The sequence below is a fragment of the Ambystoma mexicanum genome, chromosome 11 (genome assembly GCF_040938575.1).
Source record: "Ambystoma mexicanum isolate Mex_15411 chromosome 11, UKY_AmexF1_1, whole genome shotgun sequence".
NCBI lineage: Eukaryota > Metazoa > Chordata > Amphibia > Caudata > Ambystomatidae > Ambystoma > Ambystoma mexicanum.
The window spans coordinates 427,165,853-428,319,285 of record NC_090934.1 but is presented as its reverse complement, the minus strand read 5'-3'; the positions used below and the strand labels follow the sequence as shown (position 1 = coordinate 428,319,285).

At 45.9% G+C, this 1,153,433-nt stretch overlaps 2 protein-coding genes and 1 long non-coding RNA gene across 5 annotated transcripts; 1 reads left to right on the top strand and 2 right to left on the bottom strand.

Moving 5' to 3' along the window:
* Positions 1-206,198: 206,198 nt before the first annotated feature.
* MAPK8IP1 (mitogen-activated protein kinase 8 interacting protein 1) lies at positions 206,199-705,690 on the top strand. 3 transcript variants are annotated; one of them, XM_069623253.1, is made up of 12 exons: positions 206,199-206,317; positions 488,992-489,106; positions 527,819-528,034; positions 573,749-573,830; positions 575,181-576,092; positions 616,884-616,959; positions 619,961-620,133; positions 634,244-634,353; positions 635,877-635,996; positions 668,473-668,543; positions 689,147-689,245; positions 702,965-705,690. In XM_069623253.1, the coding sequence occupies exons 1-12, from the start codon at positions 206,232-206,234 to the stop codon at positions 703,035-703,037; spliced, it is 2,133 nt and encodes a 710-aa protein (XP_069479354.1). In that variant the 5' UTR covers positions 206,199-206,231; the 3' UTR covers positions 703,038-705,690. The 3 variants fall into 3 exon arrangements, with proteins under 3 accessions (XP_069479354.1, XP_069479353.1, XP_069479355.1); XM_069623252.1 differs by having other exon boundaries at positions 668,470-668,543; XM_069623254.1 differs by lacking the exon at positions 206,199-206,317 and adding an exon at positions 442,700-443,353 and having other exon boundaries at positions 668,470-668,543.
* Positions 424,035-442,546, bottom strand: LOC138503484 (uncharacterized). The gene is made up of 2 exons (XR_011279647.1): positions 442,306-442,546; positions 424,035-424,425 (listed from the first exon to the last, which is right to left on the bottom strand). It is a non-coding gene; the product is annotated as an uncharacterized lncRNA (long non-coding RNA).
* Positions 705,691-1,063,967: 358,277 nt separating the features above from the next.
* PEX16 (peroxisomal biogenesis factor 16) lies at positions 1,063,968-1,150,831 on the bottom strand. The gene is made up of 11 exons (XM_069623251.1): positions 1,150,591-1,150,831; positions 1,121,236-1,121,271; positions 1,120,822-1,120,898; positions 1,120,508-1,120,641; positions 1,115,656-1,115,756; positions 1,114,304-1,114,384; positions 1,087,594-1,087,749; positions 1,086,552-1,086,624; positions 1,073,330-1,073,449; positions 1,069,659-1,069,723; positions 1,063,968-1,065,141 (listed from the first exon to the last, which is right to left on the bottom strand). The coding sequence occupies exons 1-11, from the start codon at positions 1,150,715-1,150,717 to the stop codon at positions 1,065,083-1,065,085; spliced, it is 1,029 nt and encodes a 342-aa protein (XP_069479352.1). The 5' UTR covers positions 1,150,718-1,150,831; the 3' UTR covers positions 1,063,968-1,065,082.
* Between the last annotated feature and the right edge of the window lie 2,602 nt (positions 1,150,832-1,153,433).

The following is a 1,153,433-nucleotide window of genomic DNA, read 5'->3' as shown; positions in this document are numbered from 1 at the left end:
TCCTATCAGTCAGTGTGTTCATGTTGCTCAGCGTGAACACACTGGCTAATAGGAGAGGAGTTCTCTCCTGTCAGAAAGCATGTCCACGTGCCGGAATGAAGGGAGGGCCATCCGGTCCCCTGTGGCTGCGCAGGGGCTTTTCAAGGGGGCATGGAGGTAAGGTAAGTGTTTTTTATTTTAACTTAAATGTGTATTTAAATTAAATGAGTATGTATATATGCATGAATGTGCGCATATATGTTGGTGTGTATGTTGGTGTCAATGCTGTGTTTGATTTTATGTTTGCGTGCATACAAGGAGTTGTGTGACTGGTGGATGAATGCATGGGTTAAAGTGTTGTATGTGAGTGTGTGCGCCAGCCCCCACACCTAAATTTAGCAGACCTGTGGGCCACTTAATTAAGGGGTGGGGTCATGGCATAAGAGGTTCACCTAGTCTAAGCTTTCGGGGGGTGACGGAGTGGGACTAAGGGCCTCATTACACAGACGGTGGTAAGGGTTAACGGTCACCGTTAATGGTACCGGTGACCGTTAACCCTTACAGCCTTACTACGAGGTCCCTTTGCGGTTGGAGACTTTAACGCCTGCTTTTTGCAGGTGTTAAAAACCAACCCGCAAAGGGACCAGGGAGCTAATTACGGTACCGCAATTTGCGGTGCCGTAATTAGCACCTTCCCCATTCCCATTATGCCCTATGGGGCAAAAATGGGAATGGGGAAGGGCAATGGGAGAAGGGGGAATTACCGCCCCACCAACCTTGGAATAGGGCGGTAATTCCCCTTTCCTCCAAGGCAGTGCCGGTATTTTACCGGCATGGACCGTCCACCGCCGTCCGTGTAATGAGGCCCTAACACTTCAAATGTTGGGAGAGCGCTAATTCCGGAGCCTGGAGGGGAAGGGGCAAACTTACTTGTGTGGCACATCTAACATCTTTCCACATTCGAGTGAGACTATTTTGGTGAAGTTTCAATGTTACTAGCAGCTAACTCTCGCCTTCATTTATGAAACGTCACACTTAAGGACTGTTGTAAGAAGGAGATGTGTCATGTCAACACCTCCTTTCTAATCACTGCCCTGGCATGCAAGTGCTAACCCCACATCACAATTTCAATTACCTAAAAATGTATGTTTATGAATGCAGGCGCTAACAGTGAAATGTTTTGTTAGTAATTGCAGCGCCTTTGTTAACAGCAAAGCCCAGGCACTGTTTAAAGTCTGTGTCTTGTTCCGTCTAGCAACGACTCTGTTGGTCAGCCCAGCAGGGGCTGGATGACAGTTTTGAAAGTGGATAGTGAGTGGGGCCAATGTGGGGCCAATAACCCCATTATGCTGTCAGTCTCCCCACTGAGGGATGGCGTCTGGGTCTTTCAGCTTTTGCAGTTGAAATGGGCCCCCAAGCAGCTACCCCCATGTTGGCAGTCTTATGGCACAGACACCTACTGATATTCTGCAACTTTTAACCACATCACTGCATTATTATGACGTCATTATTGATTTAAGCACTCCACAGGTGCCTTGGCCTATTTTTCCAATCTGTAAGGCCAGGGGTGCCCCACAAACATCGCAAAGAAATGGGTCCCCACCAGCCCTGACACATCTTCTACCAGCCCTGCTCCCACTTCCCTTCCAATACCCTGAGCCCAGCTAGAAAGCTGAATAGCTATTTCACCTTCCCTTTGGTAACTAGTTGTACCTTTCCACTTGCACTGCCTCCCTGGCATCCCCTGCACTGCGGGACTGTCTCTGTATCCCTACAGCCCTCCCCTTCCCAGCACTTGTCTGCACTTACCTTGCACTTGCCACCAGCTGGCCCTATTTATTTATTTTTATTCTACTTACTTGTACTGCACTTCCCCCTCCCCTTCCCCTTGCACTTTTCCCTTCCCCTACTCCTGCACTTGCGCGGTCTGAATGATACCTGGCCTAGTAGGATCGTTGTCTGTCTTCCCCTTGTTCCCCCCTGCCTGCCTCGTCGCGCCTTGAAACACTTGTGTATAGGCGCGTTACAAATGCCATATCATATATCATATCATATACCTTTAACCCTAAGGCTGTTTACTTTCATAATGCTATGCTAATCTCTGGAGAGGTGGGCCATCTAAAAGCTGAGACCAGAAGTTACGACTTTGGGTTTATCAAAGTCAGTTTCTTGATATCGCATGGATAGGCATTTGTACTCTGCATTTTTGATGCTGCTGCCGCTCCATAATGAGAGCTACGGGCTGGCGACACATCGAAAGAGGCTTTCTGCTTCAAAGTGGGAGGCTTCAACCCTCCCTAGCCAGGGACTGGCTCCGCCCATGCAACCAGGTTGAGTCAACAAAACCCAACATTTTGAGAGGGGGCTATAGCCCGATCCGCTCAATTGTGTTGCACCCTACGTGTCTTTTACTGAAGTCCTGTGAAAAACAAACATTGGTAGGTACTCAAACCAGTTTGCATCTGCTACCATCAGCGGCCAGTTAATACCAATACAGCACTGCCTTTACCATGTCTACATGAAAGCTCAAACTGTTAGCATTGCCAATGTTTGTTTTGCTTTACCCAAGTTGCACAGGACTATGCATCAAGGTTAAAGCAAACCTACTACTTGGCTAAATTGACCAAATTTGAATTTAGGCCAATCGAGCCAGTAATAACACTTATGGTGCATAGTCAGCCTGGACATACTTTCTGTGGCATGGCATGTTTCCTGGCTGGAAGAGCGCACATGCTAATAATGGCATATAATGGTGCAGCCTGCCTAGACCACATGGGAACAACCAGCATGAATATATTTTTATACTAGCATATGTTGTGTGCAACAGCAGCATGAAATGTATTGGAAAATGTTCCTGTGCACAGTTGGTGACTTGAAACTATTGGATTTTTCCATGGGCTTCTATAAAAAAAAAAAAAAGATTGCAAACTGTATGTATTTCTGCTGTAAAATGCAAAATTGTAACCCAATGTTTCAAACTTTTTCTTGGGAGTGAGAAACCCCCTCAAATAACCCTTGTTTGGTTTGGGCACCCTCACTGTGCTCTGTCGATCCTGCATAATTGGCACAAACATTTAAGCCTCTTCAGTTCAGAAATTCACCAGCCTCCACTGTACATCATCTATCTGTCACTGTGTATGAAGTGTATTTTAATGCGCACACCGGGGCAGGGTGGTCCTTAATGCTGGTGTCATGCACCACATGCCGTCATGCAATCCTATATATATTTATGCATATGATAGAAAAGTTAGCCTGGCATAAGCCTTTCTTCAGTAGAGAAATCAACTTTGCTGTTGCTGATTTGCAGTTGTAGTAATAAACCATATTTGGGTTCCTCCACACAAACTCAAGGGGAGATTTCTCGAGTCCCCTGTTCACAAAGGTGCCACCGCTGGCCCAGTGCGTAAAAACGAAAGGGTGCCTCACCAAATGTTTTTTCCCCGGGCCTCACCACATCTTGTGACAGCCCTGGTGGTCGAGGACAATGAGAGTCACCACAATTCGCTCCCCTATCGTTCAATATGTATGTGTCTATGTCACACTCCATTTGCAAAAGCGAACAGTGACATTATATTGGAACCAACCTTCCAGCATTGGATATTTCATAGCTTTAGATGCTTGAATTATTCCCAATCATCAGGCTGGAAATGCTCCATACGTAGAAATATCAAAGCAGTACATATACACATTTATCGTGTAGCCTACTGTGCATGGAAGCCCTGCTCATGCTTTCTGAGCTGTTTATCTTTTTCGTCTGTAAAGTTGGCTGCTCAGTTTCAATGCCCTTTTCCTGAAGGTACCGCTCATTGTGCTACTTTACTTTCTGATTGGAACACTCTCTCTCCCAGGACCCTGCCTCCATGCATCTGGAAACAACAGTCAAGAAGTCCCAATTTGAGTACTGCTCTAAATGTGGGATCAAATGTTTTCTTGGAATACTCTCATGCTGATTGTATTAACAGTCTCCTCTCATCCCAAAATCCATATGACTAAACGATAGACAAAAGTCTCTTCTTCAAGATCATCCAAGACAAGTACAGACACCTCCTCATGTACACAATGCTATACCATCTTCAAAAAAGAGCCTTCAGAGACAGCTTGCGACTCTACTGCCAAGATTAGGGCACTATAAACAATCTCCTCACAAAGGGAGGGGTTATCCAACTGGGGCATCTGCATTAATATTCAGAAACATTGAATGTCTCCTTGTGGGTGTGGGATGTGTGAGAAACCAGAGGGTGTTTCACTGTCTAGTCCCGGGGATCTCTTGCTCAGGCGGCCAGGGCAGGGCTATGGCCTTTGGATCCAGACCCTGAGGGTGGACCAGTGCAGGAGGATCACCTGGGTGAGGGGTCCTTGGGAGTGGGAGAGAGATACGCAATGGTGAGATGCAGTATCCCTCCCTTTTCAACACCTTTAACCCATCCTGTTTTTTAGGATATTCTGATTTTCCAACCCCCATGTCCCTCTTTCCTGCACAAACACTCAGCCGAGGAAGAGGGGGTCTGAGCGAAGAAAGACTAACACTCAAACATTACACCGGACATGTCCCATTAGTAAGATCAGGCAGAGTCAGGCAATTGACCACAATTGCATGCACCTGATACCTACTGACTTTCCTCACATGGATAAAAGGTGGAGCACTGGGACACACCATGAGGAAGGCAAAGCACTAGAAGGAGCAGATCTTCCGGGGCAGCAGTGAAGCAGGTGGAACAGGATGGCAGGCCGAGAAGCAGAATCAAGGAGTGAAGAGACCAGGGGCATCCCGGCGAACGTTCATTACCCCCAAAGAATCTTGAAGGCTGCACTGGTGACCCTGATGAAAGAGAACCGGGAATCCGGCGGTGTGTGTGAAAGATACCAGCAGTCCTCCCGGGTGTGCAACTGAGTTGGGGAGGTGAAGCAGCAGCTGTGGTATCAACCGTGGCTCCTAGATGAAAGACAGAAGCACAGAAACCAGCAGAGCCGATGAGTTAAAGAAAGCCATGAAAAGCCGGTCTGTGTGGAAGGTCAAATTTACAAGCGGCCACAGTGTTTCATGAGAATGAAGGTTGGTATATGCTGAGAAGATGCGAGTGAAAGTAAAATGTGATTAAGCCGCCAAAATATTGCTGAACTGTGAATCGAACACGTGAGACATGATGGAGTTGTCCGGCATTGCCTAACTGCCCAATCAAAGGTCTCTATTTAAATGTGTATAGTGGTGCCAGTGGAAAACTGAAAAGCTGGGAAACCCATGAATGCCAAATGTAACTGACATCAGTGGGGAAAATGAATACTAAAAGTGAATTGTAATCGAAGTGGTCATTCTGAGGTATTTGTAAAACCCCTCGCACCATCCAAAGTCTTCAATGAGAAAAACAAACCGTGAGCAATTGTGATTTGGAGAATCCGAGCCCAACCGAGGGAGACCTGTAGCGAACTGTGAGCAATTGTGATTTGGAAGGTCCAAGCCCGACAGAGGCAGACCTGTAACGATCTGTGAGAAAGTGTGATCGGAAGGTCCGAGCCTGACAGATGGAGACCTATGTGCACTATAAAGACTGAAGTTTGTGAACTATGAATCCTGGAGGAAAGGAGGAAAGGACTTTTGTTTTGTTGAATGAACCCAAGGCATCCTGTGAATAAGAAACTTTGTGCGAATAAAACTTTGTCCAACCAAGCAACCTTTTTTCCATGGAAGGCCCTGGTCGCTTCCTGAGCTGCATCCTTTTGTCTAAAGCCAGAGTGTGTTCTAAGGCCCAAGTGTTCCACCTTATCCCATGCTAATAACGTGGGGAAGGGAGTTTTGCTCATTTACATTGACAAATTCTTTTGAACACTGCTTTTTCCTTTATATTTACATCTTTCCCTATACACATTTATTGTAGTACTGTAAGGGCAGGCAACCTTTTTATTTTTTACTATAGGTCATTTTCTTTTGACTGATAAATGGCTAGGACTGTGTTTTTTTTTAATTTGATGGTCGAGAGTCCTCCCATCTTTAGCTATAGGGTAAGCTAGGAGTTTTTCAACCCCCCCTTTCAAGTTACAATAAAGGTTTTTGAACTAGCCAATCTTGTGTCTGTGTCTACTTGTGATACCATGCCTCCCTTACAGATGTCAGAAGACGCCATTTGACGTCTCCTCTCATCCCACAATCCATTTGACTGCAAGATATACAAAAGACTCTTCTTCAAGATTATCCAGGACAAGTACAGGTACCCAGTTTGTAACCCAGCTTTCTCTTAACCTTCCTGTCAAACTTATTCCCTTGCTTCTGTCGAACCACAAGTGTTGTCCCTTGTCGTGATGCAATGCGAGTCACTGTAACCTATGTAAACCTTTGGGCACAACCTTGCAACTATCTATTTACAAGCTCTGTTTTTATGGCGTGTGTATCTACTTTCACTGTAACCAGCTCCCTTTGATACCCACGGGTTCAGTGCACTTTACAAATGTCAAAATAAATAAATAAATGTTTATGGCTGAAGAAGTTATGCCATCTTTAGGAAAAGAGTCGTCCAAGACAGATCCAAACTCTACTGCCAGGAGCAGGGAACTAGAGAAGAAACACCCCACAGACCCCTGCACCGCCCCTCAATGGCAAAATACTTTGATATAGAGATAACTCTATTTTCATTTTAGCCAAATAAAGCCCAATAACCTATTTCCCTAAAACTAATATTGGAAAAAGGAAAAACAAATAGATAGGTGGTCATGTAAACAGGAAAGTGGAACAATGCCTCTTTAAGGTAGGAAGGCTGCATTGGCATTTCTTGATGCATTACACTGACAGATTTTTCTGGGAGCATATTCTTTGAGCGCTTCATCAAACGTCTCAGCTAAACATTATCTCAGAAGTTTCATTTTTTAAGCTACTTTTGTGGAGGTAGTTTCTTTTCATCATAAATCTATCCCTAACCTGTTCCTGAACCAGTAGCGGCTGCTTCTGTGGGCAAACAAAGAACCGAAAAGATAATCTTTTTTTTTTATTGTTTGTCTTCCAAACTCTCACTACACTAAAGAATGTGGAATTTATTAAAAGGTACCTTACAACCAGGGCTGAAAGACAGGGAAGAACATAAGACTCAGAGAAAACCTGTAGGTGTCTTCGGAGACACAGTCTGTGTCGCTTCATGGTCGAAGCCTTCAAAGTGGCCCAGGAAAGGAGAATCCCTGGTTCATTTTGAACCTATGTGAATCCTTCAGAACAGGGGCGACATCATTGCTTCATCATGTGCACCATTTGACGTTGAGGGCCTCTACGGTGGCAGCCATGCCAGCAGCGTTGTCATCACCGAGAGATCATTCACTATCAAGGTCCTTCTCATCATCAAGATGCCCCACTTCGACATAGCTCAGAGTCCTGGTATATTTTTCAGCATTGCAGAAGATGTTCCATAGCCACTGAAAGATGATGCTGTGCCCACTGTTTCCCTTTGATAGTCCAGTTCCCTAGCCGCACATGCTCACTGAGCCATGCAAGGCTGGGGGGTGTTTTGCTTCTCCAGCCTTGCATAGCTCATTGGATATGCTGGCTGGGGAGCTGCATGTCTGTATGTGCGAGTGGGAGCTCCTGCGCCTCCTCGCACATATGGACAAAGCAGTCTGGAGAAGGGCGTTCCAGCACCCATGCATTTCAGCACCCATGCGCAGTCCCGCTCAAGCCCCTGCGCATGTGCAGGCCCCTGCGCACGCATGTGCAAGAACCAGGAAGCTCTTGCTTCCCGATTCCTGATCATGGATGCGTATATGCTTGTGTTATGAGTGAGTGTATGGTGATGGGTGCTCGAGTGAATGATAGAGTGATTGCTGTGTGTGTGTGTGTGTGTGTGTGTGTGTGTATTTGTGTTGGTCGGTGGAGGTGATTCTGGCACGTGGGGGGTTGTACAACAAAGGCATTTTAAAAGGCACAATCCCCTTACCCACCTGCCAAAATCAGCTCTCCTTCTGAGATGCTGTGCAGCCCAGTGGGCAGGGATGGTCTTTTTTGTATTGGATATCTATCATAGATGTCCACTACAAAATATCATGCCTGCCCCCTGCACCAATTGCAAACTCACAGAAAATGTTTGATCTTCGTAATTCATGCGCTAAGAATGACAAAGATATTCCAGATTTCCATTTTTTTTATTTCTTTATTGTGAAAAAACCTCAACACGTGTTTCACCACTTAACTTGTGGATCTTCAGGGGTGAAGGAACCATCCACTTCCTCTACTATTCTATGCCCAGAAAACTTTCAAGAAATTGGAAGTCCAATACACCTCAGATAACTACTCAAAATGTAAGGACTTGCTGAAGCGCAAACAAGATAAAGCAAGCTAAACCATCAGGAGGAATAAAATCTTTAACAAAAATAGTACTTACCTCCTGAAGATCCACAAGTTAAGTGGTGAAACACATGTTGAGGTGTTTTCACAATAAAGAAAAACAAAAAAATGGAAATCTGAATATCTTTGTCATCCTTAGCGCATGAATTACGAAGATCAAACCTTTTTTGTGAATGAATTTCTGTTGGGCAAACACAATAGTGCATCTTTGATCAAGCGACAAGCAAACTATAAACACATTTACAAATAAACTTGCCTAGAAATGGAGTGCATGTTTGCAAACTTACTTTAAAGCTAATTGCAAACTGTTCCGGCTTTTGACCCAATTTTAAGGTATGCTCTAAAATGCAACATTTTAACCCATTATTTTACAGAAATTCACGGGGGGTAAACCCCCCTTGATTGATTCAGGCTCACTCGCTATGCTCGGTCGCTATGGCATATCTTGGGGAAATATTTATGCCCCTGCACTTAAAAAAAAGTCACCAGCTGCCATTGGCCCATGGACTGTGCTGGGAGCAGGGTGGGGAAGCCCAGGGTCTGTGGTGGGGTGGGGAGAGCCCAGGGACTGAGTGAGAGCGGGATGTAGGAGCCCAGAGACTATGATGGGAGCAGGTGGGGAGCCCAGGGGCTATACTGGGAGTAGGGTGCGGTAACGGCACGCAATATTTCATAGACATTTGGACTTACTATCCATGTGGCATTTTTGGGGTGGCCCGGCCTGTCCACAATTTGCTCAGGGGTGGCCCATTCCTAAAATGTTTGAAGACCACTGATCTAGGATGAAATATCAGCTTTACAATTATTTTGAAAGCAGATGTGAAGATAAATGCCATTATTGAGGTGAACCAGTAGTTGAGTGTCATTAGCACAGGAAAAGACTAAAAAGCCATGGGATTTGATGAGTGTGATCCAAGGTGTTGGACGTATAGGCTGAACAGGAGGCATGGATCAAAGTTCCATGGGGTGCACTACAAGTGGGGGGATGAACAGAGGAAGTCAAGGGAGGGAGTGCGACAGCCTGAACCTGTTCTGACATAAAAAATGTAGCCATTGAAGGACTGACCATGAGATGCATGTGGAGTGGAGATGGGTAAGAAGAATAGTATGGTCAACTCTGTTGAATGTCACTAAGTGGTCTAGAAGGATTAAGGCCACATATGTCACAATATGGGTGGTTGTGCATAGATGGTTGACTGCTGCACACCACACTGTCAAATGTGCCCCCAAACTAGCTGAAAGCCTGTCTCTGAAGGGGGTGAAGGTGTTGGTATACTTCAAGGAAGGCTTGAATCTGGGTCGTAACATGAGCATCCACAATCTTGAAAGGAGAGGGGAGTAAACGGGTAAGATTAAAGTTAGATGACACAGCTGGGTCGAGTGAAGGCTTCTTGAGGGAAGTGGAGACAAAAGCAAGTTTAAAGCCAAAGAGGAATAGAGGAAGAAGGGTATAGTGTGGGAAACATGAGTTCCCAAAAAGATTGTACTTTCTCTAAGAAATAGGCATAGTCACACAGGTGTAATGAGGGGTTAATGTGGAGAAAAGTGAAAGAGGTAAGGAAAGATCTTTGAAGGCTGCAAAGTACTTTTGCTTACTTGGATTTTTCAATGCAGTCAGAAAAGTAGTCGGTTTGCCAGTAGTGTGTTTCTGTCTTACTGGGAGGAGGTCCTGTGGCCTGGGAGCTCCGTGCCTTTTCTGTGGAAGTGAAGTTGAACTAGCTTCAAACACAGGAGTCCTATTTCTATTTCAACGCATCTACATCAGTTAACTATAAACACACGGCGCATGCGTGGAGTGCTGTGCGGAGTGCCAGTAGTGTGTTTCTGTGTTTGTGGTTTGAGGATTGCGGAGCACCAGAGTGAAGTGTGACGGCTCCGCTGTATTCCAGTTGTCAACCGCGCACTGATTCAGAACTAAGTCCCACATGCTCACATCCTTTACTTGAATGCTACGAGGAGTGGCCACGAGTTTAGACAGACTTTGAATTTTTGCTTATATTATTTGTGATGTACGGGAATTAGTTGACTCACAGTCCTTGTTGTGACTGTTGGAATCTCCATGTGACTGTGGTATACTTTCTGTAAAACTAATTTGAGTTTGGTTTACTGGGATTATAAAGGAAATCTAGGAGGACAAGCTGTGCACGACATTTGTTTTTATAAATGAGCATTGGAAAAGACTGGGCTCGCATTGAGAGTTGTGTGTGAGCCGGGTGAACTCTGCCCGGGTGGTCCCTAATCTCCAGTTTTTTAACTGTCTCAAAGGTGCAGAATCACAGTAGTACTACAACGGAGGTGTGAACGGAGGTGTGAACGCTATGCAGGGACAGTGAATTTACTGTAAACATTGCGCATGGAATGAAAAGAGTCTTGTGAAACCGAATACTACTAGGGTTATGCGAGTGACTGTGCCCCTATACCCACAGAGCCTGTGAGCCACCACGTGCCCTCGCATATAGAGCTATTTAGGCACGGTGCAAATAGTCACGCTCTGCGCCTGTAGAGTTATTTGGAGGTTGGCAGTGACTGCGGGCCTTGGAGCCTTTGACCCGCAAAGTGTCTTGGTATACAAAGTGAAAAATTGGTTTGTGGAATTGCGCCGACATAGGTGTGTGAGGGCGACTGGGGGTCCGAGAGCCTCAGAGCCTTCAGGGCAGGCTGCACACTGAGCGCATTCGGTGCAAGGTGGTTTTTAGCATCTGCTCTGTACAGGAGTTTAGGGTGACTGCGGGCCTTGGAGCCTTGGAGCCCTTAAGTATTTCTGTATATAGAGTGTTCTGTGTGTAAATACACTTTGAAAATTCGTCTGTGGAATTGTGCTGAACTAGTAGCTTGAGGGTGACCATTGGCATAGAGCCTTGGAGCCTTCAGGTTAGCCTGTACAATGAGAACATTGTGTGCATTGTGGCTTTCAGCAATTGTATGTGGTAGGTACTTGGGGTGACTGTGGGCCATTGAGCCTTTGAGCCCCAAGAAGTCATATTCGGAGTACACCACTCAACTAAAGATGTTGTAAAATCATCTTGCCATTGTAGCTTGGGGTGTCTGCAGGCCATAGAGCCTCACAAATAATTTGACTTGTAATAACACACAAACAAGATAAAACTTAGCAGTTTTTGAGCCCAAACCAAACTTGTTATAGACTGTGCTAACAATTAGAACAGTGGAGCTTATGGTCAGTTCGGTGTCTCTTTATTAATTGGGCCACATTCTAGCTGGTCGGGAAATACTACACCGACTAACATGGAAACTAGTCTCAGAAACGGTAAACGCCTGATGGCATTGGTGCCAAAAAAGAATAATGCTCCCAAACATACCTAGAGATGAAAAATTATCTGGAGCTAGGACTTCAGATGCATCCACAGACCATGTGATAAGAGAACTTTCTTTTACTATACCATCAATAATTCCTCAATTATCAAAATTACCATATAATGTCTCAGTAACACACATTGAAGAACAAAATGTATGCTATATGCCACATCAATCTCTTCAATCTCTTGAGAAAGAAGATAAGGTCTCATATCTAAGTGAATTGAACGGCACACATCACATTGTAAACGAGGCATTGATTAGTGGCAATTATCATCAACATGAGACGTCCTTCCCACCTGAAAATACAGGAAATGGTGAGATTGCAGATGTCTCGATGTTAGCCCCTATGATTATGGTGGAATTGGATAGACGTGTCTGTCTATCGTCAGGTCCTTCCACTCCAGTGTCTACACCAAGAAGACAAAGGGACTTTGTACACTTGCACAGTAATAAGGAAGGTGATATATGCTGTAACACAGTGCCTTCTGCCAAGTTCATCATGGGAAAAGCTGTATTGGCAGAAGTTGTTGTTCACCCACCGCCCCTTTCTGAGATTCCCAAAGAATGGCTAAATAACACATATAAAGAGTTTGATCCATTGACAAGAGATAATAATGGCACTCCAGATAATCCTTCTCGAATATCAGCAAGGGGGGTTGGCTCTCACAACCTTACTGATGAAACTATGCTTGACTTAAATGAACAGAATGGTCACACATTTCCTGTACTAACACAAATCTTGAATCTTCTGGATAAAGGGCATGAATTTACGCACTTTGCAATAAGGGAAATGAAAGGATCCCTTGCTGAGATATTGGGGAAGTTAAACAAAGTGGAGGGCTTCATGTTGGCATATGAAGGTATGGCATCTTTTCAAGCCAATCTCAATGCACACATGGCCACCAATATCTCAACACATCTTAGTGCTAACACTTATCCTGTTATCATGATAACACAAGCAACACAGACCATTGCAATAGATATTAAAGTACAGAACCTCTGTAATGTGAATGAAATAACAGGTGGAACCTTAGACACATATAACCCAACACAGGACGAGATTGAAAAGATTGACCTGATTAAGTTAGCAACACTACGTTATGAGAGACTCTTGACACTGAAAAACTTAGTGATAAAGGAAATGATGACAAATAATTTAACCAGTGCAACTCTTAAAAGTGAGTCATCTAAAGAAGTTCTGGTGGTCAGAGCTCTTTCCACTCCTGATATAGTCCCTCTGCACTTACTGTTTTGATAGATCAACAAGAATGTGCAAAAAATGATAAGGTGACTGTAGAATCACCAAAAAATGAGTCTGAAAATAATCAGGGATGGAAATTCTTTATGTCCAAAAAGGCAAAAGAATTACATCAAAGAGCAACAAAAACAAGAGGAGAAAATAAAAAAACATAATGATAGTACATCCCCAAAAAAAATAGAAACCAAGAAAAAGGTTCTGGTTAAAAAAAAAAAGAATAGCAAAGCGACATCAAAAGAGATGTCACACGAAAATGGTCGTGACTTCAGTCAACTAGACGCTGAATCTCGTGCCCATCTAGAAGTGTAAATTCAAGAAGATGAAACTCAGACAGGCAGTACACAACAACAGCATGCGACCATCCCAGTTAATGTACAAATGGCTGTTGATGGCAAACAGGTAGTGAAAGGTACATTATCTGGTAAAGGAGATTCCGTAAACTGCACACCTAATACTAATAAGACCCAAAAAAATCATATGAAACAATTGAATTTAGCTGGGTTTTATCAGGTAACAAAAAACAAAAAAACATATAAAACAGACAGTTGTAATGGTGATCAAGAAGAAACGATAACACTCACAGATCCCCAATTAAAAGTAGAACCAAAAATGCTGTATATATGTCTGAAACACACCAAGCCTGAGAATCTATCTAATGATATTCCTTTCATACAGGCTAGGTGTCAAATAGACATGCCTTGTTCTACAGAAATTGTTGATAAAATTGGCCATTCTAGTGAATGTCAAAAAAACATGCATACAGAGGGTTTTGGTGGTGACACACAGCAACAAGTGGCGCAATCTGAGTGGAAAGAGATTAATGTAGGCTGTGCAAAAGAGCACTACTCGGATTCCATAGACATAAAGTCATGCAATGACATTCCTAAAGAAACGCAAATGATCATCGAGTGGAGTAGTGATCCTCAAATGCATGGCAATGACAGAATGAATCACTCTTACCTACTGAATATATTCCAAAAAATACCTACATTGCAGAACTTCAACAAAAATGATATTGAATGGATCAAATTGTCCATTGCTAACAATAACAGAATGTTATGTAAGGTTCAGTCCCTTTTAATCGCAAAAATATTATGGGAACAAAGCGAGAATTTCCAGATGCTGGGTTATGAACTGTATTCTTTTGAAGACATGAATGAAGCGACAAAATTTATAGAATTTCAAATGCAACAGAGGATAAATTCTTCAACTGCAGTTGTGAATCTGAGTGCTGATACAGTTATGACCCAAAACTTGCTATCCCAGCTTCCCTCAGTAGTCAATACCATTACAGGGTTGGCAGGATTGGAAACACTACTGAAAGATGCTGGTTCTATACAAACTACACAGAGTCACACATAACTGCCAACCATTTCTATAATAAGCTGGAATTGTGGATTTAATAATCTCCAGAAACGTTTTAAGAACAAGTTGTTACCACCCAATTCCAGCGTTATTATGATACAAGAGACCATGGCTGTTAATGCCATTAATATAGATGGAATTAAGTCATACAGCCACCCTGCTAGATTGGGTGAGTTTGGGCGTCCATCAGGCGGTCTTCTAACGCGTGTTAACAATAGAGTGAAAATGGATGCTAATTAGATTTATTCCCCTGATGCTCTACTAGCTATCAAAATAATGCTTAGTCACTTCAACATAATATTAATCATTTTGTATAGCAATCTTATACTTAGTTCATATCTCAGCACAATTGAAGAACTAGATGCTATTCTACAGAAGGAATTCTTGAGGAACGCCGATCATGTGGTAAATTTGGGTGGTGACTTCAACTCTATCCTCAGGGACTCCTCACTCTATAAGCTAACATCAGCAAGTCATGCATACACGGCTGGGGCTTTTGAACGAGGGTATTGCTGGTCGAAGTTTCTTCAAAACTGGAACATCCACATAATCCCACATGCTAAAGATCAGAGTCAATGCACATGGTTTAGAGGGAAACTAAGCTTGCTGATTGATAACATTGCTGTATCTGAAAACCTATTGAAAATATCTAAGCTTATTGCGGTAAAAAACATGGGCTGTAGTGACCACATGCTGCTCAACCTAAATTTAGAAGTTATATTGGAAACGTGCAAGAATGTACCACACCTAGCTCTAATTGAAATAGACAAACATCCTAAATCGATTAGATGGAATCCTAAATTATGCAGAGATTTAGCATATTTGGTCAACTGGGACATGCGGTCAATGAGACCTGTCCAGCCCTGTTTTGGAATAAACAGAAAATCACAGTCTTTAACACAAATGTGATGAAATATCATTTAGACGCCATAGCACACTCCCAAAAAGAGTGTGTAACTATACACTCATGTAAATATAATGCTGAAATTGTGGAGATTAAACATACACGTAATGGTGACATTAGAAGGACAAAGGGGGAAACTGAAGACTACATTGAATTTACTTGTGTAGAAAAACAGATACAACTACGATGTAGATATGTCCTTAAGGTGGTGAAGAGAGCACAACGCCTAGAAGAAAATCAAAAAATTATCAGACTGATCTGCAGGTGCAAAACCAAAATATTTGGGCGTTATTAAATTCACAGGGCAAGGGGACTTTTCCGATTTTCCACTCAGCGATCACGGGTAAGAAGTGGAGTGAGTATATCCTGGATAGATATGCGCTACTGTTGGGGTTCCAGTCAGCCAACACCTCTGCTCTTGCCAATAAAATCCCCAGTGAATGTGCATGGAACTTAGGTGATGTCAGATGGGCCATTAAAAAGCTATCATAGTCAAAGGCCGCAGAGTCCGATGGGATTCCCCCATGTGTATTAAAAGATGATCCGCACTTGTGGGCTAAAGTCATAAAGGTTACGTTTGACTGGATTTTTTAAACCAGAACGATTCCACATTCATGGCTCACAGCAATAATTGTTCCCATCCATAAAAAAGGGCCAATTGATGTCCCGGGAAACTTTTGCCCCATATCTTTGCCTGCCAAAGTGTTTGCTACTCTTCTAAGGGAATTAGAAATGTGTCTAGAAGATAAGCAGCTGCTATCTAAATACCAGGTAGGATTTCTAAAGGTGATGGGAAGTACACTAAACGCCACGATCCTTGCCCATTTGCTGGAAACCTCTCACAACACCTCCTCAGGTGTTATCTATATGGCATCATTGGACCTTTCTGCAGCCTTTGACAGCGTCATAAGGGACAAGCTGTGAAATAAGCTACTTGGATACGGTATTCCAGGTCATATTGTGGGGCTCATAGCATTACTTCATACCAACACGTCATACATGGTAGGGATCAACCAAGATGGGTCTACTACAGAGGCAATTGACACAGAGATAGGGGTTAAGCAAGGCTGTCAGTTGGCAGCTATATTGTTTAACCTTTATATCTGTGACATTAAAAAATGATGGGAACATCTGGTGGTATTTCCAGAGAAGTTGGTAAATACGCAAATTAATTGGTTAGCATTCACTGATGATATCATTCTGTGCGATCGTACACCATGTGGGCCACAGACCAAATTGAGCGTGTTCTATGAATAGGCTAAAACCAACAACCTTGCCATTAACGCAAGCTAATCAAACATAATGATATTTGCAAATAGAAAAAAAGTCTGCAGATTCACATGGAAAATGAACAATGTGGTGATTCAGCGGGTGTTGGCAACCAGGTATTTAGGCTACAATCTATGCGATTCCAACTCACTGGCAATGTGGATTAGTACACTGTCAGCAAAGCAACTCCTCTTATATCGAAAATGAAAATTATCTATCATAAGCACTCGAAATTCTCTTTCATACCTATGATTGAGTTCTACACGCTAAAGGTTGAACCCGTTATATTGTATGGTCTTGACTTATGTATAATGGATATAACAAAGATACACAATAAGCTGCAAGGTAACATCTGGAAAGTGGTTTTGGGCTTACCCAAATCACTTCCAAATTCATTGGTTATTCACGAACTTCGGTTGAATTCTTTGGCATCTAAATTTTGGTGGCCTAAGTTGACGAACTATGGTAAAATGTTATATCCCCCGCCAAACTCGTTGTATCAAGACTTTTGTTGTATGATGATGAAGGAATATCTGCTGTTGATTAAGCGTTATGTTAAGAAAACTGAATCGTTATTACACCTAATAGCTATGGACAAAAAGGAACTATATGATCGTTCAGGTGTTGTAAAAAAGAAATGTTTTCAAATGGACTGGGAAATTACGAGTGAGCTCAATGCTAAATACAAATCCTATTGTTTCTTTCACAAACAACTTCCACGATTACAATACTTGTTAATATTTCTGTGCCCAAAAGCAAGGAACTTGTGTTTGAGATTCAAGTTAAACTTAATTCACACTGCAGAAAGGAGTAAGCACTGGGCAAAAAACAATAATGTGGGGGATACTCGTGGTTGTAGATTCTGTGGTAATAATGATATCTGTGAGTCTCTTAAACACCTTGTGATATATTGTAGTCACTTTGAGACTTTGCGACACAGACACATGGGCAAATTCTATAATGCTGATTTGCTACTCTCCAGAGATTTGTTGTGGTCCCAATGTATGTAGGGTAAAACACAGTCGTTGATATTTGCATTAACACACCTCATCACTGTTATCCAAGAAAAGCTCATTGATCTTGAAACTCAGATAGTCTATGGGAGATGCTATGTTGTAAGAGTTGATTTCTTTTATTGATTTTAAGTTGAAGGTTAATACAAATTATGCGAAATATGAATGAATTGTTTTATAAGTTGTAAATGTTACTATTGATATATTTTCTACTGCATACATATTTGTAAAGATGCATTGCACCAAATACAAATAATAAAAATATATATATTTTTTTTAAGTAGTCGGTTTGGGCTGTGCATCGAGCTTGTTTATAGAGAGTGAGGTGTATTCTGTAGTCAGGTTTCTCAGTCTCAGAGCAAGAGAGGCAGCAGTGACATTCTCCAGCTTTGGTCCGATTTTTTCAATGGGGCAGGGAGGTGAACCGCATAGGTGTTTTGCTTTTAGAAAAAAGCACTTAAGTTACTTGTGGAAATTTCTGTGTCAAATGCAGATGAGACGCAGCTGTCAGGTGATAAAGTAAACCTGATGAACGAGGAAACGGCAACATTAAGTACTATGGGTCTCAGACACAAAAATAATAATGTTAGGCCTTCTGTTTATCTAACAGGGAAGAAGTACTACTCCAGATGAGTCAAGAGAGAGACCACAATTCCAACATTGGGGAGATAAAGGAGGCTGATTTCACTCTTTCAAAACTTCCCCCTGCAGCCAAGCAATGAGAGCCTGTCATTAGCCCTTCCAGGATGTACCCAGCTAACAGCCAACCTTCCAGCTTGGTAGGAGATAAAGACAATTGTATACTGAATATTGCACAGAATGATTATAATATTTGATTCTATACCACTCAGCATCCTTCAAGAAAGGGGGTGATTCCTCATCACAAAGACAGCCTGGTCTATAAAGTCAAACACTGATTCAAAAAAGAACATTAGATGTTTTCCCCAGGTCTCAGGAAGGAAAAGGCATCTATTGTCACTATTTTCTAGCTGAAAAGAAAGGTGTCGATTGATTAAGGTCGATGGTAGTGCTATAGGCAGCCAACATGTAGGTGAAAAAGGATAGGTTTAGACTGTGCATGTTCTTCATCAAACCTACCCCATCTGACGCTGAACGATTGGATGTGCTCCATAGATCTTCAGGATGCCTACTTCCTCATTCAAATTGTATGGAATTTCAGGAATTCACACATTTTCCATGGTTGGGTGAATGGGCACCACAGAAGTACAAAGTAATTCCCTTTTTTCCTGATGTCTTCTCTGGGTGTCTTCTTGAAGTGCATAGCAGTGGTGGCAGCACATTTCAGAACGGTCAAGAAGATTTGTGTGTCCCCAATGTTTGGCAAGTTGTTACCATACCTTCTTCTCAGCAAACTAGATCTGCAGGGCAAAACCAACACTGAATCAGTCATTGTATTTCATAGGGTGATGTCTTACAAATCAAATACATTAAAAGTGTACCCTGTGAAGGGGAGACTACATTCAATTAATCAGAATTGCAATCTGCTCCTCTCTTGAGCCAGATATATTCCCTTCTAGGGTGCAATGTATATCGTAAAGAAGTGCACCAGAGATACGTTTGCAATCTTTAAGGAATTATTTGAAAGAGAGGAACTCTCACTTGGAAGAGACATTTATGCCATTCATTAGAAGCTGTGATTTGAAAGAGACTTTTTTTCCATTCTTGTGCCATTCTCCGGAAGCTGTCATTAGAAGGAGACACTTTTGCCAGCATACTTAAATAATCCAGGGGAGGGAAATCACCTTCTGGACCCAAGGATCCTTCCTTGGAAAAGACTGTTTTTGTTGTATTTCGTTATTTGCCTTGGTTATGAACACTGTTTGCAAAATATAAGTGGGATACAGTTCCTTGCACTCTTAGGTGTTTATTTTATTGTGAGGGTCATAGTAGTATGTTTTGGACACAAGTACAGTTTATATATTTGACGACAAGACACAGACTAATCTTTAGTTTTGTTTTCCTAGGAATGGAAATTCTCTTTAGGATAGGGCCTTTATTCAACTCTTTTTGTTTAATAAAGATGTCTGATGTTTAAAACATTACAACTTTGTGTCCACTTCTCATTACTGACCCCTCACAGTATGCTCTGCGATCCCATGGTAGAATACCAAAGAATCAGTAGTTTTTCTAAAAAAAAAAAAAAAAAAAGAATCAGTAGTTTTGAACAAAGTGGCAATTTACTCGCCATTGGACCGGACTTCTCATTGACAATGAATCCACCTGCCATGACCCTGCATGAGCAAAGAATAGATGACACTGCTGCTAAGTCTCCAGCATGTATAGGTTTTGGCCCTTGGTTCTGTCATTTGTCGGTCATGCTTTTTGTTACCATGACACTCATATTCTCCTGCCTCTGGTACTTCACGAATATGTAGTGTGGGCCGTTAGGAGGAACTCACAATCACAAACTGTGAGCCTTGGATTTCATTGCCCAACACCTGAGGCGTGGAGGAACTTCCGAACATTGCTTCGTATTTTGTTGGTTCTTCACAGAGCCTGGGACTTTGGACCAGATGTTTGTCTAGTTGGCACCCTTCACCTGTGTTATGTATCCTACCAGCAAGAATTAACTGAAGTGAACTCTACCTGCAGGCCATGCCTTGTTCCCCCAAAAGCTAGTAGTGATTCCAGGACCTGAAGGCTCAAGAAGTGAGCGTGGTGTGCACGCTGACAGGCTACATCTCTGCTATTGTTGTGATTATGATACTAGTGATATATTCTTCTTTCCCTGTAATAGAAACCTTCAGCACCACGTTCCATGAGAGTATTGGTCTTTCCGCACACCCCTGGGTTCACAGTGAGAATACTTATCTACACCTCTCCTGGCAGAAGGCCTGTATATTCAATCTGACCGATTGTTGGCGCTGGGCCCATTTGCCACATGATTTATCCTCCAGGCTTCCTATTGCATCCATCCCCTGCAGTGGGGGGATGTCTGCTAGGAACTCAAGCTGGTGATCCAGTCCCTGGGTTCAGGACCTTGTAGGGATTCTCATTCCCACTTGGGTTTTACTGGCCCCTGAAATTTCCCCACACAAGACCAAGTATGTATCAAACCAGCCGCACTTCACCTTTCCTCCCCGGCAGTTGGTCTTATGTTGTTGTGTTATATAAACCAAGGATCTCTAAACATGGGAACTAGCAAGTGTTAGTATTATCTGTCCACTAACTCTAGTGTTATGGTTAATAGTGCGACCTTCATCTTTGAACGGAATCTTTAATTTTCTAAGTCCAGTTACGCTACATATTCTGGAATTTACTTCATCTATGGGCATAAGGCTTACCCATGGTTGCCCATCAATTGGGGAGGAAGTTGTTACATGGGATATATTCTAACTGCAGTGTGTCACACTCACACATTTCCTAATCAACCTTGCCCTAGGAGAAGCACTGGTTGGGAAACCTTTGTTACAGGAGGGGGATATTTGATACCAGCCCTAGGGCTTAAAATACATAGAGCCCGGTTGACCCGACTGTAACGGTTAGTGGAAGATTTTACAAATTCTACTGCAGTATCATTGTCTTTGTTTTCCTATGAGCAAATATCCATCCATACTATGGTGCTCTATTGTTCTAGCCTCGCAAGGAGGCAGCTGTGCAGTCATAAAAAGTGAGTGTTTCACTTTTATACCAGATTTCCCAAGCAACATCCCGGACATCATCACCCACATTAGGCATACTGTACACCTCATGCATACTAGTACAGAGATGTCCTGGTCCTCTGGCTCTCAGATGTAGGTCTATTGGGACCTTAGTTACTTCTATTGGTCAGATATTGCTTATAGCAGTGGTTATAATTTTGAGTCTGTCCTGTCTGTCAATGGTCTGTAAATGTTGCTGTTATCGAGAATGCAATACCTTTTCAGAAGTTTCCCAAACTGCCCAAGTACTTTACTATCATGTTACTGATGACCCAATGTGTTACTACATGCCAGGATGTAATGTTTGCTCCCTTAGATATGTGCATAATGAGACCGGAGTGACGGTAACAACGAAAAGCCTGAGTCACCTACAGAGGTAGAAAGGATAGTGTTCAACATAACTGGTTGTCTTCTAAATGCTTGTTTCAATCACTATTGTGCTGGTGGACTTTGTGTGCTCATATTTATTTTCGGGTGGCACCCTGTACTTCACGGCGGGGAGGAGTAGTGGCTTTAAATGGCCACAAGCAGGAGACTGCAGTGTGTCCTGCATCATTGTTCAAGTGTTTCTGTCTGTTTGGGCATCACCCATGAACATGATACTATGGTAACAGGGCTAGGACATTTACTGGCCTATCCCTGTACATTGGCTGGGAAAGGCATGTTGGATTTGACAGGGGCATTGATTGTTGCCAGGAATTGTGTGCCTGATTTCATCCATGCCAGGATCACCTACAGAGTATTGTCAGGTGACTCTATGGTCAGTGGTAGATGGGTGATGGGCCATGGCTATTTAATGCTACATGGTATAGGGCTTATGGGAGTTGTAGTTTCCACACACTTGTTCTCATGACTGTCCCCATGTGTGCCTCTGTGCTGCAACATTGTCAGATGTACTACTTATCCAAAGGCCATGCATGCAGTGTTCTGTGTGTGTTCATATATGCAGGGGGGTTGCTGTTCCCCAAGACGATGGTGCCATGTGTGAAACCTGGAAATCGGGAGCAGCAGAGGCTGATGGTGAGATCTGCATCACATGTCATCTGGATGTTCATGGAATGGTACTGTTTCCAATTCTGATATGAGGCTCCACTGCTTGCGGGTGGGTGGGGACCAATGCCACAGGTGTGCAGTTGAGTGTTGCTTTGACATTAGGAAAATGGGCAATGGCGTAGAAACGTGCCTTTGTAGTGTACACCTGGGCCTGCTGGGTGGGCGGGTGGGTAGAGAGATGTGCCGATGGACATGCCGCATGAGGACATTCCAACACTTGCTCCAGTACTTTGGTGAATGTTGGCTGGGACATGCAATGCAGCATCCCAACAGTCTGTTGGAAAGTGCCTGTGGTACAGAAGTGGAGGATGGAAACCAACGTCAACATGGGTGGGATGGCAATTCTGGTGGTGAGAGTCATCAGGTCTTCAATGGTGTGCTGGCCCAAGCGATACAACAAGACTAATTGTTCATCAGTGAGAGGGTCAGAAATGAGAGTCGGACACAAAGTAGGTATATTTTCGAATAAATTCATTTATTGAAATAAAATGAGTTGGGAAACTGCCAATCTGGCCCTATTCTAAACAGGAATTTCCATACCTAGACATCAAAACTAAGGAGTAGTTTGTGTCAGGAAGCCTGTAACTGAAAAGCCATCCTTGTGTCCAAAACTTCCTATCCTGACCCTCACACTAAAACAAAACTACAAAGGGGTGCAAGTAAATGTCTTCATATTTATGTGAGCAAAAGTGTTCAAAAGCAAAAATGTAATAATGACTGCAACAAAAATGTTCTCCAAGGTAGAGATCCTTGGTTCCAGAGTGAGGTCGCCTTCCCGAGGATTCTTAAATAGGATAGCACATGTTTTTAGACAATGCGTTCTCTAACAGTTTCTTCTGTAGGATTTCGTTTAACTCTGCAGATTGCCTGGTGTACTCCCCTGCCAGGAATCTTCATTCAATCTCAACCACCTGGTGTACTCGCATGCCAGGATTTCTTTATATAATTTTAACTGCCTGGTGCACTCGCCTGCCAGGACTATCTTTTCACAGTTCCTTTCTTATAGCACCATGGCATAATGAGATGCTTGTTATATTTGCCTATGGTAACATTTGCTCAAACGTCTCCCCCACACTTGCACCTCATGCACCAGTACTGGATTGAGGTTTGTCTTTGTACCATGTCTTGTCTGCATTCAAGCATTCTTCTTATTGGGTGTTGAATTTGCACGTTGCCTTGACATCATTTAAGCATTCTTCTTACTAGGTTTTGAATGAGTACTTTGTCTTGACTGCATTCAAACAACCTTTTGTATTTTCAGCATTAGCAATTTCATACCTATCAAACACTTGCTGGGATACTTGTCGGAACATCCTCGGGTCCCCAGCTGCTTTGGGCAGACTCACTGGTTTCTTCCAGTGTTTCCGACTCTGCTCGCGCCTTTGTGGAGGAGCTGCTTTGCCCACTTTCCACTCTGGAGTCAGCAGAGGTCTCTCCAGCGTTCTGTGTGGCTCTGCGGTCACCCGCTGGCTTCCTTCCTTGGCCCGGACTGGTGAACACTGCTTTCTCAAGTGGTCCACAGAGTCTCCAAGACCTTTCCGGGTCGTCTGTGGCAGCTTTACCTCTGTCCTGGTAGCCTTTCTGTGTGCCTCGCATATGCAAGCCTCTGCCTGGAGTTCACTGTCCTCTCCTGCACTGCTCAACTTGACAGAGTGATTTCCATCTTTATAAGTCCCGCATACTGAAGGTTTTGAAAAACAACTAGTCTGCATATTGTATTTTGGACACTTGTCACTTTGCACAAACTCCCTCCTCCTCCTCCCCGTCTCAGTACCTGAGTTATTATAGAAGTGGAGTCCACGGATGCCATCAGGCTTTTAAATCTTGTATGATTTTTCTCATGAATTTTACAATAAGACATATTAGAGACAAAAGGTGATATGTGTGAATTGTGGGTATTTGGGTTAAAGGTGGGGGCCTGACTAGAATATTGTTAAAAAAAGATTTCTTGATTTCCTCTACAAGAGGAACCGTTAGATGACAATAGGCCATTAAGGCATTGGGTGTCAGAGAGTCTTCCTCATGGGAAAGAGGGGATATTGTGTTTCATCCAATTAAGTTATAACATCTCCCCGGTAGTTGTCTCCTGCCATGTGAACCTCTTTCATAAAACCACCCCCAAGGTCAGGATCAGGTAGCAGCTGCCTTCCCGAGGCCACATGGGAGGAGATTCCCGCCGGGCAATCCGTGATGACTCAAGTGGATTCGTCACCTCAGTCAGTGTCCAAGAGGCAGATGGACACGTGCCTGTATCCTTTCCTGCTGGGGCCTTGGAGCTCAGTGAACAGTAGCACGTTGTGCATGCCATAGTTCATGTGTGGTTCTGGCTGCATGTTGCTTGGAGGTGTGTTTGGGTAAGGTGTGGACTTTAAATAAACTTGTGGTGGCAATTATTGGCACCTGTGCATTAATTTCCATCACCTCGGTGCTTTTATCTCCACCTTTTAGGTGGAAGTAACTGTACAGTGTTTTTGGTGGAAATACCACCTATTTTTGGTGGCATTTCAGCAGTATTTCCACTTGTAATGTGGTGGAATTATCATTTTTGTTTATGGCAGTGTGACAAATACCAGTGTATTGTCACTGCTCCCCTGGGACAAACCCCTTCCCATGAGGCTAGGGAGGTGAGGCTGCTACCCGATAACCCCCCTGGGGATGGTACTCAGCAGGTGGATCTCATGGGGAAGAAAGCCCTCAATGGGACCAGTGGTGATGGCCTTTGGAGAACGTGGTGTATACACCCTCCATTTCTGTCCCCTCTTTTCTCTCACCTCTCTCAGTCCCCTGTGGTCCCTCACACCTCTATGTATCTCTGTAGAGTAGAGGATTTCATTCATACAGATCATACTGAGATAAGGAAGAGTCAGGTTTACTCAGGTGGAGTGCATACAATCACTGAGACAAAGAAGATCAAGCAAGGAAGCAAAAGCAACATAGGTGGTACAGTGTTCTAGAGGCAGCCCCAGTGATAAATGCAAAAAAGGACTGCGTACCTTGTCAAGCCAGCCCTGGGGGAGCGAGGAACCACACACTGGTTCCGTGTTGAGAGACCCGAGGAGAAGAGAAAGAGATGCTGTTGTGAAGGGATGAGTGTCTCCAGTAGCTCCATGGAGCAGGAACCTGTCAGTTAACAGGAAAAGAGGAAACCCGACCAGCGAAGCCAAAGCATCTCCGGGCAGACAGGGCACCACCAGAAGCCAGGACACGTGTAGACTTGAAATCCACCACTACAAAAAGGTAAGGACCAGAAAACAAGCCTTCTCTGCCTACGCCCCAAGACTATGGAACCTCCTCCCCGTCAGCATCAGATTTGCCCTCACGCTCCTACAATTCAGAAAATAAATCAAGACCCACCTCTTCAAGGAATCTCTCTGCCTCAAAATCTAGGTCATCACATCACCCCTCGTGCCACCTGACTCACTAGACGCCACCTGCCTCTATCCTCCCCACCACCTGGTACAGCTGTACCCCTCCTCTGTGCCCCTCTGTATCCTACCCACTGCTGTATATGTGTTCTATTGTTACCTCTCAAAAGCACTCCGTTAGGAATCTGTACTGTTGTATACTTCTATAAAGTGCTCCATTGCTTCTTGAAACTAGGTCTGCTCTCAATAAATACAATAGTAATAATAATGATAAAAAAGCAAGGAGAAGGCATGCAGCTGATGACTCGAGAGAGCCTACTGCTGTGGGGCCACCGAGGACGGGACGCCGAACAAGGAAGCAATGCAGAAGCCCTGCTCTATTCCCAGGAAAAGACCGAAGACTGCAACAACATTTCCCGAAGGTAGAAAAAGATCCAGACCGGCTGGTGGCACGCGGAGGGGGCCAAATAGATTAAAGAGACACGTACCAATATCTCAAGAGGTCGAAAGGGATCGCGAAAGAACTGCAAAAACTGGAATTAACTTTACAAAATATCCTATCTGAAACAGTACTTAGCAGGAATGTACACCAGGCCTGTTCAATTGGACTTTGGGTGAAGCAGGGCCAAGGGACCCACAAGAGCAGTACACCAGGGTCTCAGACCCACATGAAGTCAGGTAAGCCCCACTGGAGCAACACATCAGGGTCTGGGATCCTTAAGAAGTCAGGCAAACCCTGCAAAAGCAACACATATGGGTCATGGAACCAAACAAGTCTGAAGAAGCACATCGTCAAGGGGCTTGGTCCCAGAGCAAGTCAAGGAGATCGTGAAATAATGGGTCTGGGACACACACAAAGGATAAACAAGATACAGAACAATTTGGCGAGATCCCGAGACAGCGCAGAGGGGTCTTGGACCCACGTAAGAGAGAAAGAGAGGTGCAAGAGGTTAAAACAAGGGGGTGAGGACCCATTGCCAAAAGAAAACACATTTTCTGGAATTCTAAGATCTACAGTTCAAGTCTGGCAGGATAGTGAACCAGACCTTCCTCTTTTCTTCTGCCTTCGCTCCCCCTCTCCCCTGCTGATCTGTTCTCTCTTGGTACCGTGCACCTGGCCACCCTCTGTCTTTTTGCCCCAGGTACCTGCTCATCCTGTCACCCTCCCGCACTGCCTCCGGGCCACCCCTTGCACTGGGGTCTGTATCTGTACCCATACAGCCCCCCCTTTTTCTTCCTGCACTTATCAGACCTACCCTGTCTGCTGCCTTAAACCTAGCACTTGCAAATTGCTGGCTGCATTACCACTGTTTGTTGCCTTTATTATTTATTTATTGTTATTTATCTGTTTCTCCTCTGCTTCGCACTTTCCACCTCTCCCCCCTTCCATGCACTTTTCCCCTCCCCCCTCTCCCATGTACTTGCGCGTTCTCAATGTCACTGGGCCTAGTAAGATCGCTGTTTTGTTCTCCCCTGTTCCCCTCCCTTGCCTTGTCGCACTCTGAAACACTTGTGTACGAGCGCGATAGAAATAAAATATCAATCAATTAATGCACATTTGTGAGCTGGAGAAAGAACAGGGGAAGAGACCCCCTCCCCCCATATATTTGGAAACTGTGTTTTGTGATAAGAAGCTCTACAGTCAAGTCTGGCATGACAGTAAACCTGACTTGAGGCTTCATTGATAAACAAAAAGAGGGGAAGAGACTTCACCCCTACCCCTGAACCCTGACCCTTGATACTTGGGAACTGTGTATTTTTTGTAATAAATAGAGACTGGGGAAAAAAGAAGAGGAGAGACAGTTCCCTGTTAAATCTTGTGTTTTCTTTATATACATGTGGAGGAGTATCCAACATCAAGAATTTTTAAGTTAAAGAACCATTCATTTCATCAAAAACTGAACTTTTGAATCTGTAACTAGAACGAGAGGAGGCTCCTTCTTGATCAAGCAGATGCTCAGTTTTCCTTAGTAAGTCTATAGCGTAAGTGACGGAAATAGGTTTGGACACCGGACGGTCGACATTTTACTTTACTGGACATCCTGACAGAGGCCTTAGTATTTTTGTTGAGGTAGGGCAACCCGTCATAGAATAGAGCAAGATAGGGTTTTCCTCTTCTTTTACTTGTATATAAATAAAAGTCTTTGCCAACAACCATAACTCTACTGTATCAAGCTCGTACTTCTGCACTCTTACAGGTAGGAATTCCACTGGCGGATTTACCGCTGGGGATAATTCTGCCAATATTTGGAGGGTAATCCACCAGCGGTAATTCTGCCGGGGCTAATTTCACCAGTGGAATTAGTGCCCATTTTCGGGGAGCTTTCATTCGGCAGAGTGGCAAAAGTGGCGGTATTGGATTTACCTCCACTTTTACCACTTGCTGCCAAAATTGGAATACAATTTGTCATCCGCTCTTTAGTCAATTACCAAATCTGCTTGCAGGCCAACTTATTCTCACTTTAAACATTTCTTGCAGATAGTTAAATACTGCTTTGATTTTCACAGACATTAGTACACTAATAAAAAGTGAAGAGTTCCAGCATGGGACTATTAAAAAAAAATCTCACTTCTTAGATGAGGGGTAATACATCTTTTATTTATTTATTTTATTTTTTTTATTATTGTTGTTTTGGCTGTGGAAAAATAAATTTTTCCAACCTTTCAACATTTTATCAAAATCTTTGTTACATCTAAAACAATTTTGAATTTAAATTATTAATACTAAATTCATCATAAAAAGAAAAGAACATAATACATGATACATTTATGACTATTACAATCAACCAAAAATTAAAAAAATAAGATGAAGAGCAGAGAATACAGAGTAAGTAGGCTGAAGAGAGCAGCTGGAGACAGGAAATTGAAGCAAAAACTGAGGTTATTCCTGTAAACACTATGTTCCAATACTTAGCTACCATAATTGGCTATTCCCAGTAGTGGGTTAAACCATAACAAGTCTCCAAATATGCTCAAATTTTCATGATTTCTAAGAAGTTGATAATCCCATATTGTATGATATGATATGATATGGCATTTGTAACGCGCCTATACACAAGTGTTTCAAGGCGCGACGAGGCAGGGAGGGGGGAACAAGGGGAAGACAGACAACGATCCTTCTAGGCCAGGGGACATTCAGACCGCGCAAGTGCAGGGGTAGGGGGAAAGGGAAAAAGTGCAAGGGGAAGGGGAGGGGGAAGTGCAGTACAAAGTAAGTAGAATAAAAAATAAATAAATAGGGCCAGCTGGTGGCAAGTGCAAGGTAAGTGCAGACAAGTGCTGGGAAGGAGGGGCTGTAGGGATACAGAGACAGTCCCACAGTGCAGGGGTTGCCAGGGAGGCAGTGCAAGTGGAGAGTGGCTGGGCCCAGGACCGAGGTCGGTGAGGGTGGCCCAGTTGCAGATTCAGTGCAGTTTCAGTGAAGAATTTAGCAGGGGAGAGGTAGAGAGAAAGCAGAAGCAAAGAGGAAGGTTTTGAGGTGCTTCCGGAACCGGAGATGGTTCTCCTCCAGTTTCAGGGAGGCAGGAAGGCTGTTCCAGAGGGAGGCCCCTGCCGCGGAGAGAGATCTACCCCCAGCTCCTTGCTTCGAGAAGCGGCTGACCCTGAGGGAGTTGGAGACGGATGAGCGAAGGGCTCGGGAAGGAAGATATTTAGGAAGAGAGAGTTGAAGGTATTTAGGCCCCAGAAGGCCTTGTGGACAATGCAGAGGGTTTTGAACTTAATCCTCGCAGCCACTGGGAGCCAATGTAGAGATTTCAGTCCTGGAGAGATACGGTCCCTGGGCTTGAGGCCAAGGACAAGTCTCGCAGTTCTGTTCTGGATGAGTTGCAGAGGGCGGAGAGTGGAGGCAGGCAGATTTAGATAGAGGCTGTTACAGTAGTCCAGCTTCGAGAGAACCAGGGCTCGGGAGACAGTGAGCTTCTGGGGGAAGGAGAAGAAGGGAAGAATACCTCTGAGGAGGTCCAGCTGGTAGTGTGACTTCTTAGAGACATCAGATATATGAGGAGAGAAGGAGAGTGTGGAGTCGAAGATGACCCCAAGGGTTTTTGCCTTGCAGGTAGGAGCAGGAAGAGGGCCAAGAGAGGCTGGCCAGAGAGCTGCAGGGAAAGTGGGAGTGGGTGTGCCGATGAGTAGAATCTCAGTCTTACTGGCATTAAGGCAGAGGTCATTGGCGGCACACCATTCCTGGATAGCAGACAGACAGTCAGAGATGAGGGAAGGAGAGGAGGAGGCCGAGGGTAGCCTGAAAATGAGCTGGGTATCGTCCGCATAGCACTGAAAGTTGGGGCAGAGGCCGGCGATGCGGTGGGCAAGGAGTGCCAGATACTGGTTGAACAGCCAGGGAGGGAGATTAGATCCCTGGGGAACACCACAGGTGGAGAAAAAGATGTCAGAGAGGAAGGACCCAAGTTTGACCTGGGAGGGTCGATTGGAAAGGAAAGAGGTCAGCCACGCCAGAGCCTGACCAGTGATACCCAGGTTGCCACGGAGACGGTTGAGCAGGGTGGCATGGTTGACAGTGTCAAAGGCAGAAGAGAGATCGAGCAGAATGAGAACACAGAGTGTTGGAGTCGAGGTTCAAGAACAGGTCCTCACGGATGTTCAGGAGAGCAGTTTCCGTGCTTCTGGCCGCTCTGAAGCCAGATTGATCGTCATGAAGACTACCAACAGATTCAGCATGGAGGATAAGCTGGGAGATGGCCAGTTTCTCCAGGAGCTTGCCCAGGAAGGGAGTGATGGGGATTGGGCGATAGTTAGCCGGGCAGGAGGGGTCGGAAGAGGGTTTCTTGAGAAGAGGGTGCACAAGGCAGTGCTTGAGGGGGGATGGGAAGACTCCAGAGTCGAAGGAGTGGTTGCAAAAGTCAGCCAGGGCAGGAGCCAGGGAGTCAATGTGGTCCTTGATAGTTTTGGAGGAACAGGGGTGAACCTGTTTAGACGAGACTTTCATAGCTCGGACTTGTCTGGAAACCTCGTCAGCAGAAAAAAGGGGAAAGGCAGAGAAGGAGGGAGGTGGGGTGGCTGCAGAAGGGCCAGAGGAAGAGCCGGGAAGAGAGAGGGGGAGGTGATAGGAGGAGAGGGAGGACAGGATGTCCTGAGTTTTAGAGATGAAGTGAGAGGCCAGTGCAGTGCAGAGGGCCTGGGAGGGGACAGGAGAGGTAGAGACTGCAGCAGGGTTGGCAAGCTCCTTGCAGATTTTAAAGAGTTCGGCCGAGTTGTTAGATGCCGCAGAGATGCGGGCTTGGATAAGGGCTCTCTTCTTGGTGAGAACGGAGAGACGGTATTGCCTTTGGAGCAGGCGGCAGGCCAGTTTGTCAGAGGATGAACATGAAGCACGGCATTTCCTCTCTGCCACCCTGCACTTGCGTTTTAGGGTGACGAGATCCGAGTCATACCAGGAGTTACATTTGGCTTTGGGCTTCAGGCGGATTCTCATGACAGGGGCAAGGATATCAAGAGTATCAGATATAGCAGAGTGGAGCATGGAGAGGGCTGTGTCAGGGTGGGAATCAGCCGAAGGGGGAGGGGGGGCGAGAAGGTGGCAGCGAAAGCCTCAACTGACACGCGCTTCATGGGTCAGATGACCGAGACGGTGGGTGGCAGTGATGAGGGTGGCTTTGCCTGTGGGGTAGGGAGGGTGAGGTGGGAGGATAGGAGAAAGTGATCACTCCAGGAGAGAGGAGTAGAGCGAGGGACGGAGAGGGGAAGGTCAGAAGAGATCAGAGCATCAAGAGTGTGCCCTGCAGAATGAGTAGGCCCAGACGGGAGAATAGAGAGTGAGAGAGAGTCGCAGAGGTCACGAAAGAGTCCAGTCGGGGGACAGGAGGCATCCAGGTGGATGTTGAAGTCACCAAGAAGGAGGAGTTGAGTGGTAGAGGACAGGAGTGAGGAGGAGAGGTCAGCCCACTCAGAGAGGAAGGAGGAAATTTGACCAGGTGGCCGATAGATAGTAGCCACGGTAAGGGAATGGCTAGGAGAGAGAGAGAGTCTGCAGACAAGACATTCAAAAGAGGAGTAGCTCTGCGTAGGAGTGACAGTGGCAGGAATCCACTCAGGGAAGATAAGGGCAACACCCCCCCTGCACGGTTGGGCCTGGGCACGGAGAGGATCTTGTAACCGTCAGGTAGGAGTGTGTCAAAGCTGGTGACAGAGCTGGCCGTGAACCATGTCTCAGTGAGACCGAGGACGTCAAGGTTCAGTACCTCAAGAAGGTGACAGATGTCAGAGGAATGCTTGATGGCAGAGCGAGAGTTAAGAGTGGCAATGTGGAGAAGGTTGCCATCCTTGAAGGACTTCCGGGGAGGGGTACAGATTAGAGGTACGCCCTGCGGAGGTGTAGCAGAAGGAGGTGAAGAAGGAGCACAAGAGGGGCCAGGGAGGGAGAGTAGAGGCAAGGTAGCCGAGGACAGAGGAGGGGGGACAGCAGGAGAGGAAAGGAAGTTGATGAGGCATGGGAAGCGTCTATCAAAGAGGTGAAGGTTGGCCTGAGGGCCTTGGACCAAGACGGTCCCATTAGCGTAGACATTAATGATGGCCTTAGAGGAGCGGAAGGGGGCCAGGAGGACATCCCAACGGGTGCCACCATTAATGGGAGAAGAGGAAAAAGGAGAGAGCACAGAGACCATATGGAGGGTCCATAGGTCAGGCGAAGGCACGAAAAAGAGGATGTCAGTGAGAGTTTCCTTAGAGCAGGCACTAGTGTAGGTGTCAACGATAGGGAGGCCTGGGTTGGAGACCAGGATGTCCTTTTTAAACTTTTTCCTACCTGATTTAGTGAGGAGAGCAGGATAGTCAATAGAGAAGCAGTTTGAGAAGATAGGCGAGATAGAGAGCACCATGCAGTAGGAGGGGGTGGGGGGGAAGACAGACGATGCGAGAGCACGCAGACAGGAAGAGAGCGGCAAGCACAAGTTTACCACATTTCAGAACAACAACAGTAATGCGTATTAGGTGCACAGTGAAGAGGCCACCTAAGTTTGAGAATCCTGCGAGGGGAGAAAAACCCTAGTTTACCACATTTCAGAACAACAGTAATGCGTATTAGGTGCACAGTGAAGAGGCCACCTAAGTTTGAGAATCCTGCGAGGGGAGAAAAACCTTAGTTTACCACATTTCAGAACAACAACAGTAATGCGTATTAGGTGCACAGTGAAGAGGCCACCTAAGTTTGAGAATACTGCAAGGGGAGAAAAACCCTAGTTTACCACATTTCAGAACAACAACAGTAATGCGTATTAGGTGCACAGTGAAGAGGCCACCTAAGTTTGAGAATCCTGCGAGGGGAGAAAAACCCTAGTTTACCACAGCTGTTGAACACAGTGAGGTGAAGACACCATGCAAATGCAGTGGCCAGGTGTAGGGGGGGGGCAGGAGAAGGAGGAGATAGCAATTGACCTTGCGCCTTGCGTCCCCTGCGGTCACCTGCAGACACAGTGGGAGCCGCAGCTGTAGGAGCCGCCCTTTGCCTGAGGGGCCCTTAGCTGTGGGGGCTGCCGGGCAGTGGGGCTGCCCAGGAGGGACAGTAGATAAGGGGGGGGTGGCGGGCAGGGAGGCGGGCTGGAGGAGGACACCAGGAAGAGGCTGCAAGGGGAGGGGGGAGGGAGAACACACCAAACACGCGCTCGGAGCGCAATCAATAACGAAACAACACAGGGAAATCTTACTTCTGGCCCAGATGGACCGGCAGAATATCAGTCCTGCAGCTGGGCTGCCCGGCGAGCTGCTCTCACCCCAGGAACTGCGCAAAGAGGCGAGCGGGGGAGAGCAGCCGTCGGGTAGTCCAGAGGGACTACGTGGAGGAGCCAATCAGAGGGGGGGGGGGCAGGCAGGGAGGCAGGCTGGAGGAGGACACCAGGAAGAGGCTGCAAGGGGAGGGGGGAGGGAGAACACACCAAACACGCGCTCGGAGCGCAATCAATAACGAAACAACACAGGGAAATCTTACTTCTGGCCCAGATGGACCGGCAGGATATCAATCCTGCAGCTGGGGTGCCCGGCGAGCTGCTTCCACCCCAGGAACTGCGCAAAGAGGCAAGCGGGGGAGAGCAGCCGTCGGGTAGTCCAGAGGGACTACGTGGAGGAGCCAATCAGAGGCGGGGGGCAGGCAGGGAGGCAGGCTGGAGGAGGACACCAGGAAGAGGCTGCAAGGGGAGGGGGGAGGGAGAACACACCAAACACGCGCTCGGAGCGCAATCAATAACGAAACAACACAGGGAAATCTTACTTCTGGCCCAGATGGACCGGCAGGATATCAATCCTGCAGCTGGGGTGCCCGGCGAGCTGCTTCCACCCCAGGAACTGCGCAAAGAGGCGAGCGGGGGAGAGCAGCCGTCGGGTAGTCCGGAGGGACTACGTGAAGGAGCCAATCAAAGGGGGGGGCGGGCAGGGAGGCGGGCTGGAGGAGGACACCAGGAAGAGGCTGCAAGGGGAGGGGGGAGGGAGAACACACCAAACACACGCTCGGAGCGCAATCAATAACGAAACAACACAGGGACTTCTTGTTCGTATGAAACAGTGTGGACCACAACTGATCCTGGGTTACATTAATGTGCCCTTCAAAAAAGGGTCTGAACAATTTAGTTCTTAATTCTGTCCATGGGTCACACTCGATCAGTAAGTGGCGCACAGTCTCCAGCATATGATGACAAAATCTGCACTTATTTTCATCTTTTAATAAGATTTTGCGTTTATAAAGAAGATCAGCTGTAGGGCACAGTCCTAGTCTAAAACGCATAAAAGCTTGGCGAAACTGGGGATTTGGGGAAAACAATAGGTACCGGGAAGTTTGGCCAAATCTTTTAGGCTCGAACAGATTTTCCTGGTATTTCTTATATTGTGCACATTGAGCGTTAGTAAGGATCCAGTCATACTACCACATCTTTTCTTTGGCTCTGCAAGGATTATCAATTAGTAATTGAATGGATATGTTAGCTTTATCAAGCAACTTTAGCACTCTGAGCCTCCAAGTTTTTATGAATACATTGTGAGTTTCTTGCGCAACGTAGCATGCCATGAACCTGGCCAAGCCATTTCCTGAATTACCCATTATAAGTTTGCGGTATAAAGAGCACCACAGCCACTTATATCTGGCATGAAGGGATATTAGTCCCAACTCATGTCGGATTAAGGAGAGAGGCTCCGAGTTAGGTAGGCATAGCATTTTCCTCCAAAAATGCTCCTTCCATCTTGGTCCAGTAATTATATGGTCGCCAATGTTTAGTTTCCGTTTCGTATAGCGGTATAGGTGTTATTTTCTGTTTGTAGTAAACTATGACTGGAGATATGGAAAATTTACAAAACTTTGTCTTGATGATTCTAGCTTGAGAGATGGCATTATGTAGTTTGGCCCTCTTTGCCTCCTCAAAAGGCAGATCAAATGGATGATTAGTTATTAGAACACCTAGATAGGTGTATGTTGTGACAATGCTTAATGAGCTATTCTGTAGTATCCACGTGTAAGTCCTACATCTTTGCCTTGGATTTCCAAACTGTATAATTTGTGTTTTCGAGGTATTGATGGCTATGCAGTTGGTGTGAGCATAGTTATCCAGGGCTTTTAGCATACGTTTGAGTCCCTGTGGAGTCTTGGACATGAGGACCATATCGTCCGCATAGAGTAAATAGTTCAGAGGTGTTCCCTTCAGTCGAGGGGCATCAGTTTTTATATCTTTGAATGCGAGACCTATATCCGAGATGAAAAAATTGAAGAACGCAGAAGCCAGACATCCCAGCTTTAGACCCCGGTCTGTTTGGATGTAATTAGATAACAGACCATCTCTGCGAAGTCGCACCTGTATGGTTGTATTAGAGTGGAGCTGAATTATCCATCGCAGGATACCAATGCATCTTTTCCTAAGTGGCTCATAAGACAGGCAAAAAAGAATGAGATGCTGGGGGTCTTCCTTTGGGGCCTTGCACGATTTGCATACTGAACTCATGTTAAGCTCCCTTCTGTTTCTCACAGTTTTAACTTTAATAATGTATGCTTTTGCTTTAAGAAATCATCTTATTTCATCTAGATTTAGGTTATACAGATAGAGCTGCATTATTTCCTAATATAAAACATATCAGGATGTGTCGATTTATGAGTTGATCACACTAGTTGGGGACTAGATATGTCAGACGATGAGAGATAATCCTTCTGTGGGGAAGAGGGAGGAGGTGCATGTGCCCCCTAGGGAGGCCTGCAGGCAGATAAGGAAGTAAGATGGTTTGATCTAGAGCAACCTAAAGAAAAAACACCAGATCCTATAGCATATCCAGAGCGCCCTAAAGGACTATCACATAGCGAGAAGAGAGAATCACCGCCATATGTAAACAGGTTGAGGTAATTGGCAGGAAGAAGGCGATCAGTAACCATTGTCCCCACTATGGATAGGCAGACGATGGGAGCCGATTGCGAATCAAGATTTACGCAGTTTCCCTTATTGGAAAAAGGGGGGGGGGCGAGACCACAGTATATTCCATGACCACAGATGGATAAGGATAATTTGAGGTGCAAACTCCCCAGTTAAATGGTAGGTGGGGGTAAATGGATTCATAAGTTAGAAAAAATTACAGAAGGAAATACTTTAGCAATAGGAGATATTAAGGGTCTCCTAGCAGCTATTCTTGGTGAAAGAGCTTATGACATTTGGGCGAGAGCAGGCTATTCAAGTGTCACGGCACAAAATACAGCACACAATGGAGCGCCATTTAATAATTGTAGGGCAGATGTCTGGAGAGCTCTCAGAGTACAGTATTCCGATGTATCAGACGAGTGCGATTATGACACGTAAAATGAAAGAGGATGAGGATCCGCTTGCTTACATTCGGGACATTCAGCAACGCTGGACTCTTGAAATGCGTGAGCCGTGGGGAAAAGCAGTGGCAATATTTTACCACATTTTATGTCAGGTACAGAGGCAACTCAAGAAGCAAGTGGGAATGGAAGCAAAGCCATGGGCTGAAATACAGTTGACCATAGTGCATCACTGTCGGCTGTTGCAGGAGAAAAACAGGAAGAAAGACAATGCTAGAAAACTTGAGGAAGCCAAGTTAGTTCAGAAGAAATGTTCCAAATATGCCATATAAGGGGTGGTATTGAGAAGTGGAGAAGGACTCAGATTACAGCAAGCGGTGAGTACATCGCAGGTGAATAATCGGTGCCCGATGGACCAAGGAGGGAACAGGTTTGTACCACGAGGTAGAGGCATGGGCTATATAGGAAGGGGTGGATTTCACAACACTCAGAATGGGTTTCAGAATGTGCAGAATGAGAATCAGAATGTGCAAGGAGGACTCAACCAAAGGGGACTAGGCAGACGGGTCCTCCTATATGTGGACAGGTGGGATGACAGGGCACATTGGGCGCGTATGCGGAAACCAAGGGTATTTAAAAAATTGCTAGTTCGCAAGAGGGGGGGGCAGCTTATCCTCCAGCATATAGCTCACAAGCTAGGGAAGGATTCGGCCAAGATCAGACATGAGGCACAAGTGCCGCAAATGCAACAGGCACAGCAACCGCAACAATCACAGCAAGCACCATTGAATTCACCACAAGGGCAGTCACAGGATGCCCCCATGCAGATACAGCAGAATGCCACACAGGACAATTACTGACACCTAGGATAGGGGCTGTCACTCTGGTGGGAGGGAATCCTTTCACAGGTACAGGGGTATGCATGTATCCACAATAGGCCAGCTCACAGGTTGACTTGATGTATTCAGTACTATCTGTGACACCAGACCCTCAAGAGGAACCAAGGGCTGAAGTAATGATAGGAGGCAAATCTTTTTAGTGTTTAGTAGACACTGGTGCAACTCATTCATGTATACGAGAGGGAAAATACCCAATGTCGGGAAGTGCCATGAATACTCAAGGATTCTCTGGAGCTACAAGTCGAGTTCCTTTTACTTACGAATTACCAGTCTCCCTAGGAGAATGTGACATGTCTGTTCCAATGTTGTATTCACGGCAGACACCAGTTAATATTTTGGGAAGAGACTTAATGACAAAACTTATCATGACGATTTCTTTTACTGACAAATGTATAGTGTGCTCGACTCTTGGGACACACTATATGAATGTGGGTGAATTTATGTTGGCGTTCACAGGGCAAATGGCTATGTGAGGGGTGCCAAAAGTCCCTGAAGTTTTCCTTTATGTGGTGAGCATTCTGTTAACATGGCTACCTGGCTTAGTGGGAAGGACTATGAGGAAACCTGATGAATTTATGTTTAGACCACAGATACCTATCGATGAAGAGGGGGGACAGACCACCCCCCTAGAGTTAGATGCAACCATAGTGTGAAGGGAAATTGCAATGCTCGAAGGAACAGATGATGAGGGTAGGCCATGGAGAACAATGATTGCCATTGGGGAAGAGTGCAGATTGACTGACGTCACTGACAATGATATGTTTAGAGATGATCCATCAGATGATGAAGTGGTGTTCTTTATGAGCTTTACATATTGGATCAGAATAGAGAAAAGGGAGATCCCACAGCGCATACCAAAAATGCGGCAGTGTCCAGCATTTGTTTTATAAAGACTTGGAGAAAGTGCCACCAGTTTTATGGACTACAGGCCCTTATGATGTGGGCCTATTAAAAGGAGTATGGGAGGTTAAAATAAATCTGAAACCAGGAGTGATTTTACCTTGAGCAAGACAATACCCAATGTCTCGATAGGCAGATGCAGGCATTTTTGAGACTTTCTCAGCACTGATGGAGCAAGGTATTCTGGTACCGTCCGAATAATTGTGCCATACTACGGTGTACCCTGTGAAGAAATCAAAGGGAGGGCCATGGAGATTTATACAAGATATGAGACCGATTAACCAGAATGTAGAGGCAGAGTTTCCTGTAGTTCCTGCAACAATACTATGCAGTATTCCAGAAGAAGCACGGTATTTCACGGTGATTGATTTGAAAAATAATTGTTCTCAATCCCGTTGCACAAAGACTCACAAGACTTGACTTGGTTTACATTCCGCCAAATCCATCTGAAACACACAAGGCTGCCTCAAGGGTACTGTGAGTCTCCATCAATCTTTAATAGAGTCCCACAGATGGACCTATGCAATATTGATTTGAAAAGCAGCGTGATACAGTATGTAGATGACATTTAGATTTGTAGCACAGCAGAAGAGGAGTGTAGACAAGACTCAATTCAATTAATGACTATTCTAGCAGACAAGGGATACAAGGTAGACAAGGAAAAGTTGCAATATGGTCAAGAAGAAGTGTTGTACATAGGTCAGGTGATCTCACATGAGGGAAAGAAGGTAACACCTGAAAGAGCTGAAGCAATCATGAAAACTGCAAAACCATACATGGTGAAGCAGATGCAACAGTTTTTGGGATTATGCAATTATTTGAGAGCATGGGTGTTTCACTATAGTTCATACACAAGATTCCTTTTGCAGCCTTTAAAGAAAGCACAGATGAATAAGGAGCAAATAGAAAGGACTGTGGAAATGGAGGGAGTATTTGAAGAGTTAAAGAAACCAATTTTTACAGCTCCTGTTTAGGAATTCCCAATTATGCTGAGGAGTTTTTCTTGTTTTCACATACAAATGGGACAGTTATGGCAGCAGTGCTTACACAGAGAACTACATTACAGTACAAACCTCTGGCATATTACATTTTAGACCCGGTTATGAAAGGGCATTTTCCTTCTGAAAAGTCATTGGCAGCCGCCGCATTCACAACTGAGAAATATACAAGCAATGTAATGGGTTGTTCTATGATGCTTTTTGTGGAGCATGCTTTGTTTGCCATTTTGGAGAAACCTAGAGGTACATGGACATCTCAGAGAGCTTCTGTATGTAAAGTAATCATCTCAAACCCAGCGATTAATATTGTCAGATGTAACATAGTGAACCCTGCCACATTTGCAGCTGAGCCAGTGTCAGAAGACGAGCATGTGCATGATTGCGCCAACTATGAAGAGTGTTATGATGACATACCGCGCTTAAAAGAAAATGCATTGTCAGGAGGGGAGATTCTCTTTATTGATTGTTCTTTGAAAATTGATCAAACACGTGGAGAAAGGCATTCTGGTGCAGCTGTAGTGAGGCATAGAGCAAACAGTAAAGTTGAGGTTGTAGCAAGTGCAAGATTACCATCTCACTTTTCAGCGCAAGCGGCAGAATTGGTAGCACTTATTGTTGGCCTCGAAACACATGAAGGGCAGAAGTGACGGTGTACAGTGACTCCACCTATGTGACATCAACCGTACACGCAGGGCTAGCACGCTGGAAAAGGAGGGGCTACCTCCGAACGGACGGCCCTCCAGTGCAGCACGCATGATTATTGGACAGACTTATTAAGGCACTACAAATCCAAGTAGTGATAGCAATGGTTAAATACGCAGCACATGCTAAGCAAACTGACTTTATCTCTTGCGGGAACAAAGCCGCAGATGCAGTGGCCAAAAGGGTTGCATATTCACCAGATATTTCAAGTGTTGATACTCCAGATGTTAAGGAGAAAGTGGTTATGATTATGGTAGTGAATAAAGGATGTAATCATTTACCAAGAGCCCAGTTAATGGAGGTTCAAGGCAGTGCACCACAGGAAGAGCAGTAATTATGGAAATGAAGGGGGTGTTCTTTATCCCCCACAGAAGCATTATGGCAGCAGGACAGTACTGGAAAGCCAGTGATGCCAGTAGCATTGTTAAAGGTAGCGCTTGAACAGCTGCGCTATCCTACGTATGTATCTAGTGAGAGTCTCGTTGCAACAATTGCAGAAGACTGGTTCGTACTAAACCTGTTCAAACATGTTGCATTTTATGCAGTATACTGCATCGTATGTCAAAGGTTTACCGCTGGGCATACACTATGAATTATTAGAGTTGTAATTCCATAACCAAATGGTCCTTTTCAGCATTTACATATCGATTATGTTGATATGCTGCAAGTATGTAATGGATACAGGTATCTGAAAGTGGTGGTGTGTCCCTTCTCCAGGTGGATCGAAGCAGGTCATTGTACACACCCTGATGCCACTTGCACAGTGAAGTTTTTAGTACGCAAAGTCTTTCCAAGATATGGAGTGTGTGAGGTGCTGAGATTCGATAATGGGCCACATTTTGTTAATGAAGTATTTGAACAAATTGGATCATTGCTGAATATTAGTTTTCTTCTGCTTATCACCTGCAAGTGAACGGGTATTGTGAGAGACTCAATGGCCTTCTAAAGGAAAGAGTTGGCAAACTTAAATTGACACTGAAAAAGGGATGGCTATATTGCCTACCCCTAGGTTTATATGCCCGATGGAATCAGCCTCGGCGCCGTGGAGTTCCAGGCCTGGGCGAGGCCTATAGTACAAGGAGAAGGAAGGTGCGTGAGGGCCCCCACAGGTGTGCTTGGTGAACCCGCGTAGGGCGAACTGGAGCTTCAGGAATCGGTGTCGGCAGTTTGTGGGAGGCAGGCGAAGCCCCGCACTGGCCTACACACGCAGCACACAGACTCCCACAGGCTGAGCGGCGGATCTACGCCGAGGAGGTAAGGAGGTGCAGGCCCGGGCAGGAGGACCTCCGGGAGACTGAAGGTGTCACGGGAAGAGTGAGGCTGGGGAGAGCCCCTGGCATACACCATCTCGGGCAGCGGAGTGTCCCCCAAGTACAGCGGCTCCCAGGCAGACAGAACGGGCATTCAGGGCCCAGTTGGGAGAGATCGGCCTCAGCAGGCCACACCGGGGTACAGACATGAGGGCTTGGAGATTGGTCCTCCCCGCGCCCAGCCTCTGGAACATTAAGTACTGCCTCTGCTCCGACGGGAGTGAAGTTATACAGGTGAGAGGGGAGGTGGGAACCCGGCGTAGGCGAAACCTATCCCCGCAGGAGTGCATTAGTCGGGGACTCAGACCCCTGTTGCTGGGTCTCTGCTCCTCGCCCCTCGGCTGACATTGGCCCTCGCCCCCCTGTGGCGTTGTATGCGTGTGTTATAGCGGGTCACCTCGGGCACAAGCTTTTGGGGAAGTCCCCCACGGAGCAGGGATGCTTGGGGAGAGTCTATGAACTGGAAGGAATCCCTGCAGAAGTTTCGCCGCACGCCCCCCGAGCTCCTGATACCCCCTGAAATGGCAGCCCAGATGCAACAGGAATCTGCTGATACAAGCACAGTCACCTAGGGCGGGCTTCAGGCTTTAGGGCGGATATTGCTCTACGACTGGACACCTTGGATAAAAAGTGGACAATATTGACAACAGGGTTTAGGCACTGGAGAACAATACAGCTTCGAGCGACATCTTTGAGACACAGTTTGACATGCGCCTGTCGGAGCTCGAGAGGAGAGAAGAGAAATGCTCCTTCAAAATGGATGATTTGGAGAATAGGGAACGCCGCTGTAACCTACGTTTCCTAGGCTTTCCAGAACACGAAGGCGAAACGCAAGCAGACATCATCAAAGCTATCAATGCAGTAATAGGAGTGCTATTCGAGGGGGCCAACACCAACGAACCCACCATTGACAGGGCCCATAGAGCGGGGGCATCCTTTAGATCCGTTCTAGTTCGCTTTCATTACTTCTCTGAGAAAAGCAGGATCCTCGAACTGGCTCGCAAGAAGGGCCCGGTGGAGTGGGAAGGGGCCCGGATCTCGGTGTATCAAGACCTGTCGGCCTTCACCCTTGCAAGACGTCGCCTCTGTTCCCCATTGACGAAGATGCTCCAGTCCAGGGGGTCCGATACAGGTGGGGATACCCATTTTCGCTCTCGTTGGAGTTCGAGGGCTACAAGTATGCCTTGATCACTGAGGACGATATCCAGAGAGTGTCGGGCGAACTTTTGGACAACTCAAACATGGAGATGGGGAGCAGGACCGTGAGCGAACCCCGACAGGCCCAAGAGGGAACAAAGCTCCAAGGGAAAGGCGTAGAGTTTGTGGCCAAATGAAATTTAGGAGAGTGGCCCCAGCCTCCCCGGACCTTCCGAGTACCTGAAGCGAGCTCTTGACACCAGACGGAAAAACCGGCATTTGACTTTGTGAATGGAGGGTGATGTAACGGTTTGTGAACTGCGTTGATCCTGGGGTGGGTGGGGGCTCGAGTTGTTGTTTATAAAGAGTTTATGAGCCCGGAGGGGGGAGACAATGGTGGCCTGGTCTGGCGATTGGATGAAGCCATGGAACAACCAGGCGATGAGGGGGGAGGGTGGAGGGGGGAGAAGAGGGGGAGTTGGGTTGCTGGGGTTACAGTTATGGCGCACCAAGTTTTCTGGCCTTTCTCGCACCCCTCGGGCTGTCTCGAGCCGCTAGGGGGTTGCGGAAGCACGGTGGGAGCAACAACGCTTGCTGTTCTAAGCATGGAGCTATGAGACTTTACCTGTGTTTTAATGGATGATTCACTCCAATTCATGACAGTGGGGTCATTAAATGTCCGCGGGCTCAACTCGCCTACAAAAAGGTCGCTAATTGTGAGGGAATTTACGAGGCTGCGGCTTCACTTTCTCTTTGTGCAGGAGACTCATTGGGTTCGGGGAAAGGAGCCCAAGCTCAAGGCCAAGACCATTGAGCAGATGTTCACGGCTTCTTCCCAGGTAAAGAAGGGGGGGGTAGCTTTGTTGGTCTCCCCTGGGGCCCATTTTGTGTTTAAAGCCTCAAAAGCAGATCCAGATGGTCGGTACCTCGTGGTAAAGGGGGAAGTGCGGGGCCGTTTGTTCACATTGGTCTGCATATATGCTCCGAATGAAGCGCAGGCCACCTTCTGGGAGGGAATGAAAGGGATAATCATGTCATTTTCTGAGGGCACCCTACTGGTGGGTGGGGATTTTAACATAGTGCTTTGCCCCGAGAGGGACAGAACGTCTGATAACCCCGCCCCAACATCCGTCTCCACAAGAAATTGGCGTTGGCCTTCCAGGAAGTAAATGGGGAACTGGGTCTATGTGACACGTGTATACCCGAGTGGGGTTGGAACCCCGAGTACACATACTATTCAAAGCCACATGCTGCTTTGTCTCGTATAGATTACATCCTGGTTGATTCCTCGCTGCAGGGAGAGGTCTCGGACTCGGGTGTGGAGATTGTCCCCTGGACGGATCACGATAATGGTAAAGATTAGGATTGGCCTTCCCCCTGCCCCGGCGACCGGAACCCGGTGGGGGTGTAACGACCTCCTCCTGCAAGACAAGGAGATACGCCAATCCCTCCTAGCAGCCATAGAAGATTATTTCACCCTTAATGACAACGGGGAGGTTGGTGCTATGGGAGTATGGGAGGCATTTAAGGCAACGATTAGAGGCACCTTTATTGGTATAGGGTCTGGGAGAAAAAGGGAGAGGGACCGTGAGGAGAAATTGTTAAAGGAAAAGATAGAGGCTATCCAACCGGGGGGGAAGTTGAAAACACAGATGTTTCCCGGGCAATGGGAGGAACTGCAGGGGTTGCGATCTAAGTTGGCGGACCACCAGGTGGGACGAACGGAAAGGAAGCTCTCATTTCTGAAACAGAAGTATATGGAAAAGGGGGAAATGGCGGATAGGATATTGGCCTGGAGACTTCGAGAACTTAGGAACAGTAGGAGGGTGAATTCATTCCGCACCCCGGAAGGGGACTCGACCATGAGGGATAGCAAGATTGCAGAACAATTCAGGCTATATTATGAAAAATTGTATTGCTCGGAATATAAGGGGGATGGGAATGATGTTGACAGTTTCCTAGACTCCCTTCCCATCCCGGGTCTTCTTCCTGACAAGGCTGATTCTCTCGAACACCCCATTTCCCCGGAAGAAGTAATAGACACCATATCCTCATTAAAGAGCGGCACTGCCCCGGGGGACGATGGCTTTACAGTTAAGTTTTATAAGACCTACAGATCCACGCTTGCCCCATCCATGGCTAAAATGTACAATGCTGCACTGGATCAAGGCACCCTCGCACCCACGATGATGTCTGATTTAATCGTAGTCCTGCCTAAAGAGGGCAAGGATCCCTCCTATTGCCAATCATACCGCCCCATATCCCTCCTTAACACCTATGTTAAAATATTGACTAAGCTCCTAGCGAATAGACTAGCTAAGCTCCTCCCTACCCTAGTACATGGAGACCAAGTGGGCTTCATCCCCGGTCGCCAGAAATCAGATAATATAAGAAAAACTCTCGACCTTATGCATGAGGCATCTAGACAGGGAGTGGAGGGGTACCTTCTCTCGCTAGACTCAGAAAAAGCCTTCGACCGCGTCGAGTGGCCTTACATGGGCAGGGTTCTCCGAAAGATGGGTCTGGGAGACAATTTTTGTGGGTGGGTCGCAGCTCTATACAATGGTCCCTCGGCGAGAGTGCTGGGCAACGGAGGCACTTCAGAGCCTTTTTCCCTTTCTAGAGGTACCCGGCAGGGATGCCCCCTGTCGCCCCTATTGTACGCTTTGGCAATGGAGCCCCTGGCCATTGCGGTTAGGAACGACCCAGAAATCACGGGAATATGGTGTGGTGATTGTGACTTTAAGTTATCCTTATTTGCGGACGACATTCTGGGCTACCTAACAAATATTCAAGACTCCCTGCCCCGGTTATTTGATCTTGTACACTACTTCGGTTCTTTTTCTGGACTGAAAATAAACACGTCCAAATCAAGCATCATGCCATGGGTCCGGGGAATCGAGACATCGGAAGTGACGCCGACATTCTGGGGGTTAGAATTGAACGGAAATCCACTAGGTACCTGGGCACCACCATCCCCAGAGATCTATCCCAACTATACCAGTGCAACTTCCAGGGGATCCTTGCTCAGGATAGCAGCGACCTCAGACGGTGGGCACCCCTCACGCTTTCCTGGCTTGGGCGCATGGTCACGGTGAAGATGAATATTTTGCCCCGCCTCCTCTACCTCTTCGCAGCGCTTCCAGTTGTGATACCCAAGACCTTTTTTGAAGTGCTTCAGTCCCGTGTCCTCCAATTCATTTGGAACGGTAAGCAGCCGAGAGTTAAAACCTCCACCCTGACCCTCCCAAAGCTTTATGGTGATTTTGGTCTCCCCGACCTCCGGCTCTATTATAAAGCAGCCCAACTCCGGGTGATGTTGGAGCATATGTGGGACAATATGGGAACATATTGGACATATGTCGAGGACATTCACACCCACCCGAAAAAAGTTAGAGACCTTTTGTGGGCCCCTCCTAAGGCTCTCCCTTCTCAGCTCAGAACACACCCCACCCTGGCAGCCTTGTGGGCAGTATGGAAGCCTAATAAAGCTAATAAACAACTGTCTTCATGGCCTTCCCCTTTGTCCTCGCTCTGGGGCCCCCCCATTGATCTGGGCTCTAGGGGTTTCCGAGACACTCGGGCCTGGTCAGACATGGGTCTGGAGAGGGTCTCTCAGCTCTCACGAGAAGAGGGCTTCATAGAGTATGACAACCTGATCGAGGCACTGACACCCACGGTCTTTGAATATTTACGTTTGAAGGGGATTTTGACCCACCCTCGCTGGGCTGACCAGCTTAGACGCTCCCTCACTCCTTTTGAAACTATCCTGGCTAAAAGTACAACTCAAAAGGGTTCTTTATCTAAGTTTTATAGTGTTTTGATAACAGCGGACCTAGAAGGTAGACAACCCTTCAAAACAATATGGGAGGAAAGGCTGGGCATGCCATTGGATGATCACACTTGGAGGGCTGTCTTTAAAAGTATCTTTACGGGCTCTCTGTATACCGCTGCCATGGAACATAGCTTTAAAATCCTCCATTCGTGGCACCGTCCCCCGGCCCTGCTGTCCAAGATGTTTAGAGAAGTGTCCCCCTTTTGCCCTAGGGGCTGTCACCAACGAGGAACCTGGTTTCACATGTGGTGGGGTTGTCCGGTCATACAGGTTTACTGGTCGGAACTACTCAGCTGGATTAAAGATATCGAGGGGTTTGGCCCTTCCCTGTACCCGTTGGAAATTCTACTGGGCACTCCTATGCCGGAGACAGAATCGAATGTTTATCCCAAGGTCATTGGGGCCATGCTACAAGCGGGGAGGCTGGCGCTAGCCCAAAAATGGAAGAGCGCCCTAGCCCCCTCCAAGGAGGGATGGCTCTGTAAACTTAGGTCGATTTTTGTATACGAAAAACTTACTGCAATAACAAACGATACTGTGACTGATTTTCTACAGGAATGGACTGCAGTTCTTCTCCATGATGATTGTATTTCTATGCGGTTGTAGAATGAATACTGAGCTGCTTTGATATGGTACATGTTCTTACACCCCCCAAGGACCCGAGATGTTTTCTGTTCAACTGTCTTTTGGTCGGACCCCACTGTCTCAAGTGGTACCTCTAACAATCATGTGGTATACAAGTGTTCTCCCCTAAGTTTCAATAAGTTTGCAACACCTCAAAACTTGGCATGTTGATCTATTGGGGGGGGTGAGAGGAGGGAAATGGGGAAGGGAGTTATTGTAAAAAAAGAGAAAATATCATTGACGATCTGGTTCATTTTGATTGTTTTGCTGGTTGGGTCGGCTGTCCCGCCCATCCCTACATGTATATTGTCAATAAAAAACCAATTTAAAAGGAATCCGCCTCGGTCTGACCACCACCTCACACCCCACGAGCTAGTGATAGGAATACAAATGTAAATGCCTTTAACTCCTCCATAGAGGAGTAGAAGTGATGCCAAGAGCACTGGGAAAATGTGAGGTAATGAATTCAATGAATATTTGACATGTATGATCGCTAGTATCTCTTTCATTTCAGATCAACTCAAGAGTCAGGGGGGGTCGGTCTAAGAACACAGATGAAAACCATTCAACAACTGGAATTTCTGAATTCTTATCAGCACCTAGATTAATTGCTGGAGATACAGTGTTGATCCGTAACTTTACTAGAATGTGGCATGAGCCAAGAGTTATCGGACCATACATTGCTGAGAACCTCAGCAGTAAATGTTCAAGGCATACAAGCTTGGATTCACCTCAACGACTTCAAGCTCTACACCGGTGAGACCGTCCCACCCCCAACAGTCAATCAACTGATTAATAAATAACTGCAGATTCGCATTTGGACTGTGGTTCTCATTGGCCACTCCTTATAGCTATTATAGCAGACATGCAAATTCGTTTCTTGAGCCACAGAATTCTTTGAAAAATGTACTTTAGAAAGTTGTTGACACATTACAAGTATGCCTGAACTGGATTTTGAATTTGGTTATGATAATTGGAAAAGGGAGCAGTACCCCCCTCATTTCTTATTGAATACTTGTTCGACTGAGTTGTTGGTTCTCCCCAAAAGTAATGTGCATCATATTGTGCTTGCTATTTTTGTGTTTATTCTTCGAGCTTATCCTGCACTTTTTAGTAAAGATGTGGCTATCCACACGTTTTTACAGGATCCTAAAAATGGCCCTATAGTAAGGAGGCTGCTTATAGCAATTGTAGAGGAGTTACTGCAAATTCCAAATATATAACAATTGCTGGAGTAGTGTTTTTCCTTCCTTAATTGAGTATAAGCAAAAATGAGGAATCTTTAAAATGGTAACATTTCAGAGAATGAGCAAGCTCAACTAAGTCCAGAATGTCACAAATGTTGGGGATTGATATGTTAGTTTGTGATATACGTATGTGCCACCATACTCAGTGTCTTTTTGTTTCTTCTGTTTAGCATTCCCTATTTAATTAATGCTCCTGTTGAGACAGGGGCTACTATTATTCCTCCTACTACAAGTACTGCTCTTGATGTTTTCACTTCCATTAAGGTAGCGGCTCCTATGGTTCTCCCCAGAGAGAGAACTCTTTATTATATACTTCATTATTATTATTTGAGCACTGATTTGGTAGTAGTGAGAAGTAAGAGAAATGCAGAGGATGATAATGATGGGAGTAACACATATCTAGACAGTACAAAACACTTGGGTAACAACGTGTCATCAGCACATGAAAAAGGTGGCAGAGAAGACATCTAAGGAGAGTTGCTATTTCTGCGCACTCATACCCTATGCCATGGATGCAACACAAACTTTCATTTCTAGAGAAATTCCAGAATACGAAGCCAGATGTTTCATTCATCTTGCAGCATGCATGACAAGAGTCCAAATTTAAGGAAGCTGGGCCACTTTGCGATGGAGATCGAAATGGTAATTTCCGTTCCAGGATGATTTTATCAAGACTACACAGATGGAAAAGCAATGCGCATGGAAGAGCATGATGCTTACATATCCTGAGAAAGGGCATGAAGAGGTGGTAGTTGCAGAGATAAAGAGACTGAATTGCCCTGATAAAGCAAAAGTAGAGTATTGCCTGGATGTTGGGAACGAACACAAGTTTTAGTTTATGGACAAGTGAAATCCACAAAAGGATGGGAAGGAGGCCTGATGTCCTGCACAGCTCATCCATTGAAGTTAGAATATTTTCCAGAAGTGCAGAGAGTGAAGGATGCTTGTTTAAAGTCCTGGGCTAACCACGCCAGACAGTTGACATGGGTAGAAGATGAATCAGGCCCGATGATGGTGGTTCCATTGATAAATGCAACATTGTGCTTTCAAAGAAAGGGAAAGAATGATGTGGGAAGAAATAAATGCTGCAAGACTACAATCAATGTCTTTAGAATGGGAGCAGGGGCAGCCATCCTGATGAATCGATATTGGGCTTGTGGATCCAGAGCTTACACAAAGCTGCCCAAGGATTGGGGATGACGTGTTCCTTGGTACTCATACATGTTCCAGCATTAGTGATTCCTAAAAGTGACCTGAACATTGGAGAGTTTCCAAAAGCAGATGCCCGTTTGAGGAAGAGAAGATCACTAGAATTCTTCAACAGGACAAGGAGGGAGAATTAATTTTCAGCAAAATCAATAGAAGCCTTCAATGCCATTCTATATGAGCACAGGTTGTTCAGCCAGACTTCAGCAATATTCACGATTACCTTTATGCCAAATGGCTACAGATTACCAGATGGGAACTCCTGTAGATGATCAACACTACCATAAAGGGACTCAATGCGATCAAGGAAGAATATAGGGCCATACGGCTGATGACCCTCCAGAACAGATATGATCACAGCAATGGGTGGAGGTTTTTGTGCAAAAATTGGGCCATCATTTTGCACGTTCATACCTTCTCATGATGACGAGAATGGGACCTTGACAAAAGCCATAAGGTTGTTGACAAACCTGCACAACAAGATGGAAGATGAGACAGAAGATATTGCAGATGACAACTGGTTCGCATCTATCTTCTCGTGGGTTCTGCAATGGATGGCAACATCTTCAGATTTCTGGGAGCAGTATTGGTGAGGATAATGTTTGGATTCTGTGTGATCAGGACAATGATTACACTGTGTAAGAAGACAGCAAAAAAGGCTGTAGGAATGAAGATTATGATCGATGTTGAATCAGGGTTTGGGCCTGAGGAGTTGACGAATGAAGAAAACAGAGAGTGCATAAAGACTAGCATCTTAGCACCAAAGCAAACAAAGTTCCTGCATCCAAGAAATCACAGGAAGCACATGGGATGATGGATCTACTATAATCCAAATGGACGATGCAGCCACATGACCTGGAGTGTCGATGAACATGTAAAATCAGCAGGATCCCTCAAGGGAGTAGTGAAAATTTGGACTCCAAAGAAGCACTTTTTCAAGAAAGAATACCAAGTTGTTGTAATGCTTATGCGTAATACGAGCTAAAACAATATGGCACCGCTGCGCAGCCATCTTGGACATTCATCTCCCATCACTGTAATGAAAGCCTAACTTTTTCGTGGGCTCAGCAGTGTAAACCCACATCCTGGCAGTGAAGTCAAAGCAAGGTCACATAAATATTGTTGCTGAGTGGACTTTCTGTGGAGAATAGTTATTGTATTGTTCGCTGAAGGACGAGCCAGAGAGGGAGTCGGAGCGCACTGCAGGTGCAGTGATAAGGGGTCCTGGGAGAATGTGAGGAGAGGGAAGCTGGGTTTTTCCACTTCTGGGTGTTTTTTTCCGATCTTTGCCCCCTTGCAATTGTGATCTGATCTTCGGCCGAGGGCAGTCATAACTGAGAAGGGTGGGGTCATGCTCCCATAAAGAGAAGAGGCTTTTCCTCTGTAAAGACAGTTAGAATCTGGACCCTTGCGTGATGCAGTTCCATTGAGAGGGAGGACGATCCGCTCCAGACATCGTTATTACGCGTGATCTCTTTGCCTACCTGCTCTGGGACTAAGCAGTGTCGTATTGGCTAAAGATGAAGGTGTCTTCTGCCACATTAATAACGGTGATTAACTATTTTTCTATGTTTCTGTATAACTGACTATATGTGTATTTTGTGTTTGATGTTTTCATATAAAAGGTGTGAATAAAGGGCCTATAACGAGCAATATACATTTTCTACCAAACCTAATAGTCTACCAAACCTAATAGTCTAATTGTGGTTCTTTGCCTGTCTGAGTCCAATCACTTGTTTTGCCAGGGGCCGGGGAATGGTAAGTATAAAGTTCTGCCCACGTGGTCAAGCACACCCAAAACAGATGTGGAGACTGGGGAAGGAGTGGTCGACAAATCAACCAGGGGGCGGAATGTAGAGGAGCAGCTGAATGCCTCTGGAGGAAGTCCCACCCCTATTATTCCTACATGTTGAAAACAGGAAATTGGAGCACGTGCAATACCAGTGATGGTGCTGATTACACGAAAAGCCTTTGAGACAAGATAGCCACTGAGAAAACCCTATATGATGTATCCCTGAAGAGATGACAGTCTCCTGAGGGAGAGCCCTGAAGAAGTGTGAAGATGTGAAAAGGAGAGGCTGGTGAATCACAAGAAATGAGCGTGATGCACTGAGAAGGATGACTAAAGAAGAGAAGGCATAGATCTTATAGAATCTGATGGTGAAGTAAAGAATCTAGAAGACTTTCATGTGCGGAATGAATATTGCACATGTCAAGTAGCACTGCAGAAAATGCAAGTAGTTTTATAACTGTACAGATGGTGTAACGCAAGTAGACTAAGTAATCATAAAGGCTGGCTATACTTAGTGAATAGACTGCAGGCGGTGCCGCCAATATATATATATATATATATATATATATATATATATATATATATATATATATATATATAATCTGGACATTCAATGTCACAACTTTAGTAAGCTCAACCCATGGAGAAAGGAGGATTTATAGCTGTGTGTGTTTCGCAGCAAAGAAATAAGCCGAGGCTCGAAGAATGACCAAAGGAAGACTGCTTGGCCTGATGTCAAAGGCTAAAGCAGACAAAACTAGTTATCAGTTCTTGAAGAAGAATGAAAGTGAGACACTGAGGCATTCCTTGTTAAGTTGCAAAGAGAGAACACCATGAGAGCCAAGTTTCTTTATTCAGGACAATTAAATGCTATAAAATGGTTCAATTCACTGTCTCTGATCACGTGAGTCAAAGTTGGAAATAGATGTGGGCATGCAAGCCTGAACCTTGATAAGAACGTGCTCACACTCCCTTATATTCCCAGGAGCAAGAAGCAACCACAAGGCCAAGTTCAAACACAATCTGAATGGCAGACGGTATGAGTGATGAGAGATCAGGGGCTAATTGGGTAGGGAGACACAGTCAAGTCCACCCACCAGCACCTGGGGTACCAGTTTACATGCTGATAGATAATCAAATGTTCCAGAAGGGTACAAATGTGCCAACCAATTGTAGAAGGGCATATAATGATGGCCTTATAGTTTGAGAGCCAATGAGATATTGTGTTTCTAAGCACTGTCAAAGATGACTTGCATGAAGGGAGGGCATAAGTTGCCCACCTGACTATAAGAGACCTAATAACAATCCAATCCCTTATAGAAAGTATACTTAGCTACTCCCCTTAGTCCAATCACAATCCCATGTAGGTTTTTGTAGTTTGCCACATAGTATCAAGTCACATATATGAGTTTTTGCTATAAAAGTGATGTTTTTTTATGAAATGCATTGAGACCATGCTGTGAGATGTCCATTGATGTCCGTTGTACTCCCTGTTTTAGACAATTGGGAAAAAAACAGACACTTTTCCAATTTCCTGAGTCAGTCTTCTTATTTGATGTACAATGTGTTAGCTTAATTATAAGGACCATAAGGGTTCACATCTAACGATTGACGAGGATCTAGAGATGGCAAGGGTGCATGAGAGGGTGGAAATACAGGCCTCTGCAATTGAGAACCTGAAGAAGAAAACAGACAGAGACGACACAGTGTCAGCCCTTACCAGTGGCAGGGACGGGGAGAGATATACCAGTGACCACCAAACACTGCTAGGAGGACCACAAAGAGACGGGTCCCCACACCCGAGACCAGGGTTTCACCGACAGAGGCTGTGCTATCGATGCAGCCAGCTTTTTCCACATGCAGGGCCATGCCCGGCAATGACACAGAGGTGTTCCAGGTGCGGGAGAGAAGGACACTTACAGACGGTCTGCCGGGGAAGGGAGGCCATTCCCACCAGCACGTCAACCACAGGGGGCACAATTCAATTGGAGACTACCCTACTGACCAGCACAACCGCTGCCACAGTGGAGACAGACCCAATCCTACGCACAACAGCCGAGGAGGATGGTGAGAGCAATGGAACAGGGCCTACAATACAGTGAAGCCTCTGTGAACGATACAGTGATGAGATCAGAATACTATGGGACACCTACGGCTACCCAGATGACCAGTACACCAACTGGTACAAGTTGTTGTACAGCAAGGAACCGGAATTCCCAGACAAATTTGTACACCTCATTCAAGGAGCACTAGACGGCAGTGAGGCTCCCAAGATGATGGTGATGATGGACGCAGTCACGCACACATTCCTCATTGACACTGGGGCAACCGACAACATAATGGGAGAACATGAATTCTTACTGTCGGGGAACACACAAGAACGAATACCGTCCAAAGCACAAATCGTCCAATGGAGGCCCAGCATACCACTCCCGTCAACAGGCCAATTTGAAAAGACATTCTCCTTCAAAGGGAAGAGGATCAACGGAACCATTCATGGTCTACGAAGCCGAGTCCAAGGAAAATGCCTAATTAGCTATTGCACAGTGGAAGCACTTGGTTTGATTGACATTCACTTCAATGAAGGCTACATGGTGGTATGCACTGGGGGCAGCCTGACGCAGAAAAGGTGTGAGCCATCAATGAGCTGAAGGAGCCTGCCCACGTGGGGGGGATCAGATCTTTCCCAGGGATGGCAGGATACTGTGCCTGTTATCTACAGAAGTAAGCCATCACCACTGAGCCACTGCGACTGCTACTGAGAAAGGACAAGCGATTCCAGTGATCCAGAGAGTGCCAGAAGATGTTCAATGCGATGAAAATGGAGCTGACAAATGCGACATACCTAGCATATTTTAACCCAAGAGGGCATACAGAATTGGTGGTCGATGCCAGCCCAGTCGGCTTGGGAGTTATACTGGCACAACACGAGAGGCCAGATGCCCTGGCGAGCTGTGTCATAGCGTAGACAAGCAGGTCCTTATCCCAAACGGAGAGCGCATACTCGCAAGCAGAAAAAGAGAGCCTAGCCGCAGTGTGGGCATGCAAATACTTTCATCATTTCGTAGCAGGGAAAATGTTCAACCTCGTGATAGACCAGCAGGCCCTCCTGTTGCTGTCTAACAACCCGAGAACAAAGATGCCTACCAGGATTGAGAGATGGGGAATCTGCTTCCAAGAATATGACTATACCATTGTCCACTATCCAGGAGGTGACAGCAACCCGGCAGACAACATTTCAAGACACCCGGCAATGACAGGCCTGACACCACGGGGGGGGGGGCGATGCAGAACACCTATGCTGCATCACAGAACAGGCCTTAGCACCCACTCTCACCATCGAAGAAATAGCAAGAGCAACACAGGTTGACCCGTCAACCAGGAAAGCCAGGGAGCTCACCATATAAACAAATGGAGGGACTATAAAAGGCTATCACGTCAATGCGAGGGAGTGAACAAACAAGAACTGGAAGGCATGTTAAAAATCAGCGCGGAACTAGCAGTGTCTGAACAGGGGATACTGCTGAGAGGATGCCGGATAGTTATCCCGTCATCCGTTCACAGAGGAATAGTGCAGCAAGCACATAAAGGACACCGAGGGCTAGAGGCAAACAAGAACCTACTCAAGCGATCCGCATGGTTCTCTCTCATGGATGCAATGGTGGAAGACACTGTGAGAAGATGCCTACCATGCAATGTGCAGCCAGAAGCGACCCACTACTCCCACTGCAACCGACATTCATCCCCGAAGAGGTGTGGATGGGGGTCGCAATGGACTTTTATGGGCCATTCGAAACGGGAGACTACCTCTTGGTGATCATTGATGAGTTCATCAAGGTTCCCCCTCATCAAACACTATCCACAGTTTTTGCCCAGACAGCAGGAGTCATAGACAAATTGTTCAGTGAGTGGGGCATCCCAACCACAGTTAAGACAGACAATGGACTGCCGTTCAATGGCCACGAGTTCCAGAGGTTTGCGAGACTTCTATGTTTCAACCACCAACAGATAACCCTGCTGTGGCCACAGGCCAACGGAATGGCAGGGCGGTTTATGTCATTGATCAAAAGGACCATTCAAAAGGTGACCATTGAAGAAATGCCAACCTAGCAGGCCTGTGTGCTGCATGCTCTGCCACTATCAGAACACACCACACTCGGTCACTGGAGTAGCACCTAGAGACCTAATGAGGGCATACCAAGCCAGGACGCGCCTACCCCAAGGTACTACCATGGCCCAGAGGGAACCAGAAGAGCGGGCAAGGATGGAAGACAAGGTGAGAGCACGGGATGCAGAGGCGAAAGAAGAGGCCAAAGAAAGGACCCACCAGATCAGGCGAACGAAAGATAAGGAGTTTGAAGAAGGAGAAGAGGTGCTGCATGTACAAAGAAAAACAGACGCCAGATATGACAGCAAGCCCCTCAGATTGACCGAGATAAAAGGGACTATGGTAACGGCCGCCAATGCCCAAAGGGCCGTCACAAGGAACGCGTCATTCGTCAAATACTTCAAGCTGGAGGAAGGCACCAGACAGGAGAGAAGAACGCCCGAGGAAGAAAGAGAGGAGAACGAGGACAGTCCCCTGACTCAAGACGGAGACAGAGATACGCCAGAGGGTTGAACCAGGCGGACCATCAAGAGACCATGCATACTTATTCAGGAAGTGTAACATGGACGTTAGGAGATATGTGAGGGGGAGGTGTTGTAAGGGAGGAGGCCACAGCTAGGAAAGGGTTAATGGGAGCACGATATTAGAGGAGGGGCCTCGAGGTGGAAGAGGTAGTTAGGAGAATAAAGAGCTAAGAGAAAGACGTATCGTGACTTTCCTTATTGCATGCGGATGAGAAAATATTTGTAACAAACATCTCTAAAATATTATCTGGATAGCTCTAAACTTTCAGGAAATCAAACAGACTCTTCATTGCATATGTGAGCTATCAAACCAGGCATCTAAGACATCTAGAAGGGTCGCTGCTTGTATCGACCAATCTTACAAAAGCAGTGGGGTTTGGCAGCAAGTGGCCTTCCAAAGATGTGTTGCTCTGGGCATTGTATACATGGCCGCAACATGGGCTACTTGCCAGGCATTCTGTTAAACCTTATTTGCAGACATAGGTTCTAGAGCAAATGTAACATTTGGCCAGTCTGCTTTAAAAGACATGTTGGTTCTTTAGTTCTGCAACATTGGATTTTTCATAGATTTACATGTTTTGAATTCTTGCCTGTCATCTAGCTGACAGTTTCACACATATATGCCAGTACAGTGAAGTTTAACCTATAGCAAATCCATTTCATATTGGTCCTTTTCCCTGTGCCAATGTAGGGGATAGGGAGGTGTAAGCTCCTCCCGTGCTGCCAGCGTGCTTTTCTTTCACTGCTTTGTGTGTGTGGGAGTCAACTTGGCTACCACCGATAACATTGTATTGTCGTTCTTTCTGGATATAAGGATCCCTCTTTAAAGATATCCCTCTTTAAAGACATTTAAATAAGTGTACAAGCATAACAAATACGTTTAAAATAGTCATCCTTGCTTGCCCGTTTTCAGTGAAAGAGCCAATAGAGTTATCCCTTTTTTCTGCAAAGGGTTCTAGGTACATTCTGTTGCGAAAAGAGAACTGAGACCTGATGTGCCTAAACAATTTCATTGGAAAATTGTTTGAGACGACAAAAGTAAAGCAGAGCCTCCCATGTTCATATCTGTCAAGTGCTTTCTTCTGGATAGAAGGATGTTATCCCTTTTTGTTTTCGAAATGTTCCCGATGTACTGGTGCACATTAGCAGACTTCTGGCTGGCTGTTGTAGACTGGTTTTACCTGTTTTCTCAAAGGAGAAAAGTTGAAGACCCAGCCTTCACCCCTAACAAATCTAAAGGAGAAGGGAAGACCATAGGGGCTCACATCTCGAACTAATCCCTCTTTGAACACCGTGCCTCATGCAGGAAAAACATGTTTTCCTTGGGGACCCCAAAGAGAGCGCATTTAGTGGCTGCACCCCTCCCACAAGCCGGAAAAGTACATGATCTGTAGGACGTTGCCATCACGGCTAAATGACAAGTGCATTACACTTCTACTTCTAATATTCCTCCAGAAGGTGTTGCTGCTTTCTCTGAGAATGAATCTACTAAACCCTGCGCCAGGAGACACACAATTCTTTGATGATGAGAGCACGCTCTAAAGACTGAGCCCCAGCCGGGAAAAGGGCTTCACATCCTGTGACTGTGGCACATTTCTCTAAAGACTTTGGCGTGGGTGTGTTCTCCCCCAAGATATTTCCTGCTCCTAGATCCTCTAAATAGCATTCACTAGGCACTGAACCATGACATTGTTTAACAATTTCTCCGGAAGCAAACATGCGCCAATCGATGAGCAAAACACCAACTGGACAATCTTCTTCTTCCGTGACCCCATCATTGGCATTGCTTGAGGGCCCTCATATCCCGGCAACGGGAATGTCATCCAGGTTTGCCCCATCATCAGCACAGTCAGTCTCAACAATCCCACAGTCCATCAGGACTACTCTGCCAACAAAGACCATTGCAGTGATAAAAACCACCCTGGCAACGACAGAGCACTTACGATCACATGCTCCTCTCCAGGCATCCATTGACCCGACTGCCGCGCTTTGCCCTAATGTGCCACTTACTGGTCTGTTATCTGATTTCCTACAGGACGATCTGCGTTCTTCATCTTCCAATACTTGGGGCACGGTCCTTCATGGCTGCCATGTATGCAATGGGAAATCCTGGTCCCAGTCAACCAACTCATGACTCCCTACTCCATCCTCAGTCCTCTTCTGAGATTTCAGGTGGAGTAGGAGGCGGGGAGGGATATGGAGGGGGGGGGGCTGGGGTTCTTACACTACACAAAGTTTAATAGCATAACAAAATAGCTCCATAAAGTCATGTTTGTCCCCTTTCCGTAAAAGAACCAATAGTTATACTTTGGTTTTTGTGCAAAGGATTCTAAGGTACATTCTGATGTGAAAAAAGAACTGAGACCAAAAGGGACTCAACAATTGTATAGGAAAGTACAAGTTTGAGATGAGAACCGTAAAGCAGGTCCTGCCATGTTCATATCTGCCAAGTGCACAAGTGCTTTCTTCTTTTTTTGCCCTGGGAGGAGTCCACTACCAACTATGACGGCCTATGATCAGCATGCAATAAGCCCCACATGTCGTAACAAAGCGCCTTACTTCTGTGACAGCCTACCTGCACTCACAAGGCCCACACCTATACCCATACTTAAATGACTAACTATTATGGGACGCTCAGAGGGGAAGACATCTGTCAATCTTCGGGCCTTTGTCAAATTACTGAAATGTCTGGGTTTTTCCAACTATGTACAACAGACATTTCACCTGCCTTCCCCACCTGCTCTGTTCTGAGCGCACTATTCGACACTTGAATGGCACTGGTCATCTACCAGTCAAAAGAATGCATTTAAAACATCCCACAAAGGGCCTGCTCTTCATTCAGATGAGCCTGTGCTCTGTTAAGAGATTGAAGCTCCTTCTGGGTCTGATGCCCTCCTGTATTGTCCTGTGCCTCTCTACAGGCTCAGGATGTACTCTGTGCAGTAGGAACTTGTCAGGCAGTGGGTAAAGTTGATAGGTGAGTGATGCAGAAACAATTTTCCCTAGCAGTCTTTCTTGCAATGGTGGGGGTCAAAGGAGTTTAATCTGAGCAAAAGGGCTACTATTTCAGACTCGGGGGTGCTGTCGGTTTATCAGGATGGATGGCTTCATGTCGTTCTGCGGAGTGTACCTTAGCCAACTAAGAGAAAAGGACTTTAGACAAAGTGCAAACAACACTTACAGCTACAAATGTTAAGAGCTACGAGTCTTTTGTGTGGCACTTTGCTCATTCCTTCCCTCTGCCAATGATTGCAGAGTGGCCATTCAAACAACATGTTCCGGGCATGGACAATTTCCTGATAGACAAGCTCAGGAGATGCCAGTCAATGTCTCATGAAGGGCAACTCTGTGATGTTCAAGTAGAACAGGTCTACTGGTGTTGTGGGCAAGCCCAATATAGATCACTTTGTGATAGCATCCAAGAGCCAACTGTTTGCATCCAGTTTGCACCCAAGAGAACCATTAGGGGATGAATACCCCAACCATTGGTCCGGGAAGTCTCTGTATGCTTTCCCTCCCATTGCCTTAATTCCCTGAGTTCTATCCAGGCTCAAGATGACACCCAGTTGCATGATTCTCATCACACTTGCTTGGGCAATGCAGGTATGCACCGGACTGCTTGCCCTATCTCGAACCACATCTCTTGATGCAGAAAGGTAGGCATAAACGTCATCACAAATCTCGGTCTCTTGTGGTGACCACATGGAATGAGAACATCAGCGTTAAAGTCATCTAGAGATCTCTGAGGAATACTTTGCCATCCTCCAGGAAGCTTGATCTCCTGTATGCAATGATCTGATGCAAAACAAGTGCATGCATTTCACTGCTTGTTATCGGAAATGGAAACTGCATTCCTATTCTCTTTGACTGAACTAAATATTTGCATAACATCTCCATCCGGCAAAGTGTCTTAGCTCAATTAAACTACGCTTATTAGTCATCACACTTTTCTGATCTGGACAACAATGCATCTCTTTCTTCTGATCTCTCAAGCAATTCCTGAAGGCCCTTTTGCAAAGCTTGACCCATCGGTGAAGATGTCTCTTTCATGGGAGCTCAATATAGTCCTCACAACTTGCATAATGATGCCATTCAAGCCAAAGTCCAAAGAGAATCTCAAGTGAGTGTCGTAGAAAATAGCCTTCCTCATTCCAATCACTTCAGCCAGCCAGGACGGGAACTTCGAAGCACTATCAAATGAAGGACCATTTCACCGAAGTTCTCTGAGGGAAGGTGGTCCTCAAGTAGACTGTAAGGGACGCCTGCAGGTAGCACGCAGGTACAATTTGCACAGGCAAATGACTTCTGGTCTACAGACAAGTTGTATATGGCTTTCATTTCGCCCATTCCATGAAAGGGCAGGCACCCTCCAAGCAGTGGATCTCACATTGGATTATATTATGAATAAAATGTTCCACGCATTGGCAAGCTGAGCCAATGGACAGGTATTAGCCCATTCCACACATGGGAAGCCCGGCACAATGGCATTTCATGCAGGGGTGCCCCTACAGGATATTTGTAAAGTCACAACCTAGGTGACCCTAAGATAGATTCACATACCATTACTGCATTGATGTGGGTAGACGAGTAGATAGACACATAGAAACATTGATGGAACCATCAGTCTTTCAACACTTCTGACGAAAAGGGGATACCAGCCACTCTTGCCTAACCCTCATGTATTAACTGCTCTGCATAACATTTAAAGTATGTGAATTTATGATAGAAATTCTAAAGAATATTCAGTTGTTAACCTGTAATTGTAGTTCTCCAGCATTGATCTCTTGCAACACACCATCCTCAGAGCGAGGAGGTCAAGGTTGCATATGCCTGCATCGACCCGACTGCTTTGTTATAAATCTGCAGATGGTTCCCCTGGGTGGCTCTTAAGCTTCTCTCGTCATTTTGTAGTTTGGACCCTTATACATTTTAGGCTGGATTTCGGCAATTCCATCCATGAAGCTTGTGCTCCTTTTAGATTGAGGTCAAGCTGATTTGTGGTCTAGAGCAAAGCAATTTCCCTGCTACGTTGCAAGTTTCACTGGCGGCCTGTCCATTCTCAGAAAGCATTAAAGATCTGATACCCGAAATTTGAATGTCTCCATAACCCCATCTGCCTTAGCTAGCAGTCAGACCCCTGACCTGCCCTCCCAAGAGAGCACTGAGTTCCACAAATCTTCAACTCTTAAAGGTCCCCTGTCCAAAATGAAAAAAACACAGGCATTACAAGTCAAGGTTTGAGGCTATGGAACGCTGTTTCATTGCATAAATGCTTCCTCCCTTACCCGTCAACCTCCAGTAAGGTTGTTATTTATTTATTTGCATTTATAAAGTGTGCACACAGCATTGAGGCGCTATTACACGAAAAATTGCTTAGTTACAATGCATAGATAGGTGACTAGCTTACATTAGCATACAAGAGGTTAACATGCAATAACATGGCTTAGTTACATGGCTTAGGTGGCTAGGTTACATTAGCCCTTACTTGAGTTTAAATATGCAGGATTCGTTACAGGTGAGATATTGCAGCATAGGGTTAGATGTGCGCTGCATGTCATAATTAAATGTCAATAGGATACAGTTATTTGACTCAGGATATATATATATATAGTTCAGAGTCAGGTACATTGTTTGACATTAGACATAAAGTGGTGGCTGTGTGAGGGCCTAAGAGGCGGTGTGTGTGAGGATTTAAAACATCCCTTTTTTGGATAACTCCCTCGTGCTTGAATTCCTCTTCTAGGCTCTTTAGCTCTACTTAGGTTTTTATTGCGCCTAGAGCCAATTCACTTTGCAGTGTTTCTACTGGTGGTCAGTCATAATTTCGAGAAAAAAAAAAAAATCGAAAGACAATAATGTCGAAACAATATCGAAAAAAAAAATATCGATTTTTTTTTATTATAATTTATTTTGGGGTCTGGGAATACAAAAAATAGGTAAAACAAAAAAAAAATTAAAAAAGGGGAGTTTGGGGGGGAACCCCCCCATTTCGAATAAAAAACGTAATTAAAAAAAATGCGACTTTTTTTTAAATATTTTTTTCTCGATATTTTGACTTTCGAAATTTTTGTTTTCGAAATTATCACTATAAACCGTTTCTACCATCACGTGTACTGTAAAATCTCAACTTAAATCATCGGGTCGTTGTCCGAGATAGATAAAGATCGGCATGAGGTTGAAAGTCTCTAGTTTAAAGTTATTGTTTACTGTCACGGCCTTTATTTACACGGGGACTGACCGGGAATAATTCATGAAGCATGTGACACTATGAGATATAAATGCTGGAGAACTGCTGCTAATGTAACTGCTGCTAAAGTAGCTAATTCTTCCCCCTTCCAAATTAATGATGTATTGCTTGCAATTGCTGAGAAAGTAAATGTTAATCACAATAGCTCTGTGGCAATGCGTGAGTCTTGGAAGCAAGAACATGCTGAGCAAACACATGTTCGAATCCCGGACCGCACTTGGAAAAAAAAAAAAGAAATGTTCATCACAATAGTAACTACTATCCTCGTAGTCCCACTTTACCCAAACAACTCTCCCAGCTCCTCCTCCCTAAAACCAATAACGATCTAATATTGTCTCTCATAGGGACATGAAGGTCTTGAAAAGAGAATGCAACACTTATTGGAGGTGAGTTGGATCATGTGTGAGGCCTTCATTCACTCGCATGACTCGCTTTTGTTAATTTGCACTATGCTAATTTTGCAGCTTGCATGCGAGTCAGCTTGACATCATTTTTCTGTGTGAAATCTCTGAGCGTGCAGATTGCGGAATGTTAGAGAGTGTCATGTCATTCATGTGGGGGCTTGAAGGGAAAGGACAGTTGGCCTGGGCAGGGGTGGCCAGTGGTTGTAGGTTAGTGTGCATTGCGTGAAATGTAGTGGACCTAACAACCTACCTGAAAGCTTCTGTCTTTCCACATTGGATACGAGCTGAAGAACCGTGCAGCAGGTGGAGGTGGTGTGGTGGTGGCAGGGACAGCCAGATAAAACTACATCCCCCCAGGGGGACGTCTACCCTTACCCAAGGGGGCATTTGGGGGCTCTGGATCAGGAAGCAGAGTTGCTAGGGAAGTCATAGAGCGTCCAGAAGTGTGCTTTGCGAGGCGCTGCAATGAAGAGCTGTGGTCCTGGCCAGGTGAAGCCATGAATGGCACTGGTGGTGAGGGCTGTGTGGCGAGTGCCCATTTAGGAGGCCTGGGAGCCAAGCTGGAGCGTAAAGCAGGGATGCGAGAGAGCAGCTGAGAGTGCAGGGCGAGCATTAATGAGCTCCGGGCCATAGGACAGAGATCTGGAGAGTCACTGTGTGTCCAGAGAGGTGCCTTGTCAAGGTGCTGGAGTGGAAAGCTGCAGTCCTGGCGAAAAGCTGTGGTGCCTGAGGTGAGCGCTGGAGAGACGAGGATGAGGGGTGCCCTGGAAGGCAATGGAGAAGCTGGGTATACTGATAGATAAAGAAGGGATATCCTGTTGCCCGGCAATGTCAGCGGGTGGTCGGTGATTGCGGGTCTAATGGCTTATTGGGGGAGATGGCAACCAGTGGTGAGTGTGGTGCTGCCCCTTTAAGAGCACGCACGCAGCGGAGTGACGTTTCACTCCACCGTGTGCTGTATAAATAAAGGGGGCGTTCCCGGCCGCCGCAGAGTGACCAGGGAGCCTGAACCGACTACATCTGTGTGCGTGTGGCTCTGTAGGCGGGAGGGGGCTCAGGTGGCTCTCCGGACGGGTCCGGAGACATACAACAGTGGCGACAAGCATCCAATTGTTCACCCGGGCACAGCAGTGAAGGCAGTGATTTTATTTTTCCTTTACTGATTGAATTTTCACCGTCCTGAATGCCGCGGAGAGGGGGAGAACCACACGGTTTGGCGGCCATTTTGTATAACAGGCTTGAGATGGTTGCAGCTCTTTTCTAGTTTTCCAAGTTAAATTTTTGCAAATCCCTTCAGTGGAACAGCTGATACTGCACGTGCTGTGCTTGTGAAGTCGTTTTCTTCAATATTTCGTCGAGTTTGAGGTGTGGAGCTAGGGGAAGCCTGCAGTTTCCTTTGTTTGTTCCCCTGGGCCAACCAAGCTCAATTTTTGGAGCCACTGACTGGCTTGGTGGTCCCCTGGCAGCAACATCTGCCCATCCTGCGCATTGTGGACTGCAGTACATGCTGATTGCCTCTGACTTTATTATTTTTGGGCATTTTCTGGGGTGCATGGGACATTGCACTGCCCTGCTCTTGATTGGTGGTGGACGGAGTCATCAGGTGATTCCAGGGGCCCAGTACCATCTGGTGAGTGACACTCATCATTGCCTCACAGAAGCTGTCACAGTTTTGGTGCAGGTGGTGAGTTGCAGCCCGATCTAAGTTGGGTGGGGTGCCTGTGCGCTCGCCATCATGAGCAATGTTGACCAGGCAGCAGCCCCTGTGCCCCCTGAACAGGTGCCCGAGGTTTTGGTGCCTCAACAACTGCCTGGAATGAGACCACCGGGAGCTCTACAACCGATGCCCGAGTTTGATATTTCAGGTGCCTCATCCAGCCTGGGGCCCTGCTGGAAGATATGGATCGACAGGCTGAACATGTACTTTAGGGCCACCATGAAGACCAATGATGACAGCAAATTGGCAACACTGCTGTACTCTGCTGGGCCTGCAGTACATGAGGTTTTTTCTGTCTCTTCAATCCCCTAACAACTCTTATGATGTAGCGACGGTCGCTCTATATGACTACTTCCTGCCACTTGCCAACACAAACTACGAGCGTTTTGTCATGAGCTCTTCCCGCCAGAAGGATGACGAGACCTTGGACACTTGCTACGGATGATTTCACCAGCTAGCTGTGCCGTGTGCATGGGACAATCCTGACACAATTATCCGGAACCAACTGATCCAGGAGTGTGCGTCAGGCAAGTTACGCAGGCAGGTGCTGCGGGAATCCGGCATCTCATTGCCTTGCATCCTGGAGCTAGGGCGGTGTCAGGAGGTGTCGGAAGTTAGAGCATCCCGGATGGAGGCGGGGGTGCGCCCCGGAAAGGCAGAAGATGTCTGTGCGGTGGGCCATGGCCTGGGTGGCAGAGGTGGCAGGCATCCAGGCGGGGACCAGTGTGACAGAAGCACCAGGTCAGTGGACTCATGTTTGAAGTGTGGGTATGACCTTCTACACCCAGCAGAGTGCCCAGCGTTGGGGAACAGATGTGGCCGCTGTGGAGCGGTAGACCGCTATGCCCACATGTGCCGGGCTCCGCTGCCACTGGTAGTCCCAAGGGGGCCAGGTAGAGCGTGATTCTTTCATCAACAATGCCCGCCCATCATTGCCCAAGTGCATCAAGGGGAAGAGGGTGCCCCGCCGGAAGATGATGACGGAGAAGAGGAGGAGAATGTATTCTTCGTGTCCAGTGTGGTGTCCTGTGGTCCAAGAACAGGTGGCAACCAAGGTGCTTGGTGAAGGTGAATGGGTCATTGGTTCCCGTGCTGGATGACATAGGGGCTTCAGTGAATGTCATGGCGCGGAGCACTATGACGCCATGGAGTGTCTGCCAAAGTTAGTGACTCCCAAGGCACGCATATTTACATTTGGTGGGGCAGAGCCAATCCCGCTGGACGGAGCTTTCGTGGGCGATGTGGGACATGGCAGTTTGTCGATCAGAGCCCGTTTTGACATCACCACGGTTAGCAGTAACACCCTGCTTAGCTGTGCGGCTGTGGAGGCGCTGGGCATTGTCAGTTTTGCCTAATCAGTATACGTCGAGGACATTCAGATGCTGCTGGCGAAGTACTGCCGGCTGTTTGAAGGAATTGGGCGTATGGAAGGTGACCAGGTGAGACTACATATCGATGAGTCAATCCAACTAATTGCCCTGAAACATCGATGGGTCCCTTTCCATCTGAGAGACTTGGTCGACCAGGAGCTGGACAATCTTGTCAAATTCGACATTATTGAGAAGGTGGAGGGCCCTACTCCGTGGGTCTCTCAGATTGTTATCTCCAGGAAACTGAGGCAGCCCGACTCAGTCAGAATATGTGTGGACATGCGGCTCCCTAACAAAGCAATTAAGAGGGAGCGACATCTGACTCCCACCATTGACGACATCATCACTGAGTTGCAAGGAGCCTGGTTCTTTTCAAAGCTGGACCTGCAGGCTGGATACCATCAGGTGGTGCTGCACCCTGAGTCACGGTATATTACCACATTTACCACTCATCATGGTCTGGACCGATACAAGCGGCTGAGCTTTGGGGTGTCGTCGGCGGCCGAGGTGTTCCAAAACATGATCCGTGGTGCTCTTGCTGACCTGGACGGTGTGCTGAATATTAGCGACAACATTTTGTAATTATGTCAGAGGCTGAGCACCTGGACAAATTGACAAAGACTTTTGAGCGGCTCCAGTCTCTGGGCTTAACGTTGCACAAGGACAAATGTGAGTTCCTAAAGACTACGATTGAGTTCTTCGGCTTCGTCTTTAAAGAAGGGGGTGTGTCACCTGACCCGAGAAAGGTGAAAGACATGATGGAGGCCCGACCCACGGAAAATATCTCAGAAGTTTGTAGTTTCATGGGAATGGTCACATATTGTGGCCGATTCATCAAGAAGCCTGTGTCCCGGTCTGAGCGCTGCATGCTCTCACCAAGGAGGATGTCACCTGGCAGTGGGGGCCGCTGGAGCAGGCTGCTTTGAAGGACATAAAGGGGGCCCTGACAGCGGAGGACACCATGGCATTCTTTGATCCATCTCTCCAATCTGAGATCGTGGTGGATGCTAGTCCGTTTGGTATGGGTGCCAGATTGATGCAAATTTGGAGGTTCATCCAGTCACATACGCCAGCAACGCCCTATCTGAAAAGGAGCAGAGATACTCTCAAATTGAGCAAGAGGCACTAGCAGTCCTGTGGGGCTGCCATCACTTCAGGTTGTATATGCTGGGGAGACCGGTGACGGTGGTCACTGACCACAAGCCCCTTTTGCCCATTCTGGCAAGGTCGTCCTCCAAGCCACCATCAAGGATCGAGCAGTGGTTGCTGGCTTTGCTGGAGTATGGGGTCTCCTTGGTGTACCAGCCTGGCAGCAACAACATGGCTGATTACCTCTCAAGACACCCGAGAGGAGAACCAGGAGGCCAACAGAACATCTTTGCAGAGGAGGCTGATGAGCATGTCCGGCTTGTTGTGGAAGCAGCCACTCCCAACTCAGTGCCGGCCAGTGAACTGGAACAAGCTGCAGTGGAGGATTAATGCTTCCTCATCCTCAAGGCGGCCCTACAGCAGGGCTCGTGGAGGTCAGTGTTGGACACTTTGGCCATGAGAACTCAGGAAGCCAAGGCCACGCCCGAGCAACTTTGGAGGGTGAGAGACGAACTGACGTTCTCCGAGACTGGCCTACTGCTCAGGGGTAACCGAATCGTGATCCCGCAAGGAAACATACAGCTGATTATCGAACTGCTACACCATGGCACTGCCAAGACAAAGGCCTGTCTGCGCCAGAAGGTGTGGTTCCCGGATCTGGAGAGGCGAGTCAAGGAATTTATAGTGCCCTGTGTGTGGTGCCAGGTGTGGTCACCAGCGCAGAAGGAACCTGCAATAGAGACTATGCTGAGGGGTACTAGGCCATGGGAAGTGGTCCATGCTGACTTTGGCTTTACGGGCTGGGATACCCACTTTCTGGTAATCGTTGATGAGTGATGCAGGTACCTGGAGGTGGAGTTTGTTGAATCGGTGGCATTTGAGAACGTGGTGGTTGCTGTCGAGAAGATCTTTGCCACTCATGGACTGCCTAAGGTGCTGTGCTCAGATAATGGAGCGCCGTTTCAAGGGGAGAGCTTTGCCCACCTGATGGAGGAGTATGGGGTTCATCACCGAAAGATCACGCCGCTGTGGCCCAGGGCGAATGGCGAGGCAGAGCGCTTGACGAGGACCTTAAACAAGGTTTTCCACATTGCTCAGGGACAGGGTCAGAGTCTGCAGAGGGTCCTGTACAAATTTCTGCGCGAATATTGTGCTATCCCCCACACATATACCTGGGTGGCGCCGGCTGAGGCAATGTTCAAGTGATGTCCAAGGGGTCTCTTACTGGAAGTGGGTGAGCGTGAGCCCGCAGTCATCAACGACAAGCAGGTGGAAAGAGAGAGGAAAGAAAGGACTGAGCAGGAGAACATCCAGAGTGGACTCAGACCTCAGCATTTTGTCCTGGGCAATGAGGTGCTTGTCAGAAATCGTCATTCACAAGGAAAGCTGTCGCTGACCTATGAGCCGGGGCCTCTGGAGGTGCTGGCAGTGCATGGATCAATGGTGACGGCATGGTCTGCGTCTGTGACTCGTAATGCCAGTTTCTTCAAAAGGCTGGGAGAAGCCAGGCCGGAGGCAGCGCAGCGAAGGGACATGATGGATGTACTGGACAAGGGCAGTGGCCTGGCTCCTCCGCCAGGCTCTACGGCTCGGGAAAGCTCAGGTGAGGGGGGCCTGATCAGGGAAGCGGGCAGGGGGTATCCCCAGAGGATTGGGAGAGGGAAGCCTGCCCACCTCAGTGACTATGTGCTGGAACCCTGAACTGGTGGGAACACCCTGTGGACTGCAATTTGTCTGTGGGACGAGGGTGGCTGTAATTAAAGGGTCCATCATTTCTGTGTGCAGTGTGTTCTTATGTTTTGTAGGTAGCAATCCTTTGTTCGTTGTTTTTGCTATGAAAAAGGAGGAGTGTGGTGATGCCCCTTTAAGGGCACACCCACACGGTGGAGTAAAGTTGCACTTCGCCACCTGCTGTATAAATAAAGTGGGCATTCCCGGCCACTGCAGAGTGACCGGGGAGCCCGAACCGACTACATCTGTGTGCGTGTGGCTCTGTAAGCGGGAGGGGGCTCATGGGCAACCCGGACGGGTCCAGAGACATACAACAGTGAGGAGCAGCCCCAGGAAGCGAGCATGCTGGTGGTCTGGGGATGCACCCATTGTGCCAAGAAGGCCCTGAGGGCGTTGAGGTTTTCCAGGAAATCAGAGCCATAGGAGCTCCGTGTTTTGCAAGGTTGTCAAGTGAAATGAAGACGTGAGCGGGAGATGAAGTGGCCGTTGGTCTTGTGGAGGCTAGTGTTCCAAGGATAAGTGCAGGGAAGCAGCGGAAGGTTCTTTTCTCAGATATGAGGCCTGGACGTGCTGGAAGACTGAGGAAGCCGAGTCATGGCATACGTGGCTGGGAGTTAAGGCTGTGCGAAGGAAAAGAATGTAGTGAACGGCAGCGAAGAGTTAGAGTGAGTGTTTCACCCTAACAGAAAATGAGGCAAGCCAAGGAGAACGATCTACTGGTCAATTGCGGTGAGTTGAGTGCAAGAAGAAAACCGAGAAGCAAAAGTCTTGGGCAAGAGAGTTTTTATAGTGTTAAGAGGCTGAGAAATATGTGGATGTGCAGTGAGAAGGACAGAGGGAAAGCTGTGGCACTGGGAATAGGATCATCAAGGAGAAAATAGACATTGGAACCGGTCATCCCGAGTGTGAGGTGGAAGCGATTACATTAAGTCTAATGACAATGAAAATGGAGATGGAGCAAGGGATGATTTTGAACATTAGAGATGTCAGGCCAAGGAGGAGTGCCCAACATGTGCGTTGAACCTGAATTCACAGTGCTGTGCGCTTCACTGTGCACTGGCAGACTTTGCTCCAGATTTGCTCCAGTTATTGGCCAGTTTGAAGCTGGGTTTACCTGAAGGTAAGGGTGATGACGAGAGCGGGAGCATTGTGGGTGATGGGAGGAAGGAAATAATAATGATGTAATGCCAAATGTTGATGTCAGAAGACAATGTCTTGTGAGGTGTGTAGTATATGTTGTGGCTTCAATAAAATGAAGGATTTGAAAGAAACATACAATATGTTGAGCATAGGAGCTTAAGGATGTGCATAGTTCTTATTGTGTAATGTCACATGCAGATGCCACAAGCCATTGTCTCTCGGTGAGTGCAGCTCATGTTGTGGCTTCAATGTTTAGGATGATTGCAGGTTTTGGAGAGTTCTACTTGCTTTTATTAAATTATTATGTGTGATGTGTTCTGACTCGAGGTATAGCATTTGCAAGGATGAGTCAACATGCTATCAGAGTTATGATCGTTCTGCGGGATCTGGGTAGTGCAACCTGTTAGTAGGAATGTGCAGAATGTTGGGGTAGTTATAGTGTTTGGAGGTGAGTGGAGATGTTATGCGGGCTCTGCGGGAGGCAACCTGCGAGTTGAAGTTATAGCGGGCTCTGTGGAAATGGAACCTGATAGTAGTATTATTGGTGAATGAGGTAGCATATGCGGGCTCTGCTGGGTTTGCAGCCTGTGTAGTTAGGGGCATAGAGGCAGGGTGTGTTTATTGCTGGCTTTGGGTAGTGAACCTGAAAAGCTGAACGCCATTGGATGTCATTGTTGTTATTGCGGGCTCTTTATGGTCAACCTCTGAAATAAATATTCTCATTAATGGAAGACAGGGTTGTCATGCAGTCTTTAGTTAGTTAACCTGCAAAGGTGAATGCTGTTGGAATGCATTGTTGTTATGCGGGCTCTGGGAAGACAACCTGCGAGTAGAAGTTGTAGTGGGCTCTGCAGTGATACCACCTACTACAGTCATGGTAATATAGGCTCTGCGGGAATGCAATCTGTTGGTTAAGGTTAGTTTGCCACGAACTGCGGGATGCAACCTGTGAGTATGCTTCTGTAAGGGCTCTGCAATGAAGCAACATACAAGTTATTGTATCGATAGTTGTTTAGTGGGCTCTGCAGGCACAGAAACTGCCATTAAGAAGTATTGTTGTCTTGCAGGCCATAGGTACTCAACCTGCAAATTGAAACTATTGTGGTTATGCAGGCTGTGGATAGCCAATCTGCAAAGTGAAACTATTGTGGTTATGCAGGCTGTGGATAGCCAATCTGCAAAGTGAAACCATTGTGGTTATGCATCCTGTTAGTAGACGTTGTTTGGTGGATTCTGCAGGCATGCAACCTGCTATTAGGAAGTATTGTTGTCTTGCGGGCTCTGGGAAGTCAACCTGCTGACAGAAGTGAGTGGATTACAGGTTATGCGGGGATCTCAACATGTGTGGAGAAGCAGGGTAGTAGAAGACCCACAATTAGTTAACTTGGTCAAAGTAGATGCTGCAGCCTTGGATGGTGCAGGAGTGGACACCATTACTGTTTCTGTTGCAGTGTGAAGAAAAGGAGATAAGTTGTAACTTGCACGTGAGTCAGCTTGACATCATTGTTCTGTGTAAAATCTCTGAGCGTGGAGACTGTGGAATGTTAGAGAGTTTGATGTCATTGATGTGGAATGTGGGGGTTTGGAGGGAAGAGGCAGTTGGTCTGGGCAGGAGTGGCCAGTGGTTGTATGTTAGTGTACATTGCACGAAATGTACTGGACCTAACGAGCATTAATCTTAAATTGAATAAACCTACATGAAAGCTTGCGTTGTCTTCATTATTACAGCTAAGCAAGTGGTGCTCTCAACTTGACGTTGATGCCCCATATACACCCAAGAGTAAGGGGAAGAGGCACCATGGCCTAACAGAACAGTAGTCTCACCATCAAAGGATCTTTCTTACTATTCATATTCTAAAGGATTCCTGTGGGTCCAGAGGGATTCTGAAACACATTTAAAATGTATTTTAATATAGAAATAAGTAAAAGAATGCCCTTTTTTATAATAAAGATACCACACAATCCAGGTGCATAGGAATGTGTGGCACTGACTCTGGTAAACTGCCTCCTCTTGATCAATTTAATTGCCCGTATTCAGCTCTGTTTGTTCAGTTCTAGTGGACATTCCATGACAGACACCACTATTTCCACTGGCAAAGTGGCATATGGGTGGATTGGTAGAATGTAATGATATCTATAACTTTGAACTAGTATTAGAGGCAAGTAGCGTTTTCTTCTCTGACAAGGGGTAGTGTACTGACACAAGGGTCCAACCCCAAACCAAGCAAAGGACACTCAAGGACTCCAGAACCGTTGGGTCTCTCAATGCCCTTCCTCTAAACCTAGGACTGCACCTATTCAGTTAATGTAGCAAATAAGAACTGAATCTACCTTTTCAAAATACAAATATATTCCATTTTGTTATACAAAAAAATATGGTTAAATACATCATATTTGCATACACAGTAAATACACATAATACAATTTACAAACTGTCAGGTGTCTTGACCCACGTTTGAATTATTATGCTACAACATTTGGTGCTGTGGGCTTAGAAAATCCAAGATGGCCGAAAAGCCCACATTTGCGCCAGAATCCAGGAAAACCGCACAGTTTTTGCGCACACCAAAAGGGTCACCTGATCTGCCCCCCACCAGTGCGAGCGTGATGGGCCAGAAGCACCATGAGTGAAACGTGGTGCCAAAGGAAAAACAGCAGTGCCTGTTAGTTCAAAAAGCGCTTTGAAATCACCTTTGTTTCTCTGAATGCAAGCTCAAAATGCCTATTCTAAACATTGCAAGATATTCAAAAATCTTACTGAACACCAGCAGACGTCTGGTAGAATGAAGTCTTGTGTGCATACAAAATCAGGAAAGATGACGAACCTAAAATAATGTTCATAACAAAACTGGCTGAGGTGTGGATGTCAGCATCTTAAGTGAAATGGGATTTAAAGCCACTAAAATCGAAATGTTTAGTTTTGAACTTAGAATCAGCGTTCTAGCTGCATGTGTCAAATTTGTAAGTTTGATTTGAATGAAGAAAAATGGGAACCAAAAGTGACATTTGGCTAAAGCCTGGCTTAAAGGGACTGAATTCTGCCCGGCAACTACCCCCGACAGGAGTTGAAACTTGCCCAGCAACTGCATTCCCAGGCCTGGCCTCCCTTCTGCTGCACCACCAAAAGGAAATCACACCTCTCTGATTGAATCAGAGGAGGGGCACCTGGGACTGCAGGAAACAGAACAATGAACTTTCCTTGGCTCAGGCGAATGCTAAATCAGGGGGGTCGTAAATGGCTACCTCTTGGAAAAAACTGGGAGGAGCAGTGCCCCTGTGAGCCACCTGAGATTGGAGGCAGGGAAAGACAGAAATTCCCCCATGTGCTTTGGAACCCAAACCACACCCATCTGGGCCAGAGCATAATTTTAAAAAGATGGATAATTCATAGTACGAAACTGTCAAAATGATATAATTAACATCATTATTCCTGTGATTTTTTTGTGCACATTTTAAGAGGTGTTAGGCTCTGTGGTATGTTCTGGGGGGTAGTAGCGGAAAATAAGGTATTACTTCAAACGTCTGTATGTTAAAAATCTGACATTTCATCATTTGATACCCATATTCCTTGCGCACACTTGTGTAAATTCTGGAAAAGTTTAGAGGTTGTGTTCTGGATGAAAAGGGCAGAATTCTGTCAGAAGTGGACACAACATCTTACAAAGACAGGGATCGGATGGTTTGGTGCTACAGAAAATATGTTAACTAATATTAGAAAAATTGTACATAGATAAATATGCATTTGGATCAAAAATAGATTTGTGTGCAAAGTGACAAGGGGAGTGTTCTTTCTGTATGCCATAAAATTGATGCCTGATGACACTCCATTTCCTTCCCCAATAAAAGGAGTCATTGAGACCCAGGTAGAGACATTCACTTCCCACTTCAAACTGATTTCTTACGAGGCACTTTGACGGATGACTCCAGATCCAGAACCAAGCTAGAACTTGAAGCAGAGAGGCCTAGTCCACTAGCTGAATCCTTCAGAGTCCTCAGAATCCAGCAACCTAACCACACTATTCAACAGCCGGGTGAGCTGTTTGATTCTGGCCTAGAACCCTGTGCCAGAAACACCCAGAAAGCAGAGCTGTATCCAGAACCCAGACCAGACCAGACCAGATCGCTGTGCGCAGAACCAGTACCAGAGACCGTCCCGTGGCGAGAGAACCGCAGCCAACCCGACCAGATCTTGATGGCCTATTTCAAATTTATAGTGTGAGTACCCAGCCAGAACTGTGCATAGTCATCTATTAGTTTAAAATAAGCTTATCCCATCCAATTCAACCTGCCTAGAACTGCATTAGAAATTGTGTGTTCATTCTGTGACTTTAAAGCTGTGAAAGTGTCATTTGCCATTCTGAATCATTATTTCATTTCTGAAAATCTATCTCCACAAAATCGTCCGTATCTTTTGAACCGCATGTGCTAGGAACGAGATTTAACTTTTTAAAGCTAAGATCCTCAGCTTTCCAACGAGCCCTAAACTTTCTACTCCTTATAGTTTTTCCGTAATCGCGCTCGACGCATTCGGAAAAAGTGCAGCGAATTGCAACTAGCTCATTTCACCACTTGTAAAAAAATAGCTGCTTCTTGCTGTCCATTGCTGAAATTCGTTTTCAACCTGATAATCCCTCATGAATCATTGTTAGTGTTAACCTGAACTAATTCAAAGTAGCTGTCACCTACCCTGAATCTCCTATAGGGAATTAAAATCATTTTTAGCATATTTTCACTTCTTTGCAAATCACATTTAAAGTATTTTTGCCTGTGTTTTAAAATCATCCCTGTTGCTCTAAGCTTGCTAGGGAACTAGAAATTGTATTGCATTTGATTGTATTCCTGAAAACTGTGTGCACTCCTTCCATCTCCTTATATTGCATAGGGGGGGAGTGAATTGTCAAAAGAAAAGTGATCATATTATCTCATGTGGAAACCACCTCAGTTATCCTTGTGCTGCATTCTTTTCCATCATTGAATTTCCTTGAAACCATAAAAGCATTCTCAGCTACTTTATCCTCTCACTACCAACTCCTAGGTAATTACAAAAAGTGTGCTAGTATAATATTATCCATTGTTGAGCACTGTCATATTCGTAAGTGTGCTATCAAATACTAAGTTATTTATAAAAGTGTGATATATATATATATATATTGTTTAATTTGTAAAATAAATCTTTTAATTTGCAAAACAAACCTACTTCTTGGCTCAGTGAGGTCAGGGGGATTCAAAGAGAGGGGCGTTATACAAGGGTTTATCATCCAGATTTATGAACTAGTCATAAAAATATATAAATAAGGGCTTCCCTTGGGCATCCCAGACTAGGCACTGACTTAATTGGAGTACTGAATTGAAGTCGCTTAACAGAGAGGGGGCTCGAGCCGGGACGTCTGGATTAGACCTACCACTTGTGCAGCTTGATGCAGTGTGCTAACTGACAGGATACATAAATCCTGTTGGATCGCCACGCTGTGTTACACTGTAAAATCACCCCTCAAATGAATGAAGCTCTAAGGAGACGGTCTGTTTTGCAAAAAAAAATACTAACTTCTGTAAGTCAGGAAGGAAATCAATTTCCAGAATGACGACCTTGGTAGATATCAAAATAGCCAGAGAGCACCTCTTATATAAACTATTTGTGAGAGGTGAGTGGACTGAACAGAAGCAGAATGTGTGGTGGCAGGCAATCGCACAACAGGTCACTGTAACTGGGTCAGATACATGGAGAGATCAGGGTCCCTTACATGTGGCCCTGAGTGAACTACATATGGCCCCTAAGGCCAAGGATGAGTACAACAAGATTGCCATAGTAGCGGCATATTTAAATTTATATATGGCAGCCATACAGGACAAATGTGCTGAAGGCCAAGATCTGGCAAATAGGCAACTGATGGCATTAGAGAAGGCCCGATCTGACCTGGTTTCTTCTGAGCAGAGGCTGCACAGGAGCCAGGAGTCAGAAAATTAGAGTAGACAGTATCTCATTAAAATCAAAGAGGATATGGGTATCCTGCAAAAGGAAAAATCTGACCAGGATACCAGATTTCTGGCATTGCAGAAGGAGTACCAAGAAGGTTTGGACTCCCTACTGCAGAGCCAGAAAAAGCTGGAGCAACAACTGGACTTCAATAGGGCATGCCCAGAGCAGGTAGTCACCCTGCAAAGCCACCTAGATAGGGAGAAGGCAGAGAGCAACAAACTGATTCTGAAAGACCTGGATACCCAGACAGAATTTGAGGAGAAGCGCCAGAAAGCTGGGGCCCTTAAAAAGCAGAGGGACAACCTGGCGGCAAAGATGCAGGCTTTTAGTCAGGAAAGGGACACCTTAGGCCAGGAAGTAGCCGATTAAAAGAAAAAATTGAAGAAAATCACTTGGCCCTCCAGGGACTGAGTGACCTCCAAAAAGAGCATCAGAACTTGTTAGAGCACACCAGGAGGGTGGAAGATGCTCTGGCAAGAAAGGAGCAGGCCAGTAGGGATGGGACTCAGGAGGTAACCCTCCCGCAGCAAAGACTGGGCCAGTACTCCAGGACCAACCAGGAGGCACAGAGAGAAAATGAGGCTCTCTGTCAGCACAATGATAGGCTCCAGCAACAGGTAGCCATGCAGGAGAGAGTGATAAGAGTCTAGTAAGGCCTTAACTGAGGAACTGAAAGCACAGGCTCTTGCATGGCAACAGGGAGCAGGGGCTGATAGAGATGAGGTTCGCCGGGAAAGGGAAACACCCGAGCATAACCTCAGGAGCCCTAGTACCAGAGGCCTTCATCTCTCCCAGTCCCTGGACTCTGCCACCCCCATGTCCCCTGGCGCACATGAGCACGGGGCCACAGGGATGGCAGATTACTATCAAGCCAAAAGTATGGGGCTCATAGGCCAGTACCACCCAGGAATGGATGGGCGGGCATACGGGTATGGGCACCCAAGTACAGTGCAGTTTAGTGGGGAACCCCAGGAGAGTAGGCCCACTAAGGGTATCCTAAAAACCTCTGCCTAGTTAGGTCAGTGGGGGGGTACTCATCAAATCCTGGCAGCAAGAAGGGATCTGAAGACTCCTCTGAGCGTCACAGGACACAGGAGACCAGGTCCCCACATTCTGCCAGCCATTCCCAGGCTCGCAAAATCCGGGAAAACCTGGAAAATCAGATGGGCACCTCTGGGAGCAGTGCTTCTGAGTCAGAGGATGAATGGACTAGGGTTACCCGAACCAAGAAGGCCAATAAGGCAAAAAGGGCCTTGCTTAAGGACCCTGTAAAACAGATTAAGGCGATAAGGAGGGTCATCACCCCTTATCACAAGAATGCCAAGTATTCTGTTTGGGAACACTTGGAGCTTTACGAGCAAATGATGGAGACTTTCCATTTGAAGGACAGCAGTAGCTGCATTCAGTATGTAAAATGGACATTCTCCCCAGAATACTCCAGTTTCTTTGCGGGGCTGGAGGACCAGAACCATTCAAGATGGTCCACATATAGGGCAGCCATCTTGAAACATTTTTCTGTTCACCGGAATCCCCAAGAGGCTCGCAAGGCAGCCTACAATTTGCAATGTGGGGAGGATCAGGCCCCACAAGAATTTGTGCAGGAATTGAAGCATGCCTTTGCGCAGACTACCAGAAGGGTGCGCACGGACAGTAAAGAGTTTGTAAATACGTTTTTCCATGCTTTGCCCAAATACATCATGACCCAGCTAGTGAGAGATTTTCATGAGAAAAGATCACTAGACTGGGTCATTGAACAGGCTACCCGGATATATGAGGTGCAGAAGCCCATAGAAAATAAAAATAATGCCCAGAAAAGCCCCAAATCATACAGCCCCCCTGCTGCTGCTAAGGTGGCAGAGGTAAAGGTTGCCCCCATTTTAGATTTGGAGATGGGGGGCCTAAAAACTTGCCTCCACAGAATAATTCTCAGCCCAGAAGGTCCTCGGGCCAGTCACAGACAGGGAGTCAAGGAAGTAGTCCCACAAATGGTGTCCCTCACCCCCCTGACTATGTAAGTCCCCGCTACAAGGGAAACCGACCCATCCTGGGTTATGTGTGGACTCCTCCAGCTCAAGGGGGGGATCCAACCAGGCACCCAACCCAGGGAACATCCCTCCTAACTTCCCCCAGGAGGGCAGAAATTCACCAAACCCTGGGCAGAACTTTTTCCCCAGGTATCCACCCAACTTCCAGCCCCAAAATCATCCATCCTTCTTTCCCCAATTCCCTGAGCCCAGACAACCTAATTCGGGAGAGGGGAGGCCAAGGGTGGAGGGGTACCCAAATCTTCCCAACCCGGGGTACTACCAGAGAAGGGATAGTTACCCTTCCCAGGATCAGCCCAGGGGAGAAAACAGAACCCTGTATCAGCCTGAGCGGGTTTCACAGTTAGAGTGCCAGGTTCAAAATATGGCACGGGATCTGGGTCACATGGTGAGGGTGCAACAGAACCCTTAGAAGAGCATGCCAGCGCAGAATGCCCCAAACTCTGGACCTGGTGCTCCAGAACAATGACGGGGGCAGCACCCCGATAACCCACCGGTTCGCAGGGAGGAGGCACAAAGGGAAGGGGGTGTAAAGCCTTGGAGGAAGCTTCCTTCCCCACTTGTAAACAGCCCCTGGAAACCCAGGAACCGGAAACAAAATCTCCTACCCCTGAAAGTCTGCCACCCAAGGAGCAGAGAGGAGGTAGGAGAAACAATGGACCAAAACAGACCTATTTTGTGGAGGAGGTACAGGTCTTCCAATTTGAGGGAGAGGGATCCTCAGAGGATCCTGGGAAAGGATCTTCTCCTTCAGAGATGGGGGAACTCCTCCCAAGGAAAAATGGGTCCCAAGGGATTCCAATCCAGACTGGGTAGATGTGGGGATTGAGCTGTTGCCGCCCATCATTCTATCCTAGAACCAACAATACCAAAAACCCCTGGTTCAAACCCATCCTGGTGACTGCCTCCAAAAAGAGGGGGGCGGCCCAGAACCGGAACCAGGGGAACCCAAAAACGCATCAATAGACTAGGTAGATGTGGGGATTGAGCTGTCGCCGCCCATCATTCTATCCCAGAACCAACAATACCGAAAACCCCTGGATCAAACCCATCCTGGTGACTGCCTCCAAAAAGGGAGGGGCAGCCCAGAACCGGAACCAGGGGAACCCAAAACCGCATCAATATCCAATTGCCAACTTTTTCTTTCAGATTCCCAAAACTACCTGCCGAACTCTGCCCAAATCTCTTCTCTCTCAATGTCCAAAACCAGAAAATTAGCCCACCAGTTGTCCAAAAATGTGCTTTATCTGAGGAGAAGGAGGGAAGATACTATGCCCCGGTTCAAGTACAGAGGCAGGGTACAATTTTGGCACTGGTGGACACTGGATCCCAAGCTACTCTTCTATCCAAAAAGGCCTTTGATGAGCTAAATGCAGGAAGGGGGGAGAAATACCAAATTCCTCTCACCTCTCTTCCTGGACAACTTCAGAACTTTGACGGAAAGGAAATTCCCGTCGAGGGGACTGCAGATTTGGACATTAAAATTGGTTGACACAAGGTGAAACACCCGGTCATAGTAGTGACTCCAGAGGGCACCCCTTGTTTACTAGGGAATGACCTCCTGAGAAGGTTGTCACCCCTAATAGATTGCGTAAACAAGGTCCCCTGGACCCAGACTAGCCGACCAATAAAATTAAAACAGAGTGTCAACCATGTTAGTTTAAACGGAACATGCCACATGGTTGAACAAAAATCTGACCAAGTAGAATTTCACTTCCAGAACAACCAAATTCCAGACGTGACAGTAATAGCAGTAGGACAACAGACTGGGGATTTGGGGTCCTCTCTATTTCTGAAAATCAACCATCCTTCCAGTTTAAGGTGGTATTCCACACTGGAAGGAAACACCCTGAAATTCTTTACTAATCCACAATCAGACATTCCCACCCCAATAGTCCAGAAAGATGTGAAATCAGCTCAGAGCCTGGCTGATATTCAGCAAATTGGAGAGCAGTTGTTCATCCCTGTTCAGGTAAATGATGGGAAGGACTTGGTTCTCGCCCGAGTGTGTGTGAACAACGGTAAGAGCTTCATCAGCGAAGCCATGTTCCGCCAACTCCCAAAGATCCAGCCATTCCCACATTCAAACTGATAAACTAATGGCAAATGGACCTGGAAGAACCCAATTCCAAACATCTCCTGCCAAGCAGGTGTATGCTCAAAATCTCCATTGGCAACAAGAGCATAGTCCATAATGGTTGGGTCGTGCGAGGCGTCACTGCTGCCTTTTACTTAGGAAGTGACATTCTCAATCGCTTTGCCATTAGTTTGGACCTAATAAACTTCAAAGCTTGGTCCCGATTAGCGGATAATCCCATGGGCTTTGATGATCCAGAAAAAGCATTTAGGTCGGCTCAATTGCTACCTTATGCAGTTGAAATTCAGATTAAAGAGGAAGTCACCATCCCAGAAAGGACTCGACAATTCTCCCTGGAAGTGAAAGTTAAAAGAGGACACAAATTGAAAAACCCTGATGCTTATATTCATCTAAATGCTTTTCTCCAACAGCAAGGGTTAGGGTTAAACCCAACACCATTAGTCAATATAAAACATGACACCATTCCAATAGAGGTGGATAACAGCGACTTAAAGAGTATTACTCTAGGCGCAGGCACCATTATTGGAATGGCGGTTGATGACCGACATTTCTCCATTGATTTAGGAAATTAACTGTTAGGACCAATCCCCAAGGACTGTTTTGAAAGTGACAGTGATGACAACACAACACCAGACAGGATCTTTACCCGGCATGGGGGGAACTTCCTGGTGTACACTTCCTGCCCTTATGGTAAGGAAGATGTGACTTGTGACTTCAGGAGGGATGAGGTGATTTTTCCAGGTCCATGAGGGCTGCCTTTCCCAACTGAAGCCTCCAGTCCAAATCAGCACTCTGACCAGGGACTTCTCCACCCAGCTGGAGGAGGCCGCTGAGATAGCAAAACCAGAAGTCTTTCCAGGCTTCAGGCAGATGGTTGAAGAGAGAGTCAACCTAGCTGATGCCTGTGTGACTCTGGAGCAGAAGCAAAAGTTGAAACAAGTGTTCTTGGATTTCCAAGATCTCTTTGCGGTGGAGTCATATGACTGTGGTCGCACCGACATCCACACAACAACAATTCCCACAGACACTGGCATGACTCCAGTGTTTGTGAAGCAATATCGCTTTTCTCTCGCATCCATGGAGTCCCTTATTGAAATAATTAAGAACCTTGAGTCCCGGGGAATAATCCGTCCAGTACACAGCACCTTTAATAATCCGGTGCTGGGAATATTGAAGCCAAACGGCTAGTGGAGACTCTGCGCCGACCTTAGGGAGCTCAACAAACGGGTCCATACTTCCCGATGGCCTCTTCCCTACATTGACCAAGGGCTGGCCCAGATCCAGGGGTCACAGGTATTCACTGCAATAGACCTGACCAATGGATACTGGACTGTGCCTGTCAGTAGGGAGGACCAATACAAACTGGCTTTTACCTTTGGGGGCCAGCAGTACACCTGGACCCGGACTCCTTTCGGATATCTCAACTCCGGCAATGAATTCAACATTTTCCTACACAAGGCCATGCTCGACCTGGGTGCAAGGGGTAACCTGGCTTATGTAGATGATGTCCTCATCAAAAGTTCATCTGTGGAGGAACACATAGCAGAGATCAGTTATGTTCTGACACAGTTGAGGGCCGCCGGAGCGAAACTTTCCTTTCAGAAAGCACAGTGGTGTAGGACCCGTGTTAATTTCTTGGGGCATGAGATTACTCCTCAGGGTCTCTGTCCCCAGGAAAAGAAAGTGGAAGCACTTCAGAAACTAAAAGACCCCACAACTCTGCGGGAACTAAGGAGCCTCCTTGGACTGACTAATTAGAGCAGAAAGTTCATTGACGGCTACGCAGAGATCCCCATATCCCTGATTCATCTCCTGAAGGGGGGTCAAGTGGGAATGGGGTCCAGAACAATCTGAGGCAGTAAAACAGCTCAAAAGAAGCCTCTCACAAGTGCCTTGCCTAGCTTACTCTGTCAGAAACAAGGAGTTTTTCTTGGAGACAGAGTTCTCTAATACATGCTTGACTGCAGTGTTATATCAAAAGCATGACAAGGTCAATAAAGTAATCTCCTAAGCGAGCAAAACTTTATCCTCTGTGGAGGAAAAATTCAACGATTGTGAGAAGGCACTCCTGGCAACGGTGTGTGCATTGAAGAATTACTGCCCGTTTATCCAGGGGGAACACATCATAGTGGAGACTCCACACCAGCCTCTGCAATATCTCCAAAGTGACAGAATCCGGGCCGGAAATGTGAGTAATTCCCGAATTACTTCCTGGATTCTGTCAATGCAAGGCTTTCCTGTGCAGGTCAGATATGGCCAAAACAAGAAGAGTCCCCTCACGCAAGGTCTGGCTGACTTGCATGATTGTGCCAGAGAAAACTGTCTCGAGGACGAAAGTCTAAAAATTAAGGACAACATGGAGGCATACCTTAATTCCCCACACAAAGTATTTGAAGAAGACACGTGTGAGGGAATGCCCACTGTCTATGTGGATGGATGCTCTTACCAAGTTGACAACAACAGGGAAAAAGAACTTGTGGCCGGCATAGGGAATGCATGGGTGAATGAGTCCCCAGAACCCTCCGCTGGATACAAAATTGGTCCCCGAAGTAGTCAGGTGGCAAAGTTGATGGCTTTGTATCAAGCCATCCTCACTGCTGTCCAACATCAACTCCACGAACTGGTCATAATTACAGATTCGGATTATGTACGGAACGGGTTCGTGGAGCACTTGGTTAATTGGAAAACCAGAGGCATGTTATGTGCTAATAACAAACCCTTGAAACATGGGAAGTTAATCCAAAGCATTGATGATCTGGTCACCTCGAACGGGATGACCATCTACTGGAAAAAGATCAAGGGTCATTCCATAGTAGAGGGATCAGACAAAACTGGAAATGACTTAGCTGATCAGCTGGCCAAAACCGGGGCCATCCAAGGGGATCTAATAGAGATCAAGTCCCTGTTGGGGGAAATCCAGGTCACTGCTATCACTAGGTCCCAGACAAATGATCACAATTATCTTTCAACTGCACAATGGAGTAAGGAGACCCCATATGCTGATTTGATTACGGCTCAGTAGGGGGATCCAATAATTGGTAAGTTTTACCAACACATTGAGGACCCTGAAAACTTTCCCCTGACGGATACCGATTACATTGGGAAAGAGGACCTTAGAGTGTTGATGAAATGTCCAAAAATGTTCCGAATCCAAGACGGTTTGTTGGTAAGGAAATCCCAAGCTGGCCATGATCAGTGGGTGGTTCCTACCTCATTCCTAAGCCTGATGTTAAGTCACGCCCATGATGCGGCCACCGCCGTCATAGGGGGTTTCACCAAACACTTGAGATCTTAAGAGAGGTTGCATACTGGCCACACATGGGGCAGGACCTCAACCAATACTTGAAGGGGTGTCTTGTGTGTGCATAATTTCAGCCAACATCCATCACACACCGTGTGCCTCTCCAAAAGAGGGGGATGACACTCCCATGGTCAGATTTGCAAGTCGACTACATAGGGCCCATGATTCGCTCCTCTAGGGGGAATAAGTACATGTTGACGGTGACATGCTTATTTACTAAATGGGTGGAATGTTTCCCGGCCCCAAACTGCAAGGCAGAAACCGCAGCTGCCCTGATGATCAACCACATCTTTTTGCGTTTTGTCTACCCCAAAGGATTGAGTCAGACAGAGGTAGCCATTTTACCAGCGAAGTAATGACAAAGATGTGGGAGATACTGAGGGTTAAAAGGAAGCTACACATTGCTTACCGTCCAGCCTCTTCTGGTGCAGTGGAAAGATACAACAGAACCATTGTGAGCATCTTAAAAAGGTTTGTGGCAGATTCTGGGCCAAGTTGGGATATCCGATTACCTCTTGTCCTAATGGCCATCAGATCCACCCCTTCATCTGCAACTAAAATGTCACCGTTTGAGCTGATGACTGGACGCAAGATGGTGCTTCCCCAGCATTTGCTCTACAGGACCCAAGAGCAGACATTAATCAATGCCTCCAAAACTCATGAGTATGTGGAGAATTTGAGGAAACACCTTCAACATGCTTTTGCCTAGCTCAGCGAAACCTAGAAAGATCAGCCGAGAGTATGAAGACTCACTATGATTTGAAAACTACTAGGAAAGAATACAATGTGGGAGACCTGGTCTATCTATATAATTTCCAAAGGAAACAGGCCAAACAGCGAAAATTTCTGCCTACATGGAAGGGACCTTTTGAAATTGTAGACAAGATCTCCCCAGTCGCCTCCAAGATCCGCATCCCCAAGGGTAGTTTGGCGGAAGGGGAAGACAAATGGGTCCATATAAATCAGCTAAAGTGTTGCCATCCCAGGCACATTCTGCAGCAACTGGAGGAGTCCTCTGCAATCCCAGAGGGGGCCGCTCCAGAGTAATACAGTTCCAACCCTAAAATATTCCACATATAGCGTATAAAATTCTATAATTTTTTAATGCAAATGTCTCCTGATGAATAAAATGTATATGTTCGCCCCACCATTAATAGTGGTGGGGAAATGTCTACGAATAGGTTTCTGCCGCTTTGCTTTGTCATCCTACGAGAGATGAAACCATGGAGACTGACCAAGGAGGACAACCCGGGGACCGAGAGAAAAGATCCGAGGGGCCCGGTGTACCGCCCGATACTCCCATCAGGACCGGCGAGGAGAACCGACCGATCCACCCTAAAGGAGGAAAAGATGCTGAACTGTGCCATCTGCGGAATCGGAAGAAGATGATGCGGACATCCCAGCGCATGGATCAAAACATCCTTTGCACCCGACTCCCCCTCGACTCGAAATCAAAGTGCAGTCGGGCGGGGGAGCTTGTCAGGTGTCTTGACCCATGTTTGAATTATTATGCTACAACATTTGGTGCTGTGGGCTTAGAAAATCCAAGATGGCCGAAAAGCCCACATTTGCGCCAGAATCCAGGAAAACCACGCAGTTTTTGCGCACACCAAAAGGGTCGCCTGATCTGCCACCCACCAGTGCGAGCGTGATGGGCCAGAAGCACCATGAGTGAAACGTGGTGCCAAAGGAAAAACAGCAGTGCCTGTTAGCTCAAAAAGCGCTTTGAAATCACCTTTGTTTCTCTGAATGCAAGCTCAAAATGCCTATTCCAAACATTGCCAGATATTCAAAAATCTTACTGAACACCAGCAGACGTCTGGTAGAATGAAGTCTTGTGTGCATACAAAATCAGGAAAGATTAAGAACCTAAAATAATGTTCATAACAAAACTGGCGAGCTGTGGATGTCAGCAGCTTAAGTGAAATGGGATTTAAAGCCACTAAATTCGAAATCTTTAAAATAAATGAGTGACCTACTTTTAAGTGTCACATAGGTTGCAACTGCTTAAATGTCATAGTTTTGAACTTAGAATCAGCGTTCTAGCTGCATGTGTCAAATTTGTAAGTTTGATTTGAATGAAGAAAAATGGGAACCAAAAGTGACATTTGGCGCACGGCCTGGCTTAAAGGGACTGAATTCTGCCCGGCAACTACCCCCGACAGGAGTTGAAACTTGCCCAGCAACTGCATTCCCAGGCCTGGCCTCCCTTCTGCTGCACCACCAAAAGGAGATCACACCTCTCTGATTGAATCAGAGGAGGGGCACCTGGGACTGCAGGAAACAGAACAATGAACTTTCCTTGGCTCAGGCAAATGCTAAATCAGGGGGGTCGTAAATGGCTTCCTCTTGGAAGAAACTGGGAGGAGCAGTGCCCCTGTGAGCCACCTGAGCTTTGAGGCGGGGACAGACAGAAATTCCCCCATGTGCTTTGGAACCTAAACCACACCCATCTGGGCCAGAGCATAATTTTAAAAAGATGGATAATTCATAGTACGAAACTGTCAAAGTTATATAATTACCATATATTTTTTGTGCACATTTTAAGAGGTGTTCGGACTCTGTGGTATGTTCTGGGGGGTAGTAGCGGAAAATAAGGTATTACTCCAAACGTCTGTATGTTAAAAATCTGACACTTCATCATTTGATGCCCATATTCCTTGCGCACACTTGTGTAAATTCTGGAAAAGTTTAGAGGTTGTGTTCTGGATGAAAAGGGCAGAATTCTGTCAGAAGTGGACACAACATCTTACAAAGACAGGGATCGGATGGTTTGGTGCTACAGAAAATATGTTAACTGGACATATACTATTAGAAAAATTGTACATAGATAAATATGCATTTGGATCAAAAATAGATTTGTGTGCAAAGTGACAAGGGGAGTGTTCTTTCTGTATGCCATAAAATTGATGCCTGATGACACTCCATTTCCTTCCCCAATCAAGGGAGAGAGGAGAACTTGGCCAATGATAAGTTGTGAGGGGCAGGCTTAGTTATCCCCACGCACACACCCATTTTCAAAAGACATAAAAAGGAGTCATTGAGACCCAGGTAGAGACATTCACTTCCCACTTCAAACTGATTTCTTGTGAGGCACTTTGACAGACGACTCCAGATCCAGAACCAAGCTAGAACTTGAAGCTGAGAGGCCTAGTCCACTAGCTGAATCCTTCAGAGGCCTCAGAATCCAGCAACCTAACCAAACTATTCAACAGCCGGGCGAGCTGTTTGATTCTGGCCTAGAACCCTGTGCCAGAAACACCCAGAAAGCAGAGCTGTATCCAGAACCGAGACCAGACCAGACCAGATCGCTGTGAGCAGAACCAGTGCCCGAGACCGTCCCGTGGCGAGAGAACCGCAGCCAACCTGACCAGATCTTGACGGCCTATTTCAAATTTATAGTGTGAGTACCCAGCCAGAACTGTGCACAGTCATCTATTAGTTTAAAATAAGCTTATCCCATCCAATTCAACCTGCCTAGAACTGCATTAGAAATCTTGTGTTCATTCTGTGACTTTAAAGCTGTGAAAGTGTCATTTGCCATTCTGAATCATTATTTCATTTCTGAAAATCTATCTCCACAAAATCATCCGTATCTTTTGAACCGTGTGTGCTAGGAAGCTAAGATCCTCAGCTTTCCAATGAGCCCTAAACTGACTTTCTACTCCTTATAGTTTTTCCATAATCTCGCTCGACGGATTCGGAAAAAGTGCTGCGAATTGCAACTAGCTCATTTCACCACTTGTAAAAAATAGCTTCTTGCTGTCCATTGCTGAAATTCGTTTTCAACCTGATAATCCCTCATGAATCATTGTTAGTGTTAACCTGAACTAATTCAAAGTAGCTGTCACCTACCCTGAATCTCCTATAGGGAATTAAAATCATTTTTAGCATATTTTCACTTCTTTGCAAATCACATTTGAAGTATTTTTGCCTGTGTTTTAAAATCATCCCTGTTGCTCTAAACTTGCTAGGGAACTAGAAATTGTATTGCGTTTGATTGTATTCCTGAAAACTGTGTGCACCCCTTCCATCTCCTTATATTTCATAGGGGGGAGTGAATTGTCAAAAGAAAAGTGATCATATTATCTCTTGTGGAAACCACCTCAGTTATCCCTGTGCTGCATTCTTTTCCATCATTGAATTTCCTTGAAACCATAAAACCGTTCTCAGCTACTTTATCCTCTCTCTACCAACTCCTAAACAATTTTTAAAAAGTGTGCTAGTATAATATTTTCCATTGTTGATCACTGTCATATTCGTAAGTGTGCTATCAAATATTAATTTATTTATAAAAGTGTGATATATATGTATATATTGTTTCATTTGTAAAATAAATCTTTTAATTTGCAAAACAAACCTACTTCTTGGCTCAGTGAGGTCAGGGGGATTCAAAGAGAGGGGTGTTATGCAAAGGTTTATCATCCAGATTTATGAACTAGTCATAAAAATATATAAATAAGGGCTTCCCTTGGGCATCCCAGAGTAGGCACTGACTTAGTTGGAGTACTGAATTGAAGTCGCTTAACGAAACATAACAACAATAAAAGTTACAGCTACAGCCTGAAGGCTGTTTAGCAATTAATACAATTTTAAAGTGCACAATTCACAAAGAATGTTGGGTGGTGGTAAAACGGCCACTCTTAATACTGGTCACCTAATATTCTGAATTATAGACACAAGTTGGTAAATCCTTTCAACAAAAAGTTCTTCAAACAACTCAATATATGATTGAAAACACTACTCCTCAGTCCAGTGTTGATAAACCCAACATGTTTCGTTTTACACCAAAACTATATAAATCAATGAGAACTTCCTCAGGGGACCAAGAAAGACAAGTTTATATACACATAATACAACTGACATCAGAAGCTGAAACTCCCATATGATATCATGCGTCCAAAGTTGTGTATTTCCAACACTATGTTCTTGAAACGGTCAGGCGTGCTTGTCCTCTTAATAGACAAAAATCTCTCTCCTCTTCAGTGAGAACACGTAAATCGGTTCATCCCGTATCATTGTCAGCACAGATTCATTTTCTAGACCGCTAAGGTTTAATAAGACACTTGGAGAGTACTCAACCTTTGTACTTCATTACCGGATGTAGTAACTATCGGCACAAGCGTTATTGTTCTCATACATGTCGAACTCGCACTCGTACATCGATTCTTGTAAGGAACCCAGACTTATATTGGGCACGTTTTCATTCAGGTGTTTCACTTACAGCCTGCAAGACGCTCTCGCTTAGTTAACGGGCGTGGATACTACCGATTGACATGTAGCTGTGGTCCTGGCCAACGGGTCTCTCGCTTCGAGGAACCAGTCACCTGACATCTGCCAACGTTTTCTTCTCCAACATGGGAACATTTCAACACCTCCATGCCTTTTGCACACATTAGTGTGGAGGTAGGGTTGTCCTCTTTTTCCCCGCTGCATGTTTTTCGCTCATTCGCACATAATCAACTATACCCCGAAAACTAGAGGACAGAGATTGGATCAGGGTCAAGGCGAAGCTGGCAGTGTTCCATAGGTCTTCCAAAACTTCTTCAAAGTGCTCAACTTTATGAACACAGTTCCCAAAAGGCCAAGAACGATGACTCCCTATCTTTGAACTTTCTGAGGTGCAATGTGACAAACTCATAGACACAGAGAACACAAAATGCGGGCACCATCTGACATAGCGTGTCTTGCCGCATCTTCCACATCAAGCGATCATTTCACATTGGTATCTCCTGCTGTGGCGGTGGCCGGCCAGTAGTGGTGGCTTCTAGATTAGGACATTTTGTATATTTTATTTGAATTCAATTTGCATTTTTGCAATTTGCAACTTTTGTGCAAGTGCCTGGTGTTACCGCTTGTTTGAAGCCTGTTTATGCAATAAATTCGCACCAATGTACATTTGCTGTGAAAAATCACTGCATACATGCAGTGTTACTGGACAACCACAGTTTCAATCGCACTACATTTAGGAATCAGAATGGTGCAAAAACTAGATATGTGTATGGTTCGTTCGGACTAAATTTCAGATTTTCATTTTATCATGAGGCTGACTGTGTAGTACTCTCGGGAAATAGTTTTCTGCTTAAGACCGGCCATCTAAATATCCCACGAGGTTAGCCTTTTCGTACCAGTGCCCTCGTACACAATAAACAATCGAGAGTCCTTCGGAAAACAAGCATTCTCTGTCATCCTGTCTACATGTTTACAGCTATCAATGAGCTTCTGTCAGCTCTGAAACTCCAATTGTAATGCACCTTTTCAAAGCTTTCATTGTTGGATTGCCCTAATTCTTTGAGAAGGCATGGCAGCTCTGTGGAGTGTGCAGTTACCAATTGCCTGGCATGGTCTCGCTGCATAATAATATTAAATGCATGTAGACAGTGTCTGCTCCTATCCCGGTCATGTGTTTTATTTTGAGCACATAGCGGCACAAGACTGCCTCTCAAATTTTAGCTCAGAACAAATTTCAAAAAGGTCAATCTGTATATCACAGGAAATTAACTTAATATACCCGTAATCTCCAATGCACCATGTCATCTTCTCATCACACTTTAAGATCTTGCTGGGCTTTAGCTGCAGAAGGTTTCGCATGATGCAGGAGGTCAGCCTGTTTTTACAACTTGTGATTAAGGGCAGTGGCTAAATTGCTGGCATTGAAACTTTGAGAACTGGCTTCTAATGCGGGCATCTGCTCATGACCTCCTGCCATGTGATTTTGGGCAAACAACCTTATCTCTCTGTGCCTACATTGTTATGCAATATCGAAAGAACAATGGTTCGGTGCGATGTCCCAATCGCATGTTCCCAGCCCCCTTCCTGTATCGTTCTGATTTCTGTGATCTGATCTCAATTGGACTCCACACCTCGTGCCGTTCTATTTACAGGTCCTCATATTTGAGATGCTTTTATTACAATAGTCGTCAATTGATGGGCCGGTAAAGGACCCAGAGGGGGCTAGACATGCAATAAAAGCATGTGCAAGGGAAACTGCTGAGAGGGCGCACCACACTGAGAGCCTTGGCGGTGACTAGGGAGGGCGGGGATCCCGCAGCTCTCCCTCTCATTGGCCAATTTCCCAGCCATGTGATCCATTAAATCCCAAAAAAGGCCTGGAAATTGGCGGGAGTGCCAAGTGACTCCCCAGGGTCAGAATGACTCTTAGAGTTGGCTTTCTATCACCATCTTTTTAACTGGGTATGCCTTAAATTAAGATTGAATTTCGTTTTACCATAAACATTTACCTCGTATTTCGTTAATGACCGTTAGACTTACAAGCAAAGAGTTTTCTTGACCATGAGGTTTGCTTGCTATTCTTTCAATGCCTGTTAGGAAGGATAGTCTGTGCCAGGATGCAGTTGTTTCCAGTAATCTCGAGCTTCATTTGATTTGATAGGTAAAATTGCATTCACATTTCTTCATCTACTCAAGTCTCTTTATCATAGAATGTCGAACATGAATTCGTTCTCACACTCTTAACATTTCTTTGACGTGGTTTGATTTTAACCTTCAGCATTTCAATGAATCAAGTCTTTCATGAGCACATTAGACTGTGTGACCCAAAATGCAAGTTTCACTCATTCTTAGCATTTCTCTGATTTAGGCAGGTTTTAATACCTCGCATTTTAATGGAGTTTTTTTTAAGGATGGTCAAGGTCTGTATTGGCCTTTTCTACCCCTCGGTTTACTCTTCTGTGATCCTCCTAAGCAATAGGCACTTAGTTTCACGCACCAAGCTTTGTGGTTGGCCTCATTTCAGCCCTGCTTCCTCTGCTTCGCCTGCCACATTTATCATCTGATAGACTCGTAATGTCTTGCTCCGTTTCATGGCTCACAACTTTGATCCTCCTCAAATTCTTGGTTTATCTCGCCAGTCCTTGGGTTGATCTTGATCTCCCCAGTCCTTGAGTTCAACTTGGCTGTCTTGCCACTCACCCACACCACCTCTTTTCAGCTTCTTGGATCGTTGCCTTACTAGTCCTCCATCATTCTTGTCTTGCTCGACTTCTCTCCTTTTCCTTCGCGGCTATGTCTCTCCTGGCCTCAAGATTGGACACAGAGTCGATGCGTAAGGCACTTTTGCAATTATGTTCCGAGTACTTGTTGATTCTACTCCTCTTGGCACTCCTCTTGCACTGCTCCTGTATGCCCTGTGGCTGCTTGGCTGTTCCAAGCTGCTGCTCCTCTCCTCCAGCACTCTCTCAGGATTCTCGGTCAATGGCAACTGCATACATGTCCTTCTCACCGGCAGCAAGTCTCATTCTGGAGTTCCATTTCCGTTCAGATAATCGATAGCACACAGGTTGCTCCAACCTGGCTTACCCAAAATTCCTACCCCAGGATGTGAGTTAGAACTTTCAGAACAGCTGTCCTCAGCTTAGTGAGTGCTTCTCTACCTCTGCCTTGGTCATTCCACCATGCCTTGTTGTCCCTATTACAGGTCACTAGGTGTTACTTCATTCTGGTGCTACCAAACAGGTTTCCAGCAGTTCAGCTTTGACAGCTTCCCCTAACTGTGAAATACTCTAGCTCAACAGAGCCGGCCAGAAAATAATTGACAGTGAAAAAAGACTTTGGATTCCACTTTGTATCTACTCCTCAATGGCAATGGACTAAATGCTTCCTCGCTTAGCTTCCACATCTCCTTTGGTGCAGATAATAAGGGAGTGCAAAAGTGAGAATGTCTGCTCATGCCATATTCCTGGGGATTTCCACTTGCTCCTAACTTCTCAGTGATCTTACGCTGGTAGCAATTGTTTAAATGAATCCCTGGAGCTTCCCCTGCACTTTTACTCCACTTTCTTTTTCCCATTCTGTTCCTGTATCTGTAAAAAATCTAATTACAGTTGGAAAATCTGTTCCCAAGAGTACTGGATATGGTAATTCTGGCAAGAGGATTTTCACCTATTTATTGCCGGAGGCGTGTCCTAATTGTCTGAGCAACCTGCATAGAACTCTTAAGCTCAGTGAACCGTGGTATGCAGAGCAGTTAAGTGGAGCTGTGAAGTGGTTTGCCGTGGTCCACTGTAGGATAATGAGGGACGACTATTGATTTTGCCTCCCAAAGGTGAAGACCGCAGTTTGGTTTACAGGCCCCGTCGGTTTAAGGTGCAGTGTTTGGAGTGACTGCTGACCTTGGTATTGCTGCTCGTTGCTTGCCGCCTTCTATGCATGGTTACATAGCGGCAAACAAACGGGGCTCAACTCAGTAGTGTCGGGGGCACTGATAAGCTAATGCCCCCCATTTGGACGCTCAAGTCGTCCAAGGAGGGGGAGGCAAAATGCTCATAGGGGGGCATCATCTGCCAGCAGTGAATTTCCCTTAGGTGGGCACCCCATTCAGGGTGGCTGTGACTGCCGGCAACATTACTGTCACGATCAGCTCTGAAGGATTGCGCTTGTTAACTCATGCAGATCTGGAGGATTTACTAGACTGCATGGGTTCTAACTTTGTGTCGGATTTGTCAATTTTGGCCCTAGTTGTTTCTTCTGAGCTTGCCACAAGAGTTCAGTTATCCCTGGGGGGCCGTCCATCGCAGGCCAACTTGGCAAGCCCTTTTTTCTCCGGACAAGGAATGCATGAGATTTAGTTGTTTAAACCACCCCCAATCCAGTCTGTGACCTTACCACCAGAGGGTGAGGCTTTTGCCACGACATGTCATGGTTCGCCTAATTTGACCGACACCCATAACTTTTAAAATCAGTCTGGTCCTACCTCACTCAGCACGATGCTCATCACCCTCCTCTGACGTGATGTTTAATAATGACTATAAAGATCACCCAACTTTGAGACATGATCGCCAGGCTCAGGAGGAGCCAGTGGCTGATGCCTTTTCCATCCCTGTTCTTTAGGATATTGGATACTATGGACCGAGGTCATGACTCCAATATGTACGAATTGAGAGAAGTGCAGTGATCTTTAAAGACTCACTTGTAAAGGTCAATTTTATTGAAGGTTTCATTTTGGCCTTGAGTGCTCCCGGAGTTAATTGTAAGAATTCTTTGGTTGGGGGTGCTCTTAACTCAGCTTCTGTTGCCGTTCAGACTTCTTTTCTTGACCGTGGTCCATCTCTGGGCCTGATGGGGGAGTCACTGATGATGGTTGAGGCGGAGTGCCCTAACATACAAGGCCTAGTACACAAGCCTACTGAAGATCAAGCTCCCCTACAACATTCTCTTGGGAAGAGGATTATTTATCCTGCAGTGTGAAGAACAATTTAATTGCCGCCTCTGCCAGAGATTAGTGGGTGGGGGATTGTGTCTTATGCCTTGGTCATTTCAGTTGGTGAGCCAGTATTGTCTCTTAGGGCTGGGCGCAAAAGAAAAAAGAAATCTAAGAATGCTAAAAGATCTAGTCTGGTGCCCCCTCTAAATAATAAAGGGGCTCTCAAATTTTTATGATCAATTAAGGCCCAGACTGAAGTTTTCTCTGATGACTAGGATTCTCCTAGAGGGTCCTGCATGCCTTTAAACTCTTTAGTAAGTGCTACTGCCCGTAAGGTGGAGGGTAAGCAGAAGCAAGGTCTGGTCCATGATAGAGTCCAGAGGCTGTCTCCGGCCAGTCCGGTCCTTCTCACCCTGATGCTAATAGTAAATCGCTGATCATGGCTTATCTTAAACCCAAAAGCGCAGTAGTGGCTGTTGAAGGGTTGGATGTGTCCTCCTTTTCCACTACTCAATTGAGTCTGAGGAGGAGGCCCTTTATTCCTTCCCCCCCACCCCCGGTGCAGTGTGAGTCTCTGGCTCCGATTTTGACATCAGTCAAGGAGTGTGAGAGGGCTTTAGGTAATCTGACATCTCAGAAATGTGATTCTGCCTTTGTTAGGTTGCAGCCTACTGCTCCCCCTTTTTAGCCATCCATGGCAATCCCCCAGTTAATTTCTGGGGAATCTTTTACATTTTTTACCATGGAAGAAAAGAGACTATCCTTATTGCGGCCGTCTGGTTCTGGAGGCTTGCCTTCGGGGCAAGACAGGGTGCCTAAGGGCCCCTGTGGGGGTTCTACCTTTAGATTGCCTGTCATGGGGAGGTGCTTGTCGATAAACTAGGGACACCGTTGGTTGAGGACGAGCTGTGCTACGTGTGCTTGAAATGGCCATTTAAGGCCAAAGAGCTTTATTCCTTAAACCAGCAGTATATTTTAGCCCTATTTGGAGAGATAACAAGCCTACAATCGTTAACTTCAAAGGACATTGCTAGAGGTTTTTCCTGGATTTTAGGCATGTGGACATGGTCAAAATGGGCTTTTACTCTAAGCTCATCAAAAAGCTTGTAATGGCTGAATCTGAATGCTTGTTAAAAAAAGGGCTACTTGTTGCCTGACGACTGGACATTTGTTACTCCTAAGGGGCCCACCCAGGGAGGATATGGTGGACTTGAGCATAATCCATGCATACCTCTGACCATCAATGTAAAATTGGGTCCAACAGCTGCGTCTGATGAAGGTCCCTCTCGGTCGCATAAGCGTGTTGTGACGCATGATTGGTCACATATAATAGATTTTTTACATGTGCATAACCCGTCACAAAGGGGTCTTAAATGAATTACCCCTGTCAGGATTGTCTCTTGGAATACGCATGGGTTCAACTATCTCCGCTCTCATGGGTGCCTATTGTTTTAAATATTTATTACAATCCTGTGTCAACTCTCTTGGCAAACTTTTTATTATTCATCACTAATGTAATTGACTTTTATTCCTTATGGCCAAATGTGGGTTTTGTTATTATGGGTTAATTTTATTCTAAGTGTCTGGATGCCCATTGGTATCCACCCGGGTCCATCAGATGCTACACGCAAGCCACAAGAGCCTGAGAGGTATTGGATAGGCTGGATCGTGTGCCTTTAAATGGGAACATCTCGGGCGATGTCCCTCCTAACTATACTTGGACTGATGGCTCTTATAGATCTACCTTGGATTTCATATTCATCTCTGATCACATGTTACCTAATGTTGAGCATTTGAAGGCAAGGCCCAAGAACTGTAGCGATTATTCACAGCTTAGGGCAGGCTTGGGGAATATTTCTACAACCGGCCTTCTAGTTCTATTGAAATCAGACCTAGCTATCACGCTGTAATTTGGCGTCCCAAGTTTGCTGCTCGCTTTAATGCTAAGCTAGATCAAGATCTAGTGGGGGGGAGTCTTTACTGATATGTGTCCCCACTTCTTTGCCCCTCACATGCAGGATATTCGTTGTACAGTCTTTATAATGAAAATGTAATAAAGAATGACTATATAGCGAAAATTATATGATGAATAAAATAACTAAAATGAATGTGGGGTGGGGTAAAGGGTTAAATCTTGTTCGGAAACGGTTGGGCTGGGTTTTTAGCTTAGGGAAACGGGGGTTTGGGCGGGGACCTCCCCAAAATAAATCACTATTTTTTTCGCTATATATTTTTCGTTATATTGTCATTCGTTATTAAATGATTCGTTATGAAGACATGTAACTGGATATTCTCGTAGGATTGATCCAGGTGAGAAGTGTAAATGTGGATGTAAATTGTTTGGACTTTTCTCATAAATTCAGTGAGGTGGTGCGAAGAAGAAAAACAGAGGGGATATCTGGAAACCTCGAAAGTTGGGCCCCCATGCTGGTATGGCTATATCCAAGCGTAAGCAGGTTTACAGAAATTGCCCAAAGGGGCATTGTTCCTTATTACTACAAAAAGACACAAAGGACATGTTACTAGTCCTTGCCTCAAGAGATTCGGCCAATTTTTTGTGAAGGATTAGAAGGGGTAATGTGCAATCTTCATTGCAGGTTCAGACAATTATCTGTGGGAGATCTATTTCAGTAATTTGTATGCTCCTCTGAGTCGTGTTCTGGCTAGGCTGAAAGTGAAAGCAGTTTCGCTTGAAGAATTAGATCTCAGGTCAAAAAGGTGTTATTTGAAAGTGAATGGATTGACAACAGTCAAAGGATGCTTTCCTATAAGGTTTCTGAGCATTTTTCGTTGGACGTTAAGCCTTTTAACCACACCCAGAAATGTATGTTTGAACATGCCTCGATAAATCTTAGACAGTTGTGGCTACGCAGAAAATGTAATTTAGTTCAGACAAACGATGTATTAGGGGCTTGGGCCTTTCTTGAAGAACGCTTGTGTTGTTTCTGTAGGTCTACTATTGAAACCGTGAAGCATTTAACTGCCAACTGTTTGGCACTTACTGCCATATGGGAAGAATATTTTATGCTATATTTTAAAAGTTGCCCTCTGTTCACTTGGAAAAGGCTCTGGTGGAATTGACTATTAAACCCTGTTGATACTTGGTAATTACAGTAAAGAATTTAGTAAAGTTGCTTTTTTCCTTAACTGATATGTTTTAGGTTTTAGATCTGTTTTAGAAACTGTTTTTATGTTATTGTGACATTTGATGAGGAACTTTGTTTTTAATATGTTCACTGTTACAAGGCCAAGTTTTTTTTTGTGTAAACTAGATCACACAAATAAATAAAAAATAATTCTGGCATGATTGCAGGCATCCCAGGAACTTGCTTCCCTTGTACTTCGGTTAAGCTTGTAGACATGTCCTCTTGTCTCCATGGAGGTTTGTTGATCACAGGGTAGACTATTGCTGTGGTATACTGCTGACTCTCCCTGATATAAAATGTGTGGGTGTTTGTTCAAGAGTCCTGCAGGTGATCAGGTGATCGATCGTATGTACCATATTGGTCCATTCTGGAAAGGTATGCCTACTAGAGCTATACAACATGCACCAATGAGGAAAACAGGGGTTTGATGGATGCAGCTCATGGACACTTCTTGGCCATTTATTTATCCCATTGGGTTCCCCCATTGTATTCGCCGAGTTGTGTTTGTACGCATCTTCCAATTCTTTTGGTAGGAGTTTCGGAGGTGTCCGGGCTCATCACCGGCAAAGAAATAGATTTTCATTGTTGGCCTGAACGGAGTTTGGATCATAGAATTTGTTACAGCTTTTACCCTGGACTTTCTGGAGGTCTTGAGGGATTTCTAGGGCATTCCCCTTGTTTCAGTATTGCCTTAATAACTTCATGCTTCTAAAATGTTTACAGCTTCCTCTAGAGTGGGGTGTGGGGGCGATGTTTACGAAGCTTGTATGGCTGAGGGTAGAAACTAGAAGGAATTCTCTAATAGTACTTCCTCTAGCATCATTGTGGCATCTGAGGTGGCTTCAGAATCACATCTTCTAATTAGTGTTCCATTTGCCACAGTGTTTTTCGTTGGTAAGGAATATTACATTTCCAAAACTTTCACCACAGATCTCGATGCTCAGCTCCAACCTTTCCAGGATCGTACTTTTGAACTCAGTACAGGAGTTAAACCAAGTCAGGCAGGCACTCAGGCCATTTGAATTTAGCCCGTGAGCAGAGGAGCAATCTATAGTCCTTACTTCTCTTCCAGCCAGTCAGTCCTCTGGGGCACGCTTCCAAAATTAATGAAGAAGCCACCTAAGCCCCCCACCCCCCATTTGGAGCAGTTTGGGGGGACAGAGACTGCCATGTTAGGGTGTAGTCTGGCCAAGATGATGGCCTCTTTTAATGCCTTTGAGTTTCCCGTCTGGTCTCATGCAGAACGAGTATGGCCTTCTGGGGACGTTATTTGGGAGTTACCAGGGGTCACAGCTCTTACAGCTGTGACCCACGAGCTCTCCCTGGCTACCCCCAAAAAAATAAAAACATTTTTTAATGTTTTAATAAATGTAAGCTCCTGGGCTGTGACCAGCACTTTGTGGCTCTTTGTTTCTGGCGTGGCTGGCTTTCTTGTTCAGGCCTCTTTAAAGAACAGGGGGTTCCACAAGTGTAACACTTTGAGCAGTGCCCTAAATAAGAAAGAATAGGAATAACAAATAATTTGTCTTTCTGGAATTCTATGCAATAATTGCTATACTGATTAAAGGTTTATTTCAGGCACACTTCAGAGGGTGAGTCACGGATTAAGCCTGTTCTTAAACACCTCTACTCAGCCTTTCATCCTTCTGAGGTCGGTAAATGAGTACCAACACAGGTTGGGTGATATTGTATGTATATTTGTTCTACATAAAGCGCTTAAGCATAAGTGCTATACAATAGCACATCATTATCATTTGGTCTTGAACGTCTGCTTGCATTTACAGTAATTTGGTAATATGGGCCTATACACACTGATATTACTGATACATATGGTGATCCATTCTTGTATGAAATGTTTATCACATTATAGTGATATCGTAACCATTTATTTCGTAGTGTACTTAGGAAAAATGCTCTCTGATGCCACTTTCTGTTTTGTCATGGGGTGAAAGGTTGTGTTCCATCGCTTCCCGTGATGTCACTTTGGGGTGGGGTCAAATGACATCAATTCCTGTGATGTCATCAGAGGTCGAGCCATGTAATATCACTTCTGCTACCCTTGGCATTTTGGTAAAATGACATCCCTGGGGCCTTTTGGAGTTGTAGTTGCCTAGCTGTGAGGGTCTGAATAATGGCCTAGGTATGTCCCAGTATCTGTGGGTGGATGGGATAGTCTGTCTGACACAGTTATCCCTGAACGGGTTGCTTCCCATGCTGTCCTTTCTACTGTATTGATGGAGAACTGAGACATATCCTTCCCCTTTCACCAGGACGTGGTTTGCATGGTCAGAAGGCATCACGTGGTCAGACTTTAAACCTGTCTTTTTCGTATCCGGAATTATCTTCAGAGTTCTACATAAATCAGAAGAACCTAGAGGGTAGGTTTTTCGAATGTAGTTTTCCATCTTTAGTATTTATAAATCTGATGTGGGTTGGAGTTTCTGGTCAGGGCTAAGTGGCTGCATGTCTAAATCATGTGTGGTGGATTGCCTCCAACAAAATGGTTGCCGCTTGCGATTCAGTGAAACGTAGATCTTAGGGGACGTTCCAGTACTCAGTATGACTTTTTAACACTGTCAGTTCTCCTTTACTGTGGGACAGGCTTTTCGCACCGCAGCTACCATCATACAATGTGCATTACACCTTGCAGTTCTTTTAATGCTTGAGCTGGCATTTCAGCCCTTAACTACCAGCATGCAACGTCAATGCTTGGTTGGATAGGAGTGTGGAGGGTTTTGGGAGCACTCCTTCCATTGCTAACAGGTGGAGTTTGAGCCTCGTTTTGAAGAGTTTTACTAAAGCGATGGCTTTGATGGTTGGGAGGAGAGCATTGGCAAGTAGGGAAAAGGAGCAAAAGTGGCAGGTGAAACCGGGGGCAGGGTATGGATTGATTGTGATGAGCCGAGTAGGCAGATATTTCAAGAGAGAGAGAGAGCACTTTGGGGTGTAAACCCATGGACCGATTCATTGACGAGAAGCAGGAATTTGATCGATTTTGCATTGAGAGCCATTCAGAATGGGGATAGTAAATAGAAGTGAGGTAGGATATGAGTAGACTCAAAAGTGTGCGCGTTGCAAAGTTGAGGACTTTGTTTAGGAGAGTAAAAGAGTAGAGGGCAAGACCAATAAGTAGGCTAATGCAGTAGTCCATTTTGCTGAACACAATAGGGCTAAGGGTTTTAGTTGAGTGGTGCGTGGGGTGTTTTTGCCATTTTGGTTTCGTTTAAGGTTCTCTAGGAAACCTACCGAAATGAGTTGCTGACGCTTTGTGCACAGGCTTGAGGTGAATTCTCAAAAGGCATGCAATGAAATGTACACGTGCACAATGTGGTGTTTCGTTACTCTCTGTTCGAGGAGTCTGAATGAAGCCTTTGTGGCTTTGCCGGAGCTCATGCTTGTGCAATGAAAGCAGTGTGGATCAGTGCTCCTGTAATATCACCCAGGTGTTTTTCAGCATTTCACCTAAAAAAGAGAATAGTTTCAGAAAGTTGACACTTTTCCCAGCTCCCTTCCTTTCCACTTTGTGTGCTATTCAATTGTGATCCAGCATTTGCTTAACAGCTCTCAGACTCATTCGCTTCCTGCTATTGGTGAACATTCCTCAGTGACCCACTGCTCCCTTTGTCACCTGCGTGAATAGAGACACCATTTGAATTCGATTGAAAAGCTTTTCCCAGAGGATCTGGCCCACTTTGTCAGATGGCCGTTTTCCCTCCACCCACACACCTGCACTAACCCCTAAGCCCCACTAGCCCAAAAACCATGCTTAAGTGTTCCCTAGCCTGCCCACCCTAAAGCAATTCTGCAAAAAATGTGGCAAAATGTCTGTTTCACCAAATGAAGTGAAACGGCAGTGACGAGGAGGGCAGGTTCCTTTTCCAGGCCCACACCTCATGCACTGCTTTTCTCACATGGATGATGTGACTTTTCTTTGGTGTAGGCCTGTTGTGGCTCTAGTGAGGGTCCTGTGGAACCTCAACATTGGGAAGACCCTAATTGATAAATTCAGCTGACCAATGGAAGGTGGACATTGTCGCAGAATGGTTCATGATTGAGAAGGCTGCAGCCGACTCAGTAATCCTGTCAGAGAGCTAAGCTCATTAAAGGAGAGTTCCGGGACTTTTTTTTTATTGTCCCTACGGTTCGGCCATGTGTTTTTAAGCATAACTCGGTAGATCGTAGAAAACTTTCCTATGGACCTTACCCGACTTTTCGTCCATTAACGCACTCGAAATCAGCCGCCATTTTATGATAATCCTATCACTTGCCGCATCGCCCTGGCTCACCTGCTTTTGCGGCACTAAATCAAATCCCCCGCCCCCGAAACAGACTTTATCAAAACATTCATATTCCCCGCCTCTATCCGTGACGTGACTGTGCTGCGTAGGCAAACACGCCCAGGCGTCTTCTACGCGACTCCACACAGAACCCGGAAATCAACACAGATCAGCTCACACAACACAGCGCGCCACAATTCGCAATATGAAACTGTACTTTTAAATCAAACCGCAAGATTGTAAATTTGGTAAAGTACATTTATTTGACATCAAATGTTTAGAGAATATTCAGCGATTTTCTTTTTTATTTGCTCTCGATCCAAAATAGTTCGTTTTGAGGCACGCGATGTTCCTTTGCTGTACACAGGGTCTTAGATCATCTCACAATACAGCGCCACAATTCGGAATATCAAACTGTGGTTTAAAAGCAAACTGCAAGATTGTACATTTGGCAAAGTACATTTATTGGACATCAAATGTTTATAGAATATTCAGCGATTTTCATTTTTATTTGCTCTCGATCCAAAATAGTTCGTCTTGAGGCAAGCGATGTTCGTGTGCAGTAAACAGGGTGTTGGTTTACGATAAAATAAGCTCTTCGGTCGCACTGATAATCGCATGGCTGTTCCAACAACGAGGCACTAGGCCACCACAACGGTCTGTATGTTGCATCTAGCCGTTAGTACCGCGTAAGGGCATACTTGTACTTGGCGATCGTCCCATAAAATGGTCAGGGTGGTAACGTTGTTCACGCGGAGAAGCAACTGGCGGTTAAAGAAGCCGTCCGCTGGTGTCTGGTACTCGTGACACATGCAGTAATGCATGATGTACCTGTTTGAAAAACATAAACAATGAAATTAGTCTCACCATCAGATCTTTATTAAAATTATTCATTTTATATATTCGGTCGGTAAATTATTTCATAGCTAGGACAGTGCAACTGGGTTTTAAACGTCAAGGGGGGGCTGTAGGATACTGAGACAGTCCCTCAGTGCAGGGGTTGACAGGGAGTGCAGGTGGAGAGTGGAAGGGCCCAGGACCGAGATCGCAGACAGTGGACCAGTTGTTGCAGGGGAGAGGGAGAGAGAAAGCAGAAGCAAAGGTTTTGAGGTGCTTCCGTAAAAGTAGACGGTTCTCCCCAAGATAGTGCGCGGTACAAAACAACATGCCACATAGAACGAACAAGTACAACTTAACCCGTCTTTAAAGCAACTGTATAGTAATTAAATTGCGGTATAAACTCATCTAAAGAGTTACTTACATTATATTTGCATTTTCCATTGCGTCTGTGCGTAGGGCAGCCCCGAAATACCACTCCTTCTATGCCGACGTTATTTCTTCTAATGAACGAACATGAAATGGCTTTCGTTTCTGAAATTATATTCATTATAATGAGTCCGATTTATCATGCCCTCCATGCCAAAATGCAATCGTTTTGGCCTGTACTTGAGGCACATATTGTGGAACACCTCCAAATCTCCTGTGTGGCAGAATTCCGTGAGTCCCCTCAAAGCTTTTGTTATAGTTTTATCAAATACAATCTTTTCAATGGCTTTGTGAGTGGGTGATGAAGGAATCAACCACTTCTTCTTCCGTGCCTCCTCTGTGGACAAATGGCCATGTTCACAATTGTGGAAATGTTGGTTCGTGTTCCATCGGTGAACGTTTGTACAGTGTGGCATTACTGACCGCCATTTTTCCAGTAGAATTTCCAACGACCCTCCACATGTTTTTGAGCTCCACCAAAGATGGTTGCTGATTGACTTGGACCACTGTGAAATACCTTGCAATTCTTTTTTTTTACCTGCAGCCGACAATTTTTTATTGATTGATTTTGCAAGATGCCAAACGTCAAATTGGTGATTTATATTTTTGTACTGTTCTCTCATTGTCTTGGCAATTGAAACGTGTCTGTCCGTGGCTATCAGGTCGATCACCATTCCCCGCGATTGTAGTTCTTGCAATGATGCTACAAAGCCAACTTTCTCCATGGCCACTGAGGATGTACTTTGTGACACCTGCACGACCACCGAACTCACAATTTTCTTACTTTCCATGTCCTGAAAGTGGTAGGTGCAGTACTTGGCTGAAAATCCTGGGCTGTCGCACTGTCCATCACCGGCTAGCCTGAACCGTTTGCCCGCGAATGTACTATCAATAGACATTTTTTCCATTCTCCAAGCTTCGCTAATGGCTGGAAATAGATAATCGGTTTGGTATTTGTAGAACTGAGTTTTCGCAATGAAATGGATTCCCACAAACTGAAAGAAAGACTCTAATTTTTTAAAACTTGAACCACTAAAAAGTGCAGCCGCTGCACAAAGTAGATTGCCTGCTGGCAGTTGTCCCAGCATAGGTTGTGCAGACCATGTGAAAGGATGATATTTTGTACAGGTGGCATGTATTTTAAGGTTAGTGCCTCGAATTGCACGAGTCACATTAATCAATGGCTCCCCACATACTTCCCCACCAACCAAATGCCCACATTTAATCCGAATAATAATATCAATCAAACAACTATCGAATACAATGAATTTGGCCTCTTTCCTTATACTGTCACTCTGCATCCCAGCTGGTTCGGCCTGTAACGTTGAGGACATGTCACTCACATGAAAGGTAGAATCTCTGATATCGTCTTCCGCTATGTTCAGTGATATTGATGGTGTTTCATTGTCGCCTACTTCATTCTCTTCCATTGCAACATCTGTTCCTTCTCCGGCGATGGGTGAATAAAACAATTTCTTCAACTTTCTCGCGGTCTTAGTTTTTGCGGGTGTGGATTCTGTGAATTGATCTCCGACTGCATCCGAACTACCAGGAGGACATTCACTATCAATGGCTGGTGGTGGTATAGCTCCGTTGTCAATCACTTCATATTCTTCCCATTGGCACGATGCTTCTCCAGTCTCAAGTCCCTGCCAAAAGGTTTGACAAGCAACATCTCTCGTTCGCTTCACTGTCTGTGTAGATCTAGTTCGTACACCCACTCGCAACTAGAGGACAGATTGGAAAAGGGGTGTTCAGTTTAAACACAACTTACAGTATTGAACTATTAACAGTGAAAAACAACATAATATAGTGACCAGGACACAAACCTTCTTTTGCTTTCTTTTCTTTGAAACTTTCTTGCCTCGAACTTCAACATCAGGACGCTGTTGCTCCGACTCGTGTGTATATGTCTCCACTTCCTCTTGCGCTGCAACGACTATGTTTTCCTGATAAGCACATCCATCACGCACTGACGCTCCATCGACTCCCTGAAACATAGAACTTTCATTAGTATGTATAATAATATCGAAAACACAAAATGTACTTGGGGACCAATACCCACGTACATCTCAATAGCAAAACACGAATGAACGCTTTGTGTAGAACATTCAAACGACAATTATTCACGCATTGTTGATCTAGTTAGATGGAACTGTCAAGATCCATACCTAGGGCTCCTCATAGACTTCCATTGATGATATTATTGAAGATGATGCTTCAGTGACTCCCTGAAACACAGTAATTGCATTAGTATGGTTTTCTATTTTGATAAAAAGAACATAAAGTTTGTGCAGGCGTCAACGGCTCATCTAAATAGACCTGCACAAATGATCAGTTGTCTAAAATAAATAATGGATATCTAAATATGATTCGATTTGCTCGATCGTTGGAAGTGTCACCACCCAGAAATCTGCATCAACTACTAGGGGTGATGTTCTTGTAGAAGAAGCTCCGTCATCTCCCTGAAACATAGTACTTGCGTTAATAAAGAAGGAAGTATAGCGGATGTAATCACGTCATATGATCTCGCTTGATCGAGCTGTCAGTATCCATACCTCGAAATGCATAAGAACATCAAGGGACGATGTAACTGCGGTGCACACTTCTGCAAGCTGTTGCGCCGACCCGTAACTGCACGCTCCCCCTTCTTCTTGGACTAATGCTCCATCGACTCCCTGAAACATAGGACTTTCATTAGTAATGAACACAATATTGAAAAAAGAAGACACATACGAGGGCGACGACAGAAGGACATATCAATGGCTAAAAACGAAAGAAACATTGTGTGTAACAATCACGCTACAAGAATGCAAGATCTGATGATCTCCATCGATGGAACTGTCCTGAAACGTACCTCGAGCATCTGAGTGACATCAACGGTAGTCGTCAATACGTTGGACTCCTCAGCATCTCCCTGAAAGACAGTACTTGAATTATTTTGGATAACAATAATTATAACTCAAAACAAAGACTAGAGGACGAGTACAAGGGTGTACCATTAGGTAAAATAATTACACGATAAATTAAAACTGTTGATTTACATGCCTAAAACAAGTCAATGGCAGAATAGCTAAGTAAGATTACCCGATAGGCGCTTGAAGTGGCTGATGACTGCAATAACGACACGGATGGAGAATCTTCCGCCTTCATATTGAGTGGATACATAAATGGGGAAATTATTGTTAGCTAATGCTACACACTACCGCAAGGCCGAGAGATAAATACGTAAACTTGACTCACCAGTGGAGGGATGTGGACGAATAGAGTGGGAATAGCGGTGGAGAGCAATTTTCGCCTCGCTCGCGGTGTGTTCTTCTTTATTAGCAATGATGTGGAGTACATGTCAGAGGTAAAGTGCCTGCTGCAGATGCGGTATCGATCACCCCTCTTGTCCGCAAAGACTTCTAGGACTCTACTTTCAAGCTCAGAGGGTGGATATCCGCAATATCGGACCCATTCTCTTATCTGATCTATTGTCTTACGGAAAACATGCATTATAGTACCTTCAGATTTATTATGGGTCTTCGAAGGGCAACCGCCAATGGAACAGGCAGGCATTGTGGAAAGTTCTGAAAAGTAAAGATCAACAATTCTCTATGAATACCAATGTGTTAAAAAATTAAATGACACATAAAAGGTTCAATGCAAGGTATGTTTTGGTTCTTGGAACTATACACGTTATTCACATGCGGATAAGTATTTGAATAACTTTAAAAAAATAGAAAAATAATTTGACTAAACTCAGAACATATGACTAGTTCCTTGCATGTACTGTCTTGAACAAAAAGAAATTGGACGCAAAATGAGTATGGTACATGGCCTTACCTTGACGAGCAAACAGTTAGAAGCAGGGATCAGAGTAGTTTCTTGTCGTAGAACAGGGAGCAGTTCACAGGTTGCAAACTGACGAGTTTCCTCGAAGTGGTCACGGAAGTTCACAGAGACGAAGAGCAGATAACCAGCACCTTCACGGGTTGACTAGCAAAGCGCAAAGAAGTTCTCATTAGAAATATGAAGTGGGTTATAAAGAATTCGAAACAGGGGTGTGTTTGTGAATGAATGACGTGTTTATGTCGTGGCATTATGCGGTTTGCAGGGGGCCGTCCAGCGTGAGGGGGGATGCTTGGCAGGAGACACGGGGTCTGGAGGTAGACATGGGAACAACAACCCATGCTCTATAGACCACTTTGAAGTGTACATGGTCTTTGGCACCTCTTGGCCTTTATCGCTCCCTGACAGCTCCACTTGCCAGCGCAAGTACCCCGGTGCGAACTGCCTTTGATAGGGCGGGGGGTGGATTGGGGCGGTGGTCGTGCAGACAAGACACAGGAAGACTCGTGAATGGAGACACACTTATGTGGATTGCAGGGGGCCGTCCAGCGTGAGGGGGGATGCTTGGCAGGAGACACGGGGTCTGGAGGTAGACATGGGAAGAACAACCCATGCTCTATAGACCACTTTGAAGTGTACATGGTCTTTGGCACCTCTTGGCCTTTATCGCTCCCTGACAGCTCCACTTGCCAGCGCAAGTACCCCGGTGCGAACTGCCTTTGATAGGGCGGGGGGTGGATTGGGGCGGTGGTCGTGCAGACAAGACACAGGAAGGCTCGTGAATGGAGACACACTTATGTGGGTTGCAGGGGGCCGTCCAGCGTGAGGGGGGATGCTTGGCAGGAGACACGGGGTCTGGAGGTAGACATGGGAACAACAACCCATGCGCTATAGACCACTTTGAAGTGTACATTGTCTTTGGCACCTCTTGGCCTTTATCGCTCCCTGACAGCTCCACTTGCCAGCACAAGTACCCCGGTGCGAACTGCCTTTGATAGTACATGGAAGGCAGGGGGGTGAGTTTATAAATACCTCACCGTCCCAGGAGAATATATGGGTGCAGTTCACCCTGGAGACCCTGGATGCCTAGGCTTGATGCCAACCCGCAAAATAACATATGTATGTCTGCTGCATATGGGTTCAACGGTTATGTGGATTGAAGGTGGGCGGCCAGCGTGAGGGAGGATGCTGGCCGGAGACATGTGGTGTGACAAGACATGGCACAGGAAGACTATTCAATGGAGACACACTAGATTCATTTAAAAAATCAAAACAACCATTGTTAAAATATATGTTGTGTTTTATTTTAGATCTTAATTTCAATTGAACATAAATAATAAACATTACACATTGTAAAGTTGCGGTTGCAGCACATCCCGGGAAAATCCGTGGTATTGTCCACTGTCGCTGGGGAAATGTTGTCTAATGGCAAGTACAGGCAGGTATTACTCTCCGAACGCGGTGTCCGAGCCTCCCGTGAAGCCACCAAGTGAAGCAACGATAGGCCACCAGCCTGTACCACCTGTGAAAATGAAAGATGCAAACTGTATTAAAATGACAACTTTCTTATCACTGTCGATTCAGGTAAAAAATGTCATTCTGCTTTGAAAAAAATTCTATCTAGAAAATGCACAACATGGAACCAATTTACATGCATTCGAATGATATGTAGATGTAGTTTTATATGTGGGAGACGACCATGAAATAGTAGTGGCATCACTGACATCACAACCAGAGTATACTTACTCGTTACTCGGATTACGCGGACGAACAGTGCCGCAAAGTTCGTGCATAAGCACCATCATCATCCTCAACACGGTCCGTGAGAGGCAGGCTTCCCTGAACTCTGGCAGCTCGGTGATGCATTGCGGACTTGGCTCGCCTTCCGAAATGTAGGCCAAGCACCCGGAATTTTCACGGCAGCAGCAATTCTCCTCCTCAGTTGGCATTAGCTTGCACCGATTGCACGTGCACCAGGTGGAGACGCCGTCCATGCGACATGGTCCAGGCTCTTCATCCGTTGACTGGTCCTCCCAACTGCCGTCCGAATCCCCATCGTTTTCGCGTGCTTGCCTTTCCAGTAGTTCTTCCTCGGTGTACTCGGGCTCGTACATATACGGCATTATTGTAGCCATTGTGTGTTAAAGAAAGTAAAATAATTTACAGAGATGGTACAGGTGTTCACAAGGCCTAGAAGCGGCAAAGGTAGCTGACCAGAGCACAGAAACGAGTCACAGAATACTCAAAGTAACACAGAGAGAGTAATGGAATCGAAAATCTGCTGCTGTGTGTTGTGAAACGGTGTGTTTATACTTATTGAGGAAAGAGGCGTCCTGCCATTTCCATGGCGACACTTCATTAGCTGAGGCGCAGCGATTGTTGACACGAAACGTGCTTTGGCGTTGGGAAATGGGCGGTACGCGTCTGCTGATGTCAGGCTCAGGGGCGGGGGATTTGATTTAGTGCCGCAAAAGCAGGTGAGCCAGGGCGATGCGGCAAGTGATAGGATTATCATAAAATGGCGGCTGATTTCGAGTGCGTTAATGGACGAAAAGTCGGGTAAGGTCCATAGGAAAGTTTTCTACGATCTACCGAGTTATGCTTAAAAACACATGGCCGAACCGTAGGGACAATAAAAAAAAAGTCCCGGAACTCTCCTTTAAGTGTTCACTGACAGGATCTGTATTCAACCTCCAGGACAAAGGTTTGAAACCAAGCAAGGCCATAACATTGCTGTATCCTTCTGAAGTTTATAAAGGACCATGTTATCTAGTAAATGTATTTATGCATTTCTTTTCATATCAAGGACCACTTTAGAGCATGGGGCATTCTGCCTTAACACCTGGGATTATTCCTCCACTACAAAAGAAACTCTCTGCACTACACTGCACAATCGAATTCCAGAACCACAAGCGACCTCCCAATGGTTGGTAGGTGGAAGTAAAACAACTACAATCTATTTAGATTAATTTCCACTTCTCTTGCCTATTGAGTCCAGTTTCTGAAAGAGCCATGGAACAGAGATTGCCCTTTTGGGGTCTAGGGATAACATTGTGAATAGGAGTAACACCATTTTGTAGGCTGTGTCATGAATCCAATGGTGTCATCACTCCTTTCGCAGCTGTGACCTCTCTGCATTTGGCCAGGGGACGGCAGCCACTACCCGATACTGACCCTGGGGGTGGCTATATGAGGGAGGATCACATGGGGGAGGCAGCCCACCGGAGGGTGTCATGACATCATCGGACAAGACATGGAATCACCCTTTTTCTTTTGAGGATATCCCCACCATTCTCCATGCCTTTAAGGCATTTTGTCATACCTCCCCTCACCCACCTAGGAAAGACACTGGAAACACTTTCACAGGATCTGCATAGAAAGTCTTTAAAATCTGACTTGCCTTTCAAAACCTCGAAAAGACTTTTTAAAACTCTGCCCACAAGTCCTCAAAAACAGACTTGCCTTTTAAGATCACTGAGAACCTTTTTTTGGACTTTGCAGAAACAGACTGCTATTGCCCTAAAACCAAATGTACTGTGACTAAAAAGAGGAACTAAGTAATGAAGATCACTGGGAGCCAGGAACACACACTGCACTATTTTATCTGGCAGACCTGCTGACAGGCAGACGCTGGGTGGAGAGTGCTGCTTCTCTCAGTGCTAACCGAGGGATTGTGTGGCTGGAGTGGTGTCCGTGGAGCCAACTGGCTCGCAGAGAATGAAGAAGGGAACAGATTGCAAGCAGGAGTATGCTGCGAGAATGCCAGAAGCAAACAGAAGGCTTCTGGGCGTTTGCAGGTGCTGCAAGGCCTCCTCCTTGCCACCGAAGCCTGGGAAGACACAGAGCAGCTGAGCAGGAGCAGCGATAGGCAAAGGAACAGAGCTGAGAAGCAGAGGCAGCAAAAGGGAGCGAAATGCTGAAAGGCCGCCAGAGGCCTGCCGCAAGAGGACCAACATATGCTACCCGAGGGAAGAGGGGACACCGGACATGTTGGCAACCCTGCCACAACTGAATTAACATGAATGAAGCATATGAAAGAGAACATATTTGTGCATAATTCTTAAAGAGGCAGAACAGAATAAGTCTAAGAGACTGTCAAGTTTGTAAGTATATGCAGTACACCTGTAAGAGAAGTCATAGCAGGATAGTATACCAAGCAGATTCAAGAAAAGACAGAACAACTGTAAGAGACTATCAAGTTTGTGAATGTTCACAGAGCACACATAAGAAAAGCCCTGGCATGAGAGTATACCAGGCAGATGCAAGATATAAGCATGTTCATATGAGAACGTCCTGGCAGGAAAGCACACCAGCCATTGTGAAGTTGAACAGTGGGTAAAAGACAGTAGGCAAGAAGTCCTGATAGGGATACATCAGGACTATTTTATTTTATTTTGGCATTTATATAAGGGCACCAAGCCCATGGACATCTAGGCACTGGTTACAATAAGGCAGAAGGAGAAACATGAGATATTTGCAGACAATAAAGGTAGAGGAATGTTAGTTAAAGAGGTGAATTTTCAACTTTTTTCTGAAGATGTTGTAGGAAGGTTTGTCTCATGGATGTGCAGGGAGGTCGTCCCAGAGATTGGAGGCCCGGACCGGGATGCTGGACCCCCCAGATTTTTTGCGGTTGAATCTTGGGGTGATGAGGCAATATTTGTAAGCAGCTTGTAGAGGTCTTACCGGGAATGTTTTTTCAAATACTGTGTGAGGTAAGGTGGGGCGTTGTTGGTCAGACAGCGATGAGTGATAGAGAGGATCTTGAAGTTGATCCAGTCCTTAACCGGGAGCCAATGGGCAGATTTGCTGGCAGTGATGAGCGCGATGGCATATCGAGATGTGGAGACAATATGATTGACCTGACGGGCCATGTTTAATGAGGAGTCCAGGTATACAGCAAGGGTTTTCACTGAGGTGGCACCAGGGATGTTGTGTCCATCGATTTTGTAGGCTTGGCAAAGTTTGGCTAAGCGAGTCGGGGGACAGAAGCTCAGTCTTGTCATTGTTCAGATGGATTTCTGAACTCTGACTTGGAGGGGCAGAGGTTCAGAAGGCCAGCCTAGTTTCTTGGAACATGGTAACCTCTGGACAAGCCAGACCAATCAGGGTAGCTATGGCAGGCGGTCAAGACTAAGTCTCAGGAGGGGTGAGGGTGACTGAAGGACCTCAATGAGAACACAGAGCAAGGACAATTACAAATTACTCCAGACAGGTGTTATATCAAAAATATAATCACATTTATTACAAGGCCTTTGTTACATAGACCATAGCAAAAGAATCACAGTAACACTAAGTAAACCAACACAACTCTATCAATACAATGTATATACAAGACCATTGGGGTCTAAAGGGTTAAAGGCACAAAATATGTAGACAACCTAGAGGGGAAGGAAACAGGCAGTGCAAATATTCTTTAGGCCCAGTTCGACATCAACCACACACCTAACTTAAGACACAGTCCAAGCCCTAAGAAGAGAGGAGCCTTATGCTCAATAGTACATGCAATGCAAGGGCACGCGGTTGCTCCAATGGGCAAAATAGGGTCTCTTCAGGGGTCTCTAGCAGCTTGGAAGGTGGATGAGGCGATGCAGAACAAGTTCCCACTATTCAAGAAGGACCTCCACTTGAAGGCAGAGGTAGTTCGAGAGTTCGGGATGGAGCCGCTATTTCACAAAAGCAGTGGAAAGGAGAGGGGTCCCCAGGGGCCATTTGTCTGTAAAAATGGGCCCTTGCGCTAGGGGCCACCGGTTTGGGTATGGAGTACTCACCAGTCCCTGATGCAAGCGGACCCAAACTTTGCCAGGTCAGTCCACTTCGCTTGCAGGTTCAAATGCAGCGAAAACGACGTCTCAGCATCTTTCAGTTCCTGTTACGCTCACCTGACTCCCACGGAGGCGCTGGCCTGGTTCGCGCTGCTGACCTCTTCTAAGGTGATGCGCAGGGTTCGGAAGACGGACTGGACCGGGCCCCCAAATCTGGCTTGTCTGGCTCGCAGAAGTATCCTTCTGTAGGTGAAAATAGGGGATTAATTGTCTGCGGGGTAATGCAATCGGCCTCCCACTTTCCCCTCTCACCCTCCTCGAAACCCTTCTGTGATTCCTCATAGCGTCTCACCTTAGGGTCTGGAAGGACAAGCTCTCCATCCTGCTTCTGATGCAGGGGCGCGTTGGTATCCAGTTACTTCACTGGATTTTCGGATTGGTGAGAACCAAACTTGCTTGGCTTCCAGGTAAGTTTTTTGATAAGAGGTTCCCCTTGTGTCCATGCATTAATGTACTAATGCTAGTGTCTTTTTCCCCATAGGGGCTGGGGTACGGAATGCCGGGGAACAGGCACCGACCCGAGATGAGAGGTGAAATCCTTGTAGAAATCAGGTAAGTCTTTAATGAGCGTTTTTTGGTAATGTCTTTTCATTCGCTCATTAACGCTGATGTCTCTTTTTCCCCTTAGGGGCCGGGGTCCGGAAATGCCAGGATGCGGCGCGGACCTGAAATGAAGAGGGAATGAATCAACAGGTAAGTCTTAACATGGAGATTTAGCTTTCCTTATTCTCTTCTCTCTCTCACCTTTTGTTCTGGTCTTTTTCTCCCTAGGCGCTGGGGCGGGACTGCGAATCCGGATGATCGCTGCTGAACATGGAGGCGCCCTGTAAAGGTGAGTGGAATGCGGCGCTGCAGCGATCGACGCGATGAGCTTTTAAATAAAAGTTTTCCTTTTCAGGATTGTCGGCGAGACGTCTCCGGTATGCGGATTTAGCAGGTAAGGACTTTTCCTTCTTCTGTTCTGTTCTTCTCTTCCTTTGCAGGTGATCCAGGATGCTGGCAGGCGTGGCAGAAGTCAGAATGCAGGAGCAGACACGGTGAGCGTCCAGCTGCTAGATGCAGAACAACGCGAAGCACGTGTGGCTGTTCGGGTGGGGTTTAAATAGCCTTGGAAGAAGTTCCAGGTATGTATCCTTCCTCCAATCAGGTATGTATCCTTCCCCGACCACGCCCGGATGGTAAATTAGTCCCACAGGTAAAGTAGTTCCTTTCAGGCCTCAAGAAGGCCGGGATCCTGCAGCATGGTCTGCATCAGGTAAGTGCACCCAAGCACTCCCATAATGAGCCTGGCGCCTATGGCGCCAGGACTGATGTCTTTTATGAGCCTGGCGCCATAGGCGCCAGGACACTGTCCAAAGGGCCCCTATATGGGGTTGCTGGGTCCTTCCTTGGGGACTGGATGTCCGCTTTCGGGGACGCAGGGCTTGAACCGGCTCCCCGGGAGCGGGCATCATGACAGTTCCTGAGATACAGCGATGATTCCCAAAAGGGACAGTGGTGATTTCTCTTCTCCGGGTGGATGAATCAATCCAGTTTCACTGCAGAAGGCTTCGGGGGAAAGAGGGTCACAACTGCAGTGGACTTCAAAAGGACGTTGCCGCGGCAGGGCAACACAGTAAGCGCGTTTACTCCGGTCCTGGCGCACTCGTCTCACTTTACACCTGGGAACTCCAAGTGTACAAAATTCGGTGTGAGGGTGCCGGGGACACAGAGCTAGCAGTATACCAAGTTTCGAGGGCCTCCTCGAAACAGCAGCGGTGACAGAGCAAAGCAACTGGGTAAGCTGGTCAGTCCACTGGTTGGCCCAGGGACACTTCAGAGAAAGCTTACTTGCAGGGTTTGATGAAAGTGTCGAGAATAGTTGGTTCCACTATTCCAATGGGTCAAAGCGTCTTCGCTGACCTTCTAGGACGACCAGATGCAGAGGGGTCCCACTTGACGACAGCGGGCTCAGGGTGCCAAACCCTTCAGCGGGTCACCAGTGGTTCCTCGACTCAGCTTTGTGTTGCAGGATACCTGGATCCTATCCTTTGTTCAGTGAGAACTCAGGAGATCGACATGGTAGTGGTGTTTTCAGCCTCCTCTTATCCAAAGTTCCCTTCACGCCAAAACAGAGAGGACCCAATGGGAGATCTGCTCACAAACACACACTCCATACGTGGACCAATCATGGACCATGGTGGTCTCAAGCATTCATGGCACTCCAGACTCTCTGGCACGCAGGATGTGTATTGGAACCAGACATTCCAGCCCACATCCTGGAGACACACACACAAGGCATGCAGAAGCCCGTGAAAGCATTGGGATTTGCGGGAAAGTGCATGACCAAATAAGGACTGACCCAGGTCGACTTGACCTGGGGAAGGTGAAGGGGCAAGATGGCCAAAGGACAGGACAAAGAACCTTGTGGCATAGCCATATTGGAGCTAGGCCACCCATTTGTGCCAAATGCAGTTAATACAGTTAACATGGCAGGAAAGGGTTAAAAATAATGCAAAACGATAGCTGCCACCAGTCCTGTCCATGACACATCTGCACAGTTCATAAAAAGTCCAGCCAGAGTATCTAGGCCCTTTGGAAATGACTATTGACCCAAGTGTGTTGTATGGTAAGATACATTGCACACTTGTTACATGTTGCACAAAAGTTGCAACATGAGGAAAGGACTAAGGGAAACAAAGTCTCCCAGTACTGACTGTCTTAAGGGCATGTCTGTTTCCCCATAAAAAGTGACCGAAAGCCCAGAAGGCAAAGTCAGTCAATGGTGTCTAAACAGCAGAAAAAGTGTGGGGGTTGACACATGGAGGGAAAATTACATACAATTATGAAATGTTTCCTAAAAGTCATCATTGAGGCAAAAGCTGTGTGTGGCCTTCCAGGATTGTATGGCCTCATAGATCGTTTTTACTCTGAGTGAATCTTGCATGTGGTTGCTGGACAGGGGGATGAGGATTTGCGTGTAGTTGGCAAAGTTGGCAAGGTGGGGGAGATGCATTAGCCTTGTGGTATTCCTCATGAGGTTGGTGTAGGGTGCACAGAGGCTTCCCCCGGAGAAAACCTGGGAGTTTCTTTTGGCTAGGAATTCGGCATTCCATTTGGCAGCGTCTGGGGAGAAGTGAGCTGAGGATGTGAGTTGGTGGCAGAGAGTTTTGTGATGGAGAAGGTTGAATGTGCAGAAAGGTCCAGGACTAAGAGAAAGGAGAGGTTGCCAAGGTCATTTGCATCATCTAGCTGGCTTTTGAGGTCCAGAAGGGTGTTTCAGTTCCATTGAGATACAGATAGGTTTATACTCAAATGCTGGAATGTTTCTAGGTTCACCAGGTGGTGGGTTTGGGTGTGGAGCTGCCAAGGTACAAAATCATTTGTCTTCTTGGCTTGCAGTAGCGCGATTCTGTTTGTGAGGGTGTCTTGGACCGTGGTGTACCAAGAGTTATCTTTAACGATGGTGGTGGGGGGCTGAAGGGGTCTCGAGCTCTCGAAGGATGGTGAATAGTTTGTGGGAGTTGGAGTACACCTTGGTGATTCTGTAGTTGTAGGCGGGCGCTTAAGCAGCATGTATGGTTTGTCTATAGTGGAGGGAGGTCTCGGCAAAGTGAGCTTTGTTGGCAGTGGTGGGTTCTTTGTGCTCTTTTTTTGAGCGGATGTCCCTAAGCTCTGGGATAACCCAAAGTGTATGTGTTGGCCATTTATGGCTTTTTGGGCTTTGAGGATCGTCAGAATGTCTAGAGTTTTGCTGAGCAGTAAGTTGTAATGTTGTACCAAGGAGGGGGCATCATTGGTGTGCAGGAGAGGGTGTTTGAGGAGTGGGGTCACCCGGGCGCAGGTTGCGGTTGCTGTGGGCCATAATGGTGTCCGGCGTGGTGATAGGATTGGTGCATGGTGATCTATGTTAGCTGTGGGAGGGAATGGTGAAAGCGATGGTGTTGTGGTCTAACCAGGGACTCGTGAGGTGGGATAGGATGGTGATGTTACAATTGTGATCCAAGATCCAATCAAGCATGCGGCCATGGGCATGTGTGGGGCTGTGACCAGTTGAGCGCATTCAAGTGCTGCCATGGAGCTGGACACTGCGGTGGCCCCTGTGGCCACTGGGTCTTTGTATCAAAGATTAAGGTCACCCAGGATTAAGAGTTGGGAGGTAGGCTTGGAGTTGGCTAGAATGAGTCAGAGAGAGGTAATCATCAAAGGATTCCAGTGGGACTGCAGGTCGGTAAATGAAGTGGAGGGTGTTAGTGGCATTTGGTGTACACTTAGTTTAGCAGATACGGATTTGCAGTTGGGGAATGGAGTTACTTTAAGCAAGTGTAAGGGGATAGTGGCCTTGTAAATAAGGGCTACAGCACCTCCTTTTTTTTATATTCTGTCCCAAGCGAAGTAGGGCATAGCCATTTGGGTCAGCTATGGAGAGCACCAAGCCAGTGGAGGGCATGAGCCAGGTTTCGGATAAAGCAAGATTGTTGAGGTTATTTCTAGTGATTAGGTTGAGGATGTCATGTGCTATCAGACACCTGGTATTGAGAAGGGCACATTGAAGTGGAGGTGTCCGAGGCACAGGAATGAGCAGTGCTGCATTGGCCTGGGCATTATTACTTGGGGTGGGGAATTGAGTGGGACTTGGTACAGGCGTGGCTGGTGAGCAGTGTGATATTGTAGCTGGGTGTTGCGCTGTGTCTTAGTAGGAGGAGAAAATAGTGTGTGGTTGAGGACGTTCATGTGGGCAGGTGCATTCGCTCAGTGGGCAAGGTTTGGATTTGGCATGGAGAGTTGGGCGGGAAAGCCATAGGCTGTGAGGGGTAGCGAACCATGAGAGCTGTGGCTTGGGTGTTGCCAAATGATTCTAGAGGGGTACTCGTTCTGGGTGAGGTCAAAGGCACTAAGGTCAATGTGGGCGACAATGGCGATTATGTATTTTGCCTTTCAAAGAGTGCAAGGCGAATCTTGTCGTGGTGCAGCATCTGAGAATGTGCACTGCATGCGCTGGTAGGTGTCAGTGTGTGGACTTGTACTGACTTATTGGCCTTGCTGTGGCAGTTTTCAGAGGCGTTTTTAGGGTACAGTGGCTCTGATGTGGGCTGAGCAGCGCACAATGTGGGGGGGGGGGGGGTAGGCGAAGGGTATCCGCAGTAAGCGGCAGGCGTTTGGGAGAGCAGAGATGCTTTTACTGTGAAGGCAGAGCGGCATCCATTATTGCAGAGAGGTGAGCGGACCGAGATGCAGCAGTGGAGGAAGCTAGCATGCCAGATAGCAGTGGGTAAAAAGGGGGGAAGCGGAATGGGGGACAGTAAGGCAGGGAGCACTGTATTGTACCATAGGCCACAGTTGCATCAGGAGGGGTGCAATGGAAGGTCGGTGCATGGGCCTGAGGTGAATGGAAGCACTTACCTTTCAAGTAGAGGGCTGTAGGCAGGCACCCTAAGGTGAAGGTGGCTGAGAGGGGTGCAGGCATTCCGCAACATTGCATCCGGGAGCAGGCGGAGGCCGCAGGATGCACTGCCGTTAACAGCAGGCCTTCACCAAGGGTGGGTGCCTCTTGGATGAGATGCTGCTTGGGACTCGTGGTGAGGAGATGAGAATAAAGGTGATAACGGAAAACAAAGAAAAATGGAGGTGGCACCCCAATAACCGGGGCAGGGTCCTCCTCCTCCTCCCTCCTCCCTGGGTAAGGGAGTAAGGGGGAGGGAAAGGTCAGAGCGTGCCAAAGCGCTATAAAAGCCTACGAATGGCAAACAAAGAAAGGGCCGGGCCAAGCCCCATATAAGCGGCAGGCACCTGCTGCAGGGAACTTACACCCCACAGCAGAGAGTCGCCCGCCGCCGAGGAGAAGGAGTTTCGTTTTTGTTTCAGGATTTCGTTGGGATCTTCTGTCCGGTTCTTCCAGGAGTTCCAGGGACGGCGGAAGACAGCGGCCGAGCCGGCGTTTATAAGGTAACAGTCGAGGCTGAGCGGCGGTGCAGGCGTTTTTGGATGGTGGAGTGGTCGGAGCCACAGAGGAGCCGTTGCAGCATCTGGGAAGTGAGGCTGTGGTGCTGGTCGAGGAGCGGTTCCACGGAGTTGCAGCAGCAAATCGACAGGGAGCTGCTGCGTGTGACAGACAGAAGCAGACCGGGGTGGAGATACACTCCAGGTGATCGAGCGCAGTCGGCAGACACAGAAGAGGTATGCGCTACAGTAGAAGGAATGGACTGGAGCAGCTAGAGCCAAACCAGGCGGCGGCAAACACACAAGGAGGTACAGTCTCTATTTGTTAACTGTTACAGTACCCGGGCTGCCCGTGAAAGGGTTACCATCACCAAGGGTGTATGCTACGGGACCGCCTGGGTGAAAGTGGGCGTGTGGACAATTACAATGAAGTACAATTGCATTGCGGGTATATTCGGAAGCTTGGGGTGTACGACCTCGCCTGGGCGAAAATTTGAGCTGGAGCATCATGAGCCCTAGAGACTACAGGAGGTCTTGTGCCCTGGTTGCGAGGGAGATTGAGGGACATTTGGGGAATTTGCAGTTTGTTTACGGTGCCAGGTCATTAAGGAGCATAGTAGGGGATGCATATTACAAAAGCAAGCAATAACAAAACAAGAAACTCTCTGAAGAGCGAAGAAGGACACTTGCAAGAAGGAAACGCCTGTAAGGCTGCTGCCAGTTGCAGTGCATGTGCCTGGGCTTGCAGAGAGAAAACAGCTCACATAAGCAGACCAATGTCTACACAAGGCCAGGGTTCTGCAGGATTTTCTTGTCCTCAGAAGGACCTGGAGGCCTTCCTGTCTATGGCATGGTTAGCAGCAGCAAGGCATGCACCCGGATGGATGAATCTAGCAGCCTCACACATGGGAGTGATGCAGCTGGCCCCAGCCAGAGGCCTGATTTGCCCCTGATGTTTACTAACACACCATGCGAAGAAGGCTGCCAGGAGATCCAAGGAATTGAAGAAGGTGAAGAGGAAGAAGAAAGACAGAGCGAAGAAGGAAGAACCTGCATCCAAAAGGAAGAGGAGCATGACCGAGAGGGCTAAGGCCAGCAAGCAGAGGCAGCGAAGAAGTGCAAATCGAGTGGCGCAAAAGGAAAGGGGAGGGCGCAGGAGCCTGTAGCCTCAACGGCGCCTGTACCTGCTGAGGCTCCAAGGAATCGTGGCAGTGCACCCAGCGCACCTGTAGCCAACCCGTAGCTGCGGGGGGAGGGCCCACCCCCACCCTGAGATGGTAAAAGGTATGTTCATGTAGTGTATGCAGGCATGGGGGAATGGTGGCAATGGTCAAATGTTATGTGGCAATGTTAATGCTTTTAATCAATTAGGGATAAATGCCAAAGTAGTACATCATCAAGGAGAAGATCTGGGGGCAAGGGGCTTGGGTTCTGTGGGAAGCCAAGCATTTGCATTGCCTAGCTCAGGCCCTGTAGTTAGTGGTGGCCAGTTGCCACAAGCCATTTCATCCACAGGAGGCTCTTTTCTTGGTCAGGGGCTGACTGAGTGGGGGCAAGGTCTTGCTGTGCACGGGATCCCCTCTTTCGGTGGGGTCAGTCAGGGTCTGTACCGGCAACCACTCCAGCAGTGAACCAGGTCCAGGATGGAGTATGGGGCAATGTTACACAGTATGGGAGGCCGATGCCATGCTTTGCCCCTGCAAGGGTGGCAGGGAACTCCCTGGTTTGGCACATACCAAGGGCTTATAAAGAGAGGGTGTGGCAAAAAGAATTTTTGGAAATCTTGGATTTGGTTGGAATGGAACCAGAGCGTGAAGGGTTAAGGGAGTTAACTGAAAAAGAGAGGAAAAAGAAGGATAGGGAGAGACCAAAGGTCAAAGCCACTATCCACAATTGGCTGAAGGCCTTCAGGATGTATACATCCATCATGATTGAGCGATTCCCGCAAGATGCTGCGCCAATGATTGCATATGAGCAGTACATTCATAACTTATATTTGAAATATGGCAGCAGTGCCTGGCTAAATTACAACAGAGGCTTCAGGCTTAAGATGCAGGTATGGCAGGCAATGTCTTGGGATGAGGTCGATATCCGGAGTTACATAGACAAGATGGTACCTGGAAGGGAGACTGGGGACACGGCTCAAGGTGAGAAGCAGCAATGCTGGAAAAGCAGAGGGTCTTACTCAAACCGGGGTAGGGGGTCCTTTCACGGGCACTCCTCCTGGAACAACCATTTCAGCTTCCAGGCGGAGCAGCCTGAATGCTGGGAGCTTGCAGAAGGGAACTGTAACTTCGGCAAAGCTTGTAGATTCAAGCACCCAAAAGGCAAAAGCTCAGGGGAGCGCAGCTCCTCGTCAAGGGAGGGGAAGCAGTGAGACAGTGCCAAAACTAAGGATAAAGCAAAGCGTGATTAAAAGCCATTTACCCACACCAGTTCAATTGTAGTAATTGATTCCTTTTCTAAATGTGTACCACAACAGTAGTGATGCCAAGATTCTGTGGGAAGGTTTCAGGTGGGAGTTCAAGATTCCTTTTCGGGGGCTAAGGTTAGCAGAGAGGCCATCAATTTGAAGTCAGCACTGGGTATGCCGGAAGTGTTGGCCCAAAAGGTTTGAAAGGAAATCAAACTCGGGAGGGTCACGGCCCCTTTCACCTCCCCACCTTTAGAAAATGTTGTGATGTCACCACTGAGACTGGTTCCAAAGAAAGAGGAGGGGCGGTTTCGGTTAATACAGCACCTTTCCTTCCCTGTGGGGGAACCTGTAAATGATGGCATACCTGAAGAGCTGTGCAGGGTACACGATGCATCATTTGAGGATGCTGTAGAGATGGTGAGAGCCACTGGGAGAGACACTCTTTTGGGAAAGTCGGACATAGAGTCTGCTTTCAGGTTATTGCCAATTCACAAGGAGAGTTACCATTTGCTGGGATTCAAGGTTCAAAATGATTACTTCTTTGACAAATGCTCGCCAATGGGTTGTGCTATTTCGTGTGCATACTTTGAGAAATTCAGCTGCTTTTTGGAGTTTGCATTGAAGCAAAGGGATTCAGGGGGCTGTGTCCTGCACTACCTTGATGATGTCTTGTTCATCAGGAAGAAGGGAACTGAGGCGTGCCAATCACTCAAGAGCTCATTTCAAAGTTTGATGGACGAGATGGGGGTCCCGCTAGCAAAGGGGAAGACAGTTGGTCCGGTCACGACTCTGACCTTTCTGGGGATCGAGATTGAGTCACTGGTGAGTGCAGGCTGCCCAGTGATAAAGTACGGAAATTGAAGGAAACAATCAAGGTTTTGAGGGGCAGCAGTAAGACCACCTTGAGGGAACTTCCATCATTGGCGGGTAACCTCAATTTTGCAGGAAAGGTTATCCCGGCTGGGAAGGTGTTCGCTAGGAGCATTAAGCTTAAAACAGTGGGTTTACAACACGCAGCACAGGATGTCCGTCTGGGATTGTAGGTTAAGGAGGATCTCAGAATGTGGGATGGGTTTTTGGATGACTTTGATGGGGTGTTGCTATGGCGGGATGAGCTGGACAGCAGCAAATTGTTCACGGATTCCTCAGGCTCACATGTATTTGGGGCTAGCATGGGGAGCGAGTGGTGTGGTCAGGCTTGGCCTACAGCCTGGCATAGTGTGGGGATCACTCGGGACATCACGCTGCTAGAGTTTTTCCCCATTGTAGTGGCTTTTAAAATGTGGCGGCGGCAGTTGAAGAACAAAAAGGTGTTGATCTGGTCAGACAACTTGGCAGTGGTACAGATCATTAATCAAGGAACGTCCAGCAATCTCCGGGTTCTGAAACTACTTAGAGAGCTCACAAGGAGCCTGCTGACACTGAACTCAGAGGTGAGAGCACGACATATTCCGGGGTGAAAAACGTGGCCGCTGACTCTCTCGTTTACAGTGGGAGAAGTTTCAGGGGAGCTGTCCGGAAGCAAGCATGACGATGACCCGATTCAAGGCACACTAGTGGGGCATGATTAGGGAGATCTGAGGTCCTTAATCGATACCACATTGGCACCGGGCACAGCAAGGAGATACAAAGTGTGCTGGGAGCAGTTCTTGGCCTTTCAAAAGTAGGTGTTAACAAAAAATCAGAGGGAATTGCCAGTAAGGGCCTTTGTGGGATGGTATTGGCGGTCTTGGAGAACCAGATCTTGGATGGCCTATCACTTGGCGGCAATAGATTATAAATTGGCGGGCAAGTTTGATCCCACTGAAGAACATTACATTGTGATGGCAATGAAAGGTTGGGCAAAGCAGGCTGGGAGAAAGCCGGTTGAAAGACGGCCCATTGACGTGGTAAAATTGCACAGCATGATCAAATGCCATGGGGAGGTTTGCCGGAATGAGTCTGAGAGGGTGTTGTTCACAGCGGCATTCATGTTAGCTTTCTTTGGGGCATTCAGAGTGAGTGAGCTGGTAGCGGAGAATAGGGACGGCAGGGGCTCTGGGTTTTTAAGAAGGGGGGACGTGCGCTTAGCTGAAGGTTGGTTAAGCATTTTCCTGAGAAAATTCAAAACAGACCAGAAGGGGAAAGGGAGGACAATTACACTCCTTGGCACACAAGCAAGCACAGTGTGCCAGGTGGGATGCGTGGCTGCATACCTCCAGCAGAGACTGCCTACAGGTGAGGGGTCCCCTCTTCTCTTGCACAGTGATGGGTTGGCTTTGAGCTGGTTTCAATTCAAAAGGGTTATGGACATGGCACTAAGGAAGATGGGGGTTACAGATGGGGTTTTTGGGACTCATTCCTTTAGAATCGGGGCAGCTATGTCAGCGGCTGAGATGGGCTGGGGTGTGGATGCAATCAAACAAATAGGAGGTTGGAAATCAGGGTGTTTCAGGAGGTACATCAGGCCTGAAAAAATATAGCGTTAACAGCTTCCTTCTCATCTCCTTCCTACTAGCGGGAGCACAGAGGAGGAGGTGGTCTGTCTGGGTGGCAGGGCATTCCTTTGTGTCAAGGACCGGGGTGAGCTGGATGGCCGAGCAGGAGGAGCTGATCGGGGGCAACAACGTGACAACCTTGGGGTGGGGGAGCCTCATGAGGGAGATGATGGTTTCATTACAGGAATTGTCGGCTCAGCTGGGGGAGACTGAGATTGTGTGGTCAGAAATCATTCTGAGGCAGGAATGGAGGGACGCGGAGAGTCACTCAGCAGTTGAGAAATCGAGAAGGAAATTGAATGGCGCTATGGCCAAATTCTGCAAGGGCAGAGGTTTTCCTCAGATCAGGCACGGCTTGATCAATCTGAAAACTCCCAAGTATTACTTGAAGGATGGGGTGCACTTGTCAGCAGCTGGAATGGATCTATTTTATTGGAATGTGTGCACAAAGCTCTTGGAACTGTGAGAGGGGAAAGGGTGGAGCCACGGTGGGCGGCAACCCACCTTCAGTGTGGCAGTGTTTTGGCGACCAGTACAAAAGACAGACTCCGAATGAGCCATTGCTAAGCCGGAAGGGTCTTCACTCTAAACGGACCAGTGCCTCTTGGGGGGCTAAGTGGCGGGAGTGTCTGGTGGTAGCAATGAGGGCTCAGCGTCCCCCTAAAAACGGCGCTCTCTCAGATCAGGAGCACCTGCAGGGGCAGGAAGGGCTCAGCCATGAAGTGTTGGGGGAGTTGTGCCTACTGTGGACTTTGTTAGGAAAAGGGGGAAGCAAGTTTTGGACACGGAGCAGTCGCTGCACCTTCAGAGATATTTTCACAATTGTTTGCTGTGTTGTTTATTATGTGTGAAAATAAATCTGCAGCCTTTTTATGCCAAAAGAAGACATGGCTCATTCTGCACCTTACTTGGGGGAAAAGAAAGGGGTAAGAGGAATGAGTAAGGGGGATATATGTTGCATAATAATGGACAAATGCCCAGGTTATATGTGTGCGCAATGGGCAGAGTGGGGCCGGCATTGGGGAGCTGGGAGGCTCGAGTGGTTGAAAGAGTGACATGATATAATATGATAGTTTATTTATATAGCGCCTATACACAATGTGTTTCAAAGCGCTTCACGGCAAGGGAGGGAACAAGGGAAAATACAATGACATTCTTACAGGCCATGAACAACAAGAATGTGAAATTAACTACCGTACTCGGCCTGACGACATTTCAGATAGTGCAAGAGCTAAAACACTGATAGGAAGGAAATAGGAAACAGACAGGCGACTACCGTACTAGGCCCGATGACATTTCACCATTCCCACCCATTTCAATGGAGGTAGTAGGGTGGGGGCCCGAGTATACATCAGGGGATGACTTTGAAAAGGGTGGGAATGGTGGTGGTACAACACAGCTTTGAAACAGGTGTGGCACGCACAGATAGGAGGTGAGCTTGATGTTGCTGGGTGGGTTTTGTGTAAATACAGGATTGGGGAATGGTACAATCACACATTTGGAAAAATGTTTGCGAGAGTAGAGGGTATTACACCACTTACCTGGAGTTTCACATGCATGGTGCCCAGGCTCTGATGTAGGTGAGATGCAAACAAAGGTCTGCATGGCGAGTGGTTGTGTGGCTGTGCTAAGAGGGCAGGAAGCAGAGGCCTTTCAGGCAATGGGCCAGGTGTGCCGTTCAGTGCTGGACAGTACCAGAGGATGCTTGAGGCCTTGGAGACTGGCCTTTGAGTATAGCCGGTGTTGCCGGCTGGCTCATGGGGTTTGGAGTCAAATGCAACCTAGCTGTTCAATTTGCCTTACTCAAACGAGGTCCAGTAGGGAAGTTTCAACTGCACGGCGGCGGCCATGTTGGAATTGGGGAAATGTTCCGTAATCGGAACAGAGAGACCAGCAGAGCTTGTAGATGCAGCCTCCTCAGATGAATGCTTCAGATCAAATTTCGCATTTACATGCCTAGCATAGCTTACAGGTGTAACAATATCATTGTGAAGCGGCAATTTCAAAAATGGCACATAACGCCTGTAAGGGCTTACCTGCTCTGTAAATACGAGCGCGGTCTCACACGGTGCCGGGAACATCGCTGGTTACTGGAGTGTGGATCTTCAGAGCCTTTCAGGACTAGCAGAAGACTGTGGAACCATATTGAAGAGGAGAGAATGCCCAGGAAAGCACACCAGTCATTGTCAAATTGAACAGTGTGTAATATACAGTACCTAGGAAGTCCTGATAAGGATAAATCAGGACTAGCAAAAGGCTGTGGAAACATATTGGAGAGGAGATCAAACATGGCAGGAGAGTAAACCAGGTATCCTAACAAGATACAGATTATCAGCCAAGTTGCTTTGTATACCAGTTGTGTTGTTGAACAAGAGAAACGTATGGAACTAATATTCTCGAATATAAAACAGAATGATGAGAAATCCAGGGAAAGGGAACCACGCTCTGGAACAAAGAACTCTATCCTGCTGGAACCTTTGTGTTGGAGTTATGCATTTCCTATTTGAACATTTGTACACCACTAAAGTCCAAAGACATTTTCCCTTTTCACCTTAAAGTAGATATTTAGAATCTGAGGGCCCGAACAATACTTTGGATACAGGACGGTTTTACTTTGGACATTCTGACATTGACAGACCTTTATTTTTGGTTTTAGTTAGGGAAACACCACTTAGAGCAGCACAGAGAGGTATTTTCCAACCTTCTTTTTTAATATAATAACATTCTTTGATCAAAACCATGAACCCCTTGTGTCTGACTCTCATTCCTGGCTCCTCACAGCTGGGTTTGATTTATTGGCAACGTTTGACACATGGGGCCACAAGGCTCAGGTTTGTAACCCTGGTGTCAGTGATCCAGCGCTCAAGTAAGACCATGGACTCTTTCAGTTTGCCTCTTGCCAAAAGAACCCAAAGAGTGTAGATGGGCACTTAAAATTTCACCATATCATGTCTATTGTTAGGTGCCTCAAAGCCCTCCCTGAACCTGGGTACTCTTCAATGTGTATTTAATACCACTGTTTAAGATCCTCAGTTCTCTGCCAGGGACTCATCCAGTCCTACGCTGATGACATCCAGATCTACTATGAAGTTTACCCCTTTCAAGATTGTCGTAAAATCATTGGGTACTGGACCAGAGATCACCATCTCCAACTCAACTAAGTTAAGATCAAACTAATTTTATTCTGCACCATAATAGAACATATCTACGTGGCACTAAACTTCTATTCTTCTGTGGTCATCTACTGCCTATGAGCACCAATGTAAAAGAAACTAGGTGTCCTTTTTGACACCTACATGACCCTAGCACTACAAGTTAAGTCAACGGTGAGTAGTTGCTTCTTCCACCATCTCCTCTTCCCTACTGCCCAACATTAAGCATTGGTTTTGGGAGAGCCATTCAATTAGTGGATTGACTAAACACATTCCCTACATGTAGGCCTTCTGTCCTACTTTATTGAGAAGCTCCAAAGAGCTAAACTACTACAACTTGCCTCATCTACAGTCTCAACAAGCATAACCATCTCTCTGGTGCAAGAGGGTCTCCTAAATGTTTGAGGGTGCGAGATAGAGTGCAATTCAGCATGTCCTGCATGGCATTCAAAAGCATGAACTACTCAATCTCCTTGCATAGAGAAAAACTTTAATGCAGCATCATCGCGTGCAATATCAGAGGTTTTAATCACCCACTCATACTAGAACCACACTTTAAACCCTCTTCAAAAGTGGGTAGACAATTTAGATGATTTGGTTTTCTAGCCCCATAATGTGCAACATTCTAATAGTGGACAAATTAAACGCCAGATACGTCACTATCTGTAATGATAACCATTGGGATATTGGCGCGCTCTGTAAGTTTAAATAATCAGTCAAGAGTGGTAATGGTTTCATCAGATTTCAGTGTCTATTGATCAATTGGAATGAAATATGTGGTCACTTGCAGATTTCTTAGCTAATAGGTATCCCCTTGAATCAGTGGAATGTTTTGAAAATTCCATCACTTGACGTTGATTGGGAATTTCATGAGAAGACTAGGAGACAGGCATGTGGTTGTGATAATCTCACTGAAGAAGTGTCACAGTCCCTATTAGATGTCAGTGTCCCATTGATAGGTAAACAAGGGTTTAGTCACTCATCAGTGAAGTCTGCAGACTGATTGCTTGCCTGAATAACGAGTTAATTGTAATTATTTATTTGTCCAGCGCTTATACACAAGTGAAGTGCTTCAAATCGCTTCAAGGCGGGAAGGGAGCAAGGGAAAAACAGTAGTCATTCTTAGGCCTTGAATTTTCCGAATGATCTAACAAAAAGGTATTTAGATATTTTAGATATGTATACTGTTGTGCTTTCAATGAAGCATAAAGTGAGTCCCAAAAGCAGGGTCTTCAATTTGGAGTTGGGCGGTTTTATATGTCAAGAATGACTAAACCTTGTCTTTTGAAATGGTGGTGTAATCCGTGGGGTAACTGATTAGAGGGAAACCAGATCTTTGCACAATTAGACGCTTTACATTATACACAGCTGTTTGAACTTAATCATGATCTTGACTGTGAGCCAGTCAAGAGCAGGTGTGGGTGCATTCAAAGTCCTTGCCTCCTTGTTTTGAATCTTTTGTAATTTTTGCAAGTGACTATGGGCCAGCTAGTCTAAACTCATTCATGGGAGTCCAACTTCAATAGAACCATGGATGTGGTGTGTTCTATGCTATGTTCAGGTTTTCTGAGTATGTTGATGTGCAAAGTGACTCATTTGGCATCACCGTTTACCTGTGGGCTATAGGAGGGTTCTGAGGCAAACAGGATTTCTAGGCATAGTGTTTCCCATTGCTGAGGGTTCTCCCGGGGCTTCTGGACATTTGAAGGGGAGATTCTTTTTGGTGTTATCAGCAAACGGTCAGCAATTCTGTTTTCAATCCACTTATGTAGACGTACCTATCCTCAATCTAATGCAATGCATGGTGGAGTCAATCCGATATGTTTCCTTGGTTACACGAAGTCATGGCATCATCTTCTCCACAAAAGGGCTGCGAGGGTCAGCAGCATTTTTTCAAAACTGGAAGTAGACATTGAAAAGTAATAAAATAAGGTTAAGCCTAGATTCACGGCACATTCTTTTGTTTCGTGGATGAAAGGTAAAGTGTCAATCATATAAATAACGTTGAGAGAAACATCTCTTTTTAATGAAGAGTTAAGGTTAACCTAACAAAAACTAAAATGCACAAAGAGTGGGAATAATCAAGTTAAGGTACAAATACTCACACTGTTTACCACTGCAAATTCAACCATGAAACCTTAAGTATAAACGCTAACACCATACCACTATGTATGTTAAATGCATGAGTTACTAACACTAACATCACTTAAGCTGTCTAACACTGAGGAAGATGTGCTAACAAACTTTATTTTTGTTTTTTTTAAAACACTGATTAAAATCGAACAGCATACTATATCGTTTCTTGATATTTATGAACAATAAAATAGAAATCTTTGAAGTGAATTGGAGTGGTTTATGGCTTTAAAAATATATTAGTACACACAGTGCAATCCAATACATAATAAACAAACATATATATATATATATATATATATATATATATATTTAATACACCAGCAAAATTGTGGTGTGTTTATTAAGGCTGGATAAAACCCTTCCACCTAAATTGTGAAAGTAAATAAAGCAGTTTTAGCCAAGTCACACCTGGCACTGGCACCGGGGTATGAATAACATGTGATGATCTACAGGATGTTTGAACAGCAGTATTAAATCAAGTATCAGCAACTAACGACAAAGAGTGGTTATTACTTGTGAGAATTGCCACACTCAACTACTTAATGACTAGCAGCATTAAGCCGAATGGAATACAATTGATATTGGTCATGCGCATGTGACAATGTGCAATAACCAAAACTGTTTTCACACATGGCACAGAATCGCTATTTCTAGAAATCTGTCAAATTTTGAAGGACATGTCAAGTCTAAGAAATTCACTTGATATATTTTATTTAAAGAGAATGGGCCTCATTAGGACCCTGGCGATGATGGTATGAACGATGCCGGTATGGCACCGGCACTGTTCATACTGTCCCGCCGCATTAAGAGTTCTGCTCGCGGGTTCCTGACAGCCCGCCAGGTAATACCTGGCGGGCTGTGAGGCACCCGCGAGCATAACTCATAATGCCACTGGCACCGTTATCAATGGTGCTGGCAAATCCATGCTCCCCATCCTCATTCTGCCCTATTCTGCCCTATTGGGCAGAATGGGGATCGGGAGCCCGGCAATACTGCCACCCGCAAATGGGCAATTACCGGACCATTCATATCGTAATGGGCCGGTTATTACCTAATTGCGGGAGGTGGTGCCGGTAGCGAGCATGGCGGATGGCGTGCCTGCCATGCTCGTAATGAGGACCAATGTATATTTACGAGGTTATGAGGAAACGGAAATAACATTGTGAAATTATACATGATTGGTAAATGTATGTTATCTGTAGGGAACTCATGGTGACACCAGTAAAGATACACACAAGTAATCACAGTTCACGGGTATTTATTAAACTGTATATTATTAAACTGTATATGAAAGTTGGAAAGTGCCTAATCTAAACCTAAATCTAAGATGGAAACCAGCTACAACCATCAAATAATAATAAGACAGTCCAATAAAAAAGGGCCTATATTAAGAAAACCCTATTGCCAGTCCTACCGCTAAATACAAACAAAAAAAGAGTGTGGGATAATGTTCAAAAGAAAGAAAGAAGTATACACAAATAATAAGTCAGGATGTGGTAGCCGGGGTCTCCTTTCCCCATGTTTTTGAGCACGGGACAAGGTGGGATTCCAGAGCACAGTATACGCTTGAGCTTTCCTAGCATGAGCCAACAGTTCCTCTCTCAGCTTTCAGGGCCTTCGGTGGTTAAGTCTCTTTTAAAAAAAAAGTCTCTTGCCTTGGAGGATCTGATGTATCCAAGATAATAAACAAAAAGTTCCTTTCCACATATATGTTGGGTGATGACCTTTACCCTGGACCCCCCTCTCCTGGGCTCAGATCCACAAAAAGGTATTGCCAATATCAGGACCATCGGTAGTTAAAATGTCTTGCTTCCGAGGGCCCGATGAGCTCAAAATAAACATAAGTTATTTTCTGCTTGTACATGGGGTGATAATTCTTCACCCCTGTGCCCCCCTATTCCCGGCTCAGACCCCTCTCAAATTTCAGCCTCTCTCTATTGGGTTCACCCTGGCTTGCATTAAAGAAATGTCTCTGTTGTACTTCACTTGTTGGTGGGGTGATGGCTTCTCACCCCTGGGTCCCCCACTTCCGGGGCTCAAACCCTCCTTGAATGTTTGCCACCCTCCGTCAGGTTCACTACGGTTTTTGTCAATTCAACTTCATTCCTTTTACAAATCTTAATGTCTTTTTAAACAGTTCACTGTGGATATTCCTCTGTCGGGGTTCACTCTTGTCAATACACTATTCATCGGGACTTTTAAGCTTCGTCCCCTTTTTATCACCATCCCTCCGTTGGGTTCACTCTTGCCAACTTTGCCAATCACACAATTCCTTGAATAGTTCTTACGATGCAGGATTCACTCCCCTTAGCTTCACAATCATCTGCCGATCAAAGACTTTCGACTGTACAGAGGATTTTACTAGACCCCTCTATGACCACTTTGACATCTTTCTCGCGTTTCCCAAGGCTCTCTGGTAATGTTAGTTTCAATAATTGGATAATCGTCCAGAGTTTCCAGAGTGAGCACCCACGTGGTGCCTGGCTCCTCTGTTGCTGGGTTTCCCCTCTAGTATTTACAGTTCTTTGTACTTTCTTCAATTAGCCATTTGCTACTTTTGTTCAACACAGTTTGGTTTCTTATCGGCTCTCTCCTCAACTCACCGGCTTTGATGAACCGCTAAGCTTTTCTTGTCTCTGGAGTCAAGGCCAGTACCACAGTGGCAAGCGTCCCTCCCCAGCTTTGTTATCAGCGGAGGAGGTCCCTGTGTACCACTGACATCTGCTGCGACACATGCTGGCTATTGTTGACTGTCTTACGATTTCTTTTGTGATGATTTCATGGGGATGGCTCGGAAAGGGCAGGTTGCTTCTCTCCTAGTCACCCTCTCGGTTTGCACCCTCTTTCTCCTCTTCTTGAACTGCTGTGCTGAATTAGCTCTCTGATTATGTAGTCTGCCTTGCTTGTCTTGTGCTCTCGTGCTACACCTCTTATACCCGTTGGGCAGTGAAAGGGCCGTAAGGGGTGTGTGATTCTGGTCGGACACCCCTGACCCTTGTGTTGGGACATGTCAGGTAAATGGCTCTGGTGTTTGTCCGTCGTATTTTGTGGTGTGTGAAAGTGTTAGTGTTGGAAAAGGGTGGGGAGTAGCATGTTTGCGTATCCTACATGGTAGGATGGGGAAAAGGAGTTATAAGAAGGGGGATACCGCTTCTCACCCATCGGTTTCCGACTCCCGGAGGACAGCCCATCCAGATGATCCTACCACACTGGTCCACCACCAGGAACTGGATCCAATTAGCAATGGCTGCGTCTTGCCCACATGGATGATGAATCCTTGGGGACTAGCAAGTGGGACACCTTCAGGATTCCCCACATATGACAAAAGAAAAGAATATGAGATATTACAAACACTTTTATATAGGCACGTATAAATGCCATATCATATCATATCATAAATGTATACTTTTGTAAAATTGTAGTTGGAATTTAATAAAAAAACAATAGTCAGGAGTTGATATTAAGGAAGGGTATTTATCCGATAACTGTGCGATTGGGATCCCCTTTAGGTTAAAGGGGAATAGTTAAAAAATATATACAATAGATATCATATTGGCTTAGTGATACTTCCCAGGTGCACCTGGAGCATTCCATAAATTAGCGAAAATGAAAACATTCTTTTGATTGTAAGACAGTTGTGCACGTGCCAATTAAATCATTTAGTCTGGGTAGCCATATTGGATAGGTAGCACCGTAGAAATATGATGTCATTCTCTAAAATTGATAGTATAACCACAAATCGAGCAGAAACATTAGGCTTTTCAGAAGAGGAAGCTACTAGAATTTTAAACTTGTATTAAATCAACAGAAGGAAATTTTGGAGCATCAGAAAAACCTGAGGAAATCATTAAACAATTGGAAAGATTGATTTGAACTGGGATTTATCAGAAACAACATTCCTCTACTTTAGTACAATATCACAAGGCACAACAGATACCAGGAGGGGTGAGGATCCCGATACAATCTACATTATGCAAGGTTAATTCAGAATGTACTAAACGATTAAACGAGTTTGATTTTGAATAAATGTTCACTTGACCTCATTATCTTAATGATAGAAGAATTAGCAAATGAATATCATTATACAATTTCTGTAATGAAAGTGTTGAAAAACAGTTCATTGAACTTGATAAGTCAGGAAGATTTAAAATTGACTGTAAAATATTAACATAACTTAGATTCATATCAGAAAGCATTGGAATCCTAAACAATTAGGACATTTCAAAGAGACTCCTTAGATTACAAACTAGATGTTGTCTACACCTGGCTGGGGTATTGTCAACAGAATAGTGGGTTCAAAGATCACAGCAGAATATGGCGAAGAAATAAAGAAACATCATTAGAAAAGAGATCATCAGAAACATCAAGTGTAGATTCAGAGGACAATAGGAAGTTAGTTGAACAAGTTCAAACAGGAGAGGGAATTACCATGATAATTGGTGCAGAACAATCTACCGGTAAACAAGTAACTTTTTTAGAAGAAAGAAAAAGGACCCGGAGAGGGAAGAAGAACAAAATCCACTGAGAAAGGGGTCGACTCTTCAAAGGAGAACCTATTTATCAATGTTTCAAACTATAAACTATCACATTTTGAAACACAAACTTTGCAAAAAGTTTGAAAGTTTGTGCCATAATATCCCAGCATTTTATTAAAAGAAGAGTTTGACTTCTTTAAACTAATGAGAAAGATGACATTTAAGATATTTTTTGATACCGTTGAATATGATGAAAGAGAAAAAGACAGGGAATGTGATTAAGTGGAACTTCAACCTTAAAGTACTTTTTTATTATCTGTCTGAAATACCGCTTTGGAGTGGTTTCAAAAATCAGTGCTTCATTATTTAGTTAATGTGATGAATCCGATGGTGTCATCACTTCTTTCCCTGGGATAGCCTCTTCCCATGTGGCCTGGGTACGGCAGCTGCTACCTGATCCTGACCCTGGGGATGGCTATATGAGGGAGGACCACATGGGGGAAACGCATGTCTCCCTTTTCCTTTCAGGGATACTCCTTCTCTTCCCCATGCCTTAATGGCATATTGTAACCCTCTCCGTCAAAACCCTATTTTGTCTGCTTCATACAGTCCCCAACATCCAAGAGGGAGTGACATGTTGATAACTCAGAAGGGGGAGGGAGCAGTACTGATTACTCCCAGTGAGATTCATTGTGACCTTCCTCAACATCATATTGTAACTACCACTGAGACGAGAAAGAGGAACAGAGCCATAAATATGACTACAGCTGATAAGCAAACTCAGTGGTCAATTCTTTTGAAGCTACTTCGAGCTGCCGGGAAGTTTTAATTCCCGACAGCTAACAGACAGTGTGAGGGAGACCCAAAGAATCTGGGTGAAGTTGTGAGCCGCAAGGAAACCAGACAGCAAGCTACGGCAGAGCCTGCTGTAGAAAGTGACACCAAAGCGATACCTTACTGTGTGAAGGGAAGTGGAGTAGCAGAGGACTTGCCGCCGGTGTCAAAGAGGCAGTGGAAGCTGCGTAGAGGGGAACAAAAAAGCGGCAAAGCTACAGCGGCTAACAGGACACATGCTGTGCCAGCAGGCAACAGGGAGAAGCAACAAAGAGATGAGAGAGACGTTCAAAGCACCCGGTATCCCTAGGAAAGAGAAACTGGTTACTGAGGTGCCTGGGAACGCATGCCGCTCCATGAAATTAACAGAAAGAACAATGAATGAAACACGTGAGGAGTTTAAAGGGATTTTGAACCATACCACTAATGGGTCACTGGACCCATACTTAAAAAGAGAAAATATAACAATTAGCAGTACAAATGTAGAAACAAACATTATGAAATCAGCAGTGAGAAGCCAACAAGAGACAAATACCTATTTCTGGGTAAAAGAGAAAACAACTGCATATAAGTCCTGGCAGGGGAGCAAACCAGGCAAAGTAAATCAATTGGGAGAGATTGTATGTCGAGTGATTGAAAGGTTATGCAAAGATCCTGACAGCTGAAGTTACCAAGCAAGCTCCAGTGGTGTATCTAAGACCTGGCAGGAGAGCACACCAGCAAAGTAAAAAGGTGTGAGATGATCATCCTTGAAAGGAAATCTCAAAGAAGATCAGTGTCTTTGAAATTGTCAGTTGTTTCTTAAAGTGAAGGGAAACTTGGCAGGGAAGCACACCAGATGACCTGGAAGTCTAAGACCCACACCCAAACATCAAGTAGTAGAAAAAAAAAACAAGGAAGAGTTATACCTTTGGGATTGTGAGTGGTGTGTGGAATAAGGAATCTGGGGAAGGGAATTATTCCCTGGAACTTTGAATGCACCAGGTAGAGGGAGTTACCCTCTTGGGCTACAAGGAGTTTGGTTATTCTTTGTTGGAACTTTCTTGTTTTATTTCATTGGAGAGAAGAGAAATCTGGGACAAAGGGTCATTCTCTGGAACTGTGAATATTGTTCACGGGGACCTTTTTGTTGGATTTATACCCTCTTGTTAGAGCTGAACATTTGTACACTTGAGAATCAGAGACAATATCCTTAGCACTTTAGAGTTTATTTTTTTAGAGTGTGAGGGCTTGGATAGGATTTAGGACACAGGATGTAATCTTTGATTTGGACATCTTGACAATGAACAGACCCTTAGTTTGGTTAAGGTAGGGAAAATACCTCTTAGCGTAGAGATAGTGAGGCATTTTTCAACCCCTTATTCATTTAATTAAAGTCTATAACCAAAACCATGAGTCCTCTCTGTCTGCGTCTCATTCCTGGTTCATCACAGTAAGGCAAACGTTAAACAAAGTAAATACAGTAACCTTTCACAAAACAAGAAGAATGTAATACAAAAATGATGGCAGAATAAAGAAATCATTCTGAAACCAATGGACAAATGAGTGGCCCATGTCATACTATCAAGAGGAAGTTTTATGTCAACTCAATGGCCAGGAAGTATATATGATTGTATCTTGTGATCCCACAAAAGAGATATGTGAGTTAAATGATGAAACATTACAAAGGGCAGAAGATAATTGTTGGATTGCACATTGTACAAGATCATTTTTTGGTTAAAGCCATCCAATTACACTGATCTTTTATATTTTGCCTAAGATGCACAAAAGGCCGACCAATAGTGGAAGCGACAGACAGCCTATAGGAACCTTTGATACAATATATAGACAAGGTTATAAAACCTCTGTTACAGACTAGTGAGACATACATAAATAACACATGACATTTCATGAAGAGACTGGGCAATATTGTAGTCAATTGGGAGAAGGATATTCTATTTACTATGGATGCAATAAGTATGTATACCAACATTCCCCATTAAGATGGTATGGAGGCCACAAAGTGCCTTATATTGAAGAATGAGGTCTGTCAGGCTAATATGATCTTTGTATTCAGCTTACTTAAAAGTGTACTGATGAATAACTTTTTTCGCTATTAAGATCAATTCTATAATCCACACATCAGCAGCATCAATGGGGTATGCAATGGCAATGTTTTATTGCAAATACATTTATGTTGTATTTTGAAACAAAAAACATCTTGGAAATTGAACAGTGGGGGGTCATCTTAAACAACAGATAAGATGTATTGATAACAACATTGGAGTATAGCAATGAACAGAAACACAATAGTTGGAATGTTTTGCTTATGTTTATTTATTACATCCAAGAATTCCATTTACCTGTCATAGTAAGCAGAAAATTCAATTTCTGGACATAGCAGTTTATCAGAAGGATAAGAGATTAGAAACAACGGTATACTTGAAAGCTATGGATAGAAAATAGCCTATTATTGGCAAATAGCTTTCATCCAAAAAAACAGTAGAGAGTATACCATACAGTCAATTTTTACATTTTAGGAGAATTATCTCTAGAGAGGTTGACTACAGACATAAAAGTGAAACATTGAGGAACACAATTTTGGCACAGGCATGAACAGTTCGAAAATCTTCTAGAAAAGTTCAACAAACTAGTAGAGAAACATTATTTGAGACCAAAACGATGAAAGAAAATCCCAATGTGCTATATGTAACAACTTACTACTTGCAGAGTCAGAAGATTAAACAAATAGTAAAGAGGAATTGTTAAGGTTTGAAATTGGATCCAATATTGCATAAACCTTTTCCAGAACCTCCTGTCTCGGCTTACAGGTAAAGTAATTCATTAAGAAACTGCTTAGTACAAGCAGAGATTATTCCAACAAAGATTGTTACTGGACATGACAAAGGCACACAACCGTGTGGACATTGTCAGCATTGTAACAATGTCATAAAGGAAAATAAGTTAACTCATCCCCACACGGGTGGCCAAATTGATCAAAGACATACATTATCGTGTGATGTGAAGGATATTATTTATGGAATTTGATACCCATGTGGTATTTTTTATAATAGGATAACAACAAGAAAGGCAAACGTGTAATGGACTGAGCATAAGTCCAACATGATGAAAGAATGAGAAATCCCTGGTTTCTAAACATTATTATATTATTATAAGTAAAATGACCATTGAGGGGAGGCAATTTGAACAAACTGCAGTCCAGAAGAGAAATATTAGAGATTAAAGATATGGAAGTATTGGAACCCAAGGGGATGAACATAGAATGGGACTTATCCGCCTTTCTGTGATAAATGTACTATCAGCATTGAAAATAAGGGTTATCTTACACACCACCATCAACCTTTAGATATACCTTTAATTAAAATATGTTTTCTAGAAAAAGCATTGAAATAGTCATATCAAATAGTAGATATATGGTTACCAGATTAACATCTGAAGAACAATATGGATTACAGAGAATTAACAGTAGATACATAAATACCTAGTAGTATGGATAGTTATTACAAATGTGAAACAAAATGGTGATCTGACATTGATAACATCATAGATATGATGTGATCACATCATGCCACGTAACGTGACTCCATTTTAAAATGGATAAAATAATGACACAGGAATGTGGCATTTTCAGGCAAGTGCACTAAGTTCTACTTGGAGGAAGGTTGTGTTTTCATTGTTGAGGAGAAGAAGTTAAGAGGAAATTAGATATAGGGCAATGTGTGAAATGGCTAACTAGAGTGGAGGTTCACTTTATAATCCCTCCACTGCAGGAATATTTAAAGCAAAGAAGTAAACCATGATAAGGTGTAAGAACATTGTGTATTCATAAACAAAGAGATAGGACAACAAAATAATCAACTACAAGTGTAATGCTGGGAACTAACACACCTCTCTAAACAGAATCAGCGTACTCGTATCTTGAAAAAATAGATAGAGTGCAATCAAAAATATCCAAACATATATAATTTACTATACACAAAAAATGAAAAAATGAAATTACCCTAAATGAGCACAACAAATGACCATGTAAAATACAACCATGTTACTCAATTTTCATAAAAAACCATTTGAACAAATACATAAACACAAAAATAGCAGCATATCACAACATCATAAAACAAATGTGTTACAGACAATACATATATTCCCGACATGGACATGTAGCATGTTTCAGTTCTTGGTGCCTATATGTGGCTGAACTCTCTTCAGGGGAAAAAAAACACTTCTTTTTTTGTTTAAAATTCTTTCAATATTGTTCAGTAGGGGTCCTAGGGACATCCATCAACGGATGTCATCAAATAAGCTGGAAAATCTCCAAAGCTGATTAGTTCTCAAAAATAAATGTCATCAATATCGACCTTGGAGTCACAAAGCCGATAGTCATAGATCCAGCGTGAGCAGGAGGAGCCCGCTCCACGTCAAAGAGCTAATATTAGCCAATATATAGAGTGAGAAGCTGAGTGCCATAGTGAAACGTTCTCATCTAGCGGACCGGCATGGCTAGATCCTACAACTTCTGCATAGTCGGAAAATCAGAGAAGGCGAAAAGATTTTCCGACTATGCGGAAGTTGTAGGATCTAGCCGTGCCGGTCCGCTAGATGAGAGCGTTTCACTACGGCACTATTGATGACATTCACTTTTGAGAACTGATCAGCTTTGGAGATTTTCCAGCTTATTTGATGACAACCGGGAAAAAAGAAGTGTTTTTTTTGCCCTGAAGAGAATTCAGCCACATATAGGCAGCAAGAACTGAAACATGCTACATGTCCATGTCGGGAATATATGTATTGTCTGTAACACATTTTTTTTATGATGTTGTGATGTTGTGATATGCTGCTATTTTTGTGTTTATGTATTTGTTCAAATGGTTTTTTAGGAAAATTGAGTAACATGGTCATTTGTTGTGCGCATTTAGGGTCATTTCATTTTTTTCTTTTTTTGTGTATAATAACATATATGTTTGGATCTTTTTGATTGCACTCTATTTTTTCAAGATACGAGTACGCGGATTCTAGTTAGAGAGGTATGTTGGTTCCCAGCATTACACTTGTAGTTGATTATTTTGTTGTCCTATCTCTTTGTTTATGAATACATATCTATACATCCCCTGATGGTAGAGATAGTGAATACTAGGGGCAATCCTTGCTATACCTTTTTGATTCACTATAAGAACATTGTGGACACTTAATCAAGATAGATGAGGTATGATCCAATCTATGAGTATGTAATAAGGGACACATCTCAACAGACAGGAAATAAAATTATGTAATATTGCTTATAGCACTGATCCAATTATTGAAGAAAAAGGATAATTTGTTAACAGAAGGATATACAGTTAGTAGTACAACACAAATAGAACACTCACTTATAGGTATGCTCTAGGGCTTATAATTGTTAGTTATTTATATTAATTAACAGGAAGACAGTTCAGAAACTCCTGTGAAAGTAGGGAGAAATCCATAACAGTGATGGAAGGAGAACAGCATTACTATTTTTAGAAATCTGTCAAATTTTGAAGGACATTTAAATGTTTAAGAAATTGAATTTTCATTTACTTGATATATTTTGCTTAAAGAGAATGTACATTTACAAGTTTATGAGGAAATTGAAATAACATTGTGAAATTATACACGACTGGTAAATTTATGTTATGACAAAAGAAAATAAGAGATGAAAAATTGATACTTTTGTAAAATTGTAGTTGGAATTTAATAAAAATACAATAGTAAGGAGTTAACAATAAGGAAGGGTACTTACCAGATAAGAGTGTGATTGGGTATTCCCCTTTAGGTTAAAGGGGAATAGTTAAAAATATACAGTGCCACCCATGTGCCTGAAGTAGGACAAAATGATAAAAAAGTATTTTGAATAGAATATTGAGATAGAATATGTGGGCTAGGTAAAAGATTGGATGGGAAAAGGCAAAAAGTGTGACTTGGGGGAGGAGTTAGATCGATAGCTGGTGTTATGAATATGCAAATAAAGCAGAGGTTAGGAGTGGGTGTGGGCTCATTCTTAATGTATATGATTCTTGGATTGTCAGATGTTTAAGCAAATCAATGGTGCCACGTATCCTCTTGAGGCCCAGACTACATGCTGTTATCAGTGGGCTTTTGCTCTGTCTTGAGATTTTAGTATTTTGACAAAATGAAGTAAAAAGAGAGGTATAAGACTCCAATTTGCAGATGATTCTTTGCCAGCCAATTCATTGCACAACAATCTGGCCCCAATTGTCATCTATTGGCACATTGGTGCTCACAGGGTTACTTTCACATAAAAACAAATGTTCAATGCCAAACTCATATACATACATTAAAAGATCTAGAGCAGATGTGGTACTTTATCCAAATGACGTTGTATGTGGGCAAAGTAGAAGTTCTACCCACTTCCACAGTTCAGCCATTCGCATATATGTTCACAATCTACATATACTCATATTGAGGGAATACAAAATTAAATAGGACAGAATGCAGAGGATACCTTATGTCAGTTGCAGAAAATAGAGCCGAGGTCTAACTTCTATTCCTATGAGGAAAAAAAACCTATAGAAGTAAACGTCGGCTCTACTCGGTGGCGCTGTTTGGGAATTGAATAACTAGAAGACGTGCATGCAGCTCTCACAACGCAGCATTACGCTTTGGGCATTTACTTCATGTAATGCCAGACGGAATACAATACGGGGGAAAAAATTGAAAGCCATTGAGCTGGTATGAAGTGCCACTCAACGTTAGATTGCCATAATTGGTATGAAAAAAGATGATCCCTCACACGCCTTAAAAGAAATTAAAGATCTGTGTTATTTGAATATTTCTATACAATACGTCATCTTTGACTAACCTGTGCCACTACACAGTGTCCTGAAGACGGGCCCTTCAGATCATGTGAATGAAATTGATTCAATCGCAGGTCATCTTGGTCTGGGACCTAGAAACACTTTTCAGTGTTTATGAATCCCAGGGAGAACAATCAAGAGGGCCTATACATTGTTAAGACATATCCCTCATTCCCCTACCAATCTCACTTACTTATGTGACGATAAGATCCAACTTAGACATTTTTTTGTGTTGTTGCTCTAGTCACCAAGAGCTTTTTGTGAATGTCAGATCATGTACTGATTTTTAGGTGTTTTATAATGTTGACAATTTCTATGTTTTATATATAATGATTAAAATATGTATTATTTGTCCATTCTTGTCTAACCAAAATATGACAGTTCTCTATTGGTGTTAAGTGTTGATTTTCACACCTTGTGCGTGTTAAGGTGGGTAGCTGTTCTGTGGAATCCCTTGTGCACTTTCTAGATGTGGTGCATGAATAGCTCCACATTTCTATCCAGAACCGGCACCGGCTATTATTCACATTCCTGTCTATATATGACGCACGCCAATATTCACAATTATATGCAAATGTGGCACTGGCTCAGCTTCAAAAACCTGTCTAGATGCGAAGCAAGCTAGCATTCACAATTCTATCTGAACGTGGCATTGGTAGTATTTCCAATGTAGTCTGGGTGTGGCAATGGCTAACATTCGCAATTCTATCTAGATGTTGCACTGGCCGACATTCACAATCCTGTCTAGATGTGACGCAAGATAATGTTCACATCTAAGTGTGGCACTTGCCAACATTCACAATTCTATCCAAGTGAGGCAGTTGCTAACATTCGCAATTCTATCTAAGTGTGGCACTTGCTAACATTTACAATCCTATCTAGATGCGACGCAGGCTAATGTTCATAATTCTAACTAAATGTGGTACTTGCTATCATTCACAAGTCTGTCTGGGTCTGGCGCAGGCTAATGTTCACAATTCTATCTAAATGTGGCACGTGCTAATATTTACAGTTCTAAGTGTGGCACTTGCTAACATTCACAATTCTAAGTGTGGCACTTGTTAACATTTACGGTCCTATCTAGATGTGACGCAGTCTAATGTTCACAATTCTAACTAAATGTGGTATTTGCTATCATTCACACATCTGTCTGGGTCCGGCGCAGGCTAATGTTCACAACACTATCTAAGTGTGGCACGTGCTAATATTTACAGGGCCTCATTAGGACCCTGGCAGTAGCAATGCCCTTATTAAGGGCCCGGCTGCCGCCGGTAATGACATTCCATGGACCCGGTAAAAATGAATCCCCATTCCCATTTGAGCCCCATAGGGGAATGGGGAGGGAGCTAACAACGGGCCCGTTAATAACGGACTCGTTGTTAGCTCCCTGGCCCCCTCGTGGGACCCGAAAAGGAGGTCTGGTCTGACCAGACGTCCTTTCCGGGTCCCGCGAGGGAACCTCGTAATAGGGTGGAGTGGGTTTAACAGCATAGGCACCATTACCGGTGCCATTAAACCCATTCCACCCACCTCGTAATGAGGCCCACAGTTCTTAGTGTGGCACTTGCTAACATTCACAGTTCTAAGTGTGGCATTTGCCAACATTCACGGTTCTATCCAAGTGTGGCATTTGCTAACATACACAATTCTATCCAAGTGTTGCATTTGGTAACCTTCACAATTCTATCTAAGTGTGGTATTTGCTAACATTCACAATTTTATCTAGGTGTGGCACTTGCTAAACATTCATAGTTGTAAGTGTGGCAGTTGATAACATTCACAGTTCTAAGTGTGGCATTTGCTAACATTCACAATTCGATCTAAGTGTGGCACTTGCTAACTTTCATAGTTGTAAGTGTGGCACTTGATAACATTCACAATCCTATCTCGAAGCAACGGGGGCTAATGTTCACAATGCTATCTAAATGTGGCACAGGCTAATGTTCATAATTTTATCTAGTTGTTAAGCAGATTAGTGTTAATATCCTGGTCTGCTATGGTCTGAGGGCAGGTAGCGTGGTGGGGCTTTTGGAGTAGAGTGATTGTTCTACTCCCCACCCAGGCCGCACTTACCTTGATGGTTGCTGCTGGTTGACGGCTGGCCGCTGGCCTCCCCTGCTGACACCTGCAGACACAATCTGGAGCCGCCTCTGTTTGAGCTGCCCTTTGCCTTGGGCACTTAACTGCAGGGGCTGCACTGGCAGAGGGCTGCCCTGGGAAAGTCAGTTATGACCTATTGGAAATACCAATCAATGGAGGTGGATGGAACTGGGAGAAAGCCAGACACAAACAGAAGGACTACACCCCAGGGAGTGCACACTCTACATGCCGGCCAGCACAGAAAAACCGGGTCAGAAGCTACAAAAACACAAGAGAACCCCATCACAAATAGCACAAGTTGGTAAATAAAATGATTGGAAAAAACACTCAAACACCCCCCACTACAGTACACGAAATGGGCCAAAAACGGATTACAATCAATGTACATCTACTCACTGAGCATCAAGCAGCCCCTAAAGCTGCTTCCCAAGTGGTTTCCCTACCAGATCCTTCCAGATTGCAGTCCAGAAGGCAAGGGGAAAATCCTGAGTCCTCAGTGCTCATAAACCTAACATTAGCGAGAAGTGAACAGTGCATCAATAATAGCGCATGCTGTTCACTGACACATCATTCTGAAGAGTGTTGGTCAAACCAATGTAATGAGATCGATCAGTAAGATGACTTAAACTAATTTATTTGCTTCTATCCAAGGTGCAGATATTTTTGCAGATATTTTTAAATGCTGAAACCTGGATCCTATTTTGCTTGCAGACCATTAAAAAATATAATTGTAAAATATCTTAAATGGATTATTCCATATGCAATAAGAGTATTGCCCAAGTTCGCTGTCATTCTCCATCCGCGTTGTCCGATGCCCCGTGTGAAGGACAGACTGACGATGCAGAGCTGAATGTTATCATGTGTTGCCCTTTGGGCATGTAGGCAGTGGGAGAATACCACTCCTTCCATGGTTCAGCACCAACGATACAATACATTCTCTAAAAGCTACTGATTTAAAAAAGTTTTGGGGTTGAAACAATCACAGCTAAGATTCAATGCGAAATTCAGGCAACCGTCTGGCTGCACATGGAATACCCCGTTCAGGATTATATGATATTTTATGGTAGGGCACAGCATGCTTCCCCAGTAACATCAATCTGGGGCGCAGCTTGGCAGGAACTCATTGTTGCCCTGCAAATAAAGTGCCTGGAAGAAATCCTCAAAGAGGCAATGAGGAGGAGGACCCTGAAAACATATGTCTTTCCAGGGAGCAGTGGTTGTACAGCTGGAGAAAATCTATCTCCAAGCCACGGACCAGAGGACTAGATGACTCCCACTGGCTTGACACTGGGAGGAGCAGCACCATCCTGCTTAAGGAGGGGGCCCAACCCTTTCATTTGTATCTTTATCTTTTTTTAGACTTGGAGGAAATTTGGAAAAACTTGCATTGCACCTGTCACCTGTTTTGAAATCGCATGTGGTCTTGCAAGCTAGTAGAAGCAATTATGAGTTGGTATTACAAAAAGGTATCATCTCTGCAGGACCCCCTTCTTTTACCTTCTTGAAAAAAAATACTACATGCGATACAGGCCCAATATAATTTGTCACTCCTAATTCATGCCTATCCATCCTCTGATACCGGGGAAATGGATGTATTGCTTCCACATTGTCATGGTGGCGAGTTTATAATATTGCAACATAGAAATTAGACATACAGGATGGCCTGAAGGCCTCATGCAGGCTTAGAGGTACAGCAAAGCATGTAATTATTACTTAGTAGGCTGCATATGTGTCACCGCTATGAGGTCAGGAAGAACATGCCATCAGCCAAGATCAAAAAAGGGGTTTACGAAAAGAAACGACAGCAACCAGGAGAAAATAATGGCCTACACTCGACTGTCGACTGATGGATATTAATACAAATTCCGTGTTTTTATACTGTGCTTCATCTATATTCCCGCAGCTTTTAAGTGCTATAATAGCTGTTAATATTACCCATGCTTGCCTTAGGGTCTGTGTCAGGTTCAGAAATTCTCAGTCTCATGCCAACGAGTAGCCCTCCTGGGCCACCAGCAATACCTTAACACTTCTGCGCACAGAAATATTTCCCCACTGGCTTAGACTGTTTGTCAGGATGCAATATTATTGGACACAAGCCATGGGTCAACTCCTGGATCAAACCTTTCCCATCAGTGGTTGGAGTTCTTTGATCAAATCTTAGTCTGGAATATAGCCCCCAGTGGGCTTGTAGATCGTTCTCTCAACTTTCTCATTCTGGTCTCTCCCCGTGTTTGTGGTAGGAAAGCTTTTAAGTCTTCAGAGTCTGGGCTCTCCCAGAGTCTGTAGTGTAGCTCCTAGGAGGATCTCAGGTATGCTCCTCACTCTGATCTGATCCGGTGTCTATCGTTCTCACCATGGTCTCTCCCAGTGTCTGGCGTATAGCCCTCAGCAGGCTCTTAGCATTGTTTGCCAAACTTGTCCTTTCTAGGGGATGGCTAAACATATCTGGCATGCTTCTTTTCTTCACTCTCAACACTCTGGTTGCATGTCCAGTGACCCTTCCTGCAGGCTTCTGTGGTCTTTTACAAGTTGGCTGGCTTCTTTGATTGTCTAATCTCACTTCTGATAGGCTGTTCCCTGGTCCCTCTTGCTCACTAGCTGATTGGTTATTCACCCTTTCCAATCATTCTCTGACTAGTGTTTTCTTTATTCTAGTGAGTGTCCCTAGTTGAGGTTGCTTATTAGTCTCCCATTGGTCATTATTGCTAATGACTTGTTGTGGAATTGTGGCCAAAAGATTGCTGCAATTTTGCATTGCCATTTTAAAAATTAGGCAGAAGTAGTGTTTCTGGTATGCAGCTCAACTGTTCTTGCAGACCGTAAGATGTCTCCAACCACATTGTGAGTGATCATGCAAATGTAAACTGCGTTGTGGCTCAGGAATGCGGTATCTGCGATCAATAGCAGAACTTCTCTCCCCCTTTCATTGAAGACCTGGTGGGACATTTCTGCTTTTACTTACTCTTGGGCCACATCATTTAAGGATCTCGGGTTCAATATCAAAGTTGGATGAGTGCCAATGAGCCAGAAGGAGGAGTAGATTCACTACTCTTTCTCAAGCCCCACCTGTACTGTTGAGCCTGCACAGCAACTATCCCTGATAATAGGAGCCATGAAGACATGGGACACATCAAGAGGCTCATGCTAATCCCCCATTTACCAGCCTCCGTAGCTCTTCTCATATTAGGTGAGAATACCTGGCCGCTGGAGCTCCTCCGAGTCCCAAAAGTGGGCAATACATTGCTCTAAACTGTAACCTAAACTGTAACTGTAACCTCGACTGTAACTGTAACCTCAAGTAGCACTTAATTAATCAACCTCTGCAGTATGAATGGCTGAGTTGGCCCTGGCGTGATTCAAACTGTCAACGTGCAGGCTAGTCAAACTTCACTAGAAATTGTGAACTGTCCTCCCAGACATAATTTAATGGATAATGGCATGGAGGAACCTTGGCCCTCCCCTTCCGTGGCACTTTGTTTCTGGGTGCTTTTGCTGGGTAATGGTTGCAGATAGGTACGTGTTCTACAATGGCGGCTGTCCTTGCCCATCTTCATTCCCCACACACATTGTGCATGCACTGGTATTACAAACTTGGTAGTCACTGCAGCTTAGCTGATGCCCCTCAGTGGGTCAATTTCCACTGTGCTAAAAACAGAGGACATCTAATCTGAAGAAGTGATTGAGAAGGAAGCAAATGCATGCAGCCTCAGGTGGATTGAGCCTATGATTTCTAACTCACCTTTCAAAATTCATTACAATTCATGGAGATTGTCGTGGATGAAACTGAATTTGTCATCTGTAACTTGTGACAAATACACTGGGCTTATTTTAAACTTGAATAGGACTGCGTTAATTTTCTTTGTGAATAGCATTGATGCGTTTTGAATTCTTTTGGTATGCCCTGCAGTTCATTCTAACTCAAGCTCACACTGCTCCATGGGTACCTGGGCAACTCAGATGCTTAATCAGGCACCAGATATTACTTTCCTTTCATATTTAATCTTGGTGATTTTTCTCTTTGCTGATCTATTTTTTTTCTTTTGCTGATTTGGGCTGGTGCTTTTTCATTGACACCTTCCCTCATTCCACTTATTTTCCAAGTCTTTGTAGTATTCTTGGGAGCAGCTGCATGGGGGATAAAGTGGTTTGTCTTTTCTTACGTAACCACTCTGTTTCCAACAGATGCACACATGCTCTCTCTATGTGTTACATGTGCCCTCTGTCTATGGGATGAACTTGCCCTTTTCCATTGGCTTGACCCCGTATCTTTTCCATTGGATTGACCCCATAGCTTTCCTTTGGATGACTTTGGATATACTTGTTCACTTCCAATTAGACAAGCCTGTTGTTATTTTATTCACTGGATGATCTATTCCTCTCTCAAAAGGATAGTCCTGCCTTCGTTTAGTTGCATTGGCTCAATTTCTTTGTATCAGATAGAGTTCCAACCTCTAAAATGTACTCACTTTTTTCAATTTGGTGGATTCATCTTCTTTTAATCAGTTGGATTTTCACTCTAATCATGGGTTATACTCTTCTTCCTATCATATATTAGTACCCGGCGAGGGACAATCAGATTGTACCAAATGATCTGATTGGCCTTCACTGGATCATTACCCGGTTGACAAAGACTCACCTTCTGTGGGTCCGAGCTTTGTCCTTTTTCGGCAGGCCTCCATGGAAAGGAAGAAAGGACTATATGTAGTCCCTCTCCACCGATCCCTGGAAGGATATTTATTTTGCTTTTTTTTCTCAAATTAAGAAACGGTTTCAATGCAGTTTCTCAATCTGAGAATTATTACTATTAGTGCCCCGAACCAACGCACTGGTAATATCAAAAGAATCCTCGAGGGTGGACATCAGCCTAGTCTTGCTTCTAGCAGATTTTACACCCTCTTCCCAAATGGATGAACTTGTCTTTTTCTATTGAATGGATCCACCGTTCTGACAGAAATGACATCCTTCTTTCCATTGCATGAACCTGCCCTTTACGTTGCATGGACCTGCCCTCTCTCCTTCAGATGGACTCTTACTCTTTCCATTAGGTGCCCTGACAATCTTCTAATGAAATGGACTTATCATTGTTCCACTGGAACGAATTGCCTCCTTTTAATTGAATGGACACATTCTCTCTGTTCACTAGCTGGAATGGACCCATTTGATCAAATTAACTTGCCCTATTTTCATTTGATGGAATTACTGTCTTTACAGTTAATGAACTCTCTATATTTCTATTTGAGGGAAAGAGGGAGAGTACCTCCACTGGAAAGGGGGCATTTCTATCAGATGGACCCGCCATATGTCCAAACGAAGTCACCTTCTATCCACTGGATGGAATTCCTCTCTTTTAATCAAACAGATCTACCCTCTGCATATTGGATGCATTACCCTTGTTTCTACTGGATGGATTCTACTGCTTTCTCTTGAATAGACTCACTCTCTTTCCATTGGATCTAGTTTCTCCGTTTCATTAAATGGGCTCTCAGTCTTTTCCCTTTAGGGGCTCTTACTTTAAGATGAAGTTTCTCTACTTTCATTGCATGGACTTATGTATTTTTGGTGGACTCAGCCACTTTCCCTTGGATGGATTCTCCATATTTTTATCAGATAAAGTGGCCTTTCTGGGGTGACCACCATTGTTAAATTGGAACAGACTCACATTTTTTCTGGTAGTGAGACTTGCCATCTATTCATTGGATGGTGCGACGAATCGCAGGATTTGGTCACTTCTCCCCTGGGGGGAGCCGTTCCTTGTGAAGCTACGGAGGGGAGCTTGCTATGCAATATTCCCCCGAAAGGTGGCAGCAAGCAGGACCTCACAGGGAGAGACTCCCCGTGGGCGCAAGAACTGTTCTGATAAGGAAAACCCTTTCCACCTCATTCAAAGACATATTGAGGGCCAACCTGATGGCATAGTCCCTGAAGAAACCTCTGACATTTGTTATTGTGATGTGTCAACAAGACCAAACCCTGTCTGGTACTGAGATGAGTCAAATTTAAGGAGTAATGAAGAATAAGTACCGGCTAGGTATTGAGAAGAAGAAACCTAAAGGAGCCATAATGATTATGACTAAGAAATAAAGAAAGGGCTCTGAGGGAAAGATGGGGAAGCCCCAGAACCATGTCATAAATGCAGCAGGGACAAGAGAGTGTAAGAGAGAGACCCAGGAGTTTCAAACCAGCTGGAGCAGGGAAGCTGGTAACCCGGAGTGAACACTGCTTTCCAAGCCGGTGAGCAGCCATGAGGAACAAGTGTTCCAATTAGTCTGCGGGTGAGACAGACTAACAAACCGTTGCCCAGGAGAGAAGCCCAAGCGGTACATTCAATAAAGCCTGACTGGAGGAGGTCAGTACGTTGGAGTGCTCTAGTCACTTTTCACCTGGAGAGAGACGCATGGAGTGGCATCCTGTTGTGAGAGGTCCGACGACGGGGATCTAAGAAGAAAGTGGTGGTCAGGAAGGGAAGAAGGAGAAACCCCCTTTCTGTGTCAATACCACGCTGGAAGAAGGGTACCACAGCACAATCACCAAAGAAAATAGGTACCAAAGAGAGCTGGTCTGACAAGACACAGAGAGCTGAAGAGAGTGTACGCCGACCCGGTGACGCATCCCTATTACAGTGAAGGTAACATGCAAAGCGAGAGACCGGATGGGAGCACGGCACATGTAACCGGTGGCCAGACTATACTTGTATCAGTACACAAGACAAACATGACGATTTAGGCAACTAGCCTACTTTTCCCAGTGTAGGGCAAACCCAAAAAAAGAGTGAGAAACACACAGGCAACCAACTTACTCGTCCCAGTGAAGGGCAAACACATAGGAATAGTGAAAAACATACAGGCAACCAGCCCACTTTTCCCAGTGAAGGGCAAAACCATAATAAGAGAGACGGAGAGCCCACTTGGCAAGTCCCAGCCACCTGGTGCTTTCATAGTTTCTGCTCTTTTTCCCCACTTAGCAAGCCCCGCCCACCTGGTGCCTTCATGGCGGCCGCTCTTTTTCTCTACTTAAGGAGCCCTCCAGTCTCTTATTTTGCCGATGGGGAGCAGGGACAAGTGGATCTAGGTCACCTGGCCTAAGCACCACTGACCTTCTTAGCCCTGCCTCTAACTTCCTGCTCTTAACTCTTAGATCAAGGGTGTCTCTCGCCCAGGAGTCGGAAGCGAAGGGCAGACAAAGAAAAGGGCAATTCCTGTTTGGACCAGGAGGATCCAGGGCCCGAACCCCTGCTTAGACAGCAGGTAAGCATGCACCAACATGTGTTTTCTCCCTCTGTCCCCACAGGCCATCCCCACCCCTCTAGTCCCCCCATGATGTTCTCTTGTGCCGCCCCCTCGCACACAGGTGTTGCCTGTTTTGCTTGATTTTTCTACCCTGTTCCCACTCCCCCCCACCCCCCCTCCATCCTACTTCTGGAGGAGTCTGTTCTGATACATTCTGGTTTCAACAGCACCGTCTTGTGGCCAATGCTGGATTTTACTTCTATGGACTTCATTGATTAACGGTGCATCACCCTTTTTCATGGTGGCCCTGAATCATGCTTTTCCCATCTTCATCTTGTATCCAGGTTTGCAACATTATGTGTTACTGCAATTGTATTTGCCCTCCCCTTTTGCTTCTCCACTCTTTTTGACTGCTTACTCTCTGTTCTCTCCTCCTCTCCCTTTCTCCTGTTTCCTATCTCCTCCTCTCCTCCCTTCCTCTCCTTACTTTCTTCTATGCACTTACTCACTGTCCTTGGACCTAGTATGATAGCAACCTCGTCTGTCTCCTCCCCCCTCCCCTTACTTGTTTTTTTCCTCCCTCACGCCCTCCAGCACTATCTGAAATGTCGTCAGGCCTAGTACGATAGTCACTTGTTTTGTTCCTCCCCTCCCTTTCTGCACCCCTCTCCCTCACCTTTTGTTTTCTCTGGCTCTAGCAGAAATGTCGTCAGGCCTAGTAAGATAGTCACCTGTCTGTTTCCATTTCCTTCCCACCCTCCCCCTACCTTTCTTATCTATGTCTTAGCTCTTGCACTATCTGAAATGTTGTCAGGCCGAGTACCAATAGTTAATTTCACATCTTTACTGTTCATGGCCTGTAAGAATGTCATTGTATTTTCCCTTGTTCCCTCTCTTGCCTTGACACACTTTGAAACACATTGTGTATAGGCGCTACATAAATAAACTATCATATCAGATATGTTCAGGCAATAAGCCTACTCATCTCAGTTAAGGAGCCTATAATATGAAGGGTCAAAATCATTCAGGAATTCACCCTACTCGCCCCAGTGAATGCCTAAATTCTAAAAACAGTGAAATTGGTCACTGGGTACATTACATGGATCCCAGTGAGGAGATTAAATAAACAGAAGTTATTAATACGTGAGACAAGAGGAGATAACCCCTGGTGAAACTGATATCAGAAGGAGAGAAATTACCCACTACAATTGGGAAGAATAGAATGGAAGACTATTCAGGTGCCAAGACACTGTAGGGGTCAGTGATGTGAGACTCACAACTGTGTTTAGTTCTCTAGAGGTTTGACATTTTATTTTAAACAAAATTAGAAACATAAACCCTAACTATACCTACTCTGCCAGGGGATTCCCTACCTGGTCTAGGATCTAAGGGAAAGCTTCCTGGCATATACAAAACTAACCCTCACACTAAAAAACAGAAACATTCAAAGTAACATAGAAACAAAATAAATAAAAGGTTACCAAACAACCAGTGTCTTGGGGGACTTGCTCCCCCAGTAATATCCCAAAGTCAATTTCTTCCAAGGAAATAAAAGTCTTAAATGAAGTCTAGGGGGCGCTGTTGAGCAGCCGGCAAGATGGCTGCCTAGCTTTCCAGCTCCGCGACCGGACAGCTAACTATCCGTCAGAATCAGGGGATACCTGCAACATCCAGCGCTGGGAACGAGCGCATTGTTTTACATATTGCCTGCCATGTGAATAGACCCGTGTCCGGGCGGAAATCGGTGCTCCAGGGCTGTGGGAGACCGCTTCTCCCGTGGACTGCGCGCCCGACGACTCCGGCCTGTTGGGCTGTGTGCGACCGCTGCGGGCCCTGCCCCCTGAGCCCTGCCGGCCCGACGGACTGCTACTCTTCGGTGCTCTGCCTCTTCCACCCGGTGGCGGTGTGGGCTGGCATCCGGGTGCCGAGCCCGAGCTCCGCTCTGCCCCCTCTGCTGTGCGGCCGCTCCTCGATGCGCCTCCTCCTCGCCGCTGCTCTCCTTGCGGCCTGGTGCGTCGCTCGTTGCTGCTGGCCTGAGCGGCCGTACTCCTCGGCCACCCCTGGAGGGGGTCTTGGTGTGGGGACCGCACCGCCTCCCGCCTCCTCGCCCCCGCTATCCTTGCGGCCAGGTGCGCCGCTCGCTGCTGCTGGCCCGTGGGCCCACCCCGGGAGGGGTCCCGCGGTGGGGACAGTGCCGCCTCCTGCGACTGCCAGATCCCCACACGCCATGCCGCGGGGGCTGCTGGAGCGCCCCCCCCGCACTGCTGTCTCCCACCAGATCCACCAGGGGACCTTCATATTGGATCGCCGGCCCCCGTGGGGGCTCCTCGGGGGGTCCTCCATTCCCGGAGGCGCTTCTGTGCCCTTACCCCCGCCTACCCCCCCAGGCTGAAGCTGCGACACTGGACAATTGGAGCCTGCCGGCGGACTCCACGCTCCGGCGACTGAGACCCTTGCGACGACGGAGACCTGGACATTGTGCCTGCAGGTGAGGGGTTTGGGGCCTGGGACTGCCATGCACTGTGCCCCTGGGGGAATCACTCTCTACATATGCCAGGTCCACGCGCACAGTGAACTTTAGCAGATGTCCACGTGTCTGGGGACTGCGGGCCAGCATCTACGCTGACTTGTCTGGCCGGCCCCCCTGTGGTTCAGGACACCGCTGCTCCTCTCCTGTGGGCAGCCACTCATTTTGGCTTGGCTTGGTCCACCGCGTGGGCACCTCCGAGATACCCCTGGATTGCACTCCTAACCATCGGAGGCCCTCAATTGTGACCCTGGATTGCGCCCCCCCACCACTACTGCACTAGTGCCTTGTGCCCCTCCTGGCCTTGTGGCGACTCTCGCCAGCTTCAACCTGACCGCGGGTCCCGCACGGGTGCGACTCTGGGCGCTTCACCACCCTCCTCTCCCCACACTGTGCAAATACTTACCCGTGCTCTGGGGTTGCTTGATGCCCCCTGACTGTGCTGCTCTTCACTGGTGGCTCTAACTTGGAGGCGTGCGTCGCCTGTCACATATCCTCCCAGGACACGGCTGCTTGAGGCACTTGTCTGCCCCCCAGGGTGGGCCCGGAGCCCTTGTATATACCTGCTTGTAGTGCTCTTCGCCCCAGGCCCCATGCAATAACCGTCTTGGTGCTGGCCAGGACCCGGAGACCCTCCCTGAACCCCCGGGCCTCACTGCTAACCTACTGCATTACCTGCCCTGCTGTTCCAGGTGTGCCTCCAAATATGTCCGGCAAGGCTCGCGGGGCTAACAAGGCTGGAGCGATGGACAAGTTTGCTAAATCACTTGCCAAACAGGATCAGGGGGGGGGCGGTCCTCCCTCAGGACGACCCAGATGTATCCTCAGGTTCTCCTCAGCCGGACCTCACGACACTCATGGAATCCATGGCCAAAAACTTTGCGTCATTTCATGAAAAATTAGATGACATAAATGCAAACGTCGCCTCACTACGTACTACACTGTACCAACACGGCGCTAGGCTTGTCGAGGCCGAGACCAGGATTGGAACCACCGAGGATGAGGTACACGTGCTCCAGGGCACGGTCTCCGACCTGGTGCGCGACATGAAGCAGGTCAAGGCGAAGTGTGATGACCTAGAGTCCAGATCCCGCAGGAACAATATCCTTATTGTGGGGGTTCCGGAGTCGGCCCTCAGGGGCAGGATGGAGCTCGCAGTTGAGACTCTTCTGAGAGACCTCTTGGGGGATCCACAACTCTCACCGTTCTTCCCCATTGAGCGCGCCCACCGTTCGCTGGCCCCGCGCCCCAGGCCGGGTGACTTCCCCAGACCAATTATAGCCAAGGTTCTCAGCTTCAGGGATAGAGACCACATCCTACGTCTAGCCCGCGAAAAAGGGGAACTAAAATTTGACTCTCAGACTATCCGCATCTTTCCCGACTTCTCAGTCAATGTCCAAATGGAACGCAGGCAATTTAATGGTGTGAAAAAATTGCTCAGAGAAAGGAAAGTGGAATACGCCATGTTGTTCCCTGCTAGGCTGAAGCTCACCCACCGTAATAAACTGTAATTTTTTACGGTCCCTGAGGAGGCTGTCAAATTTATTGAGTCCCATATTCCTGTCCCTGGTCCGGTGGACGATCCTGTTGATGAGGGTTGACTCGGCCTGCCCTGCACTTATTACCTGAATCATTCACGATGTCGGTGCCACGCTTGCTACTCGCAACTTCCTTGTAATTTCATGCATCCTTTCTTTTGTGCGTCCATTGTTTGTCGTAACTTGTTTGAAAGCCTCATGTAACGCGAAGTGGGTCACTAGGGTGCGATATACTTGATACAGCACTTTGTCTGGGTTCTTCTATTTCAATACCCTCTGCTTACTGTACTACACCATGGTGTTCCCTCTATAACTTAACATGGGTTCCGCTGCACGTTATTGTGTGTAGTCCCCCGATCAACCGCCCAATCGGGCTCACGGCAGCAGCTACCCCCGCTGCAGTTGCAACGCCGAGTTTGGCTTATTATGTTCACTGGTTGCACCCCTGTTGGGTGCGAGGGCCGGCCTTGCCCCGTTGGGTTTGGCACAAGTGCCTTGGAATTTCGGGTGGGCTCTTGGGCACCGCCCCGTTTGGGGGGGCAGTGTGGGAGGGGGCGGGGGCAGTTTTGGGGTATTATGGCAAAAATGGCAAGGCAGTAGTAGCTTCTGGTACGAGGGATCGGGCCACTGTATTGATGGCCGGCATTTGGTTGACGCACTCTCTCACACGCTACTGGGATCACCCCTAAAAGGCTACTGAATGGCTATTAGGCTAATGTCTTGGAATATCAGAGGGCTCAGGAACTTCACGAAGGCACGCAGGATCACTGCATATGTCCAGAGGCACGGGGTCAAAATACTCCTCTTGCAGGAAACCCACGCTCTCGCTCATCTCTCGTCCTCTTTCGCCCCCGCATGGGGCTCCAACAAATATTATACAGTGTTCTCCTCTCAGTCCAGGGGTGTCCTCACCTTGATCCACAAGTCCGTGGAATTCTCCCTTCGCTCCAGCCACATTGATGACCAGGGTAGATGCGTCATCCTCCACTGTTTCCTCGCCAATACTGAATGCCTCCTGGTCAACACATATACCCCATGCATCGATGCACCTGAATTTTTTGACCACATCCTTGACATCCTCCTTGGATATGTTGGGGTTCCGATTATCTGGGGGGGGGGACATGAATCTTATCCTGGACACCGATTTGGACAGATACGGTGTTGCACCTAGAACTCTGCCCAGAGCCGCTCGTCACCTCCACACACACATGCTCACTGCTGGACTGGTGGATCCCTTGAGAGTACTCCATCCATTGTCGAAAGAGTTCACGTTTTACTCTTCTGTCCATGACAGCCACTCCAGGATTGACCTTTTCCTTCTCTCTGCCGGGCTCATGGGCAAAACGCTTACCACACAGATTCTCCCGCGCACATTGTCCGATCACTCCCCGCTCACACTGGACATCGCCCTACACTCGGCCCTCCCCCAGCACTCTAACTGGCGGTTTAAGTCAGATGCACTCCATGACATTCTCTTTAAGGCTGACATCCTCGCAGACATTTCCTCGTTCTTTGATAACAACAAGCGCCACGATACTACTGATGGGGTGAGATGGGAGGCCTTTAAGGTTTTCATCAGGGGCATGTGTATCTCCAGGGAGGCTGGGGTCCTGAAGGACATTAGAAATTCTCTGCGCCGCTCTGAGTCCAGACTCAAGGAGCTGGAGCGCGAATATGCTGCCAACCCCTCACCACCCAAGCTCGCGCGGATACGAACTGAACTGGATGCGTTTGAGTCCTTTGCCCTCAGCGAGATAAGATACCTTGCACGACCTGTTGCGGCTCGGAAATATGGTGAAGGAGAGAGGCCGGGCCGTACCTTAGCCCGCTTGGCCCGGGCAGAGGGGGTAGAGCTCGGATTGATAATATCATTGACAATGGCGGAGTGCGACATTGGTCTGACCAGCCCATTCTTGAGACCTTTGCAGATTTTTATGCGACCCTTTACGCCCAACAACCAGAGCACAGCCCGCAGGACCTGGACGATCTCCTGGACCGTATCCCGATGTCCCTTATATCTGTAGCCACCAAAGAACAACTAGATGCACCCTTCACCCTGGATGAGATCACCGCTGTCATTTCGGCCCTCCCTAAGGGTAAAGCCCCCGGCCCTGACGGCCTAACCGCCGAGTTCTATCAGGAACATGTCGCCCTCCTTGCTCCACGTCTCCACGAGGTCTGGGAGGAGTCGCTGCGTCTTTATACCCTCCCCCGGTCCTCCGCGAGGCTGTCATCACTGTGCTCCCCAAACCGGGTAAGCCCTTGGATGAATGTGGCTCCTACAGACCTCTGTCCCTCATCAACACTGACACCAAAATCTTCACCAAAATTATAGCAAATAGGTTCCTCCCCATCATGAAATTCCTGATTCACCCAGACCAGAGTGGTTTCATCCCTGCCCGTTCCACGGCACTAAACATTCGGCGACTGTTCAACGTTCTCTCTAGAATTGACCCTCAAGCTAATGCTGTGGCGGTGACGCTGGACGCCCAAAAGGCGTTCGACATGGTCTCGTGGCAATACCTTTGGGCGGTGCTTGAGAAGATGGGGATCGGCCCATACATGATGTCCTGCATTAAACTGCTTTACACTGATCCAGTGGCCAGAGTCCTGGTTAACTCCCACCTGTCGGCCCCTTTTTCTCTTTACAGAGGGACGCGGCAGGGGTGCCCATTTTCTCCCTTGTTATTCGCGATGGCCATCGAGCCCATGGCGGATAGCGTCCGAAACAACCACGTGCGCAAAGGGATTCGCCTACGTGATACCCCCGAAATTATATCACTGTATGCTGATGATGTGCTTTTATACATCAGAAACCCCTCAACCCACCTTGACCCGATCATGCGCGAAATTATCAAGATTGGTACATTCTCGGGCTTTACCATAAACTACACTAAATCGGAAATCTTCCCCCTCACGCCCGCAACTCCCCAACCTACATGCGAATTTCCTCTCAAATGGGCACCCGAGGGCATCAAATACCTAGGGGTCCAGGTCTCCCTCTCAAGATCCTCTTTACTGTCCGATAACTACGGGGCTGCCGCGCAATATGCTGACGCCAAGTTGGAAAGGTGGCGGAACCTCCCCCTCTCACTATCAGGGAGACTGTCCCTCATAAAAATGATTATTGTCCCGAAGCTCTTATACATATTCGCTAACGTCCCACTCTGGCCCGGGAAGCAGTATTTCACAGACCTGCATGCCGGGTGTGCCCGTTTTCTATGGCATTCTGGGGCCGTGCGCAGAAAGTGGCAAAATATGACCCTACCTTAGGAGAGAGGTGGCTTTAGCGCACCTGATCTCGCCCAGTATTGAATAGCCGCTCAAGCTCAGCATGCTACATATTGGTACCACCATCAGGATCCCCCCCCCGCATGTGAAGCCTGAAATCCTGGCGACCAAGGACGTGAACGTCATGTCATTGATCCTTTTTCACTCGTATCGCTCAGAGGCCCCCGCCGACCCAGTGGCTTCCACTATTCGGCATGGCGGCAGATTCTGAAGTCCGGCTCTGATTCCCCCCCTTACTACAAATGGCTTCCCCTCTGGTCATTCCCTGGCCTCACCCCCACACAAGATAAGCTCCTCATGCGACACTGGTTGGACCTGGGATACAGAGCATTCTCCGACCTGTTCCCCGATGGGAAATTCATTACCCCAGATACGTGGAAACCAGGGCACTCCAAGTCCTCACTGGAACTGCTACAATACTTTCAACTTAGGGCGGCGGTCCAAGACATGTGGCCCTCATACCCTGATGAACCCCCTGAGTCCCCCGAGGTCTGCTACATTACCAATTCTGCTGGGGGTAAGAGCATTGTGTCCTCCCTATACAAAATGTTAATGGCGCGTGCTGTAGAAACCCCCCACGCTGTCCGAGACGCCTGGAGCCGTGATCTAGGATTAAACATCACGGATGATATGTGGACCAAAATGCGCATGCATACACGCAAGGTTTCTCTTAATTCCAGGGTTAGATGTGTTCAATACAAGCTACTCAATCGCCTGTACTACACTCCCTATGCGATTGGGAAGTTTGCCCGGGATCAGTCTCACCCCTGTCAGAGATGCAGATCCAACAATGCGGACCACACTCACATGTTCTGGTCCTGTGGGGCATTGGCCCCATTCTGGGATGCGGTGCTCGAGACCCCTAGTGGGCTTTCCTGTCCGCCCTGACCCCCTATCTTTACTGTTTGGACTGTGGGAGGGGCCTGCGGCGAAACGGGAGGCTAAGTTTTTGAATGTGGCGGCGAGTGTTGCCAAGAAATGCATCCTGCAATGTTGGAAGCGCAGATCCCCCCCTCCCTAGAAATGTGGCTGAAAGCCCTCACCTGGACACAATCTTGTGAAGAAGACTACATTAATATGTTGCCTAGTAATGCTCGGCCTAAAAACATATGGACAGAGTTTTGTAGCTACTTGAACTGTAAGGTGGACCTGGAGCTTCTATCTTCTCCCCCATCTCCAGATCCGGGGACTGAGCATACTACACCATAAACGCCGTTATTATTGTTAACCTCTGTCATGACTATGTGTGGCCTCATGTTAAACCGATCCTTTACCATTTACGATTTAAATATGTAATGTGTGCTGTTGTTGTAACCTTTCATTTGCCAGCTACTACTTCTTGCCACTAAAGAAAAGTTTAAAAAAAAAAAAAAAATGAAGTCTTGAAAAGTTCCAATGAAAACCAAAGTTCACACAAGTAAAAATCCACTGGTAACAGTTCCTTCTTTCCCTGATGAAAAGATGCCATTTCCAAGTTCCACAAAGAAAACAACAGCACGGATGGTATTCCTGGATAACCTCCTTCCAGGAAAGAATGGGTAAAGTTGAAGACAAAAGTACCACTTCTGCTTAACAACAACTCTTCTTCTTGAAACGTATGCAGCATCTTTAAATACAATTGTCAGGATGCTTCTGCTTAGGGTTTGCTCCTTTTCTACCAACCCCCTTCTGCCAATAGTACTGCGTGAGCAGGCTCCCTTGCTCCACAGTTGACTTCTGCTTCTAATGCAGTCAACTGATACAGTACTGACAAAGTTATCAAAAACAGTTCTACTTCTGCTACTCTTTTACCTCTACAGGTGGACAAGGCACTCTTCTCTCTTGTGTGGCAAGAGAGGGCAGCCTATTTCCACTTCCATTTGTTTTACAGCGACCACAAAATCTGTCTTTACTTCAGGCAACTTCAACAAGACTCTTCGACCTCTACTGGTGGGCAAGGCACTCTTCTCTTTTGTATGACAAGAGAGGGCAGCCTCTTTGCCTTTCCTTTGGTCTTGCAGCTATCATTAAAATCTGTCTTTAGCTTTCAGAGTGTTTCTTCTCAACTTAAAACAGTTTCAGCTCTGCAGATATTCTTACATTTCATTTAACAAGTGCCCATCTCCCTTCCCCAGCTTCATATGTCTTTTGCCTCCAGTAGTTGCCCCTATGCCACTTTTCCAGCCATGGACAACCTTGTCACCCTTGTATCAGAGGAATTGGGGGTTACAACAACTTCAGTGACTTTAAAGTAGTGATATTTTGTTCTTAAATGTGCTGGTTTCAATTTAACAGGGTTTAGTCTACTCTATTGGCTAATACTTGTTCTTAATTCAACGTCAGCCACTTCTGCAACTTTTACAACAATGTCCAGTAAATTACAAGTAGCAAGTGTCTTAATAGAAATGAAATTAGGTCTATGTGATTTTGTTCCGATGTTGAAATTCCACTTCAAAAGGATAAGCACTCCCACCTTCCGGTCAGCGTTAAGCTTCCAAGGCAATCAGGAAATACTGTTGCATGCACAACCACTTCTAAAGTTAAATACACTTGTAATATTGCGGGAAAGTCGAGTTCAGCTTCATTAGGGTTACCAGCAATGTTCTCTTCTTTAACAAGAGACATGCGACCACTCGGCAACAGGTTACATCTAACAATGGGGGAAAGGGATGCTTTCTCTACATGTGAGTACTTCAGCTTTGTTAAAATATGCGTGTGATCCAATTTCTTTGTTTTTTGACTTCCCCCTTCAGCTAACAACTTTTACTCACTTTTAATTGTGCTCAAGTATAAAATAAGCTGGTTACAGTTACTGGCATAGTCTTCTTGATGTTTTGGAGTACCAAGCTTCCCTCCCACAATCACAGTGACTGTGGGCTGCCTCTGCATCACGTCTTGGTTTCTTTTACTGTTACTGCTACAGGCACTTTTCTGACCCACACCCTTCTACTGCACAGGTGTCTCTGATCAGGGCCTCATTAAAGGAGAGTCTTCCACTCTCCAGCTTCCCTCGGCTTGCTTCTGGCCATGGGCCTTGGGTGGGTGCACGACTTCAGCTCTCACAGCATTCACAGCAATTAGGCGCACAGGGAAAGACTGCCTGTTTCTCCCAACCTCTTCCAATGCTGCCACAGCTAAACAGGGTTTGTGAGCATAGGTCCAACTAGGTCCAACTCAGAGCCTGCAGCTGAAATCTGTTCTTCCTCTGCTCCGACATCCCTTCTGTGGTCACACTTCCTAGTGAACTGCCAGCCTTGTGCTATGCTTCTTCTGCTTCTGCTACTGCTATTGCTACTGCTGACCTTCCAGCTCCTGCTCCAGCTTCTCATTACTGCTCATTCCTGCTGCATCCTTTTATGCCCCTCAGGTGGGTTAATTATCTTCCGGTGCAGGCCCTTAAGGCTAATTGCCTGACCTTGCCAAAAGCTACTAGGCATGCTTGCCTGTCTTTGGCTCCTGCATGCCCCCTCAGCCCTCTTAGTCACAGACCCCGAGTGATCCTATGACATGCAGTCCACCTTAGAAAGATTTAGTTTTCTTAATTCTTTAAAAGGTTTAAGAATGTTTTTTCCTACCTTGATATTATTGAAAGAGGAGTTACAAGGTTTAACCTTTTGAGAGGTAGATGGGACAGGAAAAGACACATATTCATTGTTCCTTTTGGCATACCTTTGGCATACCTTTGGCATTGTGGAGGATATTAGGAGTTAGAAATATAAAAGATTTGTTCTTTGGGTTCAACATTACATTGAGTCACTTCTTTAGAGTTTACCGTTCCATCCTTAGCAGGAGGTCGAGAAATTGACATGGCAATAAGTCAATTCCTCCTCTAAGTCTGTGGTAAGAGTATTTTTCTTTAAGGAAAAATACTGTATTTCACCCTGAGAACTTACCCCACTACCCTGGGTCTTGTCTCCGCACAGGTGATCCTCCTGCAGTACACTACACTCAGGACTGGGATCAGGAAGCATCTGCCCTCTCCTGGCCACCTAGGAGGAGACTTTAGGCAGGGTTTCTGTGGGGAATCCGCAGAATTCTCCACATTACCTAGTGCAAGGACATTGAGAAACCAAGGGAAAACAAATAAACAGAAGTGTAAAAGTCCCATAAGAGAATTGAATGATCTGATAAAAGGAATAGGTAGAAGCTAATTAAAGATCCTGTATTAACAAGGACTTGCTGGAAAACATCACAGGATAAGGTAGGCATTCTCCCAGTGTTTAGGGATTTAGTATAAGTGGTAGGGTCAGTATAGACCAGGGGTGCACAACTGATTTTGACAGAGGGCCGAAAGTACCTTACATGAGGGCTATAGTGGGCCGAAAAGTAAAAGTGGGCGGGACGGTAGGCGGGACATGTCAGGAGGCTTTTTCAACCCCCAATTTGTATTAAACACATGGAAAAAGATATGTTTTTGAGGGGTAACGATTTTTATTGTATTTCAAACTTACATTTTGTACTACACATTTTCCATTGCTATCATTTATTTCGATTTAGTTATTGTATATCATCTGTTTAATTAAATTATATATATTTTATTGACCCTTGATTGGACATTCCGTTATTTTGGACTGCTATAGTTTGCTGTTTGGGTTACCCAAGAGGAGTATGGCCTTCGTTGAGTCAGGTTTCGTCAAAAAAGCAAAGGATGTACATCTCCTAACTGTGCCTGTTTTAGCTTTATTATTGAGTTCACTCTTGGAGTGCAACACTATGCCCCATGGCTCCCATCCCCAACCAAACACTATGCCCCATGGCCCCCTCACCCCCAACCAAACACTATGCCCCATGGCTCCCATCCCCAACCAAACACTATGCCCCATGGCCCCCTCACCCCCAACCAAACACTATGCCCCATGGCCCCCTCACCCCCAACCAAACACTATGCCCCATGGCCCCCACCCCCAGCCAAACACTATGCCCCCTGTCCCTCACCCCCAACCAAACACTATGCCCCATGGCCCCCTCACCCCCAACCAAACACTATGCCCCATGGCCCCTCACCCCCAACCAAACACTATGCCCCATGGCTCCCACCTCCAACCAAACACTATGCCCCCTGTCCCTCACCCCCCAAGCAAACACTATGCCCCATGGTCCCCTCACCGCCAACCAAACACTATGCCCCATGGCCCCCTCACCCCCAACCAAACACTATGCCCCATGGCCCCCACCCCCAACCAAACACTATGCCCCCTGTCCCTCACCCCCAACCAAACACTATGCCCCATGGCCCCCACCCCCAACCAAACACTATGCCCCCTGTCCCTCACCCCCAACCAAACACTATGCCCCATGGCCCCCTCACCCCCAAGCAAACACTATGCCCCATGGCCCCCTCACCCCAAACCAAACACTATGCCCCATGGCTCCCACCTCCAACCAAACACTATGCCCCCTGTCCCTCACCCCCCAAGCAAACACTATGCCCCATGGCTCCCTCACCCCCAACCAAACACTATGCCCCCTGTCCCTCACCCCCAACCAAACACTATGCCCCATGGCCCCCACCCCCAACCAAACACTATGCCCCCTGTCCCTCACCCCCAACCAAACACTATGCCCCATGGCCCCCTCACCCCCAAGCAAACACTATGCCCCATGGCCCCCTCACCCCAAACCAAACACTATGCCCCATGGCTCCCACCTCCAACCAAACACTATGCCCCCTGTCCCTCACCCCCCAAGCAAACACTATGCCCCATGGCCCCCTCACCCCCAACCAAACACTATGCCCCATGGCTCCCTCACCCCCAACCAAACACTATGCCCCATGGCTCCCACCCCCAACCAAACACTATGCCCCATGGCTCCCTCACCCCCAACCAAACACTATGCCCCATGGCCCCCTCACCCCCAACCAAACACTATGCCCCAAACACACTCAAGCATGCACCCATACAGACCGGAACCCCCCACCCCCCAACTCAGCACACACACTCTCAAACATGCACCCATACAGACCCGCACCCCCCACCCCCCAACTCAGCACACACACAAACATGCACCCATACAGACCTGAACCCCCCACCCCCCAACTCAGCACACACACAAACATGCACCCATACAGACCCGAACCACCCACCCCCCAACTCAGCACACACACAAACATGCACCCATACAGACCCGAACTCCAAACCCACCCCAACTCCAAACCCCCACCCCCAACTCAGCACACACACTCAAGCATGCACCCATACAGACCCGAACCCCCCACCCCCCAACTCAGCACCCACTCAAACATGCACCCATACAGACCCGAACACCCCACCCCCCCCAACTCCAAACCCCCACCCCCAACTCAGCACACACACTCAAGCATGCACCCATACAGACCCGAACCCCCCACCCCCCAACTCAGCACACACTCAAACATGCACCCATACAGACCCGAACCCCCCACCCCCCAAATCAGCACACAAACATGCACCCATACAGACCCGAACCCCCCACCCCCCCAACTCCAAACCCCCACCCCCAACTCAGCACACACACACAAGCATGCACCCATACAGACCCGAACCCCCCACCCCCCCAACTCAGCACACACACAAACATGCACCCATACAGACCCGAACCCCCCACCCCCCCAAATCAGCACACACACAAACATGCACCCATACAGACCCGAACCCCCCACCCCCCTAACTCAGCACACACACAAACATGCACCCATACAGACCCGAACCCCCCACCCCCCCAACTCAGCACACACACAAACATGCACCCATATAGACCCGAACCCCCATCCCCCAACTCAGCACACAAAAAACATTCAAATCAAAACATTCATACACATCCGACACACATCCGACACCCCCCCACGCCCGCATCTCAACATACACACAAAATACATTCAAATACAAACATTCACACCCCCCCGCATCTCAACATACATACAAAATACATTCAAACACAAACATTCATACACATCCGACACACCCCCCCACCCCCGCATCTCAACATACACTCAAAATACATTCAAACACAAACATTCATACACATCCGACACACCCACCCACCCCCGCGTCTCAACATACCCACAAAATACATGCAAACACAAACATTCATACACATCCGACACACCCCCCACCCCCACATCTCAACATACACTCAAAATACATTCAAACACAAACATTCATACACATCCGACACACCCCCCACCCCCGCATCTCAACATACACTCAAAATACATTCAAACACAAACATTCATACACATCCGACACACCCCCCCACCCCCGCATCTCAACATACACTCAAAATACATTCAAACACAAACATTCATACACATCCGACACACCCCCCCACCCCCGCATCTCAACATACACTCAAAATACATTAAAACACAAACATTCATACACATCCGACACACCCCCCCACCCCCGCATCTCAACATACACTCAAAATACATTCAAACACAAACATTCATACACATCCGACACCCCCCCACCCCCGCATCTCAACATACACTCAAAATACATTCAAACACAAACATTCATACACATCCGACACACCCCCCACCCCCGCATCTCAACATACACTCAAAATACATTCAAACACAAACATTCATACACATCCGACACCCCCCCACCCCCGCATCTCAACATACACTCAAAATACATTCAAACATTCATACACATCCGACACACCCCCCCACCCCCGCATCTCAACATACACACAAAATACATTCAAACACAAACATTCATACACATCCGACACACCCCCCCACCCCCGCATCTCAACATACACTCAAAATACATTCAATCACAAACATTCATACACATCCGACACACCCCCCCACCCCCGCATCTCAACATACACTCAAAATACATTCAAACACAAACATTCATACACATCCGACACACCCCCCCACCCCCGCATCTCAACATACATTCAAACACAAACATTCATACACATCCGACACACCCCCCCACCCCCGCATCTCAACATACACTCAAAATACATTAAAACACAAACATTCATACACATCCGACACACCCCCCCACCCCCGCATCTCGACATACACTCAAAATACATTAAAACACAAACATTCATACACATCCGACACACCCCCCCACCCCCGCATCTAAACATACACTCAAAATACATTCAAACACAAACATTCATACACATCCGACCCCCCCCACCCCCGCATCTCAACATACACTCAAAATACATTCAAACACAAACATTCATACACATCCGACACACCCCCCCACCCCCGCATCTCAACATACACTCAAAATACATTCAAACACAAACATTCATACACATCCGACACACCCCCCCACCCCTGCATCTCAACATACACACACAAACAAAGCAAAACAAACCCGACACACAAACACAAACAGACCACTTACCGGAGACGTGCTGGAAGGCAGGCAGGTAAGCTGGAACGCTGGTATCGCACTACGGCTGGCATGGTCCAAGGCTGAAATGCCTTCCGGCATCAAGCCTTATGGACCACGCCAGCCGTAGTGCTGGCCCTCCATTGGTGCAGCACACACGCATTACGTGGCTCGTAGGAGCGACGTGATGCGTGTGTGTGCTGAGCCAATGAGGGCCAGTGTTTTCACCGGCCCGGAAGTCAACAAAGACTTTCCTAATGGAGGGCGGCCGCGCGGGCCGCCCTCCATTAGGAAAGTCTTTGTGCCTCGCGGGCCGGTCAAAAGGGCATGGCGGGCCGCAACTGGCCCACGGGCCGTATGTTGTGCACCCATGGTATAGACTCATTTTTGGATGGAGGACCTACTTTGCTTTGGATTTTAAAACCCTTAGATTAGGGAAAGTAAGTCATTTTTCTAAAATGGCAAACACTAGTCTGCCTCCTACTTATGACCTACCACAATGGAATCACCCTCTTTAAACTGGATGGACTTCCTCTCATTCTATCAAACAGATTTGAAGAACTCTTTTCTTCGGATGAACGCTCCCACCTTCCATTGGAGGCACACTCCCCATTCCTTTTGGCTGAGCTTATGCTCTCTCTATGAGATCAACTTGCCTCCTTCACATTTGATGGACTCTCCGTATTTCAACTGGATGGACTTTCTGTCTTTACACTAAATAGATGTTATCCCTTCCCCATTGAATGAGTCCACCATCTTTTCATTGGGTGGGCTTACCATATTTTCATTGGACGGGCTTGCTCTCTTCAGATGGACTCTGACTAATTTCATTAGTCAGACTCTATTTATTGAATGGATTACCCTCTTTCTATCTGATGGATTTACCCTGTTTCCATTGGATGGATTCACCCTCTCCTCAATGGATAAGTTCTGTCATTTTATTGCATGAACTCACCAACTTCCAATGAAATAGACAAGCCCTATTTCAATTGGACTTATACTATTTTATCACTAGATGAACTCCGGATATTTCCATTGAATGGGGATGCTCTCGTACCATTGAATGGACTAATCCTCTTTCAGTTGAATAGACTTCCTGCTTTTCCATTGATGACTCCTCAGTCTTTCAGATGGACTTGCCCTGTTTCCATTGGAAAGACTCATCCAATTTTCATCATTTGGACTCCCTTCATATAATGAATTGCACTCTGACTTTTCATTGGATGCATTTGTCCTCTGTATATCAGACTGAATGACACCTTCCCATAGGATGGGCTTGCCCTTTTTCGATTGGAACCACTAACCATTCTTATATAAAATATTCTTGCTTGCTTTCCATTGAATGAAACACACAAATATAATGAATGGCGTGCTTTGAGTTATTCAAGCCAACCAGCAATTGCTCTGAACAGCTTTCTTTTCTATCATTTCTAAGCCTACTCCACCAGAAGAAGGAGAAAAACCAAATAAAATCACTCTTGGTGTCACTCCAAAAGGAGCAGTTGAGAACAAACTGCTATGTCACCTCCTGTATGACAGGAATCACAAACAACAATATATATGCCAAGGAGGGGGACAGTTTCTCTCAATACAAAGGGCATCAAGATGCACCTCACTGATGAGACCCAATACTGTTGAAAATGATCTTGGGTTGCTTCTGTTCTTGTCCAGTAGGGTCTCTCTTAGGATTATTGGGCTGGCCTGCTCCCGTTGGTTGGGCGCTTACTCCATTCCTCAAGTTAATTGCTCCAGCGAAGCCCATGCATTGCTCACGGCGCTTGGCCATGGCCTCTCGATCACTTTGATCTAATTAAGGCATCATATTTTCTTGTTATTCCTTGGTTGCATAGAAACAACCCATACATAAATTGGGCAGCTAGCACATCGTTGCTAGGATCTGAGTAGTGCATCAGATCCTGCATTACTAAGGACCGAGCACTAACATAGAATGAGGATGAAAAAGATGACGAGGATCTCCAGGAACACTGTGCTATACCCAATCTCAACACTAACCTATGGGTCATTTGCCACGGTACTCCTGGAACAGGAAAAAAGGAGGTTACCGCCACATCGCCCGGAGGACTGTGTCATAGATACCATAGATATCATCCCAGGCTCCATCTTTCCCTTCGGAAGAATGCATAATTTATTGTTACGTGGGAAGTGCACTTGAGAAAATACCTCCGGAGCAACCTACAAAATGGTCTCAATATGGAATCGAAATGCCCGTCAAGAGCTTCTCTTTTTGTGCCCACGAGATACTGCAGAAATTAGGCCCTTTTGTGAATTATAGAGGCCTAAACAGAGTCATTGTTAAGGAGGAATGTAAATATTCACATCCTTTGATACCTGACATCCTGGAATTTGAGCCAGAGACAAATGGAAGATTGGCTTTCATACTCCATTTGGTTACTTTGAATACAGTACAGCGTTATACTCTTTGGGCTGGTTAATGCCCCTGTAATATTCCAACAGTTCTTAGGCCATGTCTTCACCGATTTATTATACCACACAGTTAATAAAATATATTGACAAAATACTGGTGTTCTTGGCCAATCTGGAAGATCATGTTGGACATGTGAGGGAGTTCCTTAGTCATCTGTTTCACAGGCTTCTAGCCAAATCCGAGAAATGTGTTTTCAATGCTTTTTCAGTTTCCTACCCAAAATATATCCTGTCTCCTCAAGGGGTCGCTATGGATTCTCAGACAGTTGCACCTCTTTTGAACTGGGCATTTAAAAAATGAAGAAGGCAGTTACATCAGTGCCAATTCTGGCACAGCTTGACATGCCACAACCTTTCATCGTTAAAACCTATGCCCCAAACTACAAGATAGTTTGGGGCATAGGTTTGGTGCTGGGGCAGTCCAGCACCGAAATGCTAGGCAATTCTCCTCTGAACAAGAGTACCAACAGCAACCCCAGACACGTGTTTCAGTCTGGACTGCCCCAGGGCAGGACAAAGACTGATATGTTTAGGATATTTCTCCTCTGTGAAAGACAGGGAGCTAAAGACTCAGGGTAAGGCTCTTGTAAACCAGGACTCATGTCTGACAGAGAGTCTCCCAGGACCCCCCCTTGTTATTTGCTTCTCTATATTGCACCAACCCTCCTGGTTCCATAGTCTTAGCCAGAAAAGAACAGGGCTGATGGCCGCAAGAGAAGCCTCTGAGGTTACCTCCAACTCTAGAAGTAGCAATGCAAAGGGAGTACTCTTGGAGAGTAGGACCAGTTTTTCCAGGAATTCAGACTCACTGGTAGATTTTTTTTCCAGGTTCCCACGACCCCACAGTTCTGCTCCATATAGGGCAGCTGGAACTGCCTGCTTCCCATGCAGGTCTAGCACTGGTAAAGTTGCCCCATGACCTGCATGGAATACTACAACTGACCCCCCCCCCCAAATTTATCAAGAGTGGTTGCAGGAAACCAAATGTATAAATCTACAGAAGGTCTATGGGGGTCATTACGAGTTTGGAGGTAGCCATGGCGCTATTAGCGCCATGGCTGCCTCCAAGCCCAGGTCCGGGGTCACTGAATGAGGACTTACCAGGACATTCCGACCTATGCGGACCCGGTAAGTCCCCATTCAGTAAACCATTTCCCATTCCCATTTGAGCCCCCATAGGACTCAATGGGAATGGGAAGGCACAAATTGCGGGCCCGTTATTAGCTCCAAGGTCCCTTAACGGCTCCCGCAAAGAACGACTGGTCAGACCAGTCTTTCCTGCTGGGACCCGCTAAGGGACCTCGGAATATGGCAGTAGGGGCTTAACAGCACCGCCATCCTTAACGGTGCCGTTAAGCCCCTACCGCCATACCCGTAATGACCCCCTATGTCTTAACATCCTTAAGATGTGTCACTACAGCCTTTCACTGGTCACAACGGCATTACGGCAACATTGGGACATATTAGAATAGCCTTTTGGTTGCTGTCCATGGTAAAGGATGTCAAAGAATATGTATGTGTGTGCAATCTCAGTCTCCTAAACATTAGACTTATGGCAAGATTTGGAACCCGGAGTCCACTACTTGTCCTTGGCCAGTCATTTAGACAGACTTTGGTGATCTTCTGCCCTCTATGGGTTTTAGCAGCATAATGGTTACAACCATTCCACATGAGCAGGGCCTGCAATTCATTTCTCGCTACTGGTCTCTTTTGTGCATGGTGCTGGGAATCAAGAGAGCCCAATTCCATTATATTGGCACCATCCATAATCCAGTGAGCAGATGGAGCTTCTAAACCAGACTCTGGAGCAGTATATCTCTCGCTTTGCATTAGCCACCTTGGACAAACAGTGGACCTCCTGGCCGCTCCAGAGTTCGCCTACAACAATAGTGTTCATTAAACCACTACATTAAGTCCATTACAGTGTTCTTATGTTTACCAACCGTGAGGATTTTCCTCTGCTTCTTTGTCAGAATCAAGCATGATCACCCTAAACCCAATCAACACGTGCCTTGGTGAACCTTGATGCTTTCATTTTATATACTAATAAATAGGCTCATGGCCACGTTTTGTGTGGCTCTCTTCCCAGTATCTTTTAGCTCATCTGGCTCCTTCATCTTCAGAATTGCCACTTAAGCACCATGGTCCCTTCAGGAAAATGCAGAAGATCAATCCAGTTGCCTCAGCTTTGCAGCTTTCACTGACTTGGCATCACATCCTGCCTGACTTCCACATTTCCCAATTGAAGCAACAACATCTTAATTATTTCCCTGGTTTGCCATCCTGCATCTCCTCTGATGATATTATGTAATGGCCACCCTGAATATGAGGTTAACCAGATCTGTGATTCATGGCATGGTCTCATTATGACATCTTACATTCCTCATTGACTAGAAAGGATATGTGCTCGGGGAACAGTCTTGGGGGCCAGCGACTCAAGTAAATAACCACGGTTGGTCAAGGTTCTTGAGTCATTACCCTTCGAAGCTTGGATCGCCATCAATTAGGTGGGAGCACACTGTTAGGATAACCAAAGATGCGGCTCATATCTGTGCACAGCCTGCTGTGGCAGGGTTAAATTTTAGCAGGGTCAACTCAGCCTTTCATTCTTCCGAGGTCAATAAATTGAGTACCACTTTGTGGGATAATAAGGTCCTCTGTTATTTCAGTGTTATGAGACCTATGGGTGTGTAGCGCTATATAAGAAATACATTATTATTACTTAGCGGAGACTACTTTTATCAGATCCTATAGTTCATCAAAGGGGTTTTTCCACTTTTCTCTTAGCCTTTGTTCTCTTGTGGTTTTATTCCATTTGTTGGCTATTCTCTCTGAGTGGGTTCTCTTTTATTCCTCTTTTATTAAACATAGGGGAAACACTCTCTTGACTCGATGTACAATCTCTTCCTGGTTTAGGATAACTAATAGTGTTCCAATTATCAGTCTCACTCTTCTGATGCGTTTCCAACACCAATCCTTTACTAGCACAGGACCGATTAATCCTGTAACGATTCTCCCTCTCCTTCCATACTACTTCTTCACTGGGATGAGTATAAGTAGTCCAGTATTGATTCTCACTGTTCGTCGACACTGGCTCGTCACTCTGATGACAAGGAGGAGTATTCACGTAATGATTTTCACTCTTTCTCCATACTAGTTTATCACTGGGACGAGTATGAGTATTCGGTTCTATGTGAAATTCTCAAATCTTGATGGTCACACACAAAAAAGACATATTTTTTTAAGGCCAATTTTGGTGTGACCATCAATATTCTGGAATTTCCCTATCCTGCTACTTTACTCTTTATTTCAGGGAGGTTTACCCCCACACACCCTTTTTGCTCACAACCATTCACGTCATTCACGTCAGTACCTGCCACCCACTCCCATCACAAGCACCATCAGAAACATACACAGACACGCACACACACTCCTTACCCTTACTTACCACCTCCTTTCCCCTCAAACGCATAGTCAGTGGCTCCCAGACTGCATAGGCGAAGGAGAGTACGGAGTGTGGGAGCACTCTGTTATTTGTGGCAATCTGTACTTGCTTAGGATATACATCACCACAAGGGCTTAACATCAAATGAAGGGAGTATCAGCAAATTTCCATCACTGTTACTGTATGATATTTTAATTCATCAAGATGAAGTGCACTATAACCTGTAAAAATGGGCTTCGCAGTATGGCAGCGCGAACTGGAAAAAAAACAGAGTCCCATTATCGATCTTAAACTAGTGCCGCTAGCACTAGCTGCAAAAATGTTAGTTTGAAAGATAATATTGGCACTCAGCAGATAAACATTGGTTCTCTTGCTACAAATTCATCCCCCTCTAAATCCCAGGCTCATTTCAACTAGTCGACATCCCAGTCCAATTTAAAAAGCAGGGAACCCATCACATCGTCTACCATTGATAACAACAATTCTCTGTTGAATATGTGTCTAGGTTTACAGAGAACGTTTTTGGGTGGGGCAAATATCTTACCATCGAGCATGGGAAATGAAAACATGATCAGGACTAATCTCTCAAACTCGTCGGATTTAGCAGCTTTAATATCTTCCTCTGATTCAGCGGAATACTCTGACTCAGAGAGCGGGTGTTCTCCGACCACAGCTTCTCAATCTGCTTTTGTTAATTATGCAGAAGAATGTATGCCCTTATGGCGTTAACTGCATCTATCACCAAAGAGCACGCAGATTTTAAACTCCTTCTGACTAAAATTGTAGAATTGGTCTTGGCAAATTCGTCTGAAGCTGCCGAATTTTGCCATCTGTCTCCACCTACTCGAGCTGAAATACTATATCAAAATAAGAATAAAAATCAGTCTTCGTTGCACGAAAACCCTGTTCCACTATAATTAATTTAATTGAAGCTTCACAAAGACCTTCAACCAGTGGGATAACTAAGCAGCAATTAGCATCCACCTCACATTCAGATTGGGATTATGAAGAGATATGTATGTCCCCAAGTGAGCTCACTAACATTTGTGACTCTGTACTTTTGTACCGCCGAGCCCAATACTAACACCAAATCTAGGAGATGCAAGAGGAAACAAACTATGAACTTTGAGGCAGCTAATAAGAGCACTTTTATTCCAAATCAACTATCTATGGTACGATTAGACAGGCACGATTACGAGGCCCTGTGGATCAATGGTTGCAACTGCCAATATCTGTGCCTAAATCTGTACCTTCTAATTGTTCAACCCCGCTCCCCCACCATTACTACCAAATCCAGAAATCCAGTCAAACCCGCAAACCACTTGGATAATGACCCACCTTCAGAAAATACTTTTTCGACTGTTCAGACACAGTCCATCCTGGTTAGTGTTCCTACCAAGCCTCAACCTCCCCTTCCCAGTATAGTTAATTCAAGTGCCTTAGATAATCCTCCTGTGAGAACTACGATGTTGGAGGAGGATTTACATGTTTTGGGAAAGTGGATCCTTTCGGAGGAAAACTATACTTCCAATTATAGCCCTTTCTGAAATTGGATCTATTCAGCAGAATTTACCAACTTAGCATCTCAACCGCAGATATCATACAAATCGCACTCCCGAAACTGGGCAGTGCTTCAAATTGTAAAGTTATTGAATTTGTCTCTCTATTGATGGTGGCCGTAATAAAATCTAACTCTGAAGCCCCAGAGAAATTGGGTTTCTCATTGACTATTTGTCGCAAATCTAAGTAAATAGCTCATTTTTCAGAAGAATCTTACCTCAAGAACGACTCCCGGACTGCCGCAGATTCTCAAGGATCGGAACAGGCAACATTGCAAGCCTCATACTTACTGGAGGAAAATTCCCAGGAAATTACTAACTGGATTTCAGAAAGGATTTATAATGGATCAAACTGACAATCCTCTAAAGATCCCTCGATGACATGGCTATCCTGAAACACATAAGGTTTTCAATCCTTTCTTACACATCCTATAGGCTACGCTTACATGTTACCTGCAGCTCTCTTTGCTCTACAGGAGACATGGTTAAGTAACACTTTTAACATTGATGGTTACACTATCATACACATTTTTGCAATACCTTCGGTCAAGTGGCATGCCAGCGGTGGTTTGGTTATTGACAACTGGTCTAGAAATCATCTGGAAACTTTTACTGGATATAACACCTCACCATATGTTCTCTCTGTTCATTTCTGTCCATATGGGCACACATCAAGAAAAACATTCATAATCAACGTGTACGATCCACCCACTGGTTTATTTACCAAAAAAGTACCAAGGTGATAAATGAGATATTTTTGATATGGTACGAATTACATCCTAAGGGTGGTATACTGATAGCTGGAAACCTGAATGTTAAAGATTTGCATTTAGACCATACTCGACCTGACGGCTCTGGCTGTCAATGGTGCCAGCTTCTAACCTCACTTAGCCTAGATTGTTTACCATTCTACACATCAAGTTAAAAGGTATTCACATCTACTTGGTCTAATGGAAATTCACGCTTTCATCTAGATTATGTGATTACTGATTCAACCATGGCCAAATATTGTAGCCCTATTCAGATACATTTTAACAAGGTGAGCGACCATGCCTCACTGTCTTGGCAAGTTAGGACAGCTGACCTCTCATGGCCCTGTTATATTAGTCAGAACATTAAGGTTAATAGCCAGGGTAATCGATTAATCTGGACCAATGCCAAGATAAATGAGATTAACAACATCCTCCCTACAAACCAAACTCAACTGATAACTAGCTTGGAGTAGGACGGCTGGTTTATGGAGGAGCTGGCTAAACTAATCAAGCATTGCACATACATGGACTATTCTAATTATTTTGGTAAAAACAACTCTTTATAGTGTGTGCCTTTGGATAATGTGATACATCAACAAAAAAAGCTATATCGTAAAACTGGGACTAAAATCAGAAGCTGCATTACCGTGATTTACAGAGAGAAGGAATCTGCCTTGACCAATCTAAAAACTTGTTATAAGAATTGGTAATGTCAGCATAAATATTCATGGAAAAGTGTCACCAATTCATATTTCTCTATTTATTAAAAACCCACGACAATCTCACATTTTGGTCACGTTATAATTACACTAAAATAATCTCTACTTCACTGGAATTAAATTCTGTGTCTGCTTCTGTAGGGTGTTCCTATATCAATGAACTCTATTATGATCCAGAGCCCTACAGCCTCTTTTCCTTTACGGGGGGAGCAGGTGCAAGTGGACCTAGGTCACCAAGCCTAGGCCCCACCCACCTGCTGCCTTCCTGGCTGCAGCTCTTTTGGGCTTAGCCCCACCCACCTGGTGCCTTCCTGGTTGCCGCTCTTTTGGCCTAACCCCCTCCCGCCTGGTGCCTTCATGGTTTCCGCTCTTTTTCCCTACTTAAGCAGCCCTCCAGCCTCTTTTCCTTTGCAGGTGTGGAGCAGGTGCAAGTGGATCTAGGTCACCTGGCCTAAGCCCCGCCCACCTGATGCCTTCCTTGTTACCGCTCCTTTAGCCTTAGCCCCGCCCACCTGGTGCCTTCCTGGTTACCGCTCTTTTGGTCTTAGACCCACCCACCTGGTGCCTTCCTGGTTGGCGCTCTTTTGGCCTAAGCCCCATCCACCTTCTTAGCCCTGCCTCTTCCTTTTGCCCTTCACTCTTAGATCAAGGGCTTCTCTCTACCGGGTGTCCGAAGAAAAGGGCAATTCCTGTTTGGGCCTGTTCAGACCAGAAGGACCCTGGGCCCGAATCCCTGCCCAAACAGCAGGTAAGCATGCACCAACATGTGTTTATTTCCTCTGTCCCCACAGGGCATCCCTAACTCTGGTCCCCCGTGATGTTCCGTTGTGCCCCCCCCTTCTCTCATACAGGAGTGGCCTGTTTTGCTTAATTCTTCTACCCTGCTTCCCCTTCTCCACTCCAATCCTCTCCTCCCCCTTACATCCTACCTCTGCAGGAGTCTGTCCTGATATATTCTGGTTTCACCATGAACAGAATTATAGCGCCTTATACTGTCTCTAGGCAAAGGAGCGTGCTTGGATTTGACTGTTATGGACTTCATTGACTCAAGGTGCATCAACCCTTTTCGACTCTAATGCTGGACTTCCCCTGCATCTTGTACTCATGGTGGCCCTGAATCATGCTGTTCCCATTTTCATCTTGAATCCTGGCTTGTATTCGCTGTTCTCTCGCAACAGTATGTGTTACTACTGACTTCTGCAATTGTATTCGCTCTCCCCTTTTGCTTCTCCACTTTTTCACTGCTCACTCTCTGTTCTCTCCTCTCTCCATTTCCCTATCTCCTCCCCTCCTCCCCTTACTTTCTTCTATTCACTTACTCTATCAGAATTGTCTTTGACCTAGTATGATAGCAACCTTGTTTGTCTCCTCCCCCTCTCCTACTTGTTCCCCTCCCCCTCCAGCACTATCTGAAATATCATCAGGCCTGGTATGTTAGTCCTTTGTTTTGTTGCTCCCCTACTTTTCTGCACCCCTCTCCCTCACCTTTTGTTAATCTCCAGCTCAATGACATCAGGCCTAGTATGGTAGTCGCCTGTCTGATTCATTTCCTTCCCACTTTCCCCCTCCCTTCCTTATCTATGTCTTAGCTCTTGCACTATCTGAAATGTCGCCAGGCCAAGTACAATAGCTGACTTCACATTCTTATTGTTCATGGCCTGTAAGAATGTCATTGTATTTTCCCTTGTTCCCTCCCTTGCCTTGAAGCTCTTTGAAAACACATTGTGTATAGGCGCTATATAAATAAACAATCATATCATATCATATCATTAATAGTCATAAAATAACCAATCTTACTGGACATCCTGGATATTAACACAATCTAAAGTCCTGGCCCTGATAGTATAACTAATGTCCTTTTCAAAGCCAACCCCATGTTCTGGGCCAAACTCTTGTCTAATATTTTTAAAGAAATTTAATCTAAGGGGTTAATTCCTGATAGCTGGCATACATCTGTTCAGTATTCAAAAAAGGAGATGCACTCAATCGTACTAACTCAATCCTACAAACTATTGATTACTGGCTATTTTGGATTCAAGCCAAAAGATGTTTGCTAGCATTTTATTAAAAACACATACAAAATGGGCTGATGACAAGGGTCTATTAAAACCGGTTCAAACTGGATTCAGAAAAAGATATAGTACATTAAGTAATACTTTTCAACATTTGATGGCTGAAGCAAGGTGAGGCAAAAGATGTAACCTATCTTGCTGTTTTGTGGACTATAGTAAGGCCTTCGACCTGGTATTGCAACCATTACTTTGGAAGAAATTAGAAACCTGGGGGATTGATCTACAATTATTATATTACATTAAGGCCCTTTATTCTAACACTTTAGTTACTGTGCGTCTAGGTCATGTTGGCAAATTGACCAGTTACTAAAAGACAAATCATGGCCTTAAACAAGGATGCGTATTAGCTCCAACATTATATAATTTATATCTGGCCGATATGCCTGACATTTTAAATGTAGCACACAATTTTCCACCTAAAATTAACGGTACATATGTTTACTGGCTGGCATATGCTAATTACATCATATTATTTGACTATTTGACATGGTCGCGATTGACCTACAAAGATCCATTGATGCTCTAGCTAATTATGCAAAAGCTAATTCCCAAATTATTAATATTTCCAAAACTAAAATTATGTGCTTAGAAGGCTGCTTACTGAAGAAGCCTTCTAACGTTTGGAGATTGAATAATTCTGTACTTGAGGTAGTAGGGGAATACTGGTATTTGGGTTTACTCACCAAATCAAATCCTACATTAAACCTTTATGGGGATGCGATTATCCCCAGTATCTGGAAAGAATTGATTATTGTAAAACAACATATAGCCAAGTATTGGGGTCATAATATTGTTGCCCTGTTGGAAATATACCATGTTAGTTTTATCCCTAAATTATTATATGGCTTATCTGTGCTTCCTTAGATGCACATTGATTGGCTGGAAATAATAGAGGGCAGGATTCAACGTTCGTTAATTAATTTTAGTTCCTCGACAACTGTGGAAGCATTAAGACTTGAATATGGTCCTACTTCACTTGTGGCAATATGGTCTATCCAGCGCACGCTCCTTTGCCTAGATACAGTATAAGGCGCTATAATCTCAAATGATTTGCTTGGAAAGAAATGTAATATACATGGAAAAATGTGTTTATGTCTGAATTACAACACATTGGTATTCATTATTTGACAATCTTAGAAATCTCCCTTGAAGATGCATTAACAGCTCCCAATGTCGACAAAGGCCCTCATTACAACTCAGGCGTTAAGGGTTTACCGACGCCGTCGGCGCCGTTAAACCCTTAACGCCTGATTACAAGTGTCCCTTTGCGGGTTGGTGTTTAACGCCTGCTTTTAGCAGGCGTTAAAAATCCAACCCGCAAAGGGACTTTGGAGCTAATTACGGCACCGTAATTTACGGTGCCGTAATTAGCACCTTCCCCATTCCCATTATGCCCTATGGGGGCAAAAATGGGAATGGGGAAGGGCAAATGGTGAATGGGGAATTACCGCCCCACTCACCTTGGAATGGGGCGGTAATTCCGCCATCCACCATGGCGGAATCGTAACCTTAGCGGCATGGACCATGGTGCTAATAGCACCATGGTCCTCCGCCAAGGTTGTAATGAGGGCCAAAATATTGAAGAATAAAACGAAGATCTGGGATAAAGTCTGCAATGCTGAAAAGCTTTTTAGCATGAGGAGATACAAAGAATATTCGGAGGCAAGGTTTTGCTATTTACTCTCAATGCCTCTATTTGACAAAACTTTGCTCAATTAAGCTGAAACATTTTCTTTTACAGTTGCGCCTAGATCTTTTACATACCTGGGAGCATATTGGGGCTTGGAAAGGAATCCCAATAGAGGCTCGTTTATGTGGCCTCTGTGGAGGAACTATTGAGACAAGTCATCATATCCTTACCTCTTGCCCTGTTTTAATACATTATTACATTAAAATATACATTAATTGTGTTACCAATTTTGATTGCATTTCTCTAGATCAATTCTGGAGCACTTCATATGGAGCTGAATCGGTGGTCATTACGTCTTCTGCTTATAATATTTGGAAAGAATTCTCGAAACTAATTGATTTGTTATACCATGTGTTTCAAATACACTTTTCTCACTTTTTGATGTATTATGAATCTTAATAGGCATGTGTGGTTATATTGTATTTTAATCTAAATCAATTTCTGTTTTTTATCTCTCACGTTTAGATTTCATATTTCTTATTCTGTATTTTGTATATTGTATTTTATTATTGAATTTGATGCGTTTAAGACTTGTTTACATTGCCAAATACACAATAAAGAAAAAATAATAAATAAAATAATGTAAACTGACATTGATCTGCAAAGTGGGAAAGAGGTAATTTCAGAAATTCACCCCTCCACCACCCCTGTGCATTGAAAAGAGTGACGCAAAGTTTGTCGTGTCATCTTGCGACATGAAACGAGCCGCGCAAAGTTTCTCATGCCACTGAGTGAACCTAGTATGAATAAAAAATTGGCACAAAGTTTCTCGTGCTGCTGGGCAAACCTACTACGAAGTGAACAAAAAGCTGTACCAAGTTCCTTATGCCACTGAACAAACCTACTACGAATCGAAAAGTGCGGTATGACGTTTCTCGTGCCACTGTGCAAACCTACCACAAATAGAACAAAAAAAGCTGCACAAAGATTCTTGTGCCGCTGCCCAAACCTAGCATGGTTTGAAAAAACTGTGCAAAGTTTCCTGTGCTGCTATGTGATCCTGCCACGAATCGAACAACAATGTTTCTTGTGCTGCTGTATGAAACTAGCACGGCTTGTGGTGTAGAGGAGGAGCTAAATGCCTCTACTGAAGTCCCGCCATTATTTTTCCTCTATATTGGGAACCGGAAATTAGTGATAAGCATGACACCTATTGTAACGCTCACCTGATTCTCGCAGAGGCGCCGGTCTTGACTGGGCAACTACCGTATCTTCAAAGGTGATGTGCAGCACCCGATTGGCTCTTTGGGCTGGACCTCTGTGCCCTGTATGCCTGACGTGCAGAGTAAGATGTCTGCAGATAGAAAATACGGGGTTAATGAACTGGGGTTATTGGGGTGTCCCTATCTCTTTCCTCTTCTCCTCTCCTGTAGACCCCCACAGGTTAACGCTCTCACCTTAGGTAAGTGAATGCCGAGCTCTCCATCTGCCTCGGGGCAGGGTGCTGTAGCCAGTTTCTTCACTGGATAGGTAGCGCAGGCCTCTTGACTTCAGAGGACTGCTGTCCGTCGTTTACTGCACGAACGGTAAGTTTCGAGTAACTCAAATGTCTTTAAAGTCTTTAATAATGATGTCTCTTGTTTTGCAGGGTTCCGGCGATGGCGGATGACGGGCTGAAGTGAGTTGAAGATGGAGCCCGTGTGATGAATAGAAGCGCCTGGAAGCACGTAAGTAAGCGCTTGTTGCCAGCTTCACAAAGCGCTCTAACTGTCTTTTTATTTTGCAGGTACAAGTTCGGAGCGGCTGCAGGGTGCCGGGATACCCACTGGGTTAGATGTGGAAAGGAGTAATGGCACGTGAGTATTAAAGTTCCCCAATGTCTTTAAACGCACCTTGTTTTGTCTTTCAGATGCGAGATGCAGCGCCGACGGCCTCCGGAGCGTGCGAAGAGTTGGTAAGCTTTTGTCTTTCAGATGCCGGAATGCAGTGTGAAGACCTCCGGAGCGCACGAAGAGTAGGTAAGCCTTTGCCTTTCAGATGCCGGAATGCTAACCTGTTCTTTCTTGTCTTTATAGGTGTTGCTGAAGACTGGATTCAGGATGGTAAGCCTTTTTCCTTAGGCCCAGGACCGGATGCAGAAGACACGATGAGCGTTCTGCTGCAGAGGGTGCAGAATAACGCAAAGCAAGATTCATCCACCGGGTGTGGTTTAAATAGCCTCCTGTAGTGCTTAGTGTCTCCTTCCACAGCCACGCCTAAGTAAGAAAAGAGTTCCTGGTAAAAAAAGAGTTCCTGCCTTCCAGAAGAGTTCCAGTGTTCTGAATCTAGGGAGTGGCTCCAGCCCCACCCAACAGGAAAAGTAGTTCCAAACAGAAGAGGATCAGAGGCTCAACTGGCAGGCAAGTAAGCAGCATGGTCTGCTGCAGGTAAGTCCACCCAAGCATTATGAGCCCGGCGCTTCCAGCGCTGGGACTGGGCATATTTATGAGCCTGGTGCCACTGGCGCCAGGACTGGGTCCAAAAGGTCCCAATTGGGACTGGTTGGCACTCGGAACCTGGGTTATGGATCTGCTTCCAAGGGAGTTGGGAAAACCCTGACCTTTTGGAAGCAGAGATCATGACAGTACCCCCCCTCAAGGCCCCTCCCAAACCGGGCTTCTCCGGGGGTTTTGGCTTGTCAGGAAATGTTCGGTGAAATCTTTTGATTAGGCGAGGAGCGTGGACATATTCAGCAGGTTCCCAGGATCTCTCTTGGGGGCCGTAGCCTTTCCAGTCAATTAGGTAGAATAGTTTAGATTTGGAGATCTTGGAGTCCAGAATGCTTTTGACTTCAAACTCGAGTTCTCCATCAACTAGGATAGGTTTTGGAGATTTGGTTAGTCGGGTTTGAGGTTGCACGGGTTTTAATAGAGAGACGTGGAAGACCGGATGTATCTTCATGTGCGGGGGCAAGTCCAACTTGACCGCTACTGGGTTTACTATGGTAGTGATGGAATAGGGACCAAGGTATCTTGGGTTGAATGTGCGTGGCCCTTTTAGAGATAGATATCTGGTGGATAACCAGACTTGATCCCCTACTTGATAGTGAGGGGCTTCCTTCCGATGATGATCTGCTCCTTTCTTGTATTGTTCTTTAGCCCTTTGAAGGTGAGAAACAGCTTCCTTAAAGGCTTGGGTGATTGTAGAATGCAGGTAGTCTACTGCTGGTGTTTCAAGATCTTGGAGGGGATCCAACTCCGAGGTTCGAGGATGACTGCCGTACAAAAGAAAAAACGGGGTTTTCCCAGTTCCCGAATGGACAGAGTTATTGTAGGCATACTCGGCTATCCAAAGGATATCTTTCCAAGTTTTTTCAGTTTGTTGCAGCATGCAGCGTAAATACTGTTCCAGAGTTTGATTGGTCCTCTCGGTTTGTCCATCGGTCTGAGGGTGGTGACTGGTCGATAGTCTCACATCAATTTGAGCCGACCGACAGCAACTTCGCCAAAAATGAGAAATAAATTGACTACCTCGATCCGAAATTAGAACCGAAGGAAAACCGTGCAGTCGGACGATGTTTTCGAGAAATTCTCGGGCCAGAGTTGCTGCTGTTGGCAAGCCTTTGAGCGGAATGAAATGCGCCATCTTGGAGAATAAGTCCACGATTACTAGAATCGTATTGTATCCGGAGCATGGAGGTAGATCGGTGATGAAGTCCATAGAAAGCGTATGCCAAGGGCGAGGTGGGATGTCAATAGGGCGTAAGAGGCCTGCTGGTCTTTCCTTTTGACTCTTGTTTTGGGCGCATACTCCACAGGACATTATAAAGTCTCTGATATCTTTTTTCCAAGACGGCCACCAGAAGTAGCGCTTGATCTTTTCTGAGGTCTTGGCTATACCGGGATGACCTTCCATTAAAGAGTCGTGATAACAAGAGATTACTTTTTTCTGTAAATCTGTGCTGGGTAGGTATAATCGTTCTTGGAAATACAATAAGTTGTCCTTTACTGCAAAGTCCTTTCCCTGCAGATGCCAATTCTGTATGTCTGCTGGAGTTACAAGTTGCCTGGCTTTATCCTTAACTTCCTCTATGGATTCTGTGGTGATTACACCCAGAATTCTTTGTTCGGGAATGATTGGTACAGGTTTAGGGTTGATCAAGTGTTCTTCCACTCCCATCCGAGAAAGGGCATCGGCTTTACCGTTCTTGGTACCAGGTCGATAGGTAATTATGAAGTCAAACTCGGCAAAGAATAATGCCCAACGGAGTTGTCTAGAGGATTGGGCTTTTGCGGTTTTCAAATATTGCAGGTTTCGGTGATCCGTAATCACAGTAACGGTGTGTCGGGCCCCCAGCAGATAATGCCGCCAAGCCTTAAAGGCAGACTTGATAGCCAGAAGTTCCTTGTCAGTAATCGTGTAATTGACTTCAGGAGGCGAGAATTTGCGGGACCAAAATGCCACGGGATGCAACTGATTAGTTACCGGGTCCTTTTGTGATAGAACTGCCCCCATGGCAAGGCTTGAAGCATCAGTTTCCACGATATAGGGGAGTTCGGGGCGAGGGTGTTTTAAGATTGGTGCAGAGATAAATTTAGTCTTCAAATCCTGGAAAGCTTGTTCCGCCTCGGTAGACCATTCAAAACGTTTGTTTTTCTTTAACAAGGCAGTGATGGGCTGGACTATTCGAGAGAACTCGGGGATAAACCTGCGGTAAAAGTTAGCGAAGCCTAACATGCTTTGCACACCTTTTACGGAGGATGGTGATGGCCATTTGAGAACTGCATCGACCTTCTTTGAATCCATACGCACTCCGCCAGGTGATAATATGAATCCCAAGAATTCAACTTCAGTCACGTTGAAAACACATTTTTCCAATTTAGCGAAAAGTTTGTGTTGACGCAATCTTTCGAGGACCATTTTCACGTGTTTCCGATGTTCAGATTCCGATGAAGAATAAACGAGAATGTCGTCGATGTAAACAACAACACACACATCTATGAGCTCTCTGAGGACATCGTTCATAAAATATTGAAAGGCAGCCGGGGCATTGCAAAGTCCAAAGGGCATGATCTGATATTCAAATAGCCCATACTTGGTGCGGAAGGCCGTCTTCCATTCATCGCCCTCTTTTACTCGTACCAAGTGGTAAGCTCCTCTAAGATCCAGCTTTGTATATATGCATGCTTTTCTGACTTGGTCCAGGAGTTCAGGGATCAAAGGTAACGGATATCTATTCTTAACGGTGATCTGGTTCAGGGAGCGATAATCGATACAAGTTCTAAGGTCTCCTTCCTTTTTTGGAACGAAGAACAAAGCTGAAGAGGCAGGGGACTTGGAGGGACGAATAAACCCATTTGCCAGGTATTGATCCAGGTATTGTCGAAGGTGAAGGTTCTCAGGCTCGGTGAGGGCATAAATTCTACTACAAGGAGGAGTAGATCCAGGTATCAGGTCTATCTGGCACTCATAAGACCTATGAGGAGGTAGAGAGTTAGCCTGCTCCTTCCGGAAAACATCTTGGTATTCTAGGTATTCGGGAGGTAACTGGGGAGTCTCTGAAGAAATTGCTGCCAGTGCAACACCAGGTGGAGGGTGACACGTAGAGACACATTCTGGAAACTGGACCGTTCTTGCTCGCCAATCGATCAGAGGATTGTGTTTCTCTAACCAAGGTATTCCTAGAATAATCTGGAACTGAGGGGCCTTGATCACATCGAACACGATCTTCTCATGGTGTCCATCTTGACTTACTAGCGTCACCTCTTGAGTGGTGTGCGTTACTGGCCCGGAGGCTATCTCCGTACCATCCACCGTAGTAATGACGTCCTTTACAGCCTTGGGACAAAGAGTTAGATTCATCCTCAAAACCATTTCATGATCCACATAATTGCCGATGGCACCGCTGTCGACATAAGCTTCAATTGCATGTAATCGACCCGGATTATCAGGGCTAATGAGGACCATAGGTATCACGAAATGCGAGGTCACGGAACTGGTTTTCACGCTCGGCAAGAGGACCTCTATTCTTGTCGGGCGAGGTTGTTTCCCTGCTCAGAGTTTGTAACTGTGGTAACTGCAGCTCCTACTGCCTTCTTGGCAGGTTTCACCGGACAGTCTCGAAGAAAGTGCCCTGAGTTTCCTCAATATAGGCATAATTGCAACTGTTTTCTCCTTTCCCACTCCCTTTGTGTTAGAGGACCTTTCAGACCCCCTATTTGCATGGGTTCCCCGGAGTCTACTCCTTTGGAAGGAGTTGGCGGTTTGGAAAATACTCGAGCATCAAACTTGGAACGATCGGCCTTCCTGTTCTGCAGTCTGTGATCTATTTGAACGACCAAGTCTATATAATCCGAACAGTCTTGTGGGGGATTCACTACTTGGGCTAAACCGTCTTTGAGCTCTCCACGTAGACCTCTATAAAACAGCGTAATCCTTTTGTCCTCAGGCCATTGAGTTTCCACTATTAGTCTATTGAAAGATGCAATATAAGCCAAAAGGTCTTGATTACCCTGTCGCAACGAAAGAAGCTCATTGTCCAAGGCCTGCCCCTGTGCATGTCTTGCGAACAGTTTTTCCATACTAAGCTGAAAGGCTTGAAAATCATGGAGAACCGGATCATCTTGATTAACTAGAGGGATCGACCAGTCTGCCGCATTGCCACTAAGGTACGAAAGTACAAAAGCTACTTTAGCTTGATCAGTTGGAAAGGCTGCTGGCCGGCATAAGAAGTGCAACCGGCACTGATTGATAAATACCGCAAACCTCTTTGGGTCACCAGAAAATCGTTCGGGCGGAGCCAGAGGTACATTCCCAGGTAGGTTGATCTGCACTGGATTCACAGAGGATGTTGAAGGAAGATTTGCCCCTGATGCGGGTAGCGGGGTCTGTCCGGCTTGTGACTGTAGCAATTGTCTAGCAAGATCATCTGTTCTCTCCTTGGAAATAATTAGTTCCCTTCTTAGAGCGTTCGTTTCCTGACGAGCTGCATGCACTTCTGCCCTTAGTTCCCCAAGTAACCGGGCTAGGTGGTCAGTATCCGAGGTTTCCATAGCGCCTGGGCGAGAGTTTTGCGGTAGGCTTTGCGTTCTGTAACGCTCACCTGATTCTCGCAGAGGCGCCGGTCTTGACTGGGCAACTACCGTATCTTCAAAGGTGATGTGCAGCACCCGATTGGCTCTTTGGGCTGGACCTCTGTGCCCTGTATGCCTGACGTGCAGAGTAAGATGTCTGCAGATAGAAAATACGGGGTTAATGAACTGGGGTTATTGGGGTGTCCCTATCTCTTTCCTCTTCTCCTCTCCTGTAGACCCCCACAGGTTAACGCTTTCACCTTAGGTAAGTGAATGCCGAGCTCTCCATCTGCCTCGGGGCAGGGTGCTGTAGCCAGTTTCTTCACTGGATAGGTAGCGCAGGCCTCTTGACTTCAGAGGACTGCTGTCCGTCGTTTACTGCACGAACGGTAAGTTTCGAGTAACTCAAATGTCTTTAAAGTCTTTAATAATGATGTCTCTTGTTTTGCAGGGTTCCGGCGATGGCGGATGACGGGCTGAAGTGAGTTGAAGATGGAGCCCGTGTGATGAATAGAAGCGCCTGGAAGCACGTAAGTAAGCGCTTGTTGCCAGCTTCACAAAGCGCTCTAACTGTCTTTTTATTTTGCAGGTACAAGTTCGGAGCGGCTGCAGGGTGCCGGGATACCCACTGGGTTAGATGTGGAAAGGAGTAATGGCACGTGAGTATTAAAGTTCCCCAATGTCTTTAAACGCACCTTGTTTTGTCTTTCAGATGCGAGATGCAGCGCCGACGGCCTCCGGAGCGTGCGAAGAGTTGGTAAGCTTTTGTCTTTCAGATGCCGGAATGCAGTGTGAAGACCTCCGGAGCGCACGAAGAGTAGGTAAGCCTTTGCCTTTCAGATGCCGGAATGCTAACCTGTTCTTTCTTGTCTTTATAGGTGTTGCTGAAGACTGGATTCAGGATGGTAAGCCTTTTTCCTTAGGCCCAGGACCGGATGCAGAAGACACGATGAGCGTTCTGCTGCAGAGGGTGCAGAATAACGCAAAGCAAGATTCATCCACCGGGTGTGGTTTAAATAGCCTCCTGTAGTGCTTAGGTGTCTCCTTCCACAGCCACGCCTAAGTAAGAAAAGAGTTCCTGGTAAAAAAAGAGTTCCTGCCTTCCAGAAGAGTTCCAGTGTTCTGAATCTAGGGAGTGGCTCCAGCCCCACCCAACAGGAAAAGTAGTTCCAAACAGAAGAGGATCAGAGGCTCAACTGGCAGGCAAGTAAGCAGCATGGTCTGCTGCAGGTAAGTCCACCCAAGCATTATGAGCCCGGCGCTTCCAGCGCTGGGACTGGGCATATTTATGAGCCTGGTGCCACTGGCGCCAGGACTGGGTCCAAAAGGTCCCAATTGGGACTGGTTGGCACTCGGAACCTGGGTTATGGATCTGCTTCCAAGGGAGTTGGGAAAACCCTGACCTTTTGGAAGCAGAGATCATGACACCTATAATGATTCCCATAACACAAAAAGCCTTTGAGACAAGGTATCCATTGAGAAAACCATTCTTTATGTATCTGCAGAGAGCTGACCGTCTCTTGAAAGAGATCCCTGAAGAGCATGTAAAGACGGATGGAAGCAGAGACTGGTGACGTCACATGAAGCAAGGTGACACGCCAAGAAGAGATGCCAAGAGAGGTGAATAGACCATATAGAATGTGATAACTAAGTAGAGGATCGAGTGACACTTTACGTGTGGAATGAAGATTGCATGTGCAAAGAGCACCGAAGAAAATGCAAGCCATTTTATAATCGTACAGATGCAGTAACGCAAGTAGACTAAGTGAATAGACTGCAGGCAATGCCGCCATTATATAGAATCTGGATGTTCCACGTCATATTTTAGCAAACTGGGGCCCCATGAACAGAAGAGCTGATAGTGTGTCACAGTAGAATATGAACAGCTGATGATGAAGGAAGAATCGAGAAGGCTTGTCTGGCCCAGTGTCAATGGTTGAGGTGAGACAAGCTCCTGTTAAGGTGCAATGGAAAGACAATGAGTGCCAGGTTTTATTAATTTTAATAGTATTAAATCTGAAGAAGGAGCTCAAAACATTGTCTCCTGTCACATGGTCTAGATGGAAATAAACTTTGGGCAAACTAGGCTGAGGCTTGAAGATAAGGGTATGCTCGCACTCCCTTCTATTCCCAGGAGCAGTGATACTTTGCAAGGCCAAGTTCAAAGACTATTCTAATGGCAGAGGGCTTGAGTGATGATGGGCTAATTGGGTGGGGAGGCATGGTCAAGCCCAACCCACCAGCACCTGGGGTACCACCTTCTGTGCTGCTAGCGAGAGGAATATTTCAGAAGGGTACTAGCATGCCAACCAATTGTAGAAGGCCACGTATCAAAGAGCCCTATAGTTTAAGACCCAATGAAACATTGCGTATTTTATGACACTGAAGATGACTTGCACTAAGGGTGGGCATAGTTGTCCACCTGACTGTAGAGACCCAATCACGATCCTATCCCCCATAGGAAGTATACCTAGATGTTCCCTGTTGACCTACCACAATCCAACTTAGGTTTTCTTAGTTTGCCATCTAGTGTGATGTCAATGATGACAAGGTTTTACTATATAAATGTGTTTTTTTATGTAATTCACCGAGAGCGAACTGTGAGACGTCTGTTGATGTCTGTTGTACTCCCTGTTTTAGTTAATTGTTAATAAAACAGCTAAATTTGCCAACTTCCTGAGTCAGTATTATTATTGGTGTATGAGTAACTTCTGCATCCCCATTCATCCCATAGAGTGCTACCTTGCTAAAGGGCCTACGAGTTCAGTGGAAAAGCATGCAAAGTTTCTTGTGCCGCTGCACAAAACTACCACTGATCAAATGTTTCTTGTGTTGCTGCGCAAACCGATCACGATTCTAAAAACCACCCAAAGTTTATCATGCCACTGCACAAAACAAGCACGGATCAAAAAAAAAAGAAATAACACTTGCAAAGTTTCTTATCACGCAACACAAAACTAACATGGGAACGAAACACCACTCACCATACAAAACACCACGAAACCGGGCAACATTTCAATGGTGGCAGAAAAGTAATTCTGATTTCCCAAATTGGGAGGAAGCTGAATCCAGTGCGGATTCTGTGCTATTTCGCTTTACCGGTGAAAATTTCGCTCACCCACAATCAACCCATCATGTTACAGCAATAATCAGGGGCACAACATGAGGGGTTTGAGTATTGTGGTGGCTGACTCCCACAAACAGCTGGATATCTCACAGCCAGGCAAATCTATAAACTGTGGCAAAAACGGCACAATTTTTCCAAAGTGTGTTGGGCACCGTTTCCAGTCAGCAAGTAAAAGCCGACAACAGCCAGAACTCACTAGTCGAAGGCTGATGTGGCAGCTCCAGCATCGGGCGCAATATCTTTTACACTCAATAAGGATGAAGATGTGGAGAATGTCTTTTTTCATCTTGACATTCTGCAGCACGCGAGCTGGCGGAAGAAGACAACCTAGACACCAAGGGCCTCATTCCGAGGTTGGCGGTAACTCCATAACACTGAATGCGGCACCTAACTTCCCGGTGCCCCCAGGACATTACAAGTCCCGGCGGAGTGGGAAGTTACGTGCCGGATTTCGTAAGCACCGGCACCGTTGCTAGCGGTGCCAGTGCTTCCGTGGTGCCAGTGCTTCTGTGCTGATTCTGCCTACCGGGGCCGCTGCACCCGCCAAACTTTTCAGGCCCCTGCAGGCAGACTTGTAGTGTGGCGGTCTGGAAACAAGTGTGCCAATGAGTTTACCGGGACCTTTGTTTCCAGACTGCCACACTTGTAGTGAGGCCTCATGTCATGATACAATCAACTGAATTACCAGTGCTCATCGACAAATGTCACCTGTGATCGTAATGGCACAAAGTCCATTTTCAGCGCTTGATCCTTGTTGAAAGCTAATGCCACCCAAAGTCAAAGGTCAAAAGTGTGTGTCACAATGATCCAAAAACATGAAGAATCAGTCAAAACCAGATCCTATCTGCTGACAGAAGCAGGGGACTTCCTTATTTCTTATGCTGTGGAAGCCCTTGGTGCAGCATACTTTGCCTACACTGTGTACCACGAGGACATTAATATTCTCCTGGGGGAGTTTTCAAGACATATTCCAGGGTACTGTTGCCTGTGAGGACATCAGATTAGACTTTACATCCATCAAACCATTTAAGCAGTCATGCTATGTCCCAGGTGGGTCTCTTTCCACTTATGTAATACCACAGATGGCAAGAAAACACTCTGAGGCTTGAAAAAGGTTCAATGGTTTTTAGTTTAGTTGTGTGGGCCCTAGGGCCATCCCTCTCTCTTGTCTCCCTTGGCGTCCCTCCTTAATCCAGGTGTCTGTAAACCCCAGGTTAGTACTATTGACTGGTAACCCCTACTGCCTATTTATATCTTAGGCTACTGAAAACTCCCTAAAATGATTGCCATTTAAACTCCTGCAGGAACTACCTGGCTTTCCCTACCTCTCCAGTTGTTAGTGTTCTAAGCAGTGGCATAGCGCAACATTTGGGGGCCACCCTGCAAGCCATGCTGAGGGCCCCCTACCCCCAGTTTGGGAACAAATCTCAGGTTGAACCACACTCTGGGCCGGCCTAGATTATCACGCTTGCGCAATACGCATGAACGTGCTGCTGCAGGGGTACGGCCCACAATGCACTAGGAAAAAGATTATATATGTTTTTTAATGCATTATGCAGCACACTTTCTGAGAAAAATTAGCTAAAAAGCCGGAGCATTTGCAATTGTTTTGTATGGTAACACCAATCCAAAAATCCAACTCATGCAAGTCACCAACAGTGCACAGAAACATTAATGCTTTAATTAATGTAGTGCTTTTCTGTTAAAAAAGCCATGCCACAGAGAAAGCATGTCCATCTGGCTGCACAATATAGACCCGTCTAGACATGTAATAAAATATTACAGTAAAGCATGCTATGCCTCATTTAGACTCGGTGCACTAAAATTCTAGTGGAAGCAATAACACTTATCATGGTTGTTTTATCACAGATGCCCAGAAAAACATAATGCCACAGTAAGAAATGGCTAGACTGGCTGCACCCAAATGCCATGGTAATTACACTTAGCAGGAATGCTTTATCAGAGATGCCCAGTTAAAAAAAAATTCAAGCCAAACTAACAAATGACTAGAGAAATTGTTTGTGTCAATGGCTGTAACTAGTCTCTTGTGCTAGTTCTAACATGACCTTTGGCCAGTTACTAAATTGTCTTCCCATTTGCCAGCCAGGTCTGAATCTTCTGGGTTATTGAAGTCTGGGAAGATAATTATCCTAGGGCCTCTGGGTATTTTGTCGTTCTCTAGGTAAGTTTGGAGAGTAAATATCTCCCAAAATATATTAATTTCCTTGGCGCATAGCCACTCGAGTTTGACAAATTCGTGGTGGAGGTTCTCATGTGCATTTGGTCTTGGTGGAAACGCATGGATTGTGGATCCTCTTGGTGTGAAGAGACATTTGATGTCATCATTTCTAGATAAAAGAAAATCAGCCACATTGGTCCGTGATGATCCTTAGTAGCAGCAATCCTGTTCCATGGTTGTGTATAAAGGTAGGGGGTAAAGGACTGGGAACACTAGATCACTGCGCTGATCATGGTAGTCATGGAGCATTGGTTCTGCTGCTGGTTTGTCGGTTCCCAGGGTGCAGTGCTCATTTGTCCCAATAGTTAAGTAGGGAAAGGGTTTGTGGGAACCACCAGCACCTGGGTGCTTGGGGTTTTGTATTTGTAGTTAGATCAAATTGGTTTAGTATGTGGAGCAAGAGAAATGATCAGTCTTTGGTCGACTAGAATGGTTTTGAGTGCTTGTTTTATTAACATCTATGTTGCCAACACATGTTTTTGATCCAACAAAGACCAGACCAACGGAAGAGACAATAAGATATGTTACTCAGTTTCACCAGGACAGCTACAAGGTGCAAATAATCCTCACCAAACATTGGCACATACTCTCCATTGATACGGACATCCAGAAATGGATCCCTGCAAAACCTCAATTTTCATTCTCAAAAGCTCCAACCCTCAAAAATATGCCTAGTCCATCTTATATGGCACCTCTAGTATAAACCAGCTCCAACTGGCTCAGAATGATGCAAAAACTCTCTGGCTTTCACAAATGTGGTACATGTTCAATGGGCTAACATGCACTAAATACAAAGTCTGTCAACTTCATTGACACAGTCTGTCACCAGATTAACCATTTCATAAACTGTAAAAAGAAATGTGTTGTATATCTGATTATCTGTGTCTGCAATTTGAAGTATATTGGAAGCACCATCCAGGAACTCAGAACAAGGATACCGGAAACATCTGAGTCTCCTTAATTTATCAGATGCAAGATACCCACTGGCTGCCCACTGGCAAGAATCCCACCAACTGGTACACAAACGAGACATCAAGTTTGTCAGACTAGAATCTGTCAAATGTGACTCACGTAGAGGGAAGCGTGAGCTGATGCTCTGACAAAAGGAAGCAAGACTGATTTGTAAATACAGATATGTTCACCTAAGCCTTAATACAGAACATGAGCACAATGTTTTTCTGTAATAAATGAACTCATAGAATTGTGACACCTCATCTCCACAGCTCCACTCAATGGGCCCTCTTCCCCTATCAGTACTAACACACACTCTACCAGTTAGTTACATACTTTCCACGGGGCATTCCCACCTCCAACAAGCCCCTCTGGGCCTCCCACAAACCCTTTCCCTACCTAACTATTGGGACTTTAGAGGCGCTGCAGCAAATGAGGTTTGGCACATACATTTTTGTCATTTGGAATAACTAGTGAGATCTCACTATGTGACTAAGACTGTTTTCTCATTCAGTGTTTTATTTTTCTTTGTCCGTTTTCCGCCCAACCTTTAATACATCTACTGGTTGTTGGTAGGTTACCTTCTCTTTTGTTTTATTTTATTTGATTCTACAACCTTTGTAAATATTGCAACCATATGGGTAACTCCAACCTGTTTCAATATTGCATATGTCTTGGATACTTTAAATAATCATGATTTGGTATTAATGTTTTGTGCATCATGTTTGCAAAAGACAGCCTTGAGGACGACCAGTGTGATCGAAACACGTGTCGACTGTTCAAAATCCGATTAAACTTATTTGTGGAATTACCACATTTACATTTGATGCCTCAGTATCTGCTTGGATTTTTTCTCATTGACATCTCTTTTAGGGCACTGCGTGAGTCACCATCCTTCTAAAACTATAGGATATTTTCACTAAATCAAGAGTCCTATTGGGTGGGCTTTGGAAAAGGTTGAACGCAGCAGGCCAATACCTTAGTATTTTTATAGGTGGATATTGAAGCGCACCGGTACATTTGTCGAACCCTTTACCCTTAATCACTCTCCCACCCTTTCACCATACACTCACACAGGCACACACAGGCAGCCACCCATACATAATGCACTCACTCTTTCATGCACATTACATTATATACTTATATATACACACACATTTAAAGAAAATACATGTTCTTACCTTTAATCCGTTAGTCCAGGGAACAAGGCCTTCAGCTCCCTGCAGCAGCAAGGAATGCTTGTTCCCGGCATCTGCAGAGGTTCTGGAGGCCTCCATGTCATGGGGTTTAGGGAGCCCTATTACTTCAAAAATAAATGGTTTCTTTTTGTAGTCACTCTGACTTCATAAAGAAATTATTTCCGTTAAAGGACCACCCACCCATTATGAAGCCTAACACTAAATGTATCATTCTCGAGACATCAATTTAGGCTACAGTGATCCCCTAGATCTTGACGCATCAGCCTTCCGCACAGCCATGTTAGATATGAATTAGGCACAGCTGATAAATGAACCCACCCATTCCAAAGGAAGAACTCTGGACTCGGTCCTCACTCTTAACTCACAAGTCACTATTGACTCTATCCTCCCTGTAGAGTGGTCAGACCATTCCATTATCAATTTTACACTGAATAACAACATCATACACCACACTATCCCCAATAAACCTGATACTTTTGAAACAGGAAATGTCAAAAAGCTCTCAGCAGATAACCTCTCCACCGCCCTGAACGCTGCACTAGCCAATGCAACTCCAGACACCAACAATCCTGCTTACCTAGCAAAACGCAACCAACAAAGTCTCACCCATACTTTTGATCTACTTGCTCCCATCAACCCCAAAACTCGAAGACCAGATAAAACATCTTGCTTCTAGTTCAATGAGGAACTAGTCTCGCTGAGACGCATAAAAAGATCACTCGAGCACCTCCACAGGAAAACTAACACCCCAGAATCAGCAAAAGCCTTTGATGAAGCTAACAAAAAATACAAACAAGCTATAATCACCCAAAAAGCCAATGCCTTTAACCTTCGTATCACCAATGCTTTCTCAGACAACAAAGAACTGTTCTCTATCCTTCGAGAGCTAGAAAGTCCATGTCAAGTTATAACACCCACTAACGCCAGCAAAGCCTGATGCACCACAATACAAGACGCCTTAGCATCTAAAATACTACTACTTCAAAAGAAAATTGATAGCAAAAAAACACTCCTAGCGGAAAAAACTCCACTCACATCTAACCCATCTAACACCACTCCTGGTACTCCATTCCACTTCACACCGGTCACACACAAAGAAGTGGCAGATACCATAGCCAAACTCAAAGCCTCCAACTGCAAAGAAGACCAATTCCCATCCCACATAGTCAAACTCTGCGCCCCTACCCTCACACCTATCATCACTGAATGTGTTAATGCTTCCTTTCACACCAACACAGTCCTTACCAGCATTAAAAAAGCCTGGAGGAGCTCCCTCCTAAAAAACCGACCCTAGATCCATCAATCCCCACAAATTACCGACCTATCACAACGGCCCGTTACTCATGAAAATAATTGATAAAATAGCTTACTCCCAAATACAAAACCACCTAGAACATCACCAACTACTGGGGGACCGACAATCAGGATTCCGCCCTAATCATAGCACGGAGACAGCCCTTCTCGACCAGAAGATCCAAATGGATGCCACTAGAGAAGCAGGCAAACTCTGCCTACTAATGCTACTGGATCTCTCGGCGGCTTTTGATTTGGTCGACCACGACAAACTCTGCGGAACACTAGCCAATAACTTCAATCTATCTAATGATGCCACTGACTGGATCAAATCCTTTCTAGCAGACAGGACATCAAGTGTCAATAGGTAAAGAATCAGCCAACCCCATACCAGCTCCCGTAGGCTTCCCGCAAGGTTCCTGCCTATCCCCCACCCTGTACAACACATATACCAAGCTGCTCTTTGCAGCCCTGGATACCATGGGTGTCATCTACACCAACTTTGCAGATGACACCCAGATCCTCATCCCACTAACAGGCAACCACGAGCAAGACTCACTGGTCATCAACCAAATCTACTCACTTATCCAAAACTGGATGGCTAACAACAGCCTTTGCCTCAATGATGATAAAACAGAGCTACTCATATTAGGCTCATCCTCCAAAATTGATTCTCTTCAGCCTGGTCACAAATCATTTATCATTGATGGCACCACAATCCCAGTACTAAAACAAGTCAACACACTAGGTGTCTACTTAGACGCCACCTTAACTATGTCACAACAAGTAAATACCCATGCCTCCTCTTCCTCCTATACCTCCAAACTCATCTCCCTAAGTCGCAAATTCCTCTCACCTGATAACTGCATTACATTAGCAAGAGCACTCATACTTTCCAAGCTCGACTATTGTAACATCCTATACCTTGGCACCTCCAAAACCAACATAGCCAAACTTCAATTTATGCAGAATAAAGCTCTCCGAGCTGTCCTAGGCATAAAAAAAATCTGAACACATCTCCAACATCAGGAGAGACAACCACTGGCTCCCCAGCCAAGCCAGGATACTATTCAAAACCCTAAGCATTACATATAAGTGCATTGCAAACAAAGCTCACAAATACATTATCAACACAGTCGTGATGAAATCTCAGACTAGACTCCTTAGATCCAATAACAACTCGCAACTCGAAATCCCATGATATACAAGAGAGAAAGCAGGGGCAGCAGTTTCATAGTCCTAGCTCCTAGACACTGGAATTCCCTACCTACCAATATCAAGAATGAAACATCCTACCCACAATTCAAAAAATCATTGAAAACTTGGTTATTCAACCAATATTAAATTGAGCCAAGATCCCTAACCCATCCCGACTAGACCTCCACCCTCCTCTTGTATATAGACTGGATGCATCATTAACATTGTTTTATTGTGTTCTTCTCTGTTAATATAAAGATTGTACTTTTATTGTGCTCAGCTGTTATAATATAAAGATTGTACTTACCCACTATCTGTAACTACGCAGTGATACCTCCGGGTCTGGGCGTATTATAAATGTAATAAATAAATAAAATAATCTATGCCAGCAAAGCCATCACACCTACAAAGCAATGGTACTCTCAAGCCAATATGGAGGGCTTGGCTGCTCTGTGTGGGCAGAGGGGGCAAGCATGTTCATATTTACATGCATGGACTAAACATATGAGTTGTGACTGACCACAAGCCGCTCCTTCCTATCATGAGTCATACAGCCCCCCCAACCCACCATCTGGAATAGAGTGGAGACTTCCCCAACTAAAGGAATATGGAGTATGCCTCAATTTCAGAGCTGTGGCAAACAACCCAGCAGACTATCTGGTCCACTACCCGTCGGAAGCAAACACAATGCCAGGGGTTGAAGAAGCATAGGCAGAGTAATGTATACAGCTCCTCACGCAGGTAACAGTGCCAGCTGCCATGGCTCTAGAAGACCTCATGAAACCCATGGAAGAGGAGGAATGCATGCCAAACATTCAATGAGAACGATTGAAAGACTTTCTGACCAATCACTTTCAAGGCATGGCATAACAACAAGACGTTCTACAAGGACTTTGGAAAGAACACACAGAGCTCTCTGTATCGGATGATGCCGTTGTATTGAGGGGCTCTATAATGGTCCTCCCCTCAGCACGCGAAGACAAAGGGGTGTCATCAGCACATACTGCTCAAGAGAACGATGTCAAAACAAGTTCAGACTTCTTGATAAGGTATAGTTCCCTGGAAAGGAAAGTGCTGTGTATGACAAGCTGTGTAAGGGCTTGTGGTTCAAGGTGAATCCGACAAACCCAGGCCTCTGCCCAATCAATCACCGGTGAAAGGCAACAGGCCCTGGAAGGCAGTGGACATCAATTTTGGCACCATTTTAAGTGGACAACATTCCATGGTAGTCGTGGATGAATACGTAATCCTGAGGGTTTTTTTATTATTTATTTATTTATTTATATTGCGCCGGTAGCTCGCAAGCTTCAGGGCGCAGAGACAGGAACACGGGAGACAAGTGACGGATAACCTACATGAAGCACAAGACAGATATAGAAGATATAGAACTGTGCCAGAAGTAGTTATATGTTTTACTTAAAGATGTTAGTTTTCAATTGTTTACGGAAGCGTTGGTAGTTGGCTTCCATCCTTATCTGGCCCGGAAGGTTGTTCCAGAGGCCTGCTACGGTGACAGGGAAGGATTTGCCCGCTCCGTTTTTGAGTCTGAAAGGGGCTGTCGTAATCAGTCCTTGTTTGGCTGATCTTAGCTCTCTGGAGGGCTTATATGGGATGATTTTACTTCTCATGTAAGCTGGAGCTTTGCCATATATACATCTGTGTGTGAGTGTGAGCGACTTAAATTGGACTCTTTCTTCAATTTTTAACCAATGTAGTTCTTTCCTGGCTTCGCTAATGTGCTGGTTGCTAGGTATTTGTTTGATGATTCTCAATGCATTATTTTGCAGGACTTGGTAGCTGTGGTAACAGTTTTTGTTAGAACCCAGTATTAACGCGTTGCCGTAATCGAGGCGAGATAGAATTGTGGCTCTTGCGATCGTGGCGCTGTTTTCCTCCGATAGGTAGGGTCTGATGGCTTGAATTTGTACTTTCAACTGTGTTCACTGCCCATGGCCACCAGACTACCCATAACTATTCAACGGTCCATCATTTCAAGGGGCCGGGTTCCAACGTTTCATGTCTAGCTTGGGTACCGCCCCATGCTGGACCAGAGCCAATGGGGATGCAGACCAATTCACGAGGGCACTAAACAAGATATTCAGAATTGCATGGGGTAAAGGGGACCCACTGCCTCTGGTTCTGTGTAAATTTCATATGGCATCCCCAACCTTTCCCTCTTTGACTGTGGCATTCCCTGCTAAAACATTCTGGGGGAGAAAAGTGAAGTCGCTAATAGTGGCACATCGCTCAAGATTGCTGCCAGTGATAGATAATAGTGTCATTTGCCAATGACAGGTGGAAGCCAATCCTTGCGAGAGATCAAGAGAAAGCTAAAGTATATACGCTGTCTCCACTCTCTGCAGCTCCACTGCGACCTCAAGACCATCCTCTGCCCCACACAGCTGATTCGACGGAATTCAGATCACCGGCACGCCCCAACGTATGCTGCCTGCATACTATTCACCACACGGATTCATCAACACGCAAGATGGCCAATGGCTTTGCCATTGAAGCCACACACAGCCACAATTACCCAGGAAGTCTCCACGGCATGGGCCCGAGCCCGGATTGGCCACTCAACCCTGCCAGCGCCTCCCCTCCTGCCTTAAAGGGAGAGGGAGAGCGCCGGTAGGCGAAGCTGAGCAGAGAAGGCCAGTGGAAAAGGCTGTCTCCACTCTCTGCAGCTCCGCTGCGATCTCAAGAGCAGCCTCTACCCCCAACAGCTGATCCGACGGAAATCAGATCACCGGAGAGCCCAGCGTATGATGCCTGCATACTATTCGTAAATAGGAATCGTGTCAGCGGAATACAACAATGCTCAATCAATCAGGACATTACAGACAAAAGATGATGAGAAGGTCCCCCAAGTCCACACCACAGATCAACCCTACATAAGACAAAAATTCATTTGTAAAAAACTGTATTTATGAAATTTTCAATCAATGTTAAAATGCATATTAAACTGTCATGAGCTCATATTAAATATAAACTTAGTATAGCAAAAATAAAGTGCATAATCATAAACTGCTTGTTTGAAGAAAAAGCAAGAGTGGAAAACCATCTAGTTGGTCCAAGTTGCAAGTTTGCGGGTACAATGGCAGAGGCCCCGAGTGAGTGAAGGAGATCCCTCAAAAGGGGAAAGCCAACAGTTACCTGCAAAGTATTTAGTGAAAGCAAAAATTAAACCAATCACACAAAATTCAAAAACACACAAAAGCTAACCATGGGATGCCGTGCGTACTATTCACCACGCGGCCTCATCAACACGTAGAATGGCCAATGGCATTGCCATGGAAGCCACACACAGCCACAATTGCCCAGAAAGTCTCCTCTGCACGAGCCCGAGCCTGTATTGGCCACTCAGCCCTGCCAGCGCCTCCACTCCTGCCTTAAAGGGAGAGGGAGAGCGCCAGTAGGTGAAGCCAAGCGGAGAAGACCAGTGGAAAAGGCTGTTTCCGCTCTCTGCAGCTCTCCGCTGCTCCACGCTACCACGCTGCCAGCATGCTGCGTATGAGAGGATGCCCAAGAGATCACAAGGTGCGCACCGGACCCAGCCTACCTATGTTTACAAATCATGCTCCCTCTATCACCTCTACGCGCCTCCAAGCACACACCACCACTACACCCTATCCCGCTTGCGATGCCCCACTAACATTCAGGAATCAGCACCTTCACTGCAGGCTGGTGCCCCATACACAACGTGCAAGAATCATCACTATGCCCTTGAAGTGTCCCCGCTACAATCGATGTGACCGGCAAAACCATATCGTCAATAATGAAAGTCACCATTCGCACCAAACTCCACCATCTGAAAATTCCTCGTCCCAAGGGCCCCAGAGCAATTGTACCCTTATCAGTACGGTAGTCCTCACGCCATGCCGCGCTGTCGCGCCTAGAAACAATGGAATTCTCACCTACCACCAGACTCCATCCTGAACTCACACCTCCCCCTACGACACTGATGTTTGTGTTGCGCTGACTTGCTCTACCTAATGCCTGCAATGTTGATTGTGATGCGCAGTCATGCCATACCCTACCTAATGCCAGCAATGTTGATTGGGATGCGCTGCCATGCCATACCCTGCCTAATGCCAGCAATGTTGATTGGAATGCGCTGCCTTGCAACTACCTATCTAATGCCAGCGCTGTTGATTGTGGCGTGCTGCCATGCCATGCCCTTCCTAATGCTAGCAATGTTGATTGTGGCGCACTGCCATGCCCTTCCTAATTCCAGCAATGTTGATTGTGATGCGCTGCCATGGCGCACCCTACCTAATGCCAGCAATGTTGATTGTGATATGCTGCCATGCCACACCCTACCTAATGCCAGCACTGTTGATTGTGGTGTGCTGCCATGCCCTTCCTAATTCCAGCAATGTTGATTATGATGTGCTGGCTGCCATACCCTACCTAATGCCAGCACTGTTGATTGTGATGCTGTGCCCCCATTTGCTAATGCCATAACTCATGCCAGCTATTACGAGGCCCCTCACCTCCGTCCCTGTGTGAATGCCATTACAGACCTCTACGATACGGATATGACTGCTCTGCCCAAAGATGACACCACCACCATGTCTCCCCAAGGGTATGCCATTCACTCTGTCACCAGGGTGAACTCTCCTCCTGTGGCCCCTCCTGTGAAGCCCCTGCCACCTCCACAACTACTCCTTTTAATCCTACTAGCCTTGCCCAGACGCCCCACCTGAGCTGCGCGCTTATCAATGCCTGCTCCATCAATACCCATGCATTAGACATTCACGACCTCATTACCTCCCATAACCTTGTCCTCCTTATGGTACCGGAAACATGGCTACACTAAGCCTCAGGATCTGCACTAACCATTGCCATTGCAGCAGGTTAATCCACCACCAAACAGGATCGCCCCACCAAAGGAGGCGGCGTAGCTCTTATAGCTAAAGACTCACTCTCCATCAGAAAAATAGACAAGGACATCAATAACAACAGTGACTACCTCCATGTCAAACTTAACCTCTCCCACCACTGCACTATCACCCTGAACCTTGTCTATCAACCACCAGGACCCCTAGGCGACTTCCTAACAGCCCTCACTCACACCCTCTCAGACAACTTTTAAAAAATATCTATATTACTAGGGGACATTAATCTGGGCCTTAATGACACTAAAGATCCCGCAGCCAAATCACTCAATGCCGCGCTCCTGAGCCTAGGATTCTGCAACTCCATCACCGACCCCACCCACAACCAAGGTCGCACCTTGGACTGGATAGCCCAACACAACTGTCTGCTGACTATCACGGGCAGCACGCCTTCACCTTAGACTGACCACCACATCATCCATTTCAATATCCCTACTGAAAGGAATAACCACCACCCTACATTACCCCTGCCACGAGCCCTTGCCAGAAGCTCTCAACAGCTCACAAAGGAAAGGATACTCCCATACCTTCAGGTACTGGCCTTTAGGCCCCCTTTTTCCCCCCCGACTCCGATGCCCTTGCTCAATTCTACGGCCCTGCTATCAAATCCGCAGTCGACGCCATTGCTCCTCTCAAGCCCTGTAAAGAAAAACCCACTAGCCACAACAACGCATGGTTCACCAGTTACCTCCTTGAACCCTGCACTAAGAAACAGGCAGCCCTATCTCTATGGCAAACCACACATTCGGATGCCGCCAAGCTTGACTTCCATAACCGCTCGAAAGAATACAAAAAGCAATCATACGGGCCAAAGTTAACTCCTTCGAAGCCCGAATATCTGAAGCTAAATCCAACACTAAAGAGATCTTCGCTATCTTCAGGGACCTAGAGAACCCCCCACCCCCAAACTTCACCAAAGACAAAGCCTGGTGTGATGGAATCCAAGAAGCCATGATTAACAAACTGAGCTCCCTCCAAACTAAAATCCAAATTACCTGTCAAACACTGACGAACACGTCCCCTACCAGCACCCCTCAATCGCCAGCCACGACCACCTCATTCTCCTTCAAGGCAATTGAGGACCAGGACATGATCAATATTATGAAATCCATGAAACCCTCCAATTGTAAAGGGGACTTATGCCCTGCCGCAATCTTCAAGGACTGTGCCAGCACCCTCGCCCAGCACCCCAGCCTTTGTCAACGCTTCCTTTGCCACTGGCAAGGTTCCCTCCTGCCTTAAGGAAGCCTGGGTCCGCCTTCTGCTAAAAAAAACACGCTCAACTCTACATCACCGAACAACTATAGGCCGACAACAACTGTCCCTTTTCTGATGAAAATACTGGACAAAGCAGCCTACCTTCAGGTACAACAATTAATCGAGGAGAACACACTCCTCGGTCTGCGTCAATCAGGTTTCCACCCAGGGCATTGGCACGTAGAAACAGCCCTACTGAACCTTAAAAACCAGATGGATGGTGCTAGATACTCAGGTAAACCGGCCCCACTCCTACTCCTCAATCTCTCCGTGGCATTCGATCTTGTTGGTCACACTGTCCTTTGCCACCACGTAACATTAACGACCAAATTATCACCCAATGCAACCGCATGGATCTCCTCTTTCCCACAAGGTAGGTCCATGCAAGTCTTCTCCAATGTAGCCTCCGCCTCCCCCGCCATCATACTATGTGGCGTGCCACAAGGGTCATGCATCTCGCCCACCCTCTACAACATCTTTACACAACCCCTCTTCTACATTCTGGACTCTCGAGGCATCTCCTACACCAACTATGCGGATGACACACAGATCCTCCTTACACTTACAGGCAACTACGACACAGACTCTAAAACCCTCAACGACAACTACAACACTAGCCAGACATGGATGGCGGCTAACGGACTGTGCCTAAACTCAGACAAGATCGAGCTCCGCCTGATAGGACCTACCGAAACACTGAAAAACCTTGACTCTCAATTCAACCACTTCATCATTGACTCTATTAGTATCCCAGTCTCTGAATCAGTGAAAACATTGGGAGTTTACCTGGACTCCAACCTATCTATGACTAGACAAGTCAATGACATCGCCTCTGCTGCAGCTTACCATGCCAAGCTCTTGAATGCAGCCAGACCCTTTCTTTCAATAGCCTCTCTGAGGAAAGTTGCATTTAGAAGTGTACCCAATAGCCTATGTGTATTTACAAGTTGCTCAGCCTCTCTGAGAAAAGCTACATTTAGAAGTTGTGCCCAATAGCCTCTCTGAGAAAGTTGCATTTAGAAGTTGTGCCCAATAGCCTCTCTGAGAAAAGTTGCATTAAGAAGTGTACCCAATAGCCTATGTGTACTTAGAAGTTGTGCCAATAGCCTCTCTGAGGAAAGTTGCATTAAGAAGTGTACCCAATAGCCTATGTGTATTTAGAAGTTGTGCCCATTAGCCTTTCTGAGAAAAGCTGCATTTAGAAGTTGTGCCCAATAGCCTCTCTGAGAAAAGTGACATCTAGAAGTTGTGCCCAATAGCCTCTCTGAGAAAAGTTGCATTTAGAAATGTACCAAACAGCCTATGGGCCTCATTCCGAGTATGGTGGTAAGGGATAGCGGCCACCGGTAACGAGACCGGTGGCGGTAATCCCTTACCGCCATACTCCGAGTTCCCTCTGCGCCCTCGCCCTTAACGCCTGCTTTGAGCAGGTGTTAAAGTCGAGGGCGCAAAGGGGCCTCCAAGCCAATAACGGTGACCGTAATGAACGGTCACCGTTATTTGCATCTTTCCCATTCCCATTGAGCCCTATGGGGGCTCATTTGGGAATGGGGAAGAGCCTTGGTGAATGGGGAATTACCGCCCCGCCAACCTTGGAATGGGGCGGTGATTCCACCATCCACCAAGGCGCTGCCGGTCCGGGTACGGCGTCAACCAAGGCGTTAATAGCGCCATTGGTTAGCGCCGTACTCGGAATGAGGCCCAATGTGTATTTAGAAGTGTAGCTGGTTCCAGTATGGTCTGGAATGCAGGGAACGTTTGGAAGAACATGTAAACCCACCATATCACACCCCACGCTTACTCTCTCCTCTACATCACCACTCAAATAGAACACAGAGATACTATGACACCATTCGGTATAACTGTTCTCAAACCAATACTTCTCGCTCACTCCCCATCACTCTAAGTAAACACCGCTGGTTACACACCCCCCAGCCAGGCGTTCTCCTCAGGCCTAACGCAGCCACAGTCGGTCTGGATAAATCCTGCCAGAACGAACACATACCCCTGATATCAACCACCACACCTACCGCTAAGAAGCAGCTATTTCACGAATAACACACCAGCTGCACACATACCCGGTGCACACACGCGCCGTTTGACCCTCCCCACTCTCTCTACTGACTTGAACTTCGGTTCCCAAGGGCGTTCAACCTACCAGCGCCTTCAGACCATACCAATGGTATATAAGGCGCTATATAAGTGCAAAATAACAATAACAATAACAAAAGATAACTGCATTACAATAGCAAAAGACATTACAGGATCAAGGCTTGATTACTGTAATGCCTTCTTACTGGATACCTCAACAAAGAACTTGGAAAAAATGCAAGTCATCCAAAACAGCGCACTCCGTGCAGCTATTGGGCATCCCCAAAAGGGAACATATCACGGCTGCCCGCAAACAGGTGCACTGGCTTCTGATCAAAGAGCGAATACTATCCAAAGCCCTGGCACTTACACACAAATGTGACCACCTAAAGGCCCCAACCTACCTCTCACAAAGGATGCAGCTCACTGCAGCCACAAGACTGACCAGAACACCCTGCACAAACCTGGTTACAGTGCCCAAAATCAAGAGAGCGAGAGCAGGAGGTGCCAGCTTTCTATACCTTGCAGCCCTGCAATGGAATGCCCTACCACCACCACTACGAGCAGAAAACTCACATATGGCGTTCCGCAAAGCAGTGAAAACGTTGCTCTTCATCTAATCACCTCTTCCTCCACCTTCTGCTCTACGTCTACCTAAGCCGCAGGATACCTAGCCTGCTTATTCAAAATGTATAAATGTATACAAGCCCACATGTTGCTCAGAAAGTATAAATGTATAACCTGTTCATGTAAACAAGCTCTTCACAAGTAACAGCGCCTTGATGCCCAAGGGCTGTTTGTGTGTTATACAAATGTAATAATAAACAAATAGATAAATAAATATACAGTTAGAAGTGGGTGACATTGTTCCTATACAACATCAGCACACACATCATTGGCTAAGTCTTCCATATGAAAGGCATCCATAGATGGGGACCAGGAAAAGCACCATAGTGATGGCAAATGATGGGAAACAAGGCATCACGAGAAATACCAATTGTTTCTGAAAAACCGGTATCATCATCAGCTCTCATGTGTGATAGCCCATCTCTTCATTAATTGGACTTTTGATAAAGGCACTATATAAATAAAATAGCATAAATACATATTAATCCAAAAGCAGAAGAAAACAATCAAGACTGTGAAAAGGATTTTGACATGAGAGAAGCAACCCCAGAGAAGGAGAGGAATGACAGAGAACAGACTGTCTCTGACCACAATGGTGGAAGAACAATTCAACCACACCGCTGAAGAATCGATGGAGGCCGAACAGACCCAAAGTGGTGAGGCTATCTGATGTACTCATTCAGACACATCCCCCAGAAACTTGAAGACTATGGATGTCATTTTACAGTCCCCCTAGAGTGCAGTGGAATGGCCCGAGTCCATTTCCACTTACGTGCAAAAGGTCCCCTCCATGCAACTTTGGACATTTCCAAAACAGAGTACAAATGTGAAGTGGAAAAACATTTGCAAAATCGCCTTTACGCTTGACTTTTCCAATTAACTATGGAAAAATATAAATTCCTGCAAATTTCGCTTGGAAGGAGGCGTTCAAAAAAGGATTGTTATATAACCCATTTGCTTTTACGAGGCGGAAATGTCATCTAGATCCCATAATAGTTCTTTGTTTCCTACCAGCATGAAAATACATTCTGCAGCAAACTCTTTGAAGGAGAAGCGCAAGAGCAATAGGGAATATTATATCCTGTTCTGTGCCCCCACTCTGCCTTCAAATGGCACTAAAATCCTGGGATATTAAAAGCAGGGCATACACGTGATTGGCTTTATTTTACTTTTTGCTTTTACTATCAAGGCGACTTATAAAATGACCTCCTGTATTTGTTATGAGTGTGAAGAGTATAAGTACATCTGTTCATGTTTTGTGAGAAATGTGGTGTTCAGATACATGATCAGGAGCTGTATCAGGGCGATGACATACAAATGTGGTGATGCAGAAAGCATCACGCTGCAGGGGTCCTTTTATAGTCTTTTTATGAAAATACATGGCAATGGTAAACCAAATGATCTGTATGGAATCTACCCATCATTTCCACCTACTAAAAGAAGGCAGATTCCATAACAATACATTGCAAATGCCACCTGCAAAGCATACTTTACAGACCGCATTCACACTTTTTCTAAAATGTTTTGGAAAAGTGAAGAGTAAAGGAGATTTTGCTTGTGTTCCTCTTCATATTTCTACTCTTGTTTGGAAATTATAAAAATAAACTGCATGGAGGGATCCTTTTGCAAGCAAGTGCAAACAGACATGGTCCACTCTTGAGCAATTTAGGAGCTCTACAAATTGCTTCCCTTTAATATGTTATTGGGCATTTTTGTATAGCGCTTTTTTTTTACCATTGTTATGATCTCAAAGCGCTGTGGGATGAACACCCTTGGGGACCGTAGTTCAGGTCAGTGGTGAGAATAGGGTAGTAAATAGTGCTTGGGTGCACTTAGTATGTGAGCAGCCAGGGCGGTTTACGTGGATTGTAGCTGCATTCTAATGCAAGGTGTGGTGCAGTGGTCGTCTGAGATCCGTAGAATGTGTGCAGCAGGCCATTTTGACTTGGATAGCTGAATTCTAGCGGTGGTGGAGTTTGTAAATGAGATGATGTGTGAAGCTATGCTGATTTTATTGTGGGGTATAGCTGCGTTCTAAAGACTGCTGAGGTGTTCATGGAGGTGTATAGGTAAGTGTGCAGCAAGGCCAAATTGATTGAGGGGTATAGCTGCATTCTGTTGTATGTTGGTGTAGAGGAGAGTGTTAGCATATGGTATGTGTGAGTGTCTGTGCGGATTGGATGAGTCCCCTGTTCCTGATTACCTTCCAGTGTCGGCCAAGGAGACTGCATCTCCCTAATTTTAGAGGTTCAGAGCTTTAGTTCTCCGAGAGGTATTTTCGGTCTAGTGTGGAGCCTGTTCTGATTACCAGGCCTGAGCGTGGCATTCACTGCTCGGCAGTGTCATCAGTGTTGGGTTGCCCGATTCCAAACCTTTATTGGGTTAAGCGATTGCAGGTTTATGGTCCTCCCTGTTCTTGTTGAGTCGGCAATTGTTTATTGGATCACACCTGAGTGCGCAGTTACATCCAGGTCAGTTCTATCGGACTTACGAGTACATCCTAGATACAATGACTGGTGCTCAGTGAATCAGAAGGTCCAGCATCAGTGTCTATGGTCATCCTAGAGCTTTTGTGTTTAAAATAAAGAGGCGGTGTGGTCAAATGGCATGCACGCAACATCACATTTCTTCATTGTCTCGAGAGGATAGCTCAGGGGCAATGTGCTCACCTTGGAAGCAAGGCAAAACGCAGCAACACAGGTTCAATCCCCAGGCACGCGCTTATAAACCTCTGGGTATTAAGCGCGTTATAAATATCCAATAATATATCAGTGCCTGTGTGGTATGCTATGCCGCCTGCACACAACATAACAGTCTCATTTGTATTCTTCCTATTCTATGTAGTTCACACAGTATTGACTTATTGTGTCCATTATTTAGTATCAATATCAAAAGTCATGTGAGCTATTTTTTATTAGTTTTATTATTACACGCGTTTTACACTGGGCTTCCTTAATATTATTATTAAAGATTTCTCTATCATTGTTGCAGATAGTGTGATTATTTCAAGTAGTGCACACAGAAAGCCCTTAGTGGGATTGTTGACATTCTTCCCGCAAGTAGCGCACACCGAATCAGCTTGACACATTCTAATGAGACTCAGCAGGGAGGCTCCTGGTCCCCTGCGCGCCCCCTGCCCGCTTCCCCGAGCCTTCTTTCCGTTCCTCCCAGTGATCCCACCCTCTGGGCCTTGTTCTTCTCCCAGCCCCACCCCCTAGTCCCTCACTCCCCCTCGCCCCCTCCCGTCAGTGTCCCACCCCCCAGTCTCGGGCGCTATGGCGGATACAGGGAACGGCTCCTCTCCGCGCTCCGGAACCTCTCCCTTCCTGGGGATGCAGCTGGCTTCGCCGCCCACCTTCAGGTAGCAGCAAAGCCCGTGCACCCCTCATCCCTTTGCGCCGCTTCCAGCTGCCCTCGCATCCCTGCCTCGGGCATCCCTCCCCGCTGGTACCCAAGCCTCTCTCTCCTCCGCTGGCGGTACTATTTACATAGAGGCGCCTGCAGTGCTAACTCTCCCCTTCCTGCCTGCTACACATTCTAAACACGTACTAGAGTTCACGTCCCCACACAAGATTCATACACATTTACCTATCAACGGCCTAGTAGCGCTCCTCCTGCAATCACAGTCCGCGCTGTGCATCGCCCCACGCACCCCAGTCCCCATGATCAAACCCCCTGGTGTGCACACCTGTTATTCTTCCGCTGTTATCAGTATGCTCTGCGCGCGCACATGTTATCGCAATCGCCCCACGCACCCCAGTCCCCATGATCAAACCCCCTGGTGTGCACACCTGTTATTCTTCCGCTGTTATCAGTATGCTCTGCGCGCGCACATGTTATCGCAATCGCCCCACGCACCCCAGTCCCCATGATCAAACCCCCTGGTGTGCACACCTGTTATTCTTCCGCTGTTATCAGTATGCTCTGCGCGCGCACATGTTATCGCAATCGCCCCACGCACCCCAGTCCCCATGATCAAACCCCCTGGTGTGCACACCTGTTATTCTTCCGCTGTTATCAGTATGCTCTGCGCGCGCACATGTTATCGCAATCGCCCCACGCACCCCAGTCCCCATGATCAAACCCCCTGGTGTGCACACCTGTTATTCTTCCGCTGTTGTCAGTATGCTCTGCGCGCGCACATGTTATCGCATTCGCCTCACGCACCCCAGTCCCCATGATCAAACCCCCTGGTGTGCACACCTGTTATTCTTCCGCTGTTATCAGTATGCTCTGCGCGCGCACATGTTATCGCAATCGCCCCACGCACCCCAGTCCCCATGATCAAACCCCCTGGTGTGCACACCTGTTATTCTTCCGCTGTTGTCAGTATGCTCTGCGCGCGCACATGTTATCGCATTCGCGCCCCCCAGTCCCCATGATCAAACCCCCTGGTGTGCACACCTGTTATTCTTCCACTGTTAACAGTATGCTCTGCGCGCGCACATGTTATCGCATTCGCGCCCCCCAGTCCCCATGATCAAACCCCCTGGTGTGCACACCTGTTATTCTTCCGCTGTTAACAGTATGCTCTGCGCGCGCACATGTTATCGCATTCGCGCCCCCCAGTCCCCATGATCAAACCCCCTGGTGTGCACACCTGTTATTCTTCCGCTGTTGTCAGTATGCTCTGCGCGCGCACATGTTATCGCAATCGCCCCACGCACCCCAGTCCCCATGATCAAACCCCCTGGTGTGCACACCTGTTATTCTTCCGCTGTTAACAGTATGCTCTGCGCGCGCACATGTTATCGCTATCGCCCCACGCACCCCAGTCCCCATGATCAAACCCCATGGTGTGCACACCTGTTATTCTTCCGCTGTTGTCAGTATGCTCTGCGCGCGCACATGTTATCGCAATCGCCCCACGCACCCCAGTCCCCATGATCAAACCCCCTGGTGTGCACACCTGTTATTCTTCCGCTGTTATCAGTATGCTCTGCGCGCGCACATGTTATCGCAATCGCCCCACGGACCCCACTCCCCATGATCAAACCCCCTGGTGTGCACACCTGTTATTCTTCCGCTGTTGTCAGTATGCTCTGCGCGCACATGTTATCGCAATCGCCCCACGCACCCCAGTCCCCATGATCAAACCCCCTGGTGTGCACACCTGTTATTCTTCCGCTGTTGTCAGTATGCTCTGCGCGCGCACATGTTATCGCATTCGCGCCCCCCAGTCCCCATGATCAAACCCCCTGGTGTGCACACCTGTTATTCTTCCGCTGTTAACAGTATGCTCTGCGCGCGCACATGTTATCGCAATCGCCCCACGCACCCCAGTCCCCATGATCAAACCCCCTGGTGTGCACACCTGTTATTCTTCCGCTGTTGTCAGTATGCTCTGCGCGCGCACATGTTATCGCAATCGCCCCACGCACCCCAGTCCCCATGATCAAACCCCCTGGTGTGCACACCTGTTATTCTTCCGCTGTTGTCAGTATGCTCTGCACGCGCACATGTTATCGCAATCGCCCCACGCACCCCAGTCCCCATGATCAAACCCCCTGGTGTGCACACCTGTTATTCTTCCGCTGTTAACAGTATGCTCTGCGCGCGCACATGTTATCGCAATCGCCCCACGCACCCTGATCAAACCCCCTGGTGTGCACACCTGTTATTCTTCCGCTGTTGTCAGTATGCTCTGCGCGCGCACATGTTATCGCAATCGCCCCACGCACCCCAGTCCCCATGATCAAACCCCCTGGTGTGCACACCTGTTATTCTTCCGCTGTTAACAGTATGCTCTGCGCGCGCACATGTTATCGCAATCGCCCCACGCACCCCAGTCCCCATGATCAAACCCCCTGGTGTGCACACCTGTTATTCTTCCGCTGATGTCAGTATGCTCTGCGCGCGCACATGTTATCGCAATCGCCCCACGCACCCCAGTCCCCATGATCAAACCCCCTGGTGTGCACACCTGTTATTCTTCCGCTGTTGTCAGTATGCTCTGCGCGCGCACATGTTATCGCAATCGCCCCACGCACCCCAGTCCCCATGATCAAACCCCCTGGTGTGCACACCTGTTATTCTTCCGCTGTTGTCAGTATGCTCTGCGCGCGCACATGTTATCGCAATCGCCCCACGCACCCCAGTCCCCATGATCAAACCCCCTGGTGTGCACACCTGTTATTCTTCCGCTGTTGTCAGTATGCTCTGCGCGCGCACATGTTATCGCATTCGCGCCCCCCAGTCCCCATGATCAAACCCCCTGGTGTGCACACCTGTTATTCTTCCGCTGTTAACAGTATGCTCTGCGCGCGCACATGTTATCGCATTCGCGCCCCCCAGTCCCCATGATCAAACCCTCTGGTGTGCACGCCTGTTATTCTTCCGCTGTTAACAGTATGCTCTGCGCGCGCACATGTTATCGCATTCGCGCCCCCCAGTCCCCATGATCAAACCCCCTGGTGTGCACACCTGTTATTCTTCCGCTGTTAACAGTATGCTCTGCGCGCGCACATGTTATCGCAATCGCCCCACGCACCCCAGTCCCCATGATCAAACCCCCTGGTGTGCACACCTGTTATTCTTCCGCTGTTGTCAGTATGCTCTGCGCGCGCACATGTTATCGCAATCGCCCCACGCACCCCAGTCCCCATGATCAAACCCCCTGGTGTGCACACCTGTTATTCTTCCGCTGTTAACAGTATGCTCTGCGCGCGCACATGTTATCGCAATCGCCCCACGCACCCCAGTCCCCATGATCAAACCCCCTGGTGTGCACACCTGTTATTCTTCCGCTGTTGTCAGTATGCTCTGCGCGCGCACATGTTATCGCAATCGCCCCACGCACCCCAGTCCCCATGATCAAACCCCCTGGTGTGCACACCTGTTATTCTTCCGCTGTTGTCAGTATGCTCTGCGCGCGCACATGTTATCGCAATCGCCCCACGCACCCCAGTCCCCATGATCAAACCCCCTGGTGTGCACACCTGTTATTCTTCCGCTGTTGTCAGTATGCTCTGCGCGCGCACGTGTTATCGCAATCGCCCCACGCACCCCAGTCCCCATGATCAAACCCCCTGGTGTGCACACCTGTTATTCTTCCGCTGTTGTCAGTATGCTCTCTGCGCGCACATGTTATCGCAATCGCCCCACGCACCCCAGTCTCCATGATCAAACCCCCTGGTGTGCACACCTGTTATTCTTCCGCTGTTGTCAGTATGCTCTGCGCGCGCACATGTTATCGCAATCGCCCCACGCACCCCAGTCCCCATGATCAAACCCCCTGGTGTGCACACCTGTTATTCTTCCGCTGTTAACAGTATGCTCTGCGCGCGCACATGTTATCGCAATCGCCCCACGCACCCCAGTCCCCATGATCAAACCCCCTGGTGTGCACACCTGTTATTCTTCCGCTGTTGTCAGTATGCTCTGCGCGCGCACATGTTATCGCAATCGCCCCATGCACCCCAGTCCCCATGATCAAACCCCCTGGTGTGCCCACCTGTTATTCTTCCGCTGTTATCAGTATGCTCTGCGCGCACACATGTTATCGCAATCGCCCCACGGACCCCACTCCCCATGATCAAACCCCCTGGTGTGCACACCTGTTATTCTTCCGCTGTTGTCAGTATGCTCTGCGCGCGCACATGTTATCGCAATCGCCCCACGCACCCCAGTCCCCATGATCAAACCCCCTGGTGTGCACACCTGTTATTCTTCCGCTGTTGTCAGTATGCTCTGCGCGCGCACATGTTATCGCATTCGCGCCCCCCAGTCCCCATGATCAAACCCCCTGGTGTGCACACCTGTTATTCTTCCGCGGTTAACAGTATGCTCTGCGCGCGCACATGTTATCGCAATCGCCCCACGCACCCCAGTCCCCATGATCAAACCCCCTGGTGTGCACACCTGTTATTCTTCCGCTGTTGTCAGTATGCTCTGCGCGCGCACATGTTATCGCAATCGCCCCACGCACCCCAGTCCCCATGATCAAACCCCCTGGTGTGCACACCTGTTATTCTTCCGCTGTTGTCAGTATGCTCTGCGCGCGCACATGTTATCGCAATCGCCCCACGCACCCCAGTCCCCATGATCAAACCCCCTGGTGTGCACACCTGTTATTCTTCCGCTGTTAACAGTATGCTCTGCGCGCGCACATGTTATCGCAATCGCCCCACGCACCCTGATCAAACCCCCTGGTGTGCACACCTGTTATTCTTCCGCTGTTGTCAGTATGCTCTGCGCGCGCACATGTTATCGCAATCGCCCCACGCACCCCAGTCCCCATGATCAAACCCCCTGGTGTGCACACCTGTTATTCTTCCGCTGTTATCAGTATGCTCTGCGCGCGCACATGTTATCGCAATCGCCCCACGCACCCCAGTCCCCATGATCAAACCCCCTGGTGTGCACACCTGTTATTCTTCTGCTGTTGTCAGTATGCTCTGCGCGCGCACATGTTATCGCAATCGCCCCACGCACCCCAGTCCCCATGATCAAACCCCCTGGTGTGCACACCTGTTATTCTTCCGCTGTTGTCAGTATGCTCTGCGCGCCTACATGTTATCGCATTCGCGCCCCCCAGTCCCCATGATCAAACCCCCTGGTGTGCACACCTGTTATTCTTCCGCTGTTAACAGTATGCTCTGCGCGCGCACATGTTATCGCAATCGCCCCACGCACCCCAGTCCCCATGATCAAACCCCCTGGTGTGCACACCTGTTATTCTTCCGCTGTTGTCAGTATGCTCTGCGCGCGCACATGTTATCGCAATCGCCCCATGCACCCCAGTCCCCATGATCAAACCCCCTGGTGTGCCCACCTGTTATTCTTCCGCTGTTATCAGTATGCTCTGCGCGCGCACATGTTATCGCAATCGCCCCACGGACCCCACTCCCCATGATCAAACCCCCTGGTGTGCACACCTGTTATTCTTCCGCTGTTGTCAGTATGCTCTGCGCGCGCACATGTTATCGCAATCGCCCCACGCACCCCAGTCCCCATGATCAAACCCCCTGGTGTGCACACCTGTTATTCTTCCGCTGTTGTCAGTATGCTCTGCGCGCGCACATGTTATCGCATTCGCGCCCCCCAGTCCCCATGATCAAACCCCCTGGTGTGCACACCTGTTATTCTTCCGCTGTTAACAGTATGCTCTGCGCGCGCACATGTTATCGCAATCGCCCCACGCACCCCAGTCCCCATGATCAAACCCCCTGGTGTGCACACCTGTTATTCTTCCGCTGTTGTCAGTATGCTCTGCGCGCGCACATGTTATCGCAATCGCCCCACGCACCCCAGTCCCCATGATCAAACCCCCTGGTGTGCACACCTGTTATTCTTCCGCTGTTGTCAGTATGCTCTGCGCGCGCACATGTTATCGCAATCGCCCCACGCACCCCAGTCCCCATGATCAAACCCCCTGGTGTGCACACCTGTTATTCTTCCGCTGTTAACAGTATGCTCTGCGCGCGCACATGTTATCGCAATCGCCCCACGCACCCTGATCAAACCCCCTGGTGTGCACACCTGTTATTCTTCCGCTGTTGTCAGTATGCTCTGCGCGCGCACATGTTATCGCAATCGCCCCACGCACCCCAGTCCCCATGATCAAACCCCCTGGTGTGCACACCTGTTATTCTTCCGCTGTTATCAGTATGCTCTGCGCGCGCACATGTTATCGCAATCGCCCCACGCACCCCAGTCCCCATGATCAAACCCCCTGGTGTGCACACCTGTTATTCTTCTGCTGTTGTCAGTATGCTCTGCGCGCGCACATGTTATCGCAATCGCCCCACGCACCCCAGTCCCCATGATCAAACCCCCTGGTGTGCACACCTGTTATTCTTCCGCTGTTGTCAGTATGCTCTGCGCGCCTACATGTTATCGCATTCGCGCCCCCCAGTCCCCATGATCAAACCCCCTGGTGTGCACACCTGTTATTCTTCCGCTGTTAACAGTATGCTCTGCGCGCGCACATGTTATCGCAATCGCCCCACGCACCCCAGTCCCCATGATCAAACCCCCTGGTGTGCACACCTGTTATTCTTCCGCTGTTGTCAGTATGCTCTGCGCGCGCACATGTTATCGCAATCGCCCCATGCACCCCAGTCCCCATGATCAAACCCCCTGGTGTGCCCACCTGTTATTCTTCCGCTGTTATCAGTATGCTCTGCGCGCGCACATGTTATCGCAATCGCCCCACGGACCCCACTCCCCATGATCAAACCCCCTGGTGTGCACACCTGTTATTCTTCCGCTGTTGTCAGTATGCTCTGCGCGCGCACATGTTATCGCAATCGCCCCACGCACCCCAGTCCCCATGATCAAACCCCCTGGTGTGCACACCTGTTATTCTTCCGCTGTTGTCAGTATGCTCTGCACGCGCACATGTTATCGCAATCGCCCCACGCACCCCAGTCCCCATGATCAAACCCATTGGTGTGCACACCAGTTATTCTTCCGCTGTTGTCAGTATGCTCTGCGCGCGCACATGTTATCGCAATCGCCCCACGCACCCCAGTCCCCATGATCAAACCCCCTGGTGTGCACACCTGTTATTCTTCCGCTGTTGTCAGTATGCTCTGCGCGCGCACATGTTATCGCAATCGCCCCACGCACCCCAGTCCCCATGATCAAACCCCCTGGTGTGCACACCTGTTATTCTTCCGCTGTTGTCAGTATGCTCTGCGCGCGCACATGTTATCGCAATCGCCCCATGCACCCCAGTCCCCATGATCAAACCCCCTGGTGTGCACACCTGTTATTCTTCCGCTGTTAACAGTATGCTCTGCGCGCGCACATGTTATCGCAATCGCCCCACGCACCCTGATCAAACCCCCTGGTGTGCACACCTGTTATTCTTCCGCTGTTGTCAGTATGCTCTGCGCGCGCACATGTTATCGCAATCGCCCCACGCACCCCAGTCCCCATGATCAAACCCCCTGGTGTGCACACCTGTTATTCTTCCGCTGTTATCAGTATGCTCTGCGCGCGCACATGTTATCGCAATCGCCCCACGCACCCCAGTCCCCATGATCAAACCCCCTGGTGTGCACACCTGTTATTCTTCTGCTGTTGTCAGTATGCTCTGCGCGCGCACATGTTATCGCAATCGCCCCACGCACCCCAGTCCCCATGATCAAACCCCCTGGTGTGCACACCTGTTATTCTTCTGCTGTTGTCAGTATGCTCTGCGCGCGCACATGTTATCGCAATCGCCCCACGCACCCCAGTCCCCATGATCAAACCCCCTGGTGTGCACACCTGTTATTCTTCCGCTGTTGTCAGTATGCTCTGCGCGCGCACATGTTATCGCAATCGCCCCACGCACCCCAGTCCTCATGATCAAACCCCCTGGTGTGCACACCTGTTATTCTTCCGCTGTTATCAGTATGCTCTGCGCGCGCACATGTTATCGCAATCGCCCCACGCACCCCAGTCCCCATGATCAAACCCCCTGGTGTGCACACCTGTTATTCTTCTGCTGTTGTCAGTATGCTCTGCGCGCGCACATGTTATCGCAATCGCCCCACGCACCCCAGTCCCCATGATCAAACCCCCTGGTGTGCACACCTGTTATTCTTCCGCTGTTGTCAGTATGCTCTGCGCGCCTACATGTTATCGCATTCGCGCCCCCCAGTCCCCATGATCAAACCCCCTGGTGTGCACACCTGTTATTCTTCCGCTGTTAACAGTATGCTCTGCGCGCGCACATGTTATCGCAATCGCCCCACGCACCCCAGTCCCCATGATCAAACCCCCTGGTGTGCACACCTGTTATTCTTCCGCTGTTGTCAGTATGCTCTGCGCGTGCACATGTTATCGCATTCGCGCCCCCCAGTCCCCATGATCAAACCCCCTGGTGTGCACACCTGTTATTCTTCCGCTGTTAACAGTATGCTCTGCGCGCGCACATGTTATCGCATTCGCGCCCCCCAGTCCCCATGATCAAACCCCCTGGTGTGCACACCTGTTATTCTTCCGCTGTTATCAGTAAGCTCTGCACGCGCACATGTTATCGCAATCGCCCCACACACCCCAGTCCCCATGATCAAAACACCTGGTGTGCACACCTGTTAGTCTGTGCACGCCAGTCTCCGCCCCCCGCCCGCATTAATGCATTAGGTTCATATGCAAGTTTTCAGCCCCGCCCACCCCCATAAATGTCCCTAGAGTGCACTGTTGACATGTTTCCCTGCGACCAATGTCCGCCCGTCATCCTCCTGTGGGCCCTCTTTGCACACCTGATAGTCTCCCGCAGTAGTCAGTCTACATCTGCTACTCTCCCTCATGCCGGAAATGCCTCTCTGTGCACTTATCCCCTCCCCCCCGTGATCATGTCCCCTGCGAGTACCCTTCTCAGCTTCCCACCGGTAAGCACCATTCTTCTTCTTTGCAGATCGATGTTCTCTTTGTATATAAAATGTATCCCTTGAAAGAGCCTTTCAGAGACCGATGAACTGCAGAACCTACCGACGCAGACCACTCGCTCCGTCCCGCTCTGCACCTGCCCTCCCCCTGTACCCATTATCTTCCACCCTTCGGATTGTAATGTCATGCAATGTGCTCTTCTGGTGCGCGCGCGCCTCTGTCTTTTTAGCAGTCTCGTTGTGCTTGGCCCCGGAAGAAAAGAGGCAGAGTAGGAATTGTTTGTGGGATAGAGGAAGCTTGTGCCAAATTGTATAACTATTGTTGCGTTCTATTGAAGAACAGTGCGAGTTATTTGAAAAGTTTGTTTGTAAGAAAGAGTCTCTCAGGTCAAGAGTTTTGTGGAAGAATTTTAAATGATACCCAGTTATCTCTAATTTTAGCGATGGTACGTTTTACAGTGCATGGGTTTTCTAAAGCTATGTTGGAAATCACATCTGATTAACCATATTCTTAGTAGCGTTTTTTGTATGTTTATGTTTTTTGATTTGATTTATTATTATTATGGTATTTATTGAGCGCAGACCTAGCTTCGAGAAGCAATGGAGCGCTTTATAGAGGTATACAACAGTACAGAAGCATAACGGAGCTCTTTACAGAGGTGTACAACAGTACAGATGCATAACAGAGTGCTTTACAGAGGTGTACAACAGTACAGAAGCATAACGGAGCTCTTTACAGAGGTGTACAACAGTACAGATGCATAACAGAGTGCTTTACAGAGGTGTACAACAGTACAGATGCAAAACAGAGTGCTTTACAGAGGTATACAACAGTACATATGCATAATGGAGTGCTTTACAGAGGTAACAACAGTACAGATGCATAACCGAGCGCTTTACAGAGGTATACAACAGTACAGATGCATTATGGAGTACTTTACAGAGGTAGATACTGTACAGATGCATAACGAGCGCTTTACAGAGGTATACAACAATGCAGATGCATAACAGAGCGTGTACAGCTGGACAGGGTGGCTGGGTGGACGGCCTCTAGTGAGTCCGTTATTGCCCGGGCAATGTGATTTTGTCTATTTTTATATGGGCAAGGTTTGTTAAAAAAACAGAAACACAATAAATAAACTACAGAATTGTATCAATATTGTTGTGTTCTATTATGGCATTCTCTTGTTGTGTAGCAGGCCATTGCTCCCCAGCTAGGTTTGCTCTGTGTTGAACCCAATGCGTACATGCACTGCTTCTGTGTTGCCATTTCTTATCTTCCCTCATGCCAATAACGACCTCCATGTGCACACCTTTTATCTCCCACTGTGGGCCCACCTGTTATCCTCCCCGTCACTTACTTCTGTGCCTGCACCTGTTACTTTTCCCCTGTCAGTACCCCTTGCATGGACATCGGTTACCCTCCCGCCAATAATGCTCATTGCATGAACACTTGGTGTCCTCACTGCTTGCACTGACGTAAACCACGTGCACACCTGACATTCCCTGACTTCGCAGTCATGCTCTCTGCCTGTGTACACAAGTCACATTCACCAATGGCTGCGCACATATTTTCCCCCACACTGGATGGACACATTCCAGCATCAGTATAATTTCTACCAGGCATCTTTTGAATACAATTTATTTGTGCTCCTTAGCCAATCGTCTGACATGAATGTGGTTTGTGACTCAGCTGTGGTGGACAAATCTCCAAAACTAGACAAACTGTTGTCAAGATCTGGCAAGTTCCCCGGTCAATTGCGTTGAAGCGCAGGCAGTATGTTTCCCTGATGCTGGACTTATGTCCGAAATGCATTGGACCAGTTGCAACATTTTTATGCTTGTCTGTTGCACATATTAAGATCTCTTTGTAAATATTGAATAGATGAAGTGATTGACATATTGATACAAAATTGATTTCCTTTTTTCAAAATTATCATTCTTTACATTTTATCTTCCAAGTTCCTGACAAGGTTTGCCAGGACTATTGCAGAAGGAGCTTTTTTGGTTATAGGATCATAGAACAGTAAAGACCTATTTGAACTCTTAACTTACTACTTGTAGTGCCCACCCCCAATACCCATTGTTTACTTTTTGAAAGTAGTACCCATCGATCATGCCCAATCGGTCATGCAAGGTGTTTTTTTGTTGTTGCTTCCCCCAGATTTTCATTGCCTAGTTGAGATACAGGCTGGGGCACTTCAAGGCCAAATGTGTTTAGGAGGTGCCCCTGCACCTCTCCACACATTCAGAAGGCCATGTGCTTAAGATGGTGCATGTCAGGAATCAGGAAGCTGTTCCTCCAGCTGCATACTGAGCTGGAGGTCCATCGTGTCAGTGTGTGAGGCAGTGTTTGGAGTCCAGGCTGTCGGTATGTATGTATGCAAGCATACATGCATGCACTTGTTTGTGTCTGTGTAAGCGCACATGTGAAAGATTGCAGCCAGTGTGCATGTTGTTGTGTATGTTCTATGGCTGCCAGTATGAATATATGTGCAAGTTTCCCAGGCTGGTGAGGTAGCCTCTGACTGTGGCAGCTACATAGGTGCAGGGGCAGCCCGAATGGAAATGTTTCTTATAGTGGTATACATTTTTATTGACATGAGCACAGCCAATATGATGTGTTGTTACATGTGGTTGCCATAAGGGGCTATATTGTGCAGACTGCATGAACATTTTTCTTACAGTGGTCATAGCATTTTTACCTGCATTATGAGCAGTCCGTACAAGGAGTGTTCTTATGTGGCGGTAGGTGGGTTACATAAGAAGTAGCAGTATGGCTGAGTTTTTGTTCAGTGGCATGTTTTTTTTATGTACTGGCATTATGTGCGCATACTGGCTTACATGGTGCAGCCAGTATGTACATGTTATCTTACTGTGGCACATAATCTTTACTGGCATTATGGGCAAAGCCAAGAAGAGTTTGCTTATGTAGGAATCATGCCCTATATTGGTGCAGTCAACGCGGACATGTATTGGCACAGCCAGCATGAACATCTTACACTCGCAGAATACTGGCATATATTGTGGGCAAAGAGATCATGAAAATGTGTTGGAAAATGTTACTGCGCACAGTTTGTGACTTGGCATCTATTGGGTGTATGCATGTGTTACCCTACGAGCCCAATTGTAAAGTGTGTGGCCTTTACCCAATTTTTCACACTAACTGCAATCTAAAATGCACAATTTTTGCCCATTATTTAAAACATGTTCTATAGTGCAAGGAGGTGGGGAGAACCCCCTGACTTCTCACTTGGATTGTTTGGCCTCCCTCTGTGAAGGATTCTAACCGGCGTCACACACCGGACCAGGACCTTCCCCCTCAGCCTTAGATGTAGCGCGCAATTAGAATGCTTTTTCTTTAATTTCAATTAATTCGAATTGAGCCGATACACGACCCATCTCACACCCCTTTTACAAATACCCAGTGTCACAATGGACCATGAACCAGGCCGGTGGGTGGTAACACAATATTTATTTATTTATTTATTTATTTATTTTAATTTCAAAGAAAATCACACCATTTTTATATTGGGCAGCAATCACCAATGGGGTGATAATTACAATGAAAACCACTGACATAGACTTGGGTAACCTTCTACAAGAACATATCCAAAGCACAAATGAATAGGAGCACTTTTTTGATTAAGATAGATAGCACCAGCGTTAAGATTTCCCCCTGCAATGTTCCCTCAACCCACAATTATATATGAATATAAAAGTTACGCTGCAGTTTTAATTCTTCACGCAGTGTGCACATTTTCTTTAGGGAAAATGAATTAATTTAATCAAAATATTGCTAAGGAGTTACGCGATGGGGTGAATGAAAGAATGGCGCTGACACTAGAAAAACAGGGACAGGATGCACAGAGATTTAGAACAGTTTAGACAAGTTATCAGGGTATGGATAGGATTACTTAGAAAATAGGGCAAAGACAAAGGGGTCAAGATGGGGTATGCTATGTGTTGTTATGGGATGGGGAAATACTCACAATCAGAGCTGGAGTTTGGAATTTGGGACAGCCAACCGAATTCTGATCAAAAGGTTCTGATCACCGGATAGCAGGCTCTCCTGGCAAAAGACAGCTGGGCAAATGTCTGGTAATGGCACAGCGACACCTCAGCTGGATGGAGCAGGTAAGCAGGACAAGCAGGCAGCACTGGATAATCCCAAAGCGGGCTCAGCCACCTTTCCCCTTCCTTCCTGAAGTTAGTGGGATTCTGTTATGGGGTTTTAGTGCTGAAGGGTGGTTCTGCCTGGGTAGGAAGGCCTGGGTCAACTATCCCTTTTCTGGCAGTGGGGTCTGGAATCTTGCAGAGTGAAGGTGAAATATCTGGATACGCAGGCGCTGGAAAATTCAGGAGTGTCCAGAGTTCTGTCAGGCTCCCTTATTTGTAAGGCATGGTGACATCATAGGATTATATGGTGGGGCAGGCTTAAGCAAGGCACACCTCTAACAACTGGATTGGACAGGGGTTATCGTTACCGCCTTCCTGTCAGCTGGTTGGACTTTTAGAGACATGAGATCAGCTTTATGATATGGGTTTACTATGTCCAGAACCTCCCACAGTTAATTTTGCCCCAACCCAGTTTTGACATAAATGGCAAATTTCTACAGTTGTGGCATCTTAACAAATTACATAGGCAGATTGCATATTTTACGCAGAGCAAGGCAGTCCAATTCTCACGTCTGTAGGACTTTGTTTCGCCCAGCGAATCATTTTTTGGAATTTTTTAATGAAAAATATTCGACCTAAAATTCTACAACTTTAGACATGTGTATAGATTATCATGAGGCATCTTTCCATTCATTTTTAACGTTCTATCATATGTCCTTTCCCCATGATTCACATTCATCTGGAGTTTGTGTCCCATACATGCTATGGACAGCCACTTTATCTTGTTTGAAAGCTACAGAAATTACATTTAAACTGTACAACATTTACATTTCTGAGCTGTCCCGTTACAGAATTAACAGTCTTAAAACTTTATTCATCAAATAGTATCTTGACCCAAATGGGGCTGGCCTTTGTTCTTCAACTTGGCCCATTTCTTTTCTCAGCTACCACCATCTGTCAATTCAGTCCACGTTGGCCATGGGGGTTTCCCAGTTTGATTGAACGTTTATTGCCACTTCCCCACTTCTGTCATGATCCGCCCCTGGAAGCTATGGCACGATTGGAAAGCACTGCCACGAAGAACCTGACAGTAACGGCCTAGCCCTCAACCAACATGGCGGCCACCGTTACTTAAACCAGCCCCGCCCACCTACCTGCGCGTTGCATCTGTGATTTTCAACGATACGCTCGCTTGGCTACTCCTCCGAGTAGCCTCCTCCCAGCCTTCTACCGTTTTCTACCTGCTAATTACTCTACTTGCTCAGCCTACGATTTTGCCTTGCTTCCTTCTTTCTGCGGCGTCTGCCGCTCATCATTTCTACCTGATTCCTTACCTTCGGCGCCTCGCCGTTCCGACTCGCGGTCTCCTCCGCCACTCTCGCGCCTCCTCACGTTCTCCTCTATTAGCTTTGGGGTTCTGTCTATCCTTTGGGTTTGTGACTATACCTGACTTCTAGTCTCTCACTCTCTTTCTATCCTTTCTGCTTCCATCGCTCTCTTTTGAAATTGTTACGGATCCTTCTGTGACAGCTTACAGTACTCTACTTCTTCTTCCAATACACCGTACTCTTTGTTGTACATTATTCCTGGGGCTTTGCCGGTTTGCTTCCTATTTGATCCTGAGAAGTGAAAGTCACCCCAGAACTTTACCGGCCTGCCTCTTGCAACTATACTCGACTCGAGTATCCTTCCTGGAACAGTCTGCAGGGTTTTTTGGTGCCATCCATCGGCTTTTTCCCTGTCTTTTGGGGCTTGGCTCCTCGGGGCCCCCCTCAAGACAGGTCCCATTCCCTGTCGAGGTGGCCTCCGAGGGAGCCATGCCTTACTTGCATGATAGGAAGTCAAAGGAGAAACCATCTAAGGAACATCCCAAGGTACTACGGAAGAAGCCATCCAGTGTCCAAGAAAGCCAAGAAGAATCTTCAGGTGAGGAGCAGGGGGTGGAAGGTGATCAACGTGACAACTTCACAGATAGGTGTCCCAGAATCTATTGTCTCAGCCTGGAGCACAGACATAAGTCTGATGAGCCTGTGTTATGCAGCTTTCTGGCAAGAAAAGTTTTCCAAAGGTAGCAATTTACATGCATATGTCCTAGAATCTATTGTTTCTCCTTCTTTCGGGGGTTAGGCCACTCCTGTTTTCAGTCAAATGTCCCTTGAGCCATGGCAGAAAAACCTGTTTGGGCAGATTTCACCAGTGTAGCCAATGCCATTATTTCTTGATTTTATTTTATTTTGTTTTGCATCAGAAGCAAGCCTGTTGAATAAAACAAACATCCCATATGTGTATCCCAGCACAAACCCATTTACATTGCTATGTCATGACAGAGCCTTATCCAACATACACTTTTAAAACAGGTATTTTTCTTATTTGCAAAAGTACACTTAAACATGTAATGCAGCCTGCTGGCATGTTCCCTTCAAAAGGTTCCATCTGAATTTCCCAGATTGTTCTGCAGCCCCAGTCAGTTTGTTTTTTGCAGAAATCTGTTTAAGACGATCCAGTGAAATTGACGTAGGCCCAAAGAGCCACAGAGGCCGATTCATGGAATAATTAGCGCGGCGCAAGTGGGCAAAAACGTGCGAATCGCAGTGGAATAGCGAAAATCGCAGTGCAAGTGCGAAAATCGCACGAAAAGCAGCGCACGTCGATTCATGGAAGGCCGTGCGCGAGAAAACCAGCGGATGTGCGATAAAAAAGTGCGCGGCGCACGTTGGCGCACGTTGGCGCACAGGCCATCTAACAGCGTGCGCCAGGTCACAGCGAAAATCGCACAGGCCACAGCGAAATTCGCACATAGCGCGCCGCACGCAATAAAAGTAGGCGGAACACGGGCGTAACACTCGGAATGGGGAACAACTTGCCAAAACGTGGGCGTCACGGGGGAAGTACAGGGCACAAGTGCGCGGAACGCCCACACGCTCGCCTACAACACGTATTCATGGAATAGAATAGGGGAAAAAAGCGCACGCTCAAACCAGCGCACAGGCACAAACACGACCGCCACAAGAAAGGAGGCGGTAGCGTCTCTGCGGCTGTAAGAAATGTGCGCCAAAAGGTGCGCCAACAAATAGCACCTATATACTGCCATGATGAATGTCCCATACTGTGGCCCTCCAGGAAAAATGACGTGCAAAGGGGTACCCACAAACACGGACACCCGCTGACAAAAAATACGTGTGCATGTATACCGGGGTGCGCGGGAAGTGTCACACGCGATTTGCAGGGTACGTGCATCACAGGGGTTCGCGTGAAGTTCCTCACGCGATCGGGCCTGGGGGAGCGGGCTACGTGTATTACAGGGGTTCGCGTGAAGTTCCTCACGCGATCGGGCCTGGGGGAGCGGGCTACGTGTATTACAGGGGTTCGCGTGAAGTTCCTCACGCGATCGGGCCTGGGGGAGCGGGCTACGTGTATTACAGGGGTTCGCGTGAAGTTCCTCACGCGATCGGGCCTGGGGGAGCGGGCTACGTGTATTACAGGGGTTCGCTTGAAGTTCCTCACGCGATCGGGCCTGGGGGAGCGGGCTACGTGTATTACAGGGGTTCGCGTGAAGTTCCTCACGCGATCGGGCCTGGGGGAGCGTGCTACGTGTATTTCAGGGGTTCGCGTGAAGTTTCACACGCGATCGGGCCTGGGGGAGCGGGCTACGTGTATTACAGGGGTTCGCGGGAAGTTCCACACGCGAATAGCCTGGGCGCGTGAATTTGAGGGGTGCGCGGGAAGTTCCACACGCGAATAGCCTGGGCGCGTGTATTTCAGGGGTGCGCGGGAAGTTCCACACGCGAATAGCCTGGGCGCGTGTATTTCAGGGGTGCGCGGGGAGTTCCACACGCGAATAGCCTAGGCGCGTGTATTTCAGGGGTGCGCGGGAAGTTCCACACGCGAATAGCCTGGGCGCGTGAATTTGAGGGGTGCGCGGGAAGTTCCACACGCGAATAGCCTGGGCGCGTGTATTTCAGGGGTGCGCGGGAAGTTCCACACGCGAATAGCCTGGGCGCGTGTATTTCAGGGGTGCGCGGGAAGTTCCACACGCGAATAGCCTGGGCGCGTGTATTTCAGGGGTGCGCGGGGAGTTCCACACGCGAATAGCCTGGGCGCGTGTATTTCAGGGGTGCGCGGGAAGTTCCACACGCGAATAGCCTGGGCGCGTGTATTTCAGGGGTGCGCGGGAAGTTTTACACGCGAATAGCCTGGGCGCATGTATTTCAGGGGTGCGCGGGAAGTTCCACACGCGAATAGCCTGGGCGCATGTATTTCAGGGGTGCGCGGGAAGTTCCACACGCGAATAGCCTGGGCGCGTGTATTTCAGGGGTGCGCGGGAAGTTTGACACGCGAATAGCCTGGGCGCGTGTATTTCAGGGGTGCGCGGGAAGTTTTACACGCGATTTCTGCACGGTACGTGTATTTCAGGGGTGCCGGGGAGTCCCACATGTGATTTGACAGTGTGGGTCCTCCCAGGTGTACCCTGTACACCCTCCACGGCCCCTGCAGGCAGCCCACACCACAGGGGACTACCCTGCATCCCTGGTCATGTCCCGCAGGCAGCCCACCCAACATGGGCATGCCCCCCAGCAAAGGCACATGTCTCCTTGAACTAATGAACACCAACACATGTCCCCTTGCACCCCCACCCCCCAGCACTGTGGGGCACCTGCCAGCAGGCCCCCACCCATGTCCAACTCATGTCCCCCACCACCCCCACCCCCCAGCACTGTGGGGCACCTGCCAGTAGGCCCCCACCCATGTCCAACTCATGTCTCCCACCACCCCCACCCCCCAGCCACCAGGGTCACCCTCCACCAGGCCCCCACCCATGTCCCCTATCACCCCCATCCCCCAGCCACCAGGGTCACCCTCCACCAGGGCCCCACTCATGTCTCCCACCACCCCCACACCCCAGCAGTGCAGGGTCACCCTCCACCAGGCCCCCACTCATGTCTCCCACCACCCCCACACCCCAGCCACCAGGGTCACCCTCCAACAGGCCCCCACTCATGTCACCCACCACCCCCATCCCCCAGCCACCAGGGTCACCCTCCACCAGGGCCCCACTCATGTCTCCCACCACCCCCACACCCCAGCGGTGCAGGGGCACCCTCCACCAGGCCCCCACTCATGTCTCCCACCACCCCCACACCCCAGCAGTGCAGGGGCACCCTCCACCAGGCCCCCACTCATGTCTCCCACCACCCCCACACCCCAGCCACCAGGGTCACCCTCCAACAGGCCCCCACTCATGTCACCCACCACCCCCAGCCACCAGGGTCACCCTCCACCAGGGCCCCACTCATGTCTCCCACCACCCCCACACCCCAGCGGTGCAGGGGCACCCTCCACCAGGCCCCCACTCATGTCTCCCACCACCCCCACACCCCAGCAGTGCAGGGGCACCCTCCACCAGGCCCCCACTCATGTCACCCACCACCCCCACCCCCCAGCCACCAGGGTCACCCTCCACCAGGGCCCCACTCATGTCTCCCACCACCCCCACACCCCAGCAGTGCAGGGGCACCCTCCACCAGGCCCCACTCATGTCTACCACCACCCCCACCCCCCAGCCACCAGGGTCACCCTCCACCAGGGCCCCACTCATGTCTCCCACCACCCCCACACCCCAGCAGTGCAGGGTCACCCTCCACCAGGCCCCCACTCATGTCTCCCACCACCCCCACACCCCAGCCACCAGGGTCACCCTCCAACAGGCCCCCACTCATGTCACCCACCACCCCCATCCCCCAGCCACCAGGGTCACCCTCCACCAGGGCCCCACTCATGTCTCCCACCACCCCCACACCCCAGCGGTGCAGGGGCACCCTCCACCAGGCCCCCACTCATGTCTCCCACCACCCCCACACCCCAGCAGTGCAGGGGCACCCTCCACCAGGCCCCCACTCATGTCTCCCACCACTCCCACACCCCAGGCACCAGGGTCACCCTCCAACAGGCCCCCACTCATGTCACCCACCACCCCCATCCCCCAGCCACCAGGGTCACCCTCCACCAGGGCCCCACTCATGTCTCCCACCACCCCCACACCCCAGCGGTGCAGGGGCACCCTCCACCAGGCCCCCACTCATGTCTCCCACCACCCCCACACCCCAGCAGTGCAGGGGCACCCTCCACCAGGCCCCCACTCATGTCACCCACCACCCCCACCCCCCAGCCACCAGGGTCACCCTCCACCAGGGCCCCACTCATGTCTCCCACCACCCCCACACCCCAGCAGTGCAGGGGCACCCTCCACCAGGCCCAACTCATGTCTACCACCACCCCCACCCCCCAGCCACCAGGGTCACCCTCCACCAGGGCCCCACTCATGTCTCCCACCACCCCCACACCCCAGCAGTGCAGGGGCACCCTCCACCAGGGCCCCACTCATGTCTCCCACCACCCCCACACCCCAGCAGTGCAGGGTCACCCTCCACCAGGCCCCCACTCATGTCTCCCACCACCCCCACACCCCAGTGGTGCAGGGGCACCCTCCACCAGGCCCCCACTCATGTCTCCCACCACCCCCACACCCCAGCAGTGCAGGGTCACCCTCCACCAGGCCCCCACTCATGTCTCCCACCACCCCCACACCCCAGCGGTGCAGGGGAACCCTCCACCAGGCCCCCACTCATGTCTCCCACCACCCCCACACCCCAGCAGTGCAGGGGCAACCTCCACCAGGCACCCACACATGTCCCCCTGGCCCCAGGTCCTGACGATACACAATCATGGCAGTAATGGGCAGCATACCCAGCACTAACACCCAGGCAAGGATAGCATCCACCCACATAGTGAATGCAATTACATGATACAACCCCAATGGCAACAATGTAAATGGACACATGCCCGACACACACACATACACAATGGGTGCAAGTGAACGTCAAAACACATATCATGACATGTATGAAACCAATGAGAAAATAACACAAGTGAAAGTAAAAATAAAAAATGTATTATAGATTCAAAATAAGTAAACAAATCAAACATACAACTATGTGGATAAGCAAATAAATGGTCCATGTCCGAGAACAAAAGTCATAATCAAAAAAACAAAGGAAAAAAAAAAATAAATGTCGTCCAAAGCAATATCATGTAGTATGAAAAAAAAGGAAAAACCATTTCCTCATGGTGAACACAATAAGAAATGAAAAAGAAGTATCTACAAAAAGCAAACTATATACAGGAATGTTCCAGGGTCCATGAGCCCAACACCATAAATGAAACCTACTACTACCTAATCTAAAAAATATATACAAAAAAGTGGCCATTGTCCGAGCGGTCCAAAATAATAAAACAAAATAAAGGAAACCTAACACTAACTAACTAAATAACTATATACAAAGGCAGCGGGCAAGTCCTGCGGCTCACTTGTTGATGTTGCTGGCCAGGGCATCATCGAACTCCATGTCGATGTCCTGGAGGCGGGACTCTGTCCTGGCCCCGAGGTCTCGCAGGGATAACCCCATGTTCAGCTCAAACTCCCTGCGAGCTTCCTCGAGGCACTCAGCCCGCCTCAATGCCCGACGCATGGAGAACTCCGCCCTGACCATGGCGGGCCGCTCCTCTTCCGCCCGCTGCCGCTCCGCACCTATCCGCTGGACCAACTCCTCCCACACGGAAGACACCACCATCCCAGGGTTGCCCTGCCCTCCGGCCGATGGCTGCCCCACTGATCTTGATGGCCCCGAGCCATTATGCCTCCCACGTCGAGCCCGCTGCTGCCTCCGACGCCACTGCCTCTGCCAGCACGACGGCATCCAGGCTGATGGAAACCACCGACGCCGTCGTGCACGTGCCCTGCCTGATGATGCTGTCACATCTTCCATCTGCTGGGGTCCAGTTGCAGTGTTGTCCACCCCTGCTGGACCTCCGACTCCCAACTGTGGCAGGGATGGGATCCCCACCGAGCTGGCTGCATTGGTCGGGGCAGGTCCACAGGGGGCCCTGGTGGCATCTGGCCCGGAAGACGGCAAGGAGAACGACTGGTGGATAGCCTGCACAGAGGAGGAGAGGGCCGCCACATTGGCCAACACATGCAGGAAACCCCCGAACATGGCCGATCCCAATTGGGCCACGTCGGCACGGTGCACTTCGTGATGACGTGCGTGCTCCTCCCGGGAAGCACGCACGGCATCACGAATCACAGCCGTGCGCATCGCGACCCCAATCAGGACCTTCTCCACACAGCCAGGGGTTCCCACGTCCGCAGGTGGAGGGGAGTCAGGTGACATGGACATCCCCACTACCTGCGGACGGGCCTGGGACGGGGCATCCCTGCTGGTGCATGGTGGTGCACTCACAGGGTCAGGGACAGCGACATGCACAGGCCCCTCCACGGTGACCTGTGTTGCCTCCTGCCCCTGGCCCTGGACTGCACCACTTGCACCAGCAGGGATGCCCCCACCAGGCCCCATGTGTGCCCCAGTGGCGGCCTCCTCCTCCTCTGTGCAAACCACCAACCTGGATGGCTCCTCACCGTCTCCCGCCGTAGCAGGCCCCTGTGGGGGCTCACCCACCCCTTCCGCTGCAGCCGTGGGTGCATCCCCGCCGCCTTGCTCCACAGCGCCGTCTCCGCCCTCTTCTTCAGTAGCCGCTGCGTAGAGGGAGACAAAGAACACAAGCATCAGGGTACTGCACAATGGTCCCCTAGACAGGAAGCAATAGCAGATGAGCACCACTGTCAAAGTACACTTCCATCATGTCCCTCCACAACACATGGGTCAGTCCAGGCAAAACACACACAGTAACAGGCATGCTGCATGCCATGGATATTTCCATGCATGTCCAATGGACTCTTGAAACATTCAATGATATGCAACTCACATGCATCATGGCTCATGCATATCACATGCACACACTTCACCTCAGTCACATCCATCTGGCCCCAAACACACCAAACACAGCCAAAACAAGGGTAAGTTGGCTGCTTCACTGAATCGGTGCATTGTCACACACATGTGTCATGCATCCATGGCATGCACAAGTCACAGACACGCAGGTCAGGCACACAGACATGGCTACCATATATGTACCTGGCATCAGCACCCATCCCTCACCCCCACCCATGTCCAGGTACAGAGACTGGCATGCTCTCATGTTCAAAATCTGCATAGGGCTCCCCATGCCGCATTTGGACACATGCAACAACCACGTGGGTCACACATCACTGGTCGCACATGCATTACCATGATGTCCCTGCACACATACATGCATACATGGCCTATGGCACACATACAGGCAAGTATCATAGAACCAGCACACCGCAACATGCCCTGTCTCACACAGTAATGCTTGGACACTTACCGCTCAACTCCAGACGGGCCTCCCTCTCAAGGATCTGGGCGTGGAGCGCTGGGCGTACGCGTTCCAGGACCCTCTTCTGGATGGAACTCATGTGGCCCCGGCCCCCCTCCACAAGGCGCCGGGCCTTCACAAGGGTCCTGGACCTCAAGTCCTCCCAGCGCTTCTTGATCTTCTGGACGTTGCGGGTTGCCACCCCCTCCGCGTTGATGGCAACCACACAGTCGGCCCAGATCCTCTCCCGTCCTTCCTTGCTGGCGCGGGACGATCCAAAGAGGGCATCATACTGCCCCAGGACATGCTCCACCAGGACACCAACTTCGGTGGCAGTGAAGCTGGTGCCCCTCTGCCCCTCTGGCCTGGGGTTGCCACTGGTGCCAGATGTGGAAGTGCCCGACATGGCAACCCCAGAGGCAGGTGTGGGTGGGCAACTGGGTCCTGGGGCTGGGCTGTGGAGCGATGTAATCCCAGTTGGGAGTCTTCAGTTCCAGCAGGGGTGGACACAGCAACTGGACCCCTGCAGATGGCTGATGTGCAGGCACCAAATGGCAGGGCACAGTGGCAGCAGGCAGGCAGGCAGGCAGCAGCAGATGGCACGTGGGAGGCTGCTCGGGGCACTGGGGGGCAGTAACTCGGCCTTCTGGGCAGGAGCGTGGTCTTCCGTGTGTTTTCGGGTGGCCAGCTTGATACGGAGTGATTTGGCACGTGAAAATCCTGCACGTCAGCGTGAAATCCGAGGAAAGGCCCTTAGCGCGTAAGCGCGTCAGCACGCATACGCGATTCTATTGGACCAGAGTCCCTCAGCGCGTAAGCGCGTCTGTGACGTGACCCGCACGGGTGTTCCCCACTCAGCACGTGATGACGGAGCACACGTGAAAATACTGCACGTCCGAGTGTCATCGCGTGTAATTGGACAAAAGTGCGCTTACACGCGATTGGCCTATGTACGTGTATTTCAGGGGTGCGCGGGCACTTACACACGCAAGTACGTCAGCGCACCTGTATCCCGTGGTGCGTGTGAATTTCCACACGCTATTGGACTGGGAACGAGATTCCAGGGGTGCGGGGGTCACGCGCAAAGCATTAATTTGCGCACTTATCAAATGACAAGCCAGATGCCAGGATGAACATACCGTTCCTAGCAGCAGTGGCAGTGGGCTACCAAAGGAGGAGGAGGAGGAGAGTCAGGGCCAGAATATTCACACCCAGAACCAGCCTGTTCGGGATGCCTGATGACCAGGTGTATGGAAGGTACAGGTTTCCACCACACATTATACTGGACCTGGTGAGTGAGTGGGAGGATGCCCTCACATCACCCACCCTGTGCTCCCAAGCACTCAGCCCCCTGGAGAAGGTCCTCAATGTACTGCACTTCTTAGCCACTGGATCATTTCAGCGGACAAGTGCCATAGTGGGTGGGGTGTCACAGGCCACCCAGTCACGCTGCCTACACCAGGTCTTGGACATCATCACTGCACGCCCATCAGTCCGCAGGCACATATACCTGCCCAGAACACCTGCAGAAAGGCATGCTGCGGGCCAGGATTTTTACGGTGTGGCACGATTCCCCAAAGTGCTAGGTGCCATCGACTGCACCCATGTGGCTCTACGTCCCCCCAGAGCCCTGAGCACGCTCCCACCTGCCATCTGCTGCTGCCTGACTGCCTGCTGGCCACGTGCCCTGCCATTTGCTGCCTGCACATCAGCCAGGGGTGCTGTTGCTGTGACCACCCCTGCTGGAACCAAAGGCTTCCGACTGTCACCCCACAGGCCAGCACCAGGACCCAGTTGCCCACCCACTCCTGTCTCTGGGGTTGCCATGTCGGGCACTACGACATCTGGCACCAGTGGCAACCCCCGGCCAAGGAGGCAGAGGGGCACCAGCTTCAGTGCCAGGGAAGTTGTTGTCCTGTTGGAGCATGTCGTGGGGCAGTATGATGCCCTCTTCGGAAGGTTGCGCGCCGATGGACGTCGTGACTGCCATCAACGCGGAGGAGGTGGCAGTCCGCGACTACTAATGTGTCAGGAAGCGCTGGGAGGACTTCAGGTCCAGCACCCTCAACAAGGCCCGGCGCCTCATGATGGCAGCAGATGCTAAGGGGCGGGCGGGGCCACTTGTCGGAAGATCAGATGAGGGTCCAGGAACGCATATCCCCTGCGCTCCACATCCATGTCCTTGAGAAGCAGACCCGTCTGGAGTCGAGCGGTAAGTGTACATGCATACTGATAGTAAGTTGTGCGTGTGGTGGTGTGCCAGGAGTGTGCAGGTTGAACATGTATTTTTATGTGGCCAAGTAGGGGGGGTGTACAGGGCTGTGAGGGTGACACATGCGAGGGGTCTCATGTGTGACACATGGATGGTGCTTGTGTGTGTGGGCTTGCATGGCACAGGATGTGGAGGAATGATTGTCAGGTGTGACATGGATGTCGATGGAGACACTGCGACAGTTGGCGGAGGTGTACACATGCATGCAGGTTTGGTGTTGTGTGTGCATGTGTAGTGTACTCCCTATGTTGCATGTGATGTGTGGATGACCTTTGGCTGCACATGCTGTTGTATGTGAATGGATGGTGCTGGCTGTTGCATCATGGCTGTGGTATGGCTCATGTGTGCAAGTTGAAATGACATGTGTGTTGGGGATTGTGATGCCATGTCTGAGGTTTACCTATGCCACTCCTGTATAACTGTCATGTGTGTATGAGTCCATTTTACAGTGCCCTGATGCCTGTGTTTTCTTTCTCCCTGTCTGCACCGTCAACTGATGAAGAGGACGGAGCAGGTGCTGTGGAGCACAGCGGCAGGGGTCGCACCACCAGCCGGAGACGCAAGGGCCAGATCCCCTCCCAAGTTGTGATCTCGTCGGGGAGTGAGGAGTCTGGTGCCGCGTCCCAGGCCGCAGCTGGCAAGGGGAGGTCCAAGAGGCGGAGGTCGGAGTTGGACTCCTCAGCAGCAGAAGAGGCAGCTGGGACCCCACAGGGCCCAACGAGGGAAGATGGCACGGAGTCATCCAGGTTGGTGGGGTGTATGGTGGTGGGTGCCCCTGGTGACTGGGGGGGTGGGGGTGATAGGGGACATGAGTGGGGGCCTGGTGGGGGCTGCCCCTGGTGACTGGGGGGGTGGGGGTGATAGGGGACATGAGTGGGGGCCTGGTGGGGGCTGCCCCTGGTGACTGGGGGGGTGGGGGTGATAGGGGACATGAGTGGGGGCCTGGTGGGGGCTGCCCCTGGTGACTGCGGGGGTGGGGGTGATAGGGGACATGAGTGGGGGCCTGGTGGAGGCTGCCCCTGCACTGCTGGTGCTGGGGGGTGGGGGGTGGGAGACATGAGTGGGGGCCTGGTGGAGGCTGCCCCTGCACTGCTGGGGGGTGGGGTGGTGGGAGACATGGGTGCGGGCCTGGTGGTGGGTGCCCCTGCACTGCTGGGGGGTGGGGGTGATAGGGGAGATGAGTGGGGGCCTGGTGGGGGCTGCCCCTGGTGACTGGGGGGGTGGGGGTGATAGGGGACATGAGTGGGGGCCTGGTGGAGGCTGCCCCTGCACTGCTGGGGGGTGGGGTGGTGGGAGACATGGGTGCGGGCCTGGTGGTGGGTGCCCCTGCACTGCTGGGGGGTGGGGGTGATAGGGGACATGAGTGGGGGCCTGGTGGGGGCTGCCCCTGGTGACTGGGGGGGTGGGGGTGATAGGGGACATGAGTGGGGGCCTGGTGGAGGCTGCCCCTGCACTGCTGGGGGGTGGGGGTGATAGGGGACATGAGTGGGGGCCTGGTGGTGGGTGCCCCTGCACTGCTGGGGGGTGGGGGTGGTGGGAGACATGGGTGGGGGCCTGGCGGAGGCTGCCCCTGCACTGCTGGGGGGTGGGGTGGTGGGAGACATGGGTGCGGGCCTGGTGGTGGGTGCCCCTGGTGGCTGGGGGGTGGGGGTGGTGGGAGAAATGAGTGGGGGCCTGGTGGGGGCTGCCCCTGGTGACTGGGGGGGTGGGGGTGATAGGGGACATGAGTGGGGGCCTGGTGGAGGCTGCCCCTGCACTGCTGGGGGGTGGGGTGGTGGGAGACATGGGTGCGGGCCTGGTGGTGGGTGCCCCTGGTGGCTGGGGGGTGGGGGTGGTGGGAGACATGAGTGGGGGCCTGGTGGAGGCTGCCCCTGGTGACTGGGGGTGGGGGTGGTGGGAGACATGGGTGGGGGCCTGGTGGAGGGTGCCCCTGGATGGTGGGGGGTGGGGCTGGTGGGTGACATGAGCAGGTGTGCAGGGTAGTCCCCTGTTTTGTGGGCTGCCTGCAGGGGCCGTGGAGGGTGTACAGGGAACACCTGTGAGGACCCACCCAGCCTAATCGCGTGTGTAACTTCCCACGCACCCCTGTAATACACGTACCAAGCCAAATCGCATGTGAGAATTCCCGCGCACCCCTGAAATACACGTACCCTGCTGAAGTCGCGTGTAAAACTTCCCGCGCACCCCTGAAATGCATGCGCCCAGGCTATTCGCGTGTGGAACTTCCCGCGCACCCCTGAAATACACGCGCCCAGGCTATTCGTGAGTGGAACTTCCCGCGCACCCCTGAAATACACGCGCCCAGGCTATTCGCGAGTGGGACTTCCCGCGCACCCCTGAAATACACGTAGCACGCTGGGAGACATGTGTGGGGGCCTGGTGGAGGGTGCCCCTGGTGGCGGGGGGGTGGGGGTGATAGGGGACATGAGTGTGGGCCTGGTGGAGGATGCCCCTGCACTGCTGGGGGGTGGGGGTGGTGGGTGACATGGGTTGGGGCCTGCTGGCAGGTGCCCCACAGTGCTGGGGGGTGGGGGTGGTGGGAGACATGAGTCGGGCATGAGTGGGGGCCTGGTGGAGGCTGCCCCTGCACTGCTGGGGGGTGGGGGTGGTAGGAGACATGGGTGGGGGCCTGGTGGTGGGTGCCCCTGGTGGCTGGGGGGTGGGGGTGCAGGGGGACTTGAGCAGGTGTGCAGGGTAGTCCCCTGTTTTGTGGGCTGCCTGCAGGGGCCGTGGAGGGTGTACAGGGAACACCTGTGAGGACCCACCCAGCCTAATCGCGTGTGATAATTCCCACGCACCCCTGTGATACACGTACCCAGCAAATTGCCGTGTGATAATTCCCACGCACCCCTGTAATTCACGTACCCTGCCAAATCGCATGTGATAATTCCTGCGTACCCCTGTATTACACGTGCCCTGGCTAATCGCATGTAAGACTTCCCGCGTACCCCTGTAATACACGTTCCCTGGACAATCGCGTGTTGAACTTCCCGCGTACCCCTGTAATACACGTTCCCTGGAAAATCGCGTGTTGAACTTCCCGCGTACCCCTGTAATTCACGTTCCCTGGACTATCGCGTGTTGAACTTCCCGCGTACCCCTGTAATACACGTTCCCTGGACTATCGCGTGTTGAACTTCCCGCGTACCCCTGTAATACACGTTCCCTGGACTATCGCGTGTTGAACTTCCCGCGCACCCCTGAAATACACGTACCCTGGCACCCTGGCTAATCGCGTGTATAACTTCACGCGTACCCCTGATATGCACGTTACCCGCTTTGCGTTCCTTGTTTGGCAGCCCTGTAAACTGGTCCATGGTTAGCGCAGCCCTTTGCGATGATTTAGCGATTTTGATGGCTTTTCCTTGCGCGAGGGCGTTCTTGGGGGCGTTACTGGCGCTGCTGCAGGGTCGCTGCGATACTCTGCGCCACGGCTGGTTTGGGAGCCTAAAATCCATGAATACGCTGTGCGCGGAAATCGGTTTTAGCGCACGTGCCTGGCGCAGACAATCGCACGCGGACACTCTGCGCCAGCCGCTTGCGACACTTTTCTGCGAAATTCTATGAATTACCCTGACAGTCTCTTTTGCAGCATTGATTTTTGACATTTTGTAACTCAAAAGTCAAGCGTTTTCCAGTGCGGCTGAAAGTAAGCTTCTTTTGATTTCTCAGATTTGGCCTGACATGCCCTGGCATTCAGGGATAAGGCTCTCTTCTGCTGGAGCACATTCTGGATATGAGTGGGCATGGCAGGGTCTCACTGATAAGTAGTGTGATGATGAACAGATGAAAATAGCGTCAGGGCAGCATCCTTTTTCATGTAAAATATTCCCTTTTCAAAGGAAAGCAGCAGAGCAGCGCTGCTTTTCAATTCACTTCTTTTGGTGCACACAAGAACACACATTGGCACCTTTCTCAGTGTGCTTCCTGTTCCAACTCGCCCAATAGGTGTTTGGCAAGATGGTGCAGCCATCCTTTTGTAGCTGCAAAATGCAGTTTTGAAGCAATGGTGCTCCAAGGAGCCAGCGCAGCCATTTTGCTGTTGACTGCTGAATTGGCGCTTGATCATGAATATGAATTTTGCTGAGTAGGTCAATTTACCCCACAAATTCCTCCCAACGACTCTTAGGGAACTTTTTTTGAGGAAGAGTAGGGCAAAAGTGGGTTCATTTGTAGGGCAAAGTGGGGTGCATCAGGTGGAGTCCTTCCGTCAGGGAGCAGTACGTCGCAATCCTCCCACTGTCTCTCGCTGGAGTGTGGAGTGACACCCACAGCTCCCCTTCGGTCTTTCTTTGTGGTGTAGAGCTACACCCCCAGATTTTTCTTTGATCTTTCCTTTCCAGGTACCCAGGGAGGTCCTGCTTGGTCTATGGATGGGCGGAACCAGTACAAATATATTAAATAAATAAGAACCGGTTACTACATTTTCCCACTGACTGCCTTCCAAGAAGGTTGACAGCAGTGGGACACACATGCATTGCAATAATGACAGTACTTTGATGATAAAGACAAATGATCGCTCACAAGACATAGATAACTATTGATTTGAGTAGAATTTTTGAGAATCCCTTTCGTCCTGACAATGAAGAAAAATACTCAATGTTAAATAATTATACCTATAACCCTACCTGTTCCCTTCTGGTTCTTCTTTTTCTTGTTCTTATGCTTCAGTTGTCTCCTCTATTTGATTTTCTCTTGGCTCCTCAATTTGCTGCAAAGTGTGCCTAGGGTGACAACTTTTTAACCGATTAATATGGACCCATTTCTCTTCTGCCAACTGTCCTTGGGGGTGCAGATTCTATAGGCGGCAGGTTTTATCTACAATTTCAAAAGGACCGCGCCAGCTTGGTAAAAATGTCCTCTCCTTGGTCTGGTTCCTTTGGAAATTGTACAAGTAGTTCCTGTCTCCTACTTGGTATTCCTTTTTGCTTGTTTTAAAATCATATTGAGTCTTCATCCCCTCTGCAGATTTTGTTTTAAAATCTTATTGAGTCTTCATCCCCCCTGCAGATTTTTCCAGATTCCGCTGAGCATACGCAAAAGCATGTTGAAGGTGTTTCCCCAGATTCTCAACATACTCATGTGTTGTGGAGGTGTTTATCAGTGTCTGCTCTTGTATTCTATAGAGCAGATCCTGAGGTAGCACCATCCTTCACCCAGTCATTAGCTCAAATGGAGACATCTTGGTTGCAGAGGAAGGTGTAGATCTGATGGCCCTCAGGACAAGCGGTAATCGTATGCCCCAACTTGTCCCAGAGTCTGCCATAAACTTTTTTAGAATGCTCACCATTGTTTTGTTGTACCTCTCAACTCCCCCACTAGAGGACCGCAGGTATGCAATGTGAAGTTTCCTTTTTACCCCAAGTATCTCCCACATCTTTCATCACTTCGCTGGTGAAATGACTACCTCGGTCTGAATCAATCCTTTGGGGTAGGCCAAAACGCAAGAAGATGTGGTTGATCATCAGGGCAGCTGCTGTTTCTGCCTTGTAATTTGGGGACGGGAGACATTCCACCCATTTGGTAAACAAGCATGTTACTGTTAACATGTACTTGTTCCCCCTAGAGGACCGAATCATGAGCCAGATGAAATATACTTGTAAGTCTGACCAAGGCAGTGTTATCCCTCTCTTCTGGAGGGGAGCCTGGTCTGTGTGTGAGTGAAATTGGCTGAAAGTGTGCACACACAAGACACCCCTTCAAATATTGGTAGAGGTCCTGCCCCATGTGTGGCGAGTATGTGACCTCCCGCAAGATTTCTAGAGTAGTGTGAAACCCCCGATGACCAGCTGTGGCCGCGTCATGGGCATAATTTAACATCAGGCTTCGGAATGATGTAGGGACCACCCACTGGTCACCACCAGATATGGATCTCCTTACCAACAAACCTTGGATTCAAAAATTTTGGGACACTTCATCAACACCCTGAGGTCCTCTTTCCCAATGTAATCGGTATCCGTCAGAGGAAAGTTCTCAGGGTCCTCAGTGTGTTGATAAAATTTCCCAGTGATTGGATCCCCTTTTTGTGCCATGAATAAATCAGCGTCTGGGGTCTCCTTACTCCACTGGGCAGTTGAGAGTTCATTGTGAGCATTTGTCTGGGACCTAGTGACAGCAGTGACCTGGATTTCCCACAACAGGGACTCAATATCAAGGAGATCACCTGGATAGCTTCAGTTTTGGCCAGCTGATCATCTGAGTCGTTTCCAGTTTTGTCTGGCACCTCTATTCTGGAATGACCCTTAATCTTTTTCCAATAAATGATCATCCCACTAGAGGTGACCAGATCATCAATATTTTGTATTAGCTTGCCATGTTTCAGCGGTTTGTTATTAGCACATAGTATGCCTCTGGTTTTCCAATTAACCAGGTGCTCCATGAGCCTATCCCGGACATAATCTGAGTCAGTGATTATGACCAGTTCGTGGAGTTGGTGTTGGACGGCAGTGAGGATGGCCCGATGAACTGGAATTATTCTCATTTCCAGCCCGGATTCTGTCACTTTGGAGGTATTGCAGAGGCTTGTGTGGAGTCTCCACTATGATGTGTTCCCCCTGGATGAACGGGCAGTAATTCTTCAATGCCCACACCGTTGCCAGGAGTGCCTTCTCACAATCGTTGAATTTTTCCTCCACAGAGGATAAAGTCTTACTTGCATAGGAGATGACTTTATTGAACTTATCATGCTTTGGATATAATACTGCTGTCAAGCATGTATTCGAGAACCCTGTCTCCAAGAAGACCTCCTTGTTTTTGACAGTGTAAGCTAGACAAGGCGCTTGTGAGAGACTTCTTTTGAGTTGCTTTACTGCCTCGGCTTGTTCTGGACCCCACTCCTACTTGACCCCCCTCTTCAACAGATGGATCAGGGGTCTTGTTATTTCTGCGTAATCCTCAATGAACTTCCTACTGTAATTAGTCAGTCCAAGGAGGCTTTTTAGCTCATGCAGAGTTGTGGGGTCTCTTAGTTTTAGGAGTGCTTCCACTTTCTTCTCCTGGGGACAGAGACCCTCAGGAGTTATTTCATGTCCCAAGAAGTTGACACGGGTCCTGCACCACTGTGCCTTTTGGAAAGACAGTTTTGCTCCGGCAACCCTCAACTGTGTCAGAACATAACGGATTTCCGCTATGTGTTCCTCCACAGTTGAGCTTTTTATCAGGACATCATCCACATGGGCCGGGTTACCCCTTTCACCCAAGTCGGACATGGCCTTATGTAGGAAGATGTTGAATTTGTTGCCGGAGTTGATGTATCTGAAGGTAGTCCGGGTCCATGTGTACTGCTGCCCCCCGAAGGTAAAGGCCGGCTTGTATTGGTCCTCCCTACTTACGGGCACGGTCCAGTACCCATTGGTCAGGTCAATGGCAGTGTATACCTTTGACCCCTGGATCTGCGGCCAGTCCTTGTTCAATGTAGGAGAGGCCATCTGGACATGTGGACCCATTAATTCAGCTCCCTAAGGTCTGCGCAGAGTATCCATTGGCCATTTGGTTTTAAAATTCCCAGCACCGGATTATTAAAGGTGCTGTGGACTGGGCGAATTATCCCACGGGACTCAAAGTTTTTGATGATTTCTGTCAGTGTCACAACCACTCTCTGATTTCCCAGAATCACTGTTCCAACTTTCCTCACCTGTGTCAGATGAGTCAGTGGAGAAGACTTTCTGTAGGTCCTTATGCCAGGTGCGGGGATCTTCCACGGTTTTTTCTTGGGAGCAGTGGCTTGCCACGGAAAGAAGCCACAATCACAATTTCCGTGTTGTGATGGAGACCCCCTTCCGGGACAGCCGGAAGGGGAAAAAGCCAAGAGGCAAAAAAAAAAACAGAGATGAATTTGAGTCCAGTCCGTTAGTAGCCTTGTGGAAATGATGAAGGTAAAGCGGAAGGAAAAACGGAATCTCCTTGTTGTCCCTAGACAAGGTCCAACGGTAGGAGAGCAGGAGCAAACCAGGTACCAATTGTAAGTGAACTGAAGACGAAGGCAGAAAGAATGGGAACAAATGGAAGCCTTAGCAAAAGGGGAGAAGGCAAAAAGGTACAGGCAGGGAAATAAATGTAAGCAATGGAAATAAGAAAGAGAAAAGGAAAGCCTAACAGAACGGAAAAAAGAAAGGGGAGAGAAGGGTAGCAACAGCAAGGTGGTGCTGTAAGAGAGAGTTTGCGCTGGCAAATGAAAGAAAGCACTTCAAAGAGTAGCCGCTAAGCATTGAGGTGGCAGTCAGAAAGACATTGCAGTTGCAATGCACCGGGGCCGCCGGAAAGAAGTTTATAAATCCAGCAGCTCCGATCACTGAGAAAGAAACTCTAGACCGCTGCCATAAACAACGTGCACAATGTGAAGGCACATTTAATGGCGGTGGCCCTTCGTCCATTTCGTCCAAAGTTTCCACCCTCCAGTGTACATGACAGTCAGGGACTCCATGGATGGGAGAGGCAAGCGATATTGCTTCACAAACACAGGAATCATTCCAGGGTCTGTGGGAATCGTTGGTGCATGGATTTCGGTGCAACCACAGTCGTACAAGTCCACAACAAAGATCTTGAAAATCAACACCTGTTTCAACTTTTGCTTTTGCTCCGGAGTCTCACAGGCATCAGCCAGGTTGACCCACTCTTCAACCATTTGCCTGAAGCCTGGAAAGACTTCGGGTTTTGCTATCTCAGCGTCCTCCTCCAGCTGGGTGGAGAGGTCTCTGGTTAGAGTGTTGACTTGGACAGAGGGTTTCAGGTAGGAGAGGAAGTCATTGTGGACCGGAATATCACCTTATCCTGCCTGATGTCACAAGTCACCTCTTCCTCCCTGTAAGGGCAGGGAACTTTGAGCTGGTTTCTCATCACCTTTGACTATAGAATTGGGGTTTTCAGATTGTGAATGAGTATAAAATTTCAAAGTATTTCCTTCCAGTGTGGAATGCCACTTAAAACTGGAAGGAAGGTTGATTTTCAGGAATGGAGAGGAGTTCCCATCACCAGTTTGTTGTCCTACAGCAATTACTGTCACATCAGGTATTTGATTATTCTGGAAATGAAACTCAATATGATCAGATTTTTGTTCAACCATGTGCCATTTAAACTAACATGGTTGACATTCTGTTTTAATTTCATTGGCCTGTTAGCCTGAGTCCAGAGGACCTTGTTCACACAGTCTATTAGGGGGACAACCTCCGCAGGATGTAATGACAGTAGACAGGGTGTTCCCTCTGGAGTCCCGACTATGACCGGGTGTTTCACCTTGTGTTGCCCAATTTTTATTTCTAAATCTGCAGTCCCCTCGACAGGAATTTAATTCCCACTGAAGGTCTGGAGTTGTCCAGGAAGAGGAGTGAGAGGGATCTGATATCTCTCCCCCCTTCCTGAATTTAGCTGTTCAAAGGCCCTTTTTGACAGAAGAGTGACATGGGATCCAGTGTCCACCAGTGCTGAAATTGCACATTGCCCTTATTCTCTGATGTACATCAGTGTTTTGGGAGTCTCTTATATATGCCACTCTTTGTACGTATAACTGAGCCTTAGTCGTGCATTATTTTTATTTTGTTGGCCTGTATTTCTCCTTTGGATGTCCTATATACTTTGTTGTTTGTTGTTGTTACCAGCACAATTTGGTTTGTATATATGGTGTTTGTTTTGTGCCCATAAGCCTTTGGGTACCTCGGTGCACATTATAAATAATTAAACATAAACATAAACTTGAACGGGGGCATACCATCTCCCCTCCTTCTCCTCAAGAGGGCAAAGGTAATGAGCATTTCGTGCAAGCTGATTGGTCAATTTCTTTATTTTGGACTCTGACACAGTGGCATTTTGGACTATTTTCTGTGCCGGAGTCTGGGAATCTGTAATGAAAACTTGGCATCCTGAAATAGTGGAGATTTTGGAATCCCCTGTTTCTCTTAGCTCTGTGGTGCCCCCACTTACCGGGTGGCAGTCACTACAACCGATTTGTAGGGAGGATCCCTCCATTACTATTTTATTTCTCAGGATGACCATTCTGGGGTTCAGGGATGGGTGACTCTGAATCAGCCAACACACCCATCCAGTCTTCATTCAGATCTCTTGGGGCCAATTTTGGGAGGAATTCCCCCATCCCTGAAGGAGAAGATTGTTTTCCCAGTATCCTCTAAGGATTCTTCCCCTTCAAACTGGAGGACACTAACTTCCTCCACAAAATGGGCCTTTTTACTGTCATTATTTCTCCTACCCACCCTCTGTTCCCTGGGTTGCATGTTTTCGGGAGCAAGAGATTTATGTTCCGGTTTCTGCATGTCCAGGGGCTTTTCACAGGTGAGGAAGGAAGCTTTATCTATGGCTTTAAACCCCTTGCCCCCGTGCCTCCTCCTCTGGAACTGGTGAGTTATCAGGGTTCTCTCCCCATCATTGTTCTGGGGTGCCAGATCCTTGGTTGGTGGGATTATGAGCCGCCATGTTCATCTGAGGGTTCTGTTGAGCCTTCAACATGCGAACGAGATCCTGTGTGAGGTTCTGAACCTGGCGCTCCAGTTGGGACACCGTTCAGGCTGGTACGGGGGTCTCTGTCCATATCAAGGTGGTTCGCAGGAAGGGTAACTATCCCTTCTCCCAGAGTACCCTGGATACTGTGGATTTTGGTAACCATCCACCCTTGGCCTCCTCTCTCCCGGATTGGGTTGTCTCGGCTCCTGAAAGCGGGGAAAGAAAGGAGGGTTGTCCTGCAGGTTGGGGTTTTGTGGATACCGGGCAAAGAAACTTAACCCAGCATTTGGGGGATTACTGCCCTTCTGGGGGAAGCTTGGGGGGAAGTTTCCCGAGGCAGTCCTTACCTGATTGGATCCACCCCCTTGGGCTGGGGGAGTCCATACATACTCCAAGATCAGTTGGTTGCCCTTGTATCTGGGACTTATATAATCAGGAGAATTCTGGGTCCCATTGGTGGGATTGCCTCCCTGACCGCCACCTGTTTGTGATTGGCCTGAAGGCCTTCTTGGCCTCTGGTTTTGCTGGTTTGCGATTTGTGCATATTTAGGCTCCCCCATTTCTAGGTCCAAAATGGGGACAGCCTTCACCTCCGCCACCTTAGCAGCAGCAGCGGTGTTGGCTGGTTTGGGGTTTTTGGTCTGGTTTTTATTTTCGGGTAGCCTGCTCTATTACCCAGCCCAGAGATCTTTTATCATGGAAATCCCTCACCAGCTGGGTCATGATATATTTTGGGAGCGCATGAAAGTAGGAAGTGACAAATTCTCTGCTATCTGTGCGCACCCTCCTAGTGGTTTGTGCAAAGGCATGTTTTAGCTCCTGCACAAATTCTCGTGGGCCCTGATCTTCTCCACACTGTAGATTGTAGGCCACTTTGCAAGCCTCTTGGGGGTTTCTATGGGTGGAAAAGTGATTCAAGATGGCCGCCTTATAGGTGGACCATCTTGAATGTTTTTGGTCTTCCAGTCCAGCAAAGAAGCTGGAGTATTCTTGAGAGAATGTCCATTTGGCATATATAATCCATACAGTTCTGGCTATCTCTTATGTGAAATGTGTCCATCATTTGTTCATAGAGTTCAGATTATTTTGCATTTTTATTGTACAGTGTCATTAAATTCCTGATGGCCTTTATCTGCCTAATAGGGTCTTTCACCAGAACTCTTTTTGGGTTATCTGCCGTCTTTTGCATGTCACCGGAGTCCATTCGCCCTCAGATGCGCTGCTGTTTGAGGTCCCCTTATGATCATCTGGGTGCTCCCTAATTCTGTGAGCTTGAGAGGGGCTTGCAGAATGGTCGGGCCTAGTTTCTTCTCCTTTGTGGTGCACAGGAGAGTAGTCTTCTGACTCTGCCTTGCTTCCAGGGTTGGCAGAGTATCCCCCCCACTGCCCTGATTAGGTGGATGTCTTCAGGATACTCTTTCTGGGCCTCTTTTCCTGTTGTTCTTGTGCAAATCGAACCAACTGGTCCCTTTGGAGGTAGTGATTCTGCAGATCGAATTCTCTGACTTTCTCCTCATAGGAGGTTTCTGGGTCAGAGACATTAGCCATTAAATTTTTGTATCTATCCAGGGATGCCCTTCTATTAATTTCTGAGGGGCGTTGACCTGTCAGCTCCATCATGCTAGGCCTATTTAATTCTGATGGTCTCATGGTTTCTAGCTCATGTGAACCGGTAGCCATGCAGTCAGCAGTGCATAACGTATTACATGGGTTGGAGTCCCTTAGTGCAGAGGTCATCATACTATGATCAGGGGTAGCCCAGTCCCTCTCTACCTGTTCGGGGTCCCTCCAGTTGGGATTAGATCTAGGATACTCTTTCTCCAACCTCGCTAGTTTTTCCTTTTCAACCCCAATCTCTTGATAATAGGCAAATATATGAGCATTTTGCTTGGCTATCAGGGTCCTACTGGCCTCTATGACCTGCTCTTGAGCTGCCACTTGCTTGTGGAGCCCATCTTTCTCTTCACAGAGGGCCTCATTATCTCTTTGTGCCTCCTGTATAGTCTGAGAACACTGTGCCAATTTTTGTTGCAGGAGACTCGCCTCCTGAGTTTGTGCATTTTTAGTATGGGTGTTCTCTTCCAGAGCACCTTCTACCTGTCGGGTGTGCTCCAATAACTTTCCATATTCTGTTTTGAGTTAATTTAGTTTCTGGAGGCCCAACTCACTTTCCTGTAAATCTGTTTTTAAATTGCTTACTTCCTGACATAGGGAATCTTTCTCCTGATTTAAGGTGCCCCTCTGTTCAGCGAGGCCATCCCTTTCTTGCTTGATGGCATTTCGTTTTTGGCGCTCTTGATCAAAGTTTGTCTGGGGGTGAAGCTCTCTATTTATTAATTCCTTACTCTCCCCTTCCAATTTGTCAACCTGTTGTTGTAAAGCAATTACATGCTCTGAATAGGTTACATGCTCTGAATAGGCTCTGTTATATTTTATTTGTTGTTTTAATTTCAGTTGACCCTCTTCCAAAGAGTCAACCTTTTCTTGACACTCCATTCTTAAGGCATTTAAGTGGGCCTCTTGGTCTACGTTATTTTGCTGTTGGAGAACCAAGTCCTCTTTTAGCTTTTTTATATAATTTCCAGATTCTGCCTCAGAATCTTGGCTCTTTTGCAATTTTGTTCTGCTAATTTTAGTTCAGTCTGGATTTGAGCTAAATGTTCGGATTGATTTTGCGCAAGAGTTCTATTTTCCTCATGCTTTTCCGACATCACTCCCATATGGAGATACATGTAGGGCGTGATTCTGACAAATTTAATCTGCTCCTCTTTAATTTTTGGAGTCATGTATAACTCGCTCAAAGCTTGATGTAATAAGCCACCGTCCTGCCACATGTCCATGTCTATGGCGGCGACCTGTTGCATCATTTCTTCTAGCCAGATGTTTTCATCTTGTTCTGGCCATTCCCCCCTGACAAATAATTTGTGCAGAAGATCCTCCCTAGCTATATTGATCTCTACTGTGGCCATTTTGGAAAGTGTTCTTTCTTTATTAATGTATTTATGCAAGGGTAATCTGTATTCTGTTGCTTTTTGTCTAGTTTTTGGGGTTGATTTAGCTTTAATTTTATACACAGGCCTGGTACTTAGGATTTTTGTTTTGGGTAGGTGCTTCTACAGCGTAACACAGTGTTCCAACCACATAAAATATCACTATCTTGAAGGTTAGCCTGCTGTGTTAAGCTGTCACGGATGAATAAACAAACCCAATCCCGGCTACGAGCCCCCAATTTGTGAAGGATTCTAACCGGGCGTCACACACAGGACCAGGACCTTCACCCTCAGCCTTATATGTAGCGCCCAATTAGAATGCTTTTTCTTTAATGTCAACTAATTCAAATTGAGCCGATACCCGACCCGTCTCGCACCCCCTTTTACAAATACCCCGGGTCACAATGGACCATGAACCAGGCCGGTGGGTGGTAACACATATTAATTTATTTATTTTAATTTCAAAGAAAATCACACCATTTTTATATTGAGCAGCAATCACCAATGGGGTGATAATTACAATGAAAACCACTGAAATACTCTTGGGTAAACTTCTACAAGAACATATCCAAAGCACAAATGAATAGGAGCACTTTTTCAATTAGGATAGATAGCTCCAGAGTTACGATTTCCCCCTGCAATGTTCCCTCAACCCACAATTAATCTAATTCGTAGTGGATAGAAAGAAGCAGCAGGTAGTCAGGGATATGTGGCAATGGCCTAAAATGACACTTGGATTTTAACAAATAATTAATCATATGTGTAATTAAATAGTGATGTACATATGTTTTATCACAGTCTCAGGGATGTCATATCACTAGCAACTATAATTAATGCTATCACCCAAGGCATACAGTTTACAAAGCAGGTTGAAATTGAAAACACAGTGCAGTGAAATCACGCATGGAACAGTTGCATTTTTTCTAGTTTGCAGTTTTAAATGTCAAAAATGGTTTTTCAGAAAATCTGGTGAAATACTCTGAATTGGAATGCGGTTTTTGGGCTGGGGGATAGAGGCAAATCACCGGGACAATATAGAAGTGAAAGGATGGCTATGGCTGAAGAAATGAATGAGATTTTCAAGGTGGAATAAAGTTCGCTTTTAGGAAACTAAAGCAGTTAAAAACAAAAATCGGTTTGGAAAGAAAGGAAAAGTTTTACTTACACAAGCACACAAGATTTAATGGCTAGAAAAGAGGAATGCCACCTGTGAATATAAAAGTTATGCTGCAGTTGTAACCCTTCACGCAGTGTACCCCTTTTCTTTAGGGAAAATTAATTTATTTAATCAAAATATTACTAAGGAGTTACAAGATGGGGTGAATGAAAGAATGGCACTAACACTAGAAAAACAAGGACAGGGTGCACAGAGAATTAGAACTGTTTAGACAAGTTATCAGGGTTTGGCTAGGATTACTTAGAAAATAGGGCAAAGACAAAGGGGTCAAGATGGGGTATGCTATGTGTTGTTATGGTATGGGGTAATACTCCTAATCAGCGCTGGAGTTTGGAATTTGGGACGGCCAACTGAATTCTGTACTCAAAAGGTTCTAGTCACCAGATAGCGGGCTCTCCTGGCAAAAGACAGCTGGGATGGAGCTGCTGAGTCTGTACTCGGCTACATATGCTCTGTGTATCTGATCAATCTATACATGCCTGGGCTCTGTTTAGGGCTGGCTGATCTTGATAAGAGTGGACTTACTCTGCATGGGTCTTGGATGACTGGGCAAGGCTGGATTCTCTGTATGTAACAGATGTATCTGTAGAAGGCTAGACTCCCCACTAAATGTAGCTGATGAGTGTTTGAAAGCCTTGGCTCACTCAGTTTTTTTAATTACATTTGTTTTTGTTGTATTTGGTTTATTAAATCCTTTCACAATTTTCCATAAAACTTTACAGACAACAAACATACATGTATCAGGTAAAATCATTTCATCATCATGTCCTACCCCATGTCAATCCTATTAATCGATGACATTCCAACACATCAAACCCGATGTTCAATATTTGTTCCATAAATGTAATAGCTGCAAAAATGAGACTCTGGTTATCGCCAATTAGCAACAACTCCCACCATTCCTCTGCTGATAAGGTGGTTACGTCTTTAACCAGATCTGCTAAGTGTCGGTTTCTTATCTCGGATAGAGATCCGCAGACCACCATCAAATGATATGATGATTCAATGGTGTCCCCCAACCCACAGAATCTACGAGTTGAAGTTGCAAGTGGACTCTGTTTCCTGACATATTGTACTTCTCTTGTTGGTAAGATGTTTAGACGGAGTCTCACAAACCTATCCCAACTGAGGAGATGGAATGTAAATAGATATGCCGGCATCTGGTTAACCGCCCTTACTTACTTCGAAAAGATCAGTCCAAAGAAAAATTGTAATTAGATCTTAATGCATGTGTATCAATCCAATCGTGAAGTTTTATTTTTGCCTTAACTTTGTCTGGATTTGTTATCAGGACCTCTATTGATACACTTAGGTGCTTCAACCAATCTCTGCATTTCTTTTGCCATTTTTCCAACAACCAAATCTGGTTCGCTCTAACAGAATTTCTCAAAAAATCTCAAAAGGAGGGAGATAATCAGACATGACACATTTTTTGAAGAGGGAGATGCACTTCCATTGCACGTAGATTCCATAGATTGAAGCCCTAGCTCATACCGAATCATAGCGACTGGTAAGCCCTTGGGTAGCATCAAGACTCTCCTCCAAAACCAACCTTTAAGTATCCCCCACCCTTCCCAGGACCGGTTTATCATTTCTTAGGCACCACATGTTAGGACCAGAACCACTTTCTGTTTGTAAAAAACTACCATCGAGTTAGTTGCAAATTTCCCATAGAATTTATGGTGGGCACAAGCCTTGTGCAGCTAGTCTTTTCATTTTAGTTATAAGACTTAGATACCAGGTTCTCTCGCTTACAGTCTGGTTAACCAAATTTACGAGGTATATAGTCGAGTCCACCACGGGTAATCTCGTCCCTTCCAAATGCCGGGTGTTTTTAAAATATATATTTTTTAAAGTTCCTTCACAGGCTGATGTTAAGATCAAAATGCTGGATTTTTTTGGGTGTTCACTCTTAAGCTGTTATCAGTTATGTACACCAGTAATTGAGATAATCTACGCTGGAGACCAACTGGAATTTGGTCGGTGAACACCAGGTTGTCAGCATATGCGATTGAGGGAATGGGGAAGCACTGAAGCTTCGGGGGGGGGGGGGGGGAGCAGAGATAGAATTCTGTGACTCAAAAAAGTCAGAAATATTTTTTTTTTTTTTTTTTTTTATTGAAACTTCAGCTATAAGATCCCAACTTAAAAAAGTCGGTCAAGCATAACTTTTGTTACACAAAAAGGAGAGAACCAATACGCCTAAGAACGTCTTGTAGCGAGACATCTAGATGCATTAACAGATAACATTATATCATGCTTCCACATGGTATCTAAATTATGTTCAGACCATAAAAAGAGAAGGGCCTAATCATAGAAATATCAGGTCCAGGTATCAGACGGACAGAACTTTGGTAGGTAATTAAATGACTAAAGCTTAAAAAACTCAATTCAAAGTCTATGAATGCAAATGCCAGAAAAAAAAAGGTGTTAGTTAATTAATTAGTTAATTAAGCCTCAGAACACAAGAGAAGAGAGTCCAAAAAGTTGACAACAGCACATGTTTGTTGGATGTCATGTCCAGAAATCACATGGCCCCACCAGTTTGCCATGTCATCATCAAGTGGGGCATATTTCCCAAGATGGCATTGTCGCTGAGTATTTACCCCTGCGCATGCCGTCACCAGGTGTTGTGACGATTGTATTGCGTTAGAGCAAAATTGACAGATGTTATCTGCAATATCCTTGTTCCTGCGTTGCCACAGCATTTCTTTAGTCTGAATGGCATTTAGCCTGAACTTTAAAAAAAATTCGCGGAATTGTGGACCAGGACATTTTACTAAATATCTACATGGTTTGTTCAGTAATATAAAGGTTAAAGAGTATTGGGGTAAGGGGTTATCCTTGATTTAACCCTTTGCAAGTGTCAATTTTCCTAGTCACTGCCCCCTGTCTTGACAGCCTACCTTCGATTGAAGTACAAGTATAAAGAGCTCTGATAGCGTCTACAAAATCGGGCAGCCAGCCCCAGCTGAATAATTTGGCCCACATCCTCTCCCTGCCGACACTGTTGAATTCCTGCTTGAGGTTGATAAAGGTCAAGTAATATCTAGACCTGGTCTTGATTGCATTCATCTTCAACAGGTTCAACAGTAAGATGTTTAGAGTGGTGCCCACACCCTTAACAAAGCCGGATTGTCTAGGATCTTGATGACCAGAATTTCTGGCCCAGGTGTTTAGATCATGCAATAAAATTGAGGCGAAGATCTTGCCCATGTTGTCCAGGAGGGCTATGGGCTGATAGTTCCTAGGATCGTCCCTGTTTCCTTTTCAAAAATAACTCTTGTTGCCGATCTACAGGAACCAGGAATAGTGTGTGTGGTAACAACCTGTTTAAGGATTATAAAATTAACCCCGCTCCAAGGCATCACAGCCTCCTTCAGCATAAAGTTAGTGAAACCGTCAGGCCCGGGGACCCGGGAAGAGTTCAGTCCTTTAATCCTGGCTGCAATGTCCTCCAGATCGAACTCAAAGTTCCATGAGTTAGCCAGCGGATGCTTTTTTTGGAACTGTGCTATGGACACCGGTCTTAAAAAGAGCCGTAAAGTGAAAAATCTATGCTGCCTCAAATACTAGGGTTAATTGCAATGCAGATTGAAAATTGCCATTGTTGTTTATCAGATCGCAGAGGGACCTGGTATTAGATATGCATAATGTTTTCAGCATTTCAGCATGGATTCCGCATCGTGCTGTGCTATTAACCCCCTACTTGCTATCTACCAGTTTCTATACTTTTGTTTACATTTTTTGATCACAGACTCCCAACCATCACACCTCCCACTATTAAGTTTCCTTAAATCCGAGCAAGAAGTTTCCTGGCCTCCACCACCAAAAGTTTGTAAACATGCAGGGGATTAAATTCAGCCTTCTCCTGGAAGATGTAATCTTTTAGGATCCATGCATATTCAACCTTTGGGTTAGTTCCCGCCAAGTACCTGCCCAACTTAACTGTGAGGGCTGGGACTTTTCGGGCCTAATCCTGAGCCGATTCCTCCCTGCTTGATCCGCACCACTGGTTGTAAAAGCGTTTTTGGGGAGGTGGCGGATCCTGCACATCTCAGATCCAACATATCATGGTCACTGGTTTCCTTGGTCTCACAATAAACAGGACCACAGTGCACAAAACGTTAGATGAAACAAAACAGTAGTCTAAGCAGGCCTGCTGGTTGACCCTGAACCAGGTACATAAAGCTGGGGAATCTGCCTTTGTTTGCCCATTCAACATGTGGAGCCCCCTAGTGGAGATCTCTTCGGACCATCGAGTGGCCCTCTTTAACAAGGTATTTTTAGGGGCCAATCTCCACTGCCTGTCGAAGAGTTTGATGTTTAAATCGCCACCTGCAATGATGTAAGAATTGTTGTGCGCGATGTAATGAGCTCGGTTACAGAGTCAATGAAGGCGTCTTCACCACACACAGCAGTGTTCCAATACAAATTAAAAATCACAAAGGTTGTTATAGCAGGACACTGACACTCTGATTTTTCTAGAACCAACAGTTGCACAAAGATGGTAGGATTGTAATAGTCCCGAACCCCAAATTCCCCTCCTGGTTTTTATGAGGGTCAGTAGCCTCGAGTAAGGCCTACCCACCAAACCTTTCTTAGCTGGGTTTAGATAGCATTCAAAACCATCATCGCTCTTAACCAGCTCTTTTGAAGACACAGAACATCAAACTGTCCCAAATTCAGATCTTTGTGGTTGAATAAGTGAACAAAGCCTCTGGAGTTCCGGGAGCCTATTCATAGTCGTGGGCGGTAAGGGAGCTTCCTGGCTCTAATGGTCACTTGAAGAGGCCAGAGCACCTGCTAACCATGACCAATTTTGTTTGTCCATGTTAGACGTAATTGGGTCAAAAGCTTAATTCACCTTCCGACCTAAGTTGGGAGGGAGCTTTGCACCTTCAATCCTCACTCTCAAGGGCAGATGCTTGGTTGACTCTCTTTGCCCTACTCTCTTGACTTTGGTGACATTCTTGGGATTAACATTTGCATGTTTCTCAGCAATGATGCAGCCTCAATCATGGGTTTGCATGGTGGCCTCTAAGCTGGTCCCAGTAGCGTCAACATATTCAGTTAGTTCGAAGCCTAGAGGTAACAAGTCACATCCTGCTTCCATTATGGTTGATTTAATCAGTAGTGAGTTTAGATGTAAGATAACCTAGTCCATTATTTTGTTGTTGACACACTGCACCACCCCGATGTCCTCTCTGTTGATATATTTCAGTTTTGGTATTGGGTGTAGCAATTTCAGGACATTATTCCTGTTGAGGATTAGGTTGTCGTTTGCAGATAGTATTCGTTCCAGCATGATCAGGTTCTCATGCCTTAAAGCTCCATTATGATACGATATGATAGAATTGCTGAGATGTTGGCAGAGTCTCCAGGTTTATGAGACTTGTAGAGGGGATGATCACACATTGACGCCTGCGACTTTGTACACAAAGCCAATCTTTTTTGTTTGAGAGCCTGAAAAGGATCGGCTTTCAGATCAGCGTTTTCAGTTGCTCCTAAATTGACAGGGGAAAACCCCAATAACTGTCCGCCAGGAGCCAGTAGACAGCCGTCTAGAACCAAAGGCCAAGTGATCACAGAAGTCCGATCATCCCACATCGTCATCGTATACACTGATGTTTCTCTAATAGGGCCGTCACCCCTATGTCATTCAGATTTGATATGACACGTACATCTGTGGGTTGCTCAGAAGGAAGAGGGAGTCACGCCGCAGGCATTTCAGCAGGGGGAGTCATAACTTGGCCGTCCCCTTTCATCCTTTGGTCAATTGAAGATCTCTTGGGGGGGGACTCTTCCCATTTCTTAAGAAGGCTCTCGAGCCATTAGACTTGGGTCAGTGTGGGTTTATTTTTTTATTTTTTAGTTTGTTGGTGAGTGTGTTTGACTTTGGGCTTCACTAGTTCCAATTGAGACGTTTTTTCAAATATTGAAAAAGGTTTAATGGACGCTATTTGTGGGCTTTCAATTTATTGTGGAGGGGCACTCATCTTGACAGAGCCCAAAGCCCGGCCCGATGAAGTCGAGCATTTCATCATATATAGAAGGTGGGTCACCTGACCATTTCTCATCCACAACAAGCATAGTCAGCACGTCAGAGGTTGATTCAATAGCTACTATGGAAGAATCCAAATGTATTGCAGCTGCTGGTTTGACTGGCCTAGAAGTCCACGTACCTACAGATATAACTTGACGCAGGTCATCCGCAGGCTCAGTCCCCTTTGGGCGGAATGCAGTTGTACATTTGTGATGGGATCTCATCCATTTACAATCCTCTAGAAGGGCCGCCATCAATGTGTTTTTATCAAACTCCTCACGCCTAGCAAAGTCGCACAATCTGTTTTGCCAGGTCAGTGACATTTCTGTTTCTTTATCGAGCCTGTTGTGGCAATGAACACATTCCATCCCCTGTAGGTGAGCTTTCAAACTGGAATAAGTTAGAAAGACGTCTTCCTGGCACCTTCGGAGTCCCTGACGGGGACTCTAGGACACGAAGAACTGTTGAAAAGGCAAAATCCGAGCGGCCACTTGCACTGTTCTTTTTGAGGCTTTCGATTTGTGTATACAGTTCCTCAATGTCACGGGACAACCGCGTCACAGGACAACCGCACTGTGGGAGCCGAATGTTGGGTTTCATAAGCAGGAAGCACAGGAAGTCAGATTAAAGACAGTCAGTTACTGGCAAGGACCCCACTGATGAACTCAGGGTGGAGCAGTGCGGAGAGGCCGGGATTTCTGTTTTTTCAGAGACCAGCATAGGACCAGTAAAGACTGCCGTGGGAACTTTTGGGGGCAAGTCTTGCATAAGGACCATAGTGTTTAGAGGGTGGTAATAGTTGGACAAGTCCGGGTATTGCCACTTTCCTCCCGCAAGGTAGCATCAACACCCTCCCCCCCTTTCTTCTACGTTTTCCAGTTCGAAGGTTGGGCACGGCTTGCCCGCGTTCATACACATAGGCAGTTTTCAGTAAGATTGATGAGAGGGGTGTGCGCTGTGGTTGCCAACTCACTTGCAACATTGGGGGTCGTGTAGTAGGTAGGGAAGGAGCACTCACCTTAGAAGGCGTTAGTAGGCTCGTCGGTAAGACCTCCTGGAGTTGCTTGCTGGTGCGAGGATTTTCTGACAACATCCCAGATTGCAAAATAAACATGACTCCTCAACCATAGTGGGGGGCTAAGGGGGCTATTGCCCCTGATCTTTTGGTTCTAGCCCCGGATAGAATTCCAGGAGCTACAACCAAAAGGCTAGCTAGCCCCCAGTCCCAACAGTTCCAACATCAGCATAGCCCCGGGTCTTTTCCAGACCTAGCAACACCCCTGAGCCGAGCACCAGCTCCAGCTCAGTCGACACAGGAGACGCGAGACACACTGCACACACATTGCGCATGCTCCGTGTTGCCGGTGGGTATTTTAAGAATAGGACCGTCTCCAAACAGGGATTGAAATGGAAGGCAGACTCCTTGCAGCCAAGCTGAAAATCCAAAAGGGTGTCTGGCAAGTTAGCAAGCACGAGACACACTGCACACACACACTGTGCACTGCCGCTGGGTATTTGAAGAATAGGCCAGCTGCCAAACAGGAAGAGAAATGGAATTCAGACTCCTTGCAGCCAAGCTAGAAATCCAAAAGGGTGTCTGGCAAGTTAGCAAGCAAGAGAGACACTGCACACTCACTCACTGTTTTGTTTGCTGAGCAGGTCTGGTGCAGGATCCTGCCGTTGAAGTGACTCCCTAGCAGGTGCTGTGATGCACTGCAACAGGTGTCTGATCTTGGTCTTCCACTGTCACCACCACTACCTGTGTCCATATTCTTGTAATGACAACATGCCGGACTCATTTTATGAGGGTCGCCATCAGCCCATTCTGTTGTCTTCTTATGCCTCGTTCTTTCCATTGTGATACTCGCCCCTCCATCTTACTTTGCAAGACACATATTGCCAATCACTTAACGCTCAACGCAACTCTACTTCTCCCCTTTCAGAACATCCCCACTCTCCCCTACACACCCTACCCATGCCATCTACCACCATTCCCCGTGCACCTTACTTGTAACCCCAGGGGCGTGTCCCCCTATGTATGGGTCTCTCTGGCTTCACAGCAAGGTTTGTGCTTTATAAATAGCATACATATCTGTAGACCCATTTTCAGGAGAGCAGAATAAAACTACAAGCCACAGAATCCAGTGTCGGAATTCCTGAAAAGCAAGCGTTGTCTGAAGTGAACACTTATGACAAGGGGAACCTCTTTGAGTGAAAGAGACAGGGGTGGGGCACGAGTTCTGATTCTACTGGATCTGTTGGGTGCCATGTATACAATATAACCTTACAGACCACCCTTAGAAAACACACAAAGGGCTCCTGGAAGTTTGAAATCACACATTCCCTAAAATTCGACTTTTCAAACAAAGGGCCTCATTATTCCAAGGTTGGCGGGGCGGTAATTCCCCCTTCCACCATTGCCCTTCCCCATTCCCATTTTTGCCCCATAGGGCATAATGGGAATGGGGAAGGTGCTAATTACGGTACCGCAAATTTGCGGTGCCGTAATTAGCACCAAGGTCCCTTAGCGGGTTGGTTTTTAACGCCTGCTGGCGTTAAAGTACCAACCCGCTAAGGGACCTCGTAGTAAGGCAGTAAGGGTTAACGGTCACCGGTACCATTACCGGTGACCGTTAACCCTTACCGCCTTCTGTGTAATGAGGCCCAAAGTCTCTGATGCTAATTTCATTAGTAAGCCGTTTTATTTTCTATTTGAAACCGTGTATTGGTTTTATAAAGGATGTGTACACCCAGGGGCATAATGGTACTGGCACTAATGGAGAAAGGATACAAAAGTGAAAAAAACAGAGAATATGTACGTTTTCAAGGAATCGCTGAAATACCAGCTATCTGGAAGAGGTCTGAGTGCGAACAGAAGCAAACTCCAGAGTTGGAAGGCCAGTAGAGAAAAGACTGATCCACCCCTGCTTTTTCCTACTGTATGTGGACTCCTAACAAGTGTCCATGATGAAGACTAATGGTGCAAGTAATCAAGAACAGGGCTTGCAACCTGCTTGCAACTCCCCAGATGTTTTGGACTCTTGACTCCATAATCCCGCACCATTGTCTAATTGGCTTGGGCTGTTGGGGGTTGGAGTCCAAAACATCTGGCGAGCGGTTGCTGACCCATAACCTACAGGGGTCTGCAACCTTTGGCTCTCCAGATGTTTTGGACTACAATTCCCATTCGATCTTGCCAGCATAGTCAGTGGTGGGTGATCAAGGGAGCTATAGTCGAGAACATTAGGAGAGCCACAGGTTGCAGACCCCTGATCTAGAAGAAAGTGCAGCTTTTACAATACAAAGCACTATGCGGAACACAGGGCCTTAGAAAGGATACACTTTTGTACAGTCCGACAGTGAAGATGACACAGCAGGGCGTGCCATGGTGCCGTGCGAGCTCCAGTGCGAAGACCTGGATTTGACAATCTGAATTGCTTGAAGAAGTTTGATCTGATAAACTGGACAAGCCAAGTACAAAGATTTACTCTATTGCAGTCTGTTGAACATGATGGGCCTTAACCGAGATTTGATTCACTGGAGGGGAGGTGCCTTGGTGTTAAAATCAAGAGTTGGTCACGGCAGTGACCTGAAGTTCCAGTGAAAAGATCGGCGTCAAAGTTAAAAGTTATATTTTGTTTTTTTCTTAAGGTCGTGGGCTATTAGAACCTATAATCCCTCAAACGTTGTGCCTCCAAGCAATGAAACTTCACTTTTATATGTTCAGCATGTTAGGAAATATTTCTTAATTGTGGGTAATTTTCCTTCCATGTGGCAACCCCTAAACCTTTTGCTGTTGTTTTCACCAGGATCAAGACTTTGCCAGAGAAGTGCAGCCTTCTGCCGCACTCCTCTGGGCTTTCGCTCCATTCTTACGGGGAAACTGACATGCCCTTAAGACAGTCAGTACCGGAAAACGTTGTTTTCCGTAGTTCTTTTATCATGTTGCAGCTTTCGTGCAACGTGACACAAGAGGGCCCTGTAAGCAAAGTTACTGCTCTCTTGGGTCTCTAGTCTACTACAGGCCCTAGATACTCTCTTGGGATTGTTAACAAACGGTGCAAGTGAATCACGGACGGGACTGGTGGTGGCGATCGTTTCTTTGTGTTTTTGAGCTCCTTTTGGCGTTTAAGCGCGTTTCTCGCGCTTAGCCCAAAATGGTGGCCTGGCTCCCACTCCCAAAATGGCCAGACCACGAGGCTCGTTGTCCTGTCCGCTGACCGTCTTGCCCCCTTCACCTTCCCCAGCTCGAGCCGACCCGGGGCCTTCCTTATTTGGGCATGTACTTTCCTGCGAAACACAGATGCTTTCGCGGGCTTCTACAGGCCTTGTGTGTGCCTCCAGGATGTGGGCTGGGATGTCTGGTCCCAATACACATCCTGGGGATGTCTGGTCCCAATACACATCCTGGGTGCCAGAGAGTCTAGGGTGGTGTGAATGCCTGGGACCTCCGTGGTCCGTGATAGGTCCACGTATGGTGTGAGTGTTTTGTGAGCAGATCTCCCATTGGGTCCCCTCTGTTTTGGCACGAAGGGAACCGTGGATATGAGGGGGCTGGAAACACCACTACCATGTCGATCTCCTGAGTTCTCACGAGCGAAGGAATACAGGAGCCAAGTATCCTGCAACCACGAGGCTGAACCGAGGAATCGCTGGTGACCCGCTGAAGGACTGCTCCTCTGCACTGCTGTCGCTTGGTGAAACCCTTTCTACCTCTGATCGAACGAGAAGGCCTGTACTGGTACTTCGACCCTTGGAATAGTGGGAACAACTATTCTCGGCATCTTCACCATCTCCTGCACGTAAGCCTTCGGAAGTGTCTCTGGGCCATCCAGCAGACTGACCAGCCTACCCAGGAGTCTTGCTCTGTAACCGCCGTCAGGTTGTGTTGTATTACGAGTCCTTGTCACTCTCACACGATTCGTACACTTGGCATTCCCGGGTCTGAAGTGAGTAGTGTACATTTGGCCGAAATACACACGGCCGCTCCGTTGCCCTGCTGTGGTAACAAACTGTGCGGGTTCACTGCGTTTGGGACGTCCCCAACTCAACTTCTGCTGCTGCGGAATCTACACGACGCCGAGACGTCCCCTGCTCGTATCTGAACCTGCCAGCACTGAAACTGACACGGAGAAGCCTGGGTCTGCTTGCATCGGGGACCGGTGAGTAGCATCACTAGGAACTGGTCACCCTCCTGCAGGAGCCCATAGCTTTTCCCCTCTGTGTCTAACAGCACGCCTTTCCGTACTCGCGCTCTGCTTCTGCCCACAGTGGAGGCTGTGCTTGAGTCGCGGAGCTCTGTTCATCTTCATTTGTTCACCGACCTAACTGCCTGATACCCTCGAAAAGACTCCCCTTTTTGCCCGTCGACACCAGCGTGTGCAGGTACTTTTGAGCACAAGGCTCCACTCTTTGTAGGGCTTGGACTTCCTTTTAGTTAGGTGCCTCTGAAGGCGGACTGGGTCTAATTATTATTCGCACTGCCTGTTTTCCTCCCCATCTAGGTGGTCTACACATTTCGTGCGTCTAACGCGTTAGACTCGTTTGTATTTGTATATATATTGGGCCTCATTACAACCCTGGCGTTGGACCATGGTGCTACTAGCACCATGGTCCATGCCGGATTCCGCCATGGTGGATGGTGGATTTACCGCCCCATTCCAAGGCTGGCGGGGCGGTAAATCCCCATTCACCATGGCCCCTTCCCCATTCCCATTTTTGGCCCATAGGGCTCTATGGGAATGGGGAAGGCGCTAATTACGGCACCGTAAATTACGGTGCCGTAATTAGCACCAAGGTCCCTTAGCGGGTTGGATTTTAACGCCTGCAAAAAGCAGGCGTTAAAGTGTGAATCGGGCGTTAAGGGTTTAACGGCGCCGCAGCCATTTACGGTGCCGTTAACCCCTTAACGGCAGGGTTGTAATGAGGCCCATTGTATTGGTTTGGTATGTGTTGGTTTACTTGAGTTTTATTGTGATTTCTTGCTACGGTCAATGTTACAAAGGCCTTGTAATAAATGTGTATATATTTTTAATATAACACCTGCTTGGAATAATTTGTAAGTGTCCTTGCTTTGTGTGCTCATTGCCGGCTTTCCGTCACCCTCACCCCTCTTGAGACCTAGTCTTGACCGCCGCGATCACTACCCTGATTGGTCTGGCTTATCCAGAGGTTACCCTGTTCCAAGAAACTAGGCTGGCCTTCTGAACCTCTGCCCCTCCAGGACAGAGTTCTGAAATCCATCTTAACACAGCATCAGAGAGTGACTTTAGCTAAACTGATGTTTGCAATAAAATCATTACAAAATTGGAACTGACATATTTAGTAAATAGTTCAAGCTTTTAGTAAGAGACAGTCTTTTTTGTTAGTCTTTTACACATGGTGAAATCTGGCTATTTAACAGCCATATTGTGATTTAGGAATTTGAGAAAGTGGAAGTGAAGTTGTAAATTGAAATGTTACATGATTTACTTGGATTCATTGTCACTTTTCCTTTCTTTCATGAGGATGTAACTATCAGGCCACAGATGTTGACTTGTGCACATAATGAGGCCAACTATGTGTAGTTCTGTTCTGTGTAGTTCTGTGTAGTTCTGGAAAGGGCTCTCCACAACTTTGGAAACTTAAAGAAGGTACATTTTGATAGGGTCACACAGCAGCTTCGGACTGATCCACATGACGGTGACCAAAGGCGGGCCACTTAAAGGACTCAGTGCACTGTGCAGTTGGCATTTTTAAGCAATGTCACCCGGGCAATAAGCTTTAACATGCACAATTTTCCAGACATTTTCCTGTTCAGTGGGCCCCCAGCAGCTACTCGAATAAAGGTTGTCGATTCCTGTATTGACATTCGTGAAAGTGTGGGCACTATGGTGCCCGGCGCACATTTTTGTCACAGTCCAACCCCATAAACGCAAGCACATGCCCGCACATCTCTTCTCTACACTTCAGCTAGGCAATTAATGACTCTCCAGCGCTCAAACCCACTAAAACGTCGAGTGCAGAGGTAGCCTGCCATATGCCTTCAACGATGCAGCATATGGTCACTTTCAGCCCCTCCTGTAGCTCTACACCTTTGGGAGCAAGATATCTTGTGGTGCGGGTTTGTAGAATAATGACACATACATTTTCAATAATCCTAGTGGCGGTGGTTCTAGCAACAATCGAGGCAGCTTCAGGCCAGTTCCTTTAATTGGGGTGGCTTGGGTTTGACCGAACGAGGAGACGGAAAGTGATTCCTTTATTCCCTGAAGGGGAGAGGTTACAATAATGAATAAAAATAGAAGTAGGGCTATGTGCATTCTACCTCTCTCCTTCCATATTGAACAGTGTTGGTGGGTGTGGTATCCCCCTATTACTTTGCCAGACCCTCACTTGGTCATGCTTTTACTTTGTCTGCATCTTCACATTGTGAATGTAGTAATGTATGTGGTTAGGGATCGCGTAAGGTTAGGTTTGGGGTCAAGTGGGAGCCGGGGGGAAGAATATGGGTAGAAAAGAAGGGGGCATACGTCCCCCTCACCCTCCACAATGACAAAGTAAGTGATGGCGAAGTGAATGCTGGCAAAGTAAATACCTACATCTTTGGGTGCCTGTGTCAGCAGATGGCTCTCTCAATATGAAAGGACTACAATGAGGAAGACCCGGACTTAATGAAGATTACGAGTGGGGATAATAGGTATTTTGCATCTATTTCTACAAGGGCCCTGAAGCAATTGCAGAGCTTTGTGGATAAAGAGACAGTTGTCATACACAAGGCATTGGCAAGGAGCGGAAACATGCTGAGCCACAAAGCAGTGCTCAGTGATGTGCTGGTAATGCCCAGAGATGGTCCAAACCTGCCTATCACTGCGCCTTGCCCGGAGCATCTCTGCTCCTGCAGCTCTCCCTCCCACTGATTCCCTGGAGATCAGCTGGCGTCGTGTCTGCGAGCTCGGGTTTCTAAAGGGGGGGGGGGGGGTGGGGGGGGGGGGGGGGGGGGGGGTGTGTGTGTGTGTGTGTGTGTGTGTGTGTGTGTGTGTGTGTGTGTGTGTGTGTGTGTGTGTGTGTGTGTGTGTGTGTGTGTGTGTGTGTGTGTGTGTGTGTGTGTGTGTGTGTGTGTGTGTGTGTGTGTGTGTGTGTGTGTGTGTGTGTGTGTGTGTGTGTGTGTGTGTGTGTGTGTGTGTGTGTGTGTGTGTGTGTGTGTGTGTGTGTGTGTGTGTGTGTGTGTGTGTGTGTGTGTGTGTGTGTGTGTGTGTGTGTGTGTGTGTGTGTGTGTGTGTGTGTGTGGGGGGGGGGACTTTCCATGTGGGAGCTGTTAGCAGACAGAGCCAGATGTATAAGGGATATGAGACGGCAGATACAAACTCCTCTCCTTTCTCCCATAAGATGAGGAACTACTAAACCTATGGGACATAACATCTGTTTGCACTTATCCTATAACAGTAAATACATAAAACATCACTCAGAAACCTGTTTTGTGTTGCCAATAAAAAGGCTGTGGCTTTTTTTTATACGTGATACTAATCAGCATAACTGAGTATTATGGATATTCCTAGACGAAAAGGTGTGCCATGTCTCTTAGTTCTGTACTTTTGGGCACTTGGGCCAGGAACTGGAAGTTGCCCTTCCTTGCTCACACGGTGCCAGGTCTGTGTATTTGGGACCTGTAAATTGGCTGGTGCAGCACTCCTGTGCCTGATGGCAGTTTCCTTCCAGGCCCATGCCGCCATCTCTGTTCCACTACTTTCAGACGTCTGTTGTCCTGTGCTTGCCTGAATGTACCTTTTCCAAGGGTGGGTGGGATCTGAGCAAAAGAAAGGTGTTCTGCGAACGCAGAATACTGATGCACTCCAAACAGAATATTATTTCTGCAGATCTATTGCAGCAGCCCAGGCTACGTAGCAAGAACATGCATATGTCGGCTGGCTCTGGGCACCAACTGGCCGGCCGGCGCTGACAGCCACCTCACACCTAGGTGTGTGGCTTTCTGCCACCCCCTCCTTATTGTCTAGTTATTTTCTTCCCCTTTGAAGAGGGGAAGAGACACTGGGGGTTTCGGTGCGGGCGCCCCCGCCCATTAGCACCTTTTGGTTCCCCTCCCCAGCCCATTGTGTCAGGCTCTGCCTGAGAGGCAGCATCAGGAGAGAAAAGGGATGGGGGGAAGGGGGCGGCGTACCTTTCTGTCACCTTCTCCCTCCTTACCCTTGAGTGTCCTGGGGGTCAGCTCCCCTGGCTTAAGGGCCTGTGCCCTTTAGCTACATGGGGCTCCCTCATTCTGCTGCACCGGACACATGCATTCTCAGAGCACATCTGAAGTCAAATTAACGTATCACACAACTGCTAATTCTACACTTGCAGCCACCCTTCACCCACATGCTTACTCTTCCTTTGCACCCTGAGCTCATCAGCTGCATCCTGCCCACATCCACCTGCTAATCCCACACTCGTTCCCAAGCTTCAGATCTGTTACCTTAACACATGGAAGGAGCATGAAGGTAATAAATCCCATTCCGGCTATACACGCATTTGCCCCATATATACTGTGCCTCTACACCTGTTGTGCCCCAAGCCTTCTGTATTAACCCCTGTCTTTCTGCTTGCTCTCCATGCAGACCTAAGGCTATACACCCACTGTGACGAATGAACTTCCAGGGCACCAGTAGTCCAGGGATGAATATCGGTTTCTAAACCATCAATCAGCCCCACACCTCTAGTACATCAGAAAGGATCCTAACAGATTGGAAACACAAGAAAAATATAAAACTCCTTGTTCAATCTTGGTAATGTGGACGGAACGACAGGTTTATCTCCAAAAGGTCATGGATCATTGGTGCAACACAGCAAAAATATGATTACCCAATGTTAAAAGGTTGTATAAACATATCTACTTAATTATTATCACAACAGATAGTTCTAGCAACATTACAAAATACAACCCACCCTGTAAAGGAATGCAGCGGACAGACAGCTTCAAAGAAGGAAAATTGATGCACTGTGGATACTGACAGGAGAGTAGTCTGTAGAGCAAATAATTGCAACAGTTCAAAGATAATTGGTTTCAGCACAAAGGGGCAATGGGTTGTAAAAATGCCACTAGGGGCCTTCGGGAGAAGCAACAGGGGGACAGAACCACAGTGTATCTTGTGCTGTAGGAGTTGTTAGTGCTCAACAGGGTTAAGTCGGTTTCAGGGCGTTTTGCAGATTCAGCGACAGAGTTCAAGATGGGAGACAGCTGCGGGTATCAGGTGGCAACCAGTTCGGTGAGCGAGGCGGGGCGGACGGCTGCATACTGGACTACATGGGAGCTCAGGGTCAGGAATCATTGTCTCAGTGCTGGTCGAAATTTTTGAAGCACTGGACGAGTCTTCTCGGATGGCTTTAGCAACTGCAGTGTAACAACAGTCAGTGGTGCAGTCGGTTGCAGTCGGTTGTAGTCGGTTGCAGCTCGAAGGGTTTGACTGGCTCGAAATGTCATTTAAGGTGGACATCGGTAGATGCTCGTTGAGGCACTTCTCCTGGCTTCTTCACAGGGCTCATGTCATCCTTTAAGGCAGATGGCCCAAAACTGAGGACAGTGTTGTAGACGGCTGCATTGTCCTTGGTTTGATTCAGAGACACTCTGACACTTCCCACCTAGGAAGCTTGCTGCAGAGCCTAGCGGGTCATGCTGTGTGCTGGCTGGGTACCAGTTCTGGAGCTGCTGGAGAGTCCTCTGGATTTGGTATCTCCCTCTGTTCCATTGGAGACGTTTAGGGGAGGGATTGTGCTTCCCTCTTGGAGGCCCTGGCCTTCCTTCACTGACGTAAGATGTAAGGCAGACTGTACCTTCAGCCAGGGTACAATGATGAGTTCTCCCTTCTGATTCTGGTGAAGCCTTCAGATCTTCCAAAAGAGGGTCTTGGCCCTCTATTGAAGCTAAATGGACCCCAGGGATTGGTGTCGGCTAAGCCTACCCTAATGAACCAATACTGGGTCCTCACCAACAATCTCCTGTATGTATAAGTTCATAACCAGAGTGCTTTGCAACAGAAAAGATAAAGGGGTGAAAACATGTAATACTAAGTCCCACCCATCTTCCTGCCTGTTGTGGATCAAAGGGTCCCTCTGGTTAATGGAGCTGTCTGTGGTCTCCCTTGAAGTTGCGGCAAGACGAGACTTTATAGCTCTGTCAAACCACATACTCGTTATTTCAGAATGGAGTCCACCTGATGGGAAGACTACTGTAAACACGCAGTCCCAGACACGACAATTCACTGTCAATCGATACTGAGGGCGGGAGCTTGCATCAGGTTGACACAGTTTCATCTGAAAGCTTTTTGGGGTTTCCTGTCTCCTTTGTTAGCCTCTGCAGTCAGGCCCCATGTGGGCCTGTTTGAATTATTCTGTGATTAGTATGCAAATTGCAGCCACCAGCTACAGTACTCAACACAAGGACAGGGTGGATCCATGGAGGCTTTGTTAGTTAATTAGGCTGGCCTTGGCAGAGTGAAGCCCCCCCCGCCCTTGTGGCGATGCATGATTAGTAATGCGAATTGCTGCCACCAGCTACTGTACTCAACATGAGGACAGGGCAGATCCATGGAGCCTTTGTTAGTTAATTAGGCTGGTCTTGGCAGAGTGAAGGTCCCCCTCCCCCTTGTGGAGATGCATCATGTACTCCTCCTGTCAGATCCCAACTAAATATGACAGGAGGGACTGCGCCTGGAGGCTGTGTCCACCCAGAGTACACAGGTCTTCGCGTATGTCGTGCAGTGAGCATATGAAAATGTGTGCGTTTTAGCCCCAGACATTTTCCGGAAGTTGATCTACAATCATTCAATTTCATTTAAAATTTCAAAAAAGCCCAGGCAAGCACACACCCACCGTGCGGATGGTCGAATTCATCACCCACATTTTCACCCTTGTTTGGCACCATGCCCCCTGCTTCTGCCACATAATCCAGATTCCCCTCGCCTCACACACAGGCACGCATGCATACATGCTTCCCAAAGCAATCGTCAAACCCCCCAGACAATGGGCCTCATTCCAAGTGGGGCGGTAAGGGATAACGGGCACCAGTAAGGAGACCGGTGCCAGTAATCCCTTACCGCCCTACTACGAGTTCCCTTAGCGGGTGTCTCCTTTAACGCCTGGTTTTACCAGGCGTTATGGACGGGACACGCTAAGGGACTTCAGAGCTAATAACGGTACCGCAAATCCCTATCGGGACTCAAATAGGAATGGGGAATATTTTTTTCAATGGGGACTTACCGGTCCCACAAAGGTCGGACTACACCGGTAAGTCCCCATTGAACGAGACCGGTGCCGGTACCGTTATTGGAGGCAGTCATGGCGCAAATAGCGCCATGACTACCTCCAATCTCGGAATGAGGCCCAATGTCCTCATTTATACACACTTCTTCGTGCATTCCACCAACAAGAAGCAAATGCACCATGTGCGCACTGCTTGTGCTGTCACACTATCTCCTCCCACAATTTTGCTCAGATAGGTCCCTGGAAGCATACGTAGGTGTAAAATTAGATCAGAGAAATGGGGTTCTTTCTGGCTTCTGCACCAGTGCACCGAATGGACTTGCATATTAAGAGCCTGTCCACATTTGTAATCCAGCGTGTAGCCATGTGTATTCGTGCCAGGAAAGTGTCTGCAAAGCCTGAGCTGGCTTTTGTTATATGGTGGGTTGATCTATGGTGAGGGCAGCTTTTAGAGAAGCAGGTGGGTGGATCCTGAGGGGTCACAGGCATTCTAAATGATTCGTCAGTGGCGGCTGGTGAATATTTTGTGTGGAGGTGCATTTATATTTCCTCTGAAAGAGTGTCAGCATCGGGAGGGAGCTCGAGGTGGTGCAGGAGTTGGGGTTGATGGGTGAGGGGAGGGGTTCTTCCCCCTAGAGAATGTTTCAAACAATCTGTGGAAATTGTGCATTTTCCTGCGCAGTTTTTAAAACAAGGGATAAAGTCCTTGTAATTTACGATGCCTGCAGTAGGGTAACACGGGAAAAAACTGTTGAAACCTGCATGCATGCACGTCCTTTCCATGCAGGGCTCTTCTTCAGTCTTCTCTCGCGTCCGCCCCAGACGTGTCAGCAGGATTGTGGAAGCAAGGTTATGGTGGAGGAAGTAGTAACACCTATTTACCACGCTGGATCAGAACTTGGTTGACTAGCAACCTGAACTGCACCGTATAGAACCTGTGTGCAGATTCGTCTCAGAAAAGGTTTATTGGCTTTAGCGGCAAATGTTGTTGTTAAACCACAGTGATTGAAAGTGGCTTGGCCCAGCGGGTGACAAGTGGGTGCACCAGGATGTGGAGGAGCAGGTCAAGTGGGTGCCACCTTGACCTCCCACTGTCTCTGTTCATAGCTCTCAACTCCCCCGCTTTTGGCAGGTGTCACCTGCCCTGCAAGCAGCTGAATCACCCGCCATGTCCTTCATACACCACCCATTCACTTCTATGGGCTCTCACACGTCAAAATGAAAATCGGGTGTTTTCACCCGCCTTGGTGACACAAAAGGTTGGGAGCCATGTCTGTTACAAGGAATGTACCTCCCCGCTTGGTAGAGCAAGAGAGGGACTAAATTGGATTCCCCCATCAGTCGATTGAATAGTTACAATCTCTCAAACCAGCTTAATGCAGTTCCTATTCAGTGAGTCTAGCAAAGTGAGAAAGTTACATTTTGACTGCAGAATGAAAAATGTTTTTACTTTCCAGAATTGCAAAATGTTGAATTCATTTTCCAATTAAATTTCTGGTGCAATCAATTGAAAAGAATTTGCAAAAAATCGGCAGGATTTTCTTTTTCAGCAAAATAAGTGGTCAGTTGCACGTAGTTTCTGACAAAATCTCCAGCAACAGTCCTTTTGGTGACTTTTTTGCTGTAAATTGACAGGTGCTGAAAATAGCAAAACCTATTTGTATTGGCCTTATTTTCAGCATATGTACTTTTTGTTTTTAATAATGTCTCAGTTTTGCCAATTTCTTGAAATGTGACATTATGTGCACAGTGCCATGAAATTGCCAAAAGCACAGTTGCCTAATTTGGCTCACCCCTATGTGAGTCCTCTTTTTAAGTGCACTGGCTGGGAATTTATGTGAGGGTTGAGCCCTTCAATACACAAGGTGGTTTCTCTGCAGCCATCTTGGACACCAGAAAAGTTTTCTCTGAGATTTGGGTAGACTGATTCCAACGCCTTCTGGTTAATGCACACCTCATTTTTACAGCGACTAGATTGGCTAAGTAGGAAATTATGCACCAATCACAAAGCCCCATGCCCACATAAATGCTAGCTGTTCACCACTATGTACCATATCTAATTGCATACTCCTGTTCTGTTGAGATCTTTATTAGTTGTTAGAGTTTTATGTCGCAACCATACAATTATAAAATATAATCTCGATATTTCAACCACCTAAAAAAAAGTTTCGCTTACCATATTCTTTCAAATTCTAGACTTTATGAAATATTAATATTTCAAAACATTTCAAAATTGCCATAATTTGCACTGAATATTCTGTCCCTGAAAATGATATCATAAAACGAGTGTCTTGGGTAGTCCTAATACCATGGTTAACAAATAATGAGTTTAAATATTGTTCGCTGACCTCATAAAGAGTATAGCATACAAATAAAACCTGTTTGAGATCCTGAACTGCCTGATGGCAAAGGGGCAGATTTGTTTACTGTACTTGATATGTTTTAAGCACCTGCTGCCACCATGGTTTTTAGTTGACCTAGCTTGAACATTCTAAACAATCTGTGGGCATCTCTATGATGCCAGCATGCTTCATAGCATTGTAAAAGTGAAGGCTTTGCTGTCTGGCTGGCATCCCCCAGATGATGAAATCCTTAGCAAACTGCATAATCAGGATTGAAGTTTAGCACATATATATTTTAATAAGAAAGACGAGGACCGAGTAACTCTGGTGCAACCTCGTCTAAAGAAAGTGTATCCAACGTCCAGCTATCCCTGTCAAGAGCTCTATTTCAACATTTGGGTTCAGGTTCGAATTACGTCTTAAGGATGACATAGTCTCATGATGGATGACAACCGTAAAAGATATCCCAACAAGATCTTTTATGTAAGCATTCATAATACAGGATGGCATACCATTGATTAACACAAAACAGGATTGTACTAACTTTTATACCAAAAACTGTTCAAATAGATTTGACGTCACTAGCACTCTGGGCTTCCATAAATTGCTTTATTGCATTCTTTAATGTGTTTGCTATTCTCTGCTTTTGTCCACGTTAACCTATAATCAAAACGTATGCCGATATATTTTCTGTGACTTGCCTAAATTTACTGGATGATAAAAACTAGGTATAATTATATTTACAATAGCAGTTTGCTAATATTGTTACCTTGTTTTTTTTCCATAATTTAATATTAATTCATTTATTGTATGGTGTTTATCAAATGAATTTGAAGTTCTTTGGAGTCTTGTCTAAAATGATGGTATTGTTGGTATATAGAAGTACCTGGATCGAACTTGCAGCACATTTAGATGGAAAGGCTCTTATTCTCTTATGTGCCTACGTCATATCTGCTAAATAGAGGACAAATAGTTCAGGAGCAAGAATGCAATTTTGCCTCGTGCCGTCATATCGTTCATTTTCCGCATTAGATGCCTAGATGAGTTTATTTGCATTGCAGATGCTAAAATATTCAGAAAAAAAACGGGAGCCAGAAAGAAAGGAGGCCAAAGGGAGAAACCTGACCAGCATGGTGGCTGAGGTCTTGGGTAGAAGAGCTCTAAGCAGAGTAGTTGGCCACTTTCTCCTTTTTGTGTTTGCGTGCAGAGGGGACCTGGCCCAGCAGTTCGCGCTGGGTTGCTCCCATTCATGGCAGTACCTGAGTGGTATATTATATATACTAACCCACCAGTAGCCCTAGTCCTCAATACAATACTAGCCAGTGGCCACAGACTTTGGCTGTGCCGACTGTATATTCTATCATACTAATGGGCACTTGCTACAGCCTTTAGCCATGGCCTCTAACAGCTTTCAACGTTGCCCGCTGTATATTTTAAAACAGTGACAGGCTACTAGGCATGGCTTTTAACCATGCACATTGGCATTTTTGATCACTAACCGACCACTTACTATGGCCTTTGGTGCTGGCCAGTGACCCCAGCCTTTATCATGGCCAAGTCCATGGCCTAAATTGTTATTAAGGTAATCAAAGTTTTCATGAGCTAACTTATAAATGATATTATGTCTAATTCCATTATTGATGTAATCAGTTATATGCAATGTAATTAGTGTTGTCACCAGTAATGGCATCAGTGATGTGATTTGTAATGTCTTCAGTGTTCTCATACAACTTGTCATCTGTGATGTCATCATTGTGGTCATAGGCTGCGCAACAGGGGGCATGAAGTTACGGTGGCTTTCGCTGAGTTTCAGGGGTTTTGTTGCATTAAGTTCTCACCTTAATGTCCCTGCAACTAAAGTTTTTTCCTTGAATTTCAAGGGTTTTGTTATTCCATATATAATTGACATTATTAATACAGACAATTGGGCAAATGAAAACGATGTATCATGTGTCGAAAATAAAATTAAAATAAATTGTTCAACCACATCCCTCCCAATAAACCAGTTGTTAAACTTTGTTTGCAAATGTACTTAACTTTTTAAGGTGTTTGCATTTATATGTACTGTTGATGAATAGAAAGGTATTAAAGTGGTACAGCAACTGTGTACATAGACTACATGCAATATATCTTCAAATAAATGTTTACAAGACTACTGCCAATAAATACATATGCAGATGTTTTAAAAACATTCTTTTTATCCGTTTTATAGCTGCAGCTATACAAAATGCATGCAAGGCTAAATGCAGCAATGAGTGGTGGGTCTACTCGCGGGATAACCACAGCTATAATAAAATACAGAAGGATATGTCATATTTATTTAACACATACTGTTTTGAAAGGATCAATTAAAGGTCTTTGATCCATATTTACAGTATGTTTTTATTGTTTCTTTTTATAACTGAAAATGTGGCCCTGAAAACGACCGTTTTGGGAGATAAGGAAAAAAGAGGTAGGGACTGGGAAGGGAAAACTGTAGGATTGTTACATTTAACCAATGGGTAAAAAAAAGATTTTTTTTCTTCTAATTTTATATTTTGTAAATGTTTTTGGGGTTTTATTTTCTACACGATGGGGTGAATAAAAATGGACACTTAAAAATATACCTAGCATTGGAATGTTCTGAAAGAACCTTGCCCCACGTGTCAAGGGTGCCAACTCCCACCTCGATCAACCTGTGACACGTTTTGCACATCACAATAAAATTAGAAATATCGGGTGCAGGCAGGATGGATTGAAGTTGGGTGTTAGGTGGTGGAAAATAGCTGTTAATAAATTGGAAGTCTGTGGCACAGATGACAAACTCTGCTGTGCTGATCTTGCTCCACAAGCTTTGACCTCATGTTTCACATGAGCCTTCCTATAGGCTTCATCCCAATGAACAAGGACAAGATGTTGAATTAACGTGGATGTCCCCAAACTTTGCAATGGTTTGTGTGACGGTCCCCCACGCAAAACCTTAATGCAGAAATTACACATGGACTCCTCAATCTCCTTTTTGCTGTGTTGGTCCTTTACACAGAAATATTGCCAACTGTCAGTTACGTTTTTTTGTGCACAATGCTTCTTCCGTGGTGGTAAAGCTGAACTTTGTGGGGTAAGTCACACATATATATGTGTGAAAATAACAGAGAAACCCACCGAAGCAGACTAACCGCACTCCAGGTCCCAGAATACCATGAAAAAATGCGAATGAAAAAAGCACGCCCAAGTCAAAATGGCTTGTAACGTGTTTATTGATGAAGCACAGCATGCAGGGATGAGAGGATAAAAGATATGGGTTTCATGCTCCCAGAGCGCTTGTTCACAGTGTATACACACACATATATATAATGTATCACCAGTATACGGAGAGGGGGCAGGAGCCCTTTCCTCCCTGCTGCGGATCTCGATGCAACTGACCCTCCTCTCATGCTGCTGGAGCAGCTGAGTCTGCTTTGATGCTGGAGCAGCGGAGCCTACATAGATCCCCGCTCTTTCTTCATTAAAAGTGAGCACATCGGTGCCACCAAGAAGCATCCTGCCACACTTTCTCTGATTGCCACTTCATTTCCCCACTGAATATATGAGGCGGCAGCCTGTTTTCAAGATGGCCACCCACCTGCACTGTGAGCCTGGCGCCGCAATTCTAGGCAACGCCGCCTGATCTTATTCGACGCACATCCGCCGGCGAGGCAGAAGCCAGCCCACCACATTGAAGGCCCGCTAAGCCAAGGCCCTGTTTTGCGCCTGTTTGCGCACTGGTGCGAGCCGCGGGCCACCACCCCTTGGGCCAAGATTGGTGAAGGTAAGTCACCCGCATTGACTGTCCTGCTCACTGACCCGAGCCCATCTATATAACTTCCTACACTCTGTTGGCCAACTGTTGCCCTATTGATTAATTTGTGTGCCGCACACCTCTGCCTTTAGTGAGAGTGATTGAGAGAACACCGCCGCTACAACCCCCACTTCCATTCACAGCTCAATAACGTTTTTCTTGGCATTTGCCTACTTTAACACCTTCCCTTCTGATGAGAGCATTGCACGCTAACAGGACGGCACCAACGGCCTAGATAAAAACTATATCACTATCTAGATAAAACTTGTGCAGGCCTCGAAGCTGCACTCCAAACTATCCGCAACCTACTGGCCCTTTACTGCCTGAAAGTGACCACTCCACCTTCACCGCCATTAGTACCTCCGTCTCTCATGTGTTTTTTGTATATGTTACTACCCAGCTTTTATGTATGGATTTTACTGCTACTAAAATATGATTGAACGTTTAGATTGCGACTAACAGTATCACCATTAGCCAACCTGATCCATACATTTCTAATGATATATTGTAGACTTGTGCCACTTCTAGTCACTCCATAGGTGGAGCCTCACTCTAGCCCATAATTGTGCTCGCCATCCACGTATAATCAACTATCATGACACGTCCATCAGTCCTATCGCAGTAACGGCTACATCCTTGATTTATGCTACCTATTGCTACACGCCAGACTTGCATATCTCCACTTGGTAATCCGAGCTCCACTCTGTGGTGCTTTCCTACCTCTCTAGAATGACCAGAAATTGCAAACTGCTACTGTAACTGTGTCAAAAGTGAAATGCCATAATATTGTAACTGTGTAAAATGCTTACCTTTAGAACATGCCGTAACGCCACTCCCAGAGTGAGCCTACAGATCCCACTCCTTATCTTAAGTGCCCTAGGCTCCATGGCCATGCTTGCCCCCCATAGAGCCAGATCACTGACCTATACATCCATTGCACAACCATGCCCAAACTGTATCCTACAGACAAATATGTAAAACCTACTTCCTCCCTCCCTCCTCTGAAAATCATCAAAGAGATCAAGCCTACCCCATTCTTACCACCCTTGAGGCTGATATATACCAATGATCTGTCTAACCATCCCTCACCCTCACTAGCGCCTATTGACTACATCATGTCATGGGATACCTTCCAAGATATTAGTTCCAACACCTCTGACACCAGCCCTAAACCTCCAATTCTGAATATCCCATGCCCATTGTGAGTAAGGAACACCAGACTCGGCTCTCGTTTAGGTAGATCATACAATCTACCGACCACCACCTTACCTACCAACAGCCCACCACTATGCCTTACGAAGCTCTGGCCTAAAAACCTTAAATCTGCCACTAAAAGTAGACACAGACCTATATCACCTAAACCTTTGCTAATAATACCAGCCCACCTATAACTGGAGAACTAATCAATGCAAGATCATTAGTTGCTCACACAACCGAAATTGCTGATCTGATTCTCGACAGAAAATTGGAGTTCCTTGCAATAATCGAGACTTGGCTACACGCAGCAGCAGGCCCATCCCTCCTTATTGCTACCCCGGACAGTTACACAGTTCTCAGATCAGATAGAGAATCAGCTAGAGGTGGGGGCATTGCCTTTATCGTTAAAGCCTCCTTGGGCCTTAGAGCTATCCCTCATGACCTTACTTCATTGTGTGAATTATTGACCGTGAAACTGCCACTCTCTGCTTCAAGGACTCTAACAATGCATTTAATCTACAGACCTCCGGTCCCATAGATTCTTTTCAAGAAGATTTTAAAAGCGTGATCTCAGCCAATTCCAAACCTTCATCGCAAATCCTTCTACTAGGTGACTTTAATTTAGGATTTAATGATCCATCCGACCGCTCAGCACTGCTCCTCGCCAACTCCCTTACTGAGCTATGTCTCACTGAAAGTTCTCCTACGCACACATGACAAATGAAGAACCCTCGGCTGGGTAGTGAATCTTAATTGCACAACCAATATAACCGCTGTTGAGCCTGTATCCTGGACGGACCACTGCCTACTGACATTCAATCTACTAGATTGCACACCCCCTTTGAAAACTAACGTAACAACTCATCCCATGTCAACTAGAAACAAGAAAAACATTATGGTCGCAAACCTTAGGCCATTTCTTGAACCTCTGTCAGAACCATTAATACCTACTGACCCGGAGGAATTAGTAGAATTGTACAATAAAACTATCAACAATGCTCTAGACTCTATCGCACCTTTAAAAATGTGTACGAGTAAACCGACTGCTCACTTGAACACATGGTTCACCCTCAAACTTAAAGACCTAAGAAAAGCAACAAAAAAAATATGAAACTATCTGGAAAAATAACCCATCTACCATTAACAAAGAGGCCCTCCTAAAAATCACTGCTAACTATAAAGATGAGATTCTCGCAGCTAAACGTGACACATATAATGAACAGATTGACAACGCCAGTTCTAGTACAAGAGAACTCGAATAACCCACCCCCTCTCCTCCCACAGATCTCTGCTCCAAGGACAAAATATGGTGCACTAAAATCCAGGAGGCCTTGGCCAACAAAATTACGCTGCCCCAAAAGAAAATCATTGACAAAAAAAATTAACCTGCCACCTCAAGATAATACCCAAAAACAAAATCTCAATATTCCTACCTCGACTCTTTAAATTTACACCAGTATCGACCCAAGAGGTGTTAAGTATCATAGCTTCCCTCAAACCATATAACTGCCAAGGGGATTCATGTCCAGCCTGTGTCATTCAGGATGCAGCAAGCATACTCGCTCCCTTTTTCACATTGCTTTTTAATGCTCCCTTCAACACATGCACAGTACTGAATAACTTGAAAAATTCATGGGTGCTTCCTCTGTTAAAAAAAACATCACTCGACCCCAATATACCCACACATATTAGACCCATCACCACTGTCCCTTTTTTGTTGCAGATTATAGACAAAGCAGACTATAATCAAATACAAAACTTCCTGGAGTCCAACAAACTACTTAATCTCCGTCAATCATGCTTCAGGCCACAACATAACACTGAAACAGCCTTGATTGACCTTAAAATACAAATAGACGACCTTAAAGATAAAGGAAAATCATCCCTCTTGCTCCTACTGGACCTCGGCTGCCTTTGATTTGGTTGACCACAAGATCCTATGCAAACGCCTCGCCACAACCGCACACTTCTCACCAGAAGCTACAGCATGGATGAAGTCCTTCTTAAGTAATAGGTCGATGAGAGGGTTCTCAGCATCGGCCGCAGTAAACCCTATCCCCATTTCATGTGGAGTCCCCCAGGGATTGTGTGTATCACCCACTATGTACAATGCATTCACCAAACCATTGTTTGATGACCTGGGTCATCTGGGTGTCACCTACATGAACTATGCAAATGACACCCAGAACCTTATCCCATTGACAGGTGACTATGAAAAGGACTTAGACCTGATAAACAGAATATACCTTATCATTCAGGCATGGATGGCCACACATGGTCTCTGTAGAAGTAAAAGTAACAGAGGATGCCAGGAAAACCTCTCTGCTATGGCCTATCCTCCGAAAAAACCTTAATATATATCTTCAAACAAAAAGACCACAGCATAAGTGTTTCTATTGGCTCACTCTGGATATCTGTATACCTCTATATGTCTAGTACCTTGAGGCTACATCTACTCAAATATCATCTTTTCATATACCAAGATAATTTTGATAAGGTGCAAAATAATTCAATTTACACCAGTTCTAGTAGTAATGAACTATAATCATTTTATTAATTTATACTCAGTTAAACAATTCTAAAATACAATTTATTAGATATCACAATATTATAAGTTTACAATTTTATAAAGTGCTTAAATGAACTTTGGTCTTAAAAATCCCAACATCTAACATTCCTTCAAGACTCATGGTCTCTGCCTGAATGACGAGAAAACAGAGGTTCTCCTCCTAGCCACCCCCACCAACATTACCAAACTAGTTGACCAATACCAATCTTTTAATATTGATTGAATCATCATTAATGTCCTCAGCGAGGTAAAAACATTGGTCTTTTACCTAGATTCCTCATTAAACATGTGCAAACAGGTGAGCGTAACAGCTTCCGCAACTGCATACACCTGTAAGCTCATCAGGGCCTGTAAACATTTCATATCCTCCAAAAGTTGCATTACTCTGGCCAGAGCCTTAGTCTTATCCAAAATCGACTACTGCAATGCGCTCTACCTGGGGGCTAATAAACACATCACTAAGAAACTGCAAATCCTGTAAAATAATGCTCTCAGTACAGCCTTGAGCATTCCTCGCAGACAACACATCTCTACTATAAGAAGGGATAACAATTGGCTCTCCATCAAGAAAACAATTCAACTAAAAACAGCATCATTAACCTATAAATGCCTCAACAATTCAGCCCCACAGTATCTCACTGATACATTCTCTATAAAACACTGTGCCTGACTCACCATATCAGCCAATACAGGGTGCCTACAAATCCCAAGATATAAACTTAAAAAAGCAGGCGGTAGTAGCTTTCCGGTTTTAGCTGCCCAACTTTGGAACTCTCTCCCCTCTACTTTGAGAACCAACCAATTCTTCCACAGCTTTAGAAAAAATATGAAGAACTGGCTCATTACTAATGACACCTCTTATTAGCTTCTCCAGCCCTCCCCCCTCTGAACTTCGTTCAGCATTTGCGAATACCTCACATATCTTGTTGCCCCCTACCTGTACAATGTAGCATCTGTTATACATTCTGGGAACTACCCCTACATGTAAAGAACTACATTGCTCTGTTTATGCCCGACTGTATATTGTGTATATTGTGTACATATGTTATATATTCTATATATTCTGTACTGCCTATTTTATTTTTGCTCTGTGTAACTATGAAACTGCATTTTCTTGTATTGCGCCCAGATACCTAAGGGTGAGGCGCGCACTATAAATAAAACAAACAAACAAACGTAATATATCATTCTTAGAAAATACTCTTTTGGGTACAAACAGCGTACTTTTTTTGCACATTTAGGCCTATAGCCGTGAGTACAGACCAAGGATCCCATGGCTACGACCCTCCCCAGTCAATGCTGTTGTTAACCGCACCTCAGATATTCAACAGCCCATTGGGCAATACCGTAGCCGTGGTTATTCATCTATGTTTTAAAAAAATGTATACTTCTATCTGTAAAGAAAAAAACTCTCCTAATTGAAGAACACACTTTAAGAAACGCAATTTAATGCACAAGTTTTCATGACCCTCATATTTTGTATTTGTGCATACAACACTATTCTCTTTCCACATACTAATCATTGGGGGGAAAAACACAACTTGGATTAGAAAAACCCATACAATAGTATAAAGAAGTATTCAAACTGTCCCTACAATAAATGAACAGCAATATATAAACTGGGTAAGAATAAACAGGAGGAAATATACTAGGTAGCTGCAATAGAATAAATGAGGTAGGGTAAGTAAACTTGGACAGAAAAAGAATATAGGGGGGATAAGTAAACTTGGAGACTGAGCTGCTGTGAGTGGCTTCAGCTTTACCTCAATGAAAATAAACAAGGTACACAAAAAACACTTGCTGACAGTTGACAATATTACCAGGTGAAGGACCAATACAGCAAAAAGGAGATCAAGAAAGTGATGTACAGATCCAAGATGGCCGCCGAGGGGAGAGCCATGTGTCGAGAGCACTCTCACCCCCCTGGGCCTACGACAATGAAGAAATAACATTAAAGCACTCCCCGGGCAGGGATACCCTAGCGGTAATGGTGAAGACGGCGTGGGGGAAGAAGTGAGAGGCAACCGGGATCTGTTCTGCCTCGCAGAGCTCCTGCGAGATCCAACCACTGCGGAGTACAGCGTGTGTGGGGCGGGTGGAGATTCCCGTTCGCCTGGCTGAGCAGGCAAGGGAAGCCCTGGTGGAGGATCCAGCGGCTGGCATCAAACAATCGTTGGGCTGCCGGCGCTTATGCGGGAGGGCGGTGGAGCAGAGCAGGGGGCGATTAGCACTCCATCCCGGTGGTGCCGGGGCTAGGAGATGGGGACCGTGAGAGCAGCAGAATGGCCGGAGCGGTGGAGGAGGACCTGCCGCAGCTCATCGCGAGAGGGGTGAGCAGCAAGGTGGGGCATGGTTGGCTGGCAAAGTGCTGCGGTTGAGTAGAGGTGGGCATCATCAAAGTGCTGAGAATGCCGGCCCCAATGGAGATCATAGCCTTGGGGAAAGAGGCAGGTGCTGATCTCACCCTTCCACTCCTGAGGAAGACGGCAGATACTGTGAGAGGACTCACAAGGGCCTCGGCGAGAGGAGAGGGCGGGTGCAGGGGGAGAAGCTGGAGGCCGGATTTACCAACCTAAAACCCTCTGTAGGGAGCTTGAGATGGGTGGAGAGGCCGCCCCCCCCCACATGAGACAAGGCCTGTAAGAGGGTCCAGGGGCCCAGTGGAGGAAACGCAGAGAGTGTGGGATGCCGAATAGTCCGTGAGGAGGGGCACCATCCAGAGAAGTGCAAGTGGAGAGCAAGGCTACTGCCCCTGGACCCACTTGATTGCTCTGGGAGGTGCTCCCTCATGCAACAGCTACCACAGCAACCTAGAGGAAGCTGGGTTTTCAGGGGATGCAAGGAGAGGAGGCCTGGCACCAGACCATGCCAGACCGTGTGGCCCCCCCCCCAGAGCCGAGGGGCAACTTGGTGAAGAGATAAAGGAACACTCACATGGCTATTGACGGGGCACCTCTCACTGTGCTCCCAGTAGAAAGGAGCAGGCATGTACCTGGTGGAGGAGGGCCGGCGATGGACGGGCCAGACCTAAGAGGAAAGGGGCTTGGTGGCGAGGAAGGGCCCTGAGGCCCCCTCGGCTGGTCAACGCAATGCGATGTGTCAAAGTAACGGCACCCAAGTCTGGAAAAAAATCGCAAGAAGGAAACCTACAGAGACTCTGGGGCAGGGATGAGAATGCCCCATTCGGAGAGGATCAGGGGCCCTCAGCCCAGAAGGAACTAGGTGCAACTCGGGGCCCCCCACAGGACAAGAATGCGGTAGTCACACAAGAGGTTCTCCACCAGTATTTTGAGGACTTTGGAGAGAAGATTGCAGATACCATTCAGTCACAGTTGAGTCAAACATCCGGGGAACTGTCCCACGCCCTGCAGGAGGTAAAGGGGGAGATGATGCCTGAAAAAAGTATGAACTGGCGGAACAGCTCGCTAGAGCCACGCAGACTCTGGAGACCCAGAGCGAGGACCTCGAGTATCGCTCGAGGAGGGTCAACATAAGGATCAAAGGCCTAGGAGAAATGGTGGCAGACAAGGACCTTCGGCTGATGGCACAACAGGTGTTGGCAGATCTTCTAGGAGAGAAAGATTGGTCTGTGATAGATCTGGATAGGAACCATAGAGTGGGACCTAGGAGGGGAGAACCTGGGGCCAGAGCCAGGGATGTCGGTGTCGCTTTCCATTAGTACGGCCAAAAGGAGAGAGTCCTGGAGGCAACTAGGAAAGCTAAAGTGATAAAATACAATGGGTCGGCAACTCAGCTGTACCATGACCTGGCCCAGACCACCCTGACTAAGTTTAGACTGATGGGGCAAGTGGTGCGAGCCCTGACACGAGCAGAAAGTTGGTACAAGTAGACCTTCCGTTTCGTGCTGTTCTTTGAGTGGGAGGGGAAGCAGCACTGCATTACCACAAGTTAGGAGGGGTTGAAGATTCTACGGATGGAGGAAGAAGGTCTTCCAAGGAGCGAGCAAAGAATTAGAGATGATGCAATCAAACGGCAGAGCTGGGAATGGACATTGTCTTCAAGGAAAAGAGCCAAGCAAAGGACTCTCTGAGGCCTGGGGGTGCTTTCACCTGGAGAAAGCGGTAGTGGAGCAATATCCTAGCAGAAGCCTGATCAGGAGACTCTGCCATGCTGAGACTGTAGTGGGGGGGTCAAGGTAGCTGGGGTTCACTGCCCGGGGGTGGCTGGCAAGGTTGGGCACTTGGGGTGTAGGGGGTGGTCTTATCTTGGTTCTGTTATGGGTCCAGGGCGACCCGTATGTTTCTACTCTGGGAGGTTAATGGGGTTCAGCTCCCTGGCAGGGAAATCAGGGGGGGCTAGAGGCTGGCTGAGCCCGACCAGAGTGAGTGGCTGGGGCAAGGAGTGGGTGTTGTGGGAGGGGAGGGGTTGGGGTTATTTGGCCGTGGTGGTGACGGCTGTTAATTTTGGAGACATGGGATCCGAATCACCACAGTTTAAATGCACATCTTTAAGATAATGACCCTTAATGTTAGGGGTCTTAACTCACCGGGGAAAAGGAAGAAGGTGGGACAATTCCTGAGAAGGGAAAAGGCAGACTGGGTTGCGCTCCAGAAGACACACGTTCGGAAGGCGGATAGACAAAATACAGCTGGAGGGGTATACTCATTTGTTGCAGGCCAACAAGTGGAAACGAGGGGAAGTGCTCCTGGCCCTCCGTGCGCAACCAGACTTGCAGGTGATGGAGACAAAAGCAGACCCCAAGGGAAGATACATCATGATCAGTATTATCTGGGACAGGGAGCGGTACACACCAGCGTCTATTTATGCCCCCAATGCTGGGCAGGAGTAATTCCTGAGTACGATACTGGGAGTACTCAAAAGGTTTGCAAAGGGTAGGATAGTGCTCACGGGAGATATTAATTTGGCGTGGGACCCAGACAAAGAAAGAAGCGCAAGAATATACCTCAACCAGATGGCCCCATCTAAGAAAACAAAAGAGGGAACGTGTAGGCTGGGTCTGGTGAGTACATGTAGGGAACTGAAAGTGGGGGGCAATGGATATACTTTCTATTCATACATCCATATATCATTTTCAAGAATAGACTACATATGGGTGGCTCTGGCCCTTTTGTGGCAGGTGGATGAGTTTGAACTCTGGCCATACCACTGTCCAACCATGCACCGATTAGCTTATCTTTGCAAAGAAGGAATAGGGGCCTGGGACTTTAGCAGTGTAAATTCCCAGAACCCCTTTTCAATGACCCAGTGATTCATGATGAATTGAAGGGCTGGATTAATTATTTTTCTTATGTTAAACAGTTCGCAGGGGACGGAGGCACATATTGTGTGGTATGCATTTAAAGCAACCATGAAAGGGAGCTGATAGCTAGAAAGGTAGAGCGGGATAGACAAAGAAGTCTGTTGCAGAAGGATTTAGAAAAGCAATTAAAGGGGTTGATGTCCAAAATGGAGACGGATGCTGGCAATGCAATCAGGAAGGAATACAGAGGGATTAGGGGCAAACTGGATGTCCTCCAAACAAAGAGGGCAGAGCAATCACTCCTATACACTATCATAACTTCCGAGCTAAGGTCATCTCATGGTTGAAAACGTAAGCCCCCTATCACAGCCATCCGACTAACCCATCAAACACTTCTTTAAAGTAACTATGACACCCTATTGTATTTATGTATATATTCGTGATGTTATTCACTTGTTGTATATTCTGTGTATATTTTGTTCTTTGTTGTAACCAAGTTTCGCAATCTCTTGTAAATGCTGCACACTGTTACCCGAGGGTACGATTGCGCATTACAAATAATAATAATAAACAAACAAACAGAAATGTTACATCTAAGCCAACCAGGCAGATAGATTACTAGCTAGGCAGCTAAGGAAAATGGAAGGGTCCAGAATTATAGCAAACATTAAGTCAGGGCAAAAAGGGGAGTGCATCTTGAACAAGGACATCATGGATGCCTTTGGGGAATTTTAAGCAAGTCTCTACACAAAAGATTCTTTGGTGGATGTGGCCCAAAGAGAGTACCTGGCCAGGTCATTCTTATAAAAAATGTCCTGGGAGGAGTTATAGGCGGGATCACTCCAGAGGAGGTAGGGCCTTGATCCAGTCACTTCCAAAGGGGAAAGCCCCTGGGCCAGACTACTACTTGGTGTGTTTTAAAAAACATTCCAGGAAGTCCTTATACTGATTCTGGTTCCTTTGGTCAACTCTTTTCGGGAGACAGGGAGACTTGCTTGCTCTATTTAGGAGGCCAAAGTGGTCCTGCTCTTGAAGCCCAACAAAGACCCAGAGTTACCGCTCTATCCCCCTAATCAATTTGGATGCTAAAATATATACCAAGATATTGGTGTCCCGACTGGAGAGGCTTCTTCCGCAATTGATCGGGGCAGACCAATTGGGATTAATCAAAAATAGACAGGCTTCATATAACGCGCGCAGGGTGTGTCACCTAATAGAGAAGGCCACGCTGAACAGCAGTTCTGCGGCATTCTTGGCTTTTAATGCAGAGAAAGCCTTTGACCGTGCTGAGTGGACATTCCTCTTCCACACTATAGAGGCCATGAGGCTGGGGGTTGGGTTCGTAAACATGGTGAGGGCCAATTACAGAGACAGGATTCTCTGCATTGCAATTAATGGCCAGCTCTCGGAGACTATAAAAATATCTCGGGGTATGAAACAAGGATGCCTGCTTTACCTGCTTTTATATGCAATCCACCTAGAACCCCTACTAGTCTGCATTAGGGAAGCCCCAGAGATCACTGGGATTACGTTAAGTAGGGGGTCCCACAAGGTGATCGCCTTTCTGGACCACATGTTGTTATCAGTTACTAATCCAGAGACTGGCAATAGGAAAGGAATTGGAGGAGTGTGTGGGGGGGTGGGTTTGAAAAACAATTATCACAAATCTGAGATGCTTAATTTGACTATGATGAGGGAAAGGGTAGCAGGGATGAAGGAGGTGTGTCGCTATGCGTGGACCACCGGGAGTGTCTGCTATTTGGGAGTCCAGCTTGCAGTGAAAGTGGGAGAAATATATAAAACAAACTATATACCGTTCCTGGAGAAAATCAAGCAGTGGTTGAGGGAATGGGGGCCCCTCTCAATCTCATGGTTGGGGAGAATTAATTTCCTGAAGATAGTGATCCTTCTGAAGAGTGTCCATTACTTTCTGGTGTCCTAAGGCAGATAGAGCGGACAATAAGTATAGGAGTAGGATCACGGCCCTAGTGGGTGAGGTGTGGGATGCCCTGGTTAAGAAGGGGGGGCTTGGCAACCTTTCCATTCACGTTGACGCCCCTATTGAGCAATCCGCAATTCACCCCAGGTAGAGAGAAGGGGGCTTTCGGGAGGTGGGAAAAAGCAGGGTGCCGGGTATTAAGGGAGTTGACAGAGGGGTGGGGGGAAATGTATCAGCAATGTAAAAAGGATTTTTCGTTGGGGGAAGAAGAGAGGTTTCGATGCTCTCAAATAAGGCATTGAGTGAAAACCCCTGTGGTAGTAAAGGCTGCAACAAGAGACCTCACCAGCTTTTAGAAGTATGTGACAAGCAATACTGGGGATACTCATATTATTGCGGACCTCTATAGTATATTCTCGTCCGGTGGAGGAACAGGAAAATGGCCCTACATGGAAAAAGTGGGAGGATATTGTGGGGCTGGAAATAGGAGAGTGGTGGGAACAGTTGTGGAGAGATATCCCCCGCCTGACCAGGGCGATCCAGATTAGGAAAATGTGGATCACGGTCATGGTCTAGTGGCACCTCACCCCAACAAGGCTGAATAAATGCTACCTGGCAGTCTCACAATGTTGTTGGAGAGGGTGTGATTCCCCCGGAGACTGGGATCACATTTGGTGGTCTTGTGGGAAACTGAAGCCATTTTGGGACATGTTCGGCAGACCGATCCACGGGGCATTAAGGAGGCCATGCTGGGGATTGGGGGGGGGGGTCATATTGGAGTCCTTGCTGACTAGAGCTCCGAAGAAGGCCTATGCGATCCTCAGCATGTCAGCATTATTATTGCTGGCCCAAAAATGGAAAACTGGAGTGGTCCCCAGCGAACATGAGTGGTTGACTAAGGTTTGGTAATTTGTGGCCTTGGCGCGTGTGACTTACTCCTTGCAAGGAGACTTATTGAAATTTGGGGCTGATTGGAATGTGATGTTATCATTTCTACAAAGTGACTCAGGAATGGGGCTGTGTCCAAGAAGATCGAAGATACTAGAGTTGGTGTGGCATCAAGACTTGCTATGGTTAAAGGAGAAGAACAGCTGTCAGGAGGATGTTTGAGCGGGTAGGGGCGTACTGGGCTTGTGTTTAAAAATAGCAATACAAATATTTTGAAAAAAAAAGAAAGTGATGTTCAAATTCTGTATAAAGGTTTTACAGAGTGGTACTTCAAACAAGTAGTCACAAAGTTTGGGAACCTCAACGTTAATGCACCATCTTGTCTGCATACATTGGTAGAAAAACTACCACTACAATAAACAAAAATGGATATATAAACTGGGTGACTATAAACAAAGGGCGTTATACTGGGTGGTAGGAGGACAGGATGCGGAAGGTTAAGTAAACTTGGAGAACAAGGGATAGAAAACAATCACACATGTAGAAACACTAGTAGTATCATTTATTTTAGCAGTCTTGTTCAACCCACAAAAAAACAACCTCCCAGAAGACCACTGCAGATAGTTGGAAATATTTCAAGATAAAAGAACACTGTTTAAAAAAAAAAGTGAAGAAAATCCTATACACCTTGTGCAAAAAGACACTAAGATGTGGACCTTCAAATGTTACACCTCAAAGCTTGGAAACATCCAGTTTCAGTGGGACGCCACTGACAGTAAATGAACTCTCACATTCTGCAGCATTGTCAATTCCACCTGTTTCAATTTTACTATAGCCAATGTTTCAGTTAGGAGAGTAATGTGTTGCCTATGCCACAAATGGATTCTCCGGGAGATGCCACACTAGCCCATGGAGAAATCACTCACTCTATACATAATGTACATTGCCATTACTAATTTACTAACACAATAGAGGTACAATAAAAGTATAAAAACTGTTATTATAATCAATAAACCTACATATATAAACCGGGTGAAAACAAACAAGGGACATTATGCTAAAGAATTAGAATACAGTGTATGGGCAGGTTAAGTAAACTTGGATAACAAGAGAGAATAGGGTGGGATAAGTAAACTTGGGGAACGTGGGATAGAAAACAATCAAAGAAGTAGAAACACTAGTGCATATTTTGTGGCAAAAAAGAAATGGAAAAAGTCCAATGCACCTTGTGCAAAAAGACACTAAGACGTGGGCCTTCAAATATTTCTAGACGGTCTGCTCCATACTAGACTGCAGAATCAACCTCCACCCATTAAAAGTGCTGCCACCAACAGCCAGAGTCTTGAAACTCCTGCTGCACTCCATTTGAAGAAACACTAGAAATGCTGGAGAGGTCCACTAAGAAGGCTTATCATGAACTGTCTACAGATCTGCTTCTCCCATCAATAACAAGGCACCCCAAAATCTATTGCTGCGGGCACAGAGCTCCTCATACCGTGGATAGCTGTAGTCTTGTACAGAATCGAATACAGCCGCGTATATGGGAAAAACTGGCAAAATATAAAAATGCTTTCCTGCTCCCAAGCCCTCACCAAGTGGCCTCCTCATCTGTGCCAGCTCCCCGCAGCCCCCAGATGACCTCTTCACCTCCCCTGACCTCTGCCTTTCCCCCACAACACACACTGTTTCTGTGACGCAGTATGCTTTGAGATGTTGGGTATTCGAGGATATATCCGCAGTTACAGAAAGCTTTGTGTTGCAAACTCAGTCCCTGGACCTCCTATAACTCCCAAATTCCACTTGGTGTCCTCCAGCAACCTCCCCCCCTCATGTCTGGCAATATGCATGAGGGGTAAAACAGGTGTCTTATCTGTGCCTGCAATAATGAATAGACAGTGTTCTTGAATTATGGGTCACATGTGAGAGGACCACGTTTTGAATTATTTCACCCTGTATTTATGGGTATTTTACCTACTATTAATTCAAATGTTATAGTTTTCTCTACCACTAGGGACTTGCTTGAGATTACTCTTCATGGAACATTTTAACTTATAAATAACCTACATCTGGCTCACAATGGAAAGTTGTACTTTTCCAGACTTTAATTCCGGAGTATACTTCTTGCATCCTGGGAATCCTTATTTGGTGCCTTCTCTGCAGTGTGCAGACTCTCCCTAAATTCTTTGTAACCTTGGCTATGGCTTCGAGCTACTCTCTGAGCTCTGCACGGATCTTCAGTTTGTTATTTAGCATTTTGAATTCTTGTGAAACCTTGAGACCTTTCGTTCACTTTGGAAGTGTGATGCAGCTTCCATTTTTTAAAAAGATGGCTGCCCACTACTGTTGCGGTTCTATGTTAGTGAGCTATAATTGTGTGTCTTTTGTGTTGCATTTAAGTTATCTATTGCTTATTATGTTCATGTCCTTATGCTCATCTATAAATTAATATTTGACTGAGTGCCTTTTCTTCGTGTTGAGTGCACATGTGCTTCATGTCTAGTGGATATGTGTGTATAGTTCTATCATCTGCCTGGTTATTCTCGCCACCTTTGGCTCACATTGTGTTCATCATTTGCTTCACCTGCTTGGAATATGGGCGGTATAGTTGCCTCAGTGAATAACATTTCTCACCTGGGCGTTATTGGGCCGGGGAGGGGCATTAGCTATAGATGACATATTCATCTGTTCCTCAGCACACCTCTCACTCCTTCGTAAGTCATCCTGTTTGAAAATATAACCTGATTTATATGAAGGGAGCAGCCTTGTATAAGCCAAACCGATCATCGTGGGTATGCAAAGGAGACCAGGCTGTTTTACAATGCATGCATGAGAGGTGCTGGTCAGATAAATTAAAATACACACAGTTACAGAGCAAAGCAAATGGGGGGTGTCACATTTCGGCAGACTATGAAGTGAAAGGATTGCTAATTATCTTCAAGTACAAATTCAAAATAACACCAATTGGCAAAGCCAATTCGCCTGACTTTCAAAATGTGGAGGGGTAAGTCTATTTTGTCTTGTGGGGCTTTACAGGAAAGCTTGCAGTCCACAAAGCCCAAACTCATTGGCATTGCCAATGCTGATTAACAATTGTAATGCAAACAGAGCACTCCCAGAATTACCATCCCAGAAAATGATCTTCAGTAACATAAATTGAATATCTATTTATATGAAGCCTATGCACATACCACGATTGCCCAAGCACTTTCTTGTGCACCTCCCGTACAAAACACTACTCGATCGCCATTTTACAATAATTCAAAATTGCCTTGGAATCCCAGTGAGTATTCTAACTCCTTACATATTTGTATTTATTTGTTTATATAGCGCTTTACACCAAAGCGCTGCACAATTGAACAACTTAATATAAACAATATAACAGTAGAAGCAAATTACAATATGAATCAGTCAACAAAACAGTAAGAAGAGCAATTAACTGAAGGGAATGGGGAGAGTAGGGGAGTAGGACTGTGTGGGAGGGTGGAGGAAAACGAGGAGGGAAGGGGAAAAGGTAACGGTGGGGTGGGAGGGGAGGGAGATATTCAAGGGGAAAGATGAAGGAGGGAGGGGAAGCAGGAAGGGAAACGGGTTTCAAGGAGGAGAATGGAGAAGGAGAGATTTAAGGGAGGTGCGGAATGAGGATGAGGTAGGGGTAGAGCGGATTGAGAGAGGTAGGGAGTTCCAGCTAGGAGTTGGAAGGAGCGGAAACGGGAGGGGGGACAAAGGGACGGAGGTACAGTGAGAAGGAAATGGTCAGCTGAACGAAGGGAACGGGAGGGAGAGTAGAAAGAGAGGAGGGAGGAGAGATAAGGGGGAGCAAGACCATGGAGAAATTTGAAGACAAGGCAGAGAAAGTGAAATTTAAGTTGGGAGTGAAATGGAAGCCAACCAAGGGAAGAGAGGGAAGTAGAGATGGAGTCACGGGAGGTAAGGAGACAGAGGGTACGGACAGCAGAATGGTAGATAGATTTGAGGGGGGCGAGATGAGAAGTAGGTAGTCCAAAGAATAAGGAAGAGCAGTAGAAGAGGTGAGAGAAGATGAGGGAGGAGATTAAAAGTTTGGTAGCATGGAAGGTGAGAGAGGGGCGGACTTTGTGAATATTAAAGAGATGGTAGCGACAAGCATGAGAAGTGAGAGAGATATGGTGGGAGAAAGGGAGAGAGGAGTCAAAGTGAATGCCTAAGTTACGAGCATGGTGAGAGATAGGGATATTAGTGGGAGGAAAGTGAATGAAAGGTGGAGGAGAGGGAGGGGGAAGAGGTTTGTAGGGAAAGAATACGACTTCATTCTTGTCCGTGTTAAGGGAGAGAAAGCGGGAAGACATCGAGTTCTTTATGGCAGTAAGGCAGGAAGAAAGTTTTAGGTGGAGGTCAGTTGAGAAGGAAGAGAAACAAAGGAAGAGTTGAGTGTCATCAGCATAGAAATGGTGGGAGATGCCAATAGAGGAGATAATAGGGGCAAGGAGGGTGGTGTATAGAGAGAAGAGGAAAGGTCCAAGCACCGAACCTTGAGGTACGCCGTATTCTAGACTTGGGTTGGAGAGGAGATATCTGTAGATATCTCTCTACATCATCCCTCTCCATAAAATTGGCTATATACAGTGGATTAACGTCCATCCAATCTAACACAAAGCAGATTCCCTCTGCCAATTTGGCCTACTATGACCTGATTTCCCTCCCTTGTATCCTCAATCTTGTTCAAGGTCCCTTCCAGCAGGTCTGGTTATCCCCAGGCAGGCGCACAATATGTAACTGACAAAGATCATGTGCTTTGAAACTATTGTGGTTGTGATTTGGTGCAGTATAAAGGCTTGGTAACATAACATAACTTATTTCGACTCCAAACATAAACGTTTCTCAGTGTAAGCAGAGAGTTAGACCCGTTACGTTCTCTAAACCTGACCCTATTATTTAAATGGGGGTTTTGGGGGTATAACTGCCCTACATAATACTTGGTCTTATTATAAGGTTCTAGGTGTCTTCCTGTTAAGATTAGCGTGTATAGTTTTCCTGAGCCTTGGTAGAGGAAACATGCATGCTTGGTGTGCCTCCGGATTAAAGGTTTATGGCATTCGAACTGGGACATTGGTCCTGAAAAATTATCAAATGTAACACAAGCTACAAGGTGCAACATAATGCAGAGTTACGGGTATGCAGTATCTGCTGTTAAGAGTGGCACAGTTAAATCGCCAGGGATGGAGAAGGTTTGACGGTCATGTTCTTGGCTTTAATCAGGTTTGAGAAGCTGGATCATTCATGGGGCGGAGCAGACATGAGCAGCACAGTTCTGAGACGGATCTGGCATGAGAGACAGGGCCATTAGGAAGATGTTCCTGGTTAAGAGAGGCATGGTCCTGCGGAGAACATGTAGAGGAGACAGGGTCATGAGCCTGAGGGGCATAGTCCTGGGATAAAGTATGGATGAGAGGGAGGACATGAATGAGAGAAGCAGGTTTGTGGGGGCGAAGCAAGCAGGTATGGGAGGTTTGGTCATGTGTATGGGAGCAAGGGTCTTTTGTATGACAAGCAGGGAGGGGAAAAGGTATGAGACGCAGGGTCATGGAGGGGACCAGGAAAGAGATGCAGGGTCATGGAGGGTTTACGAAGACAGGTTAATGAGTAGGAAAGACTGGATGGTAGGGGGAGCCGGCATGGGAGGCAGGACCATGAGTACGAGTAATGGGAGGAAATGGGTATGTCGGGTCATTGGAATTAGATACATGGTCCTGGGCAGAGCAGCAATGAGGGGCAGGCTCATGGGATGCAGCAGGCGTTATAGGCAGGGTCAATTATGAGAAGTAGGGCTATGGTTTCGAGACGTTTATTGTGGTCATAGCAGCCTTAGAGAGGCATGATCAGTGGAGCACGTAAGAGAAACACGTAGTCATGGGGTGGAGCATGGGGGCGTGGCTTGGAGCAGATGGAGGGCAGAAGCTGATCTGCCGGGCTCCGGCCGAGACGCCGCTTCCTGATCCTTTTTCTCCGGTACAAAAGAAGTTGCAGCCGGCGGAAAAGCACGCATCGGAGGGCGAAGCGTTCCCCATCGAGAATCACTCGTGGGTTTGGATTTTCGGAGCCCCTGGGAAGAAGAGAAGGCGCCGGAACGTACCCTCTCCACCGCCACGCATTGATCCAAGATGGCGCCCTGCGCAGCTTCACGGAACCCCTGAGCAGGCGACCTCCGCCAGCGCGCTTTGGGACTCGGCACCGGGGCCGGGGGGAAGCGACCCCTGTCTGAAACTGGATCGGAACTGACACCGGCTCCCGGGCTCCTGACTTCGTCGTTTCTGGGCTGGTCCAACTTGTGCACCGCGACCAACAACCAGAATCACGCAGACGGGGCCACACGAGGAGTCATTCGCCGCCACCTCCGGGAAGCAGAGACAACGGAATACCGCTGCTACGGCACCCCACCCCGCAGGCACCCCCGGAGGACTCGATTCCAGCCGAGGCAGTCGGTGGCCCTGAAGCATAAGGTGCGTGTGACCACACAATACCCTCGAGTGGGCCCCTAATCACCGCCGCACCCTTTGGCCGCTTGCACTTGGTTCCCCGGCTTGCTTGCCTTGGGCACGCACTTGGCCCCGCGTGTTGGGGAAAATCGATCCTCATCCCCGCGCCCCCGAATCATCGAGTGGCCCCATTTTTCACCTTAACAACATCCCAGCAACTTAGCCCTGCTTTCTCAAGATGGCCGCCAAGAACAAGACTAGGGCTGCCACCATGGACTCCTTTGTCTCAGCCAAGGCAAGGACCTCCACCCAGGCCAGAACTAGCCTCTCCGAAAATACTCATCCGAACGAAGGGGAGGTCAATGATAATCACTCTCAGATATTGGACGCCATTGCCTCGTTGAGAACCCACATAGACTCCAAGATCGACGAGTTCAAAATTGATATACAACTCATTCGCCAAGATGCCCGTAACTTGGCGGAGAGGGTGACGACCATTGAGAATTCCACGGAGGAAATGTCCGGGGCCACCTCAACCCTGCAGACCGAAGTCTCCAATCTAAAGAGGAGGGTTGCCTTCCTAGAAGAAAGGGCGGAGGAAGCTGAAGGCCGGGCCAGACGGGGGAACATCAGGATCCTGGGTATCCCGGAGGGTACAGAGGGCTTGAACACCACATCCTACGTTGAAACCCTCTTGTTACAAGAGATTGGGGCCGGAAAGCTGTCCCAAGGCTTCGCGGTCGAAAGGGCACATAGATCCCTCCAGAGACGTCCTCCCCCCGGCTCGCATCCACGGCCAATAATAGCTAAAATATTGAACTTCCAGGATAGAGAAACCATCCTACGGCACTCCAGGGAAACCGGCCCCATCGAAAGGGGGGGCTCTAAAATCACTATATACCCCGACTACACTCAGAAAGTACAGAGGGAAAGGAATTCATTCGTCCCGATTAAAGCAAAGCTTCGCCAACTGAACCTTAAATACAGGCTGCTGTACCCCTCGCGCCTAAGAGTCGTTCATAATGGGCGAACGATATTTCTCGAAAACCCGGAGGCGGCCAACATGTGGTTAGAAGACAATAACTTCGCTGACGGCAACGATGCCCCTCGAAAAGCTGACTGAATCCCTGAACCCTTTTTCACCGCCAACATGCGCTCATGAAGTGCAATAGGACAGCTAGCAACCGGACCCTAGTAGGTAATCCAATCAACAGTTTGACCTAAGGAAGCGGCCCTCGCACGGCCCTGCCGCCTCGCACCAACCCTACCCCCAGCAGAAAATCCAATTGGGCCAGTTCATCGCCCGACCCAGCTCGCGCCCGATTCCCGGAAGGGTTCAGACGGCTCGAGAGTGCCTGAGCACCGCGACAGTGTTGTAGTTGCTGGGCGCACCAGTTTGTGTTATGTTGTTAGTTTTATTAGTTCCGCATTCTACGCATCATTAATATTGGTAAAATACAAGATGGTGGCAGGATGTGACCCAAGAGTCTATGATCCGGGGACCCCCCGCCTGCAGAGCGCCACCTGTGGTTCGTTGTGCCACCAGGCCAAAGGGCCGGAACCCCATGCTGAAACCGAAACACTGACCCGATGGCGTCACAACTTGTCGTGATGACATGGAATGTGAGGGGAATGGGCTCGTACCTCAGAAGGAACCGCGTACAGTCCTACCTCAGGAGGAAGAAAGTTTCGATTGCATTATTACAGGAGACCCATCTCACAGAGGACGCTATGTCCAAGTTAGCAGACCGATGGGAAGGGACTATGAGAGGGTCTCCATACTCCAAATATGCGAGAGGAGTGCTGATATGGGTGAACCCGAATGTGCCTTTCCAGCTACAAGGTTGGGATTCCGACAAGGAAGGAAGATACGTATCAATGTGGGGCACCATAGAACAGACCCCGATACGCCTCACTAACACATACTTTCCACAGCATGGAATCCCGTCATACCTAAGTGCGTTGAGCGCTAAACTGGCGCACCACCGAGGCCGAACCTTCGTATGGGGGGAGACCTCAACTGTGTCATGGACACAAGCATGGACAGATCACGCCCTCCTCCCCAACCAAGCAATCCCGCATCTACCTCCTTGAAGGAAACACTCGACCAGCTTAATCTGGTAGACATCTGGAGAGTACAACACCCAGCAGCCAGAATCTACTCACACTACTCAGCCCCGCACAGTGTCCACACAAGAATCGATTACTTGTTTGTCGATAAGGAACAGTCACCACTGGCCACATCCACTGAATACTTGGGGAGATCTATCTCCGACCATTCCCCGCTGGTCATGCAATGGCAACTAAGGGGACCCAAACCCCCAATCCCCATGTGGAGGATGCCCACCACGGTATTGGAAGACCCGGAGTTCAGAGAGGACCTCGCTGAGAGGTTAGAGGAATATGTTGAAATCAATAAGGGATCGGTGGCTACCTGGAGCACACTGTGGGAGGCCATGAAGGTGGTTACCAGGGGAGAAATCATATCAAGAGCAGGCGGAACCCGCAGACAACTACAGTCGACTCTTGAGGCTCAAGAACTAGAGATTACATGCCTAGAGTCCACCCCAGACATCTCCCCAGAGATCGAGAAGAACCTTAAAACAGCCCGTAAAAAATGTCAGGAATCTTGGGACAGATTGGAGAAATTTGACTTCGCAACATACACTGCCAGATCCCACAGAGAGTCGGACAAACCGGGTAGATTGCTTGCCTGGCTCTGCAAGCGAGAACACCCCAAACACCTACCAACAGAGATAAGGGACGAAGAAGGAGTATCACACAAGACGCAAATGGAGATTAACGAAGCTTTCGCCAAATTCTACTCTAAATTGTATGCCCACGAATCCCAGATGCCCACCGCAGAATTAATCGAAACACTGGAGGAGATAGGCCTCCCCCAAATCTCCAGAGAACAGAGAGAAGAGTTGGACTTGGAGATCACTCCTGAAGATGTGAAAGCGGCCATCAGGTCGCTCGCTAATGGCAAGGCCCCCGGTAGTGATGGTCTCCCGCCTGAGTTCTACAAAATGTACGAATCCACTCTCACCCCATCCTGCACGAAGTTTATCAGGAAGCCTACACAAATGGTATCCTGCCCAACACCATGAAAGAGACTATAATCATCCCAATGCTCAAGCCGCACAAGTCACCCACCGATTGCGATTCTTATCGACCTTTGGCCATGCTGAATTACGACAGTAAGATCCTCACCTCCATACTGGCCAACAGACTCGCCAGAGTGGTAGGATCCATAATCCACAAAGACCAAAACGGATTCGTCCCAGGACGCAACACCACAGCCAACCTACGGAGGCTGCAACACATCATGGCCGAAACCCATGACCGGGTGGAAGACCTGGCGATACTGTCACTCGACGCCATCAAGGCCTTCGACTCCATCTACTGGGAGTGGCTTGTGGAGGTTTTGAGGAGCTTCGGTTTTGGTGGGGGCTTCATCAGATGGATCCAGGTACTCTATAATTCGCCAATGGCCAGGGTGAAAACAGGCAGAATTGTCTCGGAATCCTGGGCAATACAAAGGGGCACGAGACAGGGGTGCCCACTCTCGCCCATGCTGTATATTCTGGGCCTGGAGCCGATAGCCATATATTTCCGTCAACAGTTTTTTGATGCTGGCATTAAGGTGGGCAACGTCTACAATATAATCTCATTATATGCGGATGATGTACTTCTATACTTGAGGGACCCCGAGTCCAACGCACCTACAGTACTAGGGGTACTCAGCAATTATGCAAAATACTCAGGAATACAATTCAGCAGACACAAATCATCTGCATTCCCCCTGGCCAGACTGAGGGGCATTGCAGAAAATGACCTCCTGCCTATTGGAATAAAGTGGCAACTCGACAAGTTCCGGTACCTGGGAATCAATTTGGGCCACACCCCGCAACTCACGCACGAGTACAACACTGTAGTAGCAGTAACCAACCTCCGGCGATCAATCAGATTCTGGTCCAAACTACCACTGTCAATGGTGGGCAGAGCGGGGATTGCTAAAATGATAATTCTTCCCCGATTCCTGTACTTCTTTGTCAACATATGCCACTACGTTTGCCCACCCTTCTTCAAGACACTAGAGGCCATCATCAAGGACTTTCTGTGGGGTCCACGCAGGCACAAGCTGACACTGGCCACGCTGTCTCTCCCACATAAGGAAGGTGGAATAAAACTCCCAGACCTCCAGCTCTACTACTTGGCTGCCCAGCTCAGTCACATCACGAAGTGGCTGTCAGACGAACCATCGGCCGAACTGGGACTACTGAGGCAGTCTCCCACAAACTTAATCCCCAAAGAAACTCTATGGTTCCCTCCTCGGCTACCCTCCGAAACCTCACTGGTTGTCAGGCTTGGCAGGCAAATATGGGCGAGGACCTGTCACATAAGGAAAGTGAAACACCCGTACTCTCCAGATAACCCCATAATGGTGGACGTGTGCAAAACGGAGGCGGAACTCCCCACTCCTCTGAGATGGGAGGAAGCAGGCATATACACATGGGGAGACTTGTTCGCAGATGGGGAATTCAGGGACTTTGAGTCGCTACAAGACATTGAAGGACTATCCAAGGGCCAGTTCCTCTGGTACCACAGGATCAAACAGATTGCCAAGAAGCAGTGGAACAGCTGGCCAGAAGAACCCACCCCAGACCCGCTGCTACAGCAATTGCACGACCTTTCGGATGGATGGAGACCAGTTTCCAGACTCTACAACAAGCTTATCGACAAGCCTAATCCCAAAGGACAGGCACTGAAGGCGAGATGGGAAGCAAATCTTGAATCCCCACTTACCGACAAGGAATGGGAAAGAGCACTGATATACCCCAAGAAAGTGTCTCGGAATTCCAGATTCGGACAAATACAGCTGAATGTCCTCTACCGGACATATATGACTCCCCACAGGATTGCCTCATTCAACACGAAGGTACCCCCGACGTGCCCATGGTGCGGGAACGACAAGGCAGACATGATCCACATGTTCTGGACCTGCATTAAAGTGAAGTTACTCTGGTTCAAAGCCAAACAATCCTGCGTAGAAGCTGGAAAGGATAGGTACGACTGGACACCCGGAGAATGCCTACTAGGTATATGCCCTAGACCAAGCAAACTTAAACATGCGGTGAAACTGATGGACATCTCATGCATCTTGGTCAAAAGAACGATAGCGATGGCCTGGAAGACTCCGGCAGGTCCCAGACATGCACGTTGGTTGAGCGAAATGGCGAGATGGACGACTGCTGAAACCAGAGCCTGGCAAGACGAAATCACAACCAGCGGAGACGTCACAAGCGGCACTCTGGACTCCTGGAAAGCCCTTCTGAGCGACATGCGCTTCAATGCAGACTATAAGCCTCCCTGAAGAACTGTAGCGTCCTACAGAAACTGATTCCTCATACCGATATAGTGAAGGAGTTAATCGAAACTGTCCCCCTCACTTCCTGAAACACTAGAACTTTATTTTCTACTTGCCACCGAATTCCCCATATGCAATGCCACTTGTAGACTGCCGTTGTTTTTGTTGTTTTTATGTTATTTTTTCTTGTTCTATTTTCTTTTATTACTACAGTTGTAAGTTTGTAATGCTACGTTACTGTTTTGGAAAAGGAATAAAATACTTTTTAAAAAAAATGTGGTGGAGCATGTAAGATAAATGCATGGTCATGCGGTGGAAGAGTTATGGTGTGCAAGGCTGTCCTGAGCTCTGGCTGCGCCCGGGGCGAGGAAACAAAATGTGACAAAACCCCACCACACCGTCCAGACGGGGGGCGCCAAATTCAGGGTTTCTTGGCTACATTGAGCGCTGCTGCCAAACCAGCATGGGGCAGCCTTTGAAAAGCTGCCCTATGCTGGTTTAGTAGCAGCGCCCTATTGAAATGAAAAGCACCCTGCTGCCCTGCTGGAGCACCCGGCACCAGCACAAGAATGCGGAGCATTTAATTTCAAATAGGGTGCCTTCACCTACCATGCCAGCTCCGGGGAGCCCTTTAAAGACTCCCCCGAGCTGGTGTGGCAGGGGGACTAATGGGGGGCTAATATGGTGCCCCGGGTCACCCATGCCTAATACAGTTCCGGAAGCACCTCCAGTCCCTCCACTTTGCCTCTGCCTTCGCCCACCCTCTCCCATGCTGATCTGTTTGTTCTCTGAGCACTGTGCACTTGGCCACCCTCTGTCCTCTGGGACCAGGTATCTGCTAACCCTGCCACCCTCCTGCACTGCCTCCGGGCCACCCCTTGCACTGGGGACTGTATCTGTACCCATATAGTCCCCACCCCCTTTCTTTTCCTTCTGCACTTATTTTGACATATCTTGTCTGCTCTTGCCACTAGCTGGCTGCGCCACCACTGTTTATTGCCGTTATTATTTATTTTATTTATTATTATGTATTTGTTTTCTCCTGTGCTCCGCACTTTCCACTCCCCCCCCCCCCCCTTACAGGCACTTTTCCCCTTCTCCCTCTCCCATGCACTTGCGTGTTCTCAATGTCACTGGACCTAGTGTCGGGGGGAAATTCTCCCGGGGCCGGCAGAGCATCCCGTGTATCCCAAAAATGAGTATGAGGCACACGCAAGAAGCAAGGTGGTTCTGCTGTTTATTGAACAAACGGCAGGGATGGGTCAAGGAACGTACGCGTCCGTCCTGACACACTCTTCTCATCATGGGCTCACAGGCCCTTTTTACCTTAGTATGACGCGCTACTTGCGTCACCTGGGAAAGTTAGCAAAAAACCTATCGCCACTCTGGATTGGCTCCTCGAGTGGTATGGTTAGTATAGCATACGTATAGAGAGCTTTGTTAGTGGTCGAGGGTTAGTCAGGTGGTATACTTGGGTTGTCCCTTCAAATTGATACATGAAAATTGTTACATGGAGGCCCCTGAGGATTGGTCAATGTTAGTGGCGTCAGTGATAAGAGCCCCATGTTCTGATTGGTCCACACACGAGCCCCCCAGTCTGGGACCATCGCTGTTCCCAGCTCGCTGTGCCCCTGTCATTTGCAACAATGTTTCACTATGGGTATGTGTAGACAATGTAAGATTTATTCATATGCTGGAAGGCCGGCTACTCCCACCGCTGCAGATGTCCCTTGAGACGTGTAATTGTATCTGCCTGAGCCTTGAAGCGGGGACTCCAGGCGTCTCTCTCTCCTCCCGGGCCTGGCACCCTGTCAGGTTCGACTTGGTCACGTGGGGAGAGACCGTGGTTGAGGCAGAATTCTGCACAATTAATATTGCATTTTCCACTGTGCGCCTCGCTTAATTGCAGGTGTGACCTTGGTGTCGGCTTGTGGCATGCGAGTTAGCAACATCGTGCCCTTGACTGTCTGCTTTCGCCGGGCTCATTCTGCGGGATCAGCAACTGTACTCTTGCTCATTTAATGTTCATGGAAACTCTTGCTTGAGGCCTACTTGGGCCTGGTGTATAGGTGGAGCCGTTTGGTACACAGGCGCTTTAGGTTATGGTGCCATATTGCTTTTTCCCCAGTATCGTGTCTTTATTATACTTTTCATTATTGCGCACGGGATTAGGAGAAGCGTAAGCAAGCTTTTAGATGAGTTCATTGTGCGTCTTGCGTTTCTGCATTTTGAGAAGCCTAAGTGAAAAATAATAAAGATGCGCGTCTGTGGGTGTGTCCGTCACCTACGTCATAGCACTGAGTATGTTCTTCGTGCGGATTGGTGTGGGAGTGTCCAGTGTGTATGTTGCACGGGTATTCTGTCCGCTGGCTGAGTCGTCATGGCATCTCTAACGATGTGTTGAGTTAGTGCTGGATGATTCAGTCGAGTCCCTCCATGCCGCAGGCGTCGGCAAGAGTATGGCAGGTTGGCGGGCACGCGGGTGGGCACATCCGTATGTTCTTGTACCAGGGTATTTGGTCATCTGGTAGATGGGCAAACTCCTCTCGTGGTGGGTGTCTGGGCTGTGATCCTCTAGGCCAGGGGTGGGAGATGATTGTTGGGAGCCGTTTCTTCCATTCTCCCACTTCAGTCCCCCCTCTGGTCGACTTGTCGACCACAAACATATCCTTTTCCTTATCTCCTCTTACTCTCCATATTTTGGTTATTCCTCCCAAATGTCCATAGTGGTTCACATGGTCTTCAAATGACCAATACATATATACGCAAGTTCCTCCAGGTGCGCAGTATACCCACTTCCCTACGTAGCTCCTTGGGTTTCTTGGGTTTTCGAGCTTCACAGATGGTGGGTCCAGATGGTTAGTGATGATCTGGTTGCGCAACTTCTCTCTTTCCTTTATTATTATGCCTGTGTGTGGGCCGTCATCTGCTGGCATCAAGGGGTGCATACCAACCATTTCGATCATTTCGTCAGTGGTGCGTGCCTTTCGGGCCTTCCAAAATCTTGTCAAGATCAGTGCAGCTCCAGCCAGAATAATGCACCCAACTATAATCTTCAGTCCGTCTGACAACCAGGATGGCATCCATGACCATAATATTGAAACCCAGCTCTCATCCTTCTTTACACCTTTACTTTCATCCATCATTTTGGAGTGCATCTGAGCCAATTGTGATACTGCTTCTGTTAATGTGCCATTGTCAGCGTCGTTAGCAGGAATGAATGTACAACATGATTGTCCTATCTTTGCGCAAACTCCTCCTTCCATTGCTGTGAGGAGGTCCAGTACATATCTGTTCTGTAGTGCTACCATCCTTACTGCTCGCATTTCTTCCTTTATTGCGTTGAATCCATTTACTGTAGAATTAATTGTCATCATTAGTTCCCACCTGGTTATCTGGAGCCATTTTGCATTTGCGTAAGCCTGTAGTCCCGGATGTATTATTGAGGAGAAGAACATTGCTGCTCTGCTGAATAGTCTGTGTTCTGGAGGGATTGAAGAGAGTGCTGTTTCCGATCATCCCCATAGGTAGTTTCCTGTCAGAGGTTCTCCTTGTCTCTTTTTCCTGTTCAGGACAATATGGTTGCCGCTGTCTTTGTTCTCTGGCTCCTTTTGAGTGTGTACAGATCTTTTCTTCCTCTTGTTCCCTTCATCCATTTTGGGAAAGCTTGCCACATTCACATGTTTCTGGGGCACCACTAGTGATGGTACATTGACGTGTACCATTGAGCATATACCATTCCACAGAGGGGGCAGTGTGTGGTATGCCTTGTTTCCGCAGGCCCAGTAATGGTCCATTACCACTGCTGTTCCTGCTCCCCCCTCAGGTAACTCCGTCACACTCGCACAGTTGGTGTTGTACCCCACGTCCACTTCTCCTTTATGTTGGTAGCATACCTTAGGCGCAGTCAGCGGCAGTATTGTTATTGGGTCTTCATCCTTCTCTAACCACGTTAGCATGGGTACGTACTTGACCCAAGTCGTCCAACATCTTTCGTTGTGTTCAGCAATGCTCTTAGTATCTTCTCTCGTTATCATGTTGCGGCCAGCCACACCTGTGTCCCATTTGTCACCCAGGTACACCTTCCCTGTTATTATTATCAGTGGCCTTTCCCAACATCCTTGTTTACCAGGGACTTCAGTGGCATACCAATCACATGGCAGGTACTGTAGTGTTACTTTCTTTGTTTCTCCTTTTTCAGGGCCGCTTGTTATGTATCTGAATGCTTCAGCATGCAAACTGGCCTTGTGGTAACTCAAATTAACCTTGAGGAAATTGTTTTCGTACGGGTATGTGTCTCGTATTTTCCATACCAGGTGCACCGTGTTCCCTTGGAACCTCCCTTTCGTTTGGAACAGTGCCAGGTATATTATACATCGTGCTGTTTTCTCATCAATTTCTGTGGCAACGAAAGTTCGGGAAGCGCTCATGGCGTATGGGATCAATGAGCAGACGTAGCAGCTGTCTTCTGTTGTCTGTTTACCGATTTGGGTCATGTGGTGGTTCCACATGTTGTTCGAGACGTGTGCTGAATCTTGTATGTAGTTGTCAATACCTTTGTGGTCTGAGTATGTGCTGCGTTTAACTCTATCTCCTTTGTGTGGGATTTTGCTGGTACCACCTGACGTAACACCTGTTGCAGCCGGGGGTGGGGGTATGTTAGATTTGGGAACAGCCAAAATATTGATGGCACAGCTGTTCTGCCATACAGAGGCAGCCAAGAACCCGGTGATCATCAAAATCCCTATCATTTTTATTACAGAGGCTAATCTCACCGGCATTTTGCTCTTACCTTGCTGCAGTCCCGCAGCTAATTCTTGCGACGTTAAAGTTGCCCGCCTGAAAATTCTCAATATGCTCGTTATTAGTGTTAGTTGTTGTTTTCAAGCCCTCCCTATCAGATAGTCGTTCAGTGCCCAGGCGAAGAGCTGTTCCCACGCCAATCTAAGTGATCTATCTCTTAGGACAGGCAAGTGAGGGTGGGGATGGGGCATTGATTGTTCTATGGCCAAGAGAAATGCTGTGTAGTAGACACGTACCCTCCTTCTTTTTAGGTACTTTGGCCTTTTAATGTGATAGACAAATTGGTGTGATAATTCTTCAGGGTAGTTATCGTCTGAGGGTAGCATCTACTCCTGGGCAGTGAACTTTGTTAGTTATTTGTATTCTAGGCAGTACAATAATACACGGTACCTGCATGTGCGAGAGAAAAAGAAGAGAGAACATTCAAGTGTTTACATGTGTATATGTGCAAAACAATGTCCTTCAAATGTCCTTCAGTTAAGTTATTCAGGCAGGGGGGTGCTTAGGGCTCAACTGGCGGAAGTCACCTTACTCTTTGATCGTGTGACCATGGGGTGGGCGGTGTGGGCATTACCCTTCTCTATGCCGGTAGTTGTCTCTGGGGGATCAGGGGGTGGTAGGGGTCGTTAGCTGTGGAAAAAGTCTCTTCCTCCGTGGGAGACGCTGTTGCTGTTCTTCCAATGGCCCTGTCGGTGACGCTAGGGCGGGTCTGGAGTTTGCAGATCTTTACGTTGTGTAGATGATTCCAGGCGCGTTTGTCCTGTAGCTTTACTGCTCTTGTTGATACTTCCTCTACCAGGTGGGGGCCAGTGGAACATGGGCTGTTCCACTTTCTGCTAATGTTGCGGAGTAGCACGTGGTCACCTTTAGCAATTTTGCAAAATTTTTCTTTTTCTCGTTCTCTGTCCTCGTCTTCTTGTTGATCACTCTTAGACCTGCCCCGCGTGCGCTCGAGCTGTTGAGACACAAACACTACACTAGTAATCAAAGAAGACACGTATTGGTACATTTCATCACCAAGAACAGCTGCAGTGCTTTCATAGTCAGTGAATGCTCTTGAGGTTGGCGTCAGAGGAAGGCGCATTTGACGTCCGGTCACCACCTCGTGAGGGGTGAGGTGGTGGTCGGAGCCTGGTCTATTCCTCAACTCAAACAGGGCTAGTGGAAGGCAATACAACCAACTCTTCTTTGTTGTTTGCTGTATTTTTGCAATTGCCTCCTTTAGTAGGCCATTCAGGCGTTCGCATAACCGTTGGCCTGTGGGTGGTATGCACATGCAAATTTATGCTTGATGTTCAGTAAGGATGTGATGTGCTGAAACATTTCATTGGCGAAATGTGGGCCATTATCTGACCGTAGTACCTCGCACACTCCCCACCTGGGAAAGACCTCCCTCACCAGAAATGTAGCCGCTCTGAATGCATCTGGGTGTGAGCAGGGTCCTGCTTCAATCCACCTGGAGAATGGGCATACTACTACAATCATATACCTATTTCCTTGACATACGTTGATCATATCAACATAGTCAATATGGATGTGTAGGAAGGGTCCCTCTGACCGGGGTATAGTACCTTTTATCACCTTCAGCGTGTGACCAGCCGTGAACTGTTCGCATGTGAGACAATTGCTGATGAAATTTGTCACATGGGAGTTTAACTCGGGGCAGAACCAGTCTTCCCTAATTTGTGCTGCAATGACCTCCTTGTCTGTGTGGGCTGGGTGGTGTAATTGGCTCAGGGCGGTGTTCAATAGTGCCAATGGCATTACCATCTTTCCAGTGTTACCCTGGCACCATAGTGCGTCAGTTGGTGACATTGTACATCCTCTTTTTACCCATATTTCTTTTTCTGCCATTGGTGCAGCTGCTTGTAATTCCATTATCTGTGTGGCTGGGAGATGGGTGTACCCTTCTCTTACCAACATTTCTTTAGCTATCCCCCCTCACTCTCCCTCTCTCTGACTCTGGGGGGTTCCATATCTCACCAAAATATGCAGCATATTTTGCATGTGCGTCTGCTGCTGCGTTTCCCTTTGAAACATGGTCTTCTCCATTAGTGTGTGCGGTGAATTTAACTAATGCTAACTCTTGGGGGTCATTTATTGCTTCAATTAGTTCAGCCAACAAGAGAGCATGTTGCACTGGAGTGCCGTCAGCTCTTCTAAACCCTCTTCTTCTCCATTTGGACAAACCTGAGTGGACAGTAGATGTGACATATGCACTGTCAGAATATATGGTCACTCGTTTGTTAAAGCTTTCCTTCAATGCCAAGATCAGTGCAACCAATTCGGCTGCTTGAGCAGAGTAATGTTGCGGTAATTGTACACATTTCATTGCCACACACACCGGTACCTCCGTCATTTTTACCACTGCTGCCCCAGTTCTCCTTATCCCATCACTTTGGTCAATTGTTGATGACCCATCAATGAACAAGAGCTCACCTCCCTCTAGTGCGTTCTCTTCAATTTTTCTAGTACATGAGTACATTTCAGTAGTCTGCGTACAGTCGTGTACATAGTCTCCTTCCTCAATTACTTCTGCTATGAACCTAGCAGGGTTAACCGTGCTGCATCTAACAATGGATAGTTCTGGTCGGAATAAGATGATCTCATAGCCTGACGCCCTCTGCGTGGTTAGTGTGGACTTAGGCTTGTTCAATATTGCAAATAGTGCATGTTCCACAAACAGTGTGGTTGGGCACCCCATGGTGATTGCTGATGCTTTTTCTACCGCAAAGGCAGCTGCGGCGAGACCTTGTTCGCAGGGAAAATGTCCTAACATCACAGGGTCTAGGTGGCCGCTGTAAAATGCTACTGGTTTGTAGCCCATGCTTGTTTTTTGAGCCAGCACTGCTTTCATCACTGCTGAGTCGCAATGTGAAAATATGAAAAATTGTCGTTCATAATCTGGGGTGGCTAGTACCGGGGCAGTGGATATTGCATCTTTCAGTTCATCAAAAGCTTCTCTCATTTCCATTGTCCACCCCAACTTTTCCTCCCCTCTGTTAGCTTCTTTCAATCCCTCAAGTAGGGGTCCTATGTACGAGCTGTAGTCAAATACCCATGCTCTACAGTAGTTGCACAGTCCCAGGAACTGCTATAGTTCCCTTACTGTTTGTGGCAGGGGCGTTTTTGAAATGGCTTGTGCCCTTTGTGGTGCAATCTTTCTTCCGTGTTGGGATATGAGCTGACCAATGTAAAGTACCTGTTCCTGACAGTACTGTAATTTTTCCTTGTCTACCTTGTAACCCTTTTCTGCCAGTATTGTCAGCATCTTCACTGAGTCTTCTCTGCATCTCCTCTCACTGGTGCTGCACATGATTATGTCATCAACATATTGTAACACTGTGCTTTCCACTTCAATGTTACCCAAATCCATCTGTATTACTCTGTTGAATATTGAGGGTGACTTGCAGTATCCTTGTGGCCGTCTGGTGTGTTTCCACTTTGTGTTTCTGTAAGTGAAGCTTGTCAGGTCTTGTGAATCTGGGTGTAGGGGTATTGAGAAAAAGGCATTTTTGAGATCTATCACTGTGAATCGTGATGCCTCTGCTGGAATGCCGCACAAGATTGTGGCCGGGTTTGCTGCTATAGGGTATTCTGCTTCCACTATGTTGTTCAAGGTCCTGAGGTCCTGTATGAAGCGCCAAGACCCCCCTTTAGCCTTGCGCACTGGGTATACAGCTGTGTTACATGGTGATTCTGATGGGACCAATATACCATTGTTTATGAGGGCCGTTATTGTTTCATATATGCCCTCATCTGCTTCTTTTGATAGTGGGTATTGTTTCACTCTGGGTAGTATTGCACCCTTTTTCAATTTTATCCTCACTCCCCCAATGCTTTTTATGCACCCCACGTCATAGGGACTGGTAGTCCATAATGATGTGGGTACCTTTGCCATATCCTCTTCAAAAAAGGTAACTGGGGTGGAGTGCCATTGCAATTTTCTGTGCCACTTGTTTGTAAGTTACTCTTAGACATATTTCTACACTCATCATAAACACCATTTCACCTTCTTCCTTTTCTTCCGAGAAGAGCTCCTCATCTGACACCTGGGTGAGTCTGCATCCTTCTGCTAGTGCTATCACCGCCCTCCAAGCTCTTCCTTCTCTGTCTTGGGCATGTACTGCGATGTAATCAGCAGTTGCTATTATGCTCTCTATGTTCACCGAAATCACCTTTCCTTCTGGTTCATTTGTTGGCGTTTCAGGTCTGAACAAGTAGGCTGATGGCCTCCTCCAAACCTTTCCTTCAATCCCTGGCATCCATGCAAATGCCATGTCTGTCCCGTACTGGAACAGTTCACCATCCACTGGCTCAGCCCTAACCACTGTCTGTCCACAGTATGCTTGCATGATTTGTCGTGCAGTGAGCATGTTAATTCCTGGGGTGGAGCAAATTATGCCGTCTTCTGTAAAGGAGATTGTCATATTCAGTCTGCTCATGATGTCTCTCCCCAGTATATTCGCTGGTGAGGCCCTAGAGTACAAGAGTGGGACTGACATGTCAAAATCCCCTATAGATAAGGGAATGTTATCAGTGAAGGGAACCAACCCCCTAGCCCCAGAGAATCCTTGTGTGTTCATGGCTTCACCTGACATCTTAAACTTACCTTCCCTTATGCAGGACCGGGTCGCCCCAGTGTCAACAAGGAATGATGATTTTTTGTCACCTATCGTCACCTCTATGCGTGGTTCCTCCGCACTATTAGGGGTTACTGACAGGATGGGACACACCAAGGCCGTCTGTAGGCTGTCCTATTGGGGGTATAAAGATTGACCACTTCCAGTGTAAGGGTTGTGTCCCAAGACCGTCACCCTACCCAGTTGTGTTTGCTGTAGCTGTGTATTGGTAGAAGATATGATATTGTCTTGGATTTGTGCGGGTTGTTGTACCTGCTGTGTTTGGGGTTGTTGTGCTAACGCCACCTGTTGTTGTGGTGGCGGATATGCCTGTGGCTGTGGCTGTTGTGGCAGTTGGTATGCCTGTGGCTGTGGTTGGGTTACTAGTTGTTGTCCATTTCCCATTTGCAATGTCTGCTGTTGTTGGATGCCCTGCTGTTCCTGTGTGTGCCCTTGTTGCCCCTGTTCATTCCATGATGGTGTGCCTTGTCTCACTCTGCATGTGCGTGACATGTGCCCTACTAATCCACAGATCCAGCACACCGGTGGCTCCCTGCTCTGCCATGGGAAATTTCCTGTGTTGTCCTGATATACTGGTTGCCTGGTGGGGTAGTAGTTTCTAAGTCCTCCCACCTGCTGTTGTGGGTTGTATCCATATCCTCTCCCTCTCATCATTCCTCCCCGCCCCCTGTTGTAATTATAATACCCAGCCCCTGGTGTTGAGTACCCTCCTCCCATGTTAGTTGTGTATGGTGGGAGTGGCGGCTGCTGTTGTGTTATAGTCTGTGATGATTGAATTTGAGAGGGATCCTGTGCAGCCACTACTTGTGTGGGGCTTTGAGTCATTGTTGTAGGTGTGGTTATTAATGCACCTTCCATCGTATATTTGTTGAGTTTTTTCTGTACTAATTTAGCCTGTTCCGTTTTTCTATCCTCTTCCTTCTGTCTCACCTTCTCTTGCCATGTTCTACAATGATGCACTATTGTCAGTTGTATTTCTGGCCATGCTTTTGCTTCCATCCCCACTACTTTCTTCAGTTGCTTCTGAACTACGTCTGGGAGCCCTTGCACTAGTATATGATAAAATATTGCTGGTGTCTTGTCCCACGGCTCTCTAGTTTCCATGCGCCACTTCTCTTGAATTTCCTGGATACAATCAACAGGATCTTCGTTGTCACGCATCTTGCGCGATGTAATTGCCCCTATGTCTGATGTGTCTGGGTACTGTACCCTCAGTGCCTGCCACAATGCATGCCTACAGTTTGCGAATGGTGCCCCATCGTGTGACGTGTTTGTTATTGTGACCCCAGGGAAGCCCGCTCTCTTCCAGATGTCATCCGCGGCATCCCCTAATATTGATATTAGAAGGCCCTTTACATCCCCCACTGCCAACTTCTGTCCTGCAGTGTGCTTTTCCATTTCATATATCCATTTACCCGCACCTCCACTGAGTGATGGGAGTCTGCACTTTATATTTTCCTTGTCTGCATGCTTCCAGGGGACATATTGTGGTCTAACCCCTCCCCTCTCCAGAAGTGGCATTAGGTTGTGTCCTTGTTGGCCCTTTGGGTCCCACACAATCGAATCCGTACACCCCTCCTCTTCTTCTCTATCTTCTACATCGTCAATGGGCTCCATATTGCACGTAGCTGGTTCACCTCCCTCTCGTCCTTTTCTTATTATATCTTTTCCTCTATCTAATATGGGCGTGTGCAGTTGTTCTCTCTGCCTACGTCCAGGGAGGTCCCTAAGCTTCCCTGCATAGGTGGTCAGGTCACGTGGGAAGGGCGCTAGGTTAGATGGGCCCGCCGCACGTAATGAGCGCGAGGTAGTGGAGCATGTTGGGCGGGATGGTGACGGTGTTGCTGCACGTGTCTGCTTTACCACTACCCCTTGCTCATCCTCTTCACTTCCCTCCAGGTCTTCCTTTCTCCTGCATACCCAAGGTGATTCTCTGTTTGTCCTAGTGATGTATAGTTTATCTAAACTTTCCCTTCCACTACCTCCCCCTTCCCTCTCAATCCCTTCTCCTTCCTCACTACAGAAGTCCTCCATTAATGGCAACCCCCAGTCTGTCCTTTTCCCCTTGATTGTTACTGTTTGTAAGTCAATTAGATCTATTCCTTCATTGCTTCCTTTGCCAGCTGCTCCCCTTTGTTGTGATGTTGTTGCTACTTCTGTGTCTCTGTATATGTACTTACTTACTTCACCCCCCCTCTCCTTTCTTCTCTCTCTCCTTCACTTTTTGTCACTATTCCTCTACCAATTTCTTCTCTTTTCTTTATAAATTCCTCCAATGATTTAATATTCATCTTTTCCATTATTCATTCTTCTTCTTTCTTTCCCATCTCGCTCTTTCCTTCTCTAATATGCCCTCTATCATTCTTCTTTCTTCGTATTTCCTTGTCGTTTCTGATAGTAATTTTCTTCTACATATTTCCAATTTCTCTTCTTCCTCTTCTTCTTCCCTCTTCTTGTCACGCAGTGCTGCTCTGGATACCCTTTCTGCTGCTGCCTTCACCCTTTCTGCTTCTCTCTTTTTCTCCTCATTCCGTTCCCTTATTTTGTCCAGCTCATCCTTGCTTTCTTTCTTTTTTCGTGCTCTTTCTCTTTCCTCTCTTTCGAGCTGCTTGATCAGTGTATTCTGCTCATCTTAGTTCTGCTAGTCGTTCTTCCAACATCTCTTCCTTCTGCCTTAACAGCTCTTCCCCCTTTATTTTCCTCTCTTCCCCTGTCCCGTTGCTCCTCCTGGTGTCATCCTCCTCCACTTTCCTCACTACCTCCTCCTCCTCTTCTGTTAATGAACCTCGTAATTTTAATAATACCTGCGCAGCTACCCACTCATCCTGTCCTATTCCTGCTATCCGTTCCTCGCCAATCCCTCCTCCTCCTGCCGGTATTTCCGTGCAGGCTGATCCCGTTGTGCTACTCTGTTCCCTTCCTGTGTAGTTACCTGTAGCTGTATACGGTGGAGGGCTGTATGGCGGGTTCGAGTACCCCTCAGCCGCCCTCAATTGAACCATGTCCCGTAGTTCTGTTAGAGGATATAACCCCCTTCCTCCTTTTTCACCAACTTCGCTAGGGGTATATCTCCTGTCTGTTCCTTTTTTATTTCCTTTCCACTTATGTTGTTACTCTTCTCCCCTCCCTCTTCTCCATTACCTGTGTTTTGTGTGCTTTCACTCTCCTTTTCCCCATTCTCTCCCTCCTCCTTAATCTTCTCTTCCTCCATTGTTCCACCCATAACAAACATTCCGTTTGGTCCTGGTCGGGACCCTTGGAACATCCTCCATAAGTTAAACACCTCCACGTGGTGGGTCAACTTCTTCCCCTTGTATGTGTTATGCAGATGGGTCAATAGCGAATGTTGGGTATACGGATCGAAACTACCGTTAGGTGGCCATGGTGTCGTCATTTTGTTGTCCGTCCCCTGTGTCCATTCAATGCTATACTTGATCAGTTTCTCCCTGTGGGGCGATAATGTTTTACATATGTGTTGTAACGGGGTAGTGAGGGTGTTCCCCCACCCTCCCGATCCTGTCCCGTATGCCATGGTGGCTCTTTTACTCGTTGTCCCTCCCCTATTTGGTAGTCGTTACCTTACTGACAGTTTATAATGTACAGCCTCTTACCTGGCCCCGTACATTTTTGGGGACTTGTGATAATCCAACAATGTAAAATATAGCATTCGCGTTTATATATTCTTTTCTTTCTTTCCCACCTTTACGGCCCCCTGCGGCCGAGGCGTACGTAGCCCCCTGCGGCTGCGTACCCCTTATTATGTTCCTATACTGTCGCCCCACTCGCGCCTCCTCCCTCCTTTACACTTGCCGTGGCCGGCGTTCTCTGTGCGCAGCCACGCCCCTTTTCCGCCTTCCCCCCGGCCAATTCACTACCGTTTACCTCCGTTTCCGCTCCCTTACCACAACTCTCTTCCCCTCCACTTTCAAAAATAAATGTGCCTTGTGTTCGAGATATCCTATGAAAAGCCCTACTCGTGATGTCACCGATTTTTTCAAACTACTGGTAAATTCTTCAAAAGTTCAAAATATATTTGCAATCCACCCCCGTTAACCCCACAGCTGTCTTCCTGTCACGCCTGGAACAAGGTAATCAACAATATAATCGGACTGCGCACGCTGCGTCGCCTCGCGTGTGATACGCCCCTCGACAGGAGGGCTTAACCAGCCAATTATCTTCCGTATTGGGCAACCAGCTAGCTACCGCCTACAGGGAAACGTCATCTACCTATCGAGTTTCCTGCTCGATCAATAGGGATCCTCATCTACTCATTGATCAATAATCACCAAATCGTAGGAAACCGCGCACGCACACACACCCTTACACGTGGTCGCGACCTAGGCCAATTAGTGTCTCCGAGTGGCCGCACGTGATGTTTTCGTGCTCCGCCCCTTTCTCTTCCGTAGCGTAGCGGACTGCTCTCGCATTTGTCCGGCTACCATTCATTCATTGCCAACACTAATTTGTCAAACCTTCGCTGCGCACCTGTGTAACACCTCCCGCCTCCCGCATTTAATTCCTCCCCCCTCCCTCACAATTTCACATTGCTTGTTGTGCGTGGCATACTCACCAAGTGCTCTTGATGCGGGGCCGCTCGACTGCGTGCACCCCTCCAAGCGGCTCACCACCTGCCCTCGTCTGGACCATGTCTGGACACTCGCCAACCGCGGGCGGAATACTTCTCAACCGGCTCCCGAGGGCCAATATCCGGATTGCGGTGTCCGGTCTTCTCGCAGTTCCGCGATGGTCCTGTAGTCCTCAAAAGGGGGCAGCGGCAGAGGGGGCCGCGCCGCCGGGCCTCCTCGCAACGGGGGCACTCGGAAAAATAAAAATAAAAGCAGACCTCAAACAGATCTCAGCAGTGCCTCCAACTTGTCGGGGGGAAATTCTCCCGGGGCCGGCAGAGCCGTCCGCGGACCTCCGGGCAGGGAGGCCCCAACTCCTCCCGTGTATCCCAAAAATGAGTATGAGGCACACGCAAGAAGCAAGGTGGTTCTGCTGTTTATTGAACAAACGGCAGGGATGGGTCAAGGAACGTACGCGTCCGTCCTGACACACTCTTCTCATCATGGGCTCGCAGGCCCTTTTTACCTTAGTATGACGCACTACTTGCGTCACCTGGGAAAGTTAGCAAAAAACCTATCGCCACTCTGGATTGGCTCCTCGAGTGGTAGGGTTAGTATAGCATACGTATAGAGAGCTTTGTTAATGGTCGAGGGTTAGTCAGGTGGTATACTTGGGTTGTCCCTTCAAATTGATACATGAAAATTGTTACATGGAGGCCCCTGAGGATTGGTCAATGTTAGTGACGTCAGTGATAAGAGCCCCATGTTCTGATTGGTCCACACACGAGCCCCCCAGTCTGGGACCATCGCTGTTCCCAGCTCGCGGTGCACCTGTCATTTGCAACAATGTTTCACTATGGGTATGTGTAGACAATGTAAGATTTATTCATATGCTGGAAGGCCGGCTACTCCCACCGCTGCAGATGTCCCTTGAGACGCTTAATTGTATCTGCCTGAGCTTTGAAGCGGGGACTCCAGGCGTCTCTCTCTCCTCCCGGGCCTGGCACCCTGTCAGGTTCGGCTTGGTCACGTGAGGAGAGACCGTGGTTGAGGCAGAATTCTGCACAATTAATATTGCATTTTCCACTGTGCGCCTCGCTTAATTGCAGGTGTGACCTTGGTGTCGGCTTGTGGCATGCGAGTTAGCAACATCGTGCCCTTGACTGTCTGCTTTCGCCGGGCTCATTCTGCGGGATCAGCAACTGTACTCTTGCTCATTTAATGTTCATGGAAACTCTTGCTTGAGGCCTACTTGGGCCTGGTGTATAGGTGGAGCCGTTTGGTACACAGGCGCTTTAGGTTATGGTGCCATATTGCTTTGTCCCCAGTATCGTGTCTTCATTATACTTTTCATTATTGCGCACGGGTTTAGGAGAAGCGTAAGCAAGCTTTTAGATGAGTTCATTGTGCGTCTTGCGTTTCTGCATTTTGAGAAGCCTAAGTGAAAAATAATAAAGATGCGCGTCTGTGGGTGTGTCCGTCACCTACGTCATAGCACTGAGTATGTTCTTCGTGCGGATTGGTGTGGGAGTGTCCAGTGTGTATGTTGCACGGGTATTCTGTCCGCTGGCTGAGTCGTCATGGCATCTCTAACGATGTGTTGAGTTAGTGCTGGATGATTCAGTCGAGTCCCTCCATGCCGCAGGCGTCAGCAAGAGTATGGCAGGCTGGCGGGCACGCGGGTGGGCACATCCGTATGTTCTTGTACCAGGGTATTTGGTCATCTGGTAGATGGGCAAACTCCTCTCGTGGTGGGTGTCTGTGCCGTGATCCTCTAGGCCAGGGGTGGGAGATGATTGTTGGGAGCCGTTTCTTCCATTCTTCCACTTCACTAGTAAGATCGTTGTTTTGTTCTCCCCTGTTCCCCTCCCTTGCCTTGTCGCACTCTGAAACACTTGTGTACGAGCGCGACAGAAATAAAATATCTATTCAATTCAATTCAGTTGAAGGGCTGGAAGTAAACCTGAGTGTGAACCAGGTACACGAGTTACAGCAATGGGAGCAGTGTTGGTAATGGATTCAGGTTCATAGGACATGTACAGCTTTGAGAGGCAGAGCAGTGGGATGATAGCAACAGAGGCAAGGTCAGGAATTATTTCCCGGATTTGACCCTGGCAACGATCAAAAGCAACCTTCCAGGTGGCTTCTTGCCTAGTCCATACTTCAGTGCCTTCAGCGCTGGCAGCCTACATCAACCCTTTTCCTCTTCTTTCACCTCTGTTTCCAACAGGACTGTGAACTACACATGAGTGCATCTATCGTGGTGATGTTAGCAGGGTGCTTTCGTCCAGTTATAGTAAACTCAAAGGTTTCTTTATTCGAATGAGTCAGAGACGAGTAATTCGAAACTCGTTAAGCTCTGATTAGGGTAGGCATTTTGTTTGCCAACATGTAGGAAGCATAAAACGGAAGTCGATGTGTGTGTATAATTTGTATCTGTAATTACACTTCCAAATAAAATCCTTAACGATGGTTGCTGAGAGCTTTAGGTCCCATTTTCTAATTATAGCCGCACCTAAAGTCACCCCCGCACACACGTGGCGCACGCTCGATGCGCACGCTCATACACGCCCTCCCCCCCCGCTCCCCCCCCCGACCCCGTGCGCAGAAAATGAATTTACCATACAATGTTTTTACACGAGTCTCTGCGGCAGGCACGTGTAACGCATCATCTACTCCACTAGTATTGGAATCAGTGACCTACAGGTAAGACAATGCTCCGGTGCTTTAAGTGGGATAACAAAGCGAGGGCGTGGTCTAACCTCTCCTGGAGAAATGCGATACAGAAAAAATAATTAAGATAGTTATCCCAATATAAACAAATCGAAATACCTCAATGCACCATGAAATCGAAGTCATTTTGAAAGAAGTGCATGGTTTTTAGCTATGAAATTAAAGCGCTGTTATGACATTGTGTGTAGCACAACACAAACAATGCATTCTCTTTATGGTAATGTCCGTTGTATTTGGAAAACAACCTAATTTAAAATGTCTTTAACTGATGTTATTCCAGACATGGCTGATGGTGACATCTTTTGGAGAAAAAGCACTACTCTTGCTCATTGTTTAAATGAATGCAAGAGTAAATCAGATTGGTAAAGTCAGATGTGAGGGGGATACGGGGCGATTAAGGGCGATATTTGGAGATTACTGTGGCTGAGCCCTGCCTAGCCCCAGCCCACTTATAGCACTGCTCAAATAACCAAGCCTCCCTACTGTGCCTCCTGATCTACAGACGGCCATCCTACAACCCGAATTGATAGAAACATGCACCCAATTGTTAATTAAAGCAAATCCTCCTGAAGAGCCAGTTGAGTGGTGACACACGTGTAGATTAGCTGCTTTATAAATCACAGGGGGGAAGGACACAGTGAGGGAATCAGAGATACAAGGGGAGAGAGAGTGGTAGGGCAGATCATTTGGCAGCAATGGATCTACAAGCAACCAGGGAAGGAAACCGTGGAGCGCAGATCACCCAATATTAGGTAGGGTGGAGAGTGGAGGATGTAAACCTGGGTGTTCGGGAGGAGCCGTTCCTTGAAGAGGGACGAGGGGATGATGTAAGATTTGCATAGTCCTTTGAGTCGTGTTGCAGCATGAAGGACACATCTCAGGGGTTCCAGGGTAGTTGCCGGAAGGTCTTCCAAAAGCACATTGCCACCATCCAAGTGGCAGAGGACCAAGGCTTGTGCAGATCTAACGTTTTCTGGGATGAAGAGCTTGATTTTTAGAAGGAGAAAAAGTTGTTACTAAGCTGTTTGCACCTTCCTTGCTATGTGCAATTTGAAGGAGAGGTGCCTGTTGATGTCAACCCCAAGGGACTTGGTGCAGATAGCCAGCTGTGGTGTGAAGTCCTCGAGGTTCATAGCAGAGAGCCAGGCATGGATGTCAAGGTGTTTGGTTGTTGTTGATCAGCAGTAGGAATTCAGTCTTGGAGGGGTTGAGCTTCATATAAGCACTGGGCATCCAGGACTGGATCAAGGTGAGGCAGGCATTGACCCTGTGGATGCCTTTGATGGGAGGATACCTTTAGGTAAAGCTGTGTATCATCTGCGTTTTGGTCAATTTGGATGTTGTGTAGAGGGAGGAGGGTTCCAAGTGGTTCAATGTTCAATTGAAGATCACAGGGATGTGGTGGATCCTTGTGGGACTCCAGAGGTGATGGGTAGAGTTGGTAATCTAGAGGAATCCATTTATATGAACTGGTGCTAGCTGTCTAACATTTTATCATTTGTAGCACTGCACGCATCATGTTGGAAAGGGGCAGGGTTTACAAGCCCTTTTTAGCCTTCCCTTAGCGCTGCCCATGACACACACCCTGGAGCTAGCTAAGCTATTGGTTAAGGTAAGTGGCCATTCCTGGGAGGGATGGGTTATTTAAGTAGGTTTGTGTGAATGATTCAGTGGGGGTTAGTTGGGTGAGAACAGGAGGTGAAGGACGCCCAAGAGACCAGAGGAGGCAAGAGCAAACTGAGTGTGGAGGCTATTGTTAGGAGGGTTTCTGTAAAGTTTGTGTCTGTGACAGTGGAGCGTGTGAGAAGTAGAGGTAGAGTAGGAATAGCCGAGTGGTAGTGGTTTAGGTAGCAGTAGTAGTTAGGAGTAGAGCCAGTGGGAGTGGGAGTAGCGGGTGAGCGAATAAGTGGAATAAGCAGTAGAGTGGTAGTTGGTAGTAGAGGGCGATAGTGCACACTGGGGAGTGGAAAGATAAATAGATTGACAGTTGTAGTAGTGGGAGGTAAAGGAAGTAAGGGGATAGTGTTAGTAACGGATAAGAACAGTAGTAGAGGAAGAGTAGAAGGAGCAACAGGGAATGGGAGAAGAGGCGTACCTAGTGGTAAGAGTATAGAGAGGCAGAGAGAAAATAACAGAAGAATAGAGGCAAGGAAGTAAAGTTGGAGAAAGAGAACAACAGAAATAGCAGGTGATAGCAACTGTAAGAAGTGATAGAGTTGAGAAGTGATAGGAGAAGTAAGATCAAAGAGGGGAGGTGGAGAGGCGAGTGAGAGATTGGAGGTAGAGTAGTGCGGTAGGAGGAGAGCATTTGTAAAAGACGAGTATAGTGATGGGTCAGTTACGAGCAAGTGTGAGAGAAATGAGAGTGGCACTGGATGGACAAAGGTGCAAATCCCTAACTCCCTAGAAAACTAAGCAGGCTAGGCCAGGGAAAAGTCTAGAAGGCCCCTAGGGAGTTTGGCAGCCGCTGTCTCAGGTAAAACACTTGTAGCCCAAGGAAGTGAAAGACAGATAGGGGTCACTGTTGAATAGTACTAATCCCCTGTTAAGGACGCCTAAGTTAGGGAGGTGGGGAAAGACTGGGGAAGTAAAGAGAGAGAGAGGGATGGCTCTTGTGTCAAATATCCCCACAACCTGGTAGGCCCAGGAAGACCTTGCTTAAACCTGCAGAAATTCTGACTATCCGTTATTTAAATAATCACACTCAGATTTTGTCTGGGAGTCGGCATAGTTGTTTGTGGTGGGCCGCCCCATCACACCTGCCACAGTGATGTCTACTTTCTGAACATTTGCGATTTTCTGCCCAGTTGTCTCAAGTGCAGTGCCAGTGGTAACAAAGATAATACAAGACGTGGCTGGTGCTACCTCTGGAGAACCCCAAATGGTGTCCCTGCTCACATTTTTGGTTTGAACTATGCTCCAACCCATCTGGAGTCAGGTCTAGTGTAGTCCTATAATTTCCATACTTGCAGTATCCTATATGATTTCCCGTACAACTGAGTTGAGCATATAGGTACTACCATCTGCCCACTGCCATGAAACTAAGTTGAAAAGAGTATAAAGAGCAGAGCGCTAGGAAATGGACCTGGCATACACCTTAAATTGATCTAAAATAGCTTTGTTGTACTCCCTCCACCAAGCAGATCACAACTGTTGTATCAGTTTTGACCACTTGAATCCAGATAGTAGCTCATCAAGAACACCCATCTGGTGCAGTGATAATATTGGCCTAAAATATCCAGCCTCCCATGAAATACTTTTTAGGTTTTGATTAACAGCTGTCGCGTCTTCAAGAGCTATGCAGCCAAAAAATCTAACGATAGGAGTTTGAATACGGGAGGTTGGATTCGGGATTCGATAACTCTGTGCCAGTGGTATGTCCATGTCCCCACCCTCATGCTGTGCAGCTATTAGTGGCCCACATCACATTAGGACATGCCATTGGCTTTCTTGCCGTTTTTCCAGTTTAGTAAGTGCAAGATATTAATGACATGTAGGTGAATTCATTTCTGTTCGTCTTATCTAGCTGATTTGTATAGTTTACTTAATAAAAAATGTCGTTAATGGACTACAGAGGTGTCAAAAATTCACGCTGCTAGGAGGTCAGTGTAACAGCTGAGACATAACAAATATGTGTGTGCATTGCTTAGCTGCATTTTCCTATATGGTTCCTGATCTGCCAATGTTCAGTGAGAAGAAAATATGATTATGGAAACCTTAGCCACATGAAATGGGATGGTTGACAAATAAACCAGATACTTGGAAAGTGTTGTGGAACCACTGGCGTTAAATTAAACGGATTGCACACCAGCATAGGTGACTGTGAAATAGGCTGATTGTTTACTTGTAAAGTATTACAATCCGGGTTTGGTAAATTACATTGTAGTGAAATGACGCAAAGGAACATTAAATTGTGCCATCTGTCACTAATCCGTGTGGATTTTGGTTGGCACTTCCTAATGAACATCAAATGAGTTCCAGTGACATTGGGTGGAATTATAAATCCACAGAGAGCAATACAATTCGTTATTGATTTATTTGCAAATACATTTTGGCTTTTTCAATAATGTCACGTGGAAAAATTGTTTGGCACTTTTTTTAACCTGTTTTACTTGGATGTTCAGAAAGAGTGTAGGGCTGCCTTCACCTCATTGAAGACTGGTTATTCACCCGAAATATAGTTCAAGAGTGATGTGGCTGATGTGCAGAGCAAATGATGGAATGCTTCTGGATCTAGTTTCTAACATCGGGGTTTAAGAGCATCTCCAGGAATTGCTCTGAAGGAAGTCCCAGTGGTGACTTTATTAAATGAATTGGAATCATGTTGCTTTGTTAGATCTAAGTGTATGTATATAATGTATTGTAATGTAAGTGGTCTTGTATAGCATCCTTCTGCCATTTTGGTGGCCTCACTGTGTGTGAATCTGTAAGAAAAATGAGGGGTCCTTTGTGGGATTGTGGGAGAGGCAAATGTAAAAGCTGTGGTGTTGATGCGTGCAGATCAGAAGTGCCCAGTTGCTGTGTGCTTATCTGCATTCTAATGGTTTGGCAAAGACATTTGGAGTAAATTATTCATAGGGAAGAACCCAAGATCTGATAGACTACAGCGTTTTGGGTCTGGTTAGTCGCTAATGTTGGAGAATGGGATAAAGTGGATAAATTAGTCGCGGCTCAATTTGTGTGGATGTGTGTTGTACCCGCAAATGAATGTAATACCCATACAAAGAAGGTTTATTACAAGATAAAAGACCCAACACTAGACCGTGCTGCAGGGCTAATCAGCTGTCAACTGATGATGTGTTGGTGCGTGCACGATAACATTCTATTTAGAATGCTGAATGTCATTGCGCGCACCTCACACACACAAATGCATAGATTGAATAGATATGACATATGCCCCATCCCAGGAACACCCTATGCGACATCACTAAGAAACAAGGAAACCTGCGAATAATGCATATAATAGAATGCAAGATAATAATAATCAGTGAAACAAACTTTACACTCTTTAGAGATGATTAATGCTGCACTGAGTATGGTGTAAACATATATTAAGCACCATGGAAGTTGTATATTTGACATTTCATAATCATAAAATCTCACTGGTACTCTCCTCGTGCGTCCAGACCTATGCGTCCAGACCTAATATGCGCAACCTCTACTCCCTCAACTTCCTCCTCACCATCCACACCATCCAGATTCTCATCACCTCTACTGGTCATCTCAGGAAAATGCAGAGCCCCACCAACAGAATTAGAGTCCTCATCTTTACCCTGTTCATGATACCACTCAGTTCCCACTCCCCCCCCTCAATGGGGTAGTTACATTCACCCGTTTCAAAAGTCAATTTGTCCCGACCACAATATAAGGCAACCCTGTCCATACACCAACGCTTACCATCACTTATCACAACTTGATTTCTCTAATTTGATTGAAAAAACGTGAACATCCCTTGGGAGCCCTGAGAGGCTTTTTGATACGTACAAGGTCCCCACCACACACCCGAACTGCATTTATAGCATCTTTAGCTATGGAAATAGGCCTTTCTTCCTCACACAACCACTGATGACACATTTGAGAACACATCTTTCACCCTCTCATTTTCTCAAAAGGCGAAACACCTGTGGGTACATGGGGAGTGCTTCTGTACACCTTCCCCATTTCCTGTACACAGCCTTTCCACTCAGTTCCATTAGCAAATGCGAGCTGAAGTGTTTCTTTGATACCTTTTACCCTCTCAACTAATCCATTTGCCATGGGATTGTAAAGAGCTGTCTGATGATTCATTCTCTATGTTATAAAATTCCAAGTAACTGCTCATTTCAATAGAAACTAACTGTACCCCATTTCCGAAATGATAATCTTAGGATATCCCCCTGTGAAAAAAGAATGTCCATATATTCAATGACAAACTTAGTGGAAATGGTAGAGACAAATTCAACTTCAAACCATCTTGAGGTATAGTCTATAGTAGCAATCGCAAATCTATGTTGTGGACCCAAAATACTTATAGGGCCCATAAAGTCAATGGCAACTTTTTCCCATGCCCGTTCAGGAATCTCCACACTACCGTAGTCTATATTCTGGAGTTTTTAGCGATTTTGTCATTGGAGGAACAGCCTACTTCACTTACAACCATAAAGCCAATATCTGGCCGCCAAAATTTTCCCCTCAATCTCCTCTTCAAAATGCCCCACGTGAGCACGCTTGACAAGTTCACTGTGCAACAGTAAAGGAGGAAATAACCTCTCCCCCCTTGTTAGACCCCATTGTGCTGCACAATTCATCCCTTATTTTATAAAAAGGAGAACTCAACCCCTCACCAGGACGTCAACCACGTTCAGTCTTAGTGATTGCATCCTTCAATTCTGCATTATCCTCTATGCCTTTCATCCACAAATCCTTTGAAAAAGCATCATTTACAGTATTCCCTATTTGAGCAACACATTCATCACCAATCTCTTCACTAACCATCACCCCTTCACTTGGTGACCTAGACAGGCAGTCTGCTACCAGATTACACCGTCCCAGAACAAACTTAACCACAAAGTTAAAACCCTGTAAGTCTGACAACCATCTGGCAATTCTAGGAGTAGCTAACACTCAACCTCTAGTGGTAAACAGATGTGCTGGTTTGTGGTCACTCCTGATGGTGTATAGGATGCCCCAAACATATGTTCTGAAATAGTTTGATACCCAATAACACACCAGGCTCCCTCTTTCAATGGTGGAATAGCTTGATTATATCAGGGACAAAGTCCTTAAAGCAAATGCCACAGGCACCTCAACACCTTGACTGCACTGAGAAAATACAAAACTAATGCCCCTAGAACAGGCATCCACAGTGATTGTGGTTTCTTGAGCAGGATCAAACTCATAAAGAGGTATCTTCTTCTCTCCTGGCCCACACAAACCCTCTCCTACCCTTCAACAAATCTCTTAAAAGTGCACATTTTGAAGAAATGTTCTCAACAAATTTGGAATAAAATGCCACAGCACCAAGAAATGACCTCCGCTCATCCCTATTTGTGGGAGACTTGATTAGTAAGATTGCATCCACCATTTCCAGGTGGGTTTCTACACCTCTGTTAATAAGCGTGTGTCCCAAGAATGTAACTTGATGGACCTTAAACGGACACTTCTCTCTTGTTATAGTTAAACCAGCCTTTTCCAACCTCCTCAAAAACTCTCCCACTTTTGCATCATGTTCCAGTTCGCTCTTTGGCCCTACCAAAATTTCAGCCTGGGGCATCGGAAGCCTTCGAAGCCTTCAAAAAGATCTTCCATGATTTCTTGAAAAACTAATGCTGCAGAGGCCAACCTGAATGGTAGGTAATGTTTTGTACTGAATGCTCCCATGGGTGCAATGAATACCGTGAGAGTTTTGGAGGATTCGTGGAGATCCACCTGATAGTATTCATTGAATAAATCTAAAGAAGAATACCATTGAGCTTCCTCCATGGTGGATAGCATTTCACTCACCTTGGGTAAAGGGTGCCTGTTTACAAGAATATTCTTATTTAAATCTTGCAAATCCACACATAGCCTAATCCTGCCATCTGAATGTTGAGTGATCACAACAACAAGTGAAAGCCTTTCACTACTCTTTATGGGTTCAAAACCCTGTTCACAGAGATTTTTCAACTCCACCCTGAAATTTTCCCTCACGCTCAAAGGAAGGTATCAAGAAGTTAATAACCCCCTTTAATCAGCAACAAAACTATCTACTGTATCCCCAACTCCCTGCTTTCTGGAGACCAACTGGTATCTCTTAAAAACCACATTAACTTGCTTGCCGTATTGAGCTTCCAATTTCCTCATGGCTTACCAACCCCATCCCCACCACCCCCCTCTTGTCCATAATTTTCTTCAACATCTGCTAGTTTATCACTCTCATGGCCTCCTCACCCACTTAGCACAAAAGAGTTGAAAATGTCCTTTAAACTGAAAACCTTTCAAATCCAGGTGCTACAAAGTAAAACTTAAAAACATCTTTCCAATCCTCGCAAGTGATTGGAGGTTCCCCAGGAGTTGCCAAATATTTGGGGGGGTGGATCAAAATGCTGAATTACTAAAAAAAACAAATGCAGACAAAAGTAATTAACAAAAAGTAACAAAGTTTGTTCTGAGGTCTGTACACAAATATAGGAATAGTCGCTTTACAGACAGTGCAGGATCGACTTCCCACTGCATACAACTCGAATTGCATGGCACACAGTGTAAATCAATTGATCCAAAAGCTGCATGCAGGACTATTTCCAGCCAGTATGGGGTGCTGCCTTCCCATAGACCACGATTGTAAACAACACAGTGCCAAATGTCAATTACAAGTAAGCCTTCCGTTTGGGTAGATCCTCCGAAAAGATAACAACATCCATTGGAGGGCCAAGAAAGTTCCTTCCCGAGTGATTAGTAATACCCGCAGCAGCTCCCTGACACCCAACGCTCAATTGGCCATTGCGGTGCCACTTCAATATTCACACAGTAGTAATGGCCTCCATGAATATATTTCAATAAATTCTACCGCAGCTCGGAGCACCACACCGTTGGATAGCTGCACAACCTGATAACAACTTTTTCCCACCTGACCGACGTAGTCGCAGCCCTGGATTGGCCGCCTGACATAAACTGACGCTGCCCGGGTGAGTAGTAGCCCACTGTGGTGAAGGGTTATGGGTATCCCGAGCCCTGAAATGACCCCCGATAGAAAGGATAACCTAAACAAATTCAAATGTCCCCCCAACGCTGCCAGCGGCTGTTCATTCAGCGCGTACCGAGCCCAGTGAGCATTACAGAGAGCACAATTTCTGGGAAAGACAATGCCTCGCCCCTCACCATACCATGTTACTCGCCATTATTGGAACAACTCCAGCACATACAATTGCACACTGCCTCACCAAGTCAGGGGGTGATCTTTGTTGTCCATTACCCCTCACCAGCTTTGTTTTTGTTTTTCGTCCATCACAGCCATGTGATCCTCTCACCTCGTCCTCGTCACCAGTAAAATGTTGTATCCGCAAATTGATGTAATGTCCATACAAAGAAGTGTATATAATAAAAGGTTTATTACAAGCTAAAAGACCCCAACCCTAGACCATGCTGAAGGGCTAATCACTGTCAACTGAAGATGCATTGGTATGTGCGTGATGACATTCTATTTGGGATGCTGAATGTCATTGCACGCACCTCACACATACAAATACATAGATTGAATAGATATGACAATCTACTGATGGCTAGGACTGTGAGGGATTTTTGTAGAGGAGAGTTGGTTAATGGGGAATTTAGGAGCGGGTCACTCGAGGCAAAATAAACTGTAACCCTGCATTCCTACCATGGGTCTTTTGCAGAACGATAAAATTTCTGACATAGCCACTGTTTCACTCACTCTCCCACTCTGTCTCTGTTATGATATGATATTTTATATATATCGCACCCATACACAAGTGTTTCAGAGCGCAAAATGTTGCGACCCTCTAGCCTTTTATCTAATCCCTCTGTTCATCATTCTGCTCTAGTAGGTTCACCTTTGCCCCAGGAGTTCTGCTCTTGCTCGTGTTCCACCTTGCTCAGAGTGTGTCTCTATGTTCCGCCTTTTATCCGTGTGGGGTGAGCTAATTGGTATCAGATGTGTGTACTTAAAGTCAAGTGCCTGACTTTGCCTGATCCAGTTAGTGGGCCATGTCCAATGAGATATGTAAGGGTTAGCCTCTTTACTCGCAGTCACCCTCTTCCTCGGCCCAGTGTTTGTGTAGAAGGGGGAGGGGGGGAGTTTGGGACTTTGGAGAATCCTAAGTAATAGGATGGGTGAGGTGTACGGGAAAGGGGGAATACAGTGTCTCACCATTGGTTGCCTAACCCCTTCTCCCCGAAGAACCCTTACCCAGGTAATCCGACCACACTGGTCCACCCCCAGGAACTGGATCCAAAAGCGATGGCCATGTCCTGGCCACCTGGATGACAAGTCCCTGAGGACTAGTAGGTGAGACACCCTTTGATTTCTCCCATGGGCATCTTAGAATATATTCAAGCTCCAGCACTTATTGTTTGCAAATTAAGCACTGGCTACACCCATGAATGAGGTATGCCCACAGAGGCACCGCCAATGAGTGCAAATCAAACCAATTCACCCGCAGTATGGCGACTGCATGGAATGCTGCATACAGCCATATGACTTGAGAACAACGACTGTGGAAGGAATGCACACGGGCAGAATGAACATATGGGCAATGATAGACCGGATGGACATTCTCAGCATGAATGCATGGACACACACTTGTGTTAATGGAAAGAGAGTATAACAGACAAAACATGCACATACCATATGCACAAAATGAACACATAGCTACCATGCTGCTCAATTCCACGTGTAACACTTCAAGGCAGTCCTAGTTGTTCCCGTTGCTTTCTGGGACTTGGGGGCATAGTTACAATGGGAATAAAGAAACTACAAGTCCCATCATACAATGCGTAAATCAATAATGGCTCGGGGTGCCACGCCTGGAAAAGGGAAACTTGTCAGCTCTGTGAACAGGTAAACAAACGAAATGTTTTAAAGAGTGTAGGCGGAACTTTAGGGTTTGAGGGCACATTGTAGGTTCCTAATTGTTGGCATGTGTTTTAGGCGAGGTTGCGCAGGCTGTGGAGGGGTGGTGCGTGTTCTGGCTGTCCAAAGCATGGGCAGAAAGCATTGTCCTGCCGTGCGCTGGGTTCACCCCAGCCACCAGAGCGTAGTGGCATTAATCTTCTGCCCTGGTTACTGCTGCATGGAAAAGCGGTTGCTGAGGCTGAGCAAATCGCCACCTACCCGCTGGGTTGACCTCTTGGAAGGCCTCTGAGAGCTGGTGCCTCAGCCACACTTTTCGACGAGTGGGATGTTAAATGAAAATGCTCTGTTCGTAGAATCGGCAACACATCTTTCTCTATTTGTATCATGTCCTAAAACGGCTCCGAGGGTTGAGCGGCTGCTCAAGAGATCTGCGTTGCATTGACGTGTCACGTGTGTGTGTGAAGCCATGCAGGGCGGCGACTCCTTCTCATGCTGGTAAAATGAATCCTATTTTAATGTAACTAATACATGGTATGATGCATACAGCGACAGGGTTCAGTTTGATGTGTCATAAATGAACAGGATGGTGGTGTTGCTGTTTCTTGTTTGCCACCTGCTCTGCAGGACTGCGCATGGCTCCTCGCGTGCACACATTTCTTGTCAGTCTATTAATACATCTAGTGCTTATTTTTAAAATCGCGCTTTGTGTGAGCGAAAGAGGGGGCGTATACGTCTGGGAATCGCTTGCTTTGATGCCTTTTTTCACAGGACGGTGCCCCACACCTTTCAGTAGGGTTAGTATAATTTCAAAAATTCATGGTTTCGTGTGCCTCGAGCGTTAAGAGCGACAAATGGGTCCGTAAAAAGCATCTCCAATTACACCTTTTTAAAACACATTGGGCTGAATGAAGTTTTATGAGTGACAGATTACATTGATATATCACAACAAGCATCTGCCTTAGGCCTCAAAATGTGGGCAGTCCCCAGAGCGATTGGGAGGTTTTGTGAGAGAGGCGGTTCCAGCTCTGCTATCAGCACAGGAGAAGTAGCTATCGCACTGCAGCGGAAGAGGCAGTTGCTTAGCAACCCTGGAAAAGCAGGTACGATTCATGTGCAAACGTGATGAGATCCTGTCACCAATGCACCCTCTGAGGGGTAGTTGAATGGGGGTCAGTGAGGGTGGGCCCTGGCCCTCTGCTGTCAATGAGGGTTGGCGCTGTCTGTCTGGAGTAACTGAGACACCTCCTAGGGGATCATACTTTGGCAGTTGCTTGCCCATTTGAGTCACCGAAATTGGCCATTCAGCTTCTGGGGTCATTGCGGGCAGCACAGCAGATTTCGGATAATCGCGTTGTTTGATCGCTCAGTTCCGGTAGCTCCTTGTGCTTACCCTGGTAGGTGGCTACTGAGAGACTATTGCCTCGGAAGAAGTTGGTGTCGGCAGGTGCCTGAACTGATGAAGCCACAGACGCCAAGCCATTAACCTCTCACTGTCTGGGCCGTACACTGATCAACTACCGGGGCAAAACTCACTACATGCCCCTTCTAGGAATCGTAACGATATGTACACCCATATACACACATACATCATGCATACAGTTATATGAACTTCCCTCACTCCCTGCCTTGGGCCGCAAGGTGGCAATCCTGTTGGTACATTATTTTAAAGAACACGAGTGAATGGGTAAAACCAGGGACGGGTCCAGCCACAACGTTTTGGCAGGGGTGCAGGGTGGATGGGGCTGGATGGCAGTTCTGAAAGCTGGTAGTGAGTGGGGCCATTAAACCTAATGCGCTGTTGATCCCCACCCTGAGCCCAGGAGGCTGAATAGATGTTACACCTTCCTTTGGCCTATTAAATGCATCGTTCAGCCCAACTCACCAGGATTGTGTAACAAGTGAGTCCTAGAGCTAATGTAGTAGGGTGTACCCCAAGAGTAGCCTGAAGAGGCAACTGGGCTTGTTCGGCCCCCGGCTGAATCCGCAAGAGCTTCCGAACGTAGCGAGGGAGAGCCAACCACTCAAGGTGGGTTTGGAGGCCCTCCCCTCCAAGAGAAAAATAACTAAATTAGGGGTTACAATTGTGCATTTTACAGTACACTTGCTGTGATACATTAAGTAAAAAGCCACACAGTTTACAATCGGTTTTGTTGAGTAAGACATGAAAAATGTCCATTAGATGCTAAGTCACCAGCAATGCAGAGGAGCATTTTCAAACACATTTTCATGATGCCTTTGCCTACTGTATGCCAGTACTCTGCAAGTCTAAAAATACGCTTTCATACTGATTGTGCCTAAACATGCCCATTCTGGTGCTCCTATATATGGCAGTATTCCCACTTAAGAAAATACTCATGTTTGCTTTGCCTGTAATGCCAGTAATGATACTATAACAAAACATGTTCATGCTGGCTCTGCCAATATATGCCATATCCCCACTTAAGCATATACTCCTGTTGGCTTTGCCTTAAAGCCAGTAAAAAAAGCCATGCCGCAGTAAAAAGACATGTCCTTGCTGACTAGCAGTAAAGATAGCTCAGCGGTTTGAATACTTTGCTGCTACAGTCTAATGTGATTCACAGGTTCAAATCCAGGCAAGGCCAGCACAGCCTTTCCTCCTTCTGAGGTAGATAAATGAGTTACAACTTCGGTTGGGTGATCATTTTATATAAATATGTTCTCTGTACGGAGCTTTGGTGAAAGCGCTATAAACAATCATCCTTACTGTGACCAATCAATTTACGGGGCAGCAGTGGTCCAGGGATGAATATCAGTTTCTAAACCATCAATCAACCCCACACCTCTAGTACACCAGAAGGGATCTGAACAGATTGGAATACAGGTGAATTATAAGACCTCCTTGTCCAAATTTGGTAACGTGGACGGAATGGCAGGCTTATTTCCGCAAGGTCGTGGATCTTTTATTAGTTGTAAAACAGCGAAAGTACAAATATTATAAAATGATAAAAGGGACAGTCCTGTCAAGGTTGTATAAAACTATCTACTTTATTATTATCACAGCAGACATTTCTAGCACACTACAAAATACACCCACCCTGTAAAGTAATGCAGAGGAAAGACCGTTTCAAAGAAGGAAAAGGGATGCACTCTGAATACTGACAGGAGGGTAGTTGGTATAGTAATAAATCCCAATAGTGCAAGGTTACTTAGTTTTAACACAAAGGGAGCAATGGGTCGTAAAATATCACTAGGGGCCTTCCGACAAGGACCAGGGGGACAGACCCACAATGTACCTTGTGCTATAGGAGTTCATGGTGCTCGACAGGGTCAAGTCAGTTTCAGGGTGCTTTGTAGCTTCTGCAACAGAGTTCAAGACAAGAGATAGCTGCAGGTATCAGGCGGCAGGTAGTTTGGCGAGCGAAGCTGGACGGGCGGCTGCATGCTGGCCTACACGTCGGCTCCGGGTCAGGAATCGTTGTCTCAATGCTGGTTGGTGGTTCTGAAGCACTGGTCGAGGCTTCTCTGATGGCTTTAGCCACTGCGGCGTAACAACAGTCAGCTAGGGTCCAATGATGAGTTCCTCTTGCTACTCCTTACAAAGTCTTCAGATGATGTGCCAAAAGAGGGGATCACCCCTCTTTTAAAGCCAAATGGCCACAGTGATAGGTGTAGGCTAATCCTATCTTAATGAACCACTCCTGGGTCACCACCAACAATCTCCTGTATGAGTGAGGTCATAACCAGAGTGCTTTGCAAAAGAAAAGTTAAAGAGGTGAAAACATGTAATACTATGTCCCACCCATCTTCCTGTCGGCTGTGGATCAAAGGGTCTCTCTCGTTAATGCAGCTCTCTGTGGTTCCTGATGAAAGTGGCAGGCCACACTTGAAGCTGTGGTGAGACCAGACTTTCTGTCTCCGTCAAACCACATACTTACCTCTGAGTGGGGTCTCCCTGTGGGGATGACTACTGAAAACACGCAATCCCAGACATGACATTTCCCTGTCAATTGATACTGAATGCGGGTGCTGGCATCCGGTTTACACAGTGCATTTGAAAGGGTGTTGGGGGTTTCCAGTCTCCTTTGTTAGACTCTGCAACCAGGCCCCACGTGGGCCTGTTTGAATTAAACTCTGATTAGTATGTGAATGCTGCCACCAGCTACAGGGCTCAAGCAAAGGGCAGGGCGAATCCATATTACCCTTGTTAGTAAATTAGGCTGGCCATGGCATAGGGAAGATTTGGCCTTCTGACTTCTAAGATGGCGTAGTGCACTTCGGGCTGTCATATCACAACTAAATTTGACAGGGTGGACTGCACCTGCAGGCTGTGTCCACCCAGAGTACACAGGTCTATGGCTGGAGGTTGATCTACCATCATTCAATTTCATGTACATTTTTTAAAAAAGCCCAGGCGAGCGCTCGCACACCGCACTGTTGGTCGAATTCCTCACAATTACACAAATCCCACCATATAAGAAACACTCATGATGTTGTGTTTGCTCCCTAACAACATAAAAAAAAAATGGCAGGCCACAGTAAGAAAACATTGCCTTACGGGCTGCACAAATGCCCTCCTGCCTATGTAAGAACAACTATAATGTTGCCTTTGACCGTAACCGCAGTAAAACAATTCCACGCCACAGTAAGGAAACATGCCATACACTCCCCGATGTAAGAACACTCATTAGGTTGGCTTTTCCCTTGATGCGAGTCCAAAATTCCATGCCACAGTAGGACCCAGCCAGCCACATTGCAGTACCCTCCACCCACTCCAACCCCTCATTCACATAATAACACTCAAGTTGGTTTTGCTTTGCCCAAAAATGGCAGTAAAAAATGCGATCCTCTTGTCAAAAATGTTTCATGCTCCGGGCCCCAGCATCACCAATACACTCACACAAGATATACTCACAGATACAGGAGATACACACACACACACACACACATACAGAGATCAAACACACAGCTATAAACACATTCATACACATTCAGGCACCTATGCAGCTTAAATTGTTCACGCGAGTACCCTGAGCATTCACACTCATTGTGTTCTCATTCACACACGCACTTGCACCCATGTACACCATTCACAATGAATTCCTTCACATGCATGCGCTTACAGCCACCCCCTGACATTCAAACATACACTCACTTGCACACTCCCTGACATGCATGCACAGATACATTCATACATGCATGCAATACACAGACACACAATCAAAAATACTTTTTCTTCTCGTTCCTGTTTCCGTCTGGACCAGCTTAGGCCCTATCCGGTCTATGCCTCCGCATCTCACAGACTATTTAGTGAAACAAGGCATAGCTAATCATTAGAGGAATGGACCAACTAAAAGTGGAGCCCAGCAGTTAGTTAAGCCTTAAGCGTCCACACAGGCGGTCTATTGATATCTCCTGGGCAGGTTTTTGTTCTCTGCACGTTTGCTGATGCAGCAGTCACAATAACTAATGGTTGCCCACTGGTCTATTTACTTAATATTAAAGTAAATACACCGCTCTCCGAGGTGAGACATTTGACAGCGTCTTGCTGACTGGGCCCGGGCTGGGTGTCACAGCAGAGTGATTACTGCTACCTCAAAGCGAGAGGCCTTTAGCCCTCAGTAGCCCAAGCCTGGCGCCACCCATGGGTAAAGCTTGTGTGTAAAACCTGTTTGCCCTGATGGCTCGCCATCCATCTCTGCTGCGATCGGCATCCCTTCAAATTGTTCCTTGTCGGGGGCCAATCGTCCTTGCCTCAAAAGCCTCTCGGGGTAGGGGACAGCGGGAATTCTCCAGGGTCCCTATTAATGGTGGTCACCTTCCCCAAGGAGGGCGATGACTTGGATTGATGTTGATGGAGGAATTCCCTTTGGTGTTTCGGACAGAGGTGAAATGTAGTGCTTATATCAGTCAGAACTCCAGTGCCCTACTCCCTTGCATCATTGCCCCACAGACCTGCAGCGCTGCAGCCTCCGATGCTGCAACAATTCTGCACTAATATGATTAAACCCTGATGTGTATGCCAGGCAGCATGGTAGCATGTTGGTGTAGACCTTACTTACTGCGTGCCTCCCTGCAGGCCCGGCCCAGTCCTTTTCTTCTCCGTTGCTGCATTGCTCTGCTTCCTCGTGCAGAGGCGATGCCATCAGGCTTGGCCCCCAAGTAACGCATTGCGCACTGTGGAGAAGGTCTGGGCCCCAAGCCGCGCTTATACGGTTGTGTATGAGCGCGTGTATGAGCGCGATAGAAATACACAATCAATCAATCAATCAAGCCATTCAGGGCCCCATCCCCCAGAAAGCCCCCCTTGTCTGGAGGCCCGCGTCGGGAGGCACTTTCTGGGTCTCTGGTTGCACAGGAGGGAGCAGAGATGTGAGAGATGTGAACACTTTTGCTCATCTCCCCCTCATGCCAGCAAGAAACTGATGTGCAGGAACGTAGTGGCATAGTAACTTTGATCTGGGGCATCGTGTTGGATCCTTTATCCCCTGGTCTCGAGCCTTCAAACGGTATCTCCTATCTGCCTGTCAGATTTTGAAGCAATTTTGTATGCACTTACACCAATGTCAATGGCCTCCACGATCATGTGATGCCACAGTCTGTGGTGTAAAAGAAAAGAGGTGATGTCTGGGAGGTTTTAAATTATTCCTAACCGCTCACATTTCTCTGGGCAACCCTCCAGACCATTGTTTGTTAGCCTACCAAGCCGTTACAGAAAGCGGAAAGACCATATGGAAATCAAGCTTGGCCCCACCCAATAGAGGCAGTCCAGTCCAAACTACTCAGGTGACATAACCTTAGATCCCAGTAAACCCTGGATTATATTTTCGTGTCGAGCCCTCTTTTTGGTCCCTGCTCCAAATTAACAATAACTGTAACATCTGAGAATGACCATTGTCTTCTGAACTTGCATATAGCAATCTATGTGGAGGGTGCAGAACCAGAGAAAATGATGTTTCCTGTGGATAAAACGCCTACTAACTTTACAGTAATTTGGGATCCAGGGTTGGCCCACCGTCTGAAAGTACGATTTTCTGAGATGGTAGTGGAAAATGACGTTGGGGATGTACATTTACTGAATCCCAGTATGTATTCCATGAATTGTCAACGATTACTTAAAAGGCTGTATATTGATCACTCAAACACGAGAAACAACATTAGGAAAATCCATAGTAATTGTTTCAATGAAGCCATACAAGCTAGGAAAAAAGAATTACAATACAATAGTAGTTGTTTGTCACATCACAATAAGGTGTTATATAGGAAATCAGTCAAATCTATAAAACAAGGCTATATATATTGGCTTAATTCCCATAAGATCCTGTTATTCCATCGCAATTCAGAGAATATCCTTAGAGCCCTCGCTAGTAGGGATCCTTGCACCTTTTGGCCAATTATTAATAAGACGTCTTCTACCCAATAATTTTTTCATGCAAGCCTATTTCTGAGTCGAAATGGGTGGTCCACTTTACAAATCTGTATGGTATATTAGATAAGATGAATACTAATCTGTTACTTGATCATGGACCCAATTGGTACTTGGACTTTACTGAGGAGGGTGTTATAACCATTATTAACAAGTGCATGCCCCATGAGGGCACCCACCCCAGATAGCCTTTCAAACGCCACATTTAATCTCTTGCAGGGCTTTGGGCTGCTGTTTTAGTAGCATTGTTTAGAAATATTATGATGATGCATAGTTTTCCAACCTCATGGAAGTGTCTGAATATTATTTTGGTGTTTGAAAAGGAAGATACACTTAATCCATGTAATTATAGGCCAATCTCCCTTTTGGATGCTTCTAGGAAAGCTTTTTTCCGTTTTATTTTTAAGGAATTTGCAGTCATGGGCCCATTCTTGTGTGATGGATGTTCACCAATCAGGCTTTAAGAAATCTGTAGGAACCTCTTTGAACTTTTTTATATTATATCTGTTGTCCCAACCAGTGAAACTGATGAAACGTCCAATATACACTTCTTTTGACGATTTAAGGTGGGCCTTTGACTGAGTTAATCCTGAGAAATTGTAGATTAAGTTACATCAAAGAGGTTGTTAAATACCCCATGAGCTTTGCACTCTAACACCTAAGTTAAAGTTTGTCTCGACCATGTATGCTTGTACTCTCATTTTAGTAATACGTTTTGCAGTCTTCTCCATGGCTCTGATTTAGCACCATTTTTATTTAATGTTTATATTTCTGATTTGAATAGCTTTCCATCTACTGCAAACATATACACCCCTCGACTGGGTACAACACTGATTCAGTATGTAGCCTTTGCTGATTTAGTTTCAGTTTTTTTTAATTTGCTACAGCAATCATTGAATGCACTTGCAAGTTACTTAAAGGATTTGAGATCAATGTATCCAAGACTAAAATATTTATTCTGAACTCTATTGCAAAGAAATAAATTAAACGCTTCAGTTCGCCCCTAGAGGGGAAAAATGGTAGTTGATGAATTTAGATATTTGGTTGTCAACATTTCTTCCAGATCTGGTAATACAAAGGACTATAACACTTTATATCCAGTCGTCGTGGAAAAAGTTGACCAAAGGTTTGAGCATTTTTGTATACTCGCGATGATAAGACTATATAAATCCAAGACATATACCTAGTTTAACCTTTGGGGCTGAGACCCTGTTACTGGACATGCAGTGGGAGAAATTGGAAGCCCTGTTGTTGCGGCAATGTTTTTCCCCTCCCGAATGGGGTTCCCATGAGTGTGATTAGACAAGAATTGGGTCTTCTATCAATACAATCTTTAGTAGTCTGGAAAAGGCTCCAGTTATGTTGTAAAATCTTAACCCCTCCCTCAAATTCCCTGTTTACTGTGTTGCATCTTCAAGTGATAAACAAATCCATACAGGCATTACATTGCTGGCTATTATCCTGTTTGAATGTATTAGCTTCCCTGGGAGTGGATACCATTGAACTACTTCAAAATCATGGGAAAATTAAACTAAAATTGTGCGGTTCAATGGTCAGATTGCTACGAGATGTTCTATTACGAAGTTCCACCTGTTCTCAATTCCCTGGTGGAAGTGAAATCTTTCAATGAAATCTCTTCTTATCTTTTGCGGTTGCCTTCAAGGATTTTTAGGAATAAATTTATGAGATTCAAAATTAATTTATGTTAACAAATTAGATTTTATGTGCTAAAAGTAATAATCCGAGAGCATCCAGATTGTGCTATTTTTGTATTACTTATGTGGAGACTATAAAGCATCTCCTTGACAAATGTCATCTCTCAGCAGTGAGAGGAAAATAATTATTGATAAAATTTGTACATAATGAGACAAGCCTTTACTCTGACCAATTCTGGAACAGAATTGTTATGGCACTTCAAATGTCTATCCATTGCAGTTCTAAAATTTTAAAAAACGACATTGAATTAATATGTGTTGTTTATATATGAATTGTTGCAAGGTCATTTTGGTCTTGTTTTCTTTTTTTTGTTTTGTATGTATGAAAATTCATTTTATGTTAATGCAACCCTATCACAAACTATACAACAAAAAAAAGTAAATTTCTTGAAGATTCTAAGGAATTGCTTCTCAAGAGATCAGGGACCCAATGAATGTACTGTCGTCTGTGTTTGCATCTATATGTTTGGGAATACTGCTGAGGAATTAATTTAGGATGAACTAGTAATGAACAGTAATCACTGAAATCTCCGGCAAGATTATGTGGGATCCACATGTTACAGGGGGCTTATACCATGGTGATAAAACTACCAGTGTTCCAAAGCTGTGAAAGTAAACCAATCTTAATGCAAGGGTACAAACGTGCGGAGTCTGCAGAGGCAAGGGGTGCATACTTTGAAGTGAATAAACCCCCTTTGGGCAAAGATTCGGTCACATGAATTGCTATTGGTGTGGGTATTTTGAGTAAATCGGCACCACCTGCAAATTGCTTCCAGTGTGATGTCTGGTTGCCAGCAAATACAAGGTAGTTGGATGTTTTTCCAGACAATGCACAAATAGCTAATTCAAGGAATGATGAACAAGAGCTATCTAAGAGTTAACGTTTTGTGGTAGGAAGCAATAGAGAATATTTGTTGCTTGATATTGCAGTTTACTGGATTGTACAACATAGTGTGAGGTCCACACCAATGTAAAGAAAATAAATATAGGTGCTGTTCTACTTACTGCATCATATTTAAATGACCATGAGCGTATGCTGATCCTCCTCCACCGCCCCAATTACAGTATTGATCAGTCCTATTCCTGTGGATCAGGTTTATCTAACAAGAAAGAGAGACACAAGAAACCATATATATATATATATATATATATACAAACAGTGGGCATTCGGTTTCAGGGTAGAGATGCTAAAATGCTAAAGGTGAATATGTTTTTATCCCAACGATGGGAAGCAATGTGTCAAGAATGTGTCAAGAATGTCCCCGAGTTTAAGAAATACCCGGGATTGTTGATCTAGATTACTGGAAAAATAAAGATTGTGCACAAGATAATTCTTAAATCTGATGCCTGCTCAAAGATCTCTAAGGTGAGCAATGCGTCCATGTTACTTAGACAAGTTAAATAGCTCAACAGGTGTGCCTAAGAAGTGTTTGAACCAATCACATCTTATGTAGGCTATTGCCTTTGTTCGTAGCAAACAGCAAGGTGCCAGTATGCGTTGATCTCGTTGATCACAAGAAGATCTGGATTACCAGCATCGAATATATTGAATTTTCCATCCACTATCAAGGAAGACAAAATTGTCACGACTATTGCCAGCATACCATAACGTATCTATGCATGTTACAAAACCATTCACTTGGTTTATTAAAACAGGAATGGCATGTGGGTACAAGTATGACATTTGTTCTGGTCTCAGGAAACACTATACTTTTCGGACAAATTAAACATCTGATACCAATGTTTTGTTAGAAGAAAGCTCAGAACTGAGGAGAAGAAGAAGGTGGCTCATCCTATGTGGCAACTACGACCTTGTCCTGTATGGTCATTGAGTAGCGTAGGATGGTGAGCAACCTTTGGTCTCACTGAGGGTAGTTGGCTATACCTGCTAAGTCACTGAGGAAAATGAGGCTCATCCTACATGGAAACCAAAGGCTTGCCTTGTGCAGTCACTGAGGAAATTAGGCAGTGATTGCCATCTGGGGTTCACCGAGGAGCGGGAATGACTTTCTCAGCTGTTAGTAAAGGTCCAGAAGGAAGGGGTCAGTGACCCTTTTTCGCTGGGGTCATTGAGACGTAGTTGTCTGTCCCCTGGATATACTAAGAATTGGGAGGGCTTGTCTTCTAGGTTCAGCGAGTGTGCGTTATCGTCTCCTCTGGGGGAACAAATGGTGAGAGGGACTCATTCAGTAGGGTCCCTGAGGGTGAGCGTGATGCTGTCTGAGGGTCTCGGAGAGTGCAAAGCCCATCCTATTGAGGAAGGGTATTCATTGGGAATGGGAAGTTGCCCACTAAGATCCAGTCTCTTATTGTTACCGAGAAGGAAAGCGCTCTTTGCTAGAGTGGACAACCACGAGGCTGCCTCTTAGACATGTCTGCGTTTGGCAGAAAGGTTCTTGGTTGAATTCACAGCAGCACCTTTATACTACCAGGATATCTCCCAGAACTTCTACTTGAACTCAGGCAAGCCACAATTGGGAGTTCCTCATTCACAAAAGGAATGCCCGTATCTGCTGCTTGTGCCCTGATTCTGGGGTGAAAACCCTCGACCTAGCGTAATAGCACCGTACGAGACATGCAGTGGATTCGAGAATATGGTGCACAACAGTTGATCATCTTGATGTTGCATTGACATAGTCGCGCCTTGAAACACATGTGTATAGGCGTGTTACAAATACCATATCATATCATATCATATCATTAGAACGTTTTGGTATTCCTTGTTTCCTTTTTATGCCGTTTCCCGTCTAGTTGGAAGGAATGTGTTCATTCGATGCGCAAGGAATTGTAAAGACTAGATATTTTACTGTGTTGAGGCGAAGGGTCAGCATCAGGGTCATTCATCTGAATTGGTGTCCCCACACCTGAAGGGAGCCTTAGATTTTCATTAGTGGTGGTTATGGGTTTCAGGTGCTCTGTTGGCTGCCTTCCCATCAACTGCTCTGCTCTTGCTACAGGGTCAGGCATAAACTGGAGCTGTGGGCATAGACTTATTGACCAGGGAAGCCACATTCTTAACATTAGGTTGAACTCGGGGCTGTAATCCAATAATAAGTTAAACATGTTGTGAGGCATAACAGAGAGTTCTGCTCTTTTTTCAGTTTTATTTTTGTTTATTTACCCCCTCCGCATTATTTTGATTTTTGGTGCAGAATGCTGGTGTTTGTTGTACAAGCTGGTTATATTTTGTTATGTCCTGTTATATTGTGTCATGCTCTTTGCCATTCATTGTCATGTTGCTCTGTACAAGGGAGACAGGCGCTTTGAAGTAGCCAGAAGGCGACTGGTAGCACACCAAAAACCATCAAAATAAATAATTAACTGATCAGGACCCAGTTCATGAAAAGGACCCTAACGCCCAAAGTAAACTTACACATTTTGCTGGTAAGCATACTTCACACCCCTGTTGTAACTCTATTCTCTATGCTGCCCTCTTTCAACACAAGGTAAGTTCAGCCTAGGCCGATAAGGGTAGACCAGGCTGGATTATGCAGAATAACTCCCAGAAGAGCCCAGCATCAACTCAAGAAGCATCCTGCCTCACCCTCCACTAAAACCATCCCGACAGAGTTCCTAATAGGCACCAAGGCTTTACAGGAAGCCAAACCAGGACTTTGTTTCCCATTGTTCACACCTAAAATCGTTTAAAAGTGCCCATTGTTGCTTTCCAGTCTATATAAACTGACCACAGTATCCAGTCATTGCATCTAAAACAAAGCATTGACAAACCATACCATTAAAAAAACAATCTAAAAAAAAACATTGAATGCATTTTTTTCAATGGTAATGGGTTTAATTTATACAAAATGTGTTTTAAACCATTAAAAAGGGTGGTGGGGAGGAACCCCCCATAAAAATGAATGGATTAACTGTAATAATATTCTTGATGCCAAACAGATTGGTTTAAAAAAAAACATAGGCACGGATTGTGGGGGGTTAATTCTGAAAAGCCTGCTAACTAAAGCTTTAATGAAAGATGGAAATCCGATTTTTGTACCTGCAATGGACCTGAGTAAGGCTTTTGACCTTGTAGACAGGTCAACTTTATGGTCAAAATTGAAGATTTGAAGATGCCAAAACATCTCTTGGGAATGATTATTGAGTTTTACTCTGAGACAAAAATAAAAGTAAGGTTGAATTCAGAAGGGCAACTGACATCCGAGATTTGCATCCAAAATGGTTTGCGTCAAGGATGCATGTTAGCTGCTACCTTATTTAATTTATATGTCTGTGGTGCAGACAAGGCACTAAAGAACAAAGGTTTGATCGTACCCAAGCTAGGCAAGATGCCATTTGAATGGTTAGCATATGTTGATGATTTATTGTTGTTTGACTGTAGCTAAGTGGGTCTGAAAAGAATGATAAATGCATTTGTTACGTTTGTATCTGAACTACATCTAAAAATTAATGCCGCTAATACAACCATTATATGTCTAGGTAAACCTAAAAAGAAATGGTTAAATCTTACATGGCACGTGGAAGGTAAATGTATTCCATGCCAGAATGGATTCAAATACCTAGGATATTACATTCCAGGATCTGGCTCAGCCGCTATTATAAGAAATCAATTAAGAATAAAAGCTGAGAGTGTGCTATGACAAATGCGTAAACTAGAAAACAAATATTGTAAATATACCTTGGTTCCACTCAAAAGCTTTTATACTATGAAGGGAATCCCTAGCCTGATGTATGGAATGGAGTTTTATGATTTGGAGGATACTGACTACTTGAAATACCTAGAAAGTCTGATATGTAAAGGGATGCTATTTTCTTTCTACCTAAATGTGTGTCAATTGAGGCTATTAGATACGAACTAGGCCTGCAATCTTGGAAATCTATTATAAAGTGGAAAAAGCTATGTTTATGGAGAACATGTTTAACAAATCCCTCTGATGTGTTATATACAATTGTAGGAACCGATAACCATAACGCCCACTGTAACCAACCAAATGATATAATAAAAAAGTATCTTCAAGAACTGAGATTATCTTTAGACACGCTTAGGCTGAACCCACTGAAAGTGAAAAAAATCCTAAAAGCAGATGACTGGCAACAGACTGTTATATCAGTTATGCAATCAAAAATATCAAACCAAATGTATCAGTTTTGGAAATCTTACCCCACAATTGAAGTCTATCTGGAGAAATATCCCTCTCGAGACTTATGTAATGTTTTTATGAGATTCAGATTTGATGTTTTAAAAAACGAATTATATTTTTAAAAGGTGGAATTTGTTAAATGAAGAATGGAGATGGTGTAGATTTTGTAGAAATGAAGGGATAGAAGAGACACTACTGCATTTATTACTAATCTGTCCAGTTTTGCTGAATCAACTTATTACATATTTTGAACAATTTGTTGATCATTTACATTGTGTTAACAGAGAGTTGCTGTGGTTTCAGATGAGACATGGCAATGCGATTGCCCTAAAGAAAAGGGTTACTGCATTCTTAAAAAACATCTGTGATCTAATATAATGTCAGTACTTTTGAGTCTTGTTCTATATAAAATGTTGATATTGTCCAAAGAGGTGAAGTATGTTGGAAATTGATTTTGAGATGCGTAATTAAGAAAGTGATCATCTTTTAAATTCTGTAAATTTTCTTTTATAACCTGTTTTAGTATTATTTTGAGAACATTTTTCTGATTAAGGATTTATTGAATTTTATGGTTGAGCTGTGGATAATCAGTATTAGCTTTCTAAGTTACAATTTTTTATTTGATGAAAAATGTTTGTCTTTTGTAAAGGTTTAAAATCAAAATAATAAAGAAAAAAAAACATTTTTTTTAAAAATGCATTCGATGTTTTTTTGTTTTTTTAGTTGCTTTGGTGTCCATGGTATGGTTTGTCGATGCAATCACTAGCAAAACCTGACCGCTCATGATGGTTTGGGCCTAGGGGTGTAAGTGGAAAGGCTTTGCTCCCCTGTTCCCTTTTGCACAAGCTCATTTCCTTAGAATGTTTTGCACAAAAGGTGAGAAGCATAGACATGCAGCCTATTTCTCATTGGCCACCATGTCTGACACCACCCACAGCCCTGGAATTTCTGTTCATGAGTTTGCTTTGTGGGAGAAATTAAATGTACTCCTGGGCAGTGAAAGCCAACACGTTTCAAGTATTCATCTGAGCACATCCCAAGCTATCTCTCTGCCATGCACTACATCTTACGTTTAAATCTGCCCTGAAGCAAATGCTCACTTTTCTACAGCCACCTCAGAACTTGCGCTCAACTCTCTGCACGTTTCTGTCATGTTGCAAGCTTTTTTGAACATTATGCACCCAAACTTTCACTAACCTTTCCCCCCTCCATTTTACCTACTAGTTTCTCTTTTCCTGTTCTTAATTTATTTGTTACCCCTTTTCTCCTCCACCCCTCCCCTTTTCCCTTTCTTCACAGACTACAGCATGGAACCCCTGTTGGGGGCAAAATGCACCCCTTTTTAGACAAGCCTAGGTGCTCTGAGGCTACTGCGAACGTGGTGGCAATTTGGCACAGTATAAAAAAAGTTGCAGCATAACGTAACACAACCGAGGTTATTGCCAAAATTATAATCAAAACGTTTGCCCATTTTGAGTCCCCCCAGATAGATTACCCATTCACATTTCTGACATGCAATCCTGTGGCTGTCTGGTTTCTGGTATGAGAGACAAAGACTGAGACAGCCCTGCCCAAAACTGGCCTGAATGCAGTGTGTAGTGTTGAATGGCTGGGTACTTGTCCCAATCCACATTCCTTGTTGTGAGTGTCTGAGAGGGAGGAGGATGGCCTGAATGCACTGTGTGCCCGATTGGCTGACTGACTGCATGAATGCCTTACTGTATGATTGGCTGCTGAGTGTGACCCAGCAGTGTGGATGAGAGACAGGATAGTATATCTGGGGACCTCTCACCACTGGAAATTGTTCAGAAGCTGTGTCTACACTTGAAGAGTAACTGGAACTGCTGATCCTCGATGCCCAGCTGGAAGAAGAAGACTTGCTGTTGCATTTGCTTCGACCTGATCTGAAAGCTGCCGAATTCGTCGAAGACTGATCTGAGAGAGGACCTGGTAAGGCGCCCTCTTCCCGTGCTCCGAGGGACCATCGAGCACCGCTAACCTTCGCCGAAGCTCCCTGGAAGTCAGACCCTCGAAAGGCAGCCGACCCGAGACTGGACCGCTGAGGAGAACGAAGTGAACCACCAGGACTTCGCCGCTGTCGAAGTCCATTGCCGTCGACCAGGGTTCGCAGGTTTGTGTAACCGCTGGAGGCCCTTCGAAGTCATGTTGCCCCAGAAGAGGGGACCACTTGATGCCGTGCCACTGACCACCGGAGCCGCCTGCTCCTTTGCCTAAGAACATTTGAATCGAAGGACTCCCTGGTCCGCAACGTTGACCGATTTGACCTGCCGGGGAAAGTCAAGGCCGCCAACGCGCCGAGGAGAATCCGCCGGTGGGTTTCCCGCCACCCAGAGACCACCAAGACTTCAACGCCCTTGCTGGGCCACCGTTCTTCAGAAACTCTTTGCGGTCCTGAACAATCGATCGCCGAGGTACCCTGCACACCTCATCCTCGCAAGACGTCGCCGACGAGCACCGCCTGGATCGACGTCGTGGTCTCGGCACCCTCGAACTTTTCATCGACGCCGTCAACGCCAAGTTCACCTTCTTCAACGCCTCTCTACGATCCGTGGCTCCTGCTTGAAAGGGAGTCACTCAAGAAGGATCCGTCGACACTTCTTCGAAGAACTCTACTCCACCAGGTACATAGGGGGGGTTAAAACATTATAAGAGAGAACAAGACTATTGAGCAATATATGGACTGGGCTTGTGCTATATCTTTATTTTACAGGTTGCCCAGGTGGGGGGATCGCCACACAGAACTGTGCTTAAGGGTAGAGGCCAGTACTCTGCCTATTGTTTCAACCATCTTGCTTTCCTTCCTATCTCTATTGCTGGTTTCCTTGTTATTGATCTGTGTGACATTCTAACAGTATAGTTGATGCACTTTAATGAGATCTGATAATATTGGTGGTACCACTTTAGAATTGTATATATGTACCATTGTTGATTCCTGAGTACAAAGTGCGTTATTGTGATAGTGTGCATACTTTGAATATTAATTATATAAAGACTGTTTTCAGTATTACAGTGTGTGGACATTCCTTTGTGGGGGTTCGGGGACTACACTGTACTTAAGAACCAGCCTGCATCACCTCCTGAGAAGCTAGGCCTTGATTGCTCATCCATTGCTACCGCATAGAGAATCTTGGCTGGGGTCCTCTGTGCCGCTCCTCTGCCATATAGAGAGCAGAAGTACAGACACCCCCCTCCGGTCCTTTACAGGCCTGCAGCCTGAAAGATTCTCTCTCTGGTCCTCAGTCCTGTGAGGTGGCCTCACTGTGACATAAAGCGCTATACAAACAACAGGCCTGTCATAGGCCTATGGCAGCAATGTAATATACTCAGCCCCCCTGCACAGGAACATTCAGCTGTGCAATAACTGTAGTGACAGACAATATACTATGAGTATAGCAGACAATTCCCGCTCTGAGTGCCAGGCTCGCCACATATCCTAGAATGTGTCCACAGGTCCATAGCAGCCCATCCTAGTCTTTGTTCTCTATCTTTGTTCACCTTTCCCACAGTTTATTGTAGACAAGGCCCCATCTGGCCTCCCATTTTGTTAGTTCCCAATTACTATTCAGGAGTTTCCCCTTGGAAAACTGTAAAAGGTAATCCCAGATACTGTTTAATTGGGAAGCTGGAGCATATCTCAAGCCCATCATGCAGTCAACACTACGTGTTCAATTACTACCCATTGCCCCTCTAAACTGCTTTCGGTTTGATGCCAGAAACGTTTAGAAAATCCCTTGCTTTCTTAAATCCCATTTTATGGTCCGCATTACAGGATCCACGCATGCCAAAGGGAATGCACCACAATCCTTTTGCCCTTCTACATCGCCGTGTCTGTGGCATTGCACCTACTTTCCCACCACCTGATCCTGCATCCCCGTGTCTGTGGCATTGCACCTATTTGCCACCACCTGATCCTGCATGCCTGTGCCTGTGGCATTTCACCTACTTTCCCACCACCTGATCTTGCATCCCCGTGTCTGTGGCATTGCACCTACTTTCCCAACACCTGATCCTGCATCCCCGAGTCTGTGGCATTTCACCTACTTTCCCACCACCTGATCCTGCATCCCCGTGTCTGTGGCAATGCACCTACTTTGCCACCACCTGATCCTGCATCCCCGTGTCTGTGGCATTTCACCTACTTTCCCACCACCTGATCCTGCATCCCCGTGTCTGTGGCAATGCACCTACTTTGCCACCACCTGATCCTGCATCCCCGTGTCTGTGGCATTTCACCTACTTTCCCACCACCTGATCCTGCATCCCCGTGTCTGTGGCATTGCACCTATTTTCCCACCACCTGATCCTGAATCCCCATGTCTGTGGCATTTCACCTACGTTCCCACCACCTGATCCTGCATCCCCGTGTCTGTGGCATTGCACCTATTTGCCACCACCTGATCCTGCATCCCCGTGTCTGTGGCATTGCACCTATTTTCCCACCACCTGATCCTGAATCCCCGTGTCTGTGGCATTTCACCTACGTTCCCACAACCTGATCTTGCATCCTCGTGTCTGTGGCATTTCACCTACTTTCCCACCACCTGATCCTTTCCCTGCTCTTTTTCCTCCACAGCCTAAGGCTTGGGTACCCCGTGGAGGGGCACAATAAACAAACCTCAAGTCAGACACTCTGAGACAACTACACGTCTATTTTAAAGCATTGTGACATGACACATTATACAACACAAATCATTTTACAAGCATCCCTGGCTGTCCTTATTATATATTAATTACGTAAACAGAAGAGTGCACAGGGGATACAAAATTGAACCAACTGAAACTGCTTGTGCCCCAAAACCATATACACTTTTGTTCCACTAGCCTTTGCTTTTAGGAGCCTTAAACTACCTCAGATTAAGGCACTTGTTGGGCTGATTCAAGGAGGCAGGGTTTACAAGCTGAAAGTAAGACGGCCTCAGACATCATTTATAAAAGGGTCCTTCAAATTTGTATCTGGACCTGTTAAGACGTCTTGAGGTGATGGGGCCTCAAACTCTAATTGAAGATTTGGTAGCACTTTAAGTGCTGTGTGCCCACTATACACAGACCTCTTTCTTTTCTCCAACAGCCCTGGCAGAGAAGGCACGGCCCGCTTTAAAGTGAGGGGCGAGTGTATGGGGGCGGCATGCCAGTCGTGCTGTATTCAAAGGCAGCTTAAGTGGGCACCTGGTGACCCGGCTGCGCATTTCCAGGAAGTGCTCGACCTGCTTGCAAAGTGCTTCCTGAGGCTTCTCCCTCCAGAGACTCGAGTATGCTGCACGGGCCCTGCGGTCGTCATCTGCCCTCAGTATCCATAGCAACGGATACGCTTGTACTGTGCTGGTGATAGTGTTAACGCTGTTATTCTTCTCTGTGAGGTGGTTCAGTTATATGACAAAGCTTGTACACTGTGTCAGATCACCATTTTAGAGGTCTCCGGGCACTGGCTTGTCCACGGCTTGGCATAGTATGGCCCCATACCTTAGACTCAGAGCAAAATGAGTAGGGAGAATATAATAGGACGTGAAAGCGGGAGAAATGCCCGGCATAGGGTTTGGGGGGAGGTAGCAGGGGAAAATTAAATGTTGTGATATGTCATGGTCAGCGGCATTGCAAGCTTCACGCCTAAGCTACCTGTTTGTTACACATGCCTGTGATAAAGCTGCTGCTTTTGCTGCTGTGCCTGTTCCCTGGCTGTGAATGAAGCTTGAATAGTCATTTTACTCAAGTTTTTCTCAAAATTGTGCTTTAAAATGCACTATTTCAACCCATTATTTTAAAAATGTTCTGCCGGGGGTGGGACGAGGTTTTCCCCAAAAATCTTCATGGCCACTAAGGGGTCCTTCAATGTTTACAATGCTGGGGACCACTCAGGAAGCCCACACTCCTCTGCTATGGTATGATATGGTATTGTTTATTTATATAGCGCCTATACACAGGCAACAGTTCCAAAGCGCTCATGGAGGGCGGGATCATGGGGGAAAAAATCGTTGCATCAAAAGCTTCCTCTGCCACTGGTCAGGGGTCTGTAAGGTTAATGAGCGGGGCCCATGTCCGTGCTACAATCCTCCTGCTCCCCCACCCCCGACCCCTCCTTCTCATGCTCTTCCCAACAGGCCTCTTGGTTATACCCCTCCGACCCTTCACTCCCCCAGAGACAACTGAGAAGATGGCAAAAGCTACCTGTGCCCCTGGATTGCCCAGAGTATGCAGAATGGCCTGCCCACAATTTACCTTTTGCTAGCTGCATATAGAACTCAAAGGGGGAGCCCCTCCACTTCGAAATGTATCTGCCCATTACTGATCGCCCACTCGGATGGCCCTGCAAATGCACTTTGGCAGGGAAAAAAAGAATACCAGCAAGAAGAAAAAACAAACTCTTTTGAAAGAGGGGTGGGGACATTATTTATTAGGTCGTACCTAAAACACATTCGGCCTCATTACGAGTTTGCCGGTAAGTGGTAAAGTTGGTGATAACTCTGTTACTGCCAAATTTATCACAATGCCAAATTACGAGTTCAGGCCTTGAGTGGAGGATTTACCTCCAGGAAAATCCTGGAGGTAAATCCTCCAACTCATAGCCCAAAAATAGGCAGAATTGGCAGAATTACTGCGTTGGAAATTCAGCCACGGCAATTCCGCCAGAAAAGCCCAATTGAGTACAATGAACTCAAAATAAATGGTGAATTACACTGCCACCACCACTTGTAATCTAGCAGAATTTCGACTGGACCAAGTCGCGCTAACAGCAATTCATTTGGGTGGTATTCTGGCAGATTTACCACTGGCATACCGCCCAACTCTTAATGAGGCCATTGTTATATATTTTTAACCAAAGAGTTTCTACATAACATTCTTCTATACTATTATTACCCAATCTGAAATAGTACTCATTTCAACTAACTTGAGGAGAACCATCTCCGGTTCCAGAAGCACCTCAAGACCTTCCTCTTTTCTTCTGCCTTCGCTCCCCCTCTCCCCTGCTGATCTGTTCTCTCTTGGCACCATGCACCTGGCCACCCTCTGTCCTTTGGGCCCAGGTACCTGCTCATCCTGCCACCCTCCCGGGCCACCCCTTGCACTGGGGTCTGTATCTGTACCCATACAGCCCCACCTTTTTCTTCCTGCACTTATCAGACCTACCCTGTCTGCTGCCTTAAACCTAGCACTTGCAAATTGCTGGCTGCATTACCACTGTTTGTTGCCTTTATTATTTATTTATTGTTATTTATCTGTTCCTCCTCTGCTTCGCACTTTCCACCTCTCCCCCTTCCATGTACTTTTCCCCTCCCCCTCTCCCATGCACTTGCGCGTTCTCAATGTCACTGGGCCTAGTAAGATCGCTGTTTTGTTCTCCCCTGTTCCCCTCCCTTGCCTTGTCGCGCTCTGAAACACTTGTGTACAAGCGCGATAGAAATAAAGGCACAGATTACAGTCAGAAATAGCGACTCAAAGTGTATGGAGCTGCAGAAAGCATGCAGATAGGCAGGGCAGATATGTGTGATGGCTCCTGTCTGCCTCCAATATCTATCAAACCGTGTATATACTGTACACATGCACAGTCCTGGTGGTGGTAGGTCACACATATGGTTACATGTGATTTCATTGAATCCAAAATAACGAATCCAATTACAACTAATACCAAAATAATGAATTACATTTGTTTTGTTTTTGGGGGGTTCCCACCCAAATGCCTTCCCTTTTGTTGTTCCTAATACTTTTCCTCCACCCCCAAAACCACTATTCCCACTCACAACCCCTTTTTTTTAGTTTTTTCCGTTTTTTCCAAATTCGTTATTTTGGAATTATTTATTTTGGATTCGTTGTACTTGTATTTGTAATTTTGTGATTTGATATAATCACTGCATACCCACAAATATAGCACTTGCAATGCAGACTAGCCCTTCAACCTTAGAATAACAGCTAATGATATAGAGCACTTGGAAGCAGGAAGATCTGACATGAAGTGTTTGTAAACACGAAGAATGAGTTGGAGTCTATGACAGTCTACGGGGTTGCAGTAGGGAGGGAACTGTGCAGGCTGGGAGAATCTACCAGCATCCCTTAATTGCCACCAATATCTATGCCTGTCTTTGCACAGTATTATTATGGTGTAGGAGCAAAGACAGAGCTGAAGACGCAGTGCCAGGTGGGGTGTGTAGGTGGTAGGGGTAGCAGGGAGAGGCAGTGTGCAGTCCAGGCACCCGAACATATTGGGAGATTCTGTACATCCCTGACTATTCATTAGGGCGATTGTGAAGAAACAGTTGTGTTCTTTCTTCCCATTGATGCTACATTCAGAAAGGCAAACCACCTAATGTTTAAAAAACGCGCACGCACGCACGCACGCACACACAACCCCCCCCCCTTGCCTCAGGTTACACGGAGACTTGATACATTTAATCTGTTGTAAAATAGTGCTGAGCTTGTTGTTGAATGCTCGGCCAGGGGTTGGAAGGGTATAGAGTTCCTGAGATAAAAGCTGGTTAAGGTCATTCTTGAAAGGATGGAGTGCGAGAAGTGCAATGGAAAACGATCTACCTCCCTCTCTTCACTCCCTCCCGTCCCCTCCCCCACCCCTACCCTCCATTTCTGTCAGACTCCAGCTCCAGGCCATGTCACAATTGCACTGCTCTGCCCCTGGTTGTTTCGGCGAGACAGCACCAAGCAAAGGCACCACTTAGGTCACTTTATATGACGTGTCAAAGCTCACAAACAAACGCTAACCTGGCCTGTCGTCATGAACTAGCACACTATGCTACTCACCGCTACCACCCCCCTAAAGTTCCTTCCCTTCATATTCCCTACCCCATCAATTCACCCAACAATATTTATTTTCCCCAACTGTATATCTGATCACAATAGTTTCTTATACTCCTGCCCTACACATTATTCCCCCAGGGCTAGGATGCCGTTCCAGGCATAGCCATCCCCCGCTAAATTCTTTCAAAACACACACGCACACCCCTTTTCACGTTGTCTAACCAAATTTAACTTGCAATTCGGGTAACCCGCTTCCCTGACTGACCTATCAAACTAGCAACAAAGCTTACAGGATGTAATTCCCGGCCATTTAATGCCGCAACCTGTCACAATATGCTTCTTATTCCAAGGCGCTAACTTAAATCCATGGAGCTTGGTAGGCATGCTCATTGGCAAAATGATGTCCACCTCTCAAACTTTCATTACTTGAAATCCTTCCCCAGCTCTCAATCAACCCCTGTTCGACCCGCCCAAATGCCCCAGAGGTGGAGAGTTACCCTGTAGAGTGACTCAAGTGCCCTCTCCCAGGTTCCCCTTCACACCCCTATACTTTAGAAGCAGTCATGGGAGATGCAGTGCAGTGCAATACAAGCGCAGGCAGTGGGTGAAAATAAGGCACACCTCTGTAGCCCACCAGAGACTGGAGGCACCGCCATGGCCCTGGAGGAGCGACGCCATCAGGGGCTGCCTCGTGGCCCATGGCGGGGGCCTCATCTCTCAGGTGGACGTCTGGGGGTATAAGGGGTGGGCGGGGCGTGGTAACCTTACCTGCATCTGGTGTCAGACAATTTATATAAGTGGATCCAGCCCAGGAGTCCACCTCTTGATTTCCTGCCATTGGCCCGCGCCCTCCTGGATTCTGGAATGTATCCCACCCAACCCTCTTTTTCTGTGCTAGCAGTTGTTGCAAAGTAGTGATATGTGTGTATTTAAAGTTGCATTTTATGGACGGCGCTGTAGACTGGGACCTACACAATGGATCGTTTAAAATGTTCTGACCATGACCAAAAATGTTGAACTAACAAGAACCATAAAATTGTTACCCGGGTTGTGGATGGAGGGGACGACTTGCATCCAATAGGCCAAGCAGGCGAGGACGGCGGGGTGGGCCTCTTCGGGTGCCAATTGGGTTGATTTTTAGCCCAGGCTTGGGTGTTTGGACTGTCCGGCAGGACACTGGATTGTCTACAAGTGACGTGTGTCAGCTAAGACAGCCAGCAGGCTAAACAGCCATCTGGCGGGTCGCAGGGCTGCTAGGGGTCAAGGTCATGGTAATCGACATGCAAGATGTAAAAGAACTATTGGGTCCCTATCATAAGTGCTTTGAAAAACTTGTAATACAATGCGGGCTGTTTACTTTCTAAAGTGGTGTGTTTCCTTTGTAAAATACAGTGTTTGTGATGTTCAGAAGCCAAGGGATTAGTACGAGTACTCCCCTATAAACAGTATAAAAACTCAGAATGTTTTCCCATTATACCCATTTTTGTTTAAATAAAGGGAAGTCAGATGGCAATAAATTGATCAACACATTTCCAGATTAAGTTACAGATGAAAAATAAATTAATAGAAAATGTGAGTATTTTGTTAAAGCACTTTCCAACCCAAGCAGTGCTTCTAGAAAGGGTGGTTTAGCTTACAATAGGCCAATACAGGAAGACTGAGAGTGGAAGGACTTGGAGAAATTGTACTGGAAGGACCAGGATCCAAGAAAACTCTCACCCATAAAAACTTGTATAGGGTATGAGTCCCAAAAGAAGTGTGGGCAGAGCAATTATCATATGGAATGAGCAACAATGCTGAGGTCGGAGCACATGACGTCATACATACCAATGCCATGCCAGATCCTTCTAATACATTTCTTTTTTTTTTATTTTGAAGTTTTATAAGACGGCAAATTGTGATGCAACCACTTCCAAGCACAGGAAGGAGGAACAAATTCACATCAGATCCCAGCGCATACAGATGAGAAAATGAAAACACGTAAATGTGCGTGTACCTGGCCCTTTGGTATACATCTGCTTAACTGGCCGCAGCAAATGGTTTCTCTTCCTCCACACAGTCCTATTCTGCAGGGAAAATGGCTACTGAGGAGAAAAGGCTCCATTTTTCTCAGGAGGATAGCTCAGGGGCAAGATGACACAGAGCAACACAGGTTTGATCCCCGGGTCCGCGCTTAGGAACCTCTGGGTATTAAGTGCTTTGTAAATAACCAATCATATCATATCATATCAATTCCAATAAATCGTACTCCGTGGTCACTTTTCTCATCTGGCACCTTATACTCTATAGAGGTACTCAACACTTTTTTTTACCATTAGGACGATCTGGCAATACGCCCATGCAATAGCTGGAATACTGTTAGGACACATTGCAGAACCCAGGATAGGGAGTCCATGTCTATCCAAGAACTAGGAGTGAGTGTACTTATATGCGAGGGGAGTCACCTGCAATATACAAGCACAACAAATTGTGAATGGGTACAAGTGTGAGAAATGTATGTAAAAAAAGTCCCATACCGTCCAATAGCGTTGAAGCACTTTTAACTTTTGTACTACATTTTGTATTAGTTGTATGTATAGTATATGTTGTGTAATTCATTATGTGCAATATGAATGGTAAGGTAACAATCCTATGTATGTTTATGCATTGCTTTTAGGTATTTGAATCTTGAAATAAATAATCGAAGTATGAAGAATTCTGCAGTTTATTGGAGCAAGTATTTCTAATATAGTGGTGGACTTGCCACGAGGTTCTCCTATGTAGGCACGCATACCCTTAGCAGAGGTATGAAGAACATTGAAGTCATGTTTTAGCAATCTGGAAAGTTAACCATACACTGAATTAGTGTGGTTTCACTTTCCTTTGTGCATTTCTCTTCGATGTCTTTTCCCTCGATTTTAAAAAGAGGTATATGTTGTGTGGGGGGTAGTGATCGGGAGTTGGGTCGAATTGAAGAGTGGGGGTGTAGGCTAGAGAGAGAAGTTTGGGATTAACCCCATTAAAAAAGAATTGAGGAAAAATGCACGAAAGAAGTGCACAGGAGTAAAGTGACCACGAATAGCAAACATATAACCCAGTAAATCTAGTAAGGTTGACAAACTATTGATTCTTTCTCGCATATCGCCACTACTTTCTCATTGACACTTATTTTTTTTTTTAAAACGATATATAGTGTTATTCTGCAAACCCTACCTTTAGTCCCCTACCATTTCTTATTCCTGTAATGTACTTATACTTCTGTTTTTATTAGGGGATTATAATGTTAAGCGCCGGGACTGGCAAAAAGTTGACCCCTAACAAAGAGGGTGGAGGTGGGGGGGCATCCAGACGCATTCCCCCTGTGGGGATTTGGGTGCAGGAGATAGGGGTAGGGAAAGGTTTACCGGTAGAGGGGTTGTGGCAAAAGGCCCGTACGCCAGTTAAAATTGAACCATTAGACAGATAGCTGAACTTCTATCCAGATAGAACAGGTGCAAATACTTTGGGGGACGGTTTATGGGTGGGTTTTGGAGGGTTTAATAGGGGCATCAGGGTCTTACGGAGAGAAGAGGGGCAGAGAATTTAAGGTTGTCAAAGAAGCGACTGGGGATAGTGGAAGGGAATGAAGCAGTGTCACTAGTGGGGGTTGTGCCTAAGAAGACCGAAGGGGAGTTTAGGGCTCATTCATTGTCAAGGGGGTGTGGGTGAATTACTTTATCGCAAAAGAAGCTTGTGCGGTGTCATACGCAAGTGTGGACCAGGCGATTGAGCTTGTACAGGAGCGTGGCTAAGGAGCATGGATGGCCAAATGTGAGAATAAATCTGCTTTGAGCTTATTGCCGGTGCATCCTGCAGATCTTTGGTTATTGAGCATGCAAGTTAAGGACCAAATATTTGTGGACAAGGGGATGCACATGGGGTGTGCGATATCATGTGCTCTGTTTGAACAATGTAGCTCATTCTTGCAATAGTGTTTTTCATATAGGTTGAGTTCCCAATGGTGTTACATTATTTGGATGCTTTGTTTATGAGTAGGGCGGGAAATGAGGAAGAGCGCAAAGATATGTTGATGGTGTTTCGGGTTTGATGGACGAGTTGGAAGTTCCCCTGGCAGAGAAGAAAACGGAAGGGCTGTCTACGTTTTTAGGAATAGAATTGGATTCTGTTAAAATGACATCCCGCTTGCCTCAGGACAAAGTGAGCAAGTTGATGGGGGATGTTACAGAGTGCAGTAGGAGCACAAAAGATGTCTTTTAAGGAACTTGAACTTTGCATGCAGGGTGAGTGCTCCAGGGGGCATGTTTTGCAGGAACATGGCACATTCCATGTCAGGTGCTACGCAACAGCACAATAGAAGACCGTTGTCAGATCCCTTGGAAAGATTGTATGGTGTGGTTACAGTTTTTGGAGAATTACAACAGTGTGTCCATGTGGCTCCCAGGTGACCCATGGTGTTGGGAGGTGCAGATATTTTCAGATGCATCAGGGACAAAGGCTTTTGGGTGTACTGGCGAAGGACGTGGTACATGGGAGAGTGGCCTTTGCAGTGGTAAAAAGGGGGCCGGAGCATAGCCTTGAGTACAAGAAAGTGAATTTTTTATGTGGATAGTACAGGGGTAACAGAGGTGGTAAACAGGGAGTCACTAGGGATGAGTGGGTATTCAGACTGTTGAGAGAGTTCATACTGCAGTGTCTTGGGCATAATATTTTGTTTAGAGCAAGGCATGTCCCAGGGAAGGATAACGTCTTTGCCGATGCCTTGTCTCGTTTGCAGTGGCAGAGATTCTGTGAGTTTGCACTGGAAGCGGATCACGAAGGGCACCCAATCCCGATGCCAATGGACTTGTGGAAGTTAGGAGATTGAGAACTCTGCAATTAGTAGAGAAATCTTTGGCTGCAAGTTCCAGGACAACTTACTGGAGAGCAAGGTTGGAATTTGTAGAGGGGGGTGCTCACAGCTGGCCTGGGAGAGTGGACTCGTGAGGGGGAGAAGGAGGGAGTATGTGGTGAACTGCATCATGAACATAATTGATAAAGGTTTGTCAAGGGTAAGTATAGCAGTGAAACTGTCGAGGATAGCGTTCTGGTGAAAAAGATAATTTAGAGTTGGATGAGGGGGCAGAAGGGTGTTAGAAGACAGGCGGTCTCGGCACAGTTACTAGAGAGAGCATGTGGAGTGCTGGAAGAGGTCTATTGGTCATCATGGGAAAGAGGAATGTTCAAGGCATATTTTATATGGTTGTTTGTTGGCACTTTTAGGATATCTGAATTGGTGGCAGGAGCAAGGGTGGGGAATTAGGGTGGGAAGATGTGTTTCTAGCAGAAAATAGTTTAGAGGTTAGGATTATGAGGTCAAAAACAGATCAGCAGGACAAGAGGTGCGGGTTCAACTGGGTAGAGGGGGGCAGATTTGTGCCCGGTGAAAGCAGGAAGAGCATGGCATGAGCAATGTGGCCGCAGTGAAGGTCTGTTTTTTATGCATGAGAATAGGGAGGATGTTCTTGCAGTGCAGGTTGTGGGGGTAATGAGGAAAGTGCTTCCAGCTTTGGGGAAAGATGGGAAAGCATTTGGTACTCACTCATTTAGAATAGGAGCAGCATCGGAGGGGGAACAATTTAGGTGAACAGGAAATTAAGAGATTGTGACGCTGGAAATCAGGGAAGTACAAGGCTTACATTAGGGACCTGGCAAAGTGCAGAAGTGAATAAAGAGGTTCCACAGTTTTGGATTTGCGGCCACTCCATGATGAAATGTGTGGGGGAAAAGCAGAGAAGAGGGTGAATGGGACATCGTTGGAGTGCAGCTACAATGATGTGTTGGCATGATGGTCGGGTTGGGCAGTTTAAGGTGGGACCAATTGTTGCTCATGTTGCAGGGCTGTGGTGGGATAATGGTGTGCCAGCGGCAGTAGTGATTCATGTGGGGGAGAATGATCTTGTGAAAGAGCCAGAATGACGCTAATAAATAAAATACAATGTAACCTAATGTTTTTAAGACAGAGCTGGACAGAGGTTACGTTATATTTAACAGAGCTTTTGCAAAGAGAGTGTGGAGGGGGGCATTTAGAGAAGGAGCAGTAGAGAAGACCAGGAAGACGATTAATCGGGAGATTGAGAAATTCTGCACGGTTCGTAGGGTGCGCATGCTGAAACATCCAGAGATCAGATATGAGGATTTTGATATTTTTAGAGAGTACAGCGTTCATCTGACCATGATGGGGAATGAATATTACATGTTGGACATTAGAATGGCAGTAGAGGACGTATTGAACAGTTGGAAGTGAAGTGTGAGGGGCAGAAAGAACATCTCTGGGGGGCTTTACTGGATGCCGGGCACATGGTCCTTTGAAGAATGGTTGGGTGAAGCCGGCAGGGTTATTAGCACAGTAAAGGAGGGGGTTAGCGCTGTTTGTACGGACAGGCTAGCCGGGGAGTACAACAATGGGGAAGAGGTATGGAAGGACAGATTTTGACTCAGGGAGAGGATGTTGACGAAAGGTTGGAAGGATGGTATGAGGGGGGACTTAAGAGGGAGTTGAGGAATTAATAGTTTTGGTACATGTTTTAATGCTTTGGTAGTCTGTAAGGCCAATGGGCACGGTTAGTGTGGTTTTCTAGGATGTGGCCTGTCACATTAAAGCGACCTTTTCCACTATAAGCAAGTCTGGGTGTTTTTGTGCAGTCTAGCCCAGGGGGCTCCCAGGGGGTATGCAGACACATTACCCCCATGGGGGATTTGGGTGATACACTAGGAGGCAGCAAGTTGTTTTCTGGGGCCAGAGTGCTTCCCTCACTATACGAAGGGCCGAGGAAGGTTCGAGAACGAGCGTTGATTGTTAAGACCGTTGGGAGTTGGGTGGTGAGGGGGTTTAAAGCCCCCTTTTTAACGTTTCTTTTTTTCTGGAGTTGTGAAAGGAGATAAGGGAAGGAGCGTTGAAGGGATGGGCAGTGGCTTTTTTGTGACCGGCTGGGACAGTAGCAGGGCTTGGTAATGTATGACAAATGTATTTGTTGCTGATGTGGCAGGTCAGCCGGGCTGTGCGGCCTGGAGTAGGTTGAAGGAGAACATATAAAGTGATGTGGGGCTGGCAACAGTGGGTGGGAGCCGGGGTCACAGTCCTTTAAAGGATGGTTGGGGGAAGATGACAGAGTTATTCGCATGATAAAGGAGGGGGGTTAATGCTGTTTGGAAGGAGGGGCTAGGCTCGGGCACTAGAATGGGGAAGAGGTATGGAGTAAGGAGGGGCATTGGCTCAGGGAGAGGATGGGGAGAAAGGTGGGAAGGATGGTGAGGGGAGTTGTACGGGTAAGGGAGGGATGGGGGGGCTAAGGGGAAGTTGATGAATTGTTTTGGTACATTTGTTAATAGTTTGGTAGTCGGTAAGGCCAATGAGCCAGGTTAATGTGGTTTTGTAAACTGTGGCTGCCACATTAAGTGGCCTTTTCCACTATAAGCGAGTCTGGGTGTTTTTGTGCAGTCTAGCCCAAAGAGAACTTGAGATCTCTGTAAGCTCTCCCATCATGTCTAGTGACACCCGTGTCCTAGTGTAGGAGTGCAGCTGGGGGATCCTGTCACCAAAAGGGGAGGAGCAGGGAGTAAAAAGATCAGCCTGTCTGTAGTTGGAGATGAATAGAGGTTGTATGCATGCCTTGCCAGTGTTCGTTCTTTTCCTGTGGGAGATGCCACATGATACTGGTGACGAGTAGGTGTTTACCTACGCGCGCCTGTTGAGCTCTGCCAAGCAGCTGATTTAACCTCTGTCTCCTCGGCAGCCTGTGTACTCAAGCTTCCCCACGGAGGACTTTGAACTTCTACTGTGAGCGTGCGGTGCTGTCGCAGCACCTTGGAAGCCGTGAGGGCTCTTTGCCCATCCTTGAACAGCTGAACTTCCTTCTGCTTGTGGCACCGACCAAACCGTACTCTTTCTTTAAAAATGCCTCCAATATGCTGCTGTCTGTGAGAGCTGCACACATTGCCAGCTCGAGCTTCTTTGCCCCATTCTGCATGACAAATTCTGTCTCCCTGATCAAGAGTAATTCTGACAAGCCTTTGTCTGCTATTTTTTTAAGCGCTCACACAGCCCGAGGGCATCGAGGCGCTGTTACAGAATTTGTTTTTGGTGTTGTCTTAGTTGCATATTTATAACACGCTTAAATACCCAGAGGTTTCTAATTCAGACCCGGGGATCGTCTTGCTTCCAAGGCAAGCATGTTGCCACTGAGCTATCCTCCCAGGACATTTTGCCTTCAAGTTCCTGAGTGACCGCAGTGCTAATATTGCAAGGCCATGTACTATTCCAGAATCGCTGTCTGTGGGCCCACCTCCCATCAGGTCTATTAACTACATCTCTCTCTCCACTTCAGCCAGTCTTGTCAGGCCTCACTCGGGTGGCTGTAATTTGGATGTGTTGTAACTCAAGGCTGATTTCCATTTTGACATCACCGACTCTAGCAATGTGGGTCATGGAGGAGTACATCAGTGGGTCTGCCGGATGGCAAGCGGATGAGAGGTCTACACATGCACTTAGTGGTCCCAGCTATCATTGAAATTGTCTATGAGTTTCGTGATGATATCACCAACACTTTTGAGGGCCTGACAACAAATCTATAGGATTGCTTCGCTCCTCATAAAAAGACGTTGACTGCAAGCGTCACGTCTTCCATTTCACAATCCCTTTGAAATGTGAAATGATGCAAAATTGTGTAATGCGCCTGAGAGCGCGGGTTAAACTTTATGCCTTTACACAGATATTCTATTGAGGATGGCTGTAAATCCTCCGCATTTTGCAGGAAGATGGACTCATGTATGGGATTAATAAAATGCTAAGCTAGCTGGGAAGCAACCGTGAGCGGTCATGGTGGATGCCGCTGGGGAGTTCCAAGTAGTGGTGTAGGTGTAGCAGACATAGGGGTTGGGATGGATTGGTGGAGCAGGAGAGTGAGAGAGTCTCAAAGGGGGAGAATTCGGGTTGAGAGGAAGTGATCAGCAATTGGCCAAATATTCTCTAAAGAGTAGGGTTTTCAGGTCCATCCTAAAGTGTAAGAGAGAGATGGAGCGCCTTATCTGCATTGGTAACTTGTTCCAAAGACAGACGTCATGGCGGGAAACGGTTAGTTTCCTAGTTGGTCCCCGTTGCAGTTCTTTGTTACCAGTCTGGCGATTTCTTTGTAACTTCTGGTGCTGCATGCGTCTGTGGCGATGGTGAGGTTCTGAGTGGTGTTTTGTTTGTGACTGCTTTGCAAGTGATGTGGGCTACCACAACATAATGCATGCTTGAAAGTGTAGCCAGTGCAGCTCCTTGAGGATGGGGATGGTGTGGTTGAATTTTCTTAGCCCTGTTATGAGGTTTGCTGCAGCATTTTGGATGCCTTTCAGAGGGGCCACTGTGCCATCTGGGACTGCCACACTCCAGTTGAGAGATGGCCAGGGCTTAGACAACTGTTCTGAAACTGAGGTCAGGGATGAAAGGCTTTACTTTGCACAGCAGTGCCAGCTGGCACCATGCTGCATGGGGCTTCTTGGTGATATGTGTTAAGAATGAGAGGACACATCCATGTTAAGGCAGAGATATTTTGCAGAGATATTTTGCAGTGGATACTAGTTAAGATATGAATATGTTGAGCTTCATACTAGTCAGACAATTCTGGAATTAGGCTTGCTACGTGGGGTTTCCTTGGAGAATGTATTCAGTTTTTGTTGGGTTGAGCTTCAGGTAGGCACTTGACATGGAGGCTTGGATGATGGGCACATTGCTTGTATCGATGGATGTCATTGATGCAATTGATATTTAGGTAAAGCTGCATGTCATCAGCGTATTGGTGTATCTTGATGTTGGTGTTGGCAAGGTATTCCCACAGAGGTTCCATGTACAGGTTGAAGGTGATATGGGTCATGATGTAGGTTTGTTGAGGTCTGCAGATTACTGGGCGGTAATGGGATCTGCTGGGGCCCATCTTGACCAGTAGGTCTCCATTGGAGAGATAGAGGTAGAAGACAAACCACTGCAAGACTGGTTCATCAAATGTATCAAAGGCAGCTGAGAGATGGAGTAGGATGAGAAAGCAGGGGCTTCCTTTGTGCAGGATTTGTAGCATGTCAGTAATAACTTGTATGGTGGTAGTTTTCATACTCCATTGTGCTCAGAAACTGGATTGGTAGTCCTGTAGGGGACTGTGCTGAGGGATCCTTTTTTGCAACTGGATGATGACAGTCTTCTCAATAGCTTTGCTGAGAAATGGTAGATGCATAATGGAATGATAGTTGACCAATTCATGTTGAGTGTGGTTTTTTTCAGCATGGGGATAATCTGTCCCATTTTCATTGCATCTAGGAAGGTGCCTTGTGTTAAGGGTGTGTTGACGACAATAAGAAGTGGTGTGAGTGCTTCACCTGTGATGACCTTCACAACGGATGAGGGTAGGATGTCCTCTTTGTAGCAGGTAGGTTTAATAGCTGCCAGAGAGCATTGAACAGCCTTTCTGTTTCTGTAATAATTGTCCTGAATTTTACCCATATTGGTATGTAAATTGTGCTGTTAGGGGTGGCATGCATGTGGAGTATGGAGCCGTTAATGTGTTGCCTTATCTTGTGCTTCACCATCCTGTCTTTGAAGACTTTGTTGATGGTGCTGCATTTGTCAGTAGACTGCAGCATTTCAGGGTCTGGAAGAAGGGTGATGCAGTGCTTTCCGGGTTGAGAACCACCCTGCTCTTGTTGGATGCTTCAGTGATGGTTTTTATGTGGATGGTTTGCTTTGGAGGCTGTGGTGATGTGTCCTGTGTGTTGGACAAAGGCATCTCAGGGTGATGAGGCCATCTAGCTGGTGGGGGTTTCTCTAGCATTTCTCTTGTCTAGATATGGCACACTTGCTGTTGAGTTCCTGTGTGTTTATTTATATCTATATAGCGCGCAAACAGCCCAGGGGCAGGGGCATTGAGGTGCTGTTACTTGCAAGAGCTTAGTTAAAGGGGTACAGGCACATTAACATTGACATTATGAAAACACTGCAAACATGCCTCTATCATTACAGTTTAAGCGGTTGGTCTATACAGTTTATGAGGTTGGTCTTTATAACGTATGCAGTGGGTCATATGTTTAGTATACATGCTGGTACTAGGGGCCTTAAGTGAAGAGGATGGTTTTTATAGCTTTACGGAAAGCGATGAGGGAGGCCTCACCTCGGATTGTGGGAGGTAGGGCATTCCAGTGTGTGGGTGCAAGGTATGGGAAGCTGGATCCGCCGCTCTGGCTCTTTTTACTGGTGGCCCACAGAGCATGTTGGTATAGGGTGATCTGGTTGGTCTTGTAGAGGAGGAAGGGTGGATCCTTTGTGAGAAGTAATCAGGAGCTGTGAGGTGAATGCACTTGTGGGTCAGTGTCAGAGCTTTGAAGACGATCCTTTCCTTTATTGGGAGCCAGTGGGCTAGTTTTCTGGCCTCAGAGATGTGTTCTCTTTTAGCAATGCCCTGGGCTGCACGGAGAGCACTGTTCTGTATGACTTGTAGCCTCTCCTGTTTTTTTTGGTTGTACCTAGAAAGAGTACATTGCAGTAGTCAAGCCTGGAGCCAGTGATGGCTCTGGCTATGTTTGTGCAGTTCTCTTTGGAGAGAAAGAGCCTGACTGCGTTGATTAGTTTAGCATGATATGCAGCTGAGGAGGCAATTGCGTTGACTTGTCTGTCGATGGATAAGTTGGAATCCATTTTAACTGAGTCTGAGACTGGTATTTTGATGGTGTCGATGGTGAAGTGGTTGAATTGTGAGTCTAGATTTTTTAGTGTGTCGGGGGAACCTACCAGGAGGAGTTTGGTCTTGTCGGAGTTGAAGCATAGTCCATTGTCTGCCATCCAGGCTTGGATGGTGTTATAGAGGTTGTTCAGGGTCAAGGAGTTTGTGTCATAGTTGCCAGTGATGGTGAGGAGGATCTGGGTATCGTCCACGTAGTTGGTGTAGGAGATACCCATAGCGTCGAGGATGTGGAAGAGGGGTTGTGTGAAGATGTTGTAGAGGGTGGGGGAGAGGTAGGAGCCTTGGGGCACACCACATAGTATGATGGTAGTGAGGCGGAGGCTAAGTCAGAGAATACTTGCATGGTTCTTGTCAGAACAGTGAACCTTAACAGGGTAAAGCGCCTGGTGACCGAAGAGGAGCTGTTGAACCGTAGTGCAGTAGTTTATTCTTCCCACCAATGTAACACTCAGTTGTGCATAAAAACAGTCTGAGCGTTCAATTGGTTGAAAGATGTTTGAAGAAGGAACAGGACACTCTGGAACTCCTAATGACTGCAACTTCCTTCCAGATGCTTGGCAACTGCACAGGACACACTGGAAGCTCACTGAGTGTCAGTAGGATAATGTGCATAACATGTCCAACAAGAAAACGACAGCAGATTGGAACTAATCAGCCTCTGGAATGATACAAGAACTTACATAAGACAAAGATAAACAAAAGAGCCAATAACTGGAAAATGAACACTAGGTGAAAATTCTTACTTGTATATCCGTAAGAAGGGATGCAACGAGGAAAGTGTGATGTAGTAGATCTAAACGGATCCAAAGGAAGAGTCCGAGAAGAAAGCAGTCTCACAGATGCTGAAGGTTTCTTGAGTCCGGTGCAAACCCTATTCCCGCCGGCACGCGTACGCCTAGAAAGTTCAGCGAGTTCCCAAAAGTGCTATAGGCAGTCTCTAGAACAGCACTCGTTTCCTATTCCCGCCGGCACGCGTACGCCTAGGGTGAAAGATCCTTCTTCTGAGAGACGTAAGTAAACAATCCAAACAATGAGCGTTCCGGGTCAAAACCAGGTAAGCAGACAAAGTGAAGCAGAAGACGTGAATCGAAGTCAAAAGGAAGTCCGGGTCGTAGCAGCAGTTCGTAGCAGAAGTACCGTGGGCAAGACAAGAGCAATCCAATAGACAGGCAAGAGGTCGAGAAGGAGCAAGATCCAGGATAACAAAGCGCCACTGTTGTGTTCCGAGGAAAACGATCAAAAGCACCGAAGCAGCAAACGGGGCGGACTTAAATTTGCGTGACCACAACGCGGGAGTCACGTGACCGGGAAACCGGAGCAACACGTGACTGCAGGCGTACTAGCGGCCAGCGTCGCCATGGCAACCCCCAATGCCTTTGAAACAAGTCTTTAAAGGAACGGAAGCGATTGATGTTGTTCCTAGCTATTTTGACTCCCGAAAGTCTGTCGGGTAAGCGGGAACGTGCACTAGGAATCAGTGTTCTGACAGTATCCTCCCCCAAAGGTCCCCCCAGACCTTGAGATGCTAGAAACCGGGATAACAGCGTGGGGGCATGGATGTTGGACTCAGGTTCCCAGGTGCGATCCTCCGGACCGTAACCCTTCCAATCCACCAAAAACAAACGTACGCCACGAGATAGCTTAGTATCCAAAATAGCATTAACCTCATATTCCTCCACCCCTTGTACCAACAGGGTGGGGGGACGGGCAGGTAGCCTCACCTGCTCAGAACACGGCTTGACCAAAGACACGTGGAATACGGGATGTATTTTCCAAGCAGGGGGCAGTTCCAACTTGACCACAAGGGGACTAATCACCTCCTTAACAACATAAGGACCCACAAAGTGAGGTAACAGGGTCTTGCGACCTCGAATACTGAGATTCTTGGTAGAGAGCCAAACACGCATACCAGCAGTGTACTGCGGTGCTGGCTGGTGATGGCGATCGGCGTACTTCTTAGCCTGTTCCTGAGCATGTGTCAAGTGTTCCATAACGCTCTTACGTAATGATGTCAGGTCCCTAAGACAAGATTGGACCGCTGGACAATCCGAGGATGAGCAAAAGTCCAAGGGCAGAGAGCGAGGGTGTTGTCCATACATGGCATAGAAAGGAGAGACCCCCGTAGAAGAATGCACAGAGTTATTATAAGCGAACTCTGCGATGGGCAATACGGAGAGCCAGGTTTCTTGGTGTTGTAGAATAAGGCATCTCAAGTATTGTTCCATGGTGGCATTGAGTCGCTCGGTTTGGCCATCAGTTTGTAGATGGTAAGCCGTAGAATATCTCTCGTCAATGCCCATAGACTGTGTAAGATGTTTCCAAAAACGAGAGGTGAATTGCGCACCCCTGTCAGATATTATTATCTCCGGAAGACCAAAGAATCGGAAGACATTACGTAAAAACAAGTCCGCCAGGATAGTAGCGGATGGAAGACCCCGACAAGGCACAAAAAGGGCCAACTTCGTAAAACTGTCGACTACCACCCAAATAGTGTCAAAACCACCAATCAAAGGTAGTTCCACTACGAAGTCCATGGAAAGCATAACCCAGGGTTTAGCAGGTACTGGCAGGGGTTGTAGAAGACCCATTGGTTTGGCCGGGGCAGTTTTACATTGAGCGCAAACTGCGCAGTTTGCGATGTACAGCACAATGTCTTTTGACATGGAAGGCCACCAGCACCAACGTTTGAGTAATTCCAGTTTTTCGAGGACCGGGGTATGCGGCCAACATGGAGTCATGACACCAAGACATGGCAGTTTTGCGGGTATGAGTATCTGGTATATATATTTTACCTTGAACGTATGGCAAGGATTGAATAACGTCCAGATTAAGATCCTCCAATTCTGGATGTTTTTCTGAGACCCACTGCTGAATGGCGGTCTTCAAGGATGGTTGCAATGTGCAGCCACAAACAACCTGGTTGGGCAAGAGAAGTCGACCTTCCTGTGGCCGAAGCACCGGGTCTTCATAAAGTCTTGATAGGGCGTCTGCCTTGGAGTGCAACGTCCCCGGACGGTAGGTCAGTAAAAAGTTGTACATAGAGAAGAACTCATGCCAACGTGCATGGCGCGCTGTAGTGCATTTCAATGATTGAAGGGCCAGTAGATTTCTGTGATCAGTGAATACTTGAATCGGAGTCTCTGCTCCCAAGAGATGATGCCTCCAAACTGTAAAAGCCTCCCAGACAGACAACAGTTCACGTTCAGTGATGGTATAGTTTACCTCATATGGAGTAAGCTTGCGTGAATGATAAGCGACAGGATGGAGGACCCCTGTGTCAGGACAAAACTGGGACAGGACTGCCCCTAATGCCACGTCTGATGCATCAGCCTCTACAACAAACGGTTGTTTGACATTAGGATGCTGAAGTACCGGAGCTGAAGTAAAGGCCTCCTTGAGAGTCTCAAAGGATTTTTGTGCTTCGGGATTCCATTGAAACGGATGCTTATTACTTGTTAAAGCAGTAAGTGGAGCCACAATGCTAGAGAAGTGCCTGATAAATCACTGATAAAAGTTTGCAAACCCCAAAAAAGACTGCAAAGCTTTTAGTGTGCCTGGGACTGGCCATTCCAGTACTGCCTTGACCTTGGTTTGGCTCATCTGAACACCTTGGTTAGTGATGTCATAGCCCAGGAATTCAACTGAAGTAGTATGAAAAATGCACTTCTCTAGTTTTGCGTATAGTTTATTCTTACGCAAACGTTGTAGTACTTCAGTAACATGTTGGATGTGTAGTTCAAGAGAAGGGGAATAAATCAAGATATCGTCTAAATAGACGATCACGAACCGATCAATCATGTCCTGAAAAACGTCATTGATAAAATGTTGAAATGTGGCAGGGGCATTACATAGCCCAAACGGCATGACTAAATATTCAAATAGGCCGTATCTGGTTTTGAATGCCGTCTTCCATTCATCCCCCTCTCTTATCCTCACCAGATTATACGCACCCCTGAGGTCCAATTTGGTGTATATTACTGAAGAGCCTAGCTGGTCCAAAAGTACAGAAATCAGTGGTATGGGGTACTGATTCCGTATCGTAACTGCGTTCAGGTCCCGATAATCTATACATGGTCTCAGGTCCCCCTCTTTTTTCGGAACAAAGAACAGGGGAGATGCAGCAAGAGAACGGGAGGGGCGAATGAAACCAGAAGCCAAAGCCTTCTCCAAATATTCCTTCAATACTGCATCCTCCTTCAAAGTAAGAGAGTATATCCTCCCAGAGGGGATTCTAGCTCCCTCCTTAAGGTCTATGGGACAGTCATAAATACGATGAGGCGGTAACTTTTCTGCCTCACCTTTGTCAAAAACATCTGCGAAAGCCTTGTATTCTGGGGGTAAAGTAGTATTGACAATGCCACTTACCTTCGAAACAGATTCCAATAAGGCTTGACATGGGTTGTTTTTCACTTGGGTTGATGGGCCACAATGTCCTGAACAATAAGTTGAGGTAAACGAGACAGACCCAGCAACCCAGTCCACCAAGGGATTATGAACCCTAAGCCATGGTAGACCCAGAATTAGTCGAAATTGAGGTGCAGTAATGACATCAAACGAAATGACTTCGCTATGACAGCCGTCTATAAGTAAGTTCAGGGGCACTGTAGACTCCGTTACCAAACCTGAGAGCAGTGTGGTACCATCAACTGCGTTGACCACTTCAGGTTGTTCTTTTGGTACCAGTGGAATGTTCCAGTCTTTAACATACTGGAGATCAACATAGTTTCCAGTAGCCCCGGAATCCAAAACCGCTTCAGAGGACCAGGTTTGGCCGTCCGGAGATGCAAGAACGACCTTAATAGTGAAAGGAACGGAGAAATTGGAGCCCGGAAGATCAATGCTCGACATAGGGGCTCCCTCTATTGTCGGGCTTTGGAGTTTCCCGACTTTGCGGGTTTCTTGGGACATAAACTCAAGAAATCACCAGAAGAACCACAATAAAAGCATAAATTGTTCTTTTTACGCTTCTCTCTTTCTTCGCTAGACAGTGGTCCTCTTACCGCCCCTATTTGCATGGGTTCCCCATTACCTGAAACCAAACTTGTCAGGCTGACAGGGACCGGGGGCAAAATCCTCTTCTCCCCCTTCCTTTCTGCTTTACGGGCATCGATCTGAAGAACTAGATCCAAAAAGTCAGGAAAGGAGACGTGGACCACAGGTACCGTAGCAATGACATCCTTGAGGGAGTCTGACAAACCCTTATAAAATAAGGCCGCCTTCTTCTCGTCTGGCCAGTTGGTTTCAGCAACCAATTGGTTAAACTTAGCCAGATACATCAATAGAGAAGAATCGCCTTGCTGTAAATTCAATAACTCCAAATCAGTGGCCTGAGACTTGTATCAGGTGTCAAAAACTCTCGTAAGCGCCTCTATGAGAGCGTCACAGTCAAATCACAAATGACTTCCTTGTTCCAAGAGAGGATTAGCCCAGACTGCAGCAGTACCCCCTAGATTAGACAATATAAAAGCGGCCTTAGTGGGCGAATCAGGAAACGATGTTGGTCTACAAAGAAAATGCAGTCTGCATTGATTGATGAACGTTCTGAAGGCTTTTGGATCGCCCAAAAAATGTTCAGGAGGAGCCAACCGAAACTGTGCAGTCATAACTACCGGAACCGGCTCTGCCCTGGCCTGAGCACCGGCCGTACCAGACCCGGAAGCCACTGCGATTGATGGAGGTTCAATGGCGCTAACCCTTAATCCCGCTTGAATGTCATCAATACGGCGATGGGTAGCATCATGGGCAGTTTGCATGTCAGCACGTAAATCAGCCACTAATTGAACCAAAGTAGCCAAAGGATCAGTGGCTGTGTCCATTTTAAGGCTTCTGATTCTGTCAGAACAGTGAACCTTAACAGGGTAAAGCGCCTGGTGACCGAAGAGGAGCTGTTGAACCCGTAGTGCAGTAGTTTATTCTTCCCACCAATGTAACACTCAGTTGTGCATAAAAACAGTCTGAGCGTTCAATTGGTTGAAAGATGTTTGAAGAAGGAACAGGACACTCTGGAACTCCTGATGACTGCAACTTCCTTCCAGATGCTTGGCAACTGCACAGGACACACTGGAAGCTCACTGAGTGTCAGTAGGATAATGTGCATAACATGTCCAACAAGAAAACGACAGCAGATTGGAACTAATCAGCCTCTGGAATGATACAAGAACTTACATAAAACAAAGATAAACAAAAGAGCCAATAACTGGAAAATGAACACTAGGTGAAAATTCTTACTTGTATATCCGTAAGAAGGGATGCAACGAGGAAAGTGTGATGTAGTAGATCTAAACGATCTAAAGTCCGAGAAGAAAGCAGTCTCACAGATGCTGAAGGTTTCTTGAGTCCGGTGCAAACCCTATTCCCGCCGGCACGCGTACGTCTAGAAAGTTCAGCGAGTTCCCAAAAGTGCTATAGGCAGTCTCTAGTCCAGCACTCGTTTCCTATTCCCACCGGCACGCGTACGCCTAGGGTGAAAGATCCTTCTTCTGAGAGACGCAAGTAAACAATCCAAACAATGAGCGTTCCGGGTCAAAACCAGGTAAGCAGACAAAGTGAAGCAGAAGACGTGAATCGAAGTCAAAAGGAAGTCCGGGTCGTAGCAGCAGTTCGTAGCAGAAGTACCGTGGGCAAGACAAGAGCAATCCAATAGACAGGCAAGAGGTCGAGAAGGAGCAAGATCCAGGATAACAAAGCGCCACTGTTGTGTTCCGAGGAAAACGATCAGAAGCACCGAAGCAGCAAACGGGGCGGACTTAAATTTGCGTGACCACAACGCGGGAGTCACGTGACCGGGAAACCGGAGCAACACGTGACTGCAGGCGTACTAGTGGCCAGCGTCGCCATGGCAACCCCCAATGCCTTTGAAACAAGCCTTTAAAGGAACGGAAGCGATTGATGTTGTTCCTAGCTATTTTGACTCCCGAAAGTCTGTCGGGTAAGCGGGAACGTGCACTAGGAATCGGTGTTCTGACAGTTCTGTCTTGTAGGAAGGATGTGATCCATGCTGTGGCATCAGGGGAGAACTTGGCAGTGGAGGAGAGGTGATGGCATAGGACGTCATGATCTACGAGATCGAAAGCTGCGGATAGGTCAAGAAGTAGGAGAAGTGCCGGTTTGCCCATGTCTCTGGCATTGTCCATCTGGTTTTTCAGGTCAAGTGGGGCGGTTTCGGTCCCGTGTCTGGGGCGGAAACCAGATTGGCAGAGTCCCAGGAGTTTGTTCTCTTCAATGTAGTGCTGAACCTGTAGGTAGGCTGCTTTGTCTAGTATTTTGAGGAGAAATGGGACAGTGATGATGGGTCTATAGTTGTTGGGGGAGGTGGGATCGAGAGTAGATTTTTTTAAAGAAAGGGCGGTCCCAGGCTTCATTGAGGGTGGCGGGGACTTTCCATGTGGCAAAGGAGGCATTGACAAAGGCTGTTAGGAAAGGAGCTAGTGCTTCGGTACAGTCCTTGATGATAGTGGCTGGGCAAGCATCACCTTTACAGTTAGAGGGTTTGATGGTCCTCATGATGTTGATGTCTTTTTCCTCTATGGATTTGAAGGAGAAGGGTTGGGGGGGTTCTGAGGCTAGTGGTGGGACAGGGATGTGCGAATTGGGCAGGGCTTGTTTGGTAGCTAGTATTTTGTTTTGGAGAAGGCTCAATTTGGTTTGCATGGCTGTTTGAATTTCATCGCACCTAGCTTTGTCTTTGGAAGAAATTCTGGGGGGCGGGAGTGGGAGTCTCTAGTTCCCTGAAAATGACGAAAATGTCTTTCGTGCTAGATTGGGTTTACGAGATTCTGGATTCAAAACATTTGGCCTTTGATTGGGTGATTGCCTTTTTGTATTTGGTAGATCAGCTTATCTTTGTCAGAATGGGACGCTTGCCACTGTGTAAGTGCAGCCTTTTTTTCGTTGCGTAGTGTGAGAAGGTCCGGGATGAACCAGGAGTTGGAGTGGCTGGTGGGTTTGGATTTACGGGGTTTAAGTGGAGCAATGGAGTTGATAGCTGCTTTGATGGCAGCATCATAGGCTGATGCGAGAGTTTCAGGGTCTGTGGAGAAAGGTGGTCTGAAGGCTGGCCCTTGGAGGAAGGGCAATAGTCTTTCCTTCGTGAGTTGCCGGGAGCTTCTTGTGAGGCAGTGTAGTGATACACGAAATTGCAACCTTGCCAATCAGGGCTTTAGATGACAGCATTAGCCGCTGAAAGCCAATAGTGTATTCAAAGTATGTGCTAAAAATGCTGACAGTAGTCTGTTGTAGCACTTCCATTATGCAGTAGTGAGCTACAAGGAATATGCAGGCCTAGTATGAAATAGGTCAAATTAAGCATTGTTGATAGACAGGCAGGGAGGGCCCCTAGCTATGTAGCTAATAGGTATTTTTGGAGTGTTTGGAACATCATGGCACCTATATAGCGCTTAGATAGCCAGTCTTAAGCGCTATAAACACTAAGCTATGAGTGCATGCCTTTTAGAGCTTGCAGATGGGGTTAATACATCCCTGCTTCCCTTAGAATATTCAGCCTCACTAACGGTAGGCCTGGCTCCAAGCTAATCTTCCTTTTCTCTGGGAAGGTACTGATAAGACATTCCTCAGCCAGCGCAGATGGGAACCAAGGGAGGGGGTAGGAGCGAGCAGGGAGCATCTCAGAGAGAGCTGGGTTTTTTCCATGAACCAGCCTCACAGAGAAAGTTCTGGAACTATGCGTCATGGTGACTGACAGCAAGAGATTATAAAACATCCATGCACACATGGGATCAGGGGGAGATCGCCTGTGGACTTGATTCGTGCAGAAACAGGTGCCCGGCATTGGCTCATACGGTGTCCTTCAGCATTGTCCTCTGAGCGGGGCTTGTTTACAGCTAGCTTATGAGGGCCCAAGGTCTCCCCAGTGCTGCTTAAAGGGACGTAAGACTGTGTTTCTCTATGTTTCTCTATATTTCTCTATGTTTCTCTATGTTTATCTAAGTTCCATGTTTCACTATATTTTGCATTGCTCTTTGTTTTATGCTTTGTAATATTCTCTAACTTGAATCCCAAATGTATATGAAATTCACTGCTTAGAATAAATATGCTAAAGCTTTGAGGGTGTCATTTGTCACTAGCATGAGATCACTGCTCAGCACAATAGAACCTGTATTTTGGGCTGAATTGGGTATTTTTGCTCTCAAAGGGCTGGCCCCGAGGAAGATTTTGCCCAATATCAAGACATTTGGTGGCAGCTTTGTGGGATTTGTGAAGAGCAGTGCCATGCTGACATGACAAATGGTGTGAGAGAACACAGTGTAGAGTGGGGAGCAGGCTGTCGCATTTCCTTGATGGTCTCACTGCAGCTCTGAGACTTCAAAAGGCAGCAATGTTGTGTCGGCTTGCCGTGGCCGATAGCTTGTGTGGTTAAGACTCCCTTCAGTAAATCAGTCGTGACTGACTTATTGCATGGGATTGGTGCCAGGGAGTACAAGGCAATAAACGAGCGGGAAATGGCTTTGTTTAAAGCACTCCGATGAATGGTTAAGAAAGATGTATGCTCAATTAGAAAAATAATTTTATCATGTGGTTTCCCAAGTTTAAAGTTGTAATTTGGAATGCATAATGAGACGGAGTTCTCATCTCTATTCTGTCATGAGGGCAGGAAAAATAATTGCAAGAATTTGACATGCAAATTGTGAATAGTGATTTAACCATTGACTCAGCCCCAGTGTGCTAGCGAGTGGGGGCTGTAATGTTCGGAGGCGAAGGTTCGTCTTTTTTGATATATGCTTTTGAAGGGTTGGCATTCCTGAATAATGAGGAAGGGGAATGAGCCATGCTTAGGAGAATGAGTAACATTTGTGCTGAGAGCCTAAAGAGTTTTTTCTTTCTTTTGGCAACTGTAAAATTCCATGTGCTAATGGTGGCAAATTCTGTTTAAAGGAAACACACTAAAATGGTTATATTGCATTTTAGGCTGTGCCATGCTTATATTGGGTGAGAGACTCACTTAAAAGGAAAGTGAGTGAATGTTATTTGGATTTTCGATTTTTGTGTACTGATTTGAAATTGCAGAATCAGTTTGCAATGCTTGGGGAGAAAAACAATTTATATTTTTCTAAATTGCCCCTGGAGTATTTTTGACTGTCCCCATGCTATGCCATGGATTTGTGCTGTTGCCTTATAAGTGATGTATGATTTGGAAATAGTGTCCTGTTGACTGTGATACATGGGAAAAAATGTTGTTGACACATTAAACAGCCCACAAGCAATAGAGTGTGGGTTGTTCTTGCAGAAAAAAAAAACGTGCAGGGAGCTGCACTAAATATGGCATTTTTATTTTTTAAATGCACTGAACTGAGTGGTTATAGTTTGGCAATGGTACAACAGAATGAAACATCTGTGTGTGATAAGATAGCACAAAGATTTAATGGGTTGCGAGTTCTCTTGAAAGATCGCACATTACAAGAAAAAAAAAGACGCTTTGACATTTTGCAAAATTACATGGAGTAGAAAAATGACAAGAAAAGTGCCGCTTTTGAAAAACAAGAGTCTTGCTGTGTGTGCAGAGCTTGTGCCTTGAAGCTGTCTTGGGCGAGGTGCGTGAAGGCAAACAAAAGCAGAAACAGTACAAGAAAGAGTTAATTTGGATGAACTGTCTGAAACGAGTGAAGCCGCCACAGTATAAGAGTTATAGGCAAAAGAGATAAGCTGCGTGCTCATGGTGCTGCCAGGTGCACACGAAAGATAAACATGCCTGCATTCCTGAGGAAGGGGGAGCAAAAACAGAGAGCTGTTCAAAAAGTAAAGAATTTGCCCAGTAAACTGTGGTACGGAGCAAAGGCTTCATGCAGGATGGCAGACGGGCACATCACATCTGAACATTTACCTATGCATCTGTGAATGGGCCAAGAAAAGACAGCTGCCCATTCCAACAGACATTACTGTGCAAACCGCATTCCCATGTGATGTGATGTGAAGTGAAGTAAAGCGCTATTGCTGTGCAAGCTGCATTCCAATGCTCCATGTGATGTGAACTGAAGTAAAGCGCTGTGCACTGGAGAAGAAACCTCTAGGCGCTTTGAGAAGAGAAAATACACATCTGGCAAACTGCAAGCTACATTGCCAGGGGATGGAGTAACTGACAAAGACATTATGGCATTCCAGATGGAAGCAAAACTGACAAAAGTGCTTAGCCGTTTTGCAAGAGACAACATGCAGAGCGGGGCTTTGAAGTACAACATGAACACTGCACATTAGCCATGATCCAGAAGCCACACGGCTTAGTGCAAGAATGAATGATTTGTTGAAGCAACAAAAGAAACTGGCTTAGACTATCGCACTCAAAGGGGTGGTTCAAAAACAGCAAACGCCCTTTGAAAAAATGACAAGTGAAAAAACCAGAGGCTTGAAAAGACACTGCTAAGAAAAGAAAGATAAATAAACAAAGCTGCTCGTACAACTGCAAGCGGTATTGGACTGAAAGACTTTACCTTTGAAAAATGGAGTGATGCCAGCAGGGCAAACTGAACCAAGATCATGAGACACTGGAAGCAAGTTGGCGCCTGGCATTTGTGATCGCTTTGGTGAAAAAGAAAAGCATTGTGCGACCTGGGTACTTACTATATGGCTTTGTAAAAGCACAGATCAGTCTGAGGTACCATTGACCAGCTATGATTGCATTGCACAAATGAGTTTGTGATTAGGCAGTTACACCCCGTATGGTTGAGTGTAAATAAGCCCCCAGAAACATGCAGAAAGGTGATAAATAATTGCAGTAGCAATGACAAAGTGTGTAGTTACCTGATGAGACTTTTTGAAGATGGGGGTGGTATTATGGGAAGGGGTGGATAACGCTGATATTGAAGTTTTGATGAAATCCTAACATTTCTGTTTGTATTTTGCCTAGGCAAAGCACGACAAGACATTTCATAATATCAGAAATTAATATGCAGTTTGTGGGTGACACTGATCAAAGAAGGGTCAGACGCATTCTCAGAGAAAGCGAGCCACTGCGACATGCTATTTCAACTTTAACGTGCCCTGCACCGCACTCAATGCTGTAACCTGCGAATAGTGTCCAACAGAGTAATAACTTTTGCTGAACTGGCACGGTGCAGACTTGGCTAATTATCAAGTATTTGATGCTACACATTTAAATGACATGTTTTGCCCTTTCTTGTTTAAAGGACTATGGACAATGAATTGTGGACTGTAACATCAGGCACCACATACAGCTGTGTGACACAGCAATTGAATGCTAACACATTGAAAAATGGTTTTTAAATGCACTGTTGAGATGAATCTGAAAAAACCAAATGGTTTTACTCTTCCAACTGAATGGCTTTAACCAGAGATGTTTTGTTTTTTGAAAAAAAAAAATATTCTACATTGCACGTAGGCAGGAGAATGATTTATGAACTGTTGGGGCAGCAGAATTATGCAAGCAGGAGTGTAATTAATTTTGAGATAAGATGAGTGCGCACATCAAAGTCACCTGTGCGTAGGTTAAGATTCTTAATTGAAGTAATGCTGCCAAGTGTATGAGCTATAATTTGAAATGGTAATCTTTGAAACACTGGATACTTTTACAGCCAGCTTAAGGCAGGTAAATGAAACCATGACTGACTTGATGTTTGATTTTATGACACAGAGTGTGACACGGTTTTTTGTTAAACCAACCAGTTTCATGTTTTTTGTGGGGACAGCTGTCTCCAGCACACTAATGCAAAGAGTCACCTTTTGATTGTAAACATTTGGAATAATTCTTTGGAAAAGCGCTACAAATGAGTATCCACATGGAATTGCTAGTGTACTGGCCTGGCACATTGTCAGGCATCTTTTGTCACTGAATGGATACCATTTGTTTAATTTGTCTAATGTGATGTTTTTCTGACCAAGAACTGCAGCGAGTGTTCTCGCCAAGATTTAATGAACTATAACTTGACTAAATGAATTTTTTCCATGGTGTGATGAAACAGCCACTGCCGGATAGTAGTATGGTGTTTGTGGCTAAAGTTAATATTGTATATGGTAGATATCCCACTTGAAGAAGGGTATTCTCCAAGTCACAGAAGGTAGACACTGTGAACCTGTTAGATTTTCCAGTAGTAAGACAACATGTAAATTGTAGGCTGGTAATGCACACCTTCATTATTACAGTGCTACACTTAGACATAGATTTATCATGAGGCAATGTTTCCTTAGTACTACCAAGCTGCTACAAATGGAGTCCATTTCTATGGCCCATCACTAGAGTGCGCGTAGCTAGGGAGCTAGATTCATTAATTGCAGGAGCTTTATATGCTTGTGACATAGAAACTGTGCACAATAAGCTAGCCACTATGGGTTCTGATGCCAGCTCTGCTATAGAACTTCTGGCCTAGTGGGGCCCATTGATATGCCCAGCACTGCTACAAGTATTGACAGCCAATTGAAGGTGACAGAATTTTAGACATGAAGACATTTTTGTCTGCCATAGGGCAGGTCAACAAGACTGCTAAATACACACAATGCATTGTATGGCAAACATTGTTAAATCAGCAGGTGTTGGCTTTTTACTGAGTGGGGGCAACCATCCTCCACACACTGGCACGCAGAGCTACAGTTACCAGCATACATATGGATTGAATTGCTTGCTTTTTTGATTGCATGAATAACACATGCCATGCTTTGATGTAAATTAGTAGAATTGTTTTTATTTAGACAACCTGGTGCCCATGGGTTCACCTTGTTCACGAAATTAGATGGTCTCTGGTTGGGTTCCACCTACCTGGGGGAAGTGTCTAGTCACACAGCCCATAGTCACGCTTGAATGCCCTGGGATCAGGGGGAGGGTAGGCCCTTAGGGTGAAAGGCTGCCAGGTTTTAGAATTGGTAACCATACATAAATGCAATAGTGCATTGTAGATTAGACTACACTGGATTGCCTTGACATTTTAACTGCATGCTGCTTTTTAACTGACAATCAGTTATACAAAATTGATTTAGGTATTTTTGTGTAGGCCATGTTTTGGCTAGAGTAAATGTCCATGTTCACTTGGTGTAGGTATTTTTTGTGTAGGCCAGGTTTTGGCAAGGGTATATGTCACTGTTCACTTTGTGTACATTTTTGTTTAGGTAGTGTTTTACCTTGCATGCCACGCTAACTAACCGCTATAAGATAGTTTGCTTAAACCTCTTGCAAAGCCCCAAGGTCTTTATCACTGCACTAAATACTATATTGATAGGTATTAGTCAGCATTTGTCGCACAAACGTTGAATAGGGGTGGAATGTAGTGATACACGAAATTGCAACCTTGCCAATCAGGGCTTTAGATGACAGCATTAGCCGCTGAAAGCCAATAGTGTATTCAAAGTATGTGCTAAAAATGCTGACAGTAGTCTGTTGTAGCACTTCCATTATGCAGTAGTGAGCTACAAGGAATATGCAGGCCTAGTATGAAATAGGTCAAATTAAGCATTGTTGATAGACAGGCAGGGAGGGCCCCTAGCTATGTAGCTAATAGGTATTTTTGGAGTGTTTGGAACATCATGGCACCTATATAGCGCTTAGATAGCCAGTCTTAAGCGCTATAAACACTAAGCTATGAGTGCATGCCTTTTAGAGCTTGCAGATGGGGTTAATACATCCCTGCTTCCCTTAGAATATTCAGCCTCACTAACGGTAGGCCTGGCTCCAAGCTAATCTTCCTTTTCTCTGGGAAGGTACTGATAAGACATTCCTCAGCCAGCGCAGATGGGAACCAAGGGAGGGGGTAGGAGCGAGCAGGGAGCATCTCAGAGAGAGCTGGGTTTTTTCCATGAACCAGCCTCACAGAGAAAGTTCTGGAACTATGCGTCATGGTGACTGACAGCAAGAGATTATAAAACATCCATGCACACATGGGATCAGGGGGAGATCGCCTGTGGACTTGATTCGTGCAGAAACAGGTGCCCGGCATTGGCTCATACGGTGTCCTTCAGCATTGTCCTCTGAGCGGGGCTTGTTTACAGCTAGCTTATGAGGGCCCAAGGTCTCCCCAGTGCTGCTTAAAGGGACGTAAGACTGTGTTTCTCTATGTTTCTCTATATTTCTCTATGTTTCTCTATGTTTATCTAAGTTCCATGTTTCACTATATTTTGCATTGCTCTTTGTTTTATGCTTTGTATTATTCTCTAACTTGAATCCCAAATGTATATGAAATTCACTGCTTAGAATAAATATGCTAAAGCTTTGAGGGTGTCATTTGTCACTAGCATGAGATCACTGCTCAGCACAATAGAACCTGTATTTTGGGCTGAATTGGGTATTTTTGCTCTCAAAGGGCTGGCCCCGAGGAAGATTTTGCCCAATATCAAGACAGGCAGGGTGGCAGGGGCTGGGGTGAAGAGGTTGAGGAGCTGGTGGTGAGTATGCTAAAGGTGATGATATGGTGGTCAGACCATGGGGTGGGAGTGTTTCCAGTGATGATGAGTGGACAGTGATGGTGCGCGATCCAGTCGAGAGTTCTGCCCTGGGTGTGAGTTGGGCTAAAGATGGTGTTATTGTAGCTTAGTGCCTTGAGGGCCGAATCAAGGGATTTGGCTGCTGGGTCCTTGCTGTCCAGGAGGCCTAGGTTGACATCCCCAAGGAGGATGGCTTTCGAATGTTTTGTAAGGTTGTCAGAGAGGAGGTGGATGAGAGAGGCTTGGAAGTCTCCTGTTGGGCCTGGAGGGCGATAGACAATGTGGACAGCAATGGTACAGTGGGGATAGAGGTCGATTTTGACTTGGAGGTAGTCGTCGTTGTTGTGCAAGGATTTCTCTAACTTTCTAATGGAGAGGCAGTCTTTGGCAATGATTGCTACAGCTCCACCTTTAGAAAGGCGATCATGTCTAGTGATGGAGTAGCCAAAGGGCAGTGCTAAGGAGATCGCAGGGCCAAGTTTCTGAGATCATGAGCAGATCGAGGTCATGGGTGGTTATGAGGTCGTGGATATCCAGAGCGTGGGCATTGATGGACCTAGCATTAATCATGGTGCATTTGAGGTGGGGTTCTGTAACGGCTGGGGAGGGGTCCATGGGGAGAGTGGGTGAGGTGGTGGGCGTGGTGGCGCTGGGGGAGGTAGAAGAATTTCCCACTACATATTTTGCACTTGGGGGCTCATTTTCAGTAGTGGTGGACATAAGTGGAATCACATCTGGCACAATAGCATTCAAAATGGAGGTAGAAGAATTGCACATCACAGGTTTTGCACTTGGGGGCTCATTTTCAGTAGTGGTGGACACAAGTGGAATCACATTTGACACAATAGCATTCAGAAAGGGGGTAGAAGAATTGCACATCACAGGTTTTGCACTTGGGGGCTCGTTTTCAGAAGTGGTGGACACAGGTGGAGTCCTATTCAGTATGGAGCCAGTACAGTTTGAAGCGGTGTAAAGTGCTTCATGGGTAGCTATATTGGAGGTAGCTATGACAACTGTGGTCTTAGTAATTGGGCGGGTGAGTTTTGCATTGTTAGCACAAAACGTGGGTGACATGGTACAAGAGAATAGCCGTGCATTGCGGGTGCTCGTGCGGAGGGGGTTGGAGCTGATGGTGGCCTCTAGGGTGCGGGCACGGAGTCTCAGGCTCCTGGTGTCTGGGCCTGGGTTTGAGTGGAGTTTGGGATAGTTAGGTCCTTACCTCCAGGATGCGGCATAGCTTTGTTGCAGGTGGCAGACGAACAGCGAAGAGCTGCAAAGACCACCGGAGGCATATGGCTATTACCGTGGTTCAAAGTCCATTTTAATATCACATGTGGAGGCTAGGATACATCGTACCAGTTAGGTGCTTGTGAGTGTTCCAAAGGTTTTGCTAGAAGACGCATGCAGTTATCGGATTGTCAGCTCGGTGTGAATGTGAATTCAGCATTAGGTGGAGTCAGTATCCTTATGACGCTTTGCTGATGGGGTTTGGGGGTCACGCACACCAGCGCGCTAACAGGCGCGAACAGGGCCTTAACTCTCGAGGGCCTTGCCTGGAGATGGCCGGCTTCCGCCTGCTGGCGAATTTGCTCCTCCTTTGTGGGGCGTCACGGGCCGTGTTGCTTAGCAACACAGTAAACAAATCATGGAGGCCGCCATTTTTGGATGGATCTGCAGGGGGAGGTGCGGCACGGAGAAATTGGGCCAAATTATATCAAAATGCGCAAAAGTGGCTGGAAATCCCTACCAGGGACAACACTGGATGTTGCAGCTGTGCAGTGGATCACACGCCCGACCTCATCAGAGGCAGCGTGTATATTCGTCGGTGTTCGGGTCCTCTGAGTGTGTCCGCTTCTGTGCGGGCAGGTTGGAGAAGGGCTCCTGCCCTCTCCTGATGCTCGCGGGGAATGGTGTTATAAGGTGTGTAGGTACTTCCATTTGTTGGGTTGACATTTCACTGATGGTTGGGTGCTTGGGTTCTCAATTAGGGTGTGGTTGAGTGCATTGAGCTGGGTGTTGACTTTCTCAGACATTTAGGCCTAGTTGATGAGGTTTCTTTCCGGTGTTGCAATGAGGAAGTTCTTGAAAGAGTGTTGGTTTTTTTGGCTGGCTTGAGTTAAGGAGAGGTGTTTGGTGCAGCATGATGGGTATTTCTCCATAGTTTCTCAAGTCTGTAGTGGGGGAAGGCATACAATGACTGGATAGGTAGTGAACACTAGGTCAGGTTTGTTGCCTTTGATGTGGGTTGGTTCTGTAATGAGATGCTTGATGTCCAGGGTGTTGAGCAGGGGAAGTAGAAAACACTGGTTTTCTTGTCCGCTCCAGGGCCGGTCGACGTCTCTGAGGAAGATGTTAATTGTGATGTTGGCAGATGCTTTTGTTATGGTTCTATGTGTAAAGGTCGCCCGTTTCATGCCTCTTTGACAAAAGGCTGCATTTTTGCCCACACCAGAGGGTCCTCGAATTGGCCAACCAATACACAATTCTTCATTTCATAGGGGGTGGGTTTCACCTCCCGAATTGATCACCACACGAGGTGCTGCCACTCCCTCCCCCAGCAATGCCATCTTTGGCTCTCTGTCTACCCATCCACGCCCGCCCCCTTTACATCCACCAGGTCTGTCTTAATGGCTTCCTGGCACCTCTGCACCCGCCTACAAGCACCTGACTCACCTTGCACCAACTCGTGCCTGGTCCTCTCTCCGGATGTCTTCCTTATACTTTTTTCAAACCTCAAATTGTAAATATTGTGATTTGTGACATTGAAATAGTCCTTTCACTACATTAGGGTGGTTTTAATAGCAGACCATGATAGTCATATTCTTTGTTCACCTTTTTTAAGGTAACGATATATTCAATTAATGTTTTTTTTTATCGTGGTGTATTTTTCATGGATTATCCTATGTCGGCGCGCAGCACCCTGCACTTTTACGTCCAGCACTGGCCTATTGTGTTCAGTTTGCTTAAAGTGGGGTAATGTTCCCTTCAGGAGAACCCTGTTGCTCTGGAAACACATGTTCATTGGCCTCCGATATTGGAAATCTCCCTGCCATTTCCCAATCCTGGGCAGACCATTTCCATGTTTGCCATCGGTTGATCGTGGCCTTCTTGTTATAGATGATTTCTGGCACTGCTAGCAATTATAGCAGCAGGGACTCCGGTACTAGGGAATTCATAGCAGTTCTTGCATCTAGGGAATGCTGGTCAATACCAAAGGCAGCATTGCATACGTGGGTGCAGTGACAGCAGGATGTGCCTGGAAAGTGCAAGATATTCAAATTTTGAAGATCTGTGAAGCTGACGACATAGCGGGGAGATCCCCATTGGACACCCCCACCTCCTTAGGTCATTATCATAACACAATGAAATGAATAAATGAATACACAGACAACTGTATTAAAGTTCTTTGGAAAAAACACAAGGTCACAGTTTATTTTTGGAGCAAGACAACTTGGGACAGTCCCAGCCACATTACAAACAGTCAGATACAGGTGAACCATGTCACCACTTTAGCCACTGGCCAAACTGACAAAACTGCTGGTTATTCCAGCTACACTGGCACAGCCAGCAGGAACCAGGGGCACTGACCAGGATGATTGTTGGCCTAAAGCCCTAAGGAAGGGAGTCAGTGCCCGTCGAGGGATCGGCTCGAGCCCTGCCAATCCCGAGCCGCTGCAGCTGCAGCGTGAAGTACCTCATTGGCTAGGACCGCCCCGATACTCCGCCTGTAACAAGAAACGAAAATATTAGGAACAACTCAAACAACACACTAACTTATTTTATCAATACTTCTACTATGGCACTCTACTAATTCTACTGATGATGCGAAAGCGTCACCCTACTCCTACCACCGGTCTGCACGTATTACTCCAGTTTTAAAACTTACCAATCTTCAACCTGTTTAACCTCAGCATTATATTCTCAGGCGTGGGTGGGTGGGTGTCAATTCACACTGGGCGGGAGCTGCTGGGCAAAGAGACTGATGGCCAGCAGCTCCCGCCCTTATAAGTGTCCGCAGGGGGACCTGACCGGAAGCCAGGTCCCCCTGGGAACGCCTCTTCCCCTTCAGAGGAGGAGAGGAAGAGGAGAGAGGCCTGACCAGCGACCAGAAGGGGGTGGCCAGAAGGGACAGCCCGCTATGTAGGCTGTCCCTCTAGCGCCCCCTGCGGGGGCCGGTCAGCCTCTTAGCGGGGAGATCCCCATTGGACACCCCCACCTCCTTAGGTCATTATCATAACACAATGAAATGAATAAATGAATACACAGACAACTGTATTAAAGTTCTTTGGTAAAAACACAAGGTCACAGTTTATTTTTGGAGCAAGACAACTTGGGACGGTCCCAGCCACATTACAAACAGTCAGATACGGGTGAACCATGTCACCACTTTAGCCACTGGCCAAACTGACAAAACTGCTGGTTATTCCAGCTACACTGGCACAGCCAGCAGGAACCAGGGGCACTGACCAGGATGATTGTTGGCCTAAAACCCTAAGGAAGGGAGTCAGTGCCCGTCGAGGGATCGGCTCGAGCCCGGCCAATCCCGAGCCGCTGAAGCTGCAGCGTGAAGTACCTCATTGGCTAGGACCGCCCGATACTCCGCCACGCTTTGATGGTGGCTGACGCTGCCATCAATGCCCCCAAACCCTAGGACCTTGCTTCTCCTTCAAATTTACTAGACAATTACAGCTTACCATACTCACCATTGAATTCATCTGCAACCTGCCCTCTTTAGCTCGCCCAATAAAGCCGTTAGGAAAACAACGTTGCCTTTATCAGATAGGTGGACCCCATCCGCTTCAAAATGGGAAGGCAAGGAGCTCAAACAGCAGTGCCCTACGTACCCCAGGCCCTCTGCCTTGGTGAATTTCGCAACACTTCTGTTGAGGCGCTTTCTGGATTTCTCCATGCCGGCTACATAAATGGCGTCTCTCCATACTTGCCTTTGCACGACTTGTGACCAGAATATTTCTGTGCCTGGCAACTCGTGCGCCATTATACGCAAAGTAACCTGTATTTGTGCGAGCAAGCGTCCACGACCCAACTTGGCCAGATCGTTGCCCCCCAAATGAATCAATAACCACCTTGGTGCCCGCCGCCACTGGAGTCGCCAGTGAATTGCCGGCAGCAAGGAATGCCACCTCATGCCAGGAGTGCCCAGCCACACACACTCGGTACCCTTGAAACCCAGGTTGTGGCCGATCGTCCATTGCCCGGCCCTTTTTTCAGCACGTGTCACAAATGAGTGGCCGATCAGCCATACTGCATCATCTAAGGGGAAAAACATACCATAAATTCTTTGATCCGCCCGGATCCAACACACACACTACTCCGCCCCGCCCTTGAGTGCCCTCTGTATCTAGTATTATTCAGGGGATGCATTATGCTGGGGGCGGACATACAATCGATAACGGCCCGACTCCCACCTCCCCACCTTCATGATCGCCCGTGGAGACATGCCCTACTGAAAGGCAGTGGTAGCTGCGCCTATCCTGAAACTATGGGTGGACCATCCCTCCCCCTGAATTCCCAAGGCCTTCAAGGCCATTGTTAGCACCTTGTGAAATTGAAATACAGAGAGGGGGGAAGTGTCGGCGTGGGTTAGCAGGGGGCCAGCGCTTGTAGCTCTTATTTGTATAAACCTCTTGAAAAGGTGCACAGGGCAGCAATCCGCCAGGGGGGCCCCATGTAGGCATATGTGAAAACCTTTTCCCTGCTGATCCGTCTTGCTTTTCCTCAACCATATACTGACCCCTTCACCTGAGTCTTTGTGGAACAGGGATACATCATCCAAAGCAATGGCCCTCCCAGATGTGTCTTTCTTGGATGCAGAAACTAGCTCACTAATCCTAAAGGCCCCAAAAAAGGCCCATGCGAACGCCAACCTGAATAGCGCCATTTCGTATTCACTAAAGCATATGCTAGGTAATGTGGCCAACAACCTCACCAATAACCCAAAGTCAATTGGTTTGCGCACATCCTCAGACCTTGGCTCCGAACGGGCCCAGCCTTTCAATGCCGAGCGCACCAAAAACCCCTTTGTGGGATCACCTCTCCCCTCCAGTTTGGAGTGGAAGGCAACCGCCGCCAGATGCGACGCCGCCCAACTCTTTGACAATCCTTCTGAGTGTGCCCAAACCACAAAAGTGCGTACCTGTTCCTCCGCGGTCTGTTTTTCACACTGTAGATAAGAAATCACGCTCTTGAACTTACCACAACCTTGCTGGTATCTGCATCTTACTCCGGGCGTGAGTGAGCGCTCACTCAACTCTGCGAGTGCCCTGTCCACACCACCAACTGCCACCATTTCTTTTTGAACTGTGCTCCCTCCAGCTTGCCCTCCGGGTGGGCATTCCGGAACTTGGACCACTGAAAGCGAGAAAGAGCGTCAGCAGCAACATTTGCAGTGCCAGGCACATGTCGAGCCCTAAATTCAATGTTATGATATAAACACACTTCCACTAGTTTTCTGAGCAAGCTCAACAATGCTGGGCAAGAAGCAGACTGTAAGTTAATGGCTTGTACTACCGCATTGTTGTCGGACCAAAAACGTACCCTCTTGTTGGCCAGAATACTAGGCCATAACAACAATGTGACTACAATGGGGAACATCTCTAGGACCATTATGTTTTTTGTTCTGCCCTTCTTGTGCCACTGCTGCGGCCACTTCTGAGCACACCACTCAGGCCCTAGGATCACACCGAAACCTTCGCTTCCTGCAGCATCCGAAAACATCTGTAGCTCAGCGCTGGTTTCCCACGGGGTTCGCCACATCTGAACCCCATTGAAGCTATCTAAGAATCTGCACCACATCTTTAAGTCCTCTTTGAAGGCAGCGCTTAATCTAATGTGGTGTTGCTTCTGAGCCACACCAGCTGTTGCCCTGGCCAGCCTTCGTGCAAAGACCCTCCCTGCTGGCATGACTTTGGCCGCAAAATTCAGCTTACCCAGGAGTTGCTGCATCTTCTCCAGGGTGGTCCTGTCCTTCGACAAATTATTCATAATCTCAGCGTTTAGGCCTTTGACTTTATCCTCTGGTAACCTGCAAGTCCCCTTAACAGTGTCAATCTCAATGCCAAGGAATGTTAAAACCCTACATGGACCCTCTGTCTTCCCAGGCGCTAAGGGAACCCCCATCTCTCCCATCAATTGCTGAAAGGCAGACATTGCACTTGAACAGTCATCGGACCCATCCTTGCCAGTAAATAAAAAATCATCTAGGTAATGGACCATTGCCCCCCGCTGCTCTCTTCTGCGCGCCGCCCATTCAAGGAACATGCTGAATGCTTCGAAAAAGGAACAAGATACTGAGCACCCCATGGGCATGCATTTATCCACAAAGAAACCCTCCTTCCAATTGAATCCCAACAAATGAAAGCTGGCCGGATTTACAGGTAATAAGCGAAATGCAGATTCTATATCCACCTTGGCCATCAGAGCCCCTTTCCCCATATTGGCAACAACCAGCATAGCCTGATCAAAAGAAGCATAGTGGACAGAGCATGTCTCAGGGCTCAACCAATCGTTGACCGACTCTCCTTTTGGGTATGAAAGGTGGTGGATGAGCCTGTACTTACCTTTTTTCCTTTTTGGGAACTATGCCCAGTGGTGACACAATGAAGTTAGGGAGGGGTGGGGCATCAAATGGCCCCGCAATCCTGCCTAGTTCCAGTTCTTTGCTCACTTTTCTATCAACTTCCCCCGGCAGGTCCCTTGCTGAAGGTAGGTTCTTGGCAAAGCGGCAGGTGTGTGGTCCCTCGTAAGGGATAACAAACCCTTCCGTGAAACCCCGAAATAGCAAATCCCTCTCGCGCTGTTTGGGGTAGTGGTTTAGATGTTCACCTAAAACCTGTAAGTTAACTGGAGAGGGGCCCTTAGTGGACAAATCCAGTCTCCGTGCTGCTGCGCTGATTGCCGGGGGCGGGAGGGAAATGGTAGTGGACTTACTGGCCTTTCCGCTGACCCCTGCCAGCGGAGAAACCTTCCCGCTTGAAACACTTGACCAGGGGATGGTTCCCGCCACATTTCCCACACTCGTGGCTGTACCTACACTTCGGACCCCAGTTGCACCTGCCTTTATTAAAATAATGGCATGTTCTGTTCCCTGTTTTCTTCTCCTCTTTAGTTCCCTTTGCAACACCAGATCCTGTGGCTCCTGACTCTTGACCCCCCGTCCCTGGGGGGCATTGTGAAAGGGTTGCCCCTTACCCCCACTATTTTGCTTACCATACCAATTACTCTTACCGCTTTTTTGGACATCAGCCCATCCAATGCTCTTCCTTTGCTTACCACCCATGAAAGAGACCCAAGCATCCATCATCTTTTGGTCCCAAGTCATCTCGGGGCATAGCTCCATCATAAATCTAAATTTCCTGTCATAATCGATCCACCCGGTAGAACCGTACTCTTTTGCCTCCTCTACAATGGATTCCCTATATTTGACCAAACCTGGTCCATGCTCAGGGTTCTTTTCCATCACTATTACTGACAGTATAGCGAACGCTTTCTCCCAGTTAGCGATGTTCTCCTCTGGATGATACTTACGGTGCCTCTTATTATTCTCCTCCGCACTTAAGGTGACATTGGGACCGGCATCTTCTATTGCCAAAAGGCTGAATATGTCAATATTCTTCCTAGCCCATATCTGTTCTTTAATGTCCTGTGGTATATGCCATGCCAAGGATGACCTGCCCGACAACAAAGGTGCAACTGTCACGGGCTGCACAGCACCCAAAGGTACAGTCGGTGGGGGAAGAGGTGGGATGACCGGGTTGATGCCTGGTCCCAGGGCTGTTACAGGGGCGGTGGGTGTGGAAGCGGTGGGTGGATTGTTATTAGTAGTGCCCACATTGATACCCTCCCACACGCTCCTAGCCACTGGTAATTTGTCCGCTGCCACCACAGCAGGCACCCCACTGCCCTTAACTAACAACAACAATTCCTCCAAAATCATCCCAAACCTTTCATTCCCAACTGCACCGCTGACTGATGGTGTCACCTCTGAGTTAGCAGCAGACACCTGTAACAGGGGTGGTGCTATGGTCAATTGCGCTTGATTTATACTCATAACCCCTGGCCCTGCCATCACCACTTGCCCAAGTTCGCTTGTAGTTTGAACAGCAGGCGACACCTGCAACACCTCTGTTTTCTTACCCTTCTGCTGGCGTTTTCTTTTTGCAGGTAAGGGCTTTAGTGTGATTTTGCTGGGGGGGGTGTCAACCACGGGGGTTGGACAGATTTGCGCCTCTACCACCACTTGTTGGGGGGGCAGCGGTTGCTTCCTGGCTAACACTTTCTTAGCCCAGCCCTTCCCCTCACTGCGCATCCTTTCTTGGAATAACGCCCATATGGCCCCTTCGTCCTCTTCCTCACTTGAACCGGGGTGTTGGGCACTTCTTCAATTGAGTGGAACAGGTCCTGAGAATCCTCCACAGACGACATCCTATACTGGAAATGGGAAAGAGTTCAATCAATACCCTCTTTAGTGTATTAAACGGTGCTGTGCCCAAGAAGTGCCTTGACTAGCCCCCTGTCGCCAACTTGATGAAAAAACAGTATTACATGCCCTGTACCTTACCACTTTTCTGTCTTTTGGAAAAAAAAGGGGGGGGGTTAGATCCCTCTTATCTGCAGCTTCTTTGCCCGACCTGTATTCAAAATAAAGCATGAAGTTCAACATAATGGGCAAAACAGAATAAACATGAAAACACCCCTGAGAGGCTTTATCCAAATTATTCCATCATAATAATTTTGCTTTTATAAAGCGCTACAAACCCTCCGGTGTCTGAGCGCTGCCTGCTGTTACCCACCGTGTGTGGTGCTCATTTATCGAGCTCGGAAGGATGAAAGGCTGAGATTCGGCCCTGCCGGGATCTGAACCTGCGTTTGCAGGCTCTGTAGGGATGTCAAAGTGAGTGCTCTACTCGCTGTGCCACTTGACCAGTTAAGGCCCAAAAGAAGAAACCTGAGAAACAACCCTGCTTCCCTTTCTTGGAGCAGCAGCTGTGTTAACGTGTTCCGCATTGTGGGGCATGGCGACCCTAATCTATACCACGGGTTCCCCTCTAACTACTTTCCTCTGCCTATTAAAGACCCGACCAGGCGACCTCGCAGCATCGTTTGCCATAAAATTTACATTTTTAGAGAAAAGCAAACATGCACAGGAGGTTCCGGACGTTGGGTTAGAACTCCGGTCCCCTAGCGTTCCGAGAGCAATCACGTACCAGTTGCGCCACTGCTGTATGTGCTAACTTCCTTCCATTTGACCCAGATGTGACTCTAACCCGCAGCCTTCCGATCTGGGTTCATGCACGCCACCGTTGCGCCAGAATGTCCTGCAGCTATAACCCCTAACGTTTGATAATTTGGCACTGATATAGCGCTATAAACCCTCAGGTACCAAGCGCTGCAGCTTATCATGCACAGTGTGCGGTGCTCATTTCTCGGCTCGGAAACTCGGAAAGATGAGGGAGGAACTTGGCCCTGCGTCGGCAGGCCCTGACCCGCGGGCGCTCCCCTCGCTGTGCCATCTGACCGGCTGATTGTGCATCAATCCCCGCTAAAAAACCTGCGGAATCTGGGCACCTTTAAATTATTCCCCATTATGTGACGGGATGCGGGGGCGTGTAAAATACTTCTTTTGTATTTCATACCCATTGGGGACTCGAACCTGCGTCCTGCCGATTACAGCTGGTGCAGCAGTGAATGCGCTATCTCGGAGCTGCAATGTTGCTCGTTAATCGAACTTTCGCATTTTAACTCATGTTTCCATCATTAAAGACCAAGCGCTTACCACTTGAGCCACTGGTGACTGTGTTAACGGCAACTGCCGCCAGGATAATAAAAACAGATCAGCATAGATAATTCTACTTTACCCGAGGCCATAACCGAAGCACGGCGGCCCAATATAAACAGAACACGGCATAAACTCCCATCTGTGGGTACTTGGGCCACACCATATAAAGATGCGCCTGCCGAAACCCCTCTTTTGCAATACATGAGGCACGGCGGCCCTTATACAAGCATGCGGCACGGCGGCCGTACTATCCAAATCCCAGCCGTTCAACAACATTCCCGGACCTTGCATTAGAACTTAGGTCGCCAGCGTTCAAAGACCAAGCACTTACCACTTGAGTCACTAGTGATTGCGCTCGGCCGATACCAAATAGCAACAAAACATGCAATTAGCCTATGACTCCGGGCTTTGACTACCCGATGCACATAACCGCGGCACGGCGGCCATAAAAATTAAAAAACCGCACCCGCTACAAACAACTGCGGCACGGTGGCCATAACACGATTAAAAACCGCACACGCCACAAACAATCCCTCTGTGGGTACTTGAGGCACACCATATAAGCATGTCAAAACAACTTCTTAGTACACACGCACGGCGCCCATAATAAAAATTGCACATTTAAACCGCACTTGTCACAAATCACCTTAGATTCGAACCCCGGTCTCCAGCATGCCAAGACCCCGCACTTATCGGTTGGGCCATTGTTGTCTGTACTAACTAGAGCATGCAATAAACCTTACATATTAAACCCCTGCGACACGACGGCCCTGGTACATACCTGCGGCACGCCGTAATCTCACCTAGCGACTCATATATGAATATTCATTCCTTTTCAATAACCAGGGCTCTGTAAGTTACATACGCTCTGCCAACGCGGTCGGGTTTCGCACAGTTAATCATTTTTTGTATTCCACGGGTCCGCTCAAGCTGGCGCGGCGGCCAGCGAGCAGACCCTTCTCCCCTCCCCCCGATACTTACCACAACTGCTGCGACAACCGATCGATGCTTCAGGATTCACACTGGGCGGGAGCTGCTGGGCAAAGAGACTGATGGCCAGCAGCTCCCGCCCTTATAAGTGTCCGCAGGGGGACCTGACCGGAAGCCAGGTCCCCCTGGGAACACCTCTTCCCCTTCAGAGGAGGAGAGGAAGAGGAGAGAGGCCTGACCAGCGACCGGAAGGGGGTGGCCAGAAGGGACAGCCCACTATGTAGGCTGTCCCTCTAGCGCCCCCTGCGGGGGCCGGTCAGCCTCTGAAAGACAGAACAAGATGGAGGAAGAACCCCAATAAACAGGGCAGGGTGGTCCTCCTCCCTCCTCCCTGGGTTAGGGGGAGGGATTAGTCCAAGTGCGCCAAAGCGGTTGGAAAGCCCGCAAAGGGCAACAAAAGAAAGGGGCGGACCAAGCCCCATATAAGCGGCGGGCGATGGCTGCATGGAACTTTGCAGCTCTTGCAGCAGAAGGATGCCTGCCGATGCTGTAAGGATTTTCGTTTTTGTTTATTTGTGACTTTGTATCCTGAGGTGCTGCCGGAGGACTGGTTGAGCAGCCCAGCTGGAGGAAGCAGGAGCAGCGGATATAGCGGAGATAGCGGGGGCAGAGAGCCAGACTGGTGAAGCTGCAGTGCTGGACCTGGGGCTGCCGTGTGAAGCTTTTCAGCAGCAGGAACCAGGAAACAAACAAAGGAGCTGAGGGCGAGGACGCAGTGCTGGTGCCTGGGGCTGCTGCGTGAGTCAGCAGGTGAAGAAACTGTGGATCGAGGTGGAGACCGGCACAGCGAGGGACGAAGGAACAGCCAAACAGAGAGCAGCCAAGGTGCCGGATCCACGAAGAAGCCAAGGGAACAGCTGAGAAGATATCGGCCAGCTACGGGCCTCACACGAGATAAGGTTCAGGGGCAGGGGCGTAGGAGACCCATACAATCTGGGGGGGACAAGGGACACCTTGGGGACTTTGCTTTTTTAAAGAACTCGACTTTTCACAAAATTAAAATAGCAGTATGTATTAAATTACATATATCATCACTGTATAAAACAAGAGAAAAGAAGAAAACAACACCGAAGAAAATTAAGAATAAGAAAAGCAGTTCAGAGTATAAAATCCTCCCAGCAATGGACATTTAGAGAGATCTTTTATAATACTCTCACCTGCGCTTTAAATGCAGATGCTTAATGGAGTTTCGCCAACCCATTCTATCCTATTCCACTTGAGCCCCTTTACAGCAGTCTATGGGCTGCAATCATACCTCGGCACCAGGGTATTTACTGGATTTACATGGATAGCGGAACAAGCGCTGTTTGAATCTCGAGGCTAAGCTTTATTTTTTTCTGGGTGACCAAGATGGCTTATGGTTGCCACTATTAAAACGTGTCTACAATGCATTAGTCAGCTGGTGGTGGATAACAAACATGCAGTTTTAAAACAAGCATTGACAACGCCAACCATTTGGGCTTTAATGTAGGCATGGAAAAGGCACTTGCTAAGCACTGCCATAGTGGTATTAGGTACCCACTGATGGTAGCAGCTGCAAAATGGTGCAAGTACCTGGACATTTAATAGCAGTGCCTGGCAAATGCCCAATACGTATAGACAAGCAAACACTTGCCATTGCTGGTTTTTAGCAGGACTTCAGTGAAGGACATGCATTGTGCTAATAGAGTGGATGAAGGCATCCCTGGCTAAGACATTTGTATTACACTAGTAGTATGTTCCCAGCTCCAATTAAGTTATTAACTACACAGGGCTTCGTAGTAAACATCCCTAAGTCAGTGGCTTTATCTAAACCAGAACTGGCATTGCTAAAATAGCCCAAATAACATGATGCTGTTTCGCAAGGCAAGATGCCACGCACCCTGGCACCAGCTCCCACTACAGGACAGGTCAGAGGTGAATAAATACCTCATTTAAGGTTAGTCCTGACTTCAGACCTAGGCTGCAGGTAGGATTGAGTGAAAAGGGAGTTGATTCAGGAACAGCCTGCTGTGACTGTCTCTTCCTGGAGAGGAACAAGACAGGAGCGCCGATGACACTGGGGCAGTGGGAGAGCGCCGAGCCCATGCTCCCACGTTCCTTCTAATAAATCCTCCCCATGCCGGCCTGCACCTGGGAGAGGGGGGGTCACTGTGTGTATTATCAGGCCCAATCAATGCACAGACAGGTATGGTGTAGTGTATATATCTGCAATTATTTCAACAAATGACTTCTAATCGTCCTCGTGCAGGCCTCGTGAGCATGGACATCAGCAGACACGTGCAATTTTAGAACAAAAGGATTTTTGGACTTGGGGAATTTGACCCCGCTATTACTTACCTGTCAACAGTCGTATGGATCTTTCACGTTATCCATGGCCCTAATTTGAAAAAGGCTCAGGCTAGCAGAAACACGTGTAATCAACCTAAAGAGGGCTAATAAACTTTTTTGTTTGATTGAGAATTAAAATCAAGCATACATATACTTAATGACGCTGAGTCCTGGAGTTTTCCCTTCTTGTATTACATCCCTATCTTTCATCTGCACTCCGTTCTTGTTCCCATCTCTCCGCTCCCTTGCTCCTCTCTTTTTCTGTCCTCTGCACTCTTTCTACCCTTTTTCACTTTGCAGTCCCACGCTCTACTGCAGCCCAGTCCCTCCCTTCCCATTCCCCCATGGCCAGCACCCCACAACTCTCATCTGTACACTTACTCAGCACTTTCTCCTCAGTCTTCAGAGCACCCTCACTATCCTGGCTTAGATTTCACAGGTTTTCTCTTGCACGCCTTGCATGACCAACCACTCCATATAGCGTCTCAGAATAAATTGGAACAGGCATGCCAGATCTATGACCTTTAAAGGGCCCATTAATACCTGCAAGCATTAACTCTCAAGAAATAGTCAGGAGCATGGATATTTGGAAGGGGGCACAGACAGAGAAGTCACTAAATCCCTGTACTGCCGAGGCTCTACCCCCAAAATCTGATTACACTGCGACCACTCAAGTACGCTGACAGAAACAGCCAGGCTGAATAAAACAGTGAAGCTTAGCCAAGACCTACAGAAGATTTACGCTTGATTTCTTTTGAGAGACGCGCAGGATGGGCACCAAGAAATGGTTTATTTTGGGCAGGGACAGCGTTCAGGCCTGTGCTGGTAATAGTTTGTATTATGGAATATAATAACACTTTGGTCATAGTGCTTCATGCTAGATGCTTTCAGCTTCTAGGCAATGTAATAGCAGGTATTATTACCCTCATTTGAACGGTACTTAATTTATGAAAGGTTAAGTGGACCCAGCTGCTGCTGGGTTTGAACTAGAGAAATGCAGGTAGCCCTCATGTCAGAGACCAAGCTTTAGGTTTGGTACCATCCAAACTTCAAGCAGGTGTGAGTTGGTGGAAAGAGGTGGAGGGGTGTGCCTTAAGTGAGGCTTACTGATATTAATGCATACATCAAGTGTTTTCCCTTGCCTACCTTAGACATTACTATGGAAAAGAGGACACATCCCATGTAGCGGCCCTTCTTGAGATTGGCTCATCCTCATTTTACTTTATATGGTTTCATGAGGATTTCGTATGCTATGTCAGGCTGATATCTCAGGCAGTGTCTGCACTTTGCAAGCCAGACCTGTGGTACAGGGACATCTTGGAGAAAATCCAGTCTTTCCCAGATTGTGTGATCCTGGGCGAATCGTGTGACCCCCCACTGTGCATTATTTTCTCTATAGGTTTACTTGGCATCACCTAGAAGTGACTCAGTTGGCAGTGTACACTATAACGGAATGCCTCAATCGTAAATGTTCTAACAGAGTTTCTTGTTGCTCCATGTATGCTAAGCATGTTGAGTGAGTGCGAAGAGGGACAAAGTGTCACAGCAATAGATGTCACCTCCAGCTGGGGGAGCGGGTCTCATTTTGGGAAGCAGTTATAGATACATTCATAGAATTAGTATTTTTTTTTTCAGAGAAACGTGTCGGGTGCGATCAGCTTGATCCAACTCTAAGGAAATAAACTAGAAACAATCTCAAAGTAACCGTTTAGGGGCACTAGTGTAAGCAGCAAAAATAATCATCATGCCCTTCTCCTTAAAAAAGGCATTACATAATATATTAAACAGTGTTGTGCCTGGCATTTGTATAGAAACTGCATGTACATGTCAATACCGGCTCCCATTGTGCACCCTTGATCCTCCGCTGTGTCAGTGAATGGCCTCCGTGTTTTGTTTGTGCAGCCTTGCAAGCCCGTGTTGGCCAATACTTGGAGCTTAAATGTGAGCCCTGGCTGCCCATCAGTAAGAAAGAGCCATTCCAATGTGATGTTCCTCTTTGGCAGGGGCACAGTTTCATGAATTTGAAAAACCTGAGGGTGGCATGGCCTCAGGTTTTTCAATTCATGAAAGTGTGCCAACATCAGATGTCCAGTTTCTAAAAAAGCGCGGGGCGTAGCAAACTGATCAGGGCATCCTGGCCTCTTAATGTTTCATAATGAAACATTAAGAGGCCAGGATTCCTGATCAGTTTTGCAATGCACCACACGTGCTTAGAAACTGTATACCTGACGTTGGCAATGGCACATTCCCTCTAATAAATCCTCCCCATGCCACCCTGCACCTGGGAGAGGGGGGCCACGCCACTTGACTTACCTTATGGTAGCTGAGGACTCAGGTGGAGGTCGAGTCGCAGTCGGACCAGGAGTCTGTCTCACTCTGTCTCCTTCAATAACACACGCTCTCACAGAGTCACTGGAGCATGTGTCTCTGTCTGGCTTCTCCTTCATTCAGGAAAAACAAAGGCTGAGGCTGCGCAGCAGTGCACTGCGCAGGCAGGGCACGTGCAGTTTGTCCCCCGGCCTGGGCACGTTCATTATGTGCAGGTACGGGGCACAGCAGCAGAAGTGTGCAGACAGTCTACTTTAACTTTTGCAAGCTGACATCGTATTTTACACGCTGCAGATACTTGCCTGGTGTTCCAGGGACAGCTAAACCACCTGACCCTTCAAGATGGCCTAATTCAGATGTTGGTAGTGGTGATCACATTAAAAGCAAATTAGATCACATATATTCTGGCGGTAATGAGGGATTACTAGTCCGCCCACCCTATTCTAGATTATGAAAAACCATTGGTTTTTCGTGAGGGTGAAGCTGATCCCAAGGAGGGTGGCACCCCTCAAACAAGGTTGATGTGAGAGGTGTGGGGCTTACTTTTGGCACTTTGCGTAAACACATTTTGGAGAAATCTTTATTATATTTTGACCAGTTTGTCAGGGGCTCAATGAAGCCATTCTAGTCGGCACCATTTGAGAATGGCCTTAAGTACTACCTTGTAGGAAGCCTGCAGATGTTAATCTTCCCCATTTCAATGTCTCTCATTTTGCTGTTCTAAGCAAGATAAAGGGCTCCGTTGGGCACATGTGACATGTGATTGACTCCTCTTCTCTACTGGCCTTTAAAAGGGACCAGTGCTTAATAATGGCCTCTTGGGTGCATCGCCTATGTAAATGGAGCTTCTTTCCACATAGGTTTACACTTTATAAAACCCACGCATTCATACATTTCACAATTCCATGGCAGACATTTGAACGCTGTCAGAGGAACAGAAGGTTATGTAGGCACACCCAACATGTAACTGCCCCAGCCCTAGCACAGTCTCTGAAGTACCAGCATCTATAATACTTCTGGAATATTATAAATCAGTTTTTCTTTTACTGCCTGCAGAAAGATAAATGGACGCACCCGACACACCTGACACGTGACTGCCTCTACTCCCCCAGCTGCGCCTTTCAACGACAGCATAAGAAATGCATGCATTTCAATAATATGCGACACCCCCTCCACCTACCAGCGCTGTGCTGTAGTTCCATTATCCCCTCGCCCCTTCTCTCTCCCGGCCATGTATTGCCCCCAGTGTGTACGAGGCAGCGTATGCTGGTTCTCCAAATATTGGACTGAGTATCGTATAGTGCCAGGAATATACAAAAGCGCTAAAATATCGCCACGAGGGGAAGATTTTTTCTTTTGGGACTAGGCTCATCTTTCAAGGTGAATAATTTGTTATCAAAAAGCTTCCAAAAATATCTCACAGGAGGTGACACAGAGTGTCGGCAATAGCGACTGATGTGGCCAAGAAGGGACAGCAACACTGACACAGCAGACTGGCAACAAAGAGCGTACCCTGGCATTGTTCGGCCGAGGGAGTGGGGGCATCTGTGGCAATGGCACATGCAGCTCTCCATGCAGAGGCGATGGAGTGCTGGGGAGGGGCAAGGCTGGCACCACTGCAGTGGAAGGGGGGTGGAGGGCCCACGAGTGCCCCTGTGGCACTGCATGCAGCGGGAGTGGGGGGGGCGAGTCACCTTGTGTGGCAGTGCATACATTGGGACCAAGGGGTGAAGGGAGGAGGCAGGGCCCGAAATGGGGCATTCGGGTGAAAGGAGTCAGAGGGGTGTGTTTTCTGGTATTACATGCGCTTGATGGAGGGGGGGGAGAAAGGGTGTGTCTTCATACAGTACGTGTAGTGGGGTGCAGTGAAATAGATGGGCTGCGTTTCGTCACTGTATGCAAGTGTTAAAGTGAGCTACGGTGCGTGGGTTCTGGGGGTGCTTTCTTTAGGCGTTGCATGCATTATGTTGGGGAGTGTGGGTAATCTAACACTGCATGCGTTGGGGGAAGAAGTTATATGGTGTGTGTGCTGGCACTGTATGCATTGTGGAAAGAAAGATGGGTTTTGCTGGGGTACTGAATGCGGTGGTAAAAATATGGTGTTGTCTGCCAATGCACGCGAGCAATGAAGATAGAGCGAATGTGAATGGGGGGCAGTCAGCAATGCGCCCCCTTCCTCGCCACAGCCCTTGACCCAGGACTACAGCGACAAAGACACCGGATGAAAAGGTGTGTGTGTTTTGGCACTGTGTGTACTGGGCAGAAGGGAGAACACCCGGCGTGCTCTGTTACTGCGGGCTAAGGGCGAGGGCTTTCTGGTCCTGGACCCAGTGAGGTGTATTATGGCACCACAGGAATGAGACACACAAACGTGACATTGAGGTGAAGGCGCTAGAGCAGGCGTCTTCAACCTTTACGTTAGCTAGAGCTACTTGTAGTGGAGGCCAACAGTGGAGAGCTACTAATGGGTGATATCAGGATGGAGATATTTATAAACCTCCAAATTTTTACCCATATTTTTTTTGCCCGGTTATTTCCCCTCTATAAAAAGATGGAATAACATATGCCTTCACTATTATATTAAAAACTTCAAAAACTTCTTTATTGCATTATTATTTATTAGTAGCTGTCTCAAAAATACAGATATTTGTTGGACTACCACACAAATATCCTGTAATTTGTGTGCTCCTTCCTTTGCGTTTTATGCAGGATTTCTACATGCTAGGCACACTAATGTTTTCCAAATGTGCATTTCACACTTCCATAAAAAAAACAAAAGTAATTTCCAAATTGAAAAATGCTGGTTGTGTTCACTAGTTTTCTTTGAAATGTTTTTTTGTCAGACACAACACACATACTGTATTTTGTGTGCCCCTCTGTGTTTTAGCAGAGGTTATATTTATAAAGATGGTATATGCTTGTCAAACTAGTTAATCACAAATAAATGCTTCTGTTGTGCTGACAGCAGTTTTTAGGAAATTAAACAGTGGGTTCATGGGTGGCAACTTTAAATTTTCACTACACGGGTAGAAATATCCCCACCTTTCCTCCTGAATATAAGCAAGCAACCAGCCCAACCCATACCCTGGCCAAACACATTAACACTTTTTTTATGAGGCATTGCAAAATGTCATACTATTAACAACCTGTAGTTTTGAATATATAGCATCTCAGCATCGGTCTGTCAACTTGCTGAGCTACCCTGGCAGGCTTTTACTGTACAGCGTGTCTGTGGATCGCTTAATGTACTAAAAGTTGGTGTACCTGGTCATGGAAGTGATTTAAAGTGGAAATGTACAGTGTGGAGTTTGGAATGAAGCCACATGAAAGAAATTGCACCATTTTGTAAATATTATTTTGAACATTTCCAGGCGAGTGGCAGTGCTACTGTGATATTTTCATTGCGTGGCCACAATTATCCTGATCCTGCCCCAGCCCTTCCGACATCTCTGGCAAACAAGAGCAGCTTGCTTAAGCAAGACAGTGTCGTGGGGGCGCACAAGGCCAACTGTGGTACTACAGGCGGCCTGCAACTGATACTGGCATCTGTCAGCATATTTACAAGCAGCTCCACATGGCACTGCAGCCAAGCTTCCCGCCCACAGTTGGAACAACCAGGTTTCTATCCTGAACATGGAAACTAGCCACAAAACACACTAGAATGTGTTTATTTTAAGGGACACATTCTGGGGGGATAAAAGCTATTATATCCCCCCACTTAAAATTGTGGGGGGGATTTATCCCCCCATGTCCTACGCCCATGTTCAGGGGTTGTAATGACTGTGCATACTGAATTTGAATAATGCAGCGTGGTTCATCTGATTTAACGTGCTGTGTCAATGATAACATGAATTCATGGGATCAAATCCATGGGGTACTTAGCGGCCATGCTGCATGCAGAGGTGTTCTTCTCCTTGTACAGGGTGCCTTCGTGCTGCTTGTTGGCAGGCAGGATGCCTTCTTTATTGATTGAATGAAGCCGGGCGGCGCTATTTGTCTGGCTTGCAGCGTATTCCATTACATATGCTTACCTGGACAACTTAGTTGGCTAATAACAAACTAATCACATATGCGGGGGCTAGGGCACCCAAAACTGGGATTGACAAAAAAGTATGATAAGGGTGCCTTTGGGAAATGGCTAAGAAGATTTGCTGGGATACAAAGGATTGCATTGAGGGGATGTTGCATTAAGGCATTCGCCTGAAATGGGTGTGTTGTTTTAGACAGCGGTTAAAGGAAGGCATCTAAGGTTGGGGTAGTAAGGTTCTTAGCTGATTTACTATGAAGGGGTGATGAAGGTACATACGCTAGGTATTGCTATTGGACCGTAACAGGGAGAGCTATGCCTTGTAAGGAGTGGTAAATGAGGACTAAGGTGCTTTGCAGGGTGTTGCGCTGGCGGCAGACCCCAGATTCTGCATGGGACGCTGTTAGGGGGCAGCGGTGCAACATTGGACACTGCTAGGGATTAGTATGTTCCTTTACAGGGACAGAGGCGGCCAGTAGGAGAGGAAAACAGAGTTGGAGGATAGTATTGTGTAAGTGATCCATTGGTGGGGATACTATGGGGGTGTAGTTTGGGTGAGGTATGCCAGTTCACACTAAGAGTACGGATCTGGAGGGGTGCTGAAGCACGCAGCACTGTGGGAAAAGAGTGTGCGTGGCGGCTGACCCAGGGGGTGGCTAGATTTCTGAAGGTATGACTGGGGGCCATGTGTCAGGCGTTAACAGGCTACAAGGTTAATTAGGAAAGGCTTCATTCGCTAAAATAAGGTGGTAAGCAATGCATTGGGGTACAGTGTTGTCATTGGGATCGGGGTTTAGATTAACAGATCAGCAAGGCCAACTCAGCCTTTCATCCTTCCAGGGTCATTGAACAAGCAACAGTGGGGATGATGTAGTTGATGGGTAGCAGTATGGGTTTTAGTAAGACGCTACTTAAGTGCCAGAAAGATGGCCAAGGGTGGCCTAAAGGAAACGAACGGCACTCCCCCAGCCGGGGATTGTCTGCGGTTAGGCAGTCTGTTGGGACTATTGCTGGAGAGCTTTGGCTTACTGAAGGAATAGAAGAGGGGAAGGAGGTCTATTTAAAAAAAGAGGATGGCCCAGCTCCTCCCGCTCATGATCGGCACTCCTTCAGCCTAGTAAAATTCCTGCAAGGGCAGGCAATCCGCAAAGGATTAGGGCGTGGTGGTTTGGGCCTACATGACAAGTAAAATGGAAGTGGGGAGCCTCCCTTTAAAAAAAACAAGAAATGCATAGGACTAAGACAAGGGGAAAGAAAGGCAAGGTTGGTTTTTGAAATTCTAGCAAAAGAATACAGCTCAACTTCACCCGTCAGGAACGGCGCTCTCCCAACATGGTAACTCCTGCAAGGGCATGCAGAGTGAGGATAAATTGGTGGGGGAGCATTAGCCTAATGAAATATGGAGATGAATTTACTGTGGGTGAAGTAGGACAAACCAGTTGACCTCACAGCTGGGGTAAACCAGGAACCGGTGGTCTGAAATCAGGCCATGGCAAGAAAGAAATGTGGAAGGGGCAGAAGTGGTCCCCAAACCAGGCACAACCTGGTCAAAGTTGAAGTCCGTGTTCAATATGCAAAAAGGGAGTGCACTGGCCAGCATGGGGCAGGGAGGTGTACAAAAATTGTGCACAAAGTACACTAAGCTCCTGGAACTAGAAAGAGGAAAGGCGGGAGCCACGGTGGGTGTTAACCCACCTTCGGCGTGGTGGGGTTTTGGTGACCATTGACAACAGACAGACTCCGAATGAGCTATTGCAAAGCCGGAAGGGTCTTCGCTCTTCTCGGACCAGCGCCTCTTGGGAGCCTAAATGGCAAGGGGCGCCTGGTGGTAGCAATGAGGGCTCAGCTTCCCCCGAATAAAAGGCACTCTCTCAGCCCAGGAACACCTGCTGGGGCAGGCGAGTCTTAGGCACGAAGGGTTGGGAGGGTTGTGCCTACTGTGGACTATGTTGTGAAAAGGGGAACGCAGGTTTCGGACACGGAGCAGTCGCCGCACCTTCAGAACTATTTTCACAATTGTTTGCTGTGTTTACTATTATGTGTGAAAATAAATCTGCGGCCTTTTTATGCCAAAAAGAAGAAAAGTCTCATTCTGTACCTTACTGATGGGAAAAGAAAGGGGCTAAGAGGAATGAGCAATGATGATGTATGTTGGCATAGTAATGGATAAATTCCCAGGTTATGAAGGTGACGACGGAAAGACAGAACAAGATGGAGGTGGTACCTCGAAAACCAGGGCAGGGTCGTCCTCCTCCCTCCTCCCTGGGTTAGGAGGAGGGATAAATCCAAGTGTGCCAAAGCTCTTGGAAAGCCCACGAAGGGCAACAAAAGAAAGGGGCGGGCCAAGCCCCATATAAGCGGTGGGCACTGGCTGCATGGAACTTTGCAGCCTGCAGCAGAAGGATGCCCGCTGACGCTGGAAGGATTTTCGTTTTCTACCCACCCTCCCTGCATAAGGTATTCCTATGGCAAGGCCTGGCCGTTGACGTCGCAGGACGGCGAGGCAGTGTTTTGACGACCAGTTACAAGAGACAGACTCCGAATGAGCCATTGCAAAGCCGGAAGGGTCTTCGCTCTTCTCGGACCAGCGCCTCTTGGGAGCCTAAACGGCGGGGGCGCCTGGTGGTAGTAATGAGGGCTCAGCTTCCCCCGAATAAACAACGCTCTCTCAGCCCAGGAACACCTGCAGGGGCAGGCGGGTCTCGGGCACGAAGGGTTGGGGGAGTTGTGCCTACTATGGACTTTGTTGGGAAAAGGGGGAGCAGGTTTTGGACACGGAGCAGTCACCGCACCTTCGGAACTATTTTCACAATTGTTTGCTGTGTTTACTATTATGTGTGAAAATAAATCTGCAGGCTTTTTATGCCAAAAAGAAGACATGTCTCATTCTGCACCTTACTGGTGGGCAACGAAAGGGGCTAAGAGGAATGAGCAAGGATGATATATGTTGGCATAATAATGGACAAATGCCCAGGTTATGCCGTTCTGCGTGTAGAAGAGAGGGGCTAGAACCGGGGGTCGGGTGGGGTGTGCAGACAGTGACCCGTGTTCCAGTAGATCAGGAGTGGGGGAGTGTAGGAGATCAGGTGCCACTCCCGATGTCTTCACATGATGTGCCTAAGGCCTATAGTGCTGTGTTTCGGTGCAGCATGTTGTAGGTGGCCAGATTACTTCCTAATGCAGGTGACCAGGGCAGTCTGCCGCCGAAGCATGGAGAAGAGCTGGTCGATAGATGCAGCACCCAGGAGGAGGAGCCAGGTCCTGCTGTCCTAGTCCAGGCTGAGGCACACCCTCAAGCCGATGTATGAGCCCCGGGTAGGGGCAGGGGGGGCTCAGCAGCAGAAGAAGAAACTCACTGGGCTATGCTAACGCTGGAGTCCTCAGTGGGGCGGCAGCCGGAGGTGATTCAAGGTCGTGGGGGTCCTCAGAGGTGGGTTGTTGATGATCTACGATGGTCACGCGCAGGGGATCGGGGCCTTCAATGAGCCACCAGAGCAGGAGGAGCGAAGGTCTACCTCCCAGGGTGTCTCCTCCCCGCAGACCCGGAGCCGCAGCACACAAGCCAGGGTGTCAGCACGGAAATGACCACCATGCCGTGGCAGGCGTCCCCCTCTGGGTGGTGGTCGTATGCGCTCCAGGGGTCCAGTTCACTCACGTTTCAGGGCGTGAAGGTTTGGGAGTGCCCGCCTCCGGGTGGCGCATATTTTAATGCCCAGCGGAGTCACCGGGACCTCTGGCCGCAGGGGCATTTATGCAGATGTTGGGAAGTCGGTGGCAAAGAAAATATATCTTCACGAGTGCCACAGTCTCGCCTGTTCAATACTGGTCTTTATATAATTCGGCAGGCAGTGTGCATCAGGATTCTTTATATAATTCGGCAGGCAGTGTGCAGCAGGATAATGCAGGATATTCGGCGTCGCAGAGAGCACGCTCTCTCCGGCGGCGGTCATCTCTACAGCTGCACAACAGCACCCAGGGCAACACTGCATACGCAACCGAACGAACGGCTGAGGGGTGTAATATCTGAATAGGCAAACTCAATCCACTGCTGAATTCTTGGTTTGTCTATGGTAGCAAAACTGGACAATCTTCTCCAACATGCTTCTATGTACAGAAGGTTTTGGAGTTTCAAGGTTGAAGCGGAATAACCCCGAAATGCCACAACCAGTGCAATACGCTCCACCAGGCTCATTTTCTCCTAAACGTGAATGAGGCTCTGTAAGCACATAAAATATACAACACAGAGTAAAATGGCACCCATAGGCTTGGAGAGCTTACACACAAGTATGGGCTACTACAGCCATAGACAATAAAAAGTCTAACACGATCTTAAACGATAATGTTAGCTAATGGGCTTCAGCACTCGCACATGTGGGATTTTGTCAGGTGTGCTTAAGTTCTTGCAGAAGCAGGACTCTGTTTATCAGTACCTTGTGCTTTGGTCTGTCATACTGGCAGGCTGTTTTTGGTAGTGCTAGCGCTCCATTGGGACAGAAAGGGAAGTTTGTTTCACTTTGCTCCAAGAGTTGTGCAGGCGCTATTCTTCAGTCGTTCGCTACTCCCACGCAGTGAAGTGGAGTTTGTGGTTCTCTAGAGTGCAACACATGCACACAAGGCAGTGAAACGGGGACTCAAGGGACCTGCTGATGATCGCAACTCTGTGAGTCTGTACTTGAGGCGGTGGGGAGGGAGAGGGGGCAGGCAATGCTTCACACAAACACTCTGGCATGCCCTTTTCATGTCTAGGTAAACTGTGTTATAAACAGCCTCTTCACAAGTCTACTTTCTACCTTTTATATAATTCTGCTCCTAGGAGTCCCACTGACTTTCCTCTATGTTCCCTGGCAGTCCGGTGTCTAGGTGTTCCACTGCGATTCTGTCTGCTGGGATTTGCTCATAGCTGTGTCACTCTGATTGTGCCATGTGGGGGTGTTGCTCCCAAGTGTCTCGCTGTTATCTGGCCAGCTGTGTCCCACAGCGGTTTTGCCATGCAGTGATTTTTCTCCCGTGTGCACCACCTCATTTCTACTCGGAGGGTTGCCTACAAGGATTTTCCACTGGAGATATGTCACTTCACTGTTGACTTGATACACAATGATACATGGTCCTGTATGTCTTTCACAAATGTGATTGTAATTGTTTATTTGTACAGCACTTACACACAAGTGAAGTGCTTCAAAGCGCTTCAAGGCGGGAAGGGAGCAAGGGAATACAGTAGTCATTCTTAGGCCTTGAGGTTTCCGAATGAGTTAACAAAAAAGGAACCAGCGTACTAGGCCTGACAGCATTTCTCCTAGTGCAAGTGCATGAAGTGTTTCAAGCCCAACCTGATTAAGGAGGGGAGACAAAGGGGGGACAAGACAGAACGTACTAGTCCTAGTACATTCAGGTCATGCACGTGTACAGACGGAAGTGCAAGGGAGGGGGAACAAGTGTGCCCAGTCCAACAGGGCCCTGTGTTAAGTGCAGAGAGGTTTCCCCTCTCATGGAACCCATGCTGAAAGTGCAGTAGTGCTGAGCATAGTGCAGAGGCCCGGAGGCAAGTGCCAAGACTGGCGGGGGAGCCTGGGATCTGTGAGGCTCTGGAGGTGAGCCAGGCGACCAGTCAGCAAAAGCTGACGAGAGTTAGGGGAGAGATGGGGAAATGAGGAGGAGCGAAAGAGAGAGGAGGTTAGTAGGGGAGAGGGAGAGAGATTTAGGATAAGGTGTGCACGCGGACCATCGGCCCATTCCAGGATGCCTCAAGACTTCACCTTGCAATTGCCCTACTAGAGGTGCTCCACAACGATAATATGACACACTGGGTGCATGCCGCAAATGCAAATCAAGGTTTCCACTGACAACTCCCTGCACCAAAATGCTCAGATTCCACATGCACACACCAACTAGGCCACCCACACCTAGGGCATGCACACCCTCCCAGCAGACAGGAAACATAAGAAAGTTGTACCTCCCCAATCAACTCCCAACCAATGAATCCTTAAACAGGCACCCAAGTCTCAGCTCTTGACACTGGTATGATATGATATGGCATTTATAACGCGCCAATACACATGTGTTTCGAGGCGCGACCAGGCAAGGGAGGGGGAACAGAGGGAAGACAGACAACAATCTTACTAGGCCAGGTGTCATTCAGATTGCGCAAGTGCATGGGAAAGGGGAAAGTGCAGTACATGGGATAATAGAATAAATAAGATAAATAAAAAATGCGGCCAGCTGGTGACAAGTGCAAGGTAAGTGCAGTCATAAGTGCTTGTAGGGGACTGTAAAGATACAGAACACAGTCCCGAGGTGTGGGGGTTGCCAGGGAGGCAGTGCAGGTATGCAACTCGCAGGGCCTGGGCCCGAGATCAGAAGGGTCGCCAGGTAATCAGTGCAGTTTCAGTTTAAGCCAGGAATTCAGCAGGGGAGAGGGGGAGAGAAAGCAGAAGCAAAGAGGAAGGTTTTAAGGTGCTTCCGGAACCGGAGATGGTTCTCCTCAAGTTTCAGGGAGGCAGGTAGGCTGTTCCAGAGGGAGGCCTCAGCCGAAGAGAGAGATCTACCACCAACTCGTTGCTTGAGACTGACCCTGAGGGAGTTGGAGGCGGATGAACAAAGAGCTCAAGAAGCAAGATATTTAGGAAGAGAGAGTTGAAGGTAATGAGGCCCCAGGCCCCAGAAGGCCTTGTGGACAATGCAGAGGGTTTTGTACTTAATCCTCGCAGCCACTGGGAGCCAGTGCAGAGATTTCAGTGCTGGAGAGATACGATCCCTGGGCTTGAGGCCAAGGACAAGTCTCACAGTCCTGTTCTGGATGAGTTGCAGAGGGCGGAGAGTAGAAGCAGGCAGATTTAGAAAGAGGCTGTTGCAATAGTCCAGCCTAGAGAGAACCAGAGCTCTGGAGACGGTGAGCTTCTGGGGGAAGGCGAGGAAAGGAAGAATACTTCTGAGGAGGTGCAGCTGGTAGTGTGACTTCTTAGAGACGTCAGAGATGTGAGGAGAGAAGGAGAGTGTGGAGTCGAAGATGACCCCAAGGTTTTTAGCCTTGCAGGTGGTAGCAGGAAGAGGGCCAAGAGAGGCCGGCCAGAGAGTGGCAGGAAAGGGGGGAGTGGGTGTGCCGATGAGGAGAATCTTGGCCTTACTGGCATTAAGGCAGAGATCATTGGCGGCACACCATTCCTGGATAGCAAGCAGACAGACAGTCAGAGATGAGTGAAGGAGAAGAGGTGGCTGAGGGTAGCCTGAAAATGAGCTGAGTGTCATCCACATAGCAATGGAAGTTTGGGCAAAGCGTGGCAATGTGGTGGGCAAGAAGTGCCAGGTATTGGTTGAACAGCCAGGGAGAGAGGTTAGACCCCTGGGGAACACCACAGGTAGAGATAGAGATATAGGAGAGGAAGGACCCAAGTTGGACCTGGGAGGGCCGATCAGAGAGGAAAGAAGGTTATCATGGAGACGGTTGAGCAGGATGGCATGGTTGACTGTGCAGAGGAGAGATCAAGCAAGATGAGAACACAGGGGGTGTTGGAATCGAGGTTGGAGAGCAGGTCTTCACAGATGTTTAGGAGAGCAGTTTCCATGCTTCTGGCAGCTCTGAAGCCAGACTGATGATCATGAAGACAACCAACAGATTCAGTGTGGAGACTGAGCTGGGAGATGGCCAGCTTTTCAAGGAGTTTGCCCAGGAAAGGAGTGATGGAGATTGGGCGATAATTAGCTGGGCAGGACAGGTTGGCAGAGGGTTTCTTAAGGAGAGGGTGCACAAGGGAGTGCTTCAGGGGGGATGGGAAGACATCTGTGGTGAAGGAGTGGTTGCAGAAGTCGGCCAGAGAAGGAGCCAGGGAGTCGATATGGTCCTTGATAGCTTTGGAGGAACAGGGATGAAGCTGTGTTGACGAGACTTTAATAGATCAGACTTGTTTAGAAACCTCGTCTGGGGAGAACAGGGGAAAGGCAGGAGGAGAGGTGGCCTAAGAAGGGCCAGAGGAAGAGCAGGGAGTCGAGGGAGGAGGGGGAGGGGGAGAGGAAGAGAGAGAGGACAGGATGTCAGAGAGGACAGGATGTCCTGAGTTTTAGAGATGAAATGAGAAGCCAGGGCTGTGCAGAGGGCCTGGGAAGGGAAAGGAGAGGTAGAGACTGCAGCAGGATTGGCTAGTTTCTTGCAGATTTTAAAGAGTTTGGCCGAGTTGTTAGATGCCGCAGAGACGCGGGCTTGGATGTGAGCTCTCTTCTTGGTGCAGACACAGAGACGGTATTGCCTTTGGAGCAGGCGGCAGGCCAGTTTGTCAGAGGATGAACCAGAAGCACGCCATTTCCTCTCAGCCACCCTGCACTGAGGGTGACGAGGTCATACCAGGAGTTGCACTTGGCTTTGGATTTCAAGGGGATCCTCATGACAGGGGCAAGTACATTGAGAGTATCAGATATAGCAGAGTGGAGCATGGAAAGGGCTGTGTCAGGGTGTGGGTCAGCCAGAGGGGGTTAAGGGGGAGAGAAAGTGGTTGCGAAAGCCTCAACTGACACGCGCTTCATGGGTCAGATGACCAAGAAGGTGGGTGGCAGTGCTGGAGTTGGCTTGGCTTGAGGGGTAGAGAGGGTGAGCTGGGAGGAGAGGAGAAAGAGATCACTCCAAGAGAGAGGAGTGGTGAGAGGGATAGAAAGGGGAAGGTCTGAAGAGATCAGAACATCCAGAGTGTGCCCTGCAGAGTGAGTCGGGCCGTAGGGGAGAATAGAGAGTGAGAGAGAGTCGCAGAGGTCGCGAAAGAGTCTTGAGGAAGGACAAGAAGTATCCAGGTGGATGTTAAAGTTTCCAAGGAGGAGGAGTTGAGTGGTCGAGACCAGGAGGGAGGAGGAAAGGTCTGCCCATTCCGAGAGGAAGAAGGAGATCTGACCAGGTAGCTGATAGATAGTAGCTACAGTAAGTGAGTGGCTAGGAGAGCGAGAGAGCCTGCAGACGAGGTAATTAGATTGATTTTGAGCAGGGGTGTTGCTAGGTCTGGAAAAGATCAGGGGCTAACCTAATGTCAGGACTGGTGGGACTCGGGGCTAGCTAGCATTTTTGTTGTAGGCCCTGAGCTTCTATCCATGGCTACAACCAAATGATCCGGGGCTAAAGCCCCCTCAGCCCCCTGCCCCAGCAACGCCTCTGCTTTTGAGGTGAACCACCTACAAACCTACCCACATACGGCAGGCGGGCACTCCAGCTGAACACATCAGCACAAAAGCAGAGCTGTTTGGCATTTTCCCCTCTTTCTCTTCTAACCACACCCAGTCCCCTCTTTCAAATCCACCAGTGTCAAGAAACCATAACAATGGGCGTGGTATAAAACCCTTTAACATAATGTAACATTTCTAAGAGCATGACATATTTGATTTTGATAAACTAAATGTTTTTGAGTTGCATGCGAACAAATTATCCAAATTAACCTTCTGTAAAGAAATAAATAAAAAAAGACCTTTGCAGTCTTCCCTCTTTCACATTGGACTATTCAAAGTTATTACAGTGAACGTCTGGGAAAAGCAGATGGTGTTCTTCTTTTAGAAATGTCTGACTAACAAAACATTTAATTTTACCACTGTACACAAAACAGTGAGTAATATTGCAAGGCATAGTTAGCTGCTGCTTTGGTTCCAAAATGTTTGAACGCAGGAAACTCGGTTTTTCGAAAGACATTTCTTTTACATAGCACTTGCTCTCTTAGCCATTTACTTTAAAAGCGCTTTAAGTAACAGCTGTTCTACACTTATTTCAATGTCAATCTTTTGTTTCACTCTCAAATGGCATAGCACATCGACTCTGACCTGGGCTTTCAACCGCCGCCAGGTCACAGAAGAACCCACCTGGCTTTCCCCAGTTCTCTGCTTGTCCCCTTCTGTCCATTGTACTTTTCAGATGCTTGTCCCTTTCGCTAGACTTTCTGCTCCGGCCAGGTCACAGGAGCCTGAACAACCCACCTGGCTTTCCCCAGTTCTCTGCTTGTCCCCTTCTGCCCATTGCACTTTTCAGCTGCTTTTCCCATTCGCTGGGCTTTCTGCTCCCGCCAGGTCATAGGTGCTTGAAGAACCCACCTGGCTTTCCCCAGTTCTCTGCTTGACCTCTTCTGTCCATTGCACTTTTAAGCTGCAGGTCCCTTTAGCTGGGCTTTCTGCTCCCGCCAGGTCACAGGAGCCTGAACAACCCACCTGGCTTTCCCCAGTTCTCTGCTTGACCCCTTCTGTCCATTGCACTTTTAAGCTGCAGGTCCCTTTAGCTGGGCTTTCTGCTCCCGCCAGGTCACAGGAGCCTGAACAACCCACCTGGCTTTCCCCAGTTCTCTGCTTGACCCCTTCTGTCCATTGCACTTTTTAGCTGCAGGTCCCTTTCACTGGGCTTTCTGCTCCCGCCAGGTCACATTCCCCAGTTCTCTGCTTGACCCCTTCTGTCTATCGCACTTTTCAGCTGCAGGTCCCTTTCGCTGGGCTTTCTGCTCCCGCCAGTTCACAGGAGCCTGAACAACCCACCTGGCTTTCCCCAGTTCTCTGCTTGACCCCTTCTGTGCATTGCACTTTTCAGCTGCAGGTCCCTTTCACTGGGCTTTCTTCTCCCGCCAGGTCACATTCCCCAGTTCTCTGCTTGACCCCTTCTGTCCATTGCACTTTTCAGCTGCAGGTCCCTTTCGCTGGGCTTTCTGCTCCCGCCAGGTCACAGGAGCTTGAAGAACCCACTTGGTTGTTCCCAGTTCTATACAAACCGCATCGCCACGCCCCTCCCACGCACAATCCAAACCCCTAAACACATCTGCCTGCTGTTTAAGGGAATGTTCAGGGCAGTGCACTGAAGGACACGTTTCAACTTCTTCCTACAATTTTATTTTAAAACGAAACCATTCCAGAACGGTTTCTTTGTCAAATAAAAGTGTAGGAACAGTAACAGCGCTCCCAACCATTCCTGCCCACTTCGACCACTGCTGGAAGCTACAAGGATGGAGCCAGGCCAATCGTGCCGGTAGCGTTGTGGCTCAGTAGATCTAAACCTCTCAGGCACAGCATGTCCATATTGTGTGCATGAGTTGCAATGGAATCAGCGTTTCATGCAGCACACTGTGAGGGGTATTGTGCAAAGCGAGGATGGAGCACGGTGCTTGGATGTGGCAACGATGAGTGCTGTGCACCACTTGCCAGGCAGGAGGAATGCAGTCTGGAAGGCACCCTCACTGAGCTGGCTCAGCCATTGTCTCCAAACTTGCATGAGGGTGGAGTCACCGCGTAGTTCGGTGAGAAGCCCACTCCAATTCCAATGATGGTCAATTCTAGATGCTGACAGGAGAGCGCGCATGCAGCGCATCAGACCACAGGATTTGGTTTCGTTTTCTGGGTAGATCTAGACGAGCTGATCAGAGATATGTAAATGGGGCTGAGGCTCTTGAATATAGTTCTGGGCAGGACTATAATCAAGTTCATGCCTCTGAGATGTGAGGCACAGGCTGGCATTTTTGTGGCCAACGATGAGCCGCCTTGTGGCACTCTGGGGATGTGTATGTCCTCTGCCTGCTATATCTGCAGACCAGCGCAGAGGCATATCCAACGTATGAGTTAACCACGCTATAAACCACCATGGTGTTTTTGTTTTGGCAGGGAGTTTGGTGGTAAGGGCTTGAGTAGTTTCAGTTGGTAGGGTGACATGATGGTGGAAATGTGGTGATTTGACCAATGTTCATATGTGAGTTTACATTACATGACTGCTGGACTTCTAACTATGGCCTTGATGGGAACCACCTCACTGAACGTGTGGAGAGGGCAGAGAGGTAATAAACGCTTAGGGCAAAGATCACTGCCTTACAGCCAGTTTGAAGCTGTTCAGCCCCCATCAGGATTCCATGTCCTGGGGTTTTCTGGACACAGGAGATCTGGTCTTGCTGCGCAATGTTTAAACAGTGAGGTTCCGTGTCACCAGCATGTGTGCGGAAGTGTAGCTGGATGGAGCGTAGTAGATGCAGAACTGGTATGATGTTTGCTCAAAAGAATCAGTGAAAATGGGGGATAATACTTGTGAGACTCTGCAGGCCACAAGATTGGTTGGGAAGTGGTGCGGAGGGCCATCAGTCACACATTGTGACTCCAATTTAATGTGAATGATTTGAGCAATTTAAGGGAATGGTCCAGAAATTCTGTCCATGCTTTGGAGCTACTACGGGAGGCTGTCAGGATCCATTGCGTCAAAGCCTGCCGTGGTGTCCAGTAGTATTAGCATACGCATGGCGACATTGCCTGCAGTGTCGAGTATTTTGCCACACACTGAAATCGCTGCTTTTCCCATTCTGGGCGCGGATGTGTTGTGGAGACAATCGCATGGGGACAGCTCTACAGAGGACTACCTTAAAAGAGAAAGGAAACCGGGCTGGCTGGCATTCGTCCAGGGTATCACAAGGTGTGGCTCCGATCTCCGAATTTCAATACCTATCGAGAACAGGAATTCATCTGAGCAGCGCTACAGATTTCCAAGATTGAATAAAGACTTTTCGGTGCGATGTACACTTTCCTTATGGTTTTACTGGTTGAGGATACAAGCCTTGCTCCCCTAGGGTGATCATGTAGGATAGCAGTCCCTGTGTGTTGTCCTACTCTGTGATAGCGGGGTTGGGAGAGCGCTCCTGCATTGGATCGTTTGGGACACTGTACACTGTACACTGGTGAAGCCATGGTACCCAAAAGATATGGGACCGAAAAGCCTAAGGGTGCAAAGACCAAAATAACGTGTGTCAAAAGGTAAGACGCCCAAGACTTGTAAGCAACTTTTTACTTAGCCAGGGTCGAATTGGCCCCTCAGCCTTTAGGCCAGTGGCCGGGCCGAAATCGTCCCTAGAGAGTGGGGGCCGTTTTCTGGCCATGCCTGGGCCGGTTTGGAAGAAGAAAAAAAATTGAACAAATATATATATTTTGATTCAACAATTTTTTTAATTTAAGATCGATACATGAGTACCAAAACAGGTTGGGTGATATTGTATGCATATTTGTTCTATAAAAAAGAGCTTAAGCTAAGCGCTATACGATAACATATTATGATTTGGCCTTGGACGTCTGCTTGCATTCACAGTGATTTAGTGTACTTAGGAACAATGCTATTTCATGCCACTTCCTGTTTTGCCAAGGGGTGTAAGGTCGTGTTTCATCACTTCCTGGGATGTCACTTTGGGGTGGGTTCAAATGACATCACTTCCGGTGATGTCATCAGAGGTCAAGGGTCGTGAGGCGAGGGGTGAGCCACTTTATTTTGGAACACCAGGCCTATTTCTTATCCCAGTCCGACCCAGTACTTAGCAGTTCAGAAATGAGCAGAGGGACACCCCCGACTCCACCCCCTGACTCCTCCCCAAATGACATTGATAACCTTGCTCCCACTGCTCCTTGTCCTTTTCAGCCTGGGTACTTGTCTCCCCCTCCTTATCTACTTTTCGTATGCAGCTACTATTAGCCGTCTTACTACTATGACACGCAGTAATACCGCTAATTATCGAGATTTTGTTTGTATTCGTTCTATTTAGACTATTGCGCGTTGACCTCAAGTAGCCTGTTGGCGCTGGGAACCTAGTGATGATGGGAGCCTGGGGAGCCATAGGGGAGGCGCCCTATCAGGCACCCATGCCAGGCACCCATGCCAGGTCTTCACTGGGTAAGACACTGCAGAGGCTCTTAGTTTGCTCTGTACTAACATCATTGCGACTATTACTTCTGTGCCATTCGCACTGTGCTTGCACTACTATGTATAAAAGCTTGGAAATCATTTTCTTATTACAGGCTAGATGCTCTGTGATCTGTTATTACACTTCAGCTCTGACGTCACAATTCCGGCTGCTTGAGCCAGCACAGAGCAGAGTTCCAGCTGTCACTGCAGCACTAAATGGAAGCTGTTACAAGTTTTTAAATTCCTCACGTGTTAATAGTTTTCCGTGACCCTTTACAGCCATTTAGAAACTCTTTGTGGTAGAATGCTTAATGTGTGCACTGCTGGGGTTTGACACGTGAGCAAGAATCTGCATATTTTTACTTATTTTAAAGCACAAAATGAAAACCTTTTTGCTTACACTATTTTTCTGCAAAACATTAGGAGCTGCATATTGGCTTTTTAAAATCCAGATTCTACATTGATTACACAGATCAGAAAATAGAAGATCCCTGATGTTGCGTAGTGTATACGCACTGTTTACGCATGAGCGAGCGGCAACTAGAGACGGTCCGGCCCGGCAGTTCGCGCCGGGGCCCTGAGCAACACACACGTGTCCCGTGTGGTCCCTGGCGAGTGAGTGTGCGTCTGCGTGTGCATGCGGGTGGGGGCCCTGGACAGCCCCCACCATACAACACCTTACATTAGTTTAAGCAAGAGGCCAGGTATTAAACGGGATGGAAATGTGTGGCCATGTATTATAAAGAATTAAATACCCCCTTCTGTATGTAAAAAGGATCTTGCGAGTCACCTTGAGCGTATAAAGGAACTCCTTGGTCACTTCCAATATCCTTATCACATATGCTAGGGGGTATCTTATCCCATATAGTACACATTCTTCCTAGCTGCTTCTAGTGATGCTGTCACCAGTAGTACCAATACTAGCGTTTGTTTGTGTAATGTTTTGTGTTGTTTTGTATAGTACTGTGTAGCCCCCTCTGCAGCACCTGCGGTCTGGGGTGAACTGATTGCAGGCCTCATCAGTGTAGGACGGCCAATTTTATAAGATGGTTTTGTAGGACACTTTAGAAGCAGTAGTGCATTCGAAGCGGCCTGCAGTGCACTTGGCTTCCTGCTCTCCCATGCATGCCCATTTTGTGTAGTATTTGTGGCAGGTGGCTGTTTACTAAATACACCACACACACACTGCCCTGCGGACCAAAAAACCTGCCAACCTCCCAATTTACATATGTATTGACACCAATAGACGTGACCAGAGAAAAGGGCATTCACGGAGCATCATAAGTCCTGGAGGCACCATGGGAAGTTATATTACAAGACGTTGCCATGTGTCAGCCGAGAGACACATAACTTTGGGGTTTGAAATTCATGAATGGTGACTATTATTATGTATGGAGCCAATCTATAGTCCAGTAAACCATGAATGAGGCTTTGTTTAAAGATAATTGCATATGTAATCACCTAAACTGTGAACTGAATCCCTTACAGGGACTTCAGACAAGACAGAGTGAGATTGACTAATTTACCCAGGATCGCACACTTTGGTGCGTGATCCGGTGGTGGTGAAACCGGAATGTGGGCAATATAGGCACGTGACCACCATTTTCTCAGGTTAATTTGGTATAAATATTTATTGTTTTGGTTTGGGTTTCATGTGCTTAAATGGCACTTGTGCATAGCAATGCCGTGAAAAGAACAAGCATTACATAATAAACTAACCTTACATAATATACTGCCCTTACACTACATACATCTTCATAGAAACATGTTGAACAAAAGGAGCATGGCTTTAGCTTTATTTTCCCACTCCTGAATGGAAGGTCACAGTGGCTTTATGAAAAGTAAGGTGAGCCTAAACAAATCTCCCTTGGGTTTCAAAGCTGTGACCTGAGATGTGTTTACCATATTTCATATCTACAGCTGATGACGTATTGGTGTTCATGTACCCTGTTCAATTTAGCTAGACAGGGTCAGCAGCATAGGATTGAGCCCCCATACTTATGAAAATTAGACTGACTTGTTATTTAAGCCAAGTATTTGCTGTCATGTTTTCCCTTTGATCTGTGATTTCTCTAAAATGTTTTTCTGTTGCAAAGCTTATGATGTACATATATGCTTCATCGCTTGCACAATAGGCTGTTCAGTATGTTTGTTTAATCATACTGTTATATACAACAGGTCCCAGGTGAGGTTTTATTGTCCTGCTATTTATCTGCTTTATCTGATTAATTTGTAGCAGATTACATTAAATCTATTATTTGTATTTGTGTAGGATCCATGGGCCTACTAAATAAATAATTAATTTTATATTAATTTGTGTGCCTTCTAGTAGATTCATTCTAACAAAGTTCATGAACGCCGCAGACTCCAAAGGCGAGTGTGGCTCTGCAAAGCCAGTTTCCTAATTGGTTCATCAAGGGGACTACTCTTCATGTGTGATAATTGTACAACTATTTGTCCCCTTTATGCTCTTGAGTTTTTCCCTTTTTGTTAAGCAGGTAATAATTTCAAACAGTATGCAACATTATGCACCCTTCCCATTTCTCATCACCCACCATTTGCACTTCTACAAGAGTCCCTGCCTATAGCCCCCTCTCTCATGTGTATTCGCCCATCAATGTCTAATTTCTCCCAGTACAAAAGTGGTGACACGGAGCAACATGTTAATGTCTTTCACATGCCCCTGGGAGAGCCACTCGGCCTCCCAGAGCTTCAACCATCTCATGCAAAGGTGTGCAAGAGCTGTGAAGGCTTTGCTTCTGCTCGAAACCAAGTCGGGACTTTTCCACGTCCCGGACAGGGTGTGTGCAGGATGCGGCAGACAACATTTACTACAAGAGACATGTCCTGAAATGTGGTTCCTTCTTGTAGCTTAGACGAGTCTGGTTAGATGAACAGACTATGGCTCCAAGACTACTGGGCCATACAAATATAAGCATGTGATTTTTTTTTCTTTCTTCCCCACAAATGTATGCGCTATGATTAACAAATTAAAAGTGTAAATAAATGATAAAGAATTCTTTAGAAGGAATGTTTTATCTATGGAGCCACGCAAATCTCCCTTGTTTTTAATTAACTGAATTAATAGGAGTTTGCAGAATATACTGTCTAAATTGAAAATGTTCTTTAATACGACCACCTCAAACCCACCATGTGTTCTTGCCTCGCTGGGAACTCGCTGTCTGAAAAAGCATACAGAGTTCTACAGGTGCCTGCTGAAACGCATGTGGACGGAGGTGGAGGTAATCACTGGCAGGTTATCCCAAAACGGTGTTGGCACTAAACTGAAAAAAAGGGTACACACATTTCAGATGCGTAAGCAGACCCGGAAGCAGGATGTTTGGTGTGAGAGCCATGAACCTCCACGTCAGTGAACTGTTAATTGGATAGGAAGGAGAAATACTTCTGAGTAGTCAAGAGGAGATGAGACGGGTGCCGCAGAGAGGAAAGAGGAGGAAGGACCTTGTGCCAAGGTCCCTTGGGCAGTTAACAACTACTGGTGTCCTCAATCTTGGAAGCTTGTAACTGCATATGCAAATGTGTACTGTGATATGACTACTGCCTGTCAGGAGAACATTTGGCCAGCAGTGGTTTCTAAACTCCTACTTGGAACCATACACCACTACTTAAACACCTATGATCGCAGTCATAAAGGTGAAATGGGCACAACATAAATGGTATTCCTCCTTCCCCTCTTTGAGATAGCCTGGGCCAAGGGCAAGCTAACACTCTTCAAGAGGGTGTCAGCCAGCATGGAAGCATTCAACAACAATAGCACAGCCAGTGAGGACCAAAATAATAGACACATGACCAAATCACATTGCAGTTGCTGGTGTGGCTGTAAACATGGCCCACCAAGTACACATGTGTAAACTACACTGTTCAGCATGGAGCATTTTGAAAATGAGGCCTGTTTAGCAGAGGCCGCATTCTGAGTGAGTGAGAAAACCACCATCATTTTGCATAGCAAAACTCAAAGCTCAGGACTGCACGCCTGCACAGATGGCATGCTTTCACACGAAGTCCCCTCTGCCTCAGTTGCTGGCTGTATTGCATGTCTGTGTCACTGGCAGCTTCCAGCACGATGATGTTCTCCATAGCCAGACTCTGAATGCTTTCCCACCTCAGACCCACAGGTGGGAACTGTGCAGAGCCCAAGGCAAAATTAACGCCAGAAAAGCCACAGTTTAGGCCATTGCTGGTTTTTCAAGCTTGCAGGGATTTCAAATGCACACACATTACGTTGCTGCCTGCCCATGCAAGAGAGCAGATATTCCTCCCTAAGAATCAGCAGCACAATTAGAACATCCAAATTATGCTGGTATTCATAGTGGTGCACAGTACAATTCTGACGTGGCTACTAGGTATGTGACCCTGGAATCCTACCATCTTATTTGTCACACTCCCTTAGACCTATCCACTGCCCTCACACTCTTCTTCACTGACTTATGGTGTGAATTGATGTCTGTGAATTCTCATCTAATGCACAATGATGAGTAGATGAAGCAAGCTACCCATGACCACTACACACCTTATGTGAGTTGTGACACACATCTATATAGCACATCACTACAAAAATGTTTTGGTTTTCCAGGTGACTTGCAGACCCAATCCTGACATGGCTCTTGACGCCTGCCTGGGACCCCAGTGATCGCCATGATGAGGAATACAACCAGTCTCACATTAGGACCCAAGGTGTCACAGAGCAGGTACATCATCTCCTGAGTAGGTTCCAAAGACTGCATCATTCTGGCAGTGCAGTACAGCCCTTCGGGGTTTGGCAAAACTGTCACCCTGTGCTTCATGTTGTGCAGTATTCCAATTAGGTGTTGAATGTGCAGGTCTGTCTTGGAGAACGAGAGTCCATCTAGTGACCTGGAGGACTAAGTGTACGCACCAGTACAACAAGATGCATGTTATGGGCAAATCAGATGTCACACTCTGATCCTTTTCCCCAACATGACCCCAGAAAAAAACAACCATGCATCCTGCCCCCGCCTATCCCCAACAATACACTAGAAAGCATAGTCTCACTTCACCATCGCAACCATTACAGAACACCCCAAATTGCCTACTTTTCTTCACCCCTGTTAGCCACAGATAATGGTACATTTCAGTGAATTCACATTACATGAGACATGTTTTGAACTGTTTTTGTGTTAGAAATCTGAGCCAGAGTGTGTCATCCTGCCTACGGGGACCGCCTTACTCCGTGTTGTCTGACTTGGGGAGGAGATCTGATTCAGCCACATTTATTCTTTATATTTGAACACTGCTTATCCTTTACAAACATATCCCCTTTATAGACTTTCTGGTACAAGAAGATAGGGCAGGCATTAGGTTTTGTTAGCATAGGACATTTTTGATTTGACAGACTCCACTAGTACTGTTTTGTTTATTGTTTGATGGTCGAGACCACTCCCTTCCTAGTTGTAGGGCAAAATAGGAGTTTTCCCAAACTCAGAAACGTTAATAAAGGTTTTACAAATTGTACCTTTTGTGTCAGTGTCATACTTGTGATAGCATGCTACCCTTACATTTAGTGTTAGGAGTGGGATACAACTCAATTGAGACAAAATGGGGGACCCTACAAATCCAGACACTTAGTCACAGAGCTTCAGACCCATCTACTGTAATAAAATAATCCATAGGCTTTGATATTTGAAGCAGTAGAGAAACCACGATCCCTCTCGGGAAAAGAAGGGATGATTCCCATGGACTTCGTTTTAATCCCCCTTGTGGGTTGTTATATAAGATTGGCCCCAAAATCTGGCCTGGCCTGGAAGTTTGGTTTAGATGTCCAAGCAGGCATTATAGATCCAGACTTTCATGGAAACATAAAGGTTATCCGACAGAACTATGGCGGACTCATTTTTAAATATGCCGTGGGGACAAAATTGCACAGGGAATTCTTGAGAAGGCTCTATTTCCCCGTTTTGAGGAAGAAAGTGAACCAGAGGAAGCTAAGAGAGGTAACTTGGGCTTTGGAGAGGCCGATGTGACACGTATCACTGAGGCAAAAAGGGCAGCAGAACCTACCATACTTCCTGATCTAGCCTTTGCCAAGCGACATGATCCAGTACTTGCAGAGGCTTTCTTACAAGTGATTCCTGAGGGAGAAGGACCAGAGAAGGGGAGCCCCTTTTTCTTCCTGAAACAGGGATTACTATATAGCGGGGAAACCTCCAGGGACGTCCTCAGTAAAACTCAGTTAGTAATACCCAAAACCCATCACCAGATCGTGCTAGAGATTGCACACTCTCATTTGACAGGGGGACATTTGGGCCGATCTGAAACCCAAGCTCACATTAGTGGGAAATTCTATTGGCCGGGTAATCATGCTGACATAAAGAACTTCATTCAGACATGTGAGATATGCCAAAAAAGCAGCTCACATATTCCCTTACCTGCCCCTCTAAACTCATAACCAATAATAGAAGTCCCTTTCTCCTGAATTGGGATGGATATCATTGAACCATTGGAAACTTCTAAACTGGGTAATAAATATGTTCTCATTATCGTTGATTACAGTGCCCAGTACCCAGAAGCCTTCCCCATGAGGAACAACACAACCCAGCAAATTTTAAAATACCTGCTGCTATTCTTTTCTTGTGTTGGGTTCCCCAAGGAGATTCTAAAGGATCAGGGATCCAATTTCATGATTAAGCTTATGGAGGAAGTCAAGGATTTACTACACATTACCACCTTAAGATCTCCAGTTTACCACCCTAAAATGGACGGACTGGTAGAGAGTTTTAAAAAACTCTTAATGATTTTGAGAAAATCGGTAGATGAGGATGGGACCTAGTAGGAAACCGAACTGTGCTGGGCCCAAGGTTGCAGGCAGCAACATTGTTTGAACAAAGACCTTGTGTATTTGAACTTTAAAGAAACTCCAGTGAATGTCCAGGGGCAGAGTAGTCTGGCGCCGCATGGGCGCACATTTGAAGGACTCTAATTGGAACCTTTTTGTTGTGTTGAAAGTATAAGAACCAAGAGGGCTTGGGGGAAGGCTGGCGTGAGGTGTCAAGGTGGTCATACAAGGGTAGAACAAAACCCCTTGTACACTCAAAAGTCTTTGACACGTGGAGGAAAGCAAAGTGAGTAATGTTAAAAAAACTGGGTAGCCTGGCTGGGGGCTGAGACTCGGATTTAGGTAGAGGGAAGAACCTAAGAGTTCTAAAGAGACTGGGCCTCATTATAACCCTGGCGGTAGCTGTGCCTGTAAAACAGGCATGGCTGCCGTCGGAGTTGTAATTTCTCCGGCACCCTTCAATGAGGAATTACTGAGTAATTCTGGCATTGCTGGACCCGGTAATTCCTTCATTGCTGGGTGCCGGTGCCTGTCAGTCCCCATTCCCATTTGAGCCCCATAGGGCTCAATGGGAATGGGGATGTCAGATGGACCAGCACCGTCAATGACAGTGCTGGTGCATCCGACATGCTGCGCTCATGGGTCCCGCTCTGCCTGTCATGCCAGACCTGACGGGATGACAGGCGCCCACGAGCACAACTGGTAGTATGGCGGTCCGGGAACTATGGTACTGGCATGCTTATCGGTACCATAGTTCCTGGACTGCCATGCGTATAATGAGGCCCACTGTCTTCAGACTGTTGCAAGTGTGAACCAGACAGAGGGGTGCCAAGAGAAAGCTTGGGGGAGGAAACCCCGCTTTCTGATGAGATGAGGAAATCATGAACTGTGTTAGAATGGCTATGTGAACCCGACAGAGGGATGCCAAACGGGAAACTAAGGGAAGTAAATACTGTATTGTGATAAAGCAGAGTGAACCATGAACTAGGCAAATGTGACCCCAACAGAGAGATGCCTGTCGATTGGGGTAAACAGTGATGTACCCGTAAACATTGTGGCGACATGTGTGAACCCGGCAGAGGGATGCCCACAGTGAATAACAGTTTAAAAAGACTTTGAGATTTTTAAGCGTTACATTTTGAGTGAAAGACCGTGGTCCACCCAACTGAGGGAGGCTAACACTGAGAGAAGGATCAAACCCCAGCAGAGGGGGGGTTGAAAGGCGAAGAGTAATCGCCCAACATGAAGACTTATTGAAGACACTTTTTGTTTGTTTATTGTTATTGTCCATCAGGCCTTCTAAGGCAAGAGACTTTGCAGAAAACAGACGTGGCCCCAGAAGGTCCTGGTATCGTTGAAAGGAACCGTAACTTTGTGCTGGTGAGGCCCAGGAATGTGCGGTGCTCAAGAGTCACGCCTTGTCCTGTGCTAAAAACATGGGGAAGGGAGACTCCAGCCATACCATCCTGATTTATCGTTTGGTGAACACTTTTTCTTTTCTTTGTCAACATTATCCCACACTATTTTTGTAGCAATGCGGTAAGGATAGGCATTTTGTAGTACAGGCCCTTTTTATTTGACAAGACACCACTGGGACTGCCTTATTATTATTTGATGGTCGTAGCTTGCTCCCATCTTAGATCTAGGTTTAGATTAGGCGTTTTTCTCACCCATTATACAGTTTAATAAACACCCTTGAACTGTGATCACTTGTGTCTGTCTTTACTGTTGCCACCATGAGTTCCTTACAGGCTGCTGTCTGACGTGTTGAGAAGAGAGGATTCAGCCACATTTATTCTTTATATTTGAACACTGCTTTTTATTTACATGCATATCCCCCTTTATACATGTTTGGTACAATAAGATATGGCAGGCATTAGGTTTTGCTAGCATAGGCCTTTTTTGATTTGACGGACTCCACAGGACTGTTTTGTTTTATTGTTTGATGATCAAGACCACTCCCATCCTAGTTACTGGGCAAAGTAGAAGTATTTCCAAACCCAGAAACTTAAAAAAAAAAGGTTTTACTACAAATGTGTGTCCGTGCCATACTTGTGATGCCATGCCATCCTTAAAATACACACATTTGATTCCATTCAGCCCCTGAGTGGACCAAATCACGGACCAACCTATCCTTAAAATTCATCAGAGAAAAAACAATCCGCACCATGGTTGGCACCCCAGGATTTCCAAACAACACACTGAAAGTGGCATAATATGCTGAAAACACTCCCTCATTCCCAGGAAACTTTAGCCCTGTGGCAAAATGTGTATTTTACACTCAGCCCAGTGGCAGCTGCAATCTGCTACACACACACACACACAAACAAGATCACCGCAAGGCACAGACTATACAACGTTACCTGCCTAAAGAAACCTGACCGGTCAGAACCCTATGGCCAGTATCTTAAGAACTAAACGTGACGCACATGCTCACTAATTTCTAGCACATAATGAATTGCCTTGCAATGGCGTGTGATGGTTATGACCTATAGGTTACAGTTTAACCCCTCCACTGCCAAAGCAAACCCTAAATGGTTTCCCTTGACAGAGAGCTGAAGACAACATAATGGGGAATAGACAACGGAACAAGAAACTCGCTCAGCTGATAGCTTGAGAATAAGCCATTGTTTCCGGTATTACATGGTACACAGTGCTGAAACTGCTGATGTACTGAACACCCAATCCAATAAACCAGCCTCGCGTCCCAGCTCAACCGCGCGCAGGATCTCAACCCCACTTTGCAACACCGTCTAACCCGTTCCTACAGCAAAACATGTAAGATGCTTCTACTTGGCAGATGGCGGGTAGGACCAAAAGAAACCCACAGGAACGTGTGTTTATAATCCTACCAATATGTGCAAAATGGTGCCTCTGTTATCGAGTACATCAACATGCTCCTTCCGCTCCCTCCACGTAACTCATCGACAAATGAACGGGCCCTTTACGCTCTGTTTTATACCCTGGACTGCCACACTGCTATGTGAGAGGCTTGAGTCCCCCTAATACCGGTGAGTGCAGCAAGCTCTGTTTGGTTTTTCTTCTGTCTTGTTTTAGGTGAATACTATTGGCACAACACTTGCATAGAGCAATATGCACAACACATTAGTGAAACGACTTCTCTTCCCAGAAGCCGTCCCTCCTCATCCTTACCCCAAACATTTCCCACTCCTACCTCGCTGTAGAGGCCCGAACAAAAAGGAAAATCTGGCTACGCACAGCCACGTGCTATCGGGAGCCAGCGCATGCCTTGATCGCACAGCAAACCACTTCTTACTGCTAATCCCAGCCCGGCTCACTCACTCGACCCTGCAAGTGAAAGAGCGATAGGCCAGACTGACTGTCTGCCGTGGAACGTCCCCACAGGAACCCGCTCGGACGAGCCCCGAGATCCTGTATGCAGAAACTCTCTCTCTCCTAATGCGTGCATGCTTTCTTTTATGTCCCCCTCCTGGCCTCTCCAACTCCTAATCACATAGGGGAGTCCTTCCCAACTGTGAGGTAAAATCACCTCCTAGGCCTACACACCCCCTGCAGGTGGGCGACACCATTACCTTTCATATTGTCATTCTACCATACCTCGGGTTCAAAACAACACAAAGTGGATGACAGCATGTATAAACAAATAGACATTGGGCTTTCATCCTCAGCAGATGCACAAACCCCAAACAGCACGGAAACCAAGACTGGCACATGACGCCCGACCCAAATTCCACATTGCCATCAGGCATAACTTTTATACTTATTTTCAAATGCTATATATAGCATACAGTAGGTAGTAACCCGTATTATATATATATATATCTTTGTGGAGCTCTCCTTGAAAACACTGAAACTGCTGGATGAAACCTTGGTCTCTTTTGTTACATCTCTTCCTTCATATTTTAGAGATATCAAGGATCTCATGAACAAAATAAATGGTGTACCCTGGGAAGACACTTTTTTATTGGCAACACTTGATGTAGTCTCTCTTTACATGTCCATTAGACATGCTGATGGTTTACGTGTTTGCAAATACTTTCTACATACATGATCTATGAATTTTCTTCAACACAGCACCATGATTCTGGAGATGATTACCCTCTGTTTGACCAATAACATCTTTGTATTCAACAATGAATTTTATATTCAACTACAGGGTACAGCCATGGGCACTGCACTGCGTTTGCGCTTTTGTATGCGAATTTAACTATGGGATGGTGGGAGCAATCTGTGGTATGGCACCCAGCAAATAGTATCTATACAGACAAAGTAGCCCTTTGGCTTAGATACATTGATGATTTATTCATCATCTCGGATGGTACCAATACTGAAAGGCTAGATTTTTTTAATATTCTCAATGCAAATCAATTGAACCTAAGATTCACCGAAAGCCACAACAAGACTGCTATCATTTTTTTGGATATTCTTGTTACAATGGCTCAGGGTGAACTTATGACAGCACTATATCGCCAATCAACCAGGTCTAACATACCATTGCATGCCACCAGCAACCACCCTACATCATTGAAATGGAGCATACCCTACAGGGAATGTATACGAATCAGAAGAAACTGCTCCAATATGCAAAGTTTTGATGAAGAATGCACTCGCATGGCTATCAGATTTCTGAATCACAGTCATCCCAAGAAAATTCTTGAGAGTGCCTACATTAAAGCCAAAGAAAGAGATCACACTACTCTCCTTATATCCAATTCCACTGGGAAATCTGACAAAGACAATAACGATACACGCCTAATTCTAACCTATGGCAACAGGTCTAAACATCCATCGCATAGTCAACAAACATTGACATGTGCTGAAATTTGATCAAGATTTGAGTGCCTTTTTGGGAGATAAAATTAACATCTCCTTTCGGAAATCTACATCCCTGAAAGACATGTTAGTGTCCAGCTTTATGAAGCCTTTTGTTGAGACACAAGGTGCATGTTGGCTAAACAAAAACATCCCAGGTTTTTTCAAACGCATGAAATGCAAGGCATGCCAACATTCTATTAATACCACTAGTTATTGTTATCCTGTTTTGCCCTTTGATATTAAAATAATGTCAAGGATTACATGTAATACCACGCATGTGGTTTATGTACTCACTTACCCATGTGACAAATGGTATGTCAGCAGCACCATTGGTAAGCTCAAATTGAGGGTGCTGCAACACATGAGAGCTATTAGGAATCTCGATCCTTCCTACCCTATTGTGGTACATTTCAAAACAGAACATGCCAGTAAACTAGATGGTCTTGGCTACTTTGGCATTGGCTCAGTCCCGGAATTACCAAGTGGTGGCAATCATGAACTCATGCTGAGACAACTGGAGACAAAATACATTTTAGACTTGGAGACAAAAAGTCCTACAGGACATAATCTGGATGAGGAACTTGGCACCTAATACAACTCTGATTAGCTATAGTCCTCTCCATGTTTTCTTCTACCTCTTCTCTGTCCTTCATTTTCTTTCATGTTTCTGCACGCCTTATCTCTTATGCTGCTTCTTTATATATGTATATATTTTTCTCTCACATCTTTGTTTCTGCATACCTCTCTATGCTCCTTCAGTGGTTTGTTTACTTTGGAAAGTAACAAGACATGGATTATGCATGCAGCACTCTGGTCCTCCACTGAAGGCTCACAACTTTCTTTCTTTTCTGTCGGTTTCTTTCTTGAACCCAATTGTCATTCTGGGATTTTCTCAATATATTCTTTGAGGGTTTTGACCATTATGGTTTAGACACTGACTGTATTGCTGGTTTTGGTATGATATGATATGATATGGCATTTGTAACGCGCCTATACACAAGTGTTTCAAGACGCGACGAGGCAGGGGGGGGAACAAGGGGAGACAGACAACGATCTTACTAGGCCAGGTGTCATTCAGATCGCGCAAGTGCAAGGGTAGAGGGGAAGGGAAAAGTGCATGGGGGAAAGGGAGAGGGGAAAGTGCAGTACAGGGTTATAAGCATACAGCATACAGGATAAATAACAAGGGCCAGCTGGTGGCAAGTGCGAGGTAAGTGCAAACAAGTGCTGGGAAGGGGGGCTGTATGGATACAGACACAGTCCCGTAGTGCAGGGGTTGCCGTGGAGGCAGTGCAGGGGAGAGTGGCTGGGCCGAGAACGGTGAATGGCCCAGTTGCAGATTCAGTGCAGTTTCAGTAGTATTAGCAGGGGAGAGGGGGAGAGAAAGCGGAGGCAAAGAGGAAGGCTTTGAGGTGGTTCCGGAACCTGGTAATGAATATAATATTTTTTAGATATTTTTTCATTTATGATATGCTTATCATTGTTTTATATATATTTCACTGTTGACTTAGTTTTATTAGGTCTGTTCCCTTAGAGGGTCCTCTTCAGCATAATTTACATAAAGGTCTCTATAATGCATTGTACCATCTAGTCCTAGGCACAGTTTTTAGACCTATTTCAGGTTTTGTAATCCTAAAGTATTATTCTAGCCACATAAGACTTGTCATGAATCAGGGTCCGCCAGGCCTCTTTTATGTAATGCTATTATAAGTCAACATATTCATATGCTTTTCTGTTTGTGCAATTGGCATTTTGTCCTATCTTGTAGACTTAGCATCTTACATGCTATAGGTTTGTATTTTTGATATCCGGCTGTTGTTAGCTAAGGTTCGATTCCCTTCCTGTTAATATTGTAATCCTTGCACTAGTCACTTTATTCTAATGCACTTGGTCCTTTATGGTTGCTTTTTGCACATATGCAATATATGCAGCATTTTGCTGAGTATTGCATCTTTCCGCACTTTATTGCATATTTGCACATTGCCGCCATGTTGCTGCTTTGAACCTCTAATAGGAATCAATATTCTTGAGATTTTTGGAATTATCTTTGTACAGCTGCATATTGTTCTTACCTATATCAAATGCATATCTGTTTGCTATAGCACTAGCCACTTTACATTTCAGCATATTTATACGTACTTGTTAACATGGTTTTTGATTGTATTGCATAATTATTATTATGCGGCCCATTTAGGGCTCATAGAGGTACACTGTTCCTAGGTTCCCCTTTTTAAATTTACCAGGTTTTTTATATTCGCAAAGTGGGCGTTCCACTTCATGGAGAAACAATATAGGCGGCCTCTATTCATGTATAAACATCCGGGTTGGATACGTTCTTTTTAAAATTGCCCCCTATGACCGGCCATTTCACCTTAGGTACATGTTATTTGACACTTTACCCAATTGTGCTAGTCAGCCACTCGTGTTATTCCAACTTACCGCTCACTAGCGGTTCATGTCCCTTGGCGCATATATAAAATATCTAAACGGTACAAAACTTAAGGATTTTCTCTCCTAATTCTGCTATATGTAGCAGGTAGCAACTTTGGATATCAATTATATATAATTACCGTTTGATTGAGAGGCCACATATCGCCCATTGTTGTTTAGATGCATGCTGTCTTTCTCCATGAGATGCGCGTCCCTCTCATAGTACTGTATTGGAGAGACACTACTATATAAATCATTGCAAGACCTACTGCTCCTCTTTGTATCTGTATGTCATTACAATATGTCTGTGCCTGTATACAACAGTATTCAGCTAACATTCATGCTAGGCTGTTGACAGTCTTGCAGTGGTAACCATAGAGATGAGGATACATTTATTAGTCCCTCCTTTGTGTTTGAACCCTCTAATGTGAACAAGTGGTTTGTAACTGCGAAATACGTCGTTGCCTCCAAATCTCGCTTTCCACTGCACACAGAATAAAGGAAACCTTGTTGCTGTGGATACCATTGTTGTTTTTTCTGGCAGTTTGGAAATGTATCTGCACTGCTGCTCCCGGAGTGATGTCCGCCCCTGAACTTTCATACAAGTTTTCGAAATTATATTTATTTTGTCTATAACTCTGCAAACTAAATAGCGGCACTCATTAACTATTTGTTAAATGGGGCGTTACATATGTATATCTGTGTATAGGGGTAGGAGAGTAGCGAGGTCACAGAGTGAGACAGGACGTGGGGTAGGGAGGGGAGGCATAGGGTGGACCCCACAACAACAAAAAAATTGATTTGAGGTTGACCAAGATGTAGACTATAGTCTGTCAAATAATGTAGAACCAGGTTGGCTAAAGCAATATTTTCATGGACATCATCTCCTCTTGGCATTGTAACAAGCCCATACTGTTATGTGTCCGCTATGCATTAATGTTTCTTTTCAGTGCGTTTTCCTTGTTTGTCATAAACCCGACCTGTGGCATCTAATGTAATGATTCCTGCTAGGGATTATCAGAGATTTGACAATGCCTGAAGAGACTGTAGGTCATTCCGGACAGTGTCCACCTCTCTCAAGCTGTATACATGTAAATACATAGGGGAACATTCTTGCTTGCAGATTAGTGTTTTTGCAAGATGCTGTAATTGTTTCAATAACGTTTTACAAAGTTGCGGGTGAGGAGCTTCTCCAATGTAGAATCAATTTGTGAGTGTATGGGTGTCTAGGTGTGTGTGGATTTGGTTGTATGGCACCACTTCGGAACAACTTCAAAGTTGGTGTGTCCATGCTTGTTCTCACACCACTGTCCATCTGCTTAAATCTCTCCACTCAGACCTTTGTAATCGATTTGTGTGAAACAAGTATCATGATTTACAGGAATAAAGCAGCAGTGTTTAATCCAAACAGTGGGTAATGGCAGGCTATGATTGGCCTGTAGGGCAATAGGGCAATGCCCGAACCAAAAACTCAAAATGCTGGTGTGGGCCAGTTTCTTGGCCAATGTGGGCCAGTTTGATGAGATACTTCACTATGCGCCTAGTAGTTTTGACCAGTGCTGCTGAATAAATATTCTTTAAAATGCACAATTTGTGTCACATTTTATCAAAAAACTCCCCCTTCGGAACTATTCAAATAGTCTGTCACAAAAGGAATGAATTGCCATTTGAACTGTGAACAACATTTTCATTGGTGCCCGAGACAATTTTATGCCCCAGTCCGACCCTGGTTCATGGGTTTAAAATTAGACTGGGCTGGTTACTGAAGCGTTTGTGATAGGTGTTAGTCTAAGAAATTAAAACACAATGAAAAAAATGTAGAGCAAACTTGGTCTTGCCATGCATTATGTAGTGCAAGCACTGACTTTTAATCTTCAATGGTAAATCAACAGTAACAAGTATTGGTAAGGTCCAGGGGTCTGGCTTCAGAAATATGGACAGAACGACTGTTTAATTCAACACGGCTTTAAAAATAACCCTGTACATTAAAACAAACTCGACATATTGGTTTTGCCAATGCTCGTTTGTTATGGATTCACCAATACCCTCCCATTTCCACTCTAGCTGCTCTGGTGCAATCCGTTTTACTGGGCATGTTGAAAAAGGGGATACAACACGAATCCAGGTTAGCATTCATGCTTCTGTCATTGACTTGTGCGTATGTGCTGCTTACTTGAATGCATTCTGGGACGTGTAGTCTTCCATTACAGGGTCATTGTCAGGATTACATGTCCCATAATGCTATGACTCTAAATGGGGGCTGCTATTGCTGTGTGGGCCATGACCGCACGGTGGCTATCCACATGGCATATGACATGTTGATTAAAAGTGTCATCAATGCATGTGTTATTTTCCCACTTGTCAACAGCTGCAAGGTTTTCAGCTATGACTTCCTGGTCCCCAGTGCCCTCAAGACCAGAAAAGTTCCATATTGATGCCACCTTCTCCTCCCATGGCCATGGAACCAGCGCTGGACCATTATGCCCTCCTGCAGAATGTGCCACAAGCTGGTGTCCAGACACAATAGTCCTAACTCAATGCTTGAGCTCATTCAACCTTATTATTGAATATTTTATCCATGCTACCTGTGCGGTTGGAGACAACCATGGTACTGTCCTTGATGTTACTCCAGAGGGGCCCCCTCAACTCCTTTAGCTGCACACTGAGCTCCTACTAGCTGAATTGGTGGTTGCACAGAGAGCGATCGACCCATTAACTAGGGTCTCCTAACATGTTGCCCAAAGGAATGTCAGATTGAATTGGACTGTGTATTCAAAATGGCTGCTATGATGCTTCTTATTTTCGTGCATTTGTGGTAACAGTAAATGTCAAATGTATACTTTTACCACAAGTGGTATTGCATCTCCACTTGCACTCATTTTCTGCATGTGTTATTTATTGTTATTGCAGGTCTAGTGTGTTTCTCATAATTTGTCAGAGACCATTGTTTTACCAATGCAGTAACAGTAATCACTCCCTCCCCGTCCCTCCTCCTCGAACCAAGACTTCAATAAACCATGACACCCCTCCCACCCTGTTGTGTTTCCTGCCGGTTTCCTGTATTATCTCTAATCTGCATTTTGTGTATTTTTTGTCTCACATTGTAACTAGCACCTAGATACCCAAGGGTTTAGTGTGCTGCAACAAATGCAAAAATAAATAAGTAAATTACTGCAGGCGAATTTCTTTAATAAAAATCAACTAAACTCATAATGAGGGCCATAGTGGAAGTTAGCTAAGGGTTTACAGAATTCTACATAATTTATTGCAAAAAAAATGGACTCCTGTAGATTTTATTTAGCTAACTTTTCCATGTGCAATTTAAAATAAAGGTTAAAGATGAGACTCTCCAGGTCAGCATCTAGAACACGTGCTTCTTGCTCCTCGGTGCTAATGACGATACGATCAATATCAGCGCTGTATATTTCCAATTGATTTTGCACTGAAAGTTTTATGTGCCCAATCACAGCTAGACATTCATTAATTGTATCCTGTATGCCTCGTTTTTTCCCTCACGTGTTTGTAGTGCGTGTCCACTACATATTACATTATTCATTCATTACTTAAGATTGCTATGTTCAGTCTTTCACACATGGATGTTGGAACCTATTTTTTTCATGATTGTGTTTAATAAGGCCAAACCGAAGGATTTCAAATAGCCCATCAAATAAGGAATCTGCATTTGTAATATTATTATACGCTTTGCCCCTGTTTAGTATTTAAAAAAAATATATATATATATCTATATATATATATATTACATGGACGCGGTAGCGTCCATGTAGTTATGGTTAAGTTGGTGTTTCCATAGGAAGAGCATTTTTTGGGTGGCTTATAACTTCGCTCCCTCTGGACGAATCCTCACCAAACTTTGCAAAAAAAGTATATGGCCCACTCTGAATTTTTGCAAAGTTTGGAGAGGTTTGGTCCAGGGGGGCAAAGTTATAGGGGGGGTCCCAAAACTTTTGTTTTTTCCCATAGACATAATGGGGAAAAAACTTTGCGCACGCCTACAACCCAAACCGCTGGACGGATTTATACCAAATTTGCGGCAGGAGCGGGGGACTGGTCCCGAAAGCGTGCTTTTGCAAATTTGGTGTAAATCCGTCCAGTAGTTTTTTTTTTAAATGACCAAAATATAAAGCAAAAAAATTAGTGATATCCCCGTTCGCTCCACGGACGGACTTCCCGGTGTCCTGAAATGCTCTGATTACTTACCAGCAATCTTCATTACTCCTATTCCTACTCTTCCTCGTCACAGTACTGACGACCCTCCTCACCCTCCCTGCGGGGAAGGTCCCATGCTCCGGCTTGGTAATATGAAACTGAGTGATGTGGATGTGGGAGAGGAGTTATAGGAATTTAAAGAAATGGAAGAAGGTCCTGTGTCGGAGGCCGGGGCCTCATGAAGTAAGTACTGGGACGAGGAAGAGTGGACGTGGAGGTAATGTTTGCAATTAAACAAAATGGGGGTGGTCTGAGAACGCTGTTCGTATTGTTCATTGTCAGGTTGAAAGTGTTCTAAGAACCCTCCTTATGTCCGTTGACATTACAATTTCCTATGGCCCTTACCTGACTTTTTGTCCACTAAACAAACGATAAATCAGCCTGCTGTGCGCCGACATTATGTGGTAATCCTATCACTTGCCCCATCCACCTGGCTGACCTGCTTTTGCGACACTAAATCATATCTCCCGCCCCTAAGCCTGACATTATCAAAGCATTCATATTCCCCGTCTCTCTCCATGACGTTACAGGGTGCGTAGCCAAACGCGCCCAGTCGTCTCCAGTCCTACGCGACTTTACACAGAATCCGGAAAACAACACAGATCATCTCACAACACAGCGTGCCACAATTCAGAATATGAAACTGTGATTTAAAAGCAAACAGCAAGATTGTACATTTCGTAAAGTACTTTTATTTGACATCAAATGTTTAGAGAATATTCAGCGATTTGCATTTGTCTTTGCTGTCGATCCACAAAAGTTCATCTTGAGTCACGCGCTGTTCCTTTGCGGTACACAGGGTGTTGGTTTATGATAAAAGAAGCACTATGGTTGCACTGATAATCAGAAGGCTGTTCCAACAACGAGGCATTAGACCACCATAATGGTTGGTATGTTGCTTCTAGCCGCTAGGACCGCGTAAGGGCATATTGGTACTTGGCGATTGTCCCATAAGATGGTGAGGGTCATGAAGTTGTTTAGAAGTAGCTGCACCTGGCAGTTGAAGAATCCGTCGGCCGGGGTCTGAAAATCATGGCATTGACAGTAGGGAAGGATGTACCTGTTTTAAAAACATAAATTACTCTCATGAGCCGATCTTTATTAAAAATATTCATTTTATTTATTAGGGCATGAAACTATTTGCTAGCGAGGATAGTGCAACAGAGTATGTTAACTTATTCCCACTAACCCACGCTCTCTCCTCTGACTTTTTCAGAGCCGTCTGAGTGCCAGGGGACCACTTCGGCGGTGATAGTGCACGGTACAAAACAATATGCCACATTGAACGAACAAGTACAACTTAACCGGGCTTTAACGCCACGCTATTGTTATTATATTCCGGTATAAAATAATCTAAACGGTTACTTACATTATATTGGCATTTTCCATTGTTTGCGCGTAATGCAGTCCCTAAATACGACTCCATCTGTGCCAACGATCTTTCTCATAGTGATATAATATATAAAAGCGGTTTAGTTTCAGAAATTTCATCCTTATCGTCTCTTACGTTTTTGCACCCCTCCTTCAAAAGAAGTCTTTTGGCACAATCCCTGTCTGTCAAGGTCAAAAAACAATAGAACCTTATAGTGCGAGTCGTGGGCCACTCCGGCCCGCGAGCAAAAAATGGAAGCAGCTGACCTTCACTGTGAACAAGCATAAATTCTTACTTTGCAACATTCTGTGTAAAGCCATCCCTGAGAAATTGCTTTTTACACTCCATCTTTGTATATTGTCTGTGTGCTAATGAAAAAAGTTTGTTAAAGGGAGTTTATGGTTAACTTGCGCTACTAAAAACCTATGAAATTCAGTAAAAAAACTTTGTTAACGGGACGTTATGGATAAGTTGCGCTACTAAAAACCTATGAAATTCAGTAAAAAAACTTTGTTAACGGGACATTATGGTTAAGTTGCGCAACTAAAAACCTATGAAATTCAGTGAAAAAACTTTGTTTAAAGGGACGTTATGGTTAAGTTGTGCTACTAAAAACCTATAAAATTCAATAAAAAAACTTTGTTAACGGGACATTATGGTTAAGTTGCGCAACTAAAAACCTATGAAATTCAGTGAAAAAACTTTGTTTAAAGGGACGTTATGGTTAAGTTGTGCTACTAAAAACCTATAAAATTCAGTAAAAAAACTTTGTTAAGGGGACGTTATGGTTAAGTTGCGCAGCTAAAAACCTATGAAATTCAGTGAAAAAACTTTGTTAAAGGGATGTTATGGTTCCAAGTAAAACCGAAAAACCCCTGAAATTCGCCAGTTATGGTAAACTAAGCAACCATAACTCACGCCACCACTGTGCACTGCTAAACCTAACACCCAGGACATCAAAGATGACATCACAAATGTCATTGATGACATCACTGATGACATCACATGTGCATTTACCTTTCATGAAAAGTCTGTACAAGGGATTCTTAGTGTAATGTTAATAGACCGGCGCCATACTGTCGCTTTTGAAAGTGGGACGTCAACTTCTAGCAGGAGATTTGATGACACGAAAGGTGGGAATAGCTAAAACGAAGGTAGCCTCACGGAGGAGCCAGCTAAGTGTACGTGCTAGCAGATAAGACAAAACTTCCGCATCGTTGTGCCGGAAGCAGCAGGAAGTCTCTATTTTTTCCCTTCTGACACCGCGGAGCGGTGAAGCGGAGCTGTGAGGCTGAGGTGTGAGCCAGTCTGCAGCAGTCCGCATCCTTGTGCCGGAAGCAGCAGGAAGCCTCTATTGTTTCCCTTCTGACACTGCGGAGAGGTGAAGCGGAGCTGTGAGGCTGAGGTGTGAGCCAGTCTGCAGCAGTCCGCTGCAGACGCGTAGCCGAAGCCGTATGGAACCAGAGGTTCATCCCTCAGAAGGAGCAAAGAGCGTGAAATCTCTTGCGAAGACCCGACGCCCAGCTAAAACAACAATGTCGGGGTTGGGGGGAGAAATGAGCTCGGGGAGAAGGAGGAGTAAGTCGGACTCAGCATCAAGATCGTCCACAACCACTCTGATGGTGGATTTCCTCTCAAATAACTCCAAAACTCCGTGATTGAAGTATCCCAAAGAACCCTCACAGGTGGCGGCGGATAAAACAGACGAAAAGGAAGAAGTAAGTTCAAGTTCACCTGAGCCGCGGGACCAGGCAGGAAACCCTCCCGAGCTGGGGGTGCTGAGAGCTCCCGAGCTCCCAACGGACGAGCAGCCGGATGTGCAGCAAGAGCCGGCGTTCCCGGAGTCCCGAGAGGTAGTGGGTCTCGCAGGGCCGTGCACGCTGTCTCCCGCACCTCGGGGCCAAAGAGTAGTAGATCTGACGGACGGAGGCGAGGGGCGGCCGGAGACGGATTCCCTGTCCCCGCTGACACCAGACGCAAACAGCAAAGGTCCGTGGAGCGGACCACCGAAGTGCAATACACCTAACAGAGGCCTTCGAAGGGTGACAGAAACAGCCGAGACAGTGAAACTCGATGAATTAACTGAATATAACAAGTGAAACATCCTCGCGCCGGCCGACGAGCAAGGCTGAGAAAAAAACTCTGCACGAGGAGGGGGGAGCGGTGTCTATACCGATGACCAAACCGTCAGCCACTACAGAAAAAGGCAAACAGACGGCAAACTCGTTACGCATTCAAGTAATGATACATGACACAAATCACGACGGTGTTAAAAGCCATAAAAACCAGCAAGGTAGGAGTAAACCCCCGGCTCGGGTTTCCTACCTTTTGAGTGACCACGGTGACAGAAAGACAGGCACTGAGACCGAGAAAGAGTCGGATTCAGATGAAGGAGGTTCTGAGAGCGACAACAAGACTGAGGGAGAGCCGGAGGACTCAAAGAAGGAAACGGACGGCGAGCAACTGTTAACGGGAGCAGGCGCTATAAGAAAAAAGAGAAATAAAGTCAATACACCAGCTAAAGCCAGACCCCAAGGAGTAAAGACGACTGTTAATAGGAGACCTGTTAAGAATAACATGCTGCCGGAACAAAAACCCAGAAAAGGTCCTAAAAGACAAATCCCAAAAGGGCTCCCCAACCCCCTCCTGTCTTGCCCCCTAAAAGTGTTTTTTATACAACAACATAAAAGAAAACAGAGCATCGAGACAGAAATATCAGATGCAGAGATGCTGGAAATACTAATGAACCCACAGCCCACCCAAAAACAGAGGAGAACCGAGCTACCAACAGTACCAAGGGACAAACTAGGGTGGTTGGAGTGCATCCAGCCCCAAACTACCACGACACCCACTTATGAGCTAGATAAGGATACTGAAAATCCTAAAGCAGCGAAGAGCCCAACGAGTCGACAAAGGGACCCAAAGGGCCTCCCCATGAGGAAACCTGAGAGGGCCCGGACACAAAGCCCCTCTAAAGGGTGTCCATTAAAAATAGAGAAGATTCTGATCCTGGACGAGGTCCAAGAAGAAGAGATGGGAAAGGAGGGACCTTCGGATTGGGACCCCACTCAAACGCTGCTAGCACATCAGAACAGAGAAGATCGCTGGGCCTGGACTAAGCCACATCTGTCCAAGGATCAGCCAAAACTGGATAAAGGTCAGCCCGCTAGGAAATGCGGATCCCCAAGAACTGAGGTAAACGTCGACAGGAATCGAAGATTAACAGAAGAAGGTTTGAGTCTGGAACCGCCAGCTCCGTCGAGAAGATCGGAGAAAATTCCAGCTTCACCAAAAAAGAGACGACTTAGCGAAATTGCAGTTGCATTACAAAACGAATCCCCGAACAAGAAACCGGACATGATTGCTATCATGTCGGCAATGACAATCGTGCTGGCACCGTTTTGCAAACTGTATGATTCAATCAAGGAGAATGTACAAGACAATACAGCAATCCTATCTAACATGATGGAGAAACTGACACAGATGGAAACTCTCCTACCAGCAACTGTTGAAAAAATGCTTAAACTGAATAACCAGTGCGAAAAGAAAATCGAAGCAGTGGAGAAAAAGGTGGAGATTGTGGACACCCAGGCTGAAACACCACCAGGAAGAGCCCTATGTCCAGAAGGGCCGCAGAATCCATCGAATCAGAAAACACACTGGGAAAGGAAAATTGAAATACTGGAAAAAAAGATCGCCAAGATCGAAAATCTGAATAGAATGTCGTTAATAAAGACCTCGGCCAGTGATTCCTCAATGGACGAGGCCACGGCTCAGTCGAAGAGAAAAGGAAAAACTGGGCTGGTCCTGAACCAAGAAAATACAGAAGGGATCCAAAGGGCTAAGCAGCCGAACCCTCAACCATCGATAAATGGCCAGACGGAAAGGCAAACCAATCCTAAGAAGGAGCTAGAAAGGAGGGCCCAATCGGCCACGAGAGATTTGATGGAGGAGACATTATGCCGAACAATAATCGACAAGAGGACAAGATATGGCCAGCGGCGACTAGTCCTCCAAGCTCGCCGAAAACAGTAGATGAGTTCCTGGAATGTACAGACCTAATGAATATCTCGACTTATTCAGATAAAGTCTCAAAAGCGGCAATGGAAGCTCGCACAGAAGTGGGTCAAAAAAAGGGAGCCTTAACAAGAGACGAAAATCTCCCAGCCGAGACCGTAAAAGAAAAGGTTGGACAGACTAAGCGGGCTAACAGAGCAGTAAGCCCGAGATTGGATTCGAGGACCGATGAGGAGAGGACCCACAGTCTGGCATCTAGATCAAGAAGGAGCCCGTATAAAGAACGATCAACTCAAGAAGAGACGGACAAGCAAGAGAGTCCACGGAGGTATTGCCCAGATAATGGTGGGCCAGAAATCGGAACAAAAATCAAAAGAAGAGATACGAGTGTTCAAGCTGGAACAAATGGAAGCAGACAACAACGTCCTAATCCTAAATAGACCAACCGTACTACAAATTACAAAGAAAGTGAAAATCCTGAAGAGGATTAGAACAGAGGATTTGGTATTGGTGGAACCCTACCATAGGGAAAAGAGGGCGAAAGTATTCTTGCACTTGAAAGCAGCCGCCATTATACACATCAATGAATCAGTATATCTATAACTAGAACAAATGGGCTTCGCTTGACGGAACTAAAAAGGCAGAGGTGCAGTCAAGATGTTGAACAAGAAAAAGTGGAGAAGCCTAAAGTGCAGTACCATTATAGGTCAAAAACGGAAGATCAATACCGTCAAAATCAAAGATATAATCAACAAGAGAGGCAAGAGACATCCAGACGGCCGTATCAGCAAGAGAGGGGTGCGAAACGGCAAACTGAACTGAGGGAGAGAGGTGACACAAACTCAAGATCCTACCGAAATTTAAAGGAACAGCCGGACCAAACCCAGTATCCCGCAAGAACGGATAGAGAGGAACAGAAACTAAATGCCCGGGCGGGCAATCCAGGGCGAGAACAACGAGAGGTCAGAATGAACAACCACGCAAGTCCCAAAGAAAAAAGGGAATATGAAAAACAACCATGGAAGTGGCTAGGTCCATGGAAGTGGAAGTGGCTAACGTCGACTTGGAATAAAAAATACGCTAAATAGCAACGACCTGGGTTAGCTTGCACCGACGAGAACATCGATGAAAAAAGTAGCAAGCGACCCATCATAGATTCATACTCTCTTGGCTCTTGGAACACGAGAGGTCACATGCACCTTACTACACCGGGAGATGTCGACCTAAGCCAGTTCGACGTAATATGTCTGCAGGAAACCTGGTTGTTAAAACAACCATCACTGGATGGGTTCTCAGCGTTGATCTCGCTGGCAGTCAAAGGCCTGCTCGGCAGACCGTCTTCAGGTCTGTTAACCGCGGTCAAATCCGGTACAAGTTTTAGCAACCCAGAATGTGGAAACAGTCCTATGAAACACTGATCATCCTGACCTCCCAAATTCAGGGGAAGGCTAAGACGGAAAATGCCTTCCAAAACACTGTGGCCATCATAAACTGTTATTGGAATCCTCAGCGAACGCCAATAAAAACCTTCTGCGACAACATAATCGATATGATTGATCAGCTATATGTGGAATTTGATCAAATTGACTTGATCATCTGTGGCGATTTCAATGCCAATTGTACGGAGACCCTGGTGGACCAACAACGCTCCAAATACAAACAGGGCGCAGTGGACTCCACCATCAAGAGAGGAAAGGCCTGGAATGAGGTTATGAGCTCGAGAAGCATTCAAAACGTTGCTTCCCTGTTTCCCAATCAAATGAATATACCGACATGGGAACGAAATGGCTCCAAAGCAACACTGGACTATATCTTTGTGTCCAATGGTCTTACGCAGGGTTTGAACAGCTTTAATGTCCTAAAAACCACCAACAGCGACTATAACCTATTGAGATGCTCGTGGCAAATTACAAACTCAAAACCAAGAGCTTATGATTGGGCTATCGAGTCTAATACACAACAGACTCTACTTCGGCTTACAGAACAAGACATTGCCAAAATAAAGCAGAGCTGGGAAATGAAAGGTAGTAACCAGACCAAGATAGACATCAAAGAAAGACCAAACTACCTGCCCCTGCTACTCGGCTTCCAAGTAAAGGGATTAAAGAGAGTTAAGGAACTGGTGCACTCGACCCATACGTATGACAAAGAAGTGGTGAATGAAAGAAAAGTGGTCCGCAGACTGCTAAAAATAGCAAAGAAAGCTAATACAACAGATGATTGGAAGAACTGGCGTCTGGAAGCCAAAAGATATAAAAACTGGCTCAAACAACACAGAGCCATTCAATACCAAAGGGACGCAGATGAAATGATGCACAAATTACAATAAAAAAAATCTAGTGAATTCTGGACGCTGATAAGACACAAATTCCACCCAGACTGCCTCTCCATCCAATACGGTTGCCGAAGAAAGGTGGATACAATACTTTGCGACTGAATTTGAGAGCCCCTTGGGAGCCACTGAAATAAGTAAACACCCCTCGGATATACCTTGGATCGACCTATCTAATGTTGAAGACATTGAAACGGCGATACGGAAATTGAAAACATCCAGAGCACCTGGCCCCGATGGCCTAACCAACACGGATTTAAAAATGTCACCAACAAAATGGTCAGAAATGATCAGCAAGATTTTCGAGGCCTGTTGCGCAACGAAGATGGTTCCGGAATCCTGGCTAAATGTAGTGATAGTCCCCATTTATAAAAAGGGTCTGAGACAAGAACCGGCGAGCTATAGACCGATCGCCCGTTTGGATATTATGGGCTAAATATATGAAACCCGTCTCGTAGCACATTTTCGAACATGGGAGAAAAATAGTCAGTCTAAAGTTCAACTGCAAACAGGCTTCCAAAAAAATGGATCCACCTCAATCAATCTATTGCCGCTGAATATTCTGAAAGCTAAAGTCAAGGAGGGATCGCCAAGGGTATACCTGGCTTTTGTGGACCTGTCCAAGGCGTTTGATAAGATCGTCCGGCCCAGTTTATGGGCCAAGCTGCAAGGTTGGAAAAGTCCAACGAATATTTTGGATCCCATAATGGCACTTCACACGCATATAAAAATGAGAGTCAAATTAAACCACCAGGGTGCTCTGTCAGAAGAAATCATAGTGACGCGAGGAGTTAAGCAGGGGTGCCCCTTGGCGCCAGCCCTGTTTATAGCCTTCTTAGGCGACTACCAATATTCAGAAACCAACATCCGATCTTTCCCCCCAAAAATTGGGAAAATGTAGATCCCCCGCCTTTTGTATGCTGACGATGTCATTCCCATTGACCAAACAAAGGTGGGGTTGCAAAGAAAATTACACAACTTGGAAATCTATATTGCTAAAAACCAGTTGGAGATAAACAAAACCAAGACAAAGATCATGCTGTTGGAGAAAGTTCCCAGCAAAACCACGAAGAATCTAACCCTGTTCCTTGACAACACCAAAATTGAAATAGTAAACACCTTTAAATATCTCGGTGTACAACTGGATAGTTCCAAAACTGAAAAGAGTCTCCAAATCCAACTATGGGGAAAAGTGAAATGCCTCACCGCCCAAACAAGAGCGATAGATCGCAAGTTCGGCAAATTTTCCTTAATTCCGGCAATAACATTCTACAAAGCCAAGGTGGTGCCGGCCCTACCCTATGGAACGGAGGCCTCGCTCTATCTCCCACGTAACATCTGGAGTACGCTGGAAGGCCATGTGTGGAAGACAGTGTTAGGCTTACCTAAATCAACTGCCATGTCAGCCATTAGGAGAGAGCTAGGGCTGGTGTCTTTGGCTTCTATGGTAGACCAAGGTGCCATGCGCCTCTATAGAAGAATCATCATGGCCGACATGTTACCCATCTTCAACACCTTTCGTGAAGAAACTCAAACCGGCAATTGTGTGGCCCTGAAAAACTGGGTTAAAATGAGATCAGACAAGCTGGCTAAAATTGAATGTTCTGACAAAGAGTTGAAAGAAAACCCAGATCGAATTAAAAGAAAAACGGAAGATCTGGACTGGATCACTACAATAGACCAAGCGGTGAGGAACAAACTCCTAAATCATCTGCCCCCTACATTCAACAAGGTAAAAAAACCATTGAACTACTGTGCTAAGTTCCCTGATAAAAAAACTGAGAAGCCTGATTATGAGAGCAAGACTCCATCTGTTACCGACAAGGGAGATCAGAGGAGCTGGAGCCGAGAAACGGTGCCGACTCTGCAAAAAGGAACTATCCATCGAAACTCTGAAGCACCTGGTGATGGAATGCACAAGCACGAACGAAAACCGAAATCTCTACCTCCCCCCGCTGGCCGAGAAATTATGGATATTCCAAATGGACGAGCTATGGGCAAGATTAATCTCTGGAGAGAACGCTAGATGGACCCAAGCGTTAGCCAAACTTATCGAACTTGTGTCCGGCCAGATTAACCATCCTGGCACTGTAGGCGCCTGAACTCCGGACTCCGGCGCAGCATAATGGGAAAGGAGCGTCCAGGGATTGCTAAATTGACAAGTAGAACTTCAGGTGCCAGGTTGTGGGGGAGGTCTTTGTCACATCGCTTCGGCTGTCTGGAGAATCATATTGACGATGAAAAAACTCTTTTGACAAAACTTAGTTGTAACTGAGTAAAGTTCAATAAAAAAATAAAAACCAACAAAAAAGTGTCAAGGATTACTGGAATAAATATCAAGTGCTAATCAGTGCATTAAGCTATGCATTGATATAAATAGCATTCTATTATTAACTTCAATCCAGTATACTAAGGTACTCATGTAGAAACATAGGCATTGTGTGCAGCATACATGATGGAGGTGCAATATTCATAAGCTTGAAATGTTGAATATTGAAATGATAACTGTTTTCATATTAGAGTTTTGCGTATAGTGAAACTTGTGATAAGTAGGTAAGAAACCCACTTACTACATAATTGCATTATTATAGACAAATCACAAAGAGACAATACCAGATACAAATATGAATATATACAAAGACATTGAAGTAAGAAAAAGAAACAGCAATAGTAGCAGAAAGTGTTCATAACCTAACTGATTACCTTTATGCAGAGAAATGATTGCTCTGTTTCAAAGCTGTTACTTACCCTATCTATATATATCACATGATGTGTCTGGACCCTAAGGAAAATAGCGTGAGTACAACATATAAAAATATGAGCATATACAGGGAAAGTACAGTAATAAAAAAACATCAAAACTATTAGAAAGTGCTGATAACTCTACTGATAATTTTAATGCACAAAAAGGATTGCTGTCTTTCAAGGTTGTGTCTTCCCCTATGTATATGTTTCATATGATATGAGTGGACCATAAGGGAATTATAGTAAGAACATACTTGAAGGATAAGTCTACAAATTTACAATTTTTAGTTCCTGACTGTTACTGAAGAAAATCATGTGGCCTAGATATGTCAGGAAAGGAAAAAAGGGGGCGTCAGACATGTGATGTCATCAGTGATGTCAGTAATGACATTTGTGATGTCATCTTTGATGTCCTGGGTGTTAGACTTAGCAGTGCACGGTGGTGGCGCGAGTTATGGTTGCTTAGCTTACCATAACTGGCGAATTTCAGGGGGTTTTCGGTTTTACTTGGAACCATAACGTCCCTTTAACAAAGTTTTTTCACTGAATTTCATGTTTTTAGTTGTGCAATTTAACCATAACGTCCCGCTAACAACATTTTTTACTGAATTTCATAGGTTTTTAGTAGCACAACTTAACCATAACGTCCCTTTAACAACGTTTTTTCACTGAATATACATATATATTACAAGCAGTTGACGATAGTGTTCTGTTACACCCTGCCCTTCTCCCCACAGTAGCAGTGAATGTGGCACATTGGGGTAAATCTTAATCTAGGGTGCGTGCCTTTTTTAACTTGGAGTTTAGTTGTTAAGACATGTCATAGCTGCAAAAAAAAAATACATTCCGCTTTCAATATTTGCAAAGGTTAGATTGTAAATGCAGGAGTCAAATCTTGAGGTACTCGCTATAAATCTTGACCAAAGTGAATTTTCTGTCCCCTATTTTTGTAAATTTAACAAGGGCGTGGGAACACCTCTTCTGAGAATGAACATGGGTCAAATACCCTGCTCTATGGGATTTCTCCCACTCAGGAAGGACTACAGCCACGTTTTAGTTCACTACACCCTTCACAGAGAATTGTCTATTTGCATATCAGTCTGGTCGCACCCACAAGGACAGTTCAGCACCAAAATGCTAGGCAATTCTCCTTTGAACAAGAGTACAATCAGCAACCCCAGACAGGTGTTTCGGCCTAGTCGGGCCTCATCAGTGAGGTGGAGCTGTGCCTCTCTGAGCACAGTGATCAAGGGCTTCATGTCTAGATTACCCTAGGTAATGTAGGGTGAAACGCCAAGTTTTACTAATCAAGCAAGGGTGTTGGAGCCCCTCTACTGAGAACAAACATGGGTCAAATACCCTGGTCTATGGGATTTCTACCACCCGTGAGGGTCTACAACGAGACTTTTGCCCCCACCCCCTTTTACTTGCACTCTCTCCTCTTTAACCTGCACTTTAATTCCAATCCTTGCACTAAGCATTTGCGCTAACTGGCACTACCTCCACCCCCCTCTCCATCGCACTTCTTGATACTGCACTTGCATGATACGAATGTCACAAGGCATAGTAGGACCGTTATTGCTATCTTACAAATATCCAATAAATGAAATAGACCAAAAAAACGTCAGCTTGAATAGTCCAAGTCAGAGTTCAAATGCAAGATTCGCCCAGATCCAGGGGATAATTGCATCCGAAATGTTCATATTACTTGCTCACAAATAGTTTATAGTTGTTGCTATTCATTATATATATCTGATTTATAAAGAACAAACCTAGCTGGAAATAAGCAGAGCACTGGGGACACGCCCAAGAGATTGCAAGAAGGGCTCAAGGGTAGCTGAGTTTTCTGGAAGGGGTAGCAGCAACAGGCGATGAGGGGCTCCACTGTGACTTCCCAACCACTCCTGGAAAGGTGCAGGGGACAGGATGGAGCATTGTGGAACCCTGCAGGTTACTGGCTGTTGCAGGTGGGCCTTTGGGGCCATCTGGATGAAGGGGTGTTATGCGCTTATAAATCACTTTGAAAACTGCACTCGTTTAACCCTTCGGCTAACAGTTTCAGTGAGCAGACACCATGTAACAAGAGCCAGAGTAGCACTCCCTCTTCTCAGACACATGGGTTGATGTAGCCCGGGCTCATAATCATTTAGGAAGGAACTGGTACTCCTTCTACCCATTCGCCACAGCCCACGCTGTTCCCACGTTAAGTGCACTTGACAGTTTCTGCATATTTACCACAGGTCACACCACATTAACTGCACCCACCAAACATCTGAACGTTCGCCATCATCTCCACAATCACCAAGGAAATGGGGCTCTCCACCTGTTGATGACCTACACCTTGTAGCTAACTGCAGAACTTGGGCCTGGGCTACATTCTCCACCTTTGTTTCTTTCCCACGCCTTTCTTTTTAAATGTGGCTTGTCAGACCCCCATCATATTCCTATTTAGAGGACACCCATGGAACCACCCACAAAAACAGTCATGTGTCTATCCATCCACCCCTCATATCTACGCGCACACGCCCATTCATCCACCCACAATGTGATGACTCCAGACACACATCTCACTTGATTCACTCTCCATGGTCCTCTGACATTCCCTCGACTCACTCTCACTATGTGCCCCATGACCACAATGGCCCATCCTTCAATGAACTATCCACTCCAACATCTGGACCTTCCAAACAAGCTTCATCCAATTTACAGTATTGCGGTATGCAAGGGTCAAGACCTAAAACAAAAATTGGGGGACTCATTAACATAACAATTGAATGTGGTGTCACCAGAAATTAGCATACCAAGGTGCCCTCTGAAAAAGGTTGGGGAGCTCTGTAAAAAAAAGGGGGGGGGACTCTGTCCATGTGACGAATCAACTTCCAGGGCACCAGTGGTCCAGGTATGAATATCGGTTTCTCAACCATCAATCAACCCCACACCTCTGGTACACCAGATAGGATCCAAACAGATTGAATGCAAGTGAATTATAAGACCGCCTTGTACAATTTTGGTAACGTGGACAGAACGGCAGGCTTATATCTGCAAGGTCGTGTTTCGTTGGTTAGTTGCAACACAGCGTAAATACAATTATTACCCAATGATAAAAGGGACTGTCCAGTCAAGGTTTATACAAATATCTACTTTATTATTACTACAACAGACAGTTCTAGCACACTACAATTACAACCCACACTGTAAAGGAACACAGAGGACAGACAGTTTCACAAAGGAAAGGGATGCACTCTGCATAGTGACAGGAGTGTAGTAGGTAAAGCAATCAGTCTTACTGTTCAAGGTTATTTTTTTCCAACACCAAAGGGGTAAAGGGTCAGAACTGTCTCTAGGGGCCTTCAGAGAAGGACCAAGGGGGGTTGGGGGGGCAAAAGATCCACAGTGTAACTGGTGCTGAAGAAGTTCTTGGTGCTCAACAGCGTCGAGGCGGTTCCAGGGTGATTTGCAGCCCGCGAGACAGAGTTAGTGGGGGGAGAAAGCTGCGGGTACCAGGCGGCAGGCAGTTTGGCAAGCAAGGCTGAACAGATGTCTGCAGGCTGCCTGACGCGGTGGCTCAGGGACAAAAATCGTCTCTGTGCTGGTTGCCAGATCTGGAATGGTCGAGGTGTCTCAGATAGGTTTGGCAACTGTGGCATGACCACAGCCAGCGGTGCAGCCAGATGCGGTTCGAGGACTTGAGTGGTTCGAAATTGTCCTTAAAAAGATGGACGCTGGATGATGCTTGTGCGGCACACCTCCTAGCTTCTTTGCAGGGGTTGTGTCCTATCAGGCAAAAGAACTAAAGCTCAGGAGGGTTTAGCAGGCAACGGCCTTGTCCTTTGTCCAGAGAATCTCTGGCACTCCACACCTATGAAGCTTGCTGTCAGAACCTAGCAGGGCACGCTGTGTGCTGGCTGGCTACCAGTTTTGGAGCTGCTGGACATGTTCTCTGAGTCCGGTATCTCCCTCTGTTCCCATGGAGATATTTAGGGGAGGGTTCTTTCTTCCCTCTTGGAACTCCTGGCCTTCATTCACTGTCAGAAGATGTAAGGTAGACTGTACCTTCAGCTCGGGTCCAAATGAGTCCTCCTTCTTACTCCTTGCGAAGTCTTCAGATCATCTGATCAGTGAGGGGTTCAGCACTCTTTTAAAGACAAACGGGCACAGGGATTGATGTAGGCCAAGCGTAACTTAAGGGAACCAATCCTGGGTCTCCACCAACAATCTTCATTGATGATTCAGGTCAGAACCTGGGTGCTTGGCAACAGACAGTGGAAGGATAACAACATACTTCTAAGTCCCACCCATCTTCCTCTTTGCTGTACATCAAAGTGTCTCCCAAATTAACCGAGCCCTATGCAGCGCTTGATCACAACATAGACCTCCTTTGAAGTAGGGGGTTGCAGGCAGACTTTCATCACCTACAATTCACATACTTCTCTGCTCTGAAAGGAGTGGTTCCAAACAACACATTCACTGCCCTTTCATACCAAGGAGGGGTGTTAGTACCAAGTTGACACATTGCATTACAAAGAGGCGTTGGCGTCTGGTCTCCATTGTCACTTCCTGCACCAAGGCCTTCCCTGAGGCCTGCTAATTAACATTCTTCAGTATTCGCTGCTGCCAGCAAGGTTTGACAATGGAGATGCAAATCCATGGGGACTTGAAATTCTAATCAGGCTGCCTAGGGTCAAAGGCTTTTGATGTACCCACAGCTGTCAGGTGTTAGCTACACATGACAGGGGAGGGTGGCGCTGGTAAGCTGTGTCCTCCCAGAGTACATGACTATTTTTCTGCTTTTCAGTGAGCGTGGAAAATGTGCACGAGAGTCGCCCCATCATTCATTCTTTTAAACAAACAAAAAAAGCCCAGGCAAGCACACTCTTCCCGTGCGGATGGCCGAATTCCTCACAGTCCCGCGTGTACCCTTGACTTGAGCTATGTCCTTCTTCCTTTCTCTGCCCCTCCAAGCCTGCCATGAGCACTGACTGGCAAGGTGTGAAAAGGTAGGGGTTGGCGTATTCAATGCCAGGACGCACACTACAAACCAGAACACATCAAAGTGGTTGTAGTGGCTGGGTACCGATGCACCCTATGATGGCTAAACATTGCCCTAGCGGGTTGCTCTATGCAAGATGGTGGTGCCTGGGCACAAGTCTGAAGCCAGTGATATGAGGCTGTCGATGGGACATGCTCTTTTTCTACGCACATAAGGCATAGCCGGGATGCATGAAGATGCCCCTAGCTATTTAATTGGTAAATCGGGGCATATGTTGCTGTCCCTAGGAATTTCCTTATGTAGCCTGAGCACATGGGGCTGTGCAACCACATGGGCATATGATGGTGGAACTTGGGGAGAGGAGAGCTGTTTTTTGCCACATAATGATTGCAGCATTGGTATGTAGTGCTTGTTACCACAGTTTAATAGTATTGTAAATGCAAGGTGTTCCTGCTAAGCATATGAATGGAAGGTATCTACCTCGGAAAGGAAACAGGCGAGTCTGATCTGCAGGGATTCAAACCCGTGACTGTAGCTCAGAAGCGAGTGTGTAATTCCCTGAGCCCTCCTCCTGGAATGGCAGGTCAATTGTATAGGTGGCTTTCCATCTGCATGGCATATGATGGTTGTGTATGGGTATGTGTAGCATTTGGATGCCGTGTGATGGTGGTAACTGTGCACACAAGGTGGACCCTCCACACACGAGGCTGTTGCTGGCAAATTAAGATGGAAATGGAAAACAAAGGGGGGTCTGGGAATTTCTCACGAACACAGCCCAATGTCCTGTTCTTGGGCGAATAACCCCTGGGAGAGACTCTACCAAGTCTTAAGCTCACTGTCCCTTTCACAGAGAAGAAATGTCCCTGTATATTAGTCTTTGTCCTGCCCATGGGCAGTCCAGCACCGAAATGCTAGGCGATTCTCCTCTGAACAAGAGTGCCAACAGCAACCCCATACACTTGTTTCAGCCTTGTTGGGCATCATCAGTGAGGTGAAGCTGTGCCTCTCCAAGAACAATGAGCAAGGGGTCCACGTCTGGATCGCCCTGGTAACATAGGGTGAGATCTAAATTTAATTTATGCAAAACAAAGGGGGGTCTGGGAATCTCTCTACCAGCACAAACACAACCCAATGGCCTGTTCTTGGGTGAATAACCCCTGGGAGAGACTCTACCAAGTCTTTAGCTCACTGTCCCTTTCACTGAGAAGAAATGTCCCTGTATATCAGTCTTGGTCCTGCCCAGGGGCAGTCCAGTACCGAAATGCTAGGCAATTCTCCTCTGAACAAGAGTATCTGTAAGATGGAAATGGGCCTATGGTGGTGAGATCTTTGCATGTCATAAAATACCTGAGTCTCTCGGCACATGGTTTATAACACCAGGCTGCGCCTATTGGGCTGTTCTCAGCACATGATGCAGTACCTGGGCATATGTGACTTTTCAGAGCATCAAGTGTTATGAACAAGGTTTCCTGGCTGGCTAAGGCATCTGAAGCTGTTAGTTGGCTTATAACGGGTTTTCATGGTGATATGATGGTAGTACTCGGGCATATAATGTGGTACCCGGGCATATGAGCTGTTCCTAGCTTGCCTGCCAAACAAAAGTTGACCTAAGACTATGACTCTGTGCTTGGGTAAGTGAGGCTATCCATGGGCATTTGGGATCGTACAGAGCACCTGGGCATGTTAAGCTGTTCCTGGGCATATGAGGTTAGCCCTGCTGTCATGGTGATGTCCCCAGCATTTCATGCTGTATCTGGGCATATGATGGATGATCATGAGCACGTGATGGTTCATGCTTCTATTGGATGGATAGCTGGGTGTGTTGTCCACGAATCTGAACAGGCTATAATGTCCCTCACTTTGATTATATTTGGTGTAAAGTTCCCCTTCTATTCATTGGGAGTTTTGTGACCAAATAGAGGCAGTAGGCAGAGTTCATTTAGTCACTGAGCAAGAATATAATTGTGTGCATATAGTATGGGGTATTTTATTCCTTATAATGCAGGGATGAAACCATAATTCCCGTTTAATACCTTAATATTTGCCTACTGAGATCTAGTTGTTGATATTTAAAGTCACTGTGAGATCTTTTGGGATGAAACAAGTTACATGCAACTTTAAAGTGCTGCAAAAATATTTTAAATAGTTTGATAAAAATGCATTTAAAAGCCCTTTTGATAGCTCTGGCCGCTAACCCCGTTCCAACACTTGGAACGTGGGCTTAAGGCCATTAGCACCATGGGCTACCAAATAAGTAACCTGGGGTGCTTAAAAAAAAGAATGTTCCTTTGAAAATGCTTTACAAAGAGGGCCAACATAGAAAGGCAATGGCGGGGCTCCATATGAAGCCCCTCTTCCCTTTCTATGGCAGCCTGCAGGAGGCAAGGGGAAGGAGCAGATGTGTGGTGGCACTTGCCACTGCCGAAATAAGTTAGGTAGGGGGGGCAAAAAGAAGAAAAAAAAGGGGACGTGCCGGGGGAAGATGGCGGCGGGGGGAACAAGCCATCAAGCAGCATGGAACACAGGCTTTCAGTGGTGGTTCAAGCCTGCGTTCCTTGCCACCTGATTGGCTGGCACACCCCCCCCCCTCCCCGCAGGTTGCTAATGGTGAGTATTTACAAGATTGTATGCCGTTATGGCACACCGATATGTGCTCTCATTACCGAACTCTGAGGCCTGAGCCTGTAAGACCCCTGTAGCCTGCATGGTAGCCTTGATTTCCAAGCATGCATGATCGCAGTAACCTGAAGGGTATATCTACTTTCTAAGGCCATGGAGCAGGAGACCTCTGTGATTTTTCATTTTCAATCCAAGTACATTATCAGTCTCATTTTGGCCCAGAATCTCATCGGATAGGGCAGAATGGGAAAATGAAAGAAAATGGGAGGTGGTTGTGCCAAAAAGCAGTCCCAGAATAGTTCAAAGATCTGTTGGCCGATGGTATGTAACCCAACGGATTTGGGAAATTGTGCTGAAAATGGCACCTGCCACCGCCACCTACTTTGACTTGTTGGGATAGATAGGGGGGTGATATGCTTAGCGGCTGTGCCTCGTTGGAGGCCTCATCGCATCATGGAACTGCTGTTAAACGTGGCCCGTTTCAGATTCAAGCCACGAGTCTCTGCTCCTGCTGTCCTTATTTGTCATTGACTGTAGCTAACTTCTTTGGTTCGGCTTGCCTGCCAATATGGTCTCCAGTCCTCTCTGGCTCTTCCAGGACATCCCAGTTCTCCTGGGTTGTCTGAAGGGTGGCCCTGGGTCTCTAACGTCTTTCTGTGGAGGGTCTCTGATTCTCCGTGGTTCTCTGGCAACCCCTGGTTCTTCCGGTCTCTGCCTTGCATCTATTGCTCACCATGGCATCTGCAATCATCATTGACTGGCTCAAGCAGTCCCTGGGGTTTTTGGCAGTTACTGAGAACCCATGTTGTCCCTTTATGCCCCTTGCCCTCGGGTGCTGGCCCTGTGCCTGGTGTCTTTAGCTCACCTTTGGGGACTACAGCTCGCAGTGGCTATCCATAGCGTCTTTCCAGCTCGCCCTGATCGTGATTAGGGCCTGTCTTCCCTCGCTGTTCATGGAGTCTCCAGCTCGCCCTGGCTGTCGGTGTGCTATGCAGCGCCCGCTCAATGTGCAGCGGGGTCTGCAGCTCACGGGCCCTCCCTGGCGGCCCCCTTGTTGTTCTTCCCGGAGTCACATTGGCTGCCTCTCGCCGTGCTGTCCCTGGCTCTCACTGGCAGCACCTGGCAGTGTGCACATCTCTTGGCTCCTTCGGGAGCGCTGACTTCATGCATCTTTAATGCCCTCGCTCTCTGCAGTGGGGAGGAGCTGCAAGGACGCGACTCTGATCAATGCGCCATGTGGGGAAAGGACTGACAGCACAACTGCCGAGGACCGCAGGGGGCAGGGACGGGAGGATGGAGAGCAACCCCGGCCCCTCTCCGCACCCGGGTGACAGCGCCTTCCCAACCGCCCTGTCTTCACCCCCAGCACACATCGGAGCTCTATGTAGGGCCGGGGGAGGGATTCGTTACTTATAGGGCGTGGTAGAGGGAGGGGGGCGCGCAATAGACCGGACGTTTAGGGAACCTTAACCCCCATTGCACCAGCCCTGCACCAACTCCCCAAAGCCGAATCCTCCCTCTCCCCCGAGAGCTGCCACCCCATAGATTGCGAGAGCTGCAATCCGCCCTCCGCCTGCCTAGCACTGCGCCCAACCGGCCCCCCTGGGCTGCACTCGCCAACCACAGCTGCCCTTCACCCAGCATTGTCCCCATCCCTCCTCTCCCCCCCAGAAATGCACCTAGCCCCAATAACACTGCGCCCGGGTGCCCAAAGGTGCATTCGGCCCACCCTGGAACCGTGCCCGGCTGCACCTGTACATCACTCATACCTCAGGGCGTGCTGCGGCAGGTCCCTGAGCCGCCCTTCTGACTGGGAGCACTGGTGGTGGTGCAGTCTGCCATCTCCCAATGCACCTGGAGATGGAGCCCAGTGAGGACGAGGAGAGCTGGCTGGAGGAGCAGTGGGAGAGATGGTAGGAGAGGGCAGCACGCCTGTCTAGTGGGTCCGGGGGGAGGGTCAGGTGTGTAAGATATCCTGCTGGAATGTTTATGCCCGCCCAAAAGTCTCAGTGGGTGCAATACTGGTTGTGTGATTGGGGTAATGGCTGTACGTGGGCATCACTGGCTATATGAGGCAGCTATGGCTATAGGGGGCAGTAAGGGAGAGTAATGCTTGTATGGATGCAGTAATAGCTGTATGGCAGAACGATTGATGTGTGGGTGCAGTCATTCCTGTATTGGCAGAGTAGTTGGATTTTTTTTTTTTTTTTTTTGCTGTTAAATAAACCTTTTACTTAACATTACATCAATATTACATGTTGAATATTTACAATGGTTACCATTTTTATCCAGTTGTCGTCATATCAGATAAAATGAATAAAAAGTATTTGCTTTGTGGGTGCAGTCATGTCTGATGTGTAATGCAATACCCGTGCAGGTGTATGTGGGCAGTTAAGCCTGTATTTATTTGTGCAGGAAACCTTGTGTTGCAGTAGTTGCAAGATATAGCCAGGGATGGACTGGAAACTAAAAGTGGGCCTGGAAAGGTTTTTTCTGGCGCCATATTGCTCCATGCGCTGGGCTTGAAGGGGATCTCCAACGAGAACATTTGAAGGGGGTGGGGGGTGGCAGGAAGGGGAGGGGCAGGGTACGTGGGGGAGAGGAAGAAAGAGGAGCCGAAAATCAGGATACCCACACAAGAGGCACGTGGTGCAGGGGCCTTCTGGGAAATCTCCAGAGTTCCCTGGAGGCAAGTCCACCAATGGATATTGCCTTCTCTTTCCGGAGTCCGCTCTGGCCTCTCATATGAAGCTGCAAAGGGAAACTGAGTGCTCTGGCAAGAAAGCCAAATCTCTAGAGGAAGAAACTCCACATAGGAAAAAAAAAACTTGTGGTGAACTGAAGGCTGTAATCAGAGAAGGCGTCTGGAGATTTCAACTTCTTACGTGAACTGGGCTTCAAGCACAGGGGCCCCAGGCCCTGTGCAGCTGCCTCCATGTTGGCAGTCTTATGCAACAACAACATACTTCAATTCAGGCCACTAAATGTGCACTGTTCAACATGCATTTTACAGGCCAGTCGTCACCTCTCTCAGGCCTCTTGCACTATCCAGCAACATTCTTATCACCTTGTTGCCTTTTTACTTGTTTCAACTCCATTAGCACCTTGCTGAAAAAGAGCTATTCATAGCTTTTCAGTGGGCATTTAGGTTTTCAGATCCCCTCTGGCTGCCTGTCCAGTGATACTCTGATGATTCAACCCCCTCAATGCATTCTTTTGTTTCCATTATACTTTAAGGACCCCAACAGTGCCTCTGTCTTTTTCCCAGCTGCAGAAATTGGGGCCCCTAAATGTTATGTTGAACTGGGCCACCATTAACCGGACACATCATATGCCTGCGCTGACTGATTCTCAGAATGGGTGTGTAGAGCAGGTGACCAGACCTGAGCATGGATATGCACTGATGTGTACAACAGTGAGCGAGTGCAGCCATTTATAGCCTATCATAGTGGAACTTTGCTGCACTGGTTGCCCTCCATTCCAGTGCAGTAAAGTTGTAATAGTCCATTCCATTCCTTTTTTCTAGTCTTTAACTGTATTATTAGATCCCGCAGACGAGAAGAAACGGAGAAAATTCCTTTCCCCAATAGGAGGCCCTTGTACTCGCGACTACTTGCAGCATCTTCCTAGCCGATGGCTCTTACCTCCCAAGAATCCATCAGGACACACTTGGACACAAGAAGTGTCACATAGGCTATTGATGACTGGCCGAACCAGGTGCTTCCAGGAAACACCGTGTAAGGAATGGCGTCGGATGCTCGAGCCGTCTTATTGCTGTGTACTTGACATAGGACATATTGTAGTGTTGGGTCTGGAACCTTTGGTTGGCCAGATGTTGTGGACTACAGCTTCAAGCCAGCATATCAAATGATGAGGGATCATGGGGATGGTAGTCCAAAACACCTACTGGGTTGCTGGTTGCACACGTCTGTTGTAGTGGATTGAAACACATTGTGTATAGGCGCTATATAAATAAACGATCATATCATATCATGTATGCATATCCCTAGAGTGGGGAACAGCACAGGCAGACATTACACAGAACTTTGGAAAACCCCACATATGTTCTATTTTTACTGTTTTATTGTTTAAATTGTGGACCTCGGTTGAGAGCTAAACAAGTTTGGACAATCTTGATTTCTGGGGCTGAGGCGGGTGAAAGGATGAAAAGAAATGGCAATCTAGGACAGGCACAGGACGGTTAGATTGAGGAGGGCTCGGGAGCATAGATTTTGAGGGGTAGAGTAGCTGGAAACAGACTGACGGGTGGGAGAGATTTGAGAAGGGCTTTCTGCCTAGATCTCTGCCCGTTCGTGATCGAAGTGTACGGGAACGTTCGGGAGTGGTGTACTTTTCGTTTTGTTCTTTACCATTCCTCTACTTTTTACAACCATATTCACCATTTACTCTATCAGAATTGTCCATGGACCTACTATGATAGCAACCTCGTCTGTCGCTCCCCTATCCCCTTACTGTTGTTCCCCCCTCCCTCCAGCACTATCTGAAACGTTGTCAGGCCTAGTACAATAGTCACTTGTTTTGTTCCTCCCCTCCCTTTCTGCACCCCTCTCCCTCACCTTTTGTTTTCCTCCAGCTCTACCAGAAATGTCATCAAGCCTAGTACGGTAGTCGCCTGTCTGTTTCCATTTCCTTCCCACCCTCCCCCTCCCTTCCTTATCTATTTCTTAGTATTTGCACTATCTGAAATATCGTCAGGCCGAGTACGATAGTTAATTTCACATCCTTACTGTTCATGGCCTGTAAGAATGTCGTTGTATTTTCCCTTGTTCCCTTCCTTGCCTTGAAGCACTTTGAAACACATTGTGTATAGGCGCTATATAAATAAACTATCATATCATATCATTATATATAGAGGATCTGTCCGTTCATGTCCCTGTGCAGGTGTAAAGTTGTAATAGGAGCCTTAATTACTAGACTCTAAGGCTATTGCAATGCCCCCGGCACCGGCAGCAACATCTTGTCACATGTTGCACCTTCCACCTACCCTCTCCCCTTCCGAGACCACAGTTCCACTACTTTTTTCAGTACACTTCTACCACTGCCGCCCATGTGAAAGTAGTAAACCGAGGTGAATAAGGACCATGTGTGGTTGTAGAGGGTGAGAGTAGCAAGTATGTTACTTAGTTGAGAGAAGCCAAAGTGTAGGGAACGAGGATCCTATAGCAGTAGTCTGGCCTGCTAAGGACTAGAGCAGCAACGCGTTTTGTCTCATTTCCCTAGGTTCTCTGGTTTAGTTTGGAGTTGCAGTGTTTACTTATTGATCTGTGCAGTGTTTTCACAATTGAATTGCTTCATTGTAGCACTGAAGGCCCATGGATAATGGCCAAATGTCTGTTGTTTTTGTGACGATTCAGCACCTGCCACTATCGGTGTGAATCTGTCAATACTACACCTGAAAATCCAAAGAGGCGTCTGATCTTGCTTTCAGTAAGCATCATCCAGCTGTAAGGCATACATTTCTGGGGTCCAGGATGAGTCCTGTTGCCCTTCATACTCTGCCCCTGAGCTGATGAGCATATGAAATGGCTGCATACCATTGGGATAGCACCAGACCTTTATTCCATGTTTTTTTGGCCGGTCGATCAGCGGAATTCAAAGAGATATTGAACAGTACCACCGATAATGGGGACCCTTAAGGGGCCGCAGAGACTGACTTGGTATTTCCTTGACCTGTACACACTTGTCCTTGTTTCATTAGAAGGCAGCTGCACCAAACTAAACCTTTCTCTTTACCTCTTCTGATTCAAGCTAATCTTAAAGAGCACTGAATGGTAGATCTACCATATCATGAAGCATAGTTAGACAACATATTTACGGCCTAAGGACTTGTCCAACATTTTCATGAATGTTTTGATCCCATGTAAATTGTGATTTCAGGATTGCAGTGGATGTGACACTTCACACAAGTGTAAGTGACTCTATAATTACAAAGCGACCCTATTCTTCAAAATTCTAGCCATAAATGGCTGCCCTGCCGAGGGTCTACATTTCTTGGGATTGAGCGCAAAAGGACATTTCTTTAGTAGCGTCATCTGAGCTCGCTTAAGGTCACCTGGGATCTCCACAGCTATAATGTGGCAGTAGCAGGAATGGTCTACGATTTCCTCAGGCCAGCACCCGTGAATCTGGTCAGTGGGAGATGTGGTTGGATGGCGTTGCTGCATTAAGCTTAGCATTCATTCACAGTAAGCAAAGCCCAATTTAGACAGATTTGCCAAAGATATTTTTTTAGTTCCCAGAAAGTCCCGACTAAACTCTCAGTGGGACCCAAGATGACCAAAGCAGATGGAAAGGGGCGTTCAGCAGTAAACTGAATGGTTGGTCCAGGTTTAGACACTAAGTAAGAGTTCTCTCCAAATCATGGTTCAGAAAGGATGAAAGTATATATTTTGTATTCATGTCATTGAAAATGTGTCTACATCTATATTGCATCCTGGAATTAATTTTGATCTTTAAAAATAATTTTGAAACTTAAGCCCATGCTTTATATATATAATTCATTATTTAAAGATCACACATTCTTGTCAGGGTCTGTCAGTCCGATACTGAATGATTCAGTTCCTACATGTCAAGGAAAATGGCTCAAAGGGCAATTTTGTTCTTATTTTCTGAAACTTCAACATTAGCGCTCTTCAACTGTTTGGTGGTTCAAGGCGGAGCCACAGCCCCAGATGAAGCATGTTGTCATTACTTTTGTAAAACCTTTACCTGTAACATGCAGAATTTCTTTGCTGCATGATCAGCTGGTCCCCAAGAAATCTTGCTGTAACTGGTGGATGACACCCAGGTGCTAAGGACGAGTGTGCAGGTCCTTTTTCCAAAGACTTGATTAAAGCTCAGCAGTGAAGGAGTTGGAATGTGCAAATGACATAAAGAAATTTACAAAAGTTTGCTCACAACATGTGTTGACATATTCTCAACTGATGGAATATGTGGACAGAAAGGTGACATCAACACATGCATGTGAAGGACCCAAGATCGTTGGGGGGTGGGGGGGTTGCCTATATGTAGCATTCCCTCCTGTGGACAGTGTTCCTGAGGAGAAATACATCCTTCTGCGCTAGAATACGTATACACAAATATATACATGTATTCATTATGTTTTTTTTTTTTTACATCGGTGCGTGACATAGAAAAATAATAACACACAAATGTGTGGAGAAAACCTAGCAAAGCGAATGAAACAACAAAGAATCACATGTAGAGTCAAACTAATAAAATGTTGGTAGACACACTGTATATTAGAACACTAATGTGAATTCTCCATCAATAAGTTGTGACCGTGCAGAAAGCGATTCCAACTATGGACCACTTATCCAACTGTAGATTAAATCATGTTTGCAGGTCAATTACACAAAGAATGCAGGTTACAATTCAGAAGCTAGACACAAGATTCAGAAATCCAAGTGGGAAACAAAATAAAGTTAGTCAACACCATAAAACAAGTATTTTGTCATCTAAAATGAACTCCCAAACGTATATCTAAGGCATACTTTGATCATTTCTTATGTATTAAGCATATTCATGGTTCAAAACAAACCTTATGCATCCTCCAGTAAATTACAATGAAAAATATACTGTTACAGCTTTCGTGAATAATGCATGTGTGAATCAATATAAAACATAAGAGATAACTTACTTCATTTCACATGTTTCAAGCTAAAACAGTGGTTTTAGTAATGATTGGTTGAACAACAGACCAGAATTGGACCACTGTTAGAATTAAACGTACTCCTTTCCTGTTCATGCGAGACCAGAACACTTCCGTCCCCAGAGATGTTCCATCATGCACAAATCACCAAAAATATGTAGTATTATGCTCATCAATCACTGGCCAGCACAGTTCAATATGTTTTATTGTTTTCTCTGCAGTTTCCTCATTCAAATGCTCCAGGATATTGCGGCAGCAAATGGAAAATGTTGAGGCATAAAATGCAGATTGTGCACCACAAAATTGAATGTATTGCAGCATTTTTGCAGTATTACACCGTCTACACAGGCGCCTGGTTCCAGGAATTATTACTCTTGGTCCCATAGCATCTAGAGTCCCCAAGACAGCCAACCTAAATGTCATGAATAGATGTCCTACATCTCTATTTGGGAAGATCCCAATGTATATTTCGATAGTACCATATAATTAAATATACCTATTATATTCCCATAGTCTGTGGTTACAGTGAATTAACTTCCAGTTTTGCAACCAATTCCAAACTCTTGGATTTGCATTACAATTATTTAGGTTGATCTCCATGGAGATCCCAGTGTTATAAACAAAAGCAATTTCTGCAGGTGCTAAGGATCTGTGATGTTGAGCGCCGCAGGTGTGCTCTGTGGGGAGTGTATGCAGGAGCTTGCGACCAAACAGGTCCACTGACCCCACACTTGCTAAGGGCGCATGGTGTTGAGCGCTGCAGGCGTGCTCTGTGGGGAGTGTAAGCAGGAGCTTGCGACCAGAGGCCACGCCCCCTCTGCTTCATAACAGGTCCACTGACCCCACACTTGCTAAGGGCGCATGGTGTTGAGAGCTGCAGGTATGCTCTGTGGGGAGTGTAAGCAGGAGCTTGCGACCAGAGGCCACGCCCCCTCTGCTTCATAACAGGTCCACTGACCCCACACTTGCTAAGGGCGCATGGTGTTGAGAGCTGCAGGTGTGCTCTGTGGGGAGTGTAAGCAGGAGCTTGCGACCGGAGGCCACGCCCCCTCTGCTTCATAACAGGTCCACTGACCCCACACTTGCTAAGGGCGCATGGTGTTGAGAGCTTCAGGTGTGCTCTGTGGGGAGTGTAGTAGGATCTTGCTAGAGAATGCCAAACCCCCTCTGTTTCATATCCGGTACACTGACCCGCAGTGCCGAAGCCCATGCTTGCTAAGATCTCGCAGTGTTGAGCACTGCAGGTGTGCTCTGTGCAGAGTGTAAGCAGGAGCTTGCGACTAGAGGCTTTGCCCCCTCTGCTTCATAGCCGGTCCCCTGAAGGACTCTGTGTGCTGGAAACAATGGTCCTGCTTGCCTTGCCTAGACCCCAATTGGCTGTGCAGCTATATTGCTATCTTTGGTGCCTTGCTGCTGCTATGCTGGATTTATCAATGCTCTAATACTCTAATTCGGGAGCTGGGTCTACATGTACCTCTGGGCGTGGTTTATTCAGTGTGGGTATTTTCTGCCTTGTGCAGTCATGTGTCCATTTTGAAAATCGACTGCCACACTGCCGAACGTATAACTGCCAACTTCTTTTTATCTGATGTTTTAAATTGTCCCGAATTGTACACTGTAGTGTACGGGGTCCAGAAAGGTACGCATAAGACAATGATGACTCTGGAGCCAGCAAGTATGAAAGGTGAAAGCTTTATTCTTAGTTGCAGGGATTAGGCTAGAATAATTGGGGAGCAACAGGTAAGCACATCTTTCCAGCTTCATCTACCATCCTGCAGTCCTTAACTGTCATGCCTGGAACCCTCAGGGAACACCAGGTTCCAGGCTACTCCAACATTCTAAGGCAAGCAGTGCCTGATGTAACATAAGCCAACACTACATGTACCAACGTACTTAGTGGCTGACAGTGTTTCAGCTGGGGTGTTCTTACTCATTTTGTATAGGCGGAAGGAGTCCTTATTACCCACTTCCCTCCCCCTTACAGGAGGATGTCCAAAAGAAAGACAAATTCAACTATATTCCGAGGGAGGGTCCAAAGAAGCTGTATACACTCTTTGAGCCAATCAAAGAAGTTAATGTCCTAATTACAGAAATCCACGACCTCTTGCACGATGATGGGAAGGGTTGGGTATAAAGAGGCAGGCAATAAAGGGCGTAAAATTCAATTGTGTAGTGGGGTGGCGGAGACAGAGCTGCTGCTGATAGAAGACAGGGGTAGTGTACCAGTAGGCAGGCCCCCCTGCCCATCAACCTGGGGCAGTGGTAAGATGAAAACAAAGGATCCGTTTGGTTGACTATGAGGTGGAGAAAAAGAATTGACAAGAGGGTGGAACGAATTATTCAATTCCAGCTACTGGGTAGGACTGAAAGGGCAGTCTAGGCAGTGGAGGGATAGAAGTGCACATACCCAGGGTGTCTGTTCTGCAGGGGGAATGCTGTGCAGATACGAGGGTGCAGCAGGGGAAGGCAAATGCGAGTAGTTTAGGAGCAAAGGTGAATGATAATCTGACCCCTAAATTAAACAGAGCCCCCGACAAATTACTCCACTTGGTTTCCTCAATTGCCCCTGATATCAACTAACTAATAGGTTTGCAGTATTGATATCACTTTAACTAATAGTTTAGCTGTATTGACAGAGACAAAAAAGAGGGGAGGAAGAAGGGGGAACCTAGGACCTTGTCTAGTAACCTCGCCCCAGGCTGTGATTGCTCGCATCTGACAGATGAAGTTAATACATCGAGAGTTTCTGAAACCGAGATACCAGAGGTTACTGAGTCATTAGCAACGTGGCTACAGCAAGATTATGGCAGAACTCCAAAAGTTGAGGGAAATCGTAGGCCTGCTCGAACAGAAGAAGGCTACACTAGATAACATTGGAAACCATGTAAGCTCTACTGAACGAGGAGCGGGGGGGTGGGGGGGTTAATAATAAAACCACGGCTCAAGTGCAGTTGGACATTAATACGAGCTCAAGAGTCAGCCAGGATGGTGCTGGGGTACCAGTGGCTATTAGGGAAAGAACAAACCTATTAGCCTCCAGCACTGGAACCCCTGCAAGGACGGGTTTTAAAGGCTCTGACAACGGAATACAAGCTATCACAAACACGTCAGTAGGTATGTTCATGCAACCCCCCCACCCCCTCCGAGTAGGTTGCAATGCAATACCCAACCAGTGGTTATTGCCTGCCTGGGGATAAAGCGTACCGGGAAGACACATCCTGATTCCATTTGGAACCCTTCGATCCTTTGGAATGGGCATCATAAGATACCAAGTGATGGCGCATTAAAGAAACAATTCACCTACCTCATATAACAGATAATTAAGGTAATTGATCTTTACAAATGCCTCTCCAAATTATGCAATTCAATATATGATGACAGAGCCATACAGCTTGGTTTTATGTATTTTTATAGGTAGCAAGACGCACCTAAAATCGAGACTGAGTTTGCTTGAAGTTCCAGTTTTGAAAAATCTCTCAATGTCCTAAAGCTAGCATTGTGGTCAGTAATCGTGGTATAATTTTTGAAGGATACCTCGGACATCGTCTCAAGGAGACTGGTTGGTCTCTTTTTAAAAAAAAGATTCTGTCACTTTTGGTAAAAATTATTTCTACTCTTTGTTTTAGATTGATGTTGAAAACGTACCTATGTGGGGAAGAATATAATTCTTGAAAAAATATTTAGACCTGAAGATGGTCCATACATTAAAGAGTCTGACAGCACATGAGATGGTGCAGTACGCATTTCAGTGGCCGAAACATATGTCGACTTGAAAGGAAAACATCTATCGCCTTGTTTTTCTCTATCTCCACCTGCAACTTCGAGTAATGGGTTGCCGGAAACAAATTGTTTTATGGACCAATATTATTGACTAGATCAGAAATCTAAAGGAAGATCAAACATCATTTGATACGAATCATACAATACTCCTTTGCACTACAGCTATACATCAATAAGTGCCACACTATATGATCTTTGAGTCCAATATCCCCTGTCTTATAATTTGAAACATAGGCTCTTTACAAGCAATTGTTGGAAACTGAGTGGTATATGTTAAAATATATGTATTATGATGTGACAATGAACTAACTTCTATAAGTGGTTCAAGTTTTGATTTATTTGTTTTTTGACATCAGGTTTTTTGATAAAAGTGACCACATGTGTTGTAATTGTCTGTGGAAATAATGAAATAAATGTATATGGTTTGTAAAAAGTACCTCAACGATGTGCTGATTGATCTGTTTAATATCTAAACAGACAAACACGATTACTAAAAGGTTTTCACTAAAGGGACAAAAGAGAGGGGTAGTCGGTCTGGTGTTCTTGTTTTATGCTTAAATGGTCTCCCAATAGTACAGACTGGACCCCCGTTAACAAAAAATAGCGAGTACCTAATTTTTCAAAACTTCTTGGTGCTGGGCCAACGGACCTGCAACTGGTATGTTATTAAGCCTGGAAGATGTAGGTTTTCTGCAGCTTTCAAAAACGGAGAAAATTAGCAGTTTGTTGGATAGTGATCGCGTGCCTAATCCAAAGGGAGGAAAAGACTCTTCCACCTGTCCCGTTCAATTGGAATTGTGGGACAGTTCTCTGTCTACAATTTGAGCTCATGTTATCTAACCAGCTAGCACCCACTTTTCTCATAGGCAGGAGTGAGTGAGGAAGGACAGTTGCTTAATGATGCTGGCCAAAATAAGTGGTGGTGCAGCACAACAGATAATTGTAATCTCGTTTGTGTGGTGTCGTTCATTAGAAAATTAGCACACATCAAAATGTCAAAGGCAATAATAAGGTTCATGAGGTTATTGGCCTCTGACCCCACTGGAGAAGGTGTTCTCCCTATAATTAAATGGGTGCCATCAATGTTGCTAAACATTTGAATCCAAAAGAGCAGATTAGTTGTGTCAGGAGCCAGAGGTAGACAATTTAACAAAACAGGGGTAAGAGCTGAACTCTGAGACACTCCACATTCTACCTTTGTAGGTCCAGAAGCATAGACTGGTAAACTAATCCTGCTGATGGTTTGACAGAAAGGAGGTGAACCATATCAGTGGGATGCCCTTGACTCGATCGTCGGTCAGCCAAGTAATCAAGAATGAGTGACTAGCTGTTTTGATGGCTCTCGCGAGGTCCAGCGACACGAGGGTAGCTCCTGAACCATTGTCCATGATGAAGTGCAAATCGAGAGATGTAATCTGAGCCAATTCTGTCCCCACACCTAGATGAAATCCAGCCTGTGACGGATTCAGGATGCAATTGCATTCTTGATGCAACTGAAATTGTGGAACCCCTGTAGATTCCAGGATCTTACAAAAATGTGGTAGGTTGGGTGTAGGGTGAAAATTCCCCGATCCAAGGCACCCGAAGATGGGTCTGCAGCAAAGGGGTCAAATGGCCTCCTTGAAGGTGTCTGAGACAAGACCTTGCTGAAGAGAGCAGGCGTGGTTGTTCACAAGAACACTGCTCACTGAAGGTCGGAGAATTAACCCCTTAAAGGGTCTAGTTGGAAATTGGTCAGTCAAAGAACCAGACTCTTTGCTGGTGGTAACATAAGAAAATGGATTGGCTGCCACGTGGAGAGAAAATATTTGTTAAGTATCTATAACTCGATTAATCCTTTTACAGCTTGGAGCCTTTGTTTGATCCTCGATCGTATGGGAACATAATTTCTAAGGTCCTTCAATAGCTGAAACAGATATTGCTATGTATAAAAATCCTTTTTGCATAAATGATCATGGATACATATGCAGTGTGATGGGAGCCCAGAAAATCGAGGTTCTCCTTAAAACACAGTAAACTTTAGTTGTGTTTCAAAGAACAGATTATTGCAAGAATTAGTTAGGTTGTACACTTCGTTTTATGGCATGTAATATGAGATTCCTTTTAAATCTTTTATCCGGTTAAGTACATTTAAACCATAGCAAGATGGTCAAGCAACTGTGTATGTTTGTGCAACTCCCCCTCAGTGTGGTCGCGAACGGTTGCAGGCCATTCCAAAGCAAAAGCAGGCTTATCAAATTTCCTAAGAGGGCTTCACTTTATACATTTTTTACTAGAGTAGCAGTACTTGAGATTTTCACTGGGATCATTAATGGAATGGCTTAATGTGTATATGAGGTGGATAAAATGGGTTTCCCACCTCCTATAGAATCAGAGATGTCAAGTAGGATATTAAACATGTGGCCATGGGAATGAGTCCGCCATGTATGGACTGGGCAAGGATAAGGTGGCCTGGATTATAAAGGAGATTTATTTCTGGCTCGAAGTGATAAGTCTTTCGTCCAGGTATTAGTTTCCCAAAACAATCCGAGTAGGATGGGCAATAAGGAGATAATATACAAAATCTGTCAGATTATCAGCAAAATTGTGATCAGGGAGGCGGGTGGAAATTTAGGAGTACATTTTAAAGTTAATAATGGCAAGGGCTCTGCCTGGCTTGAGCTGTCGACTAAGATTGTGCCGATGTAACTGATTGGAAAACCAGGTCTCCATGACAAAAACACGGTCCCAGGGTTTTAGGAGGTTGTAGATCTGGAGGATTTTGGGCTTCAGAGTCAGCATGCCCTGAGATTTTTTAAAAATGAGGCAAGCATTGCATTACGAGCTGAGTAGTTGACTCAAGCGTTCTCTGAGTGTGGTGTTAACTTTGAGGAGAGTGAATTGCTGTGAAGGCTCACTGTGGAATCAGCAGAGATCTCAGAATAAGGGCAACGAGAACATAATTCCGAGGAGCTGTAACCCTCTCTTTCAAGAACACTAACTTCTCGTATCCAGGTCTGGCGCAAAGGCCAGTGTGTATTATTAATTGAACGCTTTTCCATTCATAGTTCTTCAGTGTTGCAAAGTCACCATAAGTGGCATGGGTATCGCCAGACTTAGAGCCTGAGCTTGCTTTGCCTAGCGTCCTAAACTACACCCTACTGATGACGCCCAGTAAAGCCAAAACATGCCTGGTCTGTGGTCTTGTGCAAAAGTTAATGACATAGCAGCATGGGATGGGCTGACTCACTTGGGGTGAGATCAAGGGCCTACTTCACAGAAGCGTTTTACAATGGCAAAACCCCATTGGGAAACTTTCTGTGAATTAAACCCCAAGTGTTTTTCGAGCAGGCTGACAAAAAGGTGGCGTGGAAGGTGTCCCAGGGGAATTGCCAGTGGTGGTGATTAATTCAAAGTTTTTCCATCCATCAGTCTTCACCCAGGCTTGTCGCCAGCAAGCTGGAAAACCAGCAGGCTACCAGTTCAGAGACAGACCTCCAGTTCAGGAGCGCAAAGGGTAAAGGTCTCATGCCTGAAGCTGTGGAGAATGTTATGGAGTGCATACGCTTTGGCCTCAACAAAGAGAGTACACATTGAAACATGTGTAGATTTTCGTAGCAAAGCAATCAACACTGGTAGCAGGCTGTGAACACCACACTGGCTTTCTCCTAATGCAAAACATTCACAACTTTTCAAAGATCAGGCTTAAGGGAATTTGGAGAGACATAGTGGGCAACCTGTACTAATTAAAACAGTGCCAGGAGAGGCGGCCTCTCCCACACTGTCAATCGTGCTGGAGGCCAGAAAGAAATAATTGACTATTTGAAAGTTCCACTTCTTACATTCTCCTGTTTAAAGGAGCATGTCCACTACGCACAGAGGGCGAAGGTAGTCCAGTGTCCAGTGTTACGTCCTCTGCTTTCCATCCCATAGCCTACTTCGCATCCCGTAGCCTGCTTTCCATCCCATATCCTGCTTTCCAACCCATAGCCTACCCAGTAAAGAAGTGCTGGGAGGCAGAGACCCCTGCCCTATTTGCAGGTCTATATGGTGTAGTGTGAAGTATTTCATTCGGGCGTCATACACCCGACCAATACCTTCAGCCTTAGATGTAGCGCGTGGTTAGAATGGTTTTTGGGGAGCGATCGTGTGCTGGCAGGCTGACTTTGAGGAGGAGATTAGCGGAGCATTGCTGGAATAGTCTTCTACAATAAACATCGTGGCTTCTTGCATTGGGATACATTCGGGCATTTTGATGCTAAAATAAGACTCTGGAACAGGCGCTTTTGCAGTCCGTCTTATTTCAACGTCTCTATCTCTGGAAGTGTGATTTTTGAATGCGTGTTCTGCTTGATGTGTCACGTCAGAAGAGTCTTATAAGGAGGCAGCAGTCTTATTCTATGTGGGAAGTGCTTGGATGACTTTGCATCGCTCTTGACTGAACTGGGGGATAACATCTACTGCTGAAGACAATGGATGGGGCTGTCACTCATGTTACCTGCTTTTCGGATATTGAACTGGAATTCAGAGTCAATCCATTCTCAGTTCACCAGAGGTAATGGTGGAGGTTTTGTCGCCTCATTGAGTCGGGTCGAAGTGAGGAGGTGATGTGAAGCAAGGAAATTAAGGACAAGGGGTTTTGTCACCTCATTGAGTACATTCAGTGAAGTCCAATACTGGAGTCAACACAGGGTGTGCCAGGTTCGCAGATGGTGCCACTATAGTGTGTTAGGGTTAAGTACGCACAGTAACATTCTATTACTAAATACTCTACGATCAGAATAGGATACTTATATGTGGATGTCATTTAGGCATCCCACTTATCTCGACTCTGCAAAATATGCACTGTATGTTATACAGGAAATCTAATGACAGCCACAACTTGACATTTAAGAGGGGAGTTGTTATGGAAATGTCTGTAGATTGGAAGGCTGTTCGGGCTTCTGCTTTGATACTGCACTATACCATGCTGGTTATTTATACTATATACTGGAGTTGTGAGGAGTACCACTGCACATGACATTGATGTGTTTCGTCTCTATCCCTTAGAAATATACTGTGGGCTGGAACCCTATCATAACTTTAGGCTAATATGAAGCGCTTTGTGTGTTACTGCTGGAGTTCTGTAGTTCTCTACTGTGCCATCGTGAGCTGCTTTTATATTTCTCTGTTTTAAGGCGCTTGGGAGGTTATGTGTTATTTTTAGGAGATTGCTAGGCACTATATATTCAAATAGAAGGGTGCTGGGTGATGATATACATTAGAGCGAGCAGATGTAGACTGTTGTTGAGGGTGCAGGGTGTTTTGAAGTTTTTTATTTTTCATCTTTCACACTGATAATGCTTCTTTTCCCTATCGTTGTCTCTTGATTGCTAGACTACTCTTAATAGGGTCTACTGCACTTGAAAGGGGTCTCTGGAGAACATTTGAAATTTTGGTTCAGGGTGTGAACATGTAATATTTTTATGCTGTTTTGGGGTTTTAGGGGAAGTTAAATATGTTGTTGTTTTATCTTATTGTTTGTTTTATTGTAGGTATTTAGAGGGGAGTAAATGTGATTCATTATTGGGGTGCACGTCTTTGGGAGTATAGTTGGGAATGCTGTCTTTTTTGTGTATGACAGTCTGATTGTTAGGTCCGTAGTTGATCGGACCTTATCCAAGCAGTGCTTTTTATTTGTTGTTTGTGTCTTTATGTTGTTCTTGTGTGTGTTTGTAGGTTGTGTGGGGCTGTCCTATCTCATATCTTCTTTATCTACTGAAGTGTAGGTCTCCTTTGTGGTTGGAGAGGACGTATGGAGATTTTGTTGGGGACAATACATTTGTCATCCGTTGCTATGTGCTCTTTGATTGCTGTTAATTCTGTTATCTCCTATATTTTAGAGGTTATGTGTGATGATGCTGAGTATGTATACATTGTGATGGGGACCTTGATAGTTGGAACCTAGAATGTGGAGGCTCTAAATTGTCCGAAGAAAAGGAGAATGGTGTTGTCCAAAATGTGGAGGGATAGAGTTGATGTTGTTTTTCTCCAAGAGACGCATTTACTACCGGGATCTGAGGGTCTATTGTCTAACTCTAAATATCCAAAAGTCCTGTTGAATTGTCATACTGCAAAGTCTAGGGGTGTAGGGATTCTTTTTAGGAGAGGTCTGACTTTTAATGTGGAACGAGTGAGTATGGATGCTGATGGACGTATCCTGTTGATTTAAAATTTGAGGGAAGAATAATTTCTATTGGCTCTATTTATGGCCCATGTGTTCATAGTGGCAAATTCTTTGAATCTTTGGAAGCAATGTTACGTGATATGAGCGGAGAAACTATTATTTTGGGGGGGACTTTAATTGTATATTGGATTATAAGAGGGATAGGTCCTCTGCGTGTAATTTTTCAGGGCAAAAGTCAAGCAAGGAATTTAATGATTTTTTTGCATGTCCATGACCTTGTGGACACTTGGAGGAACTTTCATCCAAGAGATGTTGGTTACTCTTTCTATTCCCCAGTGCACAATTCATTTTCGAGACTGGATTATATTCTAATTTCTGATGAATTAATGGAATATGTAGTGGAAGCAAGTATGGGGGAATGCCATCTATCTGATCACTCAATGGTGTATATTAAACTGCGTTTTGATAGTGAGGGGAGAGGAAATTGTAGATGGTGACTCAAGCCCTTTATCTTGAAAGAGGAGAATGCTTCAAAGGCATTGAGTGCTTCCATTATTAATTTTTTTAATGATAAGAAAGTCTCATCAGATGGTCTCATGGTTTGGGACTCCTTTAAAGCTTTTATTATGGGAGAGGTAATGTGCTGGACTGCTAGGGCAAGGAAAAAAGGGGAAATAAAGATATTGTAACTAGAGACTACTTTAGGGGATCTTCAACGGAGGTATGTCTTATCTAATAGTAATAAGGATAGGATGAAATTGAATGTAGTGAAAGATGCCCTGAAACTGGAGATGGAGTCGCAAATGGAGAAAGGATTGTTTTATATGAGGCAAAGATATTGGGAAGGAGGAGATAGAGGGGGGAAATTGTTGGCAAACAAACTGAAGGGTTTTTTAGAGAGATCACGTGTACGTAAAATTGATGAGGGCGCTAATGGTGTGGCGGTAACGAAGAAAGAAATAGGTGATTGCTTTCGTTTATTTTATACTGACTTATACACTGATGAGCTTATACCACAATTACCACAACTAGATGAATTCTTTGGGAACATTAATGTTCCATCTTTGTCTGAGGATGGCAGGAAATTTGCTTGACGCACCAATTACTGTGTCAGATGCTTTATTCGCAATTGGTGGGTTGCAGGATGGGAAATCTCCAGGTATGGATGGTATATCTACTGAATTCTATAAATGTTTTGATGAACGACTAGCACCGGAGTTGTGTGAGTTGTATAATTGATTCCTAATGGAGGGCGTTTTATGTCCTTCAATGAAGGAGGCTGTTGTAACAGTTGTTCCTAAACCAGGGAAAGATGCGGCTTTATGCTGCAAATATCGACCTATCTCATTGCTTAATGTAGATGTTAAAATCTTTTCTAAGATATTGCCAAATAGATTAGATAAACAAATTGGAGGGCTGATTGATAAAGCTCAAGTGGGGTTTATGAGAGAAAGACATGGATATGATAATATTAGAACTCTTCTGGATATTATGCACTTGCCAGAATCTAAAGTTGGTGATACATTATTGATTTTTTTAGATGCCGAAAAGGCTTTCGATAGGGTTAATTGGTCATTTCTGAATTATACTCTTCTGAAAATGGGATTTGGGCCTTTATTTATCAATGCTATTGGGGCTTTGCAATCAGATATTTCGGCTAGGGTCTGGGTGAATGGGGGATTTTCGGGACACTTTTATTTGTTTAGAGGCACAAGACAAGGCTGTCCCCATTCTCCTTTCCTTTTTAATTTGGTTCTTGAGCCCTTGTTAGCCTATATCAGACAAAATGTTGCAATTTAAGGGATTGTGTGTGTGGGGGGTGGGGAATTTAAAGTCTTGGCATATGCAGATGATGTGGTGGTAATCCTGGATAATCCGAGGGAAGGTGGACCTATTTTGAGAGATATGATTGAAGAGGTAGGGAGGTTGTCAGGTTATAAAATCAATTGGGGGAAATCAGTAGTTTTTCCTCTGATTATTACTGTTAATTGTGATAGATTGTTGGTTTGGGATTGTAAATGGGAAAGGGATTGTGTCAAATATTTAGGTATCCATCTGGTTAGGGACGTTAAAAAGTTGGTTGAGTTTAATGTGAATAAAATAATAGAGGTTCTCCAAAAAAGACATTGGAAATGGGGGTGTACTATCCTGAGTATCTGGGCGCAAGCTAATGCAATTAAAATGATGCTGCTTCCTGAGGTTTTATATATCTTACAATACATTGCTTTACGGTTCACGAAGAAAGTACTCGGTAGTATTGATAAAGTTTTTCAGGATTTTTTGTGGGGTTTGGGAAAAGAGCTAGGATTCCACATTGTATTATGACTCAAAAAGTTTGTGATGGTGGATTTGGTTATCCTGTGTTGGGGAACTATTGTAAAGGTTTCTTGCTTAAAAAATAGTTCATTTTCCTGGATGATGATCCAGACTTAATGCCCTGGTGGGTGGGAATTGAGAGGGAAATGTTGAAACCGTACAATGCAAGAAGTTTGTATTCTCTTGGGAAATTGCCTTGTCGGGCTATGAATCTGAAATCAATTGCTGTCACTAAGGACACTTTGACCTTATTGGTTGCTACTAAAGGCCAGGGGCTGCATATGTATACAGAAGCTACTCTATGGTGTAATCCCGGTTTGCAGGTTAATAATATGCTGTAGCATTGGAAGAGTTGGTATAATAGAGGTGTTCTGGAAATTGGAGATGTTTGGAATGATACTGATGAAATGATTTCCTTTGATGATCTGTGTTTAAAATTTTGACTGAGTAGGAGGGAAAAGGGAAGGTATAGAATACTGTAGGATTTGCTTTCTGAATGGCGACAGATGTTAGACTCTGGATTTGTAGAGAGGCCAGAGATATTTGGGTTGTTTACTGTAATGGAACAGAAGGTGTTGAATATTATGAACTTTCTCCCTTTGGAGAATGCTTGGTTAGTCTCATGAGAGAAACTTAGAACGAAATGGTCCGAGGAGTTGAGATGTGATATTCCAATGGAGGAGTGGGAACTAATCTGGAAGGTCCCGGTTAGGGCAAAAATTGATTTAAATTTACGATATATTCTTCAAAGGGTATTGGGAAATATTTACTGGACCCCGCTGCGTATGTGTAGTCTTGGGTTGTTGGACAATGATATTTGTTGGGGGTGTCGGAAAGAGAAGGGCACTCTGTTGCATATGTTATGGTACTGTGATAGAGTGAAGGACTAATAGAAGGATGTGTTGGATACGATTGATGCAATTTGGGCAATTGATTTCCCACTGAGCCCATTGTCTCCAAGATGTGTGTGTAATATTGCTTATGTGGTTAGGAGTTGGATTAATAAAGGATTGTTGGTAGCTGTTAAACAGGTGTTAAAAGTGCGGAAAACGAGGAAGAAACCTGTTCTGGACGATTGGCTATGTGACATGAGAATTCTTTCTAGATATGACAAGTGCTTATTTTGTAAACAGCAAAAAGGAGAAATTTATGAGGAAGTTTGGGGACCTTTTAATGAATTTTATGGAGGGGAATGATTATTTGTCGAGTGTGGGTGTTTTTTTTGTGGTGGTGTCGATATGTGTTCTCTATTTTGTCTTCGTTTTGATTTGTCTTGTTGTTTTGTTGTTCTTTATAGTTTTGTAATATTCTGTAAAATTTGAGTTTGAATGTTTTTTATTGTACTCATTTCTTCTTGATTTTAATGATCGATTGTAATTCATGTATGGAAATTATTAATAAAGTTTTCCAAAAAAAAAGAATGCTTTATTTTTTCTACAAATTCGAATTAGGCCGATACTGAACCCGTCTCACACCCCCTTTTACAAATACCACGTGTCACAATGGACCATGAACCAGGCCGGTGGGAGGTAACACAATATTCATTTATTTTAATTTCAAAGAAAATCATACCATTTTTATATTGGGCAGCAATCACCAGTGGGGTGATAATTACAATGAAAACCACTGAAATACACTTGGGTGACCTTCTACAAGAGCATATCCAAAGCACAAATGTATAGGAGCACTTTTTCAATTAGGATAGATAGCACCTGAGTTAAGGTTTCCCCCTGCAATGTTCCCTCAAACCCCAACTAATCAAATTCTGAGTGGATAGAAAGATGCAGCAGGTAGTCAGGGATATGAGGCAGCAAGCAGAATCAAAATCCAACCTTCCCTCACAAGAGGCAAAAATGGATTTTAAACCCTTTGCAATTGCATCAAATGACACTCGGATTTTGATAATTAATTATATGTGTGGTTAAATAATAAGGTACATATGTTTTATCACAATATCAGAGATGTAATATCACTATCAACTATAAAGCAATGTATCACAAAAGGCATACAGTTCAAAAGCAATTTGAAAATCAGAACCCCAGTCCAGTCAAAATCACACGTGTAAAAGTTACATTTTTCACCTTTTTTCAGTTTTAAATGTCAAAACGTTTTTTTTAAGAACGGATTAAATAAACAGAATCGGGATGTGTTTTTTTGGCTGGGGAATAGATGCACATGATAGGGACAATGTAGAAGTGAAAGAGTGACTCTAGCTAAAGATTTGGATGATATTTTCAAGGTGAAAGAAATTCGGTTTTGGGTGAAATAAAGCAGTTAAACAGAGAGAAAATCGGTTTGGAAAGAAAGGCAAGTTTTACTTAAACTAGATTATCAAGACTATATTGTTAAAGAAAGACACGGTACGCTCCAAGGTTGATTCGCAAAGTCAACCTTTTCAACCCGCGTTCAACTTTAGGTGGGAATTAATTTGATTATTCAAAATATGACTAAGGACTTATGATCTATGCAAGACAGAAATGAATAGAAAAGTGGCGGTAACGCTCTAAAATCAAGGATAAAATGCACAAAATATTCTAACAGTCTTAAACAAGTTACCAGGGTATGGATAGGATCACTTACAAAATAGGACAAAGACAAAGTGTCAAGATGGGATAGGCTATGTGTTGCTATAGGATTGGGAAATACTCACAATCCGCACTTTGGGATTTGGGACATCCAACTGGGTTCTGGACTCAAAGGGTTCTGGTCACAGCAAGGCGGGCGCCCCTTGCAGCAATCAGTTGGGCAAGTCTGGTCACTGGATGGCAAGGGTACAGCGGGCATGCAGGTAGTGGGCAAAAAGACAGTCTGGTCACAGGATACTTCCCAAAGGGTACCACAGCTTTTTCCCCTTTGTAATTGGGATTTTAGTGGGGTTTCTGGATCAATGGCCTTGCTGGGATAGGGTCAGCAATGCTTTGGCCTGGCAGTAGGGTCTGGAATCTTGCAAAGGTGGATCTGGAATGTCTGTATACGCAGGCACTGGAAATTCAGGAGAGAGTGTGTGAATTTGTGTCAGCCTCTCTTATTTATCAGATGGGTGACATCACAGAATTTATGGGTGGGCAGAACTAAGCTAGGCCTACTCCTTGAGAACCGGATAGGTCCCTGTGTTGGTCGCCTCCTCCAGGAGGGGACTCAGTTTAGGGGGTTGTGTTTTATGACGTGCAAAGCCATCCCACAGTCCTTTTTACCAAAAATCCATCTTAACATAAATCACACATTTATACAGTTGCTGTCTTTTTACAAATTACATAACCAGATTAGATTGTAGAGGAGATCCCAGATATTGCCTGCACTCCAGCCACCCATTTCGAAATACCAGGAACATACTCACCGAGATATGTGGCGTATGAGGAGCCAATTAACCAACAGAGAGCAGCATTAGGGTTCTGCCCAGTGCCCATCAAAAGAGCAATACCTGTTGAGCAATGCCTGTTGAAGTGCCAATAACCAGACAACCATGGGCAGCACGGTACCCATTGAGACAACTGTACCAGCAGCTGACACAAAATGAAGACTACTTACAAACTGTCCCCGAAGAGACCCAAAGGGCCTTAATTGAAGGCGAATGGTGACGACACAAGAGCCCGGACAGACGTTCAGATGAACGAAACGACAATTAAAAGATGACATGCAAAGACGAAATTTAAGGAATAATGATGTCATGGACTTAAAAGGAGAAACGATGCTGAACTGTAAAGAAATGTAATCCTAGGATGAAGATACGCAACTAGCTAATGCCTGTAAATAGGCTTGGAACGCAAGAAGCTAAGGAAACAGTACTGCTTTCTATGCTTAGTAGAAGTATAGAGCGGCAAGCGCCAACTAATTTATCTACCTCAATAAAGCACTTTATATAAGTGCAAAGCCACTTTATACAAAAGCAGAATTAAGCCCAGGATGCCAGGGGTCAAACAAGCCAGGAGTCGTATACCAGCACAAAATCAGACGAAAGAGCGGAATCGAAACTTGGCAAGACGAGCTCATGCCTGGGAATTCGAGGTCAACCCAAGGAAGGGAGGAGAGTGGCAACTCCGAAGAATCGAAACTTAATAGCATAGCAGCCTGCCCCGTGAAGGTCGAGATAAGGAGGCCCAGGCAGGTGGCAAGGCCGAAGGGAGAATCACATACGCAAATAGAAGGAAAATGAAGCAGATTCACGGTGTACTAACACGTGACCAGCCAGGCGCAGAGAGGTACCAACGTCTGATGTCACCCAAAACCAGAGGATGCCATAACTTTTCATGATAAGAAGCTACAGTTTCGAGGCCATCCTCCGCAAACTAATTGACACATAGCCTTAAAGTACTGATTGATGGAAGGGAGGCATGGTGAATCTTGGGGCATACCGCAGCTGGGTGACCATTCTGCAAGCTGCTAATTAAAGTGGAGATTTATGCCTAGGGGTGTAACCGACCCAATCACATTGGACCAAATAATCAAGGATCCTATAGCTAGTAGAACCAATGAGACGTCGTACTTTTAGTGACGTCTAGCACGAGTGATGTAGAGGGATGGGCTTAGACGCCCACCCGATAAGAGTTATCCAATCCTCACACTCCATTACCATATACAGATATAGTACCTATACTTAAGTTGTCTTTTTAACCAATAGAATTGCATGACAAACATTTGAGTGTTACACGTCAATGATGATGAGAATTTGCTATAACTATTGCTGTCTGAATGAAGAATTTGGAAGTTGAAGCGAGGCGATTGCATCACTGATGATTTCCTAATGTTTCCCTGCCTTTTGTACTTGTCATTAAACGGACTTCCCTTTGCCAAACCATTGAGTTGTACTTATTGATTGGTGTTGGAGTAAGAGAATCCCGCACCCCATCCACCTCAAGGTGCAATTATCTTGTCTTAAAGTACTCGAGGGTGAGCTCTGATCCCATGGGCCTGTCAGAGGTCACTCCGCCCTCCTGTAAAACATATTTCACACAGAGCATGGCAGTCCCACTTCCAAGTTTGTAGGATATTGTTTCGTCCGTCTAATAATTTTTCATCCTCTTCAGTGAGAAATGTTATACCTAAAATTCTATAATTTTATACATGTGTACATATTGTCATAAGGCATGATAATATTGAATTTCAAAGTGGCACCATATACACTTTCCTCAGAATATCCAATTCTCTGCCATTTCTGTCCCTTATATACCAGTGATGGCTACCACGTCTTAATTTAAAGCCACCAAAATTGCATCTAGATTGTGAAACTTTCGCCTTTCTGCGTTGTCCAATTGCGGAGATAAAAGTCTCAAAGTTTTATTAATAAACTAGTCTTTTGAGACAAAATGGGGTGGCCTTTGTCCTCCAACTGGGACCATTTGTTTTCTTCAGGCTACCACCAAATGTCAGTCTAGCCCAGGGCTGCACTGGAGTTTCCCCAGCTTGAGTGACTGGTGGTTGTCACTTCCAAAAGTCGCACGTAGGTGTTCCAAATCTATTGTCTCAAGCTGAAACCCAGACAGAAGTCTGACAAGTGTGTGATATTTCTTTCTCTTGGTCATTCAAAGTTTCAAAAGGTAACAGTTAACATGTAGGTGTCACAAAGATCCCTTGGGGCTCCTGTTGGGTGAAGCCCCTAACCCCCAACTGTCCCTTGAGCCATAGTAGAACCCTGTTTGGCTAATTTGCCAGTATAGCCAATGCCTTAATTTCTTTATTTTATTTTGTTCTGGATCAGCAGCAAACCTGTTGAAATAAAACATCTCATATATGTTTCCCAGCAAAACCCCCTTTACATTGCTAGGCCAAGACATGGGGCCTCATTCCGAGTACGGCGCTAACCAATGGGGCTATTAACGCCTTGGTTGACGCCGTACCCGGACCGGCAGCGCCTTGGTGGATGGCGGAATTACCGCCCCATTCCAAGGTCGGCGGGGCGGTAATTCCCCATTCACCAAGGCTCTTCCCCATTCCCAAATGAGCCCCCATAGGGCTCAATGGGAATGGGGAAGATGCAAATAACGGTGACCGTTCATTACGGTCACCGTTATTGGCTTGGAGGCCCCTTTGCGCCCTCGACTTTAACACCTGCTCAAAGCAGGCGTTAAGGGCGAGGGCGCAAAGGGAACTCGGAGTATGGCGGTAAGGGATTACCGCCACCGGTCTCGTTACCGGTGGCCACTATCCCTTACCGCCATACTCGGAATGAGGCCCATGGCCTTCTTTCAACATTACACTTTTAAAATGGGCATTTTTCCTTATTAGCAAAAAGCACATTTTAACACATAGTGAAGTCTGCTGGGCTGACCGTTTCAAAAGGTTTTCTCTTCCTTCTGACTTCCCAACATTGTTTTGCAGCCCTAGTCAGTTTCACTTGTGCAGCAATCTATTTAAGACAAAGGTCCACTGAAATTGACTTATGCCCTTAAAGCTAGTTTTTTTGTTTGTTGAAGCAGTGATTTTTGACATTTTGTAGCCCAAAAGTCAAGCGTTTTTCAGTGTGGCTGAAAGTAAATCTTCTGTTGATTTCCTGGATCTGGTCTGACAAAGCCTGTTATTCAGGAATAATGCTCTCTTCTGCTGGAGCACCATCTGAATATGGATGGGCATGGCAGGGCCTCACTGATAAAAGCAGAGTAATGTAGAACAGATGAATGGAGCATTAGAGCGGCATCATTTTAAATGTAAAATATTTCCCTTTTTCAATGGAATACTTTGGGCTAGCAGCAAAGCAGCAAAGCAACAAAGCTTTTCACTTTGCTTCTTTAGTACACACAAGAACACACCCTAACAGCCTTTCTCAGGGTGCTCCCTGGTCCAACTTGCCCATTGGTGCTTGGAAAAACAGTGCAGCCATCCTTTTTTACTTGCAAAGCGCAGTTTTGATGCGAGGCAGTGGTACTCAAAGGAGCCAGTGCAGCCATTTTGCTGTTAACTGCTGAAGTGCAGCTTGGTTATGGATGGGAATTCTGCTGGTCAATGTATCCCACAGTAGCCCGCACTGTCATAATTTACCTGGCAACATCACTGCTGGGAGGAGGAAGACGGATTTGCCGGCTACAAAACCACCCTGGGCCTGGTCTTCCCCTCTAACCCCCAGATGGCCTCTCTGTTTAGGTTCCCTCTCTGGATTTACGAATCTTTCATGCCATTAAACTTCAGAGAAATTCCTCTGCCCTAAATTCAGGGCTGGAAGGACATCTACGCATAGAGAGAGTAGCTTGAAAGACTCTATCTGTTATCCACTGGCATCTAACAGGGTAAAGCCTCACAGCTCCAAAGGATACCATGCATTGCCCCATGACATGCTATAGGTAATAAGTTATTTGATTCTGCTACACTGCTACCTTGGCTGCCTTAGAAATTGGGCTCCTGCTCAGAGTTAATTCAAAAACATGAGCCTGAATATATGTATGCCTGAATGTGCACAAAAAAAGTATTCTATGATCCAACACAACCAGAATGAACGACTGCTTAATCCAACCAAAGATTTCAGATAATACCACAATGATGATGCCTAATGAGGGTGAAGTGTGTATGTGGTAGTCTGCATGCTTGCGAGCTATCTACCTTTGGTTGTAGGCTATGCATAAAATAGTGCTCCCATATAAGACACAACGACTTTCTGCAGCAAAAGGCATGGTCTTTGTATGCTTCCAATGCATTGTTTAATAGCTCTGAACTGAAGATGAACTACCGGGGATGGCTACAGGGTGCACTGTGGCATGCGTGGCATGTTAGCTGAAATGGCTCTCACCCAACCAAGAAAACAACTCCCATTCTCTGCCTTTACAGAACCACACCACTCCTCTGCACACCCAGAAAAGAAAATCATCCAACTACTGATCCCAATTGATCTGTTGGAAAGTCATACCCACCCCATGGACAACTGAACTATCACCCAATTGGCCAGAGCAGGAAACTCTGTCATGCAGTAGCATTTATTTCCAACTTGATCTCCCCCACCATCCCAAGCATCATAACTGCAATTCACCACATGTCTGATGAGCCATTTCCCCCACCATCTCCTCACCTGTAGGTCTGCTTCCAAGCATGACAGCCACATACATGTGTACACTGATAACGCACCACATTTCACGTCGCTCCCTGAAATTTGATTCAACATCACATTGGTCCAGACCCATAATACCAAAGCCGACTTGCTTCAAGACTCTCAAAGATCATGAAAGTTAGTTAAGGAGGTGTAGTCACGATTTTCCCTAACACAATCGCTTGAATAGAGGCTATTGATCCACTTAAATAATCCTCGAAATGCATGTTCATAATTTGCATCGCAAGACCAACTATTCCAGTCACCTGTTCAATAGGCTAACATCCTTCCAAAAAAGTACATAGGTATTTCTCTATTGGCTTCTTTCAACTGGATGAACTCCTTTTGGCCCATTGAAGGGCTCCTTTCTTCTAGATGATCTGATCATATGGATTCATGAACACGAAATCCATTGTCATTGTATTGAGTATAGCATGCTAATCAGGTTATGGAGACAGACAACATAGGAAGGATTTAAAATGATAAACAGTAGGGAGTTGACATCAGCAAACTTTGATGGATCGCTCGTCAAGCTCATACGCTGAATGGGTGGTGACTAGGTCGACAACATCGGCTTTAGTGATCAAAAAGCCCTTTTTCCTATCAATTTACAAGCCCTTCTCTTGGACTGACCCTATTTTCATCAGCTTCAACATCCACAGTGACTTCAACATTTAGGGGCTGGAGAGAATGCCATATTGGGTAACATAATCTTAAACAGTTAACATGCTGCCACACTCATCCATGCCTAGTCTGGTTCACATGAATCCGCTCAGACATCCTTGCCCTAATGAGTGGGATCCTGAATGAAGTGCAGATCAAATCAGGCTAGTTTTTGAACATCTAATTTTTCACACATGAACTTACTGAAAGGTCACAATAAAATATTGAAACAGTGGATTTCAATTCCCATCAACTCTTGACTCTGTGGACCAAACATGTCCTACTCCAGTGACATCCGTGTAGGGCTGCACAGTCATTTGTGCAATTTCTCAAAATGAATTAATTACATCAAAATACAATTCTCATCCCTTAGAGGAAGAGACTGCAATCCTTCAACTTTCATTGATTACCTATTAAGTGCCCTCCACATCATAAGTAACCATCCTGTAATCCTTCATCAATGATTATGCTGGCTAGAGTTGATGGGAGTTGTAGTGCAAAACATCTTGATTGCTCCATAATGAGGAACCACCGATTGTCACATGGTGGCATCTTCTGAAGTTAATGTGGTTTTGTTTTCACCTCAGAGAATATGGAGCCCTCTCGCTAGTCCTCTGGGCTCTGACTGACATGCAAGGGTTGAGTATCAATGAGGAATAGAGACAAAAGATCACGGTCTAGACTTGCAACAGTCGAGGTCTGGCTTAACTATTTTAACTGATGAGAACCAGTCCCTAGAATTCATCAGAAACCTTGCCTGGGACTTGGCCAATATGCATGATGACCGCCCATGGTGCACATTACGACTGCTTTGTAGAGGAGCAGCTGCATGCCTCTGCAGGAAACCCTGCCTCCCACCTCCTGTATGTTGGAGACCTGAGATTGTGCCGTGTTTGACACCAGCAGTTGTGCCAATACCGCAGCGTGTTTGCAAGAAGATACCCATTGAGACAACCCTACCGAATGTATCCCCCATGTGATAGCAACCTAAGGGAGATACTCCCTGAAGGAATATGAGAACGAGCAGAGAAAAGAAGCCAGTGACATCACAAAAAGTATGCACAACGTCTCAGGATACTGACTGAAGAGAATCTATGGATCCTAAAGAAACTAATGACGAAGTAAAGAATCGAGTGAATTCTCAAATGTAAAAGATTACCCGTGCACAAAGTGCTGGAAAAAACATCAGCCGTTCAATAAATCTACAGATGCTGAAACACAAGGTAGACTAAGTTATCATAAAAGCTGGCTATACATAGTGAATAGAACGCAGGCGAAGCCACCATTGTGTAGAAGCTGGACATCGGTATCATTAATTTAGTATGCCAGGACCCATGAAGCAGGAATTGAAAGCTTTGTCGCAGTAAGAATAAGCAGAATCGTAGAGCTGCAAGATGAGGCTGTCTGGCCTGAAGCCAAGACCGAAGCAGCCAAGGTCAGTTATCTATTCTGGAAATGAGCTAACATGCAAAGGATGAAGCATCCCTTGTTAAGGTGCAAAGAAAGACCAATAGTGCCAAGTTGAAATCATTTAAAGCATTTAAAAGCTGTAAAATATACCAAATTGTGGTCTCCTGTCACGTGAGCCAAGGATGAAAATAGAGTTCAAACTTGGAGTCACAGAACACGATAGTGAGTGCCTCACTCCCATGTATTCCGAGAGACAACAATACTTTGCAAGGCCAAGTTCAAAGACAATCTTCATGGCAGAAAGCATGGGCGAGGAGAGATGCTGGGCTAATTGGGTGGGGAGGTAGCATCATGCCCCATCTCCTTGCACCTGGGTCTGGGCTTACGTGCTGCTAAGTGAACCGAATGTTCCAGACTGGCACAAGCATGCCAACCAATTGCAGTAGTCCATATAACGAAGGACGTTATAGCTTGAAAACCAATGGGAATCTGTGTATCTAATGTTTCTGAAGATTACATGTTTTAGAACTAGGCATATGTTGTCCACCTGACAGTGGGCAGCAAATCACAATCCTAGTCCTTATATAAAAATATACTTAGATGTTTCCCTTAGTCAATCCCAACCCTTGATAGGTTTTTCAGTATTGCCATGTAGTATGATGTCATCCCGGACGTATTTTTGATATAAAAGCTATGATTTGTATGAAGATCGCTGAGAGAAACTGAGTGTACGTCCATTGATGTTCATTGTATACTCCCTGTTTTAGATAATTGTTAATAAAACAGTACTTTGCCATCTTCCTGAGTTGGTTTGGTTAATTGGACTCAGAATTAACCTGTGTGATCGCATCCACTAAATATGCATGTTCCTAAAGGGCCCTAAACTCAGCTTATTTAAACCCGGTACTTGGTGCAAACCCTTCTGGATCGATTAATAAAAGGTAATGTATCACTACAACTAGGTATCTCGCCCCATGGAGGACCAGGCAACTGAAAGCTTCAATCCATAGAGGCTGAAACTTAAGTTGGCGACTTTTAGAAATACTACACCATGCACAAAATACTAGTTGCAGGGTACTGACCACCCATATAATTGGCCAACTATGCTAGATGCTGAATATTATAACCCTATGGCAAAAAGAGAAAACAATTACCCAGCCTACAAGGGCCTAAATTAGGTTAGGACCTTTGTACACGTGTTGTTTATTAACTTTTCTGTATGTACTGTACTTTTTCTTTTTCATAGAGGGTTACACATTAACCAGATATAGACATGTTCTGTTCCACTACAGGATTCGAAATTAAGATTCAATGAGCAGGATCTAAAACCAGCTCCTGGGTATAAGGCATCGCCCAGTAGGCAGGAGCTACAATTGGGGAACCAGGAGCGAGTACCACCGCAAATCTAACTTCCACATCAGTTGCACACTTTACCCTTTTGTCCATTTTGTATAATTCATTGTGTTTAATATGTACTAGATGTGTTGTAATTCTTCTTCAAAAGCATTCTCAAATACTCAGTGTCCTACATGCATGCTTGTAAGCCTCTAGCTGGTCTGGGGAGCCAGAATTAGCTCCTGGCAGCTGTTGGTTTTAAGCTAACCTGGCTCTCCTAGGCTAGACGCAGGAGCTAAATAGCTCCCAGCTCCCCTTACTTTCAAACCCTGCACCAGGGATGCTGCTGTTAATACATTAGCACTGTTCGTTTTAATAATGTGCAACAATTGTTGTGTATCGTTTCATTGTATTGCATTAATTAAAATGTGATTGCATGGTAAAGTATGGTGGTGCAAGCAATATTTAGAATTACAAACCCTGGAAACAATACTTTTTTGTTGTGAGAGTTGTGGTGCAAAACATCTTGAGCGCCCCATAATGGGTAACCACCCATTGTCATCTTCTGATGTCAAAGTGGGTCTGTTATCAACCGAGAGAATATGCAGCCCTCTCGCTAGTACCTCTGCTCTGCGACTATGACCTGAAAGAACAGGGTTTGATCACGCCAAACTGCTTCACAGGTGAGAAGGTGATTGCTCCCCGAGTGTTCTGTTCTGCACCTGCTAATGGAAGCACCCTCTGTAGACCTTGTAGCTATCAGTGGGCTTAATTTGCCGTGACAATAAATACCCTTGAAATCCTCTGTAAAGTTTATCCTAAAATTACACTGCTTGGCCATTGCCTCTGTGAAGTAAATATGTTGAGAGAAAAGTTGTAGGTCTCTTTATAAGAGAACATTAGAAACCCTTTTGGACAAGAACCCAGGAAAAGATTTTAAGAAAGCACTGCATATGAATTTAAAATCTTTTTGAAGGGAATAAAAATTGGAGGAGAATCTCAGTTGTTTCTTCATTTGAATGATATCGGGGCACTGATGAATGTGTGTGCAGCGTGCAGTGTGATTGGGTGACTTAGCAAACGCTTATGATTAGGTTGTGCATTTGTCCAGTATTCATAAGGGATGGCTTCTCAGATTGACGAAGGATAGCACTGGGGAAACGCACTGGTCTTGGAAGCAAGGCCACACAGAGCAACAGAGGTTTGAATGTCAAATCCACACTTAGAAACCGAATTCAGGTACGGTACTAGGCGCATTATAAAAAAAAAACTATTAAATAAATAAATTAAGAGCTGCCCTAGAATGTTCAAGCATCAGACATGCGAAGGAAGTCTCATTTATATTTCTTAAAAGGAAACTTCCGAGAAGTGTGTGCTTCCATTCGCCACTTTTTAATGGAAAACCTATGAAATGTGAATTATCTGTATTATTTGACAGATATTACCTTATACGCCTGATGAAAGAAACCTGTTTCCCGAAACGCGTGGAGCTACGATTGTGTTATAAGCATTTAAGAAAAACTGAAATCTCCTGAAGAATTTTGTACACATGACATTTTGTCGTTCTCTAGTGTATCTAATAATTGTTACACAATTACATTTTGACTGGTTGTTAATCACCAATATATATGACTGTGTGTTTCACCTAATTGAAACCTTTTGACTTGAGGTTTAGCATTGCTACCAGCCCTGATTTGAAAAAGACACTAGTGTGTCAAAACACGTGTCATCCGTAAAGGGCATTTTCAATTCAATATAATAAACCAACCTACCCTTCACAAATACCCAGTGTGGCGCTTTTTTGAAGTGTGGAGAAGTCCTTTCAACTATTGCTCTAAGGGGTCGGGGTCACTAGTGTCCCCTTTATTCTTGCTCCACACCACCTGCGACACCTTCTCGAATTGGAATAATAATCAGGCACACGGTAACTTTGTAAGTTGGTACCAAACACAAAAAAAACGGAGTTGTGGTACTACCATGTGAAGATACCCACTGTTTCCCAGGATGGATGCAGCTGCTACTGCAGGGGGCCTGCTTCACCTCTGTGCTCCCTTTGCATTCCAGTGGTACCTCGGCCATGGTGTAAACTGCCCCACTCACATTGAACCCCATGAATGGTGTTCTTTATTATTAGTGTAATTGTTATTACTATCATTATTATTGTCATCAGTAGTAGTACTAGAGTGTGACATTTGGTGCCAAGCCCAGGATAATGGTAGTATTAGAAAAGTTAGATTTGTCAGCAGAGCAAAAAGGTTCTCTTCACCAACCACTGGCCCCAACTCTGGCCTTCCTCTATCTGGGTTGCCTCTCTCGGCTTCTACAAGAAAACCCCCACCTAAAGTCAAAAATCAAGGTTTCTAGCTAGACGTTCAACTCGCAATAATCCTTCCAAATAAATGTGCTTGTTTTCTCCCCTTTCTTTCCCTGTGCGCACTCATTTGAGCCTCCTGGCCAGACTACAATAGTAGCACCTACCTGAGCCACCCTGCTCTACTCCAAGGAGTATGAGGACACTACAGATTGTGTCCTCTGACCTAAAAGAGCAGGTCATGCCTCTTCAGCCCTAGCCTTGCTACGGTGGCTAGCTGTTACTACAATACCCACTGTTACGGTTATTAAAAAAGACATCCTTTCAACTCATCCAAATCCCATCAATGCATTCGCTCCAGGATACCTGCACACCTCATCCAGAATCCTTCTCACCACCTCTCCTTTACCAGATTTCAATTGGGCAGTTGTGCTTTTGATGTACTTCACTTCGGGCTCTGAAACCAAATCATGCTAACTTATTAATTAATTAATATTTTACATCTTTTATAATGCACTTACCACCGGAGACTTGTCTTTAAGCGCAAGACCGGGATTTGTTGTTCTGCTTCCAAAACAAACATGTTGCCCCTGAGCTATCCTCACAGCTCTGAAATGGACAAAGAACCTTCCAAACCAGAGTTCCTACTGGTACACATACAGTAATTATTTTGGGTAATCTTAAAATCTGCTCAAACCTTTTCATGGGGACTGTGTCTTGTGTTTGCATTACTTGTTTTTGTTTTGGCAACATTTAGAACGGTTAACTCTTAAAAACATATGCCATCAACAGAATGCTCATCGCTGTAGGTTGTTCATTTTGATTTCGAGTTTTCATCTACATACTAACGAGATGTTCTTGATTTGGGCATGCATCTGTTGATGAGGTATCTCGCTTGCATGTGAATTTTAACGGTTTATAAATGGTAAGTTTTTGGGCCTGGCCGACACGAAACCTAAGTTGGTGCAATGCTCTCTAGATGCCTGCGCAGTCACCACAGCAGAGTAGAGAAAGTTCTGGAAGAGTTTGTTCAGTGTCCGCAGTGTCATACTCTTTCAGGCCTCAGAGTAGTTTGATTTCTTGGATCATTTCTAGTGAAATGTCCGAGGTAAGTTGCTGGTACGTCCGTTTCTTGACTAAAACGCCTGTAATGGGGAAACGCATATCAACTTGAATTTTTTGCACACGTTTCAACAAGTCTGTCTGTATGTAGATTGCTGCATGAACCGTTCTTGGATGGGGCAAATTATAGGTCTTTGTTCACAGCTGTTCCTTCCCCTTTTGAAAATTGATGAGCTGTTTTTGATCATTGATGTCTATCGAGTCTGTTATTTGAACTGCCTCTTCTTGGCTTTGTTTGCATGCTTCTGTTGTGTCCCCACCTTCTTTGAAAGTTCTGATGTTCGCCTCTACTTTTTTATTGGTATCTCTTAAATATGTCACTGGAATTGTGCATACATACGCTGATCAGCTTTGTCAGTGAATCGCCTTTAAAAATGGTTGTTTGAGCTGTGCCTTGGACACCTGTGACTCCTGGTCCTTTTGCACTTCTCGTTTAATGTACTTAATGTGAATGGCATCTGTCATCCTGGACTACGAACTGGAGCACACAGCAATAGCCTGGTGAAGGCAGTGGTTTGGCAAGAAGGGTGCCAACTAGGGTTGATATGAATGATTATGTTGGTTTAAGACCAAAACAAATGTTGAGGGTAAGGCAATGGATTGTACTTGCTTAAACATTAATTACATGCATTTATTATGAAACGAGAAAAAACACTTCTTTCCTCGACTTGTTCACAGCGCGCGACCCTCTAGAAAGCATTGCACCAACTGGCGCTTTTGCTACATTTTATTTTGACACAGCATAAGAGACCGTTCAATGCACATCCCATGCAGCTCAACCGATTGGTTACCAGGCAGAAGCCAGCTCACGACATGGTCGCAGCGCGGCGACCCGCCATTCCACGCTGCAATTCTTCAACAGATTGACAAGAATCTTCACTGGCGCAAAGAATGAAATGCCGAATCAGCATCTATGATTTGCACCTGTTACTTTACATTTGGTTGACAAAGCCTAGAATTTGAGCCGGTCAGGAGATGCCTAGACAATCTTTGAGATGCTCCCGTGAAAATGCGATTCACAAGCATCTGCTGTCCAGAGAGGCTTTAATCCACTCTTAGGCTTTGTGAATTTGGTGTAAATTAACAGATGCGCATCTAAAATGATGACGAGCATCTGCTCATATGATCCAGTGCAAATCTTTGTGAATCAGGCCCCATTTGGTCCCCAACCGAGTTCAGATATATTTTGTGTCTGGGAGTGAAAGTCCATTTTAGATAAGGGATTGAGCTGTCCTCATAGGTCATGGTTGTGCAAACTGTGGCTCTCCAAATGTTTTGGAATACAGCTCCCATGAGCCTAAATCAGCAATGACACTGTGAGAGATAATGGGAGTTATAGTCCAAAATATCTAGTGAGCCACATGTTGCAGATAACGGTCATAGGTGCAGATAACACATACAGGTGTTTTTTAACTCCACGCCTTTTGGCTTAATAAGTCTCTGGTTGAAAATGAACCTTCTTAACAAATTAAGATATTCTCACTTTCAGGTATGTGTGTGGGATTGCAGGGAGGGTGCGGGGTGGAGAACAGGTGTGTTCACGTGATTTCCCCATCTGGAGCTCGTGCGGGAAATACATTACCACAAAAAAAGGTAAGCACTAAAAACCGACTTCACAAGCCACTAGATATATCTTTGTGTTAGTAGAGATCAGCTCTGCTGCACTGAGCTTGTTCGTTGTTTGTGTCCGACTATGTGTGTGTACAGTAATACTTTGCAAACAAGAATGTGTGCACAGCGCAGAAGGAATATTATCTTATGCAGCCTTGCAATTCTTTTACTTTTGTATGTTGTACACATATTTAAATAGCACATACCCAACCCTCGTGGATCACTTTACAGTTGCAAGAACAAAAAAAGTGATTTTTAAAAAGGCGCTGCTGGGACTATTTACCAAGGGCGGGGCTTAACGCCAAATTATATCTGAATCTGAGGTTTATCCAACAAGAGATTCTAGCGTGACTTTACTGGACACCTGTACGAATGCGTGACTTGGGGCTGCCGGACAATGATAAATGTTGGGGTTGTGATGGCGAGAAGGGCACCTTGTTACACATGCTTTGGGACTGTTTCAGGGTTCGAGATTTCTGAGGGGGATGTGCTAGATAGGTTGGACGTGGTATTAAATACAAAGTTCCCTGGGGTGCTAAATTCAAGTTATTTTGTTGTCATACAGGGGGAGGGAGGTATGAGGTTGCTAGGAGGCATGAATTGCAGATTAATAGAGCTTTGGTGATTGTGGCAAAGCCGACATTGAAAGTTTGGAGAATTGGAAATAAACCACATGTAGAGGATTGGCTGGCTGAGCTGCAGGTCCTGTCCAGCTTTGAAAAGGGTATGCTGTTGAATCTGGACTGGGAGGCTCTTTACTTGGAGTTGTGGGCGCCCTTTAATGATTTAGATGACTAGGGCTAGGTTTCCGTATTGCACTACGCTGTACTATAGTTGGGGACCTGGGTCGGCAGGGGTGGTTTGTGGTGTTGTTTAAGTGATGGGAGTGCGTGTGTTTGTCTGCTGTGTGTTTTCATTTTTATTGAATGCTGGTGTTCTGCTTTGGGATGGTTGTTTTTTCGCTGTTGCTCAATGTGTTATGTTATTAAGAAACAGTTTGGATATGATTTAGGAAAATATTAGATGTTTTAAAAACATTATGTATTTTATTTGTTGTTGTACTATGTTCTGTTTTTCGTATTGAAAAAATGTTTAAATAAAAAATAATTTAAAAGGCTGGTGTCGTACACATAACAAAAACCAATGATTGGATTACATTTCTATACCCTAAGCAGGAAAAACTAAATTTGAGTAGATAGTTGAGATTTGGAGATTACAGCAGAGTATGGGGAACCCCGGTGAGAAGGCCCCACATTTGGTTGTTGGCAGTGGACACTTTGGCATCAAACGCAGCATTGGGCTTCTGCCATTTTTTCTCTAGTACAGGTGTGTTTTGGCATACATATAGCGTTATCATTTTTACAAAAAAATTCTAGCAGCTTTAATGTACTTAGCATAATTTAGGCCACGACTGTGGTTGCCACAAACTCGAGAAATGTGCCCAAATTCATGTATTTAGTGTAACAAAGAGGGACCTGAAGACTAAGTAAAATCTACACGGTTTTAGCAGTGAAATGGTATAGTTGATGGGCTTGATAATGCGTATGTGCTGTTAATGTCTCATTAGATTTCAACCACTTTCTTGCAAAATTTCCAGCAGATTGTGTTCATAACTGCCTCATACGCTATACATGAAGCTAGCGGTATTCAAAATGTGGGTTGCGACCCCGTGCGCACGGCCTCGTGTCCAGTGGAGCGTGCATCCACAGTCTGAAAATGTTAAAAAAAAAAAATGCGGCTACTCTTTTGCAACTAATGAGAAGCAGCCCAATCCAATATGGCCCCCTCTGCACATGCTCAATGCGACAGGGTTGGGCCTCAGTACGAGGGGTAAGAGCATGGACATTTTTGGATTAGGGACCAGGGAATAAATACACGCCAGGAAGGTTGTTCATGTTTTCTCTGCAACATGAACAGCCTTCTAAGCTAGATTTATTATCTGGTCCCGCTCTAGGACTACAGGCTTGGGTAAGTGGTTCTTTAACTTTTATTTCTGCGATCCCATTGTTAGGGATATTCGGCCGCCGCTCTAGAAACCTAACATTTAGCACATGGGTGTTGGGGGTCTGGATCGGGGGTCTTATGCCCCCAGCAGTGGGATTAGTCTCGACTTTAAAAAAAAGATAAACCCCCCACACCCGTGCTCTCTTGAGAGAAAGAGCATGAGTCTTAGGGGTCTGGCCTTTTTTAAGTCAAGTCCTCTGACCCCCCCTCGCGGCACTGCCACCCAATCCCATCATTGAGAGCCTTGCCCACTCCCCCACTAGGCCCCACCGCCAGGCCCAAACATGCTTCTGGGGGCAGGCACATTTTTGGGGGGAGGTGGTCCCCGCTGAAACCCCTTGCTCGCAATGTTTTTTAAAAAGCCCACTTTTTTGGGGCAGGCTGTCACTGCTTAAGGCTCTTTTCCGCAATGTTTTTTTGAAAAATGCACTTTTGGAGGCAGGCGGCCGCCTCTCAAAGCCCCTCCACCCATTGTTTTTAAACAAATGTCTGCACCTAAATAAAAACAAGTAATACTTGTACGGGGAGGGGGAGAAGTGCAGAGGGGGCTCAGGCATTTTTTGTTTCTCGTGGGAGTTGGGGGAGAGTGGTATGAGGTTTGACAACCACTGAACGAGAATGGTGCATCATTGCTCTGGTCATCGATGCTGGCAGCGCACTCTCTGCGGCGCTCCCGCTCAGTGTGGGAGTGCTGTTGCCAGTCCCGCCTTCAGCACCGCTCCTGACAGAGGCAGGCAGGAACTCAAGCCACCCCAGTCTGCCCCTGCTGCTACTTACCTGTCGCTCTTAGCAAACGTGACCCCAGAACCTTGACTCAGCCCCTCATTGCCACCGTGATTCTTCGTCAGGCTGCACCTGGCAGACAGACCCCTGAATGGTATTTAGGAATTGCCTCTTCTTTGCATAGTCCTCATCCCCTTCCCCTTTTTTAATTTCTAGTATAGAACATAATAGCTTTATAGACCCTGCCCTCAAGCCATACCGGGAGTTATGGCTCTGTGAGATTTGCTAAACGCCATCGAAGAGTTAGGGCCTTTTACTAAATCTTAAGGGGCCATAACTACCGGCACGGCCCTTGGACGGGGAGTCTAAGGATTCATTCGGGCGTGTTTTCTTCTCTTTAGACAATCCGAAGGTGGAGCCACCCACGTTCTATGGGTCCCCTTTGCTTTTCACGCAGCTTCCAGCTCCTTAGTCAGACAGCAAGCTTGGAATGGGGTTTCTAGCCACTTAATGAAGGCTGAGTTTCAAGCTTCCCTTTGTGATGTGCCCACTCCGGGCGCTGGTCTAGGAGACCCTGGACAAGCTGTCATATGAAGCCCAAGGAGAGCCTGACCTTTTCTCCCTGCACAAAGTACAATAGTGCTTGAGTACTTACCATTGGGCTCTGTTGTGTGCCAGGTGACCTTTGCCCTTGATAGAGACACTCTCCTGTGGCACGGGACCACATACCTGGGTGGCAGTCACCTATCACAACGATTGAGCCCGCTAGCACTGGCTTAAACACCTCATTACTTTCTTTTAAATCCTGCATCACAAACAATTTGCACTTTTCTTCTGGTTTTTGGCAATGGCACAAACTATTCAAGCTAGAATGGTTGCTTGGGGTCATATGTTTTTTTTCAACATCAAGTCATCAGTTTGTGTTATTAGCAATACATTAGCCTTTTGAAGTGGCAGGGTTGTTATGAAATAAAAAAATATCAAAAATGGAAAGATGAGAAAAAAAGTTTAGATGGTGGTAGGGGGAGTTTTCTTCTGTAAAGCAAAAAAACAGTACTTTTCTGCCCATAAAATGGCTACCCGCAGATGTAACCTTGAAATATTGACACGGATCCAAAGGGTTCTTCAGCAGGCCTATACACCCAAGTCTATGGGCCGATGTTCCATTGATCACTCACTCCCTGCTAAGCCTCCGCTATGCAGGGGAATCAGGGGAGGACTGGCAACTTTTGGCCTTGGGTGGGGAGGGCGGTACCATTTTCTGGCCCATGGTACAGTCATCCAAGCCTATAATGCAGCGGCAGAGGTCCCCACTTCTAGAGCAACTAAACTGAAAATCAACCTTTCCCCTATCCACACATTCTCTATCATTTGTAATAGACATTATTGACATTACTATCCTATTATGCAACACACGTTCATTTATGTTTGCCTTTTTCTTTAGAGAAACTGATCCTAGGGAACATCTCCCACATACCAAACATAGTAAAATGATTTCCCCAGAATAATATAGTGTGATGAAAGCTGGGATTTAAAAACAGGTTTCCATGTGTACAAGTTTGCAATTTGACAGCAGGCCACATCTCCTCCAATCCCATTCTTAGTTTTAGACCAATGTAAAGAGGTAGAGAAGCTAAATGAATTCATTAGTACAGCCGAGTCAAGGTGTCTGGCTTCGCTCTAAGAGTCAAACACATGCTGACATCGCAAAAGACTCATACCTGGCTTCCGCCTCCCCACCGCACAAAACACAATCCATACCTGGCATCCTATCTACTCCCCCTCCCCAACAGCATAAGAACCTCACTTGACATGCTGCCTCCCCGCAAGTGAGCATTATATAAATGGCTAACATTTATTTATGGAGAAACACTATAGATTAAAAACCCATATAAGTGAGATTTTCCCTACAGTTAAGAAAAACAAGGCACATAGATGAACCGTGATTTGCTCAGGATCACATAACATGTCAATTGTGGAAGGCAGGGACTTCAGCCCGTTTCATGATTTCAAATGTAGACAGAAGAGGAAACTTTATCTTCTCCTATTTCATCTTTAGTATTAAACCCAGCAAAACACTTTCTGCAAAGCTGTTATTTAAGGGCTAAACTAGTACACACAATAAATCTGACATTCAAAGAACCAAATCACATGGTTAAGCAACCTGGCACAATATGACAAAGGTCTTAGTTGAAACATGTTCATAAAGCAAGCATCACTTCATCAGATAAAAGAGCCAGCCCCACGCTCGGGTTCAGTGGCATGCAGAGTTGGCAAAGATCCAAGCAACGAACACTCAATCGACGGAACCACCTTTCCAGATTTGTACCTCTGTCTATTTTACCCTTTTATCCGTGCCGTTCACCCTCTGGTGCCCTTGCTTTGCACTACATCCTCAATGCCCCTTGACCCCCTTCCTTACAATTAACTGTCAGACTTCAGATTTCCCTCTGTGCCATCCCTAACTCTTAACTCGATCCCCTTCTCTTACCTCGTTCATACCTACTACACCTACCTACATTAGTCAGTCACCATTTCCTTGTCACTCACCCATTTCCATTGCCCTGACTCGCATGTAGATAGTAGAACACTTTGATTTGCTAGTCAGCCTCTTCCAGACATGAGAAGAAGCTGTGGTCAGGAATTTGCTGATAAATGTGCCTATGGGGCCTGGACTTGGACAATGCAGAGCACAAGATGCAGAGGGGACTTGGCTTTTATTGTGTTCCCAGGATGTACTTTCTTAAAAAGTAAGCTGCATATTTTATTTGATGGAAACAGAGGGGACTGCAATGGGAGTCTGTCATGGATCTAGTAATGGAGAAGGGCTAAAACCATGGCTCAAGCCGAAGGTACATGCGGGTGGACAGTTCCCCCACTTTTTTTACAGAGCCCACCTACTTTTTTCAGAGGGCACCTTGGTATGCTAATTTCTGGTGACGCCACATTCAATTGGTATGTTAATTAGTTTCACCACATTTTCTTTTAGGACTTGACCCATGGCTAAGACTGACCTATCATATTTATCATTGTTTTCAAGGAAGGTGGGGGGAGAGGGAGGGAGAGAGGGAGAAAAAGAGGGAAAGAGAGATGGAGGGAGCGACAGAGAGAGAGAGAGAGAGAGAGAGAGAGAGAGAGAGAATGTGTTGTGTGTGTAACTGTGGGGATGTGCTTGTGTGTGTAACTGTGGGGATGTGTTTATGTGTATTTGTGACTGGGTAAAGTATATGTGTCTCTTGTCTCACCTCAAAATACACATGTATTTATGTCTGTCTTTTGTGGGTCAGACAAGAGTGTTCTGGATAAGACAAAACAAAGAAACACTTGTGGGACATTCAGAGTTGGGTGGAAATGTAAAACCAGTGGGATTTGGCAGATACTACTGATTTTGCTGTCCACCCAATTCAGGGTTTGATCAACTGCAACCAGCAGTATTATACGTAGACTTTCAGCTAAATATCTGCCTATTTTTACCTTCACCGAGGAAGTGGGGTTAACAAAGCCAAACAGGCCCTGTTTCCTTTTAATTAACATGTGTTTTATTGTAGAAAATGGAAGTGCAGGGTCTTCCTTTCAATGTAGTGAAAACAGCCTGTACATAGGGGCAAGATAAGTGGGTGAAATGGTGCTCTTCACAGCCATACCCATTTAATGCATAAAACGGTGAGAATGGACCATTTTGTTCATAAACAAATGTACAGTAGTGGTATGAGACAGTACTGTACAACATTCATTTCCACATTCTTATTGAAGGTGGAAAAGGCCCCCAGAATATTTTTGAAATCTCCTTTTTACTTTACCACTGGTGGAGGTCGTATGTCTAAAATACCTCTGGAGGTATGCCAAAAATGCCACCTCTGCTGATGGTAAACTCTGAGTTGGGTACATTTTCATCAATATCACTGATGGAGGTGGTAACTTTCTCTATCTGTATTTCATTTTTTTTAAAACTGTCAAACTCTGGATGACCCCCCCTTCGTTTGTAGTCCACTAATAATACCTGCATTTTACATATTTCTGTGCATGTTCTTCAACTGTGCCCAAAACTGAGTACCACAAACAGCCAATTCTAGGACAAACTCTGATAAGATAAGGACCCTTACTTCCTTGGCAAGTAGGAGTTGTGATTAGCTGCTGAGGATTATAACAGGCCAATGGTGTATGGGCCACAGTGGTACCAAAATTGCCCCCCAGAATCCCATAATCTGTAATTTAAATGCATACATTGCAGCTGGGTGATATGAACTTGCCCCTGTACCTAAACTCATCTCCCTCTCACTCACCCACTGTGGAAGCCCACATGTGGGGAACACCCAGGCAAATCTGCGACATTGCTCAAATCAAGATGAGTGTCTCTCCCCATCTAAACAGATACCAAGCACTCCTTGCAGCACTCTGTTCCTTTGAGGCAGGTGAGATTCTGAATATTTTACCTTTTTCCAATAATAGTTTTACATTTTGCACCTCTGGCCCAGGCGGCAACAGCCCAGCCCTGTTATTGGGACATTGGTTGGTCCTTTGACCCGTCCTTTCCCGGGTTGATCATTATGTACGCAATACTCATTGTTTCATTGTTGGGATCTAGGTCTGCCCTGCAACTTTTATGGTCTGCAGGCCCTTCCAGGTTATGCTCCAATGCTCGCTCTGGAGGCCTGCCCTTTTCCTCATTCCATAGTCAGTCTGTGCCTGCCCTGGTTCTGTGTTGTCTTCCAAGTTGGTCCTGCTCATGGGCCAATTACTGTACTCCACGCCCGCATTGCTATGGGTTTCATCTGCAGGTCTGCTCTGCTGGTGTCTATATGGACAGCCTGCATGCTGACTGTGAGATATATGTATGGGACCACAGGTAATGTGGGGAGTACTTTCCCCCAATTAACAGCGCCACACAAATAGGCCTTGATATTCTATCTAGCCCTGTATGTGACTTATCTAGAACCAGTGAATCCCTTACGCTTCAGCAATGATCAATCAAGAACCAGGCCGGGGTATAGAAAGAATATATTTGTATTAATTATTATGAAAAATGTAATCTATGTGGCTCAAAAAAAAGATTCAATACATATAATTCACCTTTTTGGGAATAAACAGTAACAAAAGATCTGAGATTCCAATACATGTGCGTTTTTACTGTTCAGTCTCCAGTAAATATAATGCAGATCAAATTAATATTTCAACATTTGTATCACCCACAAAAATCCCTTAATGTCAAATTAGACAGTACCTTGGAACATTACCACATCATGAGCATTGGCATTCCTTGAGAAAGTTTATATTTAAATCAATGCAACATTTTAACATTTTCAAAAGCAATTTCACAGATGAGGCACTTGGTATATTTAATTTCCCTGTGCACTTGAAAATGCCAGCAGACTTTTGATAATGCTTTTTAGATTTATAGAACCCTTTGTCCTTCGCCCGTATGCAATGCAGAATCTCTTTCTATCAGGAGTCACTTCCTTACTCTCTGGACAGACAAGGCCTTTCAATTAGGGACTTCACTTTATTTCATTTAGCAAGACCCTTCTTTGCCCCAGCACTAAAAACCCACACTGTTTCATTCAGCACCACTCTGCTTAAAGGGCAGGTCTGAGGAGTGGGGACAGTTAGGATTTTTATTTTTAGACAAGGACACCCTTTCCCTTTATGGTGTTTTGGGGTTGGGAATGAAATTAGGAGTACCCACTGACGTTAAATTACTATATTTTTATTCACACTGGGAGTGGTTTTCTTAATTTTGAACTTCAACAAAATCACCCCGTGATCTTTAGCTATTGGGGAATTAATTAAATTATTATTTATAAAACTATGCTAAGGATCTACTTCCATACCCCCCACCATTAATTAAGGGGAATGTATTACATCAAACCGATCCCACACTCTTGGTTCTATTGGGCAAGCTACTTACATTGATCATCTCTGGGCTTGGCGCTCAGGAAAGACATCAGCATTTCTGGACACTCTATTTGGCTCTCCTTGCAAAGGTCCCAGCACCTGTCTCTGTTTACCTCGTTTCCTTCAGCAATCACATTATCATTTCCAACTCAGGTAGTGTCAGACTGTCTCCCAGGCAATGGTAAATCTCCATCAAGCTTTCAATAATTCCACCCAGATGACTTCAGGCAGCTGTTCCCCTCTCCCCATTGTGCAACACTTCATATACTGTTCACCACCGCCCAAAATATTAAAATTAAGAGGTGCCAGTTTATGGTCTCTCAAACTGAATTGGACAGCTATGGTCCTTCTCTCCTCCCAAGTCCCAGCCTCTCTTTGGGGATAGGCTCCCGGAGTTATGAAGTTGAAATGATGGGAGTGATGGTTCCAACCACTAGCACTGACATTTCTTTTACATGTCAGTTTTGCACTCAAAAAGTCCAAAGTGACAAAAACGTTTATTTTACAGATGTAAACCAAATAATATATATATTCAGACTCCTCTAATCATGCCTTGTTTGTGGAACTAACTCCCATCTGGGTAGGAGGTTGCAGGTGCTTACAGCAATTTTCCACAGTTTACACAAAAATAATACAAGTGGAATCACCAACTTTTACATCCAGTTACATGATTCACTAATCTAATGTCCCCCAAGATTCAGCTTCCCCAACTTTTCTTTGGAGGTAGAAATACATTTTAGGTTGTAGCTTGAGTTCCCAAGTTCGAATTTTAATGAGAATTAAATCATCACCTTAACTTTCTGGATATGTTTTAGAATGATAGCTGAATGGTTTTCCTACCACTTATCGTCTCAGAGAAAATCCATAAAGTATGATTGGGCATACTCTCATATTGGCATTTATTAATTATATGCATATTTTTCAGTTCCTTTGTCACTAGGTTTAATTTCCCCTGAAATATGTGCGGCAGGCGTCTCTACTCTGTTGTTGATTTTGGCCTGGGGTAAATCCATTATACACTCCTGTGAAGTCAGAGTTCTGCAAAAGTGATCTTATCTTGCTGGCCAGAGGGGTCTCTGGCAAAATGTGACAATCTTGATTGCAGGCGATCCTGTCAGCCATGGGATGGTCCACAATATTTCTTGAAAATGTACTAAGTTCAGGCCATGAAAGGTAGCTTTTCTGTTGACCAAGCCACGGCAATAAATTCAGCTCTTCTCTCTGGCCCTGAAAATTAAAGGAATTGTCTTTCAGAAAGATGGCATAGCATGTGATGGGTGAAGGTCAGTGTTTTTAACTTGCAAGGGAAAGTTCTTTACATTCACACACACCTTCTGTGTCCTGAATCATAGAAATACTTGTTTTTCAATATGTTGTATTTACTTTTCATGTGAAGCCTTTTAGTATCTCTCATCATGTCATCAATGTCCACTTCACTCTATGATCTACATTTGAATGGTTAGGCCAGTGAACTTCACTGGTAAACAGTTCCTTTCCTACCAAACTGTAGAATGCCCACATTTTAAAGGCATCTTTCTATTGTCAGCAAGGCAGCCTGTGTTGAAAAGTAGGGCACAATCACATGTAATGAAAGGTACTTTCATGACTTAATTTCACATCCGAGGCCCATTTTGTACTATTACTTTTCAATATACACAGCATTTTGTTATGTGGCAGTTGCAAGTGAAATGCTACCTTTTGTCTATCAGTCAACAATGTGCCTTTCCAATTCCCTTCTGCTGTCTGCTTTCATTTTTCACATGTGCCTTGCTTCAATTTCAGAAGTATATATATTTGAATTCACTCAGCACATTGGCTGTGTTCATGTTTTGAGGAATTCATTCTGCCAGTGTGCCTTCCATGACAAGAAGGTAGTTCTGCACATTTTGGACCCAACATGGGTTTTCAGTTTATTTGATCCTGGGGCTGCTATTAAACCCCACAGACCGGGATCCTAGGTTTGTTTTTAAGTCCACACTGCTTATGGTCCTTGGTCTGTCTGTGTAGGGCTACCCTTCTGCAGGTCCTTTGGTTGGTGGGTAGGTCCACCCTGTTTCTGGGTGGGTGCCTACCTGCACTGCGCTCATTGTCCCATTGTTGTTCAGTGCCGCTACGTCTCATGGTTTTTCCCCCTGTTTCTAATTCTCCGGTCGGTTTCTATGCTTCTCAGCTCCTCCTTTAGTCTGCAAACCTCATTGCTTGTAGATTAAATTGTAGGTCACCCTCTTCATGATACTGTGAGTGGTGTGTGGGCTATACCTGCTTCTTGTCCCATGGTGCGTCTGTAGGCTGTCATGTCGCTGTATTGATCTGCAGGTCCAACCTACTAATGGTCCCTTAGTTGGTCTTTAGGCTGTTCTGCAGCTCGTTTTGGCTATACATCGAACTTACCTTTGGGCTGCAGACCCACCCTACTCCTTGCTATGGATTGTAGGATTTAGCCTGCCACACCCCTAGTTTAACAGTTGATCGCTAGGCTGTGTTTCTCATGAGTTGGTTTCTAAGTGAGCCCTGCTTATTATCTCATGGATGTTTCTGACCTTTTGTTTTTCTTTCCAGGTTAACGCATGACATCAGTCTGGAGGAGTTTGAGGATGAAGACTTCTCTGAGATCACGGAAATCACAGATGAGTGTGGGCTGAGCCTGCACTGCAAGGAGAGCCTTTCCTGTCGGGTGAGGACTCTGGGTGCAAGGGGTGCTTGGAGGCAGCATAACCGGGGAGAAACAATCATACTAGTCATATAAACTGAGTGGGGCCTGCTCACGGGGAGACCCAAATAACTGATGCCATTGCTGTGTTTGTTATAGTTCTCCTTGTGTTCATGACTCCATGGTGGTACTTTGTGGTGGGAGACTGATGCACCAGTGAGAGGCGGGGCAGGGTGCTCTGATTCATCTCTTTCTTATGTATTTATTTTAAAAACGTCTTTATTGGAATTGCCCTGCTATTCATATGTCTCAAGTATTGCCCAAACTGAGGTGAATTCCTGCCTGACCGTTATACTGCTAAACGTTATCACAGTCTTATGTCCTTGGGAGGGGTCTGATTTATCAGGGAGTCTGAGTGCAGGTGTCTCAGAGCATCTTAAGAGTCTGCTGTTCTCTGTCGTTGTTGATGATGTCCCTCGGCATTTATAGGAGAAAATCCCAAATTGTGTGGGGTCTCTGGCACTGTGTCTGCTTGCTGGGGTATGTCGTTGCTCTTCCTTGGTTGTAGATCAGGGTCCACAGGGGGATCCTTGCTTGTGTTTCGGGTTTGATTGCTCTCTCCACAGTGTCGTTGGTACCTTGCAGAAATGGGATGTGTTCCGTGTCACCACTCCTTGTCCTCGGGTGGCGGTCACCATGCTGTGATTGGAGTCCCGTACTGCCCATGGGCACGATTCGTATGTCAGTCATCTTTTTCGAAGGTGCTCTCGTTTTTACTAGTACAGTGTTGCCCGTCTGTATTTCTCTCTGTTGTGCATGGCGGGCTTGACTCTCTTTCTCATTCAGTCTTTCCTGTCTCTCTTCTATGAGCGGTATGTCTGGTTCGGGGCTCACCCAGCTTGAGTGTAGTGGTAGTTCGGCTTGGATCGGCACACCGAACATTAGTGCCGCTGGGCGTTTGTCTGTGTGTTCGGAGGAATTGATACACTGCTGGCAGCCAGGGTTGATGGTGGTCCTTTGCGATCCATATGATATTGTTTAGGGATCCCATGAATCGTTCTGCATCGCTGTTTGCCTGCGGCCAGCATGGGGTGATCTTATGGTGTTTGACGTTTAGGTTGGTGAGAAACTGTTTGAGATCATGACTGGTGAACGGTGGCCCATTGTCACTTTCCTTGGTATTCCATGTATGGCAAACACTTTCTTGAGGGCGCTTATGACTGACATGGCATCCGTGAACTTGACATGCTCCACCTCTGGGTATCTGCTGAATTTGTCAATTAGAACAATGGGTACCCTTCCCCTGCGATGGTGCAAAAATCCACACTCACCGATTCCCACCGTGTTTGGCTCCTGGGTGCGCTTGTTATGGGTTCGGGGGTTGCTAGTCTCCTTGATGACTGGCATGCTGCACAGGTTTCTACCAGTTCAGTTACACAGTTCTGTATCCTTGGCATCCACATTCTGGACTTCAGATAGGACTGTGCCTTTACGATGCCTTGATGGCCCCTGTGCGCTGACTTTAGTGCCATATCTTCTAAGGTTTCTTGGAGGACGATTTGGTGCCCTTTCAGTATAATGCCTTCTTATGATACTGTTACCTTGTGCCGGATTCTGAATGGTGCGTCTAACTTCTCTTGGGCTGCCGTGGTGCTGTGTGCCACTGCGGACAGATCATTTCTCCAATCGCCTGACTGGATGGTCTGTATTGTGCATTGCAGGCAGGCATTTGTCCTTGTTTCTTCTGCTATTTTGTGCAGCGTGAGTGCTCGTGGACGTGCACAGTCTATCACGTGGCACACATGTTCCTCTATCTCAACGGCATGTTCGTCTTGTTTGGTGGTGGGTCGGCGGTGGCGAAACAGGTAGTCGAACAGGTGTCCACCCCGGCTCTGTAGGATACGTCAATGCTGAATGGCTGCAGTTGGAGCATCAACTTTTCCAGCCGTGCTGGTGGGTGGGTGGGTGCGGTGCTGATCCCTTGAAAATCGGTATCAGTGGTTTATGGTCCATGAATACATTTGCTGGTCGTCCAAGAAGATATACTCGAAAGTGACGGCAGCCCCATAGAATCGCCAGTGTCTCCTTCTTTATGTGGGCATAGTTCTGTTCAGTTTTTGCTAATGCTCGACCGGCGAAAGCAACCGGAGACACAGTGCCCTCTCTGTCCACTTGGGTGAACACAGCTCCTAACCCCACGGGGCTGGCATCCACTAGCCATTCTGTGGTACGGTCGGTATCGAACAATGCCATTTTGGTGGTGCTTGATAACGAGTCTTTGATGCGTTGGAACGCGTGTTGGTGCTGTTCTGTCCATTCCCATTGTTTCTCTTTCTTGGTAAATTCTCTCAGTGGTGCTGTAATGGTGGCCAGGTCGGGGATGAACGTGGTGCAGTAAGTGGCCATGCCCATAAAGCTTCTTTCTTCCGATGCCGATGTGGGGGCATTTGCTCCTTTGATATCTGAGACCTTGGCCAGGTCAGACAATACACCGTCTGAGTTGAACACATATCCAAAAAAGTTCAGCTCGTGTTTGTTAAATTCGCATTTCTCTGCATTTAACGTGAGGCCGGACTCCTCTAGGCACTGTAGGACTGCAGCTAGCCGCTCATGGTGTTCTTCTGTTGTTGTTCCATACACCAAGATGTCGTCGCTGATGTTGGTGGTGCCGGCGAGGCCATTGAGCACTCTCTTGATCTCATTCTGAAAAACCTCCACCGCAGATGATATTCCAAAGTTTAGTCTTTTGTATCTTCATAGTCCCAGGTGTGATGAAATTGGTGTTATATATCTGGATTCTCGGGCAAGGCATAGATGGTGATAGCCAGAGCGTAGGTCGGGTTTGCTGAAAACCTTCGCTCTCGTTAGGTCCACGATCAGCTCATTGATCGTAGGAGTGACATGATGCTCTCGACCGATGGCTACATTTGGTAGCCGCATGTCAATGCATATCCTCACTGCATTGGGCTGCCATGGTTTTTGGGCCACGACCATGGGGGACACCCAGGGAGTTGGGCCAGATGTTTTCTTTATTATCCCTTGCTTCTCCAGCTTCTCCAACTCTTTCTCGACGGCCTCCCTCATGTGAAATGGGACTCGGCGGTGCTGCAATGCCTTGGGCTCAATCGTTGGGTCAATGTGCATTTTGATTGTTCTTCCGCAGAGACATCCTATTCCTTGGAATACTTTTTGGTGTTTTCCTAGGAGGCTGTCTATCTCTGGTGGGTTGACGCTCAATGCGAAATGCACTAGGTGCAGTTTCTCAGCTGTGTGACAGCTTAGCAGTGTTTCTAGTCTTGCGTCCACTACATATATCCTGGCCCGTCATCTGGTTTAGTTATGCGCCAGGTCAGATCAGAATGACCCTGCTACTGCTATTGGCTTCCTGCACCCATACCCGAAAAGCAGTACTCATTTGTTCTTGAGCTTCAGCTTCGGGCCTAGTTTGTTGAATGTATGAATGGGAATGATGTTTACTATCACTCCTGTGTCCATGACCACTTTGGTGGTGGTTCCATCGGACAGGATAGTGCAGGATGGCCGCCTAGGTTTCTTCGCTTTATGATTGTTCTTCATTGTTTTTATGGCGAAAATCATGTGAATTCGATGCACTCATCCTTTTTTCTTTCTTTTTCACCTTTCATGTCCATCTGAGGATGTTTCTTCATCTGAGGATTCTTCTGTTTTGCTACTGCTGGGCGATCTCTGCGTGGTGGTGACCGCTCTTACCTTTCCTCTTCCTCTTTGTTGCCGACTCGAGGTATGTTGTCCTCCTGGATGCCTCGGAGGTGTGGGGTTCAGGCATACGGTTGCAAAGTAATTAAGCCTTTTACACTTATGACAGGTCACTCCTAAAGCTGGACACGATTCTCCCCTGTGCCAGGGTCCTCCACACCATTTGCAGGCGTCGCCCCGTCTCGATGGGCGTCCTGGTACTGAGTTGGTGGGTCGCCTTTCTTCTTGTCGACTTCAGACCGCCGCTACTTCTTCCTCCTTTCGCGTGTTGTCAATGGGTAGTCACTGCATTGCTGCTTCCATGACCACCACCTGGTCATCTGTGCGCTCCCGGAATCTCCCCATGGCTAGGATGCGGTCCAGAGGGATGTTTCTATCGGACAACACCATCCTGCGTAGTTTGTCTGTTGACATAGCATTGATGATTTGTAGATGGACAGCAAAATCTTGGTCTGGGAATTCGCATCCTAACGCTAACTCCCTGAGTCACGCATGGAAGTCGTTGATGGTTTCCTATCTCTCTGAATGGTCATGCAAAATTGGAATCGCTCATAGTCTGGGTTCAACTCAGGCTTGAACTAGTTGTTTAGCGCTGCCTTTGCTGTGTTGTACTCATCTGCTGTCCCTCTGTCTGGAAGCATGTTGAATAGACGTAGCGCTGAGGCGCTAATGTTCAGCAGTAATAGGGTGCGTTTCCTTCTCCCTTCGACGATGTCCCTGGCCTGTAGGTTCAGTTCAAATTGTTGGAGCCATATTCCCCATATGAGGGCCGCCCAGTGATGTATGGGTCGAATGATCTTATGAAAATTGTCTGTGTGGTGTCATGACTATCCAGCCTCAATGTGTTGTCCCTTGGATGTATTCTGCTGCTGCCTGTTCTAGTTGGGCTGGCTTGGGGACTGGCCATGGTGGTGTGGGCCTGCTGTTCTCCTCGCGTGCACTTTTCTTTTATTGCTTACTGTGTCTCTGGGTGAGCAATCAGTGTTCTTCCTGCATTTTGTGGACTCTCCACCTGGTCACTGTGGCTGTTGCTGCATTTCTTGTGGCAAGGCTGGTTGTGTAGGCTGTCCTTCCTCTCAGCCTGTCAACTGCCGTGCGTTGTTGCCGTTATATTTTTTCTTTCTGGCATAGTTCTTCCAGTGCCTTTTTGTAACTGTTCAGTAATTATTTATTTAAATTTTTTTCAGCGGGGCACACGTGGCTTCTAAACTCCTCTTCGCCAGTGTGATGTTATCACATCCGACCTCAGGTACACTCGTACACTCGGGGAGGTCGGATTACAGTCACCCACGCTCTCATACATACACAGCGGGGAGATGCAACAAACAGGTCTTACACTTCTCCAGGATTACTCGGTTTAGCCCTTCGAAGGCGAGGCCGTCTTTTTTTCCGCCCTGATCACGTGTCGTGGGGTCTCTCCTCGCTCACATGGTCAGGGCCACCTTCAAAACACCACACTTAAGCCCCAGCATGGGATCATCTTCCCACATCTAATACCTTTGCCCTCTGTTTAATGCTCTGATGGTGCGTCAAAGCAAACGTGCAAACAATACTAAATTCAATAAAGACAGCACTATGCTTCAAGGCACTGCTTGATAAAGCAGCTGATGTGCCGTAAACCTACCTAGACAAGAATGGGGCAGCTTTGTTCTTCTTGCGAAGCAGCTCCAACATATATCCTTTCAGAGGTGGGACCCCACTTTGTGCAGTGTTTACTAGCATCCTGCTACAGGGCACGAGAGGGCACACACCACTTCACTGAGGAATAGCACCTAAGCGCACGTGATTCAAGACTGCAGCAATTTCTTTGCACGCATCATGGTTGCCTCCCTCCCCCCCATGAAGCCTTTTATACCCCCACTAACTCTAAAATTCACACTCAACAGGTGATATATTGTAAAGTGAGCAAAATGTACATGAAATTGAGGTGTGTGCATATTCTAGCTCAGGGTTGTCCAACTCCAGGCCTTGAGGGCCGGACCCATGTCAAGTTTCAAATATTAACCCTCATTAATATTTATGAGAAATGTACATACAATGATTCTAAATGTATGAACATTTTTCCTCATGAATATTAATGAGGGATATCCTGAAAATCCATCAGGATTCCGGCCCTCAAGGCCTGGAAGTAAATCTAGCTAAATAATGGCAGGTTGGTTTTAATGCCTAAAAAGTGGAGGCATTTTGCATGCCACTGTTTTTACCATTCACCTGCATTATGATTTGATGGTTTTTACCAAATACAGTATTTTGAAGACTCTGAATATTGTAAATACAGCATTACCACCACGACCCTCTTCCTCGTCTGAGTACTTACTTCATGAAGGTGTCCCGCCTTGCCAACAGCATAGCCGTTAAAAATTCTCCATTTTCTGTTTGGGCCTCACCCTGTCCTAAAAGAGACAGCCCCCATTCCACTTCCTGTTTATTTTCTGTCTTTGCAGACAGTCCTTTGATGGGCCTGTTGGGCTAGTCCATCAGATTAATGGCACTCCTGTTGCTGGACAGAAGGGATGGTGGAGAAGGCGCTGCACCTGCTGCGTGGGTGAATTGGGGGGACCAGTGAAGGCCCGTAGAGGGTGGAGCCCTCACGGCAAGTATCCAGAATGCTCTCACATTTCAAGCAGGGCAAGGTCTCGTAAGGGCTACAGGGTGGCCCCACTGCCAGGCCATATTTGGACACTGCCTTGTTGTTCTGGGCAGGGAAATCACTAATGATAAGGTGGGTGCTAACCCCCTCCCACACCGACCTCCCACCAGTAGAGACCCCGGGATCGCAACTGCTGGCGCATGGCCCTCAAAGGCAAGGGTGAGTGAGGGCACAGAGCCCGCCCACCAAAACGATTCCCCATATTTTGGGCTCGTACTGGAGTATGAACGGTGCCTGGTGACATGTGGGCTGGTCCTGCAGCACTTCCCTCTGCTCAGGGGTAAGAAGGTAGGAGCAGGGAGGAGAGAGAGAATCATGGTGAGGTGTGCGCACACAAGGACAAATTGCTTAGGGATGCCGGCTCTCATTCCCCCTATGAAGGAAGTTCCCCTCACCGACCCATCACCACTTGAGGGGGGAGTAGCTGTGATGGGCTCTGGGCTTTGATGCCTGGGTGGGTGGAGGGTGGAAGGAATTCAGTAAAGGGTTTAGAGCGACAAAGTCAGGAGCTCGGCCCCTGTTACCACCCTCCAGCAGATGGGGTGATTTAAAAAAAAATAGATTTTTAAAAGGGACTTCCCATTGTCCTTTGCTCGTCAGTGCAAACTATCCCAGTGTGTCAGGGGCTAGGTTGTGGCAGTCTTGGTATAAGCTGGTCACGGAGAAACAGAAATAAAGGCGTAAACATCTGTCTCCTTCCTTCCAGCTCCTCTTCCGACACTGACGAGTCTCCTCTTAAACGACATAAATTGACTTGTTCCATGCCAGAAAGAAGGATGTTGAAGCCAATTATGGTGGCAATGAGGGTTGAAAAAACCTCTAAGCAGAAAGGGTCTGGGGCTTAAAGGACACAGCCTCATCTTCCTCTTAACCTTTCTCATCTGATGAGGTTAACCCAAGAGGGAAGCTGCTGGATCTGAAGGTGATTAAGTCCTAAGAAGAGTAGTTGATTGCATGAAGTTAAAAGACCGGACATTTGGGACATAAGCAGAGGACTCGATGATCCAGAAATTCGAATATGGGCCTTGGAATGGGTTCCCTGTGTTAATTGCAATTGAGAAAAAAGTCCTGAGGGATTGTAATTACCCAGAAGGTTTGACTGCCCCAAGGTTTATGAAAAGACTGTATCCAGTGTTGGAGGATCCTAACTTGCAATTGAATGGTTGAGGTGGACTTCTTGCTGGCGAGTTTAAGTGGCAGACCTTCTATGCCCTCCAAGAAGGTGACTGTGAAAGATGCAAATGACCAGAAAGTTAATTTTGCTTAGAAAAGGTGCCATGCAGGTGCTCACCTAGCTTTGCTGACAGGAACTTGCAACTCAAACACTATTGATTCTCTGACTTTCAGGTTCTTTGCTAGGATGGAGGAAGGGGTTGATTGTTCAGACTCAATGAGGCCATGCAAAGGCAGGCCAACTTTATATCTGATCTGGCCTAAAACCAGGTTAGGCCCTGTGTCTTTAGTCATAGGTACTGCAATTGCGGCCAAGAGCCTGTTTATGCTCCACGTTGTAAAACTGAGAATGCAGAGAAATTGTGGCCCTTCATCTCCTCTTCCTTGGTTTAACCTTGCTTGGTGACATCTTGGAGTCGAAGGTTGATTGGAACCACAAAAAAGCTAAACATGCAGGTTCCCTCCATCGAAAGACAAGATCTCAGTCAGAGTGGGTTAGGCAGATCCCTCCCTCCTGGTCTTATTACAGGGTTGGGTCAGAGGAGAAGGAAGTCCAGTGTGCAATGGCAGTTGTGGGGGGTCCTCTATCCTCTTAGAGTAAATCTAAAGCTCCAGTGGTCAAGACCCAGTCTTCCTGAATCTGCCGTAGTCCTTCAGGTGGGGGTCAGACCATTACATTTTCCCAGCTATATGAAACCAACTTTTCAGGATATTGCAGATTGTTTCCCAGGGTTACAAGATAGAATTTAGATAGACTTCAGAAGGGACTAGGACAATTCCCACCCCTGCACTAGGGGATCCCAGGAAGAGAATGGCTCCTGTTTGGTAACGCCAGTCTCTTTGTGTCAAAGGAGCTATTATGAAGGTTCCTCTTGAGGAGAAAGGATTGGGCTGTTCAATCGTTTTCCTGGTGCCCAAGTCTTCAGAAGGATTTTGCCTGTTCATCCTTTTGATGTGAGGGGGGGTCAATCAAGGGTTTATAAGACAGAAGATTACCTTCAAGATGGAGACCTTGCAGCATATTATTCCACTCCTCTCGAAGGGACGTTGGTTATCCTCACTGGATCGCCTTGAGACCCATCTTCACATTCCCATGCATCCCTCCTGCTGGTAGTTTCTGAGGTTTGCAGGAAGCCAGGCTAATTTTCAGTTCATGTATCTTCACTTTTGGCTCTGCTCCTCATGTCTAAACCAAAGTGTTGGCCCCATTGGTGGGGAAGCTGCATGAGGAAGCGGTAAATCTCTATCCTTACCTGGACGACTGGTTAATTCAAAGGACTTCCAGTGCATACCCAGACAGCGGTGTCCTTTAGCCTTGCGAAATTCTGAGAACTCACTGCCACCTCATCAACCTGAAGAAGAATTTGTTAACTCAGACAATGCAGCTCATCTGTGTGGTCTTCCACAGATAATCTGGCTTGGTCCATCCTCCAGGGGGCAGGCCCTCTCCTTCCAGGAGTGGGTCTGGAGAACTCCCTCAGGTCCATGCCTGCTTTTGGCTGTGGATCAAGGGTCTAATGGTGGCTACAAACTTTGTAACGCCATGGGTACCGTTATATCTTCAGCCCCGTCTTCATGGGCACAGTTATATCTTCAGCCCCTTCTTTCCCACATGCACAGACTTTGCTTCCCTGTCCAGGAATTTTGAAGCAATGGTCTCTGTCTCCTTCCCGGTGACTCAACTAGTATGCTGGCTTCTGAAGGAAAACCTCATGCAAGGTTTCTTTTGGACCCTCCCCCCAAATGGATTCTCACCACAGAAGCCAGTGCTAGGGTTCTGCGGCACTGTTGAACCAGAAAACAGCTCATGGACACTGGACCTGATGGAGGCTCTCTCTCTCTCTCATTGAACTGCAGGGAATTGAAGGTAGTGAGACGGGCCATCCTGTTCTTCAAGACAGAAGTCCGGGGCTGCAGAGTTATGATCAGGATAGACAATGCCTGGGCTCTGGCCTATATCAGTCATCAGGGTGGATCAAGGTCCAGCTCACTGAACAGAATTGTCTGTTCCTGGGTGCTTGGGCAGAAGACAATCTCCTCTCCATTAGGTCAGTGCATGTGTGAGGAATTCGACCATCTGCACAGTGGGTGTGCGCTTACCAGGGCCAGGGTTTTTATTTTATTTTAAATTAAATTGCATGATGATAAATCAACCTCCAGAAAAAGTTGGGGCTAATCTGCACACATTTTCCTATGCTCACCGTACGACGTACGCATTGACCTGTGTACTCTGAGTGGACACAGCCTACAGGCGCCATCCCCATGTCATATTTAGTTGGCATATGACAGCCAAGAGTACATCAAGGCATCTCAGAAGGGGGAAGGCAAAACGTTCCTCCTGCCATGGCCAGCCTAATTAACTAACAAAGGCTCCATGGACCTGCCCTATTCTTTGTCAGCTTTGCATTCTAATCAAAGTTAATTCAAGCAGGCCCATGAGATGCCTGGTCGCAGGACTAACAAAAGACAGGAAAACCCCAACAACCTTTGCTATGTCTGTGTCAACCTGAAATCAGCTCCCGCTTCTCAGTATCAAGGGCAGTGACCTGTCATGTCTCGGACTATGTGTTTACAGTTGGCAGCCCCTGCAGGGGGACCCCATTCAGAAGGTACAAGTATGTGGATTGATGGAGACAGAAAGTCTGTTTTCACCACAACGTTCGAGGGAGACCTGCCGCTTTAATCAAAAACAACAGAGTTTCATTAACGAGACACCCTTTGATCTACAACAGACAGGAAGATGAGTGGGGCTTGGTATAGCATTCTTTCACCCCTTTACCTTTTCTGTTGCAAAGCACTATGGTTATGACCTCATGCATACAGGAGATTGTTGGTGACGATCCAGGATTGGTTCATTAAGGTAGGCTCAGCCTACACCAATCACTGGGGCCCATTTGGCTTTAAAAGAGGGCCGAGCCCCTCTTTTGGCAGATCATCTAAAGACTTTGCAAGGAGTAACGAGAAGAACTCATTTGGACCATGGCTGAAGGTACAGTCTTCCTTACAGCTTCTGCCATGGAAGGAAGGCCAGGATTTCCAAAGAGGGAAGCAAGATCCCTCCCCTAAACATCTCCCTGGGAACAGAGGGAAATACTGAATCCAGAGGACCCTCCAGCAGCTCCAGAACCAGTACCCAGCCAGCACAAAGCATGCCCTGCATGGTTCTGCAAGCAAGCTTCCCAGGTGGGAAGTGCCAGAATGTCTCTGAACCAAACCGAGAACAAGGCCATTGCCTGCAACACTCTCCTCAGCTTTAGGCCGTCTGCCTTAAAGGACGACACAAGCCCAGGGAAGAAGTTAGAAGGTGTACATCGATAAGGATCAACCAGCGTCCGAGACGCCTCAACCAGTGCTTCAGTCCCCCCGACCAGCACTGAGACGATTCCTGACCCAGAGCTGCATGTAGGCCAGGCTGCAGCCGTCCATCCAGCCTCTCTCGCCGAACTGCCTGCCACCTGATACCCACAGCTGGCACCCGTCTTGAACTCTGTCGCAGGAGCTGCAAAGCACCCTGAAACCGACTTCACCCTGTTGAGCACCAAGAACTTCTACAGGGTACATTATGGTTCTCTCCCCCCAAAGGCCCCTAGTGACATTTTACAACCCATTGCTCCCCTTGTGTTGAAACCAAGTATACTTGAACTATCGAGATTAATTACTTTGCTGACTACCCTCCTGTCAGAATCCAGAGTGCATCCCTTTTTCTTCTTGAAACTGTCTGTCCTCTGCATTCCTGTACAAGGTGGGTTGTATTTTGTAGTGTGCTAGAACTTTCTGTTGTGATAATAATATCATCCCTGGGGGTGGGGGCGGCTTCTGGCCATGCCTGGGCCGGTTTGGAAAAAAAAAAGAAAAAAAAAACATCTTTTTTTTTCTTTTCTAAAAGCCTTCTTAGGTCGTTAAATGAGTACCAACACAGGTTGGGTGTTATTGTATGCATATTTGTTCTATAAAAAAAGCTTAAGTGTAAGTGCTATACAATAACATATTATCCTTTGGCCTTGGACGTCTGCTTGGATTCACAGTAATTTAGTGTACTTAGGACCAATGCTATTTGATGACATTTCCTGTTTTGTCAAGGGGTGAAAGGTCGTGTTTCATCGCTTCCTGGGATGTCACTTTGGGGTGGGGTCAAATGACATCACTTCCGGTGATGTCATCATAGGTCAAGGGTCGTGAGGCGAGGGGTGGACCACTTTTTTGAGGCGAGGGGTGGGCCACTTTTTTTTGGGTGACCGGGCCTATTTCTTGTGACAGTCCGACCCTGTGCATTCTAATGAGTTTTTTGGTTGTTCGGCCTTAGGTATAGGCTCTCTCTCTCTCTCTCATGGGATCTCCCTCTGGTGTCCGGGCCCTTCAAGATCCCTCGTTCAAGCGCCTTAGTTCTACTCACTTGAAGTGGTTTCTTACACAATGGATATTATCAGTCAAGGGCATTGGGGAGCTTTTTTTGTATTATGTTTTTTATTGTGTTTTACACGTTTTCACTGCATGAATACATTCATTCATTACATTAAATCCAATTTCATTTGTTTCTAAGTAAAACCATCCATATAAAAATAAACATTCCAACACTTATAAAAACACTATACACTTAGTAGAATCCTTTCCTCGTTATTTAACTTCATTCACAGTTTCCAATAGAGTATATATTCTAAGACATACTTTATATAGTGCCATGTTTTGTCTATGATCAGTCCCTATCCAGCTTATTTTCACCAGAAATGGCAGCTCTTTATATCTTCCAGCCAGTGCACATACTCGTGCAAATAGAACATATACAAATGCCCTAACTTCCTACAACTGGTCAGAAGATGTGGTGCAGTTTCTAGTAAATGTGCTATTCAGCAAATCCTGCAACCTCTGTCTTGATATGATATGATGCGTCATCTATAACGTGTCTGTACACAAGTGTTTCTGGGGAAGTGTTTCCCGTTGTACACCCACCCATGCGCCCCTTATCCCAAGCATTGGCAGCCGATTCAGCCTCAGGGCACTGATAATCTTCTAAGAGAAGGTGTCAGAGACTTTATCAAATACTTTTTGCTGGATGAGATAGGTGGTCTCAATCTCCACAAATCATTTATCATTTTTCAGACCCACCAGATGACTGATACAAACCCCAATTCCCACCATTTTATTTTCCTGGTACATTCTTTAATCAGGATCCCTGGCTCCTGCTGCCAATCTGGTGACCATCCAATAGTGGCAAAAGGTTTCTCACACAGGCAGCTAAGACCTTCTAAATCTGTTACCCCACATTCAGCAAAGCCGTCCCCATCATAGCCATCAGCGGTCCAATTGGCTCTTTTCTCATATTGATAAATAGGATACCCTGCCTGTTTAGGACTGCTGCCTGTATGGAACTAATGGCAAGCTCTAATCTTAATGCTTGCACCGGCACACTCTGTGCTAGCCCCAGTATGCCTCGCCAGATTTTAGATTCCAGTACACTGAGCCAGCCCATTTTTTCTTGCAATTGTGTTTCCAGACCATAAGAGACCGCTGGTGCAATACATTGTTTATGTACTGTTATAATCCCAGTGAGGCTGAAACCTGTGCTTGATTCGCTGACTTTTTTGTCATAACGGTAAGGGCCCACGCTTTTGTGCACTTTTCTTGTCACAAGGTGTTACAATTAATTTTTTCGTCCAGGATTACCCCCAAATACTTATATTGTTTTACCCTCAAAATGCGGATACCGTTCACGTAATATTGGGCACTGTTTCCTTTTTTATTGGGGCCAAATATCATGTTTGGTCTTATCGAAATTTTGTTTCAGCTCGTTTTTTGTAGCAAAACTGTGCAAATGATCTGCCGAGCAAGTCAAACCCACAGTTTTATGGTCCAATATAACCAGATCGTTTGCACATGAGACCAAACCGATTCCCGGTGTTCCTATTCCAGGTGGAAAAATGTTCACCTCCCTTCGACACGCTGGGAAGCCCTCCATATACAGGTAGGATAGCATGAACACCAGCACACAGCCCTGTTTTAAACCCTTCCTTATTTTAAAGTCCGTGGTGCAGGCATCCATGCCATTCAACCTAACCTGTACCGTGTTGTCCACGTGAAATTCTTTTATTACTTGAAGCAAATTGACCGGTATCCCCCAACATTGCAGTTTTTGCCATAATCTGTCACAATTCATGGTGTCGAATGCTGATTTGAAGTCCACAAACAGCGTGTGCATAGGGGTACGCACTGGGAATCTTACTTAATTGATAAGGACATTAAGCACTGCAGACCATGCGCAGTCCCGGTACCAGCTCTGGAACCAATCTGAAACAGGCTGAGGATTTGGCATTCAGATGCCCACGTTTTTAACCTATCCAGGATTAAATTCCCAAACAGCTTTGCCGACGCATCGAGCATAGACAAGGGTCTATAATTCATAGGGTCATTTTAGTGCAATTTCTTGTAGACTGGGATTAGTATAGCCTTTTTCCAGCTATTTGCTAACTTCCCCTCTCTACATAGCAACCTGAATAGTTCACATAGTAGCTGACCCCATAGGTCAGAATTTTGTTTCAATACTTAATTTGGTATCCTGTCTGGACCCAGGGCCCGTGAACCCTTCAATTTTCTGATCTTCTCATTAATCTCCTCTTTATGCATCCTTTTATTGGGCAGCTGTGGGAACTCCTCTGTTCACCCCCTTACCCAGTGGTCTCCCCTGAGTCCATCCCCTTATTCTGTGAACCCACCTTCTGCCTGAAGGTGGTCACTCCCTTTCTACTGTCTGAAGAAACTGGGATTCCTTCCTGCGCTCGGAATTTGCCAGAGGATAAGGCCAATGTCTTGGTACATCTGGATGTCAGGAGTGTCTTGCTTGCATACTTGGAGAGGATCGCTGAGACGTTCCTCACCCAGTTTATCTTTTATGTTTGGGAGCTCAGGTAAAGGCAGGAAGGCGTCCTCCCTTACAATCAGCCATTGCCTTAGGGTAACAATCATCTTTGCTTAGATTGTGAAAGGATCTCGGTGTCCCCTCCCCCTAGGGTCATGCAGAAGTTCACTGATGGGGATGGTGGGCTCTTGGGCAGAGGCTCGTGGAGCTTCCATTATGACATCTAGGGCAGCGTCTTGGACCGCCCATCGCACATTTTTGAGGCACTATGGTCTGCTCTTACCAGCACAGGAGGATCACCCATTTGTCTGTTCATTTTTGAGTGATGTTTCTTGTTGATCTGCTCGCGATAGTAAAGATTTTGGTGTGTTCTCAATTGCACAGTCCTTGGAATCTTTGTGCACCTCAGTGTGATGGAAGTTGGGATGCTTCATGAAGTAAGTACTAGGATGAGGAAGAGAGGCATGGAGGTTATGCCTTGATTTACTTACCGGTAATCCTCATTACTCCGAATTGCATCCTAAATCTAGGGGTCCAGAAAGTGGGATGGAAGACTGCCAGCTTTAGAGACAGGGAGGTTTAAGGGGTGGTGCCTAAAACATTTGTCAGTAGCTAGGCTGTCAGGAAGGTGGGGTGCCTTAATGAAATAAGTACAGGGATGAGGAGAAGTAGGAATAGGAGTAATGAAGATTACAATTAAAGGTAATTCAGGCACGAGTATGGGTTGGGAAATTCCTGCAAAATTAGTTGTATTACACTATACATTTGTCTCCACTCAAAAGGAGTATGCAACATTTGTATTTGAACCAAATACTATGGGTGCGTGCTACAAAACGTTGGTTTCTGTCACAAGTGAGTGAAAAGATGTGCTAGCGTTTCCCTTTCAAATTTGTGAAGAAACAGTGGTAGCCCATGTCATCAGAATGTGCTCCGCTACACAGATCCAAGACTTGGAGCAGCATGTTTAGGAATTGTTACGCTTGCTCCGCTTTTCCAAATGGGATGCTCATTATATTACTCGCAACTTTGCATTGCGTAGCTAGGAGCAGGGGCGCCGAGTATGCGGGTGCTCCCGGGCCCGAGCACCCGCCGGCAGAATGAAGTCGGGGCTGAGCCTCCCCCCCCCCGGCCAGAAAGAAGAGACGCAGTATGGATGAGGTAAAAAACGTTGTTTAAAAATTGAGGGACGAATGCAAAGCAAGAGGCTCTTGTTATGCATCTGTCCCTCAATTTTTAAAAATCATTTTGGTTGGGGTATACTTCTACATCTGTGCACCCGGGTGCATGGATGTATAGATACACCCAACCCAAAACGATTTTTAGAAATGGAGGCGCAGATGAAAAGCAAGTCTGTCCCTAAATTTCTAAAACTCTTTTTGGGTTGGGTGTATTTGTACATCTGTGCACCCCTCTTGCCAAGGAGGGGTGCACAGATGTACAAATACACCCAACCCAAAACGATTTTTAGAAATGGAGTCACAGATGCAAAGCAAGTCTGTCCCTCAAATTCTGAAAGCACCCCTCTTGCATTGCATCTGTGGAGGGAGGTGGCAGAGAGAGGGCAAATGAGACTGTTTGCATGTCTCCGAGTGTGTACATGGTGAGGGTGAATGCTATGCTATGGGCAGGGAACTGAGGCGTTGAGGGAGGTAACTCCCCTGAATTCTAAGGAAGGTAACACCGTGGGAGAGAGTGGGAGTGTGGGGTGAGGTGGGATCACCTTCTTGGGGGGGGGGTTAGCGGGGTAGGGGCCGTAGAATGTGATAATTCGGCCATTTGAAGACCACACAAATCGGCCGAAATAAATCAGTCTTTTTTGTATTTGTTCTTCAAAATGCCGAATTATCAGATAGAACTCAGTATGGACCTTGCCATTCTGTTGACCTTGTTCGGTGTAATAGCATTCAATGGGACAGTACTTGCAGGGCCTAATGGTGCAGAGCTAATGGGCTTCTATATTTTTAAAGAGACAGCAACAGCACTTATCAGCAGGGCTGTGTAATCTATTTTCTACTAGAGCTGCCATATTTGAAATGGGGCAATGCTGGTACTCCTCAGTTAGCTCGCTAAACAGGGCTTCTATAATTGTTGATGCAATGCTAGTTCATCTTAGTGGGGCTGCTATACTTTTGATTGACAACATCAGCACTTCTCAGTTGAGCTGCTACACTCTTACTGACAAGGCCCCAGCACCTCTCAGCAGATTTATTTATTTTTATTTTTATTGGTTATTTATAATGCGCGTAATACCCAGAGGTTTCTAAGCACAGCCTGCGGGATCGAACCTGTGTTGCGCGGACCGAGGGATTGAACCTGTGTTGCTCCATGTCGTCTTGCTTCCAAGGCGAGCACATTGCCCCTGAACTATCCTCCCGAGACTCTGAAGATCTGAGGTACGTTTAATGATACAGAACCAGAACTATTGAGCAAGTCTAACATCATCTTCATCATCATCAGAATAACTCAACACTGTTGTGGTTATACAAGAGCTAATATATTTAAAGCGATGGAATTACTCAGAATGTAGCAGCACTATTCAATAACCCAAAGTGCTTAAGCATAGTTAATGTGAAAATACTACACGTCTCACCATTGGGACAGTACTGCCACTTCTCACAGAGGCTTCTACACCTTTTATGGGGCAGCACTGATCCAGCCTACTAGAGAGCTTCACTTGTAATGGCACTTCTCAATAGGACTGCTACACTTCAATAGGAAATGACCAACACTACCCCGCAGGGAATTGCATACCCACCACAGCTGCTTTATTTTTAATGGCACAGTGCGTGTACTTCTCAGCCACTCTGCTTTACATTTAAAAATACCGAATTGTCATTTCTCAGCAGGACTGCAACACTATACCATTGTGTTCTGTATGTTGAGTGCTTCTTCACCACCAATGTGGGTTCATGGCACTCTCCCAGTGTCTAAATAGTAGATCTGGCTACATTCAATTGGCAACAGGCATGTCCCGAGCTACCTGCTGTACATAAGCTGCCGCTCAGAGTTTTGGAAGCCGTGATGGGGCAAGGGATAGAAGGCTCGAGCCTGTAGGATAGCAGAATCAGCAGGGTCTTAAAACCTGCTCACTCAATCTGGAGTGAGGGGCCGTGGGGCAAAATGAGCCTGATCCATACACACATACATGGGTTGTTACCCCTTTATCTCTCCTGAATGAAAGAATGAGCTCTCTCAGACACAAGTTATCACCCCTGCACACACAATGAATGAATAGGATATGGATCTATATATCAAGAAAACTGGAGTGAGAATTCAGAGTGTTTTAACAGAAATATAATTGTCTTCCCTGATGGGAGACTGACTCCATTAATACACATGGGGTCACTGAGATGACCAAAAGTGAAACTGTATGTTCAGTTGTGTGATTACCAGCAACAGGTATACTATGCTTTAAGGAGTGAGGTGCCCACTCAATATATCACACTGTTTAAAGGTGTGAAACCCATCCTAAAGAGCTTTGGCCAGAGTTTCACACTGAAGAAGTGAGCATGTTATCCGGGGTCATCAGCCCACACACACGCATGGGATTCCCATGCACACACTTGTGAGATTTGTACCAAATTAGTGAGATTGTGCTCCAAGGTAGGAGGCACACGCAGTGTCTTTGCTCTGAGGTTTGACACACATAGGATAGGGTGGCATTTCGTTCTCCCATTCTAGTTGTGTTGCTCTGCCTTTTGAGGGCAACTACAACCTGGATGATTATAGAGGGGTGGAGTAGGGGCAGTGTTGGCCTACTGGAATGAACTGGAAGGCGTCCACCGCCTTCTTACTTGACTTTAGTATATGCAGTACATGCTAGCCAATGTTTCCACTGTTCTAGGCCCCCCAACCCCCTCGCACCATGTTGGCGACTACGTGCAAATGCGGTCATATAACTGCTGGTGATGTCACTTCCTATATTTGGGCACCCCCCCGGGAAATTCATAAGTCGGCTCCCCTGGCTAGTAGCCTGCGAGGCATGCGGTTCAAGGGGGAGGGTGGGTGTAAAATGCAGAAGGGTCATCAGTGGCGCTTCTGTTCGTTTCTATTCCACAGGGCACCAGAATTGTAAGCCACTGCTGTCCCGCATGAATTTCCACTTCTCTCACAGGGAGGCAAATGCATTTTTGAATTTAAAAAAGTCGGTATTTAGAGATAGCTTAATTACATGTAATATTTTTATTACATGTGGTATTTCAGTTTTACTGCTAATTCAGGACTCGTACAGGGAAGTCTTTTCTCCAAATGCCAGCGGAAGCAGAAGTAATGTCACATGCCCCTTGACCTCTGATGACATCACAGGGAGTGATGTCATTTGACCCCACCCCGAAGTGGCATCACATGAAGCAATGGAACACAACCTTTCACCCCTTCCACCCAAAAAACAGGAACTGGCATCACATAGCATTGGTCCTAAGTACGCTACGAAAATTATGTTTACGATATCACTGTAATGTGATATACATTTCATACAAGAATGGATCACCATATGTAGCGCATATTACAGTGTGTATAGGCCCATATTACCAAATTACTGTGAATGCAACCAGACGTCCAAGGCAAACGATAATGATATGTTATTATATAGCACTTATGTTGAAGCGCTTTATATAGTTCAAAAGTACATACAATATCACCCAACCTCTGTTGGTACTCGTGTATCGATCTCAGATGAATGAAAGGCTGAGTTGGCCTTGCTGGGATTCAAACCTGCAACCTGCAGATCAGACACACATAGCAGCAGTGAGCGCTCAACTCACTGAACTATTTTACTAGCTTAGTAAAATCAGCAATTACATGCCTGAATGTTTTCAAAGTCAGAAATCAAATTACAATCTGTAGTGGATGCCAATAAACTGGTAACTGAGATTTAACAGCAGGCCAGTTCACCTGCGGGTCTGGTGCAAATGTGGCCATATGTCAAGCTGGTGTGGATCTACTTTTCAGGCTTCAGAGGTTGGCAACATATATACAATTGGAGGGTTCATAGCTGTGTATTAAAGAATTTAAAGTAGCGCAAGGAAATCAGTGCACTCACACGGCATCCCGTACTCTGGGCACTCATTACCGCATACATGCAAACAAACATCCTGAACAGCATGCCAGGGAGGTAGTAAAGATAGACTTTACAATTAAGCATTAATTGTGGCATAATGAAATCGGGGGTCACTATGTGCTATGGTCAAACATTTCCACACTATACACAAGCTTTTAGGCACAAGGATTTTGTCAAGTGACCAAGGACACCGAGATGGGATGGCTTGTGATGATCGTAACAGCGACAACGGCAGAAAATAAATGCTATAGCTGAAACTTGTGAAAAGGAAAATACATAGTCTGAAATGGAGGTTTATTCTACTCTAAATGCTTTTTAGACGTTTTTGTCTGCATTGTGTATTTGAGGTGATTAAGAACAGACTAAATCAGTGACTCAACCCATATAATACTCCTAAAATAAACCTTTAATGAGTCTAGCAATTATTCTTAAGAATGACAGAAAGACAAATTATTTACTATTCCTAATCTTTCTTATTTAGGATCACTCCAGAACAAAAAGCCACATGGTCCGGGCCTCAGAACCAGGAGCTTTGGTTTCTAAAAAAGAAAAAAAAAACATTTTCTTTTTTTTTAGCGGTGCAAGGAGACCACAGGGGTAGCAAGCGAGACCATACGGGTAGCAATGGTGACCACAGCTGGTGATCCCCAAATGACGTCCCTGGACCCATAATGGCCTTGGAAACAAGAATGACTTCATGTGGTAATGGGAGTCTAAAAGAAAATCGCAAACTTTCTAGTGATATAAACAAAGAGGTGCACTCTCCACCAATGCTGAAACATGAAATCCAAGGACAATGCGGAGACCGGCCATTCTGTGCTTTCACCAAATTAGCAATGTGATTAACGGGAACACACACCCGTTGGTCAATGTAAGACATTGGGCCTCAAAACGAGTTTGGCGGTAGCCGTGACCTTAGTAAGGGCACGGCTACCGCCAAACTCGCCACCGGCATCCGCAAATGGCCGTTACTGGCCCATTACGAGTTGAATGGGCCGGTAATTGCCCATTCGCGGGTGCCGGTATGGCAGGGCTACCGATCTCCATTCTGCCCCATAGGGTGGGGAGCATGGTTGCACCGTTTATAATGGTGCCAGTGCAATCACGAGTTCTGCTCGCAGGTGCCGCTCTGCACGCCTGGTCTGACCTCATAATGTGGCAGTAGGGTAACAACGGCGCCAGAGCACTACCGGTGCCATTGTTGCCTTACCGCCACATTTGCAATGAGGCCCATTCACTTTTAGGGCAGTGAGAGAATCTGACATGTCCCCCAGTATTGCCCCTACTGCCTCGGAGATCATTGACTACATAGACATGTGTATTGTTGACAAGAAGCAAAGGCATCGGGTTAGCCATATGCAGACTCCACGGTGGCCTTTAAGAGTGGGTCTTCTCCCTTTGGCAGGGGGGAGTTAGGTATTGCTAGGACTGTGACCTAGTGCACTAATGCATCAACTCGAGGGATCTGATCACAGGTTAGAATCCTAACATGCCTACTCAACCCTTCATCCTTACAAAGGACCATCAAATAAGTCCTCCTGTTCACAGAACCCAGATGCCAATGGCGGAGCAAAGTGTCCTCCACAAATACATTTGTTATGTAATGGTATTCAACATTGTTAGGGTGATGGAAACTGGAGGAGCCTCGAGTCCTGGTCTGCGATGCAAACTGTACTCTTCGGCTTCTGGGGAAGAGATACAACACCCAAAGACATAAGCAACTTGGTTCGCAGCGAAGCAGTAGATGGGTGAGAAAAAGAGGTCTACAGAAAAAGGGTAGACACAAAGGAGGACAACTTTCAAGATGGAGGACTATAAAACCCCACACCTTAAGATCTTGGAGAGGCAGAGGATGATACATATGTCAAATGTTCATCCCTCGGCCTGGCTCAGTGGCCTATTCAGAGAGGAAAGGGTAGACAGGTGACTCTCTAGGTGATGGGCTGGTATTAGCCAATAAACTTATGGAAGATGCAAAGGGAAGACATTTCTCTCTGGCTCATCTTAACAGGTGGAGAAAGGTGGGCTAGTCGGAATGCTGCTGCATACGGCCAGCTTCTCAGAGGGAGCAGCTGATGGGGGTCTACTCTTGCACAAGATGTCCAGCACGTTCCTTCCTAGAATCCTTGCAGGTTACCTCATTCCTCCCTAGTGAGGTCAGCGCTATCAGCTTTAGTCCCCCACATCCCCACACCCTCCTTCTGACAGGCTATGTGTGTGGTGGAGAAAGGGTCACTAGGCTTATCTGTGGCTGGACATCTACTATGACTTATCCTCCAATAGGGCGTCCTTGCCTGGCGTCCATTTCAAGGGCGCCGTATAAGCGCAAGAAGAAAGACCTGTTTAGAGCCTGTTTGGGAACTTTCATACTATTGTTAAGCTCAAATCATGCAAAAAACAGGCCATATGCCGTGCAAACAATAATTACATAAACCTGGCTATAGCTTCTACCCGTGCTTTACAAAGTGGAATGATCAAATGTAATCCTTCTATGGAGAACCCTATGATGATGCCTTTAGAAGAGCTTGAAAATACGCCTTGTATCCTTCTCCTGTAGCCTTGCTTAATGACAGATCTAAAATAAAGACAAAAGTCTTGACATCTACATCATTTACTGTAATCCATGTTTCTACCTTTTGGCTAACGGTGAGGCTTGGCGTCTATCCGATGGTCATACCCTAATAAATAGCATTGCCTTGTGCTGCGAGGGGAGAGGGTTGAGCAGTGAATGGCTCAACCTGTTGTGTAACATGGGATAGGCTACTAAGACCACAAGGCATCCCCTGAGTACTGGGAGCAGCCTGAAAGGACTGTTGGATGCAATTTACATATATTCAATATTTGACCTGATTGCTGATGTATCTACGTCTGGAGTGTTGCTGCAACTCCAAAATCTCCCCCTGCCAAGTAATCAAGGTTAGAACATCAATAATGTCCCTTCAGCAAGACACTGTATAGGTGCATAGATGGTCCCTCTAAAACAAAACGTCATAAGCATGGTTCCTTTTTACCAAAATAAGTGTATTTAAAAGTTGTTGAAAACTTGAGCAGTAACAGACAGTAGGAGCTGGCAGGGCGTGAGAATACAGTGATCATGCACAGCCTTCCTACATATTTAGTCCCTTTATATCAGAGACTAGGTTACTGTATCCGATAATCTAAACTATACCAACTCTTCTTCCCCACAAGTGCAACCGTGACTAACGAATCAGCGGAGATGAGGTGCAGGCTAAGAATCTGCATCTTTGAGCCTTGGTATTAAAAAACTGTCATTTGACTGCTGCAGCCTGCCTTAAAAATTCAGCACCAGGGCCAGAGAGATATTGGTTGGCTTACTGCTGCACTCCTGTCAGTTTACCTTTCCTGATTAATATTATTATTATTATTATTATTATTATTTATTTCTACTTATGCACCACATGCCCACAGGCCTTAGGGCGCACAAAAAACAGACAACACATAGAAACATACGAATAAGGACCGGAAGAGGCTACCAGGAGTTCTAGACGGTTTAACCTGGCTTGAGGTTAAATGGATAGGTTTTAACTGCCCCCTTAAATAAATACAGGCAGTTGGACATTCTCATTGCCAGTGGGAGGGCATTCCATTCTCTAGGAGCCAGCACAGAAAAGCTGGCACCTCCAAATTAAGCTAATCTTAACCGTGGTTGTTTGAATTTCTGTTTGTCACTGGAGCGGAGATGTCTAGAGGGGTGATCAACAACCAGTCACTCTCAGAGATATACAGGGGCCATAGAGGTCAATCACTTGTAGAATAATGCTAGAAGTTTGTGAATAATCCTTTGCCTAACAGGCAGCCAGTGCAGTGTCCTATGAGAGTCTGAGATGTGCTCCTGTTTATGAAGACCAAACACTACTCTCACAGTGCTATTCTGGGAGATCTGCAATGACTGAAGATTCCCCTGTGTTGTCCGAATTGAAAGACTGTTACAGTAGTCAAGTCTCGAGTTCACTAGGGCCGAAGCCAGGATGGACCGGTTAGTGACTGAGATAAATGGCCTAATTTGGTTGATAAGTCTGACGACGTAACCACAGGATGATCAAGTGTGTGACACATGGGACTTCATACTCAGTTCAGCGTCCAAATGGACTCCCAGAGTTTTCACACAGTCCATAACCATGATTTGGTTGTCCGCTATGTCAAAGCTTTTGTATGCAATGTCCCGTTTCTTGAGCCCTTGCCCAGTGGCCACTATGAGGCGCTCTGTCTTGTCATTAAGCACCAAAGAGTTTGCGGACATCCAGGACTGGATTGCAGCATGCACCCGATTAGTGGTTACAGAGTCCTGTGCATAGTTTCCTGAAAGCTCAATCACCACCTGGATGTCTTCTGCATAAATGGTGTACCGGACACCCAGGTGGTCAAGTAAATCCAGCAATGCTCTAATACAGACATTGAAGTGGGAAGGTGATATACAAGTTCCCTGCGGGACACCAGCATTGATTGTATCACGGAGAGACTGAGCTTCTTCAAATGCTGCTCTAGAGATCCGGGGGCCAAGAAAAGAGGTGATCCAGTCAGAGACCAGATTGAAGCAGCCCACAAAGTCCTTCAACCTGTTGATAAGAATGATATGGTCGACCAGGTTGAAGGCAGCGGAAAGATCAAGTAGTATCAGCAATGTTCCTTTTCTACTATATCTGTCAGGGTTTTTTTTTAGATCCAGTAAGGCTGTTTCTGTCCCATGCTGTGCTCTAAATCTGGATTGGTGAGTGCCCAAGATCCTTGAACCGAAGATAGGCTACTTTATCCAGGTTCTTGAGCAGGAACGGGATGTAAGTTATTGGACGATAGTTTTTAGATAGAGAAGGATCAAGGGAGCTTTTTTCAGAAGGGGAGTCACCCAAACCTCTTTGAGGGAAGTGGGTACCATACCCTCGCCAAAGGAAAAATTCACCATTATGGTGATCCATGGTAGCAGTAAAGCAAGAGATTCTTGAATGATATTTTCTGGACAAATATCCCCCTTATATGATGTAGGTTTGAGACTGGTAATTATCTTCAAGATCTCTGCTTCAATGCTTGGTTTAAAATTGAATTCAGGTGTTAAAGGATCAGCGTCAGTAGCAATGCGAGTGGGCTTTTTTCCCAGTAGGCCGTTTGAGCCATGTCGCTGTGTACGAATAACTTCCTGGTGACCATGCATTTTGTTAGAAAATTCCTCCTGAATTCTTTGGCACCAGGCAAAATCTCACTTAATACTGGTGTTATCAATACTCTTGCCCTCAACCTCTTTAAAGATTCTAAACAATTACCCCAAACTAGATTTTACATTACTGATTCTAGTATTAAAGTGTTTTGATGTAGTCTCGATAATGGTATTCTTAAAGATTTTGACTGATGTTTTTATACTTAGTTAGTGTCAAGGGCAAGGGATTTCTACGCCATTCTCTCTCCAGAGCCCTTTTCTCCAATCTAAACTGAAGAACATCATCATTAAACCAGTTGTTTTTTTATGTCTCTGGTTTGATGAGTCTTTTTCTTTTTCAGGAGCGAACACCTCTATAACCGAGGAGATAGTGGATGACAAATGCGATACTAGGGTTGTGACATTACCAAATGAATCTGGAGGGAGCAGCTGGGGTTCCAGAAGCGAGGATACATTTGACTGGGTGACATTTTTAAAATTGCCTCACTTTTTCCAAATTCTTGGCAGTTTGACTAGGAGAGCTGGTTATTCTGGGAGACATACCATGAAGTTAACCATAAAATGGTCCGACTTGTTGAGCTGACTCTGTCCAGGGCTGTCAATAGTGAATTAGCTAGTGTGTCTCACTTATCCTCTGCCCAATAGTTAAAGTCCCCTAGGAGGGCAACTTTGTTTTAGTTAGACTATTGAGGAGAGCCAGAAGTTGCTCTTCGGATAATGGCATGCCCCTAGGTGGTCTGTAGAAGATATGAATCCTAATTGAAAAATGTGGATTTGTTTTAACCTTGATAAGCAGACTTTCATAGCCTGCTAATCCTGTATGTTCCACTACATGGCAAACCCAAAGTTCTTTAATCAGGATTGCCACTCCTCCACCCCTCGGATCGATATGATCAGCTTGCAGGATTTTATAGTCCTGTGGTAGTGCAAGAGAGGCGGCCAGGTTGGTTGAGTCCCTCAACCAGGTTTCTGTGACACCCAGTATATCGAGGTTAGAAGTAGTGAGGTAATCTTCTACCTCTACTCCATGTTGTACTAAGGACAATGTATTAAGGAGTGCCATTCTCAGAAATGCAGGTGGCAAGTTAGAGTCCTCTATATCAGATTGCAGGGCACCAGTAGCTATATGGGAGGAGTTGTGTACACTGTTAGTGCAAGATTGATTTTCTGTGATGGAACTCTTGCCAGGAGAGGGCATTGCCACCTCTATGGTACTGGTAGCATCTGCCACCAAATGTGGTGGTATAGTGGCGGCTACTTCCAAACTATCAGTACTAATTAGGATATTAGGTGCAGGCAACGTTCCATGACTTTCCATGGATAAGTAGCGGTCAAGCATACTCTTGTGAATACAGCGTTCGTCATCATGTACAACAGCACTCTTGACACTACGTAAATTACTAAACGAGTCATTGAGATAAGCCATTTTAGGAGTGACGATTGCTGTCCTCTTTCCCCATCCCAGGATTAGTTTGCTTGTTAGTCACCCAGATGATGTCAGGCAGGTCTTTAGACATATCAGAGTCCTCGCTACTGATGTATTGGCTAGTGAGCTTTGACCTTGAGGGTGGAGTATGCATTCTTACTCTTTCTCTAAGGGCCTCATTACACGGATGGCGGTAAGGATTTACCGGTACCGGTAAAATACCGGTACCGGTAAATCCTTACCGCCTTACTACGAGGTCCCTTTGCGGGTTGGGGGATTTAACGCCTGCTTTTTGCAGGCGTTAAAATCCAACCCGCTAAGGGACCTCGGAGCTAATTACGGCACCGCGAAATTGCGGTGCCGTAATTAGCGCCTTCCCCATTCCCATAGAGCCCTATGGGGCAGAAATGGGAATGGGGAAGGGCAATGGTGGAAGGGGGATTTACCGCCCCTCCAACCTTGGAATGGGGCGGTAAATCCCCTTTCCGCCAAGGCGGTGCCGGTATTTTACCGGCATGAGCCATGGCGCTAATAGCGCCATGGCTCACCGCCTACCGTGTAATGAGGCCCTAAGTATCAACTGAAAATGTGGTGTTTTAGCCCTGGCTGAGTGGATTAGAGGATGAAGTTAGCCCCCTCCTACCAAGGGGAGACACTAAGAACACAGATGGTCCTTTCTGATGGAAGTGAACCCTCACTGGCATTTGAGGACATTTACAGGTTGACAGTGTAAAGACTGGAGGGGGGTGTCTGTACTTCTGCTCTCTATATGGTAGAGGAGAGGCACAGAGGACCCCAGCCAAGATTCTCCATTATTGGTACGTGGTCGAGCAATCAAGGCCTAGCTTCTCAGTAGGTGATGCAGGCTGGTTCTTAAGTACAGTGTAGTCCCCAAGCCCCCGCAAAGGAATGCCCACACACTGTATTAGTTAAAAAATAGTCTTTATATAATTAATGTTAAGGTTATGTACAATATCATGATAACCCACTTTGTACTCGGTTATCTATAATGGCAAATATACAGTTCTACGTGGTACCACATTACTATTAGATCTCTTTAAAGTGCATCAACTGGACGGTTAAATGTCACACAAATTAGTTCATAAAGGAAACCAACAATAGATATAAGAGGAAAGCAGTTGGTTAGAACAATTGGCAGAATACTGGCCCTGCTACTTAGACACAGTTCTGTGTGGAGAACCCCACCTGGGCAACTTGTATAATAAAGATATATCACAAGCCCAGTCCATATATTGTTCACCAGAATCTTTCCAATAGTTCTCCCTTTGAGGCAGGAGTCACGGGTCGTTGAATGTCTGACGGAGAACAGGGTGAACTATGGCGGTGAACGGGCAGCTTCTTTCCTGATGGGGAAGCGTAAATGTCCTGCAAGGAAGAGGCATGCGAGGCACCTCTGTGTCGATAGTTCAGGACCACAAAGAGTTTGAAGAACTGTGGCCCAGCAAGGATGTCGAGTCGTCGGCGTCTCTGTTGTCTTTGGGTGGCAGGAAACCCACCGGCGGATGCTCCTTGCCGCGTTGACGGCCTGGCCTTCTCCAGCGGGACAAGGTGGGCTGCGTTGCGGACGAGCGCATCCATGAATCGAAGGTTGTTAGGCAAAGGGAGCAAGGCGGCTCCAGTCGACGGTGGTGGACAACAGTGTCGGGCACTTCTCCTTGTGATTCCGTGGTGGTCCCCGTCTCCGGTCGGCAGCCTGTCGTAGGTCTGTCTACCAGGGAGCTTTGGCAAAGATCAGCTGGTGAACGATGGTCCCTCATAGCTCGGGAAGAGGGCGCCTTACCAGGTCCTCTCTGGGTCAGTCCTTGGAGACACAGCAGCTTTCAGATTGATGAAGAAGGGCCACAGCAATTCTTATCTTCCAGCAGGGCTTCAAGGTTAAGCTTCAGTTTCAACTCCAGTTTCTCTTCAGCTTCTGAACAGTGAGAGGCCCCCAGATCTACTAGTTGGTCTCCCATTCATTCTGCTGGGTCACACTCAGGCAACCAATCGATCAGAAGAGCATTCATGCAGGCAGGCAGCCAATCAGGTGCATAGTGCATTCAGACCGTTCACTTCTCTCCAGACACTCACAACAGGTTATGTGTATTAAGACAAGTACCCAACCATTCAACACTCCATACTGCATTCATACCAGTTTCGGGCAGGGCTGTCTCAGTCATTGTATCAAACAACAGAAACCAGACATCCATAACAAGAAATGCATATTGGTCACACACTCCGTTCACCCAGGTCCCACCCACAGGGTGTACCCACAACATAGTCACTGTGAAGACTCCAGCCAGTCTTGCCTGGACCTCACAACAACACCATATATGGAACTTCCACCCAGCCGTCAGACAGGCAGGGGGAAGGGACAGAGTCAGGGCTTCCCAGGACTTTGGGAAAACAAGGTAACAAGCAATAGAAAGCAAGAGGCCACAGGGGCCGTCTTGTTTCCTATTAGGAATCAACTGATTCCAATGGCAGGGCCGGGGTATCCCAAAATGGAGGATACTCAGGGCACCTGTCAAATTCAGCATGGAGCTACCACCAGCCCATACACTGCTCTGTGGGCCACAAGAAGGTGCCCACAAACATACACTAGGGGCAGAGGGTTGTACCCCCACCCATGGGTGCCATAAGGGTATCGCATGGCCCTGTAAACCAAACCAAAGGAGAGAGCTGCACCGCCAGGAGTCCCACATGAACTCCTGTGCAGAAAACACGACAGAACAGACGATAAAAACAGTAAAGGACAAGGATACGGAGGTCCTGTCCCTCCGATGCATTTCCAGCATCACAGAGAGTGGCTGTGGCATCATCACACACTGCGTCTTCCAGCTCAGGCCAGAGCAGAGAAACTGTCAAGATCAACTGTGTCAACTAATCACAGAACAGATGATATTTGGGAGCGGTGGATGGATCCGCTAGACTTGTCTCCCTTTTTTACACCCTCCTAAACTGGCTGACCACTTGTTCCCATCTTTATGCTATTGTACAGACACCCATCGTGGGAGTGTCTCCACCGTCTGTAAATGTTAGTTTAAATCCTTTCTGTTCGAAATTGACATTCCGGTTCTTCAAATAAATACAAATACAAATTCAAAAACGTGCGTCCCACAAGCCCTTCAGATTAAACATTCTCCCCTTTCTGATCAAATGCCTGTATTCTACTCCCCATGGGAAGTTGTAAAGTCCCGATTTTAGGGGAGGAACACAGAGAACAGTTCATGTTGGACAATGGAGTCATTCGTAAGGAAATTAGCACATGAATACAGCTCTGAAAACAAATAAAGTGACACTTCTGTTAAACAGTGCAACGATTCCATAAAATTCCTTTAACTATTACAGCATAGACAGAAATGTTCTAGCATATACTACTCTTAGGAAATAGCTGTAGGATCTTACCATTTCCAGATACAATCTGGCAAAATACTGCACTTCGGCTTGACTACTTCATCTTCTTTGTAATGTTTTTGCAGAAGATGTCTATCCTGCAATTAAACCTCTCAGTTGCCTGTGCTGTGCTGCACAACACCACCCCCCTACAGAAGAACTCTTGTCATCAAAAGTACAGGCTCTTGCAGACCCAGCCTCAGGGGCGTCACACTCAGCTCAGGGTGGGGTGAAGCTAACTTTCATTCGCTCTCTTAGCTCTGTTTCTTCTCACAGGGATTTGATGTGGTTAATTCGTTTACTTGTACAATTAGCATACAGGGCCTCTCTCCCCTAGGCACCTGAAACTAAACTGCAGGGGGGTTTAACTGTGCTTTTAAACGGCCCTCCCCCTGTGCATGTCTGGGGGAGAACAGGTAATTGTAGGGCCTGTTTGTGGTCCACCAAGTGATCCGTCGGTTGGTCTTACTCCTCAACTTCAGGCATAGTAAGAAGGATTTCATTTCCTGGGGCTTCAGTGCTCACAAATAATCCTTCCGGTGGTGTGGCCCACAAAAGCACTCAGGAGCATAAAGTTCATCTGGGAATTCAGCTTCATCTGGTTATTCCTCTGACTCTGATGTGAGTCCATTAGACTGGCAGTGTAGCTGAACATGTAGTGATGCATTCTGCCAACCTTCTTCCTAGATCACCAGAGTTCTACCATGTCCGTGTCTTGGTAATGTCTCAGTTGCTGCTCCACTATGTATGACTGAAACTCTCATCTGTTTCGCAATTTGTTACCCCCTCTCTGTCCCAGATGTCTGAGGAACACTGTTACTGGGCTGCAAGGTGTGGAATCCTACTTTCAGATCATAACACCATTTGTTGGCCATGGCATTCTTATCTGCAGCGGTCTTTGAAATCTAATGAGCCTGATCCAGTTCTTGTTGCAAATGGTTCACCCAGCACCGTCTGGGCTAACTCTGAAGCAGAGATCAATTGGCAGTTGAACTTCTCGACCAAACATCACATAATAGAGATGTCAATGCAGATACAATTGTAGGCATGTTCCAAAGTAGCCACTTGTTGGCTCTGGTGTTTGTTTATTGTGTATCTGGTCTTCTATCGGCTCAGCATGTCCAACAGTGTCTGGTTGAACCCTTCAGCGTGTGCACCTCCCTGAGGATGGTGCTGGGATGTGGACCTTTTCTTCACAGAAATATGACTCCTCATTTCACAAATTAGACTTGTTTCAAAATGGTGGCCTAAATTAGTATGAGGTTGGGTGGGCCAACCATAGTGCACAAAGAACATCTCCCACAATACTTGGGCAACTGTTGTAGCTTTTTGGTCCTAAGTCGGGTAGGCATAGCACATGAAATGATCTGTGATCACTAGGATAGGCTGCACTGTGTTATTGTCCATTGCCACACTTAATAGGTCATTAACTGAACTGTGCCTATAGGGGGTAGCGTTATCCAATGCAGCCATGCTTTTTATGGTGCTTCAGCAGTCACTGTTCTTGGTGCTGAATTTATCCTTCTGTGTTAGTCTATAAAGAGAGTTTGCTAGACCTCAAGGTATATGTTTTGTTGGAGCTGGGTCCTAGAGGATACGTTTTACTTGCTGTATTGTATCTTGAAACACAGAACTCTTAATTGGGGAAATAAAGTGAAGGGGAGGCACTATAATGCATTATCTTTTGAGCTGAACTTTGCTGTAGGGGGTTTCCTTTGGTAAACGGAGGATCCACCCCTCACAGCTGGATTTTCATTGTTCCCTTCTCTATCTTGAGGAACGCTACTGTTGGTTGCATTTGTTCGGTGTCACATGCATTCATATTTAACTAAGACTTGTAGGTCGCTAAAAACAGTCTGGGCGCAGTGATGTATCATAGTACTGGATCTCCGCAGCTATCACAAACTGAGATCTCCCAGTCAAGTGGTGACGGGGCACCTTTGGCGCTTTGGGGCAGATGCACCATGTTGAGGGCAACCCTTGCATGGAACTGCAGCCAGATGGCCCTCTTTGTGGATGCCGGGGGTGGTGCTTCCAGGCACCAAAGCGTGACCTTATGATTGCTTCGATTAGAGGGAGAAAGTACACCAAAGTGTGTGGGTAGAGTATGGAGGGTGCAACCCTTTATATCGCGGTGGGGAAGCAGTGTACTATGATCTCATCAAGTGAAAGTGACATATTAATTAGTTCCTGGCGTACTTCATCCAAACCCAGGTACTCGAGTTTGAATGCATAGTTACACGTGAGATATATCTTTCATCTGGGCAAGGGATGTAACATAACATGCTTTGAAGCCAGCCTTACAAACTAGCAAGAGGGATTACAAGCACTCACCATGGTTCTAGCATGCAAGCAATCTGCAGTTCCATTGTGCTAACGTGGCAGAATATAACACGTGCAGAAATGTATGTTTTCTCTCTCATCTCAACGTGTGTCAATTCAAGATGGCTTCCAACTCTTTCGGGATTTCTTTTTTACAAAAAGGTCATAAGAACTCACTTTTGAACCTTATAAAGTGCTTTGTGACCCTCTGTGTAGGGTCAGCGCTGAACAAAAGTTGAAATAATAATAACTTGCAGGCAGACCCATACGACCTGGAAGGGTTTATCCATAAAGTATTTGTAATTCGTAGTATGTGGGCCAGGTGTGTGGGTCAGCACATCTCCTTCACCACCACTCTCCCTCCTTCCCATCACTCTCTACTCTGTGGTACTTGTGTTTTTATTGTGACACACTTTATAATTAAAACCTTTCACAAAACATTCCATATATAGTTATATATTTTACAATTTAAATACATGAATTCATACGAAAATACAGACATTACCCACATGCTCATTAAAATGGAAACTCAGTAGGTTACACACACAACATCTAGACCTAGTATATTGGAAACTTAAAGTGCCAAGTGCAGCTTTTACCAACACATTGGGCCAGCGCAAGTGGTAGAGTTACAGCATAAGTCTCTAACGTTTTAAACCAAGTGCCAAATGCAGTGTTTTGATAGTCACCTAGGTCCTTACCGCCTATGACCCTGATATGTTAAATAAACTGCAAGTGCAGTTTTAATAAACATAGGAACAGCTTGGGGGTTAAAGTTACATCTTCTATATTTTTCATTTTATATCCAGAAACATTGCTCTTATAAAATTAATTTAGGCCAGTATCAAATGGATGTTTGCCTGCCAAAATATTGTATTTTCTTTTTTGGGGGATTTGTAGAATGCACTACAGCCCACAGGCATCGAGGCGCTATAAGGATATGTATGAGATCTTGCTTGAGGGTTACAGGTTTGCGGCCCATGGACAGAGGCTTGGTATACATGGTTTGGTTACATGATCAGAAATTACATTACATATAAAGTGGCTGTAAGGCTGGAGAGATACATGTATAGGAAAGCAGAACAAGATGCTAGGCAGGGCCAAATCAGACAAATAGCAATGTTTTCATGGCCTTCTGGAAAGCTGAATGAGACTCAATCGGCCTGATCTGGGCTGGGATGTTGTTCCAGTGTGTTGCAGCCAAGGTTGGGAAGCTGGAGCCCCCAGCCCGCATTCTGCGTGAAGGAGGAACCATAATGCGATTGGCATACGCAGACCTAGAAGGTCTAGAAGATGTCTGTTTGTGATCCTTTGTGCTAAGTACAGGGGCGCCAGATATATGAAGCCAAAAAGCCTTTTCGATTCAATCTCATCTAATTATATCCGAATTTCATGAACCAATAGGTTTTTAATGTTTCCAATGGTGAACTTCCATAAACAAATGAAACAGTGTCTCAATGTCATTACTTTGTCAAAGGTGACAAGAATTCAAAATATAATTGTTCTTGAATCTATTTGAGATTTCTCGTGTTGGGAGTAAGTTCATTCTTAGTCTTAAAAATAAGTTCCTAGAGATACTACAGGAAAATGTCATCAAATAGCGAGGTAAAACATTCCACTTTTTTCCCTCCACCGTTATATCTTTAAATAATGGATATTGGCCGAGAACATCTTTAATTCTGAACCAGGCACTCGCCCAAAGTCTTGTTGTTGCAGTTCTTTGAACACTGTTGAACATGTTTTGACTCATACATGTTCCTTTAAAATGGATTCACAAGCATTTACACATTCAGGAAGGGAAAATGCCATTAGCTTAGTCACCGTTAGTACAAGTGCCTCATACCAGGAGTCCTCTGTGTGGGTTCAACAATTTAATATGCAGCTGTCGTACTTCACTACCAATACTGGATAACCCTCAACCCAATCTCCACACCACTCCTCCTTCACTGCCGTTCCTCATTCCTCTGAATCCTGTAACAGATTTAACGGCACGGCACACCCCATCCAGGGACCTCTTCCACTGACACTAAGGTTGGCGCACAATAAAACGCGCCTTTTTATTTTTATTATTTGAACCCTTGGTTCTTTTTGGAAGAGGCACCCAACCCATCCCATCTCACACCCACCTTAACAAACACCCCGTGTCACCATGAACCAGGCCAGTGTGTAACAAAGAATTATTTATTTATTTTTTAAAATTCAAATGAAAAATCAGAGAAGAACACATTTTAGGGCAGCAATCACCAGTGTGTTGACAATATGATGCAAAATGTTGTAATACAATGAATTCAACTTTCTGACATCAGCTACATAATCTTTAAATAAAAACGGAAGCAAAATTACTTTTTTCACAATCATTGGTGGCACTCCCTCTGCAACTCTCCCCCCAACCACCTGCTAACTAAATTCTGTGTGGATGGAAAGCAGTGGCAAGAAGTCATAAAGAAGAGGGAAAAATCAGTTCTTAAATCCGACCCACCACCCCAAAATGGGAGGCCAAAAGAAATAATGAAAACCTTCAAAATGAGCAAAATGGCACACTTAAATTTCACTGGTTACTTAGAGGTCAGTTTACATTTGTGGTAGGATAGATAGGACAGAATTTCATGTGGATGCGCTAACGAGACAAATAAGCTTGCAGGCTACTGATCAGAGCACTAAAGCAACGTGGACACAGGTGAGAAGATCGATTTTGGGAGGAAAACAATGCAACAAAAATCACACGTGGCAAACTTGAAATGTCTTATTTCACACAGGCTTTACACTGGCAAACAGCTAAGGAAATGGGCTTAGCAATCAAAATCAGAAATCGGTTTTTGGGATGGGAAACAAAGACACAGAACAGATAGGATACAAACGGGAAGGGATGACTCTTACGGGATGAGGATAAAGATTTTTTTGTGGGAAAAGCAAATCGGATTTTAAAAGGAAAGCAAATTCACGAGCAAAATCGGTTTTGTTAACACAATGATTAGTTCCACTGAGACTATATTTTAAAGACTATAATTGTTAAAGAAAGTCACTTGTCATGAAGAGGTTTGAGTTCGAATTACAACCAAACCACCACAGGCTTTGCTAGGGGGTGGCGTAGGGGGCTATAGCTCTGGGTCTTTTGGTTGTCGCCCAGGATAGAATCTCAGGGGCTACACCGAAAAGGCTATCTAGCCCCGAGGCCCAACTGTCCTGACATTAGCATGGCCCCAGATCTTTTCCGGACCTAGCAACACCCCTGCAAATCACTGTGAATCTCTTTATAGGGGAATTAATTTGGTTATTCCAAATGATACTTAGGACTTACACAGGTACTGAAAGAAATAAAGAACAAATATGCTTACAGATATGGACATACATGGATTCTTCTAAGGAAAACGGTGAACAGAGGATACTGTCAATTTGGAAAATGACTAGTGTTCTTATGAGATTTTAATGTTTAATGGGATTTGAACAGGATGCAAGGTAAAATAGCGGGATATGCAGTCTTTTGGGTACTGTGTGATGGGATACTTACAAGGCAAACCTGGGTTTGGTAATTTGGACAGCCAGTAGTGTCTCTAGATGGTGGAGCCACAGATCTGGTCACGGGCAGCAGGGTCAAGAGATCTGGTGACTAGGTCTGCTGGGCTCTCCTTGTTGGGAACAGCTGGGCAAAGTCTGGTCACTGCGGACAGCGGGATGGGTCAGCTGGGCAAAAAGATGTGGTCACTGGATTCTCCTAAGGGGATCAGCAGCCTTTGCTCCTTTCTCCCTGAATTATTGGGATGAAAGTGGGTCTGGATAGGTGTTTCTGTCTGGATCTGGGTCAACTGCCTCTGGACCTGGTCTAGAGTCTTGGAATCTTGCAGGGTGAATTTTGAATGTTGAATCTCCCTGTGCCTCCCTGTCTACCGCTTATATAGGCAGAGTGACATCATAGAATTTTACAATATGGGCGGAAGCATCCTTCACTTACCCCCTGAATGGGATAGGCCAGGCTATTGGGGTCGCCTCCTCACTCCGGGCTGATTGGTCCAAGGAAGTGACATCAATTTAAGTGTGTGCATTTTATGACTTGCTTTGTCTCACCAGTTACTTTTTACCAATATAAGTTATGGAACAAAAACCTCATATTTATACCAGTCACCATCATAAAATTCAAATAGGCAGATCCCATATTTTACAAGGAATTTTCTGGTTGGAACGCCAATTCTGTGCGATGTTGCATCGCCCTTGGGCACAATTTCGCTGTTTTCAGGAAAAACATATTACCTAAAATTCTGCAAATGGCTACAAATAAGCATAATATAATTTGGCATATTTTCCCCAACTTTAATACCTGTGCCATTTATGCTTCCACCAGAAATGCATTTTCCCTGCCATTTCTTTTCCCCATGTGCCAGAGAGATGCACATAGTCTTATTATGCTTGTCCAAAAATCACATTAAAACTGTTGTGATATCACATTACTGCTTATTCAGATTGCTAAGAGAAATGTCTTAATATAAAAAGGTCTTTAAATCAAATGGGCTGAATTTGTCTCCAAATGTGGGTGGTTATTCCAACCGCCCAGCCAAAATGTCTTCCCTGGGTCAGCTGGCACAAGGGTTGCCATGACTCCTCCTTTGAAGTCCTCCAGTGGATACTTGGAATGAAAGCAGAGGAAATCACACCTACGAGACAAAGCTCAGGGCTTCCCCCTATCCTTTGTCCTTGGGAGCATTTCTGCCTGGCAGTCTGGGAGAACCTGTAATTATCATGCAGCCAGTGTCATGAGAACAGGGCACATGCCCGGGCAGCCTTAGTCACTAGTAGGTGCGAAATTAGCCTTTAAACCAAACGGGTTTGAGAGGAATGCCCGGGCCCCAGCCAGGCTGTTGAAGTCCTTGTTGGGGGGGGGAGCACAATATACATATCTTGACAGCCCCTCTCCACAATGTACAATTGTGTTTCTGTGCGAGCTAAAATATTATTTCACATTTGGCTTTGCCAAGGTCATCTTCTGCTTTACAACAACAGATTTACACGTGTCCATTTTTTTCTCTCATGTTCATTTCACAAAATGCGTTTTTTCACGCATGCAGCTTTGCTTTGCATTTACTTTCTAAAAGGCCTTTTATAGATCTGGTCATTTTCTAGAAACAGAGATATGTTTGAAAATGGTTCCTTGGTAATTGACACAAACAAAGAGCGAGCATCTTTCTTTTGAAGTACTTTGCGTGTGTTCGTTTATTTCAACAAGGTAAATCCAAGCCGTGCGAACTTGAAGCAGAATTATTTTGCTTTTCATGGACTTCACTGATGCAACAATGCTGTTCTGAAAGGGATGGCCTTATTTAATGGTGTTCAAAATGAAATGCACAGACAGGGCTGTGTTTTAATAGAAGAAAACTGTGTGATGTTTGAAATGAAAGTAGGCACCAGTGTGATGCCGTCTTAAATGTCCATTTTCCTGTGCAGCCTTGAATGTTTAAATGCCATAACAGCAATGCACAGCGATTCTGAATTTGATTTGTTTCCTCTGGATTCACATGAATGAAAACAAAATGCATCTATCCTTGGGGTGGCTGTGTTCAACACTCGCCCCATATGCGCTCAGCAGACCAAAAGCATAGCAATTTTTTTGTAACTGCTAAAATGCAGTTTTTATTGTAGGGAATTTCTGTGGGGCTGATAAATGTACCCCACAATCCAAAAGCCCCCTTGTTGCATTCCTAGCTTTCAACGCACCCCCATCAGTACCCCTTCTTCCCACACCGCCCTTACTTCCTATGCCCCTAAAGCCCTTGCCTACCATGACTTGTTAACCCTTCCTCCCCTCAACCTGAAACCTACTTGATTACCGCTCCTTTTCTTAGCCTCAGCCCACTTCCCTACTGCACGCTGTCCTTGATTTTTGTTCAAGCTCTGCTGACCTTTCCCTCACTACTGTGCCCTCTCCTTCCACTCAATCCCAATGCTTCCAGACTATCATTCCCCATCCTGTCTCTCGTTCCCGTTTCCTCACCACCTTTCCTTCCTCACTAACACTTCATCCCCAGTATATCATATCCCACCCACCCCAATCTCCTCACTGCTGCCTCCCCTACTTTCCCCACCCTTCACTCCCCCTTCATCCCCAACGTATCAGATCCCACCACCCCATCTCCTCACTTCTGCCTCCCCTACTTTCCCCAACCTTCACTCCCCCTTCATCCCCAACATATCAGATCCCACCCGCCCCCATCTCCTCCCTTCTGTATCCCTTACTTTCCCCAACCTGCACTCCCCCTTCCCACCACTGTCACTCCCAACGTCCTACTCGCCATTCCATACCTCATCCCACTCACTGACATGCCCCATTTTTCTGTACCTGTTAACGGTTGTGGTGTATGTAATTGCAGAAAGCAAACCCTGGCTATTTCTCCCATCCACCGTTCTTCCACCGCACCCCTCCCTGCCCTACGCTGACCAAACCCTCGTCTCTTTCACCTCAGCTACGTCCCCTCCTTCTCCGCCCATGTAATTGTTTCTGGTAAAGCCAATCCTTCCGGCAGATCGTCCCGTGGGCTCTCTTCTGTCAGAGCGAATGTGTGCAGTGCGCGGACACAAGCCAGACTTCCAAAAGCGCCAGATGACAGCCGATGGGGGGGGGTCTCTGCGCGCTATGAAAGACCAGTGCCCCGTCTCACTCTGTTCACAGCTGATGTTATACTTACTGTGTGCCTTCCACACCCCTGCAGCAATTATGCCATGTAGTCTACCCCCCACTCCCACGCCCTATGTACCGCTGTGTGAGCCCCCGTCTTTTTCGGACTGCTATTATCGAGTACCCCTTTCCCCCGCCCCTCCCAGCCGATCGGTCTGATGTAATGCTGTGTGAATCTGCCCCCCTCCCCCTGCCTGATGTCATGTTCGGTGACTCGGGCCCTCCTCTCCTCCCCTCCCCTGCCATGTGATTCTCCGGCCACCCCACTGATGACCGCTCCTCTCTAATCCCCAGGCCCACGTGATGACGGAGCCTCACGGCCCCCGTCCGCCGACGGGGGGAGCGGCGGGACGGATCCAGGCTGAGATGCTGGAACTGGACCTCATCGATGCGGGGGACGACATCCCGGAGGAGGCACCCGAGCCACGCACCGAGCCGCTCATCATGGACCAGTACCGGCCGAAGCGACCCACCACCCTGAACCTCTTCCCGCAGGTGCCTCGGACGCAGGTGAGCTGCTGATGGGCGGGGGAGGCCATCGCTTTGCTAGGTGCGAACACTCGCATTCAGTACCAAGTGAGAGTACTTGATCAGTTGGAAGTGTGCGCTTCTCTTCCCAGTGTGTGTGTGCGTGCGCGCGCCTGTGTGTGGTGCTTTTCCTAGGGTGCACATTAATTCGTACTTTGTTTGAGTTAGAGTTCGTCGGAGAGCATAGTGGGTTCACAAAATATGAGTTCGCGTATAACTGAGTGCGTAGTGTTAATGGGTTCATGCTGTATGACTGAGTGCACAGTTTGAGTTAGCAGGGTGTGGTTGTTTTTGTAGGACCAGAGTGCAATTGAGTTCGTATAGTGGTCGTTTGCTATCGAGCCGGGCGCTACCTGCTTTGTACACCCCCTCCCCACCCCCTCACCCCCGCCACTTCTCAAACAGTTGATAGCACTGTAAAGACTGGGGGCGAACAAAAAGCTCCCAGTACTAGCAAAAGAGGCAGGGAGATGCGCGTGGTTTGAAAGGGGCCTTCGATAGTCTGGCAATGGTTTAGGAAGTTGAGCGCATGGTGCGAGATACAGGTCACCTGCAGATTACCGGTTAAAGTCCTAGTAAAATAGCTCAGCGCGTTAGCATACCTGTTGCAGACATCTGTCTGTAGCAAGTAGTTTTATATGTTCAATTCCAGTGAAATATCCTCAGGGATATCCGCAGGGCTTTAAGTGGGCTAAGAATTTGAGGGGGGAGGGGCCTTATTTGGTGGCGTGGCTTGCATGATGGCCTTGGCCTGAAAAGTACACACATCATAGTAAAGTATGCAGACACATATATGCATGTGTATACGCATTTCTATATGTGTAGGCGTATGTAGGCGTACCTTACTATGGTTTCTGTACTTTTCTAAATATAGAAATATGCTGCGTATGTCTCTATTCATAAAAGATGGCTTGCATATTACGCAAACCATTGTAAGGTGCGTACATACATATGTAAATGCTTAGATTTGTTTGCGGGCCTTACTATGGTCTGTGCACTTTACAAGCCTTCTTTTTAAAACAGAAATATGTAACATATTTCGAGGTTTATAAAAGATGGCTTGTAAATTATGCCCGTGGGCTGTAGCACGCTTTACAAATACAAAAAAAAAAAAAAGTACACAATTGAATCCATCTTTTATAAAGCTTTGACTACAGACAAAGGCGTCTTTCTCCATCGGCAAAGCTTTATATTGTGTACTTTTCAAGCCATCTTTTATAAACACTCGAAATATGTCATGCAGTCCCCAGTTTCGGATGCCTTGGTGACCTGGGGGGTGGAAACAAAAGGACAGGAATTTCTTCCAGTGACCCCTCATCACTGTGGCTGGTTGGCACTTCTGTCAGCTTGCCTGACTCAATGGCGGGCGACCTCCCGTCGCCGCTCCAGCCATGGCAGGATAATGTGTCCTGCTGTGATGTGGCAGGACAGGGGCCCTGGCAGGGCTGTGGCCCGGCCCGCCACCCTTAAAGCACTGGGTGTCAGTGTCCGGTGCAGGGATTCATGTGTCTTAAATGCTTGGTTGGATAGCTCAGGGAGTAAAGTACTGGCGTCAGACATGGGGCCAGCCTGCACTTCATAGGTTCAATTGCTACGCAGGATCGACTCAGCCCTTTATTTTGTCCAGGTAAATTAAGTACTGTATATGATACAGTTAATAGCATTTGACTGAATTGATAGCATACGTTTAGTGTCGCTGGGTTTGTTGTGGTGATTTCTTTTGCAGTGTGATTTCATTCAGAGTTGAGTTTTCAGCATTCACGAATGCAGAGTGCACAATAGGGATCGTAATGTACAACTGAGTTCATAGATACCAGCGTGTGAGTGTGTAGTGTGCACTATTGAGTTTGTAGTGTGTGCGACTCAGCGGTGTACAATTCTGCCTCTATGAAATGGTTGAAGTTGCTGCTAACAGTTGAGTTCACAGTGCACACTACAGCACGTGTCTAATGGAACCCTCTGGCCTGATTCGAGCAACATCATCTCTTCTACAATAGAGCTGCTCACAATAGCGAGCCCAACCCGGGGCAGAGGCCGCCATGAACATCAGAGGGTGTGCAATTCATGTACATGGTTTCCTTAACACTTCGATTTGTGAGGAGGTACACAGGTGCCCCTGGGAAAGTCCTGTGAATATTTTCAGGCATCTCTGTGGGCCCCAGTGTGAGATTTATAATGATGTGTGCACTCTTCTGTGGCCCCCAGGGCTGATGCAGGAGACTGGCCCAGGTGACAGCAGGTCCCCACAGGAGACATTTGATGATGTCCAGGCCTGCCTATGGACCACAATCGTGATGTATAAATCATTGGCCCCTGTGGTCGCTGATTAGTCTACTGCAGTGCTTAAAGTGGGCCAGGGCCCCCCGGTCCCACCACAATTTTGGCGGGACGCATTATCCATGCGCCCGCCATTAAGTGAGGCGAGCTGATTGAAGTGCCAGCCGGCCACAGCGTTGCTGTAGCTGGCTGGCACTTCTGTCAGTCACTGTAAATTCCTCTGGTCACCCCTGCTGCAAGGGGTCACCAGAGAAAGTTACTGTCCCTTTGTTTACCCAGGTCGCCGAGGCGTCTTTAACCCTCGGTGAACCTGGGGATTCCATTAAATATTTCGAGGTTTATAAAAGATGACTTGAAAAGTACTCAATTCAAGCCATCTTTTATAAAGCTTTGCCAACGGACAAAGACGCCTGGGGCTTTGTTCGTCCTCAAAGCTTTATAAAAGATGGCTTGAATTGTGCACTTTTCAAGCCATCTTTTATAAACATAGAAATGTTTAAAAAAGATGCAAACCATAAGGTATGCACACACATATATGCGTACCTTACTATGGCTTGTGTACTTTTCTAGCCATCTTTTATACAAAGATATTTATAAAAGATGGCTTGCATAGTACACAAACCATAGTAAGGTATGCATACACATATATAAATGCTTACATGCATTTATATATTTGTTTGCTTACCTTACTATGGTTTGTGCACTTTTTAGGCCACGCCCACCCCATAAGTCACGCCGTCTGCCCCCCTCGATTTCTTAACCCACTTAAAGCCCTGGTCTACTGGTTGTGGTCATGGATGTTGGAAGCTATATTTAAAGGTACGGGAGAGTGTAGTGTTCATAGAGGGCCGGCCGCTTCTTGGCCTCGTGGCGGGCTCCAGGCACCTGAGGGGAATTAAGGGCTTTAGTGCTAAGAGGATTAACTGAAAATAGAAGGGTGTGGGGAGGAGTGCGGGTGCGGGGTATCCCTCGCCTCTCCGTCAGGGGGCACTGGTGCAAAGCCTTCAGAAATCAGCTGTTGATGTCTGCAAGGTAAGGACGAGGCCCTCGAAGGCAGGGAGGGAGAGGCAGTGGGTGTGCTGGCCACAGACGCACCAGGTTTCCCACTCCTCCCCCCTGCCTCCTCATGGCCTTTCTCTTCTTTCCATCCGCTCCCACCCCTCCCCGAATACCAAACCTCCTTCCTGTAGGTGTCTACTCTGCCGTTACCTGTCACCCACCTTAAACATAACACCGTGGGCGACGCATTATTGACCTTTTAGCTCCATCATTTCATTTCTCACTGTGTCTCAGTGTCCAAGTTTCGTGGCCTTCTCTCTTCAGCGCCACACGATATTTAGCGTGCCTTCATTTCGAGCCGAGTGCCGCTCCCACATTTCTCTTCGTTCCGAGCTTCGCCTCCTTGTACTGCTCAGATTTCTTGCTGGTTCCTTTCCTCCTGCTTCAACTTACTTTTTCAGTGCTTGGAGTTTGGAAAGTGCCACTGCATGCAGTGAAAGTCACCCCAGAACTCTCAGTGCTCATTACATTTTAATTTATAATTATAACAATAATTATAATTTTTTTTTATAAGTGGTGGAAATGGAAATCATTTTAAGGGGGATCCCACAATGGCCGCGGTGGGGGTGGAGTTTGGGGGTAGGGGTGGAGTGCCGAGGGGGAGGAGTTCCGAGGCAGCAGAGCTGGCAGTTTGACTCCAGTCAAAGGACATGTTCTAAATAATATTGAAAAAATGGTGCAATTTCTTTCATGCTGCTTCTTTCCAAACTCCACACATTTCCATGGCAGTGGTGAAACCGAAATACTGTTGGTAATGCAGTGCTTTTTAGTACATTAAGGGATCCATAGACATGCTCTACAGTAGAAGGCTACCAAGGTAGCTCAGCAGGTTGAGAGACCGTTGCTGAGATGTTAAATATTCAAAACTGGTTGTTAATCGTATAACTTTTTGCAATTCCTTATAAGCAAGAAAAACAAGTGCTATAAAATGTGTTTGGTTACTTGACAAGCATATAACATCTTCATAAATATAACCTGTGATAAAACACAAAGGGGTACACAAATTACAGAATATATGTGGTAGTCGGAAAAAAAAAACATGTCAACGAAAAGTAGTGAATGCAAGCAGCATTTTTCAGCTTGGAAATGACTTTAGTTTTTCTATGGAAGTGGGAAATGCACATTTGGAAAACAATAGTGTGCCCAGCATGTAGGTAGTCTGCTTTCAACAGCGATGCCCCCTCCCAGTTATATTCATGGGCAATTGATTCTCATGGTGTCCCTTTCAGGCCAGAAGAAGATAACTGGATAAGCGAAGGATACCTGCAGATGCGCAAATGACAGCTTGTGAAAGGCGCACAGAGCAGATTAGATCACCAAGCCCCCAGCTCCCCTAGAGCTGGGGGCTCGGTAAATCCTGGTCAAGGCTGAGGCTGGGCAGTCCCGAAATTCAGCCAGACATCTGATGCTGGATCTCGGACCCGGCCAGAGCCCGCCCATTGGCCAGCTCTGTTTAAAACGCGCATAATACCCAGTTGCCATAACATTATCTGCCCTGTTCCTCTCGGGTTCAAGTGGCTCTTAGGATCCTGTGCATCCTCCTGTGTTTAAGTGTCTCTTGGAATTCTCACACCCTCTTGGGCTCAACTATTTCTCAGCACCACCTTGGTTCAAGTGTCTCTTAGGTTTCTCAATGCTTCTTAGGTTCATGTGCTTCTGGAGCTTCTAAGCACTTCATAGATCAAATCTGGTGAGACAACTGCTACTGGAAGAAGATCCGCAATTAAGACCAATGGGTTTCGACCTACAAGAAAGTGATGAAGTCCTAAAAACCCAGGAGAGAGTAAAGAAACACTCGGTGAGACAAATCAACAGAAAAGACAGAGAGACCAGTAGTGCCAACACTAACAGAACAACATCAGCGAGAAGAGGCACCCAGAACACACAAAGCTCAAACAAAAGAATTCAACAACAAGAAGAAGAAAACAAAGCAGCAAGGTGGAAATGGTTGAAAAACATGATTGATGACAAAACAAACACCCAATAATATAAAACAGTAAAAAGCGTGGGTTCATGGAGCCTGGGAAGTTGGAACACCAGAGGCTCTAACCACCTTTTTACTAATGGAGCGCTTCAAAAAGAGAAACTTAGTGTGTTGTGCCTACAAGAAACATGGCTGGTGCAACCACCGACATTGGAAGGATACGTGGTATTGCCAAACCCAACAGTCAAAGGTCCAAAAGGTAGACCTATGTCAAGTCTATTGGTAGCCATCAAAAATGACCTGGACTGGCAAGTGCTGGAGGAGACAAATCCAAACGTACTCATTCAGATGGTAGCGTTACAGCTGGATAAAAAAGCCAGTAAAGTACTAATACTGATCAACATATATTGGAATCCAGCAAACTCACTACACGAAAACCTGCCTGATGAAATGGCAGAATTAATCGATGAACAGAGAGAAAACTTATGTTCATACTGGTAGGAGACTTAAATTGTTCGTGCCTGAACAAGGACGACCGATCAGAGCATGACATAACAACAGCTTCAACAAAGGAAAAAAGAGGTACAATGAGATCCTGGACTATATTTGCATCTCAAGTAATTTGTCGGAGAACATCCAGACCTTGGAAGTAATCTCAACAGTAGAAAGTGACCACAACTTGTTAAAACTGACGTGCAAAAACATCAGCAATAACAAGACCGGAACTTATAACCAGAAGTTGGTCACAGATCAAAAAGGTACCAAACTAAGGATCAGACCAGAGAAAACAAGAGAACTAAACCATAATCTAAAACAAATGATCTCGACGCTTGAAAACGAACAAGGCCAAAAAAGGATTGATTACACCCCGCTTTTCAGAACATTTGTTACAGAAAGGAAGCTTGGAAGTAACCATCAAATATCAACCTACCAACACCAGTACGACAGTCGTATACGAGAAAAGAAAAAAGCATTAAGGAGAGACATCAGAAGACTAAAAAAGATTAAACACGACAACTGGAGTAAAGAGATTCATAAGCTAAAACAAAAATACAGAAACTGGTTACATTTACACAAGAAGACCTTGCTAAATCAGGATGCAGAAAGAATGCTGGGAAAATAAGAACAAAAATACAGCTGAAATCTGGGCAATCATCAACAAAGTGGAGAAGCCTCAAGCAATAAGTCAAATGAACCTAATTAGTGCTTCTTCATGGGTTAAGCACTACACACAGCTGCAAGGAGAAACTCACACTGACCCAAAGCGGAAACCAACGACAAATAAAAATGAGGCAACTATAGATATCAGTATTGAAGCAATTGAGAGCATCCTAAAAAACTGAAAGATTCGAGAGCCCCTGGGCCCGACGGGCTGACGAACGGAATACTGAAAAGTAACACAGGCGAATGGGCTAAATTTCTCATCTTCTATTTAATTACATACTAACAACAGAAAAAATTCCGGATTCCTGGCGAAAGGCAGTAGTGGTGCCCATTTTTAAAAAGGGTCTCAGAATATCAGCTGACAACTACAGACCAATCGCATTACTAGACGTGGTGGGGGAAGGTCTTTGCGTCTACACTACTGAAAGCATTAGACCATTGGGTACAGCAAAGTGGACGACGTGATCCTTGGCAATCGGGTTTTGTGAAAGGGAGAGGCACAGCACTTAACATCTTCCTGATTAACTTAATGAAAGCCAGAACACAAAGGAATAAAAACCAAGGAATCTATATTGCGTTCGTAGATTTGTCGAAGGCTTTCAACACCATAAAAAGAGCTAAACTATGGGAGAAAATGGAAAGCTGGGAAAGTCGACAGTAACTGGTGGAGAACATCGAAGACTTGTACACGAATACAAGCATCAGCGTCAGATTGGACACAGCGGGTACATTAACAGACGAAATTCAGATAAAAATGGGCTTAAAACAAGGATGCCCGCTGGCTCCGGAATTGTATAACCTGTTCACATCAGACCTGGAGGAGTCATTTGAGTCCACTCGCTGCTTTCCACCAAAAATAGCAGGAACGCTGATTGGTAGATTGCTTTACGCAGATGATATCATCCTGATGGACCAAACCCAAATCGGCTTGCAAAAATAGCTCACTACATTACAATCGTATGAAGACTCAAATGATCTGGTAATCCAGAAAAATCGAGAATTCTGAAGCTATGCCCAGGAGGTAATAGAAACAGAGGGAAAAAACTAGGATGGTCTCTGAAAAACAAAAAAATCTTGGAAGTTGAATCTTTCACATACTTGGGAGCCTGTATAGACAATACGAAAAACAACATGCCAAGAATAGTGGGGCTAAAAAGGAAAGCAACCAACCTAGCTGCCCAAGGGAGAATTCTGCGTAAAAGATACTGCAGATTCACCTTATCACCTCTAATATCCTTTTACAGGATGAAAGTGGTGCCAATATTAACATATGGGGTAGAATCACCAACCCCCCTACAAGCTCAAACATGGTCAATCCTGGAGGGCCTGTTTTGGAGGAAAACTTTACAGCTGCCCAAATCAGTCCCAATACAGCAAATAAGGAGAGAGCTGGCATTGACATCACTCAAAACAATTGCGGTATGGAAAATGCTAAGTTTCTACCGAAAAATGTCTTGAAGAAAACACCACGGGAGGATTTGGGGTGCTGATAAAAGCCCTAAAAGTCCAATCTGACATAATCTTAATAGACTGGCAAAAGACATGTTGAGGGATCCTAGTGAACCTCAGTGAGTCAGAGGATGACTTATGGATCAACCCAGACAAAACTAAAAAGAAACTATACATGGCAGATTGGATCGAAACCCAAGAAGACAACCGCAAATACAAAGGTTACGAAAACTTCTGGGCTCAACCACGAAAACTGAATCAGATCCCGAGTTATCTGACTTTATTCCCTAACTGGTACTTCCGAGACCTTTTTCTGAGATTCAGATTGAACATTTTACCAACGGGAGAAATATTGCAAAGAAGAAAAAGGTTGGATATCCGTGAAAGCTGCAGAATGTGTAAAATAAAAGGAGCGATAGAATCTCTGAAACATCTCACACTACAGTGTACTGGTTTAAGGAAAGATCGAGAGCAGTGCTTGGGGGACACCATTAGAAGTCACATGACAAGGAATGTTGATGAGTGGTGGAAGACTCTTGTAGAAGGAGAAAAGATGAAAATAACATTGGCACTCATAAGACTAGTGATTCTAATTCTCAAGAAACTAGAGGTGATCAACAACATGACCAGGCACAATAAGGTGTTAGCAAGCTCTGCTATCGGGATACTGTACATCAAACTGAAGACACATCATGGAAGAATGGACATGATCAGGTTAAATGTTTCAAATATGGAAACCATACAATCTGTTTAAATAAAATAAAAAAAAAAATAGCTTCAATTGTCTTAAGATTTTTAGACCCTCTTGGGTTCTCAGCACCATCTGGGCCCAAGTGTCTCATTGGATTCTCAACACCTCTTAGGTTCTGGGTATTCTGAAGCTTCTAAGCACCTCCTGAGTTCGAATGTCTCTTAGGATTCTGACAACCCCTCTGGTTAATGTGCAGCTGTAGATTCTTATCTTAAGGTGCTTCTCAGCGCCTTGGTGCCTGTGGGTTTTGTATGCTTTACAAATGTAAAGATACATAAATAAACAAATAAAGTTCTCAAACATTTAGGGGCAAAGGAGTCCACAGCACTTGAGACTTTTAGAGGCACAATAATGATCAATAGAAATAACACTGAAACTGAAAATACCAAGATGGATAATAATGGCTCTCTGTGAGCCAGGGTAGTCCGCGATGCAACAGTACAGGTGAGGGGTGCTGGCATGGCTGCATCTCACTCGCCTCTGGAAACAAGCTCTCACTGGAACCCAGTGGGAGCAGCTTCATAATAATAGTCCACATCATGGAAAGAGATTGGCCCACCCGATGCTGTGCATCCTCCCCTTCTAGAACATCTTAATTCCTAAAGGGACAGCGTATGACCAAGCAGCAAACATGAGGGCACGCGCATATTCTGGATGACCAAGCAGCAAACATGAGGGCACGCGCATACTTTTGATGACCAAGCAGCAAACATGAGGGCACGCGCATACTATGGATGACCAAGCAGCAAACATGAAGCACGCACATACTATGGATGACCGAGCAGCAAACAGGAGGGGCACGCGCATAGTATGGATGACCAAGCGGCAAACATGAGGACACGCGCATACTATGGATGACCAAGCAGCAAACATGAGGGCACGCGCATACTATGGATGACCAAGCAGCAAACAGGAGGGGCACACGCATACTATGGATGACCAAGCAGCAAACAGGAGGGGCACACGCAAACTATGGATGACCAAGCAGCAAACAGAGCACACGCATACTATGGATGACCAAGCAGCAAACATGAGGGCACGCGCATACTATGGATGACCAAGCAGCAAACAGTAGGGGCACGCGAATACTATGGATGACCAAGCAGCAAATGTGAGGGTACGCGCATACTATGGATGACCAAGCAGCAAACGTGAGAGCATGTGCAGCCTATGGATGAACAAGCAGCAAACATGAGAGCACACGCATACTATGGATGACCAAGCAGCAAATGTGAGGGTACGCGCATACTATGGATGACCAAGCAGCAAACGTGAGAGCATGTGCAGCCTATGGATGAACAAGCAGCAAACATGAGGGCACGCGCATACTATGGATGACCAAGCTGCAAACATGAGGGCACGCCTATACTTTTGATGACCAAGCATCAAACGTGAGGGGCACGCGAATACTATGGATGACCAAGCAGCAAACAGGAGGGGCACGCGCATACTATGGATGACCAAGCAGCAAACAGGAGGGGCACGCGCATACTATGGATGACCAAGCAGCAAACATGAGGGCAGGCGCATACTATGGATGACCAAGCAGCAAACAGGACGGGCACGCCCATACTATGGATGACCAAGCAGCAAACGTGAGGGCACGTGCATACTATGGATGACCAAGCAGCAAACGTGAGAGCACGCGCATACTATGGATGACCAAGCAGCAAACATGAGGGCAGGCGCATACTATGGATGATCAAGCAGCAAACGTGAGGGCACGCGCATACTATGGATGGATGCAGCTGTTCCTGGAAGGGTTGTAATGTATGTCAGTTGTTCAATTGAGTGTTGGTTTAGTTTGAAGTAAGGGGTAGGTTTCCTCACGTAGCGATGATAAAAATAGCCAGATGGGGCCTGACCTGTAGCACAGGTGTGAGGGTTCTGGAGAGGCAGTATAACTCCAAAAGGCAGGTCGAGCTGAGCCTCCGAGTCCTACCTGCTTGCTCCTAAGAGACTCGAGTCTGACTGTGTTCCTAAACTCTGCACCCTGTCTGCTCTTACCACCCTTTCTGCAAGATAGACATTCTACTACCACCCGAGCTCTGTGGTGTCTCTGCTGATGCCACCATGTTTGGCAGTCCAGCTGCTATTACCACCCAGGCTAGCAGTCCTTTCCGCGATCACCACTCAAGGACCCCTGCTGTGTAACTACTGGGCTCTGAGCCCTCCTCCCTATAACCACAGAGCGGTGGATACTTTTGCCACGCAGGTGCTGCTTCTTACCCGGCGCTACCACCAAGGTGTAGACACACCCATTCTGCCAATGGATGATACTACCAAGCTGTGAGCCCTGCCTGCTGTTACAACACTCTTCTGGATATGCCACCTGCCTGGTAGGTCTGTATAGACAATTGATTTGGCTGCAACGTCACAACCACAGGAAAAGGCCTGCAAAGAGAGGCGGGCGGAGTCTTCATCCACCTGCAGCGAGGAGGTTGCATGGTGGTAGCAGGAGCTGACAGTGACTGCACCTGCGCCCAGAGGGCAAGCCAACACCTCCTATCCAACAGGCGGACGTACCGGAGTAGATGGGGAGATGCAAGGTCATCACCACAGTACCGTGGGCTGTTTGGCACCTAATCGGTGAACCCCAAACGAAACCATGAGAGCTTCTCTTCTGGTAGCCAAGAGACCATAAATAAATAAATAAACGAATATATATAAAATAATAAACTAAACTAAACCAGAGAGAAGCAGATGCCAAAGGACGCTCAGAACCAAACAGCGGGCGGTTTTCCGCGGACACCGAATGCAGTGCAGGGCCAGTGCCCTTAAGAAAGCGATTGCTATTGGTTGACTCAGAAGGCAGAATGGAGTGAAGAGAAAGAGACAATGGGATCCAAAGAGATCTGAGGGGGTGACCCCGAGGACCCCACTGAGAATCCAGAGGGACTAGATGCATGGTTGAGAACCAGTCATTGCCAGCCAAGGGGTAACGCTTAACTATGGTATGGTGCTAAGAGGCCCAAAGCACCCTGGAAAGGCAGAGCTTGAATTGTTCAATCACTGTGTGTAAGAAATAACTCATGAATGATCTGCACTGCATGCTGGGAAAGTGAGTCACAAAGTCCGGCGGGAACTGACACAGCAATTGTTTCCTGAAAACGCTGCATACTGGGAAAGACTCGTCCAGAAAGAAATGCTGACGTGTTCATTAGATGCAGGGATCTCCTGCTCGTAAAGACCCATCCCGGCAGAGGCATTGGGGGGTCCCAGAAGGAGTGAGGACTTCGCCATAAAAATGAGGGAACCCCGACAACCTTGAACATATAATCTTGATAAATCTTTATTAAGTCAATTATACGTTAAGTCTGTCACACCCCTTCACCCCACCACCAACACCAAGGGAAGTCATGACACAAGCCCTGCTTCACAGCATGTGGCAGGTGACCAATTCCTGAAATGCCTTTTATGTTGTAAAATTTTAAAGGTTCAATGAATTGAAGTAACCAAACCAGGGGTGATGGCTGCATCTCCTGATTAAAGGGATGCATGGCGAGGGCTGGCGCCATCATTAAGGAAGAAATGGTGTGGCGTCAACCCCAGCAAGGCATCACTTTAACTAATAGATAAATGGATTAACACCCTCACACCCTGGAGGAAGAAGGGTGTGATCTCTGCATCTCTTAGCTAAAGGAATGCCTGGTGGGGGTTGGCCACATTCCTTTTCTTCCTTAATGGTGGCGCCGACCCTTGCTAGGCATCCCAGGGGTGATAGCTGCATCTCCTGATTAAAGGGATGCATGGCGAGGGCTGGCGCCATCATTAAGGAGGAAATGGTGTGGCGTCAACCCCAGCAAGGCATCACTTTAACTAATAGATAAATGGATTAACACCCTCACACCCTGGAGGAAGAAGGGTGTGATCTCTGCATCTCTTAGCTAAAGGAATGCCTGGTGGGGGTTGGCCACATTCCCTTTCTTCCTTAATGGTGGTGCCGACCCTAGCCAGGCATCCCAGGGGCGGTTGATAGTTGCATCTCCTGATTAAAGGGATGCATGGTGAGGGCCGGAGCCACCATTAAGGAAGCATGGCCTTTCTTTACAAAGTGTGAAGCTTGTGCGCATGAGTGAGAGCTTCGAGCTTTATATAAAAATTGCCTTCGCTTCTATGTTCTAGAAGACTCTGCAGCTAGGGCTAGCAGGGGATTTTAGCACAGCAGCCCCCTGTCTCAGATTTTTCAGACACTGCCAGGGCTCTGGCGCACTAAAGGACCTGCAACCAACCAAAATGGTTCCGAGTCTACATAAGAGGCGGTGTGGGCATGGGGTTGGTGGGGCGTGAGGGCAGCCTGTAGAGGAAGGGCACCACCCAGGGCTTTAAGTGGGATGGGGCCGAGCCCCGGCAGGCTCCAAAATCTTGTTTTGAGGCGGAGTCCTGCGGGGGCTCCCACGTCTCCCGGGACAGCCCCGGTCACTAAATGAATTTTTTCTAAAGCCCAAAGCTCTCGAGTGCGAGGTTCAGGCTTCAGAAAAAAATGCCTTTCATCCATAAGGGTGGCGCCCCACCTGCGAGGCATCCATTCAAGCAAGAGTTGCCCGTGGGCCAGCGCCACCATTATGGAGAGAAACTTGAGGCCGCTGGAAGCAGAGGCCTTGTTTTCTAAATCCTGAAGCTCCCGCGCATTCACGGGAGTTTCAGTCTTTAGGAAAAAGGGCCTAGCTTCCAGCGGCCTCACGCTTTCAGCCTTAATCATGACACGCTGCCCTTCCCAAGCTGGCGAGGGGCAGCGCCACCATTAAGGCTGAATAGGCGAGGCGCTGTCCCCTGCCAGGCAAGCATATAGAAAATAAATGCAGAGGTCAGCAACGCTGATCTCTAAAAAAAAGGCTGCCTGGTAGGCAGTGGAGTAACTTTGCGAAAAATGTTGGGGGGGACATGACATCTGAAGAAAAGGTCCCCCAGCCAAATGAATGGGGACAAAATGGTGTGCCATGAAAGTTGGGGGGACAAACACCCCCGTCCCCCCCTAAAATTACGCCCATGCTGGCAGGGGTGTCAGTAGCCCATTGAGCAGGGGCTCGCCAAGGGAGCGTGGCCTAACGGGCCAGCAGGCGACTCCACTGTTAGGCCACGCCCCCTTGATGAGCCCCGGCTCATTTAGCAGTGCCACTTAAGGCACTGGCAGCACCATTGCAAATGCAGCCTTATTTTACCAGGCAGTGAGCACGTGGCCAAGCAGTTCGGCCTGTCTGCTCCCTTCCAACAATGCCACAGACAAACTAAAGAATTATGGCATGAAAAGGAAGCACACATGAATTTTCGACATAACTACATTTCTGGTAACGGGCTTCAGATTAACATAGCGAAGATGAAAACCATGAGCTTTGGTACATCTTCCAAAACAAAAAATCGGCCAGCGTAGCAAATTGGTGGTGAGAAAAAAAAGCACGTGGAGTCTTTCAAATACTTGAGGGGTTTGGTTAAGTGATTTAAAATCAGAGGCTCCAATGCTGACTTACCTGATCGAGAAAATGAAAATGCTACCTTGTCAGGCATCTGCAGTAAACAGGAAATTCGGGAGCTTTTCCATCTTGCCTGTTATCCGAATTTATAAAGCCAAAGTTATCCCCATGGTAACTTACGGCGCGGATCCATTTTGTATATCGCAGACCCCTTCTGGCCACGATTGGAGGGGCCTTTTGGAAGAAAGTTTTTGGGGTAACAAAATCTACCCCAATTGCCATCCTCCGCCGAGAATTGGGACTTTTGTCCCTGAGATGTTCAGTCATCTGGAACAGACTGGCTCTGTTTGTCAAATGTTTTGCTACTTCAAGAGCCGCAATTCTGGACTTAATTCACAACGAAACTGAACAACACAATATCCCTTATTTGCAGTAGTGGTTCAAAGATACGACCTGCTGTCTGCAAGATATAGGCAGTCGATTTGACCAACTTGTGTCGAACCCGAAGCGGGTGAAAGTAAAACTAAGACTTTTGACTGGATTCAAACTTTGCAGCAACAAAGTACCAGTTGACAACACACCTGCCTTTGGACGGATGGAAACTGAATAGTGTCTCCCCTCAGTTGAAACAGTATCCGGACAAAAAAATAAGGGATACATTTCTGCAGGTGCGGCTGAATTTATACCTCACAAATGAAGTCCAGGCAATCCGTGCGTTGTCTGAAAACAGTCAATTGTTGGTTCTGCAGTAACTCTGATGAGGTTGAAACATTGACCCACATAGTCACAGGATGTCCTGGTTTGAGAGATCTTCGTACACTGTATTTTAGCCATTTTTTCTTGATGTTTTCTGATCACACAGCACTGGACCCTGTGACACGGTGGACCTAGCTGATAGGTGGGTCAAAACCCAAATATGTAATTGCTCTTATTCAATTTCTTGAGAGACTATCAATTGAGACGGGTTCAGTGACTTGAGCTAATTATGCTTCAAAAGATTATCGTTTAAGACAGGTTTACTGTTTTGAATTAATTTACATCTGTCTTTGGTTTTTCTTTTTCTATTTTTTTGGTTTACTGTTATTAAGTTATATTGCTAAAAAATTGTTTTACAATTTAAATGCAATAAATACATTTTTAAAAAATGTCGGTACTTTGGAGGGGTTTAGATGTTTCTACTCTTCACTTTTCATAGAGCTCAAGTCCTAAAAAAAGGGAAGGGACTCTAACATACATAACAGGAAGTGACACCACATGAAGCGAATACACCCTAAACTGAAATATCCACATTATAGTCAATTAATCTTTCCCAACTGAAGAAAGTGCACAGAGCAAGTAAGCATTTGCAAAGAGAACGGATTTTCCAACAACATTGCTGGTTGAGTATAAAAGGCGCACACCTTTAAAATCTAAGCATCTGTAGGATAACATTTGTATAGCAGCATGTCAATATGAGTTGTTTCAGAGGCTCGCGGTAAGGGATGTGTGTGGTGTTGTGTCTAAGTCTCTGGCCTCACACTCGCACATCGTGCTTAAAACCCAGGTTGCACTGTTTATGCTCTCTGCGGCAAACCCCTCTCAGGACAAGGCCACAGTGTTGAGCAATGCAGGTTCGCAGGAGCTGCTGCCCGATTTACACGTAACATGTTGCTACGTCCACGCTAACAAACCTATCCGAGGTTTGGACCCTCTGCGGCAAAGCCCTTGCAGGACAAGGCCACAGTGTTGAGTAATGCAGGTGTTTGGCGACAAAAGGGGTCTGCGGCACAGACAGTGAGTGCAGACGATTCACCCTCCTGTCTGCAGCTGCCAGGTAAGAAGTTAGGGAGTTTGCTTGCCTGCTCTGCGCTTCTTATCCCTTCCACCGTGCTGCCTCTCTGACTGTGTCCTCCCCTCCCCAGCAACCTACTCCTCTCCCTCTGCCCCTTGCTTGGTGCTCCCCCTTCCCCTGTGAGTCTTACCTTTCTGTCCCCTCCGACCCCTCCTGAGCTCCCCTCTCGCCCTTCCTCCCTGTCCCCCCTTTGCCCTTTCTCTGTGTTGCCCTTTGCATTCTTTGATCGCGTACCCTTCCGCACCCCTCTATCCATGCGTGCTATGTGCTCGCCTCCTCCTTCTACGCATCGCTCGTGCTTCGCCTCCCCTACCTGCTTGGCCCCTCGCAATATGCGATTGTGCTGACTCCGTGCGTGCTGTGCATCCCCTGACTACGTGGTCCCTCGCAATCTTCGATCACATGCCCATCCGCTCCCTCTCCATCCCTGTCTTACTGCACGCTCCCGACTTGTATTGTCCCTCCCAATCCCGCGGTCGCTTGTGCTGTTGCGCCCTCTCCATCATTGGCCACGCTGTCGTCCTGTGTGTTCCTCTGAACTGCCGTGATCTTTGTGTGTCCTAGTGCCCTTCCATCCTCGGTCACGCTCGCTCCTGTGTGCCCTTGCCCGCGTGTACCCTCGCAATATCTGATCGTGTGGTTCCTCACAATTTCCATCCTGGTCTTGCTTGCAGCGATGTGTCCCGCGTGGTCCCTCGAAACTCCTATCACATGTGCCCCATTCCTTTCTCCAGCCTCCTGCACCCTCGCTTCCCACCCCCTTGTGCCGACTGTTGTGTTCTTTGTATATTGTTCTGTTTTTCGCATCATTGACTGCCCTGTTTTGATTTGTATGCTTGGTGATTTGCTGCATTCTTCCTTCTTCTAGGTTGTCATTTGTCGACTGCTCTGTTCTTCTGTAGATTGCTCTGTATTCTGCTGTGCTCCATGTTAGGTAGAATCACCTGCAGTACCCTTTGTTAACACTACAGGCAATTAGGACTAAAAGTGTAAGCACAATTTCACCTTTGGTACAAGCTTGTACTACACAGTAAAGTGGTAGCGATGGCTGAGCAGCCAGACTTATCTCAAGAGTTTAAGTGAACAGTAGAACAAGTTACACAAATACAGTGATTCAAGTAAACACTCACTCAAGGTTTTTTGGTAAAAGAATATACATTTATTCAGTCAGTTAGAAAACATTACACTAGCATAAGCAGCTCAATATCATACCCTAATAAACCACAAAAATACAACCTGTAAGTAAATGAGCAAGTTTAGCTCCAAATGAAGTGGGAGCAAAATGGCACTTCAGATACTTAATTAAGGGGTAAAAAGACAAGGTTATAAGAATAGACAGCCCAAATACATTCATAGGCAGGGCAAAGGGTTTCAGTTAAATACAACCAGCAATTCTTCTCAATAGGCCTGGGCCAAAATCAATAGTTCAGAGTCTTTTGTATCAGATAGCACAGTTCTGGTAGATAACGGTTGTCTTTGCCACGGAAATTAGAAGAATTTGGCTAGGCGAAAAGTTTGACGAATGTTAAGGGAAGGACAAGCCTTTGTAGTTGAGGAAAGTTTCACGCACTTTCTTGATGGGCGAAAAGATTTGCGGACCGCGTTTGCACAGTACTATGTTAATGAAGAAAGCTGTCGCTGAGGCAGTTGTTCCTGGCAGTTCGAGCAGATCTCGCTGTTCCTGAGCTTCAGTCGTGGGGACAAGAAGGAGGACGTTGGGAGGTTCCTGCACTGCCCAGGAATGAGGCTTTAGCAAGACATCGGTTTAAGGTGTGAGTGCCTTCAGGTCCACGAGCTGGTTTTCTTCCCTCTGGCTATCCGGTTTTCAACAGCACTCTGATGAAAATTCGACTAGATGGAGACACTGTCCAGGTGGCTTGCGAGTCGGTTGTTCCCACCAAACTCAAGTGAAGAAGTTAACCTTGAAGGGCTTCTCTGTCGATGGAGTTTCAGGCAATTCGGACCTGCAGCAGGACTTCACCGGTCATCCAGGAGATGCAGCAGTCCTCTTCCTTCAGCTCGTCTTCGGTTCTTTCGTTCCAGTGGTCGACTCTGCTTTCCAAGTCCCAGAGACCTGCTTTTGAACAGTTTTCACCTACTCATTCCAGCCTGGCTGTCACTCACACAGCAGGGTGGCTGTCCTTGCCAGACAGCCAGCCAATCACACCAGAGTGCATTCAGGTCTCCTAGGAGACTAAGCACATGGAGTTTCGGGCACATCCCTCACATCCCGTCCACCCCAGACACTCAGACGCCAGAGGAGGGCTTCAGCACTGAAGCCCGCCAAAGGCCAATGAACAAAGGGACCAAAGCTGGTTTGGCGCACAGAGACAAACACAAGAAAGACATTTCCTGAAAGAAATGGCAAAATAAGATGACCAGAGTCTGTTTTTACAGATAGGTCTTGGGCGCCATATTGAAAAACATGTCTGACCCGATTTTTATCTACAGTTGTTAGCGGTTGGGAAAAATAACGGTAGTTGATCTAAACCACTGTCACCAGCCATTTAAAGTAGGAAAAGGTAACAGTTTACTGTTACATGAGTGTTTTGGCTCAGGGGAAGCTAAGAAACCCCTCCAGCACTCTATAAGAAGATAGTGCGTGCTGGGTCAGTAAATTTAAAGAGTCTAGTAAAGCCAATTTAACTTTACATGCTCTGGGAGACGGTAGTCAGTCCAAGGGAAGATGTTTAAACCTTTGGAAGTATGAAAGACAACCCTGTGCCACTGCACTGAAGGTGCTGTGTGACACACAGAAAAAGATGATGCCTATGGAGTTTTACAACTCCATAACCAAAGAGCAGAACAGTAACACACATTGAAAATGAAAAGTTCAAAGCCCCAAAATATAGCAAAAGAGCTGGAGGGCTCCAAGGTAGAGGGAATTTAGCACTTGTTTGAGAAATCACCCTAACACTCCACCCTCCTCTAGGTTTTCTTTTCAGTGAATGCTCCATTTCCTGACGCCCTGGTAACCTAATTGTTCTACCGACCACCTTGTCTGCCTTGCTCTTCCTGCTGAGCTCTTGTCTAGTTAATTTAAACTGCCCACTCTTTGTCTTGTCCCTCTCTGACTCGTCTGCTTGCAACCCTCCTTGTATCCTCCCCTAGTGTCTCCCCCCCTACCTTTCCCCTCCACCCCTCTTCCTCTCTACTTTTTCCCCATCTACTCTATGGTGCTCTCTGTTTTTCCTATCTTTTAAAACTGCTTCTCTATCGACTATCCTGCTCTCCTCATTAAGTCTGGTTGGAAGAAGTTCAAAAAGGATATCCTGGTCTCCAACCCAAGCCTCCCTATCACTAACACCTATTCCAGTGCTTCCTCCAGCCAGACCCTCACTGACATCCTCTTTGTCGTTCCCTCGCCAGACCTATGGACTCTTCATATGGTCTCTGTGCTCTCTCTTTCTCTTCTTCTCCCATTAACGGTGGCACCCTGTGGGAGGCCCTCTTGGCCCCCTTCCACTCCTTTAAGGTCATCATTAATGTTTACCTGAATGGTACCGTCTTGGTCCAAGGCCCTCAGGCCATCCTTCTCCTCTTTGATAGACGCTTCCTGTGTCTCAACAATTTCCTTTCTTCTCCTGCTGTCCCCTCTCTCCCTCCCTTGGCTTCCTTGCCTCCCCCCTCTTCCTTCTCCTTGGCTACCTTGCCCTTTCCTCCTTCCTCTTCTGCCCTCCCTCTGGCTCCTTCTACACCTCTGCAGGGCATATCTCTAATTTGTACCCCCCCCGGAAGTCTTTCAAGGTTGACACCCTTCCCCATATCGCCACTCTCAAATCTCATTCAGCCGCCAAACACTCCCCTGACATATGCCACCTCCTGGAAGAACTTGACCTTGATGTCCTTGGTCTCACCGAGACATGGTTCACGGCTAGCTCTGTCACAAGTGTTAGGGAGAATTCTCTGTTAAGGCTAATTTCCCAAACCTAGTGAATCCGCCAGCAGCTCTGCTGCATTTCTTGGGGTTTATTTTTTTCTCCTGCTAAGAGTGAGACTCTTTTTCTCCCACTCTTAGGCATGATTTGAGAATGTCCTTTGACTGTGAATGTGTTTTATGGGCTATGGGGTCTTTTACTCCATAGGGCTTCATGTGTTTTTGGTATGTGTGTTACACAGCACCCTCAGTGCAGTAACACAGGGGTGGCATAGTGACCCCCAAACATAGACTCCATGCCCTGGGACTGACTACTGTCTCCCAGGTGATTTAAAGTCACCATTGGCTTTACTAGTCTCAAATTGTGAACAGAACCAGTACAAACCATCATATTGTGGAAGTACTGGTAGGGGTAATTCGATTGCCCCTGGGTCTGTTTTCCAAAGGGGGCACTGTCCAGTCCCCCCTTGTCGAGTTTCTGGCTGGTGGCAGTGGATACCACGCGAAATATTCCACCAGAATATTTCTTATGGGATTTTCCCATTGATTTTAAACGCACCACTTTTTGGTGCAATGTTAAAGATACCGCAGGGTTATTTATTTAATATTAATTCACCGGTTGGGTCTTTTTGCCAGGACTCGGTTTTAAAATGGCGTTTGTGTTCGCTTCTGAAACTCTAACCCAAATCGAGCCCTTTGTTCCACTTTTTTGGCGGGCTTCTGCACAGAAGCCCTCCAAATGATGCCACTCTGTCTGGGATCTACAGGATGTGTGGGAGGGGGATTAGGCACCCTCGACTGAGTTGCCTCGGCAACTCAAGTTGCACTCTTGTGTGATTGGCCCAGTGGTGAGCCGCCCGGCTCACCACTTAGCATGTTTGAGTGACAGCTAGGCTGTTGAATGGGGGTTTTTCTGCATAAAAGCACGGCTTTGGGGACTGGAAATTCAGAAGTCGCCACAGGACCTAAAGAATCCAAAGAGGGAAGAAGCTGAGCCATCTACGATGATGACCCCACCGGTGGAGCCCTGCTGTACGAACTCACCACTTCACCGACGACAGAGGAGATCTTCTTCCAGGAGAGTCTTCTTCTCTTTGAGCTGGTGGGACCAACGAGTTTGACTTTTTCGCCTTCCTGGACGTCTCGTGGTCGAATCGCCCGTGCCAAGCACCCCGGCGGCCGGATAGCCACGCTTCACCACTGACCACGAATAAAAGGGTTGTACCTTTTAATCGGGAACTCCGCGGCTGGTTTCATCCCTGGCAGTGCAACGACTTCCAGCTTTCTTCCTCGTCGAGATCATCTCTTCCTCTGGTCGAAACCACGACTTGCACCCGCTGCCAGGAACAACTGCCCCCGCTGGAACGTTCTCACCATTTAAGGTACTGTGTCCCGCCTGGCCGCCCTTGCAACGGACTGTCCAAGGTGTCCCGTAAATCCTTGACTTTCCAACTGGGTTGGCCTCCAAACCTCCTAACTTTATCTTTCTGAACTGATCCAACCTCTTTTGACATTTTCTGCAAATACTTTGAGTGCATTTCCACTGTGTGATCTTGGGCACATTCAGCCTTGCTCTCTCCAAGAGTGGACCTGGCCTATGAACTTTGGCTCTACAGTAGACCCTGCCTTTCTTGACTTGCTGTGGTTACTTAAAAGTGTTGGTACTGTGTTATTTCCATGCTCTGCCTTTTCTCTCCCTTTTTAACGAATTATTGGAGTGCCATCTAAGGTTACGCGCTCACCTCTGTTTTGCTAATAAGTGGTGTGTTAACCTAGACTTGTCGAATAATTAACTAGGGAGGTGTATATACTTATAGTGACGGTGTTTGAACTTGCTTGATATATTAGTGCCAGTGTATTTTCATAAGTGTGTTTTAAATAAATAATTATATACTTTTAATACCAAAGCTCTGGTCAGTGTTTGCTTGTTCTACTGTAGTTTTGGCCCTATTGTGTATACTCTATATACTGCCTAACTCTTCTTGAGAGAAGTCTGACTGCTCAGCCACAGCTACCAGGTAAATCTGGGTGGTGCAAACTGCTACCAATTGGGTTTACTGCTTACTCCTGTGGTCTTAAACTTTTTGCAGTGGTCCCTAAGGGAACTGCACAGGTTTCTGCCTAACAACAAGCTTTGACACTCTCCACCCTGATAGCTAGAAGATCCTCTCCTCGCCCAGATCCAACCGTTCCAGAGGGGGTGTAGCCTTGATCTTCCCGGAGTGTATTCCTGCCTCCGTCATTCCTATGCAGGCATACTCCTCTTTCGAATGCCTTGTCTGCAGGCTTTATCTCTCCCCTGACCACTCTCTTACCATGGCTACTATCTATCGGCCACCTGTTCAGATCACCTGCTTCCTTTCTAATTGGGCAAACCTCTCCTCCTCCCTCCTGGCCTCGACCACTCAACTCCTCCTCCTTGGAGATTTCAAAATCCACCTGGATGCTCCATTTCCCTCCGCTGGACTCTTTCACGACCTCTGCGACTCTCTCTCTCTCTTTCTATTCTCCCCTCTGGCCCGACTCACTCTGCAGGGCACACTCTGAACGTTCTGATCTCATTAGACCTCCCCCTCTCTATCCCTCTCACCACTCCTCTCTCCTGGAGTGTTCACTTTCTCCTTCCCTCCCATCTCTCCCTCTCTAGCCCTCAGGTCGAGACTACTCCAGCACTGCCTCCTACCTTCACGGTCATCTGACCAATGAAGCGTGTGTCAGTTGAGGCTTTCGCTGCCACTTTCTCTCCCCCTACCCCACCTCTGGCTGACTCACATCCTGACACAGCACTTTCCGTGCTCCACTCTTCTATCTCTGATATTCTCAATGTTCTTGCCCCTGTCATGAGGATCCGCTTGAAGCCCAAAGCCAAGTTTGTTTGTTTATTATTTATAATGCCCATCATACCCTAGGGTAACAGGGCGCAGTAGTTAGAAGTATATGCGAAGCTTAGTTGCACACAGTAATACACAGATTACATACAGATAGTACATATACACACAGTAATATACAGATTACATACAAATAGAGATTACACAGGTGTATATACATTATACCCTGGGGTGACAGGGCGCAAAATGTACAGGTATATGCGACACTTGGTTGCATACAGGTATATATAGCTGCAACTCCTGGTACGACTCCGAACTCATCACCCTTAAACGCAAGTGCAGGGTGGCTGAGAGGAAATGGTTAGCATCTAGTGCATGCTCTAACAAACTGGTCTGCTCCAAAGGCAATACCTGCTCTCTGTCCACACTAAGAAGAGAGCCCACATTCAAGCCTGCGTCTCTGCGGCATCTAACAACTCGGCTGAACTCTTTAAAATCTTCAAGGAGCAGGCCAATCCTGCTGCAGTCTCTACTTCTCCTGTCCCCTCCCAGACCACCTGCACAGCCCTGGCGTCTCATTTCCTCTCTAAAACCCAGGACATTCTGTCCACCATCCCGTCCTCTCCTCCTCCTCAACCCTCTACACTATCCTCTACCTCCATGTGGCCACCTCTCCTCCTTCTTTCAGTTGCTTTCCTCTGTTCTCCCCTGACACAGTTTCTAGACCAGTCCGATCTATGAAAGTCTTGTCAAAACAGGTTCTTCCCTGTTCTTCCAGAACCATCAAGGATCACATAGACACCCTTGCCCCTGACCTGGCAGACTTCTTCAATCACTCCTTCGCCACTGGAGCATTCCCTTCCCCCCTGAAGCACTCTCTTGTGCATCCTCTTCTCAAGAAACCTTCAGTTGACCCCTCCTACCCGGCTAACTTCCACCTAATCCCCATCACTCATTTCCTTGGGAAATTCCTGTAAAAGCTGGCAATCTCTCAGCTTAATCTTCACACTGAATCTGTTGGTTGTCCCCATGACCGTCTGGCTCAGAGCAGCCAGAAGCACAGAAAGTGCTCTCCTGAACATAAGTAGAGATTCTAATCTCCCCTCTGTCCTCATCCTATTCAATCTCTCTTCTGCCTTTGAAATGGTCAACCATGCTACCCTGCTCAACCGTCTCCCTGATAACCTGTGTATCACAGATCAGGCACTGGCCTGGCTGACCTTTTTCCTCTCTGATCGACCCTCCCAGGTCCAACTTGGCTCCTTCCTTTCCTCTATCTCACTCTCTACCTGTGGTATTCCCCAGGGGTCTAACCTCTCTCCCTGGCTATTGAACCAGTACCTGGCACCTCTCACCCATCGCATTGCCGCTCTCTGCTCTCAGTGCTATGCAGAAAACACTAGGCTGGTTTTCAGGCTCTCCTCTGCCACCTCTTCTCCTTCTCTCATCTCTGAAGCTCTGTCTGCTATCCAGGAGTGGTGTGCTGCCAATGATCTGTGCCTTAATGCCAGTAAGAAGGCGATTCTCCTCATCGGGATGCCCACACCCTCCTTTCCTGTCACTCTGGCCGGCCTCCCTTGGCCCCCTTCTTGCTCCCACCTGTGAGGCTAAGAACCTCGGGGATATCTTCGACTCCACACTCTCCCTTTCTCCTCACATCTCTAAGAAGTCAAACTACCAACTGCACCTCATCAGTGGTATTCCTCCTTTCCTCTGCTTCCCCCAGAAGCTTGCTGTCTCTAGAGCTGTGTTCTCTCTAGACTGGACTACTGCAACAACTTCTTTTTAAATCAGCCTGCTTCCACTCTCTGCCCTCTGCAACTCATCCAGAACAGGATTGTGAGACCTTCCCTTGGCCTCAAACCCAATCATCATATCTCTCCAGCATTTAAATCTCTGAATTGGCTCCCAGTGGCTGCAAGCATTACGTTTAAGAACCTCTGCATTGTCCACAAGGCCTTCTGGGGCCTGCATCCTCAATACCACTAGCTCTCTCTTCGTAAATACCTTCCTACTCGAGCTCTCAGCTCCTCCACCTTCAACTCCCTCAGGGTCAGACGCTTCTCCAAGCAACGAGTTGGGGGTAGATCTTTCTACGGCTGGGGCCTCCCTCTCGAACAGCCTCCCTACCTCTTTGAAACTTAAGAAGAACCATCTCCGGTTCCGGAAGCACTTCGCTTCTGCCTTCTCTCTTCCTCTACCCTGCTGATCTCCTGATAAATACTGCATTGGTCACCTGTCTGCCCTCTGATTTCAGGCCCACGTCTTTGCCCTCCCAGTTGCACACCCAAACTGCTTCCTGTCAACCCTTGCACTTGGGTCTGTATCTGTAACCCTACAGTCCCCCTACCTGCACTTATTGGACACCCGCTGTCTGCACTTACCCTTGCACCTGCCACCTGCTGGACGCACTTGTTATTGTGATCCCATGTACAGCACTGCCCCCCTCTCCCGGCACCTTTCCCCTCCCGTCTCCCCTGCACTTAGACAATCTCAATGTCACCTGGCCTAGTAAGATCGTTGTCTCTGTCCCCCCTCTGTTCCTCCTCCCTTGCCTCGTCGCGCATTGAAACACTTGTACATAGGCTTGTTATAAATGCCATATCATATCATATATTATATGGAAAAGATCTGCGGGATTAAGGTGCCAGAATCAGAATGCACATTTCAAGCATGCTAATAGTTTGATAATCATGAGAAAAGGAATTGTTGTCGCTTGTCACATATTTTAGTTATTTCTGATACAAAGTACTGAGTCAAAATGTGTTTCATGCTTACCATAGTACCTACTCAGGTGACCAAACTGCAGTGTGCCAGTGTCTCTGCTACTAATGGGAACAATGCATTTGGTTAAGATATCAACCAAGTCTTCCTCATTCTCACCCTGTTCTCTGTATCAGGAATAATTAAAATACCTGATCACATTTTTTGGATTTGTTTTTCATGATTATCGTACTGTAAACTGGTTTATTATAATCATAATAATAATTGTTCTTTTTGTAAATACCGGGCATGGTTTCTAAGCGCGAGCCCGGGCTTCGAACCTGTGTTGCTATGCGGTGTCTTGTTTCCAAGACAAACGCGTTGCCCCTGGGCTACCCTCCCAGTTTTACATGTGAAATTCAAATAGAGCTGTGAACATCCTATTATCACACTTTACCTTCTCGGTTTGCAAACATGCTAAAGAAAGAAGTGGTTATCTGGATCCAAAAGCACTTGGAATCGTTTGCGCTTTCATATTTTCTAAAGGTGAGTTCTTGTTCCCATCCTGGGACGGAATCCTTATTTCTCACTGTCTGGGGTGACTCCCTTACAACACTTGACCTGGAAAAGACTTTTATGCAGACTATGCTGGACCTGTCCACTGCATTTGATAGCGTCACCCAACCAGATCATTTTGGTAGCCAACTTATACTTGGGCACGAGGTGCACTATAAGGCCCTTTGGTGGTCCAGTTAATTTCTACCTAGTTAGACCCAGCCGGCAGCATTCGCTTCACATGCATACAGGATTACCAAACGTGGTCTCTCAAATTGCCTGCATGGTTTCACACTTAATGGACCCCCCTTTCCAGCCATATTGCCAGCAATGGACCCGGATGTCAACCCCATGGCGATGATGCCCCATTATACTTTGAAACCAGTGGCCATAGCACTCAATATCTGTGAGGAATTCGACCATCCACACAGGGAGAGTGTGCTCACCTGTTTTTTTTGTTATTGATTTTTTGACAAATGAAAATGAATGATGGGAGTCCAACCTCCGAGAAATGAGTGCAGCCATTCTGCACCCATTTCATCTGCTTCCTGCACCAAACACATAGTCACCTGTACTCTGGGAAGACACAGCTTACAGGCGCCGTCTTCCCCTGTCATATTCACATGGAATGTGACAGCCCTGGGTACATCAAAGCATTCCAAGAAGGGGGAAGGCACACCCTTCTCCAGCCATGAGCAGCCTAATTAAAATATCAAAGGCTCCATTCCTTTGTTCTCCGGCTGGTGGCAGTGCATTTTAATGAGAGATAATTGAGGCAAGCCTGCCCAGTGGGCTTGGTTGCTAGAGAGAGAACAGGAAGGCAGGACTAACACCCCTTTGGTGTGCAATGTGTGAACTTGGTACAAACACCCCTCTTTGGTATGAAAGGACAGTGAATGTCCTGCCTGGAACCACTCCTTTCAGAGCAGAGAAGTATGTGAATTGTAGGAGACAAAAGTCTGCCTGCAACCCCCTACTTCAAAGGAGCCCCATGTTGTGATCAAACACAGCATAGGGCTCAATTAATTGGGGAGACACTTTGATGTTCAGCAGACAGGAAGATGGGTGTGACTTAGAAGTATATGTTGTCATCTTTCCCCTGTCTGTTGCCAAGCGCCCTGGTTCTGACCTGAAGCATCACTGAAGATTGTCTCCAGACTCCATACTCACTAGTAGTTACTACTACCAGGTAGAGGACCGGGGTGCCATTGTCTACTTCGGAACAGCCCCTCAACAAAGACTGTAAAAAGCCGTACGCCCTCGGCAAACTCATCACAACCTCAGCGGCATATTACACCAGGATTGCTAATAACACTACACTTCTCGCAAGTTAGGGTGATGTGCAGGGAAATTTACTTCAGGAGGCTCTCCAGGAAGTCCCAGAACCAGTACGATCATGCCTGCTGGAGGTTGTCTTGGAAGGGAAACAAGTCACCCATAACATCCTCAAGAATACGTTGAATGCAGCTGAGACAGCGGGGCGGACCCTGGCCCATGGCATGCTTCTTAAAAGGCATGCCTGGCTCAAGAACTCAGGGTCCAAACCAGAAACAAAGGCCTCACTGATAAACAAAACAATGCCCTAGAAACAGCAAAAAAAGAGCACAAGACTCTCATGTCCCTTAAGCAAATTACTGCTCGCCCTTACCAACAGCAGGGAGGTAACTCTTGCCGCTCCTTTTGGGGGCAATCCTTTTCCCATTCCCCTCATAATCAGTATGGAATAGGGGGTACGCCATGGTCCTCCGGACAAGGTGCAGCTGCCACCAGTCAATACCAACAGAGGGGTCATCGAAGAGGCAAAGGTAGGGGTAGGAACTCCACCCCTACAGACTCCTTTTCTTCACGCTTGGGAGGTGGTCACTTCAGACCAGTGGGTGCTCATGACCATAGACCACAGTTACTTTATCGAGTTGCACCGGCCACTTCAATACCGTCCACCAACATCCAGATGCCTATCTCCAGCACACCTGCAGATTCTGCTGGAAGAGGTGTAGATCCTTCAAGAAAAGGGTGCCATAGAAGTCGGCCCCATTCATCAGGTAAACAAGGGTATTTATTCAGTGTACTTCCTTGTGCCCAAGAAGGATCTCACCATGCGTCCTGTGCTAGACTTGCGCCAAGCGAACAAATTTGTCAAACCACAAAAGTTCAGAATGACAACGTTGCAGGAAGTAAACACAGGAGGAATACATGCCCACATTGGATATGAAAGTTGCATACTTTCATATTGCAATGTTGCCGGCACACAGAAAGTACCTAAGATTCATGATATAGGACAGGCACTATCGGTTAAAGGTCTTCCCTTCGGCATTGCCTCAGCCCCAAGGGTATTTACGAAGGTACTGGTGGTAGTAGCGGCTCACCTACACAGGCAGTCCATTCCAGTCTATCCTTACCTTGACGACTGGCTAATAACAGGGGATTTGTATTGAACATGCCTATCAAATACCCAGAAAACAACAAATCTTCTCTTCAGTCTGGGATTCTCGATCCCCAACAATTTCTGGGTGCTCTAATTCAGACCAAAAACAGGCTCTTCTTTCCCTCCAACGAGAGGGTTCAAAACATGTTGTTCCAGATCCCTCACTATGTAGCCAATCGCGAGGTGACTGTACGCAAAGCCAAGCGACTGTTAGGAATGATGGCCTCCTGCATTTATCTAGTCCCACACTCATGTTTGCGCATGCGCCCCATGCAAAAGTGGCTCGAGCCAATAGTGTCAGGCCAGCAGACAATGGGACGATCTAATGGTTGTCACGGCAGCCCTCATTTTCTCTCTGCAGTGGCGGTCAAGGGAGAAACTCTAGCAGGGGAAAAACATCACCACCCCTGCAGTAGATGCCACTCTCACCACGGACGCATCTCTGACGGGGTGGGGTTCTCACCTCCTTCATCAGACGACGCACAGCATTTGATCCCCAGTGATAGCATACAACCACATAAACCTGTTAGAATTACTGGCAGTGTTCAAAGCCCTGAAGACCTATCAAAGACAACTACAGGGAAAGACAGTCCTAGTCCTCACAGACAGCACCACAGGCATCTATTACCTAAACAAGCAAGGGGGCACGCACCCTCCAGGGCTAGCCAAACTGTCTCAGAACATATGGAAATGGGCTCTTGTTATGGTAATATATGCACAGGTCTCCTTAGAACCTTGTGCATGTAGATTCCATTTGAGAGTGCCTCGCCAGTTGATGCTTCCACTGCAGCTACCTGGGGGCCTCAAATAAAGCTCTTCTCTTCTCCCATACTTATTGCCTCTTTATTTCATATGGCGACGAGGATGGGATGGGAAGAACAAGCCGCTCTTCGAGTAAGAATACACCCTGGAGAAGAAAGCCCCGTGCTGAGTGTGCTCAATAATGATATGGACATCAAATCTAATCTAGCAAAACAATTCCCCAAGGTGTTCTGCGACAAGATTGGACTCCTAAAAGGTTTCCAACACAGAATAATCCTCAAAAGAGGTGCTGTCCCAGTGGCCCACCGAGTCCGCAATATTCCCTTTGGAACAAAAGAGGCATTGAAGAAAGAACTTAAGCGCCTCTGCGATGAAAATATCATACAGCCCATCGAAAGTTCAGAATGGCTTGCCCCAATCGTCTTAGTAAAAAAAACGGACGATTCCATAAGAATGTGCGTTGACTTGAGAGACCTAAACAAAAACATATGGGTTGACAGACACCCACTTCCCAATATATCTGAACTCCTATCGACCATGAAACCTGCAAAATACTTTACAACTCTGGACCTCTCCTCAGCCTATCACCAGATTGCTTTGGAAGAGAGCTCAAAGAACCTAACATCTTTTGTCACACACCTCGGTGCATTCATGTTTAACAGAATGCCATTCGGACTCGCTTCAGCCGCAGCAGTCTTTCAGAGACTCATGTCACATCTATTTGGAGGACTTGATGGCATACACTGCTTCCAAGATGATATCCTCATATCAGCCAGTACAGAAGAAGAGCACAACGCAAAACTTGTGGGTGTCCTACAGGTCATACAAAAAAGTGGGCTCACACTCAAATTAGAGAAATGCAACATAAAGTGCGACCAAGTTTCATACCTGGGCCATTCCATTGACGCCAACGGCACCAGCCCCAAGAGGAAACTCATGGACACCATAATGAATATCGCCGAGCCTCAAAATAAAGACCAATTAAGGAGTTTCCTCGGGATGACAGAATACTACTCCAAGTTTATAAGCAACTATGCTGATAAGACCAAAAACATGAGAAACATCTTGAAGAAGGCAACCAAATTCATATGGTCCACTGAATGCAAGTACGATTTCGAAGAAATCAAATTTCAAATTAACCAAGCCCCAGCCTTAGGAATGTTCGATTGTAAAGCTAAAACCATCATATCCGTAGATGCAAGTAAAACCGGACTGGGTGGTGTCCTAGAACAGCAACAAGATAAGGACATCGTGACGATCGCATTCGCATCGAGAGTACTGAGGGGAGCCGAACTAAACTATTCCACCATTGAGAGAGAAGCTCTGGGTCTGAGGTGGATTCTTCAGCATTTCAGGAACCTAATTTGTGGCTTACCCGTCATACTGAAAACAGACCATAAACCTCTAGTAAATGTCCTTCAGTCCAAAACTCCTCACCTTATATCACCGAGAATAAGACGTTGGTTCCTCGACATCATGCAATACAACCTCCAACTATGCTATACTCCTGGTCCACAAAACCAAGTAGCAGATTGTCTTTCCAGATTATCGACCAACATCGACACTGAGATTGTATCTCCAGATGAGGACATCATAGCTGTCGTAAACCCTGCCATCTCGAGAGATGAATGGAAAATTAATGCCAATACTGATCCGGAACAGCGAGAAATCAGGGAAGCGATAGCTAATGACTGGGTGGAAACGGGAGAGGCTTTAACAACCTTCATTCCCTTCAAGGAAGAATTATCCATGGACGATGAGCATATCTTCAGAGGCGATCGAGTAATCCCACCCACCCAACTCAGAAAAAAAGTACTCCAACTGGCACACGAAGGTCACCTAGGAAGAAGCTTGACGAAAAACAAGTTGAGAAACAACTATTGGTGGCCAGGAATGTGGAAAGAAGCAGAAGAACTGGTCAAAAATTGCTCCACGTGTGCCATGAGTGACAAGTCCAAGATCTTAAGAAAGACCCCCTTACAGCCTATTGAACCTCCCAAACATGTGTGGTATAAACTGGCAATCGACATCATGGGTCCATTCGAGAACCTCAAAACAGTCAAAGTATATATCATAGTACTTGTCGATTACACCTCTAAATGGACAGAATGGGGAATAGCTGAGGACAATGTGACCTCAAAGAAAGTCATAGATTTCCTGACAGAGATCTTCAGCAGGGAGGGAGACCCCAAGGAATTGGTTTCGGACAACGGGTCTCAGTTCATATCTATGGAATTTGCTGATTTCCTCAAGAAAAGGTCCATCAGCCACATAACAATATCTTTGTACCATCCAATTTCCAACGGACTTGTGGAACGCATGAACAGGCTCGTGAAGAGCGTAGTCCAACTGGCCACGGCCAACAACCTCCCGTGGAGAGAAACTCTCAAAGAAGCTTTACATGCGTATAGAACTACCCCATGCACCACCACGAACATAGAGCCCTTCACCCTCATGCGAGGTAGGGTTGCAACTAACCGATTTAGACCGGCGTGGATGTTCTTATACACGGGAGAAGCAAGGGTGAACATGGATCTACTTCAAAAGACAGTAAGAGAAAAACAAGCAAAATACAAAAGACAATACGACTCCAGACATGGAGCAAAAGAGATGATGGTTTGTGAAGGAGACTGGGTACGTGTCAAAGAACCGAAGAAAACTCTCAAGGGTGAATCCATCTTCAGACCTCCACAGAGAGTTGTGAGTTGTCATGGGAAGTCTGTCATCCTCGATGATGGAAAGAGATGGTCTGGAGATTATCTCATAAAAGTAACAAAAGACATCCAAGAGACCAGCATATCTAAGGACAACAGTCCTACAAACCATCACAACACACCTCACATTCCCCAAGAGAATCCCTCTGTGAACATGTGGACAATGACAGACCTCACTCCATGCATCAAGGAGTCCCCACTGGAAGAATGTCCGGAAGGAACCGCAAAATCATCCAAAACTTCAACAATGACTATATTTATTACTAATGTACCCCAGTTTACCCATCTGCCTCTCCCACTTGACATCCTTTTTTTTCCCTTTCACTTTCCCGCTTTTCCCCCACCTGTTTTTCCTTTTTCTTTTGCCTCACGTGGGGGAGATGTTATGGTAATACATGCACAGGTCTCCTTAGAACCTTGTGCATGTAGATTCCATTTGAGAGTGCCTCGCCAGTTAATGCTTCCACTGCAGCTACCTGGGGGCCTCAAATAAAGCTCTTCTCTTCTCCCATACTCATTGCCTCTTTATTTCAGCTCTCAAACACAAGATGTTCCACCTGTCACAACACGTTCCAGGGGAACTCAATCTTCTGGCCAACGTGCTCAGCAGAGACTTCCCACTACCCGTAGAATACGAATGGCGATTGCATGAAGACATTGTTCTCAATGTCTTCACAGAATAGGGCTTCCCAGAGATCAACTTGTTCGCAACTCTGGGGAATGCACAATGCCCAGATTATGCTTCCAGGTACCCGCAGAACTACTCCAAGGGGAACGGTCTATTGATTACAGGGTCATGGAAATATTTCTACGCCTCCCCTCACCCCTGACTACCCTACTCAACACGATAGTACACAAGATGCAGCAGGAACCAGTCACGATGATTCTGGTAGCCCCGATGTGGGCCCACCAACCCTGGTTCTCTTATCTCATGGCAATGTCGGTCTCACCTGCGAGGGAGCTGCCATGCCCGTACAACATGCTGTCACAGGACAGGGGGGAAACGCAACATCCATGCCCGTAAACTCTCAATTTAGCAGCCTGGCTCCTGAGATAATAGAGTTTGTACACCTCCAACTCCCTCAAAGATGCATGGACATATTTAGAGAAGCACAAAAGTCTAACACTAGACATTGCTACTCCAACAAATGGGAATGCTTTGTTATCTGGTGCAATTCCAAGAGCATCAATCCCATCGACTGCACACCAACACATATTGTCTTGTACCTGACTCACCTACTAGATTCAGGTCTGGTCTTTAATTCCCTAAAGGTCCACTCAGCTGCACTGTCCGCTTACACCACGTCCCAGAAAAAGGTTTTGTTGTGGAAAATTCCGGTGATCAAGACTTTTAGACTTAATCCCCCTATTTCTAACCCAGCTCCCGGATGGTACCTGAATGTGGTACTGAGGAGACTAATCGGGTCTCGCTTTGAACCTATGCATACAGCTAGCCTCAAAGGACTCACATACAAGACCACCTTTCTGGTGGCAGTCACATCTATAAGGAGAGTCAGTGTACTGCAGGCCCTTTCAGGTCAACAGCCATTTGTCACGATTCACAAGGATAAGGAGGTCCTGTGCAGTCACCCATGATTTGCACCTAAATTCAAGGTATTTCAAAGTTCCCTGTGAAACATACCCACCTTTTTCCAGAACCCTACTAACATGGCATAAAACAGGCCTCCACACACTTGATGTGAGGAGAGCGGTGAAATATTATCTGGAAAAGACTAAACCAGTAAGGAAATCAAACCAGTTTTTCATTTCAGTGGCAGCTGAAAGAGGAGAAGGGGACCCATCTCAAAGTGGATCGTAAACTGCATCACACTGTGCTACACTCTTGCCAAGAGAGATCTGCTCTTCAAGCCTAGAGCACACTCTACTCTGGGCACTGGGGTTTCCATAGCATTCATTGCAAATGTTCCCCTTGCGTCCATTTGTAAAGCAGCAACCTAGAATTCTGCACACACCTTTACACAACACTACTGTCTAGATAAACATTCTGGATCAGACTCTCAGGTGGGACAACCGGTGCTAAGACATCTCTTTGCTACTGTTCCTTCACACATCCCACCACCATCTGAGTACTGGTCGCTATTCTATGCACAGCATGTGATTCTAAGCAGATTAACAAGCATCAGAAGACATGCATTACTCACCGTAGTAGCATTTCTGATGATTGTATTTGCTTAGATTCACATGCAGCCACCCTTCTTCCCCGCTCGGAATATAAGGGACATACACATCTTACACCTTTCTCTCTCTGTATTCACTCACAATAGTTATAGGCTCCCTCACAGCAGAAAAAACACAATCAGAGGGACCTCGACGCATGAGGGATTTTGGCTACACTACACGTCGCATTAGGGATATTGTTACAAGCACGCCCATGTCGACGTGCCCCTTTTGATCCACGAAAGAAAGATGCTATACTCTGCGATTACCACTAGCTGTCGGACTATATGCACAGCATGTGAATCTAAGCAGATATAATCATCAGAAATGCTATTACGGTGACTAACGCATGTCATTTTTATACAACCTTGACTGGACAGTCCCTTTTATCATTGGGTAATTGTATTTTTGCTCCCTTGCAACTAACCAACGATCCACAACCTTGCAGAGATAAGCCTGTCGTTCCATCGACGTTACCAAAATTGGACCAGGAGGTCTTATAATTCACTTGTATTCCAATCTGTTCGGATCCCTTCTGGTGTACTAAAGGTGTAGAGTTGATCATGGTTTAGAAACCGATATACATCCCTGGCCACTGGTGCCACGGAAGTTGATTCGTCACAATATCATTCTCTCATCACTTGCCATAATGTACCAAACAGTGGATGAAAAACAGCTGGTTACAGTCAAACAACTAACGATGGAGGTCATCCTGTTCAGGACTCACCCCCGACCAGCATAAAATCACCTTGAAGGACAAGCGGGGTTCAGAGATGTGCCCATTCATTTTCATATTGGAGACATGGTTTAAGAGAGTGTTCTTTACTCAGAGTCTTCACAAGTGTATACTGTTTCTTCGAAAATCTAAAAAGTCTGGTGGTGGGGCCAGTACCAAATTCTGACTTGACTATTACAATAGTGTTATCAGCGGTCTCTGTGTACAATTGGGGATTAGCCCTCCACAAGCAGATCTCGGGGAGGTACACACCTGCACTAGCACTGAGCTGAGAGATAAGACTGACACACACGTTAAACAAATACTAAGAGGTGACTACTGTGACGAATCAACTTCTGGGGCACCAGTGCTCCAGGGATGAATATCGGGTTCTAAACCATCAATCAGCCCCACACCACTAGTACACTAGAAGGAATCTGAACAGATTGGAAACACAAGCAAATTATAAACCTCCTTGTCCAGTTTTGGTAACGTGGACGGAATGACAGACTTATCTGCGAAAGGTCGGGGATCGTTGGTTAGTTGCAACACAGCGAAAATGCAATTATTACCTAATGATGAAACGGACTGTCCAGTTAAGGTTGTATAAAAAGATCTACTTTATTATTATCACAACAGACAGTTCTAGCACACTACAAAATATAACCTACACTGTAAAGGAATGCAGAGGACAGAGGGTTTCAAAAAAGGAAAAAGGGATGCACTCTGGATGCTGACAGGAGGCTAGTCGGTATAGCAATTAATCTCAATTGTTCAAGGATACTTGGTTTCAACACAAAGGGATCAATTGGTCATAAATGTCCCTAGGGCCCTTCAGACAAGGACCAGGGGAACAGAAGAACAATGTACCTTGTGCTGAGATGTTGTTGGTGCTCAACAGAGTCAAGTCGGTTTCGGGGCCCTTTGCATCTTCTGCAGAAGAGTTTAAGACGGGTGACAACTGTGGGTATCATGCAGCAGACAGTTTGAGCGAGGCTGTACAGTTGAGTGCAGGCTGGCCTACACGGCGGCTTGGCGTCAGGAATCATCTCAGTGCTGATCGGTGGTTCTGAAGCACTAGTCGCGGCATTTCGGATGACTTTAGCGACTGCGGCGTAACAGTCAGCGGTGCAGTCGGTTGCAGCTCGAGGGCCTCGACTGGCTTGAAAATGTCCTTTAAGGTGGATGTCGGTAGATGCTTGAAGATGCACTTCTAGCTTCTACACTGGGCTTGTGTCGTCCTTTAAGGCAGACTGCCCAAAATTGAGTTGAGCATTGCAGGCAGCTGCCTTGTCCTTGTTTTGGTTCAGAGACTCTCTGCCACTTCCCACGTAGGAAGCTTGCTACAGTGCCTAGCAGGGCATGGTGTGTGCTGACTGAGTACTGGTTGTGGAGCTGTGTGAGGGTCTTCTGGATTCAGGATCTCCCTCTGTTCCCTGGGAGATGTTTAGGGGAGGGATCTTTCTCCCCTCTTGGATATCCTGGCATTCCTTCAATGGCGGAAGATTTAAGGCACACTGTACCTTTAGCCTCGGTCCAATGCTGAGGTCTTCTTGTTACTCCTTGCAAAGTCTTCAGGTGATCAGCTCAAAAGAGGGGCTCAGCCCTCTTTTAAAGCCAAATTGGGCCCCAATGATTGGTATAGGATAAGCCTAGCTTTATGAACCAATCTTGGATCACCACAAACAATCGCCTCTATGCATGGGGTCACTTTGTAACAGAAAAGGTAAAGAGGTAAAAACATATAATACAAAGTCCCACCCATCCTCCTGTCTATTGTGGATTAAAGGGTCTCTCTGGTCAATGGGAACTCTCTGTGGTTCTTGATTAAAGCGGCAGGTCTCCATTGCAGCTGCGGCTAGAACAGACTTTCTGTGTCCATCAATCCACATATTCGTATCTTCTACATGGGGTCCCCCGCCGGGGATGACTACTGTAAACGTGCAGTCCCAGACATGATGACACTGTCCATTGATACTAAGGGCAGGCATTAGCTTCAGCTTGACATGGTGCATATCAGAGATTGCTGGGGTTTCCTTTCTCCTTTGTTAAACTCTGCAGTCAGGCCCCATTTGAGCCCATTTGAAGTATACACTATTAGTATGCTTATGTTAATTACTGCCACCATCTACAAGGCTGAACAAAAGGACAGGGTGGATCCATGGAGCCGTTGATAGTTAGTTAGGCTGGCTGTGGCAGGGTAAGGTTTTGTCCACCCCCTTCTGAGAGGACATGGTGTAATCATGGTGGTCATATACCAACTACATATGACTGGGTGCTGCACCTGTAGGCTCTGTCCACCCAGAGTACACAGGTCTATGTGTATGTCGTGTGGTGAGCATAGGAAGATGTGTGCAGATTAGCCCCACAATCCTCAACTATAGAGACTCCTATGCACAAACGTTGGAATTATAAGTCAAAGGGACTGGCACATACAAGCACTGGGTGGAGACTGCCGAGTGAAACACACACATATAAAAACAAAAGTGAAAATAGGGGTCCTCCTGTGAGTAATGTGTGAAAGTGTGGCGCAGCTGCCCACTTTTCAGGTGTCCATGGTAAGTGCTGTGCACAGAAGGGACTTGCTGTTTCTGTGCAGCTTAGTCCCATAGTTTTCATGTAAATCTTCTTAGTGCTCCATCTTGCTTTCTATGATCATATGCCATGCCGAATAGTCTTTGCCTTGTTAAGCACAAAACACATGATGGCCTACATGATGCAAAGAACTGGCTTACCCTGGAGAGGGGTAGTTTATTCTGTGTGGCAAGGCAATAAGCCACTCTTAGAAGGTCCTTGAAGGCAAATTAACTCCTTAGAAGAGCAGCCCAGGAAAGCACCCATCCCCTCAAGGGCTAGGAGGAGAAGGTGCAAAGAGAGATGCCCTGAAATAACAGGGTATAACTAGGGGCACATACAAAAACTAACCAGTTCAATATTCTAGTTAGTCAAATATGCCATAAACAATGTTCAAGAAAAAATACTTTTCAGTCATTCAATACTTAATAGATAATTAAGCTTTTGTGTCACTTAAGGATAAGTATCAGTCTGTTTTCCAGACACTTTTAATTTCAACAAAAATAACATATATATAGGATTCCACAACTCTGGGAATGCTTACGTAAACATTTCATACAGTTTTCTTGAAAAAATTCAAAACATAAAAGTTTATATTCATAGATGAACAAGTTACATGATTTCTCAACACTTTTTGTATATGTGTATGTATCTCCAGGACAACAGACAGGTGGTGTTCTGTACCTATCTGTCTATCTACTACGCGTTTCGGGCCAATCTAGCCCTTCTTCAGGTAAAGGAATATCCAAAATTAAATCATTCAATAGGGTATATTGTATCCCAAATTTTGACAAAAATTTTTTTGGGCAAAACAATGTTTTACATATTCATTAACAGTCATGAACAAATCAAAGAAATTCTGCTCTGTTCATCAGCCTTTACTGGGAGCGAGCCTTTGGGCAAAATCTGCCACTGTGAAGGTCTTGTGTGTAGTCTCCTTCTTCTCAAAAGGGCCCTGTGAGAAGACATCACTATATTACTACCTTTGATAGTATTCCTTAATACAAACATCATTGGAGTTTGTGTGGGAACAGGCGCAACAATATGCGCTGGGTCCCACTCCAAACTCCGAGTAACTTAGATTTGAGTGACTCGTTCTACTGTTACAAGTATACTCACTTAAAGCGTTAGTTTATCTGCTCTGAAAAAATGGTATCTGCAGATTCCCTTGGGCTGCCCTGTCTGTAATGAGATACCCGAATCACCATTAGTGTGCTTAAGATTAGCAGTCTACGTGTCTCTAGTGACTTGAAGAGAGTAAGTAGGCATACCTGTGGGACTGTAGTGCCTTCAAAGACGTGATAATGATCTCCTTTTGAGTTGGTCAAGTAGCTCTCACTGTTGCACTGTGGTACGTATAGTCAGGAATACTGTTTTAATGGGCTCCTTCGTGGTAAGGCAGCTCCTATTTTAGGTAATAAAGACCAAAATTATGATCCCGCTGGGCTACAGCTGTGTGAATTACTTTGGAGCAAATTTATATGTTAAACATACCTCACGCGGGCACACCGCTTGCAGCACGGAGCATGAAATGCAACCGGCTGATACGCAGGGACCGAGGTAGTGTTCTCCTACTTCTTCCGTGGGCGGACAGCCTGTCAGATGGAACCGCTGTACGAAAATCACCTCACTGTTGTAACCGAGTGGTGGGAACTGCGAATGAACGTAGTTCCTGCTGTTCACTCTCTCTAGGCTGCGCTGGCATGTATAGCACGGTACGCTACCATTTCTATTTTGTCACCCTCCATCTTGGATGAGCATCAAAGTACTCACCCAAGATGGCGTTTCCTACGCATTGTAAACACGTAGTGAGTGTGTCGTAGTCACGTGATGTATCTTCAAAATAGATGTAAACCTCTTAAACATCCATTTCAGTACACAAATCATATGCAAATACTTATTGTATTTATTTCAATGCTGATTATATTCAGCTAAACCATTACTTTCATAACCTGATCTGTGTATTTAGGTGTTTAGGTGCGATTGTAACGTGACTCAGCCCTCAGTAAATATTTCTAACAATTTGCTCCAGTAGAAGCCTGGTGGTTATGTGTATTATACTAAATCATTTGTTTCTGATCTAGTCTTGGCATGTCAAATGTAACCAACACGGAATTCATATACGCTTTTTGTTGATTTGCAATTGCATAAAGAACCTGCCTATTACTTAAAGCTACACAGCATTAACCCTTCTTGCTAGAAAGTCACCTTATCTTCTTAACATATACATTGATATAACTAATTACTGCTTCAGTAGCACCATATCGGTTTTTTGGGGATGACTCAATAAACAAAGGCAATCAATTTCTACCAGTTGACAGTACATTTGATCTACATGTACATTTTCTTTACCATTAGTCCTTATTAAATAGGGGGCAAATCGTTTGATGGTTAAGCAATAAGACACAACTTAATGCACTACAGGTAACAGGACAAATCCCAATCTAAGTTCATCCCACAGGGGCACATTGTGTGGAGCTTGTCTATTCAATACACTTCTCTCTGTTGTAGCAACTTCATTTGATCACCACTCCTTCTGGGTAGACACACATGTTCCAGGATTATGAACTTAACTTGTGCAACTGTATGTTTGTATTCTTTCAAGTGTATAGCAACTGGGGATTTTGGTGAAGACTGTCTGATGTTTGACTTATGTTCTCCCCATCTGATTTTGGCCTTCCTGCTCGTGAGTCCAACATAGAAAAAGCCACATGGACATTTCAAACCGTAAATTACATTCATGGTATCACATGTGGATGTGTGTTTTAATGGTATTGTAAATCCTTTATGTGGGTGATTTACTTGGTTGCCTTGGATCACATTATGACAACAACTGCAATTGTTGCATGGCAACGTTCCTTTATAGATCTTTAATGTATCTTTCTTGTGACTGAAGTCTGATTTGATTAAGAAATCACGACGCTTCTACTCTTGCTGTAAGCAAAGAGTGGTGTCGTTGGGAAGAGTCTTGCAAGATTCGGGTCAAGAGATAACAGTCCCCAATTCCTCTTTAGTATTTTTTTCACTTGACTACTCTGTTGCGAATAGGTGGTAACATATACTAATTCTGTACCTGATTTCTTAGTGCTTGGTTTTAATGCTGTTTCTCTCATCATTCTCTTGACAGCGTCTGCCTTTGATTGTAATTTTTGAGAATCATATCCTCTTGCCAGAAATTTCTTGGTAAGTTCCACCGATTCACTTTCAAATTCTTCCTCTTCCGGAATAATTTGCCTATATCTGAGAAGTTGGCTCAATGGAATGTTCTCAATGGTGTTCTTAGGGTGAAAGCTTGATGCCAGTAGTATACTGTTCCTGTCGGTACTTTTTGTATATACTATGGTTTCTAGGCGATTCTCTTTGTAATACATAGGAACATCAAGGAATTCTAGTTGTTTCTTACTTGATTTGTGTGTAAATTTAATCCTTGGTGATAACATATTCATCCAGTCAAAGAAATGTTTTAATTCTTCGCTTGTACCTCTCCATATACCAAAGAGGTCATTGATGTATCTCACAAAGAATTGTAGTTTGCCGATCTATAGGGTACTCTTAAGGATTTGGGTTTCTCCTATATGTGCCATATAGATGTTTGCGTAACTTGGGGCTATGGCGGCCCCCATTGACGTCCCAGAAGTTTATAGGAAGTAGCGATCTTCAAATTTAAAGAAATTGTTGTTCAGGATAATCTTTAGAAGTTTCAAAACAAAAACTTTGTCGGATTGTACTTTTTGTTTGGTATTCAAAAGCATCCATTCCACTGCTTCTAGACCACTCTGATGTGTAATGTTAGTATATAAACTTGCCACATCCATAGTAAACAAGATATCAGTTTCTTCAATGAAAGTGGAAGCACTGAGTTTCCTCAGAAAGTCGTTTGTGTCTTTAATATAGGTGGTGATCGTCGGCACCAATGTTTGTAAGATCTAATCCACATACTGTGCTAGAGGTTCAAGTAAGCTATTGGAGGCAGCTATGATTGGTCTTCCAGGGGGATTATGTAAGTCCTTATGAATTTTTGGAAGAATATACATTACTGGCATGATGGGGTGTGTATTGGTAAGGAAAGATTTTGTCTTATGGGTAATAAGTTCATCCGTCTCTGCCTGATCCTATGTGGCTTTAATAAGTTCTCTGACTTGTATTGTAGTATCATTGTAGATTTCCAAATAGGTATCTTGATCAGATAGCTGTCTTTCTATTTCAGATTTGTACTTTTCTGTATCAAAGATCACGAGAGCTCCCCCCTTATCTGCGGGTTTTATAATTATTTCTGGGTTATTCCATAATTTATTCAAGACTTGTTTTTCTCTATTAGTCAAGTTCCCTCGAGATCGATTTTGGAATTTCAGTTTCTTCATATCGTTGAGTACAGATTTCTGAAAGGCATCCATTATGTTTTTCTGAATGGGCGGCATGAATACGCTTTTTGGTTTCATTTCAACATATTCTGATTCATATCTGACGTCCGTTAGGTCTATTGAATCAAAAAACAATTTCAACTTCATCTTCCTTGTTAATTTGAAAAATGACATTTTTTCCTTCAATAGAGAGCTATTGCAGTGAGGTACAAAGGATATTCCTTTTTGCAAAGTTGCTTTCTCAAATTTACTCAAGTTGTACTTTGAAATGTTGACTACTAAGTCTTCTTTATCGGTTGACTTACTTTCCTTGGTGGATTTTTTCTTTTTCCCTCGTCTGCACGGACCCGGTCTAAAAAAGAATAACTAATAGAATCACTTGGAGGTATCTGTCTAGAAGTGCTGGGTCTTTGTTCCGAGCTCTTAGGTTCTTCACTCCTTTCTGGTTGATTCTTAGCAGGTCCTTCTGTATTCTCTGCCTCTGTACTTGATGCGTCTGATGTTGTTGGGGGGGGATGAAGGAGTTTTTCTTCCACTATTATAAGGTTGTCTGGTGTTCTTCAATTGATCTTTCAAATGGTAATATTCTTTCCAGGTGTAGACGATATCTAATTTGTAATCAAGAGTATCACGTCTAAATTTTATTATTTTTTTAGATTCAATCTCACTCTTGTAATCCTCCAACTTTGTATTAACCTCTTCAAGTAGTTGTACTAACTCTTCTTTAGTAATGAATGCTGAAAGTGCCTTCTTGGTATTCTCTATATCTGCTTCCAATGTAGTTAAGGATTTAGATAGCTCCTCTATCGTTAGTATAATAAGGTCAAGGGAGCATTTATTTAATATCAACCTCCACTTTCTCACGAACTCTGGATTTTCTTTACAGAGTGTAGGCTCTAGATCAATCCGTAGCCCCCTTGGGATGCGTTGGGCTTTGTGATATTGAGCTAAGGTGGTAGCATGTATTGTTGGTTAATTTCCCTTCTAATCAGTCTCTCTAATTGAAAAACTAGCTCTTCAGGTTTAGCTGATGCTGAGACTTCTTTCTCCGTAGTTTTGATTAAATCCAATATACGTTTTGCATGCTCCTGGGAGAATGCTAGGAGGAGAAGGTTCATAGCATTTGGAGGAAGACAGGGTGAACTGGAAACCACAGTGAGAATGCAATGCCAATAATGGAATAGAAGATCTGTGGCGGTTAGTCTTGTTTGCACTTTCACGGTGCACTGAGATGGCGGACCCCTGAGATGGACCCCACACAGTGTTGCACGAATCAGGCAATGTCAGCTGTGTGGTTAACAAAACACCAGCCTGGAGAATGACTTACTATATGCCATGACGCCCTACTTTAACCAGAACATATTACAGTACTGACAGTATGTGTCACATAGAAAGCTCAAATTGAATGGGACACAGAGTAGTGAGCTCTCCCTCCGATGTAACAACAAATAATTCAATCTTAAGCCTTCTTTCTCCTCCTGGATCCCACAACAAGTCAAGCCTTTGGTACACAGAGAAGATGCTGGAGCTGTGTATCGTACATCCTTCTGGGAGCCTTTGGGCTGTACCCAAAGTAGTTATCAATTTCACTCCCTAATGGGACACCTCCGGAACCGGCTTTACTGTATAAGCTTAGCATTAGTAGATTGAACAGAGTGGTTGAGTACATCCTTTGCTATGCCATGGGCCACAGCCAAGCGAAGACTAGGAGATTCAAAGCGGAGATTGTTGCGAGTCGGACCTTGGGTAGGGCTTTTCTTGGACTGATAGAGTATGTTTGGTTCTTTGTCCAGGGATTCAATACTATATCAGCAAATCTTTCAGGGCCACTGAAGACATGCCAGCCCTGGACAGAGACCTGAAAATGCAAAAACGCATCTAATTAGTAGAAGGGGGTGCTCTGTGTATCCCCAATGTTGCTAAGATCTGTACTGTACGGCCTGTACTTGGTGCAGACCAACGCCTCTCTGACCCAAGTTAGTTCCTGTGGTAATGTAAGTAGATGCAGAGTCAGGAAAACACCCCAATATTTAACTTGGCTGGCAATTCATGGGCTGGAAGGGTTTTCATTTGAATCTACCTACTTTACTACCTTGTGGCTACCCCAGAATCTTGATCCATACCTCTGCTGCATGAGGTTCCTGCTGAAAATAGCCCATTGCCTATTGTGGTGGCTGTACCTGATGGGAGGTACCCACCCAACCCATCTTCACGGTCTTGAGGCCCAGACCCTGAATGGGTGGTCCATGGAGGCCAGTACAGGAATCTGAGAAGTCTGGTCGGCTCTTGGGATTGTGCTTTCTGTGCTCTTGTTCTCTTTTAAGAACAGTTTATGGGACAGTGATTGGAGTACAAGGGGCCTTGAACAAACCAAGATGTTCTCTTGCAGGGGGTGGTGCTTGCACCAATAGACCCTTCGGTGTCCTTCGGTTCAGGGCATTTTACTTGACCCGTGAGCCTCGCAAGAACTCACGGGTCATAACATGCTCCTGTGTGGATGTGTGGCACAGCCAGTGATGTGGTGTCCATAGTGTGTGCTCGGCAGATTTATGCATGCAGAGGTAGGTTTGCATTTTTAATTGTGCCATGTTTTCACACAGTTACTGCGCCACACTTATTAATTATTAGAATAATAAGACAACTTGAGTGAAGATATCAATTCATATATCTCCCGTAGGAGAGCCCCTTTTTATTGACACGTGTTTCGCCTCTAACAGAGCCTTTCACAAAACAGGGCATTAATCATAAACACATCCATTTTAATGTTCCTCATGTGTGGATGTGAATGATGGTGATCTCTCTCGTATGTCACTGGGTTTCAATCCCACCTAAAAGGTGCAGCGTCCATGTCACTAGCATCGGCTCGAACAGTACTGAATATTACTTTATGCAAGCACATGTCTTATGGGCGTGTGCCCTTGTTTAGATCAAAGCGCAGGATGGGCTGGCAGCTTGCCCTCAGACCCGAGAATTTGTAGGAAATGTGGACTTTCCTTCAGGGAGCAGTTCGGTTTATATAGTTGATATGCCTTGAAAAGTCACTCTGTCTAGTACGTCCGCCTGCTTAATTGCTGACGGCAGCATGAACACTTTATGTGGTGGGACTGCTGTTTGTCTGGGCCAGGGAATGTATGTGTTTTGGGCGATTTTCCCTGGCTCTCAAATGTATCTGTGCCATTTGGGCCTATGCATAGATTCCCTCCCTCCTTCTCTGTGGTGTATGTACCCTGTTCTCCACCTATTTTTCGCCACCACTGCCTCTCAGGTCCTTCCTTCTGGCATGTTCCTTCCCTCCCTGGCTCGCTGTCAGCATCACCCTCTGCCGCTTTCCCCCCGGTCGCTTCCAACACCCCACCCCTCCTCCACGCCCTTCCTACACCCCGCCTACAGACTCCAAGGTAAAAAATTGGAATGAAATTCTTTAAGGTCCAGCCTTGTTAAGAAAATGCAGAGGGCGAGGAGAGATTTTTTTTAGCAGGTTGGAATGAGGGCAGCACTTGATCAGTTTGTAGTGAGGAAAGGCCGTGACTGGTTTGAAACAAAGAGCGTTCTTGAGAGGTCTGCAAAGAGAACCATTCCTGAGAGGTGTGGGATAGGAGTGTCCTCGAGATGGGTGGAATGAGGTGCATTGATAAGATAATGATTTGTAACATGGCAAACATACAAATACGTTTCACTGCAGGTTACAGGGTGCTGATGTAGGGCCTAGGTGAGGGGTGGGAGGTTAAAGAGGCATGCGAAGGATGAAAAAGAGCAAGGACTTCAGGAAAACAAAGTTGATATTCACGAATCTCCAAGAGCAATGGATCCTGAGGGAGCTGCAATAAGCAGAGGCTGTGTTGAGGGGGTTGCACGGAGAATCAGCCATGTTGAGGATGTTGCAATAAGCAGAGATATTGCTCAGGTGTACAGATGTGAGAACATTGGGTATTGGTAGGACTGAGTTGATGTGGACTGGTAGCTGCAGGCCTGAGATTGAGATTGTGGCTCGGGACGGCCAAGAGACAGCGGAACATGGTGCTCTGGAATGCATGCACGAGAAGCCGGGAAGAATGAAGATTGTTCCCTGGGCACAATGCACCCATTGTCTCTATCCCATCTGTGATTTCTGACAAAGCTCCTTTGTTTTTCTCCAAAGGACACACTGAACAACAATTCGCTGGGCAAAAAGAACAGTTGGCAGGAGCGGGTGTCACGATCCTCCTCACCGCTAAAGACTGGTAGGTCCACCCAGTGAGGCAGCACACAACACAGCATGCAGCGTTGAGTACGGCTATCGCACTCCATTACCCCCATTCGTTGTGTTCCTCACTGCTTGGCATCCAGTATTTTGAGTGGCAGTGATCACTCTGTCCCCGCATGTGACTTGACTGCATTGTGTGATTTGACCAAACAATGTTATCATCCCAGGCCTCAGTTTCCTTGCATAAAAACATGGGAACAAGACCGACAGCAAAATTCAGCATCAATTGAGAAATAGACACGGACATAAAGTGGATATCAAATCGTTACGTTCATGTTTTCTAAATGCTAGGTTTGATAGATCACAATTTTTGTTACATTTATTGTTGCAGAGATACTGGTTAATAAGAATGTAAGCTGCATTTGCAGCTCTAATCTATGTTGTCGACTTTTCTTCTATACATTAAATGCTTTTTGGTGTTTTGTTATTATTTTCTATTTAGAGTGCTTAATACAAATCTTCCAATTAACGATGAAATTACTAGACCACCACCCTCTGACTATCCTGTCTATTCTAATTACCTTTTCCCCATTATGCAGTGAACTGTTATTGGGATCTTTCTCGTCCATCAGAGAAGTAATGAACATTAGAGATATTGGGGAATCACAACACACAGGACCCTGAACAATAAACCCACAAAAATTCCCACAAGCAACGTTAAAGGGACTACATAAACCAGCCCATAGAAACACTGCCAACTGTGCTGACAACTCCCAGAAAGGCAGGCCAATGAGCACCCAAAGGCAAACCTCACATCCCTTTGAACAACCACAACCTACATTCACAGCCACCAGGATTCCCAGAAACGGTTCTCACAGGCCATGGAAAGCACCTACAGCCCCAAACAAACAACTTTCTTGTACAAATATCAATCGCCAACAAGACCCCCACACACGAGAATTCCAACCTGAATGCCCCCCACATGCCATACTTGGCGGCACAATGGATGTCCCATGAAGCGCTCATAGCATATCTACTCCAAAATTCACACTTGACACACAACATCCCACCAAGAGCACTTCTGGCACATAAGACCCTTAAAACAGCTGAGTTCATACATGCAGAATCACACAGTCTGTGGTTGCCATTTTCTGTGTTTACTTTACTTCTAGACTTTCCACCTCAGTCCCCACCACCACCTCAGTCACCACCACCACCCCAGTCACCACAACCACCCATAGTAATATAACCCTGCTGACTTCACTTTTGGATTTTATGCAGTGGGCTGGAGGACAGATGTGACAGATTTGGCTGGGTGGGAGGTAAGTTGCTTGATGGAGTTAGCTAAATGATTAATCTGGGATTTTTTCTTGTCCCCTTTTTTTAGGAGAACAGTCTTCACCACATGAGCACATCTGCCTGAGTGATGAGGGAAACCTCAGAAACAGTGCAGCTTCCACCAAAGACAGAGGCACATCCACAGAAAGCCCTTGCCGCCGCAGCACAGCTACGCAGAGTGCAGCAGCCACAGCCAATGTGGGTTCCAGAGTCCCTGAGAAGCACCCTGGGACTAGCCGGACAACTCACCAACCATACCACCAACATCACCCCCAGCAGCAGGTGCACCACCACCCTGGAACCAGCTGTAGTACCAAGGGGTCTGAGGCCCACCGGGACCGCATCCGATATCAGGCCGATGTTCGGCTGGAGGCTACTGAGGAGATTTTCTTGACACCAGTGCAGAAGAACTCTGACCCACAGGAGCCAGACCGGCGCTTTCCTTCCCAGTCTAGCGAGAACCGCATGTCCACCAGTTCAGATGTTGACACCTTGAACTATCAGTCAATGTCAGGAAAACCTAACTCTTCAATCAGTGAGGAGGATGAGGTGCTAGACTTTCTATCCTCGCCGGAAAAGTGCAACATGGCCAAGGCATCCTGCAATGGTGGCCATGGCTACCGATCTTCTTATGGCACCCAGCGGGCATCAGTGAGTTCGGACACAAGTGCCCTGTCTTATGACTCTGTGAAATATACCCTAGTGGTGGACGAGAATGTCCAGCTGGAGCTGGTCAGCCTGAAGCAGTGCTACACAGGCTACAGCGATGAGAGCGACTCTGGCACAGTTTACGACAACTGCGTCTCCTCACCCTATGAGTCAGCCATTGGCGAGGAATATGAGGAGGACATGCTGAAGAGGGGCTCTGTCTGCCCATCCGATGACTCTTCCCCTGAGGACGACATCCCTTTTTCCAAGAAGTTCCTGAATGTCTTTATGAGTGGCCGATCACGGTCGTCCAGTGAGTGTATCTCTGTGGTGGTGATACTTGGTTTGTTCGGGCTGGTTTTCAGTGGAACAGAGTGAAGAATTTTGAATTAAGGGTTCCCAGTCATGCAACTGTCATTGTGTTGCTGCGCAGTGGTTGGGCTCCTTCTAAGTCATTGAGGGGGACGCAATGTAGCTTGGGGGACAGTCTGACCAAACTGGATTCTTGCTGTAGCTTTCCCGGCACATATTAATTACTGTGCTTGTATACAAATATAAATAATCTTAAGTTGCTGTGTAGTCTAGAGAAATGTAGGGAAAGGCGGTTTAAAAGAGATTCATATGTTAATTACCAGGTTCATTAGAATCTACAAAGCCTCTTGTCCTAAAGAAAATTCATTTCTCTGAAGCTTTCTGCTTTCCTTTAGTTTGGGAGAACCATGCACTAGGCTCTTCTTCACACTTCTGCATGCTCCATCTAGGTGTGTAATGCTCTAGCACAAGAATTGCCTGGTCTTAACCACAATCTCAGTGTGCAGTGTCGCAGATGGCCTCAAGAACACACAAATTCCCTTGAACGGGTCAGGAGGATAACTCTGGGGCAATGCTTTTGTCTTGGAAGCAAGACAATGCAGAGCATTTCAGGTTTGAATTCCGATCGTATGCTTAGAAGCTGGTCTCTGGCATGAAGCGCAATCTAAAAGCTACATTTCTTTTTTCAAAGTTTCTTTTTTTAACAGTTCAATGTTGTTTATTATAATTTTCATGGAGGTCCAACTAAGGGTTGACCCTCTCTCGTCTTCTCTTGGGATTCCCCCACCCTAGCTCAGACTTCGCTCAGACTAAGGATGGTCACTAAAGGTTGATAACCCATTCAATCTAAAATCTTACGGGCTAGTTGTGAGGGCCTAAAGGCAACAGCATTATCCATCTTATGGCCTCCATGGTCTGATAATTGAATCCTAGCCTGTGTCCCAATAGAATTACAATAGTTTTCCAAACATGAATTGGTGCCTACCAACCACTCAGGTCTCACTCTCTCATACTCTAATGTTCTTTACTTCCATTCCCTTCCTTCTACTCTTACCTTCTCTTCTTTACTGCTCTCTACTTTCTCTCCCTCGTTCTCTCCCTCTCTCCCCTGTCCCTCCAATGTTACTCTATCTCACGTCAGCGCCTTACTCTTACCTTCAACTCTACTGCCCCACTCCTCTACACTCCGCTCCACCCCTCCTTTCTCATACTCCGCCCATCCTTTCTCATACTATTGCCCGGCATTACCGTCCTTCTGGTGCCTGGTCGTTTGATCTGCCTCTTCGTTCTTTTACCTCACCCAAACAATCCACACTCTCCCGTTCTGCTCATCTGTTTTTATTGTCCCCCCCTTGCATTTGCTCTCGTGCTCCGATGTTTCTCGGGCCAATCTCTACCTCGCTCTTCCCCCAGGGGCCAGGTCACACACGCGGGAAGCCATAAGGTCCCAGTTAAGCTGTTCCACAATGGCAGCCCGGTACAGCAATTGTCAATTTTAGTGTTTGTGGCCAAGTGTAATTGAACGTCCTGATTTCTGGTCTGCAGTAAGCAATGCTCTGCCGGGTCTGTGTGCGCAGCTGCATCTTTCACCGGTGGGTTGAATGTAACTTCATTCGCCATAGGGAATTCTGGGTTTGGTAGTTCTGAAATGAAAAAGAGAAAACATTAGCCAGCATGTTGTATGGTAGGCATGGGCTGATTAAAAGTGGCACTTCCCACTTGCAACCAGGCCCATAAGGGGGTACAGAGACTTGGGCCCTCCCAAATCCCTCAACCCACCTTTGGAGTAGGGCTGACTCTGGCAAGTGCCCTGGTAGGCCTCTTGCCCATGTTGGGAGGGGTCCCCATTCCCCCATGGCAGGGTCAGATGCCTGGCCCTGTCGTGGTAGTTCCTATGGAATGCTTTTCTAGCCCCCAGCCATATACCATGCCTCTTGCCTGTATTAACCGGAAGTAAGTCTTTTTAATAGGACATAACACGTTGCATCCTACCTGTATCACATGCTCGTTATTTCTGTGGTATGGGTACAACAGGAAATAAAGCATGGGGCTCCTGCTATGTGTATTCCTCTATGCCCATGTCTGTCCCTCACCATCTGTGCGAGGGGTTCAATCGTTGGCGCAAACAGGAGGGGCGAGAAAGGGCAGCCCTGTCGGGTTCCCCTGGCTAATGGAATTGCTTCTGATGTGAGCCCATTGGTACGTACTGTCGCCGTCGGGTTATTGTAAAGTAGTCCCACATTTCTGCTGAAATGGCTCCCCAGCCCGAACTGCTTCAGTACGCTAAATAAGAAGTTCCAGGAAACTGAGTTGAAGGCTTTTTCAGCATCGAGCGAGGCAGCCACGGTGGATGCATTAGGGTCTATCTGTGAGATAATCCCAAATAGTCACCTCAAATTGAAGGCCGTGGGCCTTCCAGGATGAAACGCAATTGGTCGAGATGAACAAGTAGGGACATATATGGAAGTAGCCTGTTTGCCAAGACTTTGGCAAGTATTTTCGCATCAGAGTTGATTAATGATAATGGGAGATATGAGGCTACTTCCCTCAGTGGCTTGCCCGGTTTCAACGGCACTGTTATTATCACTTCAGTCATGGGCGGCGGGAGGTTGCCATTTGTGTAAGATTCTTCCCATACCTTAAGCAGCCGTGGGGCAAGAATATCTCTATATCTTTTATATAATTCTATTGTCAGCCCATCTGGGCCCAGTGTTTTGCCTGAGGCCAGAGAGGAGATGGCTTCTTCTATTTATTTTAGTGTAATCGGCTGATTAAGTGCCTCATGGGCTTCTGTGCCAATGTTAATGAGCGCTATCTCCCCCAAATACCGGTCTACCGCTCCCTTAGTACAGGTATCTGTTCTACCATATAGTTTCTTGTAGTACTTTGTGAATATTTCGTTAATCTGTTCTGTCTTCGTTGCAATTGTCCCTCTTCTTCCTCTATGCTTGTGATAATCTGTGTGTAATCTCACCCCGGGCCATCCTGGCCAGGTAACGGCCATGCCTGTCTTCCTCCCTGTATCTGCAGTCTTGGACCAGTTTCACCATAAAATGTGCCTCTTGATCCGCCAATTCGCGGAACTTTAGCAAATTTCCCTTGATAATTCCCAGGAGGACCACTACCTCCAGTGTTTCCATATTCATTTTCAAGTCTACGCAGTTCCTGTTCTAGGTCCCCCAAATCTCTCCTGGTGTTCTTTAGGATCCCTCATGTTACTGCTATCGCAGTGCCCTGTAACCAGACTTTAAATGTTTCCTATATTGTTGTGTATTGTGAGACCGTGCCCTCTTTGGTTTTGAAAAACATCTCTATTTTTTTTCTAGATTTGTTGCCGTCCCTTATTTGCATAAGTGTAGGTCTATCATCATTCTGCTGTTCCTCAAACATTTTACTTTTTAAAACCTCTCCTCTTTGATATGATTAGTCATAATATCACAGGGTAAACACAACCCAAAAATATAAACTGGCAAAGCCGATGGTTTTTGCTTATGCTAAATGAATGGGGATGATACACTCACCTCCCATGCACAGGCTTCCTAGAGGGGTAGGCTGTGCGAGAGGAGTACAGCATCCCCTGCATGCTACCAGCCCCGCCCCTCCCTGGAACCGTGTGCCCCTGTGGAGATTCTGGAGCCTCCACCTTGTTTTTATCATGTTCCACATGATGGCACGGCTTGCTACCTCAGACAGCGGAACCAGGAGGATGTGCGTGGCCACGGCATCAAAGCAAGCAAGGAGAAACATGCATGGGGATCCTCGTGTCTCTTCCTCTCTGAGTGGGCAGACCTTTCCTGCTCCCTCGTCTCCTCTACCTCTCAACTTCTCCTCCTCAGAGACCTGAACATCAACATGGATGCTACTTGCCCTTCTTCAGGACTCTTTCACAACCTCTGCGACTCTCTCTCTCTATTCTTCCCTCTGGCCCGACTCACTCTCCAGGGCTCACCCTGGATGTTTTGATCTCCTCAGACCTACCCCTCTCCAACCCTCTTACCACTCCTCTACCCTTGAGTGATCACGTTCTCCTTTCCTCTCAACTCTCTCTCTCTCTACCCCTCAGGCCAAACCCACTCCAGCACTGCCACCTACCTTCTCGGTCAACCAATCCATGAAGCGTGTGTCAGTTGAGGCTTTCGCTGCTACTTTCTCTCCTCCTTCTGCACCTTTGGATGACTCACACCCTGACACAGCCCTATCTAGCCTTCATCTTTCTATCTCTAACACTCTTGATGCACGGGCCCTTGTCATGATGATCCTCTTGAAGCCCAAATCCCAGTGCAACTCTTGGTATGACTCTGACCTCATCACCCTCAAACGCAAGTGCAGGGTGGCTGAGAGGAAGTGGAAGGCATCAGCTGCACCGTCTGACAAACTGGCCTGCCACCTGCTCCAAAGACAATACAGACTCTCTGTCCTCACCAAAAAGAGAGCCCACATCCGAGCCTGTGTCTCTGCGGCATCTAACAACTCGACTGAACTCTTCAAAATCTGCAAGGAGCTGGCCAATCCTGCTGCAGCCTCTACCTCTCTTGTCCCCTCCCAGGCCTTCTCTATGCCTTTAGCTAAAATATGGTAATGGAGTCCATGCTGCAATTTGATTAATTCATCATTAAATTGATTAATATTTTCAACTGGTACGTGTGTCAATCCAGATATCACGTTTATTTAGTCAAACACAATGAGAAAAGCATTTGCTTTTCTTATTGTGTTTGAATAAATATTTTCCAGTTTGAGTAAAGAAGTGACTGCATTCAGGTTTGTGTTGGGATCACTTTAAACGTTATAGCTGTACTGATACACACAACAGTTGAAAATATTAAATAATGTAATGAGGAATTAATCAAATTGCAGCGTGGACTCCATTACCGTGTTTTAGTTTCATGACCCCAACCACAGCTGCCTTCAGGGAAGCCCTGTATGTATATACACCTATGTATGCCCTTGGCTTCTCATTTTATCACTAAAACTCTGGAGATCCTGTCCACCCTCTCTTCTTCTTCCTCCTCCTCCTCCTCCACTCCTAACCCATCTGTGGCCATCCCTCCAACTCCCTTCTATTCCTTTCCCTTGTACAACCCAGACGATATTTCTAGACAAGTCCGATTTATGAAAGTCTCATCAAAACAGGGTTTCCCCTGTTCTTCCAGAACCATCAAGAAACACACACCCCATCCTTGGCTGATTTCTGCAATCACTCCTTTGCCACTGGAACCTTCCGCTGGAACACTCCCTTGTGCACCCCCTCCTCAAGCAGCCCTCTGCTGATCCTTCCTCTCCAGATAACTATCGCCCGATCTCCATCACTCCTTGCCTGAGCAAACTCTTGGAAAAGCTGGCCATCTCCCAGCTTAACCTACACACTTAATATGTTGGTTGTCTCCACGACCACCACTCTGACTTCAGAGCTGCCAGAAGCACGGAAACTGCTCTCCTGAACACCCGTGAAGACCTGCTCTCTAACTTTGATTCTAACCTTCCTTCTGTTCTCATTTTCCTCAATCTTTCTTCTGCTTTTGATACGGTCAACCATGCCATCCTGCTCAATCGCCTTCATGATAACCTGGGTATCACTGATCAGGCCCTGGCCTGGCTGAACTTCTTTCTCACTGACTGACCCTTTCAGGTCCAACTGGGGTCTTTCCTCTCTTCTGTCACTCTCTCTGCTTGTGGTGTTTCCCAGGGGTCTAATCTTTCTCCCTGGCTTTTCAACCAATACCTGGCACCTCTTGATCACTGAATCGCTGCTTTCTGCTCCAACTTTCAGTGTTATGTGGATGACACCCCGCTCTCTTTCAGGCTCTCCTTGGCCGATTCTTCTCCCTCTCTCATTCCAGATTGTCTGGCTGCAATTCAGGAATGGTGTGCCACCAATGATCTCTACCTTAATGCCAGTAAGACTGAGATCCTCCTTATCGGAACACCAGCTCCCTCCTTTCTGCTCTCTCTGGCTGCCCACTCTGGGCCCTCTTCCTGCTCCTACCTGTTAGACTAAGAACCTTGGGGTCATCTTTGACTCCACCCTCTGCTTCTCTCCTCACATCTGTGACGTTTCTAAGAAGTCAAACTATGAGCTGCATCTCCTCAGAGGTATTCTTCCTTTCCTCATTTTCCCTCAGAAGCTCACTGTCTCCAGAGCACTGGTCCTCTCTAGGCTGGACTACTGAAACAGCCTCTTTCTAAATCTTCCTGCCTCTACTCTCCTACCTCTACAACTTATCCAGAGCAGGACAGCAAGACTTGTCCTTGACCTCAAGCCCAGGGATCGTATCTCTCAAGGCTTTCTGGGGGTGTCCGGACATTTCGTCGAAAGACATTTCGTCGAAAGACATTTGGTCGACGGAATTTGGTCGAAAACCAAATGGTCGAATTTTTTTATTTTATTTATATATATATATATATATATATATATATATATATATATATATATATATATATATATATATATATATATATATATATTTTAGATTTTTGTTTAGGGGAAAAAAAGGGTAAAAAAAGGGGGTTGGGGAGGGACCCCCCCAAAAAAAAAAAAAAAAAAAAAGTGAAAATAATAAAAACAAAAAATTTGACCATTTGGTTTTCGACCAAATGGTTTCGACCAAATGTCCTGTCGACCATTTTTTTTCGACGAAATGTCTGGTAACCCTTTCTGGGGCCTGCGACCGCACTACATCCAACTCTCTCTTTCTAAACATCTCCCTTCTCGAGCTCTCTGCTCATCCACTTTCAACTCTCTGGGGGTCAGTCGCTTTTCCAAGCAGAGAGTTGGGCGCAGATCTTTCTTTGGCTGGGGCCTCCCTCTGGAACAGCCTCCCTGCCTCTCTCAAACTTTAGCAGAAACACCTCCGGTTCTGGAAGCAACTCAAGACCTTCCTCTTCGCTTCCGCTTTCTCTCTTCCTCTCTCCTGCTGATGTCCCGACTGCCCTACTCACTGGTCACCTGGCTACCCTTTCAGCTTGGGTCCAGGCTCATGCATTTCCAGTTGCACTTCACACTGCCTCCCGGCTCCCCCAGCACTTGTGGTCTGTATCGGCAACGCTACAGTCCTTTCTCTCTGCACTTATGAGCTGCACCTTTTGAGTTACCTGCACTGAGCCACCCGCTGGCTGCACTTTTTGAGTGAGTTACCTGCCCTTTGCTCTCCCCCCCGGCACTTCTCCCCTTCCACTTCCCTGAACTTGCGCATTCTGAATGACAGAAGGCCTAGTAAGATCGTTGTTTTGTCCTCCCTCTGTTTCCCCCTCCTTGTCTTGTCACGCCTAGAAACACTTGTGTACAGGCTCATTATAAATGCCATATCATATCTCACATAACAAAAAACGGACATATGAAATGTGGTAAAAGTGAGAGTTTATAACAAATTCTTAAGATGTGGGGAATGAGAGATAGGAGGAAGGGCGCATAGTTCATGGGAAAGTGGGTAAGTGGAGCAGAAAATCAGAGTATCTGCACAACCAAAAGAGGCGCCTGGTCCAGAGTAGAGCAGTCCACCACGGCTAGGGCCACATGAGCGAGTAAGCTGACAGGGAGGAGATGCACCTCTAGCAGAGTGAGGCCTCTTAGGAGGCAGCCCAAAAGGGGCATGAACCCTCTTCCTCACTCTCCTGGTAGGGTCCACTCGGGGAGGCCCTTCTTTCCTCTGCTGCCTATGTACCGTTTGATGTGGGAAGTGTTAGAGGTGCTCTGCTACACGCCTGTCTGCTCACTGGGGGAAAAGCACAGGGGAGACAGCCCAGCACAAAGCCCCCAGCCAACAGTGGGGGTTTTGGCCACATGATACCACACTGGCGGCAAGGATCACACCCATGAGAAGCGTGTGTGTGGCAATTAGACCACGACGACACAGCTGATCCACCCAGAGCCGAGGCAGTGAAGGAAACTCGCAGAGAAAGCATGGGAAGTGTGCCATATGGTGCAAGATGACAAGCACCGAACCCGGTTATGGAAAGAAAGGATAATGAAACATAATAGCCAAAGTGGCAGTCCAGGAAACATGTACTGATCAGAAGTAGGGAGTGCACCACCCAGCCTAGCAAACAAAAGCAGTTAGAAGTCACTCCGATCAACAGCAGGTAACAAAACACAAGGCCACCCAGAACACTACAAAAGGAGCAAGCCACAATCATGTCAGAAGAGCAACAAGCATCAAGCTCCCACAACCCCAGAGCCCCAGCAGAACCCCCCAACCCGCCGGCAGCGCGAGTGGGGAGAAGCACGTGGCATGACTCCGCCCAAGGAGTGTTCATGAAGCCATTCGACCTATATGCGGAAGGGGCAGCCATTCGTTGGGAACTTTGGCTCCAGCAATTTGAACTACACATAAAGTCCAAACGAATTGTGGCGGAGGAGGAGAAGGGCACACTCCTCATGCTAAATTTAGGCACGCTCGCACTGCGACTTTTCAACACACCGCCATCCAGAGGCCAGGAAGATGACTACCAAGCGGCAATTGAATGGGACATTTCCGCCACAACTGAATCCAGACTATGAGCGGTTTCAGCTGAGCCTAGCAAGGCAGCAGCCGACAGAAACAATTGTTGACTTCCACTCAAGAATTCGGGAAATGGCCATAGGTTGTGAGTTCCCCAATGAAGAGTTTTCCATAAGATAGCAGGTAATCCACGGAGTACGGTCCGAGAAGTTTCGGAGAAACATTCTATCCGAGAGGAATATCCCGCTAGACCGCATTCTAGAGATGGGCCACCAGAGAGAGAGAACGGAAACACAACTGGCCATGATGGAAGCAGCCATCAGTTGTCTGCTGATAGACGCAGAGCCAGAAACAGAAACCGTTGCAGCGGTCAATGCTAGAAAGCTCCCACCAAGAGGAAAGCCCACTCTTCCAATATCGACTGGGCACAACCAAAGAACATGTAAGTGGTGTGGAGGAGCATGGCACTGTGATGAACCCTGCCCGCCGATCAGAGCCACGTGCCGGAAGTGCGACAAACTCAAGCATTTCACCTCAGTCTGTCTTAGTGCTAGGCCTCGGAGAGAAGGCGCAGAAACCCCCTCACAAGAGCGACACTGAACAAGAACTAGTCAGCAAGCAAACCGCAAAAGCAAAGCGAAAACAATCGAGCACAGAACACACACGAGCAGCAGTGAGAGCAAAGCGAGCAAGAGCTTAGAAGACGAGTTGCCCCAAAGACGACATGCAGGGCACCACAATCGACACTCGGAGAAGGTACACCTCATTTTGGCCGTGTTACCACACAGGAAGTCCAAAAAGACAACGCAGAAATCCCAGCCAACCTTCACGGTGCTCAAGGACGGCATGCCAACCAGAGTGATCATTGACACTGGGTCAACGGTCAACGTCCTGCCACTCACCAGTCTCTCGGCCATGCACGTGAAACCTGTGTTGCAATGCAAGACTGTCTGCCTGTATGCCTTTGGGAGCAAAACACCTCTCCCTGTAAAAGGATCATTTAAAGTGGCTGTAGTATACAACGGAGAAGCCTGTAGAACCAGATTCTATGTAGTGGACGCTGGCGTCGAAGCCCTACTGAGCTTCAGAACAGCAGAGAAACTGCGGATCATCCACTTCGCCCTCCAAATCCGACTACCAGAGTTAGACAACATCATTGCACACCACGTGAAACTCTTCAAAGGCATCGGTTGCCTCAGGAACTGTACAGGAAAGCTTCACATCGACCTGTCCATCGAGTCAAGAGCAGTCCGGCCTCCGAGTTTGCCATTCCATCTATGAGCAGCCGTTGAGGAGGAACTGAAAAAACTTGAAAACCTCCACATTATTGAAAAGAATTCTGGACCTACCCCCTGGGTCTCCCCGTTGGTAATCACCAAAAAACCCAAGCAGCCAAACACAGTCCGGATCTGCATTGATATGAGACTCCCAAACCTCGCCATCGGGCAGGAACATCACACTACATCAACGATTGATGAGCTGATTGTTGACTTCACCGGAGCGATGATTTTCAGCAAGCTAGATCTTTGATCTGGCTACCACCAGATCCGACTTGCGAAGGAGTCTTGATACATAATTAATTGTCATCACACCTGGGACTCAGATGATACCGCTGATTGAACTTTGGCATTTCATCAGCGGCAGAAGTTTTTCAACATGAGATCCGGAAAGTACTGCAAGACCTCCCGGAACAACAAATGTGAGTGATGACATCCTGGTCTATGGTACATCCGAGAAAGAGCACAAATCACGGCTAGCCGCTATTCTGGCATGCCCTAGAGGTGTACGGTATTAATCTGCATGCTGAAAAATTGACAAAACAGAACTCTCCTTCTTCGGCTATATCTTTAACGCAAAAGGATTGTCCCCGATCCAGCCAAAGTGGCGGACATACAGAAGGCTTGCCCACCAACCACTGTGTCAGAAGTGCAAAACTTTATGGGAATGGTGTCCTACTGCAGCCACTTCATCCCTGACCTGGCAACCACTGCAGCCCCACTCCGACACCTGACATGGAAGGACGCCCTTTGGACCTGGGGGCCAGAACAGGAAGAAGCGTTGCAGAAAATCAAAGTGTCCTTACTCCCCAACACCACCATGGCGTTCATGAACACAGCACACAAAACAGAACTGCTAGTTCACGCCAACCCAGTGGGGCTAGGGGCTGTACTCACCCAAACGGACCAAAGTGGGAACACGCACCCCATAGCTTTTTCCAGCCGAGCAATGACCAGCACGGAACAAAGATATGACCACATAGAGCATGAAGCCCTAGCTATCCTGTGGAGGTGTCACCTTTTTCAAGTGGACCTGCTGGGGAACCATGCAACTGTGTACATGGATCACAAACCACTTGTCCCCATATTTAAAGGCTCTGCCCTGCAACCACCAGCCAGGCTCGAGCGCTGTATGCTACAACTCCAGCCATTTGACATTGACATTGTATACCGCTCAGGAAGCGACAATCCAGCAGACTACCTGTCTCGGCACCCCTGGCCAGCAATGCAGGAGGAACAAGACAAAACCCACGAGACAGACAAACACATATGCCATGTAATTGTGTGCGCCAGACCAAAACAAATGAAATTGGAGAAGATCATCAAGGAAACTGAGACTCATGCCTCCAGTGAGTCAAGGAGTCCATCCTTTCAGGGACCCAGAAAACCCTATTAGCGGATACAGCCAACAAGACAGCAGCAGCCCAAAACCTCCTGCAACACCTACTAGGTGTGTGACGAACTATGTGTGTCTGCCGACGGGGTCATATTGAAAGGACACCGAATAGTATTACCATTGGCACTAGAGGAAAGAGCCCTGCAGTTAGCTCACGAGGGACATCAGGGCATCACTAAAACTCGAGCGTTCCTCAAATCGTGAGTGTGGCTGCCAAACATCCAGGCAAAAGTAATGGTGCTGGTAGGCGCATGTGCAGCCTGCCAAGCAACACAATGATCAAGCCCGCCGGAACCAATCGCCTGCCCCCCTCAGAGTCAACAGAGGTGGGACGCGATCAGCCTGGACTTCTGCTTAGTTGTAAATGAAGCATATCTGCTGGTTGCCATTGATGAATTCACCAGGTATCTCGAAGATGAACAAGTCTGGTCAATAGATTCAGCTTCCGTCATCGAAACCTTGGAGAAGATATTTGCAGTACATAGCATACCCAACAAAATCAAAAGTGACAATGGGCCCCCGTTTAAAGGGTGTGAGCTGCAGAACTTTCTTGACAACTTAAATGTCCAGCACCACCACATCACCCCATATCATATATATCATATCATATCATATATCATATCATATTAGTCCCAGGCGAATGGGGATGCGGAACGCTTTATTGCATCCTTGACCAAACTGATGCACATCGTGAAGAAGCAATGGAGCCCGTGGCTGCCTGCAGTGTATTGATTCCTGCGAATGTATCGACCGACACCTCTGTCATTCACCCAAGTTAGCCCAGCCACCCTAATGTTCGGCTTCCCAGCACAAGTAGAACTGCCGATACACAACAGCTGGATTGCCGCAGAACCGGACTGGCAGCGCATAGAAGAAAGCAGGAGAGCCAGAAACAAAAAATAAAGCCGCTCCCATGGAGCCTTCACCAGGGATATTACTCCAGAAGACGAAGTGATGGTGAAGAACAGAGACCCCCGGACCAAACTAGTGCTCCCCTATGAGTCGGATCCATGGACAGTGACGGAAAATAACCACGGAATGATAACAGCCCAACGGAAACAAGAGTCAGTAACGAGAAATGCATCTCACTTTCGGCTAGTGCCGGCCACCATGTGCGAAGAAGGTCACCCTCAAGTAGCACCACACGCTGTCATCCCAGCTGAATCTCAGATGATGCCTCAGCATAGCAACAGCAGGGAAAGAGATGAAGACACGGGCAGCCAAGCAAAGGAGTCCCCTAGCACGGCGAACCCTGAACAAGAGCAGGCAGTGTCACCCACCCCCCCTGCAGACCTCGAGGTACATCGTCATGGTACGTGCTGAGAGAACGCCCGCAGGTATCTACGAGACTGAGAGGTTTTGTCCTGCACAGTGTCTATCACCGAACAGTGACTACCATAGAAAAAAAAACCTAATCATCAGAGCAATGCGCTTCTATCCTAGGATGCTCTTGGGTTGCTCTCAGTGGGTTCTTGGTTGTTGCCCAGTTCGTGACTCCAGGAAAAAACAATCAAAAAGTATCAACAAAATAAAGTACGTTTGTTAATCTTAGAAATTTTCTTTTCATAGATATTCCTCAACCCAAATGCGTTTCTCATCAGGTTTCTCACTCCCCAAGAGTTGCAATAGTTCTTGATATACAGTTGGCTTTTTAGCTCCTCTTCCTTTGGGATAGTTCCTCTTCCCCGCGTTTCTCATCAGGTTTCTCACTCCCCAAGAGTTGCAATAGTTCTTGATATACAGTTGGCTTTTTAGCTCCTCTTCCTTTGGGGTAGTTCCTCTTCCCCGCTCTCACATTAAGTAAACAAGTATCTATCAATGTCTGATTCATGTTGCTGAACCCTTTTGGTTTGTATAGTCTACTGTGTTTACAGGGGTCCTCCAGACACGGGGCTTCTTCTTGACTTAAGCCTTTGTTTGGCCACTGTCATTCTATATTTTATATTTTTTGGGTTTCTTGGGCTCCCACAACCCACCACTTCCACTTGTGTAATTGTCCCACTTCCACACGCTAGCTGCCTTCTCCCCCAGAGTACCCTGCTACCTGTCGGAGCATCGGGTTTTCCACGTTGAAGCGCCAGCTTAGGTAGGCTTGCTGCGTTGTAGCCGCTGTCTTGCATACACATAGGCTTTCCGTGTGTGTAGCCTCCACCACTCTGCATGGAATAGAGGATTTGTTGCTTCTTGGGTGTCTGGTCTCTGCACTGGTAAACAGCCCACCAGCCCACCACAACCTCGGCGTGGTCACACCACCAGACGGGCCGGCATCTCCGTCTAGGTTACAGAAGCGGTTTCCCCACTTCTTTGCCCACTGGTTCTCTAGCGCCTTTTACTCTTTCTTCTCCTGCTCCATGATACCTCTGGATCTGCGGTACTGCCTAGCTTCGCTTCGCCAGGATGTTCTATGCCTCTGCATAGTATTCTCTCTTCTCCCCGTTTCCAAGTTCCTCATGGTTTTATTTATGGCATCACAGAAAAAAGAGGTGTGTCGTTCCTCTTTGACTGAAGTGTTCAGGCGGGATCCAGCATTTGCTGAAGCCAAATAAATTGAATACATTTCACTAACAGGAGAATCCAAAATAGAAGTAAGAACAGTCTCTCCGATTCCCATGTATACAGACAATATACTCTGGAAAGGGAGTCCCTTACCGGAATGGGAGTCCTTATCTCTGACAGGGAGTCACTCCCAATGGGGTCCCACTTGCCCAGACCCCTAGGGAGGGTCTAGTTGAGCATGCGCACCATCCAGATTCATCACAGGAACAATGGTAAAGTCTTATGATTATGTGTTTTGAACATAGGCCAGACAGCTCTATGGGTGCTACACAACATTGTAATCTGTGGTTGCTGAATGGGGCAGCTCACATGAGGCTTATTATGGCTTAGATGTGTGCTTTTATTTATCCAGGTGATGGCCTGGGTGAGCTGTTCTGGTCTCAATTCTATGCAGTTCTGTTTCTTTTGTATAGAAAGGGTAATGACTTCTGATTCGCTCATTTCCTTGAAGGCGAATGAAGGGGTGTCATCAGCAATGCTACTCTGTGATTCAGAAATTAGGTGACTGAGTGCCTGTTGATGGGCAATGATTTTATTTTGTAGGATGTCAAGTTTGTCGAGCATAGCAGATTGTATATTATTACACCAGTTTTCATCTTTGAGGAGGGTAGGCGGGGGGTGAGCAGGTGTTTCTAATTCCGTGAAGATAGCAAATATTTCTTTGGTTCCATATTTAGCATTTGATATCCTTGTGTTAAATGATGAAGCTTTTGCTTTAATTATGGCAACTTTATATTCTTTAGCGACAGACTTAAAAGCCAACTTCGAGGCGTCATTAGGGTTGGCTTTCCAATAAGAGCGCTGTCCTTTTCCTTGCATGTAGCTCAAGAAGCTCTTGGGAAAACCGGGAGTTGAAGTCCTTAACGCGCTTAGCTTTCCTTTGGGTCAATGGGGCGATTGCATTAACTGCTAGCGTGATGACCGATTTGTAGGCATTGGCCAGAATTTCTGGGTCACTAGCGAAGGGGGCCTGAAGGGTCGGCACTAAGAGGTAAGGTAGTGAGCTGGTGAGAACTTCTGGCGAGTGCCGCTTGGATTCTGTTGCTGACAGGAGCCGTTTGTGGTATTGAGTTCAAATTGAATGGCATGATGGTCAGACCAAGGGTGAGGGGAGATGTCAGTGACTGTAATGGAACAGTTATGGTGGGTGACCCAGTCAAGGGTACGGCCTTTCGAGTGAGTAGGCTCTGTGATGGCCTGGACGAACCGAAAGGGCTTTGTTAAGGGAGGCAGCTTGCGAGTCATTTGGATCATTAAGGCCAAGGTTAAGATCTCCAAGGAGAATTGATTGGATGGTTTTCTTCAGATTGTCAGACAAAACGTGAATTAAATCATCTTGGAAATCTGAGACTGACCCTGGTGGTCGATATACAATATGTAGGGCAATAGTGCCGTTAGATGAGAGGTTGACTTTAAGAGGAAGATAGTCACTATTATGGCTAAGTTTCCCTTCCACACTTCTGATAGAGATGGTCTCTTTGGCAATAAGAGCAGCCCGTCTGCCTTTCTGGAGAGAGCGATCTTGCCTGAAAATAGTATAATCTGGTGGTATAGCAAAGGCCAAGGCTGGGCCGGATGCTGCAGTAAGCCAGGTTTCGGTAATTATCAAAAGGTCAATGTTGTGGCTAATGATGAGCTTATGGACGTCCAATGCATGGACGGTGAGAGAACGGGGCGCAATTGAGAGGAACATTTGGTAGTCCTAAGGGTGAGACTGGGCCCAGCGCTATCAATATTGGACCCAGGCAAATCAGAAATCACAATGTTAGGCGCCTGCAGTTCAAGCTCCGCAGTATTTGGCAGCTCACCCTTAACAGTGTTTGACATAGACAGATCAACCTTAGTAGTATTAGGAGCAAGCAGTTCAGCATTAGCAGTGATTGGCACGGGCAATTTAGACATCATAGTATTGGGCCTAGGCATATCAGAAATCACAATGTTTGACACAGCCAGATCAAGCTCTGCAGTATTGGGGGCAGGCAGAACAAGCAGGTCAACATCAACAGCATTTGGCACATGCAGATCAAGCTCCGCGATATTGGGGCAGGCAGAACAAGCAGGTCAACATCAACAGCGTTTGGCACAGGCAGATCAAGCTCTGCAGTATTGGGGGCAGACAGAACAAGCAGGTCAATATCAATAGCGTTTGGCACAGGCAGATCAAGCTCTGCAGTATTGGGGTCAGGCAGAACAAGCAGGTCAATATCAACAGTGTTTGGCACAGGCAGATCAAGCTCTTAATTATTAAGGAGAGGCAGAACAACCTTGTCACTAAGCCTAGATCAGCATTCTCAGTGACTCTGGACCTCGAATAGCAGAGTCTTCAACAGCGTCGGAATTGCAAATGATTCACAGTATGCCTAAGGGCTACCAGCAATTAATTCCATACTTTACCAGTGCCAACAGCAAATGCCCAACCCCCAGCCCTACATAGACAAAATGTAGGAAGCACAACGAGACAAACATCCCCAAAGTGGAGCGACTGCCCGGGATATAAGGCAGATATTTGAATTGGAGGAAGTTCACTCCCTGCCGATTAATATGGCCAGTGGACCAAACAGAGGGATTTGAACTTGATCCTTTTGGCCACTGGGAGCCAGTGAAGAGAACAAAGTAAAGGGGCTGACATGAGAGCCATAGGGAGTAGATGTAGCAATTATAACACAATAAGGGAACAAAACCCCAAATTAAATTGACAATAGCAACAGTGGTCATACTATTCCACAGTAGCCCTCATGAGCAAACCAGTGCGGAATACAACAGGGGGTGCCCCAGTGTTCAGAGTGCAAACAAAGAGGACAGTAGGATAGGATGAAGTTCTATCTACAGCTACCTGAATTTCCTCTGTTGCTAGGTTGCGCTGGTGTGCCACTTATCTAAAAGCAGACAGGATAAGGAATGGAAATTTACCAAATTTCTAGCATGCAATTGAAAACCGATAGTATTTTCAAACTGGGGCAGTCTCCTGTTGGGAGAAAATGTAAACACACTGCGCAAGTAACGCGACGTGGGACGTGCCAGGCAGTGTTAAAAAAAAAAGAATAGAAAACACACGCACTAGGACAGTTTACTCGTGGTAACAATGCAATTGTAATAACCTGTAGTTCTGATCTAATGTGTATTGGTGTTTATAAATATAATCAAGGTTATAGATTTAGTAAAACAGGTTTTGTAATAACCCAAGGTGTTTTTATGAACATTGATTGTTCACACTAATGTTTCTGTCCTGAAACTGTTGAAGAAGACACAAAAGGGCTTGAACACACTTCGGGGGACGCCTCAAGAAAAGGTACTTGCTTGGTGTGAAAGCAAGAACATATGATTCCTTTGAGTTCTTAGTCTACCGGTTTCAGTGGTCTTTAAGTATATGTACTCACTTTCTTCAAGACAGTCTTCATATCAATACATCTACATCCGTGATATTAAGGATGGATCTCAGGATAGTTCAACCCTCCTTTTCAGTACTGTCGTAAGACCCGTGAACAGGTTGGTGACCCTGAAATGAATAAAATAATACCGGGGTAATTCCTATGTTGCAAGCCTAAACTAATTAGAATTAAAATGATGCTAATTATAGCATGTTTTTGAACACACCAACTGAATAATTTGACATACTTTCACACCAATTCAAATTTCTTTGTACCAGTAATTATGCATTCTCTGACATGAGCCCGAATTGGTAATTGCATCGATCTAGATGTGCTGATCGCCTGTGACATGCATTATGGGATTACCTCCATCCATAATGTTATAGTGCACCAATTATATATAACACGGAGCATGTGTGTGCAATGTGCAATCTTCCACCCATAACTGTTATGGAGGGTGTGCTGCTGGATACAATAGAAAAGGAGAAGTCCCCCTGGGGGCTGTATTATAGAGATTGAGTTAATGGTGGGGCGGATCCATATACAACTCACAACATTATGCTCGTAGTTCCACCTACCTGTTAGTCCTGGGTACGCATATTCACAGATATATGCAGAAGCGTAGGTTGACATTGGCTTGTAGCCGTTTTGTTCAGCCATTCAATTTGTGATTAATGCTCAAACGCGCGAGAACCATCACTCTGGAGAGCGAAATTCAGTACCCATTAAAGGGGGCTGGGAGGGAGGTTGGAGTGTATCCCTCACGAAAACTACAAGTAACTATAACTGAATATAGCTGAATAGAATGCGTTGAGGAAACACTCACCAGTCGCGGACTCACAATAATGATCCAGATGTTCGTATGACGCAACAGCAAGTCACGTGAACTCGCATACGTGGCTCACGTGATGTCTGTTGTTAGGGATCAGGCAAGCCAGGCAATACTACACTGGTGATTGTACTGCAACACCCAGTGGACTAAATAAGTATTACATCCAAAATCACTTAGATAGGCATTCATTGTGTGGAGTTGGAGCAATTCCGTCCTCCAGACCTGTGACAATCACAAGCCTATTGTCACTACAGCTGGAGTAAGGCCTCCAAAAGAAGTGGCTCATTGTTAACATTCAGCTGTATGATGAATGACATTCAGCTGTATGATGAATGACATGGGAACTGTTGGTCGGGGGTCAGACGCACCTGGTGAGAAGGGAGGAACCACTTTGAGTGTGCTGATAAGCCTATTGATTAGACCATCCCTTATGTGCTGTCATTGTGTAAGGTCCTTGTTGAAATAAGGCCCCAGCACGCACTTTAAAAGTGGCAGAATTGCACTTCACCAGAGGTAATGGCTCAAAATCCGCCAGTATTAATTCTTCCTCCTATGTTTTTCCTGTGGTCAGACTAGCCTACGGTACGTAGTCGTAGTTAAGTTAACATGGCCAAAGTCTGCCAAACTATTGACTCATTGAGGCCCTGCTTGTCAGTTTTAAGACAGAAGATCCAATTGTGTTCACGTTTAAGTAGTAGGGCTTCCATCTGCCCCGCTCTACAAGGGCGTACCACTTCAATAACAGACCATTTAAGTTCTAAAGAGGAATGATTGAATTCACAGAAATGTGCCACCATGGGGGCATTCTCCCTCTGTTTTCTAATGCACGACATAAGTTCTTGGATCCGCTTTTTTACCGGTCTGGTAGTCATGCCGATGTATTTGAGTCTGCATGGACACTCAATCAAGTATACTACATTGGAGGTGTTACAATTAGTGTAGTGCTTCTGTTTCCAAGGTGTATATTAACCCAGATCCAGTTATTTTGTCCAGGTTGTCAGATTGCAGACATTGCATTGGTCACACGGAGAATGGTCAACTGGGGCCACAGAGTCCCAAAGTAACCTTTGATGTGGTGAGGCATCAGCGGGTTGGTATGATTGTATGAAGATGTCCCAAAGATTTTTCCTTTTCTTTATTGCAAATCTCGGGGGTGGTAATTTGGTGTCCCCAGTATTTAGTATAGGCCAGAGCTTCAAAATCTCCTTTTTGATTCTGTTGGTGTTGTCGGAGTAGCTAAGAAAAGCAATAATAATCTGTTCCTTTGCTGGTTTATGGGTCTGTTGCAGTGTGACCTCATGTGCGATGTTGCGAGCTCACTTCCTAGCTTCCCTAATGATCTTTCTGGGGTAGCTTCTTTTCTGTAGTTGATCACTCAGAATGTCTGCTTGTGTGTCGTACTCGTGTATCGTGGAGCAGTTTCTCCTGTAATGCAAAAATTGCCCGAAAGGTAGATTTTGTATTAATCGTTGGGGGTGAAAACTAGAGTATTCCAACAGGGAGTTACGATCAGTTGGTTTTCTAAATATGGTGGTTGTGAGTCTGCCATCTTCTGCCCTAATTTCCACATCCAAAAAGTGTATTACCTCCCTATTCAGAGTATGTGAATTAAAGGTACCTGTTCCTTGATTGAGCCACTCCATGAAGATGAGAAATGCCTGTTCATCTCCAGTGAATAACACCAGGATATCATCTATATAGCGTTGTTAGCTGGTGACTGTGTGGATTGTCATCGCTAAATATGTGTTGGGCTTCGAAATCAGCCACATACAAGTTGGCCAGGGAAGGTGCAAAGGTACCGCCCATGGCTGTCTCTGAGCATTGTTGAAAAAAGTGTCATTATCCTTGAAAGGTTTTTCATCAGGGCTATTTTTCGCCAGTTGGCGTATGAAAAATATTGGGATTGGTAATGGTGGATTGATTGATTGATATTTTATTTCTATTGCGCTCGTACACAAGTGTTTCAGAGCGCGACAAGGCAAGGGAGGGGAATAGGGGAGAACAAAACAGCGATCTTACTAGGCCCAGTGACATTGAGAAACGCAAGTGCATGGGAGAGGGGGGAGGGGAAAAGTGCATGGAAGGGGGGAGAGGTGGAAAGTGCGAAGCAGAGGAGAAACAGATAAATAACAATAAATAATAAAGGCAACAAACAGTGGTAATGCAGCCAGCAATTTGCAAGTGCTAGGTTTAAGGCAGCAGACCGGGTAGGTCTGATAAGTGCAGGAAGAAAAAGGGGGGGCTGTATGGGTACAGATACAGACCCCAGTGCAAGGGGTGGCCCGGAGGCAGTGCGGGAGGGTGGCAGGATGAGCAGTTACCTGGGCCCAAAAGACAGAGGTTGGCCAGGTGCACAGTGTCAAGAGAGAACAGATCAGCAGGGGAGAGGGGGAGCGAAGGCAGAAGAAAAGAGGAAGGTTTTGAGGTGCTTCCGGAACCGGAGATGGTTCTCCTCAAGTTTTAGAGTGGCAGGGAGGCTGTTCCAGAGGGAGGCCCCAGCCGAAGACAGAGATCTACCCCCAGCTTGTTTCTTAGAAAAACGACTGACCCTGAGTGAGTTGGAGGAAGAGGAGCGAAGAGTTCGAGAGGGGAGGTATTTGCAGAGGGATAGTTGAAGGTATTTTGGACCCAGGCCCCAGAAAGCCTTGTGGACAATGCAGAGGGTTTTGAATTTAATCCTTGCATCCACTGGGAGCCAGTGGAGAGATTTCAGAGCTGGAGAGATACGATCCCAGGGCTTGAGGCCAAGGACAATTCTCGCAGTGCTGTTCTGGATTAGTTGCAGAGGGCAGAGAGTAGAGGCAAGTAGATTTAGATAGAGGCTGTTACAATAGTCCAAGCTAGAGAGACCAGAGTTTGAGATACTATGAGCTTCTGGGGGAGGGAGAGGAAAGGCAGAGTACCTCTGAGGAGGTGCAGTCGGAAATGTGACTTTTTAGAGACCTCAGAGATGTGGGCGGAGAAGGAAAGAGTGGAGTCAAAGATGACCCCGAGGTTCTTAGCCTCGCAGGTGGGGGTAGGAGGAGGGCCAAGGGAGGCTGGCCAGAGAGTGAGGGGAAAGGATGTTGAAGGTGTGCCGATGAGGAGGATCTCTGTCTTGCTGACATTCAGACAAAGATCATTGGCGGCACACCAATCTTGAATGGCAGTTAGGCAATCAGAGATGAGAGAGGGAGAGGAGGTGGCAGAGGGCAGCTTGAAAATTAGTTGAGTGTCGTCAGCGCAGCACTGAAACTTTGAGCAGAAAATGGCAATGCGGTGGGCAAGAGTTGCCAGGTATTGGTTGAAAAGCCAGGGCGAGAGGTTAGACCCCTAGGGAACACCACAGGTAGAGAGGAAGATAGATGAAAGGAAGGACCCAAGTTGGACCTGGGGGGGGTCGATCTGAGAGGAAAGAGGTCAGCCAGGCCAGAGCCTGATCAGTGATACCCAGGTTTTCATGGAGACAGTTGAGCAGGATGGTATGGTTGACCGTGTCGAAGGCAGAAGAGAGATCGAGGAGGATGAGGACAGAGGGAATGTTAGAGTCAAGGTTGGTGAGCAGTTCTTAACGGATGTTTAGGAGAGCAGTTTCCGTGCTTCTGGCAGCTCTGAAGCCAGACTGGTAGTCATGGAGACAGCCAACAGAATTGGAATGAAGGTTAAGCTGAGAGATGGCCAACTTTTCCAGGTGTTTGCCAAGAAAGGGAGTAATGGAAATTGGGCAATAATTAGCTGGACAAGTAGGATCAGCTGTGGGTTTCTTGAGAAGAGGATGCACAAAGGAGTGCTTCAGAGGGGAGGGGAAGGATCCAGAGGCAAAGGAGTGATTGCAAAAATTAGCAAGGGCCGGAGCGAGGGTGTCAATGTGGTCCTTGATGGTTTTAGAGGAACAGGGATGAACCTGTTTTGAAGAGGCTTTCATAGATCGGACTTGTCTAGCAACCTCATCAGGGGTTAAAAGAGGAAAGGATGAGAAGGATGTTGGGAGGGTGGCTAAAGGAGGGTCAGCAAGCACAGATGGAGAGGGAAGAGGAGTGTGGGTGGGGAGGGTGGACAGGATGTCCTGGGTTTTTTAAATGAAGTGAGAGGCAAGGGCATTGCAAAGAGCCTGGGAGGCAACAGGAGGGGTAGAGACTGCAGCAGGGTTGGCCAGCTCCTTGCAGATTTTAAAGAGTTTGGCCGAGTTGTTAGTGCCGCAGAGACACGAGCTTGAGTATGGACTCTCTTCTTGGTGAGGTCAGAGAGTCGGTATTGCCTTTGTAGCAGGCGACAGGCCAGTTTGTCAGAGGACAACTGTTAAGCTGAGAGATGACCAACTTTTCCAGGAGTTTGCCAAGAAAGGGAGTAATGGAAATTGGGCGATAGTTAGCTGGACAAGAAGGATCAGCTGTGAGTTTCTTGAGAAGAGGATGCACAAAGGAGTGCTTCAGAGGGGAGGGGAAGGATCCAGAGGCAAAGGAGTGGTTGCAAAAATCAGCAAGGGCCGGAGCGAGGGTGTCAATGTGGTCCTTGATGGTTTTAGAGGAACAGGGATGAACCTGTTTTGAAGAGGCATTCATAGATCAGACTTGTCTAGCAACCTCATCAGGGGTTAAAAGAGGAAAGGACGAGAAGGATGGTGGGAGGGTGGCTAAAGGAGGGTCAGCAAGCACAGATAGAGAGGGAAGAGGAGGAGTGTGGGTGGTGAGGGTGGACATGTCCTTGGTTTTTGAAATGAAGTGAGAGGCAAGGGCATTGCAAAGAGCCTGGGAGGCAACAGAAGGGGTAGAGACTGCAGCAGGGTTGGCCAGCCCTTGCAGATTTTAAAGAGTTTGACCAAGTTGTTAGATGCCGCAGAGACACAAGCTTGAGTATGGACTCTCTTCTTGGTGAGGACAGAGAGTCGGTATTGCCTTTGTAGCAGGCAACAGGCCAGTTTGTCAGAGGATGAACAGGAAGTCCTCCATTTCCTCTCAGCTGCCATACACTTACGTTTAAGTGTAGCTAGGTCAGAGTCATATCAGGAATTGCACTTGGCTTTGGACTTCAAACGGATCCTCATGACAGGGGCAAGAGCATCAAGTGTATCAGAAATTGAAGAGTAGAGCAGAGACAGAGCTGTATCAGGATGAGAGACACTGAGGTCTTGTAGAACTTGGTCAATGACTAGTAAAGTCTCCATTTGTGGGATATTGGTATATAGTGCCTCGATGTCAAGTGTGGCCAGAAACTGCATGGTGGGATCAAATTGTAGACCATTAAGCATGTTCAGTATTGCCGTAGTGTCTTTCAGATAAGAGCGTGCCTTTAGTATTTCATCTTTCAGGAAGAAGTCAACATATTGTGACAGTGGCTTTAGAATAGAGCTAATACCTGCCCAATTGGTCTGCCAGGAGGAGGGGAAGTACCCTTATGCACCTTTGGTAGTGCATAAAATGTGGGAGTTTTTGGATGTTTGGGGCATACAAATTCTGCCTCCTTCGGACTGATATATCCCTCGCAGAGTGCATCTTCTATGATACCAGTCATTAATACCCGCAGTGTGTTGGTCGGGTCTCCCGCTAAGGGCTGGTAGTTGTCCTGGTTATCCAGAAGGCTGGTGACCATATTATCATAGTTTGCGGTATTCATTATTATGATGGTGCCGCCCTTGCATATTCACAAATGTATGCGGAAGCGTAGGTTAACATCGACTCGTAGCCACTTTGTCCAGCCATTCAATTACTGGAATGCTGATTAATGCTCAAATGCGCTGGAACCATCATGCTGGAGAGAGAAATGCAGTACCCATTAAAGGGGACTGGGAGGGAGAGGGAGTTTATCCCTCACGAAAACTACAGTTAACTATAACTGAATATACCTGAATTGAATGTGTCGAGGAAACAATCACCAGCCGCGGACTCACAACAATGATCCAGTTGTTTGTATGATGCGTGCGGCTTTGCCAGTAAATGAATACAAATGCAATCCTAAATCGCAAGTCACATGAACTTGCGTACGCGGGTCAAGTGATGTCTGATGTTTGGGATCAGGCAAGCCAGGCAATACTACACTGGCGATTGTACTGCGACACCCGGTGGACTATATAAGTATTACATCAAAAATCACTTAGATAGGCATTCATTGTGTGAGTTGGAGCGATTCCGTGCTCCAAACATAGAGGTAGCAACCCAGGCAGCAATGTTCTGCAGAAGCTGCAGCCGGTGTATCAGGCCAAGATGCTCAGCCTAAAACAGGGCATTGCAATAGTCCAGGAGGCTAGTCGTCAATGAGGCGACTACCACAGGGTGCAGGCAAACTGGCATAAAATGTAGAAACTTGCAAAGAATTTTAAGCAAGAAGTGGCTTGTTTTGCAGACTGCACTCCCCTGGGGAGCCTTCGAAAATGAACAGATTCCCAAATTCTTCTTCCATCACTGGGATAGGAAGAGCAACCAGCACATGCGGCCAGAAAGAAGAAGGCCAAGAAAGAGAGTCAGTGAGTGAACCCACCACCAGAACCTCTGTTTTATCCCCATTTAACTTGAGACAATTGTTGTTCATCCAGCCCCTCATGGCCACCAGGGATTCACATATGTGAGACGACACCTCAGCCTGCTCAAGATCTAAACGGGCCAGAATCTGGGTGTCGCCAACAGACAAATAAAACCTGAAGCCCTGGGAGTGGATGAGAGCAACTAACGGCTGAACATAGATGTTAAACAACATTGGGGCCAGGGCGGACCCCTCGGGAACACCACATGAAAGCAAGTGAGAACAAGACAGAAAAGGTGGAAGAGACAGCGATTGGCTGCTGTCAGTCAGGAAGGATGCAAGCCAGGCTAGGACAGGACCCGAGATGTGTATCGAGGCCAGGCGTTAAAGCAGGCTAGAGTGGTCGGCAGTGTTGAAATCCGCTGAAAGATCTAATAATATCAGGGCACCCACTCCTCCGCAATCAACCAGCCTGGCCAGGGATGAAATTGAGGAGTATAATAAAGTAATTTGCCTCATTGACAAAAGACTAGTGGTGTCCTCAAGGTGGGAGGACAGTTGAGGTGGTGTAGCAAGCTGAGTGGATTCCTACTGTTAATCATCCACACTTGGATGAACTCCTGGCTGTTCGTTTGCATCGGTACCATTAGTTTTCTCCCAGATTAATCGTCAGGTGTGAATCATCGGCACATAGCAGGAATGTAAAGTTCCACTTTTTAATCACTGTGGTGAGGGTTCTCAAAGTGACCCTATGAAGTAGCGGTGCTAGGCGAGGGCCTTGGGGAACGCTGCATGACTACTTCCGCGGCACTGAGTGGAATTCGCCAGTTTTTACCTGGGGGGCGCTATCGTTCTTTAGGAAGGCTATCCAGTGCGGAGCCGATCCTAGGTTGCGTGTTTGATGATAAACATGTAACAGCAAGATAGAATGGTTTATGGCACTGTATGCCATAAAGGGAACAAGCAATATCAGGGCATGGCTTAAGTTGGCTACCAAAGATTAAGCATTTCTTCTCTCATATCACAAACCATGGTGCCATTTCTTTTAAGTGGCTTGTTCAACACGCCAGGGGCTTCAAAAGATAGATCATGTATATGTCTGTAATTGGATGAGATGGCGATGGCAGCGTTTGTTTTTTTCAACAATGGGGTGATGGCTGCTGCTTTAGGGTGGGAGGTTATGACCTTTATTTCATGGAGGCATTGGGGCGGAGGATCCCGCCAAATCTTTAAATAGTTTGGCATAGAAGGGGGGTGAGCGTCTTGGGCCTTTGTTTTCATGTCAGTAACCACTTTGTTTTTTTCCTGCGAGTGACTGGGAGAATTCTAAGAAGCTCCATGAGATGGACGTTGTAAAAGTTGCAGTTGCACTCTGTGATGATTCTGTGGAGGCTGAACAGGGCGATCAGGGTATGGCTCCGGAGATCACTGCCATCACTCCACTGCAAAAGCTGTCAGATTACTTTGTGCTCCATTCCTAATAAAAGGTTGAAACATTAAACAAAATATTCCAATCTGCAGCATAATAACAATAATAATGTATTTCTCCTATAGCGCTACGCTGCTGGGATTTGAACCTGCAACAAAAGGCAGCGCACAGATATCAGGGGCAAGCGCTTAGCTCACTGTGCTATCTGACCAGCGTAGACAAGCGCAACTGCAACTTTAGGACAGTTGGGGGGAGACCATACCAGTCAGAAAGCCCAGCAAGTCAATGTGCTAGTCAGTTGCAGGCTTAGAGGAATGCCTGTCCCCAAAATGGCAGAGGGAATACCTGTGGACAAAAAGGACAGTGAATGCTGGTTTTTGATGGGTAGCTTTCAGGGTGTGTGCTGTACATATAGCAGGAAATGCGATCCCCAATAGAGTGGGTTTTTTCTTACCCTATGTCCGGTAGGACTCTGGAGTGGGTGCACAAGGGACCCTCGCTAAGAGAGAGAGCGTGTCTGCATTTGGAGAGACTGGGTGGTAAATAAGTGGGCAATGCTGCCCCCCAAAACATTCTGCAAACGGGCCTAGATATGGTACTGTATTTGTTGCAAATGAATCTGTGGCAACAGTTAATGATGCCTGATGAGTTTACTAGGAATAGTGATTGGAGCGTTCTTTCCCAGGTTGCGTTTTTTGGTGGACCACATAAGGCTGTTGAGGTCATGCCAGAGTGGAAATGAGCAGCCCACAGTTTCACTGGTAAATTTGAGAGCACTGCTTTTTGGATTTCTTGCATCTCGGGACGATAGCTCAGGGGGAACGCTCTCGCCTTGGAAGCAGGATGATGCAGAGCAACACGGGTTCAATCCTGGCTCCGCGTTTAGAAACCTCTGGGTATAAAGCGCGTCATAAATAATCAATTATATAAAAAATATATTATATTGTTAACTAGTGAGATCAACAAGATGGAACATCGCTGAACAGTTAGGACTTATGTTAGCCCAGCCGAGGGAGTTCATGATCAGAGAGGGACCAAAGATTATCTCTTTCCCATAAAGTGGGCCTTAGCGTTTGGTATTACAGCCGAAGCTGTTCTTTTCTCAAACTTCTGTGCGCATAGATATAGGTAAGTGAAGGCAAATGGTTCACTTTGTTTCCATTTCGGTCATATCTCTTTACGCTTCGCTTATTGTAATGCAAACAGGGCTTTAATAACCAAGAGTATCCATATCCATGGTTCTCCTTTTTTTCACCAACACTCAGTCACTAAGTTCGCATGGGGTGACGAGGTGACAAAGGCGTCACATTTACAGTGGTTTTAAGTGACTCTAAACGGGCTAGCCCTAGTGAGGGAAATATTTCTGGGGACAGTATAGGAGATGTCTACTTTGTTTCCAGTTGCGTAATTTGGTGTTGCTTTGGGTTCGTTCATGCAGTTTCATTGGTATCATATGCACAAATGTGGAAACAAAAGTTGTGGTTTCTAAGATGAATGTCAAAAAGGCTATGTATAGACTGGGGCCCTCTCTCAACCTGTTTTACTTTCTATGAATGATGATGGATTTGTGGTTATGGGGGTTGGTAGTGGTATACAATGTGGGGGATAAATGACATTTTTCTTTCAAAGTGGATGAGGTTTTTCATGGTGGTTCATGGTGGATGGCCCTCGGTTGTCAGGAGAGAATGAGTGAAGGAGTTCCGGGAGGTCCTGTTTCATGTTTCCTTCTTGGCAACAATGCTCTCCTAACAGGTGGCAGTCTTGTATTTTATTTGACCTCTCCTTGTATATTGTTGACCAGATCATGATCTGGCAAGGAGAGAAGCAGTCATATGATAACCTAAATCTCAGGATCTAGGAGAGTAGGAGGTTTTAGATGGTGAACGAGTGTGTTGGACACCAACTACCTGGGTCATGCCACAGTTGTTCATTTACTCAAGTTACTTGACTGGAAGCAGGTTCCCCAAAGGATCAGCTCCCAGTTGGAGATGATTAGGATGTACTGTGCAAAGTCATGAATGTCTGGAAGGTGGTGGGAATTTAATTCGGGCAGCAGATCGACTACCACACAAACTAAGCTCTAGTTAGGTCTTGATCTTAAGATGCATTTGATGAGACAGTATTCAAGTGATCTGTTTGTCGTTTCGTGGACCACCAATCATCATGCATGTTATTGGTCAAATCATAGGAATGCTGCTTTTCCATCCATTCCCACCGCTGCATTGTACATTTGGTGGTGTACTGTGTTCAAAGGTGGCTCATGCTTGCTGGAGCAGATATGTGGTTGGAGCCATATTTCTGTGAGCGCAGTATCCAGGATTGGGCTATGGATGCAAGCATCATTGTCGATGGGCTATGTGCATTGAACATGGCTCACATGAGATAGGTTGGAGGGAGGAGTTGGATATGCTGTACACAATACACATTAATGTCTGGCATCAGAAGAGGGACAGTGGAATCCAGATTAAGAAATTGATCCGGAGTCCCATGCAGAGCAAGACAGTTCTATTTCATACTGACAGTGGGAGGAAACTCTTAGGCTGCATGGAAGTATCCAGGGTATTTTATTCCAGTCTGAAATGCCACACATTGGAAAGTGTGTACATTTCTAGGGGTGACAACGATACACCTGTATACAGTTCTGTGGGCCACACGTATAGCATTGTTTACTTTTGGCAGCCACAAATGGATTAGTCCCATGTGTGGTATTGTGCTCTATTGTTGCTGTCCCATCTTAAGAATTCAGGTTGTGGGGTGCACATCTGGAATATCTAGTGCAGTTGTGAATACATCTTGTGTTTTGTAACCAGTTGGTGAGCTCACAGCTGGCATAAGTCCCACTTGTGTAGATCATATCTGGAATATAAAATTCGACACTATGGTGTGATGCTTTCATCTGCAGTTTTGTGTTCGTCTAGTTGTGGAAGCCAAATCTCGAGTATCATGCAATTGCGGATGCCACATCCGACGTGTTGTATTCAGTTGTTGAAATGAAACCTGGAATATTGTCCAGTTGCGGAGGCCACATTTGGGGTACTGCGCCCGACTCAATCTGGATGCCTCATCAGTAATATTATGTCCATCAGTTGAGCCACCAATACAGCATTTTGTGGTTGTGGAATACTGATCCAGAGAATTGTCAAGTTTATTCTGGAGGCCACATCTGGTGCATTATGCTCCCTAAATGAGGCCAGCATGGCTGACTGTAAAGGCATTGTGCCAAATACCATTCTCACGGAGGATTTGATACCACAATATTTTGTCCTCAAAATATGTGTAATCTCTGAGGTACTGGGCTTGGATTGTTTTTTGGACAGTCCTAGAAATCACATTGTTTGATCTTCGCACAATCTGGACACGGAGTGTTATCGTTATGCCTGTAGTGTCAAAAAGTGTTGTCTCTATATGACCTGTTGTGTACCCTTTGGATTCCAAGGGGCAAAGATGATGCACGCCCTCAACCATTAAATGGCTCTAAACTACTAATGACTCTCTTTGACCGCTGCCACCAAAGCCAGACTGAGCTTCTTAAACAGTAGACAAATCTGCTCACACCTTGCATTCCAGAAAGATCTGCTCACACCTCACACGCCACTCATCTAAAACATTTATCTTTACTCTTGTGAAAGCCTACTTTTTGATCTACTCCTCTGCTCTCATGCTTCCCTCAACCAATCCCTAACATTGCAGCCTGCACCTTTTTACTTTTCCAGATCCCCCTCCACCTATTTCTACCGTCACCACACAGTATGGCTCCCCATGCCAAATTGCTTAAAATATTCCCTCCTTCAGCCCTTGTCCCTGGTATATGTGCCCACTATCCGGTATAGACCACTCAATCAAACCTGCTCCTATTTAAAGGACTGCCTCGTTCTGTTATCAGCTACTTTATGCATCATTTCTGTTTGAAATGGCACCCAGTTCTTCAATAAATGAAAAAATACATGGCAACCTAGGTTAAGTATTTGACTGCTACGTGCCCTTTGACTAAGAGAATGGACTTTAAATGCTGCAGGAATTAGGTATTTTGATGCCCTTGGAGAAAGAACGTGTAGTGGAGTGACACTATTAGGTTTTATGTTGAACATGTGGACATGCTGGGGGAGCTGTCTTGCAGTGTGGCACTTGGAGTGGTGTTTAATTCACCATTCGGCAGGAGATTGATTAATCTATGCTTCATTAAGGTGTTGTAGGTTTTGGCCAACTCTGAGACTGGATGGCTGATGTCTCACACATTGGATAGAATTGTTTTCTTTGGCTCAACATTAGCGTGGCAGTGTTCTCTTTGGCTTTACCTTATAATGGGAATGTGATATTGTTTCACCATTAGAGTAGGAGAATATTTGCATCATTTTTAAGGTATTTGTGTGATCTTGGGCTGGCTGGGGTTTCCAAGCCACCTCATTAGGGATTGGGTTAACCAATGGGCGGTACGTATGATCTGTGTGTGACTCACGTCAAACTGCACTCCCAGTCCCTGCACCATCATTTTGGGTTATGTACTCCAATAGAAGACCTTTTTGAGCAAACTATGGTTGAGCGTGTAGTCTATGAATAACATTTGGAGCATTAGTCAGGCATTTTGGTGGATAACTGAACGATATAGCCTTTATAACATTAAGATTGAATGTCTGCATACTAGTAATGAACATGTAATCATAAACCATAGGATGGGATTCTGGGGTATATTTCGAGGTTTCCCAGGTCTTGACCTCACAAGGCAAACGACACATTTGTTGGGAACGCCTCCGCTGATGGTGTTCATCTCTGTTATACATAAACAAAGATTAATTGTACTCTGACGAGAGCTTCTCAATCACCAATGTGAATTTAAGAAGAGTTCCTGCAGTTCTCCTATGGAGCGGGTTCAACATAGTGCAATGTTAAAATTCAATGTGATGGGCTGTGCCAATCCCCTCGGAGCCAACAAAAAAAATTGGAATGCCCATTACAAGGTCACTTACTACAGTGGACGCCTCCACTAGCAGCCTTAAGCAAAATGCCTTACCAGCGCAAATGGAAGCCTCACAAACACTCCACCTTGACATCTCTAATTAAAGGAAAGTCACCGGGGGACAGCATCGAGACACCACATTGCAAGGCTGTGATATAGTCTGCTGTCTGCAAATGTTTTCCAGCAGATATCAACATGACTGCTCAGGTCATACTTCAGTCCTTGCATGCTGAACGTGTATTCGCTAGTCTCAAAGGCACTGACAACAATCCTCAGCCATCTTAGTTCAGAGTAACTCAGACTTTACCTGGGATGGATTTCTTTTTGTGGCCTGGCATCCCATGTGCATGCCCACTACCATTGCCTCAGTGCCTGACCAGTCCTCTCCTTTTGGACACCGCAGTACTGTATATGCTACCACCCAGCGGCAGTATCCAGGCCCTCCCGTGGCTCTGCAAGAGCGGGGAGGTGGGGAGGTTAGTGGGGATAGAGTGAGCGGATAGGTTCAGAACCAGGAGGAACTGACATCAGTGAATGTCGTTTTGCATGTAGTAGTATGTGCGAGAGGCCTTGTGTATTGTAACCGTATGGGTAAGAGTCAGTGCTTCGAATGTGTGGTAGTGTTTGTGTTAGTGTGTTGTGTAGGTTATGGTGGGTTTGGTCGTGTGCGCTCGTTAGATAGTATCCATAGTAGTGTCCATGGTACGTAGACTATGAAAACCTCCGTCCCCAAGCACCAGTCAAAGAGATTACTAATAAACTCGCTGACCGGTTATTGGGGCCACAGGTAGCTAAAGCAGGAACACAGGACACCGGGCCGCTGCAAGGAAAGGACAATAGTAAACAGGTGACAGGAAACCTATCATGCAACAATGGATCAGGGCAAGACACAACGGGCACCTACCTAGGTGGGTGTTGTAGGGTGCCTAGAAGGAGGTGAGGGGAATCTAACCCCGATGTGCAGTTGTAAAACGCCAAGGAATACCAGAGGACAGGAAGGCAAACCCAGCAGCTGCAGGTTGGTGATGGCATGCAGATATTGTGGAGGAATTCTGCTTCGTGTTCCAGCAGGAAGGTACAAGGTTCTGCCAATACACAGAGGAGGACAGAAGGCAGCAAGAGGTACTTCCATAGTACACAAAGTTCACTGAAGAGGCAATCCGTTAAGCAGTCCGAGGTCGGCAACTAAACATCAAAGATAAGGGTGAAGACAAGAGCAATCCGATTAACAGTCCGTGGTCATCAGTAGTAAAGGGCAGATCAATCCAGTCGTAAGGCAAAAGCAATCCAGGGGCGTAAGCGAAGGTTCAAAATTCCAAAAGATCCGTGATAACAAGGTCAAGGAAGCGCATAGCAACTGCAGAGCACTGATAAGCACTGCACTATGGAACCGGCTTCCTTATGAGCATACGATTACAATCACGTGAGCAGAGCTTTACGTGATCACGTGATCGGATCCATGACGCTCGGATATTGCGAGTTGTACTGTTGCTTGGGTTTCGTTTCCATGGAAACCGCAGTTTCCTTTGTGGCCACAATCGCCACGGTCGAGGGAAATGATGCGTTGGTAAATCATCTGCAACAGGAGAACCGAAGTGCCGTACATCAAGATGCCGCTACTGGGTGTGCACAGGAGACTTCAGGTAGGTGTATGGATGTCAGGGGGGCTGCCTGGGGTAACTGGGTACAAGGGAGAAGGCGTGCCAAGGGAGCTGCTAGGGGTAACTGAGTGCCTTGAGGAAGGCGTGACAGTAAGATAATCCAGTATCTTGGTGTAGTTGCGTTGTTGATGGTTTTATGGACTATGTGGGTGGTTCACTCTAGGTGTGCTTCACCATCAAGAGATGCTGGGTGTGAACATAGTATTGATTCTCTGTTTCACACAATAACTGTGCCACAAATAATTCAAGACCTTATCTGGTTTTATTCATTTGTATTTATGAACTCCCGTATGAGGGCCCTTTGTGATTGTATTTGTGAACTCCCATAGGAGGGCCCTTTGTGAGACACGTGTTTCGGCACGACCTGTGCCTTCATCAAATCCCACCGGCAAAGTATCTGATCTTGACCGTTCATGTCGGTTATCCGATCCTAGATTAGAATCGGAACGTCGATGCGAACGGACGAGATCAAATAATTTGCAGGTGGGATTAACCCAGGATTTGCAGACAATAAAAGACAAAAGAACACAACAACCCAAGCAAACACAGACAGAAGACAATGTACTGTGTGATATTGTAACACTGAATTTGCCCTGATTTGAAGAAGGCACCGGTCAAATAATGCCTCTAATTGGTGGTTCACTAATCCTCTTCTTCCAATGCCTATTCAGCTTTGATTTTCCCATTAACCCGCTCGGGTGTGCTTTCCTGTTCTGCCCTCTCCCCTTCTGTCATAACTCATTGTCTCTGCAGGCCAGCCTAGCCTTAACGGTATGCAGTCTATTCCATCGAAATAATTTCCATCGAATCATTATCCATGGAAAATATATTCATTGAAATGGTTTTCCATCGAAAAGCAGATACCTTGAATTTTTTTTCATTGAATTTCCAACTGAAACATACCATTAAAATAGATGTATGGATGTTTGGGTTGGAAATTCAATGGGTTGAGGAAAGGGTTACATTTTGAGAATGGAGGATTGGGGGGAACCCCCCCAATAAAAAATAAACACTACACAAGTTAGAGGGAGCTGTCCAGCGCTGAAATACATTATAGATTTCAGCACTGGACAGCTCCCTCTGACTTGTGTAGTGTGCACTTTTATTTTCTAGGACTGGGGACCTTTATTGTATTGGAGGTGTGGGGGGACCCCCACCCCATAAAAAATAAAATAAGTGCATACTACACAAGTTGGGGAGCTGTCCAGTGCTGAAATACATTGCATCTGTATTGAATCGATTTCAGCACTGCAAAGCTCCCTGAAACGTTATAATGTTATTCAATGAAAGAACTTTGTTAAAATTACTTTATGGTTCAGCTGCACTAACAAAGTTTTTTCACTGAATTTAATGGGTTTTTACCAGTGCATGCTATTTTCCTACAACTTATTAATATCATACTCACCCCAATATAGCAACACTTCTGTCCAATTTACTATGTTTCACCTTAAAACTCTGCCATATCCCACTTTCTAGCATCATTTTTAAGTCTTCTTTACACTTTTTGCAACTTTCTCCACTGTTTTTGCATCTGTCGACGTCCACAAACTTCTGATATCATCACAGACCTTCCGGTCAGTGCCATATGACCATGCACTCGCACGCAGCATGATGACATGTCTGCGAAGGCGTCCGCACTTCGGAATCGGGTCCATGCTTGGAAGACAGTTTAGAACTGCATTTTCCGACTGATCTAGGAACTTTCAAGCTCAAAATGTACCCTTGCACAGCTCCTACACCTATACGTACTCATTATCCATTAACAATCTAGTGCAAAACACATATTTGGAAGAATATTAAAACTGCTATTTCTCTTAAAAATGGCATCAGATATTGCCCTCCCTCTTCCCCAAGAGCCACCACCACCACCAGCTGGAAGACCTACATAACAGAAAAAGTGCATTACTTCCAAAGACAATGAAGAGGACCAAGAAGATGAGGTAGAGGAAGTGCCTACCTCTAGCATCCAGAGAGAATCATGGGTGTGGCAGTTCTTTACCACTGTTGGGGGTGTACCAAAGGCTTAAGATACCAAAGTGAAATGCACAAAGCGGGAACCTGGGGTGCTAAAGAATTTTCTTCCTACAGCGGGATGCTTTTCCAAGATTGCCACCTTGGAAAGAGAAGGCGGTGCTCCGTACAGAGCCACTCTCCCCTTTCTATAGCAGCCTGCAGAACCCTATGACCATATTACCACAAGCACATTTTGTTTCCCTTTCAAACCTATCCTACTTTCGAATAACTTTACCACAAAGTCGATCCCAGGTGGACATGGCCACTTTAACACCATTATATGTCCCTGACGGTCATGGCCAGTAGCTAGATTGTCTGCATAATGACCTTATGCCATGACCCAGACAATCTGGCTACTGCCCACGGCCACAGGCTATACCTCAGTCACCAAAGGTATATGAATATTTTTTGTACCTACATTATGACACTTGTCAAAAAATAAAACACAGGCACATTTGCAAAACCATGCTTTAATGTCCTTCCCAATGCTCCTCACAAGTTTGCTCAAAATCCGCCCATGTTTTATTTTTTCAAAAGCGTCAAAATGTATGTACATGCAATAGTCATATAATTTAGCCCCCACTTGACAAAATCCATTCAGTCTTTATACAACCATTGAAGGTTGGGTCTATAATCTTCACATTCGTCAAATAGCAACAAAGTTATGAGCCATCTAAAAATGTTGAGACCCCCTCTCTAATTTCGCCCCTCTTGAGAAAATCCCACCAAACTTTAGAAAACCATTTATATCTAGATCCAAAATCGTTTTTCCAAATGTTGTGCAGATTCATCAAATGACACCACATTTATATGCCTTTAAAATATTTTGGGATCCCCCCTCTAATTTTGCCCCCTCTTGACAGAATCCCACAATACCTTGCAAAACCATTCAGGATTAGGTCTAGAATAAAATTGCAAAATTACATGCAGTTTCATTGAGTGGCGCAAAAGTTATAAGCCATCCAAAAACTGCTTTTCCCCAACCCTGTAATGCAGAAATAGGTACAGATCCCTAGGACATCTGAAGCGTCCGCGGTCACCACAGGACTGCCCCAGGACATCTGGAGTGTTTGCGGACTGTCGGGGGTGAAACAACCCGTTTTGGCTTCCTATGGCCATATCCCATCCCATCCCTTCCTCATCCCCCCACCTCCCCAGAGATTGTTGATTTTGACAAGTGCAATGTTGCTTTTTTTAAATGTTTTCGCCACACTGTCCACGGACCCCAAAAAAGTCTGCGAATCCAACATGGCGGGCGTTTCGCGGAAATCGGCCCATTTCACATTTTCTCACCACCCAATATTCCGATGTCCGTGGACCACGCAAAAGTCCGCAAATGTGCTGGGCCAATTAGAGGCCAGTCCGTGGACCAAACTGGAAAGTGAGTCTGCGGACCAGACATAGATATCAGTAATTTTTTTGCCTTACGTTTTGGTCTTTAAAAAAAACTACTGGATGGATTTACACCAAATTATCAAAGGCACGCTTTCGGGACAAAACCGCCACTCCTGCTGCAAATTTGGTGAAAATCTGTCCAGCGGTTTGGGCTGTAGGCGTGAGCAAAGTGTTTTCCCATTATGTCTATGGGAAAAAAAATAATTTTGGCACCCCCTATAACTTTGCCCCCCCTTGACCAAACCTCACCAAACTTTGCAATAAAATTCAAAGTGGGGCATATACTTTTTCTGCAAAGTTTGGCTTGGATTCGTCCAGGGGGAGCGAAGCTCTAAGCCACCCAAAAAGTGCTCTTTCTATGGATTTAGCAACTTAACCATAACTACATGGCCACTACCGCAGGCTATGTAATGCATGTTTCACCGACTTTCCATGCAAAAAATGTAAAGTGTTTATATAACGAAACCCTATTCGATGAAAGGGTCTCGATGCATAAACCCTTTGCACTTTATGTATGGCAATTCGATGAAACACCTTTCAATGAAAAAGATTCCATGGAACATAGCCTTCATGGAAACATTTTGATGGAAAGACATGTAACCGGGCTTAACGGCATAAGTGCCTGACTCAGCAGCTCCATGACCCCATTAAATGCTGGTGCCTGCATGCACCACTCAACAGTTTCAAACAGGTAATGTGTTAGTGTTACTTTTCACGAGCCAGCCCTTGCGCATGCTGGTGTCTCACTGTGGAAACTGGGGTCTCGCATGCAAGCTCGTCTACCTCTTTGCCTGCCCTCAATCATTCATAGGAGACTACTGTGCCCATCCTAGGGTCCGGATATGTGGCTTTCCTGGTTCTGGTGGTGAACTGTGGGAATGATTTGATTTGGTAAGCACCTTAACGTCATCCACTCTCCCCTTCCCCTGGCTAGAAGGTAGGGTTTTCAGCAGCGGCTGACGTGAGCAGGAACGGTCGGGAGCAGTTTTCCACTACTTTTCATTTTTACTGTTAACAGTTCCACCACTTTTTGCAACCATTTTCACCATTCCAGAACAGTTTTTTGTGAAGTTAAATTACAAGTCTCCATTTTACCACCAGATATCAGTTACAACTAAACTTAAATCTGTTTCAACTCAATTAGGTGTCAACCAGCATGACTACAACCCTTGAAAAATCTCGCTTTCTTCCTACTCTGTCCCCCGCCGGAGTCACAGTTCCACTACTCTTTTGCTACACTTCTGTCACAGACTTTGAGGCAAATATACCGGTTATGAGGCTTAAGGGTTTGAGGAGGGTGGAAGTACTTTGGCGGACCCACTGCATTCTCCCAATAGACGGCACTTCACGTAGCTTGTAGGCTCCACTGCCCCCAGAGTGCCGCATTCCATAGGCGACCCATGCAATGTGATATTGCCCAAAAATCCCGAAACAAAAATATGATAGATTTGATTGCATTTCGGCTGCACGAAAATTTTGTGAAGCCGAAAAATTCGATCGAATTCACCATACGTTACCATTGTAGTGGACAAGGACAGCAGTGGTGTCCCGCGCACCCTTTTTTGCTACAATGGTACCGGGGATTGTGGGGGTGTCCCACGCTTCATGTACATAAAGTTGTACAAAAAAAAGATGACCCTGCTGTGCCGGTTCCCAACCATGTAAGTAAAGGGAACCGGCGTGCCATGGGGATGGGGGAATCGGCGGCACACAATGAGTTGTGCCGCCAACAGTTAAGTAGGGTGGTGGGTGGGGTGTGGGTTAGGGGAATGCATCTGAAATCATGCGTGATTTCACCGCAGCAGCATTTCAAATTTGGCTTTTTCAAAGTCGAAATTTTGCGATGCGGTGAAATCACTAGTTACTGCAATGTGACTTTGTCTCAGAAGACATTGAGCTAGAGGAGGTACAAAATCCAAAGATAACACATCTGCCTCCTATAGCAAGGAGATGACACATACACTTGACGCGGGTTGTGCAGGTGGGAACTAACTGAATGGTGAAGCACCACATTCCAGTGGTACACGCTGGGAAACCGAGTCCATCCTGAAGCAATACTGACCTTAAGGAAAACAGGCCAATCATGGAAGGTCTACAGAGTCAGAGTCTCAGTAGGAAGTTAAAGCACTCAAGTCACATTCTAAGGAGTAACACTGTGTGTTGGCGACACAGAGTAAAACCGCTATGTGCGGCACAACAAGCATGTACTGACTACTGAAACAAAACACTGCCATTTAGGAAATGAGGAAAAGTACCTTTGTGTGACCAAACAAGCAAGTATAGAAGAAAAACTTCCTCTAATGTGGGAAAAAGGATACAATCTAAAAGTATAACTCCATATCTGCATACAGCATGAACTAATACTACGAGACTAAATATCTTGAGAAATGAATTGAACCATCTCTGGATAATGCAAACCAAGCTATCTCATGAAAGACTCTGCAGGTCCTGACAAATGGATTAATAGATCTTTGAACTATACTAGCTCTGAAAGTGTTGAAGTGTGAAATTACGTGCCCATTGGTTCACATGGGCATCAACCCTCATACTTTTTCTTGCTAAAAAGGGCACAAAAATAATGTAGCTTTTTCTCCAAACAGCGACCTTTGAACACACCTTTATTGTAACGGGTGGAACCTAAAGTCTTATTGGATAGTTACTTGTATTTCCTCTGCTTGGGTTTCTATCGCTTTTGTGTGGGTATGATGTAGATCATGTTTAAAAAAAGGCTTCCTTTAAAATTAATGGGCCTGGCGTATCCCGTCGTTTTGCCGACAGGAATTCCACCAACTTCTTTTACTTCACTGGAATTCCGCAGACAAAAACACATTGAAAAATAAAGGGGGTGGGGATAAGGGGTTAAAATGGGTGGGAGGGGCTTAGGGCAGGGGGACTAGCATAGGAAAAGTGGGGGTTTGGGAGGAACCCCTCTGCCCCCCAATTTGTTTAAAAAAAAAATGGAATAAAATCGATGTGTTTTTTGGGTGGGATTCCGGCAAAGTAAAAGACTTCGGCGGAATTCCTGTGTAACCGGGACATTGAGTTCTTTATCCACTAATCTATTTTATATTGTGATGGTTGGTTTGTTGCTTCTCCAATAATATCTTTGACTCGCCTCTACCTGTGAATAGCTGATTGGGTGTTTGTGATACTCGTGAGTGATTCCGAATGTGATAAGGTACATTTTACAGGCAATTCACCTCTAGAGCCTGTTCAGTTAGCAGTCAGTGATTTAAGGTTTGAAGCTAAACGTTGGTCAGATGAACAGGTGGGATTTTAGAGCTCTTCTGGATGTCATCAGGCAGGATCATTCGTCATAACGGGAAATAGGAATGACTGGTCTTCACTTCACTGCAGCCAGGCGTTATTGGCTAAAGTTGGGGGCTTTTGGCAACATATGTTTGTTTTATTTGTCTTCTAGGCAGGGGGTTTCTCTACCATCCAATGTTGTAATGCACAGCATGTCGCCTTAAGTCTGTATGGCTCATGTAGCCAGTGTTGGCTTTGCTGAGTCCAGGACAGATAACCCAGACTACAACTATAATGTGGCCTAGACTTCATCATCAACTTGACCAATACTGGTCCGTCTACTGGTGGAATATGAAGTTTTGAATCTTAAAAAAGACCCTTTCTATTCACATGGAGAATTTAACAAAGGAAAAACATGTGGTCTGCATTCGCGACTATTCAATGGTTGAGCATGCGGTTTGTGAGTGTGTGGTCTATGTAGACCATTGGGCTGGGATCCTTTAGTCTATGTATAATATTGGATCAGTTACAAGAAGGAATAACTCTGTGAGTCTGCGCCAATCCGTTATCACACACTTTGTGTTTTATTCAATCCAAAGTTACATTAAACAAAATAAGGATGCTATTCTGGTCATCTATGGTTGAGTTAAACAAAAATAAGAATGCCCTTTGTGTTATAAGAATGCCCTTTGTGTTGACACGTGTTTCAGCTAAATAAAGCCTTATTTTGTTTAATGTAACTTTGGATTGAATAAAACACAAAGTGTGTGATAACGGATTGGCGCAGACTCACGGAGTTATTCCTTCTTGTATGTTATAATTTCACGGTATAGGCTGAATACCGATAATTCCGAGGAATTGCGACACCATTTAAGAAGAGTGACATTCAGATTATATGTAAAATGCACATGACTCAAGGGATATAATAGGAGTCGCCCACAAGACCAACTGTAGACAGTAGAAGCCAATTTCTTACTCTAATATTGGATCAGGTTTTGGCTAAACCTTTGAATGTGTGGTCTACGTGCACAAATATGGATGGACTTGTTAGGGATAATGATAAAGAATGTGTGCTCTAGATACATTTTTCATATGAGAGAGAGAGAGAGAGAGAGAGAGCGAGAGAGAGAGATCTTAAATAGGATTTTGCTGGGGTTGATAGTAGAGATACGCTATTGGTCTATGTACCTCTGAAGGATGAGCATTGGTTCATCCCTTCAACACTGAATTGGAATTGGAGGCATACTACAAACTACAGTGTGTTCTGTGCAAACGATTTGGATGGGATAGTTGGACATTCCACAGATGACCATATGATATGATAGGTTATTTATAATGCGCTTAATACCCAGAGGTTTCTAAACACGGACCTGGGGATTGATCCTGTGTTGCTCCGTGTCGTCTTGATTCCAAGGTAAGCACGTTGCCCCTGAGCTATCCTCCCGAGACGACCATGTGGCCAATATGCACGGGTGAGATCACTGGTACCGTTAAGGAGAAGCACTTGTGCATCATCCATTACATTGCAATGGTTGGGTATAATAGGTCTGAGTGTGTGGTTAGGTATACTTTTGCACTGAATTGCTGGACATAGTATGGGTGTACCTCTAGTTACATACACAATTGTATATTTTTCTTGAACATATTACCTGCATCCAACTGGGCATGAACTTGGAGTTCAGGGTAGCCTCCCTCTGTATAGTTGCCAAGTGCTCCACAAAACCCTACCCATCCCAGCCTGTGCGTTATCTGCTGTGTCTGCTACTTACATTTCCTTTTCTTCTTGACCCAGGTGCAGAGTCATTTGGCCTCTTCTCTTGCATCATCAATGGGGAGGAGAGAGAGCAGACGCATCGAGCAGTCTTCAGGTCAGTGTCTGTTGCTCAAGTCTTCGTCTTCTTCCCTTCTGCTAACCCAAGCCTTGAATGTGAGATTAGCAAAAGCCCTATCGGAGTTTGAATCCTTCACAGAACCATGGGTTGTACCCACGGATGTCTTGGCCAGAGCCTGTTCTGCTAGTCCAGTGGCTCACTAAATGTGCATAGGAGTCTGTCTAGACACTACCCCTGCAATGCGAGCAAGTAAAGTGTGTTACAGAGAGACCCACTGGCTGTGCTGTGACTTTATTCTGAACGCTCCAAAGGAGGTGCTTAGGCAACACGTGTTTTCTTTTTCAGTTCCTGTAATGTTTTAAAGTTCACAATAAGACACTCAACTGTTGATTTGGATCCCTCTGGCACGAGGATCACTCCTTGGGCACTCCGTGTCCCTGGATCTTGATTGCATGAACCCAGTTCAGCCCTCTTTGAAGTTTCACTGCGATTCCATGTTTGCGTTGCTTTATACTTAATCCCCTCAGAGACCATAGCAATGTGGAACACATGTTGCCCAAAGCTGTTGCTGCCGTCCAACATGGGGAGCGCAAGACCACCCCTCCCCGGCTCCCCGCACCCCTTCCACTACTGCTTCCTCGCCTCCAGCTGGACAGGAATGTTCACAGTAATTACTGAAAATATAGAATGAAAAGGAATGCTAAAAAATATTGAATGAAAAATCTAGAAAACACAAAGGGCCTCTTTATAACTCAGGCGGTCCGGAAATAACGGTGGCGGTAAACCCGCCGCCACCGTTGTTTCCGGACCGCCTGATCCCGACTCCTGCAGGTGGGAGGTGATGTACCCGGCGGGTCTGACCTGGCGGGTTTAGCACCGCCCGCCTGCAGGCAGACGAGGAAACACCGGCAGCATTACGAGATGCTGCCGGTGTTTCCATGATCCCCATTCCCATCGAGTCCCAGAGGACTCGATGGGAATGGGGATTAACAATTCCGCCTCCGTGATTCCCGGAAAACCGGGGTTGTAACGCCCCGGTAATTCCGGGAATCACGGAGGCGGAATGGTAATAGGAGTCCGGCGGTAACCAGGCGGTTTTACCGCCAGACTCATAATGAGGCCCAAAGTCTAGAATGTGAAAATGCAGACTAAGTTGAATTGCAGGGGTGTGGTGAAAGACTGCTGAGGAAACCATGAACAATGTGGTCAGGTAAGGAACAGGGGAGTGTAGACGGGTCACAGGGACTTTTACCCACTTTGCTCCTTTTAGGAAGTGGCCTATAGTAGGTACAGATATGGTAGTGGTAAGCATGGTAGGCATTAGTTGGCCCAATATGTGTTTTAAAGCCCAATCATGCAACAGCTTGTTTGCTATTACATTATCGATGTTATTGTACTTCTAATGAACTAGTTATCAATTGCATAATTTGTTTGACTTTTTTCACTTATCCTTTTGATCTTGTTATTTTGAAGATTTTCCCATATAACCCTTTGAATGCTCATACCAGTCAAATGAGGGAATTTGGGGTTGTAGGGACGGTAAATTAGGTATCTCTTATGATCCAGCAATGGCAAAGGAATGCTGCATTGCGAGCAGCTCTACTGTGGTCAGGTACTGAACTTCAGAATTCATGTCCAAGAAAAGGAAACTAGGCCAAATCGTTCTTTTTTTTAAATATAATTTTGTAAATTAACCTAACATTCACTGTCATTTACTTTAAAAAATACCAATGATCACAAAACTATAACAAGGTTCTCAAGTCAAATCAGCAATAGCTTGTTCAGATTACATCTTCATATGTGTTTCTCCGTGTGCTTACTTGTGCCCGGTGAATACACCTCTGGTTAAATTGACATTCTAAAGAACAACACAGAGAACGGGGTGGTAGGTGCACCTGGTGCCTGACATGTATGGCCATATTAGTAGCTGATACAAAGGCTCTGGACCCTTAACCAGCTATGTTGTTCCAGATTTGCCAAACCAATGAGGTTCTCGAACCATGTACCATTCTAGGGTTTGGTGGGTATTTCCATTTCCTCAAGACTCTCCTTTCGCAGATGAAACGGCCCCAGAAAGCCAGAATATCCTGTACGCTCACTTGCTTGCACACATAGGATTGCCCCATTTAGATCTGTTGCAGGATTAAGTTCTTACATTAAGCATCACTGTGATTGTCTTGTTGAACTAAGAAAAGGGAGAAGAGCAGGTCACTATGTTCCTGGTAGAGCTCAAACTGGTGCTGAGGATTGGATCAGGCTCTCCACTGCCTCCCGAAGATGCCCCAAACCATGTTCTGTTGGACTCCAATGCATAAGTAAACATTGCAAGAAGGTTGATGACATGGACTAATGTTGTACATAAGGGACTCCCCTTGAATCATGAATCATGTAACTACCACTGCTGCTTTGTTATTCTGTCATTTCATCATCTAAGCAAGAAAATTGCATTATGTACAATGGGCGAACTAATAGAGCCCGCCCTGAAGATGGCACACAGAAATGCATCGGCAAGGGTCGCTGCACGCCAATATTGAAGAATAAAACAAAAGATGTCTTTTAACAAAACTATAAGACTACAGAATTATTTGAAATTGACTGACTGTATTGTAATTGTCTACATGGTCTAATATATAGTAGTATTCACCACACCCTAGGCATCCCCAGGTCTAGTGAATGTTTCGCTAGACACTCTGTTAATTGTATTTGTACTGATGTATTGTACATCCGGTCTCAGGAGGAAACCTTTAAGCTTCAAGTTACTATTGCATCTAATTATTATTAAGAACAATCACCTCAGTGGTGCCCACCCCAACCTCCCCCCGATTTTCAGAACATCTTAGAGGACCATTCCAACATTCCCAAAAGTTGTCTGAGTTTTAAAGAACTAGATTTTCTCTTTCCGGGATCAATGCAGCAGGGTATAAGAGGGCCTCTGTTCTCAGCCCCTTAGCTAATACCTAATGAACTTCCAACACACACCGTGCCCCACTAACCTTCCTGACTCCCTCTCTCTGCTTGTGTTATTGGCTTTCACTAGGTTTGTACCTCGCCACGACGATGAGTTGGAGTTGGAAGTAGATGACCCACTGCTAGTGGAGGTCCAGGCCGAGGATTTCTGGTATGAGGCCTTCAACATGAGGACAGGAGATCGGGGAATCTTCCCTGCATATTACGCCATCGAGGTCGCCAAGGAACAAGATCACATGACAGGTATGTTATGATAATGTATTTTTATAGAGCACTCATTCACCCTATTGTCCATTTCTGCTGGTACAGATTGATCAGAATAGCATATTTGTAGGTCTTCTGGGACCAGCCAGGTCTTACTAGGCTTGTGCAAGATCAGGTGGTCAGGATTCAAAAGTTATGTGATAAGACTCATGAATGCACAAACACCCTTTTTACTGCATCTTTCAGGGAGACCTACCTTGGTTATACCTGTGACGTTTGCTTAAGTAGAAGGAAGGGTGGTACCATAATAGAGTATATGAGCAATGCAGAATGTCTTCAAATGTCGTCCCTGATGAAAATGCAGCCTGAGCAGCAAGATTACGGAGATGTTATCTGGCCTTCTGATCCTTGACAGCAGTTCTGCAGCTGTGTCCTGGATAAGTTGAAGATGCCAGATCAGAAATGTTGGACTGCCTAGTAACAGTGAGTTACCATTGTTCCAGTACTTGGGAAATGGTGGCAGTTACCACTGAGCATGAAAGAGAAGGGTCCAGAAATGGCAAAGTGATAAGCAGAAAAAACAGCCACTCAAGGCTGCATTTATATTAGGGGTAGGACACAAGGGGTTGTCAAGGTCGGGTGTAAGCTCTTGAGCCATGAGGGTGTGGGTGGAGTTCTCATCACAGTAGGCCACGTTAGTACTTCTGGCCATTGACCTAAATGACAACCTAAAATGGTGAACATCAATGAAGAATCATACTGTGTACAGTAACTAATTCTCTGGAAGCATGTCAGCCATCTTGGATTATAACTTGCTGTAGGTGAAAAGCACATTAATTAAATATTTATTCAGAATATAAATGTGTAAAAAAGTAAATGTTACATTTTCAACAACCAACATTTAGTCACTTAAACCACACATTTTGTTAGAAATATTGTTAATGATGAGATTCGTGAAAATATTTTAAAATATAGCAACTTAGTTGTCTTTTTGGTATTGAAAATCTTTTCCCAAGTATTTCATGATATGTCGCCGTATTGCAGTAAATTGGAAAAAGTTCCAATTCAAAGCAGAACACAATTTTCCTACTCCTGTTGTTTTGAGTGTCATGAAGTCAGTACTTTCAAGGCTTTTGTTAGATAAATGTTGCACCGAGGTAGTGCTATTTTTCATGCTATTAGTAATGTAGCAAAAATTTCCCCGTGAAAAGTGCATTAAAATCATTCTTATTTGTACAAGGGAGATTTTGCCCACGTACAAAATTGTACTGTCAGTGAAAAGGTTCTTTAATGAAAGCCCTAATGCGAAGACCATATTGGTTTTCTGGTCTGTAAAGTACGTTGCAAAGTGCAGGCTTGTGTCTAATATGAAAGTGTAAAAATCGCAAGTAGCTGCATGAGGAAAAGTGCAAAGATTCCCCGGAGGGCGTTTGTTGAATGCTGTTTCAGAGGGCTAAGTTGTGATGGTAAACCATCTCTTGGTACTGTATTCTCACAGTTCTACTCCACCAGGGGGATACTTCTCTTCCCCTGGTCTTACTTTTACCTTGCTTTTCTAGCCTGCAAGTGTGGGTCCCAGAGACCTGTACGATTCTGCTGCTTTCCTTTAGCAGACCTGGTTCACTTTCCTGCCAGGTGCTGTGCCATAGAAGAGGATTCATGATGCTCTTCTCAGGTGGGTGTGGGTAGTAGGAAAGGAAGAGATACAGCTCTTGGGTCCTAGATTCCATAGGGAGAGGAAAGGAGAGTATGTTCAGTCTCTTTCTTAACTTCATTCAGCCTGGTCCAAGTTAGAGCTAGAGGGGGAAAGCTATTCTAGGAGGATGAACTTTGGCTAGTGTATGGCTTGCAGGTTTTGGGAGATTGAGTTTAGTCGTCAGGTTGACTTGTGGATAGATGATATAGTGACAATATATTGAGGCGGGGGAGGTACTAAGGTGGTATGTGTGACAAAATGGCTGCTGTTTTGCAGGAGTACAGTGATGAGTAGTGGCTAAAATGCTTACTCAGCCCCACATTACTGCTAAACTAGCAGTGATCCCAATCACAAAGGCGAATCACGCACAGCCCGATGGGTACCCCTCATTAGCCTCTTTTGGTAAACTGGGCCGAAGGCATGCTATACTCTCCAGGAGGGTTGTGAGCCAGTACAGAAGCAACCATGACAACCAACAAGACTGTCCAACCAAGTGTATTTAACGAAAGTATTTTTAATGAGCCTAGCAAAAATACACACAGCTAATCAAAAAAACAATACTGGCCCACCAGGGTAAAGAAAACACAGAGAAGCAGACTTTCAGAATAACAGGCACTCTGGGTTGACAGGCTGGGGAGATTTTAGGCAAACGATTTCAGGAACAAATGTCAATGTTCCAGGATATGTCTTTCAAAAAAGTAAAGAAGGGTGGTTTAACAGTCACTAGGGTCCTTGCGATGGGTATGGAGAAGGACGTTCCTCTTCCTTCGAGCCGTCTGTCTTCATATCTATGGCAGAGGACTTTGTAATAGACTGTATCCCCAACATAGTTCCAGGCAAATCCTTACATTGAAGTCCAAACCTGACTTAACTAAGGAGAGGCTCTCTTCACCCTACCCTTCTATATTGGTCAAATGCTACATTTTATTGGTCTAGAGCAAGTCTCTTGTCAAGGGTCAATCCAGGATGCTATAACCAAGAGTCCTTTGCATGGTGATGGTATATCCACAATGCCTGTGTTCAGAAAGTGGTGATGGGGAATAGGAAGTTTGGGGAGCTCCAACAAATTCAAGATGGTGAGACCCCACTATGTCCTCAAGCTCTCCTCTAAGCTACTCTAACTCTGTCTACTTAAAAAGGACTCCGGTAAACAGAACCCTGGTATGAGAGGGCCATGATAGGACTATTTTTGAAGCACCAGTTCTTGAGGTACCGCCCAGTGTCTGGGTTCCTGTTTCCTGGAAGGTGTCACCTCTCCTAGGGGGAATCGTAGAAAAAAGGTTCTCGGCTAGGTGCCAAATGGTTGTTGTGGGTATAGCCAGGCCAGTTAGCTCATATACACCAAGCTATGTCATGCATGAGCCACTGCGCACCAAGCTGACCATAATATGTCATCTAAATGCTTGTGGCTGTATGTTGCCTGACCTCAGTATGTTAAAACCAAACATGGTTTATATTTGGATATGAACATGCCACTGGGCTGCTGGTGTTGTGACAAATCTTTGGTTGTCGTCCCTTCTCTCTGAGGGGGAGCCCCTTCCCATGAGACCGGAGAGGTGAGTTTGCTACCCGATAATCCCCCATGGGGGTGGTACTCAGTGGGTGCATCTCATGGGGAGGGATCCCCCCATTGGACTACGGATGACTATCCGGGGAGAACACAGTATGACCACACTACACCACAACCTCCCTCATCCTCCTACATATACAGGGTACCCTAGTTTCCTACACTTCCATGTATTTGTGTATGGTAGATAACACAACCCCCATGAGAAACACTTAGACAAGGAAGAGTGAGGACTACCCACCTGAAGTACACTGGAAGACTGCGACAAGGAAGAATCCAACTAACCACGTAGAGATTGACCATATTAATACTGGAATGAAGACGATGCGTGGAGCCATGAGAACGCCCATCAAAACCAAAGTAAGTATTCCAGCCAGCGTAGACACTGTACGAGCACATAAAGTGAGGAGGAATTCAAAATGTTGTTCGACTCTCTGTGGAGGAACCCAGAGACAAGTAATTCCTGGTGGAGCTGTTATCGTGAGAGCCGGAAAGCAGAGGAACACGAAGACAGTGTCTGGGACACTTATCAATCTGCTGGGAAGCTCACTCACCATTCGCCAAGGTCACATGGACTGGAAAGCTAGAGTAGCCAACCTCCAGACGATCAAGGGGCGGTCTGAGGTACACACTCTGCCAGCGCGGAGCAGATGGAAAGGTGAACAAAGCCTGCAGGAATCCAACCGGAAACACGACAAAGACACACACCAACCGGAGAACGTAGGCAAGGCCCTTAAAGGTTCCAGTGTTGCCTGGATGCCGGGTGGGGCTTTGGAAAGGTTCACGAAATATAAGAGTTGGGTCTGAAACCTGTACCCAAGTGAGAAGAGCATCACAAATCCTCTTCATCGCAGTACCTGGCAGAGGGGTGAGCCAGGCAGACCAGAGCAATCGGATGAGAGAAACACAAGTGTGGGACCGACACCCAATTGTGAAGAGCATCACAAATCCTCTTCTTCAGCACAGTACCTGGTAGAGGGGTGAGCCAGACTCACCATATCACTCAGAGAGAGAAGTACGGGTCTGGGACCCACACCCACCTGAGAAGAGCATCATGAATCCTCTTCTTTGGCACAGCACCTGGCAGGAAAGTGAACCAGGTCTGCTAAAGGAAAGCAGCAGAATCGTACAGGTCTCTGGGACCCACACTTGCAGGCTAGAAAAACAAGGTAAAAGGAAGACCAGGGGAAGAGAAGTATCCCCCTGGTGGAGTAGAACTGTGAGAATACAGTACCAAGAGTTGTGAGACATTTTCTTGGTACCCCAAATTAAGGGGAAGGAAGTAATTCCTTCTGGCACTGAAAACTGCTCCAGAAAGCGTGAGGACGGCCTAGGGAAGGAAGTCAATTCCCCAGCCTTTGTGAACTATGACAAAGGGCCTGAGAAGGGCCAGGTGAAGGGAGACATTCCACATAAGTGAAACTACAAGCCAAGAGAGATCAAGGGAAGGAAGTCATACCATCTGGTCATGTGTGCCGTGAAGTAAAGCCAAGGAAGGCCCGGGGAAGGGAATCATTCCCATGGCACTGTGAAAGTACTGATAACAAGATACCCAGAGAAGGCATTCTCCAGGAACCCAATGATGGAGAAACCACTGCGCAATAAGGAGTGTTGACCTTTGAGCTAGAACCTTTACTTTTTGAGTTGGAACTGAGAACTTTACAGCATCACAAACAGGAACTTTGTTTTGTATCTTGGAAAAGAATGAGACCTGGGGAAGGGAGTCATTCTCCCAGGAGAAGTTCCCACCTGCAATTGGAGCTATAGATCATTGTCCAGAAGAAGGGAACCATTCTTCTGGACCAAGAAAATCTACTACCTCTATAGTATTAGTTACAAGTGTGAAGGACAGAAGTAGGCATTTTGACACATGACCATGGACTCTTATAATTTATTTTGGCATTCTGACCGAACTCTTGGTTCCTTATTTGAGGCAGGGAAACCCCTCTTAGAGTTAGGGAGGGATATGGGCTCATCTTTATTTGGATCAAATTAGTGTATGCCAACAAGCATGCCACCTGTGTGTCAGTCTCCTCCTTCTACACCCTTACAGGGTACACAATTAAAAAATGTGACCGCAGAGGTGCCAACGGTTAAAAAGCCACCTCCAGCTGTTGGAACTTTGTGTTACAGCGGCTGTGTCCTGGAATCCACATGTAACCTTTTCACCTGCCCTGCTGCCACATCAGGACCATCACTGGGGATATCAGGAGACTGTCCCAGCTGAGGTACATGGGATGGGTGAACAGTGTTTTTTGCACAGAGGATTATGAAAAGAGTGTATGATTAGCTGGCCTTCCTTTCAGAAACAGAATTACCTGCATCATGATAGTATTTAAAAAGCGATGTTTAGGCTTCCCATCCTTGCATGTGGCATTCTGTCGCAGTGCTCATCAAGCAAAGCATCTTAAAATGGATCTGATCCTTCTTCGGTAGCTTGTGAAAGATCAAGCTGGCTGGGAAGATGTGATCTGAGCCCTTCAAACCAACAATAAGGTAGGTGTCATGGTTCTGTGTTTGCTGTATTTTCTTCAACATGCTGGCAGTCAGAGCTTTTAAGATTCCGTGGAAGTGCATTAGTTCCACAACTGAGCACAACGCAATGTCCTCAAGCACACAACGTGAAGAGCGTGTGAAACCCATGCCAAAGCACACTTCCACTAGCTGACCGCTATATATAATGTGATATCCACCAGTAGGTCTGGAAGATTATCAGGCAAATCTCAAAAGCAGATGTACACTTATAAACCACTCGAAAACATCCACCTACCCCAAATATACAGAGAGTGCAATACCTGTGCGATGCAGGGTTTGCAAGGCCCAACGACAAAAGGAAACTGAAAATCCAACTATTCCAACCCCTGTTTGCCTGATCTCGATTGCACCCCAAGGGGAGAATTGGGAAACTGCATTGAGAACAGCTGCACTATAAAAGAACCTTCTGGAAATCCGCAACAGTTGGCAGAAACAGGCGAATAAATCTTTGCGCACTCCATGCATCACTTTTTTAAAAAATCATAACGGAATCAATGTCACCTCAGGGAACTGCAACACATTACAAAAACATGTTTTTTGACCTTTAAAAAGACTTGCAAATGGACGAGAAAAGAATGCCAATTCTCTTAGGCCCTTGCGATTTGTTATCATTATCCTGAACACTTACTGCGGGAATAATGATACAATTGAAGGCCTCAACGCCAACATTGTGTGCTCCTGTCTTACACATCACTGTCTCACATCTCACAAATGCCCACATATTTGGTGCTCTTTGCATTACTTTTTTCTTTCCGTCCACATTTCTTTCATTCCTTTTTACTATCTCTTGTTTTCTTTTTCATTTCTCGTTTCTTTCTCCCTAGTTTCCTTCGTCATACTCTTGTTCAATTTGTCGTACGTTCTTTCATTATGTCTTTCCTTTACTTCCTTCTTTCATTTTGTTAATCTTTCCTCCCTTCCTGCTTCCTTTCTCTCTTTTTTCCTTCCTGTTCTTTCATTCACGCCTTCCTTCTTTCCCCTTTTCCTTTCTGTGAAAATAGGGGATTTATAAAGCGCACCTAGTTAAGAAGTATAAGAAAAAGGGGCTCATTTTCGTTGGGGTGTAACATAAGCCTGGTTTTACACTGTTTTTTCACGCCACATTTTAATTCATTTGTATGGCGGAGAGGAGGGGCGGAACGCAACTTGCATTTCTGCGACCTCCCTTCCTCTGCGCCTTACAAATGCCGTAGCATTTGCACTGACATGTATTGTCATGGTGGGGCAAATGCTGGGAAACCCCAGACACCATAGGGATCCATTGTAAATGCTGCCTGTCATATGAGGTACTGGGGTATATTGAAAGAACCTCTCCCAGGTATTCTACTCCAGCAAAGATAACATTATCAGGTGCACTCCTCTGTGTGCACACAGACCCAATGGGTTTATTCTATCGTAGTGGAAGCTGACTCACAGATACATTTATAAGCGGGGAATTTTGTTGATACTAAATCCTGGTCAATGATTTAATTTTCAGGCGTTGCTCGTGCAGCATTTTGCTCCTGGGTAAACTGCAGCACACGCCTCCCTGGTCAGTGCTTTTTTGTCTTATTTAACACAGCAATGCCACAGATAACGAGTACTTCTGTGTCTATAGCTGGTTCAATGCCAGGTCTGTCACTGCTCTTGACACTCTCCTTCCTGAGGGCTACAAAATCCTCTCCGATCCCAGACCCAAGAGGCCTGAGGGTGGAGGGTCCCTGATCTTCCCCCTTTGGGTCCCTGCCTCCATCATTCCTACTCCATCCTACTCCTCTTTTGAATGCCTCGTTTGTAGGAAAGGGTTCTCCTCCTCTTTCTCACCCTTGCCACTATCTACAGTACCCCTGGCCCTATCTCCCACTTCCTCTCTGAATGGACCTACCTTGCCTCATCTCTTTCAACCTCTTCTTCCAAACTCCTCCTTCGAGGTGATTTCAACATCCACCTCGACTCCCCTGAGTAATACGCCACTCAGTTCCAGGTCCTCTGTGACTCCCTCTCCCTCACCTTCTGGCCCGACTCACTATACTGGCCACACTCTTGATACCCTCATCTTTGGTGACATCCCTATCTCTAATCCAATTACCAGCCCCCTCCCTGGTCTGACAACTCTTTCCTTTCCCCCTTTCTGGGGCCCCTTGGCCCTCTTTCCGAGCCACCCCCTGCACTGCCAGCCTCCTTCACCATCATTCAACCAATGAAACGAGTGTCAGTTGCTGCTTTGCCTCCATCTTCATCCACGATCTCAGGATTGCAATTATATCGATCGTATTGCGATGGCGGAGTACAGCTCCCCCAACTGGAAATATATTACCTGGCTGCCCAGCTACGCTGGGTAACAATGTGGTTGTCAGATGAAATCACCCCTGAAAATGCCCTCTTACAAGCGGCAGTGAAACCAGCTAGGCTTAAGGAAATTCTGTGGGTCTCTAGACACTGTATGGACTCTTATAGCTTAATAGTGGAATTGGGTTGGCAGATTTGGGCCACAATGCTGAAAACAGTTCGCTCACCACACCCCACCCATACTCGCAATGTTCCCATCATAGCAGATGTTTGTACTAAGTTGAAAGAAATGAGGGTGGCTAGACACTGGAAAATATTTGCTATTTCCACTTGGGGGACATGTTTGACAACAGGAGGTTCCGGGACCTGAACAGTTTGACACAGAATGAAGGTAGATAAAATATATGATGGTCGAGAGGGCGGCCAGATGAAAAAGGGGGGATGGCCTGCTGAGCCAGAGGAGATTGTGCTTTTAACTCTATTATATTGTCTAGAAGATGATTGGAGACTGATGTCTTGGATTTAGAGATGCTTGTTGGAAATGGTCAGCATAAGAAATGTGCAATTGAAAAGCAAATGGGAAGCAGGACTGCAGATTATGAGGTACAGTGGGACCAGGCCTTGATCTTTGTCAAAAATGTGTCTTGAACGCACGGTTCTGTCTTATTCAACTTAATGTATTGCATTGTACATACATAACTCCCAGCAGAGTGGCTAAATTCAATGCATATGTGACTCCAACCTGCCCCAGGTGTAGCAGTGAGGGGACGATCCGATGCATATGCTCTGGAAATGCAACTGTGTGCAGAAATTCTGGTTTAGTATAGAGCAGGCATGTAATAAAAGCTGGAATCGCTAGGTTTGAATGGAAGCCATTAGAGAGTCTTTTGGGAATGTATGCAAGACCAAGTAACTATAGACGTGTAACTAAGTTCATGGACCTAGCGTGTGTATTGGCAAAGAGACGTCTAGCTATGTCATGGAAAGGCAGGCACGGCCCCCAATACAAACAGTGGCACAAAGAATTTGAACGTTGGTGTCTGGCTGAAAGGAGAGCATTGGCTGGGGCTGCGAGAGAGAGGGAGGCAGAGCTGGCTGACACGTTTGAAGCTTGGAAAAGTCTTAATGTAGCAATGTTCCACCCCTCCGATGATAAATCACCTTGAGGGGATAGATGTATAAAAGCAATGACAACAAAAATGGAAATGACTCTGCAGATGTCCAGCACTGTCACAATTGCACAATGCTCGGAAAGTTCCCTAAGTGCCTGATTGTATTGCACTTGCCTCTCCCCCAGGCCTGCAAACATACTGGTGGAAAACGATTACCTGGGCTCCTTCTGTGTTTGTTTTTGTTTTGTTCTCCCCTTTATTGTGGTTAAACTGTTCAACAACCGGTTATGTACATGTAATATAATGTGATGATACAACATAATAATTACGTTGTACTAAGAAGTGGATGCCATCACTAAACATCCTAGTTGTGCTGATGTAATGATATTTCTTAAGCAATCTAATGAATAAAACACATTTAAAAATAAATTCATCCCCCATCTCACCCCCGCTACAGACTCTCCCTCTGACTCGGCCCTTGCTAATCTGCATCTTGCCATCTCCAACAGTCTCAACATCCTTACCCCTGCCATGGGGATCCATCTAAAACCTGCCACCAAGAACAGCTGGTATGACTCTGTTCTAGCTTCTCTGAAACGCAAGTGCAGAGTTGCTGAACGGAAGTGGCAGACCTTGGGCTCATCTTCTGACAAACTGGCCTGTCGCCTGCTCCAAAGGCAGTAGCGTGCCTCTGTCCGCTCAAAAAATCAGGCCCACATCAAAGCCTGTATCACTGGAGCCTCCAGCAACATGACCACATTTTTCAAAATCTGCAAGGAACTTGCCGATCCACTTGCAGTCTCCACTTCTTTCCTTCCTTCCCAGATCCTCTGTACTGCATTGGCCTCCCATTTCCAATCCAAAACTCAGAACATCCTGTCCACACTCTCCACCACTCCCATCTCCTCTCCTACTCCTACTCCCCTGTCTCCCTTGGGCCCCTCCCCCCTGCCCCTTCACTCCTCTCCATGCTGCATGTTTCCTCAGAACAAGGTCTCTTAAGTGCTCTGCTGTATGAAGGCCTCCTCCAAACAGGTGCTACCCTCCTCCTCCAGAACCATTAAAGACAATGTCTCCTCTCTCTCCGGCCCTTGCAGACCTCTGTAACCACTCCTTCACCTCTGGCTCTTTCCCCCATCCCTACATCCCTCAAGCACTCCCTTGTGCACCTTCTCTTAAAAAAGCCATCTACTAACCCCCTCCGGACCAGCTAACTATTGCCCCATCTCTATTACCCCCTTCCTGGGTAAACTCTTGGAAATGTTGGCCCTCCCCCAACTGACCCTCCACACTGATCTTGTTGGGTGCCTTCATGACCACCAATCTGGATTCCGAGCATCCAGAGGCATGAAAACTGCTCTCCTGAATACCTGTGAAACCATGCTCGCAAATCTCGACTCCACTCTCCTGCCGTTTTCATTCTCCTCGATCTTTCCTCTGCCTTTGACACAGTCAACCATGCCATCCTCTTAAAACGACTCTGTGACACCGTCAGCATCACTGACCGGGCACTGCACTGGCTGACATCTTTTCTCACTAACCTCTCTTCCCACTTGCAATTGGGCCCTTTCTCTTCCTTCACCACCTTCTCTACCTGTGGTGCCCCCCAGGGTTCTATCCTTTTGCCCTGGTTCTTCAATATCTATCTTACCCCTCTTGCTCATCTGATCTCCTCCTGCTATTCTCATTTCCAGTTTTATGCCAATGACACAGAGCTTTCCTTCAAACTTCCCTCTACTTCCCCCTCTTCCTCCTCTCTCATCCCTGATTGGCTGTCCGTCATTAAGGCATGGCGCTCAGCGAATGATCTCTCTCTCAATGCCAGCAAGACGGACATACTCCTCATCGGGATACCTGTGCCCTCTTTTCCTCCTACCCTCTGGCCAACCTCCTTGGGTCCTCTATCCCCGCCATCCTGTGAGGCCAAAAACATTGGGTCATCTTCCACTCTGCTCTCTCCTTCACCGCTCACATCATGGACCTTACCAAAATGCCCCACTTCCAACGCCACCTCCTCAGAGGCACTCTTCCTTTTCTCACCTTCCCCCAGAAGCTCAATGTCTCCAAAGTTCTGGTCCTTTCCTGGCTTGACTATTGCAACAGCCTCTTTCTCAACCTCCCTCTCTCCTCTCTTCGCCTCCTCCAGCTAATCCAGAACAAGGCTGCAAGACTTATCCTTGGCCTCAAGCCCAGGAACCGTATCTCCCCAGCCGTAAAATCTCTCCACTGGCTCCCTGTGGCTGCAAGGATCAAATTCAAGACCCTCTGCATCATCCATAAGACCTTCTAGGGCTTGGGGTCACATTATCTGTAACTTTCCCTCCCTAAATACTCCCCTGCTAGAGCCCTACACTCCTCTAATTCCAATTCTCTGGCTGTTAAAAGTTTATCTAAGCCGAGATTGGGGGAATGATCTCTCTCGGCGGCTGGTGCCTCCCTTTGGAACAGATTTGAGCCGGATCGCATTAAGTTCCGGAAACTGCTCAAAACTCTGCTCTTCTCTACCTCGGTTCCTCTTCCCCTTCCTTGCTAATCACCCTACTGCCACTGTGACCGGTGGCCTGATCCTCATGAACCCCACAGGCTCTCAGGCTCTTCCTCCGAATCATCACCAGCACCCCCAGCCCACTGTATTGCCCTGCTGGCCCTTAACTGGTGGTTCCATATTCCACCCTTGAGAGCTGCCTGTAATAGCACTTAGCCAGAAGGTCTCCTCCTGGCTCCCCTTAGCACTTCCCTCATGGGCCCTCGTCCAGCACTTGTCCGCTCCTCTGGCCCCCCTCTTCATCCCCCTCCCCAGCACTTCTCTTCAATGCACTTGCACGACCGAATGCCACAAGGCCTAGTAGGACCACAACTGTACATATATTGTTGTTGCTTTTTGTTTCCTGCCCCTGTTATTATCTCACCTGTTCCCTTCCCATTGAGCCTTGTGGGCTTTGAAACACAATTCTCTTATATAAAGCACCTAACAAATGACAGATAAATAAATAGATGTTTCGTACACTAGCTGTAGCCTGCGTTAGAGATTTCAGTTATCCTGTTACAAGTACTGCATTATGTGTGTTTTACATATAGACCCCACGTCGAATATGGAAAATGACATCCCCCATATGTATTTATTTATTGAATTTATAAAGCGTGCATGCAACCCAGAGGCATTGACGCGCTGTTACAGGTACATGTCAGGTAGGCTTGCTTAGTCATACAGTAAGGTTTTGGTGGAAAGACAATGAATAGGTAAAGATTACATTGGTTACATGGAGACAAAGGGCCTCGTTACGACCCTGGCGGAAGACCATGGTGCTATTAGCACCATGGTCCATGCCGGTAAGTTACCGACTCCGCCATGGAGAAAGGGGGAATTACCACCCCATTACAAGGTTGGCGGGGCGGTAATTCCTCCTTCCTCCATGGCCCTTCCCCGTTCCCATTTTTGCCCCATAGGGCTCATTGGGAATGGGGAAGGCTGCAATTTGCGGCACCGTAATTAGCACCAAGGTCCCTTTGCGGGTCCCTACTTTAACGGCTGGTCTACACCAGCCGTTAAGGTCGGGTCCCGCAAAGGGACCTCGTAATTAGGCGCTAATAGGTTAACGGCGCCGCAGCCTTTTACGGCGCCGTTAACCCATTAGCGCCTGGGTCGTAATGAGGCCCAAAGTATTCTCATACATATTGGTCGTACTGTACATACTGAAGGTAAAGGTGTGGAAGAAACTGACTTGAAGGTAAGAGTGGGGTGGTTAGGGGAAGAGCTGGTTTTTGAGGGCTATCTGAAAGATCCAGTAGGATTTCTCAGCCCTCGAGGAAGTGGAGAGGTAATTCCAGAGTTTAGCAGCATGGTAGGCGAAGCTGGAGCCTCCAGCTTTACATCTTCTCACTTTAGGAACAAGAAGTCTGTCCACTTAGGGGGTCCTAGTTGCTCTAGAGGAATGGGCTTTGGTGATTCTTTGTGTGAGGTACGGGGGTGCTGTATTGGAGAGGCACTTATGGGCAATGGATAATATTTGAAATGTGATCCATTCCTGGATGCGCAACCAGTGAGCTTCCCTTCTGGCTTTTGGAAATGTGTGATCGTGGACAAATCATGCCTCCCTCTGTGCCCTGGTTCTTATGTCTGGGTGGAATGAGAGCGCCTGGAAACACGGGTGCTAGACGCATCTGAGAAATCTGGAGGTTGCTTGCCATCACTTCCCTTGATGTCACTTGGGGGCGGTGTCAAATTACATCACTTTGTGATGTCATGAAGGATCAACGGTCATGTAATGTCACTTCCTCTGCTCCTGGGTTTTTGGTGAAATGATGTCCCTGCCACGACCCACCTCGGCCCCCCTATCTACCTACCTCGCACCCACTGACACCCCTGGCCTACCCCACTATCAATCTCCACAACTGAAATAAACGTCTGTCAGGCTCAATTCGGGTGTTAAATCATTATTTTTCTCTACTTCTCCCTGACTGTGGCCGGTGGTGGTTTTCAGTGTTCATTGCGAAGTGGTAAAGAACATCGAAAACGGACCACTTTCTTCCGAATGCAGAAAGTGAGAGTCCATCATGGCTCAGGTAAGTGTGTGTAATCTTTTGTGTGGAACCTGCATTATCACCTGCGTCTTGGTGGGGGACATTGTGCCCGAGCCCTTAACTCGGGCTGGCCGTTACCAATAGGGACAACCCAGGCTTTTATCATCTAAATTAGGTTAGAGCGGGCTGAATGGTTCACAAGTTGTGACCGTAATGTGCTTAAATTGTGAAACAGGCTACGTCAAAAACAAGGGAGCATTTTCTATAGTTTTACTGTTTTGTAAGCCCAGGTTCACCTTTAAAAAAAATGTTTTAGAATAATTCTGATCTTCATAGAACAATTAAATAATGTAAACAATCTCTGGGTTACGTTGGCGTGATGGACAGAGAGTTCTGTCATCATTGCACCCACCTTACAAATCGCTTACTTGGATCACCACTCTCTTTCAGCGTCTGTCAAGAACAGTGACTGGGTGGAAAGGTTTTGTGTGAAGTTTCTGGGTTCTGTGCAAGTTCCATACCACAAGGGGAATGACGTGATGTGTGCAGCCATGCAGAAGGTACGTGAATAAGGAATGGGACATTTCTCATTACTTTGCACCTGCAAACGAATCTATGTGACCACTGCGACTTTTAAATGCCAAAGCACGTTTTCGTGTCGTCCAATTGGGGGGAGACGCCGGCAGCACCCCATACTCACCCTACATTATATATTACTCTAACCCCCCTCCCTACACATAATTGCGGCAAAAACCACAAAAAAAACGACAAAAAAATCTACATGTTCGGATTCAGCATTTTCAGGTGCTTGTATGATCCCCTGCAAACATGCTTCTGTGTTTCCAGTGCCATGGAGACAGCCCCCATCTAACATTAGCTCTGACACCATGAATAGTGTAGAATGCTGAAGTACATGCAACTAGGGACATGCGGACCTGCCTGTCCATTCCCTCAGCCATTACACTGGCGATGAAGTGAACTCCTGCCCGTCTCCCAATGTCAGGTGGGCTCCTTGCCTACACCTGACCTGCATTGTAGCATTAGAATATTCGCTCCCCTGTGCTGTCCTACACTGTGTGCATTAGGACAGCGTTTCCCCTGTCTGTCCTGAAGTGCCTATATAATAGCAGCACCTACTCTAGTCATCTAGTGCCTCCATTGGGGCAGCCATATTCATGTCCCTCAGTGGTGGCACTAGGGTAGCATCTCCATGCCCTGTCTTGCACCAGCATCCTTTAAAAACCTTCCTGTGCTCTCGGCATTAGTATAGCACGCACCATGTACTACCTTATAGTATCCGTTTTAGGACAACACCCCTTTTCCTGCCCCGTCCATGTTTACGTTGGGACAGCACCTGCCTCCTACCCTATGTAACGATAGCACCACCCTCGGTCCAGTAATGTGTACATTACCCTGACACCTTCCCTAGCCCTGCCCTGCAATGTCTTCTTTAGCCTAGCACCTCTAGTCTTGCCCGGCTTATTCTTCACTGGGACAAGAACGTCCTTCAACATTAGGACACAAACTTTCCTACCCCTGATATTTGCAGTATTTGCATTAGGACAACATTTATTATGTATGCCCTGTTGTGGTATATGAATGAAGACATCACTTGCCCTGTGTATCTGCCTTAGAGGTACAACACGACCTTTAGTCCTGCCTTGGAATATCAGCAGGGAAATGGTAGCCCCAGCCTCCTGTCATGCACCATGACTTCCTCCAGTTCAGCACTGCACTGGGAGCCTTAGGACAGCACTTACTATATCGTACCACACACCTCCCCCATATCCATCTCCCCCATTGCCAATTGTACGAGCACAGCATGTTCCCTAGTCCTGCTCGGAAATGTCTCACCGCCACATGCCCTGTCATGTAGGGCATTGCATTGGAAATAGTGGAACATAAGCCATCCCTTAATGCTATACCCCACCCTCCCCATCACAGAATCATCCAGTCTGGGCCCATGAAGACTGCACTCTGCACATGGAAGCCTGTACCCAGAGGTGTGCCTAACCTTCAATGCGGCTAAACTCTAGGATTCCTGTTGTGCTTAAAGACTAGCCAGTTTGCTTGTGCTTTTTAGGTCGCCAACTCCCGGAGGTTGACGGTACATTTCAACCCCCCATCCAGCTGTATCCTGGAAATCAGCATGCGTGGAGTGAAGATTGTGGTCACATCGGATGATTCCAGGGACCAGTCCAAGGTAAGAAGATGCTTCCACCTGAATACAATGAACTTGTGACTCGTAGCTGCTCATCAGTTGCACACTTGCATTCTTCGCTCCCTGGCAGGGAGAGATTCAGATCAATATCACCCACTTAAGTCTACGCTTAGGCCTCAGTGGAGTCATTGCAGATTGGCATTTTTCCTGATAATTCTGCCCTGTTCACCGGGAAGGAGCCTGTCCGGTGACAAAGCAACATGAATAGTCTTTTGTTCAACAATTAACAATTCCACCCCATGCTTGGCGATTATTAAAAGTGCTAGGCTATTATGCAAGTCTATGCAAAAAGGACGAGCATACTCGTCCTTGGCACTTAAGAGGTTAAAGGAAATAATTATAAACCAAGAGACAGATTGGTCGCTAGGAAAATATGGGGATTCCTTGACTTACCACTGTCTGGACAGTTGTTTTGCCTGAACAGAGGATCACACATCCCAGAAACACTTGTACATATAACCCACCAATCCAGGAGATGGGACATTGCCCAGAGGAAACGCGCCCCTTGCACATCGCGTGCTGCACCATTGAGAAAGGAGGTCCCGGGATAGATTATTTCTAGAAGTAGCCACATCGCAAGTGATTCACTGACGCATGCAGAGGCGTAGCCAGGATTGTCTAACAAGTGCGGTCTGAAGCTAATGTAGCTGGGCCCCCCACAGTGACATTACCATATGTAAATGCCCACACAGTGCTGCTCACTGGGCATTTACAGATTTGGGGTGGGCCTTGCCTGCTTAGTCCCTATTTATGTATTTATTGGGTATTCATAATGCGCCTGTACAGCAAAGGTGTACCCTACCCTGTCTACGCCTCTGGACGCATGTTGTGAAAGGAACTTTAACAAGTGTTCTGGCCAAAGTATTCGCAGTGTTTCTGTCACAGGTTTCGCTAGTGGTTTGCGACCTATGTTGTATAAAAGGCACTGGCAAGATTTCTACAGATGGTCTGGTATGGGCTCCGATATCATTCACTCATTAGGGATAATTAACCCGGTCCGTGTCAATGAATTCTTCAATGATAAAGGTATGCACCACTACAGGAACTGTGGGTTTCAAAATGCCAGTGCACAGGATGCAAAGTACCAATTGCATCCAATGAAGCAGTAGCAATGTCCACCTTCACCCAAAAAGGGAGAACTAGTAAATGAAACCCATTTCACCCATGCAGGTAGCTTTATTTTGAAAATGAACGTACAATGTTTAAGCACATTTGACTGATCAGAGATACAGAAACCAATCCGATCAATAGCAGTGCGTGCAGCACCATGCAAATAATTCTAAGATCTGATTAAATATTTGTGTTAATCCATCAACTGTGGATGGTTCCCAAGGATCAATGCAGACAAAAGATAGAAAATCTAAGCACAAAATGTTTTGGGTAGAAATGTAAAAATGGAGCTAGGGAGCAAATGCGTAAGAGAAAGCTCCCTTAATGAGTTTAATTTTCTCTTAACAATGGGGCTTCTTTCCAATGATCTAGACAATGAGAATTGAATAAAAGGGTCAATTATCACACGGACAAAAGTACCATTTGAGTGTCTGGGCTTCCAATTATACCCATGTATTTTAGACCAGTGCCTTGTTGGCGGTCCCCTGTTGAAACTAGTGTCCTCTTCTGCTGGCTGTAGTGGTGTCCCGCCACTATAGGGGTGGGGAGAAGGGGGTGCCGACCCCTGCCTGGGCGGCGGCAGGCTTCCACCTCGCCTGAGTGTAAGGCAGGACAGTCTCCCGTGTCCTTTATTTTCGTGGGGGACTGTGCCGCCGGCTCTCATTATTACACCAGCAGTGTAGACATGCTGCCTGACAGGAGAGGATAACTCTCCTGTCAGTCAGCTTGTTTAGGTTGCAGAGTCCCACAACGTGAACATGCTGACTGACAGGAGAGGCATCCTATCCTGTCAGGCAGCGTGTCTACATCCCTAGAGGAGTGGAGGGTCATCCAGTCCTACCTGTGGCTGCGCGGCTGCGTGTGGATGCATGCAAGCAGTTAAAGTTGTGTATTTTTTTAATTTAATGTGTATGTATGCATGCATGCGTGGATTGTATGCATGCATGTATGTATTTATTGTTTGTTGTGTGTGAATGGTGTGTGAATGTGCGGGTCAAAGTGGTTCTGAGTGTTCCGTGTGCGTGCGTGTGTGCGTCAGCCTCCACCCCACCACTAAATGTAACTCAGCAAGGGCACCTACATTTAGGGGTGGGGGCTGCTTTGGGCAATGCATTTCTCACGCTTTACCCTGGATGCACACACTACCATGCATTCAGGCTAAAGCAAAAATGGTAAGTTAAGGTGTATTACGTGGCTAGACTGCATTGAATGTAGGCCAGTCTATCCATGTAATAACACTTGCCTTTGCTTTACACTTAATGCACAATTACTGTCCAATAAGAGTAAAGCAAACATGATTTGGCAAGACTGGCCTATTTTCAGGGCTGGCCTTAGGGGTAAGGGACCTGGGCAGTCACCCAGGACGCCAAACTAACATAATTTACATAGGGCGCCATATCCACGGCAACGCCAGCATGAAGGAGCCTTTAAAAAGCTCCTTTGTACTGGCGCGGCAACAGCTGTGGCGTCGTATATAAAATAAAAGTCCTCCCATGCTGGCGCTCCAGTGCTGTCCTATGTAGGTGAAAAGCCTCCCACCCCCTTGGGAGAAGCTTTTCATTTATTTTGGGCACCGTGCCTGCATGGCATGGGGGGAGGGGCAGCATTTTTATTACAAAGGATGCTGCTGTCACCTCCTCTCGGGGAGCCCTCCTCTAGGGTGCCTCCGCCATGCGAGCTGGCATGGCGGAGGCACCCTATTTAAATGAAAAGTGGCACACTCTCATGGTGGCGCTGGGTGCTCCAGCACAGGGACGGGTAGCTTTTCATTTGAATATTTGAATAGGATGCAACTGCCATGCTAGCACGGAACAGCCTTTGAAAGGCTTTCCTGAGCTGGCGCAGTGGTGGCGCCTTATTTAAGTGAACAGCTCTCCGCTCCGTTGCTGGAGCGGGAGGATTTTCACTGAAATAAGGAGCGGTTGCCCAAAAATAAAATACTCTGGGCTTCCCCTTCTCATTGGGATAGGTGAAGCCCAGGGCCGAGGGTCGTGGCTAAACCTGGCATTTTTATTAAAAACAAATAGCAGTTTGGGAACATTTTGTACCCAAAATGTTCTTTGCTTTTATGCAAAATGCATGTTTTAAATTTAAAATTGTGTGTATTCTTGACTGTTAAGAATGGCAACAATTTTAAATGTGAAACATGTCTGTGATAGTGATTCAGCAAGAGATCCTTTCGAGTTAGTAATGGAAGTTGGACTCTGCTGTTTTCTGTTTTCATTGGTCACAATACTCGTCCTAACAAAAAAAAAGTCTTTAAATTGCAAGGCATATATACCGATTTGGACAACTTTTGAACAGGATGTGAGGCGGGTTGTTTCTGCATTCAGTCTCATGTCAAGTCTTCTGAAACAGATCTGGGAGTTTCCTGGGTGATCCCTGGCCCTCAGGACAGAAAATCTTCCTGTGCTGGTGCTGGGAGGTTTCCTTTTTACATAGGGCACCTCCCTGAGCTGGCACGGAAGTGGAGCCAGCCTCAATTTATTTTTGACGGGTGGCTGGAGGACAGTTTTGAAAGCTGTTCATTATAGCGGTAGGGTACATATATCGCCTTGGTGAGCTTTTGTCGGCTGCAACTGTATCTTTGCTGCTGCTGCTATCGTAATGAATGTTTAAATGTAAATAGTCTTCTCTCCCAGGTGATAAATCTGACAGGATCCTGGTAGCCCCACTTTCTGATCGAAAACCAGGGCTTAGCACTCAGACATCAAGCAGAGTGCTGCCTTCTTCCTGCAACCTCCTCAAAGTGTGAGGCTTGAACCCTCCCAAAGCAGGAGCCGGTCATTAAGTGAAAAGCCACCAGCTGCCCTGCTGACTCCGGGGGCACCAAACTTTGCTTTACCCTTGATGCACAGCTACTTTGCATCTTAACTGTGCATCAAGGGTAACACAAACATGACAAATCTTGTCACTGGCCCACATCCAATGTAGGCCAGTCTCCTCAGTTGGATATACTTTCTTTCTTTGGCAGGGCATTTATTTACTGACTGTGAGTCCGTATATGGTAATACTCACATATTGGTTCAGCATGCATGAACATATTTGATATTCTAGCATAAGTTGTTTGCAAAGGCATTATTTAAAACATTTTTTCGGGGGCAGAACACGCCCCCCAGCCGGACCTGCTCGGAACCCATGAGCGATACACACATTGCTAGAAAGAGCAAAATAACCTGTTGCTTCTGTTTAATCAAATTGTTGCTAAAATGTATGCACTTGAAACCTTTTGGTTAAGTTATTTCTCAAAATTACAAAATCTGCATTTTAGTTGAAATAATCACCTGTTATTGCACTGCAAATGCATTTTTAATAAGCAATTACCTTGGTGTGCAGTGCTTTAAGTGGGATATTAAATCAATGGGGGTTGTCTCTGGAAAGGGGTGGGGTGGCCATATTATGCTGGGCATGAGCCAAAAGGTTGGGCAGGTGACTTAGGCAAGGGCCACTTATCCCAATTCAGCCATATAACATGAGGCCCACTAAACATATACTTTGAGCCGCCCAGCATAGCCTCAGGTGGTTTTGTTTGCATCCAGTCTGCATACAGTAAATAAACCCCTCTGTCGCTCAGTTTCCAAATAAACTGCTGTCTGTATATAGATCCCTTTCTGACACTGGATATAAGCAATTAAATCAGGAGTAAATCATTCTATAAATAAATGACCCAGGTCCAGTTTGCATAATAGCTCTTAAGTGCTTACTTATTTAGGGTTTAACTCCCCTGATGTCTGCTTGCCCCATATTAACCCCCTGCAAGGAAGGGCTTATAGTATGCACATTTTGTCCTAGGGTGGCACCTGTCCTCTCAGACTAAAGTCTCTGTAACTTTAAATGTGTTTTTTTCTGGCCAGAGAAAGACCTCAAGGTGTTAATTTATCCCCCTACATCTTCAGGAGAGCACGTGTGAGAAAATGGATGAGAAAATATAGCACCAATGTAAACTGGTGGGTGCTTTGCATAAAATGATTGAGCAGTTTGGGAGTATAAGAACAAACACACATTTTTCTACATGGCAAATGTGGGACAGTGATCCAAGCCTGCAACCCTTCCGAGCACATAATGCACAATGTCCTTTCTACTTGCATGATAACACCTTACCAGTGAAGTGGTGGTGAACTACAGCTCATGTGTATATACATTTGAATCGAGTGTTGCTATGAGAGTCAGGTGCTGGTTGACCTGCTTTAGCTTCCCTGCATGCATTTCTTTCACAGCTTCACTGCAGTGCACCCACAGGCTCGAATCCCACTGTGTGCCGCTTGTGGCAATTGGAGGGATTCCTGTCTCAAGGACAGTTTTAGAGAGTGACGCGGCTCTGCCCCAGTCCGCTAAATGTCCTGTTATGCTAATGTCCGAGAAAACTGAATTCAAATATGAATTAATTAGCGTCATGAAGGCGTCCTGTAGTGCAGAGGCAGTCTCTGAACCCAGCACCGATGACTACCATGCTCAGAAGAGCTTGAAACGTATACATGATCTGTTAGTTCTTTACAGCACATTTCTGTTAGTGTAAATATATTTTCTTTCAAAAAAATTACTAAATGCGCTGGCAACATAAACTTTAAATTCGTTTTCAATATTACACAATCTGTATTGGCATTTGTATTAAAAGATATGAACACACAAAATATTAATCTGTGAACATGCTTTTTGAATCATTTAATTATCTTAGTATCTAAATGTCTGTGACATTTGAATACCAATATGGTGCTTTGGAGAGATACCGCTTACACTATGTTGCTAAGCTCAGCCCCCTGGTGGCCATCATGGAATGGGGATGTCTCCTATTATGAGTTGAGACATGAATCACCTGAATAAGAGATGGCCATGATAGCTTGGGTAGGACTTCAAGTGGAGTGGAGACTGGATGCAGGAGTTAGAGCAATTGAATGTAGCACATAAGGAAAGGGAGCAATGGGGGAGTATGGGCACTTACAGGCAAAGTCCTTCAGCATAGGAACAAAACAACACTTTAAAGCAACATTCAGCAAAACCCCTACCAGCTGTAAGGGTGTTGGAGATTCTGTCCTGTGAGAAGTGAGGGACTTTGAAGACTCACTAGGGGTCCTTAATAATCAGAAGGTGGTCAGCAAATTCTACAGACAGGGGTTCCCCTTTTGGGGTCTCTTGGGTAGATTTCTCTGTTAAGGATTCCAATCGGGCGTCACACACCAGCCCAGGACTCTTGCCACTGGCTTAGGATGTAGCGCACAATTAAAACACTCTTACTTTATTTCCTAAGAATTCAGATTGAGATGGCACCCAACCCATCTCACACCCCCTTTTACAAATACCCTGGGTCACAATGGACCATGAACCAGAGTGGTGGGTGGTAATACAATATTTATTTATTTTAAATTCAAATAAAATCACACACATGTAATATTGGGCTGCAATCACCAATGGGGTGATAAGTACAAGGTAAATTGATGAAATACACTTAGTTTTACCTTCTAATATAACATACACAAAGCACAAATGAATGAGAGCAACATTACTGTTCGGGTAGATAGCACCCCAGTTAAAATTTCCCCCACCAATACTCCCTCAAACCTCTATTACCCCGAATTGTGTGTGAGTAGCAAGAAGTAGCAAGGAGCCAGGTATCGTAGGCAATAAACAGAATTAAAATCCCACCTTCCCCCACGAAATGAGAGGCAAAATTGGATTAAAAACCCTTTGCAATTGATCAAAATAGCACTCGGAATTGTAGATTAAATATGGAATATCTGGATGTGCAGGAGCTGGAAAATTCAGAAGAGTGTCTTTTGTCTCTGTGAGCCTCTACCTTTATAAGGTGGGTGACATCACAGGATTTACTATGGGGGCAGACCTTTGGCTTGACATGCCTCTAACAACTGGATTGGTCTGGGGTTACTGTTACCGCCTTCCTGCCAGCTAGTTGGACTTCAGGGACATGCCATCAGTTTTATGGGGTGTGCTTACAAGGCCCATGGCCCTCCCACAGTTCTTTTTGCCAAAATCAGTTATGACATAAATTGCACATTTTTACAGTTACAGCACTTTTGAAAATCACATGGGCAGATTCCAGATTTTACACTGAACATGTCATTCCATTTCTGACATTTGTACGATCTCGTTTGGCCGTGCTAATAATCTTTCACTATTTCTAGTGGCAACCGCTTCACCTAAAATTCTACAATTTTAGATGTGTACCTATTATCACAAAGCATGTTTGCATTACATTTCAAAGTTATACCATGTATACTTTACCCACGATTTACATTGTTCTGCCATTTGCGTCCCCCCACATGCTAGGGAAAGCTGCAATGTCTTGTTTTAATGCTGCCAAAATTGTATTTAAACTGTTAAACTGTCGTATTACTGCATTTTCAGGTTGCAGACATAAGTCTTAAAGTTCATTTATTCAGAACAGGCTTTTGCCCCAAATGGGCCAGCATTGTCTTCCAAATAAGAGCATACTTCCCAACCCCCAGCTAAATGTCAGGCTTTAGCCAGCCTGAATCTAATGATGCTCTGGAGTGGCCTTTGAAGCTCCCCAGTTTGAGTTGAGGGGAGGTGCTGCTAAAAAGTCACACCTATGTGTACCAGAAATCCATTGTACCAGGCTAGAGCACTGCCACAGAATCTGACGAGGATACAAGATCCACCAACCTTGCCTATTGATATGCCCCGGTGGCTGGTCCACTTGAAGGGAGACAGGTCCCGTTCCCAGAAAGCAAAGTCCTTTGAAGCCAGGCCAGGAAAAAACCTGTTCTGTGCCTTCAGAAAATTCATTTTTTTTTCTTTCTGAACCAGAAAGCAAAACTGTTGGAATTAAATATCCTACATATGTTTCAAAACCAATCCCCCTCACCTTTCTATGCACGGACAGGGCCTTAATTCAACAATTTAATTTTAAGCAGACATTTCCTTGGTTGTAAAAAGCACAATTTTACACATGGTTAATTTTCCTTTGCTGTCACTTCACAATGCGGTTTTCTCTTACATCTAGATTCTAAAATGTTTTGTAGCTGTTGTCAATTTCTCATACACAGAAATCTGTTCAAGGCAAAGATCCACTGAAACTGATATAAGCACAGAGAGACAGGGCTTCTTGTGAAGAGTTTAGCTGTGATATATTGTTGCAAAAAGTCAAGCGTTTTTCCATGCAGCTTGGAGTGAAGTTCTTTGTTATTTCACAGATCTTGCCTGACACAGCCTGTCATTCAGTGAGAAATGCCCCCTTTTGTTGTAGCACAACCTGAATATGGATGGACATAGCTGGGTCTCACTGGAACAGATCTGTGTACTGTTGAAATGGTGGAAAAGAGCATCAGGGTGCAGTCATTTTAAATGCAAAATATTTCCTTTTTCAATGAGAAATTCCGAGCTAGCAGCATAGCAGCGTTGCTTTTCAATTCTTTTCTTTGGTGCATATAAGGAAAACAATGGCAGCCTTTCCCGGGTGTTTCATGTTCCATCTCGCCCCATATGTGCAAAGACAGCACAGCCACTTTTACGGTGACTGTAAAATACAGTTTTGGTGCAATGCAATGGTGCTCAACAGAGCCAGCACAGCCATTCTGCTGGTACTGCTGAAAAATGCAGTTTGGTGATGTAGGGGAGTTCTGCTGGGCGGATAAATGTACCCCACATGTCTGGATCCTCTCTGCTATCTGAACTACCTGGTACAGAGGAAGTAAAGGATGTCTTTAAGGGAGTTGTAGTGGGTGGTCGCCTTAAACTGGGTTTCATCACGAATAAGCCTACAGGAGGTAATTGTCCTCCTGCTCTGACCATGGGTAAATCCACTTTTTCTCAGGTGGACCAGCATCCCACTCTAACACCATATGTAAGGGTGTCAAAGGAGGAGTCCAACAAGGAGATGGCATGTTTTGGGTTATAGACTTTTATTTAAAACCACATAACCGAACTATCCCTGTCTGAATGTACGTCTGAATGATAGTCCGTCCTTGTCAAAAACCCTTTACACTTAAACCTAAGAAGTTCTAAATAAAATAAAGCTCTTCCACAAGGAGAATGCCTCCTTTGTCCTGGTATCCAGTAAGGTAAAAGTCCAGGAAAATGCCTCCCTTTGTCCTTGGTTTTCTTCTGTAGCAAATAGCTGTCTCTATAACTGGTGTAGCTCCTGCCAAGCTTTCTTCACTAGGCCCAAAGGCTTCCTTGATCCAGCCTCTGCTCTTAATGCCTTCTTGCTAAAGGATATTATTCCCTATGAACAGTTCCCTTGAGATTTGATAAGTGGTCTTTTGACTACCACTGTGAAAAGGAGATACTTCTCTGATGCGTTCTTTATATTCTTGATTTGAGTTTTGGTAATTGGCTTTAGGATTGCCACTGTGGTGAGGAAACACTTACTTACAGTAATATCACAGTCACCTTCATGTCTTCTGTGCTCTTCTTCATCCTAGTACTTTCTGTTTTGTCTGTATCGCATTTAGCACATTCATACATTGGTCTACGTTTAAGAAAGTGGTTTGGAATGGTGGAGGAATGTTGGGGTCTGATGTTCAACGACCTGTACCCCAGGTGGCCGTCCATCTCGCCAGAGGGGGAGTCCCTCCCCATGAGGTCCTCCCACATTAAAGCATCCCTAGGGGAACTATTGGGTAGCGGCCTCACCTCGCTAGTCTCGGGGGGGGGGGAGGGCTCCCACGTAGGGAGAAGTGACAACACCTAGTGAATTGTCGTACAGATCAAACAGCTCCACTGGCCCTTAGGAAAAAGCCACTGCTCTAATTAGGTTTGCAATTAAACTAAACTTTCAGTGGGAACTAACTCTTCACATTTTGGGAGCAGGTCTAAATTCAGAGACTGTGGAGGCACACCTACTTGATTGGGCCCATCTAATATCTTTACACATTTTAATAGACTGTTCTGTTTCAGCTTAAGTGTTATAAGCTTTTAACTCTTTTTCTGAAACCGTACATCTAAGGACTGCTGTGAAAATTACCAGTCTCCTGCCCCTCCTTTCATTCACTCCCTGACAAGCAAGTACTAAAACCCCATAACTTTTTCAATTGCCTAAAAATGTATGCATATGAATGCTGGTGCTAACAATGGAATGCTTTTCATTAGTAATTGCCTGGCATTTGTTAACTGTGCGTCCGCAGGCAATGTTTGTCTGTGTCTGTCCTGCCACAGCGCTGTAGGTCAGCCAGGTAAATTCAAATTAACCCAACATTTTGGGGTTGAGGGGATTAAGTCCAATATGCCCCATGGTGTTGCATCACTGAGTCTAACAGAGCTTTGAGCAGAATGCATTGGGCTAGACTGCACAAAAACAACCAGACTGTTTTATAGTGGAAAAAGGAACTTTAATGTGAGAGGCCACAGCTTACAAAACCATGCTAACCTGGCTCATCTGCCTTACAGACTACCAAACCATTAACAAATGTACCAAAACAATTAATTCATCAGCTCCCCATTGGCCCTCGCTCATGCCTCCCTTTCCCCAATAGCTCCCCTCACCATCCTTCCCACCTCCCTCCCCATCTTCTCCCTGAGCCAACGCCCGTCCTTCTTCCATACCTCTTCCCCATTCTTGTACCCACAGGTTAACCTGTCCATCCAAGCAACACTAACCCTCTCCTTCACTGCGCTAATAACCCTGTTCGCTTCCCCCAATCAGCCCTCAAAGGACCATGTCCCCGGTTCCCGCCCAACTCTTGCCTGCCCCACATCACTTTACATGTCTTTCAACTTACTCTTGGCCACACAGTCCGGTTTACCTGCCACACCAGCAATACACACATTCCTCAAACATTACCATGCCCTGTTACTGCCCCAGCCTGTCACAAAATTTCCATCAACTATCTAATTAATGCTCCATCCCTTGTCTCCTTTCACAACCCCAGGAAACCCCCAAAACTAAAAAAGTGGGGCTTTAAAAAACCCAGGTGGGTGCATGATGAACTTGCTACGGTCTTCACAACTGACCCTTGTTCCCGAACCTTCCCTGGCCCTGCCTATAATGCGGGGGCACTTGGGCCCCAGAAAACAGCTTGTGCCTCCTCGTGCAGTGCCCAAATTCCCCCCACCCGAGGGAGGAATATGATTTACATGCCCCCGGGACCCTCTTTTGGGCTAGACTGCACAGCATATTGTGGAAAAGGTTGCTTTAATTTGACAGGCCACAGCTTACAAAACCCCACGTGGTCCTTAACTTGCATGCCCAATAACCAAAAATCTGCCAGATGCACCAGCAATAACCTAAACGCAGATTTGGTCATAAATGCTTCGTGGCCACTCTCCTGTACCAGCTCTATCACCTGGTCCATACTTGCGTATGACACTTGTAAGGAAGGCATGGTGTCAAAGTAAGACAGACACAAGTGATCACAGTTCAAGGGTGTTTATTAAACTGTAAAATGGGTGAGATAAACACCTAATCTAAATCTAAATCTAAGATGGGAGCAAACTACGAGCATCAAATAATAATAATGCAGTCCTAGTAGAGACCAGTCAAATAAAAAAGGGCCTATACTAAAAAAATAAATATTGGCAATCCTTACCGCTATGCTACAAAATAGTGTAGGGTAATGTTCACTAGAAAAGAAAGAAGTTTTCACAAAATGATAAGTCAGGATATTTTTAGCACGGGACAAGGCAGGACTCTTGAGCACAAAACACTCCTGGGCTTCTCTGGCACCAGTTTAGAGTTCCTTTTCTCTATATCAGGGCCTTCTGTGCCAAAGTCTCTTCTCGTGCAAAGTCTCTTGCTTCAGAGGGCCTGATGTGCCAAAAACAACAAAACAAAAACTTCCTTCTGCTAATCTTGACGTCGGGAGATTACCCTTCACCCTTCAATCCCCTTCAGCCGGGCTGCGATTCTTCTTTGTCATCAGCCTCCCTCAGTCAGGCTCAGACCAACCACTCACTGTGGACATCCCTCAATCGGATTCATACTTGTTGCCACAGTGGTGTTCACTTAAGCTTCTTCACAATGTGGAATTCACTTCCCTTAGTTTTTCTCTTGAGGTCCCTCAGTCGGGTTCACTACCACCTTTCAATCACAATCTCCTCATTTGTAATATTCAAAAGTCTCAATGTCTTTTTAAAAAACCATCTAGTTTTTGTTAGGTCCCCTCATCCGGTCTCAGACCTTTCAAAGCACTTGCCAATTTTAAACAGAGACTTCCGAAAGGCATTCACGTCTCGCCCGGTCACTCTGTTAGCATATGGCAAGTGCAGACTTCACAAAATCACAGTTCGTACAGTGTTCCCCGCAGCCGGGCGCACACGCCTGTTCCACATTTCCCTCTGTCGGGTTCACAATTTCACAATCATCAAAACTTCTACAACGTGTCAAGGACTTTCGATTGTACAAGGGGTTTGGCTTGACCCGTCTATGACCACCTTGACACCTCACGTGGCCTTCCCTATGGCCTTCTGGTACTTGTAGTTTCAATACTTTTGTAATTCCACATTCTCTTTGTTCAGGTGAGGGGTACCAGCTAGAGACCTTAGAATGAGCACCCACGTGACACCAGACCACTCTCTCTGGTACCAAGTTTGTTCACAACACAAAAAGACCTCTGTCTTAATGTTGCCACTGCAACTTTGAGCCTGACACAGTCCGGTCCACTATCAGGTTCTTCCCACTCACCGGCTTTGCTGAACTCTGCATTTGTTTTGCCGCTGGAGTCAAGAACGGTACCACGATGGCAACCGCGTCTCCCCGCACTGGCTATCACTGTGGGAGGGTTCCATGTACCGCTGACATCCGTCACACCATTCGCCAGCTGTGATTCCCTGTCTTATGTTTCCTTTGTCGGAGGCTTTGCGGCTCGGATTTGAAAAGGGCAAGGGCAACAGATTTCTTGATGTCCTTTAAGGTCTTGCCGCCTTCATCCTGCGTGTGAACTGTCAGACTAGATGCATCCTCGTACGTTCAGCCTTGCTCAGAGTGTGCTCTTGTGCTCCGCCTTTTATCCCTATGGGGAAGGGAAAGGGCAGTCAGGTGTGTGTAGTTGTCGGCAATTGCCTGACTCTGCCTGACCCTTGTGTTGGGATATGTCAGGTAAATGGCTCTGGTATTAGTCCGTTGTCGCTAACGGTGTGAGAAAGAGTTTGTGTTTAAAAAGGCAATGGGGTAGAGTTTCTAAATATCATACTGGGCAGGATGGGGAAAAGGTAACATAAGGAAAGGGATACCGCGTCTCACCCTTCGGTGTCCCACTTCCGCTCCCCAAAAATCCCTCATCTAGGTGATCCTCCCACACTGGTCCACCCCCAGGAACTGGATCCAATAGTGATGGCTGTGTCCTGGCCACCTGGATGTCAGATCCCAGGGGACTAGTGAGTGACACACCTTCAGGTTTCTCACACACCGCACAATGTTCTTCTGCAACAAAGTCATTCACTGACATCCCCTCCGGTCATGACAAATGATGAATCAGAGTAAACTCCCCTTCCATATTTTAAGGCACAACTCCCAATGGTGACACTACTAAATGCCCTTCCAACTCTTTAAATGGGCCCACCACTCTCCTTTTGACAATTGCTTTTGCCAGTTTCCTTTCCACTATCTCTGGTTTTTCCTTAGCCGACCTTAAATTCTCTGGCCATCTTCGCACCCTAGGCCCTTGATACCGCAACCTAAAACCCTCCCTAAAACCATCCCCCAGAATCTTTGCACCTGCGCTATCTGGACAGAAGTTCAGTCATTCTTCCAGCTGCTCAATTGTAACTGGCGTAAGAGCTTTTTCCCACAACACCTCTACCCGTACACCTTCCCCTACCCCTAGCCACATTTCCTGCCATGAAACATTGAGTCACTGGGTGGCATCCCGCATACTTTCTGCACTTGTGTCAAAATTTACAAATTTCCCTGAAACATGTCTACTTATTGAAGGCCCGGCATGCTGTTGATTGCTGTTCCCTGACTGCTGACCCCACCCCGTCCGGGGCGGGGCGACCAAGGAAGGGCCAGTATGGAGCGGGCAGGCCGATCACTGTATGTAATGTTGGCACTGGGAGCACTGGAGCCATCCATTGCAGCCAAGGATCCATGTCACCCGCCACCCCAACCGCACTCTGATCCTCTCCCATCATTGCCCTAAATTCCTCATTGTATCTCACCCATGCAAAACTCACAAAAGTCTTTCGAATGACGTCCATGTACTTAAAAAGCGCTATACTCCTCTATGTATGCTTCTCACAATATACTCTGGCATTTATACTAAATACTGATGTCCAATTCTTAATCATCACTGGTATCCTGGGTCTAGATGCCAGTTCCTTTTGCTCCTCCTTAGACCCTTCTTTCGCCCTCACCTCTCTATGAAGCAGCTTAAAAACGTCAACAAACTCCCCCCCCCTCATATTTTCTCGTTTGTTGCTGCCATTAGATGCACCCCTAATGGCTTAGTTATGCCCAGGTATGGAAATTTCTTTGCATTCTCCACGCTCTTTTCTTCTCCGTCCTTCACCTGCTTCACCTTATCTTGGGCTCCCAGGTTCCGTTTGTACCTCCACTGTGTTTTGTCCAATACCCATGGCATGTACGAGTGTGCATGCCCCTCCCCACATTCATTATCCCCCCTTCTCTGCTCCTTCCCGCACCTTTCCGGTGACTCCCACTGCACCCCAACCTTACCAGGCTGCTGACCATTCTCTCCCATACTCACCTCTTAGCGGCTGTGCCGCCCCACCCATCTGCGGAATCCTGGTTACACCACCTCCTTTCCTCCGATAGGAATCCTGCTGCAGAAATAAACACATCAGCAGACCTACTCTGCTTGTTAGCTTGCCTCCTAGGCCTAACTTCCCTTCTTGCCTCCCTTTCCTTTGCTGTGCTCCTGTCCACCCTCCCCACCTCTTCCTGCTGCACTACTTCACCCTCTTCACTACTTTCTCCTTGAGCTCCTTCTTCCCACACCGTCCACTCCTCTTCCCACAAATCCTTCTCCCTTGCTGTATACCAGTCCTGTTCTCCTAAACCACTTGGTCCTAGTTAGTCCTCTGCTTCCCAGCATGGGGCGTCCACCCTGATGCTACTGCATCCTCTGCCAGGCAGAGCCATCAGTCTGCTCCACTGGCTGTGCATACGGATAAGGGCATCCCACCCTTTACTCCTCCTTCCACTGCCATTGGGGCCGCACTGAGCCATTCTCGCTATCCATTGTCGGTTTTTGGGGCAACCGCCCTTGCTCCCACTGCTCTGTGGATCGCTGATGGGGATGGTGTCCCACCTCTTCCCCCTGCGCTCATGTGCAAGTACTTCCTCCCCTGCCCTTTCTTTACCTCTGAAAGCTGCTGAGGTCTCCCCCCACTGCCTCCTTCTTGACCTCTATCTCAACCACCCTCCCCAATTCCTCGCCCCTTCCCATGTCAACCATGGTCTCCTGACTAACAGCTGAATGCAACGTATTACTTTGACCCCTAGTCATATTGCTTACCTGCCCCAGAGGTAGTCCTCTCCCCCTGGATGCCCTCTGTGGAATGTCCCCTCTGCTTCTTCTAACCCCCCTCATAAACTCATTGTGCCTTCCTGATTCCCTGTCTGCCTACGGGTTACACGCAAACACTGCCATGAGGGCCTCGTCCTTGGCTGCCCACATAGGGGTCTCCCTTCCCTTAACTCCCCTCCCCATTTCTTCATAATGTCTAACACTGCCTCTGACAATTGAACCTTGCTCACCCTGCTAATCAAGCTCAGGGCACTCCTGTGCATCCACCCGCTCCCTCTACATGTTGGCCTCAACTTACTATAAAAGAACACCAACCACACTGGCCGGAAACCAATAACAAGTCAGAAACTATCTGCCACTTTGAACTAATTTACTTATTATCAAAACAATTATATATTTTAGATAATACTGCAATTTATCTTACTAATTTCATAATTTATTTATTTATTTTAAAGCTCCTAAAATAATAGACTGGGAATGAAAAACTTCCCCACAAAAAGCATCAGCCCACAAAACATACAGGGAGGCCTTGCCGAACTGGAAAAGGGACCTGCTGCCCCCTGTTGGTGAAAAAGCACAATGGACCCTTATTTATTTATTTTGACATTTATATACCAAGGAGGAAGTGACATGCCAAGGAGGAAGTGAAACGCCCAACGACCTCCACCTCACTGCTTGCCTATAGTGAAGCCAATAACCAGGAAAGTGCATGGCAAAGAGAATCAGGCAACAAAGCTTGCTGCACACCGCCCTTAAATGAAGGGCAGGCACTCCAAGGAGCTGACACTGGAACCCACAGAAACATAAAATAACCAGTAGAACGGGGCCCCAACACTGAGGAGAAAAAAGGTAGGTAAGACACCTCCACCCCCACACACCGTGTCACACCATGTGCCCTCACTGCTCTCAGGCTCATATACAATTTAGTTAATTCTACTCACATTTTATTGTGTATTTATATTTATTTTCACCTGCCCATACTTATCCAGGCCTGTCAACGAGGGAGATCCACACCAGCACGCCCCCTAGAACATCTTGCCAAGCCCCCAGGGAGAGTCAAAGTATTCTTACCAACTATCATGCACTCTACAACCCCCACCAGGCCAAACTAAACTCCCAGAAGGGCCGGAGAAAGGATCAGCAACAGCTTGCAAAGGTCTTAACCAACGCTTGTTCCTAACGACGAGAAACATTTATCTTGCTCAGTTTTGATCCATCCATGGGGGTTGTTGGATATCGAGGCTATGCCTTGTTACTCCAATTTCTCTGGTTGAGAGTGTAGTTGCGGTTTGAAATGCTTCTTGATCTGTGTTCTTGTTACAATGGAGATGGTTTCACAGGGTCGACGTTGTGATGGACCGGGGGTAGCGGTCAAAAGGATTTGCAGAAGTCATAGCAAGTTTCTTGATCAGAGAGTTTGTGTTCTGATCCAGTCAGTCCTTGGCAGAAATTCCTGGTTAGCTTTGCTAGATGTTCATCCAACATCTTGATTTCCAGATCCCTTATCAGGTCGGATGTTCTTGTAAAATGTGGGGCTCCAGCTGCTATTGTCAAGGCTTTGTTCTGCACCTTTTGAAGAGCCCTCTGGTGGGTTTCTTCACAGGTGCCCCATGCCATAGAGGCATAAATCAGGGTGGGTCTAATAATCATCTTGTAGATGTTGACTTTACACTGGATAGGCATGGACCTTGACTTCAAAAGTGGAAGCTTTCTGTTGGGTGTTTTCAGTGTGGCTCCTCCAGGTGAGCTTGCTGTCCAGGGTCACTCTCAGGTAACTGCTGCTGTTCTCCCACTTGATGTTCTCTCCATTGAGGCTAAAACCTAGGTGCTCCCTGGTGATCTTTTTCATCAACAGCGTAGCAGTCGTCTTGCTGGTGTTCAGTGCAATCAGCCAGTCACTGTACAATGTTGACATTTTGTCCAAGGATTTTCGTAGATTCTTCACCACTTACTTTTCCTTGAAAGACTGTGAGATGAGTGCAGCATCATCTGCATACAATTCCAAGTTTTTTTGTGAAGATCCGTAGGGATATAGTTGGTGAAGATGTTAAACAGGAATGGTCCAAAGATTGATACCTGTGTCACGCCTGCTCGGATAGGGTATGTTGTTGAAAGTTCTGCCCCTATGGTCATGTGGAAGGATCGAGCGTCCAAGTAACTTGCAATCAGGTTCACCAAATAGTTTGGGAATTCAAGGTAAATCATCCCGTGCAGAAGACCTTTTTGCCATATTCAGTAAAAGGCTTTGGCCACATCCAAGAAGACAATCCCGGTACAGTTGTGGATGTTGAATCCATGGGTAATTTTGTCCACCACTCTCAGTAGCTGATGGTTCGTCACAAGCTCTTTACAAAATCCAAATTGTTTGTTGAGGAGAAGATTCCTTTCAGCGGCAAAGTTTCTCAGGCAGGTGGGAAGGGTCCTTTCCAAGAGCTTAGACAGTCCCGAGAGCAGGCTGATAGGGCTTGTTCCCAAACCTTCCCCGGCCTTTCTTATGGTACAGGGGAACTCAGGCCCCAGGAAATGACCCACTGCCTCCTCGTGCAGCACCCAAATATCCCTGGGGTAATGCGATCCGCATGACCACAGGGCCCCCTTCGGTTAAACATGATGGAGCAGCTGAGTTATAGCAGAGTCCCTATCTTGTATCTTCATTATCTCTCTCTGGCTTTGAGCAAAGCTTGCACCTGCCAGACTTAAAGTTGTTTCTGTGTCATATTAACAGAGCCATCCGTTCTCAGTTATACTATATTATGCCATGTTACGTATTTATATTTTCTATACTTATTTTTATGTGTCTCACTCCCATGTCCCCTCCCTGTTGCACTGTGGGTGCTTTGAAACAGAATGTACATGCTGTATAAGCGCCTAACAAGCAAACAATAAATAAATAAATGTTATATTATGGTGTTTTATGTTATTGTTCAGTTGTTAAATTGCATTACGATATGATGCGTTTGCAGCAAGTTTGGGTATATCCTTCCTAGATTAAGTTTCAAAGGGCTGGATAGATTCGCACTGAAGATCACAGAAAGTGTCTGTGTAAAGCGGGAGCTCGGGGAGGTAGGAACAAGGCTTTATGGGCATATACAACTGAAGTACTTGTACACTTTTATTGAATGTAATCAGACCTGAGAAAGTCAAGAAATCGGAAAGCTTTAACAACCATACATATAAAGCACATTCCAGGGTCAGAATGCCAAACCAGGAAACATTACATATATCAATCTTTGATTGGAGCTGTAAGGAAGGTAATGTATCACAAGTATGCCACTGACACAAGAGCTAAACATTCCAAAACCTTTATTAAATTCTTGGGCTTTGGAAAAACTCCTACTTTGCCCTATAGTTACGATGGGAGTAGTGTCTACCATCAAATAATAAAGAAGACAGTCCTAGTCAGTCTATGTCCAATCAAAATGGCATATACTAAAAAAAAACAAATGCCTGCCCTATCTCTTATACAAAAATTGTGTACAGAGAAACGTGTATGCAAAGGAAAGTCAGCCTTATAACATATAGGATCAAAGTGGCTGAGTCAGCTCTCCTCCCCAAGTTGGACAGCACAGCACAGTAAGAGTAAGGCAGCCCTCATAGACAGGATGACGCACTCTGGCTCAGGTTATCAAAAAAAAGGCAGTGCAAAACGTGGGTCAAGGCCCTGTTGGCTTTCCACGTTAAAGTCACTTATTTTCAATTCACCAAAGTTTTTTCAGTTCAGCAAAGGTTCACGTAGGTCTCCCTCAGTCGAGCTCTGACCTCTCAACAAAAAGTAGCTGATACAACATAGATCTCCCTCATGCGGGCTCCGACCTCACAATCACAGCACTTGCAGGGGTTCCCTTCCCCAAGCTTCATTCACATTCATCAGGGGTTCCCTTCCCATAACTTATTTCATATTCCAGGTCTCCCTCAGTCAAGCTCAGACCTATCAAAGATGTCGAAAGGCTTTCGAGTGTGTGAAGTTTTCTATAGACCTCTGCAGGACCACTTCGACTTTCACTTCAGCTCTCCCTTATATTATTTGCCCCAGTGTCTCTTGGTCTTGGTAGTTCCATAACACAATCAGAAAAGTTCAAAGAAATCTTTCTCTTAAAGCAATCACCTTTTACCTTCCCCTTTCGTCAGCATTAATTTTGACCATTGCGCATTTCATAGTCCATTCACTTTGTCGCTTTATAACAAAACATCAAACATTTCGCAGAGACTTTCGAGTGGGCTATTTCCTTTTGCCAGACCCCTCTGCTACTCTGTAACACTAGCTTCACAGTTATCGGTAGATTTAAAGTTCACTACTTGTTTTCTTTCTTTCGCGTCTCATCAGCACGTGCACAGCCTTTAATTGTGAGATACACTGTTGTGGCCTCAATCTTTCCTTGACACAAACTGGCCTTTAATGTCTTTCGCTGACTCACCGGTTCTGTGCATTTCTTTCTTTTCTCTATGGCTTTGATTCATGAGTCAAGATTGATACCACAGACTTGGCCTTGCCTCCCAAACTCTGCCGTTCACCCGGAAGGGTTGCTTGTATCCTTGAAACACAATGCAGGTTTCTTCTTGTCTGGGATTTAGCTTTCTCCACATATCCTTCCCGGTTTCCTGGAGGCAACGACCTCCTGCAGGGCTCTTCAGGTTTTCCCTACCCCTTGCTCTGGTCCCTCGATCGGTCATCCTGCTCCAGTGGGTTTGCCTTTGCCCTGGAAGATCTGCTCCTTCTTGTGTCTCACCTTGCTCAGAGTGTGTCTCAATGTTCTGCCTTTTATCTTTGTGTGCGGAGCTAATGGGTATCAGATGTATATGATTAAGGTCAAGTGCCTGACTTTGCCTTACCTTAATAACGGGACATGTCCAATGGGATATGCAATTGTTAGCCTCTTTACTCTCAGTCCTCCTCTTCCTCAGCCGAGTGTTTGTGTAGAAAGGTGGGGTAGTTGGAACGTTGGACAATCCAATAAAATAGGATGAGTTATGGGCATGGGAAAGGGGGGGATACTGCGTCTCACCATCGGTTGCCTCACCCCACTCCCCAAAGATCCCTCACCCAGGTGATCCTTCTGCACTGGTCCACCCCCAGGGTCTGGATCCAAAGGCAATGGTTGTGCCTGGCCACCTGAGAGAGAGAGAGAGATCCCTAGGGACTAGCAAATGTGACACCCTTTGGTTTCTCACAGAGCACACAGGAGAAGCAGTGGGTCAATGGGCTTGGCTTGCATCACCAAAAGTGAATATTAGGGCTGAGAGTAAAACTTGACCCTCGAAATGATGGTATTTTAAGTATGTTGGCAATTGAACTCTTCATTTAGAATAATATATGTATGGATCTACCCCATGAGGTTGGAAGGTTAACATTTCCCTTTTCGAGGGGTTGCTGATTTAACTCTCTTCAGTCCAAAAATACATTCTCTTTAAGATGTCAATTTGGACACATTTTCCAACATGTAATGATTTCAAACATGTTTATTAGAGCAATTCACCACTGGATTGTATTCCCATGTGGCTCAGCCTGTAGGTCACTTTAGGTTTGTCTGAAGATGGCGGCTACGGGTAATAGTAGGGATGTGCATGTGCAACTCTGCACAGTAACTCTCAAGGTATCGACCGGAATGTACAGGAATGCACAGACTGGTGAGGAAGACAAATTGCCGGGATATGAGAGGGCGCTGCTGAGCAGTGGGATTCAACAGATATTGATCTTTGAGAGCCTTGGAAAGATGTGTACTTTTAGAATATTTTCTTTTAATTTTTAAAATGGTGAGATCGACATTTTCGAAAGTTGATGATTTGTTTGTGCAAGGACAACTTGTCACTGTAGACATTATTTACGGCTATTAATCGATCTGAAGTCTTGTCATTGATCTCAGAAGCAGAAGAGGTGAGTAGGGGAGCAGCTGCAGAGGAAGGATGGTAAGCGTGGAATGAACAGCTAAATATACCACCTCTCCTAAATGCTGTACCCCTGCTGCATCATTACCCCACCCAGGGGTGTAAACCGGTTCCTAAAGCCCAGGGGTCTGCAACCAGTGCTCTCCAGATGTTTTGGACTAAGGATCCCATGATCCCTCACCATTGGCTGTGCTGGCTACAGTTAATGGGGTGTGTAGTCCATAACATCTGGACAGCCATTGGTTGCAGTCCTCTGATATAGGCACCAAGTCTGCTTTTACCTAGCCCCATTCCAGATCTCATAGCAAGCTCATTTGTCCTGATCACTGGTGGGACACCACCCACACCCGGGACCCACTGCACTTACCCGCACCTTAGGTCCACCCAGTAGGATTGCCAAGACTCGATCTACACCGGAGACCTTGCAAACGCGCAGCTAAGCACCTAATTTATATGTACATTTCTATTTCCATGCAGTATTTTATAACCTGCCTGTAAGCAGTGCCAATTTAGGCTGTAAAGGTAGCGGTCACACAAAAAGAAAGTATTTTGTCAAGAATCCAATAAATTAGGGACAGCCGGAATTGGTGCTCTCGAACTCCTGCTTACATAGCCGACATCTTTCCCACAACATATAAGGCAAAAGAGCTAGCACGTGATCATTCAAATAAAATCTTTGCTTCATGGCGTGCTCTTGGCTTGTTTTCTATTGGCACCTACCTTCGTATGAGTTTTTCTCTATTCTAGGGCTAGCGGGAGTGGCCTCACACACCGGATGACGCAATAGGATGCGTAATCACGTTACCTTTGACCCCGATGACATCACAGGAATTCATGTCATATGACCGTTGCCATTTCTGATGTTCCAGCAAGTGACATCACAACTAGTACTAAAGCAAACTGAAGGCTATTTTAGTTTTTAAATATATAAGAACATGAGTTGTGATGTTGCTTTGAAATGCAATTAGTGCAGTTATGTTATGCCAGGGGCACGAAAAGGAAAACCATGAAAGGCCAGTAGATGTTTGTTTGTTTTTTTATTTATTTGGTAATGCGCACCAAACCCTTGGGTAGCCGGGCACAGTAATACAATGTGCAACAAGAAGTCTTAAGCTTGTTTACAGTGCTTAGCACAGGTATATACAACAGATATGCAGGCATGTTATGTTATGTGTTGTTATGTTTATTATTTATAATGCGCGAGAGTACCCAAGGGTATCAGGGTGCAGCATTTACAAGAATTTTCAAAGCTTAGTTGCAGTCATAAAATATACATACAGACAATGAGGTAAACCAATGTTACATACAAAGCAGCAGTGAGTCAGATAGGAATTATATACATGTAAACAGGTAGGCACACGTGGTTACAGTGTGTGCGGGTAGCGCAGCATTTAGTAATCCTAGTGGGCCTCCGATTGCAGCCATGAGACTACCTTGGAACGGAAGTTCTGGTAGGGCAAGTCCATTCTGAGGTTTGGAGGCAAGGAGTTCCACAGTTTGGCTGCTTTCACCAGGAAGCTGTTTCCTCCTATGGTGGCGCGTTTGTAGTTGGGGACGGATAGGCAGTCTTTATATGCTGTTCTAACGGGTCTTAGAGAGGACTGTCTGTGGAATCTATTGATCAGGTATGTTGGGGCAGCATTGTTAAGAGATTTGTGGGTGAGTAATGCCGTTTTTTAGTGGAGAGCCAGTTGTTCTGTTGGTTGATTCCTGTGATATGTTCTCTTCTAGAGATGCCCAAGGCTGCTCTGAGAGCGTTGTTCTGGAGGGTTTGTATCTTGCTGATTGTGGCCTTGGACGATCCCAGGTAGAGGGTGTTGCAGTAGTCGAGGTGGGACAGGATGAGGGCTCTAGCGAGTGTAAGGCAACTAGTGTCTGACAGAAATGGTTTGGCTGCTCGGATTAATTTGCATGTGTATGCCGTGGAGGATGCTAGGGAGCTCACTTGTCTTTTGAAGGAAAAGTTGGAATCCAAGTAGAATCCCAATGTTTTGACCTCCTGTCCGACTGTGATGTTGTTCCCGTTAATCATAAAAGAATTGTAGGCCGGGCTCAGTTTCCTTAGGTTGGACTGTGAAAATTGAAACATAATATGAGGCCGGGAAACCCAAAGGAAACACACCAAACACTAGTTACAAAGGAACATACAAAGTACTTTATTTTAAGGTCAAGCAATGGCAAAGTCAATGACAGGTCAGATAGCTATCGGCCCTCAGTACAACACAACAAACTTCAACGGGGTTTGATGTATTCAGTGAGAGACTGTACATTGGGACATTCAGGCTTTTATACATTTCTCCAGCCTGTTGTCCAACCCCTTCGCGGGTTAACCATTCCATGAATGTATTACTGGTCTAGGGTCTCTGCCAGGTCAATCTTCTAATACATACATCAGTATGCGCATAGATCAGTTCCGTTGATACAGGTAATCCATTTACATGCAGGTCAACAGAAGCACAAGGTCTCGGTTCACGACCCTAACAAGTGGCTTGCAGGCAAGTTATACATTAGCTGTATGGAGGTCATGTCGACCAGATTCTGTTCGAAATGGCATCGTCCACCATTTTGATGTACAGGGTGACTTTTACACAACAAGAGAACCTAAAATGGCGGTTTGATTCAAGATGGCGACTTACATCAATTTCTAAGGTCAAGACCTTGCCATAGAGAGTTATTCGCGTACAGTTTTATGCAACTTGGCGTAGGCCAATATACATACAATCGTTTACAATAGGAGGCATGATTTAATATCCAGTTTGACCGGACATGGTACCTAGGATGATGAGCTCTGTTTTATCATCATTCAGGCATAGTCCATGAGTGGCCATCCATGCCTGGATGATGATGTATACCCTATTTAGCAAGGCCAAATCCTTTCCATAATCTCCAGAAAGCGGAAGGAGGATCTGAATATCATCTGCATAGTTAGTGTAGGTGATACCGAGATGATCCAAATCATCAAAAAGGGGCTTGGTAAATATGTTATACAATGTGGGGGAGACACAGGAGCCCTTTGGTACCCCACAGGTGATCGGTACAGGGTCTGCTGCAGCAGTGGGAGAGAAGACCCTCATGGTTCTGCCATTAAGGAATGATGTGATCCAGGTGATGGCATCAGTAGAGAAGTGCGCTGAAGAGTGGAGGTGTGTACATAGGACAGAGTGATCGACCAAATCGAAAGCTGCAGATAAATCGAGGAGGAGGAGTAGGGCAGCTTGTCCATTGTCTCTGAGCGTGTCAATCTGGGCTTTTCAGTCCCGTGTTGAGGACGCAATCCTGATTGTCTGGATCCTATGCAGACGTACAAAGCAGAGCTAGTGTGTCAGGGGACACTAACATGTTTAACTGTAAGGACATATATACAAATCATATTTATAAAATTTACATCATAAAATTATGTAATTCTGCAACATGTACAACCGTTTAGGTGCTCATGCATGCAAGGTTACCTAGAGTGCGTATTTAGATCTCCAAAGCAGATTGAGTGGGAGGCCGGAAGTAGTGGGAGAGATGGGGATCTGGTTATGTGTCGTTGGCGCGTAGCATTTGAGTACCTTGTGTCTAAATTTAGGGTAGGGTTGTTCACGTCTAAGGTCAAGTGGCAACTTATTCCAGCATGCGCAGCTTTGACAGGAAAGCTAGTTCCTCCCGCAGTCGATCGTTTGAACCTAGGTGTCTCTAGCATAAATGTGTTGGCAGATCTAGTAGGGCGAGTGGCTATTCTTCTAGTAATTTTGTCCATGAGGTGGGGGGGGCTAGGGCTATTTTGAGGAGGATTCTATCCGTTATCTTCAGCCAGTTGACCACTTTTCTGAATTTAGTAATATGCTCTCTATAAGGGATGTCCAATGCTGCTCTTAAGGCATTGTTCTGCAGTCTTTGAATTTTATCTGTGATATATTTATTGGCTCCTGAGTACAGGGCATCACAGTAATCTAGTCTTGACATAATCAAAGCATTGGCTAGTGTGATGCAGCTGGCCATAGAGAGATACGGTCTAGCTGCTCGGATAAGTTTGCAGGTGTATGTTGTGGAGGAGGCAAGGGAGTTGCCTTGCATTTTAAGTGTGAGGAAGGTATCAAAGTAGAATCCAAGAGTTTTAACCACTGACATCACCTTGATTGATTGTTATCAATGTTGAAGAATGCGTAGTTGGGGCTTAGTTTTTGGATATTTGCTTCAGAGCCTAAACTAAAATTAGTAACTCTGTTTTATCGTCATTCAGGCAGAGGCCATGAGATGCCATCCATGACTGAATGAGGGTGTAGATCTTGTTCACCAAGGCTAAGTCTACCACGAAGTCACCCGAAAGGGGTATGAGGATCTGGATGTCATCTGCATAATTTGTGTAGGTGACACCCAGACTGTCCAACTTGTCAAAGGCTTGGTGAAGATATTGTACATGGTTGGGGAGAGACAAGATCCCTGTGGGACACCGCAGGTTATTTGGATGGGGTCAGCAGAGGCAGAAGTGGAAAAGACTTGCATAGTGCGGTTGGCTTAGAATGATTGGACCCAGGCTATGGCATCTCCGGTGAAGTTGGCGGCAGATTTGAGGTGATTGCATAATACTGCATGGTCCACCAAGTTGAAGGCTGCCAACAAGTCTAGTAAGAGAAGCAGAACTGTTTTCCTATTATCCTTTAGTTCCTCAATTTGTGTCTTAAGGTCTAGCAGAGCTGTTTCCGTGCCATGGAGGGGGCGGAAGCCAAAATGCCGTGAACCAAGTAGGTAATTTGCTTCCAGGTAGTCCTGAATTTGTATGTAGGCAGCTTTATCTAGGATTTTAAGTAAAAATGGCACAGTCGTGATTGGTCTATAGTTGGTGGGGATAGTGGGGTCCAAGGTTTGTTTTTTGAGTAAAGGAAGAACCCAGGAGTCTTTGAGGATGGCAGGTACTGTATTAGATTTGAAGGAAGAGTTTGAGTTTAGAGATAAAGGGAGCCAGGTCCCTGGCTGCATCCTATATGATTTGTGCTGGGCAAATGTTGCCCTTACAATTTGATGGTTTAAGGGAAAGTATTATTTTCTCTGTGTCAATGATAGAGATAGTTTTGAATCTAAAGGGTGTGGTTGTTCTAGTCTCCGGAAGTTGAGGTACTTGTTGATCAGGCGAAGATAATGTGTTTTTTTCTTTGCAATTTTGCATTGGAGAGAGGATATTTTGTTAGATAAGGCATTTTGTATGTTGGTACACCTTTCTTTGTTTTTAGGGGCATTGTCTATCGGTTGAATTGGGGATTACAATTCACGAAGGATAGAGAATAACTCTTTAGTGTTAGTTAGCTTTCGCAATTCTGTCATTGAAGGAGTTCTTCTTGGATATAGTTATTTCTTTTTTGTAAAGTTTGGCAAATTCAGTTAGGTAGTTTTTGTTCTTTTCAGTGTGGGAGTGCCACCAAATAGATTAGAGTTTTCTTTTTTGTAGTCTTAGAGATTTCAGATGGGGGGGGTAAACCAGGCATTTAATTGGATTTCCTGTTTAGCTTTGCGCAGTTTGGCAGAAGCAATTACATTCAGTGCATTGGTCATTGCATCATTAAAGGTATTTACCAATGTATCCGGGTTATTACTTTCTGAACCAGAGATAGCAGGGAGGAGAATAGGGATAAGTTTTTAAGCCGTAATATCCTTCTTGCTTCTGGTCATGAGGGGGGGTACCATATTGTTAGTCTTAGGACTGATAAGATCTAATGTGGCGGAGAAGATTATTAGATAATGATCTGTCCATGTTTGTGTTACAATGTCGGTAATGTTAATATTGCAGTTCAGTTCAGATACCCAGTCAAGGGTTCTTCCTTGAGTGTGGGTAGGGAAGAGGACTTTCTGATTAAGACCGTGGTCCTTTAACAAAGCTGCGACTGACTGTGCATGTTTGTTGTCGATATCATTGAAGCCGAGATTAAAGTCTCCCATCAGTAGAGTTTGGGAGTGGTCCTTGGTATTGTTGGCTATAATGCTAGTTAGGTCGTCTTCAAATGTGCCTAATGGCCGATCTCTCTTCTTATGCCAGAACAGTATTGTATGGCCAGCTACTGTCATCTTATCCAGGTTAAAGCCTCACATGCCAGCAATAGTGATCATGCACTAAATACTGCCTTGCATGTAATGTTAATGTTATATGATAGTTGTAGCCTCATGTACCTAAATAATGCCATCTTGTGTCCGGTTAAGCCTCATACGCCATTTATAGTCATCATGTGCAAGGTACAGCATCACCAGATCAAGTGCTGTGGTTATATGTCAAGTGCCACTTCAATCACCACACTGTTGCCATCTTGTGCAGGTGCAACCTGCTATTCTAAATAATAGCGATCATATGTAAGGTAGAGCGTTACATGTCAGGTGCTTCCATCATGTGCTGCCTTACTGTTACAGGCACCAACTAATGCCTTTGGGGCAGCCATGTACCAAGCATTGGCACATTTATTAAAAAGGCCTTTTGGTAAAGAATCTCACAGGGCCTGAAACTAGCAGGTCAGTGAGGTGGGGCAAGCGAGTGGAGGGTTGGGGTGAACACTTTTGAGCTTAAAATGGGTGCATTGTACGACTAAAACTGAACTGAATTGCTTTTAGGTGATCTCACCGTGGGCACTTAAGAGAATGTAGGTGCTGTGAGATAGTGGTTTGCTCAGGATCACACTGTCATTATTTAGCATCTTTAAAGTGTATTAGTACCCGGCACAGGTTATTTTCATGAAAACAAATGCACCGATTGGTGCATTTGTGAGCCTTACCTCACGGTAAGCCCGCACATGTCCCTGGACGTCCTTCGCGCCGGTCTTTGTGCTTTTTTCTTTTCTTTCTGGCCACCATGGAAAGAGAGAAGGGGCCACACGTAGTCCCGTCTCCTTGTTACATGGTGGCCATTTTTTCTGTTTACTTTTTTTTCCATTAACTTGAATGGCTGCCATGAAAGGGCAAAGCTGCTCTTAAGCAGAGAGCAGATGGAATATAGAAAAAAAGAATGTCCTAGATTAACAAAACATCCAAAAGGCTAGTAGGGCTGGGGGAAAGTCTGCAATATGCTTCAGTGAAAATGATGAAGGTGAGCACAGTGTCCCTGCTCTAGCCTGTCCCTCCTTGGCACTGCTGTCTTTGTAGAGTAAGCCAGTCCTGGTATTGTAGTGGAGGGCACAGACGTTGCCTTCCTCTCCGCCGACAGGCAACGTCTGGAAAATGATGGTAGTACCTGGGGGAAATGGTTACAATACCTGGCAAGTGGTGTGTGTAGCTGGGCTTTTGATGTCAAAGAATGTCATGTGGCACAATACAACTCTAATACCGGCAGTACCACATGATGGCAATACCTTTCAAATGATGTGTGCAACTGAGCACTAGTGGCGGAGTCAGGGGGGCTAGGGATGAGACCGCTCCCCTGTCCCTCCTCCTGGTGCCTGTTGCACCCCCCCCCAGCCTCCCGTAAGGCTGTCGCTCTGAATTTGTGCAAGCCCTAATATACACACAAAAAACCCCACCCTGTCAGTGGTACGCTGTGCCACACAGGATGGCCTGCCACTCACAGGGTGTGTCTCGTCATATATTGAATATCAGCGCTCGCTGGCTATTGAGCACCTCCCAGCACTGATATTAAAAAAGAAAATCTGCCACTCATAGGGGTGCCACGGCAACCACGTCAGTGTTGTGGCTCGCATTGTGGTGGCCCACCTTGGGGAATTCAAATCCTTCCAAGGTGCGCCATCGCCGCACGCACCTACACCAGCATGCTGCTTGTCATGTCCCTGCCTGCCCTGGCCAGAAATAAAACATAAGGTAATTGTTGTGTGTATTTGAAAAATATGTATTTGAAATATATGTATTTGAACATGCACATGCATACATGTCCGTTTGTAATGCATTGGGTGTGTGTGTGTCTGTGCAGGACTAGTTCAGTGAATAGTTGTGCGTGTATGTATGCAATGCATGTGTGTATTGGTATGGCTGTGTATCTGGGCGTGTGTGTGCATGTGTTTGTAGCATCCTTACAAGAGATTTACAGTGACCAACCCTACAGGCTGAAGCGCTTCTTGTATGTTATTTAAAGTGACCGTACCTGGCATAGATAGACGGCAGCAGCAGCCTCAATCATGAGACTTACACTGACCGTTACTGGCATAGATAGGCTTATGAAAATGATATAAAGTGCTCCTATGTAGTGCACTGTTGGTGACATGGCATTTGCTTGATTTTTTTCATGTTGCTCTAGGGAACCAACTGTAAATTGTATCGCTTTTTACCTCATTTTCTGCAAAATTGTGCTGCAAAATGCATCCTTTCAACACATTTAAAAAAAAAAATGGTTGTAGGGGGAGAGCCCTCATGAACCCTATTTTTGAGGGGTCCCTCGCTATTCTCAGTCGCTTGCGCTATTTTGAGGAATAATTCAGTAGCCTCCACTGAAAACATTCTCCGCCCCACGAGGGCTGGCTTACCCATACATCATTTAGAAATCTTCGTGCCCCTTCAGGAGCTTCTCGCACCCCCTGGCACGAAAAGCTGCCTCCGCCACTGTTAAGCACATGACAAATGATTGTAGTACCTAAGCATGTGCTTCTAATAGGCAGAACTCCGCTACTCCCGTCAACATGGAAGGAAGGCACTATAGTGCCGGTATATAAAAAAAAAGGATCAAGACAAGACCCCCATAACTATCGGTTGCTGGAAATGCTTGACGCCCCTCTATAATCTTTGCCAAAAAACTGTTAGGAGAACTCATCAATTGGATTTTGTAAAGTAACATCATACCCCTAAATCAAATTGGGTTTAGGAGGGGCTCCAGTACGATTGACAATGGTCTGTCTTTGATCAGTATTATAGAACAAGCATGGCTTATACGTAAACAACCTGGATATAGCATTTGTCGACTATAGTGCGGCCTTCGACACTGTTGATAGGGGAAAGCTGTGGTGGAAACTGTCCAAATGGAAGATACCCGGGGCTTACTTAATATGATAAAGACCTTACACGAACACACAAAAGTCAGAGTAAGAATGAACTACTCGTGGGGCATGACTACGTGGATTGACACCTGTTCTCGTTTGAAACGGGGCTGTATACTTGTGCCCACACTGTTTAACTCATACCTGTCTGATTAGGGTGAGGGAATTTGAAATAAGTCATTTATCCCACCCAAACTAGGGCAGTGTGGATGTACTGGGGCTGGCATATGCAGATGACGTGGCCCTGCTGGATTTAACTCCTCGAGGGTTGCAGGCCTAACTGGATCATTTATACTCTTATTAACACCTTGAAGATTAAAACTAGCAAGACAGAGATCATGGTCTTCACCCCTAAAAGATTGCTGTGGTAAAAGATGCAGTAGATTAACCTGGACATTAAATGGGGAGCCAATAGAGTTGGTTGACTCCTATAAATATCTGGGAGTAATAGTAAACCCCAGTCTGGATGGGAAGTTACACCTTCAATTCATCTAGCTTAGGACAGCCAAGGTTACAGGGGCTATTATGTCGCTAACCCACAGAGCTGGAGGATACACATTTGGAACTATTATTAAATTGTGTCTGACTAAGGTGCTCCCCGTTATACTCTATGGGATTGAACTTTGGCGCCATAGGATACATAAGATACTAGCATTACTAGATAGAGGTGTACTCCAGAGACTTTTGTGACTAAACAAAAACACTCCGGCTGAGAACATTATGCTTCAATATAATATTGTGAATATTCTTGCCATAATTGACTAAAACGGTTTACCTATGCATTGGAAAGTAATGAATGCCACACTGGGAATGCTACATTGGTGTCTGAGAGACGTTCTTGGGAGAAAGAGGGATTTTATGAGAACTAGTGGCATCTGTAGACTCTGTCACTGCAAATGTATGGATCAGCAGATCCCCATAACGGTGTATTGTCATTGCTCTATTCAGGGTTTAAGAATGTGACTCGATTGATTTTGAATTAACAGAGTAGAGATCAAAAGTTTGTGCAAAATTTAGTGGACCTTGCTAGTAAATTGTGTGCTGTATCATTGAATTATATGTTGTGCATATCCTGGAGTATGACCAATTTCCATGGTACGCAGAACACTTTCTTGGGAATTCTCATTTGGTCTTCCATAAGAATTAGGCTTAACTGTGCTTAACTACAAACTTAATTGTAGAAGATAATTGGAGCAATACTAACATTTCTTTCTTGACTTTGGACTCAGAACTGATGCATGAATGTATTTTATTTGACGAACTATGTAAGCTAACTGAATCCATATTAAGATTCTCAATTATTTTGATTTTGGATGTAGAGAATGATGCAGATCTTATTGAATGTATTAAAAGTTTACTAAATGCTGGGCTATATAATACTTATAATAAAACAAGAAATGTGCTGGCAATAACAGGCAAATAGTGCGATAACCTGGTCATAGGGTGACATGAATTGACAACACAAAACATTCTCACTATACAAAAGATACAACTGTTGTCTTTTCAATGATTGTATGGTTATTCATGACTGTTTGCCATTCTTTGGTGGGCCTCTGAGGGCATAATGAGCATTGTCTTTTATGAGGCACAGATCCTGCCTAGACGACCCCTGTGTTGACATATTGCTTGGGCCCAAGTAGCCCCAAATGCTTGACCGTTGTGTGGTGCAGGTAAAATGGATATAATTTGGCAAGGGTCTGAGACCATGGGTGACATTAGAGTTATAAAGGCCGAGCACTGCCTCTGGGATGATCAGGTTGGCACTTTGCATTAGAGCAGGCTGATAGAAAGGGCACACTGGAAATGCCTAAGGGCCTTATCTGCTCTCCACAAGGTCGGTTTATATCTCCCATTCCTTATTCCAAACCTGACGTTCTCCAATGCTTTGCAGCATTACTGTTAATTCTGATTTTCCCTGAACTCTTCTTTTGACTACGTTTTAGCCAAAACAACCCTTGATGTGGGAGAGATCATTTAACATAGCTGAGGACTTTGGAAATGGGTGCGGCATGAGGGATGTCAGAAGATGCATGAATGGGTGGGAGATGGAGCAGTGGGGTTGTTCTGCACACCAGTCCTGCTCTTCAACCCCTTCACTTGCCTGTCTGTCTTTTCTTGCAGCAGCTGAACAAGTGCAGCCATTTCTTCCAGTTAAAGAACATTTCCTTTTGTGGCTATCATCCAAAAAACAACAAGTAAGTCTATGGTTTGCACTTACCTGCGCCCACATCACCCTCCTCGTGTTCTGTGTCTCTCCCTTCTTTCCTGACTATGCTCGTGCTTCCTCTTTCTTCAAGGGAAATGCCCTTTCTTCTTCCCTCCTCCTCCTTTCACTGCCTGGATCACTGCTTCCTTCTTGGCATGTTATACTTGTGTGCCTGTCGCTCAAGTTTCTTATCATCTCCTTGCCTTATACTTTATAATGCAGCTCCCCATTACTGGGGACCACGAGCTGCCCTCCTAGGTGTTTCTGAAGGTTGTAAGACCTCGCTCTTGCGACGCTGACAATATTGCAATTTGGATTTCACGGTCTTTGTTATGGGATCAGGCATTCTATCGCTACCTCTGCCATAAAGTGCACAGCAACAAGGTGCTTCCAACTTTTGTATAAATGTGGCATTTTAAAAAGAAAAGGAAACATTGAAAATCTATTTAGGAAAATGTTTGTTCCTTGAAGTAGATAAAGGAGAATCTTGTAAATTATGCAGACTTTAGAATGAATGCTGGGAGTCCCAAAGTTGTAGTGCCCAGAAAAAGTTCACTTCTTTCTACCTTGAATGCAGTGTTAGTGCGACAGAGTCCTTGTCGGCAATCCACATAAGAATCATGAAGTCCAAAAATGATCTGATCGGGTTCACCCTTCTTGTGTGTTAGGATCCCTTCTGTGCAATGCTAATCGAATCTCCGAATAATGACAAGAAAGTGTCCAAGAAAATGATCTTCTCAGTTTAGTTTTCTGCCCTCTGGGACTCTTTGGAAGAAAGGCTAAGAAGATGACCAAGTGACGAGTCTTCTCAGCTTAGGCTTCCATACTCTGGAACTCTATACCATTATACCTGAGACCTGCATTTTTGCTGATATTCAGGCACAAACCCAAACCCTTGTGTTCACTTTCATTACACCCGAGGGACCTTTCATTACACCCGAGGGACCTTCCGCTTAGCGATCGCCCTGGACTATTACTTCTGCTTCCTGTAGGCTGTTATCACCCCATTCACAGGGGGAGAGCTCAGACAGTAACACTGTGGGGGCATGGCTCTGATGTTTCCCCACAGTGGACCTTGTAGCCTTCTAACAGAGCGAGAATGCAGCAAGTTGGGGAACTAGCATGTTATCAAAGACAATAACAATAGCTATATTATATTATATTGTATTGTATATTGTATATCTTATTGATTGCTGTCCTTAGTGTCATTCATTTTAATGACCTCCTTTTGCAGAGTGTTTCTCATGTACATAAGCGCACCATGTTATGCCTCCTACTCAGGATTCTGCATGGTACTATTCAAGCTCCCCTCGCCCACCCTAAATCCAACGTTGCAGCATTTATCTCACCGAGACCCACAACCGATGGGTAGGATACAGTTCATTCTGTGGTGTACACTACATACATGCGCAATATGATAATTGCATATCTTGTAACCCAGTAGTCTGTTGAATCATGCATGAGTGGGTCGCTTTGTGCAAAGCAAACCGAAAATACTGACTTCCCCAATGTTCTCAAGTAAGGGAAGTAAGGCACAGTGGTGTAAAGTGGTTTGCTCGGGGTCATGAAGCTTGGTCAAGTGGGCACGTCAGGATCTAGCCCAGGCTTTCTTGATCTACAGTTACTATTCAGGCTGTGTCTCCTCACAGCCCATCTTTAGGTGAACATCACAGTATAATGCGGTCTGCCTAGTTGTCTTTCAAAAGACACACAAGTGCTACGTGTTCACTAAAGCCGACCTTTAAAGCTTAATGCTTACTTTATTTGTGTGTGGTTACATTAAACCGTTGCAAAAATCATACAATGGTTTCAAATTGCGCCCAGGTCCCTGTGTGCCTTGTTACAGAACTTAAACCTTGACAGTCAACCCGCGAGAATAAGCAACAGAATAAGCACTTAACTTTGTAAGGTATCAGGTGCACAATTCAATCAGCTCCCCTCAGGTGGTTTGCTTAGACTTCCCAATTACCCTTTAGATTTGCAGGCCAACAAAGCATCTGCCAGCAAGATGCTACCAGCGGCGCAAGGGCTGGGTGTGTTTACCCCAGCCATTAGGAAGCTGAGGGCTGGGTTTTCTGACCTTATACCAGAGTTAGTCAATAACGGTTTTAAATGGTGCCGGCACCTTTTTTTTAAACAATTGGTAGAAATAAAAGATGTTTGAGTATCGATCGATCTGCCATCACAGGTGCACACTTTCTCGGGCATGGGGACTTTATTCCAGACTTGCCCAATACCATCTCGATAGGGCGGTATCCCGGTCTTGCTTTGCCCATCTCCCTCCTTTTTGTATCCATATGTAGTTACGTATAAAACCAATGGAGAAGCAGATTTTGTGAGGGAATCATATACTCTCCCCCCCTAAAAAATGTTGGCACATTATTTTCCACACATTTTTAGATGGTAATTTTTGGGGTAAGTGAGAGAAGGTGCAGCGGGTCTCAACCCACGTTTTTCAGTAAAAAATGTGGTTACAAAAATTGACCTTTTTAATTTCAGTCAAAAAAATGCATTGTTGTAACATACAACCCAAATTTTACCTTGATCACTTTTTCTGCTAGGAGACATAAAATGATAATAGAACACGCTTTTAATCAATATAGCTCATTCAATAGGCTCTCATTTCATCATATGTAGGGGCTTAACTGAATGGGGATTTGGGGAAATTCAATCCAAATTCCTTCACAAACTTTCTTTGCCCCCACCTGCCCCAACATCGGCTCACAATAAAAACAATACAAGTTCATGTGATTTACTGTGAACAGTTGGGTTCTAAATTTTAATGTGTGCTTTAGGCTCACGGGTCCATGCTCAGATCTGACGGTCACTAGCAGAGAATCTTTAGAAAGCCCCAGGAGCGGACTCCACATATTATCTTTCAGTATGTCTACATTGCATACGCCCCAGATCTAACATCCATATGAAAGTGAATGGAACACTTTCATGTAGTAAGCCTGTATGAAAGATTTAATCATGCAACCCCATAATCTATTATTAAGAGTTAATGGCTGTAAATGTGGCTTTTCATTTAACTGCCTCCTTGACTGAGTCAATATTGCCTGAAAGACTTGCATACAAAATGATCACCAGATACGAATACATCTCCCGATGTTCAATGTATGCATCTTCTGATGTTCAATGTATACACCTTCTGATGTTCAATGTATATATCTCCTGATGTTCAATGTATGCATCTTCTGATGTTCAATGTATATATCTCCTGATGTTCAATGTATGCATCTTCTGATGTTCAATGTATACACCTTCTGATGTTCAATGTATATATCTCCCGATGTTCAATGTATGCATCTTCTGATGTTCAATGTATACATCTCCTGATGTTCAATGTATACACCTTCTGATGTTCAATGTATGTCCCGCTGATTTAGCAACTCAGCAGTTCTTTCCCTCACAGGACACTATCTTTGTTCCCTGTTTTTGATGTCGGTTAATTCGTTTGGCAGTATTCATATAGACTGTCCAGTTGTATTTCTAGGCGCACCCCCATGTAATCTAATATTGGAGCTATATTCACATATAGCCGGAAGTTGACATACATCCTCTGTACCTTGTATGGGGAAGTGTCTACAATTCCCTAAGAAAGCAGTCATGTCAAATAGGTACAATCGAAACAGGATGGGAACCAGCACACACATCTTTTTCTGGCCATTTTTTTGTAGCGCTCTTTTCGGAGCAGTGACAGTCTATGAAGCAAACCCCAACCAGGTTTGCTCATGTCGGTTTTGCACCACTCCCAATGATGGCAAGGGAACTTCTTTTTCTGCAGGTTATTTCCACAGAGAAACCTGATTAACATTGTCAAAGGTGGACGAGAAGTTGACAAAGCAACAATCTAGCATCGTCCGCCTTGTTGATGCCCTATTGGCCAAGTATACAGGCATGTAGCTATGGAGATGAGTGGACATACCAGATCTAAGTCTGACCTGCTGGATGGGGTGGTTGTTCAAATAAGTCACCCACTTTTTTAAATGATGTGGACCAATTCGACTAAGATTTTCCCCATACTATCTAAAAGAGAAATCATATGGTAGTAGGTGGGATTTTCTTTCATGCCTCTCTTATGGGCAGGTATTAGCATATAACTCAGGGATTGTCCTGGTATATATTACATCAATGCACCATACTTGGACGAATGGTAGTGCCACCTCTTTGCCAACAGCAAGTCGAGACAATTGACCACATCGGTGTGACTGTGAACACGCAAGGTAAATGAGTAATTTGGTTTGAGAATAACGTGAACAAATGTAACAAATGGCTTAGCCAATATGATGGCACGTTTGGGGAGTTAATGTCATTGTACGACTGGGATGTCAGTCTCATGATTGCACAAGTTATTATGACAATGCAGCGGTACCGTGTTTTCTTTACTACTATCAATAAGAATGCTGGATTATATGATGTTAACATCGCCAACAGCAAATAAGAGCTCCGTAGGGAGATTCAGTGTCTTCAAAGATCGGACGGTCATACTTGGAGTGCAAAGAAGCAGCTCATTAATAAGAGTTGCACTCAATATAAAAACTGGCTGTTTATTTATGAACACAATCTAAAGAACGCCAACTAGAAGTTCCTCTTTGCAGTGTTGCAGAAAAATGATAGTAAAATGTTTTGGGGGCACTATAGGAAATTGACTGTGTAGGTGGTCCCAGTAGAACTGAATCCTCTTTCGGAGGATCAATAGCTTAGTCATGTTAGGGGTCTGTATTGTGAGCAGTCTATAAGGGACAGTGTACAGGAAAAGTACATGTATATCCCCTAGTTTGAAACAGGATTTGAGAGGGATGATGTTGAGCTGGCCATTAAATGTATAAAGGACTCGCGTGCACTTGGACCTGACGGTCTTGCAAATGCAGTTATGAGAGAAAATCTGGAACAATGGGCGTCTCATTTAACCCTGGTCTTTTGGTACATCTTTGAGTCTGCCATTATTCCAGGCAGCTGGCAGTAAGCAGTATTGATCCCCGTGTTCAAGAAGGGCTCCAGACTGGACCCAGTGAATTACAGGTTCCGTGCAACGTCAGATTTGTTAGGATCAATCTTTGTAAGCATCTTACAGCGGCACTTTAAAAAATGGGTGGACTGCGGGGGCCCTGTTAAATACATTATAAACTGGTTTCAGAAGGGGAAATAATACATCACTTAATGTTTGGAAGCTAAACTATGTGATGACCAAAGTATCGAGAGCTGCAGACAAGAATGTATTTATTTGTTACATCGACTATGCTGCAGCATTTGACTGGGTTTTACGAGCATTTCTATGGGATAAACTCACTCACTGGGGCATCGATCCCTCGTTACTGTACTTTATAAAATCTATGTTCTTTAACACCACAGTAATGGTCAGACTTGACCAACAGGGACACGTTGCATGATCCATCCCCACTAATCGAGGACTAAAGCAAGGGTGCGTGTTAGCACCCCTGATATTTAATCTTTGTCGCTGATATGTACATAGCTCTACAATCGTGTTGTAATTTCCCACCAGTTATTTGAGAGGACCGGGTCCCGTGGTTGACCTATGCCAACAACATGGTTATATTAGATCAGAACCCCATGGGCATCCAGCCCTTCCGGGAGGCCTTGTATGAAAATGCCACCAATAACGGGATGCAAATGAATCAGAAAAATTCCAAAATAATGATTGTAGGAAAGCGGACGAACATGAATACAAACTTTAACTGGAAACTGGGGAAGGAGTCCTTAGAGGTGGTGAACCTTTATATCTATCTTGGTATTCCTATATCACCCCCCTCAACCCATTCCATCTATGAGACATACATTGCCAATAAGGTCTCTATAAAGTGGGCAGCTGTGAACTTTATCACTAGGAAGGGAGCAGGCAACATTAATGGCTACATGGAAATCCTTAGAATAAGTTTAACACCAGAGATACATTATGGACTGGAACTACTCACTTTGTGTCTGGATAACGAGCTGGACTGCGTGGAGGGCAAGTTGGTAAATCTACACTGGCTATTGCAAAGACTGTACCCGTCGAAGCACTGAGGTAAGAGTTGGGTACCCTCTGTCTTGCAGCCCAGTGGCTGATTTTACATTGTACATTTTATGTAAAGTTATTGCAGAAGGATATTGAGGCTAACTCTTTATTAGAGCTGCTTTTAAATGAAGTCAAACATAATTGCTAGAATGCTCTTTTTATTTGTTAGATCTAGAGCAATCCGTTGTGTAGCATCTTTCAATAATTTCCTTTTCCTTACCAACAGAGGTAAATTCCCACCAATTTACTGCTCTGCTTAAGCTCAAAACAAAGATTTGAGATCAGTAGTCAAACACGTTGAAATTAATTGAAATTAAGCACGAAGAAATAATATTTTGAATACTCCAAAACTCCACAAACCTGAGTGGACGGTCACGAGGGATTGGGAGAAGGATACTCAAGGGCGATGCATGATATTACCCCATTTCCAATAATACCCCAACCCACTCTCCCTCAGCCTTCATGGGATATTTTCAATGTCACCCCATCTCCCCATTTCCAACAACTACTGAGAAGAGGAGGAGGCAACTAAGAGCAGTAAATATTACCCATAGAAACAACATGGGGGAAGAAAGGGAAGCCTATTATAGAAAGAACTCAAGTTGTCCCACTAATAGAGTCAGGCAGGGTCAGCCATTTAAAAATGACCATTCACACCTGACTCCACTTGACTGTTTTATCAACTATAAAAGTTGAGGAGAGCGAGCTGGGGATGTTGTCCGGACTAGAGGCCAAGGAGCAGAGAGCAGTAGGGCCTGCAGCATGGAGGACAGCGTACCGAAACGCTGGGCCGATGTTTGTTAGGGGCTGCCGCGTGGCTAGGGAGCCGTGCCTCCAAGTAGCCAGAGCAAGTTAGCCTGCATCCTGCAGTTGGTGAAATGTCCTTCTGTCTGAGGGGCAGGTGGTGAGACCCTGACCTCAACCCTGTGTAACCAGAGAGACGGCTCATCAACACGACGATGCCCAGTGAGTTCCTTGTCAATGAGAGAGAAACTCTGGAGTATGCGGTTGATCAGAGCGGGAGAAAGACGCAGTTTGTAAAGCAGCACAACATGGAAAAGAGAGATAAAGTTTATAAAGTGACATGAAGCGGAGAGCGAGAGGAAGCTTAAGAACGCTGTTTAAGGAAAGCAGGAATAAGAAACAGGCACTAGTGGTGCAGAAGTAAAGTAAACACATTTAAAGTGTGACACAGGAAGAAAACAAACAGGTGCAAGTGTGCACATTAAGGAAAGGAAAGTGTGTAAAGTGTGCAGAGGCACTGGAAGAAAATTCACAGGTGTAAGTGTGCACCTTAAGGAAAGGAAAGTGTGAAAAGTGTGCAGAGAAATGGGAAGAAAACACGCAGGTGCAAGTGTTCACACTAACCAGGTGCAAGTGTGCACGTTAAAGAAAGTGTGCAAGAGACACAATACTGATAAAACAAAGCATAGGAGGGTGCAAAAGTGCACAAGAAAGAAAGGAAACAAAGAAAAGCAAGAAAAGGGTACAGGAATGTTCGCTCAGCTATCACCCATTCAACAGACCTCGCCAACCTCATCACCACACACAACCTTGATGGCATCTTCATCACCGAGAACTGGCTGACACCCATCCCCACCCACATCATAGACGTCCTGTCCGCAATGGCTATAGCATCCAACACGGAGACTGACTGAAAAAGACAGGTCGGAGGACTAGAAGTCGTCCACAAGACCTCATGGCCCTGCACCAGACTTGACATCAACAACATTGGCTCCTTTTGAAGTCCCCTCCTGCTACGTCCTGCTCTCCCTGATGGATGCAGTCACCTCCCATCTCATCTAGAGCCCACCCAAACCCAACACCACCTTCATCAGAGACTTCACCGACCTGGTCACCACCATGTCCCTCACGCATGCCAAAAACATCTTCCTAGGTGACTTCAACCTCCCAGGCAACAAGGCCACCAAACCGATGAAGGAAGCTCTCCTCTGACTTCTTGACACCCTCAGCCTCACACACCACACGAAAGACCCAACACATGAGAAAAGTGAAGTCCTCGACCTAATCATCACTGCACTATCTTCCCTCCACTACATGGTCCCCTCTCCCACTTGACTGTTCCAACCACACATAGCCGTTCCTTTCAACATCCTTCACACCACCACAATTAAGCACTCCCAGCAGAAGCCCATCAGACAAGCCTTCAGGTCCTCCAAGAACTTCCAGGTGGAAGCCCTCACGGAAAACTTTGCTAACCTCCACCTTACATGGACCCAACACCCCCAACCGAACTGTGACCCTCTACTGGAAGCACTCAATACCACCCTTTCAGCATTCATCGACCGACACGCGCCTCTGAAACAATGCACCTGCAAACCGAAACCATCAGCACCCTGGTAAACGCAAAAGCACTCATCCTCTGCAAAAGAATCATCAGGAAACAACCGAAAACCTGGCACCACTCCAGAACCGCATCTGACCTGGCGCTCCTCCAGGAATGCTGAGCAACCCGCAGACAACCCATCAACACAGTCAAGGCCTCCTACTATCAGAACACCACAGCAGAAGCAGACAGCAAAAGCAGAGCCCTCTTCAAAGCGGTCAAGCACTTCATCAACCCGCTGCCCGCCCCTGCCATACCACACACAGCCCAAAAATCCATTGCCAGCAACACTTCTATCTACAAAAACCGCAAGATTCGCCAGAACGTAGACACCAGATCTGCATCCACAGACCCACCTCATGTCCCTCCACACCCTGGACAACATTCAAAACACGATCAACAGAGGATCTGTTAGAAACCCTGGCCTTCCTCAAAGCCACATCGTATACAGACAACATCTTCCCAGCATCCAACCTCAAGACCCTACCCACAGAAGCTCTCCTTCCCTACCTGGAGATCATCAACAACTCCCTAAATCAAGGCACCTTCCCATCAACCCTAAAGATATGACAAAGCTTCCCTCTACTAAAGAAACCCACTCTGGATCCCGATAACCTAGGTAACTATTGCTGTAGGTTGGCACCCCTGACAGGCACTGCTCTTGGGCATTGACCTGTTCCCTGTCCTTTGCCCTGTATTTTTTCTGCTGGTATGGTCACTGTCCGCTAGTATGGTCACTGTGGTGTCCACAAGCATGGAGGATTGACAGCGACCTTCCAACTCCTTGTGCTCCCTGAAAATGGATAACCAGCATTGCCCTGCCCACCTGAATCATCAGGTTTATGAATACCAATGAGGTGGCCAAGGATGCAGAGACCCTAGCCATTGCACACTGTAGCTGCTGGATTTTGGACTATGGCGACTGACAGTTGAAATAATAAAGTTGCCAAAACATCACATCATAATTGTGTTCTGGAAATGCATCGGAGGGACAGGGCCTCCGTATCCTTATCCTTTACTGCTTTTTATCGTGTGTTCTGTCGTGTTTTCCGCCCAGGAGTTCATGTGGGACTCCTGGCGGTGCAGCTCTCTCTCTTTTGGTTTGGTGAACGGACCTGTGGGATACCCTTATGGCACCCATGGGTGGGGGTACAACCCTGTGCCCCTAGTGTATGTTTTTGGGCACCTGTGGGTGGCCCGCAGAGCAGGGTATGGGCTGGTGGCAGCTCCATGCTGAATTTGACAGGTGCGCAGAGTATCCTCCATTTTGGGATACCCCGGCCCTGCCATTGGGATCAGTTGATTCCTGATGGAAAACAAGATGGTCCCTGTGGCCTCTTGCTTTCTATTACCTATTACCTTGTTTTCCCAAACTCCTGGGAAGCCCTGACTCTGTCCCTTCCCCCTGACTGGCTGTTGGGTGGAAGTTCCATATATGATGTTGTTGTGAAGGCCCGGTCAGACTAGCTGGAGCCTTCCCAGTGATGTATGTTGTGGGTACCTCCTGTGGGTGGGACCCGGGTGAATAGAGTGTGTGACGAATATGCATTCTGTGTTGTGGATGTCTAGTATCTGGTGGTTGACACAATGACTGAGACAGCCCTGCCCGAAACCGGTATGAATGCAGTTGGGAGTGTTGAATGGCTCGGTATGTGTCCCAATACACATAACTTGTTGTGTGTGTCTGGAGAGAAGTGAATGGCCTGACTACCTTGTGTGCCTGATTGGCTGCCTGCCTGCATGAATGGCCTTAGTCGTGATTGGGTGCTTGAGTGTGACCAGGCAGAATGAATGGGAGATCAATAGTATATCTGGGGACCTCTCATTGCTAGGAATCGTGTTCAGAAGCTGAAGTCCACTACGATGAGTAACTGGAGTAACTGAAGCTTGACCTTGAAGCCCCGCTGGACGAGAAGAAGTGCTGCTGCTCTCTTTCACAATCTGAAAGCTGCTGTGTCTCCAAGGACTGACCCAGAGAGGACCTGGTAAGGCGCCCTCTTCCCGAGCTACGAGGGACCATCGTGCACAGCTGATCTTTGCCAACGCTCTCTGGTAGACAGACCTTTGACAGGCTGCCGACTCGAGACGTGGACTGCTGCGGAATCTCAAAGAGAAGCACCCGGACTGTTGTCCGCCACTGTCGATGACCGCCGTCGCCGACCGGAGCCGCCGTGCTCCTGTTTGCTTAAGAACTTCATTTGATCATCGGACGCTCTCGTCTGCATCGTAACCTGCTTTATCCCGCTGGAAAAGGCCCGGCCGTCGATGCGCCGAGGAGCATTCGCCGGTGGGTTTCCAGCCACCTAAAGACCACAGAGACACCGACGACTCGACGCCCTTGCTGGGCCACAGTTCTTCTTCATCTCTTTGCGGTCCAGAACTATCGTCATCGAGGTGCCCCGGATGCCTCTTCCTTGCAGAACGCCAACGCTCTGTCGTCGGCGAGCACCGCTAGGAACGAAGCTGCCACTTCACCGCCGTAGTTCAACCTGTTCACCGTCGGACGTTCGACGACCGTGACTCCTGCTTTAAAGGGAGGGCACTCAAGAAGGGCCGTCGATTCCCCGACACCGAATGCCGAGTTCCTCGACGCCTCTCGACGATCCGTGGCTCCTGCTTTAAAGGGAGTCACTCAAGAAGGATTGGTCGACGCATCTTCGGAGAACTCTACTCCACCAGGTACATTGGGGGGGTAAAACATTAATAGGAGGAAATAAGACTATTGAACAATATATGGACTGGGCTTGTGCTATATATCTTTATTTATAGGTTGCCCAGGTGGGGGGGATCTCCACACAGAACTGTGCCTAAGGGTATGGGTCAGCATTCTGCCTATTGTTTCAACCATCTTGCGTTCCTTCCTATCTCTATTGCTGGTTTCCTCGTTATTGATCTGTGTGACATTTTAACCGTACAGTTGATGCACTTTAATGAGATTTGATAACATTGGTGTTACCACTTTAGAATTGTATATATTTATCATTGTTGATTTCCGAGTACAAAGTGTGTTATGGTGATCATGTACATACCTTTGAATATTGATTATATAAAGACTGTGTTTTCAGTAATACAGTGTGTGGACATTCCTTTGTGGGGGTTCGGGGACTACACTGTACTTAAGAACCAGCCTGCATCACCTCCTGAGAAGCTAGGCCTTGATTGCTCGTCCATTGCTACCGTAATAGAGAATCTTGGCTGTGGTCTACCATATAGAGAGCGGAAGTACAGACCCCCCCTACCAGTCTTTACACTAATCAAACTGAGTCTGAGACAATAAGTGCCAGGACTCAAAAATAAGTGCCAGGGTGGAGGCACTTGCAAACCCCACCTCCCCCACAAATTAAGCACTGACGGAAACCCATTTGACTTCTTTTAAAAACTTGTTCATGTTGAAGTTTGTATCCCTGGTCGATTTTAAGTGTACCAATTGGATAGCATAACATATAGCAATGACTTGTTAAAGAAAAGCAAAAGTGGAACGTGGAATTCAGGTGGCCCAGAGAGAGAGGTCTGCTCAACTTAATTTGCACAAATAAAAATCAGATGACCGCAGGAAACAGCTCAAGCTATTTCATGATGCGAGTAGCTCGCCCACACCAGTTTTATTCTTTCCATTTAGGCACATGTCATTGAGCCCCCCGCCCCCACATCATTAACTAAGGACCACAGTTACTAGAGTTCATAGAAAGACACAACTTCGAACAACCATTCCAAGATTGACAAATATCTCAACATAAGAATCATCCTGACCCAATCCTGGCTTTTTAGTTAAATTTGTTGTGCATGCCTGGATATGTAGTTCTGTTTCCTTCCATGATTATAGAATAGAGATGGGCCTTCATGCCCCATCATGCATAGTGATGCGGACTAGAAAGCCAGGACTGAATGCTTGTGACTGAAATTGAAGCTAGTTGGCAATTAACCTACTCTTGCTGGAAAAGGAAAGCCTTCAGGGCTCTGCTATGGCCAACTAGTCCTGTTTTTTCTTTGCATTCTGGGAGTTGCAGTTTTGTTGGGACTAAGATCCAGAATGCCAAAAAACAAAAGAGGACTGGTTGATTTCTGAGACCTCTGAACAGGACTAGTTGGCAAGTCTGTACCTGAGGAGCTGGCTTAGTCACTGGTGTGTTGGGAGGCACCTGCCTGGCCCGTACCTCCAAGTCACTGGATGAAATAGTAATTTGGGAAGTCATACCAGTAGTCCAGGTTGGCATTCGCTGTATGCCCCTTCCACCAAGCGGCAGCTCACTGGGCATCCTTGGGGCTTGCAACACAGTCACGGTTCTGGCCGGCCATAGGGAGCATCCAGCTCCCCAACCGTGCCATCAGGTTTATGGAGCCCATCTCGAGAATATGGCCGTTCTCTGAAACTTTGTTCCTCTGCCAGCGTAATTACAATATCCAAACCCTGGCTGATGGCACTGGCAGAAGGTAGCCTGAGCTCTTGAGAGGCCTGGCTGTCTCCACTCACGCTGCTGGTCTCTGTAGCAGCAGTCACCTCCCCATTCTCCAGTTGCCCAATCCATGTCTGCCTGTTCTGGTTTCTAGGCTTCCTTTTCTTCTTAAAAGTGGGATACCTCTGAATTAAGAGGACACAGTTCAAGAGGAAGAGTTGAGCCACTCAGGGGATCAGTAGGGTGAGGGCAGGCTGGAGGGGCAGGGTCTCCCCTGAACCGGGGGCTGTGGGGGAAGCATTGATCCTTGCCACAGCAGGAAGGGAGTCACAGTCACCATTGCATGTGTGGGTCTGCTGGTTATTTGGAAAACAGGAAAGTGGGAGGCGCTGGGAACATTCTAAAAGTATTGGAAGCGTGTGCGGGGCAGGGAGGGGCATGACCCTTGCTAGTTGCTTGATTCTGTATTCCAGAAGCAAGGTTCTAAGCTACAAGGGATAGCGCCTCTACTTGTTGGAAGCACTTTTAAGTGCAATTTTGCAAGCATGGTCGACGATTGCAGTTTAGCCTTACTTTGTGTCATCAAGTTTCTGATTCTGGGTTGTCAATCAGGAACCTACTGCATTCTGGGTGATATAAGCGTGGTTCAAAAGCAAACTTCAACAAAGCAAATACCAGCAAAGTCGCCACTATAAACATTATCCTGGTGGGCATGTGACCATCTAAACCTCAAATAGCATTCTGATATGTGGAATGGGTGAAAGATAAAGCAATACACAGAATTAGCTAATTAAATGGTAACATGTTGTCCAAGGCGTGTATCTTTTCCAAATCTGCCCTGAGCACAGTTCCAGAGAGCAAGCACAATAGACGCCATTTCAGATCATAAAGTGGTGCCTCTCTGGTGGAGGTCCTGTTGAGGCCGAAAGGGGTGGGGTTGTAGGGGATAGTCCTGTATTCACCAAACTGTGCAAGTGCAATTGGGAAACAGGTGAAAGAATGATCAGCTATTAAACCCAGCCCCTGGAAGGTGAGTGAGGGGCCGTGCGACTCGTGCACCAAGTAAGTGTTTACATGTTGATGGGTTTTGTACTGGTTATGCAAATCGTGTCTATGAGGAACGGGTCTATGAGGAATTCTTACATGGGCCAGCACAGCGCACCACACGCCGGCCAGAGCTGCACAGCTCACCAAGGCCTCTGCAGCAGGCCTGCTCACTCAGACACAACTTCTAAGAGTGCCGGTGCTGAAGAAAGGGTGGCATTGTTCACCCCCAGCAAACACCGGCACAAATTAAGCACTGTTCTACATTAGTGTGTGGGAATCGGCAACCTTGTCTTATATTGGTTCAAGTCCTACCTCGCCAACCGCCAGCAGTTTGTTCAGATGGACTCCTCTAGTTCGCCAATGCTACCCGTCACCTGTGGAGTCCTGCAGGGTTCTATCCTTGCCCCAGAGATCTAGTTACACACAACATCCACATCCACCAGCGTGACGACAACACACAGCTATACCTCAAGATCAACTCCATCAAGGACATCCATAGGCTCAAAACCTGCCACTCGCAATTCCTACTCCTCACCAACAACACTGAATACCCAAAAATACAGACCTGGCTATCAATCAGGAACTCTGAGGGATTCACACGTGAGCTCACCTCCTGTGCCAGGTCCCTCTGGTTCCACATCAACAAACACCTCTCCTTCAAGACACACATAGCTAAGAAATCTCAGGCAGCTTGGTATCAGCTCTCCCTCCTGTGAAAAGTCAAGCCCTTCCTCCCTCCGGACAGCTTTAGATCCACTGTTAAAATACTGATCCTATCTCACCTGGATGGGAGCAATGCACTCCTCAAAGGCCTCCCGTTGTCCTCCATTGTGCCCCTGAGAAGTGTCCTACACGCGGCTACATGCCTCATCAAGGGTCTACACATATATGACCACATCACCCCACCCTCATTGACATTAACTGGCTCCCACTGCATGTACAAATCACATTCAAGTCTTGCTGCATCATCTATTAGGCAGTCTCCCTCACGTCACCCAGCTACTTTGCGGAGAAACTCAGTATCTCCGGTAGACAGCGCACCACCAGAAGCCAGGACACATGCAGACTTGAAATCCGCTGCTGCAAAAAGGAAAGGATCAGAAAACAAGCTTTCTCTGCCCATATCCCAAGACTATGGAACCTCCTCCCCATCAGCATCAGACTCACCCCCACGCTCCTACAATTCAGAAAAGAACTCAAGACCCACCTCTTTAAGGAATCTCTATGCCTCAATACCTAGGCCATCACATTGCACATTAAGACCCTCTTGTTCAATAAAACTCCTGACTAGTCATCTTAATTAGCTCTACAGATCCTACCCTGACTCTTGTGTGGATCCCTTCTCCTCTCTGTTGTGTTGCTTTATTTGTCTTGTTTGTGTTCAAGAGCTTTGAGGCCCATGGGCGACATAGTGCTTTACACAAATTAATTCCATCAATTAAATCAATCGCCCCTGGTGCCACCTGACTCACTAGATGCCACATGTCCCTCCCCTCCCTGTCACCCAGTACAGCTGTACCCCTCCTCTGTGCCCCTCTGTATCCCACCCCCCACTGTATATCTGTTCTGTTGTTAACTCTGAAAAGTGCTCTGTTATGCATCTGTACTGTTTTATACCTCTGTAAAGCGGTCTGTTATGGATCCATATTGTAGTATACCTCTGTAAAGCACCCTGTTGCTTCTCAAAGCCAGGTCTGTGCTCAATAAATACAATAATAATAATATTATTATTATTATTATTATTATTATTATTATTATTAACACTGGAGGAAGCACTGTTGAGGAGTCTGAACTCAATGGACCAGCGCCAGATGCACCTGGCAACGCTTGCCAACACTCAGGTCATCCACCTCTAGGCCAAGCGGGACTGGTTCCATGATGCCACAGGCAGGGCCATGTACCGTGACTGACGTTAGGCGGTTGCAACATCTGACACCCTGGCTGTATACAGACAGAGGGTGCGGGAAGTAACGGAAGGCATCTCAGCTGGCCAAGGCTATGCAGGCCACCATGCAGTTGACCCTGCAATAAATCCAGGGCCAGAGTCTGATCCAGCTACATCACCCCCACAAAGGCCTCGTTGCCCAACACTCCTAGGCACCGCTCGGGGCACTTTCTAGCTCCAACTGTCTGGACATTTGTAGATGGGCACAAGGGTGTGTTGGGGATGGTCTTGTGGGGAAGGTGTGTTGGGTGGCTGCACATTTTCACATTATGCAATGCTAGGACATTCCTTTCTGTGTACATGTGTTTAATTCTTTATGTGACAATGTTGTCAGTGGTGCAAAGCATGTGGAAAGAAATTTGCTAAAAAACATTGTCCATGAGTACTTGACGAACCATACGTTCATCGTGGACCTCCTCTCGCCCACTACATGCCAGTGCAATACCCACAGGCAGTGTGTCCACATCAGGGGGTAGACGGATATTCCGCCTGAGGCACATGTTGTGCAGCATGGCACAGGCAGGCACTATTTTCCCAACCTTTTCAGGCCTATACATCAATGCCCCTCTATTCCGGTCTAGGCAGCGAAAACAAGCCTTCATGAGGCCAAAGGTCTTCTCAACGCAGAGGCTGGTCCGGACGTGTGCCTCATTGTAGGTCACCTCCTGTGGTGTCTATGGATCCCGCACAGGTGCCATGAGCCACGGTAGCTGAGGGTATCCATAGTCACTTGCAAGCACAAAAGTTAAATGTGTCAGTCACAGACTATTGTGGATGTGTTGCCTTTTACTACAACATGTTAATGGACATTCTGTGCATGCCTACTGAGCACTATATGTCTCACAATCACAGTACTTGCATGAGGATGCATTCAGTATTTACATTGTTGTGTAACACCATGCACCCAGCTTACTGTCTGCAGTTGTCGCTTTCACGGTCTGTTAGTCATGGCAGAATGCCATGGTGCCTCTTTTGGGCCTGTGTGTTGCTTTCATGCATACGCCCTGATGGTTGGTTAGTTGCACATTGCTTGTCAGTAGTGCCGCACAATGTAATTGTGTGATGGCACTTGTGCTCACCCATTATCCACGTCCATTGCCCTCTGTGCCTCTCCATGTATCCAGCTAGTGTACTATTGTGCAGGACCATGGCATCATGGGTGGAACCAGGGAGGCAGGCACAGCAGTATGTGATGTAGAGGCCAGGATCGCAGGGGACCTAGGTGTTGAGGGAGTGATGCTGCTTCCTGTTGCAGTAAACCTCTTCATGTGTCTTGGGGGCCACCAACGCCATATGTGTGCAGTTCAGGGCAGGAATGACGTTTGCCATGTGGGCCACAGCATAAAACCGTGCCTTCATGGCATGATCCTGTGCCAGTGTTTGCTGGGATACATGGTTCAGGAGGGCTTCCAGCACTCGTCCAAATATGATTGAAAATGTGGGCTGCCAAATGCCATGCAGCATGACCACGGAGTGCTGGAAGGTGTCAGTTCCCAGAAATTGCATGACGGACACTAGCTTCAGCAGCAGGGGCACAGATATTCTAATGTTTATCCTGCTCACTAGGTCCTCCTCGATTACAGTGCACAGCACACTTATGGTCTTCCTGTTCAGCCGGAACAGGGTGACCAGCTGTTTATCTGTGAGTGTCCAGAGTGAGGGCCTTATCCTGGGTATGGACACTCACCTTCCATGGTGTCCCCCCCTCCTCCTCTCTGCACCCTGTGACCTGTGCTGGTCTTCCTGCCTCTGTAGGTGAATGTGCAGCATGAGCAGCTGCATGTCCCAGTGTGCAATGGCTGGTAGCAGCATGCTATTGGAAGGTGTGTTGGGAAACAAGTCAGAGCTGGCTCCTCCAGGCCCACTAGAGCACACTACGCCAACCAACTTTACACCCCCTTGGCCAAGCGCGCCAAGGCTGGCGGGACCAGCTTTCCGTTCATCGCCTCTAGATAATGGAACGCCTTGCCACCACACTGAGGATTGAACCCTCTCATACTGCCTTCCGCAAAGCCTTGAAAACGAGGCTATTCACCTAAACCACACACACTCACCAGCACCACTGCTAGCTCTTACCTGAGGGTACACTACGATACCTTACTAGTAGTAGCCGGTTCACCTGTAACCCTTGAACCACCTAAAACGCCATGTTCTAATTTCTCATTCCACTGTAACCAGCAACGCTTGTACATATACTTGTCGGTACCAGGTTCCCCTCTAACCCTTACGAACCTTGGACTGGCTATTTCTGTTAATTCCTCTGAAACTAAGAAAGCCACCTTTTAACAGTGGAAAAGGTTTTTTGCTCCCGGTTATCTTGGTTATAAAGATTTGAAATGATATCCATAACACTTTGGTTGGTACGAAGTGATTCGTTTATTTGTGGTCAGCCGACACGTGTTTCGACCCGTAGGGTCTTTCTCAAGGCTAGTCTGGTTGCTGATTGCCCTCAGTGGGGTGTTGTTCAATTTGGAACTGTCCTTGCGGCAGTCCCGGCTCCTATTGGGCCCTGTGTGTTGTGTCTGCGTCCCTGGGCAGTCCCAAGGACAGTTCCAAATTGAACAACACCCCACTGAGGGCAATCAGCAACCAGACTAGCCTTGAGAAAGACCCTACGGGTCGAAACACGTGTCGGCTGACCACAAATAAACGAATCACTTCGAACCAACCAAAGTGTTATGGATATCATTTCAAATCTTTATAACCAAGATAAACGGGAGCAAAAAACCTTTTCCACGTACCAAACAGGGGCTCAGGCTAAACCCCTAAACAGCTCCTGTGATCTTGCCAAACTCACAAACTAAATATAACTGTTGCAAAGCACAGGCAGGTTCCATTCCTAGAAGCCTCAACCCACACCACCTTTTAACAGCACTGCGATGCCTAAGGGCTGCTTCGTGCGCTTTATAAATCTAAAAAATAAATAAATAAAATAAATAAGGCGTGTGCCTAATGTAGTCCTCTTCAGTGGCTTCATTTCTGGTACCTGCCTGCAGTAAACTGCACTGTGTTTGTGGTAGAATTATTGCCCCTTTTCGGCAGCATTTCAACTTGTAATATGGTGGAAATACTGTTCTTAATCATGGCGGTAAATCGCTGGTGGAATTTGCCTTGGGGCTATTTCCGTCATATGTTGGCTGTAATATCGCCAGCACTAATTCTGCCGGGTCTAATTCCGCATGTGGAATTAGCGTCAACTCATGATTCAGCAGTATGTTGAAAGCGGCGGTAATTGCAATACCGCCACTTTTTACATATACCACCAAACTCATAATGAGCCCCATTGTGTCTGCCCTCCGCGTTGCTCCCTTGTTACCCTGCCCACGGTCAGAGCATGAGCTAGCTGGGGAACGATACAAGGGCCTGCACACAGAGAGAGAGCTCGCATTTGCACGCATTGGTGCTCAGCTGCATTCTGGGCATTAGGCAAGAGAACAGGCTCACATTCATGCCCCCTTTACATGTGCTTCTATCTTTTGTCTCTCACAGAGTGGGAGGCAGAGATGTCAGCTGCGTTGGAGGATCAGAGGAGCTGTGACCTCTCCTGTAGTGCATATCTTCTGTCCCCACCACCCCTGTCATGAGTCCGTCTTGTCCTGCCAAGCGAAGAGCTTAAGCAAGGGTTTGAGGAATGGTATCAGCAAGTGCATGATGGGAGATGGAAGATAAAATGAGGTTGCATGCCTGCCATAGCATTAGAACATCAACTGACATAGCACCAAATCCTGCGGGCCTCAGGGTGCCAAAGCTTCAGAGCTTCACAACCCAGGTTTATTGGAGTGGAAGTAGGAAGGGGAGAGAAGGCTTACGTCATGAAAGCACAAGACACTCAGATTGTGAAGCTGGGATCACCTCCCCAAGCCCCTCCCCCATGTCCAAATGTTGCGGCAGCCGTGTGCCTGGTGCTGATTGTTGGGTAAACCTTGACCTCCAGGTTAAAACCGTGATAGCCAGAAAGCCGGATGTTTTGACGAGATTACAACCCTGAGCCTTATGGTTCTGATACGATGGAGGATGTGGGTCCTTAAGGTCAGAAGCTATGGCATCCATTAGCCCTTACGATGTGAAGCTGTAACTGCCCTGAGCCCTCAGGCTCTCAATCACTATAGCACTGGGCTCCCAGGTGAGTGCATTCTTCAGATACAGCACTGGGCTATCATGAGTGCATGGCTGTAGACAATGTCGGGGGAAGATGAGGGAACTGAAAATCTGTACTCCAGTCCCCATTTCATGTGGCTCTCTAGTTATTCTCGAATGCATTATCAAACCATGCATATTTCTCTTACAACCTCACCCCACTTTTTAAGGTTCCTTCCCTCCTACTTCCCTATGCCCCTTCTCTACCCTTTCCCCTCTTCCACCTTAGGTGCAGTACAGGAACCTGCATACATGGGTACTCCGGCTCTGTTGTTGTGACTGTCCTGGCTTTTAGGATGTGACAGCCCTGGACTCTCTGGCTGTAAAGGCAGTAAAAGCCCCCATACCCCAGTCCCTGCTGCTGTGACCGCCCCAGAACCTCAGCAGCTCTGACAGCCCCAGGGCCACACATTCTGAAACTTTGAAGAAGACAACTTCTCTTCTTGTGACTCCTTCACCTTATTTGGACTTTCATATCCTGGCTCAGATTCTTCACCTTTTCTCCTCGCTACTTATCAATACTGCTATTCTCCACTCTCCCTTTTTCTCATGTTATTCCTTCTGTTGGGTCTCCTTTTCATTTCTCAGCATCTTCTCATACTTCCTGTTTGTCAAGGCCCCTCTAATTCTCATGACCGTTTTCTTCTCAGGATCTCCTATCTCAACCCTATCCTTTCTCATGATGTTTCATCTTATCTTTCAGATATTTTGGGTTCATCACCAAACATCCAGCTGATCACCGCTTTGCCTGCCACGTCTTTGTCTCTGAAGAATCCACCAAACCTCTTGCGGAGTCCGTTGGGTATGTGACACAAATTCCAGCTGCCCTCTTATGTGCTATGGAGTAAACCATGCCCCAGCTTGTGTCCAGGTGTGCACGTCCCATCATGTACCATGCGTTGAACCTATTATGTGCTATTGGTTACATTGTGCCATCGTGCTGCAGGGATGAACCAGTATCGCGTGTAAGACGGGCACTGCTCTGTTCTAGGTAACAGGGTGATTACCCCAAACCTGGTCATCCCTAAACCCTCTTCGGCCACAGATATGAAACCCTTAATCTAACATCAAATAAGGAGTGTGGGCAGAACACATGTCTTGCTTTTTGGTACCGAACCTGAACACTTAGGTGGCACTCTGAAAGATGAATGAGCGGGCCTAGGTTATGGCACATTATATAGAAGTCATCACAATAAATGACCAGTCCTTTAGCAGGCTGTTATAGAAATATTAACTTATCGTTACATAACTAGTCGCAATTTGACTTTAGCTAAACTAACAATGACAATAGGCAGTCTAATAGGCCAGTAGATGTGTTCTTATACCAAAAGCAAACATAGGTTTAGTATGAAAAGTGCATAGTGGTGGAGAATTATATAAGTCATAGAAGAAACTCTAGCCAAGCAGACGACTAAGCCTTCTTGACAGCAATATTTATTTTAACACCATTAAGTAAGAACACATATGCATACATAAGCAATGCGAACAAAGCAAATTGACAATGTAACCATGTAAACCTTCTGGAAAAGCTATTCTTATCAAAAGTCACAAAGTGAAAGAGAGAGACAGAAAGAAAGAGAAAAGAACAAAACATGTATCAATGTCATGCCTGTCACCCACCCATCCGGATACTATTGTAGAAACAGCAATGCAACCAGATCAATGACGACACCCTTCAGGTGGCATTCCAATTATACACAATTCATGAAGCAATTAGTTAACTCATCGTTTAGCCATAGGAACCCAGGAACAGGCCCCAGAGATCATTACGTGTGTCAGATTCTCCTCTGTATTTAAAAATCGCCTTCTCATACGTGGACACAGTCAGCAGTTTCTCCACCCAGTCATCTATGGTGAAGCAGTTGGGGGATTTCCACGCACATAGGATCATTTGTTTTGCGAGCATGCAGCCTCTCAATGCCTACATTTTCTTTGGAAATGACAGGACTTTTATTAGGGTGACATCCCCAAGAATCAGAAGTGTAGCCTTTCTCGGGATTGAACACTGCAGCACCAGTTCCATCCGCTCACACACTCCCTCCCGGAAATCTCTGGTTTTGGTGCAAAATCAAAGCAGGTGACTCAAAGTGCTTACTGATCAGCTGCACTCCCAGCATTAGTCATTATCTGAGAGACTAAGCCTTCTTACAGTATTTGGGATCTGTGTTGTGTATTGCTACAGTGAGCTGGCTTGATATTGTACCAAGGCTGGGGGAGATTGCAGACCAGATGCTAAGAGTCTACAAAGCAAAACTTGCATTGGAAAAAAAGCACATTTACTTGAATAGTTTTAGGTCCTTTGTTGGACTTTGCTGCGGTACTGCACCATCTTGGCCAATGGTTTGAAAAGAATGTACATGAAATGAGGACCATGCACGAGTATCCCCAAGGATCTCCTTAGGGCAGAGTTCTATACCTGTGGAACCTAACAAATGGAGTCTGTTACAATTGCTTTGTCAAGTGGATGGCCGTGGAGCACAAATGGTGCTTCTGAGTTGCTGCAATGGCACCCGCCACTGGTTGGTAGTACCAAATCCTCGTTATCCCTACATATTATCCCCATCAAAAATGTTGCCGTACATATGGTCGTTTGTCTCACCATAGCTGATATTTTTGTGGGGGTAATTTGTGGGAGCGGGGGTTATGGGGTGCCCCTCGCACATTTAAAAATAATGCAGCGGTTGCTGGGGTATCCCCCGCAGGGTCCATGGCTCAATATCACCACAAAAATATGGCAATATTTTTGTATCGCAATATTTTTGCGGGGATATTAACACATGGAACCCAAATCCTCACAAGCCACATGTCCAATGTGGATGGTTTCAAGGCCATGCTTTAGGCAGGAGAGTGAGAATTTCTCCCTCTGGCATCACAATGAGACACGGTCCCAAGAACACATGACCGTCGACCTTCTACAGCATAACCATTTGCACAGAGGGGACATTTTTGAGGATTTTCTCAGGACGGAACTTCGAAGGGGTGCTAAGACTGAGACACAATATTTCTTGCTTGGAGTAGATGCAAGAATGTTTCGAGATCAGGACGGGATTCATAGGAAGCACAGTATCTGGTGATGGAAGAGAATGGACGGGCCAAATAATGTATTTATTTATTTTATTGTTCATTTATAACAGGCTAAATACCAGGAGTGGTTTGTAAGCACAGGATTGGGATTCGAAACTGTGTTGCACTGTATTGTCTTGCTTCCAAGACAAATGTGTTGCCCCTGACTTATCCTTCCTAAGCAGCCAGAGGAGTATTTTGAAGATCATAGGATCATGATCGGAGAGCTAGTCTCTCCTCTACAATGTGGGTGCTGCCCAACCAATGCCAGTGGAAAGATCATTCCATCCTTACCTCCTGTCACTGCAGTAGTCAACACAGTCCAGTCAAGTGTTGTTTTCAAAAAGGCAATATCACTTAAGCAGCCATATAAACAAGCCATTACTCTGACAGGAAATATTGCAATTTACGGGGGGATTGTTTCAAATGGGAACATACCCACTCCAATAAAAGGGGTAATTGTTCATTCAGGTCTATTACAGATGAGAGATTTTCCAGCTTAATACTTAGAAATAAAAGGTCTCTCCCCCAGTGTACTCCCTCAACCGGTAATCTCTTGTAGCAGCCGCTGCTGCGGAGACCTTCATGTGACACGTCTTACAACAATGACCTGAATGTGTTCTCCGATGGATTTGCACCAAAAAATATATGCCTAGTTCCCAAAGGGCATCAAAGGCTGTCTTTAACCCCTTTGAATAAATCAGAGGACATTTCTGTGCATTTTAATACACAGCCTATATTCAGAAATAGGATGCACTTCAGAATATGCAGAACATAAAAGCATTCCCCTACACCTGTTTGGAACTGGCACAGGGCATGCACATAATGCTGGTGTTCTTAGTATTTCTAGCCCTGATAAAGGGACAAAAATTATAAATCTTTTTGCATTTTACATTTATGGGCCGTTTATGGGCCTGTCACAGTGAAAAGTGCCCCTGCCACCGACCTGCCGTTGCTAGGGGCCTGCAATGCATTAGTGTTGGGAGAATGCATGCAAGGATTCTGGCCCGCACATTTTCCCCACCATCTGAAATGCACTGGTCACGTTTGAGAATAAGGTGACCTGTGCATTTTGTGTGTGTTCTTGTGAATCTGGCCTCCTTAAGTGTGCATACACCAAATCGATCCTTTCATTGGCTGATTTTTTGATTGGCTCATGGGTGGAGTTGGTCGTATCAGGATTAGCGGTTTCTGGTGTGGATCTGTTCTTTCTTGTTTCTCCAAATTGCTTTATGGTCTCATTTGACCTGGATTTTGCATTTGAGATTATCGCTATCAGATTTAGATTCAAGCGAACAAATTTTAGTTTTATCCCTTGGCCTATCTGGTCTGCCAGCTCTTTGTCGAGCTATTTGTTTTAGCATTTTAATACAGATGTATTCGTGTTTTGTTTGAGTAGGGCTACAACCTCGAGTGTCAAAGTAATGTTTGAGAAGAGTGACTCAGTCAGCTTCTGTGTCGAAAGTTTCTTTGTCCCATCCAGGGAGTACTGTATTGCACAGACAAAGGATTCTGGGGGATGGCGCTCCAGGATCGCACACATGTTATGAGTAGAGTGGGTATATGTGAGTTTGATTGATTGTAGTTTTGGATATCAATGATTCCTTTCACTAGTCTGCGGCCTGACCAATAATCTGTACATAGACATGGGTCAGCGCTTGATTGGTTTGGTGAATCCAAGGCTGTTTGTTTCTATTTTGGGGGGTTTGGGCTTGTCTGTTATGTGTCGTCCAACTAGCTGTTTCGCTTGCCCCTAACAATGGTTATCTTAGTTGGTGATGTTCATAACCAGGTATATGCACTCTTAGAGGAATTTGGGTCAGTCTCCCAGGGGTCTCTACGCTTCTAGGTTGACGGCCGTGGTGTTAGCATTGACAGAACACTTGGTAAGCAGATCTTCACATGAGGAGTAGCTTGTAGGTATGATTTTGCAATTGACTTTGCCCAAACTCAGTGTAATCCCACCCTAGTCAAAATGAAAGGCATTCCTATTAATTGACTAAGCAATCAAACTGCTTCCAAAATACCTTAATTAAGCATTTACTAAGCATCATGAAAGCACGAATATGGCACTAGAAATGGAAATTAGCTAAATAAACTGTCACTAGACATTTTCAAAACTGTTTACTCAATGCTTCGAAAATAAAATGAACTAGTTATAGAAAAGAAGTGCTCCTCGCCGCGTGGTAACCGTTATCTAACGATTCCAACTGCTTGATACGTGTTTGAGAAATATTAAGCAGCATTTCTCTTTGCGAGGTCATCATTAGCAACTCTGGCAAAGTCCAAGTTTAATAATGTCAGTGTGCTCCTAATTTACACTTTGCAAATATGTTCCGAGTGTCACTACCCAGGTAGGTTCCAGTTTGCCCAATCCTACCATATTAACAATTTGAAAATGCTAGCATTTTCCCGTTTTACACAGAAATCCTGTGAACACAGTTCAATATATTTCCAGTGTTTACAATAACAATACCAATGTATTTCCAATATAAATAACTCTAGATGATTCCTTTTGACCAATTGTATGTTTTCACAGGGTATCCGGCTGCCACCTGTTCACTTTGGAAATCCCAGCCCTGGCAGGTTCCCAGTTTTCAGTATATGTCCAGTCAGCAGAATCCCTGTATACTCATAATTAAGTATTCTCAATGCTAGCATATTCCCAGTCTGACGATCCCAGTTTATTCCAAGAATCGGCAAAACCCATGATACAGCCGTGTGGCAATTTCCCTGTACACCCAGTTGTAGTGTGCAAAATTTCAGTTTGACAATTCTTCCTAGTTTAACTAGAACCCCAGTCTATTCTTCGTTAACACTCCCAGTTTGGTAATTATGAGAATTCTGACAGTTTGCACAAACTTAGCTTATTCCACCCTTGTTCACCCTAGCATAGTCCCAGTGTTTACAACCCTGTTATGGTGGTGCAAGCTTGCTCCTTTCCTTTGCGTGTGGTGCAAGCCATTCTTCTTTTCCTGTATTTCTGCTAAAGTTAGAGCAATTAATAGTTGTATCTCCAGTTGTCTGGACGAGAGTAACTCAATCCTGGATCCTTCAGAGCGTATGCCCTTTTGGTGATACTTTTCTTGTCTATGTCTAGATAAAAGCATCACAAGGAAGGCCTTGTGTCTGGTCTATAGGGCTTAAAGTCTCAGCATCTCCCCTTTCTTGTTGCTAAATGTAGTGTGTTTGGCCTTGTCTAATCTCCGTGCTGTCCGGTCTGTCGCCTCACTCGGCTATTTGTCTGGCCTGTTTTGTTTAGTCTTGTGGTACGCTTTACCTTCTTCATTTTGCTCTTTCCCAATCTCTCCTTCTTGCTGGAAGCTGCACAAACTTTTGATCAACCCTGGTAGTTTAGGCTTGCAACATCATGTCTGTGACCTGTGTGCGAACACTGTTGTTGCACCTTAAGGCCAGCAATTGCCAGAGCAGTACCTCACAAAATAAATAGAACTGTTTCCTTTTTCGCAATCCCAGTCTACTCCCAATTGTCCCAATCTCATGATGCGCTGAGGATGCCAATCCCAGTGCTTATAACCCTGGCAGATTCCCAAACCAGTTTCATTTTCCCATTATGCTCCCAGTTTAACAGCCCAAGTAGATTTTCATTTTGCAGAATTATAGGTTATACAATCCCAGTATATTCCCAGTTTGCACACTACCACAAGTGGACTTCAAGTTTGGCACTCCACGTATAGCCTGTATACTCGGTTTGTATTACCAATTTCATAATTCCAATAACATCCTTGTTAGTCAACACTGCTATGCTGCACTTTATAAAATCACAGTATATTCTCCAATTTGCACTAGCCCTGTATACAGGGGAAACATTCCAAAACACTCGCATTCATTTTGACTTCTCCTTTTTGCACAGTCTCCTTATATTCCCGGTGTGATTGACCATCCAAGCACATTCCCAGATTGTCCAACTCTAATATATTCCCAGTTTTACAATACCAGATTCCACATGTCTGGAGAACACTTAGTTTGGTCGTACTGGATGTTTACTGGTATTGTGCAAACACAGCATATTTCCGGTAGTCCGATCCCTGTATGCTTCCAGTTTATTAACCTGTGCCCAGTTATACATCCTCTGTGTATTTCCGGTTTTCATTATACCAGGATATTTCTAGTTTGACAATCCTCAGTGTACGGTATTTTGTGAACCCCAGTAAATTCCCCCAGTAAATTCCCAGTTTGTATAATCCATGTATATTCCTCATTTGCACAATTCAAATGTTTGCTATTTTTTTCCAATCCTGTTTGTAGAATCCCAGTGCAAACCCAATAGCCTTTTTGCACAATTACAGTAAATACCATTTTGCAAATGTCCATTCTGGCCAATCAAATCATAATACCACTTTGGCATCCTTGGTATAGTTAGAATTCGCCCTATGCCAGTGTAATCTATATTTTGAAATCAAGTATTTTCACACTTCATGTGTATCCCCCCAACTTGGAATTACATGATTCTATTATACTCTTTCCCACTGTCATAGAATTCCAGTTTACCGCCTTCTTGATAATCCCAGTTTGCAAATTCCTATTGCATACCCCATTATACAAAATTGCAGCAGTTTATTTCAAGTTTGGCACACCCCAAAATATCACTATTTTGACAACCCTACTCTTCTCAACTTGAACATTACTAGTGAACCTCCGATTTCACAGCACAGCTTAACTGCAATGAAAAAATCCGTTTGAAAATCCCTTGCTTGTTTAGCTGAAAATGAAGACACGAGCTATAGTTAGACCTCAAGACACATAATGTCAGGCAGCGTGATGAAGCTCAGAATCCATCACACTGAGACACAGCCTCCCTCCTACAATGGAAAAAGAGGGCCCAGGACAGCATAAGGTGGCAACAGCTATGGCGTTGGCACCTACAAATATATCGAACATGAACAATGCTCACATCCTGGAGCAGGTCTCCTCCAACCAAAAGGGCCCAATATACTGATATCCTTCCAGGGATACAGTGGAAGTTCCCTTCACAGCCATCTCAACAACCTTGGCAATGCTGAATGCTTGGTAGATGTTAACAAGTACCGGGGGTAGTTCTACAGGAGAAGCTACCCATAGGAAATAGCGATACCGCTGCATACCCCCTGACTTCTGTACCCTTGTGGAGGGCCAATTCATGAATAACTCAGGTCATTGTCATCTCAGTCAAGTGGGTATGACAGACTATGAAATGCATGTACAGCAAAGACTTCGAAAGCCGATCTCAAAAATATCCAGCAAACCAAAAAAGGAGATGGTCTTCCACTTTTACTGGAAGAGGTCAAGGCATTGTTAAAATAGCCATAATCGGATTTCCTATGCCAAAGAATGGCAAGGAGGTGTACCTTTCTGTTCCAAAGAAAAAGCAGGATTACGCTCATTTTAAGACTTGTGCAAAGGGAACAGACACAGCACAATGCAAAAGAAAAGTTGAAAATGACCAAGTTGAAATATGTTGTACCTGTACCTGTACTACAGGAAAAGTGCATCCTTGCAACAATGCACCTAAAAGCTGAGTTCTTTCATATCCCAATGCACAGGCATCGCAAGAGGTTCCACTGTGACAGGCGATGACCATTGTATCGATGTGCTGGAATTGCAAATAGCGGGATAAGCACCCAACGAGTTTTGCAAACACAAGACAGCCTGAATAAAAATGGGCGGAACTGCATCAAGCAAGCGTCAACTGCATCCCAGAGAGCCAACGGAAGCATGGGCAATCTTGAATGGGGTATGTGAAGAAAAGCACTTGGAGCAAACTGAAACCTCTCAGAGTTTACAAATCACAAGGACCCTTCCCCTCACCAATCGGTGTTTCAAAAAGAGATGACGTTGAACTGGACATCGCACGGGGAATACACCACGGATCCGTTGGCGAAGATCATTTGCACATGTTTCTCCATCACTACCACTAATAATACAAATCAAAGTGGGCCAGACAGTGAGCAGTGAGCACAATGCTTATTGCTCCGACATGGGCTTCAAGACATCCATGATTCTCCCACGTGCTGGAGATGCCTGTGGTTCGATTCAGGATGATTCACTTGTATTTATTGTTTTATTTATTGTTCACTTGTTGGGCACTTATACAGGAAGCAAATACTGTTTCAAAGCACCCACAGGCCAACAGGGAGGTAACAGAGGATGATAGAAAATGAAATTTGAACAATTTTAAATATTTAAATACAACAATGTAAGAAGAGACAATGGGGAGGGGAAGACAAACCTAATATGCCTATTGAGTGTTCAGAACGTGCAAGTGCAGAGGGGAGAGGGGTATGGGATAGGTGCAGTGGTGCTCATGGAGAGCAGCAGGTGAAATGCTATGAAGAACAATAAGTGCAACCTCCAGTGGTAGAGGGTGATTCGAGGCAAGTGCAGAGGATAGACAGCAGCAGGGATGATAAGATGTGGGAGGTCAGGGCCCCGAGGAAGCATAAGGCCCTTGCACACCAATGAAGCTGCTGTGCGATTAGCAGGGGAGAGAGGGAGGGAAGGAAGAGGTAAAGCATCAGGTCTTGAGGCTTTTACAGAACTTAAGGAGGTCCTGCTCAAACGAAGAGGGAGGGGGAGGCTGTTCCAAAGAAGGGAGCCCGCTGAGGAAAGCGCTCAACCTCCTGCCCTCTGTTTAGCAAACCGCTTTACACACAAGGAGTTGGTGCCTGAGGAATGCAGGTGTCTAGAGGGGGAATATTTAGTCAGAAAGAGTTGCAGATAGAGTGGTCCCTGGCCCCAGACAGCCTTGTGGATGATGCAGATGGATTTGAATTTGATTCGTTCTGCAATCGAGAGCCAGTGAAGACTTTGTAGGACAGGAGAGATGGGGTCCCTGGGATTGAGGCCAAGGATATGTCTTGCTGCCCTATTCTGGATTAGCTGGAGGGATCGCAGGGTGGACAAAGGTAGATTAAGGAGGAGGCTATTGCAATAGTCAAGCCTAGAGTGAACTCGAGCCCAGGTAACATTGAGTCTCTGGGGGAAGGTATGGAAAGTTAGAATTCCTTTCAGAAGGAAAAGCTGAAATTGGCACTTCTTGACAATGTCCTCAGTATAAAGGAGGAAGGAGAGAGAGGAGTTGAAGCTGACTCCAAGGGTTCTGGCTACCGTAGAGGGAGCAGGGGGAGAGCCCATGGAAGAAGGCCAGAGTGCAGGGAAGAAGTTGGGTGCCAGGGTCCCAATAGGGAGGATCTCTGTTTTGCTGGCATTGAGGCAGAGATCATAAGAAGTACACCAGGCCTGCATGGCGTAGAGGCAGTTGGGGATGATGGAGGGTGCAAGGGTGTCTGTAGGAAGTTTGAAGAAGAGTTGTGTCTCATCAGAATAGCCCTGGAAGTTGGGGGAGAAGGAGGAAATGAGGCATGCCATAGAGTAAGTTAGATGTTAAAGAGCCAAGGTAAAATAATGGAGCCCTGGGGTATGCCAGAGGTGGAGAAGGAAGTGGGGGGCAGGGGGAGAAGGTGCCCAGTATGACTTTGGAAGAGCGGTTAGTTAGGAAGGAGGTAAGCCAGTCCAGTACCCACTCAGAGATACTAAGGGTGTCATGGAGCCTTTTTATGAGGATGGAGTGGTTCACTGTGACAAATGCAGAAGAGAGATCAAGGAGGATGAGGACAGCAGGGGCGTTGGAATCAAGGGCTGTGAGCAGCTCTTCACGGTCTTCAGAAGAGAAGTTTCTGTGCCTCTGGATGCTCGGAATCCAGATTGATGGTCGTGGAGATCTCCAACAAGTTCAGTGTGGGAGTTAAGCTGGGGCAGGGCCAGCTTCTCAAGCAGTTTCCCCAGAAAAGAATCTGCTCTCTTGTCAATGTGTGGAGAGCAATCTCTCATCCAGAGCACAAAACGCTGTATTTAGCAACTTTAGTCTGGAAGTCTTCTACTTTGGCTATTTCAATGTATCTCCTGAACCCATGAACATGCTTAGAGAAACGTGAAGGCCAAACACCAGTGCCTATTATTCTGCTAAAGGGAGAACATTTCTGGTCTTGTGTTTGGAAAAAAAACATGGTTACAGACAATAGTGAGACGTGTTAATATATTGGTTGCACTTGAAAGCAAACTAGCAGATAATCTCATCATAGTACATTTAGTAGCACTTGCTTCATAACTGAAACGTGAACAAACCCTTTCTTTGATCACGAAGGGTATCCAAGATACAAGGGAGTCACCTGGAAAAAGGTTGCCAGGGGGCGACATTTCTGCAAATTTGCACTTGCAAGAATATCAAGGACTTTCCCCAAATATTCTAGGACTGGAGTATATAATAGTAGTTAATATCCATCCTAGAATATGTGGGGGAAGGCTTGTAGGGGTGCAGGGAAAACAATTGCCTATCTGGCCACTTTATCAGGTAGTTGTCACGAAAATTACCTTTCTCATCGTCATTATAATTAATAATTGTTCTTTTATAACATGCTTAATACCAGTGAGAGGTTTCTAAGCGATCGGGATTCAAACCTGTGTTGAGATTCGTTGTCTTGCTTCCAAGACAAACTCGTTGCACCTGAGCTATCCTTCCTCCCCATTGCTTCTTTAAGAAGAGTGACTGAGTTGCAAGTGCAGCTTGGTGGAAACCTTTTGTTCTTTTGTACAAATGCAACAATATGGTAGTACTGCAGACAAAAACAATACAGTGTCACCTTTTCATATAAGCAATAGTGAAAACAATTACAAAATAAAATAAACAATAGTGAGCACCTTTCTTTGAAACTGCAGCAACTATTGCAGAATAATTATTTCTTAATGTGGCTGTAAGAAGCCAGGAATGCACTAAAAAGACAAGGCAAACAATTTTATGAAAACACAAAAATCTTTGTAGCTCTTTGATCATCATCCACATAAGGGAAAAATGATTTGGTCAATACATTGTACAATGTCACAAGAGCATAACCCATATGTAAAAAAGCTACAACAATCTCCTTTTGAGGAAATGTTCATTTACCGGTATAGCAAGATCTGCAACATAAATGTTCAGTACGCACTGTCAAAAGATGCTTTGTATAGGCATTGTGACGATTCAAGGGAACCCGTCACTTCTCCTCATGGGGAAGCCCTCATCTGTGATTCTAGGGAGGTGAGGCTGCTACCCAATTGTCCCCCAAATGTTTGTCAAAGGCGGGACCTCACCGGGAGGGACTCCCCTCATGGGGATATGGACTCCCATTCCATGAAGGAGCTCCCTGACTGAATTTTCCCTTCGGGCGAAGTCCTTATCAGAACTCCTTGAAACACTACTGTCTATTAGGGTAAGGCTGCCTTTGTCTTTGATCCACAAATCAATCTGACCCAGAAAACGAAGGACAAGAGAGGTCTGCAGAATAATAACAGACTGCTTGGATATATTACTGAGAAGAATTGGCCCCAAGGAGGCAGGAATATTATCTCAAACACTGATCATAGTACTGAGGAGAGTTGGCCTCAAGAAGGTCTAAAGATCATTTCAACAAAAACAAAGAAGGACTTGACTGCTGCGCTGGGGAGGATCCAGCCCTAGGAAATAAAGAGGGAGAAGGAACTAGGGGGAAGAAAGACAAGCCAGCGTGAAGCCAGCACAGCAAGTTCGAACCTGGGAATGTTAAAAAGCTGCAAGCACGCTAACCCTCAGTGGTAGGGATGCAGAGGAATGGTGAGCGGAGCACGATGTCGGAAGGCAAGCTCCTGACAAACCGAAAGGGACAGAAAGAAATCAGCGGTGGTGTGTTCTCGAGGAGGTGGACCATGTGGTCCTGCAACTGCACCCGACCCGTGTGGTCTAAGTCTCAGTGGAGACGCTGAAGTTATTCAAGTCAGCCCAACTCCGCAGGAAGAACCAGGGACGCAGTCCCGACACAATCCAGGTAACAGGAGCAGCGGGAGACCCAGTAGGGGTTCAGGAGAAATACAGAGTCCAGAGAAGCTTGGGAGTGATCTTCCTCATCATAGTCAAAGGTAACCTCGTCACAGTAGTGATACCCAGAGACTCAAGAGCCAAGAGAAGCTCAGGAGTCATCTCCCTTGTCTCAGTAGTTATACTCGGAGCCAAGAGAAACCCGTAAGTAATCTCCCTCATCGCAGTAGTGATACCCATAGAATCAAGTGTGAATATAAGCTCGGGAGTCACCTCCCTCGCCACATTAGTGATACCCAGAGAACCAAGAGTCAAGTGAAGCTCAGGAGTCATCTCCTTCATCACAGTGGGATACTCTGAGGGCCAATAATCAAGTGAAGCTCAGGAGTAATCTTCCTCATCACAGTAGTGAGAATGGGAGAACTAAAAGCCAAGAGAACCTTGGGAGTAATCTCCCTCGTCATAGTAGGGATATTCCAGGATTCAAGAATCAGGAGTGCATCAGGAGGAGTCTCCCTCACCACAGTGATAATCCATGTAGACTTAAAGAGGGGATTAAACCGCAAGAGCTGTCTGTAGGTAATCTTCAGAACATCATAAGACTGAGAAAAATTGCTAACTGTAAAGCAGGTTTTCAAAACCCCTGGGAAAGGCTAAAGAGACTTTTGAGGACTATTGCTAAAGAATATCCAAATACGGCTCTCGAGGCTGTAAAGGCTGGGTCAGGAGAAGGGCGTCCTTCTCCTGACCACGCCTTCTTTGTTGAATCAGAAGCCAAAGCAAAGGATTGCTGAAAAAAAAGAGATAAACACTGACCCGGTTTACTATTCTTCATTTGTATGCTAAACCTTTTGTGTAGACTAGTGGTAGGGTAAGAGTAGGTTTTGGACAGAGGGCAGACACTTTTTAGTTATGATATGATATGGCATTTGTAACGCGCCTATACAATGAATAAACATCCTGACGATGAGCACCCGAGTTATTAGTTTAGGTAGGGATAATCCTTCAGAGGGAGAGGTAGGTTCTTTTCTTCAAAACTTAATAAAGCTTTGTTGAAACATGGCACCCTTTGTCCTCACTCCACCTCACCACAGTATGTACTCAAGACAAGATTATTTACTGGGTCAATCAAGTCTTGGTAATTTGTTTGCTGTTGTCCATCCTATGCATTTGCCTCAGCTCACTCTCCACCACTGGTGGTTATACTTATTTTTCTTCATAGCACTTCACCTGCTGCTCTCCATGAGCATCACTGCACCTATCCCATACCCCTCTCCCCTCTGCACTTGCACGTTCTGAACACCCACAAGGCATAGTAGGTTAGTCTTCCCCTCCCCATTGTCTCTTCTTATATTTTTGTATTTAATTATTTAACATTGTTGTAATTTCATTTTCTATCATCCGCTGTCCTCTCCCAGTTGCCCATGTGGTGTGTTTGTGTGTGGATATATATATTTATATAGGGATTTGAGTTGTTCAGTTACCAATTCCCACAGTGACGCCAGGCCAAACCCAATCATTTATGGATAGAGGGCTACATTACCAGATTTAAAATGTCTCCAAGTGTGGTGAGACAGCAAGGCTACAAATACGCCATCAATCTTAACATTTATTTTCCTCTTTTCCTTCCAGACACGCCTTCCAGCTCTTCTACAAGGAGTTTGTGGAGTACACCTGTCCCACAGAAGACATATACCTGGAGTAGGCGGAAGAGAGACGGCAGGGGCACGAGACTCCTGTCCATGTATATACCATGTGATGTGTTCCAGTGGCTGGCCGTGCATGGACAGAGAAGCTTTTAGAGCGAAGATAAACTGAGGTTGAGCGTTCGGAACATGGGGAGTGGAGAGGGACTCTCTGAATGTCAGTGGAATCACCCTCTGCGATTTACTGTGGTGCTCTTCCCTGTGATGCGTGTTGGGGTGAAGTTGTGGGTGTGATGTGAGAATGCAGTTAAGGACAATTTGCTGATTGATTTTCTAATCGCCTGTATAAAGAGGGGAACCATGTATTTCCACTGGATTGAAGGTGGTTAAAAGAGAAATATAGAAATATTACAGAAGAAATTATTTATGGTGTTTGGCGGGTTTGGGAGCAGAGTGCTGGTCCAGGCTGTCTCCCTTTATTGAATGGAGAGTGTTTTCAAGTGTGGCCTGGATTGTGCATACTCATGGCAGTGTCAGCGACCATAGCCTGGAAAGTGTCATTACTGTGGATGTGGTCTAGATTGTATACACTGACGGTGGTCTAGAACATTTTACAGTTGCCTAAATTGTCACAAGCTTGATCTAGTACTGAGGTCTGGATTACATACACTGGATTATGGTCACACCACTGTGCTAATGAAGGCCTCTGGACTGCAGCCATGGCCTAAACTACATGCACTGAATGATGCAATGGCCACACTGTAGCCGTGGTCTAGATTGTATGCTCGGAAGCTAGTCTTGGTGCTTCCGCTGTGAATTGTGTGATGGTGTGAAAGAGTGAGTAGAATCTGAAGACCGGTGTCCCAGTCAGACACACTGCGGAACTAATTGCACTCGGTAGAACACTGAATCTAGGAGTGAGCTGTGTTAAGACCAACACTTTGATAATAAGAGTTGCAGTGAAGAGGGGAGGGCACTACCATGGGAGGAGAGCCATGCTAGTAAATAGGAGAGTGCTCAGTGAGAGGGACCAAAGGATGAGCGTATCAGGAGAGGATACATGTGCACAATGGAAGTCTACTAACGATAAAGGGGTCTCAGGGAATGAGAGAATAGGGGGGGAGTGTGTGAAGGAGCTCGAGAGGTTCATTTGAACCATCCAAGCCTGAGCCTCTCAGAGAGAGAGATTGCCCTATCCTTCCACTGCCCCACAATCCACCGGGTCTTTTATTCATGACCACTAGTAAGGGAACCAAGCACAATTTCTACCCCTGGTGGCAAGAGGCATCTCTCGAGCCTGGATGAATGCAGCATATATGTCTCCACAAGACATCACAAGAGGCTGCATCAACATTATGGCACCCAGATCTACTCTGGGATAGACTGGCCAAAGGTCCAACAGGCTGTCTGGGCCTCTTCTCCTCCCTGTGCCACCTAAGTGGGTCCCGGTGGGCATAGCGAACAAACAGCACAGCATTTCCACCATGCCGCCTCGCGAGTTGCTGGAGCCCTTCAAGCGGGTGTTCGAAGGTCATGGATGGTGCCCCGCCAATCAGGATGATTCGCATCACCCAAAGTGCCTGTGCATTGCCCTGTTTGGAGTCACCTTGCGGAGGAGCATTTGTCGGTGCATGTAATGGTGGGTAATGGGGTGTAACGGCTGTTCTAACTTTTTCAGGAGTTCAGGCTTGGATTGCACCTGACGAGTGTCCAACTCACTTTCCTGACCAGAAAGAATTTTTGCGGTTGGTTCATAGACAATTTCTTTTCATACTATTTACTAACAGCGGAGCAGGAATTTATATACCTATTGCAGACGCAGCGATAGTGCCTCTGTAGTTAGTGAGAACTGCGTATTATTGGGCTCAAGTTGTTAACACAAAGAGCCTGATTTACAAAGCGCTTTTCAATGGTATTGTAACATTGTAAAACGAATTTGTAAATCAGACCCAAAAAGTTCAGATTGACACATGATCGTGGCGTTTCAATCAGCGATTCCACGCAAAGGTTCTGTCATTTCAACGCACCCTCCATTTCTGCTGAAATCAGCCTGAATCAGACTGCGTTCCTTTTTTTGTGTAGGTCTGGGGAGGATGACAGCAAAAGATCATACACATTAAGTAAATGAGAGAAGTGTGTTTGCACTGATGCAATATCGCTCATGGCAGCTGCATGGCCTTGTGCCAGTCTGTAATTGTGTGTGTGTGTGTGTGTGTGTGTGAGAGAGATGCATAGTAGCCTAATATACACCTTAGCATACATTATAATTTAATGATCAGCAATGTGCCGCCCGCAGTGGTCGTGTTCTAATTGCTGTACAGAACCTTTACATGGAGCTGCTGACCACAGATCATGACATGCTCATCTGTCCAATATACATGATGTGCATAAATAAGTTATATATACACATGCACACACACTCACTATTTATACACACCTAACAATAGGGTTTTCAGGTAAAAGATGGGTACCTTATGAGGCATGAGTGGGCCAGATCCCAGAAGCTTGACAGAGTTAGAAGAAGGAGCCAGGTGGTGGGGGGTAAAGGATGACAAAAACCCCTCTCCGCCCCACCCCCTCTATTGCATCCTGCCTGTAAAAACAACGTACCCCCACTCGGAGAGGGCTTGGAGAAGCTCTGGAGTTTGATCTGTTACTGGTGATAAAGCGCTATTTATTAAAATGAGCATAAAACAGACTTCATCCCATGCAGCACTGGTGTCCTGTGTCATTTATTTCTGGTCTGGTTCACGTGGGGAGGAGGGGCATTACCAGCCGTGTCCAACTGAGCTCGGCGACCGAGCCCCACCATGGAACTAATGAACGAGGGGGTTATTGTGCTGCCCTGCCAGCTGGGTTGCCTCATGGTCACTTTCCCACACCCACCTTGAGTTGAGATGCTATTCTTTACAAAGCAAGAATCCCCACTACACACCATCCTCCCCCGACACTTCCCACTGCATTCATTCCCATCTTGAGCCTTCGCTTGACATCTACCCTTCCACCTTCTCTGGTTTGATGTGTTGGAGACCTTCGAAATTTCTGCAAAGCACCAAAACCTGAATGTGTCAATCAAATTGAAACCCCCATGTATGTTTTGTTTGTACAGTTGGGCGAGATGCCACAATCCCCCATTTTAGGTTTTTGCTGCACAAAACCTTTGGATAAACAAAACATGACTGTAGGTGAGGTCTCCATATTTGTGTGAGGATGGGGTACTAGGACGTTGTTGCTATCGCCTGTTGAGTATTCATATAAGCAGAATTTCCCCATTTTGACATGCTCATTCAGAAAAACAAAACGATTGTAGCAGGGGCGTAGGAGACACATAAAATCTGAGGGGGGGGACAGGGGACATCTTGCGGACTTTATTATGTTTTAGTCAAAGAACTACACTTTTCACAAAATTAGAATTAAAATAGCAGTATATATTCAATTACAAATATCACTGTATAAAACAAGAGAAAAGAAGAAAAGAAAACAGAAGAAAATTAAAGGATGCAGCAGCAAAGAACATGTCTTTGTATGTTGCGTTTCTGGATTTTTTATCTGACTATGAGCTCATGGTAAGAGTGAGGAAATAACAATTACTTCCAGTGGGCTACAGCTAGGACGCCAGCTCGTTAAGAGGCCGATCACCTGTAAGTGGACTCCTGCCAAATAAAGGAGTTGAAGCCTTTTCTAGCAACTGTAAGTCGCTATTTTATTTTTGTGGGGCAAGGAGACGTGTGTGTCTCCTGGAATGGAAAGATGGGGGGTTCAAAGAAATGAAATCTTGTTTGTACCTCTGAGTAAGCCCTGTTATGGGAGTAGAGGGACCAGGTGTCTGATGTTGCTGCTTTGACTGTCCTCAGGGAGGGGGGGTGGGGTACAGCAAACAAGGAGGATGAGCGATCGCAAGCCCATCACCTTATAAGCACTCCCCAGGTCCGCGGCCGGATGTGTCGGACCCAGGGGATGCCTAGTAGGTGGGGTGTATGTGGACTTGCGGGGGTGGCCAGAGGGTCAGCCCGCTATGTGGTCTGCCCCTCTAGCGCCCCTGCAAAGGCTTGGCCAGCCTCTCACGATGAGTCTGGTCCCTCTTATTCCATCTCATGCTGGCTTCAGAGCATAGCCTTTCTTTGCCTTTGTTATTCTGAATGCAGAGCTGGACTCTGTTCCTTTCTCGTTTAACATTTGCTGTAAAGCCTGATCTATTTGATTCTCTCATATGTCACTAGGACGGCAAAGCATGGGTCCTCTGCCCTGTTACATTATTCAAAGAGCCCCTCTGGCCTTTCTTTGCCTCTCCCTTGTCTCACTGCTTGCTTGCTTAATACATACCTCCTTGCTTGAACACTCAACATATTCTCCCTAACACAGCAAAGGCAGCTGCAGTCTGTCTTAACTTCTATTTGTTCCGTGTCTTGAATTGGCCTCCTATTTCCGCTATTCTGTCTGCAGGGGAAAGGCATTTTCCAGTCACTGCCATGATGGTTCTACCTGGCCATAAGAGGGCAACAGCTAGCCAATATTTGAAGAACATGGGCATATTATGCCAGAGGCTGGCAACTGTCTTCCTAATGCCTACACAAGAGACACAACTCTTGCTTTTGTTTCTAACAGTAATTCAGTGGATAAAGAAACGCAAGAGCACACATATTGCTTATAAAGGAAGGGGATGATGTCACACTTGGTTAAGACATTTTGATCATGCCAGGAGCTAATTTCCAGCTGCAATTAAGCGATTACCTTTTAGACTTCTGGCTTTAAATAACGTTAGTATCACATGGAAAGCATAGAGGTTGCTCAACAGGGTTCCTGGAGCACGAGGGGTACCCTACTCGTGGACATGGATGATTGCAGGGCATTCTTGCCCTGTTTTGGAGCCTGGCCCCTAAAGCCATGATGGGGGGAGAGGCCTATTACTTTTGGTTGTACGTACCCTTTGAGGGTGGGCAGACATTGCCTCCTGCTTTAGCCTACTAACAGCTCTGCTTTGCAACTGTATCACACATACCTGTCAGGTGGAATGTAACTCAATACTACTAATATTATCAGCCTCAGAAGTCTGGAATCCTTTGCCACATAAACTAGGGTACAGGCTTGCCACCTGAGACTTACCCATGACTGAGTCGGCATCTGTTGCCCTGTGGGGAAGACACACACAGAAAGAGCAGGGCACAGTGCCCTTGTGGGATTTTCACACTTCTTCCTCGGGGTGGGCACAATTCACTCCGCAGAGAAAGTGGCACATGCTGGGCAACATTCTCCCACTTTGACAATGTGACCCAAAGAGCGAAATTGGCCATTTGAAATACCTCTGTCAACTTTTTATTGCGCAATCCACACTGATGGGTTTCAGCACCTGCTTAACGCGACATGGCAATTAAGGGCATTTGCCAACGCACTCAAGAAGCACAGGACACCCTCTTACCAGCGACATGCCATGCTCACTCATTCCACAAATTGGCATTTATCTGGGGTCATGTTAAATGTATTTATTCATTTATTACATGTGTAGCATCACGCAAAACCCCCAAGCATCAAGGTGCAAAGCAAACTGCATGGAGTGGACCACTTCCATTGGCGCACATTTTCACTTTTCCGCCACAAAATGGAAGATTTTAGCGTAAAAGGCAGGTGAAATCACATTGCTTTTCCACTTTGGAAGAGTGTAAATACCTCACGCAATTAGCGATTGCTGGCGGAATTGACAATGGCTTCCTCTGGATTCTGCCCGCTTTTAGCAGGTTTCATTTCCAAGCAGATCCCAGAGGAATCCCTTTCCTTATTTGCAGCATGAGAATCCATGCTGGCAGTAAGGCCGCATTTGTCTGGTGGAAATACAGGGGGTCCTGGTGTGTCCACTCGGCTCCCGAACTCCACCCAGAAAATGCATGAAAATCTGGCCAATTAGAAAAAGCGACAGTAGTAGTGTTTTCCACCACTTTTTCTGAACCAATTGACCTGGAAAATGCTGTGTTGCATTGGAAGCTGAATGCATTCACTCTGCCTATTATCCCACCGGAAGATTAAGCCAGGTGCTGAACACAGGTTTTACATATTCCTGTGCACAATCTGCATTTGGAGAATTAACGAACTGAGATACCTTACAAATGATATCTCCTCTGGGGCTTTACCGTCTTAACCCCATAACTGCCAAGGGTATTTCCCCCCCCTTGCCAAGGCCTTTTTTGGTGATTTCGGTATGTCGCCATTCAATCCCTTGTAACTTCTTAGTTACATGAGATATCTCAGCCAAAGTTGGCCCCTTTTTTCCCACATGTAGGAGGTGGTAACGCCACCCAGGAATCCTAGTTTGCTGTAGGGGGGTGAGAGAAAATAACCAAAAAGTAGAACATTTGGTTTCTTTTCAGAAAATGCCAATAAAATGTTGTACAAAGAAGCCTGTGGTGTTTTCCTTGTAAGAGCTAGGAACAAATGGTTTGCTGTGCTGGATTTGCCATTTTCCAGGCTTTCAAGAACAGATTTAGTGGAAACCAAAATAACATATTTTGATATGCTAATTAGCCATTTTGTGAGAGGGAGGTGATTTTGGCGTTTTTTTCCCAATAGAAAATGCGTGGACGGAATGGAATAAAAGGGTACGAAAGCTGAATGGGAAGCTAGAAAGGCATACATTTCTGAAAAGTAGACAATATTCCAAGTTTAGAAAGGGGTGATTTGCACAGGTCAGGCAACAACTATGTAGGGAAAGATTCCATAGTTTGGGGGGAAATCAGGAAAATTACAGAAATAAAACACAATTTCCGCATATTTCACTCTGGACACCCGCCGAAACACGCAGCCAACAACACATGGCCTACCTTCCCATGTTCCCACATGTTTCCCGATGAAAACGGTACGTCACATGTGTGGGTGCACCTACCTGGGTGCAAAGGGAAAAGCCTAAAACACTGGTAACCAAGTCTTTTCGCACAGCAGATTTTCAGGAATTTTGCTCATGTGGACAACCTACAGATTCTTGCCTAGGGTGTCGAAGCCACGAAGGAAAACGGAGAACCCCATGCATTTCCGAAAAGAAGACACCTGTGGAAATCCACAGAGGTCTGACTTGCGCCAATCGCCCTATAATTTATGACCCACAATCCCTGACGAAGTGGAAAAAACACACTTTTCACTTTGTCTGTGATTGTGGGTAATACATTCTGGGGCGATTCAATCAAGTCAGACTTCTGTGGATTACCACGGGTGTCTTCTTTTCGGAAATGCCTGGGGTACCCTGTTTTCCTTCGTGGCCTCGACACCCTAGGCCCAAATCTGTAGGTTGTCTCCCCAAACCCTTTGGGGGTTACCAGTGGTTTAGCCTTTTCCCTTTGCGCCCAGGTAGGTGCACCCACACATGTGAGGTACCGTTTACATCGGGGCACCTGTGGGAGCGCGGGAAGGTAGGACATGTGGTGTTGGCGGCGTGTTTCGGTGGGTGGCAAGAGGGAAATGTCTGTAAATTGTAGTTTTTTCACCAAATTTCATAATTTGCCAGGGATTGTGGGTAATACATTCTGGGGCGATTCGCGCAAGTCAGACCTCTGTGGATTCCCACGGGTGTCCTCTTTTTGGAAATGCATGGGGTTCCCTGTTTTCCTTGGTGGCTTCTACACCCTAGGCCCAAATCTGTATGTTGTCCACATTAGCATAATCTGCTCTGCCGAAAGGCTCGGGGTTACCAGGGGTTAGCCTTTTCCCTTTGCGCCCAGGTAGGTGCACCCACACATGTGAGGTACCGTTTTTGTCGGGACACCTGTGGGAACGCAGGATGGTAGGACATGTGGTGTTGGGGCGTGTTTCAGTGGGTGGCCAGAGTGAAATGTCTGAAAATTGTGGTTTTTTCCACCAAATTTCGGAGACATTTCCCTCTGTCCACCCACCGAAACATGCCGCCAACAACAGATGTCCTACCTTCCCGCGTTCCCACAGGTGTCCCACCAAAAACGGTACCTCACATGTGTGGATGCACCTACCTCGGCGCAAAGGGAAAAGGCTAAACCCCTGATAACCCCAAGCCTTTCGGCAAAGCAGATTTTTCTCATTTGGACAACCTACAAATTTGGGCCTAGTGTGTCGAAGCCACCAAGGAAAACAGAGAACCCCATGCATTTCCGAAAAGAAGACACCCGTGGGCACCCCCTTTCCACTAAAACATCCATGGTGGTTCAGTGAGCCCCACACCCACCCAAAACAAATTATAATTTGTTTTATTTTTGTTTTGCCCCTTTCCTAGGGGCAGATGGGCACATGTGTGTGACAAAATGTACTGCCCCAGTCTTGGGGGGTGGGGTGGCTCTGCCAATATTTGCAGTGGCCTCTCCCCCTCACCCCAAATGAATGGGGGCATCGCATGTACCCCTTCTTAGGGGCAGAAATCTGCCGACAGGGAGGCCTACATAAGGTGCCCCCCATCCACTTAGGTGGGGGGGGAAGGCCACCCCCACTTGCAATAATCCCTGGTGGCTAGTGGTCCCACCCCACCCAAAACTACGTTTAAAAAAAATCTTTTTTTTGTTTGCCCCCCTTCCCTGGGGCAGATGATCACCCATCTGCCCCCAGGGTATTGCCCCCATGCTTTGGGGGCCAGAGGGGAGAGGGCAGCTTACATAGTAAGCAGCCCCTCCCCCCACTTCAAAAACAGATCTCTGCACGACACACCAAACACATATTCTGGGGGGATAAATGACATTACATCCCCCCCACTTAAAATTGTGGGGGGGATTTGTCTCCCCTGTCCCCCCATGTCGTACGCCCATGGTCATTTTAGGAATGCTAAAGGCCTCTGGATTTTACTGTCTGTTTCATGACTGCTTCCGGGTGGATCCAGAACCAAGGAGCTCCTGCTTTGCACAGCCCTGCCCTCAGCAGTGATTGTAAGATGCTTGGATTTCCGCTGGGCCCTAGCAGCATCACTCACTCAGTCAATCCTTCAGTACTCTTTGCTCCTCTCCATTCCCCTCCCTGCTTTGGTGTGCCAGGTCTGCAGACGTCAGGTGTGCACTAGTGCAGAGCCGGCCTTAAGGGGGGGGCGAGCCGGGCGACCGCCCGGGGCACCACGCCCCCAGGGTGCCATTAGCCCCTGACACGCCAGCTCGGGGGAGTCTTTCAAAGGCTCCTTCGAGCTGGAGTTGTGAGAGAAGGCGTGGCAGGCGGAATTTTACTGTAAAATGTGCCTGCCGCGGCGGGTGCATTTAAATGCACACCTCTGCTGCGGGCACTTTTCATAAGAAAAGGCACCATTAGCCCCCCACCACGCCAGCTCGGGGGAGTCTTTCAAGGGTTCCCCCGAGCTGGCGTAGTGGCAGGTACCTCATTGCCAATGAATGCACCAGCAGCGGCGGGCTCATTCAATGACAATGGGGTGCTAACGCGCCCTATTTAACCTCCTCGCCCAGGAGGTTAAAAAAAAAAAAGTTGCCCATCCTGTTGTGACTGAAAAGGAAGCGGCTCCTTTAAGGGAGGGAGCACGCCAGGGCGGAAGGAGGGTGGAAGGGGAGGGACAAGGGAAGAGGTTGGGCGGTTCGGAGATGTAGGAATAAAGAATAGTTGACATGTTACATTGCTCCTGTCCTCATTAGGCCTCACCGCGTATGTATGCCTTAGGGGTATGAGTGAGCTCAACAACTGGTAACAAAGCCGCCGTCCCAGGCGTGCAGCAGGAAGGGCTCGCTAGCCCAGCAGATCGACGAAGCGGCCACCGTGATTTCGACACGCAGCAGAGGTGGGCCGCCAGACCCAGCAAGGGGAGGACGCTGCAGGTGCAAGAGCCCCCAGCAGCAGAGGAACGTTGCTGGAGCAGGTACCCAGCAGCAGTCAAAGAGCGCAGCTGGACCGCGAGTCCAGTAGCAGAAGAAGAGCATTGCCGGACCGCAAGCTCAACAGCAGAAGAAGAGTGTCGCCGAACCGCGAGCTCAGCAGCAGGAGGGAAGCACCGCCGGACCGTGAGTCCAGCAGCAAGAGAAGAGTGCTGCCAGACCACGAGCCCAGTAGCAGGAGAAGTGCACCACCAGACCGCGAGCCCAGCAGCAGGAAAGGAGTGCCGCCGGAGAGGAACACCAACAGAAGAGTGCCATTGGACCACAACAGCCGGTAAAGAAAAAATAAAAGGGGCCAGGTAAAGACTCTGTGCCCCCCAGGCACGTCCAAAAGAATTAACAAAAGAGACACACGCACATGGTTACGCAAGCCCCAGCACTACTCCAATACACCAGTGCGTATTAATACGCCAGGGCGCGTATCATTAAACGGCCACACTACGAGGCACGAATACAAGGGGACATGTGCGAGCAGAGTGATGCCCCCCCCTACAAGACCAATATAAAAAAAAAAAAGGAAACAAAAGCCAAGGACCGACACACAGCCCCAAAAAGGGAAGATAAGCCTTTCAAATTACAAGGCTCCCAGGACTCAACTTGCTACCACCAAAACCCACAAGGCCACGGATACTATACTGAAGAACAAACAAGCACCTCACAGTTGGACTAGTGAACAACAGAACCCTAATTTGAATACTGCTAACAGCCCCAAACTGACCACAAGGCCACCAGGCACCCTACCGCACTACCCAGGGTGCAACCATGACCGACAAAGCACAAGCAGCTGCGGATGCAGGGTCTCCCCCAACCGCCAACGCCATCCCCAACTCGCATACCAGCCTCATGAGAAGACCAAGCCCGTTCACACTCAACCCAAACCACGAGCAAGGTCAGCGATAGGAAGAAGGGGTTGAAGAATTTGAGGACTTCGTAGGTGCCATTGGCCGTCAGGACCCTCCCAACAAGATCAGCATCTTCACAAATGTTGCGGGAAGAGACATTAAAAACATAATACATACAATTCCCCCGCAAGACCGCACCACATACCCACGCCTTCTAGAAGCCATCAACTAGAAACTTGTAATAACACCCAATAGAGACTACGAATGCTACACTTTCAATCAATGTGTCCAACTGGCCCACAAATCCATAGGTGAATTCGTCATCAGCCTCCAAAGGAAAATCATAAAGTGTGACTTTGCCAACTTCAATGATGACAAGGCAATCAGACTGCAAATAATTGAAGGGTGCATCTCGACAATGTTCAGAAAACATCTTCTGAAGAAACCCCTATCCCTCAAAGAAATACTAGACCTGGCCAGAGTATACAAAAGAATAGATGTCCAAGCTGCATCCATAGAAAATCCAAAAAAAGGAGACATCATTGCGGCCTTGACAGCGTACACCCGATACCTGAGCCCACCGAACAGGAAAACCCTCAGGATCACCATACAATGACCCCAGAGTGACCAGCAATGCTATTGCTGTGGATTTTAATACCCCACAGAGGACCATGCCCTGCAATTGGTCAACAATGCCTACGATGTGGCCAAGAAAATCACTTTCAAGCCATGTGCAAGGAACAACTCCCTGACACGGGACCGACCCGTCCACAGAATGCCAGCCGCCTCCCGGAACCACAAAGAGGACAACATGACCAACGACCCGTCGAGAGAGGATTGACATACCCCTTGGGCACTCAACAACGCCCAAACACTGTGAGAGCATTAGAAGGATTACAAATCGAACCCGACAGGAAGCCTCACAAACTTTATGACTTCCACCACTATCACCAAACCAAATGACCACCCTCGAGAGGGCCTACACAAGGGAGCGCTCATCACCTCAAGAACAAGAAACTTACACGAGTCCTTTCCCACCAGACTAGGATCCATACAACAACTCCCCACCGAGGTCTATTCAAGGAGAAATACAACAACCCCAATACCTGCAGGATGGATACGACAGAGAATACGTCAGGCTCCTCCGCGTCAACCCAGATGATACACCAGCCCCCAAGGTGACAGTTCAAATGGGGAACACCAGAAATAAATGTGTTGTCGACACCGGAGCAACTGGGAATGTCATGAACGAGGAGCTCTACCATGCCATGGCAGACCTATACCCCCTGCAGCAATCGAAAACCCACATCTTCCAGTGGGAAGCAGCACTACCCCTGACGTCCAGAGGACAATTCCAATGTGACCTGACACACAGGGACCTCACAAGAACTACCGCAATACACATCATCCGGAGTCCCTCAATAGGACGATTTCTCCTTAGCTACAGGACAGCCAGGTCCCTGGTACTCATAGACCTACAATACAAACCAACTGAAGTCATAAGAGGACACCCATCAGACAGGGGTGATGTCATGACAATAACCTGCCGACCCCTAAGTAAAGAGATTCTAAAAGCACAATTCCCCAAACTATTCGAAGGGGTAGGGATGCTCAAGGACTCCGTTATAAAATTACACATCGACCCCAAAGTGACGCCAGTACCGCAGCACCCCCGCAAAGTGGGCTTCCACCTTCAAGCCCAGGTATCCAAAGAGCTACAACTCCTACTACAAAATGATATCATCGAAAAAGCTGAAGGACCAACACCGTGGGTGTCCTCCATTGTAATTGTCCCCAAAGACAATGGATGACTACGCATATGCGTCGACATGCGCATCTCCAACACCGCCATTCATAGGGAGAGACATCCCAGACTGAGGCTGGAGGACATGCTCATCTGGCTGAACCAAGCAACAAACATTTACAAACTGGATCTCAACCAAGGCTACCATCAACTGGTCATAGACCCAGCCTCCAGACCAATAACCACCTTTGCCACACAGGAGGGACTCTTCAGATACAAGCGCCTCAACTTCGGCATTTCCTCGGCTGCGGAAATCTTCCAAGAGACAATCAGGAGACTAATACCATCGGAGGTCAACGCCCTAAACTATAGCAACAACATCCTTATATTTGGGAAGAATCAGGAGCAACATGACATGGCACTCATAGCAGTATGCAAAATCCTACAAAAAGCTGGCCTGACTCTCAACAGCCCCAAATGTGACAATAACAAAACCAGCCTCAGATTTTTTTGGACACATATTTTCTAACAAGGCCATAATGGCCGACCTGGACAAAATAAAGGCCATCACCGATCTTCATCGCCCCTCAACAACAGCGTAACTATGATCATTCCTAGGAATGGCAGGATACTGTGCAAGTTACCTCAAAAACTACGCCACCATCACTGACCCACTCAGAGCCCTCCTCAAGAAAGACAGCCTCTTCGACTGGGACTCACAGTGCCAGACAGCCTTTCTGACCATCAAAGACAACCTTGCCAACCAGCGCCAACTAGCATACTTCCACCCCGAGTGGAACACCGTCATCACAGTTGACGCCAGCCCGGTTGGCCTTGGGGCCATTCTAGCCCAAACTAACTTCAAGGAAAATGCACAACATGCAGTAGTAGCCTACGCCAGCCGTGCCCTATCCCACACCGAAAAGGCCTACTCACATGCAGAATGAGAGAGCCTTGCAGCCGTGTGGGCCTGTGAAAAATGTCATCACTTCAAAGTCAGTCGAAGATTCACACTGATCACAGACCATTAAGCACTCCTATCTCTGTTTGGCAATCCCAAAACGAAAATGCCCCCCCGGATAGAACGATGGGGGATAATACTGCAAGAATACGATTACGATATCGTCCACAAACCAGGAGGGGAAGCCAATCCAGCCAACTACTTGTCAAGACACCCAATGACAGAAAACGACAACTCCCTGGCTTGCGAGGCTGAGGAATACATTGCATATTTGTCATCCAATGCCATGCCGCCTACTATCTCGACTATTTAACAATCAAAAAGAGAAATCCACATATAGACCAATATTCATTTCATTGTCATTGATTTACAAAGAAGGTAATGCATTTATGGAGAAGGATTTAGATTGGTGCCCAAATGGTCACAACAGAAAACAACAAAGTAAAGGTGCACTCTGGTATATTTGCAGTTTTGGTATATTTAAAATTAAGAAAATGGAAACATTAACACAACAACCAAAGACATATGGCACAAATTGAAAATCATACAATAGGTTTTTAGTTAAAGGTATATACAAACAAAAGGTACACATATATCTACATAACTAAATTCTTGAACCAAACAACTCACAGGTAAAAGAAAATAATCAAACTAAAGTGATCATTACAGTCATCTGAACAGTAATTAGCTTGCATTAGAAAATAGATTGAACAAATCCTGCTAGGCAAAAGGGAGTTAGGATATTGTTGTATATGAATCATACAGGATTGTAATCGTTTTCAGGACTGTAGACCTGCTTAGTGTTTGAACAAATCTTCAAATTTGTTGAATGCTCACTATCTCGACAGCAGTCTTTGCAGCCAGAAGCAAAGCCGACCCCATCATCAAAACTGCCATACACCTCATTCGCACGAACAAATGGAAAAAAGTGCACGAAAGAGGAAATGGAGAGGAGGGGACGGATAAGAAAGACCTAAACCGCTTAGCCAAGATACACTCAGAGTTAGTGGCCACCGACCAAGGTATACTGTTACGAGGCAATCAACTAGTAGCACCGAAAGACCTGCGGAAAACACTAGCAGCAATAGGCCATGAGGGTCACAGGGGAATCGGAAACACGAAAAAGATCTTACGGAATCACACATGGTTCCCCTACATGAACGTCATAGTAGAAGACATACTAGCACACTGCAGGTCCTGCCAGCTAGCAGCGAAGAAGATGGATCCAAACCCGATGCAACCAACAACACTTCCAGAGAGGCCCTGGCAAAGGGTCGCAATGAACTTTTACGGACCTCTGGAGGAAGGAGGCTATCTCCTTGTAACCATCGATGAGTACTCAAGATTTCCCTTCATCAAACAGACGCCATCAACATCATTCTATGACACGGCACCCATCATAGATGAACTCTTCAGCGAATGGGGTATTCCCAACATTGTCAAAACTGACAACGGTCCCACATCCCAGGAACGAGAATTCGCCAAACTAGCAGACCATCTTGGTTTCCTTCACCAAAAAATCACTCCACTCTGGCCTCAGGCTAAGGGAATGGTGGAACGGTTCATGGCAACCATAAAGCTAACCCGGCAGAAGGCCCTCGTAGATCAAGTACCACATCCACAGGCGATCTGCTGCATGCTCAGAAGCTATAGAAACACACCACATGATGCGACAGGGCAAACACCAGCAGAACTAATGATGAAATACAAACCCCAAACATGCATCCCTCAATGGGAAGACTATACACCAGAAGAAGACGCAACCATAAGGGGACGAGATGCTGAAAAGAAAGCAAAGGCCAAAGAATGGGCCGACAGGAAAAGAAACGCTTAAGAGTTACGACTCGAAGTGGGACAGACGGTACTAGTCTGACAAAGACAGCTGAGGAAAACAGACACACGCTACAACCCAGAACCCAGAGTCATCACAGCTGTAAAAGGACCGATGATAACCGCAACAGGAGAACCAGGTGAGATAACACGGAATGCATCATTCTTCAAAAGACTATACTTCGAGGACTTGGAAGCATCCAAGGGTGCAACCGAGAACCCAGAGCCTGAAGAAAATGCGAGTCCTCCAATTGAAGCAACTGGCAAAACCAGAGAATCCCCAGGTAGACCCCACTGAGTAGTGCGGAGACCTGCAAGGCTCACCGAACAAATGTGACCCCGGCTTTTATGATAAGCACGGGGGAGATGTTGTGACTGAAAAAGGATGCGGCTCCTTTAAGGGAGGGAGCACCCCAGGGCGGGAGGAGGGTGGAAGGGGAGGGACAACGGAAGAAGTTTGGCAGTTCGGAGATGTAGGAATAAAGATTGGTTGACATGTGACGTGGCTCCTGTCCTCATTAGGCCGCACCGCATATGTATGCCGTATGAGTGAGCTCAACACATCCTGGTCCCGACCCCTTCCGCCCCGCCCTCTGTTAACCAAGGGCACGCGGTGGGCGAGGGGGGGGCGCTATTTTGCCCAGGGTGCTGCTGCCCTTAAGGCCGGCCCTGCACTAGGGTAAACCTCCTCCTGCCACATTTGGAGCATGCTCCGAGTTCTTTAGTTTATTGGCATGCTGGCATGTTTATAATGAAGCTTTCCTTCCAGCCCTATGCTGCTTGGCGGAGAAACTGCCTCTCATTTTCTGAAAGCACGTTCTTCTTTCTTGCTAATAGCTCATATAAGAGGACATGAAGGCCTCAGCTGCAAGGTGAAATGTGGTATTGTGAGACAATTTGGTTTCCGAAGGTAGCAGCACCAGGTGTCTGTAAATGGTATCCCGTAGTTTCCACAAGCAAATTGCTTCAACTTAATTTACTTCATGGAAATGACTTCGAAAACATTTTGAAATGTACAAATGTTTGTGGGGTAAGGAGTAAAAGGGTGGTGGTGAGGAGTTTCGGGCGGGGGCAGAGATGTTTTTATGGGAGGGCAAAAGGGGCACTTGCCCCAGGCCCCCACCTTGGAGGGGGGCCCCACAAGGCTGTCTGATCTAAAGAAATAAGATTCCGTTGTTCACCAGACTTAAATAGCACACGTTAAGATATATTATGACATGCTGCTGATGCTCCAATCCTATTGCCTGCTGGTTGTACATTCTGCCTTGATCAATTCATCATGTAATGCGTTATGTGTTCACTGTGGTATACGGTCTGTGTGTTCACTACTGCACAACTCCTGTAGCATTCTTTTCTTCCTGGGGGTATTATGTTGATCATGTGCAATAGCCAAAGCTAAAATTCATATTGATAAATTGAGTGCCACAATGGTTCAGAAGTTAGCTCAGTGTGTTAAGGACTCATTGCAGAGATATGTGTTCATATGTGAGATTAGAATAGCACATTCCAGCAAGGCTGTCTGAGCCTTTCCTATGGCTGAAGTTTATAAACCTACTTGCATATGTACTTGGTGTTGCAGCACAACAGATGCTATTATCAGCAATGCACCTGCAACAGATGGGGGTTGTTATACAAACTAACATGTCATCTGTACGGTGAAGCTCTAGAAATTGCTTTGTTCAGATGGGGTGTTGTAAAACCTAGGCAATCACCTACAGCAATGAATATAAACTGTCAGTCCAAGGGGTGACTAAGTATCCAAATTCAATATTGCAGAACCCAAAGCGTTCATGCTTGTATCCTGGCTTTGCCAGCAGATGATGGTGATCCTGGTCGAATCATCTACTATCTCTTACATTAGTATGCTGTCTTCTGTGAGATTTGCCTTCTCACATGCTGGTAGCATCGTTCAGCCCATTACTTGATCTTTTTTCTTATGTAGGCCATTTGAGTGGAAGGGGTGGTGGACAGAAGCTAGCGGACCAGTGGCTGTAGGCCCCCCGCAAGCCTATTTTAAAGTCTGCTCATTGGACACAAAAAATTGTTTGCTTTTTCATAAAAAGCCAAAGGTTTTTCTGCAAGTTTCTAAATGACAATTTTCACAAGCCAGTGTTTCGGAAGTATTTAAAGCTTTAAAATCCAGAAGACAAACCCAGATTAAATCTGTTAAATCACATCAATTGGTATGCTGGTACTTAGATACTTTCCTTGATGATGGAGAGAATGAAGCTAGAATCATTCCCATTTTGCGTAAAACACCCTTCTATAACATTTTGTTTTAAAACCTTCATGTTTGCTAATTTGATTTGTGTACTTTCCAAGTCCATTTTATAAAATGAGATTATTTTAGTTCATGGTAAGAACTGGAAAATAAAATGTTCACATGCAGACATTGCAGAGTTGGCACACATCCCAGCTTCACCCCATACCAATGTGTGATCCTGGGTATCTCATTTAATCTTATATTGCTCAACCTCTGAACATTATCAGTCCCTAAACCTTTCAAAATTGCCAGCCCCTCAGAGTGATTTCCTTCTCAGGCTATGATCTTCAAAAAAGCCTCACTCTTTGTTTCACTGGCTATAGTGTTGCTTGCACTATGATAGTGAGCATTGATATATTGCACATCACGGGCTCGTGTTATTTTGATCTCTGTTGGCAACACTATTTGACAACCATGCCCAACTTCTAATCTCAGTCTGTCTGAATACAGACACCCTCCAGGCATCCTCTAATCTACATTCATTATCCATGCTACAGAATGGGCAGCTTTCTCTTTCCTTCCAATTGGTCTCCTCTAGCCATGCTTGAGCACTTTTTCATTCTGTGAGGCAGCTAATGTGAGTTCTGTCTATTCTGGATTGCATGTACCTTTTACATATGGGCCTGCATTAATACAAGAAGCTGCATACCTTCCTGGATGCTATTGATCAAAACTATCCTGTATCTATACTAGAACAGAAGTAACCTCTTCGTAGACCGCTAATGTTGGCCTTCAAATGCTACTTGTTTATCATTCTGATTAGAGCAAGAATAAGGAGGGTAAGGGGACTTAAAGGGAATAAACATGCTTATTTTCATTGCTGGAGGCAGCATATCAACCTATACGGTTATAGGTTGTGATCACAACGAGGGGGTGGGAGGGATTGCGACCAGATATTCTTGATCACCTAATTCCATTGGTTTGGTGGAGGGGGGCCTCAAAGATGTCCATTCCCAGGGCCCCAAAAGTGCTTAAGATGGCCCTGGGCGGGGGTGGAAGTGTAGGGGAAAGAGGGTTTGGGGGAACCAAAAAAAAGCATTTCGAAGTGTTTTTTTCAAAGTAAATTGCATTACATCGTTGAAATGACATGGAACAGTTGGAGAATGCCAGGTAAATTGCAGAATGTGCTTCTTGCTCCCTTCAGTTATTTGGGAAGCCTGTAAAAAGATGAGTGGGGTCGACATCCAATTGGGGAGTACATCTCGCTCACTGAAGCAAGGAGAGTTGAGCCATGTTATGAAAAACATTTGCGGGGGGTGTGGCTGTTTTGTATGTGTTCCAGGGGTCAAGTCCTAGCAATTAAAGCTCACGCAATGGTATGTGACGTCACCAGAAATTAGCATTTCAAGGTGAAATATGCACATTTCATTAAATTGGCTTTGCATAACCACCCTAATTGCACAGGACGAATGGCATTTGCCTTTCATAAAATCAACACACACAAAACCAAGAAAGGATATTTTCTTCTAGTAGTGTTTTTGAAAACTTTAAAAGGTGTGAATGTTTTAAACTCCAAGAACCAATACAAATATTTTCCCTGGGACTTGCAGTACCGAAATGGGACATTTCACCTTCAGTTGTTTGTTATTTTTCATCAGGTGCAGTGGTGAAGTGTCCAGCCTGCAAACCTGACAACTGCGTTTCGATTCCCGTGGTCGGCTTTAATTCAAATAAGCAGGCAGGACTGAGTCCACCCTCGGAAAAAAGTGGGTGGACTCCATCCCCCCGCGTGTTCCCTCGACTTGAGCACTGGGGATGTTCCGGTTGCTGTCTGGCTCACTTGTTAGATGTTGAATGCCATCCAAAACTGTGTCCTGAGTGCAGGGAACTGAGAGACTTGTGTGTTTTTCATAGCGCTAAATACTTTTAGCTGAGGCACCAGCATGATTTGTTCAGGATCACAACATTTTGGTGATGTGGCAAAGCCAGGATTTGATTTAGATTTCGCATTCCAAAGTCAACTTAGACCTACACACGATCAGGTACATTGTCTATCAGCTATACGTTGTTCCTTCAAGTGTGGGAAATCAACCACAGACTCTTCAGATGTATTGGTGAACGACTTTAATAGCAGTCAGCAAAGTCAGCGTACACAGGACAACAACTCAACGACAGAATGAGACTTGCTGCAGAAACCCCCCTCCTTCCGTGCAGAGCCCTTTTACACAGAAGAGAATACATGCATTTTAATGGAAAGGTAGGTTCAGGCATGTCATGCCATCATTAAGCAACAATATTTCAAGTGAAAGGGACTGTTTCCTGTCTCAGCATACAAATAATAGGCAGAGGCTGCATTCTAACGCCTGGGAAAGGCACAATGTGGATGTTCGCAGAAGACATTGTATGATTCATTACAATTGTGCAGTGCAAGCTATTTCTATGCTTCCCACATGGTCCGGGGAATACTGGCTTGCTTATTAATGACTACTTCTGCCTGCTAAAGCCACCTTGCCTAGAAAGGTACCTCTCTAGAACACACTTGCGTGTGGCAAAAGGCAAGCACGTCCAGAGGAAAAAACTATGGATGTGAGCACTGCTAGGCAGTAGACAGTAAAGCCTGGTTAAGTGATGCTCAGTAGGTCCTACACAGCAATGGCAATAAGGCACTGTTAAACATTGGTAGCATTAGAATGGACTCATAACCATAAAGTCTGCAAAGTATCTGAGGAGTTAATTAAGATTTAAAATTCTTAGCTTTCCCCACAATTTCCTCCTATGAGACCTTCCCTCCAGTCTCATCAATCACATATTTGGGGGAACAAACATCACATTCTGGCAGATGGCAACAATGCACTCCTTCAGTGGTATTACAGTAAAATACAGAGTCTTCGGGCACATGAGCGATAGTAAAGGCATTTGCAACTCATCACCAGACAGGATAGGCTTAGGATCAGAACCAGTATTATGAGTAGGATCTGTCCAGTGGAAGCACCCAGAGGTCCCACAATATTTGCTACTCAGGTCTACAAGGCCCTTGTGGACTTGGGCTGACATGGAGTTCACTCATTGTACTGTGGTTGTCGGTGACAATGTCTGCAATGTTATTGGTGTAAGCTGCTATAAAAGTACCGAATGTATTCTTCACAATTGCACATATCCCTCCTTGTGAAGTTAAGGAGGTGTCCAGCGCCATACGGTTCTGGAGGACCAACGTCTGGATGGCTACCTGCTCACAGGACAGCCAAGTCAGGGATGATGGGGTAGCATTTGCAACATCCTCAATCATTTGTGAAAGCCATGTCAAGTGGTCTCAGTTCAGTTTAACCCAGAGGGCTGGTATAAGGTAATCCATTCCGGCAATAATTCCTTCCCAGTCAGTGCTTCTTTGTGGGCGGGAGTTCATCGGAAAAGTGCAGGTATGCCAAACGGCAGGTAGGACATCGCCCATGTAGCAACGCCAACCCCAATTAATGGGCAACCATGGGTAGGCTTTGTCCCCGCAGATGAAATATATCCAGTAATATGTAACACACCTAGATTGGGTAAAAGTGAAATCAGGGTCAAAAGCAAATGTGACATTATTGATGACTATACTGGCATTGGTCAAAAGGTAATATCGATACTTGTTGTTTCCCATGAATAGTACACCCCCGTTGACGTAGCATATAAGGCCAATAGCCTGAGATGAAAGGAGACGTGCTGCTGGTTTTCGGGGTACCTGATCTGCATTGAGGAAATTTGGAGGACAAGTAAACCCCATCTGGGAATGAGAATTGCTGCAGGTTCCAGGGTCTTGGGATAGTATAACCAGCTTGAGATCCAGGCAGACATCCCCCCAATTGAAGGGAATGGGGGCCTAGGTGAACTTGGATGACAATTCATGAGGTAGGTCTGCGCAAACCCAACAATCTGAGATGGCAAAAATGCAGGTTTACTGCCAGGTGAGGTGAAGGTAAGTGTTCTCACTGTTAACTCAAGAGTGAACAGGTGGAGCTTTGTTTTTATGACAAGTGGTTCTAAAAGTAGCAATCGCAGTGAGTCAGAGACAAACCAGTAAGCTAACAATGATAACAGTAGTCGGGTGACCAGACATGGTGTGGGCCCAGGACCAGAGCCTAGTCATGACACTCTGGGCGGTCCTGTTCGTTCTGTGGTATCAAAGTTCATGGAAGGGGGATCGAGTTCAGTTTGTATTGAGGAAGGAGCGTTCACGTGGTGTTATCCACCAGTCTTTTCAATTTAGGGTATGAATGTCTGTGGTTTCAAGACTGGACAATTGTCCGATGTTCTGAAGGTTTCAGCCAAGATCAGGCACTAGGCTGTGTTGGGCAAATTTTCAAGCAGTTCAAATGGTTTGTGACTGTGTTGGAACAATTAATACTAAAGGGTTCAAACTAATAATATCCATAATACCGGACCCACAAACTCACAGTGGTCATTAGGACAAAGAGTATGACCAAGAGATAACAACACGGCCCAAACCCAGCAGCTACTAGCATATCGGTTGATGCAGTTTCTAATCTTTGCCAGTGTTCTACCACATTGGGAGAATTCATTGTTGCGCAGTGACAAGTTCCAGAGGTGTATGCGTATGTCCACTTGCACTCCTTTCTTGATCAGTGACCCTCCGGTGGCCCTCTGCGGGATGGTAGGGCATACCTTCTCGGACCGCAGAGTTCCAGTGGAGTCAAGCACTGGAGGTGGTACGCAGGGAGAGAGACCCGGATTGGGGTCATCCCGTCCAGAGCTTCAGCTGCCTCATTGAGCCTTTACAGTAGAGACCCCATGATGGTAAATAAACTGTGGATTTAGGGGTCTTGGTTCAGCATCGTGCATACAGGTGCACTGGGAGCAGTGGAATCTTCTTCCGCTGTTGCTCATGGATTTGCGTGCAGTATCCAGTTCAACTGGCACTGTCAGGGCTGAGGCGGAGGCTGGGATACTGGCAGAAGCGACGGTGGGCACAGCCAGGCTGGCTCTCAGAAGCTGGAGATCTGTCAAAGTGGAGACAGTGCTGTCGACAGGGGCTGGGATCTTGCAGCAGTGGGCAGCATGCATCCTGAAAGTCAGACCAGAATACTTCACAGCAGTTTGTGTGGTCAGCAACACCTGACGTGGTCCACACCACCAGGGCTGAAGTTCAGACTTCTGCTGGTGAACCCACACGAGGACCCAGTCACCTTGCTGCAACAGATGGCAGGGAGCAGTCGCCGGTTCTGGTTGGGAAGCTTGGACCTGTGCACAAACAAAACAAAAACTCTTGACCAATGTACGACAATAATTAAGAACAGTATTGAACCCAACAGCCCTTTAAGACGAGGTAGCACTATCTCGGATGGATGGGGATGAAGATCGAACTTGTACATCAATAATCAGACCGACTCAGGAAGTTGGCAAAACATTAACAAGTATATAAAACAGGGAGTACAACAGCCATCAACAGACATTTTCTCGAGTCTCAACGATTCACATGAAAAAATATACTTTATAGCAAAAACTCATACTACGTGGCAAAATAAGCAAAACCTACGGGGGTTTGTGATAGGCTTAAAGGGAACATCCAAGTATACTTTCTATGGGGTATGGGATCGTGATTGGGTCTCTAAGGTCAGGTGGCCAGTTATGCCCACCCCTAGTGCAAGTCATCTTCTGTGTCCTAAAAATAAACAACGTTTAATTGGCTTTCAAACTATATGGCTCTTTGCTACGTGGCCCTCTATAATTGGTTGGCACGCTTGTATCCTTCTGGAATATTCCACTCGCTAGCAGCAAGCAAGGTGGTACCCCAGGTGCTGGAAGGTTGGACTTGACCATGCCTCCCCACCCAATTAGCCCAACATCCATCATCACTCCTGCTGTCTGCCATTCAATTAGTCCTTTGAACTCGGCCTTGCATAGGATCACTGTACCTGAGAATAAAAGGGAGTGTGAGCATGGCCTTATCTTCTGGTCTTGGTGTAGCTTGCCCAAGTCTATTTTCATCTGACCATGTGACAGGAGACCGTATTTTGAGCTCTTTCACTTTTAACACCATTAAATGAATAAATCCTGGCACTTCTAGTGTTTTTCCAATTGGTAATTGGTAGATTACTGGTAGATTACTGGCACTGATTTCCCCCATGTTTCCAAAGTACAGCATTCCGGAATACTTTAAATGTAAGCAAGAAGATCGTTGTCATCTTTCATTTTACGTGCCATAATTACACCCATATCTGATTTATCAGGATACTGCACCCTGAGTGCCCGCCAGTCATCTGCTCCACAATAGTTAAATGGCGCGCCATCATGTGCTGTGTTCTGTGCGGTGACACTTGAGTAGCCTGCTCACATCCATATGTCATCATCCCTTTCCCCAATAATGGCTGCTAGGAGACCCTTACTGTCCCCTATTGTATTTCCCCCTGTCATCTTTTCTAGCTCATAATTCAATTTCCCCGCCCCAGCCGTTAAACTGAGACATTTGCACCTTAAATCATCCTTACCCATTTGTGGCCAGGGGATATACTGTGGTCTGGCCCCTCCTTTCTCCAATAAAGGGAACTGCATGAACCCAAATCCACAATCGGCTCCCATCGTCTGCCTATCCATAGTAGGGACAATGGTTCCTGATCGCCTGCTACCTGGCAATGCCCTTAGCCTGTTCACATATGGTTGTGGTTCTCCCTTTTCACTATGCGATCTTCCTTTAGAGTGCTTAGGTTATGCTATAGGATTTGGAGTCCTAGCCTTAGGTTGCTCTAGATCAGACCACCTCACATCCTTGTCTGTCTGCAGACATCCCTCAGGATCGCATGCACTTTCTCCCTCCTCCCCATGGAAGGTTTCTCTCTCTTCGTCTAACACATCTAGTCCCCAACTAGCCCGGCTTCCTTCTCTTTCGCCCTTGTCTAAGGTCAGCCTGTCTAAGGACAAGTCTCTATGCTCGAGACTAAACGTGCTTCCTTCTTCACCTCATGATTGGGCAATTGAAGATCAATCTTCTTTTCCTCTGCTTCCCGATTCACCTCTTGCTCTCATATCTTGATAGGCTCTATCGATTCTATCCCTGATACTCCCTATCTCGAAGTTCTCATCTAATGTAACTTTAGATGGCCCTGCCGTTGCTCCCTGCGACGGGAGGAACTACTCTATGTGGCTCCACGATATTACTGGACTTGATTCCATTAACTCTTTCTGAATGAGATCAATATTGTGTTCCCTTTGTCGCCTTTTTTGCTCCTTTTCTTCATCTAATTCTCTTCACCTTCTCGCTTCCTGTCTAAACCTTTCCTCTTCTTACCTTTTTTCTTCCCTTCTTTCATTCTCTCTACGCTCTTCTTCTTCGCTTTGTCTTTGAATTCTTTTATCCTGTAATTTCGGCGCTTCCTCCTCTTGTCTCTCCTTTTCTTGCCTGTCTCGTTCTTCAATTGCTCTCTGTCTGTTGTCATACTTCATTTTCTCCTCTGCTCTTTTGTCCTTCTTTTGCTGTTCTTCCTGATACATTTGTTCTCTTATCTGCCTATTCTTTCTATTGTGCTCATCTTCTTTCAATCTTTTCTCTCGTTCCCTGTCTTTTCTATCCTGTTCGTCTTTATCTTCCCTTTGCCTAACTTCCTCGATACTTTTCCCATCGAGCTTGAGCAATATCAGTCCACCCATCCATTCGTTCTGCACGAGCATTACCTCGTCAGCTTTATCCTTTTCTCCTTTGCATCTCTTACTCTCTTGTTCTATATCTAGGGTCACATTTGGTAATTCGCTTTTATCCTCCTTGTCTTGTAAACCCTTAAAGATCTCTTCTTTTCTCTTACTTTCCTCTGGACTATCGTCACTGCCGTAGTTCATTTATCGGATTACTATATCCTGTTGCTGCATTCAGTTCCCTTAATGGATATAATTCTACATCTCCTGTACGATCGCCATTCACTTCAGGCGAGGTCAGGGGAGCAGAAGGCTCAACCCCTTCCTCCATACACTGATTAAGCATCCAATCATCAGCAAGCTGGTCTTCCCGCTCCTCCTGGTACATTTTCCAGAGCTCTAAAATATATAAGCTCTTTTCCAATTTCTTCCCAGTGTATGCAGCGTCATGTGGTCATGTGTTGCAAAACCCCATTTGACAGTGATCCCCCTTGTGGCCATGGCATGAAAATGTTATCTGCTGTGCCCTTTACCCATTCCACACTACACTGTTTGAGCTTGGGTGCATGTTTTGCCAGTGTCTTGCACAGGTGTATCAGTGGAGTAACATCCCCCATTGTGACAATTTTCAATTGACTGTCAATACTTACTGTTAATTACACAGATATGTTTCAGAAAAATAACAAATATGAGCGTGTTACAACCTCGCCGCTCAAAGCCTCTACTTCTCAATTATCTCAACCTATCTTTTCAGCTGGCGCCGACAATGACTAAAAATGAGGTAACAACTTTTTATCTCTTCTTTAACTTCACAATTTGCTCCTGTCACTCTTCAACACTTCTTTTCAATTTCAAAATACACAGACAGACTCATCATGATACTCCTTTTCTCTCAGCCCCTAAAATACCCTGATTGTAGTTTGAGTAATTCCCTATCATAAACCTGTTTATGTGCGGCCTAAGTACCCATTTGGGTTTTGAAATGACTCCTTCTAAAGCTCCTTGAGCTAGGAAACGGCGCTCTACAGAACGCCCCTCCTTCAAACACTTCTCATTATATACTAAACAAACCCCCTGTTACTTTTCTCCATTACCACAATCCCCATTCCCTTATGTTGCCAGTCCCCTCAATCTACTCACCATTCATTTTTTGGCTCAAGATCCTCGGTATCGACCCCTCCTCCAATCTGCACCGTCGCCTTCAGTCCGCTCAGAGCCTGTGGAAACCAGGAGGGATTTCGTTAACGAGGGACCCGTCCCACCTGTATCGATTTTCTTGCAAGAATTCTATATGGGCCGCTCTCCACAGGAAACCTCACGATCCTCCCGTTAGATGGCGGTGGGTGTCCAACTATCCAAAAACGCTAAAGTCCTACTGACCAACGGATCTGAACCATCCTCTTTCTGCTACCAAGTGAACCTGAAGGCCCTTTAAGACAAGGTAGCGCTATCTGGGATGGATGGGTATGCAGATCTTACTTGTACATCAATAATCAGACCGACTCCCAAAGTTGGCTAAACTTTAAGCTGTATCTAAAACAGGAAGTACAACTGACAGCTGACGTTCGATCAAGTTTCTCAATGATTCACATGAAAAAAATACACTTTCTGGCAAAAACTCGTCATCACAGATGTCATACTACGTGGCAAAATAAGCAAAACCTACAGGGATTTGTGATAGGCTTAAAGGGAACATCTAAGTATACTTTCTATGGCGTATGGGATAGTAATTGGGTCTCCAAGGTCAGGTGGACAGTCATGCCCACCCCTAGTGCAAGTCATCTTCTGTGTCATAAAAATACACATTTCATTGTCTTTCAAACTATAGGTCTCTTTCCTACGTGGCCCTCTATAATTGGTTGGCATGCTTGTACCCTTCTGGAATATTCCATTTGCTAGCAGCACGCAAGCTGGTACCTCAGGTGCTGGAGAGTTGGACTTGACCATGCCTCCCCTACCAATTAGCCCAATATCCATCATCACTCCTGCTGTCTGCCAGTCAATTAGTCCTTTGAACTCGGTCTTGCAAAGGATAACTGTGCCTGAGAATAAAAGGGAGTGTGAGCATGGCCTTAACTTCTGGTCTCAGTGTAGCTTGCCCAAAGTCTATTTTCATCTGACCATGTGACAGGCAACAGTGTTTTGAACTCCTTCTTTACCTTTAACACCATTAAATGAATAAAACCTGGCACGTCTAATGTTTTTCCATTATACCTCAACAGGAGCTTGGCTCATTTCTCACGTTCATTGTATCTTCAACCAGGTTCTTGGCTGCCCCAACCCTTGACACTGGGCCAGACAAGTGTAGAGGAAGAGCCAAGTACCTCTACCAGAAGTCCTGCACCCATTTTGCCTATATGTTGGCAGCTGGAAATTGCAACATGCGCAAAGCCAATAATGGTACCTATACCGTGAAAAGTCCTTGAAACGAGGTATCCATTGAGAAAACCCTACATAATGTATCCATGGAGAAATGACATTCACCTGAAGGAGGTTCTAAAAGAAGTGTGAAGATGAGTGAAAGAGAAGAGTGGTCACGTCACATGAATCAGAAATGACGCACCCAGAAGAGAAGCTGGAGAAGAATTTATATAGACCTTATAGAATCTGATGGCGAATTAGAGAATCAAGCAACATTTTGGGAACAAAATGAAGATTGCACATGCGGAGAAGCACTGAAGAAAATGCAAATCCATTTCACAAATGTACAGATGCTGTAACGCAAGTAGACGAAGTAATCATATGGCTGGCTATACATAGTGAATAGACTGCAGGTGGTGCCGCCAATATATATATATATATATATATATATACATATATATATATATATATGTGTGTGTATAGAATCTGGATGTTCCACAACACATATTAGCAAACTTGGACGCAGTGAATGGAAGGGCTGAAAGTGTGGCGCAGTATACTAAAGCAGCTGACGGCGTAGTTGAATTTCAGAATGCTTGCCTGGCCCAGTGTCAATAGTTGGGGCCACCGAAGAACCTGGTTATCTACTCGAGGAGAAAAGAAAAACGATTTCCTGAGTAGGAAACCTACGTCCCCTGGACGCTATCAGTAAGGCCTAGGCCTTAATGTAATTTAAGAGTTTGAAGGTTTGGTAGCTGTTAGGGAGCCCCACTAGGGGACCCACCAAATAGTGCAACCTTCTATTTACAAGCTGTTGAACATGATACGTTTTAGACAATTCTATTAAATTCACTGAACGGCTAAAGAGGCCATAAATTACACTTGACAATTTTTTACATAAATTTCAAATACACACTTTTATTTGTACAAATGATGTAGGAAGGCCCGATGCGTTTCGAGTTTCTATCACTCTTCTTCAGGGGCATATATTCATTTTCATATACAATTCTATGAAGGAAAGAGAATATTTCTGTAATGTAGTAATTAACAATGATTTGCAATATCAACATATACTCATCTAACAGTTGTATCATTATCAAATCTTCATACATAAAGTCATTATTTCAAGCACATAAATTGCATTAAAACATACGCCAAGTCATCCGAGGTAAAGGTGTATTGGGTTAATTAAAAGGGAAAAAGTCTCTCAGAGGATAGAAAAAATCTTTCTATTAGAAATCAGAACCTGACATTTAGGTCACAAAATGGTTAAATGAAAAATGCTGATAGAATACATAGATAGATGCTTACCAAGAAGAATGTCAACTGGGGCTGACTAATTCTTCTAGTGGAGGAATTTCTGGAGTATAGAGGGGTGTGGTTCTCCAAGGAATAGATGGAGTCGTTCATACGACCTGTAGGGTTTAATAGACTAATTGTCAGCTATTTGGAATACTGCTGTTCTAAGTAAGTGGGTAAAGTTGATGTAATCTTACCCTTTCTTAAATATGGTGGCTAGTTCCAGCTTTCTGGTTCACCAAGCTATAAGGCTGGGGTGCAAGTCCTGCTGATGTACAGTGGTCATTTATATTAGACTACTGTGTTTCTGTCCTAATTTAATCATCAACGCAGGAGGCTGAAAAAACGAGATTAAAACAAATATATTAACAATTTGCTGCTTATAGTAGCCACTAATATGGAAAATAATCCAAAGGTAATGCACTTACTTATAAGAGAAGGTTCCTCTGTCTCACTGATGCCATCAAATTCGTTATACTGCTGGTCTGTCTTAGTCTAATCCTGGTTTTGTGTAACTCCCTGGAGGGAAGACAAAATATCTCAGCCGTTCGGAAGCATAGCCCTTTAGAAGGTTAAATGGATAAGGTAAGTCTCCAGTGACTGTCTATTTATCAAAGAGTAGTTAACTAGCTGGATTAACTTACTTGTCTCTTCTTATTCCTTTTAGGTCCAAAGGAGGGGCGGGTACAGACGTAGAGGAAGCTGTGATGCCGGAGCCGCGTCTGCCATTGTGCAGCTGGACGTTGTTTATATATGTTCACCGGCGGGTGACGTCATTCGTGCATGCGCGGATGACATCACTCGTCTCTGATTTGTCTTATCATAGTGGCGTCATCCGCATATGCGCAAGTGGCATCCACCATGAAAGACCCTAGTTTATTGAGTTGCTTGCTGCCTTAACAAATGTAGGTGCTAAAAGTACCTAATGCTCAGTACGGTTTTGTGTCAATCCTGAGTGACGTCATCCGTGCATGCGTGGATGACGTCAAATACAAGCAGGATGTAAAGATGTCTGCAGAGAGTCTCATTGAGATAAAGGACAACTCCGGGGATATAAGTAGGAAGTGCCTAAGTGGGTGACATCAAAGTGTTGGAATTCTTTCTGATGCATCAAGCAAAAGATTAGAGGATAAAGTAAAGGCTACAACGTGTAAGCTTATTAAAAAAGTCCTAGAATTTAAACAATCGAATAGACTGTAGATAGCTCACAATTAAGAGATGTTGGTGCAAAAATATATCTATTGCACGGTGCGGATTAGTATAAATCCTGAGAGACGTCATCTGCGCTTGCATGGATGACGTCAAGTGGAGTCTAATTGAAATATTGGATAATTCAGGGGATATTAGTAAGAAGTGCCTAGATGTGTGACAACAGGATGTGAGAATTCTTTCTGATTCATCAAGTATAAAATTACACAAGACGGAAGATGAACCAAGGTAAAGGTTACAAAGTGTAGGCTTAGAGGAAAAAGCCCTAGAGTATAAGTAATTGAAATAGACTGTAGATGGCTCATGATAAAGGCTACAGAAAGAGCCTTGAGTCAAAGCCCTAAAGGGTATATGTGACCTCAAATGGATCCTCATGGCTTTAGCCATCTGAAAAACGGTAATCGAACTTTTTAGGATCCAGAGTGTAAAATCCTAAAAAATTGCAAATAGAGCATAAGCAGCCCGTACCTTAAAAGAAGGGTTTGTAATAAACCTATTTTTGGAAAAGGCATTTATGTGAATAGATGTAATATCCCTAATCATAGAATAACATTTAAGAAATGTATGGGTGTTAACAATACATTTATAAACATTTGGCCTATTTCACAAGTGTATGTTGTTCATCTACTATCCCTAAATTAGGGTGTACAATCTTAGATAAAGAATCACATAGGGATAAAACAAAAACAAAAAACAAAAAAAACAAAAGCTACTTCTTTTTGGTATGACTAGGAGAAGTCACATTGTTATTGGTTATAAAACAGTTGTTAAACTCCAATGTGGTGGTATAGAGGTATAGAAATTTTGACAACACGATACTAATGATGAGGTTAAGGTATCACTGATGGAAGGTCATGACTTTGTCGTTTTTGCGATCTAATGTGGTGATATGTGTTCACATTTGTTCACCTAGACTAAAGGTGTTCTGTTTAAAATCGCAACTAGATTCTGTTCGTGCAGACCCTACTTAGAGTGAGCTTGCCGGGGTGTTAGAATTTTTAAAGAAAGGGTCCAAGGTAGTACTCTTTGTTCATGCCCAAAGGGGTCATGGCATCCAGTCGTTGGATCCAAAAAAGTTCTTTTTGTGCTAGTTGTTTGGGCAGATCTCCTCCTCTTGAGAGTGGATGTAGTACTTCTAGAATGATCATTCTTAGTTGTGAGATGTTATGTTTCTGGTCCCTGAAGTGTCTATAGACAGGTAATTTGATATTTTTTGTCCTTATTGAAGACTTATGTTCTGTCCACCTCTCTTTAGCTTTTCTATTTGTTTTGCCAACGTAGTAGATTCCACAGGGGCAGCAAATAGCATTGATGATGTTTTTCGTGTCACAATTTGCGTAATGTATCAAAGGGATTTTTTTACCCGTGTTGGGGTGTCTCACATGATCACCTTTAATGATGTTATTACAAAGCTGGCAGTGGAGACATGGGAATGTTCCCATTTTTTGTTTACTGAGGGTAGTTTGGGTTATTCTTTTTGTTGGTTTTTCAGCTTTGATGAGTTGATCTCTCAAGTTTCTGCCACGTTTGTACGCCATCATTGGTGGATCTGGGAATAATTCTTTTACAGTGTTATCTGATTGTATTAGGTCCCAATTCTTGTGTATGATTCTTTTCACCTGAAAGCTTTGGCTTGAATATTTAAGTGAGTGTATTCAATTTTTTTGGGTCCTTTTTGGTGTTGCGTTGCAATAGATCCTTTCTTTTTTGTAAGTCCGTTCAAACAATGGCTTTGGTGATGGTTTCTGCCGGGTAGCCTCTGTCAAGAAATCTTTCTTCATTATGTCATATTCATTTTGTAGTTTGTCGGTATCTGATGTGATTCTTTTTGCCATTAGCAGTTGACTGTATGGGAGATTCTCCTTCAAGTGCTTGGGATGAAAGCTGCTGTTGTGTAAACAGCTATTAACATCAGTGGGTTTCCTGTAGATTTTAGTTTTAAGGCCTGTTCCTGATATTTCCACAGTTACGTCCAAGAAGTTCACTGTTGGTCTACCAATTTCAATTGTTAGTCCAATTCTCTCATTACAGCTGTTCAGATATTCCCAGAATTCTAATAGTTCACTTTGTGTACCCAGCTATATTCCGAAAATGTCGTCAATGTATCTTTGCCAGCATTTGATTTTTCCTTTCCATTGTTGGTTTTCTAGTATATTAGTGGTTTCGAATTGATACATAAAGATATTGGCGTATGACAGTGCCACCGATGAACCTATAGAGGTTCCTGAAATTTGCAGATAGAATTGTCCATTATACCTAAAATAGATGTTGTAGAGTATAATGTTCATTAGCTCAATAGCAAATACCTTATGGATGTTGACTTGGTGGTTTGTTAGTAGCTTGATGCATCAGAAAGAATTCCAACACTTTGATGTCACCCGCTTAGACACTTCTTACTTATATCCCCGGAGTTGTCCATTATCTTAATGAGACTCTCTGCAGACATCTTTACATCCTGCTTGGATTTGACGTCCTCCGTGCATGCGCGGATGACGTCACTCAGGATTGACACCAGTTCGTACTGAGCATTAGATACCTTTTATCACCTACATTTGTCAAGGTAGCAAGCAACTCAGTAAACTAGGGTCTTTCATGGTGGACGCCGCTCGCGCATATGTGGATGACGCCACTTTATTAAAACAAATTAGAGATGTGTGACGTCATACGTGCATGCGCGAATGACGTCACCCGCCGGGGAACATATATAAACAACGTCCAGCTGCACAATGGCAGATGCGGCTCCAGCATCACAGCTTCCTCTATGTCTTTACCAGCCCCTCCTTTGGACTTAAAGGGAATAAGAAGAGACAAGTAAATTAATCCAGCTAGTTAACTACTCTTTGATAAATAAACAGTCACTGGAGACTTACCTTATCCATTTAACCTTCTAGAGGCTACGCTTCCGTACGGCTGAGATATTGTGTCTTCCCTCCAGGGAGTTGCACAAAACCATGATTAGACTAAGACAGACCTGCAGTCCAACAAACTTGATAGCATCAGTGAGACAGAGGAACCTTCTCTTAATAAGTAAGTGCATTACTATAAAGCTATGGATTATTTTCCATATTAGTGGCTACTATAAGCAGCAAATTGTTGATATATTTTTTTAATCTCATTTTTTCAGCCTCCTGCTTTGATGATTAAATTATTACAGAAACACAGTAGTCTAATATAAATTACCACTTTACATCAGCAGGACTTGCACCCAAGCCTTGTACCTTGGTGGACCAGAAAGCTGGACCAAGCCACCAAATTTAAGAAAGGGTAAGATTACATCAACTTTACCCACTTACTTAGAACAGCAGTATTCCAAATAGCTGACAATTAGTCTATTAAACCCTACAGGTCGTATGAACGACTCCATCTATTCCTTGGAGAACCACACCCCTCTATACTCCAGAAATTCCTCCACTAGAAGAATTAGTCAGCCCCAGTTGACATTCTTCTTGGTAAGCATCTATCTATGTATTCCATCAGCATTTTTCATTTAACCATTTTGTGACCTAAATGTCAGGTTCTGATTTCTAATAGAAAGATTTTTTCTATCCTCTGAGAGACTTTTTCCCTTTTAATTAACCCAATACACCTTTACCTCGGATGACTTGGCGTATGTTTTAATGCAATTTATGTGCTTGAAATAATGACTGTATGTATGAAGATTTGATAATGATACAACTGTTAGCTGAGTATATGTTGATATTGCAAATCATTGTTAATTACTAAATTACGGAAATATTCTCTTTCCTTCATAGAATTGTATATGAAAATGAATATATGCCCCTGAAGAAGAGTGATAGAAACTCGAAACGCGTTGGGCCTTCCTACATCATTTGTACAAATAAAGCTGTGTATTTGAAATTTATATAAAAAATTGTCAAGCATAATTTATGGCCACTTTAGCCGTTCAGTGAATTTAATAGAATTGTCTAAAACGTATCATGTTCAACAGCTTGTAAATAGAAGGTTGCACTATTTGGTGGCTCCCCTAGTGGGGCTCCCTAACAGCTACCAAACATTCACACTCTTAAATTACATTTAGGCCTAGGCCTTACTGATTGTTTGTTTGTTTATTTATTTAGTATGGCGCGCAAAACCCAGGGGTAACATGGCGCAACAGAGAGCTAGAGGATAAGGTTACATAGGAACTTAGTTGCATGATAAGGCACATATGAGTATATAGCATAGCATTACAATACGTATAATCCGGTGGAATTACATATTTACATATACACATGTAGTTAATTACATTTCAGTAGATCAGCTAAGAGGTGTAGGTAAAACAGTCAGGTTGGTTTTAGTTTGTTAGTGTGAAGAGTTCACTGATCAGTCATGGGATCATTAGAGCGTAACCAGGTGAGAGTGTTTCGCCTAAAGCAATAGTAGGATTGCTCTGTTCTGATGTTGGGTGGGAGGGCGTTCCAATGTTGGGCTGCCATGACAGGGAAACTGCTGCCGCCTGTTTTTTTTAGTCTGAATTTCGGTACTTACAGGCAATGAGAGTTGGTCATTCTGGTGGGGCGGGTGGACGTTTTTTTATTATTTTGGCTGCGAGATGGGAGGACCAGCATTGTTCAGGCATTTGAACGTGAGTGAAGCTGTTTTGAGTGAGATGCGGTCGCAGATTTTGAGCCATTTGTGTTCTCCCCTTTTGTTGGAGATGTGTTCCTTGGAAGGTAAGTTAAGGGATGTCCTGAGTGCATTGTTTTGTAGTGTTTGAAGTTTGTCGGTTATGTATTTGTTGGCTCCTAGATACATGGCATTACAATAATCAAGTTTGGAGAGTATTAGGGCATTGGCGATGATGATGCAGCTAGCTTGAGAGAGGAATGCTCTCCTTGCCCTGATTAGCTTGCTCGTGTAGGCGGTGGAGGATGCTAATGAGTTTACTTGTTTTTTTAGCGAGAAGGCTGAGTCTAGATGAAAGCCTAAGGTTTTCACTGAGTTGGCGACTGTGATGGTGTTGCCATCGATGTTGAAAGCCTTGTAGCTGGGGCTGAGTTTTTTTAGATTGGCATTGGAGCCGAGGAGGAGGATTTTGGTTTTCTCATCATTCAGGCATAGGCCGTGTGTGGCCATCCATGCCTGAATGATGAGATATATTTTGTTTACCAAGGCCGTTTCTGAGTCAAAGTTGCCCGAAAGGGGTATGAGGATCTGGGTGTCATCTGCATAATTAGTGTATGTGACACCCAGTCTGTCCAACTTGTCAAATAAGGGCTTGGTAAAGATGTTGCAGAAGGTTGGGAAACGCAGGAGCCCTGGGGTACGCCGCAAGTTATTTTGATGGGGTCTGCTGAGGCTTGTGAGGAGAAGACTCTCATAGTTCGATTGTCCAAGAATGATTGGATCCAGGTTATGGCCTCTTTCGAGAAGTGGGCAGCAGAGGCCAGGTGTTTGCACAGGACTGTGTGGTCCACCAGGTCGAATGCTGCCGACAGGTCGAGGAGGAGTAGCATGGCAGTGTTGCCTTTGTCGTTAATCTCATTAATCTGGGTTTTAAGGTCGATTAGGGATGTCTCAGTACCGTGCTGTGGTCTGAAACCGGATTGGCGGGCGCTTAGTAGTTTGTGAGTTTCTAGATATTGCTGGATTTGTAGGTATGCTACTCTGTCTATTATCTTTAACATGAACGGTACCGTGGTGATGGGCCTGTAGTTAGTGGGGATAGCGGGGTCTAGGGTTTGCTTCTTGAGGAGAGGCAGAACCCAGGATTCTTTGAGATTGCTTGGTATGGAGTAGGAGGAGAAGGATGCGTTGATCAGTTTGGTTATAAAGGGAGCTAGGTCCCTGGCAGCATCCTTGATTATTTGTGGTGGACAGTTGTCGCCTTTGCAGTTGGATGGTTTGAGTGAGGCTATGATATTTTCTGTTTCTACGATGGATATTTTAGTGAATCTGAAGAGATTAGGGCTTGAAGAGTTGGTTGTTTTGGCATGATTACTAGGGGATGATATGTTAGGAGTTAGGGAGTCTTTTTTCAGTGTGATTTTAGTTTGGAGAGTTTTAATTTTGTTAGGGCGTTTTGGATGCTGGTGCACCATTGTTTGTCTTTAGTTATGTTATCTGATGGTGGTATGGGGGATTCTAGTTCCCTTAGTATAGCAAATAGTTCTCCAGTGTTGGAGTTGGATTTTTCGATTCTTTCATTGAATAGGTTTTTTTTGTGAGGAGGATTTCTTTTTTGTAATTGTTAGCGAAGAGTTTGAGTTGTAGTTTGTTCTCTTCTGTTGGGGTATTGTGCCATTGGGTTTCAAGTTTCCTTTTGCGCATTATTAGTTCTTTCAAGTGGGGGGTGAACCAGGTGTTCAGGTGAGCTTGTTGTTTGCTTTTTTGCATTTTTTTGGGGGCGGTCTAGTCCTTTTTTCATAGCCATGTTGTAGCTTTCTACTAGCCATTCTGGATTTAGATTGTCGGGGAGTGCATTGAGGGTTGGCAGTAGAAGTGGTAGAAGGTTGTCAGGAGTTATATTTTTCTTTGCTCTGGTGGGCAGTGGTGGTGCCATGATTTTTTCTTTGCTGACTTCTTTATTGAGAGACAATGTGAAATCAATGAGGTAGTGGTCTGTCCAGTGTTGAGGAGTGGTTTTGGTGATGGTGGTATCGCAGTTCAAGGCGGCGATCCAGTCCAAGGTCCTACCTTTATTATGGGTAGGGGTAAACATTTTTTGGGTTAGGCCGTGTTCAGCTAGCATGTTGGCTATGGCTTGTGCTGGTTTGTCATCAGGGTCGTTCAGACCAAGATTCAGGTCGCCTATTAATAGTATTTGGGAGTTGTCTTTTGTATTGTTGGCTATGAGGCGGGATAGGTCTGCTTCGAATGAGCCAATGGTGCCAGGTGGCCTATATATTAGGTAGATGGTTAAAGTGCGGCTGTTGGAGATGGGTAATTTGGCTGTGAGGAGCTTGCAGGATTTGAGAGGCGATTGAGTGAATGGTTTTAGCTCGAGGTTGGATTTTGCTATGATGGCCAGACCGCCTCCTCTGTTATTGGGTCTGTCCATTCTGATTATTTGATAGTTTTCAGGGATGGCTATTGATAGAGCTGGGCCTGCTGCTTCATGCAGCCAGGATTCTGTGATTGCTAGTAGATCGAGGTTGTTGGTGGACAAGATGTCTGCTATTTCCGTGGCGTGGACCACTAAGGATCTACCATTGATTAAGGCTCCGGATAGACTGGTTGTATTGGATGGATCCTGGATGGTTATAGGGATGAGTTTGGGTTGGGTGAGTTTATTACAGGGCGTGGTTAGGTTAGGACATACTTTAGGGTGCCGTGAGGTAGATCTCAGAAGGGGATTGGGAGTTTTGTTGTGACCGGTAGGCTCATAGAGACAAGGTAATCTGGCGCGAAGCCTGATGTTTCTTTCTGAGATTGTGCACAGTGCATTTTCTGCTGAGCGCATGGTTGCAGCAGTAATAGTCTTGGTGATGTGTAATAGAGGCATGAGGAGGTACAGTAGGGGGGCCGTTTGGCTCTTGCTAATGTGCATTGTGCAGTGAGTGGTTATCCTCAATTACATTTGGTGCATATAGTGATGATCTAACACATTGACTAGCATCAGGTAGGACACAGCAGCTAGTATGAGGTAGGGCTGGTTTGGTAGCAGTGGCAGTGGTAAAGTTTAGCAGCTATCAGCAGGTTAGTCACAGCGACTAGTATGCGGGCTAGGCTAGTAGTGGTAATAGTAGTGTGGTACATTGGCTAGAATCAGGCAGCATATAGCAATGCCATGGCATGGGGCGCTATAGATAAGTGGTGTAGCGTGAGACAGAAGGGCCATATAGTTGTGCTGTGGTACAGCGCAGAATTGCAGGGCAATACGGTTATAGTGAGGTGTGGATTCAAGTGGGGGTGTGGCGCATGGGCTAAGGCGACTATTCAGCAATAGGTAAGTAGCAGTCTAATGCGAGATTCATTCGGCAGTTGGGCACATAGGTTAAAAACAACTATCCAGCAATAGGTAAGTAGCAGTCTAGTGCGAGATTCATTCGGCAGTTGGGCACATAGGTTAAAAACAACTATCCAGCAATAGGTAAGTAGCAGTCTAATGTGAGATTCATTCGGCAGTTGGGCACATAGGTTAAAAACAACTATCCAGCAATAGGTAAGTAGCAGTCTAGTGCAAGATTAATTCGGCAGTTGGGCACATAGGTTAAAAACAACTATCCAGCAATAGGTAAGTAGCAGTCTAGTGCGAGATTCATTCAGCAGTTGGGCACATAGGTCAAAAACAACTATCCAGCAATAGGTAAGTAGCAGTCTAATGCGAGATTCATTCGGCAGTTGGGCACATAGGTTAAAAACAACTATCCAGCAATAGGTAAGTAGCAGTCTAGTGCGAGATTCATTCGGCAGTTGGGCACATGGGTTAAAAACAACTATCCAGCAATAGGTAAGTAGCAGTCTAATGCGAGATTCATTGGGCGGTTGGGCACATGGGCTAGAAGCAACTATTCAATAGCAGGTAAGTAGCAGGAGAGCACATGGCTAAAAAACAACTATCCAGCAATAGGTAAATAGCAGTCTTATGCCGGTTTCGTTCGGTAGTTGGGCACATAGGTTGAAAGCAGATTGTCTATCAACAAGTAGGTAATGGTGATTTTGCTAATGGTTGTGCGCAGACAGCTTATAATGTTGACTGGTGTGCTGGTAGTGTAACATAATACCAGACCATAATAAGGCAAATTTGATCAAAGCAAATAAGTGAGAGCAGTGCAATTGACAGTATAGCACAGTAAAAACAGTGCGGGTCGCGAGTGCCTAGATTGTGTGTAAATTCGTGATTGTCCACCTGTCATGGGTGCATGGGGCACTGGGGAAAGGGTGCATAAAAGGTGCACCGGATCAGAGTGCATTCAGGTGGGCAGACTCGGTTGGTTGAGTAATAGGCATGCACTGATGAGCTCTGTGAGCAGTAGGCGATGGGACAGTGGGCCCTCAGGGTGAGATGAGAAAATAATAGAACAAGATGAAGTTCGTTAGTCGCAGCGTAATTTTCAGAATGCTGCTTCCCTTGCTGACAATGACGAGGTGTCTATGGAGATGTTTTCAGTGTACTCACATGTATTGGCTCATGTGTCTTGGTCATGCCGTGGCCGTGGCTGGTGGCGCTCTGTGGCGAACAGGGGCAAACAGGAAGGGGCCTTGCTTTCTTGGGCCTTCCTTGAGTGGGCCGGCTTCCGCCTGCCGGTGGCCTTCTGGGCGGGATGTTGAACGTTGATAGGCAACGCAATAAACATTGATGGCGGCGGCCATCTTGGAGGCTGGAGCTTTATCGTGTCGTAGTGCACATGATTTCGGGTGCCTGCTGTGGAGTGACCCGGCGCGTTGCGCACCGCCGGTGGGCTTCAGGATCACCTGCAGAAGGCATAGGGGGAACTTCCAGGTGGCTACTTCAATGGATGCATGCTGTTCCTGCAGTCCGTGTTGTCGTTGGGGCGGTGGGTCTCAGGGGACGCATCTGGTGCTAGGTAAAAGGGGCTCCTGCCCTCAAGAGCATCTACCTGGAGTGGGGGAGCAGGGGCAAACAGGAAGGGGCCTTGCTTTCTTGGGCCTTCCTTGAGTGGGCCGGCTTCCGCCTGCCGGTGGCCTTCTGGGCGGGATGTTGAACGTTGCTAGGCAAAGCAATAAACATTGATGGCGGCGGCCAGCTTGAAGGCTGGAGCTTTATCGTGTCGTAGTGCACACGATTTCGGGTGCCTGCTGTGGAGTGGCCCGGCGCGTTGCGCACCACCGGTGGGCTTTAGGCTCACCTGCAGAGGGCATAGGGGGAACTTCCAGGTGGCTACTTCAATGGATGCATGCTGCTCCTGCAGTCCGTGTTGTCGTTGGGGCGGTGGGTCTCAGAGGACGCATCTGGTGCAAGGTAAAAGGGGCTCCTGCCCTCACGAGCGTCTACCTGGAGTGGGGGGGGATGTAGGTTTCCTACTCAGGAAATCGTTTTTCTTTTGTCCTATTTTCCAGCCTAGACACCAAGGCTGAGCACTTCTCCCCCGCACCTTGAAAAACCTTACTCATACATTTAAATATCTTACTTATTTTGAAAACCAAGTTAAGATCACAACTTAAAAAGGTGTGCTAGGTGCATTGTTTGTCTATCTACTCGAGGAGATACAATGAACGTGAGAAGCGAGCTGAGCTTTGAGGTGTAATATAAAAACACTAGAGTGCCAGGTTTTCTTCATTTAATAGTATTAAATACAACAAAGGAGCTCAAAACCTGGTCTCCAGTCACATGGTCAGATGAAAATAGACTTTGGGGCGAGCTACACCGAGACCATAAGATGAGGACATGCTCTCACTCCCTTTTTTTCTCAGACACGGTGAGCCTTTTCAAGGCAGAGTTCAAAGACATTAATTGAATGGCAGACCACAGAAGTGATGATGGATGTTGGGCTAATTGGGTGAGGAGGCATGACGAAGCCAACCCAGGAGCACCTGGGGTACCAGCTTGCATGCTGCTAGCAAGTGGAATATTTCAGAAGGGTACAAGCATGCCAACCAATCATAGAGGGCCACGTAGCAAAGAGCCCCATAGTTTGAGAAGCAGATAGAAAGTGTATTAGTATGGCACAGAAGATGACTTGCACTAGGGATGGGCATAGCTGTCCACCTAACCATAGAGATCCAATCACGATCCCAAACCCCATAGAAAGTATACTTGGATGTTCTCCTTAAACCTATCACAAACCCCCGTAGGTTTTATTTTGCCACGTAGTATGACGTCGGTTATGACAAATATTTTAGTATAAAGTTGTGTTTTTTTATGTAATGTGTTGAGACTCTTGAGAAAGAGAATACTTGTGCGGTGTCTGTTGATGTCCATTGTACTCCCTGTTTTACACAATTGCAAATAAAACAGTTATGTTTTTGCCAACTTCCTGAGTTGGTCTGATTATTGATGTATGAGTAAGATCTGCATCCCATCCCTCTCAGATATTGTTACCTCGTCTTAAAGGGCCTATAGTTCACAAGCCTTCTCGAATCTTCCTTCAGCATCAGCTGTTTTCTTGTACTGTGCCACACCTTCAGCCCTTCTATTCATGGGATCCAAGTTTGCTAAAATGCGTTGTGGAACATACAGATTCTATACACACATATATATAGTGGTGGCACCGCCTGCAGCCTATTCACTGCGTATGGCCAGCCTTATGATTAGTCTACTTGCGTTACTGCATCTGTACAATTATAAAACGTCTTTCTATTTTCTTCAGTGCTTCTCTGCACATGCAATCTTCATTTTGCTCATGAAATATTGCTCAGTTCTTTACTTCGCCATCAGAGTCTATGGCCCTCATTACGACCCTGGCGGAATCCGGAAAACGATGGCGGAAATGCAATACCGCCATCGAATAGCGCTCGGTGCGACTATGACCCGTCACCGCAAAGTACGATGCCATTAGCGACACCGTAGTGAACGCCAACGCCAACTGCACCAAGCACGCGCGCGCGCGCCATGCCAAACCGTAAACACCACCATGGCGCAAGGGTACGCCAATTCCGACCCTAGCGGACATGTACCTAACGCCATCAAGCATGGCGGAATGCACCATTCCGCCATGGTGAGAAGTACGGCATCGCGAATCAACCGTAAACGGCCCCACTGAGTGCCTGTACACCGCTCCCTGCCCACAAAGTACAACTCCCCGTAGGTGCAATGAAGTCACAATGCAACCATTGAAATGTACAAGTCACCCATGCATGCCAACGAACAAAAGAAACACAACAGGGGCCAATGGGAGCTGCAGGGCACAGATGGCACGAATACAGAAGCCATCCCAATGGACATGACCACAGTCCCCCACCAAGAAACGCACGCAAACACAGGCACCTGTGACCAGCAATATTCCGAAAATCACATCATTCCACCAGTCCACCTGGCTGACCGGCATCTGGCACACAAAACCCAATCCCCCGCCCCTGAGCATGACAACATTGGGCAGCCCCCATCCCTGACCTCACGGGCTTCGTAGGCAAACGCGCCCAGTACAGTACCACGCAACTAAACTCCGAAGCTGGAACCCAGTGCAGATCTCCTCACAATACATCGCCCCCCAAATAGGCATATGCCACATCACTTGCAAAGAAGAACGCTACACGGGCCAAATCAGAATAGAAATTTAATGCACATCAAAATCACCAAGCCCATACAGCCATCAGGCCATGAACTCCAAAACACATTTCACCATTGTGGGCTGCATCCGCAAGAAATGACCAGCCACTACTCGTGTGACGCCCTGTTCCCTCATGGTACACAGAGCCACATTCACGTACGAAAAGGCAACATGGAAGCGCACAGAACCGCAGGGCCGTCCCAATGGGGAGGCACTAGTCCAGCTGAAAGGCCGAAATGTTGCTCCGAGCCACCAGTACTGCGTAAGGGCATGTGGCCCATTGGCGATCGTCCCATAAGATCGTAATGCTGCTCCACTGATTAACACGAAGCAGCAGGTGTCAGGAGTAAAACCCATCTGCAGGAGTGGCATACAGATGGCAGTGGCAAAAGGGGAGGAGATACCTGTCAACCAAAAGAAAAGAAAAAGAATAGTATGGCCATCAGTACTACATTCCAACAACTCACTGCAATGATCACACTAAATCCACAGCCATATGCATGCTAGCCCACTCCAAAGGATCATCACCACCCCAAAACCACTTGCGACTCATGACTATCTATATCGAGGTGTAAACACCATCACAAACGAGTGTACCTGTGCATGCGTCTGTGAAAACAGAATCCATCTGATGGGATTGTTAACGTGCATGGACACAAGTGTCTGAAGGCGCGTCGAGACAGGGAGGGCTCAACAAGGCCAGATAGACGATGGTCCCACTATGGCAGCCCTGCATCACATAGCGCAGGGGAGGCGGACAGATTCCAAGAAGCCCTGTACATGGCAAACTCTGTATCAAATCATCTGCCCATGCATCCATTCATCATTCCCTCATCCCGGTATAAAAACGCCTGAATATTTACTCACATAACATTAGAAATATCCATTGAGTCTGTGCGTTATGCAGCCTGCAAAATCCACAGTGCCCCAGCCCGTAATTCCAGTGTAGTGAAGTAACATGTATTTGGGAACGTCCGGCCTCATCGCCCACGTCGCTATTGCGCATCCCAAACCATTCATATCAATCATTGCATTCTCGCCATGGCCCCTGTCTCAAGGACATTGTACAATAGTACGTTATATTTGCAGTCAGACCTGTGGGCATTTCCTCGCCGCTAGCTGAAAACCGAAAGCGCCGCCCTCCGAATTCCTCATTTGCAACATCACGTCGAAAAGGCATCTGTGGCCGCTTGAAATCACAAATTAATCCATCTAGTGCGGCTGTGTGTGAAAATGGCAACTGCCTTCACTCACAAATGGCACGCCCCGCCCGTCGGTGAACCTCGGTACAGTGATGCATGAGGGTCCACCGTTACTCGAGTACTACGTTCCACTGACCCTTCACAACTCTGTTCGCGACTGCACAGATAGTATGTGAAACAATGGGACCACAGCAGAATGAACATATCAACCAATGTTACACGGCCATCGGGTACAAATACATGATTGCAATAGCAAGATGCCATTCCACGAATTGCAGCGTTGTGCGCGGGACGTGCTCGGCCAAAGGGGAGAGCAGTTTGCACAGGTGGAATGAATCACCACAGGTGGAGGCCATTCAGCCTGAAAACACATAAATTGCACAGCCAGTCTCCTCCCACAACCACACCGAAATGCTACCGGCAGGACTCGCGATGTTGGCCCTGGGGGACCTGATAGCACTGCAAGTACTCCAACTCCAAGAAGAAGACGAACACCAACTACAACCGGCCGCACGGAGGAGACGCAGGAGGAGGAGGAGGCCAAGGCAGGGCCAGCAAGGGCCGCCAGCACAGCCACTACCACCACGCAGGCAGCCCGCAATCCCACGCCTCCGAGCACATCCGTTCAACCTCACTGATGAGCAGATCCACACCCTCTACCGTCTGGACGGGGACACCATAGCCGCCATTGTGGACATGACACAGGCTGACCTTGTCAGCATGATAGACAGCCCAACCGCCATCCCACCCCTACTGAAGGTGGTGTCTGTACTCCACTTCCTGGCCACAGGCACCTACCAGCACACAGTCGGACAGTTGCATGGCATTTCTCAGCCACTGTTCTCACGGACACTATTGCAAGTGCTCGATGCCCTCCTGCAGCACGCAGACGACTACATCTCCCTACCACGCTCGGAGCAGGAAATTACCAACACAAAAGTGGGATTCCATGCACTTGCCGGCATACCTGGTTGCATTGGTGCCATCGACTGCACCCATGTGGAATTGGTCGTCCCACATGCCATGGAGGCCCAGTACCGCAACCGAAAACAATTTCATTCTCTGAATGTACAAATGGTGTGTGACTCCAACAGGATCATTACACATTGTTGTGCCCGATTCCCTGGATCAACCCATGATTCAATGGTCTTGAGGAACTCTACAATACCACGCTACATGGAGCGACACGCAGGGAACAGATCCTGGCTACTCGGTGAGTCTCATTACATGCATGATAATGTGGGGTATGTGATTCGGCAATGACCTGGCAGGAAGGGGGGGGGGGTGTGCGTACGTAGCAATGGCATTCCACATCATACGTTTCTCGTCCACATACAGGTGATGCTGGATATCCACTGAAGAGATGGCTCCTCACACCAGTCCGGAACCCACGGGACCAGCATGAGGAGGACTACAACCATGCCCACTCACGTACCCGTGTAGTCATTGAACAGGCATTCGGCCTACTGAAAGGTCGTTTCCGCTGCCTCAGCAGGTCTGGCGGGGCACTCCTGTACCGCCATGAGAAGGTTGCAAAGATGGTGATGGCATGTGTCATGCTCCACAACATGTGCGTACGTAGAAATGTGCCCATGCCCCCTGACGCAGAACTGCAAGCACCTGATGATGGTCATGATGAGGGTGGGGATGTGGCAGCACCTCAAGGAGTCTGCGAGGCACCGGAGGGCCGTGACATTCGTCAGCATCTCATTGATGTATGCTTCTAGCACTCACGCCTGGTGGCTGATACATGGACACGGGACTCTTGTGTGTCTGGGACATGCACAATATGGACTGTACGCCTATGATGGCCTAGTACACAAAGATCAATGTCCACACATCTCATTGGTTGATCGTGCACTTTTTATGGCATATGTGATATCATGTGGAACACCCTATCGACCCGCCACCCAAGTGAGCCCAACACACCCCCTCCACCCTCCTACCTCCCCCCCGAACACCAGTGTCCAAAGATGCTCATTGTCAGTGGGCAGTCGCTATTGCAAGCCCCCTCTGCGGGTATCAGGGGCACCCCTGCCTGTGGAGCGCAGGTTCCTCCCAGATCTACGTTGGGGGCTGCCCTGGACGGAACTTGCAACGGATGATGTCTCTGCCTGCTCACGTCCATGCATGTCCCTAAGGGTTTGCGAGAGCTCAGTGAGCACACGGCGCACTGCGGCAAGTTCGGCACATACGTCCTTGGACGTCGCATGCAGTTCCCCCCTCAGGCTCTCGGTGCTTCTCTCCATTTGGACTCTCAAGCTCTCGGTGCTACTCTCCATTTGTGTCCTTAGTGTCTCTGTACTCCTCTCCATTTCTGCCCTAAGTGTCTCAGTTGATGTTTCTATGTCTGCCTTAGTGCCCCCACATTCATCGGCATGGTCCTTGAGGAGCGTGGCCAGTTGCTGCTGTTGCACGATTAACTGGTCGAGGGACTGTTGCCTCTGCTGGGCCATGGCCATTTGCGGGGGTGTCACAGAGGGGCTGTTGTCCTCATGTTGCCCTGCCACAGGGCTTGTGGGGGATGGCCAGTCGTCGTCTTGTGGGTGCCCCTGCGTGGTATCCTCATGTTGTACGGGATGGGACAGACAGGGGGATTGGGACAGGTCATGGATGGATCTGACTTCGACATCCCCGTCTTCTGTGTCGGAGCATGCTGCCATCAATGGGGTGTCACCTATGGTGCTGCTGCCACCGGAGGCAGTGCCTTCTGTGGCATCCGTTGGGGGGACCTGTGGTGGTGGTGTTGTGGGCATGCTGGCTGCTGGGGTGCCTGTTGATGTTCCCTCCTCTGTGCTGCCACCTGATTTGTGCTGCTGCCGTGTCTTGATGCGTGCAGCTGAGGTGGAGGGTCTTTGGCCGTTGGTCTTGGCCCTCTTTGCAGGTGTGCTGGTAGGGGTGTCCTGAAGCTCGTCGTTTGGATCGGACCCTGTGGTGGAGTAAAGGAGGGCGAGGGTTATTGATGGGTCTGTGGGAATTGGAATGGCATTGTATCACATGCATTGGGGTGGTACCTGAGGGTGATTTGGGTCGGGGCCTTGGAGGTGCTTTCATTTGTGTGTGGAGTGAGGGTGCAGTTGTTTGGCAGCCTGCAGTTAGGGTGTGCCTGCTGCACGTGTAGTGCGTGTTTTAGGGGTTTTTAATTATTTATGTATTTATTGTGGGTTTTAACGTGCGCTATCAGGCCGATGTGTGTGGCCGTTCTCCTGGACATGTGTTTCTGTTGCACTATGTGGACGCATGGTACTTCACATGGATGGACTTTGTGGATTTGGCATTGTTTTATTTGGGCCACCTACCTGAATCTTCGGATGTCTGCACTCCTTTCTCCATCCCTCCGACTCCCTCTATGCTCTCCATTCCGATGGTGGAGGCACAGATTTCTTCCCAGGGGGTCAACTTGATGGGTGATTCAGGACCTCCCCCGGTGGCTGTGGCAATGTTGCAGTTGGCAGAGAGTATGCTGCGGACGCGTATCCGCAGGTCGTCCCATCGCTTACGGCATTGCTGTGGGGTGCGGGGTGCGGTCCCCACCGCACTTACCCGCTGTGCCACCAGGGCCCATATGGCCTTCTTGTTTGCAAGTGCCGTCCTGGTCATTTGCGTGCAGAAGACGACGGCAGCATTCTCCTGGAGGGTCTCTGTTAGCACGGTGAGTTCCTCACGGGAGAAGTGGACCTGCCGCTTGCGGTCGCACGCTTTCTTCGCTACTTTTCCCATTTTTCTTGGTTTCGCTAGGGTGGATGACGGGTTGGGGTGTGTCTCAGGGTAGTGATTTTAGTGGTTGTGTGGTTTTAGTGGTTTTATAGGTGTACGGCGGGATGTTTCCCGTTCCGGGCCCATGTTTTGACTTCCGTTTCCGTATATTTCCGGTCACCGTACTTTCCGGTAGGCGCACACTGCGGTGTCCGCTGTGATGGGTGGCGGTATTGCACCTAGGGCGCCTTACGGCCGCGGTGTGGGCCGTTTTGGGGTCATTTCCGCCATCGCGGACTTTGCACTTCCGCCATGCCGTGGTGCTCGTGCCCGATGGGTCGGAATGGGCCGCACTTTGCTCCTTCGTGCAATGGCGGAAACGCTATTTACGCTGTGGCGGTCCGGTCAGTCACTTTCCGCCAGGGTCGTAATGAGGGCCTATGTCTGTGTACTCTCTTTAGTGGCATTTCTTCTGTGTGTGTCATTTCTGCTTCATGTGACGCCACCAGTCTTCTCTTTCATTCATCTTCACACTTCTTCCGGAACTTCCTTTAGAACACTCATTTCTTCATGGGTACATCATATAGGGTTTTCTCAATCAATGCCTTGTTTCATGGACTCTTCGTGGTATAGGTACCATAACTGGCGTTGCGCATGTCACAATTTCCGGTTTGCAAAATATAGGCAAAATGGGGGCAAGACTTTCGGTAGAGGCACTTGGCTCCTCCTCTACACTATCCTCTTCCAAGTGCAGATTCAGAAAATGTGGAGCTGCTGGGGGTGCAGTTCCCATGCCCAAGAGGCTCTCTGTCATGATTTTATGTGCATACAGACCATGCTTGTGCTGTAAGCTATTACTCAGGGCAAACGGTGCTGGCAGGGGAAGGTTTCAGTGCAACCGAGAAAACATAAATAACTACCAGACAGTAACTGAACTGCTGGCATGTGGGGAGCTGCACGAAATCTGTCTGCACATTTAAGAAGGGAGCCTCCAGTACTGGACATGCAGATAGTTTTGTGTTCACCGATCGCCCTACATTATGAGACATGCATATGGTGCAATTTTTGCAATATTGCAATAAGTTTTGCAGCTGACCCAAAGCTGGGAGCAACCCAATCCTGGTTTATAATGAGGAACATTGCATTTTTACCTGAGTGGGCAACGTTGTGGGCCACTCGGATCATCTATGGTAGGAGTACCTTGGGTGCTACGAGATGACTGTCTGGGGAACACCAACGTGAGTCATTCTCCATCCAAAATCGCAAGGTCCAGTTCACCTTTTCCACTTCTCATGCTAGGTCTTGTAATACGGCCAGGCTGAAAAGGGAAGCAATCAGTGACTGCTGGACTGCAATACAAACAAGAGTTTAATTAGGAGCCAGAAGCTTGTTTAATCCAGCCGAACAAGTGGCTTGCTTGGATATTGCCTTGGTCAGTAAAGGACTGTGAAGGGTCAAGCCTCTGCACTTGACTACAGCCAGGGCAGCTGGGAGCAATATAGCATGTAGGAGGGCAGGCACATTCAACATAGGGGTACCTGTGGACGTTGTTTCATTTAACGTATTGGACATTTGTATGTCGCCTATACACAGGTGTTTCCAAGTGCCACAAGACAAGATGTGGGGGACATGGGAATCGCAAAAGTAAAAAAACAAAAAGCAGTTATATTGATTTAATTTAATGTATTGGCCTTGTGACAATCCTAACGTGCATTACAAGGTGGTAAGTGCAAGAGGGAGGGGGTAGAGGGAGAAGTGCAGGAGTGGGGAACCCCCAAGCGTGGGGGTGGGCAAGTGCTGGGTGGGCCAAGGAGGCAAGTACCAGGGGAAGAGGGGGAGAGAGAGGATGAGTGCGGTGGACATCACAGACCCAGTTGTGCTAGTCTGGGAAAGGGAGCCTGATGGCAAGTGCTGTGAAAGGATGGTGGGGGAACTGGTAGGGGGTGGTCTGGCCCCTGCATGCCTCTGAAGGGAGCAGGCACCAGTCTCAGAGGCAGATGGAGAGTTAGCATGGGAGGGGGAGAGGAGAAAAGGGAAGTCTTGAGAAGATCTGGCTCAAGTCTGGGGGTGGGAGGGAGTCCATTCCAGATGGAGGAGCCAGACGAGGAAAGGAATCTACCTACCACTCTCTGCTTGGAGAAACATTTGACCTGCAGAGAGTTGGAGCCAGAAGACCGAAGGACTCTGGCTGGGAGGTATTTAGGGAGGGAACCCCAGATGCAAATAGGTCCCAGGCCCTGGACAGCCTTGGGGATGATGCAAAGGGCCTTGAATTTGATAATTGCCGTCAACCGGGAGCCAGTGGAGAGATGTTAGGTCTGGAGAGATGCAGTCCCTGGGCTTGAGGCCAAGGATAAGTCTTGCAGTCCTATTCTGGATTATTTGAAGAGGGCGAAGTGAGGAAAGAGGCAGGTTGAGGAAGAGGCTGTTGCAGTAGTCTAGCTTAGAGAGAACCAGGGCTCTGGAGACGTTGAGCTTCTGGGGGAAAGGGAGGAAAGGTAGAATGTCCCTAAGGATAGGCAAATGAAAATTAGACAAGGTCCATGATGTGTGGAGAGAAAGGAGTCCAGGATTATCCCATGGCTTTTTGTTTTGGAAGTGGGTGAGAGCGAGAACACAGGGAGTCTGGCCAGAGAGTGGGGGGAAACAAGTATCAGGCGTCCTAATGAGAAGGATCTCTGTCTTACTGGCGTGAAGGCAGAGATCTTTGGCAGAGCACCATGCCTGAATAGCAGTCAGGCAGTCTAGTATGAGGGAGGAGGAGGTAGGGGAAGGCAGCTTGTAAGAGAGCTGTGTGCCGTCTGCGTAACACTGGAAATGAGGGTAGAAAGTGGAGATCAGGTGGGCCAGAAGGGCCAGGTAGATGTTGAAAAACCATGGCTATAGAATAGACCTCTGTGGGATGCCACAGATAGAGAGTGAGGTGGAGGAGAGAGAAAATGACCCATTTGCATTTGGGAAGGTCTGTTTGAGAGAAAGGAGGTCAGCCATACCAGTGCCTTGTCCGTGATACCTAGGGTATCATGGAGATGGTTCATGAGGATGGAGTGGCTGACTGTGTCAAAAGCAGAGGAAAGATCAGGGAGGATCAGAACAGAGGGGGTGTTTGAGTCCAGGTTAGAGAGTAGGTCTTCACAGGTGTTCAGGAGAGCAGTTTCCATGCCTCTGGCTGCCCTGAAACTGGACTGGTGGTCATGGAGGCAGCCAGCCATTTAAGTGTGGAGGGTCAGTTGGGGGATGACCAGCTTCTCCATGAGTTTGCCCAAAAAAAGGGGTGATAAAGGTAGGGTGATAGTTAGCCGGGCAAGAAGGGCAGCAGACAGAATTCTTAGGAGAGGGTGCACAAGAGAGTGCTTAAGGGGCTGAGGGAAGGAGCCAGTGGCAAATGAGTGGTTGCAGTGGTCAACCAAAGCTGGAGCACGAGAGGTGATGTTGCCATGGATGGTTCTGGAGGAGCAGAGGAGCACCTGTTTAGAGGAGACTTTCATAAATCAGACAACTCTAGAGATCTCATGTCATGCAATGGGAGAGAAAGAGGAGAGTATGGGAGCACAGGGAGGCCAAGGGAGGTGAGAGAATGGGGTATGTCGGGCGGGGGGGGAGCAGATGACAGAGAGGAGAGGATGCCCAGAGTTTGGTAGGGAAAGTGGGAGGCCAGTGTACAGCAGAGTGCCTGGGAGGGAGGATGAGACTGTGGTAGGATTGGCAAATTCCTTGCAGATTTTAAAGAATTCAACCTTGTTATTGGTGGCACCGAAGATGCAGGCTTGGACATGGGCTCTCTTCTTGGAGCTGATGGAGGGACGGCATTGCCTTTGTAGAAGGCGGCAGGCCAGTTTGTCAGAGGATTAGCTGGATGCCTGCCAGTCCACCCTGCAGCTTTGCACTCGCGTTTCAAAGCGGCTAAGTCGGAGTCATAACAAGAGGCAGGCTTCATGCGGAACCTCATGACAGGGGCAAGGATCTCCAGGGTGTTAGAGATAGTGAGATGGAGGTTAGCTAGACCAGAGTCAGAAGGAGAGTAACATGAAGGGGGCAGATGAGGGGGAAGAATGAGGCAAATGCAGTGACGGAGAAGGAGACTGGCAGGGTAGGCCGAGGCATCAGGGGACAGGGGAGGTCAAGGTGGGAAGAGAGGAGATAGTGGTCAGCCCAGATGAGAAGGGTAGGGAGAGGGTTGGAGAGAGGGATGTCTGTTGAGATGAGAGCATCCAGGGTGGGTCTGGCAGAGTGGGTTGGGCCAGAGGGAAGGATAGTGAGGGAAAGAGTGCTGCAGAGGTCAGGGAAGAGAACAGTGGCCACAAAGTAGAGTTGAGATGGATATTGAAGTCCCCAAGGAAGATACTTTTGGGATGGAGGCAAGAAGAGAGGAGGTGCGGTCAGGCCATTCTGAGAGGAAGAGGGAGGTTGGTCCGGGAGGTCTTAAGATGGTAGCGAGAGTAAGAGAAAAAGTAGGCGAGACAGACAAGCCTGCAGACTAGGCTTTCAAAGAATGAGTACGTTTGAGTGGGGTTGATGGAGGCAGTAACCCACTTAGGGAAGATCAGTGCCACTCCACCACCAGGCTGGGAGGGCCTGGGATTGGACAGGATCATTTAGCCCTCAGGGAGAAGAGTGTCAAAAGCAGTGACTGAGCTGGCCTTGAACCACGTCTCAGTGAGAGGTCGACAGGGTCTTCGAGGAGGTGACAAATGTCAGGGGAGTGTTTGATAGCAGAGCAAGAGTTGAGGGTAGCTTAGTGAAGCCCTTTAAAAGATTTGCGGGTGGGGGCACAAGGATGGGGTGCCACTGCTGGGGGAGGAGGGTGCTGAGAGGGGTGTGAGAGAAGGAGGGGTGGAAGAAGAGAGAAGGAAGACGCCTGGTAAGAGGAGGTTAGGGTGAAATCCCTGGGCTATGATAGTAACATTATGGTAGACATTAATGGTGTATTTGGAAGATGCGAAGTGAGCCAAGAGCACTTCCATCTATTGCTGCCAGTAATGGGTGTGGAGGAGAAAGGGGAGATGACAGAGACCATATGGGGTTCCACAGGTTAGAAGAAGGCACAGCAAAGAGAATGTCAATGATTGTCTGAAGGAAGCACTGAACCTAGGAGTGTTTTATTTTAGTTTCTTCCTTCCAGACTTTGTGAGAGAGGGAGGATAGGAGATGAAGCCATCTGAAAAGATAAGGGAGACAGAGATTACCATGGGGGGAGAAACAAGGGGTGGGAGTCACAAACACTATGCAACAATAGAATCACACCAGGCAGTTATGCAGACAGAAATCAGTGAGCACACTGGAAAATGCCCAGATTTACAGATTATTAACAAATTGGTAAGCACACCTAAATTCGATTTTAGCCAGAAGCACTCAAAAGCAGTACAAAATGATGGATGCACAGTTGGAAGCAAGCCTAAATTCGTATTTAGCCAGAAAGCACTTAAGAGCAGTCAATTATGCTGGATGCACAGTTGGAAGCACACCTAAAATTTTAGCCAAAAAGCACTCAAAAGCAGTACAACATGGTGGATGCACATTTGGAGTCACACCTGAGTTTTCTTTTAACCAGAAAGCACTCCAAAGCAGTACAAAATGGTGGATGTACAGTTGGAAGCACACATAAATTTGATTTTAGCCCAAAAGCAGTACAAAATGGAGAATTCACAGTTGGAAGCACACATAAGTTCGATTTTAGACAGAAAACACTCAAAAGCAGTACAAAAGGTGGATGCACACCAGAGAATAGAACATATTTATACATTATGTGTTTTCTTTTAAAGCAGGACAATAAGAGAGGCAGTTAGAGAAGCAATCAGAATAAGGAAGATCACGATGCATATTAAAGGTGCAGAGATTAAAGGTTACAGTTTAGGCAGGTATGAAAAGGAACAGGCAGCATTTTGGGCAGTCGTAGTGCCCAACAAAGGTGGGTGGCCCAATGTGATCCATAATTGCTTACTGGGCAATTGAAGACAAGATTTTGATTGTGGTCAGGGCGAGCAGGGGATCAAGTCTGTAAAAAACTGTTGGGAGTGATGCCGAGTAGCTGGAGGGAGAGGTGCTCCCTACAGCTCCAGACAGGGGCCTTCGTGTAGGCGTTTGTTGGGGAGCCGGCTCAGCTTGCGGCTCCCCAGATTGGCCTCTTGAAGAAAGGCAAAGCCAATCACAGCCATTCTGGTGGGGTAGCTCCTGTGATATTAAAATGCCCAGCTGAGTATCAGACTGGCTGCAAATGAGATGTTAAAGGGCAGAGACCACAAGTGCAGGTAACATGTAGCCCCACTGGGTAGTTTACGAGGAGGAAGAAGGCGACGTTATTGATGTTGAGAAATGTTCAATGCACACCAGGTAAATACAAGTTAAATAACCTTGCTGTTTCCAGAGGATACTGAAATCATGCAGTACTCCATGAGTGTAGCGGGAGTCAGTATAAATGGTAGCCGACTTATCTTTTGCTAGGCTACGCGCTTGAGTATGAATTCAGCTACCTGGGCTGACTTGACACAAGATAATCTTTAGGCTTCAAGGATATTATATGGAGTACATACAGAGTAACCAGTTCTCCTGTCCCTGGGTTACGAACAAAGACACAAGCTGTCTACAAAAAGTATCATGTTGGGGTTCTGCAACAGAGACATGTAAATCAGTGTGGACGACATGACAGTTTCAACAACCAAAAGACAGTCATGCAGCTCCTTACTCTGCTGGGTTGGCAACAAGGAGGCAATGTTCGGAAAAGGGCAGCTCCTTCAAGTAACATTTTAAGCAGATATGAGCAACTTCTCTTGTTTTGTAAGCCTAGAATTAGTCACGTGCTGTGTCTTTCCTTTAAGTAGCAAGGCTAACACTGTGTGGGGTACTGAGATGGTGGCAGGGTGACCTTGCACCAGTGAATCGGTTTTTCTACCAGCAGTGCTGCAGAAACAATGGCACGCAAACATGCTAGGGGTTCAGCAGCCACTGGATCCAATGCAACACTGTGGTATGGCACAGTCTGATGCTTATCACCATGTGATTGTGTTAAAACTCCTTGGGCAAACCCATCACATTCATTGAAAAATAACACAAATGGTTTGTTATAATCTGGAAAACTCAGAGCAGGGGCTGTTGCGTGTGCTTGCTTTATGGGGACAAAGCCATCTTCAGCGTTCTGGGACCATAGCGAGTGTTCTGGGGTCGAATTATGCGTGAGGGTCTGAAGGGGCTTAACTATGGTGACATACCCTGGGACCCACTATCTGCAGTAACTCACCATCCAGTGGAATCCGCTCAGCTGTTTTCTGGTCTGGGGCTTATGGACTTTATGAATCACATTAATACAATCTTGGGACAGGTGTTTTTTCCCTGCTGAAATCTCATGGCCCAAGAATCGCACACTGGGTAAGACAATTGTAGCTTGCCTTTGGATGCCTTGTGACTTTTCTCTGAAAGAGTTGTCAACAGTACGGGGTGTCTTGCTCACAGGCTTCTGGAGGGAGAGGACAGTAACAGATTGCCTACATACTGTATCAGGATCTTGAACTTTAGTGAGTCAGGATAAATCTTCAGAATTTGTGGAAACAAGGTGGGGCTTTCTTCATACCCCATAGGAAGACGTGTGAATGTGTACTGTGCATATTTATAGGTGAAGGCAAATAAATATTGGCTGTCAGGGTAAATAGGTATGGAGAAAAATGCTGAACACAAATCCACAACAGTGAAATAAGTGGATGACACAGGGTCACAGACATAGCTCTCAACCATTTTTCTTGCAAAGGCGGGTGAAATCACCCGATTTTGTTTCTGGCGGGTGAGACGCCCATTGGAATGAATGGGCGTGCAGGAGGCATGGCGGGTGAGTCAGTCCTTTCCAAGGCGGGTGACACCCGCCAAAAGCGGGTGAGTTGAGAGCTATGCACAGAGCAGGATTATAGCCGGTTTGGGGACTACAGGAAAAGCTGGCAGAACAGCGAAATTAAGTGCATGAGTGTCTTGGAAAAAAACAATAGACCTCTTTACCTGGTTACTTGGTGGGCAGGATCAGGGTATTGCAGGGACTACGTGTGGACACAGTAATACCTTGCTCAAGCAGGGACTCTATGGCTGGGCGGATACCTTCTTCAGCCTGTCTAGAAATGAGATACCGAGGCATGCATGGCAGAGGTTTGGCTGGGTTCAGGGTGATTTTTACTGCCTCGGCATTGCGTATTTATCGTGCTTTAATTGCATGAGTGGACTATAATGTGTCAGGGACTCAGCCGAACACTTCCTGCTTCAGCAGTGATGGTACAGTCTCCTGAGCACGAATGAGGGTTCTCCTGCAGTTCAGCCAAAAACCTCATGTTCCCTATGGGCTGATGTAGAGAAATATGCCAAAAGTAAATAGAGCAGCTTAGTTTATACAACAAATCCAGATTAGCAGGGGAAGACAGACCCAACAAGAAAGCATGGTTGTCAGAAATAGGACCCAAAGTAACCATAAGCGGTGGAGACACAGGGTGGTAAGGTATGGGTCTACCTTCGAAACTGACAATCTCATCAGAATGCACAACCTGCCAAAATTCAGAGGCTTTCAGAGAAGAGTGCGAAGCTCTGGTGTCAACCAAACATGAAACCTTTTGACCAGCAATTGTACAATCAATATAGGGTGTAGCAGGATTAAGTGGCATAAGTAGTGCAACATGTTCAGGAACCCCATGCCAATCCTAATGAGTATTCTGTGGAGATGGTGGTTGGGGCACAGAAAACCCAATCTGTGCGGTTGGCTGGCCGCCTTGACCGCCATATTAAGGGTGATTTGGCTTTCCAGTGTACAAACTCGTTGAAGTAGTTATTCTGGTGCACTCGGGTGATATCCTTCAATACCGTTTTCCTGTTCATTCTGCTGAAAAGAACCTCTTACCCATTCAAGCCCCCACCCTCCTCCCATGGGGCGGAACCTCCCCTGCCCTGGTGAGGCTGTAATTGTTGAACTTGCAATGCCATAAGCCTACTTACAGTGCTTTCTTTTTGTCTCTCAATCTTTTCATGAAAGTGTTTTGCAGCTAAGACCTCAGCCTACTAGAATGGATTTTATTCCTTCAGCCACCTTTGGTGTAACCCCATAATAAATTGCAGTACCACAGCATAACAAATTACGATACCACAGCCTGAGGCGCTACAACAGTTGCATCATTGATTCCATAATACTACTCAAAACATTGCTTCAAACGTTTGAGTTATGCCAGTTAATTTTCACCCTTAGCCTGTTCGCAGGCATTAATCTTGGCCCAATCAGTCTTTCTGGGGCAAATTTCAATATTCGTGTGTACCAGTCTGTCAGTGAATGCCTTTAACCCATCTTTGGGAGTTCTTCATCTGGCCAGTTACAGAGCTGTTTTAGTGGGTCAGTAACAGTCAATAATGATGTACAGCTCTCTTGGAACGTACCTGGATTTTCTGGAATCTTAAGGACCTTTTGGACAATATTGAACTGATCGGTCACACTCTATGGTGCATGCACGGTTACTTAGTATTTCCTCCTCCTGGGACTGCAGAAGAGGGAACATACCAGTGATGCCATTTGCGGGGGAACCTAGAAACCTTTGAAAGTGTGAGAGACAGTTTAAGATGGAAACTGAAAGTGATTGGAGGTCTGAGCCTGTAATGTGGCTTGGATCGGGCTGGTCAATGAACTGATTGGGATGGACTGGTGGTAGGATGGTGGCTCTTAGTGGGTGGAGTCATGGCTAACTACCGATTCAGGACCAACTGCAGGATTTTATAGCTGGGTTGTAAGTGTCCTCTGGGGATTCTTTCAGCGGGGTGCCCCTTAGATCATAGGGTACAGGCAGTTATACCTGATTTTATGTGTGGGAGTTTGCAGGTTTAACTTGTTCCTGGAGTGTCTCCTGGGTATCTTTCAGTGCTCGGGCCTTTGATTCCAATTGCCTTTTTGTTGCTTCGGAGAACCAGTCTAGATATCTATCCCACTGCTGCTGGTGCGCCTTTCTTCTCTAGCGCTTTCCATAATGTTGTGATCTTATCTAGGTCAAAGGTGCCTTCCCGAGGAAAGTGTATAGGTGAATTATTCAGAGTATAATTTGTCCAGGAATTTACAGGCTTTGGGTGAGTAGTGTGTATAGATAAAGTGAGCTGGACTTCCCTTAGGAGGAAGTGACACCTCTCTAGACTGACCTGAGCCCATTCTGGCAGAGGTTTGACATGGTATGATTTATTGAGGAACCAGGTCCGTACCTCACTCCATCAGCGCTGAGCACTTCTGCGCTCAAAGACTGACGGGGTTGGTTCGGCTCATATCTGACCACTTTGTAGCGTCCATTCAAAGGTTTGGGTGCAGTCACACGAACTATGTTCCTCCCCCATTACAGAAAAGTCAGAAACAGTTGTATGAGTTAGCCAAATCTTTATCGAGATGACTGTTACATCACAGCCTTCACCCAGAATACAGAGTGGTTCAACTTTTCAGAGACCAGGTTGGGGAAGTGTTGCAGACAACACACATATGCAGAGGAAACAAAGCCTTTTACAGCACCCTCATTAGATTAGGGGAGAGTGTGAAAGCAAAAGTTGGCATTGCAACTGAGTTTCACATACAGGGTTCCAGGTACGAAGGAAAGACTGGACAAGACAAAAAATAGGGCTTTAATCCGATAATATTTTCTACACACTCACAACAAGATATACACTTATTCCAACATACTCATGTATACTGCTGTACTCTGACCGCCATATCGGCCTTATGTCATCTAAAGTCAGTAGGGCGCATGGTTGTGCTGCTTCACATTTACTAGTATTGTGGTGACCAGTCGCTTTGCCTTTTCCTGATCAGATGAATACATTTGTAGGCAGAGTACTTTCCCTCCCATGTCCTAGCACAAGCAGACAATGTCCAGATTTTTTTTTACCAAAGGCAAACATTACCCCGACCCGTTTCCAACAACAATAAACAAGCCATGATAAATAGCAATTCAATTAACTGCGCTCATCAACCCATGAATTTCAGTCACCTCTTCTTCCGTGTCTGCTCTGTCTACGGTCCCTAATCCCAGGTCAAGCCTACCAGCACTCCCCACTTTTGCAGATGAAAACGTCTTACCTGTGCTCACAGGGATCGCTGGGAGTTGCGTCCGTTAAACGTTGAGTTTCGCCGCAGGGCAGCGGGAATCCGGCATTACAGGCACCGATCATGTCGTGTTAAAGGAGCCACGGACTCTACAGATGGATTGGTGAACGTTTTAAATAGCAGTCAGCAAAGCCAACATACACCGGACAACCACAACCGAATGACAGAACCATACTCGGCGTAGCAACCCCTCCTCACCAACCCTCATGCACAGCCCTTTTATACAGAAGAGCACACATGCATTTCAATGGAAACGGAGCTTCAGACATGGCATGAGATCGTTAAACAACAATGTTTCACATTACTGTTCACTGTCTCAGCATACAAATCATAGGCAGAGGCTACATTCTCACACCTGAGAAAGGCACAATCTGGATGTTCACGGAAAGACATTTTATGATACATTACAATTCTTGCAGTGCAAGCTACTCCTACACTTCTAACATGGTTAAATCTGTCTAAAACATGCTTATGTGTGCCAAAAGGAAAACACATCAAAGGCGGGAACTATGGATGTGAGTGCTGCTAGGCAGTAGATGGTAAAGACTTTGTGGTTAAGACATACAAATGAGAAGATATGGCCTACACAGCAATGGCAATAAGGCACTGTTACACATGGCAGTTAGCATAGACTCATTATAATTATAAAGACTGGAAATTACCTGAGGCGGTCATTAATATTTAAAATGTTCAGTTTCCCCTCATATTGACATACATGGTCATGACTTCTGCCCACCTAAGCAAGGACAAGAACAGATATGGCCAGACACTTGAATGGAGTCTGGAATCGTTGCCATAATCCACATCTGAATGAAACCCTGAGAAGCTTAAATGTGTAAACCCCAAGTGATAGAGTGGCCACCAAAAGTTAGAAAGGATGCACCCTTCCGAATGGAAGCAGATTATTCACTCAACTCACAAATTCCCTATATGACAAGCTGCTCTGCACCAGAACTTTGACTGACAATGGGACTTGGGGACAAGTTCCGATGAGAAGATAACCATGTTGGAGCTCTCTGTTCGTAACTTTGCTAAGAATGATGCCAGGGCATGCCTTTGTCAGTGTATGCAGACACTGAACTTCTCAGCCAGCCAGGTGGCACTTCCTCTCCATGACTAGGCAGGAACTGTTGGGTCCCAAGACTGAAGTACCCACTGTTACCAGAGAAAGCCTTTCTGTCTATCCTTGCACAGACCAGACACAGTCAGAAGCACTGAATAACTGGTGCATCAGTACAGAAATTATCCTGAGGGCTGTCGATACAGAGCTAGGCTCAGAGTGCCCTGGTCCCACCTAAACTCAAACTGCTGGACTATGAATACAATTTCTAGTAACCAGAACTGCGACTTCCGTCTCGAGAAGACCAGCTTGCCTGCAGATCTGCATTGCCACTTGAACTATTGCTGTACCAGAAACAGCCACCATTAATCTCCAAACATTTGGGGATACAAAACATTGATGACAGGAGGCCAGAAACTACCAAAGATTTGCGAATTTAAAGTTCCCTTGCATTCGCTTCCTTCATAGAGGTGTGTCAGGGGTCCTCTGAAAACAACTAATCAGTAATTTACCAGAAGTAATCCAAACAGGAGCATACACCAGGCAAGAAGTAGCGCTGTTTGTTAGAGCTGGGCAAGCACAAGTGAAACAGCACAGTGGAATAGAACTGGTTGATGAGAGCTGGCAAAACCGCCCACTGTGATCAGATCTTATATACACGAATACAATATTTGCATAGTGAGAAACAGTTGCAACTAGTGCATCCAGTTATCAAGGGTTCCACAAAGCTGTTTTGTTGGGCCACGTCAGTCTCCTATAATGATTGGAGTAAACAGACCTGCCATCCCCTGGTTCCCCACCTCCCATTGTGGTGCCACATTACTTCCCGCTCCACCCCATGAGTTGATTGTTATTAGTCGCTAAGCAATAGTGTAGACCTCCAGAACTTTATTAATCTGCCATTGTCAGCACACATAGGAAACAACACGCGATATCCTGAGCTGGCGGGAAGGGAGACATTCACACACCATCTGACCAATGAGGGGGCTCATAGACATCATCGAGGACACAGTATACTTGTTGTTTTCTCAGAGACACCAAAGCTCACCTGATTGGCTCTTCCTGCATCACCCTTTTATTGCACATCCTTCTTCCCGGACCCACCTGCCAGAGGGTGATTTGAAACCGCCAATTGTGCTGTGTTTGTGCCTTCTTGAACATATCCTTGTGCATTTAATCCCTGTGGTATTCTGCGAGCACCCGTGAGACTGGCTCGCTGACCTTGTATGCATCGGCTGATTCCGTTCCCAGCAACTGCTGTCGCCTAAGGATGGGCACCCTGAATGAATCTTCCCCCACCCCATGGCCGTGATGTGTCCGTGCAATTTCCTAAGTGGCTTACTGTACAGGGCCTGTCTAGTTAATACCCATATATTCTACCTGATTCAGAACCTGTGATTTTTACCTGATTCAGACTCTGCGGCTGCACCCTTCATGTTTTTGCTACTATCATTTTCAGTGGCAACTTCATGAACTACTGTCCTCAGTGCAACTTACTGCAACATACAGGGGAGACCAGAGATACATTCAAAATATTGAGAGTTTTGCTTCAGCTCATCCCTCTGCAGCAAACACCAGATGAAAGTCTGTCCAGCACATGAAGGGCAGCAACTTTCTTTTCACTTTCACACCTCAGCTCTGCCTGTACTCAATCAAAAAAAGTGTCAGCTGCATTTGTTTAATGATCCTTTTAAAGGATAAACATGGCATGCCTGAATGATTCCAGGCATGCGGAAAAAGCAGCACTTAATGTATTATGCAGGGGAAACTCTTTGGCTTCGAGTGGTAATTAAAAAAGTATTCGGCCAAAGCTGAATATCTCCAAAGCTGGAATTCGGCTTAATACTTACTTGAATGTCGAATTTCGGTACACTCCTACTGCTGTTTCTACACTGAAATTGTTAGAGAACTCTCAGGTTCCAGTGGTACGTACATATCTCTACTTGATGTTGTGCTCCTAGGAGAAGATGTCACAATTTCTTGTAGGCTAGTTTTATAGAGTACAATGCCTTTCACTGTCTGTCAAAGTTTGTGACGTAAGCCACTTGGTGTTCTTCACCATCCTCCTGCTATTGTTTAACTATAGCTCTTATTGCCCATTCAGGGGGATTTCCCTTGGCGATAAATGGGTGAATGGTATCCGGTTATCGTAGGATGGGGGCCATGGTGAACTTTTCTTTCAGTAGGCAAAAGGGTGTTTCAGCTTCTGAAGACCATTTGAGAGGAACCCATTTTTTTTAGTAACCTCGTAAGTGGAGACATATCAAGAAGAACTGTGGAATGAATTTACGATAGAATCTAGCAAATCGCAATAGTCATTGAATAGCCTTGCTCCCCTATTAATTAACAAAAGAATGGGGATCATGGTGCCCTCCTAGATTAGAAGGAGGTTAAAGCTTCATGAGAGGAAAACACCCTCCGGAAAACCATGATATTCTTACAGAATCCTCAGGACGGAACCAGCTCAGGCAGGTACCGGGAAGTCCTATACAGGAGCACATTCAATGGAGGACGAACGAGAAAAGGGACGAACTGCTGGGTGTGGATCAGGGGACGTTGGGGGAAAAGAAGGGGGGCAAGGAAGGACACAGGGACACTATGAAGGATAGACACTCACAAACATGTCATGCAACACGATGGAAACAATTCCTACTGATGTAACAAGTCGTGTACTCTTTTGTGCTCTGTATTGTCTTTTTGCACCATAAGTGACATTCTGGGCACCCTCTTTGTGGAACACTAGACTATTGCAAGCACTTCCATGAGTTCTGTTCACCAGCCTGCCAATGTATTTACCAATGGTTCCACAGAGTGCTGGGTGTTGGGGGCAGGTGACCGGGGAAACTGACACTGTTGCCTTAAGGACTGTTTCACTTTGGACATTGCCTGTGACCCTAAATCATACAGTCACAACAATGAACTCAAAAAAGAACATTTATAGACAGACTGCATACCTGAAACCTGCATGTCATTTTACTTACCTTTCATAGAAAATGTTATTTTATAAAAATTCCTGGTTGTGCTTTCTCTTATTCAATGTTTTTGTTGTTAAACTGCATCTTGAACTCGCCCTGCTGCACCCCTAAAAGTTGACTTTGACTGCTCAATCACCAAGGAATGCTTACAGTAAACCCCGAAGCCTACTTTTGGGAGAGTAACTCCACGCCTAACATCATCCACTCATGTTTCAGTACTTTGCTTCGTGGCCTTTGCTTGCAGAATTTGTATTTGTGAATATTGTATCCACCTTCCATATGCCAGTATGAATGGGATTTCTCCTATGCAGTTCCTGCTTGTGCTCCACACATGGTGTCTAGAGTCCTGTGTCCTGACCACAACCAGTAGCTTTGCGCATTCTGTGTGGCATTTTCTTCTAGGGGCTTCAAGGTGAGACTTAGCGGAGGACGCTTTTGAACAGACCCCACCCTTGTACCAAAGATTCATGAAGGCAGAAGATAGAGGCATCTCTCTCTTCACAGGCACACACTGCTCTGGTGACTTGTTTCAACACCTGGGTGCAGGGCCGTATCTTACAGATCAGCTTCCTGTAGTGGTTTGCGAGGTGCCTCTTCAGCACACGTCCACCTGAGTGCCATCTTCATGTTTTATCAGAACTGCTCTTGAAGGATCCCTTCTGCGGAACACTACTGCCTTTTCTGCTCAGGGGCATTCTTGACACTTGTCTCCGCAGATGAAATCTGGCGAATGCCTCCAGCACTTCTCTTGAGAGCCTTTCAGGTTCTTCCCTGATATCCTGACAGGATTGATTCTTACAGTTTGGCAAGTACTGAATATTTCGTCAGAGATACCCTTGTTGAGGTTAGGCATAGATTCTGTGTCACAGCCACCTATTTGCACTGACTGGCTGAGTAAGGAAAAATGCAAGCAACATCTGCTTCTCTCCCAAGTCCCTTGTATCACATTCACCTGTAATAAAACGAAAGGACGGGCTGAGCTCTCGAACTGCAGAGGCCAGATTCAAGGGTGCTGCTTTTGCCTTGGCCTAGGACAGAGTCCACGGTCCACCTCATCTGAACACAGCACCGGTGTCTGAAGCCCCTGTGCCTCATTCAGGTATGGAGGGAGACGCAGCGCTCGGCTTCTTCATGGACATTTCATCCAGGAACACCCCGAGTAGAAGTCATGCAAGGTTCATACTTGTTAAATATGCACCCTAGCATGGACTGGTCACCATCTACAACTTCCCACTTCCATCAACCAATCTTTGTCCTTCTATGAAAGCTTCCAGACCTGACAGGCACTGTATACTCCAGTATTATCATCTAAGCCCACAGGGCTGCAGGACCTCTGCCAGGAGTGATCCTCTTGACTGATCTCACTCAGTCATGATCTTTCCAGGGCTGAGATCTAATTTCTTGACCTCATGAAGGCAGTGTTCTATCCTCATCCATTGGTTATGGATGCCACCAAGACTATCTCTATTTCAAGATCCTCCCCACAGTTGACTCCATTATCTCCTGTTCCTGACTCAGTTGGTCTGGCACGCACCTCTGCATCCAAGACAATACTGCCAATTGCTCCTTTGCCACCATTTCCATAGCCCTGTGCTGCTCTGTGAGGTGCACAAGTGCCTCCAGTTCCTACCCCATCCATGCCTTCTCAAGAGGCAGAAGAGGATTACCTTCAATAAGTATTGGCACCATCAGCTTTTCACAAGTGCATTTTGGGCTCATGGAAATCCTGAATATTCCCACAAACAGAAGCAGGAGTTCACTGACCCATATTAATCTCGAAGACCCTGAGATTTGCCATTTGGGTCTAAAGGACCACTATGGCTACAAGTAAGGAATTGAAGGCACTGAATTGTGCTGTTTCTACCATTCCATTTCATTTCCTCCGCAGACTACTTCTGGATACCAGGGTCAGGGGCATCCATAATAAGCATGTGGACCCTGAGTTGAGTATTTGTGTATAGATGATATACTCAAGGGATAAAGTTACAGTAACAGCTGCATACCACTATGGCTACAAGTAAAGAATTTAAGGCACTGAACCATGCAAACTGTATCTACTATTCCTGTTTTCTCTGCAGAATACATCTGGATACCCTGCGGTACAATACACCCAACCTCCAGGCAAGCCCAGGCACTTTGGAAGCATGGCTGCTATGATTTGGCATGGTTTATAAGATTTCAATCATAACATCAATAAGGCAAATGTGCCTACTTGCTCACCCACTGGCCCAATTTGTCCATTGGGTAAATTTGAGCGACAACCACTTCTTCAATCCCTCTCATCACTTCACATAGAGTGGAGAAAAGTGGAAAACCCCCTCAATACTCTTGGAAAGAAGGATTCCCTCTGCCTTCCATTGTGTCAAGCAATGGCTGATGCGTCAGTTGTTGAGGGGCTGGAGGCCATCTTGTTGGCATTCAGAGTAGCTAAGTGAAGCTGGTTACCACCTTTGAAGGTTTTCCGGGGGTGTACAGCGGCGTTGGACTCCAATCGGTGGTGGTGGAGAAGTGAGGGGAAGAAGGGGTGGCAGGAGAAAGGAGGAAGTTTATGAAAGAAGGCAGGAACCAGTCGAGAAGGAGAAGAGCAGGTTGAGAACCTTGGGCCATGATAGTGCCATTGTGATAGACATTAATGATGCACCTAGAGGACGAGAAGTAAGCAGGAAGGACTTCCCACCTAGTGTCGCCATTAATGGGTGAGGAGGAGAAAGAGTGGAGACCAGATGGGGCATCCATAGATCAAGAGAGGGAAAGTGAAGAGGATGTCTGTGAAAGTCGGTCTGGAAGTAGCATTGGCGTACGTGTCAGCAATGGGAAGGCCTGGGTTAGAGTCCAGGAGAACTTTTTTCAGTTTATTTTCACCAAGACTTCATGAGAGGGGAAGGATAAGTGATAGAATAGAAGTTGGAATAGATAGGATACATGGAGAGTGTTGTCGTTACCATCTACCTCTCAAGTCTTTCCTGTATAAGTTATGTTCAATGACACTTCCATGAATCAAAAAAGTGGCAGACTTTAAAGAAATGTTCACAGTGACACCAGTGTACATGCTGCTCCCATGATGACCACTCCCTTCCAATCCTTCCATCCACCTCAGAATGGTGGTGCTGGAAACTGGAGGGGGAAATGTCAGCTTTCTACATAACTCTTCCATTAGGCTCAGAGACAGGCCCACAGAGCCGTTTGGATGCTCAGCAAAACTTTCAGTCCATCAGAAAAGTGGTGCATTAAGGAAGTGCCAGTGAAGATTAGGTGCTCACATTTTGGAAAGCATTGATTGGGTTGGTAACTGTGCAAACCTTGCAGTTTGAGGAGGAGTGTCCTGGTCCTGTTTTGTTCGTGTGTGAGACAAATGAGGCATGAAAATTCATAGTAAACATCTATGCTAAAGATGTGCCATTTTATTAAATTAGAAGTTTCAACAAATCCCACACTATCCCTACCCTGACCAGGATTTCCCTGCCTATCAAAACTAAAGGAAACACTCTAACAAAGGATATCTGGCCCTCACACTTAAAAATAAATTACACAAAAATATATGGCAATTCACAACAATATCAACAATTGTATGTCTAGTATATTCACAGTCTCTCTTTATGGCTTGGGTGAACTTCCCTTCCCCAGGTTTCAAGTTAGGTTCAGTTCTAATGTTCAACAAAAATAAACAAGGAAATCAAGGTTTGAAACAAAGTTCCAACTGAGTTCTTGGCTTCTTCAGTTCTGTTAATCAGTTGCTCAACGACGAGAATGATTTCTCTTCTTCCTTGAATAATGGTTTCCACTTCAGCAAATAGTATCAATGGTGTTCTGAGTCAAGATACTTTGCCACAACTTATGAATGTCAAAGAAGAAACACATTCCTTGTCAGATTCAATGAAACACAACTTCTGGCAAGGTTAAAGTAATACAGCTTCTTGTTGTTCTCTTTCATAGTATTTTAAAACATAGTTTATCTCTTTGTCAGGATGACTTCACAGCACCTTTGCTTCTACCTGGATAACTCTCATACCAGGTTAACTTCTGTAAGGGTCCACCATGCAGGTTTACTCGTCTGCCCAATAGTGTTCCACCTTAAACAGTGCTTCTGATGTTTTAGATCTACTGACAACGTTTTCACAGTTTTGCAATTTGGTAATTATTAGCAGTTTTTCAGAAAAGACAAATGCACATCACTGCTCCACAACACTTTCAGGTAGGCAAGGCACTCTTCATCTGAACATTCACCTTTCAGAAGGGCAGCAGCTTCTTTGCGAATTTGTCTTTCTGCCACATCAATATTTACCACAGCTTCAGCAATCTGCACTTTAGTGACGTCAAACAATTTTACAGAAGAAACAAGATTCACTTTAGTGTCCTTCAGCACTTCCAAGAAAGCAAGGCACTCCTCTTTTGAACATTCACTTTGTCAAAAGGGCAACCTCATTGCTGCTCTTGTCTTTCTGCCACATCAACAACAGAAATGCCCTTAAGGATATCGTTCTACCTTTCATCCTTGTGCCTTTGGCAATGTGAGTCATACCAACTTTTTAGGGAACAATTACAATCAGCAAGCTTCACCTTTTAACAACCTTGCATTTGCCTCTTCACTTCCTGTCCACCAAAGCAGCCCAATTGTATGTCTGTTGTTAGTCTATTTTGGCTGAGGAGAATTCTTTTACAATGCTTGGCTTTGGCAATACTGGTTTCACTCTTGGATTTAGGAAACACGTGTTTCACTCTTGGCTTAGGCAATGCTTGTTCTACTTTTGGCTTTGGCAATGCTTGATCCCTCAGAGACACAATAATCAATATTCAGTCACTTAATTTCACTGCTAAATTATCTTCAACTACTTCACAATTGACTCTTCAGTTAACCTTTAGCTCAGAAACGTTTTTTAAGCCCAAGCGCCAGTCTCATGTGTTTTCAGAGGTTTAAACATTGCATTAATCTGGTTACGAGAGTTTTACTCTTACGCGAGTGCTTTTCCAAAAGCCCACTCATACGCGAGTGCTACTTTTTGTAACTCACCATTGTCTGACAATCAACAGTTGGTTTTACACAGCTTTCACTCACATGCGAGTGGCTCTGCTCGGATACAGTTTCCTGCCTTTGTTTGCGCAAGTGATCCGAATGCTCGGTAACACTCACCAGCTTCTGTCGTGCTCCCATCTCATGCTTCTGGCTTAGTTTGAGGACACATCCTTCATCTGTGAAGGTGTCTTCAATCTTGCCATGCAGTTACAGAGCTCCTCTCACTCCTGGGACCCTTGGCTGTACACCAACTTTCAGCCACGGTCTTTGGCACGCTTCTTGCTGCGCAGTCTCTGCAATCAGGTTCACATGGGGAAACGCTGTCTTTCTTCATGCTTTCTGCTGCGCAATGTTTGCATTTCAAATTTAGGGGGAACAGGACCCTGCCAGGACAGGCAGCTGTAATCTGTTTAGTCAAAGTCCCGGCGTCCCTTTTGTCCAACAACCTCTGCTTGGATTGTCAACACCATGCTCTCTTTGTACTGCTACTCATGCAGTGATTACTCCAGCCCCAGCTCCATCTAATGGCCTGCACCTGAGGGGGCCTTTTATTCCTCTCTGCTTCCCTCAGGTGTAGGTCATTAAGCGTAACCAGCAGACTACTCCTACAACATTGATCTTGAGCCCTCTTCCTCGTCCCAGTAGTTAGGGAATTATGGGACTTGTAGTCCCAAATAACAGAATTAGCTTTTCTTGTCAGATTTTTAATTTTAAAGGTAGATTTATTTTGCTTAAATGATTTAAGGGAGAGTTACAAGATTTTACTTTACAAGGAGAAGGCAGCTCATCTAAGCTATTATTTTTAGATTTCCTCACACTGTACCTCTGGAAGTAAGGGGGATTTTTAACCTTAGGGACCTCAAATGGGTTTTCCATCCTTAGGATGTTTAAAGATTTCACACCAGCTCGACCCACATCGAAAGGCTTAATGTGTGGTTCAGATGCATCATAACGACAATAAGCTATTATATGCCTTGGTAGCTGAAAAAGGTTTGTCCCTTTTAGAGACAAACACTGTATCTCATCCAATGGGATCTCTTCACTACCCAGGGCTCTGTCTCCTCCCAGGTGATCCTCCCGCAATACACCACCCCCAAGGTCAGGATCTCATAGGGTCTGCCTTTCCCTGGCCACCTGTGAGGAGACTGTAGGCAGGGTCTTAGGGAGGGATCCGCAGGATTCATCACATAGTAGTCTGCAATAACGGGTTTTGGGTATTTGGTGGTGCTTCAGCGCTACCTATAAGCCAAAACTGTTGCATTGTGGTACAGCTAGGAGGAAGGTGGCATGTGAGGTGGGACACACAGTGTGTAGGTGTTGTTTGGTTATTTACCCACCCATTAACTGCCCATGGCCATACTAATTTTAATGCCCATTTCCACCCAATACATACCCCTCCCCACCAAAAACACATCCTTCTGGGATCTCTTTGAGCATCTCTTTCAAGCTCTAACATCAAACTGTGTACTGTGAGTAATATTTCTAAACTCTCTGTGGAGAGTTAATGGCAGCTGTAAAATGTGCTACTGATGTAATACAAATGTCTTAACCAAGTGTGTCTTCAGCCACTGTATTTATATCCGTTCCTTGCACTGAACTCATGTTAAAAACAAGAAATGACAGTTTCATCTGACTTTCTCAGACTACTCACTCCTGAAATAGGACAGTATGAGAGCTGTAAAGTAATGTGATTTAATTTGACTATATAGGAGGCAAAGTACCCAACTTAAAATTCGTTTGATCCAGACATGTTTTCTGGGTGCAGCAACATATTCTGATTTGTGATTGATAATAAGCAGCTTTAAACCAGTGGTGCACATTGCACACCATCATTAAATTTTGAGTCCATTGAGCAAATGTTTGTTGGGGGGCGTAACATGAATGAAAGGTGTAAAAGCCTGGAGAGAGGGTTTAACACCTTTCATTCACATCCTGCCCCTGTTTCAAGCATTTGTTTGGCAGAGAGGAGGGTAGGAAAGCAACTTGCGTTTCCACTGCTCCCTTCCTCGCCGCCATACAAATTCTCCAGAATCTGTGCCAGCAAGGTCTTTCATGCTGGTGTAAATGATTGAGATCCATATGGGGTCCGCCTGATTTATGCAGCAGCATAACGCAGGCGGACAGCATAGGGATCCATGTTCACGTTCCCTGCCATGCAAGCATAGCAAGGAGTGTGTACAATTACAATTAAACCCTCCACGACCTGCTCGCAAGCATGATCACTACTTACCATGTACGCATGGTAAGCAGTGTTCACAATTTAAATTAAACCCTCCCTCACATGCCAGCATGTCGGTCATGCTTTAATTGTAATTGTGAGCAGTGCTTGCCATGCGAGCATTACAAGCGTTGCTCACTATGAAAAGGCAGCGTTTACTCCCTTTGCACTGCAGAGTGCAAATGTGAAAGGCAACAGGCGGCATACATGCTTGTACGCCCTCTTTTGCCCTTTACATTTGTACCCCGCAGTGCAAATGGTAAAAATCTGGCAGCGGGGACTCGCTTATGTTAAAGTTTAAACATAACGAATCCCCACCGCCAAAATACTAATTTCAGGAACATAAACCACAATGTATTCTTTACATCTAACCATTCACTAAGTGGCCATCGCTTTGTTTCTCGTTCCATCAACATGTCTTATTCATGCATGATCTTCTTTACATGAATATCTTTGGTGATTATTGTCTACATTTTTTGTGGATGACGGGTAATAAAAGCCATAATAATCATTTTTGAAGAAATATTCATTTGTAACCAGGCTTCATTACTATAATAACTAGGAAATGTACACAGTGGCAGCTTTCAAAAGGTAAATACTTCCACGTCCTTGATAATTTCACAATTAGATGCAATGTGTTTTCTGTGTGCTGTGTGCTCTATTCCTAGTTTGCCAAGCCTATGCATACCTTTCTTTCGCTGTGATTGCTTTTTTGAGTGACCACATGTCATACCCTTGTATTTCCCATAACATTTCCTGAACTTTTTATAGTGACTCATTTTATTTTCAGTTTGCCCTGTTTCAGAAACTGGAAAGGGGGCGGGGCTCGAGGGGAAGAGTGGCTAAGGAGTAATCCCAGTATACCACCCTAAGCATAGCTTTGCAGCCGGTGACAAGTCAAAATGCTTTTTTGTAGTAGGTTTGAGCTCACTGGTCTCATTGCAGTCCAAGCTCAAATGTTTAACTGTTCTCAAGTGGCAGGGAGCGAGGAATCACAGAGCTGTCAAGTTATCTATGGTCATGCGTGTGAAGTCATCCAGTCCAGAGTACTCTATGGCCTTCTCACGCATGACCACTTGAAACTTCCTCGCACTTAACATGTGGTCCTTCTGCCCTGAACTCTATTCTCTCTGGGCTCTGTCCACATGGCCTCCCCTGGCACTCCCTTAACCCTCTAGCACTCCCCCAATCCCCTGCACTTCTGTTTACTGCACTTGCATGATCCGAATGTCACAAGACCTAGTAGGTCCACTTTTGTTTTGTTCATCCCTGTTACCCCAACCCCCGTCTTGTATTGTTGTGCCTTGAAATAGATTATATATAGGCACACTATAAAAAACTATAAATAAGAATAAAAATAGATGAATAGGCAAAGGGTATAGTTCTCCAAATGTTTTTAAGTTGTGGCAATCAGTTGGCACTTTAAGTGCTGTCTATACGCCACAACTATTGGCATGGGAAGTAAAGTAAGAGACAGATGGGATGTGAGGTGACACACATTCCGTGAATATTGTTTACATTTGTATCCACCAATTGACCACCCATGGACATAGTTGTCCCTATGACCATTCTCACCCACCAGCAATCCATACCTTCTAAATCATCCTTTCTCCAGTATCTCGTTGAGCTATCTTTGCGCTTTTAAATGGAAGCCTATGTTATTTCAAAGCAACCTTCTGTAAGGTAATGGAATATGTGCAACTATAAACCAGCTCCAGATGGACTAAAATGTCTCAACCGAGTGTGCCTCCACATGTTTGATTTATGATCAATATGTGTGTCCTTGAATCTGTTCCTTGCACTGAATTCCTGTTAATAACAAGCATTGGCACAGCCAATAGTTCTGGCTCTTATATAGTTATTTGCCAGGCACTATCGTACTATACTGAGGTGGTAATACAATTTGCCATCTGTTGCCATCTTATGGCCAGAGAGTACCATTATGGCAGCAACTCAAACATGCCTTTCCCATGACTATATAAAAGCCAAAACTGTTCGCTCTGTGACAAATCTAGACAATTTGTCCCCTCTCCCCAGAGGGGAGCCACCCCCTTTGAGGTTAGGAATGTTAGGGAGTTGAGCCTGCTAAGCAAGACCCTCCGTAGGAGTCTGGGTAAGTGAGATCTCATTGGGAGTGACTTTGCCCTTGGGGACAAGGACTCCCATTCCGAGCATGAACTCCCAGTCCAAAACGCAATTCGTGCCTATATGTGTGTTGGACAGACTTTGGAATCTCCCGTTAGAACTATAACGAACAAGGACACTTCTTTCACTCCTTTGGCTTGGAGGGATCTGAACATTAGGCAAAATCTGAGCAAAGTAATTTAAAGAGATTCCTTCTTTTCAAGGGAGAAGATAAAAACAGCACTGAGGATATTTGTCTTTTTACTCAACAGAATCTACAATAGGTCTGTGAACTGTGTCATATTTTGAGACTGAAAATAAGTCATCTAAATGTTGGGCCAGGCAGAAGCCAATGACAAAGGCCATTGCTATGGTCTTCTTCTTTGTTGTTATGTTATGTTGTCTTATACCACGCACCGTTACCATTGGGGTGGTCTCCAGGCATTCATATGGCTCTGCAAGAATGAGGGCGGGTAGGTTGGTTATTGAGGGTAGAATAATAGGATAGGTCAGGGGAAACATGCATCTGTGAGTGTTGGCTTGCAGATGGGTTGATTGCCTGCACTGGCGTGTTGTATCCGTAATGGAAAAGGTCCTGTTTCTGGGTTGTTTGTTGTATGCAGGTGTTTCCTATGTTGGGTGTGTGTTTCTGTGTGTGACATGTGTAGTTTGACTGGTAGTTATGGTTGTGCACAATGGCTTGTTGTATCCGATGGGGTAAGGTCCAGTGTATGGGATTGTTGTTGTATGTAAATGCTAGTTATGTTGGGCGTGTGTTCGTGTGTCGTTTGGCTATGCCATAGGGCATGTATGGTACTTGGGAGGTATGTTGCAAGGGAGCAGGAGTAGGGTGGTTAGTACATTGGCAGGAGCAAGGTGGTTAGTACACTGGCTACTGAGTTGACCCAGCTCTATGGTACTCAATGGTAGCCTCCAATTCTTCCCAGTAGTATACCCTGGCTGTCCCCTGCACTCCTCCAAGCTCAACACACTAGACACTCCCACAAATTCCTCTAAGTGCAATTCATTGGCTACTACCACAAGCCCCTCGCTGCGCAGCAAGAATGACCAGACACAAAGTGTTATTCTGAGTGCAGCAAGATTAAACAGCTAATATGTCATGCATTTTCGTCCCAAGACTCTCTGGTTCAGCTGGAGACCCCATTCACGTTTCGCGGGTGCCATTTTTCCTCACAAGATGGCCGCCGCTTATTCTCCCTGGCCATTCCATACATGGTCTAGTCCTTGAAGTCCATCAGCTGACCGTGCATATGAGTGCTGACGCTGCTGGGTTGCCTCGCATCTCAATGCTCGGCTGCCCCTTTGCCTAGCTCTACATGCTCCTCGTTACCTTTCTTACCTTCTATGCCTTCCCTTCCTTCCTTCCTTGGACCATCCTCCTGGACATTCCCCTTCCTGTTGTTCCTCTGTTGTCTTTGGCCCTCCGTGCTCCTGGAACTTCTTCGCTGTTTCCTCTAACGTTCACAAGACTTCCCACAAACCACTCATACAGGTTTTTTCCCTTGCTGAGGGTTTCCTGCCTATTTGGGCTGTCTTCCCTAGGTTCCCATGCTGGATTGTTTACCATTCTGGCAGGGTGGCATCTGGTGAGGCTCGCCCCTTCCATCACGAGACTCACACAAAAAAGAAGACTCCAAAGGAGAAAACAACTAAGAAGGCCACGCACCAGAAACCGCAGATGAGCCCTGTCCTCGGATCTGCACATCCCGACATAATGTGAAGCATGGCTAATCTTCACAATTCTATCTAATGTTGTGCATGGCTAATCTTCACAAATTTATCTACATGTGACGCATTGCTAATCTTAACAAATCTATCTAGATGTGACGCATGGCTAAACTTCACAATTCTATCGAATGTGACGCATGGCTAATCTTCACAAATCTATCTAAATGTGACACGCAGCTAATCCTCACAAATCTGTCTAAATGTGACCTATGACTAATCTTCACAATTCCATCTAATGCTGCGCATGACTAATCTTCACAAATCTACCTAGATGTTATGCATGCCTAACATTCACAAATATATCTAGATGTGACGCATGGCTAATCTTCACAATTCTGTCTATTGTAATACATTTCCTGCCCCCAAATACATTTAAGTGCAACACATTTCCCGCCCCCAAATTACCTCTAATTGCAGCACAAGGTCTTCCCCCTGAAATACACCTAAGTGCAACACATTTCCTGCCCCTAAAATAAATCTACGTGTAACACATTTCCTGACCCCTAAACACATCTAATTGCAGTACAAGGTCTGCCTTCCAAGTACATCTATCAGGCTATCCAAGGAGGAAAGCAGCAGGTAATCTACACAATGTTCAGTTTGTAGGGTATTAAGGAAGAAGTGGCAGGGTTTCTACTGAGCACAGTAATGGCTGTGCTCACTGCCTGTACCTCTTTACCTTAGTTCTTGCTCTAGGGTGCTTTGTCAGGTGTCCATGGACAAACACGGGCAAACGGGGAGATGAGCTACCCAGAAATGTGCTGCCCTTTGCCTCTGGCTCTTAGCCAGCTGCCCAGGCAAGGCTGACTCGGGGCAATTCCTAAAGTGTAGAGATGCTGGTCACGTGGTCCAATGTGGCCCAATCCACTGAGGTCAGGACAGGGGGTATGAGAGGAACGAGGCAGGGCAGGGAAAAGCTGGAAAGAAATTACACAAAGATAGAAGAAAAACAAGCGGGGAGCAGGGACACAGAAAGGCAGACAGATGAGAGGGTGCAACTCACTGATGTGAATCCTGAAGGGAAATAGGCCTCATCCAAGGCTCACATGGAGCGTAGCTCCGAGGACTGGGTTTATATTCCGGTCATCTGATCCAAGGCGGGTCAATCCACCGAGATCAGGAACCGGGTGCGAGAGGAAGAAGGTGGGATAGAGAAAAAGCTGGAAAGAAATTACATTAAAAAAGCAGAGAAATTAAAGGGGAGCAGGGGCACAGAAAGAGAGGGCAACTCACTGAGGTGAATCCTGAAGGGAAAATGGCCTCATCCACAGCTCTCACAGATAGTAGCTCAAAGGACTGGGTTTGTATTCCAGTCATGTGGTCGAAAGTGGGCCTATCCACCGAGGTCTGGGCAGGCGGTGTAAGAGGAAGGAGGCAGGACGAGGAAAATGCTGGAAAGAAATTAAACAAAAAAAGCAGAGAAATGAGCATGGAGCAAGGGCACAGAAAGGCAGGCAGATGAGAGGGGGCAACTCACTGAGGTGAATCCTGAAGGTGATAGGGCCAGTTGGTGCTTAGGATTCAGACTCAAGATGATTTTCTTTTGGGACCATTAGTTTTAGTTTGTTAGGCAGGGAACTTCCCTCAAAGCAGTAGGGCCAGATAGATCATTTTCTTTAATTTCCAATTAACACCCTTGCATTCACTGTAGTCTGAGTCCTTCTTCTGGTTCACCATATATGGTGTCAAAGTGGGATATAGGCTGGTTGATATAAGCCGGGGACCCCTCCTATTTACCAAGTTGGCAGAGAAGGCTAAAGCCCGTACTCTGGCCACTGCCCAATCCATTGGCTTTGATATATATAGCATATAGACCATCCCCATCCCGGCAAATGAAAGGCGTTTAATACCAACAGGTCTGAGTCTTTCCCCTACACCTGGAACCCACCTCTAGCAACTAAATCTGGAATAGCTTTGCGATATGCCTTAGAGGTTGCTGCTGGTGTAATACATCCTGATTATAGAGAGGAGGTGAAGGGGATCCTCCATAACCATGGGACCACTGCCTATCTAGCTAGAGAGGGGGAAGCCATAGCCCAGTGTATCCTTGAGAAAGCCCTCACCCAAGTACCTAAGAAGTGGAGACCTTTCTGGAAACAGAGGGTCAATGGGGTTCGGGAGTCTGACATAGTTAGAGACAACCCTGAGGTGAGAGAGGCTGAAGATATTGTCCCGTTACTCGTACATGCCTTGCTCAAAAGAATGACCCCAACCTAATAGTTTCCTTTGGGAGGGTAACCTCAGAAGAACAAGGACTTAGCCCAGCTGGTTGTGGGGAAGGATGGTCTTCACCGAACACAACTGGGGGTTCCCTTTAGTCATCGGAGAGTTGTGTTGGAGCTGGCCCACTCCCATCTCACTGCCACCCATCTGGGGATAGGGAAGACCCAAAGCCAGGTCATACCGTGGTTTTTACGGGCCTGGAGTTTTTGCAGATGTGAAGAACTATGTTTCCATCTGTGAGATTTGCCAAAAGACTGCAGCCACTCCTGTTCACTAGGTCCCATTAAAACCACTCCCATTATTGAAGTGGCCTTTTCACGAATAGCGATGGACATAGTGGGCCCACTATTAACATCTAAATTGGGGAATACGTACATCCTAGTGATCATTGACCATGCTACAGGATACCCCAATGTGTTTTCTCTTAGGACTAATAGTCAACAGATCCTAAAACCCTCCTTCCCTTTCTGTCATTAATGGTATTCCCCAAGAAAATCCTCATCTGTGTACCACTAGTATGTCGAAAATCATGAACGACATAAAAGAAATGCAGCACATCAAAACCCTACGGTCCTACGTCTATCATCCCCAAATGGATGGCCTTGTGGAGAGGTTTCATCAAACCCTAAAATGAATACTCCAGAAATTGGTAGAGGCTAATGGTAGAAATTGGGACATTATGATTCCATGGACTCTCTTTGCGGTTAGGAAAATACCTTGAGCATCTCTTGGATATTCCCCCTTTGAGTTACTATATGGGCAAAAACCTTGAGATAAACTAGTTATGTTGAAAGAGACCTGGGAGGAGAGGAAGCCATCCTACCCAATTCCCAGAAGTTTAAATCCCATATGGCTGCTGTAGGGTAAATTGTCAAAAACCAACTAGGTTGGCCACAAGAACATCAAAAATCCTTACATGGTAGGAAAGTGGTCGCCAGGTCTTTTTCCAATGGGGAATCTGTCCTAGTTCTCCTTCCCACCTAGGAGAACAAAATCATCTCAAAATGGTACAGTCCCTATACAATTCTTGAAAGAAAAGGACCATTGTATAATATAGTGGCCCAACCAGATACACAGCAGAAAACCCAAATCTATCACATAAACCTGTTGAAAGAGTCGAATGTCGAACCGTGTATGAGACTACAGTAACCATGGCCACCCTCCTTAGAGAACCAGACCTTGACCAACAGTTGGTCCCTAACCATCTTCCACTCCCCTTTTAGACCGATTTCCAGAGGTCTTTGCTGAGCAACTAGGAAGAGTGCAGAATTTCTTCCACTACATACGCACTCCAGCCAGGCCGACAGTGAATTTGAATAACCTTTCCCGGAAAACTCAGAGGCAAGGATCAAAATTATCAAGACAGGACTCCACGAGATCCTCACCGCTAACATCATTGGGCCCTCTGAGTCTGTGGTCATCCCCCATCGTGTTGGTGGCAAAACCGGACAAGTCGTGGAGGTTTTGTACAGATTGCAGGAAATTAAATTGATCATTATTCCATGGCCATAATTGATGAGATTATTGAGAAGTTAAGGTCATCTAAATACATATTCACTCTGAACCTAACCACAAGTTACTGGCAAGTACCCCTAAACCCCACTGATAGGGGAAGAAACATCTTTTCTAATACACAGGGGCTCTTCAATTTAAGTTACTCACCTTTGGTTTGCACAGTGCTCCTGCCACATTCCAGCGATTGATGGATAAGATCCTGAGACCGTACTCTAGCTTCTCCAGAACCTATTTAGATGAATAAATAGTGTTGAGGGTCTTTAGGAGGCGGACACACTAAAGACATTTTCTCTGTATATTTTATTTAAGGTAAAATAATGCCTGCCTTCCCTATGTCTATGGGGTGTTCCCTATCTATTTTACTGACTGAAGTTCTTGTCAGTCAGTGTGAATGTCTAAAACAAGTCTGTCCACTGTCAAAATCTAACCTTTCTGACCCTACCACTAATATAACTAACTAAGGCCTGGAGAATGACTCCCTTTCTCCTGGTTGCTGCATTTTGTCACAGGGTTTCCTTGATTCTTTTGTCTCAATCAGTAAACCATTCATAAATAATCTCTGGTTATCCTCTGGATTAAGTTCTGCTGTTCTTTTAGGGGTCTTGTATTTACCCTCCCTCTTTCGTAGAGATTGTCTTAATGCTGTTCAGGTTTCTTTTTTCCCTCCTGTAGGGTTCAAGATCCTCTGGTATATTGCTCTCTTTATTCGCCAAGTGTCTTTCTCTATTATGCTCTTTCTTATCATCAGGATATAGGTTGACTTTTGCCTTTCCCCAGGGTAACAAGTTTCCAACTTTTTTTCTCTCCCCCTTAGTGGTTTTCGGGTTTCTCCTCATCTTATTAGCACAGTTCTGGTTGATAAGATTTTTTCCACTTCTTTTCGCATCAGTACCGGGACAAGTTTTGTTGAACTTATAATGAGTCCCTCTTGACCTTCCGGTATTCCCGTTCCCCTTATTGCCTTCTGTTTTCAAGGGTAACGGTGTCACTCCCTGTAGAACGTTGGATTCTTTCTTGCTCTCTACATAGCCCTGCAGCTTACTTCCACTGTATCTTTCTCCTCGGCGTCCCACTCTTGCCTTCTGGATAGCACTGGTGCCGTGACTTGGATCAGGATTTCCTTACTTCTGCTGGTGGTGTTGGCATCGTTATACAGGCAGGCTGCCCACTACGATTGCTTTGTGGTCATGCCACCACCGAACACTTTATCCACTCTGTTCAGATTTCATCCACTTTCAGACTGTGGTTCCCGAGCATTTCTCCCTCTGAGTCTGCACTGGTTTACGCAGGGTCCGCGCTCTGCGACAGCCCCACCTTCTTCTGCTCTGAAGCGTACAGAGGGCTTCCCCTGGTGCTCGCTACATTTTCTTCTCACTCACCTTTCTGCCCTTTCTCTCTCGTCCTTTGGCATATCATCCATTTTCGGTATCCTTGGCACAGTCCGTTCGAGACTTTGATTTAAAGGGATAGATTCAGTTTCTTGTCGCTGATAATGTAGGTTCACTTTACCTACCTGAAACTGATAACATTCTGATGTATTAAACAAGTCCATAAAAGCCATCACTTGGAGGGCATCAGGGAGAACCTCACAGGAACAGGAGTCATTGTCCCCAAAAGGGGAGTCTCTCCCAGTAAGGTCTCACTTGCCTAGACCACTAGGGAAGGTGTTGCGGGGCAGGCTCACCTGCCTAGACTCACAGGGGGGTTCCCTTTTTGGGGAGAAGGTACGAATTCCCTAATTTTGTCACAATAGTTACACCTGGTTCGAATACACGCACCATCTTTATGTGTTCGCTAGAGCCCTTCGGAGAGCAGGTTTAATAGCCAACCCACAGAAATGTCATCTGGCCCAGTCTGCTGTAAAGTATCTGGGCTACTTCATGGGAAATTGACTGATTTGGAATGGAAAAGGTCAATGCTGTGCAAGCAACACCTGTACCCAAAAGCAAAAGATATCTTCAAGCTTTCCTCGGATTGACAGGCTGTTATAGATGGTTCATACCAAATTATACCACCTTGAAGGCTTCATACAAATGCTATGGCAAGAGCCTATCTTGAAGATGCCTGACTTCAACCAGGAATGTATTCTTCAGGTGGATGCGTCTAAGGTCAGATGGGAGCTGTTTTGTCACAAGCGCTTGGAGCACACCTTCTTGTACACAAGTCGAACGTTGTTACCTAGAGAACAGTCACATGCCACAGTGGAACTTGAGGCCCTAGCCATCAAATGGGCCTGCGTTATTATCTCATAGAAAAGGGGTTTCAGCTACTGACCTAGTACTCCCCTTAACTTGGATAAATCTAAGAAAAGATTCTAATGCCTGAGTCATGAGAGCGTTTTTTAGATCTGCAACCATTTTGTTTCTCAATGGAACTTTGAAAGGGGAAAGAACAAGGCAATGTGGAGATTTAAGTCGTTTTCCACTTCCCAATGAAGGGGAAGCCTCTCATTTAACAGGAAGGGTATGTGATGAATCTGGAAAATTCATCTCTTCTCCCCATAGGGGAGCCACCCCTTTGAGGATAGGGAGTTGAGCCTGCTACGCAAGACCCTCCTTAGGGGTCTGGTCACATGGGACCTCACTGAGAGTGACTCCCCTCTTGGGGACAAGGACTCCAATTCTGAGCAGGAACTACCAGTCCTAAACACACTTTCTGCCTATATGGGTGTTGCAAAGACTTTTGTATCTCTCGTTATGATTATAACAAACAAGGACCCTTCTTTCACCCCTTTAGCACCAGGTAATGCTGAACATCGTCTGAATGACATAATCAAAGAAGATGGACACATTTCTGTTGTTTCTGATGACATGCCTATGAGCAGAGTGGCCTGCGAGTCGGGGAGAGACTCCTACAGAAGGATGGTAGAAATCCCTACGCAGAGGCACCGTGGAGGGGCAGAACAATACCATGTTGCAGAACGAGCAGTGGCATGCAGGAAGAAATGACCGCTGCTAGATGGAGGCTGAAAGGCAGTCATTCTGACCGAGTGAGAGGCTCCTGTCAGGAGAAAGACTGAAACGGAAGCACAACCATCTTAACTGACTGGTGGTGCGACCACAGCAGAGCAGTGGTGGGCCTGGTTCCTGGCAACCAACGCCAGTCCCCAAGTTCTGCACAGCAAGAGCATTTGCTGCTGAGGTGAGCCCCAACAGGGAAGCGAACACTCCTGAAGTAAAAACGCCAGTAAGGGCTATGTACTTTGGTTTCCAAGATGGGTAATACCAATGATTTCACAGAGACTGGAGCATCACAAACAGAGGAAAAACACCGTTGGGAAAGTCGATAATGGTACGAGAGCTTGAGAGAATGAAATGGGCACACCCCCTATGTAAAACAGAGCGAAGGAGATGCAAACCCTTTATAGCAAGGCTGCAAAAGCCGACAAAAGTATGAGAGCCTGAGAGAACAAAATGGGCATAAGCCCTATGGAAAACAGAGTGAAAGATATACATATGCTTTATGCCAGGGCTAGGAAAGCCAACAAAGGTATACAGAACTGATAAAGTCGGGCAAACATACGGCCTATGTAAAACAGTTAGAAAGGAGCTTGAACAGTCTGCAACAAGGTTGGAAAAGCCATCTAGGTTATGGGAAACTGGAACTCCAGAGCAGGCAGACACCCTATGTCTAATAAGTTGTTTGATAGTCAGTATTCCTACCAAGGAGTCACAGGACTTTGGGGAGTCCAAGTGCCATGAAGGTTGGGCGAAGAGAATTTTGTTAAAAGTGATCCTGGAAGAATCTGAACATTTGGCAAAGTCTGAGAAAAGTAATTTAAGGAGATTCCTTCTTTTTTCGAAGGGAGGAGATGAAAACAGTACAGAGGATGTTTATCTTTTTACTCAACATAATCTACAATAATCTACTGAGTGAGGAACTTCTTGAGTGGGGATCTCGTAAGGTGTACTCTCGCGACCCGTATATTAGTGCTATTAAGGTTGGCAATGGTTTTCTTATTTTATTATTTTATTCTTGTGTCGCAAGGATGTAGGTCAACACGGAGACATAGAGTCCCTCAGCTCCGTTTGTAAAATAAGCAGTAGTTTGTTTGTGCCTACACCTCTTTGCGCCAAATTTCTGATTGTAAATGAATAAAAGTACATAGTCAAGTTTCTTCAAGTATATTTTTTTAATTTATTTGATATATGTTCTGCCCATATGGATGACACGTGTTTCGGCGTTTCATTGGCGCCTTTTTCAAATCCGGGCTGAATGCAAGCTACAAAATTCTCTTGCTCATGCCTCAAGCACCTGTTTTGGTTCTGGCAAATCCTTGTTCATAAAGACTCTTTATGAACAAGGATTTGCCAGAACCAAAACAGGACCCCCGATGCTTGAGGCATGAGCAAGAGAATTTTGTAGCTTGCATTCAGCATGGGATGGGACAAGGTGTTGTTTGATGGGGTGTGGAGATGAAATGAAGCAGGGCTACAGGGGCTATGTGATCAGATCTTCCCTTACCATCTCACATGTGTCTAGGGTGATGTGATTTGGGTCTGTGATGGTGATAAGACTATGGAGAGTGTGGTGTGGTGGAGTATGGAGTCAGACAAAGGGGTGGCATGTTTCAACAACGTTTTATTTAAGAAATAAAGAAAATAACCTACCTCTCCCTATCTGTAAAGGGTTATCCATACTTAAACAAATATCAACTCGGGTGCTCGTCGTCAGGGACTTTGTCCAAAAGAGTGTCCATCCTCTGTTCAAAAACCAACACTAACCGGACCACTAATCTACAAAAAGGTTCAGCATCCAAATAAAAATAGTACCAGGAGAATAACTCCCTTCTCCTGGTGGACGGGCTCAGTCTTTATCTCTTTTACAGCAATCCTTTGCTTTAGTTTCTGATTCAACAAAGAGTATGGTTATCAGAATTACTCCCTTCTCCTGAACCCGCTTGCACAACATTGAAGACTCTTTTAGGATAGTCTTTAGCAATAGTCCTCAAAAGTCTCTTTACTTCTTTCCAAGGGCTCCTGAAAGCTTTCTTTGCAGTTCCAGCAATTCTTCCCTGTCTTATGACATTATGAAGATTACTTCCAGACAACTCTTGTTTACTATCCTCTTTACTCTTACTTGGATTAGCACTGTGACAAGGGATATTCCTCACATTGCACTCCTGACTTTTAGATCTCTGGATCTCACTACTGAGACGAGGAAGATTCCAAATGAGGCTCTGTTGGTTCTCTGATAATCGCTTCTGTGACGAGGGAGTTCACTCCCGAGGGTCCCTTAACTCTTGATTCTCTGGGTATCACAGATGTGACGAGGGAGATCACTTCTGAGGCTCTCTTGAACTCTTGAGCTGTCCTAGGCCCCTGCCAGACCCCTCGCTACTCCTGTTACCTGTACATGTCTGGACAGCATCACCAGTTCTTCTTGGGATACTAGGCTGCCTCACGTATCTTCAGTGCTTCTTGCTTCCTTCACTCCGCTACCCGTATCGTCCTTGCGGCTCTGCCGAGACTTGGGCCCCAAAGCTCTGGTGCAGTAGAAGGATCACATAGTCCACCACCCCAAGGTCACGCCACCTCTGGCTTCTGTCGCACTCTCGCACTGGACAGGAGCTTGCCTTCCTCTGCAGCGCTCTGCCGACCGTTCTTGGATGTCCCTGTCACTGTGGATCAGTGTTCTTGCAGCTTTGCGTTCCCAAGTTCGAACTTCCCGTGCTGGGCTGTCTTCACGCCAGCTGCTCTCTCTATTTCCCAGTCCTTTATCGCTCTTTATTCCCTGTGCTGGATCCTACCCAGCGGAAAGTCAAAGTTCTTCTCAGCACCATGTTAATGCAACCTGTTTTTACTCAGCAGGTTTTTGTGGCTCTTCTTTGTCTCGATCATATTAATTTGCAGATCAAAGCCGAAAAAGACACATTACCATAACAGAAAGTAGTCTTATCAGGGATTTCTGCTAAGGACTTGGTCACAAGAGAAAAGGGGGTTAGTGAGTTCCTTCACAGAACAGGAGTCCTTATCCCCATAAGGGGCGTCTCTTCCCTGTGAGGTCCCGCTTTCCACCACCCCAAGGGGGAAAGGGGACTATTGGGTAGTGGCCTCACCTCCCTAGCCTCACAGGGAAGAGCTCATCCCTTGGGAGAAGTGACAAGATCCTGTGGATCGTCGCAAAAGCAACGTGTGGCTGTGATGCTGTGGAGTTTTGTGGAATGGGACTGGGAAGGAGAGAGGCAACTAACATTAGTTTATCAAGTAAATGCAAATTGTTTATGCAGTGAGTGGGCAAAGTTCACCGTTGGCTGAGTAGGCTGTCGTAAGTTTAGTTTTTTTCATTGGAGCCGTTTGGTCAATAATACATGTTGATGTATGACCAGAAGAATAAAAATACAAAGCGGATCAAAAGGGCATTTCAGCCCTTTTTCTGATTAAGCAATCTACACACCATGTCATAATTAATTATATTCATTAGAAATTCAGGTTATTGGTGGGGGGGAGTATGTTATTAAGTTAGGTTGGCTTTTTGCAAAAATGAGGCAGGAAGGCCATTGTACAAAAGGATAAAGGATAGGTCTTTGTTGCAGTTGCTTCATCAGCACTCCTGTAACTACTTAATGATAAGTCACTCACACATTTGCAGCTGAGCCCTAACTGACATGCACAAAGAAATGCATTCACACCACTCTCCAGCATTCACTGAGCTAAGCATGTACACTAACATTCCATCTCTGATTAGGCCAGAAAGACGAGGCCCAAAACACCACCTTTCCTAGGCAGTCAGGCTCAGATTGCCCCAACTGTCAACCTTCCTCTTAGAAGATTAGGTCTGCAACATTCTACAACTCTGGCGTGAGTACACATGCCTCAACACATGGTGATAAACATACGTAGATAAAACAACATGTCTTCTCCATTTAACCACAAAGGATAACCCAAAGGTAATAATTGACAACTGAAATATGTAAAGATAATCCTATTGTACCATGTTTTATAACATAATATACACCCAACAACATAAGGCTTGGATGACAACAGGAGAGCAATCTTGCAATACAATATAAAGTCCAGGAATTTCCCTAGAATTCTTGCCATCCTAGGTCAACGTCCACTGCCCGTTGAGGGTACTTATTTGGTCATAAGGTACAAGTTTGTACATAGAGCCAGGTCCAAACTATGGGGAAAGGTCATCTTCCTGGATGGCTTCAGGCCAATGGTACCTGCAAGACCCACATCAGTTACTTCCTCTACACACAGTGCTTGGGCATGGATATTTCCTAATAGTTCAACCGGGGCACGTTTTTGGGAGTCTAGTCACATTCAACTAAATCAATCCTCCAAGCACACACAGACAACCTGACAATTTCGAAATTCTCTGTTTTGAAAATTATGAAGATCCTTATGCGATATCCTGTGCAGCCTGACTTAAGCACAATTGACCACCCTTATCTTACTCCATCATACCCTTCCCTTGGCATGGGTGTACACCTTCATCTTTCCTGATGCTTCTCATGCACACGACTCCTCATGTCGCTGTCATCTCTAGCACTCCAATAATACACCCTTTATCTCTCAATCACCCTGGGTTTAGATCATTTCATGGTAAGCATCCCATCAGCAATTCAAAAAGGATTGCTGGGAGTGGAGTCATCTGATAAGACAGGAGCAGACTATATAAACATTGGACCGCTCACACCTATTGCTGACAGTAATTTTGACAATGTCCTTTATTACCCTATTAACTTGTTCACACATGCCATTTCTCTGGAGATGGTACACGATGTGAGCAATTGTTTAATTTTTCTCCCAGAGAAGTACTCCTACTTTGCCCAGGAAATGAATTGGATGCCACTATCAGTAACAATAATGGACAGTAGTCCTTTAAAGGAGAATCATTCTTCAAGTGCATCAATAACCTGCGTCGACAGATGTGTGGCATACCAACATCAGACGGCCATCATTAGTGGTAGTCCAAAATCACCTCCATAAACCAAAACTCATTTGGCAAAACTTCAAGGAAGTCAATAAGGTGCATGGCCACCTTGGACTCCGGTCTGGAGGGTATATCTAGTGGTGTCAATAAGGCTTTCCTTCCATGCAGCACCTGGTCACTAAGGTTGCCCATGCTGCATTTCCTCACAAATTGAATTTCTTGATCCATATTTGACCACCAAAAGTCTGGTCGGAACTTCCTTTTCATCGCTGACATTCCATTGTGGAACCCATGTCCTAGCTCGATTATCCTGTTCCACTGTGGACTTGGGGGCGCATGTGGGGACAAGCTTGTCATTCCTCAAGCCATTACCATTCATTACGGACATTTCATTACTCACTTTCCAGATCAACTGTAATTCCGAGCTTCAACTCCTTTGCAAATGCCAACCCTCGTGGTAAAGTTCTCTTACCTGCACCAGCATCGCATCATTTCTGCATGCTGTGGTTCCCTCACCTTCAGCAAAAGCATTCTTGCTCTACCAGGGAATGTCCTTCACAGCGAGCATCCAATCATTTACCCAGGCAATGTCACATCGTCATCCTCCCCATTTCAATCTGACTCCATGGGAGGTCTAGACAAAAAAAAATCAGCCTGCTCACTGGTTTTCCCTAGGACATAAGATGCAGCATGACTGCCAACCAGGCAGAAGCACACATCCCATCTAACAGCAGCACACATAAAGGCGTGGGGCTCCATGTTCAGCACACAACGCCTCCCCCAGAAAACCATTTGAAAAGGATTTCCTGCTGACTAGCAAGTGTGTGCTTCAAGCTCTAGGACAGAATACAACTGTTCTATTTTGGACAAAGTGTGCAAGGCAAAAGCACACGTCTTTGCAGTAAAACCACTCCCAGGCCATTAGCTCTAGCGAAGACTTTTATCACATGTTCCTTTCTAACATCAGAATGTCTACTAACACTTGTCAATGTGGTAATTCCATAGATATAGTTGATCTTTCAGCAACAGTACTTTCATCATTTCTTTTTTTTCCAGCTCTCGTCCACTTCCCCTGGTGACCGGCATCAGGTGGAAACGACGCAGGAACGTGGACCAGGTCAAGTGGTTAAGATCCCCAGAAGGTCATATTTCTTAAACATCTAATGTAATTTGAAAAAATTGAGAAATGAGTTTACAGAAGATGGGTTTGTGGTACAGGGTAAAGACCAGGTCAAGCGGACATGAAAACCAGTTCATGTGGATTCCACCTTGAATTCGGTGCAGGCCAGAGCAGAGGAAAAGCTGCGTGTTTCCGATGGGGGAATGAATGCCACATTGCAAGTGATAGATCATGTCTTGCCTGTCAAGATATGTGCAAAAAGAGGAGGACATTTTGCGAAAATGTGTAGAAGGGATTGTGACAGAGTACACATAGTTGCGGAAGAGACATGAGAGTGAAAGAGGTGATAGTGAGGCAGTGTTTATAACAGATGATGCAAGTAAGGCACAGTGTCCCCAGTCATGGTGCAAAGTATTGTTGGATGGCAAACCTGTCGATGTCGGAGCAAATTCTGGCCCTCGCTATATTGTTCTCCCTGAATAATCCTTTGAGAGAATATGGCCCGAAGCTCATTCAGCTGACCCTGATACTATGCCTGGTGGATTTGAGGGTGAAAGAATCAATATACTGGGCAATGCTGTAGCAGAATGTGCTTATCGTGTTAAGTGGCAAAAGCCAAAATACACTGTGCAGAAAAAGGGGTCTGTGTCTATGAGTGGGTGGCCTCGTCAAGGGGCTTTAAACATGAAGTTACATGGAGGTGAAGTGGACTAGCTGCTGTCTGTGGGGGTGTCATCTAGAAATTATGAGGTTGTGTCCCAGTTCAAAAGTGGTTCCAGAAAGCGGTTGGGATGTGTCAAGGGGTTCCAGTATAAGGCAGTTCGGAATAGAAATGTGGTGCCAGCAGCACATAAACCATGGAAGAGGCCAGTAAGCTATATAGAGGAATTTGGGAAGAGTTTGGAAGATTTGTTTAGAGTGTCATTGAACCCATTGACCCCTCAGAATGGCATTTGCTCTATCAGGAAAGGCCAACAGAAATTTCAAATTAGGTGTCCATCTGCCTGGCCTTAACAAGTGCCTTGTCACCGAGTGCCATCCCCTCCTGAACATGCACGGAATGTTATCATTATGTGGCGATGCAGAACATGAATCCACTTTAGATATGACTAGTTCTTACTACCAGGTGCCATTGAATTATGCAGCTTAACTGTGCTTCTCACTCTGAATGGATTATTCCAATTCAATTCTATTTATGTTTTTTAATTTAAAAACATTTATACTGCGCAGCCATAAACCCGTGGGTGTGAGGGCGCAGACAAGACTGACAAAAACAAAGAACAAAAGCTATCCCGAGATGCAGGAGAGACAGAAGTGCTTAAAGGCGAGGGGAAAAGCAGAGACTAATTAAAGAGCAGGGTCTTGAGCTCTTTTTTGAAGGAGCTCAGGGAGAATGGATTTCTTAAGTGAGATGGCAGAGAATTCCAAAGCGTAGGAGTCACGCAAAAGAATGCTCCCCCTTGGACTGTTTGCATCTGGGAAAATAGGAGATTTTGATTGTTAGATCTTAGGTTTCTGTAACAGGGTTTATCCCTAATGTGCTTTTGTAGGTAAGGGGGAAAAGTCCACATGCAACACTTTCAGGTAATAACCAGCAGTGTAAAGGAGATGTGTGCCGCTACAGGGAGCCAGTGAAGTGCCCGTCGTGCTTCCGTTATGTGAGAGCGAAAGGAAAGACCTGTTACGACTCTCACTGCTCCATTTTGTACCACTTGAAGTCTACTGATGGTTGCTTTTTCAATTCAAATATGTGTCCTTTGGCTTAGTGAGCGCCACCTCACTATTTTCATGAGTTGAAAGCTGTTGTTGCATTCCAGCACAACATACTAATTTATTCCCGAACACTGTAAGAACACTGAATTTGTAGCCAAAGTTTTGGGCTTGTTTGAAAAGAAGACAGGATTAACATGACCAAAAGAAAAGTGTCATTTTCTGAACAACGAACTGGAGAACATAGGGCATGCATTGTCAGGGGAGGGTGTGAGGCCAAAAAAGAGATGACTCGGTGGCATCCTAAAAGCACCATCTACCCAGGAACCAGGAACAGCTCATGTCCTTCTTAGGACTCCGAGTTCTGCTCCAAATTTCTGTCAAATTTCACAGAAAAACACGGAAAACATGAAAGTGCTTTTAAGGAAAGATCAACAACTTGTGTGGGTTAATAAAATGGAGAAGTGTTTTGAAGAAATGAAAAGAGACATTGTTAATGCTCCCACACTAAAGCTTTTTTATGTCAGCAAAGAATGTGCTATCAATGTTGCTATCAATTTTGACTCCAATTCGTACAGCCTAAGGGCAGTGCTGTTACAAATACACCAAGGGAAGTGGTGTCTCCAAGCTTGTGCTTCTCGCCCTTTGAGCAGAACCAGTCATTGAGCAGAAGCATTCACTTGTTGGTGGGCAGCTGACCATTTCCATATGCTTTCATGGGCAAAGAAGTGTATTGTGAATACTGATCACGAACCACTAGCAAGCATTCGAGGATCGGGTAGCATCAAAAACCACTCTCCCAGAATCGAGGGAAGAGACACCAAATTTCAACCTTATCAATGTGATGTACAATATATACCCAGCAAAACAAATGTTGCAGCAGATTTCTTATCCCGTCATTTATTAGAGTATTGCTCCGTAGGATGAGTTTGAGGCCACCTAGATAGGCGATTGGATGTTGGTTGTGCACGAGATCGAGTGGTGGAAAGGTGGTGTAATAAATGGACAAATGTGGGTGAGAAAACGTGAGAATGAGAAGATTGTGATGAAAGTACAAGATTTCTGTATAACTGGTTCACCCGCAGGAGAGTCTCTCTCCTGCTTTGCAATGTTTTTGGAAGGTCAAGGAGGATCTGTTTGTGTGCAATGAGGACATATTGCCTGGTGATAGGTCCATGCCACCTAGTAAATTAAGGAAAATTGTTGGAGAACATGGTCATAAATTCCATTGCAATATGTCAGCAATGAAGGGAATGTTTTGTGAGAGGTTTTTTTGGTGGCTTAATATTGACCATGATGTTGAAGTGCACGTTAGAAATTGAATGGTGTGTGCCCTATGTGACAAGGTGTTGAAGTGCGCTATAACGCCCCTTTCACATAACAAACAGCCATGCCATGCACATGGCCACTGACATAAATAAACCCATTTGGGGACCCACTTAAAGAAAAGCTCACATGCTCCGGAACATGTGGACAAGGGGGTCACAGGCCTGAAGCCTGCAAGGACCACAGAAAGACTCAAGCTTCTGCATATCAAGCACACCATGAAAAATACCACAACACAAACTCCTCACAATAGACGGACAGATGAGGCATAGACCAGGTCCGGTTCTCACTAAGGCATTGTAGACCTCAGAAGTGCCATGCAATCACAAGCCAATGCTTTCCAAACATGACTGATCCCCCACAACAAAGCATACAACAGGGGGGAAAAGGAATGTGTGCAGACACAAATATTCACAGCCTTACTTATGGTGTGTACTCAGGAGGATGCACCTGCTGTCTCAACGAAAATCCTCACACCCAAGGTAATGGGTCCCACCAAGTGCTAGACCAAGAACAACTTCAAACACATAAGCACCCAATTTAAGGATTCACTATAAAAGCCCACAAGCGAAGCTCCTTCACACACCCCCAATCCAGAGGCAATCTGTGATTGCAAATCGTCCATATCTTCATATACTTCCTTATTTCCTGTCTCTTGATGTCTTCTATTAGCTTGTCTTGATTTCCATATTAGGAATATCCTCATATCCATATACGTTTGAATATATATAGAGGATATTGGAAACAATATGGATATGAGGGTGTCTGTGTCTAGCAGAGTTTCTGCTTCCAGGTGCAAGACACTTTGGTGATCATCTTAAAATGCAATCTATTGTGGTAATCTTATTTGTGTCTCTTGCTCTGAAATGTTTGTTGGGCCTTTCTTTAGAATAGTGTTTATGTTAAAATATGTATTATTGAAGGCCCAGGCAGCTGAAATTCTGGAATTGACTTTTGGATCAGTTGGACTACATGTTAATCTCAGAATGGAGGTTCCATGAACACTCTTTTCATGTCATGGATACTTTCATCCCGGATGGATGCTCTGTAGTGCATGTCGATAAGAAGGGAAAAAGTTCTGGGAGTTGCCATTGAGTCAGATCTACCTTTTCTTGCACTCGTATTCAGGTCTCCAGGACCAAGGCTTTTTAATGTATATGTGTCCAGGGAATACGACTATACTATGGAGCAAGTCATAGATTTCATGATGGATGTACAGCTGAAGTCTACTGACTCCCTATCTTATGCGGATTTTAACATTGAGCGCAATGTTATTCCTCCTCTGTTTAGGCTTGTAGGAACTTTTGTGAGTTTCAAGCATCTCGTCCTGCTGTGACCAACTCTGTCATATCTGGATTAGATTATGCATTCATTGAGATGTCCTCCCATTCTTTTGGTGTTGACTGGACTGAGTGTACAATATTATTTTTTTTATATTTCTGAGTCGCTAAGCCTTGAACATATGCCAAATTTGAATGCAACTCCTAGAAATTGTTAGACAACTTCAATCGAGAGCCACGTGGTGTGGATGAATCTGGTCTCAATGCAGGGAAGTTTTCAGATCCTTGATGCTGCAAATTGTATATGGCATAAGTCATCTAAAGGCAAACTGTATCCAGTCTATGCAAATCACCATTGGTTCTCTCCCGCCTTAAGTCTAACCCTACACAAGGATAGCAGGGCACCTTTTGGGAAAGAGTCCACATCAAAAATGGAGAGTGCTATTCATCACAGATCCTGACTTTACCAAACAAAACAAAGGCCCTAGTTCTTTTGTGAAATTGAACAGAAAGAACCAACTTCACACATTTGGTCCTAACTCTCCCTTGAATTGCACTCATTTAGTGAACATTTCCTTGAAATAAATTCTCTTTAATATTCCACCCAAAGAGAAGATTACTCCCGAGTTTATGAGAAGACTGCATACTCATTGTGATTATTTTTCAGACAATTTATGGCCCTGGACTTAACACCACAATCTTCCCATTACTTTTTTTATAGTTCAGTTTGTGTTAGTTTATGACCAGTGGCTACAGACTAGGCTTGTGGTCAATTCATTTATACACTATACAACAAAATAGAACAAAACAGCTTATTTTCGGCAACATAGAAGCTGCAATGATTACATGCATTGCTACATTACAAGGAAAGCACAGTAAAACAAGATCATAACAAGAATTGGCCTTTGGTACAACAGAGTTTAGTGGAAGGAAATATTTATTTATTTGCATTTAAGAAGCCAAAGAACTTGAAAGACAAATTGGTCATTCTAGATATGAGACCATTGTATAAAGAGACATCTTGGAGCCTTGGTCCACTTGCAGGCGATTGACCCTGTAGATTATACACCTTCACTAAGAAAATGAGTTCCTCTAGTGCAGGCAACCATGATTGGATTCTCAGTGATAGGACAAACTATCAGAGTAAAGCTGTGATATGCTGCACTGAATGTCCATGTGGCTTACGTTACATTGGTCTAGCAATCAGGAAGGTGAACAAATAGATAGTCCAACACAGGTCCAGAAGGTGCTGCGAAAACATCAATGCAGTTCAGGTTAAACATTACATCTAAAAAATAGGTACTGAAAATGACTTCCTGTGGTGGACAGTTGATATCGTACACACAAACATTAACCCGGAGAGGAAATTTGGCATATAAGGAACAGCAGTTTATTTATTGGATGCAATCCCACATCCATGGTTTAAATGAGCAATTCGAATGGGCACTTGTTTTGTTTAATTGATTCGCAGGTAAAATAATTCCATCGATATTAGTGGAAAAGGATGCAAATAAGCCACTGCATTCAGTAAGTCAATCGAGGTATCTCTTTTTTGATTGGCTTAAGCGATTAGTGGGCCAGTTTCTTATACAAGTCAATTGGCCCCCCTATTCATGTAAAAACACATCTCTAATGTAATATTCTAAAATGTCTTTGACTTTAAATGAGTTAATAGCTTACTCATCGACTTTATACATTTAGATTAAAAATAAGGACTTTCTACGTTGACCGCCTGGTCTGTGTTCAGAAAGCTCTGAGAAAGGGACTTAACCATGCTGGCAAGATTGCGCAGGCTCTGTAGACACATAGCAACCTTACATTCCATATGTGCTTGGGTCATATATGCTTGCTACGATCCTAGCTGAAACACTCTGGGGTTGCTAATGGGTTTCTCAACTGTGTGTATGGGCATCTCTGAACACCAGTGTTAGTGCAGCAACCATCCTTTGCCCCGAGTTGCTCCGAGATCCTGCCTGAGTGGAACCTGTTGCTTCACAAGTCTCAGGTGGGTAATTGGTCATAATAGAAAACCCCTCAACATGTTGATAAAAGGCTTGATTCTCAAATCGGGACTTCGTGGTGCTTTCTTGTAATTCCTGGGAATGCGGCCAACTTCCTGCCTGTGGAATCCACAACAGCTTTGGCTGAGAAAGCACGTGGGCTTCTAAAATAGCCATGGTGGAATGTCGGCACACCATAGGAGCAGCTACGCCCCACCAGTCCCCCTCAACCTGATGCCTACAGCCCCCTAGATTATAACTGCCTAGACAGAGTCTCTGGGGATAAGGGACAAAATAGAAAGCTGTGCCAGCTACCGATTCTTCGGCTTCAAGCTTGGTAGTTATAGAGACACACCTAATATGATTATCTTTCCTGGTCTGAGTTGGTGCACCCCCTCCCTGGACTTCAGCAATCTTCTGCATTGCTGGTTAAAGCTTGTCCCGACTGCAGCAGAGTTTCTCACTTTGATTGTCTCTTACTCTGGATCCTCAGCCTGAATTATGAGATGTGTTTCTTTGGGTTTTGAGCCCTTGAAAGCTTAAATCCAGTTTGTAAATTTACTGAATTGCCTAATGAAAACCAAAACACTGTTTACTTATATGCATCGATACTACTCTCCTAGCTGTTTAAGAACTGCTAAAACTGGCTTTTATTGCCTATCCTCCCTACCTAGCTGTCCCTAATCTAACTAGCTGTGCTTTTACTACATTATCTAAGCCCAATTGTTAAAGCTGCACGTATGCAGCTGTTTCTCCTTGACTCTTGAGGCAGAAATCTATGGGTTTTGAACGGTACTAGCACTATACTACCTCCTCACCAATCACAGAGCTCCCTGCATCCTAATCTGAGAGGAGCAGCTCACAGCGTAGCGCTTTCTAATCCCTGGAAAGGGTGTTCATTACCAATTACCTCCCCGGCTGTGATATGAAAGGAGTAGGAACAAACACAGCAGTGTGGGCGCAGGAGTGCATCGAAGACAGCTGGAAGAGAGGAGAGCAGGTGGCAGGATGCTGGGAGAGGTGGAGAGTGTGAAGGAGGATGGTGAAAGGAGAAGAGAGGAGGACATCAGCGAGGAGGAGAGTGAAACAATTGAGAAGTAAGAGAAGATGGCAATCAGTGCGAGGTGGGAGTGGGGTGAAAGAAGTGGACAGGGTGAGAGTTGTACCTCCAGTGAGAGGAAGCAGGAGGCTGGGAGGAAAGAAAGCCGGGTGAAAGGAGTGGGGAGAAGAAGCCAGGAAGAAGCAGAGGGAGAAAGGATGAGGGAAAACAACATGAGGCGATTGGTGATGAAAGTATTAAGGAGAGGGAGACAAGCACAAAGTCACAAGCGCGTGAGCCAAGGAGAGGTGGAACTAGCATGTGGCAAAGCTTCATGAAGGTGCAATTGAAATAAGAGAATGATAAAGAGAAGCACGAAAGACGGGAGTGGGGCGCTTAGATATGAGCCATTGGCGGGGTACGGAGAAGGAAAACCGAAGTTGGCCTTGGGATAGCACCCTGGCATAGAGAGGAGCAACCCCAAAGGATGTTCCACCTTCCAGCCTTGCCTATGGCTCACTGCCATCTTTGGGCCTTCCTGCTGTCGACTGCTCAAGGCTTTACTCTTCTTTGGGCCATGAAGGAAGCTGCCCCAATGACAGCAGATCATCCACAATCAACATCCCTCACCACTCCTAGAGGGAAAGCAGTGCAAGAAACGTTGATGCTAACAATAGCAGGAAGATCAAGAAAAAAGGGGACACTTCAACCCAAGACTGTTAGTGACTTTTCACATACTACTGGGAGGAGCTAGGACCCAGGCTTGACAGGAACTCTGAGAACGTTTGTTACCCAGAAACATTTGTTTGGATAAGGAATCTGTGAAATACTCATCCTTTGGGAAAACCCATCCTGAACTTTTACTCGATTTCCGGTGCAACCCATTTCTTAGAGCCTGCCCCAAAATGTAATGATTCCTTAATAATCATCAAGTTGTTTGTGTGTGGTGCGTTCTGACTTGGTGATTTCTGTCCACTTCGTAAGAGATGCCGAAATAGCACTTTGCCAGATTCAGCATAACCTCTTGCTCCTTCCTTGATGGTCACGCATTCAAAGACCAATATTTTTAACATTGACACCCACGGCTAGGCACCAGCCATGCGTCTATAAACCTGACCACTAATGAGACCCTGGCACACTTCCCTGTTTCAGAATTTCGGGGGCAGGACATGTAACAACTGAGGAGCTGAATAGAAGCACTGACAATGGCCATATCTTCCTCACCCTGAACACTATAAACTGACACACCCATGTTCTTTTTACAGAGAGCATAGTGTTTGTGTTAATGTTACTTGTAAGCCTTCCAGGTTTTGACAGATAAAGAAACCAAGACAGAGGGAGATAAGTGATTTGCCTTGGATTGCGCAAATTCCGTCTAGATTAAGACTCAGGGCTTCTGGGTTAATGACCAGTTACCCAACCTCTAGACTACATCTTTATGCCAGAACCATTGTTTTGTCTTGAGTTTTATGATTACTGTACTCTTGTGTTTGCAGATCAACCATGTTGTAGGCAGCTGGATTTAGCAAGACATCTGCAATTAAAATACCTAATTTATGTAATTTCATGTGGAGTGATAGTATACCTTTACAGGAGAGCTGATGGTTCATAGGGAGATCGAGTAGATTTGAAGGCCTTTGGGGCGATGTCCCAAAGTTCTAAATGATTTAGAATAACAGACTTATCACCCCCTCCCCCCATCTACATAGGTTTAAGTCTGTTTCTCTCATTTGACCTAGGAAGAAAGAAAAGTGGCTGGCCAGATTGACTTTGGTCCATGGTGCCACAGTGGTGGGCCTCTGCAAAAGGCTTGTCTTGACTTTGATCCATGGTGCCACCGTGGTGGGCCTCTGCAGAAGGCTTGTCTTGAGTTTGGTCCATGGTGCCACCGTGGTGGACCTCTGCAGAAGGCTTGTCTTGAGTTTGGTCCAGGGTGCCACCGTGGTGGGACTCTGCAGGCTTGTCTTGACTTTGGTTCATGGTGCCACCGTGGTGGGCCTCTGCAGAAGGTTTGTCTTGACTTTGGTCGATGGTGCCACCATGGTGGGCCTCTGCAGAAGGCTTGTCTTGACTTGGGTCCATGATGCCACCGTGGTGGGCCTCTGCAGAAGGCTTTTCTGACTGCTCTTAGCGATGGACATTCACAAAGCGAGGTGGAGGCTGATGGCTGCTGCATGCCATGCTGGGCTCTTTCGCGTGTTCTTTTTGACCAGTGTACATTTCATTACTTCTCACAAGAGATCGTCGTAGTAGTACTCCTCTAGGTCAGCCTCGTCACGCTTGCTTTTGCCGGCCTGAGCCAGGCCCACTGGAGCTTTCCTGGTTGTGTGGCCCCGGAGCTTCGGAAATCTCGGTACAAGGCCATAATCTATGAGAAAGAATGAAGGGAAGTGAGAACTCATGTTAGGAAGGAACAGAGCAGGAAGACAGTTAGGAATATAGAGTAGAGTCTTCAGGAAGTACAATACATCTTGCCAGTCGCTCCACTCAACTATAATTCTCAATCTCTGAAGTTCCCCTCCTCCCCTGCTGCCCATATCCACCATCCCAGTTCTTCTGCTGCCCCTTTACTTGAAACCACTTGGGTGCATCACCTATGTATAGCGCTTTGTTACTCCCCAGTTAGGTTTGCATTTTATAAATCCCATGCGTACGTACATAATACGTTCATGCAATATAATTGAGGGGAAGAGAGAAGGGAATGTGATAGTGATAAAGGAAGGAGAGAAGTGAAAAGGGGTGAAATGTGGCAAGTGATCCTCTCCCCGGGGATTATTTATCCTGTACCCTCTCTCCACAACTCCCTCATATGCCAGGTCTGAAGTGCTTCCACCCCCACAATGCCCGGCCTCAAGCCAGCTTCTACCCTGCAATAAACCCTCTTCTCTACTGAGTATGACATCCTCCATTCAGGTTCTGGGTGCCGCTCAATTGGCCCTGTCAAGCATATACTGTTTACTTGAATACTGACCACAAAAAAGCATTCATCCAATTAGATGTTACCTCACTCTATCATGACTGCATTGGGAGAACTTGATTGGGTGAGTGGCTCTGATACTCCGTTCCAATAACACCTGTGTTATCCATTCTGCCCCACCCTGAACCCAAGTAAAGCTAGGTGGTTGCTCGGATAATCCCCTGATGCCTCCGACATCCCTACCCATCTCCTCTTTAAATCTTTAATTTAAAACAAATGGTATCCTCTCTCCCAACCCTCTGATGCCACAATCAGAAATGCTCAAAGCATACATACTGCTAACTCTGCGCATGGCCAACTAATATTCAAACAGAAATAATGAATAACATCATGATTTAATGAAATAAAAATAACAGCAAAACAAATTCATGCCCTAGCCAACACGTGTTTCAACCCTCCCGGGTCTTTATCAAGGCTTCATAATGGCAAGTGTATCTTTTTTTACATTTGCTGTTTACATACAGTTCAATAACTTTGTTTGAACAAAAATGTCTAACAATCTCTTATTGGTCTTCTGTTCAGTGTCCCCCCCACTCTCCCTGTCAGTGTCTGTTCTGCTCCATCTGGTCAGCTCCACACTTTCTCTGCATGCTTGTCCCTCTGTTTCTCTCTACCTATCCCCCTTCTCCCTTTTAGTTTGCCCCCTTCACTCCATGACACTGCCTTTCCTGTACCCTCTCTCTATCAGTTCCCCCCCCCATCCTTCCTCTTCCTTTTACTGTCCCTCCACTCCTCACTTCCTGGCCATGTCCCTCCTGCTCCCTCTCCCTGTCACTTTCTCTCTTACTTCCTCAGCGGGGGAAGCACATTTTGAAGGGTGAAGAGTTCCTCCAGAGGCACCAATTAGTATGAATCCACTAGGTTGCCAGTGACCAGGGGAGCATGGGGATCTGAAAGAATACCCATGGGGCGACCACGTCCACAGCCCTCCCTTTGCTGTGCCACTGTTCTCTCTCAGTGTCCTTCATTTTCTATTACTTTTGTCACATCACCTCTCTCTTTCAGTCAGGGGAGGACTGGCAACTTTTGGCCTTGGGGACTGGTGGGGCAAGTACAATGTTCTGGCTCATGATGCAGGGGCCCCAGCCCCCAATTCAGCAGCCCCAACTTCCAGAACAATTAAACTCAATACCCACCACTCCCCCACCTTCGCATGATCAAGTATACATAGTCGACACTATAGACATGTCTTGCCTTTCCTTTCCTTGGATGCAACATATCATTAATTATGCTTGTGCTTTCTTAGAGACCCAGACCCCAGTGAACCTCCCCCACATACCAAAAGTAGTCAAATGATTTCACCAGGATAGTATAATGTGACATTTATTCATAATATAATCTGGTCAAACAGGAAAGCTCGGATTTGAGCCCAGGTTTCCTTGTAGCCCAGTTTGCAATTTGCCAGCAAGCTACATGTCCTTGCTTCTCATTCCATCCCATCTCACCTTTAGTTTTAGACCAAGGTAAAGAGGTGGAAAAGCTAGAGAATCCATTGGTAGAACTGAGCCTGGGGTTCTGGAATCACTCTAAAGTGCCAGAAATGTGCTAGCACAATAAAAGACCCAAACCTGGCTTCCTGCCTCCCCACTACACAACACACAAGTCCTAACTGGCGCGCTGTCTACACACCCACCCCACATCAAAAGAACCTCACTTGGCATATTGTCTACCCACCAGTGTGCATAATATAAATGGTGCATTAACAGATTGTCTGGGATTGTCTGAGGTGGCCTTGAGAGGTGCGGCTTGACGATCGTTGCTCCCTGCGTTGTGAGGTTCATCCCTCTAGCCTTCCTGGTGTAGTTTTGGTCTTGCCTTGCCGCAGGAGCATTTCTCCGTTGTGAGTTGGTCGGCATTAGAGTATTATGTGCTGCCAAACCCAGAGAGAGCCAGTAAGCTCCTTCTTCCCCCCTAGAAGGTAACTGTGCACGCAGAATGAAGGACTCTGGGTCGCTCTATTTCACCCTCTGAAAGTACGTTTGGTGAGACTTGTAGTCTGAAACTAGCAGTCAGCCTTGTGAGAAGCTGGAGGGAGGTCGGATTGACAGTTGCCTGTCGGCCTGCAGGAGTGTTAAATATCTTGATTACCTGATTCTTTAATAGGATGGCCTGACATTGTTCTACATATCTACATTGCCTTACATTGTGTGCGATCGTATGATTGCACAAATATAACTGCCAATAACAAGTTGTCATTACAAACTGCAAAGGCGCGCTGCTGGCAACTCATGGACAAAGTTGCTCACATGTAAGCGTTGTGCAAGTGTGTTTTTAAGTGTTTTAACAGTCAAGCAGTTGGCAGCTCGGTGGTGTGTGGGTGTGTGGCTACCCTGCAGAAATATTCCCTTAAATAAAAGGACTGTTTTTGCGCAGGGTCTTGTTTTTTTAAAATGATAAACCTAGAATATGCCTGCCAGAGTAAATGCAAAATCCAATAATTACAATTTGCAAAAGAAAATGGATTATGGCAAAGGTAAAAATCCACCATCTCTTATTGAAGTGAATAGAGAAGTGGAACATGATCAAAACCCCCTCTTTCTTCCACTCCTGTGCACGATGGAAATGGAAATAAACAGAAGGGGAAGATCACCTCTTCTTTTCAAGCTGAGTCAATAGCAGTGGCTGTGACAGGCGTTTTGAGCAGCCCGGATGTGGCAAAGCCGGCGACCGCCAATTGTGGGGATCATGAATGCTCCAAATCCTCTGCCATTGGCAAAAAGTCACTATTGGAATTGTATTATTCGTTTCGGCAAAGTATTGCTACAGATCCTGTTGCTGATGGGCCGTGGTTTGAAATATGTCCGCCCAAAATATTGGGGTGAATTCAGCAAGGGTCAGTCAAGCATCTTCCCAGGATCACAATCTCAGACTATCTGCCTCTCCTAATCTGTATATGCAGTCTGATGCGACTAATGTGTCTGAAAATATGCGGGTTGGAAATGAGGCTATTGCAGAGATTTATTCTTTTAAGATGACTATCCAATTTGCTATGAAAATCTTGCTCAAACTGTGCAGAAAGATTCATGAAAATGTTACAAGTTTTGGTGATGCTGCACAATTATTGGATAGTGCGGCAGATAGAAATCTAAACAAACAGATAACCTCTGTGGGGAGAAACAAGGATCTTGTACCCCCCTATCAAAGTTGGGGAAACTGATCAATTATATTTGAATGATGAAGCAGTGAATCCTGTTCAGTTTTATGCTAATGATGCTACATTATCCAATATATCTTCTGAAATCCACTTGACGCATAAGCAAAGACGATCACTTAAACGACCGAATGTTCAGTGTGTTAAGTTGAATCAAAATGCTAAGTGTAATAGCTTAGGTAGATAGCAGAGGGAAAAAAACTACTACTGACAAGACACCTAAAAAGCCAGGAAAAGGGAGAATCAAAGGGGAAAAAGAATGTCTAAAAATGTAAGTACCCTGACTAACTGACTGGTAAAAGGTAACAAGACTGAGTCCTGTGTGCAAGTGGATGATTTGGAACATACCGAGGCTGAACTTGAAAATAGTAGTGTATTCCTTGAAGATCAATGATCTACTCCAGAACGCCCGAATAAAGTCACGGCACGTGGTACTAATGTTACTTGTAATGCAAAGATGGACAAACTGAATGATGTTGACTCCTTAACCACTGTTGATAGTAAAATCTTTACTATAAAATGGCTTTATCTGAAAAATAGAAATAAAAGAGTCAACTGTTCGGATCTATTGCATTTATTGCAAAAAATTCCTCCCTTGTGTCTACTTGAGTCCAGTGACTTTGACGTTGTAGAACCTCTTCAATGTGCAAATCCAAACTTATCATGCATCCATTGCCATTTGGAAGATACAGCATCTATGATTCTTGCCCACCAAGTAAAGCTGTTAAAATTGGGGTATGAACTGGATGCCAAAGAGGCTCCAGAAGAATCTAATAGCATCGATAATGGGCATATTCCATTGGAAAATCTGCAAAATAACTACAAGAGTTGAGGGGAAAAGAGTAAGAAGAGATATATTCCATGATGACGCCCATTGTGTACTGAAATGTCTCTCGAATTCACTTCCTGACAAGCCTACGTCATGACCATGAAACTACTCAGTTGCAACTTGGAACACTCGTGGCCATAGTCACTTATAGAATAAGGCTGGGTCCCTTGAAAAATTGCTAAAGAATCATATTTTTCTATTACAGGAAAGTTGGTTACCATCGAAATTATGTAGTGATTGATATAAAACATTTCAAATTCCTGCAAAGAAGGGTGACTTTGGAAGGCCTTATGGAAGTTTAATCGTTGGAGTGAAAAATGTCATGACTGCCAATATAATAAATGTCCCTCATCATGAAGATAATATTCTGGCCATCAAAATCAAGAATAGTGAGGGGACCAGCGGCCACGGATTCTGGGTGTTAAACATCTATGATTTGCCTGTGGCATCCTTACGGAAGCATTGTTTGATTGTATTTCTGAATTATTGACAGATTGGATAGAGGGTGACAACGGTAATATTGTTTTTCTGGGAGGGAATCTCAAACGCCGGTTGCCTATGTGGTGATGAGTGTATGGAAACTGGAGAAGTTAAGAGGAAAAGTGCTATGCTTCCGAAGGTTGCAAATAGGCAGGGAAAAGTGTGGATGACTTTTTTTAAAGAGTGGGACTTGGTTATGTTAAACAGTTGCACTATGAGTGAGTGTTCTGGCAATTTCACTTGGGCTTGTGGAAATAAAAAGGCCTCTTTGGATTACATTTTTGTTAGCAAGGATCTTATACCTCATATGAGTTGGTTGCTCAAAACAATTGTTTTAGCAACCATGCTACACTTCCGATACATTTTTCCCTGAATTATTCTGAGCACGTTATTAATAAGATTGGTGATGCAGTAGTCAACTTTGCAGGTGATAAAATTAGTTGGACATGAAAGAATTTAGAAAAAAACAAGAGAGCTCACTGGTAATCTTGGGGTGGGCTGGTTTTGGTATATTGACCGACTAACTGCGAATGAAATAGAAGATTAGTTGACTGGTATGACTTCGGGACACTGCAGTGTATAAGTGCAATTATAATGTTTACGATGGGCAGAAGGCCATAAAAACATTTCATAGGGAAATTAGTGACGCTAAGCGCAATATGCATATAGAAATCGGCCATGATAGGAATAGCACTTTTGACCCATTCATTTTAATAGCAGTTACTAAGAAAATTAAATATAGGTATCGTAACTAGTTCAAGTGGTGGAGAGTTTCTAGAAGATGATCATGGTTTTGAGAAGTCATGATACGAGATGCATATGGCAATTGCTGGGGACAGCAAAGGGAAGCAAAAGCAGTATGGTAGTCAAGTCTTAAGTAGCGCTAATACTGCTGTCCTTCAGCCTGAATTTTTTATTGATAGGGAGGATATATTAGTCAAAATCAAAAACCTGGAAAGGATCTAAAGCGCTGGGGCCTCACGGCCTATCAAATATAGTCCTTAAAAGTGACCCGGAGACTTGGGCTAGAATACATGAGATACTGTTTAGAAAAGTTTGGATTGAGGGAAACATCCCAAAATCATGGAGGATTTCAATACTTGTCCCCATTTACAAAAAAGGTCTGCATAACTTGCCATCGAATTACAGACTATTATCCATGTTGGGTATCACAAGCAAGATTTATGCTTGAAGAATTGCCCAAATGGTCTGAATCAGCACAGTTACTTGATAAGTTTCACACAGGCTTTAGAGCCGGTTTAGGGACCACTCATAATTTGAAATTGGTGGACATGTTGATAGAGAAGAAGGCCAAGTAAAAGTACTCTCCAGTATTGTATGCTCTTTTTGTGGACTTTTGAGCTGCCTTCGACTCGGTAGATAGAGATAGATTGTGGCAAAGGCTTCAGTCATATGGCTGCCCTGTCAGCATCTTGTATCTCTTAGAATTGCTTAATTACAAAACCAGTGTGCAGATCAGACTCGATAGTAGGGGAGCCATTGCCTCCCCTGGTGCCAAGAGTAAAGGGGTAAAGCTGGGATGTGTGTTGGCTCCACTGCTTTTTAATTTTTATCTGGCTGATCTGCCTACACAATAAGGATGGGTTTCAATTTGTCCACCCAAGATCGCTTCATCACATATCGTTTGTTTATCAATCGCAGACCATTTAGTATTGTTTGACCACACTTTCTCTGGATTAGTAATAACTACCAGAGAATTGTGGAAATATGCTGGTGAAAATCACTTAATGATGAATAGGGACAAAAATAATGCAATTTTCGAGAAAAATGGTAAATAGACCAAAGTTAGTCTTGGCAAAGGGAATAATTGATTATATTGTTTAGAGATTAGCACTAACAAAGGATATGATGATTGTATCGCCTCTAAAGGAAGCAAGGCTGACCAGCTTACCGTGTCAGAATCTACTTTTGCAAAACAGATGGCTGGCTTTAGCCTAGGGGGAATCCTTTGTTTATACAAACAATGTTTTTTGTGCTGCTGTCCTCTATGGGATTGAGGCCTTGACCATGATGGAATTAAAATGGCTCCATGTAATAGAGGACAGATTTTGGAGAAAAATGCTTGGTTCACCATTGTGTCTGTACCTATGGAAATATTGAGACTGGAACTTGGTCTAATATCCTTAGTAGCAATAGCACTGAAGAAGCAAGGGATTTTGTGCATTAAAGCAATGACTAAACCTAGGTGCCCCATGTTATGTACAATCCTCCCTCCTCCCTCCCCAACTCTCAGGACTCCCTTGGCCCCCTTTCCCCTTCCCTCCTACTCTCCCCTTTCTCACCCGTACCGCAGGATGAGGTCTCCAGACAAGTCCTCTCGATTAAAGTCTCCTCCAAACAGGTGCTCCTCCAGAACTATCAAGGACAGCATTGCCTCCCTTGCGCCAAGCATGGCTGATTTCTGTAATCACTCCTTTGCCACTGGCTCCTTCCTGCTACCCCTCAAGCATTCCCTTGTGCATGCTCTCCTCAAAAAGCCATCTGCCAAACCCTCCTGCCGGGCTAACTACTAACCTTTCTCTGATACCCCCTTCCTGGGCAACCTCCTGGAGAAGCTGGTAATCTCCCAACTGATCCAACACACTGAATGTGTTGGTTATCTCTACGACCACCAGGCACAGAAACTGCTCTACTGAACACTCATGAAGACTTGCTCTCAAATCTCGATTCCAACTATCCATCTGTTTTTATCATTCTAGATCTTTTCTCTGCCTTCGATATGGTCAATAATGCCATCCTGACAAATTGTCTCCATGACACCCTTTGCATCACGGGCCTGGCACTGGACTGGTTGACCTCATTCCTCTCTGACCGACACTCCTAGGTTCAACTGGGCCCTTTTCTCTCCCCTATCACAATCTCCAGCTTTAGCCTCGCTCATGGCTCTATCCTCTCGCCATGGCTCTTCAACATCTACCTTGCCCCTCTGGCCAACCTGATCTCCTCCTTCTCTCCTCACTTCCAGTTTAATGCATATGACATGCATCTCTCTTTCAAGCTTCCCTCTACTGCCTCCTGTTCCTCCACTCTCATCCCTGACTGGCTGACTGCTATTCAGGCATGGTGTGCTGCCAATGATCTCTTCATTAATGCCAGTAAGACCGAGATCCTTCTCATTGGGACCCCAGCTTCTGCCTTTTCCCCCTACCCTCTGGCCGCCTTCTATGGGATTCTCTTCCCTCACCCTCTTGTGAGGCATAAAACCTTGGTGTCATTTTTGATTCCTCTCTCTCCTCTCCTCACATCGAAGACCTTGCCAAGAAGGCCCACTATCAGCTGCACCTCCTCAGAGGCATTCTCCCTTTCCTCACCTTCCCCCAGAAACTCAATGTATCCAGAGCTCTGGTCCTCTCTAGGCTGGACATCTGCAAAAGCCTCTTCCCCAATCTTCCTTCATCCTCCCTTCACCCCCGTCAACAAATCCAGAATAGGACTGTAAAACATATCCTTAGCCTCAAGCCCAGGGGTTGCATCTCTCCAGCCTTAAAATACCTCCACTGACTCCCAGTTGCTTCTAGGAACAAGTTCAAGACCCTCTGCATCATCCACAAGGCTTTCTGGGGCCTGTGACCCTGCTACGTCCTCTCTCTTTCTCTAAATACCTCCCTGCTAGAACCCTTCTTTCTTCTAGCTCCAACTCTCTGCAGAACTGTCACTTCTCTAAGCACAGAGTGCGGGGGTAGATCTCTCTCCTCCGCAGGAGCCTTCCTCTGGAATGGTCTCTCTGCCCCCCTCAGGCTTGAGTCGGATCTCCTTAAGTTCCAGAAGCTCCTCAATACCCTCCTTTTTCTTCTTCCTTCCCTCTACCCCTCTCCCCCTCTCCTGTTAGCACCCCTGTCTGCCTCAGTGACTGGATACCTGGTTCCCTCTGAGTTCTACAGAGCACCAGGCCCCTCCCATCCAGCTTACCTCCCTCCTCGCACTTAGCATGTGGATCCTCACCTGCACCCCATGCTATTCCTGGCACTTGCCCTCCTGGCCTCCCCTTAGCACCTAGCCCCTGTGGCCCTCTCCAACCCCTCCACCATCTGCCCTTTCACCTGCACTCTCCCCTCTTTACCCTGCACTTCCCTTCCAACCCTAGCACTTTGCACTTCACGCAGACCGGCACTCCCCGCCCCTCGCAATTCTTTTTACTGCACTTGCACAATCCGAATATCACTAGGCCTAGTAAGACCATTATTGTCATCTTTCTCCCTTGCTGCCGACCCCCCCCCCTTTTTTTTGTCTTGTGGTACCTTGAAACACCTTTAGTTGAATAGGCGCCTTGTAAATAACCAATAAATAAATAAAATTAATAAATCGAAATGACCATTAATCAGCAAGGGTCCAATGGTTATACTGAATCGATGATGTTTTATAACTTGATTGATGGCATCCCGATTGGGGACAGGACTTTTTGAAACAATCCTTTATCATGAAAGTCGAGAAATGGTATTGGGTTCATAATTAACACCTGGCTAAATTGAGAAATTATATTTTCACAGCAAATATGATGTACAAGTACAAAATTGCACAGCCATATTTATCGCTCTGTCCGTCGCCATCTGTTCGAAGGTTTTTGCTGTTTTTGCGTACAAATAATCTTCAGGTTTTGGCAGTTTGTAGTTCAATGTTAAAAAGATTCTGGTGCATATGGGAAGTTGAAACCGTTATTGAACTGCTAAACATGTCATGACAAAATGCAAGGAATTTTAAAGGCCACTTATATGTGCCTATTAGGCAGGTTTGTGCACGAATATGACACTATAAAGGATAGTGCCTTCTGGTATTATATCCCTAACACTAATAATAAGGCTTTGAAATTAGCACATTATAAGGCCTGGCAGTTTGTAGTTAAAACATTATTATGAAAAACTAGAATGTTGTAATTAAAACATGGAGCAGGTTTATATTTAATATGTTGCATGTATTTTATGTTTCAATTGTTTGTAATGATGGATTTTTAAAATTGTATCTATTGCTTGAATGTTGTAATTATATGACTGTATGTGAAAAGTTAATTATTAACTAAATCACATTACCATGAATACATACATGAATAGGTTCTATATGTTTATGGTGTGAGACCACAAATTATAAACCCATATGAGGGAGACTTTCCCTGAAGACAGTTAAGGACAACAATACACAGTGATGAAAAGTGATTTGCTCACACTAATATAAGGTGTCAATTGGGAAAGGTGAGGATTTAAGCACTACGTTCCTGGGTTTCAGATTTAGACAGCAGAGACTTAACTCTGACCTATACCTTCTTTAGTGTTAGAAGCAACAAAATGTTTTCTGCAACGGTGTTATACAAGGGCTAAACTAGAACACGGTCTAATACATCTGGTTTTCAAAGCACCATGTCACATGGTAAAGCAACCCGACAAAATGTAAGTGAAGTCTTCATCGAAACAAACCTTCTGAAAGCAAGTATGCATCACTTCATCAACTCAAAAGCCATACCTAGCCCCGTGTCTACCCACCCGCCCCATTACACAGGAACCTCACTTGCCTCTCCATCAGTACACAATAGATGCATTGTTCAAATGTATTTATGGAGTGACACTACAGATTAAAAACCCATTTGAGTGAGACTATCCCTACAGACATCTAAGGAAAACAAGTCACAATGACGAAAGCTGATTTTCTCACATTTACATAAGGTCTCAATTGTGGAAGGTGGGGATGTAAGCACTACCCTCATGGTTCCACAGTTTCAAATTTAGACAGAAGAGGAGACTTCATCTTCTACTATTACATGTTCAATATTAGAACCACCAAATTGCTATCTGTAAAGTTGTTATGCAAGGGCTAAACTAGTACACGGTTTAATAAATCTGGCTTTCAAAGCACAAACTTACATGGTAAAGCAACCTAAGAAAATATAAGAGAAGTATTTATTGGAACTTATGTTCATAAAACAAGTATGCATCACTTAATCGAAATAAAAGAAAGGGTTAAGCCAGTCCCACAATTCGGTAAATTGGCAGGAATGCAGGTTTGGCACAGATCTCAGCAACAGTCATTCAACCTGCTAATCTACCTTTCCAGGTTTGTACCTCTGTCTCATTTACCCTATTTTCCGTACCCATCAACCTTCGGTGTCTTTCTTTTGCACCCCATCCATAATGCCCCTTAACAACATTCTTTCCAATTAAAATTCAAAATTCCATTCCCCTTTTGTACTATCCCTTAAATCAATCCTCTTCCCGTACCTTGCTCAAAACCCTTCACTTGTTCACATTTCCTAGTCACCAATTCCTTGTCGCTCAACCCTTCCATTGCCCTGGCTCACAGGTAGACAGTAGACCGCCTTGATCTGCTAGTCAGCCTTCGCCAGACGTGACAAGAGGTGTGATTGGCTAAGTATGGCTATGGGATTTGCAAATGGTCAATAGAAAGTCAGCTATTTCAGTTCATGGAAACAGAGGGATTTGTGAGGGAAGTGCTTCTGGAATCCAATATTTTTGTTTGTTTTCAAGGCAGGTGGAGTGTGCGTCTTTGCGTCTGTAATGTGCCTGTGTGTTTATCGTTAGTGTGTGTGACTATGGTAATGCATTTGAATGTTTATGTCACTGGGTAAAGTATATGTGGAAGATTGCATCTGTGTTCATGTGACTATGGGCCTCATCACAAGTCCGGCGGTATTCCAGCGTAATTTCTGTTGAGCGGAAATAGCAGTACCACCGGGTCGTGCAGCGGTATTAGCGCTGCATCACAACCTGGTGTGAATGTTCACCCCAATCTGTTGTCACGCTAAAACCGCCTGGCGGAAACCTAGCCGAAATAAGGCTCACTGCTGAAATATCACTGGCAGAAATTACATCATCGCCGGAACGGGAAGCATGTTTGCGGCCATCTTTAAAAACCCAATCTAACCAAATCTCCACTTCCCGCAACCATCCAGACCTGAAAGACAGCTAAAATGTCCCAGGAAAGGACCCAAGGCAAGGTGCCTGAAAATCGTCTATGCAAACCCACGTTCAGTGAGGGAGAACTGGTGGTCCTCACTAATGAGGTTGTGGCCCACTGCAAGGACTTGTACAACAGCAGGGTGAGAAAAACATCAGGCCAGAGCAGGACAGCCATCTGGCATGCCATCAGCCAGAAGATGACTGCGGTGTCCAGTTTACCCCATGATGGCGAGGACTGTAGAAAGCACTGGAATGACGTCAGGGTCAGGGTACATGGACTCCTGTCAAAACACAGCCAGGAGTCCGTGGCAACTGGAGGTGGTACTGTCGAACCACTGGTCCTGACTGTCAGGGAAGAGAAGTGCAGCACCGTCCTTCACATGGAGGGCATTCAGGGAGTCGGAGGTGGCTGCCAGGAGGCAGGAGGTGAGTCAACCCCCCCCAGAGCACAAGTCCATGAACAAATGTATGCCTAGCACAAAACGCCCCAATGGACAGGGACACATGTCAGCAGACCCAGCAGCTTGGTAGGTCAATCAGGGTGGAGTGATGGGGAGCCACATCAGCCACCCTCCCCAGCAGCCATGGGGCAGGGCACCAAGGGCACTCGTGAGTGTTTCAGCAGTGTGAATGATTGGCAAGGGACTTATCCTAGTGCCATGCACACCATACCGCTGCTGGTGCACCCTGATCCAGTGGGATTGTGGTGCGTGAGTAACCACAGCACAGTGCAGCAGTCACACCAACATGTTGCAGGCCCAGTTGGCCTGCCCCATGTTGGTATGGCAGACGAGCCACATGGAGGTACATGTCCCCCTACACCGACATGGGCACAGCTAGCCAATCACTGTACACCACAGCGCAACACTGCTAGCTGCACAGCAGCGCTCCATAGAGCCATGGCAGTGCTATAACTAAGCCACCACACCCACTCCCACAGGGTGTATGCCATCTGGGGAGGGGATGTGGGGACATGAAGGACCACAAGTATGCATGCTATACATCAGCTGCCCCAGCATGGACACCTTGCCCTCCCAACACACAGGGCAAAGGCCACCTGGCCATGTGTCACACACACATTGCTGTAACCATCCCCACAATGCTGCTCCCATATGCAATGTCCTCGACCAACCATGTCCATCTGCCCAACTGTTTGAGGTCCCTCTCTGTACCATAGCAAATTTGTATTGCACGCCAACACAAGTGAAAGTACCATATTTGACAAATGCCCTATGCCCCCTACAGGCATTCAGGCATCACCAGACACATCGGAGGGCGAGGGGGCAGGCCCATCTGAACGGTGTGCCTCAAGGTCAGCCACCACCCCACAAAGGCGCACACAACTACGCCTATTTGCATGGATCGCTGTGCAACAATTCGACCCAGCAAGACTAAGACTGCAGGTGGCACCGCAGGCCCTACGGCAACACCACTGGCCACCAGGAGAACCTCCAAGCCCACTGCACCAAAAATCCTGCAGCTGCAGTGTCTGACACAGTGGCCACACCAACTGGCAAGGCCACTGGCAAGTCACAGGGGGACTTCAGTCCAGTGTCACAGCATGAAGAAGGGCCACAAACCCCCGAAAGCCCTCACCGCCACCAGCATGCCCAGAAACCTGAGCAGGATGTGGACACGCCATCCCATGGCTCACAAGCCTTCTGCCCTGAGCCACTGCACTGTCCCCATCCCATTCAGCACACACCACCAAGCAACACCATCCTCCAGAGGCTGGATGAGATGGAGAGGCGACAAGGGGAGATGGAGGCCATTGGGCACACCCATTCGGAACACATCCATGCAATGCGCAATTGCCTGCAAAGGGGCCACCCGCAGGCTTGAGCAAGACATGGCAAGAAACTGGGCAGAGGCAGCTTCCAGTAGAGAGTCAGAGAGATGACTGAAGGGGTCTCGGCCCTTGCAGAGGCCATCCGTCAGATCACCAAGGTCACACTGCAGCACATCTAGGGGCATGGGTCGATACCCTCAAGTTCCATGACACCCACTGATGGGTCACAGCGGAGCACACCCAGGTGTCTTTCCCAGCTTCAATTGGATCCCAGATCACAGGGCAGTGGCATGGGGGGAAAGAAGCCATGCAAATAGCATTGAGACACATTTTGCCCTGAGTGGCTGTGCTGGGGAGTTGGTGGTGGGATGGGGGATAGTGTGCTGGGGATTTGGTGGTGGGAGGGGGATAGTATGCTGGGGAGTTGTTGGTGGGAGGGGGCAGGGGGGTAGTGTGCTGGGAAGTTGGTGGTGGGAGGGGACAGGGGGAGTGGGATAGTGTACTGGGCAGTTGGTGGTGGGAGCGGAGAGGGGGGATAGTTTGCTGGGGAGTTGGTGGTGGGAGGAGGCAGAGGGGATAGTGTGCTGAGGATTTGGTGGTGGGAGGCGGAGGGGGATAGTTAGTGCACATCATTTCATTAAAACTGTTGAACTTCATCAATGCGAGGACATTCCTGATTGTGTAATTGTTGTGTTTTTAATAGAGGTAAGTGTCACACAGTCATGCATGGCTTGTGACATGTGAATGTGTCAGAAGAAATTGTCCCTCAGTCCCCGGCGAGCCAGTCTCCCATCGCTGATGTCATCTCTGCCAATGCGTGCAGTTGTCTCTGCCACAGGCACTACATGCTCATCCTCTGGGGGTGGCATGTCCATGTCAGGGGGTAGCAGAACATTTCTCTGTAGCTAGATATTGTGCAGCATGGCACACATAAGCACAATTCTACCCACATTTTCTGGAGTGTACATCGGGGCTCCAACAGTACTGTCGAGGTAGCAGAAATGTTCCTTCAGGAGGCCAAAGGTACGCTCGATGAACACACGAGTCCTGCTGTCAGCGTGGTTGTAGGCAATATCCTACGGTGTCTCTGGATCATGCACAGGGGTCATCATTAGCCAGGGCAGCTACAGGTATCTGGAGTCACCTGCATGGAGGGAGGCACAGCCATTAGTCACTGTGTAATGTGTGGGGGTGGCCTTACACAGTATCAAGGGCAATGGACATCCTGTGCACGCATGTGGGGCTCCATTGTGTGGCATGTGTCTGTGCAATGTATGTGCATGCTGTGTCACTCGCATCATGCATTGTTTTTACTTTACATATACTATATTCCGTGCAGCAGATGTTACATAAGGTGTCTGTCGGTGACATGTACAGCTAACATGGTGGCTGTCTTGTGGCAGTGTTTTGCTCTCATGCATGTGGCATGCTGGGTTTCCTATCGGCCCGTCATAGGCTTCTGCAGCCAGCGCGTCATCATTGCAGGCTGGGCGCACATGGGTACATGGCTGTAGTACCGGCAGGGTTGATGTTGTGTTATGCGATAGTTGGTTTGCATTGCTTTGGATTGTGCATGTTGCATTGTGGTACCTGTAGTCATGTTTGGAGTTGCTACTGTATGTGTTCATCAGCTTCTCCATCCAGGTATGTCCGACATGTGCATGCTCCCTGGGCTGTACTGTGACGTTGGGGCGGGTGGTGGTCAGGTACAACCTTTGCATTTGCTTGTCATGCCATGCTTTGTGTGGCTATTCGCATCCTCCCCACTGTGGTCAGGTGCTTCGCAGCGCATGCGTGCGGGCAATTTAACTCACTCACTATCCATGTCTGTTGTCCTCTGTGCCTCTCCATATATCCTGGCAGTGTGCTGTTCCGTAGGACCGTGGAATCGTTGGTGGAACCAGGGTAGCAGGCAAAACATTGGGTGATGTACAGGTTGGGGTCACAGGTCACCTGCACATTCAGGGAGTGATAGTGCTTCCGGTTACAATACAGTTCTTTGTGGGCCTGTGTGGCCACCAATGCAACATGGGTATAGTCCAGAGCTGCGATCACATTTGGCATTTGGGCAACGGAATATAACTGCGCCTTCATGGCATTGATCTGGGCTGAGGTAGTAGGCAGTGAGATGTGCCGTTGAACATGCCGCAGGAGGTCTTCCAGCACCAGGGTCAACACTGCACAGAATGTGGGCTTTGTCATGCCATGCAGCATGGCCACAGAGTGCTGGAAGGTGCCAGTTCCGAGGAATTGTAGGACAGACACTAGCTTCAGTAGTGGGGTCGCAGTTGTCCGAATGTTAATCCTGCTCCCTACGCCATCCTGTATTGTGGGAAGTAGCTCAGTTATGGTCTCCATGTTGAGGCGGTACAGGGTGACCAACTGGCTGTCAATGAGGGTCCAGGGGGAGGGGCTGACCCTGGGGATCGGTGAACTCCTTGCTTGGGCTCTGCCCACCCCTCCACCTGTACTCCATGTACCCTGGCCTGGTTCTCCTGCATTTCTACTTACAGGCACAGCGTGACAAGCTGCATGTCCGAGCTCACAGTGGCTAGTGGCAACATGGTGTTGGAAACAGTGTTTGGGGAAGGGGCGTGCTTTATGTAGCCCTCTGGAGTGGATTGGGATCAGCTGTGGCTTCATTTCTGCCAGCTGTGTTTATTTACCTCCACCTGAAGGCTGGGGTTAATTGTGCTGTGTTTTCAACGGTATTAGCACCAGTATTCAATGCTAATACTGCCATACATGGACTTGTGATGCTGTGGTGATTGCGCTTTGTGTAATCAGCACAGATTCCACCGGCTGTAATCACACCATCTGATTTTACAGTCGGTAGAATTTGCACCACCTCGTGATCCGGTGAAGCGGTATTGGCGGCGCTAATCCCGTTACCGCCACTGTTAGGGCTTACCGCCCAACTCATGATGAGGCCCTAGGTACCTATTTATTCAATGAAAAACCCCTAGTTAAGGTGCAGTTAAGTTGTGCAGATTTAAGTCATGACCAGCGCACTCCCATTGATGTCCCCCAAAATGCTCTGTCCCCCACAATTCCATTTGGTATGTCATTGTGAATCCCTTCTTTTATAATATGTATGTGATCATGAGCTTTGCAACGGGAACGCGCTGAGTTTAGCTCGTCATGAGTTCCCACATCCGCTGAAAAACAAGGGTTTTATTGCGTTAAATCTGCGCAACTTAACTGCACCTTAACTAAAGAATTTATTTCAAGGGTTTTTAATACCGTAGTTTTTTACAGTCCACGGCCAGGGCCATATTAAAACACTACTGGGCCATCTCCACTGTACATGTTCCCCCAATATGTTTCTTTTGGACCCACTAGGTGGCCATGGCCTTTACTTCCTAGTACTTCCAAGGTATTAAATAAATACCTGCTTTAGAGGTGGTAAAAATTGGTGGATTTTCAGAAGTACCACAGGTGGAGGCAGTAACCTTCTCTAGTGGTATTTCATTAAAAAAATCTGCCCAACTCAGAATTTTTGGGTAGTCTACTAAGAATTAATACCAGAATGCTACATCTTTATGTATGTTTTTTATCAGCTGTGCCCAAAAATGAGTACGACAAACAATCCAAAAGCTATTTCTATAAGCATCATATAGTAACATCCGAGGGTGATATTCTGGATGCTAGTAAACTCTTTTTGTAGTGAACTCACCAGTGATCAAGAAATTCACCAGAGCAAAAACTGAGGACAGACTCTAATAAGACCATTACTTCCTTGGCAAGTAGGAGTCCTGATAAGATGCTGAGGATTGTAGCAGACCAATGGTGATTGGGCTGTGTAGCTGGCAACATAACCATCCGCATTCACAAAATATGACATTTAAATGCATACATTAGTGCTGGGTGCTATGAACATGCCCGTGTGCCTTGGCTTTCCTCCCTTTCCTTACCTTGTGCCTTGGCTTTCCTCCCTTTACTTACCTGGTGATGCTCAGGCACCCGGGATGTCATTTGGCGGTTGCCTTGGGTAGCAGCTGCTACCCCTGACTCTCCCTCTACTACACCTAGACTTGTCCTTGAGACTCTTGGTCCACTGGACAAAGGCAGTGCCAAGAGCAGATATCTGTGTTGCACCTGAAAAAGGTGGTTGTAAATGCAGCTAAACGTGCCACAGATTTTTTCACCTGGAATCTAGATCTCGTTAGCTGGAGAAATCACAGGGGTGCAGGAAAAACCATGAAGCTGCCATCACTAACAGGTTGCCGGTCCTAGTAAAGAATGCCTGAATGGTTGGGTTCAGAGGCGTCGAGGCTGCCAGTGCAACTCATACCCAGTACTGTAGCAACAGGAAGGATATGGGGGGTTAGGTCTCGCTAGCTGGGAATGGGTAAGAGCAGCCTGCAGTACTCAGTGAAAGCACAGCAGGAACGCAAATCTCATCAGTGTCTCTGGTTGTCTGCTTTGCACGTCCAATGCACCACTGGGCCTGTGATGAGAGGGGTGTGTCACAGTGGCTTCTGCCACCAATCCTGCCTGGGCACAGTGTAAACTGACCCAAATCTGCCAGACCTGCATCACAGGCACACTATGTCTATGTCTATGAGCTCATAACGCGCTGTAAGCCTGCAGGCATCAGGGCGCAGGGAGACCAGTAGTGTTAAATTCACGGATAAGGACTTACGGCATTCATGGTGTCCCTGCCGAACTGTGGAAAACATATGTACTTTAAGGCTATTGGAATGGAAATGTTTTCAGTGCCTTCCTGAAACTAAGATAGTTTCCTTCTTGTCTCAGGGCAGCAGGTAGCCCATTCCAATATTTTGCCGCCTTGAAAGGAAAAGATCTCCCCCTTCCAATTGCCCGTTTGGCCTCTGGTATGTTTAGGAGACCTATGTCTGCTGATCTTAGGCATCTTTGCGGCACGTACAATTAAAATTGTTTTTTGAAATAGGACGGCGCCTACCCAAAGAGGCATCTATGGACTATCATCATCGCCTTGAACTTAACTCTGTCCTCTATTTTGAACCAGTGCAGTTCCTTTCTTCCTTCTGATATATGGTCTCTAGGTTTCTTTTTATTGATGATGCAAACTGCATCATTTTGCCTCACTTGGCACCTTATTAACTCTCTCTTGGAGGCTCCCAATAGCAAGACATTTCTATAATTTAAGCGAGACAACATAATTGCTCTTGCGATGGTAGCTGTGTTTATCTCGTTTATAAAGGGTCTGATGGCTCTTAGAAGACGCAGGTAGTACATATTGTTTTTGTACAGATAGTTAACCTGTGCTTCAGAGCCTACTGACACTTCTGTAGATAGATGCAAGGTGAGATAATTAATTTACATGGAGTTGCCCTCCTCCTTTGCAGTAAATCACCTGTTGCTTCCTCAAGCAAAAAAATACACATTTGGAAGTACAGCTCAGGAGCAACACATTTGCTTTGTGAACAAGAGGATGCAGTCCAACATGGGTTCAGTTCCTGTTCCAGTGCATTGTGTACACAGCTTCAGTCTCTGAACGCATACGGACGCGTGGGAGACCCCTCCACAGCTCATTTCTGAGCAGCACGCCAATTTCCAGACCTACCGGCAACAATTATAAAGAACTCACTTTCAAACAGACAGGATTATTTTGGCAAGGGCATATATTGCCCAGAGGCGCATCTTCCAGCCAGTAAGGCTTCCTCACCAAGCCTGACCTTCCACACTTAGAAATGCACCGGCAAGCATGCCGAAGCCATGAGCACCCGGAGCCTATACCTCATTTAAGCTCTATCCAAGGGAGACCTGCTTACACTTGGCCCCAGAAGAAGGCTGTCACACAACCTAGCAGAAACGTCAATGGTCATCATGTCCCCGTTGGGACTTCTATGAACTATGATCATACGAATTGTCACTACCTTCATCCTGATGTCGACCAGTTTTTTGGTCATCCCTCCAATGCCAGGCTATAGCGGACCCTATTTTTAAGGTCTTAACCCCACACCAAAGTGGATTATTCCATTATGTTCCTGTATATAGATCTGTCACCCTGCCACCAAAATAGAAAAGCCCCTTTTAGGAGAAACTCAGTCAGTCCAATATGTGGGATGGTGGTGACATTCTTAAATATCATGGATCCTATGTGAAAAAATCAGTTGCGTTTGTGATGTTCACTGCACCCAGTATATTTGTATTGTTTGCACGATTTATGGACTAATATGAAGTCATATTTAGCCAAACTGTGCCCATGTGTGAACAAGCTTTGCAACTGTCCATATGTTTTGATTTGTTTTCACACAGTACATTGGAACTTTGTTAACTGTATTATTTGTATGCAATTGCTTTCTTTCTTTTGTTCTGAAATGTACATGTTTAGCCAAATTAAAAAAGGCAACAGTAACCAAACCCCAGAGGCTGGATCATTCCTTTCCCAGTGACACTAATTTGTCTAGCGTTCTGCTGGATACTTCGGAAGGTGCAAATAAATAGCGCAAGAAATTATTGCAGCTCTAAATGTTTGAGGGCAGGACGACCCCCTCGTATATAGTATTTCTTTAGCCATTTACGCCCTGCCCGACCTCAGGCTGTCCCTCATGTTACAAGAAGCTGCAGTAGGCTGGCAATAGGCAAGATATAAAGGACCAAAGAAAATAATAAAATGAGTCTGTTCTAGGGGCGATGACATGGAGCTGCTGCTGCTGTTTACATTTCTTTTAAAATATATTTTATTTATTCATTTTGATTTTACATAAACAATATAACAAAATACAATATTATAAATGCACGGACAATACTTATTCAAATGCAATATAATAGCCTAATTTTAAAAAGAGCAACAGGACGAATAGAAATCACAATGGATGCAATAGTAGGGAAAGAAAAAGGAAAAGATGCGGTTTACATTTTAAAATTTAAAAAACCTGCAATTACTGTGACCTGCAACACACCCTCCACCTTTATCTCCCATCTAACATAAAATACTGTGGTTTACTACCAAATAGGTCCAACAGAAAGGTTATGGCTGGAAGGTTTCCAATCATTCATAATCCAGAAAATCGTTTTTCTAGTTGGACTGTTTCCAGTCAGTGGCCAGACACTTGGCAGGTACTGGATGTCTGCTCTTTGGGGTTTAGGCCTCTTCGAGATGCTTTGTCTGTTTACACTTTAGCCCGAGTGATGCGCAATGGTCCAGGTTGTTGTGTTGGACGCCTGCTTACATTCACAGTAACTTGGTAACATGGGCCTATACACACTGATGTTAAAGCTACATATGGTGAGCCATTCTTGTAGGAAATGTATATCATATTACAGACATATTGTAATCATATTTTTCTTAGTATATTGAGAGACAGTGCGATGTAATGCCACCTCCTGTTTTGTCAAGTGTTGAAAGGTGGTGTGCCATCACTTCCTATGATGTCACTTGGGGGTGGGGTCAAATGACATCACTTACAATGATGTCATCAGAGGTCAAGGGTCATGTGATGTCACTTCTGCTACCCCTGGCAGTTTGGTGAAATGAAGTCCCTGCCAGGCACATCTGCAACATTGCTGAAATCAGGATGTTTATCTCGCCTCATCTAAACAAAAGCTGAGCATGCCTTGCAGCACTAGGTTCCTCCGAGGCAGGCTGCATTCTGAAATATTTTACCCTTTTTTAATAATTCTTTTTTACATTTGTCAGCTCTCTGACCCGGGAGCAACATCCCAGCCAGCCTGGGGGGCAATTGTCCCCGTTACCCCCTTTCCAGTTCGCCCCTACTTTCAGTGTGCCTTTTAACTTTCCAACAGTGTGCCGCCTGTTCCCTGTCACTCAATCCTTTTCCGTCATTGTCCCTCCTTTTCCTCCTACCCAGACCTTCCATCCCCTGCTGTCGATGTCTACCCAGTGAGATTATCTCCTATCCGTCCGTGCTCCTCCATTTATTTTTCCAATATAGATCTTTGGAAAGTTTCTCGTCTTCTGATTGATTTACTTCCAGTTCCCTACAAGTCTTGAAGTATATGTGTAACTAAATAGCCCAAGCTTCTTATAACTGCGTCACTTCTATTTGCATTCTGCACACTCAGGGGATCATTTTATAATGAGCAAAGTGGTTTAATGCTTTTTACGCCTCCATTTACTGCTCTAGCCCATTTGTCATTGCTTTCAAGAAGGGGCACCAGGCAGAGCTACCTACCACCTCTGCCATGCTGTCCTCTTCTGTCTTTATTTTTTTTATTTATTGAGTATTTAAAAGACACCTGAACTGCAAATGGTGTTTCAAAGGCGCCACAAGACAAAAAGGTGCATGGGGACACAGGGAAGAAAAGTACAATAAATGGTCCTACTGGGCCTTGTGCCATTCGGATTGTGCAAGTGCTGTAACAAGAAGTGCATGAATGGAGGGAAGTGGAGAGGGGGGGATGTGCAAGTGCTGTAACAAGAAGTGCAGGAGTGGAGGGAAGTGGGGAGGGGGGAGGAGCAAGTGCTGTAACAAGAAGTGCAGGAGTGGAGGGAAGTGGGGATGGGGAATGTGCAAGTGCTGTAACAAGAAGTGCAGGAGTGGAGGGAAGTGGGGAGGGGGGATGTGCAAGTGCTGTAACAAGAAGTGCAGGAGTGGAGGGAAGTGGGGAGGGGGAGGAGCAAGTGCTGTAACAAGAAGTGCAGGAGTGGAGGGAAGTGGAGAGGGGGGATGTGCAAGTGCTGTAACAAGAAGTGCAGGAGTGGAAGGAAGTGGGGAGGGGGAGGTGCAAGTGCTGTAACAAGAAATGCAGGAGTGGAGGGAAGTGGGGAGGGGGGATGTGCAAGTGCTGGAGTGGAGGGAAGTGGGGAGGGGGAGGTGCAGGTCGTGGCGGAAGGGATAATGGTACGGTGGGAAGGGTGCAAGGGGGGGAGAAGGGCCCCTGAGGCTAGGCGAGGTCTCAGAGGAGGCCAGGTGTGCAAGCTCTGGTCCTCTCTAGGCTGGACTACTGCAACAGCCTCTTCCTCAATCTGCCTTTGTCCTCCCTTCGCCCCCTTCAACTAATTCAGCAAGTGCCAGTGGATGCAGGGAGTGAGGTCCACATACCAAGTGCATGGATGGGAGTGAACCAAGCTTGGTAGGGATGCACACCCTGCCAGGCTAGTCAGGGGAAGGGAAGCCAGAAGGGCAAGTGCAGATTTAGGGAGGGGGGATTAGGGGGACCAGGGTGCTGGATTAGACTGGGCGAGGAGGCCCTGACATCCAGTAAGACTCAGAAGGGACCAGGCAGCCAGTCAATACTGCAGAGGAGGGCATTAGCAGGGCCGAGGAGAGGGGAGGAAGAAGAGAAAAGGAGGGTCTTGAGAAGCTTCTGCAACTTAAGGAGATCCAGCTGAAGCCAGAGGGCGGCTCCTGCGGAAGGGAGAGAGAGATCTACCCCCCACTCTATGCTTGGGGTTGGAGCTATAAGACTGAAGTGCTCTAGCAGGGAGGTATTTAGGGAGAGAGAGTTGGATTTACCCGGGTCCCAGGCCAGAGAAGGGCTTTTGAATGATGCAGAGGGTCTTGAACTTGATCCTTGCAGCCAGTGGAGAAATTCTAGGGCTGGAGAGATGCAGTCCCTGGGCTTGAGGCCAATGACAAGTCTTGCAGTCCTATTCTGAATTAGTTGAAGGGGGCGAAGGGAGGACAAAGGCAGACTGAGGAAGAGGCTGTTGCAGTAGTCCAGCCTAGAGAGGACCAGAGCTCTGGTGACATTAAGTTTCTGGGGGAAAGTGAGGAAAGGGAGAATGCCTCTGAGGCGATGCAGCTGAAAGTGGACCTTCTTGGCAAGGTCCACAATGTGAGTAGAGAAAGAGAGAGAGAAGTCGAAGAATATACCCAGGTTTTTAGCCTCACAAGAGGGCAAGGGGAGAGGGCCCATGGAAGGTGGCCAGAGAGTAGGAGGGAAGGAAGGAGCAGGGTTCCCAATGAGAAGGATCTCAGTCTTACTGGCTTTAAGGCAGAAATCATTAGCAGTGCACCAAGCCTCAATAGCAGTCGGATAGGCAGGAATGAGAGAGCAGTAAGAGGAGGAAGTAAAGGGAAGCTTGAATGAGAGCTGCTTGTCATCTGCATAACACTGGAAGTGAGGAGAGAAGGAGGAGATCAAGTGAGCCAGAGGGGCAAGGGTGTACAGGAGAGCAGTTTCCGTGCCTCTGGCTGCTCTGAAGCCAGACTCGTGGCCGTGGAGACAACCAACAGATTCAGTGTGGTGGATCCGTTGGCAGATGACCAGCTTTCCTCAGGAGTTTGCCCAGGAAGGGGTTAATGGAAATAGGGCGTTAGTTAGCCAGACAGGAAGGGTCGGCAGAAGACTTTTTGAGAAGAGGCACAAGGGAGTGCTTGAGAGGTAGTGGGAAGGAGCCTGCGGCAAAGGAGTGATTGCAGAAATTAGCCAGGGCTGGGGCAAGGGAGGCAATGTTGTCCTTGATAGTTCTGCAGGAGCAGGGAAATGGAGAGGGGGGCAAAGGGAGGCCTGAGAGCAGGTGAGCGAGGACAGAGGGGAGAAGTGGAGAATGAGGACAGGATATCCTGAACTTTGATTGTGAAGTGGGAGGCCAGTGCAGTGCAGAGGGCATGGATGGCAGAAAAGAAGTGGAGGATGCAGTGGAATTGGTGAGTCCCTTGCAGATTTTGAACAGTTCAGCCGTGTTGTTGGTGGCCCCACAGATCCAGAGATCGCGTGTAAAACTCCCCGCGCACCCCAGCAATACACTTACCTGGCTCGCGCCAGGCCAATCGCGTGTGAAAGTCCCCGTGCACCGCCGGAATACACGTAGCCCGCTCGCGCTAGCGAAATCGTGTGTGAAACTCCCCGCGCACCCCCGGATTACATGTACCGTGCTGGCGCCAGCGAAATCGCGTGTAAAAGTCCCCGCGCACCTCCGGATTACACGTACCCCGCTGGTGCCAGCGAAATCATATGTAAAAGTCTGCGCGCACCCCCGGAATATGCACAGGCAGCCCATCCACCCTCCCCATGCCCCGCAGGCAGCCCATCACCCCTGTCCATGCCCCACAGGCAGCCCATCACCCCAGTCCATGGCCCGCAGGCAGCCCGTCACCCCAGTCCATGCCCCGCAGGCAGCCCATCACCCCTGGGCATGGCCCGCAGGCAGCCCATCACCCCAGTCCATGCCCCACAGGCAGCCCATCACCCCTGGGCATGCCCCGCAGGCAGCCCATCACCCCAGTCCATTCCCCGCAGGCAGCCCATCACCCCTGAGCATGCCGCGCAGGCAGCCCCTAACCCCAGTCCATGCCCCGCAGGCAGCCCATCACCCCTGGGCAAGCCCCGCAGGCAGCCCCTCACCCCAGTCCATGACCCGCAGGCAGCCCATCCACCCTCCCCATGCCCCACAGGCAGCCCACACCACAGGGGGGACTTTTTCCCCGCAATTTACCTGGTGCAAGTGGGGTACACGTATTCGGAGGTGTGCGCAGGGACTTTTACACGCGATTTCGCTGGTGCGAGCGGGGTACGCATATTCCGAGGGGTGCGCAGGTACTTTTACAAGCAATTTCGCTGGCACGAGCGGGGTACGCGTATTCCGAGGGGTGCGCAGGGACTTTTACATGCGATTTTGCAGGCGCGAGCGGGATACGCGTATTCCGAGGGGTGCGCAGGGACTTTTACATGTGATTTCGCTGGCGCGTGAGGGCTGTGTGGCATTTTTAGCGCAGTTTCGTGGTTGGGGGGCTGTATACTGGTCCCCTGGCCTTTGCGCCATGTAGGGGATTTGTGCAATGTTTTTGGCGCACGGGGCGGGGATGTGGGCATAACTGGCGCTGCTGCAGGGTCGCTGCGCCACTCTGCGCCACGGCTGGTTATGGATGTATCAATCCATGAATACGCTGTGCGCCAAAATGGGCTTTGGGGCACACGGCTGGTGCAAGCTGCCACACGCGCACTCTGAGCACTAGCCGCGTGCGCTCCTTCTGCGCTTAATTCCATGAATTACCGCCTGTATGTCACTGCATGGATTTAACCTCGTGTTTTGAAAGCAAGCGTCCCCAAAAGGCATTACCCTCCCCACAATGAGAGGCAGTAAAGGATACACCCCATGAGGGAATGAGACCAAGACCAAGTGCGGGTAAAAGTAAAAGGCTTTTTATCTGGTCAAATAGGACATGCAAAGGACTCTGCAAGCTCCGAGAGCGCTCTGTCTGACAATAGCAAAGACAGTCTTATTTATTACAAACTTCATCATGAGTCCTACACACTATAGGGGGCACATAGTCCTGTGGATTGGGTGGCGTCGACTAACTATAGGCGCAGCAGTGATGAGCAGCTCCAGGATTTGTGGACATCAACGTGGTGCCAACGTGGGGCGGATGGGTCAGCTGGGCTCGTCGGGATGGGGCTGCCAGTCCAGGCGCGGTCAGTGTCGTTGATAGATGGTTGCCCTAACATTCAGCCCTTGTGGCCACACACACAAACACTCATCCATTTAGACGATTTCAGTTGTCCTGTAAATCCTACAATATGTTACTCTAAGGAATAATAGGATACTGGAGAAACACATGCAATGTGAAGCTTTTTCCAATACATCAGGGTACTGTTGGTTCTGACCTGTTTACCGGGTGTCATAAACTTGGGTGTCTGATCTGAGGGCAGGAGGTGAGCTGCCCTGTCCTTCTGGTCTTATTAGAAGTAGTGAAGAATGTATTTATGATATGTTAGTACAGGGTTGAATGTCTATTCTCCAAGGCCCATTAACTTGGGGTGAGCCGGAGTACTACTGGATCGGTGAAGGTGCACTTTCCCAGTGGAGTTTAGGACCAGGTTGTAAATACTTCATTCGGCCGACCATGGCGGCCTCGGATAAGGGGGAGGTGAATACTTGAAGCAGGTCCAACTGAATGTGGGGAGGTGAGTCTGTGCTGCCCGCGCACCAGCTAGCCCTGGTGGACCTTGGCGGGAGTAGGGGGGGGATGGCCTTGTGTGTGTGTGAGCAATTCTCTGTGCCTGGGCTGCACACTATGCAGAACGAGGAGACGGTTAATAAAGTTAGCAATATTAGAGAGATTACACATTTCTAATGTCTGTACATTCATGTACTCTTCCATATACGACTATAAAATATTGGCAGCGTTTCATACATCACCGAATCATCGGATGGCTACATTTTAGCAATCACACACGGTAGCAGTTGGGTAACACATGAGGTAGCGTTAGGTTTGGTGGTGTACTCAGGAGCATAGAAGCAATACGTTCAGAGGTAATAGTACATTTGCATTCTTGTTCATCATTTAAACGCGTCCCACTGTACGACATACACATATTCTTGGTAATACTTTTTCCGCCTTCCTTTGTACTTAGCAGCATTCATTAGTTAGCACTAGATGGGCTGTATCAAGCCCTTTCATTGGGCCTTCTAGGCACATGGTATCTTACACAGGCTGAAGTCATTCTTACTTTACCAATACTTATGAACTTATGAACTTATGAACTTTTATCCCTTCCCCAACACGGGTGTTTATAATTATCATAGCAATTCTATGAATTGATAGGCTTTGGTGTGTGGTTGACACTTCATTTGGGGAACATCGACATGGGTTCATACGAGGAGGGCATTAACACCATATATCTTAAATGTTAGGGGGTTAGATGCTGGGTCAGGGCCTGTTCAATTGAGATGGTGTTTGTTATTTTCCAGGCTTGAACCGCTAGTCAGGTCACTTCGGGGACAGTGATGTATTGCGGAAGGTAAATGATACAGTGTTTGTTCTGATGCTTGCTCGTGTCTGGTTGCTCGTGAGAATGGACTTTCAGCGGATCTACCATGGAGTGGAGGCGATGGGGGAGGGCATGGCTCCCTGTGCACAGTGAGTGGGGGCCAAGCTGCAGCATTCGCAGGCAGGCTGTCTCATTCGGGTTCAGATCGCTATATCTAAAATGGAGTCCTAATGCTTCCAAAATGGAGTCCATTGTCTGTTACAGTACAACATGATTGGCCCTGTGTGTCAATCAGCAGACACCCCGCTACCTGGGCCCTGGTAACAGGGGACCCCTGACGAGCTACGAACTTCACATTGGTGGGATATGTCGGGGAGGGGGTCATTTCCCCCCTTTCGTTACTTAAGTAACGAATACTGTAACTCAGCCAACCTCTCACACTCTTTTTCATTTGCAACAGCCTCATCCCATGCCGGTGTACCTTTTATTGGTATCCAGGCTCTACACACTCCCTGAAGGCTATGCACCCACCTTGCATATTCATCTGGTGTGCAGGTCATATATATACATCCACTATCTCCTTCCAAGTCCACCCATACGTCTGTATACCACTCACGTTCTTGGGGTTCTTTTATTGTGGTGTGATATAACCTATCTACTATGTCCCCATCGTAGTATAATGGCACCATTCTGTACTTTGGCTCAGGGTCCTCACCCGTTTGCACGTGAGATTCCTGCATGATCTGTGCCATTCCTCTAGTGTTGCCCATTGTCACCATCATCATTGCGCCATTAGGCACTGCATTTGCGCAACATCGAAGACCCAGCTGGCACACGCAAAAAATCAAAAGTAAAAATACCACGACAGGCATCAGCGTTTTGACCGCCAGTCCAAGCCATGATGGTACCCAAGAGAAGAGCTTGCCGAACCAGGTGCTGGCGTCTGCTCCACCTTCGTTTTTCATTCGTTCTCCCAGGTTATGCACTGCTGCGATAACATGTGACAGTGTACCATTATCTGCGTCTTCAGAAGGTACGAATATGCGACATGCGCTCCTGATTTTTCAGCAAACACCGCCGTCCATCGCCGTTAACAGGTCTAGGACATACCTGTTCTGCATGGTCATCAACCGTAGGGTTCTTAGCTCCACCTTGATCACGTCAAACCCTTCTTCAGTGTCGTTAGCCAGTTGGATCAGCTCCCAGCGTGTGATTTGGAGCCATTTTGCATTTGCCCGCGCCTGGATGCTTGGAACGAGTGAGGCGAAGAACGTTTCTGCAGAATTGAACAATCGATACTTGTCTGGAATCTGCGCCAATAATTCTGAGGAGGCTTTGGATATGTAGTTGGACGCCTTGATAACACCTCTTGCACATTTTCGGGAGACAGGGCATATAGTTGTGGCTCTTCTGTTGGCTGGGTATTTGGCTCACAGGGGGCGTATGGCACTCTTTTTCCCCCATTGATATGGCTCTCTGGAATCACCATCAATGCTGAATGCAACGTTGCCAAGGAGCATGTGCTCCTCCATGATTGCGGGAGGTGCAAATACGCCTGTTTGCCGCAGACCCGGTAAGTGTCCATAAGTGCTGCTGTTCCCTTCTTCATGTCTGGGATAGTGAGTATCCGGTTACAGTTCTTATTTACACCCATTGAGTTTTTTCCATCACCCTGGAAACACAGATCATAGGATATTTCTTCCTGCAGTTTGAACGGCTTTTCTATGGCCAGTTTCATGATGTGCTCCTTCCAAACTGGTGTGCACGTTTTCTCGATCCACTGTCGTTTTTCAGCTGCCAGTCCGTGCAGTGCTTCAGCTTTGCATGATATTTCTTTATCTTTCCATTTATTGTCCACAAACAATGTCCCTTTAATCACAAAAAAAGGTTCTTTCAAACATACCACTCCTTTGGCTCTTGAGTAACAGGTTTTCTCATTTTGCAGCATTTCAAAAGATACTTCGTGTGCCTGAAAGGTGTTCTTGATTCTGCACAAAGTGAGATGAAGGAGACATTGGGCATCTGCAAGAGGCAATTCTTTAGGAAACAGAACTTTAGGTGTACCCGAGGCGTGGGGGGTCAGGGAACAGACATAACTCTCGTTAGTTGTCTGTCTTGCGGTGGAACTCATGTCTGCATACCATTTGTTTGACTGGTGTGGATGTCTGGGGTCTTCTATTGTGTCTAGGCCCAGGCCAGAATATTCGTCATATTTCCTCCCTCTTCCTCCTACTGCTTCTAAGGTAGCTCTTTGCTTCTCGAGCTACATGTGATATTGGCCCCCCTTTCCCCGCGCCTCCCTTTTCCCATTAATCAACCTTTCTGCCATTTCTTCATTTTCTTCCTTTGTTCCTATTGGTGGTCTAGTTTCTGCTGTTGAGGTAGCTCCTAGTGAGGGCAGTGTGGCAATAGTATCATACAACCATGAAATGACAGAGGGGTTTCGATTGTTTAGACTGTACACATTATATTCTGAGACATTTGCGAGTGGAGTTGGATTTATACTCGGGCTACTGTTGATGTTATTTGAGGGCTGTGCATTGGGCGGGATTGCGCCATAGCCCCATACAAGCTGGAATCCATTCCATACTAAGTAATCACCCTCTTTGACCACTTTGGTGCCATTTCCCGTGTTGGTTCCATTCCCTCCCCCCTCATTCATCTCGATAGAGATGAATGAAATGAACCAGTAAGTAATAAGTCCAAATATCATTGCAAAGAATAAAACAGCACACACAAACAGCCCACACTCATACGAATATCTACGTAAATTAAATGCATTACTTTAATTTCTAACTACCCTAATGTTATTCGTTGTGGGCTGCCCGTTCGTTGCCATGGTTATTCCTATATGTTAAAACATAAAAGTGCATTAAGCATACTTAACCATTTGAGATCATAATTTTATCATATGGTAAAAGAGAGGTAAAAAGGGGGACATGAGAGAGAGAGAGAGAGAGAGAGAGAGAGAGAGAGATACATATTTTATAATTGCAATTCATTCTTATTCACATTTTCATCTTTATTTTCCATTTTGGCACAGAAACTATTTCCATCACTGTATATTTTCTCGCTATTATTCTTTTACTCTTTACCTGTTTCGATATTAATCGTTTTGCTTTTTATTTTGCTGTGAGATCTCTGCTGTCGCCTGTGCTTCTTCTTCTCGTTCCTCTCTGACACTATCATACGCTACATACGTCGGTCAAATGTATCCAATATCTGAGGCCCTTCATCTTCACCGCAGTCGGGGTGCAAAATATCACTTCTTAAGGGCCATGAAATCTTGGGGCATTCCACCTTCATACGAAACTTCGGACATAAATCATATCTCCTGGCATTAACTGTCCTTGTGAGTTTTGCTCAACAAATTTTACTGTCTCATTCCCTTCTTCTCGAGTAAATGGTGGTGCAAGCTGCCTTGATATCATGCGTGCTGCTCTGTTGAGTTTTGTCAGATAGTCATTAAATTCTTCTCCTGGTATCGTGGCGCTTTTGTGCACATCTGAATGTCTGCGGAGCGGGGAGTGTGCTGTGTGCATGTGTCTTCCCGTCACGATCTCGTGCAGTAACAAATGGTGGTCCTTGCTAGGCTGATTTCTCAGCTCGAACAAAACCAGAGGCAAACAATGAACCCAGTTCTTTTTAAGGGAAAAACACAATTTTGACAGCATACCCTTTGAAGGCCTTTCGTCTTCTCAACCACGCCATTGCTTTGCGGATGATAAATCGAGCAAAGCTTATGCTTAATTCCTAACAGAGCTGTTACTTCTTTAAAAAGTTAATTGACAAAATGTGTGCCATTATCCGAGCGAATCACGTCGCAAATTCCCCAGCGCAGGAATACTTCCCTCACTAAGAATTTTGCAGCGCATTTGGCATCAGGTCGTGCACACAGCCCTGCTTCAACCCATCTGGAGAATGGACAAACGACCACTATCATGTATCGTGCACCATTACACCTTTCTCCCATATCTGCATAATCGATATGCAGTTCTCTGAAGGGCACCACTGGTTTGGATATTGTGTCCTTAGCGTCATTCCTGAATTATATATTTGACATGTTGTGCATTCCATTGCTAGTTTTGATAAGTGTTCTTGGAGGCCTGGTACAAACCAGTCCTCTTTAATCTCTGCTGACATATGTTGTTTAGCATTGTGGGCTGGGAAGTGTAATTGCTGGAATGCTATTTCTAAGAGTTTGAGTGGCATTACCACCTTCCCGGTGTTATTCTGACGCCACAAAAGATCTGTTGCTGATTGGCTACAACCTCTCTTTTCCCACAGCCCTTTTTCTTCCTCGCTTGCCCCTTCTTGTAATTCTAGTATTTGTGACACGGGCATGGTATTGTATCCATCTGGGAGCTCTTCTACTACCTGTTGGTGCATTAGGTACTCACCTGTTAGTTCTTTCACTAAGTAGGAGGCTTCCTTGGCTGCAGCATCCGCTGCTGCATTTCCCAAAGAGATGACATCTGTATTGGACGTATGGGCCTGGCACTTTACTATGGCTACCATAGGTTCTTTCAATGCTTCAATCAATTCCTTTAGGAGCTCCGCATGTTGCACTGGTGACCCATCTGCTCTGTGGAACCCTCTCCATCCCCACCATGCCAATCCGCCGTGTACTGTAGTGGTCATGTAAGCTGAGTCTGTGTAAATAGTGACTGTGCACCCTTTGGCTGCTCGTAATGCTTTAATGAGTGCTATAAGCTCTGCTGCTTGGGCTGAGTAATGGGATGGCAGGCCGTGCTGTACTATCACTTCGTACTCACCTTCTTCTAACCTCACAACTGCCACCCCCACATGTTTTTCTCCCGTGTCTGGGTTTATTGATGCTGATCCATCTATGAAGAACACTTCTCCTTCGTTTGGGGCGTTTTCGTTTACCACCGGGCCTTCCCCTTCCTCCCTCTTGTAAGTTGTACAGTCGTATTCCTGCATGTCTTCTAATGTGCATGGTTCTGTAATGAATCTTGCTGGATTTACTGTTTTACATTGGACGATGTGTATGTTTGCACTGGACAAGATTATTTCATACGCAGTGGCTCTTTGTGTTGTCAGTGTGCTTTTTGATCTTTCCAATATAGCGAATAGGGAGTGTTCCACAAATAGTGTCACAGAGCACCCCATCACTATTGTCGCACTTTTCTCAATTGCGAATGCTGCGGCTGCGAGAGACTGTTCGCAAGCAAAATGTCCTTGCATTACTGCGTCTAATGTGCCACTGTAGTAAGCAAGTGGCTTGTGGCCCAGTGATGTTTTTGTGTCAGTACTGCTGTCATGAGGATCCCCTTGCAGTGGGAGAACAGGTAAAACTCGCGTTCATAATCAGGGTTTGCGAGCACTGGTGCGCTCGATATTAATTCTTAGAATGAGGTAAATGCATCACCCATTTCTGCTAAACATTGAATTTCTGTGTTCTCTCATTGGGCCTCTTTGAGTGCCTGCAATAACGGTCTTGTGTATGCTGTGCAATCTAATAACCATGCTCGGCAGTAGTTACACATTCCTAGAAATCTTTGCATATCTTTCACTGTGTTGGGCCGTCTTACTGCTGAAATGGCAGCTACCCTGTCTGGTATTATCTTCTTGCCATCTTGTGAAATTAGCTGTCCCAAGTACAACACTTCTCGTTGGCAGTACTGTAGTTTTCCTCTGTCGACCTGGTAGCCTTTGGGGGCCAGCAATGTCAGGAGAGTAATAGATTCTTTTCTACATTCTTCCTCATTCTTTGCGTAGATGAGTAAATAAATCATCTACATATTGAATAATTGTGCTCTCTGCTGTCATGTTCCCTAGATCTTCATGGAGTATGCGGTTGAATATGTTGGGGCTCTCACAGTATCCCTGGGGTAACCTGCAATGTGTGTACCTCTTTCCCCCCAGTGTGAAGGCTGTTAGGTACCTGCACTCCTCTGCCAGTGGGATGGAGAAGAAGGCATTCTTCAAGTCAACTACTGTGAAATGTGATGCATTCTTGGGGATGCTGCACAGTATGGATGCTGGACTAGGGACCAAAGGGAACTCTTTCTGAGTGACGTCATTAAGGGGGTGTAGGTCTTGGATCATCCTCCATGCCCCACCTTTTGCTTTTTTGATTGGGTAGTTACAAGTGTTACATGGCGAATTTGATGGTACTATTATTCCTTGAGCCAGTAATGCACTGATTGTCTCTTTTATGCCTTCTTCTGCTTCTCGGGACAGGGGGTACTGCTTTACCCTTACCAAAATAGCTCCAGGTTTGAGTTATATTTTAACAGGTGTCACACCATGCAATAACCCTACATCATGGGGGCCTGTGGTCCACAAGTTGCTGGGCACTACTTTCATATCATCATCAAAGAAGGAAGGCGGTGCCCCCACCATTGCCATCAGCTGTACTGGCACCTGCCTCTCTTGTATCATGATGTCACAGGGTATTCCTATCTCCATTATTATCTCACAGTCACTTTCTGAGTCTGAGAAAAGATCTTCATCTGACAGGTCTCGCAATGCAATGTCGGCATTGATGCACAACACTGTGCACCACTCGCAGCCATGTATATCCATTGCAATGATGGCTATTCGTTTGGCTGAGATTTTTAATGCATGCAAATCTAAGGACATCACTGTTCCTGGCATAATCTCTGGGTGTGCTATTGGTCGGAAGATGAACTCTGCGGGTACCCGCCATTCTAGCTTTTTCAACTCAGGCACTACTCGTGCCAAAGTTTTCTACCCTTGAAAGAACACATCAGGATCTACCGGTATGCCACGCACTTCTGGTGCTGTTGCTCGTGCATGCACCACCAGCATTACGCGCATGGAACATATCCCTGGGGTTGAACAAACTATCCCTCTCTCTGTGAAGGAGATAGTCATATTAAGCTTACTGAGAAGGTCCCTTCCAAGTAAGTTAATCGGGGACTGTTCGTAATACAGTAGGGGTGCCCTCACTGTCTTACCACCCACGGTCACATCTAAATCTTCTGTATAAGGAACTTCAACAACAGCCCCAGAGAACCCCTGCATCTCCAATTAACGATTAGATAGCGGAAACCTGCCTTCACGTAAACATGATTTTTCAGCTCCCGAGTCCACCATAAATATGAACTGTTTATTCCCTATCTGCGCCCCTATCAATGGTTCCTCTGCTGCATTGTAGGTCGTAGATAGAACAGGACACACAAGTGCTCACTGTGGGCTGTCCTATGCTGGATGTCTCATGTTCCCCCCCTTGACTGAAAACATTCCCTGATACCACCGCCACTGTGCCATACGGGGCAGGTGCACTGTTAGCAGTCGTGGCGAAGGAGTTACTTTGTGTGTATTGCATATGATCGCGGCTTTGTGGATGCTGTTGTACATTGTGAGGAGGTTCTCTTCGCTGTTCTACATACCCCTGCTCTGGCTGCCCTTGTGCCCCTCAGATGGGTAATCCATAGGGGCTCCCCGGGTGAGGATGACCACATGGTTGGTCATCTTGATACACAATATTTGGTCTGCTTCTGCATTCTCGTGAGAAATGTCCCCACCTCCCACAATTCCCACAATTCCAACAGTTCCCTTGTCCCCCCCTAGGACCTTGTCCTCCACATCTGCCATTTCCCCCATTTCCTTGACCACCCCCTCTACGACCCCTGAACCCACCTCGTCCTCTGCGGGGGGCCCACACTTGCCACTGCGGACCTCCATATTGCTCCTGTCCATTCCACTGTGGCTGCCCGTTGCCTGACCAATTTGCTGCCATCCTCCCTTGTATCGCTACCAGCGCCTCCTCCTCATCCCCCTCCCTGTCTTGGGGGAGTGCTGCTACAGCTGTAGCGACCTTCACCAACTTCGTTTGTACTAACTTGACCTCGTCTGCCAACCTTTTTTGGGCAATTTCTTTTTCTCTTTCCTTTATTCTTTTGCAGTGGTGCACTATTATGCTTTGTATTTCCGGCCATCCCTTTGCCGCGATCCCAGATATTTTGTAGAGTGCTTTCTGTACCTCTTTTGGGAGCCCTCTCTTTATTATAAAATAAAATAGAGATGTTGACTGATACCAGGGCGTGCCCGTTTCCACTCTCCACATCTCCTGCACCCGAAAAATGTAATCCATAGCATCCTCCCCATCATTCATTGTGCATTTCATTACTGACTGTAAATCTGGTGTGTCTGGGAATGTTTCCCTTAGTGCATCCCATATCCTTGCGCGCACTGTGTTAAACGATGCTCCATCATGGCGGTCACAATCCAATGTTACTCCTGGGAAGCCAGCTTTTGCCCACACTCTATCTGCCTGATCACCTACTGCCGACACTAGCAAGCTTTTAACACCCCTACCGCCAATGGCACTCCCGCGGTATGTTTCTCAAATGCGTATATCCACTTACTTGCCCCTCCTGATAGCGGGGGCAATGACTTTAACAAATTAGCTTTATCCATCTGGGCCCAGGGTATGTGGTTTGGTCTCCCACCTCCCCTATGTATCAATGGGAGTTGTAATTTGCTCTTTGTTGTTCTGCCAGTACTCACCTTCAATCCTTTCCTTCCTAACGGTGCCATTCTTCCCATTCTATTCCTTAGCCTTCCTGTCCATTCCTCTTCCATTGTCCTTCCCAGAGGTATTTCCTCTCTCCTACCTGATCTTCCTCCCATCGCCACACTGAACCTCCCACTTTACTGTTCTTCATCCTCAATATCGCACCACAGTTCTTCCATTCCCCCTGTAGCCATTCCCTCTTCACCTGTGTTTTCTCCCATCTCCTGTGGCCCTAGTTCTATTATTCGAGTTGGCTCTTCCTGAATTCCGAACAGTATTTCCCCTTTCTTCCATCCTTCTTCAGATGACCTGTCAAGTGCCTGTGCTCTAGGTGTTTGTTCAGTTCTAGGAACACTTGTTCTGCCCTGCTCACAAATATTTCTTATTCTAGATAACTCATCTCTTGCCATTGAGAGCCTAGAATCTAGATCCTCTGTTAGCTTCTCAATGTCTACTACGGGGGTGCTTAACTGCCCACGCTGTCTGGGGCACTCATATGGTGGCGGTGCAGTCGGTCGTGGGGTGGCTGTGGGGGCTGCGGTGGACACATATGTGGGATCACTATAACCCTCTGCCGGCACTGGTTTGTTTAGGAGGGGTTACAATCGCGTTACCTCTATTGATCCTTCTTTTCCTGTGTCCTCCTTTCCAATTTCTTGTGCTATTAGGGGAGTGTCAACAGTGGAGGGCAGGTTAGGTACTGACTCCTTCCTTTTGAGTGGGGGCACTTCCTCGAATAACCTCCATAAATCTAATATTTCTCTTCTATTATGAAACAGTTTTCCTTTGTATTTCATGAATATACATGTGGCTACCATATCTAGGACACTTTTATTGAACAATCCCCCTTCTGGACATACTTGGGGTAGTCCTTCTCCCTTTAATTCTGTTACCCACTGATCGTAGTATTTCTTTATGCGTTCTGCATACCCAGGTAGATTTTTACAAATGTGGGCCAGGGGGGTCTCTGCCCCCATATTATACTCCCAGTGTTTGTCTTTCTGTACTATCTTGTGTCTATCACTATGATTTATAGGTGTGTATGACTTATCTTAATCATTTCTTGGACATATACAAAAAAGTACTTGCTTACAATATTATTACCTTCAAATCTTACCGGGTCACACTTACAATGACCATACCACAGGGCTATGCAATGTCATCAATCCAACATCATTTCTTTACAACTCATTGAAACATTTGTTAACTTAACATATGCAGCATGGGACAAACATTTAACATACTTTTAACATACAACACATAACATTTACCCCTCCCCTTTTCCCTTGCCCTGTACTTCTCTCCCTGATAAGGTCCCCTTACCCTAGGTCATCCCTTGCCCCCGAACCCTTAAAAAGTTTTTATCTTTTGTTCACCACTGAGGTACCCCAACTGAAGAAGAAGAAAGAAAATAGCAAGTTCTAATGTATACACCATGGGGGTCATTACGACCCAGGCGGTAAGTACGCCAACTTTACCACCATGGTGTAAACTACGTTTACACCATGGTGGATGGCGGATTTACCGCCCCATTCCAAGGTGAGTGGGGCGGTAAATCCCCATTTCCCATTTTACCCTTCCCCATTCCCATTTTTGCCCCATAGGGCATAATGGGAGTGGGAAAGGTGCTAATTACGCCACCGTAAATTACGGTGGCGTAATTAGCACCAAGGCGGTTTAGCGCCATGGATTTTAACGGCTGCTAAAAGCAGCCGTTAAAATCGGAATCAGGCGTTAAGGGTTAACGACGGCGTTAACCCTTAACGCCTGAGTTGTAATGAGGCCCTATGTGTCCCTATTCTCAGACACCTTTATTTTATTCTCCACTGTTCACTTATTCCCAGTACTAGTTAAGATAGCACTATGCAGCGCTGCCTTCTACCCCCCTTGCAGAGCTAGCTTCCTGTCTTATCTTCCCTTATTTCACCTTTTTTTTGTCCTAATGTCCATATGCAGAGAAAGTAGAGTAAATACAAGTAGCATTAATAGTTGAAAGTACCCCTTGAATGACCTTGTGTAATCTGGCTCCCTTTCCCTTCACCCTTTATAATCACTCGCACTTAATACTCACGTGCCCGTCTTGATTCGAGATTCTCCGGACTGGGTCCGCACTGCCACACACTCAATGGCCGCCCCCCGGCTCCGGCGAGTAGTACTAAAAAGGTTTTTTTTGGAGCGGGACCCCGTACCCTTTGTCCTATTCCGTGCGCACATCTAAGCGTACAAGTTGCCGTAGGCGGGCAGCGCTCTTGAGCGGGCGCACCGTGCGTCTCCACTGCCGGCCGGAATTTCTCGTGCCAGAGGGGACGATGAAAAAATTTAAAATGTAATCACGCTTTTGGGGTCACCACTGAAAGCAAGCGTCCCCAAAAGGCATTACCCTCCCCACAATGAGAGGCAGTAAAGGACACACCCCACGAGGGAATGAGACCAAGACCAAGTGCGGGTAAAAGTAAAAGGCTTTTTATCTGGTCAAATAGGGCATGCAAAGGACTCTGCAAGCTCCGAGAGCGCTCTGTCTGACAATAGCAAAGACAGTCTTATTTATTACAAACTTCGTCATGAGTCCTACACACTATAGGGGGCACATAGTCCTGGGGATTGGGTGACGTCGACTAACTATAGGCACAGCAGTGATGAGCAGCTCCAGGATTGGTGGACATCAGCGTGGTGCCAACGTGGGGCGGATGGGTCAGCTGGGTTCGTCGGGGTGGGGCTGCCAGGCCAGACGCGGTCAGTGTCGTTGATAGATGGTTGCCTTAACATTCAGCCCTTGTGGTCACACACACACACACACTCATCCGTTTAGACGATTTCAGTTGTCCTGTAAATCCTACAATATGTTATTCTAAGAAATAATAGGATACTGGAGAAACAAATGCAATGTGAAGCTTTTTCCAATACATCAGGGTACTGTTGCTTCTGACCTGTTTACCGGGTGTCATAAACTTGGGTGTCTGATCTGAGGGCAGGAGGTGAGCTGCCCTGTCATTCTGGTCTTATTAGAAGTAGTGAAGAATGTATTTATGATATGTTAGTACAGGGTTGAATGTCTATTCTCCAAGGCCCATTAACTTGTGGTGAGCCGGAGTACTACTGGATCGGTGAAGGTGCACTTTTGGCCCCTTGAGGCAGTGGGGTTTAGGACCAGGTTGTAAATACTTCATTCGGCCGATCATGGCAGCCTCGGATAAGGGGGAGGTGAATACTTGAAGCAGGTCCAACTGAATGTGGGGAGGTGAGTCTGTGCTGCCCGCGCACCAGCTAGCCCTGGCGGACCTTGGCAGGAGGAGGAGGAGATGGCCTTGTGTGTGTGTGAGCAATTCTCAGTGCCTGGGCTGCACCCTATGCAGAACGAGGAGACGGTTAATAAAGTTAGCAATAGTAGAGAGATTACACATTTCTAATGTCTATACATTCATGTAATCTTCCATATACGACTATAAAATATTGGCAGTGTTTCATACTTCACCGAATCATCGGATGGCTACATTTTAGCAATCACACACGGTAGCAGTTGGGTAACACATGAGGTAGCGTTAGGTTTGGTGGTGTACTCAGGAGCATAGAAGCAATACGTTCGGAGGTAATAGTACATTTGCATTCTTGTTCATCATTTAAACGCATCCCACTGTATGACATACACATATTCTTGGTAATACTTTTTCCGCCTTCGTTTGTACTTAGCAGCATTCGTTACTTAGCACTAGATGGGCTGTATCAAGCCCTTTCATTGGGCCTTCTAGGCACATGGTATCTTACACGGGCTGAAGTCATTCTTATTTTACCAATACTTATGAACTTTTATCCCTTCCCCAACACGGATGTTTATAATTATCATAGCAACTCTATGAATTGATAGGCTTTGGTGTGTGGTTGACACTTCATTTGGGGAACATCGACAGGGGTTCATACAAGGAGGGCATTAACACCATATATCTTAAATGTTAGGGGGTTAGATGCTGGGTCAGGGCCTGTTCAATTGAGATGGTGTTTGTTATTTTCCAGGCTTGAACTGCTAGTCAGGTCACTTCGGGGACAGTGATGTATTGCGGAAGGTAAATGATACAGTGTTTGTTCTGATGCTTGTTCGTTTCTGGTTGCTCGTGAGAAAGGGCCTTCAGCGGATCTACGATGGAGAGGAGGCGCCGGGGGAGTGCATGGCTCCTTGTGCACAGTGAGTGGGGGCCAAGCTGCAGCATTCGCAGGCAGGCTGTCTCATTCAGGTTCAGGTCGCTATTATCTAAAATGGAGTCCTAATGCTTCCAAAATGGAGTCCATTGTCTGTTACAGTACAACATGATTGGCCCTGTGTGTCGATCAGCAGCCACCCCGCTACCTGGGCCCTGGTTACAGGGGGCCCCTGACGAGCCACGAACCTCACATGGGTGGGATATGTCGGGGAGGGGGTCTTATAGACCTATCCTCCCATACAGTTCTCAGGTTCTGCTATTGCAAGATCACTAAGTAACAGAGCACGTGTTCTTAAAGTGCTGTGAAAAACGTTCTTTCATTTAGGCCGTGGGCCCACTTCTAGCACTGGACCCCTGCCCAGGGGCTCAGTCACTGAGTACAGATCCCTATTGCTGGACCTGAATCCACCCCTTTGAACAGAAATCAGTTCAGCATCACAGGCGCCAGGTACCATTCCTTGAGCTTTTCTGAGCAAGGCCTCCCCCCTTCCCAGAGATTCAGTCATTGGGGTACAGTTCCCTGAACTCCTTCTGTCAATGTTCTCTGCTACATTGCAGAAAGTGACTCAACACTGGCGCTGCTCGCCCACAGCATTGAAAGCGTGTAGGCAGAACCAGTGCTTACACTTCCCTAATGGCACTCTCCCATGTGTCTTTCTGCCCTGTGGTGGGAGAGCAGAACGGGACAGTGGAGCGAATAAGTTTGGAATGTTTCAGCTCCACTAAGTTTGGAATGTTTCAGCTCCACTAATAAGACAGTGGCCTTTATTGATGGTGGGGGGCCACTGCAAGGCAAAACGGAAAAGAAGATGCTGTGCTTTAGATACCAATGCTTCCCCAGCAGCTCTCACATGCTGATAATTCACACACAAAATGACAAAACGATCCAAAAGAAAATATCAGCAGTTACCGTCAACCTGGCCAAAGTGTTTTTCTGGTAGCTCCAAGGGGGCAACAAGATCTTCAGGAACATCCCTCTTTTCCCTGCAAAGATAAGAGGAAAACACGGGCATGAATAAACACCAACTCCTAGTGTCCTAGCCACCAAACTATGGTGTCATTTTATGGGGGCAGGAGAACACAGGGGAGTCTGCCGTTCAACCTTTGTGGTACTTTAAAACACCCGCTACCCCCTCCCCAAAACTTTACAAATGTGTTTTATTACGTGGATTTGTCTATGTCACGTGACCAATTTATCCCACAGTGTGTACAGCATGTATTCCTGCACATCATCACTTCAATTTAACCTTTGTTGTTTCAACTCCAATGCACACATTTTTTATGGGAATAAACGTATTTATTTTATTTATTTCACTTATTTAGCGTGCAAACAACCCTGGGGCATCGAGGTGCTGTTATAGATACAGGTACTTTTATTTGTCTTCTTTTTTGTACAATCAAGACACTAATGCATATAAGGAAAATACAAGTTATTTACATTCGTGTGGCATATTGAGAAGGATGAGCAGTGGTGCATTGAGGTTGATGGGAAACTGGCGAAGACAAAAAAATTCAGAAGCGCAGGCAGTCTAATCAAACAACAGTGTTTTCAGGGTCCTGCGGAACACCCAGTATGATTGTTCTGATCAGAGTTGGGGGAGAGAGTGCCACTGCCTCGCTACGATGTAAGGAAAGCTTGAGCCACCTGCTTTGGCACACTTAACTTTGGGCAGGAGAAGGCGGTGGGCATAGGGTGACCTTGAAGGTCTAGAAGATTGGGTTTTGGATATTTTCTGGGAGAGGTAGGGGGGTGCTCTGTTTGAGAGGCATTTATGAGTGATAGACAGGGTTTTTAAAATTATGTGTTGTCTGATGGGTAGCCAGTAAGCTGCGCTTCTAGCTGCAGTGATGTTTTTTTCTTAGGGATGTTAAGGGCTGCTCAACAGACGTTATTTTGAATAACTTGTAGTTTCTGCAAGTTTCTGGCTGAGGTGCCTGTGAAGAGGACGTTACAATAGTCTTACCTTGATCCAATGACAGCTCAGGCAATAGTTAGGCAGCTGTCTGATGTTAGGAAGGGCCTTGAGACATTTAGAGGTTTGGTGCCATAGGCTGGTGAGGAGGCGATAAAGCTCACTGGGCGAGTTATGGAGAGAGTGGTGTCTAGGTAGACTCCTAAGGTCTTTACTGATGGGGATACTTGGATTGGGATATTATCCACCAGGATGGCTGATTATTGTTCATTGAGGTTTTTAGTACTGCTGGGGACCGACCAGCAGGATTTTGGTTTTGTCCCTGTTGAGGCATAGACTATATGCCGCCATCCAAGTTCGAATTATGGAATAAGTATTGTTGAGAGTGTTGGAGTCGACCACATAGTTTCCTGTGAGTGGGATGAGAATTTGGGTGTCATCGACCTAGTTGGTGTAGGCTATGCTGATGGAGTCCAGGATGTTCAGTAGGGGCTTAGTGAAGATGTTGTTTAGTGTAGGTGATATGCACGAGCCTTGAGGTACCCCTCATAGGATAGGGGATGGTGGAGAATTGGCATTCTCAAAGAATACTCTCATGACTCTGCCTTCAAGAAAGGAGGCGATCCAAGCAGTGGCCTTGAGGGAGAAGTTGGCAGAGGTGGTGAGATGATAGCATAAGATTTTATGATCGACTAAGTCGAATGCTGCGGATAGACCCAAGAGGAGGAGAAGTGCTGGCTTTCCCCTGTCCCTGACATCCATCATCAAGCTGTTTTTTGAGGTCCAGCAAGGCAGACTATAGTGCTGTGGCCTGGGCGGAATCCAGACTGTCACATTCCTAGGATGTGGTGGGCTTCAAGGAAATGCTGGACTTGCAAATAGGCTGCACGATCTAGTATTTTCATTAAAGAATGGGACTGTTGTAATGGGCCTGTAGTTGGTCGGGGTTGTGGGCTCCAGGGAGGGCTTCTTTAACAGGTAAAGGGCCCCTGCTTCATTGAGGCTGGCAGGAACTTTGCTTGTAGAGAAGGATGTGTTTATGAATGTGGTGAGGAAAGGTGCTAGAATATCCATGCAGTCCTTGATGAGAGAGGCAGGACAAACATTTCCTTTGCATCTAGAAGGTTTTAGACTTTTGATGATCGCTAAGGTTCAGATTCTGTGATTACTTTGAAATGAAACTGGGGAGTCTGGCAGCCTGTGGTGGTTAAAGGTGTAGAAGTAGGTGGGGGAATGTGGTGGAGGCTTTGATTACTAAGACTTTTTTTGTTCAGAGTGTCGATTTTGTTGAGCATTGCGTATTGGATATTTGTACACCACGGTTCATCCTTGGTGAAGGGGTGGGGGAGACAGGAGTCTCTAGTTCCCTAAAATTTGTGAAGATTTCTCTGGAGTCTGATTTGGCATTAGAGATTCTGGCATTGAAGGATAGGGATTTAGCATAGATGATGGTAGTCTTATAGACTTTGGAGGCCTTGGTGTACTCATCTCTGAGAGTGTCGGAGGGCTTTTTTAGAAAAAACTGAAAAGGTGTCCAGAGGACGTTTTTATTTATTAAATACAGTATCAAAATGTATTTAGCATGATACAAAATTTCAAACTATGAATCAATCACATATTAATATACACTTCATAGTTACATTTGCAACGCAGGGAAGCATGGAACTACATAAAAGCTATAAAAGCCATACCAATATATTTCATTCACAGTGAATCATTCATACCTTTAACTGCATTCAGTGCCAGACATTCATCCATAAACTGCTAAAAAGCATACCAACATAGTAGAACATAAAGTGGTGGGACATTCAAATTGTCACCCCAAAACGCATTATTGCATGTATAAAGAAAATCATAATGATTATACCACATGTGATCTACTACAGGGGTGGATCAAAACACAATAATTCAAAAGATCACATCCCCACTTGTCTTCTCAACCTGTTTTGATGTAAAGAGATGATTAAGTCAACGTCTTCATCAGGAGGATCAATACAATGTGCTTATATATATAGTCCACTGCTTCCATAGCCAGGAAAGATTAACACACCTGGCTTAAGCCATACCCACGACAAGCGCCTCTTGGCAAGGGAACGGAGGTGGCTGCCTGAAAGTTAACGAAAAGTACGCCTACGGTGGCAGCAGCTGTTCACCCTTTAATTTGAATAATCCAGATGTGATTAATTAGGAGAGACTACGTAAACTCCTCGGAAACCTATCCATGCCTTTTCCACAGTGGTCTTGAAGTGATTTCTCTGCAGTGGCCTGGAGCAGATCACTCTCTGCACGATTCAGAGCTGAGGAGCTTGGGAAGCATTTTTAGTCATGCTGATTCTGCTTGTCGTTTCTTGTTACGTAGTTCTAGGAGGTCAGGGGTGAACCCTGAGTTGGAGTGTTTGACAGGTTTGGCTTTACAAGGAGCTAGAGGGGCAATGGTGTTAACTGCTATAGATAATGTAGTGGCATATAGGTCTGCTAGTAGGTTAGGGTCACTTGAGAATGGCTGCTTAAGGTTGGGAGTGTCCAGCCAGGGCAGGATATGTTTTTTCATGAGCTTTCGATGAGCTGCGTGTGACTGCAGGCGGTAGTGGTAAAGCAGTAACCCTAGGTTTCTTTTGGTGAGGTGCAGAGAAGTCGACTACATGGTGGTCGGACCAGAGGCACGCGGTGTTGGCTGTGATTGAGGCCTGGCAGTTGAGGTCATGATCCAATCTAGCACTCTGCCCTTTGTGTGGGTTGGGTTGAAGATGCAGTGCCTGAAGCCTAATGTTTTGAGAGCACTTACCAGTGAGGTGGCATGAAGGTCTGCCGGGTCATTAAGGCCCAGGTTGAGGTCCCCCAATAGGATTATTTTGGAGGAGGCTTTGATATTGTCTGCTAGGATGTGGAGGAGGTTCTCTTCAAAGTTTGCTTTTAGGCCTGGAGGGCAGTAAATGAGGTGGATCGAGTTAGTGCAGGCGGGTGAGGGAGATAGCTTCAGAGAGAGATTGTCTACATTTTCATCAAGGGAGGTTTTGATCTGTCTTTACCTATGAGGGCGACTCCTTCTCCTCTGGAGGTAAGGCGGTCGATCCACTAAATTGTATAACCAATGGAAATGCCTAAGGAAAGGGAAGGGCCTGATGCTTCTTGAAGCCATGATTCTGAGATGGCAAGGGCCTCTAAATTGTTGGAGGTGATAAGGCCATTGATCTCGAGGGCAAGGGCTGGTACAGAACTTGTGTTGATCAAGGCACAGTTCAGGTAAGGCTTCATGGCTGGGATGACTGGGATGGGCTCCTTGGTGGCTATGGTTGGGGGGTGCATAGTCATAGGGGTGGGTGGAATGTCATAGAGGGAAGCAGGAGGTGAGCTCTTATTAATCAGAGGACTCGTAGGGGTGGAGGTGTTCCAAGGATTGGAATCAGGGTTGTGTGTCACTGTCCTAGGGGTATAGATGGAGTTGTGAGAGCTGGCATCTGCAGTGGTAACTAGGAGAGTGCTAGCCTTCGGGGAAGCAGGGTGTGAGGTGGTGCATGTGTGAATATTAGCATTTACTGAGAGATTCATCATACCACAAGTTTGCACACAATTGCTTGTGTACATTACCTCTGCTTAGTTTTTGGGGGAGGCAGGTGATGAGCAGCCAAGGCTCACCTTACAGTGGGCAGTAGTGACTGTAGGTATAGTGTGGAAAAATGTCTGAGGGTATGCACAGGCATTCAGATGGCTGCTGGAAGTGTGGAAATTGCTATAGATAGCACAGGCATATGAGAACCTTTTGGGGCATTCGCAGAAAGTCTGGTTCTGGCAGACGCTTTATTGAGCATGCAAACATTAACATGAGGCAAGGCATCATCATTAACATTGCTAACATGAACATGAGGCAAAGCATTATTATTAACATTGCATGACAAATGAAGAACAGTGCTAGGGCTGTTCACATTTGTGATCATAGAGGGAAGGCTTGTTTTAGGTGAGGGGGTGTTAGAATGGAAAGCAATCAACTGGAGGGGATATGCACTTTTAACAGCAGTTTCGTTCTATCAACAATGCATCTTGCTGGTAGAATTTGCAGACCGACGGGTAGTGTCAACGTGGGTAGTAACATGCCTAGGGCTAATTTGATTCATAGCCAGACTTTCCTTGAGGTGCCCAGGGTATGGTTCAGAGGGGGCAGGCCTCAGTATAGCTTCATTTGCCATGGGGAGTGGAGCATAGAAGGCTGGGGGTCCAGGCATCATGACCGTTGTATGCGTATTGATGATGGTGCAAATGGCACTGCGAGCAGGCATCCGTGAAAAGGTGCCTGCGTGAGGATTTGCAACTCGAAGGTGTGCTATGTTGGGCAACAACAGACCATGGAAACAGAAAACCATGATGAACTGTAACACCAATCATGTTGACTACCTGATCTGCTGCAAATGCGGCTTACCCTATATAGGTAAAACCCCTTGGAAAGTGAAAACTAGGATATTCGAACATAGAAGTTGTTTAAAAAATAAAACTGAACACGCACCCATGGTCCAACACTTTGTTTCCAAGGGTCATGGACATGAAGACTTTTCATGGAGAATACTACAGAAGATATAATGGTGCCCCAGTAGTACTGTAGACCCAAAACTATTCAAACTTGAACAGGAGACGATTTTTAAAATGAGAAGCGATCTTCCCGGTTTAAACAACTCTATTGAATGGAACAAAATAAAAAACTGATTTCTTCTAATATTCGAGATAATCTGTGTCTAGGGAAGTGCCCGCCTTTTGAAGGGCCTAATACCAATGTTGGGTACGATAATTGGGGGCTCTGGAACATTCCTTGAGGGATCCTAGAAAGAGTACCACCCAAGATAACCAGTTTTTTAATATAAAATAATTTTCTATGTATTTCTGGTTTAAGCATTGTAACTACAGAACTGTATATTATGCACCCTATGTATGCACTGATTAGGAAGGGCGAACTATGAGATAGCATGGGGAAGTACACACTGCACTTCTGTTATGCATGTATTGCATATGATATTGTGGATATGAACAAGCCACCCTTTGAGCATATACTAGAGGAATTAGAAATGCTTTTGTGTTATGTTTCCCTTGGAGGGCAGAATATCAAGTTGGACTAGGGGCACTCTAATATAGCCACAATGACCCTAGCTGCAGGACCACATCTACTGATTGATATTTTCATTTATAGACTGTCACCTTTATTTTTTTGCGTATTTTTTTGCTAGTTATTGCAACCATAGCAACACTTAGAACACTTTAAAGTTGTGCCCTGGCTAAGAGGGACATACTAGACATCCTCGGGATTCATATGTGGCAGTCGCCGCTCCGCTCCCATGTGACATTTGTCCACATTAGTATGGATGTGGACCAGCCGCCTATGTAGTAGGTATAATTAATCCTTTTGGATAACAGATATGTACTCACTGCACGGAATTACTGAACCGTGCAAGGACGACTCACTGAGCATTCCACATTACCCTCCAGGCTATCCCATCAATGGAGGGTGTCACGCCTTGTCATTTCGATCAGCCCTTGTTGTCCCCACAGGCGGACCCCTTTGGGACCTTCCGTATTTCATTATGGATGGGCTTGGCGCGTTCCATTCACGAAGGCCCAAGTTTCGGGCTACAGATACTGACGGAGGACTAACCGGACGGGTTATCCACACAGCGACATGAGGGACCTTACATTCTGCACGCCTTTCTGATCCGCACACGGTAAGCGAGTTTTACGCATTTGAGATCCCGCTGGCATTGCCGTTGTAAAGGAAATTCTATACCGGCAGTCTGCTCACACTGACTGTCTGACTGCTTGTCCCTGTGGGCACTCTCCACAGTACTTATGACCTCCCTACTGATTTGTATTCACATTGTCTCTTGGATGACAGAGTGAACAGAGGCCCGCCAACTGACTGCCACTTAACGTTAATTATTCGGTTTCACAGTAACACTGGCCACGCCGCGTGCTACATTCCGCAGGTATTTCATTCTATTTCATGTTAATTACCATTCTCTATTCTTTGTATATTTTGAAGATGAGAGGAGTGTGCTGTCTACCTCAGACATGCCAGGTCCTTACGCTGGTATCCAATGCTATAAACACTGTCCAGACCATGGATTGAGAATACCCCCACCTACTTAGTGTTCGCACCTCTATTGATATTTCCAGGTGGCAGCAGTGCCCACGGCGGGGGGATTTCTCCTCTTTAACTTTTGAGGACTGACAGGTTTACAAGGTGGCCGGGACCCCACCCACACGCTGCAGGCGATATACCTCCATAGCTCGAGTTTGAACACAAGCACCCACCTCAGGTGGGTTACATTCATCTTTTGATTTTGATGATGCCTTTTTCTGCCCTACCCTATTATATTTGTCTTAGAGAGCCACGTGCTCTGTGTGCATTTTTGGAGAGCTAAGCCTACGCTTTTCTTGCAGCTATGCTGTAGGAATACTGAATTTTCCTCCTACAATTCATCAGAAGAGTTGTACGCCCCCACAGGAACCATTTCAAGGTAATATTTTGTATCCTTGATTTTTGGTTGATTGTTCATTTGTTGAACTACCCGAGACCAAAATTAGGACTGATAGCTTTTCCAGACTCTCTCTTTTAAACCTTTAAACAGGTCGTCTTTCTTTACTTTACCTTACATAAACTGGATGCTGAATTTGAATTGATGTGAACACCTTCCTCCTGAAGAAAGTTCTGTATATGTGACACTTTAGACCTGAAACATGTCGAGACGCTAGGTTTCTGTATACCAACAGAGTCTAAAAAACAAGCATCAGCTGTTAATGTATTAACTAGTGCAAATTGTGATTCATCATTGTTGCACCTTTCTACTCTCCAATCAAATGTTAGCCCATTGTATGTTGTGATGTTCAGATGTCAGCTAGTACCTTGTAAAGGACTTACACTGTTTTCTTTTGACTATTGTCTAATGATTTAATACTTGTTTATCCATGCCTTAACTTATTAATACTATTTTTTGCTATATGTTTCACTAAAGACCTGTCAATATTCGTTCTATTTTTGTAAAGTTTAAGTGCTATCTTGGGCCCAATGGCGCCACTGGGCAGGTGTTAGGGACGCCCGGGCCCCTCCTCTGAAACCCTGGCCTTCCCCTTGTGCCCCCCCAACCTCAGCTGGGCTATTTTCTCTGCACTGTCTGCAGTGCTGTGTCTGCCTGCACAGCACACACACAGGGCCGCAATCAATGCTGCCGCACAACAATAAAGAGCTGTTAAGTTCCTCCTGCAGCTAAGAGCAGCCCTTCGATCAGAATGTAGCGCACAAAACCACTAATAATCGGTCATTAGTGACTTGATGGTTGTATGTCTACATTCTGATGGCAGGGGAGGTGCAGTGGGTTGTGGTAGTTGGTGTGCACAAATGATTCTCTGCAGGAGAGCTTCCAATGTCATACATTGCCCTTTTACAGGCGGGCCCCCCTACTTTTGTCAGTGGCCCCCTACGTGCCCCTTCTAAATTTGATTCCTGGCATCGCCTCTGATTGGGCCCAATGCGATTTCGCTGGTGGGTGTTCATGGCCGTAATGAGATGTGTGCAGGTGGGGCTTGGCGGGGGCTGAGTGAGCGACCCTAGTTTATGGTTGCGCTCTTTCACCGACGGTGACGTGCCAACATGGAGAAGGTGCAGCAATCTTGGGTACCCATATCAGGGATGAGTTGATGGTTCGTAATGCAGGGCAACATTTGACTGGTAGGCAGTAAGAAGAGGGAAGGTGGTGGGGTGGGAATTTCGTGTTGACAGCATAGTCTGATTTTAAGTATTTGGGCACCATCCAATAGGGTGTTATGCTCGAGGTTTTTGTGCAAAGCGTTTTAATCACCTGTTGCCTGGTATATTTACTGGGATTTACAATGCCTGACGTTTGTTTGAGCTTGTTCGTATTACGTAAATAGTGCGGACTGTGTAGTGGCTTTCTGAGGCCACATGATCCTGAGTTGCATGGAAGGGGGACTCGAGGATATATGATTGTGGGAATTCACTGCACGTGTAGCGGCGAAAGAAGGCAATTCCTGTTACGTTCAGCGGGGGATTTCTAGAAGGATCAGGTCAGGTGATTCATAAACAGGGGGCATCTGCGTCGACAACAGACTATCCTACCTATGTTTGTGAACTGTAGGCTGTCTCCCTAATTATAATTCTGCAGGTTCTGTTCCAGGATGTTCCTAGTTAGTTGCACTTGTGTCACAAGGTCAGGACCTGTAAAGGTGGAGGTCTGGTGGGAGGGCCAGGTTATTGCAGGTTTGTTTCGGGAGAGTAAATGTACTGTTCTGTTGATTATCATGCAAGACAGAAAAACTGTGTCTGACCTTGTTGTTATTTGAGAATGATTTTGTGGCCCCAGGGACTGATAGTACAGCAACCTGCTACAGCTAAATGACCGACATTTCCCCAATATATGCTCCCAGATTATCTCAGTTATCTGCCCTCTGGTTCCAACATAACACCACCTATGTATGCGCTTACACAGACGCCTGGGCATAGCGATACCATAAGTTTATCACAGATACCAATTTGGTCCTTGTTCAATGCATCTCTCAAAAGGGAAGGTACCCAATATAGGAGAGTCTCATGTGTCATCCAGGGACCGTTGAGACATGTGCCAGGGACTGCCAACAGCACTGATGGAAAGGCGGTTTCATAACAGAACACATCCTATGGTACACAGGACACCGAAGGAACCTAGTGAAGAAATGTCTGAGCCTCAGAGAATAACTTCAGTGTTTTGCTGAGGAAATGGAGATGGCCGCACAGTGCTATGACCCCTCTTAGTTTGAGAAAAATCAGCTCATGAGGTTGATCATGTCAGCTAAAGCTCGAGAAAGACTAACCCAACAAGGCTGGTGGTTGACTGATAACCCAAGGATAGCTACACATTTGGAACAACTTAGATGAAGACTGATGGCTGTAATCCCAAGGCGCCCCTCCCCCAAAGAACTGATTGGGCCATGATACATAACTGCAAGGAGAACAAAGGTGTGTCACCAGCGGACTATTGGGACAAACTGAGGGTAGTGTTTACCCATCATTCTACAATAGAGACATGGATGACGAGGCAGGGGCAAATGCATTTGTTTCAGGGTTGCAGCCCCAAACCCCAGCATCAGCTCGAAAGAAAGCACTATTTATAGATGATTGGAGGAAAACGGTTGAAAAATGCATAAATATAAATCACTATGCCATTTAGCCTCTGATCATAAAAAGGTGGGTGTGTTGCCCAAATACATGCAATACGTTCCTAACAGAAGGGGTAGAGAGCCATTTTTAAGAATTCATCTTAATATTTGACCAACTAGAGAAGTTTTAGTCAGAAGGATGATTTTAAGCCATGACCTAATCTTTTGTAGATTTTGTAAAAAAGATGAACACAGTTGAAACTTTGAGACATCATTTAGTCAATTGCTCAGAAATGAATTTTAAAAGATTGCTGTTTTTCAGACATTATGCATTACGGAGATATATATATATACTAAATGGCCATTTGAATTCTGTATCAGTTTTAAATTTAGTTAAATTTGATTAATTTTAGATTTTTTTGCTATTTTCGTGCTTGCTTCTTTTTTGTTTGATGAAATGAATGTATTCTTTTTTGATATTGATATTAGTGTTGATGAATATGTATTGTATAGGTTTTTTATTTACCATATACAATACAATACAAAAAATAAAAAAAAATAAAGAAAAGAGTCAACCGCCAGAAAAACCATGTTTTTTGATACCTGAGGAAGTGAGGATGTTATCTTGGGGATTGTTTCATTGGACATAGAAATATCGACCGTTTCTGTTAAAAGTAATATTGACATCAGAACGGGACTGTATTTTCTTAAAGAGCATCTACATGTTCACATATATAATTAAGGATTAGTTGATTACTTGGATCTTTCAGTGTGATGTTTTGGATCTATTGCTGAAACGAGTAAGCCTGTTTTCATGTTTTGTTTGTCTCATCTTGGATGTGTAATTGTCAGTTTTTTACAAATACTGTGCCAAAAAGTAATTAATATGACCCTTATTTATTAGAACAGTTGACATTAGAATGAATTCATATCCAGAATGAGATATATATGTTATGATTTATATGTTACAGGTGTATACATTTATGTTGAAATAGTTGATATGCCTAATGTGACACAAATGAAAGTATGGGTGAACACTTTTGAGTGTCCATTCTCTAATGTAGTGTTTGGATATGTATTGTTTTTTGTGTCTTTTTGATGGTTTTTTGATGGTTTTAATACGTTAATAAATTACAAGAACCATTCATGTGGAAACATAGGTTGATTCTGGATATTCATTTCTGACCTCTGGGGATCTGGAAACAAATGATTTCAAATACCCTGTGGACTTTCTTTCTGTTACAATGAACACAAGTAATGTTAAAAACCCTTGCCTTGTTGCGTACATCTGCAGCCAGGTTCTATGTGTTTCGACAACTTAATATTAAAAAGTTTTAATTTTGGTTGTGCACTTATTTTCTACCAGAATTCAACAAGCTTTTTATTGTTATCATTGTGAATGGTTCGCCCCCATACTTACCCTCCCTACCCCATACCCCCACCTCCCACCAGCCTACCCCACTACTTCCTTTACCACACATACACATATAAAAAACTGGTCAAACAAAGGTGTATAACCAAAATTAGGACTCGTAAAAAGAAGTCGTTCAAAGCATGGGATATGTTGCAGCCAGTATTAGCTCATAGCACTTTTGTTAGCTTTGGTAGGGCATCGGGCATGGCCAAGGATTCCTAGATACGTAAATCCCTGTTCATAGATGCCAGAGCTGAGGAAGGGGAGATGTCTTAAAAATGAAGATATCAGACTGTAGTGTGTGATGGTCTTTGACCTGCCTATGACACTGTGGCTACATACTTTGTGAATTTGTATCATGGATCGCAGGAGGTATTTGTGGGTGCAATAACAGAATGAATAAAAGCAGAATGGAAATGTCTTGTCAGATACTGTCTCTGGTCATGACTAACCGGTAGTATTTTATGGTCTCTAGTCCCATGGTTTCTGTGTCAGATACTTGTGAAAATCCTGGTGCTGTAGATGTGAGGCCCATGATAGGTGTGGTTGGGGCATGAGCTCAGTTATGCTTGCATGAGAATTGCACATATTTATCATCAGTACTTATGATTCCTACTGGCTGGGTGCAGCTGGGTGCTCTTTCGAAAAACCTGTGATTTTGATTTTGACTGTTCAGTGAGAAAGAAGTCAAAGGAAAATCCAGCTTTTCAGGGCTTTTTGAATGTGATGTTGCATCTATATTCTGTATGCATCTTGGTATTGAGTTCTAAACATTTACAGTCTTCACTGAAAATGGGCTGCCTCCAAATGCAACCTTGTGAAGGCTGGAGTACCACGTCAGGCACATGTGTTAAATGGTGGATTTGCTTGACAGAAATCAGATCAGTATGGCTGGTTTGAACTCTGTACAATCTCATCCAAAGTTTTGGGGAACTGTTCAAACAATGGGCCTCATGACAAGGTTAGCGGTCCGGAAATAAAGGTGCCGGTAGCAACGTGCCAGCACCCTCTCCGGACCACCAAACTATAAGTATGCCAGTATGATGACGGATCTCTCAGCAGGTCTGACCTGCCGGGAGTTCAGGCCCCTATCTACCGGCATGCTTTTCACTGAAGCACCGGCACCGTTAGTAACGGTTCCGGTGCTTCAGGTTTCCCATTTCCATGGAGTCCTATAGGACTATAGGACTTCGTGGGAATGGGAAATAACCGTATCGCCGCCTGTGATATCCCGGGTTGCACCGGGATATCAGGCGGTGGTAACAGTGGTACAGGGTTGCCGGTAACCTGCCTCCTACCGGCGGGTTTTACGAGCAATCTCGTAATGAGGCCAAATGCATTGAGGTTGCTCATGAATTATGTTTTTATTCATGTAAAATTCTTGTTTTGAAAATTGTTTAATAAAATGTGTGTATGTTTTGATAGAGATGTGTGAAGATAGTTTGCAATGAGTGAATTAAATGGTAGAGGCTGATCGGACAGAAATAACTAAATCATCACCTCCTAAAGAGGCCTTGTGAATTTGGGTTTAAACATCCCGGAATTGGGAGGTGTTGGAAGTTTGCTTAACTGCTGTGCTTGTTTCGGTAGTGTGTCTGGTATCGTTAGAGGGTACAGCATGTAGTCTCTCATCAGTGTTCGCAACTTAAGAGGCAGCAAAGTGGCCAACTTGGAGTGGTGTGCACTACATGGGCAGGATATGCCGAGCTCCCCCAGCTGCACAAAGAGGAGTGAGCGGATCCTAAGGATTGATTAATGATCTAGCAGCAGTGGAACACAGAGGAACTTGTATCCCACATGACGTGTCAATATACAAGTGTCAATATACAAGCAATTGTACAAGTGTTTGCAGACACTATGAGTGCGAGACACTAACTACACCGAGTGTCCATTTGGTGGAGAATACAGGGATCACGCGTTGATGGCCCTAACCCCCTGAGCCAACTGGCCCGCATTAAATCTGGCTGGGAGAAAACAATACTTTGGTGGAAATAGGGAAACAACTGCAAGATATAACAACATCCTAAGCAAGAAGTAACTTTGTCCTTGGCGCAGCCCTGCTAATACTGCACGAAGACACTAGATTTGAAGCCAACATACCTTGGTGGCTATCCGGGAAACACAGTTGGTCTACAGAAACTTGACACCCTGTAAAGCAAAAGAAATTACCCTTTGAACATTGGACAACAGTCAATTCATACCAACTTGAATTCTCTTTGTATTAAGAACTGTTTGTTGTTTGTAATATATATGTCCTGATGAGGTGCACCAGACGAAAATTGTATAGGCCGAACTGGTTGCCCGAAACTCGAGTCGACAACACCATAGAGCCCACTCCTTCCAGAGTTGGCTCTAACTTGGGTTTACATAGACAAAATGTGGTAATTGATATGTGTTCAAGAGCAACCACCTTGGAACATTTACCCTGTTTTTTATTCTTAAAATATTGTTAGCTAGACACTTGAAACAATTAAGGTACTAACCCAAATAAATGGGATGTTCTGAGTTACAGAACAGAATTATCAGGATTGCGATTTTTGCACAAGTACGAGTGGTGTTTTGTATGTATGGGGATGAAAGAATATGTGAGGAATGATATGCGAGATGTGAGTTTTTTGTTGGTGTGACAATATGTGTGCTTTGAGAATTGGTTTTTAATAGATGTGATATTAATGCACTTGATGTGTTTCTTTGTAAATGTTTTCCATGATTATAGTATGATCAAATAAATAAAATAAATGAATTCTGACATGCTGTCTTTTGTCTAGAACATATACCTCTTAAATAGGGCCATTGCTTTGGAAGGAATTATGTGGCATTTTTATGCATGAATTGCACAAATCAACAATAGCAGGGTGTGTACTTATCTACGGATAATTACAGTTCTGTATGGTGACTAAAGATCAGAGGCTGGGAGGCGAGGGCCATGGAGATGGTGATCAGCACGTGTGAAGACCGGTCCTGCTGAAGAGTTCTTCTCACCTGAGTAACCTTCCTTTCCGCTTCTGCTTCTGGTGCAGCTCAATTCCCCGTTCAGCAGCCTGTTTGAAATTGTGCATCTGATTTGTCTGCATCTGTCTTGCTGCTAGGCCGCCGGGTGAGTTAATCATGCATTGTGAAGTTCTCTGTCTCTCTCCCCCCTTCCATCTCTCTGCCCTCTCCCTCCATGGTGCTCTCCATTTCCCCTATTTACTCTAACTGCTACTCTATCACCTATCCTACCCCTCTTTCGAAGCCTGGAAGGAAAAAGTCCAAGAAAGATCTTCTGGTCTCCAACCCAGGCCTGCCCATCGCTGACACCTACATCAACGCTTCTTCCAGCCAGACTCTCACTGACATCCTCTTTGTAGCTCCCTCTATGGTCCTATGAACTCCCCATATGATTTCAGTCCTCTCCCCTTTCTCTTCTTCGCCTATTAATGGTGGAGCCAGATGGTAAGTACTCTTGGCACAATTCCCATTCTCTAGGTGCATCATTAATGTCTACCAGAATGGCACTGTCATGGCCCAGGGCTCTCAACCCAACATCCCCATTCTCAATAGGTGTCTTCCGTCTGTCATCAACTTCTTCCCTTCGCCTGCCACTCCTCTTCTGCCACCCCCCTGGCCCATCTGCTTCCACCGACGGGTGTACCACATCACTGTACCCCTCCTCTGAAAACCTTCAAAGGTGGAAACCAGCTTAACTTAGCTACCCCCAACTCTTGCTCTGCCGTTTAACACTCCTCTAACATTGGTCACTTCCTTGAAGACTTTGACCTTGACATCTTCGCTCTCACTGAGACGTGGTTGACTGCCAGCTCTGTCACTGTTTTTGACACACTCCTCCCTGAGCGCTACAAGATCCTCTCTAAGCACAGGCCTAAATGGTCTGGAGACGGTGTGGCCCTGATCTTCCCTGAATGGGTCCCTAATACTATCATACCTACTTAGAACTACTCTTCCTTCAAATGCTTCGTCTGCAGGCTCGCTATCTCTCATTTCATCTCACTGACTCTCGCCACCATCTACAGGCCCTCTGTTCCGGTTACCCTTTTCCTCTCGGAGTGGTCTGACCTCACCTCTTCTCTACTTGCCTCTACCTCCAAGATTCTCCTCCTCAGAGACTTCAATATTCACCTTGACTCTACTTATGCAGCCACTGGTTTCTTACGCAGCCTCTGTGACTCTCTTTCCCTCACCATTCTTTCCTCCTGTCCAACCCACTCAGCCAGACACACCTTGGATGCTCTCATCTCAGCAGACATCTCCATCTCCAACTCTCTCACTACACCTCTCTCCTGGTCTGACTGTGCTCTCCGGTCCTCTCATCTGGATCTCTTGGGTCCCCGGCCAAGCTTCTGCCCCCCACTGCCAGTCTCCTCCGCCATTCAGCCGATGAAGCAAGTGTCAGTTGCTGCTTTTGCCGCCACTTCTTTTCCCCCTCTCACTCTGGCCACTGACTCTGACACTGACACAGCCCTTGCTAACCTTCACCTATCCATCTCCAACACCCTGGACATCCTTGCCCCTATCATGAAGATTTTCATGAAGCCCGCCTCTAAGCACAAAACCTTGTATGACTCCGACATAGTGTATCTGAAATGCAATTGCAGAGTTGCCGCCTGCTCCAAAGTCAACACAGATTCTCCATCCACTCGAAGAAGAGGGCCCATATCCAAGCCTGCAAATCTGGGGCCACAAATAACACGACTGAACTTTTCAAAATCTGTAAGGAACTTGACAATCCTACTGCAGTCTCCACTTCTCCTCTGCCATCCCAGGCCCTCTGCACTGCACTGGTCTCCCACTTTACAACCAAAACTCAGGACATCCTGTCCTCACTCTCCCGTTCTCCCCTCTCTCCTCCCTCACCCGCTCTCAGCCCTCCCTCTCCCCTTCCCTCCTACTCTTCTCCTTCTCCCTCATGGCACCGGATGAGGTCTCTAAACAAGTCCTCTCTATGAATGTCTCCTCCAAACAGGTGTTCCCCTGCTCCCCCAGAACTATCAAGAACAACATTGCCTCCCCTGCTCCAGCCTTGGCTGATTTCTGCAATCACTCCTTTGCCACTGGCTCCTTCCCACTACCACTCAAGGACTCCCTTGTGCACCCTCTCCTTAGAAAGCCTTCAGCTGACCCTTCCTGCCTGGCTAAATACTGCCCTATCTCTATTACCCCCTTCCTGGGCAAACTTTTGGAGAAGTTGGCCATCTCGCAGCTTATCCACCACACTGAATCTAGTTGTCTTCACGACCACCAGTCTGGCTTACGAGCAGGCAGAGGCACAGAAACTGCTCTCCTGAACACCCGTGAAGACCTGCTCTCAAATCCAGATTCCAACTCTCCTTCCATTCTCATCCTTCTCAATCTTTCTGCTGCCTTTGATACAGTCAATCATGCCACCCTTATGAATTGGCTTTGTGATACCCTTGGCATCACGGACCTACCACTGGACTGGTTGACCTCCTTCCTATCCAACTGACATTCCCAGGTTCAACTTGGCCCTTTTCTCTCCTCCACCACACTCTCCACCTGCGGTATCCTTCGGGCTCCATCCTCTCGCCATGGCTCTTCAACGTCTACCTTGCCCCTCTGGCCCACTTGATCCCCACCTTCTTTCCCCACTTCCAGTGTTATGAGGACCACATGCAGCTCTCCTTTAAGCTTCCCTCCACTGCCTCCTCTTCTTCCTCTCTCATTCCTGACTGTCTGACTGCTATTCAGGCATGGTGCGCTGCTAGAAATCTCTGCCTTGATGCCAGTAAGACTGAGATGCTTCTCATTGGGACCCCAGCTCCCTCTTTCCCTCATACACTCTGGACGCCCTCATGGGACCCCCTCACTCCTCTCTCTACTTCTTGCCTCATATCATGGACCTTGCCAACAAGGCCCAATTACAGCTGCACCTCCTCAGAGGCATTCTCCCCTTCCTCACCTTCCTCCAGAAACTCAATGTCTCCAGAGCTCTGGTGCTCTGTAACAAGTGCACAAGTAGACAAGTGCAACAGCATCTTCCTCATTCTGCCTCTATCCTCCCTTGGCACGTCAACTAATCCAGAATAGGACTGCAAGACTTATCCTTGGCCTCAAGCCCAGGGACCTCATCTCTCCAGCCCTAGAATCTCTCCACTGCCTCCCAGTGGCTGCGAGGATCAGGTTCAAGACCCTCTGCATCATCCACAAGGCTTTCTGGGGCCTGGGACCCTGCTACATCCAACTCTCTCTCCCTAAATACTTCCCTGCTAGAGCCCTTCCGCCTTCTAGCTCCAACTCTCTGCAGATCAGATGCTTTCCGAGCAGAGAGTGGGGGGTAGATCTCTCTCTTTGGCAGAAACCTCCCTCTGGAATGACCACCCTGCTCCTCTCAGGCTTGAGCCAGATCTCCTTAAGTTCCGGATGCTTCTCAAGACCCTCATTTTCTCTTCTTCCTTTCCTCTTCCTCGCCCCTGCTAATGCCCATGGTTGGCATGTCGCACATGTCTAAACGGAAGGACACACCTTCACAATCTGGGCACAGATGGACAGCCACATGACATGCACCACAAGTACCAGAATGCATCACACTCATGTCACCTACTTCTGCATGTCCACACTGTGCCCATCCCCTATCGCCAGCGTCACAAGTATGTGAGTCCAATCACATAAACCTCCCAACCAGCAGTGAGTGTCACAGTGTGCAGCAAGGTGAATGTCCTGTGACAAATGCACATACCCATATGCATTGTCATAGACCTACAACCAGACATGGCTGCTTTGCCCCAACCACCCCAATGACCTTGCACCCCTTGTGTCCCTCCCATTCAGGTGAGTCCGGATACCCCTTGCTGCCATGGCTTATGACACCTGTCAGGCATCCACAGATCCACCAGGAGAATGCATACAACCGTGCACACATCAGGATGAGGTGCACCATTGAGCAGACCTTCGGACTCCTGAAGTCAAGGTTTCTCTGCCTAAGCCGATCGAGGGGGGCACTGATGTACAGTCGTGTGAAAGTGGGCAAGATCGTCCTGGCCTGTGCCATGTTACACAACATGTGCGTCAGGCGTAACATTCCCCTGCCCCTGGACATGCCACCAGCACAGGGATAACAGGGATGGGTGTGAAGCCCGCTATCAACTAATTCACAATTACATCTAAGCGCAGAGCACGAGCACACAGCCCAGGCCATCCACCGCATGTGGGACTGCACAAATAATAAAGCACACTTCCACAAAAAAAATCATTGTCCTAACATGTGTTTCAATGCAAAACCCAGTGTATTAACAGATGCATATGGAACAGAGAAGTGTTGGCCCAACACCCCCTCCCCAACTACCCATCCACACCACCCTTCCCAACTACTGATCCCCACACCCCCTCCCCAACTACCCATCCCCAGCTCCCCTCCCCAACTAACCATCCCCACACCCCCATCCCCAATTTGTGAAACTATGTAAACACCCTAGTGCACAATTGTGTCAAACCACGTGTGGCAAAGGTTCATTTTCATGACTTCTTGCCACATGGCCCACCCTCTGTGGCAGGGCTGACAGGCACAAGGACCGGCGCCTTGGGCTGCTCTGCTGGGAGCCTGCAGGTATTACGTTGGAGGATGGTGTGTCTGTTCTCAAGCGCCACACGCAGGGCCATTCAAGATCCTCAGCCATGGCTGAGATGGCCTCATTGCCTTCCCGGACACTCTGCAACAGGTGGACCACCGCAGAGGCAGTTCAGCCCTGGGTACGGCAACTCCGCCAGGCACTGGACTGAGCAATCTCACGTATGAGCTGCATCTCCTCCCGCATGAGTGCTGGCTCCTGGAGGTGCTGGCACACAAGCCCGGCCATCTCTGCATGTCGCTCCTCCATGCAGCAGAGCCTTAAATCCATATCCTGCTAGGGAAGGCGGGTAGTGTCGGGCTGTGCAAGCGATGGGGGCTGAAGGTAGGGCGTTCATAGGCTATAGGCTCAGACGTGCCATCAGTGATGTCACCGGTGTCCTGGCCAGCATCCTCATTGCTGGATGGACCCATGTCCCATAGGTGCCTGGAATGGAAGTGAGGCTGGCCTCCCTGGAGGAGCTGCTGCTGTGCTTGTCTGGGTTGGGACAGCTGCTGTGCCTGCCTGTGTTTTTTGGCCGGCTGCCCGTGTGATATCCACAGCAGTGGTGGGGTATGGCGCCTGTCTACTTCTCTTCCGTGGGGACGAGCTGCATGTGCTGGGGCCAGCTCCTTTGCAGTCCGAGGATGTGCCTGTGTGGGAGAGAAGGGTATGCGGTCAGTGGAGTATGTGGCGCCCTGTGGCCTTGCATCATCCTGTGCAGTTGTTGCATTCAATGGCTGGGCTTGAGGCATACAGTTCTTACATACATATGTGGTATGGGGCATATCCCCTGGTGTGACGGGTCACCACCAACTGGATGTCGTTGGGCATGGCAGTGTTTTCAACCAAGACAGCCATACTGGGCCTTGTAAGCAACACGCATGTGCATGGCATGCTTTCACGCTCCAGAGGGCAGGGGGGTTATGAGTACTGGAGTGGCTGTAGGGCAGGGGTGAGGGAGCACACAAGGGGCTGTTCACATATTATTGGAAGGAACGGGGGCAGGTGTAACCGGGGCAGGGGTAGGGGTGTACTCTATGGGTGATGGGGTGGGCCAGTCCCTGCCCAGTACAGGGCAGGGTGTCCATGGGAAGGTCCTGTGTGATGCCCTGGTGTGGATGGGGCCTCCATGGGCCGATCCCAGTGAGACTCATGGGGGTCGGGCTACAGATATTCTGGTGTGTGTCCAGTGATCATGGTGTGGGTCTGTGTCATCACAGGGAGCCAGTGCAGGGTTCCCAGTCCAGGAAGGGAGCAGTCACTGGGCTGGGAGTCCAATTTGAATGAAAGGATGAATAATCAGGACCTGCATGAGGGGGGAAAGGAAAGTGTGTGGTTACATGAGGGTGGCCTGTTGCTGTTGTCAGGCCCAGTGCTAACCAGGGCTCCACGGCCATTGGCGTTAGGGTGGTCAGTGCGCTGGGGGGTGCCTCTGCAGTGCTGGGGTGGTGGCTCATGGAGGATGGGCAGGGAATTGTTGGTTGGCAGGACACTGCCATCCGGATGTGGGCCTTCCCCATCTTGTCAGTGCGCATGTGCCGAGTGGGGTGCTTATGTGTGTGGTGGGGTATATGTCTGTGCACACTTGGCTGCCAAGTATGGATGGTTGGACTGGATTGCCAGTGGCCTGTTCATGTGCAGTTGGATATGTCTCTATGTGGTGTGTGCTACATTGGCATTCATTCTGTTACATTCCTGTTCTTGCACGTTTGACTCACTGCCTTCTGCCTTCTGCTGCGGCTCCAGCCTCGACCGACCCAACTCCTTCTATTCCTTCAAGGTGCAGCACGCTGCTACATCTGTCCTCCCAAGGCATGAGCTTGATGGGTGATGCCGTTCCACTGCCTGTCACCATGCATTCCCTCCTGTGCGCTGCCAGCATGTTTTTCACACAGAGGTCGTCCCACTGCTTGTGGCAGTCACGTGCACTGCAGCGGATAGGGCACAGAGACAAAACTTTTCTAACAACCTCCTCCCATATGACAGCCTTGTGTAGCTCGCTGTTGCGCCTTCAGTCAGCAGAAAACAGTTCCCTGGCCGTGGCCACTATCCATGAGCATGGTGAGTTCAGCCTTAGTGAATCAGGATTTTAGCATGCATACTTGGGGCACCCATAATTTTCCTCCTCCAGACATGTTGCCGGTGTTTCAGGATCCAGATGGATTGTGTTTTCCAAAATGACCATCGCCGTACTTCCAGTTCCTGCGATGACGATATTTCCTTCACCGGTGTTTCCGATGTGGACATGCCGGTAGTGGTGCAACCAGAACTGTGGGTCATGATGTCGAGAGGGGCTTTTTTTCGCAGTGATTCCATGGTCCCAGTTTCACTGTTGCTATCATGCCGGAACGCACATGCTCATGCACTTGGGATGGGCCGGTGATTCCGTGATTGCGGATGGCGGAAAACACTGCAACTGCCATCATGGAATCACTGAAAAATTACTGGGAAACTTGTAAGAAGGCCTCTAGGGAATATTCATGTACAGCACATGTGTACAGAGTCAAAAAGAGCAAAAGTGGGGATTTCATAGTTTAGTGTGTAAATACAGCCATTTCAAAATAGGTGCAAGGCACAGCTTTTTAGCAACAAGCCAATAAGCATTATTTTTTGAAAAAGCATTATTTTTTTCAAGGATTTAGTAAAACGTTTTCTTTTAAGCAACAAACCAGCAAGCAATACTTTTTGGAAAAGCATTTAGCCAAACCAGCAAAATGGGTTTAGTTTCAGAAGCATTTAGCACAGTGTGCTGTCATTTTAAAATGCAGAAAATGTGCATATTTTACAATTTGGATGTTTTCATCTGTGTGAGACTGCATTGAAAAAATATAATTAACTAATCCTATACTAATTTGTCCCACTAACTCATTAACTGTTTCTAACATGTAATGCTGTTCATTAAACACAGTGAGATTCAATCCATTTTCCATGGAGAGGAGAAATATGCACCAGCAGGAACTAGATGAAACAATTTTACACTGAAGCCTTCATTGTTCTAAACAAGCGAGTAGCTAGTGCAGGACATTCTTGTAATTTGATTGGTAAATGAAGGGGTGGAAGAGCTGATGTCAAGAGAGGGCTGACCTAAGAATGACAGACAGGGAGAGTTTTTTTAATCAGCTGAGCTGAGGAAAGTGGGCAGAGCTGTTTGGGATCTGAATGCAAACAGCCAGGGATTTGGATGCTGCCGCTGTCTCCTTGGATGGGGGCTCAGTGAATGCAGCTTTGAAAACAGCTGGCAGCCCATAAAAAAGAAAGTGACGGGTTGCTGGCATTGAAACCGGAGGGGTTCCGAACTCTGTGTCTGTGAGCTGTGAGGTCGCGCTGATAAGGTGGCAGCAAGAAATTAAGACTTCGCCTGTCTGGGTGAGTTAGTTTTAAGTGAGGGGTGAGGAAAAAATAAGTTTTTTTTTTCTATTATCTTTTGTAGGCTCAATGCTATGACCAATGGGGTAAGAGCAAATGATTGCAACATCACATCATGTAACCTTGTTATTATGATTGTATAATTTTACCACCAAAGCTAAAGTAGTAAACAAGGGAGAGCATATATATATCTCTCTGCAAGGTAGGAAGGTGTGTGTATGTGTTTTCAATGTGCTTTCTCTGCATGCTGTGAAGAGAAGGCAGTGCCTCAGAGCACATAGGTTACTGAATGTAAATAAGTCAGTAACACAAGTTACATACAATAAGTGGCATTCTGAATAAACTAACTGGGTTCCCTAAAAGTACTAGGTCTACGAATTATCTGCAGTCAGCCAAAAGTGGGTCACAATTGTAATGAGGGAAAGTTTGTTCTATGATGGGGCGATAGTATAAAAGACATGCTCGCCACTATACCACAAAAAAAGGCAATTCTAAAAATACCACCAAAAATAAGACACCACTAAAATTACTGCTAATATAAGCTAACACCATATTATCATGAAAATAGGGTAATACTGAACTATATCTAATGGTAAGACCAGTCTACTGCCAAATTACTACGGTAAGAAAGTACCGCCAAAGCCAGTAATCACCCCAAAAGGACAAAAACCCCTACATAAATGGTGCGTTGGCCCTGTGGGAAAAGACTGTAGAGCAACTACTGTGCGTGGCAAGTGTGTTCCACACCGCCATACGTGCATTAAAGGGAACTCATTTTGTGAAAGCAGTGTGACACTGAAAGTGAATCTCAGTATGTCTCAAATTGATGCCACATTCCCAGAATTGGTGAAATATTCAGAGGCAAAATTATATGGACATGGGACATGGTCATCAATTGATGCCACAGACTGGCATGACCGTATCTATGGGGAAGTTTAGAAAGAACCACTGGACAGCATTTTTGAAGAGGGCAGCATAATTCAGGTCTGTCTTCTGAGATTATTTAATGTTGCTGGCAAACATTCAGAAAAAGACTGTTTGATACAACTCTGCGCCAAAATGTGGTTCATTTTAAATAGGTCTCTGCAAATGCAAGAAAATGATGCTCAACTAATTAGCAGACTAGAAGTCGAATTAGATGGAGCTAGTGAACAGGAGAAAAAGTTAAGAGCATAACTGGAGTTTTGTCAAAAAGACATGCAATCAAAATGTAATGAATTTGACACCCAACTGTCTGAAAGAAGAAAACAGTTTGAGGACAGTGAACAAGAATTAAAACACCTGAAGGGGTTGGTAAGTCACATTAGACAAGACAAAGAGGAGGCTATTTTAGAGATGCAAGTTTTACAAAGAGAGAATCTAGAGAAAGAAGGTGAGCTCCAGGCTGTTGAACAAGAGATAGCTAAAATGTTTCAAGAAAGGGACAAGCGGGACAAAGAGTTTAATGAATGTCAAATACAGATGAGCGATATGTAAAATGTGATTAATAAAATGGGCGATGAAAACACTTACCTGCGTAAGGAGGCAGACCGACTCCTTAAAAAGTGCAAAGATTTGGAACAGCAGATATGCGATTTCAGGTCTCCGAACAAGCGACAGGGCACCACTGTGTGGGAGCGAGGGGCCAATGGACCCCTCTCTGGCATCACTTCTCAGTACAAAACTCAGACCAAGTGCCTCCAGTGGCGGGTACGCCCCTCGCCCCTTATGCAATGTTAACTTTGGGTTACATTCGCATAGATGGGACCACTGAGCAGGACACGGGGCATCCATTTTTTGTACCCCCTTTCGACTCCATCTTGGTGACCAGACCTCACTGCGATAGTACAAAATGCCTCTCTCCCTTTCCCCGCCGCAGCAGCTCGGAGCACATGGCCCCCACCCTCGTTCCCACTCTGACTGGAAAACTCGGCAGCTCCATTCTCACGCTGAAGCCGGAGATGCTTGCAACAAATAACAAATGTAACACATCTCTTTTCCTCTTAGATCACTGTCCTGCATGTGAACCAACATGAGCCAAGCACATAGCTCGCCCATCTCCACAAAAGTGTCCTTGCCCTCTTACCCTCGCCAGTTGAAACCTATTGCCATTCTAACCCTGTGACCCTGCAAGATATTCCTTTCATGTGCCAGACCGCTGACCATGCTATGAAGCCCACCCAACAGACCCCCAACTAACATTAGACCCCTGCTGCAGTATATGGTGCCTATATGGTGCCTAATAATAACAAATGCCACATACCTGAGATTCTTGTGAGACTAACCCCACAGTTCAATGACAGTATTATAGTGGTTAAGACCCGTAAACCTGTGATCTGTATAACCCAAATGTTACAGATGATATAGATACCTGTGTGTGATTTGTATAGTGACATGATAAACTACTGAGTGTCTTTTTGGTCAACCATTATTCAATGCATGCATTATTTAGAATGTATTTTCTTAGCTTAGATAGTGACCACCATGTTTCACAGCGACCTGACCTTCACCAATCCGGAGCACAGATGTTTGACGTCAATCCTCCCGCCAACCAACCCGGAGGAAGAGATGATGCCCACACCTAAGACACCACCCTAGCTGACCAATCCGAGTCCAACGTAGCATCATATGTTAGATATGCCAATGTGCTTATATAATGTGGTGTAACCTTGATGTGGTCAGAGCGCTCTCAGAGATCTAGATAAGCTTTTCCTTGAACTCTCGCAGCCAGCTCTTTTGTGCCTTATTCCCTGTCCAGGGAGTGTCTGTTTTATTCATTTTACACGTGTAAGTCAGGGAGGGCACAACATTTGGTAACCCCCTGCGACGTGATCGGAGAGGTGCCTCGAGGCCGGCGCTGTGCAGTGAGATCCGAGACGCCCCCCAGCGAAACCATCGCCTTCGTGGCCGACCAGCCTGTCCGCACTACGAAGAAGGGTCAAGGGTTCCCGGTTGACGAATACCCGACTGAAAAGCTGCTCACCGAGGCGGGCCACGGCTTGGTTGGGGTGCGGACCTGACTAGGGTCGGACTGCGAGGTCATCTGACTGAACACGTGAGTGCCGGTTGCGATGGTTACTAAGGAAAGGTAAGGGGGAAACGGGGGGGACAGGTGGTAATGGGTTATAGGGAAGAGTAGGGCCTGTGTGAGTGATGATGAGGCTTTTCTGATCTGTCCTTTATATGGCCATTAGGTTTTTGTGAGAAGTGAAGAGAAAAAGAGAAGTGGTATCCTAGCCCGAACGGGGTAGAAGGCGGCGCCGCGTAGCATTGTCTCGTCCAGTGCAAAATAAATAAATGAAGATACAGAGAAAATAGTAGGCGTCTCGTATATTGAGTAGACTCGGAGTAGTTATTTAGAACATTCTTTTTCTGGGTACGAAAGAATTCTTGGAAAAGAGTAAGAGGGTGTAAGAGGTGGGGAGTGAGTGAGAAGAGTAGGCGAAATGGGGAAGGGGTGGTAAAAAGAACAGACGGGAAGAAAAAGCGCGCAGGTAGTGCATGTGCATGATATGTGTTATATGTCTTTTGTGTTCTGTCCATTTTTGTCAAGGATATCCAAGTATTGTGATTGATTTGTGGGTAAAGTGGCAAAATATGCAAAAATGAACTGTTGAATTTGAACGTGCAACAATTATAAGGGTAGCATTAAAAAATAATTTATATATATATATATATAGATACATATATGTGCATACAAACTACAAGTAATTGAGAAGGTTCATGGTATATTGTCTAGCTAGAAGGAAAGAAAGGCAAGTGGAGACGTGATAAGAGGGAAAGAGAGACTGAAGGGCAAGTACAGACAAAGGGAAAAAATATTGTCATGGGGGAATAACACCACTAGCTCATATTTGTCAGCACCTTCCGTTATACAGTGAGAAGATACAAAAACACCATGATCAGTGGTTGACGGGGATAAAAGGAGATAGTGTGACGCCAATTTGGCCAGAAGGTGGGTCATTTGATAAAAGGGTGTTAGATTTAGTGTCCACACACTTGTTGGCAAGGTATAAGGGGAAACAGCTACAGAATAGAAGAGAAGTACTAGACCTGTGGCGAATGTTTGAAGAAGTTACGCCTACAGCAGAGGTAGGTAAAGAAAGAACAAACGAAAACCAGAAAACGCAGGAAGAAGTGAGCGGAACGCCAAAGGGCGAGTGCACAACCACTACAGCTGAGGGCGATACCACAAAAATATATCCTTTAATGTCAAGGCCAGCGGTAGGATACAGCGAGCCCCTGTACACACCAGCATGTCCCACCCTCAACCAGAGCAGTCGCCACGGCACCGCAGCCCTATGATAAAGGAGGTTTGTATGTTCCGACAAGTGCACCCGCCGTGAATTTGGCACACTTAACTGGAGAATTAGACCGCCAGCTAGCGCATGCACAGATGGAAATAACGCGGTTAAGGGCATTGTGCGATAGAGGCCAAATGCTGCCAGGGGGAGGAGAGGTGCCACCGTTATCCATGGCAGATCTAACGCCAACATTAAGCATAGCAGGGGAAGTGGTGCAAGCAATCTCAGAGCCAGCGTGATCAATATCATCACAAGGAACACGCATACCACAAGGGCGGGAGAAAGAGTGGCAGTCAGGGGAGTTCCTGTTTCATCTAAATGACAAACCTGTGAGGATTATACGCCCGCCCACCCCAGACAGTGAGAAAGGAGAAGGACGTGAAGAAAACAATGAGCAAGAATCAGAAATAGAAGAGGTATGGAGTGACTTAGATGAATATGAAGAGGCAGCTGCCGAGGCCGGGTCCCCACTGCCAAACCGCCGTTACCCAGATACACCATCGCCACCACTATGGCAGGGTAGATTAAGACAGTGAGGGGGGAATATGATGGTAAGTAAAATAAAGAAAGGTGCAGTAAGTAAGGTAGGAAAGAAACACAAGTTACAAATGCCATTGATACATAAAGGAGCAGGTAGGCCACACTACATTCCATGGGCTCAAATGGATAAAAACAACTTGCAGAAGGTCCACCCCCCATTTTCGGGAGGGGCTGGGAAATGGAAACACGCCTTTGAGAAAAACACGGAAGGAGTGCCACTAGCAATAGGGGATGTGAAAAGTTTATTAGTGTCAGCAATTGGTGACCAAGCACACGCAGTGTGGGAAAAAGCCGGATTCCCCGGGGTAACGATGAGTTGTGACTGCCACGATGGGTCGGCGTTCAACAACGTTCGAGCACAAGTGTGGGATGCATTGCGGCACACGTTTCCAGATATTCCAGATTTACATTTAGTGATGCAGTGTACAATGGAGGAGAACAAGGATCCTACGCAATTCATACTGCGGGTGCAGGATTTATGGAGAAGTGAAACTGGCAAGGCGTGGAACCAGTCCACCGCCTTGTTCTATTTTATCATCAAAAAGGGGCTCCCGAAGGAGGTACAGAAGGCCTTGGACAAAATAGCTGGGATAGAAGCCAAGGGTTGGCCTGAAATAGAGAGTATAATTGTGCACCACTGCAGGAGCATCAAAGAGAGAGAAAAGGAGATAGCTCAAAAGAAGCTGGCAGATGAGGCGAAGCTGATACAGAACAAATTAGTGAAGGTCTCCGCCATCAACGCCAGCGTAGCCACAGATAGAGAAAACGTGGGGGATGAAGGAGCGGGAAACAGACCAGTCACAATAGCAGCACTGCGGGCAACAGGAGGACAAGGACCATGGAACGGAGAAGAGCAATACGGCGGACAACAGTGGCAAGAAAGACCAGCAAGAGGAAGAGGTGGGTACCGTGGCCAGAAAGGGGGGTTTGGAAGTATGGGGAATAGAGGATTTGGTGGTCAAGGAATGAGAGGCGGACCACAAGTGTCATGCTGGAACTGTGGGAGATGGGGACACTATTCCAGAGATTGCAGAATGCGGCCTTCAGGGTATTTCCAGGGGCAACAGCCCATGGAGAACGAACAAGGCTGGGGGTGCCCACACCCAGGTAGCCCCTATGGAATACCTGTGGGAGGAGGGAGACAGCAGGACCAGTACTATAACGAACCGCAAATGCAGCAAGGACAGCAACCACCGCCACAACCTATGGCAAGACAAAACGCGGTAGGAAACGCAAACAATCATTGTTTTGCAACAGCCGCAAACGGTGCGCCCGTACCATACCGTGGCGTGACCGTGGTTGGAGACAATGGGCCTCATTACCAGGTAGGCGGTGAGCCATGGTGCTATTAGCGCCATGGCTCATGCCGGTAAAATACCGGCACCGCCTTGGCGGAAAGGGGATTTACCGCCCCATTCCAAGGTTGGAGGGGCGGTAAATCCCCTTTCCGCCATTGCCCTTCCCCATTCCCATTTCTGCCCCATAGGGCTCTATGGGAATGGGGAAGGCGCTAATTACGGCACCACAATTTTGGGGTGCCGTAATTAGCTCCGAGGTCCCTTAGCGGGTTGGATTTTAACGCCTGCTAAATCGCGTTAAGGCGTTAAATCCCCCAACCCGCAAAGGGACCTCGTAGTAAGGCGGTAGGGATTTACCGGTACCGGTATTTTACCGGTACCGGTAAATCCCTACCGCCATCCGTGTAATGAGGCCCAATGTCTTTTCAGTGCCAGGGCAAGAAAGACATTCAGATTAGGACAGCCCACAGGGAACACTTGCGTGTCCAGTCCTATCAACCACCCAACGTGCAGAAGAGGAACCATTAGTGGGAGCAGAGATAGGAAATAAGCAGTTTATCTTCATGGTAGACTCTGGAAGTCATGTCTTATGGAAGGGCGGTTTCCGCTCTCAGGCAGGAATTTGGAGACGCAGGGGTTCTCTGGGGCTATTTTAAAGGTTCCTTACACTAAAGATCTTGATATAATGGTGGGGGGAAAAACCGTGCGCGCACCTTTACTGTACCACGAAGACGCGCCAATCAATTTGCTGGGGAGAGATTTGTTAAGCAAATTAAATATGACCATCTCGTTTACAGAACGAGGAATAGTGTGTTCAACCCCAGGAGTGTGCCCAGTACGAGCCATGTTGATGATCAGCACAGTGATGAATGAAGTTGTGGTGCGAGGAATACCCATTGATATAAGCATGTTTATTTATGGCATCAAGGTATTAGCACTAGTGGTGCCAGAGATAACGAGAAAAGAATGGAGAACACCATCAGATTTCACATTCCGCCCAATTGCACACACAGATGTCTTGCCAGGCACGATAATGCCATAGATATCGAGGCAGTTCAGGTATCCAGCAAACGTATTGTGGTCATAGGACTGGACGCGCATGGGTGCGAGTGGAGAACTGTGCTATGCAAAGACCCAAACATAATGCTAAGAGAGATAACTGATGAGGAACTATTCACTGATAGTGAAGATGACGGAGAAATAATAATGGAAATAAGTATACCATGTGACATTATGATCCAGTGCAGAGAGGTACACAACCCACTCATGGCTAGCGTCAATGCCCCACTGACTATATTTGAGGATGACATGGCAAAGGTAGCACCTGAAATTTGGACCACAGGGCCCCACGATGTAGGGTTACTGCATGAGGTGACACCAAAAAAATAAAACTCAAGTCAGGTGCAATACCGCCGAGGGTAAAGCAATATCCCATATCAAGAGAAGCAGAGGAGGGAATTAAGGAAACCATAAATGCACTCCTAAAACAAGGTATCATAGTGCCATCCAACTCCCCGTGTAATACGGCAATTTTCCCGATCAAAAAAGCAAAAGGAGGGGCGTGGAGGATGATCCAAGATCTCCGCCCACTCAATGACGTCATTCAAAAAGAGTTCCCATTAGTGCCTAACACGGCGTCAATATTGTGCAGCGTATCGAAAGAATCAATGTGTTTTACTGTAATTGATTTGAAGAATGCTTTGTTCTCCATACCACTCGACCCGGGATCCCAATACCTGACAGCGTTCACATTAGGGAACAACAGGTATGAACATCGCAGACTCCCACAAGGGTATTGCGAGAGCCCCAGCATTTTTAACAGTGTACTACGTGAAGACATTGGAAATATAGATGTAGAAAGCACCATTATTCAACACGTAGACGATTTACTTGTCTGCAGCCATACAGAAGAAAAGTGCAGAGAAGACTCGATAGCACTGCTGAATGTGCTAGCTACCAAGGGGTACAAGGTGGACAAAGGAAAATTGCAATACTGCCTCGCCGAGGTTGTATACCTCGGACAGTTAATATCAAAAGATGGGAAGCGAATACTCCCAGACAGAGCAGCTGCTATACGCAACATAATAATCCCAAAAACTGTGAAAGACATGCAAAAGTTTCTTGGCATTTGTAACTATTGCCGAGCCTGGATCCTTGATTACGCGGCATACACACGTCCCTTACTACAAGCGTTAAAAGAAGCACAGAAAAATAGAGCTGCAAAAAAATGGACGCATGAAATGATGACACAGTATTTTAAATTAAAAGACCTCATTGCTGATGCCCCAGTTCTCACGAACCCAGATTATGAGAGGGAATTTTTTCTTGTTTTCACACTGTAATGGAACACTCATGACGGCAGTGCTGCCACAGAAAACATCATTAGGTCACAAACCATTGGCTTATTACAGTGGGACACCAGATCCAGTAATGCAAGGCCATTTCGCGTGCAAACAGGCTCTCGCAGCTGCGGCCTTCGCGATTGAAAAAAGCGCCATCATTGTCATGGGATGTTCAGTAACGCTATATGTGGAGCATTTCCTATTCGCCATTCTTGAGCGATCAAAATCAATACTAACAACACAGAGAGCAACAGCATATGAAATAATAATTTCGAGCCCCAACGTACACGTTGTAAGGTGTAAAACAGTAAACCCAGCAACATTCATCACAGAGCCATGCACGACAGAGGACATACAGGAGCACGATTGTGCCACATATGAGGGGGAAGGTGATGACATCCCAAAAGCGAGTGAAAATGCCCTAAAGGAGGGAGAAATATATTTCATGGATGGGTCAGCATCAATAAACCCCGAAACAGGGGAAAAACACGTAGGGATGGCGGTAGTGCGCATGGAGGAAGATGACTATGAGACGATTGTGCAGAAGCGCCTCCCATCCCATTACTCTACACAGGCAGCCGAACTAACTGCGCTGATCGAAGCACTGCACACAGCTAAGGGATGTGCAGTGACAATATACTCAGACTCAGCATATGCAACTACCACTGTCCACTCAGGGTTGTCACGGTGGTGCAGACGGGGATTCAGGAGGGCAGACGGTTCTCCAATACAGCACGCAACATTGTTTAATGAGTTAATAGATGCATTAGCAGTAACATCGGTAGTGGCAGTGGCGAAATGCCAGGCCCATACCAACAACACAGATGCAATCTCATTGGGAAACGCGGCAGCCGACGCAGCGGCGAAGGAGGCCTCGTATTTCAATGTAACACCAACACTCGAATGCGTTGCAAAGGCAACCATTACAGACCCACTAGAAGAAGCCTACAGCAAAGAAGAGCACCACAGGAGGAGCAAGAATTATGGAGCAAGCGGGGATGTAAACAATCAGCCACAGACCTCATTTGGAGGCAGGAGACAACAGGAAAGGTAGTAATGCCCGTAGAATTACTAGAAATACTAGAAATAGCATTTCAACAGCTGCATTTTCCCGCCATGTAGCAAAACAACACATTGCCGCAGACATCCAGGAATATTGGTTCGTCCCAAATTTCAAAGAGCACCTGTCAAAATTCATCGTAGAATGCATAACATGCCAAACATATAATTAAGGGATGACATTGAGAACACTGCGCGGTACCCTGCCCCGACCAACAGGACCATTTAGAGAGCTCCATATAGACTATGCTGATATGGGAGAGCGGTGTAATGGAGCAAGATATTTGATTGTGGTGGTATGCCCCTTTTCGAGATGGGTGGAAGCGGGCCCATCTCCCCACCCAGATGCGAAGTGTGCGGCAAAGTTCCTTGTTCGGGAAGTGTTTTCCCGATGGGGAATATGCGATGTGATAAGATCAGACAACGGTACGCATTTCCTGAACGACCTCTTTAAGGAAGTGACATCACTCTTGGGAGTAAAACACAAACCATGCTCAATTTATCATCCGATGGCGAATGGAGTGGTAGAAAAGATCAACGGATTGCTGAAGAGTAAGTTATCCAAGTTGTGTAATACACTGAAGAAGAACTGGGTGTATTGCTTGCCCCTAGCACTGTTCCAACTCAGGACGAAACCTTGTAAAGACCACCATCTGAGCCCCCACGAAATTGTAACTGGGAGGCGAATACACACGCCAGTATCCCCGATTAAAAGAGCATCGGATGCACACAGGGCTGCCACAGTGCTGGGGGAAGAGTTCAAGGAATACCTAACCCAGTTGACACGTGCAGTACGCAGCATAGCGCGACAAATAGCACCGCCTTTTACTGAAAATGTGTCGACTGATACTACCACACCAGCCACAGACAGCCCAAGCGGCCCATTGATGCCAGGAGCACAAGTGTACGTCCGCAGCTTTGTAAGGAGGTGGAATTCACCTAGGTTTCATGGCCCTTATGAGGTCATCTATAGTACGTGATAGTATAATCCCCCAGGAGGAGCAAGATGGTGCCACTGGTACCACAAATGAGGTTGAAAAGGGATAACCAAATTGTCAGTAAAGAAAACCTGCAGAGATAAAAGTTATGATATGCATCTTGTTTTGCACGACTTATCTCCTACTTCCTTCTTTGCCATTTTTTCCTTTTTTTCCTTTTTTGATTGTTCGATATCCTCTCTACTCTCTCTCTCTCTCTCCTTCCTTTTGATCATTGTTCCACGCTTTTCTCCATCACTCTTTCACTCTCCTCCTCTCCATAGTAAAAGCAAATGTGTAATAGAGAAAACGAGCGAACATGACTAAAAATGATGATTAAATGTGAAGTTGAACAAGAAATGTAAATATATGTATATATTGTAGTGACTTAACGAATTTATATCGCCCCTCCAGGTGACAAATGGCCCAACGAACCACAATCGCGGAGAACCAATTGCTGCTAGATAGTGATAGGGACGCCATTAGGGCTAATAGGTTCAGTAATGTTGAATGTGTTTTAAAGTGTGCTGCAGTTTTATTGTCAGTAATGTTTTTTATGGCTTGGTATTATACCCTTCTGTCTTTGGTTAATGACATGCACAAGGGGGGGAGCGGGGCTAACATGATACGGGAAGGGTCGCACTTCATATGGACTGGGGTGAAGACTATGTGGAAAGAGTCACATGAGATTAACATTAACGATACAGATGTGATGCAACCTTCGGAACACGCCACTGTAGGACCAACAAGTGTATCATTGTTACGTCTGAACATAAATATGAGTGATGCTTCTGAATATAACAAATACGATGGAGATTATTATTGGCCAAATGATTTAACTAACACCAGTACACATTCACAGACAACCACACGCCCTACCTCACGCGACATTGCTGCTACTGATGAAGATACACATGTCATATTGAATAACAATGATACAACCTGGGCTGCAATGTTTCCAATACATTACAAAAAGGTGAAAAACAATGACAAGGAAGGGAGACGGAGGAGAAAAAAGGGGGCGGGAGGGAAAAGATACGACATTCATCATGATCTGGGGTTAGAGGAAATAGAAGATCCCCGCCACCCAGATCAATCAAATAAATGGTATTCCGACATGAGTGCCACGGCGAAGCAAGCAACAAATGAAAGCTGCTACGTCTGTTCACTCATTCCGCATGCATCAGGAACACCGTAAATGTTAGTACCGCAGGAAGTGCCCTTGTCGGAGGCCCAATGTTTAATTCATCTGATTTTGTGCAGAATAAAGAGCACGTTCTAAGTGCACACGGTCACATTGAAAAAACTGGAGAATGAGAGAACGTGCACAAGCAGACACCAAGGCGTAATTTGCCTTAAGGAACCATTTCTTGTCATCAAGGGGACGCGATATGCAGAAAATAAGTGGCACGAAGAAACTATCGAATGCAAAGCAGAAGCACTTCGAGGCCTATCCAATGACACTTTCCAATGGATAAAGGAGGTATGTGACCCCATCTGGTCGCAACATGTCACAAAGCTAACGTGGGTCACAGCATTAGAAAAACCTATCAAAATACAGAAAGAAGTGCCACATGAACTGTCTTTCCATGGGGAGGGAAGAGTGAACATGGGGGAGACAAGGAAATGTAACAAGACGGTAATAATACCTGACATGAAGAAAGGCACCGCTGCACTAATGGATATTTATTGGGTTTGCGGCAAACAAGCCTACCTGCACCTCCCCGCATCGTGGAAAGGAACTTGTGCTCTAGCCACCCTCCACACAGCCCTGATGGTAATACCAGAGAGCCATATCCAAGGGGCAGCAGGGCAATCGGCTGGCATATATTGGCAGCAGGGCAAACGGCTGAACCATCAACAGTACCCCAACTAATGATAACAGAAGCTCCAGCGTATGAACTATTGTCAGAATATGAACTAAAGAGGAGATTGTCACGAAGTAAAAGATCCTCCAATTACATCTCATCCGAATCAACAAAGCTCCTTGCTGAGATCCCGCAGAAATACAAGCTCTTTTCATCAGCAGAGACATTTTTCGCCTCACTCCTTGTCCCTGGACTGCAAGCACAAACGAACGCCAAATGGTTGCAGATAGAGCGCTGGGAGCTCATCCAACTGGCTAACGACACTGAAGAAGGGTTCAACGTGATAAAAATGGAGCTCCGCGCACTGCGCCTAATGACAATGCAAAACAGATATGTCTTAGATCTCCTCACGGCGATGGATGGTGGTGTTTGCCAAAAAATTGGGGGGGCGTGTTGCACATTCGTGCCAACTGAAGATGCTGATAACGGGACACTCTCACATGTGATAAGAGCAGTACACAATTTAGGAGAGAGGATGAGTACAGAAGGAGGCGCATAAGAAAGCACGTGGTTCGACAATCTGTTCAGTTGGATACCATCATGGGTAAATGTGGCAATGAAAACACTGGTCCCCATCATCGTCTTTGTGCTCCTGTTCTTCTGTGTGTGCCAACTGGGACTCCGGTGTTGTGAGAAAAGTATGCCAACCTCAGCTATGATGATGGTAACAATGGGCCGACCGACAACGGTAGCTACCATGATAGATGCACAAATACAAACAGGGGAGTACACTACACCACAATACAGGATGACAGCAATTTACAGGCAATATGGGGATATAGTTGATAATTTGCATCATACAACGATAAAAGAACCAAGGGAGTCGCAATGGTACCAAGAAGTATGGATGGATCTAGATGGGGATTGAGGAATTTACTTAATGTGTACACCAGACGAATATGCCAGAAGAGGAAATATCTTAAGAAGTGTATGCAGAGCATGGATGCCAATAAAAGGCACCCCCGCGTGGGACGAGGCTGTGGCAGAGGCTGAGTACTACCGAAGGGAGAATGAAAAGAATAAAAAATAAAATATTCGTTACTTTAGATTTAACGAAAGGGGGGAATGTGTGGGAGCGAGGGGCCAATGGGCCCCTCTCTGGTATCACTTCTCAGTACAAAACTCGGACCAAGTGCCTCCAGTGGCGGGTACGCCCCTCGCCCTTATGCGATGTTAACTTTGGGTTACATTCGCGTAGATGGGACCACTGAGCAGGACATGGGGCATCCATTTTTTGTACCCCCTTTCGACTCCATCTTGGTGACCAGGCCTCACTGCGATAGTACAAAATGCCTCTCTCCCTTTTCCTGCCGCAGCAGCTCGGAGCACATGGCCCCCACCCTCGTTCCCACGCTGAAGCCGGAGATGCGTGCCACAAATAAGAAATGTAACACATCTCTTTTCCTCTTAGATCACTGCCCTGCATGTGAACCAACATGAGCCAAGCACATAGCTCGTCCATCTCCACAAAAGTGTCCTTGCCCTCTTACCCTCGCCAGTTGAAACTTATCGCCATTCTAACCCTGTGTCCCTGCAAGATATTCCTTTCATGTGCCAGACCGCTGACCATGCTATGAAGCCCACCCAACAGAACCCCAACTAACATTAGACCCCTGCTGCAGTATATCGTGCCTAATACTAACAAATGCCACATACCTGAGATTCTTGTGAGACTAACCCCACAGTTCAATGATAGTATTATAGTGATTAAGACCCGTAAACCTGTGATCTGTATAACCCAAATGTTACAGATGATATAGGTACCTGTGTGTGATTAGTATAGTGACATGATAAACTACTGAGTGTCTTTTTGGTCAACCATTATTCGATGCATGCATTATTTAGAATGTATTTTCTTAGCTTAGATAGTGACCACCATGTTTCACAGCGACCTGACCTTCACCCATCCGGTGCACAGATGTCTGACGTCAATCCTCCCGCCAACCAAACAACCAACCCGGAGGAAGAGATGATGCCCACACCTAAGACACCATCCTGGCTGACCAATCCGGGTCCAACATAGCATCATATGTTAGATATGCCAATGTGCTTATATAATGTGGTGTAACCTTGATGTGGTCAGAGCGCTCTCAGAGATCTAGATAAACTTTTCCTTGAACTCTCGCAGCCAGCTCTTTTGTGCCTTATTCCCTGTCCAGGGAGTGTCTGTTTTATTCATTTTACACGTGTAAGTCAGGAAGGGCACAAACACCACATTCAATGGGATTGAGGTTAACTCCATTTCTACATGGGGAAATAGCGTCCCGGTGGCTGTGCCGGTGTCTGGGCTTGGTTGCAGCACCTTTGGGGGGTTTGACTCACCCATTGGGGGTTACCACCAATTCCATACACCCGAGACTTGAACCACAAAGTAATGCAACCTCAAACATAGCGCTGAGTAGCCCTATCAAGATAATGAAGTCAATCAAGGCCCTGATCAATCCGTTCAAAAAAAGGAGGGGAGTGCTGTATAGAGGACCACCTAGAAGCAGTGCACAATATATTTAAAGCCCTAAACATACCCAAGGAACAGACAATACTTTCACTTAACTCTGGATGCTCCCACAGCGAGCATCATCAGAGGATTGAATGAGCAGGAGAACATGTCATGGGGAGGATTTGGAAAAGAGGTTAGGCATCATTTTTCTCCATTTCAGTCACTGCAGGATGCAAAAAAAGCTGCCTATACGATAACAGCTGGGCCAAACACGTCACCTCGCCAATTTCTCCAAGAGTTAAAAAGAGCCTTTTCTCGCTTTGATGTATCTTTCAATCCCAATTCCAATGAATTTAAAACTGCCTATTTCTATGGTTTGCAGAAAGACATTATATCACAGTTAATTCACGAGTTTGATCGTGAGAAGTCCTTGAATGGATTGTGCACCAAAGTACCAAACTGTATGAGATGCTCTACTGTCAGGGTGGAGAGGGAGATAAAATAAAAGAAACAAGATCAAAATCTAAAGAATCCTCAGCAACAGTAATGGAGATCAGATCGGCTAAAATGTCACTTGAGTCTGCTCAAAATTCAGGCAAAAATAATATGACACCCGAACAGAGGGGTACTCCACAAAGGCTGTTGCCCCCGACACCGATGTTTCAGGCACATGATCCAAGTAATAGAGAGAGTAACATTAGTCGTAGGTGCCTAGGAGACAGACCCCGGGTAGGATACTGGCCCGATATGTCAGGCATAAACAACAATCAGAGACAAAATCAAGATCAAAGAAGAAATAGTCCCTACCAGACATTGGGGACACAGAGCAGATTTGACCCCAATACCATGATATATGGTAACCAGGACAGACCACGGTATGTGGATCGATTTATTGAAAATGGGAATCAGCATAGGGAATAGTACTCACAAAATGAGAGACGACAGAACATGAGGCAGAATATGAACTATGCTCCACGTCAATACAATCAATCACCGCCAGCAGGGGATTACAACAAAAGAATGGGTACAACCTGTTCCCCGCCTCACATGAATCAAGAGTTCATAACAATTCAAATAGGGACCAATCCCCTGAGAGATATCAGAACAGATTTAACCAGGGGGAGAACAACCAATACCGGCCTAGGCTGCAAAAAGAAGATTCTAGAGAAATGGACAGGTTTCAATGTCTTGAGGTCAAGGTAAAAATGTTGGCTGAACAAATAGGAAAACTCTGTACAGTTCAAAAACAGTCATCAAATGAAGGGGCAGAAGGTCATAGAAGTGACTAAATATTCATGACACCTGCAATGATAAAAAGACAGATTCCCATGAGCCAGTTTTGCGTAATGGTCCTGAGCTGCTTGATGATTTAAACATGAAAATGCCTGCAAATGAACATGAGGCAAGAATTGCAATCACATCTAAAAAAGAGGTTTGGTTTAACCTTGCGTTGAATCAAACTTTGGAAGTCTATACAAATGAAAAAGGAAAAGGAGAAAAACATGAAGTTCCAAAGGAACAAAGAGACGGATTCAAGACAGACAACGTATGCATTGATAAAATAACTAATGGTGGAGTAGATATGAATGTTAGGACACCCTCCCTAGACAATCAAGATGCTGATAAAATGCAGACAGGAAAAATAAGTATTAAAAAGGAGGGTACGGATCAGTCACCTGAAGAGATTTTTTAGCCCCATATTGTTGAGGAAATCAAAAAGGCTGATATCATGCCAAATACCAATAAATGTCCAGAATTAGAAAATGAAACCTATCATGTGATGTTTATAAGCATGTTCAGTTGGAGAATTACAATGTGACCGCTGATGATCCCCGGACAGATCGACAAACATTGACCACACTACAAATGACCTGTGAACATGGAGAGATGGGCAAGGTTTCTCAAATGGAAATGGGAAAAAAGGAGGGAAAGATATCTTTTCATTTACCGATGTGTTTAGCCAAGAGTGAGAAGGGTCTGAGAAAAGTGAGTCCTGAAATCAGTAAAAATTTGCACTTTCTGTGTGTATTGGAGGAAGTTGAGGACAGATATTATGCTCCTATTACTGTGGAAGAGAAGTTCAATACATTTGCAATGATTGACACAGGTGCACAGGCCACAATTACGTCCAAAGAATTGGTAAAAAGTATCAATGAAGGGAGATCCCCACAGAATCAGATCAAAGTGAGACAAATTGAAGGCCCAGTACATAACTTTAACAGTGAGGAGGTACCCATTGAAGGTGTCACTGAAGTTGACATACAGATAGGAAAACACAGAATGAAACAGGAAGTATTGATCACATCTATTTGTTAAATTCCATTCTTGATGGGAACAGATTGCCTGAAAAGATTGTCGCCCCTCATTGATGGAGTGAATGGGGTCCTGTGGTCTTTAACCAAAAAACAATTAAGGCCTAGGAAAAAAAAGTCACAAAACAGTAGTTTAAATGAATGCCATAATGTTGCTAAATCAAATGATGCAGTGGAAGTGTATCTCCAGAATAGCTGTGTGCCTAGTGTCACTGTTATTTTAATGTGTCACGACCAAAATGCAAAGTGAAAAAGAAAAATAATCTGTGCAGATTTATTTGAATCCTAGGAAGAAATGGCAAACTGAAATAAATGAACACACATTGTGCTTCTATTTAAAAGAAGAGAAGTGCAAACAAAACACCATCCCTAAAGCAGGCACAGAAAAACACATCACCCCCTTGCTGAAATACATATGGAAGATGAGCAGCCATGGATTCATGTTGGTATAAATAGCCATTCTGAAGTGGTACAAGCCACTTCGGCACTTAAACAGGAAAGGAGTTTTATTAATGAGAAATAATTTCAGAGAATAATGGAAAGGGAGGAGATACTGAAGTTTAGAATTAAAAACCAATACGTCTATGGATTGGACAATCCAGATTTTGAAAATCGAATTACAGGAAGTTGCATGCTAAAGATTACTGTTGGACAAAAAACCATCTACCACAATGTGTGAATAGTGAGTGGAACACAAAATGCCCAAATTTAAAGACAAAAGAAAGGCTTATCATTGTGCACAATTGGTGCCATATTCAATTGAACTACAGGCGAAGAAGGATATTACTATTCCTGCATTCACATGCACATACACATACACATGTGTGTGAGGACTGATAGGCCCTATTTGGGTTCTGATTCACTTTTGCTTTATGCTTATGCAATTGTTTGTTGTGAAATGTTTAAATGTTCATTTTATTAAGATGCTATTATTTCAACCGTGATGCTATTGGCAACAATGGAAAAAGAGAGATGTCCCGGGACAGATACATTTTGAAGTTTGATGCGCGTTTCCTCCAATTATAGTTTTATTAGCCAGAATTGTCAGAAAAAGGAGGGTATATCAAGAGAATATTTGTGAACAGCACATGTGTACCGAGTCAAAAAGAGCAAAAGTGGGGATTTCATAGTTTAGTATGTAAATGTAGCCATTTCAAAAAAGGTGCGAGGCACAGCTTTTTAGCAACAAGCCAATAAACATTATTTTTTGAAAAAGCATTATTTTTTAAAAGGATTTAGTAAAATGTTTTCTTTTTAGCAACAAGCTAGCAGGCAATAATTTTTGGAAAAGCATTTAGCCAAACCAGCAAAATGGGTTTAGTTTCAGAAGCATTTAGCACAGTGCGCTGTCATTTTAAAATGCAGAAAATGTGCATATTTTACAATTTGGATGTTTTCATCTGTGTGGGACTGCATTGAAAAAATATAATTAACTAATCCTATACTAATTTGTCCCACTAACTCATTAACTGTTTCTAACATGTAATGACGTTCAATAAACACAGTGAAATGCATTCCATTTTAGTGTTTTTTCCTTGGAGAGGTGAAATATGCACCAGCAAGAACTAGATGAAACAATTTTAAACTGAAGCCTTCATTGTTCTAAACAGGCGAGTAGCTAGTGGAGAACATTCTTGGAATTCGATTGGTAAATGAACGGGTGGAAGAGTTGATGTCAAGAGAGGGCTGACCTAAGAGTGACAGACAGTCAGAGTTTTTTTAATCAGCTGAGCTGAGGAAAGTGGGAAGAGCTGTTTGAGATCTGAATGCGAACAGCCAGGGATTCGGATGCTGCCGCTGTCTCCTTGGATGGGGGCTTGGTGAATGCAGCTTTGAAAACAGCTGGCAGCCCATAAAAAAGAAAGGGACGGGTTGCTTGCATTGAAACCGGAGCAGTTCCGAACTCTGTGCCTGTGAGCTGTGAGGTCGCGCTGATAAACTGGCAGCAAGAAATTAAGACTTTGCCTGTCTGGGTGAGTTAGTTTTAATGAGGGGTGCGGAAAAGAAAATGAAGAATGAGAAATAATATATGCTTGCCAGAAAGTGTAGCGAGTCAGGGTTAAAAATAAAATGTGTCCGATTTCTCTCTGCATAGTGGCATTTGCAATGTGTTTTGTTTCTGTTGTTTCTTTTTTCTATTATCTTTTGCAGGCTCGATGCTGTGACCAATGTGGTAAGAGCAAATGATTGCAACATCACATCATGTAACCTTGTTATTATGATTGTATAATACATTGTGTACTGAAAGTAGATTGGGTTTTTCCTTTGTGCTACATTTCATGCGTCTGTTGGTTTTTTTCAAGAGAAAGGGAAATCATAACGGTTTGATGTTCATGCTGGGGCGCTAAAGCATTTGCCATTTTACCACCGAAGCTAAAGTAGTAAACAAGGAAGAGCATATATATATATATATATATATATATATATATATATATATATATATCTGTAAGGTAGGAAGGTGTGTGTATGTGTTTTGAATGCGCTTTTCTCTGCATGCTGTGAAGGGAAGGCAGTGCCTCATAGCACATAGGTTACTGAATGTAAATAAGTCAGTAACACGAGATACAAACAAGTGGCATTCCGAACAAACTCACTGCGTTCCCTAAAAGTACTAGGTCTACGAATTATCTGCAGTCAGCCAAAAGTGCATCACAATTGTAATGAGGGAAAGTTTGTTCTATGATGGGGCGATAGTATAAAAGACATGCTCACCACTTTACCACAAAAATAAGGTAATTCTGAAAATACCACCAAAAATAAGATAACACTAAAATTACCGCTAATATAAGCTAACACTATATTATCAGCAAAATAGGGTAATACTGAACTATATCTAATGGTAACACCAGTTTACCTGCAGTCTACCGCCAAATTAGTATGGAAAGAAAGTACTGCCAAAGCCAGAAATTGCCCCAAAAGGACAAAAACCCCTAAAAGCCACATGTGCGCATAAATATTGCTAGTAATTGTGTAGATAATTAAGGTTTGTTTTTGTTGACGAACGAGGAGAAGGAGGTGCCTCAGGGTTAGGTGTCTTTTGTTGGCTGTATGAAGTCATTGGTTTATTAGTGTGTAGTGAGTAATGGAGATAAGGCACCACTGCATCAGTGTTTATTTTTTTTTTTGTGTCCGAGTAAGGTTGCATCCTTTTGGTGCTATGGATCATCCATTGGAACATACGTGCAAAGCACACCCGCAATAAAAGGAACATTTTTTAAAATATCACAAAGAATGGGTTCAGGGTACTGTGGGTAACCTGCTTAAACTGTGGTCCGAAGAGGGCATGCGCAAACATATTTATTAGAACATATGCACACGTATTTGCTATCAATTTGTAAAGGTAAACAGTTGAAAAATAGACAGAGCATACCTGATTTATGGAAAATGTTTATAGAAGTAGATAATGTCCCAGAGAATGGTAGCGATGGATCCAATCAGATGCATTGTCAGGACACCGCCCCACCCCCTTATGAATTCTACCCTCTTCAGCCTTCCATAGGATACACTAACCCAAAGTTCACCCCCCCCAACCGAAGACACAAAGGAAACATTAGAGAAACCCAAGGACAAGACTAAAGACCAACTTAAGAACGTGTTCCAGTCTCACTGCGCCAACAAAAAGACATTTTTGGAAGCTGCTTCAATTGCAGATTTATTTAATGAAACCATGTACAGCCTGACACGTGTTTCGAGCAGTCCTTGCTCTTCCTCTGAGGCTGATACAAATTACATATAGAGTTTGATTCAACACAAACAAAAATACTTTGAGCAAAAAAAAATACATTATATAAATAAAATTTAGGGCAAATGGCATGGTATAGACAACCATGTCCGTTTGAGGCAGGGGGCATGGCAAAACCAAAAACCGGAGGTGATTCGCCCATGAATTAACACAAGTATACAAAAAATATCATTTTGCAAGGCACAATTGTGTATACAGTTTCAAATTTAACATAAACCAAACAGAGTAGGGCAATGGGTACACACAATTAAGAAATAATAGCATGTTTTGATATATGTGAGATTTTTAAATACTGTGAATATGATGCATGCCAGTTGCGGAAGAGACCAAGATTCAAATGGGTCAGTTCATCATTAGGAGAGAAGAAAATGAAAAAGAAAGAAGAAAGGAAACAGGGCAACCAACAAATTAATCCATCAATGTCGATCGCATTTGCTGTTATGAGAGATTAAGATAATTATGAGTCATTTAATTAATCGTATATAAATTAAGGTTGGGTACATTGTATTGAAAAAAAAAGAATTTTCTGATGTAGTTGATCGTATAGTTGTGTGGTTTGACTGCAAGAATACAATATGTAAATAGAATAAACATTAGCATGGTCAATTTGTCATAATAACCATGTTGGCAGTTTTGCATTCATAATTAATATAATTCAAATGCAGAGGATAACTAAATAATAACGCATACCTTTTATTCCTTGCAATTGCGGTAGCATTATAATTAGAAGCCGGACTGTAAACGATGAAGAAATTAGGTGAGCATGGACATGGGAGCGAATCCAAAATAAAAGAGGTCTGGATTGTGCACGAGAGAGGGAAAGATAAACACAGCAGGTCTTAGAATTATTGGACGTCTAAGCTGTAAAGATCCACTGCAAGTACATTTGTGTCCACCTTAAACAACAGGTCTAAAAATGCGATCTCCTTATTGCTAGTCTGAATAGTAAACTTCAAATTGGGATTAAGATTATTAATCCATAGGAAGAAAGCATTGTAATCCCCTCTGGAGCTGTCCCAGATGATAAGTATATCATCAATATACCTCTTGTATAGTTTAAGAGCTGGTCTAAAGGGATTCGAGTCTGTCATGATGTTTTAATTGTATATTTTGTTTGCTTTTAGAATTTTGTTAATGTTCATCCAATCCTGATGAAGACACACATAATTTGTCAAGTCGAAACTATTTACCAACTGGGAAGCCCTTTTCAAAAAGAAGACTGATACTCACAGGCACCAATAGTCGATATTTTGTCTGGAATGAATTGTCATCTATTATGAAATGTTGTTTGGAACCATTAATATTATAATGGAAATGAATTGTCATCCTCTTAACATCTCAGAATATCTATATGTTTTAGAGATTTATTTAGTGAGTGAATGTATGAATGCATGATTAGTAGAATGTGTTTTTTAAGAATTGATTAAAAGGTTCTATGTTTTTATACATATCTAAATAAAATGAAAATAAAGATTTGAATTATATATTCTTCTGCCTTCCTTCTTCTGTTGTTCTCGTATTCCTGGCACCACCTTTTGTTGTATTATATGTCTCTACCTCAAAGTGCCAGTGACTACTGAGGTTCCCACCTTGGGTTTTGTGTATCCCCTGCCTGGAACTGACATGGTTGTCTATTCCATGCCATTTTCCCTAAATTCTATTTATATAATGTATTTTACTCCATATTTAAGTTGTATCAGCCTCAGAGGAAGAGCAAGGACTGCTTGAAACACACGTCAGGCTGTACATGGTTTCATTAAATAAATCTGCAATTGAAGCAGCTTCCAAAAATATCTTTCTGTTGGCGCAGTGAGAATGGAACACGTTCTTAAGTTTGTTATTTTCCGTGGAGTACTTGGGCAACGTACCCACAATCTCCAGCCACCTGCTGCCTTCTTTGTGTTCATTTACTTTGCAAGCGCAGTGTCCCACTGGGTTCCTTTGCCCATCTTTCTTCTTGTTCAAGACTAAAGACCCATTCATTTCAGAAATCGATACTAAGGCTTGCCGCCAATTGGAAGAGCATTACAGAAGGTAGAGGAGGAGCTGATGAAGGCAGTACAGGGGCAACGGGAGGGGCAGAGTGTGCCAACAGGGTAAGACCAATGGAGGACAGGACGGATTGTTTTAAAGATTGATAGTAAAGCTATTGAAGATCATCAGATAGCCACAAAAGATGAAACACCCAATTTAGGGGAAGCCACAGGGGTGCCACATTATATGGATGGACGTAAGCACAGTCTCAACTATGACACAGTATTTACTGATGGAGAGGTAGAGGATGATAATGATGATGGGTGGGAAGCAGAGGACCCGGAAGAAGTAACACCATGGAGCCACAGGTTTAGAATGTAGCTCGGCCATATGGTCCTAGCAAAGGGTAAGAAGTGAGGGAAAGTACAGTACGGCCACCTGGTCAAATTTCCTCCTTCCTCTCTGAGTGGGCTGACCTCTCCTCCTCACTCCTGTCCTCAACCACTCAACTCCTCTTTCTTGGTGACTTCAACATCCACCTTGATGCCTCCTGTCCCCCCACTGAACTCTTTCGTGACCTCTGCGACTCTCTCTCACTCTCTATTCTCCCGTCTGGGCCTACTCACTCTGCAGGGCACACTCTTGATGCTCTGATCTCTTCTGACCTTCCCCTCTCTGTCCCTCTCTCCATTCCTCTCTCCTGGAGTGATCACTTTCTCCTAACCTCCCCCTCACCCTCCCTACCCCACAGGCAAAGCCACCCTCATCATTGCCACCCACCTTCTCGGTCATCCGACCCATGAAGCGCGTGTCAGTTGAAGCTTTCGCTGCCACCTTCTCGCCCCCCCCTCCCCCTTCGGCTGACTCCCACCCTGACACAGCCCTCTCCATGCTCCACTCTGCTATATCTGATACTCTTGATATCCTTGCCCCTGTCATGAGAAAAGCCCAAAGCCAAATGTAACTCCTGGTATGACTCGGATCTCGTCACCCTAAAACGCAAGTGCAGGGTGGCTGAGAGGAAATGGCGTGCTTCATGTTCATCCTCTGATAAACTGGCCTGCCGCCTGCTCCAAAGGCAATACCGTCTCTCCGTTCTCACCAAAAAGAGAGTCCTTATCCAAGCCTGCATCTCTGCGGCATCCAACAACTCGGCTGAACTCTTTAAAATCTGCAAGGAGCTTGCCAACCCTGCTGCAGTCTCTACCTCTCCTGTCCCCTCCCAGGCCCTCTGCACTGCACTGGCCTCTCACTTCATCTCAAAAACTCATGACATCCTGTCCTCACTCTCCTCCTATCACCTCCCTCCCTCTCTTCCCGGCTCTTCCTCTGGCCCTTCTGCAGCCACCCCTCCTCCCTCATTCTCTGCCTTTCCACTTTTTTCTGCTGACGAGGTTTCCAGACAAGTCCGATCTATGAAAGTCTCGTCTAAACAGGTTCACCCCTGTTCCTCCAAAACTATCAAGGACCACATCGACTCCCTGGCTCCTGCCCTGGCTGACTTCTGCAACCACTCCTTCGCCTCTGGAGTCTTCCCATCCCCCCTCAAGCACTCCCTTGTGCACCCTTTTCTCAAGAAACCCTCTTCCGACCCCTCCTGCCCGGCTAACTATCGCCCAATCTCCATCACTCCCTTCCTGGAGAAACTGGCCATCTCCCAGCTTAACCTCCGTGCTGAAACTGTTGGTAGTCTCCATGACCATCAATCTGGCTTCAGAGCGGCCAGAAGCACGGAAACTGCTCTTCTGAACATCCGTGAGGACCTGCTCTTGAACCTCGACTCCAACACTCTGTGTGTTCTCATTCTGCTCGATCTCTCTTCTGCCTTTGACACTGTCAACCATGCCATCCTGCTCAACCGTCTCCGTGATAACCTGGGTATCACTGGTCAGGCTCTGGCGTGGCTGACCTCTTTCCTTTCCAATCGACCCTCCCAGGTCCAACTTGGGTCCTTCCTCTATGACATCTTTTTCTCAACCTGTGGTGTTCCCCAGGGATCTAATCTCTCTCCCTGGCTTTTAAACCAGTATCTGGCACTCCTTGCCCACCGCATCGCCGCTCTCTGCCCCTACTTTCAGTGCTATGCGGACGACACCCAACTCATTTTCAGGCTACCCTCGGCCTCCTCCTCTCCTTCCCTCATCTCTGACTGACTGTCTGCCATCCAGGAATGGTGTGCCGCCAATGACCTCTGCCTTAATGCTAGTAAGACTGAGATTCTACTCATCGGCACACCCACTCCCTCCTTCCCTGTAGCTCTCTGGCCAGCTTCGCTTGGCCCTCCTCCTGCTCCTACCTGCAAGGCAAAAAACCTCGGGGTCATCTTCGACTCCACACTCTCCTTCTCTCCTCATATATCTGACGTCTCTAAGAAGTCACACTAGCAGCTGCACCTCCTCAGAGGTATTCTTCCCTTCCTCTCCTTCCCCCAGAAGCTCACTGTCTCTTCCGAGCCCTGGTTCTCTCGAAGCTGGACTACTGTAACAGTCTCTATCTTAATCTGCCTGCCTCCACTCTCCGCCCCCTGCAACTCATCCAGAACAGAACTGCGAGACTTGTCCTTGGCCTCAAGCCCAGGGACCATATCTCTCCAGGACTGAAATCTCGACACTGGCTCCCAGTGCCTGCGAGGATTAAGTTCAAAACCCTCTGCATTGTCCACAAGGCCTTCTGGGGCCTGGGGCCTAAATACCTTCAACTCTCTCTTCCTAAATATCTTCCCTCCCGAGCCCTTCGCTCATCCATCTCCAACTCCCTCAGGGTCAGCCGCTTCTCGAAGCAACGAGCTGGGGGTAGATCTCTCGCCGTGACAGGGTCCTCCCTCTGGAACAGCCTTCCTGCCTCCCTGAAACTTGAGGAGAACCATCTCTGGTTCAGGAAGCACCTCAAAACCTTCCTCTTTGCTTCTGCTTTCTCTCTCCCTCTCCCCTGCTAAATTCTCGACTGAATCTACACCTAATCTGCAACTGGGCCACTCTCACCGACCTCGGTCCTGGGCCCAGCCACTCTCCTCTTGCACTGCCTCCCTGGCAACCCCTGCACTGAGGGACTGTTTCTGTATCCCTACAGCCCCCCCCTTTCCCAGCACTTGTCTGCACTTACCTTGCACTTGCCACCAGCTGGCCCTATTTATTTACTTTATTCTACTTACTTGTACTGCACTTCCCCCCTCCCCTTCCCCTTGCACTTTTCCCTTCCCCCTCCCCCTGCACTTGCGCGGTCTGAATGACACCTGGCCTAGTAGGATCGTTGTCTGTCTTCCCCTTGCTCCCCCCTCCCTGCCTCGTCGCGCCTTGAAACACTTGTGTATAGGCGCGTTACAAATGCCATATCATATCATACCATAAAATGCTAGGAACACAGTTCCTGTTGCTGCAAAAGGGACCAGAAAGATCTCACTATGTGCCTTGGCCGTACATGGACTGGAATAACCTAATGCGCACCTCACCCACCCTCACCGCGGAAGCTGGCAAGTGGATCTATGTGCTCGAAAAGCATACAACAGGAATCACTTTAGCTGGGGGAGACATAAAAAGTTTGCTTGCCTCCCTATTGAGAGAGCAGGCTGACAAAATATGGAAAATGCAGGTATGTGGGAGTGACATTGAATGATACCTCCCACAATGGTGCTCCATTTAATATCGGTCGTGCATAAATATGGAAGGTATTGATGAAATACCCAGACCTACCTGACATAAACTCCATCATGGCCCGCACAATGAGGGTAAATGAGGACCCTGCACGCTATATTCAGCAGATACAAGAGATGTGGCATTTAGAGACGGGAGGGATGGGACACATGTATTTCCATTCTCTAGCACATATTACGCAAGGGTTTCCCCGCAGAAGTACAAGCAGATTTGAAAGTGGTTGGGATCGAAACAAAGGGATGGCCGGAGATACAGACGTGCAAAATACATTATGGCAAACAGAAACAGGACAAGGATAGGGCAGAACAAACACAGGGGGCAGAGGCAAAGATGATGCAGAACAAACTGACTAAACTGAGCATGGAAGGGGCAGTAATAACAAATACTGTGAAAGGGCAAGCTGAACATAGCACTGTGCAGGGGAGGACAGAGGGACCGACAGATGGTAGAGGGGAAATGGGAGGATTCTCAAAACGGAAAATGGAGTTTTCAGAGAAGTCTAGGAGGCAGACTTGGGGGCATGAGACCCAGATTCAGGGGACAGTGTTGGTCCTTTGGGAGGATAGGCCATTTTGCACGAGAATGCTGAAAAAGACCAACCATACCCTACCATACTAACGCCTCAGGGTATCGCCCCACCTTTTTCCAACAACCCCATCTATTGCAGCCCCAGTCTGCACTATATGCCCCAGGTTCCATGCAACAACAACCAATGCAGTACCGAGCACCAAGTTTCATCCAGTCACATATATAGCAATCACCTGTTCAACTGTGGGATAAGAAACGTGGACAACACACTGTGCACACCTTGATTTAGACGATCTTATTACATATAGGTTGCATATTTTTATATATATCCAGAGATATTAAACTAAGTAAAGGTGCGGGGGAGAGGTGCTCAGCCTTGGTACCTAGGCTGGATATAGAGGACAAAAGAGAGTGTTTTCCTATTAGGAAAGCTTCGTCCCCTGCACACTATCTAAAAGGCCAAAGCCTAATGGTGATTAGAGAATCGTTAAAGATGGAAAGTCTTTTAAAGGCATTTCAGATATATATTGAAAATTTCACTAAATAATTACATTTTGACACCTTGAAGGATAAATTCATAAGCAAGACGATTTATTATTCATACAAGATGGTAGGCCCAACGCGTTTCGAGTAGCAAACAACTCTTCATCAGGGACATTTTTTCTTTAAGAATAACATTTCTATAAAGAAAAAGAAACATTTTAAATTTAAACAATATAATATTTTTAGTCAATAAGCAATTTCGAAAGCAACAATTTCAAAACAACCTCAATTCAAGGACATCTCTGAGATACATGTCGACACACAGATCCTGGACTTAAAGTGTACAGTGCATAATTCAAATGGACTTAATTGTTTTAGAGTGTCTAACAGCCTTTAGAGTGAAACCGTTATCAAAAATTGTCAAAAACTTAAAACTCTTAATTTGAATCAAAACAGATATATTTTTTCGTGCAACCAGGTTATTACTGGTGCTAAATGCCTGTATATGCTATTCACGGAGAGAATAATTCAATGCTCTAAGTGTTTTTGAACAAAAATGGATAAACTGAAGTTGTCACATAAGGAACAATTATAGCTAGTTGTTCTTACCTATTTAAAATAGGCCAAAAAAGATGGTGTGTCTTGTATGGCCATAGATGAAGGTGTTCCTGAGATGATTTCGCAAAGTTTGTTCTTGACCTGTCGTGAGATCTGGTCTAAGAAGCAATATTCAGATAAGGAGAAAGACGCTGTCTTAATGACAAGAATATAGGTATCTGGTTGTCATGTTTATGCATAAGTGAACACACACTTACAAGTCTTTGGTTGAACAACTGGTCCAATGGTAGAGCTGACCAGTCAAAGGTCACTGGGTATCTTAATCTGGTAAACGGTTAATCGATGAAAACTAATCCAAATGAACTGTTTCCAAGAAGAGTAACCTAAAAAACCAAGGTGGTAGAGGTAAGTAAAGGGGAAACGGGGTATTTTTTAGAAAAGCTGTCACGGACCAAGTAAAGGCTATGTGGCCAGAATGGAAATGGTTAGTCTCTTATTATGATTCTACATAAAAGTGTTTGGCAGAAGAAAAGCTTTATTCCCCAAAGTACCTGGCATAGAACAAGTTAAGGCTATGTGGCCAGATTGGGAATAGTAAGTATCTTATTTCGATTCTACATAACTAAGTGATACCAAAAAAGTGATAAAGTCCAAGTCAACTTACTTCTCTTCCTTTTTTACAGGTCCCAAAATGGAGCAACATCCAGACCGGCGAAGGCTGTGGAGGCGTCTGCCATTTTGTGATGGAACTCGTCTTTATGTACCTTTCGGACAAGCTGACGACGTCACTGTTGTTTATATATTGAGTGAGTGACGTTGTTCGCGCGTGCGCGTGCAACGTGTAAATAAAGGTTTCTATGTAATCAACATGGAATATTAGGCGATCAGGTGCTCCAAGGGGCATGTCGTCTTGTTACAGCTAGAAAATGAGTGGGAAACGATTCCAATGAAGGTGGAAAAGGTGCATGTCACATTATAGGTAATGACTCCAACTTAGTGACGTCAATCGCACATACGCGTTGTACGTCCACCAAGTTAAATCTCTATATGTGTGTTAAAACACTTAGAGGGGAGAATGAAGAAGATAAGCCAGTGATAGGTTTGGTGCAAATGGCTGTCTGTATTTTGACTAACGTCATGTTTACACGTTTGACTAAAAATACAAATGAAATTTTATCGGATGTAACTGTGAGGTCTTATTGACTGCTTTTCAAAGGTCCACAGGACATGCTTGGGTAAACGAGGGGGTTAAACCTAATGATAAGTAGAAAAACCTACATGGGCACATGGTCATAGATGCAAAATAGTCATGGAGTACCTGCCTGATTATTAATGGTTAAAGAAATGGATATCTTAGTGTCGACCATTATCCACATTTAAACATGTGATTGGCCTATTTGACAAATCTAGGACCTTGTGTAAACCATTATACACTTTTTATCATGTTGTGAACCTTTTTGACAAATATAGGCCATTGTCTTAGCACTACCCCCATTGTATGGGTGTACAATCTAAAGCAAAAGCATCACTAAAAGCAGTTTCTTGAAGATGAAAATCACAAGTGAATTAACAGCAGATAATGTAACTAAAACACTCATATGCGAAGAAAATAAAGGTCTTTGTTCTAATATTCGATACCCCAGTAATGCTAGGGTATGTTTGATGGGATAATCTATTTAAAAACAAAGAAGCAATAGTAACCTATAAGGTTTAAACTGGTAGCAGCAATTGGTTTACTTTCATAGATGTTAAAACTTTAGAGGAATGGTCCAAGGTAATAGTCCTCATTCATGCCTAGTGGTGTCATTGTGTCAAGCCGTTGGATCCAAAAAAGTTCTCTTTGTAAAAGTTGTCTTTGTAATTCGCCACCCCTCGGGAGTGGGTGTATTACTTCCAATATGATCATTTTCATCTGTGAGATGTTGCGGTTATGGTCTCGGAAATGTCTAAATACAGGAGATTTGATATTTTTTGTTCTTATGGAAGACTTGTGCTCTGTCCATCTTTCTTTGGCTTTTCTGTTGGTTTTTCCTATATAATAGACTCCGCAGGGGCAACGGATGGCATAGATGACGTTTTTGCTGTCACATGTAGCATAGTGTCGCAGACTGATTTTTTTACCGGTATTGGGATGTCGTACATATTCTCCTTTAATGATGTTGTTGCAATGTTGGCAGTGGAGACATGGAAATGTGCCTGCTTTTTGTTTAGAAAATGTTGTTTGCAGTGTTTTTTTTGGCCTTTCCGCTTTAATGAGTTGGTCCCGTAGATTTCTTCCTCGTTTGTATGCCATCATAGTGGGTTCTGGAAACAATTCTTGTAAGGTTTTATCTGACTTAATCAGGTCCCAGTTTTTGTGTATTATTCTTTTGACTTGAAAGCTTTGTCTAGAGTATTTCAATGAGTGAATCAAATTTTTGGGAACTGGTTTACTGTTGCTTGCTAGGAGTTCTTTTCTTTCCTGTGATTCGGTTCTTGTTATGGCTTTCTCTATTGTTTCTCCTGGGTAACCTCTTTCAATGAATCGATTCCGCATGGTTTCATATTCCATCTGTAATGTGGTAATATCAGATGTAATACGTTTCACCCTTGCATGTAATTTTTGAGAAATCTCTCGTCTGATGAGTCGTTCTAATTTATGGATTAGCCGTTCAGGGTTCTCTCCCGTTGGTGTATCTTTACTAGTATCTGATATTAAACCCAGAATTCTTGTCGCCTCTTCATCTGAGAAGGCCAAGGTTGTAGCTGCTTTGTCTGTTAAAGCGCTGATAGTCGAGAATGACATTCTAGTGTTCGTGGGTGCTCGTGTGTGGCTATGGTACCAACCCGTGAGGGTAAACAATACTAGAAACGTGGACAACACACTGTGCACACCTTGATTTATTATATATAGGTTGCATATTTTTATATATATCCAGAGATATTAAACTAAGTAAAGGTGCAGGGGAGAGGTGCTCAGCCTTGGTACCTAGGCTGGATATAGAGGACAAAAGAGAGTGTTTTCCTATTAGGAAAGCTTCGTCCCCTGCACACTATCTAAAAGGCCAAAGCCTAATGGTGATTAGAGAATCGTTAAAGATGCCAAATACTTAAATACCCGCAATGAAAGAATCGGGTTCACAATTGAAATTGGGAAACCTTCAGTTAATTTTCTGGATGTTACAGTGGAAATACATGGACCAGGTCTTAAGACAAAAATATACAGGAAACCAACAGATGTTAACAGCTGCTTACATCATAGCAGTTTTCATCCGAAACATTTAAAGGAGAACCTCCCCTACAGCCAACTTTAAAGTGTGAAACGTATTACATCTGATATTACCACATTACAGATGGAATATGAAACCATGCGGAATCGATTCATTGAAAGAGGTTACCCAGGGGAAACAATAGAGAAAGCCATAACAAGAACCGAATCACAGGAAAGAAAAGAACTCCTAGCAAGCAACAGTAAACCAGTTCCCAAAAATTTGATTCACTCATTGAAATACTCTAGACAAAGCTTTCAAGTCAAAAGAATAATACACAAAAACTGGGACCCGATTAAGTCAGATAAAACCTTACAAGAATTGTTTCCAGATCCCACTATGATGGCATACAAACGAGGAAGAAATCTACGGGACCAACTCATTAAAGCGGAAAGGCCAAAAAAAACACTACAAACAACATTTTCTAAACAAAAAGCAGGCACATTTCCATGTCTCCACTGCCAACATTGCAACAACATCATTAAAGGAGAATATGTACGACATCCCAATACAGGTAAAAAAATCAGTCTGCGACACTATGCTACATGTGACAGCAAAAAAGTCATCTATGCCATCCGTTGCCCCTGCGGAGTCTATTATATAGGAAAAACCAACAGAAAAGCCAAAGAAAGATGGACAGAGCACAAGTCTTCCATAAGAACAAAAAATATCAAATCTCCTGTATTTAGACATTGTCGAGACCATAACCGCAACATCTCACAGATGAAAATGATCATATTGGAAGTAATACACCCACTCCCGAGGGGTGGCGATTTACAAAGACAACTTTTACAAAGAGAACTTTTTTGGATCCAACGGCTTGACGCAATGACACCACTAGGCATGAATGAGGACTATTACCTTGGACCATTCCTCTAAAGTTTTAACATCTATGAAAGTAAACCAATTGCTGCTACCAGTTTAAACCTTATAGGTTAGTATTGCTTCTTTGTTTTTAAATAGATTCTCCCATCAAACATACCCTAGCATTACTGGGGTTTCGAATATTAGAACAAAGACCTTTAATTTCTTCGCATATGAGTGTTTTAGTTACATTATCTGCTGTTAATTCACTTGTGATTTTCATCTTCAAGAAACTGCTTTTAGTGATGCTTTTGCTTTAGATTGTACACCCATACAATGGGGGTAGTGCTAAGACAATGGCCTATATTTGTCAAAAAGGTTCACAACATGATAAAAAGTGTATAATGGTTTACACAAGGTCCTAGATTTGTCAAATAGGCCAATCACATGTTTAAATGTGGATAATGGTCGACACTAAGATATCCATTTCTTTAACCATTAATAATCAGGCAGGTACTCCATGACTATTTTGCATCTATGACCATGTGCCCATGTAGGTTTTTCTACTTATCATTAGGTTTAACCCCCTCATTTACCCAAGCATGTCCTGTGGACCTTTGAAAAGCAGTCAATAAGACCTCACAGTTACATCCGATAAAATTTCATTTGTATTTTTAGTCAAACGTGTAAACATGACGTTAGTCAAAATACAGACAGCCATTTGCACCAAACCTATCACTGGCTTATCTTCTTCATTCTCCCCTCTAAGTGTTTTAACACACATATAGAGATTTAACTTGGTGGACGTACAACGCGTATGTGCGATTGACGTCACTAAGTTGGAGTCATTACCTATAATGTAACATGCACCTTTTCCACCTTCATTGGAATCGTTTCCCACTCATTTTCTAGCTGTAACAAGACAACATGCCCCTTGGAGCACCTGATCGCCTAATATTCCATGTTGATTACATAGACACCTTTATTTACACGTTGCACGCGCAAACAACGTCACTCACTCAATATATAAACAACAGTGACGTCACTCGCGCATGCGCGAATGACGTCAGCTTGTCCGAAAGGTACATAAAGACGAGTTCCATCACAAAATGGCAGACGCCTCCACAGCCTTCGCCGGTCTGGATGTTGCTCCATTTTGGGACCTGTAAAAAAGGAAGAGAAGTAAGTTGACTTGGACTTTATCACTTTTTTGGTATCACTTAGTTATGTAGAATCGAAATAAAATACTGACTATTCCCAATCTGGCCACATAGCCTTAACTTGTTCCATGCCAGGTACTTTGGGGAATAAAGCTTTTCTTCTGCCAAACACTTTTATGTAGAATCATAATAAGAGACTAACCATTTCCATTCTGGCCACATAGCCTTTACTTGGTCCGTGACAGCTTTTCTAAAAAATACCCCGTTTCCCCTTTACTTACCTCTACCACCTTGGTTTTTTAGGTTACTCTTCTTGGAAACAGTTGATTTGGATTAGTTTTCATCGTTTAACCGTTTACCAGATTAAGATACCCAGTGACCTTTGACTGGTCAGCTCTACCATTGGACCAGTTGTTCAACCAAAGACTTGTAAGTGTGTGTTCACTTATGCATAAACATGACAACCAGATACCTATATTCTTGTCATTAAGACAGCGTCTTTCTCCTTATCTGAATATTGCTTCTTAGACCAGATCTCACGACAGGTCAAGAACAAACTTTGCGAAATCATCTCAGGAACACCTTCATCTATGGCCATACAAGACACTCCATATTTTTTGGCCTATTTTAAATAGGTAAGAACAACTAGCTAGAACAACTTCAGTTTATCCATTTTTGTTCAAAAACACTTAGAGCATTGAATTATTCTCTCCGTGAATAGCATATACAGGCATTTAGCACCAGTAATAAACTGGTTGTATGAAAAAATGTATCTGTTTTGATGAAAAATGTATCTGTTTTGATTCAAATTAAGAGTTTTAAGTTTTTGTCAATTTTTGATAACGGTTTCACTCTAAAACAATTAAGTCCATCTGAATTATGCACTGTACACTTTAAGTCCAGGATCTGTGTGTCGACATGTATCTCAGAGATGTCCTTGAATTGAGGTTGTTTTGAAATTGTTGCTTTCGAAATTGCTTATTGACTAAAAATATTATATTGTTTAAATTTAAAATGTTTCTTTTTCTTTATAGAAATGTTATTCTTAAAGAAAAAATGTCCCTGATGAAGAGTTGTTTGCTACTCGAAACGCGTTGGGCCTACCATCTTGTATGAATAATAAATCGTCTTGCTTATGAATTTATCCTTCAAGTTGTCAAAATTTAATTATTTAGTGAAATTTTGAATATATATCTGAAATGCCTTTAAAAGACTTTCCATCTTTAACGATTCTCTAATCACCATTAGGCTTTGGCCTTTTAGATAGTGTGCAGGGGACGAAGCTTTCCTAATAGGAAAACACTCTCTTTTGTCAACTGTGGGATAAGAACATCGTGCCACAGGGCACAGTAAAACACTACAGCAGTGCAAGTGTGTTAGTGGCAATCCTTTCCCACGCCAAGGCACAAGTGCCCATTCACAATAGGACAGTCCTCAGATAACTCTGACATGCCCAATATTATCAGTAACTGCCGACCCGGATGAAGAACCCCGAGTGGGAGTTAAGATAAGAGATCGAACATTTTCTTTTTTGTTCGACACAGGGGCTACCAAGTCCTGTATTAAGGAGGGGACCTTTCCTTTGTCAGACAAAATGATGGACACACAGGGATTCTCAGGGGCCATTGTATTGGTTCCTTTTACTGAAGACTTACCCATCACTGTAGGGACACAAGAGGTGACAGTACCACTATTATATTCGCGAGACACTCCAGTAAACCGTTTGGGCACGGATCTCATGAACAAGCTGAATACCCATCTCATTCACAGAGAAGGGTATACTACCGTCTGCGCCAGGCACACAGAATGCTAGGCATGTCACAATGATACAAGCACTTTGTGTCCACAGCCCCCTGTGGGGTATACTACTCCACCCAGATTTGTTCTTCCACGGGGTAACAGTACTGTTAGGTTGGATGCCCAGGACTGAGAACAAAACTTTGTGCATCCCTGCAGAGTTCTTATTCAAACCAGCTGTCCCCAGGAAAGGGCACCAGACACTAACATCACGTTGTATATAGAAGCAGTAATACAAAAGCAGACAAGGTAATCCTGTATGGCCTGGATGAGGATATTGAATGGCGCACAGTTTTGCGTATTGACCCAAGGGAACAATTGACAGTCGTGTCCTATGAACAGCTGTTTGAAGACACTGATGTCACAGGGGAGATGGTGTTCCAAATAAGCATACCATGTGTGAGAACCCTGACAGTGTCTCCCTGGTTAGTCCCTGGGGATCTGTCATCCAGGTGGCCATGACACAGCCATTGCTATTGGATCCAGCTCCTGGGGTGGATGAGAGAGGGAGGATCACCTGGATGGGGGGTCCTTGGGGAGTGGGACACCGACGGGTGAGACCTTGGAAGAAGGTGAAAAGGGGGTCCAAGTGGTCATACAGGGGTCTTGCAAAATCCTTTGCACCGTCGAAAGTCTTTGATCAACAGATGATTGTGGAGCAAAAGGAAATGAATCCAGCTTGGTGAAATTAGCAAATGAACAGTTTGTTATAAAGGTTGGCAAGAGTAAACCCGGCGGAGGGATGCTAACGAGAAGGGGCGAAGTCTAAAGTTCCATAGTGAACTATATCTGTAAAGGTTGGCCAGAGTGTACCCGATGGATGGATGCTAATGAAAAGGGGCAAGGCCTGAAGTCCCTGTGAACAGTGTATTGACAAAAGTGAACCCTACCGGGGGATGTCCACAGTGAACTGTTGTGCAAAAGGCGGCCAAAGTGAACCCAGGAGAGGGAGGCCGAGCAACAAGGGTGAACCCTGAGGAACTGTTTAAAAAGACATTAAGATTCATGAAAACAAGAAGTATTGCAAGACCAGGGGAAGTGAATTGTCCCCCTTGTCATTTGGCGCCACAAGCCCGGCCGAGGGAGATTCAGGGGTGAAAAGTAATCACCCAAAGTTCATTAAGAAAGGAACTGTTTCGTTGATTTGTTGAATACGGCTTGTGAGAGGTCCGCACCCGGAAGAGGGGGAACCAGGGGTGAAGCCATCACCTAACGTATACGTGTAACAGAACTTTATGTTTGTTTGTTGAAAACATCAGGCCCTCGAAGGCAAGAGACTATTGTTAAAAGAAACATAACCATCAAAGAACCTGATAACTGGTGCAGAACTGTCGACTTGTGCTGGGAAAGCTCGAGTGCGTGCTGTGCTCAGGAGATCCGCCTTGTCCCGTGCTCAAAATGTGGGGAAAGGAGAACCCTAGCAATCACATCCTGACTTATCATTTGTGAATACTTCTTTCTTTATTGAAACCCTATCCCACACTCTTTCTGTAATTAGTTGTAAGGAATTGGCGATAAGTTTTATTTAACATAGGCCTTTTTATTTTGACATAACGCCACAAGGACTGCCTTATTTGTCATTTGATGGTCGAAGCTTGCTCCCATCTTAGATTTAGGTTAGATTAGGTGTTTTTCCAACCTGCATATTGTGTAAATAAACACCCTTGAATTGTGATCACTTGTGTCTGTCTTTACTGTTGCCACCATGAGTTCCTTACACATGTCAGATACTTGTAGAACACACAGAGGTACCCCATACTATGCTCCTTGCTAGGACCCTACCACCACATTTACAGTAAGATTTGGAGAAGGTACCTGATTAGTTATGGGCTAGTACTCCCTACGATGTAGGGCTACGTAAAGGGATCGGTGCGGTTCGCAGCAAGCTGAAAGCAGGCAAATTGTTGCCCCGAGTAAAACAGTACTCAATGTCAAAAGAAGCGGAAGAAGGGATTTATTCAACAATTATAGCTCTGTGGCAACAGGGCATAATACAGCCATCAGAATCACCATGTAACACGGCCATATACCCTGTCAAAAAAGCTAAAGGGTCATCTTGGAGGATGGTTCAGGACCTCTGACAATTAAACAACATATTGGAGGCAGGATTTCCACTGGTCCCCAACCCCGTCACTATCATGTGTAACATTTTCATAGAAACAACATATTTCACTGTAATAGACCTGAAGAATGCATTTTTCTCCATCCCATTACACCCTGATTCCAACATACTCGTTTGCTTCAGGGCTATTGTGAATCCCCTAGCATCTTTAACATGGTCTTGCAGCTGGATTTAAGAAACTTCTAAGCGCAAAGCACAGGGATTAAATATGTGGATGGCCTGCAAGTATCTAGCACAACAGAAAAGCAATGTAGAAGTGACTCAGTGGAACTCTTGACTTTACTGGCAGATAAGGGTTACAAAGTAGATATGGAAAAATGTCAGTATTGCCAGCAAGAGGTTGTGTACCTAGGACAGAGAAGATCATCCACAGTGAAAAGAGTAACCCCAGAAAGAGCAACAGCAATAAATAGCACACCACAGTCAACCACGGTCAAACAGATGCAACAGTTCCTAGGGTTGTGCAATTACTGTCGTGCATGGATATTTGATTATTCAATGTACACCAAACCCCTACTTCAAGGTGTAAAGGAAGCACAGAAAGCAAAGAAGCCCAGCACGGTGAGATAGTTCCACGATTGGTCCTGCACTGCGGTATTCACCTGTGTCGCACATTCTAATCGTGATGGTGCTCCTGACTGTGGGAGCCCGAGGGTGCTCTAGCGGGAGACTGTTGCTGGGTGCCTCCTCGGCTGTCTCATCTCCGATGGCGATGGACCTCAGAACTATGTACAACTACCACTGTGATGCCTGGACCCTGCCTGGCCCCCTCAGCCCCCTCGCGGAGGTGGTCGGCATTCGCCCAGAGCAGGGGATCTGCAGTATGGACACATACTATCTGCCTTCATGCAGTCCCACGGCTGTGCACACATGGCCCACAGTTAATGTAGTGTGATCACCACTTGCTTCTGAAACCTGAGTCTTGGCGATGATTCGGGGCCCTTGGGGTCCAGAGGCTGCCACCGGAACCACACCCATGGGACACACCTGCACAACTGACCATACACTACACTGTGTTGGGGTCGTAGACATACACATACCAGTAACACCGGAGTAAACGCTATAGGTACTATACGGTGGGATACTCTGTAGATCCTACAAGACTGGCTACTGAGCAGGGACCTCTTGAAGCACGCACAAGATCCTGGGAGACATGCTGATGCAAGTGCCCCTCACGTGAAGCGTGTGCCCTGACAAAGTCACACCAGATGACCCGGCTGAGGCCGTGGCCTGGGAGAAGTTAGATACGACACCCTAATCCTTGTGACAAAAGCCTGGGCTGGGAAAGCCCCATAGAAGGGAGATAAGGATCTTCATTAAATAGCATTGGGCATGCTCCCCCGCTGCCATACAGGTTCTGTCAACGGGGCTCACCCGGCTGCTCTCTCGCTGAGACAGTACTGAAGGCATTGACAGGTTGGTGGTGAGGCAACATGACTCAACCTTTCGAAGGGCTCAGGGGGCAAGAAGAAGGGCCCAATGGAGTCATATACTAACTCCCCTGCCAAAACCACTGCAACTGCAGAGCCGACACTCTACGAAGAGCTGCCCTCGGCATCTAGCTCCGCCAGAGATGACCAATTGCTGGCGGCTATGCAAAATGGGTTTATTGCAGTGAATATGAAACTGGACAACATAGCATCAACCATAGGCTCCTTGAAGTCCAAACTGGAGAAGGAGGGTGCCCGTATAACGGAGGCGGAGATGAGGATTGGCAAAACAGAGATAAACATGATTGTGATATAGCGCAGCTGCAACAGAAAGTCATCAAGAATGGCAACAAATGTGAGGACTTGGAATTGCGCTCACGGTGCAGTAACATCTGCATTATTGTGATCCCAGAGGTGGCTTGCAGAGGTCCGATGGAGCTTTTCATCGAAAATCTCTCCAAAACATTGTTCGAGCCAACAAAATTCTCCCAATATTTCCTCATAGAGAGGACTCATAGTGTTTTTGCTCCTGTCCCCAAACCAGGGGCTACTCCCCGTACCACCCTGACTAAACTCCTCAACTACCGAGATAGGGACCTCATCTTACGCATGGCCAGAGAAAAGGGAGCGCTGAGCTATGAATCCTCTGACATCCACATATATCCTGACTTCTCTGCCAATGTTCAGGCTAAACGTAGATTGTACGACTCAGTTAAAAAACTGCCACGCATGAGACAAATTCCACACGCATTATTATACCCGGAAAAATTGCATGGCAGACACACTCACTTCTTTGAGAACCCGTCAGAGGCAACACACTACATAGAAGCCACCATTCCTATACCGCTCCCAAGGAGGTGCCGTGGGGGTGGATGCAACCCTGGCCCATGCAACAATGAGCCTAATATTATGGACAAAGATTGATCAACACACAATGTGCTGCGTCCTCCCACATCTCTGAAACTTGGATATACACATTTTATCAACTGGGGCTGGCTGCAGTTGTGTGCCCATCTGGAAAGTATCATTCCCTGCTCATGGCGCACCCCAGGGAAAGTCCCTTTATGGTATGTTTTGTATTGGGTTCCATCTTCAAGTTGGGGGTGATGATGTGGGTGGTAGGGAGGAAAGGTGTCAGGTTTGGGGTTAATGACACACAATTGACTCATTGCCACCGAGGTTACACAAGTTTGGTTTTGATGGTTTGATGAAACACTTGTGTATAGGCGCGTTATAAATGCCATATCATATCATATCATGTTACTATGTACTTTTTTGAAAATCAGTGCAGACTGCTCCTCAATTACTCTTTGCAGTCTTATCCTCTGTCTCCCTCGTGTGAATATGGGCTCTCATTTGAAATACGTAGGACGCCATAGACAATACAATCAAATTTTTGTCACAGAATATCCGTGGTCTCAATCACCCTATCAAATCAGGCAAGGTTGTGGCTTACATTGGCTGTCGGGCTCCGCAGGTTGTCATGCTCCAGGAGACGCACGCCCAAAGTATGCTTAATGAACAGTTTGCTGCAACCTGGGGGCCTAACTACTCATCACAATCTAGAGGTGTTATGACACTAATACACCACTCTATTCCCTTTCAGTTTTACATATTATGCAGAATCTTGATCTAGTAGACGCATGGAGAGATTGCAATCCTGGTACACGAGTACATTTATTACTTGTCGGTTCACAATGCTCATTCCAGGATTGACTATTGGCTGGTCCCGGCCACTTTAATGGCACAGATAAAGGACTGTGGGATTCTCCCTCGAACAATCTCTGACCCCTCCCCCATCGCAGTGTCTGTGCTTTGGGATATACTGCCTGGGCCCCGTCCCCCATGGTGCATGTCCTTGGCATGCCTGCTAGATCCTGTCTTTCTGAAGACGCTTCATGATGGAGTCATAGATTTCTTTCATAGGAATGAAGGGTCTGTACAGCATCACTACACAGTATGGGAGGCTTTCAATTTTGTACACGGTTACCATAATGCCTGTATGGCCGTTATAAGGAGGTACGTCCACAATGAAATCCGTGGATACCATATGCCATGGAGCAGATGGACAGTCAGGTTGAGTGAGTTTGCACACTGGTTTCCCATGCTGGTGCTTGTATTGAGCACAGACAGGATAAGACGTCACATATCGTGATATGTCTTTTTCCAATGATGGCCACCAGAAGTACCTTTTAACCAGTTTCTTGGTTGCATGGGTCCTCTATACCCTGCAATTTGAGAATCGTGACAGACCCAAAGTCCTTCTTGTTGGAGGTCTTCAGAAGGGAGGTTTATGTTGTAACCATTAAACAAAAGTCCAGAGGTCTTACGAAGTTCGACAGGAAGAGTATCATTAGGTTAAGTGTCTAGAGCACTGGATTGCTTAATGCATTCGAGGAAGGTATCTACCACAGCGACAAAGGCATCAGCAGTAAACATCTTGGTCTTGTCATCGTGGGGCCTAATGCTGGTCCCTGTACTTCTGGACAAGGCATCAGCAATGGTGTGCTTGGCTCCTGCATAATAGGTAATTTTAGATCACAGTCATGAAAGAAGTGAACTCATATGCCTGGTGGCTGTTTCGGAATTCGAAGTCCTGTAGGTGTTTAAGATTACGGTAATCAGTGCGAATCAATGTAGGAAGGGGTGCTCCCATCAGGAGGTGGCCCCATTCCTGGCAGGCCAGTTTTATTGCTAGGAGCTCCTTCTCTTGTACTGAATAATTGTTTTCCGCTGGAGACAAAGTCTTTGAAAAAAAATTCAGCGGGTGCTCCGAGTCTTTTTGAGTACAGCACCAACTGCTTGGTCCAAAGCATTGGTCTGCAGAATGAAATGACGTCCAGGATCGAGGTGACACAGTATGGGAGCTGAAGTGAATTTTCTTTTCAGTTTTTGAAAGCACCCCTTCTGCCTTTTCAGACCAGTCAAAAGGAATGTTCTTCTTGAGAAGAGAAGTTATAGGCAAAACGATTTGGGAGAAAGCAGGTATGAATTTGCGATTTAAATTTGCCAAACCCAAGAATCTGTGATGTTCCAGGGTGCTTCCCATGACACATGGCTCTGATTTTGCATGGGTCAGGGAAATGTCTGTCTGAAAAATAGGTTACTTCAATGACCCCCAACACACATTTCTCAGGTTTAGCTCTCAGGTGGTTTCTGTCCAGTCTTCTCAGTACTTCACAACTGCGATTGTGATGTTCTTCTTTAGTTCGTGAGAAGATTAGGGTGTCATCAAAATAAATGAAAAAGGTGTGAAGAAGGAGATCTGAAAACAGGCGATTGACAAATCTTTGAAAGACAGCAGAAGCATTAGCCAAACCAAATGACAAAGCACGCTACTGGTAATCCCCAAAAGAGGTCCAGAAGGGGGTCTTCCATTCATCACCTTCTTTAATCCTGATAAGATGGTAAGCACCCCTTAAATCCAGTCTGGTAAAAACCTTGGCTGTTTTTACTGCCTCTAGATTATCAGGAATCAAACGAAGGAGGTACTAATCCTTTTTAGTGATTTTGTTTAATCCATGGTAATCTATACAAGGTTTGAGTTAAGTAGTATCTCTTTTGGCCATGAAGAAAAGGGAAGCTCCCGCTGATGATTTGGACTCTGTTGTGAGACTGTTAGCCAGGTTCTCCCGCAAATGGTCCCATAAAGCTGCTTTTTCTACAGGTGAGAGAATGAACATACGACTAAAAGGAACCTCATTGTCCAGTAGTAGCTCAATGGCACAGTCCTCAGGTCTGTGAGGAGGTAGTGCTTTGAGCTTGTCATTGGTGAAGACTGCCTTGAACTCTTGATATTCAATTGGTAGTAGACAATTTATTGAAGAAGGGACTGTACTGACCTCGGTAGGTATTGGAAAACGTACAACAGACATACTAGTAGCAAGACAGGTGGAAACACAGTACTCGGAAACCCGAAAAGAGGCTGTGTGCCTTCCGATTAATGTAAGGATTATGCTCCTCCAGCCAAGGCATACCCAGAATGATTGGGTAATTGGTAGTCCAGAAAACACCATAAGACTGGATCTCATGATGGTGATGTATCCTCAAGGACAAAGGTGTGGTGTTGGCCAAAATAGGTCCACTTTCCAGTGGACGGCTGTCGACTTCCAAAATGGGTATGGCTATTTCATTTTGTTGAGTGGGAGTATTCTTTGAGTTGGCCCAAGTAATATACATTAACCCCCCCCCCCCGCTGCCCCAGAATCAACCAGGGCAGTGGTCTCCTGATCACCGATCTCAGGGTTAGAAAACACAATCTGGAAAACAAGCAAAGTGGATCCAGTTCCCGAAGTAGTTCCTGCAAAATGTAAGGGATGTCTTGCCTCTTCCCGAACCAACATCCCTTCTAAGGACGTGAAGTGGCGTTTCCCTGACGCCTAGGTGGGGCAATTGGACATGCTCAAAGTAGGTGTATAGATGACCAACAGTACATACACAGGCCTTTTACTCTTCATTGTATTCTTTCTTCATCCGACAATGGGCCCTTCATGGATCCTACTTGCATAGTGTAAGGAAGGCATGGTATCAACAGTAAGACAGGCACAAGTGACCACAGTTCAAGGGTGTTTATTGAACTTCAAAAAGGGTTTGAAAAATGCATATCTAATCCTAAATCTAAAGATAGGAGCAAGCTACGAACATCAAATAATGATAACGGAGTCCTAGTGATGTCTTGTTAAAATAAAAGGGCCTATACTAAAACTTATTGCCAATCCTTACCTCTAAATACAAATAGTGTGGGAAACAATGTTATGCAAAAGAAAAGTGTTCAAGAAATCATATGTCAGGATGTTCAGGCCGTTGGCCTCCCTTCCGGAGTAATTCTTTTCATGTGGGAGGAGTTTGCGACTAGTGAATAAAATCGGGTGTTCCAATCCATTGCAAATTTGTGACAAGCCTGCTCCTAGCCCTGTAAGGGAGGCTTTTGTTTGAAGCACAAATTCCTTTGAGAAATCTACTACCTTAATGATTGGGTGTTGGCACAGGGTTTGTTTTAGATTGTTGTAACATACATCTTCCTCGCCAGTCCAATGAATTTTCTGGGGTTCAGCGTTCTTTCATTTGTCTGTCAGCCTAGCTGTCCTGTCTAAGAAGTTAGGTTTAAACCTACGGTAATAACTGAATAACCCAAAGAATGCTCTGCAATCTCTCTTAGTTTTAGGAGTGGGGGTATCTAGGATGACTTTCACTTTTTCGCGTTGAGGTTGAACACTACCATTCTCTACAAAGAAGCCGAGGTATTTCACGGCTGATTGAGCCAACTTGTATTTGGATGGATTGGCAGCTAGGCCGGCTTCTCTGAGGACTCTTATAACAGTAAAGAGATGGAAAAGAAGTCTTCCCAAGTTTTACTATAAATGACTATATAGTCAATATAAGCCTCACAGAAATCGGAGTAGGGCTGCAATATTTTGTCCCTAAGTTGTTGGAAAGTGGGGGGGCCACGTGTAAGCCGGAAGGGAGGACTTTGAACTGGAATAGTCCCAGGGGCGTTGAGAAAGCTGTCCTTTCCTTATCAGGTCCATGCACTGGGACCTGCCAGTACCCCTTGGTTAAGTCTACGGTTGATAGGAAGGTGGCATTTCCGAGTTTATCAATCAATTAGTCGATTCATGGCATGGGATAGGCATCGAAGTCAGAGATGGCATTGACTTGGTGGAAGCATATGCAAAAACTCCAGGAATGGTCAGGTTTTGTGACCAATACCATAGGGTAGGACAATAGGCTTGAAGAGGCTTTGATGATTTTCGCCCTTAGCATTTTGTTAATTTCCTCAACCACTATCTGTCTATAGGCTTCCGGGAGTCTATATGGTTTCAGGTGGACCACTTTTCCCTTGGGGGTTCTAATATAGCGTTACGTGCCTTGTACTCTTCCTAGTGTCTCAGAGAATACATCAGGGAATGCTGTAACTAAATCTTTTAAATCGTGTTGTTGACTAGACAGCTCTTGGGGAATTAATTCAAAGTTATCTATTTCTTCGGGTACCAAACAAAATATTATTGTGGCATTGACGGTAGAAGGATTTTTCCTCCACTCTTTTAAGAGATTTACGTGGTAGAGATTGGTCTTTTGCTTCCTGTCAGGTTGGGCGACCTTATAGGTGCAGGATCCTGTTCATTCTAATATTTCATACAGACCATGCCACTTTGAAACAAGTTTGTTTTCCAAGGTAGGTAAGAGGACTCGTACCTTTTTTCCTATTGAAAATGATCTTAAGTTTACCTTTTTGTCGTACGTGGACTTTTGTTTTGCTTTGGCTTTTTCCATATGATTATAGACTATATTTCAAACAAGTTTCATATGCTGTCGCAATTTGGTGGCCCTTTCTGAAAGGGGAATGGGTCCCTCTTCTCATTCTTCCCAGGTCTCCCAGAAAATGTCCATGACATCTCTAGGTTCTCTACCATAAAGTTGTTCAAAAGGAGAGAATCCAGTGGACACCTGAGGGGTTTTCCTCACTGCAAATAGGGTCCAGAGGATCATACGGTCCCAGCCTTCCCATCCTTATCTATCAACTTTCTTATGATCGTTTTCACCAGGCACAAAGCAGGCTCCACCGCCGCATGAGACTTGTTGCTGTAGGCACACAGCACACAGTGTTTCACTAACAATTCTACTTCTGCATCCATATTGGGCCACCAGTAGGTTTCTCTAACTCTTCTCTTTGTCATATTCCTCCCCAGATGGCCCTTGTGTGCAATCTCCAAAATGAGATGCCTTATGCCCCTCGGCGCAATAACTTGCTTTGCTTCTACAAAGGACTTTGCCATCAGTCCACAGTTCAGCTTTCACTTGCCCAAATTGCGCACTAACCCAAAAGGCCAGCCCTACTCCAGCAGATGACGAGTCCTCACCATATCCATGTCCGACCTGCCCTCCTTGTACCACTCTTCTTGGTCCAGTGCCCCTCCATGAGTCACTTGAGCTATCATTGACCATTCGCCAATCACCTTATTCTCACTTTCCTTGCCTTCTCCTCCCCTCCAGGGGAAGCTGGAAAAGACGAAAAAGCCAGTCCGCTACAACATTGCATGGTCCAGGTACTTAAACAACAGAAACATTATATTCTTGCAACGCTAGAGCCCAGGGATTAATCCTAGGTGACCCACTCATACTTCCTTTCAGCGCATGAATCAAGGGTTTGTGATCAGTTTTCATAAAAACGGAACACCCTTCATGAAAAACCTGAAATGGCTACCTGACCAAAAGCTTGCCAGAGATTCTTGCTCCACTGTAGAGTAATTCTTCTCAGCACCCTGCAGAGCACTGGACATGAAAAGCAACTACATTCTGAAGACCATCTTTAATCTGAGTGACAGTCCCTCCAAGTTCAACTCCACTTGTGTTAGTCAACAAAATCTTGCTACAGTGGTCGCACATACTCAGGAGGGGGCCCTTAAAATATTCTCCTTAATCAGTATGAACGCCTTTTCACAATCTGTACTCCACTCAAAACTGACATTTATTGAAAAGAATTGTCTCAGCGGAGAACAGATGGTAGAAAATCCCTTTATAAACGTCGAACAGTATTCAGCCAACCCAAGAAATGCTCTCAGGCAATCCTTGTTGTGTGGAGCAGGCGCCTTCAGTGCAGCACCCACCAGGCTTATTTTGAGCCCAATTCCCTGCCAATCTATCACATGACCAAGATAAGATACCTTTGTTACTTTGAATTTACATTTCTCCTTTTTAATAGTAATACCTGCCTGGTCTAAAATTCTCAAAACGTCATGTACACATTCATCATGACAATGAGAGACAGCTGCAAAAATAAGAATATCATCTTGGAAGCACCTCACGTTAGGCATATCTTTGAATAACATTTCCATAACCCTTTGGAAGACTGCCGACACGGAATCCAAGCCAAGCGGCATCCTTCTAAATCTAAAGGCCCCATAGGTGTAACAAACAATGTCAGGGACCTTGAGTCGGGTGCAGTTCTATCTGGTGATAAGCACAGGACAAATATATTATCGAAAAATACTTCGCACCATGGAAAAGGGAAATAATTGTTTGTACCTTGGCCAAGGGATGACAATCAACCTAAATATTATTCAGGGACCTGAGATCCACACACATCCTTATATTTCCACCCGGTTTCCTTGCAATGACAACTGGAGACAACCACTCAGTAGCCTCAATTGGCTCAATATTCATGTTCTGGCATTGCTTATCTAGCTCCTCTTTAAGCTTGTTTCTCAGGGCTAAAGGCACTGGCCTAATCTTGTGTACAATTGGCCTGTCCCACTTTTTAATACTATCTTGTGGTTGACATTTTTCAAGCAACCAATCTTGTCTGAGAACACATTCTTGAACCTCACACACAACTGGTCCAGTATGAACATGACTGGTTCACTAGCATTCAGATTCAGAAAAATGTGTACCCCTTCTGATGCCTCCAGATCAACAAGGATACTCCCTTGTCTGCTACATATAAGATAGACTCGATCGCTCTCTCGTTGAATTCAATGGGCCTCATTACAAGATTGGTGGTAACCCGCCGGTGCTGCCACTTGATATCCCGGTGCCACCAAGACATTACAAGTCACGGCGGCCCGGGAAGTGAGGGGGCGGGAACTGTAAATCCCCCTTCCCATGAAGCCCCATGGGGCTCCACGGGAATGGGGACATGGAAGCACTGGCACTGTTGCTGATGGTGCCGGTGCTTCAGTGAAAACCATATCTGCAGGGGCCAGTACTCCCGGCAGGTCAGACCTGCCAGGAGATCCTGCAGACAATCTTGTAGTCTGGCAGTCCAGAAAGGGTGCTGGTACGTTGATTTGATTATTATTATTTTTTTAATTTGTAAACGTGCACCGGATGAATTCAATCATATCTGGGCAAGATGTAATCTTTATGCTTGGCAACTGGTTCAGATCGAGTTCAATTCTAGGGTATAGCAGAACAGATAGGTCTTTACTGCCCTGCGGAATGCTGCGAGATTTGTAATTCCACGGATTTCTCTCGGTAATTTGTTCCATGCTCTTGGACCGTAAACTCCAAATCTACGGTCCACTTTATTCACACACCTGGTGCATGGAATCTGAAGCAGATTATTGTCTGCTGAGCGTAGTTGTCGGATGGGGGCATACTTCCTAATTTTGTCTGATAGATATCCTGGGCCAATGTTGTTTACCCATTTGAAAATTAGGCAAAGAATCTTAAATTCAATTCTTTGCTTTACAGGCAACCAGTGTAGGGCTCTCCTACGTTTCTACCGGCACCCTTATTTCCAGATCGCCAGACTTGTAATGAGGCCAAATGTCCACTAACACGGACCTTTACATTTTGATAGGTGTACCTCTGTACCCCTTCAGCCATATGTCAGGAGCCTTCAAATCTGCTAAAGCCAAACCAAGTTGTTTGAAGACATCTGCCTCACCCCAGTTTTTCTTGACCCTGAATCAGCCATCATTTTCAACTCGTGTCCATCAATTCACACCACACACCACAGTGCATCCACATCTTCATCATCGATAGTCGCTATTATTAGGTCACTCATGACTTCTTGGAAAAGATTGTCCACTTTCACATCACCTCCTCCTTTAGACTTACACACTTTCACTATGTGTCCACGCTTCGCATACTTCTTACAAATGATGTTTCTGGCAGGACAATGCACACTCGTGGAAATATGGTCATTCTCCCCACATCCGTAGCACACCACACCTCTTCTCTGTCCCCTCGAAGGGTTCTAAACCACTGAGGACACAGGCACCACCACAGACTAGGGACTCATGTTGTTAACTTCTCCCTTGGAGGAGCTAAGAGTCAAAGCATAGGCAGAGGACTGTCCAGCTAGCTTGTCCAAGGTGATGGCCTGTTCCAAAGAGGGATCGTGGACCATAGGCAGTCTCTCTTGTATCCTCTTATCTGTGGTACAGCGTACTATTTGATCTCGCACCAGGCTGTCCATGAGAGCCCCAAATGCACAGTGTTTGGCCAGACATCTCAGAGATGCCACGTAAACATTTATTTTCTCTGCATCTTGCTGCAAGCGTGTGAAAGAGAGGTCACGCTCCATTACCACATTTATGCATGGACCAAACTGGTTGAGTAGAGTGCGCTGGGTGGCCTGGTAAACATCTCGAGCATTGCCCTCAAAGGACTCAAAAATCTGTTGCCCCACCACTCCCATGCTGTTAAGTAAAATCGCCTGCTTCCTTTCAGTGTGAACCACATTTCTCCCTATAGCAATTAGATATGAATCAAACATTTTCTTCCATTGTGCCCACACAATGGCTGGCTCAGCTGGGGTGAACTGAAAAACTGGCACGGGTTGCATGGTAGACTCCATGTCAAGCTAGACCCCAGAGCGATGCGGCGCCCAAATAACAAAGTTCCCAACATCCTTTGGTCACCTCCAAACAGCACTGTTTCCTTGCTGCTAATGTAATTTTTCTTTTCACCAGCGGTGGGAAGTGCTGTTCCGCAAAAGGCTCACTGCATCCATGGTACACCCATGTCACAGCCGAGGGAACATCAGGGTTTCAGCAACTTGTCACCAAGATGTTGCCAGCAGCGACAGAGCTCGCATAGAACCGAGTTTCCATATCCTGTGCGCCGCACAAGATCCCACTACACACCTTCCCCCTTAACCAAATAAACTCAAAACAAGGCTTTTGAACTTGGATGGCATCCATTGCATCCATGTTCCTCAACCAACACCACCCTCTTCAAGATGCCACCATGCACCCATTCCTTCCTCTTCCAATGTAACCTCCACAGATGTGGACCTCAAAGAACCACTTCTGTCACAATACAACCCTTCTGAGCTTCCCTCCCTCTCTTGCACACTGACCTCACTACACAAGCTCTCAGCTGAAACTCTTCCCTTCAGCTTCATGGCATCTGACCAGCTGTTTCTGACTCCACTTAATACCATCCTCCAACACTACAACCGTGCCCATGACCTTCACAATCCTATGCGGGGAGAGAAATACAGTACATTGTTTGGTTGAGGGGGAAGGTGTGTAGTCGGAGCACGCGCAGCCTGCATGCCGCAAAACTGCACAGAGATTTACATTCACGCTGGTAAATCACAACATGGTGTAATCACTCAATATATCAGAACATAACTAAGCATAGATTAACACACCCAAACCTTACATCTGGCAAATACAAGTGCTGGTATCACCAACAATCACTCGTAACCAACAATCATTCGTAATCATGACATCACTAGGTCGGGAGAGAAGAAAACAATTGAAAACTTCTTTATTACGATACAGAAGAAACCAACAATGAACATCAGAAAGCTTCTAAACCCAAGGTAATTTGCTTTAGGAAGTCCAGGAGTTCTGGATGCAGTTCCTGCAGCTCTTTAATGTATTCTCCTCCTTTCATAGACAGAACATCTCCACAAATAAAACAGAAACCCAGTGCTAGAGCCAAACGTTTGTGAACCAGACCCCAGTGGAAACACTGTTGGCAGAGGGAACATAACTGTGGTGTCGTCATCCACCCCGGTCACATGGGAAGGGACACGGAGCAACAGGAAGGGGAAGGACGGGGAGAGGGAAGTTCAGTTCCTGAGAAGTATGCATAGAATAAAGACGTGTTCAAACAGTCTCCTGTCTCTGTCTGGTTTGTGTGTGCAGATAACCACAAGGCCTGAGGGTGGGATAGATCTGTGCACGACACTAAATTGGCGTCGAGGCGGTAAAAAACACCGTCGTACCAGCACACCTTCCCCGGCGCTTCCGCGCTCGTGGTCTCCAAAGCACCACTCGAGCCGCGGGCTGTGGCCCAACGGAATCGCAACGGTAAGGTAAGGCGGGTGGGAGCGGCAAGGCTCCCCGCCAACTAGCCAGCTCCCTCCAGGAATCCGGGCGAGGTACAACACGTACCCGCCGACGGCAACGGCAACATCCGCGGGTGTAGCACGTCGGCTCTCTGTGCTCTGGGCGGGCAGAGACAAATCTCCCACCAACGGCAAAGTCACTGGTGGGTGGAGCAAGTCGGCTCCCCACTCTCCGTGCAGATTCTCCTGCTAAAGGAAGAAATATTGGTGGGTGGAGCACATCGGCTTGCCACAAACAAGGCGACTCGCCCCGCCAACAACGGCAACACAGGTGGGTGGAGCAAGGCAGCTCCCCACACTCTGGGCGGATTCTCCTGCCAAAAGGAAGAAATATTGGTGGGTGGAGTGCACTGGCTCCCCACAATCAAGGCAACTCACCCCGCCAACAGAGGCAACACTGGTGGGTGGAGCAAGGCAGCTCCCCACACTCCGGGGTGGTTTTCCAACAGTTTTCCCGCCAACGGCGAACCAGAAGCGGTAGAGGCACAACACTCCCGCTCTCATAATTACAGGGGACCTCGAGCAGGACATACCACGTGTTTTCTCACATCCAGGGCAAGAAACGCTGAGCCATATCAGCGACCAGAAGAGGGCCCAAGAACCGAAATATAAAGCACAGCTGCAACAGCAGGACAAGTTCTGTGCCATCACAACCCCAAAATGAACGTTAACTTGATCCCCGCCGACCAGCTGCAAACAGTAAGTACACACCTCAACAAACATTGTCATGCTGGATAACCCAGGGGAGGACTCTTTAACAGTGCAAGTAACACCTGTCAGGGTAGCACGCACAAGAATGACAGACAGCCTAATTTCTCAGTTGCCTTCCAACTTTGATCTCAATGACACCAGCACACTGTGGCCAAGGTGGAAGAAATGGCTAAGAGATTTTGAAGTGTGCCTCAAAGCAGTAGGCCCACTGGAGGATGAAAGGAAACATAGTCCACTCACCCACGCCATAGGGTCAAACGTTGGAGACATTCTAGACAAACTCTCTGAAGGCAACATAGACACCTACAACAACCTCAAAACAACCCTCACAGAGTATTTCACACCACACACAAATGTGGACTATGAAAGACATATTTTTCACACCACAAAACAAGTGAAGGGCGAAACGATGGACGCTTTCGTGATGAGGCTGAGGGTCAAAATGAAACACTGTGACTTTAACAAGTATTGAAACGAGGAGGCGCTTCGCTCATAATTCATAGTAGGATGCGAGAGTGGTGAATTTAGAAGACGGCTACTACAAACGCCACGAAACCTCGAGGAGATCAGACATCTGGCCCGCTCAGAGGCAGTGCTGACAGCGCAAGTGGAAGGTCTCGATGACATCACCATCACCCATGGGAAACATGACAACCTACACAAGCTCGCGAGCACCCCAAAAGGGAACAGTGATTCGTTCTGCTACCGATGCGGTCACGAGTACCCACACGAAGGCCAGTGCCCTGCCATGGGACAAATCTGCTCTGCATGTGGAGGAGAAAACCACTATAAGTCTGTCTGCCTCATATACCACAGCAAAATGCGTGGGACTGGGAGAAACGGGCGCTCCACGCCAGAGAGGGACTAGAGACATCCAAGCCCATAACACAACGCACCCCACCCAAGTGACCCAGCATGCCGCAGGAATCGTGAAGAACCCTCTGACAGAAAGCAGACAAGGCCCTCAAATGAAGGGCGAGACAGCAAGCCCTCGTCCTCCAGACAGAGGAGACGCCCTCAGAGATACGTCAGGTGCTAGTGGAGCAATCTCAATCGGATAGCGCTTCCAGTGCCTCATTGGAAGACAACCCCAGAAATGGAGGAAGACGGAAGGGACAACCAAGGAAGATGGGCTACCTATACGCATTAGGGAACACAACGGCAAAAGAGAACAGCCACTGTCAATGTAATCAGCGAAGAAGTGTACAACAGCATACCAAATGCACCACGCTTACAACCAGCAAGAGCACTTATTTTCCCGTACAGCTCCAAGACACCCCTAGCCTGCAAAGGTTTCCTAACAGCCTCATGCAGATACAAAGATCATGCAAAAGAAATACCCATGCACGTCCTAGAAGCTGCCACAGACAGCGTGTGCATCCTCAGCTGTAAGGCAGAAATCGAAATGGGGTTAATCCACGTACTATACAGACTCATGGTGCACAAACATCTGGATCCCACTGCGAGCATCGACCAAGTCTTCCCAGCACTGTTCAAGGGTTTGGGAAAATTGAAAGACAGACAGATAGAACTACACATTGACAGCAATGTCACTCCCGTAGCACAGCACTACCGAGGAATTCCCATTAACATCCAGAAGCAGGTAGAAAACAAACTGATTAAACTCTTGGAAGCAGACAACATTGAGCCAGCAGAAGGCCCCACTCCATCGGTGGCGCCCATAGTGGCAGTGCCGAAAAAGGACTCCCCCGACATCCTCATATGTGTGGACATGCGAAGACCAAATGAAGCCATCTTGAGAGAACGTCATCAATCTGCCCGAATCACAGACATGGTACATCTCCCTAATGGAGCCACGGTTTTAGGAAAACTGGACCTCAATAAAGGGTACCACCAGTTAGAACTCCACAAAAGATCCAGATACATCACCACATTTCGCTATGCACCTTGGCCTATATAGATACAAACGACTCAGTTTCGGTGTATCGTCAGCAGCGGAAACCTTTCAATCAGAAATTCATAATGTGATCAAGCACGTGCCCAACTCTCTGAGCTATAGTGATGACATCTTAGTATTTGGTCAAATTCAGGAACAGCACGATGGCACACTCATGCGGGTGTGCATGGCTTTGGAGGAAGCTCACCTCACACTGAACAAGGAAAAATGTGAATTCTGAAAAACAACTCTACGGTTCTTCGGACACATCTTCTCTGAAAGTGGAATGACACTTGACCCGAGAAGGTCAGTGCCCTCACAAACACCATACCACCGAACTCCACTACCGATCTACGATCATTTCTCAGCCTGGCAAGCTATTGCACACGATACATAAAGGACTTTGCATCAGTCAGTGCACCCCTTAGAGCCCTCACCAAGCTCAACTCAGAATTCAGGTGGTCGGACGAGTGTCAAGAAGCATTCCAAATCATCAAGAATCGAATTGCAATTGCCAAAAACATGGCATACTTTAATCCCCAAAGACACACAGAACTAATTGTGGACGCAAGCCCTGTCGGCCTAGGGGCCATCCTGACTCAACTTGATCGCAAGGACAGCCAAGGCATACATGTGGTATCCTATACCAGCCGCAGTCTCTCAAAAACCAAGCAAGCCTACTCACAGGCTGAAAAGCAGGGCCTTGCAGTGGTCTGGGCATGCAAACATTTTCATTTATTTCTCTACGGAAAGCCATTTACAATAGTTACGGATCACCAGGCATTGTTCTTCATGTTCGGAAATGCCCAGGCAGAAATGCCTCCACGGATAGCCCGGTGGGCCCTTAGGCTACAAGACTACCAATTCGACATCATTCATCGGCCCGGGAAGGAACAAAATCCAGCGGATTTCCTCTCATGCCACCCCAGCCAAAAATGCTTGCCAGATCCTTCTATCGTGGACCAATACATCAGGTACGTGGTCCAAGAAAACGCCCTGCAAGGGCTGGACATGGAACAAATTGGCCGTGAATCAAACACAGACCAAGGTCTGCAAGTCATCATGAGATGCCCTGAGACGGGTCGGTGGAAACATGCAAAGCAGCTCAAAGAAATCGTGGGAGACGAAGCAAAACAAGATATCACATGCCTGATGGCCGTAAAAGATGGACTCGCCAAATCCGAGGAAGGACTGCTAATCAAAGGCACCAAGCTAGTGATTCCCAGGACCCTAAGGAAAAAGGTCCTAGAACTAGCGCACGAAGGACATAGAGGTATAGTGTCCAAAAAAAGGATGCTGCGACAAAGAGTATGGTTCCCTCATCTTGACACACACGTAGAAAAACTACTCAAGGACTGCCCCACATGCACTGGCCTCAACCCGCAAACCAGACCAGAACCTCTCACCATGACAGAACTATCAGAAGGAGCATGGGAGGAAATTGCGGTGGACTACTATGGCCCACTAGAAGGGGGTGAACAAATCCTTGTAGCCATTGATGAATACTCAAGGGTCCCAGATGTGCTAATTGTACCATCTACAGCAGCATATCACGCTGGAATGGATGCTCGCCACTTATGGCATCCCAAGTGTCCTGAAAACCGACAATGGGCCTTTCACAGGACAGGACTTCAAAGGTTTTGCAGAATTCATGGGTTTTCGTCATCGGAAAATAACACCTTTGTGGCCCCAAGCAAATGGCACAGTTGAAAGATTCATGGGTAACATCAAGCGCGTCACACAGATAGCTCATCTCACAGGATAGCCGGTGGAGAAATTACTGTGTCAACTAATGAGGGACTATCGCAACACCCCACACAGCACCACAGGGAAAACACCCTCGGAAATAATGTTTGGAAGGAATGCGAGAACCAGACTGCCCCACATAGGTCTGGAGGAGGAAAGGTACAAAGGTGATGCCGAAATGAGAAAACAGGATGCAGCACAGAAAGCGGACATGAAGGAAACAGCCAACAAGAAAAGGAGGGCTGAAGACAATACTGCATAGTCAGCGTAAGACGAACACAAAACCGCAAGAACATGGCAGCCTTCAACGAGGAACCCCTCACCATAACACAACGGAAAGGGTCTCTCGTCACAGCGGAAGGCAGCAGAAAAACCACGAAAAGAAACTCCTCACTTTTTAAGAAGACACCTGGAACCATACCGTTAACTGAACAAAACACACTAGAAGTTTCCTCTGAGTGAGATGCACCCTATGAAGGAGTTAGGGAAGACTCTGGCACAGAAGAGCCACAGTGGATGTCACTGGAAGGAAGCGAGAGAAGCAACTGGAGACCTCAGAGGGCTCAAGGAAAACCACACTGGCTCATTGAAGAGATGCCATAACCCTGAACTAAATGTTTAGCATCAGGGGCGTGTGGTGTCGTCATCCACCTCTGTCACGTGGGAAGGGACACGGGGCAATGGGAAGGGGAGGGACACGGGACAACGGGAAGGGGAGGGACGGGGAGAGGGAAGTACGCATAGAATAAAGATGTGTTCAAAGAGTCTCCGGTCTCCACCTGGTTTGTGTGTGCAGATAACCACAAGGCCTGAGGGTGGGATTGACCTGTGCAAGACACTACAATAACCCTCTCCATGTGCACAGTACCTTTCTTCATCATCACGTGAACTTGCCACTTAGCACCGGGGTATGCCTCCTGGAATACCTGGAACCCCTCCGATCGCCAGCACTCGTGTCCTCTTGCCACAGATATACCACTAGTTGCAACCACTCCTGTGGCCGGTTTGTCTTCCAAACTCTCCCACACCTGTGCTGCAGCAACACCATCTTGCTTGCGTGTTTGGGGAGAACACACATTCTAGGAAGGCGGGACCCACCTCTTCCCTAAACAGACACTATATGGCTCTCCAGGGCCCCACTCTTCTTTCACATTCATTAATGCCCCCATCCAGTCTGATCCCCAACTGCAGCTACAAAAAGTCTCACTGAAGTGACAAATCTGTTCCACCCTGCTTTTGACACTGCTTTGGCAACTAAAACACAGCTGAATCCTGAGCTGTGACACAAGCGTGTTGCTTAAACTGTGATGATAAAAATGTTCTAGAATGGTGTTTGAAGGATAGGTCAAGAAAGATAGACAGTCCTAGTTGTCTCTATGGCAATAGATATACCTTCCTTTGTGTTCTGTGTTGTCATGAATCCTAACAAAATCCTCCCCCTCCCCACCTACACTGACTCTTCCCCAGCCCTACAGACATTTCAAGGTCATTAGTCGGATGGGAAAGGTTCATATTTCTCTGTTAAAGGAGGTCTGCCCGAGTAGAGTGAGTGATAATGTAATTGTCCCCTCCTGCCCCATCACAAGCCCACGAACCCAGCCTGGGAATAATAATAATATTAATAATAATCCTGATATTTGATATAGAGTTGTGTTAGGATGAAAGTCCAATGTCCCACACATGAGAGAACATATCTCTATATTTATATAAAACACTTAGGTACATTTCCATACTTAGCTGATGCAATTTATCAGTGTTAGGTTGCCCCTCTGCTGTCCAAATGGCAAAGTGCACCTCTCTGTGCCCTTCCAATTCAACTACAGCTATCATTTTAACAAACAGAATGAGCATGGTTCTGTGCGATCACATTCACCTTCCACTATTGCAAATATTCTGAATAATTTCAAGTTACTGCTTTCCACCCCCACTTCTCTTCACACATGGCACGGCGGTTCCAGTGTCAACGGGCCTCATTTCGCGGTAGCAGGTAAAGGATTACCGGCACCAGTAAGGGTGCCGGTGCCGGTAATTCCTTACCTCCATATTCCAAGGTCCCTTACTGGGTCCCTTCCTTAACGCCTGGTCTGACCAGGTGTTAAGGAGGGTATCCGCTAAGGGACTTCAGAGCTAATAACGGTACCGCAAATTGCGGTACCGTTATTAGCTACTTGCCCATTCCCATTGAGCCCGATGGGGGCTCAAATGGGAATGGGGAATGGTTCTCAGAATGGGGACTTACCGGGTCCTCCAAGTTTGGAAGGACCCGGTAAGTACCCATTCTGAGGACCCGGACCCGGTATGCGGTAAGGGGGTAGCCATGGTGCTAGTAGCACCATGGCTACCTCCTACCGTGTAATGAGGCCCAATGAATAGTTAATTACCGGCTCAACGTTTCAGTCTCTAAAGGGGGAACCGCTGTAGGACAAATACAAACGTTGGTAGAGCATTAAAATATGCAGGTCACTGCGCTGATCACAGGTAAATATGGTGGACCCTACTGCCTGTGAGGGGTTCTTGGGAGACAGTGTCCTTCCATCTCAGAAAGGTTAAAGTAGGCTTGGGTAAGAACCAAAATCACACCGATGCTGGGTCAATGCGTAAAATGACTGTATAGTGGTGTAGAATTCTGAAGAATGTATTGAGGAGTCTTGTTACTTCGTATTGTGGTGATTCTATTACATAATTCAGCCGACATGTGTTTTGACCCACAGGGGTCTTTTTCAAGGCATGTGTTGTATGCAGGATATAAGTATGTTGATTGTGAGCTCTGGGTTGGAGGCTCTTGTTGAAAAACGAGCTTATAGGCCTGCCTGCAGGCCTCTGCATAAAGATGGGCAGTCACGAAAGATTGAGCCGATGAAGACCCAGCATTATACATTAATTCAATTCAGGAAATGTGGAGGGTGGAAACAGGTGAATCAGGGGATACAACCATGTCCATATTCTACCATGTGTTATGCAAAGGCCTTGCAAAAGAAGTACAGGCAGGGCTAGATAAAATAGTGGCAAAAGTATGGGGTGAGATACAATTGCAAGCAGAAGCGTGAAAAAGAAAGAGAAAAGGAAGAGCAAGCACAGCGAGCAGAAGCAAAGTTGGTGCAGAAAAAGCAAGCAAGTTGAGTATGGAAGGAGCGGTAATCACGAATGCCACAGATGGGCAACAAGAATAGAAGCAGCCACGGCGATGGACAGATAATGGAGTGAAGGACAGAAGAAAGAAGGGAGGGGTACAAGTAGCAAGAGGTAACTCCCAGAGAGGGCAGGAGGAGGTTTTGGAGGGTTGAGACCAAGAATTGGAGGGGCATGTTGGACATGCGGAAAAGTAGGGCATGTAACGCGAGAATCTCAAAGTGGATAACCCATGCAATATCATCCTGGAGCACATCCAAACCAATATTCTGCCTATGATTCATCTTACAGGGTATCAGCATATGGGGGATATGCCCCAGGGTCTGCAGAGCCACAGAATAGAGTCCCAATGCAGAGAGCAGGCCCCACACAGAGACGGTCCATACAGTACCTGGCCCCAAATGTCTCACAGAATGCTACACAGCAGGCACCTCCCCAAGCCATTACACCACCATGGGAGCAGAATGCCCTGCCACGAGGGACAGTCAAACATTATGTGGGAGCAAGTGTCACAGGAGACAATGTTATGGGGTAGATGAATGCATCATTCACAGTGTCAGCCCCATCCCACCTCTATAGCACAGGAACAAAAGGAGTGCATCCTTTGTGGCATCTGTCCCTTCTCCACTGCCATACCGCAAATACGACAGACGCTATTCACTAAGGAAACCCTACCAACCTTATCCTGGGGCGATCGAAGAAGAGATGGATTTGCAAGCTCTTGCAGAAATGGACATGTTGCAACTGAAGAGGACAAGCGCAAGTGACCTCATTGCCACACTGACACACGTAGACGCATGAGACACAAAGCAGACATGCACTCACCATGAAGATACACAGACACTAGGTCAAACTTGCATTTAGACATGAAGAATGTTACCTTCACCAATACAGACTAGAAAATAAATAATCAATGTATCTGCTGAAATGCGCGACGCACAAGAATATATATAAAGCTTGCTAACCGCAGAAGCACAACAATAGCGAGTGGCCACGTTGGACCAAATGGATAGCACAGCCACGTTCAAGTGAATGGGGGGCATCGAAAACACATCGAAGCTGCAGAAAGATTAGACTCACTGAAGAAGCTGAAATACAGGCGCTAGCAGGCCAGACAATTGCTGCACAACTCCTGCCAGGGTTATTGTGTAGAAAGGGCAGTTTGGACTAGCACAGAGGAGAACAGAATATACTAATTCCCAAGCATAAAACACATTTCTCTTAGATTAAGTAAAGAAACAAACAGCCCTTGAAAGCCAGATGCTCCCTAATCAAGATTTAATATTGGAGGAAAAGTAGATCAAACAAGCCTCCAGTTACCAGTAAGGGTAAGGACACCCGCATTAATAAGGGCTTAAATCTCAGTAAAAGTCAAGCAGAATAATTCAATGCATGGTCTCACATGTGACTTATAGTTGGAGAACAGTAGCTGTTCATTGATCCCAGACACAGATAGTCTTAGGCCTTCACTCCCCCCAAGTTCTCAGAACAAAGATGCCAGGCAAAGCCAAGTTCAAAGCTAAAATCCTGGCTTGTGGCCTAGGAAATTAGAGATGGTGTCTTATTAATTAGGAAAAGCAGCACCATAATGATGCTTCTCCTGCCAATATTGTTGTTCATATGCAGATGACCTGCCAAGTAGTCAAGGTTGGTAAGACTACTGCCAACCAATGACAGTTCTGAAATAAGGCTATCTTTTAACTGTTGTAATAGCCAATAGTCCGCGGTATTAATGATGTCTTCTTACCTGTAATCTATATAGAGGTGGTCCGAGGTGCGGCCAACAGATAAGTACCGACCAATAGAGGAACTAATCCTTATACAATGCATACATAGACAATTCCCCTAACCAATTCCACCTTCCCGTAGGTTTTTGTAACGAAGATTGTAATGTGACATCAGTTGTGACATATTTTCTATTCTTAAACTGTTATCAAGCTCGAGAAGCACGAGAGTGTGAAGATGTTTTTGTGTGTACTGCTGTCCCTGTTTTATCTGTATTATTAATTTTAAAAAGCCTTTGTCAAGTACCTTGACGCTGCCATTATTTAGTGCGGGGTTTCTAGCCTGTCTGTTGGGCTTGGACTGGAGATTTCCACCCGTCCATTACATAAAGTAGCAGAGGATGGTTCTGACCCCTTCCCCCTTGTCATAAAGGGCAGGAAGACGGCTGCAGTGTAAGGGTCTTTTTGTGTTGTGCTTCATTGAGGGTGCCCCCATATGTGAAGTTATTGCTGGTGCCAGCGGGAGGGTGAGAAGTGGTTTAAGCTGGAGGAATAAATCAAGTCTTTGTGGATATTGGTTTACGTGCTAGAGCACATGGAATTGTGGTTTGGACTCAAAAGGCAGAGTCTTGAGCATGGGTGGTGTCCGTGGTGCTTGTCCAAACAGTAGTTGGTGTAGCCAAAAGGCTGAGAAATAAGTGTAGAAAGTGTTGGAAGTAGAAGAAAGTATTGTTGATAAGAGATTGTAAAGGAAGAGTGAAGGGATATTGGGCCTGAAGGGTATTTTAAGGTCCGGTAAGTTTCAACAGTCAAGAGCGTGATTTGCCATCATGGGAGACATGTGTAAGTCTCTTCCAAGTTACACAAGTAAAATAAATAAATATCATGCAGAGTTGGTGCGGGGCACAGCGAGCAAAGTGTTTATGACCTGGCCCAAGCAGGAGGGCACACTTTCAAAATCAGTGCTGCAACACATGACAACGTTTTTTGATGCTGCATATGGCATCCAGTGATAATATTGCAAGAAATAAACAATGAATTTACAAAGATGAAAAAATATTGCAAGAAATAATAGAGCAGGCAAAATAAACTAACAACAGAAAAAATATCGAAATAAAGAAAACAAAATGTAATGATGGGGTGGCTTTTACGTGTAAATAAACTGATTTAGGTTAAAATTGGCATAAAGGGGAGGGAGACAAGGAGCATTTAGGAGTAGGAGAGGTAAGGGAGGATCGCGGGGTCCCCCCCCGAAATTAGGTATTTTTACAATGTGCAGTGTAAAAGGCATATTGATATTTTTTCTTGCAATATTTGTTGCACTCTGTAATTGTGCGTTTCTGTTATTTCTGCAATGAAATCACAGTGAACCATGCATATAAAGGAAAAAGGTTCCAGAAGAGATTAGCCATTCTAGAATTATGGAAAAAGTACAGGGTCCAGATGGAAGAGCCACCTCAGAGACAATGGATGGTTAATCAACATTAACAAGAGAGCACAGCACCCTCGACTCCTCCTCCTCCTCCTCCCCAGAGCATCGATCCGCCAGACCAAGGATAGGGATTCTACCCATTGAAAGAACAGCAGCAGCAGGATACACTGAACCCACATATGCCCCCCACTTATAGTAGGGAAGATGCTATCAATGGAGCCAAGTTGAATAATCTAAAAGCCAGTGTCTATGTGTGATGATTATAAAAAACGCTGCAAGCTGCAGGCAAAGCTAACAGATTGAAGAAGGGGTACAAAAGCAGAAAGTTAGACAGAGTGATAAAGAAGAGACAACGATCATCAGTCTGAATGAGTGGGTGGAAGGACAGATATGACTGAAATTGTACCGGAGGAACATGGACTCTCCTAAAGACAATGAAAGGGACATTAAAAAGAGACAGGGAAAAGAGGAAGAAGAGGCGTGACGGAGAAAGAAGGAGGAGGATGAAGAAAGAGAATGGGATGGAATAATGGAGGAATTGAAAGATGGAAAGAAAAGGAGAAGAAACGGCAAAAAGAAATGAGAAGAGAGCTAGAAGAAAGAGAAAAGTGGAAACAAGAGGAAGAAAGGGAAAGGAAAAGGGAAATTGAGGAAAAGAGAGCAAGGGAAATAGAAGAAGGAAGAGAGAGACAGATGGAGCAAAGCCGAGAGAGTTGGCTAAAAGAAGTTCAAAGTATTGTCCTGGAACACATACTTAATGGGAAGGAGAAAAGTGAGGAACAGGAGCAGGAAAGAGAAAGGAGTTAGAAAGATGTTTTAGGGAGATGGAGAAGATAATGAAAAATCATACTCTCTCAGATGAAGATGAGGGAGCAGCAATACAAAGAAGGGTTGGTGATCTGTACAGAAGCAGGAGGGACAGTGTTGTCATTTGTACAGTAAAAAGGTGTGTACTATGATCCCTGCATAAAGGAGAACAGAGCTTATTGGAAAAAGCACTGAAGGGATTGTACGGAGTGAGCCCCCTAAAATAATTAGATTTCAAAGATAGAGAAGACGAGGGAAGTGAAGGAAGTTGGGGAACAATGCTTTCAGATGAGGAGATACATGAAAGTGAAAATGAGGAAGGGAAGGGAGCTGAGCAAGCGCCCTCCCAGGCTTCAGCCCAGAGAAAGAGATAGAGTTGCCCGATGTGGAAGAACTAGAAGGGGAAAATCCTGAACCTGTGTCGTACCCCAAACATCCAAAAGGACAATTGCAGAGTTTTGAGAAGACCACCCCATATGCAGGAAGGTTAAGAACGTTACCAGGACGAAAGAAAGTGAGCATGACATATGCCTTAACAAAAACAAAGAACGCAAATGAACCTGAACCTAATGCTGACTTAACACAATTCCCATTGTTAGAAAAGGGGGAAGGAAGACCGCAATATACACCATGGCCACAAATAGACAAAGATAATTTGAAGTGTAAGTTGCCAACTTTACCATCGGGGCAGGAAAAGTTGATTTATGAATTAGAGGCTGACAGCAGGAATGACGCTGGCAGTGGGTGACATAAAATGTTTGCTCACTGCCACCATTGGGGAGAGAGCTGACGACATTTGGAAATGACCGGGGTATCCCAGGGTGACAGCTCATAATACGGCTCATGATGTTGAGCAGATGTGTAGAGAGCGCTCAGAGTGCAATACCAAGATAAATCATACATGAGTGCAATTATGATGCGCAAAATGCGTGATGATGAAGACCCCGTTGCTTATATTCAAGAGATGCAAGAGCAATGTTTTCTTGAGAATCGATAGGCATGGGACAAAACTGTAGCTTTTTTTGATCATATATTGTGTCAGGGGTTACCCGAGCCAGTGCAGAGGCAATTGAAAAAACTAGTGGGAATGGAAGCGAATGCCATGGCCAGAGATTCAATTGAGTATAGTTCATCATTGTCGATTATTGCAAGAGAAATCCAGAAAGAAGCTTGAGTAAAGAAATCTAGAAGAAGCAAAGTGAGTTCAGAAAAGGTTGTCAAAGTTTTCAGTGGAAGGAGCTGTGTTGACAAGTGGAGAGGGAGTGGTTACATAAGGCGCACAGCAGATACAGCCGGTGGCTGGGGGAACATTTTCAGGAATGAGAGAATATCAGTATTTCCCATGAGGGAGAGGGGTTGCACCTAGAGGAAGAGGGGCTGGATTTCAAGTCCCACAATGGGGAGGGTTTAAGGGGGAGGGGACAGCCCAGATTTGGAGGACCACCTCAGCAATGTGTAAAATGTGGGAAAATGTGACACATTGCTCGAGCAATTAAGAATCAGGGGAGGGATGCAACAGAACTGGCACGACATAAGAGGGGGGCACAGCATATCCTCCACCATACAATGGTGAGCCACCCGAATATTATGCCCAAGATCACACAGTATCAGACATATATGCCACAAAAACAACCCGTACAACACGCACTGATGCAAACACAACAACCACCAATACAAACACAGCAAACCCCCATACAGATGCAACTGCAAGCACCAGTACAACAGAATACTATGACCACCTAGAACGCAAATACAGGAGTACAGACACCTACACTCAGAATAGGGAGTTTGACCGTAGTGGTAGGGAACCTTTTCACTGGACAAGGAATGCAACTACACCCACAATAGGATAGCCCACAGACTGGCTTGATGGGTTCAACCCTATATGTTACAGCAAACCCACAAGCTAATCTGCAGTTTGGAGTGACCATAGGTGACAAATCATTTTCCTTCCTTGTAGATTGGGGGTGATCAGTTCCTGTATTGGGGGGGGAAATCCCCAATGTCAGGCATTGCCAAGAATGCACAAGATTTTTCTGGGGCTACAAATTTGGTTCCTTTTACTTACGACTTGCCACTATTATACTCCTGCAAGACGCCAGTCAACATAATGGGGAGGGATATGATGAGCAAGTTTAATATGACCATATAGTTTACTGACCATAGGATAGTGTGCTCCACTCCACTGATTCATTATATGAATGCACAAGAATGTGTATCAACATTTGTATGCCAGAAAGCACAGCAGGGCATGCCCATGGATCCTGAAATAGTTAATTATGGAGTAAACCGCTTACTAGCATGGCTTCCTTGGATAAAGGGTAGAATGTTTGTTAGGGCAGAAGTTCCTATAGAGGAGGAGGTATGACATGTGTTCCCACTAGAATTAGAAGTGGTTATAGTGAGAGAAGAGAGGGTGATTATTCATGGGACTGATGGTGAAGTGAAAGCATGGCGAGTAGTGATAGCCTTGGATGAAGGACACAGATTGACTGATTTGACAGATGAAGAATTGTTAAGAGACGAGAATTCAGAAGATAAAGTAATATTCTTCAAAAGCATCACATATTGGTTGAAGATTGAGAATAGGGAAGTGTGACAAAGGATTGCATTGATAAACAAGACACCGTCATTTCTTCGAGAAGACTTGGCACAAGTAACGAGTGCACTGTGGACCAGCAATCCTTATAACATTGGCCTGCGGAAAGGAGTAGGTACAGTTAAAATCAAATTGAAGCCAGGAGTAATCTTGCCAAGAGTAAAACAATATCCCATGTCAAAAGAAGCATATGAGGGTATTTATGAGACCATTTCTGTGTTGGTGCAACAGGGAATACTAGTGCTATCAGAATCCCAATGTAACAGCAATCTAACCAGTGAAAAGAATTGACAGGGGTTGTGGAGATTTATTCAGGATTTACGCCCCCCAATATAATATTGTTGAAGCAGAATTTCCATTGGTCCCACCAGCCACAATATGTTGCAATATCCCCTCAAAGTCAAATATTTTACAGTGATGGATTTAATAAATACGTTATTTTTCATCCCCCTCCATGAAGAGTCACAAGATTTGATCTCGTTTTCATATAGAAACGAGAGGTGGAAAGACACTTGTTTGCCCCAAGGGTACTCTGAATCCCCATCAATATTCACAGTGGTCCTCCAGATGGACCTGGGAAACATACATCCGGACAGCACAGTGATTCAGCATATAGATGACATTCTGGTGTGCAGCGAAACAGAAGAGTAGTGCAGAAAAGACTAGATATAGTTGATGACAGTTTTGGCAGACAAGGGGTACAAAGTAGACGAAGAGAAATTGCAATATCGCCAGTAGGAGGTCTTGTACATTGGGCAGTTGATATGTCAAGAGGGAAGAAAAGTGACCCCTGAAAGAGCAGAAGCAATCATGAAAACACTGCAGCCAACGACAGTGAGGGAAATGTAACAATTTCTGGGCCTTTGCAATTACTACAGAACATGGGTCTTTGATTGCAGTACACACATCAGGCCCCTTTCTTTTAAGAGGACTCAGGGAAGCTCAGAATGATGACAGCTATGTAGCCTGAACAGGTGAGATGACAGAAGCATTCAATCAACTAAAAGAGGCAATCTGCACAACACCTGTACTAGGGATCCTCGATTACAGTGCAGAATTCTTTTTATTCTCGCATTCAAATGTAATGACAGCAGTGCTCACACAGAAGACTACCCTGGTACATAAACCACTAGAATATTATAGTCAGATCCTAGACCCAGTGATGAGGAGCCATTATCCCTGTGAACAATCGTTGGCTGCAGCATCCTTTGCAATTGAAACATCGGCTACTATCATGATGGGCTGTGTAGTGACGTTATACGGAGCATGCCCTGTTTGCCATTCTTGAGAAGTCCAAAAGAACATTGACCACACAGAGAGCATCTGAGTACGAAGTGATAATTTCAAATCCATCAATCAAAATTGTCCGTTGCAGAGTAGTGAACACAGCAACATTCACAGCAAAGCCAGTGGAGGAAGGAAATCACATGCATGACTGCACCAAATACACTCAATATTATGACGATATACCCCATGTCAGAGAACATGCCCTTGGAGTACTCTTCATTGATGGATTCTCATCGATTGACCAGAATTCAGGGGAGAGAATGGGGTTGTAAAGTTAAAGCTAAACAGTAACTTTGAAGTAGTGGTGAGTGCAAAATTACCCTTATATTTCTCAGTGCAAGCAGCAGAATTAGTAGTGCTTATTGTAGTCCTTTAAATGCATGAGGATGAGGAAATAACAGTGTATTCAGACTCTGCCTACGGGACATCAACAGCACACACAGGGCTGTCACATTGTAAGAGGCATGGCTTCCTACGCGCAGACAGCATACCCGTGCAACATGCATAGACGTACTACAGCTCCCATCGGCCATCGCTGTGTTGAAGTGCATAGCCAATACCAGAGGAGGTGATTTGATTTCCTGCAGCAATGAAGCCGCCAACAAAGGGACAAAAAAGCAGCTTACTTTCCCAAAATATCAGAATTTGACACACCACCTAATAAACACACGAGTGTCCAGCATAGTAAGGAAAGAAGGATTTAATACCGAATTAAAGGGACACCCGCCACCAGAAGAGCAGGATTTGTGTAAATAGAGAGGGTGCTCATTGTCTGCCACCAATGTGATGTGGCGACAAGAAACCACTGGTAAACCAGTTATGCCCCATGCATTACTTAAAGTAGCATTAGACCAACTTCACTACCCAGCACACCCAACACAAGAGAGTCTTGCTACTCTGGTATCGAAGACTGGTTTGTACCCAATCTTACAGAACATGTTGCTGTCTTTATCGTAAATTGCATTGTCAGTCAAATGTTTATGGCTGGGCACACGATGGACCTTTCCAGCATTTGCATATCGATTATGTATATATGCTCCAAAGATGTAACGGCTACAGATACATGCTCGTAGTCGTATGCTCTTTTTCCCGATGGATCGAAGCAGGTCCGTGCACACACACTGATGCCACATGTGCTACAAAATGCCTTGTACGATAAGTCTTCCTGATATGGGGAGTGTGCAAAGTCCTCTGGTCTGAAAATGGACCACATTTTTGTAGACACATGATTTGACCACATCACAATCCTACTGGGTATTAATCATACATTTTCTTCTGCTAATCACCTGCAGGCAAACAGGATTTGTGAGCATCTCAATGGCCTTCTCAAACAGAGAATAGCAAAGTTAAAAATGACTCTGAAAAAAGGATGGCTCTATTGCCTACCCGTAGCCATATTTGCATTACACAATCAGCCCGGCTCAGACCATCACCTGACTCCCCACGAGCTGTTGACGGGACGTGGTATGCATATGCCTCTTGCTCCTCCCACTAAAGCATGAACTGATTGCCCATAATGCCACTGCTGTTCTTGGTTCTGAAATGCATGAATACCTGGCTGCTATAATGGCAAGAGTCGCTTTTATGTCTCAACAGCTTCGAGCTTGGCAGGAGGGGTCAAAGAAAAATGAGGAAGACGTCCAAAAGTTCGGTGTCCAAGCTTTGCTCAAGCCCCCCACCCTTTATTCTAGTGATCAGGATTTTGTATTAAGAAAACATCACCCAGGATTGGCATGCACCCAGATTTGAGGGCCCCTATCTTGTTGAGGAGGTAACGCCCACTGCTGTCAGAGTACAAAGAGGAGGGTCTGGCTTCATCTAAGTGACGTCAAACTCTTCAAAGGCAAGACCCCCTGCTGCCAATCCCCGAAGTTGAAGACGAAAAAGAGGTGACATGGATGCAGACACGATCAGCAACAAGGAGCAGGCAGCAACCAGCAGACAGAGAAAATTAAACTGTCCTTTCTTGCATCAATAAAAAACTAGATTGAGTGAACTTTTACCTGCATAAATAAAAAGGACAGGAACTTTCACAAGGGGGAGGATACAAATGCTAGATGCTGCCATTAAGAATGATACTGTTTGCAATTCTCACTTACATAATAGATAGCTATCATGCTTTCAAAACAAGTAAAGTACTGCTTGTTGCTCTTTTAGTAGATCTTAAGATGAGGTTAATTTTTAAAAGATTTCTTGAAGCTATAATTGTGCTGTTTTTCTTGTAGGTACTAACATTTTTTAAACCAATGTGAAAAGCAAAAAAAATATATCATTTTTATTTTTTTCAACATAAGCTTTTGGCACGCAGACTGCTTAACGCACGTGCCACCATACAACAAGTGGACACATTAGCAGTGATGCTTGTAGCTGAATTTGTTACCTTCTGCCATCTCTACTTCTTTGTTCCTCTGGCATTATGAGAACTGGTCTTCTATAATTTACTCAAGCCAGTGTATACAAACGTGACCCTGAATTCTATGCTAGATGTAGCAATTACCCAACCTTTCAATATTGCTGCTAAAAAGATGAAAACATTAAAACGAAATGCTGACACTAATTTCCGACACATAAATGCTGGCATGGCTGATTCTGCCCAAGTGACTAATAATGCGTGGTATCAGCACAAGGCCCATCTAGGGAGAGGGATATCTGATGAGAGCTACTATGTGTGCTCTCTCATTCCTACCCCATGAGCGCTTCCATTTGTGGCCACAGAAGTACCCGCACATGATGAACATTGCCTACCCCATTTACCACTCTGCATGACTAGGGGACAGTTTGAGGAAGACGGGCCACCTTACGATGGATGTCGAAAGACACATTCCCCTATGAGGATAGTTATATGAAAACAAAGGCTATGACGGATAACACAAAGATGAAAAATAAGATGATACAATATGTATTGCACAGCCCCAAAAAAGGAGAGTCAGACACATCAGATCAGAAGTTGTTGCAATGCCCTAATGTTGCAGGGAAAGAGATAGGGGGTGGCCAGGATGCTGGGAGAGACCCCAGTTAGTAATATACAGACAGGTATACACTTCAGCAGGATGGGTTAAACAGAGGATGGGTGTAACGGGCATGCACTCTTGTCAGTGCCAATAGAAGTAGTACAGAATTCAAATGATGGATATCTCAAAGAATGGAACAAATATTCCTAGAGGATGAAGCAGGCCCCTGACCCATAATTCACATGAAAAATGACACATTATGCTTCAGAAATACTGGCCTTGTAGAAGTGGGTGAACACCAATGGTGCAAAAGTATTTTTGATGTGCACAGCATAAAAATAGGCATCACCGTATTGATGGCCCACTATTGGGCTTGTGGGTCCAGGGCATATATGAAGCTGGCCCCGAATTGGGGAGGGCTGTGTTCCTTAGGGCATACCCACATTGGAAGTGCTTGAAAGTGATGTCCACATTGCAGATTTCTCTAAAAAGAATACGCACATGAGAAAGAAAAGATTCCTCAAACTCGAATGGGCAAAAAGGAGAAGCAACTGTATCTCCACGAAAATGGTAGAGGCATTGGATGACATACCATATGAACATAGATTGTTCAGCAGAACCAAAATGTTCTTTGCCTCTATTTTTCCTGGGGTGCAAGCCACTACTAATGGCAAGTAGTTGTAGATAACCCTTTGGGAGCTGCTACAAACAATTAACACAACAGTGTAAGCTTTTAATGCCATAAAGAAGGAGTTGAGAGCAACAAGGCTCATGACTCTTCAAAACAGGTATGTCTTCGACTTGATAACAGCCATGGAGGGGGGCATGTGTGCAAACATTGGCTGATCTTGCTGCACATAAACATACCTGCTCATGATGAGGAAAATGGGACCCTCACAGAGGCCATACGCTGCTAACAGAGCTCCACACCAAAATGGTAGAGGCGGTGGATGAACTAGAGCATGACGACTGGCTGGCCAATGCATTCAAAATACTATTAGCTATACCAGTGTTCGAGCTGCTAGAATTCTGCATCCTGAGAATAGCTATAAGGCAATGCAAAAAGATGGCTAAAAAGGCAGTAGGGATGAAAATAGTGATAAACTTCGACTCTAAGATGCATGAGTGCACACAAACCGATGATCTACCTCACTCAGACCTATGACAAAGTCGTATCCTCCCTCCAGGATCAAAATGTTGTTATCCCTGTGGCCCTAGTAGTTACGTGGGACGTTGGGATTTCTGCAAACCAAATGGTGAGTGCTGCTATATCACCCGGCTTATGGATGAACACATACAAAGTTTGGGTGGCCTGAAGGGGTGACGAAGATATGGACGACCAAGGTACCTTAATGGGAGAGGGCTCGCAAAGAGAAGTGGTTGAGGACTCAACCAGAGAGGGGAATGTTGAGAGGCAGATTAATGCATCATTCATAGCGTCTGCCCCTCCCCTGCATCTATATCATAGGAACAAAAGGAGTGCATAATTTATGGCCTATTTCCGTTCTCCACTGCCATAACGCAAGTACGAGAGACGCTATTCACTAAGGCAACCCTACCGACCTTATCCTGGGGACATCAAAGAAGAGGTGGATTTGCTAACTCTGGCAGAAATAGACATGCTCTAAAAGAAGATGACAAGAGCAAGTGACCTCATTGCCACACTGACACACGTAGACGCATGAGACACGAAGCAGATATGCACTCACCATGAAAATACACGGACACTAGGTCAAACGTGCATTTAGATTTGAAGAATGTTACCTGCACCAATAGACACTAGAACACATACCACTAAAACGCAAAAAGCACGAGAATACATATAAAGCTTGCTAAACGCAGGAGCACAACAGTAACAAGTGGCCATTTTGGATGAAATTAATGGTGCAGTCATGTTCGAGTGAATGGGGAGCATCGAAGACACATCGAAGCTGCAGGAAGATTAGACTTGCTCAATTAGCTGAAAATACAGGGCCGAGCAGGCCAGACAATAGCTGCAAAACTCCTGCCTACTTGTGGAGAAAGGGAGGTTTGGACTAGCACTTAGGAGAACAGAAGATAATAATTCCAAAGTGTAAGACATTTCTCTTATATTAAGTCAAGAAACAAGCAGAACATGAAAGCCAGGTGCTCACTAATTATAGTGTAATAAGGTAGCTCAAACAAGTTTCCAGTGGCCAGGAAGGGTGAGGACACCTGCATTAATAAGGGCAGAAATTCTAGTAAAAGTCGAGCAGAATAATTCAAAACATGGTCTTCTCACACGTATCTTATAGTTGGAGAACAGTAGCTATTCCTTAACCCCAGACACAGAAAGTCTTAGGCCAAATCTCAGAACAAAGATGTCAGACAAAACCAAGTTCAAAGCTAAAATCCTGGCTTATGGCCTAGGAAATCAGAGATGGTGTCTTATTAATTGGGAAAGCAGCACATCGATGTCGCTTCTCCTGCCACTATCGTTGCTCATGTGCTGATGACCTGCCAAGTAGACAAGGATGGTAAGGTTACTGTCAACCAATCATGTTTGCAAATAATGCCATCATTTAGCTGTTGCAATAGCCACTAGTCTGCTGTAGTGATGATGTCTTCTTATCTGTAATCTATTTGGAGCTGGTGTGGCCAGTAGATAAGTACTAACCCTTTATACATTGCATACATAGACAATTCTAACCAATCCAGCCTTCCCGTAGGTTTTTGTAACCAAGATTGTAATGTGAAATCAGTTGTGATGTATTTTCTATTCTTAAACTGTTGTCAAGCTCGAGAAGTACGAGAGCGTAGAGACATTTTGCTGTTTACTACTGTCCCTTTTTATTGGGATTAATAATAAAACAGGCTTTTTGTCAATTACTTTGACTATTCTATTTAGCGCAGGATTTCCCAGCCTGTCTGTTCCATTTGGACTGGGGATTTCCACCCCTCCCGTTACAACAATGTATTCCCGCTCCAGGGGACAAACATGTATTCACAATAGGACATCCCACAGCATGCCCTGACATGTCCAGTCCCATCAGTCATCCCGGACCCAGAAAAGGTACCTAAAGTGGGAATGAAGATAGGAGACATGATGTTCACATTCGTGTTCGATACAGGAGCTACTATGTCCTGTATAAAGGATGGAAGGTATGCATTGGCCAACAAATGCATGGACATGAGGGATTCTCTGGGGCTATAATCCCTTTCCTTTCCCTTTTTCTCTTCTCTTCACTCTGCGGCGGCAAGGGAGCAACTGACATCTGCGATCCTGCCTTTTTCCACTCTCACGGCTTGACTTTGCCCTCCCTAACCCAGCTGGGTAAGACCATATTGGAACTGCTAATGCATTTGTTTACGGCACGAGCGCACACTGAGGTATGTGTTTCCAAATCTTCGTGCAACAGCTACATTGTGTTACTATCCTAACACGTTACCATGGCAACAAATTTTCATCTAAAGGATTGTAATCCTTTTCCTTGTGCCTTGGTTCTCCCTGCCCCTCCAAGATGGCCGCTCCCACTTCAGCCCCTCTCCTCACCCTTGTGGACTGCCAGCTCCCCTCCCAGCGTTGACTAGGCATTATTAGCCAATCACCATGAACGGGAAGCGGGAGTCGGCCCGTTTACACAAAGGCCTGTGGCGAAAGCCCCCGTATGCTCCCTGTCCGCTTCATGTATGCTTCCCACCCCCCTTGTCCCTCCATGATCCATGTTAGGGCCCCCTCCCCCTGTCCCCTGGGATGCCTATTGGTGCCCTCCACCCCACACCCCCCCGCCTGTCCCCACGTGATGCCTGTTGGTGCCCCCTCCCCCCTCTGGTCCCCCATTATGTATGTTGATGCCCCCACCCCTATCCCCCCCATGATGCCTGTTGGTGCCCTCCACCCCCCCTGTTCCCCTTAATGCCTGTTGGTGCCCCCCACCCCCCTGACCCCTATGATGCATGTTAATGCCCCCCAGCCCCTGTCCCCCCGTGATGCATGTGGATGCCCCTGCCCCCTCTGGTCCCTCATGTTGTGTGCGGATGCCCCTCCTGTCCCCCTGAGATGCATGTTGATGGCCCCCTCTGGTCCCCCATGATGTGTGTTGATGCCCACTCCCTCCTCTGGTCCCCTGTGATGCATGGGATGCCCCCCTCCGGTCCCCCGTGATGTGTGCCGATGCCCCCCCAATCCCCTGTTCTCCGGTGATGTGTGTGGATGCTCTCCCCTCCTCTGGTCCCCTTTAATGTGTGTGGATGCCCCCCCCTAGGCCCCCGTGACGTTGCTTTGTTTCCTCCTCCCCTCTCTGCCCCCCCCCTTTTTCATTGCTGGAGTTGTCTTGATTCAAGAAGGGTTCACCATCAATGACTTTTGCCAGCTGTCATGACTCCTTTCCCTGGCCTCCGCTGTCAGGCCATCTGGGCTGCATCAGGAATTTCCATCAAGGCCTCAAGGGCCTTGTCATGTCTCCCCAGACTCTCTTGGAGTCAGTCCTGGCGCCTTTGGCTCTGTGGAAAGCCAGTGACTTGGTGCCCATAAGGGCATTTTTACAACATGGATGCTCCCACATGGCTCAGTTCCATAACTGAGCCATGCAGTCTAGCATTTTAGGTGTGGCCAGGCCCAGAGGCACATGGGATACCTGCAGGCTATATAAGCCACGCCCAAGTTGCAGACTTTGCATTGCTCTGCTAGTCGCAGTGTGACGTTCACCGCGGTCTGCTGGAATCTTCCTCCGCACGCCGGACCCGATTACCTGCAAGGATAAGACACCGTTAGCATTCGCTTACCTTCTAGTGAGCCTGCTCCCGTACTCCTCTCCAGTAACCCGAACATCCAGCATCTCGGCATACTTCGCTCCATCAAGGAAACCGCTACCCGGGAAAAAGAGAGAAGCAGCATTAGTAAGCGTTTATTCTTTACATCTAAAAACAGCAAAGATGCTTGCTTACCTACATTGAGCTCGTTTTGGTTCCACGACCATTCCGGGCCTTCCACCACCTGCAAGAAGAAGAGAAAGGACTGATTACTACGCAGAGTGTCAGTAGGCGGTTCGCTCAACACTACTCACTGCTCTCCATCTTCTCGGCACGCACAGTCCGGATCAGCATCGCGGCCTGCAAGAAAGACAATAAACAGGTTGGCACAAGAAAGGCACATAGCACCACGCTCTGCGCTCACTTACCATCTTGTGCACAACTCAGGCAGCACGACATCACGAGAACTGCCTCCGCACCTACAAACAAAGGAAAGACATTGATAGAGACAATTGCAAAATAAAGAACAAACTGTCAAAGCAAGACTTACCTAACGAACGGAGTCGCAGCAGGTCTGGACTCTGAAGGGCCCGCACCAGTGAAGCAACTAGGCAGTGACGTGCCCATCCCCAACGCACCCCTGCGCTGAGCGGCAGGACATAGAGCGCACCTTATTAAAAAGCAAGGTGAGTAGCGCAAGAAGGGGGTCATTTGGCCCATGAGGGAGGTGGGTTCCGGGTTGGAGGAGACAATCAAGCTAAACCTAACTCCTGTGTTTTCAGACCTGGTCTCCAGCCAAACAAGAGTCCAAGGAAAGGGGTCCAAAGGTGGAAGCAGTCCGGTCTGGATGGCGCCCCCGTGGCTACCAGGTGAGCGTTACACAACACTTGGAATTACTTTGGACACATTGACTCTTGGGGGTTTCCCCCACTCAACTCTCATGCTGGGCCTTCCCTGGATCTCCCACTCAGGTTGCCCTGAATCATGCTGTGCCTGCTGTCTTCATGAATCCTTGCCCACATTTTGTGTTCCCTTGCAACATTATGTGCCTCACTGACCTCTGCAACTGTTTTCGCTCTCCCCTCTCCTTCTACGCTCTTGTTCACTGTTTCTATTCTCCGTTCTCTTTTCCTCTCCCTTCGCCCATCTCTCTCTCTCCTCCCCCACTTACTCTATCTGAATGGTACCGGACCTAGTATGATAGTAACTTTGTTGGTCTCCCCCACTCCTTACTTGTTATTCCCTCCTCCCCCTGCAGCACTATCTGAAATGTCATCCAGATGAGTACGGTAGTCGCCTGTCTGTTTTCCATTTCCTTCCCATTTGTGTCTTAGTATTTGCACTATCTGAAATGGTGCTAAACCGAGTATGATAGTTATTTTCACATTCTTGTTTTTCATGGCCTGTAAGAATGTGTTGTATTTTTTCATCTTCCCTCCCTTGTCGTGAATCGCTTTGAAACACATTGTGTATAGGCGCTATATAAATGAACCATCATATCATATCATATAACAAAGGTTATTTTCACAGTAGATTTACACATTACCATAGGGACAAAGGCAATATTAGCATTGTTACTGTACAGTATAGAGACACCAGTAAACCTACTGGGGAGAGACCTACGGAGTAAACTAAACATTACCATTTCATGCACAGACAAAGGAATAGTATGCTCCACACCAGGCATGCACTATACCAGAGTAGCTGCAGTAGTACAAGCACGATGCCACACTAAAGCAATTCGAGCACTTCCAGTGCATGAACAGATGTTCATGTACGCAGTAACAGTCCCGATTGGATGGTTCTGAGAAGTACTGTGAGAAACCAAAGGGTGTCTCACCAACTAGTCCCTTTGGATCTGTCATCCAGGTGGCCGGGGCACGCTATTGGATCCAGACCCCTGGGGTGGACTAATGCGGGAGTATCACCTGGATGGAGGGTCCCTGAGAAGTGGGAATTGGGCACCCGGAGGAGGGACGCAGTATCCCTACACCCTACATTTCCCTGTAGAACACCCTCATTCTATATACTATCTAGGAACCTTATACCCCACTCCTTTCTTACATGCACCCCGCTGCACGGACAAAGTGCTTCAGAGAAACACAGACTCACACACAACCAGTCCCTTTGACATGTCCAAATATCAGGGTCAAAGTACCAGAGGAAACTGCGTCACGCGGGAATCCACATAAATTGTAATATAATAATATTGAACAGATTTACAATGAAGTACTAAGAGGAAAGCAAAGTCGGAGCATAATTCAAAACATATAATTAATTATAAAGTTTTATTAATATCATATAGTTAAAAACATTTTGATCTGAAAATTCTGGCCATATTTCATAACAGGCTTTTATAATACATAGGAAGAGCATGAGGAATAAATCCAGTGTCATACATGCATAGTGTATAGCTGATATATAGTCAATGCTACTGAGCAAAAGACCAAAAGACAGAACTCTCTCCTAGTGAATGAAATGCATTGAATCAAAACACTAATATCACTACAATGCACAAATTCATATCAAACTGTGATAACGTAAATCCACAAAATATAACTGAAATGCAGAAATCTAAAAATCATGACAAGATGAGGTGCATTAAGTCAACTACAAATTCAGTGAACAACACAGGTGATGAAGCCAAGATGTTCGCCCGACGGATCTTTATATCAGTAGTTTTGACGATTTGATGAATCTAGTCACTGATGACTGATGCACGTCTTCTTCAGGACAAAGCACTCAAAAACAATAAGAGAAAACTTCTTTGCATAGTACTGGATGTCACCCTCAACTATGTGAAGGTTAGTGCTGACCATGCCACCACCAATGTTGGAGTGGCTCTTTTTCTTCAATTGACCAATTACAGTTGAGGAGACAGGCGCACATTCTATAAAAAAAATTAATAAACAAACGCAAACAATATGTTAAAAAACTCCGAAAACGCCGACCTCTCAGGACATTCATAACAAAATTCAGTAAAATATATAGTGGAAGGGAGAACAATATGTACCATATTCTCAACCTGAATGTGGGAGCTCTGCATGTAATTTCCTTCTGTGGCAGGCTCAATCCAACAACACATAGACACCAATGAATGAGTCTATGGAGAAAAAAGAAGACAATAACAGAACTGGGATAAAACAATGCCCAGGTTCAGGCAGAGTCAGGCACTTAATCTTGATGACTCGCACTAGAATAGTGTTCCCTTTCCGCACTGGGATAAAAGGCAGAGCATGAGAGCACTTGTGAGGCAAGGTGAGCACGGCAACCAGAACCAGCAGAGCGGCAGGAGAACAGATCCTGTGACATTGGATCGACCGTGGAAGCAGAGCAGTGGGTGCCAAGAGGCGAGATAAGAGCCATGGTCCGGCCAGCTGCAGAGTGAAAGTCACACAGACCTTTCAAAGGAGAGCTCCCCACTAATGCACAAGGTGAAGGCAGGCCCTCCTTCAGGTGAACAACAGAGTTGGGAGAAGGCGAGTCATGCTGTGCCGATAGCCTTGGCTTCAAGGAAACGCTGGATGTATGGTATCGAGCGCTACCAGTGAGTGAACTGTGAGACCGGCTGGTGTTATCGAGTGAAAGATACCAAAGCGTTTGATGAGGCTCGCAGAGTTTCGCGATAAAATAAATTGTAACCAGAACAATGCATGCAGAAGCCACTATACCTATATCCCAAACAGCCACTCGTTTAAAGGAACATATGTCCCTGGTTAGAACCCTGGTGCAGTCCCATATGGAGAAGGCACAAGCCCATCAAGAGTAAGCATATGATAAAAAAAAGTATAGCTCCGTTCCTTCTCTGTAGGGCAGAAGGTGTTAGTTCTGTTACTCATAACAAAGAATGAGATCATCTAGAAGTGGCATGGCCCGTATGAAATCTTAGAACGTACAAGCACCTGCACATAAAAAGTGGCATAACCAGATGAAATGAAGACCCATTTATACCACATTAACCTCCTTAATGAGTTGAAGGAGAACCCAACAACTACCTACTCCATTCTAGCTTGCTTAGCCCCAGAGGAAAAAGATGGTAGTGATCTTATCCCCCAAGATATATCTAAAGAAAGACAGGGAGATTTAATGGATCTTATTGAATCCTTTCCAGATGTGTTTAGCGAAAAACCAGGTACAGTCTGGGGCACATACCATTACATCCGAACCCCTTAAGGGAAAATAGTCCATCTTAAGGCCTACCAACTCCCTGAGTCCCAGAGAAAGATAGTTATTAAAGAGACAGAAGCTATGTTACAGGGCAATATCATAGAACCCTCCTCTAGTCCCTGGTCTTCCCCAATCGTTCTATTAACCAAGACAGACCAATACTGGCGGTTTTGTATTGACTTCCGCCAAGTAAATACCATCTCAGCCTTCGATTTGCCTATTCAATGCCACAAATTGATAATCTGATCGACAGGCTAGGTAGTGCTGTCTTCCTATCTACATTGGATTTAACAAAAGGTTACTGGCAGGTACCATTGCATGGACCTGACAAAGAAAATAACACTTTCTCTACCCCCATTGGATTGTTCCAATTTAAGGTTCTACCATTTGACCTCCATGGGGCTGCAGCGACCTTTCAAAGACTCATGGATACCATACTCAAGCCATACTCCCGTTTTTGCAGTGCCTATATCAATGATATTGTCATATATAGCCAGACCTGGGAAGAACATCTTTCTCATCTCTATACAATTATGAGGGCCCTCCGACAGGCAGGACTTACAGCCAACCTAAAATAATGCTGACTCTCCCAGTCGGCAGTCAAATATCTAGGATTTTTTTTGTGGGTAATGGCTGTGTCCAGCCACAGCACGAAAAAGTAAAAGCAGTCTTAGATGCTCCTACCCCAAAAACCATGAGAGACCTCCGAGCTTTTTTAGGCCCCATAGAGTATTATCGAAAATTAATTCTGAAATGTTCAGATAAGGCAGCCCAATTAACTTAAAATATGTAACAATATGTGTTTTGCTGTGAGACTGCACAATGAGCCTGAAATTCGCTCTTATGTCTCAACTTCACCAATACTAGAACATTCCAAGTGAATCAATCCAGTCATAGTATCATTGATTTCATCAAAGTCCACTTTAATATATCATCCTAACTTACAAACTTAAGAATGCGGAACCGCAAAAGGTTTGTTGGACCAATGATGACAGCATTTGTTATACCAACTTAAAACAGGCTCTGTGTCAAGCCCCTATCTAAAAAGTAGCTGATTTCTCCCAAGAATGTATTCTACAAACTGATGCCTCCTTGACAGGTTTAGGAACCATGTCATCCCAAGTTAGCTTGGACATCTCATCCTATTTGCCAGTAGGAAATGATTCCCAAAAGAAATACATTATTCTCTTATGGAACTGGAGGCCCTTGCTATCAAATGGGCCATTATACATCTTCGCTACTATTTATTAGGTAGAAAGTTAAGACTGATAACTGACCATTCTCCGCTAGTCTGGATCAGCCAGAGAAAAGACTAAAATCCTAGAATTATGCAATGGTTCCTAGACCTTCAACCATACTGTTTCACCGTAGAACATGGAAAAGGAAAGGAACAAGGAAACATGGATTTCTTTTCACGGTTCCCCTGTGAAACAGAAACAGTCGCATCGTATAGGGGAATGGTATGTGAGAAACTAAAGGGTGTCTCACCTACTAGTCCCTTGGGATCTGTCATCCAGGTGGCCGGGGCACTGCCATCACTATTGGATCCAGACCCCGGGGGTAGACCAGTGTGGGAGTATCAACTGTATGGGGGAGGTGGTGTCACCGGGGAGTGGGAATGGGGAACCCGGGGGAGAGACGTGGTATCCTTACACCCATTTCCCTGTAGAACACCCTCATTCTATATACTATCTAGGAACCTTATCCCCCCCTTTCCTACACACACTCTGCTGCATGGACAAAAAGCTTCAGAGAAAGACAGACTCACACATAACCAGTCCATGTGACATGTCCCAATACCAGGGTCAGGCAGAGTCAGGCACTTAATCTTGATGACTCGCACCGGAATCCTGTCCCCTTTCCCCGCTGGGATAAAAGGCGAAGATGAGAGCACCTGTGAATCAAGGCCAGCAAGGCGACCAGTAGCAGCAGAGTGGCAGGAGAACAGATCCCGTGAAATTGGAGCGACCGTGGAAGCAGAGCAGAAGGGGCCAAGAGGCGAGAGAAGGGCCGTGTTCCGGCCAACTGCAGGGTGAAAGTCACACAGAGTTTTCAAAGGAGAGCTCCCAGCTAATGCACAAGATGAAGGCGGGCCCCCCTTCGGGTGAACGATGGAGTTGGGAGGAGGCGAGCCGTGCTGTGCCAATAGCCTTGGCTTCAAGGAAACACTGGATGACTGGTATTGAGAGCTACCGGTGAGTAAACTCCGAGACCGGCTGACATTATCGAGTGAAAGATACCAAAGCGTTTGATGAGGATCGCAGGGTTTTGTGAAACCGTCAGCAAAAATACATTGTAACCAGAGCAATGAATGCAGAAGCTGTGCATGTCATAGAAAACCACGAGGGAAGCCTGCAACATTGCAAATGTGTTTAAGATTGAAATGTGGTAGGAATAACGGAGTAGTCTTGTAATAGAATATTACCTTCTCAAAAGGCTCCACACGCAGAGTGAAACTGTTAGATTGAAAGTAAGAAAATTGGAAAGACTGCAAGTACCAGAAGGCCTTACGAGAGGCCAACCAAAGTAAAAGAAAGTCAATGAGGTCATTCAAAGGTGTAAGCAAAGTTTTCGTACAGTCGAAAGTCTTTGACAAGTGGGAAACGAAGTGAACAATTATAAAGTAAAGCCAAGTGAACTGTGTTGTAAAGGCAAGTGTGAACCTGACAGAGAAATGCCAAGAGAAAGCTAAGGGGAGCGAATCCCGCATTGTGATAAAGATGATAGGCAAATGGAGGGATGCCATGCTAAATATTTGTTTAAAAGCACATTAAGAGTTCCTGAGTGTTAAAAGCTAGCAGAACTGATTAAGTTAACTGAACTGTGATTTGAAGGCTACAATGAACCCGATGGAGGGATGCCAAGTGAAAGCAAGGGAAAGTGAATCCCGTATTTGTTAAAGTGACTGAACAGTGGTGTAAAGACAAAGGTGAACCCAGCGTAGGGGTATCACGAAGAAGCCAGGGAAGACGGGAATCTCACATGGTGAGAGCTTGGGAAAAGTCTTGTGATGCCAAGCAAAAGACATTGATTCAAGGGATTCTGCCTTTTCTGAAGAAACTGCTTCCTGATGCTTATAGACTCAAGGGGTGCTCACAGTCATGCCACTGTTCTGCCTTTTCCCGTGATGTAACATGGGGAAGGGAGTACACTAGTTCAGCAGTCCTGAACTATCGAAACCTTTTTGGACATTTCAGTATGCATTACCCTCTTTTTGTCATACATATCATTTGTCCCACACCCTCTTGTTATATAGAGTTAGGATTCGGCAATATGTTTATTAGTATAGGCCATTTTGTTTTGACACAACACCACTATGACAGCGTTTTCTTTACTTCGATGGTTGTAGCTTGCTCACATCTAAGATTTAGGTTTATATTAGGCGTTTTTCTCACCCTTAAACCGTTTAATAAACACGCTTGGATTATACTCCTTGTGTCGGTCATGCTTCTGATAACCATGCCTTCCTTACAGTACAAAACATGATATTTCGCTTGCGAGCAGAATTCCTATTCAGACCATCAGTCCCACAAGAGAAAGCACCAGGAACAATGTTTACTTTACATATAGATGCAATGATCACAAGAAGAGACGCCATCATTCTAACAGGGACAGATGAAGAGAGAATAGAATGGTCCACAGTATTATGCATAGGCCCCACACTGCCATTGAGAGAAATAACCAACAAGCATGTATTTGTAGACACAGAATCAGAAGGGGAAATACTGTTTGAAATGGGTATACCTTGTCACATGGTAGTGTAACACAGAGAGGTACCACAGACAATATTAGTTGCAACAGCACAACCAACACTACTGCATGGGAACTTGGCAAAAGTGCCCAGTCAACTATGGACAGACAACCCCCCTGAAGTTGGGTTATTGAACAGCATAGGAACAGTGAACCTCAAACTCAAACCAGGTGCAACACTTCCCAGAGTGCAGCAATATCCACTATTCAGAGAAGCAGAACATGGAATATATCACACCATAATAGCATTAATTGAGTGAGGCATCATAGTACCATCCACATCAACATCACCATGCAACATGGCCATATACCCAGTGAAGAAAGCAAAGGGCTCATCATGGAGATGTATACAGGACCTCAGGCCTCTTAACAATATAGTACAGCCCAACCCAGCTTCAATACTCTGCAACATCCCAACGGATGCAGTATATTTTACAGTGATTGACCTAAAAAATGCATTTTTCTCTGTGCCATTGCACCCAGATTCTCAGTATCTTAGTCTGTTTTCCTACCGCAGACAGAGGTACCAGCACACATGTTTACCACTTTGGTGCTGTGAGTCCCCTTGCGTCTTTAATAGCGTCCTCAAGATGGACCTAGGAAACATACAAATGCCAAGAACAGTGCTGCAGTACGTAGATGAATGCTAGTATGTATCACCACAGAACAGCAGTGCAGAGAAGACACAATCAAACTCCTATAACTCCTTGCAAACAAAGGATACAAAGTGGACAAAGGGAAATTACAGTATTGCCAAAAGGAAGAAGTGTACTTTGGGCAAATACTTTCTTCAGCTGGGAGAAGAGTGATATCAGACAGAGCCACTGCAGTCAGAAACACACCACCGCCAGATACAGTAAAAGAGATGCAGAAATTCCTAGGGCTGTGCAATTACTGCAGGACATGGATCTTTGATTACTCAACATATGTCAGGCCCCTGCTACGAGCACCTAAAGGGGCGCAGAAAAAGAAAGGAACCCTTCAATGCACAGAGGAAATGACAGAATGTTTCGATGATCTAATATCAGCAATAAGCAATGCTGCAGTGTTAGCAACAGCAGATTACAACAATCAGTTTGATTTGTTCTCACATGCGAATGGGCAGGTAATGACAGCAGTCCTTACACAGAGGACTTCCCAGAAGCGAAGCACAAAACCCTAACCTATTACAGTGTGCTCTGGGATCCAGTCATGGAGGTTCATTTCCCAGGTGAACAGGCACTAGCAGCTGCCTCATTTGCAATTCAGAAATCTGCCACCATTCCAAGTAGGATGCCCAATAACAGTATATGTTGAGCATGCAGTTTTACTCTACTTTACTTTAATAAATGTGTTATATGCTGCCATGGACCCTTGGGCTTAAGGGCACAACAAAACAAAAAAACAGAAAACAGAAAAGGGTCCGTAAGGATATACGGGCAACAGATTCATAAGTGGTCATGACCCTCAAATCCTAGGCAAACAGATGGGTCTTCAGTTTCCCTTTAAATATATATCTATTGATTCAATGCCTCTTAGCTCTAGTGGAAGGTCATTCCAGGCCTTGGGGGCCATTGAAAAGAAGGCTCCATTAGAGACCTTTATGGTTCTACATCTAGGGGTGGTTAGATAATTCTGATTACTGGATCTCAATAATCTGCCACAGGTTTTAGTAACTAGAAGTTCTTGAAGATATACAGGCATGTTTCGCTGTCTGCACTTCTGTGTAATAACCAGGAGTCGAAAAAGAATTCTAGACTTGACCGGCAACCAATGAAGAGCATGTCTTGCCGCAGTGACATTGTCTATGCGAGCAACCCCCATCACCACGCTTACGGCTCCATTCTGGGAAACCTGTAGCCTATTGTGAGCATTTTTATCAATACCGATCAATAGACTGGAACAATAATCAATTTTTGCCCCTATAAACGCTCTCGCAATAGTTTCCGCATTAGCCTGTAAATTAAAAGGTCTTAAGTGAGCCAGCAGCTTGATATAGTAGGCACAAGATGACACCAAACTACTAACATGCGGTTTCATGGTGAGGTGTTGATCGAACATTAGCCCCAGCGTTTTAACTTTCTTAAGCCAATACTTTTTGCAACTCCTAAGTAGAAACTTTCATAGTTGGAGCCTAGTTTCTGTAGCATGTAGGGTGCAGGGTGAACCTATCACCAGCAGATCTGCTTTTTCTTTGTTTAATGCCAACTTATTAAGAATCATCCATGTCTCAATCAAGGCATAGGTTTTATTAATCACCACTTCATCCAGATCATAATTACCGGACAAAGGGACAACACACTGCGCATCGTTGGCATTGTTTGTAAATATCACACCCTCATGAGCTAACATAACAAATAGAGGGGTGGTGAATATGTTGTACAAACAAGGTGAGGTACATGCTCCCTGTGGTACCCCGATACCAATGTCGATGGGTGCAGCTTCAGAATCTTTGAAAAAGACTCTACTTTCCCGATTACAGAGAAACGAGAGGATCCATTGGGCTGCTCAGGGCAAAAAATGTGCAACCTCCCTCAACCTGGTCGACATGATGGAATGGTCCACCAGGTCGAAGGACCCCGAAAGACCAAGCAGCATCAGCAAAGAAGCTTAATTCTTGTCCATATGAGCTAATAACTTAGATTTTAGCTCTAGAAGAGCTGTATCTGTTCCGAAGCCAACCCAAAAACCAGACTGACCATTTAAGATGGGATGTGCTTTTAGATGCTCAGTTATTTGTCTGTAGGCCACTTGGTCCAAGGTCTTCAAGAGAAAAGAGGTGTTTGTAATGGGCCTGAAAATATTAGGCTGATCAGCCGACAAACCTGTTCATTTTTAGGATAGGCATCCCCCAGGCGTTTTTCAAATCCTGAGGAACAGTCCCAGTTTCCAGTGAAACATTAATACATTTTCAAATTGCGGCTAGCAGTGTGGGAGGGCAAGTTTTGATGATCATGTCCGTATGGACATCGTTTTAACATTTAGTAGTCTTTAGTTGTTTAATTATTAGGGCCAATTCATTTAAGAAGATGGGGAAAAAGTTGAATATAGGAATAGAGGGACATCTCTCAAAGGCCCAGCCCGTTTTCTCAGTCTCAGTATCCACTAGATTGATATTTTTCCTGGCAATGTCAGCCCCGATGGTAGGAAGCTTGTCTTGCATAGCCTGTTGAATTAATTCACACCAGGCATTCTCTTTAGTAATCTGTCCTGGGTCAGTAGGATTTGTAGATTCCTGCTCCTTTACGACATTGAAAAGTTCCCTAGTGTCTGACTGTGCCATTTTTATCCGATTATTAAAGAAGTTCTTTTTGGCCTCGATAATAGCTGCCCTATAGTGTTATGCTGCAGTCATATAGCCTGCCAGAGAAGACGGAGTTCTGTGAGTTTTCCAAGCATAAAAGAGTCTAAGGGTTAAAGATTTTAAACTTTGTAGTTCAGGAGAGTAGCATAAATTACGTTTAATACCTTCCTTAGGCCTTTTTCTTTTTAAAGGAGCTAAGGTTTTCAGAGCTATGTCCAGATTAGAGGATATGACACTTGACAACTCCTCAGGGGAATCCAGGTCTGAAAGATTCACCAATGAAGAAAGCAATGGTTCTAGCTTACCAGCTGAGATGTTTTTGAAACTTTGCGTCAAGACTTCTGTTCCAATTCTATGTTTCACTTTCTTGGCAAAGTCAGCTACTACAGTGAATTCTACAAAGGAGTGATCCAACCAAGGGCAGGAGGATACAGATACATCCATTGTCCTAACTTTGTGACATGCTACCCAATCAAGGGTATGACCCAGACTATGGGTAGGCTATTGAATTAGCTGGGCAAAGCCCAACTCAGTCAGAGCCAATTGTAGCTCTAACGTAGCAGTCTCTTTCTTGTGATCTAACCATAGATTGATATCAACCATAATAAGAAAACTTGAGTTGGGTTTCAAGGAAACTAGAAGAAAGCTAGAAATACCCACCACAAAGTCTTCAAGCAAAGTGGGAGGTCTGGATATCAACAAGACATTCATCGTGGTCTCTGCGTTCAAGCCAATTTTGACAGAGAGAGATTCAACCCCATCCATGACGAAACCTTTAGTTTCCCAGACAGTGAGAGACAGCCTATGAATTAGAGCAAACCCCCGACCCCTAACCTCCTTCCTGTGACATCTGAACATCCCATACCCTGGAGGAATTGCCAGGTTTAGCGAAGATGCTGAGGCAGCATGTGCCCAGGTTTCCGAAATGGGACATACATCAATGTTATTCTCCTCTATGTGAGTTGCAACCTCTGTGGCATGTTTCACAAGCTATCTAGTATTCAACAGGAGGAATCTAATTTTAGTCATAGGTAAGGGAGGCGTTCTGAGGTTAAGTGCCGCATCAACAACCTTGGTCCCAAGAATAGGATCTAAATCTACCAATGGAACATTTACAAGGGCAGGGACAACTGCCTTGGTCAGGTCTAATACAGAAGTACAAGTGAGCTGACTAGTACCGGTATCCTCCGAGAGGTGCACTGCTTCATTAGGGGGGGCTCATAATTAGGCACTTAAATGCCAGAGGTAGTCTCTTCCTCTGCGCACATGGCACTGCATACACTCAACATTAACATTAGCATTCAGGTCGTAGGGAGAAACAATACCTATTACAGATTCTGCAGTCAGCGTTGGATGAGTTATATGCTTATATGAGTCAAAAATACCTCTTGCAGCCGTAATTTCTGCCAACACCTCCCCGATGCCCATAACAACAGAAGAGGACTTCCAGGGGTTCCGGTCCTGCACGGACCGGCACAGACTGGCTGGCTGTTTCGCGCCGGCTCATTCGTGCCGGTTTTCAGAAGAGCGAGACTTGTGGGAATTGTAGTTCAGAAGTGGCTACTAAATGTGCGTGCAGAGTGGGAACTCTGTTTTAAATCGCACGAGTTACAAGTTATACCACAAGATGAATTATCAGATGAAAGCCCCTGAAACAGATATAAGGACTAGATACCAAAAACTAAAACCTGAAATAAAATCGAACAAGCTAAAAGCAATTAAAATGAAGATTAAATAAGCTTCTAGAAAGCAAACTAACTAGCAGCACAATAAAAGTATCAATGAGACAAGAGACAGAGAGCGCCTTAAGTACCGGCACAGACCGGCTGGCTCTTTCTCAGAATCTAGGACTGTCTCAGTTGCACCACTGTGGGTCTCTTCCTCTGCCTCCTCACCTGTGTCTGCCGTGGATTCCTCAGGGGATTTTTCCTTCTTCTTTCTGCTTTGGAGGGTTGACCTCTTACTCTTCTTCTGGAAGAGATAGGGGCGGGCTCCCTCCGGAGGCAACTTTGCCTACTATGCAATCTGCCCAGCAGTGGGGACTCCGGGGCGCCAAACCCAATACAGGGAAAAGCCGTTAGGCAGAAAAACCATGGTGTTGGTGTTCTTGAGTGACTAAGAGTCTTGCAGGCTTGTATTTCCAAACAGAAGGTTTCCGAGGGTCCAAAACGTAGGAGACTGATACCAAAGAGGTGAGTGTTTTCCGGATTGGAGCTGTCTTTAGTTTCGTACAGATGGAAGATTAGAAGCAGGACTGCAGTACCCAGAATGCAGCAGGCGGGAACAACTATCACAATTAATAGACAGTGTCCTGGTATAGTACTCACGTAACTTCAAAAACACAGGGTCGATGCTGTCAAAATCCTCTTGAGGAATATGGTATGTCTCCCTCAAGTCACAAAAGAGACCAATGATTGGGCTCTTAGTGACCGGAGGGCGGCATCCACTGGAAACCCTCAGGGGAAGAAAACCTGTAGTTCAGATGCCACAGTTAATTCGTCCTGGATCAAGTACTCAGTGAAGCAGAAGGTGTTGGTGTTGTAATCCTCCCGAGAAGTAGAGTTCCTTCACGGTAGGGATGTATGCAGCAAAAAGGGGTTATGAATGTTCAGAGGCAGGCAGTAGATGAGCGCAATGCACAGAACTTCCAGGATGAGTCAGAAAGGCAGAAGCAAGGTAATATACCATGCACAGTAAGGACCGCAAGGAAATGAAAAGATGGAATAAACGGAGAAAGAAAAAGGTCGGAGCAAGTCCGGATATGTTTAGAATAGCACAATAGAGCGAAGCGTAGTAGCACACGGAGGAGCAGAGTAGTGACACACCTACCCGATGTTCAAGAATCCCAATATAGAATCGGGTAGGTGGCAGTTGCCATCTTGGAAAGAACTAGACCTGTGCTATGGAACAGGAAAAACGGAACCAAAAAGCTTCCATCTTGGTTTGTGTCGAATTAAACTGGGATGGTGTCTTTTCCATTGCATCCACAAGGATCTTTGGGAAGTTCTGACAGTATGCCCTCCCCGTGGGGTATTAGGTCTAGGTTTCCAAGGATGTGTGCGGTGAAATTGGCGGAGGAGACCAGGCGCATGTACAGAAGAGGCGGGTTCCCAAGAGCGGTCGGATGGCGTACATCCTTTCCATTCTATAGGGTATTGTAAAGAGCCCCTGTAGTATCTCGAGTCACAAATGGCTGCAACTTCATATTCTGGCCCTTCGGAGGTTATAATCGGAGGAGGATGGGCATTCTGTTTTCTGTGGAATTTGTCTTCTATGTTTTCCTTAAGCTGAGAAACGTGGAATACGTTGTGTATCCGATGCCAGTTCTTTGGCAGTTGTATCTTATAAGCAACTGGTCCTATTGCCTTGATCACTAAAAAAGGACTAAAATACCTTGGTGATAGTTTAGTACGTACGAGATGTTTTGGTAGGTATTTTGCAGAAAGCCAGACGTGATCTTCTGGTTCCAAGTTGATTTCCTGGGAACGCTTTCTGTTGGCTTGTTGTTTAACTTTAGTCCTGGTGTCATTGAGCGTAGTGATGGCCTTCACATGGTCATCTTGGATTTCCTTGACCAGGGAATCCACTGAAGGGATTTTGATGAAGGAGTGGTAGTAGGGAAGACTTTGGGGTGGAAGCCATAGGTACAATAGAACAGAGACATTTTAGTTGCTGAATGTTGTGCATTATTATATGCGAATTCGGCGTAGGGTAGTAAAGAACTCCAATTGTCTTGGGAAGCCGAGACGAAACAACGAAGGTATTGTTCCAAGGACTGGTTGAGTCTTTCCGTCTGCCCATTGGATTGGGGGTGGTATCCAGATGAAAGGTCTTGCTGTATTCCCAAAGAAAGACACAGAAGATTCCAGAAGGCTGAGATTTATTGGGGTCCACGGTCTGATAGAATGCTCTTGGGTAACCCATGTAATCTAAAAATGGTTTGCAGAAAACAGGAAGCAATTTGAGCAGCAGAAGGTACCTTAGTTAAGGGAATGAAATGAGCTAATTTGGTCATGGTGTCTATTGTCACCATTATAGTAGTGTATCGGGAAGAAGGAGGTAGTTCTACTATGAAATCCGTTGAAATCTTCTCCCATGGTTGTTTGTTTGTTTGTTTGTTTTATTTATTTATATTGCGCGCCAGACCCATGGGTATCAGGGCGCAGAGCAAAAGACAGTTTACAGCTTAGTTGCACAAAGGAATAATACAATACAATGCATGATTTAACAAGTTTGAACATCAATATACAGTTATACGTACATAAGAATCGTATGAGAATCAAAGTAACAAAGTTGGCAGTATTAAAAGTTGTTTTTAAAGTTTGATTAACAAACATTTACAACATCATCATGTTCAATTATTAAAATCATTTCATAGAAAATTAACTCACGTTCATACTATGTTAAATTAAAATCATCATTGTGCATCGTCATACGTGTTTATAAATTAAATCCAATTAAGTAGAACAAATTCATACTTTGGTCACGCGTTTGGCTTACTAATGTGTCAGGCAAGTTCATATTTTTCTTCTACAATTAGATTATTAACAAGCTTAACATTAGAAATTAATTCATATTTTCTTTCTCCTCTAGTTCGAATTCCAGTTTTTCAAGAAATGCGCACAATAAGACAATTACTTTCGTTGAGTATCCCCACATAAATTTTTTCCAACACCATTCCCTTGCTTCCTCAGTCATGCCTAGAACCTGTGGACCGATTAACATATATCGCAAAGTTTCAAAGTATTCACAATATACTGTAAGGTGTTTCAGATTTTCTATCCAGATTTTACCCACACAAAATTTACACCATGGTTTTTGTCCAACATTAGAGTTTTTTTTCCATTTAATGGTATTCTCAAAGGTGTGAAACAGATTGAGTTTAAATCTCAGATAGACTTGTCTCCGTTTGTTCGCTGGGAATTTAATCAAATAAGGTTTGCGGGGCAGTCTTGCTGTTGCAAATTTTGCCGCTTCAGTATATAACTTCTTTTCTTGCATATCTTCTATTGTTAATACCCAATCCTGCTCGTATAGGCGTTTTTTTACAAGTCCCATACGAAATTCTAGATCTATTGGTTTTAAACCACATTCGGCCAGTATTTTTATCATACATTCCGAGAACTCCAACAATGATTTGGGTATTCGTTTCCCAATCATGATTAGAAATTCCCCATACAATGAGTGTTGCTGTGGGAACAACATCTTTCCGTAATTTGTTAGCTGTCGCCAATGGTACCTGGTTGATAGAGCAGAAATTCCTAACTCCTGTCGTAAGATACAATTTGGGAGTGATTTTGGCAGTCTCAAAGTCGCTTTCCACAGTTGCCCTTGGATTTGATCTAATATTGAGTCTATATTACATAGACATAGATCCAATCCATAAAGTAGAATTGCTTCCACTTTCAGCATATAGAATTGAATAAGTGGTTCCATTGAAAATTTACAATGCTTTGCAAATACCATCCGCATTTGTGTCGCTAGAACATTTTTTTTTTGCATTTAAATTTGCGGACCATGTTTTTCTAGAAGGTGAGTCAATAATATCATATCCCAGATATCTCATATTTAATGCAATGGGCATATGGATGGTATTTATCGACCATTGCATTTTGGGAGATTTCTTTTTTAAGTTTTTTAATATGAATATACTTGACTTCTCAACATTGCATGTAAGGTTGTTTTTAAAAAGATATACTGCAAATATTTCCAGTTTTCTTTGTAGGCCATAAGGGGTTCGGTCAAAAATTAGAACATCATCTGCAAATGCAATCCATTGGATACGCAAATGTGCCAGTCTTGCTGGATAGCTTAATTCCGAGTTCCATATTGACTCTATATCAGAGATATATAGGTTAAATAGGGTAGCTGCCAAGTTGCACCCCTGCTTTACCCCCACCTCGGTAATAATCGGGACTGTAGTTGAACCAGAGCTATTAATGCGGACCAAATATGAGGTGTTATAATGCAATTTGGCCAACATTGCTATTTAATGAAGCGGAAACCCCATTTCATCCATCTTTGCCCAGAGAAGAGTCCTAATTACACAGTCGAAAGCTGCTGTTAAATCCACGGATGCCATATATAGTGGACCCGTGTTCGGAATATTCGTTTGTGCAATTAGGTGCGCCAAAACAGTTGCATTTAAAGCAGTTCCCATTCCGGCGCGAAAGCCAATCTGAAATTTCGATAGAATGTTCCGTTGCTTAATTACCGCCTTCAGCTGTTGTAACAACAAGATAGCTAAGGTCTTGGCACTTGCATCCATCAAGGCAATCGGACGAAAATTGCTTGGATTTGTTTTGATCCCTTTCTTATGAATTGGGACTATAACCGATTGAAGCCAAGATGGAGGAACAGTAGAAGAGCAAATAATCTCGTCAAATTGAGTTTTTAATATCGGAGCCCATAACTGAACGTTTTCTTTCAAAGCACAAGGTGGAATGCAGTCTGGACCAGGCGCTCTTGATTTGTTCAATTTTCCAAGTGCCCATGTGATATCCTCAAGTGACCAGCCCTCAAATTCATTCAACAATCTATTTGTAAATTTATCAACAAGTAATTGAAATCTTTCCGGTAAGGCAAATTTTTTTTTGTAATATTGTGTCCATGTTTCGGCACTTATACTCGAGCTTTGATTCACCGTTTGATGGAAGTCGTTACCCCTTAGGAGTGCCCACATCGAACGCCTGTCATTTTTGCACAATGCTGCTATCATTGTTTGGTTCATTGTATTATGAAGGTATATTCTATAATTCTTTATGCGATTGCCATATTTGTTGAGTACTTTTCGTTTCTGTTTATAGTATTCACTATTAGATAGACACATTTCATTTAATTGCAGAATTTCGTTTTTCTTTTGTTTCCTTAAGATTGCAATTCTGGTAGCCATTAAGGCGACTACCGGCGGTTTTGTTATTTCTTTAGTTTTTTGAATTACCAAATACATGAGCGCTATTATAATAATTAGTGAAATTTGACTAATCGTTAAAACAATTGTTTGTGGTTCATGATTTTTGCTGTCGCAATATATTAACATCTTGATGATTACATTTAAGTTTTTACAAGTTTTGGTATTCCATCGGAGGGAAGCACCTGGTCGATCTTCCGAAATAAATATGCTAAGTGGGTCTAATAGCAATTTTGGAATCATTAATTGGAAATCTGCATATAAAATACGATGGTCACTCAATTCAGTCGTCGCGATCTCGACCCCCTTACAATCTGATGCTAGTTCCCCAGATACCGCAATGTAGTCGATACATGAAGATCTGTTATTTCGGGACCATGTGATCGCCTTTCCTGTTATGAGAAAGGGTAAAAAGTCTATGTTCCAGCGTTTAAAGAATTGTTTTAGTCGTATTCCCCGTCTCCTTGATGTCAGGGGTAAACTTTGTACATAACTTTGATTTTCGTTTTGCAGAGTTTCAGTACAATTTGAATTAAAATCTCCTCCTATGATTATTTTTACGTTAGACCACTTACAGAAAACTTCATCAAGCAGAGTATCCAAATCTTTCAGTAAAGAATCCACTGCGGTACCTAGTGGGTTATAGTATACTGATACTATTAAAACATAGTCCATAGATGATAGTCCTGTGTTGATTACAATTGCAATGTAGGATGTAGTTATAACGGTTGATAACAGGGAGTACCTCAGAGCAGTGTTTACCAGGATGGAGATCCCCCCTGATGGTCTCCCTCTATGTACTCGTTTTGCAAGTTTTGAATATGCTGTAAAGCCTCTGATTTCAAGTGGTTTAAGAGCCATGGTTTCCTGGCATAATATAATATCCGCAAACTCATGCGGGACATATCTAGTTGCCCAATTTTTTAGGTTTTTCAGCCCACATGAGTTCCATGATATTATTCTAAGGAGCTTTTTGCTACTACGAGTGATCTATAGTTGTTTCTTCCTTTCGATTCCCCAATATTGCCGGTAGCCAGGACCAATCTTTAGATACTGCAGAGATAGCAACCAACTGTGCCAAGACTGCCTTATCCATTAAATTATTTGCCTTATCCATAGATGCGTGATTATTTTTAGTTGTAATAGTTAAAGGAATTACCTCATTAAAGTTTTTAGCTTCATCAATAGTAGGAATTTGGAATACTGCCAGTCCCAACATTTTTAGCTCTCGTTTGTGATTCCAAATTAATTCAGCAATTATTGGGGATTGAAGTTCCAAAACCATCCTATGATTTTTTATGGATGGAAGAGTGATCCATATAATGTCGTTTGACACCAGCGTTCTTAGTGCAGGGATTTTTTTAAAGGTGTGTAATATGAATGATCTGTTCAAATCTTGATCACCATTAATTTCAGGAGTGCTAATCCAACCCAAGATTGTTGATATCGGCTTTACGGATGAATCTTTATCGGTAGGTATCTCCGTAGTCAGAGCTATTTTCTGCATCACTTCTTCCTCAGCTTGCTTAGCCAGTAAGTGACTTTGAGTTATGTTTTTTTTTCCAGTTTCAGTCAGGTACTGTAACTCCGACTGCTTCGTTGTTCTATCTGCCTCCAATTGCACTGGGGATACGTTTTTTATTATATTTGGAGTCAGCCCCTCTAAGTACGGTATACAGTTTTGAACAGCTTGCTTGTGTGGAGGTATGGCTTTGTCACTGTACTTTCCCAATGGTGACCTATTGTCTTCTAATGAATCTGCTCCCACAATAGTCCTTTCAGTTGTTTTCTTATTGGGGATGGGTTTGTAAAACGCTGATAACAGTGATTGTTGAGAGGAGGACAGTGAGGCCGCAAATTCCTTCTGTTTGGCTGATATAGATTTATCAGTCACAGATACTTTGATTGTTTCCTTGTTGGTAGCAGCATTCAATTGAAGTTGCAAAGCAAGACGACTTGCAATGGTAAGTTCATCTATATCAATCGTTGCATCTAGATCTATCTTGCCAGCAGAGGCATCAATGTTCTCCTCAGTTTGTTTCCTCTTAGCATTCATTTTTTGATCAAAATTAACATTTTGATCGTGATTTTTTAATTTTTTTTGTTTTTGAGTAGGGCTTTGTCTACTCAGTATTTTCTCATTTCTTGCGTTTAATCTGTTTATTGCTCGAATATGCAATCTTTTTTGTTTACGTGACAAGAATTGTTTTTGTCCTTGCGTTTCAGTGTAAGCCTCTTGTGGCGGAAGTACCAAATTCTCGCCCTTCTGCACCTTTTCCTCTTTTATTAATTCTACTAAATCAGATGGACTATCAGGTGATTGCCCAGAGACATTATTCTGTTCAATCAACTGGTTAGATCCATTTAGTTCTGTTATCGCGTCATTAGGCAGGTTAAAGAAAGTTAGCTGATCAATTTTCTCTGAATTGAGTTTTACCATTTGGCAAAGCTGCGCGTGTGAAAAAATGTGTATCGTATCTGTGTTTTTTGGTACATTCACTATCTGGGCAAACGTCGTGGGAAAACTATAAACTGGATCCCCCTCATTGTCTTTGGAAGGATCCTGTTGCTGTGTACCATATTTCTCTGTTTGAGATGCTGTTGTAACAGTGCATCTACAAGGGATACTGGGTGAGTAACAACCTTTCTCCTTTTTGTAATTTTCAGCAAAGATATAACCCTCTAATTTGTTAAGTTTGGAGGATATGGTGAGCAGCGCTGTTTTTATATCGCGGAGTTCATAATGCGTATACTCATGACCCTTGTCAAGTAAGTTGAGAATCCTTGACATTACGGGGTAGGAGGCTTCAAAGCTCAAGAGATCCTCCGCATCAGGAGTAGATTTGGATTGAAAGTTCTCGTGTATTTCAGTCTTCGATAGTTTATTGTGAGTAGGTTCTCGCATATCAGGTGAGGAACATACCACTCCCCTTTTTACTTGGGGAGGGCCATCATTGCACAAATCACTAGGGACTTGCTCAGAGACTGAGTTTTCTAAGTTATAAAAATTGACAGATTCTGATGGTAAAGTGCATGGGATATCACAATGAAGGTGTACTTGGTGTTTGCCAATTAGCCGTGCTGTCACTGGTGTTGACGGGCCGTCAGACAATACGATCCGCTTCTCCAATTCCATTAATACAGCAGGAGCTAAGATCGAAATGTCAGAAGGTGGCCCTATATTAGTGTCTTCCATACTACCCAAGGCATGATTATTCACTGTTTCTGGCTCTGGAACACTTAGGAAACTTCTCCTTGTTGTATTTGAATTAACATGATTCCCGTGATTATTAATAGCACTAATTTCATGCGTTAGATTATCATTCGTATTGTCACTATTTGGTACAATAGGCTTTTTACCTCCATACATATCATCCAATTTTTTCATTGTAGCCTCAATGGTACGTATTTTCGGAGTAATTATCGTTTCCTTTAGCCCACTCCGTAGTCGGGAGGACATAATTTTGAATGCAGCAAGAAACACAAGCCTTATTCAAAATAGTGATAGATCACAGGCCCGAGTATTAGTCTTAGTCTATTTTTTTTAATCCATTCAGGAGTATAAACCTCTGAGTAAAAAGGGTTAACCTCTCAAACTATGGCAAAATAGTGGCACGTACAATAGAGGTTAAATCTCACGGTTTTTCTTAGAATCTCACGGCCCCCTCACCTACCGGCACAAGTCGATTAGGGAGAGATATTCGACCCACGAACTCTGGGACGTGCCTTCCTAGCCTCCCAGCTCCTCGCTTCCAGCGCACCGCGAACAGCAAACAGTACTTGTGTTGTACTTGGCGGTGCGCGCGCGGTGCGCTGGGAGCAGTCCACTTAAGGAGGCAGAAAGGGGCGTTTCCCTGCAGGAGGCGGAGCCTCCGCTCCGGAAGGAACCTAAACAAAAAGCAAACAATTTTATGTCAGGTTAATGCGAACAACACGCTTCAAGTCCATGCAGTTCTCCACTCTATCTAAACAACACAACTTCCCAATTGTTAAGCTGTGTGCTCACTGTGCACAGGGTGCACACCTACACCTAATGCCGCCCTCTTACTAAGGCAGGATCTGGTTTGTACCAAACCCCCGGAGTAGGAAGTTTTTCAAAGAAAGTCACCTAATTCTTTAGGAAGTCAGGCAGGATCTGGTGTATCAGCCTAAGACGTCCTCCGGTCGGCGGGATCCTTCCACACGTTCAAATCCTCGACGCGCAGAACGGTCCACGGGCAGTCCAAGGAAACAGGCAGCAAACCCAGCAAACAGTACTTGTGTTGTACTTGGCGGTGCGCGCGCGGTGCGCTGGGAGCAGTCCACTTAAGGAGGCAGAAAGGGGCGTTTCCCTGCAGGAGGCAGAGCCTCCGCTCCGGAAGGAACCTAATTCTTTAGGAAGTCAGGCAGGATCTGGTGTATCAGCCTAAGACGTCCTCCAGTCGGCGGGATCCTTCCACACGTTCGAATCCTCGACGCGCAGAACGGTCCACGGGCAGTCCAAGGAAACAGGCAGCAAACCCAGCAAACAGTACTCGTGTTGTACTTGGCAGTTATATTAGGAGAAGGCGTTTACAATGGCAAGATAGCAGTAAACTTATAAGCATACAGGTAGGTGAAGTCAAGCAGGGTGGTTGTAGGACAAATGATTGAATCTAAATGGTTGACAGGACAAATGGTCGACACCAAAAGGTCGACAGGTCAAATGATCGAATTTTGTTTGTTTTTTTCACTTTTTTATTTTTTTGGGGGGGGTCCCCCCAACCCCCTTTTTTTTTGCTTAAAACCTAAACGAAAACCTAAAAAATATATATATAACTAAAAAAAAATGTGATCATTTGACCTGTCGACCAAATTGTGTCGACCTTTTGATTGTCGACCCTTTGTCTGTCGACCATTTGACTAGACACCAAGCAGGGTTTTACTAGTTTTCTGATTGGTAGTTTACGAGGATTCTAGAAACGAAGACAGATGGTGCAGGAGGCAATATAGTCCTTGACATCTCTTTTCATATGAGGCCACCAAAAAAAAACGATGGATCAATTCATAAGTGGTGCCATTCCCACGATGTCCGGCTGTTTTGTGGTCATGGCAGAGATGGAGTATCTGTTTCCTTAAAGCCATCGATTGATGTACAATTGATCTGAATGGTAACAGTTATTTTTCTTGAACCAGTTGATACTGTTGTATTTCCTATGGAGTGACGACTTTACTGTGTTTTCCGACTTCTTGTAATAGGAAGGACACAAAGAAAATAAAGGTGGTTTGAGGCAACATCTTTTCGTGTTTAGTTGGGATTCAGTGTTCGTATGCATATGTGATAATGCATCTGCAATCTGATTGTTGGTTCCTGAGATGTAGGTAATAACCATGTCATAAGAAGAAAATAAATGTGCCACCGAGCCTGATGTGGATTATGGCATTCAAAGTTCTGGAGAGATTTTAGGTTTCTGTGGTCTGTTCGCACTAGGATAGGATGTTGTGCCCTAATAACAGATGTCTTCTCTCTTGGCAAGCCTTTTTCATGGCCAATAGTTCTTTTTCTAATACAGTGTAATTACATTCAGATGGAGTGAGGGTTTTTGACATGTAAGCGACAGAATTTTCAATACCGTTGGAAGATGTCTGTTTAAGCACTCCACCTATCACAGAATTCAGATTCATCTGTCTCCAGTCTAAACAGTCGGTTTTGATCCGGTAGTCTCAGGATAGGAGCCATTGAAAAGGCGGTTTTGAGTGTCTCAAAGGCATGTTGTGTGGTTTCGTTCCAACAGTATTTCTTGCCTTTTTTCAGTAATGTTGTTAGAGGTTTGATTACTGAAGAAAGATTTGGGATGAATTTGCAATAGAAATTAGAAAAACCTAGAAATCTTTGTATTTCTTTGACGTTATGAGGAGATTTCCAATTGGCGATAGCCTTAACTTTTCTGGGATCCATAGCGGCTCCTTCAGCAGACAGAATATAGCCAAAGTAAGGTATACTGGGCTGATGAAAAGAGCACTTTTCAAGTTTGGCAAATAGATGGTGTTTTTGCAGTCTTCTCAAGACCTCTGCCACATGTTTGACGTGTTCTTGTGGGTCCTTTGAAAACATGAGTATATCATCCAGATAGACTATCAGGGAGTGCAGGGAGTGCAATAGAAGGTCTGAGAATATGTGGTCAATGAAGCGTTGAAAGACAGAGGGAGCCTTAGCTAATCGGAATGGCATTACGCGGTACTCGTGAAAGGTGGTATTCCATTCGTCTCCATGTTTGATTAGGATGAGGTGGTATGCACCTCTTAGATCTAATTTCGTGAATATGTTTGAACCCCTTACTGCTTCCAGAATGTCCTGGATTTAAAGGTAGAAGGTATCGATCTTTGCGAGTCACCTTATTCAGCCCCCTGTAATCGATACAAGGCCTCAATTCCTTGCAATCCTTTTTTGGGATAAAAAACAAGGAGGCTCTTGCCGGGCTCTTGGATTCAGTGATGAGTCCATGTTGAAGATTGGCTTGGAGATATTCCTTGAGTGCCTCTTTTTCCAGTCCTGAGAGAGTGTACATCCTTCCAAAGGGCACTTGTTCCTCAGGGAGTAAGTCGATGGAACAATCATAATGTCGGTGGGGAGGTAGTTCTTTAAATTCTTCATTGGAAAACACTTCTTGGAATTCTAAATAACATTCTGGTAGCAGGTTGAGATTGGAGACCATGGAAGTATCGGATGGATTACCTTCTTGTGGAGAGGAAGCGAATAAGCCAACTGCTCCTTCCGACAGGCAGTTTGTCAAACAATGCTCCGAACCTAGAAAAAGGGTACCTGCAGTCCAGTTTATGAAGGGATTATATTTGACTAACCAGGGAATGCCCAATATCAGAGGATAATGTGCTGCCTTAATCAGATCAAAAACAATGTTCTCTTGTTGAGAATGGACCTTCAAGAGGATTTCCACTCTGTTTTCTTTGATGGGTCCAGATAGAAGCGGGGTTCCATCAACTCCTTTTACTGGAACAGCTACATCTTTGGTTGTTCTGGGAATCTGATTTTGTGTAGCCCATTCAGAGTCCATAAAGACTCTGGCTGCTCCACAATCAATAAGAACTGGTACCCCGGTAAGGCTCTTGCCATGCAGTACTAAAGTGACTGGGAGTACCACCATATTTTGTCTTGTCAGAAGGCAATCTAGGGAACTCCTAATTCGGTATCTGTTCAAGGTCCCTTTCTTGGAGGGGTATCAGCGTTTCCTGAACGTCTTGGGGGAACTAGAGTGCACTCAGTTAAGACATGCTTATCTGATCCACAATACAAACAAAGACCTTGTGTCTTACGTCTAAGTCTTTCCTCTGGAGTCAGAGGTCCTCTTGTTGTTCCTAATTGCATGGGTTCTCCTTCTTCTATACCTCGAGGAGGTCTATCAGGACGATTTGGAGGAGGAGGTAGACGATTCCGTGATTTGCATTTCTCTTGGTTTCTCTCCTGTATGCGGAAATCCATCTGTAGTACGAGTGAAACCATTTCAGCTAGGTTCGGTGGTCGTGGAACACGAGATATTTCATCTCTGAATTCCTCACATGAATTTCTGTGGACGATGGCAACTAGGGCATCATCAGACCATGCTGTTTCTGTAGCTAATTGTTTGAATTGGGTTATTTCGGAGAGGATCTCAGTGTTACCTTGTCGTAGATCTAGCAACTGTTCTTGAGCAGTGACTACTAACTCTCTTCTACCAAACATAGGCTGTATGCTATTTGTGAACCCAGCTACAGAATCCATCAGCTGGTTGTTTGTAGTAACAATGGGTGTAGCCCAGGCAAAAGCATTGCCAGACATGTTGGTTATCATGTAACAGACATTTGCTCTGTCTGTAGGAAAGAAGGTGGGGTTCAGTGTAAACTGTACCGTAGAGGAGTCCAAATATTCATTAAGTTTCTTAGGGTTTCCATCAAATTTCCCCATGGGTAAGGGTCCAGGAGGTAATTCTGTTCATGAGGTTACCAGTTGCCGCAAAACTTGGTTTTCATTCTTCAAGGTCTGCACCTCGGTATTCAAAATTTGGACCGCGGAAATCAGCTGCTGAACTTGCTGTTCCATCTTTTAGGCATTGCTATCTATCACAATTAATAGACAGTGTCCTGGTATAGTACTCACGTAACTTCAAAAACACAGGGTCGATGCTGTCGAATTCCTCTTGAAGAATATGGGATGTCTCCATCAAGTCACAAAAGAGACCAATGATTGGGCTCTTAGTGACCGGAGGGCGGCATCCACGGGAAACCCTCCGGGGAAGAAAATCTGTAGTTCAAATGCCGCAGTTAATTCATCCTGGATCAAATACTCTGTGAAGCAGAAGGTGTCGGTGTTGTAATCCTCCCGAGAAGCAGAGTTCCTTGACGGTAGGGATGTATGCAGCAAAAAGGGGTTATGAATGTTCAGAGGTAGACAGTATAGGAGCGCGATGCACAGAACTTCCAGGATAAGTCAGAAAGGCAGAAGCAAGGGGGGGGCGCTGTTGCACACGACGAAGATGGCCACCTGAAGGGAGAGCTCCAGCCCGTAACATATCCTATTATAAAATGTATCCTGTTCGGGGCCACCTACACGCCAATATACATCTGTAATCAGCGGTGGAGAGCTTGCGGCATCACTCCACCGATTTTCATGTAGAAACGCCGGTTCAATCCTGAGATATCGGACTGGAAACTTACACCGTGAACGTGGCGGCGGTGTACCCGGACCCCGGTTCCAGGAGAAATCACGCGACGGCAGGAGGCGTTGGCTCGTCTGCAGGCCGGAAGGGGGAGGAGCCGCGCTGCACGCCTTTTCTGAGTTGCCGGTGAATATACCCTGCTGGCCCTCGGTCCTCTTCCTGGGTGTACACCGTACGCCTGGCCCGGACGGAACATTGCTCTCCCCAGCGGGGTACTGCCCCGTGGATTGATCCTTGACTGACCACCGGGTGGGACCTTATCGACGGCGGCGGGCCGGTTGCGCTCGCTCGTTGGGGCCTACTGACAACATCATAAGGTGGGTGCCCTGTCGTGGTTCCTCCCGGGTCGCCCTGGTGCTTTTCTCTTTACATATACCCATAAGCGGTGTACGCCACACATCTAAGTGCCAGCAATTGCTAACCACTGCCTACCTCTGGGCACCGGAACGTGGGTAGACGCAACCCAACAGACTTAATACATGGGCCGCAGCGAGAAGAAAAGTATGGGCCCCAAGAAAACTGGTCCGATGGACTGCTTTGCCAGCTCCCAGCCACATGGGCCTGCCGAGACACCCGCTGAGCCCTCGGGCAGCCAGCCGGAGTCTCCAATGGATGTGAGAGTGGACAAACTATTATCGATTGTCCAAAGTGGATTCCTGGCAGTTAACAGCAAACTGGACGACATAGGGGCCACGATCAGCTCTCTGAAGGCAAGGGTTGATAAGGAAAGTGCACGCACTACGGAGGCGGAGAACAGAATCGGAGTTAACGAGGACTCGATAGCACAACACACCCGCGATATCACCCAGTTGAAAGGAGACCTGCAGAAAACCCTGAACAAGTGCGGAGACTTGGAATCTCGCTCCAGGAGAAACAATATCTGCCTGGTCGGAGTAGCTGAATCCTTCGGTAAGGGTTCCATGGAGCGCCAGGTGGAAATCCTCCTGAAATCCCTCCTGGGCCCCGATGCTTTCTCCGATCATTTCCTTGTGGAGCGGGCCCATCGCACCCTGGCCCCCCCTCCTAAGCCTGGAGCACCGCCCCGCATGATCATTGCCCGTCTCCTGAATTATAGAGATAGAGATGCTATCCTGAGACTTTCCAGAGAAAAAGGATCCCTGCATTATGAGGAAAACAGGATACACATATATCCGGATTTTTCGACCAATATGCAAACGCTGAGGAGATCCTATGAACCGGTCAAGAGACAGATGAGATTACGCCAGATCCCATATGCACTTGTCTTCCAGAGGACCATGCTGGCTGATGGGGACTTGCTCTTCACTGCCTTATCACAAGTTCAATAACCTGTTGACGGCGAGGTGGCCCTGTCCCCCATATGTTGTTGTAGGGTTGTGAGCCCGCCCCATGGTGTTCGGTCACGTGAGTACAGCTCACACCCCCAGGAGACTTCCCAAGTTATGGTTGATGGGATACATCATCGGGTTGGGGTTGATGATGCGGGTGGGGGTTGGAGGGGGAAACGGCTAAAAGTTTGTCCTGGTGTTCTGCCAGGCATGGTTGAGGATGTTACAAAGTTAAAATCAGGGGACTATTTTCCAGCAGGACTCTTCCAATACTTGAGACAACGGCGCCATACTTGGCAAATGCCCCCTTCGATAGGCAACTATGGCGCAGGCTAAAGGTGGGTTGATCATTCGACTACTTTCTTGGAGCATTCGGGGTCTCAACAATTCAGTCAAGGCAAGGAAAATTGCTGCATACATTACACGCCATGATCCCCACATCCTTCTGATACAGGAAACGCATGCGATGGGGAGTATCAACAACAAATTCCTCCCACAATGGGGTCCTCATAGGTACTTTACAGAGTATTCAACACAATCCAGGGGAGTCCTGACGCTCATACACCCCAAGCTATGCTTCAGGTATCTTTCTAGTAAAATAGACGTGTTGGTATGGGGGGAGGTGGCGGGACAGCAAATTCTATTAATACATACGGTCCTAATATTGATGACCAGCTATTTTATCGCGCTATCCTTGATATGCTGTCCACATCGGTAGAGGCGCAAATAATATGGGGCGGGGATTTCAATATGATTCTTGATCACTCCCTGGATCGCTCATCTACCTCCCCCAGGGCCCCGTCCAAAGCGGCTCTTGCTGTTAGACAGATGATGGAACAGACCAACATAATTGATGCATGGCGCACGTTGTATCCACTTGAGAAGAAATTCACTTTCTACTCATCTGTTCATGACTCCCACTCCCTTATAGATTACTGGTCTATTAGCTCGTCCCTCTCTGCAGCGATCGATGACTGTGCAATACACCCCCGCACGCTTTTAGACCACTCGCCGATAACACTGGACATCAGCCTGGGTGACTCCCCACCTCCGGCTAAAAGGTGGAGAATGCCCTCTGCGATACTTAGAGACCCCAATATCTGTGAGGCATTACATATTGAAATCGAGGAATTTCTGGAGTTGAACAAGGGTTCTGTCAGCACCTATGCTACCCTATGGGAGGGATTCAAGGTTTGGGTCCGGGGTACTATACTGGGTAAATCCACAGGTATGCTGAAAGCGGTGAGGAGGGAACTGGGTGTGGCTGAAGCCACAATAGACACATTACAGACGGAATATAGCGCCACATTGAACAAGGAAACCCTATCTAAGATGCACACTTCCCTCAAGGAATTCAATGAACTAGCCAATAGGGAATTCTTGTACATGGCTGCCCCGGCTAAGGCCCGCAGATACGGGGAGAGCAATAAGGCGGGGAGATTTCTGGCCAACATGCTTAAAACAGACAGCCACTTTAACCCAATCGCTAGCATCCAGAACCCAGCAGGGGCCACGGTCAATAAAGAAAGCGACATCAACACTACTTTTGCTGATTTTTACTCTGCTCTATATTCTGATCACGATGTTAAAACCCGGGAAGACACGTTCAGGTACCTGGACTCCCTTGATCTCCCAGCACTCACTCAAACGAAACGAAACATTTTAGATCAACCCGTGACTATCGAAGAACTCACCGAGGCCATTAAATCTTTATCTGGTGGCCGCGCCCCTGGCTCAGACGGCCTGACTGCCGAACTGTACAAAGAATTTCAGGGTGTATTGGCCCCACTATTACTGAAAGTATGGGAAGAGGCCATGAATTGTGGTATCCTTCCAGACTCGATGCGTGAAGCAGTTATTACGGTCCTTCTGAAGCCACGTAGACCAACACAGGATATGGCCTCCCACAGGCCCCTCTCCCTAATCAACACTGATGCGAAAATCTTCGCTAAAGTACTGACCACCAGACTCCTTCCGTACATGCCTATCCTGGTCCACCCTGATCAAGCTGGCTTCATACCAACCAGATCCACGGCTTTAAACCTGCGACGACTATTTAATGTGCTGGCGCAAATAGACCCAGAGGCGAAAGCAGCCGTAGTGGCCCTCGATGCTGAAAAGGCCTTTGATTCTGTCTCCTGGACATACCTTTTCCTGGTAGTCGAGAGGTTTGGACTTGGACCATATTTTATTAAATGCATTCGGCTGCTATATACCCAACCAGCCGCCAAGGTCCTAACCAATAACACCCTGTCCCCTTCTATCCATCTGCACAGGGGGACCAGACAGGGCTGCCCCTTCTCGCCCATTCTGTTTGCCCTCACTATTGAACCAATGGCGGAATATATTCGTCAACACCACTCGCACAGAGGTCTCAGGATGTCTGGCCATCCCCAAATTATATCTCTGTATGCGGACGATACGCTGTTGTATGTCCGGGACCCACATGAGAATGTTGAACACATTATGGCTGACATACACGAGTTCTCGGAATATTCGGGATATAAAATCAATGTCCCAAAATCTAAAATCTTTCCATTGACCCCTAATACAGGTGACCTATCTTGCATTGCAGGGTTTAAGCCTGCCCCCATGCAGGTGAGATACCTGGGAATAATGGTGGCTAGAGATAGACAGCTGCTGTACTCGCATAATCACGGCGAACTACTTCTCACTCTTTCGACCAAGCTCCACCTATGGGCTAATCTCCCTCTGTCCCTATACAGACGAGTGGCCCTACTTAAAATGGTAGTTCTACCGAAACTCTTGCATCTCTTCAACAACGTTCCGATTTGTCCCGGTAAACCCTTTTTCGCGAAACTTAGATCATTGGCATCTTCCTTTATTTGGAACGGAAAAACTGCTAGGCTGGGGTGGGATAAGATGGTGGAGCCATACTCACATGGCGGTATTGCGGCCCCTGATTTTGAATTGTATTGCATAACAGCACAGGCACAATTTGTAAAGCATTGGTTTGACCCCGAAGACACAGCCCCACACATTCTCCTTGAAAAGCACGCAGTCCGCCCTAATGATATACGATCGGTCCTTTTGAACCCCACTTATAGTAACGACTGCCCTTTTCACCCGGTATACGTCACCACATGAGCATGGTCCAGGGTCTACAAAAGGATTGGTCTGGAAATTCCCTATGACCCAGATATACCCCTGTGGAACTTCTCTAGTGTTTCCCCGACCTTCGACAGGGCCCTTCAGCGAACCTGGGACCTGAATAAACTCTTCAGGTTGCGAGATATGTTCCCCGATGGCACGTTTTGTGAACTTGCAGACTTCACAGAGGCAGTGGGGGGGTCAGCTTAAGCGACTTCAATATTATCATATGAAAACCGCTTTTGCTGCCAAATGGCCTTCCTTCCCGGCAGAACCCCAGGCACATGAATGTATCAGAGCTATGGTGACGACGGACGGTCATGATAAGGGAATCTCGTCGCTATACACCTTGGTGCAAACACACTCCCCCTCACGAAACACTATCAGAGAAACCTGGGAGCGAGATGTGGGTACCCAGATCGATGACGCGAGATGGGCCCGATATTGTCAGCTCACCGAATCGGTCTCCATGAACTCAGGTCTCCGACTGATCCAATTTAAAATCCTGAATCAGTTACATTACTCCCCGGCCAGATTAGCTAAATTTGTGGAGGGTTGCACAGGGACATGTTCGAAATGTGGCGCTCCTGATGCTGGAGCGTATCATATGTACTGGTTGTGCCCTGTTATCGCAAACTTTTGGCAAGAAGTGGCTGAGCTCCTTGAGAAGATAACGGCGATCCCAGCCGCTCTGTCCCCCCTAAAATACCTGCTTGGTGACATTGGAAAGGTGAAGGAAACCACGAGAAGATTATTTAATATCTCATGTGTTATTGCCAAACGCTGCATCCTTAAAGGAAGGGATAAGGGAATCTCGTCGCTATACACCTTGGTGCAAACACACTCCCCCTCACGAAACACTATCAGAGAAACCTGGGAGCGAGATGTGGGTACCCAGATCGATGACGCGAGATGGGCCCGATATTGTCAGCTCACCGAATCGGTCTCCATGAACTCAGGTCTCCGACTGATCCAATTTAAAATCCTGAATCAGTTACATTACTCCCCGGCCAGATTAGCTAAATTTGTGGAGGGTTGCACAGGGACATGTTCGAAATGTGGCGCTCCTGATGCTGGAGCGTATCATATGTACTGGTTGTGCCCTGTTATCGCAAACTTTTGGCAAGAAGTGGCTGAGATCCTTGAGAAGATAACGGCGATCCCAGCCGCTCTGTCCCCCCTAAAATACCTGCTTGGTGACATTGGAAAGGTGAAGGAAACCACGAGAAGATTATTTAATATCTCATGTGTTATTGCCAAACGCTGCATCCTTAAATGTTGGAAATCCACTGCAGGGCCTACCCGGTCCAATTTCGTGAAAGACTTGTGTATGGTGAATGATGATGAGGAACTTTTTGTCATATCAGTTCCGACGCCCTGTCGTCCTAAAGATATATGGTCATTGCTATGTCTGTATTTATGTGATTTGATGTCTGATGCTGATGTAACACCCACCCCGTCACCTTAGGTGACGATACCTGCCGTATTGCCACAGATGTATGTCATTGTCGATATTATGCACATGCTCTACTGCGCTGTTTATGAGAACTGTCTTGCTGTGAACCGTTCCCTTAATAAACAAAGTTTAAAAAAAAAGAAAAGAAAGGCAGAAGCAAGGTAACATACCATGCACCGTAATGACCGCAAGGAAAGGAAAAGATGGAATAAACGGAGAAAGAAAAGGTCGGAGCAAGTCCGGAAAGGTTTAGAATAGCACAATAGAGCGAAGCGTAGTAGCACACAAAGGAGCAGAGTAGCGACACACCTACCCGATGTTCAAGGATTCCAATATAGGTGGCAGTTGCCATCTTGGAAAGAACTAGACCTGTGCTATGGAACAGGAAAAACAGAACCAAAAAGCTGCCATCTTGGTTTGTGTCGAATGAAACTGGGATGGTGTCTTTTCCATTGCATCCACAAGAATCTTTGGGAAGTTCTGATAGCCACAAAACCAGGTGATGGACTGGTAAGTATGGAAATGGTAGGAGGAACAAACGAAGAAATGGGAAGCCAGGCAAGGAAGAGAGGAGGGAGATTAAACAACAATGGAGAAGCCACAAAGCAAGGGAATCACCTGAGTCAGCAGCGGAACACTGGGAGAGGGTGGAGTGATCACTGGTCTCGGACCGCGGCAGCCGCTGTAAGGGAAATGACAAGAGGAGCAATGGGCACAGAGCATACCAAGGGAGAGAGCAAGAGAGTCAATACCGGAGGAGCTGGGACTGAGGGAAATCAAGAGGGTGAACACAAGTGGATAGGATGTACCGAGACTACGAAGCGTCTTGACCAAGCCGGAGCAGGGTTGCAACGCACCTGCGCGATGCACTGTTCCTGTAATAAACATACCGACGGCCAGGTTGGGAGGAGTCGGCCAGGTTGGGAGGAGTCTAGACCGCTAGATGAGGTGCAGGCAAGTGTCGGGAATTCACTGAAGCCTCCACCGTTTCCAAAGTCTCCACGGCTGATTCGTGACACTCTTTCGGGTTGGCGCATTCACGCTGGGTTTCAGAAGAAGAGCATGCTCTAAATTACAAAACTTGTGAGAATTGTAGTTCAGAAGCTGCTACTAAACGTGCATGCAGAGTGGGAACTCTGTTCTAAATCGCACGAGTTTACCACAAGATGAATTATCAGATGAAAGCCCCTGAAACAGATACAAGGACTAGACACCAAAAACTAAAAACCTGAAATAAAATCGAATGAGATAAAAGCAATTAAAAAGAAGATTAAATAAGCTCCTAGAAAGCAAAGTAACTAGCAGCACAATAATAGTTTTCCCGATATTAGAGAGAAACAGGACCACCCTAACCACACACAGAGTGTCTGGGTTTGAAATCATATTGTCTAACCCAGCCATCAACATAGTTAGGTGCCACATTGTAAACACAGCATCATCATTTGTAGCCAAACCCGTTGAATCACAATATCAGGTACATGATTGTGCAGTGCTTGAACGATAACCAGAAGAGAGCAGCAAGGTAAGTGTAGATGCACTTGAAACAGGAGAAGTACTTATGTAGATGGGTCATTAACAATGAATCAGGAGAATTGTCAAAGGCACACAGCAGCAGCAGTGGTAAGACATGTGAAGGGACAAGAGCTAGAATACCATACAGTAATGCAAAAAAGATTACCTTCACATTTCTCAGCACAAGCAGCATAACTCATTGCACTCATAGAAGCACTTGTAGCATCATCGGACAATAACACCATATATACAGATTCAGCTTATGCAACATCCACAGTTCATTCTGGTCTATCAAGATGGAAGAGGAGAGAGTACAGTAGATCAGATGAAATCACTAGTACAGCATGCCGCACTATTAGCAAGATTAATAGATGCACTGAAATGTCCCTTTCATGTAGCAATCGTGAAGTGTGCAGCACACACAAAGGAAAAAAACTAAATTTTGTGTGGGAACGCAGCTGTGGGCGCAGCCTCCAAACAGGCAGTTTATATGCCCTATCCAATGTAAAGCAACATGCCTGTCATAACAGTGCAGAAGGGACAGTTATCAGAACTATACAGCTCAGTGTCCATGGCACACATTGTAAAGTTGCAAGAACAAGCACCAGCTGAGGAGAAAGCATTATGGGCAAAAAAGAGGATGTACATTATCTCCCACAGATATGACATGAAGACAAAACAGCACAAGTAAGGTAGTTATGCATTTGGAATTATTAAACATTGCCTTAGAGAAACTTCACCACCCAAGACACGTACCTAAGCAGCTCATCACTGCTGACATCAGTGAGGACTGGCTTGTACCAAACCTGACAGCGCAAGTGGATACATTTGTGGCCAATTGTACTACTTTCCACATGTTCCACCCTGGATAATTGTTAAAAACATGCAGGGTAACATAGCCCCGCCCATCAGGACCTTTCAAGGAAATCCATATCTATTTCATCGACATGGTGAACAGATGCAATACATTATCGCTATATGATCATGATCGTTAGCCCATTATCCCTATGGATTGAGGCTGGTCCATGTGTGAACATTGATGCAAAATCTGCAGCTACATTTCTGATCAGATCAGAGAGATATTTCCAAGGTGGGGAAATTGCAGTGTCCTGAGGTCCAACAACAGCTCTCATTTTGTAAACAAATTCTTTAATGAGATTACAAAATTACTGGGAGTCAAACACAAGCTCTGCAGAGCTAACCACCCACAAGCCAATGGGAATGTGGAGAGACTGAATTGTTTATTGAAGAATAAACTGGCTAAAGTATGTGCAGCGCTGAAGAAGCGATGGCTTTATTGACTGCCTTTAGCACTGATCAGTTTGCGCAACCAGCTAAGCAAGGACCACGACTTGTCACTGTATGAGGTGGTGACAGGTAGGCGGTTGCACAAGCCGGTTCCTGACAGATGCTCATAAGAACGTGGATATCCTTGGGACAGAGTTTAATGCATACTCCACGATCTGCAAATGTCCAAATGTTTTGTCACATCGGGTAACAACCAAAAGGCCCTGGCGAACTCAAGCAGCACAGACAACACAATCCACACAGCTACGGTCGGGGAACAGAGTCTACACCAGGCAGCACAAATGAACATGGAAACAGCCCAAGATGACAGGTCCACATGAGGTTATCTAAGCCACCCCAGCTGTGGTGAAACTGAAGAACGAAAAAGCGTGGGTGCATCTATCAGACATCCAAAAAGACACAAGCACAGCAACAGAACAAGTAGCAGACACTGGAAGCAGTAATAGCAACCAAAGTTGAGAAGGGTATAGACTATGACATTTTTTCTTAGAAGAGTTTGACCATTTGGACAAACATGAGCTGAGAGGTCGACACAGATTGTAGAGATACAAGTAGAAAAAAGCCAAATAATGAAAACCGCTATATATAGGGATTTGCTGTTTGTTTTCCTCTCTTCTTTCTTATTCTGTAATTAAACTAATGACTGTGGGGATTAGAACAAGAAAAAGTATTGAAAGGTGAAACTGTGAATGTAACAGCACTTGGAGGTAACCTTGTGACCAGACATGAAAGAGAAATTCAAAAAGGAAGAAAATATAAATGTCAATATTATAGATGAACATCACTCTGAAGGAAATAATATCTGGTAAAGGACTATGAAAGAAATAGGCCAGGCCCAGTATAATGACTCATGTTATGTGTGCAGGCTTATCCCGCATGCGGTTGGCACGCCCAGATTGTTCCTACCCAGGGAATTGCTGATGTTAGGGGCACAGTGCTTGGCACATTTAATACTCTGCAAGTTACAAGGGCAATTCCAGGGACACACGGTACAAATAAATCTTGAAGAAACTGACAAAAGCAAATGTAAAGGGAAAAAAGTTCCAGAATATAAGAAGTGTGCATAGAAGCTGGAACAAAAATGCATGAAAGGGGTGAGTAGTGTTCAAAGCAGAGGGAGTGGTGGGGTACACAGAAGATGTCAAAGAATGTAGATGGAAAATGCAGAGAAGTATGGCTATCATATGTCAAAAAGTTAACGAGTTTGCAATAACATGAACAACCAGTTAAAGCACAGCAACTCACTCGATCTTCATTTTGTGTCAGAGGTGAAGGAAGCATACCTGTTGGTCTGAATATAGGATGCAATAAGACTCTTACCATGACATTACAGGAAGGCACAACAACAATAATGGATGTCTTCTGACAGTGCAGAACCAGAGCCTACTTCCATCTACCATCATCGTGGAATGGGATATGTTCCCTGGTGAACCTTCATGCCCCAGTTATGTTAATCCTGGACAAACAGCTTTTGATTCCAAAAGGTAAACCCCAGTCCCCTGCAGTACAAATATAGAACAGTTCACAGATGCTATCACACAGGAAAAGATCAAATGTTAGCACAGAGGCAAATGAAGCCTTGAAGAAAATACCGGCGCAATACCGCCTCTTCACAAAGACAGATATATTCTTTGCATCTTATTTAGCCCCTGGAGTACAGGCATCCACAAATGCCAAATGGCTCCAAATCATCCATTGGGACTTGGTCCAGCTCGCCAATGCCACGGAGCATGACTGTGCGAGAAGAGATGTGCGCGCTCTGAATAATGACATTGCAGAATCGTATGGTACTTGACCTCATCACAACCATGGATGGGTCTGCAAGAAGATCGGAAGTACATGTTGCACATACGTGCCTCCAAATTATCAAGATCATGGGTCTTTGAGTATAGCAATAAGGCTTTCACCATTTGAAAATAGATATAGAAGCGGAAGGAGGAATCAAAAAAGAACAGGACTGGATAACTGATATATACTCCTGGATGCCAAACTGGTTAACTAATGTATGCAGAGTGTTCCTACACATCTTGATCTTTCTAATCTTAATTTGGAGCCTATACAAGTAACAATGGTTTGTTGTTTGTCGCGAGGAAACAGTGTAAAGTTACTTGCAATTAAGGTAGGGGATGCCACTTTTCCTTGGAAAGATGAGAACACCCAAACAGATGGGGTACAGATAAGACAAAAATAAGGATGGTGCGAATAGAGCACCCAATAGGCCCAACAGGAACTACCTTGAATGCTACATAGATCCCACAGCAGATGGAGATTGCAGTTTCTTAGGGTGCAGTCGTTGGGATTATGCAAAAGGGGAGGACATTTGAGAAAAAGTTTGCAAGATATGGGTCCCAAAAGATAAATATGATTGGGCAAGGGAACAGGAACTAAAGGACTAGGAATATATGGGGAAATGTGTGCCAGATGGAACGGGGTTGGGGTGATGTTGGGATGAACGTCCAACGTCCCATATGTGAGAGAAAATATAAACTAAGAAAACCCATCAAACATGAGTCTGAAACCACAAGGAAGGCCAGAGGCCCAGAGAGCATGCACAACATACAAGCACACCCGATATCGCCCTTCGATGTGGGATTGACAGTAGCCAGCAAGACACACACGCATATATTTCGAATATAGTTCATGTAGGGTGATGCAATGATATTTAAAATTTAGGAAAACATTAGGCTTAACCAGACATGCATACACACAATTAAGCAGGACACAGACACAAGGAGGGCTTCAAGTAGTCCTATGAGCATCCACTAGAAACACTAAAAGGTAGCAAAAAGAAGAGACAATATAAATATATCTAGCATCCTTTAGATGTGCAACACATAGAGTAGGCCTCTGAATAAAGGTAGTGTCATAGGCCATTTAGATGTACAAGGCCCCATAAATAGATGGATATTTCAACACAGTAAAATGCATCCAGTCCCAGCTCACATTATAGTGGCGAAGTTCATTCCCAAGCTCCGGATGAGGAGCAGTGACTTAATTAGGTGTTATAATTGTGTGAAAGGCACATGAGGAAGAGTTCAGGAGATTCATAGCGGATAGGCAAGAAGCAGAAGGTCAGCAGGTTCTCAGGCCCAAAGTAAATGAAAAATGTCACACGTAATATGCCTATTCAGTGCTTTAGAAACAAGCAAGACGAAGGTCACAGCTGCAAAGAATAAGAACTGAGCAGAAGAGTGCACGAGACAAGTTGGTCAGGGAGACAACTGTGACAAATCAACTTCTGGGCACCTGTGGTCCAGGGAGATTATCAGTTTCTAAACCATCAATCAGCCCCACACCACTAGTAAACCAGAAGGGATCTAAACAGATTGGAAACATAAGCAAATTATAAACCTCCTTGTCCAATTATGGTAACGTGGACAGAACAGCCGGCTTATCTCCGAAAGGTTGTGGGTCGTTGGTTTGTTGCAACATAGCAAAAATACAATTATTAGCCAATGATAAAATGTACTGTCCAGTTAAGGTTGTATACAAATATCTACTTTATTATTATCATAACAGATAGTTCTGGCAACACTGCAAAAAACGACCCACCCTGAAAAGGAATGCAGAGGACAGACAGTTTCAAAGAAGGAAAAGGGATGCACTCTGGAAACTGGGTAGTCAGTATGGGAAATAATCGCAACAGTTCAGGGTTACTTGGCTTCAGTACAAAGGGAGCAATGGGTCTTAAAATGTCTCTAGGGGCCTTCCAGGAAGGACCAGGGGGACAGAACCACAATGTACCTTGTGCTGTACGTTTTCTTTGTGCTCAACAGCGTCAAGTCAGCTTCAGTGCACTTTCCAGGATTCTGCAACAGAGTTCAAGACAGGAGCCAGCTGTGGGTTTCAGTTGGCAAGACAGTTCAGAGAGTAAAGCTGGACAGATGGCTGCAGGCTAGCCTACATGGCGGAAAAAAGGGTCAGGTATTCTTGTCTCAGTGCTGGTCAGCCGTTTTGAAACACTGGTCGAGATGTCTTGGATGTCTTAACGTGACTGTGGCGTAACAACGGTCAGTGTTGCAGTCGGTTGCAGCTCGAGGAACTCAGCTGGCTCAAAAATGTCCTTTAAGGTGGACATTGATAGATTCTTGTCGAGGCACTTCTCCCCGCTTCTTCAATAGGCGTGTGTCATCCTTTAATGTGGACGGCCCATAGCTGAGGAGTGTGTTGCAGGCAGCTGCCTTGTCCTTGGTTTCGGGTTCAGAGACCTTCTGGCACTTCCCACTTACGAAGCTTGATGCAGAGCCTAGCAGAGCACACTGTGTGCTGGTTGGGTACCAGTTCTGGAGAGACTACAGGGTCAGGATTCGGTATTGCCCTTTGTTCCCTGGGAGATGTTAGGGGAGGTATCTTGCCCCCCTCTTTAGATGGCCTTGCCATCTTTCACTGCCGGAAGATGTAAGGCAGAGTGTACATTCAGCAAGGTTCCAATGATGAGTTCTTTGTGCTACTCCTTGCTAAGTCTTCAGATGATCTGCCAAAAGAGGGGCTAAACCCTCTTTTAAAGCCAAATGGGCCACAGTGATTGGTAGTCTAAGCCTACCTTAATTAACCAATCCTGAGGTCCCTACTAAAAATCTCCTGTTTGTGAGGTCATAACCAGAGTGCTTTGCAACAGGAAAGGTAAAGGGGTGAAAACATGTGATACGAAGTCCAGCCCATCTTCTTGTCCGTTGTGGATCAAAAGGTCTCTCTGCTTAATGGGGCTATCTGTGGTTCCTGATTAAAGCAGCAGGTCTCCCTTGAAGCTGCAGCAAGGCCAGACTCTCTGGCTCCTGCAAAACACATTCTCGTAACTTATGAATGGGGTCCTCCTGTTGGGTGGACTACAGTAAACATGCGGTGCCAGACACTACCATTGATACTGAGCGAGGGAGTTGGCTTTAAATTGACACAGTTGCTTATGAAAGGTAGTTGGTTTTTCCTGTCTCCTTTGTTAACCTCTGCAGCCAGTCCCCATGTGGGCCTTTTTGAAGTATACCCTATTTGTATGATAACCGCTGCCACCAGCTACAGGGCTGAACAAAAGAGCAGGGCATGTCCATGGAGCCTTTGATAGTTAATCAGGCTGGCCATGGCAGGGGGCAGGTTTGAGCCTCCCCCTTCTGGAGATGCATTGTGTTCTCCTTCTGTCATATCTCCACTAAATATGACAGTGCGGACTGTGCCTGTAGGCGGTGTCCCCCCAGGGTACATGGGTCTATGTGTTTGTCGTGCTGTGAGCATAGGAAAAGGTGAGTGGATTAGCCCCACACATTTTCCTGAGGTCAGTCTAGCATCATTTGATTTAATTAAACATTTCAAAAAAGCCCAGGTGAGCACACACCCACCGTGTGGATGTCTGAATTCCTCACAAAGACACACAATGCCCCCTGTAGGAACACATCCACCCAGGAGTGGAATCACAAATACCGAACACCGTGAGCCCCCAAACAAGGAAGAGATCACTATACAGGACTAAGAGAAGCCAAGAGGGTCTTGTACATAATAGAGATTATACATTGACTCCAGACAACCCTCGAATTATACATATGCATATGTAATAGGGCATACACTTCCATGCATTCAAAAAAACACTATTTAGATGTGCACATGGTCCCAGAGCAGGAGGCCAAGAAGCACGCCCAATGAAGTAATGAAGACACATCATTTTTACCTTCAGTTGTATTTCAGTTAGTGCAGTTTAATATCATTTCACAGGCTCAGTTGCCTGTTGCGTTTTACTGGTGCCACTTTTTTCAAGTTATGTTTTGCATTCAGCTTGGTTTTAAATTTAATTTTACTTCTTTGCTTAGTTTATTTTATAATGTATTTCTTTCCTTGTAAGAACCGCAGATTGCGGTGTGAGGTTGCCTGGCCTCCCTCGCGCCCTCAAGGCTTGTCCCCTTGGTCGCCTATCTTTTATTTCTCTCCTGCAAGCACCTGGCGAGTCTCTCCTCACTCTCCTTTGGTACTCACAGCGGATTGGCCTATTCTGAGCCTTATGTTACTTAGGATTCCGGCTCACTTTTCATGCCTGCTTGTTGGCAGTCTGCACATTTGGCACCAGGCTCATTTTAACCTTAAGTTTTATTTCAGTTAGTGTTTCATTTAATATCATTTCACAGGTGCCATGCCTTTGGTATTTTACTGACGCTGCTCTTTTCATGTTATGTTTTGCATTCAGCTTGTTTTTAAATTTAATTTTACTTCTTTGCTTAAATTATTTTGTAATTTATTTCCTTTCCTTGTAAAAACCACAGATTGCAGTGCGAGGTTGCCTGGCCTCCCTCACGCCCTCGCAGCTTGTCCCGATCAACGCCTTTTATTGCTCTCCTGCAAGCACCGGCGAGTCTCTCCTCACTCTCTTTTGGTACTCGCAGCGAATTGGCTCCTACACATACATATGCAAATACAGTACAGCCATCATGGCGGAGGTTCAGCGGATGGGGGAAGCAGTTGCGCCTTCCCTGCGCCGAAGTCCCGCCAAAGTCCTTCCCATCTGCGCTCATCCACACTGCAGATGGGCTATGCACTAGGGCTTGTCCCACAGGTTAAAGTTATTACACTTGTGATCAGCTGCTTAAGATCGCCCCTTCGGAAACCATCTTTACGTTTTCATGGTCTTTGACTAGGCCATTGCTTACCGGCGTGAATAGGCTGCCCACGAGGTAAGATGCCTTCTGCTCTACGCACAATCCTTGGCGGCACACAGCTTGGATTGTTTTGATCTTTTGCAGGATGATTCTCCGGATCCTGGGTTCACCAGTGAGCCTTGGCTCAAGGATACCTCTGATCCGGAGGTGTGTCAGGCACTCTGGTGGTGGGATCACATTAATCGATCACATGGATTTTAAATGCTCAGTATTATCCTGTTCCCCCTCTCTGGGTATGCAATACCTTTTTCTTCTTGCTGAGGTCTCTCCTTCTTGCACACTTTTTTTTTCTATTGGAGTATTGCGCCCCAGGCTACGATTCTGCATCTGTGCCTGCTTTTCTGTAAGCCCTTGCCGATGTGAGAATTCATTTTGATTCCGTTATTGTCTTGGGGGATTTTAATCTTCAGTCTAATAAAAACCATGATTTCCTGGCTAATTACCTTTTGACCGCTCTTACAGGTCTGGACTTGTCTCAGTTGGTGACTGGCCCAACCCATTCTCTGGGCAACACGTTGGATCTCATATTTGGCTCTCCGGATTTAGTTACGGTTCACTCAAGTATTCCAGTCATCGGATCATACATTTCTCGATTAAAGTGGCTCCCACCCCCACGGTCACGTCAATTCCTCGCCCTCTATTGCATCGCTGGGGCAACGTTACTAGCGCCAGTATTGCAAAGTGTATTACCGACTCCCTGCCTTCTGACTCTCCCATTGATGTTGCTTCCCTGTCAGCGGCCTTATTGAACACTGCTGATCATCTGGCTCCTTTGCAGCCATCTAATCCTTGTGGTCATCCCATTAAACCTTGGTTCGCTGCATTACTCGCTGACCTGTGGCTGCGGCGGTGTCAGCTAAAGGTAGGTGGCAGCTTGACTATTAATCTCTGGCGCGTTTGGCACTCTGGAGCTATCTATCAGTGGGCTGTCATTGAGGCTAAATACGCCCACTTTTCTGCCCATATCCAGTCCGTGCCCAATGCTCCTAAGCTACTTCTTAAAATGGTGGAGTCTCTCTCTTCTCTTAGCTCAGCTGATAGGGTTATTCCCTCTCATTCTCTATGCTCTTTGCTGTCCATCTTTTTTCAGGATAGAATTACTCTTATTCGACAGAAGATTGTTTGCTCCATGGTTCCGGCCGTAGCGTTGGTCGTTGCCCCCATCTGTGAGCCATCATCATCCTCTTGTTCAGACTTTCGTTTTTTTCAGGGGCTGATATTTTCTCGGCCACTATGCATCTCAAGTCCATCCCTCCCATAGACCCTATCCAAATTGGGCATATTGAAAGAAATCATCCCCCATATTGACTCTCTGGTTTCGTCAGTGGTTAATCTTTCTTTTTCAAACAGCTTTATTCCTTCTTCACTTAAACATGCACTGGTTATCTCCTTGCTAAAGAAACCCAGCTTTGATCTATCTCTTTCTTCTAATTTCCATCCTATTTCACTTCTTTCTTAGTCTGTGAAACCCCTCAAGACCCTTGTCACTCCTCTTCTTTGTTCATTTCGGTTATAGTTTATAGTATCGACTCAAAAGGGTCGAATGACAAAAGGGATGAGTCAATTCGACCGAAAAAAAGGATCGATTTTTTTTAAGCTAAACTAGAGCAACAAAAAAAAAAGATACATTTTAAACAAAAATTCGGTCCTTTTGTTTTTCGGTCGAATGCACTCTCACCTTTGGCATTCGATCATTTTGTTTTCGAAACTTTAACTTTAACTGGACACCGTTCACTTCTTGTTGGATCCTTTTCAGTCTGATTTCAGGCCCAGCCGGGGCACTGAGTCTTTACTAGTGTCGGTGGTCGATGATCTTGCACAGATTGCAGATCAGAGAGGCAACAGAGCCCTGATCAACCTGGATCTCTCTGCTGCTTTCAACGCTGTAGAGCACTTTATTTTGATCCAGAGACTCTCACAGCTGGGTGTCTCCGGATGGGTCCTGGACTGGTTTCTTTCTTTTCTTCCTGATCACTCGCAAACACTTTTCCTATCCCCTTTCACTTCACCCTCTCTTTCTTTCACCTTTGGGTGCCTCAGGTCTTGGCTCTCGCACCTTTTCTTTTTAATGTCTACACTCACCCTCTCTTTCTTTCACCTTTGGGTGCCTCAGGTCTTGGCTCTCGCACCTTTTCTTTTTAATGTCTACACTCACCCTCTTTTCACTCTTATTCACTCGTTTTGGGTGTCAGTGTTATTCTTATGCAGACAACACCCAGATCCTCATGCGGTTGGATCTTGTTCTGCCTGATATGGCTGCCCACTGCCGCTCCTGCCTCTCCACTTTATACTTGGATGGGCCTAAATGGTCTTCGGCTTAATGGCAATAAGGCGGAGGTCCTCCTAGTGGGGACCCTGTCTGATTCCTTGCTGTCGTTGGGTGCTTTTTGGCCTAGTGAGCTTGGCCCCCTGCCATCTCCCGGCTTGATCGTAAAAAACATGGGCTTCAAGTTGCCTGCTTCCGTTTCCCAAGTGAATGCAATTTTCCAAGCCGTCCACCTCAAGCTGCGGGTTCTTCCGAAAGTATTACCCTTCTTCCCGTCATCTCTCTATCCGGTAGTTGTCTCTTCGCCAATTTCAGGGTCGTTGGACTACTGCAATTCCCTCTATTTGGCTCAACTGAACTATCTTGTCCATTGTTTGCAAGTCCTTCAGAACTCTGCGGCCCGTCTGGCCGCTGGGTTTTCATACCTTACCTCTGCTTCTGCTACCCTTAAAGCTCTACACTGGCTGCCAGTCAAGACAACTTCAAGGTCCTTTAAATTGTGCATCAGGCCTTTTATAAAACTGGACTGGAATACCTGGAGCAGAAATTATGTTATGTTCCTGCACGCTCACTACGCTCTGCTTCTAGGCTGTGCATCTCTATCCCTCGGGTCAGGTGCTCCCGAGTAGGGGCTGCTCTTTCTCAGTCTGTGCAGTGCGGCTGTGGAATGCACTCCCCCTTCTCCTTCGTGAACGAACGCTTCCTTGTTTGCTTAGGTGGTCGTTGTCTGCTTCTTTGGCAGCAGGATCCGAAAGGATCATTCCAGGAAAGATACTCGCTCGGAGAAGCCCTTCGTTTACTCACGCGCACGCGCAAAAAGGGGGACACAGTTTCTTGTTATTGACAAAACTTGAGGAAAGAACCTTGGAAAACGTCATGCATGCCATTTTGACTCGGACGAGGAAGTCAGGTGGGCATGTTGCGAGGCACGCTTCATCCTCGTCACAGTACTTAAGAAAAAAAAAATATTTTTTTTTTGCAAAGGTTATAATATACAAATGATTACTCCCATGAAGAAATGAAATTACAGTATATGGATTATACCTTGTTGTGAACATTTGCCTAACTGCAACAGGATATTTAACCTTCTGATGCCACATGCAAGTCGAGTGATTGAGTTCTGAAGTGAAACTCATTTCAGTGGACTTGGAGGAAAGTGTTCATGATGCAGGGAACTAGTATTCAACCGCCAGCCAGTTTTCTTCCAACTCCTGGGCAACCTACGGTGGTTTAGTCCAAATGGAAGGAGTTTTGGTTGAACTACATTCAGACAGTGGAACAAGAAGGACTCACTTCTCGGAAAAAGAAACTTTTATTACTCCATGCATTAGGTCTGGAAGGACAAAGAAAATATAGAGAACTTCCAGAATTAACAGGCGACGAAGCTGGCGATAGTGATGAGCATGATAGAGCCCTGAGACAGTTAGATAAATACTATGCCCCTGAGACTAATGTGGCAATAAATAGGTACAATTTTTACACAAGAGCCCAGAAGGAACAGGAAAACATAGAAGAATATGTTTCGGCTTTGAGATTGTTGGCCCGTACATGCCACTTTGGAAAGGGAATCACCCTTGATGAATTTATTAGAGACCAAATTATAATTCATACAGGAGACACGCTTATTCAGGATAGATTATGGATGGTGGGGAACCCATCTCTACCAGAGACTATTGCCATTGCGAAGAGAAAAGAGCACAGTCAATTGTGTTCTAAAGAGATGAAGAGTAAAAAACAGGAAGCCACTCAGAACATGTTACAGAGCAGTAACAAGAATACACAGGAAGTGGATGAACAAGCACTAGTCAGTGCTGTGCGCAACAGAGAACAAGTTGAGTTTGCAATGAAGAAAGGCAACAGACACAAAGGATCGGAGATCAAAGGAAATTTTTCTAAAGGGAAGTCGTGGACAAAAACTGAAATCAGGGCCCAGAACATGCAGACAGAGACGGCGACAGATGTTTCAGTTGTGGTAGAGTAGGCCATTATGCTTACTCCAGAAACTGTCCTGCAATTGGACAAAAATGTGGAAATTGTGGAATTAAAGGGCATTTTGCAGTCACATGTAGACGCAAAAAGAGGATTTCAGCTATTTAAGAGGAGGAAGAAGAGTCTGATGAAGAGAGAGTATTTGTAATACATGAACCACCGGGAGGAGAGTTTAAATGTCCAAGTTGCGAAATCATTTTAGACAATTGGAAGTTAAAAGTAAAAGTTGATAGTTGTTCACCTTGGACTATAATTACGAGGAAGACTTGGCAAAAATTGGTTGCGGAAGGCCTCAGAAGCAAATTAAAAGCATCAGACACAGAATCCTGGTCGATTCTAAGGGTCGAAGATACACATTGTTGGTTGGTTTTCAAGTATTATTCAATTCAAAGACAGACGTGCTCAAGTGAAAGTATATGTTGCTGAAAAGGGTGTAAACATAATAGGTTGGAGAGACCAAGCAGGCTTAAGAATAAGGCTGGATCCATTTGAAAAAGAGCAAATTTTGATTGTGAACAGCAGCAATGAACAATCTAAGAAAATAGTGTTGAATCCTGGCAATGATCTTCAATCAAGTTTGGGATTGTTAAAAGATTTTGCTCATAAGATACGACTCAAGCGGGGAGCAGAATCAGTAACGCACATGAAAGCCAGACAATACCATTTGTTATTGTTGATAAAGTTGAGCAAGAATTAGTTAATTTAGAATCAGAAGGGGTAATTGAAAGGATTGAATCATCACAATGGGCGAGTCCTATTGTTGTAGCTATAAAGAAAAATGGGAAACCAAGAATGTGCGTGGACTTGAGAGATGTTAATAAGAACATCATCACAAATATATTTCCATTGCCAATAATATCTGAGATGTTAAATTGCATTGGGGATGCAGATACCTTTTCAACGTTAGACTGATCTAGTGCATACCACCAGATATCACTTACAGAAGACTGCAGAGACATAACAGCGTTCATCACACCATATGGCCTTTAGGTACAAGCGGATGCCTTTTGGGTTGGCGTACGCAGCAGCAGTTTTAAAGAGTAATGACTCATGTTCTAAAAGGTTTAGCCGGGACATTAGTATACCAAGATGACATTATTGTTTTTGGTAAAGGTTCTGAAGAACATGATAAAAGATTGGATGAGGTGTTGACAAGATTGAATGCGGTTGGGTTGAAAATTGAGGATAGTAAATGCAAGTTCAAAGTGAAAGAGGTTGAGTATCTAGGTCACATGGTGAATGGGAAGGGGTACAAGCCTAAGTTGGAAGCTATGAAGGCGATTAGAGATTTGCCTAATCCATCCAATAAGGATGAGCTCAGGTCGTTTCTTGGGCTATGTGAGTATTATAATAAATTTGTAAGGAGTTTCACAAGTGTGACAGAACTTTTGAGGAAACTGATGAAAAAAGATACAAAGTTTGAGTGGAGTGAGGAATGCAGTGTAGCAACGGAATGCATAAAAATGAGATTTGTGGAGCTGTAGAGTTGGGAGGGTTTGTTTTTGGTAGACAGACCAAAGTCACTGTGGATGCCAGTGGGAGTGGTCTAGGAGCGGTTCTGTCGCAGATTGCTGATGATGGTAGTGAAAAAACCATAAGTCATGCCTCTAGAGCAATCTCTGATACTGAAAGTAGGTATTCTGTTATCGAAAAAGAATTGTTAGCTTGGGTATGGGCAGTTAATTATTTTAGAAAGTACCTTTGGGGAAGCAGATTCATAATACAGACAGACCATAAACCTTTACTTGAAGTGCTTACTGTGCGTGGGATGTGTAGAGCTTCTTCCAGGTTGGCCAGATTAAGCCTCAAATTGCAAGATTATCATTTTATGGTAAAGTATGTCCCAGGTAAAAGAAATCTTATAGCTGATTATTTAGCTAGGTTGCCTTTGGTAGATGATGATTTGGGCGTTGAGGAAGACTGTGAAGTTGTAGCAACTATTTTTGAAGTGACGTCAAGAGAAACATGGTTAAGTGAACTTGGTAAGGACGAGACATTGCAAAAAGTCATGAGGTATACTAAATCAGGTTGGCCTGAGAAAAGGTTGGTTTGTAATGACTGTATGAAGTTCTGGGAAGTTAGAGATGAATTCTCTATTGAAAATGATTTTTTGGTAAGGGGAGATAAGTTAATTCCTCCGCAAGAGTTGTATAAAGAATTCATTGAAAAGGCTCACCAAGGACATCCAGGTATTACAGGTACAAAGAACAGTGTAAGGGCAAAATATTGGAGGCCTGGTATGGACTTGATGATTGAAATATTTGTTAGGAATTGTTGGCCATGCCAGAATAGTGATAAAAGTTGCAAAAGTTTTAAGTTGGAACCGATCAACATCTCTGAAGCAGATATGCCATGGGACAGGGTAGGTATTACCATAGTGGGCCCTTATGGAAATGTGGCACATGAGAAGACATTTTTGATGGTGATAGTGGACTACTACTCAGGTTGGTTGGAAATCAAGTCTGTTAATAAGATTGACTCTAATGAAGTAATAATATTTTAGTGCAAATATTTAGAAGGGAAGGGTATCCCAAAGTGATCATCAGTGACAATGGGGCACAATTGAGAAGTAGAGAGGTGAAGGAGTTTGCTAAACGTTCTGGAATTGTTGGGAGATTTTCTGCACTGCATCATCTGCAAACCAATGGATTGGTGGAAAGATGCAATAGAGTCATTGTAGAGACAGTAGAACTAGCATTGAGGAATAATATGTTTGTCGAAGAGGCACTTAAGGAAAAGTTGTGGAGTGTGAGAGTGTCTGTCAGAACATACACGGGTAAATCGCCATTTGAAATGATGAGAGGGAGAGTACCTAACACTTTACTCAACCCCGTGTGGGTGAATTATAGAAAGAAAAAAGGGTGTGTTAGGGAGGGGGGGAGGTGTGTATGGACCAAAGTGGGTTAAAAATCTCACCTGGTGACTTAGTTAGAATCAAATTGGGACGCAATGTGAGGAAGGGTGAGTCTAAGTATAGCGGTCCAGTTGAAGTTATTGAAGTGTTTAAAAGAGCTGTTAGAGTTCGAGGAGGATCTATTTAGAATTTGGACAGGGTTAGTAAGTAGAGGTGGAGTGGTGGTGGTAGAGGTGGTGGTAGATTGGTGAATCAGTTGGAGAAGAGATTTAATACGAGAGTTTGTGAGCTGTTTGAGGATGATGTTCGCTCACAAAATGGCATGATGAATGAGGAACAAGGAAATGAAATGGGAGAGTTAAATGTACATCGAGAGATCGACTCTGAAGTTGTTAATGATGATAGAATTGTTCGACGTTCAAGACTCAGGAGATTACCTAATTGGTTGAAAGACTATGGGCCTCATCACGACTTTGGCGGTAACCCTTAAATCCGGCGGTCGCGCTATTACTGCCGGATTTAAGGGTCCGCCAAATCAGGACTTCGGCGGATTTCGCCCTAGCTCTGAGCTGGGGGGAAATCCGCCGAAAATGTTCCCCATTGAGCCCAATGGGGAATGGTGCATTCCCGAATGGGCTCAATGGGGAATGGGGAATTACATTACCGCCGAACTCGTGATCCAGCACTATTAGCGCCGGGGAGTCCGGCGTTAGGGCTAATACTGCCGGCAGTAATACCGCCGGCATTACCGCCAAAGTCGTGATCAGGCCCTATGTCATGGACAGTTGAAAAGGAGACTCATTTTTGGGTCCAAAGTTTTCTTTTGATTCACAGTTTGATTTATACTGATGATATTCTTGTTAACATTTGGTTTTGTTTAATTTGTTTTTCCTCTTCATGTTGTTTTATTTTTATAAAGGGGGTTGATGTTGTATTTACATATTCTTTGTACAGCTTTCTTTATTACGTTGTCTAGGCACCCAGTCCTGCGTATGCGTGAAATGGAATGTTTGTTGTTAAAGCGGTGTTTGGATTCGGAAGAACGGAAGTTGGCAGAGAGAGGGATGAGTGGATGGAGCGAGTGAAGGCAGGACAGGGCACCGGGTTATGTATTCACAATAAATAAACTTGGGTATGCGCTCACATCTTTTCGGTATCCAGCTGCATACTTCAATGTGACATATCCTTTTTTTGTTGTCACAATTCTATTGGCTAATTTGGATGGAAGCAACCATCCCTAGGACATCCGAAGGGCCATAGCCAATCAGCAATCAAGTTGTATATGAACCATTTTACCCCGTCAACTATATAATCAAAGCTGTGTGAAACTAGATGACCCCATCATGAGATAATTGTCAAGAGGTAGTCATTAGAATGGTCACGAGGGTTAGGACAGGCCAATAGGGTTAGGTATTGTATAGAATCGCCTATAGAGCAACCAAGACTGTTCAATCAACGAAGGTGAATGTGATTGTACATGCCTTTTGAAACTTTGTCTAAAACTACTGCACTCCTCATTTTATAAGCCGCCATGTAATGATGTAATGTTGAATGATTTGTGGATTATTCCCAGCTTTTGTGGGGTGAAGCAAAAAGGTCCACTTGAACAATTGATATTGAGACTGTCCCACGATGATTCTGGGAACAGTCGTTTAGAAACGTCCACCACATACCCATGTCCTAGTACTGCACGGAAAGTTGCAGAGATGGGCCCAGGGGCGTCAACCAACCAAATTACTGATTATACATAGAAGCCGTAGTGGCCATGTTTTCGTCCTATTTCTGCCTGCATACTTCCACCGCACTCAACGTTTGCCAATTCTTTCTCAGTACTATTGGACCACTCTGTCTATGCCAGTTACTTTAATTCTTTCACTATTCCATTTCCAACACGCCCTGCTGGGAGGTCGCTCCGACCACCCATGTTGTAAAGACCCAATTAGAATGCCTACACCTCATTTCCCCCAACCCTTGCACACACTGTGACACCAGTTCCAGTGTCACGTGTCCTCTGAAAAATGCAGCCTCGTGTGTTACGTTTCTGCAGGTAATGAAGCTCGTGTCCATGCCTTTTTAACCCGCCGTCTCCAACAGCCCCGGTCCTTACCTCTGCAGGACTGACATGGCCTGTGTGAGCTCCACAAAGACGATGAGGAGCAGTGAGACCAACCGCATCGTGCTGTCCACGCCTTCTGTTCCCCCATGGACAGACCGCCATCGACTGATTACTCGCAAGGTTTATACGAGTCCTTTTCCCTGCTGGTCTGAGAACTCTTTTCTAGAGTTGCTATGTTCACTGCTAAGTGACGTCATAGACGCCACTGACATCACCTTAGCTCCAATTCAGACCGGGGTCCAGAAATCAATGGCGATGCCCTGGTAAACAATCTTCCTGGTGGAGAGGAGGCGAGAACGATGGGTGAGTGGGCAAAGGGTGCGATGGGTGTTTAAACGTGGACAGTAACCAGAACAAGCAGTGAGCAGAAAAGTAGAAGCCCCTCTAAGCCCATTAATAATTGGTGTAGCCGAGCATGCAGAGTGGAAACGCTTGTAAAGGCGCTAGGCAGTTCAAGGGGGAGAGGAAGAGAAAACCCTGCCTAAATAGGGTAAGCAACCTGTAAAAGATTACTGCAACAGGGGGGGGGGGCTGCATCGCGTGTATGAAAGCGTTCATAACTGAGGGTGTGATCCTGGGCAAAATCGAAAACGGAACCAGTAATAACAAAGGCTCACAAATTCAGAGCTGGTGCCTCCTGCAAGTTACATACGTTAGTGGCCGCAACATAAACACCGTACAGTTCTTTACACAAAGTACAAACAAAACGTTTTTGTTTTACCCCTCATTGGCGATTTCTTATATTAATCAAACATGCACAGTCCGAATTAAAATCCTTCACACAAATATGCTCTTGTTCTCGTAACAACACCTGGGCTTTGTGCCCTTCTAGCAAATTGATGCGTCGACGTTATTGGCTTTCACTTACTCAGATGGAGTAATAACCCATAACTGGCATCAGCAGCAATTCCTTGCGTAAAACACAGGTGGGAGACCTGCAATGGCGAGCTAACCCTCATGGGACTAGCACATGACATTTTATCCCCTCTGATATTAATGAACATGAAACAAGAACTCAGTCTAAAACTTTGAACAGACATTTGCAGTAGCTTTTGAAAAACGAATGGAGCTCCTGTAGTAATGAGGCCAGGCCGCAAATCTGTAAAATAGTAAGAGTTATTGGCAAGCGTGAGAATGCAACACCAGGGGCCAGATTACAGAAACTTTGTACTGGTGCAAGTGTGCACGGTATTAGCACTAGGACGATTCGAAAACCTTTGCAGTTTGGCATGGCGTAAGCACCAGGGCAAACTTTGGCCAGTTGCAAAAAGGCATTTTTTTCTTTTTTTTTTTTTGCACAAGACTTTTGCCATAGTTTTTGTTAGGAAACAATTCTCAGACATGTACTAATTCCCTTCTACCTTACAGACCCACAGCTCTTTTTGCTGGACTTTAGGATTTTTAATTTCTAACCTGGAGAGTGAGACCTTTTTCCCACTCTTTCATGTATTTTTCTGTGATTTGGACTCTGTGTTTCTTTTCACTTTGGAGTCTGACAAACTCCATAGGCATCATCTTTACATTGTGACACACAGCACCTTCAGTGCACTGGCTCAGGGAAGTCTCTTAGATTTCCCAAAGGTTAAATACCTTCTCTGGGTGAAACTACTGTTTCCAAAAGCAGTGAAGTGAAATTGACTTGACTTTACTCACATTGTGAAACTTTCTAGACCAAGCACACACTGGGCCTCATCACGAGTTGGGCAGTAACGCCGGCAGCTAAGAGCGCCGGATGACGGGTTTGGCGGTAATGGAATTCCCCATTCCCCACTGAGCCCATACGGGAATGCCCCATTCCCCATTGGGCTCAATGGGGAACTTTTCACGCTCTTACCGCTGGTGGATTTCCCGCCGGCGGTAATAGCGCAAATTTTCGGCGAATTTCCCCCCAGCTCGGAGCTGGGGAGAAATCCACCAAAGCCCTGATTTGGTGGACCCTTAAATCTGGCGGTAATAGCGCGACCGCCGGATTTAAGGGTTACCGCCAAACTCGTGATGAGGCCCACTATTTTAACATAGGGTACTGGAGGGGTTACTTAGTATCCCTTAAGTCTAGTTTCTCATGTAACATTTTTTAATGTTACCCTTTCTAAAACGAATGGCTGGTGGCAGTGATTTATTTTTTCCTACCATTATGTGTTTTTACCGCAGGCTGCAATTGCAGATGCAGTAAAGCACCCATCGGTGCCTATTTTGTCAAAATGGCCCGGTCTTCTTTTTTTGCCATTTCTTGTTGGAAAAGTCCATCTTGATATTTACTCTGTGCGCCAAACCAGGTTTGGTCCCTTTGTTCATTTTGTCTTTGGCAGGATTCACGAGTGAAGCCCGCCTCTGGCTCCAGTATGTTTGGCAGGGGCAAGAAGTGAGTGAGGTGCCAGAAACTCCCTGTGCTTAATCCCCTTGGTTACAGGAATGGACCCAAAGGTGATTGGCTGGCTGTCCTTGGAGGACAGAAACCCTGCTGTGTGATTGACAGCCAGGCTGCGAAGGAATGGGAGAAACCTGCATAAAAGGTGAGGCTTTTGGCTTGGAAGGCAGAGTCGACCACTGGACGAAGGAATCCGAAGAAGAACTTGGAAGAGACACTTACTGCAACACCTGGACCATTGGATTGCCCGGTGAACCCCTGCTGCATTGCTGAAGCTCTGAATTCACCTCGACTAGAGAAGCCCTGCAACAGCATACTTCTCCCCTTGGGTTGGTGGGACCAATCAACCCCAAAGCGAGCTCGTCTGGACATCCTCTCGGAGCTGGCTGTACTTCCACTGCTGCTGCAGGAACCGATTGCCAGGGAGAGGAACACCAGAATTGAGGGTCTCGTTTTTAAGTTGGACCCGAGCTCCAGGAAGATCCTCCGGACTCCCATGAAGCACGACAGACCAAGCCTGAGCCACCTCAACAGAGTGCTGGACCCCAGTTGTGAGGAACGTCCATAAAGGTATCTGAGAACCGCAGTGGTGCTGTTCGCAAGAGCCATGAGGAGCTGAAACGTGAAGTGCCACTGATCTGGAGTTTGCCCATTGCTGCAGCCGAGCTTCCATTCATAGTGCAGGAGTCCCCAGGTGTCTTCCCTCTTGTCCCCATGACTGAGACCCAGGAACAACAGGATCTGCAGACCTACACAGGAACAGAAGCCAGCTGGAACCACTTTCTTCTAGCCAAAGGTACTGTAAAACTAAGGGGACTTACCTCTGTAGCCTGGCTAGTTCTCAGTTGAGACTTGTCTTGGTTGCCTTTGCAGAGTTGCTTGCAGCTTTGCCCCTCACAAGCCTCCCATCCTGTGGCCCTACAGTGATTTCATTGTATACAAAAAAACCTCTAAAAAAATGTGCAAGACTTTTTACCTACCTACACGAAGTGCTTCAGCTCACCTAGACTTTTGCTTAACTAACATTGGCTGTCCTGGCTCCCTGAAAGACTCTTCTTACCTCTGACTTTGTGCTTTACCTTTCCCACAGGAAATGGTTAATTTACTTTGCATTGTAGGGTTCAAAAGGTAGTTACCTGCTTAAGAATATCTGTTAACCATTGTTTTATTCCCTCATCTTTCTCTTTTGACACTACCCTCAGTATTGCTCTAAATGTGTCAGTGATATATCAATGTCCAGTGTCCTAAGTCACCTCAGGGTGTATGTAGCATGTGCCTGTGTGCCATCCCAAATGGGTATCTACTGATTTAAAGAAACAGTGAGTGTTTTACATATATTTGCTCCCTTCTCACGAAGGCTTATTCAACTGACTGTTAAATTAATGAATAAGTGTTTAATCAAGAAACCTTGAAAGTAAGTGTTTATTTGGATACATGTCACTGTGAATCTAGGTAAAAAAAAATGTGAATCTATGTAAAAAACCTACAACTCACATTGGACCCTCTGGAGATAAGCATGGCTGCTCAGTCACTCTACCAACTTGTGTAGTACATGCTTATACCAAAGTTTGGGTTAACCATAGCCAAGAGCACAAGGCTGGTGCAGTCTCCCACACAGTACTGCATACAATCTTGCCTAACAGTGCTTATAACGTGTCAAACTGCACTTGTTGCGGTGACAAGATTTTGATGAGGCGGAGCTCCCCGCAGGGGGACAGACAATAACAGAGGCTAGAGGAGAAGATTCAACAGTGAGTTTATTGAGGAGAAAAAGTGTTCCCTGCAAGGGAGCCGCATCATCTGCTTGCCGAGTCCCTGGGCAACTGCTGGCTGCTGTTCCGCACGCAGCGCGTCACAGAGGAACATTCAAAGGATGCAACTCGCTGCTTGAGGGACAGCAGCCCAGGGACCCCCCCTGCCCCCCCAAGTCATATTCATCGGGTGCGGCACAGAGCACATAAGGTTTAAGTTACTTACCTGTAACTATTGTTCTCCAGGATGGGTCTGGCATGGATTCACATGCTCATGAATATTGCCCGTCATCATGCTGGGAATCCTCGGTAAAAGAAAAAACTGTTTCACTTTCACTTACCAATTGTATTTCTCCTTTAAACCAGTCACTGTCTTCTGGGTCATACTTCCCCATCCAATGACAGTCCTCTCCATAAGCCCCTCCTTTGGCAGCCATCTTCAGATTTGGCAAGCACGTAAAGTGGTAGTACGACCAAGAAGAGCCATAGAGGCGTCGTAGGAAGGGTTCCCATGTGAATCCATGCCAGACCCATGCTGGAGAACAATAGCTACTGGTAAGTAACTTAAACCTTCTCCAGCATGGGGTCTAGCATGGATTCACATGCTCATGAATAATGAATACATAGCAGTACCACATTACACAACCAAGGGAGTTGTCAAGGCTCAACAAAGCAATTACACTTACCCCTGGTACAGATTCACCTCAAGCAAACAGATTGCGTAGCACTGCTTGGCCGGCTCTGGACTCCTCCCTGGAATCCCTGTCGACACAGTAGAATTTCGTGAAGGTGTGCGTGGATCACCATGTAGCAGCACCGCAGATGTCGAGCAGGAGCACACCAGACAGGAACGCCCTTGACAGTGCGTGATGCAGCCACAGAACCATCTTGAAATGGAAGCCTTGGAAAAGGCCTTACCATGGTTCACAGGACCAAAGTTCACGAACAGTTGTGAAATCCTCCGAAAACTCTTTGTGCGTGTCACGTAGAACTTCAGGGCATGAGCAATGTCCAGCGAGTGCAAGGCCCTTTCTGCCAGCGACAAAGGTTTCGGGGAAAAAGCAGGTAACACCAAAGGCTCATTGAGGTGGAATTCTGACGGAACCTTCGACATGAAGGAGGGTTGCGCACACAGCACCACCCTCGATTCGTGGAAACTCAGTTATGGTTTCTTGCAGGATAGGGCCTGGATCTCACCTACCCTTCTGGCAGAGGTGATGGCCACAAGGAAAGATGTTTTCCACAAGAGAAACTTGAGTGGGGCCTAATGCAGAGACTCAAAGGGAGGCCACATAGGCCTTGCAAGAACCACATTGAGTTCCTACGCCAGGGCAGGAGCCTTCACTGGCAGGAAAGATCAGAAAAGTCCTTTTAGAAACTCTTGATGAGTCGGTGGGACCAAAGGGAAGATCTTCATGGTGATCTGGTGTAGCGGGAGATAGCCGCCAGATGTACCTTGATGGAGGCATGTGCCAGTCCGGCCTTGCCCAAAGATAGCAAGTACAGCAGGATCTGTGGGGCCATGACCCTCAAAGGGGTAACCTTCTGAGACCGGCACCATGTAGCAAAATGCTTCCACTTGTCACCGTAGCACTTCAAGGCCGACGATGCCCTGGCTTTGGCGAGGGCCTCCCTGCAGCCCACTGGCAACTCATATCCTCCAAACTCTAGGGCTGTAGGAGCCAAGCCCTCAGGTTCACTGATCCTAGCTCGTGATGCAGGATTGTGCCTGTTCTCTGGTGAGAAGATCAAGAACCACTGGCAGCTTGACTGGAGCTGACATCAACAGTCTGTGGGTACCAAATCTTCCACAGCCATGCCAGGGCGATGAGTATCATCCTGCATTGACATTGTCTTAGTGTGTTAATGACCCGTAGCAGGAGAGGGAATGGAGGAAACGCGTACAGTAACAGCCCTTCCCACGGCAAGGAGAACATGCCCCGCAGGCTCCTCAGTTAGTGGAATCTGTGGGCAAACCTCTGGCAGTTCAAGTTTGCCGCCGTCTCAAGTAGATTGATCTGGGGCCTGCCCCACTTGACGAAGAACCAGTTCACCTGACCCTGCCGAAGTTCCCACTTGTGGTAGGAGCGCAATTACCTGCTGAAGGAGTCTGCAATGGTGTTCTTGACTCCCACCAGGTGAAGAGGGACAAGGAACATCCCTTGCCCGACGGCCCAGCACCACAAGACCTGCGCTTCTTTGGAGAGCACTGGGGATCAGGTGCCCCCCTGTTTCCAGATGTAGAACATGGTGGTGGTGTTGTCCATGAAGATCCTCACCACCTTGCCCTTAAAAGATGTAAGGAATGACTTGAGGGCCCATAACACAGCCCATAGCTCCAGGATGTTGACATGGAGATCCTTCTCCTCCGGCAGCCACAGGCCTCTGGCATGTAACTGTCTGGTGTGGTCTCCCCAGCCTTCCAGGAAAGCGTCTGTGGTGACTGTCTTGTTGTTGAGAAGCTTCCGGGCACCTGTATCCGGCGAGCGTCCAGGAACTCCTGAAGGAGTCACATTTGCAACCTGCAGAGCCGGATGAGATAGATGCAGGACGGCAGCATGCCGAGTAACGACTTGATGGCCAGCACCATGGTGGTCTTCATCGATGACAGCCCCTGCACCTTCCCTTCAAAGGCTGCTGCTCTCTCTTCCGAGGGCAATATCAGGCAATATCAGGCAAGACACTGTATTGAGTCGGGCGCCTAAGAACAGCGCATTCTGTGATGTTAAGCAGGACTTCGGAAAGTTGATGGAGAATCCCAAATCCGTCAGTAGCTGGATGGTCATCTTCGTTTGTCTGACGGCCTGCTCCTGCAAGCGGGCGCGAATGAGCCAGTCGTCCGGGTACAGGTATAGGTGTATACCCCATAGACATAGATGGGGAGCTACCATGCTAGGTATTTTGTGAACACTCTGGGGGCACACTTCAAGCCAAAAGGTGGAGCCTTGAATTGGTAGTGCTGTCCCTGCACTACGAAATGTAGAAACATCTGATGTTTCTTGTGAATGGGGACGTGGAAGTAGGCGTCCTCCAGGTCCAACAACGTCAAGAAGTCTCCTTTTTCCAGCTGGCCGAGCACGTACTGCAACGTGACCACCCTGAACTTTTGGGACTTCAGCTATTTGTTCAGACGTCGTAGGTCTAGAATGGGCCTCCAGTTCTAGTCTTCTTTTTGACCAGAAAGTACTCCAGACCCCTATCACACTTTTTTTTTTGCAGCATGGCCTGCACCACTTCCAGAAGCTGAGGGACGTGCTGCTCCTGATGGGTAACCGGAGGGATCCGCGGACACCTGCATTGAAACTCTAAGGTGTGTCCCTGGTCGAAAGCGTCCAGCACCCATCTGTCAGTGATCATCTTCTTCCACTCGCTAATGAACTTCACCAGCTGGCCACCTACCGGGGTGCACAAGTGGGGGCCCGACTTCTCTGCCAGTTGTGGATTTGGAGGGCTGCTGATACGAAGTGGTGAAACCTTTTGAAGACCTGCTCGACTTTCCCCTGGAGGAGTGAAAAGAAGAGCGATCCTGCTGGAGAGTTCCCAGGGAATGGGCCGTCTCCGTATCTGCTTTGATGGCCTTGAGAGACTTGTCTGCGACCTTCCCAAATAAATTATCTCCGTCAAAGGGCATGTCCAGCACCTTCGCCTGAACCTCCTGATGAAAATTCGTGGCCTTCATCCAGCTTTTGTGACGAAAGCAGACACTGTTCCCCATCTGCCGGGAACCCGTTGTCTGCGACATCCAATGCTGCTGTGATGGCGTGATCAGACGCTACTTCCCTCTCCTGGAAGAGAGCGCTTGCCTCCGTTCTCTTATCATCAGGGAGGAAGTCCAGAATAGGCCCCATTTTGTACCACAGCTCACTGTCATACCTGGTTAGGATCGCCAGTCCATTGGCTGCTTTGACAGTGGACGCCGCGGTGTAAATCACCTTCCTTCCCAGGGCGTCCATCCTCTTCTACTCGCTGTCCGGAGGGACCGAAGACAACGAGGACGGGTTGGCCAACAGATTCCTCGTGGCCGCCCATTCCACTGAATCTGGTGAGGACTACAATCTCAAGCACTTGGGGGTGGAGTCCGGCCTCCGACACTTCTTCTCCAGCATATCCCATTTGGCTGGAGCCATGCAATGGTTCTTCATGAGGGCCAGGCTCTCTTTCCACACATCGTCTAGAAGGGGCACCTCCATGATCGTCTTCCTCTTGGCCTTGCGCCTCACGTAAGAGAAGCCCTTTTCTTGGTTTCCTCAGACACAAGCTGGAATAGCTCAGAGGCTCTCGAGAAAATGAAGTTGAAGGATCCCACCTCATCCAGTGGGGACACACTATGTGGAGCATTCAAAAGCAGAGACTCACGGTCTGCTGCGACAATATCCTCGTTATCCATCGTTGTAGCCGTACCCGTCCCCATACCCGTGTCTGGGTCTGCTGGGGAAGAATGGGCCCGACGTGGAGGTGGCGGTTGAATTCGAGGCATCGGATTATGCCTCCTCTTCTTCATTGGTGGCTGATTGGGGACCCGGGTGACCACTGGAGTCGGGTCCATGGGCATCCTCCTCTGGATCGCTAACACCAAGTTGTGGAGGTTCGACATAATGTCCAAAGAAATGTCCCTTGGCTGAGCTGGCAGGACCGGAAAACTAGGCCCTGTGCCATCGTTGTCAGAGTTCTCCTCTTCTTCCATGTCCTCCTGGACCATGTTTAAGGACTCCTGGTCATCGTCTTCCATGGACGAGACCTGAATGGCTTGGGCCACGGTCTGAGAGGGCTCTTTCGGGGCCTCCTTTACCCCCCTCTTGTTTCCCCCCTGAGGGTCTTAAACCGGGGCCTGAGCCGGTTTCCCTCCTTCTGGCATGCAATCAGACTTTGCCAAAGTCACTGTGTTGGTATTGTGCCATTGGAGCAGGGATACCTTCTGGGTTGCGGGGACTACCTTTGCAGGGTCAGTGCCCTTAGCTGTCATGGTAGTAGCAGTCGCCAACTCTGTCGCCAACAAAGTTGTGCCTGTGCCAAATGGGCCTGCTTGGGGTATTCAGCCTTCTCCTCCATCCACAGCTTCTTTGACTTTTCCCTCAGTTTAGCCGGGGTGGATGATTTCCTTTTCGAGGAGGAGCTTGATTGCTGGCTGGAATTGGAGGCAGAGGGTGATGTCAATCGTGCCCTATCCACATTGGTACCCACTTGCGCGGCGAAGCTGGTGGACTCGGACTTGCAGTTCTTGGCCTTGTCTTGGGCCCCCACGGATGAGTTCTCCTCAAAGGACTTAGAAATCCACTCCTCGGACCGGCCAATCCCGGGTGAGACATGATCTTGCTTGGAGCACGGGTCAGAGGCCATGGCGTTAAGCCATGCTGCCAGTCTACTTTGCCTGTCCCTCATCTTCTTGATGACCTTCGCGCCTTGAGGGGCACTGAAATTCATCAACAACAGGTCCCCGCTGTCGGTAGATGGAGAAAAGAGCACACAGGCTCCTTTGGAACAAAAAAAAACAACCTTTTTTCCATCGAAAAAGACAAGAAAAAAGTGGAAGTAGCTCAAAAAGCAAACTCGAGGACTCCCAACATTGAAGTGTGTGGTAAACATCTGAAGATGGCTGCCAGAGGAGGGACTATGGAGAGGACTGTCATTGGATGGAGCCAGTATGACCCAGAGGACAGTGATTGGTTTAAAGGAGAAATGCGTGCACCCATGAAAGCCCCTGTAAGTCCCGCTTTGCCGCGGATCGCTTCTCCAGCTGTATTTGGAATTTGGATTGTGCTTTTGTAAACTGCTGCGCTTCACTGCAGCAACAACGGACTGAAAGCCCTAGAAGGTGAAGAACAATACAAGAAAGCATACATACTTTAATTCTTAGTATGTAAACACTCTTACACGTTCTTTTTATTTTTACTTAGGCATTGCACCTTATACACAGTGGGCGTGACTATATAATTGTGCTCGCGCGTGCACCCGTGAAAGCCCCTGTAAGTCCTGCTTTGCCGCTTCGCTGCGGCTGTACGGTGTGGGACATTCTCCTAAATGGGTCATTTTTACTTTGAGCCATTATTCAGGTGATTGTGCTAATTTTGCTTCAGCTAATTATTAACATCTTTTTCCATTTTCATTTATTTATTGCTCATTTTTAAAATAGAGGAGCAGCCTCAAATTGTTGTTATATCTAACCTGCTATGCTGCTAAAAGGTGTGTGATATCATGCCATAAACACCTCTTTTTACATTTTATTGGTTACACTTTATTTAGTACATTTTTTTTCTCCTTTTGCCAAATTATGGCTGACATAACAACTAAACCTTACACCTTGCGCATGGATATGCCTTGCCCTTTACGCCTACGTGTGCTTTGTGACTCTTCAAATAGAGATAGTCCTCTACATATCCAAAATCATCTCACCCTCTTACCAAAGGCCCTCAACCAGATAAACGAGTTGGGAAAAATGTACCCGCTCCAACACTCCGGCTGGTGATATTAGAGGCTTTGGGTTTGGAGCATTGCGCATTAGTCGTTTGATGGCAAAGATGCCGGAACTAACGAACTTAAGCGTATCAAACGTAGAGGCCCAGCCGCTCTCTGTTAACCAAGAATCTTCGGCTACAAAACAACCTTTAATGAGCTCTCCTACAGTATCGGACTCAAATGTTAGTAATAAGGGTTGTAAACAACCATGTAATATTTCATTGTCTGATATTATGATTTTACAAAATGCCCGCACAGGTAATATTGTGCCTTCATCAAACAAGTTTAAAAGTGTTATTAATGCTGCTGATGATGCTGTTATTGATCTTCACTCCTGAAACTCTTGTTTCTCGGCCAGGGAAGATGAACATGATCTCTCTAAACCTCCTGTTTTATTTCGGAATGAAAGTACATCTGAATCTGTGACCTCAATATCATTCATTCCGCCTACACCAAGAAGGCCAGAACGAGACAACTCTTTTACAACCAGAGATGCGCGTTCAAAGAAATCCCCTATGGTAACGTTAGAAGTGATGAACATTGCTATAATGTATCTTGCTAAATTATTTGAAGTTCTCGACTCTAAAGTAAATTCTATTGTTGATAATATCAGAAACAGTGCCAGTTGGCAAAAAACAGTTACTGATTCCTTGGCCCATAAGCAGGTGCTTGATGATAGAGTTGCCTTTTTGTCATTAAACCAGATACCAGAGATTGTCTCCATGCTAAAATTGACAACGGATCAGCGTTGCTCTCAATGCAATCGATGCTCAGTTAACAAAACAACCCAATGCCTAAAGGCTGCTGTTCCCCTTGTAGAGGGTATTATTCGTGAGACATCTGTGGAGACGCTGGTGGCAGCACCTGTGCTGCCATCGATGCCTACTGATGAACTACCTGCAGTCTTTGCTGCCGAGATACCACCTATAGCAGAAAGTGTACAGCCACATAAAGAAGCATACACGATTTTTGCTAAAAATACTAAAAAACAAAAACCTGAACATACAATGAACTTGAATAAATCAAAGAATCAAAAATCTAAACGAGTGGCATCCACTGGCCAAACAAAACAGTTCCTCAAATCACTTTCAAAACAAGCGAGTTGCTCAATATTAGCTTCTAATGCTATAACCAAAAAATACTCTAACCTAGCACAAGAAAAGAAAAGAACCGTAAAAGACGGGGTAAGGGACTCGCAGATAGATTTGAATCACTCTCCATTGGATGAGTTAGTCCAGGCGAAGGAAGAATGTGAAGATGAATCAGAGGATTCTCCTTCTGAGGCTCAGCCGTAGTTCCATCTAAGGCTCTGCCTGAGAATAATTTTGATCACTCTGATCCATCATACACTCGTAAAGAACTTAGGAAAGCCGTGGATGAATATATGCGTCAATTACAAACAGTCCCGGCGGTGTCCGATCCGCTGATGAAACCTACCGCCTCTACTCTGAAAACTCCAGCGCAGAGTATGCAAGTAAGTGACAAACTAATCACCTTGCCGTCTCGATGTGAGGTGAATGCTACAGTCACAAAGAATCTGCCTGTTACACCGGCTATACCGGTACCACAGGTGAATCCACAGGTTGATATTCTATCCTCGATTAAGGATTGTCTGGTGGCATTAACCTTAGAACAGAAGACACTTAAATCTGCCATGAAATCACTTACCTGTAGCTCTAATCATGATTCTTCACCAATTGTTGATCAGAGGGTGAGCTCTAGGAATGTTTCATTTAAATTACCAGAAGTGATTGAGAAATCGAATTCTTTTCTAGAGGTACCACGTAGTAGAAAAGAGACTCCAATAACTCCTGATACTAGAAGCAAAAAGCCCCTTCAACCATACTCAATATTTATTAGCTGCTGCGGTGGCTCCTTTCCAACATATACTGTGAATAGGAAAAGTATTATGGAGATATTTTTTGACATCCCAATGCTGGAAGATCTTGCCTCAGGAGACATTGAGAGGGTTGAATTTCCTGATGAAAAGGTCTTAACTGTCTCTTGTCTGTGGATTAGATCTCGGGTCATTCTTAACATCATTTGATCAGCAAGATCTTCTCTCTTTGATCTGGGATTCAGATTAATTCCTACTACTGGTGAAAGTCCTTTAACTGAGAGCCTAGAACAGCCTGTGAGAGCTGGGAATGCGGAACAAAATGCCACAACTCTCCCAAGGGAAAATGCAATATCTGCAACAAAATTCAATAACTGCTGCTGCTGTAAGAATGCATAACTAGCATTTGATGAATCATGTCCCCTGACACATAAAATCAGAATTTTGAGCTGGAATGCTAGAGGACATAAGCACTTACTGAACAACTTAAACTGCTCACTAATAAACTATGATGTAGTGCTTCTACAAGAAACTTGGTTAATGGTGCCGCCCTCCTGGGATAACCACCACATTCATTTAGTCCCTGCGCTGAAAGGTCAGAAAGGTAGACCAATGTCTGGCTTAGCAATAATTTCTAACATTTCCACCATAACCAATGTAGCTGACTGTCCCTCTCTGAATTCCTTTATGCAATGCTCCATAATTTCGCTGTAGAATATAAAAAATTGCAATTTTCAATCTTCTTTGGAATCCTGCGGCTATTCTAACTACTACTTTTCTTAAGGATCTGAATATAATCATGGAAAACATTGCTGCCACTTCTAACATTGCACATATTATCCTCGCTGGAGACCTGAATATTCATCTATTCATGTCATCTAAAAAAAGAAATTCAGAACGGGTCACTCGGTGGTCTCGTTTTGTGAAAACTTGGGATCTGATAATGTTGAATGGTGCTTTTAAAAATGATATTCCACCCTCGCACACCTGGTCAAGTGGATCACATAAAGCAACCATTGACTATGCTTATGTAGATGGAACACTATTTAGTAAAATCTCAAAGTTTGTTATCTTGCCCTCCACATCTAGTGATCATCTGATGCTGACGATGGAACTCATAGTTCATGCCCAGGGTAAAATACAGTTACGACAACAACAGCTGAAAAATTTGAATGTAAACTCCCAGAAAAATAGATTATATTGGTCTAATCCTGCTTTGGAAGCGTTTGGTATGGACCTAGCAATTGACCATCGTCTCCTTTCAGAGAAGGCACATGTTCCACTAGAATACTATGATAAAATGCATCTATTTGCATCATCCAGCACATCCAGTGGTAAAACATCCAATAACATCCGTCCTACTCATGAGTTTGATCAGTCGGTCAGACATAGAAAGTCTCTATTTCGCAAACAAAAAAGGCAGACTCTGCTTCTTCCGCTAAAATATCCTGACTCTGCCTAATGTAAGCTAAAGACTGATTATAAAAATTGGATACAGGCGTATAAAGCAGAAATATATCAAAAGGATGGTGAGCGGTGGCTTCATGTGGCACAGACCAAAAACACTTCTCAGATCTGGAAGCTAATTAACTCAGGCACAACATGTTTTCAACTATTATCTCAAACTAATGGTGTATCTGAAAAATGTTGGGTGGAATATTTCACAAACATGTATGATCTCCTGCAAAATAGCTGTGACCATATGCCGTTGAGGTCGGTTAACCCTCCTTTCTCTCTCAAATTTGATTGAGATGATGTGCTGTTCTATATAAACAGAGCAAGCTCATCTAGAGCCCCGTGTCCGGATGGTCTGTCAAATTACATTCTAAAACAGAATCCGGATCTATGGGCCAGTATTTTATATACTGTATTCCTTTCCATTCAGATAAAACAAAGCATTCCTCCTTCTTGGTGCAAAGCTGTGATAGTCCCCATCTATAAAAAAAGGGGACCGTACGAATCCAGCGAGCTATCGTCCGATAGCACTCCTTGACGCACCGAGGAAGATTTTTACCAGAATTATTCTAAGAGATCTCAATATTTGGGCCTCTAATGAAAATCAATGAGATCCCTTTCAGACGGGCTTTGTTGCGGACCTAGGTACTGCTATTAATATTACTATGCTTAATGCAATGAAAGCAGCCTACGCAACCAAACATCAACATCTCTACTTGGCCTTTGTCGACTGTCGTGTCGCATTCGACTCTGTGGACCGCCAATTATTACTCAACAAACTGCTGAGCTTTGGCTGCCCACCTTCTCTCATCTCGTTAATAAATTTACTTCACTCTAACACCACGATGCAGGTCAAATTGAACCTGAATGGGCTGCTATCAGAAGTTATTCATACTAAACGCGGCCTTAAACAAGGCTGCATTCTTGCTTCAACCCGATTTAATCTGTTTATTTTTGACCTGGGTGTCGAGTTTCTGAAGGTAATTAACGATGCACCTAAGCTCGGCAAGCAGGCCATCGCATGGCTTTTCTATGCGGATGACCTGGTTCTTATTTCGCAAATGCCAAGTGGACTTCAGACGCTGCTTAACCAGCTTGAATCTTTTGTTGCCAAAAATAACAACACTCAATTTAGAGAAAAAACTCAACCGATGGAACTGAGAAATACTAACTTGAAACATCGAAAACACTATGAATGGTTTTTACAAAATCAAAAATTAGTGTTAGTTAACGAATATAAATATCTTGGGGTTATGTTCAGCAACTCACTCATCAATAAGCCCCAGCAAAGCAGTATAACTGGGAAACTTTCAACTTTAATCTCGCAGGCCAAAATACTTCTGGCCAAGTTTGGTAAATTCTCCTGTGCCTATGTTTTAACCTTTTACCAACAAAAGGTAATTCCCATCATCACCTATGGGGCCGAAACTTGGTTCCCACAAAATCAAGGGTATTGGAACAGAATTGAAGTCCATTTCTGGAAAAAAACACTTAACTTTCTCAACTCTACACCAAATGCTCTTCTGCGATTTGAGTTAGGCACCCTGTCAATAAATATGCAAGTATCCTGGAAAAGATGTTGCCTCTTTCGAAAGTGTCTTTTAGGCCTGGCGGCCAATAATTTGTTGACAATATTGGCAGGCTACCTTTTACATTCTCAACATTTGTTCGCAACAAATTGGATTTACGAATGATATGAGTTAAATATTCTGATGATGTAATTTTTTTGCTTTGTCAATTGTCAACCTGATGATAATTTGAATTTCTGTACTTACGATTCTCTTTTCTCAAAATGTAAATGTGTTTTTTTAAATGCAATGCAAATTATATAATGGAAATTATGTATTTTATATCCTCATTTTAATGAATTATCTATGTAAAAAATATGTTTTGAAAGGTTAATTTAACCAACCAAAATAAAAATAAAAAAAACAATTAAAAAAAATTAAAGGAGAAATACAGTTTGTAAGTGAAAGTGAAACTGATTTTTCCTGTATCGAGGATTCCCAGCCTGACGACGGGGAATATTCATGAACATGGGAATCCATGCCAGACCCCATGCTGGATAAGTAACTATATACACGTGCGGGCGCAGCCGCACCAAGGTGATGCTCTACACACCGCCCCCTCAACTACATATCCTTAGTACAAGTCCTTGAATTTGCTTTGTAATCGTTGCAACCTCGTTTCCCGCCCCAGGGTTGCATCTTGAGCTGACTGTTTACCAACCACTCGCAATCCTCTAGCACCCACAGCATGAGAACTACCATCCACATGCAGATCACTGCTCACAGTTCCTTGCTGGACCCCTACTGGGCCATTTGTTCCTCCACCCTCAGGGCCCTCACTCACTTCTGGTCTCGTACTATTCTTTTCATCCACCCTGGTTTCTTCATCCCTTTCCAAGGTGAGAAACCAGAACTCAATCAAGGGCAACTCTTGGAACATCGCCCCACTTCTTTCCTTTCCCTTGCTCGTGACATCTTGACACTTCACTAGTTGTTTCATACTCCATTTGGTGCCATCGTCCGACAACACCACTGTACCCATAACATTCACCACCTTCTTCAGAGAGGACAAATATGGGTCTCCTGCACCCCTCACTCTGAGGTTCTTTGTCCTGACCCAAGTGTCCACACAAACCAGTTTCCAATCTACACACTTCCTACTGTCAAACCACTTCTTATATTTCTCTGGACACTTCTCTGCTCTGCTAATTAACTTCTCTCTATTCACTTTGACTGGACGGGAGGTTCCGAGCCATTCTGGAGTCAGCTTGTCAATTGGTTTCCACCCCTTGAGCACCACAAAAGGAGTTATTCCCATAGTGGAGTGAGGCGTTGTCCTGTATGCCCAAAGCATGTCTCTAAACAACCGTTTAATGCTCAGTTTGCACATTTTTGCCTGTTGCAGTGTTCCCTTCCCCACTCTATAAACCTTTCCACCATGCTGTTTTGGTGGGGACAATACAACTATTGCAACAGCCTCTTTGTGTCATGATGCACAGCCGCTCTCTTGAGATAGTCAGCCACCAAGTTAGATCCAAACTGTACTCCATTGTCAGCGATCAGCACAGCAGGAAATCCATCTACCCTAAAGATTCTGTCAATCTCATCCTCCTTGACCTTTCTTCTGCTTTCAAAATGGTCAATCACTCCACCCTGATCAATCGACTTTGTGACAACCTGGCCATCATGGATCAGGCTCTGGCATGACTGTCCTCCTTCATTCTTGGACCAACCCTCCCAGGTCCAACCTAGGTCCTTCCTCTCCACCACCACTCTCTCTACATGTAGTGTCCCCCAGGGTTCTATCCTCTCACCCTGGCTCTTCAATGTCTATCTGGCCCCTTTGGCCCACCTGATCTACACCTCCTCCAACTTTCAGTGTTATGCGGATGACACTCTGCTCTCCTTCAGGCTTCCCTCAGTCACCTCGCCTTCCTCACTCTTTCCTGTCTATCCGTGATTCAGGATTGGCGCTCCTCCAACAATCTCTTCCTTAATGTTAATAAGACGAAGATCCTTCTCATTGGGACCCCAGCTCCCGTTTGGGCGCTCTCACTCTGGCTGACCTCCTTGGGCCCTCTACCCTCGCCTTCCTGTGAGGCACAATAAAACGTTGTCATCTTTGACTCCACTCTCTCCTTACAACACGGGCCTTGCACCAAGAAGGCCACTTCCAGCTGCACCTCCTCAGAGGTATTCAACTTTTACTCACTTTCCCCAGAAGCTCACCGTTTCCAGAGCGCTGGTTCTCTCCAGGCTGTACTACTGCAACAGCCTCTTTCTCAATCTGCCTGCCTCTATTCTACGCCCGCTGCAACTAATCCAGAATAGGACTGCAAGACTTATCCTCGGCCTCAAGCCCAGAAACCGCATCTCGCCAGCCCTGAAATCTCGCTACTGGCTCCCGGTGGCTATAAAAATCAAGTTCAAGACCCTCTGCATCATCCACAAGGCTTTCTGGGGCCAGGGCCTGCACAACATCCAACTCTCTCTGGCTAAAACCCTTCCTTCTCAAGCCCTTCGCTCAGCTACATCGAACTCTCTAAGGGTCAGACGTTTCTGCAGACAGAGAGTGGGGGGTAGATCTCTCTCCTCCGCAGGTGCCTCCCTCTGGAACATCCTCCCTTACCTTCTCAGATTTGAGCCAGACCACCTGAGGTTCCAGAAGCAGCTCAATACCCTCATTTTCTCCTCTGGCTTCTCTCTCTCGCTCCCCTGCTAACCTTCCTGCCGGATGCGCTGACTGGTTGCTTGGTACCCTCAAAGTCCCACTGGGTAAAAGGATCCTCTATGACCAGTCCTCCTTGCACTACTTCCTGGCCTACTGCGCACTTAGGGGCTGTAATCTGTAACCTCTGCAGCTCCCCTGCCTACTTGCACTTACCCAGAGCTACACTGCCCTAGTCGCATTTACCCAGGGCCTTACTGGACCTGACCACACTTCCCCCTACCCTCTCCCTTGCACTTCCCTCAAAGCCTCCCCCGCACCTCTCATTGTCGCACTTGCATGATCTGAATGTCACAAGGCCTAGTAAGATAATTTGTCTCGTCTTCCCTCCCTTATCTTGTGGTACCTAGAAACACTTGTGTACAGACGCGTTATAAATGCAAAATCATTACATATCATACCCTGTAAAGCCCTAGAGGCAAACACAACTACACATTCCTTGCTTTCCTGTGCTTGCATCAAGACAGCACCTAGCCCTACAATGCTAGCATCAGTCATAAGAAATGTCTTGCAGCAGGGGTTAAACATGCAAAGTATGGGAGCCCCACAATACTCTTCTTTGTTATGGTGAATGCCCTTTGGCATTCCTCGTCCCAGACAAATTTGACAACTTTTTTCAATAACACTCTTAAAGGAGCACACATAGAGGCAAACGCCAGGATACATCTGAAGTAATACTCCGCCAGCCCCAGGAACGCCCGCAACTCATCCTTGCTCTGGGGCGCGGGGGCACGCAACACAGCATCCACTAAACTCATTTTAGGCCTGATGCCTCTCTTGTCTATGACATGTCCCAAATAAGCCACTTCTGTCAATCCAAATTTGCACTTTTCTTTTTTACAGTTAATCCTGCCCGATGCAAGATGCACAGCACTTCACACACTTTTTTATTTTTTATTGGTTTGGTTGAGAAACTCTACCTTTCAATATAAAACAACATAATTACATTTTACAGTTCACATTAAAATACAATTTTACAATTAGATCAAATCAAAAACTATTCTACTTTTCATTCTTTTCAGATCTATGTTCAATATCATGTATAAATCTACAACAAGAAAACAAATATAAAACATAGCAATTAAGCAACAACATACTCCTAGGTTAAAACAAGCTATCCCATCATAGCATTAAAATAAGATTCTTTAATCGAAACTGGGTCCGATCACATTCATATTATCACTGTAAGATTTTTTATTTATCTCCATAGTGTCCTTGTCAAGATTTAATTCATTCAAGAAATTTACTGTTGCACAGCCGACTGATTTGGAGTACACATGAAATATGTATTTCCAAAGGTCTTTCGCCCCCATGTGTAACTTGTACTCAAATAAAGATTTAAAATATTTGATTCTCATTTTCTCTAGTTTGTCGCATTCTGTAATAATATGCTCCAGAGATTCTTTCTCAATATTACAGAAGCGACACATGTTGGTAGCATTATTAACCTTAGCCCACTTTGCTGTTACTATTCTGGTAGGCCATAAATTCAATCTTAGGCGCAGAAGTCCTGCACGATGCATGACACTGGGCGATTTCAGAAGATAGGCCTCTGTGATGCCATATGCTTTAAGGTCAAAGGGATTTTGATTAAAATGTTTGTACTTATTGCACAATTCCCTGGTCTCTATCCAATCCATCTCCTACATTTTACACTTGGCTTTATCAGGATTTTGAAGAAGCAGGTTATCTGTTATGTCCGCTTCTAGCATGAACTTCTGCGCCTGCATTTTCCATTGCAAAATAAAGGCATCCTTAGATGTTTGTAGGTAATTCGCTAGTTTTGTAACTAAACCATTCCGATGTTCTTCCAAGACGCATTTTTTATATAGCATGCAAATCTTCCATTTGTATGAGGCATTTATAGATGTTAGCCCCAACTCATGCCTTATTATGGCTATAGGTGTAGATGACGGTAGATTTAGCAGGGTTCTCCAATAAAGCCCTTCTTTTTTGCTCCAGAATCTACCGGGTTTAATTGGTTTTGTTTCAGCACCATATAACAGTATTGGCAAGGCTTTCTGTTTGTAGTAAATTAATAGTGGAGCAATGGTAAATTTACAATATTTGCCACTAATAATTTTTGACTGAGCTATCAAACTCTTCCATTTCGATAGTAGGCTGAGCTCATATGGAGTATCATTTGGATTATTGCTGATATTTATGCCTAAGTATAAGTATTCAGATACTGACTCCACTTCCTCGCCATATAGCTTCCATCCCAATTTTTTATCGCGTTGTTTACAATTACCAAATTGAACCTGTTTTAAAAAATATTTATAGTCATTTTGTTATGGTTTGCATAGTTCTCTAAAACACATAACATGTTGCGTTAACCCTTTGGCGTTTTTGATACTAACAGACGGTCATCAGCATACAACAGCGATTTAACCTCTGTCGAGCCCAGCCTTGGTGAGTCAGTTATGAGATTATCAAATTCCTTGCCGATGTCGAGAATAAAGAAGTTAAAGACTGAAGACGCAAGTATACACCCTTGTTTGAGACCCCTAGAACTGCAAATCGGGTCTGTTAACATTCCCTCATTATTCAGTCTGATTTGTAGGGATGTTTGGGAGTGCAGATCAATGATCCACTTGAGTATGTCCCAAGGGCAGTCATTTTTCATCAACTTCATGACAAGGAGTTCCCTTAAAATTGAATCAAATGCGGTTTTAAAATGGACGAAGGCAACATACAAGGGTAAATTCAACCTGGCTTGCTTGGCAATGATCGCATTTATGCATAACAGATTGATGCCTGTGCCTAGACCTTTCGGGAAACCCGTCTGCTATGGATCTCTTAGGTCTTTGCCGTCAAGCCAACAATTAAACTCTCAAAGTACTATGCGGGCAAAGATCTTCCCTGGGCAGTCTGACAGAGCAATGGGCCTATATGATGCTGGATCTAGTCTGTTACCTTTCTTGTATAATGGAATGAGTATAGACTTTCTCCAGGAGTCAGACAGAAGCCTGAAGCGCATCACTTCTCTGAATATATGCATGAGTATATTGGACCACATTTCAGGATTATCTTTAAGCATTTTGTTATTGAGCCCATCAGGACCAGCAGCCCGCGAGTTACTAAGTTTAGAAATATATAACAGTATATCATCCTGTTCAAATATAATTTGATGGTCCCAGTTTTTACTCCAAATGGCAGCCTGACTGTCTATCATGGGAGTTTGAAATATGTGCTGGAAATATGCGCACCAGGTTTCAGCTGAAATAGAGTTTATCTGAACCGAATTTTGGTCTTTATATGTTGCCTCGTTTAGTACGATCCATATTTCAGCAGTCGACTTGGACGCAATTTTCCTTAGCATATACTCACTGTCTCTTTGAAAGCACACGGCTTTCCTTCCTTTTTGCCAGTTTTTATACTTCGTACGGAGTTGTTTAGTTTTCAACACCCTTTCTTCACTTGGAAGATGTTTTATCATGCGTATATGGTGTCTGAGAGCAGATTTTTTGTTTTTCACCTCCATATCAAATGTATGGGTGTGCTTATAGCTATAACCTTAAACAGATTCATTGCATGTCACATATTTTTGCATGGATGACACAATCCCTCCCCGAATTGGAAGACAATTGATTGGCAAAGTTCATCAATGAAGAATTAGACCATTTTGGGCAATTCCTCGCATTATTTGCAATTACGTTAAATAAATAGCACATAATCGATGTGTTTTTCTGATGCAATGCTAAGGCAGACTTCCTCCAAGTGATCAAAAAAACAGTCTGTTGACAAGTGAGCTTTCCCCCAATAGATAATAACTATTAAAATAGAGTAAGCTTCATTAGATAATTTTATGAATTGAATAAAGGGAGTACCAGATTCAAAAGTTGTAACTCTAAACCCTTTTGATTTCATTATCGCTATGTGCAGGCCAGCCATGGGTCTCCCCTAGGCAGGGAGATGGCAGGTTTTATCACTATCTCATTACCATTCCAAATCGGAGTTTCCACCAACCGGGTTTCTTGCAAGACTACAATGTCGAATTCATTCAACTCCGAGCTTCGAGTGTTATTGAAGTGTGTAAAGCCACGTGTATTCCATCATACTAGGTTGGTTTTTTCTTTTGTTATGGATTGTTATGCATGGTCATCCCTTTCCTTTCCACAGTTGTTTTGGCCCCTATTATTAGATCCATAAATGCGAGGCGCCCATTTTTTGACTACCGGTCTTTCAACTCCTATTTCCTGGCTTTCCTCCTTGTAGATATTAAAACCCATAAAATGAAGGGTATTTCTTGCCTCCCACACAATGTCAGCCAGAACAGTTGATCGAAAAGTAATCCTAGACCTTGATAGATCCTAGTCACTAAAAAACTCAACCCTATCAATATCAGACGATGTTAAATTTCTCAACTCCGGTATTTCTTTACAGATGTTGAGGACACAGGATCGATTAAGGTCATATTGTGCATATGGATGTTCTCTACATTCTATGATAAAGCAGTGGTGATTATTTTGCCCCATTATTCTCACCTTTGGGGTATATTCTCTGCCTGAACTTGTGTTTTGATTCCACTGTTCACTCTGCACCATCTTTCCTGTTTCCGACAGGTTCCCCTCAAAGTTGACCGAGGACGGCAAAGTGGTGCAAGAGCCAAGCTTAAATTTCCACGTGTTTTGGTTTACCTGTTCATTGTCCCTTTTGGACTCCTCCATTTGCCTTTCTACAATGTGCTGTTCTATTGTCTTATTTATTTCCTCGCGCATTTGCGCATCAATCCGACTACCCACATCTACCTCGGGTTGCTTGGCAAGGTGAGAGTCACCAGAGGGTTCCTGTGGTTGCACTCTTTCTTTCTCAATCACAGCCTCACTTACAGTCACAAAATCATCTAGAGGATTATAACACATCTCAACAGAGGATTTCCCCTTGTTCTTTACCATTTGCTGATTCAGTTGGTCTCTGCAATCCGTATTCTCCTTTTTTTAGAGGCATCATCTTGTGTGACATTTTTTATTTTTAGAAATCGTCTGGGCTTTGCTCGCATTTTATTAGTCCTTTGCTTTTTAAGGTCTCCAGCTCCTTTATTGGCGGTGTTCTTGCCTGGAGCCTTTTTTACTGGTATAAGGATCATATCGTGTTGGTGTGCCTCTTTGCTTTTGTCATCCTCATTTCTCATAGTGTCGTGACGAGGCAACACAACCCCATGGCTCTCTCCGGTTAGATCAATCCTGATTTTGGGCTCAAGCTCTGGGCCCCCATCTTTGGATTCTTTACCCCTGCCAAAAACGAAATGTTTAAACTGAGGCAGCCCTTTACTTCCGTTATCTTGCAGACTTTCAGTTTGCAACTCAAAATCTCTTACACCGCAATGTCTGAAGATCTCAAACTGAGGGTCACAGGCTCTAGGTTCCCCTACACTTCCTCCCTCGTTAATTTTATTTGTGAGCTTTGTCAGCAATATTGTCTGATAGTTGATCTTTTGGTCCATGGCTTCATATAGTTAGGCCAGAGATAGCAAAGCTGAGTTCATGGCCAGAAAGGTTGAGCTCATGTCTCCCTGTGCTACTGTTTCTTCCATGTGGTTATCATCAGACCCTGGTGACTGGGGTCCCTCTCAAGGTATCTTTACCTGTCTTGGGGTAGGAAGAACAAATGACAAGGAGCTTAGGGAGGCTTCTTTATCAGAAATTGGAGATAAATTAGGGGTTGTTTTGGAGTCTTTATTGGATTTTGGGGGATCACTGATCTCATTTACCGTCTCTAGCAAGGCCCGATTACTTAAGTTTTGCATTCTAATTGGCGATAAATCATCAACCTGCATGAGGTCACCCGTGTTAGAGTGAACAAATACCACTTCTTCCTCACTGGTTGACGCCCCACTCAAATCCATAAAATTAAGAACTTCTTCATCTACTTGTCCAGTTATACGCATATTATGATAGGCTTCCCTTAATCTGTGTTGAGCTTCCACAGTGCATACTATAGGCAGGCTCGCATTGATTGTATCAAGTGTATTACACATCACTGGCATGTTATCATCACAACGTTTACTCTCATTTTCCATCGTCGTGTCCGATATCATGCCCCCACACTTCACATTCTCCACGGTCCGTACATTGTTTTTAATGGCAGCCACTTCCAGGTCAACACGTGTATTTAATTCCTGCAGATTGTCGAGTTTATCATGGTTGACAATTTTGTTTTTCCCAGATCCTATGACCGCCCCCTGACTGTAATATTGGCAAATATCGGATCCTTTAGTTATGGAATGATTTCTAAATGTTTTTGCCGTTTTCCTATCACCCATACGAGTTACAGCATTTTTCTTTTGCTGTTTTGTTTGCGTGACAGGAACGGGAGCCAAATTTGGTGTAATCACATTTACTCCTTCTTTAAATAAGGTCCCATTTATGACTGGCATGCCCGTTTTTAGAGTAAATTACATTGTTTTTCTTTTCTTTTCCTTCCTTATTCTCTCGTACTCTCATCTCTCGACAGGCAATACAGTCAGTGCTGATCAATGGAGACCACAACGTGCAGTATACGCTTCTCTTTTAGCAAAGCAGTGAAATACGTCATTTGCTAAGTCACTTATATCAGTGTATACAAACTTCCCAGAGTGCAAAAATATCCTAGCAATATTAACGTACTTGTTGGATGGGACACCCCACCATGTGTACACTTTGAGCACTGGGAATGAGTACACTTGTTACTTCTTTTCAAACTAAGTGGTAGCAGTTTTACCTTCTTCACACGTTTTATCACAAAATAGACGAGAGTGTATTGAGACAAATATATACAAAACACATGAAAAAATGAGTTAATAAATTGAGACAAGTTAAGAATATACACCAATCAAAAGAAGGGGCCAGAAAATAACCTTCGCCACTCTCGACCTCTCCCGCTAGACAGTGAGACAGCAGTCGCTAAATACACTTGAGCTAAATGCACTTTTGCAAATGCGCACACGCAAATGCGCGTGCACTATACTTAAATAGGATTCTGGGATGTTAAGATCTAGACAAGAGAAAAAACAAGAAAAAGAGTACAATGAGGATCGGCTACGTAGTACTCGTACCAGCGTAATACAGTTCAAAAGTTTTGCGGTTCAAACGTTCGACCACTCACTCCTATTGGACACCGGATGGCACAACAGGCGTCACGTGGTTCAGTCACTCAGAACACGTCCACTGCTTTTCCCAATCCCAGTAAATAGAAGCAGAACTCCACAGCGAGACAGCAGTCGCCAAATACACTTGAGCTAAATGCACTTTTGCAAATGCGCATGCACTATACTTAAATAGGATTCTGGGATGTTAAGATCGCTCACTCCTATTGGACGCCGGATGGCACAACAGGCGTCACGTGGTTCAGTCACTCAGAACACATCCACGGCTTTGCACAATCCCAGTAAATAGAAGCAGAACGCTACAGGGAGACAGCAGTGGCTAAATACACTTGAGCTAAATGCACTTTTGCTTATCTATCATGACACTCAAGATCTATCATGACACTCAAGATCTGGTGCAAACACCATGATATCATCCTTAAAGCATTTGACAAATGCTAATCCCCTAAAAGGTTTCTCCATTACACACTGAAACACAGCAGCAGCTGAGACAAGCCCAAATGGCATCCTCTTAAATCGGTACGCCCCAAAAGGCGTGAAAAAAGAAGTTAGTGCCCTCGAGGGCACGTGCAAAACAATTTGGTGTTATGCATTGGAAAGATCAATGGTTAAAAGATACTTGACACCATGCACCAATGAAATTATTTTTTGCACCTTAGGGAGGCGGTGTCTGTCTACCCAGATGTTGTGCTCGAGGGACCTGAGGTCTACACACATTTGTATGTTGCCGCCCCCCCTTCCGTGCAATGACCACAGCGGACAACCACTCTGCTGCTTCTATGGGTTTGATTACATCATTCTTACAGAGATTGTAGAGTTCAACTTTAACCTTCTCTCGCAACAGCAAGGGTAGAGCACAAACCTTGTTCACAGTGTGTCACCCTTTCTCAACTCTCATGCTGGACTTCCTTTGCATCTTGTACTCATGATGGCCCTGAATCATGCTGTTCCCATCTTCATCTTGTATCCTGGCTTGCGACATTATGTGTTACTACTGACTTCTGCCATTGTATTCACTCTGCCCTCTTGCTTCTCCACTCTTTTGACTGCTAACTCTCTGTTCTCTCCTCCTTTCCCTTCTCTCTTTTCCCATCTCCTCCCCTTACTTTCTTCTGTACACTTAATCTATCAGAATTGTCCCTGTACCTAGTATTATAGCAACCTCGTCTGTCTCCTCTCCCCTCCCCTTACTGGTTTTTTCCTCCCCACACCCCCTCCAACACTATCTGAAATGTCATCAGGCCTAGTATGATAGTCGCTTGTTTTGTTCCTCCCCTACCTTTATGCACCCCTCTCCCTCACCTCTTGTTTTTCTTCGGCTCTACCAGAAATGTGGTCAGGCCTAGTACGGTAGTCGCCTGTCTGCTTCCATTTCCTTCCCGCTCTCCCCCTCCCTTCCTTATCTATGTCTTAGCTCTTGCACTATCTGAAATGTCATCAGGCCGAGTACGATAGTTAATTTCACATCCTTACTGTTCACGGCCTGTAAGAATGTCATTGTATTTTCCCTTGTTCCCTCCCTTGCCTTGAAGCGCTTTGAAACACATTGTGTATAGGCGCTATATAAATAAACTATCATATCATATATAACATTACGGGTTTAGCTACCCTCTTCAAAACAATTCTGTGGCAGAATCCCTTTAAGCACCCCAATCAGTCAGAGAACACATTTGGGAACTGTTGGTACACATCCTGATTTACAAACGTCACTGGTTCTGGAGCATTCAGGTTCAAAAATGATGTGCAGTTCTCTTTGGTGCCTCCAGCTAAGCAGCAACACTCCTTTATCTGCCACATAAAATACACCTCTGATTGCCCCATCTTTGAATGCAATCTCAACGCACTTTGAACCAGCAACTATGATCGGGACGTCTCCATATCCCCTGGGGCATATGTTGGGGGCATCCAAGTCATCTACTGCAATGCCCAAAGTTTCTAGAGCATCCATTCCCACAACGGTCTATTTGGTGCCAGAATCCGCCATCATCTTAAGCACGTGACCATCAACTCTCACTTCATACCATTGGGCATCTACGTCACAGCCACATCAATTCTAACAATAAGTAAATCACTCACTCCCTCCTGAAATAAATGATCTTCCTCCATATATCGCACATCACTGCCAGCCCCGCATACTCTGGCCAAGTGCGTTTTCTTCTTACAATTCCTGCACGCAGCAATTCTAGCAAGACAGCAGGGGCTGGTTGAGAAGCGGCCGTCTTCTCTGCATGCACAGCATGCAAGCTTCACCCTGGCCCCTTGCATGTGAGGTCCTTGCCGTGGACTACTAGGCTTGCTCTGAGCCCTCCTGCATGAAGGGGAGCCTGCGCTCTGAAATTCCTCAATGGCCTGCTCAGTGGAGTAACTTTGCTGAAAATGTTGGGGGAAACATGACATCTGAAGAAAGGTTCGCCAGCCAAATTAATGGGGACAAAATAGTGTGCCATGAAAGTTTGGGGGGGGAACACCCCTGCCCCCCCTAAAATTACACCCATGGGCTTGCTGCTCACAGAGTTCACTTCGCCCTTGGAAGTATTCAGGGGTGCGCAGTAGGTCAAGGATTGCTCTGCTAGCTTGTCCATGGCAATGGCCTGGTCAAGAGAGAGGTCTTTCTTCATCAATAATCGTTCCTGCAGCTTTCTGCTCACAGTGCATATGACAATTTGGTCACGCAGAAGGCTGTCAGCCAGGATACCAAATTCACAATTTTTTATCAACATGCAAAGAGTTGCTACGAATACTCCTACTTTCTCGCCAGGTTGTTGCGCGAGGGGAAAAAATAAATGGCTCTCCATAACAACGTTGACGCACGGACCAAATTGGGCCAGTAGCGCCTGCTCCGTGGCTTGGTAAACATCTGCGGCATCCCCTTGCCCATCACCAATGGGAACTGCAGGCAAGCTCTCAAAGATCCTGCGTCCTTCTAACCCCAGAGAGTTGAGTAGAATGGTGTGTTTCCTTTCCACATCAAACTGCTTCCCCCAATCGCAATGAGGTGTCAACAATTTATTTCCATTGGGTCCAAAAAATGGCTGGCTCAGCAGATGTTGCCAGAAACACAGGCGAGGCCTGTTTGGTTGCTTGCATTAAGTACCTGGTGCGCAATGTTCCAGAAGAAAATGCAGATGAAAGCGGAGAAAGCTGCGACAAGAGGCTTTTAAAATTCTAGTAGTTCTGTTGGCTAAGATTTTTGCAAAGATTTTACTTTCTACGTTTATTAGAGAGATGGGCCGATAATTACCTGGTAATGACGGGTCCTTATCGGGTTTGGGGAATAGAATAAGCAAGGCTTCTGAGAAGGAACCTGAGGATGCTTCTTGGGATATAAAGTAGGAAAATAGATTTTGAAGCTTGGGTATGAGAGATTGAGCTAACCTGTCATAGAATTCTGTGGAAAGGCCATCTGGACCTGGAGCCTTGCTTTTACCCAATCCTTTGATTGCTTTGGAAATCTCTGGAAGAGTAATTACAGAGTCTAAAGAGGATAAATCAGCTTGGGGGTAGGAGGATCTATTAATATTATCAAAAAAGGACGTGATGTTATTATGGGGAATGGAGTTCTCGGGAGTATATAGTTTGGTGTAGAAGTCTCTAAAACAATTTAGTATATCTTTGGGATGGTGATGCACATTGCCTGAAGAGTCTTTGATGTGGGATATGAAAAATTGTTCCTTTTTGGTTTTTAAGTAAGAGGCCAGTGTTTTTCCAGCTTTGTTGGATGTTTGATATATTTTCGTTTTGTATTTAAGAATTGTCCCTGCAGCAATATTTGTGATCTCTTTATTAATTGAGAAGCGTAAAGTCAATACTTTGTGGAGATTGGTAGGGTTGGAAACACTATAGTAGTGTTGTTCGGCTGTAGTTAGCTGAGAATAAAGGTCATCTAAGTGTTGCCATATGATGCTTCCAGGCTCTATGATCTCTTTATTTGTTTGGCTATGAAGAGTATAACTGCCAATTGGAAAGATTCTCGTTCCCTGTGTATAAGAAGCTGGTGGAACAATATATGTCTCACGCAAAAGATGGAAATGTGCATGGCAAACAATCTTAATTCTATACCCAAGTTTAATGCTAAATGGTCATTTTTCATTCGCTATCTGAATCACTTTAATGTAACTACGCACGGAATGTGACATCCTCAAATATCTCATACTCCTTTGATGCTCCCAAGATCTTTACATGTGAATATTGATCCCATCACTCAACTGAATATTTACTGTAATATATGCCAATGTGCCTCTCTTCATTAATATCTACCCCCCCTCTTTTTCCCCCCTCCCTCACATCTCGTGTTTGTCAAATGTCAGTCTTGTGTTTGTCTTCCCCCACTTAAGACATCATAATGCAGAAATCGTTCTAAACTAAGTTTAGCACAACACGGTGCTATGGTTGTTTCGCGTATGTTTTCAATTGTATTGAAAAGTTGTTCTTCAAATGCTTAACTCCTAATTATACACAGAGTACTCAATTAACTGCTTTCTCGGAACACTTTCTTTTACCATTGTTTAACCTATACTATTGTAAAGGTTTCACTGCATTATGTTTATGAAGTTATGACTTTATGATTGTATACTACATACCTTAATAAAAAAAAAATTATCAAAATAAAAAAAAAATTCTAGTAGTTCTAATTCCAATATGAAATACTATCATTCGCCATAAGATGGCGCCAGAAGGCCAGGAATCATTGCCTTGACAGCGCGAAATCCTTCGGACCAGAGCGCGGGATGTCTACTCGTACCCAGGGCTTTCAGTGGGCCGGGGCCAGCTTAGGCTGGGCCCTGGTAATCTCCAGGAATGGCTCCCGAGCCCGGGCCCTGTCGGGGCCCACCATCGACTAGCCCCAGCCATCCGACACCTCAGGCAGCCCGTGTAAGAGGCTGCACGGTTACATGAGCTGCCTGCAGGTGTCAGCACTTTGGTTTATAAAATAGAAAAGGCATGGCCTTTTCGTTTTTCTAAATCGAAGTGCTGACACCTGCAAGCAGCAGGTGTAACCGTGCAGTGCGGGCTGTCTGATGTCTATGTACTCGAAACAGGATGAGGGCTGGACTGCTCAGCTCTCCTTTTGTTTCGAGTAAGTAGTCATCACCCTGACGACTAGTTACTCGGAACAAAATGAGAGATTGGGCCCTCCAGCCCTCCTACTGTTTCAAGTACATAGACACCAGCAGAAACAGTCAGCCCGGTCATTCAAGGCGCCCGTCGTTAAAGCGGGCTCCTTGAATGAACGGACTGCCTGCTGCGTACGAGCTGGAGCACACTGGTATCACACTTTTTGGTGCGCCCAGCCCCTTCTTTTGTTTAAAGGAGGGGCTGGGAGCATCAAAGGTAATAAGGCCAGTGTGCCCCAGCTCCACCTCTTTTACCAGCCGCCCCCCCTGCCCTTAATCGAGGGTGGATCTCGGTAGGGGGCATGTCCTTAGGCTCTACCCCCTAACTAGAGCCCCCCTGGATTTCCAATCCCACTTAAAGCACTGCGTGTACCAATGTGTTGAGGCGGAGCTCCCCCCAGGGGGACAGACAAGGCGAGGATAAAACAGTGAGTTTATTGAGGAGAAAAGTGATCCCTACAAGGGAGCAGCACCATCAGCTTCCTGAGTCCCTGGGGAACTGCTGGCTGCTGTCCCACATGCAGCGCGTCACACAGAAGCATTCAAAGAGGCTCCTGGAACCGGCCACCAGGGGGCGCACGGATGAGGAGCACCTCCGTGTGAGCTCCAGACCGACGGGCCCCAAAAGTGATCTGAGCCCCCACTTTTGACCCCCCCCATGCACAGTGGATCCAACGTGTAGAAAAGATCGGCCCGTGCCTCCCTCTCTCTCTCCGCTACATACGCAGCAGCAAGAGCATAGGCCGCACCACCACGAGCCCCGAGGCACCCAGCCTCTCCCATCATCTCCCGGCGGTGAGCGCAGGTCGCGCTGTGGCTTCCTCTCGGCAGACTCCGTCTTACTGCCTGTCTTGAGGTTCTTGTGGAGCCGCTGGACACCAGGCACGGGCACCCGTGGGTGCAACCCCCGCGCGGCTGTCTGAGCGGCACCAACAACCCCCCCCCCCCCCCCCCCCGGCGCCCTGCCGAGCAGAATCATACCATGGAGAGGGTAAGTGGACCTCTCTCGCCCCCGGACTACATGGAGGTACCGGACGCTGCCCCAAGCTCCATCCTCCTGCAGAGCATTTCCCGCCCGGGGCCCATGACCAGGTGGCGCGGCCCAGCCGCGGAGGAGAGACGCCCCCGCCCTTCACCCCCCACTTTAGGACTGGGCCGGAGACATGGAGGTGGGCGGCGCGCGGGCTGGCTTAGCCCCCTTGCCAAGAGCGCCACCTCCTCCAGCAAGACTTGTCACAGGGGCCCCCAAGGAAGGGCACTCACAAGCGGATCTCTGCCCGCATCCCTGCCTTAGAAGGCCCGGTGTGCCTAAATAAACACAGTATTGGCAACCAAGGGGGAAGATCCCAACGTCCAGTTGAAGTCGTTGCCCCTGCTGTGGCCCTGGTATTTCTTCACAACCCTAGCGCTGGCCTAGGTCAACACCCTATTATACGAACAAGGAACTGACCTCATCCCGACAAAAATATTTTTACACACACTATTACTTCCCGTGTGGTTCTTTACAAAAAGAAGGCTTAAGGCTAATTCGCCTGTATAACAATGAATGTAGAACCCAAATACTCTGGATATCTGATTAGTTTGATATCTCAGGCTACACCGAAGCATCCAGTGTTACTGCCTTGGAGCAAAAAACAATACATAAAGAAAACTGCTGTAATAGCTTAGTGGCTATTTATTAATTTTGCAGTTATTGTCTAACAAGTAAAAATGATCTCCAAAAAGGAGTATTTACCGAAATGACACTTTCAAAAGAATCAGTGACCATTAGTGTGCATAATAAATTACATCAGATAGTTTAAGACATACACTCAGGTGTTGGCAAGGAATGAACATTTTCAAACAAAAACCATCCACAAAATATATAGCTGAATAAACAGTCTATCCAATAATAAATGAGACAAAGGAAGAAAAAAGAAAAACAAAACCCCAACACGTCCTGATTGTATGTGGTAGGGAAAAGCAACCAAATGCGTCCCCCACCAGAGTCTGGTGTATTTGTGGCCACGGCTAGTGAACCAGGTGTCAAGTCCTATGGTTCAGGGACCAAGGTGTTCGTGATTCCAAACCAGTGCCAAAGGTAAGGTCCTCCTGGTAGCTTGGAGGATCAATTGGTGGGAGTTGTATAGAGATCAATCCTAGGTCAACGTCGGTGGTTGTATTCCTGCTGATTTGAAAAATGGGCCGTATAACAATTACGTGTCCAATGTGACGTTTCGGCGGGCAGTGAAGGCTACCTTCATCTGGACCTGGGGATGTCACTCTACGAGGGGAAACAGATCAAAGAAAGAGATCAGAAGAGGGGAGGAAAGAGAGTAAGAGCAAATCACCCCCAACCTCCCACCAATCGGTGCATGCCTAAACATGGCAGAACACGTGGAGCCATAGCAGTTAAAGGGAGGGTTCATAAAAAGAAATGACATAAAGCTGATAAAAAGGTTACCAAAAGAGAAAAATTGGCACCTGCTGGCTGGCACTACCCACCTGGAAAGAAGAGAGGGGGGCGGGGGGTGGACAGGATGCTCCAATGACCAATGTAACCAAGGAGAGAGCCTGTGCAGGATGTGCACGGGTACTGTGTGGAACTGTGGTAGCGTAAAACAAGTTCCTCCGAAAGGGCCCCGAGACCAGTAGAGCGGGGGTGAAATGGAACCCGATGTTTCAAAACTGGAAGGCCTGCCAGGGGGATACAAGGAACAAAAGAGAAAGAGATGAGGCGTAAGAGATCAGAAAAAATCAGAAAAGATCACTATGCTGCATCAGTGCAAGCCAAAAAACAGGCAGCACAGAAGGGTAACACTTACTTTGAACAAGCTATAAGTCATGTCAGAAGCTGGTGTGCGTGTCAATCAATCAAACACAGGGGCAGGTATGAAAGCGGTGTAGACCCTGTGGGCAAGTAGATCACTCCAGGGTCAGCACCAGAATGTAGCTGGAACTCCTGCAACAGGGGCAGAGATAAACATTATTTTTGATTTTAAATTTTTAATTTTTAATTATTAGACGCCCACGTGAATGGGCTGGAAACTGAAGCAATGGTGTCCTGCTCAGAAAAAATGATGAGAATAGTGCAGGGACAGAAAGGTGCAGGGGGCAGAAAAGGTACCCGGCACAAGAAAATGGAAGTGAATGCACTGCAGGTGTGGGCAGATGACTGCTGACGTCCTCTGAGGGGTGATTTAGGTAAACATGCAGGGCATCTCCAAAGTGTAGTCTCCCCATAGCAAGTCAATAAAATCAATAGAAGGGTCGGGGCCCAACCAGATAGATCACACAAAATGCCCATGCAAAGGACAAGCCACATGGGAAGTATGGCTAGGGGCATGCAGTGTGGAAAATCAAATTGCGAGCAAGTCAGCGTGCCCGAACGGAGAAAGGGACTAGGGGCCCAGAGGCTCGTGCTGTGTCAAGAGTAGATAGGCACAGCAGCCATAATAGTGGAAGCAGAGAAACCCCATCAAGGAAGGGGGAGCAAAGATAACAAAGACTCAGCCCCAGGAGCATGAGACCTACCCGTCTCAAGTCGGCGTAGCGAGTGAAGCAATCACTGAGGGGAAATGTCGGCGATGAGTGCCAGTCCGCGTCCCGAGCCGTAAGTGAGCAGTGCAAGGATCGAGACACTGCTAAAATGCCGGAGCGTGCGTGGAGCGCTAGAAGTGAGGAGACCACACCTGCGCGGATACGGAGACACTAATCCCGTGGGGGCTGGCGTAAGCACCAAAGGCTCGTAAGACGTGCAACAGTGCGCATGGCAGGAACCAGCACTCGTCGGGCCATGCAAGCCAAACCCGAAATAAGAATGGGGCAGCTAACGGGAGCGTGCCTGTAGAGCAAGTGGTGGCTGCAATGTAAAGCCAAAGGGGATCGCCAAAGACAGAGAGGTGATGTGCACTCATCTGGGTGCATAGAGCTAGTGAGTGCCCAAACAAGCAGGATACGTCAAAAAACTGAATGTACAAGGCCCCAAGGGGTTGGTGCAACCTATTGGACACCTATAGGGTGACGGGAAGGGATCCTGAAACAGAATAACCGAGAGGCCCAATGTGAGAGGGACCGAAAAGGAATGATGTAGCTGTGTGTGTTGGTTCATGACGAACCAAGTGACAGGCATGGCACACTTAAAATTGGCACACTGAATGTCAAGGAACTTAATTCTCCCACCAAAAGATCACTAGTGTCCAGAGAGTTTAAGAGGGTGAGGCTAGATATACTTTTTCTACAGGAAACTCGATCCAGCAAAGGAGAAAAGAGGAAGGTCATATACACCAAACTAGGTTCCGAATACTGGGATCCAGGCCCACTCAAGAAAGCTCGAGTTGGCATTTTAGTCAACAAATCTATCCGCTTCGAACTCTTGAAGTCCTGCACTGATGTAAGTGGTAGAGCGCTTGTACTAGTCGGCAAGATACAGGGCACCATCATCACCCTTGTGTCCATATATGCACCCAATACCGGACAGTCCAGGTTCCTATAACAAACAGTCCCCAAAGTTATGAATGAAGCAGAAGGCAAAGTGATCATAGGAGGTGACCTTAACTCGTGGATGGACCCAGACCAGGACAGGCAAGTGGGCAACCCACTTACACCCCCCCCCCAATCGAGCTCCGGATGCTCACAGGTCGCGGACATGCTGGACGCCTACAACCTCAAGGATGCATGGAGATATATGAACCCTGACCGAATGGGCTTCACATTCTATTCGACACTGCATGCTATGTTCTCTAGAATTGACTATTTATACCCAACATCAGATCTCACCGGGGCAATGTCCGAATCCAGTATATCTCCCGTAACATGGTCAGACCACGACATGGTCACGGTCACCATTGACCAGATGGCTCTCCCCAAGAGGAGCGCTAAATGGCGATGCAACAAGACCCTCTTTAAATATCCGATCTTTCGGGAACAGCTTGACCAGGGCATCACCCAATACTTTGAACAAAACAATACAGCCGTAACCTCTGTAAATACAGTATGGGAGGCCGGCAAAGCCACTTGGAGGGGAATACTCATTAAAGAGGGGGCATCGAAGAAAAGAGAATGCCAACTAATAGAGAATAGACTCCTAAAAGAAATCACCTGACTCGATCTCGTTGCCCAATCTTCGCACCCTGACAGAACGCAAAAAATCAAGCAAGCCAACGACAAGAGGGAGGAACTGCGGCAATTAGAAACTGATAGCATTGTGTGCAAACTCCAATGTCTTAAGCAAAAGCAATATCAACATGGAGACAAGGCAGGTGCTTTGCTTGCTGCAAGACTCCGCAGGCAACGAAGAGAGAGATGGGTCCCAACGATACACTTTTTCACTGCATCTGCCGAGGTGAGTGCATCGACCCACCAGACCCCACTAGGCCTTGCCATTGCCTAACTTTCCCAGTAATTTACAGCCCCCAGCCCCATTGCACGACCTCTTCCTCCCGGACCCCTCTTCCTGGTTCTTTCCCCTCTCCCCGCCTCCCATCGTGCCCACCGCGCCCTGATTGGTGTTCTGCCCATGTTGCTTGTGGGCCGCCGGCCCCCACTCGCTCCCGCTTCCCTCCTTTCACTGCGTCTGCCGAGGTGAGTGCATCGACCCACCAGACCCCACTAGGCCTTGCCATTGCCTAACTTTCCCAGTAATTTACAGCCCCCAGCCCCGTTGCGTGCCCTCTGCCTCCCGGATCCCTCTTTCTGGTTCTCTCCCCTCTCCCCGCCTCCCATCCCACCCACCGTGCCCCGATTGGTGTTCTGCCCGTGTTGCTTGGAGGCCTACCGGCCCGCACTAGCTCCCGCTTCCTTCCTTTCACTGCGTCTGCCGAGATGAGTGCATCGACCCACCAGACCCCAGTAGGCCTTGCCATTGCCTAATTTTCCTAGTAATTTACAGCCCCCAGCCCCGTTGCGCGCCCTCTGCCTCCCGGACCCCTCTTCCTGGTTCTTTCCCCTCTCCCCACCTCCCATCCCGCCCACCGTGCCCTGATTGGTGTTCTACCCGTGTTGCTTGGAGGCCTACCGGCCCACACTAGCTCCCGCTTCCCTCCTTTCACTGCGTCTGCCGAGGTGAGTGCATCGACCCGCCAGGCCTTGCCATTGCCTAACTTTCCCAGTAATTTACAGCCCCCAGCCCTGTTGCGCGCCCTCTGCCTCCCGGACCCCTCTTCCTGGTTCTTTCCCCTCTCCCCGCCTCCCATCCCACCCACCGTGCCCTGATTGGTGTTCTGCCTGTGTTGTCCCTCCCCCGCCATGCCCCGAAGCGTCCCTTTCTTGCGGCTCCCCTTCCCTACCTACTCCCACCTCCCTGCCCACCCCCTTACCCTATTGGTCCAACAAGGCTCTTAAACCACCTTCCCAAGGCAGTCCTCGCTAAGGACCCCGAGGCAAAGGATGGCTACACGAAGTGTCTGCAGGTGTCCGCGGGGGGAGCAAAAGAAGCAAACAGACACCAACTAAACTAAGTGTGGCATGGGTGGGGAGTAGAGCAATTACTCAACTCCAGAAAGCCCTGGCCACTCTACCTTACCTCTCCTGAACGCATACTGCCATAAATTCACACCATGCATTCCTACAGAGATTTGTCATCTCCAGCCTAACTCCATTACTAGCCTGACTGTAAATGTTGTAATACATTACGCACTCACACTAGCCAATGTTATTTAGCACCATATCGATAGAGAAATGTCATAATTAGCCTGCATCTCCTTTGGACAGGTGTAACAATGTTAGCATATACCACACTTAGCTGGAATTCTCAATACAGCCTGCGCCGCATCTAGACAGGATTATGAATGCTAGCATGTACCACACTTCGCTGGAATTCTCAAACTTAGCCTGTGCCACATCTAGATAGAAATGTGAATATTAGTATGTACTACACTTAGATTGAATTCCCAATTTTAGCTTGCGTCGCATCTAGATAGAAATGTGATTGTTAGCATATGCCACACTTAGATGGAATTCTCAAGCTTAGCCCGCGTCACACCTAGACAGAAATGTGATTGTTAGCATATGCCATACTTAGAGGTCTGCGCTAATAGCACGCCCTAGTTGAATTTAGAGGTGTGCCCAATATCCTCTCTGGGTAAAGTTGAATTTAGAACTGCACCCAATAGCCTCTCTGTGTAAAGTTGAATTTAGAAATGCGCCTAATAGCGTGCCCAACTTGAATCTAGAACTCTGCCTAATAGCCTCTCTGTGTAAAGTTGACTTTAGAAGTGTGCCCAATAGCGTGCCCTGGTGGAATTTAGAAGTGTGCCCAATAGCGTGCCCTGGTGGAATTTAGAAGTGCGCCTAATAGCGTGCCCTGTATGAATTGAGAAGTGTGCCTAATATCCTCTGTGTGTAAACTTGAATTTAGAAGTGTGCCTAATATCGTGCCCTAGTTGAATTTAGAAGTGTGCCTAATAGCGTGCCCTAGTTGAATTTGGAAGTGCACCTAATAGCGTGCCCTGGTTGAATTTGAAGTGTGCCTAATGTCTCTCTGTGTAAAGTTGAATTTGGAAGCGTGTCAAATAGTGTGCCCTGGTCGAATCTAGAAGTGTGCCTAATAACGTGCCCTGGTTGAATTTGGAAGTGTGCCTAATATCATCTGTGTGTGCCTAATAACGTGCCCTGGTTGAATTTAGAAGTGTGCCTAAGTATCCTCTGTGTGCCTAATAGCGATAGCGTGCCCGTGCGAAAATCGCATTTAGAAGCGTGCCCAATAGCCGCTGACTGAAAATTGTATTTAGAAATGTGCCCAATAGTCTCCTGTGAAAATCAAATTTAGAAGTGTGCCCAATAGCCCCTCTGTGAATTTAGAAGTGTGCCCTGTAACACCTCTGTGCAAAGTTGAATTTAGAAGTCTAGAAGTGTACCCAATAGCCTCTCTGTGAAAGCTGAATTTAAAGTCTGACCAATAGCCTCTCTGTCAAAAGTTGAATTCAGAAGTGCATTTAGAAGTTGAATTTAGTAGTGCACTCAATAGACTCTCTGTGAAAGTTGGTTTTAGAAGTGCATTAGAAGTTGAATTTAGAAGTGTGCCCAATAGCTTCCAGGTGAAAGTTGGATTTAGAAGTGTACTTAGAAGTTGAATTTAGAAGTGTGCCCAATAACCTCTCTGTGAATCTAGAAGTGTCGCAATTGGCCCTCTGTGAAAGATGAACTTAGAAATGTACTCAATAGCCCCTCTGTGAAAGTTGTATTTAGAAGTATACCCAATAGCCGCTTGTGGAAAGTTGTATTTAGAAGTGTGCCCAATATCCCCTCTGAAAAGCTGAATCTAGAAGTGCATTTAGAAGTCGAATTTAGAAGTATACCCAATAGCATCTCTGTGAAAGTCGAATCTAGAAGTCCGTAGAGCGGACAAGTACGTAGAACGAACGAGCACAGATTGCATCCAGTACTGGTGAGTGCGTAGAATAGAGGAGTATGTAGAAGTGCTGAATGCAGAGAACATGGGGCAGACAAGAGTACATGCGTGGGGCAGACAAGAGTGCATGCGTGGGGCAGACAAGAGTGCATGCGTGGGGCAGACTGGAGTGCGCGGGACGGCCTGGAGTGCGCGGGACGGCCTGGAGCGCGCGGGGCGGGCTGGAATGCATGAGTGCGTGGAGCGGACCGGAGTGTATGGAGCATACTCGGATACATGGAGTGGATAGGAGTGCATGGAACGGACTGGAGCGCATAGAATTGCATGACGTATATAGTAATGGTTTGGAATGCAGAGAACGTTTGAAAGCACATATAACCCATCATATCACACCACCACGGTTACTCTCTCCTTTACATCACCACTCAACTAGAACACAGAGATACTATGACACCATTCGGTATAACTGTTCTCATGCCAACATCCGCTGCTCACTCCACATCATTCTAACTAAACACTGCTGGTTTCACACCCCCCAGCCAGGCGCTCCTATCGCAGGAGACAAAATTGAGGAGGCGATCAAAAGACTTCCAGCAGGGAAAGCCCCAGGAAATGATGGCTATACAGCAGGGTTCTACAAGACTTTTAAGGACGCCCTCCTCCCGTTCATGGTTGACCTTTTCAATAGCATCCTCCAATCTGGTCTGGCGCCTGAATCCTTCTCAGAAGCTCTAATAACGGTCATCCCCAAAGACGGTAAGGATCCCAAGCAGTGCACTTCCTACCGCCCAATTTCCCTTCTAAACACGGATGCCAAAATCTATACGAGAGTCCTCACTGCACGGCCTGAGTCACACATGCCAGCGATAATCCATAATGACCAAGTAGGTTTCATCCTTGTTAGGCAAGACGTGGATTCTACCCGAAAGACCCTCTACCTCATATACGAGGCCAAAAAACTGCCAAACATGCCCTCATTATTTTCAATCGACGCTGAGAAGGCGTTCGACAGAGTTGAATGGCACTTCCTGGAGGCTACACAAAAAAAAATAGGCCTGGGCCCCACTCTCCGACGAGGGATCAAAGCAGTCTACACAGCTCCACGAGCATCTGTGGTAGTGAACTCTCAATCTTCCCGATGGTTCCCACTCAGTAGAGGAACAAGACAGCGTTGCCCCCTCTCGGCGATACTCTTTGCACTATCCCTGGAACCACTTACCCAAATGCTTCGAGCAGATGCCGGCGTAGAGGGGATGCGAGTAAAAGGCAGAGAATACAAACTGGCCTTGTACGCAGACAACATCCTGCTTCATGTGCTAAATCCGACGTCATCAATCCCCGAGCGATTCACTTGATAGAGGAATATGGTGCTCTCTCAGGTTTCAAAATGAACAAAACCAATTCCATCCTCTTCCCGCTCCATGAACCTTTCCCAGACCAGCAAATAGACCGAGCGCCTTGGACTGATTATCGGAGGCCCAACATTGAGATATCTGGGGATCAACCTGACAAGAGACCTCGAACACCTGTATGAAGCAAACTTTCCACAACTCAACGCTCTTAAAGCTGATCTCACAAAATGGAAATCACTTACAATCTCCTGGATGGGACTATCAAGATGGTGAGCCTTCCACGGAGCCTCCCGCGCTTCCTATACCCCTTCCAGATTCTGCCCATCACAATCCCAGACCACTTTTTCAAACAAGTTAAGAAGGTTATTTTGGAATTCTTGTGGAATGGAAAGAAACCCAGGATACCCTACGATACCTTGATACTACCGAAGGATCAGGGAGGAGTGGGCCTCCCAGATATAGAACGATACTACCAGGCGACACAATTTAGGGTCCTGATCCCGCACCTGCGTGACAGAAAGGACCTCCAATGGGTCCAGTTAGATAACAACAATCTAACCCCTGCAACTCTCGCAGAATGGCTCTGGATTGCCAGATCGAAACTTATAAGATGACTGCGTGTCCACCCTATACTGGGGACAGTGTGGAACATATGGAAGAAACGAAACGGAATGTCCGGAGTCACCACGTGGCCTTCTCCTCTGAGCCATCTCTGGTCCCCCAGGATCAGGGAAGAAATCCCCGAACACGCCAGATACCAAGCCTGGTTTGACGCTGGACTTGAGAGTTGGCCAGCTGTGGAGGAACGGAAAATTCATATCCATTACAGAACTAGAGGAAGCTCTCCAACTACGCCAGATCGCGATCTTCTTGTATTTGCGACTGAAAGGCGTATTATCCAAGAAGGAGTGGAAGGCCAAAACGCAAAGAGAGCTCACACCCTTCGAGACAATCTGGGACACGACCAGCACAACCAAAACCCTAACAGCACGCATGTACAGCACCCTGATCAGCAAGAAACACATTTCAAGCCCCCGCCTCAAAAAGAGATGGGAAAAAGATTTTGGTAGAGAATTTGATCAGCAGGCTTGGGATAGAATTTGTGAAACGCCATCCAGAATATCAATTGCAGCCCAGTACAAGCTACATGCTATAAAGCTGCTCGACAGATGGCAGTATGACCCACACAGGCTATCCAAAATGTTTCAGACCTCCAGCCCGAGATGCTGGCGACAGTGTGGGATGGACGCCAATTACTGGCACATGTGGTGGGACTGCCCCAAAGTTTGCATCTATTAGCAAGAAGTGCTGGGATGGATCAAACAGCTAGATGGCATAGAAAAGGAACCTTCCCCCTCCTGATTCTCTTTGGTCTTGAAGAGGAAGAAGATGAACTGATCAGGATAAGAGGAATAGTATCCCCCCTGCTATTGGCAGCGAGAGCGGGCCTGGTCATCAAATGGAAATCCCCACGCCTTCCAGACAAAAAGGACTGGATACAGATTGCTACGAACATATACACAATGAAAAAAATAACAGCTGCCCTCCACGACAAGGCTGCACGACACGAGGAAGCCTGGGGTGACTTTGCCAGTCACTACATCGCAGGCTCAGCGGCGTGCGATCCGAAGCACCAAGGACATTAGAAAGCACCCCGCCCTAGCACGAACAGAGCATCACGAGATACACCACCAGCCGAACATGCCTGTCACAAACCTATCACAAACCTATCTGTAAACTCTTAACCCAAACGATGATCATCGATAAACGTCATGTCGCCCACTATAACTTACCTCAACAAACGCCACAGACTTGGAAGATTTTTGAGCAAAGTTTAAGGGAGGAAGGGAGGGGGTTAAGGGTCTACCTTTTCTTTCCATTAGGGCGAGACACGTAGTTGTTGTTCAGGTGCAATGAAACGGTTTTTCTTTTTTCCTTTTTATGATGTAACCATGTGAATATAACATGCGCCCACCAGTATGCTCATTCCTAATGTTTAAAAACCAATTTAAAAAAAAAAAGTAAAAAAAAAAAAAAAGATGCTCATGCGTGACCCAGTGCACAAGGGACAGCAGCCCTGGAACCCGCGAGGCATATGCATCACGTGCCGTGCAGCGCATATAAGTACCTATATACACGTGTGGGCGCCGCCACACCAGTGACCCTGTACAGTTTTCTAATATGTCCCAGTGTTTTTTAAAATAGTGCTAATACCATGCAAACTTGCACTTGCACCGGTGCAAAGTTTCTTTAATCTGGCTCAGAAAGCCCCAATCGTCAACCTTCCTCTCAGAAACTTGGGGCTTCAACAGCCTTCAACTCTGGCATGAGAGTCACACACGCCTCAGCACATGGTGCTAAACATACATAGACAAAACAACACGTCTTCTCCATTTAACCACAAAGGATTACGCAGCGGTGTGGCTAGGTCTAGAAAAGATCTGGGGCTACACTAATGTCGGGTCCGTCTCTGGGTTAGCTTTTCTTTTGGTTGTACCCCCTGAGCTTCGATCCATGGCTACAACCAAAAGACCCGGGGCTATAGCCCACTTAACCCCCCAGACCCCCCCAGGAAGGCCTAAGACATCTGAAGCATGTAAAGATAACAATATTCTACCATGTCCAATAACATAAACCCAACAACATATGGCTTGGGGAAAAAAACAGGCAAGCAATATTGCAGTACAATGTAAAAAAAGTCTTGGAATTTCCCTAGCATTCTTGCCATCCTATGTTGACGTCCACCGCTCGTTGAGTGTACTTACTTGGTTATCAGTTAAAAGATTGTATATAGTTCTGGGTTCAAACCCTGGGGAAAGGTCATCCTCCTGGATGGCTCCAGGCCAATGTTACCTGCAACACCCACATCAGTTACTTCCATTTAGCAAGGTGCTTGGGCATGGATATTACCAAATTGTTCCATTGAGGCAAATTGTTGGTAGTCTAATCACATTCAATTAAATCAATCCTCTAAACACACACTGACAACCTGACAATTTCGAAATTCTCAGTGGCCGGGAAAATTGTGAAGATCCTTATGCAATTTCCTGGCCAGCTTGACTTTCGCATCATCGACCACCCTTATCTTACTCCGCCATGCCCTTCCCTTGGCATAGGTGTACACTTTTATCTTTCCTGAAGCTTCTTGTGTCACTTTCATCTCTAGCACTCAAACGATACTTACACCCTTTATCTCCCGATAAGCCTGGTATTACATCACTATATGGTAAGCATCCCCTCAGCAGTTCAAAAAGGGTTACTCGGAGTGCAGTCATCTGATAGGACAGTAAAACATTGGACCACGCACAACTATTGCTGACAGCAATTTTGACACATTGTCCATTTACCCTATTAACTCGTTCACACAGGCCATTTCTCTGGAGATGGTATAGAGATGTGTGCACTCATGTAATTCTTCTCTCAGAGAAGTACTCAAATTCATCTGGGGAAATGAACTGGATGCCATCCTTAGTAATAATAATTCTTTAAGTGCATCCATAACCTGTGTTGGACAGCTTTGTGGCATACCAAGACCAGACGTTCATCATTAGTATTAATCCAAAACCACCTCCATAAACCAAAACCCATTTGGCAAAACTTCAAGGAAGTCAATAAGGTCCATGGCCACCTTGGACTCTGGTCTGGACAGTAACTCTACTGGCATCAAGGAGGCTTTCCTTATCACTATAGTTGTCCCCACTGCATTTCCTCACAAAGTGCTCAATTTCATGATCCATATTTGACCACCAAAAGTCTGGTCTGAACTTCCTTTTCATCAGAGACTTTCCATTATGGAACCCATGTCCCTCCTTGATTAGCCTGTTCCGCAGTGTACTTGTGGGCAGAGTTGGAGACAAGCTTGTCATTCCTCAAGCCATTACCATTCACCACTTACATATCATTACTCAGTGTCCAGATCAACTGTAATTCCGAGCTTCAAGTCCTTTGCAAATGCCAACCCTCGTGGTAAAGTTCTCTTACCTGCACCAGCATCCTATCATTTCTGCATGCTGTGGTTCACTCACCTTTGCCAAAGGCATTCTTGCTCTACCAGGGAATGTCCTTCACAGCAAGCATCCAATCATTTGCCCAGGTAATGTCACAATCGTCCTCCTCCCCATTTCAATCCAACTCCATGGGGATGTCGAGACTAAAACAAAATCAGCCTGTTCATTGGTTTTCCCAGGACATAAACTTCATAAGAATAAGATTGCATCATGACTGCCAACAGGCTAACTTCAGAGAAGTGCACATCCCATCACCTAACAGCAGCAAACTTATCAAAGGTGGAGGGTCCATGTTCAGCACAAAATGCCTCCCCGTTAGAACATTTGAAAAGGATTTCCTGCCCACCAGCAAGTGTGTGCCTCAAGCTCTAGGACAGAATACAACTGTTCTATTTTGGACAAAGTGTGCAAGGCAAAAGCTACAGCACATAGATTGCACACGTCTTTACAGTAGAATTGCTCCCAGGTATTAGCACTAGTGAAGACATTTATCACATGTTCCTTTCGAATATGAAATGTCTAGAAACACTTGTCAATGTGGATATTCCATAGATATAGTTTATTTATTAATTTTCGCATTTATAAAGCTCACTAAATCCACAGGCATCAACGAGCTGGTTACAGAGTTACAGAGATTGATCATGGTTGGCAGGAGGCCAGACATTTATGGTAACAGAGGACTATGTGCAAAGAGCAATGTCTTGAGGTGTTTCTTGAATGACCAGTAGGGTTGATCTGCACCGAGTGTGGCGGGCAGTGAATTCCAGTATTTGGAGGCAATGTCTGGGAAGCTTGATCCATCAGATCTCTTCAGGTTATATCTTGGGGTGGTCAGCTTGGAAGTATTGGCAGATCGGGAGGGTCTTGGACATGCATTTTTTTGAATGTGTGCAACATGTAGGCAGGGTCATCGCTGGAATGGCATTTGTGTGTGATGGCTAAGGTTTTGAAAATGATGCGCTCATGAACCAGGAGCCAATGAGCCTGTTGTCTGGCAGTGGATATATGCTCCCGCTTGGGGATATTTAATGCAGCTCAGAGGGCATTGTTTTGTATGACTTGTAACTTGCTAATGTTAGGGGCGAAGCTGCCTGCAAATAGTGTGATACAATAGTGCAGCCTCGAGCCAATGAGTGTTCGAGCGATATGAAGGCAACTGTCCGGGGAAAGAGATGGTCTGTCGGCGTTGATTTGTTTTGTGGTGTAGGCTGCTGAGGAGGCGTTGGTGTTGACCTGCCACTTTAGCAAAAGGGTGGCATCAAGGTAGATGCGAAGGGTCTTTACGTCGCTTGATACTGGGATGGAGATATCCTCAATGGCAAATGAGCTGTAAGCTTTGTCAAGTTTGTTTAGGTCCGTTTGGGAACCGATTACAAGGATTTCTGTCTTGTTGTTCAAACAGAGCAAGAGAGATGCTATCCACGCATGTATAGTTTGGTACACTGACCGCAGCGTGTCAGAGTTAGATGCATAGTTGCCGGAGAGAGGGACAAGGATCTGCATGTCATCCACTTATTTGGTGTATGAGACGCCATGTTCGTCCAGCAAATCGAATAAAGGTTTTGTTATACATAGTGAGGGAGATGCAGAATCCTTGGGGGACACCGCAAGTGACTGAGGCAGGGGTGGCAGTAGTATTGTCCACAAACATTCTCATGGATCTGTCAGCCAGGAAAGAGGAGATCCAGGCAATGGCATCAGGTGAGAAGTTAGCTGTCGTGGACACGTGCTGAAACAGGATTTGGTGGTCAACCAGGTCGAAGGCAGCCGACAGGTCGAGCAGCAGCAGACCCGCAGCCTTGCCTGCATCCTTGAGATCATCCAGCTGATTTTTCAGGACTAGTAGAACCGATTCGGTTTCGTGATCAGGTCTAAACCCCGATTGGCATAGGCCCAGGATGCTGTTGGCTTTGAGGTTGCATATCTGGAGCTAGGCAGCTTGATCAAGGATCTTCAGAAGAAACAGGACTGTGGTAATGGGACGGTATTTGGTAGGGACCTCCGGGTCTAAGGTGGGTTTGAGCAATGGGAGTACCCATGCTTCCTTCAGGCCAGAAAGCCCTTGACAGGATGGAAAGGAGGCATTGATGAGAGAGGTGATGAAATGTTAAAGTGCTTTAGTGGAGTTTTTGATGATAGAGCCCTTATGCAGCCAGAGGGTATAAGACCTTTCCTAAGCAGGGAGGCCTCCACCACTTCCATGGGATGAAAGTGGAATTGGGGCTGGTTGGGTTTGTCTGGGAGTTCAGTGGGTATGGTAAGTGCCCAGTGCGTTCATTTTGTGAGGATGGTTTTTTGTAGTGTCTCAATTTTGTTGATATGAGCGTCTTGGATACTAGTGCACCAGGTGACATCCTTGGTGCAGGAAGACGGGGTGGCTGTAGTGGATTCTAGCTTGCGCAAGATTGAGAAAAGCTTGCAGGAACCTCCTTTGGAGTTTGAGATTCTGAAGTGGTGCTTTTTGCCTGGAGTATGGCCAGTTTGTACTTTTTTGCTATGGAGGCAAAATGGGCGCAAAATGGGCTTTGTTAATGTCAGTGGCAGATCTCCTCTAGGCGGTTTCCGCCTTGCGTTTTTCATGTCAGATGGTACGGCGGTCATTGGTGGACCAAGTTCTGGTGCTTAGCGGGTTTACGATTGCGCATGGCCAAAGAAACGATAGTGTCCACGGCAGCTGTGATAGTTTTGTTGTAGAGGTCGACGTGGATGGCCAGGTCAAGTGACTGAGGGAGTGGTGGTTGAAGCTCATGCCGGAAGAGAAAGATGCAGTCTTTGGTGAGGTTGCAGGAGCTTCTAGCCAAGAAGGCTGGCAGGGGAGGGACGGCAGATGGGTTGGGGAATGGAGGTGGGAATAGAGAAAGTGATGAGATGATGGTCATTCCATGGGCATGGGGAAATGGAGGTGATGGAAGCATGGCAGTTCACGTCTGCTAGCAAATCCAATATGTGACCTTTAAGTTGATCTTTCAGCAACAGTACTGTCATCCTTTCTGTCTTTTCCACAAAATATTTACCAAATTTAGAGTAAAATTCCACCAGCCCCAAGAATGACATGAATTGTTTCTTACACTCAAGACCAGCTTTTAGGATGATTCCAACAATTTTCTTTTGGCTTTACCCCCCCTCGCACGATAAGGTGTGTCCCAAGTATTCCACCTATTTTTTTTTGTTGCAAAAATGTCCTCTTTTTTTTGCACTGTTAGACCTGACCTTCCCCACAAAACAAATGTACACAGAGTTTTGTATACATAAATAAAAGGAAATCATTGAGTAAAAATCATCAACAAATTAATTTGAACTACACAACTAATTATAGTAAATAAAACATACATTTAGCTCAAGCACCACACCTAATGCTCTGTAAAACCAAACAGCATGTGCTTGAACTGGAACAGACCATCTGGTGTTAAAAATGCTGTTAATCAAATGGATTCGACATGCAACAGAACTTGCTAATATTTGCCTGCCCAGTAAAAAGTTGTATGCTATTGTGCACCGCCCACCAGCGACAAGACATACTGCAGTTTGGATAATGGGTAGAAATCGATTATAATATTCTCAATGGGACTGTGCACATCCACTCAATCTCAATTGGTTGTTAGATTGTTTTCAATGGGACATTTGACGACACCCCTCGGACTATATCACTTCTGAGGTACCTTCAGTACCTCATCGGCACCTTGCGCTGTTTGTGCAAGAGAGATGTGAAATTATATTTATTTCAGTTTCAATTTTTGCCAAAAAAAACTTTGCATGGCCGATTTCATCACAATACACTTCACTTCCGCCTGCCTAGGACATCTATCAAATCACCCATGCACAATTTCACACAGAGCCTGCGGTGGAGTGGCCTATAGGGAACTCTGGATATTTCCCGGTAGGCCTCTGCATACTGGGCCTCTTGTGTGGTATTTCCACATGTTCCCATAGCAAAAGAGTTGAGTTTGCTGAAAATGTGTAATATGTGGCCACTTTGAAAATGATTTCCAGGGCCTCTTTTGGTTCCCAGTCCACCCCTACAGAGAGCCCCTTGCAAGTGTCCCCCAATAATTGGAACACTTTCTCAGAACAATATACTTTGGTCATCGCTGACCCTTTGCCTCAACACGCCACTTGATGTTTTGGTTTTGGCGCATTTGGTGGCTTTAGTCACCTATTTGGTAAAACCTTTACAATCAGAAAAGAAAGAAGCGACGAAAGGCTGTTTGAGAAACAGGATCTCTACTTGGCATGATAACTGCCAGTAGCTGGGGTACATAATGGCCAAAGCACTATTTGTTATATTTTCACTGTCTTCTGCCATTTACACCAATGAGCAGGTTTTACAATGAATCTGCCAATCAGGACTTCAGTTTGAAAGCACGTGTGCTTTCATGTCCTGTGTGGGCTGCAGAGTTATGCTTCCTTAGCTTGCAGTTCACTCACGGCAGTCCTTGTCTGCTGAGCGGACTTATTTCCTTGCCAGCCTTTTCATGTTTCTCCATCTCAAGCTGCTGCCTGCCAGGAGTCAAGCAGAGCATAGACACATCCCACAGCGGAATGACACGTGCAAAGCGCAGCTGCTGTGTATTTAAAAGCTTTTATTACTAGAGGAAGCAATTTATAGAAAGCTCTTTATTTACAGTTTATGTACTGCACCCCATCGCAAAAGCAGGGACCTGCAAACTTCAGTTCTCCAGATGTTTTCGACTACAACTCACTTTATCCCTAGCCAGCATCACTTATGATGCGATATCATGGGAGAAATAGACCAAAACATTCAGAGAGCAGGTTACAGACCCCTACTTTAGTGTTACTATGTTATCCCCTACCCCACACTCTCTATTCTCACCCACCCACCTTAACTTACTGTGATGCTGGAAATGCCTTTTGGAGGGACAGGGCCTCCTAGTCCTTGTCCCAGCACTTCTCTGTGTGTGTATTCTAGATGTTTTCTGCCACTGAGGTCCAGCCTGGACCTCTGGCAGTGCAGCGCTTTATTTTTCCTTTTTGGGAACAATATGCATGGTTGGGGGTGCACACTTGTACCCCTTGCGTGTGTTTCCTGGGCACCCATGTGGCCCACAGAGCAGGGTATGGGCTAGTGGCAGGGACATGCTGACTTCACAGTGGTTCTGAGTGTCCTACATTTTTGTGACATCCAGGTCCTGGAAATCCCCGACTCTGGCCCTTTCTTCCTTATTGGCTGTTGGGTGGAAATATCATGTATGGCTCTGGGGCTGCCTCCTGTCAGACTGACCGGAGCCTTCCCAAGAACTGTCTGCTGTGGGTACACCCTTGGGGTGGGAACTGTATGAATGAAGTCTGACATCAACTCACATTCTGTGTTGTGGGTGTCTGGTTTTGGTTATGTGACACAATGCATGGGCCAGCCTGGACTGAAACTGGAGTGAATGCAGTGAGGTGTTCTGAAAGACGGGGTGCTTAGTCCAATCAACATTCTGTGTTATGGGTGTCTAGTTTGGGTAAATGGCCTGAACGCCTATGAGTCTGATTGGCTGACTGCCTGCATGAACGCACTTGTGTATGATTGGTGGACTGATCCTGCCCCAGCCTGAATGAACGGGAAACGAATGTGTCTAACTAGAGACCTCTTACTCACCAATTTGTTCTGAAGGTGAATCTGGATTCTGAAGCTGTTCTGAAACTGAAGCTGAAACCTTACTTGAGCTTGAATCCTGGGTCCAGTTGGAGGAAGGAGTCTGCAGCTGCATTTCTTCATGGAATACTAAGAATGCTGACCTGACCCGAGTACGGAATTAAGAGAGTGCCTGGATAGGCAACCTCTTCCCGAGCTATGAGAGACTATTGTACACCTGCTACTCTTCATCAGAAGTACTCTGGAAGCCAGTCACGTGTGCCTTCCATCCAGAGAAGGTCTCTCCATGAATCCAGAAAATAGCAGCTTGAACATCTCGACGAAGTCCCGTTGTGTCGCCCAGGGTCCGAAGGAGTGTTTGCCACCACTGGAAGCTAGATTTCTACGTATGGCCCAGAAGAGGGGGTACCCTGGAAAAGTGCTGCTTGACACCAAGAGCTGCGATAGTTCCACTTGATCAAAGAATCTTTCAAGGGACATCCCTGACATGACATCTGACCACTTTTTCCTGCCAAAGAAGATCGCAGTTTGCTGTGTGCAGAGGAAGATCCACTGGTGGGTTTCCCGCCACCAAAAATTTAAGCTGTCCCAAGGGTCCAGCCTTGGTGAGTGTTAAGGAGAATTATCAGAAATGTGCTAATTCCCTTCTACCTTAGAGACTCCAAGCTGAACTTTAGGACTTTTAATTTCCAAGCTGGAGAGGGTGAGACCTTTTTCCCACACTCTCATGTATCTTTTCATTGATTTGAATACCGTTTCTTTTGACTTTGCAGTCTGACAAACTCCATAGGCATCATCATTTTACATTGTGTCACACAGCACCTTCAGTGCAGTGACACAGGGAAGTCTTCCAGATTTTCTAGGCCCAGCACACGCTATCTTAAAATCGGGTGCTGGAGGGGTTACTTGGTATCCCCTTTGTCTAGTTTCCCATGTAACATTTTTATGTTACCCTTTCTACAATTAATGGCCGATGGCAGTGGATTACTTTTTCCTACCATTGTGTGTTTTTACTGCGGGCTGCAACTACTGCTGCAGTAAAACACCCATGGGTGCCCATTTTGTCAAAATTGCCCAGTCTTCTTTTGTCGCGATTTCTAGTTGGAAAGCTCCTTCTTGAGATTTACTCTGCCCGCCAAACCAGGTTTGGTCCCTTTGTTTGTTTTGTCTTTGGCGGGATTCACTGGTGAAGCCCACCTCTGGCTCCAGCGTGTCTGGCAGGGCAGAAAGTGAGGGAGGTGCCCGAAACTCCCTGTGCTTAATCCTCTTGGTTACAGGAATACACCCAAAGGTGGTTGGCCGGCTACCCTGCTGTGCGAGTACCAGCTAGGCTGCAAATGAATGGGAGAAACCTGCATAAAAGGAAAAGCTTTTTGCTTGGAAGGCAGAGTCGACCACTGGACAAAGGAATCCGAAGAAGAACTTGGAAGAGACGCTTGCTGCAACTCCTGGACCGTTGGCTTTCCCGGTGAAGCCCTGCTGCATTGCTGAAGCTCTGAATTTGCCTCGACTAGAGAAGCCCTGCAACAGATAATTTCTCCCCTTGAGTTGGTGGGACCAATCAACCCCAAAGCAAACTCGTCTGAACATCCTCTTGGAGCTGGCTGTACTTCCATTGCTGCTGCAGGAAACGATTCCCAGGGAGAGGAACACCAGATCGGGTGCGTAGTTTTTAAGTCGGACTCGAGCGCCAGGAAGATCCTCCATACTCCCATGAAGCAGGACTGACCAAGCCTGAGCCGCCGCAACAGAGTGCTGGACCCCAGATTCGAGGAAATTCCATAAAGGTATCCGAGAACCGCTGTGATGCTGTTGGTGAGAGCCGCCAGAAGCTGAAACCGCCAAGTGCCGCTGATCTGAAGTTTGCCCATTGCTGCCGCTGACCTTCAATTCGTAGTGCAGGAATCTGCAGACTTCCTTCCTCTTGTCCCCAAGAGTGAGGCCCAGGAACACAGGATCTGTAGACCTACAACTGGAACAGAAGCCAGCTGGAACCAATTTCTTCAAACCAAAGGTACTGTAAAACTAAGGGGTTGCTTACCTTGTTGTGTAGCCTTGCTAGCTTCTCTCAGTTGATACTTGACTTGGTTGCCTTTGCAGAGTTGCTTGCAGCATTGCCCCTAACAAGCCTCCCAGCTTGTGGGCCTACAGTGATTTCATTTCTACAAAGATTTCAAAAACATTGTGCAAGACTTTTTACTTGCCTGCAAGAACTGCTTCAGCTCACCTAGACTTTTGCTCAACTAACATTGGCTGTCCTGGCTCCCTGAAAGACTCTCCTTACCTCTGACTTTGTGCTTTAACTATACCTCAACAAAAGTCACACATTAGATAACTTTTGTAGCTCGGAAAGGGTTAATTTACTTTGCATTGGAGGGTTCATAAAGTACTTACCTGCTGAAGAATATTTGTTAACCATTGTTTTATTCCCTCATCTTTTCCTTTTGACACTAATCTCAATATTGCTCTAAATGTGCAAGTGATATATCAATGTCCACAGTGTCAGTTATTTAAGTCACCTCAGGGTATTGGAAGTGTCTGTGTGACTTCCCAAATAGGTATCTACTGATTTATCGAAACTGAGTGTGTGTTGATTTGAAGTATATTATTGTTACATATTTTTAATCCTTCTAAAAAAGGCTTATTCAACTGACTGCTAAAGTAATAAATAATTCTTTAATCAAGAAACCTTGAGAGCAAGTGTTTATTTGGATACTTGTCACTGTGAATCTCTGTGTAATAACCCTACAGCTCACTCGATCCCTCTTGAGATAAGCCTGCTCAGTCACTCTACCAACTTGTGTAGTACATGCTTATACCAAAGGTTGGATTAACTATTGCCAAGAGGACAAGGCTGGTGTAGTCTCCCACAGGGTACTGCACACAATCTTTCCTGACAGTGGGGTCCATAGTCCATTCCAGTGGTCAAGTCCAGTTTGCCAGAAGCCATAGAGAGGTCCGTGCTGTGGCTACAGCACTGAAGAAATCCATTGCCGGAGTAACAACCACCAACCGAGAACACTGTGAAGACTGAAAGTGCTGCCTTTCCGACACTGTCTGGTTCCTCTTTTTCTCTTGGCCTCCGCATCCCAGCGACGACTCCTTTCAAAGGGAGGAGGTCCATCCTCAAGGGGTCCCATCAAGTGAAGCCAAGAACTTTCACCTCTTCGCCTGCCAAAGCACCAAAGGTATTGTGACTAGGAAGAGCATCTTCCAGCCTCAGGAATGATCCAGGGGTCCCAGATTCATCCTGGATCCTGTTCCCCTGTGGCATCCCAGGTACTTTGGGGAGTTGGAACCTGTAGAATTAAGGCAATACATTATTGAACATATATGGACTGGGCTGTAATAGTATATCCTAACTTTTCCCTTACAGGTTGCCCAGGTTGGGGGATCCTCGCACAGTATTACTATTTAAGTCTAAAGAAAGTGCACTGCCTATGTTCTGAAACTAACCTGTCTTTCTTCCATAACCTATGCAGCAACACCTTGCTTAGTGATCAACATGCTTTTTAAAGACTGCCAGCAGTGGTGCATTATTAATGAATCTAAGTATTGTGTGGTACCACAGAGTAGATATATTTTTGCCATTATTAGAATAGAATTGCCAAAGTACAAAGTATTATTATTTATATGTGTATATTTACTTGAATCTTATTTATCAAACTCTTTAGGAGAGTAAATAACCGTGTTACCACATAAAGTGTGCAGACATTCCTTTGGGGGGGCTTGCGGAATCACTGCACTGACGAACCAGCCTGCATCAACTCCTGAGAGTTTAAGCCTGACTGCTTGTCCAACATTACCAATTGAGAGCCTTGGCTGGAATGCACTATGCCTCTGTCCCAACCATACAGAGGGCAGAGGTACAGATACCCCCCTCCAGTCTTTACACTTACCCTCACTCTCTCTACCCCCACCCAACCCCCACTCTATCTATCCACCCACCCGCCTTCTGTCCCAACTCTCTCTACCCATGCTACCCCACTCTCTCTCTAACCCCACCCACTCTTGCTACCCCCACTTGCTCTAATGCATTCTCCTTACCCCCACCCATCCCCACTCCACAATCTCTACCCCAATCACCCACCCTACCCGCAAACTCTCTACCCCCATGCTCTCTACCCCATCTCACCCAACCCGCATGTTCTCTACCCCACCCCCTCATCCAACCTACCCCCATGCTCTCTACCATCCACCAGCCCACCCCACACTATCCACACACAACTGCACTACCCCATGCTCTCTATCCCCACACGCCCTAACCCCAGGCCTTCTACCCCCACCCTCCACACTAGCCCCAGGCACTCTACACTCACCGCCCCCACCCTAGCCCCAGTGGTTCAATGTGAAATATCCCTAGAAAAATGTAGTCATGTGAAAATGCAGTCAGCAAGATGTGGTTTAAAAAAATGTTGTCATTCAATACAAATCAAGTCAAAATGTGAAAATGTTGCCAGTAATAAGGTTGCCCAAAAAGCTATTTTTAAATACACAAAAATACAAGGTTGTAACCATAAATATGACCCTAACCTCCATCAAAAACTCCACAATCACCCTAACTCAATTCCTAAACCTTCCCTAACCTTCCCCTAACTCTACTTACAGCCCTCTTCAACCTCTGTATCCCTTTAATTGACACTTACCCAAACTATTACTCTATTAGCCCGAGGGTTAACCTAACCCCTATCTTACTCTTGCCCTGATATTTAATCCACCTTAATGACTAACCAAACCCCAAAATATTTACTCTAACCCTAACCAAACCCTAATCGTATCCCTAAACCAGGCACTCACAAGCCCACTACACCCTTCTTAACTCTAACAATTATCCTAGCAGCACTACATGGTTGGCTACATTTTAGCTGCATTATTCACTACTTTTTGCTTGGCAACATGGTCATGGCAGAGGCATTTTGACCACAACTTTTTCACTGACTACATTTTTGTTGGCTTCTTTTTCACTGGATACCACCCCAGGCTCTCTGCCCTCACCACCCACTCTAATTCCACACTCTCTACCCCACCCCCCCTACACTTATCTCTCTGCCCCACCCACCTACACTACCCCCTCTTACTACCCACACCTCTCTGACCTACCCCCTATCTACCCACACCCACCGTCCCTAAACTCCTCTACCCCACCCACCAGCCCTATCACCTCTCTCTCTCGACCCCCATCCGCTGGCCCTATCCTCTCTACCACACCCACCTGGCCTACCCCTTCTCTCTGCCACACCCTCCCTACCCCTTCACTCTCACCCATCAGCCCTACCGCCTGTTTTCAACCACCCACCGTATGCCTGCACTCTCTACCAATCCACTCTCACCCCCTCTCTTTCTAGCCACGCCCACCATAACCCCTCTATCTCTCTACCCCACCCACACTAACCAGAAACGTCCCGCTCTCTACCCACAATCAGCTGCCCTACCCACCTCTCTCTAGCCCACCCACCTGACTCACTCTCTACCCCGCCCACCCGCCCTATATACCATTGGTCACTATATTGTGAGCAGGGGTTGTGGGGGTGTCACCTGCAGCCGTTCCAAACCCCAGCCCCAAAAATAACAAAAATAGAGGGCTCCAGGGGTGTCCCCCGCACCCTTGCTCACTAGATTGTGAAAAATGAAAGGACCTTAGGGCGCCAGTTCCTGGTCACGCAAGTGAAAGGGAACAGGCATCACAGGGCCACTGCGAGTCAGCGGCCGCAAGGTAAGTAGGGGTGCGGGGTGTGGTGGGGGTGTGGGTGGGAGCCGGGGGCCAAGTTGGAAATGTTCAGGGGAGAAAAGACCAAAGGTTATTTCAGAGAAATAATCTTTGGTCTTTTCTCCCTCGAACATTTGGATCCTGGGCTTTCAACCCCAATCCACACTAACCCACCTCTCACTGTAACCCCTCACCCACCCTACCCCTCTCTTTACCCCACTCATGCACTCTACTCCCTCTCTATCCACACCCTCCCTACCCCTCCATTCCCCCACCCACCCTGCCCCCTCTCTCTAACCCCACACACCTGCCCTACCTGCTCTCTACCCACAACCAGCTGCCCTACCCACCTCTCTCTAGCCCACCCACCTGACTCACTCTCTACAAAACCCACCCGCCCTATATAATCTCCCTCTACTCCATCCCCTGCCCTATCCCTCTTCTCTCTACCCCCACCCACCTGCCCTACTTCTTCATCTCTCTCTACCCCACCCACCAATCCTACTCCTCTACCTCACCCACCCATCCTACTTCTTCTGTCTATCCCATTTACTGTACCCCTTCTCTCTCTACCCCCTTCTCTCTCTACCCCACTGTCACACCCCTGGAGTATCACACAACTGCTTCCTAGCCACGGAAGCCAAATGTAGCTGACCCCTCCCACCTTGGTTGGCACAGGCTCCCGATTTTAGCATATACAAGTACCTTGAGGCAGCCAAAGGGGAGGGGGCGATTAGGGAGAGGTTGTGGATAGGTAGGGTCACCGGGAAAAGGTTTAGGGTTCTTGAAATGGATAGGTATAGGGAACATAGGGAAAGAAACAACCTGTTAACACACACTTGTTTAGACCAGTGCAGCACCTCCTATCATCTCATGACACTAGCTAACACCCTTCTTGATTACTATATAGCTTCAAACTCATGTATTCCTCTTGTTCACCCCGAGTCAGCAACAAACATGAGCACATAATGTGTTATTGATGGCCCATAGATAACTGCAGCAGCGTACAACATGAAATCGACAAAAGCACAAAGCAAAAAACATGTATGTTGCAACAGCGCGGTATTCCCATTGGAATGACCCCAACCCCTCCTGTCGTGTCACCAGGTGAAGGTTAACTCATAGAAACGCATTGAATGTGAGTGGCTTGCCACAAACATGAAATGGACAAGAGCAAGCAGCCACAAACAACAGCGTTCCTCTGCTTCTATATATGAAAATGCCCCCAACGTTCTGATGTTCAGATCGCTAGGATTCCGATCCCTGCGGTTTGCCCAGCATGAGGTTTGCCCGCATGAGTTTGTGACACTCTTCTGCAGGGAAAACACACGTGCGGGTACTCCGTTACACGTGTTACGATCTTGTCACGTGCAGGTGAGAAATGCCCAAAAAACAACACACTGTGCAAGTCGCACCAAAGTAAAGGCTGAATGTACCACAATTCAACCTCACACTCCCTGTAGCACTAAACTGAAGCTTGGGGGGGGCTCTCCGGCACCACCCCAGGCAATGCGTTATCCCGCGTTGGACGGACACTGCCGTGCTCTCCTCTGTGCTCTTATGAGGGAACAGAGCCTTCCTGGAGCACGCCACCTCACTGCGTGGCCCGGATCCTGAACATGTCTTCCGAGAACGCCTGCACACCTGCTCTCTCCTCATGCCTGTGCCTGCCATGTCAACAATCACCAACAGGCAGCACGGTCCGGATCTTAAATAGCTTGCGCAAGCCTGCGCGTTCGCCGGCCCAACTGACCTCCCATGACTCATGGGAAATATAGTCGTCGGCCCGTTTTTGCACTGGAACACTGTCCTCAGCCACTCTGCAGCCCCTTTTTCCATACACCCACTCTTTCTCTCTAGCCACAACCTCCATACCCCTTCTCACTCTCTACCGCACCCACCCTACTCCCTCTCTCTAACCCACCCACTCTAATCACCTCTCTCTAAACCCTACCCAACCCCCTCTCTTTACCCCCATCAAGCCTACCCTCCTCTATCCCCACCCTACCCTCTGTTTACCCCCACACTCACCCTACCCCTCTCGGTGCTCACACCCATCCTACCCCACTATTCAATACCCCCTCTACCCACAGCCACCCACCCTATCCCCTCCCTCTACCTCACCCACCCGCCTCTCTACCCCCACCCACCTGCCCTATACCCCTCATCGCTCTACCATCACCCACCTGCCCTACCACTTGACTCTACCCCACTAGTCCTACCCCTTCTCGCTCTACCTCACCCACACGTGCTACCTCTTCTCTGCCCCACCCACTTGCCTTATACCCTCTCTCTACTACCACTTCCTCTCTCCATCCCACCCGCCCATCCTGCTCGCTCTACCTTACCCACCTATCCTACCTCTTCTCTCTATCCCACTGAGCCACCCTACCCCTTCTCTATCTACCCCATACACCCCACCCCTTCTCTCTCTACCCCACCCACCCTACCCACTCTCTCTAGCCACAACCGCCATACCCCCTCCATCTCTACCCCACCCACCCAGCTCCCTCTCTTCACTCCACCAACCCTACCCCCTTTACCCCCACACACCCTACCCGTCTATCCCACACATGCACCCTACCCCTCTCTCTACCCACACCCATCCTACCCCTCTATTCTCCCACCTACCCTGCCCCCTCACTCTACACCCATCCACCCTACCCTCGCTATCCACAACCACCTGCCCTACCCCCTCTGTCTACCTCACCCACCAGGATCCCGCTCTCCATCCCACCCCTTTTCTCTCTATCTCACCCACGTCATACCGCTTCACTCTATCACACCCACTTAGCCTACCCACTCTCTCTCTAGCTCTACCTACCACCTCTCTATAGCCCCACCCACCCTACACCCTCTCTGCCCCACCTGCCCACCCTACCCCCTCTCTGCCCCACCCGCCCTACCCTCTCTCATTACCCCCACCAACCCTACCCCCTCATTACCCCCACCAACTCGACCCCCTGCTCTCTTTACCCCCACAAACACACCCTACCCCTTTCTCTCTCTACACCCACCCCTCTATTCCCCCACCCACCATGACCCCTCTCTCTACCCACCCAACTCTCCATTTTACCCTCCATACCCCCTCTCATTTATTCTCACCCACCCTACCCCTCGGTTTAGCCCCACCCTACCCCTCTCTCATTACCCCCACACACTACCACTCTGTCCCCACCCACCCTACCCCCTCTTTCTACCCCCACCCAACCTGCTCCCTCTCTCTAATCAACCCACACCCCTACTCCCTTTCTGTCTGCCCCACCCCACACACTCTGCACCACCCAGCCTACCCAGTCTTACCCAAACCCCTTATGCTGCCTCTCACACACTCACTTTATTTCTTACTCTCTCACTCACACCCTTTGTCACTAATATTTCCGCTTACTCCTCAATGGCATCCTCCATCAATGGCTAGCTCCCTTGCCCACCTGCACTCCTCATCACATCCTCCTTTGCAACTTTGCACTCTCCTCCTTGCACTCTGGTGCCTATAAATGCAAAATACATAGCGTCTTCTATCCATAAAATGTTATTGTCAGCCCGGGAACGAGGCGCTCTCCCACAGGACCTGTGTAAAGCTACCATTGTGGTTATCCCCAAGCGGGACAAGCCCCAGGAGCACTGTGCCTCCTACAGGCCAATCTCCTTAATCAATGGCGAGGCTAAGGTCCTCGCCAAGCTCCTGGCCAATAGGCTACAACTGGTGGCCGATACCCTAATACACCCGGACTAATGTGGCTTCATGCCACACAAATCAACCCGGATGAACTTGAGTCGACTTCACTTAGCGTTAGAGAGAGCTCCCACCATTGATAACCCGATTGCGCTTCTGGCAATTGACTTTGAGAAGGCATTCGACTCGGTCCAATGGGATGGCCTCTGGGAGATCATGGCACGTATGGGCTTTGGGGAGGGGTTTATGGGGTGGGCGAAATTGCTGTACACAAACATATGGGTGGAGGTCAAGGTGAATGGGTGGACCTCTCGCTCCTTCCGATTGGGCAGAGGCACACAACAGGGGTGTCCCCTCTCCCCCCTTCTCTTCGCTGTGGCGATAGAACCATTGGCCATATGGCTTCGCCAGACCACATCCTGGATGGGATTCAGATGGCCAGAGGGACACGAAGATCGGATATCTCTATATGCGGATGACCTCCTGATATACCTGGGTGAACCTGCCCGAGCTTGCCCCATAGTGACCCAGATTCTTTTCCAATATGGGAAATTTAGTGGTCTAAGGATCAACTGGAAGAAATCTGTTTACTTTCCAGTGAAGGGAGGGGGACAGCCTGACTCACAGGAATGCCCTTACCAAATAGAACAACTTGGTTTCTGATACCTTGGGATCTGGATCACATCGGACCTAACTAGTTATAGCAGGCATAATCTCAAGCCAATCCTGGATCGATTCTCTAATGAGGTACAGCATTGGAAGCTTCTCCCCCTGAGCCTCATGGGTAGAGCCGTGCTTTTTAAAATGTTGGCTCTCCCGCGATTTCTCTACGTCCTCCAAAGCGCCCCTTTGCAGATCTCAGGGGCCGAATTTGGCCGGGTGGAAACCCTCCTTAGGGAGCTCCTGTGGGGTGGTGGACAAGCGTGCATAGCCCTGGCTACACTTCAGAGGTCGGTCTGGGAGGGTGGGATCGGAGTGCCCCACCTTCAGACCTACTATTGGGCTTCACAATTGGTGGTGGTCAATGACCTACTCCACGGGGACCGGGAACTACCCCACATTAAAGCCGATGTGGCAGCTATGTATGACACCGATCCAATACAGTTGTTGTATCAAGCCCCCCCCCCAGGCCCTCCCCACTAAAGACAAGGGCACAGAATACTACCACTTGGAGGCAAGTACACAAATTTGTGGGATGGGAGAACAAGATATCAACGGCGCTACCCCTATGGCGAAACGCCAACCGGAGAGAAATGGCGAGGTTCGAACCTTGGCCGTGCTGGGTGAGAGCTGGGATTCAGAAAGTGGGGGATGTTCTGAGCGATGGGAATCTTGCCCCATTTGCGGACCTGCAGCACAGGTTTCGACTCCCTGACACCGGGAGATACCATCATATGCAAATGACCCATGCCCTAAGAGTCACATAGCGTCAGACGACAGCATCCCGGAGTACTCACCTATAGAACGTAATATTCTACCTGAATACATCCCCTCCAAATGCACATCCACTCTATACAATGCCATTACATCCTTCGCGACTCCCGAATTGACCACCTTAAAGGCCAGGTGGGAAACAGATGTAGGGGATATTGACCCAGAGGACTGGATACGGGTACTAATGCACCCCAGGGAAAATGTTATCTCCTCGAGACTCAGACTAGTGCAACTTAAAATATTGCACAGTGTGTTATCCTAGAACCGCACTGTTCGGCTGGAAGAGAGCAACGAACCCGAACTGTCTTAGATGTGGGAATGAGGAGGGGACCTTCTTTCACATTCTATGGTCCTGGCCCCGCATCCGAATGTTCTGGGAGGCCTGTTGTCGGGTACTGGCCCGGATACTCTCCAAATCAATAGAACTTGACCCGAAGGTCCTAATCCTGGGAGTTCCAGGGGAGTACGAACTGAACAAGTGGGAAGAACTGTTATTGCACACGGCGGCAACCCTAATGAAACGGAACATTGCACAAAAATGGGGAGTCCCCGAATCTCCGACAATGGAGCAATGGGCGATGGACATGGACACGTGCTATGTTTGAAAGACGGATTTATAATGCAAGAGGCTGTCCCAACAAAGCCTCTAAAATATGGGCGGCATGGGAGGAGGGAGGGCCTTGAAGTATATGGCCTTGGGAGACTCCACTTTGAACACCTATACTGTAAACCGCAGGTGTGTCCCGTGAGAACGGTAATGCAAGATATATCAATACTGCTGATTGGGCCGTGTTGGCCTCATCTGTTGTAGCTGCCTCTTATTTCTTATCTTTTGTGCCTCTCTTTTAGTTTTGGGTTGTTAAGTCTACGTTATGATTAAATGATGATAAAAAATGTTTTATCAAAAAAAAAAAGTGCAATGTCAAACTACCTTATTTGCATATTTGGTCCAATCCCCCCCCCCCCCATCAAAGATTGTACTTGAAAGAATAGTATGCTGTTACATAGTCTGCCAAAACAGCCACACAGTACCCATCTAAGTTTATCTGACTCCATGGTTGGTGAACATGGGCTACATTGTATCTCATGTATCATTAAAACAATATCCCTTTCTTCACAGTCATGGTATAGGACATCTTCTGCCACTACATTCACTCTGTCACTTGTTCACAGTTTGCACACTTTTGCAAAATGGAACCCCTTTCAGCATTTTGGGCATGTCTTGCTAAAAGCAGGACACAACATCTTTCATTGGTTAAGTGGTTTTGACTGCACTTTTGCCCCTCAGTTGCCCTAGTAGCCCCTTTCTTGTTGGGTCTTGTGGACTTTCTAAGCTACACTTGCTTGCAGAGTCACCCGTTTCTGCAAGTCATACCAAATCAGCAATGTACTTATAACATCGTTCTGAGAATGCCTTGTTTCTCAAGGTAAAACGTAAATCTTTCTAGACGTAGTTTGTTTTCTCCTTGAACCGTGTTGTAAGTGTGCCACACTAACTTCATACAAATACAAATCAGCCTCATTCTCCACCTGTGGCACGTTCTTCAACCAGTCTGACACCTTCAAGGTGTAACCAATTTTTTAAATCATAGATCATTTCTTGGGAGAGTCAGTAACCATACCCATTTTATGCCTCCGGCACGCCTTAAGCAACTCCCTCCATAATCCTATATCAGCCGGGGTGTACGCGGAACCAGCAAAAACATAGGCAGGTGAATAGATTGTGTGTTACAGAGAGTAACTGCCACTCGCTTCCTCGGTGATCATTTTGTGCCTTCCCAGTCATGATGATAAAGTAAAATCACAGTCCCTGGTGTTATGGTTATGTATATCGCAGGGATCTGAACGTTGAGTGACAGATGATTTGAAAGGTGACAGTTGGTGGGATTCCCAGTTTACTGTGGCAGGGCGGCCACCTAACTAGATGTTGTACGTTGCCAATAATATAATATTAGTAGCTCACCAGAAACACTTGTGTATGAGCGCGATAGAAATAAAATATCACTATCACCTTAGTATCGGGTCACCCTTAAGCCAAACGCAACAAATTGTGGCAACGAGGATGGGACTAGCTATTGCATGCCCCGTGAATGCACATATTGGCCAATGGTTGTGTCAAAACTAGTCAATTCTATTTTGTGAGGCAAATTTCCCCGCTCTCTCCCACTCCCCATGCGGTGACCGGCATCGGGTGCATACAACGCAGCAACGTGGCCCAGGTCAAGGCATTAACATACCTGGAAGGTAACACCCAATGTGGAGTGTGTCACATCAGAGGTGGAACGCTGTGCCCACTCGGGGCATAGACAAGGCGTGGCCAGTCCCCAGCTGAAAGAGCCATTCTCTCACAGGGGGGTGTGCCCTGAGAGTGGATGTGAACTGGATGCGCTAAGCAGCATTTAAGATCGATGAGCTTTTTGTGTCCTGTGCACTTACCAACGAGAACAAATACCCTGCATGTTCATAGTCTACTAAGATGGATACTCACTAGTGACCTTTCAGCACATAATATATATGGGGCACTGAGAATATAGTTGCTGCATTGAAAGAAACTGCCCAGTCATTCATCACTCTGTTGGCATGCAGGTGCAACGCCCAAAACGTGAAAGGAAGTACAGGCTGCGTACATTCTATTAGCATAAAGAGCTGGTAATTTTTAGTGTCGGTATTCTGGTCATTTGCTTTAGCAATTCTGTACACATGTGAATTGCACTTAGTTTCGACATGCACTTGGTCATTACACAGTGGAACAAGGGGCAGCAAAAGATACTGTCCATTACACTTAGTATCTAGGCCAGTGGCACTCAAAAGGTTTTCTAGCCAGCATCATTGATTTAGATTATGGGCCTCATTATAAGGATGGCAGTGACGGTATGAACGATGCCGGTAAGGCACCAGCACCGTTCATACCGTCCCGCCGCCTTACGCGTTCTGCTCGCGGGTTCCTGGCGGGCTGTGCAGCACCCATGAACACAACTCGTGATTGCACCAGCACCGTGCAACCATACTCCCCACTCCCATTCTGCCCTATGGGGCAGAACAGGGATCGGGAGCACGGCATTACCGCCACTCACGAATGGGCAATACCAGCCCATTCATCTCGTAATGGGCCGGTCATTGCCCAATCACGGGAGGCGGTGCCGGTAGCGAGCATGGCGGTAGCCGTGCCTGCCATACAGGCACGGCTAACGCCATGCTCGTAATGAGGCTCTATGTCTTTGCTGCATTCAAGGGAATTAGATTGGGTACCTTCGTATTTGGGAAAGCTTTTGTTAGTTGTCAAGTGTGTCACTGAGGTGCCAGGTAGTGCATCATAAGTAGCATAAGGGGCACCTGCCGCCAGAGCCCTACCATTTTGGACTAGACCCAGTTAGGAATTGGGAGCTTTCTGTCATTCAGTGAACTAAGCCGCATTTCCGAGCTTCTGTCACGTTCGTTTAATTAGATTTTGTTCTCGCTTCCTTCCAACAAGTGTTCAGATGGCTAGGGTCCCTGGAGGAAGGGGGAAGTTACCTCAAAGATGTTAGTTGATGTTCCAAAGCCTAGCATTTCACAGGGGCTTTGAGTAGAATGCATTATAACAATTCTGTTCCTGGCAATAGATTAGTACAATAGTTGTGAAGAGCAGATCTTGGTGAGAACAAGGCCCTTTAGTTGAGACATTGCCAGAATACAAAACCAAGTAATTGGTTATTTATAACACGCTTAATACACAGCGGTTTCTAAGCGTCGACCTGCGGATCGAACCGGTGTTGCTACGAGTCTTCTTGCTTCCAAGGCGAGCATGTTGCCACTGAGCCATCCTCCAGAGACAAGTTGTATTAATACAATACTGCCCCCTGGAGGATTCAGGAGAACTGGGTCTGTAAGAGAAAGGCCTAGTAGCACGAATAAATATGAAGTATTAATTTCCAAAGAATGGAACCTCAGCCACATTTTTTATGAAGTCATCTGGTTCTCAGGAGATTGCTGGGAGGATGTGTACAAGGAAAAGCAACATGTTTCAAAACGGAGTAGCAAAAATAGTTGAAGAGTAAGATGGGAATTGTCTGATTTTGCCAAGAGTTTGAGTTCATGGGAAAGGATGTCACTGTGTCTAATTTGCTGATCGTACTGTTTGGGTTGTTTCTGGGGGCATGCACATCATGACGTTGTCTTGGCCAATGAGAAGCAATGGTAACACACATAATATTGTCCAATCAAAATGGAGTGTTAACTGCTGACTGCATAATTAGGTCACTCATAGGGGCTGCACTTAGATGATCATGGGTAGTTTACTAACCAATGAGTTGGGGTTGTATCAGGTGTTTAGATTCTTGTATAGGGGTTAGCGAATAGGGAGTGTGGAATTAATCTGTACTTTATACTTTTTAGACTTGTTAATTTTGCGGTTTACACCTATAAAACCTGTAACCTATTATGGGCGTTTTCAGTTTTTTAGTTCCACAGAGCTGACTGACCCTCCCTGCCGTATTTGCATGTGATAAAAACCTGTTTTTCTTGCAAAACATGCACTCTATAATTGATTCCTTGTATTGTTTTTTTCCTATCGTTTTTTGAGCATGCCGTACATTTCTGGTGACCCCTGTGTGATTTCTAGGATCCCCGAGAGGCGGGGGCTCACCCGCCACACACCTTGCACCAAGGCGTCTACCTCCAGTGAATAGTCCATGTGCACACCACAAGGAGGTTTGCAGGCGCCACGATTCTCTGAAGGCCTGCCTGATCCCTGGAGCAGGGCGCTGCACACAGCTCCGCAGGCAATTGAGGGGGACACTGCATTGGAGGACCTCAAAGAACACCTATAACATGAGGTCACTCTTGCGTCAGAATTGACAGTTTTGTTATTGTGTGAGTGAATAAGGAGAGAAGAGGAAAGCCCCTCAAAGACGAGGGAAGACAATGTTTTTAAACAGTGAATATGTTTTTACCAGTAGTGAGCTGACGATCCCTCGCCACAGAGAAATATGACTTCATATATAGAAGTAAAGGTGAAGAATTGATGTGGGTAGCTCATCTTTAAAGGGGAAAGACAGCACATTATTTGAAGGGACAGTCCTGAATGGAAAGGACCCACTATCCCTCATCCTAGAGTGAAACAGATATGATATATTGTATTTGTATCACGCCCATACACAAGTGTTTTAGAGCGTGACGAGGCAAGGGAGGACAAAACAACGATCTTACTAGGCCCATTGACATCGAGAACGTGCAAGTGCAGGCACGAGGGAAGGGGGAAAAGTTTGAGGGGCAGGGGAGGAGTGGAAAGGGCTGAACACATGATAGAACAATGACAGGTAGTGCGGCCAGTAGGTGGTAAGTGCAAGAATATATAGACAACGGGTGTCTAATAAGTACAGGAAGGGGATAGTAGCATAGCAGATACAGACCCAAGTGCAAGGGTTGCCAGGAGGCAGTGTGGGTGTGTGGCTGGGTGGGCAGGGATCTGGGCCTGAAATCAGAGGGTATCCAGGTGCCGGTGCCAAAGCAGACAGATCAGCAGGGGAGAGGAAGAGCGAAGGCAGAAGCAAAGAGGAAGGTCTTGAGGAGCTTCTGGAACCAAAGATGGCTCTCCTCGAGTTTCAGAGAGGCAGGGAGGCTGTTCCAGAGAGAGGCCCCAGCCGAGGAAAGACATCTACCTCCAACTCGTTGCTTGGAGAAGTGACTGACCCTGAGGAAGGTGGAGGAGCGAAGAGCTTGAGATGGAAGGTATTTACGGAGGGAGAGCTGAAGGCATTGTGGACCAAAGCCTCAGAAAGCCTTGTGGGCAATGCAAAGGGTCTTGAATCCTAATCCTTGCAGCCAGCGGGAGCCAATGAAGAAATGTGAGGTGTTGAGAACCCTCGTCTTGAGAGAAAGAGACAAAGTAAGGGTCTACACAATTGTGTAAATAAACGCGTATTATCGATCTTGTTAGCAGTTGTGTAGGGCATTGGTATCCCATTGTATGGACAGGGTCTTTTTTCTTTTTTTTTTACCTTCATGCTTATAAAGCGCTGAAAGCCCACAAGCATCGGGGCACAAAAGTACAAGATTTAAGTAACAGACAAGACTGAAATGCTCTAACCTGAGTTAACGGGCTGTCCGGAATCAAAGATTTATTATTTGAACAGGTGCATTTTAAGATTCTTTCTGAAGGCTCGGTGGCTAGGTTCAAGTCGGAGAGTTAAGGGCAAGCTGTTCCAATGCTTTGCTGCCAGAGCAGGAAAAGCTCTGCCCAATCCAGTGGCTCGACTGTAAGAAGGCACTGTGATCCTGCCTTGTGCCTCTGACCTCAATGAACGATTTGGGGTATATCGTGAGATCTTTTTCTTAAGGTATGTCAGTGCGGTGCCATATAACCACCTATGCACTAATGTCAACGTTTTGAGTGGATCCTAACGTCGATCTTGAGCCAATGCAGTGCTTTCCTTCCCTCAGAAATGTGGTCTCTTTTCTTCATTCCTTTAATAATGCGACTTGCATTATTTTCCATGATCTGGCATCTCTCTATGCAGTTCTTAGTGGCCCCAAGCAGAAGAGAATTACCATAGTCCAATCAGAACAATAGTGTAATAGTGGCAGTACTCTTCTCGCTCAGGAACGGACAAATGGATCCGAGTAGGCGGTGATAGTAGGAATTATTCTTGTGTAGGTAATGCATCTGCACCTCTGCTCCCAGAGATGCCTCCATAATCATACTGCAGGTTTTGACCTGCTCCGACACTTGTGAGTGGTTGTATTTGTTGAAGTGTGTTAAGAGGGTGGGGGTTTGATTTTCTTTTTGTTATATGAGGGGGCACCGGTTTTGTTAATTGGTTGTAGCAGTTGAGTAAAGGTGTCGCTGAATCGGTGACCGTGAGAATTTTCATTCTATACAAGGTTGGATTTGAGGACGACTATGGGTACTCCATTGGAGTATCTGTGTAAAACACTCCCGCAGTCTAAAGAAAATATCCTGAAGTACCACCATGGGAAAATGGTTACATCTTGGTGCGAGGAGGGCACACATGATAAAGCTATACTAGAATATATGTACACACATTTGTAGTCAACTTATGAAAGTTGAACAACAGACAGAGCAAACTCGAATTGTGGAAAATGTTTGAAGACGTAGAGAATGCCCCTGATGACAGCACAGAGGGAACCAATCAAACACCTGCACAGGCCACCGACACGCCTACTTACTTATCCTTTCCTTTACAGCCCACCACACGGTACACCAACCCCCAGTATACGCCCCCCAAGAAGGGAATGTCAACAGACCGTAAAGATAAAACCCGAGACCCATTAAATATGGAAATAGAAAATACGTCGATAAGCACAGACAATTGATGGGTGGGACAGATCCTTTCTAAGAATGATGTTAACATGCTGGGTTGGGGTATTTATTAAAATGGGGCGATGTGGTGGGTGGGCTGCGGGGGAGGGGCAATGGGGGGGGCGGGGGAGTCTAACCTTGAATTTAAAATACCTAAAATGTGTTTTAAATTCGGGGCTTTCGACGTCGCAGTAAAATAGTCGATATGTTCACCTAGATATGCAGGGACACAAGGTCCAAGTACAATTGGTAGAAGTAGACCGCACATACACAGATAATTAAATACAAATTAAGAGGATAGCATGCAAAGACAACTGAAAGAATATTATAATAAACTATCATACACCAGGGGGGGCAGAAAAGGGTGGCAGTCTTCTTGGTTCCACCCTTGATCAGGTGTCCTGAAGGAGGACAGGAACGACTTCAATGCAAAACAAGACCTCAATTTCAGATTGAAGGTGCAGTTTATCACAAATATGAGTGGGTCGCAGGACTAATGGCGTTCAAAGCATGAGGGATGGTTGGACTGTCAAAGGACAGAGTGATGTAATTGAACAAGACATGCTTTGATTTTTGGAGGCAGAATGTGAAGCAACTGGCCTGGAACAACCAAAATGAAAAACCTACTAAAATACAGAGACTAACAGTTTTCCTTGTTTCATACAGTGGTCAAAGTGTATAAAAAGTAGTAGTGTAACTATGGTCCCTGCTGGCCTGACCCCACCCACCACAAACCAGGCAAAACAATGTCTTCCAATGATTTGATGGCTTCTGCTGGGTTGAGATGGTGTTCATGAAAGAGAGTTTAAGCTCTTCCAGCAGATCAAATCAGAATTTGAGTTGGTTGCTCCCTCGAAGACAGTCCATGGCAATGGGTTAAAAAGGTGTTTGTGTGGCTCGAGATGCAGCAAGCAGTTCGAAGTTTTCTTAGAGTGCCAAAAACCAAACTGACTGAGCCCATGCTGCAATTTGACAAAATCAGATTTTCTAATTGCATAAATGGATGTGCATATTGATGCTTTCCACCCTCTTAGGGCGGAGTTCTCAGGTCCACAGGTCCTGTGGCGGCTCAAGGGTGTCAAGTCAGGTCAAAGCTACTTCAAGACAGTTCCAAGCAGCAGCTCTTGGGTTTCCTGGGTGCTGGGAGTCCCAATTCAGGGGGGGCTCATGGACTAGGTGAGTCCACATCTGGTGCAGGAGTTAAAATGCTACTTCTGCCTGAAGTGACTATGGACCACAGTATCTGTCAAAGATGCACATGTGACCTTTGAACCTGCCCTGTGCCACTGGAGAGCATGAGCTGCAGATGTCCGGAGATTAATGCAGTGAAGTTACATGGATGCACTAGGCTTTTGGCAAGGAGCTTTTATGAAAGATGCCTTTGCAGCCGCCCTCTTTTCAGTAACAGAATTACCTGCATCATTTTATTTATAAATAAACACAAAGCTAGTGCTTTCCCACCCTTGCCGATGGCAATCCATCACAAAGGAGAAGTTGATGAAGGTGGTCAATCTGATTTCATATCGGTTGTACGTTCTCTTGTGCCCAAACAAGCATTGTTCCTCCTGTATATGTATATAAATAAATAGAAACTGGGAGGTGACTTAATTCCAATAGCTTAGTTTGGACCGTTAGCAATGAAATAGGTCATCAATTTGGAGCAGGGTAGGGGGGTAGAATCCTACAAGAGCTCTTTTCAGAGCTGTCTAACAATTGCCTTTTTCAAGTGCAAGGTAAATTACCTTTGCATTAAGGTTTCATCAAGGCCAGACAGAGTATACAGGTTATATTGATTGATACTGACACAGTGTTCACCTTCTAAACATACCTCAGGGGCTATGAATGTAGTAAAGGCAGCAAGTTCTGCTATTTTGCTTGCAGCATTGCTAATAGGCACACATCTGGAGGCTGGTCTGTCACTACATTTAAGTTCAGAATTAATAGGGAGGCCTGAATGGTCAGTTCATAAAAAGGGAATTAATGTGGACAACTTATTGTTTTTAGGAGGCAAATAGCATGTGACACGCAGAACGGGAAAGGGGATGACCAAGAAGTAGCTCAATTTCTTCTCAGCAGACTGTTCATTGCTTGACATTTTCAGTTTTATTTTATTTAAACAGGAAACTCCTTTGCACTGGCATCATTCCCCCTCACCCCCACATTCTAAAATTAAGCATGTTTAAAGGACTTCAATGCAAACACATAGCTTTGATGTGCAAGCCAAGAAAACACATGCCAAGTAACCAATTGGACAATAGCTTTGTTACTTGGGTTAGTCATTACACTATCTGCCGAGAAGGAAGCTGCTATCACTGCCTGAATATTAAAGTGCCTATGATCAAAACTTAAACTGAAAGAATAATCTGCACGACCAGTTCACAGCATACTTCAGGGAAATGGTCATTTGTGCTGAGAGGTGGGCAACATAGGACTATGGATATTGTAAAGCTGGTGACAGTTGAAGTATTTGCTATCAAATGTTCACTTCAGGACTTGGCATCATGTGAATTGAGTTTAGATTATCTGACTCATTAAAAAGCAAGGTAACTATTCATGCCTAAGGAACCAGGCAATCTGCATTGATCAACTTGAAGCCAGCCACGATGGCATGAGCTGTGCCAGAATAGAGGTAAGCCACGATTTCATGAGTTATGATCAATAAATGGGTTTACTGATTGCAGCTTGGCTTGCGATAGCGCATAAATGGAAGCAACAATCCCCACCATCAATCTATGACTGGCTGCAGAAGGTGGGGCCATTCGTTACTATGGAATGGATCACATAAGATTCAAGATAACCAAGAAAACTTTCAGCAAAAATGGGGATCAGTACTATCGTTCTTACAAACTGACTATATGGTACAATGGCGCTCACACAAGATTAGAATTTTGGACATATTCAGATCCTGAACCACAATCCTAGGCTGAAATGGAAAGAATGCTCTTCCGGCTGGGGGTTGGGGGGCAAGGGTGCTTGGGGGTAATGGGGAAAAGTTGATGTTTAAATTTGAAAACCCAATAAAAATAGCTTTAAAAAAGAAAATAATTAGATCTCTAATCTTCCAACTGTGAACAGGAATGATCATGCCCAAAACACAAGACAATTTGGTACGAATCACTTGGTACAGTATAGATTTGTCAAGGCAAGTCTAACCACACGATCCAAGTGGAGCCAATGAGACCCACAAACAAAATCCCTGCAGTGCTAATTTTGGACTTCTATGAAGGAGAAGGGACAAGTCAACACCCAACAGTTAAACGCAGAACGTCTTCTGCGCAGAACCAGTCAGCATGAGTATAAGCATGGCAAGAAGACGGGAAGGATGTTAGCAAATATGTTAACAGCTCAGAGGGGTGAGGTTTTTATCTGCATTGTTATAATGATAATTGTCATTAATATAGCGCTTTCAACAAAGCGCTGTACATACAATTACTACTCAATGGAAGTTGGTACTCATCAACAGGGATGAAGGAAAAGCCAAGCTGGCCTTGCCAGGATTGTAACCTGCGACTCACAGATTACAAACAGATCGCAGCAACAAGCGCTCAACATGCTGTGTGCCAGCTACTATTATAGATGAACAATGTAAGGAAAATCGAGATGAATACCAGAAGAGATGTAAGGTCATGCTGCCCGGTAAATTTACTTTGATGGGAGTATTTAAGGCAATAAAAATTCTCAAGTTGAAAAAAAAAAATCTCCAGGGCCAGATGGCCCTCAGCTTTGTTTTTATAAAACCTTGGCCCGCACTCACAAAGGTCCTCTTGCGAACATGTGGAGTTTGATATGGGTGAGATCTTCCACAGTCAATACTAGAGGCCTAGGTTACAGTGATACAGAAGTCGAGCAAAGACCCTAGACACTGTGCACTGTTAACAGTATTTATGAGCAGAAGGATTTGTGCAGCATTTTCAGTGTGTAGTTTATTTGACATTAAAACTTAATAATGTGGGTAAATAGAGTGGGTCAGATTTGCTTAGGCCACAAAAATGCTGGTATAGCTGCAGGCACACGAACATGGCCAGTCCTAGAAAATAACAAAATGAAAAGCTGGACAGCAGTAGTTTGTAAGGGAAGATTCAGAGCCTGCGATGCAACAGGGCAATGGGTCTTGAAAAAAGAACACTCCTTGTTTGTGCAAAGCAGAAAAGGGGAAGGAAGGGTAAAGTGCAACATTATTGGGAGATTGTGCTAAGCAGAAAGCTGCTCAAAGGTTGCAGAGGGGGGGCGAGATGGGTGCTGGAAAGTTCTGGCATATGGCGTGGCCACAGGTTACATCACGAAAAAGACTGGGAAATATTAAATAATAAAAATAATATTAAAGAAATGTACAGAAACATATAAAGGAGGCAGTGTTGAATGAGGGGTTTGAGGTAGAGTGAGAAAAAAAAAAAAAGGGTTGGTTTTTTTTTCCACACATGGCTGAAGCTTTGCTGACTATGATCTGCTGGGCTGATCGGTGTAGCTGGGAGTGGCAGCTGCAGAGGGAGTTTGCTGAAGGTTGCGATTCTACTTCGGGGTAGTATCCTGGCAAAGACTGGCTGAGGCATAACTAGCTGCAGGAAGGGAGATGGTCAGACAGTCTTTCTGAAATACACATGAAGACAGCTCTCAATTGCATGGTGAGCATAAATAGGCAGACCAATAAGCAGGACACCTATGCAGGGTAATTGGCAGGGTGGGAAATTGGACACGAAAGGCAACACTTCCTTAATCTTTAAGGTAAGCAAGGTACCAGAAGTAAGGCTCGGAAACAAGGGTGGCATGTTTTTGCGTACAGACTTTTATTGATCACGAAAGGTTGCCGAAAAAGCCTCTCTATTCGTAAATCTACAAGGGTTTTCCCAGCCTCAACAGAACTAGTGAAAACAGTCAGGATGTCCAAAGGTGTAATGGCTGTCCCAGTCACATCCCCAAAACCTCTCTCAGTCCATCACACTACAAACTAACAAAAAGGTGATCCCGCTCTAAAGAAAACAGTGTTGATCAAGGCAACATAAATGTTCTCAGACAGTCGTCCTTCCAACGGATTCAAAAACAGCGTTCAAGAAAATAATTTTCCAATCCTAGAGTGTTGCTCCTTTCCCCTAGACTACCAAAGGATAAATGCCTTTCCAGTCTCTTCACATATAAAACACAAGAATGTATTGAAAAGTACAATACATTGCACAGTCCCAGGGTTTTAATCCCCTTTGGTTCCAACCTTCTACTTGGATGTGAATCCCAGACTCACAATACTTGAGGGGTCTTGGTATACTCTCCTGCCAAGACCCAATTATCTCATATATTGTCTGTTTCTTGTATAGGGTTCCAGCCCGTTATTTCTAATTAGGGTCCCAGACCCTTTTATCCTTGGTTTGTCCTTTGGGTGCGGGTCCCAGACTCGCAATGGAAACTTTGGTGCATTTGGTTTACTCTCCTGCCAAACAAAGGGTTCCTTGTTTCCACTCTTGCTTTCATGCAGAGTCTCTGACTCCCTTATACTTTCTGCTTTATATGGGTGCGGGTCGCAGACTCGCAATTGTTGTCTGTAATAGCCTGGCTCACACTCCTGCTAAACTATGTTTTCACTTGTCATATATTCAATTGTCATGCATTGATTAATGACTGGGGTATCTGACCTATTGCTTCTCCATATTTCTTTTAGTGTTTTAGTCCACAATACTTTCTAACCATCACTTGATCCTTTCTGTACTTTACCCAGCTTCCCCAGACCTCCTGTCAATCCCCACCAGCCTGCATACCTTTGTTTCAGTTTGTGTCTTCTGGGCAGCGGGATCCCATCTCGAGGCTCCGGTAGCCCTTGGAATCGCTCTCGGTTCGGTTGTTCGTCTGCAGCATCCCACGTCCTTCGAGGTCCATTCTCGCCTCAGCATTGCTGTGGGCACAGTAAAATGCCCCTGCATCTAGTTGGTAAGTGAGCTTCCGAGTAGCCAGCTCCCTGGCTACATTCAATCTCTCTTCTTCCTCTGCAAGTTGAGTCTTATCTGCGTGTCGGTCTCACGCCTCCGTGCACCACTTTCCAGCTGACAGAGTTGCTTCCCCGGTGTGATTATTCTCTGGCTCTCAGCTGTGCTAGATTTATACTCCCGCATTGGGAAAGGGAGCTATTCTGAACCAATCAGATTTGTTAAAAGACTAGACTGCTCTCTACAGTTTACCTGGGTGATCTTCATCCTCGCAGTCCTCTTCCTCATCTCAGTACATGGTTCCAGATGTAACAAGTCAATGTCAATACTGGTTAACCCTTTACTCTGCATGAATTAGCTAGTCGGATTAGTTTCACAATAAAACACATCAATCCTATCAGGGCAAATGCAAGGGGAATAGTATTCCTGAAAAGGGGTTAACAGACTTTCAACAAGGTTATGCCGTGTCTCTTGGAAGACACTCGTCCCTAGTCCCATAAGGAGGTTTCCCTTCCCAGGTGAACCACCAGCTGTGCACCGCCCGGGGGGATTATTGTACTGTGGATGCACCTCCCTGGCCCCCTGGAAACGGTCTCCCCTAGAGGAGAAGGGACAACATCCTCAGATTTGTCACAGTACCAAATGATTAATGAAGTAGCCTGGGTTCAAAGTCTTGGGTGGGGGTTTGTCCCTTCATGCAGATGGGGCCATAATTAGACAAGCCTTCCTATGGTAAGGGAGGGAGGGAGAATATCAGTGCACTGGAACCTTAATGATTGTATATTTGTTTTAGTAACCTTGAGCTTAAAAAGAAAAAGTGTACATTTGAAATGTCATGCTAATACGAAATGGGTTTTTGTACGTGTCTTTTAATGAGTGCTTCATTGAGTTTTATATAAATAAAAATCAATAAGTGACATAATAGAATTGACCATCTCTTGCGGAGACAAGATATAGTGACTGTGAAAGGGCGCGTTGTCTTTATTGCATCCAGTAATTAAATGAGTGATTAGCAAAAAGGCCACAGTGTAAAGCCTAAGAATGCATAGCCAAGATCCAGAGGTATAAGAAGAGTAGCAGAAAGGAAGAACCAGGCTATTTCTTCCTATAGCACCATATAGAAAAATTGCACCAATTAAGCCACATTTGTCCTTAAATCATTGCTACTACACTTGAAAACCTGATGCACTTACTAATAGTTTTGGAGGGGTGAAAGCCTTGAAACATGTGCTACATCAAGTGCTTTGAGAACATGGTCTCTCCAATAGACAAATAAGATAGTTGGACTTCTTTCTGTGTGCAACATATATTTAATTGTTAGCCGACACATGTTTCGACCCTCCTGGGTCATTTTCAAGGCTACTCATTTCACATACAAGAATTACAAAAGTGCATCACCCATTGGTTGGTGTTACACAGTGGTTATCAATCCCATGTGGTATATCCGGTGCAGTGTATACATTTAAGAGGTGATGGTTAAAATGCATGTATAGCATAGGTCCATCATTAATGGATTTTTGTGATCAGTTAAAAAAAAAAAAAAAAAAAAAAAAAGAAAAACACTCAATGAGACATAATTAGGTAGTCTAGCAGTTCCTGCAAGCAATTCCTTCAGGAACACAAACGCATTAAGTGGAGAGCATACGTTGGAAGAATTGTTTTCAGGACTTGCGTTGTGCCCGGTAGTTATTTATACCAGTGAAACATTTGATATTTGCACCCAAATAACAAGTACATTAACATGCCTAAAGAAATGGCACAGTGTAGAACTGCAACAAATGCTAAACTTAAGCACCCCATTCTAGCGTGGTATGAATCAAACTTAGCATTGTCAAAGCTGGAGAAAAAAAACAAGTTCTGGAAATACTAAGAAAGAGTACCAATACTCCAATTTAGTCAAGCAGTATATTTGGTGAGGAATCATTTAATTAGGTTATTGTCACAGGAATTATATTCATATATAACACGATAATGACATAAGTGAATCTCGAGGACACAGGTAATTCTAGTCTTTCTATTTAACATGACATTACTAGCTGGGTTTTATTAATGTACAGAAACTACATTATTGTCTACTCCAGATGAAGAGTGCCATGAATGGACTCAAAAAGCATTAATTAAAATGTTACTATCTATCCTGTGAATGTTGTAAACACTTTGAAAAATCACTTGAATTTATTCTCACTTTTTTTGGAAGAGGAATTAAATTATTAAACAAAACTATAGAGTGATGGAATGTTATTTAATTAAAACAATATAACTACATGATGAATGTTTGAACAAAGTGGATACTACGCAAGTACCAAAATCAAAGACTTTCGAGTTCTGCTTGTAGAGCAACCGGTGGCTCTCCAGCTGTTTGGGACTACCTCTGCCATGATCACTCACCATTGACAAATGCTGTCTACAGCCTATGGGAGTTGTAGTACAAAACGTCTCACGAGCCAAAGGTTGCAGCCCCCTGTAGAATGTTGCACAGTCCTTCCAAATGAGTAGGAAGCTTTGTTATTATCGATTGTCTTGGAACAGAATCTAAAGGACCATTTTCTTTCAAATTTGGTTGGTCTGTGTTTTTGCCAGCCTGGGAGTTTTGCTTCTTCGGTTTCTTTGTTGCCTTCTGTACCTCCCACCCACGCTGCAGGTGAATAGCTTTTATGCATGTCGCTCATACCTGCCCCCATTTTTATTAAACCGAATCTCACAAATACCATGTGGAGGGTCTGCGGTCTAGCTAATCATTCATCCAAGTAATACACGTTTGATTCTTAATTTTGGGCACCATTTGCATCCGCAAGTGCCTTCACCTTTTCTGCAAAAGTACAAAACTTGAATTAACTCACTTTTGTTTTGGAAATAACTCAATAACTGCCCCTCACTTACCTTAAAAAATATTACATTACCAGTAGGGGAGATAAACAGACAAAGGGGTGGGGTCAGAGAAGCAGGGCTCTGCATTCACCCAGACTTCTAATATATGTGTATATTTTTTTTTAAAGCAAAGCTTAGTCCATGCATGCAATAGAAATGTTGCATGGATCCATCGAATGGTCTTATTCTCTATAATCTGAGCTACAATTAAAGTGATGCAGTTTATCTGCAGCACGCAAACCGATGATCTATGTTTATTAACACAATATGTGAAAAATATAGTTTCTTCACCAGGTAACTTGACATATCCTCTTTTAATTGGGCCAAGACAGCATAATTGTGCAAATAAACATGCACATGCAAATCAATACACCACACTCTAAAAGACTGATTGCTGCACTAGTAATGGAGCGAGGATCTAGAAAAGCCTGGTGCCCTTCCCCGTAAAGAAATTGCATCCTGATCCCAAAAGAGGCCCATCCATCGGAGGTGGATCTAAACCCCACCCAGGAGAGCTTTGATAACCATATAGTGAATAGCAGAACAAATAAGGCCACATACTTTATGTTCCGTTGCTCCAAGTGATCTTGGACATGGCAACTCCACAAAGTCCCATCATCTCGACTGCTCCTCCAGTATCGAACACAGACATAAAAAAGGATAGATTTAAGCTCAAAGTCTTCCCCAAAAGAGATGTGACCAGAATTAAAAGAAACACATTTTTTATTTCAAACCGATTTGTGCATTTATAAAATTGTTGAAGCCAAGCAGGGCTTCAAAGAAACATAAAACGTGATCAAGGAACAGAGGTGGGATTAACAGGAGGATGCAGGCATCCACTTAGTGCAAATAATGCAATCTGTGATGCTCCCTGCCCTCTTTCACTAGTTATGTGCTTGTAGATGACTCATTGATTACTGTATACGTGTGGGTTTCTCTTCCATGATTAATAAGAATGTAGTGGCAGGCGATGTTACCTGTACCAGACCGTTAAGGTGCTTTCCAATGTACATGGTGAGGTTGGACGAATTAACAGCGCTCACCTGCCCACTACTGATGGGAAATGAGAAAGGTTAATTTATGGATGCAAGAAAGCGAGAATGAAAATAAAAGAGGGGAGGAGAGAAGAAGGGAACACGAGAGGAAGCCAAAAATGTAATGGGAACAGAGAGAGGCAATTGGGAGAAATAGTAAGAAAAGGAGTGGAAAAATGTAGAAGGCGGCAGAACAGAAGATATAGGTAGAAGCAGTGCATGTGAAGTGTAAGAAAGGGACAGAAGAAATACTAAGCTCTACTCAGTTTTCGATCTTCCCTTAAACAGTAACATAACGGTTGCCAGACTCGAACGGGCTGCCCGCTCTCATTGCTTTTAAAAATCAACCAAATTAAAAATGGATTTCTGGGGTGGTGAGATGTGAAAGATGGTCTTTCTTCTGAAGTCCGACCTTTGAGACAGTCTTGGAGAAACTCTGAACGAAAAACACTTCCCGATGAAAAGGGTCTGAGCAGAGTGAACATGAAAGATGCCCTTCCCACAAAGTCAAGGCCCTGGCAAGCGCCATTTATTCCCAGTCAATGTTGGCTCGTAATCTGCGAATTGTTTACCTATGCTAGCCATCTAGGAAGCGATCTGCATGGTCTTTTAGCAAAAACCATGAAAGTCAGTCATCTCCAGTGTTCACGTACACCATGCTGGGCCTGCCCAGGAGGGTCATGAGGGTTCAGAAGAGCTGGTCTTGCTCATGCCAGTTGGTCAGTCTTCTGCACCAGGGATGGCAAGCAATTTGTGTCACAAGTCCATGTCGTGCTGCATCTGCGTTCAGCCCCAGTTATAAAAATACACCTTCTGCCAAAAGGGCAAATAGTCCATGAGCGGCCCTGTGGGAAGAGAGAGAAGGGTTAGCTGAAGATAGCTCTAGAGAGGGGAGGAATACATTACTTGTAAGAGTAATGCTGCTGCATTGGTCTTCTCTTCTTTTGTGTCACCTACAGAAATCATCGGAAATCTTTAAGACACAATCAGACACACAGGGAATTTTCTCCCGCCCTGGGGGAAATTAAATACCAATCCCAAATTTATTAAAGGTGGTCCCAAATGCTGTGGTCCATGGGAGAGATTGTGCTTAATCTGAAGTGGCATGTGCACTCACAGTCAAACATGGGAGCCTACATAGGAATTCAGGGAGCATATGCGTCCTAGAGAACTAATTGTAGAGGAGGTTTCCTGCTCAGGGATGGGATTCCTCCTCAGAATCGTTCCATGCACTCACTCTGGGAGGAGGAACGGAAGCATCTTCTATGAACTGAATAGATTTAAAAAGGGCACATGCCCCTGCTGGGTCAACAATAGCGCTGCAGGAAAGTCAGAGCCACACAAATCCCCATCCTGTCCTTGTGTCCAGTTTCCATGTGTTGTGTGACAAATCTCAAATGATAATTTCCTCAAGGGGAGCCTTATTCCAGGCATCCACTATCAAAGTGTTACCCTTATTGGACGGAGGTTTACGACAAACCACCAAAGAGAACTTACCCTTAAAATAAAAACTTTGAATGCAATATGTAGCACAATCCATCAAGGCACTGCTTATTTGGTTACAGCTGATCCTTATATCTTCACTCCATAAGACAATAATCCTAGTTGTATATCTGTGCCAAGCTAACTTTGCAACAGTTAATGTGGTAATTCCTTAGCCATAGAAGACTTGTGGAAATGAAAATCAAACAATTTTAGGCAAACAAACCTAAATGCAGACAGTCACCTCGTCCATATGAAAGACAGCTAAAAGAAAACACACACAAGCTGTTCAGATCTTAACTAAACTTTTCAACCTTTCACAATAACAACTAAAAACCACGATTGTTAATGGGCTAAAAATAAAATGTAAAAAAAGAAGACCCGTAAACTTCAAAAGTAGAAAATTAAGCACCACCACAGAAGTGGTCATCTGAAGCAGGTGGACTCCTTTAGAAATTACACTCTCTTTATGAGGAAGTGTCTAGATTGCATTCTCAGCTATTAAGTGCTTCCCACCTCTACCAGTGGAATGGCCAGATCATGCCACCATATTAATCATACTGTAGCAAACACTCCCTTCGTACCACAACCAACAGAAACTGACCAAGGATCCACATCACTCCTTCAGGACCTTCCTGATGAGTGCAATGGAAGATAGCCACACACCCCTAGCAGCCACCTCCAAAGCCTCAACTAATGCAACACTTGCCACCAGACAGTCCTAACACAGAGTCCATACTGCAACAGAGTAAAATCCTACACTACACGCTACACACAAGAACTCACCGATAGTAAAGGCTTGGAGAAAATCTGAGAGTCCAGAAATCCTAGTCACTCTAAAAATGCTATCCTCAGCGCACAGGGCCCCCACAACCACAGCCAAGAAAATCCACTAAACAACAACATCAGAAGACTCCAGCAGAACCCTCGTCAAAGCTTTTAAACATTCCTTGAACCCCCTACAGTGCATGCAATACCCCATTCAAAAGACAATTGCATAGCAATTACTTCGTCGAGCAAACAGACATAATTGGGCAACACGTTGACTGCACCATGCACGGCACAGACATCCCCACCCACCCTATTATAGAACACATGAAAATTTACTAACTTCAAGACATGTTACAAAGGGGAGGGAAAAGAAAACCTGAGACCAGGCTTGAGATTTTCACACCGTTGATAGAAAAGGGTTACATAAAACCACGGAAATAATTAGGAAACCATCCAGACAAAGGTGGTATTTGGTATTAAACAAAATATAAAGATTTCATAACCCTGTAACCTTCCTTTCGGGAGTCCATCTGCCGGCAGCCCAATAAATCCAGATAGTGGTGATCATCACCCCTGAAACTTGCTGCTCCTGCGGCACCGTCGGTGTCCGCAGATTCTTGGGATACCTGCTCCATAAATGGATCCTGAACCCTGCATGGATCCTTTAGCGATTCAGTCTTTCCCTCAGCCTTTCAGAGGTGGCAGATGTGTGTGCGAGTCCGAGGTTTCTCCGCTCACTGTTGAAGAGTCACATGCTTTCTGACTTTCTACTAATAACAGTAGGAGGACTGGGAGGTTCTGGAGGATGTCCCATTTACAACTTCTGAGGTCACTTTATGGAGGGAGTGGCCCACACAGAGCTGCCTGATGGCGCTGCCAAACATGAACTAGATAGTATTGCAGCCCTTGATGTCACCACCTATGACCATGACAACCCTCCATTGAAGACTAACTCTGGAAGGTACTGCCTCCACTGTTCCATCATAGGCTCAATAAAACATAAAATGACAGGGATGATGAAGCTACTTAAGGGCTTTCAGTCTCACAAACCAACGCTAGAAGAACAGCCTCTGACAAAGATCCTCATAACGAGACTGCAGGGCAGGCCTTGTCTGCCTCAACCCTGTGGGGCAGTTCCACTTGCACTGTATTTAGCCTTCAAAACAGTTTATCCAGTTGAGAGAAAGAGAGAAGTCCCAAGAAAAGTCAGTTGCCTACAGATTGGACAGCATTGGGGTTCCCAGCTGCGAGAAGACACCAGGACATCTGCATCATAGAATACCTTGAGCAATAGCTCTGGCTCCTTGGTCAGTAACGTCTCAGAAGCGGTTTGATGACATTATAATGGCCTTACCATTATTAACAATATTGCCTGAAAGACATCTTCTTTGTGAAGAAATGTCAGCAAACACTCCTGAGCGACCAAGTAACCTGTTCATGACGCAGTGAACTCTCACCAGACTTGTATCTATGGTACATAACTTACTGCCTATCAAGTCCATGTGCGTGTTCATCCTACACGGGAGAGGCAAAAAACTAGCACACAAACCTACACTGCACTGCTGACAAAAAAGTGAAAATAGTGGTCAATGGTCCAACACAAAGGCTGAGCCAGTTTCTGGGTCTTTATATGTTTTCTCAAGACACTGGGCAGGAGTTAGGAGTATTGCTTTTACGGAATCCAAAGATAGCAAGTAAAGGGCAATGGAGCTTTCTTTAGTGGATGCACAACCTTGGTAGTAACCTGCTGCATTGATTCTGCAGGTGGAGACCGTCTTGAGACAAAAAAAGTATCTTTAATTGGGCTCTGCGGCTCATAGTCTTTGCAATCATCTTCCCATGACCCTTCAGCCCTCTCCCGGACTGTTAGAAAAATATTCTACAACCTGCTTATGAGTGGTGGAACTGAGGAGTGCCCATGATGGGGGCCGAGAGGGATTAGAGGGAGGCTGTATACAATCAATGCCGAAGTAACTTCTAGAATCTTGGGAAGTCTAAACAATAAGTGTAAACCTGCCAAGCTACCCTGGCATCCACAGGCCACAAATTGAAAATGGTGGACAGGCCACACGGAGGGACCCCTCAGAGGGTTTTAGTACCTGGAACAAAAGAGAAGGATCGCCAAACCTAGTTTTTTAAATCTGGGGCACACCGAAGCACCTTAAAGAATCACTAATTGACTGTGCACCATATGCAGTAGCAGGATCTATGATTACAGGCGAGACACTAACAGTCTTGGCCTGAAAATGCCTTCAGTGAGCTGTGGTGCACAAAGCAGAATCCATATCTACAACTGCCGTCACAGACCCAGAGGAATAACACTGCTGAGAGAGAAAAGAAGACACTGAAGGGAGAAAACCACACAAAGTTAAGACAAACTCTGGTCAGGGAAGGGGGGCAGCAAAAAAGTGCAAAGAAGCGAGTGGCAGAAATCACAGGACGGACACGAATATACAATTGCTCCTATGGAGAGGAGCACATCGTTCTGATACCTCCTCTTCCACTTCTACCCCAATCTCACTAGTGGTGCAAATGAGAGGAAATTACTCCTGTATTAAAACAATAAATATCTTAAAGTGTTCCGGGATCCTCCGCAAAAGCAGGGAAGTATTTCAGTATTCAAACGCAGCAGAGTGCTGCTAGTGTTGCTCACTCCCTACCACTGTGGCCTGTCTCACGGGGACCATCAATCCCAGAGCAGTACTTTGCGCTGGGCCATCACAGCTCTAATCTGTGCTACCCTAATGCCTCTATATGAAGTGTACCTTGTTCCCCTCTCCAGAGGCGTAGCCAGGATTGTCAAACAAGTGGGGACTGAAGCTGATGTAGTTGGACTCACCGCAGTGACATTAACATCTGTAAATGCCCACACAGTGCTGCTGAGTGGGAATTTACCTATTTTGGGTGGGCCTTGCCCGCGCAGGACCTACCCCATCTATGCCTCTGCCCCTCTCCTGTTTAACCTCCAGTTACCGCCATGCCCCTCTGCAGTCTTTGCCAATGATTGTTCCCTATGCTCCACGTTAGTCAATGCCACCAGCCCACTGACTACCCGCATGGTATGCTGTAGATGTCGCCCCCACATTCTTCGGAGCGGGATTATACTCACGTGCTACAAATCCGATTCCAGGCACATAGTCTGCCAGCAGTCTCAGCAGAAAAAGTATTCTGGCCCTAGGAAAAGAGGAGAGCAATAAGTATGCAGATACATCTGCAGACATAGCACACAGAATACACGCATGCAGCACATGTGTGGACATGTAATGAGAACCATGGCCAGGTGGTTGGCCTACCAGCTGCCCTTTTGTCCCAAATCTAGAATAGCCTTCAGTGGCCATTAAAAGTCACATTTTATCCTGCAAGCGGTCAGCTGGATCAATACAGCAACTTTGTGCACACATACATTTGCCCAATCACTAATACGGCCCACAAAATGTTATTCTTGAAAGTGACAAATGCAACTGGGAATTTCTCCCCAGCCCCTGAGATGAATGCACCATTGGGAAATCAAGAAACAAAATCAGATCTGCAAGGAACCACCACATATGATCCTCCACTTAATACAACAAACAAAACCTCCCCATCCTCCTCTCTGGAGATCATTCCAGGGGACAAATTTGAGCCCAAACTCTCAAGAACTTCAAAATTCTAAGCAAACTCCATATTCTTCCCACTCAAAATTCTTGTAACAAATGGTCAGAGGGAGAAAAAGAGAAGGGGGCCAGATAAACAAAGGGAGAGAGGTGAGAGAAAATGAAGGGGGGGCGCGAGAGAAAATGAAGGGGGGGGCGCGAGAGAAAATGAAGGGGGGGGCGCGAGAGAAAATGAAGGGGGGGGCGCGAGAGAAAATGAAGGGGGGGCGCGAGAGAAAATGAAGGGGGGGGCGCGAGAGAAAATGAAGGGGGGGGCGCGAGAGAAAATGAAGGGGGGCGAAAATAAAGGGGGGGGCGCAAGAGAAAATAAAGGGGGGGCGCGAGAGAAAATAAAGGGGGGGCGCGAGAGAAAATAAAGGGGGGGCGCGAGAGAAAATAAAGGGGGGGCGCGAGAGAAAATAAAGGGGGGGCGCGAGAGAAAATAAAGGGGGGGCGCGAGAGAAAATAAAGGGGGGGCGCGAGAGAAAATAAAGGGGGGGCGCGAGAGAAAATAAAGGGGGGGCGCGAGAGAAAATAAAGGGGGGGCGCGAGAGAAAATAAAGGGGGGGCGCGAGAGAAAATAAAGGGGGGGCGCGAGAGAAAATAAAGGGGGGGCGCGAGAGAAAATAAAGGGGGGGCGCGAGAGAAAATAAAGGGGGGGCGCGAGAGAAAATAAAGGGGGGGGCGCGAGAGAAAATAAAGGGGGGCGCGAGAGAAAATAAAGGGGGGGCGCGAGAGAAAATAAAGGGGGGGCGCGAGAGAAAATAAAGGGGGGGCGCGAGAGAAAATAAAGGGGGGGCGCGAGAGAAAATAAAGGGGGGGCGCGAGAGAAAATAAAGGGGGGGCGCGAGAGAAAATAAAGGGGGGCGCGAGAGAAAATAAAGGGGGGCGCGAGAGAAAATAAAGGGGGGCGCGAGAGAAAATAAAGGGGGGCGCGAGAGAAAATAAAGGGGGGCGCGAGAGAAAATAAAGGGGGGCGCGAGAGAAAATGAAGGGGGCGCAAGAGAAAATGAAGGGGGCGCAAGAGAAAATGAAGGGGGCGCAAGAGAAAATGAAGGGGGCGCAAGAGAAAATGAAGGGGGCGCAAGAGAAAATGAAGGGGGCGCAAGAGAAAATAAAGGGGGGCGCAAGAGAAAATAAAGGGGGGCGCGAGAGAAAATAAAGGGGGGCGCGAGAGAAACAGAGGGGGCACGCAAGAGAAACAGAGGGGGCGCGCAAGAGAAACAGAGGGGGCGCGCAAGAGAAACAGAGGGGGCGCGCAAGAGAAACAGAGGGGGCGCGCAAGAGAAACAGAGGGGGCGCGCAAGAGAAACAGAGGGGGCGCGCAAGAGAAACAGAGGGGGCGCGCAAGAGAAACAGAGGGGGCGCGCAAAAGAAACAGAGGGGCGCGCAAAAGAAACAGAGGGGGCGCGCAAAAGAAACAGAGGGGGCGCGCAAGAGAAACAGAGGAGGGGCGCGCAAGAGAAACAGAGGAGGGGCGCGCAAGAGAAACAGAGGAGGGGCGCGCAAGAGAAACAGAGGAGGGGCGCGCAAGAGAAACAGAGGAGGGGCGCGCAAGAGAAACAGAGGAGGGGCGCGCAAGAGAAACAGAGGAGGGGCGCGCAAGAGAAACAGAGGAGGGGCGCGCAAGAGAAACAGAGGAGGGGCGCGCAAGAGAAACAGAGGAGGGGCGCGCAAGAGAAACAGAGGAGGGGCGCGCAAGAGAAACAGAGGAGGGGCGCGCAAGAGAAACAGAGGAGGGGCGCGCAAGAGAAACAGAGGAGGGGCGCGCAAGAGAAACAGAGGAGGGGCGCGCAAGAGAAACAGAGGAGGGGCGCGCAAGAGAAACAGAGGAGGGGCGCGCAAGAGAAACAGAGGAGGGGCGCGCAAGAGAAACAGAGGAGGGGCGCGCAAGAGAAACAGAGGAGGGGCGCGCAAGAGAAACAGAGGAGGGGCGCGCAAGAGAAACAGAGGAGGGGCGCGCAAGAGAAACAGAGGAGGGGCGCGCAAGAGAAACAGAGGAGGGGCGCGCAAGAGAAACAGAGGGGGCGCAAGAGAAACAGAGGGGGCGCAAGAGAAACAGAGGGGGCGCAAGAGAAACAGAGGGGGCGCAAGAGAAACAGAGGGGGCGCAAGAGAAACCGAGGGGGCGCGAGAAAAAGACAGGTGAGAAAGAGGGAGGGTCTTCTGCCTTGACTGAAAGGTTAAAACCCTGGATCATCAGCAGGGTTTATTCTGTCGCGAGGTCTGTGCACTGCATTTAACAAAAGTTGTGAGCAAACCAGGAACTGGAGATCTGGCAAAATAAAAGCAAAAAAAATATTATCAAAATGAAAAAACGAAATCACAAGCAGATCACTAGTGAGAAAATCCCATAGGGATCAAACAGTGATTCTCTTGACTGTGATGAGCAAAGATTGGTCTTTGCACTAAAAGAAAAATAATATATCTTGGAGAAGGAATCCTGTGTGACCATCACATCCAGATCCGATGAGAAGGCGAGGCTCCTCCATTCTTACTGCTCTTGGACGCAACAGGGACCATCGTTCATCTCAAAACAATCACAGTGAAGCTATCTCCGTCCAATCCCAACACCACCGGAGAGGAGCAACGCCTCCATCCACCTGAAGAGCATCACAGAGAAGACCCTTTCATTCACCACAGGGTGACAGAGCAGTCAGCATCATCTCCTAACCAAAGAACTCTAGACAGGAGACAGAAACATCCCCAAAGATCATTAATGCAACAAACAAAAAATCCAGATATCGGACGAATGTCAAAGGAAATGGTATCTCCATCCACCTCCAGATCCTTCAACAGAAGCCATGTCCATCCATCTCAATGGCAATGAGAAGCCACATTTACCCAGGAAAAGCCACCGCTTTCTATCCCCAAATCAGATCCATCACATCTAAAGACAAATGCATGACAGATAGCTACATAGACTGAGAAACCGCAGCTATGCTATAATCTCCGATTCACAGAAAAGAAGAGTATTAATTCATCCTTTGTACGCTTGTAAGTCAGAGTCTGGGCCTGATCCTATGGAAAGGAAGTACCAATACCCTCTGTTGAAAAAATAAATTAAACAAAAAGTAAATCACAGTTTAATCACACCTCAATCTTTTCCCTCCCCCCAGAGAATACCACAAACGTTATTGGGTTCTTACTCAGCATATCGGTCGTAGAAGGGGGACCTCAACATGTAGTACAGCAGCAAGAAGCTTCTCCTCCTCAGCTCCGAACGCTCCCTCCGGTTCAAAGCTTTAAGGTCACTGACTAAACTAAGGCTGCAAAGAGATAATGAGAGAAACGAAATGCAAAACAGAGTGGCAAAAGAAGAAGTGGGAAGCAAGTGAAGACGAGAGCAAAAGAAGAGTGGGGTTGGTAAAAAGGTATATCGAAAGATCATAAGAGAAGGGAAAGAAAATGGGACATAACAATAGGGATTTCAGGGGGGTGGGAAGAAAGATGAGTAAATAGGAGTCAGAAAGAAAGAGAATTTTAAAAAGCAAGAAAGTGGAAAAGGAGTACGGGAAGGCCCATAAAGGTCAAGTGGGGAACAATGAGTAGAGTGTAAGGAAAAAGGCAAGAAAATTTATGGAAGGAGATGTAGGGGAAGGGGAAGGGAGAGTGGGGGTTGAAAGAAGAGGAAAAGGAAGACATCAAGGAACAAGACGTTAATAAGAGAACCATGAACACCACTTACAAAGATGAACAACCAGTTGTGATAAAGCATCTGCTTTCTACTGGGGTCAGCAGGAAGGAAGTGGATTTAATGCAGTCTCCACCCTCTCACTCCTGGGGACATCCAGTAGGAAGGGACAGGTACTGGGGCATACTAGGAGCCAGCCTACAGGTGTCTTAGAATTTTAATGTCTCTGACCTGGCCCCCCTCTAGGGTCTAGCCCATAAGGCGCCCCTGACCTCTTACTTTAGAGTTCAGCATAGAAAAGCACAGGTTAGGAGACATCCTCAGACCTTGCCACTGGGCTGATGGGTGTGTTGCGGAAAATGTGCTTGGAAGCAGAGTTGGGGCTCTTACCTTTACAGTTTCAGAAACAGTGTGTTTCTAAGGCGGCAAGGGTCAAGATCTATGACCATGAGTCCCAACACGTACTATCACATGAACATTGGTCGACCAAACATGGAAAGGTACATAGATGATATATTTGTCATTTGGAAGGGAAAAAAGAACAGAATTAGATGAGTTCCTACATTTTCTTAACTCAATACATGACCACATCCAATTCACCATGGAGGTGGGTACACCTAGACTGCACTTTCTAGATGTTGAATTGGAATTAAAGGAGAGTTTCCTTAATAATTCTTTACATTATCTCAGTCATCAACCTCTACATCTCGGAAACAACCTTCCTTGCAGTCAATTTCTGAGACTGAAACGTATTGCGTCAGAGGATGAAACTCTGGTAACAGAAAATATAAAAATGGCAGAAAAATACATCAAGATGGCTACGCAGAGAAAGGTGGTGACAGCACAGACTTAAGTTAGGCGATTGAGACGAGAGGATCTTCTCACTCCCAAAACAATGAAAAAACAGATAGCATTCTTGTACGCCTTAAGGTACTCTAGCCAAAGTAATCAGTTACGAGGCTTATCAAGAAATATTGGAGTCTGATACAACTAGATCCCCAATTACAGACACTTTTTCCAAAACCCCTGATCATTGCATACAAAAGAGGTCGCAATTTCAGAGATCAGCTGCTAAGGGCTGAAAGACCAAGAGTCTGTAAACAATTGACATTACAAAAGAAAAAGGCTGGCACATTTCCGTGCCTTAACCGTAACAACTGCAATATCATGAGAGGCAGCCATGTAAGACATCTGCGCACTGGTCTGGCGCAAAGATTACGATTTTGCTACCTGTGATACACACTTAATCATTATAGAATCAGCTGTCCCCGTGGGGTCTTCTACGAGGGGCAGACAACAAGGAAAGCTAAAGAACACTGGAATGAACATAAGAGCAATATAAGAACTAAAAGATCTCGCCAAATCAAACTTAGGACTCAGAATATGTTGTCAGTTAAACTGCCCCTCACTAACTCATGTGCTATAACAATCCACCTGATCTACAAACCCCCTGGACCCATAGGCTCCTTTGAAGAAGACCTCATCACTTTACTTTCCACCAATACCAAACCTTCCTCACAAATTCTAATACTAGGTGACTTCAATCTAGGCCTTAATGGCCCCAACGACCAACCTGCCATGACTCAACCTCTTGACCGAGTTAGGCCTCACACAGAGTTTTTCACCCTATGCATGAAAAAGGAAGAACCCTAGATCGGGTCGCCGACCTTAATTGTGTAACTATCATTAGCCCTATTTAACCATATCCATGGACTGACCACTCACTACTTACCTTCACCATCCTAGACTGTACACCTCAGATTAAACAAAACCTTATTGCCCCGCCAATCCAGACCCGTAACAAAGGAATTCTCACAGTGGACAACCTCATATCCTCCTTTCAACCTCTACTCAATCCCTTAGCTGCCTCTTTACATCTGGCAGAACTTGTGGATCTCTACAATAATTCTATCACTGCTGCTCTTGACAAAATAGCGCCTCAAACTGCGGAAAAGCAAATCTTTATCTCACCTGAATACCTGGTATACTCCCAAACTCAAAGTCATACGTACTGAAAAAAGGAAATGGGAAACTACCTGGAAAAATGATTCTACCCCAGCCAACAAAAATAAACGCCACAAAATCACAGGCAACTACAATACAGAAATACTCACAGCTAAACGTGACACCTACAACGACAGAATAGAAAAAGCCAGTACAAGAACAAGAGAACTCTTTACCATACTGAGTGAACTGGAGTCCCCCATCCCTCCAACAGATAATTGCATCAAAGACAAAACTTGGTGAACTAAGATCCAGGATGCATTTGTAGTAAGATTGCCTCACTCCAAGACAAAATTGCCACCAAAAAGGCTAACCTTCCATTTCAAGAAACGCAAAAAAAAATCCTCAAAACCCCACCTAAACCTCCCCTCCCCCAACTATTCATAGTTGCCCATGTTTCCACACTAGAAGTGGAAAATATCATAGCTTCACTAAAACCTAACTGCCAAGGTGATTCCTGCCCGTCATCTACTATTAAAGAAGCCGCCAGCAAACTAGCCCCATTTGTCACCACACTGATCAATTCATCCTTCCGCTCATGCACTGTCCCCAACAACCTAAAAAACTCCTGGGTACTCTCGCTTCTAAAGAAACCCTCTCTTGACCCAAGTATCCATACCAACTTAAGACAAATAACAGTCCTCTTTTTGTTAAAAATCATCGATAAAGCAGCTTATATCCAGATTCAATCTTACTTTGAATCAAACAATCTACTAGGACTCTGACAATCTGGCTTTAGTCCACAACATGGCACTGAAACAGCCTTGATTGACCTGAAGATCCAGATTGATGACTTAAAAAGAGAAAGGAAAACCTGCCCTCTTGCTGCTACTGGATTTGTCAGCTGCTTTTGACTTAGTCAATCACAAGGTGTTCTGTAAACACCTTTCCTCAGCGGCCCATTTCTCAGTAGAAGCAACAGCTTGGATCCAATCTTTCTTAAGCAACAGATCGATGAGTTTTCTCATCTGAGGCAGCAGCTGATCCCATCCCCATAACTTGTGGAGTCCCGCAAGGATCTTGTGTTTCGCCCACCATGTATAATGTATTTACCAAACCACTGTTTGAAAACCTAGACTATCTGGGTATCACCTACACCAACTATGCAGATGACACCCAGATACTCATACCTTTGACGGGCGATTACGAGAAGGATCTAGCTTTGGTTAACAACATTTACCTCATCATTCAGGCTTGGATGGCCACGCATGACCTGTGTCTGAATAAATTGGGCAACCACAACCTATCGTTCAACATTGACGGAAATAACATTAAGGTCGCTAAAGAGGTAAAGACCCTGGGTTTCTACCTAGACACCTCCCTGAGTCTATGTAAACAAGTTAGTGCCACGGCTTTGGCAACAGCCTACACCTGCAAGCTGATCCACGCCTTCAAACCATTTCTCTCTGCAGATAGTTGCATTAAGCTGGCCAGAGCCCCAATTCTCTCTAAAATCGACTACTGCAACGCACTGTATATAGGAGCCAACAAATATATCATCAACAAACTCCAGATCCTGCAAAACAACGCACTGAGAACAGCATTAAACATCTCTAGAAGACAACATATATATGATCAGACGAGACAACCATTGGCTATCTATCAAGGACAGAATCCATCTCAAAACAGCTTCCCCTACGTACAAATGCCTCAACAACGCAACCCTGCAGTTCCTTACCGAAAAATTCAACATGAATATTCCCACACGAAATACCAGATCCTCAAACTCAGGCTGCCTTAGAGTACCTAGGTATAGATTGAAGAAAGCTGGTGGAAGCAGCTTTCCTGTCATGGCCACCCAACTCCCTGCCCACCTCCCCAAGATCTAACCACTCCTTCCATAAATTTAGGAACAACCTTAAAATCTATCTCCCATCCAAAGACCTCCCACCCTGTTAGCGTCCTCAACCAGATACTGTCCCAGTACCTTCTCCGTAACTTCCCTCACCTGCTTTTGCCACACACTTTATTGTACTATACCGCTATCTGGTATACAGCTGTCCCATACGGCATTGTACCATATCCTGTACATTTTGTATACATGTGTACTATACTGTACTATATATTTAATCCATATGTATTGTAACTAAGAAACCGCATATTCTTGTAACGTGCCCAGATACAACTGAAGTCGATCATACTGGAAGTACAGAGGGGAGGACCCCTGGGCCAGAAACTAGATCAGAGGGAATTATTTTGGATTGAGAAACTGGACAGCCTGACACCTGATGGAATGAATGACAACTTCTACTTAGGAGTCTTCTTGTAATGGGGATCATAGACCATAATCCTCTACTCTTGTACTTCCAGGTGCCTAAATAGGCTAAACTCAGGATGTTGACATGCATTGTCCTATATTACCACTCAATACTGTTTCCACAGGAAGTAGAATGCTATGGGAACATACAAGTTAAAATTGTTTTAGGATGGAAGCGTGATCTTGTTTATTGGTATCACACCTGAAGCAGTCTTAGTTGTTAGAGAGATGCCCATTTTTTAAATATACGACCTCTTGAAGTATATACTTATGCTATCAATGGCCTTTACTGACTACCGGATGTTCTTGAGTTGGAAGGTCAATTTGCACACATGGGTTGGAATACTCCAACTAAGTCCCATTAAACAAGATACAGACATTACACTGGTAAACAGCATATTCATGAATCTGCAGGAAATCCAGTTGGTTCCTGACCCTGCACGGCAACGGATTGGATATAACCTACATTACACTAGATTTTTCACATACTGTATTGATCCAAAGGATACTCACTTTTTGCCGGATTCACGTGTATGCGTGACGTCGTCACATTAGTATGTGATGACATCACGATATAAACAGTTGCCATTTTGAAACAGATCAGATAAACTGTCTACGATGCAAGCTAACGCATTATGCTGCACGAATCAGGTAAGGAAGAGACTATAAACTACACTAAAACCCTGTGTCATACCATCACGCCACCCAATATACAGTGACCATGCTAAGCATTATATATTTGTGTGCTTTTACCCACAGGTACACTTTTTGAAATTCAATCAGGGTTGGATATATTTCGGGGGAGATCGACCACTCTGCAGCATAACAGAGGGGAAGCTTGACATCACCCACTTGGGTAAGATGTTAACAGATACATTTTATTAAAAGTTGACAATTTTGAAAGCTGATATATCTCTTAAATAGATCTAAAAGACAGCTATTTTTCAATTGCCATCTACTAGATCCATCTACCTATTGTATGAATATCCATAGAGGCAGGCACATGTTCACAAGCGACATAGGGAGTAAAAGGAGACTATTACAGATACAAACAGCTCATGCATTATATTATTAGGCAGAAGTGGACTTAAGGAAGAAGATTTAAAACTTCAATGTCTACGATAATAGTACACAGCTTGGGCTGCGATAGTCAGGCTGACACCAGGTGAATATTAAGAAACAAATCACGATATCTATTGGAGCATCTGAAGTGCTCGAAGTGCTGTGTTGAGGTGAACCTCTGTCCGATTCTCCTCTGCCACACCGTGCTATTGCCACCTGTTACTGCTGCCTGCTGCCTGCGTTTAAATTGAGGCTGTATGGGCAAGAAGTGAACTTTACTGGAGTCAGCGAAAAGCGGATGCTATTTTGGACTCAGCTTCCCATAGTAAATATATCGCGACTGTTACATGATTACTTCCCATGCATTGGGGCTGGTCCAACAGTGTGGGCTGGGCTAGTGGGCTGGTCTTTTGCTGTGGACTACTACGTCACAGTGAATGTTGGGTTTGCAATCTATCAAGTGAATTTGGAGTAAATGAGATGGAGGAATTAGAGAAGCAAGTTCGCTAATCAATTGGGTTGTTAACCCCTCTCATCTCTAAAAATGAACAGAATTCCTATTTTAAGGAAGGAAAGAGTGACTTGAACCCTCCTAATTCTCCCTCCCACTTGATAGACGCTTTAAAAGATCCCTTTTCCAACAAGGCTGATATTAAGGGGAATGCTAAGATGTCCTCTGGATTTTCTAAAATGACTGCTCATTATAATCCATTTCAAGTAATTGATATTGATCTTACTCCCGATTCCTCTCCCGTTTCCAAGGATCAAAACACATTAATTGTTCGAATTCTGGATTTATTGGATAAGGGGCATGACTTAACCCACTTCGAATTACGTGACATTAAATTCAACATTCAGGCAATTATGTTTAAACTAGATCGCTTGGATGGGTATGTTATGGCGAGAGACTGGACTACAAAGAAATGCTGTAAGGGTGCTCAGCCAAACATAACGATCACCCATGAGCAGGGGACTCTGGATTTCTACCTTATCTGAAACCCACGAACAGGAATTGGCTAATCAGAAATCTGAATTGACGGAGGTGCTTGACAATGTTCTAAATGCAATTGGTGTAACAAACTCTTAGATGATTAAAAAAATTATGCAAACACTGATATACGTAATGCTACAATAATGAAATAAAAAGTGAAGAGCTACTTGATAGTCCATCAGCATTAACCGATATTATTGAGCAACAAGCTAAAGTAGTCCCTCAGGCTGAATCCCTGCTGGTGTTCCAAGTTTATTTATCAAGGCGCCATCGTAAAACTCAACAGCGAGCAATTAAAGGAGCTAAAAAAAAGAGACGATCTGCTAATGTAAATCAAAAAATAGAAAAAACAAGTCAGCGACCATACTGACAAGAGAATTCATCAAGCCCACTCCATCAGACTAATGGTGATGAAGAGGGCATTGACGTGGACCAACTTTCCAAAGGTGACAATCAAGATGCCCATAAGGCTCAGCTAGTAGTAAAGACGACCGTAGAACATTTCACCCCACCTATTAATCCTGTAGTAGCCCATAACCTTGTGGGTCAGAACTTGACCATTGTAAAGAAAAAGATCCTCCTAGCAAACGGTGACGAAGGTCACTCAAAATCGCAGAAATTACTGTCTAGCTATTTCCCCAGTGATGGGAGGAAATGTACCACCATGATTAAAGCTGTCGCTGACAACTCCAACCAAACGGACTCAATTTGTATTCCTCTTATTGTTGTCAATCTCCAAAAACAGTTGTACTCTGAAAAATGTAAGAACTTGGAGAAAGCTGTAGACTACATGAAAGACAAAAGCTGACTCACCCATAACTAAGACAGGGGCTATGAAATGCAAGCTATTGCCTCGCTGTGAGGAAAGTAAGCTCCTCGTGCAGCAAGTGGTGAGCGATGCAAGTGGCGAAATTGGTAAAACATTATTCAACGGTGCAGTGACATTGGAAAGGGTAATGCAACTACTTAAAATTGCTGAAACTGCCGCCACACATGCTGCCCCTTCGGCTACTGAGAAAACTTTTGGCATGGACAACCAAATCCTTGATATAAAGCTTGACCCTGAAAACCTGGTAAATCCTCTTCCATTTGTTAATAGCCAACCAGCCCCATTTATATATAATCCTAGCGGACTGATTGAAATTCATGTAGAGCAAGAGAGTCAATCAATGGGTGTGTCAAAGAGTGGATTTAATATAATGGGACTGGAAGGTAGAAAAGACATTCTAGGGCGGGGGAGAATAAACATGAGGTATCTGTTAGACTTGATCTATAGGATTCCATCTTTAAGAATTCTAACCTCTAATGATTTTGAAAAAATTGCATTGGGATCCCATAACAACTATAGGATGACGTGTCATCTAACGTCAGAATATGTTTTGAAAATGATTTGGTCGTTTCGTCAGGAGTTAGCTGACTTGGGGTTTGTCCTACATACTTTTAATGATGTTAAAATAGCAAAAGAATTCCTCGAGTACACTCCAACTCTGCCACTTGAAAATCTAGGTGGAGATTCTGCTAATTCTCAAAGTGAAAACGTATGCATCTCGCAATTGTTAGATATCGCTCGCAAAAATTCCAACTTAGCTTGGATAGAACCATTACTAAAAACTATCTTCTCCGTAAATCCAACATTAAAAGTAGCGGAGAGTAAGGCGAATCAGTATTTAAGGATAATCTCATGGAACTCATGTGGGTTTTTGAATATTGTCACATGGTTTTCGTTTTTGTCCTCAGAGAATGCTCCAGATATCTTTTTCCAGGAGGCAATGAAGTTAGATGAACTAGTATTATCTTATTATTGCACTTATTGTTCTTGTGCTCGTAAAGGTGCCGAGGGTTGTCCCTTTGGTGGGTTAGCTATTAGCCTAAAAAACTCCATTGACTGCCATTCTGAAATGATCTACTCTTAGCCGTTATGATTAATTTAAAGACTGTTGAGTGCGATTGGATTCTTTTGATTTGTTTGTATTGTAATCCGTTAAAATACACCATTGATGAGTTATTTGATGAAATTGATGGTTGCTTTGAATATGCATTTGCTTCAAACTTAAGCTAGAGGTAATTGTGGGGGGCGACTTCAACTCAATATGTAATAAACTTTCTGAAGGGGCAACTAGAAAGCATACAACAAGAACATTTATGATGTGCCAAAGGGGAAAGAAATGGAGAGATTACTTTTCAGATTGGGAGATGTCATTCGTTCAATATCGCATCTCACCTAATGAATACACCTGGCAAAGAGGCTCCTCTTGCTCAACGATAGATTACTTTAGCATTTCTGATTCATTAGTTACTAAGATCGAAAGTGCAACCATTAATGAATATATGGGACGTGATCACGCCCCTATCCAGTTAGTAATAGTGGTTGAGTATAGAGCACTTGAGGTCAACAACCAATTAGGTATACAGGAAACTAAGCGTATACAAACTTCTCTAAAATGGAATCCGTCCTTATGTAGGAAACTTATGGAAAGAGTGGCATACGAACTGCACGGTAGGGAGGATCTAAAGAGTATTGAATGGAAAGATCCGTGAATTTGGGACAGATATGCGGTTGAGGCCACCCAAAATGCGCTATTACATCTAATGAAAAATCAAAAAACTCATCCCAGGAATACACAACATCCATTCAATCTAGAGATTAAACATATAAAGAGGGAAAAAAATAGTAAGTTGAGAAAATTAAAGAATGAAAACATCAACAGCTCGCAATTTGGCTATTTAAAATAAAGAATTATACAAACCTATGAGAATAGGATTAAAGAATTGCATATACTAAACTATAATCATCAAAATTGTGACATGATTAGAGAATTATGCAAACACAACAGTAGATATGTATGGTCTACAATAAAGTCCAACAAAGGCAACATCGGCTTTAACTCTAACACAAATATTTCAGCTGACACATGGAGGACCTTTTTTGGCTCGAAATGCAAGATTACTGAAAGATTTGCCCATTTAAATTTGATATCCCATTAAGTGATTCCGGGACATCTTTCAATTGGACATTAGGAGATATAGAATGGGCCATCAACAAACTATCCCAACTCTAGAGCAGCTGGCCCCAACCAAATTCCACCAGGTGTTTATAAGGCGGATGTAAAAGTTTGGGCTAACATTCTAAAAATTAAATTCGATAAGATATTGATCACAGGAAAGATACATTTTTAAAGAGATCAATAGGATTATGCAGACCTTTGTTTGGAATGGGAAGCCTCAGAGACTCGCAATTTGGAAACTTCAGCTTCCGTTGAAATTGGGTGGAACGAACTTGCCTAATTTCTCAGACTACCATTTGTCGTTTTCCGCTCGACATTTGTGCAGAATTATTGACTCTGAAGTTGTACAGTCTGTACATTCTGACCTCTTATCCTGGGAATGTAGTGCTATTTCCCAATTGGACCCGAAAGCGCTGCTGACTACTCAGAAGAGTAAATCTAAAAACATCAGCGCTCTTACTTCATTCTTGCAAGACTGCTAGTGTGAGCTCTCGAACCGGGTGAGTGCTGAAAAAAAAAAAAAAAAGATACTGGTATCCTGAGTGTCTGCAATTCTTTTTCCTATTTTTTTTAAAAGGCGATCCATCATGTTCAAACAACTACCGGCCTATTTCGTTAACTGATGCAGCAGCACAAATGTTCTCTATTCTGGTTCTTTTCGAACTAGAACTCCAACTTGATTCTTTCAAGGCTTACTCCAAGTTCCAAATAGGCTTTAGAAAAGACATGAGCAACATGAGCACCACTTTGAACGCAACAATCATGACCCACCTACTAGCAGGTACGAAAGCAAAAGAACTAACTACGCTTTATATGGCATCAATTGATATGAAGGCGGCTTTTGACATGGTGGTCTGTGATTTGTTGTGGGCAAAGATGTACAAAATCGGCATACCAGTCTATCTAATTAATTGGATCTCTAAATTCCATCATAACACGACTTATCAGATTCGAATCACAAAGGATGGGGCCATCACTGAACCAGTGAAATCATTTATGGGACTTAAGCAGGGCTGCAATTATGCTGCAACTTTATTCAATTTGTATCTTTGTGACCCAGACAAAATATGGCAAGCTTGTGAAGTTTATCCAGCATGTCTGTGTTCAATGAGGTTGAACTGGATAGCGTTCGCAGATGATAGTGTGTTTGACCTGACTGCAGCTGGTTTGCAAAGAAAATTGCAAGTGTTCTCGGAGTATGCTTGTCATAATAATCTAAAACCAAATCCATCCAAAATGAATATTATGATTTTCAATGATGGTAAAAAATGTAAGATGTATGGAAAATGGATATCAGCCAGTTGAATTTCTATATCTTGGATATAGGCTGAGTAATGATTGCTCTATCAAAGCTTTGCTCGACAATCTGCATGCGAAGGCTACACCACTTCTGAATCAGATGAAAATTATATTCGTAAAGTATTGTAGATTTTCATTAATTCCCCTATTGGACTTTCTTACATTAAAAAGGTGGAACCTGTGCTTCTGTATTCTCTGGACATATGCTTGTATAATGTTGCGAATCAACTTAACGTAATTCAGGGGAAAATAATAAAAGCAGCACTACACCCATCAGCTGCCATTCCCAACTCTATTATTCAGCACAAATGTGGACTGATCTCCCTTTCTTGTAGATGGGAATGGCGATGCTTCGTGAATTATAGCAAGATTACGAATCCTCCAAATAATTCTTTATACCAGGACCTTGGCCTTATGATCAAAGGTTGTAGTTCCAGCTCTCTCATTGCTTATGGTGAAAGAAAGAATTAAACTCTTATTGAATTAGGAGTAGATCTAATGGACTTACAGTCACCCAAGTTATGTAAAAAGAAAACTCTTCGAGAGAGACTGGATTGCCACCATAGAAGACCTGTCAAGGTTTAAGACTTATAAAAAGTATGCAAAATATCGCCGGAAACGGGATGGGTACTGCTTGTATCTCAATTTTTCCCTGTAATTACGCACGTATGATTTATATGAGATTCAAATTGAATCAGATCCACACTTTGGAGAGAACCAAAAATTGGGGACAGAAGAAATCCGCAATGTTGAGTGGAAAATGTAGATTTCCGAATTGTAAAGAACCTGTAGAGACACTAAAACACTTAGTTTTATCGTGTCCTTTTTAAAAAAATGCTCGAGCAAAACATTGGTTACAATTTGTAAATATTAACTTTGAAGATGGTATGGAGAAACTATGGGATAGAATGATGATGGGGCAGGGGAAAGCTCTATTATTTGCTCTGATAGCATTTATAAAGGAGATTGAAGAGGGGCTACCATCAGTGCAAACTCGACTTATAGAAGCACCTGTAGCATAATATCTTATATACATTCTCAAAATGTTATGCTTGACTGAAATTGTTTTAATGATCTAACAAACTATTTTAATTTGATCTGTAATGAATGTGAAAAAATTCTTTAACCCCATTTTGAAATTTTTATTTTGTAAAGGTTTATATGTTGTAACCATAAACAATAATAAAGAAAAAAAAAAGAATATCTATTGGAGATTTATGTAATTAGAATGATTATGCATAGATTATCTCACTGAAAGGTATACTCTTTATTTTCTTAGATTTAATGATCAGAGAGCCATTGAGGCACAGAAAACATGAAGAATAGCTCCCAAGGAAAGGAAAGGAATTCCCGGGAAAAAAAAAAGTGTAGAGCATGCCACATGATCTATGGATTGTTGATCTTTTTTAAAACTTGTTGGAAAAGTAACTGTGTACAATATATTATGTTTGAAAAAATAATCTTTATTTCATAAAACAATCGATTGTTGCTATATATGTACAAAAAAACTATTGAAGTAAAATTATTTCTATAAGCTACAAAATAACAGAACTATAATTGATCACCTAGAAGGTATGAAATGTTGATTGGATTACAATAGAATTAGATGTGCAAGGGACAGGAGTGTTCGACAAGTTTGTGGAGACCGGTTTGTCTTTCTCATTAGTATTCAAGAGGAAACAGATTCAGGGTTCAAAGGCCTGTGGCAAGACAGCCATTGGGGACAAGAACATACCACTTCACAAAACTTTTAAGGGTCTGGAAGCCTAAGCAAACGCTTTTGCAGATCTATGACGCATGCCAGAGTGGCTGCATCCCACACATTAGGTTACTTGGTCTTGTAATAGTGCATAACGCTACATATGTGTGGTAAAGAACAGTGTAGATGACAAAGGTTGCAGAGCACCATTTAAACATAAACTCAGATAAAGAAAGCCTGCAACTTAGTTGATACCGCCATGCCTGTGCCACGAGTGGGCACTGGACAGGCTCCCTACCAGAGGTAAGGTGCTACAAAATAAACAGTCTATGCATTGTAGAACATATTTATAGACTGCGGTTTTAATGAAAGATCATCTTCCCCACATTAGGAATGAAACGACCCCATTCTCCAACTTACCTTGTCACGTCCAAGACTCCAGAGAGCAGCCACGGCTTCCATGACTTCTGCCCCCATGCTGCCAATCCAAGCACTGGGCATCTGGGAGTGAAGGCGTTTAACAGATGAGGAGAGAAAAGGATAGGCAGACACTGTGGCTGGTGACATGGGTAGGATGATATGGACAGATGCTGGAGCTCGAGGAGAAATAAGGCGAGAGTGGGGGAGATAGGAGAATCCAGTGGCAGTCATTGAACATAATATGCATCAATGGGAGTCATAGATAGGAGTAGACAATGCAACAGTGAAGTAAGCAGGGCCTGCAGCTGGAAGGAAGAGGGAGACAGGAACAGATAACTAAAATGGAGGGAAGGGGTGGTGGCAGGTACAACACTAAAACTACTGTTGATGAAGTTAAGAGTGGCCTGAAAATGAGGGCTTAAGAAAGGACTGTATGCTGGAAAGAGGAGGAGTTATGACATTGGCGAAGGAGGCCTGCAAAGACAGTGCACAGCAGGGCGAAGGGAAACCATGAGCCAACTACAGGCTAAGTCACCTCTATGATCTTTACGTAACAGCTCAGTAACCTGAGAGAAATTAATCAGGCAAAACAACCTAAGATCATATTAAAAGGTGTAACCAACTCAAGGCCACACATTGTGCCAGCATCAGATGGATGAAAGACTGAGTGAGTCAGTCCTGCAAGGATTCACCCCTGTGACTTGCGGGTTACACACACACTGCGAGAGGAGGTGCATTCATGAATTCAGCGTATGGAGTGTGCCAAAGAATTCCACCATACTCTGAGGGAATAAAGAACCTGAAAGATATTAACCTGGCAAGTATCACTTTTGAAAAGTAACTTCCGACGAGAGATAGGACTGATCAATAAGCCTGATGACTAATGTGGAGCATGGAGAAAGTTTAGAAAAAAATATGTGATGCATCGCAGTGGATTGGATGGGGTGGGGTGTGGGTGACGATTATGAGCTCTGTCCCCATCTCAAAATTGTCTTCCCTCCCCTATGAGAAGCTCATCAGGGCATCAGCCCATTCAGGATACAGTGCAGGAGGGGCCGGGCAATGTAGATGGACTCAGCAATGGTCTCCTGCAGCCCAAGCGGGGTAGGGGTCCGTTCACGCTCCTCCACCCGCTTCCGGCTCTTCTCACACTCATGACGCTGCGGACGACCCCAGAGCCTGGCACGAGATGAGCAGGCTGCAACAGAAAGAACACCAATGTCAAAAATCACACACCAGCCCATCCTGGAAAAAAAGCATATCATTGAAACCCATGCAGCCCCTCCATCTGTGCAAAAGAGCACTTTAATCAACAAAAACAAAACAGCACTATGGCCAAATGGAAGCACCAGGCCACAAATGCAAAAGTAAATGGCAGGCAAAACATGCACCATTTACCAATGAGAGACCACCACGTCCCAATATATGCCATAAGTGTATATACCAAAGAAACCTTTGGTGAAACCCACGCTCTACTCCCCAGGGTCAATGAGCAATGCAATCAAATGCAAGTTTTACTTTTCCCATGACAAATAAAACTTGTAAGATCCAGTTGCCAATACGAGTTAGCAAATGTGTTCAATGAGGGACATGGAAACTGTTCCATGTCTTATTTTCTTTTTTTTTTTTTTTTTACAGAAAACAGATGGCATACCCCCCTCCCTTTGGCCAAAACCTTATTTCTCGCTCCCTGAAAAAATAATACAAAACACTATTCCCACATCGATGTTGTAAAGACAGGTCACTCATGGAAATTATTGCAGATGGCAACAAGGTGAACCTGCAAGTATGGCGAATGGGTCAAACACTCCAAATAAGGTCTGGGAAGGGGTAAGAGGAGGGAGGAAATCTGGAAATACTCTCCGAGTATGACGTGGAATGTAGGGGGGGGCACATGAAGGAAGCCTAGAAATCTGGCATAAGGTGGCATTCGGAGACCATGAGACACTGAAGTCAATTCAGGTGGAGGGGAGAGCAATCCTGAAACTATAATTTAGGGGGTGCAGGGCGGCAGGAAGGGAAAGACTGCACAACTATGGCCTAGGCAGTATCATGTGAAAAGGCGCTTTAACTGAGACTGGATGGCATTGTGAGACAAACTACAAACTGGAGTGGGGAGTGGGGACAGGTGGGTCAGGCAGGAGCAAGAACCTGCAACTACAACTTGCGAGTTGTGATTCTGGAAATACACTGGAGGGACAGGGCTTCCATTTCCTTGTCCTGTACTCCCTTATGTGTGTTCTGTGTTGTTTTCTGCACAGGAGTCCATTTGGGACTCCTGAAAGTCCAGCTCTTCCTCTTTTTGGTTGTGGTGACCAGAGACCCTTGGGATACCCTTATGGGACACATGGGTAGGGGAACAACCCTTTACCCCTAGTGTATGTTTTTGGGCACCTGTGTGTGACCCGCAGAGCAGGGAATGGGCTGGTGGCAGCTCCATGCTGAATTTGACAGGTGCTCTGGATATCCTCCATTTTGGGATACCCAGGCCATGCCATAGGAATCAGTGGATTCCTGATAGAAGGCAAGATGGCCCCTGTGGCCTCTTGGTTTCTATTACCCGTTACCTTGTTTTTCAAAAGTCCTGGGAAGCCCTGACCCTGTCCCTTCCCCTGACTGGCTGTTGGGTGGAAGAGCCATATATGGTATTGTGGGGAAGTCCAGGCCAAACTGGCTGGAGCCTTCTCAGTGATTCTATGTTGTGGGTACACCCTTAGGGTGGCACCTGGGTGAATGGAGTGTGTGACCAATATGCATTCCATATTATGGGTGTCTGGCTTCTGTGTGTGTGTGACACAATGAATGAGACAGCCCCACCCGAAACTGACATGAATGCAGTGTGGTGTGCTGAAAGGCTGGGTGCTTGCCCCAATACACATTCCTTGTTATGGGTGTCTGGGTGGAAGTGAATGGCCTGAATGCACTGTGAGCTCGATTGGCTGCCTGCCTGCATGAATGACCTTCTGTCTGATTGGTTGACTGAGCATGGCTGAGCAGTATGAATGAGGGATATATGTGTATATCTGGGAACCTCTCTCTTCTTTAAAAACTTTAAACTTGAAGCTGCATATTCTTGAAGCCCAGCTGGAAGGAGAAGGTTTGCTGCTGCTTTCCGTCGACAAAATCTAAAAGCTGTTGAGTCTGTCAATGACTGATCCAAGAGAGGACCCGACTAAGAGACCTCTCCCTTAGCTATGAGGGAACATCGTGCAGAAGCTGATCATCGAGGCACCCTGGAAGCCAGCCCCGAAAGGCTATCAATCGAAGAGAGGGTCCGCCAAGAAATCTTAAGTACCAGAACATCGAGGCCGTCGAAGTCCATTGTCGTCGACTGGGGTTCGGAGGATTTCCGTAACCGCTGGAAGCCAGTCAATTTGTGTTGCCCAGAAGGAGTGACATCTTGACGCTGTGTTGCTCGATGACTGGAGCTGCAATGCTCCACCTTTTGAACAAAGGGCTCCCTTGCCATCACCGTCGACCGATTTGTCCCGCCGGAAAAAGTGAAGGTCGGCAACGACCGAGGAGAATCCACCAGTGGGTTTCCCACCACCCGAAGTCTACAAAGACGACAAGTGAAGATTCGAAACCCAGCCCTGGTCGAGTCCCGACTGTCGACGCCGACAGCTGACGCCCGCTGCTGGGCCTACGTATGTCACAAAGTCTTCTTTGCTGTAAACTCTTTACATCAAGGTGAATCGCACGCCTCGTCTTCGCAGGACGTTTACGATCGATCGTCAAAGAGCACCGCAAAAGTCGAAGCTGCTGTCTCGACGACCATGTTCACATTTTCTTCGAGGACTCTTGATGCCCTGCGGCTCCTGCTTTAAAGGGAGTGCACTCACAAGTGATCCGTCGACGAACTATCAAAGAAGCTCTTCTAACTCCGGTACATTGGGGTAGTTTAACATTTTGACCAGGAAACAAGACTATTTTCATTAAATGGACTGGGATTGTTAATACACGTTTGCAGGTTGCCCAGGTGGGGGATCTGCACTCAATTGTGCCTTGGTAGAGGTGGAAAACATTCTGCCATTGTTTAACTTAACTTGCCTTTCTATCCATTACTGTATGATTTGTATGCCGTTATAACTGAGCAGTTCATGCGTTTTAAAGGAGTCAATAGTTAAGTCTGGTGGAACATAGACCTTGTATAGATTTGCCATATTAGAATTGCCAGAGTACAATGTGTGTTATTAGTGGCAAATCAGAGAAATGTGGGCTCTAGGATTGAACACTACTGTGCTGAGCTTGATATTTGGTCTGCTGGTTTGGATGGTTCTGTGCAAGGTCACAGGTGGGAAGAGGTGAACCCAACACCTCTTGTAAGGAAAATATTAGGAGATCCTGGCTACCTTGCAGCAAGAGTTTCATTGGATCTTGTGACTAGAAAGATTTACACGCTGAATGCAGTGTGTCAAAGTGTTTACTTTAATATTCATAAAGTCGACATATAGTCTAAAGGGTGGTCAGCCGACACGTGTTCGAACCCAAAAGTTCCTTCTCAAGGCAGGTTTGTAATGTAGATCTGGACGTTAGCCCCTGGTGTTATTATTGAATCTGTTTGGGAGTGATATTGAGTGTCTGGTGTGTTGAGGACTCTCACCACACTGTTGGACTGCTGTGTATCCAGTTAATCAACTTACTGCCTGCATTTGAATTGGTTCCATGTCATTTCATCACAGGATGTTTTTTCGCTGGGTTTTTTACCGCAATTTTTTTAATGAAAAAAAAACAGATTTTTGGGGGGGGGGGGTTACCTCCCAACCCCCCCCATTTTCTTTAATTTGTATTTATTCCCAAACACCCACATCCCATTTAGATAATTTACTAAACCCCCTCCTAAAAATTTGCGGTAAAAACCCAGCGAAAAAACATCCCGCGATGAAACAACGTCGTACCATTTGAATTACTACGCGATGTTCGCATTGGAACCACTACGTGCTCACGGACTTCACGGACCGCCGACTCACAGTCCGTTTACTTGCTTCATTGTTGGACACACCCCCTCCTGCCTGTACTCGCCTCAAAACCACACCGAGGAGCGGAGCGTGGCGGAGTGAGGTTGAGTGTCTGGTGCCCGATGGATGAGACCAGGCTCCTCAGGAGTGCGAAACACTGGTCCGTGAGCAACCCAAAAACCTGTCTTCAACCACAGTCCCCCTTGAGTAGGACTCCCTTTGACTTTCTGGAAGGGGCTCCTGAAGCAAGGGCGGTGAGTAAAAACATTTATTCTTCATACATTGATTCCAACTTACTCACCCAGCCCTGCCCCTCACTGTACGTGGCGTGCTTGGCTAGTCCTGGTAGCAAAAGAACTTCAAACTCACTTTGAGCGTACATGTGTCGTGATGCTCTCTGGGACACGGGGTCTTCATCCCGGACTTTTAGCCTTTGCCCGTTCTGGATAACACTACTAACTTGTATGAAACTGGTTGCGGGAGCTACTCCTACAAACGGCCTGACGGCATATCACTTACCCGCTGACTCGATCATAGACATGGTGCTATTTCAGGTAGTTTTCCCATTTGCAAGAAGAAATCGCAATGGATGCAACATGGATGCAGGAAGTTGGTCGACTTACAGAAGTCAGGGCTAGCGTTGCCCTAATGTCTGCGTCTGAAGGACCTCTTACGATCGAGGCTCACGTCCACATGTCCACACGTCATCAGATGCTTTCAGCGAGTGCTCCGAGTCTCCAATTGTCGATGGAGAGTCCTGAACACACAGGGGAGTCTCTTGTATTGGCGCTGATCCTGGCAGTGCTCAACGCCACCCCATCTATTCATTACCCTCCCCACCTCCCCCGAGGTTGGACCCCCCCTGCTGAATACTCAGTGGTTCCTAGGGTTACATTAGGTTTGCTGGATAGAAGGGAGTCTGAGGACCTCCTTCCTTTAATAAAAGACGCTACTACCCACCTGCCTAGGAACCCACGATTAAACATTTGTAAAGGGACCAGAGACTCAGTGGTGGAATGCTCGTACTCCTTGTATAGACCTAAACTGACCCACAAACCTTGCATCAAGCATAGACTGCATAAGCGGGGTACTATGACGTGCCCCACAGTGTTATCTATGTTTGCAAAAAAACCTGCTGTATCTGCGCCTGCTACACTTGTGGGGGACGTATCAGACGCAGACATTTTAGAAGGCGTTGAATCATGGGGCTGGCCCCCAAAAGACCTGCAGAACCCAGAGGGGGACAACGGTGCAGCGCCACCCGGGCTCCAAGCCCAAGAAAGCACCATCTCTACCGTTTCAAAAGTGTTTGGAACCTGCGCTGTCTCTTGCTACAGGAAATGATGGTTTGCTTCCGGAATACGTGCACATGGGAGAGGAACTTCAGACGGGTGCTTTAAAGGAGCTGGCTCCCCTGTTACCTTACCCAACGGCTACGGGGTCCGATGTGCTGGACCAGGCTGGTGTCCCCCTGGTGGTACCATCAGAGGGCGATTTCTTTTAGAAATAAGGGCTCGGGGTCAGCCTTGGCCTGTGCACAAGCGGCGGCTTGAGGAAGAGGAGATCCCCCACCCCCCTGGCTAAACCGGCGGGCGTAGGTCCCGTTCTGTCTCCTGCCTCTCCCGTGCAAATTAACCCATTTGCATCTCAAGCTGTCCAGCCTTCGGACCACTCCAGGCCAACCCACTTAACCGGAAAGACAAATTGGATCTCTTTTCCATCATGTCGACACTTAACATGGCTCTTGCTCCATTCACTAAATTATACAAACAAGTGAACGATACCTTAAAGGATCACAACACTCTTTTAGCTATAACTCACTCCAAGCTAATTTTTCTGGACGCTTTTATTACAGGTAAGGAGACCATAGGTTTGAATTCGAGCAGTACAGGGGTCTCTACCAGCGTGGCTTCCCAAACTGTTCACGCTGCCAGCCCTATTTCCACCAGGTCTACTCAGACAAGAAATGTATTTCTCCCTGTTGACTTGACAAAGGACAACCAAGATCCCTCAGGCATAAGAATAAATATGCCTGCTGGCCCATTAGCTCCTCAAAACTCAGTAAACGGGCCATGTATTTCAACTGACATTTTTTCCCCATCAAAAAGAGGGGACTTTAAAAAAGACTGACAAAAGCAACATCAACGAAACTCCATCGGCCCAGAAAAAGGTCTTACTCAACATCATCATGAGGGGAGGAGTGCTACAAAAACTGCCCCAATAAAGGCCCCTCCAATTTCAAGAGGAAGAAAGTTGGGGGGAGTCCTGGATAAGAAGGTGGATTTTCAGGGGCATCCTTCTAATCCCTCCCCTGGTAAGATCTTGTTGAGTGCCACATCACAAGAACAGATGGACCTTTTAACTTATTCGAGGAAACACCACTAGCAGAGTTGATGATGGGATCGCTGAGCCTCAACCCATTAACAATGGAGCCAGTGTGGCGCCTTTAGCAACTTATCTGGAGTTGCCGGTTTCTCCCTTGTTTGAGTCCATGGATGAAAAGTGGAAACGACTAAGAACACAGGCTTCAGTTGCTGTAAAAAATCAGGTAACTACAAACCATCTAGCATCTCAGCCTAAAAGCCTTGATCAATTTGATGAGCTTCAAAATAGGGTGGATCGTGAGTGACGCGAAGACCTTAGAGGGAATCGCCCGGACAACACAGGAATAAGACTGAAGCAGGTTAACCCTTTGAAACGCTCATTGAAATTGGAGAGGGTTCTGGACCATAACAGTCTTATATTAAACCGGTGAGTGGTTGAATTATTTCACTCGATACCGAACCTTCGCCAGTTACGTTCATCTGACCTCCAACTCATGGAATTCTACGATGACAAACGTCTGGACTCAGTGTTCCTTCACATTTTGTCACCAGTAATTCAAAACATGCTGCTGGACTCTATAGAAAGTTTGTTATTATCGGAGTTTGACTTATCACGCTCTACTGGGGACGACCAGATTCTGTTCAGCCGTCACAAAGGGCCTCATTACACGGTAGGCGGTAAGGGTTTACCAATAGCGGTAAGGGCACTGGTAAACCTTTACCGCCTTACTACGAGGTCCCTTTGCGGGACCAGACCTACTGGTTTTACCAGCCGTTAAGGAGCGGGCCCGCAAAGGGACCTTGGTGCTAATTACGGTACCACAATTTGCGGTACCGTAATTAGCGCCTTCCCCATTCCCATTGAGCCCTATGGGGCAAAAATGGGAATGGGGAAGTGCCTTGGTGAATGGGGAATTACCGCCCCCGCTCACCTTGGAGTAGGGCGGTAATTCCGCCATCCACCAAGGCGGACACAGTAAAATACCGGCAGCAACCATGGCGCTAATAGCGCCATGGTTACCGCCTACCGTGTAATGAGGCCCAAAGGTGTACCTGTCTTCAAGGCTGCTGCTTGCAAAGATTTAATTCAACCCCGGAGGGACAACAGGCCACTTGATTCCAAGTCTTTCTCTCTATTTCAGGACCCTTTGAACGTGGGAAGGGTTCCTTCAGGGCCAAATTAAAAATAAATAAATGTGATCTTTCAGGCAAACTCTTCAATTCGCCAAGTGGGAAACGCCCCCCCCCCAAAGAACCAGCGAAAAGGTCTAACCTTCCTACTTCAGACTGGTCTTGGTTGGCAAATGCATTGGCTCTTCAACCCTCATTTTAGCAATCCAGCCGTGAAACTACAAATCAACAACGGGAACTTTAAGCAGTTTTTTCTTCAGCTCACCCTGCTTGCTTGAAATTAGTTTCCTGGAACACTAAGGGGGATTGCTCATTTATCAAGACCCAGTGAAATCAACCATGGTGAGTACGATCTAATCAATCTACAGGCAATGTGGCTGCGGAAATTCCCAACGTTGGACGGCTTTGAGTTGACAATTTTCCGGCTGTGAAATGAGACCTTGGACGTTCCTCTGCGGGTTTACTCACAGCGGTGAAACTGGGCAGCCGTTTGGAGCTACTGAAATCAGCCTCTTCGAATTTCCTTATACAAGAGGCTGTGATCGGATGGGAATCTGATCCTTCTATGGTTGGAAGCGGGACACCTAGTAAGATTTCAATCAGAAATGTGTATTGGAACCCATTTATAGCTCAGATCTCCACACAGTTGGACGATGCATATATTAATCAGGAGTCGACTAACATTATCATCTGCAGAGACCTCAACATTCCTGATCTTCGGCAACTAAAACAGGATCATACATGGAACTACGACGATCCAAGGCACGTGAGACGAGATATGTGGAACTCCCTCATGGACTCCAGAGCAAGGCATCTTCTAAATGGAAACATCACAGGGGATGTTCCCGCTCAGTCGACATGGCAAAATATGGGCTCTACTTTCATACTGGACTATATTTATGTGTCTGCCAACTTCCTTCCTCTAGTGCATACTTTTCGGGTGATTAAAACACCCCAGAGTGATCAACATCTGGCTCTACTGTTCAGGATTACACACCTATAATGGTGGACACATGCTTTAAGGGTCTACGTCTCAGGATGTCATCGTATAAAATCAGAGCTCTAATCTTCAACTTTGAGAAAACTGCATCTATGGTCGAATACTCACCTTTGTTGGAGGAGTTCAGTTACATCCTTAAAACTAAAAAGGTCCTCTGGCCAAGACTCGTAACCACGTCTTCGATCCAGTTTTGGTGGCGAAGAGAAGAAAAATTGAGAAGAGTTGCAAAGAAATCCAATCTACCTAAGGATTTTAGCAAAGCTAGGCTGGCTCAACTAAAACTGGCTCCGTACGTCAAAATATCAAAGATATCAGAATGACGCCGAGTCCATGTTGAAAGCCTTAGCTGGTAAAGATCTGCAAGCTTTTTGGTCTCTAATTAAAATGGATGAGTCCTCTTCAAAGGTCGATCAATGAAACCCTATAAGTGAGGAGACCTGGACTGACCATTATGACAGGCTTTACACTTCGACCACAGCTATGGGGTCCGTTGAGGACTACTCAAAGAACTTTGGTCCATGGGCTACGAACACCAACACTAACGAAATTGTGGATCGAATTAAGAAGCTAAAGACATCTCGAGCCCCAGGCCCAGACGAGCTAAACGTAATGCTCAGAGCATATCCAGAAGACTGGGCTATCTTCATAGCCATTTTGTTTGGGCTAATTGCCACATGTCATCAAGTGCCTAGTTCATGGAGGAGAGTGATAGTAGTGCCGATACACAAAAAAGGTGATCGGAATGATCCAAAGAACTATCGCCCTATCGCTCTTCTCGATGTCATTGGCAAATTGTACGGCACGATTCTCTTGGACCCCTCCCATGGCTGGTGCCGGTCCACTGATAGTCACGACCCCTTTCAATCTGGTTTCGTGAAGGGTTTGGGCACGGCTGTCAACATCCTTCTGCTGCAAATCCTGAAGGAAAACTCAGACGAAAAACTAAAATCTACATGGTCTTCGTGGATTTTGTCCAGGCTTTTGACTAGGTATACAGAGGGCTGCTCTGGGTAAAATGAAGAACTGTCCCATTGCTATCCTGGAACCCATTAAGGCCATGCATTCAGACACCTCTCAGAGTTAGACTAAGCCAAGCCGGGCTTCCGTCTAAAGATTGAACATGTAGAATCCTTCAAATACTTAGGTGTTCGGCTAAGTAATTTAAGATCTGAAGCTCCAATGTTATCCCACCTTTTTGAAAAAAAGAAAAAACACATACTAGCCAGGCTTGTGCTATAAATGGAACATGTGGGTGTTTTTCTATCCTTCCTGTTGTTCGATTCTACAAGGTAAAAGTCATTCCAGCTGTAACCTATGGAGCCGACGCTACGTTTAACATCTCCAAGCCTTTGTGGACCTGCCTTGAGGGATTTTTTTGTAAAGGACCCACCTCGAGGGGGTTTTCATAAACAGGTGCTGGGTGTTCCACAATATACTCCGATTGCTATTCTTCGTAGACAATTGGGCCTCCTATCCTAGAGGTGAAAACAACTGGCTTTTTTTGGCAAATGCTACGCTACTTTCGGGACTCCCAATTTTGGATTTGATCTTTAACAAAATGATGCGGGTGACAATCCATCTCTGCGGGGCTGGTCCCTGGATACGACAACATGTTTGGACGACATTGGGAGTTGTTTGGAACAACTGGCGGCAAACCCTACGCGAGTCAAAGTAAAGTTAAAAATCTATGACTGGATCCAAACTATGGAAGCCGCCAGTGGCCACCGATCGTTAGCGCACTTGCCTTCAGAAGGTTGGACACTGAACATTGTCTGTCCGCATTTGAAACAATTTCCGGATAAACGAATCAGAGACCAATTTCTGCGAGCTTGCCTGAACCTATATCCCACAAAAGAGATCCAGACAATCCGGGGTCTGTCTAAAGAAACCATTGCCGGTTTTGCAGTGACTATCAAGATCGAAACCCTAATTCACATTGTGACGGGGTGTCCTGGTCTGAGAGACCTACGTACTAAATATTTCAGACCTTTTTTTTCTGAATTCATAACCTCGGATCCCTTGGTTTGATGTAATTTGTTATCAAAAACGTAATTGCTCTCGTTCAATTCCTCAATTAAATTCCTTTCGAGACAGGACCTGTGAGCTGAACCTGAACCTGACCCTGAGTTTAAAACAAGTATTTTATTTTTTATTTACATTTACAGACACTGCTGTTTTGCTGTTTCTGTTATTGATCAAGTGTTTTAAATGTGTTTTACATACTAATTCAAAACACACTGCTAAAAAATGTTTGTACAATTTAAATGCAATAAATATATAAAAATGTTAAAAAGGATCCGTTTCTGGGAGTGCCACCTCTCCTGCTGCCTCTATTCCGAAACCCAGCATTGTTTCTTCAGGGAATGCCTTGGAACTTGAATTATTAAGGATGAAATTGGCCTTTGAATATAAAAATTTGGAAACTGAAGCTGGACTAAAGAAGGAGGAGTTGGCACAGCAAGTGATACTCAAAGATAGGGATCTTGAACTTAAATCAAAAGGACACTGTATGTCAGAGAATCCAGCTAGCGAAAGCCAGAGTGGAGACTTCAGCCAAACCAGTTGTGAGTGTCAGGTCCCCTGCCACCAAGTTTATGAAAGATTTGGTTGGTATAAATGTGGAGGGTTCTGATGTCGTCCAATGGATTGAAGCGCTTGAAATGGCTTGTGGAATCCTTGACGTTGATAAAAGAGATTGCGCTAAGCGTTTGCCTCAGTCTGGTTAGGACTGTATTCTGAAACAGTCCTAGTGTATGAAAGCTGCTTTGATTGCCAAGTTTGGCAAGACGCCTACCCAATACCTTAAAAGGTTCAGGGAATATAGAAAAAGAGAGAATGTGTCTTGGTTTGACTGAGTGAGTGCTGCACATATGAACATGATGTTGAATTGTCCCACCTTTTGTTTTGGGAGCATTTTTCTGAAACCTGTTCACAAGAGCGGTGTCAGTATGTTGCTGAACAGAACATGTTGGATCCCTTTAAGCTGGCCAGGCTGGCTGACAAGCGGGTGTCCCCTAAGGAACACAGTGGGAAGGACAAAGAGAAAGGGGCCTCTCAGAAATCTGAGGAGTCCCCCAAGCACCCACAGTTGAGTAAACCTAAACCATACTCTCCTAAGAACCAAAATTCTAGTGGGGCTAAGCCTTATGGGGGTGAGAGCAAGAGTAGCGGTTCTCCTGCTGTAAAGCAGGCTCCCAGTGGACCCAGTACCGTACATTGCATTCCTGGCACTTGTTGGGACTATCGGGCTCTGGACCACAACAAGTGTGAGCCCAAGTGTAAAGGTAAGGCACTTGGAGTCCAGGCCGTCAGCCTGACCGACCCTTGCTTTCTGCCTGAGGTGGAGACCACTGTCCTCCCCTCCTCTACAGGAATCACAGTTGGTGCACGTGAAGAGATTTCCTTAGTGTTCCTTGGAGCCTGGGACCAGTACGCAGAAGTACTGGCTACTATCTCACAAAACACCCGCAGATTTTTGAGAATGTCCTCCTGAATGGCCAGCCTTCTACTGATTTGAGACACACGGGTCAAGTATGACAGTTGTGGACAGCACCCTGCTATGTAGGTGCTCCTCTGATAACTACCAGGTTAGCTGGTGGGCCTTCCAAATGATCTCCTGTAGACTTAGTCAACATCACGATTGTGGACAAGACAGCAATGTTTCCCGTCCTGGTTCAGGACAATGTGCCTGCAAACATCTTGCTGGGGAATGATCTAGTGGAGTTGGGGTTGATCTCAGATGGACTACCCCTGACTGCTGCTGCAGTCACTAGATCTAAGGTCACACCAGGTCTGACTGGTAGTCAGGTACCCAAGCCAAAGGGGAGACCCAAGGCGAGAAGGAAGAGCAAGATGTCTACCTCTGTGAGGGGGCTCCTTCTCTTCCTGCTGTTTCAGCAGCACCCACTGGGATTCAGGCTCCGGACGGGCTGGGTCCAATGGTAACCCCAGACTCAAGAAGAGCCAGAAGACCCTCCTGCGGGAGAGGTACTCCCCCCAGAGGGTCACCCTGACCTTCAATGCCTGCTGGCTGAAGGGGGGCCGAAACTTCACTAAGGGTCAGAGAGTGTGCCACTCTCCCGAGAGTATAAAAAAACAGGCCCAGGCACAAGGTAAAGTGCCTAGGTCATTCAAAATGTATTGGGAGGGTGAGCTAATTTGTAGTGAGCCCACTAAGCCTGATCCTGGTGCCCTCAAGAGGCTGGTGGTACACAAGGTTTACATGCCCTTCCTGTTGCAGTTGGCGCATGAGGTGCCCTTAGCTGGTCATCTTGGGACCAAGAAGACTAAGCAAAGGCTCTCTGCACATTACTTCTGGCCCTGGATGGGAGTAGAAGTGGAGTCCCCGGCCGGGCCTGTCCCACTTTTCAGTTGTCTGGCAAGACTGGAAGCAGTGGCATTGCCCCACTGCAGCCGTTGCCAGTGGTTGGCACTCGATTTGAGAGGGTAGGCATTGCCATTGTTGGCCACTTGAACCCTCCCACATCAGGTGGACACAAGTTCATCCTGGTCGTTCATGCCACCAGGTACCCTGAGGCTATAACCCTTCGGACCAATACTGCCAAAGTGGTTGCCATGGCTCTCCTGGGAATTTTCACCATAGTTGGATTCCCTGAAGAGGTGGTCTCTGACAGAGGATCCAACTTCATGTCTAGTTACATGCAAGCGATGTGGAAGGAATGCTGAGTAACCTATAAGTTCTCCACCTCCTACCATCCCCAGACCAATGGTCTGGTCGAGAGGTTCAATAAGACTCTCAAGGGCATGCTGGGTGCTTTGGAAGAGCCCCTAAGGAGGAAATGGGATCTCCTCCTACCATGCCTGCCTTTTGCCTATAGAGAAGTGCCTCAAGAGGGTGTTGGTTACACCCCTTTGAGCTTCTCTTTGGACATCCCGTGAGGGGGCCCCTGGCCTTAGTAAGAGAAGGAGAAGCCACACCTTCAGGTTCTGCCAAGCAAGTGGGGGACTATGTGTTAGGCCTCAGACGAAGGATGGCACAGATGACGGGTCAGGCATCAGCAAATCTTAGGGCAAGCCAAGAATTAAACAAGTACTGGCATGACCTTAAGGCCTCACAAGTGGATTGGACTCCAGGACAGGAGATCATTGTGATGCAGCCTACCAAGCCTCGTGCTTTGGCAGATAAAATAATCTCTAAGATGGGCGAAGTCAACATCTGGTTGCCATGGGAGTCCCTGGGGTAGCACGGGGTAGCACCCCCCCCACCCCCCAGGGGTAGCACCCCCCCCACCCCCCCCCCCCCCAAGTATTCCATGTTAACAGGCTCAAGCCTTTCCACAGAAGAGAGGAAGGCTCATGTCTTCTGCTAACTTCAGAGCAAGAGAAGGATGAGAGGGAGCCCCTTCCGGATTTGCTGCATAGTAACCCTCAAGATGGCTCAGTGGACGGAGTACATCTCTTTCCAGATCTGACACCAGAGCAGCAGAGGGCCTGCAGGGCTTTGCTCCGGCAGTATGCCCCTCTGTTCTCACTGACACCAGGCCTCACCCCATGGTGCAGGCACGAAATGGACCCTGGTGACAGCGTACCTGTCAAAAGCAGATGCTATTGGATGTCAGATACTAGAAGAACCACATCCAGGCTGAGGTCGCCAAAATGTTGGATCTGGGGTTAATTGAACCCTCAACCAGTCCTAGGTCCAGTCCAGTGGTCCTTGTCCCCAAGGCAAGTTCCCAGGTAGGTACAAAGGATTGGAGGTTCTGTGTGGACTACAGAGGAGTCAATGCCGTCACCAAAACTGACGCGCACACATTGCCCAGGGATGATGAGCTGGTGGACACGATAGGTGCTGCCAAATTTGTAAGCACCTTTGACCTTACCTCAGGCTATTGGCAAATAGCTCTGATGGACCAGGCCAAGAAACGAACTGCGTTCAACACCTGAGGGACTCTACCAGTTTACAGTCATGCCTTTTGGGTTGAAGAATGCACCTGCCACCTTACAAAGGTTGGTCAATCATGCGGTCAGTGGGCTGGAGGCCTTTTGTGTGGCCCATTTAGAAGACATTGCTGTCTACAGTTCCACCTGGGAAGAGCATTTGACTCACTTGCATAGGGTGTTGCAGGCCTTACGAAGGGCTAACCTCACTATCAAGGCCACCAAGTGCCAGATAGCTCGGGAGAAAGTCACTTAGCTTAGTCATGAGGTAGGAGGGGGTCGAATCCAACGTCTCCCCAGTAAAGTACAGGATGTGCATGACTGGGAGACTCCCATTACTCAAACCCAGGTGAGAGCTTTTTTGGGCCTAAATGGGTGTTATCGGAACTTCATGGCTGACTATGGAACCATAGCTGCCCCTCTGACATCGCCCATGCAACCGAGGAAGTTTAATTGGACTGAAGACTGTCAGAGCGCCTTTGTTGGCTTGAAGGAATGTCTGTGTAGGGCACCTGTGTTGTGTGCGCCTGATTACAGGAAACCCTTTATTGTTGAAACTGACGCCTGTGACACCGGAATTGGAGCCATCTTGTCCCAGTTAGATGACAAAGGGAGGGAACATCCTATCATATTCATCAGTAGGCAACTCAAAAGGTAGAGATCTTAGGTGGGCTACTGTTGAAAAGGAATGTTTCAGTATAGTTTGGAGCATTAGGCATTTTAGGCCTTACCTTACTGGGTCTACCTTCAAGGTCCAAACCGACCACAAGGCCTTAAAGTAGTTTATGCAGATGAAGGGTGAAAACCCTAAAATGCTCAGGCGGTCCATTAGCCTGCAAGGGCTAGACTTCACCATTGAGCGTAGACCAGAGAAGAGTCATGATAATGCAGATGGCCTTTCCAGAAGGTATGTTGACAATCTGGATGAGGGCGTCAATCTTGTGGGAGATTAGACCACCCTAACCTCAGTCGCGGGGGCGACTGTGATGCTGGAAATGCATTGGAGGGACAGGGCCTCCATGTCCTTGTTCTGTACTCCCTTATGTTGGCAGTGCAGCTCTTCCTCTTTTTGGTTGTGGTGAATAGAGACCCCTGGGATACCCTTATGGGACCCATGGGTGGGGATACAACCCTGTACCGCTAGTTTATGTTTTTGGTCACCTGTGTGTGTCCCACAGAGCAGGGTATGGGCTGATGGCAGCTCCATGCTGAATTTGACAGGTGCTCAGAGTAGCCTCCATTTTGGGATACCCAAGCCCTGCCATAGGAATCAGTGGATTCCTGATAGAAGACAAGATGGCCCCTGTGGGCCTCTTGGTTTCAATTACTTGTTACCCTGACTCGGTCTCTTCCCCTGACTGGCTGTTGGGTGGAAGAATCATATATGATATTGTGGGAAGTCCAGGCCAGACTGGCTGCAGCCTTCCCAGTGACTGTATGTTGTGGGTAAACCCTTAGGGTGGGACCTGAGCGAATGGAGTGTGTGACCAATATGCATTCCATGTTATGGGTGTCGGGTTTCTGTGTGTGTGACACATTGAATGAGACAGCCCTTCCCAAAACTGCCTGAATGAATGCCCTTCTGTCTGATTGGCTGACTGAGCTTCCCTCAGCAGTGTGAATGAGAGACAGATGTGTATATCTGGGCACCTCTCACTTCCCAATTTGTTTAGAAGCTGAAGTCGAATCTTGAAGCGGATTATCCTTGAAGCCCAACTGGAAGAAGGTTTGCTGTTGCTTTCCGTTAACGAAATGTAAAAACTGTTGGGTCTGTCAAGCACTGGTCCAAGAGAAGACCTGGCTAGGAGACCTCTCCCCGAGCTACGAGGGAACATCGTGCAGAAGCTGATCTTCTTGAAGTGAAGCACCAGGACATCAAGGTCGTCGATTGGGGTTCGGAGGATTTCCGTAACCACTGGAAGCCAGTTCAGTCATGTTGCCCAGAAACGGGGACAGCTCGACACTGTGCTGCACGACGATCAGAGCAACAACGCTCCACCTTTTGCCCAAGAACATTTTGAACGAAGGGCTCCCTTACCGTCACCGATTTGTCCCACCGGGGAAAGACGAGGTGGTAAACGACCGAGGAGAATCCGCTGGTGGGTTTCCCGCCACCCGAAGTCCACAAAGCCGCCGCCAAGTGAAGATCCGAAATCCAGCCGTGGTCGAGTACCGATCATCAACAGCAACACCAGACGCGCACAACCGGGCCTACGTTCTTCACTGTGTCTTCTTTGTGGCATCAAACTCTTTACATCGAGGTGAACCGCACGCCTCTACTTTGCAGGACGTCCACAATCGATCGTCGACGAGCACTGCAAAGGTCGAAGATGTTGTCTCGAGAACAGTGTTCACATTTTCTTCGAGGAATCTTGACGCCCTGCGACTCTTGCTTTAAAGGCAGTCCGCTCATGAGGAATCCATCGACGAACCATCAAAGAAGCTCTTCTAACTCTGATACATTGAGGTAGTTGAAAATTTTGACCAGGAAACAAGACTATTTTAACATTAATGAACTTTTTTTGTTAATACTCTTTATTACAGGTTGCCCAGGTGGGGGGGATCCTCACTCAGAATTGTGCCTTTGTAGAGGTGGAAAACATTCTGACATTGTTTAACTTAACTTGTCTTCCTTTCTAAGATATATGCTGATACCCTATGCTGCATGATTTTTATGCCATTATAACTGTCAGCAGTTGATGTGTTTTAAAGGGGTCAATAGCTAAGTGTGGTACAACATAGACCCTGTATATATTTGCCATGTTAGAATTGCCAGAGTATAACATGTGTTATTAGTGGGTGCATATATCTTGAACCTTATTTTTATATAAAGAACTGTGTTAGCACATAACAGTGTGTGGACATTCCTTTGTGGGGGGTTTGGGGACTGCACTGTACTTAAGAACCAGCCCGCATCACCTCCTGAGAGCTTTAGCATTGGTTGCGTGTCCATTGCTACCCTATAGACTACCTTGGCTGGGGTGCTCTGTGCTTCTATGTTGCCATATAGAGGGCAGGAGTACATATAACCCCCTCCAGTCTTTACAGGAGTAAAAAAGATCCATCAGATTTAGCTGATTTCCCCATTCCATCCGGGAAGCAGGTGAGTGCTGGGCTTGTTGCTGCTCCATTTTGGAGTTTGCAATTTTCTTTAAAAAAGTGTTTTGTAGGCCTGTGCGCCTTCTTCCCCACATCCCTCATCCCCATTGTTCCCTACCTTGGCTCCCTCTCCATCCCGCCCACGGCCTCCAAGTGGCCAAAAGTCTTCCGTTGCCAGGGTCTAGTGACCCGAGTGCAGCCACCTATTCCCATTCCATCCCTCCTCCCGCCTCCCTGCCCACCCCATCACTGTGATTGGCTATTCCAGCGCTCTTAAGCCACCTTCCCTGGGCAGCTCCCTGCCGGCAGCCCCTTCGGCTAAGGGCCCCAATGCAAAGGGCGGCTCCAACAGAGGCTGCAGATGTGTCTGCAGGTGTCAGCAGGGGAAGCAAAGGAAGCCAACAGACACCAACAAACTGTAAGTGTGGTATGGGTGGGGTGTAGAGCAATCACTCTACTCCAGAAAGCCCTTACCACTCTACCTTACCTCTCCATAACGTGATTGCCATAGAATTACAACATGCATACCTGGAGAGATTTTTGATCATCAGCCAAAAGCCAATCCAGACTGGAATGTAAATGTTGCATTGAATGACGCACGAACACACTAGCCAATGTTAGCATGTATCGCAATTGGATGTAATTCTTAACCTTAGCTTGCGTCACATCTAGACAGAAATGTGAATGTTAGCATGTACCACACTTAGATAAAACTGTGAATAATGACAAGTGCAACACTGGAATGGAATCGCAATCACTAACCTGCCTCACATCTAGACAGAATATTGGAATTAGCAAGCGCCACACTCCGATGGTATATTGAATGATACGAAGCATGACACCTAGACATAATTACAAGGACAACAATGCCAACTAACCAATCCACTAACAATTTCATCCCTCTGCATACACCTCTCAAACTCTCACCAAACAAAACCACAAGCCTAAAACGCAGCAATCCGCACAAACTTCACTACACTGCAACAACAAAACAAACCACACAAAGACTTGCACCACAGCACACGACGACTACCGACCATAAAATACCCCACGCCCAGCCAACGGACCCACCGGGTTGAGACTGTCAACAACACATCACTGTTATCTTGCACTTTTCCAGATTACTCCCACTAACTCACCCGCCTCCCTCCCCCTTTCAGAGCCGCCAGAGGACCACTCCAGTGGTGATAGTGCGCTGTACAAATATCCTTTAACATTAACATTAACTAATGGGCAGACCATGCAATATGGGCAAGTCTGGAAGTGAGCACCTGAAGATGTCACCTAGACCCTGCAAGGTCAACCGTAATGAAGCACTGCCTGCGAGTTTAGCATCAACGATGGGTGGGGAGGCGGTTGTCTCTACAAGTACAGACATAGGAGGTGGGGCTGGCCCTTCTGATACTGCTAAATGGGCTACTCTGCAAGTATAATCTAGAGGGACTCCTGCAAACATTACATTGGGTTAGAGCAGGAGATGGAGATCCCTGTAAGCATAAGCTAAAGGAGAGTGGGAGGGGTTTGGCTAGTGTAACCACAGGCATGGAGGAACCATCCAAGAATATGCTTGGTGGCCAGAATTAAAATACATTAATGTAAAAAATCCTTTGGACTAAAATGCCACAGCTGTATGAAGGTGCAAGGACAAGGCAGCACAGCATGAACTCTGCGCCCCAAAGCATGGATGTCAAACTTAAGTTCTTCATTCTTGCCCTCTCTTGAAAGTCAAAGCACTATTGCTACAGTTCTCTTTCTGAAAATCTATTCTGTGAGCACCCAATTAAAAACCTGGACGCAGGATTTTTAAGAATGAACGTTTTTCACAAATTAGTAGAAGACTTGCTTCATCATCGTACAAAGTGGCTCACATCCAGAACCTCAAAAGATATACTCTATTAGAAAAGCCTTCCATTCACTGCAAAATTAAGAAACTATTTCTCTAATATTACACTAAATAGGCATAGTAGGCCTTTGATTGCTCTTTGAAGAAGAGTTAGGAGTCACACCTACAAAGCACACTACTAGGACTAGACTTGAGTTCTCTGAGAAGAGAATGCTTTTATTTCACGGTGAAAGCATTACCTATGTGAATATTAACAGGACTGTAAAGCAAGTAACAGTTTTAAACATGAGAAAACATGCATAATTGAAATTCAAGTCAATTACAGAACACAGTCTGGTGACTTGGCTTGGGTTAAAAAAAACGTTTTTGTATTGAATAGTTGCATTGACAATTCAGAAAAAGACATCACGTCGACAAACAAATGAAAATAGCAAGTGGTTCATAGATTCTTAGGTTCTGTGTAGATTCTTTTATATTTGGTTGAGAAAAAGGGGGAGAGGTACTCGATGAATAGGATGAGGGTTAAAAAGAAATCCTTAGACTGGCAGAATTAGTGCCCATCCACTATGCCAGAATTCTGGGATTCCACGTTTTTTCACTTAAATTCTTGAACGGAAATGAACATTTATAAGAAAATTCCACTCCAAAAGGAATTTGCACAAGAAACTTTGGCGGTGGGCAGAATTTCCAAATAAAAACGAGTTCTAACCAATTAGAAGGCTAAACAACTGCTTTTGTTTCGGCATTAAATTATACCGCAGGGAGTTCCACAAAATTTGCTAACAGAACGGACAAAGAAATTCCCTCTGCTCCATCATACTGGTAGCCGTCATTATGTTGAACTTGATATCAATAAGAAAACGGTATGATTAGATGAAAGCATGTCACCAAGGTACTGAATGGACTAATTAGGGATTACTTGCAGTGTATGGATGTTTTTCAATTTAATTGTTAATTACCGTCACAATTACATGCAGTGCATTAACTATTTTCGATGATCTTAAGGAATTCCCAACAGCATCCCATCATTTATGTTAGAAACCTTCCATCTCCTCATTTGTGCCATCAAGCTATCTTACAACTAGAACTAGGTAGTTAAGCACCATGTTTCACGCCCCGCTTTCTTCCTCAGTGTCTTTTCATACAGTTGTCCTCGTTTTATAGGGGTTGTTGCTTAAATATTTCCCTCAATAGGTGGTGGTATGTAAAGACTGCATTTGTGCATAATTTCTTGAGATTTGTCTCAGTACCTACAGAACATTTTTAAAATGTCTGTTACAATTTTAGCAATCAGAGAATGTGGGGTCTAAGATCAAGGGTGCCTCCTAGATAAAACAAACATAGTATGTACTCCCTCCTTTAATGCTATGTTTTTTTACAAAAACTCTATGCCCCCAGCCGATTTAATCCCTTATTTGTCTACAACATATGCCCACCATTTTATGTGTGCTGCATTGGATCCTTTCAACATTGTTGAGGTAAGCAGTGGGCCGAGGTAACATAATGGGTATGGCAACACTTTTTCAGGTAAAGTCCAGATTCCCCTCCATAAATGTAGCACATTTGGTTAATTCCACCCCATGTGCAACTTCCTGTTTGCAGGCTCTCCTGCATGTCTTTTCTTCCCCTGGTGAAGACCTATTTGGTTGGACTGTGGACCAACACGTTAAGGATACAGGCTCGGTCTGTCTATATCTGGTGTCCCAAATTCTCCATGCCGTCTTTCCAAACATACAGAATTCCCCATATGGCTAAAGCTCTTTAGGTGGGTTTACGAATGCCTTCCTCAAGTCTATGGAGCCAATGTCTCTACTAAATGTGTGTTTGCATTAATTTCTTCCTGTTCACTGGAAAACCTCTGCTTATATGACTGTTCTGCATTAGGGCAGTAATCCAAGATAATTACTGTGCAGAAATGTGATTACCTACACCCACCATTTGTGCTGTTTGGGTGTTAAACAAAGCTGACAAAAGGATGCAGTGGAGCAAAAGAAGGGATTGGCCAAGTGCCCTTTGTGGTCATTCAAACACAGAACATGCTAAAGACTTTTTATTGTGTCTACAATCTCTTTGCAAAGGAGGAAAGAGACAAAATGATTGGCAGTGAAGACTGGAACAAGTTTGTGGGTAAGGGGAAGAATGTACCAGGAAGAAAAAGCTGGCCAAGTACAGAGCCCGAAAGCAGCACAGATGAGGAAGGAGGAGAGACTGGAAGAAAGAGGCAACGCTAGATCCCGCCGACAGAAACCATAGTGACCTGTACAGGAAATCTCAAAGCTGCATTAGGACAGCCTTGCTGAAGAGGAGGAAAGGCATAGGCCAAGAAACGCAGTGCTGCGGGACAGGGTTATGGGGGGTTCAAGGTCTGGTAAAAATAAGCATCAAGGGAAGAGCTGCAACCTTCAGGAGCAGTTTGCAGAGTAACTGCAAAAAACATTGCCAGATCAGTTTCTAGAGATGGAGAAACTAACCAATGACATACTGAAAATAAAGATAAAGCATTTATGTCGGAAATGGAAGGTAAAGTTCTGAGCAACCACAGAGACTGGAAATCTAAACAACTGATGTCTGCTGGGACTTTGACGCAAAAATCAATTGCCGGATGGAGTAAAGAGAAAAGTGTTGCAGAGTCCAACATGGAGGGAAAGTTCCAAGAACGTAAAGCTATAATGCTAGGAGGGTAACAATGCTGCCCTGGATGACATTTGAAAGCCATAGTGTGTCTGATGTCCTGTTAATTTACCCTAAAACAACAGCGTTGGATAATTATTGCAATTATTTATATCACACTACATTTGAATTCAGTGAAAAATCAATGCAGCCAAGAAAACAAAAAGACACACCAGTTTTTTTTCTACTGCTAAAAAGGGTTTTTTATACGAGTTACTGGCTTGATTACATAATAGAATTGCGGGCACCAGACAGTAATAGGCCAAATAGAAAACACTGCACTGCTTACATATTTGCATAGTTTTCACACGTTGAAAGTAGTTCATTTAAGATGGAAAAAACAATGTCACATTGTGGTACAAGTAAGATGTGTTGCTTATAGACTAGGTGTTAAAAAAAATTGCAAATATCAGTAATTTCTGCATTTGCCTGAATAACTTTAGTTGTTCATGAATTAAAACATGATGAAGCTCATCTGTTCAATTTTCAATATTGTAGGTTAGGCGAAATGATTGGATGGCATGTTTACACGTGTCAGCGTAACCCAGAACGACCAGTGGCTGATTAACAACATTTGAATTTATTGGAAAGACAAGAACATCTGCCGATTTTTAAATCCAAGAATCTCAACTTTTATGGAAATGGAAAAGCAAGCTTACTCTGCTGTTAGAAAACAAGATGGTCTTTAAAATGACTTCTCCCTCACCTGCAGTGCCTTTCTTAGTGTATCAATGACATGGACATAATTGCCCTCTCATACCAACGCTCTGCGCATAATGAAAAGGCCACTTCAGGAGAAATACTCATGAAAACTGCATTAGTTTAAATCATTGTCAATAGAAAATGTGGGGGTCACTGAAAAACATTTGAGAGGCAATGGTCTGCAAATATTGGATTCAATTTAAATGGGAGACACATTATCTTATACCCGCTGTAGATGATGTAAATTCGATCAATTTCTTAATCATTTACACTTCAGAGAACTTTCATATTAATACACTTAATATTTAAATTCCACCAAAGTGTGTAGAAACATTTATAAAACAAAGATCATTTTATTAGAATATTGTTCTAGGACGTTATATTTGTGCGCTAAAGCAATTGTTTGATTGCACAAATTAAAGCACCTAGTACAAATCCTGGGAAAGCATGCATTAAACAGGAGCACTGCAATCTGAATTATCAACCTCCACAACCATGCAGGAACACCTGGCATTTCAGATTTTAATAACTTATGTTGCCCATCTAATAGACACATTCTTAACATCTAAATTAGGAGCTTTTACTGAAGAAAAGTGTTCATTCCGACTGCCTACAGCCACTCGGTGGGTATTGAACAAGCTGTGCTTTTCTAAATTTAGCACGAACCTACATAAATTAATTAATCTGAAGGAGTTTTTTTGCCATCAATATTGATCGCAGTGGCACTAACGCTGGCGCTGACTATTTTGTAAAATATATCAAGTAAAATGGTCTTTTTTTAAATTAAGTTTTTATTGGGGAAAATAGAACACAATAGCGTACATACTCCATATCAACACAGTCTATTCCACAAAACGTTTTTCACCCCACATCTCCCACCAACCCCCACCTTCACCCTACCAAGATAAAGGGATTTCAACCAAACAACCACAGCCACAATGGGTTGGATTCCTCCGTGCCGGTGTGGACAGTGCGAAAAGTTCACCTCCTCCCTTCCATCAGGTCAACACTGTTGTGTGTTCCTCCTCTAGATCCCAGCCTGTCCCATCTCCCCACATACCCCACCTAACTCCCTGCAAGCCCTTCACCTCCCGTTTATACCCGCCAATCAATGCACATCCCAGCCCCATTTCTGCATCACTGGTCCCCATTCCTCCCTTAAAAGTACGTGCACAGTCATGGGCCAGGGCCGTCAGCTTATCCATAAAAAATATTTCTTAGTTTACGCTTCCAATCGTCATGGCTCGGAAGGTCAGCTCTTCCATTTCCCAAATTCTGGGGTATCTAAAGACATCTCTATCAGACGGGTTAACCCCAGTAGCATCTGAAGTGAGTAATGGGAGAAGCTCTCCCGTCATCTCCGACAGTCACCCCAATAGCTCCTTTCAGTAGCTCTGAATTTTCGGGCAGTGCCACCACATGTGGGCCAAGGACCCCACCTCTGTACAATGCCCTGGGACATAGTGGAGAGGCTCCCGCAAACATCTTCGAGATCCTCAACAGGTCCCGATGCCAGCGGTGCAACATCTTAACATTGTGCTCGATAGATGCTGTAAACAGGTTCCATGAAACACAATCTTAAAGATCCTGCCCCACGTTTCCTCCGAGATCTCCTTGCCACTAGGCTTGTGTCAATATTTCTTAAAATTCTGCCTATACGCCTTGTCCACCATGATCAAGACCCCATAGAGTCTGGACAAAATGCCTTTACGTGAGACCAAGTCGTCTAACTCCTTCTCAAAGGGCATAAGCAGCCTCCTGAGCTTAGGCCCACATTTCTGATCCGTGAGGTTTCCCTTAAGCCTGAGGTAGTCAAAAATCGGAATGGAATCCCTACCTAAAATGCCACAGAGTGGCAATCCAGAAACCGTTCCTCCCCAAACAACTGCCCTGCTCTCTTCAATCCAGTGCACAACCAGGCCTGCACCCCCCACAATCCCCAACGCCCAAGTCCCAGCAGAGGACCCCACACATATGTCATAGGTGATGTCCAAGAGGACTATTTTTCCATGAACCCTCCCCGCTTCCACAAGTGCCATAGGACCCGCAGCGTACTCGGCAACGCCGTTTGGGGGGGCCATAATACATCACACACTTCCCGGGTGGGTGTCCATATCTTCCAGATACGTCCAAAACTTACCCAAGTCATCCCTCATTTACTCTACTAAAACTCACAATTGGGTTGCCAAATAATACAGGGAGAAATCAGGATAGCCAAATTCCCTGTGCGCCCTTGGACGAGTGAGGGTGGTTCTTTTGATCCCGGGGGCGCCTATTCTGCCAGACAAACATACGCAAAAATGAGTGCAGATGCACAAAATAGCTATTAGGGAATTTCGTCAGGAGAGCCATAAAGTGGTACAAAAACCTGGGGAGAACATCAGTCTTTACTGCCGTCATCCGCCCATACCATGAGAGCACCAACGGACCCCATTTCTGTAAATCATTCTTGACCGTCACCATAAGGGGATCGAAGATAACTTCCGCCAGTCAAGACAGTTCCTGTGGTATTAGGATCACTAGGTTTTATATCGCCACGTTCTCCACCCCTTTCCGATAAATCTGTCTCCTATCATCAATGCAGGAGGCCCGGCCCTTCAATGCCATCATCAATGATTTAGGGGTATCAATCTTCAACCCTGACAAGATCCCAAAACATTCAATAAGAGCCAGAACTTTCAAGACAGATGACTCGACGCCACGAAGGTAACACAGAATGTCATCAGCAAACAAAGAAAGCTTAAAATCCGCCTCCCCTCTTCTAATGCATTGTATACCAGGGTGTTGACGAATTGCTATGTCCAGAGGCTCCATTGTTAACGCATACAGGAGTGGTGATAAGAGGGCAACCCTGCCTGCCCATGCCCCTAGATAGAAAAGAGGTCCCTGTAAGACAACCATTAACCTGCACCCGTGCAGACCGGACGCTGTATAGAGTCGCAACCCCTTTGCGAAAGTTGACCACTAGCCCCATTTTACCAAGAAGTGTGGACATATACCTCCATTCTACCAGATCAAATGCTTTTTAGGAATTGAATGACAGGAGGCAGGCGTCCAGATCACATTCCTGTGCAAAGTGCATTAAGTGAATGGTTTTCCGGATATTGTCCAAGCCCACCTCAGGGTTCGAAAATCAGGGGAGCTATTTTGATCCTGCTTATAGCCTAGAAGAGCTTGGTTAGCTTGACACCAACAGGCACCAGGAGCTTATTTTTGCTCCCCGGACCAACCAAACACACCTATTTGAGTTTATATCTGTTTGTTTGGGACAATCTATAAATAAATATTAGGGCCCCTCTATATGTCATTTAAAGCACAAGGTGTCATAAACAATAGACAAAAGGCTAGGTTTCCACATTATGTGAGTTAGATTTACGGAACACTATTTACTAACTTGTGGTCCCGCCATGGTAGCTCCTGGTCACTGGTTAATGCTGGATACCAAGGAGCTGCTTTCAGCTCTTGCTTATCTAAGCTTTAGTTCGACCCCTAACACCTGATCCCCATGGACCTTGGAAGGTGGGATCCCCTCCAACCTGTTTCCAAGCAATTTCACCAGTATCTTAACATCGGTATTAAGCATAAGGGATGTGTCGGCCTTGGGAATCACCACTATGAATGAATTATTTCAATCAGTTACATTTTACAAACCAGGTGTAACAATTGATAAGAGGCAACTGTTCTTTGTATTTCCCCTAGGAGGTACCTTGTAAGTATGTGCGAAGTAGATGCTACAACTTGGCCTACTTGGGCCCTAAAAGTGCCATCCACAAGGGACCCCTTGCAGTGCAGCCAGGAAACTCCCGCAACAACTGCCTTGGCCTTCTTGCAGGAAAGACAGGGTAAAGCCGACAATCAAGGGACATAGAAATTGCTGTGAACTCAGCACTGTGTAGTGTAGTATCAGACTGAACTAAATCCTGTCACAGATGTAGAAAGCAAGTCTGTGGGGACGAAAAGAAAAAGAGGAAAGATGACGGGTAACAGAGCATCATATTGATGTGGTAAGCTTCTTAGTAAAAAGCTTAAGACACATAGTAGGATGCAAGATGGCACTGTCAATGCAAAAGTACCACAGCAGTGTAAAACACAGACTTCATACCACTGAAGTGTAAGAAGACACTTACTGTCTGCGAGAGATCTCACCACCCTGCTGGATCTTCTTCCTACATAAGCCTCTTCCGATTCTTCAGACCCTGAACCAGAACCTGCAGGGAACAAAAAGCAGTGATGAGTGGGTTTAGACATGTATAGTACTGACAAGTGGACACTGTGGATGGGTTTTGAGTTTACATTCCAAACTGGAGCTTGCAATGAGTAAAAGCAAAGACTGAGCCCTGGGTTTAGACCCAGAACCTGGAGACTGAATGGAAATGGTGAGTGCTGGTTTTAGTCCGTATTCCAGGACCTGCAGGGAATTCGTTCTAAGACATCCATGGAGTGAAAGCATGGGGTGAGCACTGACTTTAGAATTAGGATCTTCAAGCAGTAAAAGCAGAGGTCGGGGTTGGAAGTAAATCCAGAGGGTGTATTCTTGTCCCATAAAGTGAAGGCAATGGGTGACTGCTGGGTTTAGACTCACGTAAATCGACGTAATGATTGGAGGAACATCAAGGAGTGACAAAAGCATGACTATGTGGATGCAGGACATGTAGGGACTAAGTGGACAAAGATTAATGCCTTTGAAACAAAGCAAAAGAAGGGCACCTGGCTTAACACCAAAAGAGCACCCAATGCAATCTTCAGAGACTAGGGAGAAAAATGTGCAGGCACCCAGAAAAGCTTGTGCCAACAGGTCAGGAGCTCATTGCTGCAGAACCCACCGCCCCAACCCCTCCCATGTCACAATAAATAACAAAAAGGAGAACCAGGTAGGTTTTAGATTAGAGATGGGCACAGCAGCTCTGTTAATTCATGAAGTAACAAACTTGCAGAAGGATACGATTTCTTCATACTTGGGAGTTGGGGGACCTCATAACAGGAACTCAACCTATGGGATCTGTATGCTTGCCAAGCTCCTCCATGACTTTCCATATAAGTGCATTATGCACGGATGAGGGCATTTCATCCCACCTACGCTACATGGATTTGGAGGCCCACTTGTACCATAATGTCCAAAACTACTTTTTAGCGCATGGTGCGTGTGATGCTTGCCAATCTAATAAACCTTGCTCCCCACAATGTGGCAAACACTATCCTTCTACAAGAAATAAGTCACCTATATGTAAAGTATCTTCGACAGGTCTTCCTGTAGGTCAGGTATAAGTTTGTATATAAGCCCTACACCATGCTTTGCTGATTTAGAGATACAGGACCTATACCAGACCCACTTCTAGTCAATCAGGACTTCTTAACTACCCAGGTTTTTCTTCATTAAATCCACCTTGTGCTAGGAGCATGGGATTTAGGGACCATGGGCCGCTACAAAAGGTAACTGGACGAAGTTTGGTGCAGATGCATGAAAGCAGGCCCCACTCACCCTCTCCCCCTAGCTGCAATTCCCGGTCCAGTGGCAGGATGGGGGGAGATGTCTGCAGGCCGGCCTTGTGGTACCAAAGTAGCAGTATCCTCAGGATGGATCTGAGAAGAAGAAAGCAGTGTTAAAAAAAAGTGCCCATTAACTAAACGGCTGCCTCTAGATAGTGCCACAGGAAACAGCAGGTGAACTGGCCATTCTTTCCAGCTCTGAGCACTGTCTCCAGGCTCACAAAACCGAAGCCAGACACATCACCAGAGGGCTGCTAGAGTAGTGTGGAAATTAGGCCTGCTCTTCTAGAACCAACGCATGACTGAAGACCCTCTGCCAAACTGGGTGGTGTTCTGATGTGCCACCTGAAGTCTCTCACCGTCTGTTTCGCTGGTAAGTCTCATCTTTCTTTGCCTCAGCAAGGGGCAGGTTTAATGTGTCTACCATTTTAATTCCCAAATGGCACGAAGACTGAATTTGTACTCTCCTACTTTTAGAGGCTTGTTACAGTGCACACAGGGAACACATGAATCCTGCAGCCCTTTTGTGACAGTTGCTACTCTGGAAACTAACTCACACTGTCAAGACTATTTCGGCCACCTGCATTAAGGTTGTGAGGGTCACTGTTCCATAGACATATTGATGGCTGAGTAGTCCAGGTTTAAACGCAACGCAGAGATTGGGGAGGTTACAAGATACACTTCAATAAGGCAACATCCACAGAAATATGTTATGCACTATAATATTTGTTCTCGTTTGAAGAGAAGTAAAACGCTGTGCAGGTTTATAGGTAGGTAAGTGGGGTCGTTTCAGTGCTCAAAGGTCAAAACCCTAACAGTAGGTATTACCTGATGCATCCAAAGTAAAACGTATCCTTTCAATGCCGCCTTTTGCGGTCAGTGCCAATGGGGCTCTGTAACTTTAGTTGGAGACTGGAGGGTTTTTAAAAGACCAACTAAACAGTCCCTCTATGTCGAAACTGGCAAAACGTATAGTTGCATTGGTGATCTAATGTCGCTGGCAAAACGTATAGTTGCATTGGTGATCTAATGTCGCTGGCAAAACGTATAGTTGCATTGGTGATCTAATGTCGCTTTAGGTATTCACAAGCAAAAACGTCCTTTTTCAGACGCAATGGAACGCGAGTAGAAGCACACGCCACACGCATACTGTAAGGATGTATGCCAACGCACACACTGGATAAGAGAAGTCTTTCCTGAATTATATCGAAGCCCTTAAAGCAGCCACGAGTTACGGGCAGTCCATTAGAAACCCTGGATAGATTAAAGCTGACCAATGAATTATGATTGAATGAATCATTTTGATTGAGAGAAGGAATGACAGTATTTTTACTGTAGAGTTAAATGCATTAATGTAGTTTTAAATGTTTAGAAAACTCAATATAGCATTGGATATAGCGTACCCACTGACTCGTATGAAGTTGCTTAAAAAGGAGAATAACGAATGAACCATAAATCTGTTTATCAAATAAATTAAATACATTTTTATTTAAAAAAGAGCTTGCTGGAATATCTAAATATTTAGATGCATGTTGTTTGATAAGATAAAACATTTCGTTAGTGAGGAGTGATCAGGCGGTTGATGTTTTGCTTGTGAATACCTAAAACGACATTAGATCACCAAAGCAACTATATGTTCTGCCAGTGCCACTGGGGCAGCAAAGGATTCATGTCCACCGAGTTAGTCTCTCATAGAATAAACGGGGGAGCTGGGCGCCTTCTAATTGACTAACCGGGATACTGGCCCCAATGCTGTGGCTTCTGCAATATTAAGTAGAAGCCTAATGTAGAGGCAGGAATCAATTCAATAGGTCTGCCTTAGAGGTCAGATAAATGCAGTTGGTCCTGACCACTACCTGTGAAAATGTAACTTCACAAAGCCAAAAAGGTCAACAGTGTTAGACATGGTCTCCAATTGGGCAGCAAATTCCCAGTGACGACAAGGGGGTTCTGCAGGCAGGAACGGCTGACAAAACACTAGAGAAAGGTGCAGATACAGGTGTGATATATGCCCAACGGAACGCTTCAACTCCTCCGAATCCGAATAATGATTTTAATATTTTTTCTGTGCTTTTGTACTAGGCCTTGGGTTTTCTCCAGTTATTGGTGTTCTGTTATTCAGAGCTCCTTCATAACGGGTCCAAGCAGGGGCGAGCAGCAAGGCTTTCCTTGGGAGAAAGAACCCGGAGCCTTGCAACTGGACTATGCCCGCTGGAAGGACCTAGAGGAAACCAACACTGGTTCTTCAGTTCCCTCTTGTTGCTGAAAAGTCTGGTATCCTCCAACACTGGCAGAGCTTTGCCAATAGACGAGTCTTGGCAAAGTGCACGGCAGCAGAGTTTCCTCGTGGTCCTCTGGTGAGACGTCTTCTCCATTCCAGGACAGACTGGAAGACTGTCCTCTCTCAGAGGTCCAACTCAACAAGTTAGAGATGCAGATTCTCAGGTTAATGTCACAGATGGCCTCAAGATCACAACAACTCTCCAAGACAGTTGAAGGATTTTTATTAGAATGTTTGAAGATCTCACTAATGGCCGACCCTCTCTCTCGTCTCCCGTAAACTTTTGCTAATCCCTAAACCCCAAGATGTTTACTAGAGATCGGTAAACTGTAGTATCCAAAAGGTCTGACAGGCTAATGGTGAGGGTCTAAAAGCAACACCCTCGTCTTGCTCACTCCCTCCAGGGTCAATCTAAATGGATGCTGACCTGGGTCTGATAAGAAGAATGTTGTTATCAAGAATTGCTGCCTTCCAATCACCCAGGTCTCACTCGGTCTCCACCTCTCATGATCACATGTTCATTTCGTTGATGTTCTTTACTTCCTTTCCCTTCCTTCTTCTATCCACCCTGCTCTTCCTCCTCCTCTCTTCCTCTCCATGTCACTATGATGTTCACCGTCTCAAGTCCGTCTACCCCTACTCTCTCTCCCCTTTCCACTTCCCTCCCCACTAACACTCCAATCCCCTCCCCACGACTACTCCACTCTGCTCTACTACTCCATGGTCCTCTCCACTATTACTCCCAGTACTACTACTCCACTCGTTTTTGTCTCCCTGTCCCACTCCTTTAACTCTCAGTCACCTGGTTCAATCACTCATGTACAGCCCTTACTGTTGAACTGAAACTCAATCCCTCTCTTCACTCACCATGCACGTACTCTCACACCCAAGTACCACTTCTCTCCCCAACCAACACCTCAGCTGGCACACGCACTCTGTAAATCTTTCTCCAAGGTCAGCTGCACCGTCTTTCCTCCACCTGGTCTCTCGGTCCATCTTCTCTCCCCTTGAACTCATCCGAACAACCCACACGGGCCCATCCCTCCCGTGTCCCTTTATTCTTCTATTCCCCGTCCCACTGGCCCTTCCGCTCAGCTGGTTCAGCTAATCAGCTAGTACCCAGGGCCAATACTGCCTTCCTCTTTCCCCTGGGTTGGGTTACAGCAGTGTGAAAACAGCAAAGAACCCCTTATGCCTTGCCTCCATGGTGAGCATGGGTCGGCCGATATCTCGCAATGGTGGCCGCTAAATGAAACGTCAATTTCAAAGTTTGTTCTTGGTCCGAGATGAGAATCCTGAAAGATGGTCCTCAAAGAGCAGCTCTCTACTTGTTGTATGTTCACCGCCACCTCTCTTTTGCTCTCGCTCTTTGGTGGGTTGCCTGCGCCACTCTTTGCCGCAAGGGTTTCTGGATGCTGCGGTCCTGAAAACGAAGAGAGAAAACCTAGCCAGCAAATGAGGAAGTAGGTACAGGGTACGGAGTGGAAATAAGTGGTACACGTTTAACCAGGCACATGTGGAGGGGGCAGAGAATGGGGCCCTCCCAACTGCCTCACCCCACCTGTGGGGCCAGCTTGAGAGGGATCCCCATCCCCCCTTCAAAGGGTTCATTCTTGACCCGGTCCCATTAAATGGGAAAATTGGCAACAGAATTAAAACTGGATTCAGACTCATTAAGGGCGCAAGGTCAGTAAGCCATTTCGAAAAAATCAAAATGTTCAGAGCCTCTCCCCAAAAGTACATTTCCAACCGCACACGCAAAAACAGCATTTGGAACAAACTGGAGTGAGGTGGTAGAGTGCATAATGTATACACCAAAGTTAAACTTTAAATACACACTGCGTCAACATTCTGTCAAAAATGCAGCTATTGAGCATGGCTTAAAATTTAGAGATCTGAAGTCAATCGGGTCAAGTTGCAAGAAAGGGCCTCCAACCGCTCTACCTATAGCTAAGCAGACAAGGTGTTCTGGCATTAGGTTGCTCAATGTGCAGGAATGAAAATACTTGCCTTGATAAAATAACCCAGCGACATCAACAAGAGACATGCAGGAGGCTCTCTCAGCCAGCTACATAAACAGGAGAAGTGTTAATTTATGAAGAGACAAGTGATTGAGTCCAGCTCTTAAGAAAAGAAACGTTATTGCTTGAAGCCTGCTTTGAAGCAGAGGAGTCCTTCCTACAGAGAAAAGAGGCACACAGGGATAAAGAAGGATTGACAGAGATGGGTACAAAGGCAGTGTGACATCCACAAACAACGTAGAAAATGGACACTGAGTGACCAATGAGGATGAACAAAGAGGTAGAGCGGACACACAGAATGAAAGACACGAATGCGAGAGTTGCAGAAACAAAAAGGGAAAAGGGGGTACATAGTAACCAAAGCAGTGGGAAACAGAAAGTAAAAGTCATACAGACAATAAAAGGGTTAGCTGCAGCAATAGAAAGTGGCATACCAAGAGAGTCATGTCCCCACCATTCGGAAAGCCTTCAGAACTGAAGCCAGTGCCTCCCCCACAGTTAGCCCACAACATCTCCCAAACACCCAAAACATAAATACATACTTCGCCAGCTGGATGAGAATGATGACTGCCCATCGGGCCACCTCGCCCCATGCCCTGGCAGCGCCCAACTCGGTGAAAACTTCCACACACTCCAGAACACTGAGCCATGTCATCAGCTTCTGCTGGGAAAGGGGCTGCCAAAAAGAGAGTAATCAGGTGAGACATGGGCATCTAAAGCAAGAATGGAAGTGGGCTCTAGAGAGAGCAACAGACTAATCAAGACACTAGGGGGAGAGGGGCAGAGAGAGCAGCAGTTGGGGGAATTGGACAGAGAAATGAGGTTGCGGGTCATGTGAAGGGCAGAGAGAACTCACCACAGGAAGGGACTGCTGCATCTGCTTCCGAAGGATCCCATCATTCAGCAGCACAAGCAGGTTAGAAGCAGAGTACACTGGGAGCAAGAGAGTGAGGCGGTTTAGTATACCAGGGGAGGCAAGCCGTGCACACCTTCCTCCATCACAAGCCTCCAACACAGCCTGCTCATCTATCATCTTTTTTGTCAAATACAACCTCCCCAAAATATCCATGCCTCTATAGATTTACAACGAATAAAACCTGCACCCAAGCACACACAAAATGACAACCAATAAACCAACAGTGTTTTACCCCACTACAAGCCACCACAAACAAACCTCACTTGCACCATACAAACTACCAAATCTAGGCCTTGAAAATTCTTGAAAATCCCACTAGACCCCTTAACGCAATAGAACTCACAAAATACATACCCAGCTCAGACAGCTCATGGGAGTCCGAGGAGCGACCTGGAAGAAGAAAATATTTCAATATTATTACAAAGGTCAAGTGAGAGGAATTGGACAACGGTGGTGGTGTTGGTGTTAGTCCAAGACACAGGAGAGACCGTGCCCCTTTCTTGAATTCTACAGGAATTCTCCAATGTGAAATTGCAAGTTACTATCCAGGCATAAAAAGATACTTACCCACTACATACTATGCATGTGCTCAGATCACTTCTTACTAACCAAGAGTCAATTACAACTAGCCAATGGGCTTGTGCAGAGTTTATATTTTGAGGCGTGATGTACATCACCCACTCCTGGTCACCTCGCCACTCATTTAAAGAACAGATTTTGCAAAGGTGCACAAGGGCTGTCTTTTCTTCTTTTGGAAGATCTAGGACGCTACAGACCCTTTTGGGCCAGTTTGTGTAGTTTTACAAGAATGCTGTCAATTCAAAATGAATTCCTGCAATGTGTAGTGCATTACGAGTATTAGTTCTTTGGAGCAGAAAGTCAGCGGATTCCTTTTTTAACCTCGCAGCATCTTCTGTGATTAATGGGAGTACAATGTACTAAGTGTGGCTGTGTCTTTATAGACACAAACATGTATGCTGACATTTAACATGTTGTGCATCTATTGTGCAGGGTGGTTATTTACAAGGGAAAACGTTGTGCAAGAGAAAGATTAGCTTCCTAATCGAAGTGCCAAGAAGCTTTTTTATAATTCTAACCAAGACAATGGTGTTCAAAGACAAGGACGGCACTTAGAGTGTTAGACAAAAGACAGGACATATAACTAAGAGTTTGCAGTGTTGCATCAACCAATAAACGTACAGATATAAGCCTGGAGGATGCTTACCTGCTGTAAACTGTAATTGGTTATTTATTGCGCGCTTAATACCCAGAGGTTTCTAAGCGCGGACCCTGTGTTGCTCTGCGTCCTCTTGCTTCCAAGGAGAGCGCTTTGCCCCGGAGCTATCCTCCCGAGATACGTGGCCATTTATCATTGGAACGTACTGAACTGATCTGCCTTGCCCTGCCTACTTTCCAGCAAAGGTGCGATATGCGTTTCCCTTTAAATAAGGGAACGCTCCTGAAACGACGCTCTGCCAGAAAAACAGGGCTGTCTGCACTCTTAATGCTCTCTTCCAAAATCTTCTCATTGCTAGACAATTGCACTCTTTCCAGGTGGAAAGGTATTGCACACCAAACAGTGGTACATCCTTTCGAAACAATGTGGCTTACATATACAGAGTCCTCTTTCCACCTCATTAAATTACAAAAGACTTGCTCATAAAATCTCGCTTATGCAACAGCAACAACAGGCATTTTATACTTTGCCGACACCTGCATGGCAATGGGTAAAGATACACTGGCGTAACATTTACGTACTACGAAAATATACAGCTTTGCCAGGGGGACAAGAGGCAACACAGAAAGGTGAGGCAGCTACAGATACGAGTGGATTCTGATTTTTGTTAACACATTAATATGCAATAGGTTGGTCTTGCTCGATTTACTAGCACCTGGGGCGTCGCGGGTAGGAAAACCTTGAGGCATGAGTACAAGTCACCCTGGCTCGATTTCGACCCCCCCGCCCCCCTATTTTTCTGAAATATGCAACAGAATGTTAACTTAAGTGAAGAGCTCCCTGGCCAAGCAAATCTGTGATTGGAAGCTCAAGTTTTGTGTTTTTCCTGGCTGCTCTTCCTGCTTCTAAAATCGAAGTAGGATAATCCAAAAATGAATCCGGCTGATTTGTGTTAAAAAAAAAAAAAAAGTTGCTGTAGCTGCTTGAAGTCGGGATGTATTAGAGAGATCAACAAACTGTACACAGCAGCCTAATTCCTCACAGTGGAGATGGGGAAATGTCGCACGCCTCTGTGACAAATCCGATGCCTGTCTCTGGAGGTGCTGGATCATGGGCTGGCTGCAGGGGCCAGGTGCCACCAGACACAGCGCTCCGCGGGACCACCCCACCATAGCCCAGCTCTGTGGCAGGCGACTGTGGCAGATGGTCAACCCATGCAGAAGGGGTTCCTTCAAGGGATGCACCAGGAGGTAGAGTACCACGCTGTTGACATGCCTGGTCGGTTATCGTCATGTAACCTGATCCTCAACCCATGCAGAAGGGGTTCCTTCAAGGGATGCACCAGGAGGTAGAGTACCACGCTGTTGACATGCCTGGTCGGTTATCGTCATGTTACCTGATCCTCAACCCATGCAGAAGGGGTTCCTTCAAGGGATGCACCAGGAGGTAGAGTACCACGCTGTTGACATGCCTGGTCGGTTATCGTCATGTAACCTGATCCTCAACCCATGCAGAAGGGGTTCCTTCAAGGGATGCACCAGGAGGTAGAGTACCACGCTGTTGACATGCCTGGTCGGTTATCGTCATGTAACCTGATCCTCAACCCATGCAGAAGGGGTTCCTTCAAGGGATGCACCAGGAGGTAGAGTACCACGCTGTTGACATGCCTGGTCGGTTATCGTTACTTAACCTAATCCTCAACCCATGCAGAAGGGGTTCCTTCAAGGGATGCACCAGGAGGTAGTGTACCACGCTGTTGACATGCCTGGTCGGTTATCGTCATGTAACCTAATCCTCAGAGTAGAACGAGCAAGAGTGCAAAAGTTGTTACGGCTGTGGGATTGGTGACCTCCAGTTCAGGAGCTTGCAGAACAACATGGCGAGAAGGACACTGGCAGAATCTGGGAGGAAAAAGGGCGCAAGGAATAGGGCACAGGTTGGACAACGTTGTGAGAAGGTGACGGGCAGAAGCTCCGACAAGGAGCTCAGCAGGGGTTATAGGTAGGATGGGTGGAGAAGAGGTGGGGAAGAAAAAGGTGTAAGGAGTTGCGAGGAGGAAGGAGGTGAGAGCACTAATGTGGAGAGAAGTGCAGGTAAAGGAGGCGGCAGAACAATACAAAGAGAAATCCAGAGAGTTTGGAGACCAAACACAGGAGGTACATGGGCAGGTGAGTGAGTAAGACAGGGGAGAGGACAGTGGGGGATCCGGACTGCAACTACGGCATGCCCATTGTCAATGATGCAGACGAGGGCAAGAGTTAGTGAACAGAGATGACACCCTTAGACAGGGAAAACTCAAATATAGAGAAGAGCAGGTGTTCCATTACCTAGTGGAAACTCTGTAGTTGCTACTCCTTTCTAGGCCCCAGTTACCATGCCTGTCGAAGGCCTAGAGTGTGGGTGCATGCAGACAAGGAAGGCCCATAAACAGGCCTACTGTGAAATGAAGCGTGATGGCCAGGATAAGATGTACCTCTGCGACAAGAGAGAAGTGCCAGTGACCACATAAACACCTGAGATTGTGAGTGACTGAGCCTATTCCCAGCCCCAGGACGCAACCCACCCCCTCCCCCCCTCCCTCCCCACTCCTCCACATCCCCGAAAGCGATTTGAGGAACTCCGAAAATGTAAAATCCATGGGGAAATCATCTGGTTACTACTGGACCCTGTTTGCCGTAGCTTTCTATAGTTCATTTGGCCCAATTCTGTAAAATAGCCTTTATAAATCCTGCTGTACTACTGCAGGTTTGTGCCCGCCAATTGTTGATCCTCTGCTTAGTGGTAACTCCCTCTACCTTGAAGCACTCCCTGGCCTCATCTGCGTTTTACTAGACATTGTTAGCCGAGTTGCTCTCCTTAGTCAGGCCTTGCAAATTAAGAATCCCACTGGACCCGCAGGGCGAGTTCAGTCGTTTACATACTAAACTCAAGAGAAATGCACTCACCCCATGGTGAAGGTTGACAAAATATTTAACAGTGCTTTCTGCAAAAAGGTGCTTGTCACCATAACCACACTTCAAATTTGGTGCAATGCTGCCACCCAAAGGCAAGTCATGCATAGTGAAACGTATTTGTATTGTTATTATATACTGTAAACAAAGTTTATTTGCATTAAGTTTCAAATAATCATTTCAATCATGCCATACTCGCCAGCAAAGTCGGGTACCATGCAAATGGTACTTGCCCTTCATAAAATAATCTCACCAATGCAAGTGGGCTAGTAGATTTTGCAAGTCCTACCTTAGTCCCTTATTTGCCATGGGAGTGTACAAGGGGAGCACTGCAGGGGAATTTAAATTTGTGCTGGACACAGCAGGGCTGCCACACACACACAAGCAGTTTTATCTGCCTAAGAAGCAGGGCGATCTTATGGGACCTAACGCTTGCAAGCATTTCGGGGTCATCCAAAACCAAAGAAATTAAGGGGTACAAGAATATCTGATGCCCCTCCCCTTTGCGCTATATATACATACATACAACTATAAAATTGTTCTTTTAGAACACGCTTAATAAGACTTGTTTCGTAGCGGGAGGCCGTGATTCGAACCTGTTTTACTATGTGAGGTCTCGCTTCCAAGACAAAACGTTTTGCACCCGAGCTAAACATTGCTTGATATATTGCCATATCAGTAATCAAAATAAGCATGGGTAGTCTCTTCAAGTCTCTTTATCCCTTTCATCCTTGCTGGAATTAGAATAAAAACAAGTGCCATTTCAAGGGCATCATTAGCACTTCATGATGATAATGTGTTACTTCTAGACTACGACTAACAATAGAGGCCATAAGGAAGGTATAGAAACTAGTTTAGATGCAGGACACAGATCGGTATCCATATGTAAAAGGTACCGATTCCCTAGCACAGACACAGAATTCAGGTTAGCAGCTTCAGAGGATGTCCAAGTGCGCAGGCATCAATGCAGGAGACAGATTGGAAACTACAACCAATGTATCCATTCCAAGCATAGACAATGCAGATTAGAAGTTACAAAAATAGATTAGATGGAAATTAGATAGCCGGTCAGATAGCACAGCTGGTAGAGCGCTCCCTTTGACATCCATGCATAGCCTGCCGACGCAGGTTTGAATCCCGGTAGCACCAAACTCAGCCTTTCATCCTTCCGAGGTCGATAAATGAGCACCACACACTGTGGGTAATATGCAGCGCTCAGATGCCTGAGGGTTTGTAGTGCTATATTAATGTAAAATCACTATTAATATTATTATGATTAGAACCGGACCATAGTTTTCAACTGGTGTTGCCGTGAGAAAGCAAGAAACAACTACCTTTGTGGTGTGTCAAAAAATCTAAGTTCACTCTTCTTAATACACACGAGTCACCACCATACTCGGTTAAACCACGAGGGAGACTTTTTTGAAGAGTGCACACTAAGAAATAAATCAGTCTAAAGTGGCTAACAGTTTCGAAATATTTTAGGCACAGGCAATGTTCACAGGTTAGGAATCATGATATTAATGAGCTGCCCAAGATCACGCTTTGGTAAAGTGGTGAAGCTGGGATTTAAAACTAGTCTGCACATTGCTTCACTGTTCTTTAAGTACAGAGGATGCAATTATGTGTGAATGTTGGACTAGTAGACTTGACTTGTAAAAAGTACACCAATCCCATGATAACCAACATCACAATATTACTTTTTTAAAAAAATATACAAATATGTTCGTCAGAAGGAGAAAGATTCTACTCTAGCTTTAGCTTTTCCTCCATCAAAGGAAGTATACAAGTAATCATCCTATTTAATGCGAACCTCAAAAATCTTACTTGGGTTTTAATACGATATTTCAAAGTTTTAAATACACCCCGCAAAATACACTGTGTGACAAGATCATGTTAGTGTAGGCATTGTTTGACACACAGTTGCAGTTTGTAATTCATGAAGTGAAGAACATCATTTGAAATTGTCTAAAAATGCAAAGTGTGTGTGTAAAGACTGGAGGGGGGTGTATCTGTACCTCTGTCGTCTATATGGTTGGGACAAAGGCACCGAGCAACCCCAGACAAGGTTCTCTATATGGTAGAATGGACGAGCAACCGAGACTTGAGCTCTCATGAGGTGATGCAGGCAGGTTCCTAAATTCAGTGAATCCCCAAGCCCCCATAAAGGAATGTCCACACACTAGGTTAAGTGATAACTCAGCTTCTTTATAGAAAAAGTTGCTACCAAAATATATACAGATAAATATTAATGCTTTGTACTCTGGAGAATACTATTTAAAGAATGGCAATTATATACACTTCTATGTGGCACCAAACAATACTTAAATTCAGTAATACATGCACTAACTGTAGACAGTTTTAAAAAGGCACGTGAATTCTTAAGTGAGGAGTATCAGTATAGAATAGGGAAGAAAGGCATGTTAATTATTAACAGTGGCAGAAAGCTTTCTTTAGAGTAAATATACAATACTGTGTGAGGATCCCCCCCTCCCCGCCCGGGCAACCTGTAATGGCAAGCTTAGGGAGTAACATATCTTGCCTTCTACAGCCCAGTCCAATAATGTTCAATAACCTGCTTTCTTTAAAAGGTTCTACCACACCCAAAGTATCTGAGAGGCCATACTAGAAAATAATCCAAGACGAATCTGGGACCCCTGGACGACTCCTGATGCTAGAAGATGCTCTTCCTCATCACAGTACCTTTGGTGCCTTGGCAGGCGCAGTGGCAGAGTTTCTCAGTTTCACTTGATTCCCTCTGAGGATGGACCCTCCTTGGAAGAAGGAGCCACTGGGATGCTGGGTCCATGAGAAAAATGTAATCAAAGTCTTTCTGAAGTGCAGGAGTTTTACGACGTTTGGTCAACGATTTCTCTGACTGTAGAAGTCCTGGGAAGATGAAACTTGCTGTGGGCTCCTTAAAGGCGTGGCAGATGAGAGTACGACCCCTGGCACCCTTCGAGGACTTCTGTCGGCGATGGGTGCATAGGTCACTTTTGGTGTCGGGTTTTGGAATATCGCAGTTATTTGACTTTTGGTTCTTAGGTGCTGCACGGAGCTCTGGCCAGCTTCTGGTGACCTGGACTGGACCACTTGAGTGGACCTCGGACCCTCTCCAAGTCTCGACCCTCAGGACACATTTGTTGGCTTTTGGTAGCGGGCCATCCCCCGGCGGACCTTCCTCTGCACCCAGCGATTCCTCTCTCCGGCAGGAAAAAAGTGGTCAGTGATGATGGCAAGGATGTCCCTTTGGATATTCTTAGGCAGTTTGGAATTTTCACAGCTCCAGGTATCCAGCATCACTATGCCAGTGTACGCCCTCTTCTGTGCGGTAGACTGCCATGGCTTCCAGCAGTCACGAAACACACCCTGGGTCCACCAATGAACTTCGACTCGAGATGTCCAGGCACTCCCCTTCAGGACTCACAAAGACACCTTCTCTGGATGGCAGGCCCCCTGGACAGGCTTCCAGGGCACTTCGGATAAAGAATAGCAGTTTGCACGATGAACTCTCATAGCTCGAGGATAGGTCCCCTTTGCAGGGCCTCTCTAAATCAGTCCTTGGAAGAACACAGCAGATTTTTGATAACATTAAGAAATCGCAGCAGCAGACTGCTCCTCCAGCTGGGCTTCAAAGAACAGCTTCTTGCTTCTGCCTCGACTTTAGTTTCTGAACAAATTGGTGAGTGAGAGGTCCCCCGTTATACATATTGGTTTCAATTCAATCAGGCTGAGCCGGGCTCAAGTCAACCAGTCACACAGAAAGGCAATTATGCGGGTAAGCAACCCATCAGGCTCACAGGCATTCAGGCCATGCACTCCACCCAGATACCCATAACAAGGAATGCGGATTGGAGCAGTACCCAGCCTTTCAGCGCACTACACTGCTTCATGTCAGTTTCAGTCTGGGCTGTCTCGGTCATTGCGTCACACAGAGAAACCAGTATTATCTCACAAATAATCAGGGTGCGGGATCACATAGAAGGTCCTTTGATGTATTTCTACACACTCACAATGTACACAAAAAATCTTTTACACTGTGGGGTCAGCAATGTCTTTGACCCTCAATTGTTTATTGAACATATCCATTTTTTTGTGACTTTCTCAATTTAAAAAAATGGCAGTACGAGTGGGTACTATCCAATTCAATCCAAAGGACTCAACTCATACAGTGACCATATCTTATCATTTGTGACAATACATTTACATACAGAAGATGTGCTATCCAGAGCGTGATGCATTTCTGGAGTACAGAGACCACAGTGTGACATTAAATACTGAACATTACAACAAGGAGGTTGTCGACACTATAATGTTTCAGCCAGAAAAAGCTATTTCTTGAAGCTCTAGTGAGAGTGGCCTTCTTCAGGACGGGGGGGATAAAGTGTTATCCATGTCCGTCGGGAATCATCAGTTTATTCTTTGCTGCGGTAAGTACTCGCAAAAAGTCCCTCTTTGAACTAGTATGAAGTGTTTTCTTTTAGAAGACCCATCTAAGAAATGATGGTGGTTGCGAGGAATCCTGTTTCTCGGTTTGAATCATCGCTCTTGCCTAGTAAAGGATCATGGTAGAGAAAGTAAACGCAGGCGAAGTGTGAGCAGAGCTGCCGGTGCGGTGTGCCTGGCGGCTTACAGAGATCCTCCGAACACAAATGCGTGTGCCTGGCTGCTGCTGCCACTCCCACTAGAGCTTCAAGAAATGGCTTTTGCTGCTGCAGCCAGGGACACACATTTGGAGGATCTCTGTAAGCAGCCAGGCACAAGTTTTTATCAGCCTCAGAGAGAGGAAAGGTCCAGTCTGCCTTGCTGAGATTTGTTACTGTGATCTGGCATAGGAACACACATCTCTGCAGCAAGAAAAAAACACCGAGCTATCTTCTGAACCATCATGGATACTCAAACTTAAGTTTCACATGATATTTTCTCCAAAGATAGGTGAAAAGGCACACAAGTTGTGCTACAATGAACGCATAACTGTGACAGAACGCATTACAGGATTAATTGATTAGATCAGACCTTAGTTTTACACAACAGCCAGGCAACAGGTTTAGAACGGCAGCAGCCAATAGACAACGTAATTACTGAGGTATTGTAAAAACGAAACTATGTACTGGCTTCATGTCATAAGACAGACAGGTGGGGCCCCTCTCAGGGTTGGTGCCCAAGGAACCTGTCCCTTTCGCCTTCCCATGAAGACACTGCTAACAGGAATGCTACGATAGAGCTGCTGCACCCAAAGGCTATAAATCCAAGCATGCCACTTAAACATGAAAAGCATACAGTCTGCTCTCCTGTGTCCCTCCACCTGCACATCTAGAGTAGAGCGTCTTTCCACTGCATCTACTTCTCCAGTCATCCCAAGTGATCAACTGTGAGGCTTGCTGCCCAAGAGACTGCGGTTCTTGGCACAGAATCAGCTGTTCTCAGTACAAAGACACTAACGTCTGATCTCAGAAGAGCTCTGCTCCATTTTGTTAATTTGTATTGCATGCAAGCGATGCACAGGAGCCTCGCTGGCACTGGAGCCTGTCATATTTTCTTTTAACACTACTCTTTGTTTCAACAGAGCAATTCAAATGTGAAGCTGTTAAAGTTGATGGTTGCACACAGCAGTGAGTTGGTGGAAGTGACTGTTGTATGTGTCCTATATCTTGAGAGGTGTGAAAGTTTGGTGATTAGAAAAGGGCAAAGGTGTTGTGACAAATCACGGGATTCTGTCACTTCTCCCCAGAGGAAGCCTTTCTCTGTGAGGCTAGAGTGGTGAGCCTGCTACGCAATACCTTGCTTGGGGGTAGAAGAAAGCGGGAGCTCACCGGGAGGGATGTCCCCCTCTGGGCAAAAGGACTCCCGTTCTTATAAGGAACTCCCTAATCAACATCATTACCCCTCCTTCAATAACATCCTGTGAAGAAAGAAGAACAAATCAGAATCTGTTATTGTCATTCAAATACACCATTAGTACCTGGAAAAGGAAAACTTATATGGTACTGGGACAACGAAAATCACTGGAAGAATACAGAGTATGAGTCAAACCGAGAAGAAGGACTTTGACAGCATGCCAGGGAAGTCCCACAGAAGTGTCATAAAACTTGGAGGCGGAGACCTTGAGAGAGAGCGAGAACCCGGGAGTTTCAAAATCAGCTGGCCGAGGTATGCAGAGGAAAACTTGGACGTGCAGCGTCTGATGCCCGAGAGAAGCCTGGGTACAGATTGCAATGCACAGCGTGGAAAAAGAGAAGAGACGTGAGAGACTGAGGAGACTACAAGGCAACCAGGGCCTGAGCCGGAGCCAAGTGGAGGCTTGACCGCAGATGAGCCGTGGTGGACCTGGAGGTCCATAAACACCACCAATACCATTCCCACTGAGGTTTCACTGGGCGAGCAAACCAAGGACGGAACAGATAGACCGTTTTTGACACTGCTAAAGAAACAAGAAGCCAACCTGACAACGGAAGGTCCCAACCTGCTACGAACCCCAGTGACATTTTGCCTGAACAATCCAGGTAACAGGGAAAGCAGGAGATCCCGGAGGGGAACCAAAGACCATTACTGGAACACTAATACTCGTCCCAGTCGAGATGAAGTGTCAGGAAAGTGAGAATCTGTACTGGAGCTCAAACTTTTCCCTGTCACAATAAAGCTTGCACATTAAATGAAAGGAAGACCCCAAGTTTGAATCAAGAGAAAGGAGCAAGCGTGGCTATGAAATTAACTAGAATAGAATAGAACAAGAGGAGAATTACAAGTAAAGAAGGAATAAATCAACTTCTGAAAGAACCCAGTAGGAGAACTGTATGATTTGATAAAAGTAGTTACCATTAACTTGCCACTTTACACATATGCACTTTGGGAGCAGCTACAGTTCTGCTGCATGCTCGTTTGACCACAGGGGCTCCCTTTTACCAGGGAGATTAGCCGATCAATGCCATGCTGTATTCTCAATGCGTCTATGCTGGAGTATTTTGAGATGCCCAATGATGTTGACGAAACTCAAGGTCAATTCGCACAGGCTCCCTGTTCCCTGCCCAATATCAAGATGCGCCACCCTGGAAAGAGCCCCAGTTGGCTGGAAAAAGCAGGTGGCACAATGTGCTTGTGCCTGCTTTTCCAGCCACCCGATTGGTTGAGCACTCTTTCGCAGGTGCAAATGTATCTAAACTGCATGAACAACTGGGTACAGCGGAAAATTACAAAAACATTAACTTTTTTAGTCAAAAACAGTTTTACTACCAACAAAAATAGGGCGTAAAATACTCCCACTTCAAAATCTTAATTGGAGCACTACTACACATGACCCATGCCACCTTTGGTGAGCAGAACGGCGTCATGCAATTTACAGCATATTATATCAGAAGACAGACCAACTTTCACAGGCAGCTGGCAGTGCGTGAAAAGAACTATGCATTTGGCGAGCTATCCCCAATGCAGCTCAAGAATCAAGCAAGATGAACAGCAGAGAAGAGCACAATGATCCGCAGTAGTCACATGGTCTATACTATAAAACCGGTCAGCAATGACATGGAACGCTCCCTGCACTATACGTACTGATCTTTTTAAAATGTGCTTAAGCAAATTACTGTTTTTTCCAGGCCCTGGCGTCTTCCACACCAGTTGTTTAAGCCACCAGGTCCATAAAATGAAGACAACCAATTTGCCCACTCTCAATTGGTCACTTTCAGCACATTGCGGCCAATCAGGACCAAGAACTAAAGGGTTAAAAATTGTTGGGAGCTGAGAGCTACTTAGCTCCTGCTTCTAGCTGGGAAGCCTTGTTAGCTTGACACCACTCCCTACCCAGAGTTACTTTTGGCTCCCGAGGCCAACTGGCGTCATACAAAGTTATCAAAATTGCACTGACTGTGTGCTTGGGAAGAAGCATTTGAAACATCTAGAAGACAAAGCATAATAGAGTGTATACAACGGACAGAAAGCTAAAGTGTGCATCTCATGTGGCAGTCGGATTTGCAGCACGCTATGTGAAAGGTCCTTCCTGCTGGGTCATGCCCGATACCCAGGAGCTGGTTTTAGCTCCTGCTCATGGAATCTTAATTTCGATCCCTGAACTACAATTTGAATCTATGGCAGAAATAAAACACAAGTATGTTCAAGAAGTTGCCTAAAGTCTTCCTAACTTCTCAGTACCAGAATGTAAACTTTCCAAATATCCTCTGGCTCTCCGTTTCCACCTCTACCTTGCCCCTGCTGTTTAAGCAATTATACAGAACGTAATTTTAAAACACAGAGCATCCCAGGACAGGCCACTTGTCCAATGAAAAAGCAGTTTGTGCCCGCCCGTTCTCCAATAAAATCTTACCACTTACTACCAGTACTCCTCCAAGGCCACTTGATCCCCTCATTGCATTTAACTTCACTCATGGTTCTCTTGATATTTCTTTCACCTTTGCAACATGTGGTAAATGCCATGATGGTGAATGAAGGGGAGGCACAAACCACATGTTAAGCTACATGCATGTTTTTAAGCTTGGTAAATATATCTTTAACGATTTATGAAGGTATGATGTATTCTTTTTCCTATGCAAGTGCACCTGACTTGCGTTCTGGAGAACCTGGAACATGTTGTGCATTCTTACATGTGGAAATAGGTCTTTGCTGTAAGAAGAACATAGAAGAGAATTGCTGAATCAGATGAATAAGACACTGAAATTAATAGACAATGAGAATTGCACTTTTCTAAAACAAGTTAAAGAATGTAATGGCAAACAGAAAAGGAGTGGCTTTAGTTTTTCAACTATTTCAATTAAATAACTTGGAACCTAAGAATTAAACTCTGGTGTGCATGTGAATGAGTGCAGGATTTGTGAGGAACCTGAGGGCGTCCTCACTTCTTTTCCCATGATATCCTCTTCTCAGGCGGCCAGGGAAAGGCCATTGCTTTTGGATCCCAGCTCTCGGGGTGGATATGCGAGGGAGCATCACCTGTGTGGAGGGAACTTGGGGAGTGGGCAGCGGGCGTCCTTGGGTGAGATATGGTATCTCCCATTTCCCTTTCACCATGGACCCTCCATCCCTCAAGCATTTTTTTGTGACTCCCCTAAAGTATTCCCCAAATTGCATCAGTATGCTACTGGGATGCGAAAGAGGACAACTAGAACAACACATCCTCATTTTGTGAAAAACATTTATCAAACCCAGCCAAGTACTGGGACGAGGAGGAGGACAACAAGAGCAAAGCAGGACTACCATTTTGATGGTGAGCGGTCTAGTCCTTTTTGGCGTGAAAATAGAGGCGGGAGCTTTATAAACTGGAAGCCTGAACTAAATTGAGTCCGCAGTGAAAGAACGCCCATGAACTGCTGGTTGCAGGCGGACCTCTCCGGTGTGGCAAGAGAAGCGCTTGACACCCTTGAGAAAGTGCATAGCGCATGCAGCAGGAAGCAAAGGTACAGGATGCTGGAGGCCGGTGGCAAGCCATGAAGAGGATGCAAGTGGGTGCGAGGGAAGAAGTTGTGAGAGTCCTGCTTTGCCGAGGAAGCACTGCTGGGTGTGCGCGAGCCACCAGAAGACCGCTGGGAGAAGACGTGACACACACAGACACACACACGGCAGAGAGCCGCAAGATTGACCAGTGAGTGCAACCAGGAAGGGGGAACACCGGGCTGGCAGACAGTGATCGGAATAACGCTATGAACGTAAAGTAAATGGAAAACGTGCATTGCGATGAAAGTCAAAGCAAGGCATTTTGAATACCGAACAAAATGAAAGCAAGTTGGGAATACTCTTGAATCTTAAAAGGAGTGAAAGAAAGAGTGTGAATACAACTGAAAGGACGTTTTTGAATACTGAAACAATGCGCTGCATTAACTGAAAACAAGTGCTAGCAAAGCCAAGAGAACACAACCAGTTGTATGCATGATATATCCAGCATTGGTGTAAGCCAAGAAAGTGCAAAGAACTATATATTAGAAGGAAAGGAGCATTACAAAGAGCCAATGGAACACAAGAACCTGTAACATGGGCATGGTGGCCAACCAAGCCACAATATTGTGTCAGGAGAGTGTGACGCGTGTGACTAAGGCGAGCCTCACAGCTAAGGAGAAGCAGTGGACTGGTCTTAAATGGAAACGCAGTCAAGGAGGGTACCGGTTGGGTGACCCGTAATGGGTGGGCCGTTTGGTCCGACAACTGCGCCTAGACCGGGTGCCCTTAAATGGAAAGCCATTGAAAACACTTATGAAGAGGCTTGTGTTGTACAGAGACATTTTTGTGACTTTGAAGTCCAGTATTGGTTTGAAAGCTGGAAGATTTAAACTCTTGGGGAAGGAAATCCCGATGTTTGATGAAATACTTAGAACTTGGGGACGGGGAGCTGATTAAAAGACAGAGCGAGAAGCAACTCTGAACTTTACTTTGAACACTATTCATTTGCCAACATCCCTACACATTGTATGCAGTTAGCTTTGAAGGCAAGTATAGGTTTTTGACACAGACAGATGTTTTCACTTTGGACTTCCTGATGAAGACTGTCCTTAGTTTACTTTAAGTAGGGATATCCCACCTTAGAATAGAGCAAGTTAGGCATTAATCCACCCTGCCCTTTGAGTTTAATACAACTTTGTTAGCAGAAAACCCGATAGCTATAAAGAGAGCACTTTGGGCTGAGGACTGGTCGAAAACTGAAATGGAAAGAGCTCGGTCAAAAACGCACACACTCCTGAAATCTAACTGTGGGGCGATGACTATCATACCAGATTATCTGAGAAAGTTTCCGAACCCCAAACAAAGAGATCTGTTATTACGCTTCAGGTTAAATACCTTGCGAAACAAAACAACAAAGGCAAGATATACTAAAGAAAAAATATGTACAAAGTGCAGACTGTGCAACAAAGGTGAAGAATCACTACATCACTTAGTGCTATTTTGCACAGAACTGAGGGAACTGCGAAATTTATACTTAACCAGTAACATCACTGACTTATGCGGACTAGATGCAGAAAAATGGTGGAGCAAAATCTATGCCTGCCAATCTTCAAAAATAAATTTCATAACAGTCACATTTCTGGAAAACACACTAAAAAGGCTAGACCTTATTGATGAAGGAAACGCATCACAAAAACTGAACTGAAATGGCTAAAAGGACTCACCGTGCAGTGTTGTAAATATTTTATTGAACATTTTTTTGTGAATTAATCCAATTTTTTTTTTTTTAACTGCTTGATGTTGACTGGCTATGACAGATCTCTTTGTAAAATGAAATGTTTTATTGATGGTGAAAGGTTTGTAATAAACCAAATACACTTAATAATAAAAAAAAAATAATAAATAAAACTTTGTTAAAGAACTTGAACCGGTTGTCTGTGTCTGACTCAGGATGCCTTCACAGGTTGGAATTCGTCCAAGATTCCTAAAATGAAGCAAAGTCCTGCTCCTGTGCCACTTTGTGCCCTTAATTTAATAAGTGAAGTTGGTTTCATTGCACTGTCTCCTCCTTACCTGTGACACATTGACATCTGGTGGGGGGTGAAAGCCCTATCTTTTTTTATTGTTATTACTAATCATGTGGGTAATTCGGTTTGTGAAAGGGAGGTCTGCTAATCAGACCCTCCTTTCAAGATGCTCCATGTCACAATTGTTGTGCACACAGGAGACTTCCTGTAAACAGTCTGACAGGACAGCACCAGCTCTCTTGTGGCACAGAGCAGGTTCAAAGGTCACCATTGCATCCCTGACAGCTGCTTGAACACAAAGTCACTGCAAGCAGAGGTAGCAATCTAACATCTACACTGCTGATCTATGTTATAATAACTGTCTTAATCAGTCTTGTGGTTATTAAGTCTCTAAATATAAGGTATTCCTGGCTGTGGCATGGTGACTGGTAAGAGCACACAATTATAAGTCAGAGCAATCTGAGATCACATCAGTGTCTGCTCTATGAGCAGGTGCCAGATGTGACAGTGCTGGTCTGTATTGGTGTCTAGGCTGAATATCTCCACAGCTGCATTATTTGGAGTAGCCAGTCAGGGAAGGTAGGCCTGGAGAGGGTTTCCACTATCTTGCTTACTGTTAGGGTTATCTTCCTTGTTCCTGACCCTCCATTTCCTGAAAGCAAGGCACTTCTCATGGGCTGTGCACCAAGGCGTCTCTGGTCTTGGTACACGGTCCATTTGATTCCTATCTACAAATGTGGGAGTAGAACAGATCCTAAGAACGATCGCCCTAGATCATTAATTGATGTGGATTGTAAGATCTTTTCTGCATTTCTACGCTCACATTTAGAGGAATGGGCCAAGGGGGCCCACCCCCTTGATAAAATGCAGACAGGGTTTCGTAAAGGCCATGCAACTAATATCAACGGGCTGGTCCTTAAATGTATACAGAAAGATGCCTGAAGAAGACTGAAGGGTTGTAGGTTTATGGCCTCAATCGACCTTTCGGCCGCTTTTGACTGTGTACTCCATAGTAAACTCTGAGCAAAGTTGGCAATATGGGGATTGCCAATTGGTTTGATTAGGCTGATCCAAGGGGTATACGAGAATGGTGGAATACAAGTTCGACTAAGGCAAAAAGGGATCTATCAGAACGAATACAGTGTTACCGGGGGTTAGGCAGGGTTGCGTCCTAGCCCTTTGGTTATTCAATCAATATGTGTCAGATGTTGCGGTCTGCTTAGCTAATGAAGGACTCATAGCCCCTAAAGTAGAGAATAGTAAAATCATCGGGCTTGCATACGCAGATGACTTTTTGATATTTGATCTTACACAGGTCGGGTTGCAGTGACCTTTGAACAGTTTTGCCAGGTATGCTAAAGACAATGGCCTTATAATAAACCCTGCTAAAACTAAAATCTTGGCCTTCTCGAAAGTAAAATCTAACAAAAGCCACCATTCTTGGTCGACTGAAGGGACCCCTATTAAAGCATCGGGGAATCTCAAATATCTGGGTTTCCATTTTGGAGCAACAAGGGAACTAAACTGGGCATTGATATCCTGATGCAAAAAGCTAATATGCGCAAATCCCAAATCTTAAAAATCAATCGCAAGTTTGGGCGGTTCTCATTGAAACCAGCGATTATGTTCTTTGAAAGGAAGAAAGTGCTGAAGTTAATCTGTGGCCTGGAATCATCTGCGGCGGGTATAATACTATGGAAAAAAAATTTGGGGACAGTCCTTGGCATCCCTAATGTAGTGCCAATTTCGGCCATCAAGTATGAATTTGGGGTGCCTTCTCTGCTGGCAAGGGTACAATGGCGCTTACTGACATATGCCAAAATTACGACCTCTATACCAAACTCCCTGTACCAACTTTTGGGAGGTAACCTAAAGTTGTCAATGGATTTGACTGATCTCAAGGGAAGATGTGAATTGAGCTTATCCAATATTGGTTCTAATTTAGACATCTTGACTATTAGCCCTTTGCAAAACAAAAGGTTTTGTTGGACTAGGATTGGATAGCAACTACTGATACCTTCCACTCATATGCATCGATGAGCCATCTTGCTCATGAACGCATGCAGAGGAACCGTCTACCCGTCGTCCTTCAATTTCCAAACCGCTTCTATCGCGGGTTCATCCTTAGGGTAAGTTTGAACCTTTTACCAACCAAGGACATCCTGTACAGGAGGAAACAAATCTCAATTGAAGATCTGGGATATAGATTCTGTAAGGCAAAACCAGAGTCAATTAAACATCTTGTTTTGGAATGTGACAACACTCTGGGGCTAAGAACTAGATTTCTGCCTGCCTGTTGACAAAACTTGCATTCTATGAAGATTTACTGTGGAAGCGGTGCCTTAGTATCCAGAAAGTTTCGGAGGCACTGGCCCTTCCAGCCTTTATTAAAGCTCTAAATGTATCGAATATGTGAGAGAAATTATGAATTGTGAATCACTGTGAACCACTACGAACTATAGTGAATTAGTTACAGATGCTTCAGCGTCCCAGTGTTGCTTCACCTAGTATTCACAAACACAGGTAATTGGTTTTCAATGTATGTATATCTATTAACAATTAGGCAATCTAGGTTCTGGGTGAGTTGTCATATGTCTAAGAACAGTGATTATTCTCTAATTGCTACTCAAATATGGTTTTATTTGTCCTCTTTTAATTCCTCTATTGCTGTTCTTAATTGCTAATGTTATTTGTTTCTATATGATTTTATTATGAATTTAATTGCATCTCCTATTTTCTTTTATTTACCGATGCAATGAATGTTGTATCTTCTGTATCTAACGAATTTGTAAAAGTTTAATTTAAACGTTATACAATTTAAAAAAAGAAAACAAGGCACTCTGGGTGTGAAGGCATTATGTAAAGGTCACGTCTTACAATAGGGATTAGACCCTTTATAGCAGGCTATCTTTAAACCAATCCCCTGTGGCATTTTACCTACAGTAAAAGGACACCCCCTCATTCTTTAATCCATTCCTGGAATGTAAGAGGAATACACCTTTGGACCTCTGTTGGGAGCGCAGTATATTCCGCAGTCCTCTGCCAGGGAGGCGAAGACAGAAGGCATCCAAGGCAGAGGAAATCTATGTCCCCTAAACATCCCCTGGAAGCAGTGGCAGATGACTGCTGTTGGACCAAGGCTACTCTGTGGCTGCACTGGAACCAGGATCCTGTCGCTTGAGGTAAAGGAAACCCTGTAGTCGTTAGCCAAGCTTCCTGGAGAGGGTGTGCAACAGAAAGACTCCCTTGTCCTGGTGCCCCTGGATTGGGACTCTAAACAACTGAAGAACCAAGGAAGTGAGCCTTGGCACCCCCTGCATTTCGGAATTGCTTTGAGGCCAGTTTGGGCACCTTTGGCGCTATCCAAGCTACTGTAAAGGAACCAGCCGTCTAATCTTGGCCTCGATGCTCAACTGCCTACGAATCTCAGAGTTCGCTCAACGGCGAGTCTTATTGCGTCCCCAACTGGACACCGCTGCCTGGTCACCAGCTTCCTTGAGCTCCAAACCGATTACTCGGTCATGTCCCAACACTGTGTTGCAGCAGCCAATCCCACTCCTGCCGAAGTGATAGTTCTGCATCTACATAGCAGAGGCCACCAAGTCTCCAAGTGTTGCAGACCCGACACTGCCTGCCATTCCCAGCGTCTTCGAGCAACAAGCAGAAACTGCTGCCGAATAACACCTCATTGTTGGGACCTGCTGTGCTGATCCACGACTCAACCTCGGCCTGGCACCAAAAGCATCCATGCTCCTTGTTCAACGTTGAAAAGCCTTAATGCTGTTGAGCCCCAAAGAATGAAATATGGTATCATGAAGAGGACCAGTCCCGCCAGTCCCCTTTTGGTACCATTGTGACTTTTAATCCCCCCTTCTCAGCATTATTCTAAAATGTTCTTGAACACTGACATTGTGCCTAGTTAGCATCAGAACACCCCTGTTCATCTACACAGAATGCTATTCTACAACAGCCTACATTTTTTTGTGTTTCTGCTTGTATTTTTTTTGTTTAATTGAAAATATATTTTCCTTGAACCTAGATTAGACATTTTATTTTGGAGTCCTTGTAGTGGGTTTCTACTGTGGAGTTAACACCGGATACAGCGGGCCGGATCGGGTGTTAAGGCAATTAGCACCCCTGGTTACTAAAGCGGCAACCCGGGGTGGTAAAAAATAAAGGTTTTTCATTCCTACAATGGGACGCGCAGGGCGTCACGTTGTAGGAAGGAAAAACCTTTAACATGGCTGCCATGGAAAGGGAAGGCTGGGCTCCGTACGGAACCCCTCTTCCCTTTCTATGACGGCCGTTCTGAGAAGAGAGAAAGGTGCGGCAGCGAGTGCCGCCACAGCCACAATAAGTTAAGTTTAGGGGTGGGCGGGATCAAAAATATTTTAAAAAAGGGGACAGGATGGAGGAAGATGGTGGTGGGGGAGCCGGCCATCAGGTGGCTTGGAACGTGGGCTTACACCAGCGGTTCAAGCCTGCGTTCCTAGCCACCTGATTGGCTGGCTCCACCCTGCCGGGTGCTAATGTCCTTTGCTTACCGTTGCAAACTTGTACGTGTAGAATGTGCTAAACTATCTGGTGAAGGTGCTACTTCCGCCCTCCTTACCAGATGTGTCAGCATCCTTGAATGGGTGTACTGTCACAGGAGGACAGAATCAACCCTGAAAATGGACCAAAAGGCCCAAAATGCATTGGCATCTGGTTCTTCTGCCTCTGTTGTGTGAACACAATCAAACTACGATTAAAAAGATGCACATAATGAAGATTTAACAACCTTGTAAGTACTTTGATACCATTGTGGAATATACGTAACATGCAGCAGTAACAGGCAGCAGTAGTCACTAGAATTAGGCGTCTCGGTTCTGCTGAAGTTTCATCAGAATTATTTTCAGTGTTTATAGTCCCGATAGAGTGCTGATCGGGTAAAGCTGGAAGACGCCTTGAGTTTTAAGATTATTATTAATTAAATTTGTCTAGAAAAGTAATATAGTGGTGCCCCCGTTTTTCTGGGTTTCTACTGTTATCAGTTTGCACCCCTCCAGAAAATGTAGGCTGCCCGTGGCCTGCATTACCACATCAAGCAAAGGAGGTATACCTTTGGGGCTGTGCCCGTTTCACCTTTGTAAATAAGATCAGTGCTGGTTTAGTAGTAGCATGGTTCCGAGTAGGCATCTTAACCATTGCTCATGCCTGTACGCCTGCAGAGAAGTAGTCATTTCGTCACATTATCTTTTCATCATCACACCTGCTGTTTGAACTGCCTTGTCCTCCGCCTTAATTGCAGCTTTGGAAAACAGTATCAGGATGGACTTGGACCCAAAAGCAGCCCTGGAAATTTCTGTTACAACAGCCCCACATTGCACCAAGAAAACGCAGCAACCACACCCATTCCCATACAAGGTGGTCTGAGTGGGTCACGCCCCTGAAAAACCTTTTAAACAAGGCTCCTAAGTGTTGCATTCTACTACACATGTTTCTTTATATACTGAGAAAAGCCACGACTGGGTAACCGTGGATAAACATAGTGTAGGGAGAAGTCAACATGAACAGGCAACCCGGCCACCAGATAAGCAGAATTCCTGTTATATGCCTTAAAATTTGGCAAACACTCACAACAAACCTAAAACATACAAGACTGCCACCTGCTTGCTTTCTTGATGTGTTCTGAGCAGACACGCCCACAGCACGTGCCACAAGAGCTATATTGTGTTATCTGAAGAGGCTCTAACATGATTAATAAAAAACATTTTAAAACACTAATTTCTGGAAATTACTGGGCAAAAATGTTTGTGTTTTAACAAATAATATTTTGTTTTACTCGCCTAACATTAAACTGAGAATAACGAGAACTACTTTACTCCCAACTTCCAAAGGCCAGGAGTAAAACACCGTTACTTCAAAATCCTAAACAAAGACCTGCATGCAACATCATGCAGTTAGTTCTATTTCTTCCTGGGCCTCACCGCAGCCAAACAGACACTCCCTAACCCTTACTGCCAGAGCAAAAACAAAGTGCAAGTTTAAAAGTGAAGTGTGTGTTTTAGAGTGGGTTCCTCCTCCCATAGTCGATGGTTATGGAAGACACAACCCCCACACCCAGCAGTTTACCTGTGAAATGCCTGGTTTCCCATTGGTCAGTCCAAGAGTAGAATTGTACCACGATGTTTCCATCGATCCGGGCTCTAGCTAACTGGGAGCATGCACCCATTTGACTTTTGCTTGTATTTTCGAAGACTGGTCAGCTGAACAGACCACTGGAGCTACTTTTGACTCCAAGACAACTGATACCATAAAAATATGCATATAGGAATTAGGCTCTGTGCTGGCCATTTGGGATTCCCATTAAAATGTATCTAAATTACACTTGCGGAATTTTCCTTTTAAACCATGCAAAACTGTTCAATATAAGTAGAAAGTCTCCTTATGTCCATTTTGGAATGTCTCAAAGTCAGACATTGATTATGGATACATCGTTGAGCAAGTAACCATGTATTCACTTTATTTTTACTGGGCAAAATGTAAGGACTGGATTGTGTGTTCCCTTCAATTTCACATTACATTTGGACTCCTCTTACAAGTATTTAAAAGCCAATAACGTGGTTAAACTTAATGGAATGTAAAAAGGTAACATTGCTTGAACTTACCAGAATTTTGATGTAGTCGCCGCACACTGTGCACAAATTTACACAGCTAGCTACTTTTACTCCCGATCTAGTTCTAGCTCTACGATGTGAAACTCGGGAGCAACTTTTAACCCCTGCTCATCAACTCCGGATTACCATCCCAGCATAAGTGACGTTTGCCTCCCTCCCTTATTTTAAGTGTTCATGTTTTCTGTGCAGTGTATAATACTAGTGGCTTCAGAGAACGAACTTAATAATAGAGAAACAGTAGAGGTGTCGTCGTCAGGTGAGGCTGCACATGGAAGGGGAGGATTTGAGGTCCTTTCTCAGAGGAGACTGGAATTCTATCTCCACTTTGGACACCAACGTTTTGCCCTCAGATAAGATAATAAACCTTTGCGCTTAATAGTTTTCTTTTCCATTTATTTATTGGAGTTTTGTAAACATCGACATCGATCACAGACTTTGTAGCACCTCAAAGCAAATGCAAAGCGAAGTGGAAATCTGATCTCTCACAGGATTTAAAAAGTGCGAGGAAGGAAAAGATACCAAAAAGAAGGGCAACAACCGAAAGAATAAAGGCCCTGTATATAAATATTGCAAGGAGGCTAGGTGAAGGTGAACATTAATGAAGTACATATGCTACATACAGCGAGACAAAAGTGCCCCATGGTTAGGCAGGCTCAGTCGGAATAGTACAATGGACCCCAAGAGACAGATTTTGAAACTCTTCAGAAATGAAGATGATTCTCCACAGACTTGAGGATAACAAATATCACCCGAAAGAGAGCTTTCTGCTGTATCCAGAGTCCTCCCACACACCTGAAGGCCGAAGCCTAGTCAGGGATTCATATCAGGGCTCGAAATTGAAGGGGGCTCGGAGCTATTTAGCTCCTGCTTCTTGCCGTAGAAGAGCCAGGGTAGCTTGGCACCAACAGCTACTTTGACTCCCAACGCCAAATGATGCCAAACACACATAGGTGAATATAACTATGCATTTGGCACAGCCTACAGATTAGCATTAGGGCCCATCTAAAGCTATCGGGAGGATAGCTCAGGGGCAACATGCTCGCCTTGGAAATAAGACGACATGGAGCAACGCAGGTACGATCCCCGGGTCCGCACTTAGAAACCTCTGGGTATTAAGCGCGTTATAAATAACCTATCATATCATATGGGGTCAAAATAAATAAGCAAAATGCTACGTTTGCATCTTATGTTGAAGTGGGATCTTGTACTAGCTCCTGGATCCCCTTTGGTAGCTCCTGCTCACGGGTTAAGGCTGGCTATCCAGGAGCTGCTCTTAGCTCCTGCTTACCTAATCTTAATTCCGATCCATCCCTGGATATGGCTTCCCTTCTCCACTTATTTTGGCCCTCTCATAGACAGCGTTCATGTCCACTTTGGGGCCAGGCCAGCTGGTTTAAAAATATGTACTTATCTAGATAGGAGACATGGTCTAATAATGACTAAATTGTGAACTATGGAACTCAAGCCACAGAACTTAGAATGTATGCTATCTTACAGTCTCTGGGGGAATAATATTTATATACTGTGGTGGGTGTTTTCACTTGATAGTAGTACTATCAAGTGAAAACTGTAGGGTACTGTATGGTGCCATCATTTGTTTGCACCTTCCCATCGTGCCAGTAGACCGTCTGGTAAGCTTGGCCTACTCTACCCATGAAGAGGAGTAACCTGTGCATTTATCCTGGAAGTCAGAGATCTCAGAAACCGAAGTCCTGGCCCTCCTTAAACACATAAAACCCTCCAACTGCAAAGGTAAAAGATGTCCTGTCAATATAATCAAAGACTGTGCAGACACCGTATCACCATTCCAGACAGAATTTGTAAATGCCTCTTCGCCTCTGGCATTGTCCCACCATGCCTTAAAGAGGCCTGGATACGCACTCTCCTAAAAAACCCATCTCTAGACCGATCCTCCCCTAACAATTAACAGCCCATCACCACAGTACCAGTTCTGTTAAAAATTCTCTACAAAGCTGCATGCACCCAAATCCAGCAATACCAGCAATTCCTTGAAACCAACAGCATTTTAGGAAAGAGACAATCAGGGTTCCGCCCAGGCCACAGAACGGAATCAGCTTTACTGGACTTAAAAAACCAACTAGCTGAAATAATGGATGAAGCTCTTGCCCTCCTCCTTGATTTATCTGCATCTTTTGACCTTGCGCACCATAAGACCCTCTGCAGATATCTCACAAATGCAGCCCAATTCACCCCGGATCACCTCCTTCCCTGAAGGGAGAGCCATGAAGGTCTTCTCGGAGCAGGCGTGCGCAGCATCCACCGCCATACACTGCGGAGTCCCACAGGGTTCCTGCACCTCGCCCACCCCGTACAATATATTTACCAAACCCCTCTTCAACAAGTTGGACGCTCTCTGCACTCTCTGGCTCATACGAAAAGGATGCCAAGACACTGCACAAGATGTATGCAATCATCCAAGCCTGGATGGCAGCCAAAGGGCTCTGCCTCAATGGGGACAAAACTGAAATCCTCCTAGGCGGCCCCAAGGAAACCCTCAACAAACTTAATAAACAATACTGCACCTTCACCATTGACAACAAACTAATCACAGTCTCTCCCTCAGTAAAGACTCTGGGGGTGTACCTCGACTCCACACTATACATGACACGCCAAGTAAGAGCCATTGCCTCCTCGGCTTCATTCACAATGAAATTGATCAATGCAGTTAAACCCTACCTGTATACGCAGAACTGTCTTAATAGCCAGAGCCACCATTGGTGCAAAACATGACTACTGCAACATTCTTTTTGCAGGCACCTCTGCCAAAAACCTCAACAAACTTGAAATTATTTTAAATGATGCGCTTAGAGCTGCCCTCAACATACCCAAAAGGGAGCATATCTCCCATGACAGGTGCGCTGCACACTGGCTCCCCATCAAAGAACGCTTCATATTCAAGACTTTGGCCATTATCCACAAGTGCCTCCCTCACACAGCCCCTCTTATCTGGCAGAGAAAGTAGTCAGAGCCAGCTCGACCAGACCCAAACGATCACACTACTCCAACCAGCTGAACATCCCCACCTTCAAAAGGGCCAAAGCGGGCGGCTCCAGCTTCCCGTTCATAGCTCCTAAACAATGGAATGCCCTACCAAACACCCTACGGAGTGAGACCTCTCACACATCCTTCTGCAAAGCCCTCAAAGCGAGGCTCTTTAACTAGTCCACACTACACCCCCTAGGTATACCCAGATATCCAAGTCCCGGAAGTTATTAGTTGTATACAGTTCCCATGTAACCTCTGAACCATAAAGCCCCCAACCAAAAGTAACACTGCATGTTTAACCACCACCTGTCTGGTACTAGGTTCATTGTAACCACGAACCACAGACATATTGTCTTTCTAAGCTGCATTTCCTTCTGTCTCCTGTAACTAAGTAAGCCTTGCTTGTAACAGTGCAGCGATGCCCGAGGGCTGCTGTGTGCGCTTCATATATGTAAAAAAATAAAAATACAAAAAAATGTTATGCATAGGGCAATGATTGCCAGCACTGTCCAAGGAAGTCATCTTTTATTACGTGTTTAACACCGGAGACCAGTCTCTAAGTGCGGGACCGGGATTCGAACCTGTGTTGCTCTGCATTGTCTTGCTTCCAAGAAAAGAGCATTGCCTCCGAGCTATCCTCCAAGAGTAAAAGTACGCTTTTTCCCATACATGTACTCCTTTAAGTCATTGTCACCCACACATTTTGCACAACACTGAACCTCTACAGACACTAGTCACTCAAAGCATCCCAAATGGGGGTAAATAATCCCTTTCATGGGTTGCGTTCAAAAACTCAGGCAGTACTGTAAACAAAAAGGTCACCAATACTGTTGACTCCAATGCACCATCAACATACCCCTTCCCAGAGAGAGAGAGAGAGAGAGAGAGAGAGAGAGAGAGAGAGAGAGAGAGAGAGAGAGAGAGAGAGAGAGAGAGAGAGAGAGAGAGAGAGAGAGAGAGAGAGAGAGAGAGAGAGAGAGAGAGAGAGAGAGAGAGAGAGAGAGAGAGAGAGAGAGAGAGAGAGAGAGAAGAGAGATTTTTATTGGGGGGGAGAAGTCATGCTTTCAAGCAGCAAAAACTGCTAAAATCTCTCGCTGTGGGGGCAACATGATGCGCAAGCATTTCTTAAAAAAAGACTGCCACTTTTTTAATTTAAGAAAGTTTTCTTAAACTTTCATTAAACTAGAAAAGAGCTAATGCAGTCTAAGAAACGCTACATTTGCAAAGGGAAATGTGTGCAGTGGAGTTGAACTCCTTTTTTTGTCGTGCTAAACCATTGCTGCTGGGAGGAGAATCCCCTCCATGCGCCTGCCCTGCATTCCTGATGGCTGCTAGGGCTGTAGGTCAAGCCATAAACCAGGCACATGCAAAAGCCAGGCTCTCATGTCCTTGCACCATATTCTTTATCAGAATATGGCGTTTGTGAGTAAAGGGTTCCTCATTCATGGCAGCACACTTCCTTACGTTTACACGCACCTCAGAATGGGCCCCTCCGAGATACCCACGGGACACACATGCGCAAAGGTTTTACCCTTTTTTAGGGGTACCCAGTTCTTTCACAAGTTCATAAGAATCACGGTTATCTGCCGTAACCTCAAAAACCTTCGTAAAACCTCTGCTACTCCACTATCTGATCCTCAACATCTTAGTGCTCCATAAAAGCATATCTAAAGGGCTCAGTGGATTCGGGCCGCATGTGCATCTAGGGCAATGTCCACATTTCTCCACTGTAGTCTGCAGAGTGGGGCCCAATATTGATCAGATTGCGGGGTCTTTGCCTCAGATTGCATCTTTAAATTCTCCCCGATCCACAGCGAGGAAGCAGTTTTACTTTGAGTTAGGTGCAGAACTTTAAAAACACTGGAGATCCTGGCAGAAATTAGAGATTAGGAAATCATCCCCTTTGGTAAATTGATGGCATCTGGAAACTGAGTGTTAGGAGTTCTCGTTACAAGGGATTAAAAGCAAACGTGTATTTAAAAAGGAACAAAACAAAATCTATTTTCTCTATGTTTAAACGTGTCAGTGTAAATGCCTATTAATGAATGTTTCATAGCCAATGGACTACGTTTTTGCTAAGTAACCTTTCCTTCTCTGTTTTTATGCTCAAAGACACGTTGCCTAAAGTCATTTAAACAACTCTAATAAAGAGCACATGTTAGTGTACTTAATAGCGCCTGTTCCTTAATTGTTAAGGACCAATTATTTCTTGTTTTGTGCATGCATAAAATGCAATATTTTGTATTATTGAGCATTTTCTAATTCGATTGGTGCTGGCACACTACCAGCAACTGCATTCTGCGGTGGGCGTAAGAGTGCAAATGCATTCATTTAAGCAGTAGACGCAGGTGTGAGTTTTAAGGGTCAGGGCTGTTCCAATTCTGAGACCAAATACCATATTTGCAACGCAAACAGACTGCTAGGTTTAAAACGTGCAGGATTGTAGATGTATTTTATTTTGATAGATCATATAGATACACCCTTAACTACGACTTGAAGACACAGTATGTGCATTTACATACAATGAGCTCAAGTTTCCTCGGCCCGCACATGAATAGGTTATTACGTCCTGGTTTTATTCTGGGCATTCAGGGACATGCACTTTTGCTCTTCTCATTGAAATTCAGAATGACCAGAATGCAACAAGAAATTGTAGAACTGGGTGACCTATTCACACATGGCCTATGGAAGGCTGAGAGCTCTGCATATAGGTGAATGTACGTGATTTGTAACGGTCTGGTGTTGGTAGCATCCCCTAGAGCAGAGGACTGCACATCTGTGCTCTATAGATGTTTTAAATTACGACTCCCCCTGGGCCGTCAGCATTGACTAGGCTAGCCAGAGCCGATAGGAGTTGAAGCACAAAACTTCTGGGGAGCTTAAGGTTGCAGACCCCTCTCGTAGAGCAGCAAATGTGCAATTTAAGAACCACTTTGACCGCTCATAAACTACATACAGAATTGTGCATGGGTGACTACCAACTACCGGGAACTATCCCTTTTTACAGGTTCCTAGTCACATCTGATAGGGAACGAGAGCAAAGCTCGAGTGGCCTATGATGTGCCTCAGAACCTGGAAATGGCATACTTCCCCCTCAGTTCGTGGACTGATGTTGTACATGGATTGTAGGCCAGGAGGATAGCTCAGGGGCAGCCCACGCTCATCTTGGGAACAAGACAAAGCCGTTCAACATGGGTTTGATCCCCAGTCTGGAGCCGAGAAGTTGAAGGTGCAATATAAGTCACTAATAATAAATTGTATTGCGACTTTTGTCATCTCTGAGTAATTTAAGCAGGCAGAAGGTTGGGCTGCACAAAGGTTCTTTTTTCAAATAGGGCTCTTATTTACTGGTTTCTCTAGAGGCCTCCTGTGGGCAATAGTAACAGGGTATAGGGTGGCATTCTCTCTCTCTCTCTGCAGTGTTGCACCTAACTTGCAAAGGACATGGCGTGAGATGGGATGTGCTGCCTCCCACATGCGACAGGAGCCTTGTTTGGAGGAGCAGGACACAGCAAGAGTGCGTGCAAGGGGAACCTTATATGATGTGCTTGTGCAGAGGCTGCTGAGAGGTTTGGAGCCATTACAGCGTTCTCTCCCGAGAGATCCCTGTGAGCGAAGGTTGGGGGGGGGGGGGTTAGGTAGTGTGTGACGTTGCCACAGAATTATGCCTTATAATGTTCTGCAGTGATGTCATAGAAAATAGGACTTTCAGAATGTTGTATAATGGCTGGTTGGATTCAATGGAATTCAAATACATTGTTTTTGTTTCCGTTTTGAAAAGTAACTCTGCTCCAAATCAAGATACAGCCATCTCAATTATCTGGAGATTTCAAAGGCCTCAACTACAATCAGGCCAGCGCATGCTCTTTTCTTTTTTGCTTGTTAAGCATTGTAGTACTTCATATATATATATATATTTTTAGTCACAAAAGTCACAATGCATAGAAAAAACATGGGATGGGCAACACTAGCCTTGTGTGGATCTATTTGACTCTGGGCAGTGGCCTGAGAAATAGATACTGGTGTGGCAAACAGCCTGGCCAAAATATTCTTGGTGGTAACAAAATAATTCTAGGTGTACATCCGCACTTGCTTTAACAAATAATAGGACGAGTGAGTAAATATACTGGAACACTATAAAGCAAGTCGGCCAGACTTTAGAATCCTGACATGGGGCAAGGAGTATGGCAAAGGTCGGGGCTATCAAATGTGTGCGTGGGACTGCAGTACGGCTTTCACATTAAAAAAAAGTTGACCACCCTACATACAGGAGAAGAACTGCATGCCCGTCCAGTCCGGCACACAGTCACTAGATCCAGAAGACTATTGCGACATCCCCTATGCTTTCTCCATTCCCCTGTCAGAGAGTGCAGTCCTGATTGAGACTTACGCCAGAGCCGAATGAAAATGTGCATTGTGTTCCCAATTAGAGGCTAACGTGCTGTCCAATGGGCCGACATCACCCCAACAAGCAAGAAGTCAACTATGAGAGCTCACGCATGCGCACTCACTGGCCAGCAGGTAGGAGAGCGCGCGCACTGCGCCCTCGCACTGCGCTGCAGCCCCCGGGTTCTGCGCAACGTAGTCCTGATAGCGCCTGGAGAGAGCCGCCAGCCTCTGGGCGCACCTCGCGGCCATGTCCTACACCCTTTCAGACAGATCCCTCCCTTCGTCCGGGAGTCCAGGGCGCCCACTAACTTCCCAGCTTCCTGTTCCTGCATACGGGGCTTGGACGACGGGGCGGAGCATCGGGTAGGCGGCAGAGATTGCCTACATTTTACTTTACATGATGATTTCCATCTATGGGTGAGGGGCGCCACCTGGTGTACATCTGTATTTAATAACCCATGCCTGTCCTTAAGAGTCTCCATGAAACACTCAACTGGTATCAGTTCTACCGTCCCCATTGACACCCACCGGGGGCACCTCAGACTAGAACAGTGGTCTTCAACTTTTTTGGCCGGGCCCCCCCCAGAGCAAAATTTGGGCATGCCGGCCCCCCCAAAAGTACCAAATGGACAGTGTGTGTTGCGCACCGTCACTGCACCCTACTTCCAGTATAGTCCCTGGGCTCTCCCACCTGCTCCCATCACAGACGTTGGGCTCCCTCATCCCACTCCTACCCTGTCCCTGGGCTCTCCCCACCCCATCACACACCTTGGGCTCTCCCCACCCTGCTCCCACTATCCCATAGTTCCCGCCCATTCTGCTCCCACCACAGTCCCTGGGCTCCCTCCATCCTGTTCCCAGCACAGTCCGAGGGCCAGTGGCTGCTGGTGAATTTTTTAAATGTAGGGGCATAACTATTTCCCCCAAAGATGCCATAGTGACCGAGCGAAGAGGAGGGCGGGTGCTGAGCTCATGGCGTGAGGAAGCTGCCACGCAGAGCTCCCGCCCGAGATCCTTGAATCGATCCTGTTACTGCGGATATACACTGAGCAATGGAATAATACCCATTGCTAAAGAAAAGCGAGGCACTTCCCCAGATCCCCAGAGAAAGTCTGACGAGAATCGGAGCCGGGATCCTACAGTTTTGAGCCCTGGAAGGAACACCCCAGCGGCACACAAGATGGCGCCCACAACCGATGCCCATCGTCTGAGAGAAATGCAGACGCGAACCACCGAGTCGACTGCAGGGAATGCGGACCGAAGGTGAAGGACTGGGTCCCACCCCGTCACCAGGGGAGACAATCCTGAAACAGGGACAACTTCAGGATAGGGCGGCAACGCCAGAGGTTCGGTGACGAGACATTGCAAGCCAGCGGAACATCGGGTCCCGACACTCGGGCTGCCCGCTTGATGTGGAAAGCACCGAGGGAGCAGTAGTAGCCTAATTGCAACGATGGCAGTGGCGGGGCCCTGCCGACTGAACAATGGAAGTGCTTCAAAATAGAGTTGTAATTTGAACACTGCAAGTTGACACACTGGTCAGTGGAAGGGAACTGGGCAGCGTGGGAGGAGCGATAGTTCTGCGGCAGAACACACATAGGAGCGCGGCGCTATCCCGAGGTGAGCCAGGGCTGCCCTCTGAGGAGCGCCCTTGAGACAGAGGCGGCGAGTATGGGTGGACTTTGGCCCGAGCTGGAGGTGTGGAAGACTCCCCTCTGGAACCCGGGGGCTGGCGGCTGCAAGAGTGGTAAACTCTGAAAGAGGTAGGACACGAAGCGAGCTAACACTGCGGGCGGGCCGGGATACACCAAGCTAGGTGCCGTAGCGCGACCCGACTGGCGGTGACACGCAGTGGGGCAGAGATTGGCAACATCACAACAATTCAGTGGACACTGCTGCATGCAACCGAAACGCTGGCACGAAAGCTTATACTGACAGCGCACTGGTGGAGACACAGGGCACCATCACACCACGTGGAGCCCCCAATGTGCAACCGCAAAGAACTGTTGGCAAATACCAGGCGCTACAACAACTGCAGTGGCGAAGCCACCAAAGCCTGCGCGCACTGACGGCGTGGCACGACTCAGGCTACTGGGTGCTCCCCAGGCCCCCACAATATGATCGTAAGGTCTTGCGGGCACCCATGAGGACTGCGTTGCGGTCCACTTCAATAATACTGACACCTGCTGTGGTGTCTGCTAGATTCTGTTGACCTGGGATAGGTGGCACTGAAAAACCCCATGGTGGAAGTCTGTAAGATCGCCTCTGTCCCATAAACAAATCGAGGCGGCCCATGTAATGAAACAGTGCCCCCGTCTGTGCACAGGTGCTGGGAAAGAAACCGCGCCACAACTCGACATTCTTCAACGGCTAATGAGTCCCTCGGTGCACGTTCAGAATTGGGGACGGCCCACATCCACAGGCCTCGCTACACACAGCGTGTAGCCCTCAGGTGTCCATGCTGCAGATAAAGGAATGGAGACCACTGCGGTGGTGTCCATGTGAGGGACCACGTGACAACACATGACAAGGTTACCTAAACTACAAATCCAAAGGTACTGCCACATTCGGATAGGCCACCCGCACCTCCTCACTGGCAGGCGGCGGAACGCCTCCATTCAACATCGCCCCCAGTCTCGGAGGCCACAACATTCTTCTGGACAAGACTACGCCCAACTCGTGAGGCACGGGCCCCGGCACTGCGCTACAGAATCCTGCAAACTGGGAACACCCGAGAGAGCAAGATACTTAACAACGGCCACTGGCACTCTAAAAGGAAATCAAAACCCAATGAGCTGGTCAGATCACGCAAATGAAGTCTGGGAGGCACGCAAACCTGGAAATAAAGTTGGCGGGGCAGCGACAATAACACAGTAATTAACACATAAGCTGAGCTTGACCCAGGGGCCGCAGATTGGTCACTAAAATGGGCGATCCTTCCTGTGCTTGCCAGAACGCCCAATAC

Bases quoted from the DNA above. Each gene is read 5' to 3' on its own strand.
- PEX16 (XM_069623251.1), bottom strand. From the start codon at position 1,150,717: ATGGCCGCGAGGTGCGCCCAGAGGCTGGCGGCTCTCTCCAGGCGCTAT. The intron at 1,121,272-1,150,590 runs GTGAGTGCGCAT...TTCTTCTTCCAG, and splicing joins GCTCTCCTACCTGCTGGCCA to GTCGCTCCTCGGACTCCCAT. The intron at 1,073,450-1,086,551 runs GTAAGTTGGAGA...ATCTCTTTGCAG, and splicing joins GGAGTCTTGGACGTGACAAG to CCTTAGTTTAGTCAGTGACC.
- MAPK8IP1 (XM_069623252.1), top strand. From the start codon at position 206,232: ATGGCGGATACAGGGAACGGCTCCTCTCCGCGCTCCGGAACCTCTCCC. The intron at 206,318-488,991 runs GTAGCAGCAAAG...TTTTCTTTCCAG, and splicing joins GCTTCGCCGCCCACCTTCAG to GTTAACGCATGACATCAGTC. The intron at 489,107-527,818 runs GTGAGGACTCTG...TCTAATCCCCAG, and splicing joins AGGAGAGCCTTTCCTGTCGG to GCCCACGTGATGACGGAGCC.